General features: G+C 38.4%; 3 protein-coding genes and 2 pseudogenes across 4 annotated transcripts; 2 read left to right on the top strand and 3 right to left on the bottom strand.

Moving 5' to 3' along the window:
• The first annotated feature begins 3575 nt into the window (after positions 1 to 3575).
• Gap43 (growth associated protein 43) lies at positions 3576 to 95193 on the top strand. The gene is made up of 3 exons (XM_057765546.1): positions 3576 to 3719; positions 52301 to 52871; positions 94522 to 95193. The coding sequence occupies exons 1-3, from the start codon at positions 3690 to 3692 to the stop codon at positions 94605 to 94607; spliced, it is 687 nt and encodes a 228-aa protein (XP_057621529.1). The 5' UTR covers positions 3576 to 3689; the 3' UTR covers positions 94608 to 95193.
• Positions 95194 to 124964: 29771 nt separating this feature from the next.
• LOC130871566 (40S ribosomal protein S2-like) lies at positions 124965 to 125845 on the bottom strand (annotated as a pseudogene).
• Positions 125846 to 161189: 35344 nt separating this feature from the next.
• On the bottom strand, positions 161190 to 796358 carry Lsamp (limbic system associated membrane protein). 2 transcript variants are annotated; one of them, XM_057763641.1, is made up of 9 exons: positions 795741 to 796358; positions 451920 to 452152; positions 384764 to 384889; positions 210210 to 210344; positions 199020 to 199140; positions 198426 to 198574; positions 191889 to 191924; positions 174564 to 174596; positions 161190 to 168580 (listed from the first exon to the last, which is right to left on the bottom strand). In XM_057763641.1, the coding sequence occupies exons 1-9, from the start codon at positions 795893 to 795895 to the stop codon at positions 168483 to 168485; spliced, it is 1086 nt and encodes a 361-aa protein (XP_057619624.1). In that variant the 5' UTR covers positions 795896 to 796358; the 3' UTR covers positions 161190 to 168482. The 2 variants fall into 2 exon arrangements, with proteins under 2 accessions (XP_057619624.1, XP_057619625.1); XM_057763642.1 differs by lacking the exons at positions 174564 to 174596; positions 191889 to 191924 and having other exon boundaries at positions 795741 to 796355.
• On the bottom strand, positions 222744 to 224354 carry LOC130870794 (phosphoglycerate mutase 1). The gene has a single exon (XM_057763643.1). The coding sequence runs from the start codon at positions 224328 to 224330 to the stop codon at positions 223566 to 223568; it is 765 nt and encodes a 254-aa protein (XP_057619626.1). The 5' UTR covers positions 224331 to 224354; the 3' UTR covers positions 222744 to 223565.
• A 65695-nt stretch (positions 796359 to 862053) lies between the features above and the next one.
• On the top strand, positions 862054 to 863044 carry LOC130870966 (alpha-enolase-like; annotated as a pseudogene).
• Positions 863045 to 1128600: the final 265556 nt, after the last annotated feature.

Raw genomic sequence — 1128600 nt, 5'->3', positions numbered from 1 at the left:
TTTCCATGACAGCACCTTTTTCTCTTAAATACTAGCCTCAGTTGTTCAGCAGGGGATTTTCCTTAGTGCCTGACCCGCGCCCATCATCTCCCTCTAGCTCCCAATCTCTGTTAACCACCATTGTACTCTCAGTTTCTATGAGACCAATACTTATCTGGTCCCACATATGAGTGAGCATGTGTATTATTTGTCTTTCTGGGCCTGACTTACTTTAATGATATCTATTTTTATCAACATTGTTGCAAATTATAGTATTTCATTCTTTCAATTATTTAAATCTTTAAAAAATAATCTATTTAATAGCATTTGTGTGTGTGTGTGCACGCACACAAGTGCAAGTGCATAGGCACCAAGGAACTGTTTGGGTTATTATGAAAACAGAGTAATTTTAATGCAAAGATCAAAGAGATCTGAGAATGGAAACAGGAATCTCGTTTCCCAACACCACCCTCTTCTTCCAGAGCCTGGAAATTAACTGGTCATTGTATGAGTTGATTTGCTAGCCTAAAATTTACAATTATTAGCCATGAGGTTCAAAGCCATACATAGGCTGAAAATAGCGACAAGGGGATAAAAACAGGGTAGTCACCTAGAAAAAAATGAGGGTAACCACCCTGGCTATGATATTTTCTTATTATGTGTGCTCACATATGTTCTGCTGTTGCTTTGTCTGTTGTTTGTTTTGATTTGGGTTTTGTTTGTTACTATTTTGGTTTAAAATCAGATCAAGGTGTGTGATTTCTTGTACTGTTTCTTTTCTTCCCCATTTGTCTGCCAGCTCAAAATGTCCATGGCTTAGATAGGAAGTGAGGAGGATACCTTGGAGTTGGTTTCATAGCTTTCAAACTCAGCTTCTGAGCCTGAGTTCCCTCTTTGGAAACTAACTTTTAGAGGGTCCGTGACCATATGTAGTATTCTTGTCCAGGGAAAGGCTTTCAAACAACCAGGGTTCTGCACACTGAAGCAAGAGAGTGATTAAAGAGCCTCCGTTTGGTTAGGAATGCACCAAGGTCTATCTGGGGCTTTTGAGGTAAGGGTTGGACCTTGACTAAGGCTCACTTCAACACAAAATCTACATAGGTTGACCACCAAGAACTAGAAACAATGATGCACCCTGCCATTGAACAGTGATGGAGCCTCAGGTAAGCGAGTCAAAGATTTTAATTTCTCTTAGTCTTTCAATCCCATCAAAATGAGATGCAGGGTGTCTCCATGCCACTGACAATAGGACAAAATAAGTTATAGAAGCTGATGAGGAAAGCGATGCTACAACTTTGGAGTAACATAGTCAGTTACAATGAAGTTCATCCATACCCTTGTCTGATTTTGACTCTTCGTTTTTATGACTGCATTATTCCACATTGTTTCTCAAAGTTTGTTCCCACAAATCAAACAGGAAAGAAAGCACAAGGGGTGCGGTGGTGAAAAGAGAAAGCAAATGATCTTATCACTGGAGTAATACCTGTTTTAGTGATTAAAAAGAAGCTGTTTCTTCTTCTATGCTCCCAGAACTGCTTCCTTCATTAGGCGCTTTCCACCACTACAAGGGTGATCCTAATCCATAACTTTAATGCCTACATTAAGTCATTTCTCACAGCTTCTCTGCCTCTTCTATCACTTATAGACAGGAAAGCTGGTTTTGAAGACTCAGCTCTGACAGGATTATCACAAAGTTAAAGAGATATTAAACCCAGAATGTGTCTTTTGTTTTGTTTTATTTTGTTTGTTTGTTTGTTTCATTGTGTTTTTTTGAGACATGGTTTCTCTGTAGTGTTGGGACCTGTCCTGGAATTCACTGTGTAGACCAGGCTGGCCTCGAACTCACAGAGATCCTCCTGCCTCTGTCTCCCAAGTGCTTGGATTAAAAGTGCGCCACCATCGCCTGCCTGACTATATGTCTTCTTTTTAAAAGAAAATCATAAAATATGAAAACTGAAAAACAAACTGAAGGAAAAAAGACCAGGTGGCTTGGAGCTAAAGCAGGTCATTGTCAGAAAGAACCTTTAGGGGTAATTTCGAACCTTTTTCCTGCTCTCATCATTACCTCTGGTCATCTTTCTGAGATGGTCCATTTTAAGAGGCCTGGGTGGACTGAGTATCTATGGCACTCAACAGTGCTGAAGTATACATGATAACAAGCTGTCTGGCTGCTGTCAAACAAGTTTATGTCTAGAAGGGAGAAGGAACAATATGAGCCATTTAATTAGAGGTGCTTGTCATTGCTAATGAACAACAAGGAACAATTTGGGAAGTTCTTTGAAGCAGTCACTTAGACATGTCATCAACATTTCAGAAAAGTTGTTGCCTGTTAGACTGCGATGGCCGAGAGTAGCTCCAGTAAACCTGTGTACATCTTATAACACGTTGGCAAGGACTGGCATTATTATTTCCATTTTACAGGTAAGGGGCTCTCCAATCCAACAACACTAAATGTCTAAAATTTGCATACTACAAACTTACAAGTCACATCTTTCCCCCAAGACAAGGGAGGCACTGGAACGAAGTGATGCTGGCTTCAGGGTGTGCAGCTTTGCTCAAGACAGAGCTTACTTGTATCCGTTGTGCTCAAATTGCAAAACATCACTGTCAATGTTATACAACCCTGCCACTCAACGTAGACTCAGCTTTTGTGGTAAAATTAGAGGGAACTGCAATTGTCAAATAAGCTCGTGTGCATAAGGAAAGAACCCACTATGTGATTTTAGATACGGGTGCTAATTCCTAGACAATAGTTATTTCCACATTCAAATCCTGAGGATGCTTAAGTGTTGTGTGTCTGCGCACGCGTGTGTGCTGATTGTGTATTGAAGCATAGATGACTTAAGTTTGCGCGTGTCTAAGCTTATTATATGTATGCATTTAGGTTACACAAATAAAAACTATTTTTGAGGAAACTGAACCTCCATGATTACTAACAGCACATAAAACCTAAATGGCAGCTATAAGTTACGTATGTCTAGCTCCTCCTTGCATGTTTGTTCTTATGGTCCTGGAAAAGAGGAGAGGTGGGAAGGAGACACAAGCATTCCTCAGGCCCCACGTCCCTAAAACATGTTCATCCACTCTCTCTAACAGTCTAGAATATCCTTCTGGGCCGCCCCCACCCCATAGCCCTCCCAAAGCAGTGCGAAAGTCGGTGGGTAATTGGGTCCAGATTGGAGGTGTTTAAATATTCATGAGGCTGGCAGGGGGCTGGGAGGGGGCGACTGTCTAGAATGGGGGTAGGGGCTACGGGAAGTGATTAGTCACCGAAAGCTAGTGAACATTTCTGAGAAAGGGGCCCAGGGAGAAGGAAGAAAAAGATAGATTGGGTGGGGAGTGGAGGAAAAAAAAAAGAGAGAGAAAAGGAGAGAGGAAAGAGAAGGAGGGAGAGGAGAGGAGAAGAGAGAGAGAGAGAGAGAGAGAGAGAGAGAGAGAGAGAGAGAGAGAGAGAGAGAGAGAGAGAGAGAGAGAGAGGAGCATGTGCGGTGAGCAATAGCTGTGGACCTTACAGTTGCTGCTAACTGCCCTGGTGTGTGTGAGGGAGAGAGAGAGAGGGAGAGGGAGAGAGGGAGGGAGGAAGGGAGGGAGAGCGCGCTAGCGCGAGAGAGCGAGTGAGCAAGCGAGCAGAAAAGAGGTGGAGAGGGGGGGAATAAGGAAGAGAGGAGGAAAGGAGAGGAGGCAGGAAGAAGGCCGGGGAAGATACCACCATGCTGTGCTGTATGAGAAGAACCAAACAGGTAGAGCTAAAGATTTTTTACTTCTTGCTGTTGTGAAATTGCCAGAGTACAGTATTTCCTTGTAAAAGGCAGAAAAAAAATTTTTTTTTCTTTAAAAAAAAAAAAAAAAAAAACCTGTTTCTGCCCTGGCATGGTGCTCTGGTTTCTTTAGCATATGGTAACTGATGGTTGCATCCCAGCTTTATTCTTTTCTGTCTTTCATGCTTTTGGTTTTGGAATGCTGATACTAATTAGGGCGAGGGTAGAGAAATATGCCGGCTTGGCTGGAAATACGATCCCCTCTCGCCTATTAGTAAGTGCATAGCGTCTAGGTCTCTGGTTTTGAGGGTGTGGATGTGAAAAGGGGTGTGGGGACAATGTGGATTATGTCCGAGATAAGAAAGCTATCCTTTATATTATTTGTGAAAAAGCGTGCTTGGGGGAATTATCATCACGGTTGAGCATTGCCTGTTCTGGGATTCGATTTTTCTCACATGTGCTGCGGAAAATACCTGATTTCGAGCTCGCAAGAGCATTAAAGGGGAGCAGGTAAATGTGGAAAAAAACATGTGAAGGTTTTATTTATTTATTTAACGAATGAATGAAACTTATTGGGAGATTTTTATTTTTAAAGAGAGCCTTAAGACAACAGGGGTTGGGGGATAACTGGCTGTGCCGAGGGGGAAAATCCCCTTCCTAAGATCAGAGGCGGATTGTGCGCCAGCTGGTCCGGGAAGAGGGTGGACCACGCCCCTAGGAGCTTTGAGCTTAGATGGGATGGGAAAGGCAAGCCGGTATTACCTGTTGGAAACCGGGGCTTTTCTCTTTCCCCCTTCCCACGAGTCTTTCCTTACATTCGCAATGACCAGAGGGGTGCTAATATCCCGGAGGATAGGCATGGTGACTCCCATTCATCGGGATCAGGGACGCGTCCAAGACAAGCCAGAATCCCAAGCTCCCCTCCCCCACTGACTATATCCCCCCCCCCCCCACCACCCCGTTTCATTTCAAATTGCTCACTTATTTCTTGAAAGACATTTTGAAACTTAATCGGGGTGAGGGTGGAGAGAAGTGAGAAGCTGGGTATTCTGCAGTAACCCACAGCGTTGCAACCCTCTCCAAACGCAGCCTCCAAACATCCCTGAGGGCACATTTGAGTGATTTTTGGAGAAGGTTAGGAAGAGAAATGGGTGTGGGGTCTGTGTGCCTGTGTGCCCACGGTGGGGCGGGGTGGGGTGACAGTCGTGGTTGGAGAACCCCTTTGCACACGGATTGCCTTCGGGGTGGGGTGCTAGAGAGGGGGGTTTGGTATTACCCTTGTGCAGGTATTGGAAATTGGGCAATTTGTTAAACACTCTGAATCCAAAGGGGGTGGAGGAGAGTGCAGAGGAAACAGCCATTCAGCCTGGCCACATGTAGCCAGCGCCCTGGAAAGAGGGGTGGGGAGTGAGGAGGAAGAAGGTAGAGGAAAAGGGGTATAAGCAGAATGTTCAAGTAGTTAGAGGAGAAGCAAGCCCAAAACAAACAAACAAACAAACAAACAAACAAACAAACAAACACATAAATGTAAGTACTTGGTTGTGAAGGGATACATGGTGAAAAGTCTGTCAAGGCGGGGCAAAGGGTGCTGCTGGCTGTATCCCTCTTGGTTCCAGAAACTGCTGCTTCCATTGGAACATTTGTAAAACATTTATTTCCATGTCTTCCTTCATTTTTAATATATAAATGTAACAGGTACAGGTGCCAGGGTTAAACACACCCACAAAAATAAATAAATAAATAAATAAATCTCTAAGAGGATTGCACTGACCAGCTGATGAAAGAAAATTTAGGAAGGTGGAGCCTTGAGGAAACCAATTCTATTCATTTTAAAGGCTTGAATTTTGGGGGAAAAAAGTGTGCTGGTTGACAGCTTGTTCCCACCCTATTTTTATGCATGGTAGTATGGGAGTATCCACACATCTCCTTCAGTAAAGGGAAGCAAGCGTGGTTTTTTAGACAGGGAATTGGGGCTAAAGGAATTCCCTCCCCAAATGAGGACAGCTGCTTTTACTGGCTCCATCTCACTGACAGCCTGGAGCACTCACTCTGGTGTGCAAAGTGATGCAGATGAAATTGTGTGTTTAGGGACTTGTAGGAATTTGCATGTAAATGCAGAGAGCACATGCACACTTCCCATGCAACCATCATGCAAGCGCTCTGTATGGAGTCCATATGCCTGCATGTGTTTTAGTATCACTGATGCAAAGGGGGGAATGGAACGTGTGGAAACCGTCCTTTTCACCCACACGTTTTATAAATAGGTTCTTGGGCATGAAATGGTTATGTGCCCTATGTAATAATGTTATGTGTCATTTGCATAAGTCAGTATTTAAGATATCATTAAACCAGACAGAAGGAAATGGTGACTTCAGGGCGTGGGCTCATGTTACACTGACTGACATTTATATAGTGTGGATCCTTAAGCCTCAAGCAGGTTTTCTTCTTATGGGTGAAATGATCCTCTCTCATTCCAGGAAGAATTTAAGGGCTTCATTTCTTCTTCTGAAAGGTGTTTATCATTCTAGTTCTTAGTAGGGACTAAAACAAGGGTACAAACCTGCAAAGGTCTAACTCTGCCACACCCATGCAATCCAGCAGCAATGTGGGAGGGGGACTGGAGGGTTTGCACTTCCTTCCTCTTCCACTTGAGCAGCGCAAGCAAGCAGCCTTGGATATTTCTAAGTTTTAACACACCGTCAGTGGGTGAGAGGAACACATAAATGATCTCTATTAGCCATTACTTACCACAGTAGATTATTAAAGCAAAAAGGAGAGAGAGGAGAGAGAGAAGACAAGGGAGTAGGCAAAGGAGGATTAAAATAAAAGAATCCTGGAGATTTTATTGGCTCATGATTTTCAGATATCTTGGGGCTTACTTTAAATAGCTCAATTACCATGCATATTGCAGACGATTAAAAACTTGCAAGGTGTGATAGTCTACAGAGAAAGAAAAACTATGAGATGTTTCCTTTGTTTAAAAATAATGGCTTTATTTTGTAGCTCAAGTGTAAACATTACTTTGCAAGCTAGCAGAACAGGGTCCCCCACCCTTATCCTGCTAGCATATATGCCTTTCCCCCAAATGACAAATAAGTCTCATCTTTGAAAGACAGATTCATGCTTTAAAATTCCAGCCTTGCTCTTCCCTCCCAGGAAGAGCATCAGGGGGTGTGGAGGGTACAGCTCTGCTGCTGGGTGAGGGGAACATTCTTTCTAGTAAGAAATTGGATTCCTGCTCAGACTCTCTGAGCCACACCCAGTGGCATCCAGGGACTTAGTCAATTGATTCAATTGAGGCCTTCTACTTAATATAATTAAATCTGTTTAATTTTTTTAAAATCATGGTGTCTTCCACATATTTCCAAAATTAAAGAGAAGAAATTATTTAAAAGATTTTTTTGTCTGTTTTTTTCCCCCCCACATCATCTGGACTTGCAGAGAACCTTCCACAGTTTGTGATGAATTCAGAAATGTGCTCATCTCTGATTATTAAAATTAAACCATGGCCATGCACAATGACACCTGATCCTTCATGCTAAGAGACTCCTTTGAATGTCACCCTGACCCCTGCCCACTCTACTCCTGCAAACTATGCTGAGGCAACTGGAATAAGAAAACACAGGGTTAAATTGCCTTCTTGCTGAGCTGGTGAAACTGCAGAAACCTCCTTTGATGTAGCAATGTAAAGGGCAAAGCTCCTGCTCACCGAAAGAAAGGGTGGCCCGGGGTCTTCTGCTTCTGTCATCCTGAAATTGCTTGTGACATGCCTGGGGCAGAATTAATCCACAGACTTCAGAGTTTTACTTGGTCCCATAGGGAGGAGGTAGAGGGCTTTCAGGCAATAATGGAGCTATGTGTTAACTCATTGTATTCCCACCCTATACCACACCCTCCCTGAAGCTGGTCATACTGACTTTAAGACACCTTCTTTGAATAGCTTAAGAAATGCATCCCTCTCAAAGCTCAAGAGAAGGCACACCATTTAACTCCTTCACGTCTATGCTAATTTAAGAGAGTGTCACTTGTTTAAAGGAAAAAAAGGGGGGAGAGTGATTACACCAGAGCTTTGCCTCTTGGATTTTGAGTGTAGACAGGTTGACCCTGTACCACTGCCTTGAACTCTTTATAGAGGTCCCTGGAGAGTACCATGCGGTGAGTCCTACTTTCTGCCTCTTACAGACTCAGACACCTTGAATGGATCACATCACCTGGGTTTTGTCTCTTCCTGTCATGGGGATGGAAGAACAAGCCAACCAACCAAAGAACTAAGCAAACAGCCCCACCCCCTTTACCTCAAAGGGCTTTATAAGGAAGAATTTTCTCTTATCTGGACAGGGCAGCTTCCTCCCCATCCCCTGTAATTTTCAGGACATTACTTTGTTTTTTGTCGTTAGAGATGTTACTTCTGGTCACACTGAGCTCTGCCTGGATTCTTGATCTCTCTTCTGTGTTTCCTCCAGATCGTCAACCACTCCTACACCTCTCTCTCCTTTGAGATTTCCTCGGTTTGTAGTGCTTCAGCTGCTTTTCCTGTGCCCTGTGTCTTCTGTTCCCAGAGTCTCCTGACCCTGCATCCCCATCTCTAGAGTGCTCCTTCTCTCTTTCCTTTTAGAACAAAGTTTCTAGGAGCATCCCAAGCTCGTGCTCCTCTCTGCCACTCATCACTCACTATTCTTCTGCCAGCTTTAAAGAGGCCTCTGCTCCCATGATTCCACTGACACAGGGTACTATTTCAGGTGAGCCATTAGTTGACATCTTATTGATTTCCCATTGCTCTGCCTTCTCATTGTGCTTCCCTGATAATTCTCCCAATCCCCCTTCTCCTCAAACAGGACCTGTTAAAACTCCTCTGAAGGATATTTTACACCCCCAGCCACTCAAGGCCAATGGCTTCCCATCTGTTCTTTGGTTCTTTCCCATGTCACCCCATTCATTAATCCCAAAGAAACACATCCACATTCAGAGCTTCAGTCCCGTTTTGCAATTTTGAGATGTCTATCTTTACCTCCTGGTCTATAAATATCTTGATGTGTTTTTAGAGAGCCCCGCCCCCTAGTTTCTCCTGTGTCTTTTGCACCAGGTGTCCTCTGTTTTGGGCTGTCCTTGGATTTCCTACTCCAGTACTATCCATCCAGTTTTAGAGCTCTAGAAACCTAGGGTGTGTCCCAAACAGTCAGTTACAGAATCTTTTGACTGTAGCTAAAAAAACTTGGGACACATTATTTGCTTTTCAACATTTACCTGTTTATATAAATAACCTGGCTCAGTCTTTTCGCTACCTTTCACCTGGCCTAAGGCAATAGCTGCCTATATGGGTCCCTAGTTCCACAGGCTCTCTCTTCATTCTTCCAACCAATGGAGAAGCTATCTTTACCTGATGTAAATCTGGTCACACTAATTTCTTCATTAAAATTCTAGAATGTCTCCCCAATGGCTACAAACCATTAAACAACCCTTCAGGATGCATGGCATGATTTGGTATTGCCTCTCTTCATAAGGCCATCATTAAATACTTCCTATGTCTCACATCTCACTCTTTTGCTTACTTTACACTTTTTCCTTAGCCTGGAAAATTTCCATTTCCCTCATAAGAGTTAGCTCCATTCTTCTATTAATGAATTTTTATCTACTATTGTTATAACCATATTGTACTTTGAACTATCTCCATTATCACTTATTGTACCATCTAGTGTTTTATATATATATATGTGTGTGTGTGTGTGTTCACACTGTGAGCTTCTTGTGAAAATTGATGAAATTTTATCCTTTCCTCTGTCTTTACTAATTATCATACTGTCTAGTTCCCGGGTGAATACTTTGAATTATGAATGGTCTGCTTGCTAAACACATATGGAACTAGACGTTCAGTCTTGTCACAAGTTGTGGCATATTTAAATGAATAGAATCACTAGTAGATTTTAAGGAAGCTACTGACATGTAATTTTAAAGTGGAATTCATCCTCATTGACTATTGCTACAAACTTATAGATGTGGCAACTGTCTGATTTTTGTACAAGGAGGCACCAAATTATCCTTCTTATACACTGCATTTCTCCAAACTGCCTTAGCTGCAGCTATCAGGAGACTCCCTTACCATACTCACCATCCTAGCGCCCAACACCAGGCCTATCGTAGGATGTGAAGAATCCCAGTCAAGATTTGGCTAGTAAACTCTTACAGCTCCACAAGGCCTTTCTTTGGAGCCTGGTGTACTCATGATCCTTGCTTTGTTCTACAGATATCCTTAAAGACTTCATGTCCATCTCCCGCTGTTCACAGCTGTTTGATTTACTTAGCGGGTAGTATTAGCCTGTGTTGAAGAGTATATGATCAATAATTATTTTTATCTACATTTGAACTTTGTCCTTCTCTGTGAAGTATATAAATTATATTATCTATCAACATCCATCTTGTGTAGAGCTGAAGGGAGGGTGAATAGTAAGAAATCTCTTAAAGTTGTGCTAAACATGGAGGAATCAGATCATTTGAATCTTTGCCAGTTTTGAACAGACTTCAGAGGTTTGGTCTTGGTGCAAGCCTATGGCATCCAGTATGGAGAAGATTGCAACTACATATTATAAATCCATGATTTCAAGGGCTGTATTCCCATGAACTTAGTTGGGATATCTTTGAGAGAAGAAACAAGATAAAAAAAATATTTGTGGGTGAAGTTTGTATTTCATTGCCAAAAGATGGATGGTATTTCTCAACCCTGATGTCCTTGTCCTATATCCTACTAAATGTTGTACACACCTCTAGCTTAGGATTTTCTTACCCGCCCCCTTCCAACGCAAATGAAGTTTTTCAGATTATTACATCAGTTTCTGCTAGTGCTTGGCATTAGGGACTAGTGAAAGTGAACGCTAGTTAATAAAAAGTATATCTTGCCCAACTTTCCAATATGTGTTTTAGGCAAATCAAGCACTTTAAGGTATGCCTAGCACTTGGGGACTCCCCATACATATTTACTTTAGGGGACGTATATAGGGATAGAGTACTCATGATGGAACCTAAGAAGACATTTTCTGAAACCAAGACCATTCTTGTGTACCTATTCAGAGCCAAGTGTGTGTTCTGCTTAGTGCTATCTTTTCAACAGGATGACTGTGGTTAAAGTTACAGTTCTCTGTCTTATTTGCTTTGAGTGGCATACTTACAGTCATTTTGGGTTCAGTGTGGGACTGTGAATTTCTGCGTTTCCAATCCGTAACTATGTAGAGATCCTGCTTTCTTAGATGCTGTTTGTTTAATGTCCTGTTCCATGTCTTTGTAGTGGAATAAACCCCTCCCCTGGGTTCTAGACCTGGCTCTGCCAATTGCTTGTCCTGTGATCTTAGGTAAGTAACTTAATTTCTCTGAGCCTCAGTTTATTCATCTGTATTATTGGCATAATAAAAGCCTCCAAATCCTGACTCATTTTCTTTACTAGATTGGCATGAGGCTCAAATAAAGTGATGAAAAATAAAAGTATTTATGTAAACAATGACTTTTTGACCCTCCTTAAAGTGTTTCTAGTGCTACACAAGCAAGAAGTACCGATGTTGTCTGCATCAAAGATATATATTCTCCACATCCCTTTCCTGTTCTCTACTAAGTAAATGTTAGCTACACTGATGGATGAGAGCAGAGCATATCTTTACCATTTCCTTTAAGAACCTGAGTGACAGAATTCAGATAAGCACACACTAAAATTGTCCTTAGCTCCAAAATGTCAGGAACGTGAGAAATATCTATTTTCCTGTATATCTTTTTTTTTTGCCTTTATATTTCAACTTCTCTGTTTGCTATGTTTGCTGCTTGCCTCCACTCTCCCTCAACACTGCACCTCCAAACTGGCTTCTGAGCATTATCAGACAAGCTGTGCTCACATTATCACATGAGGGCCCAGTCAGGCAGAAGAACGTAGAGGGACGGTAGGGCTGCTCTGGAGCCTGGAAATGGAGTTGCCGCCTGGTTGGAGGCCCAGCAGATTATTAGCTGGCACCATTTCCATCCACAGCAGTTTCAGGGCTTGTTGGTGCACCACTAGGAAACCTTGATCAGAAAAGCGCAGAATCCTGAATCTTTTAAAACTCAACTCCGGATGCCTTAAGCAATCTTACAAGTCCACAGATCTCTAAGAAGGACATTCATTTCCATTGGCTTCATAGTTAAGACTGGGATAAATTACCCATTTAACATAACACAATTTGTCAACTTTTCACACAAAGCAAAATAATTCTGTAATACCTACTCTACAAGAAAATGAGTTTTATATGTATTTGGAATTATATTAAGGCTTTTTTTTTTTTTTTTTTTTGAGACAGGGTTTCTCTGTAGCTTTGGAGCTTGTCCTGGAACTAGTTCTTGTAGACCAGGCTGTCCCTGGACTCACAGAGATCCACCTGCCTCTGCCTCCCAAGTGCTGGGATTTAAGGCATGAACCACTACTGCCTGGCTTTGAAATTATTTTAAAATAATCAGATCACATTAGTGCAAAGTTTCTGTCTTTCATAGAAGCCAAATGTCTAACATAAAAAACCCAGCATGACACACTTTATAACACCAAGTTTTGCATAAAGGATCCCAGAAGGACTTGCAATAGAAATGATGCTAATGATACCTAGGGTTAAGCTACTGTTCAGAAGGAAAAATTTTTACAATTATATTTATAGTTTGCTAATGGTCAATATCATCTTTAATCTCTCTTGTCTCTACTGTTATTTATGAGTTCCTTGACTAGGTATAAATATCAAAGTTTGACTTTAAGTGTGCATAAAAATAATCCATTAGAAGGAACCTAGAGATCCTATGAGTTTGAAAAAAAAAATCCAAGCCTAAAGCAACCAGGGCAAATGTGGAAACTTCAACTGGAGAAACTCATTCATGAGCCCTCTCTATCAGGGTTTTCATTAAAACAGTTTAGTTCCCAGCACCCCAGCTTCTCTTCCTTTTTATAAAGGGATAGAGAGGAAAGAAATTAAAGGAGGAATTGGAAAAGGAGATAAAGAGGGGGGAGGAAGGTAGGGAGAGAGGGAGAGAATGTTTTATTGGTCTTGCTTGGATCAACTACTGCCATTTGGACAATTCTTTCTGATTGTAAGAAAACCCAAGTCACACAGTTTCTGGAAGCTCACATCTGTAAATCTAAGGAAAGGGTCAATGCTGAGAAAGAGTCCCAGCATCTATTCCCCCACACACGCCTGTCATAGTGCAGCTACTCGGGGCCAGACGAATTTCCCTCAGCTGTGTTGGGTCCCTATGTTTTTCTTTGGGTTGTTTCTCGGTTTTGCTGCTTCACTTATTTATAACGAGTGCCCTTTCTGTTGAGATGTATCTCCCTGATGAAAAGCAACTTAGGGATGATAGGGTTTCCTTTGGCTTATGGTTCCAAAGCAATAGAGTCCTAATATGGGAAAGGAGTGATGACAGCCAGGAAAAGCATGGCGATGAACAGAAGGTTGGTTGATCACATTTGCAACCACACACAAGAAACAAAGAGGAGAAGTGGGAAAGGCTATAACCCTGAACTTCCCCATGGTGTACTTCCACAACGTCCTCAAACAACATCGACTAGGGACCATGACTCAATGGGTGACGTTTCTCATCCACACAACCACAATACCCTCAGCATTAGTAGAGTTCTAAAGGGAAGTAGTTGTCTCACAGCTTACAGATTTTATAAACCCGATAAAGGTTGGAGCCAGTCTCTATACCTAGAAATAACAAGCACTAGATTTCCACTGCCTTCTAGAAGCCTACACCTTACAGGTACCTTGGTTCTAAGACAAATCCTAGTTGTCGTATATTCCTGTTAACTTGGCATGGCATATCTAACTCTTCTTTTATAGTTTATAGAATCAATTTCTTCCTCAAGATTGGGCAATAATGGATGTAAAACAGATCTACGCAATTTATACCAGAGAAGCGCTACTCCTTGATATTAGTCATCTCATTTTGAATGTTCTTTAATTAATTCCAGCAATCATCACCATATTTATCTATTTTTAGCAAATTGGCACTTTCTAAAATACTGAGCTGTTGTCTCCATATGCACTAGCTTGCTCTAAATGTAGAATGTTGGTAATTAGCCTCACATCCATTATTTGTAATTCCTGTTCCAATAGCTATTAAAAATGATGTCTTTAAATGGAAATTGGAAAAACCCTAATATCTTCCCATTAATGACTGTGTAAAAGAGCTAGAAGAGGCAAAAACAAAAATAAATAGCACCAAATTCAAAGGTTAAGCAAATGCAAGTATCAGCTGCTTTAAACAGTGACGTTAGAACATCTTAGCATAATGAGCCTAGGATCTAAGCTTTTACTCAACTTGGATTTGTGTATACATATATATGTATATGCAGTGTATATACATATATATATATACATGTATATATACATATACATATGTGTGATATGGTGTATATACATATTAACCCATTTAAAATAATAGACCGTGAGCCAGTAAAAAACAACCTCTTTCATATGAGCTTCAAATATTAAAAATGTTTTTCCTTTTATTTGTCTTTACCTAAGAATATACCATTCAACATTATATTTTTTTCTATACTAGGTCTCTGACTCTTTTATTCTTGGGGATATTTTTTAGATCTGCCAGCCTATTTCTGGGTTTCCAGATCTTAACATAGAAATAACTGCTTTTTTCCCTTACCTTATGAAGCCATAGCATCCTTTGCTGAAGGCTATTTGTAATGTCTTCCATACTTTTTCATTCATTCTTCTGAAAATCTTTCTCAGCGAGTGTCCAGAAAAGGATCAGGTCATAGATAGCCAAGACCCTAATCGCCACCACAGTCTATAATGAATTAGGTTCCTCTTGGTACAGTAAGATGAGTAACAGTTACATACCATCCTCAGAAGAGAAGAAAGTACTTTTTGTGTTATGTGGTTCAAACAAGAAACAAGTGATAAAGTTAATAGTCACCAAGATTCCCTGTTTCAGTAAAGCCTGTGCTTACTGACTGCTACTTAATTTTACATTTAAGTTATCTTTCTCCCAGAATTCCAATGATTTTCTTTGTTTAGAGAGCTAATTATAATTTAATTATATGTGATTTTTCAAGGCTCCCCCAAATTTGATAACTATCCAGCAGTCTTCTACTGAGGTTCGCGTTAACCTAGCTTGTGAATTTAAATAAATTTAATCTCTATGGTTATTATCTTTTTTGAAGGAAAATGATCAAAAGTTTGAGCGAAGTTTTTCCTAAGGCTTCTGAAACTATAGAATATGAATTCTGAAGAAGAAAAGCTAACCTTTTCTTGGACTAGGTCTCACTGTACTTAGTAAAACTTAAGTACTAGTTGTCCTTTGCTGCTTCTCATTGCCACTGTCACTGCTTTGAAAGTCTTTTTCATAGTTTAGGCTCTCCCACCCTTCCTACCCTGAATGGAGAATTTCCTCACTTGCAGTGGTTTTACCTGCTCTTATGGTTGGTTCTTACACGATTCTCATATCTAGCTCACAAATTCTTTGAGGTTAAGACATCCAGTTGATCATCTGGCTCAAGAAACATGGATTGAAATATTGATTAATGTATATTCTGTGATGAACTCTGAATTAATTAGGCTTGAAGATACTGCACAAAACAAACAGAAGTTCCAGTAGAGTCTCAGAAAGACAAATGGGATTATCTTGCCTGACCTCTTTAGGATATTCAAAATTATGAACAATGCCTCCCTCCTAAAGTCTATTTTTTCTTGGCTTCGATAATAAATATTTCCGTTGGAATTTTCCTCTGTTCCTGTTTATATATCACCTATCCAGCTTCACATTTATGGCTTCTCCTCTTCCTCCTTCTTTGTCTTGGTGTTACTAAGACTTTTGACATTATTATGACTTAAGGCAGGGCACAAATGTTGTCTATGGCTGTACCACTCATGTGGGTTAGTGAGCCTCAATTGGGAGAATTCCAGGCTCTCCATTCAAACTTATTTTACAGAAGTTTGCATATAATTGTCCCTTGGAATAAGTCCTGATCTCTTAATTAAATCTCTTTCTCATCTAGTCATATAACTCACAAAATGGACACTTGAGTCCTCTCCATTATCTTTCACCATTAGATGCTTGTGGGTACCCCTAGTTTCTATGAAAACAATAACAAATTCATAAAAAAATTCTTCTCTCCTTTACTCCATTTCCTACCTCCAATCTGTCTTCCTTTCTTCTCTGGTCATCCTTGATGCAATCAATCATCTATAGTAGAAACAAAAAAAATAGGTTACCTTCTATTTCCCTTCTATTCTTAATACATCTAGCAGTGTTCTTCTTTCAGAAGCTAGAGTTATCTCTTTAAAAGTGTCCCTCAAAATGTGTGTCTCTGAAAGGTTTCCTCTCTACCTGTGATCAAAACCAGACTCACAGTGACTAAGGCCTTTAATTCCTATATGTTCAGGCCTTGTCTTCTTCTCTGGCTTCTTAGATTTATTCTCCTCCTTGTCACTGAATCTTCGGACTTCCTTTTAGTTTATAAAACACATCAAGTGTGGCTTCTCTCCAAGTTAATTGCATGTGTTGTTCCTGAGCCAAGAATTCTCTTCCCACTATTTACTGAAAGGGTTATTTTCATCTAGGCAATGTCTGGGTTACTTTCAACAAACCACATTTCTTCTGTTTTTAAGACTGCATACAATCTAATCAGAAGGGATATTTGTTAACTTTCTTGCCCCTAATTATCTCTTCAAGCTTCCAAGCCATCCAATTTCCATCCCAGACTTCATTGCAATTCTCTGGTCTCATTTCACCACTTTCTTCCTTGCTAAACACCTTTTTCCTGATTAGAGTCCTCCTTCTCTTTACCTACATAACACAGTCCTGGCTACTCATGTGTGATTATCCTCTCCCTGTTCTCTGTACACTACCTTAACATCTGACCCACTTTATATATGCATTCTCACCACTATCTCTTTTTCAACAGGAGTTCCTTTAGGGCAAGGTTCATGCTTCATTTTCTGGCCAGGTATATCTTTGGTTCAATGACTGATAGGAGTTGAGTAAACAGTCCATACAAATGAACAAATACTAGTGTCTAACATGTACTATGTGATGGCACAATTTGGTTAGGACTAGGACAAAGGTTGCTGAACTCCCACTGGTCAATTATAGACACTGCCCAATTCTGGCACAGCCCATAATAGGGCACCTAATAGATATCTCACACAGAGCTAAGACCACATAATCCTGGATTTCACCCAAGTAGGGCCAGCTGGTTGCTTCAGCAAATAACAGTCACCATTTTGTAGAGCGATCCCTTATTGTGATCAGAATACAGTAATACTGATACTATCAACCACGGTCTTGCTACAGATTTGTAGTTACTTTGAAATATACAGTGCTTTCCCAGTCAATAATTCTGTCTGCTAAACTAAGTCCTGAGCATTCTGCCCATTCATAAGGCATCTAAAACTGCTAGTTTTGGTATTGCTTCTGTGGGATTCCTGGTTCAACTTCCTGTTCATTATATGACCTATAATTGTGAATCATATATATTTTCCTAACTCCAGTCTTTAATTTCTCCTTAGATAAATTATGTAAACAATGTTTAGTTAGTGTTGTTTTTCCTGGTCCTCATCTACTGTGACAACATCTCTCAGAGACCGCTCTATCATTCCCAAACCCATTAACATAAGTGAAGATACTAATAGATTTCACTGGGGGATGTGCAAGGATGGTCATGCCAATGCCTAGGAAGATGATGACTCCAACATCCAATGTCTCTTACAACGATAATACTTCTGGGAAGTGGGACCAGGCTTCATCATGAAATTCTAGTAAGGAGGAATATACCCTTTTATTTGTGAAAATCGGTTCTGAGAATCACAGAGGGGAATGAATGACCCACGAACTTTAGGAAACTAGACTATTTTTAAACTAAAAGCTAACTGACATAGAGAATAAATCTTTTATGTTTTTGTCTGCATCGGAAGCTAATACTTGTTAAGAATTATCCCCTTAGGAAACAATAATGGAAAATATAAACCAATAACTATAAAATTAGAAAGCTTCAAACCAACCAGTTTTGGAATATACTGCACATGGAAGTCAAATTTGGCAAAAATCAAAAGAATATCATTTTCCTGTTCAGAGAGCAAATGATTACAAGAAAAGCACTATAAAACTGATTTAAGCTGAAAAAACTGTGAGTCACCTTTCTCGGTTGTGCGTCTTTATTTTGGTAGTTGTGTGGGAGGTGGAGAAGATGCTTGAGTAGTTTGGGTTGCCGAGAGAGTAGACTAGAGAGGAACTTAATGTTGGAGGAAGTTTTTTGGTGAGACAAACCAGTCAGGGATAAAACCACAAAGAGCCACTTACAGGAGAAAGTTTAATTTTTTTCCAGTGACCAACTCTATATGCCTCCACTTTTGTCTTTACAGATCATCCCTTTAGGTGATTTTCACAACATATCCTTTGATGTTGTGATACTAGCAAATCAGGGCTCTGGACTCCACAATTGATGTTTGTGTTGATTGGCACCACAGAGTCAGGCTGCAGGAGTTGCTCAATTAGTTACACATGGGAAATGGTCATGTGATGCCCCAGGCATGGCCAACAAATCAGAATTTCAGTTAAATCACGCTTAAGATGAATTCTGCGGGACTCCGAAGGGAGTTCTCTAGGATCCCCGTGACGTTTCAGCAGGTCTGTGTCGATGCAAGAAAATCAGTCTGGATTAGGGAATAACAATTAGTTCTTGGTACCTTTCTTACAAATAAACTGTTACTACCTCCTAATCTTGTGAAACTCATACAGTTTCCTGAACTGAAATGCTTTTCCTCCACTTTGTGCAGCATGGTTCTACATGCAAACATTCTATTGAAATGTCACCCATTTAATTAAATCACTTCTGATCCTTCCACACTCTGTTTGCTGCTCCACGCCCACTCTCTGTAGTGACGTACATTGCAATTTCTTCTTACATTGTTTTGTCAATGTCTGGTGCCTTTTCAGATCACATTACATTTCACTTTTAAGTTATCATTAGTTATTGTATTCTTTAAAAATTTTTTAAATGTAAAGAATGAATTTTGGTCATTTTCAACTCCGATTACCCTCCCTTCTCTCTCTCCCACTGAAATCTTTCTGTTGCCCATTACCTTTCCCCATTACCATCCCTCTTTTCCTCTCTCTCCCACTGTAACCCTTCTATATCCCTTACAAGCCCCACAGGCTTCTCCCTAAAGTCAAAACTCACCAATGGCAAGAAGCTGCCCATCAATCCCTGTGAGGCCGTCAGTCTCTGTGAGTTCTCTTGTCTCTCTTCACACACTGGGTTTACAAGCACATGAACAATCACACCAGGTTAACCTGGGTGCTGGGGATCTGAGCTCAGTTCTTGTTTGTGTAGCAAACACTTTACTTGCTGACACATTTATATTTTCATGTGTCACATAATTAATGTTTCTTAGAAATATCTTAAGCCCCGTTCCTAAATTTTCATCCTTTAGTCTATACAGGTTACTGAACAATGCATGCACTTACTAGGTCTACTCTTAAAGCCACCTACTAACTTTCTTAAATATTTCAAAGATTAGCATTCTCATTTTCTATTAGCTAAAGATAAATACTGCGTTGATTAATAGAATATAAAAGAACTTGGGATTAGTTGTTATTTTCAATTACTTTTTAGTCAAATATACTTTTTGACTTAGGAGAAATATTGCTCGGATCACAAACTCATTATATTGTTAAAATACGCTTCTTTGGATAAAGCAAAGTTTGGTGGTCAAGTAATCTATTTAAGCAACCCCATCCTGTCTCTCCTGAGGCCCTCTGATGATGCTTTGAGGATGGAGGTTTTGGAACACTGATGTATGAGCCATCTTCCGTGGAACTGATGTTGGGATGTTCAGTGCTCAAGGTCCTTCATCTTGGAGAGGATCAAACTGGAACGTTTGTCCTGTATCAGTCTTTAATCCTTTAAAGGAGATAGACTAGTAACATGTCTTTGAATTCTCCTGTCTTCACACTTTTGAAACTGAAGCCAGCCTTTATGAGAACCATTAGTGAACATGGTTCTTTTACAAACGGTGACCACAAGGTATTGTGCTGCTGTTTGCTTTTTGGCTCTATTTATATATTAATCTTTTTATAAGACTTTATTTTCTGAAGACAATATTTTCCTCAAATATCTTAAGAGTATGTTTATTTATTTAATATGTATTTATCATCTACCCTAAGCCCAAGATTACATCAAATGCTTAAAATACATAAATAATATTTATTTTAAAAAGAAAACAGCTTCTATATGTGTGGCAACTTGAAAGCCTGTGTTCTACATTATCTTCTGATTGTTTAATTAATCTAAGGTACTCTCTGCATGATTGTTCAAAGATATTTTCTGGCATAGAAATAATAGACTTTAATTTCTTCTTGTACAATTGGGTTTTCTAAGCAGCTTTGGAAGTTTAGGGGTGAATTTTCTAAACAAAATGACATTCATAGGTCTACAGATTGAAATAGTACAGTCCTCAAAGATTTCAATGATTAAATAAGTGTATACACACACATACACACACACACCTTAAAACCTAACTGGCATATAGTAAACACTTAATTTTAGTTATTGCTTATTCTGGTTGATGCAACTACTTACAGATACATGCTTAAAAAAATCACCTACCTAGGTATTCTTTTATAAGGATTCTCAAAAGGCTAGTTTCTGGATTTAGGGTTACATATGTGTATATATGTACATAAATGTGTTGTATGGAGTTTGTGAACACAAATTGGTTGACAAAGGAAAGAGATATTAATGCTACTGAATTAAATTTTATATATTCTGGGCTTCCAATACACTTTAGGACTAAATGTATTGGTTGTTGGAGTCTGGAAATCGGATGTAGAATTAGCATAACATGTAGGTGTGGCCAACATGAAAGAAGACCAAGCCTCCTCGACGCAGGCTGGAAAGGCTAGCTGCTTCTAGGAAGCTGAGCATGGGCAAGACTAGAGTTAGCCACTTTTACCCATTTTGAACCTTCAGTCAATGAAGCAGAGGTACAGTGTACATTACAGAATCCTCAGTGGTTGATGAGTCCATGTCCTATCCAGTTGGCCTCTCCTTCATTGTGTTCCCCTAGCTCACTTTTTCCCTTGGTTCTAGCATGCGTTTTGAACCTGTTTCACTGCCCTTCCCATTAACAGCATGAACTCAAGTATTACCATAATCCAAGCCAGGTTATATTGTCTGCACAAGAATCTCACAGATACAACATTATGTGCAGAAATCAGGCCGGAAGGTATAGTATTTCTTACCTGGCGAATTTTGGTGGACAGCGTTGCCTCTTTGGGTCTGGGTCTCCCTCTATTTGAAAGGCTTGCTTTTGACACATATTCGTGATCACCCCCCTTCCTTTCTTCAACATCTCAGCTGTTCAGTCTCAGCAAAGAAACTTCTCACTGCCTTATATAAAATAGCACCCACGCCATGCAGCCCTCACCTGTTGCCTTTCACGCATTTCCATCTTTACCGCCAGCCATGGTTTCAACCCCAGGTGCTAATTTATTATAATCTGCACACTCAGTGGGACGTGAACTGTGTACAGGTTTTGAGACTCTGCTGGCGATGTGTATTTGCTGTAGCCTCACTCAGTGCCTGACCTATCGGAGTTATTTAAGAAATGTGTATTTAATTCTGAAATGCACACATTTAAACTCTGCTGAGACATAAAAATAAGCTGAGAAATGCCATCGCTGAAGAATACTTTCTCCCTCTCCCCGCGTCATTTCTGATTTTTGTCCCTTCTTCTTGACCGACAGCATCTCAGATGTTTCAGTCTGGCTGTCAGGGTAAGATACACGACCAAGTGAATCTCCCAAGGAGGACTGAAAGAAAACTTTGGTTCTGCCTCCCGCTATAAAATGTCTATTTATTTCTTCTTTTACATCTTAATTGTTTAAATATTTGGGGAAGGTTTCCCTGCTGTGATAAATTTATACTTATTAAATTGTCAAATGTGATTGTATTTATTTATTTGTTTGTTTATTTATTTATTTATTTATTGCAGGCACTGCTGGGGAGCTGCTTGCTTTTGCCACTGGCACCATCTGGTTTTGAGTGATTATGGCATTTTACCTGATAGTCTCAGGGCAGGACTATCAGGGTGATGAATGGGTGGGAATAGGAGGAGGTCAGACTGTGGTGGTCAGGGGGAGGTGAGCAAGCCTGGAGCAGGGTGCCTGACACCTCGAGGCATCCTAAGAACCAGGATAAAACATCCACCCATTTGCATTCTGGGTTAACCTTCAAAGAGTGAACATGGCAACACCTACTAGAGATAAAACTAGCAAGATCTTCTAGAAGAGATTTAAGTTTTGAAGCAAAGAGAAAATCCATTTGGCGTTACTAACTGTTATGATTGCTCCTAAAATTTCCCATAATTCTTCACATCTGTGACTTATAAGTGGAATTTTTTTAAGTGACTCTTGCAGGACATTTGAAAATGCTCTGAGACTTGTAGAAATGATGGGGGAAATGTATAGTAGAACGGGAAGGATGGAAGGCACAATTCCTGTGGCTGTAACCATGGGACCTCACACCACTTGATGCCCTGGGCTTACAGCCTGATCTCTACCAAACCTTTCATGAGGTGAAAGTTGGGTGTGGACTCTGTTAATGTGGGATGTGTTCAGCATGTCTGATTTCATCTCACCATCTTGTTGTGGCAGGAAAGCTAGAGAAACTATTTAATCTTTCATATTTCCCCAGTGAGAGAAATATCTTTAAAGCACATGTATTGTTAGCTCTAATATATCTGAATATATTAATATTTCCATTGATGTCTAAGTTAGAAAGAATTTTAGAAGCTATGTTATCCATGAATTATTCTTTTATTCATTAAGAAATGTTTATTAAGTACCTAGTATAAAGGATGCCAACTAAAGCCATTCTGTTGAAATATTTAGATACAGGGATCTGAACAGTGTCTAAATTCAAGTGCTAAAGAATTAATATTTATTGTTATTGTTATTATTACTAATATCAGTAGCTTTTTGAAATATGGTTTATTGTGTAACCAAGATGGGCCTTAAATGAACAAATTATCCTGCCTCTACCATTCCAGTGCTGGGATTATAGACTTTGTCTTTATTTCCCAAATTTCACTCTCCCTGCCTGTTCTCTGAGCTCATACAGAGATGGACCAAATGCAAGGCTTATAGTATACATAATATAATTAATGCCACAAATATCATCTCACAAAGCCGCTCTATGCATCTCGGGTGCTTGTCCCTGGTATTAATTGAATCTTAAATAACTTCATTTAGTTTTATCAGTACAGTAAAAATCGAAGTTTTAAAGTAAAGCCAAAGTGCTAAAATGGAATTTTTCAAGTTTGCAATGATTAAAAATATCTCATGGAAGGTTTGCTTGAAGCTTTTCAGCATTGACCTTAGATTTACGGCATTATGAAGTCTTATAGAAAATATAAGCCGGGCGGTGGTGGCGCACGCCTTTAATCCCAGCACTTGGGAGGCAGAGGCAGGCGGATCTCTGGGAGTTCGAGACGAGCCTGGTCTACAAGAGCTAGTTCCAGGACAGGCTTCAAAAACCACAGAGAAACCCTGTCTCAAAAAACCAAAAAAAAAAAAGAAAAAAGAAAAAAAAAAAGAAAATATAATGCATACAAAAATGAAAACCCTGGAATTTAGAGACTTAGGTGTACAGTAAAGGTTAATTTTCATTAAACAGAAGTTTGACTTTTATAATAATTGATAAAAAGAAAACACTAGACTAATTTTCAGGCCTTTAATACATCAGTACAAAAGCCTATTGAATTATGCCTTCTTATAGGATTATTCTTAAACCATGATCTAAGACTCTTCTGTTATTCTATCACTGCCAGGATCCAGAAACTTGGTGCCAAGGGTAAGTCAGCCTTGGATAAACAGATTGTCTGGCCTGTGCCACCAATCTGTCCAACGTTTGTGACCTATAAAGATTTCTCCTGCAGGCAGCACTGCTTGTGTCAACTGTGTGTGCATAGTGGAAACTTCCCAAGCTGTCACTTTCCAGGTTTGTTTTCCTTATACAACTAGTTACCACTGCCCTCTCCCCTCTCTTCCTCCTCCTCCCCCTCTTCCTCCTTCTCCTTCCTGGTTTTCTTTGAATTCAATAAAGGCTTAATGAAGGTGTACCATTTGGTCAAAGATTAGAAAATAAAGACTTCAGGATTATAACAATTAAGCTTCAAAATGTGTTTGTTGTATAGAAAGGACTGGGGTGGTTGTTATAGGTGACCAAAGGAAAAAGAAGCCTTTAATATTCTATATTAAACATAATCTTCAGAAATATTTACCTACTAAGTTAATAGGCAGCCTTCTTTTACAGACATAACATAGTTAGCATTAAACACCAATGCAAGAGGCCTCTCAGCAGAGACTCATCTGTAAGTTGGCACCACATAGTAAATTATCAGAAACCTTACCCTCTTTTACATATTAACAACCAGCCTGTGTTCTCTAAACCCTCATGGTCAAACAGAGTCTATTAGATGCCTTGGGGCATATATTGATCGGGACAGTGGATTAAAATTTCCATTGCCATGAAGGAGGATGCTATCCTAAGAACCCTAAGCCTCACCTGTTGAAATTCTAACTCTTAATGTGATGATCAGGCATTGTTTATAAACCAGAATGCAGATCTTCTCTAAATGCTAACTCTGTCTGCTCTGTGATCCTGGATATCCCAGCCTTCAGAGCTCTGAAGCAAAATTCTGTTGTTTATAAGCAATCCAGTTTTTTTTATTTTGTGTAGACTCAGAGAGGAACAGGGCTGATATTTAGTAACTATGTATACACTAAGAATATCACTCAAGAAAACAACAAAACTGCTGATTAAAATAGGGTTTCTTGATTTTTTCCCATTCATGATTTCTTTCACCTAGAAAGTTTTTACATGATCCCAGTAAACAGGTATGTAAAATGAATATGCAAATAAAACATTTACTGATAATAACTTATAAATATATTTTAAGCAATTTATTTGACTTTTACTTTATCACTCGTTAAAGACAAGCAAATCTTTGCTTTAATGAGATGATTATTTATGCTTTTTATTTTTATATAAATAATTGGATCTTAGGTGAATATTTGATATAGTAGGGTATAGATTATGTTCACTGCTTTTCAGTGATGATCAATATTTTGATGATTTTCAATAATGATCAATTTCAGAATTGCCAGTGATGAAAATATTAGGTCACAAATATGTATATAACAGGATAGAAAGATGTAACAGGTCGTTTCAGGAATTTTTTGAATTTTGTCTCAATTCCAAGCCAAGGTTTTTTGAATGACTTTTGATGAAACTCAAGCCAACAACTCAAACAGCAATTCTTAAAGTCAGATATTCTAAAATAGTACAAATTCGAATGCACTAATTAAACACTTTCATGATGAGGATTCTAGAACAGTAAGTCTTTATTTTCTGTAATTTAATCTCTATATCTGATAAGAGCAGAGAATCATTGCAATTCATAATACGCAACCATCTCCAGCAGTCTTAGCTGAGGTGCTTTAGCTAGTGTGTGTATTTAGAACCAAGGCTCCAATGAAGTCACGGGATGCAACATTGGAGAGAAATTGCTAGAAACACCGTGAATTTATTATACATTCAATTTTGACTTCATTACTAACTTGGGGTGATTGAGTGCTTAGAAACCCTTTGCTATTACTGATTTTTTTCTCTTCCCATTTTACAATAGTTAGGGCCCAACCCACAGTTTAAGAAGCTTAACTTCTAAGATGAGAGGCATTATGAGAACCCAGTGGGGTTTCCTTGGGGGAGGCAAAGGAGCCTAAAAGCTCTGAAGGAAACTAAGAGGGTCTTCAGGAAGTAGAGAAGGGCTGTGCGATGACAAGAAGTGCTCTCACAGAATCTTGAGGGGTCACCTTGCGAACTGTGGAGAGTGTCAGTGAGGACTAGTCCACAGAAATGTGTGCGTAGCATGTGACCTACCCTAAACCATTTCATGTTCTGTAGTCAGAAATGTGCTCTTTCAGCTAAAGGGCTGACATAAGAAGTACTTGAGGTAGCTTGTGCATGCCAGATTGCACAGGATTACAGGAAGACATATCCAGGGTTTATTTTAAAAACACACACATAGAAGGAAATAACACCTTCAACTAGAATTTTCAAAGTTGAAATCTAAATGTAAAGCTAGCTGGAGAAACTTGGGGAAAAATGAGCCATTTTCAGTGCTTCCGCAGAGTCTCTTCTAATACATGCAGTCTGCGGCCTTTCTGAACTGGCTACCCAGCTGTCACACTGTACAGGAGCTCTCCTTACTTTAAGCAATCACCATGGGGCCTTCAGAAGATCTGTTTTTTTAAGTTCATTTCCTCTTTATTAGCTTGAGATTTTGATACAACATATTTTGATCATATTAACCTCACTCTCTAACTCTGCCCAGGTCAACCCTCCTTTCCCTACCCACTCTGCTTTGTATCCTCTTTTTAGAAACCTTTCAAATTCAGATTGTGCTGCCAATATCCTGTTGGTGTATGGCCAACTGCTGGAGTGTGGTAGACTTAGGAGAAAACTAACTTCTTCCTCTCAGTAGCCACCAGCTTCCCACAGCTCCTTAGGCTGGAGTAGGACTTCATGCCCACTTCCTCCCTCCATGCTTAGATTTTTGTCTGGCTTGCGTGTGCTGTCACAGTCACGGTGAGCTCATGCCTGCAACTCCCCTGCTGGGTCCAGAAGTCAATGTTTTCTTGAGATCGCCCTTTGCCTCTGGTTCTTACCTTTTCTAAAATGATCCCTAAGCCTTAAGAGAAGGGGTATGAGATAATGGTATCTCATTTAGAGTCTAATATTCCAAAGTCTCTTATTCTCTGTACCATGACCTATTGTGGGTCTCTGTGTTAAAGAATCTTTTCTGGTAAGAGTTGAAAGATTTGGGTCTAACCTTAAGTGATTGGGAGTTAGAATAACACTATGCCCATTTAGCAAAGTAATTGTAGTTCTCCGCTGTGGCCAATGACCTATCCAGCCACAGGTGACAAATACAGGTTTTATCTCATAGAATGGGTCTTAAATATAATCAGAAAATTATTTCATACTATGATGGCAACATGTACCATGTTTGTACAAATGAACATCACTTGGCATGTTGGTCATTATTTTAGCTCACAGGGTTCGTAGCTTAGAAAGATTGATAGTAGCTTTCCACCAGGTAGCATGCATAGAACTTATGGAAACTAGCCAGTAAGGATGAAGATTGCAACTTGAATTCTCCATGTTCTTTGACTCATGGATGTAGTATTTTCAGCAATAGGGTCTTACTGTCAAGTTCTAGCAGGGAAACAAGAGCAACAGCAGTGACTTATAAAGAGTGGGGCTATAGGATCTCACTGGCCAACAACTCCAAAAGAGGTGACTCATTCTTCCCTGGTATTGGGTTTTTTGTTGCTGTTGTTGTTGTTAGTCTACTGTGTCATCTTTTTGTAGGGTACCTCCACTTAAAATTTATAATGCTTGTGTACATACATACACACACACACACATGTTGTAATAGGAGCTGCGTCCCCAGCACCCGGCCGCCCGCAAGGCTTTACTGGAAATAATTACATGGAAACTCTATTCTTTTAAACACTGCCTGGCCCATTAGTTCCAGCCTCTTATTGGCTAGCTCTTACATATTGATCTAACCCATTTCTAATATTCTGTGTAGCACCACGAGCTGGCTTACCAGGAAAGATCTTAACCTGCTTCTGTCTGGAGTGGGAGAATCATGGCGACTGACTGACTCGGCTTCTTTCTCCCAGCATTCTGTCTGTTTACTCCACCCACCTAAGGGTTGGCCTATCAAATGGGCCAAGGCAGTTTCTTTATTAACCAATGAAAGTAACTCCTCCATCACACACACACACACACACACACACACACACGTGCGTGCACTAGCTTCTGCAGTGGTAGAGTTTCATTTGACTTTCACAAAAAATCTTCGGCATTAGTTACCCTCCCTGTATGTTCTTTGTCTTAGGTTTTAGACTACTATATCTACATCTTAGTCCTGCTTGCTGCTCCTGACTTCTTTAATGTTCTTCACCAGATATTCTGTATTAGCCTCTGAGATACGAAGCCATCTGTCTATGGGGCTGTTCTGATCTCTAGCCTTGGGCACTATCTAGTATTACCTCTTCAAACTTTTGAGCATTTAAGTGAGGTCAATCCCTGTGATTTTCTCTGTGATGGATAGTAAATTTAGCATGATTTCTAACTTAGATTTATAGAGTGCAAGTATGTTTGGTAGGACTGACAAACTTGAAAAAAAGTTGGGTCAATAAAGAATACTTAAAAACAAAACAAAATAAAAAACTAAGCAAATAGAGAATAAAACCAACTTTTCCGGAATGCTCAGCATGAGTGAAACTTCAAGAAAAGAAATGTTTACTTGGAGAATCTGAGCTGGAGGCAGGGGAATCCAAGAACTGTGAGAGACTTCTTAACTTTAGTTGACAGAGACTTACAAACAAGCTGAGAGAAGGTCTTACTAACTCTCCCATCAATGGAATAAATGCTTTAGTGAGAGAAACAGAAAGAGGAGTCAAGAAAAGAGCTGGCTTGTGGATTTGGAGATTCCAGTGAGCAGAAAACTGCATATTAAAATGATCAGAATTTTAACCCAAGTGATTAAGAAGGGAGAGAGTAAAGAACCAGCCACGGGATATGAATAAGAAGCATTGATAGCCTTGAGTGGACAAGGCAGTGAGTGGTGAGGAAGAAGGGCAGATTCAGGAGTCCAGACGGTGCCTGGACTGGAAGGAATGCACACATATGGACAGGATACACATCTGGACATTTGCTGTCTGTTCAGTTGCAGTCCTCATGGCATATCACAGGTTGAATGACTGATGTACAGTAGACATTTATGTCTTACTGTTTAGACATCTAGCAATTCCAAAATGAAGACACCAGTGAATCACGTGTCTAGGGAGGGCCTTCATCTTTTCCATTGGCATCCTTTTGCTGTGTTCCCACATGGTGGAGGACAAAAGGGACTAAACTCATGCAAATTTTTCATCCAAGGGTACTGATTCCATTCATGATGCCTAGATCCTCATGACTTGATTATCCCCTAACATTACCATCCATTAATACAAGTTCAATCTCAACAGGAATTATGTGGAGACACAAACATTCCAACCACAGCAATGTTAAGGAGGAAGATGAGTGAGACAACAGGAAGAGTTGCTCCAAACCTACCTGTTCTAAGCACATGATAACCAGTCCCTCTTGCCCCAAACAGACAAATAGCTGCAGATCTGCACAAAGTATAATTTATTGAAGACTTGCAGATAGAAACATGGTCTTGGGAGACAGCAGGAAGAGGTAAATGCTCATGATTTATGTTAGAAACAGGAGACTTGTATAGTTAGGACTAAAGTGACTTCATCGATGCTAGAATTCATCTCAGTTATCTTAAGCTAATATTAAGGGCATGATACATTCCTGTCACTGATAAGTCCAGGGTGATTTTAAAAATCCATATACCACTCCAAATGCTAGGTGTATAGTAGGCTGGGAAACTTTCTTTCTGTCTCTCTGCATATCTCTGTCTCTCCTATCTCTCTCTATCTCTGTGTCTGTCTCTCTCCATCTCTGTCTCTCTGACTCTCTCTCTCCCTGTATTTATTCACTAGGATTGTCATACAGCAATCATGGTTTTGATGGGATAGCCATGTTGGGCTGAATCCATACAAGGATGCTATTCTTCCAAGAAAGGGACAGACACATGTTAGAGAAGAGGGGAGAGGAGAGGGAACTTTAGGAGACTGAAAAGGGAGTCAGTGTAGCCTGAAAGTGATAGGTTAAAATACTTAAGAGTTCTAGAAGGTTCCTTATGGAGAAATGAGATAAACTTGAGATAGAAGGGAAACTCAGAAGAGTGAGAAAGCACAGATGTGAGGTGGAGTATAGTCTGGAATCCCATCAATAGTCTGAGCCTCATTGTTTTGGCTCTGATGATGAACTTTTGTGCACATCTTCAGAATGAAAATGAGGAAACAAAAATCTTCAGGGAAGTTTACTGAGAAAAGAGTTAAGCAGCACTTCCCCTTGTATTTTGTGGGTGACTTGAGTGTTATCTTCTGAAGAAGCCTTCAGCCATGATCTTTGGAGGACAGACTTCATTTATAAGTTCTTCAGAAGATTCTTATGCAACAAAATGGACTTTGCTGGTAGATGGAGTCATTTGACCAATTTGGGAACATAACAGGAAGCTATGTGGCCCTCCCACTGGAGATTTTCCTCTTCATCCCTCACAATGTTTCCTTCACTGTCAAGGGAGAGCCTAGGACTCCTCTGAGTATGTGTTAGCACGGATCTAGGTTAGGTCCATCATATCTCAGAGATCATTAATGTTCATCTGTAATTAAAATGAGAACCTCCATATTGGTGGAGCACATACATGAAGTCCATGATTTAATGCATATGCTTACCTACTGAATTACCTACATCCTGTCTACTGAGAGCTTTTATCAAGTAGATATCTGGTCGTTTTTTTTCCTGTAGCCTTCCAGAATCCATCCTATTTCTCCAAACTCATCATTTCCTTTGAATTCCATTATTTCATTTCTTCCAGCCTCTGTGATGACTCTGTTTAATTTCTGAATCACAAGTTTTTATTAACCTTGCCTCATACTTAATTCTGAGTGCCTGTTGCCTTGTGTCTATCGCTTCTTTCATTTTATTTGTATCATACCTAAATGATGTCTATTTTGAAGACATCTCCATGTCTTTGTCTTCCCAACTCCTATCCACTTCTCAAGAAATGATTTTTTTAAAAAAATTATTTATTATGTATATAGTGTTCTGGGCACGAGATCTCATTATGGATGGGTGTGAGCCATCACGTGCTTGCTGGGGATTGAACTCAGGACCTCAGGAACAGCAGTCAGTTCTTTTAACCTCTGAGCCATCTCTCCAGCTGAAGAAGTGATTTTTTAAAAGAAGATATTTCGACTAAGTTGCCAATAGTTCACAATGATCTCTCTGCTTCTGGTAAATTTCAAAAACAAGACAGATCTTGAAAAGGTTAGTAGATACAAAGATTTAATATCTGTTTGGACCACCATCTTGAGACCAAATAACAGCTAGTAAATTGATAGGGGCAACTCTCTAACCTACAATGGACCAAAGTCACTGTGTAACTTCATATACTTTCTCTCTGTTTGGCTCCTCAACATCTCAAAGAGAGAGTCACTGCACAAAAAAGTTGTGAGTTAAATGGAACAATCTCATCAGATTAAATTATTTAGATTTCCAATGTAAAGCAGGCAGAGCTAAAAACCCGAGACTGGATTTCTATACCTCACCTGGAAGAACAAGGAACACCAGGAAGAAGCATCTATTTTCTTATATTCGATTTTTTTTTATTTTTTTATTCAAAAACTATTTACTCCGTGTCTTTCACATCATGCATCCTGATCCTACCCATCTCCCATCCTCTCGCATCTGCCCTGGGCTGCTACCCCCCAATAAAACAAAATAAATTTAAGATTAAAAAGGGGGAAAGGGGAGGGAAACAAATATGAGAAAATGGATGCTCCTGGTGTCCCTTCTTCTCCCAGGTGAGGTATGGAAATCTGGTCTCAGGGTTTTAGCTCAGCCTGAGGACTACTACACAAGTCACCATGTCACACTGCAGCTTTCACGATGAGATACTTGGTTTTTTAAACAAAATGAGGAGCAGTTTTTCAGTCTCAAAGGCTGGAAACATTGAGGACTGGCTTCTGTTCCCACATTGTGCTTCATATCGTTGGTTCACTACTGAAACCTCTGGCTCTCCAGTGCTTGTCTTTTCCTGGTCCGTGTTTACAGGTTCCCAGCACTAAAGGGTTGGGAAGGACTTGACTACCTCATTCAGACCTCTTATTTAGAGGTCCCTTGTCATGTTGCTAATCTTGGTTGTAAGTTAGGTTTTCCCAATCTTGTTTTGGGGCCTTATCTTTGAAACTCCTGTTCTGCATTAGCCCTGGAGTCTGGGTAATGTCATCCAAATATAAATATTGCTATCTGGGCAAAAGTAACATTTTGTCTTGTTTGTGTTTAATGGTTTTTCCCATGATAAGCAGACCCAGTACTGACTTTTTAAATAGTATTTTAACTTATAAAAATGAGTGCTAAAATTTTTTTCTAAAATATGTGACCCACCATTAGAGAGGAAATCCTGGATATCTTCTCTACCTGTCCATTCTCTTCATACCAAATCCACCGTGTATAGGCACTTAGGCATGACGTTAGTGATACAGCTTTCTGTTAAGGTTAGATCGGGAGTTTTCTGTCTTGGTGTATAATCTTACATATTTCACCCATTCATTGTATACATATTATCTTATCAATTGGTCACTATGTATATAAAGCAGATTTCATTGGTGCTTAGTAAAGTATTAAATAATTCAGGAACTGAACTAGTGTGTTTATTTTCAGTATAGCCTTAAAAAGTCACACACATATACATACATGTGTCCATACATGTGTCCACACATGCGCACACACACACACACACACACGACTGCAGGAGATGAAGCAGCGAAGTACATGAGCTTAACTGAAACGTTCTTTGGAGAAAGACACTTAAACAATATAAACTATCTTTAGTAAAGGGCCTAGCTCTTCCTGGAAGGTTCTAGGAAATGATGACCAAGCCCAACACTACTGCAACATTCTTCTCTTACAGCCTGGATTTTAAAAGCTCTATTTTATTTGAACACTATGTTCCTGAGTCAAAAGAGTACTTCAACAAAATCTGCTTTTCCTGGGGGCAAAACTAATCTTACCCAGAAAGGGTTTCGGAAAGGGAGATACTGCTGAACACTGACAAAAGATATTTTTTCCCTCCAGCAGAAATTGCTCAAATTGCTTGAGAAAGAAACACAATATGATGTTTACCCATGTTTACAGATGTTTAAGCAATGCCCCTTTCGCAGGGTCATGTGACTACAAACAGCATCATGGTAATTATATCTGCTGCTGTAAGGAACAGATGTGTAAATTGTTGGTTTCTTGAGGGAAAATAATGCCAAGTCCACTTTCCAGAAATGGACACAGTGCAGTGCGGTGCAGCTGTGCCACACTGTGTGGAGTTCTCTTCAGTGCTGGAATGTGCCCACACTTGGGGAAGATGAAAATTCAGTGAGATGTCTAGCCGGAGAATCTGGGGAGAACTAGAAAATGACTCTAGTGATTTGATGAATTTAAATTTTTCTGCTGATGTTGGACACGTCTCAATATTCAAAGGGGATGGCAACCATTTTTGTTGCTGAAGTTTCTCAGGCAGGAAGGAAGAACAGTGTACACTGGGTGGAGAGTAGAATTAAGAGCCTCTCAAGCTACTTGGACCTTTCTGTGAGCGCATTTTAGATGCAAACAAGTCCTCAGTGAGGTCTAACTGTACCACAATAATCAAACTTCTGGCCTGTGAATGCCAGATTGTTCTGGAATTTACTAGTGATGGGTCTGGCAGGAACCTGAGAACCAGAGTCTAATGGCTCCTTTCTTTCATACACCTCTATCATTATAGAGATAGCAAATCAGATGACAGCGTTTCTGTCATTGAATTTATCGTAGTGACTTGCTCTCTCCAGGATGAATGTTGATGTGTATATACAGTCGTCAAGATTATCCTGAAAACTCAAACCAAAGGAACACCACCCAGCTGGTTGCATTAGAGTAATTTACTAGAAAGGTCTGTTACTGCAGATTATATCACAATTATCCTCACTACTTTCTCTCTGTATAAATTCCATTTTGCTCTTAAAGGGGACAAGCAGTGTGTGTAGAATGTTGCACTATGATCTAGCGTGTGTCTGAAGGACGGGAATTGCCTATATTTTCCTAGGTATAGAAACTTTGTAGACTATAATAGGTAGCCTAGAACTTAGTAGATAGGATCAAACAAAGTTAATTTGCATTTATATTGGTTATTATATTTAAGGAAATTATGAAACAGGAGCCTTGCTCCTGGGGCAGGAAAGCATAATCTGCTCTTTTCAGGCCCTACACTTCAGCTTTTCTGAGCCCATTCTCACTACACAGACGCACTAAACCATGTCTCTATGACTGAAATGTAGCAGAGGATGGAGCTTGTCTGCTAATCTGTATCTTTCAGGCCCAGAATGGAAGGATAATAAATTGAGACTTGCCGAACGCCTGGGGCGAAAGCATGCCTTTGACACTAATGATCTAATTCAGTTATCTACTTTGTCCCATATTTAGCTTTCTCATTCAGTGTGGCCCTGGGAACTCAGAGGGGGTCGGAGGACACTGGAGGTAAAGAGGGCTTTACCAGCCTCAGCTCTGTCACTGGAGGACTTAGTCTGTAAGCTTGTTTCCAAGGTTGTGTGGTAACATGACATTATGACTTTATTTTTATTGGAAGTTAAAGTAGGAATTACTGGACATTCTGTGGAGATGGCTATTAATGCTGGCTATCCACCGAAAGGAATGGGGTAAAGAAGAGGTTTCTGACTCAATCAATATAGCCATTTTCAATAAACTCAAAGAAAACATTTTCAAGCAGAAGTGTGGCTCAGGTGACAGCCAGCCCTCAGTGTAATCTACGGATCACTGACTACAGCTCACTGGGATACCCATCAAAAATGCATCTGGTACTTCTCATCAGATTCCTTTCCTCAGTATCCTTAGAGGTAGAGCGAATGAATCTGTTTTTATGATCATAGAAGTGGGCAGATATAAACACTGGAAGTTGCGAACCCCTGATCTAGATTGCCTGGTATTCTGAAGTCTGGTTGAGAGAAAATCATGTAATCACCCTAAGTCTCAACTTTGTAATAATGTCCCCTTCCATTTTCCAGAAAGCAAAGGTATGTTAGTAGACTAGCCTCTTAGGGAACAGCCTCTTCCTATATCTCAAAAATAACAATTATTAAACTTGAAACTTAAAACACCTTCCCCACTGCCATAATAATATAAGATGATGTTAAAATCTCTACCTCTGTCTATAAAACTTCAAATGGATCCAAAATGTAGCTGGAAAACTGTAATCTGTTATGGAAACAAGAGAAAATAATATTTCTGGGTTATGAAGATAAAATCATTTTTAAATTTATTGTTAATGCATTTTATTAGCATAGATGAATTAGACACAATAATGGTTTTCATTATGACATTTTCATACATGTACATAATGTATTTTAATCATGATCACCTCTTCTTCCTTTCCCATTTCCCTTTTTTATCCCTCTCTCATTCCTGACAATCTACTTTCTCTTCCTAACTCACTCCTCTTCTGATTTCATATCCATAAGTGTGTGTGAGTGTGTGTTTGCTTGTGTGCGTGTGTGTACCAAGTAAACTAATAAGTTTCATTAGGGTTGTTTACAGGATCATGGGTACCTTAGCAAGGGCCACATCACCACAGACAGTCTCTCTCTCTCTCTCTCTCTCCCACTCTCATCAACAATTAACTTCATATAAATCATCAGTTAGAGGTGTGGTTCCATGAATTCTTCCCCTAACCACGGCAGGGTCTTCATGTCTCTGTTCTTGTACAGGTGATTATAGTTCCTGAGCATTTAAGAGTGCCAAAGCCATGTCCTGCTGGAAGACAGAAATTTTGTATTCATATCCGATTCCACTGGGGGAAGGATGTATGCTTAAAACCTCTCCATTCTGATCTAGGTGTTATGCTAGCCTACCCAATGCTAGGAACCTTTGTGTCAAAATGAGACTCTCAAGAGCAATGCACTGGGAGAGGGGAGCTAAAAAGAAAATTCAAAGGAACCTTCTTGCTGCCTGGTTAAATAAATGGTAGAAGAAACTATTGGGTGAGGAGAGAGGGCCAAAAGAAAAGGTATATTATTAGTGGGTGCGTGAGACGGTGATGCATTGAAGTCTAAGTATAGGATAGGAGAGAAGGTCAGACCTAGAGAGGAAGAGTTGCTATGTGGGCACTTTCAGGCAGAAGAAAGGAGCTTTGGGTAAGGGATTTTTCAGCTACGCGTAATTACTACTGAATGCCGAAATTGATCCAGGACAGCTAGGGTATTGGCCAGTTCATTGTAAAGAAGAGACAGGAATCCAAATTACTCAATGGCTCCTTCATTACTTCCACAAGTGTTTATAGAGTGTCCCCTAAGGCCACGAACCCTACAAGGAACTGATATTAAAATGAAAAATGGGACAAGTCCCTGCCTTCAATCAACTTGACGTTCAAGAAAGAGAGGCCCTCATGGGTACTAAGAGGCTAATTCATCTGCATGAGTGAACGGTCTTCGTGTGTGGTGAGGTTCAAGTTTAGAGCCCTTTTGTCTGACTCACGGTTGTCCCCAGGGAAAACGGAAAGACTACTAGTCCCCTTTCTCCAGCACTCTGCCCGTACTTTGGGTGGTATACCTCAGGGGCACGCTTGGAAATCTCTTAGTTTCCCACCATCCAGTCTTCAGTCTCCTCAAAAAAAATTTAAACTGTCTTCAGTGCTGTTCTTAAAAAGTTTATCTTGGCTGGGTGATGGTGGCACATGCCTTTAATTCCAGAACTCAGGAGGCAGAGGCAGGAGGATCTCTGTCAGTTGGAGGCCAGCCTGGTCTACAGAGGAAGTTCCAGGACAGGCTCCAAAGCTACAGAGAAACCCTGTCTCGAAAAACAAAACAAAACAAACGAAAAGTTTATCTTGGTTAGGAAACTGATGTCAGTTTTATTAACCAAAAACGTTATCCCCAAATTCCTCCCTCCTATCATTGATTGTTAGGTACTTTTTATATTTTGATCTTTTTCTTTAACATAACTCAGCCTTTTCTGGAGCTAGAGAGGAAAAGAGCAGCACCGACCTTAGAAAAGCTATCGGTACTCAGACAAATAATCAGCTAAACACACTGCATGCTGGTTTGGATTTGGGACACCCTGAAGCTCATCCTCTCACCCCTAACATGAAAACATGTATAAAGTAAGGAACTAACAAGATCGTGGGCTTGGGGGAGCAGAGGAGCGGGCTGAAGGCAGCTCGCTTTTCCCCTAAACCACGCTGGTTTTGACTGGCCTCTCTCTGCAGTTTCTGCTCTCCCCTGGACTCACTGACTTTTGGCTTCCTTTCCTTGTTTTGGTTTTTCTGCTCTGCTCCCATATTTTGACATCTGTTTCCTTTGGTCATCCCAACTTTGCACTTCATTTTCTGTCTTCTGCGATGGTCTCCGGCTCCTTCCGGTGATCTCATCGCTTTGTTTCTCCAAGCGCATCTCTCAGGGGCCCCACCCCTCAGCTTGTGGGGGAGTTGAGGGCGTGGCACGGTTCTCCCGGATCCTAAGGCATAGCACAGAGGGCTCACTGCTCGCATGCCCCACGTGCACACCGCTAGTGTCACCCAGAGGTGCGGACACCTGCATCCAGTGGCGCCACTCCTCCTCCAACTCTGTAAGCCTCCGCAGGGGCTTATTGCTCTCTCAGGGCGTTAGGGAATTCTTGTTTAGGAGATAATTGCTTCTTCCTAGACTTGCCTGGGAGAACAAAAGCTTGAGCCTATGCCCCAGACCTTTTAGAAGAGCAGTGAGGGACAATGAGCAGGGCTCCTCCTTAGCCTCCTTAGTTAGTCTGGTTGCACACTCTGCTTATTCAGATAGAGACCTGGGTAGTGTCAAGGTTACACAGCGGGTGAAAAAAAATGGGAGAGCTGGCAGGATCAAGTGGAAGCCTGTCTCTCCATTTTTTTTTCCTGCCTTGGATGCTGCAAAGGGTACATTAGCATTCCTCAGGCTGTGTTCACCTTTTCCTTCAGAGGGTCAAGGGATGGATGGTTTCTTTACATCAGCAGTTCCAAACCTTTACAAACTAAGTAGAAATCCCTTCTCATAGATGATGTCACAGGAAAGAAAGCCAGCCAAAGCAGAACCAGAGACTCCATTTGAAAACAATGGTTCTTCATAATCATAGTTTTCTCTTAAGTTTTTTTTTTAAGTTCCTTGATCAATACCACACAAGTCTTCTTTCCTTCCTTCCTTCCTTCCTTCCTTCCTTCCTTCCTTCCTTCCTTCCTTCCTTCCTAATTTTTAAACTTGGGAGGACAGTAAATGAAGCGAGTGGAAGGAAGAAAAATTACTGTAGATGTTGCCAAATTTAGACATTGTGAGATTTCCTCTTACCCTGGAAACTCCTGGCACCAGCGTTGTTCATTCAGCAACACGAATGAATTTTGGACACTGGCAATGGGACTGGCTGTGTATGACTCCCAAATGGAGAAAGAGCAAAAGGTCAGGCAGCTAGCTTCCATGAGTCTCCACACAAGAGGTGGTGGCTGTAAGGACTTAGATTCAAAAGCTACTGCACAGAAAGATGGCACTGCACTGGCCAGCGAGAGTTTTCTTCCCCCACTTTCTGACCTCCTTTTCTTGCATAAATGGGCTGAAATCAATAGTGGCAGAGAAAAATAGTGGTTTGCACATCTTTATTTTTAGCAATCTGCATCTTTCTCCAACCAGCATGCACTCATTCTTCACACACACTCTCAGTGTGGCTTTTTGAATGATAGCTAAGGCATTCCTTTAGAATTTTTTGCCTCCTGTATCATAGAGGCTTTGCAGAAGTTATAGCTTTCTGCTGACTAGTAATGATGTAGTTTAAAGAGAGCAGGTTTCAGTGTGTTTGTTATCAGCTGGTATTTATAGGACGATAGGTGTCCATTTTGCAAAAAGATGATTCTTTTGCCACCTCCTAGGTACTATAGTAAAGGAACCCTGCACTGTAGAGGGTCAAACATTGGACCACAGCTGCCACAGAAGGCTGTTCCCTTTAAGCTTGTGATCTGTTGGAAATGGCTTATCTTCTGTTTACATAACTATATAAAAATAACATCCAGATGTGTAATCATATATATGAATATCTATGTATATAAAATGATGTGATAAAGTCAGTGACCACAGAGGACAGAGCCCAGGGCAGAAACCCAGGACATTCTAGGATTAAATCACCAAACTTCTCAGACGCTTCATTTCTTGGGGAAATAGAAAATCAATATATATGAGCATTTGCTGATAGAGTTTTGATGCTTGAAATGTTTGACTCCAGATAAACTAAAGTGTAGAGACTTTCACAAGTCTCAGCTTGGGAGGGTCAAGTAGACAGCTCTGGACTTCTGTTTAATGAATCTGGTCTTCTACAACCCTCTGCTTCTCCCTTCTTCCCTTTCTTCCTCCTTCTCATTTCTCTAAATCCAATAAATAGACAACCTCTAAAAACATCTTTCCATTCAGGGTGCTCTTCAAAAGGAACTGTGAATTTTCCAGAACAGGTATGTTGAGAGTGGGTGATGTGGCCCACTGTTGGCATTAATGTGCCAAGTGCAATATTCCCTGGGCTAAGTTAGCATCTGAACTAAGAGTGGCCAGCTCCAACTGGTACAGATGCTGCTGGTTCTTGTCATCAACAGCACCTAGCCATAGCCTGCTTTTCTTATTTGCTTTTCCTTCACAGAGATGAAGCAACCCTGGGGATTTAAGGAGTCTTTTATGTTCCTGTTGCCAGGTCACTGCCTGCTTCACTAATGTGGACAGGTTTTCACTGCCTGTCCTCAGCCAGGCTGGAGACTGTTAGAAATCATCTCCAGAGGCAGGTTTCTTAAGCTAAAGGGTGTGATCTTTTATCTAGTGACTTAGCGCCATTTAACTTGGTTCCACAAACCTTTCACACATAAGCAATTTGTTCAACTCTGGTGGCAAAAGGAATGCCTTGCTCTGCAACACCGGTGACCTCTGGCTGTCACTCATCTCCTTCCTTCTGGGAGAGCAGCTGGTATGCTGTTAGCTCACAGGTCTGGCCCTTCCACTGGGTCCCAGCATGTGTTCTGTGCATTTCCCCACCATTCATTCCTTTCTGTACTTCCTCATGTTACATTACTTTAGTTACTACAAGTCCGGGTGCGGTTGTGTATGATGTAAGAAATCACTGGGCAAAGGCTCTCCTAAGGCAGGCAGACTTCAGTGTTGCCCATTGCTCAATTCTCTGAAGCTTGCTTACCTCCAAAGTGCCTTTGCCATAGCCCTGTAAATTGTCCTGTAGGTCCATTTTCAGTCGTCCTTATTATAATGTCCTCTCAGGACAGAAATTAAGAGATATATATCACTCTGTGTATTTCCGAGGCATTATTAAGACTTTAGTATGTGAAACAATGAGAGGTGTTGAACTCCAGAGTCAGGCAGCTAAGGCAGCCAAATCCAAGCTCCTCTATTCATTAAATATAGAGTATTCCTAAACATTAATTTTCTGATGAAAATAATATTACTTAACTCATATATTATAATTATAATAATGCCTACGTCATACATATATTTCCATGCAAAACCTTAGTTCAGTGTCTGACAAGGTGATCAAGGATTGCTAACCCCTATTATCAACATTATTATTATGACAATTTTCCTTCCCTCCAACAATTTAATGAGTAGTAAAGTATTGGGGAAGAAAGTAAATGCGTAACTTTAACTTTAAAACAAAACAAAACAAACACAGCTGGAGATGAAATGGGAATTTAACATAAAGTTAATAGCCTATCCCAGAAGCTGGCAAGCTGGCCAGCAAAACGAGAATAGCTTTTACATTTTTAAGTGGTTGAAAGAAACCCAAATCAATAAAAATATCTTGTGTATCCTTGATATTATCTAGAATGCAATCATTTTCCAATTCATAAATAATTTTATTAGAATGTTCATTTATTATGCCTTACCCATGGGCTATTTCACACTATTGTGACAGAGCTGAGTAGTAGAGAAAAAGACTATATCGCTCAGAAATCTGTTTTATTTTAATGTGTAATTTGACCCATTGCAGAATAAAGATGCTTGATCCCACAACTGAGGCAAAGGAGGAAAGTTCTCCAGCCAAAGAGCTAGGGTTAGGGATGAGTCATGAGGAGGGACATGAAGATCTTCAGCAGACTTACAAGACATAGACCCCCAGGAGAGTCACATTGTCAGTGAGCACACAGATCTTGGCTAGTGATGAACTTATGAGGAATGTGAGAATTTCTTTGGATGAAATTAGAAGACTGGCTGCCTCCAAATTTCAAAGCATTGCATATATTCTTAGCTTGATAAACAATACACATGCTAATTATTTGAGGGTAGGAGGAGAAGCATACTATGGTAAAGACATCATTCTATGTTTACATAATATGTTGAGTGGAACACAGACTTTGTAGAAGAGATTCTTAGACTGAGTATTACAGTGCCAGCACCCAATGTCAGTTTTAAAGCTTAAAATACAGAAATAATGTGCTTAGGCATATTTTGCTAATGGAAAAGAAATCTTCATCCAGATTTCCCTTGCCCTTTCACCTCCAGCTCACCCCGTTAGTTTCCTGATTCAACACCATGCTTCAAAACATGTGCTCCATGTTTCTGTGCTGCTTCTGTATCTGATCACTGTCATTCTCTTGACACTATCACAGGCTTCAGAGCTATCAGTTGGCTTTGGTCCACTCAGTTCTGTGTCTGTGGGTTTGCTTTGGGGACAATGTAAAAATTACTTTAGCTAGGAGGCATCATATTGCCCCAGTCTCAGGACTGAATTACTGGAAGAACCCTGGGAGTCTCTTCTCTGTCCACTTGGCTATTAATCTGAGACTCACAAACATGAGGAATAATTAGTTCACGATGAAGAAATCAGAATTTGGGGAAGAGCAGATGGATCCTCTCTCCTTAACAAAGATGCTGGGAACACCTCGAGGCTTTCCACGGACATCAGTCTGTACAAGTCCTCCCTGTTTCAAGAGAGGGAAGAGAGTTGCCTTTTCATAGGTAGATGGCTTTGAAACACACAGTGTTTTCTTGGAAGACCACAAAGTGGCAGGGGTTATAATGGCTTCCACCACAATAGCAGCCACTAACACAGGCAAAGCATTCCTCTGAGGAGCTAGAGGACATAGTACGATAGCTAGGGAGGGAAGATATTCAGAGCTGGTTCCATAGGTACTTCCCTACCTGCCTCACTGCAGTTGGGAGAAGAGAGATAGGTGGTGCAAGGACAAGTCAATACTTATACCGAAACTTGGACTGGAATTAAATCCTCAGACTCAGGAAGATGTCTCAGAGCCTTCCTTTGCTACTTTCCTTTTTGTAAGAATTCACAAGGGCAACGCTGGTTCATCCTCTTATTTTTCTTCATTTAATTAAATAGCTGTAATTCCTGGTCTGAGCCGCCACCCTCTTCTCTCCTCCTCGCCAAGAATTGCTTCCTCTGCTCTCTAATCACCTCTCTTTCCTGCTTATAAAATTAATAGGAAAGCTGGCTTCAGAGCTGTTCTCAGCATTTCAAGTGTGAATCTTTCCCATCAAACTCTTCACAAGGAAAACTAGTCACATCACTACTGGGGTGACAAGGTCATGATGCCGCGGCCCCTGCTTTGAAAATGTGTTTCTATTTTCTATGAAAGGGGGAGATGAAACTGGGGTGACAACATTGATGATTCTCTTAGAAACTGACCAGCGCCACCAGACACCGGCTATGTCAATGCCCTATTCTGAACTGTACTACCCAGACTCTTTTCCTCACTTTGTCTGGGAAGTTGGAAAATCTGCAAAGATGAGAGATGCTCGGTTCTCACTTTGGCTTCTCAACTTCTTGATCTTCTGGAGGTATTCCACCTCCAGCTATATTATTCAAGTATTTAATTCCAAATCCTATCTCTGCTGTTTGCCAGTGTGTGATTCTGAGAAAGTTAGTGCCCTGGCACTTTAATCCCTCCTGTCATAAAACAATATTGTCTATTATAGCACTGGTGCTAGAGTTACACAAACATACTTGGCACATATATGTGTGAATAAGTAAAAATATAATAAAGTGTCTAGGATAATGCTTAAGATAATAACTATGTGTTTTTTTATTTGTTGTTAGCATTACACATAGAATCATTACCCGCAGTATTAGTTTTTGATAGGGACATATTTTTCAGAGTGCATAGCCTTGAGAGTTCTCATTCTTTGAACTGTGAAGGAATGAAAGCATAAAATATTTTGGTGTGGGCAGTCCTTCTGTCTATGTGTTGCTTTTATTGGTTAATGAATAAAGAAACTGCCTTGGCCTGTTGATAGGGTTGAGCTTAGGTAGGCAGGGAAAACTGGACTGAATGCTGGGAGAAAGAAGGCGGAGAGAGAGATGCCATGAAGCCGCCAGGGACAGACATTGGAAATTTTACTTGGTAAGCCACAGCTACATGGTAATACATAGATTAATGGAAATGGGTTAAACTAAGATGTAACTGTTAGCCAATAAGAAGTTAGAGCTAATGGGCCAAGAAGTGTTTTAATTAATATAGTTTCTGTGTGGTTATTTTGGTTCTGGGCAACCGGGACAAACAAGCAGTTCCCTGCAACAAAATTTATCAGAGAGCTCACCTCTTTTCTGGTGTTTGTGAAATAATGAATTTCACTTTATTTGCATTGTCCTGCTCCATGTCTTTTATAGGTACTATGTATTTCCAGACTTGGAACTGACATGAGGATTGTTACATACTCAACGATACTTTCTGTCTATTATTAAATAACTGGCATGACTCTGACAGGTGTGAACATTAGGTGAGATTATAAGTGTATATATAAGATCCATCCTATAACTGTGGAGCTATTTACTTATTTTACCTATTAGTTTCCTTATTTTTGAAAGGTAATAGCAGAGTCACTCATTATGTCATTGGGATTCTTTGAGAAACAAAGTTATGTTTAAAATATTCCACAATGAATCATACATTTCAAAGCACTCCCCCCCAAAAAAAATTGTATTTCAAATTTCTTTTTCATCACCTACCAAAGATATCTCATAATAACACACACTCTGGTGATAGATAACGTGTACCCTTTCTAGATTAGGTACATGACATTTGGGTATTTTAATTTGCCCATGGGGGTGTGTTGTATGAAGCTGAACAATCTGAAATTAAAATTCTTCTTTGTCATAGAAACCAACATTCACAAACTAATCCCTCACACAATGTGCAGCATTCACATTTGTAACTTTTGATCAGCCACAGTTATTACCAGTCATAAATGCACAGTTTCTCTCAGAACCAGCTCAGGCAGCTACACGGATGCACAAGGGATATAAGTTGATCAGTCGAACGCAATAAAAAAAATAGTAGCAAAACTGGAAATGTTTTGTGAGGTGTCAGGTGAAGGTCATATATCTTGAAAATGGTTAGATTTCATCATTTCTTCTGGACATGTGAAGATGGAGGACAGGCAAAGTTAGAGAGGGAGAAGAAGGAAGCAGTTAGTGTGTCAGGTGGGACATGAGTAAGACTCTTATTTAACTTTGACAGTGTAAACATATCTCTCTCTTCCCAGGGATAGGAAAAAAACCAAACTTCATATTGTGGCATTTTTAGTTAGCTTACTGCTTATACCTTTGAAGATAGATAGCTCAGCAGTATAGGCGAGCTAATGAATGTTCCCACAGCACCCCCATCTCTTGATGGGTATGCCAACAAACCAGGTGATAGATAAAGTCTAATGGCTAAATCATCTTTAGATATTTATCTATTGATGGGTCTTAGCTTAGTTTATTGATGAAGTAAACATTGCTCTGAGGGTGCTAATGATGATGCTATTGATTTTTTTGTATTTATTTCTGTGGTTTTTTGTTTGTTTGTTTGTTTGTTTGTTTGAGGGAGGGTGTCATGTAACCCAGGATGACCTTCAACTCAACGTAAGGCTGAGATTGGGCTAGAACTCCTGATTTTCCTGCCTTTGAAGTGCTGAGATTACAGGCATATGCTACCATGCCTGGTATATGAGAGTGATTATGAGAAAAAATTTTACATTTACCCAGCTTGAGCACATGCAGTGTGTCAGGAACTGTATTAAATGGTTTCCGTACATGAACTTATTCAGTTATACCAACACAATGGGATAGTTCTATTGCTCTTCCACTTCACAGGTTAGGAACCTGAGACTGACGCGCCCAAGGTGGTGAGCTGGTAGGACAGGATTTCAGACCTACATTTGTAACTCATAGCCAATTCTCTAAGTAATTGAGAGATATTGACTTTCTGCATTTTATTTTAAAAAGCACTGAACAAAAGAGACCAAGAAAGGGCTGTGTCATTGAACACCTGGGCCACACAGCTTCCTTTTTTGTCTAAATGTGTGGGTTCTAAATCAGGAAGCATGATGTGCCCCTCACACGGTCATGATGAAGATTGAACTGAAAGAGTGAATGTACACACTGTCTTCTCTTTCCACATGAAAGGGGATGGAGGCAAAGGACTGCTGGAGAGTGACTTGAGCATCTCCAGGATAGTCCGGCAGCTGGCTGAGTGTTCCTCCGTTCTGGGTTCAGAAACACAAAGTGGCATGTGTCACTTAAAAACCATTGATGAGTATTTTCTACACATCAGTGATGGGCTGACACAATTTTAACTGCTGTGGTACAAAGAGCATGCAAAACTGAGAAAATTCTGTTCTCAGAGGGCTTCTGGTTCAAAGAGTTTAGTTAATAGTGGAATGAAGGCACGTGCTAGTTGAGAAGGGAAGGAAGTAGAAATTGGTTAGTAACACTATTTTGTGTAGTAGTAAAAATAGTAATCTAAATAAATGTGTATTTCATTGTAGCTTGTATTCTTGAGTGTCCAATTCAAGGGATATTTGCAGTGCCTGTCAGGGAAGAAATTTGTTTGATCTTGAGTTCTACAAGCCAGGGGCTTCCTTTCTGCTGGGCAGATCTGACTATCTTCTCCAGAAGACTGGAATGTTGTTCGTTCTCAGTCCTTTTCCCTGGGAAAGATTCACCCCTGTTGGTGGTTTGTTGCGAATTCTGGGCTACTCTCCCATCTCTTCTCATATGTATTGGCTGACTACTCTTCTCCCTTACACCCCAGTGGTCTCCAGATATGTTAGTTACTTTTCTGTTGCTGAGATAAAAATACCACAGCAAAAGTGACATACAGAAGAAGGGTTTACTTTAACTGATGGCTCCAGAGAGATGAGAATCTATCTTGGTGGTAAGGAATGATGTCAAGCAACAGGCATGGCAGCAGGAACTGGAAGCTGAGAGACCACACCTTCACCAGGAAGCATAAAACAAAGAGCAAAAAAAGAAGCAGTGTGATGCTAGAACCTTTCAGTGGTGTGCTTCCTCCAACAAGGCTTTACGCCTAACCCTCCCAGAGAGCACCAACAACGAGGGCTCAAGTAGAAGCCTCATAAGCTCTCTATAGTTGGTCTGTCAGTCTTTTGAGTGGACGGATAGGGAGTTTGACTCTCTTCCATCTTACCACTAATGGAATAGTGACCTCTTGAGAGAGTAGAATTTACTTGTGCCTGTCGGTGGCTTTGATCCTTGATTCAGTTAGAAAACCCATCCCCATGTCTGCCACATGCAAATGTTTTCTATAAGAGTTTAGTCAATTTCTGCCTAGCATGTGCTCTGTGAAATGGCTAGCATAAATGTATGCCTTTTCATAAGTCTATATTTTTCCCAACTCCAGTTTAAAGAGGGGATCATGACTTAACTTCAGGGCTTAAGCAATACAGGGACTAGGTATCAATAGAGTAAGAGAGATTCTGTTATAATCTTCTTTAAATATCTTCAGAAATTTCACCTACGTAAAAGAGGTAGGTATTGGAAACATTATTTTATTACTATGACTTGCTAAGCCATGGATTATATGAGTATGTCTTCTGTCTAGACACAGTTGCCCATGGCTTGGCTAACTCTAAGTGCTGACTTCTTGTGTCAGCATCAGTAGTGACACGCCTGTGGTCTTGTAACTTCTCCTTGTTGACTTCCTCTCTCATCTCTATGCTGAGAAATGCTCTTTAACTTCATCACTGGGAAAAACAGGCTTTTCATAAAGTTGGCAAAAGTAAACCCTGACGTCTTTGCCCGTAATTTTTCTGAAATGATATTATTTGGAATGTTAAATGTTTGTTTAATTTTTAAAATTATACTATATTTTTAATATGTATGCACACAGATGTGCATACAATGGAGGTCACATGTGGAGGTCAGAGGACAACTTTTGGGAGTCACTTCTCATCTTCTACCATGTGGGTTCCTGGAAATCAAGCTCAAGACTTTAGTTTCTGTGTCGAGGTTGAGCCACCTCCCTAGTACAAGGTGTTGAAAGTTTTAGTTCATCCAACAAATATTAGTTCAATACCTGCTGCCATGTACTGATTCCTGCTTCAGTCTGAAAACTTGGAATCCAGCAGCAAATATAGGCAAATTCTTTCTCAAATGCTCAGCTTCTCTGTTAGAAAGCTGAACTATATACTTAATGGTGTTTTAAACCATTTAAAGCATGCTACCTAATATTATAGAGGAAGTAGGTGACATGTACATGCTAAATCATATATAAACCATATACTTATTTTTTTATCACTAGCTATTATTTGAGAATTTAATAGTAGTATTAGATAGAATCTCCCATATTTGGTTTCTATTCTGACAACTGAAGATCATTTTTTTTTCTTATTGATTCTGCAAGTGGCAGCAACATACTGCACCTTTATCAAAGGGAAAACAGGAGCTCCTTCACCAACACTCCACCAGGATTTCCAGAATCCTTCTTCGTTCACACATTCTTTTGGGGAATTACTTGGTCATGAAAGTATCTCACTTGACCCATATCTAAGAAAGGATTTTTTACCAGACCCCGAGTCAGAGTGGAATCAAGTTATGACAGTTGTTGGCAAAGGCTTAAAAATTTCATTGCTTCTACCTACATTCTCTTTCATTTTACCTTAGAGGAACCTTCAAACCAAATCAGCACAGTGTGGAAGAAAACTTGTGCACCCAGCTGCGACTAAACTCTACATCTTCCCAGAAAAATGCTGAGACATTTCATCTAAGGAACTAGAGGAGGCTCCCCCATCCCTCTTTCTCATTTAGAAGGGGGCATTTCAATATATTTCTGGACCCTTAACTACATTTAAAGAAAGTATGAAGCCACTAGTGTAATCTGGTTTGATATTTGCTTAAGTTTTCTAAAGTATGTTGATAAAGTATCAATTATTATTGCAAGTGGAATACACTAAAATAGATTATTAATAAGAATAGAATGGATCATAGCTAAGTATTTGCTAAATTTTATATTTGAATATTAGTATTTTACTCTGGTTATTATATAAGCCACATCATATTTTTTCATATGCATGAAAACTCTACTGTGTTAGAAGAAACATTGTTTAGCACATCTCTTGCCCTTTGGTTATGTTTATTAAAAATAACTTTTGCCCAATCAAATTGCTCATATTTTAGTTTACCAAAGATATTCTCAGCTTCTGGATTCTTTTGCTGCAATTAAAAATACCCTCACAAAAGCAACTTTAGTTAAAAGGAGTTATTTCCATTCATAGTGCAAACATGCAATCTATCGTGGTAGGGAAGTTAAGCTATAGGAGCTTGAAGCAGCTGGTTGCATCACCCCCAAAATAGGAGGAAGAGAGACAAAGGCATTTGTTCAGCTCATTTTATCCTTTCTATCCAGTCAGGCAAGGACCTGAACCAAAGGAATGGCCCGCCCACTTGTAGGCTAGATTTCCTACCTTGTTATCTTCATAAACATAATCCCTTACAGGCATGCTCAATGGCTAAATTAATCACTCAGGGGTGTTCTTGGAGTCTGTCAAGTTGGCAGTTAACACTAACCCATCACAACTCCATCCCTTGTCAATTTGATTCCCAAACACATCACCTTTAAGCCACCATCTTCCATCCTTATTCCCTAAGTGAGTAGTCATCTTATAGGGCAAAAATGCACTTGAACTTTAAATACAGTTGAACTTTAAAATCTCCATAGTCTATAACAATTCCAAACCCTTTAAAAGTCTAAGATCTCATCTGAGACCTAATACAATTTCTTAACTGGGATGCCTATTAACAACAACAACAAAACAAACAAAAATAAAACAATAACAACAGAAACAAGTTACATACTTCCATCCTTCTAACATATGATGTCTAATAGCACAGAGTAAGCAGACATTATTCCAGGATGGAAATATCATAGTTAGAAAGAAGAATTGCCACACAAGGATGGTTTTGAAAGTATTCAAAACAATCATATCTCAGAGAAAAAAAATGAAAAATTGAAACGATATTTGTAGCTGACAGAAATAGATAGTATACCAAAGCTTTGCTTTGTGTGGAGGGTGACTATTCTCACGATAATTGTAAAATCTTAACTGCACTGAACCCAGAAAAATGCATGCTAATTTTAGTGCTGAACCTTAGGCACTCATGAAATGTAGCATCTCCTTGCTAGTGTGTGTGTGCTTAGCATAGACACTCTGTGCATAGTGACTGTGTTAACGTGATGTTTCATGGGGTGTTGGCTACAAGAAACTCCAAGCAATCCTCAGTGTATAATACAATAAACTTGGATTTGGAAGATGGGTATACTTGGTGAAAGGAACTTATACTGGACCACTGACTCAATCGTGTTATGGATGAGGCAAGTTGATTTTTCACAATAAAACAGATTCAGACATAAAAGACCTCTATGGTTTTACGTGGAGTTCATTAGCACGTTGGGTGCCACTCTGTTGTAATAGGAGCGGCGGGGCTGCGTCCCCGGCACCCAGCCGCCCGCATGGCTAGCTTATGCCCCGAAATAATTACACGGAAACTGTATTCTTTTAATCACTGCCTGGCCCATTAGTTCCAGCCTCTTATTGACTAGCTCTTACATATTGATCTAACCCATTTCTAATATTCTGTGTAGTACCATGAGCTGGCTTACCAGGAAAGATCTTAACCTGCGTCTGTGTCTGGTGGGCGAATCATGGCGACTCCTTACTCGGCTTCTTTCTCCCAGCATTCTGTTCTGTTTACTCCGCCTATCTAATTTTCTGTCCTATCAGGGCCAAGCAGTTTTCTTTATTAATTGAAATTCCTCCATCAAAAGCAGGTTTCCGTGATGGCTTTTCATGCATCCTTAGGTTTGATTTACTCACCTCTTTCTGTTTTCTGTTTTTTAAATATTGGTGTTATTAATGGGGCACGATAGCTTTCTTGAGACACTGGAGGGCCTCTTCTGCATGTTGGCCTAACACAAAATAACTGGTTTGTTTTTGCACAGAAGGAGTAGTATTTATATTGAAGAACCGCTTGGCATCAGGGCCCACATGCAGATGTCCTATCTTATAAGATAGTGCCTCATTGAGAAAATCCACAGTGGAGTACAATAAATAACATCTTGGCTTTACTCTGTGCTCCATTCACAACTGTTAATTTTACAGGGTTATGATTTCACCTCTGAGCAGAGGGCTCCTGGCAGGGACAGATGCTCTGCTGCCCCAGATTGTGCTGCGTGTGTCCCAGTAGGAGCCATCAAGAGCAGCAGGATGGCAGGAAGGAGGTGGTGCATCCAATAGCAAAGCATTTGCAGTTTGACTCTGGGAGGAGGAAGGAAGGAGGAGGATGGGCCTCGTGAAACTGCTGTCATTCATCTTTCCTTCAGTACAGAATCATATGCATGATGAACCGAGGGGAAAGAAAAGATTGCCTTGAATTTAATGAAAAATACTGTCGATCTTGATTTGAGACTCACATGTGTCTTATTTTCAAAGACACCTCTGTGTATCCACTAAGATTGATGATGGACCTAAGCCATGACAGGTCTGTATATTTGTCCAGAGAACGTCAAACAGGACCACATCATGATTAGCTAGATCTGGGTCACTGGGGTTAGGCTGGTATGACAGGTGGAAAAGCATACTGTGTGTTGACCACTGTGGCTTTCTTTCCAAACTAAAACAAAGGGCAAACTCAAAGCCAAGGGCAGATTAGCACCAAGCATAGAATATAGTACACAATAACTACTTTTACTAATTTTTTTGAGAACAAGTAGCTATACTGCTTACTGCCATAACTCACAGCACCTAGAACAGCCCTCACAAATGTGAGCAAAAGCTAGATGCTCAAAACTTAGCCATCATCTTCATGAACTCGCTGTGACACAGTCTGCACGTGATTGGGCCCCTCAACATTTCATCTTCAATGAAGAGGGCCTGTGAAACTTTCTGTGGGTCTGTGGGCTGTTAACAGTTGTTGGGAGAGGGTGTGGGTATCATTTTCTTCAGGGGTACAGCCTCTGATAGGTTGCCTTGCTCCAGCAAATAATTTCCCACCCGGGTTTATGCAAGCAACTCTAAACTCAGTGTTCCATACTTAAAAAGGAGGATGTGAAACCAGGAGTGTGACTTCTCGGGAAGAAGTGTTTGACAAGTGAAGGAGGGGAGCAATGAGGGGGAGCAGTAGAGGGTGTGCAAAAACAAGTAAAATTCATTATTTAAGTGAATGAAACTGTCAGAAATAAAATATGCATATATGTGTATGTATGTGTGTGTGTATATATATGTATGTACAGTCAGGGTACCACGGTTAACTTCAATATGATGCAGAATTTTGTGTACTGAACTACTCATTTCTCTCCATGTCTATATCTTTTGTCCCTACCTTTTGATTGAATTTCCAAATAGAAAAAGGTCATTTGTAGCACATGTAAGACCATAAATGTTATTGCTAAAAGATAAGATAGTTTATATTTTAATTTCATGCCTGCACTATTAGGATGCTTTATTTATGATAATAAAACCTGTTTGTGGCCATATTTGATTTGGGCTAAATTTTTTTAAACAATCAAAACAAATTTTCTTACCTTTTAAAACTCATGGATAATGACTATTTTCTACCGATTTTGAAGGCCTAGTATGTTCATTGTCAGTGTTGGGCCACACATTGAGATAGTTAAGCAGCTAGTCACCAGCATCATGAATCATCACATTCTGAATTCCTCAAAGCCCTGGAATTCATTTATATTTTGTACAAAACCCTGATGGGATTTACTATTGAAATATTTAGCATGCTTCTTTCCTTGAGTATATTAATTTTCTGATTATGCTTGGAAGCTTAGGGGAGGTAGATGAATGGGTTATTGAATAATATTTCTTAAGTTGTTAAGTTTTAGAGTCTTCAGTAATCCTGAGAACCCATCTTCTTTGAGGTCCCTTTTATGGAAATCTAGGGCAAATGTGATTTGAGTAACCAAGTTACATCTAAAACTGGGCTTGTACTAATTGCTTTATAGAATAACATTGACTTGAGAAAGAAAATACATACAAACAAACATCAGTGATTTTGTTTATTTGCTTGCTTTTTGTTTAAAGTAGAGATGTGTGTCTCACATTGTAGCCTAGGCTGGCCCGGAACTCACTATGTAGTCCAGGTTGCCTTGAATTTGCTGCTATCTTCTTACTTCAGCTTCTTGAGTTCTGGAATTGCAGGGCTGCTCCAGCACATCCTTCTAATGCCTATGATCCTTGGAGGTCAGAAGGATGGTAATATTTGGTCGGTAATTCAAGTCTGTAATCCCTGAACAGGGATGCTGAGAAGGAAGAAGTTCATGCTCCAGGTCAGGCAGGGTTATACAGCAAAACCATCTCTCCAAGATCAGAGGAGTGGCTGGAGAAATGTCTCTGGTGATTTTTAATTTCTCTTAACCCCCCAGTAAAGTGTTTAGCCCAGAGTGAATCACACAATAGCTATCCAATGTCCCGATTTGAAGGAAAAGAACACCCTCTGAGATTTCCTTTTTGTCCCTCTTTTGTTCACAAAGGTTGAAAAGAATGATGAGGACCAAAAGATTGAGCAAGATGGTGTCAAACCGGAAGATAAGGCTCATAAGGCTGCGACCAAAATTCAGGCTAGCTTCCGTGGACACATAACAAGGAAAAAGCTCAAAGGCGAGAAGAAGGGCGATGCACCAGCTGCCGAGGCCGAGGCAAACGAGAAGAAAGATGATGCTCCCGTTGCTGATGGTGTGGAGAAGAAGGAGGGAGACGGCCCTGCTGCTACTGATGCAGCCCCAGCCACCAGCCCCAAGGCTGACGAGCCCAGCAAGGCAGGAGATGCGCCTTCTGAGGAGAAGAAAGGTGAAGGGGATGTGGCTCCCTCAGAGGAGAAGGCCGGTTCAGCTGAGACAGAAAGTGCCGCTAAAGCTACCACTGATAACTCGCCGTCCTCCAAGGCCGAAGATGGCCCTGCCAAGGAGGAGCCTAAACAAGCCGACGTGCCTGCTGCTGTCACTGATGCTGCTGCCACCACTCCTGCTGCAGAGGATGCTGCCACCAAGGCGGCCCAGCCTCCAACGGAGACTGCAGAAAGCAGCCAAGCCGAGGAAGAGAAAGGTGAGTACTGTGGCAAGAGTGGGGTCATGGGTGTGATGCACCAGGGACTTTAAGTTTGGAGCCAGACCACTCCCACCGTTCAGGGGGAACTGTCTAGACAACTGTCTGGATATCACGAAAGTTATGCTGAATTCCCCCAAATCTACAAGCCCGAGAGAAAACTGAGAAAGAATTACATGGCAGCCAGTACTGGAGAGTCAGACAATTATCTTAATTGGATTGATATAAACAGTCAAGCTTGATAATCCCAGTTAAAAAAAAATGTGCTGTATGCTGATAGACTTAGTTTAATAAGTAATTACTGAGACTACATTTATTTCATGGGTGGGAATTAGCTAATGTGATTATTTGGCTCTAGGAAGAGCCTCCTATAAATACAGCCAACTCTTTATTGATTATCTAGTGTGGGAACTGCCAACAACAAAAATATAATCTCAGCTTTCCTTTCCTTATCCCACAAAGTGTTTCTGGGCATTCCACTCATCACCAAATGGTGAATGGTATGTGTTCATCTGTGTATGCACCGGGGAATGTTAGCTATGACACTAATTAGGGTCAGACACAATTAGGAAAATAAGTCAGTTGGTCTTGCCAAAAACAAAGGAAAAAAATACCCAAACACATAAATTATCATTTTATTATCAAACACACGACTCTCCTATGCATAACTAATTGGGAGTTGGCTGTGAATATGAAAAGGTACTGGATCCTCTTCGGTTTGGAGCTTGGAAGTTGGAATGTTTTTATTATAATGGCCCAAAGAGCCTGCACAGAATTGGAACAGAACATCCTAAGAGTAAGACAAATGTAATCCACTTTCCTACCTGGAAGTTGGTTCTGTCCCTCACTCCAGCATATCCACAATGTGATGTCTCCACTGTCTTTCACTAGCTTAGTGTAACCAAGAATACCTTTTATGTTGCCTTCATCACTGTGATTATTATACAAGAATAACAACTTAAGGAAAAGAAGATTTTGTCACACAGCTTCAGGTGTTTGGGTCCATGATGGGGTTGCTCTGTTGTCATGGGCCTATGATAAAACAGAATATTATGGCACCAAGAGTGTATGGCAGAACAGAATTTTGTACCTCGTGGTAGTTACGACGAGAGAGATGGGGGATAGAGATGGATGGATGGATGGATGGATCGATTGTTAGATAGATAAATAGATAAGTGATAGATTGATGATAAATGGATGATAGATAGATAAATGATGGATGGATACATAATGGATAGACTGACGGACGGATAGACAGACAGACAGATCCATAGATGAGGTACACTCTTCAAAGGCATACACATATTTTCTTCAACTAGACCTCCTTAACCTCACTAGCAGTTAAAGTCTAAGTCCATCAGTGGAAGAAACTATTGATTGGACAAAACATTCTGAATCTGATCCTCTCTGGAATCCCTCTAATGGACACGCATACACTCTGAGGTGTGCTTTACTGATCTCCTAGATGACTCTCATCAAACTAACAATCAAAATTAACCATTGTACCTCTCAATTCCAAAGGTCTTTAGAGATAAAGTTACTTTTGGACCAGTTTAACTGGGCTGCCTTGCCCCTTTATAACTTTATAGATTTATCCCACATACTAAGGGTCTACATTTAGGCCAGACCACTGTCTTGGGGAAGTTTATGATACAAGATTATGAGACTAACCTAGGAATGATAAAACTTCTGACCTTCATATTGAGAAGGCAATCATTGAATATTTGCCTAGATACTAAAACATGGCAGATGATTATTCTGTAGTTTCTTAGGAATATTTTTTCATCTTAACCCCCATATTCTATAAACCTCTAGAGTGCAATAATTACCATAGTTATCAACATACTCTTACATTCCAAATAAATCATGATTCTTTTTTACCAGTGACTTATTTTCCCAGGAACAGCAAGGTATGGGACTAGGGCCTTGGTTTCAGTTTATTCAATAAAAGTGTCTTGATTTTTTTTCTTTCGGCTTAGAGTTTAAGCCTCAGATAAGATGTCTGGGAATCACTTAGCAGATATCTAGAGTGTCATTCTGTAACTCTTAGAAGCCAATCATGGTTTCAAGTTCATGACATGTTTGATAGCCCTAGATCATAAACTGGGATTTTTAAAGTTTGGGGGTATAGACACAGACACAGAGGTAATTATGTTCATATACATATATGTATATATATTCTTATATATATATGTTCTTTTGCTTGGTTTTATAGAAGAAATTGGTGAACCAATGAAAAATCAAATACATATTTTTAAGGATAGGCATGGAACTTCATTTTCTTATTTAAGTTTTGATTATTTGAAATAACTGGTTATAATGTTTTAGTATTCAATAAATGTCAAGTATTAGAAGACTAAAAATTGACCAGACTTAATTTATAGGTAGTATGCTTTTACCTATAAGGTTCCTCTTATAACTTTGCAAATTCTAATTATTTAATTCAAAATGTGTCTAGTCACTGAATGTAGGTAGAGATCATACTCTGTCTTAAGCTTTTCAAATTCCAGATGAAAAAATATCTGAACTAAAGAGACTGTATAATATGCATTGAAAAGTTATTTAGAGTGTAGATGAAGTTCAGCATGAAGGTAATTCAGGAGACAATAGATGATGTATTTGGATCCCTCAGGTCATATTTTAAGTGGAGATTTCTGAAGTTTGGAGAATAGACACAAAGACATGGGATAACTTTAGGTCTATTACATCTTAGCTTTGGATTGATACTTTTATCTCAGGTAGAATCTGAAATGTAGCTTGTGACTGTTTTAGACTGAATTCTATCAGCTTGGCTTGCTGAATGTGACAAGCACAAATTATTCAGTCATGGTGAATCTCATGGAATCTCAGAAACTAAAGGAGACAAGGAGATCTATCATATGCTATTAGTTCCAAGAGGCTCTTCCTCATATTTCCTCCCCCTCACTGAGTTTTATTCTAACCCTGGTTAAAAAAGTAGAATATTTTCAGTCTGACTGTACTATTTGGAAATGGACAGCTACCAGGGGTGATTAAAGTTTCCATGGCTACCTAAAGAGGCATGAAGAGATAAGCTAGTTATGTACAGTAGAGGCAGGGGTCAAATTAATCCTAGGAGATAATCTCAGAAAATAAGATAAAATTTTCAAATCAACTTTGATCATGACTTTATACACATGGAAAGTACTTGTAAACTTTGAATATATTACTTACCTATGCCTTCTGCTGTTCATGGCTTTGTTATTAGTGAGCACCACTTGCAATGATATTAATTACTTTCATTGTTTTTCTTAGTTTTCTAACTATATATTTCTCTTTCTGTTTGCACATGCTTAACACTCAGTGTGCTTTGGACCACTTTGTAGAAAGATAATTCCTTTATTCGAAATAGGATGTTGGAATACTTGTAGGACATACCCTTTTTCATTGACAAGGGGAGAACCTTCGAACATCCTTTAATCAGATTGGCCTTGGAGTTTCGTGCTGAGCAAGCAGCATGCACATTGACTTTCAATGATGGAGATCTCTGTGTCCTTTATCTTCAATGCTGCCAATGAATTTTCCTCAAAGAGGACTCCAAAATTTGTGCTGATATAATATTAGCAATGTTACCGATGTAGGAGGCTATCAACCAATGATATTGCCTGGGTTGTTGACAGAAAGCATGGAACAGATGAAATAGGAAATATAATTTTGAGTCACCTAAGTATTCTGGGTGTTGATTAGGTTAAATTACATTTATTTATTTTAATTTAAAAATTATGTTCTCTTGTTTGTTAAATGAGTGCTGGGCATTGCCACATGGTGGTCAAAGGATGACTTGCAGGAGCCCATTCTCTCTTCCACCATGAGGGTCCTGGGAATCAGATTCAAGTCAGCAGGCTTGGTGGCAGGCGACTCTACCTACTGAGCCATCTTGCCAGTCCTATACTTTATTCTAGTCTCATTACGCCTTTCAAAGTGGTGGGATTATCAACACTGATTAGGAACACCGAAAAGTTTAACCCATGCTATTAAAAAGCGTGTATCATACATATACCAGTAGCTAAATGATGAGCAAACAAAACAGATGAAAATAGATACTTTCTAATGTGTAAGAAAATGAAACACCAAGCCTATATTTACAGATTTAGAGAAATTCCTTCTGTTTCTTGAAGGCCTATTCTTTTTTAGCTCCATCCCACTCTTTAGCTGTCTAAGGGACAAGCTAGTTTCACCAGGCTGTGTGTTAGGAGTGGGATTTCCCCTGGGTATCCATGCATGTTTGGCAGGGTGCCTCAGAAGAGGTTTAGCTTTAAAATGTGGCTTCAGTCACTTCCCAGATTTATATACAACTCATAAAGACTGAAATTTTGAATTGTGAAAGTCCATAAATGTTGTTTATAAAACATGAGCACCCTGTCAGCTTACTCAGTGGTACACTGCTTAAATACAGTTGATTATTAAGCTTTTATGGAACACTTTTATATTGCTAGAGTAATCATTTTTATTGACTTTACTTGACAACAATCCACTTGCGTTTGTTAATATTTTCTTTTCTATTTTTATAGTCTGAAGGCAAAGGTATTCTGCCCATAGACAGAGTCACTAACAAAGGAGGGTCAAATTGATACATCTCTCAATCTATCTTTGCATAGCTAAACAGTTTTCAAAGCTAAAATGTTCAATCTCGTCTCTCTCTTTTTTTCAATTTTAGTAGTTGGGTAATCTTGGATTATTCCTTTGAAGTCCCAACCAGGACATTTCTGGGGCATGTTCTGTTCCACAAACCTCTAAGGTAGGCAGGGGAAAGTATGCTGAAATTAAGCGATGGGAGGTCTGGTCTCAACAGTACACAACCTTCAACAAACAATTGTTTAAGAGCCAGGCCCGATGATAAATGCTGCATGGTAAGTATCTCATTGAGTCACTGTAACCACTCTGTGGTATACATTAACATTATTCCCTTTCCTCCTTTACATGAGAGAAATCTGAGGTTAAGAGATTAAGTGAGCTACTTAAATATTTTCTTATTATTTATTCTTCTTTAATGCAATACATCCCTAATGCAACTTCCTTTTCCTTCACTCCTCGCTGGATCCTCCACCTCCTCTCTCCTCTAGATCCACTGCTCTTCTGTTTATCTTCAGAAAAGAGTACACGTCTAGCAAGCATCAAACCAGAAAGCCTGACCCTTACACGCTGAACCCTTATATATGCACAGGCAGATGCTATTCTGGAAGGAAAAGAAAAGAAAGATGCCTAAGGACCCAAATAACTGGTCTAACCTAAGAATGTCTTCCTTCTTTGTATAATTGGGTGCCCCATGGTGTTGGTGGGAATTATTAATGACCACACTTACAGGGAAGCATCCAATAGCCCTCATAATCCTGATCAATTTTCTCTCAGCTCCATCACCCCAGGATTATGAGAAATAGTAAACTAATTTTGATCCTAAAGTTTGTATGTAACAGAAGTACCCCTTTGTTAGAGCCAGCTGAGTTACAAAGATGAGTTGAAGTGGTTCAGAATAGTATTACTGGTATGATCAGATATGCCTGGAAAAAGTGAGAATTACAAATCGAAAATTTTAGCTATTTGTTGGCTGCTTGTTACTTTCTTTACAATTAAGATGTGCCCAACCTAAATTTGGCTTCTCTGAATCAGAATCTTTTTAGATACCCCTGTAGACTACACTGCTTTCCCCAGTACGTATGTTTGTAAAGGATCCACTGCCTTTATACTATCTAGGAGCAGACTGCTAACGAATTTTCTAGAAAACACAAATTGGAGTGCAAGGTCTATTTTCGTAGTTTATAAAAAAAGTAGCCAAATAAGAAGATTAAGAAACAAATTTCAGAGTCATGGAACATATTGTTGAGGCCTTTATGCCTTCTTCCATTGTTCATGTAAAACTATTGCTATCATTTAATAAAAGAAGCTAGCAAAAAAGGCACGCATAGCAGTGCTTTAATTTTAAAATTGTCATATAACATTTGACACTGAAAAGAGAATATATTATAAAATAAGTAACACGGAATATTTTCAGGTATAAGTAGGCATTAATAAAATACATGTGTGTGCACATATATGCACACCATCTCAGGAGTCTTACGAAAAGAAACATGAGCAACAAGAGTTACTCTAAGAGCTCATTTAGCTAACCGTGGAGATGAAACAGAGTGGTCAGTCTGACATAGTAGACAGCACTGATTGCTCATCACTCACTCCCTTCCCACAGCCATGGCTCCATTACAGGCTGAATGCTTCCTAGAGCCAAACATGAATGGAGGAAAGAAGGAGACAGTGGAGCTGCTTCAGGCTCTAAAAATGGTGGCTTTAAAGATGTCTCAAGATGAGATGGCTTACAGCATAAGTACAGATGTAGAAAAGGCATGAGTTTTATATGTTGAGTAAATCAAGCAATAACAATAAAGACCCATTCTAATTCATATAATAGAAAAGCTTTTCACTTTAGTCTTCTTCAAAATACCAGATGTTGATTTCACAGGAGCAAATCTTGGCTTTTTAAGCAAATATTTATTTGGGGATTGCTTAAAAAAACATTTACAAATTGTCTTCTTATGGGTGATGAATAGTATGTGTCCTAAAAAGATCCACCTTAAAGGTTATACTTGGTGTGATCTCTCTATGGTTTTAGTGTAATAGGTGGTATACAGCATCAAATTATGAGATGAGCTCATAATCAGGTTTCACTGATATTTCAGGCTCGTTGTTCTGTACTTTAAACTTAGTTTTGACATCCTGTAAAGTGTGTTTGATTAGGTTTTCTCTGCCTTCTAGAAAAGGCAAAAACTAGACCAAAGAGATACATTTAAAATGTGGGCAAATGGCTTCTTCCCCAAGCCTGGCCAGTTTTATGTTGTCCTTTCTTATCTATACTAGACTGTAGATTTGGGACAAGGAGTAGAGAAGAGAGAAGGTTAGACAGAAGGGAAAGAATCTAGGAAGTCAATTCTAAGAAACTTTGTAGTCATACTTGAGTTTCAACAAACAACCAAAACTGGAAGGCACTTTTAACTCTTTATTATACCTGAAATTAGAAATAAAGACTTTGAAATGATGATTCCCAATATGCTCCTATCTTATTTTTACTCAGACTCTATGATAGAAAACTAGAACTATGTTGACTATATTTTGTTGTCAATAGTTTCCTCCCTTTCTTCCTAGACTTAATTCATTTCATTAAGCAATTATAATGATTTTTTATTGTCAGCTTGATTGGATTTATAATCACTAGGAGATTGGCAAGGTATACATTTGGGTGTATCTCTTAGGGTGACTCCAAAATGAATCAACTGTTGGGAGGAAGAAACCATCCTGATGGTGGAGACTGGAAGGAATGAAAGGAATGGGGCTGGAAAAGCCATCCGAGTGCTGGCATCCCCTTCTTTCTGCTTCCTGTCTACTATGAAGCAATTACCCTGCTGCTCACTTCTACAGTCATGACACGTAACCAATGACTATGAAATGGGCCATCAGAAACTAGGAACCGGAAAACCTCCCTCTTACCCCAAAGGTGTTGCTGTAGGGTGTCGGTCACAGTGAACACAGTTAGTGAAACATTAAGCAATTGCAGTAACTTGGAGCATTAGAATCTGTCTTGCTCAGAAAAAGAACACATGCAACTGATGTCTAATGAGCTTTGGAAAGTTTTGCAAGCAGATAAGACACATAATATAGAAAGACATAATATAATTTTCTTCTAATTCCTTAAAAGATATGTTCTCTGTAATAGGTCATTGATGAAATTGGCTAGAAATCTTCAGCATTTGCAATTAGGCAGTATCAATCATCCATGTAAAAGATAACATAAGTAAAACATAATATGTGTGATTGCTCAACAGTTCTCAAATCTGTTTTCAGTTTTCAAGCCACAAATTAAGAAACTGTGAAAGAGAAAATACTTTGGCTTATTCTTCTCCTCCCATCCTGTTTGGGAGGAGATCTCAAGTCTTTACTATATATTCAAATACAAAACATACACAAGAAAGGCTATTTGCCCTTTCTTACGAATTGTGCTCAGTATAGGGGCTCCTCATAGGTGGCACATGAACAGTAAATCATTTCTGAAGGCTAGCCTTTTCTACCCCAGTACAAGTTTTTTTTAATCAGGAAGAGAAACCAAAAAAGCATCCCCCCCCCAAATCACCCCATATCGATGCATGATACAAGTGTGTTTCAGAAAACCTAGAGATGAACATTTTTATAGTCAATATAGTCTTTTTTATATGGGGTATGAGCAAATGAAGAACAAATTTAAACATGCTAAAGTTCTGTATCCATGCCTGTGGTATACCCTTCTGTCAACACAACACAACACAACACAACACACACACACTCATACCATCACCACCACCAATATCTCTCTCTCCCTCTCTCTCAAAATATATAGATATATCTGCCAAAGAATTTAGGCTGTCAGAATATCTGGAAGAACAATGAATAAATCACACACTTTCTTTGTTCTCTGGCCAGTAGTGGCAATAATTCCAGAACCAGCTTTCTGTTTCTCTGAGAGCAATGGATTTTTTTCTTCTTTCTTCCCCCTGAATCTACAATGGAAATGCAAACCATAACTAAGACCATTTATACAATTTATGAATTAAAAATATTCTTTTAGTTACATGACTTTGTGTAGGTACATGTATGCGAGTGCTGGTACCTTTAGAAGTTCAAGGGTCTCCTAGGACTTGAGTTAGTGGCAGTTTAGTTGGCCAATGTGTGTGCTGGGAAGTGAACTTGGGTTCTTTGTAAGAGCAATACGCTCTTTCAACCACAAAGACATCCCTGCAGCTCTATTTACATAATACATAGAATCTAAAAATGAAAAATTTGATTTGGGCTAATTAGAAGAAACTTCCTAGGAGGTCTTGGTACATAAGTTGCCTCACCTGTCTCAAAGAACAATGGGTATCTAATAAAAAAAATAGTGCTTATTTTTTTTTAAAAAAAAAATCACACCCTACTTTTCATTCAAATTATTTAAAAATGCAAATATTTAAATTCAAGCCTTAATTTGGCAGCAGGTAGTTAAAATTTTCCCTTAGTGGGAAAACTGATTTTTGACTCTGAATATTTCCTAGTGGTTTGGCTCGAGCAGGCAGACAATGCAGATTTGGTGAATAAGTTAGAAAGAATGAATAATATGATTTCTGTGGAAGTCCTTAACTGCCCCAGGAGGCTGGTTTATAACTCCCGAACTTGGCACAGGCCATTCTTAGGTTCTCTCATGTGAATTATCTTTTCATAAAGCACAAATGTTGGGCAGAAGGTCTCAAAATCACTAGTGAAAGATCTTGGTGATGGCCATGCTATGATATGTTCCTGTTTTATATGCACACTCTAAATAACAAAGGGTTATTGTCTTTCATTTATACACAATATCTGCAGTGCTGTGGATCTCTCCACTAAATTGGAATCAGAATACAGAAGCTCCCTGGAAAGTATTACTGTTATCTGGGACCATACGTTCTCTCTGTGGTGGCCAGAATTTAAACCATTTACGACTTCCTAGACCAAGGGAGGCATTTTGCATTATGCTTAGAAACATATTGAGAACGGGAGGAAAAGCAGGGATGCTCTGTTTTGAAGCAGGTGATTAATTTCTTGCCAGCCCCATGAGTGACCTGTGGGTGACTCTTGCCAGTGTGTGACAAGCACACCCAGAGAAGGAATAACCTGCCAGGTTTCTTGGCTCAGTTCCTTCTTCTGACATGTCTCAGTAATCTTTGAAAGGTGTGTAAGAGTCCACTGACCCTTCTGTTGCCCCCACCATGGGATGAATGGCTTACGCCTTCCCGAACCAAGAGTGCTGGGACAGAGAGGAGAAAACAGGCTTTCCCACCGCTGCTGTATATTTTCCTTTCCCACAGTCCTACAGACAGAATTTGTGCGCAGCTGGTGAACCCTTCAGACAATGAAACAAGAGAGTAGAAGATCAAATAGGTTCCTCCATATCCATGAAGTGCAACTTGTCATTACTCTGATGTATTCAGCAAAACAGACAACTATCTCACTTCACAAAAGTCCATCCTAATTTAAAGGGCAGAGCATCCCAGAGTTTAAGCAGGTTGATTGCTTCATTCTCCTGTTGGTAAGGCCACAGATAATATGAGAAAAAACAGTTATCAAAGTATTTTATTTCCCATCTTCTTGATCATTTAATACTGATATGGTTAATTATAGAAGCTTTAGGAAAGAACCCCAGAGCTCTGGGCGGGCGCATTCACCCCACGGAAAGTGGTTGGAGATTCCCTGCTGCACTACTTTCTATGGTATAGTGATGGTGGTCTGGATATAAGGTCAGTGCAATTGTTCACGTAGAGATCACCTAAAAGCCTAGGGAGAGAACTACATTTTCTTAAAACCAAGTTAAATCAGGTTTTATGTGTTGTGTCAGAATACCACTTAGCAAAGGGAAAAGAATGTTTATTATGGCCAAGATTTAGCTGGAACTTGGGTTATGTGCCTCTCTCTATGGGAGTCTTTTCCACAGAATTCACTTCAAATATGAGTTGGAATGAACAATTATGAAATTTTGAGGTAAACAAGGATAATATTTTTCTGTATTCTCTATCTGTTTTCATTTTAGACATGCTAAGTCATTTGCTCATGGATGTATTATGACCACACATAAGTATATACTATAATCTTATGGGTATATACTATATACTTACACCATATATACACTATATACTTAAAAGAGTGCACCACCACTGCCTAGGCAGAATATTGTAATTTTAACCAGTAGTAACTAACAATTGGTATTCTGAACATAAGGCTATTTTCTGAAGACCCTGGAATTTTGGTATGACTAAGTTCAACCAAAAATTCAGAACCCATTCTTTTCATGTAGCCACCCACTCTGTACTTGGCTTGAAGTGTGTATTTTCTAAACAAATATTCTTGCTAAACACACTATAGAAATTGTATATATTTCAAGAATGTTCTTATTCTGTAAATCATAAGCCATTAAATTTTAGGTGACTCACCTAACATTAATAGCCAACGCTTTATAAAGCAACAATATCTATGGCTTCTGAGCTTTTAGGAAAAGCAAACTGATGATGCAATAGTGTATTCTCTACTCCAACTTGCTATAGAATCATATAAACAAAAACTTCTTTCAGATGTTATCCTAAGAAATCTACATAACTGAAACATCCACAAAAATTGGATTTACGGAAATTGAAAAGTGTGAATAGGTCTTAATATTTTTTAAAATATCCCTTTGTTCCACTGTTCAGCCCCAATAATTGATAGCTTGTTTGCATGTCTGCCTAAAAAGATGCCCCAAAGGGAAACATTTGTGGACTACGGCGCCAAGTCCTATTTAACTCCAGGGATTGAATCCTAAATATCATCATATTAGTGAGCCACATCACAGCATGACAAACCCCAGTAGGGTAAAGGAGTAGCTTCAATAAGATCTGAGGTGCTTCTGGTAACTGCTTTTTTCACTTTCATTTTTGTTACATTTATTTATTTTGGGGTATCTGTGTGTGTTGCAGGGGATGGAGAGGTACACTCATGGAGATCAGATGAACTCCTTCTACCATTTGGGTCTCGGGGATGAACTCAGGTCCTCAGACTTGGTAGAAAGTGCCTTTAACGCACTGAGCCACCTTGCTGGCCCAAGATTTTTTTAATTTCCAGTAGATGGCTCTGAAGATCACTCATCCAAAGCTCCATATTTATACTCATCCAAATCCGTACCCTTCAGAAACTCTTTCAGTGCTTATGTCGGAAGCTGGAATGAATTTGAAATTATTACTTTTGTCTACAGGACCTCCTGCGGGCTGATTTCTGGTTGTCTCTCTGATGGTGTGTTCTTTGACACCACCCCTTTCTTACCTTTCTCTAGCCACACTCTCTTTCTTAATATCTCTAATGGTTTGGTTTATTTTCACTGGAGACCTTTGCACTTGCTTTCTCTTGGCTGGGTGGGCTCTTACTATTTAAGTATCGGTTTGAATGTCATTTTCCGGGAGAGAACTTCCCCAGCTTTTGGTCTGAGTAGGAGCACAGCTGCCAGCCTCATAATTCTACCACATCAACCTGTTTAGTTTGTCTAGAGCATCCTTGAGCATAACATGATGATATCTCTCTTTGATATCTGAGTTTCCTTTCTCTATCACTAGACTTTTCAATCCTTAAATACAGTGACAATATCCTTTCCCATGATTCTCAATATCCTAGTACTGAGAGCTCAACACATAGGAGGCTCTCAATAGACATCTACTGATAGATTAATATCCTACATGGAGAGATTTCTTTTCATAAATAGCTTACAAAGGAAAGAATATTTTCAGTTTTCAAATTTGAAATCCTCACCACGTTAAAAAAAAAAAGAGTGCATTTTTTTTCAGTATCTATATTGCTTGCAACCCACTTCTTTAAGTACTTCAAATCATCGATTTCCTTCACATGACCTATTTCTGAATACCATCCCCCACCACAGAGACACTATTGTCTGAATTCTTTAGCATCTGATTCCAGTCAACTCCACCTCACCTAACCAAAAGTCGCCACCTATTTGCTTCCAGGTAAGAAGAGAAGAGGCGAGGTGAGCTTCAATACCCCCCAAATTTAAATATTAGCTGCTTTCACACTTAATATATTGCAGATTTCAAGTCAAGTTCTAGAAACAAGTTTTACCCTGGACACCTCACGAAGGAATAGTCTTTGAACTTCACAGGTAGGCTTGGGTTCTAGTCCAGGCATCAATCTTCATGATTTAATGATTTGTCCAACCACTACACTCTTTATCTATAGAATAAAAATATGAACACTATCCCTATACAGTTATTGTATTTAATAAGGTACCTCATGCAAAGAACTGCATGTCAAGTGGACCCTAATTCAGCCCTTTCTTCTGATAATATATCAAATAATTATTTCTCATCATATTCTTCTCTTGTCATATGGAGAAGGTCCTCTAAGCAGATCTTTTAGAGAAAGTAAAGACAATGACTGTCATCTTTTCATAGAGTAAACAAGAAAAGACTTGTTTGTCTGGGGGATGAGTGTAACTTGCTTGCACTAAATACATGTATTAAATTGTCAAAAAATGTTTAATTTAAAGGAAAGGTTAGCAGAAGATGTTATTTTATCCAGTAAATAGTAGATGACATTTACAAAATGATGTATTTGAATGATGTAAATGATTAATTTTAAAAAAGAAAAATACATTATGCAACAGTTGTTGCATCAGTAGACAGAGCATTGCAACAGCTGCAGGGTTAGGTAAATCTCTTCTTTGGCTGTGACAAAGGAGGAAGATCATGAGTTTTGGAACTGAACCTGAAGCATAGACACGGTCCTCAAGGAGCTCCGTCAATTGTACAGTATAGGTTTTACCATTCTGAAATGGTCTCATTGATGAACCCAGTCAGCATTAAATGTAAAATATCTACATTGTGTTTTATTATTTTTACACATAGCAAGAGTTTAATAGAAACTGACTTCTTTTTGTTCTGTTTTTTTATTTGAAGTTATTGGAAAATTTGCTTTTCTTCCTTCACTCCAACGCCCTGACTTTATAAAGGAAATTAATGTACGATTATGATTTAATTTACTATGGTCAGCTAGAAAGACAATGATCTGCCATGTCTTCTGGGACTCAGGGGCTATTCTATTTGGCCTACTTTGTAGCTCAGCAACATTACCAAATACTTACATTATCAGTAATGATTGAGCCTGGAAGTTAGCCAAGGCCACCAGGTAGTGATGGTAGGATTAATTTAGGCTTCCTGTAATTGGTCCCTCAGAAACTGCAATCTAGGGATTTGATAGAAAGAGTCGGGAAATCTGGAGAGAATGGCTTATCCTCTTTCTAGGTAGACAGCAGTATAATGGATTCATCTTGGGTTTTAATCTTATAGGCTTACACATAGAGGAAAAGTTGAACATCACCTTGACCTAGGAGTGAAGGGTTTTAGGGGAGCCCTTTTATCTCCTGAAATTGTTTGCAACATGTTTTACTGTGTGTGCACACGGATGATATTCTAGTCGTTCATCAGTTACTCAGATGGGACCAATTTTCAAAAATGTTCAACCCACTGCACTTGAACAGAATAGGCTGTGCATGTGTGCATTCTAAAGAAGATGGTGTGACTTGTAGCATGCACCTTGAACGGTCACATAATGAGTTAGGATCAGAGGAGACAAGCTATCCAAGGAGCACGTCTCAATGTCATTCAGATAGTTTTCATTTGCTAGTGGGTTTAATTTATCCGGAGCTCTAGCAAGACGAAGGATACGGGCGTATAGAAGTGGAAAATAAAATGTTGTCATTCAAGGTAGCATGAAAGCAAACAGCAACAAATGACACTAATTCAGAGCTGCTCAAGAACAACGTAAAAGTGTGTGCTTGGCCGAAAACAGCAGTCTAAATGCAGAGGAGGAGTTCAGATGCCCTGGTGTGTAGTGAGAGTTCATTTGTATTTTAATAAATAAAGCTTGCCTGAAGATCAGAAAAGCAAAACAGACAGCCACTGACTCTTACCTCTACCTCAGATTGAAATTGACTATCCTGCCTCCACTAATCCTCAGAATGAGACTGAACTGAGACCTGTCTCCTACTCGCTGGGATTAGAGGCGTGCACCACCACCGCCTGGCCTGTGTGGCTAACTAGTCTGGCGGTTTTACACTGGTCTTCAGGAAAGCTTTGCTTATTAAAACACAAATAATTTACCACTACAGTGGTGGTGGGTGGGAGCTGAGTGAAAGAAATGAACATAGTTAGGGTATGTAAGGTGAGCATGCTGAACCCTAAAATGCTCAGACCTGAAGTGATTGGGGCTTTAAAATAAAGGATGGTAAATGTTTTTACTGTGTTAAAACAGCATGACTGTCTGAGCTACTCTATTGTAGAGTTTACTGTCTTAGATAGAAGGTAAGACCTAATCCTGTAGATAAGGTTGATGCAAGGTGTAACCCACTTTTGCAATGCATTTCACAATTTAATAATCATTTTAGTTCATCCACTCACATGACCTCAGCAAACAATATTTCTAAACTTAGTTTTTGACAACCTTACAAAGGACTGGAAAAAATAAAATTAACTTTAGAAACACTTCAAAGCAGGACTTTGTCACAGTAAATTCTTCCTGCTCCATCTCAGGGCTGTAGGCTGGTTTGCCGGCCTCACGGTTGGGAACAGTATTACGCTGTTGCCCTCTGCTGGATTGATGTGGGAAATTCACCAGGAAAACAATGGTGCCCCGGTCTGGTCTTTTCAGTTCAGGGACTGTTGGTGATGCAGGGCCACTGCAGCTCCAGGCGGGATTCATTTAGGGCGATTTACAGGCCTCCCAGTCAGGTACGCTTGGGCATCGTGCCTGTATTCATTAACTAAGAGGAGTAATTGGATTTTTACTGCAAGTATGTTGTCAGCTAATTTTAAAAGTAGATCAGAAATTGGCCCCGCTTTATCTTTAGCTGAGCCCTGGGCGCTCCTTTCGCGGAGCATTGTACCTGATTCATCGTGGGTGGTGACCATCTTGCCACCAAAATAAACTAGGGCGGGGTTCCAAAGTCGTTTTTAATATCTGTTCGATTATTATATTTTTAATAGTGAGGAAAGGACATTGATATTCGTGACTGATTTTCTTGTCTCAAATAATCGAATTAATGCCTTGTTGTTAAATTAGATTCAGAGTGTCCTCTTTGGTGTTCCTTTAGTTCCCTGTTCAGCTGATTTTTTTTTCTGTAGAGGTGAAAAATCATTCACTGTAATTAAGAAAGGGGTGGGGTGAGTGCTGAGAAAGAAAGCGAGAGAGAGAGAGAGAGAGAGAGAGAGAGAGAGAGAGAGAGAGAGAGAGAGAGAGAGAGAGAGGAGCTGAGAATTGTGCAAATTGGTGACAAACTTCTAAAAGAAAACGCTGGGAACTGAGTGAGATAAGAGAGAGGATGAACTGGAACGATGCATTCTAACGCTCCATTTTTATTTTTATTTTTATTTTAAAAGATCAATAATATGTACATGACGGGCTGCCTCCGGTTTCCATAACAACCTGTCTCATTGAAAGACCGCAGGCTCCGCAAATCTCCAATTATCAGCCTTCCAGGGCTTATTAATGGAGTCGAGGATCCCAGTGAGGCAGGCAGCTCATTGTTGGCACGTGCCTGGTGGGCTGGCAAGAGGGTGGGAGCGCAGTGAAGTGGAGCTGTGGTGTGGCGAGACAGCAGCCATTTGTCCCTTGTCGCTTCTGGGGGGTGCAGCCACTCAGAAGACTTGAGCTCATCTCCTGAAGCCCGAGGGATTTACTGATGTTGCAGGCAGCTCAGAAATGGAGGGCGGAGATTGCCTTCTCTGCTCCACACCGACAGCCATCTTCCTGCAGTAGTAAATCTACACGAACACAATACACACTCTATATGTCTATTGAACTCCTGTAATTAATTGAGGATTCCTCACAAAAAAAAAGTGATTCTGTTTCCAATACTACCCCAAGCCTTAATTAAAATGTGAAACCAATCTAAAGCATATCTGACAGCTCCCAGCTTCTCAGTCTTTGGTCTGGCATTTACTTATTAGGACCTCACATATAGTCACTGGCAGAGCAAATATAAGCCGGGCTTCGTGGTGAATGCCTTTAATCCCAGCACTCGGGAGCAGAGGCAGGTGGATCTCTGAGTTCAAGACAAGCCTGGTCTACAGAGTGAGCTCCAGGACAACCAGGGCTGCACAGAGAAGCCCTGTCTCAAAAACAAAACAAAACAAATCAGAAAATCAGGGGGGAAATGAGGGAGCAAATATAACACTAATGAAAAATAGAGATTATATATGGATTTGTTCTACCCTTAACTGCTAAATTATGCATATACAGTATCTTGTTGAAGTCTCAGCAACTCTGTGATGAGGGTTAATGTTGTTCCCATTCTTAGACACAAAAGTGAGCAACAGAAAGCTTCATGGGTTGTGAGTCTGACTGCATCAGGGTCTTTGCCTGTTCCCTCTGCATAATCCTTTTGTAAATACTTTTATTTTCCTTTATTTTAACTCAGATTAAAATTAAAAGGACCAACACAATTGTGTAATCCAATGTGATTAAGGAAATGGTTATTCTAATGTTTGATTAATAATTGCTATCTATATCATTATTGGATTTCCAATTGGGGAAGGTTTGATATAATAAAACATATACAGCATTAGAAATAGAGTAATCACAGTCATAAAATGCTTCAGGAACATTATACAAATGTCAATTTTTGGTACGTCTGCATGTTAGTTGATAAAGACTTCTGTTTGACAGAATGCCAGACGAACTGACTTTGGAACTTGGAAATGTCTGCCTTAACATTTTGAATAGTTCCTCACAAACCGCCACTAAAATTCAACATAATCAGGAAAGAAATCTTTTGGGGTCTTTCAAAAGTAAAGAAATTTGAGGAAAAAAAACCCTCAAACTCAAACTATTCAGAATTGCTAGACTGCCTTTTAAAAACCTAAAAACTACGTTAAACAGAAGAGTGGAATACGGCACCCTCTTGCTGCGACTCAATCCTTAGATGTCATAAAGCACTATGAGAATAGACTAGCCTTGGCAGTATTGTCGCCAAAGTTACTATATAATGTTTATGGTTTTGGACTCTAGGGCTTAGAATAGAACTTGATAGCAGAGTCATCTTTTCGAGGATGAAGGGGCAGTCTCATTTATTCCCTAGCCATGTGTGTGCCCCACATACCACAACAACCCTCTGTAGAACGGTTTATAGCACAGGAAGTCTAGTGATAGACAGGTCGGTCACATGAGGTGCTTAAGGCCACACATTTAGGAAGTGGCAGGTTCCAGATTCACACACACACAGTCTAGCTCCTGAGTCTTATGTTTCCACAAGAGTTTGTCTATGATCAGACTCCAGGTTACTTTGTTTTATTTTCTCTTGATTACTAATGACCACACCTATCTTTTCAACTTCCACTAGAAGCACCTTGTCCCAAATCACAAGTGTCTGCCATAGTGGGAAACCCAATAGTTAATTCTAAATTCTTACCTTCTTGACTCAGCATTTAGTAGTTAGCTGGTCACTTCCTACACCGTAAAATAGTTTTATTAGTCCTCTTCCATTATAGTTTAGTTTCCTATCTGGTATGGTAATAAAACTGACCAAAAGCCACTTGGAGAAGGAGAGAATTTAGTTTGCCTTAAAAATTACAGTCCATCATTGAGGGATGACAATGGGTCATCCCATTGTCCACCAAGGACCTGAATGTAGGAAGTAAATCAGAGACCATAGAGGGGCATTGCTTACTGGGTTTCTCTGCGCTCATCCAGCTACCTTCCTTATGCCTGCTCAGGGTTGGCACTAGCTATGCTAGGTCCTCCACCATCAATCAGCACTCAAGAAAATGCTACACAGATTTGCCTACAGGTCTGTCTGTACAGGTATTTCCTCAATTGAGGTTCTCTCCTCCTAGATATCGATATCTTTGTGTCAAAGTTAATGAAATACAGCCAGCACACAATACTTTACCTTGTCTTGCCCCACTCCTTCTTCTTTTGTATGACTTCTCAATCTTGGGCCACCCCAGAGCTTAGTTCTCTGATCTCTCATTTTCTCTCTAATGTATGCCTTTGATGATCAACTGTGTTAGTTACTCTTATATAGCTGTAACCAGAACATCTAATAAAACATCTCTAGAGAGAAGAGACCATCGTTTCATCTACAGTTCTCTGGCCCATAGACCTAAGCAAAACATGATAGCGCTGGTAGCATGTGATGGGGGGAGGGTTCTTCATGGTATACAGAAATCAGAGAGTCCTAAGAAGAGGTGGTGGATCAAGATATAGCTGTCAAGGACATGGACTCATGGGCACCTCCTCTATCCATGATTAAAGCTGAATTGCCCAGTCTTGTCCAGATATTCATTGCTTCTTTGTGTTTGTGACTGCAATGGCTGGGTTATACAGCAACATTTCATGACACTCCTATATTCCAGCTTTTATACGCTTTCCACGTCTTTGTCCACAATGCTTTCTGGGCTCATGGAATGATAAATGTCCTTTACCGGGTTGAACTGCACTTAAAGCTATATTATATGCTATACATTTTAATTATTTATTTGCAATATAAGCTCCATAAGGACAAGGTGCTCTTTGTTTTAGTATTGTTTTGTACACTGCTATATCCCTAGCTAGCAGAAAATGTGACATTATAGATGGCATTTTTTTTTTCATTCTGTGACTAAAGAAGTCACCTACATGACAATAGGACAGGCACGTCTTTGGTTGTGATCACTTGAAAGAAAACAAAGTAGCCAGACCAGTTCTGAAAGATAGCACATAGGTGGCGAAGAAAACATATTCAGTTATATTACCTTATTACCACTAAGGTACTTCTCTTTACCTGGACAGAGTCTCCCTCATCTGCCTTTGCTTCTATAGACTCTTTGATAATTAATATCATTCATATATAACATCCTCCTAATGACTGATAGCCCTCAGCTGGATAAGGCACCAAGGCACTTGAGCCTTTGACCTTGTTTCAAAGTCTCTCTCTGCATGGAAGACCAGCCATGGGTGAGGCACATTCTCTTATTCTCCTAAGGTAAACAATATATAAAGGGTAGAGAACAATTTTAACCAGTGTTTTGGTATAGATGTAAAATGTTCCTGATAACCCATGCATTTGAACAGTTGATCTGAAGCTGCTGGAGCCTCTAGGAAGTGGACCTTTTCTAGAAGTGGGCCACAGGGATGGGAATTAAGATTTTATAGCCCACCACTATTTGCTCTTCACTCTCTGCTTCCTGATTATGGACACAACGTGACCAGAGCCCCTCACACTCCTGCTACCATTCCTTCTTCTCTGTGGTGGACTGTATGATTTCAAACTGTAAGCCAGAACAAATTCTTTCTTCCCTGAGTTGCTTCTTGTCAGTTATGTAGTCACAATAAGAAAATGAAATAATACATGGGTATGATTTTATCCCAACTACTAGGAATTCTACCCTGACTTATAATAGGTGGTAAAACTCACGTTTGCATAGGAATGGACTGTCTTTCTCTCGTTGAACAAGCAAATCAAAATCATGGAAGTTTCAAAGTAGTTTCAGTGGATTAAAATTTTCTGTCATAAATTATTATTAGCTCAACATTTATCCAACGGTAGTGATGTTTTAGTATGCTGGATCTTCTTACATGCTGATTATAGCTCAATATGATTTAAATGTTTCTTTAATGGGTCCACTGTATGAAAATCTATGGAATATATATATATATATATATATATATATATATACACATATATATACACACATATGGTGTGGGCATGTGTATTTGAATTAAAGCAGCATGCAATTATACATATAGCAACTTATAAGCATGCCCACACACATGCACACATATGTATTCAGGTCACTCTTCGTTTCGAGTGATGTCTTAGTGATTGTAAGAATGATTTGAGTTCACAATTCAGACAGTTTCAGTCCATAATGGCACGGAAAGTATGCAGAGCAGCCCCATTCATAGCAACAGGAACAGATGGTCAAGGCTATTCATATCATGTGTGCCAGTAAACAGAGAGTGGAACAGGTACTACAGGCCAGCCCTGCTCTGACAGTCAGAACAAGGCTCCCCCTCCGGAAGATTCTGTAGACTCCTGAAATAGTATTACCATCTGGGAAAACAACTATCCAAGACATGAACCTATAAGGGATGTTTCAGATTCAAAGCATAAGAACTGATGGTAATCTAAGGATTAAGTTCATGTCCATTTGAAAAACAGTTGTGACCTAAAAAGATGCCAGTAAACTCAGGGGCTCTTCTGCCAACAGCAACAATAAACCTAGTGTGCATGACTGCGGGTGAACTGTGAGGAGAAAGGACTGTGGAAGCATTTATGTGTGGATGCGTTTAGAAAGTGAAGTGGAGGGATGTCACTAGGGAGTAAATTGGGAACAGAGTGGGTGATGGGAGAGCTAAAGGATGCCAGTGTCAGCGCAAACTGAATTTCCAATCCAAAAGGAAGTTGTACTCAGAAAGAACCAGGATTCTAGGAATTGACCATAAAGCAGAATTGGTGGACTGAGAATTCCAAGGACAGAAGACTCTGTGTGAAAAAGAGAACCAAATACAATTGTGTGTTTAATGATTTTGACCTAAACTGATAAAATATCATTCCTTACTCAATTCTCAGTGTAGCCACCATCACTCTCTTTTAAGGAAATTACTGACCAACCCTTACATATAAAATGTACTGGCTTTGTGGGAACCTAGCCTGTTTGGATACTCACCTTCCTAGACCTGGATGGAGCGGGGAGGACCTTGGACTTCCCACAAGGCCGGGAACCTTGACTGCTCTTCGGACTGGAGAGGGAGGAGGGGGGGAGTGGGGCGAGGGAGAGGAAAGGGAGGCGGGGAGGAGGCGGAAATTTTTAATAAAAAAAAAAAAAGAAAAAATGAGAAGTGAGAAGAGCACAAAGCAGGGAAAGAAATGAGAGATTAGTAATTAACATTTACTGGCGGTTACTTGGAAACGTGGTAGCCATTCTTGGGATTTTCCTCCTCTCAAGTCTTGGGTTGGCGATTTTCCGTTGAGTCTGTTTACTGAGCGAAGTGTTGGCTCACTGAAGAAGTGCTTTGGCACTGGCAGGAGGTTGATGGGAATATAACCATTCTGGCTCAGCTATGCATCTCCAGCAACCTGCGTCCTGACACCTGCTGGGTACAGTAGATTTATAGCTTGTCACCATGAGTAAGGTGTTGGAGAGCAACTGTTACAGGGTTAATGCTACCCTTTCACAAAACACTTTTGTTTTGCCTTATTGAGCCCCATGTTGTTCTAACACCTTCTGTGCCATCTATCCCAACCTTCCTCTGTCTCCCCCACCACCAAGCTCCCACTAGATCTCCAGAGAATCATTGCTACTCAGCCCATCAGCCAAAGTTAGTGGGTTCCCATGGCAACTAGGCAGCTGGTGTCTAGACACTAAAAGAGAAGCTTTGCAATTGAACTGCAAATCTAGATTCTAACACACCCCCTCCTCTCCTCCCTCCTCTTCTTTCCTCCCATTTCCCTTTTATTTACAACAGGCATTAGTGCCAACGCTGGATGAAGTTTCCTTTTGACAGACCATTAAGGGAAGGAGGGGGAAAGAGAGAGCGGGTGAGAAACCCAAATGTACTGTCTTGTCATATCAGTCCAGGAAGAGGACAACTGAGTTGACAGACTGATCGTGCCTGCTCTTTTTCTTTCCTCGCGAAGGATTTTATTTAATTAAAATATTTTAAATTAGAAAACAGTGCCACTAGTCCACCAGGAGTCATAAGCATCTTTAAAAGCCAATAAAAGCATTTTCAGGGTAAGTCTTCAGCTAATACACTGGGGTAACACAGAATTTTTCACTGGTACCAGGTGATCAATATAATTTCTCTTTCTATGTGGCTCAGGGGAATTGCATGTCTTTGGTATTATAGGAAAATACAAGAAAGGACTTTAAGTGACACCTCATATCTATAAAAGTCAAGTTGAAACCTTCCTTATTTCTCTTGAGGAAGAGAAAAGCTGTCCTTAACAACCAGGGTCTGGTCTGGTTGTTATAGATAATTTTAAGCATTCTCCTGTGAATATAAACATTTTACAGAGCACAAAAATTAGGCAAAGGCACTTTATATAAGACAGCTAAGATCATATCTGAACACAGTCTAAGATTAAACATTGTCCAAACTACAAAATGGCCAGTTATATCCTTAGTCTGACTATATAAACAATTAAGTTTTTCTAGATGTGTTTGTTGAGGTGCCCAGTCATAAAATTACCTATCCATGACATTATCCCAATGTAGAAGTGTTCTGTTTCCCAGTTCATCACCAGCTCACCAAATAGAAAGTCAAATAAATCATTTCTGATTCTTTGAGATATCTCATGGTTCCCTGCGGTGCATTTTTTCATGGTTACCACCTGTCAATAAACTCAGCTACATTTAGCTACATATAAGCTCCTGGCAGTCTTTGGACAGGAAGTGTTGATGTTCCATAGAATTTCATTGTTCCCTTAAATAAAAAGTATTTTTCTCAAACATTTGATTTTTTCATGTGATATGTGATTTTTATTTTACTTTATGTATTTGTTTATTTATTTATTTTTACTATATCTCACTGAATTCAGAGATTATCAAAACCTAACGGAGAAAACAGAATTAGGCCTGGGAAAATGACTCTGTGGATAAAGAAAAATTCGAGACCTGAGGTCAGATTCCAGAATCAAGCTAGTCATAGAAGTGTGTGTCTTGTCATATTTGAGCTCCTATGGTAGATGGGATGCAGAATCAACAGACTCCAGCAACTTGCAGCCTGGTGTATGCAGTGGTGACAAATAATGAGACACCCAGTCTCAAACCAAGTGGAATGCGAGAACTGACAGCTGAGGCTGTTCTGTGACTTCATATCCACACTGTGAAACATGAACTTCCTCCTCTCTCTCTCTCTCTCTCTCTCTCTCTCTCTCTCTCTCTCTCTCTCTCTCTCTCTCTCTCTCATATCTCTCTATCTCTTTCCCTCACCCCCTCTCTCTTTCACACACACATACACACAAAGATTCAGAGGAAACATAAGCCACTAAATTGATTTTTCTTTTATAAGTTTTCCACTTCTATCTCAAACAAATCACTATGACCACTCAGGACAGTGTGAGTTTGAGAGCCTCTCCCCGTACTCCTAGGTGGGAGTGGGCAGTGATACTTAGGCGTGTGGATCAGACAGACAGCTGAATCTGAACCTGTTACAGCAAAATTATCATTTTCAAATTCAGTACATTTCATTTATCTCTGAAGGCAAATTATATCCCAAGTTTCAGATTCTAAAGTTTCAAAGAATTAGTTTAGTTGGAGTATTGGTCATCTCTTTCCTCTTTTACATTATCATCCATCAGTTTTAAGTGAGTGTTTTTAGCTCCTTGAGAACAAAGGCTGATTATGATGTAATAACATTAGTTCAGACGTTAATGTCTTCTCTGCCACTCTCTGCAGTGACAGCTGGATGTACTGTCTTGTGGCTATGTAAGTCTCTCCAGTGAAGTTACCATATGTGTTTCAGCTGAGTTCTGTCCTTGCTTTGAAATGTTCTTACTCCGAGGTTAGGTAGCTGAAAGAGACCTTCTCACAATTATCTCAACATTGAATCAATTTGTGCCAACCAATAGTTTGGAAACTATTCTACTATCTAGACTTTTGGTTAGTTTGCATTACTTCAGGCCCTATATCATTTATCTCTTTTTAAAATTCCAGCTGATTTGAGACTCAAACCCAGACTTATTGTCATTCATACTCACAGAGCCAGAAACACTATTCTTAAACACGTGATTAGAGAGAGGCTTGGTGCTTACTGATCGATTTCCATAATTTAGCTCTAATATCTCTGAACTGGCCTCCTCCTAATTCCTATGTTCCAGAAATCTCCACTGCTTATTTACTGACTGTTGGACAATTCCTATAACCACGGACTTCAGATATATTGTTTACCCTCTTCCACCCATTACCTGGATTCGTGTCCAAACAGTATGGCCGATCTCTGTTTTGTTTGAATGTGATAAGCTATTACATTAACTTCATCAATACTCTATCGGTACTTTTTAACTTCATGTTTATGGCCTCAGTTATGGAGGTGTGCCAGAGAAAGAAGAATGAAGAGACGTAGGTATATATAGTAAAAGAAAATTTTAACATAAATTATCAAAAAAATGATAAGGCCAGCTTGGTTGTATTTATAGAGAAAATGGCCAGGTGATGTTCAGTGTAGTTTTAAATACAGGACTGAAATTATCAGGAGAGTTAAGTATATAGAAACATATTTGGCAACAGAATCTGGAATTTGGCTAGTATGATACAAAGATAAAGTTTTGTGATAAAGAAAACGCTTACAAGATTGTTTAAAGATTAAGAATATTATGTTTGGGCTCAGGAGATGGCCCAGCAGCAGGCACTTGTCACTAAACCTGATGACCTGAATTAGGTCCTCAGAACTCACATAGGGGAGATAGAGGACGAACTCCTTTAATTAGTCCTCCCATCTCCACCCACATGCTTTGGCATGTGAGTACATATGTTTGGATGTCCACAATAAATAAATAAATAAATATAATTAAAAGTGTTGTTAAGGTGGTAGCATGCTTTTAATGGTTTGCATTAAGCTCATTAGAGAAATGAGTCTTTGAAACAGTCTGCAAAGATGATATGAAGCTGAGTCGTGGGTTATAGTCACATTAGGGGACAAGAAAAGGAAGTCTGGCTCTACAGGACCAAAGATAAACCCATAACCTATTCTTTATTAAAGATGTGAAAGAAAGCTAGTGTAAGAAGTCAAGACCAAAATGTGCCAATAAACTAAGAGATTTGGTTTTCAATAACTTATAGCAATTATAATCCCACCGCCATCTTCACAGTATCTTGGTTTGCTCTAAAAGGGCTATAGATAGGTAGGAACAGACTGGTCATTGGTGAGGTGATTCACATTTGGGGTTGCTTTGGAATAGAGGAATTTCATTCAGTTGAGGAGGATTTGTTTTCTATGTGTGTAGCTCATTTCAAAGGAACAAACAATTCTAGTCTCAGCTAAACATTTTCTAGACAGAGCTGATTTACAGCTTCCATGTCTGGCCCAGTATTGTCAGTAGTTTAGGCATGGGGGGAAAGGTCAATGCTTGACATTGTTACTGGTAAATAAGAGTGACATCCTGGAGTCTTATGAGAGCCCTGATTGTAAGAACAGCAAACTACATGAAGAGGTTCTTTGTGGTAAGCCGCTTCCTGGAGTACGAAAGGATAGGGGGGTGCTCAGGAAGCCAAATAATGGGTGAGTTTCTTAACTATCGCTGTTTTCTCCATCACAGATCTCAGATAAAAGTTAACATTCAAAAGAAGGAACAAGAAGTCAAAGAAAGGTCTGAAACAATGGTAGCGTGATAATAAGGGTAACTGAGGTTTATGGTTTGCAGTGTAATTGTTCTGTTTTGTTTTGGTGAATTCAAGGAGGGCACAGACAGAAAAATAAGGAAGGAGAGGAAGAGAAGATATGCAGTTGATAGTGTTTCCTTATGTGAAGGTCATTGCTCGGAACAAAAGGAATAATTAGGTTAGTGTACATCACCAAGACAGGTTACCCTGGACTTTATGAAAGGCACTGGATAAAAGAGAGATGGCTAATTCTTTTGTTCTATGTTATTCCAGCAATCAGGCTGCATAAAGCATACAGTGGTAGATTTTTATGGAATATCAGGATAACTTACAATCAAAGTTCTCAAAGTAGAGACTGTCCATTATTGGAGGTGTCACTGTGGATACCTGCAACAGATTGGGGTTATGGGAGGGTCTCTAAGGCCCCTTTTAACACTAAGGTGTTGTTGGTGCATATCTTGATCAATTTCAAATTATTTTGAAGGAAGAACTTGGAAAAAGGAAGATATAGGAGGTAGTTTCTATATATAATATGTCTGAGAGAATGATTTTAATGGGGAGTAAACATTGGGTAGAGAAACGGGTGAGGGGCAGATGGGCATGACTTTCTTCACTTTTGTTTTCTTTTTCTTTCTTCATTTGACAGAGTTGCGCTCTGTAGCCCAGACTGGTCTCCAACTCATGATAGCCTTACCCTATTAGCTTCTCTAGTTCTGGGATTACAAGCATGAGCCACTGTGCCCATTTTGAAAAATTTCAAATTGAACTTTATTATTTTTTAAATTATAACAACATTTATTGAGTACATATTTCATGTATGGAACAATATGGAAACTTGGAATGCAACAGTAAATAACACGGACATGGTTGTTTCCCCTTGTGCAAGGCCTATAAAACTGCTAAAAAAAACATAAAGAACTATTAATTGCAATTGGAGGCACAGAAGAAATGAACGAATGGCTGAATTTTAGGGTCAGTGGATGATGCAGGGTAAATTCTGAATTTGGTGGTCAGAGAAAGGCTTTTCAATTGAGAAACATAAGTGAAAGGCAAATCATCCATCAACAGAGAGATGCCCCACGCAAAGGTTCCAAAAGAGTCAAAAGCTTGAGTTTGAAGGAGCCATAAAAAAATAATTCTCTATAAGGGAGTACATGAAATGTAATGAGGATGGAAAAGTAGACAGAGTTCACACTGTTGGATGAACAAGGAAGTTTAGATTTAGATTCTAGGCCTAACTTAGTGTTCTAAGCAAGAATATGACAAGATACAACTTCTCAGTTACATTCAAGGGTTATGATAGGTAGGGATATTGTCTACATGTAACTAGGGTTGTGAGAACTCTACAGTTGATTTCCACTGAGTTGCACCAAGCCTGCTGTTTCTACCCACTATGGTCACTAATAACGGGTAAGCAGTTCCCCTATCTTTCTGATGGGGAAGTTAGGAAGGCAGTGGGTGATATTTTGACTGTTCTTCCTTTCATAAGAAGCTATTGGGTTAGGCCATGAGCACTCAGGGGCACTGCCTTCAAATTGCACTTTAAATAATGGATCTATGGTTTTATCCTGAATAAGATTCAGACCATAGGAATTTTTTATTCTTTTTCTGATTATTCTCCCAATGTTCCCAAATAGCCAAAGTCATAACATTCTGTCACTATATATAAGAGAAAATCTTGGAGATTGTGACCAAAAAGAAAAAAAAAAATCGGTACCAACACTAATATTGCTTTTCCAATAGTTCTGATTGTGTTCCAGTGAATGCCATTGATTCCTAAAGCAATTCTTTTACTCAAAGGCAGCACCATAATTTGACAAGCCCCAGGAAACCAAAGCATACAATAAGTACAAAATGAATTGTCCCAGTAAGAGATGGGATTGCATCTATTTACCCATGTGTAAGCTTATAATACAAACGCCTTTTATGGGGTTTGCTTGTTACAATAATGTTTTTTAAATTAACTTCAAAATTGGGTTAAACCTTCACAGTTGGTTTTTTAACGTTCTGCAACCACTGGAATCTAGAGGGGGTGGTTGATAAAGGTATTCACTTTTATTTCCTCCTTTGCAGGGCATAAAAATGATCTCTTATGGATTTATTGATATGACAGCATCTGTAATAATTTTAGCCATGCCTGGTCTCTGACTATCTAGTAACTCATTATTTAATTTACAAAGTGTGCCATAGGCGGTCGTTATAGTATTCAGCCTAATGAATGCATTTAGAGGTCCCTATTTTTTGCCCTTTCTGTGTAGGATTTGTACTTCATCTCTTACAATCTGAACGCAACATGGAAACATTATAAAGTAGTAATTCTCAGCTCTGGTTCTGTGAGCCTCCAGAGAGTCCAAGATTACTTTTGATAGCTCTTACTAAATTATATTGAATTGCCTTGTGTGTCGCAAAGGAAAATAGGAATGGAGGAAGAGAAAGATGGCGGAAATAGAGAGCTACAGTACATTTAGGACTGCAGGGAAGAGGCATAAAACAAAACCACTATTAGAATCCACGCAGCCCTGAAGGTGGCGAAAAACACTATGGTCTCTTGGAAGGATTCCTGAATTCTGATTTATCTTATGACTTTAGCCAAAGCACAGAACCTCTGTCTTCCGTTATTCTCCTAGGGATGGAAGGAGTGAGATGAGATCATCTAAAGGGCTCCCCCAGCTTTCCCTAATTACATGAACAATTTACTGTAATTTTGTGAATCATCACAAGCCAAGTCTGGGATAATATATACAGACTTAGGATTTTTTGTCCTGAATTATGTAGTTCAGCCATTTGCATTGATAAAATTAGCAAGACAACTGCCAAGTTTCTAGTTTGCTTTGTGCTGTGTAGACACAGCCATAAGGGAAAATTACACAACAAGGATAAATAATTGTCTGCCTGATCTCAAGTTCTACCCAAACACATCACAGCAAGTCATGGCAAGAAACTCGCTGAGTGTGATCTGTGGGCGCACTGCTCGGCTATTATACTTTTACGTCTCACCTAGACAACGGGTGTTCACAAGTGGGAGGGGCTTTTAGGCAGCTGTAGCACGACTGGTGTCTCTTCTCTTAGAACTGGAGTCATGCCCAGTTTTAATTTCTGAATGTCAGCCCCGAAATCTTACAATCTGATATCAAATTGTAGGATTTCAAAAACGCTGAGGTGTTTTTTGCTTTTGAAGATGAATGTTCGAACTATCAGCTTTGCAGTGAGCCATGTTAACTCAATATGTTTGAAAACATTATTGTGGATCAATGTAGGCTCTTTTAAATAAAAATCATTACAACCTGGAAGATAGCTCATTAATTTTCTCTAAGTCAGACTCAAGAAACAAATCACAGGAGGAGGCCTTCAGGTCAGCTCAAGGGCCTCTGGGTCCTCCTTTGAAGTGCTTGGTGTCTTCAGTAATAAGGACTAATCTTCCACCTTGGGAGTCAACCAAGGCCAATAGCCTGTCATGTTTTGGGAATCTCTTGGGTAACCATTCAAAAGGGGTTTCCCATATCTAGTGTTGGGGGTTTATTTAGAATAGACGATCTTTGACTCTTGGGAGCATTGTCAGCCCAGATGGGAAAATTTCATTTAAATTAGGTGTATTTATATACAGACTTACTTATATTATATTTTTTGGTAGGTAGTTAATAGTATGATTCCTTATGACTTTTCAGACATCCTTACTATCTCAAAAAATACAGGAAACAAACAAACAAAGACACAAATCATTAGCTAAGGTCTGGGGGTGACTCTTTGAAATGCCGTACAAAGCTCACACATAATTCAATAAAAGAAAACTTCTGATAAAGGAAAACCAAGAAAGTATATTGATAAAAAGGGCCAATAAGCTTGATCATCCTGTTAAATTCAATAGTGAGAAAAGGGAAAAGACAACTCATTTATTCGGCATCCATGTGAGCGAGGAAGTGTTAGGTTTCCTCGTCTTCATTTAATGTTCAGTTTTCTTCATTTCTGTGAATTTATCATTCCTGATTTATGAAAATACAAAAAATCATGGAATGTACATATTGAGTTATTTTGTGTCCAGTTCCTAAATATAATAGTTGGCCTATAGCAAAAACTGGAAAATGTTCTTTTTCAGAGAACGCACATGATTTAAACATGCAGTGCATTGTGAAGGACCTTAAATCAACATATTTAGTTCTTATAACAGCCCCATGAGAGAGGTGCCAACATTACTGCCAATTATAGATAAGGAAAATGAAGCTACAAGAGGTTAAGTAAGTTACCCAAAGCTATAGTGAAATGTCATGGGGAAATGAATGTAGTGCATTTCAAGGATTAACCCATAACCACTGCTCTAGGCCATTTACGAATAGTTGTGCTTAAATGTCTATCTTTTTAAAACTTTCTTGCATATTTTAATAACTTAGTGAAATTGATAATTATAAAAATTAGGCTTATCAAGGAAATGGAGGATGTCTCCCATAGCTATGAACTCCAGTTTACTGGGATTCATTTTGTAACCCCAATTTTGAAAGTTGGAGTTACTTTATATGTAGGTGGAGGCTGCTTGTTTGCTTCCCAGCCACCCAGACCCAGATACTAACACAAAAAATATATTAATGGCAACACTGCTTGGTCTGTTAGCTCAGGCTTCTTATTAACTAACTCTTACTCTTAAATCAACCCATTCTTATTATTTTGTATTTTACCGCAAGGCTCATGGTTTAACGGTAAGGTTCCGGGACGGGCATCTTTCTCCTTTGGCAGCTACATGGTGTCTCTCTGATTCCACCTTCTTTTCTCCTCAATCTCTACTTAGAATTCCTGCCTTGGTCTATTCTGCACTGCCATAGGTCCAAAGCAGATTCTTTATTAACCAATGGTATTAAAAACATAGAGTGTAATCCCATATTAATTATAGGTTCACATTTTTCTTGCTTGAGGTTATTAAAGTTTTATTTATATTTAAAAAGCATGGATGTTTCTTCTAATTTTATCATTTGCAGCATTTTGTGAGCATAGATATTAAGCATGATGCTAGAACTTGGAGATAATACAGATGCACATTAATCTTAAGGCATGTTTTAAGTATTGAGATTCACCAGCTAATCAAATAAAAAAAAATCTTACTTTTTTGGTATATAAATTTGTGTAAATATATCCCAGGAACAAAAGACATTAGTCTATGATCAACTGAAGACTAAAAAGATACCACAAATCAGCATATAATGCAAGAAATTTAAACATGAAAATAATTTTCAACATGAAAGAAAGAATGACTAATTCTCCCTAGAGTAGTTTAGAAGAGGGAAACATAGTTGAGCTAGGTCATGAGAATTAATGGACATAAATTCAAATGACTCAACTTTGAGTATTTTCTATATACATTGAATAAAGTACCAGCTACTCCACCTTCCAATCACACCCATTCTTGGTAAAAAGGGTATTTTTGGACCAGTGCCTGAGAACAGAATTCTTGTGTAACTAAAGTATTAGTGGCACACTTGAAGTAAGGAAATAGGACATAAGGAAATGAAAGTAGGGCAGAAGATGGGCAAAGATGAGATTTGGGAAGTGTGGTCTTGTCTTATCCATCAAAAGAACTCTGCAGCAGAGACTGCACCACAGCACAAAAATAGGGTATGCAGAAAGATATGACCCCTGTGGTACCTGAGATAGAGGTGGCCCCAGAATCTATAGGTCAAGAAGGCAGGTGTTGGTTGTTACCAGCCAAACCTGCAGCAACTGGGAGATGAGACTCATGGTAAGGTAAGATTTGCACAGGGTCACAAATAGCATCAGTTACAATGCACAGAAGCTCTGGACAGGCACAGATAAGGATGCAGAGATGTAGAGTACATTTGAATTGCAAATGAGGGATAAAGTAACATTAAGAAGGCTTTTTCTCTCCTTTTTTGCTATAGTAAGCTATTTACAAAATCAAAACCAGATATGTGTTTTATTCATTCTCAAAAGAATATTAAAGTGTTGTATGTAAGTGAGAGTGTTTGTATGCATGTGTTATTCTCTTGTTATTTTATTTTTAAAAAGAAATTTTAAGGCTGTAAGACAAACTAGGACACTATTACAATGATCACTTGCAGTCTATTTACAACAAACTGAACAGGACCTGCAATGCTGAGAGACCAAACACGGAACTTACTTAGGCTTTTAGAAGTGTCTGAGGAAGTTTGGACATGTCCACCTTTCTTGTCAGATGTAAGTTTTAATCTTCAGAATTACAGTAAAGTCTACAGGGGAAAAAAAGGAATCAAGCCAAAGTTCAGAGGCTGAAATGTACAATTGCCACTGGGTGACACTCAATATCAAAGTTACCTTTCTCTCTCTGATGTCACATTTCCCAGGATTTATGTGCTACTGTGTAACATGGGGGGTCAGGCTGCTTGTTTGTTGGGGTTTCTGTCCCACCGGGTTCCCCACAACTGTTTAGCCTCAAAGAAAATCACACATAGGTCTCCAAGCTGCTTGGCCCATTAGCTCTAGCCTCTCATTGGCTAACTCTCACATCTTGATTAACCCATTTTTCTGATCTATGTTAGCCATGTGGCTCAGTACCTTTTTTCAGTGGGGCAGATCACAACCTGCTGCTTCAGTGGTCCGGGCAGGAGTGGGAGGAATCAAGTTCCTCCTTCCCAGGATTCTCCTGTTCTCATTACATCATTTCTACTTCCTGTCTGGTTTTCCCACCCATATTTCCTGCCTGGCCAATCAGCGTTTATTTAAAATATGATTGACAGATTACAGACAATTCTCCCGCACCACTACTGAAGCCATGAATGCTTTATCTGTATGCAGACTCCACATTCCTCCTGTCCCCTCACATGCTAACAGAACTGATGCCTTAGAACTAGAGTCAACCGTCAGGTCACTCTAGCATATTAAAGAGCTAACACCTCCATAGAACTATATATGACTGCCAGTTCAGTGTGTGATTGATCTGGGAGGACAGATACAGGAATAAGTTACGCTACCTTGAAAATGCTATCAAGTGTGGCGTTTCAGGTTTTACTCTTTGAAGTTTACTTTTTCATTGTAATCACAGTAAGAAATGAAGTAACCAGACTAGGAATGTAGCTAAGCTATAGAGAGCCTGATTGGTCCTGGGTTTCTATCTCCAGCAACACACACATGCACACACGCACACACACAATTTAATTAAAATCATTTAATTTTATATATTTATTACATCTTATATTAGAAAATACTGGCAGCTTCTAGACTAGTAATAAGTTTTAAGTGTTGCTCTTTCTGCTTGTGATGGGAGGAGGAGAATGGCTATTATTTTTTGCTGATTATGTAGGCTAACTAAATAGATAAAATTTAAGAAGTTCATGAAGCAAGTTGACCTATTTTTCTTTGACTTTTGTCTTTAATCTTTGAGTCTACTTTCCTTTCAAATAAAAATACCAGCTTTTCTTTTGCGGACTAGAAAGACTGTATTCCCTACCAGTCCCTACAGCATTGACTTCTCTTGGTAATCTTCCTTGTATAAGTGTCTACTTTTTTGGGGTATAGCTCTTCTTAACACACATATCCTTTTTAGCCGGAGATATAGAAGTGTTGTGAGGGGTATCATTATATCTAGAAAAGTAAAGAGAAAAAAAAAATGTGATTTTTCTTTCTTTGGGACATTATTTTTTTTTTCTGTTTTAGAGTTAGAATTACAAAATCCAGAAGTTATACTAAAGTCAAGGAAATCTTAAATGCCTAATTGGTTAAATATTCAACAGACAATACGTGGAATCCTTTATGTTTTGTGAAGTATTCTAAAAAATCTTTTTTGCAACATCTACATAACTTTAAGTGAAATGGGGCAGGTACAATTATCCATATTACTATTTCTAGATTAGGAAACTAAAGCAAAGGAAAAAAATCTAATTTGTTTGAGCTCATATGACTAGTTGGTAGAAGAGTCAGGGTAAATGATATTGTTGCTTAGCCCCATACCTTGTAGTGTAGTAGAGAATGTGTGGATGGTATGTTTGGGGTATCAGTAACACCCCATTGCAGCTGCTTTTGACATTTCTTCTTAATTAAATTCTTATTTGTTACTCTTTAAAAACTTCAGTGCTTAATGGATTATTTTCTCTCTCAAAGACTCAGCAAGCAAGGGACAAGGGTGAAGATGTAATTTAAAACATTATCCTGATATCAAAATATATGTGCACAGGCTTGGCATTTTAATATAATTTAAAATATGAAACAATGATGACAAAGGAAAATATGGGTCTCCATGTGAACCAAAAGCCAGTCGAAGCTCCAGATTGACATTTGGTGTCCAGCTCCAGAGAAAGGCCATGTAAGTCAGAAAAGGGCCGTATGTGAGTAAGCTGCTAAGTACTGCTTATTGCTTTCCTTCGAGCTTTGGAGGTAACGATGGTGCTTAATATTCAAGAAAGATGAGAATAAAAGGGGAGATGGAAGTGCACCCCAGCCCAGTGGTGATTGGTAGAGTAATTGTGGGCATGGCCCCAGGATGATAGCAGATTCTGTTTAATCAATGTTGACAAGGCCGGGGAGAGCTGGGCAGGTCCCAAGAGGTAATGTTTTTCTCGGAAATCCACTCAACCTAATTTCAGTAATGTAGGGCTGTGGAGGGACCTGGAGAAGAGCCAAGGAACAGGGCCATTAGAGCTCCATGTGGGCGACGGCAGCTGGGAACACCGCCATCCCTCCAGCAACTCTGCAACCAGACTGCCTGGATGGGCAGGCGAGCAGCCGCTGCTGCATATGCTCCTGGTGTTTGCTCGTCAACAGAAGGAAGGCACAGACATGCTATTCTCACCCCTTCGAGGAAATGAACGAAACCCATCAAAGGCAAGAACTGCTCCCAGAATCTTTTTCAGCAAGGACAGGAAAGTCATGTTGACATAGAACTTCAATGATCATGGTGAACTTGGTCACTCAAATCCCTTTTGTATCTTTGTCATTTATGACTATCCTTATACTGTGCAAATGCATACAGAGATATTTTACATATTACTGATCTTTAATGTGACTTTGATCCTTTCATTTTTTTAAATATGGTAGCCATGGAGTTAAGGGTACAGCTCACTGACAGAGCACGTGCCCAGCATGTACAAGGCTCTGGGTTTAATATACAGGGAAAAGAATGATGTGTAGAGAGAATGGTAGTCATGGGTCACATAATGCAGAAAAAACTATGAAGGCCTTCCAGTTCCCTAAATGTGTGGGATTCTTTAATAACATTCAACTTTGCAAGTTCAAGAGAAGTGACTCAAGAGAAATGATGGTGAACTCTACCAAGTTTTTCTTTCCTTTACCACTCTTTCTCCAATGAGCAACACCTCATTCTGGAAGCTACTAGCATATACGATCTCAGAAGACAAACATTTTGATACGTGCTTCATTATTTTCACTGTCTAATCCTAATTCACAGAGCAGCACATAGCTCAGTTCCTTTCATCAGGCACATTAATGAATGGAGGAGCACACTTCTCTTCGTTTTGAAGTGTCTTTCAACTTTGACGCATGAATAATATATGACTTTATTGTCTATAATATTGACTTTCTCTTTGTAACTTAACACATAAAAATGATAAAATTAAAAGAGGCTTCCTGCAAGCATGATGATTTTTAAGAGATCTTTGAAATTAGAAAAGCAAGTTTTTACAAAGACTAGTAAAACGCTGCTGAGGCAAGTTAAACTATTTGTTAAATATTAAAATCATCTGTCTAAATTGTCTCAATAATCTTTTTATAACTAGGTAGTGTTTATGTGATTTAGATTATGCATATAGAAAGTAGATTAAACATTTTTAAGTTCCCACCTTAAGCTTCTCTTGTGGATAAATTATTTACTCTTGAACATATGACCATATATTGTTTGAATGTTCTCATAATCTCATACCTTATACCACATAAATACTAAATACTTTTTTTTTCTTTTTAATGAAAGCCACTAGAACACATTTCCAGTCTTCAAAAGGGCATCAGATTGGGGGAGCCGATTTTGGTGTGATGAAGACCAACTTGGGAACACATCATACATATATATTAAAATAGTTTGTTTTACACACACACACACACACACACACACATTGCCTGATTAAAAAATTACTGAAATTGGGTGGCTTTTAAGAAACAGAATTCTACTTCTGACTGTTTTGGCTGCCAGAAGCTTACAACTAATCCTCTTTGTCAGTTGAGGGCCTGATGTCTTAAAGACCTAACATCCTCACTGTGTTTTTCCTCACGGTTTCTTCATGAGGCAGCAGGAACTAGTGAGTGCTCAATGGTCCATCTTTTAAGTACCTTTTGCCAAATCACAATCCCATGTGCTCCATCCTAATCGTCTAATCATTGGCTAAGGACTCCAACTCTTATTATTAACACCAGGAATCAAAAGATTTCCACATATAAATTTGAAGGAATACAAAAATTTAGACCGCAGTGCCATGGTTCTTTTTCCTATAATATCTTAGTCCTTTAGCTTCTTCAGCCTGTTAAGGAACGACTGTCACAGAGGAAGAGTGATGCTCTGCATGAGGAATGTAGTTATTTATGCTAATTGGGCTGTGGTAATTGGAGTGACCAGCTGGCCCCAGCCATTCATGTCTTTCACACTCTCCACCATGATCAAAGTTTTTTTTTTTTTTTTGCTCAAAATACTAAAGATTACATATTAACTAATCTCTAAAATTTACAAATTACATAATTAGCACCAGAATGTGCCAAGGCCAGCTTTCATATTACCAAACACTAATGAGGGCTCTTCCCACCATTTTGAGCCATTTTTAGCAAGTCCAACTTGTAGATTGTATTGATAATGTGACTGTGCAACTATGGACTTGTGTTTTGGTTCCCACTGAGTCCATCCATCCTGATTGGGCTAAGGAGAGAGCAGAGGATGTGATATCAAGCAGGAGGCTTAAACAGGCTCTGTGACAGGCTGAAGCAAGCTGCCGCTTACCACCAATGAATACAACTTTACATACATTATTTAATCTTTTGCCTCAGATTCCCCGGATGTAACATAAGATGGTTATAATAGCAGCATGGATGGAAATGAAACAATATAAATCTACTTACAACCGTTGAGCGTTGACGACAGTTTAGAAGTATTAGTTTAAGCAAAATACTTTACACAAAGGGTCAGGACTCTATAATTCACATCTACATCCAGGCATTGAGGCCGAAGAAAACACTAAACTGTAGATCTACAGCTGTATGGCCAGTGTCATGTATCGTCTGTAAGACTTGTTTGTGGCTGGCATCAGTGTGGATGAAACCCCGTTATTTACACAGACATTCTTTTCTGCATGCAGGTTCAAATGGACCTACTCTAAATCACAGATATCCTAACAAGTTTCCTCCTCTTTGATCTAAAATCCTTCACAGGATGTATTTAGTGCCTATAAAAGTGGATGCTTTTAGAACAGCCATACCTCCACATCTGACTATGGTTTCTTTAATTTGTATGTAGGGTTTTCTTTGGTCGTGTTTTGGGTTCTTCATCCTAGCTGGCTTCACTTTGTAATAGTTAGACATAGGGAGACTGGCACTTTCCAGTGGTTTTTCCATCCAAGCTTGCTTACTTGCTTGTTGCTTTCCTTCCTTCCTTCCTTCCTTCCTTCCTTCCTTCCTTCCTTCCTTCCTTCCTTCCTTTTTTCCTTTTTGTCTTTCTGTTCTCTCTCTCTCTCTCTCTCTCTCTCTCTCTCTTCCTTCCTTCTTTCCTTCCTTCCTTTCTTTTGTGTATTTTCTTGAGGGCTTATCAAAACTTCACTGAACACCCTGAATTGGTACATATTACTTTCATGAAGTAGCCAGCTCATCATCTCAAACAAAAATGACCTTTCTGCTCAGTGTTCAGACAGAAAAGTCACATGTTTCAAGCAAAATAAGATATACATAGAATTAATTTTATGTATTCCTCTGAATTAAGCTTCAGCTAAATGACTGACATTTCAGTTGAATTTCATCAATTGCCATTTTCTGGTGTTTATGTTGAGGAGTCTTAAAAAAATCTTAGTTTTCTAGGGAACAGAAACTTCTATTCTGTAGCCACTGGTTTTCTAGTGCTCAGTTGGTAAAGCAGGTATTCTCCTGACTTCTGCTACTCAAGCTTGTTCCCCTGATATAAAACAGGTAGACGACCCAAGCTCTAGTTCTGACTTGACTCTCATGAGTTAAGGAACATCTTTTTCTGTGCTTCAATTTCCTCATTTATGAAATGAAGATACTTAGTCATTATTTCACTCAAAACTTATTCAGGACTTTCCTTGTATTAGCTCTGTGCTGAACACTAGGGCTTCAAAATGGAACAAAAGTTGATATTTTGCCCCTAGGAAGTTTATATCTAAGTTGTTATGTTAAAGGTCCCCTTCATTGATCATGCTTTGTAGCTACAAATATGTCTTTTGTGTTAAATCAATGTGATGCTCGATTTCAATTTGAATCAGATATTCATTGCTGTTTTCACAGTCTCCCCAATGCAGAATATTTACCATTACCATATTGTAGATGTGCATCACATCAGTTAAGAAAATAATATAAGTATATAACAATTATATATATATATATATATATAATTTGAAGCATCAATGGAAAATGTGTAGGCTTCAAAGTAGCCTTAACAGAGCACTATCAAAACGACTTTGTGTCATAATTAGCAGCTTTTTACAAGTTGTCATCTTTGTGCCCAGGCAAAGAACGCCAGGAGGAAGTGTTAGAATTGAAGGGCTTACCCGATTCCACCCAACACAGAACAGAAGCACCACTGCTTTTCAGAAGCAATGGGAGTCTCTGATTTCTGTTTATTCTCTTAGAAGTTCCTTCCTTTATATTCACAAGCACAAAATCCCTCTCATTTCACCCACCATACAACCTTTCTCTTGAGTTTCCTAATTTCCCTCAAATCATATATATCATAGTTCTCAAAGCTTCATTTCAGTAGGAGCGATTTAAAGTGTTCTCCTGCTTCCTCATCTGACCCTTCTGTATGCTGCTGGGTTATTTGAATCTTGCTTCTGTAGTTTTAAGAGCTCTGAAATTGCTTCATGGAACCAATAAAGATATTAAACCACTTTTGGCATACTCTTAATATCCAAAGGCTTGAACAGTGCCAGGCTCTACATGAAACCTCTACAAGAGTTCTAGATTGCTACACAAAGGCTTCCGTGACCTAAGCCATTGTAATCTTTTCTTCTGGATTATACCAAGAGTTCACAATCCTTGAGGAATACTGGCACATACAATATTATTTGACAAGACTGAGTTCATTTTTTTTCCAATAGCTTGGATTGAGACAATGTTTTTCAAAAGTTAATAGTTGTCTCTTGGTAAGCCGTCTGGTTGAAGGCTCTTTCTGAGTAACCACTGTGTTTTGCAGACGTATTTTGCACCAAATGGTGAGTCCTACCAAGCCAGGGGGACTTTAAAGTTTCAGGTATAATGAGCCATTATAAGGTGATATTACTCTATAGCTGCTTACATTACCTACCAGATAGCAATGGCTCGATTATAGAAACCATGAACATTTTCAAGGGCATTTTTAAAGATATATTTACAAAGAAAAAATTCCAAAGGTATGTTGATAGTGGTGGCCTTATTTAAATGTAAATATTCAGCTTTGAGAGAATGCCAGTCTATGTGTGAATGACTTGGAAGACACATACATTTTTATAATTCTTCTAATGGCCTCCTAAGTAGGATCCATTTCGCTAACCTCAGCATCTCCTTTCAACAGTAATTCACTTTATTTAACACTGCTTGTTCGGTCTCCTTAAAATGTATCTGTTATACATTGTCTTCTAATTAAATAAAAATCTGCCCAGCTAATAATATCCCACTGGCTCCAGTTTATCTGTCTAAGGAAAAGTGGAAGCAAGTAGGTATTAAGAGAGGAAAGCAATGATAAGAACTGCATTTTAAAGAGCATAGATATCTTTAACACCAGGGAGTGTGGAGAAAGCAAATGCTAGCACAGTAGGCTTGGGGCTTCTATCCTTAGGTTGGCTTATAAAACTGACTCATGATTGGCACATGTGAACTGTGACTCTGAAGAGTTTTCACCGTCCCCTGTTTGATAAGAGTGACTCCCTGAGGCTAAAATCTGTGTAAACAGGGTACTTTGTATTGAACATCTGTTTTCATTCTGGAAGCCTGGCTTCAGTTCTTGTTAAACAGTAGACACCTCCATGACCAGACTCTAGGGCATGTCTGAGCTTGTGGACTTGAGTGGGCATCCCTAACAGAAGCTGTCTTACATATGTTCTCACAGTTCGTGACTGGAAGGATTAAGCATATTTTAAAACTCCATAGGGAAAAGACAGAGCTCTTTATGTCTGCCTGTCCCCAGCTTAATATGTTTTTTGTCTTCTGATATCATCTATTATAGCCATAGATAACGCTGTTTGCTGAGTTTATAAGGCCTTTCTGAAAAATCACTGGACTTAGGGATGGTTGTGGTATGGGGCATAAGATATGTCCTTAGTTGGTACCAAGTAATTTTAGGGACAATGGATTTTATTTAGGCAGACTGGCATATTAGTAAAATGTCTTTTAGTTTATAATCAGTTGACAATTATCAAGGTAAAGCTTTGGAGTTGGCGGGATTAACCTTCATAAAGACATAAATCTACCTTGTTAAGCAAAGCAATACTCCCTTCATGGGTCTGTGAATTCCCTTGGAATGTGCTCAGTTGTAAGAGACTGTAACCCAGGGCTGGAGAGATGGCTCAGTGGTTAAGAACATTGCCTCCTCTTCCAAAGGTCATGAGTTCAATTCCCAGAAACCGTATGGTTTCTGAGCTCACAACTATCTGTAATGAGGTTTGGTGCCCTCTTCTGGCCTGCACACACACACACAGACAGAATATTGTATACCTAATAAATAAATAAATACTTTTTAAAAAAGAGACTGCAACCCATTACCGTGCCTCAATGTGGTTGGTTGTTTATCTCCCTCAATGAGAAGGATGATGGGTAGGTGTTCAAGTGCTGTACACCCCATGTAACGATAAACTTTCTTTCTGTTCTACCATATTTACTATAGAGATTATTTCTTTGTGGTCATAAGATTGGTGTTACAATTTCGGGTAATTTTTGGGTTCTCCCTGTATTGGGAAGAGGAGGCCACAAAGGAGAAAACCAACTCCATCCTCCCAAGGAAATTTTCTTCCTCCTAATTAAATTGCAGCTCTTAGTGGCCTCCCCTGGTTCCACCCCGGGTTTAAAATTTATGCATTTTACTTCCCAAACTTCACATTAGTAGAAATAATTGGTAAGATAAACTGGAACAGATACTCAATGAGCCAAATGAATTACCTGCCACAATTATTCTGACACTAAGCAACAGAAAAACAGGTTATTTTGGGTGCCTCGATTGTGAGGCAACAAGGTTAAAAACCACAGTGATGGGCTGGCGATATGGGTCAGTGGGTGAAGATGCTCATCACCAAGTAGGGCAACCTCAGTTCAATCTCAGGGACCTGCACAGTGGGAGGAGAAAACTGTCCTTCCTGCAAGTAGTTTTCTGGCCTTAGACACACACACACACACACACACACACACACAGAGCACGCACGCACGCATGCGCACACATAAAAGAAATGTAGATTCTACAGAGTGACAACTTGTCCTTCGCTTCCTTATGTATTGTTAAGCAGCTTCTGGTCTGGGAAATTAAATTACTGGGATATTAATCACTACATTATTGCAATCTTTTATGTAATGACTTGAAAAGAAGAAGTGCATTGTATCATTGAGCGGATTCATGAGACAAAATTCTAACCTTCCTCTCTCTCCCCACATCTTGTTTTCTTCCTCAGAAGCTGTAGATGAAGCCAAACCTAAGGAAAGTGCCCGACAGGATGAGGGTAAAGAAGACCCCGAGGCTGACCAAGAACATGCCTGAACTTTAAGAAATGGCTTTCCATGTTGCCCCCACCTGAACCCTGTCTCTCCCACCCTTTCTCTGCTCCGCTCTGAAGCTTCCTCTCCTGTCCCGCTCACGAGTGTGAGCCTGTCCTCTCCTACCTACTAGCCCCCTCTCTCTGTGCGGCAAACATTTAAAAAAAGAAAAAAAGCAGGAAAGATCCCAAGTCCAACAGTGTGGCTTAAACATTTTGTTTCTTGGTGTTGTTATGGCGAGTTTTTGGTGATGATGATGCAGTCATCTTGGGAAATTCTTGCACTGTACCCCAGTTTTTTGATCTGGTGCGTGTGGCCCTGTGGGAGTCCACTTTCCTCCCTATTCTCTCTCTGTTCAAAGTGTGTGTGTGTGCAATGTTCCGTTCTGAGGAGTCCAAAATATTAAGTGAATTCAAAACCACTTCTGTTTCCTCATTTTCAATGTGATGGAATGAACAAAAAGGATTAAAAAAATTCAAAAACCCGGTTTGTTTAAAAAAGTAAATAAAGCAAATGTGCCAATTAGCGTAACTTGAGGCTGTGAGACTCCTTTTTCAATCTGAATATTAATAAATCATGAGAGAAATCAAGTTTGGTGTCTCTGTGGTGTTTTTTTTTTTCTTCCACATCTCTTTGGTCGCTTTGTTTCAACATATTGGACTCTTACAGGTCATCTGTTACCTGAGTTCCTACATTGCCACCCGTGGCCCTCATGAGGGTAGCACCTAGCCAGGACCAAAGACTGCCATCCTGATGAGATAGTTGGGTACCGCACAAGCTTTCTAGTAGTGCTGTGACAAAGAACCACAGTCGGTGTCACTTAAGCAGCAGACGTTGATCATCTCACAGTAGTGAAAACTAGAGGTCTGAAATCAAGATGTTGGCTGTGTTGATTCTTTCTGGGGCCAGTTAAAGTGGTGGGTTGCAGGCTCCTCACCATGGCTTATTCTAGATAGCTATCCTTTCCCTGTATCTCTTCACATCTTCCCTCTATGCAAATCTCAGTATCCAAATTTTTCTCTTTAGGATGCTGGTCATATTGCATTGGTCTTATGCTAATGACCTCATTCTGACTAGATTGTGAAGACTCTATTACCAAGTCACATTTTCTAAGGAAATAGAGGTTAGACTTTAACACAGGAATTTGTGGGAGAGGCATGAAGTTCAGTCCATAGAAGAGCTAAGATTTGCTCTTACTACAGTAATTTCAAGTACATTTATGATTCAGAAGTTTGCTTTATTAGATGGAAAGTGCTCTACGTTTCATTAAGTTCAATATAGAGATGCACATATCTCTCCAAAATGCAAAGGCTTTTGTTTAAATGATTTGTTTTACAATGAATGTTGAGACAGTCTGTTCTATCCCCCCTCCAGATTATAAATGTCTATCCTCACAAGGGCAGGTAAATAGTTATAACCATTGCACCAGCTGATGCTGACATGAAAGGGAAGGCATACCTTATGGGGAGGGGTTTGAGGCCATAAAGTCCTTGCTACTAAGCATGAGGACCCAAGTTCATCCCCCCACACTCATTTTAAAGAAAGACAAGCAAGGAGGGGCCTCCTTTTAGTTTCAGTACTGGGGAGGCAAAGAGAAGTGGATCTCTGGAAAAGAAAGAATGAAAGAGAAAGAGGGAGGGAAAGAGGGAAGAAATGAAGGAAGGATGGGAAAGGGAGGGAGGGAGATAATAAAGAAGATTGTGTAACCTTTATTAGATTCATATTAGTCATTTTCAAATTTCTTTCTAGTTTTAATTTTCTACAGCGCTTCTGTTACCTGATGCAAATTCATGAGTGGTCATGTCCTACAATAGCCGTAAGGTTCTTTTGAGAACAGACATGGTCAAAAAATTCCTTTCTGCTCCCTATGTTCATCTACATACAGAATTGATGTGGGAGTGATTTCTTTCTAATCTGTTGCTTTCGTCGGTTAATTAATAAAGAAACTGCCTAGGCCCATTTGATAGGCCAACCCTTAGGTGGGTGGAGTAAACAGAACAAAATCCTGGGAGAAAGAAGCCGAGTCAGGCAGTCGCCATGATTCTCCCACTCCAGACAGACGCAGGTTAAGATCTTTCCTGGTAAGCCACCTTGAGGTGTTACACAGATTATTAGAAATGGGTTAGATCAATATGTAAGAGCTAGCCAATAAGAGGCTGGAACTAATGGGCCATGCAGTGTTTAAAAGAATACAGTTTCCATGTAATTATTTCAGGTATAAAGCTAGCCATGTGCGCGGCTGGATGCCAGGAACGTAGCCCGCTGCTCTTATTACAACACAGAATTTCTAAGCTGGAGGAGAAAACTAAGATAAAAAGATCTAAAAGTGGTAATGTGTGTGGTTTTAAATAAAATCATCTTAAGTGACACAACCCACATTTTAGCAACTCTGATCAGCTCCATGCCGCGACTTAATGCTTCAGAGATACCTAATGCCCTGTGGAGCCTGAATCCTATGTGAGCCAAAGGAGATCTTTACTTGGTTACTGACACTAAGTAAAATTTCTGTTGCCAGAAACTACTACAAAGAAAAAGACCATAAACCATCACACCACATATTAAGACAATTTGAATGTTTGACTTCACTGTGAATTGATGGTGCTTGTGCAAAAGACATTGAAACAAGTGCTTGGAGCTCAGCCATAATAATTATCTCACTAGAGCACCAGCCATCATAAAATATTAGGAAAATTCATTCTTAAATTGTATCCATCTCTCATAAAGTTACCAGGAAGCTACCTACTACTTCAGGAATTTTCTTTTATTTCACTTTTCCCCCCAATAAGATCAATGCTTTCACCAGCCCCCTTCAAAGCTATACTTCAGATCAACATTGCTATGACTTTCGGCATAGAAATTCTTTATATATTCTGAATGTTTGCCTTCAAATCCACTGCAAGAAATTATAGGGGTTTGGGGAAAATCATGTTAATATACACTGCTTACTGGTTTTCACCTATTTGCTAGAATTGGAATTTTCAAATTTTGAATGGTTATCTGTTTACATTTTTCCTTATAAAGTCCTGGCTTCTTAATAGAATTTTAAAAGTGAGAAAGACACATTGGAGTCTGACAGCAATCTTGGAGACATATGAAGGAAACTTAGTCTGAACTTTGATATAAAATCATTCACTTAACACATCACACATGAAGTCAGGGTGATGAAGCCATGGAGCATTGAGGACACAGAAATGTACACTCTGAATTATAGAGCGGCATAGTTGTTTACACTATGATATCTACTTTACATTACTTTGAACAATTAAACTAGACTGAAGAAAAGTCCAAAAATCTTCAGCAAGAGCAGGTGATCCCTTCTAAGGGTAAGACAATCATAAGGCATGAGACTCAGTGTCCCATTCATAGTTCAACCATGACTTTCTCTGCAGGAAATGAGTTCTTCGGGCCAAGCTGCATGATTTGGGTCTACAGTGTTCCCCAATGATGTACCTCTTTGATCATAAAGGACTGTGCTAATATAGAGCTTGTCAGCTCCATAGCCATTTCTTAATTGACCCTCCAGCATGTGCGACATTCTGTACCTGGTGGCTTGGCTTAGCAGTACAGATCATATATATACACAGATCATTTAATTCACATGGTGGCGGGCAGAGGAGGATGAGGGTACAGCTTACATGTGCTGTCCTGACTAACCCTGCACTTTCCCTGGCCAGATGAGCTTTGATCGTTATTCTCCCTCTGTTCAAGCCATCAAACAAAACAAGAACAGGATAACTAAACCCCTCTCTAAATATCCTGACTTTATAGGCACTTGGAAATTTCAAAATAAATAAATAAATAAATAAATAAGCATTGTTCTCAACAATGGCCAGCCCTGTGAAAGCCCATGCAATTAAAAAAAAAAGCTGCATGAATGATTTCTACACATCATTATTAAGCTCACCGCAAGTTCCATTAACCTTTTCAAAAATCTTGTTATGTACCATCTGTTGTCATGGAAACATAGCTTCTATTCACCTGACTATAAAAAATAACTTAATTAGTGACCTTTCTAGTGAAATGCCAGTTAATGAGGATAGTAATATAAATGTGGGCTTCTTTAATTTCAAATGGGACTCTCACTTAACTTTATTCCCTACATGGTTAAAGCTGCTTACCACACCCATGGCTTCCATATATTCATCCCTATAGAACTGTAACTTTGTTTTGTCTGATTAAAAAAAAATCACAGTCACCAGGAATGTGGACAAGACAATAGCTATGAGAATGGTAAATATTAACGCACCCAGGACATTTTCAATGTGTTTTCCAGCAGGTTGGTTGCCTGGTTTGTTTACTTATAAGTGTGTGTGAGATGGTTGGTAATCACAGCAAGAATTTTATCCCAGATGGTACCATTCTACAAACATTTCAGGGAATTGCAATATCTTTAGATGGGAAGAAATGCTTTTGGCTATTAATGGCAAAGTACAGAAGACAAAGATGTGGAACCACATAGTAGTCTCCTAAGATATTTTCCGTTTTTGAAATATGGTCTCCTGTACAAGAGGCTGACCTTGAACTTGCTACTTATCCAAGGATGACCTTGAACTTTAGATGTTCTGTCCTCCACTTTCCAAATGTGCTTTTTGTATCTCAGGGAAGTACCTGCTCAAGAGAGCTATATTCTGGCTATACATTCTCCTAAGAATTTTAAAGCAGTTTTGTTATTTAGTTACTCAAACAATTCTTTTTGTTGTAAGAAGATAGAAAATAATTAACAAAACAAGGTATAAATTCACAGTTTACTATCCCAAATCGAGTGATGTTGACATTTAGAGATCTAGCCTTAATAAAGTGGGTCTGCTTGACTGTCTTTGCCAGTCACCATGTGGTGCGTGTCTGTGTATGTGTGTCTGTGTATGTATGTATGTGTATGTGTGTGTATCTGTATGTGTGTGCATATGTATGTGATATGTGCATGTTTGTGTGTATGTGTGTATGTATGTGTATGTTTGTGTGTATGTATGCATGTATATGTATGTGAATATATGTATTTGTGTGTGTATGTGTGTGCATATACATGTTACTTTTTTTTTTTTCTGTGATGGAATACCTGGCAGAAGCAATTTAAGAGGAAAGGGGAGGTTTTTTGGTTTGGGTTTTTTTTTTTTTTGTATTTTGTGTTTTGAGATTTTTGCTCACAGTTCAGAGCAGTGGTTCCCAAACTTCCTAATGCTGTGACCCTTTAATACAGTTTCTCATGTTGTGGTGACCCAAAACCATAAAATTATTTTGTTGCTACTACAAAGGTGCAATTTTGCTACTTTTATGAATCACTGTATGTAAATATCTATGTTTTATGTGGGTCTTAGGTGACCCCCATCAAATGGTTGTTCAACCCCAAAATGGTTAAGACTCATAGGTTAAGAACCACTGGTGTATCTTACAGGGAAGGCATGGAGGCTGGAGTGGGTTGCTTCATGGAAACTCGAGTTTGCAGTGTAACCTACCTCCTCCACACTGGTGGGTCAGGAACCATGAAGACTCGAGTTTGCAGTGTAACCTACCTTCTCCACACTGGTGGGTCAGGAACCGGAAAGACTCATCCAGAAGCACAGCTAATCTATCATCCTCAAGGCCAACCCCAGGGATCTATACCAGCCCGATAGGTAGGTACCACGTCCCTAAAGTTCCAATGCTCCCTAAACAGTGTCATTCTCTGGGAACCAAATGTTCAAAATCACAACCCTGCAGAGACATTTCAAACTTCAGGCATAATACCATATAACATCCATGTTTATTTATGTTGGATTATTTATTCCTCTGTATACAGAGACATCTGCAGATATACCTATAACAGCAGTGAGCTCACACTGTACATTTATTTTGTAAGCTGATTTGGGTATTACACAGTAAATTGTAGGAATCTTTCATATAGGGAAGTGCAAATTTATAACAATATATGTTTTTTTATCATAGTTAATAAGAGCATTTCCTTGATCTGTTCCATAAAAACAAAAAATTGAGTAACAGGACATGAATTCTTATGGGCTTCTGATATAGATTGTCATATTAAAGATGGAGGACTTTGAATTTGTGGGTATATGGTGATTGCTTTGTGCCTATGGAGCTCTGCTAAAGGCTGCACCAATAGGACAAATGTCCAACCTAGCACACATTTACCAGAGAACTGTCCATTCTTTTGTACTGAGTGGGGAAGTTATAAAAACTCCACTGTCAGACCCAAAGTATCTATAACACCTTGTGTTTCCCAGCCTATGGTCCTACTGCTGACAGTAGCACAAATCTGCTCGTGTGTGTACATGTGGACGAGTGACTTTGTCAGACTGAGAAGGGGAACAAATGGAGTGGTGGCCAACCCCCTGTACAATAATGGAGAATCATTAAAAAAAAACAACAAACAGCACCCTACCTCTGCTTTTAAAAGTTCCTTTTTATTTTATTTATTTTGTTTTATAGACAGTTTTGCATTACTTTCATGAAAACATGACATTCAAATAACTTATGTTTACAAATTTTGAAGACAAAGCTATAAACATTGGACATGAGGCAATAACTGACATGTTTCATCATTTTTTTAGTTATATTTTTTAACTGTGTGTGTATGAATGTGAGCACAGGTGCCTATGGAGGTAAGATGTATCAGATTTCCCCAAAGTTAGAGTTATAGGTGGTTGTGAGCTATCTGTCATGGGTGATGGGAACTGACCTCAGGTTCTCTGCCAGAGCAATTGTGCTCTTAATCACTGAGCCCTCTGTCTCTTCAGTTCCTCCCATTACAACTTGTTTTATCTTTACCATAATCCTGTTTCCCTCCAAATGATAGAACTACTTGTTTCCTTATAATTTAGTTTGGAATAGTTTGAGTGCCCCCAATGTAGGAGAGTGTGAGTGTTACAGTTTCAGAGCTGCAAAGATATCCTGACTTATTGGGAAGCCAGACTGTACTTAAGAGTCACCATAGAACATCTCTGGAGAGGTAGAGCCACAATAGTACAGCTCTGGAGGCTGGATAGAACAGTTCAGTTCTGGAGGAAAGATGTCCTGAGTTATCGAGAAACCAAGCTATCTAGAGCCACATTTGGACAGCTCTGGAGGTTAGAACTACAATAGAACAGTTTGGCCCTGGAGGAAAAGGTGTCCTGATTTGTTGAGAAGCCAGGCTACCTGAAGCTGGAGCTGGGGTGCAGTGGGAGATGGTCTTCCCACAGGATATAGTAATCCTGCTCCTTTCCTGGAGAGCCACTACAGCTGAGCTGATCTTTGTTCTGTGAACGGAGACTGTGCTTTGTTTCCTAGTGGTCCAGATTTGAAAAATCACACAAAACCAATATTAATTACAACACCGTTTGGCCAATAGCTCAGGCATATTTCTAGTTAGCTCTTACATCTTAAATTAATCCATTTCTCTTAATCTGTATCGCCACAATGTTGTGACTTACTGGAAAGGTTCCAGCGTCCTTCTTCTTGGGCAGCTACATGGAGTTTCTTGGACTCCACCTTCTTTCTCCCAGTATTCAGTTTAATTTTTCTGCCTAGCTCTATTCTGCCCTGCCATAGGTCAAAACAGCTTCTTTATTAACCAATGTTAATAAAACATATTCACAGTATACAGAGGGGAATTCCACATCATTGTTCCTCTAAGGAAGCATCCTAGTAGAGCTATCAGCTTCTTCTTCTGCCCAAGATGTTACTTCTTTTGGTAACACTCTGTCAAAAAGGAAGCCCCTGCAAAAATGTAGCAATCTCCCCAGCCTCCTGGGAAAAGTTGTTACTTTTTCTGCTCAGCCTTGCTCAGTGTCCCCTAAGGGAGTATCCCAGCAAGGTTCTTCTGTTCTGCTCAGCCTTGCTCATTCCTTCTAATGGAGCATCTCAGCAAGGTTTTTCGGCTCAATTCCCTAAGGGACGTCACAACCAGGTTCTTCTATTCTGCACCAGAGAATGAAGATTGTCACTCAACACTCTTTTGAGAAAGAGATTTATTTGGGAAGGAGGAGTCCAGAAGACTGGTTGACTGTGCCAGGGGTGGTGGTGTGTATGTGTGGAAAATGAAGCTTCTTAGGGGTGGAGTTTTCCTAGAATGAAGAGGATTTGTTAGTTTTCCCTGCTCAGGGATTGGTTGGTTTAGTTAGTTGTCTCTGGTTTGAGGGCCAACTGTGTTACTTTCTCTTGTCATTTTTAGCCTTTTAACTCTAATCTTAGGACCAGGACATATTTCTTACACTGACTCTGATTCTAGGGACAAAGTATCTTTCTCTGGCACTGGTTTTAAAGTCAGGGCACCTTTCTTTGGTTCTGGACTCAGATCAAATGGTGTTTCTTTCCCTGGCACAGGTCTCAAATCTAGACTGTGTTTCTTTCACTGACTCTGGGGTCAGAGTCAGGGTGCTCAGGGATTGGTTGGTTTCCTGCTCCAACTGGCCCTTTTACCCTATACCTAAGGTATATTATATGTAACAGTGTGTGGCTTCTGTATTGGTACTGCTGGGAGGTTGGTGTAGGAGTTCCTTCTGTTTGTGTGTTGCATTCGTTGGTTAATGAATAAAGAAACTGCCTTGGCCGAGTCGATAGGGCAGAACTTAGGTAGGTGAGGAAGACAGAACTGAATGCTGGGAGAAAGAAAGGCAGAGAAAGGGAGGACTATCATGGAGCCACCAGAGACAGACATGTTGAATCTTTCCTGGTAAGTCACTGCCACATGGTGATATACAGATCAATAGAAATGGGTTAAATTAAAATGTGAGAGTTAGTCAATGAGAGACTGGAGATAATGGGCCAAGCAGTGTTTTAATTAATACAGTTTCTGTGTGGTTATTTCAGGGCTAAGCTAGCTGGGCAGCCCGGACGAACAAGTGCCTTCTCCTTGAAACAGAAGTTGATAGAGTCTCTAGAAGTTAGGGCCTAGTCAATGTCCACAAGTTCATTGTGGACCAGAGTTAGTTCCTTTGGAAAGATTGTTAATAGTTCTCATTTTATTCTTTAACTTCTGGAACTTATGAAAAGAATAAGCCTGGTCAACCCAGCATAACCAAATGTAATCACTTGCTTGTTACTACGCAGGCTCCTCCTGCAACTGTGTTGATCGTGATGTGATGTAGCCAAGGGAACCTCACTATAGAGCCACTTAGGCTTTCTGCCTCCATAGCTGTGAACTAAACAAATCTCCCTTTGCAGTAACTTGTCTCAGATATTTTGAGATGGGGATGAAAATATGACTAACATAAAAGACAATGTTTTCTTACAGTTATGAGGCAACTGTGATTATGTGAAGTCTTAATAATGCCCAAGACTTGTAAGGCTTTAGAGTGGGTGAGGCTATCAGGATATTGGAATTAAAGGTTGAATTTACTTAGAGATTTAATAGGATAATCTTTAAGAACTTTCCCAGGAAGATATCACTGTGGGATGGGGGTTTGCATACCCTCAAAATTTATATGATTAAATCAAATGCTCGATGTGATACTGTTTGGAGGAGGGGTTTTTAGGAGGTAAATAGGTAATGGGGATGGAGCATTTCTGGTAGGATTAGTACCATGGTTAAACATTGTTAAAGAGTTAAAAAGAATCTATCTATCTATCTATCTATCTATCTATCTATCTATCTATCTATCATCTATCTATCTATCTATCTATCTATCTATCTATCTATCTATCTTTGCTTAAGTTTGCTTGGATTGTATATCTGTCACACACTACTTAAAATATCTTTGTCTTCTTGTCTCTATATAAGTCTGGTTTTGCTTGCCCCAACCCCAGGAGCCAGGTGATTCTGCTTAACCAATTCAGGTCTTTTGGCCACTAGATATGTTCATTTTATGGAATAAACATGGATTATGATCTATTACATGTCCTCATATCCCCCATACAGGTCAATGGCTATTTTAAATCTACAAACTGATATCAGACACATGAGGATGGATACTTGACAGTAACAGCTAAGGTTGCAGGTGAAGAGTTACCAGTAACCCGTTTTTCATCCCCAGAAATCTAATGAAAATCACAAAATACATTTTAAGCTTGGAGAAACAGAATAGTGAATGTGATCCCATTTTTGAAATCATAGGTATCTCCTTCATAAATCTAACATGAATTTACATCAGAACAGCATATGGTTTGAAAGTAATTATACATTTTAATGAACATGAATCCATTCCTATTAGCAAAGTTATGTTAAACAAATATTTTTAAGTGTTTGCTGTAGATATGTACTGTTATGATACAATAGAGTAGGTGTTTAACAAATTAAAATTAGTATAGTTTTGTTGCCTACAGAAGTAAGAATTATTATATATAGACACATAGATATGTTTCTCATACACATAGTTGCACATATATAGTATATTTATGCTTGCTATATATGTATATAAGAATTTCATATGATGAAGAAATACAAGATAATTAATAAAACAAAAAACAAATTAAAAGATAACACTGATGCCTTATGTTAACATCAGAAACACAGAGTCAGTTGTCACTTGTATCTATCATGTATACGAGTTATGGAGCCACAATTTACAACTTTACCAGGATAGCTCTTAAAATGGACATCAATGGGCACCATCAAGATCTTCTCTGGAAAATCTTTCATCATATTCTAAAATAAGGGGAAAAAGCTTCTTTATTTTCTCTCTGCTCTGCTTGCATTTTTCACAGTAGTCTTTGGAATCTCTACGTTGGAATGCCATGCTGTATGCTATAAAACTCAAGTCCCTACTCCAAAACGATGATCAGGGCAACTCAGAAGGATTCCCCTCTTAGTTTAGAAGATATTACTATGGGATAGATGTTTGCTGCCCTTCATAATTCATATGCTGAAGTCTATGCCTAACGTGATAGTTTTTGAACAAGGGGTAAATTATGTTTTTTGATTTATTTTACCTTTGACTATATCTGTGTATGGGTATGTGAACTTGAGTGCTAGTGTCCCCAGAAGCCAGAGGCATTAGATATACCTAGATTTGAAGCTCTAGGTGGTTGTGAGTCACCTGGAGGAGGTACTAGGATCCAAACTTGGGTCCTCTGGAAGAACAGTTTTGCACCCTTAGCCAGTGAGCCATCTCTCCCTCTCCCCTGCATGGTCCATTTTTGTTTGATGATTACTCTTTGGGATACTAGAGGCCGTTAGAGGTTCAATAAGAAATTATTTGATTGCACAAAAATGTGTTGAGCAGTCCTACAGTCCTAGACACAGGAGATAACAAGGTAAAGAAGGTGTGGAGAATGGACAGTGAACAGTTATGATGGCTCCTGCGGGAGAATAAAGAGAGTCGGAGCAAGGGACTGTGTAACATGTAAGGACAGCCCCCTGGGGTAGGAAAGTCAGGAGAGCTAGCCAGATGAAATAGGAAAATGATGGTCCATCCCTCAGGGCCTGAAGATATAAAAGAGCCTGATTTGACACACACACACAAATGGTAGGGGTGGGGCATAATGTCTAGAGACAAGCATTAAAGAATATAAGGCTTTTTTTTAGGGGAGGCTAGAAAAAAATGTTGGAGATATCTGTAAAACATTTAGAGGATTCAAAAGGATTTTTGGAATAGTGCATAGCCAGTGATATTCAGGGAATCTGCTCTAAAGATGTATCTAGAAGATACATACTCTTTTGTACAGGTGATATGAAGGGGGTGATAGGGGAGGAAGTCTTTAATTAGGGAAATGAGGAAAAGGACAATACAGAAGGGGAGAGAGGAGGAATAAATAACACTAAGGATGTTAGAAAAAGATAGAGAAAATCATTCTTTCATGTTTACCAAAATTCACATGTAACACATATAAGTGCATGTATACACCTATATACATATTTAAATGAAGTTGAATGATGATACACTATCCAAAACCTATCTAACAAAATTTCCTGTGCCAGGCATGAGAAACCTCCTTTCAAGTTTTTTGGCCAGGCAAATCAAAAGATTCCTGAAGCAAGATAGGTTATTGCTACTGCTCTTTGTTGGCTGCCAGAAGATGAAAGTAAGTCCTTATGGCTGAAGTGATCACATACCTCAGACGTAGGATGCAGAAGGTTTGAGCTGGAAGTGACCCAAAAGCCTTCTCACCTAGGACTAGCTTCCACAGTCCCAGAAGGTTATGTGCAAGCTTCTAAAGAGGAAAGCAATAAAGAGTGCTACTCACTTGTGACAAAGACATTGTCACTGGTCTACTGTTTTGAAGACCAGGGCATGACCTTGGCAACTCTAACAAAAGAAAGCATCTAATTAGAGACTTGCTTAAAATTTCAGAGGTTAGTCCATCATCATGGCAGAAAACATGACATGTCATGTCATGACATGACAGCACTTAGGCAGACGTGGTACTGGAGAAATTGTAGCACAAATTCTCATTGGTCTTAATAATAAAAACCTGAAGTGAGATATCAGGGTTAATGCTGAAAGGTAAGAGAATTAAAGGAGCCAGCTACTAGAGAGACTTCTTACCTCTACAAAATCCTCAGACTGAATGAGGTGTCCTGTCTCTATAAGTCCTCAGACTGAATACCTTGAGCTCCTGTCTCCTCCTGCCTTATATTCCTCTTTTTACCCAGCCATATTTCTTCCTGTCTCCATCTCCCCAGTGCTGGAATTTAATGTATATGACTCCCAAGTACTGAGATTAAAGGTGTGAGCCACCACCTGGCTCTGTTTCTCTTTGAGACTGGATCGATCTAGTATAGTTTAGAGTAGCCTTGAGCTCACAGAGGTCTGTCTGCCTCTGCCTCCTGTAAATGGAGAATGTTCTTTCATTTTCCAGCCACCCAAACCCAAATAATCACACAGAAACTATATTAATTACAACACATTTTGGCCAATGGTTCCAGCATATTCCTAACTAGTTCTTATATCTTAAATTAACCCAGTTCTATTTATCTGTGTATCACCATGAGGTTGTGGCTTACTGGTAAGGTTCCAGCATCTTTCTCCTTTGGCAACTACATGGTGTCTCCCGGACACTGCCTTCCTTCTCCTTGCATTCAGTTTAGTTTTCCTGCCTACCTACACTCTGCCCTGCCACACGCAAAAGCAGCTTCTTTACTACCAAAGATATTAAAGCATGTTCACAGCATACAGAGTGGAATCAGCCTCCCAAATGCTGGGATTAAAGGTGTGTGCTGCCACTGCCTGACCACTATGGTTCACCAGTGACTCGCTCTATACTCTGATCCTCAGATAAGCTTTACATTTTATAGCATAAACAAAATATCACCACAGAAAATTTTACATTTTACATCTTGATCCATATGCAGAGAGAAAGAGAGAGAGACTGACTCCAGGCCTGGCATGGGCTTTTGAAACCTCAAAGCCCACTCCCAATGAACACTTCCTCCAACAAGGCCACACTTCCTAAACATTGTAATCTTTTAAAATGGTTCTACTCTGTGGTTATTAAAAATCAAAGTATAAGAGCCTATGGGGCCATTTTTATTCAAACCACCACAGATACCAACCACAACAATGGTCAGCATGGCAAGATATCCCTGAAAGTGTAATAGTGTTGCTTATACCTTGGGGGTAACCTATAGCTATCTAATTGGAATGATGGCATACCTAACAAGAGGAGATAATGTTTGGTACTGCAAATGTAGCTGATTACACTTGGCTAGAGAAATCATGAACCTTAGAGGAGAACCTATTACCACCACCTTTCTAAAACAATATGGTTCCTAACCACATTCTAGTGCTTATCCTATATCCACAGATAAAAGCAGCCCTCACCTCTGGTCAAAGGAGATTCTTACTGCAGCAGTAGGAGACCCTGACCAGAAAACACATTTTGTCAAAACTGACCAGAGGCTGCCCAGTCCGCGTGAGCCATCTACAACACAACTCATGCAGGTAAGGCTCAGGGAACAGAGAATCAGAATACTGTAAGAGCCAAGCCGGGAAGTCTGCTGTGACCTAAGCTCTCTACCTATGATTGAGAACTAACATCCATGAAACCCAACATCATGTGCACTAACAAAGAACTCCTGAGTAATCCCATTACCAGCTGACATCCCAGCATATGTGAGGGAAATAGTGTGGGGTCTCACTCCTAGATAAAGAACTGTAAGTAACTAACAGCTATCAAAAGCGGGAAAGCTAATCTTCCCTTGGATGAGGCCATGATTGCTTTTCTCACACCAGTAGCCAGCCCTAGAAATACACAACATGTGGGTCACACTGAGAGGCCTCAACAGATTGTGTTTATAAGTTTATCTGTGTGCATGAGCTTTATACATACACATGTAATTATATAGTATATAAAATTGTATATATTGTATAAGCATATTATTTTATATATAAATATTAATTTTATATAAATGTAAATACTCAACAATGATGAAAGAAAAGGAAGCCATGAATTCAGAAAGGAGTGTTAATGGAGTGGGGTGGACATAGAAAGGGTAGGAGGAAGGTGATAGAGTGAGGAACTAATGTAATCATATTTTAATTAAATTTAAAATGTAAAAATAAATAAGATGAGAAGTTGGGGACATGTGGGGAAGTAGGAGGTGGATGGATCTAGGAGGAGTTGGGGAAATAAAGGGGATGAATATGACCAAAATACACTGTATAAAATTCTCAAGGAATTAATAAAAACACTATATTAAAAAAGATTTATCTAGAATAGACTTCAAAGGGCTCATAAACTTGGATTCTTATGTGAAATTTGTCATTTCCTTTTTAGGTATAACTAAAAATCAGTGGTGCCAGCATTCTTGGTGACTGTCATCAAAAGTAATCAAGTATTGTCATTTCATATTTTGGTTTCAGATACCTTGACATGATACATATGCCTTTTAAAATTGCAATGGTTACAAGACCTGTTGCCTAATCTTGTTGTTTTATGGGTTAAAAGAGAAGCACACTGATAAGTATTTCATCACGGTAACTAGTTCACAAAAACACACTTGTGTTGTATTTGTGTGCAAGTCACCTTATATTTTAAAATAATATTGTGAAAATACTGCATATGCTTTCTCAACTGTAAAAAAAAGCTACATTTTAAAAGATTTTAAAAGCCCCGTGCACTAACTGAACTAATGTTCAGAGACAGCATTTGTGCTTTGGGAAGAACACTGGCACAATGCTGAGTGAAAAGAAGCTGGAACAATGGAAAATTTGCTTAGGAGGCTGAATGTATTTAGGTAAGAGGAAATATGAAGTGAATAGGAACACTGAAAATAAGAATTGAGAGGAAAGCTCTGCAGAGAAGTGAGGAAGAGGGGGAAAGAGTGTGGAAACCAGGATACTGCAAGTCCTAAAGGGGGCAAGAATGATTGAGAAAATAAAATAAAAAGCTGGTCTGTGGAACTGGGCACTGGTGAGTGTAGGTGGGGTGGGGCAGTTTGCAACTGAGAGGGAAGGAAGGACCAAGCCCCCTGGTTAACGTAGTCTTCATAAGGATACTGTCTTTCCCCAGAGAAGAGGAGGCCACTTCAGAACTCCAAGCATGGAGGCAGGATGGTTTTACTCATCTTGTATAAAAGAACTCAAGGCACAAAGAGATTAAAGAAGACTAAACAGAGTGGGAATCAAAAACCAACAACACGATGATGCTGGAGGCTCTCAAAGGAGGCGGTGGTGGGGAGAGAAGCAAGGAATTAAATAGACTCTGACGGCTGACTTTCTGTGTCGGGTACGGTGCACAGTAATTGCTCATTAATTTTCTGGGTGCTTCTATTGGAGTGCTTTAGATGAGATCAATATTTAAATCAGTGGATTTTAGTGAAGTAGATTGTTCCCTGCCATGGTCTTGATGGGTTTTGTTCCCTACTGTGTTGACAGGTTAGTCTTCAGTATAGTCATTTTGAAGCACTGAGACCTTAAGAAATGGATCCGGGGTTGGGGAGATGGCTCAGTAGGTTAAGTGCTTGTCCTACAATCATGAGGACTTAAGTTTAAAAAAAAAAAAAAAAGCCAAGCGCTGTGGAAAAACAGAGATGAGCTGTTGTCCTAAGGCTTCCTAGACAGCCAGTCTAGTTGAATAGGTAAGACCCAGGTTTAGAGAGACATTCTGTCTCAAAATACTAAGATGAAAAGTAACTGAAGAAGACACTCAGTATGAACCTGGCTTCCACAAGTGCATGCACACTCACACACACACACACACACAAAAAAAAAATCATGTACATACCCATACATTCACACAAAGAAGTAGATCCTGGAGGATGTCATTGAGGCCCCTGGCCTATTAAAAGATTGCATACTCTGAGTTCCCCAGTTAGTTCCTGAACGAGCTGATAAGACAAATGGGCCCCACTCTTTTCCCTCTGGCTTCCTATCTTGCCCAGAGTGATCTCTCACCATGGGTAAATTCTCACATGCGTTCTTACCATGTTACCATTTACCACGGTGTCCTCACACTGTCCCTGATATCTTGGTCTCACCATTGTTTTGTTTTTTTATTTTCTCTGAACAGGTCTTTTTGCAACCTGCTTAGGCTAAAGATTTTCCTTATCTCTAGGCTTTGCTTCTCTTTTTAGTTATAAATACTGTCCTAAAGGTTTGGGTCTTCTTGCATTTCCTAAGCAGTCAACAGAAGCCAAGGATACAATGCACTACTTTTGTGTTGCTCTGACAAAATTGCTTGACAAAACCAGCTTAGAGAAGCTTACTTTGTCTCAGCATTTCTGAGGAATTTGTATCCATTGTGGTGGAGAAGGCAGAAAAGGGTGTGGCAGTTCTGGTGGTGGAAACCCTAGACAGCAGCCTATTCGCATTCCTCCAGACAGAAAGCTAGCAAGCTAGGCTCAAAACAAGGCTGGGTAAAATCCTCATAGGCCCATCCTGTTGACCTACTTTCTCCAGGAGCGGCATCTCTAAGTTCTCACATGCTGCAAAACTGTTCCACCAGCTGGGGATCAAACAGAGCCTGTGGGGGACACTCCAGATTCAAAACACAGCACTGAATACTGCACTGCAAGCCCAACATGTATTCTTATATATGGCTGCCCCCAAATATCCAGTTTTATCAGTCATAAAAATTCCAGACTCCACAAAGCACTCGGCTACAAACACAATTCAAGCAAGCTCTTTTGTCTCTTAAACACTGGCACCTTTTAGTTTCAGTAGCACATTCTTACCTGAGATTTCATCAGGCTGGATTTGAATTTTTTATTTTTAACTATGCGTATGCCTTTGGATCTGTGTTTTGGGTATGTGCACAAGTGTGCATATGCGTGCCTACAGAGACGGCAGAGAGTTCCAGATCTCTGTTGTGCTGGAGTTAATAGATGGTTGTGAACCTTCTTAGTGCTGGAAATCAAACTTGGGATGTCTATGAGAGTAGTATGTGCTCTGAACCGCTGAATCACCGCTGTAGGCCCCAGACGATTTTAGTCTATGCTCCTACCAATATTCTGATCATGACAGTTTAGGTCATCTCTAAGAAGACTGAGGCTTTCATTCAGCTCTTTTCTTCTGAGTTCTTACCAGAGCTGCTCCTTCTTCTCCATGCATATACTAGCATGTGGTTTGTAGTTCTTCCAGAGTCTACCCACTCTGGAACACCAAATTTACTTCTACAGTTTCCATATCTTCTATAATAGCACCTGATTTTTGGGGCCAATTTCTGTTTTGTTCACTTGAATTGCTGTAGCAAAATACTTTAGACTGGATAATTTGTAATCAGCATAAATTTATTACAGTTCAGAGAGCAGGAAAATTCAGAAGTAGTAATCAGTAAAAAAGAAAACCCAAGAAAAGATATTTTTATTTTATTTTATTTTATTTTTGAAAAGAATATTTAACAGGGAAGTAGTGATCATTTCACTAAAACTATAAGCTACTTTCTAGACATATAGTCTACATACAGTCAACTATACTGCACTGTTAGTGAAGCTTTGCCAAATGCATTTACCTTTAAAACCATTACCACATTATAATCTAGAAGATTTTATTTTACTCCCAGAAGGTTCATTTAGGTTTTGGTTCCATTCTAACCTACCCCTATCTGATTCCCAGGCAAACAGGAAGACTCCATCTCTTTCTAAATATGAATTGTCTTTTACAGATTATTGTTTTTTGAATGCAGAAGTATAATATGTTTTCTTTTGAATTTGGCTTCTTTTAATCACTGTGGTTTTGAAATTCATGTTGCTCAATATACTAACTAGTTCTCATCTTTCTATTGCTGGTAGTATTCTGTTATCATATGGCAACTCACCAAAATATTTTCGTCCACTTACTTATGTTAAGATTTGGGATTATTTCCAGGCTTGAAAGATTCTGAATTAAATTCTTACCAACAGTTGTGTGCAAATCTCCATGTTGGCACATGTTTCATGTTTTTATTTTCTGTGAGAAAACATAAAGTTTCTGGATCATAGAGTTAAGCAAATATTTAATATTAAAGGCAGTGTCAAACTGTTTTCTAAAGAGAGTACTCTTTTTCTTTCTTATCAACAACAGAGAAGAATTTTGCTTGGTCCAGGCTCTCTCTCCTCAGCTTCTTGATGCATGTCTTCATAACTTTAGATATTTTAGCGGATGTAGGGCAGTTTATTGATTTTATTCTAATCTTCTTGTCACTGGTGATTAATGATTTAAAAAAACTACAGAAATATATTTCAAGAAAAACAGACCAGTTAATTTTAAAACTTCTATGGGACACAAGAAATCTAAAACATACAAAATATTTTGAGGGAAAGGGCACGTTTTCTTTCTCATTTTAGAATTTATTACAAGACTGGAGTAATTAAGACAGAGTGGTGTTGTGGTGTATTGATGAGCCAAAACAATGTTTTTAGAGGCAGACTAATATGCCCAATTGATTTTTGCTGAAGGGCTAAAATTAAGTCAATGAGAAAAGCATAATTGTTTCAGTAAATGTTGCTAAGAAAAAAATAAACTTTAACATTGCATTATACTATCTACAAAATTTAATTCCAATTGAAAATAACCTTTAAAAGTTAGGGAAAATTTTTTGCAAAACTTGGGAGAGACAGGGTTTCTTACACAGAACACAAAATCATGATTAAAGGATCCAAGTTCAAGGACATCTTCTATCAAACAAGATTTAATCCTCAATATAGTGCAGAGGTTTATTGTAACCACTCAATAGTATAATTGAAAGTATTATAAACTGTAGGTAATTATAACCCCGTTTGTAAAATGATACTGTTGATCACTATGTCTTTGACATCCTCCTAAGTTTTCCATAATATCACTGTAGATATTAACTCGGAAGACTCTCAAGTTGTAAAAAGTCAATAGCAACTTGAACAATGTATCACTGACAAAACTTCCAGATATCTAATTGTAGAATCTTTAATTCCTACTTTATCATAATTAAAAAATTTATTGATTTCCCATAGGCAGTTTAGGTTTCCAATGGTGCTCATTTTTAAAAATCTATTTTTAGAAATCAAGTTGACTCACTTAGAAATTGAAATGGATTTTTAAAAAATAAACAAAAATCTCTTATTGCATTTTTATAAGGAATCGAAAGAGGGGAACATCCTAAAGTAACATAATTAGAAGCTGAGTTCCTTCCCCTTGCATTCCAAGTTCATCCTTACCTTCAGAAATAATCACATTGTCCCTTAATGGTGATTTGAATAAGAAAGGGCCCTATAGACTCATGTGTTTGATGCTAGGTCCATAGGGGGTGATGCTATTTGGAAGTGTGACCTTGTTGGAGTAGGTGTGGTTTTGTTGGAAGAAATATGTCACCATGGAGGCAGGCCTTGAAGTCTTATATGCTCAGACTACACCCAGTGTGAGACACAATCTCCTTCTGCCGTCTGCAGACCAAGATATAAAACTCTCAGCTCATTCCCCAAGAACCTTGTCTGCCTGCATGCTGCAATGTCCTGACATGATGATAATGGATTAAACCTCTGAAACTGTAAGTCAGCCCCAAGTAAATGTTTTCCTTTGTGAGTTGCTGTGGTACTATGGATTAATCCTTTTCTACACTATGAATATGAATATGTATTACTCTTATTGGTTAATAAAAAGATGACAAGTCAATAGCTGGACAGGAAGTATAGATGGGACAGTCAGACATAGAGGACTCTGAGAAGAAGGATAGAGTCAGAGGAGAGTCCAGTCAGCCATTGAACAAGCAGGACATGTAGAAAATGAGGTAACAAGCCATGAGTCATGTAGCAAAGCATAAATAGAAATATGAGTTAATTTAAGTGTAAAAGCTAGTTAACAATAAGCCTGAGCTATTGGTTTAGCATTTATAAGTAATATTAAGCCTCTGAGTGATTATTTGGAACTGGTTGGTTAGGACAGGAAACATCTGTTTACACTGTGGTGTTGTGAGTCTTTCTCTGTCTCCCCAGACAGCTCCCAAATCATGGCATAGAGATTTATCATTAATTATGAGAGCTCAGCCAATAGCTTAGGCTTGTTTCTAACTAGTTCTTATAACTTAAATTAACCCATTTATATTAATGTATGATCTGCCATGTGGCTCATGGCTTGTTACCTTATTTCCTACATATCATGCTACTTCTGTATCTCTTAGTGACTTTATTATCCTTCTTCTTCCCAATATCCTCTCTGTCCAGAAAATCCTGCCTAACTATTGGCCATCCAGCTTCTTGTTAAACCAATCACAATGTCATATCTTTATACAGGATAATGAAATATCTTGCAACACAATGGTCATGGTGTCACTTCACAGCAATAGAAGCCCTAACTAAGACACCCTTATTTCTCATTTGCTGGTATCAGGCAAAGAGAAAGCCTCTCGTTGGGAAACTGGATGAGAATAAGTGTTGCCTTACCCCTCAGTACTAACTTCAGCTCTGTCACTAATGAGAAAACAGTGATGTCAGAGCTTGGAATGGGATCAGGTTACTTGAGGATGGATCCATTGCCCAAAGAGAAAGGACAGAAGCAGCAAACTGCAGCGTGGAAATATTATCATAGTATCACGAACAGTGTATGCACTACATACTTGTCAAGCCCAGGAAAGGCAACTCAATGCCTGGGGATTGTCTGTAAAGATTCTCCATGGAGGTGACATTTAGCTGGAGTCTTTGAAAGATGAGCCAATATTTGCCATGCAGAAATCAATTCAGTGTAAGTAGTAATAAATGGAGCTTAAAGAGGCAAACAGCCAAGCTGTTTATCTATGTCATGTATCCCTGCAATCACACATTCCCATCCATCTTCCTTGCCACCAGCATCCTGTATGTCTCAGACTCAACCCAGCAGCCATTTCCTCTTTCTCCCTCCACATTCCCTGCCAGTCTATCACCAAATTCTAATAGACTCTTCTCTGTATTCGTTTTCAGGAGTCCACCACATTACCATAGCCTAAAAAGAAATAAAGGGAGAAAGAAGAGTGGGGAGGGGAAGGAAGGGTCTACTAAGGGTGTCCACTAAGATTCAGTAAACGCTGGAAATACTAAGATCACATTAATACAACCTTAACTCTTGGGAAGTTTATGATTGGTTTGGGAGTGAAAAACTAGAAATGGTTATCAAACAGTGGTATGAGGTCTTTTCAGGTTATAATTTGTAGATGTGAATTAATGAGCTATATGGGATCACAACTGGGTGAAATTGACTGTAATAGACTAGCTGACAAAAGTCTCCCTGAAAATGCGAGACCTGAGAGTAAATAATTGTTCTGAAGAATTGCATTTGAAAATTTTTCACTGAGCTAGAAATTATGTATTATGTGTATTATGCACACCAACTAGTTAATTCTTACCCACATTTCCCAGGACTCAATTCAAAGGCAGTGGCTTCTGCAGGGAATCTCACCCACCTCCTCCATCCATTTTCTCACTGCTCCGCTATGTACCTGCTCTGGCTTTCACTTTTGTATTAGCACACCATATATTATAAGCTAACATTTCATTTCCTGCCTCCTGTGCTATAAGCCCAAACATAGAGGCAGTGAGGATTTTTGTTTATTTGTTTGTTTGTTTTTACCCAGGCAGCATCTAGGGCTATGGTTGAAAATTAAGAAGGCATGCAAAAATATCTGTCAATAGAAATTTTTCACAACTTAAAAAAGTCCTACTGAGAATTCCGGAAAACACAGATTAACAGATTCCAAAACACCCCCAGACACTCCCCATGCTGTCTCTGCCTTTAAGGAGAGTATACAGGGATGAGATCGTTCAGGGGAAAATAGTTCTCAAGTTTTCTACTCCACTCCTAACACAGCCACAAAGAGATACTTAGCTGAATTGTTAATGAAAAACACAGATAGTCTGAAACTCAACCGGGATTTTTATATTTTGTAAAGGTGTCTTAACAGACAAAAGCAGAGAGGTGTTTCTCCCAGCCAAGTCAGAGAGCAGAAGGCACTGCTGGTTACACATCAACTCTCCTAACTGGTCCTGACAGGCACACTCCGGTAATAAGGGTTTCTAACAAAGCTGATGCATGTGCAGTTTTAAAAGCCCCAGGTCCCCAAGGACCATTAGGAGGAAAACTCGCCCACCACAAGATCTGTGTTTGCTGGATGGACTTATTGGCTGATTGACACTGGCAGTACCGAGTGGCCACTGACCGACTGTGGCGGCAGATGGAGTTGTGAGAAGAATGTCCCACTAAAGGCAGGAGAATGTGGAAGAGGAGCACATGACAGTAAGCTTTGTTTGATAAGGACGGATTTGTGCTCTGAGAGGCGACTGTCCGTACCACATCTGCTGATTCACGCAACCCACACAAGAGATCAGACTCCAGCCAGAATTCTTGGTCTAGACCTGTCCTGACTTCAGTTGCTATAACCATTGACAGCCTTTGCTGTCCTGGTACAAGGAGGTTGGGGGCCTGAGAAGAACCAGCTGCCAGAGATGGCTGGGGAGGGAGTTCGAGATATTTTTGTCCTGAGGAGCATTTATTTTTTTTTTTCCTTGACATTTTTTTTTATTCTTTTTTACTTAAAATTTTCAACTGCTCCCCGTTTCCCATTTCCCTCCCCCTCCTCCCACATATTGCCCCCTCCCCCTGTTCCCCTCCCCCTATCCCCACTCCACTTCTCCTCCCCCTAGTCCACTCCCCCTCCCTCTCGATACTGAAGAGCAGTCCAAATTCCCTGCTCTACATGAAGACCAAGGTCCTCCCACTTCTATCTAGGTCCAGGAAGGTGAGCATCCAAACAGGCTCCGCTCCCACAAAGCCAGTTCATGTATTAGGATCGAAACCTAGTGCCATTGTCCTTGGCTTCTCATCAGCCTTCATTGTCCGCCTTGTTCAGAGAGTCCAGTTTCAACCCATGCTTATTCAGTCCCAGTCCAGCTGGCCTTGGAGAGCTCCCAATAGATCAGTTCCACTGTCACAGTGGGTGGGTGCACCCCTCGTGGTCCTGATTTCCTTGCTCATGTTCTCCCTCCTTCTGAGGAGCATTTATTTTGTGTGTGCCTGCTTTGCGCTGAAATCACCCTGGGTGCTCTGAGTATTTCATCATTCAGCCTCCATTTCCATTTACTGAAGAGTTGTTGAGGTTTAATGCAGTCCCTTGGCTTTTGGCTTTGAAATATTCATGGGCCTTTAGCAGTTTCTTTCATGCTCACCTTCTCCCCCATTAGGGAGGAAACCTTAGAGGAAACAGAGGCGAGGAGCCAGCATAGTGGAGTGTTTATTTCTAGCGAACCTAATGCTCATCCCCCATGGAACATGTCTACCTACCTCAACCCGAACAAAGGAAAGGGAGAATTCTGGGAAAGGGGATTTCACCATCTTTTCTCAGTTTTTATTCCCCTGTTCCCTTAGATGAAAGTCTAAAAGCTCAAAGGACAATGAGAGATTGCTCTGTGGAGGGACTAGGGGAAGGGCAGCTACTGAGATAGCATTAAACACCTTCACACTTTTCAAAACAGCACCTTCTTATTGCTACCATTGGGGCCCAATTTTACCTACTGACTGCTCTCATGGTCTCTTGCTCTGTGTGATCCAGCTCACCCTTCTCAACCATGTAGTAATAATAACCTCATAGGAACACATCAGGCTCTGAGCAGATCTAAAAATAAGTTCATGAGTAATTTGGGTTCTAATTTACTAAAATAAAAACTGTGTGCATACATATATAAACACATAGTAATTCCCTCAGATAAAATTATATAATATTTGCATATTATTTCTGCACATATCTATTGTTTACAAAGTCAAAAACAATGTGGATTCTATGTAAATATTTATATATCATGCTGTTTAGGAAATAACAAGAATTGAATGAATATCTAATTTGTTCAGAACAGATTTTCTTTTCCTTTTATGATTTATTTTTTATTTTATTTTATGTGCATTGGTGCTTTGCCTGCACGTATGTCTGTGTGAAGGTATTGGGTCCCCTGGAACTATAGATATAGACTGTAATGATATACCAGCGTGAGGTGAGACCACCAATTCCACAACAGGGAACAAACACACCAGCAGGCAGAACTTGCATGAGAAGGAAGTGTATTGGGAAGGAAAGTGGGAGGGAGAGAGCGACAGTGACCTGCTTTCTTAGAGAAATGGTCGGAGAAGAGAGATGGAGTAGCGAATCTGTCTCTTAAAGGGACCTTTGCACCTGCATAAAGTCAGGTACTATTTGCCATGAGCAGAGGGGTCACACACTGCGCCAGGTTCCCAAAGGGCAGGGCCAAGGTGTGCCTGGATGCTAACATAGACAGTTGTGAATTGTCATGTGGGTGCTGGGTCCTCTGGAAGAGTAGCCGATGCTCTTAACTGCTCAACCATCTCTCCAGACCCTACATTTTTTTTTAATGTTTATTTATTTATTTTTTTTTGCTTGAGATCTGAAACCCATGCAGATGGAGGGCCAACTTCTATTTAGCAACTTTCATATTATGGTTTATTCGCCATGTGTTTCTGTCTAGAGTACCCTGTTTCAGCCAATGGTTCCATTTTTCCGAGTACCTACTATGTGCTGGGCCCCAAAATACATTTCTGAAACTAACATAATCATCTTTAAAAATTAAAGAAAAGCTGAAAGAAATCAAATCAGTCTATTTGTTTATTTTTTAATGAATGCATGAATGTAGCTTCATTCAAAGCTGATGACTAACACTTTTTTGTGTGGCTAGAAAAAGCAGAAGGTAGGAGAAGTACAATAAATGATTTAGCCGAAAGATAAAATGTAGACTTCTACAAATTGTATATCCTGGAACACTCAAAGTTATGACTGCTGAGAAATAAAGGAATAAGATAAATTCAATGCCTACTCCTCATTGTGTCCCATGTATTATTTTATCCAATCTCCTCAACACTCATTTTGTAAAGGGCACATCATTTTCAGATGGTGAAGCTAAGGATCCAAATGCCTTGAGAAACTATGTGAGGTCCTACAGCATGGCAGACAATTCTCATCTCCTTACCTAGGTCTTATTATTTCACGTATGCTTCTTACAGAGAAGGTTGACCACTCTTCTGGGTAAATATGTCTCCAATAATAAAAATAAAGATGTCTGTATATTTTCTAAAGTAAACCATTTACTTTCTTTGAGTCTCATTTCTCCATCCACAAAAGGTAGATAATTCTAATATTCTACCTACAAAGTTAAATAATAAACATGGAAATACTTTGTGAATTATAAGATATTATTTAAATGTAGGTGCAAAGTGAATTGGCTCCATATTTTTACATTAGCATAAGTAAACATTTATAGTTTAAATGGAGTAGGTAAAAATTTATGTAGGCAAAACTCTCTCTGACTCTGAAACCCAAATTCTAGCCTTCTTTTGGCTATGATGCTAGAGCAAGTTTGAAAGTTCTCAACTTTAATATTGTTTTAAACAATCAATGAGCAAAACATTTGTTTTCATTTTTTTAAAAATTTTTGGTTAACCCAGATAGAAATAGGTTTCACTGTAATATTTCTACAATATACACTTTCGAAACATATCTTTGAATAATTTTGATTAAATAAATGGACAGAATGGAAATATTTTTGGATATCCTTGAATAATCTCAATTAGATAAATGAGTTACAAATTAAGAAAATAAGCCCAATAAAATAGCTAGAAATTGTTCCTTGTCTACTTATGAATACTCTACTTTGCAATAACACTAAATGGAAGGATTATTACGGGGATCTATCAAGGTGTATGGCTATTGTCCTAGTTGTCCTTCTGTTGCTGTGCTAAACACTATGAAGTGATCTTGTGGAAGAAAGGGTATGTCTCGTCTTACACTTTACAGGCAGGCACTTAGGCAGAGAACTAAAGCGGAGACTATGGAGGAACGCTGTTTACACGCTTGCGTCCTCTGGCTAATCCTAGCCCATATGCCTTTACAATCCAGGACCACCCACATTGGACTGGGCCCTCGTAGATCAATTAGCAACACCTAGCCACACCTAGACCAATCTGATGAAGGCAATTCCTCAACTGAGGTTCCCTCTTCCTAAGTCTGTCAAATAGAAACAAAAATTGGCCATCATGGATATAAACAACAAAACCACTCCAAAAAGCTTAGACATACAATAAACAAGAAACATAAGAAATGAATATTTAAAGAAAATAGAATTAGGCACTAATTCTGATTTTTTTTTTCCATAAAACTTGTCTTCCTTTTCCTGGGAATTTTTCCATTTAATGCCCCTAAAACAAACTATGGTCCTATTGAGGGATGTTTGTATTAGGTATTCAATTGTCTCTGCAGCAAAGCAACTGCCATTTGTAATTTACATTTGTCGTATCTTCCTGTTCCACTAGCTGTCCTTGCTTACTGTAGACCTAGATAAGAACAGTGAGCAGTAACCATGATAAAACCTGGATGCTATCGTGTCTGGAAATTTCTTCCACCAAAACAAATTAGTCCTTACTTTAAAATCCAGCCAAGTTTTCAGGATGCGGGCAGAACACAGCCAGGTTCCTGTCAGGAATGTAACACAGATGGCCTCTAAGAGCGTTCTCAATAATATTTCTCTTCTCTCCTAAAACCTCATGAATTGGGCTTGCACTGTCCACATTAATCTTGACATTTGGATCATCCAAATTCCCCTAACTGTGATCCAATAAGTTCTTCTTATAGAATTCTCCAGTTTATGTAGCTTGAAGTATTAATCCCACAAATACGAGGAGAAAGACCACTGTCCCACTGTCGTCGTTAAGGTTGCAAGTAGGGCCTAGCCTGATCCTTGAGAAACAGATGTAATCATAAACAGGAATGAGTCTAGTTTGTCTTTGCTATAAGATGGTAACATTAACTATAAGCCTAACATAGAGGTGGGCTGGTTCATTAGATGCCTCAAGCTTTTTCACATATTCTGGAAAACCATTCAAAGTCCTGAGAACCACATGGGCGAGTCTATCATAGTACCGCCCCACTCTCCATACCAATGTTATTGGTTTTTTGCCCAGTGCTATGAAAAAAACAAGAGCAATTTAAGCAGTGGAGGATTTATTTTGGCTCACAGCTGTTGTCAAGGTGGGAGAGGCACCCATGGCAGGGCTATAAGGAAGTTGCTCATGTTTTATCCACAGTCAGAAAGCAAAGACAGAATGCCTGTGCTCTGCTTGTATTTTCCTGGACAGTGTTATGTCCAGTTTTGGACCCTAGCTCATCGGATCCAAACCTTTTTGGATTTAGGGTGGGTGGATTTAGGGTGGGTTAAACCTCTTCGGAAATGTTCATGTAGACATTCCCCAAAATGTATCTCCTAAAGGACTCCTAATGCTGTCAAACTGACAATAGAGCATAACCATCATAATAGTAAAATGATCCATGTTGCAATTAACTGAATGAATATTTATTCATAATCACAGCTACCACTTGCTAAGTTCTTACCATGTTTCTGGCACTTATTTAGCTTGTTCATCTAATCATGAACAACAGACAGTAGAGGAGCAAACAAAGGCTCGGAGGGATCCGTACCTTGTTCAAGGTTACTAGCTAAAGGCAGAAAAAGAGACCAGGGTATGCAGCTTCTCACAATATGTTCTTGGCCACAGATGACAGATATTCATAGCACATTCTCCTAAGGATCTTAAGGTCTTTTGAGAAAATACAGTGTTGCAACAGACTGCTTATCTATGACCCCTGACTCAAGTCCCCCAGATACCCAAGGCTATGGCATGAACTCAGTGAAGACAAGTAGAAAATCAGGAAAAAAAACTCAAGAAACTCACTGTCCATAGGGGGTTGATGTCAAATTACTGCAGAATTATTGGACAAAAGATGTCAAATAAATATGAAAGGTTATTAAAGGGTTTTTCGCCATTCTCTATAGCATGGTTTCTAAGGTGGAAAAATGAAAATTAACATTAAGCTTAAAAATGAGCTCTGATTTCATCAGAAAATCCATTTGGCTCAGTTGCCCTGATATGCTGATATGTTCTTCCTGGCCACATAAAAATAGACCTTTCCTTCTCAGCCCTGTCAGGGGTCTGTGAGGCCCCGCTTCCACCACTGAGATCAGAGAAGCAAGTTGGACAATGGCTCAGCAAATTAAATGGGTCGACACAGGATCAGAACCACTCCCGCCCTTCCCCCATTTCATCAAAGTTAACTTTTCTTGCAGGGAGTTTTATCCACAGCCCAGCTCTACAAAAATCATCCTAGCATGTGTAGAGATGTCATAATCTCCCTTTCAACTGCAATTAACTAGATCACCAGGCAATTTCTTCCCAAAGGTTAGATGAATATAATCCGCCGTTTTCCACCTCTAAAGTCTAGATGGGGCTGGAAGGAAGCTTTGAGCAACGACTGTGCCTTCCCTGCTGTGTCAGAATCTGATAAAATAAATCAGGATTAGAGTCTAAAGACAGCTGTGAGATCTAAATGAAACCATTTCTCGAACGCTAGCCTCTTTCATAAAGCAGTTTCTTCTCACATAATCTGCACATTTACACTGCTAATATACCCCCGCTGCCACACTGTAATGACCTCATTGTCTGCTGCTCATTTAGGTTAGAACATTTATCTGCAAAGTATACCTGAACCCTGTTTGTATACATCATTAGCGACTATTTCACCATCCTCTAGGCTCCCTCCAGCCTTTTGCTTCCAGGAATATGTAGATAAGACTCCATTACATTATTGTGGAGATGACATGAGATAATTTGTGTTAAAATGCTTTTCTAATGTATGTCTCGATGTAGCGGTGTGCTTATTGCAAAAGTAAAATAGAATGCAAAGATATAGCTGCCATTCTTGACTCCTCCTCACATTCAAATCTTTTTAGCGCCCTTCCCCCATTTATGGATTCAGTCTCTTTCCCAGGCTAAGAACCTGAATTGGTTTCTCTTACTTCTGCCAAGCAAGTGTGGCAGAAGAGATGGTCCACCTTACAGGGGTTTGCTGTCTCTTCTGCCCTGCTGTCTTAACTATGAATCATCCTGTGCTCATTTGTTTAAAGGAGAGCAGGAGAAACAAGGAAAAGAATCAAGGTTGCCCTAAGCCATGAACTCGCCACAGTCAGTTAACCGACCTCCAAACTGTGAGAGAATAGCGCCAGCTCCTCCATAGCCAGCATCTTCGTGATCACACCTGGATGAGTAAATTCCTCTGAGGGCAGAAGGATTTTCCATAAATTCTTATCCATAATAAAGGGGTTTGTTTTAAAACAGTAAAAATTAGAGGCTGAGTCACCAATTGTGAACAAAGGATCATACGGGTGAAGACTAACGGGTAGAGCCTAAACGTCTGCAATGCCGTAATATCCCATCCTACCTGCACTCTCTCCCTCTGACCCTCTCTCCTCCAGAATTGGGGGGGAGCATTTGGAGGGTGGCTATGTGTAAACCTAGTGCAGTAGAAACTTCCTGAAACCTATGAGGATGAGCCTAACGGGAGCTCCTGGTCATGGAGGATATAGCGCCTGAACCCACTGTCTTCTGTAACCAAGCTAAGCTTCCAGTATTGGGATTGGGACACCAGCCCAGCCACAAAACCTTCAACCTACAATCCGCCATGCCTTCAAGATGTGCTGGGGCAAAGGTGGCTCAGAGCTTGTGGGAGTGTCCATCCAATGATTAAACTAACAAGGCAGCTTTGTGTTTCCACACAGTATATGACCAAACCAACAAAACAGCATCCATTCATAACTTCCTTACCATTGAGCTAAAACAAACCAAATGCAGTCAGAGTGTCCTGGGATATTTGTACTCTCAAATGTATTCTAGAATATGTATTCTAGCATATTCACAATAACCAGCGATTTAAAATTTCATTGATAATTAAGTGGATCTTTGAAATGTGGTCTATGTACTTCAGTGAAATACTATACATGGCCTATGCAGCGCGTTGACTACACTAATCGTATGTGGCAAACTTGCAAATGGCTGAGGGATGAGTTGAGGTCACTCCAAAAAAAAAAAAAATGGTAGTAAGGATATGAGGCAATATGAATGCTAATTAAGTCAATTTAGTCATATTTGTATATATATATTAAGATTTTATGCTACATACAATAAGCCTAGCATTTTTCAATTAAACAACAAACATTTTTTTTTAACAGACTTAATTCACTTTTATTTTCCTTGTATAAAAACCCTTATGTGGTGGCCACAGCTGGAGCCTGGGTCTTCTGAGCAGAGACTCTGGTGTGGGTTTTCACAAGATGGTCAGCGAATTCCTGATAAGGAGACTTGGTGAACACAGCCTCTTTCCAGAGGTCAGGGGTAAGGTAGCTGTAGGTCTTAGAGATGGCATCAAAGGTGGCCTTGGCAAAGTTGCCCAGGGTGGCAGTGCAGCCCCTGACTGATGTGTAGCAGTCATCAATGCCAGCCATCATCAGTAGCTTCTTGGGCACAGGACCGGAGACTATGCCAGTGCCTCTGGGAGCAGGGATGAGACGCACCAGCACAGAACCACAGCTGCCTGTCACTTTGCAAGGAACAGTGTGGAGCTTGCCAATCTTGTTCCCCCAGTAGCCTCTCCGCACAGGGACAATGGAAAGCTTGGCCAAGATGATGGCCCCTCGGATGGCAGTGGCTACCTCCTTGGAGCACTTGACACCGAGACCTACGTGACCATTGTAGTCCCCAATAGCGACAGAAGCCTTGAACCTGGTCCGCTGGCCTGCCCTAGTCTGCTTCTGCACGGGCATGATCTTCAGAACCTCATCCTTTAGGGAAGCTCCCAGGAAAAAGTCAATAATCTCAGATTCCTTAATGGGCAGGGAGAACAGGTAGATCTCCTCTAGGGACTTGATTTTCATGTCCTTAACCAGGCTGCCCAGCTTGGTGACGGGAATCCACTCCTTGTCTTTAGCTTTACCTCCGCGAGCCCCGCGGCCTCAGCCTCGGCCACGGCCTGGACCACCCCTCAGACCGCTGCTGAATCCTCCTGAATCCTCCGCGGAAGCCGCCGCCTCCTAATCCTGGGCCCCCGGGTCCTCCGGGCCCTACCCGCTGCACAGGCATCATCCTCCATTTGATGTTTTCAGAAGAAGAAGAAGAAGCAACAACAACAAACATTTTAAAAATAAAGACAGACTTCAAAAATTTCGAAGTTGGATTTAATGTTTTCATGTGTCGATACACACACAAAAGGCTTTGCTCTGCACCGAGTGGTCCCTGAGATAGTATTGGCGATACTGGATTCTCCCTCGACATGTGGACTGAATCTTCCTTCCTGGCTATTCAGAATAATGAAAATACAGTTGACTCTCCAGTATACCCTCTTGAATTCTTTTTTCTGGCTTCTCTTAATTACTTTCCAATTATGAAAGGACTATTTTCGATCCTTCTCTAGACTTGCCTTTTGCTTGTTCCTTACCGCTGATGTTTCTGGACAGTGGCCTCTCCTCATCCCTGTCTAACCTACCCACCCTCCTCAGTGTTCCCGAGTTTTACTGTCTCATCTACCTTCAGAGGACCAAATTCTACCCAAGGTTAGTTTCCTCTTAGCTAGAGTATGATGTAACCTGCCCACTATGTACTCAGATACTGGTCTTTCCAGTTTGGGTACAACAGGACTCAAAAGAGAATTTGAGGGGGTAGAATTGTCAGGTGACTTATTTTGGACACTGACATTAATCTGAAAGGGGCCCCTTGCTTCTCCTATATTATATGTGAGCAAAGTACTTCTGACCTATTGGGTGATGCCCAGGTGGCTTAGCCTGTGCTGCTTGCTGGTGGGGTCCAGAACTCCTTGTGTCAAAGGTTTAAGCCCCTACTGTAGGATATTGTTTGTCTCATTTGATCCTAGGTACGACTATGCAGCTACACTTATGTGGAGCTCTGAGTGTGGATTTACACTCAGTGTGGATTGGGAATCATCCACACTCACATGAAACATGAACTCACATGCAGCATGACTGGAAGGCAGTGAGGTGGAGTGGAGGCAGGCACAGGACAGTCACTAATAGATTCATTGCATAAACACATCCATCGACCACCCACACCCTCTGAAAAACATGAGCATTATGTCAATGTCTTCCCAAACTATGCTCAATGCCATGAGATCATCTGAATGTACAGAGAATTACCCAGCAACCAGGAGTCCTTCTGCCTCCCAGAGATCTTCCTACAGGATACAGCAACTGAACCAGGACAAGTGTTCCCTCACCCTGGATTCCAGAGATACTCAGTCGTGCTGAGGGTGAATCACTGGGGCCATTCATCACACAGCATGTGCACAGTAAGTGGGAATCCCTAAGATGAAGACCCCCTTGGCCTGGTCTGCTGAGGACCACCACCCAGGGATGGATATGATCCTGAGTGGCAAATATGTTTTCTTCGTGTTTCAGGTGGGCGTCATTTCTAAGTCATATTTTCATTTTCAGTATGGATGGACATATCCTCTGATTAGCACCAAATGTTGAATCATTGTTTTTCCTCATTCTCTCTCTCTAATTATAAACAAAACAAAACACTTATAAAGAGGGGAGCAGCTTCTATCTCTAACTGTCATCAATTTGCCAGCAGAAATGTGGATACTGAAGTTTCTAGAATGAAGTCATGTTCATGTTATGGATTCTACGGGGCCGACTGAGTGAGGAAAGCTTTGTGAATGTGGAAAGTTGGGACATTACAAATCCAGAGTCAGATTATCTCAGGATCTCTTCAGTTCCTATAACAGCATTTTGTCACCCACGTCTCTATTTGACATAGCACCTTGTGCCTATCACATAAAACCTTTTGGAATGTATTAACTGAGCAGATTGCTAGCTTCCACCAACTGAAAAACTAAGAATGACATTGAACAGCATCTGGAACCTAGAGCAGATTACAGCCCCATGTCACTGTAACCCACCTACCTGATGTTTCCATCATTGTGGTTTCTTAAAGAAAGATTTTATTGTTATATGTCTTGCATGTATGCATGTGAACGAGGCACATGACTAGTGCCACTGGAAGTCAGAAAATCCCCCTGGAATTTGAGCTACAGATGCTATTGAACCCACAACAGTGTTCTGGGGACCTAACTCAGGTTACTGTGAGACAAACAAGTACTCTTAACCATTGAGCCATCTCTCCAGTTCTACTAAGACATTTTTAAAATGGTTTGACTTATGATTTCTATTTTTATGCTAGTATAAAACTTCATGAGACTGTTTCCACATTGGGACATAACATTTGGGGATATGTGAATCTGTATTCCTGGGCTGTGCTCACATATGTATTAAATATATATATATTTTAAATATATGTCTATATATTATATACGAACTTAAGCTATGTATTAAAGATGTGCATCACTATGTCCAGTTGTTTTTCCATTTTGCTTTCTGTATATATGTGTTTTGCCTTTATGTCTATGTACCTCGCGTATATGCACATACAGAGGCACAAAGAGGGCAATGAGCTATGTGGGTGCTGGGGATTGAACCTGGGTCTGTGGAAGAATAGTCAGTGCTCTTAACCGATGAGCCTCTCTCCATTCCTGTGGTCAGTAATAACTGGCTTAGCAATAGGCATCTCTTACTCTTTGAGATAAGAATTGTGTTTGTGTTTTAAATCAATACTTGCCCCTATAAAATACCACTGTCAATCTTAGTATTATTTCAAATTTCTCCTTAACTCTTATACCATTAAATGCTGAATTATTACTATTATTTTGTGAAGTTTAAAATGTATGTGGTAATTCTATGATTCAATATCTCCATGAATTAGCATTTATTATGTACTAAATTTTGTATTAATTTTCAAAGCTAGACATTTGGGTTTGAGTCAGACAGTCTTGCTTAGGTAATGGCCTTGGCCAAGTTCCTTTCCCTCCTTCTGTTGTAGCCGCTTTGTAAGTCTGTAGGAAGGCTGTTGGAGTTGCTTCTAGAGTTACAGTTACCAAGTCAGCTTGGAGCCCACCACTTCAGGGCACAGGACACACAGGAATCTGCTCAGTGTGACTGGCTTAGGTGAAGTGCCAGGGCTGAGGCCAAGGGACAGGGGCAGGTGGCATTGGTGTTGATGCTACAGGCGTCTGCTAGGGTTTTCTTGAAGCGGAGGCAGTAGAGGTATGATTGCGCTACCCTCCACATCTGAGTTCCTTTCTGTCTCAGTGTCGCGTGAGTTTTTTTTAATAAAATGGTGTTTTGATTCAAAGGATAGAATGATTCAAAGGATAGCATCACAAAAGTGTGAATATTATTTATTATTCATAAATAATCGAGTGACCATGTAAGCAGTGGAAGCTGATGAGATAAAAATTATGGAAGGAAAGAGACTAAATCAAAAACAAACTATGATCAGAAAGAACTTAGAATAAAATCTTACATCCACATTCAAGATGTAATTGATAAAATATAAGCATTTATTTATTTTTCCTTATTTTACATTCCAGCCATAGTTCTCCTTCCCACCCCTCCTTTCACTCCCCACCCACCCACTCCCCACCAACTCCTCCCAATAAGTAAGGCCTCCCATGGGAAGTCAACAAAGCCAGGCACATTAAGGTGAGATAGAGTGATGCAGCAGAAGCGTGCCGGACCCATAACCCAGAGGTCAATGTCTCATGATCTTGTTGGGCAAATCCAGACTTAAGAATGTTCACTGTTGTTGCTGCCCTTTCTCTCCTCCAACCCCAAAGGGGTAGTCATTTCACAAGTAGATTGTACAGAGCTCAGCAGGTGTATATGCATGCTCACACACATATACATGTATGTACACACAATACAGTCACACACTCATACACACACACTTATGTACATATATGCACATACACACAAATGAACATATCAATACATACACAAACACACATACACATATGAACAAGCACATACATACACATATGCACACACATGTACACATAACATACACACATGCATGCATATTCATGTACACACATTTTCACATGCAAACACACATACACATGTACACATATGCACACAACACTTTCTGCCTGTTCCGCAAACTGTGCAGGAAAGAATAGTAAGACAATAGCAATATGCAAGAGACTTCCCAGGACTGTTGGATCGCGATAAGAGAATCAGTTAAGGATAGCACACTGAGGACAAGCCAGCCCTTAGACTCTAGAAAGCAGAGGAACAGCAAAGGCAGTCCCAGTCTGTGCAGGGCTGACTGAGGAGCTGTCCTGCAGGGAGGGAGGCATCCTGACCAGAAGCCTCCAACTCCTCAGTCATTGTTCTTAGGGATTAGAGTTGGAGAGCTGTTTACATGGAAACAAAACAAGGCAAGCCTAAACAGCTCAGTCCACGTATCCTTCCTCCCAAAGCAATTAAAAAAAGAAAAAAAAAAAGGTTCTTAATCAGAAGCAACAGAAAAGAGGAATGAATAAAGAGGGATCTTCCTGAGGGGTTTGCTTCAGTGGGGATGGACAAAGCAGACCACTGTGTTGTGTTGTAACAGCTCCTCATGTCACAGGGTGTTCATTCCATATGAAGTGGGTTGGGACATGAGGGATGACTCACCATGACAAACCAGAGCTCAGTATTCCACACCTTCCAGTTAAAAAGAAAAGACGAGAAGGTGGGGAAACTAAGGTCCTGCCGGCTCTCTGTGAAGACACAGAGGTAGAGAGAGGAGGCCTGGAATGCTGGTCATCCATTTTCTCTTGTCATGGCCACTGGAAATCTCATTGATCTCTGAGACAGGCTGATCAGAAATCTGATTTCTTGTCCACTCTCTTCAGCATTAGTGCCATGAAATCCCATTAGAGCACTCGGGGGTCTCATTGCAAGTCAGACAACGGCCTTTGAACCAGCCTGTCGTGCATAATCATCTAGGAGGAGGGAATCACACAGTCAGAAATTTAACAGAGGACCGTGAAAGGCAGCTGTGAGGTCATGCCTTGTTCTCCCTTTGCCAGCAGGAGGGGCATCATGAAGGCCAGCAAGATGGATTCTTACTTCCTGCTTATAGATGGATTCTCATGATGGGGGAGAGGTGCTAGCCACCCTTTTGGAAAAGAAAACATGTAGGAGTCTTAGGAAAAGAATCTTATGAATTGGTGAAAATCTTCATCACTTTAGTAATCCATGTGTTCCTAGCAGGCTTTTCCCCCTTTCTTTTTATTTATTCTTTGGGTCTTATATATCATGTATCTTGATCCCATTCATTTCCTCATTCCTTTGCATACACCCTCTGCCTCTGCACTCTCCCTAAAATAAAACAAAATTTTAGGGAAAAAAATAAAACAATCTCATCATGGAAGCTGCAGTGTGGCACAGTGAGTCACAATGTAAACCCCTTTGTCCATTTATCTTTACTTGTGTTTACTGCAAGGAGTCAATGATCTGGTTCAAGGTCTCTTGTTTCTGTTACACCATCGATGCTGGGCCCTCACTGGGACTCTTCTTGGATATCTTGTTGTTGCCCTGTGTCATGGAAATTATGTAGCTTTGGGCCTGGGGTTCAGGTTCCTTCACGTGCTCCAGCAGATCATAGATGGGGTGTGTGTTGGGGCAGGCCAAGTCATAACCCTGGATCTGGTCCTGGACACTGTAGGGCTGGTCATCCCCCCAGTTCTTTCCTGACCTCCCCACCAAGGTGAGCTCTCCAGCATTGGCCCAGCTAATTTACCTCTTGCAACAATGAGCCAGGTATGGGGCCAGTCCTCCTGCTCTCACGTCCTCGAGGTCTACTCTCCTATATCTGTGCCATCAGGGCCAACTCTATTGCGTTGCTCTGGTGTGCAGCTGCTGAGGGGCTGGGACAGCCCTCCTACTCTTATGGGCCCGCTCCTCTGTCTTTCTCAGGAGTTAACAGGCAGGGGCAGCTGGGAGGTCGGATGAGTAATGGGAACAGTTGTTCCTTGTTCACAACCTCACCTCTGTCCACTGGGCCATCTCTGCTGTACTATCAAGGAGCAGGGCCCACTTTACCCAGTACTGTAGTTGATCAGGGGGAGGGTCAGCTCTCTTATCAGTTGCAGGTGGTAAGGGATAAAGAGGGGCATTTTCCCCTACCCACACCACCACGTGACATATAAGTAGTGGGGACCATTCTCCTACATTTATGACTTTGGGGCTGACTCACCTGCATCTCTGCTAACAAACAGGGTTAGTGCTATTGTGCTGCCCAGGTGAAGTGCAGGGCTTGCTCTCCCAAGTGTTATACCTGGTGGGGGTCAGGACCGTTCTCCCGCTCTTATGCTCATAGGGCCATTTCTCCCACATGCCTCAGGCATTGATGGATCAGAAGGGAGGACATCTCTCCCCAGTCCATGCACCTTATGGCAGATAAGAGATGGAGTTAGGTCTCCCTTGCTCACTTCTTCTTTTGGGGCTGGCTCAACACCACATCCATCTTGAGCTGGCTCTATTGTGATGCTCTAGCAAGGTACAGGGCCTGCTCTCTTTAGTGTTGCAGCTTGTGGGGATGGTGGCAGAGACAGCTCTCTCACTCTTGTTACCTCAGGGCCAGCGTTCTCATCAGCCTTAAGCCTTGATGTGTTGGAGCAGGGGAAGGGCATCTCTCCCCAAACCCATGCTGCCATATGGTAGATGAGGGGTGGGGCTCCATCTCCCACATTCACATTCTCAGGGTTGGCTCTCCTGTACTCTGGCCAGCAGGTCAACTCTGCTGTGCTGTCCAGGCAAATTGCAGGGCTCGCTCTCCCATGTGTTGCAGCTGATCAACGTCTGTGCTTACTCTAATAGTCCTGATCTGGCTAGTACTTCAGCGTGCGAGGTGGGCCCATATTTTTGCCCTGGAGCCTGGGGTGAACAGACCCAGACCAGCATCTGGGTCTCCTTGTCCTTCTCAGTTCACCACAATGCTGGGATGGGACATACTTCCTCGTGAAAAAGAGATCATTACAGTACTCAACCACTGTAAGGTGCCATAGGTTCTGGGCAGACTCCTCTTTGGTACGCTTGGTTGAGTTCCTCCCACCCCAGCTATAGGGCATGCAGTGTGGGCCCTACTGGAGTCAGGTGGTGGGCTGGGATTTATGTCTGAGTTCCTCCCACTCCAGCCAAACGGCTTGGGGGTAGCCTAGTAGACTTCTGAAAGGGAACTCCCAGATTTTTTTTGTACTAGCATTGAAGAGATTCAAGTCTAGGAAGAGCGTTCTCCATCCCTATTTGGAACCTCTGTAGTCTCCTCGGCTCCGGATCTGCTGTATCAATATTTTGTCTGTCTTTCTCTCACAGATTGCATGCAACCCCATGTTCAGTTTCAAAATGTTATACTTCTAATCTTTTCCTCTCAGGCACAGCTGAGGGTGCATCTATGTGGTTCCTTTCTGCAAACTAGTGTTCACATCTGTAACTTAAAAACAAAAAAGATTCATTTGCTTATTTATGTATATGTATGTGTGTCTCTATGTGTACTTGCCACATGCAAGTGGGTACCCACAGAGAAGAGAACAGAAAAGAACATCAGAACCCCAGGAGCTGGAGGTGGCTAGTTGTTGGCCATCTGAGGTGGGTGCTGGAAATCAAACTATAGCTCTTTGTAAGGACAGCAGTTCTTTTAACTGCTGAGCCATCTACTCAGCTCCCTTTACATGTAGTTTGATTTTTTGTAAGTAAGTATGCATGTATGTATGTATGTATGTATGTATGTATGTATGTATGTCTTCTTCCCTGATATAATTCATCCTGACAATACTTTATGCCCCTCCTCTTCTCTTAGTCTCACCCACCTCCCCTCTTCCCAGATCCACTCATCCTCCATTTCCCTTCGAGCAGGCCTCCAAGGGATATCAACCAAACATGGCTTAACAAGTTACAATAAAACTAGGAACCTATCCTCATATCAAGACTGGATGAGGCAACTCAATAGGAGGACAGGGGTCCCAAGAGTAGGCAAAAGAGTCAGAGACAGTCCCCACTCACACTGTTAAGATTCCCATTAAAAAAACAAGCTAGAAAACCATGACATATATGCAAAGGACTTGGTGCAGACCCACGCAGATTCTGTGATTGCCTCTTCAGTGTCTGCGAGCTCCTATGAGCCTTGGTTACTTGTTTCTGTGGGCCATGTTCTTGTGAATGTTCTTGACCTCTCTGGCTCCTACAATGCTTCCTCCCCTTCTTCCACATGATTCCCAAAGCTCCATCTCATGTTTGGCTGTGGGTCTCTGCATGTGCTCTCATCAGTACCTGGATGAAGCCTTTCTGGTGATGATTATGCTGGGTTCTGCTCTAGGGGATAGCAGCAGAATATCATCATTTTATTGACTTTTTTGCTAGTCTGTTTGGCTCTATCCTAGGTCTACAGTCTAGTCAGTCTCTAGTCCTGGCTATCCAGGCAGTGTCAGATATGGACTCCCTCTTATGGCATGGGACTCAAGTTGAACTAGTCATTGGTCAGCCACTACCATAGTTCTGCACCACCTTTATCCCAGCATATCTTGTAGGCAGGTCAAAGGTTTTATGACTGAGTTAGTGTCTCAGTTTCTACACTGGAAGCTTTGCCTCATCTTCTTATCAGAGGATATAACAACTTCTATGGCTGGAATGGCGTTCAAACTCTTCAATTTCTCTTCTCCCTGGCAGCACCCAGCTTTAAAATTCACGTTATTCTGAACACATTATTGTGAAAATCTCTGCTGGTCTTGGTATCTTCAGTTATTCAACTCCTTCAATTCTCCCTGCTGAGGTAGTGATCTTAGGACAATGATGCTTCGTTTAACTTTACTTGACTTTCCTTTGCTCAAAGGGCTATGGTATTGACTTTGAATGGATCAAATTATTTACCATATAAAATGAAGAGCCCTTTAGTCTAATGTGTAAGGCCCAACTTGATGCTGAGACAGCATGTGATAGAAAGTGAGTGACAGCAAGAGAGAAAAGAGACAGAGGGCACCTGGATACTGTGGTTCTATAAGGTAGCCTGCATTCAGTTCCACACAGGCATAAGGCCAGCTGTACCTTCCCTTGTCCTGTGTCTCCATGAGATACAGAAGTGCGTGCAGTAGGTCCCCAGCACTGTAAGGCAAGCTCATCTGAATGTAATTCTGCTTCTGAGCGCTGAACAGTTTCTAGCTAATGCATGCTCCTTAGTGACACCCAGGGCAACCGCCCCTTCTCTGCCCCTTAGGGACCATCAGGGCAGCCTCTTCTCTTCTGATCCTTAGTGACACCCAGGGCAGCCTCTTCTCTTCTGCCCCTTAGGGAGAGCCAGGGCAGCCTTCTTTCCTCTGCCCCTTAGTGACAGCCAGGGAAGCCTCTTCTCTACTGTCCCTTAGGGACAACCCAGGGAAACCTCTCATCCTCCCCTTATTGACACCCAGGGCAGTCTCTTCTCCTCTGCCTCTTAGGAATAGCCAGGAAAACCTCCTCTTTGGACCTGAACATCTTCCTGCCTCTCACACCACCTGTCAGAAAGGATCTTAAACTTTCATCTTGTCACATGTTAGCATGTGTTTCAGATGTTATATTTTATCCACACTTCCACACTTACTCTCTTCTCAAAGGTAAAACAGCTGTCAACAGTTCTGCACACTGGGAGTGCCAGGAGATTGTCAGTCAACCTCTGCTCTATGGCATCTTTATATAAGTTGCTCAGAACAGAAAGACCTAAATAATCTAGTAAAGTAATTGGGACAAACCACATCATTGGAGTTGGAGGCACTGGGAATGGGTGGGGCATGGAATCAAGTCTTCAGCTTTCACTCCCTGCTTGTTAGTATCTTGTTTCTCCCTAAACCTCATTCTCTAGTCATTTTAATGATGTAGTTCAAAGACCCCACTGTGGTGGCGCCAAAGCCTGAAGGGGATCTTATTTCTCTGTGGGGAGGGCTGTTGGGAGGGGATACAATGTTCTCTGTCTTCCTGTGCCATCCTTGCCAAGCAGATACACACCGAACCCACAACCACCTCAATGCCTCTGCTGGTGCCATTGTCCAGCGTGCTGCTGCTCATTGAGTATGTCCTGCTCTGGATATGAGTCATCCCACAGATGAGTCGGTCTGCACTGGCTCAACTAAAACCCTCATTCTTTCTCTTTCACAGATCCTAATTTGTGTTGCAGAAAAATTTCATTTTCTCTTTTAGTTTACATGCTGCTGAAGCCTACTGAACCATGTGACCCAAATGTCTGGTCATGACAGCTTTGAAGTTGTGTCTTACGCATGCATTGAGATTGGTCCTTGTTCCCCTTTATCAGAGGTTGTCTTAGACGTATTTTTTAATACTGAGACAAGATACCCGGGGAAGTGAGCCTTCAGGAGGAATGATTTATCATCGCACATGGTTTGGGGGCTTTATTGCTTTTAGGCCTAGAATGAAGCAGAAGCATCATGGCAGAGGGGTGTGGTGGAATAAAACTTCTTACTGTGTGAGGGCTAGAAAGTGGGAGGGAGATATATGGAAGGTTTATGAATACTCCAAAGATGCCAAACCTTGTGGAGAAAAACATGTACAACTTGCAAACAACCTATATAAACCTTCCCTAGATACTTTAAACTATCTCCAGGTTTCACATGTGCATAGCACTGCACCGCTGTCTGCGCTCTATGCGCTACAATACAGTTCGCGAGCTATGGGCAAGAGGCTGGAGGTTGAAATACACAAACACACACAGAGACAGACAGACATACAGACGTCTAATCATACAGACGTCTAATCACTGGTAAGAAGCCCTCTCTTTAATAGCATCATGGAGGCTTAAATACCCAGCAGTCAAGTGGGCCAACAGGTGAAAACCCCATCTTCTGATCCTCCAGGCAATGCACAGCTTTTAGTAACTCCAATCAGAAGGCTCTAGCAGGGAAGAGCAGCTGAAGGCCAGGACTCCAAATGGTCCCAAGACACACGCTACTCAGTAATGTAAATGCCATGTCAACAGCTACTATACTATACTATTTAGGGAACAATATTAGAATAAGCTATCATTGCATGTCCAGTTTTGATACATTTATCATTTATTTTCAATTTCTACCAGTTGAATCCATGGATATAGAAGCTACACATATGGAAGGCTGGTCGTATAACGTGCTTCTGTAAGTACATACATATGTGTGTGTGTGTGTGTGTGTGTGTGTGTGTGCGTGTGTGTGTGTGATGTATTGGTTCTGGGGACTGATGACTGATAAGGGAAGGATGGAAGAGGAAAGACTGAGTAGTGAATATCAAGAAGGACCTTATGAAATTAGTATTTGAGAGATGATGGATGACCCATGAGAGATAAATGTTCTAACATGATTAATACCAGGAATGAGGCTCTGTGGGTAGGAGAAAATAATCCAACATTTATTCTTCACTTGAGGATTCTTGAAAAAGCCTTCAGGGGCCTTAAGCTCACGGAGCTGCAGTCAGTTCCGTTTTGGCTTTAAATGCTTGACTGAAGCATTAGGAAAGGTATATGTTCATATTGGCACTTATTGTCTTGTTCACAGATGCCAAGTGAACACTGCTAGTCTACTGAAGGAATTCTAAGGTGGTTAGATGATATACAAAAACCTTTTCCCTTTAAAATGGCAATAAAGGTCCAGAATGGCGTGGTTTCAGATCCCAGGAACACTGTTCTTCAATGCAGGGGTGAGATTGAGTCGGACCACACACCTTCTCAGAGTTTACATTTTCATGAGAGGAAATAAGAAGTAGATAAAGAAAACATTAAAACTTAAAAAATGCAGATTATGAAATAATATAGGCTGATCTGCTAGTCAAAGGGTAGTCAAGAAGCGAGGCTTCGACTACGGTGTTTGAGCTAAGACTCTTGGGGGAATTCATACATATGTTATGCTCTGCTTCACAGTGAAGTGTAAATGTTAAGCAGAAGAAACATGTAATGAAGTTGAGAATTTCATTAACTAGATATTTCTTGTAAGAAAATTATCCAAAGAAGCTGACAGTATCAGTAGTTCTAGTTGCCTCTCTCTTTATGAAGCGGAGGAGAAACGGGTATTGGAGATGTTGCATCCTCCAGTCTTCCTGACCTCCTGGGACAAAAGCAGACAGAAGTCCCGGGGGTTACCTGCAGCAGGGAGACTCGGAACAAGGATAGTCCAACCCTTTGACCAGGAAACGGGGAGCAGTGTGTTGAGAGGAGCCTGTTCTGAATTGGAATTAGGACTGAACAATACTCAAGGAAGCTGTGCAGTAGGAAATTAGGGGACAGAGAAATTTTGAGAGGGTCCTATGAGTTGAATGGTATAAAGAGCATATGCCTAGCTTGACCTTGTTTGCCATTGGTTTGAATATGCTGACTTAAGGTAGTATTTTTTATTTTATTTTATTATTTATTTATTTATTAAAGATTTCTACCTCAGAATTCCATACATGGGTATACATTTCTACTATTTCCATTCTTCTCTCTCCTCACTCCAGCATCTCCGGTGAAACTTTTTACTACCCTCTTCTCTCTCTCTCACACACACACACATACACACACACACAAACAAACCAACTGAGCCCATTTAATGTTGCTTGTATGTACATGTAGTTAAGGCTGGCCATTTGGGATCGGATCTTTCCAGGAGGGTTGGCCCTAGAGAAACCTGATTCTCCTCTCGGCAGCCATTACTTGCTTATAGCTCTTCATCTAGGGGTGGGACCTTCTAAGATCTCCTCCATAGGGTTGGTGTGTCAAATGGTTTCATCCTCAAGCAGGTCTTGTTTAGACAACCACATTGCTGTTGTTATTTCATGAGTGCACCTTCCCTGTCATTTCTAGATGACAGTATCTCACAGCGGAACTCCTATTCTTCTGGCTCTTACAATCTTTCCCATCTCTCTTCCATGAATTTTAAAGGAAAAAATCTCCATCTAAAACTTTCAAGCTTGGATAGCTTGAAATATATGTTACTATATAAAATATATATTACTATATACAACCACTCAGCTGTCTATATAAAATGCATAATAAAGTACCAGTATTTGGTCTTGTAAACCTGGACAAGACTCCATGGTCAGGAGGTCCAATTATTTTGGTAAATTGGCATTGTATCAAACTGCCTTGTAAATATTTGTCTTTATACCCAGAGATTAATGCAGTTCTCAGCCCTCATTAGAGTGAACAGTGGTTAATACTAGACTCACAACAGGTCAAAGAATATGAGACTACAGTTTGCTCAGCTATGAACTCCTCCTCCCATCAAGGCTAAGGAAACCACTTGGGAGAGGGGCCAGATGATTGCACAAACCACAGGTTTGGGAAGACTGGGGTGAAACATTGCCTTCTGGCACAACAGGGACTTTACATGCCTGAACTCTCAACAACTGTGGCTGCTGCACAAAATTAAACCAGGGAAGATGGCAACACAGATGAGAGAGGAACTCCTCTGCCTCATGAGACCTCACTCCTAGATAAGCGGCTATTGGCATTTCGCTACAGGACGACAGATAGTCAATTGTCTTTAGGGCATGTGGCCCATGATGATTGTCCACACATCAGGGAATGGACTTAGACTAACGTGACTATGAGCAGTACTGATTGGACTTGGTTATTTTTTTTTAAATAAGACATGAAGTTGAGAGACACTGGGAAGTCTGGGAGGAATTGAAGAAAGGAATGGGGATAGAGATAAATTGTAGAATTTAATGGACTTTTCAAAGAATAATTTAATATGGTATATTAAAATGCACAGTAACTTATTTTCAAGGCATATGGAGTTAAATACATGGTTCCTTTCGGTCACCAGTGTGTGTAAAAGTGGACTGTTTGTGACCTCTAGAAATAGGAATAAATAAAACACATCTGCTGTAGCTTTTGTAGCTGGCATTTGATCATGTGTATTTGAATTTTACAGAAATAGTCTATGATCTCCTCGCAGGGGAGTAAAGGTGAAGCAGGTCTAGACATAAACACAGGTGTTTGCACAGGAAGCTGAGAGCTGTTTGTTCATGGGAAAGTGTATTCCTTTGGCTTTACTGATCTTATGTCAGAAAGAATTGAAGCTTGCTCACCTTAGCTTAGGCAAATAAGTTTTATTATATGAAAATAATACAAGATCAGGAAGGAACAAATACCTCTTCCGACATACATATTCATTTAGAAACGTACTTCTACCTACTATGTGCATAGTATTGTCCTAAGAATAGTACAATGTGTGCATGTGTGCAGTATGTGAAATGTATGCATGTGTGCAATGTGTGCATTATATGGTGTGTGCAATGTATACATGTGTTTGGTGTGCACGTGTTTCTCCACCAAGATATTGATGTGTGTCCAAGTGAAGTTGTGTGAATGTGTGTTGGAAGTGAGGTCTACTGAAATGAATGTGTCTATAATTTATTGAAAAGAGGTCACTAGAAGCAAAGGTAACGTTAATTCAATGTCTTTCATGAGTTATTAAACTCCACGAGCATTTCATATTGTACTACCTAATCTCATGAAGTTGTAAAAGAAACACTTTAGTTTTTATTTTATGTGCAACAATTGACTTACTAACCTTAAGTGATATGCCTTAGTTTGTGTACAAATGCAAACCTGAATTTATGTAAACTTACCTGCAAAGATTGGGAAGAATCTGCAATATAAGGGTAACTAACTGCGGTTAAATGATATGATGAGGCAGGAAATACGGAGTGCAGAGAAAGGAGCAGACAATAGAAAGCAGAGACTTAGTTTAAAATGCCCAGTAAATGGATTTTATTAAATGCCAGGCACTGTTTTAAAATGTGAACACTTTTTCACTCATTTCTTCCCTCATAGTCACCCATTCATGAGGTATATACGATTACTGCTCTCATTTATGGGTGAAAAAAAAAAGAAACAAAAATCTGGTTTGCACAGGTCTAACAAACAACTAACATTAGACTGAGATCTAAACAACAGACAACCAGCTATAGAAGATGGGATTTAAAAAACAAACCCAAGGCTGGAAAGTTGAATCAGTGGTTCTTGTGGCTAAGCCTGATGACCTAAGTTCAGTTTCCAGGAGCCATGTGACAGAAAGAGAATACCAACTTCTGCAAGTTGTCATCTGACTTCCACACACACGTCATGGAAAGCATGTGCACATGAACACACACACACGCTCTCTCTCTCTAAAATAAACAATAAAACACTTAAAAACTTCTCCTATATTCTTTTTATCTGGGTTACCCTAATTGTAATGTTCAATATAACTACAGTATTTTTAATAATACATGAAAGTATATAATTGGAAAGAGATTATTAATTATACTGTATTCTTTCTTAGAATATGAACACTTTTTTCCCCTGCTAATTCTCCCTTTCTGGTGCAAAGTCAAATCTAGATTCCAAAATGCATTTGGCTGTTGTTTCTCCTTGGTCTCAACTAATCTGTGATGGATTGTTTTTCTTTCATGAACTTGACACTTGAGAAGTACATTGGTCATTTATTCTGTAAAATGTCTCAGGTTTGAGCGGCTGGTGGTTTCACATAATTAGATGATAGCTATGCATTTTTGGCAGGAATAACATAGAAGTGACTTTGTGCATATTAAACCTTTGTGTTCTCCCAGACTGCATATCAAACCTCTTGATGCCTGATATGATGATGTTTGCAGATGAGGCTTTGGTGGGGTGATTAAGTCATGAAAGAATGGCCCTATCAAATGGGATTAATGCCCCTTCAGAGAGACCGAAGAAACATGCCTTGATGCTACTTTCTGTGAGGACACAGTGTGAAGACAGCTGTTTATGAGCCAGGAAGCAGCTTGTCATGATGGTCTGTGAACCAGAAAGCTGATTATTTACTTGGAATATATCAGCACTTTCACCTATAGCTTCCTGGACTCTAAATTTGTGAGAAATGAATTTTTATAATGTAAGTTACCTTGCTCATGGCATTTTGTTCTGACACCCTGATGAGACTAAACCAATATTCTCCAATGTATTGGGGAAGTACATTGCATCATTGTATCTTGTCTCTGCTGAGACACTGGTTAGTATCCTTGGTCATCTTTATTTTGGTCATGAGTTTAAAGTCTTCACAATCCACAGTTCGTGCCTTCCCCTAGCATTAGGGAGAAAATGAAATGGAGTTAGGATCCACAGTTAACAGGGCTCCCGAAACTCTGTCAATCTCATCAGCAAATGGAGCTCTGTAGACAGACTGTATTGATAAAAAAAAATTTATATAGTCCTATTTATTATTAAATGCCACTAGATTTTATAAGAGTCCCAGACTGATGATATCAAAATTTCAGATCAATGCAGGACAAACTGTAATAGATTGTTGGTAGGTTCTTGGATTTCTCCACAAACTTACTTGAATCAACTCTTCTGTCCTGGACGGTATCTTTTAATCAATTTATTTATTATGCTGGTATATGTGCATGCAGAGAGGTGCACAGTGCCAATGGAGAGGTCTCAGTAAACAAGTTCACAGAGCCAGTTCTGTCCTTCCACCTTTATTAGTTCTGGAGACTAAACCAAGGCTACCCAACTTGTGCCACCAACACCTTTATCCTGAAATATTTTGCTGTCTCATGACTGATATCCTTGATAGTTGTCTAATATAGAAAATATACAACTTTAAACATAGTTAATTCTATGAGTTTATCACCGTAGAAGCTGTTTTTAATTGCAGGTTAATACTCTGCATGAGTTTAATCGTTCTGAGTTTTAGTAGTCTCTTATAAATAATGTCCCAAATTTTTACCATCTGGGTTGTGGGTTTGGGGGATATTTTGCTTTATGTCTGTCCTACTGTAGAAAGTATTTTAAATGGGTTTGAAGATATGTATATTCAGCAAGTTAGAATATAAACTGGAATCAGAAATGAAGTAAGTATAAAACAGATTCCTATTCTGAGCTTTCTAACGTACATTTATGTAAGTTCTAAACTACATGCTGTTAGCAAAATTAGTTTTTCTGTTTATTTTTTTTCAAATAGAAAGACATTTCTCTCGAGGAATCTTACACAAAGGCAACTACAATGTCTCAAATAAGTTTCTTAACAATATTCTTAAATTTGAGGCAATGCTTCTTACATGGTTTCATCTTTAAAAGCCACTCCCCACCACAAATAAAAGGCTGGTATCACACACAAGGTTCAATACTGAAGACACTCCTCTATGCTCTGGTGCTTGGAAATTGTCTTCAAGCACAGAATACACGCAGAATGCAGTTTTCTCTTGGGACTTCATTGAGGAACAGTCCTTTTTTTTTCTTGGTTTCAAAGCAATGTTTGTAACTTGTAAATTCAAGTTTTGCTCTGCCTCTCTGCTGTGCCTTCGGATGAGCTTGGGTAGTAATTATACTTCAGTTAAAAGCAGTTTTGTTTGTGGAGAACAAAGAGATTCACATATATTGGTGTAAGAAGCATTTGCTAGGATGTACAGAGCATTGCTGTTATTTAAGTATGAGAAATAAAGAATAGCAGGACCCCAGGGAAAAACATGTCTGGGAACTCCGAAGAAACATGGCAGCTGACACACTTTCTCTTTACATTGAACAATTGTGAGAGTCTGTCTTCACCACCATATTATGAAAAAAAAAAGTCACTGATGATGTCTGAGGTATGTACTTACCCATGGGTGTTATTTGAGTTTTCTATCCTGCCTGGTTCCCATAGTCATTAAGTCCCAAAGAAATCACACAGAGGTCTACATTAATTATAAACTAATTGGCCTAGTAACTCAGATTTCTTATTAACTCTTATAACTTATATTAGCCCATTATTCATGTCTACGTTAGCCACATGACTTGGTACCTTATTTGGTGAGGCAGTCACATCTTTCTTCTTCTGTGGCTGGGTCACAACTGCAGACCAAGCTTTCCTCTTCCCAGAATTCTCCTGTCTTTTTGCACTGCCTCTACTTCCTGCATAGTTGTCTTACCTATACTTCCTGTCTGGCTACTGGCCAATCAGCATTTATTAAAATACAATTGACAGGGTACAAACCATTGTCCCACAGCACATGGGTTTAGATACAGACATTTAGAGGAGGGCAGATTATTATGTCTAATTGCCAGGATGATTGTGTTAGGTTCACCCTTAAGGACTATGTTCTTCCCAACCAGAGGTTCTTAGGCTAGCAATACCAGGTATGGATTTCCTCTTGGGGAACAGGCCTTGAATCTTTATAGAAAGCACTCGGTTACCCTGTAACATTTGTGCCACTATTGCACCTGTGTGCATATTTTGCCACATTTATCATTATTGTAGTTCAAGGGTTCAGAGCTGAGTGAGGCTTTTGATGAACTTTTCCACGGCAGACTATATTGTATCTACTGGAACTATGATAGCTGTGCAGTAGGGAGGAGACTTTCTGGTCAGTGCCAACTTGATTTCTCCATGTCCTGTGGCCACAGTGTGTGGTTTCCTCAGCAACTGGGCCTTACCATTGTATTTTGGATGGGGAAACAAGGAAGATGGCAATAATCTATATTGTCTGGAGGAGTGTTGGGACCAACAACTCTAACTTTCTTTTTTGATGTCTGATACTTTCTTCTCTCTAGTGAAGGAAGATCTCCATGATTCAAAGCAGCCGTTCTGGATCTCCGAATGAACATCCCCAGTGCCAATGGATAGTAAATATAATTCTCCGTCATTGTCCAAATCCTCATTCCACTTTCAGGGTTTGGGGCATGAGTGGTCTTTGGTCCAGAGAATGTGTTTGAAGCAAGCACTTGGAGAAGCCTCTAAGGTGCTAGCCTTCAGTGTAAGAACTACAAGAGAGGAGATTCCAAAGGTCCTGGCTAAGCCCAAAGTAATGGAAATGGGCACAATTCTCACGCTTTTATTGTTTTTTAAAAATCTTAACTCAGTCTTTAGGCTATTTTTTTCCAAACTGGACCTATATATGTTGTTTCATTATTTAGATATAATGTGCCTATGTATGAAGGACATTTGCCTGTGTGTGTATGTATGCATGCATGCATGCATGTATGTATGATTGTATGCATGTATGTATGTGTGTGTATGTGTCTAGAGGCAGGGAAAAGTGGAGTGTGCTTGCAGTCTCCCCTTTTCTTATATTTTGCTTTGTATTATTCTTAAGAATATATATACATCACTCACTAGGGTGTGTGTTAAGAGGGAAAATGGAAAGATTATAGATTCACTATTCTTCTTTAATCACTTTTCATTGATTATGCCCAACCAAATATAATGTATTTGTATAATTGTAACATTGAGGATTAACCTCTCAAAATATTTAAAAATAAATAGAGCACCTTCTGGGGCTGGTGCTTAGAGGCACTCAGAATTATCCAGAGGCTTTCCTGCAATACAGCCTCCAACAAAGCCAGGCTTCCCTGAACTCCCGTGTCTTCGTTAGGGTTACTAGTGCTGAGATGAAGCACCATGACCAAAGCGATTGGGGAGGAGCGGGCTTATTTGGCTCACACTTGCAGATCATAGTCCATCACTGGAGGAAGTCAGGACACAGAAACTCAAGCAGGACTGGAACCTGGAACCTGGAGGCAGAATCTCATGTAGAGACCATGGAGAGGTGCTGTTTACTGGCTTACTCCCCATGTCCTGTCCAACCTGTTTTTGTTAAAGAACTCAGGATCATCAAACCAGGGTTGGGACCACCCATAATGGGCTGTTACCTCCACAGTCAATTACTAAGTAAGAAAATGGCCTACAAATTTGATCTTATGGAGGGACTTTCTTAATTGAAGTTCTCCTCTTTCAGATGACTCTGACTTGTATCAAGCTGACATAAAACTATCCAGCACACCTTGGTAATAGGATTGTTTACCTTTATACCAAGTAGGTTGGAAAAGCATCAGAATTAGTATATGTGTATACCAGGTGGATTTCCAGGACTTCATGCTGTAAGACATTATGAGATTATCTAAAACTGAGAAGCACACCAGCAAAGACTAAAGGGGGTCCTGTGGGCTAAGTGTGTCTAAGACCAGACACCAAGTGTATTTTCCTCATTGAGAAGCAGAAACATCACTCTGAAATGTTGAAGTCACAAGTAGGTCAGAAGACTAAGCAAATATGAAGCTTTTATGCAATAAAAAGTGCAAAATAAAATAAGTTGACTTATCATTTAATCAGTAGTCTCTAAAGTAGGATATAAACAAGATCCTTCAATAGAGTATAAGCAAAACTATTTGCACCCTTTTAAAGGCATAATTTACAATAGTTTAATTATATATATATATATATATCAGCATAAAATCTAAATATACCCCTCACAAACAAATTTACATGTCAACGGATACATTTATTCACATTTATTATTTGTTTTTCCCATACAGATTGGTTGCATGGTCTGGAGACTATTAGAACAGAATCTCCATGGATAGCTACTAGAATACTTATTTCTATAGAGGATGAACACTTCTCTTTCTGGGCTTCAGCCAATTCAGATTTTGGCTCCCTCACATAGACTTCATCTTGTAGCATATTACCTTATTCAGCATACTGGACTTTCAGAATGTTTACTCTTTACCTAAATGTTTGTTAATTTTAACACTTGGAGAAAGATTGGGGCTTGGTCATTTATTTATGTGTTTAAATGGAAAATAAACATATGGAACAAGAGATCTGTGATCACCACGAGTAAAGGACCAGGCTCTTAGAATCACTCACTAGGGTACACACTGCTTTGGAATCATTGCTAGATGCAGGCATATTTCTGTAGCTACTGCTTTGGATCACAAACTCCTCCAGCCCTGGAACTGAGCTAGGTAGGTCCTCTACACAGAGCACTCTGCTGTGTTCATTAGACGGTCTGTGATTGTTGAACTTGTGAGTTTGAAACTCACAGGGGCTGACATCAACTCTAAGTTGTTGAGAATGGAAAGCAGAGCTTAGGGCCTGTGGGGGAGGCTTTGGAAAAAGGGAAAGGTGCCCATTCTTACAGGAGTATTTTATGTTTTTCTTACAAAGGTCATTTGGAGTGGGTTCTTGTTTCTTTTAGACAAGTCACAGTATCTAAAAGCCTGAATCTTGTCCAGATGAGGATGTATTACAACTAAGTATTAGAGATGGAATTTAAATTCATGGTTTTCTGAATAACATTCTGCTTCCTTTCACAAATTCACCCATGTGGGATTATTAGATGTCTTACCAATTTGAGCCATACACAGCTCCGAAGGGGTGTAAATTGACTCTGACATGAGCGAGTTCTAATTTTTCAGCTCAAATATGTCCTGCTGGATTTTGTAAAATATATACATGGTCATCTGGCACACATTTTTTGAGCATTTACCATGTTCAAAAGGGATTGTTATGTGCCTTGGTGGCACACCAATAAAGATACAATATCTTTCCTGCTTCTCTAACAGAGAAGAAATCATAAATAAGCAATAATTCTGTATTTTTTCATAATCTTAACTGGGGTGAAAAGAAGATGTCCGCATAAGGCTGTTCTGTTCAGCTGCTTTGTCTCACGGAGGCCGTCGGTGACGGCCATGCAGAGCCAGGCTTGCAATGAGCTGTAACACAATAAACTCAAAGCCTTTCAGGTTGGAGCAATTTGGAGAGGACAGCAATGTCAAGGAGCTGTATAGAACCATCAGTCAAACAAGGGTGATGTCAGAGAGAGAGAGAAAGACAGATTATGGGAGGTTGGTTCGTCTTCTGCAGGGCTCTGCTTGCATTTGAAGAAGCTGTAGGACTCAGGACCAGAGACACATTTCTGTTTTTGGTGCCAGCTATGGAGCCACAGCTGCCTGTTTGTACGTAAATCTCAGACTTACGATTCTAGGTTCCCTGACTTTTAAAAGCTCCCTGACATGTAAGATGTCATGTAGTTTTTCACTCTGTTTCCTTAGGAATTAGTACTGGGGAAGAGGGGAACAGGGGTATTAATTTTTGTAAATAAATAATAATAGACTCTGAAACCTCAAGCTGGCATAGAGGAAGATATTAATGCGTACAGATGGAATAAATGTTTTACATAGACCGAGTCACTTGTTTTAAAAGTACAATTCTGACTGCTGTTTGGAGAGGAGACTTGGCGGAGGGCAGCCCGTCATAGGGAACCTGTTAGCCGCTGTGGCAGGAGGTAGCAGCACAACTCCAAACATTCAGCATCTATTCTGGTGATCAATGTGAGGGACTTAATTGATGGGATGACAGAACGAAAGTTAGTCGACCCTGATTCCTGGCTTGAGAAACTGGATGAATGAGGGTTGCTCTCAAAGATGGAGGTGTCCAGAAAGACGGGCCATGTGATGAGGAATTAGGCTGAGAACAGAATGAAAAGCACAGTTCTTGGCTGGCAATGGTTCTTAGTAGGGTGCTTAGCCATCAGGTGTCAGGCCCTGAGCTTGAACCCCAGTGCTATATTAAACCAAACATGGTGGTACATGCCTGCAATCCCAGCAATGGGAAGCAGCGGCAGGAAGAGAAGAAGTTCAAGCCATCCTTGGCTATGCAGTGATTCCAGACTGGGATACACGGACTCATGAACCAGAAAGACAATATAGTTCTCAGTAGGCTAACCACTAATTTTCAACATACTAAGCACTGACCAGTAATGTGTCAGCACCATGTAAACAAGTATCTGTAGTAGTTCCCTTATATTTGTTATTGAAACCAGAACATTGGGAACGAGCTTTTTGTTTGTTTGTTTGTTTGTTGTTTAATTTAAGGCCTTGAAGTTGCTTTTCTGTTTGCCTTATAGAAAGATTCTTGGTTTCTTTGGAAAGATCTGAGTTTTGTGACTCTAGTTGGCTGGCCTGTCCCTTCCTCCAAATGTCATATTCTAAAATCACACTCTCTTTGCTCATTAAACTTGGGGGTTCAGTTGAACAGCATTGTCTTCCTCTAAGCTACACACACACACACACACACACACACACACGGTTCTGTTTAGCTTTGGAGCCTGTCCTGGTACTCGCTCTGTAGCCCAGGCGGGCCTCAAATTCATAAAGATCTTCCTGCCTCTGCCTCCCAAGTACTGGGATTGAAGGCGTGCACCCCCACCACCCAGCCCTCTAAACTATTTGAGTATAAGTTTCTGATATTTTATTTGTGACTTTTTATGTGTATTTATAGATAGAGAGAGGAGCAAGGAGAAAGAAAGTGAGGGAGAGAAGAAAGACGAAGAGTAGAGTGAGAAGAGCAGAGAGAGAGAGAGAGGGAGCGAGCGAGCGAGCGAGAGAGAGATTGACACAAACACAAAGACATCAGAAGGGAGAATGCTCACTCCAACTCTCTCAAATTTCTTAATTTCAAAATTGGTAAATTCTTTCAATTGTCACCACCACCACCACCATCATAAGAATCCTGGCACGGAATTTCCAACTGCATGTAGTAGACTTACTCTCTCAAATTTCTTCCAATCTCCAATCAGGTCTCACCGCCTTGGGCTCTGATTTTAAGCTGTGTAGAATTATCCTCCATTTGGTTTCATCCAAGCTTCTTCGTGTTGCTGTATGGACCTAAGTGTCACGGGGTGACACAGTTCTCCTTTGCTGCACTATCAGGGAGTGCAGGATTTGGTTTGCTCCACTACCAATAATATTTATTTTGGCCCTTTAATTCATGTCATGTCTTACAGAAAGAGACTATATAGCATATAATTCCTATTTTTTAATTATTTTAATGATTTATTTAACTTTATGTTCATTGGTGTGAAGGTGTCTTAAGATGGTTCTTTCTGGGGAGACAAGAAAGCTAATCCCTGAGCTGAAGTTCTCAAACCTGTACCAAAATCTTGGCTTTACCGTATACTAAATGTGTGATCAGGATCATTGCATCTAAGTTCTTTAAGTAACTTTCTCCTAAACTACCAAAGAAAGATGTTAATTGTGCCTACTTCAACAGGCTGCTACAGGAATCAAATTTAGCATAAGAAACTCTGTGGATAAGTTTGGTATGTGATATTTTTATCAATTTGTAAGCTTTTTATAATAGGTTTGCAAGTTTTTAAAAGAAGCTGTGTAGGTGTTGCTGCTGCAGGTTTTTGGATATGAAACAAAATGAGACTTCTTAATTCACATAAGTAAAATTAAATGGCTGCTTGTTTTTCACAAATCAACTTAGCTATGTTTCAGGGTTCCTTTCTTCTCCTATAGAGGAGAGGGCTTCCCCAAAGGTGACCTCTATAGGTAGTTCTGCTTTTCTCCTTGACCGAGCTGGTAAGCCTGTCTGCTTTGTTTCATGCCCCTTCATGACACCTTCACCACAACACCCATCCCTGGGCTCTCAAGTAGCACAGTGCTCCATTTCCTGATTTTTTTTTTCGAGGCAGGGTTTCTCTCTAGCTTTAGAGCCTGTCCTGGAACCAGCTCTTATAGACCAGATGGACTTCAAACTCACAGAGATCTGCCTGCCTCTGCCTCCCGAGAGCTGGGATTAAAGGCGAGTGCCACCACTGTGCAGCACATTTCCCGATGTTTAATGACATCTCCACCCTCGTGTTTGGAATGTATGTGCTAAGCCCTTTAACCAGCTTTTCTCCCCATCCGAAGTCTAACTCATTTCTCAGGGACGTAGCCCCGTTCTGCTTCAGACTATTCTAACTTTCCATTTCTCTGGTTGTTCATTCCTCTGTCTCCTGGGTTCTTAGAAGCACAGTGATTTCTAGATCCAATATTTGACAGAGTTGCAGAGAGTGAAAAACTGTCCTCTGAGAAGGCTGAGAAAGGCACCTCGACAAAGCAGCCCTGCAGAGGCCCTTTAAAAGCTAGTAGCTGAATGAGTGAATGAATGAATGAATGACGAGTGGTCTGCTCCTCTAGAGGAAGAATCAGGCCTAGTGACCCTCTTTGAATAGAAAACGTGCATGTGTATTCTTGTGACTTAAATCCAAGAAAAGCAGATGCTGTTAATTTTTTGACTAACATTACGTCATCTTATTAATGATGATTATTATTTTATTACTCATCTTGTAAAAGCAAGGCACATCTGGCTCATAGCGGTCAATCAATGCTTGCTTAAAAGAATATATTTGAGGGATCAGAATCCCAGAGGGGCTTCAGATCCCCAAAGTGTGCTTGTCTAGGGTATGATTGTGGGGTGTGTGTGTGTCCAACCGAAGAGAATCCTCAGGTTGGCAGAAGCGTTACCGCCACCTGCTGCTGAGTTGGGTCTACTGTCATTTGCAGGAAACAACCCACAGGGGAAGAATATTAATCAACTCTCTCCCAACAACATGCCTGTGAATCTGTGGGCTACCTCTAATCTCGCCTGTCACCGAAAAGACCAGACACGCTCCTATTTAGATTTGTGGTGACCTCGATACAGGGATAAAACCCAGGAAGGGGACTGATGAGTTTATTGCTGGTGGGCAGGACGCGCCCACTACGGGAGCTTCTGAGAAAGGCGAGGGCAGGGAAGCAAAGGGACCTCGCTAGGCTGCTAGGCTATGGGGCTTCAAGGGGCTCCCTCAGTAAGGCTTCTTGCTGTTCTGCTCAGAACGGCATGACTCACTCCTTTGTTTCTGGAAAAGATCTATCTGTATTGGCCCGAGGTAGACTTCACCCCTCCCTCATTCATCAGGGATCATCTGCTTCTTTGCCGCGCCCATCCGTGGATGTCTAGGATGCAGGCTGAATCCTTACGCGGCTGTCAGCTGTTGTGATGGGTGACGCCCGCCAAGTGAGCAGCTGCAGGCGCCCTCCCTTCAAGCACTTCCTGCAGTGCTGGACCCAAGTGTAGGCTCTCTGTCGCGCACCTCTGCCCCCTCGTGGCAGGTGCAAGCATCGCTGCTTTGCAAACACCACCGCCCACCGGCACCTAGGACTGAGAGACTTCAATGTTTTTCAAAGGGATTTTCTTTTTTGGAGTGGGGAGGGTCTTCATTCAGTTCCTGAGATCAGAAAATGGGTTTCCAAGGTTCAGTTAGTACTTCCTAATGAGGGAGGTGTGGGTTTAGAAAAATAAGATGAGAGGGTCTGTAAAACATGATGTTTGCAGTGACAATGACGGTGAGGAAGAAAGGAAGAGGAAAAATGAAAGATTTGAAAGGGAGAGAAGCAAGGTGACAGTGACAAGAGACTGGGATGACAGCAGAGGATGTGGGAAGAATACGAGAAGCAACAGTTTGACGGGAAAGGGAGGCGGCGGCTTCTGCACAAGAGAGGGGAGGGTGTGGCATCGAGGAGAGGTAAAGTCTCATTTTGGTGAAGTGAACCCTGTGAGTATTTCCATATACCTCTCTCCTAGTTTGCATTCCATTTTGTTTGGCAGCTGCTGAAAATAAGTTTCCATCTTTCTGTCTTGCTTTAATATTCTCTTGTATCCCACATCACTGGGATCATTAGAGGCAGAAACAATTATACCATCCGTTCCCTGTGCCGACAGAACTCTCTGTGCATGCTGGCTTATTAACTCCAGCCTGCAATTGCCACAGTCAGCCACATCTGCTTTTTTTTTTTTTTCTTGTTCTGATTCATGCTTCATGCACACGAACCCTCTCCCCTCTCGGATAACCTCTAGGACTCACTGGTCCTTACGGAAACAGAACGGTAGCTGCATAGAATCCAATTGCATGTGACAAACGCTTTTCCAAGGCTTCTGTTACCTATTTGTCAACAGACAAATTAAAGTTAAGCTGTGAAAGCCACCGGGAACCACAAAATGGCTTCTTTTGAGTAGCATCCGTAACTCCCAACCCATCTCTTTTGTCTTCCTCCAAAACAACAAAAGGAGAGTGATTTTGCTGGGTCTGTGTTGGCCTGATCTCCATGCAAGCTGTAAAAAGGTTAATAGGAATTTTCTAGACACCAGCCTTAGTTCCTACTATTTTGCCAACACTATTGAATTTGATTCCAGAATTGGAGAGGAAGGTCACATTTCAAAAGCCTGGACAGGATGATAAAAACTGTTTTGGCAGGAGATTAATCATTGCAGATGGGTGTGGGCCGTGATGCCCAAATTCATTTACCATAACAAATGGTTTCATGAAAATGTTTTGGTCAATACAGCTTATTTTACCACACGGAGGGCTGGTTGCAGGGGTGGGACAGGCATCTCCAGAGTCAACATTATCTAGATTCATTCAGAAGCAACTCTCAGGTAGAGAGCTTCATTCTGGAACATGCCATGGGTACTTGAAGATAGAAATCCTGCTTGGAGACAAGCCAGTTTTCTTTGTGGTCAATGAATTGTGATGCAGAAAAGCACCAGGGATGAAGAAAACAACAAGCAAACAAAGGTGGTTATGGCCTCAGTTTCTCTTGAGGGTTTGGTCCTTTGCTGGCTGGTGGTCACTTTCTTGCTGTGTCTGGTCCTGACCTTTCCATTGTACAGATGCATTCTTTATGTGTGTTTGTCTTTTTCTCTTGTTTAAGGACATCGATCAGAGTGGATCAGAGTCTCTGTTTTTCTTTTCTTTTTTTCATATGATAGAATCTTCTGGGATTGAGTTACAGATGGTTGAGAGCTAGTACTATATGGGTATGCTAGGAATCAAAGCTGAGTCCTCTGGAAGAAAAGCCAGTGCTCTTACCCATTGAGCCATCTCTGGCCGCAGAGCCCATGAGGCTCTTATAGCTTCTCCCTCAGGTCCTTCTTTAGAGAAAGAACTTCCTACCACCAGATGCAGTCACATGCACTAAAAGGTACATGCATTTAGATGAATTTAGGCATATAAATCGTAGGGGGCACAACCTAGTTCGTATCACTCTCCAAGAGTGTTCACAAGAGCTACTGAGCATTCTCTTTCTAGGTTCCATTTGGATAAAAAGTCTGCAGTAGAAGAAAGCTCACGTTAGACCAAGAAGACCCAGTCGGTCTGTGGTTCCACTAGGCAGCTTGCTGTGTGGCCTTGAGTAAGAATTTTCTGACACTTGGTTCCCTGAGTTGGGAAAGGAGACTAACAGCTACAGCTTCACCATGAATTGTCGATGAAACCCAAGATAGTTAAAGTCATTGTGTAGACTACCTGTTCTGCCCCACTGTGTCGTATTTTCACAGTTAATCTTCTTAGTGGTAGGTTGGCTTTGCTTGGGGTCAGTATAATCTGTGAACAAGGCATGAAGGTTGATAGATTACGTTTAGATTCCTTCCATTGACTTTTGGTTGTTACAATAGAGTAGCACAGACTAACATTTAATGGATAGCAAGTTTTGTCCCCTTTTCCTGGAGGATAAGAGTCAAAGATGGAGTAGCTGCTGGAATTTGACATTACACTGTGGACTCGGTCTTTAAGATATAATCACCACAGTGTAGGACCTATTTTACATGTTGTTTGGGAGTTAAGTTCCCAAACCATGTTTTAAGGACAACACATTCAAATCATTGTGGGAAGTGGATAAAGTCCTGAGTGGATGTGCAATGGGCACAACCATGTCATGGATCTCAATGCCTCGGACCCACGGAAATGGTAAAGTCTCTCCCCAAGTGAGGCTCAAAATAGCAAAGCCAGCTATGAGTCCCACTGGTCCAACTATGAGTGTTTATGATTAATTCATGTGTACCAAACCTTATAATTGCAGATTCCCCCTCCATACAGCCTGAGAGTGCTTCCCTACAGAGACCTTCCAGTGAGACAAAGCTAAGTTCTTTTTGTGCTGTCCTTAGCAACTGTGCCCAGTTTCCAGGCTGTGGAGTGGATGCCCTCCATCAGAGAGAGCCCAGCCCATTGCATCCCAGCTTCCTTGCAGGTGTCTCAGCCCTGCTGTCAGTCATTTCTTCATTCCCACCTTCCCCAAGGCAGATTTCCAGGACCAAACACTGCAAGATGCTCCAAATCATAGCATTTCCTTTGGTTTATAGAGCTCAGGGGACTAATACATACAATGTGTCAAGGGATTCCAGTAGAAGGCCACCCATCCTAGAGTGTAAAGTGACACAAATTGAACCAAATGTCTTTAACAAACAAAGAAAAAAGGACACAGAGTTGGGTAGGTAGGGAAAGGGGGATTAGATCTCAGAAAAAGTGGAGGAGGGTTGAATATTTACAAAAATATTTGTATGAAATTCTCGAAACAAAACCAATCAAACTAAAAAAATAGGTTATGATTATTCTCAACATTTTAAATTCATTTCTGTAAATTTATTCCTTGTTTGTTCCTATGCACCTTAATTTCCAAATATAGTTCAGTCCTGCTCCTGAATACCTTTTGCAGTATTTCTTTTTTGGTGTTATTACCAACATTTTGTTCATGGGTGCACACATGCAAGCATATCTATGTTCACACTCCCATGTGCACCTTTATGTGTGGGAACCTGAAGCCAGCCTCAAATGTTCTTCCTCAAAGAATTTTATCTACCTCTTCTTTGGTGACAGTATCTCCCACTGCCTTGGACCTCTCCAGCTAGGCCATCGTGTCCTGTCGGGAAGACCCAGGAAACTACCAGTCTCTGCCATCTGGTTCTGGGCTTTGAACCACGTACCACCACACTTACCATTTTTATGAAGGTTTTGGTGTTCAAACTCAATCCCTCTCGCTTTCAAGGCAAGTGCTTTACTGATGGAGTCATTCCCACAGCCCAAGAGTCAACCACCTCTGAGGAGGTCGAAGTAAGCATGACAGGACTTTACACTTGCTTTGCTTTGCAAATTTCTCATCTCCTTCCCATTAGATCTAATCATACACATGAGGCATGGCTATTTCTTTCAAGGGAAAGTGTTAACGGGTTACCTTGATTCCATCTTACTTTTGCTTTTCAAACTGGATAAGATGATGAAATCAGTGCTTACCCTCACTAACTTAAACAACCAGCACCAGCAAAGCATTTGGGAAAATTATAAAGCCCAGATATATGTGAGTAATAAATGACTGGATGGACAGTGTCTTAACAGGATGCTAGCCATGACAGGAAATAAGTGGTGAAAATTCTGGTGGAAGACAGTATGGGTCCAAAAGGCAAAAACAAACAAGCAAAAAGACCCCATTGATATTGAGGGGTGTGTGTGTGTGTGAGGTACATTTTGAGAGAGGAGAGTGAAGAGGAGAAAGCAGAACTCAGAATAAAATGGCTTAAAGGAAAAAGAAAGAGGGAGTGCATGGCAGGGGATTCAGAAACGCTTTTCAATTCATGGAGGGGTTTCAGGGTATCATGACTTAGTAACCCAAATCCCTCTTCCACTCAGCCCTTGGACAAAGTTTTCTTTGCCAGATAGCAGGTCTGTGAAAGGGTCATGAAAATGATGGCATAAATTGGTGTTGAATGGTTGTCTTTTGAGAGACAAAATTTCCGTGAGACAGAAGTTTTCTGGAGATAGCCGCTGTATTTACCTAACCTGGTCCCCAGGTATTCCTCACCTGAAGACTCAAAGACGAATGAGCAAATGATCGGCAGCACAGTGATTGGCATCTGTGTAATCACAGATTCCTACAAAAGGTAGTGTTTCTATCCCATTGTCGAATTGCCAGTGGAGGGTCATACTGATCTCATCACGATACCCACCCGTCTTGCCTTGTTACTTGGTTGCCTTGTTACTCACGTGAGAACATTTTAGGGCATTTCTGTTTCTGAAATGGATGATGCATTTAGCAAATGTTATAGATAGAGGAGGTTTTAAGTGGGACTAAATGCAGCAATTAATGCTAACGAGTCTGCTGTTAGCGTGTAATATTCTTGCCGTTATAAAATCACGCACCACTGAATGTGGAACCTCAGTTTGTTCAACAGATGCTGATCTTAATGGCCACATTCTTTTTCCCATGGATAAGGTAGCTTTAGTTAAATGTACCATTAAAAATAACCATTTAAAATGTTAATGGAAACTGTGACTGTAACCACCGGGAATTTTTATTTTAGCCTCTGCTTCATTATTCTATATTTTCAAAAGGTCCTTGAGAAGGTGAGGAGTGTGTTTTCCATGAGGTGCTTCAAATCAGAAAGATGATATGTCTTTGCAGTGCACAGGCCTGTGCAATTATCTTTAACCCTGTTTGGAGGCTTGTTTTCCTTTGGTTTCATCTCTTGTGCATTCGGGGTGTGAGGCAGAATTGCTTAATTGGGATTCTTGGTTGTTCCGCTACTTGATAGTACCATTATTCTATCATCCATTGTGATTAAGGGAGAAAAATACCAAGACATTGTTATATAGAGCAAGAAATCTTCATTTTCTAGAACAAGAAACCTGGCTTAGGCTTGAGTTCTCTCTGGGAAATGGAAGTTATTTTTTTTTTTTTTGTTTGTTTGTTTTTCGAGACAGGGTTTCTCTGTGGCTTTGGAGCCTGTCCTGGAACTAGCTCTGTAGACCAGGCTGGTCTCGAACTCACAGAGATCCACCTGCCTCTGCCTCCCGAGTGCTGGGATTAAAGGCGTGCGCCACCACCGCCCGGCGAAATGGAAGTTATAAAACAAAGGATTGGTGTACCGCAAGGACACAGTATCTTCCTGGGTTGTATCAGTCATTATACTCAGGATACATTTTGAAAGCTATAGATTGTGGGTACCGGACAAGAGTGATTAAAGTCTCCAGAACTTACCTGGCTTGATTAACAGTCTCCAGGGAGCTGGAGACATGGCTCAGAGACTGGTGAGATGGCTCAGGGGCTGGAGAAATGGCTCAGGGGCTGGAGAGATGTCTCAGAGACTGGAGAGCTAGATCAGGGACTGGAGACATGGCTCAGAGACTGAAGAGATGGTTCAGAGACTGGAGAGATGGCTCAGGGGCTGGAGAGATGGCTCAGGGGCTGGAGACATGGCTCAGAGGCTGGAGAGATTGCTCAGAGACTGGAGAGATGGCTCAGGGGCTGGAGAGATGGCTCAGAGACTGGAGAGATGGCTCAGGGGCTGGAGACATGGCTCAGAGACTGGAGAGATGGCTCAGAGACTGGAGAGATGACTCAGGGGCTGGAGAGATGGCTCAGAGACTGGAGAGATGGCTCAGGGGCTGGAGACATGGCTCAGAAGTTAAGAGCACTGGCTACTATACCAGAGGACCCTGCTTCAATTCACAACACCAAGAGGGCAGCTCACAACTGTCTGTAACTGCAGTTCTAGGGGATTCGACACCCTCACACAGATGTACATGCAGGCAAAACACCAATGTACATAAAAATTAAAAGGAACAAGAGAGAGAGAGAGAGAGAGAGGGAGAGGGAGAGGGATGCAGGCACCACTGTAGCTCCTGGGTCTAAGGAATGGTGAAGTGGTGAAAGTCGCTAGAGGCTGAATGGATCCAGAATGTATGTCTCTGAGGCACTCTTTCTTCCCCTCTCCCTCCTTCCCTCCTTCCCTTCCTATTTTCTTTTCGAGATGTAGTATTGCTTAACCTAGGCTGGCCTCAAACTCACTCTTTATCAAACTCCTGGTCCTTCTGCCTCCACTTCCCAAGAGCTAGAATTACAAATCTGTACTGACAGAGTCGGCTTCTAAGGAGCCTTGTCAAGTACATGACACAACTGTTTTGCATGGAGGTAAAGTCACCATCTAGAAGGAATTCTTAGTCTTCTGGATTATGAAATTTTTATTTTTGTTTGCTTTCTTTCATTAAAGAATTTGCTCAAATATTACTCAAAGTTCCTATAGTCTCCTCATGTAGTGTAGAACCTAAGGGCGTTTTTATTAAGAATGAAACATAAATCTTGAGCGTGTGTTGTCCTAATTGTCTGAATCCATGTTATGGTGGTTGAGACTAAACTGCGTCTGCATGACCGTGTCACATGACTCACACAGGACCTGCCCAGGGCTGCAGCATTGGTTTCTCGTCATCTAGCATTTTCTTCATTACCAGATTTCTAGTCAGGTTTACTTACTCTCGGTGTCTGTGTGCCCTCACAGAACTGTCTTCTTTGGGTAGGACAGAGACTCAGAGGTTTTTTGTTGTTTATCTGTTTTTTTTTTTGTGAACTAGAAGCACTTTATCAAGATGGTCAGTGAAATTCTTGCTTATTTGGACCTGGGAGAAAGGCAAGGGTAAGGAAAGAAGACCCAGAATAATGCAAAACAGAGAAAAAGAGCTTCACTTTTCTTCTGCCTTTAGAGAAAAGCAAATGAATTCCATGGCTTTGAAAACTCAAGAATTAGTAGTACCTTCTGGAAAAAGGGTGGGTCTGTGAGAGGCGCTGGGGGAGGTGATTTCTTCCAAAGTGTGTCCCAGGACACAGTTCCTGGATCTGAGACTGTCATCATCTCAGTACCCTTTCACCAGGACAAACCTTTGACTAGTTTAAAAAAGAATTTAAGACCCAGAGTGGAGAGAAGGCCTTGGACTATTCATGTTGACAGGTTACTGGCTTACCAGGGTTTTCGTGTGTTCTGTATGCGAGGGAAGGATCTACCACCTGTTTCACAGACTTGGGTTCAGAGATCTCCTGTAGCAATAAAGAGACGGTGACTGACAGAGGGCAAATTCCATAGAACAGCTTTGATAATTGAGCAATATTTAATCCTGTTTTGACAATAATTTGCTAAGCCTAAACAATGGGTTTAATGCCATGCTAGGCATAAGAGGACCACAAAAGTGAGAAGACCATGCCTTCCTTAGACCAGAGTCACAGCCTAACTCACAGCTCTCATAGACCGTGTTAAACATGCTTCCAAACAGATGGATGTAAAAAGAGCAGAAAGGGGATAAATTACAGAATTTCTTCTGAGCTCACAGTGTTCTCAAAGATCCGAGAAGGTGTTAGCTTTCAAACTCCAAAGCTTCTGTGGATTCATGGAAACAAAATCTCAGGTCATCTGAGAAATCCTCCAAATGATTTTTTTAAGTGGGTAATATAAAGTAAAACTGTCTGATTCTGTCCCCAGGCCTTGGATTCCTTAGGATCTCCCAAGGGACAGTCATTCTTTGATGTGGGAATCCCCTTTGTGTGCTGTGATTACCATTAACGAATAAAAAAAAAATACTGCTTTGGACCTATAGCAAGGCAGAATTTAGATAGGCAGGGTAAGCTGGGCTGAATGCTGGGAAAAATAAGGGCAGAGTTGGAGAGAAGCCATGGAGCCGCTGGAGACAGACACTGGAAATTTTACCCGGTAAGCCACAGCCACGTGGCAATATACAGATTAATAGAAATGGGTTAAATAACATGTAAGAGCTAGCCAATAAGAAGCTAGAGCTAATGGGCCAAGTAGTGATTTAATTAATACAGCTTCAGCGTGATTATTTTGGTCTAAGCTACCCGGCTTGAAGCACACCCAATGGTAACTTATCTGGAGTATGGCTAATGTTAGAACTGTGGTATTTAGGCCAGTAGTGTTTTTTTAATCAGTCTGACCTCTGGACCAAAGAAAGGAGTTGGAGGCTGCATTCTAGCATGTGTCCAATGAACAACACACCATGCCTATGTAATGAACTCTCAGATGAACAACAACAATGAATAAATTTTGGACACTCAAACTCAGTTGACTTTCTTTGGTTAAAGATATGTCTATGTACTAAGATAGTAATGTCCCTCATTGCATGAACATGACCAAAGAACCTTTACAGGCAGGGCCCCATCCCCAGACCTTCCCTTTGTCTAGTCTTTCTGTACTCTTCTGCAATAATAAAATTCTTCACCAAGGCTTTCCTAAGTCCTTCAAGTCTTTCTTGCATACTATTGAGCCTGGAGACGCCTCATCCGCATTGTGGTGTGTGTCGTCAGCTGATCACAATGGAAGGCTGTCACACATCACAGTTTTATTGCTGGCACATGAGTTTGATAAACACATCGTAGAAGGGCATTTTCTGGTATTTTATTTGTTTAATTGATTTTTTTTTGAAACAGGGTTTTACTCTGTAGACCGGACTAGCTTCGAACTCAGAGATCCACTTTCCTCTGCCTCAAGTATTGGGATTAAAAGTATGTGCCACCACCACCTGGCTCTGATTTGTTTCTTTAATGAAATTCAAATATGTGAAGACTGAGTCTCACTGCTGTTTCCTTGAACCACAGGGCTGAAGAGGAAAAACTTTCTTTTTCCTTTTTATTTTATTGGAGCTACGCATAATGGCTCACTTCCTCACTCCCTCTGTGAAGGAGCCAGGTTAGGGCTTGTTCTCTGGTTCTCTTGAATGGGCTTCAGACCTTATTGTACTGCTAAGAATGAACTATGGAACCTCTTGGTCATTCTGAGAAACTATTGATAGCCACCCTCAGATTCTACTGTTTTTTTTTTTTTTTTTTTTCTTGCTCTAATTTTTATCTGTTCTGAGCAATGCTATAAGGGTTCTGTGATGATCCTGGGACTATTCTGTGAAGTTAAATTTCAACAAGAATGGGAAGCAAGCTGTATTTTCATAGGTAGAATAACAGGCAGCTTTGGGAGATAACTGAGGGTTTCATTCAACTAACCCTTAAAGACAACTCTAGAAATGGAGACGTTCACGAAAGGACACGATGTCCTCTTGGTGTCTGATCCCAGAGACCATTCACGTTCTCACTCAGGAGCTGTCGAGTGCCTTTTTCCTCGGCAGCTTCCTCTGGGTAATTTGCTCATATTTTTCTGATTAGCTTTAAAAGAAGACAGAGGAAAACAAAATATCAGGGGCTCCCTTTGTTTTTTCTTGGGGAAGACAATTAAGGTAAACAGCACATTCACATCTGCAGAGGAAACTTTGTCAGAAAGCCTTGCAGCCATTTTCCAGTATTTTGTCTGCCTCTCCCTGGCTTGATGTTTGCTCTCCCTGGCTTCATTTCCTAAGCTATTCACTAAAACCGTCGAGAAACAGGGCAGTCAACCACAAGATCACTTGGACTCAGGTCAACCAAGACACATCTCCTTTTCACGTTTATTTCATTTTGTTTTAAGATCACAGAAGAGCAGAGCATTCATACGTGTGAAGTAACAGAAGAAAGAACCAGAATTTAAATACATTTTAAAAGAAAAAAAGGCTTGTTTTGAATTTTAATTTTTTTACACACATTGCGCTTTTTACTTTCCTTCACAGAGCTAGTAGTCAGGGAAAAAAATATCCACCCAATAAACAAAAATAAAATAACTTGAGCAACAAAATAACTGAACCAAAAAAAATGGCCATGTGTTGGTATTATCAAGGGAAGATCAGTTCATGTCTAGAGGGCTGGAAAAAGGAATATATTTTATATATATATTTATATGTATATAACACTGTTAATGAGGAGACTTCTAATCAAGAACAGGATTTATACAACCTTTAAGAGAGCAACGAAAAGGGAGGGGTTGAAGCAAGGCTGGGGAGAAAGTGAAGGCCTCCGTCCCTCCCCTTCTTACTTCATCCCGTTAGCACCCCCCCCCCCCCCAGCAAATATTTAGGGAGCAGAACTTGGTCAAAGTTCACCAGGATGAACCATGTTCATTCTCTGGTGAAGAGCAAAGACTTAGGTGAGTGGGTTTAAAGAGGCTCCTGACAAATGGCGAGGGCAGCTGCTGCACGCCAGGAGGCTAGCTCCGTGGGTTTTCTTCGTTTTCAAGAAGCAGATTTTTTTTTTTTTAAACTGTGCCTAGATTTACCCAGGAAGGGTTTGTATTGGGAAGCGGGTAGCTGCAGGGTGGACTCGCAAGCACCATCCGAAAAGCTGTGCCTTGGGAACAACATGGGGAGGTATTCGGTGGGCGGGTCTCTCTCCCACTTACGGAGTGTCCTGAGAAGAGTAAGCCCACTGAACATCCTTGTCTAAAGTGAGACTAATGCTGGAAGTGATGAGTAAACTCTGCTCTTCAGTGTCCAGGAGACCCCTATTCCTTGTGCTCTTTGGGGAGGTTCGTGAAAAAGTGACTGGACAGTTGCTAGCTGAATGTTGAAGACAGAGTGGGAAGGACAAGTGGACCTGCGCCGAATCTTCCCAGGACGTGGCCCAACGGAACAAATCCCTCGTTTACTGCCCAAGCAACTGTTCTTGTTCAACCCCCTGTTTCTGGAAACTTAGCTATCCCATTTGGTCTTCGCTTTTCCAGCTCACACTCCCTTCGACCGTGCCTCCTAGTGGGCTTTTATGTCCTATTTCCCACATATCTGCTACCAATCCAAACTGTTAAAAAATGAGGCCTCTCTAACCACTTGCTTGATGTCACAGCCAATGAGTCAACCTCCTCCTTGCCTGTTTCTTATAAAAACAGCCTTTTGAACTTGCTTGGGACCTGCCTAGAGTTTCCCGAGACACACATTTACTATGAGGACAAGAGAAATGTTTGGCCCAGGATGAGAGAAGGCCGATGTTTCCTCTCGCTGGCATAACTTCCTCATGTGTTGCATACATAATACCCAATCTGGCCATTTTCCTTCCTATGAAAGGTTATTAGGCTGAAGTTCAACAGTCTCATTTCCCAAGATCATGAACAAGGAAACCACCTCAGCTGTTTCGGGGCCTTCACTCTGCATCTCTAAGAAAGTTCGCTCAGAAGAGAACTATGGAATCGGTCTGGAGACTGTGTTCTAGAAGGAGCTATGTTGTGGAGGATGGTTTTGAGAGAGAACCCGAGACCAGCAAATGGTTCTTTTTGAGTTCTCCATGGGTGGAAGTACTTAATAAAATTTCAATTCATATTTAAAATCAGAGTTTAAAGGTGGAAGAGGCTACAAACTGTCATCTAAATTCTTTACCTTTGGAGTGAGAAAGCTAAAAACTCAGGAATGTAAAATAACTTGCCAACATCAACATCACAGGACTTTTTGTTTGGCATGACACAGAGAAAAAGCCAACTTTCCTGACTCCAATCCTGATTCCCCTTTCACTTTACCGAGGCCCTAGGTAGACTAAAGTAAGACTCTCATCAAGGTGACCCAAATTTCCTTTTAGAATTGTCTTGTTGGATATCCTTATACTAGCTTTGATGATTCTCTCAGTTCTGATTAGAGAAATGGTATACAGGACACTGTGTTAAATCTGCAGGCACTTCAGACGACTGAGGTAAAACCTGTGAGTGATGCTCCCTATTCAAACGACCCTGTGCCTTCTTTGTAACCCACAGTCATGTAGATCCATGAGGCTACTAGAGAATATATATATATTTTTTTTAAAAAAGCAGGGTGCTTCAGCAAGATGTTTCTCAAGAATATAACGTATTTCTTACATCACATAATTTATTCAAATTGGGATGTCAAAAACGTTTTATGGGTTTAGTTAAGTGTAAAGCAGACAAAAATAGGGCATATGTGATAATTTGTTCATGTAATTATTGGTGAATTTGGCAAAGCTATTTAACTAAAGATACAATAAAATATATATTGGCTGACAAGAAACCAATAACCTGGGATACAGGAGCCTTTCACACCCTATTCCTCTTTCTTCCAGTTTGCCTAGGGTTTGTTGGGTCAAGCCAAAGAACTAAGGAGAACCATTTGTGCTTGGCTGGAACTGCCTTTAAGTGTTCTGGGTGTCTACTTCCTTTGGCGAAGACAACCATGTTTGGAACTTCAGGTTTTCTACTAGACATTTGACCTGTAAAAAGCTTTGGGTTTTCTTCTTGTTATTTGACTTTCTTTTCTTTAAGATTTATAGGTTTAGCTGAACTTGGGCTCTGCATGGAAAACGAAGTTTACATAGTTTATATTATGTATATAAACTAGTGATTTACATTGATTTATACATGATTGGTGCCTAATTTATTAATCAGCACAGTATGCAAATGCGCTGACGAGAAATCAGGATTTTAAAATAAGTTTTCTCCAATATCCATAAACATTTCGCTGACAGGAATGCTAAGCTAAACCTAAACCTAATATTAACACCGGCAGCCCTGCCAAGAGGAAAGTGATATACATTGCGGGCAAAACCAAATACTTTTTTGAGGTTCAGTTGGTGACCTTTGGACAGCACAGCTAAACGCAAACGAGAATGGTTTACTTTTCTTCCCCCTGGTATGCACGCAGATGTGAACTTCATTTTGCCTCTAGTGAGTTATTTACAGATATGATGTCGACCATAATGGTGAATTTACGTCACTTGGGCAGACTAAGGTTCTGGAAGAGAAACGTTGTAAGTACTTAAGCAAGAAAGAGACTTCCTGAAGTGGGTTTGTGTTTCTTAACTTGGGATCTATCTCACAATCTTTTTTTTATGGAATGTTTATTTGGCTTCAGAATTTTGATATCTTTTTTGGGTCAGATGTAACATTGCACTTATATTGTTGTAAAAACTGACAGTTTGCAGGGGAACCAGGACTAAATCCCAGCTGAGAATTTATTAAGAAAGAAGAAAAACGTGATGACATAGTTAATCCTAAAGCATTTGGTCTCACAGGCAAATTTCTTTTAAACAAATAGTAATAAGGTTGGCAAAAGGGGACCTGTGTCTTTCAAAGGAAGCATAGCTCTTTTTTTAAGCAAACCAAATTCTCCCTTCCTTTTGAATTTAAACCATTGTTCTAATTTTTCTTATAATACATACATGATTGTAAATATATCCTTTGTAAAGATAAGATTTAAAACAATACATACACATATATATTATTATTTTGCACACACAAAAAAATCCAAAGCCTATAAGGAATGAAATGAAAAATTTAGGGAGACTAGCCAGTAGAAGCTGTCACACCGTAGTCAACTCAAGGAGGACCCTGTGACTGTGAGCTGAGAAGTAAAAACTCAAAGCAGTTTCATGCTGAGACATTTAGTTTCTGTAGGCAGAGGAGGTAAAGTCCATCTCTGGAGGAGAAACGCACCTTTGTTTCTGTCCTCCAAGAACGTGAAAATCACGAGTTTTGTTACAAGGTCTCTTTGAATAGCCCCAGTTTCCTATGGAGTTAAAGGGAAAAAAATGTCCATGGTGAGGGGACAAAATGTCTGTCTGACTTGGAAGAGAATACAAGAGCCAAGCGGAAAGTCCTTCTGAGCAGGAAACACATCTGCTTTCCCATAATCTGTCATTCTATTTGGACAAGGCTGTTTTGCAAGAACAGCGTTCCTTCCACTAGGCAAAGAGGTTTTGATCAACAACTGTGCAGAGAATAAATAATTTTGTCGTTGTTGAGTTCTCCTTTGTTGAGGCCTGCCCTGGGTCAAGGCCATTTCTGCTTTTTAAACTGAAATATGAGGCTAAGGACTTTGTTTTGTGAATGGTACAGGTTCACTTTTCCTACAAAGCTTATGAAATACATGAGTGGTCCCAATTAATGGATGAATTCCACTCCTTGATACTTATTATTCCCAATCTCTTGTTTGCTTCTTTAGTAATTTGGGTGCCGACAAGTGAGATCATTGGAGAGATTTATATCAATGTGATTATTTTACTGTTGAATGTATGACATCTTGGTGTAGGTCCTCTGACCCTATAGTTATTTTAATCTTGCTTCAAAGAATATTCAGTTCTCCATATGACAGCAATATTCTCAAACCTATATGGTATATAACACCCAGGTTTTTTTCTACAGGAAGGAGAAATTTTTAAAACTCTCAGATCCTGCTGGAGATATGAGTAAACATCACATTTAAAAAGTATCTTTAGCTCTTTCTTCTATGGTCTTTTATAATAAAACAAACAAAAAAATGATATAGATATGGTCAGGGATTCTTTCCAAAGGAGAGGCTCCTGCCACAAAACCAAGAATTTGTTCTTCTAAGATGACGGGGACACTGAAGACCAGGTGTGTGGTTAAAGCCTGTGAGATGTTACAGCTACCTCTTTCCCAAACGAATCCTAAACAATGCTGAATCAACTCCTTCCTTCCTTCTATCTAGACTTGCATGCACACCTCTAAGATTTCACCTGAGGATGTGGATGCCGCTTTAATGTGGGAAGCATGTATCCCTCAGTTCTTCTACAAAGGGGAGCAGACTGCTAGAGCCATTCTTGATTGCCACTATGTTGTACTGGAGTACGGCACATCTTCTCTGTGTTGTAATAGCTAAGTTCTTAGATAAGAATTAATATCCTACCTCTTGAGCATCCATAAATCCCCTTACCCATCCTAAGCTCTGTCTGCCGTCTGTCTCCTGTCACAACTGCCAATCCGCAAAGAGAGGATGTGGCAGGTTTATAAAGTAAATGATGTAATTCCTTAGAAGAAATATAAACTACTGCTCAAATTCCTTTCATTCTTCCTTCATCCTTCCCTCCTTCCCTCCCTTTCTTCTTTCCTTTCTTCCTTCTTTCCTTCTCTTCATTCTGTATCAATGTGACAGCCATTTCAAATGTTAGAAAACGTGTGAGCTACTATTTGTCTCTGTGATATAACACATTATGGCCTCAACACTAATCCTCCATCCTTTCCTAAGGTGAATTACTTTGGATGTCTCTATAGTCTAAAGGTACGTGGTGGGTAATTTCCTATCAAGGATGCCCACGTACAGAAGCAGCCTTTCCTGGAAGACTTCCCCTCGGAAAACAGTCTTGGTAATGTGCTGAGCTTTGGGATGTCCACACTGCTTCTGCCTGAATTCATCACAAGGTGCTCAGACCTGATGGTTAAGCAATTAGCTCAGGTGTCATTGTTAGCGTCACAGTGACTGTCAGAGATGTAAGTCTAAGCAGAGTAGAGAAGGTGAATGCAATCTGCATCCGAGTGGCCTGGCTGTCAAACACGAAACAGCCCCCATGGGCAATGGTGCTATACACATCATCAGTGGAGCGGAAACCTAATAAAGCTTTAGTCTAGAACCCAAGGATGATGGTTTGCAAGGGAGAACAAAGCCTGGAATCCCTATTTTGTGATGGCTAGTACTTTGCCTTAGAGATTTGGCGGCCTCTGCAGGAGGGACTTGGGCATCCATCTACTTTTCATGTCTCCCTTCCAATCTTTCATCTGAAAGAGGCAGCAATCTCTGCTTAGAGGAATTATGGGGCAAGTGCTGTGTTATCTGAAGGTTACTGAGTGACTAAGCAGGCCTGCATAAGATCTCCATGGCCTCCTCTTTCCCTTGTTTCTGGAGACCTGCTCAGTGTATATCACTCATTTCTTCAGTGGGCTCAGCCTCGATAAAGTTAGGAAATGATTGAATCAATCCCCCAGGCTTGTAAAATAAGAGTGAAATCAGAAACCATCTTCTCCTAGAGCACGTCATCCAGGCCACGGGTCTGTTCCCAGTCTGCTCACCCTATCGATAGTAGGCACTTTCATTTACAGTGATATTCTGAGTGACTCCCGACTGGGTTTTGAAAATGGGGCTAGGAGGGGTATGGGGTCCTGCCCACAGAAGGAGCACAGCTTGGTTCGAATGCGCACTGATGTCATGTGACAACCATGAAGCGGGGGAGGGATTCTGCTCCTTGCCTCCCACCCAGCCACCTCCCCCAGCAACTTGTTAAGCCGCATCTCACAATTACAATGCAGGACAGTATCTACAGCACAATGAGTCTATGTACACATGGACCATTCCCTTGGCATGCTTTAGAGAGAGACACATACACGCTCACACACATGTACACCTACATGAGAGCGAAGAGACTTGAGCACACACGCGCATAGTGGAGAAAATGAAGATGGTACTTCCTAGCATTTGCGGCCTGATTGGGTTGCTGGGGCAAAGGGGGGGGGGTAGAGAAAAAGGGGATATTTGGAATGGGTGTGGTGGAGGACAGAACACACTGGAGGGAAAGGGGATGTTCTCAAAAAGTTAGAGAGATGGTAGAGGCAGGGGAGCTGAGAAAGGCTCTATATAGGTTTCCTTTGATAGTCCAAAATGGCTACACATCAGCTCAAACAAAAAACAGGAAAAAAAATATGGAAATATAAACACCAAAGGCAAGACCTTCTTTTTTCCCCACAGATGAAAATGGATGAAGGAAGGATAAAGTGTGTGGGGAGTCAATATCCATCTGGTACTTCTTGAATAGTCTCATTTGTACAACGTCAGACATTTTTAGCATGGCGGAACCTTAACACAGTAATCATTTGCTTAGAAGATAGACACATATTCTGGTAGAGATTTTCCCACCCTAAGTTATACTCCGATTTTATTGATGGATCTTAAAGTTGCTTTTAGTGTTGTAATTTCTTCATTTTCATACCCCCCTCCATTTATAAACACACAAACTTGTGAAATAATAGTCTCCCCCCCATTTTGCACTCTCTCTCTGTATCTGTGTGACGCACTTTTGTGTGTTTTTGTAATGATTTTTGAATTTTTATTCTATTAACATTTGCTGAGAAGGCAGAGAAGGGATGCTGCCAGCAGCCACAGTGGTACGGCCAGACTGATGGATCCGTTGATTCCTCTCACCGACCCGGGTCCTGCAGAGCAAGAGAGAGAGAGAGAGACAGGATAAGCACCTTCTGCCAGCTCCACTTGACAGCTGACTAAAGCTGGCATCAGAGGCAAGGCGTGCCCAAAGCTGGCATCAGAGGCAAGGCGTGCCCAGGTACTGATGTCTAGCTGTCTGCGCTCATGATGGCTCCCACCTTCTAATTCCCATCCTCTCTGGGGTACAAAGATGCAAAGGTGGCTGGTTTATTTTGAATATGAAACTATTCCTGCTTGAGAAGCTGCTAATGTGGCTGTCACGACTCTGTTGAGCCACCTTCCTCTCCCACAGTCTCCACACAATTACTGTGGAGCCGATAGTGATTAAGATTGCAAACAGTGGTGTGGCTCCTACAGGAGCTCAACGCAGGCCCTCTCTGAAGACTCATCACAGTAGTTCCATCAATCTCAGATGGGATCAGTCATCGGTTTCCGACTTCTTTTTCACAGGGAAGAGGCAGGATTCTTTTACACAGGGCAACTATTACAAAGTAGTATTTAAGCATGGAAGGTACCTTAGCGAGATAAAAAGCAAGCAAACAAACAAAACACCCGAGTCTCATGAAGAAGTGGAGCTCATCCTGCCCAAAGTTATTACTGCAGAAATTGAGAACAAAAGCAAAGATAAGAAAGCCAACCTAACTGACAAGGCTCGGCAGCAGGTTCAAACCTGGGACAGCTGAGAATGGACTTGAACTGGGACTGATCCTGGAGTGTCATTCTGGGTCACTCGCATGACCAATGGGAATGGGATGCGGGTTTGGATCTGAGGGGACAGTGGAGGCACAGTGGAGGAATAAAGATCTGTGTGGGGGTGATAATGAGTACCGTTGAGGCAGAGGTTGTAAGTCTGACTTACAGCTCATCATGTACACTTATGGTTCTGTTTCCTCCTTCTGTGTAGCTGTGGTCATATTTCATTGAAAGGAAAATTTTAAAAAGAAGAACTTTTTTTTCTCTCACTGAAGAGACTTTGATTTTAAGGCTATATGCTTAGACGATAAGACTCAAAATAGAAACTGACTTGACTGTAATTATGGGCCACTTTGAAATCTTATGGGCACATATGCAGGGTCTGTGTGAGTGGGCATGCATGGGTGTGTAAAACTGATGGCATGCCTCTACAATGGCAAAGTCTTCTGGTGAATGACTTTGCACCAGGCTGGTTAAAATGGATCAAATTTAGGGCGTGTAACAGGGAAAAATCCTGAATTCAAGAAGGAACTCCCAATCTATGTCCCATGTTAAATAGCAAAAACAATGATAAGAATAAATTAAAATCAATACAGAGCTTTACAATACCATAGTGTATTGTGATGCACATTTTGTAAATAAAACTATAAATATGAATGCACAGGTGTGCTTACTATAACAAAAAACTGTTTTACAGTGAGATATCAAAGGAACAGAGATATCACATCCACAGTACACATGTGCACAGCTCATCGGGACCAAGGCTGAATATTTAACCCTGGTGTCTAATTCTAGGGTCTTGGTTGCCACCACATGGTGAATTTCAACAGGCAAGAACAACCGTGTGTATCTTGGTCAAACCTTTGGTGAGTGAAATTCAGACTGGTTAAAACAATGGTTAGTTCAGACAAAAATTACAAGAAGATGGAGACAGTATTAGAAGGGGGGGAGAGAATGATAAGATATTTTGGCTAGAGCTTTACAGAACATTGCTTAATATGAAAATAGGAACATATGCAAACTTCAAGGCTTTCAATTATGCAAAATGAGCTTTGTCTGGTTTAAAGCCATGGGAACAGAATCAAAAAGTTAAATATCCATCATCTCTAGTCAAACAACTCATTCTGAGATTTCCTGAATGTCTATGCTCACATTAATAAGAGACACTCTGGCCACCTTCAGGTTCAGTCTCATGAGACTGAGGCTTGAAGCACCTGAGTGATTGTCACCAGCCTCTGGTGACCAAGTGTTCTGAGACTTCATACAGTGCCTGCTCTGACCTGCTCCTGTCCTCTGCCAAGCTTCCTAGATGCTTCGGACTGTCAGACTCCCAGGACTCCTGTCCCAGCAGCGAGTTTTCCTCCTCTCTCTTTTTAGTAGCTGTCTTTATATTAGGCGTTTGGGTTTCCTGACACGTGTGTCTATTAATGTACCAGCAAGATTTCCAGAATAGAGAAAAGCTATACAAATATTAAGGTCTTATATGCCAAAATGACTTTTGTTTTGAAATGAATTCTCAAAAAAAGAACACAATTTGCTTTTTTCTGTAGTCTCATTTTTTTTTTTTTTTTTTTTTTTTTTGTGCCAGGATGGGCTACATTGTCTTCCTGACATCTGAGAAGTGAGTAATATCTAACGACAGCTAAGGAAACTGGTCTTATCATTTTACTCAAGAGGTAGGAAATATTTAAGACAGCAAATGTTCTATTATCTAAAAGCATAATATACTCCTAGCAAGTTAGAAAAACAAGCTAAAGTCAACATTCTTCTTAATGCATTTACATGCCTGGCTATGTGTTATCTATGGTCTGCCCATCCATACACACACATGGGCAAGTTTATATTGGTGTCTAGATGCTTATTTGTACCTGTATGATACATGTATATATTATTGGTCTTTTGAAATGCATAATAAAAAATAACTTTCATTTTTGTATGCTGTTCTGCTGTAATAAAAATTCATGCTATAAATGTCAATATTTTTTTTTTTTTGGATTTTTTTCGAGACAGGGTTTCTCCATGGCTTTTTGGTTCCTGTCCTGGAACTAACTCTTCTAGACCAGGCTGGCCTCAAACTCACAGAGATCCACCTGCCTCTGCCTCCCGAGTGCTGGGATTAAAGGCGTGCGCCACCACCGCCCGGCTAATGTCAATAATCTTTAATTGTATTTTTTATGTGTCTCATTACACATCTGAAATGCATTATGTACATCTGGTAAAGATACTTTTGCTTATATCAATTATTATTTATTAAGTTCTCTCGTGGAGATATTTAAGCACATATGTGGCTTCTTCTTGTCACAAATTATTTTTGAGAGTAAATAAGCAGAATTGGAGGAGACTGTAGATGGGTAGTAGCTGAAGAATTATTGAAGTTAGGTAAGCAATTATAGATGCTTGTGACTACATAGGAGACCACTCCAGTTTGTGTCTAGTTCAAAGAAGAACAATCCACAAAATCATTAATTATGTTTTAGCTCGTAGTTACAAAATTCTGCTTATTTGTTGATATGCAAATGGTAAATTTTAGTTCCTGTACCAGATGGCTGTGCTCAGCAACTGCTTTCATATAGTGACAGATACAACGAAGGCACAAGTTTGAAAACATAACTTCGTCTTACGAGTAGATAGGCAAATAGGGATCCAAAAGCTTGTTCTGTGGTTTCATATCACAGACCACAATCACATCATGATATTTAACCACATTATATATGGTCTCTGTGGGACTTGGGAAATACTCAGTATGGTATTCACAAGGCAAAAATTTTGCTTTCAGAAATAAATGAAATACCAACCCAAATGAAAGATGTTTATGAATTAGATCAGGTTTAAAGAAAACCCAAACCGTTTTATCTACTTATTATGTGTGTATGTCAGTGTATGCTTGCATGTCGTGATGTCTGTGGCTAGAGGACGACTAATGGTAGCCATTCTCCCCTTCCCTGATGTGGGTCCCAGGGACCAAACTCAGGTCCTCGGGCTTGGTAGCAGGTGACTTTACCCACTAAACCCTTGTATGACTTGGGGCTTTTAGATTTACTAGTAAGAGACAAACTTCAGGTGCAGGGAAATAATAAATCAAGGTCGTCACGGAGGGGATGCGAGACTGTACGAAGGTAAATACGAGAGTTCACCTTGTGACCATGTTTATAAAAGGACAAAACCTGTAATTTACTGCAAAGCTTACTAAACATCCTAAAATGGAAGAATATGAGAAAGTTTTGGGCAAGATTCTCTGTTGCTGATCTGACGTAGGATTCTGAGCTCATTGCTTTGCCATTACAGTCAGTAAGAAATCGGAGTTGGTCTTAGGTTGTGTTTCAATTATACAAAAAGAGAAAAAAAAATTGTCTTGGAATTGTCGAAGGCTGATGGAATAACTAAAAATAAAGCAAAAATCTTAGCAATTTATGAAAAAAAAAGATGCTGGATAGCAGAGGCCCACAGTCTGTAGAATCTCCAAAACAGAAGTTCTGTGTGATCTACAAGGCCTGCACAAAGCACTTCACTGGCCTGGGAAGCCATGTTGAAGGCCAGTGGGATAACATTGACTCTGGTGCCACCTTCTGTCCATTTCCTGCTAGTGCAGTTTCCTCTGCGTGGTTGAATTTGGAACTGAAGCCTGTAATCCCCAGGACTGGAGCAGATGAGAGGAAAGAGAACACTGGTTTTGAGTACCATACCTTAAACACAGACTCGTCCTGCATTTACTCTCTGCCTTTACCCTCTAGAAAGTGAGATTTCTGTCAGCCGGAGCTGTCTTGTAATACAGCTAGGAGCAACAAGTCTTTCTCCTCAAGGCAGGTGTGTTAGAGCATGGCTGAAGCCTAGTACTTGGGAAGTGGAGGCAAGAAGGCAAGGAGATTATGATCTGCTTGGTAATACGAGTTTAAGGACAGCCTGGAATGCATTAGGTCCTGACACACACACACACACACACACACACACAAAGAAAGAAAGACCAATGTAAAACAAACAAACCCCAAACCAGAAAACAATATGAAGCACTTTCTGCACGCCATTTATGAAAAATTTAGTTACTACTTGCAGTCACACTGAGATCTTATCATGATGACGTTTGAATAAAAAGCTGTACCTTATTCATCATCCACATCAAAGTCCTGAGGTTTCATGTGCGCTACTGGGCAAATTAATGGATATTTTGTGATTCTATTAGGAAAAGATAAAGGGCTAAAGAAGCCACTAATATTTTATGCCTTCTTGCCTCAACAAGTCCTGTCTTAAGAGTATACTCTTGGCTACTTTCTATCTGCTAGGTAGTGATGAACTGCAAAGACAACCCACCAACAGGGTACTGGTCTATGCAACCATAAAACCTCTCTAGGTTTTGGATGCTGGGGGACATAAATCCCCAAAGAATATGTTTTTATTATTGGTGATGATCAGGGTTGTCTTGTTCCTTTCGTGACTCAGAAAGAATGTGGTTTTCCTAATGACCACTGACAGTCAATGGGATTTGAAGGAATGTGTCATCTGAACTTACCACTGCTTCCTTTGCGTTTGGCTGGAGCTAGACAATGTGACCTTGATCTAGTGGGTGTAGAAGGTGGACAAGTTGGAAGTCGTTGCTGCTTGCATTTTAGGGTTCATTTAATAAAGCGTTGTCAGGTCTGCCCTGTCTTTGTAAAGATAACAAGTACGCAGCTTATGTGCCACATGGCTGGTAGGAGTACCCAGAAACCATGACATGGCATCTTTTAGGGAGCCGACAGCCCAGGTAGACTGCAGCAAGTGAGACTCTCAAGAGTGGAGAGAGAGAACTGAGGCAGGGTGGGAATGTGAACCGCTCCCACACCTCATCTCATCTCACGAGTTGCCACTTAGCTGTTAAGTCCAAAGGAGGTGTGGGAGTCCAGCCATACATTTGCTTGACCAGACAGCAAGCGAGTGTAAAATCCTGAGAGTACTGCCCCTGGGTAACGACCATCATACAAAGTGAGGTCTGTGGGATTAACCATGGACGCTTAAGATGAAGCGCTTAGGGGATGGGGGAGGGGACAGGAGGGGTCAGAACAACTTGGTTTGTCCCAGGGATTTAAAGTAAGTCACTGTCAAAAGCACTCTGGGGGCCATGGGTCAGATGGACAGTTCTTTGTTAATAAGAAAGTTCACAATCTGGGAAAAATATTGTTAACTGCATTATTGAAATTTGTTATCACAAATAACGACGCTAAAGCAAACGCAAGTGCATAAGATCACACTATATTGCTGTGGAATCTTAACTAATGTCTAGAAGGTGTTTATAAATCGGAGCCATACCTTTTTGCTTGAAGTGCACGGTGGTACCAATTTCTAAAAAAAGAAACATTTAGCAAAACAAAAACAAATAAAAATCTTTATCAACTGAGAATCAACAATGGGGGTGGTATGCCATCCTCCACTAAGGGAGAATGAGAGTAAAGCAGGCTGGGGACAGGACAGTGGCAGGAGAGGCTGACAGAGACTGAGTGATAAACGAATGGAAAGAAACCTTTCTAAGACCAAGTGAGCAATTAGGAGTCATAAAATTGAGTGGCAACTGCGGATCCTCCATGCTGTGCATATAGGCAAGTACAAGGACTCCAGCATGGGTGTGAGTGTAGTCTTGACTGCACTGTATGCAACCGTAGAATGTGTCTGATTCCCGGCCCTACCCTGCCATTTTGCCCCCATGCACATTGACACCTCACTCCATATGTAACAGGCAAGTGCACTCCAACTTTAAGTCCACTCCAACCTCAAGCCTCACAGTTGCTGTGTCATCGACCAAAGATGTTCTCCTAGATGACTCTGCTACTGGCTCAGTCACTTCAGTCACATGGCTGTCAAAAACCCGTTCCTTTCCTGAACTGGGTCTGAGCAACACTAAGCCCCTCATGGCATGACGTCACTAACTTGCTGAGAGTGTGTCTCCTCCCTAAAACACAAGCCCTCCAAGGGCATCCACAGGGCATGGCCCACTAGCCATTGAGTCTAGCTCTCAGTGCAGACCATGAGATATAGAAAGTTTCAGCAAACATCCGTTACATGTATATAATAAGTGTCAAGGTTGAACGAGATCAGGTTGGTTAAATATCTGGATTTCTTTTTAAGTGTCTTTGTCAAATAATTCAAAAGACTCTTGTACCTTTGGAAGTAACTATGTATAACTTCTGTAGGGTACCCTTTCCTATTTTAGGAATGACTAAATGATTGATTAGATGTGGAAGACCACACTGGCTGTAAATAAAATTCAGCTTTTTACTTTTCCTCTGTAACCATCAGGATCCAGACCTGCATTCCTCAGTAACACAAGCTGGTAGTATATGTAAAATGGCTGATGCTTTCAGCCACAGAGAGCTTTTTGCACGAACATCTGTCATCTTATAGCTCTGCTTCCAATTATTCTTGGGTTTTGTGGCCTCGAGGGTAAAGACCCAAACCATAGCTTGTTGTATGTGGCTCTCTTTGCCACCCCTGCCTGTCTAGTCTCATAAATATCCATCACACCATGGGCACTTCTTCATGCCCCTGGAACCACACTTTCTCCCCCGGGGTACTGTGGTGTCTGCAGTAGGGTCTCCATCACCTTTCAGAATGGGATTGTCACTTTCAGAAAGGAGACTTTCTTGATCTCCTTGAGGTCACTGGTCTTATTATTTCCTACCATGCTCACCTCGGTATCAATTTCCAAAGTGTCTGATGCTTCGATTAACACCCGCCACCTCACTCTGAATACACAATGTTCCAAAACCCCAAATCCAGAATCATTGCAACATGAGACAAGCAAACATGTGCCCCAAATGCTTCTACCCCACATAAACAGGGAGCCCAATTTAGCGCCTAAGGCTCAGCTTTTTGAAACCACGCCTGCAAAGTCACCAGGGCTCAGGACAACCTTCGGATCTCCTCTCTTGGTGATTTTTCATTTGTCTACCCAAAGCAGTCACAACGAGAAGTCCCCAAGCACAACAACGTTTCCCGGCATCACCGTGGCAGTCATAAAGAAGAGCATGGTTATCCCAGGGTCGGGAGCTGATAGATGATTGGCTGTGGCTCATCACTAACAACGCTGATGCCAGCCAACCTGTCCCTCAGTTTGTAGGTGAGGTGGTTTCCCTGAGCTGGTCAGTCCCAGAGGGAATAGCTCTGAATGTTCTCTTGTGTTGTGATGGTTTGTGCTGTTCAGAGCACACTTCTGAGGATGCCTAGGGACACCAGAGCCTCTCCGACCCTTTTATATCTGTAGGCAGTCCAATCAACAAAGGCACCATACTGTATGTTCATACAGAAGCATGGAGTACCTTTCCTTCTAGGAGTCAACTGTGATGCCAATCACCCAATGGATTCTAGACCCTAGAAAGGACCATCTTCAAGGGAAGAATTATGTGCTTTCCTTTTCTTTTCCTTTTTAAATGGAGTCCACAGGTTTTGTGGGAAGAAGTTTAAGCAAATGTTCAGATGGGAAGGGCCAGTGGCTCTGCTGAAGCTAGGAAGTGTTTCTTAACTATCCAGGGCCCCAGCTGACATTTTCTACATGTGTTTGATGAACTTGGCACGCACCTTCTATTCCCTGGAGTAGATCAGCACTTAGTGTGCTATCCTTGTACCCAGCACACAGTTGAATAAGAGTGGTCTTTACCATCTTGTGCTGAAATCCTTCTCGAGAGGGTTATCAATGCACTTTTTGTAGTGAAAGGAAGATATTCTGGTCAAAAAGCTGTGGAGGTGTGTGTGCTAACAATATGATGAGCAAAACAGTAGGGGACCCTGGCACTTGGAACACAAAGAGGCCGGAGCTAACTAGGCAACATATTCTTTAGGACTCAATTGGTAATATGCTCGCAGGAACCTGTCACTCATACAGGCTTGGGTGAGAAGCTGTGTGTTCTCAATGAGAATGTTGGGGAACAATTCTCTCTATTCTTCAAATGAAGAGGAAGAGTTTCAAGAAATAAATTGAAACACCACAAAATACTTTACTTTATGAAGTAACTATGCAAAACACTTGCATGTGTATGCAATAGTGCTTTATGTGTTTTTAAAAGACAAATCAAATGTCCAGTTACATTTTAGATACTACTTCCTATCTAAATTATCTATTAGGGCAAGAAGTTGATTTCTTTGTGAAATAGGCAAGGTCTTTAAACTAACTTCTAGTTTTCTCTGTGAAAATGAAGTAGACTTGTGACTTTTGTGAACTATCTCCTATTCATCCTGTTCGGGAACAGATAGTCTCTTTGTGAGGAAGAAAACTGCATGATTTTGAGGTTGTTTGAAAACTTGGTTATGTGCTGCCATCTTGTGGTCACACTAGGACATGTTCCTTGGTGCAGTCGGAAGACATTATTTCTGTCCACCAGGTGGCAACAGTGAGAGAAATGACGTGTAGCTTCCCTCCTGTGAAATGTCACTCTTTTAAAAAAGGGGGCGTTCCTATGACTGCACACAAGTTTTTAATCTGGTCCACACTGCCTGGAAATCATTCTTTCCGCTAGTGAAATATGCTCTTATGTTATTGACCAATGCTGCATTGCCAGGGATACAGTACCTGCAAGGATTCTCTGAACACAACCACAGTCTCTGACTTTTATGTCTTTTGTGAAAATTTCTTCCTACATATTGATCTTGCTTCAGAAAATATGTTAAATATGCCAGCATAGAGGTGCAGGTTAGAAGTATAAGCAAACACATCTGCTGTAAGGGTACGGACAAAACTCGGGGCGTGGGGTTTCTAGCGTTGAGAATGTTCTAGACGTTCTCAGTGTTGTCAAATGCTGACTTTTTAACCCCTTGAGGAGGGGGCAAAAGGGAAAGAATTTAACACTAAGAAAGGCGAGTGCTCAGAAAATTTTGTTTATGCTGATTATGCTAACGTGCCTTTCATTTTTGACTTTCAGATGCTTTATACGCAGCTACATTAGAAAAAAAACTGCATTCTCGAAAACACTGAAGAGTCTCTCTGGGCATGGACAAACATCGTCCTTTCGTTATCGACAAGATGCTGTTTCTTAAGCACCAAGTTAAGTGTGTGGATGTGTTTGCTAAACACCTCCACCCCAGTGAACAAGTGAGCCAGTGAATGGATTCCCTTAGACCTCAGGGACCAGCCCAGCTAGGGATCTAGCAAGGAGAAATTGTAGTCAGAACCACAGTGCCTCAAGCCCTAAGCCAGGGAGTCACTGGGAAGTAAGTCATTTCAACAGCCCTATCAAGAGGGGCCTCTGGCCTTTCACTCTGTGATCTCTGTCTTCCTCCGTACTCTTTCTTCTCCCCTCCTCTGTCTTTTCTTCTCCCTCTCATCTCTTCTCCTAAAGTGAGGACTTGGAGATATTTCACTAGAAACTTGTTTCAGTTAGAGAACTTTCGTGTTATCTAAGGGAACGTGTATATCTTATCAGATACAGAAAAGCCGTCACTCGTGCTTCTTTGGAGTTCCATGGTGGGGGTAGAGGGCGGCGGGCAGGGATAAAACAGCAAGACTTTAAGGATCAGAAGTAGCATTGCATAGCTTGGCGTTTAACCACAGCTCACCAACCTCCATTCCTCCCTGTTTACACGGAGGGGTCTGGGGCAGGACTGGAGTTGACACCGTACAGTTGTTGTGATTCCAGGGCATTTATTTGAACATAAGTATCTCATTTATTACCCGATGCAGACATGTTGAATAAGAGAATACCAGCCCTTATCTACGACACAACCCATTCGGCAAGGCCAGTGTTCTGCCGCGTTTGCTACAGGTTTGAAAATTAACAAATCGGTAGCTGACTTCATACACTTGGTGACAATTTTTTTTCTGGGTCAGAGTTAATAATTTTCTGGGTAGAGTGTCCACAATGGATAAGAGTTTTGTCTTCCAGAGTTCCAGAGGCTTGAATGTTGTATGTAAGAGATGTGGTTTAAATCACTAAGATGGTCAATGAAAAAAGAAAAGGTGGGGGTGGTCAGGTGGTGGGGTGATGAGAGGATGGAGGGAAGGAAGGTGGGGGTGACTCCAACCTTTCCTCTTTTTCCCTAGCTGTCACTGAGGTCTCAGAGAATAACATTTGCAAGGCTGCTCTGAAGAAACTGGTGGGGTTTTGTTCTTTGACATTTTATGTGTGCCGAGGTTTTGAAAAATAAAACCTTTATTATTATAGTGGCTTAAAAGAGGGACATTTTTATTAATTCAATTTTGAAAGCCACACTTTGGAAGTTATTAGTTTCTTCCTCATGGGCTTCTCTGCTCTCCTCAGAGGCTTTAGGGATTAGCAGCTTCTACCTCCAAGTATGATTATTTTTCCTTTTGTCAAAGAAAAAGATATGCCCTGTGATTCCTATTTGTATTGCTAGAGCTTTTGATTTCTTCCATGTATGATATTCAATTTGTTTAAATCTTAGTGCCTAATATTTCTAGAATATTGGTTTCCGGGAATCATGGGGAATCATTCTGGGTCTAGATAAGAGAGGAAAAGGTAGCCTGAACCTCAGTGTTGAGGATCTTCCATAGCTGTCCCTGTTTGCTTACATTATTGCAGAGGACCCAACCCGGGGATCCAACCCTGAGTCTCACACAGGCCAGGCAAGTGCCCGACTAGTGAGCTCTGCCCTCAGTCCGAGGTTGCATTGGGGCATAGGCTAGAAGCGGGCAGCTGTTGCCTTCGGTAAGCAAGCTTTCTGCCTACGCCTAGGGAGAGACTGTGAATGTGTTGAGGTAGAAAACATGGCAGAGTGGAAGGGCTAGACAGCCTGAGCTGCTTCTCACCCTACCCCTGTTCGAACCCTGAGCAAGACAGATGTTTCCCAGCCTTGGAGAAGCTGGGAAGTAGGGGAGACTCTAGAGCATGTGAACAATGCAGATATATAGATGAGATATTTATTTATATTCTATCAATGTTGCTGTCTCTGAGGAAACAGATTGTATATAATCTTCATTTTCTTTTTTGTAGTCCCAGGATTTAAAAAAATTCTTATCAAGAAGAGATAGTGTTTTTATTTTAAAATGTAAAACTATAGAAAACAAATCATGCGTTAAAAATATTTGCAGGGTAATATGGAAACAGTGCAGTAGACGTTTCCATACACACACACACACATATATGAGAGTTATCTAAATAAAATCGCCAGGTAAGTGGGGACACAGCCTCAGCTGGACATCTCTTGTCAACAAAGGAAACTTTCAGTCCTGGAAATATCTTGCCCCTATCCAGTTGTTGGGCAGACGGGTCCCATGGAACCTCCAAACAACCTAGGGTGTCGCAAAGAACCTAAGTTGCTTTGCACAAACTGCTGACAAGGCTGCGTTGTCAAAGACAGCACCTACACAGTTTGTAACATGGAGAAGTCACACTGGTGCCTACTTTAGCCTTTATCCCTTTGGGCTCGCAACTTTGGTACAGGGAGGTACTCTGTGAATTAACAAAGGAGAAACGTAAACACCAACCCAGCTACAAAACCTTTGATCTATAATGGTGTCCTGCCCGCAAGATAAACTAGCTCATTGGTGTCACCATGGTGGTAGCCAACCAATGTCTGATTTGAATTAAGGTCCACTCAATGAGATAGAACCCATACCCACCACAGCTTGAGTGACAAAGAACCTGAAACTAGATAGCCCAGGGACGTAGGATAAAGGAAAATACTATAATAAAATGATTCCTAAGGACATTCTGTTATACTCATAGAGCAGTGTCTTGCTCAGCCATCATAAGAGAAACTTCCTCCTGCAGCAGATGGGAACAAATACAGAGACTCAACGCCAGACAACTCGCAGAGAGTGAGAGACCTTAGAACTCTCAGCCCTAATTGGAATGTCTCCATCAGACCCTTCCCCTGGGGGATCAGAGAACCCTACAGAAGAGGAGGATCGAGGAGTTTAAGAGCCATAGGGGATGGAAGACACCAAGCAAATGAGGCCTCTAAATCAGTGGGCTCGACGTAGAGATGAATTCACAAAGGTGGTGGAAGTTTCCTGGGAAGCACTCTCAATATCAGCATGTGAGAAACAGCTGCTAAGGGAAGCAGTAGGAATGGACAGAGAAAGGAGACAAGCTCTGTGAAGAACTCTAAACTCAGATAAGCCCTACAGCTGTCTGGCATGGTGGGAGGGAGCCTTTATAAGTCCCATTCCCATCAGTCACTGGCTCAAGCTGCCTGGCTGAGAGCAGTGCACGAGCAGCCCTTCAGCTGCGCGCCATCAGCTGCCAGTACTTCAAGCAGAAGGAAGCAGACACACTCCAGGCTTGAAGGAGTAATCTAGGCAAGGTGCCCTTCGTGATGCATGGTCCAGTGTGCTCTCAGGTAGCGTCTTTCCTTATGCTAGTAAAGATGGCAAAGAAAGGGGCTCCCAGGACCCCAAATGCCGACAACCTTCTCTGGTTACTACAGGGAAAGTCCTAAGGAAGGTTCTGATTGACTTGAGTCACGGGCTCAGCACTACCATGCCACTCTGTTCAAGTCTGGAGTCTACATTTAAAACTGCATTATTTTGTCTATATTATGCACATTGTTTTTTAATTCCAAGGATTATGATAAATAATAATTTCAAGTATTTGGAATGCTCTGATGATCGTATGTATCTACGTAACATCACTTGAAACAAGCTATAGAATGTGTTCCTTCTCCAACAAAGTTTCCCCTTTGCCGTGAACTTGAAAGGAGCAAGTTTTAATTTCTACTATTTTAAGTGTTCCTGGACTTCATATCATTATAAACATGCTACATGCTAAAAATCAAATCAAGGAAAAAAATTTAAAAGCATTTTTTTTTCTGATTACTTGGCAGTTGGCTGGCAATATTCTAAGCAGACTGCACCCCTTCCCTACAAGTTTAGTTGGCAGGTATCACAAAATGAGACAAAAGAGAAGCCAGCATGGTTGAAGTCTAATTTCTCTAAGGACTGTGGCTTCCCAGTGCGAAGTGGGAAAGTAATAGCAAAGGTTTATATAGGCCCACAGACACCTTAGACTTAGCTCGATGTACTGGTGGCTCTTCCTGTAAGGTATCTGACAGCTCTGGGCTCTGCCCCGCAGATTGTTATAGAAAATAAGTCTCATTTATCACTCACAGTGTGAACAGAAGACTCCAGTAAAATCAAGGCTGCTTTTTCAAATTCTGAGGGTTCCATATTTACCCTGGTAGGCTTAATTTTTAATAATCAGTGCACTAAAGTGTTCCAGAATGCCTACAGGCTTACGTTGAACAAAGGTTTCTCTGGGGTCTGTATGCAGAAAAGGTATGTGTGAGATCAGAATGCTCACAAAGCAAGCACACTTGACACAGTTGTCAGTGGGAGCTCCTGGCCCGGCAGGCAGTTTTGTCTTTAAAGAGGTAACAAGTGTTTCTGGCCTTGTCCCTGGAATGCTCTGAATTGTACCTGTGGGCACCATCTTGGTCTTTAGTCTCTTGCTATAACAGAGGCCATATAACTACTCTATAACGACTCAGCCCAAACCCTCTCTAGTTGCTGATTCTATTAAGTTGTTAAAGCAGAAATAGAGTCTAAGATCTATGCTTTAGACTACACGTATTCTGTATATTTTAATGATTTTTTGCCCCTTCGTCTATTTGAATTGCTAAAAAAGGATTAAAAGCAAAGGTTTGGATGGATCTCTAGAGGGTTTTACTTTTTTTCTTTTCCTGCCTCTTTTTGGTTTTACTCCCTGCTCTCTAATTCCAAGGTCTAAACTGTGAATTTCAGAATCATTTAAACATACATTTTAGGTTCAAAATCCTGAAGGATTCAATGCAAGCAATTTTTAATCCATGTAATGTGAGTTTTCATTTTTGTATGTTTCAAAATCAAAAACATTTGAATGCCGTGAAAGGAATAAGTAACTGGCCTGTGGAATTTGAATGCAGAGAGCATAAGTGAATCCGTGAGACTTCCTAGGTTTAAAAGTTCCTGAAAATAAGAAGATTAGGGATTTAAAAATGTGGGAGTTCTCTGAGCTCCCTGTGCCTACATCTGTGCGGTTGAATGTGACAATGTGACAGTGCAGGCCTTGGTAAGGGAAGCTATGCCTCTGGTGCCTTCTGGTAGCTTTCTTCCTTTATCTCCAGGAAACCTTAGTCACAGGTTTCTGTGTCTAAAAGTCCTTCTGTATACTCCTGCTACAGATGACCACAAGTACAATATCCATCCAATCTCCTCCCAAACTTCCTAAAAACAAGGCTTACAATCTGACATTCCTACAACTGAAAAAGCTAGACCCTACCACGAACTCTATAAGAAGCTGTAAGATTCTTCTGGATGCTCAGCTGGTAAGCAGGCCCAGTATACCCCAGACAACGAACCTTAGGCAATGCTACTGCTATAGAACACACAGTACCTGTGCTTGCCAGACATTCAGCCCAGGTGAGCTTTCTCATAACAAAGCAAAAATGTCTACTGTATCTTTCGTAACTCCTCCATCCCTACCTCTTTCTCTCCCTCCCTCCTGCCCTCTCTTCCTCCCCCCTCCTTCTTTCCTCCCCCCCCCCCCGTTGTTCTTCCTTCCCTTTGTCTTCTTTCCTTGTCAAACGCAAAAGAACAGAAGTAAGAAACTCAGGGAAATGCCTCCCCCCCCCACCCCCCGAGATGTTAAGAACCAAATGGGCTTTATATTGAACACCTGTCGGTAAGGCTTTCTGGATTCTATACTTTTGTGTGTGCTGGGTTACTCTGTTTCTCAAATCCCTCTCCCCATTTCTGCTGTTCAGCTTTCCTTCCCTGGGAAAGCATTCTTGACCTACTGACCTAAAGTACCCGATTCTGTTTTCCTCAGCACCTTGAAGGTACCCTAATATGGCAATTAACAGAGCTGACTCGTCTACACCACAGACTTTACCATGAGCTCTGTAAACTTTCCTTGTGTAGACACTGTGCTTGACTTCCTCTGCACACTTACTCCCAAAGGCCCAGCTCAGAACACATTCTAGGATAACATTTCTTTGAGTAAATCAATGGTGTCTTTATAACACTGTTCAAGGCCAAATTAACTTAGTTTGAGCCCAAATGGGTTTGATTGAGAGCTATCAAGGATTGCTCTTTCTTGTGTTCTTAGTGAGTAGGCAGCTTAAGGAAGAGAAAACATGAACTCTAAAGGAAACACTACAAAGCAAAAGCCAGAGCAAGAGGGGAGCAAAGAAAAGCCTAGAGCCAGAGGATCAGAATGGGCAAGTTGAGCCTCCAAGGACTCAGTCTCTCTTTTCCAGCTGCCCTCAGAAGCATTTGGTGGCAAACTTACCTGTGTTTCAGAACTCTGGGGAGATAATTTGAAAGTTCCCCAAGTTACAGGAGCTTGTGAATCAACAACAACGTTCAAGTTATTGCTTACTGTCTGCTCTCCAATCACTCCTTGCTTCCGAGCAATGAGAAAGCAAACCACACGCGTAATTTCAACAAACAAACAAAACCCAAAACATTGTCCAATGGTCAAACAAGTTTTCAACATATAACATGGCTGGGGATATTTGGAGCTGTGTGAGCTAGATAGAGCATATGGGATAGTTAGAGTGAAAACCCTAGGTACTGCTCTCTTCAACTGCCCCGCCCCCTGTCCCACTCCCATCCCTGTTGAAAGGATGCTATGCCTGCTGCAGTGTTCTCTTGGGCAGTGGCAGAAGTCATGCTGGAAATGCAAGGTCCCTAAGGTGGACAGATGAGCAAAAAATTTCCTATGAATTATTGTAAAGATAGCTTAGTGGTGCCGTGCAGGTGTCAAGTGTGCATACGTGTCACAGACATGTGGAAAGGGTTTCCTTCTAGTGTTAGTGAAAAGCAGATCGGTGTAGTCACTATGGCAGCCTCGGCTCCCCCGGGTCCAATTAGAAAGCTGGATAAATGCTTGGAAGGTCCCTCCCCGCCCCGATTCGTGGTGGATATAAGCTGACAATTCTCAGCAGAGTCCCACTGAGTAGTGGGCCGACTCCCCTCCTACATCCGGCACATAGGAACCCCTTAAATTGGAATCCCATTCTCATTAATTCACACTGCGTTCTGACTTGGCAGGCGTGTTTCCTCACAGCGGTGTGTGAAGGGAGATGTAAGGGGCGTGCTTTACCTTTCGTTTTCTCCATCAAAGTGCTCGTTTAATTTAATACCTACAAATAACTTAGGATGATGAAAGAGCATCGTGAGGAAAGAGGAACTGTGTAAAAAGAAGTTGTTACTAAGGTTAATTTGTATCCTGCCTCTTTAGAAATTGCTGTTTCCTTCAGAGAGATTCTACAGTGGCTCTCTGGTGTTTGCATGACAGTGACCAGTGGCTAGAGGTGACTGGTGCTACTCTCCAAACCTCTATTTTTGTTTTGTTTGAAGGGAGTCCAAGAGAATATGTATATGGGAATGCAAGATGAACCTGAACAAAATGTAGAGAAAAAGAAACCAAGAAATGCATATAGGAGAATAAGAACTGCAGGTGACAGAGGGAGAGGGAACCAAGGGACAGACTAAAAATAAGGTCTATATTCAGAAGGAGACTATGGTATGGCATTTCATCAAGGTCTGGGAACACACTGATACCTTAGTACTTGGAGGAGTATGTACTATACATATCCTGTCTGGGTAGAGGGATGCTGAGGATTAAACCAAAGACCCATGGCATGCCAGGCAAGCTCTCTATTACTGAGCCACTTGCTCATTCTTCTCCCTCCCCTTTCACCTCTCAGCGCTTTCTCTAAGGACTCTATATGCTGTGTCCAAGAACCCAGAGATAAGCTCCTGAAGAAAGGATCTACTCCAGCTCTGCCCGCAATGCCGCTCACAGCACTTTCATGCTGAATAGCATGTGGGGAACACTAACGCGATCCCTACTGGAGTACACTCAGCAGACTAGAGGAGCCATGCCAGCCTTTCCTGTCCATGCAGGACCCCGGTCTTCTCATTCTGTATGCCAACATTTTCCACTGCAAATCTCATTGAGCTCTTCGTAGGAGGCTTTGTTCCTTTTAATTAAAAAGACAAGACTGCCAATTACTTAAACTTAATCCCCAAATGTAATTGTTACTTTGAAAGATTCTTTTTTCCATAAATCTCATGCAAGAGTAATATTTCCAACAAATTAAAATTTAGTGGAAGCTTGGATTTTCAAAAAAAAAATCATTTTCAAATCCCAGCTGGTTCTGGAAATCAAAATAGCGCAGCAAGACATAAATAAAAGGATGAGACCAGGAAAGATTGACTGGGGTCCACAGATCCAAACGAGAGGAATAAGAAAATATGAAAGAAAAACCCTAATACTGAGAATTTCCCTTCCTGGAAATCATGTTGTCGGGCCTTTACCCATTTAGCTTGAAGCCAAATGTAAATCCAGAGAGAAATAACACTGCAAAGTTGCTGGTGGACATTTCAGTAAGGTAGTGGGTACATCTCATAGAGATTCATGCTAGCAGATTTCAGTAAGACTGGATCAGTAAACAAATCAAACAAAGAGGAGAAAGGCAGAGAGAACTAAGACATGGACACGGGAGTAAGACCTCACCATTCTGTGGCATTCAGTGACTTACTGACGCCATGTGAAGTAATGGCACGGCTGCAATTGTCACTCACAAGTGAGGAAAATCATCAGGAAGACTGCTGTTACCTATCCTAAAAAGCCAGAGAAGAAGGTGTGCAGAATGTGCCTTAATTGTTCTCTTGTGTATTTACCGCAGCCATGAAACCCAATGTAAACAAGTTCAACAGAGCCGTCATAGACGGGCTGCCCATGCATGCTTCCCCATTGCTAGGGCATAAATTTCAATTCAAATTTCTACTACAGTCAGTGAAAATTCTGTGAGTGTGTTATGTTATGGCTGCTTGAATCTTCTCAGAAGAAGTAAGACCCTTATTTCTATCAGCCAATAGGCAGGGATAGACGTGTTTCAAAACTTAAAACTCCCTAGACACAATCCATCTCTGTCTTTGGCTTGTACAAACGGTACATCCTTTGGCTTGTTGACTTTAGGATACTATGGCGTGGCAGTGTGGTCACTGAGAAGTGAGTGTGCCACACAGCAGAGAAGGGTGACATTTTGAGGCTCCTTTTTAAGATTTTTTTTTCTGGTATGGGTAAAAACTAAGACAAAACCTTTTTCTTTTTCACTTAGCCTTGAAGTAGCTTTTATCTTAAGCTTCTTAGCAGGGTGGGCGTGTAAACTACACTTAGGATTCACAATAATCAAACTACAAGCAAACCCTGCACAAGTCACGTCTTTCTGATGCTCATGTCCACGTGACATGAACATACCTCTCTGGATAGTGGTCTCAAAAGCCACAAAAAGATGTGTATCTGAGTATGATTATTTAAAATGCAATATGCTTTCTTTCTAGCGTCCTTCTTCATATAGTATTTAAAATACCACTTTGAGCTTGTGGGCATGAAAAATACAATTTCTTTCCCATTTCACAGTTGGAAAAACTGAATTGCAGAGAACAATGCCAGTAATTACCCATAATTAATAGAGGTGTGTATGCAAATCAGTCTGAGTAAGTGTGTGGAATTAGATGTAGTGATGCCCTTTTCCTGTGTTTCTAAGTGCTTTTGCGCAAATCTTTGTGTTAGTCAGGCATATAAATATGACTTTCCAAAAAAATGTATGGATAATAGAGTGACTATTATGTATGTATGTATTGTAGTGTGTAAAACAAATTAGATAGATCATTGCAACTTGTTAGATAGGTGCATATCTAATGAGCATTATGAATACATATATAATGATGGTTAATAATGTATTATATAAATCTATAGATGGCCTGGGTTTAGTATGAGATAGAGTGGATTTGAGCATACTTTGGGCAATAAAATGTGTGGGAGGAAGTAAGTATCAATTTGTTATGATTATGGGGGTTGGTTAAGATAGTCCGTACAAAAGACCTAATAATGAATTGCTATATGAGAAACACACTATGTACGTTAGATATTATTGTTATTCTTTATATTACCAGTGTTGCACCAGATGAATGTGTTATATTTAAATGTTGATAGGGGCATCTTCTCCTTGATTTCCAGCATGAAAAAAATTTCCATATTCAGAAAATAAGTGAAAATGTGAGGGTATCCAGCCAGCTCTGCAGCATGGGTTATATGCAGGGTTTTTCCCCTCCTGTTTTCCCTTCCATTTTCTTGGGACCAGATTTAAAGAACCCATGCACAGAAGAGTCCAGTAGGGGCAGATGTGTCTCTTTGTAAACTGTAGGTGGAGCCTAGCTGTTGGGTTCCCAGATTTTTTCATAAGGACACCAGTCTCCTTTGGGGAGAAAACAAAGCAGGGCAACTTCAAATTCATGTAAATCTGGTTTGTTTGTAGATTCGATTGTGCATTTTTTAAAACTTTAGTTTTGGAGAATTTGCTTTGTTTTCAGAGTGAACTTTTAGATAGCTACATTTATCATGCAAACCCAGCCATGTGCAATATGTTTTTATCAATGGGAAAACAGGGACTGAATGGCAAGCAGCTGTGAACAAACCCAGCGCAATGCCTGAACCTGGAAGATAATCTCAACATTTCCCAGAGCTACTTGCCACATGGGGTTAGTGATTGGAAAGGCTGTTCACTTGGGATAAATAATCAGATGAGAGACAAACAAATAAGACACACTCCTGTTCTTTAAAAGAAAAAAAAATTATAGGCAGTGATTGGAGAAGGGTGGGCTGATAAAGTCCCGAGAGGCTCACGCTCAGGGGAAATTTTGCTTAGAAGCTGTAAAGACGAAAGAATGGTGGTCGTCCTTGTCCTCCCTTCTTAAACTTGATTTTAACTTTCTAATGCTCTTTTCCTTGCCCCAGACTGAAGTCATCCTCCTTCTCAGTGTGAGGGCATCTTCCAATAAGATAAAAGGTTAAGCCCAAGTTGGCTGAAGGGAGACACCACCACTGCCCAGGCTCACAGAAACCCCTGGAAATGGCTCGAGCCAAACAAAGTGAGAAAATTATCTCAGAAATTTAGAGCTGACTCTTCCCTCATTTTATAATTCACCGGATTTTCTGCAGTGCTATAGTTGAGGTATTTATGCAAATATATGCAATTCAGGACTAATTTCAGAATGAATAAATCTAAATTAAAATTAATGGGAAAATCTAACTATCAGAAACAAATCAAGATAGAAACAGCATTTATTCTCCACACATATATATTATTAATAATTGTTATTCTAATTAATATACAGATATATTAATTAGGGAACAGCAAAGCACCCTCCTTTTGTTGTTTTGGTCCGTGTTTGACCCAGAGGTAACTGCATTGGAAAATTTCTATTTGGCCACAGGCAATATATATTACCTTTGGTGTCATTCAGTATTGTGGTATAACTGCAGACAGGGCAATTCATTCCCAGATGGCCTGAGGACCATTGGTGGTTGGGACATGAGAGAATGAGAGGGGTGACCCTCTAATGGGAGGCACTAAGGAAGAAGCCATTGTAACGAAAAGCATTTCTACTGGGTTATGGTTAGGGGATGAAGTTCTTCTTTCTATTGAAGGGGGCAGTGAGCAACCTTTTTTCATGACTTTCAAGTCACCTTGAGGAAATCAATTGGTCTAACATCCTTTAGGCCCTTTGCCTCAAACAACAAACACAAGACATGGTTAACACTTTGGGGATGGAAGCTAAGATCCCAAATAGACGATGACAATATGTAATAATTAATTAAATAAAGGAATGATACACTATAGTGGTGGCCACAGTAAGATATGCTTTTATAGGTGTTTGAAGACTGATTGTCACTCTAAAGGCTTAGGCATTCTGTCATTGTCTTTTCTTTACACAGGAAGGTGCATTTCACATGGGAGGCCTTCTTGATTGGAAAGAGAAGGAGAAAGTGATTGGGTCCCTAGAAAGGTGGTGCCCTTGCCAAGAACAGGGCATTTAAGAGAACTGGGCATTCTCCAGGGACCTCTCCCACCAGCTATCCCATGTCTCCATGAACAGCTTTTCAATCCCTACTAGCAGAAGCCAAACATTATTAGTAGAAGATGAACTACATTTTCTAAAAACTATCTAAGAAAGCTAACTACAGTCTACATACAACGCAAAATCAAGCGAGGGTCATTCTCCAATCAAGAACTCAGTATTTGGGAAGCAAAGTTCCACAGCATTCAATAAGATTAGTCCCTCGGTGAGATTGTGCTTCAATGTGTGGCAGCTGTCCTCTGTGAACCGTGTTTGGTGTCCCTTTGTTCAGCCACAATGCATGATCAGATGGATATTTGAGTTTGTGCCTGCAGAGCCACTGTCACAGAGACATTCGGAGTCATCCTGATACTGTGACAAGCTCATCTTGGACAGGGCATGACCTCTTTGCAAATGTCATCCACGGAGGCAGATGTGTGTGTGTGTGTGTGTGTTTCCTTATCAAGATGTGTTTGCAAGATGCCAACAAGATAAAGTGGTGTCACTCTCCGTGGTAACACTAGAAGCTAAATGTCTTAAAATATTTGTGGCATGTCAGGAATTCAAGATGGAATATTTTCTCCAAATGCTACCCTTCCTGTCAAGTCTGAAAAGCAGGCACACTTTAACAGTTTTATTTTTAGTGGCCAGGGTAAGGAACAGCTTTCATTAATGCTTTAGGGAAGTTGTTCTATTCAAGAGTTCCAAGTTGTATTCTAAAATAGTCTAGACTGCTCTTAAAATTTATTGAGCTGTCTTGTCAGCTCTAGAAACCTTCTACTACTCATTGTAAATACAATTAAAGCAAGTTTGCATATATGTGAAGGCATACACATGCAAAACATTGCATTATTGACAGTCTTCAGATTGCTTGGAACTTCAGTTTGGACAAGTTAATGAAACACAACCTATCTTCAAATTTATGAAACAGCAGCTTTCTTCCCATAATTCTGAGCACATTTTCCTTATAGTGTGTATGATAATCTTATTTAATTGGATTTATTTTTTTCCACACTAGGCCCTGCATGGCCTAGTTTCTTTTTTTTTTCCCTCACAACTTTGAGTGTTATTTGAGAATCACTTTTCTGGGATTTAATTTCAATGGTAGGTTGGTTTCACTTCAATTCTTTTGTATTATTTTAATTTTATTTGCCAATTTGCCTTTAAATACCCTTAAGCTAGAAAGTGCGGCTGTGACTTCGCATCTAAATGTGATGTAGGAGGCAAAAATTGAATTGAATATGTAGAAAGTTTTATGAAAAGAATACAGAGTGGTTATTTTTTAAATTGCTATTTGCATTTTCTAAAGCATGTATGTTTAAAAGGTAAAACATGCAAGATGTTCAAGAGTTTAGGAAAAGCAGTGTTCATGTAATTACGTTGTGTTTAGTCTTAGGGAAAATACATTTTACAAGCAACTCTAATGACTGTAGGTTCAGAGTCTATAAACGTCTGTGTTTTGGGGTGGCCAGTAGGATCTTTAATGGCCTTTTTTTTGTGGGTCAGAGAGTTACAGCTAGCACCCAGGCAGCTATGTTCCCAGTATGGAAGCTGTTAGAGACCTGTAATACATACAGATCAAAATGCATCATTCCTTCTCTGTCTGACTTGAAGTTAAGTCAGGGACACATCTGTTACTCTCCACAGATTGTCTTGTTTTGCAGCATTTAAGGGGAAATGGTAACTTCTAATAAATGTGGATTTTGAGAATGTGGCTTCCTCTTTTGCCTTTTTTGCATATTACATGTTGGAGAATGACCCAGGAACAGAACTACAGTGATAAAAATCATACTGACCTTGAATGGGGTGGGGGACTGTGGGTAAAACACGCTCTGAAGGGGAAGAATGGTAAACATCATGGAGTGTTTAAACACACACAATTCTCAAGGCTGATTGCTCAAACAATGACAGAACAGGAATTTCCATGCCTATAGAATCTTATCTCCCATGTGGTATTTATTTGTTCTTCCTGCTAGATATCAAAGACAAATATCAATGAAATTATAAATATAAAACACTTTTTTTTTTAAAGTACGAGTAGGGAGCCAGCATAGAGGTAGTAACCCTCTATATGGGGTCCTTTCCTCTGCTAGAAAATCCAATACTGAGATGTTATCTTTTTAGGAAAAGGGAGTAGAACAGATTATACAAGTTATAAAATCTTTCTTGGTCCTGTTCATGTCTCCGGCTCCTGCTAGGTGGAACTATGGTAGCTACCAGCAGTTTCCTCTCCCTTATCCCATCGCTTTTATCAGCTTTATCCAAGCACCTAGAAAACTTATTCTGGGAAGCACTAGCTCAACTTTTCTCTCCTGGGTTTTACTTACATACATCCGTGCCAGAGGAAAAAGACTCCCCGGTAAAACGTTTCTTGGAATGATAACGTTTTATCTTTAGTCCGTCTCTTAATCCTACTCCTCGCTATAACCCTGTCTCCTCTGAAATTTGATTCACCAGTCAAACTTTGATGATTCATCCCGTTAAATAATAGCACGTATTTTCCTTTGAACACTGGGGTCTCAGTATGTACGTCTCTCACTTGCACAGTACCATACTTGGTCTTCCTGTCAATTAAAGATACCGATGGAAAATAGGTTCTAGAGCACCTTCCACACTTCTTATTAATATTCTCAATTTGACTCTAAATCCTCCCCGAGGCTCTTTCAGTAAGGTAGAATAATGTGGCAGGGTTCACTACTCGTCAACTCCTAACTGTATAGCAGAACACATTTTGTGTGCTTACTTCATTTAAATAAGGATAAATGTCAGATGAAAATTAGTCACGACCAAACCGTAGAGAAATAAGCACATTCAAGCTTGTTCTGCCTTCCATCTCGTACTGTAAGATCAGTAAGGAGAAGTTGGTCTTCCATATATCTGGCCATTGAGAAAAGTCCCAGGCATCTTACACAGTGTACCCTCTAGATTAGCTGAAAGTTGCTAGCTAAATACGAAAGCTTCCTAAGTGCATTAAGATTATAACAGGTCAGTAAGATTCAGGGAACATTTGGGCCTTAGTTATACAAGTGCCAAGTAGAAAAAAAATGATTTAAACCTTCACTGCGTATTTGCTATTTAGTTTCCAGCTTTGAAAATAAATAGCTGAACTGTTTTCAGCATTTATGTAGCAGCTGGAGACCACTGTCCCATATATAGTCTCTCTACTGTATTTTATTTTATTATTGCTGTTATTACTCAGAGTGTTTAAGTGATTTAGCTTAATATTTTCCCATCACACTGTTCACAGCTGGACCAATGCACTCTGCCCTGATTTTCACAAGAGGGGTGCTATTCCTAAACCTTGCGCCTTTACAACTGCTTCCCTGCTTGTGATTGCCATCTTAGACCCACCGCATTCCCACCACTTTAGGCTTATCACACCTCATTAGTTAGTCTTGTTTCTTCATTCTATCCTTTTGCCTTATCTGCACTTAGATGCTTTCTCATTCCTGATTTTTTTTTATCCTCACTCTTCCCACTATTGTCACTACTAATGTGCTAAAGTTTACAGTAGGATTTAAGGACTCTCCTAAGAGTGAACTGCAAAGCGAAGCAGATACCAATAGAAGCAAAACAAAACAAGACAAAAATAAAGAAAGAAAATTTTACACTATTGGTTTTCAAGAACAGAAAAGGGCAGGCATCTTGGGGCTTTGTTTCTACCTTGGATTTGGATGCTCATGGTCAAAGCAGTTCAGCAGCTGAGAGGGAGATCTTAGTGATAGATTGTACTGTGGACCCTAGAAGGGCAGGCTGTGGCTTTATGCATGGTCCTTAACTCTGGGCTTTGCTTTTCTATTGGCTGACTCTCCTGTGTAGCTCACGAAAAAACAATATGGGAACTGTTTCACAAGGGAGCATTTCGAATTGACTGCACCAGAAAGATAACAACTGGAATGGTGGGCAAAGTGTTTATATCAAAATAATTTGTTAACTCAGATTATATTTTATTATAAATATTACACAAGTCTTCCTGGAACTCAGCTCTTTTGATGCCCCCCCCCCTTTTTTAAATAAAAAGCAATCCAGATGCGCATTTGCTTCCTTTTGTGGAGACAGGGAGTCTTTGAAGGAGTCACTGTCTATTGTTTCATACTGTCGCAGTTACAGCTCAACAATAAGGTGCTTTATTATGAGGTATCTGTATGAATCTAGTGAAGGAGTATCCTACGTCTTAACTACCGCCAAAAGGTGGTGTGCTTTCAACACCAAACTCCCAAAATAACAGCTTAGAATGTTTTCTGAAAAATAAGGGGAGGCTGTCACTGTGAAGATTCGCTGTAGCCATGGACTGCTTGGGCAGCTTTCAAAATCTAGTAAAAAGTAAAATGAATAAAACATCCCCGCACACTGGTGATTAGTGGGCCATAGTAGATGTCTTTGTATTTTTAGCCATTTATCTTCAATAATCTTGATACCTTAATAATCCACATATTTCTCTAATTTGATATACAGAACTTTCCTTTAATGTAGAAAGAAGCCACTCACCTGGAATGCTAGTTGAGAATCTCAACATTTTAAAGATTTTAGTTTCTAGTCTAGGAATCAGTGGACCCAGGCCAATGGGGATTGGGGGCCGTGGGAGTTGGGGATGGAAGGATTTTTTTTTTTTCTACCATGAAAGAACAGAACAGTGTCTGGAGAAACGCCTCACGGTGTGAACAGGAAGAGATTAGGTGTTTCTTCACCTGCACATCATGAGCTGTAGATCCTGACATTTTTGTCTATATAAATAAATAACGTGTTGATTTAGAAACTGGCCTCTGGAAACATTAGGCTCACATTGAAATCTCAAACTCAGCTTGTATATGACTTTGTTTCACTGATTTCATAATCGCTGTGCTATAGGGAACCATGAGAACGTAGTGAGACCGTCCTTAAATGAGAAGCATTTGAAGCAAGCACTCGACATAGCCTCCCTTGGGAAGAGTTAATAGCACTCAAACCATTGCCCTTATTTTTCCTTTCTATCCATTCTGCTAATGGAAACTTAAGGGAGGAACTGAGGCAAGGTACAGCCATCATCCTGGAGGTAAACCTCAGTTACCAGAGCAAGAACATTGAGATGTTCCCTATGTAGACTAGGAAACTTCTCGTGGTATCAGAAGAAATTCAAGTCTTCAATTATGGCATAAACTGCTCTCTCCTGATAGACCAAGGAGCTGAATCCCAGCCCAGGCACATTTTGCCACTAGATTCACACATTTATAAAGATGTGAAATGTACCACTTAGTTCAGGCATAAAGGAATTATTCAAATATACACACTAAAGTAGTCTCTGGCAGAATACGGGCATGTGTGAAGAACAAGAACAAATGAAAGAGAAATGCTTCCAATGCTCAGGGAGAACGTATTATAAACACAATGTATCCTTGCACTGTCATTCAGTTATTCCGACCCTTCTGGGGAGGTGAACAGAGAGTGCAGAAGCGTTCATATATATGTTGCTGAGGACAAGGGATGGCAATTGACACTGCAGAAGTCAGCATGTCACTGCAGTGGACGGGGCAGGAAATGTGCTGACCCACCAGCGAGGATGAATAATCATTAACTCAGGGACTCTGGCCCGAGGTCTCTACCTGCTGCTGTCTCTGGCTCCAGCAGTCCACCAGCTGCTCTATCTGCCCTGGCAGAGCTTGATCAGCAGAGCACCCTGCTGCCCACACAATGTTTCTCTCAGAGCCTCTGGCTACCCGTACTCCTCCTGACACTGCTCGGTGGAGAAGAAACAGCCATCGCTTTATAGGGGCCTTTGCTTCCCTTCCCCTTTAATCTCACCCACTTTGAACTGAAGAATGGGTAATCTTACACAGTCTGAAGAATGGGCGATCTACTTACACATGCTCCTTGTTTCTTTTCTTTTTTTTCTTCTCCTTTATTCCTCCACCCAATCCTTCTTTCTTTGCCTTCTTCTTCCCTGTCTCTTTCTTCTTTTGGTTAGTTCTTGGTCTTTGCAAACTGGGCCACCGTAAAGCCCCGTTTCAAGGTTCTAGCTTTGCAGGTTGTAATGACATGCTTCCTGAACCTAACTGATGGAGTTGAAGTGGGACTAAAGGCATGATGTTCTTATTGCAAAAGACATACAACTTTTCCCTTTGAAGTTTATAAACAGGTTTTAGGTCTAAGAAACAGAGTTGCTGGTTGCCTAATTTTCTACAATGTCAATAACTCCTTTCTCTTCAAAACCTAATGATCTTTCATTTGTCTTTAGTAAGTACACAACCTCTCAACTTGATCCCTGTGGGGGAAAAAATCAAAAACTAAGGTGAAGGCTTATGCTGTGTACACTAAATGCAACCATGTGTTTCTAAATGCAAAACAGGTATTATGCATGACGCTGTGTAGAGGGCAGTATGGGACCACTGGGAAGATGGCCACCAGTGATTACAGCACCGTGTACTTTATAATTGAGGATGATGTCCCCCAAATCATGAAAATATGATATGAAATATACGACCAATTCCCTGATTCTCTGTTTAAAATTGAAATTCCCTAAGATTTTTAGATGTTTCTTCATTTTTACCATGCTAAGTCCTCTTATGGGTCACTAAGATGTGGCATTCCCCCTTCACTAACCCTACAAGTGTCTCTGCTCTGTGACTCAACCCTTGCTCTGTCTCTCTGCTGTGAGTATTCTTTCCTCAACTTTTCCTTCCCCAGCCTAAGGCAATGTTTTACTTGTTACTTGAACTGTATACGTCTCAAGCTTTTCTTATTCTTAATGTGATGTGTAATTGTTCATTCTTCTAAATAATTGGGTCGTAATATTTTCTAGTTTTGATCCCTTGAAAAACTCTTTTGTTATCTGTATGATGTTCTACTTCAGCAGGATTCCCTACATTCCTCAGAATCTCAGATTTATCATTGCGACTGGGATTTGCCTATACCTTTGGATTTCCTTGTGTTAGGGAGGAACGAAGTAACTACATTTCTTAATCCGTAGTTCCCCAAGTGTCTTTCGTGCTAAGTCCTTTAGTCCCTAAGTGCTCCAGCTGGAGGCTGGAGCAAAGACTATGTACATTTAGTCTTTAGAGACAAGTAAACAGCATATGAGTATCCAGCTTCCCACGGATGTATCGTTTGATCTATAGCTCATCAAACGACCACAGACCCATGCGAGGAGGAATTAGTTAAGAATAAGAAAGCTAAGGCTCCATTTAGCGTACTTCGTGGCTGTTGGTTTTCATAAGTGGCGCTATCTCTCCAGCAGTTTTCAAAGAGTTTTGATTCTGTCTTTCAAGAGAACTCTTACTTAAATTGATTTTTCTTCCCAGAATATTTTTTTTCCTTGAAGGTTCACCTAAATTGAATACAACAAGATGAAGACATCTTTCCTAGCTATGGTGTATTTTTTCTAATTGAGCACATATAGAGGGGAAAATAAGCTTTTAGTGGTTTCTTATCTTCAAGTAATAATAAAACTTAAAAGTGCTTTCTATTTAATCTAAGTGAATTTTGAGCTCAGAAGGCTAACCATTTGCCTTACTTATTCTGATAAATAAAGACTCCGTGTTCCACACAGTGTCATCTTTCTGTGATCTCATTCAGCAAATTCTGCATCTCAGGAACATTTGAATCTGGAATTATAGCTACCTGACCAACAAGGCTGTGGAGTTAGAGACCTGATTGCACATACTGCCAGTGACCAAGACTCCACAACAGGGATTCCTTAACTTTCGTACCTTTGAAAAAGCTGATTGCTTCTCAGCCATCTTTCAGGTTCTTTTCTGCTCTTCAGAGACCCGCCCTTTCCCACTGTTCTACCTCTGCTGCCAATGGTGTATCAGGTCCTTGCTGTCACAGGGAAACCGTCCTGCAGCCTTTTCTCTTTCATGTTTTATACTGGGCTTTAATCGTTCATTATACCCTTACTCTGTGTCAGTAAAATCACTTGATTTTTCCAGATTCTCATTTTCCTAGGGCTTCATTCACTCTCACTGAGTATTTCTTTTCCCAGGGACTCTTGCTTCCGGCATTGACTAACAGCCATCTATTTCCTGGCCCTCAAGTTACCCCAGTTTCTTAAAGATGAGGCCACAAAAGAAATATATGTCCATTGAATATTCTTGAAGAGTAACTAACCAACCAGGGAAAAAAATGAAACCAAGAGACACAGATGAAAAACTGGGCAGTTTTCCAAAGTAAGGGAGTACAGAGGTGAAGTCTTCCCCTTTGGAAATCTTGTCCGCTGAGACCAGGAGCCTCCATTCTGGTTTCAACAGGAATGTTCTTATTTCTGTATAGGTTTACTTTTAAGGAATGAGGGATGGTTTCAAGTCAAAGCGAGGGAACCCTGTAACTTAAACCGTCAGGCTCTGTTTTGACATACTTACTGAAAAGGACTAGGCTGGCATTGGTGACGCCCAGCTTGTTGGCAGCCACGCAGGTGTAGTTGCCATAGTGCTCCTCAGTGACATTGGTCACCGTCAGGGAGGACTGGCCCTCCGTGCTCTTAATCTCAAGGCCATTCGCACTGTTTATCCTAAGAGGAACAGATAGAAGAGTTAGAAGGGATAGGGATAAAGGGTGTGGCTTAGTGGTTTCTTCTTCTTTTACACTGGAGTTTTTTAAAAAGAGGAGAGTCAATAGGGACTTGTTTTCTTTCCTCAGTTACTCATTGTAGTCAAGTTCTCTTATCAGAACTGATGTCCATCCATAGAGAAGACATAGCAATGGCTGAGTCCCATTAAAATTAAATTTGTACTACATCCAAGAAAAATATATAGGTGGAAATTATCAGCTGGACCATATTCCTCACATTTAAATTTATCTGAGAGCTTTTGGGTTCAGATTTTGGGTGATGTAATAAAGGAGAAGTTGAAAAGGAAAAAGCACAAAATTGTGGACAACTGAGGTCTTGCCACAAGGCTCTGGGAGACTTTGAGATCATAATTTGGAACGTGGGGCATAGAGCGTGTGGTACATACCTGGTGTCATCCCGATACCACTCAAAGTCAGGCGCAGGCACTGCTGAGGCCTCACATTTGAGGGAAGCTTGCCGTCCTGTGGTGGCTTCATTGCTCTTGGACTCCGTGATAGTGGGTGGATCTGTAGTAAGGGCAGAGAGAGAGGTTTCTTATGCGAGAGGCAAAGGATGCTCCAGGGACAAATGGCATCAGTGTGAGAAGCTTTAGGAAGAATGGGTTCACAGGTTCGTATGAGAGCTTGAGAAGGCTCTAGAATTGCTACCCTGGATAGAGTTAGAAGAAGTATCTGGTTGGAGAGAGACAGGAAAGCGATTCTGTGAAAGCATCTTTGACATGCCTCATGAACAGGTAAAGGGAACTGGTCACCAGCAAGCTCAGGTAAATTGGAAAATGATGGATGGAAAGGGGAGTCAGCTTACATAATGATACACTTTTATAACAGCATTTTATGGGAATAAATCCCAAGGTTTCTTTTCCTTTCCTCCTCAATCATTCCAATAGCCATTTATATTATTTGTGATTTTTTTTCTGGAAGTGGTGTAACCAAAGGATTTCTTTATGATTTATTTTTTAGATTATATGTATGCACGCATGTATCTGTGTGGGTATGTGTATATATGATGTATAGATGAGTCGAGCGCTGGAGCCAGTGAATTCAGAAAGGGTACTGCATAGTCTAAGATGGAGCTGTAGGTAGCCAGCTGACATGGATGCTCAGAAACTGAACTCAGGGCCTCTCCAGGAGCAGTGCGTGTTCTTAGTCACCGGGAAAGTGTATCTCTTGGCAGTTTTCTTTTTCTCACTGTTATTGTTACTCTAGCTAGAGATGGCTTTGAGTAGTCCGATGATAAGAGGGTTAAACTGCTCCCACTGAAAACTCCACCCTATGTTTTCAAAGTACTCCAGAATGTAAAAAGCAAGAAAACTACCATGGGTCATTGCTTTGATCTTTGCTCCAGGTGTTCCCTTCTGTAACTGTGTATGACCTAAGCAAATTTGGCTTTTATGTATGGTTTGCAATATGATATGCCTCACAGTGCACAAAAGACCTGCTTGTCGTCTGGCCTTCACTTTCACTGGATGTTCAATATTGCTTTGTACTTTTCTTTTGCCTTTGGCAGTGCCTAACAAAACTATAATTGACTTGTGATGAATTTAAAAAAAGCTTATCTGATAGTCTAATTTATTATGAATCTCTAAATAGTTCTACTAAGATGACTCTGACTTACAAGGTAAAATAGGAGACATGACCTCCTGGGTCCAGGGTAGTTTTATGACTGTGTGAATTTTAAGAAAAATGTTTTTCCCAGTCAGGGTGTTTGGCTCAGCCAGTAAAACTCTTGGCTTTTAGGCATGAGTACCTGAGTTTGATTCTAAACCCCCAGGTAAAAATGCACACCGTAGCATGAGCTCGTAATCTAGCCTCACTGGTGAGTTCCAGGCCAAGTGAAGGAATTTGATGGCATTCCTGAAGATGACACTTGAAAGTAGGTCCCCACCTACATATGCACACACACACAGACACACACACATACACACACACACACATACACACACACCACAGGTAAGAGAAATAGAGACAGAGAGAGACATACAGAGAAACACATAGAGATTTTAAAGCCAAAGGTTATTTTCCAGGAAATGGTAATTTAGTTGTGTGCAGGTAGAAAAGCAAGCCCAAGCACCATTCAATATGCTCAGCTTTTGTGGAGGAAAATAATTAATAGAATCAACTTTGACATACACAACTCATTCAAATTCTTGGCCTGTATTTTTTCTGATTTTCTTCTATGGTTTTGGGAATCAGTTTTAAAGGCACCTGTCTACATAAACTCTGAGCCTGAGTTAGAGTCATGTATGCCAACAAGCATCAGGCCAGCCTGCAGTTCCCTTCCATCTCATCTTATCATCAGTATAAAATTTTTTCCCACTTTCAGAGAGAACAGAGTAAGAATACGTTTGGATAATGCTCTCAAACTGTATGCAAACAACAGGCCAAGGCATTGCTATTGTTGGCAATGTTTTTGCTTTAGACTTAGCTATTTATTTTCTTATAGGCACAAAATGGGAAGATGAGATATTGAAAAGCTAAATAGAAGAACAATAATGACAAAAACCTGGACTGAAAGTAGGGGTCCTGGGATATGGTTTTAGTATGGTTGAATGGAGCTCTTATTACAGTCTGTCACCTTGCCCTCGGCTTATCACGTATATATGACGGGAACCATGTTTAAAAGTCCTTAGCAATTTTCACAACCTATTCTTCAAAACTGGGCTGTCTTAGAGGTCAGGAGTAGGAAGTCTGAGTTTTGAGCCTAGCCTAACCCAGACTGTGCTTTGTAGAACCATCCACATGAGTTTAACCCTCCACTTTCTCTTTCTCTTTTCAGCTTAAAATGACTAGCAAGGTTCCTTTAAAAAGTTTTTCTATGATTGGCTATTTAGGTCATCAGAGCCCATCAGTTCAAAGGATAATACATAAACTGGATGTATTGGTGCTGATGATATATCAATTCGTAGAGAGATGGTGTTGTGGGATATTTGTACATTGCTTGAAAGTGTGTTGCTGTGTTCGTGTAATAAAAAGCAGAGAGCCAAGTAGGTAGGAGGTATAGGTGGGACTTTGGGGCAGAGAGAGGAAGTAGGAGGAGGAACCTAGGAGCTTGAGGGAATACCAGAAGACATGGAGAGTAAACAGGAAGTGCAAGATGAAAGCGAGGCAATGCCATATGAAAGGGCATAGGTTAGTATAACTGGGTTAATTTAAATTATAAGAGCCATTTGGGAACAAACCTAAGCTGTAATCCAAACTTTCATAATAAGAAGTCTCCATGTCATTATTTGGAAACTGGCTGGCAGGTCAGAAAAAGATTCCTTACAGGATAGAATATAAAATAGAGGAGGTTATAAGCTTAGTTTTAAATTTCATATACTTGAGCTCAAATTGAGGCTTGACTCCTCAATGTTCTCCCTTATTAGAGAGTTTAGTACTTTGCCCAGCATCACACTTCTTCAATTTCCTCATCAATAAAGTGCTGGAACTAGCAGCATGGGAGGCCCATTTGGAAGCTGATAAAGGAATTTAGAAATATTCTGCGCCAGGTTTATGACAAAAGTATGTGCAGGAGAGAACAGATTTGGAATATGCAGGGGTCCAGAAATGATCACCTAGAAAGGGGCTAGATACAATGGAGAAGGAAATAAAAGATGAAAAAAATAAGATTCAGGATTTTTGTTTGGGAATCAAGACAGGTCATCCACTAAAATAAGGTACACAAGAAGTGGTAGTTGAGATTGATGCAAATGTGAGGACCTGAGACCAAACCTATCTCCAGGACCCATGTAAAATGTTGAGCATGTTGGTTCATGTCTGGAATGCCAGGATTGGGTAAGGACAGATAGACAGATCACTGTCTACTCAATTCAGTCAATTGCTGGACTCCATCTTCAGTAAGAAACTCTGCCTCCAGGGAAAACAAAACAAAACAAAACAAAACAAAAAACCAACAAAATAACGGCAACTACAAAAACAACCAATAAAATAGAAAATGATAGACAAAGACAGCTGAAGTAATCTGTGTTCCTCACACGTATACACACTCGTATACCTATATACACGTGTAGATACATGCACACACATGCGCACATGCACATATACACATCACACACACACACATAGTAAATGAACAAATAAGGTAGAGATGACCAACAGTGAAATAACTCAGTACATTTAACTGTGCGTCCTCACCTATTTTCACCATTTTTAATGTTCTTCAGACACACATGGCTTCACAATTTGTAGCACAATGGTAAACAGATGTTGGTGGGAAAGACAATTTTGATTCTGATTCTACAATTTATTTAGTTATTCAATATTGGAAAATGAATCTTAAGATATGTTTGTTTCTGCAGCTACATGCACATAATTGACAAATCCTTAGTGAAGATGGATGCCTCACTATTCTGCCATTTACACAGCCAAGAAAAAACACACGGTCATATTCTACCACCAGCACTATCAGAACTACCAGCACCAGCACCACCAGCACCACAAGCACCAGCACCACCAGCACCAGCACCACCAGCACCACCACCAGCACCACCAGCACCAACTCCACCACCACCAGCACCACCAGCACCACCAGCACCACCAGCACCACCACCAGCACCACCACCAGCACCACCAGCACCAACTCCACCACCACCAGTACCACCAGTACCACCAGCACCACCACCAGCACCAACTCCACCACCACCAGCACCACCAGCACCAACTCCACCACCACCAGTACCACCAGTACCACCAGCACCACCACCAGCACCAACTCCACCACCACCAACTCCACCACCACCAGTACCACCAGCACCACCACCAGCACCAACTCCACCACCACCAGCACCACCAGCACCACCACCAGCACCAGCACCACCAGCACCAGCACCACCAGCACCACCACCAGCACCAGCACCAACTCCACCACCACCAGCACCACCGACACCAGCACCAGCACCACCAGCACCACCAACACCAGCACCACCAACACCAGCACCAGCACCACTACCATAATAGGCACAGTCATAGCTGTAGTGTCTCAACATGACTTGCTCTGGTGCCCTCCTTCAGATCCCTCTGCCCTAGTGTTAGGGTCACAGGTTCCATATGTGTAGTTTTGCAGAGCATTCCTTGCTCTGACTGTTTTAGTCTATCTAGTTATTTAATATCCCTATTGTTGCCTATTACTTGGGGGATAATATGGGATTTTTTTTCCCCCTGACTAAAATACTTGGGAACGCACTGGTTCTGTTTGTCTCATCTTTTCTTTTTGTCATGTTTGTTTTTTGTCTGCCTTTGTTTTGGAGATAGTGTCTCACTATATTGCTCATACGGTTCTTGGACTTAGAACCCTTCTTTTTGAAAAGGATAGCTGGGATCACAGGTATATGCCACCATAACTAGCTAGTGCATTTTGCCCTTTTGGAATTTAGCTTGGGGTCAGGGAATTGGGTCCTCTGTTTCTCAAAGCTGCATCTAGGATCTCTCCTTCCTGTTCTCATACAGGCAGATATCCCATCCCAGGGCACCTGATGTGTGTGTGTGTGTGTGTGTGTGGTGTGTGAGTGTGTGCATCCGTGCATGCATGCCTGTATTTGTGTGTGTGGCTAGTTGAATGTGATAAGTTACTACTTCTATTTTGAACTCTAACACAGAAGCGTTTGTGTCTTTCAGATTCATCCTTATTTCTGAACTTGTTTGGTACACAAGCAGGTAAACAACAAAGTGTTTATTAAGCCATTAGAGGCTGGATAGATGCTAGGGTTAAGTGCATTATTCAGAAAAGGATGACTCTGGTCAACCACCAAGTCCAAGCACTTGCTTCCTTCTTTTAAAACCCAGAAAGTTCCTTTTACGGAAGTCAATTCATAGCTACTAATAAGGAGTACAAATGCTTGTTCTTACTATTATTTCTCCAGTGACATCATAGTCTAGGTCCTCTTACATGGCTTATGGGAATGGTCATTTCGAAGTTCATTTGGAATGAATTCTGTGTAGGTGAGGCTAAGAAAGATCATTATGAATTATATTGTAGTATGCCTAATACAGTTAAAATAAAAGGTGTCCTTGTTCAAAATATGGTTATAATAAAAATGTGGTTCTTACAAATGCTGCACAGAGAGATTCATTGTTATTCTTTATGTGCTGTTGGAAGAGCTTGCAATCGTCAAATGACTCCTCTAGTTTTTATTACTTCAAATTTCAGGCCCTGAAAACATTAATCAGGGCTTTCTTATTCTTACATCACTGATAACAAGATTCTTTCCATCAGAATGACAGTGGCTTAGGCAAAAAAAAAACCCTCTTATTCATTTAATCTTTTTAATATTGGGGGAAATGCACAAAACCATGAAATTTGAATAAAGGGTTTAATTTACAAGCACTACATACACATCTGAGCATTGTTTTAGATATTAGACATCCTTACCTATCCAAATGGTGGTTCTCAGAATTAGGTGTTAGTAGTATTAGTTGGAAAACAGGAAGGCAAATTTGCAGAAAGCTAGTAACTTATACAAACTCATATGACCAGTATTTGCTGAAGAATGGATTCAGAACCAGTTCAATCATGTTCTGAACCTCTCTGATCTGTTTTATTTGTTTCAATAAGTTCTTTGATTTTATGTTTAGATTTATGTACTTTATGTGTCTCAGCATCTTGCTCACATGTAGATCTGTGCACCACTTGCCTGCCTGATGCCATTAGGGGTCAGAAGACAGCATTAGATCCATTACAACTGGAGTAATGGATGGTTGTAAGCTTTCATGGCCTCTGAGTACTGGGAACCAAACCCAGGTTCTCTGCAAGAACAGTAAGTGCTCTTAACCACTAAGTCATCTCTCCAGGCCCAGGAATAGACTCTTACTAAAGAAAAAATATTATATAAGTGAACTTGGAAAGTAAATGTTGCAGATTTTTAATTTCAGAGTGCTGGAAAAAATGGCATAACCCATAGTGACATAGTTGCTATATTTCTACATTAGGAGTCAGAAGATATAGGCTTGATTTCCCTCTGTGTCTCCATTGACACCCCTTTCCTTAGCCCCTTATCTATGAATGCAGATGATGACTTATTATCCTGTAAGGTGTAAGGCAAACATACAAAATCATATGCAAAGAGCACAAAGAGCACTTTTAGCATCTAAAGTACTAAAATTAATTGCATTAATTGCTTTCACCATGATTACTCTCTTGTGTGTGGATGAAAAGTTACCATGTTAGACCTAGGAGTCTTAAGTCTGCCATACACAAGTTCTTTGTCTGTGTCAGAGAACGTTTATACTCCATGTCTATGAGAGAAGAGGGGTGGAAAGAACATGAAATTGGAGAATTGGGGTTTAGGGAGGAGATGGACGATCTGGGAAAGAAGAATAATTATGATTAAGTATATCCTATGAAATTCCCAAAAAATAAGCAAAAGTGTTATTTGGAAAAAGTAAGATTGGCACAGAGACTGGCTGAGTGTTGCCACAAATACCTAGAGAAGATCTTACTCTACACTGAGAGGTTATTTTCCTAAAATTTCCTCATCAGGTGACTTTTGAATCAAAGTACTGCAGAGTCTGGTGAAAATACACATATAGGTGCTAGAGAGATTGTCCAGTGGTTATGTATATGCTTGCTGCTCTTCCGGAGAATCTGAGTTCAGCTTTCAGTGGCCACCTAGTGGCTTATAATTGTCTATAACTTTAGATCCTGGGGATCCCATGCCTTTAGCCTTTTGGACTTGGTAGGTGCTCATACACACGTGTATACCCAGCAGGTGTCTTCAATCCTGTTTGCCTACTGTGAAGCAACTTCCTTCTGCTTTCTCTAAATCAATAGACATCGTGGGTAAGAGATGTGAAATTCGTGTCTCATGTCCACCACCATTTGTATAGGGTGAATCAGTTAGTTCTAGATGCAGAGTTGGGTGAATGGGAGATGGAGAGGAAAGAGAAGCTATAAAGGGTGACAATGTGAGCCACTCAGAGAGAACTATGGGCTGGCAGAAGGTGGGGACATTAGCATGTCAGCTCAGGAGGGGGAAGAATGAGATATAGAAGCAACCTTTAGCAATTTCTCCACAACCAGGAAAAGCTGTCCCCTCTAGGGTGAGTCAGATTAAAACCAGCAGCCTGTATTTACTGAACTTTGCTATGTGACAGAACCAGGAACTTATTGATGCATGGTGGAAGCTGCAGTCGGGAGTGTGCACCTAGGACCTGCAAAGAAGAGGTAGTGTATCCTTGTGGTTGATATCTGAAAGAAATCTTGGCTATATAAGATGAAGAAAGGCAAAAGTCTTGTCAACTGCATAAATTTCACTAAGCTTATTTAATGGCAAAGATTTTGAGCCAATGATTTAGCCTTCTATAGGTGCCAGGACCTCCTACCACTTAGAAAATGGATGTTGCATGTAAAATGGCTATGTGTAATGATACAGACCTACCACAGAGGCAGGCTATCTGAAAGAAATAAAAAGAAGCAGCTACAGAATCTGCTGTGAGCTCCACGGTTGAAACTGTTATGTCTCCCTTCCTTACTGTGCCAGCCTTTATGTGTCCTGCATGAACATCTGTTGGTAACTGAGTAAACGAATCAATGTGTGGCAATAGGAAAGTTACCAGTGCTAAGATTGCCCTTTTTAGTGGTATCCAGGGTACGTTCATTATAATAATCTCTCCCACCGGTAGTTTTCTTAGGCATCCTGATTGCTGGACCTAATCCTGAAGCCTCTGGCTTGGAAGGGAAGAGAACTCAGGTTAACAAAAGAAGGAAGGTCAGATAAGGTGATAAAAGGTCTCCTGGCTGTTTCTCTGTCAGTGAGAGCATGCTTCTTTAATTCAGTCTCATAAATTTCATCTATTTACACGATGCAACTAGAGGTACCACGACTTATTTGAACTGGTGTCGTGACTGATTTCACATAAATGCACTCTATGAAGGTTGGAGGGAAAAAGGTGATTCCAGAGGAATTTGAAATTAGAATTTTTTTCCTTATGTGTATCCAGCACCATTTATTTCTAGAGTTTGGAAAGCTATTAAGAAGGAGCTTTATTTTGAATTTTCTATCTATACCTTCAGTTAGCATTGACTGAATAGTTTTACAGGGCCGGGCACATTGTTGTTCCTCTTGGATAGAGCACATTGGGTGTTTAATTGAACTCAACATGTCCATGTAATCTGTTCCAAAATATTTTTTGTGACTCTGCAGGCTTTGTCCGTATTTAGCGATTCACTCATCACTGGCCAAAGCTCATATTCTCACCAAAGTTTTCTTGAAAATTATCAGTATTTTTCCCATTCTAAATTACACTTTGGGGACAGTGGAAAGGGAGCAATGTCAGACTAATTGCTTCAATAATAACAGGACCCAGGCGGCTAGCTTTGATCTTGGAAACCATCTACAATCCAGACCACTTTGATGTTTCATACAATGGAAGCATAAATATTTTCTATTTACTACATGATTGGACTTTCAGAAACCTAATTAAGTTGAAGGTCAATTAAGAGAAAATGAAATCTTGACTCCAAAAGTCAGAGAAGAGGTGGCAGATGATAGCACGGCTATGTGTGCACAAAAGAAGTTAACTAACCTAATTATAACTTACATAAACACCCAGAGAGATTGCCTTTCATGTGAAAAAAGGACCTAAAGCATTTTATAACATTGAGATCATTAATGCGTCTTTGAAACACACCCAGTACTGCAAAAGAATAGTAACACTGGCATTTCAAAACTCTATTACTAAAAAAATTGGAGACAGCCAGGGATAAAAGCACTTCACAGCTCATCAAATGCAGCCCCTTGCTCTTCAAAATGAGACCATAAATGTGTAGTTCAGTGCTGTGTCTATTGGTTTCCCCTAGGTATACTTCGAAGTCTTCACTGCCCATTTCGGAAAGCTGAAAGGCTGGCTGGAAGGGGCACAGGGGACCAGGGCATTCCAGCATAGGCTGAGCTACCTTAAGCAAGATTTCTGAACTCTCTAAAGCCCAGTTCCAAATGTCTACAGCAAGACTATAGATGCTTATCTCATTGGATTACCTTGAGATAAAATAACATGCTTAAATTCCTAATAGGAAGTAGTGTGGAGCATTGCAGGTAATTGAAATGCCTCCCTCTCCTCTTCTTCCTTGGCAGGTTTGGGCCTTAGAATCAAACAGACCTGAGGCTGATCCACTTTTCTTCCATTGGTTTTTGTGTTGCTTTGGGTAGGTGATTTCCTGGACTCAGGCTTTGGCGTCTTTTTTTTTTTTTCTTTTTTCTTTTTGGTGCAAGACAGGGTTTCTCTGTATCCTTGGTTTTCCTGGAACTAACTCTGTAGACCAGACTGGCATCAGACTCACAGAGATCCATCTGCCTCTGCCTCCTGAATGATGGGATGTGGCCACAGTCTGGCCTCAGGCTTGTTTCTTAAGTTTTAAATTGAAGTTGATTAGATCTACTTTTTCATGGTATTAGAAGACTAGAGAACATTTATCCCTGCTCTGGCACATAGGCAGCAGCATGAAAGTCATAACATGAAAAAAATATAATTCATCGTGGCCTAAAATACACTTTCAGAAGTGGTATAAACTATTTGTGCATGCGTATGTGCGTGCATGCATGCTTGTGTGTGGGGGGAGTGTGATATGTGTGCATAGATGGAGATAGGTGTGTACAAAGGGTATGAATGTGGTGACACACATGTACACACACACATGGAAATGATAGATACAGATAGATGGATATATAGATAGATGGATAGATAGATAGATAGATAGATGATAGATAGATAGATAGATAGATAGATAGATAGATAGATAGAAAGAAATATAGAGATAGAGAGAAAGGAATACATGTCAGGATAGCTCTCTGTTCTCTCATTAGTCACAATTATGTGGTATAGGAACTTGAATTTGAATGCTCTTTAAGGACACTGCTAATTGAGTAAGTTAAACAATTTTTCTATTCCTTTGCTGGGTGACACACATCTTATAGATCCCCTCTTACTCCCTCTTTCCGCTTTGAACTACATCTAAGAAACCTTTTATCTGACAGGTTCAAAGTATGCCCACTTACCTATGCATCTTAGTAAAATCTTCATTTCTAATGCCCAGGCTTTAGGAGAAATAGATAATCAAAATTAACTTATCAGGCATCCCTGTTAGCCATCAGGGACACACAGTATCTGACCAAATGAGCTTGAATTTGTTCCCAGTGCCAATTAGTTAAATAGCAGAGGATAAAATATAATCTTGGGGCTATTCTCTTCTGACAAACAATGCATTAAGATAAAAATTCCAGCTAAAGTAGATAGGGATTGCTGCTTTTCCCAAAGTAATTTGACCTTGGTATCCACAGACTCTACAACAGTGACTGCCAGAAATTTGAGTGGTGTCTGATCATGTTTTCTTAATTTCACAGTCTGAATAAAAGACCAAGGCTCTTGTGAAATGTATCAGTGGTTATATTTAGAATCAGAAGAGTTGATTTATCAAATTCAAAGGCCAAGTCTCGCCCTTGGAAGTGTCCAGTGTATAAATGTGCGTTCCTGGCCAAAGGAACACCTGCTTGAAATGCTAGGAGCTTTCGATAACGGAATCTGTAGAGTTCTCTGGAAGAGAAGGTGCGCCCTGAGCATGGAACACCTGCTGCTGTTGTACTTACAGTTCACAGTGACCTTGACTTGTTTGACATCCGCAGAGGAGACCTCATTGGCAGCCTTGCACTCATATTTGCCTGACTGCTCCCTAGTGATGCCGAGGATCTCCAGATATTCTTCTTCTCCTTCAAATTCTCTTCCTGAAAAAACAGACAATTGCATGATTTTTTTCCTAAGTCTAAAATATGCTGCAGATTGCTTCTTCCCCCCATTTTTTTTAAAAAAGAGAAACAATGAATCAGAACGGTTTTACAATAATTTGACAACATGCTTTGTCTGAGGTCAAATTCTATAGACACAGACCCCAAGAAAAAGTTTTTTCTGAACTTGATTAAATACAAAGTTTCTGAAAAGCAGGTAGAGAATGGGGAAATGGGAGCTGGAAGAGAATGAAGCCATACAAGGTCATGATCCTGAATTAAACCCCCAGAAGCAATGTTGAATCTGTTCTTTGCGGACTCCAGGGACCACACACGTCCCTTTTCAATACTGTCCTGATAACAAGAAGACAGGAAGTCAGAGTGCTGACACATTCATATTTGTCGGTCATTGACGAAGTGTTTGCAACAGGTAAGGGCAAGAGAGCACGAATCACCAGAGATACTCATGAGGCACTGTTGTCATCCTTACACTATGAGTTTTGCTCTTACACCACAGTAGCTATTAGAAAGAGAATGACTTGCTCGTGACAAACACCAGTCTTCTGATTATATCAATCTTGTTTTCCACAAAAATGATGTGCCGGGACTGGAAAGACAGTTCAGTATGAAAAAGAGCTTGCTGGTCTTTCATAGGCCTCAAGTTCAAATATCAGCACATCATGAAGCTCACAGCACCTATGACTCCAGTTTCCAGGAACTTGATGCTTTCCTCTAGCTTTTATCTGCACTCCCACATTCATGTTGTGTGTGCATGCATGTACGTACACACACATACACACACACACTTAAAAATAGATATAATATAAACCTTTAAAACTAAACCCTGTGCTAATCTTTGTCTTGACACTATGTTGTCTTTTTGATATCACCATCCAGGCTTTCAAGCCTGGGAATGTGCAGCTGAGGGTGTGTTTGGTGATAGACTCTGCTATTAAGTCCGAGTGTAGGGAACTACACACCCATGGGATTAACTATTGGAACTGGAGACAGAGAGGCCCCATTTTGCAAAAATTTACAAAATAGGATGTTTTTGTTTCCATAAAGAAAAACTAGATAGGAAGCCTTTTAAATTCTCTTATGGAACCTAATTGATAAAATAAACATTTTTTTTCTTGAATAGATTGAAAGAAGAAAAAAGTTGGGGGGCATTAAAGGGGAAAAACATGGTGTACAATGAGAGAACTTAGCTAGTTTAGATAGAAGATTTGTGACCTTTAAATTCTACATCACTCACTCATCCAAATGCACAATTCCATTGCACACTGGGTTAGCACAGAGCAGCTGGGAAGGGTGTTAAAACAGTCCTGCCCCCATAGTGGAATCTTGCTTCTCGTCATGCTACACTAAATGGTACCAATTAATGACTCTGCTCAAATGCCACAAGCTGTTCCTTTTCTAAAAATCCCCTAATGGCCAAATCAACATAACATCCAGCCAGCATGGACATGAACTCTTTGTTTCAGTATATCAACCAAGCTTCAAATCTGCTAACTAGACTCCCAGCAGAACATAGGACCTCTTTGGTAACATTCTATCACACAACTCTTGGGAACACTAGAAGCTTCAAATCCCCAACCACCAAGCTTTGAGAAAAGTAACTGAAACAGGGAATAGACAGTAATAATATAAAATTATTTGGTTTGGATTAGTGTATCTTGGGTAGCACATATTCGTGGTGAAAGTACTGCACCATTACTCTAAGATGTATCTTGGGATATTTTTTACAAATGGATGATTTCTGCCTGTGTTTCCCCTTCCCCATCTTCAAGCATGTAGCCAGGCAGGAATTTATATTCAAGATGTCAAATGTAGAACATGTAGAATGTATGAGAGGTCGCTTGATTGGGTCTAAGAGTTATGATAGAGTATAACAAGAAGTAGCTGTGGAATAATCCTTCTGTACACGGTGAAAATGTATTGCTCTCCTTCTTAATACGAAGCTGATTCGTCGATAGCTAAGCAGGATTTTCAGTGTAGAGAGACTGCTGGGAGGAACAAGGGCAGAGTCTTGGGAATTGTGAGTAGATGCAGAGGGAAGCAAGATGAACATGCAATATTGAAAGAAGGTACCGCAACATGACAGAGAGTAGATAAGAAATATGGGTTAATTCAAAATGTAAGAGTTAGATAGTAATGATCCTGAGCTATGGGCCAACATTTATAATTAATAATAAGTATTTGAGTGGTTATTTGGGAGCAGCTGCCAGGACACAGAGAAACACTGCCTACAAGAAGTGTTAAAGATGACTATAGAACTTCTCAGATTTCTTCCATAGCCTTCTTCCACACTCACAAACCTTATTCTTAAGTGAGTTTGGAATCTTCAGTAAGAGAATGAGAACTGGCATAGGCTTGAGAATGGTTGAAACATTGCATTCTTTTCAATCTTCATAACATGTCAAGAAAAGGAGAAAGAGTCATGGATCCCTTCCTTACATATTATTTTATTTTTTAAAGAAATAAGCCTGTTGTGGGAGAGAGATACTTTGGGCAGTATTTACTCAGGCTTTACTAGTTTGAGAAGAGGGAATCTCTGAGGGTAAATATTAAAAGAATGAAAGAAAATAATGCCATATTTACTGGATTTAGGGTCTGAAATTCTTATATACCAAATGCACATGTTAGTTAATCTAGTTTATTTTCCTGATCAGTGGTCAATAAATCAGATAGATCCACCAGAAAATCTTTCAGTCTCATACCTGTAGAAGAACTTCCCTAATATGATGTGAGAAGGAAAGGGGGGGGGTTTCTTTCCATGATAATACACATAAGGGAGGTATATTTTCTTTATCCTCCCATGACAGCCTCCCCCATTCTAGTGCTATCTCTATTTCCAGAGTATAAGACCTAGCTAGATTCTCATTAGAGTGGAGAAGTTATGGTAGAAAAAAGTACATGAGTTTCCCCTCATTCAACCAGATTTTCCCTCCTTCAACCAGGCTGATACCCATTTACAATATTGGATAAGACCTCTGTATATACCTTGTCTTTTCCCCTTTTCTTTCTCCTGGATCCTCTAGTTGAAAGTGAGGCATTTCTGGCATTCTTGCTATTATATTCTGCCTAAGCCCACAAGAGGATTACCTGTCATTATATCTATGACTTCACTCAAGAATTTTTCATTAGTTCAGAGTAATAGGACAGGAAGCACAGGTCTTGCTAGAAGTTCAAAGTTCCAGATTGTTAGCCTCCTAGGATCTTTCTTACACATACCCTCCCCATGAAGTTGCATGAAGTTTTCCATAGATTAGGAAATCAGTAAGTGCTTACTGAGATAGCTTGATACTGGTTTAATAGTTGGCTCTTCCACAATTTGAATGGTGAAACTTAATCTACAATGTGATGCAATTTGGAAGTTCAATCTTGGGGAGATGATAAGAGTATGAGAATGGGCCCCTTCATAAGGATACAACAGGCTTCCTATGAACAAGTAAATGAGTCCTCACTAGACAGTGTATATGCAGGCATGCTGATCTTAGACTCCCCAACTCCAGAACTTTGAGAAACAAGCTCCTGTTGTTTGTGAGCCACCTACAGTTTTTCATCATAGCTGCCCTGATGGGCTGGGTCACAGCTGAACAGAATTAAGCAAGAGAAGCTGGTACTGGAGATAGTTATAACACCTCATATAGCTCAAGAGAATGGATGGAGCCAAGTATGGAAGCCATCATAAAAACCATTCCTTTTTAAAGATCCTAATAGAATACTATTTTGCAAGTGGGCAGAGTGCTGCTGTTAACGGCTGGTCAGGGGCATTGCTTGTTATGTCTGGAGGATGTAAATGCTATGTGGAGTCACTGCTTCAGTAACCAGCTGAACCCCTGCAGACACAGGCCTGACAAGATGCTGTTCCTTGTGTCTCAGCAACTGCAATTCTTGTTTTAAAGCATGCAATAAACCACATGAATTGTGAGCCAGGAGATGCTAAAGTACAATTCTTAGTCTCCTGTGCTTTTCCTTTGACTCGTTGCGTGTCTGCCCATGGAGGCAGGGGCTCCATCAGTCACACTCTGTAGCTACTACCCACTGAAAGATTCCCTCATCATTTTCTGTCCTTTCAAAGATTTCAAACGTCTGAAGTCCAGAAGTGAAGTCATTTAAACTCTGGAGAACTTGCCCAATAGCTGCTAATTAAATATTTCCTTTAGCCCGGTCTGTTACTGTCTGCCCTGAATAAATTTTGCTTAAAATGCCAATCTCAACATTTTTGAATTTTAAACATCTCAACCACTTTGCTCACTCTATTGGGTGTTATGTTTATTCTGGTGTCTGCTGTTTAGTTTATTACCCTTTGCTTAATTTTGCACTTCTGGCAATAATTCTGCTCTAGGCCAAATAACTCTTTGTTTTCTTCACTGTCTCTACCTTTCAATCTCTTGCTCCCAATTAAGATGGTCCCCTTTAGTCTCTGTTTATTCAAGGTGTGCATTATTAGTTCTTTTAATAGGTCCTCAAGAGTCAGAAAAAGGAGGCCAGAGCTAATGGCAAGAGGAAAGCATTCTCTTTGGTGTTCCCCAGTGTGGAGGCAAAGCAGCTAGAAATAACACCTATTAGAAGACACCAGGTGCTATGCTGAGGACAATATCTGCTTTGGTGAAATTGAGTTTACAAGGTCAACTAGTCCTTGTAAGCACGCAGTCATTTGCAACTAAATCCACTTCTATGGAGCTCTTTCTCTTTCTTTCTTCTCCCTCTTCTTTTCTTCCTTATTTTCTTACCTTCCTCTCCCACCCCCTTACACACGCAGACAGGGACAGAAAGACACAGAGACACAGACAGAGAGACACAGAGACAGAGAGACAAGGGGTTGGGAGAATTATTAAATTGAACCCTAATATGAAAATTCACTGGCCCTCTAATTAACACAGTAGGCTCTTCTTAATTTTTTCCTAGGATATGACAACTTTTCTTCTGTTAGACATAAAACAGCACATTTTAAAGGCCTTCTACTTTATTACTCATTAAGAGATTTATAATTCTTTTTTCTTTATTTGAGATTCGAGAAGTGCAATTCATGAAACTTGATAAATGTGTTTTATCGGTTTTGCAATGCAGAATTCAGAGGACTCTTGTCTGTTTCGAAATAGACAAATCATTTCTTTCTGTGCTCCAAGAAGAGTTTTAAAGCAACTTAGCATATTAATCTTTCTTTAAGGAGAAAATTGTTTGAAACGGCATTCCCTTTACTCACCTAAATTTGAATATTTACACATAAGTGGTAAATATTACATTAGCTATAAACAGAAGCACACACAGAGTTTAAGGAAATGCAAACTACTAAAATTTATCTTGTGGGGTATGTGAATATTTGTGTTTTATGCATCTGTGTTTGGAGATGAGAGTAATGACAGCAGAGGCCAGCTTTCAACTTCCACACACATACACAAAAGGAAAAAGTATCATAAATCAATGAAGCCATTTGAAGCCTCCTGGGTGGACTTCAAATGCTGTAACAAGCATCTGTTCAAGTATCTGTTCTTATAGTTTCTTTTGTGCTTTCATGTGTATATTCCTGAGGACATGCCTATGTGTTCCTGTTTTTATTCCTTCTCTATATTTCTACACTGCACACCCTACACAAAAATATTAAGAAAAGGAAGAGGGAAAAAACCTAACAAATCGAAGGATGCCCCGTTTTGCTCATATCTCCAGTAGGTTTCTCTCTGGATCCTTTTAAGTTTTTGTTTCTCAGCTTCATATTCCATCTGAGAGGCCCTTTGGTATTTGACAATGCTGCTATCCTCCAGGGGAAACCGCTTCTCATCCCCACTTTTCAACTTGGAAGGGAATGATGAATGATGGGAGGCAACAACAATCAAAGCAGACAAGGAAAATGGTGGTGCATTGAAGGAAATGAAGACAAACCAGCAATCATGTGGAAGGGATCCATTCAAGAATATTCTGAGAATGTGTTAGACAAATGGACGAAAGAAGAATGAGCTCCCTTGAGAGGTATTGGACCATTAAGATGTTTTAATTGGGTGAACAGGAAGGGGTGGGTTACTCCTATAGAACCAATGTTCCTTATTTGAATAGCAAAACACAACAGTGGAACATACAAATTGACTTCCTCCCTTCTGCATCCCCCAAGAGTGTAGTCAGAAACCAGTGACAAGTGTGAAGCCAGGAGACTCTCACATTTTTCTTTGCCTTCATGAATGAGCTTGGACTAAATAAGAACACCCCAGATTTTATTCTCTGGCATCCAGACAGACCAAGTTAATTCCTATTTTTGTTTTCACACACAATATCAGCTAGTTGACATTGTTTAAGCTCAGCATCCCAGGTGAGGTCACCATCCACACATCCTTTTCAGTTCTGGGTCTTGAAATTCTTTGTTGCATGAACACTAGTATACTGACAGTGATACTTGGTTTAAGAATAAAATCAAGATCATCTATATTTAGCTCTCCATGGAATATATATATATATATATTATATAATGTGTGCTGTATATTTTAATATAATAATATTATATAATACACATATATTATATGTTATATATAAATATGTTACACCCATGTTGTGCATTATATTAAGCAGGAATAGCTGATATTAACTGATGTAATAAAATGTTGGACCCTATTGACAGTTCATGAAATAGTGTAGATTTGAGGCAGGGGTTTAAGTGAGTAAGTTTCAGAAGACCTTACACAAAGCCTACATAGTTAGCATATGAGAAGACACTGTTAACAAAGAGGAAATTAGAAAACCCAAAGGTGAGGCCGAAACTGGCTGGAGTCATTGGCATAGATACAGAGGCATTCTAGCGAGTCTGAAGGTGCCCTGTAACTCATAACACTGAAATGCACACCTCTTGATGGAGATCTAATATGCTGATGAGTGCTGAGGATGTAGGTCAGCAGTAGAGCACTTGTCTGATGTGTTTAAGGCCTTGGATTCAATCGTCATGGCAGTCAAAAGAACAAAGAAATACTGCTATTCTGGTGTTGGAAAGATGGGCCAGTTCCTAAGAGTACTTGCTGCTTTTGCAGAGGACCTGAGTTCAGCTACTAACATTCATGTTGAACAAGCCACACCACCTTTTACTCCATCTCCAAGTAATCCAACACCCTTTACTGGCCTTCATGGGCATCTGCATCCGTATGAGAATAGAAGCATGCATGCATATGTGCAGGAACACATACACACACACACACACATCAAAATAAAATAAATCTTAAATTCAAGATGCTAATGAGACACAGGATGTATGGAACTCTATGTAGAACAGCATATACCATATAGCAAGTGCAAGAAAGACAGAGTTATAAAAATTGCACCCAAAAGCCCATGTATGTGACCCAGAATTCTGTCCTTGTACAGTGGGCACTGTAGAACCATCAACCCTTTCTTCTGCTCAGGTCGGGTTCCTCCTTTGGAAGTGTATTTTTCCCTAATAAAGTCTCTCACTTTATTTGCTACTATCCATTTTTTTTCTGTCCAGTTCTTTATTTTGGAACTCCTCCTAAAGGTGCTCACTGAGCCCAGATATCAGAATGGGTGTCAAATGGGATGCTACTTAGTACTAGCTTCAGAACAAGCTGCTAATACATTGAGCAATAATATTCAAGATATCTTAGATCAAGTCATGATATCCATAACATCCCTTTCAGATGTGAGACACAGGTTTAGAGTGGTATAGGAAATTGCCCAAATTTATAATGAAACGAAGGGCTGATGTTTAAACCAGATTTCTGGTGTTTTGAAGTTCAAGATCAGAATTAAGTACAGCATTCTTTTATCATTTATATTTTATCATTTTACATTGCTGAGGGAAGCTAGAGTTTGCTTAGTTCATAGTTTTCCAGAATAGTGTGAATTTCTTCCTCCAGTGTATAAAATAGGAGTGTGAGTTCAGGGGACTAGGGGGTTATCAAAGTAATGAATGGAATTCTGCTTAGAGACACACAGGGAAACACACAGGCCTCATCTGTACACTCCACTTAACCTCTTTGCTGAGAGAACCAAACAAAGCAGTAAGTGTGAAAAATGGCATTTGAAAATTTGGCCTTGCTCATCTATTTTTAGAAATTCCCCCATTAGCGTTAGAAACCACTGGCACATGAAAATGCCAGCACTAAGCAAAGAAGCCCCCAAAGCCTTGAGCAATGAATTTACCATTGGCAAGGAGATTCCAGGGCAAATAAGCTTTCTGGAAGTCAAGAGAAAGACATGAGGGTCAGCTGGGCAACCACAAAGGAAGTGGCCTTCTCGCTTAAGAGAAGAAGGACCTGTGGAACAGCCCTCACAGATGTGAGGGACAGCATGGGTTCTGATTTGCTTCATTCAAGCATCCACCTGATAATTAATCCTTCTGCTCCCACAGAGTGCCTTCCTTCTTCCCTGACCTCTTCTCCCTTCCATCCCTTTCCCTCTCCTCCCCTTTCACTTCTTACTTTCTCCTTCCTTCCTCTCTTTCTTTCTTCCCCTCCCTCCCTCTCTCCCTCCCTCCCTCCCTCCCTCCCTCCCTCCCTCCCTCCCTCCCTTCCTTCCTTCCTTCCTTCCTTCCTTCCTTCCTTCCTTCCTTCCTTCCTTCCTTCCTTCCTCTCTTCCTCTTTCCTTTCTTTTTTATTTCATTCCAGAGAAACATGGTTTTTAAATATAGAATCTCATAAGTCTCATTAAAACTCCATTTACCTGAAGTCCTTTACATAACATCATTTTTTCTCTTTTTGTGTATGTGCAAATGTGTTTTATACATGCATGGGTGTGAGTATATGTGCGAGCTTGTACACATTTGTGCTTGCAGAGGCCAGAGGATGATATCAGGCATCTTCTTCAGTCACTCTCCACTTTATATATATCGAGACAAGGTCTCTAATTTGAACCCAGAACTTGTTTACTTGTCTAGTCTAGCCAACTCTTGGAATTCTCTGTCCACCTTCAGAATGCTAGAATCACAGGCTGGCTACCAGGTACAACTGGCATTCGGTAGCAGGGATCCAAACTCCAGTCTTCATTCTTGCCGGCTACCTTCACAGCTCAGTAGCCTCATTTAATTTGCCACTTGTTTCTTGGCACTGTGATAAACCTGTATGTGATTGTTTTGAAAGTGGAGGACTGTTTCTTAAAAGACAACAAAGAAGTCTCCATAACCATTCTTGAGTGGCTGCTACTTGCACTACCATGATGAGAACAATGCCAAGGTGAAATCTGGATCCAAAGAGAGGAAGTGGAAATATCATCTACGAGGGCAGAAAGTAAGAATTTGGGTCACATACTTCAATCTAACCTGTTGAAGTATTTACTAAGACTTGTTTGTTGTGGGACAATGGTCTGTATCCTGTCAATTATATTTTAAATAAACGCTGATTGGCCAGTAGCCAGGCAGGAAGTATAGGTGGGACAACCAGGCAGGAAGTAGAGGCAGGATGATGAAAACAGGAGAATTCTGGAAAAGGGGAAGCTCTTTCTTCAGTTGTGACCCAGACACAGAAGGAGCAAGATGTGACTGCCTCAGTGAATAAGGTACTGAGCCACGTGGCTAGCACAGACAAGAATAATGGGCTAATATAAGTTATAATAGTTAATAAGAAGTCTGAGCTACTAGGTCAATCAGTTTATGACTAATGTAGACCTCTGTGTGATTTCTTTGGGGCTAAACATCTGTGGGACCTGGTGGGACAGAAAACAGAAAACTGCAGTCAACACCTTCTTCTTCTTCTTCTTCTTCTTCTTCTTCTTCTTCTTCTTCTTCTTCTTCTTCTTCTTCTTCTTCTTCTTCTTCCTCCTCCTCCTCCTCCTCCTCCTCCTCCTCCTCCTCCTCCTCCTCCTCCTCCTCCTCCTCCTCCTCCTCCTTCTTCTTCTTCTTCTTCTTCTTCTTCTTCTTCTTCTTCTTCTTCTCCTCAAATGCAAAGAAATATTCTACTTCATGTTTGTTGGAAGCTGTCTTAGGGTTTCTCTTGGTGTAAAGAGACACAATGACCACGGCAACTCTTATAAGGAAAACCTTTCATTAGGGCTGTCTTACTGTTTCAGAGGTTTAGTCCATTATCATCATGGTGGGAATCATGGCAGACATGGTGCTAGAGAAGGAGCTGAGAGTTCTATATCTGGATCTGCACACTGGAGGAAGTGAATGACTCACTGCTCACCACTTGAGTTTCTGAGTCTTCCAAGCCTACTCCATAGTGACACATCTCTTGGAACAAATCCACACCTTCTAACAGTGCCAATCCCTATGGACTTATGGGGGCCATTTTAATTCAAACTATTGCAGAACCTAATAACTTCCTGGTACAAATGCAGTTGATATCACCTGGGGAATAAAGCAAGGATGCTTTTGTAGATTGGGATGTTTTATTTCATTGATTCAGTTGGTATTGGTAGGTCTGAGGTCTTCTCGGGACATCCTGTGGAGTGGAGTATTGTCCATGGTTGCTTGAAAATCTCAAGTTGCTGTGAGATTCTGGATAAAAGTGGATATAAATGCTAAGTTTCTAAACAATGGCAGCCGAAACCAGTAGAAAAGGGGATGCATAGCACCTGTCTGATGGATCATAGCTGTGGTTTACGTGTGCTTTTAGTAAGCTCCTCAAGGAAGGATTTGTGTCTTGGAAATTTTGGTTTCCCACGTGTGGACATTAGGTGGTGGGACTTGTAAGAGATGTGGTTTAGCAGGGGGTAACTGGGTCATTGGAGAATTGTCCATGGAAGGAATTTCTTACAGAATCTGGTTAGTTTTTTTTTTTGTTGTTTTTTTTTTTTGCTTTTTCGAGACAGGGTTTCTCTGTGGTTTTGGAGCCTGTCCTGGAACTAGCTCTTGTAGACCAGGCTGGTCTCGAACTCACAGAGATCCGCCTGCCTCTGCCTCCCAAGTGCTGGGATTAAAGGCGTGTGCCACCACCGCCCAGCGGGAGTTTTTTTTTTTAAAGGAGATTGTTACAGAAGAGCAAACTTGACTCCCTCTCTCTTATCCCATGAGCTCCCTTTTGTACATGTTTTCCCATGATGCTATATACTGTGGCCTGATATAATCAGAGAGGTTTTACAAGAGGCATTGAAGTGTTGTTCGGATTTTGTTCTCCAAAGCAGGGGAAACTGGGACTAATACAAACTTTATATCATAAAACAATTTCGCTCTCCTACCTCAGCATCATCATCAAGCATGCAGGACAGAAGAAGCAAACAGTTAAAATTGGATAAAAAAGGAAAAAAAAAATACTTAGAAGAGTCCTTCGGGAACACAATAGAAGTGAGAATTCCTGCGGATGGTGATTGTGTGCAAGATTACATTGTAATGGGGTGGGGAGTGAGGCGAAGATTTGAGTTGCTGGACAGAGGCAGCAACAACCAAGATCTTTTACCATTGTCATCAAAACGGCAGGGGCAATACTCGACCTGTTATTAGCGATTCTGCCACGGCTGAGGATTAAATATCAAGAGAGATGAGAGCAGCAGTTGCTGTTTTCAAGAGTCACATAAATCAATTGGCATTTTGTAAGTGAGTGTGTTAAACCCAGCAGGGCAGCTGCACTGTGGAAGCTCAGCTAGGGAGAGTCCTGAAGCTGCCGAAGAAGCTTTTGAAATGCAATTAAAGCAAAGCAAAACATGGCCACCCTTTCTGGCTTCTATATTCCTTCTTTACAGGTCTGGATGCTAACATGTCTCATTTGGGTTCACCCCTAAATTCCAGTTCTTTTTCTGGGACAGACTCCTTGCTGAAATGAGGTCTTCGATCCAATTTAGAGAACTATTCTTGCTTAAGGTCAATACACAGGCAATGAAAAGAGGAGACGAAGGTGGGGAGTATAGAGCAGGAAGAAAAATGTCTAACCATGAACTAACAGATGCTTTTGTGGTTTCCAGTTAACATAAAGTGGACGACTTTTGGTAAGGCTCAGGGGTCACTGTAACAATAATGAGGGCTCTGGCAATTAGCGTCTTCATTTTATACCAACATGTATAAGCTGGCGGTTGCCTTAGCTAGCGACATTCATTTGGGGTTGCAGGCCTCTGCCTGCCTACACCTTTCAATTTCTTCCTGGGATTTTTAAACATTTCTATGCAGCAGGTGGATCACAGTTGGGGAGGAGCCTCATGAGCGCACATCTAAACCAAGTGGGAACAAAGAGGAGAGCTGCTACCTGCTTTTTAAAGCAGTTGATGGCCCAGACTGGACCAAGGCACGAAGGAAGGCTATGAGGCCATTGGGCCAAAGTCTAATAGGAAAACAGCAGCTATTTGTCTCCACTGCTATTTATGCTTCAAGTGCTGGACAGGCTGTCAGTGCAAGTGGGGTCGCTAAATTTACTGCCTTTCAGATTACCGCTACAGTCTCCAGCTTGACAAGTCACTTCATTTAAAAAACCACAGCGTGCGGATATTTCTTTTTTTTTTTTTTTTTTTTTTTTTTTTTTTTTTTTATTACACATCACTCCTTTATTATACTGATCTGGAAAAGAAGATTTAGTATGCCCAAAACAAGTTCTGGACCCACACGGTAGGGTCAAGCAGCTGGAACATGATTCAGACAGCGAAAGACAAAACCGTGGACATGATCAAGGGGCACTTCACCTCTACAAGACAAGGCAGAGGGGTCCTAACACACAGTAAGAGACACTCCTGTCCCTTGAGGACAAGGAGTTTATCCCACTTGATATGAGGAATGGCTTATTTTCTGGTGACCACATAGACTATTTCAATCACCACTAGAAACCTCAGAGGGGTTTTTGTGTACTGATAAATATGTATGTATGTACTTCTGTTTTTGTAAAAGTAAATGTAACACATAGACTTGACAGGATTGATCCCAACCTTCGGGGGCCAGCAGCTCCTTTAGGCTCAGAGAGGAAGTGACTACAGCCCCAGTTACCTAACTGCAGAAGAGTGCAGGACAGGCTTCTCACTGGTCAGGCCACAGCATGGTTCCTCCCTGACCTCCTAAAGCAGACCCTTGTAAACAAAGGACTAAGAAACCTGTAATTACTACCTCTCAATTCTCCTGGGAAGAGGAACTGTCCCTGGATGTGGACCAAGAACCTGCACCCTAGAGATGTTACTCTGACTAGATTCTATGAAGGGAGTGGGTGCAGGGGATAAAATACTAAAAATGGGAGCCACGGGTCCCCATCTGCAGCTACAACTTAAACTTAAGATCCTAAACATGGAGTCAGTGACGTGACGAGTGCTGGGAAGGGCGCAGGAGGCAGACAGGCAGGGAGGAGGGTCTCGGGGCAGAAATCTGTCTGAGAGCCTTCACTTCTTGGCCTTGCCCTGCGCGGCCACAGCTTCCATGGCTTTCCGCACGGTCTCTTCATCTCCCAGGAACTGCATGGGTTTAACGGGCTTCAAGTTCTTGTCCAATTCATAGACAATGGGAATGCCAGTTGGCAGGTTCAGCTCCATGATGGCCTCTTCTGAGAGACCCTCCAGATGCTTGACGATCCCCCGAAGGCTGTTGCCATGGGCCGCAATCAGGACTCTCTTCCCCTCTTTGATCTGAGGGACAATCTCTTCATTCCAGAAGGGCAATGCTCTGGCAATAGTGTCCTTCAGGCTCTCACAGGACGGCAGCTGGTCCTCAGTAAGGTCTGCATACCTGCGATCCTTACTGATGTTGCTGTAGAAGGGATGGTCAGGCTCCATTGGCGGTGGTGGGACATCGTAAGATCGCCTCCAGATCTTTACCTGTGCCTCACCATGCTTAGCAGCAGTTTCTGCTTTATTGAGACCAGTCAGACCCCCATAGTGTCGCTCATTGAGGCGCCAGGTCCTCACCACTGGCAGCCACATCTGGTCAATGGCATCCAGGACTGTCCAGAGGGTCCGGATTGCTCTCTTCTGCACGGAGGTGAAGCAGATGTCGAATTCATAGCCAGCATCTCGCAAAGCCTGTCCGCCGCGCTTCGCCTCCTCGTGGCCCGCCGGGCTCAGGTCGGCGTCGTACCAGCCGCTGAAGCGGTTCTCCAGGTTCCAGGCGCTCTCGCCGTGCCGGATGAGGACCAGCTTGTAGGCGGCCATGGCGATAGGCAAGGGGATGCAGCAGAGACTCCGGATATTTCTTCTCCTTCTTTTTAAATAAAAACAAAGGAAGAAAAAAGGCCACCGGAAGTTTCGGTGGCTGAAATGAAAGAAGCACACAAGATGTTCTCAGCCTGACACATGGATACTGAAAGAAAGTGGCCACCCTTACAGGCTTCTCTCTAATTAAATTGTATAGGGAGCAAGGAGCCAAAGCTGTCAGACCCACTGTGGACTGGGTGAGGGAGAGGGATAGTATGTGAATCTGTTGGGTATCATACTTAAAGGCATTTATAAACAATGGGCTATGAACCAGAGCAAACTATACCTGGTGTCTTGCTACTTCACTCTACTCTTTTCTGAGGCCTTAAATTCTGGGGAAAATAACTATAAACAGAAAGAAGAAATCAACTATCCATTGAGTGAAGGGGATAGAGATGGGCTACCTTGGAATTTTAGATAAGATTGACTATTCAAAGTAGGATTCTTTAGAATAAAAAGGCCTAAATAGTAAAATGCGGGTTTGAAAGTTGTAGATGGAATACTAGCATGAGCAGTCATCAAGTCTCTACTGCTGTGCACCTGCCCATTGGTGAACCGGGAAGTATAGACAAAGAGAAAGGCGTCATCTACAGCTCCCACGGAACTTACATTCTCATCAGGGTTTCAGGAAGGTCCTGAATTTAATTCACATAGAAATAAAGGAAATGATGGGTATCATGGATCACATCTGCAATCCCAGCATATCTGGATGACTGAGGCAGGAGGATCACCACAGGTTTGAGACCAGCTACACCCATTGATCTGGATTGTTTGAGCAAAAGAGCGAGTCCCTGTCTCAAAAACAAAACACGAGAGCAGTAGAAAACAAAGGAAATGGATTAAAGGCTTTGAGAATAGAACTCGAACTTTAATAGTTTTAAGAACGAATTGTATTTTAAATGCTTCTATTTACAAATTAAGGTTTTGTCTGATTCTGTCTGTTTTTTGTTTTTTTTTTTTTTAATATTTATTTATTATTTATACAATATTCTGTCTGTCCGTGTGTCTGCAGGCCACAAGAGGGCACCAGACCTCATTACAGATGGTTGTGAGCCACCATGTGGTTGCCAGGAATTGAACTCAGGACCTTTGGAAGAGCAGGCAATGCTCTTAACCACTGAGCCATCTCTCCGGCCCTCTGTCTGTTTTTTGTTCTGTATTATTTTTATGTCTTTTGTTTATCCCTCTGTCTATATGTGACCACTTTAATTTTCTTGCTTTATAATACATTTTAGTTGCTGATATAAACAGTCCCTTTTCAGCATTTCCCCTATCGTTTCTACACATTTATTATTTTATAATTCAAAAGTAAATATTTGGTAACTTGTATTTGCTTATGGTCAGTTTGTAGACTAAGGTAGAGGAGATTCTTTTATTTTTTTGCAATCTTGATTCTTTCGATTTAGGAATCAGTTATTATATTCACAGCACAATTATTTGTCTATCATTTAGCTATTGTTTCTAAGTCCTAAAAATTTGCATTATGTTTATTTTGATATTTTTATTTCTAAGCCATGTGGCTCTTTCTGCTGATCCTACTTACAAAAATCATAATTGTGTATTATAATTGGTAAAATTATAATTTGTAACTGAGCTGCCCCCAAAAGCTCTTGAGTTGATGACATTGTCCCCCTCAATGTTCAGACATGGGGCTTTGGGAAGGGATTGGATTATGAAGACTCTGACTTCATTATTACATTACATGAACCCATGGAATTTGAGCTTTCTGGGGCTTTCCTTGCTGGTAGGAAATGTTAGAAGTGGAACTGGTTGAAGGAGATGGGTTCCCAGGGGTATTTCCTTGAAGAGGATGCTTCCCACCCAACCCCTTCCTCTCATTTTCGCTTTTGGCACCAATGAGGTAAAGGGCTTTGCCCCACCACACCCCATTCTTTTCCTCACCACAGTGACAACACAATGAAGCCAAATAAACATAAACAAATTTCTGAAGCTGAGTTCCAAAATGATCTGCTCTTTTCAAATTTTGCTTCCTCAGTCTTTTTGTAGCAGCAACAGTAACAAAGATGATGTTATAAACAGCCACATATTGGTTTGCCTTCTCGTCCCACTGTGGAAATTATTTTTGAAACAATGGTTATTATATTTGAAACAATAACCACAACAGTATTTCCATTTTATGCACCAAACCACATTTAGATGAATTAAAGGCCACAAAATTAAAAAAAGAATCTATAAGTATATTAAAAGTCAAATCAATAATACCTTGATTAAATTGAAGAAGATAGCATCTAAATAAAGTGTGAAATAAAAAGCCACAAAAAGGAAATTTATTATTTGACCACATAAAATATAAACTTTTTTTCCATAGTATAAAACTTTCATCAAAAAATATACAAATGACAGAATGAAGAAAAGATTTGTGATATCTATGACCCAATGGGATCACATTACTTATAGAGCTAAAGCTTCAACCCCAGAAGGATGTCTTGACATTTTTGGGAAGTGTTTGGCCACATCTCCTCTAACTACACATGTTCTTATGGGACTAGTGGGTCCAGACCCATGCAGTGATGTTCAGAACACCAGAAGCACCTACATTCTTAGGAGAGGACATGCCCTGCTTTCCATCCATGCAATGTGATAGCACATTGTAAGAATGACATCTGCAAAAGCATCAGGAAAAATTCCTCAAACATGTCATGTGAAGGAATAAAACAGAATGCAATCTGATGGTCATCATAAGAAAACTATACACAGGAAAATTAATCTCTATTTGTCTGGGCATGTAGCTGGCTAAGTCATAAAGCAAAATAAGGAAAGGATCATCACAAAGTTTTTACCATTATGCCTTGTGCTTACTCAGTGCTTACTTTGTGTTCTTGTTTGCGCAATTAGTTTATGTACAGTTTAATTCATGTAATATGTAATACTATGCTACCTAGTCACATTGACAATATAACATTATCTATAATATATTCTTTACACTTACAAATTCATGTGCACACAGAAACAAATATCTTCATATACATAATTTTTGACACACTTGCTTACATGTGAAGGATAATGATGATTAAGTAGTGCTGTCAACAGTTTTATTTATGGACCATAAAACTGTTAGTGACAGAAGCCTGTGGCTAAAATCTTCCTTACACTTAGGGCCCCTCCTCTTTCTTCTCCTCCTCCTCTTCCTACTTCTTCTAGCTTTAGACAGGGTTTCTCTGTCGCTTTGGAGTCTGTCCTGGAACTATCTCTTATAGACCAGGCTAGCACCAAACTCACAGAGATCCATCTGCCTCTACTTCCTGAGTGCTGGGATAAAAGGCATGTGCCACCACCACCTGGCAGGGCCCCTCTTCTTATGCTACCACACACTGCTTACATTTTCAGCATAGATCATGTATTACTGCTATAGTAAGGCACTTTAAAAACAAATTAATTTTAAAATTTCAGTATGGAGAAAGCCTTACTCCCCCTTGTGGCTGAATACTAAAGGTATGTTGGAGAGAGAGAGAAGAGAGAGAGAGAGAGAGAGAGAGAGAGAGAGAGAGAGAGAGAGAGAGAGAGAGAGAGAGAGAAGAGAGAGGAAAAGAGAAATTCCGAGATGTTTCCGATGTTTCCATTTCTGGCATAAATGAAGACAAAGTAATAGGCAAATAAGACAACAATGCCAATGACAGGAGAATAGTAACAAAACCCAAACCAAAATAAAAGACCAAAAAGCCCAAAACCAATCAACCAAACAAAAAACAACAAAACCCCAGTATTATATGAAACAAGTACAATTTCCAATTCCCCAATTAAGTGGATGGACAGGAGGAGGTTTCAATGTGAGCCCTATGCATGTACATTATCTCTCAGCCTTACCTCATTCACTTCCCCTATAGGTGACTGCAGTTACAATTCACCCTGCTCCAACCAGTGAGAGTTGAGTTTGGCTGGCTGCGAGAAGCTCTTTCTCCACTCTAAGAGGGCAACTGGATCTTGAAGGTGTCAGTGCTTGTATGCACACTCACTCGAATTTTCCTATCAGTTCTTTACTCCATAGATTCATTTTGCAAAGTTCTTCATACTGATTACAAATATTAACTTGTTTCCCCAGCAAGGGCTAAAATACGAACCTTACCCTTCATCTTCTGTTAAGGTCATTATCATTGTCTCTTTGAGTCTTGTATTTCTGTTAGCAATTAGAAGCTGAGTAGCTTTATGCAGAAATCTCTGAGCCTGCCCTTTTCAACTTCAATGTTTGAAGGAAGATCCAACCTGAGTTTCTTTAATGATCCAAATGACGAGTCTTATAGGAAATGGTAGGAGGTGGATGTAGATAAAAGTCACTCTTTCCCTAATTCGTTTTTTCTTTAATATTTTCTTAACCCCAGAAAAACTCAGTGTCTCGCCTGAGTCACTGGAAATTTCTGAACGTCCCGATTTTAGCACTTCCTCCTTCAGCAGGTGATGCTGATGTTCGTGAATCTCAAAATTGTCTCCTCATACAAATACAATTAATAGAGTCTATATGGAGAACTTTAATAGATGGAGAGAGGTGATAGCTAATAAATAATTACCATAGGATCATATTGGGCTTATGAGTTTTCTTTACTATATAGCATCGCAACAAAGCACTTAAGTGCACTCAAACATTTATTGGCATCAGAGAAAAATGTCATTGTGTGAAAATATGTCATCCCTGTTCTAAAACCATTTTATCTCAGTCCGGGTAGCTGACCAGTCAGCTCACTTGGAAGTTTGCAGCTTCACCTTGTATCCCATTTCTATCATGGGGTACCTCACTGCAGCTGCACAGAGTAAGTGCCCAGACATTTCATTGAGAATGAGTTTCATTCTAGATCCTGTCGGATGCCTGTTCAAGACAGTTGATAACTGCAAAGCCTATCTCTTCGGATACCACTCTCCATTTATTTAAGAGTTGCCGAGTTCTATCCAAGGATCATGTATTTAGAATGCAAGTCATTTGGACTGTAATTATTTCAGCACTTCCTAGAAACGGCGCCACTGAAGTGAGACCACGGCTTCTCTATAAAGATGATGAAAAACATTACCCCTTTGAACACATTTTCTATGAATTTCATAAACTTCAGTATCTTTTTCTAGTGCCTTGTTTTGTAGCTTGTATTAAAAGACTGCTTCAGATGGCTCCAGAAAGAAATAAAATCACTTCAAATCTTCAAATATTTTAAACTATAATTAACTTTTAAAATTAAATATAGCTATTTAAGTATTTTTTTTTTGCTTTCGCTTTAGAGAAATTATGTCAGTATATTGCCCAGATTGCAAGCACACTGTCAGTGTATCTCAGGTTCCTGTCAATGTGCTTTCCAGTGTTTCTAAAGGGGTCCATGAGCCACCTACATGGGAATCTCATAGTTGCTTCTACATGGACATTGTTGGGCCTTTCACAGATGTACTCAGAGGCTCTGGGGTGGGTCCAAAATCCTCAGGATTCGAACCATCTAGGTAATGCTCAGATACTATGAGTTTGATTTTACTATCTCTCTGACATCTAGATTAACTCCTGGGATTTTTCCCTCCAAAGAGTCAGACTGCCTAGGGTCTTTTTTTTTTCTCTTTTTAAGGTCAGGGAATTTGAAGGAAGAAAAAAATTATGAGGGAAACCCATCTCTTTTATTGATCAATTCCCTTCCCTTAACTAACAATTCAGTCTCCATCCGTTGCATACAACTTTGTATCTCACAGACGGCTGCCACATGTTCATTATGTTATTCTTGTTCTTTCTTGACACATAAAGAAAGTAAAGTTCAGGAAAGCAGGAGCTTTCGGAATGTCTCACAGAAAGAAAGGGGTCTTTTGGCCCACTACACAATGTTGTCATCATCTTGAATCTGTTTTTGTAATTGATCTCTGTCTTGTTTACCTGTTCTAGATATTAGGCTCTTGACAAAATCCAGTGCTGTGCTCCGTTCAGCCTGGAACTCAAAACATGTCTGGGTCTCGACTTCTAACAGTTGGCTGCTCTTTACTTTGCTCTCAATGCCACGCTTCTTTTTGTCTTGCCTGGTATGACCAGGAGATTCTTAGGTCACAGAAATCATTGAGAAGAGAATATTTATATACAAAATAGGACCAGAAAACACACATCCACTTTTTGTGCCCCATTATACATGTATTATCCCAGAATTATTTTTAATGGGCAGGGAAGCTGTTAGCAAATTTAGAAAACGACATAGATAGCAGTTGTCCTCTCAGCTATAGGAAGATCTTCTAAGAGAAAGTTAATTTGTAGAGAGTTGAGAGTTTCAAGATTTCTTTAGATTATGTCATATAGGATTCAGAGCTGACCCATTTGTACCCTGTACTCCAGATAGATGGTTATAGAAATTACCTGTGGCCAGCCCGGGCTACAGGAGGCAGCTGAGAAGCTGTCTGTGTGGAGAGACTTGACAGATTGCCAGGTAGGATAAATTGCATCAGAGATATCAATCTTTAAAGCTTAATTATTTTCCCATTAAGACTCCTTTTGCACTGCAAATATTAATGCAAGTGGTCGTACCTTTTATCAGCAATGTCTTAATTCTCAATTAACAGCTAAGGGATTTCTTGGCCTACAGGCAATCAGGATGGGTACTTGTGGAATGGGTTCTGGGGAATGAGGAAGAGTAGAAGGAAAAGAGACACTGCTGGCAGGAAGGGGAGGTCGTAGATTCAGATGCCACAGTTCATTTTTATTGATTTTTATTGAGCTTTACAGATGCTACATTTTAAACCACTTATATAAATATATGGGGTAACCTTAGAAAATCATTTTCACCAATGAGTTATGATAAGAAATTATTTGCAGGTGTAGATACAAGGCCATTATACGTAATGTACGCATACATATACATAATGTATGCATATATACAATTTACATATCAGCCTTGAAATCAGTATAAGGCACACTAAAAAATATTGTGCTCATTTGAAGTAACACTGGGTAGAGTTTTGAGCTTGCTGATACATATGTTGATGAGGACAAAAATGGCACAGTTTCTCAAGACAATAATTGGGAAAGTTCCAACCAGGAGGTCTTGTAATACATCGAATAAACTGCCAGACTTTCAAATCTTCACATTCTTTGCTTCCTTGTGTAGTAATTTAAAATATGTTTGTTTCCAGAGGTTAAACATAATTATATTTCAACATCATATGCTTATGCTATTTCAGGTTCATGATCAAAGCCTTACAGTTTCTGGGTGAATGAAGTTAAGCAACTGAAACCATCCCTTTTCAGTAGATGATGTTACCTTGTGAGAAACTTATCAGTCTGCTTAGGCAGCAATGTGTGGAGGGGCAAGAGTGGTCACAGGAAGGATGTGAAGACAAGGCAGGGAGAGGAAGAGATAGTGACGCAAATGAGGTCATAGAACAGAGCATGGGTGACATAGGAGAACCATACCAAATCATACCACAGGGAAGAATGAGATCTGAAAGAAAATGTTATGATCTAGAGTCACACATCTCTCCCGAAAAGTAGGTGGACCAAGTACACAAAAAGAAATGTTTGCTTGGGTTGGCTGATCTTAAACTATAGGCACCGGACATGCTATGCAATTCATTTTGACATGTCATGTAATACTCATACTAACAAGTGATCATCTGATGTTCTATACAGAGGAGAATAAGTGACAGACAGGCTACAGATTTCATTTACTGGATACACAAAAGCGTCAACTTCACATAGACTTGGACAATGCAATAAGCTTCAGTTCTTCCTCTTCCTCTTCCTCTTCTTCTTCCTTCCTCTTCTTCTTCTTTTCTTCTTCTTCTTCTTCTTCTTCTTCTTCTTCTTCTTCTTCTTCTTCTTCTTCTTCTTCTTCTTCTTCTTCTTCTTCCTTCTTCTTCTTCTTCTTCTTCTTCTTCTTCTTCTTCTTCTTCTTCTTCTTCTTCTTCTTCTTCTTCTTCTTCTTCTTCTTCTTCTTCTTCTTCTTCCCCCTCCTCCTCCTCCTCCTCCTAAGGTTTGGAGACTTTAAATGTGTTTGAGGAATTTAAAGACTAATACTAATGGTTCTGAAACACAGTTCCAGATAATGGAAGGGCTTTAGATTCAGGATTGAGCAACCGATAAAGGTTCTTATCCACATCAGAGATCATGAATATGCTTTCTTTTCATGCTCAATGCCTATTTGATGCTGTGTCTACCTACAGAAAGAGTATGTGCTATCAAAGACAAAGGCTACTTGCTCTTGCTATGGAGATGCGGTTTGGGAATAACTATTAACCCCATGTGTGTAAAATATACTCAGGCAAAGTAGATGAAAATTATTTGACTGAATTTAGGTTTGACGTATGAGTAATTATGCAATATTGCAACAGAAATGTATTTTTCTCTGGAGATGAAGATAGGAAATTTGGGAGAAAGTTATAATGAGATTGGAAGGTCAGCTACACGACTCAGTAGATAATGGCACTCATGCTAGGCTGGAGGACTTCAGTTCCATCCCCAGCACTTACACAGTGCTCCCATTTACTTATCCTCTGACCTTCATATATGTGACAGGGCATGCACTTGCACACATATTTGCACACACACATAAACAAACAGAAAACAAACAAATAAGCAAAATAAATCGAATAAATGATTAAATAAGATTTCATTGAAGACAACTTTCAAAATTATTTTAATAAAATTGTACATATTTCATCTTCATTTTCCTTCTTAAAAATGTTTTTATAATTTCATAATTGTGTATGCAAAATACAATGCACTTTGTATTATTTACCTCTCCATTATTCTCTTTCAACCCTTTATTCTTCCATTGAACTTTTTCTTCCCTATAAACTCCCCTTAACTCCCTCCCTCTCTTTTTTAAAAAAGATAGCATTGAATTTCCAAGATTACAAACCAGGATAATGATTTTTCAGAATAGTATAAATGGTAGATATAATACAAGATAAAGAAATTTAACTATGTCAATTTGGGTTTAGCCTATATTGGATCATTAAATTTTTAATTCAGAAAAAAAAATACTACAAGTACCAAAAACTCAATATTATACAAAATTTGACCCTTTGTCAGAAGTCAGGAAAAGAATACCAATATTTCATTTCTGCCATTAACATTCACTTTTAGGAAGAGTAGAATTCCTTTCCCCATAGTTTGACAAATATTCAAAGATATTCAAAGAGGATAAACCAAAACAATTTCTCTCCAGACACAAATTTAAATTACACAGTTTAGAGAATTATAAAGAGCATGGCCATTGTTGTTAGCTCCCGCCGTCCAAAGATCAATAGCCATCAGTAAAAAGCCAAATACCATTACATCACCCAATATCCTTTATATTTTTTTACAAGAGCTGGATACACATGCACACACAAACACACACACACACATGCATGTGCAAACCCACACACAGAGAAAAAGAGAGAGGGAGAGAAAGAGAGAGAGAGAGAGAGAGAGAGAGAGAGAGAGAGAATATAGGGAGGCTTTTCTTATTGTAGATCTCTACTAAATATTTACTAGTTCTTCTTTGTAAAAAAAAAAGCATAATAATGAATTTGTGTTTAATTTGGAGCCCAGGAAGACAAACCATATATTCTTCTCTAACATGTGTGTCCTACCTTCTTGTTTTCAGATTTGTGTGTTTCATTTGGAGTTTCTTCAGAGGCCAGAGAGGTAGAAAGATGGCAAAGTGGGAGGAGGTCGTTAAAGGAGAGGAATACTAGAGGTGAAAGAGTTTGAGGGTAGTGAAGATCTCGCATGGGGCAAGGAAGAAAAATGTGGAGGGAGGGCTAACCTAAACCAAGGATGTATGGAGAAGCCATATAAAAACCTATTGCTTTGTCAGTTAATTAAAATTTTTACATTTTTGATCAATTTTGAATAAAAGTGCCTTATATTGATGGCTACTAAGGCTGTTTCCAAAGGCTATTTATCACTATAGAAAATTCCCAGGGTCAAAATACTTAACTTTTGGCCAAGGTAGGCCTAGAGACTTCACAAACAATATTGTTTTCTCCATGCCATTGCTCTCTATCTACCTGTACTGGATGTCTATGCCCTGGGACTGAAGACAGCACCCACTGTCATTTCAGAATATAGCGAAGTGGAGAGCTGGGACTGGGTTGAAAACTTGCTCCTGTTGACTGTCTTCACAGTGCCCAAAAGTGCTATGGAAGCTGCGGAGGGAACACAGTCATGAATGGTTTCACCCTGAATACTGTAGCATCTACCTGCAAGGTAAGATGTGCTCACTAGTACACTAGTACAATAGTGGGATGGGTATTAAGGAGATAACCAATCACTTTATGAATGGTGCTGACTGCATCCACAGGAGGGTTTCTTGGAGTGGGGGCAGTACTAGAAACCTGGTGAAAAGTCATGGCTTGATAAGCCATAGAGCTAAGGGAAATATCCGCTACTGTTGTTTGGCTAAACGGACATGCTGTCAAACTGTCTTTAGCTATTTATATTTATACCTGTGTATTAGTGCTGCTCTCAGCCTTAGTCAGAGAAATTTCTTTTTGCAGTTGGCCTCTGCTAATGCAGAGATTCATAACAAGTGAAAAGGTAAAAATAAGTGGTGTTTGAACGTTTATCCCTAAATGAGAATCTACTTCACACCTTCTAAAGCTCAGGGAATGCATCAACTGTAGGGATGGAAGGAATATAACCACCTAAGGATGGTGAGGAATGTGTGAAATGCTGTCTTCTGGACATAACGTGACTGTCGCACTCATGAGCTCACAGCCCCTGTGGTTTACCTGTACAAGGATCTGCACAAGACTGGGCCTGCAAATGGTCTATCATGAATGTCAGAGATATTAATAAGGATCCACTACTCCCCGGGAGGGGGTAATTGGCAGTTCCTGGTTGCTGAGAGACCAGGAATCATTTTCTGCAGCAGCCACTGGTAAGTTGCCCAGGCTTTGATAAACAACCTCCTCATTGTTCACGCTCATGTAAGCAACCCTACTTAAACACAGCAGGTAATAGGAAGAAACAATAGCATAGAAGGTGGAATTGTTGGGAAGAAGAAGAAGTTCAGTGGGGTTGGGAGGAGGATAACAGAGGGTAATGGAGGTGAACATGACCAAAACACATTTAAGAAATGCATGGAATCGTCAAAGAATAAATAAGAATGAACTTAATTTTCTGCCATAGGTGTGGTTCCTAAAACTTGTATAGATACATAAAACCATATATGCATATGTAGTATAAAAAGAGAAGTAAAACTGTCTAGGAGATTAATGGGAGGAGGAAGAACGAGAAGAAAAGAGTTGGAAATCATCGAGGAGAATGTTCTAAATGTACAACTATACTTATGTGAAAATATCCTTGTCAATACAATACCACATATACTGAACACATACAATTAAAGCTATTGAATATAATAAAAAGGGGTTTAATTTGGTAGCAATTTAATGTCTAGTGTTGGCAAGATACAACAGCACAAAATAACACAATGATCAAAAGTAAGGAAGATACAACTCTTTGAAAGCTATTACAATGATATAGGTTACTTAGTAATATCTAATTTTCTCTGCTCTTAAAATAAAAAATTATTTCTTTTATGTATATGGCTGCTTTGCCTGCATGTTTATCTGTCCATCATACACGTGCATGGTGCCTACGGATCCCCTGGAGCTTGAGTTATAGACAGTTGTGATGTAACATTAAGGTGTGGGGAATCAAATTCTGGAATCCTTTGAAAGAGTGACTAGTGTTTTAGACACTGAGTCATTCTTTCAGCCCTTGCTCTTACTGTCAATATTCATTACTCTTAGGTCCTCTAGTTCCCTATTTTGAACATGATGAACAAAACCCAGACTTTCTCTGCATTACTAGAAATAATAGTGAGCACCCAGCACATGCTTGGCACGAGCTCTGCCATTGAACTACATCCCCTGCCATAGATATCTATTATGAATAAAAAACTAGGGTTTTTTTTAGACATAATTACAGGAACACACACACACACACACACACACACACACACACACACACACTTACTGAGATTGCTGTTTATTCTTTCCCAAATAGAGCTGCAGAGGAGGAATGGGCAATCTGTCCCATGTGTAAATTTGACTTGTGGCCGGATTGTATACAGCTCAGAGCTAACAATGGCCTTTACACTTACAAATGACTAGAAATTAGAAGAATAATATTATATGAAATGAAACAAAATTCAGATTCCAGCATTGTTAAACAGCATTTATAAGGACACATGCTTGAGCGTTTACTTAGCTGTTCTCTGCCTCAGCATGATCCTAGCTGCAAGAGATTCTATGGCCTACTAAGCTGATAATGTTTGTTTCTAGTGTGTGCTCTACAGAAAATGCCTGCGTTTCTATTATATAGAGAGACACACAGGAAAACACATCTAATGAACTGTTGCTTCATTTGGGCTGTTGTATTTCCCAGTTTTCAAACTCAGGAGTATAGTAAATGATATAAAAAGAACACTTCAGAAGTAATTGTTCTATTAGCTCAGCTAGCTACAGTTTGAAATAATTGCCATCTCAAAGCCTCTCAGTTCATTTCTATTTTTAAGTCATGATAAATACTTTTCTGAAGCTGTGGGTCCAAAACTAGGAAACCCAGCTGGGAAATTTCACGCACAGACCGTCCTCAGGTCTGGATGTAGTAGCCCTACAGCCGTGACTGGTGGTGAATCCTGAGAATCTCCACATAACTCCAGTGGGGATTCTCCCCACCATGAGCTCCGCTAGAGCTCTACAGGGCAGCTCAGTTCTTTACTTCCATAGCCTTGTCTACTAAACCAGCCATGCTTTAAAGAAGTCTTTCAAAGTCCTGGCCATGGGTATGAACTGAACTTTTTCATCTTGCATCCTGAGACTTTCTGGGGAAGAGATCGCTGCACTTGCTGTGGAGTGGAGTTATTCTCAGGAGAAACACAGTCAAAGTTAGACTCAGACTAACAGCTATACACTTGCTTTTTTCTAAAGCAGCCTAAAAGGCCCCAGGCATTTCCTTTGCCTGCTAGAGAACCTGCTATCATAAGCCTGCATAAGGTATGCAGTGCTTTGGGTTCCCACAGCAGAAAAAAAAAGCCATTATGTGAAATCACACATAAATGGCCAACACGATGGGCAAGAGACATGTAAGAGCCCGTCACTGAACTTTCATAGTAAGAATCCAGAAATTATATTTCCAGTAGTTGAAATGCTTTCCCCTCTGAGAACAGTGTTAGCACACGTTCATAGGATACATTTTCCTTATATTTGCTGCCCAGGAGTTCTTAAAATTGATGGACCATAGAAAAAAATGATGTCGCATTCTCATTGAGACTGACAGCTTGACCTGACTCGTGGCTGAGACCTGAAAGTCCATTTCTGTGCCTAGAAGTTAAAGTATATTCTATACTTTCATGATTTTAAAATAAGGTCCTCGATCCATTATGAATTGATTTTTGTGCAAGGTGATATATGGTTTTAATTTAACTCTTAAGCAGGTGGATATCCTCTTTTTCCTGCACAGTGTGTTGAAAAGGTTCTTGCCCCCTTCCTCTTCCTTTATGGGTTTGACAACTCTGCTAAAAATTAGGTAGCCATTGATGTGTGGGTTTATTCTTGGGTCATCTATTAAGTTCCATTGCTTTATATGTCTTTCTTGGTGCCAGGATTATGCTGTTTTGTAATGAAGGTCTGGAGTATTGTTTGAGATTAGGTAGTGTGACACCTCTCAGGACTGGCAGTACTGAATTCTACCAAACTTTAAATAAATCTCTAAACTCAAACACTTCTCAAACTTTTCCACAAAAAAGTAAAAAGAAAAAGAAAAGAAAAGGAAGGTTATATTTAACCTACGAAGCTAGAATTACCTTGATACTAACTAAAACTTAATAAAGTTGTTAAAAAGAAAAAGAAAACAGACTAATTTCCCCAATGAATACAGATTTAAAAATTCTCAACAAATTATCCATAAACTAAATTCAAGTACACATCAAGATGATCATGCATCACTATCAGGTTGGTTTTGTTATAGAATATAAAGCTAATTTAACACATTAAATCATGAATATGATACAGTAAATTAATAGGACTAAGAACAGAAACCACATGATTATCTCAAAAGATGCAAAACCCCCTGAAGATGTGAAGAAGGTGACGTAAGAAAATAAGAGACCAAGGATGGCCAAATGCCCTCAGGAGGTATCACTGGGTGAATCAGTATTGAGAATGTGTCCTGAACCAGGAGTGTGATAACAATTCCACACGTACTCTTTTGCTCAATTCACATAACATAAAATCATGATATCTTTCTATGTCTTTGTACAAATACTGCTATTTATAGATGTAGTTGAGACACAGGGATCTGTGTTAATTTTGTGAACTCAGAAAGTTAGTAGGTGGATCAGTCAGAAACTGAATTCTACTGTGTCTGAGTGGCAAAGCTGATCTCCCCCACCTGGTACTAGGGGTCCAATTCAGGGCCTCGAACATTCGTGTGCACTTCTCTGCCACAAAACTGAATATCCAGCTTCAGTTCATCTTTTTTTTTTCAAGAAAGAATAATAAGAGCATAAGTCCTATTTTACAAATGGCAAGAAAGATCAGAATGCGAGTGCTATATAAAAAATAAAAGGATTAGAGAAACTAGAGATGGTATAGCCTAAATTGTAAAGTATTTGGTGACTACGTTTTTTCATAAAGCAGGAGTTCACAAAACTAATTTTCATATTCATATCTCATTTTTGGCCATTTTATTTTGCTATTTTTGTTTTTATTAAATTATCAAATCTTGCTAGATGTGCTGGCTAATTTTATATGAACTTGACACAAGCTAGAGTCATCAGAGAGGAGGTAGCCCAAGTGAGAAGATGTCTCCATAATATTAGGGTATATGAAAACCTGCAGGACATTTTCTTAGTGATTGAATTTGGGAGGGCCCAGTCCACTGTGGGTGGTGCCATCTCTGTGGTGGTCCTGGGCTGCAGAAGAAAGCACACTGACAAAGCCATACAGAGCAAGCCAGTAAGCAGCGCCCCTCCATAGCCTCTGCATCAGCTTCTGCTTCCATGTCCCTGCCATGTCTGAGTTCTTGTCCTTACTTCCTGCAATGATGGATTGCAACGTTGCAACAAAAGTCAAATAAACCCTTTTCTTCCCAAGTTGCTTTTGGTCATAGTGTGTCACCGCACCAACAGAAACCCATACTAAGGCACGAGCATTGGTTCTTAAACTGTGGGTCTGACCCATCCAAGGGTCACATATCAGATATTCTGCATGTCAGATTTTTACATTAGGATTCATAACAGTAGCAGAATTGCAGTTATGAAGTAGCAATGAAACAAGTTTATGGTTAGGGGAGTCACCACAACACGAAGAACTGGGTCACAACATTAGGACTGTTGAGAACCACCGTATTAGGGTCTTGGAACTGGATTTAGGAACCACAGGTGCTCAGTTTGTCACAAACGTTGGGAAAGTCATTTAAATCTCCCAAATTCACTTTTCTCATCAGTAAAATAGAAGATATATAACACTTGTCATGGTGACCTCATAAGGTTACTAAGGAGTTCAAAAGACGAAATGTATGCAAATTACTAAGTGCCATATAGTAAATGCACGCAGTTAAATTTAATAGCTGTCTTGTCCTAGGCTGCTGGAGACTCTCCAGCATGCTTCCCTTGTCCTCTCTGCAGATCAACCTAGGACTTGACCTTCCATTTAGAAAGCACCCCGCGAAGGTATGTGCCTGCCTGTAAGAGCGGACTTTGACCCTTTTGCAGCATGCCAGAGTCCCTAGGCAGTTAGAGATATTTTATCCTCTGACTTTCTCCAGTTTTGTAGGTTTGTTTGTCTCTCTCAGAACCCTTCCACAATATTTACTGCATATTTAAATTGAATCAAGCTTTAAAGATTGTTTATTGTGTATTGTAAAATGTTGATTCACTTTGTTTGATGTGATGGATTTGGAGCTTTATGACTTCAATGCAAACAGAACCTTTCCTACAAAAAGATTTCTCTGTCTGCAAGCCTTTGACATAATGTTAAAGAACCTGCCCAAATGTGATTCTTCATGAAGTCTCTGGACTCTCCCTTTCTCCTGCATCTCCTTTCCTAACCATGTCTTGAAACCGTCTGCATTTTATTTTGACATTATAATTTAATCAGAACATTTCTTCCTTCCCTTTTCTCTTTCCAAATCTTCCCGTGTCCCCACCTGCCCACCTGTATTTTCAATTCCCAAGGCTTGGTTTTTTTTGTTTGTTTGTTTTTGTTTGTTTTGTCTCCATAGTCCCTAATATGTTTTGGTGTGATTGTATCCTAGATCACATATATATATATATATATATATATATATATATATATATATATAGAGAGAGAGAGAGAGAGAGAGAGAGAGAGAGAGTACACATTCCTGCCTTCCCAATTAAAGAGATTCATGAGGCCAGTGTTGAAGATTCATTTGTCTGTAAGATCCCCATCCCTGCTCCTCAGTACTCATTATATAATCAACTCAATATCTACAGTTTGCTAAGTGATAACTAAACACATGGTAGTGAACAAACCAGTCCATTTTCATGTCCATGGAGCGCCCATCGCAAGCTTGTATGTATGGTTGACTAAGCGTCAGGTACAACTCTGACTGGAGCTGAGAATACAACTTATCCGGTATGAAAGAGAAATTTCCCTTGGCTATTGTCGTGGGAAGGGATCACATAATAAAAAAGCCACTGACATTGAGATCCGAGGAATAAATAGTTTGTTTTTGGGTAAGGACTTTTCAGCACACAGTTGACTCTTTAATGAGAGCAAATTGTGTTTAATAAGATTGCTATTTGAAATTTAAAACTTCCCACACCTCTACCGTCCGAAGTCATTTTTATAACAGTATAATGAGAGGATGGATATTGTGAAGTTTTTTTTTTTTTTTTCCAGCTTCAGAAAAGACACAAGAGGATTTGGCCAGTGAGTGGAAGGAAACAAATGCTCTGCTACTTTCACACCAGATCACAACCTGCTCCAGAGCTCTCCTCCCAATATTGTCCTCTAAATTGGTGCTATCTTTGCTCCTTTTCAAAAGAGGAAGCCAGCCAATTCACTTCAGCCTAATGTTCAAATCTATGTCGTTTTCACGCTTCTTAAAAAAGATTTGTTCACACCTTCACTTATCCCGGGGCTGAAATCTCTAATTGAGTGAGATACTAGAGCTGGGTTTGATAAGCTGTTACATAGTTCATGTTCCCAAATGTGGTATGTTATCAAAATGGCTGCACTGCAGCCCTACCTCTATAAATAGGAACCTATTATTTCGGGGTGCAGAATAATTATAATAGTATCCCAAATGTCCCTCTTTTTGTCACATAGTAGATACTCAATAAATGATGACTGATGATGAATCTCAAATGGCTTTTTCTTGATGAGCCACTGCTATCGTGGCCGAATATTCATTTGAGGGGCCATTGCCAGGGTTAGAGTCTGTGATCAAAGACTAAGAGTAAAGCTTGCCAGATTACATAGCTTTTCCTTGTTGTTCTGACCTACTTAGCATCATTTCCAGAGGTTTTTACTTCAAAACCCAAAACCAAGCTTTCTGCCTGCATTAAGGAAAGGTGCAATTCCATACTACATAAAACAAACTTCTAAAAATACAAATGTGTTTTTATATACGGATGAAAGGAACTTTACAAAGTATAACCCTGGGTGGACTTGAAAAAAAACAATATTTTCCTGCTGAAGCTTAGAAACAATACCATAATGCAGTCAGACGTGCAGCAGCTGGCTGATGGCATATTTATATAACGGTAAAAATCTTTCCCTCATTTCCACAAACAGGTAATTGATATTTTTCTTTTCATTTAAATTCTTTCAGCACTAAGGAATTCCTTTCTGTTCCCCAATATAATGAGAGCTCTGTGCACAGGATTTGCCTCTGTAGCTAATTTTTTATGCTAATCAGTCATATGGTTATCTCCATTTAACATCCTACTGCTCTAGATCTTCTGCATGAATTATCTACATTAGCTCCAGAGAGGATTTCAAACTTAGTAATGCCTCACGGTCCTCATTCACTTAGGCTAACAGAAATTTCTCTGATAAAGAGAGCTAATTAATTGTTTTTAAGGCAACAACTGATACCTATGCTCTGCCTAGGGTTTCTTGACATCACCTGGATGGGATTTTTCATTTCTTACAGTGACTTACCCACACCAATCATCCATACACGTGGTCTCACCAGTCAGTACCACCAAGAACTAAGTGTGTGTCTGAGCTGTAAAAAGGGGCAGATGCCAAATGCTGCTGCTATAGAGTGTGAGTCTCTATGGTTTCTCTCCCTTACCCCTTTGCTCTGTTGATTTACTCTTGTTGAAGCCCTGGCACATGTCCATCTTCTGGATGAAGACCCTCATAACCATGCCTATTCTACACTTGCCTCCTGTCTTCTTCTTAACTCCATTGTGAGCCTGCACATGCTGGGAAACCCATGTCTGGGTTCTGCAGCACTGTATAAATGCCCAGATTACCATTCCAAGAAGGAATGCAAGATTCCCCAACCATCAAGAGAGTGAGTTTAATGAATTTTTCTTCTTCCAGGTTTTCCTCATTAGAACTGTCCACACTGTCTTCCCCCGGCTCACCCTTCCATTCTGGAAGCTTTCCAGCAATAAGCAGAAGGAAGCAGTCGGAGAAAGGTTAGGCAAACACAACAATATTACTGGAATAAGTAACATATTGCTCATTAAACATTTAAAATCAACAGTTGCTCGCATGATCTGCCAATATTTTGAGAAATGCCAGTTTTCCTGTTAGGTGCCACTTGGCTTGAGTTGTTTAATTCATGATTTGTGAACTGACATCCAGAATAACAAAACCGTATTCCAGTTAGAATTTTGCCATCAAGAGGGAAGCTGAAATATCACAACACAAAGCTCCCTGTTTCCTCTCCTTCCTACCTCCTTCCCTCCTTCCTCCTCCCATGCCTCTGCCTTCATTCCAGAAACAAATGGATGTGTTAAAACAGTGAAATATGTTTGTAAAAGATAAATAGTTTATCTTAAATATACTGTTGTAGTGTCAAACCAAGTCTCAAATACATGTACATATTTTATTCACAGACATAACATTTCAAAATGAGTAGACAGTTTTTCTTCCTCCAACATTTATACACGAATGCAATGCTCATAAAAAATAAAAAACAGAATGACAATGTAGCTCAGATCTTATCAGCAGTATGTGTTGATATCATCAGGAACATTAGCCCAGGATGCAATATTATGCTCCACAAAAGGCATAACTTCCTGACTGGTAACAGAGAGAAACCTATAGATTTTTAGAACACATCTCTTTGCTCCCTCGAATGTGTGCTGGTTAAGGCTTCTAATTATTTGGACACGATCTTCCTATGAACTTCAATAAAATGAACTTTCCTTTTTTTAGAAGCATCAATAACTGAACCAGATGCCATTCTGTTTTGAGAATGTGGTTGTGGAAATGAAATAAATGTGGTCCTCACCATCCCATCCTAAGGTATAGGTACAACTGCTGGAGAGTTACTGAGCAATACAGAAGACGGCATGCAGGGGCAAGCACTAGTAGATGTTTTGATCTTCTACCCCCAACTCAGCATTCTGAGTGCAATGGGAAAGGAGGTGTACCATCAGGTCAAGAGTCACACCTCCTTGACCTATGCCAGAGGTATGGTTGTTGTGCAGCACAGAAATGTGTGCTGCTAATGCCTATGTTGAAATGGTGATTTGCAAAATTCACAGGGTTGGAGAAAGGTAATCAGGGGGTTCTCACAGGGGAGTGAGAATCTTAAGAACTGTCCTCTGAGGTGTGCAGTGTATCTCGGCACAAGAAAGGATGGACAGAACAGGACAAAGAAAAACAATGGAAGACACTTTGAGCTAAACCTTCTATCCTTGTTAGAGATAGAACATTGCAGTGTTAAAAAAACACATGATGATGTGTTTCTGCTCTGACTATAAGTATGGCCAGTCAAGGGAGATGCCAAAGAATGTGTCGGTCCCAGATGCAGTGAAACAAGCAAAAATTTACCCAATGCTTACAGAATATACTATCATAGAAGACTAATGATGATTACAAGGATTGCATGTGTTGCCAATTTTATGCATACCAATTATTTAGGAATGGACCTGCATGTATGGCAGCTACAGAGGGCTTTCTGAGTCTGACTGCTTTTGGTGAGTTATGGTGTCATTTTGAGGAGTCCAGATTGTTCCTTCCAAAGACTTGGCACTTGCACCACCTGCAAGGTGAATATATGCCCTGCTCTGCAGTGCCCATGCCTTAACGTTCTGATGGAAGTTACATGACAGCAAATTTATGACAGCCCCTCCACTATCACTTTCATGCTTTGGGGCTGCTAGTCTATTCAAGTTTGCATCATTATTACCAATCCTAGGGCTCACAGAGGACAAATTTTATGATCCAAGAAGTACATGTCCAGCCAAGCAGGTAAGTGGACTCAGATTTATTATGAAGAAAGTGCTACTTACCCTTTTTTGTTGCCTAAGACACAGACCTACACTTGTGTGCATTTAGCAAAATCAATGGAAATCATCAATTTGAAATTATTCAAGCCACTGGATACTTGGACTATCATAAATATACAAAAGAAATGAAAAGACAAGCTCATATTTAAGCTTTAAAGTAATTTTAAGCTTTGTTTCCGTCATTGAAGCATTTGTTGCTTACTGCCAGGTTGAAAAACTAGGAAATCTGAGCTTTGTATATTTATTTAGAGCTGGTACATTTATAGGGTGTCAAAAATAAATAAAAACTTGATATTAGAAGGTAGGATGAGAATATATAATCATTCACTCACCGTGTAATACACATGTCATAGGTGTTTATTACTAAGTGTAGGCTGTGCAGGTGGAGGTCAGGGTTCTTGCTTTTCTGGGATCGATATCTGAAGACAAATGGAAGACTAGAGAGTAATCTGAAGACAGCTGAAACTTGGCTGACTAGGTAGAGGATGTGTAGAACTTTCCCGTCACAAAGGAAGCCTAGATTTCGACCCTAAAAGCCATAGAATGTGAGCCCTGGGTACCACAGCAATAGTCTTTCCTTTCTAGTTTTTCATAAAGAAAAGTTTGTGGCAACTCCTATAATCATGCTTAAAACCTTTAATTTGACAAGTTCTGATGCTAGGGCCAGCACATGCTGGGAATGTTGTATGAGTGTCTGTGATTTCTCCAAAAGTCATTTTTATATCACTAGTCTCTATATAGTGTGATTGATCCAAGGGGAAAAAAAATCTTTCCTTCGCAAGGATGAAATTTAAATGAAGACAGGAATGAAACAAGTTTCTCTAATAGTATCATGCTACAGAGAAAAATCTCCAAATCTCTCAAGCTCACGAGTTGCCCTATTTTTTTCCTTTAAATAAGTTCAGTTTTTTTCCTTCAAGGATGTGATTTACTCTTGCACTTTTCTTATAAGCTTTCTGCTTGTCCCCAAGTTAGGTCATGTAGTGTCTGTTGTTTGCAACCAAGGGACGTTAACAGAGACAAATAGTTGGCAAAGGAATGTTTTCTCCTGCAATGCTTTTGAGAATAACTTTAATATCTCAGAGTCTCTGTAGCTTCCTTTTTGAAACAAGGGCTGCAGTGAAAATTGTATTGACTTAGCAAAACTTTCACATCTTTGAGGAAGACCCTAAGATCAGGATCATGAGTAAAAATTACACAATCACTTTTTACAGATAGGGACTATTTTAATGAGTCAAGACTTATACACAGGGCCTTTATTATTTTCCAGTCTGGACATTCTCAAAGATTTTTCTAAATTGAGCAAATATATTTGTTTCTTTCTCTTATACTCTCTGAAACTAATCAATGGGTCTGTTTGGAAAGAGCAATGCATCCATCTATTTTGTATTTTCAAATGTTCTTTGTGTTAATGATTATTATGCTCTTCTGAATACTCTAGTGTTCTGTTCTCATGTGTTGAGGTAGTAGCTCTCCTATTCAAGTTCTCAATGGTCTCAACTCATCCAGTTGCGTATGAGTCTTGTTGTCTTTATTCTTTCAGTAAGAATTATATTAATATAAAATATCCATCCTTTTATTGTTCCTCGACTGGTGGTAGTTTTGGACTTGTAGTTGTTTACTTGCTTTATACCTACATATGGCTTCTAAAATCAAACTGATTATGCTGGACAGAATATGTAAAGTACATTGTTTAAGATTCACTGCCATAAGGAAAAACTCGAAGACACCCTTTTCCATAAAATGTGGACTTGGGGTGGAGCCAGGCTGGATCATACCCATGCTTTTATTTAGTGAAAAAGAAATTGTTACCATGGTAGCTGCCTCAACCCAGACTGATTAGGCTTCTAGTAGAGTATGCCTATTTTTCTATTGTTCTATGGTGGCTATACTTTATTCTTCCACCTTCTCTAGATATTTGGATGAGAGCCATGACATTCAGAAATTTATGCCTGGTTACACTTTCCCTGTTTCCTGTTCTCAAGGGATCATTGGAAGATACATTCAAAGTTTAGGTCTGGACAACTCTTCAGTGCTGTTGTGATCCAGAGCTTTTCAACACTTGGGGTGAGAATTTCTTTGAGGCAATATTTTTTTTTTTTTTTAGTATGGCCTCCTCCCCTATCTCAGTTCATCTCTTTTTACAGAGTTTCATTGATTAACATTTCTCTACAAGTCACACAAACTCAACCCTTGTCTCCAGCTCTGTGAACAAAGAAGTTAGACTCATAACAATCACTTGTTTGACAATAGATAGTAAATAAGAGATGAACATATGCCTTTGATATTATAAAACACAGGCCCATCATCACCCAAAGACGTGAGATTACTCTTTATTATGAATTTCTCCAAATAGATTTATACCCAATGGCTGTTGAAGAGTGGATAGCACTTTCCAGTTTACAATGTCCCAATCTTACCCAATCCACATAAAAAGGTTAGTTCAGTAGTATAAACATTTTATATTGTCTATAAACATTCTGCAAACATTCTTGTTTTATCAACATTCCTGTTTGAAATGGTATGATAGAGTTTGCTGTTAATAGCATGACCTTCAGCCTTTTCATAAACTGAAAAACTAAATAATGCATATTTTGAAACATGTATTTCTGTGAATCACACTGATACAAAATTGGCGCAGTATTATGGGGCAGTGAGTCCATACTGAAAGAAGCCTCTGATAGCTTTGTTCTCCTGCCCTCCACTCTGATTTTTGCATTGCCAACTCTGCTTCTATGCTTGTTGCATTTTGACCCAATTGTTCCCACTCTGCTGAGTTTACTTCATTCTGAATGAGCTCATTGCCCCTCCCCACCTTTCTTTATTCTTGTCATGTGAGTGATAGCTACTAGGAAGATGTTGTGCAATGACAATGAATCACATAGTCTGAATAAGAGAAAAAGCAGAGGTTAATCCTATGGTGCTAAATTCCAAAGCACTATTTATGAAGTTTTAGGGTCCCTGGACCTTTTCTCCTCCCACCAGTTGCTGCTGGAAACCACGAGGTAACTAGCAAGGGCATGTGGATATATCAATTAAATGAAAGATTCTGTGAAGCTAAAGATTATTAGTACTTAATTGGTTTAGAAAATGAAGCAGTTGAAGGCCATGAACAGCAGGAAGGTAAGGAGATATGAGACTAGAAGATGGATGAATGGAGGAAATGGTGTTAATAATAGTGTAGACAGAGGTGGAACAGGCCTGGTGACCTGAGTTCAATGTCTAGAACCATGTAAAGATGGAAAGAGAGAATCAACTCCAGATTGCCTCTACTCTCCACACAGTTGCATGTGTGCCCCAGCCCCTAAATCATACACACAACAGTAATGATAATAAAATTACATATGTATACATAGACACATACATGTGTATATATTTCTATATACAAAAGAGCTTTCTCACTGTAAAATTTAGATGCTTATTCTGAAACTTTACAGTTGGCTTGGGATAGTTCTCCTCTTCTGATGTGAATGTAGTCTGGCAGAGCCATGGCTGGCACATTCCAGTGATCAGACTAAATTGTGTGGGTCCTTCATGAACTTCAAAGAATAGGACCAGCATGTAACTAATGTAAGTCATGTTTACAGACACTGCACATAAGGAAGTCAGGTTCAAAGTATAGTGGACTAGATGTGCAAGCAAGCACCAAGTTTGCTCTAGAAAGCTTTAGAAACCTTATATCAAAGCAGTGTGGGGTGGTAGTCCTCACCGCTGTTCAGAATCATATGAAAATTTCATTCAGGAATGTAATGCATTTTGATCATATAAAACTCCATCCCTCTCTCTTATCCCCCAATACCAACAGAGTCCCTTGCTCCCTTCTTATTTTCATGTTTTTTTTGTTTGCTTTTTCTGTGACCTACTGAGGCTAGTTAATGTTATTTTCATAAGCAAAGGCAAGGTGGTCATTTAATGGATCGTGGGCAAGTGTTTATTTCCTATTATAATTGCTTTTCATACAGAACAATGGCAGGGTACTATACATTAAATAAAAAGAAGTACTAGAAAAGAATAATGCATGAAGAGTGTCACAAATAGCCAAAGGTAAGATTTATTTTTAAGATTGATAGTAGGAGAAAATAGACTGAGTGAGTGTAATAAAACAAAAGAGGAACATAGCATTAATAAGTCCAAATGGCTAAGAGTCTCAGGTAATTGCTTAAAATTTGCTTTGATAATTATAATTACTATATCATTACAACATAATTAAGATCTTCCAAAAACAGCCCAGAAAACCAGAGAATGGAGTAATTGGAAAATCTGGACATCAGCTACTAAGCTTCTGGGTCTATGATGCCCACAACTGACTGGAATGTAGGATGCCTCACTGAACAAATTTGATCTTTGCAAAAGTGTGACGAACAGAAAGAGCTCAATGCAGATCCAACAGATGTGGTAACAGTGGGCAGGTGGAACTTACCCTGATGACGGGTAAAGAGAGCAATTGGCAAGAGGACTGGGGTAATTTTCAGAAGGAGCGTATGTCCTTAGAGAAGAATCCTCAACTTCTAGATAACAGGAAGCAATGATGCAATGAATGATAACATTTTTGATAGATTTGTAGTGGAAAACATTTATAAGCAAATAAAAAGGGGCGTAGGGCAACTGACAGAGTTTGGTTTCCATAAAAATAAAAGATATGTTAAAAACAATATTCAATCTAAAGCCAATGCTATCAGTTTTAGTAATTAATACAGACTGGCCATCCATATCTGAACTCCTTGGTGGAGGCGGCTATAACTGTCTCACTGTATAAAAGATGAATCTGGAGATGTTGGGGATGGCCCTAGATTTAAAGATATAGCCAAATGTCAATGAACAGAAAGTAATTTAAGGATTGGAAGAATATTTACAAATGTGAGCAGAAGAGATCTAAATTAGTGTTGAGCTTGAAAAAATAACCTGACATTCTTTTCACATGACATAAAGCAATCTGATAGATGCCCATATTCACTAAAAATACAAACTTAAGAGATAAATAATACTGAAAGGGACAAGCATGAATGATGATAATAAACACAAGTATATTAGTTTTGAAATATTTTTACTTTTATATATTTATTTTGGGGTAGGCCATACAAATGCCATGGACCACATGTGTAGGTCAAAAGACATGTGGGAGCTTATTCTGTCCTCTTACTATGCCAGTTTACAGTATTGTACTCAGTCAACAGGATTTGGAAGCAAACATCTTTATCTGCTTAGCCATCTCTCTGGCTCACAAGTATATTCTGCAAAGAGGAAAATATGAACTGACACGGGTATGTGCAAGAAGCTAAGTAAGACACGGGCAGAAGTGAACATGTTGGCTATACATAATTTAAATATTATTATGCTTTAGTTATTAAAATTAAGAAACTATAGAAGGGTGGAGAAACTATAAGAATTATGCAAATAGATTTATCAAATATTTAAAGTTGATACTTGCAGTGTACAACACAATATTCTTGGTGTCTAAGAAAGAAAATTGCAGAATTTGCTTCTGATATATTTATACACAAGAGAATCTAGCTTGTGTTCAAAATTTTTAGGAGTTGTAGATATATGTATGCCCTTATTAGTTTTTGACAACTTGATACAAGCTAGAGTAAACTGAGAAAACGCCTCCATCATATTGGTTCAAAGGCTGGCTTGTGGAGTACTTCCTTGACTGATGGTTGATAGGGAAGGGTCCAACCTACTGTGGGCAATGCCATCCCTGGAAAGGTGGTCCCAGAGTATGTAAGAAAGAAAACTGAAGAAGTCTGAGGGAGCAAACCAATAGTCATTGTCCCTTCATGGATTCATAGACTCTGCTTCGGTTTCTCCTTCCAGGTTTCTTCCTTTAGCTAGTGCCCGGACTTCCCTTCATGATGAAATACAATTGTAAATGAAGTGAAACCTTCCCTGTTGACTGAGGTTTTCTGTCCTGCCTGGTTCCCGCAATCGTTAAGTCCCAAAAAAATCACACAGAGGTGTACATTAGTTATAAACTTATTGGCCTAGTATCTCAGGCTTCTTATTAACTCTTACAACTTATATTAGCCCATATTCTTATCTGTGTTAGCCACATGGCTCAGTACCTTTTTCAGTGAGGCAGTCACATCTGGCTTCTTCTGTGGCTGGTCCAGAACTGCCGAGGAATGGGCTTTACTCTTTCCAGAATTTTCCTGTTCTCATTGACTGGCCTTTACTTCCTGTCTGGTTGTCTTGCCTATACTTCCTGCCGGGCTACTGGTCAATCAACGTTTATTTAAAATATAATTGACAGAATACAGATCATTGTCCCCCACCAGTTCTTCACCCCCAAGTTCAGTTTCGTTGCTGTGTTTCATCATAGTAACTGAAAACAAACTAAGATAACACAGTAACTGTAAAGAGGAGAGTGGAGCAGGCAGACATCCAAAGAAAATGGTGATCATGGGATATCTTTAAGGGCTTGGGAGATGAGGTAACAATTCCTTTCCAAATTTTATAAGACTTTCCCAGTTTTCAAAACTTCAGAAAAACTAGGAGATTAGTTTTCTCGGCCTCATTGTCCAAGGTTATATTGACTAATGAAAGTTACCCAAAGGGACAAATTAAAGGAGATAGGTTTAATAATATTGCTAGGTATGAGCAGTTGGTCAGAATCCAAATGGAACTGGTGCTGCAATTAGTGGTTAGTTTGAAGGATAAATAGGTATTTCATGGGCATAACTATTTACCACCATTGCAAGGCACAATTTATCTAAGTTAAATACTTTCCCCCTAAAACAGAGCCCTGAAAGCCACCTAGAAAAGCAAAGTCTTCATTAGAATTCTCAGCCTGCAGCTTCCAGGGACCACCAAGAGTCCCCATGTTCCTGGAGGTGCTGCAAATTCATTCTCCACTCATTTCAACAACTAGATAACCAGCTTGAGCTTTCCAAACATTCTATAAAGGGAAACTCTAGGTCATATGCAACAGGGCTTTGTCCCAATACAAATTTTAATGGAAAAAAGAAACATTTTGCTTAGGCATTTGACAAATATGTATTTCTCTTTCAGAAATAGGTTCACAGGCAGGTACACGTTTCAACAGGCATGTGAGCATCTTTTAGCCTACTCATATTAATGTACTGAATTAACCATTACATTATGTAAATACTCTTACTCGAACATCTATTCTCAGTTTCTACATGTGCTTCCTTGTGCATCACTTAACCTCTACCACCAGACTGATGTGCCCGCTCTTGAGCATCGGTCGTTTAAGTGACGGCATGTGTCACTTGAAACTAGAAGACAGAAAGGTGCCATTTGCAAGTAAGTGCAGTTCAGAAATTCAACTCTAAATTTCTCCCCTTTATCTCTTGATTTAAAATACTGATAACATTTTTTTAATACCTGTATTTTTCCCTAAACAAAATGTTCACCCTATGTTTCATTCTGACCTCTAGTGCCTATAGCTAATACACTCCTAATCCCTCTTAACAGTTGCTGCCGGAAACACAGTGGGAGAACGGAGCTGCTGCATAGATTAAAGGTGCACTTTGCAAAGTTACTCCCTTGTGACTTAAGATGAGATGGAGCAATTATTTCTAAGGATAGGGTATCATTTGAAGGTTAACAATATGCTAACTTCTCTTCCATATTTCGGCAATCACAAACCATTCATAGATGATAAGTCAAATGCCCTTGTTCAAATGGTTAAATGTTTCACCGCTGTCTATGTGAATAAAGTTCAGCAATAATGTTCCCCTGAATAAATGTTTTGCCTTAATTATTTTTTAAAATCCGTTCTCCTGTGACAGAAACCTAATATGAAATGTCATGCCAACATCAGCAAAAATTAACATATAAGGGATTTTATATGTTCTTGGTATCAGAACAACAGGTTTTCTTTGAACCACCTTGACCTTAAAACGTAACACAAAGGAATAGTCTACAGAAATGAGAATAACCTTCTTAAAAACACAAATAATTTCTTATCAAGTTGTCAGCAGATCCAATTAGATTTTAAGTCACTCTTAATACTTTCTAATATTAAGCAGATTGCAGTGGGACTGAGTGATGACCAAAGGGATGAGTGTGTGGGAGTTACTTTCTTGTTTTCCCACTAATATATTGCTTGTATAGTTTTATTATGGTTCATATTTATGCAAACATTGAAAGTATAAATAATAGTCTATGATGTTTATCTCAGAAAAAAAATAGTGATGAACTTACTTTAATGCGTAGCAAACTATGAAGTTCAGGCTGTGTTAAAGCTATTGCATCATGCTGGACAGAACAGTGACTCTCACAACAACGGTGCTCTCACAAGAGTTTCACATAAAATAGAAAAGTCATATTAAATAAATTTATTTATATATGCAATCTCAAGATCTAGGGTTACTTTTTAATGGGAGGGGGAATATGCATGGGCTAACTATTTTTTGCTTCTTGATTTTACAGTGAGGAGCAGATGAGACCTTACTGTTATTAAATGAATTGCCAATTCAGAAAGCATTTAGTATCTACCCATACTCAATGTGTATGTCCACATCTGTTCACACAAAGGTGGCACTGCATGTATACTACACATGGTATAGATGCATATATATGTGCATGGGTGGATGTACCAGGATTGATAGATCATCAGTGTCTTAATCATGAAGTGAGCAGAAAACAGGCAGGATTCCAGAGCAAGTCACCTAGTGGAGATGTGTGCGATCTCAAATCTTGTGTGTGTTTCACAAGATCACTTTGCCTGGCTCCAGCGGATATACAAAACTTGCAGGTCACAGAATAAAGTATTCCTTGCTATTTCTGAAGCAATAACTTTGTGGTAGCATTTTCTTTTCGATATAAAATATTAACCTACTTAATGAATAGTAGTGATGGGCACAGCTTCTATATCTCAAGGCTTTTCACATCTCATGGGGTAATAACTGAGACATCTAAGCCCGTGGTGCAGAATTTTCTAGTGTTATTTTTCTATGCAGCTGTAGCCATCTAAAGAAAAAGGGTTACAGTGAGATAAAACAGACTCACTGGCTTTCTTCATTATTTCTGAAAATTTTATCTTAGGGGAAAAGACAGCTTAGGCTCGTGGTTTATAAGCTGACTGTAGGAAACTCAGAGAAAGTCATGCCACAGTAGAAATCAGGGTCGTGACGACTAGGCAGTTTTCTGTAGAAAGATTTTCCACATATACTTATTGATATTGGAAAGAATAAATATGAAAGACATAATCAGCGCTCTTAATAAGTTCCCAGAATTTCATCAGTACCTTTTCCTCCATAGTGTTGCTTTATTCATCGAGCCCTAATGTGTTTTAGCTCAGTTGGCTAGACCTCTGCCATTTGCCACAGAAGGTTTAGGGTTAGGCTCCAGCCGACACATATGTGAAAATGATCTGAGTCCAAACTACAGCAATGAGACATGTCTGTTTGATGTGCAGTGAGTAACTCCAGTGCAAAGCAGAGTCTTGTCTATATCAGTTAAGACATAGCTAAGCCCATCCCATTGGCAGAGGTGTGGGCAAGCCAGCCCCAATGTTGTGAACATGGAAGAGCTTTCCTCATTACTCACTTGTCATGTGATGACATAGGCAGGAGAGATTCTATGCTCCTCCCTGCCTTGTCCTCCACCCTGAGGTCCTAAGAGCAGCAGGATAGCTGTCCCTGCTCCTCATCTGCTGCAGAACTCTGCAGAGTGACCCCTATTCCGTTCCTTGGCAACAGTAGAGCTGGTCCTGAAGGTGTAGGTGTGGGAGATCCGACCCTGAGGACGTCAGAGCAGGAGAACAGGTCCCACCCCTTGATCATCACTGCAAAGGATGCACTAGTCAAGGCAATGCAGGAGAGCTCACCTGGGTGGTGAGGACAAGGGAGAGCTGGTGAGCTGACCGACCAACCAACCTTGCAACTACTCAGGCCCAGAACCAGGGTTATGGGTTAGCCCACTTCAACATCTGCCCCATCTATGATCTGCTGGAGCATGTGAAGGGACCAGTCCTGCAGCTCCAAAGCTGCAGAATCTCCATAACACAAGGAAACAATAGGATAACCAAGAGGAGTCCCAGTGAGGGCCCAGCACCGAATGTGTAGCAGAAACTGGAGGCCCCGAACCAGACCAATGACTCTCTGCAGTGAACACTTGCACATACAGATATATGGGTAAAAGGGTTTACTACCTGACTCATTGAATCACACTTCAGTTTCCTTGATTAGATCCGCCGTCCTCTTTTTAAAAATTTTTTTTTCTGCAATCGGGAGAGCCGCAAGGGCAGAGGGCAGATACATACGGATGGGAGATAAATGGGATTGAGAACCTTGATGTGAAAGACACAAAGAATAAATAAAAAGAAAGTAAAAAGAAAAGAAGGAAGAAAAAGACACAGCTAACTTTGCTAATCAGTGAATAAGAGAGTTAAGACATGTTTTTGAAAGCTCAGAGTTTGGGGCTGGATCATAACACAGCCACCATGCAGCACTAGCTGACTGCCTGCTACATGTATGATACCTGAGTCACCAGAAACAATCACTGACTAAGTGGTCATGTTTTCTTTCCTTTAAAAAATAAATTTTTAGACATATGTATACCAAAAAATAGTATTTTTGATCATATACACCCCCATTAACTTCTTTTATTCCCCGCGTATGACTGCAAAACTCTTCCAACAATTTCCCCTTCTACTTTTCAGGTCTTGTGTGTGAGTGTGTGTGTTTGTGTGTGTGTGTGTGTGTGTGTGTGTGTGTGTGTGTGTGTGTCGCTGAGTTCAGTTAGGATTCTTTACAGGAGCATGGGATGGAGAGAGAGGTTATTTATTGGAGTTTGGGCTACTGACTGGTGACTACACTACCTAAGAATATTGTTACCTGTAGCCATTTACTGCAGATAGGTCCTCCCTCAAGAATCTTTTCCTCAAGTCCCTCCTCTTTATTGACATTTTAAAGTGGAAAAGTCAGATAAATTGACTAAACTTAGGCTATAAACTGAAGAAAGCAAAGGTTGCCAGGCGGCGGTGGTGCACACATTTAATCCCAGCACTTGGGAGGCAGAGGAAGGTGGATCTCTATGAGTTGGAGGCCAGCCTGGTCTACAGACTGAGTTCCAAGAAAGGTTCCAGAACTATATAGAAACCCTGTCTTGACAAACCAAGAAAGAAATTTTTTAAAAAAGCAAAGGTTTGCAGATGTTCACTGAGAAAACATACATATCTATGAGAGTGCATATATAGGTACTTAAAAACACAGTTGTATTGATTTAAAAAGTAGCACAAAAATCATTATTCTATTATCTTCTCATAAGTCCTGCAATAGCACAGCAAGATATAAAAAAGTAAAGGCTCTTAAGTGCAATTAATTATCTTGTCATTGACAGAACAGTAGTAAGAACCCTTTTGCTTCATACCTTACTGTTTACCTATCCCCTCCCTTGGGCTATTTCTAGTCCCATCTATTTTTAAACCTAGCTTTTGTTTAGAATATAGACAATCACCTCTGGAATGTGTCTTTGCTACTCTGTAACATCTTCCATCACACTTTGTCCTCTGGTATAAATCATCTGTCCTGCTTTTCAGAGTTTCCTGACTTTTCTCTCAAATCTAAGTCTACACACATTTGTATAAACAGAAGAGAAATGTGCTCAAACTGACTCATGTCCACCCCAAAGTATTCTCCGAAATTTCTCTAATGACTCAACCTCACCACTGACTGCTCAGTGTCCTGAAGTTCAAAACCTTTCTTATTGGTGTCTTGAAGGATCCACATAAAAATTCCAGTTTTTTTTATAGTTCTTCCTTCTCTAGCAACATGATCTCAGACTGCTTGGACCTAGGGTAAGTGTGGAAAATCAAAATCAGATGGTGGAGACTACATAGGATAGAATGCTTGTTTCATCTAAATCTGACTAATAGGAATGAATTGTGAAGAATAAGAAATTTCTGGCCCATACAAGCCTTCTGAATACTACAAATCTTAGTTCCATTCAAGGTTAGCAAGAGAAAACAGAACATAGAGAATAGACAGGGAGGGAAAGAAAGGCAACAAAACTGCACAATGCTTTCTTTGTACCTTTGTTGAACTGTTGGCTCCCATGAGTATTCTATCCCTTAAACCAGTGGTTTTTGACCTTCTGAATGCTGCAATCCTTAATACAATTTCTCATATTTTGGTGACCTCCAACCATACAATTACTTTCATTACTACTTCATAACTGCAATTTTGCTACTGTTAGGAATCGGAATGTAAATATCTGATATGCAATATATTTCATATGTGACCCCTCTGAAAGGGTCATTTGACTCCAAAGGGCTCATGACTCACAGGTTGTGAACTGCTGCCTTAAACAATCTCACAGCATGCCTGTTCCAGGCATGTAGAAACTTAAGGTCTTTCCCACATCTTCTGGGTACAGCAGGCTGAAGCTGAAAGGCTAAGGCTGAGAACAGGCAGCGCTTTTATGTCAAAAATATGAAATGCAATTAGTTATCAGCAATTCTGTTTTGGAGTTAAATGTAAAAATCACAAGTAAAAGATCTACATAATATAAATACACTTAATTAGGGGTATTGTAGTTGGTGAATTTGCATAGTTCTATATGTTTGTAGGCATGTTGTGTGCAAGCCACACAATGAAATTTTGATTCTAGAGTTGAAAACTGAGCTGTATTTAAGTAAAGGCTTCAGAATTTAAGATGGAATCAAATTATAAGGTCTATGAATAGCTTTAATGCAGGCAAACTTGGTATTTCTAAATGAATAGGTCACTGTGTTAAATCTCAAAGGACTTGTTTTCCAGCATGCTGCTTTAGCTCCTACTTAGAATTAACTTTTAAAGGGAAAAGGGGCATTGGCTGTCAATGAAATGGCCTTAGTGAAACAGAGCAAAACAGGCCATGGCCTTAGAGATTAATATTCTCTAACTCTAGGATGATCTCGTAAGAATAATTTACTTCCTCACTAAACTGGGTCTCTATAAGCAATATGGCCCTGGTAATTCTATTTTGGCATGTCTACTGGATTGTTGCATAAGACATACTCCTAAAAAAATGAAACCTATGCATAAGCTACCATTACAACTACCGCAAAGTGAAAAACATACAAATCATAGGAAGAGTGGACGGGATGGTGCTAAGCACTCCCCCAGAGCTGGCAGGGACATTCGCTTGCCATCTCTCACATTTGTTACTGTGTGCAGGCACACTGCTCACCTAGTACTTGTTTATGTAAGCAAATAAAAAGCTCAATAAACAATATATTTCTTCATTCTCTACAGCAGTAAACTTCCATTTTAATGAGATTTAGATTCAGTGCAGCAATTTTGATATCTCCTCATGTTGTTTAAAATAAGATTCTACCTGAATTCCTAAATCTCACAAAGCATCCATAACTCTATACACAGGCTCAATACAGAAAATGTTAATGTACTGTCTCTAGGATAGTTTTCAAACTACTTACCCTTGTGGATAAGGTAGTGGAGCATTAGTCAACTGAAATCATCAATGCCTAACAGATAGTAGTTGTGTAACTACATAGCAATTTGGCAAACATGATTCTTTGAAAGCTATCTACAAAGCAATGTGGCATTAGCAGTTCAGGTTAGGTATCTCCTCCAAATGTCACCAGTTTGGGATAGAGAAACCCTTGTTTTCACTTTCCCAGTTAAGGGTGAAATGGTCTCATACTGAGTGGAGGGTGAACTCACATGGGAGGGAACTTGACCTTAAGGCCTCTCACTTCCTATCTTCTATTTCCCCTCTGTTTTTCCGAAACATATCATCTCCTACTCTTTCCTGCTTAATTTTTCACACATCTCTGGAGTTTATTTATCAAAAATAATATAGGAAAAATGAAAACGAAACCTCCAGAAAAGATCCAATTATCCACATTTCACATGCCTGCATGCTAGTAATAATTAATTGAGGTTCTAATGACACCAGAGCGGCCTGTCCATGGAAAGTATTCTTCACACCCTATGTGTAGCCCCGCAGTGATAAAAGGGTGAGTAGTCTCACAGTTAAAGTTATTTTTGATGACTGGACTGAGTGTCAAAATACAGAGATGCTGAGTTTCCCAGTCCCTCGCCATTAGTAACCCAGTTGAGTATTCTGTAAAAATATCATTTAAAAAATTGTGCCTTAAAAAGTGTGATAGGCACAGTTATAAATGAAGTAAATTATCTTAAAAGCAAAAGGGACATGTCTACTTAATAAAAATTATTCAATGTCTGAACCTTCTGTACATATTCTTCACACAATAGTTTAGCCTTGATGATACTATCAAGTTATGTGTGGTGGAGTGTGAACTGGGAGTTAGAGGCAGATTTAATGGATACCTGATTGTAATGACATGGTGGCCAGATACAAGTCAGCTATGGAACTTTGTAGGCATGTCTATCTTCCGAATTTGGGCTCAGATAGATGTTTTCTGGGAACACTAAGACACCAGTATAATTCCTGATTGCTTCTAGAGATTGGGCATTCACCTATACAACTTGTAACTTTGGGTAACTTTATTCTAGTAATGTATCTAGACACTTAAGATGTTCCTAGGCACTGGAGCATGCTTTGTTCCTGTTCCCCCTACTACTGTGAGAAGAAATGTGGGTTGGCACAACACAAGAAGAACATTCAAGAGGTAGTAGTCCTAAGTCATCCTAATCAAAGCCCTCTTAAACCAGTGAGTTCCTCTCCTTTCCCACACATGAGTTATTATAAAGGCAACAATGCCACCTGGTCAACCATCCACTATCCCAATGTTTCTCAACCATCCTAATGCTCTAGCCCTTCAATATAGTTCTTGATGCTGTGTTGACCCCTAACCATAAAATTAGTTTTGTTGCCACTATTATGAATGTAAATATCTGATATGCAGGATATCTGATCTAAGATTCCTGTGAAAGGGTTATTTGACCCCCAAAGGGTTGAGACCCACAGATTGAAAACCACTGCCCCATGCTTAATGTTGAATGTCATTGTATTTTGTAGTTGTCACAAGGAAGCTCGATAAAGTTTTAACTTTAGTGCCCCTTCCTTGCTGTTGCCCTTTTACAAGTTCCTGGGGGAGGCATTTGTTAGTTTTTTGGTCATATATTTTATAAAACAATGCAAAACCTATTATATATGTTCTTTTCATGATGTTAGAGGTGAAACTTTACTACATTATTCAAGAAATATTTAAATAGTTTTTCAGATTTATACAAATTGCAAAAATCAACTAAGATAGTAACTTTTGCCTCCTCATTTAAGAGAAAAGGGACCAGTAAGTAATAAATGGGTGTTATCAAGTCAAAGAATGTTTCAGAATAGTCTCTGGGCAAAAGAATTTTGAGTTCCCTTAGACCTTCTAGCTCATCAAAAAGACAACTTTATTTCCAAATTGATGGCAATTTTATGGATCTGCATGATACTTCCAATAACAATTGTGACAAACAGCTTTTCAAATAATATTAAAACATAATTGTTTAACAACTGTTTTACAGGAATAAGTGAGCTTTTTTTTTCATTTGTTGCATAGAAAATGCTACAAATATACAGTCCTCTGGGGGCAACAACCCAAATATATTTAACTAAGCAAAGAATAGAGATAAACAATTAGATATATATCAGGCATTTAATTCATAAAATGACAATGGAATTCCTGTATTACATGTTTATATACCAGTATGAATATCTTTTAATCTTTATGCTCTCTCTCTCTCTCCCCCTTTCTCTTTCTCTCTCTCTCTTCCTTTCTTTCTCACTCCCTCTCTCTTCTTTTTCTTTTTCTTTTTTCTCTATTTCCTTTTGGAAGATTGAATCCCCAACCTTCTGGTGTGGATGCTAAGTGGGCATTATACCCCTAAGTTACATCCTTAGTGTATCAATTTCTACTATTTAACTACAAATTGACTCTCCTAATCCATTTGTGTGCTTCTTTCCCTCTTTTTCTGAAGGATTCCAAAGCTAATGAAATCAGGTTTTGCAGAACACACACACTAATGCCATCATACACCATGTGAATATGGCCCTTGTGTTCCTCAGCTGTTGGGAGGTTAGATAGTTCCCTCACTTCCAATTACCACCAACTTTATGGTTGTTTCTGACCCATGCCACAAGTCTGGCATCTGTTGTGAGATAATCTTTTAGTACACTGTAAAGATGTGTCTCTGCTGAGACACCTTCTGATTGGTTTCATAAAGAGCTACCTGGTCAATAACTAGGCTTGAAATGATAGGCAGGACTTCCAGGGCAAGAGAGGATCTTAGGGGAAGAATCTGAGAGGCAAGGGATTCACCATAGAGATGGGGAGCAAGTTTGGATAGAAAGGTACTGAGGAGAGGTAATGAGCCACGTGGAAGAACATAGTTTAATAAAAACTGGTTAATTTAAGTTATAAGAGCTAGTTGGGAACAAGCCTAAGTGAAGACCACACTTTCACAATTAATAAAAAATCTCCATGTCATTATTTAGGAGCTTGCAGTACAGAGAAAGCACAACTCTATTTGGCATCCCATGTTGTGCACCAAGGTAAGATGCCATTGTTCTACTTACCAATGAAAACTCAGGAGTCAGATATTGGGTAATATCTGTAGCTCAAAGAGGCCAAGAAACAATCAGGTGACCTTCCTTTTTGGCCAGAGATCTAGCAAGAGAGTGTTTCCTTAGCTTTCCCAAACCAAAATGACTATGAAACTCTAAGTTCGTCCCTACTCCTCCTTGTGCGTCTCTCTATCCTTTTTCCTGGCTTCTCCATACTCTCTATGGCTAGTTCCTGTCAGCTAGTTGCTGGTTCTGTTCCCTGATCCACTGCTGATTTTATTAACACAGGCTTGAGTTTCAGAGTATGATCCAATATTCCGCAACAGGCATCCTTTCCTTCTTCAGCATCTACATTTTCTATCTTCATTTTTCATACATATCATTTATACAGTCTGCAACATAATTTGATTAATAAAATTATCACAGATACCTGCTTATTGTAGTATCTCTGCCCAAGGTTTTAGTTTACTTCTTTTCTTGTCAAATGGAAAAAGACTCAGAGCAAGACCGCCCATATCTCTATCACTTCTAACATTCCCACAAACTACAATTCCTTGAGAAATACTCTGTTCTGATCCCAGTTTTATCTATATTTATATATAGCAGTTAAGGGTAGAAGTGAGATGCTGCAAAATTAAGTATGTGCTGACACAACACATGCTTGGCTGAGGCTCTTGGTCCTTTTTGAGTAAAGGAGAACCCTTGGATTGAAATTCTGTATGGAGAGACAGAAAAATGAGCTCATGTCCTTTTTTCTACTTTCATGCTAGAACCTAGGAAATCAAAAATTACGATTAAGTGAAAAGGGAAGGGTTTTTCTTTTTTACTGGTGGAGCATCTTATTTAAAACCAGTGTCTTCTATGCAAGGACCACTTATTCAGTATTCAGTATTCAGACTTAATTCACTGCTCATGAAAAAATGAAAAACATTGAGATATATTTTTCCCTATGCGTGTTCAGAAAAAAAAGCAAGCCATGAAAGAAGGATTAATTTGCCTGTAATGAAACCGACACAGAAGAAAAATTTAAAATCAATCTCATGCTTAAAAGCAGAACAATGCTGCTGGTGCCTCCGTATTTTCTCGCTCCTCCCACTGTTAGCTTGTTACCAGTGAACACATATTGTGCATATTACCCACAAATCTCTCCTCTGTTTAAATTAAAAAAGAAACATCGGGTTTGCAATCTATCTATCTGCAACTCAGCTGTCAAAACCAACAAAGGCACTTTGATTTCTTTTCATTGTTCTCAAGAGAACCAAATGCAGATGCAAAGAAGAGAGAGAGAGGGAAGGAGAACAAAATAAGGGTTAATAATCCTCCATAAATTCAAAGAAGCATATAAGAAAAGGCAGACTGGTGTTTATTCACGGCTATCAAGTAATCTGTGCTATGCTTCTCTCCTATTGATAGTTACTGGAATCATCAGGTGTAAACACAAGCTTTTATCCTTTATCCAATTTTCCTTTGAGCCTTTTTTCTGTTTCAGTACCTATGGCTCTTGTCATCAGAGCACTCTAGTCTTTATGTGTGAATTATGAAGTCCCTGATGCCTGGTAGAAGCATCCCTAAGGACTTCAGGGACTATTAATCTGGTATTGTTGGCCAGCGCTTTTCTACTGACATTCAAGTGACCAATTGCCCACCGTGAGACCAGGAAGATAAGGCTACTAAGCTTCAGGAACTGGGTGCAAAGATCTGTTTGAAATGACAGAGTCTTGTTGACTATACAAAATGACTGATGAACTTCCCGAATATAATTTCTAGATTTAGTAAATAGAGAGGCAGAATGGTCATATAAGCTTGAAGTTCAGATAAATAAAACAATTTAGAGTTTAAGAGTTCTTTCTTTGGAGTGTATCTAGAGGGGATGAGTTGCTCTTGATAGCTAGACAGAATGTGAAGTGAGTATCACCAGGAAGGATACATATATTTAATACATACGAGCGTGTGATAAGTTTGTACCTTTCTTTCAGTATACTTACTGTGGGCAGAATGTAAGATATGTCTGAAAGACTACATACACATCTAGAAGTCCAGCAATGATTTGTTCTGAAGAGCCAGCCTTTTTATTTGGGTTTTAATAGTTAAGTGGTTTCCTCTAGTTAGTAAGACATTGAAGATTTTAATATCTTCAGATTGAACTTTTCATGGATATATCACACATATATTGTTGCTGTTCAAAAATAATAGCTTGTATTGATTATACTTCTTTCCATGAAGAGCCATGTCATTATCATGAACATCTGTTATTGTAACACACCAACATATTTGAAATTAAAGGATCTGTTGGACAATTTGCCTTTTTGCTCAGTGTCTTTATATGATCTTAATCAGAATATTAGCTACTATCCTTATACTATTTCCTAATTTTTTGGAATTTTTTTCTCCTTTTATTTGCTTCTCCTTGTCTGCTAAGATTTAAAGGTAAAAAGCCCCCAAAGCATTAGATCCAGTTTTTAGGACTGTATAAATTTAACATAAAGAGGCTCATGTTAAGATTCTCACAGGATCTGTGAAAAAGGAAGCTAAATCAATGGCCTTAAACTGTCAAAATAGTTGTCACTTAGGAGTTCCACTGAAATTTACCACTACCTAGTTCTAGAACAGAGCTGTTATAAGGTGGCTGATAACCAGGTAGCTGGGTAAAAAGATGCAGTGTCCCCTGAGAACAATTATCATTAGAGCAGGGAAAAGTGGAAGTCATGGCTGTAAGGGACGTAGAGACAGTCTACCTGGGCTGTCAGCAGCAGCACACAGAGAGAAAACATCTGGTCTACCTTTCATCAGTTTATATGATCAGCACCACTCAGTTACCTGAATCTTTGCACTCTCATTTGAAAATGTTGTTGATGATCTGTACCAGCTGTAGGAAGGGAGGAATGACTATGCCTGCAGCTTACCTCATTTTCTTAAGCTGATTGTATAGAAGACAGCTGCCATTCTTATTCCATAGAATTCACATTCCTTTGTCTTAAATGGAAACACTCCAAATCACGGAACAAATCTTGACTTTCTATGGATGTCCAAGTGTAGGGTGTATGCACCTCAAACATGGCTTTCCAAGCACTCTGTATCTTTGGTACTTCTAGGCTGATGTGTGGGAGGCCTCTTGTACTCTGGAAACTGCCCCCATAGAAGGCCTGACATTGGGGTTGGACTTCCACATCCTTTTGTTTCTTTGTTGTTGTTGTTGTTGTTTTTTTTGTTGTTTTTGTTTTTGTTTTTCGAGACAGGGTTTCTCTGTGGTTTTGGAGCCTGTCCTGGAACTAGCTCTTGTAGACCAGGCTGGTCTCTAACTCACAGAGATCCGCCTACCTCTGCCTCCCAAGTGCTGGGATTAAAGGCGTGTGCCACCACCGCCTGGCCATCCTTTTGTTTCTTGAAGACATTGTTTTACTCTGTAGCCCATGCTGGCCTAGAACTCACTATAAGACCTATGATGATCTCAAACTCATGCTAATCATTGGGCTTCTGTCTTCCAAGTGGTGGGGTTGCATGCATGCTTCACTCTACCTAGCTTCCACGTGTTTTTACTGCCATTTCTGACTTTTGCCAGTATGAGTGGATAAATATAGATCTAGGCACTTAGATCTCCAGGGTAGGATAAGGAGGGGAAAAAGACTTGCTACAACCCCAAGGCTAAAGGTTGCATTCTTACTGAAGACCCTAGGTAGGTCAGGTAGGTCTGGGCTGCGGTGTGTGTGTGTGTGTGTGTGTGTGTGTGTGTGTGAATATGATAAGAGAGATGAGTAAGGACATTTCAGCTTGCTGGCTCTTACAAAATTGATCATTTGTCCCTTAATTTGGCTATTATAATTCAGTCCATAAATTTCTCTACAGTGTACTTGGAGGCAGGAAGGCAGAATAGCATGAGTCTCACCAAATCTCATCTGGAACTCTTATTAAGCTTAGAGGATTATGATAACAATATGACATAACAGAAAACTAGACACACACTAGGCCCTCTAGATTATGATAATGAGATGATGTAACAGAAAGCTGGACACACAGTAGGTCTTCCTTTAGTTATTTACTTTTCTCTGCTCACTATAAAATGAAATGGGGAAGGGCAGAAATGGTGGATGTGGTCAACCACAGTGTTCTAATTAATAAGAAAGTTGGGAAGAATAACTAATAAGTGATTGTAAGGACTTGAAAAGCTAATGTCCTTAGAAATGCAAAATAATATCAGGGAAGCAGTGACATCGGTTGAATATAAAGAAGATAGCTTTTATTCCCATACAAATATCTTGGTCACCATCAGCAGCAGTGGAGAAGAAAACAGAAAGAAGGGTACATGACAGTTTAATCGTGTTTTGTTAAAAATAGAACATGTTTTAAGAATGTCTGGACTTTCTTTGAAAGGAAAAGATGAACAGCGCCTGCTAGAATAGATGCAGAAGTGCCTCCGGCAAAAATCACTGGCTTTCCCACCTCCAGTCTCTCTTGTTAATTAAATTGGGAAGACAAATTTGATGTATGAGGAGAATGATGTCAGGAAGTCACGTTGACAGGCAAAGTGCCACTTCATGTAGGAACAGTTTCTGAGCTCCAGCCAGCTTGGCCTTCCATTCTGCATTCAAATCCAACTGAGGAAGTCCCATGGAAGCTCCAGGAAAAGGAGGACTGCTTTAAGTACTCATACTCAGGGCAAGGAGGAGCTCCTGACTTTTTCTGAGAGTGTAGGTTTTAGTATTTCCGTATATTTTAGATAATTATAATCCTATATAAAAAATACTGTATTGAAAAGGCTTAATAGATTTTTTTCAATAATACCTTTATATATATATATATATATGAAAAGTTTCTAAACTCTTCATAATGTTAATATGTAATATGAATTTCTAGATGATAAGGCATTATGATCTCCAAATTCATTTGGTCCTTCACCATCTTATACGTGTCTGGCAGATCACGATACAGCTACGCTTTGGGAAATGCTTTTTTAAAGACACTTATTTAATTTCTTTTCTTAAACTTGGGCTTCTTAGGATTTTCTAATGAGAACTGAATTTCTAGATGATGGGTGGGGACTTTAGGCTTCAGTTAAAGTCAGGATAAGCTGTTTATTTTAGTAGAACTATATGAGTCTCTGAATTTGTCCAAGGTGTGCATATAGATACACACATGCAAACACTCAGTGGGAATGCTATAGGGTTAATAAGATGTAATTGATTCACTAATCATACTTTTTATGGGTGAATTTTGGCACAACTAAAGTCACCTGGAAAGAGAAAACCTGATTGGAAGAATCGCCCTTATTGGATTGTTCTGCATGCCTATATGTAGGCATGGTCTTGATTAATGGTTAATGTGGGAAAGTTGAGCCCTCTTCCATTCCTGTATAGAAAGTTGGTCTTGAGCTGATTAAGTAAGAAAGCTGAGCAAGCCATGGAGAGTAAGCCAGTCGGCAGAGGTCTTCCACACACCTGTTCTCTGCTCCTGCTCTGTTCCAACCCCGAATTTCCTCAACGATGAACTGTAATTGGGATTTGTCATTCAAATGAACCATTTCCTTCCCAAATTGCCTTTGGTCATGGAGCTTACCACAGCAACAGAGAAACAAAGTAGACACTAATGGTCATCCCGCCTCACCCAAATAGGGCAGACCTCAGTAGAAAACTAGAGCACACAAGGGTAGGGAAGCCCATGCTCCCATGCTTGGTGTGAAGGCAGAGAAGACAAGGAGGAATTATGGTAAATTCTTTTAGCCTCTCTGGGCAAATGATCTGTAACAGTCAAAGGGTGGCCAAGTAATGGCCATCTCAACTGCCTTAAGAAGCAAACCCTGGTGTGCTCCCGATGACACTGCAGCACAAATGTGAGGAAATCAGTGCAGCATCAAAAGCCCCAAAGAGGTGATTGTGCTGAAATCATTGGAAAGGGTAGAGGAGCCTCATTTTAATATGTTAAACACATACACACATCTAAGGCAGCCAATCTGAAACAGAAGCAGATGCGTTCAGGGTATAAAGGATAACATTTTTAGCTAGCTTGGGCTCCTTTCAGTTTTTTTTTTTTTTTCTCAACACTGAGAGCTTTCTGAGAAGTGCATTTCTATAGGTACAAAGCATGCATCTCTGTGGCAGCCAGAGTCCTTATTTGCATCAGATTTTCTTTAACACCTGTTTGTTTCTGAGAGCACTGCCTTGCTAGGAAGCATTCCAGCAGAGGAATTACATAGAGAAATGATGCCTTGCTTTGCGGAGAAGAGGTCGAGCAGAGCATTCACAATCCTTATAAATCACCAAATCTGCTTTCCATGACGAGTAAGAGAGAGAAGTACTTCAAAAATTATTATTATGAGAGCTGTGAGTACCCTTGTACACAACTGCTTGCTGCTTGTTTTTATTCCGTGTCCTTGCAAAGACAATGCAAATTCAATGAAAGATGTATGCTACTGTGCTAATAACTCAATCCTTTGAGGCGACTAGGTCTTATGTGTCAAATTGCTAGGTAATCTAAATGTGGTGCTGTTTTATTTTGTCAATTAGGATGGTTTTAGAAGTCCAGTGTGCTATCCATTGCTCTGCCAGGTGATTGCGATGTCTTTGTAGCCATCTCTATATATAGTCCAAACATTAGCTTTGCACAGTCATCAACAATGTAGTTTCCTAAATATCAGAAGGGGAATGTGGCATCTGGCTCCAGCTTAATTTGTGCTTACTGTTGACAATAGAACTCTAAAAATGGTATCTGAGTCTATATTTACTCATATCCAATTTATTTCAGAGCAACAGGCCCAGTTTCTAGATGGAAAGACGATGTTCCTGGTGACCATTAGGAGTGACCTGCTTTCTTAAGGCATGCCACAGAGGGACAAGACTTGGCCTCTGTGTATTGTGATCCCTTTCATCCTCACAGCGGTGCTCTAAGCATGAGAAATAATGTGTCTGTGGAATTAGAGTCAGCATTTAACCCTAAATGCTTCTTTCTTTCTTCTTTCTTTCTTTTCTTTCTCTCTTTCTCTCTTTCCTTTCTTTCTTTCTTTCTTTCTTTCTTTCTTTCTTTCTTTCTTTCTTTCTTTCTTTCTAAACTCAATAGAGTGTGGAGTTTCAGTATAGCTTGAGACCTCAGCAACGCTACTTCGTAAGTCCCGATTCTGCAAGTTGATGGGGGAGAGTCTTCTGTTTTGTGTTAATTTCATTGGTTATATAAAGAAATTGCCTTGGCCTTTTGATAGGACAGAAAATTAGGTAGGCGGAGTAGACAGAACAGAATGCTGGAAGAAAGAAGCAGATTCAGGCAGTCGCCATGATTCTCCCACCCGACACAGATGCAGGTTAAGATCTCATGGTGGTACACAGATTATGAGAAATGGGTTAATCTAGATGTGAGAGCTAGCCAGTAAGAGGCTAGAGCTAATGGGCCAAGCAGTGTTTAAAAGAATACAGTTTCCGTGTAATTATTTCGGGTATAAAGCTAGCCAGGTGGCGGGACAGAGCCCGCCACTCCTTCAACAGCAAGTGAAGACACTGAAGGAGAACAAACACAGCATTCCAGAGCTCAAATGGCTCTCTCACACCACATCTGGATATCCCTGTAGACTCTGATACCACAGCTTGAAAGACCAGAAGACCAAGGGTCCTCTCCAGTTGCTATCAGTTGGTGCTATGGCTGGATGGGGAGCATGAGAGAGAAGAGATACAAAGAAAAGGAGAGAGGATGGTTGGCCTGCTTGCTGGATTCTTGACTCTGGTCTTCAGTATCAAAGGGGAAGCAAACAGCAAAGGAATGGCCACGAACTGGAGAAAAGCATTGTCTTTCAAATGCCAGAGTGATGGATATAAATGTGTGTGTGTATGGCTATAGAGTCTACCCAAGTGCATTTCTTTCTTATTTTGGGAAGTACTCTTCTTTGCTCAAGAATTTTGCCTTCTCCCCTCAATTTGAACAAGACAAGCATAAATAAACACCCATCTTTCCTCCTGCACAAACCTATTCTCCCGCTTTCTCCTCATCTTTACTTTAGTTATGAGCAGGAGCAGTCTCCTCTCCACAAGCTTAAGAAGATAAAGCAGGGACACTGGGTAGCAGGCACACATTCTGGCTAGCAGATCTACCACCACTGAGAGTTTGTGCTATACCTGTCCATAACTACAACCAAGAACAACTTGCATAATTATCACCTTTTGGCAATCTAGAGGCAAAACACTTAATGGGCAAGCATATGAGGAAGCAGAGTATATAATAATATGCTCCTGTTGGTTTCAAAGAGTGCCCTTGACTCCTTCTCCTCTAATTCTACCACCATAACTTAGGCAGTACTTACTCCATCTGACGCCTCCTAAGCAGTGGTTCCAAGCAGTACTCTCAAGCTAGGTCTTCACTGAGTTACACACACCAGCATTTGGAAAGCAACCCTTTAAACCAAATTTTTTATTGCCCTTCCACCAGTTAATTCTTAACTTCTTGCCTTAAGCTATATACTTAAGTTCAGTCAGTAAACCAATGACAGTACCTTTAAATCTATCTTTTTTTGGTTTTTGATCTTCTTGGTTTTCAGAGGTGGGGACTCACTTGTAGCCCAAATTGGTCCTGAATTCATAATTCTTTCTCTGCCTCCCTCAGACTGGGATTACAGGGTACATTTCTTTGCCTCCCTTGGACTTGGATTAGAGGGCACATTTCTCTGTCTCCCTTGGACTGGGATTAGAGAGTATATTTCCTTGACAGACACTAGACTCTCAGTTTTCATAATAGCTCTAATTAATTACATATATATGTATGTATATATGTATCCACATTTATTCTCCTTCTACTATTACTATGGTTTTATTTAAATATTTTACCTTACAGTAGATAAAATTTAATTAATGAATATACATAAAGCAACCATGTTTTTCAAATGGAGAACAAAAATTATCTTTTTTTTAGAATCATAAATTGACTATACATAAGAACAAAGAAGCAATTTTAACAAGATTGGTATCTATACAGTATAGTAGTCTCTGGCCAAATGCAATTAAATTACAAATTATTAGCAAAATTTAACTAGAAAAAAAATCCTATCCATTTAGAAACTCTAAACACTGAACAGAGAGAAATAGAACAACAATGAGCAGTAATTTTTTTTTAAAAAATCTATAAACCATCAGGAGTTTCAGTTAAAATAATTCTTACTGGCAAAGCTGTATCATAAAATAATTTTATGATTAAATAAATATGAAAGTTGAGTTGAGCATGTATTTTTAGAAGTTTTAAAAAAGGAACAAATTACAACAGTATACAGTATGGTTTCTTCCCTGGCAAACTTATAGATTGGAGGAAGATAATGAAAATGAGAGCTGCGGGCCTGCAGGACAGCACTTGCTGGCAATCCTCGTGTCCCGGGTTCCATTCCCAGAGCCCACACAGTGTAAGAAGGCAACTGACTCCCACGAGTTGACTTTGAACCTTCACATGTATGTGCAAGCCCACAAATACCTACACACACACACACACACACACACACACACACTAAATAAATCAATGCAAAATAAATAAATAAAAACCAAATCAAATAAAGCAAAAAGCGAGAGCTCTTTTTTTGTGAGGACTGGGGAGGAACAGGGGGAATCAATAGGGAAAGAAACAATACAATTAAAAGTTTGTTCAAATGTAGTCAATGAAGATATGGAAAAGAGAAGGAAGAGATTTGAGGGATAAAAATGGAAAGAATATGGCAGACAGTACTCAAATTGCACAGTCGAGGCATGACCATGTATATCTTAGCAATTGCTTTTTGGCAAATTAGAAATATTTGTGACAGGTGTTTAAAAAATTCACATGAATTATTCCATTTCCTTAACAATATAATTTAGATGAACTGATTATAAAGAAAGATAATATTTGAAGTTTTATGGCCATTAAAGATATTTCCTAGTAAAGAAGAGAAAATAAAGTTCCAGCAAAGATGGAAAAAGAATTCTTCAGATCTAGATTGCTAAGAAAAATAGTAAGAACGTAGTTAAAATGTACTATCTGCCAACCTTGTCTATAGAGCGAGTTCCAGGACAACCATAGTTTTTACACACAGAAACCCTGCCTTAGAGTAGAAAATGCACTATCTGTCCCCTGCATTCATAAAAGTAGAAAATGTGTCACAGTTAGGCTTATGCCTCTACTTAAACCTCAGCACTGCCCCCTAACAGCCACCTGTGTGTTTTTCACCTCTTTGCAGCCCTCACACTTTCTCTCAGTGTGGGTCTGTTAAGAGGAAGCTCTGATTGTGCTTCACACTCTCTCTGAAAATGTTTCTTCACCCCGTGAGAAGCATCAACGCTTTTCTTATCCTGCCCCTCACTCACCTCCTTCCCCCTCTATCACATCGCCCCTCACTCCCATCATGCCACTGTGGCACTTTAACTATCAACGCTGACATGTGGCTCCCCAATTTCGCCTTTCAAAACCAAATTTAGTTGTTCTTTCCTCTGGATCTTTACTAAACTTTTGCTTAACTCCTTTACAGCACTTACAGTGCGTCACTGAGTTCAGATTATTATAGTTGTTTGTCTTTCTTGTGGTAATATAAACTCCTCAGGGAATCTATCTGTGGCTGTGTGCCCCCTCCCCTGCTACCCATTTCTGGATACATGTCTGTCACATTCTACCTCAAGGCATATCACGGACAAAATGTCTTTTCTATGACTTGACTGATAAGCTCATTATCAACTAGAATCCTATCTCTGTAAGGAAATAGTTTCTAGGTTATATAGAACAGTCAAAATTACACATACAGAATACAGATCATTTACAGGTTGGATTCTGTCTCTATTAGTTACTGAAATTTCTCACATATTTGGGATATTATAGACAATAAAATCATGGCATGTCCACCCTATATCCTTCCAAAGACAGGAGTTTAGAGTTGAGCTACAATGAAGTACTAAGGATACTGGGAAGTTTTCCTTCAGTGAATACACACATAGCATCATGAAAATAAATCAATGTCTTCCCTCCATCCCTGCTGAGTTTCATTTCACAATACAGTCCTGTCATTATAAGGTCCTCCAAATACATCTGTCCACTTTTTCATCTGTGAGCAACCTAACACTGATTTCAATTAAATTCCAAAATGGATACCCCAGAGTCTTCCCTAGAAGTTTTAATATTTGGGCTTTAATATAAATTGATTGTTTGCTGTTGAGTCAGTAACAAAAAACCATGAGAGGGCTTTGAGACTTATTAAAGTCACAGGCTGCTTAGCTGACCAGGGCATATTTGGGGACATACCCTGTAGAAAACACAGGCTTAAATTAGGAAAGTCATTTATTTACAACAGAAGAGAGACCTACATGTGACCCTGGCAGAAGATAGCAGTATGCTTATCTTCCTCCCCTGCATCAACATCTGTAGGTCCCATAAAAGAGGACATCTCTTGCCAGCCTGATCCTCAAGGGCACATCCCATTCCAGAATGTCAGGGACACAAGAGCTTCAGAACACTTTTTAGCACTGAGAACTTGCTAAACATTTTTGCTTTTTCATGATGTTAGGGAGATGGGCAGGATGAGATGTGTCGGTACTGCAATGCCAAGGTCATGAAGCTAGGGCAGAACTGCAAACAGCAAACACGACTTTTGGCATTCAGTCTGCTCATCTGACCAATGGACCCTGGAAACAGGTGCTGGAACCTTATGGAAAGCAATTAGAGCTCCCATCCAGACTACAGGCTTTTGCCAATGTCAAAAAGAAGAAAGAAGAGATGAGGTCACTTGCCTGGGGAATTTGCCGCTATGGTTCTCTCCTTCGATATTATGCCAGAACTGCATTCTGCGATGGAGTTCTGCCACTTGTAACATGTGTCATGTTGTCTTTGGGAAAGCAGAGGTAACTAAGTGAAGTTACTTTTATTTATGCCTTCCCATCTCTACAAGAACAGCATTTATTAAGCACGATCTGAGATTATACTTGATTTCCCTTTAGTTTTATTTTGTTTTTGCATCTGAGTCTCAGGGAAAATGGTAACTACTCTGGAGAGCAAATGATTTAAGGAAAACAGATGTTACTTGAGTGTCAGGCGTTGCTACGAGAACAATCTTATTATCAGTTGTTATCATAGTTATTGCAACACCTAGCTTTCTGTACACTAGACTTCAAAGAGCAGGTAGTTCCAAGCTCTAACCCAAAGGGAGAGGCAATGCAGAAGGGCAGACAGAACATGAGCTTTGGGATCCAGTTTCTTATTCCTACTGTATATCCGGGAGCATGTTCCTTCGACCATTAAAGCTTTAATTTATTTCTCTGTAGAGAAGAGCTTATAGCTGTGTTTGCTGAAGGCTTTAAATAAATTACTATGTCTAAAGAATCTGGCACAGTATTTGGCACCCAGCAGGTGCCCACTGTATATTCCGTCCTATTTCATAGGCTGTAGATACGCCTCCTCACAAAGCTCCAAGATGAGACATTGTCCAATAAACAGGAATTACAAATTAAACCAAACTTGAGGCCGCTAATTATCTTTGCTGGTCTGATTTCAGAGAATGAACAATGTAACATTGGGGGATTCTTGGCGAAGTTCTGCAAAGACAATCTAGTTAAGATGGGTTAAAAAAAAAGACAATCTCGGTAATGTAATGTTAGCAACTTATTTATATGATTTGAATATGAAAAATAAACTTTATTCCTTTTGAAGGCTCACGAGGCGGTAGACTTGTCATTGTGGTATTGTGCAGATTGGCAATTCTAATGTACTAATGCCTTAAGGTTCCTCACTTGCTGCCAACCCGTCACCCCGACCCCCTCAAACAAGTTCTTATCTAGTGTCTGCCATTTTCTCTAACTTTCTTTTCTGATTTTCCTTACCTACTGCTGAGGGTTGAGTGTTTCTCTCTTCCTGAAATTCATATCTTAAAATCTAATCTAAAGCTGTAATAATAAGAGATGGAGCCTTGAGGAAGTGATAAGCCCTCATGAATGCCATTAATGCTTTAATAAAAGAGGCCCAAGGGAACAGAAAGCACACTTGTCTCTTTCAGCTCTGAAAAGATGTAGCATTAAGACTGGTCTAGAGAACAGAGAGTGAGCCCATACCAGATACGGCCTATGCTGGCAACTTGGTCTTGGGATTCCCCTTTTCCAGAGCTGCAAGAAATCAATTTCTTTTGTTTATAAACTGCTCAGTCTAAGGTATTTTGTTCTACCAGCTGGAAAAGCCAGATATAGCCAATTTCTGACTTTGCACTTTCTCAGTATTACTATGGGCTAGCTACCTTCCCCAGTTAGTCCTGCCTAGTTTCACAAGAGAGAAAATTCGTGTTGGAACACAGCAATATATGCAAAAAGCACAGTCCAAACACCTGAGAACTGGTTTGTGAATATACTGTAAACCAAGTAGTAAAAGCTTTCAAGTGAAATGGCATGTAATCAAAGAAAAATCATAGATTTTGTGTGAATCATATTGCTGAGGAGAAGAAAAACATAAATATAAGCTATGGTTGAGAAGAATACAAGTTTATTTTGGGGCTTTTCATGGTTTCTCTGGAAGACCATCCTGATACTAAGCAACTTCCAAATAGAATGCCTGCCTACTGAATATAGACAGACCTTTAATGATAAAAGAGTGGCAAAATCTCATGAGGAGATTTGAGCCCAACGTATGAAATCCTGCTGTTTAACTAAATATATAAGTAAAAAGAAAAGAAAGGTTTAAAAATATTTTGTGAGGAAAAAGATGGCTTAAGTAATATTTAAAAGTTATCTCTTGGTATCTAGCTGAAAGCTTTTAGTTTACAGCAAATCTCAGGCAAAACTGTGATAACATCTTTGTCTTACTAATATGATATCGCTAGTCAGTCTATGTACTTGCTTGGCTCAGGATAAAATACTGTAGTTGGAGGGCTTTTAAAAACTGGAACACATCAACTTACCTCAATATCTCTCAAAGGATAGAGTAGACTCTTGTTCAGATACCCTAACAGCCCGACTCTGAAATTACTTATTGCCTGATCTTTTCCCCATGATTTTTCAGATATTCAGCCTCTGATATTTATATAGAATGTGTTTCTGCCATGATCAGAGCACACGGGAAGAATGTGAGCGGGAAAGCATAAGAGGTAGGATTATTAGTCTGCTTGCTCTTAATATTATAGCTTTTAGGGTAAAGAAGGGCTATTTTTGAATCATCCTAGATACCAAATTTGCAAGAAATAAGTATCTGTGTCAAGGCCTTTACTGCTTCTTTTCTGTAGCCTCTGTCTCTACCACAGCTTCATCTTCAATGATGAATGCTGTCCTGGGCACTACATCCCACCCCTACGCCCTTAGTCAAGGGTGACATAAGCTGTTCTAGTTCACTCTTCTGGATTCCAAATCTAGGCATTGTAAATACCTATGATTGGCTTGTAAATAATGGTCTCCATAAAGCATTTAATCAATACAAATTTTATCCTTTCATTCCTAAGTCTAAAGTTGGACTCTAATTTTGAATGTAATTATATCCCTATGTTATTTCTATTTATCACCTCCCTTGCCGAAACTGCCTGCTCAGGTTTATTATCCGCCCAGAAATGGGGAGAAGTCTCTCACAAAAGGGAGACTCTGTGCCCAGTTCCTGCTTAACCTTGACTGCCTTCTAGCTATCTCACGGATCCAGACTTCTGATGCCAATTGCTATGTGAATTGCTGAACACTTTCGTTCTAGTGTTCTGATGTATGCTGCTGGCCCAGCCACTGCACTTACACTACTAGTGCCCAACTTGGCTTCTCTGAGTCTGGGCAATCCAACAAATGGTTCTTCCATGCTTGTCTCATGAGAGGTGAGTGAGAGTAAGAGCCATTTGGAAGACTTCCAAATCAAAGGCGAGTGCTAGAGGTATCTGTTTCTTCCCTGGGTCTTCTTATCTATTCAACCTACATCAGTACTCCTTTGTTCTTTAGCAGTAATATACAATTACTATTCTCTCTCTGCTTCTTACACATCTTGATTTGGTAACTCATCTTTCTAGGTATTGACTTAGTCTCTGGTTTCTAGTTCCCTAAATCTTTTTCAATAATGCATCACAGAATAGGTAGTGTTATTTAATAGTTTGAAATCTTTCCCCCCTTTGACTGTTAAGGGATGGTGACACAGGATAAAGCTTAACACGCTCTGCACAGTTCTGAATTCTAATACCACAGTGGGGGAAAGTAGGAGGAAATGATTAAGACCAACACGCTTTAGGGGAAAGCTTACTTGACTTGCAAGATGTTGTTCTAGTCTGAGCCTCCTTTTTACAAAGTTTGTAGTGTCCATGTTTTAGTCTTCCAAAAGATGAACGTGAATGTGTTTGTCTCATTTGCCTCAGTGCTGGCGTTAGTCACTTTTCGCCTTTTATGGCTCGTCTAAATCCATGATAAATCTAGTATTGCTTGTCTTATTAAAACCAGTCTTTTCTTCGGCACAGAATTCTTATCTTAATCAATCTTTATAATAATTCAGTAAGAAGGTAAGAAACATTTTTATTACTCTCCATTTGTAGTAGAGGGCATAGACTATTAGAGACATGAAGTAAAATGCGTGAATTTCTCCAGATTGGAGGAAGAAGAATTCTATGAAGTCCTCTCTTTTCTTCCCAGCATCCTTCAAACCTTACTCCAGTCCATGTGGGAGACAGTTATGTTCAGTCTTATTGCCAGATTGTGTAATATGCTTTGAATGGCTTGCAGCAAATATGAAATTCCTTAATATTCTACATTTTCTAAAAAACACAAATTTTCCCTTGCTCCCACTTCAGTGGGTTTAATACAAACAATGTCTCCTTTGTCCTCTTCAGAATTTAAATGTTTTAAAAATTTGGGATAATTTAAAACACAGAATCATTTATAGCTGTTAGAAATGACAGGAATCTCTCCATACTATCTAACTCCTTGACCCTAATGACTACATCTTGTAAAACTCTGGTGCAATAGCAAATCCAGGACAATGACATAAATAGAGTTAAGATCCAGAATTTTCCTCAGCATGGGATTCTGGATGTCACTCTTTTATATAAACCAGATCAGTTCACATTTCTCCATTTACCTTTGAAATCACCAAGCTGATCTTAAAGATTTTTTTTAAAAAAGCAAATTCCCATATGTTTGCATTTTGGGGATGAGTAGACTGTTTGAGGGGTTCTTGGCACCTTGCCTAGTTTTATTTCCAACTCCTGAGTGATAACGATCAACTTGCCCCAGCTCCCCAAAGGAACAAGACTGTGCACACGTTATAGTACACAGCCCTAGTCTGCTCTTCATTTCCGTAATTTTGCACTTTTAAGAATGCTATACAAATAGAACTGCACAGTATGAAAATTTTAGCGTTGACTTTTCTTGCTTTCATTTTAAGTAAGTGATGAAGGATTATGCAATTTACCACATGCCTCAGTCATCTATTCATTCGTGAGCAGAATTATGTCCCTGCGTATTCATTCATTGAAGGATATTGTTGGGTTTCTGCTCTTCACCAATTACAAATAAAGCTTCACAGACACTTGCATGTGGGTTTTTCTGTGAGCATAACTCCCATTTTTCTAGAATACATGCCTAAGAGTATAACTGTTGGGACATACACATATTTCTTAAAGTGTGTGCCAAGCAATTCTCCAGGGTGGCCGCATCATTGTGCATTCCCTCAAACAATTTACCAGTGGCACAGTTTCACCACATAGCAGCCATCATTTGGTATTGTGCCATATTTTAGTTTAGTCATTTTGATGATTGCACATTGATACCTTATTGTTGTTTTAATGGCAACATTTCTTAAATCAGTGATGCTAAACACGTTGACATTTACCTGTTTTTTCTTTCTTTTTTTTCAACAAAATCTGGGTATCCTTGTCACTAAAATGCTTATTTTTTTATTGTTTTCAGATTGGATTCTATGTTTGTACTTTATTGTTGAGTGTAGAAACCTTTGTGCAACTTTATCTATTTTTGAGCCTGATTCTAATTAATTTATTGTTTGTCTGTATCTTGTCTCTTCTTCTTCTTCTTCTTCTTCTTCTTCTTCTTCTTCTTCTTCTTCTTCTTCTTCTTCTTCTTCCTCTTCCTCTTCCTCTTCCTCTTCCTCTTCCTCTTCCTCTTCCTCTTCCTCTTCCTCTTCTTCTTCTTCTTCTTCTTCTTCTTCTCCTCCTCCTCCTCCTCCTCCTCCTCCTCCCCCTCCTTCTTTTTCTTCATAAGATTCTTTTCAAGGCAGAAAATATTTAATTGCAATGGAACTCCCTTTATTGACTTTTCCCCCTGTATGAATAATGCTTTTGGAATCTTCTTTATGTTTGACCTTATATCATGAAGATGGTATTTTAAACTGGTTTACAGTGTTTCTGTTTACATTTAATTCTGTTACCCATTTTGAGTTACTTTTCACATTAAATGTCAGACCCATATTGATATTCTTTTTCTTCCTATTGCCCATGTATTTGTAACTGCTATAACTCTCTTAGCCCAATTGGTCAGCAAAGAGACTTGCTACTTCAGAGTGCGTGAGCAGGCCTGTATTCCCGCATGCACTATACCCAAACTGGTGGATATTCCACTGCCAGAGGCTGTGACAACCTCACTTCTTCACATAGCCTTCTCTGACTTCACCTTGACAGTCTACTTCGATGTCTCCCAGCAGCATCCGTGTGAAGACGTCTAGGTTTCTTACAGCCCCTTGTTAACATAAGTGAACTGCTAGCCAGTTTGTAGCCAGTATATTCCTTCATATTTGGCTGCAGTGTAGTGTTGCTATCTAAACACTGTGTTCTTGCTGCTCTGTCTTTTTTTTTTTTTTTTTTTTTTTTTTTTTTTTTGTCGAATAGGCTTTCGACAAGGCTTTTTATAGTCTGTATCCATTGTCATTGCGAGGTTGCTGTCTTCCCCTGCTCCCAGTATTAGACACACAGCACAGGAAGATGCAGGCCAGCTTGTCCACCGCATCCCCAAGCTCCTACAGAGTCTGTTCTTTGCTCCAACCTATGGAGAATCCTTTTCTCTTTTTTGTTACATTTGTTACATGATACACAGGGTTTGCAACAGTATTCCTCTGGAATAGAGATAGAGACGCCCACTCTTACTTTAGAAACGTGAGACTTCGCCCAATTTCATTTTTAAGTAAAACTTGATGGTAAAAAAAAAAAAATCTTTATTCTGGGAAGCAAGCAGTATTATCTAAATAAACTCTTCAGAGCCCACAGCACGAGGCTATAGGGAGGCCACATGCTTGAGTAAACTATAGAATGTCCTGTTAATGATTTTAAAAAGGAGAGGAAAAAAAAGAAACATGTGCCATCTTTATGAATTGTGTAATCTGCCCCCTAGTGGGGAGAGGATGCGGTTTTTATTTCCCTCCAACTTGGCTGTCCTTTAGGCTTGTAGCAACTAGTTTCTGTTATTTTTTTTTTCTGTGCCAACGAGTTGGCTGTATTGCCACGTCTCACTTCCAGAACTTGGTGACAATACCGCATTTTTCTGGCCTGCAGGTTTCTGCTTCTGTCAGTCTACCGTATTTACTAAATGGCCGCCGGGGAGATCCTGGTGCGAATGTTTAGCAGACTAGCAGCAGCCAGGGAACTCACAGACCTCGGCCTCCCCAGGGCAAGGACTGTGAGGGAACTGAAGGACACACAGGTGTTCCAGGTTTTAAAATGTCTCCCTTCAACAAAGCTCTTTTGAAGCTTGGTGTGAGAATTGTGTTACAAAAAGAAATCTAGGCAGCGCACACACTCTCCTTTCAATTGATGAGGAATCCTTTTCTGGTATGAAAATAAAAGCAGTATTACATAATGTACATGGACTCTGCCACAACATGCCTGCTTCTCAGAGAGGTCTTTTGACAAGACAGGAGCTGTGCAATACAAGTCACAGGCCGAGATATGTTTCATGTCACACTAAGCCATGGCCATATTTAGAACTCTGTCTAGACTTTGAGAAGATGGTGTCTGTGAGACCTAAAAGTTGTAAATACAGAGCCCTAATTAAATACAAGCCCCAAAGGAAAGACAGATAGGACAGAACAAAAGGTAATTCCTAGAAAAGTGTCTAAGACAAACATGTCACTGAGCATTCAGTGGATATGAAAGGGTGACTCTTAACAATCTGCTGACCTTTCCTGTCACCTGGGCACCCTGTCCCTTTAAGAGACAAGTTCTGCTTCTGCCTACCCAAAATCTAACCCCCTCCAGGCTAGATGATCTCCTGCCTTCTCTCCCCTTCAGAAGAAGTAACTACTGCCTCCTCTCTTTTCCCTCTTCTTCTTCTTCTTCTTCTTCTTCTTCTTCTTCTTCTTCTTCTTCTTCTTCTTCTTCTTCTTCTTCTTCTTCTTCTTCCTCCTCTTCCTCCTCCTCCTCCTCCTCCTCCTTCTTCTTCTTCTTTTTCTTCTTCTTCTTCTTCCTCTTCCTCTCTCTCTCTCTCTGTCTCTCTCCCTTTACTTCTTTTTTTTTATAATCCTCTTATCTTTATACCCTTTCCAATACCCACTAAATAAACTCTATACCCAAGCTCTCTCTTCATGCTGTATCTGTCTGTCTCCCACCTGCCAGAAGACCTGCTAGGGAAGTGCTGTCATGAATCTTGCAGTGACCTTGTGTGTGGTGTGTGTGTGTGTGTGTGTGTGTGTATGGGGGGGAGGGAGTTGCATGGTGTTTGTATGTGGGGTTGATGTATGGTGTGTGTGTGTGTATGTCTATGTGTGTGTATGATGTGTGGTGTGTGCATTTGTTCAAGCCAGAAGACGACATTGGGTATCGTTCATTTGATCTCTCTACCCTGATTTTGAGACAGAGTCTCTCCCAGGGCGTGTAGCTCACCCACTAGGCCAGGACAGGGATCCTCCTGTCTCTATGTGTTCCCATGTCCCCTGCACTGGAATTATCAGCATGTGCTATCTACTAGCTAGGACTTTAGCATGAGGTCGGGAGATTGAACTCTGGTTCTCAAGCTTGCAAGGCAGGCGCCTAATTGACTGAGCTAACTTCAAGACTGACTTTCATTTCTTTATTTACTCAGTGATTGTTGAAATGAAATTTCTAAAGACTTTGAACATGTGTCCGCAGAGACCATTTCCTTGACCTAACTTTAATCATGCCCCTTTAGCCTTTTCCCTCCCAGACTCCGCTTTACAACCCAGGTTTAGCATAAACCAATCCCAGCCTTTTCCCTCCCAGACTCCACTTTACAACCCAGGTTTAGCATAAACCAATCCCGATAAGCCAACTTAGTAAATGTCTCAGAACCTTCCATTTCTGATTAAATTTCAGATTGTCATTCTAGCCTTGATGTCTGATCACTCCTGGATGTCAGGGCCAAAGGAAACCCCATTTCCCAAAATTCTGAAAGGCAGAGAAACAAATGGCTGTTCTTGGTGTCTACCAGCACACCAATGCACAAGCCGGCCTCCATCCTCCCTCAGTATCACAGGTACCTGCCACACATTTCAAAGTCCACACTAGCATCCTAGATCTTCTGGTCCCCTCCCCACTCCTATCCTCCCTTCAGTTCACGGACTTTCCTCCTCAAGCTACTAATTCTTCTTATAACCTTGCTACTTCAGCAATGCACTCTCCTTCTCTCCTGTGTTCTCTCTCTCTCTCTCTCTCTGTCTCTCTGCTCAGCTTCTCCTTCTCTCATGATCAGGTTAGGTCCAATTTGCTGGCCGTGTTCAGTCTACTTCTTTCTCTATTCTGTGCTCTTCCAGGTACCCCTGGCTCTTCCCTCTCTTGGATTTACAATCAGAAACTCTCCCCTTAACCACACCGTGGAGGAGCAGTCATAGATAGCATCAGTCTACACTTCGGCCTGATGGCCGAAAGAAACATACTAATTCAGTTTAGTGAAGACTACACACCAATTACTGTCTCCTCTGAGGAATTTTCCATCCATCTACCTGTCCCTCCACCTCCTGCAAACTGTCCTTGACTAGAAGAAATCTTAACTTCTCTCCCAATTTTCAAGGATTTATGTTTTCACTGTTTTACTAACTGGCACAGTACAGTCAGAGGACCAGAGAGGAAGCTTCTTTTCTCCTTTCCGTTCTTCTTGGACTTGTTTCTTCACCTTTAAGAGTTAGAGAAACTAAAGTGACACACACTTCGCCCACAGGTAGGCAGAAACAGTGCTCATTGCTACCCCCTCGATCTGTCGCTTTAAGTGTTTGCCAAACAACCCTGACCTATTGTGCCAAGAGGAATGAGAAGGGCAATAGTCAGGCACATAGATTTCCGAGGCCTCTTCACTCGTGTGAACCTCTTGTGATTCTTCTGTCCTGCTGGGAAGATGGGATCTGGAAGAAGCTTTTTATAACTGAAAGGACTGTGTCCTGAGTTAGACTCCAAAGTAAGAGAATAATCACCTTGAAAGGGGCAGGGAGGGGTAAGGAAAGAAGCTGGGGACTGTTTGCCTTTTTTATTTACCTGGAAGGCAGAAGGGCTTGAAAGGCTGCAGCCTGCTGTGATATAGAAATGGACTGAAAGCGATGTCTTCCCACCCTTTCCATGCTGAGGGTTATGTAAGCTACTGAGGAATTGGGCCACCTGGGATTGCCCACTGCCCTTCTGCTCTCTTCAGCTTTCTTTAACTGAGACTCAACAACCCCAGTGAAGTTTGACATTCCTAACTTGGCTAAGACAACTGCCTTGCTATCAAATATGCCTAACTCAGCTTTCTTATATTGGGCAATGTCTTGTTGATGACTGAAGTGATAAATTTAGAAGTGGAGAAATGAGATGGGGTTTCTATAGTGTCTGCCTGCTGAGTTGTAAAAGGTTTTGCTGACTACAGGATTTTTCTGCTTGAGGAGACCTCAGAGATCAAGGAGGTCAACTCCTCCCTTATTTTATAAGTGTGGGGAAAGAACCTTTGAGTCTTTAAGCAATGTGATTGAGATCCCTAACTAATTAGTGGCAGGAGCAGATTGCAAATCTTTTGTTTCCATTTTCATCTCCTTTCTTCTCTATCACTGTATATAGAATTCTTCAGTTCACTTGCGGCAGCCTTTTATATTGTCTTTGGAAGGCTCTGCAAATGAAAACACATTAACCGATGCAACACTTACAATATTAAGGTTACATTGGTCTAGAAGCAAGGGTGGCCAACATATAGATCACTAGAAATGCCTTATTGAAGACAACCCTATTTTAAGTCATTCTCATTTGGCAGAGTGTGCATGAGACTTTTCTACTTTCTGAATAAATTACCCACATCAAGTAGAATGTTAAATCCCAGTGTAGAATATTAAAGTTTAAGACCTAACACCAACATTCCAACAGTGAAGTCAATGTAACCAAATACAGGAGCTCATAGAAGATGCTGCCCACTGCTGGTGGATTCCATCTTGCTTCTTTGAAGATTATGGCTTAATCCAGTAGATTGTGAATGGTGAAAGAACTGAGAATGAAGGAGGAAAGGAACCGACAAGGGGCCATGTAGTCAAAATATGCACTGAATCTGATGCAATAAAATCTTCAAGTCAGCAGATCTGAAATCTCCAACGTGCAAACAGAAATGTAACTAACTCTCTAACTCATCTTTCCAAAGTCAGCTCTTCAATCTCAAGGGTGATTTCAATCATCCAATAGTTCTTATTTGTGTTGTATATAACACCAATCAAGAAAACATAGAATCATTCAGCTATTTAAAGTTTTGGTCTTTAAGATATGCCATATTGCTGGGCCATGGTGGCACACCTTTAAACCAAACACTTGAGAGACAGATGTAAGTGGATCTCTGAGTTTAAGGTCAGCTTGTTCTACAGAACTAGTTCAGGCTAGCCTAGGGCTACACAGAAAAACCCTGTCTGGAAAACAAAACAAAACAAATTAAGATGAACTTTTTTGGGGGGAGGGGTAATCTATGTTTTTATTTATCCTAACTTTTTCATTCATTCCTTCATTGAAAATCCTGACTCTGTGTAGTAATACATTTTTATGAGAATATCTTTTGATTTCCCCAAAGACTGAACTTTTGGCAGCCCTCCCAGAAAAGTTTTAATACCCCTTGATATTATTTGACTGTATTTAGCCTGTAATCCTACTATGTACTCAGTCCGTTCAATCTTAATCTGTTTTTAATAGGACAATGTAATAGACCTTCCTTGCTTTGGATTTCCCATGTAATCAGCTTTTACAACCTAAGAGAATTCATAGCTTAGTCATAAGTTATGTACCACCCTATGTCACTAGCTCAACATAATGTATGTGTATTTGTATATTTGTGTTGTGGTAACAATTTGCTGAAAGCATGCAATGGAATTAAATGAATATCTGCCATAACTGTTGGAAACAACATGGGTATAGCTTGATAATGCCTATTCGAAGTACTGGGTGTTTCTGGGTTAGTGTAGTTAGTAAAGTGACCTCTTCCTTTATAAAACTCTGTTCAATATTTCTGTAAAGTAGTCCTCATTCCTCCCCTATGTCATGTTTCCTGTGCTATTCAGTAAATGCAGAAAGAAGCCCTTTGTTAGAGACAGACATTAGACAGACACAGGGACAGATAAAGATTCAGATGCAAACTGACCAAATAAGTAACAGGGAGAGATCTGACAGACACAGACAGTTACAGACAGACCAGTAACCACAAAGTCCAGACAGACAGAAAGCACAAGGAGAGAAGTGAAGAGCTAAAACTTGGGCTCACTCTTGGTAATCACAACACAAAGTCAGGATTTTCAATGAAGGGATGAATTAAAAAAAAAAAAAGTCAATGTAAATGAAAGCAGATTACCAATTAATCCAAGAGGAAGTGCTTTGTTTTCATTCTTCAATGCAACATTGACACATTTTGGTGTTCTTTGAGGTTATCTCTAATTCATTATCTGGCCCACTTTGAGAACCAACTTTCCAATGATTACAAACTCTGGAAACTTGGAAGCAATTCTGTTGTAAGAAAATGGTTAAATGTAATTTTTTTTGTTTCTTTGGACACTAACACAATGAAGCACACTGTTTTTATACTGAAGAAAGAAAAGCTAAATCAACAAAGTGCTGTCACTTGTCCAAACTTAGAAATTACATCCAAATGTGTCTGACTACCTTCAAAACAGCACACATACTTCATATATGCCTTCACACTTCTGGGGGCCTGGGGGGAAAGGACAGAAAGCAAATGAATGTGCTCGCCTTGTAAAAGGTAACCTTGATTTTTTATGAATGGAATCTGCCATGTGTATTTTATTAAAAACTTGAAGTAACAGGCCAGCAGTTCTGCAAAATACCACGTAAGGGAACAAGGGCCTCTGCTAATGATTTCCTGGAACTTGCCTGGGGCCTGCAGCTGGGAAGAGGAAAATGATTGCATCCCAGGGCACAGAGTGACTTACTGCAGATGGTCTTGGTTATTTCCTAGGCTGAGAAACTTACAGGAAAAATAAAATATTAAGGTGAGCATTGAAGGAGGGCGTTAAAAAAAATACCCGCTAGCCTTAGGCAAACAGCAGATGCCTGCTTCCATACTTCTGACTCGCAACCAACTGCTGCTTTTTTAACCACTTTGGATGATTGTTTATTACTTGTCTTTGTTCCCGTGTTGTTTCTGCCTTCTGAAATAAGTAAAATCCTTCAGTGCAGAGATCACAGGATCTCTGAAGCAATTGGACCCATCTCTCAGTCATTTTCTTCTTTATCACATTCCCAGAAGTTGTTTCCACCTCATTTTTCTTCCTGAAAATGCTAAAACATATTTCTCTTTATGTTTCTCTATTCTAAAAACATGGATAACCCATATATCTCTTTGTTTCGTACCATTTTTAAAGGTTACTGCATTTCGTGTATTTTTCCATATTTATTCCATTGTTCTATTCTATTGTTTGGGTTTTAAATGTTTCAGAAGTCTGTAAGTTTAGGGCTTGGTCCTTAGCCTCTGGCACTGTTAGTAGGTGGTTAAATCTTTAGGTGGTAGGGACTAATGAAAGGAAATTGTGCCATTAGGGACATGACCTTAAAGAAGATATTGAGACTTTGTTCCTTTCTCTCCTTTCTCTGTTTCCCTGATAACTGAAGTTAGTAACACTATGTCTTCGTGTTTCTACCATAATAGACTGTGCTTCCATAGGCCCAAAAGAACAGGACAAGGGACCATGAATTGAGACAGGAGCTAAAATAAGCCTTTCCTTTCCCCAAGCATATTATTTCTGGTATTTTCACGACAATGGAAAGCTAATGAACACACTTCTCATTGCATCATTCTTCCACATTAATGAATACTTTTTTTATGTTCATCAAAACCATTAAATATCTAAATGTTCACTTTGGAGGAAAATAGCTCTCCCCGGAGAAAGCGAGATTAATTTGTTGACTCAGATACTTAAAATGGTACAAAATTTTTATTCATTTTCCCCACTTTCACAGTTTGCCTAGGAAATTATAAAATACTGTTTGCTTTATTAAATACAGTACATTAACCTGGTAAATATGCTAATGAATGAAAAACTGCTGCTTCAGCAACTTCCTTGGATATAAAAATTACCCCAGTTCATCAAATAGATTTTAATTATATATTATTATTTCCTGAAAGCACCTCCTGTTCCAAATGGAAGCAATCTTCAGGATTCGAGTACTCATCTGTGCGAAACATGGAGGAGCATCACCTGGGACTGACACGGGGCAGGAGCCAGATTCAACTTCATGTTTCTATCTCTTGACCTCTTTAGCTCGTTCATCTTTTCCATCACTGGTCACTGATTCTTAGCAGCGGACAAAGGCATTTTATTACTTGAGTGCCACTGAGACCCCAGGGCTAGCGGTAGGTTCTTAAATGGGGAGATTACTAGCTCACGTCTAGGATAAGATCATGTTATTCCCAGTAATGCAAAGGTTAGAGATTAGTCTTCCTGGCTAGGGCAGAACACAGCCAAGTGTAATCAAGTGCTCAAAGATTTCTCCTGAAGCTGAGAAAGAAATGATGTTATCTGGTATGATATTAAAGGTTTTCTGTAATAACAAACTCAGATTCAATCACTCAAGTAAGACTATGAAATCATGATAACTTCTTAGATTAGCCTGTTAAGTTTTGAAGAGGAAGGAGATATTTATGTTCTCTCTGGCTCACACTCCTGCCTGCTACACTTTCCACTATCACATGAATGATGCAAGGTGCAGAGACCAGCCCCACAGCCAGCTCAATTATTTTGGTTCTGACTGTGGCTTTGGCAGAGTGATGATGAACTGCTGCTCTCAGTGACTCCTTTGGCCAAAGTAAATCCCTACATCGCTTCATGTTTAAATTACGTACAAGATGCTTAAAGACAGAGTTTTGTCCTTACTTTTCTCATGGTCATAGCTCAAATACTATGCTCCTAAATACACTGACAAAACCATGGAATGAGTTGAATTAGCTAAAGTTTATCAGTTTATTTAGCTCCCATTTATGTAGTTGTTTCTATGTGTCCAGGACTGTGCTCTGCTCCTTATAACACACTGAGTCATTTAATCTTAAACAGTACAATGAAGTAAAGGCTACATGATTGAGGCTGTATGATTGACAGAGAGGAAACTGAGATCTAATGGACCCACACTTCTAATCTTAGCAGTACCATAGTGTCTGTGGAGATGCAGGAAGAGGCGAATAACCAGCTACAGGAGAGGTGCTGCTGCCCCACTTCCTATAGGATAGAACACACTGGACTTGAAGAGTTCTCCCCCTCCCTTTGTCCCGGATGGTGGCTTGTCAATAGGACATTCTAAATTTAGCTTTCTGGATTTTAGAAATTAAATGCCAACCCAATCCTCTTGGTGTCTATGCACCTGGGCTTGTTTAGCCCCAAGGGAAAAAGTTACAGGTGACCTTTCTTTCTTGCACTTGCTAGATTTATAAGAACACAGTCTACGGTGAAGGCATTTCAGCCACACGAGTCGAGAGAAAAAGAAGCATGGACCTGCCTCACAACAGTCCCAGGGTCTGGGGCAAATGCTTTCTATCCCACTGTGATTCTACAGGGCTAGTGGAGGGTTTGTGTCCTTGTGTGAATACATGGATGTGAATGTATTTGTGAATGGGAGTGGAGAGTGTTTGCGAGGTGAGCTGTTAGCATTGATTTTTTTATTTATTTGTTCTTGTGTCTGGAAGTGACACAAAGAAGTTTTGTTGTGTTTCTTCTATCTTTTGTTTTCTTTAAAAACTTTGTTTTGCATAAAGACTGAAAGATCTGGTTCTGTTATGGACAGAAGATCCTATAGTCTCTGGAGAAGTAAATTAAGCCCCAGAAGTAAATCTGGGATTAAAAATTGAGTGTAAAATAATCATTTATTTCTAAAAGGGGGTGCTTTTTATCTCTTTAAAGGATTGTCTCTACATCTATCTGTCTGTCTGTCTGTCTGTCTATCATCTGTCTGTTTATCGGTCAGTTGATCTGTCTATTTGTCTATCATCTATCTATATCTATGAATCCATCTGTCCACAAGCCTATGTACATGTATAAACACACACACACATGTACACTCAAGTATTCTTGAACTTGCTTCAATATAAAGATGGAATAATTCTTGATGAATGCAAACCCTTTAAAAAGGTATTTTCATGATTTTCTGCTTACCTTTTTAAAGTCATCCAAAGAGAGAATAGCATATGATCTAAAGCAGTGGTTCTCCAGACTAACTAGATTTATATTTATATCCCAGTTTTCAACATTTGCTCTTTGTGAGACCAGGTTAAATACAGCTTTAACCTCAGGGCATATGTTTTCAAACTATAGATAGTTATTTCCAGCATTATGATGATGATCATTATCATTGAGGTTAAAAACATTTAATGCCATCCTCTTATCAAACATGCTCATAAAGATTTTAATGCATACGTACTGCATGGCACCTCTTGTGGAAGGCTCCCCCTTGCACGGCTGAAACTATACTTGTTGAAAGCCACCCCTACTCCTTATTTCCATCTCATTTGTCAATATGAGTTACATGTTTTATTTTCTATGAATTAGACTACTTTAGATACTTAACAGAAGTAGAATAATTCAGCATTTGTCATTCTGTGCTTAGTTTATTTCACTTAGCACGATGTCTTCAAGGTCTAACCCGTTTGTATCATAATAGAGTTTTCTCTTTTTTTCTATGAACAAATAATATCTGCACTTTTTCTTTACTTATTTGTCTATTAGTGGACATTTTCGCTGTTTTCCCCTCATGAGTATCAAGAATAATATTACGACAAACATGGCAGAATATACATTTCTTAATGGGTCTGCTTTCAATTCTTCAGATAAACATTTACAAGCAGGTCGGTTGATCTATCTGTCTATTTGTCTATCATCTATCTATATCTATGCATCCATCTGTCCACAAACCTATGTACATGTATAAACAAACACACACATACACACACACACGTACACTCAAGTATTCTTGAACTTGCTTCAATATAAAGATGGAATAATTCTTGATGAATGCAAACCCTTTAAAAAGGTATTTTCTCATACTGACAAGGATAACTTGACCAAATCATAGTTTTATTTAAAAAATTTTTAAAGAGCCTTTATACTATTTTCCATATTGTTAGACCATTTTGTTTAACCACCAACAGTGTATGAGTTCCAATTTATCCAAATTTCTTCTAAAATTATTTTCTGATATTTAAAAATATGAAAATCATTTGTGCTTTCCTTCTGATTAGTCAGTCATATTGTACATATGTTTTTTTTTTTTTAATTTTATTTTCGAGACAGGAATTCTCTGTACCATTTTGGTTCCTGTCCTGGAACTAGCTCTTCTAGACCAGGCTGGCCTCGAACTCACAGAGATCCGCCTGCCTCTGCCTCTCGAGTGCTGGGATTAAAGGCGTGCACCACCACCGCCTGGCTGTACATATGTTTGTTAGCTGTTGCTAAACCTTTCTTAGAAGACATGTCTGTTCAAGTCCCATGGTCATTTTAGATCAAGTTATTTAGATTTTTCTGTTGATTTCAACAATGTTAAATATGCTAAGACTCTCTTTCTGATCAAACATGTGACCATGAATAACGTTGCCTGTGTACTTAAGGAGAACTTGCAGTACTCTGCTAATGGTGGCAGGGAAGTCTTGTATTTGAAGTCTGATATTACACAAGTCATCGCTCTGGATCTTCTTTCCATAATTTAAGTAGAGTATAGATACCCCTATTACTATGTTATTATAGACCTCTCTCTCCAGTTGTGCTGCTCTCTATTTCATACATTTAGGTGTTGTGATATTGGTGCTTAGGTACCTTATAACTGTTATGTGTTGCTTATATGGGACACGGGACACTTTTATCATTACACGTTATAATCCCCTGTATCTCTTATTTTAAGATTTATATATATGAAATCCTTTTTTTTTTTCTTTGAGACAGAGTTTCTTCATAGCTTTGCAGCCTGTCTTAGAACTAACTAGCTCTTATAGACCAACTCACAGAGATATGCCTACCTCTGCCTTTGAGTGCTGGGAATAAAGGCATGTGCCACTATGGCCCAACTACATGGGATATCTTTTCAATCTTTTCACAATTGCAGCTGTGTCATCAAAAGTTTATGTCTAAGTGAATCTCTTTCAGATAGCATAAGCTTGGGTCTTATTAAAATTTGTACTCATCTGAGCAAACTTGTGAAGTGAGTTTTATTCAGTAACGTCTACAGTAATTATTGACAGTAGAAGATCAATACTTGTTAACTGTTTGTCCTATAGCTCTATTGTCCTTTTTTGTCTCTTCTTGACTTCCTCTGTATTTCACAATTTTATACTACATTGGATCTTTTCTCATTTTATATTCATATCTTCTAGAAGTATTGTCTTAGTTGTTACAGTGTAGCTTACATAAGCTATCTTATAATTATAACAATCTATTTTATGCTCATAACAATTTGACTTTAATTATGAAACCCTGTGCACTCTATTACACTTTATGTTATTAATATCCCACATTATCTTATCTTGTGCATCAATTAACATATTTTATAATTATTTTTGTACCTTTTCCTTTTAACTTCTATACTAGAATGAAAAAAACTGATTAATGTATCAAGATTATAGTGTTACACTATTTTGTTATTTGCCATATTTTTTCTTTTACTGGTGAGATGCATATACTCTTGTTTTTATTCAGTACTTTATTTCAACTTGAATGATTCTGTTTAACATCTCTTATAGGAAGGCAGTGAATACATCCTTGCTTTAAATTAATTTTGGAGGAGAATTATTTCTACTTCTTTTTTGAAGGATAGCTTTACTGAATATAGTATTACATTTTTAGATTGTTTTTCTGCCTGGAGTGGCTTTTTTTTTCTACCCAATGAATGAACTTCTTAGAATTCTAAATTAATTTTGAATTTCGCTTTGATTGTCAGTAACTATAGAGGGAAACAAACCCACTTTTAAGATAGTATGGACTCTCTTTTTTTCACTTTTACAATGAATTCATAAAAAAATTACATTGCAGAGGTGTCAAGCACTATGTGACTCCAAATTTCTACAGGTCAGTAATTCTATCTCAATTCTACAGGGAAATAATTCTATCTCAGTTGGCCCTTTCTGTTCATGATGCATGAATTTTCTGATTATTGTTCAGCACCTAGCATGCTGGCCAGCTTGAAGTGCTCATTAAATGTTTATATATTGAATTATGGAGAGCAACTCTGCTGCTTAATCTGAATCAAATTTCTAGAAACTAGATCTAAGAAAGTATGCTCAAATTTGCTGTTGCTGTGTATTTCTTAATCTGTTCTGGTCTTGACTAGAAATTTTGTCTGGAATAAAGTGTTAAGTTTCTGGGCTAGAATTTTTGTCTGGAATAAAGTATTAAGTTTCTGGGCTTTGTTATACCATCTGAGTAGCCTCACTTTAATGACCTTGGACTCTTGCATGGCTGATATCTCATCTTTATTTGGTCTAAACTTTGAATACACACACACACACACACACACACAGAGAGAGAGAGAGAGAGAGTTTTCTGTTTTTCCTCTGACTCTCGTATATTGTTTTTATATGTGTGTGTCTTTCATTAAATTTGACAGTTGCTCCAGGGCATGTCTCCTAGGCCTGTAGGATTACAAGGGGTCCATAGCATTGTCAGGGAGAATGCCGGATTGGAAAAAACCTTACAAATTGCTAATATGTTACCTTAATAGTTATCAGGGAAAAAGCATCTTATTACAGGTGTTTGGTCATTCAGAGATAGAGAAGACTTTGCTTTTTAGGTTTATGTGGGAAAAAGTTTGAGATTATCCCAATATAGGTTGACATGTAGGAAAAAAACTTATCCTGTAGATTTTTTAATAGGTTTGGGTTTTTTTTTATATGTTTCAAAGGGGAAATAAAATACTTCCAAAACACATTAGAAAGTATACTTAATAGCTAGACTAATTAATGTTAACCAGAAAGTATTTTTGGTTTAGTCCTTGCAATTAAACTACTTGTAAGATTGTGACAGCCTACAGAAATCTACATTCATGGTACATTGTGCTTAGATCCAGACTATGAATGTCTCCAGGCTTTGTTCTGAATGTTTTCTCTTCATGTTTCTTCATCTGAGATAAAAAGCCCATGGGACCACTGGGATATCCCTTCCCGTAGTCTGTCTACCTTAAGGCCTACTAGCCCATATTCAGAGAAGAGGGAACCACCCAAATCCCTGACCAACTCATTCCATTCCTAGTCAGTTCACAGTGTCTGCCCTGTGCTTCTTTTCTAGTCCATTCTTTGGAAGGAGAGTCACGACCTGTGCCCATGTACTCATGAATCCTGAGAAGAAGCAAATGACAGGTATCTGTGGAAAGTGTGTCTAGTGTTTGGATACAAGAATTGGGTTACCAAGTGTGGAAAGAGCAAAGTGGTTATCATAAGTGAAAGTCAAAATTCAGCTAGCAACACTGCACTGCATTCTGGTACCAAGCTTGGATGTATCTGATAATTCTAAATTAAAACTTGGCTTCTATGCTCTTCTGATGATTGATTTTCTGAGCTAGAAGACAAACTATTTTGGCTTGATCTATAGTGTGTGTGTGTGTGTGTATATAATGTTATATATATATAATATATATTATATATAATGTTAATATAGCATGAATCTCATTTTCACTTTTGCATAAAGTCTTAACAAATGTTAGAAGAGGCTCAGCTTGCCATGGTAGGTAGTAAGTATTAAGAAAAAGAGTATGTTTGCCTCAATAATTGTAACATGTGTAGTCATAAAAGTATTTGGAAATGATGGATCAGATTCATTCCAAGAAATTCAGTGTAGCTAATGTGAACTCACCCTGAAACACACTGAAAGCTCTTTTTAATTAAATGCTCAGTTACTGTGTCATTTATCTAAAATTTCCATTTTATTATAAAAGTAGAACTCCACTGATTTGGTGTTCAAGTTAATTGGGTTAATCAACATTTTTATGAGTTATATTTTTTATGAATGGATAGAAAATATTGATGTGCCTATTGCAGAAAAATAGGAAGAAGAGTGGCCAGATCAATAGAAGGTGTTTTGTAAGACAAATCACTTGTAGTACATCATTCTGCCTGGATGGCACTTTAAGTCCAAAAGGCAAAGAAAACTTAGCAACATAAATGAATTTACATATAATACCATTTGCACAGATAATACAGAAAGGAATCACAGTACATCACAGAGCTCATTAAAAAGAGGAAATTGTTTTGGGTCTCTGTTAATTACTACCATTTTGTTTTGCTTGATAGAAAGAAAGAAATCAAGAAGGGTTGTGTGGGTAGGGAGGAAGCATTCAGGAGGATCTGGGAATGAGATAAGAATCTGATCAAATATAGTTTATAAAATTTTACAATAAGGGCTGGAGAGATGACTTGATGGTTAAGAGCACCAACTGCTCTTTCAGAGGTTCTGAGTTCAATTCCCAGCAACCACATATGTGGCTCACAGTCATCTAAGTTATACCATCTTCTGGTTTGCAGGTGTACATGCAGATAGAGTACTCATATACATAAAATAAATAAATAAATATTTAAAAAATTTAAAATAGAAAATAGATTAAAATAGAAAGTACTCTAAATTATTCTGTGTGGTGCATATGAGTGTGAAAGATAGGTGTCCATCGATAAGAAGATGCTTTCCCCATTATTGTAAAGGGAGAGTTTTGTTGTGAGACCCTTGGGGACCTAAGAAGTAGTGTTAGCACTTGGAGCACTTGTGGGTAAGGATGACTGGGGTAGAGAAAGGTCTGATATCATACACACACACAAAACAACCTGAGGAAATTCATTAGACTAAGCACTATTCTCAAACACCTGAAGGGCTAAGTGGAGTTGAACTGTATCTTCTACAGGATTGTAGTGTGGAGCGGCACGCCTCCCTGCCACCCCAGCTCCCAGCCACCCGGCTAGCTTTACACCTGAAATAATTACATGGAAACTGTATTCTTTTAAACACTGCTTGGTCCATTAGTTCCAGCCTCTTATTGGCTAGCTCTTATATATTGATCTAACCCATTTCTAATAGTCTGTGTAACACCACAAGGTGGCTTATCAGGAAAGATCTTAACCTGCCTCTGTCTGGATTGGGAGAATCATGGCAACTGCCTGACTCGGCTTCTTTCTCCCAGCATTCTGTTCTGTTTACTCCTTCTATCTAAATTCTACCCTATCAGAAGCCAAGCAGTTTCTTTATTAATTAACCAATGAAAGCAACAGATAGAAAGATGACCCTCCTCCATCACAGGATGTAAGTACAAAGGTCAGAAATTTATGGTTTTTGAACTGGCCTATACTTAAACAAGGTTGGGGCATTGAAAGTATGTTCACAAAGCTTCACGAGGTCAGTGAAAATAGTTCAGAGACGGAAAGTGATCTGTTCACATGTAGATCACTACTTCAGTGGTTCACAAGCCTCAATGAATGTCTCCTGAAGTTTTTAGGCAAACAATTAATTGTATTGCCAAGCATGGGGAATCTTGAAGTCTTTTGAGGGTCTTATCCTGATTTTTAGAATGTTCTATAGGGGTGCTGACATAAATCAGGAATTGGAAGTCCCATCACTCCTGTGAATAAAAATCTGGGCACATACTGAAGGCATTTTAGTTTCTTGATTAAGGATCTTTGAACTTTCTAGAGCACGTCTTCTCAAACTTTTGAAAGTTTTTCCTCTTTACTTAACTCATATCTTAAATAGCTCTATTTCTCGTCCCTGCTCCTTGTCTTCCTTTCTTTTTTCTTTATCAGAAATTCTGTGTGTGCATCTGTCTGCTTGTCTGTTGGGAACTAAAAATAGCTTTCACAACAGAGACTTTCTATCATTTTCAATGACATATCCAACTTCTGAAGATGCCTGGGCATTCTTGAATGATCAACACATGTTTGTTACATTAATAAATAGATAAATGGGCAAAGTAAGGATTGTTGGTTCAGTTGTTTGAATGACAGATTGGATAGTACCCATTTCTGCTTCCCTCACTGCATAATGAGAAAGATGCTCAAACTCAGGCTTCTTGTTGTTGCTGTTTGTTTGTTTGTTTGTTTTTTGTGGTTTTCTGGATGTTTTGAGAGAAATCACATAGCATATAGAAGGTTGATTTCAAGTGTTTTTGCACAGCCAAGAAGATTAGAATGTGGGTGGTAAGAAGCCAGTGAGGGGAGGGTTGGCATAAAAGACATCAGAATTCAAAATGAACAGGAAAGCAGTGGAGTGAAACAGCCTGCTGAGAACCCAGCTATGGCAGGTGATGTCTTGAAATATTCACCATGCTCTGAAATCACAGATGTGCATTGGGGGATATGTGTGAGCATTTGTAATCTTCTACTTTCTCTTTCTCCTCCAACCTGCCTCCCACACAGGACAGCATGCCACCTAGTCATCCATGCCCATATAGACCTATTTTTTTTCCCAAAGAGACAACCAGAGTCTCCCCTACCTGGCAACACTTATATATTATTTTTTATCCCATTGAGAGAACTTTCTTTCAACCTTTTCTTCACTCTTTGACTTTACTTGTCTCTTCCCTGTCTCTGCTGTATTTGCTCACTCTGCTTTAGCTCTGGACTTTGCAGTGGCTTAACACTGCTAGGAAAACACTCCTTCAGAAGAGCCCTTGCTTTCCTCCTGTTCTGCTTCAGTGCCTTGCTCCAATCTCCCCCTCTCAGAGACTCTGACTTTGATGAAAGGAGAGAGCAAACGTAGGGTGGGGATAACAGACGATATAGTGAATATGACAATAATACAGCCTACACATGTATAAGATTATCAAAAACAATAAATAAAATAAATTAAAGCACAGCAATCACATTTTCTGTATATAGTCCTAAGACAGTAATATGCTTTCCATTTTCCCATGTAGTTGTTACTTGATTTATATTCTTTTGTATTGTGTTTATTATATTAATGTATTGTTATATATTTTCCTGAAATACTTCTACCAAGAAGTATTTAGGGGCACACTGGAGATTTGTTTTGTTTGAAATCACATCCCTCTGTCCAGAAAATTAACACTATTTTTAGTACATGCTAATTCAATATTCAAAACGCAACAATATAAAGGAACTCAAAATTAAATAAAGCCAGGAAAATTTATTAAATATCTTTGATTCCAATAAGAGATATTCGGCCCCTTTTGCCTGTTTCACTTACACTCCCATTGATGTTTGCTTCTGTTATTGAACAATTTAATTCAGTGAGTAGTTAGTTAATGCTCAGGGCATATAGAACTCTCTTTTGAGCTCTCGAAGGTGGCTGAAAAGCTTATGATGGAGCAGTGAATAGAAGACACTGATGACATGTCTAAAAGACTGTGACTTATGAAAAAGGCTTTCACTGAACAAAATCGACATGAAGCTGAAGAGCCACGGTGGCTTAATAGAAATCAGGGACTTGCAGAAAATGGATAGATATATCTATAATATTTACAGATTGACAGGATTTATTTAAATAATGTCCAAATGGAAAGAGTTAGGTGGGAAGTGTTGCAGAATCATGAAGAGATTGGTAAGGGAAAGGTAAGAGTACAAACTATACAGGAAACCTCATCCAAAGGTTTAGGCTTCACTTGGTAGTTATGGGTTTATAGGACAATGAAAAGGAATGCAGAGAATACGGGGTTTCTGAAAGAATGTTTAGGGTCTTCCACTTGAGGTATTAATAACAGAGGAAGAAAACAAAACTAAGGATTTACAGGGCAGAAGACCAGTAATGGAAGGGTGGTAACATATGCTTTGTTTTGTATTTGACATCTTATCCTACAGGTGCAGAATTTTTCTTTTACTTATTTTTTAATTTTATTTCTTGCACTTAATAAGATCTGTTTAGTTTTATGTGCATGTGTGCCTGCCTAAGTTTATTTGTACCATGCGTGGGACATGTGCCTACAGAAGCCAGAGAGGGCATCAAATTCCCTGGGACTAAAGTTGCAGGCAGTTGCAATGAATCCAGGGTAGTTGCTGAGACTACATGTGGTCCTCTAAAAGAGCACTAAATGATTTGAACCACTGAGCCATCTCTTTAAACCTACTATGTGTGTCTGCGTGTGTGTATATATGTATGTTTGTGTATGTGGTATGTGTGTGTATGTGGTGTGTGTGTGTCTGTGGTAAGTGTGTATGTGTGTAAGTGGTGTGTGCATACATATATTCTTGTACTTTCCATTTTTCCCATGAGGTTGTTACTTAATTATATTCCTTATGTTGTATAAACATATTATGCATATATATATATACATATACATACATGTGTTTTTATACTGTAGGAACTTGGGCACGAATCATTTAACTAGCTCTTAGATAAAATAATATTTTGTAGAAGTTCAGGATGTTTCTTTTCTTTCATTTTTTAAGTCAGACTCTCACTTTCATGGAATTCCCTGTGATTTAGCCGAGTGCTGACTATAAATAGATGAAGGGTGTCCTAGAGCCTACCAATAAAATACTTTACACTTCTAGCAGAGAAAATAGAAAAATAAGCATAACACACTAACTTAGTAATGAAGAATAGAAGCAGGACAGAGTAGTTAAAATCTAAATAAAATTAGGCTGACAAACAAACACAGATCATTAGTTGTAAAGAACCAACACATGTACTTGTACCTCAAGAGACACATAGGGTCTGTAAGGATGGGATATATGTCTATATTATATCTATCTATCTATCTATCTATCTATCTATCTATCTATCTATCTATCTCTCTATCTATTTCCATATATATATGCATTTAGAAATTTTTATTTTTTACACTTTAAAATATCTGTTACACTTAGAATATCTAATATATATGTAGATGCAGAAAAAACTGAGGAGGTCACACAGGATTCTACTTGTGACATTGCCCCAATCCTCAGTCCTCATGTGGGTGGTATTGGAACAAGCTCTATACTCTGTATAGAGTAACGTGAGTGGAAGTATGAAGAATTCCCTCTTTGAGTTTCGTGGCTGCTCTGAAATGCTTAAAGCCCTTTGTTTACTAAGCAAGCAGATCAAAATACACACACAGCTGTGGGCAGAGAAAAGTGTATATAAGCTAATGACAGAGTTAAATAATCGGTTGTTCTGAGGAAGCTCACCCTAACAGGTTAATCAGCTGTGTCACAGTAGACAAGTATATTTCATCTGGTGAATAGATTCTGTGAATTCCCTCTCCTTAAACATGATGGGAAACTCTTAACTATTTACAAGTAAAGTAAGATGATGAAGGCATGGAAGAGCTCCTCCTGAGATACCTAGGGACTGCCCTAGTTAAGTAACAATAAGCTTTAAGTAACATGAAGGGACAAAAGTGAACAGTTTCTGCCTTCTATTCTGGACTCGGTGATGTGCTAGCTTCTGTGTAAGCCTTTGGTAGGTAAGTATAGTCAGTCCTAGTCCATGCCCAACTAAGAACACCAATATTCCAGGAAGGAGCGGTGTCTAATACAAAATCTATCATCTTAACTGTTTATAATTTGTAGCTATTGTTTTACCACATTTCTTTCTCTTATATGTCTCATAAGACAGGTTTTGTTAAATACAGGGACCTTTGAGCACTTAGAATTTAGATCGGAAAAAGGCTAACCATATAACTAGTGGTTTAGTGAGGGAATCTAATTAGTTTCATCTACTTTATATCTTGATCTGAAGTTTTATGTGCATAATAAAAGTGATCTCTTCTGTAGCAAGACTTTTTCTGTCTCACCAGCTTCCAAATAATGACAGGGATACTTACTAATTATAAAAGCTTGGCCTTAGCTTAGACTTGTCCTACTATATAACTGAAATCATAACTTAACTCATTTATTTTAATCTACATTCTCTCGTGTGACTCCTTACCTCATCTCTCTATACTGCTCATACTGCTTCCTCTGTGACTGACCTGCCTTTCTCCTTTCCCCAGTCTTCTCTGTCCCCAGATGTCCCACCTAACCTCCGACTGCCTAGCTAGCGGCCATTCAGCTCTTTATTAAACCAATCTCAGTGATACTTCTTCACACAGTGTAAAGGAATGTTCTGCAACATCCTTGTCAGCACATCAAAATAAGAAAATAACCAAATTTTGTCAAAAGTATAGATCCAGAGCTCAAACAATAGAGCTAAATACACCTGACACTGTGCCTAACCCACATCACATGTTCATTAACTACTCTGCCTTTTCTCTCTCCCTCCCTCCCTCCCTCCCTCCCTCCCTCCCTCCCTCCCTCCCTCCCTCCCTTCCTTCTTCTGTATTAGATACAAACTCACATGATCCTACAAAAGCTTCATTCTGTTTCACAGTAGAAGATCTTTGCTTTTGAAAGTTTATTATTATTATTATTATTATTATTATTATTATTATTATTATTATTATTTTTGGTTTTTCGAGATAGGGTTTCTCTGTTGTTTTGGAGCCTGTCCTGGAACTAGCTCTTGTAGACCAGGCTGGCCTCGAACTCACAGAGATCCGCCTGCCTCTGCCTCCTGAGTGCTGGGATTAAAGGCGTGCACCACCACTGCCCGGCTTTTTTGAAAGTCTATTATTTATATGCATATGCATGTGCCTGGGTAAATTCATGTGTTCTGTGTAGGGATTTTCAGACCCCAAAAGAGGCTGCTGGGTCAGGAGTATCACGTGGCTACAATGTAGTTATTTTTCTATCATGGGGGGTGATATGTTTACTTGCCTGTCAAGGTGTCCTACTAAGTACAGGGCTAAGTGAGATGAAATTGGGAAACAATAAGTAAAAAGGAGAGAACTATGTGAAGGAAAAACCCAGACCAAATGGGACTAGCACTCCCCATCCTTTCTTCACAATTCTGGTTCAATTTACAGTTTATAATCCAAGGATATCACGAGGATGTGTACATCTTTAGGTCTGAGCAGCTTTGAAGTGAAGCCAAGGATTTCTTTAGTGACCTACATGCTTGCTAACTCTTGCATTTTCCACTTTCAGAGATGAGAAGGGATTAATGGAGACTTCTATCTTTGGACGTTTCTCCACACAACACGGAGTGATATCATAGGGCTTTGCCTTTGGCATATTTCATGAAGGTCACCAGGGCCTCTGTATCTGTACACAGGATGAGAGACCAAGCTTAACACTTTTAATAGCATATCCTGTCAGGATTTGTGTGAGCTGTCATAGTTTATAAAAACAAGAAAAATTCCTAGGAATTGGATACAAAGAAATCACCTTAAATTGAAGTCAGTCCTCAATTTCTTAATGAATACTTTTGTTCTTCGAGGAAATGTGGTAAGGTCATTGTGGACTGCAGGTGATGAGTAACCCATTTGGGTGTTTATTCTAAATATATCACTGCCAGGATCACCCTTGGCAACACCCCACTTTCTCCTTCCATTTGGGATTTCCCACCATATGGGGAGAGAGCTCATTACAAGCCAGGAGGGGAGAACTGATGCTAACACCCACAGCAGCAGTTCAGCCAACCCTTCATTACTCCTCCTGCTGCCCAAACTCCCAGCAGCCTCTGGTGAAAACCTCGGCCATGGCATACTGCAAATCCCAAGGCCCCTCTCTAATGCTTCACTCTCTGCAGAGGTCATGCCTAAGCCTAGCAAGACTTTCTTTAGCTGCCCCCAACTGAGTGACCTGCTTTCTCGGCAGCATGATTTCTCTAATGAGATTGTTTCACAAAGAGAAGAATGAAATCAAGTGTCAGGGGGTTGGATCAAAGGAGTTCTGATGCGCTGAGGTACAAGGTCAGGCTGCAAGCAAAAATGAGCCCTTAGACCATGTAGGGTCCTGTTGAGAACCCATGCCATCTTTGCCATATCTCTTTGTTGCAACCCATCTTTAAAATTGAGGAAGAGCGTCTTATGCAAATAATAGGATGGATTTCGGGAAAGATGGATGGACTATCTAGCATATTTGGGTTTTGAACACTTGAACCATTTTTGTGCTTGTGTTCCTGTGTCAACCATTTTATATATAACCCCTAACATGACTATAATATCATAGGGTAAATTATGACTACTCCAAATTTATTAAAGGACTAAAGCTAAGCAAGGTTGATCAGTTTGCCCCAAATAAAGTGCTAGCAAGAAGCACCTTGAAGCCTTTCTCCCAGTTTTGTCTCCAAAATCTTAAAGCTCAGACACAGATATATCAAGTAACAGATGCTTCCTTCAGAGGTCAGCATTTCAGGGGCCACAAAGGCAAACAGAACAGTCTGGGGCTTTAAGCAGTCTCCAATATAGTAGTTGAGACAGACATGAACTTACCTTACAGAAAGACAATATGGAGAAGCATGCGGAAAATTGTTACTCTCAAAACCTGGCTATATGGGAAATTCTTTAATGATACTATGGTGGGATTAAGATGATAATGAGTAACTGCATTTTATTATATTATTTTATACCTGATAATGACTTTTGAGAAAATATGATTATTTTATATTATATATAATGAAACTGTATCTCAATACTGTTGAAAAACTATTTGGGCCTGAGGCTTCTGACCACAGTGCTAATACTCCTAACTTTTACAATATCCTAATTGAGTAGCAAGGGAAAACTTGACAGGGAAAAGGTGATACAGTTAGGCATGTATGAATATATTTTTTTTCTAAGAAAAGGTCTTGACAGGAAGGGGGTGAAAGTGATTCCAAGCAGTAGGAAAAAAAAAAACAAAAAACCTTTTCATCAAAAAGATGTAGATTAGGGTAACAAGGTGGCTTCTGGAATAACTACATCATTCCTTATTTACAGAGTAGGAAAAGCTCATTGCTAAAGCCAAGGCCTATACAATGCTTACACAGATGTTTGCTTGTATTTATAATATAACATTAAAAAATAGAAAATCATCCTAGATGAAAGATTGCAAACGCAGGGTGGTGCAAACTGTATACCTTTGCTGGATCCTCTGGTCTAGATCCTAGGGATCTGGAACTGCTGCACGAGTGAACACTATATTAAGAATAATTCAGCTAATAATATTTTCCAGGGTACCCAAAGAAACCAGGAAAACAAAAGGAACCAAGAAATTTGGGAGGGATCAATAAAGAGAGCAAGAACGGGGTTCAAGTGATTTGAAGGGGGAAATGGGAAAATAGGGAGGACATTTGATTTAAGGAGGGAAGTCAAGATAGAAAGAAAGAGAGGGTGATAAAATAATAGTAAGGATGACCAAAAAAGCCATAAGGGATCATATTATTATCTACTTACTTAAAAGTACATATAATATATATATATATATATATGTGTGTATATTTATATACATATAGAGTCTAAATGAAAATTTCCAATATTGGCAGACTATTTTCCACTCAAGATACAAAGACTGTCTAAAAAAATACTCAGGGCCACACATGAGAGCCCCCTTTAGAAGAATTTGGCAGGGTAGTCCAAGAGATTCCCCAAACATTATAGGTAGGCTATTGCTGTTATTATTGGTTGCCTCCCAGAGGTTAAAGCTAAGTTCCTATTGTTGGAGATACCATGTGCTTGAGACACAGAACTTAGAATATCTGAGCTGACAGTTAACTTTCAGAGTCCTAGAAGATACTACGCAGGCTTCTGAGTGTGTGGCCTTTTTGTTTGTGGTGTGTGTGTGTGTGTGTGTGTGTGTGTGTGATGTTCAAACAATATGGCAAGCTACCAATGATGGTCTCACTCTAGAGAAGCCAAGAATCTTGCAGTTGCTTAGCTCATAACTGAGGCTTCCAGCAGTCTCAACCTGGCACAGAAGGCCTGAATGATTCCCTGAAACCTGCTGATACTTAGTCTATGCTAGAAGCATGAAGAAGCCAGTTCTGGTATCAGGGAAAAAATGTTGTAGCAACAAGATAGGTGAACTTGTCAGCAGGAATGCCTAGAAATGTCCATAGGCTTTCACTGAATTTGATTTTAGGTATGTCAAGTTGATAACAGGTTTTAACACTCTTACTCGGGTATGTTCACTAGTGTAATAGTATTTAAAGGGAATCTAACCATACCCTGAGTAGATTTAAGGCATGTTCTATATGAAGGAGTTTATACATGGCATTATAAACATGATGAAAAGAATTATAAACATGGTCAAAAGTACATTTCAAGGGCTAACATAGGTTCTGGGCAGGGAGTGAATAGCTTTGTTTAGATAAATTGATATAGCATGAATTTGCTTTTTAAATATTTTTGTTTATACCTTAGACAAATACTACACTCTCAATCTTAATTAGAATTTTTCTTTCCAATGAACTGTGGTGAATACAAAGACTCATAGCTGAACAAGGAGCTGAGAATAAGTAATGACTGATAGCTCCGGCCTAAATAAACTACTTTACACCGTCTTTTCTAAGGCTTAGGAAACATTCTAAAAGAGGGAGGAGCAGAAAAATGAATAAAATAATTTTAGTATGTATCATGGATACTCTATCTGACTTCAGTATATCCACTTACACACACACACACACACACGCACACAAACAGTGTTTGCCAGATGGGTGTGGTGCAAACGCCTGTTAATCCAGTATTTGAAAAGTTGGGACACAAGTATTTATAATCTGAGCCTGTTCTTTGTGACATTTTATTTCTTAGACAACAGTAACAAAGAACCTGATGATAATGATGATAATAATTATGATGATGGTGATAATGATTCCCAATTATTAATGTTCAAGTCATAGAGATAAGGAAAATGCAATTGAAACGAAGATACAAAATACCAGCATGGGCAGATATGTTCTGAAGAAGAGGCATGTGATGAAGACAGGAGGTGACCTGTCTACTAAAGGAGGGAGGTGAAACATAGTGATCTCTTTAACCCAAGCTGATAGTGAGTTAAGTGTTGTCTTTCGTCCTTTGAATGCATTCTTCTAAGCTAATGAGTTGGAAATAATAATGAAGATAATAGTGTTAACAGGGAACACTGAGGAGGAGCTAGTTCATGAGGGCCATGGTACTGTGAGAGGATAAATATCCTTATTGGAGAATTAGACTTTTCATCATGAAAGTAGACTTGCCATAAAAGTAAGTTTGATTTTGGCCTGTGTTTGTTTACATTCTCATCCTTTGACTTCTATTAAGCAATAATGTTACCTAAAAGTTCTGTCAAATCATGGCCCTTGACTGTGGGTCTGTATAAACTTCTTTTGATTATAGTCATTCTGTTACATGCTATAAATATAAATATAAAATGCATATTGTAGCTTGGCTGTGAAGTATCCTGTATAGACTCTTCTGTTTAAACACTTAACCCCAGCTGGTCTAGCTGTGTGGGAAAGTTGTAAGACCTTTAGGATGTAGAGTCTTTCTGGAGAAAGTGGGTCTTTGGATGCAGGTCTTTGAGCTTTCAAAGTTGTTTCAACAATTTTAGTGGTATTTTAAAGTGTATTTAATTAATGAATGAATTAAAATTTCCAGCCCAAACAGTTTCCTCTCTTTCCCTCCTCTTCTCCTAGCCTCTGCCCCACATCCCGCATCCTTCTCCTTTCTTTCTATTCATGCTCTGCTTCCTGAGTGTGGGTGCAATGTGACCCACCAATCTCTTGCTCCCTCCATGAGCCTTTCCTGCCTGCTTCTGCATCCACCATCAAACACTGAATCCCTCCAGCATTACAAGCCAGAATAAACTATCATTTCTCATGAATTACTTTTGTCCGACTGTTTTATCATATCCATGAGAAAGCAACTAAAACAAAGGAAAAGAAGGAAAGATAAAGTTGGTGATGGACTGAGCAAAGTAAGAGGTAGCAAGATAAGGAAAAATGGAACACAGAACTCACAAGCGCGAGGGTTTTAAGTCTAGGATGGTGTCTAAGGCTCTTCTATGGTCATCGCAACTTTGGATCTGCTAGGAAGCCGAGTGAAAACTACTGACAGTTGTCATAGACAGCTACAGCAACAAAGGACAGGATCATTAATCTCAGACTCTAGAGACAGAGGGTTGAGAAGACTGGCTGGAACTCTACATCCTTGCTCAGACAAGTAATAATCATGGTGTTTACAGAAATCATGATGTAGATGAAGAGGTCATACAGAAAAGGAGTAAGAGGCTTTTTGAATGATACAACCCAGGGAACAAAGAAGAAAACAATCGGGATGAGGCTGGTTGAGCAGCTTTATTAAGAATAACCACATCTTATGAGGAAAAAAGAGCTACCTGTCATGATGACCCTGAGGTTGTGTGGATGAAGGCATTCATATTACATGCTCAGCAATTAGGAGAAGTCAGTTTCGATTCCACGGCAGCCTACTTTATCCTACAGTTTAGAGTGCGATTACTGGCACAAGCATAACGGGCATTGCCATTCAAGGGACAGACAGAGGAACTGCTATAGACAGCAGTAGTGGGAACAAGAAAAGTTCAGTCAAAGCTGCATCAATTTAGCTGAGCCTCTGGATGTTGGTAATCATGTAGGGAGGGAATTGTAAGAATACTGGGGAAAGAAGCCAGCATGTAGAATTAATGTGGGCAGGGAGGCAGAGGCAATGAATGTAATTGATTGATCCCACAATGTTGCCATAGAAAACAAAGGAGAAAGATGGAGCAATGCATTGAAGAATTTACCTTGCTGAATGAAGTCTTTCACTGCAGAAAACACAATTCTATCAATGCCTCTGGATATGACTTTTCAATTCAAAAGTGTATATTTATTTACCTTAACACATATTTCTCTAAAATGTTTTTCTTGAATGTATTTTATACTGTGCTTTAAAAGTCACATTGCACTCACCGAAGGTCATGTGTAAAACACAAATATACCATACTTTATTTGAGTTCTTGGAGCATGAGAAATTGGATGCTGTATTGTGGAAGACAGAGGCGCTAGAGAGGCTAACGGTTTGAGCAAACAGACTAGGTGTTTTTATATTAAACTGGAACATTTTGTTTTCTTTCCTGCCCACATTGCTTATATCTGGTTCTAGTTTCATATGTAGACATATGCAGGTAATAGTTCTGGGTTTGTTACTAATTATTTTTGAAGCATGGGACAAAGTATTTGATTTCGGTGGGTCTCAGTGATATATTTTAAACATAAAGGTAATATTGGTTTGATAATCTCTCGGCCATATTATTTTGACAATGCTATGATTTCTGGTCCCAAATTTAGATATATTTGGCAGAAAGTTTTGGAATTATTGTGTGGATGTGATTGGCAGGATTAGAATATTGGTAAAGATTTAAGAAAAAATTTAAAGAACTATATATTGAACTATTTATTTGAGGGTGAGGGAAAGACATGAATGAAATACAGTACATAATATCTACCTATTTATAAGAACTAGAGAGTAAGAATGTCTGACACTTTTGTATATAATATGGGAAAGATAATTTGATCAGTACAGATAAACAATATTTTATGTGTTATATTATGCTCCCAGATATGAGTTTTCTTTTAATCCACTATGGCAAGAATGGAGGTTTTTGTGCTAACAGGTAAGTACTATGGTAGCCAGGAATGTTAAACATGTAGGATTGTCTTTACAAGAGGAAAAATATATAACCTGCTTTCTACCCAGTGGAGGTGGTTAAAATAGCTTGGTAACCTTTGCACTCTCTCTGTGGTCACAGAAGATCCTCCCCATGACCATCATCATGAGTTGTTTCTTTCAGTCAATCCACAGAACCTATCTTTATAGAGGATGTCACATGTACTTTATAAAGAACTACAATGTAATCACATCTTAAGGTTTGTCGTGCACATGAGGTTAATTATTACTAGGAAATTTTTCAGCAAATTATGCTGTACTTACATATGCCTGAAATAAACTAATTGGAATCAGACTCTAAGTTTCAACCAACACCAGCTACTGAATTGTGTTGAATGATGCTACCGTCTTGCCTCCTGTGGAGATTCTTACTCTTCTGCCTATGGTAATTGTAGAGACCCCTGGCAGTTTACTGAGTAAATTTCCCAGGAGTAGTCATAATCATGCCTTTACCTGCATTGTGTTATCTCTTGGGAAGTGGGAAGAGAGGAGAACGGGAGCAGAAGTGAACTATTTGATACAGGATGTTTTATGCCATGCTCCTTTTCAGATGGTAGAAAGGGTTGAGCCTGAGGGCGAGGCATGAACTAGAGTGCAGAGGGCTTATGTGGATGTCTTCTTTGACTTCAGAATGCTGTGGGATCATGAGCCACTTGAAAAGTCAGTGGGAAGACTCACAGGCAATGGGAAACTGCTGTCTTGTCACATGGTCCTCAAGAACAATGGGCAAGACAGTGGGCAGTGTATATGAGCATGCTGGTTAAAGCAGGGTGCATAGTCACTATGTGTAGAGGAATCTGCTAGTTTCTACTGAACTTTTCCCTTTCTCTGCTGTCCCTAGAAAACAACTCAAGAAGTCCTTGTTTGTGGGAGTTCATTGGGTTGTTGCCAGTTAATTTCTAATTTCAAGAAACGTCTCTGTATTTACTGTATTTTCTAGGAGAAGACACCCCCAACTCAGTGTAGCAGGATGCAGGTGTGTCTTTGGGGGCGTAGGGAAGGAAGAAACAAAGATTTTTCACATCATGACAGTTTCAAGAAATAGCAAAATGTTTTAGTGTCTGTAAAAGCAGCAAGGTGTCATGACACTTCTTGGCTGTAAATAGCACTCTCTCAGAACTGGGAACTTAATTTGAGGTGTCCTGCCAATCTCCCCTCTTCCTTCCCACCTCACATGCTCTAATACCTGTCTCGGCTAATCCTGTCAGCTGTGACTTTGTGCTCTGACCAAACTTGCACTATTTTGGTATTAAATTGGATTTGAACTTGGGTTTCAATTCAATTCAGTTCAATTAATATTTGTTGAACACCCACAAGGCAAGATCTGTAACCTTCCCTGTAAGTCACACCCAAACCTTTCTCAACAAACAAATTGGGCTGCAAGTCTGAGAGAGCCCGTCTTTGTCTCTAACACTTCCAGGGCCTTTCAGTGTTTTGTTGCTTAAAACAACTTAGGATTGTGCAAGCAATTCAGGAACATTTGGTAGCTGAGATGGCTGAGAAACTGGGTTTCGCTTGAACCTTTATTTGATTTGGCAGGATGGGTCTTGTCAAAGATTTGGCAGGTCATATTACCTGTGAGGTTATAATCAGCATGGACAAAAATTTGGTTTATTGCCACTGTCACTTCAGAGATTTAAAATAAAGTATATACTCAGAATCTTTCATGCATTCATTAGTTTGGTTTGCATTTTCCAATTACTATTTGCTAATCCATTCTGAAAGGGTTGGGTGCTGTAGAAAGAAACCTAAATTGGCCTCATGGTTATCAGAATAGTCTGGCCTAAGTAGCTGATTCTACATGAGTTCTTCACTTTAGTAAGAATGATCTTCAACCTTATACATGGAAAATTTAATGATCAATGATACATTTGTTATTTACATATGATTATTATAAGCAAAGAGATCATTAGATATATAAAATGTCTTTGTTTTGCCTATAAAAATGTGTTTAAAACAGTTTGCTCATGGTGACCGTGGCTTTAACATAATAGTAGTATTATTGGAAAAACAATGATATTTACCAGGTTATTGCTATTGGTCATGGAGACAAGAGACACGACCAATATCTCTTGTTGCTTGACAAACTCCTTGACAAAGGCTAGGATTTGATGCTAGAAGATTGCGTTTGCACTACGTTCTCATGCTCTGCCTTCTTGGGGATTGATGAAGACCCTGTTTTTTTCTAACTGTTAAGGAGGAAAAGAGAGACTTGGGTGCTAGAGAAAGCAGCAATCAAGATTGTCAGCATTAGAAGCAAGAGGGAATATGTGGACTAAAAAAAAAGAAGTCTCGCCCCAAATTAAATTTTTCAATCTGTTTATTAAAAACATATTCTGAATCTTTAACATATCCTGAGCATAGCTCTAAATGTTGGAAACACATATCACCGAGTATAGATTACAGCTATCACACTATGAAGGGGAGTTTAGGGAAATGACCAAATTACACGTGGGTCACCTCAAAACTGAAGTTAATAGCTTGCATTTGGTCAAGCACACAGACTGCACTCAATATTTCAGTTTATTTGATTTGTTTCTCACTTTCATGCAATAACGAATTACAAGTAAACTAAAGATGTCATTAAAACGCTATTCATCTTTTCAGAATATTTTAGATCTTGGAAGTTTTATTTAACTTGAAAATGTATTTTTCCTTCATCTATCATGTATCTATTTCTCCTTCTATTCATCTATGATCTAGCTACTTATTTACTAGTTACTTTTACAATTCTGTACATAAAAATTGGTTTTCAAGGAAAACCTAACATTTTGTTTACTAGCTCATTATTAGTGAAACCTAGCATTACGCTTTGAAATTTCAATCACAATGATTAAAAGCATCAAATTTTACATAAATTGCTTTTAAAAATTGAAACATGGCAAAGTAAAATTGTAATGCATTACTTTTTATGGTTTTAAAGTATTGTATTTAAGCTTTTCATTGCCCTTATTTTTGGACATCCTTGTTTATCATATACTCTTCCTCTGTTAAGGTACATGGACACAATATTCTGAATGATACTGGCAATATTGCATAGCTGCTCGTTAAGTCTATATTGCATTTGTTTGGCTACCATTACCTTGCTGTTTTTAGTGGGTAAACATCTTTCTCACAGTGGTGTTAGTATTTAAAATTGTTGTAAACTATACTATTTAGACTACTGGAATAAATGTGTGAAAACAGTTTCTACACAGATGACACATTCTTTGGAAATGTATATTAAGTAAAACCTACCTAAAACACTACTGTTGTATTAAATATGGACAACTGTAGATCAGAAATTACCAGAAATAAATGTTGGGTTTAATTAGTCTACAAAGGTCCTTAGGTCTCCTGAGCAAATATTAAGATAATTAATAATTAATATGGGAAAAGTTTGTGGGAGAAAAGTGGACTAGAACTCTAATGAGGAAACTCAGACTCAAAAAAAATTCCCCTGCTTCAAAATCAGGAACTGAGACTATGAACACACACTTATTCATATACACTGAAAAGCTGAAATGTCTGTGGAATACTTTTGAAAACCATTTCCACAACTGTAAACTTTTTAATAATCAAGTATTTAGGTCTTCTATTGCATTCTTTCTAGGAGTTCCTTGGTAATGAGTCCAAGTGATTTGGCAAAACATCAAGGATCTATATTTAATACAGAAGGCATGTTGAATAACTAAGAATAGTGTTTCAGGTCACATAGCATGGGGGGGTACTTTGGTATTGAGTTATTACTGAATAATGTGAGTTTTAATTGCACAGAGTTTTAGAAAAAAGCTTTCTAAAATTCAAGCACAAACAAAAACACATCATATACAAAAATGTAACTGTCCATATGTACCTTAAGAGTAACCATGTGAGTATAAAATCATTAGAGGTGGGTTTCTTTAGATTACTGTAATGTACAACTTCCAGACTAAGTCAAGTGGCAAGTCATTTCTAGACTGGAACGTACCTACTACCTATGTCTGCATCTTAGGAGACACTGAATACATCACTTTGGCACAATGGCTACTTGTTCCTCAGATACTTAGTACCAAGAGACCAAGTAGCCAACAACACCAGCACGTTATATGTACTCAGAGCTAAATAGTTTTCATTCAGCCTGCCTCGTTGACTTTCAGACGCCTGGGCTGTGACTTGGAACATTTAGGAAATGAGTTCTAAAGGGAAATCTCATGAAATATTGGTCACAGATGAACTGGAATCTGTTAAAAGATCACGTTTTTTTTTTTTTTCTTTTTTTTTTTTTCTTTTGTAAAGAACTAGAGATCGTACACAAATGATGATGGTTCTCAGAAATAATGTGGGCTTAGCATTCATGAGTTTCCATGAAGCCCCAATATTGGTTCCTCATCTTAAGAAATACAGAAATTTCAAAGTAGGAGAAAATATAAGGCGCTTGACATGGAGAACGACAAGGGAAGCTTGGCAGAGCCTGCATCCCAGGGTTCGAAGCCTTTTCCTGCATCCAGTCTTTTCATTTTGAAAGCCATTTTTTGTGTGTGACAGCCCCACTAATTTATTTCACTTTTCCCCCTACGAAATAAGAATAAGTCATTGCAGAATGACAGAAATCAATGTCAAAGGGCTGCTACTTTCTAGGTTTTTTCCTAGGATATTAGTGGTTTCAGATGTTATATGTAACACATTTCATGTTTAATTTTGTATAGTAGAAAACAAGAGTTCAGTTCATTGCTTCACATCAGATATACAGAGGAATAATTGATAATTGACCCGATCATACAGTCTTTTTTCGAAATTTGGTGAGTCAGACTAGTGAGATTTGTTTCTGGGTTCTTTGTTGTGTTTCATTGCTTTATATGTTTGTTTTTAATGTTAGTATCATGTTGTTCTGATTACTTTAGCTTTGTCGTATAGTTTGAAGTCAGAGAGTGTGGATTCCACTTTTATTCTTTCTTTGAGACTACTTTGGTTACTAGGGTTCTGCTGAAGTACCACATAAATTTTTCAAATTATATTTTCTTCTTACCTGATACATAAAAGCATAAATATTGTAGATGTTAGTGGGACAAATGATATTTTGGTAGATACTCGCATACATATATAATACATAATACATACATACATACATGTGTATATATACACATACACAGTAGGACACTTAAGGGTTGCCAAACATATTTATTTCCTCAGACATTTGCCATCTCTTTCAGGGACAACTTTCTGTTTCTATGCATATAAGGAAGGGAACAACAAAATGAGTGTCTATTTGTGAAAAGCAGACAAAATCTTTGCAAACCATGTACATTATAATGAATTAAATGTTCAAATTATATGATAAATTCATTACTCATACTAGCAAGAGGTAGCAAATAGGCAGTTGAGAGAGTGAACAATTCTTCTGAAGAAGATGTTAAACAGCCAACAGGTGTAGAAAGCATGATCAATATCACTAGCCTTCAGGGAAATGTAAATTAAGATTACAATGTAGCATCGGGCGGTGGTGGCGCACGCCTTTAACCCAGCACTCGGGAGGCAGGCAGATCTCTGTGAGTTTGAGACCAGCCTGGTCAACAAGAGCTAGTTCCAGGACAGGCTCCAAAACCACAGAGAAACCCTGTCTCGAAAAACAAAAACAAAAACAAAAAACAAAACAAAAGCATTACAATGTAGTATCATCTTCTTCTCAATGAGATGAAAAACTTCAAAACTACAAGAGATGAATGTTGGAAAATACATGGGGAAAAGATAACCTTGTACACTGCTGCTGGGAATAGAAGATGGTAGAGCCATTATAGAAAAATTAAGGGATCCTTAGACCAGATCAACTGAATGCAGAATTGCCATGTGATGCAGGGATCCCACTCTTCAGTACATTTCCAGAGGAAATATGGAAGTCTTGTCTTTAAAAAACAATTGTACCTGTGTCCATTGCACCCTTATTTGCATGAGTTAAGATGCAGAAACAACTGAAATGTCTATCAGCAAATGCAGTGGTAATGAACATATAGTAAAAGTACACAATGGACTATTGATCCATGAAGTAAAAGGACATCCTGGCATGTGAGATGACATAAGTGAAATTGTAGGATGCGATACTATGTAATCCAATTACCACAAGAAAACCTCTTCATAGTCTAATTAATACATAGAACTGAGAGTAAGCTAAACACATAGAGTCAGCATGGAATAGTGGTCAGGGACCAAGAGGAGAGATATCAGGAAGACAACTGAGTACAAACTTTCAGATGAAGACGTTCTAAGGATCTAATGTGTAGTTTGGGTGCCAATGGATGTGCTAGGTAATTGAACTGTGGTAACCATTGCACACTGCATACATATGTCAAATTACCACATAGCATATAGATGAGGGCTGTCATTTAAGTATTTTACAATGTATTATTTTTGTTACATTGTTCTTATTTTGCAATAACTTGATATGTTTCATTATATTCTACTAAGATGAAAACCCAGCAACATGATACAGAAAGAAACTGTAGGTGCATACTCTGAAAGGACAGAAATAGAAGGCAGGGTTAAAATTGAAGTGGAAGGGCTTGCAGATAACTTTAGCGGTTCTTTAAGCTCCATCATAAATGCCTTCTTGCTTCAGTGTATCTTTACTGCTTCCTTCTTTACTTGATAACAAGAGTCTCATCACCAAGGGTCAGAATTCTATCAGTATTCAAAAGCAAAGGGTATCTACTTATAAAAGTTCCGTCATCTAAGACAGATGGTGAGGGTCAAGTCAGGGGCTCCTCTATAAGTTTCTAATTGTCTTATGCTATACTGCTGCACAATGTGAGGTAGATAATGTGGACATTAATTAGAGAAAAAAAACAGTGGAAGAATTTTATTGTTTTATACACAAAATCAAACTTTGGTTTATCCTCCAATTTTCATGTTCAAATTATATGACAAATTCATCCCTGTTACTAGCAAGAAGTACCAAATAGCCAGGTTATTTGCTGGACGCCTATGCTGCTTCCTCAACTGCAAGGCTTAGGAACTACGAAGGATGAAGGGGTGAGATAACCGTAAGAGCCAGAGGTCAGAGAGGGCTGATGCACCCTCTTCTTTTGGACACACCAGACTGACGAACTCTTAACCTCACAGCAGCTGTAGCTGTTTATAGAAGGCCTGCATAGTATTAATCCAGTTAGCCTGCTAGCCTGAAGTGGGAGGGGTTCATAAGACCACATATCTAACAGAAGTTAAGGGCATTCAGTGTCTTCTGGGGCAGGAAGAGTCTGTGTTCTTTAAATGTGTGGTTTCTAGTTGATCTACCCTGCTTCAGTTGTGTGGCTTGACCATCCATGAATATTAAGGCAGCACAAATTGGAGGCTAGGAGATAGAAAAAAGAAGACTGGAAGTTGGGAGATAAGGAGATAAGGATGGATATGGGAAGATTTGGGGGATGAAGGAAAATGAACATTATCTAACTGCGTTGGAGGAAACCATCAAAGGAAAAATAAAACTATTTTAAATAGCCAAAATAAACTAAATGAAGACATTTAATGGCCATATTTATTTTTCCATTCACATCTTCAATTTTGCCTCATTTAGCAATCATGACCACGATGCTTCTGACATCACAAGCTTTTAAGGGTTATCTATGTTTATTTTATGTGTGTTTGTGTATTGCTTGCACATTGTGCAGTGCCTTCAGAGGGCAGAAGAGGAAGCCAGACTTCCCTGGCACTGAAGTTATGGATGGTTGCCATGTGAGTCCTGGGAACCGAAGCTGGGTCCTCTAGAAGAGTGCTCCATGCTCTTAACCACTGAATCATCTCTCCAGTGCTGTCATCTCAAGCTTTATTGTGCATGAAGAACACTAGCACTTTATATAAAAACACCTGGCCCTCCCCACTTCTTGAAATGCCATTTCTGTAGGTCTGTGGTAAAGCCCAGAGATATTTTCATAGCTTTCCAGGAATTTTTCATAGGAGAGCTCTCCTGATCATATTTTATAGATCACGTTTAGGAAAGTGGGTAAAGAAACTTATTAAAGGTTTGGGTTTATGTTAAGGTCAAAATAGTGCCAAACTTGGTGCGACACACCTGACCTTAGACAGCTGAGACAGGAAGATCATGAGTTTAAGGCCAATCTGGGCTACAAACAACCTATTTAAATATAAACAAACACAAAATGAAATTTGAATCACCCCAGCACACATAGTTTTGAGATACTGCCCAAACATACCTGCTTTACAAGATTACTTTCAGAGTTTGTGGGAAGGAAAGGGGCATAGACTCAGAATGCTAGGCACGCTTTCAAAAAAGGGGGGCTCAGCAAACTGAGCATAAATATGAATTAAGCAGATCTGAGAGCAAGAAAAGAGCAAGGAAAGCGTCCATCCAAAATGAGAACTTAAAGGTGAGCATTTATGGGGTGGTGGTCCTAAGAGAGGAAGGTCAAAACAAAACTAAACAAACAAAGCAAAACAAAAACAGAACACGGGCAATGAGGTCCTATGTGTAATATGCAGATGAGCAAGTTGGTCAAAGGCCCCAACTCTTGTCAAGACTATTTGATACAGTTTGGGAGACCTAAGAGTTGGACAGGCTAAGAATTTGCTCTCAGGTCTCTTTCCATCTTTTCTGATCTGGTAAGGATGAACGGAAATAGAAAATACTATCCTGAGTGAGGTGAACCAGACCCAAAAAGAGGAACAGGGAATGTACTCACTCATATTTGGTTTCTAGCCATAAATAAAGGACATTGAGCCTATAATTCGTGATTCTAGAGAAGCTAAATAAGAAGGTGAACCCAAAGAACAACATATAGGCATCCTCCTGAATATTAACCTTCATCAGGCGATGAAAGGAGACAGAGACAGAGACCCACATTGGAGCACCGGACTGAAATCTCAAGGTCCAAATCAGGAGCAGAAGGAGAGAGAGCACTAGCAAGGAACTCAGGACTGCGAGGGGTGCACCCACACACTGAGGCAATGGGGATGTTCTATCGGGAACTCACCAAGGCCAGCTGGCCTGGGTCTGAAAAAGCATGGGATAAAACCGGACTCGCTGAACATAGCGGACAATGAGGACTACTGAGAACTCAAGAACAATGGCAATGGGTTTTTGATCCTACTGCACGTACTGGCTTTGTGGGAGCGTTTGGATGCTCACCTTACTAGACCTGGATGGAGGTGGGTGGTCCTTGGACTTCCCACAGGCAGGGAACCCTGATTGTCTTAGGGCTGACGAGGGAGGGGGACTTGATCAGGGGAGGGGGAGGGAAATGGAAGGCGGTGGCGAGAAGGAGGTAGAAATCTTTAATAAATAAATAAATAAATAAATAAATAAATAAATAAGATTTTTCTTCAGACTCTTTCCTCTGGATGACTCTGCCTGGGTACACAGGGTAGGCTCCTCTCCTAAGAAGTAGAATCCTGCAGTTCCTCCTAGTTCTATCTCTCCCTCTCAACTGAAGACTCTGTTCTTCACTTGAGAAGAAGATGGATGCTTATTTCAGAATGGTTCTGGGCTTAACTGACTCTGTGTCCTACAATCAGTGATAGAAACCCTAGCACACGACTGGCAGTGTTCACTTTTAACTCCCCATAATCTTAACTTTTTCCAGCCCCTACACCAGATAGTTTCCCTAGCTGATAGGCACTTGTGTGTCCTGAATAAGCTATTCTCACTCTAGACTATAACCAAGAGGCACAAATGGAGACCCAAACTCCCTGTTCCTTATCTTCCTTCCTGCTGCCTCTGGAGAGCCTTTGGTAGGATCTGGGACTGTATGTAGCTCTTAGAAGATACTACTTTACCAAGACTGGCTGTATCAACCCTTAAATCCTCAGGGAAACTCCCAACTGCTTCTATCTGTTTCTCTTTCTCCCTTAGGGAAAAATAGGTTTCCTAGTAACTGTCGTATTTCGGAGGAGAATGCCAGAAGCTGTCCCTGTGGCTTATGTTCCAGGGACTCCTGAAGAAAATGCTACATAACCAAGCCTACAGATTGATAGTGAGGCATTAAAACAATCATTAATACAGTTTCCCTGCATTCACACTCACCTAATGATGGTGATGGCTAGTGGTACTGATACATTTCTGTTGCTATACTGTCATTAGGGGCCTCTGGGGTAGAAGCCACAGTTAGCAGAAGCTTGGGAATCTTGCTACTGTCTTTCCATTAGGAATGTCCTTGCTTGTTCTACTGTAGAGATGAAGGGCTGAAGATGAAGTATTAGCTCCCATTATGAGTGAAAGCCTATCGATCCCAGGTAATTAAAGACAATCTCTTCTGATGCCTGCATTGTTATCAATAACTTCACAGTTTTGACTCTTTGAAATCTGGCTTTGTGTTTCAAGTCGAACCATGGGTTATTTTCAATTCAGATCTTAAAAGGGACTTCATCCACTAAATATTGAGCTCCTTTAGACTCCGCCCTCTTAATAGTTACATTGTTCCTGATGGAAATAAACAAACAAAAAATGCTGAGTTAGAAAGCCTATCATTTACGAATAATATTAGCTACCTTATTTGGAGTTCTTAAAACTAAAGCAATGCTTTATACACTATCCCACTTATGATTTGTAGTGTGTGTATGTATGTGTGCACTCATAATCTCCATTTTAAAAGTGAAGAACATAAGACCCAGAGAGTTGGGTTACTGTTTAAGATCACATATCTTATAATGTGCAGTCAGAATTTTAATTCAGGGCTGGAGAGATGACTCAGAGGTTAAGAGCACTGGTTGCTCTTCCAGAGGATTTAAATTCCATTCCCGCAAACTCATGGTGGTTTGCAATTGCCTATAATGAAATCTTGTGCATGCACCAGCTTCAGTCTGATGTGCATGTAGGCATACCTGCAGGCAGAATATTGTATACATTGCATTCACACACACATACATACACATATAATATATACAGTGAATATATTCATATATAACATATATTCATATATAACATATATACTACATATGTGAACACACACACATACACACAAGAATTTGAATCCAGGACTTATCCACAACCAGAGCTCAATTGCTATAGGACAGCTTTTCTACGGTTGACTGAGCAGTTCCTGTTCTTTCCCCTGTGTGCTTCCTCAGACTACCTGTGCTATCTCAGGAGGCTCCTGTGAGCAGCCCCTACTTTCCCCAGCTCTGCCTAACAGAAGTGAGTAGTGTTTCAAGATTGAGCTTAAATGTCAATTTTTTAAACTTTCCTCTTATCTATACTATTTCTCGTCAGAAATGGATTCCATATGTTCCTTGATTTTGTACATCATCTTTGTGTTATATAGAAGCATATTAGTCTTTTTCATATTGCTGTCAGCCCACATGGAATTGATGAAGAGAAATCCCATGTGTCTTCACCCATTCGTAAATATTCTCTGAATCTTCCTTGTATCACATGTGATTCTTATATTACTTCACATTCTCTCCTTGATTACCCAGTATAAATTCTCAACTTGTGGTTTATGTAAATCCCTAAAAGACTTTATCAATATTTGCCATATGGTGGACTTTCAGCAAGTGTCTGTGAAATGCAATTTGCTGGAAACATTTCTGGATTAATCTGGGTCAGAGCTCAGAGTGAGAACTTGTCCAAATTAGGAATCCACATATGGGGAGCTTGGCTCAGGGGTCTCTGTCTCCCTTGTCAATGACTGAGGATTGTAGTATGAATTTCTGGGCTCTACAAAGATTCCACTGTTATAAAGGGGTGGTGGATGACAGGCAGGAGAAGTAAATTGCCAAAGGTGGTACAATGTTGAAGTCACAGAGCTACTGAACTGTGATTCAGATCACCTTCACATTGGTGCAATATTCTTTTTACTACATCTTGCTGACACAAACAGAGCAACTGGTGACATTTAAAATATCTTACCATCAATTTTTCTTGTCCTGGAGTCCAACAAATTTACCCTTGTAATGTAACTGGAAACTTTAGGATAAAACAGACCCCAAGTTTAAGAAACGAAGTTTCCTAGCAGATTTTGGATGCAGTTTCTAGGTTTTAATGTCCATCAACTGATGAATCGATAATACAATATTTATTTACATAATGGAGTATTATTTAGTAGTTAAGAAAATTTAAGTTATGAAATATATGGAGATGGAAACAATAATTCTGCGAGAGATAACCCATATGCAAACTTGCCGATTTTCCTTCATTTGTGGATGTTAGCTTTGAATCTTCAGATATGTGTGTTTCATTTGGAATATCCACAGAAAACAGACAATTAGTAAGGGATCATGGGAGCATTCAAGGGGCAAGAGAGAGAATTAAGAGATATAAAGAGTTAAAGAGAGAGTAAAGAAACAAGAGGGTTAAATTGGGGTTAGGGTGGGATGGAAGGGGTAGAGGAGAGAATACTTGGGGGCATAAATAACACTAAAACCTTTCATAGAATGTCATATGGAAATGCACTACTGTTGAAATTTCTTAAAATACATACACATATATAAAAAAGAGTATAAGTGGTGTTACCCTATAACAAGGAAACAATGCTCCTACTAATCGTAGGCTAGCAAACAACCCAGTGCTGGGGATGGGCTACTTCTTTTTAGTTGTTGGTTAGTGGTGTGCCATAGACACCCATCAAACATTATAGGCTACTGCCATTGCTATTAGTTACCCTTTAGAACGTGATGGTGAAATGCTATTTCTGAAGCTGCCACTTACTGGAATCATAAAACACGGGAAAAGCAAGCTACTATTGGCCTGAAGGCTTTATCTCTACCAGCAAGCTTTCATAGGGCTAGCGCACTATGGGAGGAGGAAAACAATCCTCAGTTGTGTCGGGCTGTGAACCTTGGGAGCTACAGGAATGACTGGCCTGGAAAGGACACCTGCTGATGCAATAGTAGCATGAATGTCATGGGAATAACCAGTCACATTCTGATTTGATCTATGCCTCACTTCAAAAGATGAAGCCCATACCTGGTACCATTACTGGGTGCCAAGAACATGTGACTAGATGGGTCATCAGCCCCACGTTTTTCTGCTGACCCATTCCTAGCGGCTTAACTTTGTACCCATATATTAATGCAATTAACTCTTAGTTGTTATCAGAGAATCTTTTTTTTTAAATCAGTGGATGTTACTTAAGAAATACCAGTTAAGAAGCAGAAAATAAGATATTATAGAATTTCAGCCCTAGACATTTATCTCAGCTCCTTTCAAATCTCAGAGATCACTGTGAAAGATGAGAAGGAAATATTGTAAGAAGCATAGACGATGAGAGACTACAAGGGAACAATATTTTCTAGACACAGCAGGGTGGTTACACATATGAATTCACAGCAGTTAAGAGAGAATGCACAAAACCCCCATAGGCTCAGACCAGACAAAAATCCCAACATAGAGAGTAAGGATGGATACAAAGTCCCACTTCTCCCTAAGGAGCTATTAGCAGCTGATAGGGACTGAGAGAAGGAGAGTCAGTTCTCTTTATGGGTGTGGTGCCTGGTAGGTTAACTCCCCTCCCCTAGGTACACAGGTTCAAAGTGTATAAGTACAACACTGACTGGACTTGATGAGGTTAAAGTAAACAAGGACATATATTAGGGTGGGAGGGAAAATAGTAGGTCTCGGAGGAGTTGGTGGAAGGGATAAATAAGATCAAAATACACTGTATAAAATTCTAAAAGAAAGAATAAAAATGAAAAGAAACCATTTTTTATTTAATGGAGTCCTCACTCTCACAGTGACTCTGCTTAAGTAGGTGTCTCTCAATTTGGATCATCAATTGTGAATTTTGTATTTGAGGTCTTATTGATATTATTGCATACCCAATTCAGTAAATCTTTGTTAAAGCAACTTTAATGTACTTGTCTTCTGATTTTTAAAGTATAAATTTTAAGAAAAGGTTGTTTTTTTGATAACTCTTAAGCACAACTTAGTGATTTTTGAATATCAATTCTTAATGTTCTTACCTCAAAAATTAGGTGTGCAGGTGTTAATTAAAATAATCTAGCTGCCACAATGTATGAATATAAAAATATCACATTGAATAGCATAGCTTAATACAACTAAAGTTTTTTAATGTGAAAAGAAAGACTTTGAAACTTTTTTTTTTTCAGGAAACAACCAGTACAACTGAATTGGAGCAAGGCAAGGTCCCACATGTTTAGCTTTTGTTGATCTACAGTATGTGACCAAGAGTGAAAGAAAGCAGCAATTCCAGCACCAGACCATGAGAGATCATGATTTTGGAATCTGAATAAAGTTTCCCCAAAGGCATATGTCCATTTCCAAGATACCAAGAAATATAGCAGCAACCGACTGCTAAAAGATTGAGAAAGCTAAGCAGAAATTACACTATCCTTATTGTAGGGAATACTGGCACCTGAAATAAAGGTGAATTTAAAAAACTGAGGATAGAAACACTTATAAGATTCAAAAACAAACAAACTAGTAATGTGGTCATACAAATATCCACACTCATGTTGGTTCCAAATACAGAAAACAATGCAGTGTAAAGAGAGATTGCCAGGCTGGTGAGCAAAACATCAAATGATGAATTGCTTCAAAGAGATACCCCTTAAACACCAGGACACAAACAGAATGATTTTGTTTTCTAAAGTTACAGCATTAAACCAAGGAAAGCTCACAAAGCTAAAATAGAATTAAAAGCAAAATAAGGCCGGGATAATCAGAGGTAAAGAAAGATATTCCAGCTGGATGGTGGTGGCACGTGCTTTTAAAGCCAACACTCATGAGGCAGAGATAGGCGGATCTCTTTGAGTTTGAGACCAGCCTGGTCTACAGAGAGAGTTCCCAGACAGAGAAACCCTGTCTTGAAAACAAAACAACAAAAACAAAAAGTATTTCATAATAATAGAACAACAATAATCAGAAGATATATGATTCTGGAGTGGGATGTATATAATTGAACAACCTCAAAATACATAAAGCAGGAATTTTCTAATTCAAAGAGAGAAATAGAAATGTTAGCAATCAAAGGAGAATCATATATATATATATATATATATATATATATATATATATATATGTCATTGATACATGATAAGACAAAAATAAATAAGGATACAGATGATATAGAAACTAAATTGAAGCCTGGCATGGTGGTACATGCTTTTAATCCCAGCACTCTTGAGGAAGAGGTGATAGTGAATCTCTGTGAGTTCAAAGACAGCCTGGTCTACAAAGTGAATTTCAAGACAGCCAGGGCTATTACACAGAAAAATTCTGTTCTGAAAATCAAAACAAACAAACAAACAAACAAATCAAGTGAATAGTGACCTATTTGATCTACTTAAAACATTGTGCACAGTCACAACATAACATTTTTTATTTCAAATGTGCCTGGGAAAGTCACATAAATTTATCATCTCTTGGACATACTCAACAATTGTGAAAAGATCAAAACACTACATAGAGTACATTTTGTAATCGAAGTAAAAATAGTCTAGAAATAATTAAAATTTTGCTAATAAAGCTGCAAAAAATTTACTAAAGGTGCAACGCTTATATATAAGTATGGTCAAAGAGAAGAAAAAAACGTACTACATTGGATACTCAGACTATTTCAAATAACACAACAGTAAAAATACATACCAAACTTGAAAGAACAAATATAAATTATTGCTGGAAGTTCATTTATGTTTTCAAATATTTATTCTTTAATTTATGTGTCTGGGTGTGCCTGTGTGAATTTCTGTTCAGCATGTGCTTACAGGTGCCCAGAAATGCCAGAACAGTATCTAGAGCTTGAGTTCCAGGTGCTCTGAGCATCAGCTGAAGTAGAGTCTTCTCTGAGAGCAGGAAGTGCTCTTGAGTGCTGAGCCATTCCTCCAGGAGCCCCAATTTCTATTTTTGAATAGATATATATTTAAAAGTCTAAAATTCAATGCTATGACTTCAGATTCAAGAAATTATAAAATGATATTGAGTATTTAAAAAAGAATAAAAGATAGGAATAATAAAAGCAAAAGCATATATGCTAAAAAGAATGTAAAGCCTATTAATTTTTCCATTGATAAGATTAAAAACTAATAAAATAAAATACAATGATAAACTTCATGTAATATCATTATCAAAGAGAGACCTTCCATAACATTTCACATCAGAAATGGATGTTTTTAAAATACTATGGAATTTAGTAACAATTAATAGAGCAGTAACTGGGTATTGTAAACCATTTTTAGCAAATTAATTTTAATCTCAGATGAAAATAAACTGTATTTTAGAAAAAATATGAAAACTAGACAAGAAGTGTCAAAATATTTAGATAAAATTAACCTAATATCATTTTAAGAAACTTAAAACATAATTAAATTCTTCATATGAAGTTTCAAGTATTTATTTATAAAGAGAATAGCTATAATTTCTAATATATTGAAATTCTCAGATTATGTGATAAGGAAAAAAATCTTAAGCAGTCATTAGCAGAAGATTATATAGAGCTTTAAATAAGATACATGAAATATGTATAAACTAAAGCATACATATTATATGACCGTATTTCTAGTAAAACAGTGAAAAGCAAAGCCTGGGTATATTCATACACACCTGTAATCCTTGCATTCAGAAAACTGAGCCAATATAATTCTGTGAGCTTAAGGGCAGCCTTGTCTACAAATAAGTTCCATTCCAGCAAGAAAAAAACCATCTTTTTTCTTGCTAAACAGCAAGCAAACAGAAACTGGAACTGCTTCCTAACTAGAGACTTTATCCCTACTGATTAGCATTCACGGTGCTGGAAGGAACTTTGTGTGCTACCAGAGGAGAAAAGTATCATTAATATCATTTGTGTACAAGTCCTATGATACTGACAACAGTGATCTGACAGCAAAATACTGGTGTATTAGTGGTACAAGGGTTATGAGTAACCAACCACATCTAGATTGTATACAAGGCCCATTCATGGAGTATGTGTGTATGTATGTGTATGTGTGTAGAAAGGGAAGAAAAAGAGAGAGGAGATAATATTTCATTACATTAATGCTGCTTGACAAATGAGTTTTGATGCTCAGGGTTGGTCTACTTTCATTCTATCCATGGCTGTGATGTACAAACATCTTAGAACAAGAATTTATCATGGCAAACAAACTCCGCAATTACACAGGTTACATCATTTCCTCAAAATTGCATAAAACAAATGGTTGTACACAATTTATAGACCAGCAGCAATTGGTGGAGAGGATGTCAAAGCAAAGAAGAAACATACTCTGTGACCAGCTCTCATGGAAAGTGGGTGAAATATCCTGGATGAGAAGAGGTTTTGAAACAGCCTGAAGGAAGTTCAAACCCTTCGTTTACTTGCTATGGTTCAGAGTTTACATGTCTGATGTGGAATTACCATCTCTATGCTGTAATTACCATTAATGAATAAAGAAACTGCTTTGGACCTATAGCAGGGCAGAAGTTAGCTAGCCAGGGAAAACTAAACTGAATGCTGGGAGGGAGAAGGCAGAGTCAGAGAGAAACCTTGGGGTTGCCGCCAGAAAGAGACACTGAAAACCTTGCTGGCTGTCCATGAGTCTCATGGTAAAATATAAAATAATGGAGATGGGTTAATCCTATATGTAAGAGCTAGCTAGCAATATGATTAAATAATTGGCCAAGCAGTGATTTAATTAATACAGTTTCTGTGTGATTATTTAGAGAGTCTAGACAGCTGGGAAATGAATAAGCAGCCTCCTACAACACATGTAGTCCAAGGTTGTATGTTGAAAGCATGGTTGTCAGCCTTGGCACCACTGAGAGATGCTATGGTTCAGAGCCTACATGTCTGTTAAGGTTGTGTGTTGAAGGCATGGTTATCAGCCTGGGCACTACTGAGAGATTCTGTAACCTTGAAGAGGTGAGACCTAGAGGAAGAAAGTTGGTTCTGACCTCAGGGCATATCCTAGAAAGGAATAGTGAGTTCTCATCCCTGTTCTCTCTCTGCTTCCTGAACACTTGCATGTGAGCATTTTCCTTTATTACACACTCATTATTTTGTTTTGCTTCACCATATACCCATAGAAAACAAAAATACAAACGAACAAATAGAAAAAAAAGCACAGAAAACTATGGAGTCCAGTTCTGATGGTCAACTATTTCTGAGCATAGTGCCTGCTGCAAATGTGGTTGATATCCGCAGGATTACTCCATTAAAGAAAACTAGTTTCCCCTTTCTCAATAGGCATCAATTGCAAATAGATTATTGGCAAAGGGTGGGACTTTGTATTCAGTTCCCCTTCTCTACACTAGGACTTTGTCTGGCTTGAACTTGTACAGGTCTTGTTCATACTTTCATAGTCTCTGTGCGTTCATATGTCTATCTGCCCTGCAGTGTCTGAAGATGCTCGTTCCTTGGCGTTATCTACCACCTCTGACTCTTATAATCATTCTGCCTCCACCTCTGCATGGATTCCTATGACGAGCCAAATAAAAATTCCTTTAGGAAAAGTCATTTCAGATTTCTCCTACACTCCCTTCTCTCATCTTCCTCATTAGGATAATTTAGTGCACGATTTACTGAACAAAACTCTGGTAAAAGGAGTTGCCATAAATTTGATATAAAGAAGTTAAAGGGGCAAAGTTTAAGGGATCTTAGTAAAAAAAACACAAAGGTGTTGGAATGCTCAAATGTCCTACAAGTCCTACAGGAAATCTAAAGGATCTATGCTCAATATGAAGTGATCACTCTTTCTCTTAGCACAAGGCCAGCGAAGTTTAAAAGGCTATGGTAGATGGAGAGAGAAGGAATGGTGGGAAAGCACAGGTCTCTGGTGCACTGTTCTTGTATCTGTTAGGTTCTTACTGCACAAGGATAAAGCCGATACATACTCAAGCCAAGCTCCTGCAATTTTGAGGCCAAATATAGATGAAAATAAAAGGGTAATCTGTTTAAAACCAAACATATGATTTAAAGATGATTGACAAATAAAACACATTCATTTTTCTGGACCCTTTCCTTAATGAGAGGACACTGTTATCACAGTCTTTGATCAAGAAACTGGCCCAGCCCTCTAAATAGCTTCATAGTTATTTCCTCCTCTCTCTATCAGTTCTTGCTGCCAGATTGGCTTCTGTTGATTCTGGACCCCTTGGGCTGACTTAGTCTGAGTAACTGGTGCCAGGCCTTCTGTATATGTCTGGCATCATACTTTGCCTTCTTCAAGTTTTGCTATTTCATCTTGCTATCTGGTGGCCAACTTTGACCTTGCATCCAATTCTTAAAATCTGAATTGGATTTTTCTTTTCTTTAATGTCTTTAAATTTATGATATGTTTGTCTATATTCTTGGCTCAGTCCTGGTAACCTCTTTACTGAAATATTTTAATATACCACATTCATGTCTCACCAAATTGCACTGGCATCAAATTTCTAAATTCCTTTACTAAAATATATTAGCCATCTACTATGTAGAAACATTGTGTGAAGTTCAATGGATACAACTATATACAAATTTTGCATAGTGCTCTCTGGAGGCTTAGAGGTGCTCTCTGGCAACTTGGATATTTAAACAAGACACCCTATTATTGCCTAATGAAAAGAGAAGAGGGATACTACTTAGCAGGTAACTCTCTCTCTCTCTCTCTCTCTCTCTCTCTCTCTCTCTCTCTCTCTCTCTCTGTGTGTGTGTGTGTGTGTGTGTAAATGTACTCACTTCATTAAACCTTTCAAACTAAGTGTTATGTAGCTGATATCCCTGGGTTTTGATACCCAGATTTGCCTCCAAACACAGAAAAAAAAAAAGATTAGAGTTTTCACCAAAGATAAGCAATCAAGCCGTCATATCACAAGTCTTCCAATGGTGTCCCTGCTTAACATCAGGCTGCCCAACACCTACTGTCCCATCTGATTTGAACTCTTAGGAAGCTCTTGAGGGTTCTGCCATGATTCGTTTCCATTTAGCAGTGGTAAGACGCTTACAACCAGCCTAGACAGAAAGCTGACTGAGCTGTCTGAGATCCGTGGATTAGAGCTCATACTGCACATATCGAATCATGCTACTGTGTTCTTAGCTTTTAGAACTTCAACCCTTCAGCCCTCATCTCCCTACAGTCTTCTTGAGAAAGCAGCCATCCCACTGTTCTGCTGCTGCTAGGGGTTTTCTAGACACAAAGCCTGCACTTTTGTTTGTTTGTTTGTTTTGAGATAGGTTTTCACTACATATTCCTGGCCTATCTAGAATTTACTGTGTAGAACAATCTGCACTCAAATTCAGAAAATCATCAACCTCTGCCTCCGGACTGCTTGGTTTAAGGGTGTGCACCATCACCAGGTTTCAAAGCCTGCTTGTTTTGGGAAGGTCCACTTTAAATACACCCCCATTCCCCCAACAGTCAGGAATCTTAAAGTCCTGGAGCTATCCTTGAAGTTTTGGTTTGTATAAAAATTTTGTAGTATTTTCCGAAAGATATCTTTAAGTATTTTGGTTTTTTTTTTTTTTGTATTTTATATTATTCATCTTTAGATGTCTGTTTTCTAACAAGAGACAGAGAAATTGGGTGGATTTGGATGAGAGGGGAGGTGGGAAGGATTGTAGAGGACCTGGGGGAGGGGAAACCATAATCAGAATATAGTATACAAAAAATAAAACAAAAATAGAATAAAAAGAAAATAAATCTTTAAAACAACAACAAAAGAAAGATATGATGACCTTTTTTCAGAATAACTTTCAAAAATAATATAATCTCAATCTGTAGCTACGTCATCTTCTTACAGAGTGTCATTGTCTACTACATTTATATCACTTTTAGGTTTTGTCCAGCACTTTCAGTTTTCCTAGGAATAGGGTAACAGAAGAGGGGTGCTCCTCTGGTCCTTGAATGGGAAAGGATAGGACATAGTTGACTCTTGCCAGAATATAGTAACCAGTCTTGTCTTGTTATAGTTTTAAAATGAGTGAATTACATTTTATTTATTAATAATATATGCATATATGTGTGTGTATACATCCATATTTAAATTTATATTATGGAGAATTTGAAAAGTAATAAATGTATTCTAGGTTTATGAAGTACTTTTCCTGTTAATTTTTAATAGTATAAAAGTCATGTAACCAAAAAAGTTATGTAACCAACTTTGTTAAAATGAATGATTATCTGTAAGCAGCACGATGTTAATTTGAACGAACTTAAATACAACTTCAATCTTATAGCTATCTTGTAAATGACTCAGGCCAGGGGTTATTTCTTAACACTGTTTAGGACGGAAAAAATTGTTTTTTACACCGATCGCACACATTTAAAAGTTTCAGAGGCATTTGTGAAATTCCCCACTGATGCTGTCTATGACTCTCTTCACTTTGCTCAGACATGGTAAGCCATGGGAGAGAAGTGAGGAGGAGACGGAGGGCAAGCTGGGGTTGATATTACTTCCCTGAAAGGCAGCCAGCAAGCCAAGGGGAAGGACAGAGTTAGAACTCACAGCCTTCAATTTTCCAGGCTGTTGCTTAGCCCACTGAACCCCACTGCCTCTGACTCAGTGTATTAATAGAGGCTGCGGAACACAGATTGCTTGAACATATGGCGGAGAGGATGAGAAGATAATATTCGGTGGCAGTTTCGTTTCTGCACACGGGTTGCTGGGAAGGCTGTTTCTCGGCACAGGATTCAGCAAGTGAAGCGTTAAACGCATTTTCTTATTTTTGTCTCCAAATGATACAGCTTTTCCCCTTGAGTGAGATCAATTTCTGGACGTTCCTATTGTCAGGGGAAGCTGGTGGAAGTGAGGCCAAGGGTGCAGGCCTCCCCACAGGCTGTTGAGAGGAATAAATAAGGCCCATGCGAAGCACCCTGCAGAGCCCCTGGAGGGTGCCTAATGACTGGCCAGTTCCACTCCTTAGCACACAACACCTGCAGTTGGAACAAGGATTCAGAAAATTGGCTCCTAATCTAGACTCTCTGTGGCTCCTTAGCAATAATGTATAATATAGTACACTTTTAATAGGGCCTAGTTATTACCTTCATTGCTATCACTAGATGCCACTAAGAATCAAGTCCAAGGGCTTCATACAGGGAGCTGTGGAAACAACGTGAGATTTACTATTCGATTTTTTTTTCTTGTAAGAAAGAGAGCACACAGGGCTTGTAAGGAGCAATAGGAAATCAGAACATGTGAGACAATGGTCAGCATATCCAAAGCATGGAACCTGGAAGTGCAAGGACTTTAGGTATAATGTAAGGCTAGTGTTTCCCAGCCAAGAGGAGATGTGAGGTTCAGGGTCCGTCTTTTTCTACCTCATGTAGAAAATAAGGAGGTTTGTAAATAAACGATAGGTTTAAGAATGGCTGACTCCCCGTGGGAAGCCTCACCCTCTCTGAGGAGTGGATGGGGAGGGGTGGGGTGGGAAGAAGATGTGGGCAGGGGGAAGACTGGAGGGAGAAGGAACTGGGATTGGCATGTAAAATAAGATGGTTAAAAAAAAGAATGGCTGATTTATACAACAAAATGAAGTAGGACAGAACGTGAGCTTTGTATCCCCCTCACCCGGTGACCAAGTGCGTGCCTGATGGGCCTTCATTAACGAATCTATGATGGAAAGTTAATAGCGGCACCCACCCCCACGGGCTTGTGATGAGACTTAATTAGCTAATGCAGGGAAGTGCTTTTCATTTGCACTGTAGATGGCGGGCGCTCGCCAAAGCGAGCTGCTCTTAGAAAGCTGTCAGCACAATCATTGGCTACTATTATTCTATCTATTCTAAAAGCCGTGTTGGGATTTCCGTGGTGAGACCTCTGTGCGAGAAGAGCGCGCAGTGCTCTGGGGGCAAAGGAGTGCGGTGGACAAGCCAGGTGGGCTTTCAGAGTACGGGTCATTCTGACGGGCTGCACAGGCCCTATATCAAACTTGGGTCTGTGTTCATTTTGTTATGAGATAGACCAAATACCTCCTTCCAAGGTCATAATTTAAAGGCCTGACCTTAAAATGTGACTGTATTTTGGAATATGCTGCTGTTTCAAGAGTAATGCAGGTAAGTTAACCTCGGAGTAGACCCTCATCCGACATAACTGCTATCCTCGAATGAGGGACCATGGCCTCAGATGCCTACAGAAGGAAAGAGAAGGTAAAGAGGCTGGGGGAAAGAAAGCTATGTAAAAGAAGATGGGGAAAGGCCAGAGAAAGTTTAGCATCCAAATCAGAGGTGATGTTTTTCTGTTCTTTGCTACCACAGTGCCAGTAAAGCCTGGAGAATTCACAATTTAGCTTACCAGCTCTTATTTACCCGACGGAGCCAAGAGCTGGCATTGCCCTGGAATTCAAGTCACACTTCTCCCTCTGCATGCAGCACTTTGGCATTTGCTGAGCTCTCTCAGGCAGGCCCCCAAATCAGAGCTTTTATTTTCTCAGCTGACATATTTTAGGCAGCGCTTCCTGGGTGCTGTCCCTGCTCCCCTCTCCTTGGAGGGATTGTAATGGCATCTCCAGCACACTGACGGCATTGCCATGAAACTGCCCCTGCAGACTGCTGCACCTCCAAAAAAAATATTTAGAAGTTTATCAATCAGCTTTTTATGAGGAGAAATATTACCTGCCAAAATGCTATCCCTGGAGCATTCTGAAATCAACTGTTAAGGAAAGGGAAATACAAACAACATAGAAGGCTTTTTCTTTTGCTTTCTTCTTTTTTTTTAATCTAGTGCACCTAAAATGAAGCAGCTACCAAAGAAAGCTCCTCTATTAGCTGTCAGGTTGGTGACTTTGATCAGTTGGTGTCAATTACCTGAGCTGGGCAATATCTCCCCAGCTGTGGCCCTCCTACAGGCCAAACTTGACTGCTTTGTGAAAGCCACATTAAACCTGTCTGCCATCCATCCCTGGGTCTTCTTTGCTGCAGCAGCTTAACAAGATGTGGAAGCTAGCATCACCAAGAGGCAAATACTATTTTCTGGGGGCCAGGATGCTGAGAGGTGAGTGGGGTGGAGAAAAGCACGATATAGGCCATTAAGCAACAGGATGTTCTCATAACATCGGCTCATATTTTCATTTCTGTCTAGATGTATTTTCCAACCTCCGAAAATCAGAAGAGGCAGAAGAAGATGAAGGGCAAAACACCAAGTTGCAGCCGGCTAGCAGGCCACCGTCCTCCCAACTGGACAAATTGGAGGATATGACCAATTATCAGTTTTTGCTTTGTAACTCCTTAGGGTAGGCTTGAAGCTTCTTTTAAGGAATCAAGAAATAAAAAGGAAAAGACCCTTCCCCCCACACAGAGAAAAGCACAAGCTGTGTTTTTACAACTCTCAGAAAGTCCCAACTTGAAGCAAATTCACAGTTTGTGCCACGGCTGGGGTACCTGGTCAAGACCCAGCTCCTGTCTTCATGCCTCAGCCCCAGGATATAGGACCAGAAGAAACTCAGTAAGTGAAGCCCCCTAAGTATCCCAACAAATATCCTACACTAAAGAGGAAAGCCTTCTTTCTGAAGATCACCCCCTCCCTTCCTGGAGGCTAGCTTTACAGACTGCTTAAGGATGTGGGCTGCTGTGCATCTGGTTGGGTTTCTGGGAATAGATGCTGAACTTCCATTTGAAATGCCCCCCTCCTGCTGTTCTTAAGTGGCACTGACAACAATAATAGGTATTTATACCAAGAGCGTCCTTCGGAACCTTTATTAAATCCTTTCAAATATACTCTCCTGCCTCCATCCAGCAAAGATAATATGCTTTGTGACAAGCATCTGGGAGACGGCTGCACAGTTTTGGCTGCTGGAACCACCTGTTCTCTAAAATAACTCCCTTTATTCATGTCTAGACTCTGACAGACGCCCGGAAAAGACACTGGCCTGCAAAGTCCTTTGGCCCAGCAAAATGGTGGCCATGTTTTTAAGAAGCCATCTATACTGGGCTAAGAGACCTTAATGATCAGGTTGGTCAGCCACAGAATTGACATTTGCGTTAGAATTGCAATCAAGTGGCCACTGCATCTTAGTGTGAAATCCTGAGATGCAGAATTATCACTACCTCCTGCCTACTGATGCCCACTTAATACTATTTTTTCTCTTCATATGCTAAATAAAGGTTTTTTTTTCCTAGTTCCATTTAACCTTCCTATTTTCCCCAAAGCAATGAGAATAACTGTAGTTTGGACAGAACGCGGCAGTGTTAGTAGAGTAACATTTTCTCCTTGTTTTATTGTAACATTTGGGATAACTCTCTTGTGCTTCCACATGGGACAGTGAAGACAGCTCTGACCTTGGCATGAAAAGATCCAAGACGGAATCCCAGCTTGGTCAATTACCACTTTGTAAATCGGGAGACCTATCAATCTCAAGATCCCCTCTTGAGAGGGAAATGAACTTGTATTTCCCCAAGAGGCTTGTGAGAGAGTTAAAGAGGATACTATATGTGAAAAGAATTTGTAGGTGGTAAATTGCTACACACATATAAACTGTTTATTCACTTTTTAACTTTAGGGTTACTCCTTGGAAAATTGTCTCAAAGTGGGTAGAAAAGAGGAAGGGGCAAGAACATGGTAATTTAATTAGATCCATAGGACTTTGCCTTTGTACAGTAGAGGGGGCCCCCAGCCCTTTGGATTTAGCACATTGATAGGAGGTAACTTAATATGCAAATGACAGGCCTCAAAGGGCACCCAGACTCCACATGTGCCAATTAATCAAAGGAAACAGTCTCATCCTCTAATTCCACTAATTAGAGGATCATCCACAAGCTACTAGGTTTCTAAGCTACCAAGGTCTAATAAATTTGCAATAAATTATGAGTAATACAGTAGTCAGGGACAAAGTAGCTACTGAGCAACAGGATGGGAAGGGGCTCTGTTTATCCACTATTTTCTTCTTATTTTCCGTCTTAAAAACTTTGAACAGCTTGGTTATAAGCTAATTTTTCTTCTTAAAAGTTGTAAAGTATTATTGACAATAATTAAGGAAGCCATATACACAGATGAAAAGTTGACCATGACCATAATTATGAACACCTCATGTATACAAATAGCTGCTCTTCTCAAATTTTTTCAGTTAATTTGATGTGAGTTTCCCCTGTGCTAAAAAAAAACTTGACAAACCAGTTTTCAAATTTATTTGTGGGACCAAGAATAACTAAAACAATGTCTCATATAAAACAGCAAGATGTGAGCAAGAGACTTGCCACATGTGTAGCCAGTCTACACATAAGTATCAGGAAAGTGTGCATACTAACATATACAGCGAATATATAGGTTGACTTAGGAACAGTTAACAAGTTCCAGAGACAGATCTTGACATGTTGGACACTGTGTACATGACACTGTTGGCAAATCAGATAAATCAGTAAAGATCAAGTTATTATAACTATGTGAAGACTACTAGTTTCAGTTCCCCAGAGAGAAACAAATGAAAATGTATTTATAATACAGAAAATATCAAATTCTATCCATTGAAATAAACAAATGCAAGACAAAAATTGAAAACCTTTAGAAAAAGTTTTGGGAAGCTATTATAACCAGAAGAGAAGGAAGGATTTCTTCAATAGAACAATAGCACACACAAAGTTAAATCACAATGAAAAAACTGAAGCAAATGGAAAAACCAAAGAGCAGTCCTCCCTTTTGTTCATTTTTTTCAGGTAGGTATTCCTATGTAATCGAGTTTCATCAAACTCCCGGGCTCAAGTGGTCCTTCTCTTTCGGCCTCTCAACTGCTATACATGCGTCTGGTTTCCCATGCTTGGACCTAACCAACGTTTTTCAAATATAGAAATCTGGGACAGCAGATAGAAGGCACTTTTTTGTTTTGCAAACAATTCATATTCTCCTAGAAGAACACAAAACTCCTAAAAACCAGAAGACAAATAAAAAAAAACGGGAAATCTCTATGATTGATGAATAATTTCAATTAGTCAGTTGCATTCATTTTTTAAAGATGGAATACTATTTCACATGTATAATTTTGACAAAACTTTAAAATTTTGGTCATTTCAGGCTGGAAAGATGACCTACTTGTGAAGCACTTGCTGTGCAAACATGATGACTTGAGTTTCGATCTCCAGTACCCACCTAAAAGTTAGGCATGGCGATATGTGTCTGAAACCTCAGAGGTAAGAGGCAGACAGTTAGATCCGAAGGACCAGTGACCAAAAACATCAAGCTTTCTGTTCTGTGAGAGACTCGGTATCAAAAATTGTTGCAGGAGTGCCTTCCACTCCTTCAGCCAATAGCCTCTGAGATACCAGCCCACTGGGGCGTGGTCTCTCTCCCTTTAAAAAAGTGGCCACTTCCCTCTGCTTGTGCGCTCTGGCTTCCAGCTCCTCTTCCGGCAACTAGGCTCCTTCCTAATTGAGCAGAGAGCTGTTGTCTGGGACGGTGATCTGTAACTTTTTTCCCTTTAAATAAATAGCTTCTCTATTGGACATAATTCCAAACTGGTGTGAGATTGTTTGTGACTTATGCCTTCAAAAAATTAAGGTAGATAATCTTGAGATCAACAGATGAGACCATTTGTCTTGCAGAAGACCTGAATTTAGTTTTTATTACTCATACTGTGTAGCTTACAACTGCCTGTAACTCCAGCTCTAGAGGATCTGACACTGTCTTCTGTACTTTGGGGGCACCTGCACTAACATATATATACACACACATAAACACATTCACACACACATACACACACCACAAAGTTAAAAATGATATAAATCTTAAAAAAATAAAAATAGTTGAAAAATTACAGAAAAGATCCAACGTTGAACTCTGGTCCCCAGATAAGCAAACGTACACAGTATCCACATATATACAACATGTGATTATTTCAGGTGTTCAAGTATTATTGTATTCAGAGATATAATATTTTATTATTCTTAGGCAGGTAAGTCAGCACAACCACTGTAGGAGAAATTGCTAATTATTTGAAAATATTTCTCTGTGTTTTTTTTTTCTCAGTAATAATGCTGAGTTCATGGCCAAACCTAGTAAAGATCACTTTTCCCAGTTTCCTGTGCATAGAGAAATAGTCACTAAAGTTTGGTAAAAGGGTGTGTGCTGGTTTCCCATCATCTGGAAAGAAGGAACACCAGAACAATCTGTAGGCAAGTCTGTGGGGCATTTTCTTTATTAATGATTCATGTGGGAGGATCTATCCCACTGTGGGCGGTGTCACTACCGGGCAGGTGTTCCTGGATTGTATAGTGAAGCAAGTTGAGCAAACCACGGGTAGTAAGTTCCTCCTGGGTCTCTAGAAGTTCATGCCTCCAGGTTCCAGCTTGAGTCCGTGCCTTCACTTTTTCTCAAATATGGATTATGACAGGGAAATATAAGCCAAGTAAACACTTTCTTCTCCATGTTGCTTCTGGTCAGAATTTTTTGTCACAGCAATAGAAACCTAACTAAGACAGAATGTAATAAAATTGCTTTGTGCATCTCTTTGGCCAGCTGGAAGGTGACTATATTAGCCAGAGGTCAATAAACCATTTGGGGTGTTGAGGATAAAAGTTGTACATATTCAGTGACCTCTATAATAGAAAGAATGTGGTCTCTAACAGTGTGGGTAGGTAGCCATCTATAAACTATGCTACTGTAGACTTCGTGAATTTGAAAGAGACATATATAGTCATCTAGGTAATATGTAAACTATTATGACTCCAGCTTTGATGCCCGTGGAGACCTACACTAATCCCACCCAATACATCATGAAAATATTTCAAAAGGTTAGAGAAATATTCTCTGATCTGTCAGTTTGCTCTTCTAGTAAATGATTCAAGTATGTACTGAATTACTCATAATAATACCAAATACTTAAAATATCCCAAAAGTTCATAGTTGGATAAGTAGCTTCCTTGCAGTGCTGTTGTTTAATGAACTACTAATCTTAACCCCAGTCTTGAAAGCATCTATAAGCACAGCATAACCCACAAATGTGCTGAATGAATTTCCAATCAGGAATCCTAAACAATCTGTTATTTGGAGATATGTGCATATATGAGATTTATAAGCAAGAGTAACACAATACTAAACCCAAATTTGAGGATAATTATCTGTAGAGTAGAAATGGGGGAGGAACTCAATCAGGAAGGCCACAGTGTAAACTTCAAAGAGATCAGCAAGGCTCTGTTTTTCTAATAGCAAGTGCTGTGGATAAGGATAGTCATTTTCTTAATTTCATGCTTTACTCTCATGAATGTTTTAGATATTATTTCGAATGTGTGAAAAATTTTACAATTATTTCAGAAAAATGAGCAGACAGGGTAAAGCAGTGCCTGGGAGTTTCTCTCTGGGAAGCAAATGCATCTCTGGGATATACAGGAGTTTAGCTCTGACATTTATGCTTTAGCATAATTTATATGGCAGAATACTTCTTTCTCCGATTTTAAATATGTGAGCAATTTTGAAGAACTGGGCAAGGTTGCACTTTATTACATTATAGAGGATCTTCCAAAGCTCCTGCCTGCAGTCAGTGGCATTAGAGCTGCCTACATCACTGCTCCTACTTCGCGACTGTCTTCTCTCCATAGATGTGCCAGGTGCTCTGGACCCTGCTGGTTAAGTAACAGTTTTCTGTCATGTTGTAATACAAAATGTCTACACAAGGTCTTGTCCTGTAGCTAATGCGCTCAACTGGTGGATCCACTGTGGATGGTTCTAGAAACTCTGAAAGGCAGCTAGTGATTAGAGGCTAAACACCTGGTCCAAAAATACATAGCCTAAACCCTTCTGAAACTGTAAGTCAAATATAAAACAAAATCCTTGATTTCTTTAATATGTCTGTAACAGTCATAGAAAGCTAATAAATATATTTTATCATCTCAGTCCACAACCACCCAGTGAGGTGGACATTGTGTTAGTCTTTTATGAGAGCTGTCAGAACCAGGGTTTGACATTATGAATGAACTATAGTTCTCATAGTTAAGAAATGGTTGTCATTCTCTAGGTTCAAATGCAAACCCGTAATATATCCTACTTGCTATTCTGTTGGCTTGATTTCATATATGACTATTTAGACTTCCTTCATTCAATTGTAGAAATGGGTACCATAGCTGCTCTGAAGCAGTGTTGACAGGGATGATTTAAATGATTAACTGAAAAGGAAGAAGAGAATATATATATATATATATATATATATATATATATATATATATCGACTGACAGGGTGGAAGAGATGCACAAAGAAAATATGCAGGACATCCCAAAAAATTGAGCGTGAAATGATCGAAAAGAGAAGACAACTTAAAACCAGAGGACTAGGCATAAAGGAGAAAAAAAGAAAGGAAGGAAGGAAGGAAAGAAGAAAGAAAGAAAGAAAGAAAGAAGGAAGGAAGGAAGGAAGGAAGGAAGAAAGGAAGAAAGAAAGAAAGAAAGAAAGGAATGAAGGAAGGAAGGAAGGAAAGAAAGAAAGAAAGAAGGAAGGAAGGAAGGAAGGAACGAAGGAAGGAAGGAAGGAAGGAAGGATCAGGAGAATGAATCCTAAAATATTTATTTTTTCTTTTCCCCAGAACTCTCCTTCCTCACTTTGAAATAGGTGTTTCATTTTCTGAAATGAGTTGGATAAATACGAAGAAAAGGTTGAGAAGTAATTTGAAGAGCAAACACTAGGACAGACTGTTTTACCCTTGTAAGCCTTTCATCCAGAAAGCTTTAGGGTCTCATGGTTTGGTCACTTGTTACACCAGCAATGATAATAACTTCCTAGCTGGTGTTCACCTATTGGCAAAATGTACGTGCTTATATGTTTGCCATGATAATACCATTAGGATCACACATTAATTTGAGTGAATCCATTTGTTAATCAGCAAAAGTAAAGGCTTCCTTCTGTCCCTGGACATTAGTGTATTTGGGGCTGCCTGCTTGGACATGCCTCCTCACAAAATTCTTTTAGGCCCATTCTCGATTTGAGTTCCATATATATGAATATTTTAGCTGTGCATTTGAATGTATACATCACAGGTATATGCAGACATTTCCATGGGGTGTGAAAGCACAGATCCTTAGGGTGGGAACATGACACTTTGTGCTCTCAATTTTTGTTTTAAAAATAGAGTATTTACCTACTTATTAAGGGGGGATAATTTTGGTACTGTTGGTTATCAGGTAGAGGAGGTAGGAGAATTCTTCCTCTGAATTCAATGATGTAGGTGTGGTCACAGGACCTATTATCTATGTGCATTATGTGTTTTATGGTAATCCCCATGCAGTATAATTCATTTAATCCTTTTTATTTTAATGGCATGTTATGAATGTTGAGGATGAGAGAAAGGAAAGAGACAAAGTACAGGGAACATTTCATTTAGCTTCCTAAGGCACACCAAGCCCAGGAAAGTCAAGTGCCTATTCAGATCCCTGGGAGTCAGGAGAAGTCATCCTGTGAAAAATGGATAATGTATGGGAGGATAGAGGGAAGCTGCAGAACAATGAATCAGATGTTACAGAAAACTTTTTCAGTCTTCCTTTGAAAAGTTCAAAGTTGTCTTGGTCTAACTAATGAGGAATATATTATGATGAAAAATGCCTGTTAATGTTTTTGTTTGTTTTCTCAAAAAGTACACAATGAAAAGAGAGGTCAAAGTAAGATTAACGCTCTGAATATCTATTGTGAGAGTGTCATAATAAAGCTCTTTAACTGGGCTTTATGTTATCTTCAAAAACCCTCAAGGGGAATACTTCCGTTTGTGTTTTCAAGATACTCAAAGGATTTTGTCCTTTGTATGAAAACTATTCTGCTTATTTCTGAAGCACTGATTGACCTGATACTACTGAAGTAGTAGCAGTGTGAAGCCACTTTCAGCTTAAGTCTCATTTTCCTAATTACTGCCATTTCTTTTCTTCTGACTTCATTGTTATGCTAGATAGTATCTTGCTATTTCTCCTCTTCACTTTTGGTGATTCCGACACCTCATTAACTTGTTCACTAACTTTTTGTCACAGTTACTAATACCTTGGAGATTGCCAGCACTCATCAGGTTTGCAATTGATCAATTTGACTGTAGACTGCTTAAGAGGACGTTTCATAACGTATCATATGCTAAACAATGCATAACTATTCATGTAACATGAATGGGGCCTGCATGTTGGGGTTTCTGTCCTGCCCAGTTCCCCACATCTGGCAAGCCCCAAAGAAAATCACACAGAGATCTCAAATGACAATAAATGCTGGCAGGGATGTAGGGAAAGAGGAATTTTTCATTGTTATGGGAATTAAAATTCATTGTTATGGGTGTTGCCACTATAGAGGTTAGTTAGTGTGAGATTTTCTCAGACAACAACAAAAATAGAAATACCCTAGGACCCAGCTTTACCATTCTTGTTCATATACCAGGACTCAAGGTCAAAACACACCATTTCTACACTTATTGTTACACTGTTCACAATACCTAAAAATTGCAGAAAAATTGATAAAGAAAGTGTGGTACATATATACAATGGAATTTTACTCAGCTGTAAAGAAAAAGCAAAATAGGACATTTGTAGGGAGATGAGACTACCTAGTGATTATTTAATTAAGTTAAATAAGTGAGACTCAAAAGACAAATGCTGCATGTTTTTACACATATGTGGACTTTAGGGGTGTGTGTGTGTGTGTGTGTGTATGTGTACGTGGGTGTAATGAAAGAGGTTAATGAGACTGGTAAAAAGAATTTTAGGTAAGGGGAAGAGAGGAATGAAATGGAGAATAATGGAATACATGCATCGTGAAAGCAAAAACAGAACCATTTGCAGGAAGAGAAAAGTGACCAGCAGGAAGGCATTTGGGGGCTAGGAGAGGACATTGCAGGGTGGCAAATAAAAATGAAGTCAATTATTTATGTATATAAAATCCCATAATGAAAGCTATTATTTTGTATGTTAACTTAAATATAAAAATATATTGATATTGTTCAATAAAGAGTGAGAAATCAAATGCTAACATTGGTTACTAGAAATAAGTCTTTCTCAAAGACACATTCCATTTCTGTATCCCATGACCACATTTGTGAAGGCATATTTTCTGAAACATTCATGCCTATATAAATATATGTCATAAATTCTATGTATCCAGTAGATAAAGCTGAACTAAATAACTTTACAAATATACCTTCTATTCATCTTAGGACAAGACTCTGAAAACTCTTGCAGTGAGGGGAAAATCTCTGATTTATGACTATAATTAATAACTTATGTTTTCATTATTTAGATAAATATTAAAAGTTGAATTTAATAATTGAATTTAAGTCAAAAAAGAAGATTCAGAGAATTACCAAAACTCATATTAACATTCAGTATTCCTAAAGAAATTGTAAGTTATAAGGGGTAAAAATAATAAAATTAAGTCAGACTTAGAGAACTTGTGAAAGTAAATCACATGACTCTAAAAAAGCAATGCTGGAAACAAAAGGTTCAAGCTGCCACTCAAAAGAGATGCAGGAAGCACAGAGCTAGAGCTGTCACTCAAAGGAGAGAGCAAGGAACAAAGAGATAGGGCTGCCACTCAAGGGACAGGGCAGGGAGCACAGAGTTAGAGCTGCCACTCATGGGACAGGGCAAGGAGCACAGAGCTAGAGCAGTCCACTAAAACCTAGGAATTTCATCTATCTATCCATCTCTTTGTCTGTCTATCTATCTATCTATCTATCTATCTATCTATCTATCTATCTATCTATCATCTGTTTGTTTTGCATGTAAATTGTACTTAAATGAAGGAACTAAGTAAATGATATTCTTACTAGCATCTAATATGTCATTAATGATTTTGCCCTAATATGTTTTCAGTGAATCCAGGGGTCAAGTTGTTTATCTGAAAGAACAACAACATTTAAAGTATTTAGATTGGGCTGATGAGTTGGCTTGGTTGTTTATATCACATCCACACAGATGCACACACATATTCATAATTAAAAATAAAATAAATCTTCAAAGTGGATTCAGGTTTGGAATACTGACTTTCATCTTGAACATATATAGAAAGCAATGCTACTTGTAGTAATTAATGAAGCCCCACACATCAGCATATTTACTGATAAATGTTTGAAAACAGTAGATAAGTAACAGAATAATTGGGAGGATTCTGCATGGTAATGCCAAATGTTCACTTTATTTTGAATTATATTTTATTGTCTGCTGGAGTCCTCACTAAGTGTTCATAGAGAACAGTGAGAAGAGAGGGCATTATTGGTAAAGAGGGTAGAATGAATAAATGAATTGGGACAGGCAGAAGGACGTGTTATAGTCTGAATGCAGCATTAGATCTTTGAAAGAGAGAGAAGGGAGCTATGTCTGGAAATGTGGGACATCACCAGATGGTGGAGGGTGTTAAATGTTATTTTAAGGAGTTTGGATCTTATTCAATGGATAATAAAAGGCAGTTAAACATTGTGGAGTAGTAGAATGACATGATTTAAATTGTACTTTAGCAAGATTAATTTGGCAGCAATCTATAAGGACAGATTAGGGATGAGAAGGGGTAAATGTGGAAAGTCCGTCTAGGAGAATAATGCTGTGAAGGAATATATGAAGGAACAAGGATGTCTTGAATTGGATTGGTAGGGAAGGTAAAAAGAATAATAAGTTCAGTTTTGATATATGTTCTTTAGGTAGATTCAGTAAGATTTGATAATGAAAGATAATAAGGGAGCAGAAAGAAAGAAATAAAAACTGTTTGGAACTTTTATAACCTGGGAATCTTGTAGCATTCCTAAACCATTCAAAATTTTAGCACTAGATTATGGGATTCATTTAGGATATTTCGGATCTGAGATACAATCATAAGATACACTGAGGGGTTTTATGGCAAGATATTGTAAATACAGGCCTGGAACTGGTAATTCGGCATTAGCATTTTCTGATCTGTACTGATGCCGGCAACAGAGTGTTAAAGCAGAACTCTGTAGATATCTTACAGTTTGAAAACTAAGGGTGAGCTGAAGTCAGCCAGATGGTGATATTCTCTGACCAGTCAGCTTCAATGAATCTGTAAGTATCGAAGTCCAAAGAATGCAAAGATGTTCAAAGATGTGACAGAGGAAGAAGAAATAGTCAATAGCCAATGACTGAGATGTTTCATTCAAGAGTAAATGTGTGTAATAATCCTTCTGTACTCTGACTATGCATACTCTTATTGGTTAATAAAGAACTGACTGGCCAGTAGCCAGGCAGGAAGTATAGACAGAGCAACCAAACTAAGGATGTGAGGACAAAGACGGGTAGAGTCAGAGGAGTTGCAAGCAAATGCAAGGAGACACAAGAAGAGCATGCCTTACTGAGAAAAGGTACCAAGACATGTGGCAGAAAGTAGGTAATAAATATGGGTTAATTTAAATGTAAGAGTTAGCTAGTAACAAGTCTGGGTTTGTTGGAGGAGGTTGTTCCGGGCTGCCCAGCCCCAAAATAATCACATAGAAACTATATTAATTAAAATATTGCTTGGTCCATTAGCTCTAGCTTCTTATTGGCTAACTCATATTAATTTAACCCATTTCTATTAATCTGAATATTGCCACGTGACAGTGTCTTACCAGCTCTGGTGGATCCATAGTGTCTCTCTGACTCTGCCTTTCTTCCTCCCAGCATACAGCCTACCTTTCCTTGCCTACCTAAGTTCTGCCTTGCTATAGGTTCAAAGCAGTTTCTTTATTCATTAATGGTAATCACAGCTGGAAAAGTAAAGTCCACTTAACAAATAAACATCGTTGAAGTCATCAAATTATCCTACTTCTCTCAAAACAGAGATTTCTAAATCACAAACCATATTTGGTGACTTCTGCAGTAGTCTACACATTGACTTCTCAAGAAGCCCTTCAACAATAAGTTCCTTTCTTCCCATTTCTCCTTCTCTCTTTCTTCTCTTCCTATCTTCTTTCCTAAGATTACATTTCAGTTGTTTATTGCCACATATTCCAGTGATTCCAATTATGAAATAAGTAAAGGGCCAAAGTAATGCATTAGAAAAATATTCTTGGGGTGCTGGAGAGATAGCTCAGTGGTTAAGAGCACTGGCTGCTACTCCAGAGGTCGTGAGTTCAATTCCCAGCAGCCACATGGCAGCTAACAGCTGTCTGTAACTCCAGTTCTAGGCCATTTGACTCTCATACAAATGAACATTAATAATAATAATAAATTAAAAATAATTTTTTAAAAAAGGAAAATATTCTTTTTATGAATGAAGTCATCCTCTATTATTTATGAAATTAGAAGATATAAAGGTAGAAACGACGAGTACTTTTTCTGAATGATCTTGGAAATGAAATCCCCAAAGATCCAGTTTTGAAAATTGAAGGGTATGGCTTTTGTTTTTAAGGTAAGGAGATTAGAGTTATGCCTTTCCATATTTATGCCCTTGGGACAACTTTTGTAGCTCATAGGTCTGTTAAACATTGGTTTCTGGAAGAAATTATCATTCACAAGATTCACTAATGTATCAGATTCTCATTTGATAATCACAGCAATGGCAGAAGGCAACCATAATCCCCATTTGTAGATAAGAAAGCTCTAGGTGAGAGAGGGTGAGTGACTTGCTGTCCTTGACCAAACTATTTCACATTGTAAATAACTTTTCATACTATGACTCTAAACTATCATTGGTACTTGCCTATATAATTTAAAAAATCAAAATAATTTTGTTTCATTTATAACAGGGATGAGAAATACAAGGAGAAATTAAACACTGGATAGCAAGAATGTTAATAGTCTACTTACTGTGTAAATACTCCCTATTGCTATGGAGTATGATACTATGTAAATCTTACATTTCACAGATCAAAAAAGTAGTTAAGACTAGAATAAAAGAGTGGTTCTAAGAGGAAATGAAAGAAGTAAAGGGAGATGATGATAAAAACAGAGAAAGGGGGCGAGGAGAAGAAGGGTAAGAAAAAGAGGAAGAAAAGGAGAAAAAGAAGAAAGAAAGTAAGTGAGGAAGGAAGAAAGGAAGGAGAGGATGGAGGAAAGGAGTACGAGGTGGGGAAGAACAATGCAGAGAAGAATTAGGGCAGACATCACATACGGTCTCACTTTGGTCTTATTGATGGCATCTTGGGCTGTTATGCCTCTACAACACAAGATGAGGTAAAGACCATTTTGATTTTCACCATTAGTAATGAACTAATGATGACTGAACTTAATTGAAACCAAAGAACTTAGATAAGATGCGTAAGTCCACTGTTTTAAAAATAGAGAATGCAGTGCTTTAAAAAGAAGCAAAACAAAATGATACAATTGAGCTTTATGCATTGAAGCCAGAGAATAAAACATGAATAGATGAACACTGGAAAGGCAAAATGGGATCACTATCTGCTAGCAGAAGTGGGATAGTTAAAATACACAGATAGAGATATAGGCATGGTGAAGAAGGGCCCGAATAGGAGAAAGAGATTTTTAAAAAGGAATCTGGTGCTACTGGGGAATCTCCATCAGTTCTAGGTAAAGTTTTGCTTGAGCTCATATGTATTTTGGGAAGGAAAGATTGAAGAGATAGTTGGGAAGGTTAACTGTTGATGTCTAAATGTTCTAGCTTATATCACAGAAGGAAGTGGGAATAAACTAAGATACATGGGATTTATAGCTTTGGAGAAGAAAAGTGTCTCAGTGCTATAATAGCCAATATGAAATGTCTACCAGATAGAAAGTGTTAGTTGTAAGTAGCTGCTAGCAGAAGTGGTCATTCAGTGGATATTAGAAAATATGTCTGTGATGGCTTTGTGTCTTCCTTTAAAAGCACCCTCAGAAATACGAATATAAGTCAAAGTTTGGCAGTGGCTGCTTCTAGAGTGAGGGTTTAGAGCATGGTTTCTCATACACTCTTGGAGCATGCTTCCAGGAGAGACAAATAAATCTTTGGTCCTTAGAGTCTCCAGAATAAAGTGGAATCCCATTAAATGGAAGGGTTTCATGAATAATTATTCTGATCACCATATACCTGGTTTCTCTTGGTAGAGGACATAAATAGTTCCTTCCAACTATGGTGTATCTTTTGTCATACAGCAGATGTTTAATAAATGCAAATGAATATTAAAGAGATTGATGTTCTTTGATGAAGCTTATGGTTTTGCTGCTTAAAGAAGCCCTTTAATAACTAATATACCTGTTTGACTATTTTCTTTATATAGTCAATAAGTTTAAATTCATGTACCCTTACTACTATTGTTTTCTTTCCTTTCATCCTTCAATAAAATTTATAATGTTTTCGTTATTGATCAAAATATGTATCTGAAGTTCCATTAGATTTTTAAAAGTTTATCCAAGGTCTGGGAAAGTATGTGACATATGGGAATATATTTCTGTCTGAACCCTTGACATCCTCTTTCCTATTAAAATGATTCCTTCATTTAAACTGTAATGTTTTATTAGTTTCATAAGAATGCAAAATTATGAAGTCCTCTATTAAATGTAGCTGTTGACATAGTTTTGATAGCTTTAAATTTTCCTACAGCTCTCTGAACTCCTAAAACGCTAAAGCTTTCTAACCCTGATTTACTTTTCTTCTGTGTAGAAGTAAAATAAGGCCATAGTGACTTCTAGTTTGAAGTTTGACTTTTCATTAGTCTGGGAAGAAACTATTCTTAATTTCTAAGAATTCTGGGACTGTAAATAGCAGGGCACACTAATATGTTTATTTTCAGAGTTCCTTCAATTCTGTCTTTATAGAAACACAACGGAACACATGGAAAATAGCAAATGGGTTTATAGAGCTCTTGTCACCTTGCATAATTATTGAAATCTTTGGGTTATTATCTGTGTGAGGTCTTTTGATAACCAACTACCTCTCTTTTCCATTTAAAGGAGACCTTAGTCCTGTGACTTCAGAAAGGACAAACCCGAAGGTCCCAGCTGCCTCCTCTTTTATCCCCTAATCTAACTCATCTCGCTCACCTCCTAAGGCCACGTAGCTTTTGCTGCTCTCTGTTGCATGAAGTGGCCTTTATGCTTCAGAAAATTTAAAGGTCATTTTCCTTTCTTTGAAATCTCACTACGTTTTGTTACTTACAGTGCCAGTTCCAGTAAAAGCAAACAGAGGGGTGAATTGTCATTTCGCCAGTGATAACCGGAGCTATGAGGAGTATGTCGAAGAGGCTTTTCTCAACCTGAGGTCATAGTTTCTTGGTCCCAGGCTGAGCTCTCTTCTCATTTAAACTCCATAAACTATAGCCCCACACCAGCATGGTATTCCTGCTGTGAAACGAGTGTTGCACCATAAGAAGCTGTAGGATTATGGAAAATGCATCTAAAAGGAAGCAAGCCCAAGGGCCAAATAAGATGCAAAGGAGACTGGAGTTTTGTGGTACCCTGCCCTCCGAAGCTAATTCTCAGAAAGATGGCAGGAAGCTAATGCCCACTAAGGATTCACAGCCAAATTCCTTATGCAACAATTCATTAGATGCTTATGCAAAGCTGGGACTTTTGCAATAAAAAGAAGGTAATAGGTATTACTATAAATTCATTTGGGGGGGTTGATTTTGCTTTTTCCCATCATTGACAGTGTGATTTTATATATAAAAAAATAGAAATCTTCTAAAGCCACAAAATGCCTTTTTCAAACCCTATTAACCCTTCAATTTATTGTGGAATTGTCCTCTATCCATTATTTTATGATCTTATTACATATCTCATTGCTGCCTTTCATCTATTCTCTAAACCCAGCAAGTTCCTAAGCATATGTAATGAATACTGATTGGATAATATCTACATGACATGATGATATGAATTATGATTGGCTAGTCGTTCAGAAGCGGGAGGGTCTCTAGAATTGGGTTGTACCAGTCCTACTTATGTGTTCTGTTGCTGTGATAAAATGTGCTGACAGAAGCAATTTAAGCAATGAAGGATTTATTTTGGTTTATAATTTGAGGATGGAGGTTATCATGGTGGGGATGTCAGGGTGACAGGTGTTTGAAGCATCTGGTCACAATGCATCTACAGGTAGGCTTTCTCCTATTCTTGAAGTCCAGGACCCTATCCCAGGAAACAGTGTTGCCCCAAATGGTAGAGTTTTCTATTACAGTTAGCCTCATTAAGAGAACCTCTCACAGGCATGTGAAGAGGCTGATCAAATCTAAACATGCCCTCTTAGGTTTGTCTGGAGGCTTGTCTCCAAGATGTCCCCAGGTAATGTCTGGTTTACTAAATTAGCAACTGCAGCATCTTAGTCAATGTTGTCCTGAGTTCTCTTGCGTCTCCACCGTGACAGACTATAGCGCCCAACTGCTAATTTCTGAGAGCGGTGATCAGCAATACTACAAAAAAACAAAACCAAATCTGCATATTCTAATTCTAAGAAGTCCTCTTTTCTTCTTCCAATGTTTAAGGTAGAAAACCATCTATGAAAATTATCTTATTCTTTCTGCGGTACCATTCGCTCTATAGCCTCACAGAAGCTTGAGCATCCACAAAGAAGCTCAGTGTCTGTGTGACCAGGTATGCAGCAGTGTTGATAACTCAGCCTTTGGCAACATCAAGGTATGAATTAGTGGTCCAGTGTGCACACACTTTAATCATTTGTGCCATGGGAAAATAATTTTTTCATTAGAAAAAAAGTTGACTTGGAGAATGGATTTTGACATTTTTTATTCTGAAGAAAGGAGAGACGATAAAAAAAAGAAACTTTTACAGACAAGAAGTCAGGAAGGCAAGTGCAGGAAAAACAGATGACATGATTCTGGCTCAGCAACTGTTTGATGAATCCTCACTTCCTAGGCTACATGCTGAGCACCCTGTCATCTGGATTTCTGTGAGGAAAATTCACCAAATTGCTCACAATTTTGCGTGTGTGTGTGTGTGTGTGTGTGTGTGTGTGAGACAAAGACCAGGCCACAGTCAACAGGAAGATCCTGAATGTCCTCAATGTCCACTCCATCCTCACTCTGGCTGAGTTCTCAGGTAAAGCTCCTTCCCATGCTTCTTGACCTCCTTTTCTGTGATTGTCCAGAGCTCATGTCTAACCCCTTCCACACCTTCCATCTGAGCTTGTCAAGCTTCCCCCAGCCTCTTCAATTACCAGCAGTAGTGATTGTCTTTCTCCTTTTATCTGCCTCATTGTCACAGCCAGGGCTTTTTTTCCCCTTCTTCCTCTGGATTTTTTTACTTTTAACTTCTTATCCTTTCTGTCTATCTGCTTGCCACAGTCTGTGCTGGCTTCAGTTTCTCCTCACCCCTCCTTACCCCAACCCAGTGGGCACCCTGCTATCTCTTTTCTCTATCTTAACCAATTATTGCCACAGAGACTTTTTTTTTTAAATCCAGTCATACTTGTAAAAGTATACTTGGCAAAGTATGAATAGCTTGCCAAAGAGGTCAGTTGAGATTTTATATAAAAATGTTATCATGCAAATTCAAACTTTTCTATATTCCACTCCTTTCTTGATGCCTCCACCAATATAAAAATACAATTTTTAAAAAGCCCAAATTAAAAGCTGTCTTCTTCAGAGAACGAAAAGGAAAATGTAGTAGCTCACTATAGAAAAATCTCAACATTCATGTGGCATTTAGCAGCATTGATGAAGAAATGACTAAGTTGTGAAGTGCATTCTGATTTTGGATTTTCTGATCTGCGGTAATAAGGTTTCTGATAATCATGAGTGTAGCCAGTAACTAGTCATACAGAGCATGGCCCATAAGGAATATTTTTCAGGAGAAAAAAAAATTAGCACCCTACATCCACAGCAAGATACACAGGGAGAAAATAGGACACATGAAAAGGCAGAACTTGGCAAGACCAGCCAATTATTAAATTATGAATGGCTCCTCAAATTGGATTTTTAGAGATAAGTTCCAGATAGGCAAAAATGTCTGACTTTGGATGTGTGCAAGGGCGAAGCCAGAGCGTGCTGTGTGTGTGCACTAAGGCGGAGATGCTAAATTCAGGCAGTGGAAGACTACGAATGGTGTTGAAATGGAAATGACATATGGCAGGGCTGTGTTATAGAACAATCACTTGACAGTAGTGTGAAAAACAGAGTGGAGGAATGTCAGACAGGAGGTGGGTAGTCCAACTAGGAGACTCTAGCAACAATCTAAACAAAACTGAAGAGATAAAAAGCCATAAGGAGAACTCCCAACGTTTCAAGGGACATGTACAGTGCAAGCTTAGAGATATTTGTGCAGGGGCACCAAGTAAATGGAAAGGGTCTGGGATCTATAGAGATAGTTCTGATTTGTGGAAAAGAGGGTGCAAAGATTCAGGAGTAAAAGTGGATATGAATGAGAAATAGTTGTTTAGCTTTTGACATATTAAATGCAGGTTTATTTGAGAGAATTACAAATTTCTCTTGTTCTCTCCTGCCTCCCTCCCACCCTTCCTCCCACCCTCCCTCCTTTTTCTCCCTCCCTCCCTCCCTCCCTCTCTCTGTCTCTGTCTGTCTGTCTGTCTGTCTGTCTCTCTCTCTTTGTGTTTGTTTAATTTTGAGTGTCAACCCACGATACAGGTATGAGCCAGATGTGTTATTGAACGAGACCATTCAAGGAGAGTAGCTACAATATGAAATATGGTTTACTTTCACACATCTTACAACAGTTAAGCACTTCAGAGTTCACACTATATATGAGGGGGTTAAGGATATATGTGGGCACAGCTGAAAGGGCCTTGTCCAAGCACTCATGTGTTCACTTATGTATTTAATCGGTAGTTTTATATGATTCCTGCTAAGGACTTACTAAATTATGAAGACTGGGTATGACACCTAGGTCAATGGAAAGTCATTTCTCATCTAGCTCCTCTAAAGAGTAAACACCATGGGGATGCATGGTAGCATGGTTGGCAAGGCGATGCATGTGCTGCAGTGGTGCCGTGGATAAATGTTTGATGCTTCTGCCCAGGTTTGGGAGAAGGGATGAATTTTTGTCAAGTGAGAAGAGTGTTTCCCAGAAAGAGAGTTGTGTTGTGAGTGGAGCCTTGAGTACACACAGGAAGCGTCGAGAAGAGACCAACATAGATGTAGACTGAGCTTACAACATACAGGCTTTCGTAAGCAGCAGTGAGGGGATACATTTTGTTGTGAAGTTATGGCTGCCAGAGGGTTTTCCATCACAGATGATTCTGGTCACTTGGAAGAAGGTTTGGTTATAGAGGTCCTGACAATATGAAAAATTTAAAGTTTATTGTGACAGTCACTGTTGAATATCTCAGGCAACAAAATATCAGTACCAGGAAGAGAACATTGGTGTATGTAATAACACTGTCCAAGATGGCACTCGTCTAGTAGTAGGTTGGTGAGCCCTTGAAAAGTTAATAGCCATTTAAGAACTAGATGTATTTCCAAAAGAGAAAGCAGCAAAAGACAGATGGACAATACTTACTGGTGAGACACATAGTAAGAAATGGGTAGTTAGGTGCATAGTCACTGTAAGAATACCAGAAAGTATGTGCTAAAACTGACATAGACATGATGACAATAGAAAATACAATCTCATGGGAACACCATTCCAAATGCAGTCTTTCATAGACTGAAAATGGCTTCTGGTGCATGACTGTATGTGGTAAAGGTGCATTTCGCTTGTGCATTTCTGTGCTGCTATCGGCTGTTTTGGTAACCAGGCTCAAAGATGGCTCCAACAGTGCTTTGTTCTGGTACTTATATGTTAGAGTCATGTGTGCTAGGGCTGGTGTGTATGACCAACCAGTATGGGGAAATGATAGCATGTTACTCTCAAGGTGTACTATCTTAAGACCTTCTACAACATCTGGTTTTTCACAGTCCTTCTGATTGTGCATCAAGAGATTTAGCCACTGAACCATCTTACTGACACTACCCTTCATTTCTTTCAGAGAAAAGCTTTAAAGAAGCTTTGCTGTGAGTGGCTCCATAGAAAGGTTCTTTTGGAGGAAAGTCAGATTCCTACTTTTGTCCTGACCTCCTGATCCCAAATAATCACATAAAAACTTGTATCAATTATAGATTATTTGGCCTATAGCTCAGGCTTATTATTAACTAGCTCTTACAACTTAAATTAACCAAATTTCTATTAATATACATTTTGCCACATAGCTTCATGGCTTTACCTGTTCTCTAACACATATTGTTCCTGTGGTGGCTGGTCTGTATCTCTTCTCTCTTTTCCAACCCTCCTCGTCTAATTCTTCAGTTCGATTGTTCCACTTAACCTCATCCTGTATTTCCATAGGCCAAACAGCTTTTATTATTAACCAATGGAAGTAATACATATTCACTGCATACAGAAGAATCATCTCACAGTACCACCAAACTTCTACAACTACTGGGTAAACCTGGAACTAGAGTATCCAGCTCTGATCAGTTCTTCTGAGTTAGTTATAGTGGCATTTAATTTGTATGTTAATAAATACAACTTGCCTGAAGATCAGAGAGTAAAACAGCCTCACTTGTCAGTCTTACAGACAAGGCAGTGGTGACATACAACTTTAATCCCAGCAGCCAAACTAGTTGCCATAGAAACTGGGCAGTGCATGACTTTAATCCCTGTGGTATATGCCTTTAATCCCAGCCCTAGAAAGGATTATAGAATGGGGGGAGACAGCTCTCAGTCACAGTCTGATTCTGAGATTCCTGAAGGCAGGATTGCCATTTCAAACTGAGGTCTAGGTAAGAGTCAGTGGCTGGTTGTTTTGCTTTTTTGGATCTTCAGGTTGAACCACAGTTTCTTTCTCTGAGTATTAATTGTTCTTCAGTTACTAGCCTCAGCTGTTCCACTCACAAAGGCTGTGACAAAGAATTGCCCAGGTATCCGAGCTCATAGCCACTTAGAAGGAAACAAGCTCCTGGTTAAGATGCTCACTTCTGGATCAGTCTGTTATGCAGCAGTATGAAGCTAACTAATAGATGAACAAAAAAGATGACTGGACAAGCTTGAGATTAGAAACCAAAGTAAATAATGTCCAGAAATTTAGGCTTTGAAAGGTGTAAAAGCCAACTGCTTCTTGATTCCAAATTGTAAGAAATGGAGGTTTTAAAAGACTAAAAGTGACAAAAAAATCAATAAAACCTGTTCATTAATTAAAGAACTCAGGGAAAAGATCATGCTATTGGTAGAGCCTGCATAGCAAGTATTAAGCTGGTTGGAAAGGTGATGCAGGGTTTAGGAATCAAAGGATGTAAAACACGCTTGAGAACAATTCCCAAAAACAACACTGAGAAGAGTTAATGGTACCTGTCACTGATTATAAGCAAATGCATCAGTCTACTGAAAAGCATCATCAATATTGTGACCTCAACCTAAAACCAAGAATATTTAGGGGTGATATACGATTTTTGTTTATCTAATTAAGAAATTATATGAAAAATTTTAATTTAAATCTTTTACATTTTTGAGAATATTGTACATGTGTACTAAATTTATATCATTTCCACCTTACCTATCTCTCCTATAACTCCTCCCATGCCATCCTCAAATTTTTGGTCTTTTCATTATTATTGTTAAACAAGTGCATGTGCTCATGTGCACATACACACACACATTCACACATAATCACACATACCCTACTGAGTCCATTTGCTCATATGTACAGGTGTTTATGGCTAACTACTTGGGATAGGATAGTTATCCTATCAAGGTAATCATCACTAGAGAAAACTGATTCCCTCTCCACCATTGGTTGCCTATAGTTCTTTATCTAGAGGAAAAGCCTTGTGAAATTTCCCCTATATATGTTGGCATGTTTACTGGTAGTGTCATTATGCATGTTTTATTTGAGTTACCACACTGCAGAAATTTCACTCCTGTAGCTTCTCTGGCATGACTAGAAAACACTAGCTTGCAGTAGTTAATCTGCTTCTCTGGCTAATAGATCTCTTCACCCTTGTCTTCTACAATTTCCCCTGAGCCTTAGGTGTAGGGTTGTATTATGGATGCACCAGTTTGGGGTGGGCACCCTACAACCACCTTATTTTCTCTGCATTTTACCAGTTATGGATCTCTATAATGACCTTCACCTGCTTCTTTGAGGAAGGGTGTAATATATTACACTTCTCTGTGGGTATAAGGATAAAGTTTTAGAATACAGTTAGAAATTATTTTGGTTTAGGAAAATGACAGCAACAGATTTTTCCTTTAGGTTCTGTGGAACTCTCTGGTCATGAGTAGTTAGTTAGGTTTACAGAACAAGACATGGATTCCATATAATTGTGTAGGAATAATTTCCAATTAGAAAGCTGTTGGTTACTTCCAAGATAAAAGTGATGCTACTGACCATTGGAGGGATATCTTTCCAGGCAATCTATATCTATAAATCTACCTCTCTCTCTCTCTCTCTCTCTCTCTCTCTCTCTCTCTCTCTCTCTGTGTGTGTGTGTGTGTGTGTGTGTTTGTGTCTGTGTGGGTATATGCCAGATGTGTGAAAGGTACCCAAGGAAGCTGGAAAGGGCTACTAATTCCTTGGATCCAGAGTTACAATTGTGAGCTGTCCAATATGGGTGCTGGGAACCAAACCCAGGTCCTCTGGAAGAACAGGAAGTACTGCTGAATGATTTCTTTAGCCCCTTGATATATATTTTGAAACTTTTGGAAATTATAATAAAACAATGAAGCAAAGAAGTATAGCTTCTGAATGGAGTATATTTCTAAGTTCTTACTTCAGATGTGATGAAGAAATTGTAGGTAAATGATAAACCCTATTCCCTACAGGGGAGATTGAGGGGAACAACTCAGAGAAAAAATATGGGCAAGAACATAAAATCCCAAACTGACACCATTCATATCTTACTATTAGATTAATGGGACACCTTTTATAATGATCAGTGAAATCTTGGAACTGCTTCGAAACAAGGATCAATATGTACCTCCCATTTATCCTTTTGGCCAGTAGGAGATTGGCAACTCATTTTTTTTTTCCCTTTCCATGTATTGAACCTGTGGTGGGCAGAGTGGTACATTTGGTTTTCATGGATAAAGGCTGTGCATTTGGGGGATGACTGTGGAATATGAAATGCATTCAGCTATTATCTTTCATCTTGTGGGGAGAAAGCAATGATATCCCATTAGAAAAGAGTATGGGGTTCCCTGGAGGCCATCTGGATGACTACAGCAGAGAAAGTGTTTTGTCTGCCAGTCTATCAGTTCCTGTTCTTCCTGAACAGAAGCAAGATCTCATTTCTGAGCTTTCTCTGTCATGAGATAAGACAACAAGAATGAGGTCTGTCTAATGTACTGTGAGGATAAATGGAACTTTTCTTCCATCTGAGGTGATTATAATAATGCCATCACTGACCTTTCCCTCTTCCTTAACTCAATATATTTCCAGACCTTGAAGCGACAAGGCAGAGAGGAGTGGTAAAATTAAGACTATAACACTGTGCTGAGTGTGCTTTCATTCTGGGAAACAATAGCTGCTCACCACTGTATTCCATGATGTTTATGGGAATTTCAAGGACTTTAACTCGGGATGAGTTAGCCTGGCTGATATAAATCCCTTTTAATTGTCTTCTCTACCTTGTACAGGAGCAGTAGTAATATCCACTAAGTGGCTAGCACTTGCTTGGGCCCACATTCAAAAATTTAAGAAGGGGCTGGCAGGTTTGCTCAGTAGTAAACAGTTTGCATAGCAACATGAAAGCCCTGGTTGTGGTCACAGGATTCTTCACAAAAAAAATCTTAGGAACTATTTAAGAGACAATATACATGTACATATTTCTTGGCATAATTCTATATCAATACAGCTGCTATTCCATGACTGGTCAGAATGTATTGTGCTATGTATGAACTATGGGCCACCTCTCAAATAAAAGCTATGAATTGGAGCTATTAGAAATACTGTACAACAAAGAAACATGTTAAAGACAGAATTTCTTTCTATACAACTGATGTGGATGCTTTCTTCCCCTATTATTACATGTGCTGTTAGAGTCCTCAAACTCTGTACATTCTCCCAGAAGGCCAGAACACTCACTTTCCTTCTACATGGTTCTATATATAAGCATGTCTTGAAGTTAAAAGAAAATACCAAGAACTGTATAGATATGACTTGTCTAAAACCAAATGTGCATTTCCTTTAAACATTCTCCAGCGAAATGTCTATTTTGAAGTCTACACTGTTCTTTCTCTTGACAAACATGAGATGATTCATCTTGTTCCAGGACTTTTGAACTACAAAAGTTAAGAAACCAGATAATCCCTTTTCCCTTGAATTTTATGATAAAATATCACATAAGATTTTTCACTAAAAAACCCTCTAGTATTACATAATTTTTTTTTCTGATGCACGTATTTTACTCTGATTAAGTGGTTTTCTCTTATTGCATGATATTAATATCAGTTAAATGCATACCCTGCTTTTTCCATGTTGGCGCAAAGTTAGCTTTTTTTCTTTTCAAAAGAGGTAACAGAATATACTCAGGTTCAGTAATATTGACAATAATTAATTGCAAATCAACTTAGAATGAAGTATTCTGTATTAGTCAGGGTTCTCTAGAGGAACAGAATTTACAGAATGAAATCTGTAAATCTATCTATCTATCTATCAATCGATCTATCTATTTATCTATTAGAATGATTAGAATGACTTACTATTTCTGGTCCAATTAGTTTAAATATAACTGTCTATCAATGGAGGTTTGAAAAATCCTGTATCTGATTAGTCTGAGAGGCTAGATTTCACAGGTGGCTCTCGGTATATGCCTGAATCTTGAAGAAGCAGGATCTAATGCCAGTGAATGAATGAATTTGTCAGCAAGGTCAAAAAAAAAAAAAGGCAAAGAGGACAAAGATTAAATGCTTCCTTTTTCCATGTCCTTTATATAGGCTAATACCAGAAAGAGTGGCCCAGGTTAAAGGTTGATATTTCCACCTCAAAAGGTATGGATTAAAAGGGAATCTTTCCATTTAAAATGATTTAATTAAGAAAAACAATCTTCCACCTGTTCTCACAGTTACTTGGATTCTAGTTAATTCTAGATGTAGTCAAGTTGACAACCAAGAACAGTCATCATAAGTTCACCCCTTGCCAAAATGACACACAATTATATATCTCCTTAGTATTGGTTAATTTCCAAATGAAAACAATAGTCAGGTCATAATTATTCCCAACATCATATAGTTATCTCACAAAGAATCACAAATGTATTATATATTTTTTTTTTTGGAGTTGGAAGTATTTGTTCGTGTTTATTGTGATTATATAAACCACCTACTGTGGAATTTGTATAGTATTTTATGATGAATGCCAGTACTAGTGTGCAAAAGATAAAAATGTACAAAATATATATTTTGACGTTAATTCTCATTCTCAAAATAGTAACAATGAATATGCATCTTTTTGCTTTACTAGAATGTGTAGAAGCATAATAGAAGAGCTGTACTTGGTACTGATTTTTTTTTTATTATTTTTGTAGAGTTTATTAGATTAGGCTTCTAAACGTGCTTCCTCGGTCTTATAATTAAATGGCTATCATCAGAATCCACAACATTTTGAATTGTCATTTTCCAAAATATCTGGCTTATTTTCTTGTTATCCTCAGTCGAGGCGTGCACCCACCCACTGTGACAGTGGAACTGATCTATTGGGAGCTCTTCAAGGCCAGCTGGACTGGGACTGAATAAGCATGGGTTGAAACTGGACTCTCTGAACATGGCGGACAATGAAGGCTGATGAGAAGCCAAGGACAATGGCACTAGGTTTCGATCCTAATACATGAACTGGCTTTGTGGGAGCTTAGCCTGTTTGGATGCTCACCTTCCTGGGCCTGGATGGAAGTGGGAGTACCTTGGTCTTCCTGTAGGGCAGGGAATTTGGTCTGCTCTTCAGTATCGAGAGGGAGGGGAAATGGACTGGGGGGAGGAGAAGAGGAGGGGGGATGGGGGAGGGGAGTGGGGGGAGGGGGCAATGTGTGGGAGGAGGGGAGGGAAATGGGAAACGGGGAGCAGTTGGAAATTTTAATTAAAAAAGAATAAAAAAAAAAGTAAAAAAAAAAAGAAAAATGGTGCTTCAAAGCACGACTGAGGATAACAAGAAAATGTATTATATATTTAATTAGATCATAATTATGCCTAACATGATATTCTATCCCTCATACAACCACAAATACATTATACATTTTGGAGTAGGGGGCATTGTCTCTTGGAGGATATTCTTCTGATATCTCAAAGCTTAAATACAATAAGCACTGATCTCTTAATTGATGTCACATTACCTGATTAAAAAGTTAAGGAAAGAAAACACAAATATCTGCACAAACACATTCTTAATTTTAAAAAGTCAGAAACACTCATGTCAATTATAAACTCCATTTCTGCAACTGGTCACGGCCTTAGCTGAAAAGTCTGTACTCTTTGTCTTTCTGCCTGGATTAGGCTGCGGTTTCCCATTGACTCTAAACATAGGACATGGCTGCTGCCACCTAATGGGCACTGTAACTGTTTATTCAAAATGTTATTTCCTCTTTCTGTCAGGCCACCTGCTTCAGGATGGTGGGAAACGTGGTAACAGAGTGGATCCCATGATTGTGGGCCCACTGTCTCACTTCTTTGTCTGTGAAGTGAATTTCTTGGTCAGAAGCAATTTTTGTGGCAGACCAGTATAGTAGACAAGGTGTTGTCTAAATTTGACACATTACAGGCAGGAAAGGTCAATCTGTAACCTGAATTAATATCTACTCAAGTAAGGATAAAACATTGTCCATTCCACAGAAAATGTGGTGCAATGTAATTTTCCTGCCACTGTGTCACTGGCTGGTCAGCCCAGGAGATGGTGCCATGTCTGGGTACATCCTTTGCCCATTTTTTTTTTTTTTTTTTGGTTTTTTGAGACAGGGTTTCTCTGTGTTTTTGGAGCCTGTCCTGGAACTAGCTCTTGTAGACCAGGCTGGTCTCGAACTCACAGAGATCCGCCTGTCTCTGCCTCCCGAGTGCTGGGATTAAAGGCGCGCGCCACCACCGCCCGGCCCATCCTTTGCCCATTTAGAGATATCTGTCTGCATACTTTTTCTCCAGATGCCTTTCTCACCAATTTACCAATTACATTCTTTCCAAATCCCTGACCATCCATCGAATTCATTGGCTATAGTCCATGAAACAGTGAATGACCACACATCTGGCCATGTCTCCTTCAAACAAAATGTATGACCATGCACATTGTGCAAAGTTCTGCCCACTGTAGAGATTTCCCTTCCCCAGTGTCTTTCAGGGTTTTCCCAGCAAAGATTGTTTTGCTGCAGCTGGCCACTTCTGGGTGGTGCCAGCATAATGTGCATAACCATTAGTAAACCAGGCTCTACCTAGTCTTCTCTTCCTCTGTCAACTGATCATAGGGAACACCCCATGAGATATAGGTGAATGACTGGTAGCAGCAGACATAATACCAGGAGCAGAAACCATCGACATTTGCCGAACTCCTTCACATAACTCGCATGTGCCTTCAGAACCTGTTCAAGCCCAATCACAAATACACTACTTCCGTTTGATAATAGGTTGCTGCTGGGCATGTCCTACTTTATGGTTTGGTAAGTCAGATGACACCCAGCTCATGAGGCTCAGGTCACATGACAACTTAGTGGCCCATTGTCATTAAGCCCCAATGGCAAGTCAAGAGCTCTGAGCCCCATAAAAGAAATTGCATTTAATTCATCCAACTGAGCATTAGTACCTCCATCCCTAAGTTTTGGCACGAGGGAAAGGGTGACAGCAAAGCTCTTCACATGTGCTGGTGCCCCTCTCACAATTTTCATCTTAAAGGATTAGTGAGGGGTGTGTCTTCTGTGCCTTCCCACTGTGGGGCATTAGGTTTTATATAGTATACCCACTCTTGCACTGCAGTTTCTGTAATCCTTAAAATCCCTTCATCAACACAAAAAGATATCAGTCATCTATAACTCCTTTTCAGTTGTTTATGTTTGGTAAATGCTTCAGTCAACCCCTCAAGCAAACTTTCGTCACGCTGTTAATTGTGCAAGATTCCGTATTAAAACTAGAAACTCCACTCAGTGGTTCCATATCCTTAAACTCACCCTGACCCATTTTATGTTCCTTCTGTCAGTTTCCCACAACCTTAAAATTCTTTCCCACACATATCCCCAGATTCCCACTTCATTGAATTAGAAAACTCACTGAGGTAAATCTGTAATCTGAATAATTACCTACTCCAGTAAAAATAAAGCGTTCTCCATTCCACACAGGAAGTGGTCCAATGGAATCGACCTGCCACCAGAATTCCAAAGAAGTGGACTTTAATGTCAGTGAGGGAATAGACTTGAAAGCCAGAACAAGATGGCAAAACAGCAAGCTTCTCTTTTCCATGTGCTCTATACAGGCTGTCACCAGAAAGTGTGGCCCGGGTTAACAGAGGATCTTTCTATATCGAGAAATCCAGATTAAAGGTGGGTCTTCCTACTTCAAATAATTTAATTAAGAAAAAAAGTCCTTTTTTAGTGTACCCAGCTATTTGGGTTTCAGTTAATTCCAGATGTCATCAAGTTGCCAATAAAGAATAGCCATCACACTTTCAGATAGGACATAATCCTAAAACCTAGACAGCTACAACATTAAACATATATTAGTTTTCCAGTGTGTTTTGCTAAGAACTATCATTTTTATTAGTAAAAGAATACTTTATTGATCAACCTGGCTCATATTTTCTTTTAAAAATATTTTGTTTTACACTATGTGTTATGTGTAAGTGTAGCGGTGGGATGCGCACTTGAGTGTGGGTACCTACTAAATCAAGGAGAAGATGTCTGATCCCTGGGGCTGGAGCTACAGTTGATTGAGAATCACCCAACATAGATCCTGGGAGCTGAACTCAGGTCATCTGCAAGTGTAGTATGCACTTTTAATCACTGAGCTATCTCTTCTATTTCTGACTAATATTTTCTAAGCCACGCATTTGCAACTGTTTTTGTGTTGTCTTAGAAACATTATTTTCATTCACATCATTATTTATTTTCCTTTTTGCTCTGTTGCCAAAATAAGGTTAAAATGCACCGGGAATCCATTAAAACTTATCCTTCAGAAAGTTTTGATTCACTTTGCTTTGCTGTTTCCCTTTCTTCCCATCAAAACTGTAGCTTTTCTCTAAATGAGGAGCATAGCAGTATCAAATATTGATACTACATTTCTTAAAGGGCATTCCGTTTTTACATTAAATGAGTTGTCAAGGGATGAGAGTATAGTTTGAGTTATGTGATAGATAGAACTGAACAAAACGAAAGATACTCACAAGGAGAGAAGAAAAGGAAAAATGGCAACAGTGAAGAGCTGGGATTCAGTGTACAAAGCAGAGAAAATAGATACTATGTTTCTGGATATTATCTTTTCTCTCCAGCCACCATAACTATCCTCTGCATTTTCTCATGTTAACACTCTTGAACAGCAGTTCTCAAAGTTTAATGAACCTCTCGCTCTAAAGAGTTATGAAGTCGCAATGAACATAACTTTATGGCTGGGAGTTACCACATCATGAGAACTGTATTAAAGGGTACAGCATTAGAAAGATTGAGAACCACTGCTGTAGAAAATACCCTTTGTCCAAAAAGACACAATGGGGTAAATAGTGGAATGAAATAACACTTCAGTTTGCACCGACAAAGGTTTATAAAGGGGAGGTTTGACAGTGGATGACACAGTAGGAGGACGTGACTGCTAACTTTCCAAAGAATAAACAAGGCTTCACCGAATTCTTTGTCAATCTGCAAGAGTCAAAAAATATCCTATAATTGGATGCATATGATCTGTCTGTCTCTTTTGTCTTGCTGAGGATAAAAAGAAGTGTGACTGTTATCTAGAATTCCTTGCTGCAGCCTGGTTCATCTTTATTGTTAGTAATCCAAGCATATTTTATAAGGTCTTACAGTGTGTGTACTTCAAAAAGAAAACTTTTTGTCTTTTTGGCAAAGAACTTCATTGCCAGAGTTCTTTTCTTTTATCCTTAGATGACGCATAGACTGCAGGGAAGGGGCACATTATATAGTCCTTCTAAACCATTACGTTTCGTCAAGATGGATGAGTCAGAAGAGCACATTGGCACTGGTGACCTGATAGAGAACAAATCAGAGTGACTCGGGAGAAATCCACAGCCCTCTAAAAGCCACGCAGTGTTGCTAATGATCACATGGAATGTTCCTTCTGGAGGGAAGGCTGCAGTGTAAATGGAGAAAATATGAGCTGCAACCTGACATTTAGGGTTAAGAGCCAGAGAGGCTCTTGAACTGAGAATGTTCAGATGTTGAACATGAGAGATTCAGGTGATGATCAAGAGAATCCAGGCCTTCACTAGCCTGCACTTTACTACAGTGGGTAGAGAAACATCCCTCATTGATGACTCCTTGAAATGTAATCTAGTCAGTAAGACAGAAATCTCCCTGCACTTGAGGCTTATTTGTCATAATTATGCATCTTTAGGGTTGCATAACCACCAATTTAATCACTTTGCTGTTTGGAGGGCTATAACAGCCAATCATGATAATAGGTTTGATATTTGGTGGAACCATTTAGGACCCAAGAGCTCTTACTCTGAGCCTCTTGATGCTACTTCAACTTGACAGGCATCTTCTGATTAGCACCCATTGCAAAACCTTCGGTAATAGACTCATTTCTTTTCAATAAACTCCGTGACCTAGCAGTAGGCATCTTTGCTCACACACAAGGTCAACATGTAAGAGAACTTTTCTTTAAAATGAATATTCTCTCCTTCGTCATCCACATAAGAGGCTGAATACACCAATCAGCTCCTATTGCCTCGGGAATTCCAAATGTAGGTAGGTTCTAATTGATTACTGCTGATACACCAGCATGCCCAAAACAAGCTCTGCTGTTCTCATTGAGTGATTCTGGGAAATTTTCCAGCTCTGACTACCTAAAATATCATTTTTTTTCTATCATCAACTGTATTGCCAATAATTTGTCATACTGACATTATGAGGAACAATGAAAATCCCAGAGCAGTAGTTTTCAAATGTTACTGGACAGGAGGATCACAGGAAGTATAGGCTTTTAAATGGAGATTCCTGGAGCTTATCCCCAAAGGCTCTTATTTATTATCTCATGGGAGGGGCCTAGAAAATGGCATTTTACAAGCACACCAGTGATTTCGACACAAGTAGCTCTGGATCAAACTCTAGGAAAGCTATATAAATGCAATTACTGGCAGTTTGATGACTATACATAAAGATATCCCAGTAGTCTATTAAATGCATTGATAAATGGATTTCTTATTATTTCCTCTTTCTATCTATGTTCCCAGTTACTTTAAATAATGTCTTAAAGAAAAAGTGCTAATAAATATTTGAGCATATATAAATAATTTTCAATAATGAGAGGTATAGCACAAAATTTTAATAATGAGATTTAGATTTTGGAATAGTTTGCCAGGTCTATGGCTCATTATGCAGTAATTTGAGCAAGAGATGTAGAGTCAAATACCATACAGAGTACTTCCTAACACGTTACAAAACCTTGGTAAAATGATGTATTATTTTACAAACAAATCTGTGAGAGGGGGTCAGGTGGAAATATGGATGCAGGAATTGTTATGTTATTAGCCTCCAGGGAAGTCTGAGAAGGAAATGGGCACTACACATAATTTTGTGAGCCCGTATTTTACAGGATATTTTAGTTGAAGAAGACCATATTCTTTTTTTTTTGTTTTTTGTTTTTTCTTTTTCTTTTTCTTTTTTTTTTTTTTTTTTGGTTTTTTTCGAGACAGGGTTTCTCTGTGGTTTTGGAGCCTGTCCTGGAACTAGCTCTGTAGACCAGGCTGGTCTCGAACTCACAGAGATCCCTCTGCCTCTGCCTCCCAAGTGCTGGGATTAAAGGCGTGCGCCAACCACCGCCCGGCCCGGCCATATTCTTTTAATCCCAGAGTAGATGTCCCACGTTCTCAGTTCCAACTCTGCTCCACATTCAGCCTCAAGTGACACAGAGTGGCACCAATCAAGATGGCTTACTAAGACTGCATTTACAGTGACAACTACAGGCAAAGAGGTAAGGGATAGAGAGTCAAGGCAATGGGGTGGTTCCTACCACTGCAAACCTCCCCATGGGGTCAGATCCACTTTTGAACCTGTGTCCCTGTCCTATTTGTTTTGTTGCCTGGAGACCATGTTTGGGCTCCCACAAGTAAGCAGGATGATGTAGTGCACCTACAACTTTAGTAGTCATTGCAAACATGTTGATGCCAAGAACTGTCTTTGACCATTTGAGGTATCAGCATAAAGTCTCCTCTATAATACAATTAAATGTAAAAATAGAACTCATTTCACATTTGTTTTAAAAAAAACAAGCTTATTTTATGTACTGATGATTTTCTTCCTTTGTTGAAACAAGGAGATGATGGTGATATAGTTTACAGAGATGATTAATGATAAGGATGGAGTATGGAGAAAATTCAAAACAATACAGGAAAACTATCTTGAGAAGGCAGATTAAGAAGTTAATTGAAATGGCAACTCACACACATGGATCTGTTTCTCTAATGAATCGCATCTCAAAATCAGAGGTCTCTATCAGGCTCTGCCTCCCTGCCAGCCCCCGTTAGGACATTAAGGACTTTTCCTTTTCTCTTTCTGGCTGATGCGGTTTGTATGGATGGTGGAGATTCCTCTTTCATTTTCATTTGACTTTATGTTTCTAAAGGTTGGCATTGCCAAAGGACATCTTGTCCTCGCCATGATTCAATGCTTTATTTCTAAGCCAGGCGTAAGTCTATAGTTTCCATATACCCAGTAAGTTGTTATTCACATGATATGAAAGTCCTGTGACTATAAACTGCAGTGATCCTTGGGAAAGGTGTTGAGGAAAATAAACCAAGAACAACATCTCCAACTTTTCAATACACTGCTGTGTTCCATAGCAGAATCCTGAGTTCAATCCCAGTGTAAAACTCAGCAGGTCCTTCTGATGGACTGGAAAATGTTCTTAGAAACATCCACGTTTGTTCTTTACTCCTCCTGCTGTGTTGTATGTGTCGGTGGCCCTCTGCTCATCTATTGTAGTGCATCTGTGAGAATGAATTCAGTATTTCATAAAGGACTCAGTTCTTCAAAAATTCTTCAAATTTTCTGTTTAACATTTCTGACTATTTGGATAAAGTCAAGATAATCATAACATTTAATGGCTAAGTTGACAAAGTTCACATATTGCTCTTTTACAATTTGTTCAGAAAGTTCTGAGTCTTTATAGTTCATGTTAGTTTAATATTTTTTGTTTTTGTGTTTATTTCCTTTGTGTTCTTAAAGGAACTCATTTTATTTCTCATAAAATTAGCATTTTTCTCTTTTCTTTGAAAATTATGAGAGTTGTGTTATGGTGTGTTTTTCTTTAAAAGCACCCTTATGTTGGGAAAATATTTATATTAAATGTGAAATAATAATATTGTGGGTTTTTTTTGTTTGTTTGTTTTTGTTTTGTTTTGTTTTGTTTTGGATTTTCGAGGCAGGGTTTCTCCGTAGCTTTTGGTTCCTGTCCTGGAACTAGCTCTTGTAGACCTGGCTGGTCTCGAACTCACAGAGATAGGCCTGCCTCTGCCTCCCGAGTGCTGGGATTAAAGGCGAGCGCCACCACCGCCCGGCATAATATTGTTTTTATATCTTTATTGGCTTACCCCTTTCTGTCCTGCTATCCACATGTAGTAATTTTTTCAATCTGATGAATGAAATGAAGGTAGACTTATCTCAGCAAACACATGTTATGCTGAAAAGAATGATGTTGTATAACATCATTATGTACTCTTAGGGAAAATAAAAAGCTGTCTTCTGCATTGGAGCTCTGTTTTGAGATGATAAAATTGATGGGTCAAATCATAGAGCTTTCTTATGGTAGACTTTGGAACAAAGGAAATTTGATGTCGTTTCTCCAAGATGAGGGTTCAAACCTGAAACATATGCTCTACTTATTAGATAATCACTCTGCCATTTTTAAATCCAAGATGGTTCCAGAACACTGTTTTGTTTGATCTATTATAACACTAATTTAATGTTCCTTTTGTTAGGATAAGATTTCAACAATAAAATAGATCTACTAAGACTGGATGCAGCAGGGCAAGTGTAGCTTCTTTCCCATACATTGAAGAAAAGTTGTTCATTCAAGATGGAAAACACATGGTCTAAGGTTTTGGTTGACTGTGATTGTGTAGTCACTGGCATAGCTTTGGAGACAAATTAAATCCCCTTGAAACTCAGCCTTTGAGGTTAAATTCATATAATTTGTGCTTATCATTTATTCATTTCTCATTTTACTGCTATTTGCTCAGAAAAGGTCATTTACTCCCCTCCCCTCAAAGTCCCTTCAATTTTTAAGAAAAAGAGACCATGCCTGTTCAATATCATGATTCAGATAGCTTGGGTAATGCTGTAGGCCATCACAGTAGCCAACCTCCAACCTAAAGCCCTGCTGTTATCTATAACTGTGTTGGCCTGCATTTGTATGTCTGTGTGCCCTTCGGGGATTCATTTAGACGTTACTTGGGTCTAGGCCTCCTACCTAACCCTTTGTTTTTCCACTGAGATTAAACCAAACCAGGGTTCCTGGCCTTTCTCACATCAGGATGAAATGGAAGTGAATATTCTGATTAAAGGACAGCCAGATCATGAGCACATCACTCATGCCCCGAGAGTCACTGAGGTTAGACATGCCTATCCAGCCCACTGGGAATCACATGCTAGTGGGTATAGAAATCACAAGGGAAATGTATTGAAATGCAGACTATTAGACCCAATACCCAAGAGACTGGGTTTCAGTAACTCTAAACTAACGGTTAAAGTTCTACATTTAAACATGAATAATCTGCTGAATTCCACTGTTTTTCATCCATCTAATAATAATTTAATATCTAAATATATATATATATATATATGTATATATAACATAGTAAGGAATACACTGTGGTCACCTTTCTGTAATATAGCAGTGTCAATAAGAATGTGACTACGAATAAGTTGAACAAAGTATATTCCATTATGGGAGGTTTATTCTTCTGTAAGGCTACAGATAGAAAGGCCATAAGCTAGCATGTAATAAACTTCCAAATAGTGACATCACTCTGAGGAAATAAAATAGCACAGTGGAAGAAGAGTGCTAAAGCTTGAATGAAGGTGACACAGGGCTGTTTTCTTTTGGATATTGGAACTAAGGCATCAATAATGAAAATGAGATACATATGTATGCGCATGCATGGTTTGGTGTGTGTATAGGCAATGGGTTGTGCCCCAGGAAACATAAAGCACAGAAAGCAAAGAGGATGAAGCAAGACGAATGTCTTGAGATAGGCAGGGGCTTTGGGATGTTGAGTAGTACAAAGCAGAATGGGCAGCTACAGAAGAGTTTTCTACAGTGGAACTCTGAGCATAATGTTTGTAGGCTAAGGGTTTTCAAAGCACTTGCGTATTTCAGCAGCGTTTTTGGCTTCACCCCGATTATAACAGCACAAAACATCTTCAGTCATTGGAAAATGTCGGAGCCACTTAATTGTAGCAAAGAAAGAAAAAGACAATGATACAAGACGTAGGTAAAAGTAGTGAGCAGATAAATTACCGTGGCCCAAAATAATCCCTGGAGCTTTTCTGGTTAGCTTTTGGAAGCCATTACAGAGTGTTAATTGGGTTTGGAGAGTGTGATGGAGTCTTTCTGAAAGGCACTCTGATGGATGGGTGAGGAACGGGTTGGGGTAGAGGCTGGGATGCCTGTTGGGAGGTTACCGAAGCACGATGGCCAAGAGTGTGGGGTAGTAAGATCACATTATTTCTAGCAGTGAGAATAATAATGACACAATAATAATAATGACATTCAACAAATGCCATGGAGGGGGCCCTGACAAGACTCACCTACCGGCTAGATGATATTACGAAAAACAATGTATTTTGGTGCTTCCTCCTCAGGATATGGTATGTACCACCAGCATTGTCATCCAGAAGCATAACCTTCATCCCACATCCCCAATGAGGCTGAATTGGAATCTGCACTTTAAGAAGATGTCCAGCTGTCTGCTCTGCATATAAAAGTTTAAGGAAGCCGGGTGGTGGTGGCGCACACCTTTAATCCCAGCACTTGGGAGGCAGAGGCAGGCGGATTTCTGTGAGTTCGAGACCAGCCTGGTCTACAGAGCTAGTTCCAGGACAGGCTCCAAAACCACAGAGAAACCCTGTCTTGAAAAACCAAAAAAAAAAAAAAAAAAAAAAAAAAAGTTTAAGGAATACAAGCCTGTGTTGTTTTCTGTTTTCCTTAGAAGGAACTGGATATGTTGAGAGGAAGCGTGGTCTGTCCTAGGTCCTACAGGTTATCAGAGAGTCAGAACTGGAACCTTCTTTCCCTTTCTCCCCCAGCTCAGTTTCCTCTCCAACAGACTGTTTGCAAAGATAACACATTTCTCCTGTTAGAGTCCATAATTACAGAGCTAGGGATTGGAACTTTGTCCTTTAATTCTCATAGGATAAGAAAAAGTCACCCTTCAAAAAGTTAAAGATTGACATTCCTCCAAGGAAGAAGAACGGAAGACCCCTGGTATCAATTTAAAGCAAAGGCGCATTTAAAACCCAATTTCCCAGCGTTGTGGCTGCCGCTCGTAGGCCTGGCATCGTTTCTCAGCTCAGTGTGTTAGCACTGAAGATACAAAACAAATCCCTTCAACAGCAATGTCAGAATTAGGGTGTAGGAAATCATGATGAGGCTTTGAGATCATCCCCTGCTCAGAGGACTGTCCGAAGGCTTATTCAGTGACAGAAATCTTCCACCTCACAAGTGGCAGGATTTGAAATGTGCACGTTTAAGTGTTTTAGAATTTTTGCTTCATGATAAAATTTGTGAACCTAAGTGGCAGTTCATGTCCATGACTTTTTCTTTATCAGTCTCTTCTCCGGCTATCTGAGACTTGCTGCTTTCTCACACCTCAGGGCTGTGGACCATTTATCAAACTCTCATTGCCTTCACTCCTGGAGCACAAAGTAGCTGCTGCCCCTTTGGCAGCTCTAGCAGATAGCTCATACACTGTGCTTTCTCCAGTTTGCGGACCTCATCATGTTAGAAATAACAGAGGCTGATTTGTGGACAGGTTTGTGAGAAAGCAAAGCGATTCAAACCTGCAACTCTTTGACAAGATTAGCCACGTTGCTCTCAGTCATAGAAGTGCCAGGGCAGCCTGAAATTTGGCGAACTGCTTCTGCCAAAAGCTGCTCCCAATTTCGTGGGCCTTAGCAGATAGAAGAAAGCATGGATAAATCATGCAGTGTTATGAACCCAGTGGTTTCCTGGCAGAAGAACCACAGGCTCACACAGGAGGATGATGCTGAGAGCTTGTGCAGGGCTGGATGGGAAGCTGCTCTGCTCAGTAGGGAGCTGGACCCTGAAGCACACAGCTTCTGTCACTGTCCAGCTGTTGTCTGCTATTAGCAGGTTCTTGACAAGAATATGTGAAGTTCTCTGTGCTTCCCTTTCTCAAGGGGACCCAACCGACTGTGTGCGTGTGTGCATGCGATCATGCATGCATGTGCATATGTGTGTGTTCATGAGTGTGATGGGAAGGGGAGAAGAGCTAGCAAAGAATAAAGAAGATAAATTATAAAAAACTCCATTGTATAAATATGATATATTTATACAAGCTAGAGCGAAGAAGGGAGGATTGTAGTGACATTTTCCCACTTGGTGTTAGGGTGTTTTGATTCATCACTTTCTGCCTCTGAAAATGAAATTTATTTTCATTCTCTGCTAAGAATAATAATCTGTGACTTCTAGAATCCTTGGGGATCCCAAGGTCCCATGCTAAAAACCACAGTGTGGGGACCATTTCAGCTTTTTCTATACCTTCCTGAAAGAAGAACTATCCTTAATGTTTTTATTTTCTCCATTAAAAAGATTGAGAGATGAGAGTTCAGAAAAATTTCCCACATATCCTGCCAGGCAGTGCGTGGTTATGGTAGTGGTGTTTGATTCAAGACTCTGTCCTTATTTGTGGGATTCTGGAGTGATGCTGAATCAGCATGTAATTGCCTTCAGTGATGACATTCACTCTATCAAGTGTTTGTGTAGTTAGTCAAATGCATATTGAAAGTTGGTGGTAAAGACACTGTCAACTACCCACTCATTTTTTTTTTTGTATTTTTTACACAGACCTGGCACTAGACCTATTCTAGTTATATATATATATATATATATATATATATATATATATATATGTATATGTATATATATGATGTAAAGGTAGGGGAGTGTGAAGGGAGATGCTACTTCTTCCTTAGGGAACTTGCATTTTGCCAGCTGTTGAAAGAAACCAATGTATCTTACAAACTTAGTATGCTATTATTAAGGACATGCTCAACAGCTGATGCTAAAAACAAGAGCTTACCTAGCCCTGTTTTAGTGGAGGCCAATGGTGGTGTTTTTCTTGGTTCAATATTTAGGAGTTTCATTTCATGGCAACCCTGAGACATTTTTTTTTATTGCTCACATTTCATTTCTCTGGAATTTCAAGGTAATATCTGCAGTGAGTAAACCTTAATTCTGAAGTAACTATGAAGCCTTCCCAAATTTGTAGTTTGACAGACGCAGCCTAGGCAGCACCCCACCGTAAGTGATGGCTTTTATACTGAACATTGCCTGAAAATGGTATTAGTAGTGGTCCTTCCAGCTACAGTGGCGTGATAGTAATTGATGTTCCCACAATTGCCCCAAAGGCAGTGTCACTTTCTGAGTGCATCTTGGATCATATTAATCAAAGGATAAAAATTATACAAGGAAAGAAATGACACCTTCTTTTGGCATACTTTCGTTACATTTGATCACAGTACAATGCTTTGACTATCAATCATCAATAATAAAATGTGTTGACATCATTGATCGGACAGCTCAGCTCCCTGTTATTCCCAATTATTTCAAAATCAGCCACTCTTGACAGACATGCTCAATAACCTCTGGTTTCTACATAAAATGCTCAAGCTGATTTTCATAACTGTCTAGCTATGAACAACTCCAAGGAGTTAGTAAGTGTATTAGTTTAACATAGTAAATTGCATTAATATGAGTTATTATCTTACAGCTCTAGAGGTTAAACAGTTAAAAGGAGCACTTGTTGGATTAAGATCAAAGGTCCATTTTGGAGGCTTCGAGAAAGAATATCTTTTCAACTACAGATAGCTGCCTGCTGTCCTCAGTTTACAGACATACCTCTGTAGAATTTCTAAAGCCCTTTGCTGACAATGCTTCTACTTCTCATCTTCTTCCTTCATATGACTATCTTGTGTATTTATGATATGAATCTTTGTGATTTTACTAAGCTTTATTCATCTAATCTAGAATGACTTTTCCATCTAAAGAATTTACATTCAAATCTACTTGCCATATATGCAGACATATTGACCCATACTAGGAATTAGATAGTAGATGTCACTAGGAGAGCTATTGTATTATTTATACTATTCTTCTCACCAATAATTTTTCAAAAAGAGTTCTCTATCTCTCTCTTTTCTCTTTGACATTGGTTATTTTGAAATTATATTCTCTTGGTGGACAAGGTGACACAGAAACATAAATTGTGGAACTCCATGAGGTCAAAGGAATCATATTCATGTAGAGTTCCACTTGACTCTGTCAGATTCTCACCTTGGCCCTGGCAACCCAGTAGCGCACTGTGTGGCTTGCTAGCACTTATGCCCAAGTGAGTCATTGCCAGACTTCTGTTTTTCAGAGGTTTAATTTACAGTTTAGAAGAATGTGAAGTAAGACTATGAATGGAAAGTAAATAATAGGAAATATTCTCCTGATGCCAGACATTACAAAACTTAGGAGAAATTTAAGTGGGAGAAAAGAGCCAGAAAGTCAGAAGAACAAAATGCTGGAGGCCATCTGACAGGCCTCCAGATGTGCCGATGTGACCACCTTCCCACACACACCAGGATCCATTACATGTCCCTTATACACTCTCAGAGGAGCAGGAGAGAAGACATGAGAGAAAGGCATGACTCACGCTGTGAGAGCAAGCCTGCCCAAGGGGTACAGATTCCAGCTGTCAGGAGGAAATATCCAGATGGGAGGAAAGTACCTTTAGGTTGAGTCAGAGCAGAGTTCAGTTTCTTAGCTCTCAATAAACGTCCTCTCTGCCAACTGTTTGCCCTCTTTTCATGTCGTCAGCATGCCCCTGGATTATGTTTAATTTTTTCTTGTATTGTGCACATTAGGACTGTGCATACATTTCTATTTGGAAAACCATTAGGATTTAAATAGGACACCTGGCATATATAGTACAAACAACACTCGAAACAACAAGGTCTATCAATTACTATGTTCACGGCTGGTGATGACAAAGATAGACTTTCTTATAATTAAAGCCCCAAGGTGATGGAAATGTCATCATTAACAGAGCTTATTTTTGGTTCTTCTCACAGGCATGGCTACTTGTGGACTAGTGCTTTTACATATAGACCACACATTTTTCTTTTGGAAATTTTAATGCACCACCAACAATAAGAATTACATTCATTGAAAGCTTACATGAACAAGTAAAACGGAACATGCTTCATAAACACTACATCTTCAATTCACAAGGCAGAAATGAGGAAGGCTTATTATTACACTGCTATAGGACATTATTTGGAAGTCATATCTCTATGGTCATACACAAAGAAAATCATACCAAATTTTATTCTTTTTTGAGATAAGGTCTCACTGCGATTGTTGAGGCTGGTCTGCAATTCTATATGCAGCACAAGCTGTATTCAAATTTATGGTTCTTCTCCCTCAGCCTCTTGAGTGTTAGGATTACAGATGGGTACCACCATCCCTGCTAGCAAACCATATTTAATATTTAAGTCTGGCTTATTTTCTTACTCTGTAATCTCATCCATAATGCATAGTTTTTCTACACATAACAAAATCCCTTTTGCCATTACAATAAACTCCAAGAATTTCACAGTACATCCAATGTCTTCCACAGATTATTTCATAATAAAGTCTTGGCCTAATTGTATTTGGTTTCCTATGACAATATTTGTATCCCAACTGCCCTTTGAAAAGTCACATGATTTTGTTCCACCTGTCTCATTAGATTCACAACTTCTTTTACTGTAAAACAAATTACAAAACATTCAATAGAGCCCCTTAAAACTTTCTGTCTACGTCCATAACTACTGGAATATAAACACATTGACTGAGGAGGGTCTTAGTAAAGAGAAAAAAAATCAGCTTTCTACATAGACCCTAGGTGCAATGATTGTCACATAAATAAAAGAAATGGAGAGATTCAGATGCTTAGTAACAGAGACACAGCCAATAGAGCAGAAACTTGAAGTAAGATATCATACACTGAGGAAAGTCATGAGCTACCAAAACCTGGGAGAGGTGAGCAAGGATTCTCTTCCAGCCCCTCTAAACTCTTGTTCATGGGCTTCTGGCCTCTAGAGAATACTTTTTTCATTGTTTTGATTCATAAGCCTCTGGTAGTTTGTTATGGAAGTTCTAAGACGCCTATACATATGCTATTCTGATAGAACGGACATCAGAATAATTTGATGAACATTGTTAGGGGAAACTGTATGATTGATCACAGCAATTATGTCTCAGGATGCAGTTTTACGCTTTAGTTTTTCACAGATCCAAACTGAGGAATCATAAGTTATGACAGTATTTATTTTGAAAAGTGAAAGTGTCCATTTGGCATTCAAGGTTTCAATGCACAACCTCAAAGGATCTCCTTTTAAGGTCACAAATAAATGAACACAGGAACTCCCTGAGATCTGCCTGCCTCTGCATCCCAAATACTGAGATTAAAGGCTTGTGTCACCATGCCTGGCTGTGTATGTTTCTTATAAAACATGAGCCAGGAGAAAAATGTTTTTAGAGTGTCTTCTGGTTCATGGTGGTTTTACCCTATCTACTACCAAACCCAGGCATTGCTCTTTCCCTGGTAAGGATTTATAGACGGTTATTTCTAGAACTCTGAGCTTGGTCTGGAACTAAGTTACAAAATTTTGAAAAATATTTCTGGGGTAGTTGACTCCTATCTCCTACAGAAAGCAGGAATCGTGTATGTACAGAGCCTTGGATGGTATGACATTCCATCATGGTAAGAGCAGGTGAAGGCTGTACAGTTATTTCAATGGTAGTAGTAATAGTGGCACTGGTTCTGGTTGTGATAGGTACTACAGGGATGGGAGGGGCCAGAGTACTTAGTTTTCCTTGTCTAAATCTCACAAGGTCTCCCATAGAAGAAAGAACCCCAGAGATGGAAGTGGGTTCTCAATGTGTCTCAAATTGAGGATCTGTTTGAATTCTGAATGGTTCCTTGTTAGAAAACCGAGGTTATAATAGATTTCCAGGATGTACTAAAACACCTTATTCTCCATCCTTACGAAGGTTGGGTAAGAAGCGTGATGCAGTACTTACAGGCTGTCCACAGTAGAAGCACAGGTCTTTATCACTCCCCATCGCCAGTCACCCACTCTCACACAGCATGATAGAATAAGATTACGAGTATCCCTGCTGCCAGACATTTCCTTGGCAGAACCATGCCTTTGACTGGGAGCAGAGCGCAGTGAAGATTCACATACGTTCTCAAAGGCTTAGCAACATTGCTGAGTGGCTCAGCAGAGTCTCAGATCTACTCTGACACACAGCAGCTGAGTCAGCCTGCTGTGGAGAGCTTAGAATGCTGAAATGTTCCCGAGAGAATTATCTCCTCTTGCAGTAATCAGTAACAGCAGAAAAAAAGCTATGGCTATTTACACACATGCAAAACAGATTTTTTTTTCTTTTAGCTCTGGACTTAGTGTGTTGCAGGGATAACTCAATGTACTTTGGCTTCTTTGGAGTGATGAAGGAGTCATTTCTGATTAGCCTTATTGATGGGACAGCTGGACTTTGGGAAGGCTACAAGCAGTGGGGTGGTAAGTCCCTTCCCATTTAGTGCTCTCATTAAGACTGATTATTCTGAATTGAAAGGAGATTTACATCCAGATTACATAGTCAGTCTCAAGGAAACATGACATTGTGAATCTGTGACCCCCAAGCTCAGAGAGAGCCAGATGAGGAAAAAGATAAAGTGGTCACCACTATGAAAACAGATATCTGCCGTGGACAGAACATGTTCTTACCAAGTCCATATGATAGCACTAAGTGGCAGGGCCTTTTTTAGATGAGCCCACGGGTATGAAGACCTTATGGAAGAATCCTGGCCTTTTAAAAGGAGGCATCACAACTCTGTTCTTTGTTTCCTGTCTCTGAAATTATGAAGCAGCAGTCAAGAGGCTCCTTGAGATGACAGTCATCCACAAGCCAGCACAATTACTTTTACCAAAATTCAAGCACGCACACAGTTGATCATGGATTTCTACTGTCCAGAACTGTAGAAGAAATTAGTGGCTGTTGAAAGCCCCAGTCTATGATAGTTTATTAAGCAGCCCCAGATCACAACATACTTTAGTGCCCTTATTAAAAAAAAAAATAAGTGGACTTAACTTCCTTAAGTAGGTGGTTTACAGTGATTGGTATACTGAAGCAAGCATAGTTACAATTTTTTAATACAAAACTGAAAATATCTATTTCTATTTTTTTTTTTTGTGTGTGTGTGTGTGTATGTGTAACAGTGAAACTCTTGTCTTCTCCCAGACAGTTCCCAAAAGTTACCTGGTCAACATTGTTCTGCTTAAACTGCTTAAACTGCCCATTGCATACTTCTGTGTTCATATGAAGCAAACTCAAATGACAAGCCACTAGGTCCTCTATTGCATCTGTCATGATTGAATGATTTTGTTATAAGGTAAAATTTAGGAATACATAATATTCTTAAGGTTTCAAACAGGCTTACTGTTTTAGGAGGTGGGAAAGGGTTGGGTAGTAGCTGTCACTATTTTCTTACCTGGCTTTTTCTGCCACTCATTACCAATGGCAGTAAGCCTTAGTGACCAGGCCACAAAAAATGTTGGAGCAGAAGGAGAGAAAGCATGAGCAAGGAACTCAGGACTGCGAGGGGTGCACCCACACACTGAGACAATGGGGATGATCTATTGGGAACTTACCAAGGCCAGCTGGACTGGGTCTGAAAAAGCATGAGATAAAATCGGACTCGCTGAACATAGCGGACAATGAGGACTGCAGAGAAGTCAAGAACAATGGCACTGGGTTTTGATCCTACTGCACGTACTGGCTTTGTGGGAGCCTAGGCAGTTTGGATGCTCACCTTACTAGACCTGGAAGGAGGTGGGAGATCCTTGGACTTCCCACAGGGCAGGGAACCCTGACTGCTCTTTGGGCTGATGAGAGAGGGGGACTTGCTTGGGGGAGGGGGAGGGAAATGGGAGGTGCTGGTGGGGAGGAGGCAGAAATCTTTAATAATTAAATAGATTAATTAATTAAAAAATAAAAAAAGAATGATGTCATTCAAAGACTGACATTTCGGATTTTATTACTAGAATACCTTGAAGAATTAGATCTGATTTGCATGGATATTTGCAAGTTGGATTATTAAAGGTTTTTTTGTACTCTCCTTCATCAGATTTTAACACTTCAATCCACAGATATAAAGTTGTGGTTTAGCAATGGTGTGACTTCCCACGGCCTCCTATGCTTTTGAATTGTTGACCAACTGAGAAAACTACCTGAGTAGAATCTTGAGTGATAAAAGGAAGGTGTCACACAAGAAGTGACAAGGAGTTTCTATTTCTCTTTTCTTTCTTACTGAAGCCAAGTTGTTTCTCACGTCTTTTCAAATGACACTGGGTTTTATTGGCATGTCGTTTGTGGGCAGTTGTGATGACACCTGAGATACCTTTTGAGATTTCTCAGTTTTATTAGGATGAATTGTGGCCTCAGTGTATTGGGAGGCTTGCAAAGGAATATGCTAAGAGGATGATGAGGATTTTAGAAAGATATGCACATCTTAAGCGATATGCCAGCATCAAACATCATTAGAATGTAGATAGACAAACACAAAGCGTGAAATTCTAGACATTGGTCCTTCCCAACCTCCTCCTCTAAGGTGAGAGAAATCTAAACAGAAGAAATATGACAGTGAGTTCACATAGCAGGCTGTTTTATGTGCTTGTGTGTGTTATGTGTGAGTGCACACAGCGCTGAAACAGAAGAATCATAAATGCTCCTATACTCACTCGCTGCTTCGAAGACATAACCCTGACTATATCAGAAAGGTGTCTTATCTTTAGAGGCAAGCTTTTCCAAGTATATCACTCCTTGAAATCACCGGGGAAGCTTATCAATGGACACAGTATTGGGTCCTACCTGGAGTGGGGTCTAATAGCACACGTGTCTAATGTTTTCCTCTGTGCTCCTACTGGTGGTGTCCTGGGAACTGTCCTGTTAAGAATTCTGCTGTAGCTTTTCAGAGAATCTGGTTTCATCCCTTGATTCATCAGCCGAATGAATCAAGACCTTGAGGTCAGTTCTTGCTCTCTAACAGATGGCTATGGTGATTTTGGTCTACAATTTACTCTGTAACATCTATAATGATAGTAACCACAAAGAGTTGTTGAGCAATACCTTATCATTGCCAAATCACCTTGATATGGATTATGCACATGGGACAACAGAAAAATCCTGATACGTAAACCCTGTTATTCTTATTTTGCAGATGAGACATGTGCCTTCAAAGACTCTTTCCTCCTCCTGTAAAAGTAAATTCTGGATATTAGGGACTTGAACTTGACCTCTCAGAATCCAAATTCTGTTCTTTCTCTATCAAATCACGTTTCCTTTCAATCTTTTCTCTTTGTGAAGAATTTTCCATTTTTTCAGACTCCTTTCATATTCATTATCTCATTTGATCCCTCAGAGCGCCAGTATGAGGCAGGCTGGCCACATGTTACTGTCTAAGTTTTGCAGATAAAGCTATTATAAAAGATGATGAGAAAAGTGGCTACGGGCATTGAGATTGCCTTTCCTCATGCCATAGACTAATTTTTCTTCCTGTAATATTAGGCAGCAAGTAGGACATTAGCAGACAATAGTCCCGACGACAAATACTGAGTAGCACAGCATCGCATCCCACCCCAAGCTTTCTTTTCTTCTTTCTCCAGTAGGCATGCATTTGGAAGGAAAGGAAGGAAAGATCCAGTTAGGATTATTACTGGTAGGAAAATGAGAGCAGGTTGTTAATTTCTACAGTTTAGACACTAAGGAAACAGCTTTCTCTGAACTTGAAGATTCCTTTCCTCTTGCCCGGGGCTTTACAAAGTTAAATATGCACTCAAGCCACTTGGGGCTTTTCATGGACTGCAGCTTCAGATCAAGATCAAGATGGTCTGTGCTGAGACCCAAAATGACAGTATTTTCTCCACCCCACCCACAGTACAGTGCAGTTCAATGGAGTGGCAGCACTTGTATCTTTGTTGACAGAGAAAACAGTCCTTTCTCGGGGATAAAAACCCATGGGAGAAATGTCACAGTGCCAAAAGGGAGGAACTGTCCTGCATTCTAAAGATCTATCTGGTACAGTGCAGCAAGTCTATAGTGTGGGAAAACTGTCTTTACGTCTCAGCTTTAAGCTGGTAATAACAGACAGTCTGACGTATCTCATAGTAAGCCCTTCACTTATTCACCTTACAGATATGAGTTGAGCATACTTATTATTGCGGTTGACCCCGATATAATAATAGGAAGTGAAGACATGAAAATGTGTGCTTTCATGAGGGACACAGAAAGTGAAAAGACAAATAAATGCTCAAGACAATTACTGAGCGAGATAATTGCTGGTAAGCAAAACAACAATCAAGTGAAGACAAAAGAGTGATAAATAATATCAAAAGGTAAGGCACGAAGTGAGTGGTTCAGTACACCTTCCCCCGCCAGCAGTGTAATGATGCCAGTCAGACCAGCAGGTGTCCACACACGCGGGTGACTCAAGGTGAGAAGAATACAGATGGAACACAGGCAGAGAACTTTCATGATGTTCTCAAAATCATTTCAACAAGAAACGAACGAAACAGTGTGGGTGGTTTTGTAATTCTGTTTATCATTTACAGATTACTTTGTGTCCACCTGTGCGTTAGTGATTTGTCTATATCACGTAGTATTGAGAATATACACACAGGTAACAGCTTGCAGGCTTTTCAAGATCTTTTAAAGGAGAGGGCATGGAATGGCTAGCAGGGAAAGGCTCTTGCTACTAAGAATGGTGACCCGAGTTTGAACCCCAAAACTCTGATGGAAAGAGAGTAACAACCGTGATGAGCTGTCCTTTGACTCTACATGCACACCATGGCATGTGCATGCATGTGCGCACGCACATCATGGGGAAGAGGGAGAGAGAGAGAGAGGGAGGGAGGGAGGGAGGGAGGGAGGGAGGGAGGGAGGGAGAGAGAGAGAGAGAGAGAGAGAGAGAGAGAGAGAGAGAGAGAGAGAGAGAGAGAGAGAGATTCTTAGGTACAAGAATTGGCTGGAAAGGGCTTTAACACCTTGCTAAGAAGTTTGAGCTTTATTCCAAATGTCCTAGGATATTGGAAATCAAGCAGGAATATTAGCTGGACCATGTTATATTGAGAAATAGTAGTAAGGAGTCCAATCAGAAAACTAATGAAGGCAGAGAAATTATTGCTTGGACTAGACTGTGACAGTGATGGGGAAAAGATGAAAGGATTCAGTTACTAACGAAAGTAATCAAAACATTATGCAAAATGAATCCTGGCTGTGGCAAAAGAAGAAAAAGGAGCTAGGATCACTCTCATCTTTGTAGTTTAGATATTGTTTACCTCATCATGCACACTTTAAGAGATTACACTATTCATAGTATTTGGGGAGGCATCGTCATGGAAATCAGAAAACTCCTTGTGGGAATCTGTTTTCTTCCATCATGTGGATCTCATAGATGGTTTGAGGTCATCAGGCTTGAGAATACAGCTTTACCTGTTAGACCTTCTTACCATCCCTGTGACTATCTCTGATCACTAATCCTCTGGCCCTTCTGCTTCTGAATTCTGTAGGTTTGTGCTTGAAACCTGGGGACTGAGAGTAAAATATATACCAGCATGTATGTACATTTTTTTTAAATTAGCATCTGTTGTGGTAGTTTGTATGCCAATGGCCCTATAATCTTATAGCAAGTGGTGCTTTTAGAAGGTGTGGCTTTGTTGGAGTGGGTATGGCCTTGGAGTAAGTGTGTCACTGTCAAGGTGGACTTTGAATTTTCCAATGCTTAGGATACTGCTGAGTGTCTCAGTCAACTTCCTGTTGCCTATTAAGATGTAAGGACTCCAGCACCATGTCTGCCTGCATGCCATCCTCTCCAGCATGATACAATGGACTGAGCCTCTGAAACAGTATGCAACAGTGTGAAACAGTATGAGGGTGCTCAATTAAATAGTTTTCTTTATAAGAGTTACTGGTGTCATGGTGTCTCCACAGCAATCAAAACCCTAACTATCTAACATTCATCTTTTTCATGAATCTGCCTCTGTGTGTATGTGTATCTATGTTGTGACCAACCATGTATGCCATTATGTAATGCCATGCAATATATGCATGAACTGGCTTTTTTGGATCCTATTCTCTTTGGATGCTCACCTTCCTAAGCCTGGATATAGTGGGGAGGGCCTTGGACTTCCCACAGGGCAGGGTGCTTTGCCCTCTCTTAGGACTGGAGGGGGTGGAGGGTAGAGTGTGTGGGGGAGCAGGAGGGAAGTGGGAGGAGGGGACAAAGTGGGAATTTATTGGTATTATTTATAAAGTAATAAAAAGGGAAAAATGAGATATAAAAGTAAAAATTATATATCTAATATAATTTTTATATATACTATATTATATATAGCATACAGCCATATAATATATGATACGATGATATATGTAGTATTACATGATGGCACATTTACACGTAAGGGCCTAAAACTTTATGATACGATTTTTCTTGTTTTTTCTTGGCTTTTAAGAGACAGAAGCAGAATATTAAAAAGCAAGATCACCTTGAGTGTCTTCAAATCGAAGAATTTAAGCATAAAAAAGTAGCATGACCAGACACTATTAACATCATGTTTCAGATGAAGACCTTCATCTAAATTCCTGCAGGTATTTTTATGCCAGGCCCTAGGATGTGCCATGGTGTAAGCCTCAGATACTCTTTTTTCCTCTGTTTTCTCAGACAGGTGCTATTAATTTGTGAATCTCAGCATAATATTCCCTCAGGGGAGCTTTGCTGGCTCGGCAGATTTTACTATATGGCCCTGTTTTATGGTCTTATTGAATACCATAATTTTCTTTTATAATGTATGAATCTAATTAAAGGGTTATTCATGCAATTATTAGTTTAATGCTCTGCTCTCTTGTTGAACTATAAGCTCCATTTGTTCAGGGACCATGTCCATCCTACACTTCAATGTGTCTTTTCTCAAAGTAAGCACTCTAGAAATACCTTTGACCAAATGAACAATTTGTAAGAGCAAGATGAATCTGAACACAGTTCTGCAATAATGGATGATAAATTTGAAAACAATATTCCAGTTAGAAACTGAAAAAACCTCATTTTTTAATTTTGCTCTTTTAAAGGAAATAATTATAAAGAATACAAGGCATAAAGGAAAGCAATTCACAGCTCTATTTTGCTTTACCAGTGAAGAGTTAGCAGCCTTTCATGGGAAAGTTGATAGATTTAACTCTTCTACAGTCCTATGTCACCAATGTCCACTCAGTGGACCTTTGTGGAGAACCATAGGATAACAGTACAGAGAAATAATTTCATACAATTTAAACTACAGACCACAAATATTCTCTGTGCTAAATATGAGGTCAAACTAACTAACATAATATCTTAAAAGATCAGACAATGGCCACTAGGAGCAATTTCTGGAGCCTGACTTGATGACTCAAGTTTAACAACCTATGCTTTTTCAAAACCCATGTAGCCAGGCATTTCTTAAGTAGGATTTCTATTCTCTTGGTTTGCTGCCAAACTTTGCTTCTAGATTGTCAGGAAAATTACACAGTACCTCCTGCGCTGGTCTCAGCCTCAGGGGTGAAATCCTCAGCACAGGGTTTTGAATTTTCCAGGGAGATAAAGGTTCTGAGGTTGTGAAAACTTTTATTGAAGCAAAATGCACACAAATGCCTCCTAAGAACCTGAGCACTCTTGACACCACATGAGGCACTTTTGAGAGGAATGATTGCCCACGACTGCCAGGAGAGATTCAGAAGTGACATCATATAATGACGGAAGCAGCATTACTCAAGAAGGAAGATCAAGCATGCCACAGCAAACACATGCTACGGTGCAGTAAGCCTTCGGGAACCACAGGGCTGTGAAAGACTGACTTAACTAAGTTAGGAAAAAAATCGGTCATATTTAATAATCACATATGTGACAGTCATTTTGACAATATAAAATATCTGAAAGGGAGAACAATTTAAGAAATCAGAACTGCAAATCCAAGTGAGACATTTTGACTTTGAGTATACAGAAAGTTTATGATACTTCCAGTTTTCTTCTTTAAAAAAGTTTGCAGTATTCTTGAGGTGGGGACCCTCAAGATTCAAAAGGAGAAACTAGATAATCTAACAAAAAAATCTAGCAAAATAACTGAATTGAGATAATGTTCTTTTAAATAATGATACCATTCATTTTTTTTTCTACCTTGCTCCCTTTTCATAACATCAAACGACACATCATCAAACATTTGTGATTCCCTGCATGGCATCCTCCCCTTTTAGGTATCGGCGTCCCCCATGGGGTCTAGCTAATCACAGCTACATTTCCTCTGGAAGGCAGTCACACACTATTCTGTGAAAGGCCCAATTAATAATTGAACAAAGCTATCTGGATTTTTCACCATCATGTGACAATGATTTGTAGGCAGTTTCACCGTCATACAGGGAGCAAGTAGAGCAAGTATCTTTCTCCAGTATCTCCAAGAAAGGTGCAATGGATTGGCTTAAAAGATCACCCTTTTGCAAAGTCTCAGAAACACACACACACACACACACACTTACACGACCTAATTTGTTTTATAAAAGAGTAGAAGAATCAAGTTCTCACACCTGTCACTAGGAAGATGGCTCTGGTCAAGTTATTGTTTGGTTATTATTTGGTTATTAATTTCCCTATGTGAGAGATGAAAGAATAAGCTTGGGATTAGATGCTTATTGTAAGGGGGAAGAGAGGCCTGATGTGGAGTATGCAAAAATATCCAGAAGTAGTTTTTAGTGTACCAACATGTAATTTGGTCTCGAGAGAAAGCTGGCATATACAACTATAGATAAACAAAGAAGGAACCTGCCACAGGATACATACAAATCCTATGGACCATGTGTGAGTTTAGTAAATCTTTGTTTATGTCTCTGGCTATGGTCTTAAGCAGAGGTGTATACATTTTAATCTAAGAGGCAAAATTAACATATTTCAGACTTTGTGAGCTAAGTACTTTTGTTGCTGTTACCAAAGTATGTGATTTTTGATCAAAGACAGTCATGGATCAAATGCAAATAATTCAGCTTGACTCTTTAATAAAACTTGAAGTATCTGTACTCAAGTTTGAAGTTTAAACATTTGTTCTGTATTTACAATTCAGAATTCTTTTGATTATTTGTGTCCATTCAGAACGTTTTAGAACTCTGGCTTAAAGGAAGAAAGAATCTGGCCCACAGGTTACAATGTGCTGACCCCTGGAATTGAGGATTGAGAATCATTGTGAGTTCATCAAGTTTTTGTAGTTGCTTTTGAAGTCTCTAGTGTTCTGGGAATACATGAAAATATTTTCTTTATTTTCTATGTAAGATGTTACTGGTCTTCTGTTCTTTGTTTTACTTGAATCACCACATAATCCATGCTATTCAGAGTTCAAGACATGTTTATAATCACGCAGAAGTTTACTTGGTTTAGCCATATAGACCTGAGAATGCTAACAAATTAGCAAAGATTATAAAGATTTGGTTTTGTCCCAGAATTTTTCTAAATTTGAGGACTAAAATGGAGTATTTGGAGGTTCTAGGGAACAATTTTATTTTCCCCTGAAAGTCCTATTTACTGCTCAAAACTTCACTAGAAGAAAGTCTTTCTACTAATATGGCTCCTTATTGATTATATCAGGAATACAAATTCCTTTCTTAAATCCTACATTTTTCATTTTGTAATCTGCTACCTTTCCCTTGAAGGACATTAAAAGATTAATAAAATATTTGTATAAATTTAAATTTAATTGCAAAATGTGAGACAAATTAAAAATAATGGTATGAAAACAGGAGTGTGGTTTGTGTATGAACTTAAGGCCATAAACACCTAATCAGATTGTTTAAAATCAATTTTATTTATCTGTAATTTATATATAATAATTTATGTTTTGAACATACTGGCCATAAATTGTGCAGTAAGTCTACCAACAGTCAATACAATGAAGGATCATGATAATTTATATAAGATCTTGGGTTTATTTGCAAGAAACAAACCAGTGCTTTGGAAAAGACAAGTAGAAAAAATATTTTATTGAAAATAAAGAGGGACGTTCCTGAAAGAAACTTTTTAAAGTAAAATTATGGAAAGATTTAAATACAGTGTCAATAACATTATAGTAAATACAATGGTTTTAGATGTTGTCTTTCTCAAAATATTTAAATACAGGACAACATATTAATATTAAATCACCAGTAGGCAAAAACTGCAGTATTAGCCTTGGAACCTGGTAGGTAGAATAGGTTTGGCTCTAATGTGAGGTTCCTAGGAAAAAATACTCTGAAGAAATAACCTATTTCTAGACAAAGATATATGATACCTAAAAGGCCATGCTTCAAATGACCATCTACGTGTTCACACCATCTGAGGTACCAAATGAGTCTGTAATTGATATTGAGTTCTCTAAATAAGTAACTCGTGTGATGCTGTTTATAATATTATTAGATGATAGGATGTATACATAGATAAACATGGGTTTTGAGTAACATTTTCTTAAGAGAATAGAGATCTCTAATAAAAAAAAATTTACCTAAATAGAAGATTTACAAAGTTTACCTAAACTTTCCCTGGAAATAAATTTGGACTATGATGCTAAATGGAAGTCTCTAATTATCTTACCACAAAAAGAAAAGATATTTAGATATTACTCTGGTCTTAGGATAGGTATCATTGTATACCTAATCTTATGGTTTTTATTGGTATTCATTCCAAAACCAGTAACCTTGGAAATTAACTATCTAAATACTTTTTATAGAGAAACTATAAGAAAGTATCATCCATAAACCAGTTAAAGGCTGAGACTCTTTACTAACATAAGTGATTTTCTAAGAAAAATCTATCTATAATTGATTCATAATTGACTTGGTAGACCTTCTTTTTGGCATAATCAAATAGCAAGTACTATTATGTATAGATGGCAAAAATATAATTTTGCATATAAGAAAACATAATTTGAATAGGAGGAGAAAATGCAACTGATTAATCCAGAATCATCTGGCAAAAATGCTTAAATATGTTCTCAACTATGATAGCCTTGGTACATACTTAAGATGAAGGTGGTATAAAGGGGAAGGGTACAGAAGACTTGCTTGCCAACTCATGTTATGAATTTAACTAAATTGGTGTCATTAACTGGATTCACTATTTCCGATGCCTGTTTTATGCCTGGCAACCATCACAGAGGTAGGTGCCAGTCCAGGTCTTTAGGAAATCAGAGTGATTTTTGTTTCTAATTTCTTCATGAAGGAGGAAACTATGATTGAAATGACTTTAGAGAGTAATATAAAACAATTTATACAAAGCACTGAATCACCAAAATACTATATATTTAAATATATGCTTTATTTTTATAGCTTATATTTAAATATGTTTTAGTTTAAATATAATTTTATCACTTTCCCTCCTTCCATCCATCCCTTCATCCCCTCCCATCCCCTCCTGACCTCAAATTGATAGCCTCTTTTTCTTTGATTATTCTTGCTGCATATTATATATGTGTGTGTGTGTGTGTGCACGCATGAGTGCATCTGCTTTATTAACATTATTATAGTTATTCCCTTGAGAGTTAATCTATTTTGAGTAACAAGTTTATGTATCAATATTTATACATCAGTTATGTAGATGATAGAAAGGTGATACATATAAATACAAATATTACTAAGTTACTTAAAGAGATTAACACATTAGCAAAAATTATTGGACCCATAAACAGTATCTATGCTGCAGCTTTCTGAGTTTTAATAAAAAGATGCATGTTTACCCTTTTGATGTAATAGAATCTTAGCTATTAAGTGGCATCTTAGAATCTAGCCAGTTGCTTACCGGTTGGTGTAAGGTGTCTCCAGGTGATAACAGGTTCAGGGCGTCCATTGGCCATGCAGACCAGGGTTACATTGCTGCCCTCATTCACAGTGACATCCGAGGAGATGTTGGAGATCTTTGGTGGAACTGTAGACAGAAGGAAATGGGATATATAGTTATGGCAGGAACAACAAACTGTAGCTGTGATCTATAAAAGTGAAGATGATACATTTCAGACTTTATTACTAAATTTGAAATTTCACACCATGTAGCCAGGATACTTTTAATTCCCACACCAGCTATTTCTTCTCCAAATCTCTCCAGAGTTCCTTAAACATCTATAAGGTGAAAATACCTCCCACTCTGGCCATCTGAGTGCTGTAGGAAGTATCTAAGATATGTATAATGAAAACGTGCTAGCTCTTTTCTGGTAAGGACAAGTCTTACCCAAATATTAGAAGGTAATCACATTCTGAACATTTTTGAAATAAATTTCCATACCACCATCACTTGAATTTTTCATTTTATATGTAACAAAGAATATAATACAGCCTCCAAATGCAAAGAAAAGAATAATCAATATTTATACGTTATAGCATTGTTTTAGTAAGATGTGGTATCCACATATAAAATTCATAAAATAATCAATGAAATGGGAAGTTTCTACATATTATTTTCTGCATATGCTATATGTTAAATATGTATAATAGGTTAGATTATATAAATTGAATTAATGGTTACTGTGTTAAGTAAATAGACATTATAAATATACTATAGCATTATTTTTAATATCGCCATTAACACTACTACTACTAGTTGAATAATGAGCTAACTTTAATTAAATGTGCATTATATATACTTTGATGCACAAGGCACTTAAGAAATATCATTTCAATCACTTCATATAAGGCAGGGTATTCTATGAAGACGTTATCTATAGGTAAGAAACCGAGGCACAGATGAGAATAAGCGAAACCAGAAAAAGGCATTTGAATCCCAGCAGGGTCCACTCTTAAACACTTCTTGAACAGAATTTCATCTTCACAATCCAGTCAACCAGATGGCGGAAAATGACAGAAATTACTTTTGGTGATGTGAAAAACGAGTCCCCAAGGGCAAGCAGTACTGCGTCCGGCTTCCTTCATTAGTGTTCAGGGTGGCAGCAGTAGATCCCACTCTGGTCGGCTTCATTGGGGAGTGTGGCAAGTGAATTACTCACAAATTTCATCACCGAGGCTACACACTGATTACAAATAGCCAGGCTGAGGGGTGCCTGTGGCTCTCCCTTCTTCTTCTTCTTCTTCTTCTTCTTCTTCTTCTTCTTCTTCTTCTTCTTCTTCTTCTTCTTCTTCTTCTTCTTCTTCTTCTTCTTCTTCTTCTTCTTCTTCTTAACGTGGCTGCACCTTCTGTAGCTGTAAAAGTCTATTTCTAAGGGAGAAGGACAAGAAAACGTGAAGGAGCTCAATAATGAAAGAGTCTTGCTCCTTGTCACTTGTTTTAAGCATTACAGGCACAGTTCAGGTGTTCCTGCTCAGCAGGGATATTTTCTGCTTAAAGAAACAACTACCTGACCGCCTTGAGGAGTCATGGATGGTACTTAGGGAAGCCACATCTGAGCATCTTTGAGGGTCAGGAGAAGGAAGCTGATGGAGGGTCTTTATGACCTTAGTGTGCTTCTGACAATGACATGTCACAGACAGAAAGGGCTGACTTGGAATCAAACCCACTAGCAGCAGACTACAGATGATTCCCGTCTTCAGCAGTCTCTCTTGACTTTCTAGTCCTCCTTCAGCTGCCGAGGCCAAGGGCTATTTTTCCTGGATTCACACAGTGACTTGGGATAGGTTCTCCCAGACATTTAGGGTAAGAACATAGAAGGTCATATGTGATTTATGAAGAAAATCATGAGAAGCAAAAAAGAATAATGGCTCGACTCACAATTCAGAGTTTACATCAAAATTTAGAGCGGGGTTTACATCTCAAAGTTCCCAAATGCTTTATTTTCTTTTGTTTAATATGCATAGTCTTTAATTTTCATCTATGGAAGCCAGTGTTCTGAATGCCCCCAAATAAGATACAAAGAAAGAAAGAAAGAAATCAATGATAGTATACAAATGAGCACAATGTAACTTTTCTAAGCACCTCCTCTGCTATCCCAAGCTTGCATCAGGAAACTCTGGAGCAGTTAACAAATCCCAACTAAACTTCGTTCTAGTTACATCTAAATTGCAACAGGATGTTGCAACCAGTATGCAAATGTTGTCCAACCAAATGTGGGGCATCCAATCTGTTATATGAAAGCAATAAACTTAAAGAAACAGAAAGTCCATCATTAAGAGTGCTGCTGCCAGATAACATGTGAAGCTATATTAAGGACTTTGCACTCACTTGCCATGTGCATAAGTCTCTCGGACAAATATATGTAAAGCTAAAGAGTACATTTAGAGTTATTGCAATAATGTTCTCTTTATCAAATCACACTGACTCTTGTCATTAAGATGAGTCAACTCAGGTCTGGGATGCCGAGGGATTAGGATGCCTCAACATTTGTATTGAACAGTGAGAAATGGATCACATTGTATTTTTGCACTCTGCTTGAATTTAGGTCACTTCCGGTGAGCCTAATCATCGATTTTCCTATTTTATATCAGGGCCATCTCAAAAGAATGTACATGGTATATAAGATTTTATTCTCCAAAGAAATTACTTTTAATAACTTTCAAACTCAGTATCTAAAATTTCTTCAGGAAACTGTTTGATGCTGCATCATCATCCCCATCATTACCGCATCAACCTTAAACATAATGTTCATTCTTGCATCAGACAAACCTCTCCAGAGAGGCTTCTTAAAGCCCATGTTGTTTCTTTCGAGGTCTACTGGCAATTTTTGTTGTACTGCTCCTTTCCCCCTTGAAATACCTAATTTATTTTTCTTAACTTCTTTCTTCCAGAACTTTCTATTTTTGGTTTCCAGGACACCAAACTAAATTGACTTTCCTCTCACATTTTTGGTCATATTAATGTTGGAGTTCATCTTATCTTCTTTCTTAAAAATCTGTATTTAAAGATTTAGCTGTTTTTCTGTTTTCCTGTCAGTTTTCCCATTCAAGTTCTCTTATTCAGTTAGTAGCTTCATAAGGAAGTCATATCATTGATGACTTTATATCATTATCTTCAGCCCAGAAGTCTCCTAATCTTTTTATACCCACATTTCTGACTGACTATCTATATCTCCATTCCATGCCCCACAGGTATGTTATAGTTCCATTTACTTTCTCATGAAATACTTGTGTTTTATTATTTTCTTAGTTAATGTTGTCATTATGCAAAAAAATGCTTTGACTTTTTGTCTGGGCAGTAATAATAGCATAAGATAGATAACTAGACCTTCCCCACAAACCAAACCAAACAAACAAGCAAACAAATCAAAAGAACAATAAAAAGTCACCTCAATTAATCCCTTTTGACACTCCCTTTCTTTCATTATCCCGATATAGACTTGACCCCATATTTTAAATATCTCTACAATTTATTCAGTACTTCCTCTCCTTACTCCACTCTGCTTTGTTTCAGACATCAACATTTACTTTCTTCTTTTTCTTCTTCAACCTTTTCCATTCTTTTTGGGGGGAATAAAAGAGGGATTGAATTATTGGGAATGAATTAAGTCTGGCTCTATGCCTCTACTCTTCTCCTCCCCATGCTTATATCAAACACACTCCACACTACAGCAAAAATTATGTAAGTTATAAGTGAGTACAATATCCTTTGATTAATATTGCTTTCAAGATTATATCCCAGTATCTTACCATGGTTCAGATCTCATTCTAATTGCTTATTGCTAATATCTACAGCTACATTTCTTTCTTCCTTCGCACTGCATCTTCCAAAGTAGACGTCAAAGGAAACAACTTGTGGGTCCTGGAATATTTATCCTTTATACCCACATATCCATCATCTTGTATTTCTGCACAGAGTGATCTTGTTTGAGGTTTTTGTGAAGGCATTCCATCTCCTGCTTGGTTTTCAGCTAGTGAACCTGTCTTCTGACTTTTACTCTGGAAGATTTTGAAGTCAACCTCCACCGCCATTGATGCCTCCCCAGTGTGTAAAGTCCTTTTGGGGGAAGGGCCAGCTTTTATGCTGTCACAGACTCAGTTAGAGTCACAACATTGCTTCTCCAACAGACCACTGAGTCACAACATTTAGATGATTTTCCTGGTAACTTTATTCAATTTTAAGAGACAGTTTTTTAATTATTATTATTAAAAATTTCCGCCTCCTCCCCGCCTCCCTTTTCCCGACCCCTCCCCCCACTCCTCACGCCCCACTCCCATCCCCCTCCCTCTCCAGGGGGAGCCATTTTAGGGTTAGCAAGAGCCTTGAACCTAGAGGGGTTCCCAGGGGTCCAGAGAGATGTACCCAACTAGGTCCTTGGGCAGCTGAGTAGAGAGAGCCTGAAATGGCCCGATCCTATAACCATACTAATGAAGATCTTGCATATCACCATAGAACCTTCATCTGGTGATGGATGGAGATAGAGACAGAGACCCACATTGGAGCAATGGACTGAGCTCCCAAGGTCCAAATGAGGAACAGAAGGAGGGAGAACATGAGCAAGGAAGTGAAGACCTCAAGGGGGGCATCCACCCACTGAGACGGTGGGGCTGATCTAATGGGAGCTCACCAAAGCCAGCAGGACTGGGACTGAATAAGCATGAGACAGGTTTTCTTAACCACTGAATCCTGGTGCTTGAAATATGGGAGGTGCTCAACCAGTATTTGGAAAAACAAAAGCAAGAACTTCAGTTTTATACCTATTCTTCAGACTTAAACACATCTCACCGGACCGCCCCCCCCCAACAAAGACCAAGCATCTATTTTGCTCATAAAAATGTGGCTTTCAGCAGTATTTCTCTAACTACTCTGCCATCTATTTCGTTACTAACTTGTTTTGGCTGTTAGTTTTCATATTTAGGACGGTTGTTTTGCTTGTTGAAATGGATCTCACCATGTCCTGTTTCTAATGCTCCCAGTGCTGGGGTTACAGTGTGTCCCCCATGCTAGGCTGACATCTTTGACTCTTCATGAATAAAACCAATCAACTCGTGATGGCATATCAGCGTGTATTTTCTGAACATAGAAAGCAGAAAAACTTGCTGTCTGATTTCCTCAGTTACATATTTTCTGAGTCTCATTTCTTCTGTGCATTTCTTTCCTGTTTTTCTTTCGTTCTTTTCCTGGGAGAAATCATATCTGTATATGAATCTCTATATGAGGGACATGATGACTTTTCTAATCAGATGCTCTACTTGTTTATTCCTAGATTTCTGCATCAACAATGAAATTTAAATTTAGAATATAACCAGTAACATCAAGGTGGCAATAGAGGCTTCCTTGTATTTCCTCCTAAAATCTTTATAAAAATTCTGTAAAGTAAAACACATGTCATATTATTATTGCTGCTTCACATATGTTGCCACAGAAGATGAAATAGGTTTTAAAAAATCACATAACCACTGAAAACAAACTAATAATAATATTTTCTCTATTTTTTAAGATGATTCTTCCTTTAGATCACATTTATATTTGTAAAAGTGAAGAAAAATTGTGTTTTTGTATTTTTTAATCCTCAGTAGGTATGAATACCTAGGAAGTACAGTTTAACATGATAAACTAGCAAATATAAATTAATTTCAATTTCACTGGAACATTGATTTATGCTCAACTTTTGAGTCATTCTCCCAGTCTGAATGGTTTGTTTGCTTTGGGAGCCATCATATAGCAGTCATTTTTCATGAGATGTTAGTGAGATTTATTATCTTTTCCAACATGCAACTCCTTTTCCACTTGTTTAGTGCTTTCAACAAAATTCAGTGTTAGTGATATCCCAAATTTGTCTGCATCACTTTGTTTTCTTAGTGACTAATAAGAGCTACTTAGGCTGAAAAGAACTGATCTTTTGGTGTCTTGGTGTGATTTACCCCAATTTATTCTCTGACTCTTAATTTTGTTTGCCATTTTTTTTTGTAGAAGTTTAATGTTCCTCAACTTTCTATATACATTTTTCTTTTATTGTCTCCTTTATTTGTGTGTGTGTGCCTGTATGCACATGCACAATCCTTTTCCAAAAGTAAAATCAATTAAATACTTCTCAGTAATTTTTTCAATTATTTATTCTTATAGTCAAATCCTCAAAACATCTAAAAATTATGTATGGTATGAGAATAATAAAACTTTCCCCATCCCTTAAGTTTTAGCTAATTGCCTCAATACCATTAGGTGAATGATGCAAAATGCAAAAACTATCCCGGTTTTCAGAATTCTCTCACAAAGTGCAGTTAAATTAGCTAGACTAGTTTTTCTGGAAAATATGTTAAATATAAACCTTACTCACCAAAGCAAGTAATTTTATTAAAACATTTTAAAGCATGTCATTAATCTTTTATGTGTCTCATAATTATGAGATCCCTTAATATACTTCATTATTATGAGATAATTTAAAAATAAGAATTATTTTCACTGATAACATTATTTACTGGATAGATGAATGGATGATAGATAGATGATAGATAGATAGATAGATAGATAGATAGATGACAGATAGATAGATACTTAAAAGCTGTGTTAAAGCGATGTGCATTTTTACAATTCACTACAAAGTTTATTTGTTTTAAATAATGCTAATATTTAGGTAAGCTTGCATGCACGTGTTCCTTTAGCTGTGCAATGAACCAGCATCTAATAAGATTATCACATAATCAGTCTATGTCTGGCACTAGGTTTTTTTCTGAAACTCCTCTTCTGCATTTTCCCTACCTCCATGGACTGTCAACTGCTGTGGGTCCAGAGCTGACATATTTTGTGCAGTTAAGAATCTCATTCCAGCCGGGTGGTGGTGGCGCACGCTTTTAATCCCAGCACTTGGGAGGCAGAGGCAGGCGGATCTCTTTGAGTTCGAGGCCAGCCTGGTCTACAAGAGCTAGTTCCAGGACAGACAGGACAGGAAAAGAAACCCTGTCTCGAAAATCCAAAAAAAAAAAAAAAAAAAGAATCTCATTCCATTTCCTTTTTTTTTTTTTTTTAATTTTTTTTTTTTTTTATTTTCGAGACAGGGTTTCTCTGTAGCTTTTTGTTTCCTGTCCTGGAACTAACTCTTCTAGACCAGGCTGGCCTCGAACTCACAGGGATCTGCCTGCCTCTGCCTCCCGAGTGCTGGGATTAAAGGCGTGAGCCACCACCGCCTGACTTCATTTCCTTTTTTATGTTTTATTTAATTTTTAATGTCTGAGATGGACTTGGTGCTGAGGTTTGGGAACACAGCCACTTGGTAGTATAAGGCAGGAGGACCAAGGAAGGCCTGCTCTGTCTTCAGTGTTCAAAGCCACCATGGAAAGCTTAGCAAAACCCTGTCTCAAAACAAGAAGAAGGCTGGAGTACAGCCCAATACTAGACATCTGCTCTTCATGGGCAAGACTGGAAGAGTACCCAGAACCTTTTTCTTCTATAAGACACATTGGCTTTTCTCTGGGGAGACCATTGCCTACATAAGCTGTTGTTGACTTAGGAATCTCAGTCAGTTGACTCATTTTCCCTTGGTTGAGCAGTGGATGCATGGCTTCTGAGACATTCAGATTTGTCTGCCTTAAAACATGGTTCTTATTAGAAATGACTTCAGAGAGAATATAACTGGTTCAAGCTATTAATAATCTGCTAATTCTAATCTGTTCCTCTCTGTATCCTTGTATTTTCCATGTCCATGTCTTCCTATAGTAGGAAACACACATTTATCCATCTGTGGACCATGTCAATGCTTTTGCCCATAGGATAGTGCTATCTAGCTCATAAGCAGAGTTGTGTGAGTTGCCAGCAAACCTAGACTCACTTGCACTTCTAGCTTTGCTGCTGCATAAGAAAATGCTCAGCTCAGCCTCTTGGATACCAAGAGAAAGAGGGACAGCTGAAAGAAGTGCAAAAAAGGGGCAGGGGTACTAATTAAACATGCTTTTCAGATAAGAAAAATATACCCCTTAAAAATGTAATTGCACTTTTAATACTGCATGAGATATAATTATACTAAATATATTTCTTGTTTACTTCAATTTAATGGGTTATCCTCTATTTTATTTTATCCACTAAATCTGGTAAGGCAAGGAGTCTTGTGGTAGTTTGAATGAAAGTGGTCCCCAGATTCATAGGGAGTGGCATTATTGGAAATGTAGCCTTGTTGGAGTAGGTGTGGCTTTGTTGGAGGAAGTAGGTCCTCAGGGATGGGCTTTCAGGTCTCAGAGCTCAAGTCAGGCCCAGTGGATTACTCTCTCTTCCCACTGCCTGTTGATCCAGATGTAGAACTCTCAGCTGCTTCTGCAACATCATGTCTGCCTGCACACTACCATGCTTCTAACAAACCTCTGAAACTGTAAGCCAGCCCCAATTAAATGTTTTCTTTTTCAAAAGTTGCCATGGTCATGGCATCTTTCACAGCAATAGAAACCCTAACTAAGACAAGCCTCGTAGTAGAATCCAGCCTAGATGAACTGAATGGCACATGCATGAGAAATAAAGGGTAACTCTTGTCTCATGCTTCTAAATGTTGTAGTTATTTGTAGAAACAGTTAAGACACACTACAAAAGGTCCACCACAGTAAGAATGCTAGTTTTCACTAGTTGCTGGCAATTCTGGATCCCTAGAGATGATTCACCTTTGTTTTCCAAGACTTTCGGTCTTTTATTTGAGTCGATGAGTTAACATCCGTTACTCTCCCTGTTAATCACCTTCTTCTTACATCAAATTATCTAGTCAGTTTCCATTGCTTAAACCAAAGAAATCTTAATTTTTTAAAATAAAGAGTGGTCATGAGGGGAAAGTTTAAATAGTGGTCTTTCCATCAGCAGTGATTCTTGTCTCTCAGTAAATGTTGTTTTAAAATAACCACAGGCCTGTGTAACCTACTAACATATCTGTGAATGGTCCAATTCCCCACCCCCTTACCCTCACCCTGCATGGTGCCTATAAACACCATATATGACAATTAACCAAGGTAAAACAATCAGTCCCAGCATAGAACTGGTCAATTGGCCCATTTCCATAGTCTCAAATAATTTTTTTTTATTTCTTGTATGAAATATAAAATACCATGCTTTTGTTGCTACAATTTTTGCTTTGTTTTTTTTAGACAGGGTCTCATGTATCCCAGGCTGGCCTCAAATCCAGTACATGCCTAGGAAGATGAATTTGAACTCCTGATCCTTCTGCCTTACACCATGACACCTGATTTTTTTTTTTTTTTTTTTTTTTATCACTGCTAAGGACTGAATTCAGAACCTTGGCACATACCAGACAAGTGCTCTGCCATAGAGCTATATCCCAGCTCTCAAAATCCCAATCCTGCTGGAACTGCTTTATTAATTCCTCTTATTTCAGTTAATGTAAGGCATATTATTATGGGGTGTGGAGTAGTAAAACATATGCCTACCAGGACTCAGGAGCTGAGGCAAGAGCATCGTGAATCCTGAGCCAGCTTGGTAAAGTAGTAAGCCCCTATCTCAAAAACCCAAACACCGACAACAAACAATTTATTCTCAGCTCCTTAATGTCTAAATTTTCTTAGGTACAGACAGAGATGAACTGCATATAACTATGAAAAAAAATTGGGTCCAGAAGCATATGGATGCTTCTTGAGCAGCATTTAACTTTAGCAAATATGATCCCCAAAGTCAACAATAGAATACAAATATATAAGTAACACATAAATGCCATCTTGTGAAGCATCAAACTTCCATCCAGCTTGACATTTTCCTTCTGAAAATGCCACAGAAGTGTGTCTCGTTACATGGTGTAGAAGTTTCCAGGACAGATGACAGGATAGGAAAATCCAGCACAGTGTATTCAAGTGAGCACCAGGGGACTGTCATTCTCCCCTCTCCCCATTTTGGATCTCATTCACAACATGACAAATCTGTCACTCCTGTTTGTTTTTGAATCCTCAGTGAACAGATTGATATAGTGTTATTTAATCTCTTGGAGACTTGGTTTCCTTTCTATTTAAAGTAATGGATAAGTTTGATAAAAGGTCATGTTACAGAAATGATAGTAAGGTCAAATAAGAGAATGACTATGAACTAGACCCATAAACTTTAAGAAGTTCTATAAATGTAACTATTATTTATTCCATGCTAAAACAAACTAGGAGAGCAGTGCTGACTTAACCCTTCCTACGATTACATGACTAAACATTCCCTGCATTTTGTGCTGGTAGCCTTCTATTTACATTCTTTTGGAATTTTTTTTTTGTTGTTGTATGTGATATTTGGTATTAGATTCTAATATTACCAAAAAGCGTAAGTGATTGTTATCATACAAAATTAATGTTTAATACTGGCATCAGCAATAAATCACCCTAAAGGTAGGTACTAAGTTCTTTATATTACTGGGCAGAACTATGCCAACAGGTTCTGCCCTTTAGTCAACGTCTTTGTGTTTCATGCCTATAATAAAATATGACTATGATGTGAACATTTGCAGCCATGAGCTAAATAATCTCACCAAGATGTTTAGAAACAATTAACTCTTGGGTTTCCCAGTAAAGTTCTCGAGAAGAAATTTTGTTACAATTACATGTTTGCAATAGTCTCGGTAAAATATAGGTCTTCTTTAATTGGTTGTTGTAAAGAACAGATGTTGCCAGTTGTTTTGAAGCTGTGATTTGAGTTTCTGTGGCTTTATGTTTTTTGAGTAGAATAAACCAACTAGCAGGGATCACCTCTTTCCCCACTTGTTGCTCCTCATTCCCACTGAGTTCACCTGTTAAACAAGAAACTTCAGCCTCTAAAGTGGGCTCTGTAGGAACAAAATTCCAAATAGACACACATTTCATAGAGAAAGTCTGGAAGCCACAAGTCCCTTGAGTGTCAGGGTAAGCAGAAGTTTATTTTATAACTATCAATACAGCTCTTTATACATGCAATGATCCAAGCGACGTAATGGAGTGGTAGGATGTCATTTGGAACAGCAGATATAAAATGTATGTACAAGCCTAAACATTGCTAAATGTGATACAAAACAATGTAGGTCTGTGGGAATGTTGGAAAGTCAGAAAACTTGGAGTGAGCCTGCATATAAAAATGATATATTCAAGACCAGAAAGAGGCTCTTGTGCAAAGGTGCTTGCTTCCACGTCTTAATGAGTTTGATCCCTAGGACCCATATCATCTTCCATAAAATTTTCTCTGACTCCCATAGGATCATTGTGGGACACATGCACCTCCCTACCCCTCCATAAATAAATAAAAATATAGTAAGAAAAGTTTTGAATGATAGAAGCAAGTGTGCTTGTTTGTATTACTTGTATTATGCTGTCCATAGCTACCTTCCAAAGCAATACAATTACAAAGAAAAAAAGAATAAAAACAGTCATCTTGTTTTAATCATATAAGAAAGTTTCTACCTAGAAGTTAGTACCTGAAGCCTCCCTTAGTACAATTCCCCAAGATTTGCCTGACATTTACTGGTGCTGGCCAAAGGTTTGTATGCTCATAAGACTTGCTCTTTGGAGCCTTTGAGTTCTACGTTAACACATTCTTGAATGGTCCTCTGAGTTCCTGGCACTATCCCACCAGGCTGTCAGATTTAATGATCTTTAGAAACACAGACAGTGCCTACCATCAAACAGGACAGTTAATTTGGGCAAGACAATCCTAAATGCCTCAAAGACAGTAGCCACTGGACAAAGAAATATTATGCAGCCCACTACTCCTGTACCATTCAGTGATGGATGCTTTCTTAGGGTGATGCATATACTATTGTTAGCTGAATGCTAAAAGTCTACCTGAAGTCTATCTAAAAAGAAGGCATATTGAATAATAGCCCCCACCCCATTTTTATTAAATGTTCAGAGTGACTCTGTAATCCAAATGTGAGGGCTACTTTAAGAGGACAAAGTTTCCAGATGCCAGCAGGGGCATTTGTGACCAGCTGAGGCTGTCCATTATTGCCGCTTCAGCAACAGATACACTCTCTGTGGGACGTCAAGTGGCTGGTTCTATGGACGGGTCATTGCCTTGCTAAATAAGTGCAAATGGTGTTTCTCTGACTCTGCTCACTGAGGCTTCATTTCCTTAGCAACTTAGAGGCGTCTTCAGCCGCTCATATTCCCAGATTCTTGTTCCAGCTGTTTGGTATTTGTTTTTGTTAATCTAGATAAGCTTCCAGATGTTGATGGAAAGGAGGCAACTGCTCTCTTCCCATTATAGCCTCAGAATATCTTTTTAATTTCTCATACTTACAAAATACGGTTTTGATAATGTCCAACCAGAGCAGATGGTTCTATTTGGCAGGTAGAAGAGTATGGAGCAGAGGGAGGCTCAAAAATATTAGGTTACCTCGGGTAGGTAACAAATAGCAACTGGGTGCATTCCAAGCACTGGAAGTGAGCTACACCCTAAGACTTTATCAGAGAAAATGGAAGTGTTTCTTTCCCTGCTTTTATATTCCAAAGGGTATGCTTTGCTCTATTGAGGGAGCTGTTAGCTACAACTCTTAGAGTAGATAAAAATTCTGTTTGTGTTCCTTGAAGCTACTACAATCCATCCTACCTACTAGGTATGCCTTTAAATTTAGTTCTCAACCAAGGCATAAGTGTAGAGGCTACAAATTATTTCACGGAAAACCAAAACCAAAATATTTTTCTATGCTGCATTATAGTTTTTTTTTTAAAAAGGGATGTAAAAAAATGCCTAAGACATTATTATGAGTATTTTAGGCATCAAGTGTTTGTTATGAATGAGAAGTCATTGACATAAAAAGTAGAAAATATTTTGAGGCAAAGAGAAATAATCTTTAAATGTACAGAAAGAAAAAGTACAGGGTTCATAGATAATGTCTTGTCTACTATGCTTATGGCAACACAAACTGAGGTGACATTGAGCACCTACAAAATGGAAAAGGGTTGTACTAGGCATGGCCAGTGTAAAGAGAAATTAAATTATTAAAAGATGGTCCAGAGCAGTCCTGTGTATTGCCTCTACAAAAGTGCCAACAAGGAGTTACCAAGGAGATAATAAAAGTTACTCTGACATTATCTTTCTTTTTTATTTTTATCTTTCTTTTTCTTTTTATGTGTCTTTTGCATCATATATCTTGATCCCATTCATTTCTCTATCCCTTCATATCTGCCCCCCAACCCTGCACTCCCCCAATAAAACAAAAATTTAAGAGAAAAGAGGAAGAAGAGAGAGAAAGGAAAAAGTAAAAATCTCACCAGGAAGCTACAGTGTGACACAGTGAGTCACAATGTAAACCACTTTGTGCATATATGTTTTCTTGCAAGTGTTCATTGGAAAGAGCCATCGGTCTGGTTCGAGGCCTCTGGTTTCTAGTATACTAGGGCCTTCCATGTGGTGGTTCAGAGGGTGAGAGATGCCCCTCTTTATTCTCACATTTTCAAGGTAACTTACTGGCCATCTCATTTCATTTATCTTGGAAATTCGAAACATGGAAGGTAACTATGGTATTTGTATTAACTCCTTAAGCTTCATAATTTCCTGCCCGTGCTATTAGCCCCAAATATGTTAAGGCATATGGTGGGTTTTTTTTTTTTTTTTGTGTGTGTGTGTGTGCATGTGTGGAGGAAGAAGCTAGACTGTAATAGAAATGGGGGTACTAAAAGATGAGTAGAATACAATGATTGTTATAAAAGTTGATTCCTATCCCTGCTCAAGGGCTCAGGAGAGAGAATATTTAGAGAAAGAATGGAATGAGTCAGGGGTTTTGGAATTGCTTTTTTTTCTTTTTGCATTGTTTCTGTTCAAAGCTTGCCATAAGCCATTTTTGACAGAATATGGGACATTCATATTATTTTCTTCTACACTAACAGCTACCATCATGAATTAATTCATTACAATTATAATTTTCCTAAAGCTATTCCTACTGGAAAAAAACGAAGTAGTTGCTGCAAAGGTTAAATATAGCTTGGGGAGGAAGACACTTTCTGCAATTCTAAATAGTTTGAAGAATTCCAGAGAGGTAAATAAGGTTGGGAAGGGTTCGGGGTTAAGAAGAAAAAGCATCAAAAATGAGAACCTGGACTTGATAAATTTGAGTTAAAAATCCCTCCTGTGAGTCTTTGTTTGGTGAGACAAATGACTGTTCAAGAATGAAGGAAGACATAAGGCAGCTGAAAAGTGGCAAGAAATAGCATAATAATAACAATAATTCATAATAACACTGTGCTAGGTAACATCACATTATATAGTGTACAAATCAGGGAATGACTTTACCATATTTGGTCCCTACCCCAGCTCTGGAGTTGCTGATCCTTTGTGTTCATTCATTGCTTGGGTAACTGAGACTCAGGAGGGTGGTCATTCTGTGGACTAATATCACGAAGTGAAAGAGCCAGATTATTAACTTGATAATGAGCTCCACTGATTCTTACAGGGTAGACTTTTGGAGGGCCTGGATATTTCAAATCACATTATCACTGCTGTGTGAGACGTTGCCTTATGGGCTAAACTAAACAGCTGCCAAGATAGTAACCAGAGAGTCACCAGAGATCAGAAAGCCTGGGTATATGGGCAGTTATGTTGAGCACAGAGGTAGAAATGCCAGCAATTGTGGAGAGCATATGTGGGCTTGGTTTTCAGTTCCAATACTATATAATAAAGAATTTGGTTTTCTGTGATTGAGGTACTTTTCTAAATAACACTGATAATATTTATATCTATAGCCAGAAAATCTTAAGCAATTCTCCAGTGGAAAATGGATCTTCTTACCGAAGCCTATTTGCCACCTGCATCAAGTTTCCTTTCCCTGTTTCTATACGATGAAGTAGATGAAGTAAGAGCTCTTGCCCCTCCCCCACCTTCTTTTTGAAACTCAAAAGCAGGGTATAGAAGTGTCTCAGAGGGAGCGCACCATCTCTGCATCAATACACGAATCTCAAGTGGGCATTAATCTTGAGCTAAATGTAAAGTTAGACATGGAGGGGCCTCGGGTGCCACCTGTTTGTTCAGAGCCCTAGGCCTGTTATGGAGAAAATGTCAAAAGATTCCACGTCTCATGCTCCTGTGCCCTGCCGTGATGTTTTATTCAGAGCACCATGTCCTTAGGAAACAAACACTGCCTATCAAAATCTTGCCCACCTGGCTCCCAGGCTCGCACATAAACAGGCACAACACCTGTGTTTAGGAGAGTTGATCAATTCTCAGCAAAAGCAGCCCCCCCGGTAATACACTGTGGGGCCGGAGCACTCCGGCAAATGATTGTGAGGCAGCATGACCCTCTGTATCCATCTCTCTGTGCCGTGCTTATGCAACATGATGTGTGCACTGACCCTTCCTGCGAGAGATGGTTTTAACTTCTACTGGAACTCTGAGCTCATATCGGAAAAAGATTTGACGGTGGGAAAGATAAGGGGTGGGGGAACCCTGCAAGCAGGATTCTCTGGGTTAGATCAGAATCAGCAGACCTTCTCGAATAGAGCGGGAGTATCTCTTGCTAGGGTCCGCCTCAGTTCTGTATTAGGTCAAGCCCCAGGGATCAGCCTTTCAACCATAGGTCTCAACTAGAAATCAGCAGAACATGAAAGGGGAGTTTCTGTTTGAGGACTGAGACGGGGCAGGGCGGGGCGGGGGCTTCTTCCCCAGTCTGTTCATCATCTCCATCCTATAACAGGCAGAGGGGTCAGAACCAAAACAGGGATCCAGAAGAGGCAACCTGCCTGTCAGATTCTGGCCCAGTCAGCGCCTGTGTCTTCCTCATTTCATCTGACCAAAGGTGCCTGGCAGAACGGCTTCTTCTTCACAAACCAGACTGAACAAGAGACTCACGCTGCAGCAACCAGCAGGCCTCTTGTGCTTTTCTCCATTCCAGCAGCTCCAGATGGAATGAGAACCAAGCCTGGTGGCTGTCCAGAATATTCTTTATTTTCAGCCCCTGCCTCTTTCTTTACAACCCATGGGGAAAGGGCAATCTGTTCCATCTGTCTGGTATTCTATTTCCCTGTACAGTGGCCCCGGGAGGAGGCTACACTCTTCTGGAAAATACCAGACTGTGGGAGATGTGGTTGCTGAGAGTCCTTGTCTTCCACGATTCAAGCTTCCTTCCACTGGTCACACTAGCAACTATAGAACTTTCCTAATATAGTAAATCTTCACCCAGTCTTTGTGATAAGAGAGCGAACAGCTTACTGAATCTTCAACATCGTAGGTAAAATTATTTGGAAACAGAGTCAGGGCTACTTGTGACTGCCTTGCTCTCCTGGCCTTTTGCTAATGCTTTTCTCCTCTTAATTATACAGCCATCACTTTTACCTCATGGTGAAATGCCCAAGTGGCTCAACTTGAAAGTAAACTTTTAGCTGTTTGCCCTAATGATTAGAGGCTGACAGAAAATAATAGCAGCCTTTCCCCCGTCATGAAAATTAAATGTGTGCTCCGAGTAGCCAAGACTTAGGTTTCTAAGAAAATCTCCAACATATTATTGTATATAGAGTATTACCAAAGGAATGTCACAGATTGTGATACTCAGTCAGCCCCTTTGTACCTTTACATGGGGTTGTGCACCATGATGTTCTGCCTGGTGCTGGCCCCTCTGAAAGCTTTCTGAGTCAGAGCAGGTTTCAGCTATATGCCAGCTGGTGCCATCCGTTTAAGGGAAAGCATCTATCTAAGCGAACAAGATTCTAATCAGTAAATCTAATTACGAAGTAAATTATTATAAATGTTGTTCAAAGTGTCTTAAAACACTGTAAAGAAGAAAAAAATGTCAACCAAACAGGAATATGTTTTGCTGATGACATTATTTGGGATCAAGACATTCACGTGTGTAAATGTCATGTTTTATGACTGTTCCTGACACCTGAATCCAGCGTGCTCACATTCAAACCTTTACATCATCTCTTTAATTCAGATTATTAAAGTGGCTCAAAGTATATCTTAGTTCATAGATCCTCATGGGGACAAGAGGAACGTTTCACTTGTACTTGACTTTAACGAGCTCCACTGACATGGTAATAGGTGAGAGAAAGAATGGGATGAGAAAAGAGAGATGCATCACTTCCCAGGGGTGCATATATTTTCCAAATGGAGTTCTATCTTCTCTCATTTAACTCTGTCTATTAAAATGTTTCAAATGCCTCACTTTGTCCAAAGCAATGCATAAGGAAAGATAAACACATTAACATTTTATCCTTGGCTCCCAAGCTAGCTGTCTGCTTGGACATTTCTTACATTGGTCTTGTTTGTTCTCTGTGAGTTATGGACCTCATCCTTTTGCCCATCTGCTTCCTGGAGGGATTAATGAGTGGGCTGCTAACTTTGAAGGCACTTCACAATGGTCTTTTCAATTTGTCATCTATTATATTCGTAGAGACTGAGGGAAAGACTCTCAAATCTAGGGAATATCCATGAGCTGTTCTATATTTTTCTCATCCCTTGGCATGAGTTATAGGTGACAAACTTGGTTTCTGTCCAGTACAAGGTTGGGGAAAATGAGGAAAGTTACTACAAACAGTGCTCACATTACTGTAGCCCTGTCCTCTCTTGCCATCCAACTGTGATGCATGTACGCTCCAGGTAGCACAGTTGTTGTATCATCAAGAGTTGGCTGACCGGGCCTGAACATCACAAGCCAGGCACACTCAGTAGTATCTGCAGTGGCAGCTACCAGCAATAACTCTGACAGAAACATCATTAAAAAGTAAGCTGTACTACTTTTTATGTACAAGTACATCTGCCTAAAATTTGGAGACTGGTGTTTTGAGATAACGATCATTTGCATGAAAACCCTTTCAATTCCTTATGGGTTTTGATTGGCAAGTTACTAATGACTATAAGATTCACCTTCCAGTCTCTGTATCCATATTTTAATGTTCTGATGTATTATAGTCCCCAGCCAATATTGACCATCATCTATAAGAGACATGGGTATTTTATCTTCTGCTCTGAGGACTAGACACAATTCAAAGTTCCCTTGCTGTCTTGGCCTAATTCAGGATGTCACTTTGGTATTTGCTGTTTCTCACAAGTTTCCTGCCCACACAGCTGTCGCGACTATCTGCCTTTCTTTTTAAGGCCCCTGAAGCACCTATTTTTGGATCCTTGATCATGTAAGTCAACTCTTCTAGAAATCTGACATTCTCATATTTGAGTTTAATAATTGTATATGTAATACATGAAATAAACACAAGTTCTCTGCAAAATCCAGGATAAAACAGTATAAACTAATATTGTTTGAATTAGCAAGATAACATTTCTCATCAAACGAGTCATAACCTATATTTGTACCTATGGAGATTATGAAACTGCATGGGATATTCCTAGAAATTGCCCAAGGGAAAACTGTACCAAGCATGCTTATTTGGGTCTCCAGTACTCTAACCAAATTCCTCTGCAGCTTTGCTGGGAAACAGTGCAGCAGCTGGGGGAAAAATGAGTTCCACATTATATTTTTGGCTTTTCTTGGTATCTTCTGTACCTGCAGGATTTTATTTCTCTCTGTGTGTCCCCACTAGAAGAGGAGAACAAAGCTTCAAGAATTATTTAAGGAAAGAATGTTACATAATCAACGCAAAGCCTCAGGACCTCTGGATGAATCTTGCCTCTGAAAGCACAAAATTATACTTTACCAGAACAATGTTTCTAACATGGTTTGCACATACCCTCAGCTTTCTCATAGTGAAGTGGTTCTATGTGGCACATTTTGTAGGTCTCCTTATTACATAATCACTTGTTCATAAAATCAAATAAATAAATAAAGGAAGGACGTTCACAGAACATATTTCAAGTGTGGGAATTACTTTTAAGGGCAACAGGGGAAACTTTCTGGAAAATAGTAGGGGGATATGCTGATAATGTGTGTCTCTGAATAGAAATAAGACGTGATCCATATAAGCACACAGTGTTATCTATGGGCAGCTCCATTTCCGCAGTGCAAGCGTCTGAACCTGTGATTCCTCTGACTTGGTAGGACTGTTTTTTTGTTAGAAAACTGCATACTCCAGTGTAATTGTCATTTAAAAGAATACGTATAGCATATGGTAACTTTCTAGATTCTAGGATAAATCATTTAGAGAAGGTATAATGGTTAATATATGTGTGAAAACATTCCCTTTGTAACTATTTACTAAGTTAACACACTAAGTAGTGGACTTCATTACCATACTTTTACATACATGAATCAAAGTATTTTGCTTTTCTTCTTTACTTTCCCCCATTGTCCTAAGCAACTGACTCCTGACCTCTATTGCTGTGTCATCATTTCTAGTCCCCTTTAAACCTCCAAACAGTTTCCACTACTGGTTCTATGTCACCTGTATTCCATTGCTCTCTTTTTCAATCCTTCTGTAAGAATGTAAAATTCAGCTTACAGTGAAAGGCAGTATCTCCTACGCAGAAGTTCTTGAATGTATAAGAAGAGGTCATTGAGATAACAAATAAGTAAGGCAATTTAAAGAGGAAAGGGGCTTATTTCAGCTTACAGTTCCAGGTTACAGTTCATTGCAGAAAAGATAAGGAAGGGCCTTCAAAGAGTCACATGACGTTCATAGCCAAGGTCAGAGAGAAAGGGATGTGTAGTTGTTCATTTGTTTGCTTGTGCCCAGTATAATTGCTCCACTCCTATACATTTCTGGCCCTCTTCCCAAGAAATAGTGTCACCTAAGGTGGTCTGGGTACTTAGTTAAGACAACCCTTCATAGACTTGCCCAGAGATCAACTCTGTGTTAACAATCACTCATTGATACTTTCTTTCCAGGTGGTTCTAGGGTGTGTCAGATTGACATAACTCACAATCACCAACACACATATGTACACACACCACACACACACACAGAGCACATGCATGAAAAATGTTACATCGTATTTGTTTTGCTGAGTCTCACAAATTTCTTAAAATAGTGCAGTGAAATTAGAAATCAAAGGCTCTGTACTGGCTGGTTTTGTGTGTCAACCTGACCCAAGCTGGAGTCATCAGAGAAGGAGACTCATTTGAGGAAATATCTCCATGAGATCCAGCTGCAAGGCATTTTCTCAATTTGTTATCAATGAGGGAGGGCTCAACTAATGGTAGGTGATGCCATCCCTGGGCTGGTGGTCTTGGGTAACGTAAGAAAGCAGGCTCAGCAAGCCAAGGCAAGAGCCTAGTAAGATGCATCCCTCATGGCTACCGCCTCCATAATCTTGCCCTGTTTGAGTTTCTGTCCTAACTTCCTTTGATGAACAGTGATTGGAAGTGTAAGCAAAATAAACCCTTTCCTAGCCAATTTTCTTTTGATCGTGGTTTTTTTTTTTTTTTTTTTTTTTTTTTTTTTGTCTCAACAATATTAATCCTAACTAAAACAAGGTGGTACCCATTGGCATATTGCTGTGACAGACCTGGCCATGTTTTGGGGAGAACTGTGGAAGGACTTTGGGAATTTGGACTAGAAAATCCATTGAGTGTTGAGAGTTCAGTGGGAGGTTCTGTAGCAGTTTGGAAGATAAGAATATTGAGGGCAGTGCAGAGGATGCGGGCCTTGTAAATCTTCAGAGGAGAGTTTAAAGACTATCAGAGTCATTTGCTATTATGATATAAGATATTATCATTCTCATTAGCAGGGTCTGAAGAATCAGCTGCGATTTAAAAAGATACCAGAAACTACTAAACCTTTGCTTTGCTTGGACACTTGATGCTGGCTGGTAGGAGCTCAGGATTTAGAAGTAGTGAAGAAGAGACAAGTTTCGTTGAGGTGAAATTTTCTGGGAAGTGTTTCCTGAGAGTCAGCACATAGAAGATGTGTTCCAGAGGTGAGCAAGGCTGTACCTCACACTGGCGCCAAACTGGTTTTGAAGGCTTTAAGGGGTCATGGAGAGGAACTGAGGCTTGTCACTGTGAGGGTCCAGGAGAAGTCATTGGTGAAGGTGAAACCTTAGTGACAGTTGATGGTCCAGTACTGAAGGGGTTATACCAAGAAGTTGGTGCTTGGCACCATGAAGAGAGCCCATGAAAGGATATTGGTGAAAGTGCAGCCAATTGCAGCAAAAGACCACAGTGTTTTGGAGATGCCAGCACCATAAACAGCAGCAGTAGAAAGAGCTGGAGCCTGGAGAACAATCTGTGTGTACTGCAGAGGATAGAGCTGGAGAAGTCACTCAAGCTCCTTGGAGGAGCCCCGAAAATCATAAGTGAATCCCAGATAATTGGACATTGAGCTATTTATATTGTTGGAGTTGGGTTTTGCTTGGTTTAGATTATGACTGTGTCATATTAGTTATTTTTTAGTGTGAGACCTTAGGGATGAATAAGAAAGGAAGGGTTATGGTTTAATAGTGAAGTGTTTATGTGTTAAGTTGACAAGAGGTCAGTTATGCTGGCTATTCTTATATCAACTTGACACACAAACTGGAGGTGTCTGAAAAGAGGAAATAAACTCCTTCCTCTTCAATTTGCTTTTTGGTTGTCATGTGTTGGGGAAGCAATAGTAGCCCTAATTAAGACATCCAATCTGTGTCAGATAGAGGAATAATCTGTAGAAAAGATAAAGATTTATGAATATTAAATACTGTTATTCCAGATCACTTGATCAAAATTGGGCCATTGATTTAAACAGACCAGATGGTTCTTAAAAAAAGGAAACCAAATTTACAATAAATTTCTGCAAAAGTGTTCAGCATCCTTAGCCATTAGGGAAATGCAAATTAAGACCACCTTGAAATTGTGTTCCTCTCCATTCAGAATAGAAGTCATCAAGAATATGTGCTTTGGTAACTTTTTTCCAAAGCACAAAAGTAAAACAAAATCATGATTGTATGGTGATATGATTGACTTTTATGTTGGGCTCATAGAGCATGTTCATTGATTGTGAGGTTATATTTGGCCCAGCATATGTCTTAATAGTGTCTGGGGACTTAGAGACTGAACACACATACACATATACATATATACACATACACACATACAGGAGAGAGAGAGAGAGAGAGAGAGAGAGAGAGAGAGAGAGAGGAAGAAGAAGAAGAAGAAGAGGAAGAGGAAGAGGAAGAGGAAGAGGAAGAGGAAGAGGAAGAGGAAGAAGAAGAAGAAGAAGAAGAAGAAGAAGAAAAGGAGGAGAAAGAGGAGGAGGAGGGAGAGAGATTCTAACACGATAAGATATTGCCATACTTCAGTGGCATAAGCTTATTCTATTGAGAAGAAAACTTAAGAAATTTGCTAGCATGGGCCTCAGGGTTCTGTGATTATTTCACTCATATGAGTTCATAAGTATAAGAAAGATCTAGCATAAAAATTGTTGTTGAAGGAGCTGCAGACTGCATTCCTGCCACCCAGCTCCCGGCCACCTGGCTAGCTTATGCCCCGAAATAACAACACACAAACTGTATTCTTTTAAACACTGCTTGGCCCATTAGCTCTAGCCCTTACTGGCTAATTCTCATATCCTGATCAACCTATCTCTAATAATCTGTGTAGCACCAGTCTTACCGGGAAAGATTCGGCATGTCTGACCTGGCAGCTGGCTGCATTGCATCTGGCTCTGAGAGGAGCTGCCCTGTATCTTACCTCACTTCCTCTTCCTCCCAGCATTCTGTTCTGTTTACTCCACCCACCTATGTTCTAACCTATGAGGCCAAGCAGTTTCTTTATTAATTAACCAATGACCTTCCTCCATCAAACTGTGAGCGTGGTAAATATTTTCTGTGAAGGACTAACTCTGACACTCATGAAGCAAGTAGACCACCTCCTTAAATATGTATTTACAGTGTCTAATTTAGCGACTAGACACTTGGCTTTAGAACTGGTCTTGAATCCTGGATTCCAACTTTATTGTGCATTTAATCTTCATTTTGAGGTACGCAAGCACAGAGATAGTTTTGCAATCCGGGATTCTACTTGGTTTGGGCTATATACACACCTCTTTCCTGACAATGTACCTAGGCACCAAAGACCTTTACCTGCATTGAGCTGCATGTATATTCCCCTTCCAGCAATGAAATAATCTTCCTGGGTTCATGCAAAGTAAGACAAACTGTTCTCTCAGTGAGCTTTTAGGGGAAAATTTTTATTTACCATTTTATGCCTATGCATAATTGTGCATGCATATGATTAAAATCAGACGTGTCATGGAAATGCACAGGAACGCAAGGCTTATATAACCCAAGACTTTCGGAAAGACTGGAAAATTACACACACTATGGCTTTTAGGAATTAACTCTTCTCTTGGACCCCATTAAAGGAAGCCCTAAGCAGTAACCACTGTTTGGATGGCTCTAGCTTAAGTGGCCTACTGCTCACAGTACATCCATCACGTTCTCTTTAAATCAAACTTTTGCTGCTTTTCTATTTGTGTGTGATTTTTCAATTCTTTAATCATGACCCCAAGAACCCACGTTCCAATCCAAACAAGTCCTTTGGTAACGAATTGATTTGATTTTTTTAGATACAGAAAGCAAAAATTAACTTCATTAGATTTTAGAAGTGTTAAACAAGACAGTCATATGAAATCATTAAGATGATGCCTATATAAGAGGCATTATCCAAATGGTGACTACATTGTAACAATGTTCCTGGATGAGGACTGACTATAGAATTATTTTTAATATTTTTTGAACAAATGAAGGAAGTAAAACCCACAAAAGAATGAATTAGTGAAGGTCAGAGAAATCATCTTCGCGAATAAACTTCTGAGAGGTAACAGGTGAGCAGGTGACCAACTTTTATTAGCTTTAATTTCAGACACCTCTGTAGAGTAGCCTGAAGCTTCTAATTTCTATTTATGGTACATTGGGAGAGTAACTCTTGTTTTCCTATTTGTAATGCATTTGCTGTCCTGTGATTTGAGCCTGGTTCTCCTTCTCTCAGATATATGCTGCAGTTGTTTAAACACTTCCATTTTTAATTGAAAGCTGTTCACTGGCTAAGCTTAGAGGTAGCAAAGCAAGTCAGAAATGCAAAGGGAGGGCAAAGCAGAACAGAACGTTTGCTCAAACATCTCTCACTTTCTCCCTCTCATGAGACTAAAGACCAAGATCTTCCCTTCTCCTAGACAAGGGCTACAGCTGATTGGGATACCACAATGAGTAATTTTTCTTTTGTACAATTAAAATACCAATCTTCCATCAGCATTAGAATGCTTTGTACAGCTTTTACTTAAGGTTTTCAAGAGAGAGGGAAGAAAGAGCTACACGTGCTACAGTCCCAAGGTCTTTCTTTCTTCCTTGACAGCATTTGAAAGAACCTATATTTAAATGTATATCGGTGTCTTCAGAGAAGCACCAGGAATGGAGAATCAGAAGTCTGTAAGTGGAAGCTTCTTTGGGGGCTGAGAATCATAAGCTATTATGAAAGCTCAACAGTGCTACGTGCTGAAATAATTAAATCTTTTGGAAAGGATCAAACTAGACGTTTTTATATAAGCAAATCTACATTCATCATTTAGAATTCCTTTTATGGAGCAATGTTTTTCCCCTGTTTATATAATGAAAACAGCCACATGATGATCATTCACCAGTAAATGTTTTTGCATATGGGAAAACATTCACCAATAAATGTATAGGGGCTAAGACCTGGCTTTTGACATTCCATCCTTTAAAGGAGGACTTACTTCTTACAGAAGCTGTCATTTCTTCTCGCTGAGTAAACCTAAATGCATTAACTCTCACCTCCGTAGTATCTTCATAGCACAGACAGTTCTCTACCTTGGTGACTAGGCTCCAGTGACTGCATTTCATGGAGATGCCCTGCACCATCGTGAAAAGCTGGCTCATGTCCAGTAACACTGGGGTTGGGAGGAAGAGCTATGGTCCCTTAGGACTTTACTCCCCTTATGAATATTATTGTCCCAATTTATTTTAACACGAGTGGGAAAGAGCAGGAATAAAATGCATGTGCAGAAGCTTCTAGCTTCAAGTCCTGCTGGTTTGGGCATCACAAAAAGAGGCGCAGGAAACCTTTGAGAGTTTGCAGCATGCTGTGTGAGAGAGATAAAAGTAGAAACAGCAAATTGGCTGCAGTGCGAATGGCAGGTGCATTTGTTCACTGGAGGCAAGTTGGCACTTTAGTTTTCAATGGCCAGCTTGTCTCTCTAAGGTTCACCTTTCAAAGTCTTCCCTTCAGCCCTCACTTGCATTAGCAAAGTCCTGTCCCCACTTGAGTCCTTATGCTCCAGGTAACAGCCACTCTTTATCCTGATTCTTTTCTGGAATGTTTTTTATCTCAGTATTTGAAAAAGATTATCGGAGGTAGAATTATAAAGCAGCAAAGAGAAAACTTGCTAAGTGTGGAATGACATCCCCAAAGAGAAAAGTGTTGCTGTATGTATGTATGGCTTTGTTCCACCCAGATAAACATAGTTGAAAAGAAAGAAGTTCTTAGGCGAAACAGTGTGACTCTGACCTCACACCAGCATTTCTATAGATAGTACAGAACCCAGCCCTCCCCTGCAACAGACACACTATCCTGATAAAACTGCAAAGACACAGGTCAAAGGAGAAGAATTCAGAATGAAAAGGCTGATGAGACCAATCTGTCTTCATTGAAGGGAGATGGAGAGACGTGATAGGTGTCCAACTTCCTGTCTCAGATAAGCAAGGAGAAATGACTGTTAGTGAGGCACAGCTCAGCTGGACATAAAAGAAGAAGAAGTCATTTCCTCTCTACATAGAAGACTTGTAACCTTGAGATGCATATAATCTTCATGATCTATATGCCAACCCTTATTTATTTTGGTAACCTAACATTCTTATCCTGTTGTTTGAGTTTTTTCTCTACTTAGCAATTATGCATAAAGTGATGAATTTCATCAAATAAAATAAAATAATATCCATATATCTTTGTTGTGCACAGGGTTGTTCATAATATACTCTCTGTATTCACTTCATTTTGGACTCTAAATGTCTAGAATGAAACAGGAACAAGTTTTGAAGGCCTAATCTAACCAATAGAATGGCAAATTGATCTCGGGAGATGATCAAAGGGAGGGTGTGCAACACATAAACGATTTCTGAATTGCATGGTTCCTGGCTAATGAATGTCAATTTATCAAATATGTCCAAGGTTCAGTTAAAGATTGATGAAACACATCTGATCTCAGCAAAATCTCCCCTCCCACAGGAAATCAAAGGTTCCTGGGCTTAGGCAGATGAATGTGATCAATAATCAAAATTCAGTCATTTTAAAAATGAACTTTGAGTGTCTTCCAAGATGGGGCTCCTTGAGCCTCCTTGCTTAGTGGAGTGGGACAGAAATGAGGTATTTTAGTTTTGAAGTGACAATTCATAATTCAAGACAGATAACATATCATAAAGCACTAAGCAATAAAAATGGTGGTAGAATCCAGTGTTTTATAACCTCTTAGTATTCCATAGCCACAGTTCCCCTGGTGTCGTCTTATTTTAATTCAACTAAAGGAATCAGAGACACACACACACAAACACACACACCAAGTGTCACTAAAGTTTACAAATGCATATCTAGACTTTTTAAAGAAATACTTCAACCTATACATTAACCTGTTTTGAAATTTTGTATGTAGTCATTTTCTCTGTGGTTATTACTTTGAGATATACATAATGGATTAATATGTGTTTCTTTTCCTTACATAATTTTCTTAACATAGGGCATAGAGCATAATATACCACTATAGTACACAGTGTATAGTCACATTATATAATGCATTTATGTTGAAGTTAATTGCACATTCTGTTTATGGGTACTGTTTAGCAGTGAAGAAGATCTTCACTGAAAAGCCCACCTGCTGTTCTGAAGCACGCCTGGAACTGTCACATTGTGCTTTGGTCCCTACTGTGATAAGATGTCATGTGTATAAGAATATCTAATGCTTGTTGTGAAGTTGCTATTTTGCATGCTAATTCATTTAATAGTTTATAATCCTCAGAGATCTATATCATTATTATATACAGTTTATAGATAAGAAAGTAGCCTAGACTAGAACTTTAGATTTCCTACTTTCATCTGACTTATTTACCTTTATACTTGACATATACTCTATGTTTTGTTTTTATTATTTGAATTTAATTAAAAATTGAGGATTTTCAATGTGTACACTATACTCACATCATTTTCATGCCTACTTCTCCCCTTTCCAATTGCCCACATTTAAATTTATAATCTCCTCTTTAATGATCATTGTTATACACACACATACTCACACACACATACACACACACTCATACACACACACACCCTCCTGGATTAATATCCAGCATATAGAAAGAACAAAGAAAATAAATGACCTACTTAAAAATGGGCTACAGATATGAACAGATACTTTTCAAAAGAATAAATGAAAGAGGCTAATATGTATCTTAAGAAGTTTCCTTTTCAGTTATGGAAATGCACATTTAAAGTTCTCTGGGAGATCATTTTACTCAAGTCAAGACCAAGAAAACAACTGATAACATATGCTGGGTCCCCTTTTCTTTAACAATACCTGTCAATGTATTAAGAGGTTAGAATAAACTAACCTGGTACCAGTGAGACGACTCAGAAGATGAAGGCTTGATGATTTATGATTAGCCATTGTGTCCCACATAGAAGGAGAGATCACACTTCTGTAATTATCCCCTGACCTCTAAACATGTGCTTCAGCACTGAGATTGGTGCACACAGCATACATACACACTAAATAAATGTTTAAAAACAGAGTTCAGAGCATTTGGTATCATGTTATCTTTCATCTGTCCCTTCTGAATGTGTCTCTTAAACAGGCATGCTTGGTTGCAAAAGACGACAATATTGAACAAGGAAGATGCTCTTTCCTTTCAATTTATAAATTGTATGTATTGGTGTAACATGTGTGTATAATGTCTGTGTATATACATAGCATATATGTATGATGAACACACATGCAAGACTGGAGGCACGTATGGAGATTAGTGAGCAACTTGTAGAAGTGCCTTCTGTTTCATTTTAGGTTGTACTTTTAGCAATGAAGGCGTCACACTAGCCTTGGGAGGATGCTCTCTCAGTGAAAATTATATAAATGCTGTGTTCCCCTACTAGAGATTCTAAATGATTGGGCTTCAATTTTATTTTTCTATCATTCTAATCATAATCTTATCAAAATATTTATACATTTTCACATTGTGGTAGGCCATCTTCACCTTGTCAATACTCATATTTGTCATTGTGTATAACTCTTTGTTAAGAGAGTTTTCCTGTCCTTTGACATCTATATATAGTGAATATTATTAGTGTCCCCATGGTGGAGCCACCAGAACTGTCCTTGGTCAGAAATCACTGCTTTGAAGTGCTGCATTCATCAGTGAAAGGGCACTGTGATCTCCCAGGTCCAGGGAGATTGAAATGGCCTGACCTGTCCTTCTCAAGCACAGCTGCAGCTCCCACAATAGAGCTTTTGACCCTAAAGTCTAATTACTCATGTGTTTTTGGTCCAAGAATAAAATTAACTATTGAGTCAAGTTTTTAACAGCTCCAAATAGAGTCTTAAACTCTTCACTTGAAAGGCTGTTTTACTTAATTAAAAGGTGATAAATAACAGTCTTGCTTATTACCTTTACTTCAGAAAAAAATCTAACTAAACATTTATCTCTGACCACTTCATGATTTTTGAAGAACAAAAGCAATAAATTACTTTAAAAACTTTTCTAAGATACTTTTGTGTAACAGTGTCCTCTTAGATTTGAACATGCTCTCCCTCAGGAAGCTCCCTAAACCTAAACAACTCAAAATAGTATCAGTAAGTCCCTGAAACTTACTAGATTCACCAGGCCCTTCCCTGCCAGAGGAAGCAATGAAGGCTGGGGGTATCCTCGGATAGAAGGAACCTATATTGCCAAGAAGACTCTCAGAGAAGAAAACCTACAAAGATAGGTCAGACCAGCTGCCTGGAAGAAGAAGAACCAGCAGAGATGCCTGGGATAGATTTAGACCAACTGAGGCACCTGGAAAGGGCACACTTCATTCTGTTGAGCTGCCTAGAAACTGTGCAGTGTGCTCCACATTCCCAGCATTGTGAGCTGTCACCCATGTTGGGGTAGGTTTTGGCTGTCTTTGAGTCATTTCTGCTTCCATAAGAAGCCCCTTATCCATATTCCCGCAAGTAATGCCAATAAAACCCATTGGTTCACCAAAATGCACTTTAGTGGTATAGTCCTTTGATCTGTTGTGGGTTCCCTATCTCGTGTGAGCAGATTTGTGCATTGCATCTCCCCAGGAAAACGTCATCATGCAACAGTTACCCAAGGCAGGCATCTGTTTACAGTCTGTATTGTGGAATGCAACACAGGAGGGAGGACTCTGGTAGCAGCAACCAGAATTATTATTTAAGTCAGCAGAGGCACGAAGTGGAGAAGGAGCAACAGCATTATCTACATTACTTGGAGTGGTTGCCACTTTAGCACAAGGTGACAGAATGGCACTTCCTGGGCATAGAAGCAATGTCACAATGTGAAGTCCTATCCAACAAAACTTACCAAGAATACCACTACGCCGGCTTACTACTACCACCAACCTCACCTGGCCTGTTGTTTTCAAAGGACTTCTTTCGGGTGGGAGGAAGATGGAAAACATTCACTCTTAATATGCTTGTGCTTACGCTTATGCATGCAAAAGTTCCTTGGCTCTTCCTCCCTGAACCCTCTTTACCATCCTAAGGGAGAGGTAACATTATTCTCCTTTTAATGAAGGTATTAGCAAGAGAGAGTGTACAGGTAGACGGACAGACAGGATGCACTCAGGGAGGATGTTCTGGGTTGATTACCTGCCAGTGTGCTGCATATGGACAGAAATGCTGCTTTCCTGTCTGGATGGAGAGCAATGGGAATAATAGTATGTAAATTGATATGGGGAGAGTTTTGAAAGCTCAGCACTCCTTCTCCTTGCCCAGAGATTTCACCTCGCCTTATTAACTATTCTAACAACCCTGCCTTATTTTTTTTGTTTGTGTAATTCTTGTTTCCTCCCATTTAGCACATAGAAAAAAAGCATTAGTAACACTCTTGATTTTAAATGAACCCTATTAATATTTGTCTCTGCAAGGGACTCTGGGATAATTTTGATAAATGCGGCCATGAAGCTGATCTGACAGAGCTGAGTGTGATGTTTCTGTGTTCATAGGGAACTGCTTCATGCCTAAAAGGGGGACAGGCTAAAATGACGAGCCTGACAGCTATTTCTGATCTAGCTAGCAGCCTAAAATATAAATGTGGTTGTACCGAAAAGCTAATGCAAACTAAACAAGCCAGCAATCATTAGGAAGCTAAAACAAATCCCACTAGTTTGAGACTGGAAGCTTGTTCCCGTATGACAGTCATCACCTGTTATAGCCCCAGTTGGCCAGACCTACAAGGCTCCCCAGGAGGGTAATAGGAACAAACCTGTGCGTATAGGAGGGGGCTAAGAAGCTTTGTGCATAGACTTTCACTTTTCTCTGTGTCTCCTCACTTCCACTAGCTGTGGAAGCTGCCCTTGAAAGACTACATGCCTTACAGTGATGATTAAATTTCCAGAATGAAAAGAAGGGGGTGGGCTACCATTTCTAAAAAGGCTTTAGAGTAAATGTCAGAAGCTCTTGAAAATAGGATCATTCCATATACATGGGTTGCCCGAGGTAGGCCTCATGAAGGGTGTTAGCTGTAAAATGGAATACATAAATAAGCAGTGAGCTATTGAAGGGTTATGAGCAGCATAAAGACAGTTATTCTCAGAGTTCAAAAGCATCTCCCACCCTAAGCAAGATAAAAACCTGAATATGGGCATGCAGAATGGAAGAGGAACAGATTAACTTTTTACAGCTGTCTCTAAACATTGCACTTCATTCTCTCTGGTATTCCTTTATTAATTTCTATTATGAGCGTTGGACCTGTTTGCAGAACAAGCATTCATTTCCTCAACAGATAGATGCACAGATGCCACGACAAATGCCTTTGAAGAGAATGAAGCATGAGGACAGTAGGGAGTGGGGATCAGGGTAGTGTTTGGCAGCATGGTGGTCAAAATTTGTGAATAAATGGAAAACTTAGAGAAAATGACAGAAAAAAAGAAGCATCAAACCACAGAAAGCTCAAGAAGATTTTTCTTGGAATGGGATAAGAAAACCTAGAACAAAAGGGTGGAACTCTTCATAAACTAGGTATTATTCCAGTATTTCTGGAAAAGGGAATGGAAAGGTTGGTGTTTACACAGTACCATTTACTTTGGGAATGGCAATATTTTAAGAATATTTTATTTAGTTACCAGTATAATATTTACATTATTATTTATACCTGCTTTTCACGAAAGCTTAAAATTAGAAGAGAGACTTTACTTTGGGGTAAATGGCAATTTCTTAAGGCAAAGAATCAGGATAGGGTTCAGGGTTCTTCAAGACTGGCACAGAGTATGGTTTGAAATGCCACGTCTCAGACTTCGGAAGACTTGTAGAAGATGGGAGACAGAGAACAGAAAGCACTTTTCATGAGATACAGTATGTTATAGTCTCTCTCCAGCTATGTGGCTGTCTTTCTTCTGCTAAAATGTCATGTGAAACAAGTCTGTTAGCACAAATTCCCTTAGAACTTTAAGCACACACCAAGTGATTTTTTTTTAAACCTACATGACTTTTGTTTGGACTCCATTGCCTTTGTGATGAGGCAGTCCTCTTGCTACCTGGGTTGCTGGGGATGTACCCAGTAGAGGCGTCTACATCTGGTGGTCCAATCACAACATGTTAAACACCAAGGTAGACTGTTTGGAAGTAGAAAATATGGAGTCAGAAAACTCAGAATGGGCTCTGCAACTTCTCCTATGGCTAAAAGGAACAGTAAAAAGCATAACCTATGTATGAATCTAATTTACATGGGAAGTAGAAAAAGACAAGATTTCCTGAGTAAAGTGGGAGCATGGGGAACATGGTAGAAGGTCGAAGGGGAGGGAAGAGGAAGGGAGGGGAAAAGAGAAAAATGTAGAGCTCAATAAAAATTATTAAAAAAAATTCAAAGGAAAAAAGTATAACCTATAGAGAAATTGCTCTTGTTCAGAACTCCCTTCTAATTGAGTTGGACACCGCAGCTAATTTTTGCTCAGACATATGTTAGCACACATTAGTGGGTGTCATTACATGGGGAGGCACAGATTAGATGGGGGCCAGAGCTCAAAGACCATGGCTGAGGCTGGAGCCAGTGGCGATGTGAAAACAGACAAAGGCAGTCAGTGCCTGGCAGCATCAAAAGCTTCTGCAGGACCAACCCTGGAAGGGAATGTAATGGTTAGGGAGCTGTAGCAGTTATGCATGACTGTTACACAAAAGTCTGATTCTTTTGTGAATTTATGCAAATAATAAGTATTTCTGGAGATTTCGTGGGAAAATGGGGGTGATCAAGATAGCAACAGAGCCCAAACACAGTTGGAATAAAGACAAACATTAGCAAGGCTCCCTTTTCTTCTCTTCCATAGCATCTCTTGCTCTGTTGTAGGCAACATGCAGTGGTAATTCTGGGGGCTTGCTCACACAACAGTCAGGCAGTTGATCAAATGGCTAGTTAGGTTGGAGCTGTTCAGATCATCTCCCATTGCAAATGGCTGGGAAATAACTCCAGTTTTATTTATTCTTTCTTGCACAGCTCTGTTCAGATTTCTAACTAATGTTGGAATGCAGTTCCTGTCCATCGGGACATATTTTGCAGTTGAGCAAGTCAGAAAAATCATCTGATGCCCTCGAGGAAATCCACCATGAGCGTGTCTGTACTGATGACTAGTCTCCCAACGAATACATTGAGAAGATTATGACTCTTCGTCAGAAGCTGTACAATGCTATGCATTGCAAATGAGTTGGAGAAAGGGAAAGCTGTGTGTTTGTCCAAAACAGAAAATCCTGCACCCAGGCAAATATTTCTGTAAGAGAAGCAGACTTAATTTTTTCATCATGGCTCCTAGCCTTCTTTATAAAATATGCTTCTAATCATATCATGAACCATCTAAAATGCTTAGTTACCCTAGTCTGTGGGGTGAAGTTAAACATCCTTGTCAGAGCATTCAAAGCTCATCATTATGTTCTCAGCAGACTATTAAGGCCTGATCTCTGTGCTTCTTCTGTTCTGTTTGAAACTGATCACATGCTATGTCCTGAACACCCCCAAGCATTGTGGTAGCCTTGGATGTTTGTTTTTTGTTCTTTTGCCTTGCCATAGAGATCTGCTTTAGCCTATTCCATGTCTACTCATTGAAACCATTCATATTCCAGGCAGTGAGTATGTGTGTGTGTGTGTGTGTGAGGGGGGTTGTTCACATTCCATGGTTGTAACTGAATATTTTAACTTTTTATTTACATTTCTGTGCCCCATTTTCTTCCATCATCAACCATGCACAGAGAGTTATTATAGGGGTGTGTTATTTATGTATCTCTGCATTTTCAAAAATCTGACATAGCACTTTGAATTTGGCAAACTCTTAATAATGACGATAGAAGGATTTATGAATGTTGTTCTCTGAATACAAGTGTCTTGATAGCCAATGATGAGGTGACTCACTGTCAGAAAACAGGATCAATGACACCACTTCCTGATGATTATGTTCCTTTCAGCCCTTTGGTACATCTGACAAATGTATACATCTTGAAATCTCTGTCACTTGTGCTCCTTCTTTATATAACTTGGAGAAGAGTCAACAAACACAATGTCCTAGAATGTGACCAGTCTGCTCAGGAACGGGTATTTTGTACAGTGCAGTTGTAGAAGGCTAAGGTATGGTGAATCATACCTGGGACCTTGAGAACTGTTAAATGAGAGTAAGGTCACTGTGCGCATAATTCTTAAAGCACCACCTCACTCTGAATTTTGTGATTTAATTGTGGCTCATGAATTACAACCATTAGAAAAAAATAGAATGCAAACAAAGCCATGTAGCTTAAATTACGAGTAAAGTGAACAGATTCAAATCTACTTAAAAGCTATTTTTGCATCTTCACAGTCTTAATGAAAGAGGAGAGAAAAGTATCAAATCTAAGCATTTATTTAGCACCTAGAATATGTTAATATATGTGAGATCTTTCAGATTACTTTTTAACAAGGCATTGTCCTCCTTCCCTCTTTACTGTGGTCACTGAGGTTTAGTGAGACTTAACAAATCATCTGGGTGGTAGATTTAGCACCAGAAAGAAATCTCAAGGCCACTCTCCATTATGCTACATAATAACTTTAGGTTGCTTTTCCACTATGAGATGAAACAACACACGAAAGATAAAAGATACAGAAGTCAAAAATAAACTAGGCCATGGCGCATCCAGGGAGGATTGGGTGACCAGCAGGGCAGGGATGAACTCAGTGACTCCTCTCCTGGGCCTGCGTTATTAAGGAATGGTGTTCTAGAAATCACTCCAGTACAGAACCCTTTCCTGTGTGTTCACAGACAATCATGAAGATCCAGTGTTTCTTGTGTCTGAGTTAGAGACAACTAAAGTGCCCTCGTGAAGTTTTTAGGCAGGAATATCCATCTGTCCTAACATTAATGGGATTGACCAGGCTTTGGTGAGCCCGCGTGTGCTTGCCAGAAGCAGAAGGTGTCGGTGCTAGGGGTCTGGGAACAGCCTTTGGTGACCTAAGTAGATGTTAATGGAATTTATGGACAGTAAAGGTTGATTCAGGGCCAGCCTATGGCGAAACTACAAAACAGGCAATTCATTTTCAGCACCCTCTGTATTCTGAAGCATTCCTTTCTTCCCAGTGGCCAAAAGTTGTGAAGAAAAAAAAAAAAAAAACCTATAGAGACCCTTCCAGTAATTTAGAGAAAGTTATTGGGTTGTGTCTACCATCAGTCTTCTACATCCTCAGCCGACAATATGCATTTGTCTTTTAAACTCCATTTTAAAGTCCAGGGCTGCTGGGTTGTTGTAGCATAGGTTATAGCAGGGTGATTAGATGACATGGTGTTGCCATTGGTAACAACTGACCAAGTTACTATCTTGACTTTTGTTAAATTGAGAAAAGAGGTTTTTAACTGTCTCATCCATGACTCAACTCATGATTTTTGGGATCATTCAACCATATTTTTATGAAGAGGAATGTTCTAGGTACATAAAAATTCACTTGTGCAATCTATTGCCAGCATTCCAAAACTGAATTAATTCCTGTTTTCTTCATTTGACAATTCTATTGCACATATATTTTCATTGATTGCTGAAGAAAATACAGGAATGTTGTTATACTACATATATATGTATTATATATAATGTCATATATATATAAGTTAGACTATTAGCTAAACTAACTATATATAGTAGTTAGACTATATAGTCTAATATATATATGTATATGTATATATGTATCCAAAATAAAGATCTTGCTCATTTATTCTATTTAACAGGCTAAGAAAGCTCTGCCTCTTTAAGGAAGGTGAAAAGGTATATGAAATCCAAGGACTATTTATTTATCTGCTTTTTTCTGGATGTCTTCTATTTGCATATGCCCCCTATCTTCATATTCTCCTGTGGTGTGCCATGGGAGGTTGCCCATATGAAATCTATGAGTGCCATTTTTACCTCCTGAGTTTTAGTTGAGGTCAATTAGAGAATAACATTGCTGGGCAAGATCTGAAATGGGTAGAGAGTAAACTCCAGGCTTCATTTGCCTTGGTTTCCACTCCACAGTAGCTACATGTACTTGCTGAGGTTCTTCTATAAATCCCAGATGCTACCAGAGAATGCCTACACACAGTTCGCTTCTCTGACTGCTGGTAATTGCCCCCACCCCTTACCTACTTCAGACCTAGAGGTGTTAACAGCTTCTTCATATTAGCTCCAGGGCACTCCACTGTCCCCTGTGATTTCCTTACCCACTGCTTCCTGTCCAAATACATTTTTTATTCTATTAAATTCCTCTGGAATTATCCAATTTAAGTTTGCCCTCTGTTTCCTGCAGGGACTCTGACTGATAAAGCCCTATAGCTCAGAGTTACCTTTATTCTGAAGCATAAATATGATCCTTAGGAAGTTGAGGGAAAATGCAACCCTGAGTCAGAGCACCTAAAATGATTGCTGTAGTCTAGAGAAAAAAAAAAAAAAAAGCCAGGAAACTGCATGAGTTTCTGATGCCAAAGACTGACTGTTATGATGTGGCTCACATTCCCCTACTAAAACATACTTTTCAGCCAAGGTTTTAATAGCAAAATAAAAGGTTTGGAGTCAGCGTTCCTCTCCCCAGGCCAAGGGCATATTTCCCAGTTACTTCTAAATGACTTCTTCTTTAAAAGATCCAAAATATGAGTTGCTGTGAAATGCTGCATTTTTCCAACAATCATAAAATTCATTTGTGTCAGCAGTGTGATCAATGATATCATGTGAAAGATAAATTTTGTTTCATGATTGCATAGAGCAAGACTCAGTAACATCCAGCATGCCAGTATGATTCCTGGGAACAATTCTAGAAACCACAAAAGTGTTAAAAAAAAAAAAAGCGAAAAAAAATGTGAAGGAAATGGCGTGATTATGAATGTTTCTTGGTGTTTCCCTCCAGCAGAAACTTAGTAGCAATAGCAGTGCCGGTCATATTAAGGAGCCCTAATTTACTCTCCAAAGTTATTAGAATCTGCAATTAGCAAAGAAAATCTTTAAAAAGAGAAAAAGAATAAAGAAAGAACTGAAGTGCTTGACTATCTGGCACTGCCAAGGGTTCTGAATCACCGAGGCCAGTCCGGGAACAGCAAGGTGAGTGACGGTGACCTCCCCTGTCAGGTGTGAGCCTCTTCTACATTTGACACCCAAAACAGGGGTTTAAAATAGCTTTCCAGCAGGTTCCATGTGATTTGCCACTGGACCCAGACAGCACAAAAGGGCTGATTAGTGAGGCAAAAAAGAGGAACTTCTCCTGAGATGACTTCCAAAGGCTGTTTCTTGCAGCATAAATCTCCCTTTGAAAATGCACAAGTAACGGGAAAAGGGAGCCGCCTTCTCCCCTGCAAATAGCTGAGTCTTGCAGAGAAATTCTTTTCTCCATGCTTTCATTTGTTTGCTTGTGTTTTTAGTAGATCACCTCCAAGCTCCTTGGGGTGATATCAGGAAGGACACTGTCCTGAGTCACCACCCACGTCTTTCCTACTGGCTTCAGATGGAAAGATGCCAGCCTCCCTCTGTACAGACAGTAGAACATTTTGAGCAGTGGCTTCTTGACCATCTCACACTGCCCAAGCAGTCACAGAAATATCCCTTCCAGTTCGGGTGACTACACAGAAAGTGGCATAGCATTCTTTGTGTAAGGAGGACCAGTAGGGGGTCCCATCAGTCGCTGATTGCTGATTATCAGAAGTCTTTAACTACAGAGTAAGTTCCTTCCCTGGAAGGTGGGCAATATAGATAGTAAAACCCATCATATCACCAATCCAGTTCTTTGCATCTACTGTGGTTCTTTACATGTGGAATGAAGTAAAGAAATAGGCTAGGATGAGAAAATGAAGAACATAGAATACAGTAACATTTAGAAGAAGGCAGAATTACCCATTGTCTAAACCTTAAGACTTTGCCCCGAGGTTGGCCACTGATGAGTTCCTTTGCCCTGTTCTTCCATGACGTCAGAGCAGGGCAATAGTGAAGGGAACACATCGAGAGTATGTTATCATAAGCACACTTCTCCACGCTTAAATTCAAAGGTGGTGGAAGGAGAGGAAGAAAAAGAAGACATGAGATGAAGAGAAGGAGGAGCTACAGAAAGAAACATAAAAGTGGGCAGGAAGGCAAATACGCCAGTGGAGGAAAAAAATGTAAAGAAAAATAACCAGGAAAATCATTGCTTGTCTTTCTTTTTTTTTTCTTTTTTTCTACTCAACTTTTACAAGTAAATATTTATCTCAAATCCTATAGGATTGGCATAGATGTAAATATGCCATGAAGATTTCTTTCTATCAAGATCTTATTTAAAGATCTCCTGGCTGGTCTATGTCAGGCAGACACTGTTCCACAGAGGCCAAGAAGTTCACAGTTTTAAAAAAAAATGATGAAACTAAAATACAAGATGCTCTTGTGTTTGGCCTCGACTAAGAAGACGCTGCTTACTTGCTAGCTGTGAGTTCTCAGGCACTTGGGCTCAATTACCCGGGAAAGGGCCTGGACTCAAGCATTTTAGGAGTGAATGAAAATGAGCCAATGTGATGTTGTTCAAGATGCTCCTAAACCGATTTCACATCTCACTGCTTTGCTGGATGGAATTGGATTGTGCATGCTCTCTGGTTACTCTGACCTGGTGCACAGAATCAACTCTTTCTAAAGCGCAGCTCAGCTTTATTGACAGAAAACAGGAAAACACAGAAGTGAGAGGGTTGCAAGTGAAATTGGGGTAAAACATCTCTATTTACAAGTCAGTCCAGCCTCAAGTTGGTGAACCAGAAAGAAAGTGCCTGCTCTCAAGTGCATGGCACCGCCGGTCATGTGTCTCATTGTCACCAAAAGTAGAAATTCCCAATTTACCCCTGAAATATTGATCTCTATTGTTGTGAGGACTTTATGTTCCAATACTAGGGCTGAAGCCCTAGATGCCCAAGTGCACTTCAATGCAGTCAGATGATGGTTAGAGGATCCAGGCTCAAGGCAATGTGAGGACAAATGTGTGATTACTCATAAATTGACTCAGTAATGTACAAAGGAGAAGAAAAATGAAACAAAATGAGATGAGAAATCCTGTGGAAAATAGACAACAAAGAGGTTGAAGGAAGTGGGGTTCATTTGCCGATGGATGTGCTCAAAATCTCCCCAAGAATACAGCACTAGGGAACCTGAAATGAACCTATCCTATAATCGTACTGATGAATATCTTGCATATCGCCATAGAACCTTCATCTAGCGATGGATGGAGATAGAGACAGAGACCCACACTGGAGCACCGGACTGAGTTCCCAAGGTTATAATGAGGAGCAGAAGAAGGAGGGAGAACATGAACAAGGAAGTCAGGACCATGAGGGGTGCACCCAACCACTGAGACAGTGGGGCCGATCTATTGGGAGCTCACCAAGGCCAGCTGGACTGCTACTGAAAAAACATGGAATAAAACCGGACTCTGAATGTGGCGGACAATGAGAGCTGACGAGAGGCCAAGGAGAATGGCACGGGAACTTTCATCTGGCGATGTATCGAGAGAGAGACAGAGACCCAATTTGGAGCAACGGTCTGAGCTCTTAAGGTCCAAATGAGGAGCAGAAGGAGGGAGAACATGAGCAAGGAAATCAGGACCACGAGGCGTGCACCCACTCACTGTGACAGTGGAACTAATCTATTGGGAGCTCTCCAAGGCCAGCTGGACTGGGACTGAATAAGCATGGGTTGAAACTGGACTCTCTGAACATGGCGGACAATGGCACTAGGTTTCGATCCTAATACATGAAGTGGCTTTGTGGGAGCTTAGCCTGTTTGGATGCTCACCTTCCTGGACCTAGATAGAAGTGGGAGGACCTTGGTCTTCCTGTAGGGCAGGGAATTTGGACTGCTCTTCAGTATCGAGAGGGAGGGGGAATGGACTGGGGGGAGGAGAAGAGAAGTGGGGATAGGGGGAGGGGAGCGGGGGGGAGGGGGCAATATGTGGGAGGAGGGGGAGGGAAATGGGAAACGGGGAGCAGTCGGAAATTTTAGTTAAAAAAGAATAAAAAAAATGAGAAAAAAATTATTTAAGAACAAAAAAAAATAAATTTAGGGGTGAGTGAGGTAGATGAAGTTTCTCCATAGAACAGGTGAAGTGGGAGCCCGAGGTTGAAGAAAATCTGGTGCAAAGGTTCAAAGGTTCAAAGTCATGATTTTAAAATGCTAGTAGTAGAGAAAATAGGTGAATATGAACAAAGGGGGAGAATATAAGAACATACAGTGAGAGACATAGTTAGAAAGCAAAGGAAAGCAAATCAATACAATTTTTCTTGTAATTCTACTTTGTATGATTTTTTATTGTTGATACAATAAATAAACACAAATTTGGCGGCTTAGGGAGATAGCATATATATATACAATGTATGTCCTCAGAGATTTGAAATTCAAAATGGGTCTCAGAGAGCTAAAATCAAGGTGTTGGAATGTCTGTGGCTTTTCTTAAGACTTGAGTAGAACTTACTCCTTCCTGTGGTTTTGAGCTTCTGGTCATGTGTCGCTTTCAACACAAGCATCAAACTTCTCTCATCCCCTGATGCTCTGATTCAATTCTAGTTTTCCATTTCGGATGCTACCTAATGACCGTCAGGGGTATCCTACAGCATCATGGATCATCCAGGGCATCTCTCTTCCATGTTATTAAAAAATCATAAGAATAAAGATCTGTTTGCCATGTACTACAACATATCTCCAAGCTCTCAGGATTCTGTTATGAATATTTTCGGCATAAGGGCATGATTCTGGCTATCACAGATAAACCTAGGTCAAAGAGTAGATGTATTAAGGAAGCAGAGGCGATAAGGAGGCTCTGAGCATGGCTTCCTTTGGGTCCCTCCTACTTTGTCTATTGACCCTGCTCATAGTTTTCCATTGGTGGATCAAGCTCATCAAGAAAGAAGGCTTCAGTTAAGACCTCCTCACCCACTTGCATACTCAAACCACTATATTACTTCTGATTAACCCTAAATAAATATTTAATATGAATTCTAAAGGTTTAAGGAAATTACTGTCTAGGATATAGTCTTCCTTGTGGTAGTTGGAGAAACCCCAATTCCCAGAAACTGTTCCTTTAAGAACAACTCTGTGTATTGACCTTTTGACCAGTAAAGTAAAGTTCAATAAAACAGAATGTCAAATCAGTCAATTAGGTACAATGAAACCCTATGTTGGTGTTCCAGTCATACATATGTATTTAATTTATCTTTGTGTGGAGTTCCCTTTTGGTTTTTGTTTGCCTGGTATCATTTATAAATGATTGTCTCCAGATTGTGCTGTCTATCATACAACTTGACCTCATATGGTCATGTGATACGTGGTAAGCAAGCTGTGAACTGATCTCCTTGGAAAGAGGACTTGGTGATTGAACAAGCATGCGACTGAAAACATTTTTGTTTTTGTAGGTTAAAATGGCTGGTGGGAAAAAAAGGATAAAGACTGGAAAATAGTGACTCTTTCCTTTTGAGATCACTTATGAATGCCATCTGAAGTGTCCAGGACTGCATGTCCTGCTGTATGTGGACTTTCTGATGGAGAATGAGGCCAGCAGACAAAAGCATGGGCAAAAACAGAGAGAAATGGAATTATTCTGGTATTACTTGAACATCCAGTACAAATTTAAACTGTTGCTGCGTTTTGCAATTACTTGAACTGTATTTTCCCTTTCTATTTAAGCTACTATGTGCTAAACATTTACTCTCAAAGATAAAAGATACTGGCTTGTGGTTGGAATTCTCTTTATTTTAAATTTCAGTCACAAACAGAGTGTTGTATGTGTGTGTGTGTGCGCACACAGGTGCACGTGTTTGTATACATCCACAACATATCTAAACACACATATAAAGATATATACACATATGAGGTGGATTAAATAGGATATATTTGTAAGAACATCATGCATGAATGGGATGTCCCTGGGCTTTCCAAGTGTGTGGTGGCAGGAGTATCTGAAGATGATGGGTGTTATTCTAGTGAGCCTAAAATGGGTGGTGTGTTGCAATGGACATAACAGCCTAGTGAACATTAAAGGGAACACAGTGGGCTAAAGGTTGCTCTGTTTGGGGTGTGAAGTGGAAGTCTGGGTTCTAGTTTTAATTCTGTCACAAGCTAGCTCCTTTTTAGTACTCAGTTCTCTTCCTTATAATATGAGGGGACCAGAATATTGGTTTGCTCTGATTACTCCTGAATGTTTCATAGAGCAACTTGATGTGTAGAATTTAAATAGGGTGCACACTTCCATGCTCCTGTGTGGTTTTAAGCCACGTGTCTCAGTCTATCCATTTCATATTCTGAGCTTGGATGTCAGCTTCCAACTGAAGAAGGGTAGTGCAAAATCTGGGGAAAACATGTTCAGATCACTGGGCTTGAGGATTTCCTTTTGGTTTTAAAAGATTTTTGAGGTTAAATCTCAAATAAAAATTTTTTCGTTTGTTTGTTTTTGAATTGAAGATAATTTACAGATCATCGCCATTCTTTATGATTCCTTTTGGTTAATCCAAACTTGTTGATCACAATCGAACATCAAGAACCTCTGACATTCTGACTTATTTTGCATAAAATTAAAAAATAATTTGGGAGTTCAAGTTAATTCATTACATACCCCTGCTCAGAACCCTTAAGGGATATAGAGTATACATATAGCAACTTCTATCACTGTGGCAGAGAACATGTTAAAGTTTGGGGGGTGTAAGTTTTCATCTTGGGCACTAGAAAAACAATTAAACCTAGATTAACATTCTTCACAATGCTCTTTAGTGTTTGGTTGTATTCTTGCCATCTTTTCCAACCAACAGTGTTTCTGCGCCTGTGCTATCCTAAATGGCATGACAGGTCCTTGTGACATGAAAAAGGGCCATGACATGTCCCATGGCTAGTTACAAACAGACACACACTTAAACATGAGGACAACAGCCAGCTACAAATGATGTTCAAAGTAGAACAGATATTAAGCAGTCTGGTTAGTTGATGCCTCCAATGATTGAAGTTTCATCCTGAAAAATACTTTTTCTTCTTGGTGAATAAGAGAGGTAAATTCTATTTTATTATAGCCTTTTAAGCATGCCAGAGAGATAAACTGTGGAAGCCTTTGACTTATCCAACTCTCCAGCCATTCGTAATTTTGAATGAATTAAAGCAAGAAAAATACAATTAGGAAGAGATACATTCTTTTAACTCTGCTTCATTTGTAACCCCTTTGTTGGTGTGCTTATCAAATTGGAAGGGCTGTGAAAAAAGACAGCTTGCTCTTGAGAATTCTGAAGATGACATAATTATCACATTTGTTCTTTTTTTCCCTGAGATACCTCTTTGTCATCTAGTGTTTCCCACACCAAACAGCACAGCACCTGAGGAAGGTTGCAGTGCCGTCCCCCAGAGGGGTCACGAGATAGGACTCTTTCACCAGGCAGAGCTGGTGTCTGCGAGCATAGCAGATTTTTACTGAAATCCAGCTTAAACAACTTCAAGGTCTTGTACACACAATTAGCTGAACAGATGTAAATGAGGTCTTTTAACGAGGTGTCTGGATTTCCATCAGCTGACTTGGCTGAATCTCAGCTTTAGCTATGAAAAATCACCCCGGCCCTCGGTAATGAAATGACCCCTGACCCTGGCATGTGCGTGCTTATGCAGCTCACCAGGGAAGGTGATAAGGGACACCCAGTGATCCAGCCCAGCATACAGTCCTGTAGGAACACTGGCTGGTTGTCATCACCAATTGATGTTCTCCCAGAGCCCCCCAGTCACTGCCTGAGCACAGCCAGTGCGTGACAAATGCTGTCCAGCAATGTTTACCCACAGGAAATGCAGCCTGCTGCAGAGGACTATGGGAAAAAGCAAACATGCTGTTTGGGTTTTCCTCTCATTCTCTTTGCTCTTTCCTTCTTTCCCATCCTCCTTTATACCCTGCTTAATTTTATTTATACCTTTATTGCCTTCCACCTCCCCCCCCCCTCCTCCACTTGCATGAATGCAATATATGCTTCATTTTTTAGGGACCTGCAAGGATAGTCAAATAAAAAGTGCATCATGGATTTTTCTCCTTGTTTTCCTTAAAAGCCAAGTATAGGGTTTAAAAAGAAAAAATGAAATAAAACAGCCAGCATTGGAAACACACATGCAAGTAACATTATATGGACTGAATAGGTTATATTAAGGAATATGCAGGAAAGAGAAGGGAGAAATGTTTAATTACAGTTTAGTCCAGGAAATGAAATGCAAAGAATTTAAAAAAAAAAAAACCAAATAATGAACTTTTCTGGCTAAGTGCTAATAGTTTAAAAATCTGAACTACGGGCTCAAAAAAAAGAACAACAATAAAAAAAAGAGAGTTCTTTTTTTATTAATTAACTAATTTATTTATTAAAGATTTCTGCCTCCTCCCCACCACCACCTCCCATTTCCCTCCCTCTCTCCCAATCAAGTCCCCCTCCCTCGTCAGCACAAAAAGCAATCAGGGTTCCCTGCCCTGTGGGAAGTCCAAGGACCACCCACCTCCATCCCCGACTATTAAGGTGAGCATCCAAACTGCCTAGGCTCCCACAAAGCCAGTACGTGCAGTAGGACCAAAAACCCATTGCCATTGTTCTTGAGTTCTCAGTAGTCCTCATTGTCCGCTATGTTCAGCGAGTCCGGTTTTATCCCATGCTTTTTCAGACCCAGGCCAGCTGGCCTTGGTGAGTTCCCGATAGAACGTCCCCATTGTCTCAGTGTGTGGGTGCACCCCTTGCGGTCCTGAGTTTCTTGCTCGTGCTCTCTCTCCTTCTGCTCCTGATTTGGACCTTGAGATTTCAGTCCGGTGCTCCAATGTGGGTCTCTGTCTCTGTCTCCTTTCATCGCCTGATGAAGTTTAATATTCAGGAGGATGCCTATATGTTGTTCTTTGGGTTCACCTTCTTATTTAGCTTCTCTAGGATCATGAATTATAGGCTCAATGTCCTTTATTTATGGCTAGAAACCAAATATGAGTGCCTTTGTTGGAGAGGTTGTGGAGAAAGGGGTACACTCATCCATTGCTGGTGGGAATGCAAACTTGTGCAACCACTTTGGAAAGCAGTGTGGCGGTTTCTCAGGAAATTCGGGATCAACCTACCTCTGGACCCAGCAATACCACTCTTGGGAATATACCCAAGAGATGCCATATCATACAACAAAAGTATATGCTCAACTATGTTCATAGCAGCATTGTTTGTAATAGCCAGAACCTGGAAACAACCTAGATGCCCTTCAATGGAAGAATGGATGAAGAAAGTATGGAATATATACATATTAGAGTACTACTCAGCAGTAAAAAACAATGACTTCTTGAATTTTGCATGCAAATGGACAGAAATAGAAAACACTATCCTGAGTGAGGTAAGCCAGACCCAAAAAGAGAGTTCTTAAACATGAAAATAAAAAAGCATCACCACCAACAAATTCCTTTCCTGACTTTATACTGAAAAGATACACAACAGTTGTCTGTGAGAGAAGTCAAGTTAAAAGTCTGCTTTTCAGTAGAGAGAATGATAGCCTGAAATGTGTGGCTATTCAGGCTCAAGTTTAAAGGGAAACGTAAAATATGAAATACAGTCAGGGCCCAAGAGAGGCCTGGTACTTAACATCACATTTTATATTTTACTTGATAGTATTTATTATATTCTTAAAGAATTATTTTTGAGGGTGGATCACATTATGTAGTCCAGGCTAGCCTTGTCCTTAACACTTCTCTTGTCTGGGCCACTATGTCCTGAGAATAAAATCATGACTGGCATTAGCTCCTTGAATATTGGTATTTCTATTTTGCAAGCAAGCAAACGGAAACTCTTCTCTATTGTGCAATTTCATAGAGTTTCTATTTAGTAGAGTGAGAGTAAATCCTGGACTTTCTGCTACAAGGCTTTTTTTTTTCTTTCAAGCACGCCACATAAGACAACTATGTCCATGTCATTTAATGGAATAACATTGAAAAATAAAAGTTAGGAGTTCGTTATGAAAAACTACCATTGTTTATTTTCTTCAGGAATTGAAAAAGCAGGATGCCATGGTTGGACCTTAGTTACACCTGATGATTTTATGATATGGTTTCATCTGATGTGACCAAAGTCAGGTTAGGTGCGGCACTAAGCACATGTTTAATCATCTTCACTTTTCTCAGACCTTTGCTTAAATGAAGCCATCACAGAGAGGAGTCATCTGTCAAGGCGATAGAGTTGAACAACAATCCTATTAGATGTACCAGGACCTTTCATCCCCTTCCCTCTTCTTTTTTCCTCCATACACTGTCATCATCAGATATGCCACACATTATTTCCTTGTTTATCTTCCTTATTGATACTTGTCTAAGTCCTATGAGGGGATAAGGTTTTTTGTTTTTTGGGTTTTGTTTCTTTGTTTCTGCTCAAGGTTTCCCATATGGCTTGTGAAAGATGCTAAATCAAAGGATGTTTTCATCTTTACTAATTTTTAGGCAGGTGTGCATAAAGAGTTCAAGAATACTGTGTCACAATAGCCAATGTATCTATTACTAATTGTATTTTTTCTTGTGAGGTGATGTGTCCATGTGAGTCAACATATGACCACATGGCTACTGAGAATCAACATGAGGCCAAAATTGGACAGGAAGTTGTAACCAAGAGGATTCCAGTTTACCTGTATTTGACAAAATACTATTATGTTCATGAAGTACTTATAGAATTAAAACTAAGGATAAATATAACAATAATATGAATTAGCTTCATAATCTGGCTATTGTTCTTTTTCTTCATGAAGTTTGCAGAGAACCTTCCAGCAGGATTTGTATACGACTGACAGAAAATTAATGGACAGGTAATTTTTCAGTCAATAATAACAAAAGAGAAATATGACACTAAAGGTACATTATAAAATATGTTAAAATAAAACGTGAATCATGAAGTCAGTGATGCTCATCTTAAGGGCATATATTACATAGGTGTTGTGTGACTCGTACATTATGTGTGCAGTTGAGAGCTTTGTTTGTGTGCATAAAATCTGAGTTCTGAAGCCATTCTAGAACTCTTATGCATTTCCCTGATTTTGCAGAATTCTTGATGAGCATGTCACATATTTATTCTGCCTTATTCTCTCTCTCTCTCTCTCTCTCTCTCTCTCTCTCTCTCTCTCTCTCTCTCTCTCTCTCTCTCTCTCTCTCTGGCCTCTGACCATTTCATCATCTCTCGCATGTCTAGGCTGTTTCATTTCATGTTTGTCAACTCGTTACTTTCCTGTGCATGTCCATCTTGAGTGTCAGTATGTGCTAACTTCTTGTTCATTGAGTCACTTCTGTCTGTGTCTAGCCTATTCACATTATGATGTTCTATTTTATTTCTCATTTGGTATTTTTTTTTAACTTTCTGCTCCGTTCTTAGATTTTCTTACCTCATCATACATATAGATGTCCTTTTCCATTGTTTTTTTTTACATCTTTATGTTATTATTCCATTCTTCTCTTAAATTTCTCTCACTTGTGCCATTTCTAGTTCATTTTTATGATGTGGGAGTCTCCTCTGTGTGTTATGATAACCATTGATGAATAAAGAAACTGCCTTGGCCTGTTGATAGAGCAGAACTGAGGTAGGTGGGGAGGACTATACTGAATGCTGGAAGCAAGAAGGGCGGAGTCAGGGAGACACTATAGAGCCACCGCCAGAGTCAGACATGCCAAATCTTTGCTGGTAAAGCCACTGTCATGTGGCAATATACAGATTAATAGAAATGGGTTAAATTAATATAAGAGTTAGATAATAAGAAACTAGAGCTAATGGGCCAAGCAGTCACTTAATTAATACAGTTTCTGTGTGGTTATTTTGGTTCTATGTGGCCGAAACAAACAAGTGGCTTTCCCCTGCAACATTTTTACCTGATTATTATCATCCCTTTAAAATGTATTTTCTTGTTGGATAAGAAATCTTATGCTAGTATGATATTGTTTGCATGCTAAAAGGTATGCATGACAGAATAACAGAAACAGGAATAATGCATTTGTACCAAGACAGAAGCCATTCTTTTTCAATTCTGGCATGCTAATATGAATCTACAATGTAACTGATCTAATTTTAGGTTGCTTTGGTTCCTTCCATATACCACTTAGTATAGATTTTCCAATAATAAACAGACTATTAATTTCATTGGAAGAACTAGAAGGTAAGAAGCTGCCTCAGCTCTAATTCTCTGCTTGTATCCATGTGAGACTCAACCTTTCTTATAGGAAGTGAATTTCAGTTCATCTCATGTTTGGTTATGTACATGGCCACTGATTTATAGTCCATGTTCAACTCAAGGCAAAGTCATTCTCCATTGTTCATTTCTTTCTTCTTTGGACATAGACTCATTATATAAATGTATATTATGTGTTTCAGAAAGTTTAGTTCAGAAATAATACATTCTTATTTCATCAGCATAAATTATTGTCTAAACTATTTCTAAAACTTATTTTTAGAATTAGCATCTAAGACTTCATGCCGATGAAATATTTATTCATCATGCCTTCTCAGATATTAATAATTTAAGTATGTTATTAAGCTAGGTAACACATTGTTCAGTACAGAAACAAAACAAACATTCACAGAAGACTAAAAGTTATCTCTTGATATTCATAAACTTATCAGTAAGTGAGTAGTTCTCCACAGAGAGAAGAGATCATAACATTGAAAGAAGAACTTCCATTCAAGTAGTATCAACTATTTTGAAGGATAAAACAATTTGAATCCACTTTCAATTTTTATGTTGCTTGTAATCTCATTTTGTAATTTGTTATCAATTGTATATGTAAAAGTGTGTGTGTTTATGTATGTTCACATGAATGCTTGAGCTCACATGTGTGCATATATGTCTACACACAGTTACCTTGAATTCAGAGAGTGAGTTCTCTGTACAATTTAATCAAACACCAAATCTAGATAACTGTTTATGGTGCGTCAACCGCTCTATTTGACAAACCTCATTAAGCATTTACAACTGAAATTGCTTCACAGTTTCTAGTACTCCTTCGAATTAGACAGTGAAATTCTTGAGGTACTTTAGCAATTAAACTGTTGGAACACACTAAACAACTAAAACACACAAAATATAGTCTAACTCTTTTTTTTCAAATTGTAAAATAAGATATATTTCTATCCATTGTCAAAGGCAGCATGATTCATATGTTTTTAATGGATTGGCCCATCAATCCTGCAGGGAAATTGATGGAAATATTGTGCATCTATGTATACAGATGCTAGAAAACATGAAAACATACCAAATAAATTAGAGAAAAACATTACCTTAAAACAAAAACATGAGTGTTTAGTCGTAAAAGACATTTATCAGTGGAATTGCTAAAATTAAAACTGTTCCTGTGGATTACTATCTGTGTTGGTTTGATTGAGCATAGCCCCCTAAGTTTATGTAGTTGAATGTTTGGTCCTCTGTTGGTGAAATCCTTTGGAAAGGATTAGGAGGTGTGGCCTTCTTAGAGGAGGTGTATCACTTGGGGCAGGCTTTGCAGTTCCAAAGACTACTGTGATTCCCAATGCTCTCTTCCTGCCTTGTGGTTGTAGATGAGGATGTGAGCTGTCACTCCACCATCATGAACTCTAAACCCCTTAAGTTAAAAGCCACCTTAATCACTTCCTTTTATAAGCTGCCTTGGTCATAGTATTTTATCACAGCAATAAAAAATAACTAAAACATTATGTGGTTAAAATTGTCAACTTTTTAATCATGATAAAATACAGTGATTGCTAACTAGTGTCAAATAGTAACTAGGAAGTGGAAAATTAAAACATTACTGTCAAGTTATGGGAATAGAAAGCATTTGCTTCAATGTAGACCTTCCTTCAAGTCATGCCTGCTGCAAAAACTGTATAAACAACCTTTTCTTCAAAAACCATGCTGTTTTAACAAACTGCTATTTATAACTTACTTTTTGTGCAATGAATTGTTTTTTTTCCAGATGCATTTAGAGACATCCTCAATCTAGTATCATTTACTTTTACCTTTCTCTGTTTCTTTGTCAAATTCTAGTTACATGAAATAAATGAGTAGTGAAGAGAGCAGAGAATTAGTGAATCAGCCACCCCTGCCCCCGGGGTCCTTAGTCTCAGGAGAAGATGGTTCTAATGGAAATCAGTGATGTGATGTATTAAAACAAACCTCATTAAAAATTCTTAAGGGTATTATCTTATCCTTTTCCATGCCATGAGCAAAGAGGATTCCTTATTTAAGATAACGGTGAAAACTTGGAATGACAGCAAATTTGTAACATTTTTGCCTATGGATAGTTAGGATGATGAATTATAGAATTTGTTTTTCTTGGTGTGAAAAAAAATCAGCAGAGAAAAGTTCAGATATTATTAACATGGTTTAAGAAGCAAATCAAAAAAGAAAAGAAACAAACTGAAAATATTAATATTTAATACCAAATGTATGCCCGGGTAGGCTAGATAGTGTGGACTTTAGATACGGTTACTTCATTCCAAAAGCACAGACAGTGCTAAAAGTGATGCTTTTCTATGCTGTTTGTGGAAAAGAAAACTTGGGCATAAAAGATGGCGTAATATACACTGAAGCACAAGGCTACTATGTGAGTCAGTTTTGAATATAACTTACATAGTACTCCTTAAGCTACTCAAGCCACAGTTTTCTATGCAGTAAGACCTGTTTGTTATGTTGTAAACACTACAAGTTTTAAATGAAAAAAGACCAGTGTTGAGATTGTGAAGTGCTAAGTTCTGTGTAATATAAAATAAAAATTATGTTTTAAATGATGTAGTATGTGCAAACTGTTCTCTCTGATGGACATTTGCCTGATACTTATAAATCTGGTTTAACTGTAACATTTTATCAGCAATAATTTATAAGAAAGTGTGAAAAGGTGTCATTTACAGACTGGGAACAGCATTCAGATGTTTTCAACACACAAAGCAGTGTAAAGTTCTGTGGACAAATGCTCATTCAGATTAATGAGAAGCATGGTAAAAGTCAGATCTGAACCAAAAGTCAGATCTTGCCAGCTAAGCTAAGAAATAATCATGACTTTCTAGTGATGAGATTGGTATATCTTTGTGATAGCTATAGTCTCATGAGAATAATATTCAAAAGTATGTCACTAATTTTTCATACTATTCAGTCCTGTTTTCAGTATTTAATAAATATTAACAGTGATTATTATTAGTGATAATCGTCTTTGACAAAAAAAATGCCTTCCAAATGTACTATAATGTGTAGTTCATTGGAACTGTACATCCACTAATAGGGTTTTCGTTGGATAAATACAGCCTATCCATGGGCATTACACTTATCCAGGTCTCTACTCAGACTCTAGGTTTGTTATTTTCAAGTCATCAATCCGTCCATTTGTGAAGTTTTTCAGTTGTACCATAGAGACCATAGTATTTCACATCACATGTCTCACAGGTATTCAGAATGCAAACCTAGGAAGTATTTTGTCAAGGTACCATCTTCAGATGATTAATTTCACTGCCAACTCAAATTAAATATGCCCCAGGGAACTGCTTTGCTACATTGTATTTTTTAATTTTCTATGTCTAGGGAAGTACCATGTTATCAAAGAAGCAAACAAACAAAAATTCTTGGATGAAACGTACCTCAGTTGCTAACTAGCACATATCACTATTGTAAATCTGGGTGCACTATTTATTCTCTATCTCCATTCCTTCCTCTATAAAATGGATGATAATAGTAATCTTAAAGGTTTGGTGCAAAGCTTTTATATAATAAATGCATTGGGTGTCTGGTACACACAGCAATGCCTTACTCTGCTCAGTTTAAAATAATACCAAGACTGTAGTTTATAAAGAACAGAAACTTGCTTCTCCTAGATCTGGAGTCAACATGTTTCAGATCACCGTTCTGGCTCCTTTGGAATCTATTGAGAACAGTTTCCTGGCACACAGTGGACTGACTTTCACCGTTTTTACATGGTGGAAGAAATAAGGAACGATCTGGGATCTCTTTTATGACAGCCCTAATTCCATTCTTGAGGACTGAATCTGACCACCTTCTCAAGACTCCGTCTCTGAGGGTTGACACTGGGGATGAGAGTTTAGGGTGCCGTTAACATTCAACCCATAGTAAGAGTGGTTCCATAGCACCATGGCAAAAGTGTTACAGAGCGAACTTCAGTTCCCTTTAAACTTCTCACCTGTCTTTAGAAGTATGGAAGCGTTTTTTGCTGAATCATTCTAGCTTTGGCCTGTTGGAAAGCTGCTGTATTCTATCCACTCATTAGAATTCTAGTCTGATTAGCCTTTTTATGATATCACTCATTTCAAAATTGCTTCTGAAAACTTTCTACCTTAGGGAGTGAGAGATGATTCAGCTGTTAAGAGCACGTTTTTGCTCTTTCAGAGGACCTGCTCAGGTTTCTAAGCCCCACATGATGGCTCACACCCAGATGAATAAGCCCAGTTGCAGGGGATGGGATGTCCTCTTCTGAGGTCTGCAGGCATTGAGCTTGTATGTGATGTACATACACGCATACAGGCAAATACTCAGACACATAAAAATAAATACATCTTTGATAAAGAAAGAAAACATCCACTTCACATTAGCTTTTCACTAATCACCTCACTCATCATTTTCAAAGTCAGCATCTTTAAGTCACATTGTTAATTTTAGTGTCCTAGGGAAAGATGACCTAGATTCTCAGTTACCTCAAAAGTTCTTATATGACACACCTGCCCTAATATAACTCCTCCTAAGCCCCTATCTCTCTCTGTTTTCCTGAGACTATTGTATTTTCACATAGTCATTGTTTATCAAACTCCTAATCCTTCAAGATACAGATTTCCACCCGTCAAGCTTCTTTGTTTTTCTGTTCTATAAATATTCCATAGGCGATATTTCCAAAAAATGTATGGCTCTCACCTGTTCCAGGATCTCTGGGACCCTGAGGTTTAGAACCACTGCAGCTGAGATCATATATCTAGTTTAGTAGGGTGATTTCTCCTTCCTTTCCTCAAACATCAGTGGGTCCCTTCACTGTGCCAACTACACAGTTCTCATTTCAAGGCTTCAAATTGACTAACTCTGTTTCTTTACTGTCTCTCTTTCTATCTTTGTGAGATGCCAAAATACAGGATCCTGGCCCCTCCTAGAGAGAAGACAATGTGTCTGTCTCAAATGGTAGCCCATGCGTACAGAAGTTTCAAAATCTTTAAAGAAGTTGATGAAAATGGAGACAAAATGTGGCATTACTTGCTAACCTGAAAATCACAAAAAAATCTACAGTTTTCACTTTACACAAATCAATTCTACCATCCCATGCCCAGAGGCACTCAAGCAGCAAGCTTATACTCACCACTGTGAAGGCAAACCTCATATGGAAGCCGAGGTATATAAATATGCAAATCAGAGATGTATACAGAAACAGCCTTCCAATCGGGAACACCAGCTGTCACAGGCAGCAAAACCACTCCAAGGACTTGGCATTGGTGAATTGGCAAATACCCCCTGGTTATTGCTGTCCCATCAATCATGGGCCATTTGGCAGGGCAGCATTCTTGAACAGGCGTTCTCTTTCTTTTAGCTCAGGGAAAGAAGTTTCTCTAAGGCGATGAAATAAGCTGCTATAAAATTCGATCCCAGTATTTGATATAGGGAGTTATTGATCATATCTAGATATGAAAGTTCTGTATCTTTCCATTATTTGAAAGAAATTACAAATTATGCTTCAAATAAAACAAAAGCATCAAGTTAATGTTTTGTCTGTTCTCACTAAAGAGCTTTAGGAAGAGATTCGACTGAGATATGGGGTAACCAGCAATGCAGAGAATATAGTAGTTTGTTAATTTATTTTGTAAAGACTGTTGAAGACCATCAATCCTTAAGTTATCACCCGTGAGTATGAAGCAGAAATGGAATGGGGAGGAGGGGAAAGATAGGGAACCTCAATGTCTACTCCAATTCTAGTTTATCAGAAGAATGAATATGAGGTTTTCTTCTCAACAGTCAACAAAGGGATGGTTTACAGGCATCAAGGCATCCTGAGAGATGTAAATATGTCACCAGTTTGAAATAGCAATGTTATCCAGCAGAGAACAGATCAATGGAAGTTGTATAGTTTCAGATGCTTCGGGATATTAAAGAACAGTTCCATTTCCCCCCTCCATAAACCATTCCATCAGAAGAATTATTTAAAATGAGGCATAAATCATTATCAATTTAGCCACCAATCAGCACTCAATGAAGTTTTTTCCCCTACTCCCCTTTCCTCCTCCTTAGAACAATCTGCAGTATGTTTATTTTTGCTAGCTCCTGGGTCTGCCTGGAAGAGCTCTTCTCACTGACTATGTGGTAGAAAATAGTAAGTTTTCTTTTGGATTTAATATAGAAAACTCTAGCAGAGACCACTCAAATTGTCTTTAGAAAATTTAAAGTACTCAGTGATTATTAGTTTGATGATGCTCATTACATTCTTGAAAATGAGTTGATAATACTCACTGCTGTTTTAAAACAGAGTAAACATGTATGGATAATTACAGAGATGTGCTCCATGCATGCAAAGACAAAAGATGAAAGAATTATAATAAATAAAGACTAAGCTTTTTATTAACTGCTTCTAAGGCATTTCTGAAGTCTTTCCTGTTTTGTGAGCATGGGTAATATTTCACAAAATATTGATACTCATCCATTATCAAATATCTTTGGATTTTACATTTTACTTATGGACTGTGATTCTGGATGTGTGTGTGGGTGTGTGCATGAGTGCATTGTGTGAGTGTCTGTGTGTGTGTATGTGTGTTTGTGTGTGCAGATGTACTGAACTATGTTTTCATTTGTGGGCCAGAAGTCAGTTTTCTCTCTCTCTGTGTGTGTGTGTGTGTGTGTGTGTGTCTGTCTGTCTGTCTGTCTGTCTCTCTGTCTCTGAGTAGCCCTGGCTATCCTGGAACTCACTCTGTACACAATGCTGGTCTTGAACTCAGAGATTGCCTGCCTCTGCCTCCCAAATGCTGAAACTAAGGCCGTGCACCACCACCCGGCTCTGGTATCTTTGTTTTTTGTTCTTGTTCTTTTAATTGATATCCATCTTATTTTTTTTGAAACACAGTCAGTCAGAGAACCTGGAACTCATAGCTTTAGCAAGACTCCAAGAATCTGCATATCTCTGCCCCTCCAAACTCAGTGTTAAGGTTGAAGGGCCTAATAACTGCATTTGGCTTTTTACATGTCAGGGATATTAGGAAACCAAACTCAGATCCTTATGCTTGAGCATGAAGGATTCTACTCACTGAACCATCTCCTTAGCCCCAGTAACATCTTAAGATTTTAAGAAGTAATTACATTTATTGTTAGAGGATTTCACACATGCATATCATGTGTTTTTACAGATCCTTTCCTCATTTCCCACATCCATACTTCTTCTATACCTCTTCCACTACTTCTCCATCCAAACTTTCTGTGTCCTTTTTGAAAACCCACTAGGTCCACGTAGTGTTGTTTTTATGGGCACAGGTGCAGGATAATCTACCGGCATAGTAGCATCTTAGAGCCTACATCCCTGAATAAAATTGGCTGTTCCTCCTACAATAGTGAGTAGCATCTTTTAAGAGAGTTAAATGTGCTTGTAGAGTTAGAAAAGGAATGACTTGGTTTTAGACAATGAGCACAAGCAAGACACAGTGCAGATGCTATTTACACAAAGCAGGTGATATCTAAAATTCTAGTGAATCCTGTCTTTGTAGATGAATAATATTTCATTATTTGTAAAGGCCACTGTTTCTTTACCTACTCATCCATGAATCACCTAGGCAGATTCTGAATTCCAGCTGTTATGAGTGGTGCTGCAATAAACATGGATGCTAAGGTGTCAGTTTGCTGTGCTGACCTCAATTCTTTTGGATATATATCCAGAAGGGAATTGCTGTATCATATGGCTTTCTATTTTTAGTGTTTTGAAGGACACCCATACCATTCTCCATAATGGCTGGTCTAATTTACAACCTCACCAACAATGTATATGGAATAGTTTCTTTTTTCTCCACATGATTTTTTAGTTGTGGAAGCTAAATTAAGTTAGCATGAATGTAGACGATCACTGGAGGTTGTGAAGGTTGTGAAGGAAAGGAGTTTGGCTAAAGGGAGGTTGAATTGTATCACTGCATGCTTCATGCATGTGTTGAAATATCACCAAACTCATTAGTGTATACTATAAATGCATGTTAATCAAAATAAAAATAATACATATAATGAGCCAATAGGGACCTATATTATTTCCTATGTAAAGCCTTCAGTCAATTTTTATCACAGTTTGAATCCCCACACACTCTGGGGGAAAAAGCGAATGGAAACAAACCCTTAGGATGCAGCTAAGATCTGCATAGCTTGGCATCTCCTTCCAGTTCTCATCTGTCCTGTACCCGTGGGCCTGTTCATTGCCAGGTCCTTTCCACACATTCAAGTTCTGCCAGGCTCTACTTTTCACACTCCATGACTGGCTAGCTCTACTTTCACACTTTCTGGGGGGAGCATTTCTTTATTTGGGATCTGATGTATGCACATATGTAGAAGGAGCATAGAAATAATGTGTTGGGGGTGGGGATCACCAGGAGTCTCATTACTCTATTACAATGTGAATATTCAAAAGATTTAAGACAAAGAATCCTGATAATCATAGCTATATTTTACAAATATTTAGAAACCGTGTTCAGGATAGTTCAGAATACAAAGAAGACATAAGTAGGTTGGGACTGTGGTCTTGCTAGGATGCTTGTCTAGTCTGCGTAAGCACATAAACTGAACATGGCACTGATGCTTATAATTCTAGCTCCCAGGAGGTGGAGGAAGAAAGATCAGGGTTTCAAGGTCATCATCAGCTGCCTAGGAAGTAGAAGGACAGCCTGGAGCACACATGACACCTTGCCTTAACAAAAAGCATAAGAAAAGGATAACTTTTTATTTTTATTTTTTTTAATCTGAGAAAGAGCTAATAAAGACATAAACTGAGAATTTAAGAAAACATGTTTTAAAAATATGTTGACTGATTACAAGACAGATCAATGAAAGGAATAACTTGGAAACAACCCCATTTTCAGGAGGGTGTCATATTATTAGAAATAAGAATATAAGAGAAAAAGAAAGAACCTGCTTAAAACAAAAGAGGCTTTTGCATTGAGCCCAATAAATAAAAAAAGTGACTGATTTTAGCTTACTCATAGGTTAGTGTAGCTAATACTCAGGAAAATGGGGACAGGACTGCTTGGCAATGGAGAGTGATGGTATTGTTAGTGTTAATGTCATCTATGAGCAAAATCTAGACAGGAAGAGAAATGTATGTGCTGAAGATCACACTCCTAAAAGAGAACAAGTTGACCTAGCAGGAGAGATACAAGCAGCATCAGGATAGGAATGACTTCAGGAAACAAAAGGAAAAGAGGTGCTAAGTAAATGGAAACTTGTTAAGTGTGCTCAAAAGAATGAGCTAGAAGACAGGCTCACTAAAACAGGGAGATGATAAGGAATATGAGAACTAAGGAAAGTGTGTTAGGCAACCATCAAGGGCAGAGAGCTGAGACTGAAGAGTTTTAACCGAGGTTGTCTTGACTAGAGTATTCAGTAATGTGTTAGAGGGTCTGAATGCCTGTCAACATTTAATGGTCTTTGGATTAGAAAAGATCAAGTATTGTTCTTGTTATCACAGATAACATATAAGGAAGTAAAGCAAAATAACAACAGATAAACTTGGCCTTAGGTGTCAGTAAGGGAGCCACTGACACACAGACTTAGGGTCTGCAGACAGGCAGATAAAGCCAGCACAAGATTAAGGGAACATCCCTAATGTTCTGATTTAAATTTTAATGTTTAGCAAAATTAGAAGTTTTATGCAATGATTTCTTACTCTGTAATTCTACAGAAATTCTAGCAGCAGAGAACCCCTGTCTGCATGATGGGATCGACAAAGCTTTGCAAAGACTATGTGCGTGTGCATTCTCGGCACTGTCTTACTGTCTCTCCTCTGAAATGAAGCAAGCCTTCATAGCGTTAGACTTTCACAGCTAATTTAATCTCTTTATAACAGATGATTTTACATTTGTTTCTTCCAAGGAAAAGCGTCAAAGACTCTAAATGATTTGTGAGAGAAAGATGGATGACAGAAGGAACAAACAAACAAAAAGGGGATAGTAAAAGAAGAGCCAAAAATTTGCCTTTGAATATTTTTTAAAAGACTCTCCTTTGAAAAATCATAAATTTATTATTTGAACACTTTTATTTGGCTATTTTTGAGTTATAATACATACATATTAGAAACTGGTTATGAAGTTTTACTTAATAAGACAGTTTTCCAAAAGCCATTATACAAAGATCACTTTAGAATTTAATCTTTCTCTCTCTCTCTCTCTCTCTCTCTCTCTCTCTTTCTCTCTCTCTCTTTCCCTCCCTCCCTCCCTCCCTCTTTCTTTCTTTCTTTCTTTCTTTCTTTCTTTCTTTCTTTCTTTCTTTCTTTCTTTCTTTCTTTCTTTCTTCCTTTCGTTTTTTGAGACAGGGTTTCACTGTAGCTTTGAAGCCTGTCCTGGAACTAGCTCTTGTAGACCTGGTTGGCCTCGAACTCACAGAGATCCTCCTGTCTCTGCATCCTGAGTGCTGGGATTATGGTCCGGCTCTATCTTTTCTTTTTTATTATGGATATATGAGTGTATAAGATATTTGTACTTTCTGACCTGAGTTTGAAAAATTGAGCTTACTAAGATACTTTAAAAAAAAAAACTATCACTTTCAATATATGAAAAAGTATTTTAATCATTTAATAATTTTCCCCCAAAATTTTGATTACTAATGACTGTTGAACTGTGTAGCTCAGGCCTTTTATTTATTTGGAAGAAAAAGGAAACCTCATTGGCTATGTGATATTTGTGTAAACAGGAAGTCATCCAAGCTCACATCATTGGGAAGGCCACATAATAGATCTATAGCCACACAGCACAGACATCCATGGGTGCTGCTTAATTTGAAGTTGAGATGCCATAGCTATCACCACACCAGTGTGGCCCTGGCTCCAGGCCACCACAAAGACTGTGATGAGATCATTCCCTTAGAAACCCACAAGTGTGGCTACCACTGCTTATTTCAACTCATTCTCCTTAAGGGGAGTTTTTCTTGTCAATCATGTCGATTAATGATTCTGAAACCAGAGTTTCAAGCCTGCTCATATTTTAAGGACAGCTATTTCATTTCATAATTTAGATTTGTGAAAATTTCTATATTGCAACAATATTGATCAAGAGGGTCATTTCCAAACATAAGGAAAAAGTCTGGATTATAGACTTATAATATCTATATTAATAGTATTTGCTACAAAAATAACCTCAATGGCATTCCTCACTTTATTATTCTGAATATCTGAAGAATTTTTCACAATTTTCTTTAAACAATTTTGATGACCTTATCAGTGATAACCAGTTTATGCATAAATCCTGATTTGCATGTCAGATGGTTTTATTTTTACACATTGGTGGAAGTGGTAGAAATGTATTTTAAAACTTTGATAGACATATCTGCTTTACACTAGGAAAGTTTCCACTAATTTACACTCTCAACAGGGAGATATAAATGTGTCACTTTCCCTACTGCCTTGCCATTTTGCCTATGTTCATTTTGTTAACTCCTTCTTAGTGTCACTAGCTTAGAAATATGTATTTCTCTTTTACTTTGTATGTCTTTGACTATTAGTGAGTTTGAATGGCTTTCAGTTTGGTCATTTTAATGTGTTCTTTTATAAATTGAAAGTCTATATCCTCTACACTTAGCTCTCTACATTTTTGGGAAAGAGCAAAATCAGTAAATTGAATGATATCAAATGTATTTTGTTATTTGTTCATATTATCTTAGTTTTTCCTTTGTTAACACAATAAATTCTATTCCTATATTTATTTAAAGTGGAAAAACAGCTTTATTGCACTTTGCTTTGCATTACTACAAATTTTCATTTTATTTAACAGCCTTGAAATCCTTACCTTAACCAATAATTTTTTTTGTATTTTGCAATAATTTGATTTTATGAAAAGATACAAGATCAATGAATAGAACTCACACACACCCCAACTCATTCAAGTTTTATCAATTTCCTGCTCTTGTCTTTTCTTCATCAAATGTCTTTCACATCTTACATATGTGCCACATCTCCACTATTCTGGGATAACCTTTTTTTTGTAAACTGTGAAGATGTGTCTCTGCATGGTACCTTCTGATTGGTTTAATAAAGAGCTGAATGACCAATATCTAGGCAGGAGAGGATGGGTGGGACTTCTAGAGAGAGATACAAACTCTGGTTGGAATCTGAGGCTCAGGATTCGCCAGCAAGATGTGAAGCAATTTGGATATACAGTATGGAGGAGAGGTGACGATCCTTGTGGCAGAGTGTAGATTAATATAAATGGGTTAATTTAAGCTTTAAGAGCTGGTTAGAAACAAGTCTAAGCTAAGGCTAAGGTTTCATAATTAATAAGAAGTCTCAGTGTAATTATTTGGAAGCTGGCAGTACAAAGAAAGTCCTTCAATTCTTGCTATAGAATTTGCTTCACTGTGCTTGATGTTCTGCTTAGACTTGTACTTTGGAAGCTGTACCACAAAGTGAGCCTGTTTGCTGCCCATTGCTTGTCTTCTGGCATGTGACACCAATGTGTGTCATTTCTTGTACTTAACTTTGATCACTTGATCAATATGATATCATCTGGTTTTTAAATTTATTCTTTTATCTTATTGTGGGTAACATTTTGTAGGTAGCTATTTTGAGATTGTGTAAACTTTTGAGTCTTTAACACTCACCTTCCAGTTTTAGAATCCTTGATACTTTTGTGCCTGAATTAATTATTTCTGTAAGGATTTTCAAATATTTATCACATCCCAACATTTCTTCTACATTTATTTTTAGTCAGCATTGTAAGAGAGTAATTTATAATCCTTATCTATTAACTCTCATCTAACTATATTAGAATATCTGAAATCATTTCTTTTGATACCCAAATTATTCTTGACTTGGCTCATGGAAATCCCTTTGAAGATGCCTTCTGGATGTGTTTTATATGCATAATTATTCTTTTAGTACTTCCTTACTTTCTTGTTCACAGGATGTTCCACATTCTTATTGTTGCTTCCCTGCCCCCTCTTGATCATCTTTTCTTCTAAGCAACCTATGACCTTAGTAGTAGATAATGATAATTTCAAAGAAACATCTGGATGATAGGTGCTAGGCAATGGTCATTGGTACTAGGGTGTTAATGTTCTATGGCCTCCCCTTCCTCTCTGTGTCTAACTCTTTATATTTATCTCAAAGTCATGAATAAATACTAACTACTCTAGTTTCATCCAGGAACCACTGTCTTTACTTTGCTGTTCTCAATGCCACATCTCTATTTTTCCAAATCTGAAAACTGGGTGTCATTATACTTATTTGTTAATCTCCTTACATTTTTCTCCTCAGTTTCTGTCTAAACATACTGGACTTGCTGCTAAGATAGTTTCTTACAGGGATGCTATATTTATTCTTCAGTGATGTTGCCCCTCATGAGATCCTGCTCACATGAGCCCTGACCCAGGCTGAGAAGCTTTCTGACTACACTATAGTCTGCTTCATAGATTTCTACTAAAACGAAAGAGAAGAGACTTATTGTGTTTGGTTACTCAATTTACTTGTCATTTTAGCAAACCTAAGATCAGAATAGTTTTACAGACCTCTTCTATCATTCAAAAGATCATTAAAAGGAAATATTACCCTTTGGATACAAACTGGTTCAATAAAATTACCTGTATTTAATGAGCTTATTTATACATAAGCATTTTTAGTTTTTGCATGTTAATATACGAATTCAAAATGTTACCTTTTCAATGTTTTAAGGAATACAGGTTTTATTTTTCAAAGAAACATCTTTCTTCATGTGAGTTTTAATATTCCCTGCAGACAGTTCTTCTGCCACTATTGTTATTACTTAGTTTCTCTCATTTTCAAGAAGGGCAAATATAGTTTGGAAAAGTATGCAGATGTAAAATGTTTATTTAGCTTAATGAGAAAGAGGAGAGCTTCAGATAAATGCAAGAGGCTTGAAGATACTAAGTAAATGTAAGCAGATTAGATTGACCCGGAAAAAAAAAATTCTTAAAGTCCTTGCTATGAGGAAAATACTGAATGAAAACTACGTGAAATAAAAGTCCTAATGAAGTAGGAGGTCTTCTGTCTATGTGTTGCTCTTATTGGTTAATGAATAAAGAAACTACCTTGGCCTGTTGATAGGGCAGAACTTAGGTAGGTGGGGAAAACTAAACTGAATGCTGGGAGGAAGCAGGGTGGAGTTAGGGAGAGATGCCATGGAATTGCCATCAGAGATAGATGTGATGAAACTTCGTTGGTAGGCTACGACCTTATGGTGACATACAGTTTAATAAAAGTGGGTTAAATTAACATGTAAGAGTTAGCCAATAAGAAGCTAGAGCTAATGGGCCAAGTACAAGTTTCTGTGTGATTATTTCAGGTCTAAACTAGCTGGATGGCTGGGAACCGAACAAGCAGCTCATTTCTCCTTGTAACACCCTAATGACTTCCTTCTCCCTTTTTTCCCCTTTTCTCCTTTACGTTAACTGTCTGGTTGTTGACATGAATATGAAAGTAATAGTAACACAATTATGAGCCTGTTGGCTTACATGCTGGAGGCGCACACCTTTAATTCCAGCTCTCAGGAGGCAGAGGCAGGCAGAGAACTCTGTGAATTCAAGTTCTGCCTGGTCTACTGACTAAGTTCCAGAACAGCCAAGATCACACAGAGAAATCCTGTCTAGAAAAACCACACAGACACACATACACGCACACACACACACATACACACACACATACACTCACACCCCACACTTAAAAAAACAATCAGAAAATTGGTCAACTTTAGCCTACAGAATACAAATGTTGACTACAGCGAATCATTAAGATAATCAAAAGCATTAACAACCATAAAAGCAAATCAAATCAAAAAGATTTCAAAGTCGTGTTTTATTAAAATTCTTTAAAAATCAGAAAACTATAGGCTAAATCCAATTATAGTGTATGAGTACAACTTGTTTGAAGTTGAGTAAACCATGCTTATATTCTGAAAAGATTATCAGTGCAGCATAATTTTTACTTAGGAAGGGAGGAAGAATGGGAGACAGGGAGGAAGAAAGAAGTAACCAACAACGACAGAAGAAAGAGATTGAGAGAAAAAAGCAATACTTTCTCAAAGCTCTCTAATGGGTTTTGATCAGCAGTAGGGATATTTGAAAGAGCCAACTGTAAGGCAGGTTTCTTAAAATTCAAATTCTAGAAAGGAGTCTCAGACTTTTGCTCGTAAGAAAAGCAATAAACTTAAAGTTTCTTTTCTAAGTCCATATGAGTACTCTAGAATTTGTAAGTAAATGAAATGTGGCTCTTTATCACCAGGAGTAGAAAATTGAACATTTTTTTTTCTTACAGTGTGTTTTACTCTCAATATTTTTCACAATTATATTATATTAATTGCAACAATTATGCAATAAACTCTCTGCCAACATTTTATACATTCCCACTTTCAATGGGTGTGATTTGAATCATAGTGGCAAGAAAAATTTCAAATTCTAATTTATATTATTGTGAAATTTATTTATCTATTTGAAAATACTTCAGTACTTAAGTCTGAATATCCAATTTTGATATTTTCAGATTAGGTTACTTATTTTTACATGTTAACTAAAAGAGAATAGCACTTAAAGAGCAAAAGACTGAACATGGAAATAACCCTTCTGGCATTGATACCAATCTAAGAATCATGCATTACAAATATATAAATTAAAAATCAAATGGTAATTATAATGTGTGGCAAATTAGTATTTAAAAATAGCATCTATATTTTAAAATATTATTGTCATTATTCCTTTGTATTCAAATACACACGGGATTTCTAAACAAATACCTCATTTAGAAACTATTGTACTCATTGTTAAAATACCTCAATTCAGCAGTGTACTCAGGTTTATTTTTAGTTTTTACTATTACCATCCTCTAATTTCTGTGAAATTTTAGACATAATTTGATGTGTCACACAGGAAAATGAACTGGCAGGAGGCAGCAAATCCCTGCCATTGCTTAGATCTGCAGAACAGTAGGTCTTGATTCCTGGGCACATGAATGAGTGACAATGATAATGAACTTGTAGGTGTTGACCCACCCCAGGGATTTTGATTCCATTGTTCTGGAGGTGGCTCTCGGGCAATAGCACTTTGACAAATGTAATAGTTTGAAGGGTTGTGTTTACTGCAAATTGTGCAATAGTCATAACTAGAGAGGAATTATGTTGCCTTGGCACATGCGCTCCCATTGGCCGCATGTTCAGAAGATCAAAAAAACATAGAAGAATAAGAATAACCTTCAGAGAAAAATGAATACATTAGTAGCAGAAAAGATTTTATTAATATTTACTTCCTTGTTTTATTGATATTAAAAATTGTGCACTCTTAAACTTTGATCCTGGACTCTATAAAGATTCAGGAAGAAACTAAATATTAGGCTTTACAAAGGGGTCCCTGCATTTATTAAGCAAAATACATGTTTAAATTTGGGTAGCTTTGGCTCCCTCAGAGAGAATATATATTAGCAAATAATCAAAAGTGGCCTCAAAGGTCAGTGCTGACATAAGCTTTGCTGAGGTAAGACTTTATTCTGTGTACCACATAAGGAATCTGTGTGTAGCTGTCATTTAGACAAGGATAGTTTATTGAATCACATAGAATAGCTTTTCAACACAGGATAGTTTATATGTAATGATCTTCACAAACTAATAAACTTCTTTTCTGTGAGAAATAACCAACAAAATAAGTATGTGGTAAAGATGTTGAAAAGCAATTAGTATACAGAAAATCAACTAGATAGATAGATAGATAGATAGATAGATAGATAGATAGATAGATAGATAGATAGATAGATAAACTGGCTTCCAGTATAAATAATATATAGGAGAAGAATAAGACATTATAAATACTAGCACATATATGAGGTTGAAAGTTTTGAAGAGTAGACCAGTGTTTCACAATTGTTCTGATACCTGAAAACAGTTTGGATAAACAGACTGTCTCTCTAGGGTGCTATACGTAGGCAGCTTTAGAGATCCTAGAAGACCATGGCATTTAAGTAACTCAGCATTGATTTGTGTGCCTCATGTTCAAGTAAATTCTTGGGAATATTTACATACACAGCCATCTGAAAGTAGTTGAATCCATGCAGCATTGTTCTTTCCTTCCACAGATTCTTATTTTATATAATTGTTTGGGGACATGGACTCTTTATGTTACTTTACTACATTGGGAGCCTGATCATCACTTGGTGGATTTATAAATTCATTTTTCCAGACATTACTCAAATCTGCCAAACCAGAAATGCTGGGGAGTTTTTAACCATTCTAAACGTTAATAAACCATCTAAGTATTAATGATACAAACTGCATTTGCTCAACTTTCTCTATAACTGTGGGAAAGAATGGAAAGGATGCTTAGCATCCTCCAGAAATCCCGTTCTATGTCTCAGACTAAGGACGCAGCAACTCCTCCTCCCCTTCTGTTTTAGTACAGGGTTTTCTCTCCTCTTTCAAGGTGATGTGATTAAGGTGGAAATATGATAATACTTGAAGCAAACATAAATGTGCTTCAAACCCTGTTATAAGGTAACAGGAAGCCTTGGGCAGGTTTGTTGTTGACACTGAATATAAGCTTTTGCTCATAATAAAGCTATTCATGTCTACTTACAAGTAATATCCAAATTACACAAGACAATGAATAAACAGTACTGGCCCATTAACAGGCTTTTTTAATGTTTTTTAATACCAAATCAAACTTAATTTCATTTGCACTGAGTTTCTGGTTCTAAACATGTGTCTTTGTGATTTTAATTTAATAGAATACAGACAAATGCGTAGGTGTGTGTGTGGTGGGGGAGGGAGAACGTTGAACTTTTGGTGGTAAAACTTAGGCCTAAATATAAATCTTTAAAATAGCTATTCTTAAGGTCATGGTAAGAATATTGTAACCCAATGGAAATGTTTCCAGATCTGATTCAATTCAGTAGGGACTTGTCACTCAGTTACTTTCACAGCTTCCCTGGTGACCTTGGGCAAGGAACTTGCCTTGACTGATTCTCCGTTTTTATTTTTTTATTTTTTTTTTCATTTTGAAACCAAGTCTTCTATTGCTCAGATTCTTAACTGTATTTTGTTGAGAATTATATACACAATGCCTATTTTGGTCTTTCTCATGATAATTAAGTTAGGAAAGTTATTCAAATTGTAAAGCAATGTTGCAATCAAGTATTATTTTTGAAGAATGATTTGTTATAAAGAAACATGCAGGTAAAACCATGATTGGCCATGAAGTAAGATTGTTCTAAAGATTTTTTTACTCTTAATATCTTACTTTATTCTTCCATATACCGCTGAATCAAGTAGAAATTCTGTGTTTTAGAAATGTCTGTCTCTCTGTCTTATTTGTATTTTATAGGCATTAGTAAAGTAACAAATAGAAATATTCATACACCTCTAAGTATATTTAACATTATGTGGGTTTCCTGAGTTCCCTACCCTAGTATGTCTTGTTTCCTGGCTCAAATGCTTGCCACTGATCTGCAAGGCAACATTCTCATATTTGAAATTTTGTTAACCATAGACATGCCTTTTCCAAGGATTAAAATGAAGCTGTCAGCCATCGCAGATGGCCTGCCATGGAAGTCACACGATGGAAGCACCCTGCTACCATGTGGACTCTGGCATGTTTTATTTCAGTTTCAGCTTATTATTGAAAAAATCTGGGAAAGCGATCATTTAAATGCTGCAGTAACCAGTTCCTTAACACATTAATAGTAGCTACAGTCTAACTTTGCCACACCACTGACCACATTTGGAATACTGACAGAAACCCTAAGGCCATGTTTAATTTGCATTAAATTTGCATGAAATTATGAATCAAAAATACAGAAAGACAGCCCTAATATTTGTCAGTGCTTAGATCTTTCCTGATAGATGGAGGGAAACTGCTGGAGGTTTGATTTTGCTTGCAATGAAACTGTGTAAGTATCAGCTTTGTTTTCAAGGCAAAGGGGACCCAAGAAAGCCACACAGTATGGGCATATGTGTATGCTAGTTAAGATTTTAATCCTGGAAAGCCATGATGCAGATGTGCCTCAGAGAAACTCCAATCTAGAAACAAATGTTTCCCTATGGTGTCTCAGAACCTGATCATTGGTCTGGCTTACAACAACTTATTAAATAAAGATATAAGCCACAAAGAAAGGCGACCAGGTAAGAAGGGATCACAGATCCTAGGAATTTTTATTTTACTAAACATTTTTTAATAGCACATACGGAAATAATAATGATTTTTAAGGCAAAGACAGGTTTCAAAAAGGCTTTCCTAAATTCTGCAAAGTACTGAAAAAATTAAAACAAAACTTCCCAAGAATTTCAGCATTGTGTACACTTATGTTAAGATAGCCGTGGGTTTGCTGTGTGTGTGTTTTTAAGCAAAGCTAATGGAGGAAACACCACCAGTGATTAGCACATGGGTCTTCTTAGTTCTTTCTTTTCAAATCAGTCGTCTAGGAGGAAAATCAAATGTCTTGCTCATCACAGCCACTCTCCATGGCTCACTCTCTTATTCTGCTTTTCCCTTACCTTGCACGATCAAGTAAACTTGGGAGGTCTTGGGCTCATGCTGTGTCTGAACCGAGCATGTGTAGGATCCCTCATCATAGACATCCACCTTCTGGATTCGGAGGCTATATTCCAGAGAATGGCGTTTCTCCAACTCAACCCGAGGATCCAGAGACCACTTGTCATGTCCAGCGAAGATGATGCCAGAGCGGTTCAACCAGGCCACTTTCGAGTTTTTGTCTTCTACCACACATCTAACAGAGCAGAATAATACTGTCAGTGCCTCACCATTTCTGTTCGTTTTCATACTCTGCATGAGAGGACTCAACAAGACCAATCAAGACAAATAATTACAAGCATAATAAATCATCATCATGCTATTTCTGAAAGTGCTAAGTATTTTCTTCATTTCCTTTAAGATCCAATCACCACCCAGTGTGTGAATGCCATTATATTAGATTCGATTCAGCAATAAGCAACTGGAATGTGAGCAATACGACCCAGTAAAGTTAAATGATGATTGACTTCTCACTAGATTATCTTTTTCATGTTTAGGAAAAGGTCATTCACACAAAACTCCATCTGCATATATATTTTGAGACTCATGCAATTGGTACTGTGGCACTTCTGCTTCATTCCAAACCATGTTCATTCTTTCACAAGCATGACCTACAGTCCTGTGAGTTATGCTCCATATTTAGAAGAATTAGACTAGATTTCAGAATTCACTCGTGACTCTGAAGCATTTGGAATGCCCATACCCTGGGGTGAGAAGTGTGTGTATGTGTGTGTATGTGTGTGTGTGTGTGTGTTTGTGTGTGTTCAGGCATGAGTGGGAGGGTGCTGATCAAGAAGATCAAAGCAAACATCATCTGGTTTAGGTTCCATTCTACATGCTGAGAGCAACAGGCGCCTGATGGGGAGATAATTTGCTCTCAGCACTTCTGATCATATTAACTGACGGAATCTTTCATCGGAGATGAAGAAAACAGATTTCTACTCATATTCTAAGGAAGATAAATGATAAGTGCTCGTATAAATGGCAAGATGTGTGTGCATGTGTGTGCGAGAGCAGTGGGGAGTGAAGCTGGGAATGCATTTCCTTGAATTTTAGGTTAAAAAGTTAGACCAGGAAAGAAAAGAAAAACATAACAAAACAAATAAATAAACAAACCAAAAAAACCAATTTCTCTATATATCCCTATGTCAAGATGTATGTCTGGCCTACAGGAAGAGGAACCCAAGTGTTGTTCACAGCTGCAGAGCCAGCTGTTCAGCACTCTGGGGCACAAAAGAAAGGCAAAATTTCCAAGATCTTGACAAGAGAACAATTAAAACAACACATTCCCCTGCATTTTCTAAGTCAAATCAAATACAAGTTTTTGCCAGTGTGAAAACATAGACTGACCATTCCCGTGCATAGGGAGGAAGCATGAAGAATTCAGGAGCTGTCCAAACCTGGCTCTGGGGCCAAACTCATCTCTCATAACAAGAAGCAAAGATCACTATTTAATGTATCCTAGCTATAGTGCAAAGCCCTTGCTACCCTCTTACATTTAGGCAGATGGTATGTTTTTGCTGTTTTGATTTGTGCTGGAGTGAAAACTTGACACTTTCCATGCTAAGGTGCACAGGTCTTATATTTCTTCATTCCTTGTTTAATTCCTCAAACACAGATCATTTTAGGTCCTAGATGTTATTTCCATCTCCCAGGATGTCTTTCTCTGCCACAGAGATATTGTTGGATTTGGTATAATTACACATGTTTGGCGATTTGTGGTTACTTTACAGGGAACATGACTCATTTCACGGACATGGCTGCTGTTGCCTTCCAGATTTTTGCTTTTTCTATTTCTAAAGCGTCACTCCTCTGCTCAGAGTAGCTTTAAAGGCACCTTTCAATCTAAAGTGATTTAGAGTTAAATGAGAGTGTGTTGTTGGCACCATTAATAGACTTATAGAATGTAGACAGTGATTTTGTGTTCTTTTCTATTTGAAAGCTTGGAAATGAACCTGTGAAAATATATTTTAAATCTCAAAGCACATGTCCCTTGTACTTTTGTCATATGGATAACTCAAAACACCAATAAGCAGACTTACTATATCATAGAGAAGTACTCCAAGTGTCCTGTAGCCCCCAAAATGGCTGTGTCATGTTTATCATATTGCAAAGATAAATAGAATGTGGTGATCCTAGTCACAGTGGATACATTTACAACAAAAATCCTGCACCTACGGCTCAGAGAACATTGTTGAAGAGAGAACAGAAAGATTATAAGAGCCAGAAGACCAGTAAGTCTGCTATGAGATTGTGTCTTCCAGCAATAACAAGAAAGACCTCCATAATAATTCAACAACATGGGAACCTGACCGTAATTCCTCAACAGTGCTGCTTCCTAGGCAAAATCTGAACAATGACAAATCAATAGACGTGCTAACAGTTCAGTGGGGAATCACACTGCGTCCCACACTGAGACAAAGAACTATAGGCAGCTAACGATTACTGAAATAGGGCAAATTAGCTTTTCCCAGAGATAAACCTCTAATTGGTTATCCAGTTCAAGAGCCTGCTACTAAATTGATAAATTGATAAATTTCAGCCCTCACTAAAAGAATTCAGAAAGTTCTATTTATATGTTCATAAATTTGCATACATGGAATAATAATAAAAAACTGTCATTTTTAAGTGGAGTTGGAGGTTTACGAACATCTGGAAGAACAGGATGTGGGAGGGCTGGAGGGAAGGAAAGGATGGGCAGAAGTGATATAATTATATTTCAATTTATTTTAAAATAAATACAAAGCAAATGAACCCCAAATTTGTTCATTATATAGGTGTGTGTGTATGTGTGTGTGTATATATATATATATTTTTTTCTCAATTTAATAAATACAATATTTTCGATTATTTATCTGGACATTTTCCAAAGCAAATCTCAAATACAATAAGCATTTTGGAAACACTTTGTATGCCAATTAGCATGTTCACAAAGAGAAACAAAGTTCATGTGACTGCTATGTTCCATGCCCCATCCCAAGCCCTATAAAATCCACAAATATCTTGGGCCAATTTTCTTATCAGCATCATGTAGACATGCCATGTCGGGTTCTTAAGATCTTCTGGCATTTTAGCAATTTTTCTCCATGGAAAAGTTGAAAATCACACACATCATTATTCCAAATTATCTTCGGAAAGTATTCCGATCTATCTTACCTAAAGAAGCAGTTGATTATTTCAGCAGACCTGCCAAACTTACATAAATGCACTGACAGCAACAAAGCATTATGTGAACAATGCATTATTGTCATGGCAATCTACAGAACATCTTACTTTTAGTTTAGGCTCATTCTTCTTTACTTTTCAAATTTCCCTCTTCCTTGCAAACAAGTGAAAGGTGTGTTAAAATCCTGTCACATATTTTACTGGCTTACCCTATTATTTGAAAAAAAAAAACAAACACAAAACAAGAAAATAATGAATAACTATTTCATTTGCTGAATCTTTAAGATCTCATTTTATTTATTCAAAAGATCGCAAGCAAATGCATTCTTTGTAGACTGGAAAACAATCCCTCCACAATGTGATGACAGTTTTTCTAACAAAAACTGAGCAAATGCTCTTCTAGAACTAATTTAATTTTTAATTTTGAAAATCTTGATCTAAGGTGAAAGCTAATTTAAATTGTAAACTGTACACATAAGAAAAAGATGCTAAAAGCCCAAGTATTAATCTTAATTTGCATAACTCTGTCGATTAAAGGAATCAGCTACTGAGTAATCACACACCACCTGGCTGTGCAGAAATGAGACTGCTGGTATAAACGCATATCCATCATTCACTGACTTGACAACAAGTATCGTGGGTTTGCATCTAGGAACAAGGTTGGCTTAACTGTGTGTTAGGCAGGGAAGCAGAGTCAATTAAGATGTTGGAGCTGTACCACCATAGTGTGATTACAGTGAATTATTGACATTTAAATGCTCTTTGCATACAGGACACCACTGTAGTTCAGAATATATACATGATGACTTTATCTCCCAAGTTATCCCAGATTAAAACAGAAAGTGTGAAAACTATTTTTAAAATCTTTCCTTTTATGAATTTTTCATTTCAATGGGATGTTTCATCAATGAGATCATGACATTGCAAATAATTTTGGGGTTGAGAAGGAATATTTCATTTTAAAAATGAACTATGAGGTCAGGAATAAAGAGAGACTTAGAGACTGTCCTTACGCTTTAGATGGGATTTGTGGTTGGAAGCTGAGGCCATAGGATGTTCCTTCTCTAGAAAATCTCTTCAAGTCAGTATCCAGTCCTTTTCCTTGGGTCCTACTAACTACAACATCCTCATATTCAACATCGGACTCCAGTTACTTAAGCTCATATGTTTAATAAAGACCTTATAAATCACTGAAGAGATACAGTGATTGAGGATTATAAACATCATATACTCAGTAGACACTTTCAGATTTGTAGAACAACTACTCTGAATTTAATTTACTATTTAAATTACTATTGTTGGGGGTAGTGCAAATAGTACACCCATTTGGATATCAGTATGGCAATTTCTCAGAAAATTAGGAAACAACCTTCCTCAAGACCCAGTAATACCACTTTTGGGTATATAGCCAAAGGTTTCTCAATCATACCACAAGGACATGTGCTCAACTATGTTCATAGCAGCATTGCTTGTCATAGCCAGAACTTGGAAACAACCTATATGCACCTCAACCAAAGAATGGATAAGGAAATTGAGATTTCATTTACACAAAGAAGTTATTTCTTAAGAAATGACAGAGGAGTGGTTCTAAATAGATGCAATTCATGTCCACAGGTGACATTGGTAATATGTGGCAACAGCTTTTTATTACAACTGAGAAGGGAATCTTTGCTGCTGGTATTTTGCTGGGAGTTATCAGGTGTGTTGATATACATACTTGAATATTCAGGGCAATATCCATACAAAAAGTTATGTGTTATGCAGAATATTGACAGAGGCAAGGGTGAGGAACCTGGATTAGGTCTTTATCTTTGACTCAAATACCTAGAATTAGAAGGTAAATATCTTCAGTGCAATGACATTTTTTTTAGGTTTTTCATATCAAGTATTTAGTATCAGAAAATTCTCTAAATGATATGTGAAGTTCATGGCAAAGGCAATGAAATGAGAGAGTGATTCTTTGCTTATAATTTAATAGTTATACAATATTTTAAAAAACAAGTAAATGAGATTTTAAATGATCTTACACACAGAAAGTTTATATCTCTAAGGCAAAAGTTATGCCATTTGTTTTGATCTGACCTTCCACACTATATACATGAGCTGATGTTTCTTACTGTACCCAAGAAATAAGTGCTGTTTCTATGTGTCAATTTAAGGTAACTTGTATTAAAATAAGAATGAGGCACATGCTTATGATGCTTTATTCATGACTATATAATGTTAGACTCTTTGCATTGTTGATAGTGAAAGGAAAGGATCTAACTTGTTTTGCTTCTAGTTTAAGTTTTGAGAAACTATTCCTCCTTAGTGTTTCACTCTTATAGAAAACAATATCAACAGCAACCAGGATAAGGAAAAAAAAAACAACTCATTTTGATTTTGGGTAAAACTGCTTCTATTTTTAGTGGAGGAATAATTTTTAATTTTTATTGGCATTTATTCATTATAACACAGTAATGGACTTCATAAAGATATTTTCATACTTCCTCGACTGTTATCATATTTCCATTAACATTTTTCTCTTTTCCCTCTTTCCCTTCCTGAAGCTCCCTCTCTTCTCCCCCTTATTTAAAGAAGACAGTTCACTTCTTTCATGGCATATACATACGCTCGATTTTATGTGCCTATGTAAAATCTAGGGTTCCCAAATGAAAGAAAATGTGTGATATCTGTCTTTCTGAGTCCAGGTTACATCATTTCCTATGACAATCTCCACTGCATCAATTTCTTTGCCAACAATACAATTGCAAAACTTTTTATGGATGAACAAAAATGATATCATTTTAAACCATTTATCTATTGACAGATACACTAATTCCATTACATGCCATTGTAATTTTGCTGTAATAAACATGGATGTTTTTCTATCTATGTGGTATGCTGACTTAAAGCCTTTCATGTAAATACCCAAGAAATGCCTGACTAGGTCTTATAGGAGAAGTCTTTTCAGCTTTTTAGGCCCAATAAGCAGACTAATTTGCATTCTTAATAGCACTGTATAAGAATTCCCCCTTTTTTTTCACCAGCAATTGATTTTTTTACTCATTAAGGAAACATTTCTGTGATACACATGCCCCCCCCACCCATGCTAGTGGAAAGATACAAGATGTGAATTGGAAAGAACACTTCTAGAATGTGTTCTCCCTCCATTGACACTGTTCATGCTTAACTTCAGTCCTACAGATAAAACCCTTAATGAAAAAGGAAAACTATCATAGAGTCATTTCACTCTAGAAGGAAAGATAATTGGTCTGGGAAGTGATGCTATATATTACCAGCATTAAAGCATAGGATAAGGAAGATTTCAAGCAGAAGATGGAATAAACTATCATGAAAATATTCAAGACAATTTGGACTCGAAGACCTTAATCTGGTTTTATAGCATTATTTAAAGAATATTGAAGTCTAAGAACTATGGAAACACATTTTAAAAACACCTAATTAGATGACTACTAAATTCAAGAAAGCTATAGATACGAATTTTCTTGGTTTAGATTCATTATCATTTTATAACATCAGACTCAGAAAATAGAAAAGGAACTTTGGGGTTGACTGTTGATCCTTAACAGCGCTCACCTACCTTTACCACAAGAACTTTCACCTCATCAACTTGCTTACTTCCAGATGGTAGTGTTAGTAGAGAAGGGTGTGAGAGTTTAACAGTAATGAGATCTTTACTTAAGTTATACACATTAATTGCTTTTTGCACATAGTGCTATTGCTTCCTTAATGGACAACAATATAAAGCAAGCATACTTTCTGAGATGCTGGGAGACACAAACCATTCACAAGATCCAGGTTTTTGTAGCTATTGTAAGGATTTTTTTATTTCAGTGGGTTGGACTCAAACTCCCAAATTTCTCAGTCATGCCTCTTATAACAACATAACATGCTTAGAATGTTTCAATATCAATATATTCTCAAAAATATCATATTGTGATATTATAAGACTGAAAAAATGGAACATAATTTTTTTTCTCTCCTGGTTAGAAAAACAGACTTAGAGATGTACTGATTACCACTCTGTAGGTTAACTTTAAGCATAGAAGCAGATGGACTGGAAAGATGTTCTTATGTTTAATGTCAGCCCCTGCTCTTGCAGAGGACCCAAGTTCAGCTCCTAGCAGTCCATAATGACCTGTAACTTCCGCTTCAGCATGATATTAACTTATCAATCACCTGCATTCACATGTGTGCACATACACACACACACATGCAGACACAGAAACACACACACAAATAAGAAAAAAATGATGAACTTTTAAAAAGAGCACAGCACCTGGTCAAGGCATCCCATATCACTGAAGAGCACCAGTGTTGTTTTTCTTTAGGCCAGGTGTAATAACTGGCTAGTTAGATGCTTTTCATCAGTAAATGAGCAATGCATTAAGAGTACTTAGTGTGCTTTGAAATAGCTTGATGATTCTTATTCCAATATTCTTCTTAAACTTGAACTTTGAATACTACTTCAGTGTTAACTCAATTGTTGAGCTACACCAAGCAACTGGGAAAATGGTGATTTGCTTAGTCCTTGTTCCCTGGTAGAAAACTTTGCAAAACTCTTTTAGGGACCTGTTTGCTCCCATTTTATTCCTTGCATATCTCCTCTGGTTACCAACATTACCCTCAAAACCAATACAACTTATGTGGAAAAGAAGAGAGGTTTTGATGCCATTACTGCAATCTGAATGCCTTGATGACCTTTCTGCTCCTGTGATAAAGCGCCCTGACCATGGCAATTAGAGAAGGACGGGTTCATTTGGGGCTTATTACAGTCATGAAGGGGAAACCTTGCAGCAAGTCCCAAGCATGGGAGCAGATACAGCTTACATCTCCAACACCAGATATGAAGCAGAGAGGACAAACTGACAAGCCTTTAAGCTCTCCAAACCTGCTCCAGTGACATCCTTTCTCCAGCAAGGCCATACCTCCTAAGCTTCCCTATACAGGACTACGACCTGGGAGTCAAACATTCAAATGCTGGTGACAATGAAGGGCATCTCATTCAAGCTACCACAGTGTAAAATGATCTTTTGGAATGCTTGTTTCTGGGTAGCTCAGACATTAAAATTTTCCCAGTCTCTGCCCAGTACAATGTGTTCTATAAATGGCAAAGCTAAAACATAGCTTTCCTCCAGGACAGCAAGAATAGAGAATGACAGTTGGCTTATGCTGTGTGGTTTGTGGTCTGCAGAGATCTGCTGGCATAGCTGGAGCTCATCCTGGGCTAATGAAGCTGCCCTGTGTGTCTTTGTTGTATGTCATAGAACTACCATGTTCTATGGACAGGGCCCATTCCTTCCCAGAGTGCAAGAAGAAAATTAGTCTTGGGATCTGCCTCTCATGTGTACTTAAAATCTTCATGCACTGAACAATTAAAAACAATTCCACAGCTATTTGGAGAAAATTCTGTTACCTTATGAGTCATTGCAAAATAAATATCAAAAATATGCTAAGTTCTAAAAGGAAAAATAATAAGGTCTCTACCATGTAGGGCTACTCTTTATCTCATTGCAGCAGTAGGGAGAAAGAAAAGTGCTTACAATGAATTATGAGGCCCTTTGGATGAGCATTCTGATGTATGAGGCATGCCTATAAAGTCAGAAGACGGTTCTGCAGAAGACTCACTTGAAAACCCAGCCTCTTACTTTATAGTCTTATCATATCCAGCATTATGCAAATACTGCTATTGGAGCAGAACCACATTATAATATGAGTCATCATTGCATTACATGCATTTAGATATAATTCAGATCAAATTGTGGCAAGACATGACAATTAATAGCTACAGCATGCATGCCATTATGGAGTTAGCACATAGGAAATAAGTATGCAAATAAATGACTCAGGAATGAGACAGCTTATCAAGGCTACTGCTAGCAGAGAGCCCTTCTCTCTCCTTTGCCTTCACAAGTAGAAGGAAAAGAGATAAAAAGTAAAGGCAGAAAATGTAAAGATCCAAAGAAGTCTTTACTTTTAAAAACATATTTTGTGGATACAGGTGTGAAATAGGGGACTCCAGCTGCTGCAAACTGGTGGAGATATTATCAAACAGATCCATCATAGGTGAAGGAAATGTAGTGCTCCCCTCCTCCAGCTGTCAGGAAGCTGATAGATCACTGACGAATGCATATAAATCACAACAGCACCTCTCACGTGGAGAATAGTAATCCTAAGAATTTGTCCGACATACGTGATGATTTTCCATCACCTACTTTCCATGCCACCTCAACTTCTGCATTTCCTGTCTCCAAATTATTATTATTATTTTTTCTCCACAGTATTATTTTGTAAAGGACTGATGTGAGAAGGTCTTCACCCTGAGCAACGATCTATTGTGTGTATGTGTGTGTGTGTTTTCTCCTTTCATCATGTTTTTTTTTCTCCCCAGAATGCTTTTTTCCCCTCATCTAAACCTTTTTCTGAAAGTATGTCAGTCCTGAACTGATCAACAGGCAGGTTGTGAATAGGAGTTGGAGCCAGGGGATCAAAAGGAGCTTTAGAAGTTGCTGAAAGAGTTGGGATCAAAGCAAGGAGAGGTGAGTTTGAATGAAAGCCCGTGAGAGAGAACTCTTGTAATGAACTCATCCTGCTTAAGGGGCAGAATAATAGAAGCAACTCCAATGACCAAAAGCATAAAGCACTGACCCTGGTAGGGTGATGGAGGTGAAGAGAGACTCCTCACATCCGGATTTGACAGTGAGAGGAAGTCAGAGGCCACTGCCTCTTGCGTAACATCCACCAAATAATCTAACTCTAAAATATCAGAGCCATCTCAGTTCAAGAGAGAGCTGTGGGTGTTCAAGGTGATGGTCCACAAAGAAGCCCTATAACTCAAAAGAACTATCTTTTAAGCCCGAGGGCACTTATATTCCAACTCTGACTCTGTTGGTCCATGTTGGCAGAAAGGCATCTTCTCTCCTAGTGACTCTCCAATAAGGCTGTTCAATGAGAAGATAGAAGCCAGTGGAGATCAGGGCCACATTGTTTGCCAACCTTCCTCTCTCTCTTCTGGATTAATACCACTGTAGTCAACACTTCCTTCATCTGGCACTGAGAAATTTAGTATGTAGTCAGCTGCATAAACTACGTTTGACCGGTTGATAATGTCCATTCTTCCTTGAGAGCAAGTCACATCTCTTTGGCTCCATGAAGATCACTCTCAGAAGGATGTTATGCACTAGTCACCAAATCCAATAGCCTGGAGTATCTATCTTATCTATATCTCCAAAGCTTTTACCACATACCTTTAATGTCCTTGTTTCTCCCTGCCCCTTCTTACACTTCTCAATTTCCATTCTTGTCTCCTCTTTCTCTGTCCAGCCCCATAGGGTTGTACTTTTCCTCTTTTCAGGCCTCAAGGAGTATATTAATAGTTTAATATCCTTTTGACTTCGTTAGTATTGAAGTGTTCACTATACTGCAACATTGGAATCTAAAACAAGGCCACCAGCTGCTTCAAGTTGATATCTGAAGGCGCCTCAATATTAAGCATCTGAGCTGAAGCTTACATTCTGCTCCCCTCTCCTAAATTGTGAGATTTCAGTTAACAGATTCGTCTCTGATCCTAATTTTATAGGCATGCAGTTAGCTTTGCTTGCTCGTTCTCTGCCACATCACATCAATTGTTATTTAATACTTTTGTTCCTAACACTGACCTCTGCTTTCCATTATCCATTTTAATATTGATGAGTCGCACTTTTTCTAACACCACTGCAGAGCTCTTATGGATGTTGTTCTAGCCTATGGCTCAACATTCTCAACTCACAACTGCTGTGTCCATCTTTTGTAAAAAAAAAAAAAAAGAGACCTATGTAAGGTTAACCATATAGTCCTCTTGTTTCAATATTTCTCACCTTTTTATCTATTAATGTTAAAATAACTCACCCAAACATAAATCTGCATGGTCCCTTTAGCCTGAGTCCTCAGCATTATACTCCTGACTTGATATGAACTTTTTTTGGTTAGTTATTTATATTAAGGTTTAGATACCTGAGTACTATATTCTCTACCATTTATTTTCCCCATTTCTCCTCCTCACCTATAGTTGTGATGCTCCTAGATAATCCTTTTTAAATTTATGACTTCTTTTTTATGTTTATGTTTGTATGTACATACACACATACACAGACACACATAGGTACACACAGACACACACACACAGACACACACACAGACACACACACACACACACCTAACTGTGTCCAGTTAGCATTGCCTTTATTTGCATGTATTTCAGTCTGACCCTGACAACTGGAACTTCTTTTTTTTATTCAGGCTCCAGTTACACAGTTCCAAAGCTGGTTGTTCATTTTCTGTGAAGCATTTGTTACATTCTTTCACAAGTCCTGCTTACTGTACAAAATCCATTTTAGACATTCTCTTCCTTGTGAAGCACCACCCCTTCATTAACCATATCCAGCTTATGCTAGCATTTTCATTCTTGGAACTTTTTGTTTGTTTCCCATTCATCACGATTTTAATATGTTAACACCCATTCTCCTCATTCTTTTGTATCTCTATCAGCTGACAAAATGTCTACAAAAAAGGTCACTGGATAATTATTCAATGGGTGGATAAATAGATCGAGAATCTTTCACCTCTTATCTTACATTCTTGGGGATACTCTTTTCCTGATATAGTCTTGAAAGTGGAAGAAGCTTACTATTCCAGGTGATTTTAAAGGTGTGCATACAGTGACGACACATTTTAAAATCAAAATTCATGCTTCATTTCCCTTTATATACTGTTATCATTTTGTCTACTTACGTTTGCTCCAAAAAATAAAACTGATGATACTTTTTTTTCATTTCTTTTCTTTCTTTCTTTCTTTCTTTCTTTCTTTCTTTCTTTCTTTCTTTATTTTTTCTTTTTTCTTTTCTTTTTTTTTTTTTTTTGGATTTTTTCCGAGACAGGGTTTCTCCGTAGCTTTTTGGCTCCTGTCTTGGAACTAGCTCTTGTAGACCAGGCTGGCCTCGAACTCACAGAGATCAGCCTGCCTCTGCCTCCCGAGTGCTAGGATTAAAGGCGTGTGCCACCACCGCCCAGCTACTTTTTTTTTATGATGCATAAATGGTATACAACAACAGTTTCACCAAGATAAGTGGGTTTTGTTTTGTTTTGTTTTTAGAGACTGGATCTGACTATGTGCCTTAGACTGGCTTCAAACTCATGACCCACCTGCCTCTATCTCCCAGCTGCTGGGATTATTGCATGTGTTACCATGCATAGTATGTTAGTAGGTTCAAAAGTGCTCAGTGAGGATTTTGGAATGCTATGAATTGCTGAAAGTATAGTAGAGAATAAAACCATATTTTCCAACCCTTGAGTTAGGCAGACTTTTCTAGGAACCTTGATGCTTCTTTTCCAGTGTCTGTTATCCTAATGGACTCTTTTTAAGACTTCAAGTAAACATGTTTTAACACACATTTAAATGTCCTTTCAGGACTCAAAGACTAAAAGGACTTGTCAGGACTAAACACCTCTCACAACAAAAAGCCTACCTTTTGAGTTTACAGTGCCTTTAAGACTGGGTGTTAAGCATCTTTTTTCCCTGCTCATCTCTAGTAAAACAGGTTAATTTGTTTTCATACAATATATGAGATTTTTCTTCCTCCACTTCATTTCACTGTGAAGTTAGCAATTATTTATAAAGCAATCTGAGCTATCTGGTTGTTGTCTGAATCGGCAGTCAGGATTGACCAACACTTTTTGAGACCTAGACTGAGATTCAGTTTATGTAACTGTTTCACCCGGCTAACCAGTCTAGTCTCCTGATACTTGGTTGCATATTATTCTGGGGGATGTCTGTGAGGATGTTTCTGGATGAGGTAAAGAAGTGAACTGGTGAACTGACTAAGGAAGATTGTCCTCTACAGTATAGATGAGCCTTATCCAATCTGTCCATACTCTCAATGGAGTTGGGGACGGGGAAACCAATGAATTCTCTATCTGTCTTTGAACTTACAAGAGATTAATTTTTTTGCCTTCCACTTTGGACTTGTGCCAGCATTTATAGTTTGACTTTTCTGGACTTCACGCCTTCAGAGTGGTTTGCTGAAGTTCTAGTTTCCTGGTTATGGATGGTGAGGCTTCTTAGATTACATAGTCAGGTGACAATGTGTCATGCCAGCAAGCAATTGCAAAAGTAACTTGTAAATTATTTCCTGTATGTACTGTTGTTCATGTTTTTAGTTTTTCAGGCAAATGCAGAAGTTAAAAGAAGACATACTCACAGGCCCTTTTCTTATCAGAATTCTTCCTGCACAAAAGCAAGTTCCCTTTGGGCAGCTCTCTTGGCCTTAGATTAATGGTTTATTAAACATAGTAGTGGTCATTCAATCACTTCAATGACTTAGCCATGATCTTGTCTCCTTCAGGCCTTCAACCACTGTGAGGGAGTCCAGTACTTAAACGGGAGATTTCTTGATAAAGTAGGCCTGCCACTGCATAGCACACAGAAAGAAACAGCCACACTAAGAGTCCCCAGATGAACACTCCATCTGCAGTTGACTCAACCTTAGTTATGTTTTATAACCCATAAGAAAACCCATGCAACCAGCACCGTAGCATACTGCCACATACCATATAGGTAGAGTTCTCCTGTGGACGCACCACGAATAGATGCTGAATCTCATTTGCATGCTTTGCTTACACAAAACCAACTACATCTAATTGTTCACACCAAACGTATCCTTGGTTCTGTTATATGCTCATCATCAACTGACCAGAGGAATAGTTCTCTCAAATTCCAAGTGAGTGAACCAATGATTTTCAGTGGAATTACTTGTAGATTCTTTCTGATGTGTTACTTATAGAAGCATGGTGAGCCCAAAGCAACCGCATCATTGTGAAGCTCCAGTTCATCCGTGATGAGTATCTGATGGAAGTTGCACTATGGAGATTCCTATATTCTTCTTGTTGAAGAATGTAACTAACACTGTTAGGTCCCAATGATACCATCCCTTGTTTAGGATGGGCATAGACACATGCTTTTAATGTCAGTGTTTGGGAGGCAGAGACAAGCTTATCTGTATGAGTTTGAAAGCAGTCTGATTTACATAATAAGTTCCAGGATAGCCACGGCTACATAGTGAGGCCCTGCTTTAAAAAGAAAAATAAATGACCTAAGATAAAAATTTTAGAAATATAAATTTTAGGAAATCAGTCAAAATTAGAGTATCTAGCTTCTTCTATTAGTTACTATATTTACTCTGTCGCTAGATAATATGTTTTCTCTTAAGGAGCTTCAATTGATTTTTTTTCTCCATCACTGAGTTTTAGAGAGACCTCTATCCCTCTACCCCTAGAACTCGGTGTGACTACTGTCCATAAAGTCTAGTCTCTTAAGTTTCAAACCTTCTTGGCTGTTTTCACTTACTGACTTCTCCTAATTATCATCTCTTAGCAACAAAATGGTCAGAGGAACATAAAGCAAGATCAAAAGATACATATTCAATGCAAAACAGCTCATCCTATTAGCCCCAAGCAAGAAACAGTGCAGAACAGTCTCTATTGTATAGTAAAGGATGTTTCTGGGAGCCTGATGTTGTTAGATGAAAATCTGCTTAAGGCTATGCTAAAAAAAAAAAAAAAAATCCAGCGAGCCAATAACAAAAGCAGAACAGACATTCATTTTATGTTCTTCTCAGGCACTTACAGTCTTTGTCCATGTAGAGAAAATCTAATATTATGCCAAGATGCTCAGAGGAGATTAACAACTTTTCATTAGATACTAACTCCTTCTATCATATTATTTTATCCCTTAAACACTGGTTTTTAAATAACACAAAGGAGCTAAGTAGGACAAAGATATTATATAGATAACAGTATGTTTATTCTAGCGTGACCCTTTGCAAATCATCCACGAGTGAACTCTCCCACATTTCACGAAAATGGGAAAATGGAATTAACTCTATTAAATTATTCCAAAACCCTGTAGTGCTAGTAAGTATCTGTGCCAAAATCTCTTCTTAAAAGTCCTCACAGCAATACTATTCTCTTTCAACGTCAGATGAAAAGGGAAGGAAGAATATGTCTGAGTCATCTCAAACTTATCCAACACTCTTTTTTTTTTTTTTTTTTTTTTTTTTTTTGCTTGCCATCCTCCTAAAATCTACCTTCAGTCACAATGGGATCACAGCATTAGAGTGGGACCGCGGCCAGGGCTGTGCCAGGTATGCTCATAGCAGAAGCCAACATTATGAACAGGGCACAAATGTGCTTGGCCATCAGCACAATGCAGCGTGGAAGAGCCAGCTATGTACTAATCGCCTTTTGAAAGTTTGACTGGCATGTGAGATACTTAGTATGATGAAGGCATTTGTAAGGCTTGTGGGAGGTGGCTTTTTTTTTTTTTTAACCTCTGACTTAGAAAAAAATAAAACAGAATTGGACCACAGCTGGTGATAGGCAATCCAGGATAAAGGAACAAGTATTGCCAGCCAATCCTTTGAGAAGCTTCCAGCCACAGTGCAGCGTGATGGAGAGGACTGACGGTTACAAAGACCTCCCAGGCCCCTGTGCAGTCTGTTCACTGACAGGAACCATCACAGTCAATAACAGAGTTTTGTACTCAGCTACAGAACACTGGCTGTAAACTGCTCTGTAGCACAGAAGCACTGTCATTTTGAAGTGGGAGCACAGGTAACTAACGACTTTTCCTTTGATCAATAGGAAGTTTTATTCCCATTGACAGGTGCCTGACAGGAGCTACTTCTTAATACATATGGGTTTGTGGATTTCCACTGACACACAAATTAATTCTTTATTTTCATCAATGCCTATATAATGTTTCAAAGGTCTGCTCAGAATCACTTAATAAATAGTAATTTTAAATTATCCCTATTTGAGGACCCCCAAATCTCTGCTGATATCCTTTGTAGTTTTACCAGGTCTTTTTTTTTTCTCGTTGTCGCTCCCTTCTTCGTCTGTTAACTCTCAAGTTTTGTAATAGGTCGAGAAAAAAGTTAGTTCATTATATAGCATACATTCGAAGGCTGTTTTTTTTATGTTTCATTAATCCTGCTAATTTATCAATTAATTCAGCTAATGACATCCTCTCCCTTTACACTGCTCCTCTGATAAGAGTTTCCTAAGGAAAGTATGGTGTGGATGGGTGTTTTACCAAGTGTTTCCAGCAGAGTTACAGTAGTCTCTCTAATGACGCTGGCACAAAATCAAGGGGACTCTAGCTGCACATGAAAGTTGCTGTGCCTCAGCTCTCTGGGCTGAATTTACAGAATCAGAGGTGCAGATATGCACAGAAACGTTCAGATAGGACTAGGCATCTCCCACTCCATGATGTGGACAATAATTACTCAGTGGGATTTACCTGGATATAAGCCATGTGCTCTTAGTGAGGACTACCTTCTTTTGGGGTAAGACTTAACTGAATAATTGAACCAAGTTACATCCTACCTAGAACACTGAGTAGTTGTGGCAGAGAAATTGGTGTTCTTTTAAAAACACAAACCAATAAGAGCCACTTTTGATTAGAACAGTCAAACTCAACAGGGGGATTCCTCTTAGAAGTGTGGATCTTGGTGACCCAGTTGTCCAGAACCTACTATGCCTTCAATCATAGCATGTAGTCATGCTTAATCTGATTGGAACACATGTATGATGGTGGCTAGGATGAGAGAGAACAGATTCAACTAAACTACACAGGCAGCACACAGGATGAGTGGCTGCATACATTCTCAGTATACATAGCTAGTTCACACTTCTTGCCCCTAGGGCTCAGAAGGGTGTGTAGATGGGCAATGGTCTCATTCATTACTATAACAAGAGAACTAAAAAAAGATGCTTTGAAATTAGAAAGATTCAATCTGAAGACCATTGGTTTAACAACTAAATGTTACAATTTGAATAATTTGTATGCCTTTGTAGATGGCTTTAAGACCTATGATTCAACCTTAACCTAAAGATTTTTGTTGCAATGGAATCAGACTAGGGCATTTGTAATGAGGGAGGCAGGGTCTGGGAGAAGCCTAAAGGGAGAATTAAGATCTCCTGAGAATTTGCAGTAATTAATCAAGGAAAGAAGGAAAAGTTTGCTATAGAAAGAGAACAATTAGGGGAATTAATGACCTATATTCTCAGGGGAAGTTCTCAAATCCCTGGGTACCTATAGTTGAAATGACTTTTAGCCTTGACATATGAAATGAGTCTCAATATTATTGATGTGGTTCTAAACTTTATGTGGTTCTGAAGGAATTCTTTTAAGTGCCAGTGATTTCAAACTTCTGAAAACCTAGAATCCATTTTCCTCTAATATAGTCAAACAAATAGAGAAAAACTGAAATGTTTCATCATGCAGACATGTCTGAGTCTTTGATATTGTGATACGATATTGTCTGCTATGATGGTTACTTGGAGAAGAGTGCAATGGAGTTAAAGAAACAAAACCACTAAAATAAAAAGTCCCTCCAAATACATTAAGCAAGTTTACAATTTTCAGTTGAGCCCCTCTCATAGCTATCAATATGTAAAGACAGCAGGAGAAAAGAATATAGAGTAAAGAGAAAAAGCTGTATAGACAAATTCATTTATGGGGGGGGGAGAGAGAGAGAGAGAGAGAGAGAGAGAGAGAGAGAGAGAGACTGCAGAACAAATATTAGAGAATCAGATTTTTTTTTTTAAAAAAAGATGATACGAAATGCAAAGACCTCTAATGACTATCCAGAATGTTTGTTCAATAGAAGAGCAGGGTACTCACAATCAAAAATCAAGCTGCCTCCCTTCACCTAAGCCAACACTTTATCCCACCCTCTAGGTGGGAATTTGGCCACTATTTTCTTTATTTCCATAATAAAACATTACATCTGCTTCAAGAAATTGACTAAAATATGGACAAACTCCATCATAGTATTAATAATGTTTTTTTCTGGTGATTACTGTTTAAACCCATACTCATAGTCATACTGACTTTATTGGAAATATAGCAGCATTGAAATTCATGTGCTTCTGAACTGTGCTTTTAAAGTGACTATATTTAAGGAATACTATAATTATAGAATAGTATAAGTTCTAACTTACCTATTTACCATTTCCTCTTAATGGTATTCCCACAAAAATAGCAGTTTATAACAAACCATCTGAATGTCTGTTTAGTGATGGAGGAGGGTCATCTGTCTATGTATTGCTTTCATTGGTTGAATAAAGAAACTGCTTTGGCCCTTTGAAAGGACAGAAAATTAGGTAGGCAGAATAAACAGAACTGAATGCTGGGAGGAAGAAGGCAGTGAGGCAGACACCGTGGCTCTCCTCTCTGAGATGGACACAGGTTAAGAATCTTCCCAGTAAGCCACCACCTCGTGGTGCTACACAGATTAATAGAAATGGGTTAATCAAGATGTGATAGTTAGCCAGTAAGAGGCTAGAGCTAATGGGCCAAGCAGTGTTTAAAAGAATACAATTTGTGTGTTGTTATTTCTGGGGCTAAGCTAACCATGTGGGAGCTGGGCAGGAATGCAGCCTGCAGCTCCTTTCTACAGTTTAGTGTGCCACGAATTAGGTTAGACATTCATATCTACTTATATTCAAACATCAGTTGAAGAGTTCTCTGCTGATTCTGTCTTATCATAACACTCTGGACTCATAACTGGCTCAAAAACAATCTTCACTGCTTGGTTATGTTCTCAAGGTGCACTTGCAACCTCTATGTAAGGATTCAGAATAGATGGAATTTAACAGGTAAGCATAGATAAAAGAAGTTCAAATCTGGGCAACAGAGCATACCAGGACAACTCCAGTATCCTCCCACAATAGAACAAACCCATTACTACCCTTGTTCCAAGCTTCCCTGCCTCTTAGCTTCCCAGACTCCCTCCCCTTCTTTTCTTTGAAATATCACTTAGTCCTGAACAGTTTTTATTGCTGTGGCCTGGATATTGCCATTTGTATAACTGTCTGGAGCCCCTTTTTTTTTTTTTTTTTTTTTTTTTTTCACCATGTATCACAAAATCCTCTGTGCCAGGTTACTTTTGGGAAGCATAGACTGGGAACAATGCCCAGAACAGTCCAGGGCAGTGCCTTTGTAAGAAACAAGAGAGAAAAGGAAAAATTAATTCTTTTTGAGCAAGGGTTTCTTCATTATATTATCTCTTATTTCATAAAATATACGCATTCCAGAAAAGCACTTTTTTCCTGGTGCCTTGAGGACTGCTCTTAGAAAACCAGAGATTCTTGGGTGTAATAAAATCCTGAGATGTAATAAAATCAGACACTTAAAGCAAGCAATAATAGCACTCTTTACACTTGCATAGTTAAGAGAAATAGTAACTTTGCTTTTATAAAACACTAAAAATAATTCTCTTAACATTTATAATCTTGCGATACCCACCAAATAAATCACACCATGAAATCCCTGAAAGTGGACCCCTTGGGTAGATTTTAGACTATAATAAGCTTGCCTACACTGTGGATCATTCCTCTGTGTGGGTCATAAAGTTGGAAGATGTGCCTTCCTTGTCTGCTCAGTTTAGTTATTATGTCAGCAGGATGCAGAGTCCCCTACGTTTTATTATGTTTTCATTTTATTTTATGCCACTGGGTTAACAGTCAAGTGTCTCAGCCCACAGTATCTAGGATAACTTGCAAATGTAGATGCTTTTCAACAGTATTTTATGAACTGGAAGGAACTGTTTTGCTTATTATTCATCTCTTTGTAGCTGCTTGAAAGTTTTTTAGGTTTTGGAAAGCACTTTATATGGAATTTTTTAATGTAGCTCAGACATAAAATGATGAAGTATATAGTAAATGTGCCTTGCATTTGGGGACCATGGTGGCTTCCTAGAACAAGCTAATACCTTCAGATTGAATGCATAACATTAGTATGTTTATTTTCACAAAGCCCAGTATTTATTGAGTGCCTTCCACTCCAGACATCACTAAAATAATTTTATATGAATTATCAGATTTCCTTGTCATAGTACCTATGTAAGGGAAGTTCTCTGACAACCACCCTTTTCCAGGAGATGGAAGCAAGTAGACAGAGTGCCATATTGTTTCTCAGCATCTCTGCTACTGACTTTGACTTCCACAGTTTTACACATGCTCAGTGAGTTTCACTCATGCACCTGGGTGGAGCTTTCAAAACTGTTTTACACCATCCTCTCTGTTTTCCTCCCATGCTTGCTCACTTTAGAAAAAGCAGGCTCCTTTTAGTGAAGTTGGAGTAAAGTCTGTGGGGGAACAAAATTCCATGTGTGTTGATTCTTCATCCTTTCAGAAAGTTCCTCAGGGCTATAGTCGTCACCTGAGCCTTGGTCTTGCTCATCCTCTACCCAACCCAGACTCACCTATAAGGCGGAATTGGTGAGTACTCACTGGGTTTCATAGCAAGAAAACTAGGAAATAGTTTTGAGTCATACCAATCAGAACTCAAATAAAACTGTCACTTCAGTTTAACTTTTTATTTATTTGTTTTTACATGACAACTTCCACACTTCATCAAATATAATATTTGCATTTTCAGCAATAACAATGGATTTATCATCCAGAGAATCATGCAGAATAGTGCTTTTCAAAAGTTTTATGTGCATTCAAATATCTTGGAGACTTCTTAAAATACAGGTTCTTTGTATCTCTGGCAGTCGAGACTTCTGATCAGACTGTATTTTTTTTCCACATAGTATATAAACCTAAAGTTATATGGATTTTTTGCTACAGTTTTTCATGTGGAAACGTGTAATACAGATATTTACCCACATCTGTTATTTCATTTAAAAGGTTTTTTTTTTCACATAGAAATCACCATTCCCTTCCGTCCCCTCCTCCTACTCCCCCTCCTTCCCCACACCCAACCCCCTACCCACTCCTCAGAGAGGATAAGGCCCCCCATGGGGAGTCAAAAAGTTTGGCATATCAAGTTGAGGCGGGACCAAGTCACTCCTCCCTGTATTGAGGCTGAGCAAGATATACCTCCATAAGGAATTGGCTCCAAAATTCCAGCTCATGCATTGGGGGTAAATCCTGGTACCACTGCCAGTTGCCCCACAGACTGCTCAAATCACAGAACTGTCACCCACATTCATAAGGCCAAGTTAGGTCCCATGCAGGTTTCCCAGCTATCAGTCCAAGGTCAGTGAGCTTCCACTAGCTCAGGTCAGCTGTCTCTGTGGATTTTCCCACTTCTCCCTCTCTTTGACTGGATTCCAGGAGCTCAGCTCAGTGCTTAGCTGTGGATCACTACATCTGCTTCCATCAGTTACTGAATGAAGGTTCTATGATGACAATTCAGGTAGTCATTAATCTGATTATAAGGAAAGGCCAGTTCAGGGACCCTCTCCATGATTGCTAGGAGTCTTAGCTGTGGTCATCCTTATAGATTCCTGGGAGTTTCTGTAGCACCAGATTTCTCCCTAACCCTATAATGGTGCCCTATATCAAGATATCTCTTTCCTTGCTGTCTTTCTCTATCCCTCCCTCAACTCAATCATTCTGTTCCCTCGTGTTTTCTACCCCCTCCCCTCCCCCCTTTACACTGAGACCATAGACTCTGAAATGCTAAGTCAGGTATCTATAGAAAATCACTTTCTTGTGTTGCAAAATGCCATTTCATATTGCATTTCTGTTTCAAAGTACTGTTTGCATAAAAATATCAAAATCAGGTGTGGATGGCTAAAGATTGAGTTGTTTCAGAGAAGAGAAAGACTAGGTCCTCAGGGTAATGCATCATTAAGATATGGGATGAAATGTTAGTCTACAACCAGCTATAAAAAATACCCACAAATGTGTATGTATGCATTCTATTTTGTTAGTTTGAATGAGAATGACCTCCCCGCCTCCATGGTCTCATGTTTTGAACCTTGGGTCCCTTGTTGGTAAAACTGTTTGGGGGAAGATTCAGAGGCATGGCCTTGTTAAAGGAGGTGGGGTCTTGTTGGAGGAGGTGTGTCACTAGGGGTGGGCTTGAAATTTCAAAGTCCCATACCAGGTCCAGTCCCTGTCTCTTTCATCTCTCTGGCTCTGTTTATCTAGCTCTCTCTCCCTGTCACCCTGACTGTCTCCAGCTTCCCGATGAGATGTAAGCTGTCAGCTACTGCTCCAGAGCAATGCCTGCCTGCCTGCTGCCATGCTCCCTGCTGCCATGATGCTCATGGACTCACCTGCTGAAATGTAAATAACCCCCAGTTAAGTGCTTCCTTTTATACAGTGCTTAGGTCATGATGCCTCTTCACAGCCATAGAAAAGTAACTTAGACAGATAGTGGGAAATATACATATATATGTATATATGTATATATATATATATATATATATATACACACACACACACATTGGATCAGTTTAATTGCTAAAAAAAGAAAAAGAAGAAAACATTTTCCTTAGTGGAAATAATCGTGATGGTTTAATACAGAACAATTACCAATTATGTCAAATATATGTTTTTGTTTTATTGACTTATAGTATTATATGTTAAAGAAAAAAATTATGGAAAAACTTTGAAGTCACTAAAATGTCAAAAATATATTTAAATCATTTATATTTGTATTAATTGTGTATAATAATTATAATAGTTTATATGTACATGTACTTTGATAATACCCACCCAACACTAATTACATTGTTTTATTTCTGCTTTCTCTTCCCAGATCTTTTCTTCCCTACTAGTCTTTTTGTTCCAGTGTTCCACATATTAGAATAAACACACGATGACTGTTTGAGTCTCTTTTATTTTGTATAACATGCTCACCTCTGATTCCATTCATTTTCTCCATTGTTCTGCTTTGTAATTGAAAAAGCAAACTCATTGTGTATACATGAGTATTTCTTTATCCATCCATTCACTGAAGAATAATTAAGCTCATTATATGCCTTAGCTAATGTGAATAATGATACAAAAACATGAGTATGCAGGTATGTATAGGCTGACTTACATTCGTCTGTGTGTCTACCCAGGTGTGATGCACTTGAATCAAAAGGGACTTTCTTTCTTCCTTTCTTGCTTGCTTGCCTACCTGCCCTCCCTCCCTGCTTCCTTCCTTCCTTCCTTCCTTCCTTCCTTCCTTCCTTCCTTCCTTCCTTCCTTCCTTCCTTCCTTCCTTCCTTCCTCCTTTGGAACATGCTGATTTCCATGATGACTACACTGATTAACATTCTTACCAACATATAAGGTCCCTATTCCCTGCATAGACATTAACTTGTTTTTTTTTCCTTGATAATATCTATTCTGACTGGAGAGAGACATAATCTTAATCATATTTTAATTCTTATATCTAGTTTTATATATATTTTCTTAAGTCATAAGATTACCTATGTATCATTCCTAAATGGGAGGTCGCAATCAAATCCCTTCCTTCCAGTCTCAGGGAACCACTCAGAAGTGGAGACAGGAAGAGTATAAGAACCAGAGGGAATGGAGAACACCAGGAGAACAAGGTCTTCTAAATAAACATGAGCCAAGCTCATATGAACTCAAAAGACTGAGGCAGTACATACAGGGCCTGCACAGATCTTCACCCAGACCTTCCGAATATATATTATGGCTTCCAGTTTAGTGTTTTCATGGGATTCTTGACTGTGCAAATGAGTGGGTCTTAATTCTTGTGCCTTCTCTTGTATTCTTTCCTTCCATTGGTTTGTCTTGTTCAACTTCAATATATTAGTTTCTGTTATATCATATTATGTTATATTATAATGCAATTCCTTAGACGCTTGTTTATTTTCTAATGAGGGAGAAAAAGTGGGTGGACCCTGATCAGGGGTAGTGGTGAGGAACTGGGAGGAGAAGAGAAGGGGAAACCATTATCAGTGCATATTATGTGAGAAAAATATCTATTTTACAATAAAATAAAAAGATCATCTATACAGAAATGGCTGGCTCAAAGAAGCATTACATGATGATATGCATGCATGCAAGTATTTATATAAACTATATACTGTTATTTATACCAAGCTTTTTAAAGATGGCTTAATTATGCATGCAATTAATATTTATTAAAAGACGCAAAGAAATCAAGGAAATGGAAAATCATCATAAGGATAAAATGGAACAAATATTGAGATTAGTATATAAAATATATAGCGTGATTTCTACAGCTAATGGCAAGGATTTTATAAATATAGCTCTGAGCAATCAGCATAGAGATAAAGACATACTCATTTACATAAGTCACTAAGGCTAAAAAGACAATTTCTTCAGTTTACAAAAAGAAGCCATACAATGTTCCATATGATGTTTTCAAGGACAATCTACAGTAATAGTCTTATCAGGCAATTCAGATAATGTAAATTTATTCAGCCACAAATGTAGCAGCTGCCGATGGAGAGATAAAGAGACATACACATTTTTTTCAGTGAGCTCAAAGTGCTACGGATAGACGTATGTTAAAGAATTTCAAAGAAGATGGATAAAGACAGTAATATAAGGAATGTTGAGGGGATCAAATGAGGAAGAAGTCATTCAGTCAGAGGCGAATGAGGGGGTGGGGTACAGGCTGCTCTTTGAACTAGAAGTAAAATTGTGACTGACCAAGAATTTTGTACTGTTAGATATAACACACATCTCATACTCAGTGTGCTGTGCTTTGTGACTTATAGGAGGGGAAAAATAAAATATCAGAGGAAGGAAGGAAAGGAAGAGAAAGAGAGAAGAAGGAAGGGAGGGTAGGAGAACAGAAGGGCAAGAGGGGAGGAGGAAGGACTGGGAAGTTCTCACAGCGGTGTGGCACCCAGTCTCTAAAATAAGGGATGAAGATGAATCACAGCAGCAGCATAGGAGCCCTGCCACTCCTTCCTTACAGAAGGCATTAGAGCAGTGCTTCTCAACCTTCCTAATGCTGCAACGCTGTAATACCACTCCTCATAACTGTAATTTTGCTACTACTGTGAATCATAATCTAAAAATCTGTTTTCTTAGGTGACCCTTGTGAAGGGGTCATGACTCCCAGGGTGAGAACCACTGCATTAGAGAATCAAGCTTCAGATACTGAGGTGAGGACAGCCTCTAAAGCCAAGCTCCCAGAAGCCTAGTCCCAGGTTTTAAAGGGCAGCACATGTGCTTTGGTTCCTAGATATCTTTGGTAATATGACTAATACTGTTCATCGTCTGAATAGAAAGAGTTCTAACATATATACATGTGCAAAGTGTGAACTTGTGCTCAGCAGTTTGTGAATAATACAGAACTTTAAAACTCCTCCATAAACCCCGACTAAAACAAACAAAATATGTATAATAAATGTATAAGTCATCACCATAAACCACGGCTGGGAGCCATTTAGATATTCTTGCTAACGCCCTTTAATTCTATGCTGGAAAGACAGATATCATGAACCCCATTTCTGGAACCCCAGGATAAGAACAATCCACTAGGGCAGTACACTGGACTAGAATTGAATAGGTCACAATATGTTGACTTTTTTTTACATTAATCATGTTTTATTTGTGTGCATTCTTCTCATTACTAGACCTCTGTGGCATTTCCATGGACCTTTTAACCCAATAATACTCGCCTACTGCATAACCTCAAGCTAGAATATGAAATAGTACAATGGTACTCATTATTGAATTCTCAGTGCACACAAAACAAACATAGATCAATGTAAAAATGCTGGCGCTTGCAGTGAGTTTGCAACTTTCCTGACGGTCTGAAAACAGCCAACCATGAACCTCTCAGGTCAAGAAAATGTGATTCCTTGAGCTGGATCCTAGAGGTTTTTGTTTTGTTTGGTGTTTGTTTTGCTTTGTTTTATGTTTTTTAGTTTGTTTTTTGAGACAGGACTTCTCTGTGTAACAATCCTGGCTATCCTGGAACTCACTCTGTAGACAGGGCTGGCCTCGAACTTTCTGAGATCTGCTTTCCTCTGCCTCCCAAGTGCTGGGATCAAAGGTGTGTGCCACCATCGTCTGACTCCCTAAAGAGTTTTTAAAAGAAATGATTTCTTCCACATTTGGGAAAACAAACAAACAAACAAACAAAAAAAAACTTGGCAAAGGGTTTTAATCTACCACAGAACTCTGCAGAACTTAAAAACCTGCATCTCACATTTAGATAGATGTCATAGGCATGATTCTTTAGTCAGCATAATTACCAACAAAATGCAGTGAAGCCCATCATAAGGATGACAGAATTGCAGCAAGATAGGTTAATTCACTTACAATGACACAGCTATCAAGAGTTAAAGAAAAGGCTGATGGACTAGCTTTAGAGACTGCACTTCTCAGTGTCTCACCCTGCTCCTTCCCAGGTGCAGTCTGGAAACAGAAGTAGGGCACCAAAATACTAGAAATAAGACAAATGTGGGTGCAACTATGGAAAGAGGACCGATAGCATTGCATTCAATAGAATATTGTTCCATCATTGAAATGTAGATTGCAAAAATAAATTTAGTGAGCTGGTAAAATATTCAAAATATATTGCTGAATAAAAGACCATATACATACTAGTCAAACCCATTTTTCCATACATACACAGAGAATTACACACATACACACAAATAAAGGCCATACATCCAAATGTTAATGATCCCAGTAATTACCAAGTACTGTTTAAGGAGGTACTTTGCATCTATTTTCTCAGCACTCCTCTGATCTTTACACAGCTGCTTCCCTTTCTTTTCCAGATCTCAGTCTAAATGTCACCTATCAAGGTCTTTCCTGACCTCCTGCCTGAAAAAGACAGCAACTCTTTTCATGTTTATATGGTGCTTATCATGCCTCAATATGTATTATCGTCACCATTTGTGAGTACATTTCTTGGGTGCTTTTAATTTTCTGTCATCTTTTTGGCATATGAGCTTGCTGATTGTGAAGATTCTGTCTAATATGGTGCTTCTCATCCCCAGGACAGAATGTTGCATGGCCAATATGTAAATATTTACTGAGTAAAAGGGGTACATGCATGATAAATTAGTAAATATCTCTATGATGTAACATACATATAAAACTCGTGGTTTCACGCAGTGAGTCTCAAGCACAGGAAACCAAAGGAGGCCCAGGAGTTCTGTTTCTGCTCAGCCCTCTCATTTGATTGCTCGTGTATTTCACTGGGCATGCGCACTACGGTCCTGAGCATGGGATGCAATCATGGAAGAAGAGCAGGGGCCACTCACTGTCATCAGAGGGTTAAGTTTAGCGGACTTGAAAGAGTGTCACCCAGACAGGTGAAGGAGGATAAAAGATAAGCAGGAGGTGACAGGTACTGAAGAGAAACAAGAAAGACCAACTTTTCCTGAGATTCTTCCAGTTACAAGAAGCCAAAATATTTCATTATTCTTAAAAGTTATGAATAGAAATTTTAAAAAGTAATTCTAGTGGAAAAATCATAAGAAGAAAACAGTAACAAATCATTGCAACTTGTCCTTTTCTGCTCTGCCCAGTTATAACATTCTATAGTCAGAGTAGAATTAGCTGTCTTCTTTGGACACCAGTGATCAACATCTCAGTGATACGTTTAAGGCAAACCCTGTCCTTTATGTCCTTAAGTCATGGGCTACAGATGAATCAGTTCTTTTTGTGAGAGAAGCAGCTTTCCATTGTATATGTTCTGAATGTAACTCATACATTTGACAATGCATGACACAAGAAATGAAAAGAGAACTCTAATTTTTAAATATTAAAAATTCTTTTCATAGACTTTTTACAAGTATATATTGTATATTGAGCCTACTCCTTTCACAGTCTTTACCCTACATCTTCACACCACATTTTGTTCCTGTTGGTTTCCTCTTGACACCTGCACAAGCTTCTTTACAGCAAATGAAAGAGCTGATTGAAGGAAGAGATAGGATATGAAATGGGTGAAAGTATTTTCAAGGTATACATCTGATAGAGAATTAAGTTCTAGATTACACAAGAAGTCATTTTTTTAAAATTACAAGAAATCAAAAAACTCAATGAATCATGATTGAATGAACTGGACAGAATGTTTTCAAAAGATGAAATATGACTTACTGATAATCATAGGAAAATGCTCATTGCCATTAGTTTAAAAATGCAAACTTGATCATAACTCTAAATTTTCTTTATGTCCCCATAAGATTATCAGCACCCCCAACCAGCAGGAAGTAACCTGGAATACTACACCCACATTCCCCAAAAATGGACTATGAGTATTTTCTTTTTTCTTTTCTTTTTTTTTTTTTTTAAAAAAAGACGGGGAAGTGGTGAGGGAGAATTGTCTGTATTTTGTCAATCATTTTATAAATAAATGCTGATTGGCCAGGCAGAAAATATAGGTGGGAAAACCAGACAGGAGGCAGAAATGATGTAATGAGAACAGGAGAATTCTGGGAAGGAGGAAGTTGATTCCTCCCACTCCTGCCCAGACCACAGAAGCAGTAGGATATGAGCTGCCTCACTGAAAAAAGGTCCTGAGCCACATGGCTAACATAGATCAGAAAAATGGGTTAATCAAGATGTGAGAGTTAGCTAGTGAGAGGCTAGAGCTAATGGGCCAATCAGCTTATAATTTAAAAAAAAATGCAAACTTTAACTGACTTGATATTCCATCTTACAGCAGAAAGAATGCCAGTTATTAAAAATAGTAGTAACAGATATTGGAGATGTGGATAAAAGAGAATTTCAGACACTTCTGAAAGAAGTGTAAACTACTCCAGTCAGTATAGAAGTCTGTATGGAAGTTGCTGAAATATCTACTAATTGTTCTAATATATGACTTTGGTAACTAACCAAAAGATGCCAAGTAGATATATTACAGATACCTTCACACCAATGCTTATTGCAGTGAGGTTTTCAACCATTTTGACATTGCAGTAATAGGCAAAGGTATGTTCTGTAGGAAAATTGAGGTGAATTTTAAAGATAAAGGTGAAAAATAAGTGTTAACTGACTGTGGGCCTTGACGGAAGGTCATTCAACTTCAGTTCCTACATCTCCTTGGTACCTGCAATGGAAACCACCGGATCAAAAGTGTCTAAGTAGCTGGGTGGTGGTTCACTACACCTTTAATCCCAGCAATCTGGAGGCAGAGGCAGTTCTGTGAGTTCAATGCCAGCCTGGTCTACAGAGTGAGTTACAGGTCAACCAGGGCTACAAGCAGAGAAACCCTGTTTTGAAAAAAAAAAAACAAGAAAAAGTGCCTAAGCTACATTTCTATTGCTGTGATAAAACACCATGCAACTTATAAAATAAAATAAATCCTTTAATTTCATTTCATTTCTGAAGTTTAGTGTCTATGATAGCAGGGTGAAGGAACAACCTAGAGCCCACATCTTAACCCACAGCCACAAGGAAGAGAAAGAACTCTGGGAATTCCATGAGTCTTTCAAAACTTCAAAGGCTGCTCCCAGTAACACATCTCCTCCAACAAGGCCACACAACCCAATTTTCCCTGAACAGATATACTAATTGGAGACCAAGTAATCAAATATATAAAGGAATGGGGGATATTCTCATTCAGACAACTACATTTTTACTGCCTACCATGCATAAGCTCATGGCCATACCATAACACGGAATGCATATAATCCAACTTTAAAATTTCCATAGTCTTATATAGTCTCAATACAGTTTAAAGATCCATAGTTCAAAGTCTTTTCTGACACTCAAGGTAATCTCTTAATTGTAAACCCTTTCAAGTAAAAATACAAAACATGTAAATTTGATGTACATTGGCTAGCGAGGAGTAACTGGATTAAAAAAAGACTGAAACCCAGCACAGAAAGTCTAAATCCTGTAGCCTCATGTCTGATATTAGAGGGCTTAGATGACCACATCCTTCTAGCATAGCTGCCCGCAACATGCCTGGGCTGTTTTCAGTCCGTGTTCGCAACTCTCCTTGTCATATGTCTCATGAATCTGGCATTTCCAACATATTGGAGTATCCAACAGAATTTAACCTCATACAATGGACTCTCCATGTTTCCATGCAAGGACTCTCCTGTCTTACACCAGGCCACAGTGACTCTCCTAAACATGGGAGTAGACGCTACAACCCTTTGACTCATGTATCTTTTACGACTCTAAAATCCAGAGCCATATGGATGATACTGCCAAGTTTGTTTATCAGTTTGGGTGAATCCTAGAACTCTTGAATCATAGTCATAGCAGCTTTGACATTGTTGTTGCTGCCTTTTAGCCATAGAAAATTTCATGGGCTTTTTTTTTTTTTTTTTTTTTTGCAAGTTGGAAGCTTAGCTAGACTGAGTCTTGTCCCTGTGGGAACCCCTCTCTTTATTTCTGTTTCAGATGTGATCTCTCTTTAATTTTATCATCTCTTTCAACAAAACCTTGGCTCTAATTTCCTGGCGTTCTTTTTTGCTTTTAGCTGTGTGGTTTTATTCCTTTTTATGTCACATGCCCTTTTGTCATTGTAGACAGGTATAAGAATGACTGCTAATAACTACCCAATAGAATCAACGTTAGCTGCTCTTGAAATTTCCTCTATGAAGGAAATTACCCATTACTCTTAAATTTAGTCTAAGCCATATTCTTAGGACAAGATCAGAAAGCAACCACATACTTTGTCAAAACACCAAAGGAATCATTTCTAATTCACCTCTGAAACCTCTTCATCTGGGTTCACAGTTTACATAACTCTGCTCTACTGTTTTCCAAGCCCCTAGTAAGATGGCCCATTAAGCCCCCCTTATAATATTCAACTGCTTTCATAGTACAAAGTCTAAGAGTCTTCTACATAACTCCTAAAAGACAGTATGGTCTTGTCTGTCACAGAAATATCCTACTCCCTGATATCATCTTCTATAGTAGTTCTTTTTTTCCTATTACTGTCATAAAACACTATAATGAAGACAACTAATTTTGTTTAAAGTGTTTAATTTTGACAGTTGTATGGTGTTAGAGCACATGAGAGTGGAGCAAAGGAGCTTACATCTTCATCCATTTATTCTCCCTCTTGTCTTAGATCACAGTTTTATAACAGTTGTGACTATTGAACCCAGGACCTTGTACAGAGGCAAGCACTCTAAAGCTATTGAATTTTATTTTTATTTAAAACAGGATAATGTTCTCTGTTTTAAGTATGTATTTATACTAAGTCAGATATAGTTAAACATTAGAGGGGGGAAAAGAAATCTCTGTAACTAGTATATCAGTTGACTCGTCTTACCAGTTTAGTCCCCATTGTAGCTTGAAGGGTTCACAGCTTAGTATGATTATTGAATATTTTTCTTTCCCGATAGCATAGATAGGACCATCTGGAAGTATGTTATCGAGCCATGAGGCATAAGTCTTATAGGTCTATATCAGCTTTATTTCTCTATATGATATGATTCAGGTGTGTGGTGTCTTCAGCAAGAGAGTCATCAAGTTCTAGAGGGCAGCCATGAGCAATGGCAATAGCCTGTAATGCATGTGTGGTCTATGGCACAGTAATGCATGTTATACAAACATACTGTATGAATGTGTGAAATTCTCAATAAAGACAGGCAACAAAGAAAAATCTTTTAAAAAATCACTATCTGCTTTAAAGCTTTTTAAATATAGTATATAGAAATTCAGTTTTTGCAACTCATTCTTGGAATGGAGCCTAAAATCTTTATCTTCAGTACTGCACAACAGGACTATAAATGCTCAGATGACTGCATTCTTTGGATTCCAGATGAAATGAGGTATGATTTACAGAATTAAATCTCCTAGAGAAATACAAGAAGATAGTTTCAGAACTGAATGCTGTATGCTTTCCTCACCACTAACACATAATCAAATAACTAACAAGTTTTGAGAATGCAGCTTTGGAGCAAGATCTTCCTCACCATTTAATGAGGTGAACCTGTTACGTATAAGATCAACAAATATGAGGGTTTTTTATTTAAAAAAAAAAGTCTAATTAAAGGCAATACATAAATGCATGAGCTAACAATTGGGAAAACAGAGGCCATACATTTGAAAGAGAGCAAGTAGGATTTGGGGGAAGGAAATGGATGATGTAGTTATAATCTCAAAAATAAGATAAACCAATTTTCTTGTCTAGTGGGAACAATGGACTCTTTGGCACTGTCCATATATGCATTAATTTGTGAAATGCATCTGGAGGAAGATTCTCAAAAAATGTAAACCTTTATTCATTCAAGCTCTCTCCATTTGAACAGAAGTCCTACTACACCCATATTTTCACAGAACCAAAAAGTTTTGTGTCTCACTCATAAAAATGTCTGCACGCTGTGAAGACTTCAGAGTTTTTCAAGACGCATGCTATGTCATCACATTAGGTTTTGAGTGATCCATCTATTGGGAAATTATGCAATATGTGGTCTTTATTTCAAATTATGCAAAGCTTACTTGCATTAAATCAATGGGAAGAAACTAAATCTAAGTATGTTTCCTTAGCATTTAAGAATTTTAAACTCATTGAAATGTAAATAACTTTGGAGGTATCCTGCAGACTTATTTCTACCACCCACCATATTAATAAAGGTAAATTACAGGTGAGAGCATATTTCAGGCCAAGATATGTTTAAAAGAACAAGATGAAAATACCAAGATATGGGAAAACATTCTTTAGTACATTTTACATTGCAAAGAACAAGGGCATAAGATCCAATTTTCTTAACTGGATGTATAAAACTGTTAATGGCAGTCACTGACCTGTATAGAAATGAATTTTGTCATGCATATATATCCAATGAAGCAAACATGGCTGGGTTATAATTAGACTAGTAAGAAACAATCATATTATACTTTCAAAGGTTCTTATTTTCTTTTAATGACCCTATTCCATAATCTTGCTTATAAGATTATAAACTGGCTTTTGATTTGAGGCTGACAAATTAGACAGCAGTATCTAGAAGGGTGCAAAACCCTGGGATTTGAAAAAAATCTCCTCTCTTGTGGCTTCCCTCCAGTGTTTCTAACTTCCTAGTGACCTCTGAGTCAGCTTGATGTGTCCCTCTGTGTCCGGTATCCCAGCCTCTGTTGAAGATTGTCAGACAGTTGCAAACTCATTTCAATATCTAAAGTCATCTCCAGACTATCACCATTTAATAAAGTTTTAACAAAAAGAAAATAAAGGGTCAGCAATTAATATTTTTCCCTAATATTAATAAAGAGAGAACATATTTAGGGGTATGCATTTGCCTTCTCTTCCTCAAGTTCTCATAATATTTCTCTATACCACTTTTTCTTTCTTCTTTTCAGCTGCCCCTTACTCCTTGGGATCTGTATTCATTTCTTATAATCTACTCTTCCTAGTTAAGAGTTTCCTCCTTCCTACTCTTTCCCCTGTCATTTCTTTCTTCCCTTTTTTTAACATCCTTCCAACCTTTGTCTTTGATGTCCCCCAAGCTAACAGCTATAAGCTCAGCATAAATTCATTTTCTGCAGATCACCTTTGTGTGTTGTCCCACTTCAGCTGAAGAAACAATGGAAGAACACTTTATACACTAGCTGCCAATTTCCCCATGACCTCGGTTTCTAACTGCTGCTCACAATGGACTGCATAAAGTAGGACAGTTCAATAAACAAATGGAGAAAAGAAAAGAATGTCTGTATTTGGTGGCATTTTTTTAAAAAAATGAAAATCAGGAAATGCTTACAATTACTAAGTAGAAAAACAGTAAGATCGGGGAATTAGATCTACGATTATACCTGAGTTCATTGATTTTTCATGGCACAATTTACACTCTTACAGTAAGAGTTATGTAGGTACAGAGAAAAAGCAAACATTGGAATCTGAATGTTGTGTCTCTATTGCCATGCTGTGACATTTCATAGCCTTTTGCAGGCAGTATTCTTTTCCCTTTCTCAATGATGAAGCAGAGATATATATTTTTTTATCCCTTTAGGAGTTTACAGCATGCATTTTGGCCTTCAAATGTATTGATCCAAAGTTTCTAAACTTTTGTTTATAAGGAAAAGAAAAATCAAGACAGAAATGATAAACTTCAAACATACGGCACACACGTTAGGAATCCAGGCTTGTTCAACAATGTGTAAACTCAACTTGAACCTCAGCTACTTACGTATGAGACAGAGTCAACTGGACCAGCTAGAATGTAGCTTTGTAGGGAGAGTTAAGGGTATCTAAGACAAGTTCTTCTCAAAAGGACTATCAGTGTGACATGTCCAAACAGGTTGCCTGCCAAATATCTTTTGGAAAGAGAGATTGGCTCCTGATCCAATGGGTAATAGAAAATAATTTCATTGGTTATGTTGCTGGTTTATGTTTATTTAACATACTAGTCAGAGTCAGGCACTATACTTGGTAATTAGAGATATGAGTAGAAATTTTATTCCATAAGGGCTTAATCATCTAGCTAGGGCTTTGAGGTAAACATTTATATATCCATATTATATGTACATGGTATTTGTCTGGTTCCTAAGTTGCTTTTTTGCTCCAATATCTAAAGCATTTTGCAAAACATGAATCTAGAATAGAAATTCTGGCTTTGATCTTAATCATTTACTTCTGTCGGTTTCTCAGAAGTCTAGATTCATTAACAGTGGGTTACTGTTGACAGAGGTTTCTGTCCCGCCTGGTTCCTGCAGCCGTTAAGTCCCAAAGAATCACACATTAATCATAAATGGATTAGTCCCATAGCTCAGGCTTCTTATTAATAATTCTTATAACTTACATTAGTCCATAATTCTTGTCTATGTTAGCCATGTGGCTCGGTACCTTACTCAGCGAGGTAGTCACATCTTGCTTCTTCTGTGGCTGGATCACAACCACAGAATATGCTTCTCTCTTCCCAGAATTCTCATTGCCCCACCTTTACTTTCTGCCTGGTCACCCTACCTATACTTCCTGCCTAGCTACTGGCCAATTGACATTCATTTAAAATATAAGTGATAGGGTACAGACCATTTTCCCACAGTAGGTTACTTATGGGCAGAACCCCAAATGATATAGAGTGTTTCACTGAAATGTATAGAGCTTTATTGTCTAATTTGCCACATGAAAGGTCTTGTTTGGACACTGGACAAATTTGGCTTATATGTTAACTTTCAAGGACTTGTCATTTTTGAAAAAGAACTCTGTGGTTAACTACATCCTGTGGCACGTGCATGTCTTTTTTTAAAAATATTTATTTATTTATTATGTATACAATGTTCTGTCTGTGTGTATGACTGAAGGCCAGAAGAGGGCACCAGACCTCATTATAGAGGGTTGTGAGCTACCATGTGGTTGCTGGGAATTGAACTCAGGACCTTTGGAAGAGCAGGCAATGCTCTTAACCACTGAGCCATCTCTCCAGCCCAACACATGCATGTCTTGATAGACAGAAGTAGATTCACTCTTTGCAGCACTTTGATGCATGTCACTTCATTCCAACAGCAATATCTTTCTAACACCCTTTGCTCATGGACTAAAGGACTAAAGGCATGTTGAGTCAAGCAAAGGAATGCCCAACACGTGGAACGTAAGGCAGGAATAAAGAAGACAACGCATAGCCACATCAATACTACCAGGTTACGTTTACAAGTTTTTCATCATTTTCAAGACATGTGCAAATTCGCAGGCACCAAAAACCCTCACATTTAAAAATAAAAGCTGAGAAAGAAAGTTTATTTTAAATATACCTTCTCTTTCAGTGGAATTAAGTGTCTCCATAAACAAAACACCAATTAGTAAATGCTCTCTCTCTCTCTCTCTCTCTCTCTGTCTTTCCTTCTTAAAGTATTTGTAAATTTTCTTGCAGAAAGATTGACTCATGAGACCAAGGTTATTATGCACTTTTGATGTTCTTTTTTCATGATGGAGGTGTAGAAGCGTTTTTTTAATGAAGCATTTACATACTTTTGTTTTTACTCATTCTGAAAATTTATTTAATTTTAAGCAACATACTCTTACTCTAAAACGTTTTTAAAACTTAGCTTCATTCATCACACTGCTTTACATGTCTGATTTCCTCATCTTCACTGCTAAATGTCTGATGTGTTATCCACGTATTAGTTTTATCCCGCTGTCCAAGCTGGGCTAACCAATGGGATTCCAGTTTGTAGTTTGTCTCATTTCACTCGAGTCTCTGGTGAAGCTGACTGCCATCCTTGTCTCATTTATGCAACTATCATTTCAGGTACATTTTGATGTGTCTGAGTGAGGACACAATTGTTGAAAGATAATAAGGGAGTTAAAAAGCATGTTACTGATTGAGTAGATCCAAAGTTCAATCCTCCTTTAAGATCCAGTTTTGTTTCTTCTAGGGGAACAAGGAAGAGATTTAAAAATATGACCAGTTCCACACAGGTACATTGATGTCAAATTCCAATACTCGTATTTCTGACTCCAACAACCATCCATTTCTTCACTCCATGATATTTCTGAAAATCGTAACCTATTTCTCCCTTTATTCTTAGTGTACAAACACATACCTCTCCCCATTCCACAGGCCAAGTGACTCCCAACCCCAAGCCACACACCAATTGTACATAAACATCCCTTACCCCAGCCAACAGGTCAGAGCTTTTGATAATTGATTGATTCAGCTCAGAGTAAAAGTTATCATGCCCAGGAATCAATGTTTGGTTTTGATAGGTATTACATGATATAATGAACAAAACAAGTTATTAAAAGAGCAATAACATTGTCATGATTTTTGTGTTCTCCATCTTTGGAACTTTTTGCCATACTTTTCCCACTGTTTTATATGTAAGCACAAAAAAAGAACCGACAATATCCTTTTTCAACTAAGACAAAAAGGTAACAGGAGAACACAATACAGAGGGAGATCTTTACTTCTCACTTCCATTTTGTAAGGAAAAAGAACATTAAAGCATGTCACTAATATTTCTACTCAATGCCATTTATATGTCATCAGAGCTAACTAAAAGCCTTGCAGCAATATGACAGCATCCTAGGTATTTGTCAAATATAAATGTTCAGGCTACTGAAAAATGTGATCAGAAGTAGATTGGATTTGGTGGGTTCATTGATGTACATGCTGTAGCAAAAGCTGGGAAAGCCATATTGCTATATTTATGTTGATCTACACTATCCTGAAAAAAAATCTAAGGAAATGTGAATTCATGGATCTTAATATTTGGCAGTGAGGAGTGATGATGAAAACATATCCTGCACTATGCTGAAGGACTCTTAGATATCAGACTCAGCACACATACAATTAGACACACTGAACATTCTTTTACATGCACAGCAGCTTGTGCCAAAGCTCTTTGTAAATCATGCTCACAAGAGTGGTATTGCAGTGCACTTCATAGAACACCTTCAGTTTGAAGAAGACAAATATGAGGGGTTCTGATTAAATATTTGCTCAGAAAATACCCTCTGATAATATACTGCCAATTCTCTACCTTGGGTAAATAGCATCCTCCTCTCCCAAGGTAAGTAGAGAGGTCTTTGCTATATTAGATTTTATTTACAAAAAAGAACTCTGGTCACAAAACACACAGCAGTATGTGAAGGGTTTGGCCTAGATTACTGCATAGCATTGTCAGTGTGACCTTTGGCAAAGACCCAAAAGAAAAGCAATTTCTCCAAAGAAAACCAGCATCCCTTTCCCTTTAATCCTGTTAGCAAGATGTGCTATTGCTGGGATAGAGGCTGCTTCCAGCATCCATACACAAGTTACATCGTTTTGCATGCTCAGTGGAAAGATGGATGCCAGGTGGCTATGTACACAATAGAGAACAAAATGCTTCCAAGAAAATGCTACTTATCTTACCTGGATGACCTTGTGATGTGTTCAGTCCCTCTGGGACATGCCATCTACTTCTGAAGGTCAGCTCTTAGAAACTAAGACCTTAGGAAATTCAGTGAACTATTCATTCCCTGTGTTCCTCTGGAGAGTGACCAGGGTTGTGCTACCAATCTTGCTTTCAATATGCATTGTATTCTAGATGCCAATTCTAGAAGCACCAGCCAATATTCTTTTATAGCAGAGTCCAAACATAAAGACCTTTAGCTTTCCCAAGCATACAGGGAACATGTTCGGTAGTTTCAAGGACAATATTTTAAGGAGACAAATGCTCTGGGTAATTGTGCTGAAAACTGCTTTCTAGCCCATTTCATGGCTGCACTGCCTAGCTAACTTTCTCTCTTCTTTCAACTCCATATATCTGCCACTGCTTTCCCTTATCCATCATCACTTTCCTCCCCTGTAAATTCCCTGGAACCCTCGCTAAGGCCATTCAATGAATTAAGAGTCTTAGTAGCTGGTAGAAGACTCAGAATAGCAGCTCAAAGCTTGTAAGCACGTTAATGGATAATTGAAGTTGATTAAATCTCAACTGGACCGCACAGCTGTTGGGAGCAAAATTTCTTGTATCATCTTAATTTTTAAAAATAGAGCTCAGGTTCTCAATAAGCGGTTGAAATAAATAAACGGTTAATAGAAAAACATGGAATAGAAATGGTGCCATTATAAAGATGGCCCCAGAGACAAAAGGAGAGAGCCCTGTGAGTTTTGTTCAGTTAGCGGGTATGTCAGAATATAATTTGAACAGAGACATCTCTTTAGCAATAATGTTGGAACTCAAAAGTAATTTATATTTAGTCTTATATGTTGTTCTTGCTGTCCTTTTAAAGGATCTTCTGAACATAAATTCAATGAATCATACAAAATAGTTTTATTTATAGTTAGAGGTCCTTCCCATACTAACTATAGAACATCATATGAAGTTCTAAATATGTATTTGGGTATAGATTATGTTTATATATACATACTTTCTTTTCCTTTTATTTCTCTCTAAATTCTTCGAATCCTCTGCTTCTTAAAATTTAGTCTTGTGATGAATGTATATTCCTTGTTACTTGTCAGCCATTCAGGATTCATTGATGTACAGTTATCTGTGTCCATTTAAACCGCAACACCCTTCTTACTTTCAGACTTTACAGATTTCTAATAATCCCATCATCACTGGAAGAATTAGTCTCACAACTGAGCCTATCTGTGCATGATGTAAGTGTTCAGATACAAACAGGAAACCCAATCACAAATATTGAAGTAATGCAGTTTGATTTGAATCTTTCCCTGACTTTTGAGAAAGGGATGCTTATTCTTCCCCAAAGGGATCAAAATACCTGAATATACACAGTCTTGTGCAGCAGCAGCCATTCACAATCTTAAGCAGTATATTTGGAATATATATATATACTTGGAATATCCTGGGAACAAGAGTCAATAGAAAAGCAATGAACGCAGGTAACGGTATCATCTTCCCATTGAACACAGCCATCCACTCTATTCTTCATTAATATGAACCAATAAACTTCCTAATTTTCCACTCCAAAAATTGTTGAAACTGGCTCTAAATAAATATTCTCTGGGGACTTTGAAGGTGATTATCTTTAACCAGGTAACACATGCCCTTTCTCATAGGGAACACTCAGCTCTTGCATGTTTCAACCAGAACTGCTTAGCAAGAAGGATCAGGGATGAAGAGAAGTAATATGCCAGCTTCTCTTTACCTCCATGCTAAACATATGATGGGCTACTTAAACTCTGACATGGTAGTTTAGAAAGGAAGGACTCTTAGGATCTCAACACAAAGTAAATGATCTTCCAGCACATGATATGCTTCTCATGAATTTTTTATGAATGAAAATGCTTCAAATTTCTTTAGAATGTTGCATTCATTTCTCTCTAAATTTCCCTTTACTGTTTTCTTTCCCATTTGTTTTATATTTCATACCTCCTACGTTCATTTAATCCTTTCATTTCTTTTTAATTCTTTTATTACATCCTATCTGCTATCTATTGTTTTTATAAACAACATGACCAAAAGCATCTTGTGGAGAAAAGGAATTAATTTGATTTTATAGCTTGTAGTACATCATGAAGGCAAGTCTGGGCAGGAACTCTCGCCAGAAACCTGGAGTCAGGAAATGAAGCAATGGCCATGAAGAGACACTGATTACTGGCTTGCCCACTTTCTTATAAAGCACAGAACTACCTGCTCAGGGGTGGTATTACCTACACTGGTTTGGACCCTCTGACATCAAACATTAATCAAAAAAGTCTTTTTTGATTAATGCTTATAGACCAATATGATGAACACATTTCTTCAATTGAGTTTTCTTCTTCCCAGATTACTCAAACTTGCATCAACTGGAACTAACCAGAACATGCTAAAACAAATTCAACAAACTATTTATGTTTTAGTATTGTTCAGTAAATGGCTTCTATGTTAGCCTTATGTTATATCTTCCAAATTCTAACTTTTAAATTACCCTACTGTATTCACCTACACAAGCTTGAACTGTTCTTATCCATCTGTTTTTTTCCTCATCCATAGTATCAGCTCCACCCCATTCTTGATGATGTAAAAGCAGTGTAAGGAAATGTTTGACAAAACTGAATGAGTCCCTGGCAGTAGAGATGTTTGGATCATTAAACCAGAGTTGGTGACATAGCTGAGCCCCCTTCTCTGAATGAGGTCCAGATATTTTCATAACAAAAAGTTTTCGAGGGCTAGGCCTGAAAAGTTTCCCTGTGTGGTCAGCTATAAGCCACAAAGAAGATGAATTCAAATGCTGGCTCAAGTTACACAACTTATTAGGCCAGTGGTTCTTAGCCTGTGGGTAGTGACCCCTTTGGTCACTATCTCCAAAACTATTTATATTGTGATTCAAAACAGTAGAACAATTACAGTTCTGAAATGGCAACAAAAATTTTATGGCTGGGGGTCACCACAACAAGAGGAACTGTATTAAAGTGTTGAAGCATTTAGAATGGCTGAGAATCACTGTATCACACTGGATAGCTGTCTCAAATTCCGTGAGAATACTTCCTTATACAAATTCAGGAAATCATACCTACCTATTAATTAACTATGTTTTAAAAAACATAGCTAAAACTATTTTAGGGGTCCATTATATACCTGATTAGAATAGTGAAAACACTAGTTTTTCTAGAATTTAGATTTTATTTACTATAGCATTGTTGAATAAATTTAGAGCATGTTTCTAGGAAATGATGAAGTCCAACGCATGGTATCCAAGGTGAGCTCTCTGCCCAATTAGGGCATTTCTCTCCTTTTATTCACTTACAAATTGTTTCTGTTTCTTAGAGGTTTTGAAAAATGTCAGTAGAATGACTAAGCTGTGACATGAGCCAGAACACAGTCCAAACAAGCCAGAACACTATCCAGAATAAAATAGTGGGACTAATTTGAATGGCTTGTTTCAAGGTAAATACAAAAGCAATCAGTATCTGTTTCAAATGTAAGCGTCTCAGTCTTTCTTACCCATTGTATCTGTGGGTATCTATTTCACATAAGATGCCCTGGGCTTCTGACTCTTAAAATCATTTTGCCCATCTTTTTCCAGCTACTTTTCTTGAGCCTGAGATGTGGGGTTGAATCATAGGTATAGCAATTAGGGTTGGGCAAAACATAGTTACTTATTCTCTATATTTGACCAGTGTGGGATCTCTGTGATATTCTATAATTGCTATGAAAAGAAGCTTCTTAAATGGTTAGAGAAAGCAACATTTAACTGTGGGTATAAGGATAAATATTTAGAAGACAGAAACTATGTTGGTTTAGGAAACTAGCAGTATTAAGTTCTCCTTTAAGGTCTATGACCTCTCCATGGGAAGGTAGTTGGCAGGGATTACAGCAACAGGAATGAATTACCTCTTATTTAGCAGGACATAGGTCCAATTAGAAAGCTATTGATTATTCCCAAGGTAAAAGTACCACTATTGCACTACTGGGGATCTCTTGCTGGTCTGTTTGTTATTCTGGTTCACAGGCTTTACAGGGTGTAGGACTATTGGTTTCTTTTCTCCCTTAGTAACTTGTATGATACCTTCATGTACCATGAGTCCTAACTTTCAGTGAGAAGACTTCCCGATAAGGATTGCAATTGCAGGGCATGGTGATACAGAGCAAGATGGAGGAAAGAAAGAGATATAGCACTCAGGATATTTTTAAAGGCATATAGGAATATATTAATTTATAAACTGACTTAAAATTACATAAGTGTGTGTATACATGAGCAGCTAGTGACAATGCTCACTCCAACCACATAGGTTATTTAAAAGAAAACCCAAATGCCAAACACAGAAAACGTCCCTTTGAGTGGTTGATCAGACGAGTTCCAGTGACCTCTAAAATAATATAGGCTATTGCCACTGCCCTTGGTTGCCTCACAGAACTTGAAGTATAAGACTGTATTGCTGAAGGCCAGCATTTTCTTAAAGAAACTATTTCAAGACAGCTTTGATTTTTCTTTTTTAAAACTATTTATTTTAGATACATCAGCATACTGTATTTCAAAATATATCCCATGGTACCCAGTGCTCTCATTTTCCTTGCCCTCACTGGTGCATATTTATGTAACTCACTATAAACTATAAGCAATCTTTCCTGTATAGAAGTCAGAATAATTGTTTAGTAAAGGAAAATCAGATCATAAAAAACCTGTTAACTACCAAGTCTGAACTTCATCTGACACTGTGCCATGTGTTTCATATGAAATCTAAGCTCTTAACATCTTCCATAAAATTTTTGCATGATCCTGTTCTGATTGAGTCTCAAACCTCATTTTCTGCCAATCCATTCCTTCCTCATTAGCACCAGACATGATACCCTGGCCATTTTATGGCGCTCCCATCTCTCTCTGAGCTTTGGCACATCACATTCCTTGGCCACAGTGACTTGTCATCCATTCTCTTTATATTTATACCTCTTGGTCTTAGTTGAGACGACATCAGACTCTTGCTTATCCATAATCATTCCCATAGTTCTTTTGTCGTTTGAAAGTAGAAGGTGGGTACCTCTTCCTCATCTTGTTTCTAAGATTGTACAGGGAACCTGTTGCCCCTGTTCTTCACTGCATTCTTACGAGACACCAGAAAAGGGACTCAACTGACATTTGCAGAGTTAATGTATAAACTCTATGAAATTAATAATATTTTGGGCATACCTATTGATAATTATTGCTGAATATTGACTGGATTCTCAATAACTTCGTAAGAGTGCTGTTGATATACTGTTTATGGTTCTGAGGCACTATAGCCATATAAAAAGCACTGAAAATATACATCACCAATGTGATGCTTCCATTTGGTCTATATAACAACTTTGAGAGGGTAATGCTTTTATATTAATAACCATTTATAGCTTAGAAAACTAAAACTCAAAGAAAATAAATTTGTTACCAAAGAGCTCATCTTCTAGTGGCTGAGAGATGTTTCCAATCTAATCAGTGCTACAATCAATGCATTTAATCTGAGAAGCTCCCGCCTTTGTTTACCATCTGCCATCAGCCAGTCATATACATACAACTAGAAATGAAAATTCATTATCAGTATTATCCTCAAGTGAGCAGTCATGGAGTGTGATTGTATCTAAGACATTGTCTGTGCCAATTTTTCTAGTCCATGAAAAGATTTCAGTCTTTTGTTGTGCAGTTGAGAAATCTCAGCTAAAGAAGTCAGGTGGGATTTGAACCTAACTTGGTCTGACTTGGGGTTGAATTGTTTAATCACTGTGGGATAGTATTTCCCTCACCCAGTGAATGATGGGATCACATGCCAAGTTACAGGTGACAGAAACCAGCAGTCTGGGTCTCAGCTACAAGCTGGATGCCGTCCACTTGAATGGCCAGCACATTCATCTTGATCAAGTGACAGATGCATTGTGTCTTTAACTATGGAAACCAGGAATCACTGTGCTGGCTGACCACCAACTCTCTGTCAAGATAGAAAAAAACAACCAGTAGCTGGGTCTTTCATTATTACATTAGCAGCACCTCTTTCATTTATTTTATAAGCAATAAACTGTGTTTGTCTGGTGTTTCATTTAGGAAGCTTCAGATGAGATTGAAGATAATGCATCCTCTAATTTCTCATCCTTCCCTGTCCTACAGGCTCAGGCAGACTGATTTCAGGGTGAAAATTTCACTCTATTGATTGATGAGACTAATAAAGTGACTTTATTGTGATATGGGTAGCCTTAAAAATGTCCTAGAGAGTCAATATTGGTGTTTAATAGCCTTCCATAAGCAAGGTCCTTGTTGTGAGGAACACTAAAGCTTAATGAGTTATGTTTTTCAAAAAGTTTGTCATTGAATTTGGGTACTGATTTGTGGGGTTACATGATGTCAAGACCCACCTTAATGGCATCGATGGAGAAAACTATTTTTAAACTACCCATTTCTTGCACACATCTAATATATCAATTTTGTATCTCTGGACATGAAGCTTTGGGCAAGGAAATAGGCCATGTGAAGAACAATTTACAGTCTCTGATTCAACCAGACCAATAAACATTTCCTTCCCCTCACTTCAGCTATAGCAGAATAGTATAGATTCTTCTTAGAAGGTGAGAGAGTGCTTTCAAGTGAGATAACAAAGTGTTAGGACTCTAGCACTGCAAAGACCCTGGGTTAGACTGTGATTGTTGAATTAAACCTATCACCTTTGAGTATCAAAAATGTCATAAATCAAAGGTTGTGGCACAATTGTTATAGATCTGTGATTCTCTTAAACTTATGTCCTTATAGTTTCAAAGGTTGATTCAATATCTTACTTTGTATTTATTTCTCTTTTCTGACAACTTTCAATATTTGATGGATAATCTCATCTTGTTCATTTACCTGCTTTTACAATATTTTTAATTGGTATGTTTGTGTGTGTATGTATGCATGTGTCTGTGTGTCCTTCATATGCCTCTTTGTATGTCCTTCATAGTAGAAGACTACCTATGAAGTAAAAATAGGGTTTTATGATCAAGACACAGATTTGTTAACTAGTTAGTTTCTTGGGAGTATTCATAACAAATGACCAAACACTTAGTTGCCTAATCAACAGAAATTTTACAAAGGTCTTGATGACAGAAATCTAAAACTAAAGTTATTGACAAGACTCTGAAAGTCCTAACACAAAACCTTTCCTACATCTGTCAGACTTGAGAAGTAACTGTTAATCACTGGTGTTCCTTCAGGTCTGATGGATGCATTTTTCCAATCTCTGCTTCTTTTCCATGAACGTCTGTCTGTCCTCCTCCTCATCGTTCTCCTCCACTTCCTCCTTTTCCTCTATCTTTTAAAGGAACATTGTATTTAGGCCACTTCCTAATCCAAAAGAATCTTTTCTTAAGATTTCTATCTTAATTATAGCAGAATAAAAATGTCTTTTGAAAATCCTACATTCTGAAAGTCCAAGTAGTTGGTTCTGTTTTGGGGAGAAAGGAGGAGTTGTTATTAAATCACTATACCCTTTTTATAGATGTTCAATGTGATCAACGCAAATATATTGAGATTATTCTATTAAAAATAACCAGTATAGTAATATTGATACTATAATCATCAGCACTCTAAATATTTAGTTAGTTACATGAAATCTAAAAACCTGTACATGAGAGAAACATTTCCCTTCCAAAGATGTTATATATGACATAAGATACCATTGAGAAATAATCAAAATCATCTTTCATGCTGACAAAAATTGCAAATAAAGTTTTAAAATGGTTTTTCTGATTAATTGGTTTTTCTTAATCTAATTAGTTTATTGTAATATTACTGATTGATTTTACTAGAGTGTGAATCAGAAACTTCAAATAAACATATAACAACCTATATTCTACATGAGAGACCACTGTGTTTTGTGTTAAGGATGATCAGGCTGACATAACCCTAGGTGAGGATGCCCTTACCAAAGGATAACAGAGACCTGTAAAAGCAGGTGTCTACATTCTTTTGCCTGTTGACTGCGAATATAAACAAATTCTCTCAGCCCTTTTCAAATAAGGATCTTAGCAGAACCGAGATAAAACTAGAAAAAATTCTCAGAGCAAAGCTTTAGAAAACAGAGTCTGGCTGTTTTAATAAAGGAACTGGCTACAGAGAGCAGTGTCTTGCACAGGAATTACCCAGGGATCTTGTTAAAAAGCAGATTCACTGCAGTAGTTCAGTAGTAGGTCCTGAGATGTCGTAACTTTAACAAGCCTTCAAGTGATGACAAGGGCCACACTTTGAGTAGCAAAAGTGTAGGGAATCAGCAGGACTGGAAAATAATGATTAAGTCAGACAGGTTAAAGATTTCATGGCTCTTAGTTATTCAACATTCACTGAACTCCTACGGTAACCCTCACTGTGGCAAACACAAACACAGGCGCCCTCCAGTTTGCTGTTAGTCACTTGTGGATTTGCTGTTGTTATAGCATTAACCAGTGAACTTCCATTTCAAACAGTATTTGTGAAATCAGATTAATGTGATATTTTATAAACAGAAAAAATGTGAATCTTTATAAATAGGAAATAAGTCAACAATCTGCCTTTCATCATTTTCTAAAAATGGTGGTTCTGTAAAATCTCCCAGAAGGCAGTGCGCCTTTCTTCTCAAGACCTGTACTCTCAGAAGTGTCACTGCTGATAGGCTCTTGCTGGGATTCAGGGCCAATACCAGAGCATCATCCCAAGCACTGCTGATAGGCTCTTGCTGGGATTCAGGGCCAATACCAGAGCATCATCGCAAGTTTTAGCAGACAGAATGATGAGCCAAGTTTGTTCATGAAAAAAAAAAAAAAGCTAAATCCTCCAAGGAAACACATCTGATTTAGAGATAAATCCATAGGCTTATGCTATTTAATTTCAAGCATTGCCACAGTAATTTTCTGAAATAATGACTTTAAACGCTCAAGTTTTACTTTTTCCTCTCTGCTCCTTGTCCTTCCTCTCTCTCTTCCTCTTACAGCTCTTCCTCCTCCTACCCTCCTTTATATTCTTTTGTTTGGGCTTGGGTTAAACTTGAGAAATTCTGAGGCAGATGGTAGCCAAGGTAATTTATTCATAATTGTTGCTGAGTCATTTACAAAGAGATGCTGCTGGAGACTACACAGATTAGTAAGACAGTGGTCCAGATGTTAGCGGTTACTAGAAAAGCATATTGAACATTATATTCAATGTGTATATATTATGTCCATTATTAGAAAACGCCTTAAAGAGCTGTAAAACAATGAGTCTGTTACATATCATTGAATTTTGATGATAACAATGGCTTCCTGATGGTTCTACATCTGAAGATAAAAAAGCAGATTTTTTTCATTTGGTTGGTTGTTTTGTTGTTGTTGTTTTCGAGTTAAACTTACTTTTACTGATTATGACAAGCAGTGTCCCTAATATTGATTAGCAGTTTTGAATGAGGGACTGCTCACCTCCAAACTTACTTGACTGTTAGCATCTAAGACCACAAACTAGCCAAGCCAGTATAGGCAGGAATATTTAGCAATGAATTAGAAGAGGGTTAAGAGGCCAACACAAGTGGAGTCTATTTCATAAAACCCACAATGACGATCATTTTTAATGCCAAAACCAAATCTCATGGCCTAAAGACTAAGCCCCATCTGAAAATTTTCATGTGTGTCTCTTCTGTCCAAAGCAGACAGTGTGCCGAAATGTTTGGATTTGCTATATCGTCAGTGATCAAATGACCTAGCTGGTTGCCAAACAGATGCTGCAGGGTTTAAGTACACTACTGTCTTGCTGAAGTGATTCATCGCCATGACACAGACCTCTGTTCTCTTTGTTAAAGGATATTCAAATCAATAGACTGCAGCACATACAGGACCTATTTTTAGATTCATCTCATGGCTGGTGCCTTGGAGAATGGAAAAGATAGAGCAAGAGGCAGCAACAATGTTTCCTGTTCCTATGGTCAGGCCTTCTCTGACTCATTTCACAAAGGGGGGTAGGACATCATCTCTAGAGACAGTTTCTATGAGGACACATCATCTTGCACATGGTTTCTTAGTGTCCTTTTCACAAAGGCAAAATAGCAGGAGATACTTTCACCAGTCTAGAATATTACCAAGATTTCTTCCAGTTTCTGCCAGTTACAAAGGCAGTTGAAAGTTTGGAGGGAGGGAGAGGATGGATCTGTGAACATCAGGTTGGAATTCTCAGAATGAAAATTGGTCTCAGGTCACAAAATCTTAAAATCTCATTCGATAGAGGAAAGGGCTCTTGTGGTTCCCCTGTCTTAACTCCAGTTGGTGAATATATGTATGCTGTTTAATCTTTAGAGGTTGACTCATGGGAGGTGGACCTCCCATCAACCTGAGGAAAAGCCCAGTGCAATAGCTTTAACACACCACCAGGTGACAGTGTTTCTAAAATTAATCTGATTCTACAGCACTCTGACTTGTTTCTGTATTTGGGATCACATTTTTACAGAGAGGTGAACGGACAATCACATGATTGCTGTTAAACAGTAAACCAAGCGATTAGCTCTATTCCTTCCCATGATTATAATTATCCAGAAGTGATGTGATCACACACCGAAGTACCAGACGAAGAAGGTTAATAGCTTTCTGAATCAGCGAGAATTGGTATCCAGACCTCATAGGAAAGTGGCTAAGCAGGTTGTTGGAAACTCCTCTGAAATTCTGGATCAGCTATGTGGAATCAAATTGAGGAGGAAACACAGAAACTATTGCTGTCAGATCACAGCAGGAAAGAACATTGAGGTTTGGATAAAATCATAGCAAAATTTAAAGGCTTACGTTAAATAATACAAGATAAGTAAGTATTTGAGACTACATTGCTGAAGTAGTCGCCAATTTAATTAAGTAATATTATAGAAGGGAAAGTATTAAACTGTAAGGAAACTCTGGTTATTTAAAAGGAGAATCAGAAGCAAAGGAGAGGGTAAAGGAAACATGGTTTTCTCCATAGGCTCTGGGTTTGATGGGTAAGAGGAAGTTACCAGAGTCTCAATAGAGCTGTCATAAAATGGCTTTAGTTCTGTTCATTTCCACTCAAAGTATCTCATCTGTATTGACTGCCAAGATGACAGAGACTTTATTATATTATATGAAAAGCTATTTAGAGTCAGTGGCAGAGCTGAAATTCAGATCCCTTGATTATAATCAGAGCTATTCCCACTACACACAATTCCACTATGTTCTACAACCTCTATCCTGGGGCAAGTGGAAGAGAGAGATCCCACGGGGAAGTGGGATTAGTAAATAAAGGTGAGAGTGTGATTAACGTAAGAAAAAGAAGCAACAGAGCCTCAGCTTTCTGCTTCATCTCTCTCCGTCTCCCCCATTGTTATCACATTCTTCCTCCTCCTCCTTACTATGGCCCTCTCAGATCCCATAATGAGGAAAGAAGAGTCCTAGTACCACTGAATGACTGAGGCAGTACGGCCATTGCACCTGGGAGTCCTCCTATGGGGGTTCATACGAGACACACAAGACTTCCATTAGTGCACTTCTGTCTGACTCTCCTGGACACAGTGTCTGAGATGCTAAAGATCTGGAGTTGGAATGGCCTTTCTGAGTTGTATAGCCTGTCGGTCAGAGAGACATTTTACACCTTCTCGCCAGTCACTGGGAGTAGACTGACCAAGGGAAAGAATAGAAATTGGCAAGTGACTGTCTATTGTGGAACGGAATTCTGAGAACTAATCAGTTGAAAATTGGGAGTCATGAATTGTCTTAAAAACTTGGGGATGTGTACCTCATCCTAAAAGGAATGGGCAGTACTGTGACCTGGATATGCTCAGGAAGACAAGGACTTTTCACCGTTATGGAAACATGTGGCCTGGAAAATGACTGATTCTGCTTTTAAATACTCAGAGCATGGATATTAATAATTATAGAAGTTCTGTACATCCATTACAAGAACTTAAACATTGCTGATCTCAGCAAGAAGCTAAATATTAGCTCTCTCTCTATACATATACAAATCATAATTAGCATGCAATGAGTAAATACCATCCCAGGAAGGTTCTATACTGGCAGATCCAGAAATTGTATGTAGACTTTAGGTTCATAAAAAGCGTATTTTGGGTCTTTGATCTGATGCCCTTGTCCTTTTGGGCACAGCCTAAATGACCCCAGTCTGTGCTTTGTACCCCTAAAAACATACAGCTCATGCTATCCAACCAAATTCAGTCCATGTCCTGGCAGTTTCAGCCACTATTCTCCCTGTTTATTGTAGTAATTAGTTGCTCCCCTCAATATATGTTCCAGTCTTACAAGGGCCATGTTGAACAGTGACACAATAGGATATAGCCACCAGGTTCTCTTAAATGACAACCAAATCAGATGTTGTTCTTTTATCAAAGCAACTTGAAAGTTTATGGGTTTCTACATCATTGTGAGCAATCCAAAATTTAACGGTGTGTGTCTTCCGTCCCACAATTCAGAAATTACCTTTGGAGAGAGGTTACCTGATGAGGCAATCTTTTCATTTAGTTACAAAGTTCAATGTCATGTAATTATAGCTCCTAAGGCTCACTTATCATTTGTAAAGTGTGGGTGGTGTCTAAGCATGGAGACCAGAGTGCATGCTTATGTTCTGAGAATCCTTCGTGTCTTCTTCAATAATCTGTGAACTCTAAGCAGGCATGTCCCTTACCTGATTGTATGTTTTATATAGCATAGAAATAATGCCTCAATTTGTCTAAAATCAATTTCTTCAGTTTTTTTCCCTAAGACAGTTTTCAAATGCATTGCAGCAAATTTATTTATGTCATGCTTTTATAGTTCTAGCTTTCTACTCTTTTAATGACTGTTCCCCTTTTTACTTTTCAGGGTTATCTTTTCTTTTCTTTATCTTTCTTATAGTTGATCGACAACTGCATGGATCTTTCTATTTTATTAGCTTTTGAAAGGAACTGTCTCCAAACTTTGCTGATCTTGTCTATAACTTCCTCATTCATTTTACCAAGTTGATGAATTAGCATGGTTCTTCTATGCACAACTTTCAGAATTTAATATGTAGCTCATCAGTTTTCACTCTCCCTTCCTTAAATCATATGTATTCATAATACATGGCAAACCTTCTGTAAAAGTCACTTTAGTTGAATGTTAAAACATTTGGTGTGCAGTATTCTCTTGAAGTTCTAAATATATGGGAATTTTTATTATAAACTCTTTCGGCTCTACTGCATCACTTATTCAATAATATACATTCTAGCTTCCTTGAATATCAAATTTGGAAAAGGAGAAGTCACTTCATTGTTATAAGAAATACTTTTGATGCTTTTTTATGTGGCCAGTATTTAAAACAAAATTTTTGTGCCTTGAAAGAATTTGTATATCTCCCAGTTTTTCTGTGTGGGGCTCCATGCATGCGCATCCTTAAGTTAGTCATGCTATTTTACATTCTGGACATCATCAGTGTTTATTTCTTTTTTATAAATAAGGATTCAGAAAGAGTAAATTAAATATAGAAGTATGTTTATATTTACCAATTTTTTTTATCAGTTTGGTCAAATTTGATTATAAAAACTTGAAGTTTTCTTTGGCTACATACAAATAGATGTTTATTATACTCTTTCGGCAAACCATTTTTGTCAGGTTACTGTTTTACCTCAGCTTGATTTTCTTTTTTTGTTGTTGTTGTTCATTGTTTTGTTTTAAACTATTGCTATATTTACATAGTTGTGAAGTACCTATATCTATTCTTTTTTTCCCTATATCTATTCTTACTCTCAAAATCACAAGTCTAGTGGGACTAATTTTGTATGGCAATAGTGTAGTTAGGAATATAGGTGAAGAAAATAGTTATGTCATAAAATTGGAGAGAGTGATCCACTGCCTATTAGTCTATGTTGCTGCTAAGTATCCTTCCATTACATTGATATTTCTTTCTTTTTTTTTTTTTCAGTTTTTCGAGACAGGGTTTCTCTGTGGTTTTGGAGCCTGTCCTGGAACTTGCTCTGTATTCCAGGCTGGTCTCAAACTCACAGAGATCCGCCTGCCTCTGCCTCCCGAGTGCTGGGATTAAAGGCGTGCGCCACCACTGCCCGGCGCATTGGTATTTCTTATTACCTACTTTCTTATTTTGAATAGTAATTTTTCAGATAATGTTCTTTTCTTGGGAGTCCTTCAGTTTCATCTCAAGGTAGCTTGGCCCAGAATTACTTTTATTGATTCTGCATGGACTTTGGATATTAAAAAGTTGAAAACTTTGAATTATTCCTTCAAATTTTAGTTTTTTTCTTCATCTTTTGTCTTTTTTCCAAGGGTGGGGAAAAGCTAAAACTCCTATTAGATTAGTTTTGGGGTTAGTTAATATACTCCATTGAAAAACTGAGGGAGACACATACAGAATGAACACACACACACACAGTTTTTAGAAGCTAGTTCACACTCATGATGGTCCTGACAAGTGTGAAATTTTTAGAGAAGACCACTAGCTAGGAATTTCAATGGGTACTCATATTACAGTCATGAATCTATAGGCCACGTGGAGGAAAAAGCAAATTTCTTCCATCTTTGTGTTAACACATTTAATCTTCTTAAGACTTAAATCATTTGGAGAAGGCCTAAATGAACCACAGAAGGTAATTTGTATTAGTAAAATTCAGTGGTTTTGAGGTTAATTATATCTGAAAAACACCTTAAGATAGAATACACACAGATACGTAATAATGAAGTTGGGTGTAATAGACTAGCCAAATTGACCCCATAAAACCAACAATTGTTGGTTCTATACTTTATCGAGACACCATAAACACAGCACACATAGGCTTTTCTCTTTCATAACATATATTAAGATGCATTGAACTAGTAAGTAAATAATATTTAACATTTAATATATTGATTTTGTTTTCCTGAATTCTGAATTATTTTCTCAGATATACATTCCAGTTCATTACTTCTACGTTCAACTTTTTTATGCAAGTTATAATTTACTCCATGTATTGCCTTTTAAAATGTTTTATTTTTTTATTTTAAGAAATTGTAATAGCTACATTGTTGTAGGAAATATGGGCCTGTAGGCTGAAGATGGATGCTCCAACAATAAGGAAGAACTTTGGGTGATTGTCCAGGCAGTGAGATGTCAATTCGAAAGTTTTGGAAGTTGCTGACAATGCTCTTCCTGTTTACTTAGGTAATATTATATCCTTCTTGAATTTTTCATGGATTTGAAGAATAGATAGTTATAATTATAGTTTTTTTAAATATGATAAAAGATAAAGTAGATATAAATATTGTAACTGCAATTATTACTTGGTACCTGTTTTGTTGTATATAATTTTACTATGTTAAAGTTAAAACCTTCCTTTTTATTTAAATATAAAAGGGAAAATGGTGTGGGAAATCCTGTATATGTGTTGTTTTTATTGGTTAATGAATAATGAATCTGCTTTGGCCTGTGATAGGGTGGAGTAGAGTTAGGTGGGGAAAACTAAACTGAATGCTGGGAGAAAGAAGGTGAAGTCAGAGAGATGCCATGTAGCCGAAACCTTGCCAGTAAGCCACAGCCACATGGTGATACACAGATTAATATAAATGCGTTAAATTAATATGTAAGAGCTAGCCAGTAAACATCTAGAGCTAATAGATCAAGCAGTGATGTAATTAATATAGTTTCTGTGTGGTTATTTTGGGGCTGAGTAGTCAGGGACAAAAAGTGGCCTCCTACAACATTATGAAATATTATTATTTCATTGTCTCTTGTCTCATAATCATCAAAACTTAATTTTGTTGCTCCATTGTCTCTAATTTTTACTATCAACTTAATTTGGTCAGACTTTTGGTTTAAATTTTCACGAAGTAAATATTTTATTTCCCTGAGGTGTTATGGTTATTTTTTAATCCTGTTAAGCAGAGTCACTTTCATAGACAGCAGACTGAGTCTTAGCCTTGTCCGGAATGACTTTTGCTGCTTCCTTTCTTGAATTATCCTATGAAGCCCTCAATATGAGAACCCTTGAAGTCTACAGTCATCCCTTGTCATATCATGGCCTCAGTGCAACATATTCTAAAATTCTGAGGGACTCTCCTTATTCTCTTGAAAGAATAATGTACAACAGAGCTGCACTTAGTTAAAAGTGTATTTATAGACCAAAAGACAAGTTTCAACAATACAAATCACAGTTACCTTTGCACCAAGTAGGTACACTGTGTACACTTGATTATTCTAATCAATAGCTTTGCAAATGCAGAGAAGTATGAGCTTAGTCTGACCACTAATGTGCAGAGACTCTGACTTGAGTCATTTTGATTACCACGTTCTCTTCTGATAATTTCACAATCTATACACACAATATCTTCTGAACTTTTTGACAGGTTCTATCTGATAGGATGAGACATTTATTTCCTTGCTCCTTAAAAAAATTTCCTCGTTCTTCCCATCTTAAATCTTCTAATCAATCTCAAATTTTGATATGTCAATGATTTCTTTCTAATCTGTTGCTTTCTTTGGTTAATTAATAAAGAAACTTCCTAGGCCAATTTGTAGGCCAACCCTTAGGTGGGTGGAGTAGACAGAACAGAATGCTGGGAGAAAGAAGCCGAGTCAGTGAGTTGCCATGATTCTCCCACTCCAGACAGAAGCAGGTTAAGATCTTTCCTGGTAAGCCAGCTCATGGTGCTACACAGAATATTAGAAATGGGTTAGATCAATATGTAAGAGCTAGCCAATAAGAGGCTGGAACTAATGGGCCAGGCAGTGTTTAAATGAATACAGTTTCCATGTAATTATTTCGGGTAAAGCTAAAGCCAGCCGGGTGGCAGGACACAGCCCCCTTGCTCTTATTACAACAAAATTTTCAAAAACTTCATACAAACCTATGAAGGTTCAAGAAGCATACAGAACACCGAATAGGCTGGATCAAAAAAAAACATCCTCTCGCCATATAATAATCAAAACACAAAGCATACAGAATAAAGAAAGAATACTAAGAGCAGCAAAGGAAAAAGGCCAAGTTACTTATAAAGGTAAACCTATCAGACTTACACCTGACTTCTCTATGGAAACCATGAAAGCCAGAAGGTCCTGGATAGATGTACTGCAGAAACTAAGAGACCATGGATGCAAGCCCAGACTACTATACCCAGCCAAGCTTTCGTTCACTATAAATGGAGAAAACAAAATTTTCCAGGATAAAAACAAATTTAAACAATACGTAGCCACAAATCCAGCCTTACAGAAAGTAATAGAAGGAAAATCACTAACCAAGGAGTCCAACAATGACCACAATATCTCAGACAACTAGAGACCCTTCACCAGTGCAACACAAAGAAGGGGAACACACAAAATTTACAACTTAAAAAATGACCGGAGTTAACAATCACTGGTCATTAATATCACTTAATGTCAATGGACTCAACTCTCCTATAAAAAGGCACAGACTAAGAGATTGGATACGAAAACAGGATCCAACATTCTGCTGTTTACAAGAAACACACCTCAACCACAAAGACAGGCACTTACTCAGAGTAAAGGGTTGGGATAAGGCTTATCAAGTAAATGGACCTAAGAAACAAGCAGGGGTGGCCATACTAATTTCTAACAAAGTTGACTTCAAACTTAAATCAATCAGGAGAGATGGAGAGGGACATTTTCTACTCATAACAGGAACAATTCATCAGGATGAAGTCTCAATCCTGAATATCTATGCCCCTAATATAAAAGCACCAACATACGTAAAAGAAACATTGTTAAAACTCAAGGCAGCCATCAAACCGCACACATTAATAGTAGGAGACTTTAATACTCCTCTCTCACCAATGGACAGGTCAAGTAGACAGAAACCTAACAGAGAAATAAGAAAATTAATGGAGGTAATGAATCAAATGGACTTAACAGACATCTATAGAATATTCCACCCAAATAGGAAAGAATATACCTTCTTCTCTGCAGCTCATGGAACCTTCTCAAAAATCGACCACATACTCGGTAACAAAGCAAACATCCACAGTTACAAAAAAATATTAATAACCACCTGTATCTTATCAGATCACCATGGATTAAAGCTAGAATTCAGCAACAATGCTACCCCCAGAAAGCCTACAAACTCATGGAAACTGAATAGTCAACTACTGAACCATACCTGGATTAAGGAAGAAATAAAGAAAGAAATTAAACTCTTCCTTGAAGACAATGAAAATAAAGAAACAACATACTCAAACCTATGGGACACTATGAAAGCAGTTCTGAGAGGAAAGTTCATAGCACTAACTGCCCACTTAAAGAAAACAGAGAAAGCACACATTGGAGACTTAACAGCCCACCTGAAAGCTCTAGAAAAAAAAGAAGCAGACTCACCTAGAAGGGGTAGAAGACTGGAAATAATCAAACTGAGGGCTGAAATCAACAAAATAGAAACACAGAAAACAATTGAAAGAATCAATGAATCAAAAAGCTGGTTCCTGGAGAAAATCAACAAGATTGATAAACCCCTATCCAAACTAATCAAACGGCAGAGAGAGAATTTGCAAATTAATAAGATCAGAAATGAAAAGGGAGACATAACCACAGACACAGAGGAAATTCAGAGAATCATTAGATCTTACTACAAAAGCCTGTATGCCACAAAACTGGAAAATGTAAAAGAAATGGACGCTTTTTTAGATAAATACCATTTACCAAAGTTAAACCAGGACCAGGTGAACAACCTAAATAGACCTGTTAGTCGTGAAGAATTAGAAGCTGTTATCAAAAACCTCCCTTCCAAAAAAAGTCCAGGACCAGATGGTTTCAATGCGGAATTCTACCAGAACTTCCAAGAAGACCTAATACCTATTCTCCTTAATGTATTTCACAATATAGAAACAGAAGAGTCATTGCCAAATTCCTTTTATGAAGCTACAGTAACTCTGATACCAAAACCACACAAAGACCCAAACAAGAAAGAGAATTACAGGCCAATCTCACTCATGAACATCGACGCAAAAATCCTCAACAAAATTCTGGCAAACCGAATCCAAGAACACATTAGAAAAATTATCCATTATGATCAAGTAGGCTTCATACCAGAGATGCAGGGCTGGTTTAACATACGCAAATCTATCAATGTAATCCATCATATAAATAAACTGAAAGAAAAAAACCATATGATCGTTTCATTAGATGCTGAAAAAGCATTTGACAAAATTCAACATCCCTTTATGATAAAAGTCTTAGAGAGATTAGGGATACAAGGGTCATACCTAAATATAATTAAAGCTATATACAGCAAGCCGACAGCTAATATCAAATTAAATGGAGAGAAACTTAAAGCCATTCCACTAAAATCAGGAACACGCCAAGGCTGTCCACTCTCTCCATACCTCTTCAATATAGTTCTCGAAGTTTTAGCAATAGCAATAAGACAACATAAGGGGATAAAGGGGATTCAAATTGGAAAGGAAGAAGTTAAACTTGCATTATTTGCAGATGATATGATAGTGTACATGAGCGACCCCAAAAACTCCACCAAAGAACTCCTACAGCTGATAAACGCCTTTAGTAATGTGGCAGGATACAAGATCAACTCCAAAAAATCAGTCGCCCTCTTATACACAAAGGATCTGGAAGCAGAGAGAGAAATAAGAGAATCATCACCTTTCACGATAGCCACAAACAGCATAAAATATCTTGGGGTAACTCTAACCAAGGAAGTGAAAGATCTATTTGACAAAAACTTTAAAGCATTGAAGAAAGAAATTGAAGAGGATACCAGAAAATGGAAGGATCTCCCTTGCTCTTGGATTGGGAGAATCAACATAGTAAAAATGACAATTCTACCAAGGGCAATTTATAGATTCAATGCAATCCCCATTAAAATCCCATCAAAATTCTTCACAGATCTTGAAAGGACAATAATCAACTTTATATGGAGAAACAAAAAACCCAGGATAGCCAAAACAATCTTATACAATAAAGGAACTTCTGGAGGCATTACCATCCCTGACTTCAAACTCTATTACAGAGCTACAGTAATGAAAACAGCGTGGTACTGGCATAAAAACAGAGAAATCGACCAATGGAATCGTATAGAAGACCCGGATTTTAACCCACAAACCTATGAACAACTGATTTTTGATATAGGAGCTAAAAGTATACAATGGAAGAAAGAAAGCATCTTCAACAAATGGTGCTGGCACAATTGGATGTCAACCTGTAGAAGAATGAAAATAGACCCATATCTATCACCATGCACAAAACTCAAGTCCAAATGGATCAAAGACCTCAATATCAATCTGAACACACTGAACCTGATAGAAGAGAAAATGGGAAGTACCCTACAACATATGGGCACTGGAGATCGCTTCCTATGTATAACCCCAGCAGCACAGACATTAAGGGCAACATTGAATAAATGGGACCTCCTGAAACTGAGAAGCTTCTGTAAAGCAAAGGACACTGTCATTAAGACAAAAAGGCAGCCTACTGACTGGGAGAAGATCTTCACCAACCCTGCAACAGACAAAGGTCTGATCTCCAAAATATATAAAGAACTCAAGAAACAAGACTTCAAAAGGATAATTAACCCAATTAAAAAATGGGGCACTGAACTGAACAGAGAATTCTCAACAGAAGAAGTTAAAATGGCCAAAAGATACTTAAGGTCATGCTCAACCTCCTTAGCGATCAGAGAAATGCAAATCAAAACAACTTTGAGATATCATCTTACACCTGTCAGAATGGCTAAAATCAAAAACACCAAGGATAGCCTTTGCTGGAGAGGTTGTGGAGAAAGGGGTACCCTCATCCATTGCTGGTGGGACTGCAAACTTGTGCAACCACTTTGGAAATCAGTGTGGCGGTTTCTCAGAAAAATTGGGATCAACCTACCCCTGGACCCAGCAATACCACTCTTGGGAATATACCCAAGAGATACCCTATCATATGACAAAAGCATTTGTCCAACTATGTTCATAGCAGCATTATTTGTCATAGCCAGAACCTGGAAGCAACCTAGATGCCCTTCAATGGAAGAATGGATGAAGAAATTGTGGAATATATACACATTAGAGTACTACTCTGCGGTAAAAAACAATGACTTCTCGAATTTTGCATGCAAATGGATGGAAATAGAAAATACGATCCTCAGTGAGGTAACCCAGACCCAAAAAGAAGAACATGGGATGTACTCACTCATAATTGGTTTCTAGCCATGGATAGGGGCCACTGAGTCTATAATTTGTGATCCTAAAGAAGTTAAACAAGAGGGTAAACCCAAGGAAAAACATATAGATATCCTCCCAGCTATGGGAAATAGACATGACTGATGGGCAAAAAATTGGAATCTTGGGGGTGGGGTGGGATGGGGATGAGGGGTGATGGGGAGAGAAAAGTGTGAAGGAGAGGATGAGGGGAAATGGGGGAATCGGGGTGATTGGGGATAAAGGAAGGTTGGATAGGGGAGCAGGGAAACTCATACCTTAGGTAAGGGAGCCACCTAAGGGGTGGCAAGAGACTTGAACTTGGAATGGCTACCAGATGCCCAGGGCAATGTCCCCAGTTAGTTCATTGGGGCACCTGAGGATAGGGAACCCGAAATGAACCTATCCTATAATCATACTGATGAATATCTTGCATATCGCCATAGAACCTTCATCTAGCGATGGATGGAGATAGAGCCAGAGACCCACACTGGAGCACCGGACTGAGCTCCCAAGGTTATAATGAGGAGCAGAAGGAGAGAGAACATGAACAAGGAAGTCAGGACCATGAGGGGTGCACCCAACCACTGGGACATTGGGGCCGATCTATTGGGAGCTCACCAAGGTCAGCTGGACTGCTACTGAAAAAACATGGGATAAAACCGGACTCTCGGAATGTGGCGGACAATGAGAGCTGACGAGAGGCCAAGAAGAATGGCACAGGAACTTTCAACTGGCGATAGATCGAGAGAGAGTCAGAGACCCAAATTGGAGCAATGGTCTGAGCTCTTAAGGTCCAAATGAGGAGCAGAAGGAGGGAGAACATGACCAAGGAAATCAGGACCACGAGGCGTGCACCCACCCACTGTGACAGTGGAACTGATCTATTGGGAGCTCTTCAAGGCCAGCTGGACTGGGACTGAATAAGCATGGGTTGAAACTGGACTCTCTGAACATGGCGGACAATGAAGGCTGATGAGAAGCCAAGGACAATGGCACTAGGTTTCGATCCTAATACATGAACTGGCTTTGTGGGAGCTTAGCCTGTTTTGTTGCTCACCTTCCTGGGCCTGGATGGAAGTGGGAGGACCTTGGTCTTCCTGTAGGGCAGGGAATTTGGACTGCTCTTCAGTATCGAGAGGGAGGGGGAATGGACTGGGGGGAGGAGAAGAGGAGTGGGGATGGGGGAGGGGAGTGGGGGGAGGGGGCAATGTGTGGGAGGAGGGGTGGGAAATGGGAAACGGGGAGCAGTTGGAAATTTTAATTAAAAAAGAATAAAAAAAAATGATAAAAAAAAAAAAAAAAAACTTCATACAAGTCTATAGATTGTATTAGGCTCTGAGGCATATTTTCCTGACCGTGGGTAATTGAATTCACAAAACAATACGTGATTTTATTATTCCTATATATTTTGAGCATCATCTTTTCGATTCAGAATACTTTTTCTTTAGATCAATAACTTCAAATTTGGAAAAAAGGCAATTCAAGCTCTGTCTTCTTTATTCTTTTATTTTATTTGGCTGAAAGTAATCAATATATAATTTTGTGTTTTCAGAAAAAATTTACAGAGCTTATCTAATTCTGGTTTTCCAAACTTCCAAAATTTATGCTGGAGTTTTCTGCTGTTTTTAAGTGCATTTATTTTATCATATCCAATTCTAGATTTTTTTCTACATAGCGTGCATGTTTCTTTTACTTATCAGTGATGGTATCCAGTTAGATTCTGTCCTCTCTGCTTCTTTTTCTTTTTGAGCACTAATAAAATTATGCTTGATTCTCAGAGTGTTCACATATTAGGTACACTTCAATGTTTTTGCATGTGTATGTATATGTGTATAGGTATATGTATACAGTATGAATATGTGTGGAGGCATGTTCACAAGTGTGTGGGTCTATGTTGAGGGTGTGCAAGGTGTGCATTTAGAGTATCTTTGAGCACTCCCCACCCTATATTGTGAGTCATGTACTAGAACCCAGAAATTTACCAATTCAGTTACTCAAATTAACCAGTTTGTTCTGACACCTCCTGTTTGCTTGCCAAGTTCTGGGATAAGAAAAGGTCTTCCAGCCTACCTATATCACCCATATTTGCTCAGCAAATGATCTGTCTCCAAAACCCTGACTCCTATTATCTTTCTATAGATCATTATTAGCAAAATGAACAAGTAAATGGAGTGTTCTTATATACAAAGCAAACAAACAAACACAAATGTTCTTTCTTCTATTGTTGTTTAAGCAAAATTTTACACACTGCTACGTTTAATGATCGTTGGTTATATTACCTCAGTAGCTACATCCAATTCCAAATCAAAGGACTTGTTTGGAGGTACAAACCAATGATCAAGCAAACAGATACCAAGTCCTTAGTAAACTCCAGGCTGTTTCTAATCCTTTGGGATATTCATGGATGTGTAAGTCCTAGAGAGTTAATGACACTAGAAACTAATGACAAGCCATCCAGCATCATTGTTCCATGTAATCTCAAAGACACAATCTACTTGTCTTTTAAAAATGCATCTGTCAGAGCAATTTAACATGTGATTGGTAAACAGAGAGGGGTCTATTCCAGACTCAGAAAAAAAAAAGAAAAAAAAAAAAAGTAACAACCTTGGACAATAGTTCCCGCTATGTTTCCAAAGAATGCTCAGCAAACTACTGATTTTGGACAACAGCACCTACTCTGCTATCTGAAATCTCAGCAGTCAATAGAGAAAATGGCAAGGCTATGAAAAGACTAGTTATAATGAGGGTTCCACTGCCGCGCTGGGGCACAGCCACAGAGCAAGTGATTACATAAGATCATCTATTCAGCCCTTAAGGAGCTGTTGTTAGTGCTCTCAGTTCAGCCTTCCACTAGGCACCAATTATATGTACAGCTAGCAGTCTGGGTACTATTTGTTGGTGTAGAGTGGGCTCATGCGCAGAATTGTGGTGAACACATTACAGCATGAGGCTCATGCTCTCCGTGTGCAGATTACAGGAGATCTTTAAGTAGAGTCAGATTTTCAGGGGAAAGAAAAGAAGAGAAAAGAGCAAGGGGAAGAGAACCGGAGAGCAGAGTAGGTTAGGAGTGGGGCCTGCCTTCTGCCTTTGCTGTCCCTAACAGGAAATTACAACAAATCCAGAAGGCTTGCCCTGTGACTAAAGAAGCATTTGTTCCCGACCATTAAACCTGGCTTGCTCACCAGAAGGATTTTACAGTTCCTTTGACCACGCTGAAAATTTGAGGATGGAGATAATCCCTTTCACTCCTCATTTTTGTTGGTCTGCAAAACCGTTTGAGAGATTGAACCTTGGGCAAAGAGGCCTAATGCACATTTTGCTCTCTTTCAATGAGTATTCAGCAGATTTCAGATCTAAAAAAATTCTACTAAGTTGTTGCCTATTTTCTGATCTGGGGCAGGGGGGCTGGGCGGTGAAGCGTTATCTGAGAGGTGCCAGCTGTTGCTGTTGCAGACAGCATTCAATGGTTCATTTATCGGAATATGTACTGTTACTTGGCAAGATCTCGAGAAGGAGACTTTGCTGTAATGGTGATGCACTTCTTAGATGGGGCACATGAATAAATGTCCTTTAAAAGAGAGCTCTGAGCTATGAATGACTGAGGGCATTTTTTTTTCTATGTGTACAAACCTGAACGGTTAGATGTATGGACCTCCCCTGCATATTCACATCTCTCTCTCCCCTCTCTCTCTCTCTCTCTCTCTCTCTCTCTCTCTCTCTCTCTCTCTCTTTCTATATATATATATATATATATGAATATATATATGTTGTTGTAACAGCAAATATCTTCCCAAATCTAACACTGATTATTTATTAGGTAAGTAAAAAGCAATAACTCCATTCATTAACTTGATTGCAATTAACATGTGTAATTATTAAATGACTGATAAAAATACTGAAAATGTACAAGGCTGATTCAAAAGTGTACAGACTTCATCAAAGCCATTTAGTATGTTCTAATTAGTAAATTACACTCTTCTGACCTCATGAGTGTGTGAGATTTTTCACACATTTGCTTTTCACAGCAGGGGCCTGAGTTTACCCATCGCTTTCATTTAAACTAGCACAAGAAATCAAGGCCTTCAGTTTATTTAAGTAAACAAATCATTTTTTGCTTTAGTTCCAAGAGTATAAACAGATCTCTAATTTATAAAATTGTTAACCACTTTTCCTCATAATATTCCTAACTATTGTTAAAACTTTGGCTTTAATGTCTGCACCTGTTGATTTAATCATCCCTAGACATCTGATTTAACAAAAACCTCTAAAGATTCCAAGTAGGAAGGCACTCTGAGAGCGAGTGATAGAGCGTTTCAGTTTGAATAAGTGTTTTATAAGAGACCCCAGATAGCAGATACATAGGTGCAGAGTGAATCTTGAGAATTGTGTTTCTATTACCACTAAAAACTATTAGCTAAAGAATGTCTACAGATGGAGAAGGGGAGTTGAACACTCCATGGACTAAGAGCCAGGAAAAGGAGTCTGATAATAAGGAATGGGCAGTATCAGAACTCGGAATGGAACGGAACAATATATATAGTTCTCTAGCTAAAGGGCTGGGAAATACCCTCAGAGAGCCAATTTAAATTTGACACAAGAATGGTTGAGTCAAGTTTTAAAGCATAAGGAAAAAATGCTATAATAAAAATCATTTGGCTAGAGAGAAACTTGCTGAATAGTTAAACATCCAAACTGCAAAGTATATAAAGAAAAATAATTTTACTTCTTAGGCCTATGGAAAGCACAATACCTTGGGCCAATAACATATTTGCAGGTAGAATTTCACTGGATCTGTTTGAACGATAAAGTGAGAATCTCAGGCATGGAGCGGGTTTAGGCACTGCCTATGTTCTGCCTTTAATTACTAGTTCTAGAAAGACCACAGTCCATTTTCAGGCTTTGAGTCTCAAATCCTCTCTTACAGTAAGCAAAGGGAGGCTCAGAGAATACAGGGCTCAAATTCAAAAGGAAATTTAAAATCTTTGCCATAACAAAATTTTTACAGTTTAGTGATGTAGAATTTACATGCCATTAGACTAGCAGCAGCTGCTGTGTTTACAAAGGAGGTAGGTTATTTATCTCCATATGAGTAGATGGGGAGAGCAGGGTAGAAAGGAGTTTCATGGGTGTGAGGTTGTGAACTGAGTAAAAGGTAAACTTAGTTTTCATGAATGTATAGGATTATTGATACTTCAATCTAACAATAATAATACATTATGAGCACTAGAGAGCTGAGAGATTTGTTGTGGATCAGGACCAAGTGATATTAATTACAAAGCTAAATAAGAAAGCTCACTAGCCTTTTTAAAAAATACTTCTGAAATTTATTATATTTAATCTGTGTATTAACTCTCATCTCTCGAGTTGCTTGAATGGAGAGGGATGGTAGAGAAGAAGGCTGCTTGTTCATTACCGGCTGCTCTGATACAAATAATCACACAGAAACTATATTAATTACAACGCTGCTTGGTCAATAACTTAGGCATATTCCTGGCTCTTATGTCTTAAATGAACCCATTTCTATTAATCTGTGTATCGCCATGAGGTTGTGGCCTACCAGTAAGGTTTTGGTGTTGCAATGTCTTTCTCCTTTGGCAGTTACATAGCTCCTGTCTTGACTCCACCTACTCTCTCTATCTCTTTCAGCCTGGCTATATTCTCTCCTGTCATAGGACAAATAGCTTTATTCATTAACCAATAAAAGCCACCCATATACAGGAGGACATCCCATATCAGGGTGGGAACGTGAAAGAGATAAGTAAATCTGAATTTACTATGTAACACATAATATTTGACACATTCCAGAATTCCTCTGTGAGGATCAAATCATCAACTGTTTGGGCAAAAATAGGTCTCTCAACTTTCTGTCATTATTAATGAATGCAAAAAGAGAACTGCATTTGCCTTTTAATACCTCATACTGTCTCCTTCTTGCTACTAGATACATGGGGAGGGTAACAGCTTCATCTTCCATTATAAGTTAGGAACTAGAAAATGATGCATGAGTCTACCCAAATAAACAATGTATCCAGGAGGCACAGAATATTAAGCACTCACTTATATTACATATTCAATGCTTTCTTCTTTCCTTTCAGTTTATTTGACCTGTATGGCCTGGCCTCAGGCCTATCTACCTGACCCACCCTGTGCAGTCTAGAACACCATTTTAACTAATTCTTTCTTACCAAACATTGGTTCCTACCCTTAAATCTGCTCTAACATCAACTCCTGAGCCAAAAGTTATTTGACTTTGTAATAAATAATCTAAATGTCTGTGTATTGGGGCATATTTTCATTTTCTAGACTCACAGTACACATTGAGCACTCAGAAAATATACTTTGAGAGCTTGCTGTGTGCTGGACATCCTTCTAGATGCTTTCTGGATATAAGGAGTTCTTCATCTTCTATGGTTTATCTGAAATGACTTCTTCATGTAGTTAGTAAGTGTGGGAATGGGTACACATGCCAAACATCCTGACTTCAATCTATTCTTTTCGTCTAGGCGCTACATTGCCTCAACCACTTTGCTATATTATGTATGGTTCAGTTGCATTTATTCTACCTGATATTATTTAAAAAGGCTGTGGGCTGGGTCATTGCTCAGATTATTCATTGCAACCATAAGTTGCTCATTGAATATGTGATGAGCATCATCTATGTCTCAAGCTATTACTTTCGTTGTTTGTGTATGTAGGAGAATAATCATGGGGTTGATGGTCTTATGTGGTAATTGAGACTAGTGCAAGAGTGAGGGTGTATCACATTCAATAAAACTCATGTAAGAAACAAAAATATGGGTCACCAAAATAAAATTCATTATATATATATATATATATATATATATATATATATATATATATCTTACCAAAGCTATAAATATATTAGTCAAAAAGCAACACCCGATACTATTAATAATTTTTTAAAAAGTATCTTTCTTTTTATAAAGGATCAGCATTAATAAGGCATTGGAGAGCAGAAATAAATGTCTGAATTGGAAAATAAGTATTCTTTCAAAAATTAAACAAGGACATGGGAACAAAGGTATAGAGAGGGCTTGCCTAACAAGCCTGGGTAGTACATCACAAACAATTAATTAACTAATTAGGACCAAATAAAACCCCACAAAATTTCCAAGTTTGGAACCATTCTCTGGGAGTGCCATTTTAAAATCTGAGGAGATTCGCCTTCTTGTTCTGCTCAAGTCCCCACCAAGCTGAAGGCCCCCTGTTAACTTTCAGCCACTCCAGCCCATCTTAGTGATGCTCTCATCATGCCTACATGGTTTAGCTAATGACTCAATCCAGATATAGGAAAATGAGAGAGATTCCATTCTTGGGAGTGCAGCACGGCAGGGGTTCTCCTGAATAATGGCTCTAAATTATGCCACATGCTACGGAGAGCTTGCTTTTTTTCTCAGAAAAATGACTTCTCAAACTGTGCTACCTCTTCACTAAATTGACTAGGCAGAAGAACGCAACAAGGATGAAAATAGCTTTGGTGTTGGAAAAGACCATGCACATCCTCAGGAGTGGTTCCAGTGATTAGAGGGGGAAAAATTAGATCAAACTGGAATCCCCTATTGTTCAATTTTCCTGAAGACTAGAGTGCATTTTTAACTTTAGTGCAGTAGTATGAGCTATGACTTTGTTAGCTTTGCCTTGACTTCAGGTGAGATACAAAACTGGCAGATTTAATTCGGAATAATAAGCTTTTTCATAGGATAGCAACTTAATAGGAAACTGTGTGTGCCATTGTATTATTTAAAGGAATATCAGTGGGGGGTCTGTTAGATTATCTGGGTGTTACTGAAGGCTTGTTTCAGGGGCAAAACAGTTTCTCATTTAGAAACTTCATAATTTAGTCTTTTGAAACGCCTTTAAGCGTTAGTTTTAACTCTGTTTCTAAAATGACAATGCATGAATAACAATATTTACAACAAGTAGCAACTGCAAAATGATGGGTTATCTAATGATATCTGGTATGTTTGCTATATGAACATGAGAAAATAAAAAAAAGATAAATTTCATTTTAAATTGTTGTAGAAGTTTGGATTTCAAGTATTATTTAATCCAACTAGGCAACTAGTACTCTACTGGACTAAGGATTCCCACACTACAAAAACATCCCATGTACGAAAACTTGTACCAATAACCTACAATGTAAGCAGCTTACAAATTTACTAGAGCCCCATGACCTCATAGGTTACCTGAACAGAAGCAACCCAGTGATTTCCCTGGGGATTCAGGGAGTAATTGCAAGTTAGTCTTAATAGAGTAGTATGCAAGAGCAAGATACAGAATGATGACAATGATGGGCATTGCCAGGATAATTGTCAATCAAAATACTATACTGACTCATCTTGAAGATTCTATCACGCCTATTATACTATGTGATACACTGAACCTTGTCTAATTAGCAACACCTTTTAATAACAATGATTGAGATATAAAAAGCATTCTTACATGCTTTATCTTAAGTAAACCATTCATTGCTAAAATCAGTTGCCCAGTTTTTAATATATATTCTCAATACCTGTTCTGCAACAATTATAGTTAAAAACATTCTCTCAAAACTCATAAAGAACATTCTCACCATCTAAGCTTCTTATCACTTCCTATTGGTTCAGGTTAATGAGTATACTGAGACCCACAATGCCCAAACTGTTCTGGGACCTAAGTTGCTCTTCCTTACTGGCCGTCCTCACTATCAACTATACTCAGCATCAATAGGCTCACTCACCTTTAGACAGACTTTATTGCCTCCTGCACGAGGCATTGGTACATAGCTCCCTCCCTTCCTGCTCCATTTTACTTAACTATATACATTCTCAGCACATTTTTTAAAGTACCAAAGAATACTCATAGCAGAAAAGCAAGACTGTCCTTAAGGACTGTGAAGAGAGGGGAAAAAAGAACAAGGCTTTGATTTTTACCTTCTTTATCTAAACTTCAAAGTAAATTATACTTTAAAAATATTGAAATATCCTTTAATATGAATATATACAACCAATTTATACACAAATATATGCATAGCTAGAATCTGTTATATAGAAATGTTTGCAGTCCGCTGCCTCCAATCTCAGCTTAACTGTCACTGCTTTATAAATGTCTTTCTTTATCAATCAGAAGAAGACAAAAACATACTGTTGACCCTCAGAGTACCATACATGTCTGTGAGGCATTATGGAAGTTATAATTTCATATTTCTTTCTGAAGCCCATTGATTGACATATTCACAATCACTAGACTCTCATGAATACATTGGAATTCTATTTTTAGCACCCTTTTCTTAATAATGCCTACAAGTTGCCTAGTTTATAATAAATTCTTGATAAATATTTGAGTACTAGTGTGCTTGTATATTTTAATCTTTTGAAACATATACATATGTATATATACATATATATATGTATATATACACACAATTCAAGATAAAAGAAATCTCTCTAAATGGAGACCTGCATTTCCCCTCCAAAAGTCTCTCTTTTTATTTCAGCTACTCATCCATTGATTGTTTGTCGACTATCTTCGTGTCATATGTCTATTTGCTACAGACTTGTCATGACAGAGCTCAAGCATCAGCTGGGCCCAGGATGCCCAAAGTAACAGCAAAACTGTTTGCTGTAAAACAGATTAAGAGGCCCTACTCAGCAAGCATTGAGCCAAGTTCTTCCCTGGTCGCTTCAGGACCATGTGGCAGGGCTCCATAATGTGATGGATAGCATATGAAGTGCAGAGGGCTGCCCATATGCTGCTGCAGTTTTCTAGTACAGGATGTGCTCTTTGGACTTAATAATGGTGATTTAGGACACTGGTGAAAATTCCAGTTCTCTTTAGGTCTCATTCAGAATGCCGAGGCAGGGGATGCAAAAGCTGTAATCCCACACCGCAGGAAAGAACATTTCAGAAGGGAAAAAGAGACCTTCACAGCTGAGTTGTATTCGAGCTGATCAGCTCAACATGTAGTACTTGTCATGGGAAGGAACAGCTGTCAGTGCTGAAATCTTGAAAGTGGAATAAAAGAATGCAGAAACTGACACAAAATGCTGTGAATTTGAGGTGGGATTGGTGAAAGAGATGCTGAGTATTCCTTTTTGAAACTCACTGATACAAACAATCAATAAAGAAAATGTACTGGGATCCGGGAAGGATGTCAAGATAATTAGCAGCTCACATAAGAGAATGCCTGAGTGATGGGTGGGGGGGCAGGATGTATGACGTCATGGGGCTATTGCCACCAAAGGTTATGAATTTAAGTCAAGATTTTCATGCATGGTGGTACATTTTAAAGTGATATAAGAAAACTAGACATTTTTGAATGAGAGACTAGAGCGATAAAGCAAGTCATAAGAAGGATGCTATCTAGGAAGAGGAAGGTTCTTGGAAGAATGTGCCTTGTTGTCTCAAGCAGACAAATGTGCTGTGTGAAAGTAGAGAAGATGGAGAATTTGGGAGCCTTTAGGAGCAGGGCTGGTACCTGTGCAAAGATGCTCCATGCAGAAGGAACTCTAGGTAAAGAAGCAAGGTTCTTCAGTCTCTGATGATTGGGCAGACAGCCCCAGAGGAGGAAAAATGTCACCCACTGGAGGTTCTCAGTTGCAGCCAGTTTGCTGACCCAGTTTAATCTTCGCATTTGCTAGAATAACATGTAAAACTTCTTGACTATGCCCAGACGAAAAGGACAAGCTGATCCTGCAAAGGACAAGGTGTGGGTACACTGTGTAAAACGATCATTCTGTGGCAGAGGGAAAATGTGTACAGGAAGGTGAGGTTAATTTCTAAGTCTTTCTTTATCCCCCGAACTATGAGGTTACTGTTTTTTTTATAACTTAGAGTGACAATAATAGTCAAAGAACCAAAGGGCTTCACTGAAGACCTGAAGGGCTTCATGATTTATGAGGTTTTTATTGGATATTTTATTGATACATACAACCAACAGTGAAACATATTCCCTCAGGTGCTCCTGCATTAGGTACTATATTCTCTGGGGTTTTCCAGTGTTGCTGCCACTCCCAACAAAGAGAGAGATAAGAGTTCTTCCTAGTCACTTCAACCCAACCATTTAGTTATCAAATAATAATTAACTTAATTCACTCTCAAAATATAACTTAAAAAAATGAAAAGGGAAGAAAGAATAATAAAAGAGAAATGAGCAAGGGAAGAACTGTTTTAAGTAAAATACATTTGGCCTATATTTTGGTGATTGGTGTGTAAATGAGTAATGGATGCCCAGCTGCTCTAGGAGAGATGCTTGAGCTCCATTGCGTATAAGGAACATTTGAGAGATTTGTTATCATGCATATTTGAAGGCCACACCCCAGAGATTCTGCTTTAGGTCTTAAATGAGGGCAGACATATGCATACTTAATAAGAAGGACTAGATCTACAACTGCATTAAGCAAAATATCTTCACTGTGCTGCACAGCAGTGTGTTCTGTGCTGGTGGAGATGCTCAGTGCGGTGCTCCTCAATCTGGTTGTCACTAACCATGTCTGACTAAGGGGTTCTTGAGAAGCAACCTCTTCGAATAAAGGATAGAACTTGCCATATTATTTCATTTCAGTTAGGACTGAATTGTCACACATGGCGAATGACTGTCATATTAGAGAGTTCATCGAAGAATACAATTTTGGGGGATGGGGGTGGGGTAAAGGAGAAGGCTGTAGTTTGCTTCTGCACTGCATCAATATAATGATGAAAGAAGGACTACCGTACAAATCTCAGGAAGAGGATCAGGAAACATTTTCTGCAGAATGTTTCTATTTAATAAGCAAACGCTTACTGTCAAGAAACTCTTAACAGGAGAAAATGAGTTTCCAAATTGTTCTCATAGTTAGAGTTAATGACGAAATAAATAAATGAAAAAGTTTCTAAGGCAAAGCACAGAAACATGGAGTAGCCCTTCATTGAAAAGATATGACACAGCAGATCCTTTCCAAACTGTAGTAGGATTTCCATGGTCACAGAGAGCAGGAATGTGAATCTTATGTTTACTGGATCTGTTTTGAGAGATGTTTAAATGGCAAAAATAAAAAACGCACACGAGCACAAAGACACACATGTAGACAGAGTAAATAGATGGAGATTGTCAGGGGTAGGTTGGGAATTGTGGACTTGGATGGAGGAGTGAGTGCATAATCATGTCAGAAAAGAAAATGAAGGGGAAGTAGGGCAGAAAAGAAAGAACGCTAATGGATCTGCCGCCTCCTTTGCCCGGAGAGACAAAGGTTCTCTCTTCACATTCACATTAGCATTTTGGCATATGAAAATGAATTCAAGTGCAGTCTACAATAAATTACAGCTCTCCCAACTAACATATTAGACAACCTCATGTGGCTGGTAATAAGTGGTCTTAGAGAATTGTTTTAGCCACTCTGTGATTGGTGTGCACATGTCTTGTGCATGAGTTGGTACTGGCAATGCTCCATGACCTGTGGAGTTTACAGTTGCTTGAGCCCTGCTCTTGGAGAACCTGCCTAGAACACTGGCCCTAAGTAGGGAAGAAAAGAAGCAATATGGAGAGATTGTGGAGCCAACAACATTAAATCTTTCCTTTATGATGTTAGCGAATGGGCCTTGCTCAATAAACTCATAACTTTGTTATTTAAAACCAAACATTGCAATCACAGTTGAAAAGCCATTTATTATTAGGGAGCTACATAAAGGATCTTCTGTGTAACATTCCTTGCTTCATAAACCTTTGCAGGCTCTAATTTTTAGGTCAACAGAATTTTCTTTAGAAAAACAGCAACTCATAAGCCTGCAAACTTCTAAGATGTCAGCGAAATATTTGGGATTAAAAATTTGATTTTTCTAATGCCTAATCCCAGCACACTTAACAATACCATGCTACTCAAAATCTTAATGCCATGTTTGTAGAGTATTTTTTAAGAGGGATTTACCAACTTAATTCAAAGGAAATGCAATGATTGGCATCTTCTAACTTGTGCAGCTCTGTTTGCACATTACAGCTTCACCATTCTGCCCCTGTGTGTGTACTCACGAGGGCATAGCTATCATTTCAAGACTGTAATTTTACTGGATGTGCCACCTTGGAAAAAGCCACATGACCTTTAGATTATAAAAGAAATTTCAGGCTTGTTACTTTTTGGTGTTTCTCGGAAAGCATCAACTAGGTCTCCTTTGGAATGCTATCGCTCTCTTTCGTCTCCTGTCCCTGGACTCTCTGGACCTTTTAGAAACAATGGAGGACTAGAAGTTTCTGTGTCTCTGAAGGAAAAACAATAGCAACAAAAACAGATGGATATTTGAGAAACGGGGCAGGGCAAATGAAAATGTGAAGCCTAAAGTCAGTTAAACATATATACATTTTCAGTCTTCAAGGAGATTTCACATTTTGAAAAACTCAGACATGCTTCATGGTCTCTCTGAGAGCTAGACAGAATTATAGATGAGGTTAAAGTTTGTTAGGAAGGGTTTTCAAGTTTTATTTCATATTTTAAAATTTTGTTTGCTAAACAGTCATCTTAAGCTATATATTTTGAATAATGGGTGTGCTAATATTGGCACGGATGTTAGGTAACGGTGTGACCCAAACTACACATCATGCTTCTTAAATACCTGCAATGTTTACTTACTGAAAATGTAGTTAATGAAGAGCATCTGATTTCCAGAGTCAGGTTATATAGCACTCAGTGGTGCCCTATCATCATAGATAGAGAAACCGAGTGTTCTTACAGATTTAAAAATTCTAGTCCATTCTCCTGTTCTATGACTCCTGATTCCCTTTCCTCTCGTTCGTGCAGAAGAGTCAATTATCATTGAAGACCAATAACATGTTTGAAGATGAAGACCTGAGTGTGGGGAAGATATTTTGGTAAGTAATCTCATCTCTTTTGAAGTGGATATGGGGTCATTTCCTCAACAAATACACATGGAGTATCTCTTTGTATCACATTGCCCCTCCCTGTCATTTCAGAAGCTTGAGTGAATGTGAAGAATTTTCTGTTCTCAAGTCTGCTTTAGTGAGAACGATAACCACAAACCAGCAGTTGTGTCATAATATAATGCTAGAGGACCACGCAGCCGCTGCCTGAGATATCAGGGAGGACCCGTGAGACGTCAACCAATCCTTTATGAGCCTATCTGCCTCTTTGGGCCTGATTCGTCACTTGTCGCTTTGCAAAAGTTCCCATTTAGGTCTCTGTTCTCTCACATTATGTACAGTTATATTACTCTATACAAACGCTCTCTGAATCTACCTTCTACTCCATCAGTTGATCACCCAGTGCTTTATTTACACACGATGCCAGCATGTCATAGCAGGTGATAGTCTTTGTTTGAAACTCTGCATGTGTGGTATGGGAACCAAGTCTGACCTCCTTCTCCCTTTGCCTGGGGCAGGTGCTGGTCTCAGCCGCTGGCCAGGTTCATCTGCTTTCACTCCTGGCCTCCCCCCAGCCAGAGCTCAGCTCTGCATTGCAGTTGTGCCCCATCATTACAGCTTGCACTCCTTGTGTTAAATCAATAGTTTATGACATGTACAAGGGAAAGCTGTAAATTTAATTTTGTCCCCTGCAGTGCAATTCCTATCTTGTTTTCTGGCAACATAATGAATGTGTTTGCCCTCCAGACCCCCCACCCAGTGGAGCAATTGAAGGATAAAGAAAGAAAATAGCAAAGCAGAATTAGATAGATGGATTAAAACTGTATTAATCAGAAGCGCAACTAAAGAGAGGCAGATGCCTCTTATATACATACGCTGTTCTTTCAGAAATAGACTAAAGAAGAGATGGTAATTGAAAAGAGGGGGTTTATAGGCACTTATCAAATTAAGAGTTGTTTAGATAGTTTGCGTATTATTTTAATGGAAATATGAACATTGCAGGCTGGTCTTAATGGGCTGGCAATATTCTACCCCAGGAGTCTCATCTGCTTTAATCCCTCCCCTTGATCTTATGTTATGAATATGCCAAGATTTTGGCACTAGGAGCTTGCATTGCTAATCCATGGACTGTCTTTTTCATGCCCTGGCTATGATTGGTTTCTTTTCATTTTGGAGTGTTCAATTCCCTTCATAACAGAACCAGGCTCTCATTATCCATTTAGCTCTGCTATTTAATCTCTTTAATTTCTATTATCACCTCAAGATATTTTGTAAGAATGTATTTGTACACATGTTATGTACACGTACATCTTATCTTGTCCGTTACATCCATCGAAAGGAAGTTTGGTGAAGACAGGAAGTCATCTTTATACTTTGTCTTACTCCATAGACAATTGCACACCATTGCTCAATGACATGGTAAAAGAGTGAATGAAGGAATGCTGTATTGAGCTGATACTAAATCTTCACGTGCAGACAAACAAATAAACATTAAGCAGCCTACACTTTTTTTTGTTTTTTTTATTTATTTAATTATTAAAGATTTCTGCCTCTTCCCTGCCACCACCTCCCATTCCCCCCCTCCCCCAATCAAGTCTTCCTCCCTCCTCAGCCCAAAGAGCAAGCAGGTTTCCCTGCCCTGTGGGAGGTCCAAGGACCACCCACATCCATCCAGGTCTATTAAGGTGAGCATCCAAACTACCTAGGCTCCCACAAAGCCATTATGTGCAATAGGAACAAAAACCCATTGCCATTGTTCTTCAGTTCTCAGTAGTCCTCATTGTCCGTTATGTTCAGCAAGTCCGGTTTTGTCCCATGCTTTTTCAGACCCCGGCCAGCTGGCCTTGGTGAGTTCCCGATAGAACATCCCCATTGCCTCAGTGTGTGGGTGCACCCCTCGCAGTCCTGAGTTCCTTGCTAGTGCTCTCTCTCCTTCTGTTCCTCCTTTGGATCGTGAGACTTCAGTCCAGTGTTCCAGTGTTGGAACATGGGATGTACTCACTCATATTTGGTTTCTAGCCATAAATAAAGGACATTGAGACTATAATTCGTGATTCTAGAGAAGCTAAATAAGAAGGTGAACCCAAAGAAAAACATATAAGCATCCTCCTGAATATTAACCTTCATCAGGCGATGAAAGAAGACAGAGACAGCCTACACTTTTTGAAAAATATGTCAATTTATGTTAATACAGCTGCCTCTACATAGGACTAAACACCTGATAATACCTTTCCTCAATGTTTGCATACTGACATGCTTTAACTCTTCAAAACCATACTGATTACATCTGGAGTCCATCATTACAGTCCTGTACCTTGAAGTTAGCACTGGGTCTATCAGGGAAGAGCTTGACAATTCATTTTTTCTTTATTATTTTTACTTATTTTATTTCATGTGTGTGAGTGTTTGCCTACATGTATGCTTGCCAGAAGAAGGTGTTGGAATTCCTGGAGCTAGATTTACAGAGGGTTTTGGTCCATGTGAGTGCCGCCAACCAAAAATAGGCCATCTGCAAGAGCATCAAATGTTATTAGCTGCTGAGTCACCCGTCTCAGAACTTGTACAATTTATGCAACTGCTTTGCTCATGAATGTAGGCAATGTTTTTCATCATTTTATTTGAACTAAAATGTTACTAGATAAATCTACTATAAATAAGGAGTAGAGAAAACCTGTGTGCCTATATAAACGTATGAAGGTACATAGAAATGAGAAGAAACCCAGGATCTTAAGAAGTGTGCATGGTTTTTGCACTTTGTCTATATATCCATCTCCTCATCGGGCCATCCACTGAAAGCTTGCACTGGACTCAACACCGTTCAAGTAAAATGTGTAAAGGACACAGTCATGACCAAGGCAGATCCTATGCATTGTCCCTGTGGAGAGATAACCAGGGGTGCTCTGTACTTTAGTATTCACTAGCCTGTTTCCCTGCATGTGAAGTAGTTAGCAAAGGCCGGTTCTTAAAAGTGGGAGACAGAAATCTAAGTATAAATGTGGAGACCAAATACAGAGCAGGGAAAATAGAAACAGCCATCAGGACAAGGAACATTAGGCTGTGAGAGAAGGGTAAAGGGAGAAGAGAAGAAGCAGACATAAAACCAAGAGAAGGAAGTATGATGCCTAAGGAAGTAAAATCAAAGGAAGACCAACATCACCTCAGTTGCCCCAGCATGCTGAGACCACGTTCCTGGAGATGAAGGACTGATCACCTGCAAGCCCTTTGAAAAGGTATTTCACATACATTGTCTGACATAAATTCTTCTGATTGCTCCTTTTTCAAAGAACTACAAAGAACTCCTCCAGCAGCTACCGTGTTTGTTTTGGGAGAGACTCCCTGAGAGCTTTCATTTCTTTATTGGCCCATGCGTCTGCCAGGCATGAGACAATATCCCCGGAGGATCATCCCCCAGTGCCAGGGTGGGAGGCAGAACTGTGGCTGTATTTCCTGAGAATCAAAGAACCTTCATTTACATTTGAAATGAGAGAGGAAAAAACACCATCATTTCATTGTCAGCTATGTTCCAATCAATCCACCCCCTCACCATCACTGCCAAGATGTCCTTTGATAGAAATTCATTGCAAAGATAAGATGTAAAATTTTAATGAGATTATTTTGATGTTTACAACGTCTAAGAATGTCCCCCAGAAAGTCTTGTGGAGACAAACATTTCCTTGTGCTGTGCTCTGCACACATCTGATCACTGAGTGTTTAATTTATTGAGTTCTGGCACGGATTGATCGAAATACCCCCGGCTTTAAGCATGGGCTTGCACCATGGTGAGTGTTGATGGGGCAGGGCAGCCTCAATGACCTGAACATCTTTCTCGCTGATGCCTGGGATTTCACCATTCCTGACTAATGCTTAGGGGAGATCAAGGAGCCACTGTGGATTAGATAAGACATCCGTAGGCACAGTTTCTTAATTTAATTATCCCAAAGTAGACAACGATCCAATAAGAAGCTTTACACTCTAGGTGCAACTGTACAATCTTATGGTTGTTCTTTATAAAAATGGACATTATTTTTGAGAAGCCAGGGAAAGAAACTTTAAATGAATTCATTGATGAAATAACTTTATTTCGCACACTTAGATTTGAAATAATCAAATGAGCAAAAATGGGGAAAAAAGGCAAGAAACATTAAAACCTAAATTAATTTGTCTCCCAAATTGTTTCTAGTGAATGTAGCCATGGAATTATTATTCCTAAAGATCCGTGTTACTTTTTCAGCTTATATCCCGAACAGAAAACAAGATAGGGCAGACAAACTCAGGCAAGGGCTGAACACACAGGGTATGTTAAAATAAGTAAATTTTAAAAGCATGTTCTCTTCCCATCACATCCTCCTGTCCTACCTCTCAGTATTAAGAATGGGTCAATGGACAGCCCTCAGATCTTATTCCTATGCTCAGGAAGCACAGAGCTCCATAATCCCAAAACAATAATTACATTCCTGAAAGAGAAAGTCATTGGAGCTTACAAGGAAGGCCTTCCAAAACCTCAACTCATTTTTTATAACCTTCTTATCATTTTATGACACATCTCCCAAACAACTCTATTCCCTACGAGCTGTTTCATTCTCTGTAGGACTAGTAGGAGCACTGAACTTTTCAGCTGAACAGATTTTTAAAATCTAATTTATTTTTCTCCCCATGCATGCCATTGATTACTGGCAGTGGGTTTCTTGAAACTACGCTCATCCATTTTTAATACCAAACATTCAGCGAACTTTCAAAACAAATGTATGTGAGATTAAGAAAAGCTTGTGTTTCTTGTCTTGGACTATGAACATTAGCAATTTTATAGTAAATTCCAGCCTGTAGTTACTGATAATTAAAGTGATTAAGTCTCATCTATGAAAAAATCACAGACACGAGGCCAGATCTCTTAATAATTTTTAATTCACTCGATCTGTGCACTTTACCATAGTGTTAAGGTGTTGAAAACACTAAGAATTGATAAGACAACAGAAGCACTTTTGCACTTGAACATAGATATAACTAAGTAAGACTCAATTTACAATTTTTTCCAGTCTGCATTTAAAAAAAAATGAAGTAAAGAAGTCAAATCCTAACTATCAATTGCCTCAAGTTATATTGATCAGAACACTTCAACCAGATGTAGAAGCATTTTTATTTGACCATTGGCGAAACTACATGCTTATAAGACAACTGTTGGGTTAAGTAGACACAGGGGTCTGGTCACCACAGGCCAATGTTATTTCACTTAAGTCAATAATAACACCTCATTGTTTTTCCCTCAAATAAACACCAGCTGACTGAACAGTAGATGAGCCTTGCCTGATGCTTTTATTTTCTAGTTATGAGTTTGAATAGAAAAATATTTTTGTCAGCAAATACTAGTGCTACTATTGCTATTGCCCAGTTGTTTGTGACCCTGGGTGCCAACAAAATAGGACTTCCATTTACTTTCAGAGTCAGCTCTGACTCCTAAGCTGCCACCTCTGGGATCTTCTATCCTTGAAGGAACCATTTCCCATGGGTCGCTAATAAGGGGAGGTGACAAAAAAAGGTACTATAGTAGATGGGACTGTATGGAACAGTTGGAAAAGAAAGAAAAATTCTTCTGTATACAATGGTTTCATCAATGCCTCTTTAGAGTTCAACACAGTACCTTGTACTTCAAAAACTGATGGAAGGATGAAGGATAGAAAGAATGGGAATACATAAAAAGTTTGATAAACAACAAAACTAATTATTTTACTACCCAGTCTCATTAGTTTTGATTTATGCACAATCATGTAGTAGCTAATGACACAATGAAGATAAATTATTTTGTCACATTCTTCCCTGTCCTTTTTCAATGAGCATTAGTTAAAATGTTACATGTCAATTATGGGACAAATATTTGGGTACAGGATTGTGACCAAAATGTGTCTTTCTAGCTGTGTAGTCATTAAAGCTGAATGTCAAGAAGTTCACAGTCTTCCATAATTTGACAGAATAAAGAACAAAACTTATCTAGGAAAATTGCTAAGAAGTGAAATTGATGTTTAGCGAGTTTAATTACTTAAAGACTTTCTATTTCTATTCCATTATCTCATTAAAAATAATTTAAGGTATGCTTCTTTTATTTTTTAGTTAACAGTCAGTGTTTCTGATATCTCCTAGATGTAAGACTATCCATAGGTACTGAACATACATTCATCTGAAATCTGTTGCTTTGATTTCTTAAACAGCTGATTTTTTTTTATTTATTTTGCTTTAACTTGAGATAGAGATAGAAGATGCAGTAAGGATGACGGCAACTTCAAATCTAGGCTGAGAAGCATTTGAAAGCTTCCCATGAAAATGCTAACAACATTGTTGAGAGGATCTGGGACAGAAATGTAAGCACCTGGTGGCTCTCAATGATTCTCTCAAGAAGGATTGTTTCTAGAGTCATTAGTGTTATCGATGTTGAGTGTCATGATTCAGACTTTGCTCAATAATCTCACGACATCTCTGATTGGTTTACTTTCATTGGCACTGTTGAGTGAAGTGTTTCTTGTCCCTCTTCTAGGCAGAAAACAAAACAAATTTTCCACATCCACAGTGTCCATTGAAAAGCAGTGAAAAAAAAAAATGGTTGCAAGGATAGAAAAGAAGATTGTTCAAATAAAATAGAGTAAACAAAGTATAGAGTCCTTCCACAAACTTCTCACAAAGTCTTCAAATTACTTACTCCATTGTGCTTGAATCTTATGTGGCCTCAAATGCCAAGTTAGATCTCTTTATGTGGTGAAACTTGAAAAGCTTAAGAGTATCTCATTATATAGTTCTCAAGGAAGAATAGTGATGCGTAAACAAAAGGCAATCTGTAAATATTGAACAATTGAAAGAAAAACAGGTAAAATCAAAGAGAGAGCCTGTACGGCAATTTGGAACACAAGATTGGATCTCTTGCAACAGAAGGATCTTTATGTTAATTTTTCATCCCACATATTAGTACTAAGCATTATAATATACACCATGGCCTATTGTAGGGCATCAACTTTCACTGGAGATCCTGTAGGTCACAAGGATATTAGATAAACAATGGTAGCTAGAATTGGTAGACCAGTACCAAATATCTGCTAAACTAAGGAAATTCAAAGACATGTAAATTGTTGCTAGCATTTTGTTACCACTGTTTGTGGTATCAGGAACAGGGATGTTTAAACTAAAGAGCAGAAAACCCACTGATACAAACCCACCGACTCTTGCTAGATTAATTTGCTATTCATATTTGGAATAAAATGTTTAGAAACTTTAGAGAGCTGTACCTGTGCCTTGCAGAAGGATTTCAAAGCAGGTTTTTCAGTTGAAAGTAAAGACACAGATTAACAGTGGGTGTTATGTCTGGCAGAGTGGATGAAACCAAGAGAGATGTTTTCTGCTTCCCTAGATTTTAGCTGAGCAGACAACCTTCCATTCCCCCACTCTCTTCCTCTTCTTCCATCGCTCAGAAGAGGCATTTCACAGTTATATTGCTATTGGACCACATTATTTCCAACCACTTTTCAAAAACTCTCTGGGATTTTGATTAAATACTTTGATCCTTATATTCCCATGCAGCTAATTTCCAGACTCAGAACTTTTCCAAATCAGAAAATGCCAGATTTGTGTATTGTAATGGATGATAACCAAAGAAGTCTCTTTTATTTCCAAAGAGTTTAAGTTTTAACACTTGAAACACTTACTATTATGACTCAAAAGTATGAATTAGTACTACAGTCAGTTTTTCTAAATGTGTGAAGACAACAATAACAACCATTGCGATTATAACTATTCATCATGATCCCTTGTTTTCATATGGTGTCTTTTATTCGATGTGAGTCTAAATATTCTGTATGCCATATCCTTAGATGTCACCTCACCCTAGGGGTATAGAGCAACAACTATTTAACATAGTCCTGACTCCCCAAAACGTCACTCAAGTCCCATTATTCTCCAAACCTCAAGAGAGACTTTGTAATAGTAGTAATTGCAATTATCTTGTCTTTTATTGAACTCATTTCTTTTTGCGTTACTCACAGACCATGCGAGTTATTCAGCACAGAAACCACAGCAAATTTTCTAAAGCACATCTGAAAAATTAGCCTTTACAACTGCGGCCTATTAAGTTCAATCATATGCCATATGTCTTCTCCCTATGGCCAATTACCATCATGTGTAAAATGCTACATTATAAGGTCTTTAAGGTAAGACACTTAACTCTATATTTCTGATCTATAGTTATTTATATGCTCCTTAAAGCAGTACTTACACAATCAACATCATAAGCAGTGGTTTGCAAACCATAAACAAATTCTGCCAATATGTTTTTAAATGACCCTCTCATTACCTTATTCGTCTAACACAAAATTCCCTCCCTTGATTTGAAGTTGACTGGGCTTGTTATTCTTCACTTCAAGCCATTTCCCATTATCTGATCTTGTTCTTTTAAAATTATTACTAGCTATTTTAATTAACATCCAATATAACAGGTTTTATTACACTATTTCATGCATACTTTGTTCTTATTTTCATCTTGTCATAATGTCCTCCCTTGTCTTCCCCTACCACTGTCCCCACTTCCTCCCATCCATAGATCCTTTTCTGCTTCCAGTAGAATATAGTCTACTACCTTCTGTCTCTTTTCATCCCTCCTTAAGCCCGCTCCCGCTGCTCTCAATGTATCATTTCTAATTCTGTAAACTACAGCTACATACTCCTCACATGTGTATGCACACACATATACTATGCACACATAGATAAATTAAAGGTACAGACAAACATATGAAAGAAAATATAGGTGTTTTTCTTTCTGAGTCTGATACATTTCACTTAACATATTAATTTCCTGGAAATTAATATGTTAAGTGAAATCAGTCTTTTTCCTAAATTTTCAAGAATTCATTGCACTTTGTAACTTAATAAAATTTCATTATGCATATGTTCATTTATTTATCCACTCATGTTGATGGACATCTAGACTGGTTCCAGTTCTTAAACTTCTGTGATTAATATAACAGTTGTAAAAAAAAAAAAGCATGGGAAATTAAAATTAATTCTTCCTACATTCAGGCATGACAAATTCTCCACCACCCATATTCTTGAATAGTCACTTTATTATTATAGGAGAAAAATCTAGATTCCAAGAATGTGTTCTTGATAAAACATTCTTCACTGCATGTATTATTTCTCCTTCCAAAAGCACCTTTGCTCACAGTGTATTAGACTAGACTCCAAATAAGGGAGATCACAATTATCTTCCTTTAGTTTCCCCTCATTTAGGCTATTTTCCTAAGTTGAAGACTTGACTACTCTTGACTTTGACTGTACAAAAAATAAATAAATAAATAAAAATTCAGAGCAGTTCTGGCATGCCAGAAGGAAGAGTCAGTAGGCACTGATCAATTGATGCTGAGAGTGCTATGTGCCCACAGAAAATTCAAAGGAGACAGATCTGCAGCACATATCAAAACCCCCCATAGAAACATGTACCTTGGAGTGATTCTGTGAATCAGAATGCAAAGAAATGCTGGATCAAGGTAAGGGCCATATTGGTTCAAGTATATGTATTTGGAGAATGACTCCGAGCAAAGCAGTATGTGTGCGTGCGTGTCTGTGTGTGTGTGTGTGTTGAGAAAAAAGCCAGGATTCCCAGTGCTTTCAGTAAAATTCATAAAATATTGTATAAATGATCACTGTAAACCAATAAAACTCTTACTGAAGGATGTGAAAACTTATGTTTATGTTTCAAGAAGAATAATTAAATAGCATGATACTAATTAAAATTTCTGGAAGACAATCAGGTTAATTAATTGATGTAAGTATTCCTGATACATATTCCTGGTAAGAACAATGTTCTGCCTAGATGCAGCTTTGTATGAGACTCAAACTTACCTAAGATAATTCAGTGGTCACCCTTACCAGTAGAGCCAAAACACAGACATATAGTAACTAGAATTTCCAGCCACCTATTGAACACTCTACATGTGCTAGAATTGTATTCACAGAAGTAGGAAATGGTGCAATTTACTGATGGGTAATAAATAAACCATGCCCTCAAAATAAGTAGGAGGAACTGGTTTCTAGGGAAAAATTACAAGAGAAAAAATTGAAATGGAAATGTTAATTACTATATAGATAATTACTTTTAAAAACTGAAATGTAACAAAGTTAACAAAGAGTATTATATATCAAAGAACAATTTCCAATATTTTCCATTTTGTGCTGGTTCAATTATTGCAACCATTTTCTGTATTAAAATGGTGAAAAGATGATATAGCCAACAAGATAAGCAAATGACCAGTCAATCGGCCAAGCCACCAAATTCTCTCTGTTAGTGTCACTGTCGTATCATTAACAATCTCTGCAACACAGTCAGCTGCACTGGTGCTGGGGTCACATAAAAATATGGGAACCAAAAAAAAAAAAAGAAAAGAAAAGAAAAATCAGTGAAAATCTTTATCATTGATAGTTTAAAGCTAGTATCAGATTTCTATATGTTTACATTTAAACTCTAATCTAGATGACTTGACTACCCAAAAATAAAATCCTTAGAAATTTTACTGTTGTGAATTTTATTTTCACATTTAAACCTTAGACTCTACATCTTATGAAATAGACAACAGCAAAGTTGACAGAAGGGTGACTTTTCTCACAGAAAACATCCTGTGAACCCACATAAGCGCCTGTAGCTCCTGAGTCATGATTTAAAAGTTTTTTCCTAAGAGAGTTAATAGGTGTCAGAGGTACAGGTGCAGAGTAAAGGATTCTCCGTTTGAATTCCTATGCTGAGGCTTTGCAGGAAACACTGATTAGGAAAAGAAGCAGTAATTCCAAAGGTGTACATTTAAGAACTATAAAAAAAGATTTAGAATAACAGATATGTGGATTTCATGTTGGATAAGCAGCCATGTGAAGCTTCAAATCAATTCAGAGGCATGTGTATGTGATGGAAGAGAATTTGATCCACGAAATATGGAGGACATGAGTGCCACCTGAGAAAGCTCCCAGAAGGCAGCATGATACAGCCTTCTTGAAATTTAGCAAATCCAAAATATGTCTGATCTTTCTCCAACAGGGCCTTTCAGGGAGTCTTCTGCCTTTTGAAACGATAAGTAGCATGATATAAATGACATGTGTGAGAGTAAAATTCTAAAACAAAATAAAAACAGAAACCATAGAATTATCCAGGAACAATAAGTATAGTAAATCTTCTGTAAGTTTTTTGGTTTTGGGGATTGTGCTTGTTTGTTTATTTTGTTTTGTTTTTGAAACAACATCATTTCATGATGAATTATAGAAAGTGAATTTTTCGTGGTATAGATAGGATTGCTGTTAAAATATTGACAATTCTAATTTAACTAGCAATTCTTTAATTAGCAACTACTATATGATTGATGATAGTATCCTAGTAATTTGGAGAATAATGTAATACATAAAATATTGGCTCTGACTTGTGAAGTTGTATAAATAAGGCAGGATGAGCACACTTTTAAAACAACATTTGAGGATATATGACAGAACATGTTTTCTATAGGATATTTATACATAAACCAGTGGCGGTCTTGAATATTGGGAGAAAATTTTAGAGTTTAAATGATAAATGTAGCAAGTACTGAATCCAAAAAAAGTATATGATTTTTCTTTGAGGGTGATCATTTTGTGATGTATATGTTTGTATAAACATATATGAATATACAAATGTACTAAATGTGCATAAGTATGAATAGTTTTGGTCTTGTATGCTTACAAATATGCATATACATTCAGAAGTGGAAGAGATTTAAAGCAGACAGATCAGATGGGGAACAATATAAATTTGGAACTAATCCGCTAACGTAGGGAAGTACTAGAAATGGGAGGAAAGACAAGATGGGTCAGAGAGTGAACACTATGAATAAGAGTGTGGGAAATAACAGGTGACAGGTAGGTGATGGATGTGTCTTAGTTGCTGTTGATCACTGTGGAAAGACATCAAGACCAGGACAGCTTCTAGAAGAAAGCATTTAATGGAGCGTTGTTCATAGTTTCAGAGTGTTAGTCCATGACAGTGTGTAGCATGGTGGCCTACAGGTAGGTGTGGCCCTGGAGCAGTAGCTGAGAGCTCACATCTGATCACTCAAAAGCTCCAGAGATACTCCTTATTCAACAACGTTCCAACTCTTAGTTCTTCCTAAAAACTCTACTTCCTGGTCACCAAATGTTCAAATTTATGAGCCTGTTGGGGGGAAGATATTCTCATTCAAATCATAGTATATTTTGATCTCCTGAAGATATCCATCAGTGGGAAACACATATTTGTCACTTGGGAGCACAAGGTAAGCAAATCTTTTTTTCATCAGTTTCTCTATCCCAACTTTCAAATTGGATAAGAAAAATAAATACTTTTTAAATTAAATAAATTGCAACTCTTGATGACACAGCCTACACCCCCCGCTATTCAGAATTCTGAGACCTGTGCACCATCATTCAAAACCTGATTTTGTTACAGAGTGGGTTTTAGGCTAGCCTAGGCTACTTATGGAAATCTTGATTTAGAATATAGAAAAAATAAAACTCAGAGATATATCCAAGTGATAGAGCATTTGTTGGCATATGTATAGGTTTGAGACCCAGAACACCAAAAACAAGACAAAATAGAAGATATTGTGGGCTGTTTTCTTCAGGACAAATGTCGATATATTGTTTGACAAGTCTGTGCCTCTTATTCAGAGCTCCTTAAAAGGTCACCTTGCTCCTTCATATTTTGTTTCTATTGTTTCTCTCCTTTACAACTCTGTCTTTAGAATATTGTCAAAGAGACCATTAGCTACCTGTTATGAGATGTTCCTTTCCAGAACCTCTCTTGCAAGGGATCTTAAAATTATTTCTTAAGTCATGCTTGAAGACAGCAGAAACTTGGCATTTCCTGTCTAATGACTCCAAGATCATGTCTCAGTTTAAACACATTCAGGAGGTCAATCAACATGGGTGAAAAGATGGGTTCCCAGAGAAAACCTTCTTTCTTTCTTTTACTCATTCTGTTTCTTGCTTTTGCTTTAATCAATACAAACCTTAAAACCTTTGCAGACACTCCTGGAAAAGGTTCCCAACCACTACTTCCTCAAATGATTTCCCTGCATAGAAAACAAATATTAATCCAAACACTTGGTGTTCAACTTCTTCTCATAAGCTCTCGTCTACGGAAAAATCTGTGCTCCTTATCTGAGAATCCAAAGACATATTTGAGGTGAAAGAAGTAGCTAGAGAGAGAAATTTTGATTAGGTAAGCGTGTTGGCAACAAGAATATTTATATAAGGAAAATATCGAGAAATCGTAACTAATCAGTTACTATGAGATACACTTTTGACCTCCCATGTCCTTATTAATTTTTTTCATCTAAGTAGAATGCTTGTTCTTGAAAAAAATGAGTAATTAAGAAAATTATACATATTTGTAAGATTGCAACAATTTGGTCTGGAGATGCCTGTTAAATTGCAGTCAATATTATCTAAAAATTCTTAACAAATGAACATCAACCTTCAGGACATCTGAGGATATGTGCACCATAATGATGTGTCAGGTCGTATATTTTGTGAAACACTAATGAAATTGGAGGTTACCAAGGGAATAGTCATTATTTAAGTGACAGCTCAAATGAACAAATGATTACAAACACAAAGATGGGCAAAATTAATGAAGGTGTGCTTCCAGATATTGAGATATGAAGATCTTAAGGTTTCAGGTTTTTTCTCCAATGATTGGACATCATCATTTTTTTTCTCTTAAGAATTAGAAAATATGGTGAACAACTTTAAAATGTATTCCAGTTAAGAGAAGAACACCTTCACAGGACGTTTCCGGAAGGGCAAAGCATAAGGGCAATACATATTAAGTTGCTCTTTGTGATAGAAGGAAGATTTATTTTAATATGACCTCAGAAACACAGGCAGCCAAAGAAACACAGATAAAATGCTATCAACTCAAAATGCTTCTCTACTACAAAGGAAAAGTAGCATAAACAGACAACCCATAGATGAGAGAAAATATTTGAAAATGATTAATAACAATATATGTGGAACTCAAAACAACTCCAGCAACAACATGAACAACTTAATAAAAACAGGTAAAGGGCATGAATATGCATTACTAAAAGAATACATATAAAAGGCTAAAAGTTATATAACAAATCCAAATACCACAAATCATCGAGATACTGCAAATCAAGACTACAAAGGGCTATCATATCAATTATGTTTAGGTGGCTTTCATCAATAATACCAAAGGTAACACATATTTGAGAGAAGGAGGGGAGTACTTGTACACTGTTGGTGAAAACATTAATATACAAATTATGGAAGATTGTAAAAAAATTAATAAGTCACACTACCTTATGGTACAGTATGCATTATACTCAAGTGAAGTGAAAATCAGCAACACGGATTTCAAATAGACCTGAAAATCTGCTCCCTCCTGTCTAGCTTTCATGGTGTTGAAAGGTCCTATGCAGGCATCTGGGGTAGAAGAAAGCATCAGTGATCTTACCCAGGGTTGAACCCTTGTGCTGTAATACCAACCTGTCAGACAAAATGTGTCTACTAGGGCAGTAATGGCACAACTGCTATGGATTATCTATTTTCTGATTGGATTCCAGATCTGCTCAGTGGGTAGGAATTTCATTCTTGGAACAGTATTCCTGGAAAAAAACTTCTAATTTTGAAGGTCATGGGTTCTAGGATAGAATCTGCTAGTGTTACTTTGTTCAGTGGTCTTGTTGTCAAATAGCCTTCTAAATATTTATGTTTACACCTATAGAATTGTGCTGTTCTCAGCTTTGGTCAGAGAAGGTTCTTTTTGCAGTGGGCAACAGGCAATGCAAAGGCACAAAATCTTTCAAATTGCTGAGAATAAGAGACCAATTATCCAATACTAAATAGTATATCTTTTTCAACATTTCCTCTTTCCAAATCTCAGAGAACATCTCAGAGGAGTTGGCAGAAAGAATGAAAGAGCTGAAGAGGAGGAAGGAGTCCTGTGGAATGCTGGTTGTGGAAACGACATGGATCTTGCCCTTGTGACTTCACAGCTCCTATAATTAGCTACCTGTACAGGACCCAGCAAGCAGAGTCTAGCATAGATGGGGGAGGTGCTATTCAGGCTCCAACTCTTATGGAGGAACGACTGGCAGTTGATAGTCTCTGGGAGACGTACAATTGTTCTTTTTTGAGGGTGTTCTAACTGGCAAGTTTCCAATATTCCAGTGAATGGCTGGCTATACACCCACTAGAGTTTGCAGGGTAATTTAAGAAAGAAAGAAAGAAAGAAAGAAAGAAAGAAAGAAAGAAAGAAAGAAAGAAAGAAAGAAAGAAAGAGAAGAAAGGTCATTGGGAGGAAACCATGTTGCTGGTCATACCAAGCAAGTTGGAGAATGCTAATGAGTTTGGGGTTATGATCTTATTTCATTGAATACATGTATGTATTTTGGAGGACAAAGAAATATTATAACTCGAATAATTTTAATTTAAATTAAATAAATATGCTAAAAAGATTTGTAATCCTAATTTACTCTTCTCATTGTTCATCATAGATAAGATATGAAATCAACCTGGCTGTATATAAATGGATAAACTGATAAGTATGCATACTTAAAGGAATGTTGTTATGCCATAAAAATAATGAAACCCTATCATTTATTACAATATGAATGACAACATTATGTCAAGTGAATAATGCAGAAACACAAAATTTATCAACCCATGGTGTTGTTGATATGTGCAATGAACAAGGTTTATTTTACAGAAGCAAACAGTAGACTAGTGGGAATAAAAGGCTGTGGAGTTTGGGGAAAATGGATGGGGAGTTGACTGCCAGATTTATATTTAGGATGAATAAATTAAAGAGTTCTATTCCATAGCATAGTAATTATAGCTGATGATGATTTATTTTATCCTAGAAAAAGTATACTAAGAAGGAAAAATACACTAAAATATATACTACTTAGTATTTATACTATATATGCTTTAACCACAAAAATGACAAATACATGAGGTATTCATCCATTAATTACCTAGAATTTAACCATTCTTCATGTATGTATTTACTAGAAATGTGGTACCCATGAAAATACATAACATTTATTTTCCAGTTCCAAAAATAAAAAAAAAATTAACCCTACTGAAAATAATAAAGGGTAAGAAAGGGTTATACAGATCATTTTATGATGCACCAAGTTTCTTATCATCACAGTGGAGATGTAAGCACATTTGGAAGCCTATAGTTTTACATGAATAATTATTTTTTAAAATTAGTTTATTTTACTATTTTCTTTTTGTTTTTTTTTTATTACGTTCTGTTTTAATTTTTTTAATTTTTATTTTTTGGGTTTGGAGACAGGGTTTCTCTGTGTAACAGCCCTAGCTGTCCTGCAATTCGCTTTGCAGACAGGCAGGCCTCAAACTCACATCTGCCTGCTTCTACCTCCCAAGTGCTGGGATTAAAGGGGTGTGCCATCACCATCCAGCAGGATACCTGGTTTTGTACACACAAAGGCTAGAGCTTTTCCTGATTGATACTTTTGGTCTATAAGTAGTGCAAACAACTAGCGTATTTAAAAGCACAGTTTTGTAACTGTTATTATAAAATTCTTTTAAGGAATGGAAAAGGTAGTTTCAGTATGGTTTCAGGGTTGTTTGCAAAGGGTCACACTTTACAGCTATTACATTTCACCCCGATAGTTAGCTCCATAAGAAGCACAAAGGGTCGCTGACACACTTCATACAAACGAGGAAGGTTTGTTCATATGACTCACCACATAAGCACTGTGAAGTGTCAGTGTGCAATAGTTCAAGGTGATGTTCATGGAGTTTTGTACTCTAAGTAATTTTTCTAATGATTATGTTTCCCATTATTTTAGATTTTTATTATTGATTTAATTCTTAAAACTTTCATGTATGAGCACTCTATTTGCATCATTCTCCCCACTTGCCTCTTCCACTTCCCCCTCTGTCCTCCTCTACTCCTCAAAGTCATGGCCTGTTATTCTTTAATTATTATTGTTTTACAACCATATATATATATAAATATATAAATTCATGAATGCAATCTTCTGAATCAATTTAGTGGTGTGTGTCTGTGTGTGTGTATGTATGTGTGTATGTAGAACTGAACTTGAAACTGGATCACTTGTCAGCAGGCTGGTCCTATGACTAGATTGATTTTCTCTCCCTCAGCAACCATTAATTACCTGGGTAGCTCCTTGTCTATGGTTGAGGCATTGTAAGATTTGCCCTATCCATGTTGTTATCTTAATTGATGCTGCCACTTTTCAGGTCTTGCCTAGACAATATATTGTTGAAATTTCAAAGGTGTGGCTTTCTCATCACAGATAGGAAACACAATCTTACAGCCAATACGCTGGTCCTCTGGCTTTTTTTATTTTTCTGTTCTTTCTTCCTCAGTGTTCCCTGGGCCTTTGGGGACATTGTGTATGAATGAATCAACTAAGGAGGGATGGGCTTTCCATGGTCAGTCGTTCTCTGCATTTTGACTAGTTGTGTCTTTCTGTTGGTCTCTATATGCTACACAAGAAGTTTCTATGATGAGGAAAGAAAGTAACAGTTAAGCTGTGGGCACAAGGATACCAGTTTAGAACGAAGTTAAAAAGGAAACTGATTTAGGGAGATAACAGTAGTAGGTCCTTCTCTAGGATGCTTTCCCTCACCAACCGTAGGAAGTGGGACAGATTGAATTTTTCATGCCTGAATTCTCTCCTATTGAGGGGGCCTTAAGTCCAATTAGATAGTTGTGGTTGCTCTCAAGGTTATCAGTGTCATTATTATACTCTTCAGAATTCCTGTCTTTCTAGTTATCGTTGAGGCTGCAGCTGGTTATGACTGTTTATTGTTTTTCTCCTCCCTTGGCAGCTTGCACAACTCCTGGTATTACAAAAGCTCATCCTCAGGGAAATTCTCATCTTGCAGAGCAATTTCAATTCAATTCCTACAATTCCTTTGTCTAAAGTGTGTGGTATCTTCAGTAATATGGTCTTACCTTCAATTTCTGATTGGCTATCAAGAGATATGCTGGCTCTTTTGAGGGGCACTCCTCTAACCAACAACAACTCAAACATTGTCACCCTAAGTGGTACAGTTTCATAGATATAGATATCATATATATTATATGTATATAGATATACACAGGTATAGATATGTAGATAGTGTGTATCCACATACATACACAAGTGTAAGTGAACACAATATAATTGCATATGGGATTTTCAATCATTTCCTTCTGTCTCTATGTTGTTCCTCTCTTCTCCCCAGGCTCCCTGCCCCATTTTGTTCCTCATGCTGCCTATTTATGTAGAAATTTTTTAGTTTCTCTACTTCTCCAGGTATTGCTTATCTATAGAAAAGATCAAATAATAGATCAGATGCCCTGGTTTAAGCTATAATATTTTTGACCCTTCCTTTGCTTGAATTTTGTTAATACAGTAACAAATACAGATTTCTGCACCCAAATGAATAGTGATACTTGATACATAACCCCCAGTTTGCATCATAAGATAGATGCCAATGCTCTGCTTTGAACACAAAACCAACCACACAACACATGTCATTCTGTGTATATACATATATAATTTTTAGGAACTTTTCTCATCTTGTCTGACAGTACTACACCAAGCCTCAAAAAAAAAAAAAGAAAAGAAAAAAAGAAAAGAAAACAGCAAACAAAAAAATGTAAAGCCACTACGAGAAGCCCTTTTTTAGTGTTGTTGGCCTAGGCTCTACAAATGACTCCAAAAGCATACAGTCTATTTCAACTGCTTTTAGTTGTCCCTGAGAGGTAGATAATAAATCCTTATTGCTGAAGACACTATGCACTTCAGAAACAGCACTGAGAGATCCCCGAGTCTCCTCTTTCTATGGCTCCAGGAAGCACCATGAAAGCTTCCAAATTAGGAAGGGAACCAAGAGCACTATCAAGACATGACATCTGTAATTATTATGTTTTAAGTATCTCTTTGGTATTTTCTTGGAAAGTTATGTCTTTGATGAGTTAAGATTCTGAAAGACACTTGACTTCCTCCAAAGAGAACATTAGAAATTCTTGCACAATGAGGACATTGGCACAACTGAGTTATGCATCAGGACAATTCCTGTTCAAGCATGAAAACATGGAGACACTCTAATGCACTCAGCATCTATTGGCCTTTACATTTTCTTAACACACTAGCAGGTAGATTATTTTTATAAACATGACAATACACTAGAAAGATTGCTTTTCAGATTCTAACATTGACTTCCTCCTTCATAACCACTCTAGCCCTAAACTGCCACTTCTCAACTGATAGATATCTATCTGGCTTCTTAAGAAAGCAGTTTTAAGATTTAGATTTATGATCCTACCACAGATTTTTTTTTTGGAATAAAAATCTCTGTCATCTATCTTATTCTTTGGGATCTGTGTTTTTGTAAGTTCCCCCAGGTGACTGTATTTCAATCTACAGATGATTGCATTTAGGAATCACTGTTGTGGAGCAATCCTGAAAGCAAATTTAGAGATGAAAAGATATATGTTTTATTAAAAATGAATAGAACATGTTGTGTTTCAGCTTCACTGGGGATTTTACTAGCCTGATCTGTGCAGGTAGGCCCCCAAAGTGTTACGTTTGAAAAGTTATTTTAAATTAAAAGAACTGGAAATCATCCTCCCATGGAAATAACTTTTGAGTCTAAGAACATCCCTGAAACCCACATTATACACAATGTACCAGATGAGCAATGCTGCCTCAGTTTTTGTCAAGGTTTTTTTCATAAAATATTCTCTATGGGTGAGTATATGTTCCTTTCTAGAAATTAAGTCTTTTATTATTTTTATTAATAGTTCATTCCACTTTATTAAAGATGCTGGCCTCGATTGTTTTGGGCAGGCACAAAGAATCTAGTGCTGAATAAAGTAGAAAGAGATTAGCTTTTATGAAATAAAGTATCACAAATACTACACTGGGCTCTTAGGGAGACACTGACGGAGGATATCTGATTTTGGTATGGCATTGTGTATATGTGGAAAAAGAAGGAGTAGGAGAAATATTCAAGAGCATAAGAAAGCTACCTGGAGCCAGGTGATGGCGGTGCACACCTTTAATCCCAGCACTCAAATCCCAGGTAGCAGAGGTAGGCAAATCTCTGCAAGTTCATGGCCAACTTGGTCTACAAGAGCTAGTTCCAGGACAGGATTCAAAGCAATAGAAAAGCCCTGTGTTGAAAAACCAAAACCCAAAAACAACAAAACAAAAATATCTGTATGGAGAAAATATTTCTCCTATCAATTATTTACCCATCTATCCACCCTTCTCCCTATCTTCTATTTGTTGATGAACTGTTTTTTATTTAGTTAGTTTTAAATTTTGAAATTAGTCTTACTATGCTTCACAAGCTGGTCCCAAAACTCTTGGAGTCAAGTTGTCCACTTGCCTCATGTCTAACATGAGTAGCTAACATTATAAATAAGCACCTCTGTTCCTGAATGTAATGCCATATTTTGAACAAAATGAGAACAAATCAGAAGTGATGTGGCTTTCTGTTGCTGTTGGGTATCTTCTTTTAGCAGAAATTTCTGAGTCTCACCACAAACCTATTGGCCTATTAGTGTCTATTTTGTGTACATTAACAATAAATTGCTTTTCATGGATTTCTGTTTTATACTAGGCACAATGCAATGTGCCGATAATTCAGAGATGACTTCTTCAGACTTTCTCATCATAATGACTATTGTAGGCATAGTAAGAGATTTATGTAAGGCAGCTGTGGCTTCGCTCTTGATAGGCATTGATGGTTGACATAAGAAACTATGTATGTGACTTCTGGAAATAGGATGTTTAAACTGCAACATTAAAATATAAGGCAGAATGTTTTATTCTTTAAGGAGATGCCCCAAATTTAAGAGTGAAGAAAAAATATGAATACATCACACAACTTTGGTAGCAACTTTTGGTGGAAAGTCTGTTTAGTTTTGATGACTGCATGCTTAGTATATGGAAGCACAGCTTGAGGTTTTTCAAAATATATTTAGGGAAAAAAAGGGTTTTAACCCTCAATAAAACTTTAAATTGTAGGGACAGAGGATACTATCTGAAGAAAACTGGATGCCCAAGAAGGTGTAAGAACAGCAGACTGGGTTGATGAGTGGGCATGTGCAGGGTCTACAATGAGACAGATGAACTTGTGAATCAATCCTAACTTTCTGGTTGGAGATTTTGTAATATAAGTTTCCTTGTTTTTAAATCAGCAATATTGGAAGGTTTCCCTTCATAGGAGAGTTCTTGGTGTACTGTTTTTAAATAATAAGTGATGGTAGCAGTTAGTATTTAATAGGCACCATCTTTATATTTTAGTATACAGCCAACATTTCTGTATAGAAGACCTTGAAGAGATTGACAGAGACTTCATGTAAAAGCATCTCCAGTAATAAGAAAAGTAATAAAAATAAATAGTAAAATCTAGGGCACATTTGATGAAGAACAAATTGGGACCCATTTGGGTTGAGGAGAAAAATGGACCAATGAGGAAAGTCAAGTAGTAGTGTCTGGATGGATGATACATCTATCACTGAGTCCCATAAAAGCCTTCTTTTTAGTAATGAGAACTGAACTGACATCCCTGAGAATTCTAGACAATAACTCCACCAGTGAGCTACTTCAATGTTACTTTAGTGACCCGGAAGCCATTCTGTACATAGTTGGAAGATGCCAATTTTGGCAAAAAGCATGAAGACACTATGAAACTGCATTTCATGGATGATTATTATAAGCCTCTGAAAAATCTCTTCCTAAAAATCATTGTACTAATTCTATCCTCAGCAGTAAGAGCAGCTACATTTGGTGAATGTCTTTTAAGTCACTAAAACTTCACCAAAATACTTCACTACAATTGTTCTCAGTTCACAGGTGAGAACTCTGATGCACAAATAGGTTAGTAAATTGATAGATCTAAGTGTATGGAAAGCAAAGATAGGAACCTGAGAGCCAACTATGGGGCTTCCATTATTGATAGCTGTGCTAAACTGAATCTCAACTCCTCAGAAAGTGAAAAAGTATATTTCCTGGATAGACATAGTCTAACTAGGAAGCTGGATATAGTAAGAAAGAAAGAAGTGGTCAGTGATTACTGAACTGAAATAACTAGGTAGTATTTTTAATTTAAAAAATAAAAGTATCAAAATTAGGACCAGCTAGAGGTTTCAGGGAGTAAAGGCACTTGCCATGCAAGCTGGGGGGGAGGGGGCTAAATTCGAAACTCAGAACCTACATAAAGTTGAAAAAGAAAACTGACTCCCAAGATTATACTCTGGCCTATATGCCTCTACATAGATATTGTGGCATTTATGATGTAGGTCCACACAGTCCCTTCCTCTTTCTCTGTCTCTCTCTCTCTCTTTCTCTCTCCTCTCTCTTTCAATCACACACATACACAACTTTAAAATAATAATATTAAAAATACCAAATAAGAAGTAATTGTGTTTGTTTCTTTATTCTATACTAGCATTCTTGTATTGCAGGATGCTGTGTTTAATATAATATAGTTAAGAAGAAAGAATATTTGGAAGCCTTGAAAGAGGAGAAAAGACAAACAGCTTTGTATATTTGAACCAATAAACTGATATTCTTCAAATATCTCTCCTTTTTACTAATTTACCTTACCAAAAATGTCAACTTTTAATCATATAATCTTGTAACAAGCTAATCTCTCTCTCTCTCTCTCTCTCTCTCTCTCTCTCTCTCTCTCTCTCTCTCTCATACCTATCTACCTAGTCTCTATCTCATAATCTAATTATCCACCTTTGTTCAATTAAAATGTTGGTTTTTAATTTTTATTTTATTTCTTAATCATTTTTAGCACACATTTATGTGTGTGTGAAGGCATGTAACCCTGAAGGACAGAAGACAATTTTTAAGAGTCAGTTCCTTCCTTCTACCATGTGGGTCCTGGGGATTGAACTCAAGCTGTCATGTTTGATCAATCTACTGAGCAAGCTCACCAGTCCTTATCTATCTTTGGTCTATCAAATATCGTATAGCATATTATTATATATTCTGTATTTATTAAAATATAAAAACATATCATCATTTAATATTTGGTATGCTATTATTTCACTTAACAAAGTAAAGTGCATTATAAATCATTGTCTGATTTATGTTGCATAGTATAATTAAAAAGATGAAGGTTACAAAAGAGGTCATGGTACATGAAGATATATGGTTCTCATTTGTTAATGGAGTCTTCATCACCTTCACTAAATAGTATGTTAGAAGGCTTTCAATGCATACTATCTGATTTCCTGATAGTTTCACCCACACTCTAGTGAATTAGGCTCTTTTTTAGCAACAACAGGAAAATCCTGAGTCAGTAGCCAGTATCAAATATTCACACCATGATATCTTTGCCAATCTTCCTGAGGTGCCTCAAAAAGTTCTGTGCATTTTCTGTTACCAAGTGGCATGCCAGACAAGTATATCTCTCGTGGCTTGCTCCCTGCTCAGCTTTTCACCACACATATGAGTGTCCCATGCTTTTCATGGTGTGTTTGGATGGGGACCCTGTCCTTGCTTATATTATTCCTCACTGAAGTTCTAATTTGTTTACGTAAACAAGATATGAGCTACCTTGTGTATACTGTGCAGTTCCACTGTGACAGTGTCCAATATACTGAAATCAAACTCAGCTACTATCACTAGGAAACACTATTCAAAAACTTCTTGATCCCCTTTAACCCTTGTGCTGATCCCTTAGATTTGCCCATATTGGGTCTTACCTGTCCCTTCACAAGCAATGATACCTTGTCTCTGACTACTTCCTCCCACTTTTTCCCCCCACAAAATTATCATCCCATGGTCCAGAAAGTGATGACATCACTGAGAAAATTTTATTAGTTCTTCTCGCTTTTACTTTTTTTTCTGCTAAGAGCACAAGGCATAACCATTTGTATTGAGTCAATCTTTTTGTTGTTGCTACCATTATGTTTTCTTTCATATCTTTAACTATCAGTTTCATAAAAAAACATTAAAATAATTACCAGTATCATTTTCCGAAGACTTTAAAAAATAGAACATTTTGAATTTATTAATTTCTCAGTAGTGGGATAAAATCTAGACTTCTATGCATACCAGGCAAACTACCTCTTATCTGTCTCCTAAGCCTCATTCATTTTTATGTATTTCTTGTTTTGAGACAGGATCTCCCTATGTTTCTCACATAAGCAATGAATGCATTTTGCAGTGCCAGCTGGCCTCAACTCAACACCTTGAGTTTTGGGAAATATGAGCCTGGACAACAGGACAGTCTTAGAACGCAATAAATATGGAGAAACCCTAAATAGTTTCATCTTAAACTATCACCATATAAAGAGGTGTAAGCATTTGTAAAATACCTTTCATTATTGAAAGCAGTTTCATGCCAATATACATGTGGATGAAAAGGGACTTTGGCATCTGTTACTTCATTACTTTGAGTGTGACATTGCTGCTTTGAGATTCAAAATTTATTCAATTAAGGAACTCAATACTTATTTAACCTCTGTGATTTTTTTTCATTTTCCTCTTAAAAACACTGCTCATCAAATGGTTCTTTAAATTTTCTAAAAAATTTTGTCCCTTGATATGTGGATCTTCTGTTGATTCCTACCAGATTGAGCTCTGCAATTGAGAAGCATGTCCAGTAGTACATTTAAGAACCATTTGCGGGGCTGGAGAGATGGCTCAGAGGTTAAGAGCACTGACTTTCCTTCCAGAGGTCCTGAGTTCAATTCCCAGCAACCACATGGTGGCTCACAACCATCTGTAATGAGATCTGGTGCCCTCTTCTGGCGTATAGACACACATGCAGACAGAATACTGTATACATAATAAATAAATAAATCAAAAAAAAAAAAAAAAAAGAACCATTTGCAAGTCCCTGCTGTTTGGAGATGTCCCAGAAATTTGGTTTGACTGGTGCTGGCCTTGATTGACTAATATTTTCTCATTTTCCCAACAAAAGAGCCTTTAATTGTGAAGTTTGTTTAGCCAGTTTTGTCTTCCTTTCATCGGCTTTTACTCTGTTTTGTTCTCAGATCATTTATCCAGAATTTCCGATAAGATACTTTAAATGTTCACAGATTTTTTGTGGTTTATTAACTTTGTGTATTTTCCCTTTAAGTTTTCTCAATTCCCACATTTTGGCACAATTTCTTTTCCGGGAGTTCACTATCTGGGTGAGAGGTTTCTTCACTTCCTCCCCACCCCTTCTTGTGAATTTTGTGACTTTTTTTTTTTCTGCTAACACATTTACACATAGCTCCAGCATCCAGCATCAGCTCTGGTTCAAAGCCAAGGATCATTTCCAGACATTTGCTTTTCACTGTAGTTCTAAGCAGCCTCTCTGCAAATCTCATCACTTCTTTTTCCTTCTGTTTTCATGTTTAGATACTCCATGGAGGGGACACATTGTCCTTTATCCACAGAGATGCTCTGTGTTCCTTCATGTTGCAAAACCAAATCGTTGCTTTGGAGAGGTGATAGAAATTGCATCCTCAAGGCCACATTTTGCTATGTGAGCATTTACACATAGACAAGTTGAGGGTTTTCTCTGTTCTCTGAGGTGTTTGATTTGTTTTCATTTATGCTATCTGTATACTAGGCTTTGAATCTCTCTTATACATGTTTATGCATTCTGCAAGCTCTACAAATTACACTCCATCTAGTGCCTTTCCTCCTTAATACCACCTAGCTTTAAAAACAGCTATTTCAACCAATGCTTAACAGATGTTGAATGCGGTGCCGTGCTTTAAAGCGTTCTAATTATCTGTTGTCATTGTTTAGCAGCAAATGAATGTTCAAGAGTTTTTTATACACTGTTGTGGCAGCAAAAGTGTTCTAAGAGACAATTATTTCCTAGCCCTTTCTCATTTCATACCCAATGCTATCACGTGTTGTTGAAAATCGGGGTAGCTGGGATAAAGGCAAGGAAGAGAGAAGAAAAAAAAAAACCTCTCTAGTCTCTCCTTTAAAAAAAAAAAAGTAATGATTTTCCTCCTGCAAGGAAATCAAAGGCTGCATGAATGTCTGCCCCTTTAAAAAATGGAAACTGACTTTTTTTAATGCCAGGCACTTTTATCCTTGTAGCTTAAAGGCAAGGAACGAATGAAATGTGAAAAATGAAGCACATGTGACAGCATCAAAGAAACCGAGCAAAGACGGGGAGTGTGTGTCTGGCTATGTCAGGCCAGGGTGGGCCTTTTTAGGCAGGCCATTAAGGCAATCTGGCTGCCAGATGAGGTCTTTAGAAAAGGGCAGCAAAGAGGTATAAAGTCTTTTTGATGTTTCAAAGAAACATCCCTTTCATGCCCCTCCCTTTTCACTCCATCATCTTGTCCCAGCCAATGCCATCCCACTTACTACAACCGTCTGAAGAAATGGTTTAGGTTTTACTGCATTTGGATCTTGGCCTGATCTCGATCCGGAGAGATATTAGGGTGTTTCTACTCTCCGTTGTGGGATAAAAAGGAGATGAGATATTGCTGGGTAGAGTTGGTAAAAGTCTCTAGGACATTTTGAGAGGCAGTGGTTAATCAGAGCAGAATTAATCAACTCCTATTTACCCAATCAAGATAAGGATTATTTCTTGAATAGACTTAATTACTTCACATTGGCACCATTAGGGCATCATGACAAATCCCCTCATTTTATAATGAGGAGAGTAAGCTTCAAGGATTCACAATTAGTTCAATGAAATTGGAGGCCTGCAATCCATTTTCCCACTCTACTCCATGCACACTACAATCTCTCTCTATACTTACACAAGACCTAAATTACCATCTCCACTTATGCTTTCTTTGTCTTGTCATTTCAGCTCATCCTTCGGTCTGTGAACAAACAGTATCTGGTCAGGAGAGTCTGTATTGGCTGTGTGTATCACAGAGTGTGCACACCCAAGGCTTTTAACAGTGGAGAATGATCAACAAGAGCACTTCGACTAGTGATAGAGGAGCCAAAGTAAGGAGAACACGAGGTAAGTAATAGTGAATATGTACTCTGGAAAAATTGAAGCCATAGCAGAGGGTATACCATGCTCTCACTGCTGCCGCTCATCTGTTCATGGTGTTTCTCCACTGGCTGTGTGTTCTTTTGGTCCTGTAGGTTTGCATCAGCGGCTTTAATCTCTTTACTTTTGCATACTGAACTTGGTATGGGAGTTGTAACAAGCTAGCTTCCTGGAGCAGCTTAGTGGAAGACAAAGCGAGTTAGTCTGCATGAAGAGGGAGCCACAGATCTCTGGGAAATGAACCCTAGCTGCAACTTCAAGTTGACTACAGATAGAGAATTAGCAAGTGTGAAGGTACTAGGTTCTGTGACTTTGCAACTGCCTTTATAAGGAAGTAAAGAAAGAAAAGAAAAGAACAAAACCAGGACCCTTTCCTTCCTCCTTTACCTGGTATACTCTTCCCACGCTCTTTCTTCATTGCTGCCACCTTTCTGTATTTTAAACTGTCAGCCATATATTTCCCAAAGTATTACACTCTCCAGGAACATTGAGGATTTGTATTCTCCCCCTTTCTTGCTTCTGTAAGAAAAACTTCCCTATAGCTATTACACATTCAGCTATCAAGTTACTTCCCTAAAACTCAGCACTTCTCAACCTGTGTGTTGGAAAAACTTTGGGAGTCTTGTATCAAATATCCTTCATATCAGTTGTTTATGGTATAAATAATAACAGTAGCAACATTACAGTTCTGAAGTAGAAACAAAATAATTTGATAGTTGGAGTTTCCCGCAACATCGGGAACTGCGGTAAAGGGTCACAGGATTAGGAAGTTTGAGAACCACTGTTTTAAATCGTTCACAGCACCTTTTTCTTCCAGCTACACAGTTCTTTCGAATGCACGTGGAGAATACATGGTAGTGAGCCCAATGATTTGATACAGTTCTCAAAGGCATACTCAGAACTTGGCACACAGTTTCTCATGCAAATCACCCTGACATAAAAAACTTTTCTTGGCATTCCTTGCTGATCTCAATCAAGTATAATGGCTTCATGTCCTTAAGTGCCCTCTCTCCCTGGGCACTTATAAGTAGAACTTCTCTGCCTCATTTTCTGTGATATTATTGGTATGATGAATAGCAGACATGGAAAAGATCTAGACTCAGAATGACTGGGTACCTGTCATGCTTATGCCCTTACTGGCAAACTCTCCAGGGACACTTAAATATAAAACTATCATGGATATCTCAAGTGATTAGTACTCTAATATGTTACCCAACAACTTATTGGGGGATGCTTAAAATCCGTGTGCTTTCAAGAAGAATCTCCAGGGGGAGCCACTGCTCTGTTAATTCTCAATGCTCTTCTTTCCTTGACTGAAAAGACCCCAGGGATTGAACATGATTTTCCCAGCAGCTGCCAAACCTTCTCTATGCCCTGACTTTAAAAGTCTGCCTCTTGCTTGTCTGTGGTCTGAAATATTATCTCTTCATTGGTTCCTAAGTTCATTTTTAACCCTGATAGATATGTATAAATTACTTTTATTCCAATTTAGGGATATGTTACAAATCTTCATGGGAAACATGGGATTAAAAAAGAAAAATGTGGTTAATTCACTCACTCAGTCAGCAGGCACTTCCTGAGCTTCTAGTATATTTTGTGCATAGGGAATTGAACTGTAAGTGAGAAGAAGCGCCTCCTCTTTAGAGGTTCTCATCCTTAGAGGAAAACATGAATATACTCAACAGATGCTATGATAGACTAGAGAGTGAGCGTGTAGAAGGCATGGCAAACTGGGAATCTTCTTGTGATATTTGAAGTTCAATTTATTCCAGATCTGGATAACATTTTTCTAATTCTCCTTTCCATGGTCATTTATTACTTGAATATTTTATTCATTAATTCAATAATTGTTTCTGAGAACCTATACCTACCGTGTAACAATGATATCTTAGCTGCTAGATACATAAAATGACTATCAAAAGGTTCTTTGGCTTCTACTCTAGTTTGGAAATGGGTAGTTAGCAAACAAACATACTTCCAGATCATGGTCTGTGCTGTGAATAAAATAAATAAAGATAGTACATAGCCAGTTCAGGTGTTTCCGAGAAGGTGCTCTTTCTGTGGAAGCCTAAATGAAGTCAGGTAAGAGAGCTGAAGAGCAGACTCTTCCCAGCATATGGAGGATCAGGGCCAACATTTCTGAGATGAGAACTATGCTGTCATTCTACGAATCTGCTGTGTAGACATAATCAAGCTTCTCCAACAACCATCGTTGGGGTATTTACACCATGGGAATTAGCACAGTCAGGGCTTTTTTCTTGGGTTTGGGTAACATTCAGGAAATACTGTCTGAGCAATGCCACATATCCCACAGAAAAAAGCCTGTTCCTCGGGCCTCTAAAATCCAAGGTACCTTAGTTCCAGAGAAGATTAACAACAAAAATCTAAAACAATAGAAAAGGCAGAGCCACACAGAATCTTAGGTGTACGACTACAGTGTCCAGGACCTTTAAAAGCAGTGTGGGTCCACAATAAGAGGCACACTTAGAGAAAATTTTTTTTTTTTTTTTTTTTTTTTGTATTTTCGAGACAGGGTTTCTCTATAGCTTTTTGGTTCCTGTCCTGGAACTAGCTCTTGTAGACCAGGCTGGCCTTGAACTCATAGAGATCCACCTGCCTCTGCCTCCCGAGCGCTGGGATTAAAGGCATGCGCCACCACCGCCCAGTGAGAAAATGCATTTTTATACAAGGTTTTAATGCTATAAGTTATTTTGAAGAGAGTCGGGATCCTATTTTCTTTCTTTTTTAATATTAAATAGGGACATATCATTCAGTTAGATATAAATCATAGGAGGAGCAAAACTACGGGATTGAAAGTGTTTCTGTGCAAATAGTTGCGTGACTAATGCATCGAAAGAAAGGAAACTAAAGCAATTTTCATGAGATAAAACCATGTTGTAATTTAGAAAAAGTAACACAATATCACAGGTGATTCTCTAAAGTCATTATTTGTTTATCTTTTGCTTTCTTTGTTTTGTTTATTTTTGTTTTTGATTTTGTTTTTTCTCCTTTCTCCTTTCTCCTTTCTCCTCTTTTCTCCTCCCTCCCTCCCTCCCTCCCTCCCTCCCTCCCTCCCTCCCTCCCTCCCTCCCTTCCTCCCTCCCTCTTTCTTTCTTCTTTCTTTCTTTCTTTTTCTTTCTCTTTCCTTTTTTCCCCCTTTTTTGAGACAGGATTTCCCTGAGAAGGCTGTCAGGAACGCGCTTTGTAGACCAGGATGTCTTTACACTCAAGGGAGCTGCCTAACTCTGCCTCCCCAGTGCTGGGATTAGCAGCTTGGCCACCACTGCCTGGCCAGCAACCCATTTTGTAATAGGTGCACAACTCCAGCTTCCCTTTGCTAGTTTGTGTGCTGCATGTACTGTGTAAATGCTAAGTAAAGAGACGGACTTATACAGACAGATGATAAAGAGAAGCTAGACAAAAACCTGAAATTGTAATTTTATAATTTGAAAATACTGAGGAATGCTTTTAAATAAAATATTTTAGTATAATGTATGATGATCGTGGTTTTCCGACCCTATCCTACCAGATTCTCACCAGAGTCATCACTCATCCACTTCTCCATATCTTATTTTTCTCTCTCTCTCTTTTTCTCTCTCTTTCTCTCTCTCTTTAAAAAATAAAAAACAGGCAAATAAAAAACTTAATTAAAGCAAAATAAAAATTAGAAAGGAAGGAAGGAGGGAGAGAGGGAAGGAGGGAGGGAAGGAAGGAAGGAAGGAAGGAAGGAAGGAAGGAAGGAAGGAAGGAAGAAAAAGCACAAGAAATGTGCATGTGCGCACACACAGCAGAGAGAGAAGGAGAAATTAGTTTTTTGTAAGTGGACTCTCATTGAATATATTAATCATACTTAAGGGTAAACCCAGTGCCCAGCAACTGGTGATTAATACAAGATGACCTCAATAATTTTGTAGATTTTTTTGTCTCATATAGGTTTGCTTGGACATTTTCATCTTATTGGTCATTTGCTTGTATATTACACAGTATTATCTTTTTTAGTAAGTAGTATGTTAATAAAACACCAATTGGATTTGCTCACACATACACACATGTGTGTATATGTGTGTGTTTGTGTGAAAATACAATGTTGTTCATCAAACATATCTAGTTTTATCTGTCAATTACAAAAAGTAATATTTTTTTAAAAAAAGAAAACAGACAAAAACAGACATCAAGATGAGCCCCAGGCATAGTACTAAGGAAAACACACATAGATATATAACTAAAACCTGTACTGGTAGGTTCCTTGTAAATCTGCTAATGATCGCTCCAACTCAAACCCAAATTCTTGGATGGTACAATGGGCACACAAGTAATTTAGTAACTATATGTGATAACTATGAATCTATGTATCTTCGGAAAGACCGATTTATTTTCCCTCTCCCTTCCCTCCTCTCTCTCTCTCTCTCTCTGTCTGTCTCTCTCTCTCTCTCTCTAACTGGAGGTGGCCTTGAGATAAAATATTCAAGGTATAAGTAATTATACCCTACTGAGAAGAGTGATGGAGTACTATCCTCTGAAGGACTTATCAAGCCCTGGCAATGTAGAGTCAACACTTAAGACTTTCCTTTATTATTGTTTCCTCCAACACTGAGAGTTTCCCAGCTTGTTCCCGGAGGGAGATAAACAAACAGTGTGTACCTGCTTTTTAATGGAAATAGACACAAATGGCTCATTCAGTCTTTGCAGCACTGGTTTCTTGTTTTCTAACCAGTGGGGTACAGTGGAAATGGTAGGCAACATGGTTAGCAGCCAGCTACAGGAAAAGTAACATTTTCTACTCCTCTGGGCAGAAATTTGCAATAATGGGATTATATTATTTTGCCAACAGGCATCCTAGGAGTTTAAAAGATTTTTTTCAAATGATGCTAAGAAAAAATTTACCAGCCTGATATGCATTTAGAGGTACATAAGTTTCATGTTCTCCTGTCTAAGCCAACTTTTATTTTTGAGGAAAAAATACAACAAAATAAGCAAGATTTAAACTGCTAGTTCATGTAAGAGTTAGATTTATTATTTGTTTCAAATTGCAAGTCAAAAACATCCATACACGGAGACTTTTCTTTGTTTGAGACAGATTAATAATAACTTGTTACCATGTCTGGTAACCTAAGTTTAATGTCAGGACTCACATGACAGAAGGAGAATCTGTCAAATTGTCCTCTGCTCTGCACATTCCCTCTATGATGTGCAGATACACACGTCTGCATACACATAAGCAAATAATAAATAAGCAAGATAATGAAAAGTTCTGTAAAATGAATTTTCAAGCAGTCTAGAATATTCTAATGAAGTGGATCAAGGTACACATTGAGAAACAATGATAAGGGATCTACAGAAGGGGATGAAGAAGTCCATGAATTCCCAATACTGAAGGAAGTATTTGTGGCATAACTTGGGGGAATTGAATATTTTTTTCTTGGGATTCCCAGATGAAAATGGAGAGACAAGACAGTTTGGTGGGCCACAAACTCTACTCATTCTTTGGATCTCATGATATTTTTATTAATTCAGGAAAGAATCCTGGGAAATAAGGATCCAATTTGAAAATTTCCTGGCATGGATTCTTTAATTTTAAATCTGTTTTTTTTTTCTGTAATTAATCAGTGACTTATGTTAAGAGCTTAAAGAGAACTCCAGTACAACCACAGTAAAGAATGATATGACAGCTTCTCCAAAGCTCAGAGAAGAAACAAAATCTTACTGGGGAATGCCACTATGGGTATATAATTAAAGGGAATAAAATTGGCATACAGAAGATACATCATTTTTGGAAAAAGGCTACTTGTTGGTTCCCGGCCGCTTATTCTTGAAATAATCACACAGAAACTGTATTAATTAAATCACTGCTTGGTCCATTAGTTCTAGTTTCTTATTGGCGAACTCTTACATATTAATTTAACCCATTTCTATTAATCTGTGTATCACTATGTGACTATGACTTACTGCCTAGTTCCGATATCTATCTCCTGTGGGGCTACATAGCTTCTCTCTGACTCCATCCTTCTTTTTCCGAGCATTCAGTTTAGTTTTTCCTGCCAAGCTCTGTTCCCCTATAGCTCTGCTATAGGCCGAAAGCAGTTCTTATTAACCAATGGTAATCACAGCATACAGAGGGAAATTCCACATCACACCAACACAGACATGTTCACTGTGGCACTAGTCACAATAGACAGGTTGTACAATCAACCAACCAGAACACCTATCAACAAATTAATAAAGAAAGAGTCAAATATACACAAATAATATTATCCAGATAGGGAAGAATGGAATCCTGTCATTTGCAGTGGAACAGATGGAACCTAAGGACATTTTTTAAGTGATGTCAGACAGACCAGTACAATAAATATTATGGTTTCACTCCTATCTGTGGATTAAAAAGAAATGTTAACCTGAATGTAAATATTGGTTACTAGAGGTGGAGGGTAGTTGTTAAAAAGGCTAGATTTTATCATTTATGTTATATGCATATTTAGAAATAACACCCTGAAACACATTAGTACTCAAAACTAACACATACTAATGAAAGTAAAATGAAAATGGGTTGTCTAAGTCTCTATACTTTCTGAACTTTAAAACTCTTGGGGTGATATAATGATTTTGAATATATAGAAATGATGTCCTAATACTCTTTTCATCTATATCCTTATTATTGGGGTCAAGGACTAGATTCAACATCTGTATTACTTCCATAAACATTATTAGCATGATGTATGATCTCCAGTAAATTATATAATAGTCAAAGTCCTCAGTTTCTACATCTTTATTTTAAGGACCAAATTTTCTGCCTAAATTTCAGAAGTACAAGCAGGAGAAATGAGATAAGAAGACAGGAGCAAGTCTGAAAAGTATCTAAAATACTCTATTATAACAAGGTGCTATTTTTGTAAATAAAACACTAGCCTGTCTTGTGATTGTTAATCCATGTGAGTGCATGCCATTGTGCTGAAATTTATCACAGTGATTTGTACGGCAAACAAGGCTCTGCGTGCATGCTTTGTTCCTCTTCCTAAGAGGTGGCTTGAGAACCTCTGTATGCTATACAAGCAACATGGGAGTAAACACAAGATTTGGATGGGAGCTGAGCAAAAGCATGTAAATAAGAAGCTATCCACAGCCATCAGCGCTACATTCCCCCAAATTCCATCAGCTTTAGTCCCTAAATCTCTACCAGCTCAGCAAGACACCCTTTCTTTTCATTCTGACTTCCCAAGTATTTCCCCACCGTTTCTCAAAGGGTTGGACGGATGCGATTAATGAGAATGAGTTGGACGAAGTCAAATCCTATGGAAATAGTCTTATTAAAGGACACCTAGAAAGGCAGAAAATTGAAGAAAGTCCTAGGGGAGACGAATCAACTAGCTAAGGCAAATGGGTACTTTGTTCAGTCCTCCAATTCGCCTCTGCTGTGCTCTTGGTGGTGGTTAGCGCTGTGCTGTGCTTTCCTGGCATCCGGTGACTTTTCTTATGAAGCAATCAGGGTATTGGACTCCATGATCTCTGAGGACCTTAGCAGCTCTGCAAGGCTGGTTGATGAACAGGAATCTGCCCAAGCTGAAGAGTAAATTTCCAGACTAATTTTCTTTACTTGGTAAATGTAATTGGATTACACTGGTACCGGAGGTGTTTCAACTACCACTTAATTAGATAACTTTTCCATAATATGCTAAACACTGCACTGTGATAGAGAAATCACATGACAGACAAAGAGTTTCTTATGCAATTAAAAATGAGGCCAAGGGTGGGAAGGTTCTTTATTCGTATAGTGTTTCATTGTTTAAGAAGTGCTGTTGCACATGCGATCAGTCCTCACTAAAACTGTGAAGTCAATAGACACGTTTCTCACATTTTTCAAACAAGAGTTCTGAATTTGCAACCATTAGCTTTGTTTAAGGTTAAACAGAGACAGCGAGGCCTGTCTGTTTGTATGAAATAAAAAAAGAAAAACAATTTTTGATTGTCTCAGTCTCTTCATGCTTTCCAGATAGCCAGATAATTTAAACTTTGGGAGTTCCTTCCTCAGAGTTCTCATCTGTGAGCTTACTCACATGACACGTAAACCCTGGCATTGATTCCTGGTGGAGACACTGATTATTAAATCATTTACTTTGAAAAAGATACTATAGTAATTTTTTTCCTGTATGTTTTGCTTTTTTTTTTAATTTCTTAGATTCAAGTGGAATGTTCTAAAGTCTTGATAAATCTTGTAACAAAGGAATATTTACAAACAACCAAAAATATAGTGTCTGCTTATAGACCAGCTACAGTTCTCGACAACATTTTGACTAAACTGGGGGTTGGGACTCACTCAAGTTAATATTACAAATGTAAGCTGGAGAAAAATGAGAAAAAAACTTGTCCCTAGTGTATAGGAAAAGATATCTAACCTTTCTCACTCCTGCTCTCATTCTGGCTAAGCAAACACAATAATGAGCTGGATTCACCTTCGAAACTGAGTGAAATACCACAGCCCTGCGGCTCCATGCTGCCCTATTCTCTTCATTGTCCTCTTCAATCCCAGTTCCGTTTAATGCTTTTAAAATCATGCAATTTCTGACAGAAGCTGAACTTTTGTAACCAGATGCAGAGTTAATTGGAACATATTATTCTAAAACTTAAGGAGTTAAAGCAGTCCCCCCTCAGAAGACAAAGGAAAGCTAGGTAAAACACAGCACAACACTCAGAAGAGGTCAAAGTAAGAGCTGTCAGGGTAAGAAACTAATACTCATTGGGAATGAAGACCATTCTGCCTAAACTGGGATAGAGCAAGACTGAAGATGGTTAAAAAGTGAATGAATAGACATGAGACGTAGGAGAAAATGCAGAGAAAAGTCTAGTCCAATGGCAGGCTTCGGGGGAGACCAGCATCCTAGTCCAATGGCAGGGTTCAGGAGAGACAAGTAACCTAGTCCAATGACAGGGTATGGCAGAGACAAACAGTCTAGTCCAATGGCAGGCTGCCAGGGAGACAAGCAATCTAGACCAAGGGCAGGCTGCAGGAGAGACAAGCAGAGTAGAGCTGTCTTTTCCACTTCCCCTTTGGACCTTTGAGAGCAGTGCTGATGAAGGACATTCTTAAATGGCAATGTCTTCTCCAGGTCTCACCTTATGCTTCAGTAATATTGCTATTACTCCTCAAGATATAGGTTTGGGATGGTGAAAGGGTCATTGCAAAGGTTGTCAGAGGATTTCGTTCTCAGAATTAAAGTAACTTGGTGAAACCATGAAGTAGATCCGAGGGGCAATGAACTCCAACATGGCTCTAAGGGGCCATGCCACCCTTCTCTCATTCTTTTCCATACCCTGGCAAAGCAGAATGTAAATGTTTTCTCTTCCGGCACCCTACCCCAAGCTGGATTTATTCAGTTAGAAGCACTTCCTTAAGAACAGAGAGTCAGGGGCTGGAGAGATGGCTCAGCGGTTAAGAGCATTGCCTGCTCTTCGAAAGGTCCTGAGTTCAATTCCCAGCAACCACATGGTGGCTCACAACCATCTGTAATGAGGTCTGGTGCCCTCTTCTGGCCTGCAGGCATACATACTGACAGAATATTGTCATACATAATAAATAAATAAATATTTTTAAAAAAAGGAACAGAGAGTCATCAACAAAAGACTAGTGAGTTTGTCTTTTCCTCAGCTGAGCCCTTTCTGTCACAGGCCTAAGTGTTCTACAGACTCTTGTCTGTGCCAGCCACCCTAGTCCCGCCCATCACTGAGTTTCATCAATGCCCTCTGACAGGACTGGCTTCTTAACATATCCTGTTTAATAAATTGTTGCGTTTAAATCCACTTACTTAAGAACTCTGAGTAAGTTTTGCTTTACTTTTCAGGGTTTTTAGTATTTCAATCTAGTTTAGTATTTATGGTTGAACATTTGTTACATTTATATTAATCAATATACCACAAATATAATTAGATTAAGTGACTAGCACATACAATCTGCTGTCTCTAAATAGTTTTATTAATTTTTTTTTCCAAAATTGATGTGATAATACATCAACATCTGCATAGTTTACCAAAATAACTCCCGTCTGGAATATGAACAAGTAGCTAAGTAAATTCACAGGAAGATTGTTAAAATAATGCACCATCTTATGGTGCCTATTTATCTCTCAGAAAAGACAAAACCTCTAAAATAAATCAATGGGATTTAAAAGAGCTTCTAGGAGCAAGACATTTTAGAAAAATAGTTTTTTTTTTGTTTGTTTGTTTGCTTGCTTGCTTGCTTATTTATTTGTTTGGAGAAAGGGCATGTTTAAAGATGAGTTAAAGGAGGGATAAGGATTTGATCAAATAAATTATATGAATTTTTTATAAAAAGAACATTTGACAGTTCTAAAAAATATTCTTCCTGTAAAGCAGTGTTTCTCAAGGTAATATTCAAAGATTAATCGTGTCAGAATCACTCACGTGGCTTGTTACACTGATGACCATGGCTAACCTGGATCTGAATAATTAGAATTTCTGGGACGTTGTTTTCAAGAATCTTTTCTAAACACACTCTATTATTTTGTGTACATTAAGTTTTGAGGGCCGTTGTACTAAACAAGAATATAGAATCCCTTCGGTCACTAGGAATAGTAGAGTAAATAAATTCTTAAGATTTGAAATAGACAGACTCATAAAAGGCAGTTTCTCCTGCCTCAAAAAGACATTCCAAGAAAGATATGCCAGGAATCTTCAGTTAAATTTGTTCATATCCAGGGATTTTTGGCTAAATTTTGGTACGATTTTGACTGAGATCACTAAGTATTGCTCAAGGGGAGACATTTTAATGCTTATGTTGATAATAATAGCTTTAAGCTTCATCATCCAGCAACTAGCCTCTGGTGAATCCTCTGTAAATAGTATTAATTATCTTATTCATCTCTTTACATGTAGAATCTAACAGAGAGCCTAATATATATTTATTGACAACAATTGAATTGATGAGAATTCTACTAAACCCATCATTTCATGCAAATTTGCGAGCAATCAGATGGAAACATTCCAGTGCCCTGTTTCAAGTAGATCATGATAAGAGACGTATTGATTTTATTTATTTCCAATAAAGTATTAAACTATAATTTTCTTTTCAAGGGATTTTTAATTTGAGCTACTTGGAGCTTAGAAAAAATTTTAAATTTTATTAAAAAGTGTATAGGGAGGAAGGAGGCAGCAGAGAAAAAAGTAGCAGAATTGTGTTTCCTGTTTGGAAATTTATTTTAGTATGTGTCATCAAAATGCAAAGTTCCTGCTGATTCTTGGTAATGCCTAGTCTACCCTTATGTAAAGTTTGGTCTAGTCTTGTTAACCCTTTGCATTTTGAAGTGGTTTAAAATAAAACGGGCCCCATACAATCATAGGTAGGGGTACTATTAGAAGGAGTGGCTGTGTTGAAGTAGTTTGTGGCCTTGTTGGAGGAAGTGCGTCACTGGGGGCTGGGTTGTAAGATCTTAGATGCTCAAGTCAGGTCCAGTATCTCTTTCTTCCTGCTGCCTGCTGACCTAGGATGTATAATTCTCAGCTCCTTCTCCAGCACCATGTCTGCCTGCATACCACTATGCACCCCACGATGATGATAATGAGTGAAACCTCTGAAACTGCAAGCTAGCCCCAATTAAATGTTCTCCTTTAAAAGATTTTCCATGGTCATGGATTTCTTCACAGCAATAGTAACCATAACTGAGATAAGTTTTGTTTCCTTTTTAAATTTTTTCCTTCTACCACCCAGTATGAGACACTCTTTTATTCAAGATCTCTTATCCTCTCTTGAACTTGTAGACTATGGATAGGTTCTTGCTCTGTTTTAACTTCTGACCCCCACCTGGACTGTACATTTGGGCACATCACCCATACAGGACTGCTTAAAATCTTTTCACTCAGATGAATTTGATGGCGTATGCTTTTAACTTCAGCCTAGAGAGGCAGAAGCAGGTGGATCTTTGTGAGTTTGAGGCCAGTCTGGTTTATCAAATCCTGGGTCACCCAATGTTACATAGTGAGACCCTGTCACAAAACCCTCCCCCTCTTATCTATTCCATTTCATCAACTCATACTCTGTTCCTGCCCTCACATTATGGCCATCCCATGTGCACTTTCCAAGTGGTTCATTAAAGGAAAAAGGAGACTAAAGACCAGTTTAAGATTTTTTTTCTTGAAATATCAAATACTGTTGGACAGCAATTTTTGAAGAACTGGAGTCATCAAATGCTAGTCCCCAAACAAAGTCACCTCTTTGCCCTGATCCCCATCTGGACATACACATCTATGTGCTACTCAGGTTCCACCAGCACTCCCTGTTGCTACCCTTTTCTCTGTCCTCTGTCTTCTCTGGATGGGTTTGGCAGGGAAGCGAGAGAACTGTGTGAATGCAGACTAGGCGTGGAATTTATAACTTTGTCCTTGTCACTTTTCCTTCGACACGTCTCACCTCCAAAACTCAAACAGAGCCAGCTGCTTCAAGATGCAGACAACATCATTTTTTCTAAAACTACAGTGCCAGGCAATCATAGCCTACAAACTAGTTTGAAGTATACAAACTCACCTTACTCAGCTGGATCAGATAAGTTACAAGTCAGCAGACTCAGCATATTAAGCCAGGGATTGCTGAGAGTTTCGTGGCTGCTCTGCACCATCTTCTCAATTACACTCTCTGAGCAGGACAGCCACTTTTGTATCACTGTTTTATATCGCTGTTCATAAACCTAATTCCTTTAGGTTAATATCAGACCATCTCTTTCCCTTGCAACAGTGAAGATGTCTAGTTTTTTGGAAGAACACTGGAAAACTAAGAGCCAAAATGTCAATATGACCAGTTTACAAATATGTGCTTTCTTAGTGCCAGATAATCAGTCTAAAGGAAAACCCAAAGTAAACTATCATTCTATAGATATATAGGCTTTTATGGCAATTAAAATAAGGTATGAAGTACAAAGTTAATATCTTCCATCCAGAAAGGAGGAGAATGGTCATTGTACAAAAATAAACATTTAAAAATGGCATGGCCACACAAAGAAACATGCTCTGTTCAGGTAAGCAAGAGTCATCCAGGGTGGATAAAGTATTGGACAAAAACAAAGGAATAAGAATAGATAAAGCTGATGTTGAAGATGGAAATGCAATGCTAAAAATGTATACAGACTTTCTATGCAAGCATTTCTGTGAAGCTAATTTCAGGGAATGCAAATAGGAAATGCTACTGTTCATTTGTGCCTATGGAGATATAAGAAAAGTAAAACAGATTTGGTGTTCACTTGGAAGATAGGGTCTTAATTCTCTCCAGAAGGTGGTGACTATGTTAAAAGGGAAAATGAACCTTAGGTGGCTGCATGTCTTCAGGCATTACTAACTAAGAGCATTTATTGCTTAATTAAGAGTGAGAAGTGTTGCAAAGTATTTGTTTACACTGTATAAAGATGTGTCACTGTGATTGGTTTAATAAAGAGCTGAATGGCCAATAGTTAGACAGCAGAGAATAGGTGAGATTTCTGGGGAGAGAGAAACCTCTGGGAAGAGGAGAGGTAGGTTTAAGGCCGAAGAGATGGAGAACAAGTTGGACATAGGATACAGAAGACAGGTAACCAAGCCACATGGCAGAATGTAGATTAATAGAAGCAGGTAGAGCAAGTTGGGCGTATGGTACTATAAACGGAGACTGCCCCTTCATTTCCCCCCATCCAGAAACAAATAATCACACAGAAACTTTATTAATTACAACATTGTTTGGCTGATAGTTCAGGTGTTTTCTGAGCTATCTCTTGTATCTTAAATTAACCCATTTCTATTCATTTATGTATCACCACAAAGCTGTGGCCAACCAAAAAGTTTTTCCTGAGTCTTCCTCCTTCAGCAGTTACATGGCACCTCCCTGATTCTACCTACTCTCCCTCTATATCTAGCTGTACTTTGCTAAGTCATTGGCAGAAACAGCTTTATTCATTAACCAATTAAGGCAACACATATACAGAAGAACAGCCTACATCAGACTGACAGATGTTTCTGTCAATTCTAGAACTTTGGAAGTTGCTTATAATGCACTTCCTATTTACTTAGATAGTATTATATTATTCTGGGGTCTTTGAAGTCTTGAAGACAAATGGTTATAGTTTTCCTTAGTTATGATAAAAGATAAATTGAGTATAGAATTTTAGACTCACAAAAATAGGATAGGTGACAGTATTTTCCTTTATTTGGCAAATGTAAATGAACTAAATATTGTAACTATAATTCTTTCTTGATAACAGTTTGTGTTATATTTTTACTATGTTAAACTTAAAACCTTCCTTTTTATTTAGACAGAAAAGGGGAGATGATGTGGATTCTTCTCTGTATGCTGTAAATATGTTTTGTTACTATTGGTTAATAAAGAAGCTGCTTTGGCCTATCGCAGGGCAGAATATAGCTAGTCTGGAAGAGGTACCTACAGGGAGATTAGGCAGTGTCAGAAAGATGTCATGTAGCTGCTAAAAGAGAAAGATGCCAGAACAGAACCTTACTCAGTAAGCCACAGCCTTATTGCAATACACAGATTAATAGAAATGGATTAATTTGAGATATAAAAGGTAGCTAGGAATTCACATACACTATAGGCCAAGCAGTGTTGTAATTAATACAGTTTCTGTGTGATTATTCGAGTATAGGCAACCAGGAATGAATGAAAGAGAAGTTTCAGCCTACATGGTACAGAGGAGAGTTAACCAAGACACATGGCAGACTGTAGATTAATAGAAATAGGTTAATTTGATTTTTAAGAGCTAGTTGGGGACAAGTCTAAGCTGAATGCCAACTTTTTACAATTATATTAAGCCTCCGTGTCATTATTGGGGAGCTAGTAGTTCCACAAAGGAAAGTCCGACTATCTTTGAGAGAGCTTGCTACAGGGAAGCTTTAGTAGAGGTAACATTCAGGTAAGTGGTTAGAGCAAAAAAATTAAGATTTTTTTTGCTAGGATGTTAGACATTTTTCTGGAATTTTTATTAGAAAAATTAGAACCCTAGAAAAATTAGTGTTGGGATATCTGAGTGTGAATTGTCAGTTTTTGTTTATAAAGCTGTGTAGCAAATGTGGAGCTGAGTAGGAAGGAAGTTGAAAAGAAAGTGGTGGCTATGTCTACTTTAAGTACTCCACTGTTAACTGCTGTCAAACTCCCTAACTCAGCTCTGTTGTCACTTCTTTCTGATGTCTTCCCTGATGCTCAGTTATACCAACAATTTACATCTTCATTTAATAGTATTCCTTTCACAGCAACATTACTTACTACAGTATGTCAATCCATTTACATTAATTTTATCTCTATAAAAGTAAAGCATCTTTAAAAGTGAGACGGTGTCTTATTATAGATAGGTGTGTGGACTTAAACACATTGCAAAGTTGGGAAGATGGGTGTAGTGTTGCACACATATAGTTCTAGTACTGAGGTTACTGAAGCATGAGGATGGCAACTATGAAGGTAACCTGGGGTAACTAGAGGGAGGTCCTAGTCTAGAAAAGGTAACAACAACAGCAAAACACATGGCTCTTAGCACAGAGGAGAAGTTTATTGTACATCTACTAGAATAGGTAGTCTAGAAACATACTGGAAGAAAGATAAATTGACAAGAAGATTAATAGTATGAAATGCTATGTTTTACTTGAGTAAGATCAAAAGAAGGAATGCATTAGATTTGGCAAATCATATTTTAACTGGAGACATTTTTAAAGGAAATCATTTTAGAGGACTTAGGTCAGAAAGCAGTTACTTGGTGGATGTATGGAGAGGACAGAAGGACCACTGGCAACATTCAGGAAAATTTGGAAGATTAAGGTAGAGAGGACCCACACAGAGTAACTTGAAAGAGAGGAGCTTTATGCTTGACATTAGTACTTGTCTGAGAGGGAAATCACAAAGCATTGGAAGGAGCCATGAGTGAAAGTTACAGAGGAGTGGGGGGAGGAGGAGGGAAATAGGAGGCGGGGAGGAGGTGGAAATTGTTTCAACAACAAAAATAAATAAATAAATAAGATTAAAAAAGATAAAAAAATTATATATATATATATTTATATATATATATATAAATAAAGAAAAGCAAGTTACAGTGGCAGCTAATAAAGAATTGGTCTACACTTCACACTGGTTAGGCTTGTTCAGAGTCTTTCTTTCCCTTATATTCACAGCCGTGCACAAATGCGCCTACATGCTACCTGCTACACGCATGGCAGATACTTCCTAATCACGTGCTCAAGAAATGAGTGATTGAATGATGAACAGTAAACGTCAAGTTAGGAGAGAAGACAGCATTTGGTAGCAATACTCTACATTTGAAGAAGTGTCAGCCACAGAATTGGGGTTGGAGACGTAAACCTGGCAAGCTATGAAAAGGTGGTTTTTCGGTATGTGCTTAAATTAGGGACATCATCATCTCCATGTTGTTCCCAAAGTACAGCAATACAGAATGCGCCCTTCCAAATTCAGAGCCCAGTGCACTTTTTTGGGTTTACTGATGACTGGTGATGTTTTAGAGGAGGGTAGCTGTGACATTCTCAGGCACTGTGCAGTTCAGGTTTATCACAGACAGAGCCCAGTTTCCTGGCCTTGCTTCTATCTAGCCTTCAGACAATCAACTCATGACCCAAAACAAGAGATTTGCAGCCCGGCAGCTTCAAATGTTATTCCTCACGAAGTCACCCAGTCCCCTTTAAAATCCTGCCAGAGGAATTGATTCGGTGGCCTTCTGCAGCTGTGAATTCAACAGGTTAAAAAGACATCTTACGGAAAGTGTTCATTTATTCTAAATTTACCACCCGCTAAGGCTGCCAAGTGACCCCTTGTTCTCTACAGCAACAAAGGAAAAGCTAGGGAAAGCCACAGCCCAGCTCGGGTAAGCTCAGTGCAATGGTGTTTTCCCTTTCTTGTTCTCTTCTGTTTGTAGGTAAATAAGCATCCAAGCTCCTGTCTGGGAAATGCAGCCCAAACTCCCACCACCTTGTCAAACTCTTCAAGGGAAACATTATTGCCTTAATTGCTTAAGCCCAATTTGCATAATATGGAGTTCTGACAGCCACAAAAACAGGGATGCAAAAAGGAGATTAACAAGTGAGGTGCAAGCGCAGCCAGCCCTGTAGAGTTTGAAAATGAGAGCAGGGAAGAATTCATCGGATGGGTGGGTTCGCTGTTGAATCCGCTCTCAGACCCTCCTCTCATCCCTCCCTCTCTCCATCCCACCTTCAGGTTTGTTTGTTTTGCATTTGCATGCATCGGCTCCTGCTTGTGCCCTGCCTGCTAATTGGCATTCCTAGCACAGTCTCCTTCTGGGGCCCTGGTACAGCTCAGGCAGCGCCAGCCAGCAGAGATTTAAAAACAGCCCAGCTCTTTCCACAGAGTGCTTCCAAACATTCAAGATGTTAGCTCTTCTCGGGAAGGCGGGGCGCTGTCTTGCTCTTCTTTGTGTTTTTAGTGTCTTTTCATAAAACCAAATTAATTTCTCTTTGGAAGAGTCACGGTTAGCCACTTCCTTCCTGTGATTCTCATCAGGACCTTCCTCCATTTGAGTGCCGGAGGGTATCAAAGCACCCAAGTTGAAATGTGACTTGAGTAGGTCTCTTGGAGTACTTCAGGGACTGCCTGCCTGGACACTATGATGGTTCTCAACCTGTGAGTCGAGAACCCTTTGGAGTCAGCTGTATATTGTGGCAAAACAATATACAGTGGCAAAATTTTAGATATGTTGTGGCAATGAAATAATTTTATGGTTGGGGGCTGACCAAAACATGAGGAACTGTATTAAAGGGTCAGAGCATTCATAAAGTTGAGAACTGTTGTTTTAACAGATCCCTTAAAAGGATTCAGAACTAGATGTCATACACTGTGTCTTATTTCTGTAAAAAGTACACCCTTTTGCTACTAAAATACTCATCTAAGAGAGAGTAGTGAACGCTATATGTTGGTGACTCCCATCTTAGCAAAGAAAACAGTCAACATTTACTGACAGCTAGACCTAGATTTCCTACATAAAGACTTCTGAGGCCATTGAAAATGGGACTTCTTTTAATCAAATGGGGGCTACAACTTACCCTGAGTGCTCACTTTTTGCCTTTAATTGCCTACTGTAAACACCAAAGGCACTTTCTGTTCAATATTTAGAAAACAATCACTGTTCTACTTAGTGGTACGGACTGGCAAGCTAAGAAACTCACCTCCTCTCCCAGGGCTTCAGCTTGTCTGAGGACACTTGCAACTCTGTGCTTCCCTTGGAACCCATCTTTGCCACTTATATACCAGTTCAGCTAGGAGTGCTCTTGTCCCCTGTACTGTGCCCTTCCATTTACTTATCCCTGTATATATCCAATACTCACTGAAGACATGGTTGCTCCAGAAAGCCTTTCCTATGCTGCTCTGTGTTCTCATGACTTTTCCTTCCTGCAGTGTTTTAGCCTCCAGTCCAATATAAGTGCCATGCAAATTATCCAAGAAGACAATGACACAGGTTTCCATTGTTGCTGATATACACAAACACAATTGACTTTTGTCCATTGACTTCTGTATCCTGTGTTTCCCTGAAGTATTTTATAGAATCTAATAGTCTATAAACTTTGTAATTCTAGGTAAAGCTTCACACTTTCTATAAGTAATAAGAGCCTTCTATCTTGATTTGCAGTGCTCAGATTCTCTTTCTTTCCTGCCTTGCTGCCCTGTCATAAGGCTTTCAATGAGATGCTGAGACATGGGTGTTTTTGTCTCATTCTCAGCGGAAGCCACCATTCATTATTTTGCTACCCCGACCCCTCAGATTTTCTTTTATGAGGTAAGGAATTTCCATTCAATCTTGACTTACAAAATTATGCTTTAAGGTAATGAACAGATACAACATTTTGTCAAATGTCTCAATTATTTTATGTCCATCCTTCCAAATTTCTCTATTTTAAAGTATGTACTAATTTCAAATTTCTGTTGTGCCTTCACATACAGGTTTCCAATCATGTTGAATGTGTGTGAGTATTTAGTCCAGTAAGGCTGGTGTCTGCTATTCACCCTATGACTTCAGTATATGTAGATACATTTATGCCTAATACAAGGGGAAATAGCTTTGATTCTGAAGACGGAAGGTCAATTGCAGTGCAGACCAAAGAACAGCAGATAGTAAGCTGTAGATGAGCTTGCTAGAGTCTGGTCCTTAGTTTTAAATTTAACATAGACATCAGCCGGGTAGTGGTGATGCACGCCTTTAATCCCAGCACTTGTGAGGCAGAGGCAGGTGGATCTCTGTGAGTTTGAGGCCAGCCTGGTCTACAAGTGCTAGTTCCAGGAAAGACACCAAAGCTACAGAGAAACCCTGTCTCTAAATGCCTGCCCACCCAAAATAAACATAGACATCTTGGATTTTGATTAGTTTTACTTTTTGATCTGTTTTGAGACTGGGTTTCACAACATAGCCATGACTGTCCTTGAACTTTTCAAGTAGATCAGGATGGCATCAAACTTAAAGAGATCTACTTTAACTTGCCTCCCAAGTTCTAGGATTAAAGGTATGTGCCACCATGCTCTGACAAAATTTTGCGACTAATAAAATAAAAAATAAAACAATTTACCTAAAAGAAATTTGTTTAAAACAAGTAAATAGCCATTTGTCTTTTGTGATAATAATGATATGATTTGTAAATATAACTGAAAAACAGATGAAAAGTAAGCATAATTTCTATAGGTGAATGATTAAATGAAGTCAGAAATTGAAGGATTCAAAAGTAATTATATGAAGAAAATGAAATCAGTTTGTTTGTTCAAAAGGTAGCCAAACTTGTGCCTATATTGCCACATTAATCTCAACAGTCAAAATATACAGTTTACCTATGTGCCCATCAACAGAGGAATAGAAATGTTTAAAAGGTGTCATATATACATAATGGAATAGCAGTCAGCTTTAATGGGGAACTAAGTCAAACATAAAACACCAATAGCCCATGTTCAGGGTTACATGAGAGTTTTTACATTTTTTTGTGTGTGTTTATTTTGTTATTATTTCAAAGAAATAGTAAAATAGGGATGACCATAAGTCTGGGAACTGTAGTAGAGATCCAGAATAGAACAAAGTTGAGAAACCTCTAAAAAAAGTGTAGTATGGACACATATGAGCTTGTGCTTTATAGCACAGTAAGGTGACAAGGTCACAACAATCAAATATTTGTTTTATAAAGAATTGGGAAAAAAAGAATTCAAACTTTTTCATAGAAAGGTAGCTACACATTTAAGAAGAGGGGAATGGTAATCACTCAGATTTGATCATTATACTTCATATGTATCTGTATAACTATTACATTGAGTTCCCTAAATCCATGTAATTATTACATTCACATTAAAGAAGAGCATTGGATCAGAATTTATATCACTTCAAAGATAGCTATACTATTTTCTCATCCTTATTTTCAGAAGCAAATATAAAATATGAAGGTTTAGGAGCAGCAAGATGATAGGACACACAGACTACATAGGCTCAAACTGTCGCTGTTCCCATTGTGCCTCCTTACATGGCATAGAAGAGAGGAGTCGGGTTACTCTCAGCTTCTCCTGGAGATAAAGGCCATGAAAAGAATGCTAAAGGGAGAGTCTTTAGCTCAATCCTGTCACACAGGATTTTATTGCTTGACACAGTTTGTTGAGCAGCCATGAGGCAATTCACAGTCTAGTACTTCCGGAAAATAATGAACCATGTGTGCTCTGATATCAAATAAATGGAGTTGGAATTGAGAGAATGCTTATGATCAGCCAATTGGAAAAAGGTACAGAGTTCAGTCCTCAATGCAAATGGAGTCAGGGGTGATGAGAGTTACTTTCCGGACACATTGCAAAAAAGCCACAGGCAAAAGGTGTTTGTTTTCTGTTTTTTTTTTTTTTTTTTTTTTTTTTTTTTTTTTTTTTTTTTTTTTTTTGGCAATACTATCATATTCTTTGATAGAGATTAAAATAAAAGGAAATCTCTGAATTTAAACAAAATAGAGATGGGATTAATTGAAAAAGGAGCCTATTCGGACTGACATTCTTCTGAAACATTCAGTTTGCAATGTAACCTTCACCATTAACTCTAGTAAGACAGAGATTTAATTTACAGAATCTTGTTTAGAGTCACAGTAAAACTTCAAGAAAAAACAGAAGTGAAATGCGCTTCAAAGATACTTTTCCGGGTTGATTAGTTACTTACAAATGCATATCTAAGTATTTGATGGCCATCTAAATAATGTTTAAAGCTCATAACAAGAACATACACTCAAGTTTTCAAGTTTCAAATTAACGTAAGTTCTTGTTCCTTGCAACATCCTTCTGTCCATAGGATAAATGCAAAGATACTTACATGGGCCAGGGTGATGGGTACAGGGTACAGGGAAATTCACGGAAGTGATTCCTTACCTCTTTTCTTCCTATACTCTGCTTTGTTACTGCCTTAGAAGTTCATCCTGAATATGGGATCCCAAGCATTGTTCATCTTCTCATTAAAGAAATATCAGTCACTTGGTAATTTGTATTGAAGAACTTTGAACTTTGTGTATTGTATAATTCTACACAAAGTTTCTTAACCCCCACTGTCCAGTGAAAATTGAGAAGACTTATAGGTAAATACCCACAAGTGAAATTGCCAGATCTGATTATTGTTTACTTCTTTACTTGTGTGCGTGTGTGCGAAAACTCTATGCTGTTTTTCATAGCAGCTACACTATTTTGAATTGATCAGAGACAGCAATGTTAACTAAGATGTAGAGCTCAATAAAATACTTGCCAATTAACAAAAGGACAAAAACATGGGATAAATACAATGGGATATCATTCAGCCTTTTGAAACTTATCCATGTATTTATTTATTGTTTGTGTGCACATATGAGTGAAGGCACTTGCAAAGGCCAGAAGAGGTATCAGATCCTCTGAGTTGGAGTTACAGGTGGTGTGAACCATGCCAAGTGGGAACTGGGTACTTAACTTAGGTCCCCTGAAAGAGCAGAGTGTGCTCTTAGCTACTGAGCCTTCTCTTCAACGCCCTCACTGAACTTTAAGAAAGATATTTTATAATATGTGGCAACATGGACAGACTTGAAGGATGTTTAGATAGGTTAAAAAAAACCCAGTCACAAAGTATAAAAACTACATGCTTGCCTTCATGAAAAAAAACTAAAATAATCAGATTAACATAGTCAAAGAGACGGACAATGGTGTCATGATTTGGCACTATGGTGGTATGGGGAATAGTAATCAAATGACATATAATGTCACTTAAGCAAGATGAATGAACTGTAGTTATCTTGTGAATTATCCTGTATTTAGATTAATAAAATCTAAGATTATCAATTTGGTAAGAAGATTATGTTCTTACCACAAATAAAATAATTTTTTTTCTGGTTTTTCGAGACAGGGTTTCTCTGTGGCTTTGGAGCCTGTCCTGGAACTAGCTCTGTAGACCAGGCTGGTCTCGAACTCACAGAGATCCGCCTGCCTCTGCCTCCCAAGTGCTGGGATTAAAGGCATGCACCACCACCGCCCGGCAAATAAAATAATTTTTAAAAATGAAGGTGTTGTATCATTTAAATCTATAGAGTCCAAACTGAAAAAATGAGGATAAAATAATTGATAAGTGAAGGACAAAAACCATGAGCATACGAATCTATCCTTTAACTTTCTATGAAATTTAATGGAAAGTTATAAAATCAAATTGTTTTCTTGAAACCATCATTATCAGCTTGTTTAAAGTCTGTATGCCAGTTTCTATTCAAAGATCTCATCACAATTCAAAATATAACAATAACTCAACTCCAGTCACCGGAAAAGAGAATCATTGATACCGTGTATGAGAGCCTATGCATTGGCTGAAAAACAAGGAGTCCAGTTATATGTTGTGCCACAAGGCCTAGGGCTTTCTGTTTAGAATGTATGCTCTCCTTAAAAAAAAATAGGAATATGCCTTTAGAAAATATGAAGGAGCCAGCAGGGAAGACGTGTCACAGAGGAATCCCTATGTAATAGAAAGGAATGAAAAGATGAGAAATACTGAATCTCAGCAGACTGGGACTAAATAATTTGAAAGTCTTTAAAACAAGTTAGAAGGTAATAAAATAACAAAACTCTCCAGGAAATATTAATAAAATGGAACTTTAAAATAATTCTCTGGGTCAACTTTATTCGTTCATACCTTCGTTCAGTAAATGTCTTTAAAAGAACGCGACACATGCAAGGCATTATAGAAGACTCATGGGAAATGGATAGGTCAAAACTGGGCAATACTATTTTTATCTTCTAGAATTTATGGGATTTATTTAGAAAAAAATGAGTAATAAAACAACTAGTGGACAAACTGTTGAGGGTTAGTTCTGGTTAACTATTGAGATATTTGCTAATATCCACTTTTCCTTTGATTTGTAAAAGATCATAACTAGTCACTGATCAAGTAAAAAATCCTATATCTCAGCTATTATGAGTCTAAGTGAGATGGAACCTGACAGATTTACCATGGGTGCAAGTGGTAGCCAGGGGTCCAAGCTTACTCACAATAGCACTGTGCATCTCTTTGCCTTGGTGCCTTATTCATAGCTGGCCACTCTAGTGAAGCAAGAAAGAAAAGGATCACTGTTATCCAGGAACAGAAGTCATTGACCCATGATCAAACACACTTTGATGAAGACTGCCCACTTTTGAACATTGCCCGAGAGAGAAATGGTCTGCTGTTGCACTTCAGCCTCTTCTTTGATTCTTTGTTTTGATTTTTTCCCCAGATGCATTGTTACTGACTCCTATCCTGAATTCTAATTCTGCTAACCTGCAGTTCTGTGTGCTTAGATATGCTTCCTGGAGTGGACTATGGGAAAGACAACGGGCCGAGCTCTCCCAAGGATGGACAGGAATGTGAAGAAGTCAGGATAAAAGACTAATATAGTAGGACTAATTGAGTGGACTATTGCAAAAGAAAAAATGATTTGCTTTCATTTCCACATATACCTAAAGGGAAGAAACAGATTACCAATTTGCTCATTGTGTTAGTTAGTAAGTCCACCTACAGCTGGCTCCAGGGACAACAGATTCCCTTTAAAGATATGCCATCTGTGACCTAATTCCTTTAGCTACACCTTGTTTGACTGGCATCACTCTATGAATCCTTGAATTGATTGGCCCACTATTAAGTTACAGTTCTCATGATTCAATCACCCCTCAATAATAGAATCCACTAACTGGGACCCAGCTTTCAGCATGTGAGTTGGGGAGGGGGAATACTTTATATCCAAACCATGGCAGAGATTATTCAGCATTGGTAAAGGTTCCAGTGGTCTTTGAGGTTTGTTTTCCTTCCAGTTACATGAATATCACTTACAGCCTTTAGAATAAGGAATTAAAGAACAGCCACTTAAACAAGAGAGCCACTACTCCATAAGGCACAGCTACTTCTTATGTTGTCCTAAGTACTGGAAGATTCTTCCTGAGATGAATCTGAAATCCACAACTATAGTCTCTCACCAGTTTTTCAAGTTTTATTTATGCAAATGGCAGATAAAGAAGATTCACCTCTTACAATGTGACATCTTTTACATTTATGTTTATGAACCTTCCTTTAGCCCTTTTAATTTTTAAGTAAACATCCTCAGGAGATTTTTACACTCACCTCCTGGGACTTCCAGGCTCATCTCCACCTGGACAAATCTGTGTTGGATTTTGTTTAGCTTTACTGAACCTTTTACTCTAGGTCTACTCTGAAGAAGGCAGAGAATAAAAGTAACATTCTGCACTGATAATAAAACATAGGATCATAATTAGTTTATTTAATAATTTTTTGGCCATACTGCTTAGTATATAGAATGACTCACTCTGATACCTTGTAGGGGATGATAAAAACATGCAGAATCCTGAAATTAAAATCAAAGAAAGTTTTGAAATGGCATAATATTATACAAGAAGCAAAGATGCAGGTAGAGATTCAAGAAGCCGTTTAGACAAATTAGCAAGAAAGGCAATGAATTGGATGTGAATAGTAAAAAGGAAAAACACTTGACTAAAATAACTATGAGTTTAAAACAGGAAATTTCAGAAGTGTGGGAGACAGGGTATTAGAAAGGATGGAAAATATTTCAGTTCTGTTGAAATAATCCCAGCTAGTTTCTGCTTAGCTTGATGGGAAGAGGAGAAAAATGACTTTGGAAATAGATCGTACTTAGATGCAAAATGGGACAGGAAGGAGGATGCTGGGTCTTATGTACTGTTCACAGCCATGATGGAGGAAGCACAGATGGTTCAGCGGTTAAGATAAGCACTTAACGTGAGGCTGTTCTCGTGCTAAAGCTTATTCCAAACACCCAAGTTTCTTGAATCTGCAATATGACATTGGAAATATCACAATCAGGAAGCTTTCAAATGAGGTTTCTGGCACTTCCCGAGGCACTTGTAGTCTCCAAAGACTGCTTTAATTAAGACTCGGGAGATTAATTCTCACTGCTGGTTTCTGTTGTGGTAGAAACTTGCACCTTCACCAAACAGATAAATTCATGCAAGTAATTGAGCCAAAACACTTTAATATCAAGTCCCAAGGATTTATGATTGTTTTCCTCACCAAGTCTGTAGAGCGCAAAGGAACTGTGGTTGATAAAGCAAGAACTGACTGTTCACAAAATAAAGAAACTAAAGTGTTCATATTATAAAAGGCCAACTGGCCATGCTTAATAAAATAAATGTGACTTCAAATTCTAGCTTACCTGGCTGCCTTAGGCCCTCATTTTTAGTTTCTGAGCTCCACTTTGATTTCTTCACACACACACACACAACAAACAAACATACAATACACAACCTTGTTTGTATTTCTTGCAAATGCCTACGATGTTCTGCACAGCTAGGAAGCCATGGTCGCTGATCTCAGCAGTTTGCAGTCTAGGGAAAGGTGGACTGGACTACAGCTGTCCCTTCTCCTAAAGAGCTGCCATATGCAAACATTTCAAACAGTATTGTAATATTGATTTATTTCATAGTCAAGGATTATGAAGATATCAGTACTTTCTGTTACAATTGCTGTTGCTGTACATGTTAATACTGCTTGAAATTTGACATTTCAACTTTGGTCCATTTGTTCCCAGCCTCTATACCACATAGTCTACATGGAAGAATTTCTGTGATAAGGGCTGCAGAGGTCCACAAGAATGCTCCTACGTCAAACTACAACCTAGGGTTCTTCACAGGTACCTCATTCTACTCTGTCTCAGCTAAAGGACAGAAGTCTGTCTACCTTTAAGTCTTTTCAGCATGGAGAGGTAGTCACTAGTATAGGTACTTGGTAGTACCTAGTCTGGAATGTAAAAGGATGGATCTAGATTATTTAATTCTTGTATAGACAGAAAGGAGGGAGAGACGGAGTGGGGATTCTGCTTCTGTGTGGTAATCTGAGAGTCCATAGGGCATGAAAAAATCAAACAGATTCTCAATGTAGACTAATAGTAAAACCAACCCTTGAAGTAACTACTAGAAATCACATGTCAATGCCCTGCCTATAGGTAGTACTGAGGGGAAAGTGCTGTAGGCTTCAGATAGGCTATTCTAGGAGAAACACCAAGTTGTTGGCTCCTGTACAATTGCTACCAAAATTAATATAAAATTTTGTTCCTCTCCACTACCATTTCTTCCTTATCCTTTACCCAACTTTTCATCAACTAATAATAAAGACTTTCTTAAAATCACTTTATAAGGCACAACACTGCAGGATGTATACCTGGAAAACCTGTATGGATTCCACTAAAAATCCCTCTGGCCAGTTTCTTCTCTTCTAAGTATGTGTTGTCTCTTTTCTGCTCATTTTTAGTGCTATGTAGCCAGCCCTCAACTTTTCAACTCTTTTAGAGGGTTTCACATTCTCCAGTAACAAAAATTCATGCTCTGCATTTGAACTCTATCATCAAACAAAACAAGAAAGCAAAACTATCAAGGTTATCAAACTTTAAGATGTTGTTAGACCAGGTGACAGATCTTCTGTTGACGAGTTCTCACTCTGAAGTGCATGGTTGTCAGCTGTCTGTGCAAGGCTAAGGGAAGAGCTATAGTTCTAACTCATTTTGTTTAACTGACTCTTAATGCATACTGAATAATCACTTTCTTCAACACTTTCTCCAGACCACTGCTACATTCTCATCCTATGGATTTGACTATTTTAGATACTTCCTAACATCACACAGTACTTACCTTTCTATACTGTCTTATTTCCTATAGCATAATAGTCTCAAGGTTCATCCATGTTATCTTATGTTACAGAATTCATTTTTATGGTTGCATAGTATTCTATTCTCTCTCTCTCTCTCTCTCTCTCTCTCTCTCTCTCTGTCTGTCTCTCTCTCTCCCTCTCTCTCTCTCTCTCTCTCTCTCTCTCTCTCTATATATATATATATATATATATATATATATATACATACACACATTATTCCTCCCTCCTCTGTTGATGAATGACTAGTATGTCAATTAGTTTAGACATTATGCAGAAACACGGTGCCTGGATCATATGGTAAGTGTAGTTTTAAAAGTCTGAGAAACATTTGTGCTAATTTATATTGTGGTCACAAAATACGCCCCCCCCCCCCGAGGAGAATATATGATGTTCAGGCAACAAATCAAAAGTAAGCAAGGAAAATTATAGATCAAATTAAGTAGCTTCTGTTCAGCAAAAGAAACACTCCCCAAAGTAAAGGGTAACCTATGAAACGGGAGGAAGTGCTTGCAGCTGTCAAACCTGGGAAAGGTTAATCTACCAAGCACATAAGAAACAAACAGATCTGTGAAGAATTTTGATGGGATTTTGATGGGGATTGCATTGAATCTCTAGATTGCTTTTGGTAGAATTGCCATTTTTACTATGTTGATCCTCCTAATCCAAGAGCAAGGGAGATCCTTCCATTTACTGGTGTCCTCTTCAATTTCTTTCTTCAAAGACTTAAAGTTCTTGTCAAATAGATCTTTCACTTCCTTGGTCAGAGTTACCCCAAGGTATTTTATGCTATTTGTGGCTATCGTGAAATGTGATGCTTCTCTGATTTCCCTCTCTGCTTCCTTATCCTTAGTGTATAGGAAGGCAACTGATTTTTTGGAATTGATTTTGTAACCTGCCACATTACCAAAGGTATTTATCAGCTGTAGGAGTTCTTTGGTAGAGTTTTTTGGGTTGCTTATGTATACTATCATATCATCTGCAAATAACGAAAGCTTATCTTCTTCCTTTCCAATATGAATCTCCTTGATCCCCTTATGTTGTCTTATTGCTATTGCAAGAACTTCAAGCACTATATTGAAGAGGTATGGAGAGAGTGGACATCCTTGTCGTGTTCCTGATTTTAGTGGAATGGCTTTGAGTTTTTCTCCATTTAATTTAATGTTAGCGGTCAGCTTGTTTTGTTTTTTTTTTTTTTTTTTTTTTTTTTTTTTGGTTTTTTGGTTTTTCGAGACAGGGTTTCTCTGTGGTTTTGGAGCCTGTCCTGGAACTAGCTCTTGTAGACCAGGCTGGTCTCGAACTCACAGAGATCCGCCTGCCTCTGCCTCCCAAGTGCTGGGATTAAAGGCGTGCGCCACCACCGCCCGGCTTAGCGGTCAGCTTGTTGTAAATAGCTTTTATTATATTTAGGTATGACCCTTGTATCCCTAATCTTTCCAAGACTTTTATCATAAAGGGGTGTTGAATTTTGTCGAATGCTTTTTCAGCATCTAATGAAATGATCATATGTTTTTTTTCTTTCAGCTTATTTATATGGTTGATTACATTGATTTGCGTATGTTGAAGCAGCCCTGCATCTCTGGAATGAAGCTTATTTGATCATAATGGATAATTTTTCTAATGTGTTCTTGGATTCGGTTTGCCAGTATTTTATTGAGAATTTTTACGTCGATGTTCATGAGTGATATAGGCCTGTAATTCTCTTTCTTGCTTGGGTCTTTGTGTGGTTTTGGTATCAGGGTAACTGTAGCTTCATAAAAGGAATTTGGCAATGACTCTTCTGTTTCTATATTGTGAAATACATTTAGGAGTATAGGTATTAGCTCTTCTTGGAAGTTCTGGTAGAATTCTGCATTGAAACCATCTGGTCCTGGGCTTTTTTTGGAAGGGAGATTTTTGATAACTGTTTCTAATTCTTCGCGACTAACAGGTCTATTTAGATCGTTCTTCACAAATCTGGAGAAGACAATAGTCAACTTTATATGGAAAAACAAAAAACCCAGGATAGCCAAAACAATCTTATACAATAAAGGATCGTCTGGAGGCATTACTATCCCTGACTTCAAACTCTATTACAGAGCTACAGTATTGAAAACAGCTTGGTATTGGCATAAAAACAGAGAAGTCGACCAATGGAATTGAATAGAAGACCCTGACTTTAGCCTACAAACCTATGAACACCTGATTTTCGATAAAGGAGCTAAAAGTATACAATGGATAAAAGAGAGTATCTTCAACAAATTGTGCTGGCAAAACTGGATGTCAATCTGTAGAACAATGAAAATAGATCCATATCTATCACCATGCACAAAACTCAAGTCCAAATGGATTAAAGACCTCAATATCAGTCCAAACACACTGAACCTGATAGAAGAGAAAGTGGGATGTACTCTACAACACATGGGCACAGGAGACCACATCCTACGTATAACCCCAGCAGCACAAACACTAAGGACATCATTGACTAAATGGGACCTCCTGAGACTGAGAAGCTTCTGTAAAGCAAAGGACACTGTCACTAAGACAGAAAGGCAACCCACTGACTGGGAGAAGATCTTCACCAACCCCGCAACTGACAAAGGTCTGATCTCCAAAATATATAAAGAACTCAAGAAACTAGACCGTAAAAGGTTAATCAATCCAATTATAAAATGGGGCACTGAGCTGAACAGAAAATTCTCAACAGAAGAAGTTCAAATGGCCAAAAGACACTTAAGATCATGCTCAACTTCCTTAGCGATCAGGGAAATGCAAATCAAGACAACATTAAGATACCATCTTACACCTGTCAGAATGGCTAAAATCAAAAACACCAATGATAGCCTCTGCTGAAGAGGTTGTGGAGAAAGGGGTACACTCATCCATTGCTGGTGGGAATGCAAACTTGTGCAACCACTTTGGAAAGCAGTGTGGTGGTTTCTCAGGAAAGTCGGGATCAACCTACCCCTGGACCCAGCAATACCACTCTTGGGAATATACCCAAGAGATGCCCTATCATACAACAAAAGTATATGCTCAACTATGTTCATAGCAGCATTGTTTTTAATAGCCAGAACCTAGAAACAACCTAGATGCCCTTCAATGGAAGAATGGATGAAGAAAGTATGGAATATATACATATTAGAGTACTACTCAGCAGTAAAAAACAATGACTTCTTGAATTTTGCATACAAATGGATGGAAATTGAAAACACTATCCTGAATGAGTTAAGCCAGACCCAAAAAGAGGAACATGGGATGTACTCACTCATATTTGGTTTCTAGCCATAAATAAAAGACATTGAGACTATAATTCGTGATTCTAGAGAAGCTAAATAAGAAGGTGAACCCATCCTCCTGAATATTAACCTTCATCAGGCAATGAAAGAAGACAGAGACAGAGACCCACATTGGAGCACCAGACTGAAGTCCCACGATCCAAAGGAGGAGTAGAAGGAGAGAGAGCACGAGCAAGGAACTCAGGACCACGAGGGGTGCACCCATACACTGAGACAATGGGGATGTTCTATCGGGAACTCACCAAGGCCAGCTGGCAGGGGTCTGAAAAATCATGGGACAAAACCGGACTCGCTGAACATAGCGGACAATGAGGACTACTGAGAACTCATGAACAATGGCAATGGGTTTTTGATCCTATTGCATGTACTGGCTTTGTGGGAGCCTAGGTAGTTTGGATGCTCACCTTACTAGACCTGGATGGAGGTGGGTGGTCCTTGGACCTCCCACAGGGCAGGGAACCTTGATTGCTCTTTGGGCTGACCAGGGAGGGAGGGAGGAAGACTTGATTGGGGTAGGGGGAGGGAAATGGGAGGCGGTGGCGGGGAAGGGGCAGAAATCTTTAATAAATAAATAAATAAATAAATAAAGAAAGAAAGAAAGAAAGAAACATTTGAAAAGAAAATCATAATACCGTGGTATTTAAAATATATTGAAATAGTCATTTCTCCAAAGAAGACTTAACAATAACCAACGAACATGAGAACTTCTAAGGACCACAAGTCATCAGAGAAATGTAAACCAAACTGTAATGAGCTCATCTCTGACCTATAGAAAACTGTGACCATATGCACTACAGGCAGCCAGTAGCCAGGAGGAGATGAAAACTACCTTACTTTAATGAAGTGCCTCTTCACTTTGGCCTCATCGTCTGCTTCTGTACAGATATGTTTACATGTATAAATGCATATTTAAGCATGTAAAATAGCTCACGCATGTTTATATAATATGTAATAGTATGCTGTGTTTGTATGCTGTGAATAGTCACACATAGAAGTGATACTTCTTAAAGGACCAAAAATCTCCCCCTCCCAAAAAGAGTGACAAGCAGCTGAGAAAGCTAAGACTGGAACAGAAGCTGAGAGAAGAAAATGTGTCATGGAGGACAATTTACCAGCCACTGGAAAAGACAGTATTAGGACTCGGGAGCATTTTGTGTTGCCAAGCACTAAGGCAGGGTGGGACGCTGTTTCTCATTCCTTTCAGCTCTCTGGATTTGTTGTATCATAGAGCAGTCATTACAGATTCCCAAGAACCATACCTTCAGGAGTTTTAGGATTTGTATTTATCAAACTGGAACCAAGGAATGAGATAAGGGATTTGGGGGCTACTTATCTACTGCTGTAATCAAGCAGGATGGATGGGAAAACAAGTCTGACATAGTCAGAATAATCAGCCATTCTGTGGTCAAAACAGCATTAAATGGGACTCGAGAAGCATGGCTCCAGTCCTGGATGTGAGATGAAGAAAGGGGAAACGGTGGAAATCATCCAAATACTGATTCTTGACACATGGGCTGCTCGTTTTGCTGCAGCGCCTTATTTCATCACCTCACTCTCCTGTGCAAAATGTAACCAACTCTGTTTTAAAAGGAAGGGAACTGAGACTCTGCAAGTGAACCATTCCCCAGTCAACAGACACGGTAAGCCGCTGAGAGTAGGTTTTAGAGCCAAACCAGAGGGATTCTGAATGACAAGCCTCCCCATCCTCCTAGCTCACATCCTCACGAGCGTAGCAGGTGACTCAGCTATTCCACCTGCCTGCACTGCCGCGTTTATATGCAGGATCTAACAACCTGTTTACATCGCTGATTTCCAGACACCCATGCATATGTTCATGCCTGTGTGCGAAGCGGAACGGTGCACGTCTTGTGCGGATCTTGGCTAGTGAGGTATATTAGCGGAGCTGTGCTAAAGAGGCCTTCACTGCCTCTGTCCCTGTTCGGACCCTGGAACATTGCCAGGGATCAAATCTTTGCAGAGAACAGTTTGAAAAGCACCATTCATAGCAGACTATGATATTAAGAGTGTGTTTGTGTGTGTGTGTGTGTGTGTGTGTGCGTGCGTGTATGCATGTGTGTGTGTGCATGTATTGTGCAGATAAATGACTGCAAATGCTACTTTTATTCTAGCGATCCTCCTACAAGACTTATTTGTCACAGTTCTGTGGTGTAAAGAACTGTTCAAAAGAAATTCTTCAGCACTTGGTCAATAAGACAGACTCCCTTCATTTGGTATGGGAGCTGCTTCTCTTTACAAGACTCTAAAGATGATGGTGCAAACCCATTTCCCAGAGGTTTTGTCCTGGCCTGAATCTAACAGACTGTGAGATGTAAGGAATTATATTTCTTCTCTAGACTTGCTTCCCCATTTGTCAAATGAGAGCAATCCTTGAGTCTTCATTCAGCTTTGACATTGTGTGATGCTACTTCTATGTACAACTTCAAATAAAAAACACAATTAGATATTCTTATATTTGCACAGGGTTGGCGTCCTATGGGCTGATAGTCACCTGCCATGGATGAAATTGCTTTTTAATAACTACTTATTTGGTGCTGGTTTAAAAATTTGAAGTTTCCCTTCAAGGCAGACATGCATTTCTGTATATAGCCGTTTAATTACGGTTTGGTGGAAAGCTTAAATATAATTTTCCATCCTTATTTAGTTGGTCTGGGTGTGATACCATTAAGAAGAGCTATGCTTGGGAATTTTGTCTGGTTAAGCAATGTCTAGCAGGGCTTGAAAAGGGAAGAGCAGAAAAGACAGAAACACCACTACCCAGAAGACAGGCATGGACGTAGGCTCAGTAGAGAAGCTGAGGGTCTCTCTTGCCTCAGATACTCTTTTTCCCCCTCACTCTTCATCTCCAAATTTTAAGATAGTTCTTAAACATGAGTGAGTTTTGCATAAAAATCTCTTTTCAAGGATATCAAACACAGAAAGGGTAAAAAAATTCTTATTTGGGATAGCAGACACTAGCCAGAGTGAAGAAACTAAAGAAAGACCTAGCGTGGGGTCATTATATACGTTTTACAAATAGTCCAGTATAATAGATCCCAAGGTGAGATGGCACTGTGAGCGGGAGGATGCCTTGAATAAAATAGTAGCAATTCTAAAATCAAAATGGCATTCTTAGCTCTCCTGGGCAAGCAAGGAGAGAGAGGCATCTGTTTCTGCATCACATCCTCAGTGAGCATTTTAGGAGGACCAATGTGAAACAATCCAAGAGTAATTTCAAATTATCTACTGTAATCAAATTTAGAACCAATCTAAATATCTAAAATTAGGAGATTCATCTGACTGGTTTATCAAGTCATTCACAAACTATGAATTCATTTAAAATTAAAACAGCAAAGAATATAAAAAAGTGCTGAAAATATTTCTATTGCCATTTTATGGGTAGAAACAGACTGCAATGTATGTTTTACTATCTCAAATATGCAAAATGTGTTTATATGTAGACCAGGATTTGTAAGACATATCAGAAAACAAAATACCACTTTTATTTAAAAAAAAATGGCTCCATGGATGATACTTTGGAGGGCAAGAGTTAATATTGATACTATAGTGTGTCCACTTGAAAGTAAAAACAAAAATACCCAAGTTACTTTATGGCACCTTGTTTGGATGTGACCGTCATCAAGGACAGAAGGTTCTTCTTAAGGTTGCTGCTGAATCCAGTCCCACAATACTAAAGCCTGAGGCCTGGCCTTTTGTGCATACAAACTCTATAAAGATTATATATCCTTTCAGAAATTCTGGATATTCCACAGCTCTAATTCTTGCTCTAGGGGAATAGTTTAAAGTAGCTCTTTTTCTGGTTTGATAAATTTTCATTTTCAAACTTTTGCCCTCAGTCTCTTTCTAATGAACTTTCTCTTTGAGAAAAAAAAAGGGTGGGAAGAAATCCTTCCTAAAGTTCCAATCTGTAGAAGTACCTATGGGTATGATTTCCCCATGTGAGTATGTCAAATTTAATTAGATTGGGCTTTCAGTTAGTTAATGATTCAGCCAGGCTTACAAGACCAAGATCATAACCTCCCTAGCAGGCTGCAGAGGTAGTTATTTTAAGGGACAGCTATTCATGGTACCTAGTCATAATTATGTTACACCATGTCTAGAAAATAATAAAAATAGTAATGCTCATTTAATTAGACCCTTCACCTAAGGATCCACACACATTTTACAAAGGTTCCTCACTCAATCATTTGCATAACAATCTGAGAAACAGGGAAGCAATATTAAAAGTCATACTTCTGAGAACATCTTTCCTTTCGAAGGGGGCATAGAGCAGCCCTCAGTTCCTTGCCTTATAACAACTTTTCAGCTCATTTGCAGAGTCCAGTGGAATTTATTAGGGGAATCCAAGACTAGGTAACACCATTGACAATTCCATCAAAACAAATAGGGGAAAACAGATAAAGAAACATATTTTTAAGTGTGTGAAATTGTTCTTTTTCTGGAAGTTTCTTTAGTTCCTGGGTACCACAGTCTTATGTATTCCATTCACTTTCGAGGTTACTTTTGATCGGTTTGAGGTCTCTCATGTCTACAAACCTAAAACCAATAAGGAATATGTAAAAAAAAATGAGACCAGAGAAAATGGTTCTTAACCTTTGATAAACCAAAAGATACAATGGAACAGGTACTCTTGCATGGGTGCCTACAGCCATAATCTTCACAGGACGTGCATTAATACTTTCAAAGCCATGTTACAACAGCATCTCCAGCTTTATGACTGTGTGATGAGTGCCTATTGTATGTGCCTGGGTGAGTGAGTGAGTGTGTGTGTGTGTGTGTGTGTGTGTGTGTGTGTGCATGCATGCAGGTTTACTTGCCTGTGGTAAGTAAAGACTTTAAAGACTTTGGGATGTCTTTCTCCATTGACCTCCACTTTATCTTCTGAGACAGGTTTCTCATACTGAAACTGGATTTCACCAATTCAGTCAGCCAATGAGTCCCTGGGATCCATCTGCCTTTATCTCTCAGTGTGGAGATTACAGGTGGGGGCCAAAAAACCACGATTTTTATGTTGGTGCTGGTGATCAAAACTCAAGTTCCCATGCTTCTACAGCAAGCACATTACCCACTAAGCCCTTCCTTCCCATGATTATTTTATTGAGCATTGCATACATCAGAATTTTGTCTTGCCTATAACAAGTGTTTATCAATTAATACATATTTATTAATTTGAACAAATGTTACTTAAATTGAGTAGTCAGAACCAACATTTCTTTTTTTTTATTTTATTACTTTAAAACAATTCCTACTCCCTCCCCTCCTCCCACTTCCTCCCTACACCCTCCCACCCCCCCTTCAATCCTAAGAGAGGACAAAACACTCTGCCCTGTGGCAAGTCCAAGGCCTGCCCCACTACATCTGGGTTGAGCAAGATATACATCCAAAGAGATTAAGATCCCCGAAAAGCTAGTACATGCAGTAGAGACAAATCCCAGTGCCACTGTCAGGAGCTCCTCAGTCTGTCCCAACTGTCAACCACATTCAGAGGGACTAGTTTGATTCTATGCACAGAAAATATATTCAACAAAAATCATAGAATAAAACTTTCCCAACCTAAAGAAGGATATCCTTATGAAGGTACAATTTAAAAAGGCCCCTCACCATATAATAATCAATGCAAAACATACAGAATAAAGGAAGAATATTAAGAGCTGCAAAGGAAAAAGGCTGAGTAGCATATAAAGACAGACCTTTCAGAATTACATCAGACTTCTCAAGAGAAACCATGAAAGTCAGAAGATCCTGACAGATACATTGCAGATACTAGGAGACCATGGATGCAAGCCAAGTCTACTATACCTAGAAAAGCTTTCAATCACCATTAATGGAGAAAACATGATATTCCATGACAAAACCAGATTCAGCTAATACCTAGCCACAAATCCAGCCCCACAGAAAGTACTAGAAAGAAAACACCAACCCAAAGAAGCTAACTGTACCCACAGAAATTCAGGCAACAGATAACCTCCCACCAGCAAATCCCAAAGAAGGGAAACACACAAATAATACTACCAAAAACTAACAGGAATTAATAATCACTTGTCATTAATATCACTTATTATTAATGTACTCAATTTACCTATAAAAAGACACAGGCTAAGAGAATGGATTTGAAAGCAAGATCCATCCTTCTGTTGTTTATTAGAAACAGGCGGTGGTGGCGCATGCCTTTAATACCAGCACTTGGGAGGCAGAGGCAGGCGGATCTCTGTGAGTTCGAGACCAGCCTGGTCTACAAGAGCTAGTTCCAGGACAGGCTCCAAAACCACAGAGAAACCCTGTCTCGAAAAACCAAAAAAAAAAAAAAAAACAACAAAAAAAAGAAACACACCTCAAACTCAAAGCCAGACATTACCTCAGAGTAAAGGGTTGGGAAAAGCATTTCTAATCAAACGGACTAAGAAACAAGTGGGTGTAGCTATCCTATTATCTAATAAAACAGACTTCAAACTAAAATCAATCAGAAGAGATGGAGAAGAACACTTCATACTCATCACAGAAAAATCCATCAAGATAAAATCTTGGCAGTTAATCCCAACACTCAGGAGGCAGAAGCAGGCAGATCTCTGTGAGTTTGAGACCAGCCTGGTTGACTATAGCTAGTTCCAGTACAGGTTGCAAAACCCTGTCTCAAACAACCAAAAAAAGTAATGTCTCAATCATGAACATCTATGGTCCAAATACAAGAGCACCCACATTATTAAAGGATAAATCACACATCAAATCCCACACACTAATTGTAGGAGACTTCAACACTCCACTCATCAATGGACAGGTCAACCATACAGAAACTTAACAGAGAAATAAGAGAAATAACAGATGTCATGACTCAAATGGACATAGCAGACTTCTATAGAATATTTCACCCAAACACAAAATGATATACCTCCTTATCAGCACATCATGGAATCTTCTCTAAAATTGACCACATACTTGGTAACAAAACAAACCTCAAGAGATATAAAAAATTGAAACAACCCCCTATATTTTATCAGATTACTATGGTTTAAAGTTAGAATTCACCAATAACACTAATTGCAGAAAACCTACAAACTCATGAAAATTGATTAGTGCTCAATTGAATCACCTCTGGGTCAAGAAAGAAATACAGAAATAAATTAAAGACTTCCTAGAATTCAATGAACATGAAGGAACAATGCACCCAAACTTCTGTGATACTATGAAAGCAGTGCTAAGAAGAAAGTATACAGCACTAACTGCCTACGAAAAGAAAGTGGAGAAATCTCACATTAGTTACTTAACAGCACACTTGAAAGCTCTAGAACAAAAGGGAGAAGACTCACCCAGGAGGAGTAGTAGACAGGAAATAATCAAAGTGAGGACTGAAATCAATAAAATAAAAACAAAGAAAACAATATAAAGAATCAATGAAACAAAGAGCTGGTACTTTGAAAAAATCAACAAGATAGATAAACCCTTATCCAAACTAATCAAAAAGCAGAGAGAGAATATCCAAATTAACAAAACCAAAAAGGACATAAAAACATACAAGGAAGAAATCCAGAGAGTCATTAGGTCATACTAGAAAAACCTGTACTCCACAAAACTGGAAAATATAAAATAAATGGACAATTTTCTGGATAGGTACCACACACCAAAATTAAATCAAGACCAGGTGAGCAATTTAAATAGATTTACAACCTGCAAGGAAATAAAAGCAGTCATCAAAACCCTTCCAACCCCACCCCCCATCAAAAAATAAAAAATGCCCGGATGGTTTCAGTGTAGAATCTACCAGAACGTCAAAGAAGAGCTAATTTCCAATTCCTCAAGCTGCTCCATGTAATAGAAACAGAAGGAACATTGCCAAACTCTTTTTATGATGCTACAGTTACCATGATACCGAAACCACACAAAATCTCAACCAAGAAAAAGAATTAGAGACCAATCTTCCTGATGAATATTGATGCAAAAATAATCAATAAAATTCTGGCAAACTGAAGCCAGGAATAAATCTAAAAAAATTATCCACCATAATCAAGTTGGCTTCATCCCAGTGATGGAAGGATGGCTCAACATTTAAAAACCTATCAACGTAATTCATCATATAAATAAACTGAAGGGCCAGGCGGTGGTGGTGCATGCCTTTAATCCCAGAACTCAGGAGGCAGAGGCCAGTGGATTTATGTGAGTTCAAGTCCAGCCTGGTCTACAACAGCTAGTCCCAGGACAGATTCAAAAGCTACAGAGAAGCCCTGTCTCAAGAAAGAAAACAAAAAACAAAAAAAAGATAAAATAAATAAACAAATAAATAAATAAACTGAAGAATAAAAACCACATGATCATATCATTAGATGCTGAAAAAGCATTCAACAAAATCCAACACCCTTCATGATAAAAGTCATGGAGAGATCAGGGATACCAGAAACATATCTAAACATAATAAAGGCAATATATCAACTGACAACCAATATCAAATTAACTGGAGAGAAACTCAAAACACTATAAACACTATTCCACTAAAATCAGTAACAAGATAAGGCTCTCCACTCTCTCTGTATCTATTCATCAAGTTCTTGAAACCAGCTAGAGGAATAAGACAACAAAAGGAGATCAAGAGGATACAAATTGGAAAGGAAAAAGTCAAAGTTTGGCTATTTGCAGATGACCTGATAGTATATATAAATGACCCCCAAAACTCTATCAGGGAACTAATACACCTGATAAATACCTTCAGTAATGTGGCAGGATACAATATCATCTCAAAAAATCAGTAGCCCTACTGTACACAAATGACAAATAAGCTGAGAAAAAAATCAGAGAAGCATTACCCTTCACAATAGCTAAAATAACATAAAATATCCTGGAGTGACACTAACCAAAGAAGTGAAAGATCTGTTCAACAAGACTATAAGTCTTTGAAGAAAGAAATTAAAGAATATACTAAAAAATGGAAAGATCTCCCATGCTCTTTGATAGGTAGGATCAACATAATAAAAATGGCAATCCTACCAAAAGCAATCTATAGGTTCAATGCAATCTCCATCAAAATCCCAACATCATTCTTCACAGACCTTGAAAGAACAATAATCAACTTCATATGGAAAAACAGAAAAACATTGATAGCCAAAACAATCCTGTACAACAAAAGAAGTTCCAGAGGAATCATCATCCCTGACATCAAGCTATATTATAAAGTTACAGTAATGAAAACAGTTTGATAGTGGCATAAAAACTGCCAGGTTGACCAATGGAATTGAATCGAAGACCTGGATATTAATTATAAATTAATTAATATTAATCTGTCCACCTATGAACACCTGATTTTTGACAAAGCAACCAAAATTATATAATGGAAAAAAGAAAGAATCTTTAATAAATGTTGCTGGCACAAATGGATATCAACATATAAAAGAATGCAAATAGATCTATATCTATCCCCATGCAAAAAACTCAAGTTCAAATGCATTAAAGACCTCAATATAAATCTGACCACACTGAACATGATAGAAAAGAAAGTGGGAAGTAGCCTTCAATGCATGGGCACAGGAGACTATTGCCTAAAAATAACACCAGTAGCCCAGACACTGAGAGCAAAAAATAAATAAGTGGAACCTCCTGAAACTGAGAATGTCTGTAAAGCAAAAGGACACAGTCAATAAGACAAAAAGGCAGCCTAATAAATGGGAAAAGATCTTCACCAACCCCACATCAGACAAAGAACTAATCGACAAAATAAGTAAAGAACTCAAGAAATTAGACATCAAAATACCAAATAATCCAATTAAAAAATGGTGTACAGATCTAAATGGAGAATTCTCAATAGAAGAACCTGAAATGGCCTAAAGACACTTAAGGAAATGTTCAACATCCTTAGCCATCAAGGAAATGCAAATCAAAACAACTCTGTGATATCACCTTATACCTGTCAAAATGACAAAGTTCAGAAACACCAACGATTGCTTGTGCTGGAGAGGATGTAGAGTAAGAGGAACACTGTGTCATTATTGATGGGAATGCAAACTTGTAAACCACTCTGGAAATCAGAATGGCAGTTTCTCAGAAAATCGAGAATCAACCAGCAATACCACTCTTGGGCATATACCCAAAGGATGTTCAATCATACTACAAGGACATTTGTACAATTATGTTCATAGCATCATTATTTGTAACAGCTAGAACCTGGAAACAACCTAGATACCCCTCAACTGATGAATGGATAAAGAAAATATGGTACATTTACCAATGGTGTACTACTACTCAATGGTAAAAAACAATGACATCTTGAAACTTGCATGCAAATGGATGGAACTAGAAAAAAATCATCCTGCATAAATTAACCCAGACACAGGAAGATGAATATGGTATATACTCACTTATATGTGGATACTATCTATAAAGAAAAGGATAATGAGCCTATAGTTCATGACCCCATAGAAGTTTAGTAACAAGGAAAACCTTAAGAGTAAGATATATAGGTCCTCTTTGGAAGGGGAAATAGACAAGATCTCCTAAGAAAATTGGGAACATGGTGGTAGGAGGAGAAAGTAGAGTGGAAGAGGAGAAGGAGGAAACCTTAAGGGAATGGGATAACCAAGATGGAGAACAAGAAATGAGATACTTTGAGGAAGCCATTATGGGGCTAGCAAGAAACCTGGCACTAGAAATCCACAAGGATAACTCCAGCTAAGTAATGGAGAAAGTGCCTGAACTGGCCTTGCCCTGTAGTTGAGGACTATCTTAAATGTCACCATAGAACCTTCACCCAGCAATTGATGGAAGCAGAGACAGAGTGCCACAGTGGAGCATTGGACTTAATTTCCAAAGTCCAGTCGAAGAGTTGATGGAGTGAGAATATTAGTAAAGAGGTCAAGACCATGATGGGGGATATCCACTGAAACAGCTTACCTGGGCTAATGGGAGCTCATGAACTCTGACCAGAAAGCAAAGGAACCAGCATTGGAATAGGCACTCAGAATGTTGGTAACAGTTGTATGCCTGGAGTAGACTGTGGGGACCAAGATTTATCCCTACTGCTTGTGCAGGCTTTTTGGAACCCATTCTCTTTGGAAGGATAACTTATTCAGCCTAGATATAGTAGGAAGGGCCTTGGTCCTTCCTTATAGTGATGTATCTTACCCTCTCTGAGGAGCAGATGGGGATGGAGGGATAAGGTGGAGAGAATGGGAGGAGAGGAGGGAGTGGAAACTTGAATTGATATGTAAAATGAAAAAAGATAATATTTTTAATAAAATAAAAAATAGAAAAAAGAAAACAGTGCACAAGCCTGTGTGAATAAAGCTCTTTCTAGCAATTTAGAACCAGTAAAATCAACAGACCTAGGTGCTTGCTCTAAGGCTCAAGACTTGGGGCTGGAGGGGTGACTCAGAGTTAAGAGCACTGACTGGTCTCTAGAATCTTGAGTTTAATTTCTAGCAGCCATAGGGTGTAGAAGGAGCTGTGGACTGTGTTCCTGCCACCTAGCTCCCAGATGCCTCACTAGCTTATGCCTCGAAATAACAACACACAAACTGTATTCATTTAAACTCTGCCTGGCCCATTAGTTCTAGCCTCTTATTTGCTAACTTTCACATCTTGATTAACCCATTTCTTATAATCTGTGTACCACCACGAGGAGGTGACTTACCAGGAAAGATTCAACATGTCTGACCTGGTGGCTGGCTCCATGGCTGTCTGTCTCACTTCCCTTCTTCTCAGCATTCTGTTCTGTCTACTCTGCCTACCTAATTTTCTGTCCTATCAAAGGGCCAAGGCAGTTTCGTTTTTAACCAATGAAAGTAGAATGCCCACCTACATCAATAGGGTGGCTCACAGCCATCTACAATAAGATTCTGTGACCTCTTTTGGCATGTAGGTAGAATACTGTAATTATAATAAATAAAGCAACTTTTTAAGAAGTGAAAAAAAGAAAAATTAAATTCTAGAAATAAATGTTGCTCTAAACTAACTTATATTACAGTGTTTGATCCTTTCACTAAAATAGCACTTAGTTCTCTAAGTGGACCCTTAATTGCACAGCCATTCTCAAGTGTTAGTAAATTCTGTGAGCTTAATAACTCACCCTCATATGACTTGGGGCTGTTTAATGTGATCTTGTCACAAGAATGTTCCATGGGCTATCTCTGTTGAGCTTTCAAAATCCATTTGAAAGCTCTTCACAGTACCTCCTCAAGTTTCTCTTCATCTCAGATAAAATCATTGATTTAAACTGTGACTAATCAATAGGTTTCTCAGTAATTTGGGGTCTAATTCTCACCAAACTGGACAATATGCTGCACAGAGCAGCAGCCACAGTCTCTACTTCAAACTGAATCTGCTTTTATTGTCCTGGAGTTAGGTGTAAGACTGTTTCTTTCTTGTGCTGTACGGTCAGTTCCTCAGGTGACAGCTTGTTTCCCTAACTCCAAAAGTAGCAGATTGTCTATCTAGGGGAGTTGAGATCAATGTCTGGTAAGTTAACATTTATTCCTTTTTTAATTGAAAACTGAATGAAGTTTCATTGTGTTACTTCTTGTTTCCCTTCATTCCACTGATAAAACATACCTACTGATTTGTTCTATCTCAGTAACAGAACATCTTCTCAGAATGTGACTCTCTAACTCCATCTCTTCATCGCTACCAAATCACTGTAGCCAACTGGAACATGGAAACTTGTTCGTCCAAAGTCAATGGCAGCTGCTATTAGTTTGTTATTATCTTTATATGGTCCCCATATTTGCAGAGTTAAGCACTAGTTTAATCTCTCCGAGACTTACTGCTTTGTCTTTCCATGTACAAAGGCATGTGACAGGAGTACATGTTCAATAGGGGCATGGATAGCACTGTTATTTGGAAGGGACTTCTGCAGTGGATGCTGAAGAACCAGGTCCCCCAGACTCATCTTGTCAACACCCAAAACCACATACTGCACTTTTCAGTCCTTCCTTCTTCCTCTACTGTGTAGCACACTGAAAGTCAGAGATTTTGTTTATGAGGAAATATGCAGCCAGTGATTTTTTTCTTTCTATCATAATATATTAAAAATATTTTCAAGTATAGCCTAGATATGTACTTAAAATTTTTTCTTATTGGCTTTCTTTATACTGTTGTTTAGGGAGTGTCTTATCTTTCTCAACATGTCCTAGACATATTTTATTCAGCCACCCAAGCTCAGAAATATCTTCCTACTACATTTTTATCCTAGCACAAACTAGAATATGCAAATAGATATGTATATATATTCATAATCTCTGTGAACCCAAACTTACTATCTATTATTTTCATTGTTATTTACCCAGAAGAGTGCCAGCCCATTTCAGTTGATTAAGAAATATTCAACAAATTAGTAATTATAGGATATATTTAATGTCTAGATATACTTTGTCCAACAGATTTCTCATATTTTCCAGTCCAGCCTGTTTTTCCTCTTACCCTTCCCTTTCTTTATAGACTTATTTCACATTAGACCTACTAAGCCATCTTTCCCATTATTCTGTACTCTACTACTATATTGATTAGCTTTGTGGATGACAGCTAACATATAGAAGAGATCTCTCTATTTGCTGTCAATAAAAATTATACATTTAACGAATACATATCAGTCATACATGGGCTTGTACCCACTTCAAAACATTATTTAAATTTGTTTGTGCATAGTAAGTATAATCTTATTTTTTATTTTATTTTATCCTAATTTTGCCTTTTGAAAAGATGATATAAGCTAAGCCAGAGAGAAGAGATTTGAAAATCTATGTTACTTGAAAGGGGAGGAACAGAGAAAAGAATTGTTTGGTTTCTATAATCTAATGAAAACAAAACTCCTCCTCGTTGTATACCTTTGATTGTGTTTCTGAAACCCAAGAAAACCTTTCTTGAAGAGACTGTATAAAAGATGTGCCTCTTAAGAGTTTTCTGAAATGTTGCTTATTGGTAAGTCATTAATTTCAAAGCTACACAACTCACTGATTATTTTTCAAGGGTGTGTCAATGTTGGCAAGAAGTGAAAATGTGCAATGTCATCACCAGTATTATTAAAACTAATACATTACAAGCTTTAGAATCCGAGAGACGAGGATTATGTCAAGTTTTCTTGCTTCTTTAGATAAGAATTCAATTATCTGTGCCTGTTCCCTTATATGCAAAATGATAGCTATGAGTCTAATAAGAAAGCTAAATGGACTTGAACATTGATCATCCTAATCAAGTAAGTATATATATGTCTACAATCTCAGCCAACATTGCTATGCTGTTGACTTGATGCTAGCAATGGTGATGTTGTTCTTATTAAATGTAAAAATGGTTTAGCTAAAGAAGTAGGTCAATTCTAAATATCATTATGTGAAAAACATATCAAATAAATCAAATGTAAGTAACTTCAAAAACTTGTTTGAACTTTTAAAGACAGATCAACATTAATCCCCTATTGACCTATGAAGGAAGCTGGGGGCCCTAGAGAAAGTAGATTCAATATTTCATCTGACATTTTCCCCAGGCTCTTACAAATGATAACTTGAGAAAGCTTCTGGGAAACATCCACTCTCCCACTTTCCCCTTGGAAATCACTGAGTTACAAGGATTTTGGGGGAAAATCAGTGTAATAGTATTAGACAAATTCCAATCTAAATAATTATCATATTTATAAAAATTTAAATAAATTCAGCAATTAATTTTCTCTGACTGTTTTACATTACAATTTGTGAGCTTTTATGCATGAGAATTTCAAAAACAAAAGACACCAGGACTTCTCTTGCAAGTGTTGCTTTGGGGAGAATTGTAGTCTCATTCTACCAAATTAAGATATTCAAGAAACAATAAACAGAAACACTTGCCTTTCTCTCAAATCCCTAAAACAGGATTGTAAGATAAATTTACTTGTTTAGAGAAAACAGAGGAAATGTAGAAGTCATAATGAACTTAAAAAAAAAATCAGTTTCAGATTATTGTAAGAACCATGCAGCTAACAGCTAGAAATTTCTGCCGAGTTTTATACCTTTAAGGCCACAGGTATTTTTGACTAGTGAATATCACTATGTTGAAGGCCCCAAAATAGATACTGACAAACAGTTACCAGTTATAAAGCACACATTCCCAAACTTTATGTATAATCAGACACTTGGAATTGATAATGTGTTCTTCCTAAGAACATCTTTATAATTTGAGGTTAAGCTTACATATCAGAACACAAGTATTTTTATAATATAAAATCTCTTTGACATATTTTATATCTATAGGAGTACTCTTTTTTGAATAGAAAGTATCCTTTAAAAGAGATTTATCTGTGAAAGACTTGACTGCCAAAGGATTCAGAAGTTGATTTTTGGGTAAATTAGTGAGTTGTCTAACTTCATCAGTAGGTTTTTTTTAATCCATTGACAGAATCATGAATGTGTTGGAATTCACAAATTGTTGGAATAGCAGACATTTTTGGATATAAAACATAGTTGGAAGAAGTAGATAAATAGGAACATGTTCTTAAAGGCTATATCTTACTCTTACACTCTTATTCTGTCCTTCTCTATGACTTCTTTAACAAGAATTAAACAATATTTGCTTCCCACATGTTCCTCATTAAAATCTATGGGTTGATAAAATCTTGTGAATGTCTAGTGAAGAGCTTGGATACTGTTTGTATATACTCTAAGACTTTGTGAAGTTGAATTTTAAAGTGATAGGGAAATTAATCTGGTGGGGGAAAATTCAATGCAGTGTAACATTTATATATGACATATCTGTTAGTAACTGCTTTTAATTAGATTTCCTAAGAGAATAAGTAACAAAACCCATAATAAACATTCAGTTTTTCTAGAAAAAGTGTTGGGACACATAATAGTGTGTTTCCAAATAAGATCAGTGTCATTTAAAAGAAGCCAATTACTTGGTTGACAGAGTAGGAAACATCATACAGGGCACCTTGGCAATTGCCTTTCGTTTCACTCATCTAATGTTCAAGGTTATAAAGAAATAAATTTATTTCAATGACTGGCTTTTTGTTGAGAGCTTCAGGGTAGCCCTTTTACCTATTGGTACAATGGAAACAACATCATATCATGCTTAGATGCCTAGGCACTCAAAGACTGCCTCAGCCACGGTACTTGGGGTTGTACATACTTCTTGAACTGTTGCCTCACTTTATTGTCCTGCTCCTGATACAGTTTGGGGCAGTAGTGCAAAACATAAGGATGAGAACATGCAAGCTTCCTCCCACTTAAAAGGAAGTATTAGGGTCAAGATCCCTGCAACGTTGTCCTGAGTCAGTGATATGTGAAGCTGTGAAAGTGAATTCAGTGGCACTGGAGATGCCAGGAAGACAGAACTGATGGACAGACAGAAGTCAGCTGTGGGCATGAGCGAAGCAAGCTCAAGAGAGAGTCTATATGAGCTACAAGGTATAAAGCTAAACTTGTAGGCCCTCGTAAATCCTTTGGCAGTCATATCATACCACCATGTGCCCTGGAGATATAGTGTGGAAATATTGCATTTGATGTTTGCCCTCCTGTGATTCAGTCTTGTTTGATTCAACCCTGCCTTGTTATTTTTTCATTCCTTCCTTTAGGAAATGGAATGTTTGCTCTAAACTATCATCTCTTGGTGGGTTCGGACTTTTAAGAAATGTTGGTGCTGTTGAGATGACAGTGAGTGTTACAATTTAAATTTGAAAGGTCTCATCAAAGGCTATAGCGCTAACACTCAGTCCTCAGTGATGGTGGTGATTTTAGATGTTATGGGATATATCAATTAGAGCCCTGTCACCACAGATAGACTTCTGAGATTTATAGTGCAGCCCTGGTTCAGGTTCTATCTTATGTTCCTGGTCCTTGATCATAGTTGAACAAGTCATTGTCCGTATTCTTACCAATTCAGACCCACGTCACTATGACCTTTCAGCCATTATCGTATCCTCTGAAAACACGTAACCAGATGAGTATTTCTTTCCTTAAGACAGCCTGTTGGGCATACTATCATATAAATGAGAGAAGTAACCAACACAGGAGATTTTGAAAAATCAACATATACTCAATAACAAAACTGTGTAGTATAAGAAAGAGCATTAAAAAAAATTCTGTTTTGCATGTTTGGGAGTTATGCAGAAAACCTGAAAAAAATCAGTGGAGTATGACTGTGGTGGAGATTTTGAAGAAGGCAATGCATATTAAAAACTAGAAATTATTAGCACAATTTCCCTAAATAGCTTCAGATTTATACGAGGTAAAGTTATATTTTAATAGTGTATTAAAAGACCACAATGAAAGAGCACTTATTGACTCAAAAGTGCGACCGATAGGGTAACTATACTGTAGAGAATGAGGTGAGCGTTGAGGGAAGAGTATAAATAGGTATATAAAAATGTCTAGACACACCAGAGGATCATAGAGAAGTGACTGAAAGACAAGGGTATGGAATTGTTTAAGGTCATGTGGCAGAAGAACAAAATATGTTGGGATAGAAATGGAGGTCAGCTTGTTCTGAACGTTCTAGTATGATGTGGCCGGGATATTTGTTCATTGCATTTTAGCGGTCATGCCTAAACTATGGTAGCAGAGTCATGGGGTTGGGCTATCAAGTCTCTGCTGGAATGTCTCAAGTTCTGTGTAAAGTAGCTACATCTATGCCTGAATAATTGGCATTCTTTCTGATTTTGAAGACACTCAGTGCTGGCCAGTAACAGGCCAAGTATTTTTTTTAGCTTTGTGTCCTGAGATTGTTGTTTAATTACCATGGCAAAAACTTCATGGATAGTAAAAATAAGGACATTAATACCTCAGATATAAGGTATTGGTAAGCCATTGCAACTGTTTTCATGTATTTCAAAACCTGTTAGATTTCTTGGTTCTTGTTTTCAGTGACTTGAACAGGAAGTTTGAGAGACTCTCTACAAATAGCCATTCTTCTGTAATGCAGTAGTCCCGTCTCTCATTCATCGGCTGTCACCTTCAATTAAACAATGTCTTGATCAGTGTGGAGACAGCCTTCATACTGTTACTCCAGAAAGCTTTCTCCTTGGTGACGAAGTCTTTTCCAGCTGTTGAAATGTTCACCAATTGCTGTTTCAGCTCCTTGGACAGTGTACGGCTTTCGTGTGCCAATGCATTTACTGTACTAGTAATTAATGCCGTTAGCTTTGTAATTAAAAAAAGTTTTTTTTTCTTTATACTCAGGGTGATAATGCTGCAAGTAAAAATTAATTAAAATGAGATGAATTGCCTTCAGTTAAAGGAAACAGAGAGTGAACAGGAGGGGTGAGGGAGGAAGTTTCTGATGAGTCTCTGGCCTTATTAACAAAGTAAACCAAGGGGGGTGGGCTCCTGTTTCTTCTCACTTTCTCTGTCTTGTGTCATTGATCCTGGGTTAATGTAGACACAAATGAGCAGTTGGTGAAGACATACAGCAAAGGGACACTTCTCAATGGCTATAGGTCACCATGAAGATCACAAACAGCACTGCCCATGTTTGTAGAAACCTCCCTTCCAATTTTCATGTACTGGTCTGCTTGAGGTAATGAGCTGTGAAATTGGTTCTTATATTATTATTAATTAAAATCACTAAAATTTTTTGATAGTCTGATTCTCTACAAGGTCCTGAAATATTCAGTCACTGATCCTGACAGAGCTGGAGTGAGACATTTGGACCCTTTGCTTCTTCCAGTCTAAAGCAGAGGCTACAAGATGTATAAGTATATTGTGCTGTATACTGACCTTTCTAAAGTTAGACTCCAGTACGTACCTGAAGGCTACTGCTTCTTTAAATAAGTGCACTATATAACATCTAACATTTCACTAGTCAACTAACACGTGGATCAGAGTTCTTAGTATGCAGCTAAGAAATCCTATGATTTTAAAGGCCACAGAAAATAGCTAAAAGTTGGTTGTCTTCAGATAGCTCATATATGCATTAGAAAATCAAATGCTACATCACATAAAAACACTTAAAAGCGAGCAGTTAGAGACTAACAGGCTTGGTGCTCTGAGAGAAAGGAGAGTCATATGAGGGGGACACTGTAGAATGGAGAAGTTAGAAATGACTTTATGGGAAGAATAAACAAACGGCAGGGGGGGGAGAGAAAAAGGCACAGCTAAATGCAAAAGAATTTTCCTTACTTTTTAGGGCATATATGATCTTTATATAACTTGGTTAGGTCATGGAGTTGGAAACTACTATAAGCAGGTAGGTAATTATATCCTTTCTCCAGCACTCTTGAAACTGAACAGTATCTGTAAAACTCCTTATTTGGTGTTCTATGGATTTCATGTCATAGAAAGCCTGCTTTGTTAAGCCACAAGGCTCAGGTATTCCTCCATTACATTTTCAACCATTAAAATATTCCAACAGCTGATGGGATTGGGAACCATTATATATTTCATAGTTCAAAACTAGGATCTAGTCTTGGTGCTTGAACTAAGCAAATCTGGGGAAACACACACCAAAGTAACAATTTTCTGTCTGGATTTTGATTGTAGTAGAAGAAGAGAGGCGGGGGAGCATCAAACAAACTCTACAAAGCTAAAATTAGGCTTCCAAAATCCACAGCTCTTCCATATTTGGGGGGCCATTTCACTAGCATCACCAGGTATCTCTTTTCCAAGCAGTCAGTAGTGAGTGTGACCATATGACGCTTTCTTCCCCTCTGTTCTAAATCCCACAGATTGTAAAATTAGATTGCCTAGATTTAACGACGAAGTTGGCATTCTTTTAGTAGAACCATCTGTACCACAGTCCCCTCTCCTCTATGGTTTTACTTCCTGTGGTTTCAGTTACAAATGGTCAACCGTAGTACATTAGGGTCACCTACACTCAGGAGTCCCCACTTACCAGACCGACTATTGCAGGCTCCTCTTCAAGTAACCCTCATGTACTCTAAACGGCATCTTGTCTCAGGCAGGCATTGCATCATTTCACATCATCACAGCGCAAGACATTTTGAGATAGTGACATTTTATTAGCGTTTATTACACTCCATTCATAAAATTCAAACTTTACTCTCCTATTATCATAGTTATTTATAGGAGACAATGCAGTACAACTAGCATTTGGTACGCCTGTGGCTTTAAGCATCCATGATCCTCTCTGTGAATACAGAGAGGATGTTGTTCTTATACTAGGGCAATTTGAAAACTCCCTCTCACCTAAGATGTGTAGGTACAAACAATCATGGCGTTCAGTTCTGCTCTGTAGAGCTGTCCAGCATGACTTAGATAGATCTTGGTTTGGCGGTGTGGTGCCTGTTATTTTCCAGCCAGGAAAATCAACCCTAGTTTCTGCTGGCTCAATCCAAGAAAGGGACAGCTTGGGAAACATTTACTTTTCTTTTTCTCTTTTTTAAGCAGGGGGTAGATTTGCTTTCAGAGGCAAGGAAGCCCTCATATCAAAGGAGAACAGGAGAAAAGAATGGAGAAATGTGGCTAAATGAACCTAGCTCGATTTTGATAGATGGTGGATAAGCTTGTGAATGGTTGCTGAACTCAAGACTACAGAGAAGTCTCCCTGCTCCCCCCCCCAAACTGGAGCATTCTTGGCTACTTTAGTAAAAAATTAACAAGCAGGTAAATTTGTTAAACTAGCCTCAAAATGCACACCTGGTTTCCTGCTGTGTTCCCACTGACTGATGTGTATTGTAATGCTGACAAAGCTAAAGTACCCACCCAGTCAAGTCTTTCTCTAGTTGCCTTTAATCATACCTCAGAAGCTAATAGCAAGGGAAACTGCCATTAAAAACATCTAAGAACTTGTAGTGCGACTGTACAGTCACATTTTAATTAAGAAATGATGGCCTAGATTATACTTATCATATAGGTAAAGGCAGTCTTTAAGTAATGAGGCAGTGTAGACAAAAATGAGCAGGAATCGAAGGATAGTAAATTACCAGGTTCGGATGACTAGCAGATATCCTATGACCTCTATGAATTCCACATTGCAGAACAATGTGAACGGCCACATAGTTTATGTTCCCCTGCCCTCCTCGCTCCAGAAGGCAGAACACCATGCTCTGTGAACAGCAAAAAAATTCCTCCCACTGACTAGCTCAAAAATTCTCCCCTTAAAGGACTGGGCTCACAATCTGGTGCAGGCAAGGAAGTGCTGACTGGCCTCTGGCACCTGTACAGCTCCTGGCTCACACACTGGGCTTGGCTGTTAGAAACAAACATAGTAACAGACACCTTGGAGGTGCCCCTCTAAGACATGCATCTGCGCAAGCACTCTGCCTGCCATAGTTTGGTTTCTTTCTGTTGTGGGTGTTGAATAGGAGCCTTTTCTGGTGCCTTTATAAATCTGTTCAAAGATTCCAAGGATTGGAGAATACAGACTCATTCATTTTTCATTTTAACTTCTCTTGGGATGTGAATGTTAGGAGGAAGAAGAAAGAATGAAAGAACACACAGAGAGAATAATTCATGAAGTGACCAAATGCTACCTAAGAGATAAGAAGAAAGAACTTGGCAAAACAGATTTGTGCTGAAGGACATGGGAGCCTTGGAGACTTCATTTATTCATTTGTTTACCTCTTTATTTATTTACTTAAACAAGAAATACTGGTATCACCATGGGAAAATAATTTATGTTTAAATTCAACCATAAAACTAGCATCTTGGTTGACTGCATTAGGATTTCTTAGAGAAGTCTAACTAGAGGAGAAAGAAATCTTCATCAGAAAGAGATAACTGAGCATATAAACAAGGACTCTGCAGGTCACAAATGTAGCATGAATCTTAATAATGGAAGCCAGAGTCAGATATAGGGGAAAATGCTGAAAGAGACAAAGGCGCACACCACAACCAACTTACCTAATAAACTTTCTAGCTGAAAAGAGACTGAGCTCCTCTCTGCCCCTGCCTTCCTCTCTGCCCAGCCATATCACTTCCTCTCTGTCTGTAGGGACTTCCAGTCCTCTATGGTAACTAATGGCTAGCTCCGTCCTCTGATCTTCAGGCAAGCTTTATTTATCCAAACAAGATACCATCACATTTTTTTGTTCAAAAATTCAAAAAGAGTTATAACTAATATAAGAAAAACTATATACAATAACTACAATAATTATATACTATATATATATGTAGAAAATGTATCAGCAATGTCTAGTTCATTCACAATGACAAATTAAGAGAAAATACTCCATATCTATCCTATCTTGGTGAGTTCAAATGATGGAGGAGGGTCATCTGTCTATGTGTTACTTTCATTGGTTAATAAAGAAACTGCCTTGGTCCTTTGATAGGACAGAAAATTAGGTAGGAGGAGTAAACAGAACTGAATTCTGGGAAGAAGGGAAGTGAGGCAGACGCCATAGCTTTCCTCTCTGAGATGGACGCAGGTTAAGAATTTTCCCGGTAAGCCACCACCTCGTGGTGCTACACACATTAGTAGAAATGGGTTAATCAAGATGTGAGAGTTAGCCAATAAGAGTTTGGAACTAATGGGCCAAGCAGTGTTTAAAAGAATATAGTTTCCGTGTAATTATTTTGGGTAAAGCTAGCTGGTGGCTGGGAGCCCTCCCAGACTGTGGGAAGCGGCCTGCTACTCCATCTACATGTAGCTTTTCTTCTAGGGTGAATTCTACAATGTGTTCTGGCTTGTCAATTGTTAACTTAAAATTTTCACTTAGCTGGCCATATTATTGTGATTTCCTTAGTACAGGTTTCTTTTTATATATCCTACATTGTCTGGAAACAAATGCCCCATCCTGGTCCTTTGATTCTTAAGACCTTTCTGCCTCTTCTGCAATGTTTCCTGAACCTTAGGTGTAAGGGTTACGTTATCGTTATATCAACTGTGGCTAGATACACACAGTCAGTTGTTCTGCCCTTTGAGCAGTTATGGCTTTCTGTAATGGTCTCTCTCTGCTGCAAAATGAAACTTCTTTGGTGAGGGATGAAAGATAAACTTATCTGAGGACAGAAAGACAAGTAATTGGAATGGAGTGAAGTGTCACTACTCAGCTTGCTTCTATTATCCCTGGCCTCACCAACCTTGAGTAGTGACTTTGTTTATGGTACCAGACATGAATTCCCTTCTATTGACACAAACTAGTTGTTGGTTGGGGAAGTCCAAGAGAATCACCTCTCCCCAAATAATCTAATCAAAAATTATTTAATTTCTTGATTACCCAATAGAAATTTAAAGTAAGACACCAGGCACCTCAGATGGAGCAGTCAAGCTGAAACTGACATAGAAATGTCATCCCTGAGGATTAGCTCTTACAGGACAGGAAGGAGTCACACAAGTATTCAGGAGAGAAAAGCAGTCAGTATTCCATCAAACCTATGAACAACAAGAATGGCCAGCATGCTAAGACAGCTCGCCATGTACAACAGTGGCACTTATACCATATCCTGGAGATAAGCACAGCCATTTCTCTCTTTCTTAGGCTGAATTTTTATGGATGCACACAAGGTAATGAAATCTGGAATGGAAGATCTGCTACCAAACAAACTATATGAACCTCATGCCTGTCTTCAGACCCCAAAATAAGAGAACAGACATCACATATCTTGTTGATTAAAATGTGAAAGTGAGTTAAACAGCTATAAAACCCTTGCCCTAATCTGCATAGTTTAACAGCTCACTAATTAAAACAGCCTATAGGAAAGAGGCATTGCATTGCAATGACCAGATTCCCAAGGCCAATATAAACACATGTCTCAGTCAGGGCTTCTCAACATTGCAAGGATTAACATGTGGGGTTGAATAATTCTTCACTGTGTGGGATAGTCATATACAAGGTAAGGCATCTCTAGGTTTCTATTACTTTCATGAGCACAACATCTAGCCACTCCTGAAACCAATAGTATAACTACTAATACACCTTTCCAACTACTATCCTAAGGGGCAAAGTCACCCCGTATTGAGACTGTCATTTAGGAATTCAGGACTTGCTAGCACTGCTCCAGCAAACAATCCCATTTTTTTTGTCACCAGGTCTTATTTTAACCAAATGATTGTCTCCTCCCGAGTGCTTGCTCTCTCAAAGAGGCACCAAACATTTTGACTTCCCACAGTTGATTAAAGTTTTCATCGTCATTTTTTATCCTGCTTGACAGGTTTGAAAAGTGGTTGAGATTCGAAAACAAAGATACGAACATCAATATTTTTAAGAAAAAAAATGTGGCCTTCTAAAATATTCCTGTATAATTGGGATTCACTGAAATAGGCCCCCTGGCTCTAGCAGAGGGTTACTTATTTGTGACTACAAGAAAGGAGGCAGGAGTTCCTGAGTTACCTGCCTGGACCATTTGCCTTGTGGCTCACTACTTGACTATGGTATATATGTGAAATTAAGTGTGTAAAGAAAAGGAATAAGTTTCAGATCTGACATCTTTGTAGAAAACATTGAAAGCAGAAGCAGAGCTACTCAGTTATGGTCATGGAACTGGAGCACAGCTTCTCATTCCTGGTCATGGGGATGGAGGCAGAGCTCTTTACTCCTGATCATGGGGATGGAGGCAGAGTTTCTTTCTCATGCTCATGGAGATGGAGGCAGAGCTCCTTTCTCTTGCTCATAGCTATGGGAACAGAACCTTTTACCTATGAGTAATATCACTTCATCAATTATATTGTCTGTGCCTAATGAAATCAATGGATAAGGTTTGTATTGCTCGACCTTCCTCTAATCTTAGTAAAGAAAATATAAGCTTTCAAAGATACTCCATATGTTCTGATATTTTCTAACTTTAACAGAAAATGTGCTCAATATATAAGTGAAATGAGGAAATGACCACTTTTTATTTATTTGTATTTTTAAGTCACAATACCAAATCACCCTATCAGCCGTCTGAGAGGCTGAGGAAGACTGGGTCATGTGCTTTTGTTTCACCATGCACACTGTATCATCTACCCTATGTCACACAACCATAACATACATGGTACTGTTTTGATGGTTTGCAAGGTTGAAGTGCATCCAGCACAGTTCTCCCAGTGTGGTTGAGTATAGCTTTGCTTTTAGGAGCTAAGAGAATTAAGCATGCATTTGTATTACAGTACCTGTAATAGTCTAGGTCTAACATAAAGAAGTACGTTCTAACTTATCTTCTGTGAATGTTGCTGACCTCACTATAGTAAAGTCAAGTGTACATATTCCTTAATGGAGCAAGCAAAGTGGATAACTTGGGGTCCCAGTCAGCATGTTTCTGAATGTCTATGCACACAGTCTTACGCTTCTATGTTCCATAAAACTTGTTTGCTAAACTGTTGAAAACTATAGCAATTTCGTGGATCACAAAGTTTTGAAACTACAATTTGATTTCTAATAAACCCAAGATTATACTTTCAGAACAGTTTTATCAAAAAGAAAAAAATAATAATTTAAAAAAAGATCTGCTGAAACCTAGGAATTCTTTTCTTAAACTCTTTTCTTTGGCACAGGGTCTTCTCAAATTACTGACTAAACATAAGACAATGCTTAATATTAGAGAACATTTTGTTAGATTTATTAAGCAACTTAACATGTGGTAACATTTTCTAGCTACTGCTGTATTGCTATGAAAAGAAACCATGACCAATACAACTATTATAAAAGAAAGAATTTAATTGGGAGTTTGTCCACAGATTTAAAAGGTTAGTCTCTTATCATTATGGTGGGAGACAGGCAGGTATGATGCTGGACAAGTAGCTGAGAGCTTTACACACTGACCTGCAGGCAAGAGATGCAGAATAGGATTCTGGGCCTGGTCTCAAAGTCCACCCCAGTGACCCACTTCCTCCAACAAGGCTATACCTAATCCTCCCCAAACATTTCTATATTTTGGTGATTAAGCATTCAAATAGTTGTGCCTATGGGTGCCTTTATCATTCAAATCACCACAAACACATACAATTATTTTAAAATTTTAATAGATAAAGCCTAACAATTTTGTAGAAATATAGAAGGAAACAACAAAAATTATGATGGAAGAGTAGGCAGGCAATAGTCACACAAGTCACTGCTCTTGGACATATAATAACTTTTTCTGGATGTGAAGTTATACTATAAAAGTCTAGCTACCCTACAACTTAGCTTTGTTGACCACATTAGCCTCAAACTCACTGAAATCTGCCTACTTCTATCTCCTGAGTGCTGGGATTAGTGGTATAAATCTGCCTACTCTAGCTCCTGAGTGCTGGGATTAGTGGTATAAATCACTATGCCTGACTAATACAATAACTTTTTTACTCTAAATTTTATTTTGCTTTAATGTTGATTGTATCTTGCTTAAAAGGAAATACACCTGATGCAAATCTTGATTGGTCTATACTAGGGACATGGTTGCTCTATTGGATGTGCCTTATTGCACTGTATCATTTGATAACCTGATACACTTTGTTTTCTACTCAACCACATCTCTCATAGGTAACAGCACTTGCTTGAACCTTTACATCAATGCAGCATAAATATAGTTTCTCCTGTGTTACTTTTTTGTGAGCATAGAGAATCACATTTGTACTCTCTTTATCAAGTGAGACTATATTGCATGCGTCCTTGTACGAAGAAGTTTATAAGCCATAGACTCTCAGGTGCTCTTCTGTGGGAGATACTCTAGTCATAACTGCTCCTTTCTGTTTTTTTCCATTTCTGTAATCACAATGTGCACACACTAAATTGTACATGAGCCATTTAGCATCATAAATAAGAATTCTGTATGCTCCTAAAAATTTTCATCCATGAACATTATTTTCAGTTATGTAGGTGGTGGTTATTGTAAGGAACTATGTTTCTGAGGTCAAAAAGTTTTAGAGAAATAACAATCCTTTCAACTCTTCCTTGCAACCTAGATAATGTGAGGGCTTGATTGACTAAAGATGATATTTTCCATATAGACTACTTACATGATAAAAATAAAACAGAAGATAAGTTCTTCTATGACTTGCATAAAATGACAGAGCTCAGTGAGAAAACTATTCACTGGACCCTGATGTTTTGTAGAGAAGAAATAAAACCTTACCAGTTAGGGCAGTGTTCAAACCTCCAAGGATGCAATCTACATGAGAAATATTCTAACAGGGGTCTGGTAGGTAAATATTATTGATAATGTAGAAATACATGCCAGGTAAACAAACCAAAATATCCTTACTAGCTCCAATTGAAACAAACTCACAAGAGACTAAAAATCGGTATCAGAAGTTCACTTTTTGAACACGAGCTTATAATGAATCCAAATAGGAAAAACAATGACAGCAGAGTCAGTTAGGCCCAGTCAATCACTGATGCTACACTGAGTATTCTTAGTCTCATGCCCATAAATATTTGAGATTCAAGGCATCTGTGAAACTCAAGTTATTGTAATTAAAATATGGTTTTAGGCAAATATTTATTTTTCAGAAGTGAGAAGGCAATGGTTTCGTCAGATTCTCATGGGGGCCCACAAAGCAAATACTGTTAAGTATTATTATGTGATGCCAAATGAATGAGAAACCTTATGTCATTTTTTTTTTAAAAAACGTACTGTCCTTAAACAATCTGCAGACATAAACAGCTTCCTCTCCCCAGCGTGTGCACCTGCACGGAGGAGTACATATGCAAGTGTATGCATGCACATGTGCAAATCAGGGAACCACTCTAGTGCTCTTCCTCGGAGCTGGCCACCTTTTTGTTTTAGGGTTCGTGTTCAAACTAGTCTCTCACAGGCTTGGGACTTGCCAAGTAGCTAGGCTGGCTAGTGAGACTCAGAAACTGACCTGTCTCTATTGCCCTATCTCTGAGATTAAAAAAGGCAACACCTGCTTGTCTTTTTTGTTTTTCTAATATGTGTTCTTGAGGTTAAAATTATAATCTCTAGCTCCCTTCCTCCCTCCCTCTCCCCCCCAACTCTCTCTCTCACACACACACCAAAACCTTTACTAATGGAGGATCACTTTGCTCTTCTGTGTTCTTCCCCTCCCCTCTCATTGCCTTTTCTTCCTTCCAGGCCTCCTCTCCCTCTTTCTCTCCCCTCCTTTCCTCTTTTTCCCTCCCCTCTCCTTCCTCTGCAGTACTAAGATTTGTATCCAGAGCCTTGCTCATGTTCAGAAGCCACTCCACCATGAAGTTAAGTCCTCAGCCATGTTTCTTTTCCTTTTTCCCCTTCATTTTCTTTCAAGTTTTGTTCAGTCTTCATTTATTTTATATTGAAAATCCCTTAGGGTATACCCTTCTTTATATCAAAAACGTGTAAGAATTAATGTAAATATGTTACAATCAACACTATTATGGATCTAATTACTATTCAGATTCTAACTACCATGCATATTAATTAAGAGATTTGTCGAGCTGTGGATGCATCTACAATCAACCAATGGCAATCCCTGTGCATCCTCTCTCTGTTCTAGGGCTCGTAGAGAAGCTTCCTAATATATGCTATCAGAGAAGCGATGTTTCTAATACATAGTTAGATCCCACTAAGTAAAGAATAGGAGTATGAGATTCCTTGCTTTTCCACATCATATGCTACTTTTGGTACCTTGTAATCTTGGGAACGTTATACAACTATTATAAAAGTAGAGCTTTCTCTTTAGACTCAACATAACCACCAGGCTCAGTCTTCCACTCCTCACTCAAATGCACAGATCGTATATTCCCCCATGTACAATTTTGCTCAGTTGTTTATCTTTCTGCAGAATATAGGAGCAGCCAGCTACCAAAAGAAACACGAGTAAAAGGGAAAAAAATTGTCAACGAAAAAAATATCCAAAAACCTATCACAGACCGAAGGGAAAATCCAGGTCTCCACAGATGAGTGCTTTTAATTAGGAAGAGGCTGAACAGCAGAAGGCTTATGCTAATAAGCGGGCTCTTTTAATCAGCTTATTAAAAAGAAACATTTTTAACAGCCAAAATAGTTTCAAAAAATGGTAATTATTAGAAAAGCATTAGCAAGTTGATGGTGGAGGAAGAAAAAGGTTGGGCATGAACTGAAATTAAAAGGCTTTCTGGAAGCTGTAGGCAGGCCCAGTGGTCCTGAAGAAGTGGGGCAGCTTCCTTGTGGCCATGTTTTGTGGCAGTTTCATCCCTTCTTGCACAAAAGGCTGAACTCCATTCCAGAGCTCCTGCTTTCCCATTATTCCTTCTTTCTTTCTGATTATTTTCCCCCACCATTTTCTAACATGTTTTTTTTTCCAAATGCGTTTTTCTCTTTCTTGTGTTTGTTTCGAGTCATTTGGCTGTACTTTCTTTCCTGTGATAAATATGCTTTCCTTGTCTACTGCTCTCTGTAGCCCAAACACGTTCAACCTATCTAAGTTGGATTTTAATGTGGTAAAAGAAAATATCTTATGGTTTGTTTCTAGGGACTATTTCTAGTAGTTTCATTCCATCCTGTATCATAGAAAAATTCTTCTGAATGCTTATTGAATTCTGTTCCAATGTGAATCAAAAAAAAAAAAAAAAAGAATAAAAGAATCATGTCTCATACAGTGAAGTAAGCTCGTGATTTTACTGAGTTTGTCAAGGTTAAGAAAGCAGAATTCTCCATGAGACATCAAGATAAAATGAAATTAATGTAGGAACAGGGTAAATAGAAAGTAGGGGAAGCCATGAAATCAACCAAGTAATACTACAAAATAATGGAAGTAGCGCTACCGGAAGAAAGTGACTCCTTCTTTCTAGTGAGAGACACAGAGGAAAAGCCACTCCTTGAATCCCTAGGCAAAAGCTGAAGGCTCTGCCGGCCTGTGGGCCACAGGAGACCCACAGCAGCTGCTGAAGACACTTTGACTTCGAGAGAAAGGATGAAGGCCTGCTCTAGCTGCTTCTCCCTTCAAGTCTTCTACCCACTCGCAGTGCCTTTCAACAACGTCTAGCAACAGTTTAAGAACAGGGAACCCGAGAGCCAAAGCCTCTGGAAGTCTTTCTCATGCCACAAAGAGGGGCAGGGATAGAAATGCATTGAGCCAGAGGACGCAGGCACCCAGTTCCAGCGCATGCCAGCAGCTTGGCATTGAGAGGTCCACAGAGTATATATTACAATTTCTAGTTCCGTGTTTTTATGGGTTTCCTGGGTATCTGAACAAGTGCGTCTCTCTTTCCAGTGTCTCCTCTTGGGTTTTTTCTTCTGTTTCTTTTGCCCGATTACAATGTGTTGGTTCTTTGTAATATCTTATTATGTTCTGTTTTCTTATTATCCCTTAAAATTCTGTTTATTTCTAATGAGAGGCAAAAGGAGCGGATCTAGATGAAAGAGGAGATGAGGAAAAAAAAATGGGAAGAGTAAATGGTGGGAAAACTCTAATCGGGGTATATTATGTGAGAAAAAAAAATCCATTTTCAATCAAAGGAAAACCGATCCAGGAAAGGCAGCAATCACTCCACTTGGCTTTCCCTTCGCGTCTTTGTCATATGTTGTTATTTCACCATGGCTAATAAATAGAAACACCATTTCTAATATTCCACTACTCCCACTTTGATTTTACAACATGGATGCAATCCAACAGATTTTGCTGGAAGACCTACAATTATACAATTCAGGAGTGGAGCATGGATCCTTATCACTCTTCTCTTTGCCTTAGTGAGAACTGTGCAATTATACACACTCAGAATTGATCACCAATGGTGCTGATGGAGCCCTGGAAGCCACCAACCCACACAGTGCCATCACCGACTTTCATCCATCACACATTTATTTTTCTATCCTTTCTCTACTAGAAAATAAACTCAAAAAAAAAGAAGGGCTTGTTCTCATTTTCTGCTGACAGGCACTGAGTATTTAATTAATAATTTTGGATAAATGAATAGACAGTGACCCCTTACTGTCAGAAATATTAAATATGCTAGCTGGATTTTGCTGACTGTCTCATCTTATGGATCTATATCTAGCTTTAGTTAAGGCTTTAAGGCTCTCCCCTGTTTTGCTTGAGACTCTTAGCATGCTTTTCCTGAGTTATTTTTAATGTTCTGGGCCTCCAGCCCCTTCCTGATAATGTACTTTTTATATTAATATCACATCTATTAGTCAGGGAAGGATGCCTCAGAAGAAATCAACCCTAGTTATGCCATTATCCTAAACATTTATTCTCCAGATCTGAGAAAATAAATTATTTGTGTTATGAGGTGCAGTCTATGCTACTATGGTTATAGCTGTGCTGGTATCTTCATATATGTGAAACAAAATATAGGATTATATTTTACCCATAGAATCTCCTTGTTACTCCCACAGGCTTTTGCCACAAGAACACAGAGGCTCTCAAAATGGTGACCCTATTTCCTTCTCACCTAATTTCTTCCCTTTTCTACTATGTCCTATATGCACATCATATCAAAGTTCTCACATTTGTCCCATGCATCAGACCTCCTCAAGATCTTGAGTCCCAGAGTGTACCAATCCATTTGTAAAAAGTGCTTTTTCTTTACATCATTGGTAAAATTATTATTCTTTCCAAACCAAATCCAGTGCACCATTTTGTGTCACTTACCTATATCCTCTAAATGAAATTGATCTGTTTCCTATGTTTGATTGCTACCATATAGTAGGAATTTGGGGGGTGGTTACCAACCAACTCCCAAATAAAGACAAGGAGACATATTATTGATTATAAGTGTTTGACCTTAGCTTAGGCTTGTTCCCAATAGCTCTTAACTTAATTTAACCTGTTTCTATTTAGATACATTTTGCCTCAGGACTTTTTTACTTTTCTTTCATTCTGTGTGTCCTGCTTTGCTGCTTCCTTCCAGTCTGATTGGCTTTTCCAAGGCATCTCTTTTTCTTTCTTCCCTCCAGAGCCCACTTACTCTCCCTGTCATGAAGTCCAGCCTGTACCTCCTTCCTTGTTATCAATTGTTCAGCATTTTAGTAAACCAATCAGGTGCCTTAGGCAGTCAAGGTAAAACAGCAACACATCTTTACATTGTCAAAAAGTGCAATATATTTTGGAACAGTTAAATAAATATTCCTCAATACTACCATATCATTTTTCTTATAGGTGTAAGATTTACGCATCCCATTGGACTATCAACTATTGTAGTGAAGGGAACATATCCTATCTATCACTGTATCTCTGTAGTCTAACCCCTGAATAGAACAGAATTGGTTGAATGAATGAAAAAAAAACTGATTAGCTAATTCAAGCACACTCAAGAGACTATAGCCATTTTCCCATTTGTCGTCCCACTTTCTCTAAGGAAATCAAAAGTGTGAGTATTGATTTTAAGAAAAGAGAGACTGGAGAAAGGGATGAAAATAGAATATACTTCAAATATGATATACATAGTGAGTTCCCTGGCCTTTTCATTATATTCTTTATCCCTTCACCCCATGAGTCCTTAAATAGGCTGGGGGTAACAGAAAGTAGGCCAAACGTAGGTGCCTGCATTCACAGGTTCTCATGGAAAAAGCAAATCAAAGAATATTAGAATTAGAAAGAAATGTCAGCAGTAATCTACTCCAAACTGTTGGTTCACTTGCCTGTTAGGAAAGCCATACATTAAATAGACTTGACTGGCCTGTAACTGAACAGTTAATAAATAGCAGAGTCTTAACTCAGGTTTTCTAAATAAATGCAGGCCAGTGTTCCTTCAGCACATTATAGCTCTCTTTGACATTTTTGTTAGTTCCCAGACTTAAAACACATTCTTGTTCTTTCTAGCATCATTTTTCTTTCTGCTTTTCTCAAATAGTCTATACATGCTTAAATGCAATTGTCTGACATATCACTCAGAACACTTATGGGAAGGCACAGGGACATAAATAGATATTAAAAATAGAGTCTGCATCTATAAAATGTTGTTTGATTTAAAATACAGAGAGCACAATAGCTTTGCCTGTACCTAACAGAAACCTACAACATCTAAATGCATGTAATTTAAAACCTCTATACCTTCCTAGCAGAACAATCTTATTTTCATTGTTATGTTTTAATGTGAATGACTATAGCAGGCAAATGCCAGTATTCACAGCCGTAGTCCTAGTTTGTCTGAGAAAATTATGCCAAGCGTGCAATGCCATCTGGTCCTGTAGCGATGCCATCCTTTCATTTCTCAGCTCCGTGATAAACAACCCAACTGCACGTCATTCTCTGAGCTTCACAAGCACCTCGGGGCAACAGAGGAGGAAATGTGTTCCCCCCACGCCATATCTAAAATGATGCATATGGCTGGGCGGGCATGAGAAAGGCAGTTCTTGAACATTTGGGCCAGTGATGAATAGGAAGGCAGCTCTAACCACTCAAAACAACCACAGGACAGAAATATTTTCTCATAATTTGCAAATATCCTGGTATAAGTGATTGCAGAGGAGAAAAGATGTAGGAGGAAGAGATGAGGATGATGAGTCTCATCTTTCACGGTCATGGACATCTGCCCATTAGTGAATGCTCAAAAGATGAATATACGATTAGAAAATAAAGTGGTAGAGTTACGGAGAACAGCATGATGTTAATAATTTATGCAGAGCTTGTGTCCCATTTTCAGTGGGACATAAAAGGAGGTCATGAAGCTCTGGTGTTGGTGAGAATATGTGAGTGTTGAGACAATTCTATGTCTGGAAGTGGCCACTGTCTTATATTTAAATTGCTTCTATTAATGTTCCTCACTTTGTGTTGAGCTTGCTGCTTTTGGTTTGTGCACACTAACAAGAAACTTACAATCACATTCTATCAGTCCAGGGTGTGTGTGTGTGTGTGTGTGTGTATGTATGTGTGTGTGTGTGTGTGTTCAGACTGTCCAAGGCTTTTTCAGTGTTTCTTTTTTACACAGTTTCTTATTCTATCTAACAATAAACTATATAGCAATTAAACAACTGTTACATAGCATCCATTTTCTCACCTAAGACCTTAATAAATAGGTTAAGGAAATATCAAGACCATTAATATATCAAGAAACATGTTACTAATACAAGAGTGGAAATCTTACAAATATGACAGTGAAGGGTCATTAAAATGCCTAGAGATAATTTTAGAAAATTGTGCAAGCAAAGTAGATAATATATTAGAACTGATTAGAATTAGAATTGTTTGGTTATTATTGATAAGCTTATATGCATCTTTGGAAGAAAAAGTACCTGTGGGTATTAAAAAATGAGAAATAACAAGTCTTGGAAATGAGTATGTATTTTATTCAGTTTTTACTTATCAAAACCAATCTCTAGGTTTTTGACTCTTTGAATTTAGCTAAATAATATAGCTAAACCCAAATGACAGTTTTTTAAAAAAACAAAAACAAAAGCCCTTTTATTTCTAAGAGTCTTTGTGAGGATCATTTACCCATGTAAGAAAGTGGAGAATGACAGACTCCCTCTTTCGGGTTGGGATGGAACCTTCTACACTGTTAGTGGCCTACTGCACAGGTCAGCAGAAAAGCTATAGGAGAAGAAAAGGTGACAGTCACTTTGAGGACTTGTATTGAAGTCAGTTTTTGATCATTTGGGTGGTAGCAGATTCCAAATTCTGTACCTGGTCTTGTAATACATTATCTAGAAGCAAAGATGAAGGCACGGATGCCCTTCCCTCGGATGTTCATATATGAAATGGAATGGTTTATACACATGGAATCGTCTCATATGGGATGCTTTCCTCCAGGAGAAACCTACCAAAGCCATTCTTTCTGAGTGGCCTCAGAAAGAAAATAGGATGTTAGGTAACATAGCCTTGAAGGATGGGTGGGGTGCCAATTTTTAGAAAATGAAAAGGGACCATTTCAAGAAGTATAGTATTTGGAGAAGAATCATGAGGCAGAAAAGCCTCTTAGTCCATACACTCCATTTTTTAAACATCACCTGGACTTACCACAAAGTTGGGCAAAGGAAACATAGTTGAAGTATACACACTGAGAAGTGGGCCTCTTCTACTTGCCAATCACTTTTGGCCTCCAGATTTTCCCTGAGCCACTAATGCAAGGCAAAGATGTCTGAGCACACATACAAGAGCATCCATATGTCTTTGTAATCTTGTTTGTTCTTCAACCAGTACAATACCCACCTTAAAGTTAAGAAAATGGGTAATATGCCATTCTTTTAGGATCAACTATTTATTTGTGCCCATGGATCTGGCATTCTTTTTTACCTTGATATCCACATGAGGAAACACAATTTCCACCTACTCCTGGAAGTCTATAACCTTTTGAAGCTAATAGGTATTTTAATGTTCAGGCTTCTGGGCAATATATACCTAGGAGATTTTATCCAGTAAGGCACTCAGTGATTGATGTTTTGGATTATATTAATGAAAGTCATGAACAGATAGGACTATACAGAATGGGCATATTACTAATTTCACAGACATCACCAGTATCATCATATTCCCAAAGATCTTTACTACTATAATGATTATTTATAAAAATTATTTTTATTAAATTATATACAATGATATATATAGTTTAATAGTTTAATGGATATATACATATATGTATATACATGTGTATGTATATTTGTGACTAAATTCCTTCCTGATCCTAAGATGCAGCATTGCTTTGAATGCCAGCTTATAAACAAGGGACCTGTGATCCAGAGAAATACCTGACTTGCCCAGGGTCACTTGGCAGTTCAATGGTAGTGTGCAGAAAACACCTAGATGGTCTTATAAATGTCATGCCTTTGTTGTTGCAAAATGCTAGTTGGATGCTATCAGATCATATTCAGTGAAGTAAATAACAGTGCTAGACAACAAAACCATGCTGTGAACTTTGTTTCAGGTCATCTCCTGGCTACCTGAGATACCATGTCAAATCCAGGATAGCAAACAGTTTCTGGGCCTTTCTGTTCACACTAACAGGAAAAACTCTAACACCGACTATGTATCTGTTTTTACTTCCCCTTTCAGAGGTTAGTACTATGTGCCCTGATATGTAGTATCTTTTATTCATATCTCTATACAAACTACATAAGATACAATAATTTTTGTATCAAACAAGTATAAATTAAATGCCAATAAGAAAGCAACTACTTCTTACTTTTTCTGAAAACAAAGGAAGAAAATGCAAAGAAATAAAGGAGAAGAAAGAGGAATAATTTGGTGCTACATGGAAAAACAAAACAAGAAAAAAGACAAATTTGGTGGAATACAATGTTTGGAAAATGATTTGTTGGCTTGTTCATTCCTTGACTGGAAATCCACAAAATTGATTGAAATTTAACTGTATATGTGTTCTTATGTTACCATGGGGTCAGTTCCTTTTTTGCCTAGGTATATTGACCATTTATTAAAACATGGAACATCAAGTAGCAGTTTTTCATTTTACAAAACATGTTCCCGTTTACAGCAGATTAGCTAAAACAATAAATGATTGGAATAAATTATTTTTAATTTAAAAGAGAAACATCTGACTTGAACAACAATTTAACTTATGATTTCTCTCTGATGAAATCCTCATCCAAATTTCATAAACTCTGGCATCAGAATTGCAAATTAATCTACAAAGATTAGTGCTGATATTTTGAGTTGGCCATGGTTAATTCAAAGAGGGAGAGCTCTTGTCAATACCAAGCAATATCTCTAACAAAAGTTGGTCCTGAGGCCAAAGACACCTAGCTAATATTTGAGTATCTCCCCTGTGAGTTTATTTAAACCAAAAATGTAGCAGGTATAACTAACACACCAATATTTTAGCAAAGGAAAGATCACAAATGCTGGTATAGGCAAACCAAAGTTAGTACATCTTCGCTGATGAATTAGTCTACTTTCCATTACTATATGAAAATAACTGAGGATAGATAACATGGATAACAGTTATTTGTGACTTGAGATTCTTGTGGTTCAAGACTGAGAATCTGCACTTTGGCGGAAGCACTTTTACTGTGACAGAGTTGCGGTCATACGCAACATTATTACAAGGCATGTGTATGCATATTCTGGTCTAGTTCTCAAAAAAGCCACCAAAATTCTATTTGGGGACAATGGTTCTATTCGGGCAACGCTATTTAATCTTAATCACCTTGCAAATATCTTGCCTCTATACATTAGAGTGGGATCAAATTTCCATTGCCTTATACTTCAGAACAGGGATACATCAATAGCACTCAAAATATACAGGCTCAGATCAGCTGGGCTTTTGCTTTTTTTACTCAGCACTGAATAGGGAGCTCTTTCAGAGCACCAAAGGTGGCAGAGCAAACTGTCAAATCAGCAATGGGTAATTGACACATTTTGTGACAGGGGTTCTGGCAAGCCATTTGGACTTCAGGCTGAATAGCATTTAGAACAATCTTAGCATCCTAATTAAAGATTTCAACATTTGCAATGATCTTAATTTCATCCTATGGGAATCTTGATTTCTCACACGTACCAAAATTTTGAATCATTTGCACCTATGATACCTTTTTATTTAAATGGATGATAAAGAGTGCTGTTGGTTAAGCCTTAAATCCTCAAAGCTTGGAAACTCATTCTGCTTCTCCTACATTTGACCAATAGTGACAAATCACCAGCTGTAGGCAGCCCCAGCAGTCAATGTTTAGTAAATGCCTCACTCAACCCCAAACCTCATGAATTGTTTAGCGTACGAGAGAGACAAAAAGCCAGTATTTCTCCTTGTGCCAGCTCTTGTTAGGAACGTCTCTGCTCTTCTTGCTGCTGGCTAGGAGTAACATTAACATTCATTGTTCTTAAACACATGGGGGTTTTGGGGGCCCTGTATACACAGCCAGTCCTGTGTTGCATGCCCTCAAATGCATACCCAGTCCATGAGCACAAAGAGGCAAATGTGAGGACTACAACTACACCAATGGTACAGACCGGGGGGGGGGGGGGGGGGGGTGCAGGGAAGCTGCACCACTGGGCACTATTCAGATACTCTAGATAAGCACATGCTGAGAAGAAAAGTTATAATACCAATTATGTGGACAGTAGGAGACCTTTAAAACCATCATGTCAATCCAGACCTATGGGTCATGCTTTAGGTGGTCAGTGACCTGCTGCATAAATGCTTATCCAGCCTTTAAAACAGATAAAAATTTTCACTGTCAACTTCTCTCATTTGGCCTCTAAAATTACAAAGGTGGGGAGAGTCACTCATCTTGAACATATCTAAAGATTTGTATAATCTTGTGTTTTCTTCTTATGCCAAGCGACTAAACATTTCTCATGAGTAGCCTGCATGCTTTTAGAGAAGACAGTTAAGCATCACAGATGAGAGTAACTTGAGAAAAGTTAACTGTCAAAGTTGGGGACTAAATAGGCGTTGGGCTCTACATTATTATGGTGTGTTTTCAGTTGTCCCTACAAATGTGACAATAATCTTAAATTTAGGGGATATTTTTCCTGCTTTGCAGCAATTGCCAGAGAGACTGGTTTAAGACATTTGTCAAAAAATGAGGGGCAGGCCAGAGGATGTGTAACACACAGGTCCTGCTCAACAAAGAGAGAAGCCTGTTTTGTCTATACATTGACTATCAAAAAAAAAAAAAAAAAAAAACTTCAAATATTGAACCAGTCTTTCCTTTCTGTAAACCTTTGATAAATATGACCTCAGGGCAAACTAGCAGTCACAACCTTGTTGCAGCCTCTAAAAGTTTCCAGAGCTATGGGCATGGCTTATGCCCCGGGTTCTTCTGACTCATCCTGCATAAAGGCAGAACTAGGAATTCAAGGGAATACACACACACACACACACACACACATATATATATTCAGAGGGAAGGGGTCTAAGAAATTGATAATTTTTACAAATTGAATAAATGTACAAAGAAAACACACTTCATCATCTGTAAGTGGTGACCAGCCACACTGTGATTTGCAGAGGTCAGCTTTCAGCCACCGAAATACTGCAAAGCACAGGTGGTATTTTTCCATTAGTGAGACCCATCCCCAAATAAAGAGTCCTGTGCTGGTTATTAACATCAGTTATATTCTCTGGAGAAAGACATTTTTCTAGAACATTGCATGTATGTGGTGCATAGTGGATGATTTTATTACTGTTATTTATCTTTTATTTGTCTTTCAAATCTCTTTGCAGATGACAGCTCTTAGCAACCCAAAGGAAGACTGCTTCTGCAGTTGAGAGTAGAACTAGTCAATTAAGAATAATGAAATTTAATCATTCTCTCTCACTTGTCCACATAGGGGAAACAAGTTTGCAACAGAGCCAACCTAACTTCCTTTTGCATGTTTACAGATGTCTCATTTGCTGCTTTCCAATGGAAGCTGGCCTTGGCTCTACTTCAGTTATATTAGCACCTTTACAAAAAGGACGGAAAAGAAGGAAAACTGGAACACAGTGAAGCATAGCTGGAGAGGACAATGGCAGGAAAACCGTGGAGTACTGTGCATGTTTTAAGAGGCTGTGCCAGAGAACTAGTTCTTCTTTCTCAAGTATCCAGCGAGATCACCCACAGCCTAAAACACTCTTCAATGAAGTGCACTTGCCTGTTCCGATCCCTGTGTGCTGTCGAAATACCTGTGCTTCTTTACATGGCCTCCTTCCTTGCAGTTTTCCAATAGCCCTTTGCTTCGCAAAGCCTAGAAACACCATTTCACACTCCTCATGGAGAAATTTGTACGTGATAACCTTTACAGTAATTATTTTTCATATACCCTGTACATCCATGAATTATGGGACCATGATGCATCAGAACGTATACTGAATCCCTTGTATAATTCAGTGTAGAGGAGGGAAACAGTTCTTTGTGGCAATGATAACAGACAAACTTCTACATCTATTTTAAAATCTACAATCTAGTCATAAGACAGAGGTTAGATCATAATTCATGTATTCGTTTGTATAATGTGGACCTGTATTGAGTTCATTGCTCCTTATTTGGTGTTGGAGGAACAACTAATAACTCTGCGATAAAATGCAACCAAACTAAGAGGGAGAAAATTCTGTAGAAGGTAGGGGGAGAAAGGAAGTAGAAGGAGGAAAAGGAAGAAAGGAGGAGGAGAAGGAGAAGGATGTTGGATAGAAGATGAGAAAAAGAGGGGAAGGCACCTCCAACCTGCAAGGTTGCTGTGGCTTTTAGGGTATTGCAGATGCTGTTTCCTCCCCCGAGTAACCAGAACCAACTCACTCCTTTAACATGTTCTTTCAAAAGTAGAAAGGGCGAGCTTTCACCTGTGGCGTTAAGCAGACCTATAAGTATAATTTATTTAGTGGTTGGGCCTCTTTCAAGTTTCTTTCTTTCTTTCTTTCTTTCTTTCTTTCTTTCTTTCTTTCTTTCTTTCTTTCTTTCTTTCTTTCTTTCTTTCTTTCTTTCTTTCTTTCCTTTGTGGAAAATTCAAAAGTTCCCAGGACTTTGAGTAGCTTGTGATATACTGTACAGTCTTGCCCCTTCAGACACTCATGATATTACCAAGAACACTGATCTTTTAGGATATTTCTGAAGTAGATTTAGTTTATTTTTTGTTTCAAATTATTTATTATATATCATAGTTGCACAACTTGAGGCTGGTTAAATACAATTGGTTTTCAAAATCTCTGAATATTCCTAGATTACTACATGCAAGTGACCATGAAAATATTTGGCATTTTGAAAATTTGAAACTCTGAACAGGTTGGCTGGCATTTTAGAACGTCTTAATCCCGTATCATTTTTCCATAAATACTTTGAAACATGTATATACTTTTTAATTTAAGGACTCTTCGCCATATGTATGTATATATTTCTTTGGGGATAAGAGGACCTGTGAAGCAAATACAAGGATCCACCAGATCTGGACAATTTTTTGTTAACTGGAACATTGGTTTGTTCAAACTCAATTAAATATCACCTAGTCCATTTAAAAAAAAAAAACAAAAAACAAAAAACCAAAAACACTAAATTCAGGTCATTTGTCCAGTGTCTCTGAAGAAGGAAATTTAGTTTTATGCTTCCTCAAAGCGAGGGATGGGGACTTTTGGATATCAAGAAATCATGTGTCTCTTGCATTCTTTGCTCTTCGCATGTCTTTCTATCTACAATACCACATGAGATATCAGGTTTACTTCTTCTCATGTCCATTCCATCTCATAATTTTCTGTAATCTGGAACAATTAACAAGAGACCTCTTGTCTTCATGATATTTGTTTCAATATCATGCCATGTACTTATGTAGAAACTACCAAAATGGAAAAGCAACGAGCAGTGGAGCATCTATTAACTAAAAAAATGTCATCATACTTTAACAAATAGCTAAAGAAAAGTGATATTGACTGTAAGGATGAAGAGGCAAGGAGTGCATGATTCTTCGAGCATGAATTTAAGATGGCTTTGCTACAGAACAAAAGTCTTCTTCAGAACAGGCAGGCATAGCGGAAAATGTCCAGGAGCTAGACACTCGGATGGTGCCAGGCATCTTCAATAGCCATTTTGAAATGTGTGTATTTATAGGCAATGAGAATCAGAAAATTTGTGTATCGTCTTCTGACCAGTTGAACACTTACCTTTAACTAGAGAAATGAAGTGGAAGCCAATTTAATCTCTTTTTTCCTCATTTTTTAATAATTTGATGACGTAATATTCCATCCACTGCAGCAATTTGCTTCCCTTAGTTAAATCCCTAAGGGCTATGCACTAGGATTTCTAAAACTAGAAGACTCTGGAGAATGAGAGAAAGAGAAGGGCTGAACCTCTGTGACAATTAGACAAGAAACCTTCTAGAAATCCAAATCAGCTTGGGCTTTAGGGGGAAAATGTATTCTTCCAAGAAAGGAAAAAAAGGTATTATTAACATAGCCCTGAAGCAAAACTGCACCTGGTATGGAAGGGGTATTATCTGAAAGTGTGGTGTGTTTACTTGATTTACGTTTCAGGTGACATATTGAGTCATAATGGAAATAGTCAGATACCAATGGGCTGTTTATATTTGACCATTTTTCTCCCCCCACCCCTTTATTTTTTTTCTTGCTGGTCTTTCCCTGTTTATCCGATCTAATGCAATAAAATGCGTAATTAATTTCTAAACGCTTCCGTTGAGCAGTGCAATTTGTCAAGTCGAGTTGTTAATAGAATTAAGCTTTTTATCAGCGATTAGCAAAAGAAGGTAAAAAAAATTAATTACTGAATTGTATGCCTCCCTGGTTCAAAGCCAGGTTTTGGATTAAATGTTCGATAAAGGTTTTCTGACATGTTATAAAACATTTAGTAAAAGCTGCTTTCCCCTGGTGCATTTAAAACCTGCCTCTGTGCAAAGCCAACCAGCAAGGCAAGAATATTGGGGCAGACCTTTGTGCACACCTCCGTGGAAAGGCAGAATAGGGCTTTGACAAAATACTGAGGAATTCACTGGGTTTCTTTGCTCTGCCCAAGGGAGGGACATGCTGACCTCACAGGTGTTTTTCATCTTTAATTTTTAATAGTGTGACTTGCACTTTGAGTGAAGTGGAAGAATTGATTGCAGGGAATAACAATGGTGCAATGGTGGCATGATTAATATACTACATGATATGCCTTACATGTAAATATATATTGCAAATCACAAAGAGTAATAAGAAAGCCTCAAATGTAATGCTGGGAGTGTTTCTCAAAATGCCCAATCCACTCTTGATCTCTCATATAGTTTGTCAGTTTCTCCTTGTCTCAAACTTTCTTTTCTTCCTTTTTGTCTGTACATCCTCATCACCATGGCTTTTTGCAAAGGGGACTGATTCCATCTATTTCCTCCCATGACTTTTTCAGCATTCAGGAAGATAAGAGACAACGGAGGAAAGTAGAGGGTCTGAGTCTGATGATCACTGAGCCATTCCACAAGAGTCACACGTCTCTCTTCCATAGCAGTAGGAATAAAATCTTATGATAGTCTTCCAGGTGTTGCACTTGCGAGTAGCAAGCCCTGCTTGTTGATGACAAGGGGCCCTTGGTACTTTGGCCTGTTGGCTTCCAAATTCTTGTTGGGGATATTACTGGGCATGGCTTCCAGAAGAAGGTTTGGTGTGGACTCTCCTTTTTACAAAGGTTGGTGTTCTTCAAAGAAGGTATAGTCCAGATTGTGTGGGGAGCAAACTGTAAATTAAGGATGGGAAAAGAAGCTATCTGTTATTTTCAAGTTCAAGTCTCCAGTGCATTGTTCTTCTCTCCCTTTTTGACTGAGAGCCAAGCATTGGCACAGCAGGAAGCTGCCAGAGAATAATGGAATTAGTGCATTCTTACAAAAGGAGCATGTCAGTCTGTGTGCATACCTTCTCTCTGAGAGCCTTGAGAGAGCAAAAACTGAATGGGTGGCTCTAAAACACTACACAACACAGTTTTTACATCGTCTGTGCTTACTCACTTCTATTATTTATTTGTTTGCTTTAGTTTTCTTTTGTCTTTTCTGCTTTTCAGTAAATGCACAAGGGCTCTGCTTGTAAGAAGTAAAGGATGATAGAAGTGTGACATTTTTATATAACAAAATTTTAAGCATATGAAACAATGATATCATTGTTTTTACGTAAAAATTGTAGATTTGTTTGCAATATTATCCACTAAATGCAAAACTGAAATTAATACATGTATGCATGTATAACTAGCCATGTTTTTTTTTTCTCTAGTTCCTTACATTTAAACTTAAAGGTCCATCAGGCAACATTTTAGTTTCTCATATTCTATTTTCCATAGTCTCATTAGTTATGAAATCTCTGGTATGTTGTAGCTACTCTCTATATATTAAGTCAGTAAATCTTTATGTCAACATTTGGTATTGCTTGTATCATTTTTCTTTTACCTCTTCTATTGATTTTCATTGCCTCCTCAGTAAACATAGAAATAAACGTTGACTTTCCTTAATGAATCAGAATTTTGCAGTGCCTCATTAAGTATGAGTAATATCAATTAACATACTGAAGTTAATAACCCAATGATTTTCAGGTAGAGTGGGAGTAACTGAAGATGATCCTCATTGACTCCAAGTTGTCACCCTACTTGCTTTTGACTGATTCTCTGATTCCAGCTTGTTTTCCTGACCTTTGCCATATCATGCCTCTTTCTTACAAAGGGATAAACAATGAGGGATTCTATGGCCTTCAAAACTAAAAGTAATATTGTTGCTTTTCTACAAAATTAATGAACCCATCTAAGGAGGACTCTATCTTCTCCCAAATTGTTTCCCAGCCCTCATTACAATTATGTTTTCGCCATCTGTAGCAGTCTTATTTGAATTTTTACTAGCTTTTAAGCTATCTCTAATTATCTCAGCACCACCAATAACTTATTTAAATATGGAAACTTCTTCCACTTGGCATTTATTTTTAACTTGGATAAACATATCCAGCTAAACATATTAATGGTCATCTGGGGAGATGGGCATGCAATGTTTGTTATACAACCATGAGGACCTGAGTTCAAATCCTTAGTCCTCATGGAAAAGCCAGGTAGTCTGTACCTTCATCTCAGTGCAAGGGCTGTGAACAAGTAAAAAGATGTCAGGGTCACCCAGCCTCTTTAAACCAGTACTTCTAGGATCAGTGAGACACCTTGTCTACAAAAAGAAGTTGTACAGTGACAGAGGAATACTGATACATAAATTCAGTATCTGGCTTCCACTAGAGCAGGCACCAAGGATCATGCCCATCCCCACAGGTACCACCCGCAGAATGTTTCAAACTATTAGTAATGGACTCGTATGCTTCAGAATTACAATCTAGAAAATTCTAAATAGCAACTTCTAAGCATGGTATATTTTAGGTTAAATTTTTGGAGAACTCTAGAAGATTGCAAATTTTTGAAACCTGTGCTTTATAATTGTGTATTATTATCACAAGATATATATGGAGAGGAATAACTAATGTTACTGACATTCTTAAAAAGTCATGTGAAAATCTGCCACTGTGCAATCATGGTATTATACAAATCCCCTTCAAAAGTATAAATGGAATTACCCCAGAATTGAATGGCAATGCCTGTATTGGACACCAGAAGATTATAAATAAAAGTCCAGTGACAAGAACGGGTCAAATCTTTCAGAGTTGTTGGCCAGAGGGTTCCCACAGATTTCCAAACATTCCACATTATGGCCAGGAGTTTTGATTACCTGCTGGCACTTGACAGAAAGATCCTCTTGCTAATAACATTATATACTTGGATCATAGGACCTGGGGAAAGCTGGCACTGACCTAGAAGCTTCATTCCTACTGGATAGCTATCAGAGTGCTAGTAAATTCTATGCACATTACCAGAAGAGAAAAGGAATCCCCAGTCTTACACAAGTGTGAACTTTATGAGCACATTACCAGAAGAGAAAAGGAATCCCCAGTCTTACACAAGTGTGAACTTTATGAGCACATTACCAGAAGAGAAAAGGAATCCCCAGTCTTACACAAGTGTGAACTTTATGAGCACATTACCAGAAGAGAAAAGGAATCCCCGGTCTTACACAAGTGTGAACTTTATGAGCTACAGCAATAGGCAACCTGACAAGACAAACCAATTGGCATAGTAGTGGCAGGAATGACACAGGAACAACCAGTCACTTTCTTATTTAAATGCAAATACTACTTCACAAGTTGAAAGCCATATCTAGTCTTGCTAACAGGGCCAAGAACTGTGATTAGACAGACCATAAGCTCTATGTGAGAACCTATTATTGTTACTCTGCTAAATGGACATTATATTAAACTGATTCCTAATAACTTATCATTATACCAAAGAGGAATGCATCAGTGAACACTCATCAGAGAATCTTCTTTTTGGAGTAGATGTCACTTAACCTCATGTTGTCTGCAAAACAAAACAGACTGAAGAATTTCTGTCCCTAAATGGGATGTCTACATCATTCTCTTCCAAAGCTCAAAGATCACCGCTGAAGAAATGTTGAAAGGAGAGAGTGGGAAAATTATGTAGGATCAGGGATCTCTTTGAAAAAAAAAAAGAGAAGAAATTAGATGGTATGTAGATTAGCATGAGCTTACTCACACTAATAATAATAGTGAATAAAGGAGTAAATACATGGGAGCTATTATTTATAGCCAATTCACATTGTTATAGATCCTTATATATTGATACAAACTTAAGTTATATTGAATATGTTCCTGTTTTTGTCTTCAATATTTGTATATCTAGGCAAAGTTATTTTGTCATATTGTATGCATGCATGTTTCTACCCCTGCTTAAGACATTATGTATAATGATACAATTTTAGGATATATTTATCATATTGTGATATACATTTCTACCTCTGATAAAGACACTTATACATTTTGAGATCATTGTCCTCATTTGCTTCACAGTTGTTTAGATTGTTTAATATTCTAATATCAAGTCTTAGTCTTTAAGTTATATAGGTATTAAGATTCATAGTCAATAGTCATCCATGTTTGTCATAACTATAGTTAGACTAATCATGTTTTTTAGATACATAGAAATTATATTCTGCATAGATATATAATATCCAACCACTTCAAAGAGCTGTAGAATATGGCATCTAAATAACTTAGGATTCTGTTGACATGAGACACAATTGCTCCTGGCAGCACTGATCTATTCGCAAGAGAATGTTGAGAACCGAAGACACTCCACTTGGAGCTTGTTTTCTCCTTGGCAAAACTGGCCTTTGGGCAAGGAATTGTCTATACATTGACCACTAACAAAATACACAATGTCCAGGCAGGACAATCAGGATATAAGAAAAAACTGTCAAATCTTTCCAAGACAGGATAAGATGGTTTTGAAAAATTTCCTGCCTCTGAAAATGGTCTGTCAGTTACTCTAGGCCTTAGGCAAAGTTGGTTGCTCCAACATTGCAAATGAGACTTTGAGTGATTGCCCAGGTAGCCAGTTGTCTCTGTCATTTGTTGTACATTTTGGAAGTTGCTTGATTTCACTTCCTTCTTACTCAAGTAATATTTCTCTCCTTGGGTTTTTGTTGGGGTTGAAGACTAGATAGTTGTAGTTACTTTCCTCTCATGACTTGGCCAAGTTATTTATTATAAAAGACTTAAACTCATTAGGATAGGATAATTACTGAAATATTTATTGATATGTGGTGGTAGCAATGATGGTACTAGAGTTGAACCTGGGACTTAGGACCTCCGCTATCTAGACAAGCACTCTATTGCTCAGCTCCTGAACTCAGCTAACCCCAGCCTGATAGTCCACAGACCAAAGCCTGACATTTCACCAAGGCTATAGTTACACTTGTTCCTTTCAATCATAAGTGTGCTTTGCTATTTTAAACATCATAGCTTGAGACAGGTTTCTTCCTTGTCTTTCAGAAGCAGAAGTATGAATAATAAAGATGTGCATGCACCTGGTTAATTCAGAACGTACACACACATGTGTAGCTATGACTCTGTATGTAATAATGCAGTGGATTTACTTGGGATAGCACATGCCCCCTTTGTTGTGTATACAGGAAACTTGGAGAATTCTTTTAATAAAAAATACCCTTAATAAAAAGGGAACTTCCAAGTTTCTGCATTTTAGCTTCTAGATACCATAATGAGTGTAAACCGCTTAAGCATCATAACTTCTTGTGTTCTTTCTTGTTCTTTTCCCAACATTCCAAAGTAGTTCTTTTAAACCCCTGAAAATGCACTGTTAGGTTTGTTTCATGGGGTTTTTGTTTATTTGTGTTTTCTATTCCTTTCTCCTTTTTCCACTAACAATGTTTTACATATAAATCTTGACCTAAAATTTGGGTTTCCAAGATTCAATATTATATCTGTTTATTGCCATGCATACTGGGTCAGCTCTCACAATTTGTACTCAGCAAAATGAGGCTTAGCTGAACCTTGCTCTGTATGAAATACTAATAAATCCCCCTCCTTCAAAGGTTTTCAAATAAGGATTCTTCTTTACTTTGTATAGCATACCAACAGGGCTAAAACAAATACATTTGCTCTCATTTGGTATCTATTGAGATCACTTAGTGGTGGGGAGGACCCTTTAACCTTTCACAGTGTTTTCTCCTATACAGTAACACTTAGATGGAGTTAAACATATGAAACATATGACTACATAATTTCAAATGATGTACATGAAGTTCTATACAAGTAGTTTACCACGTATAGGCTAATATGAAAAATGAAATTTATGCTCTGGTAATTCTGAAACATGCATGGACAGCCCTTATGTGGGGGTTCTGTTGAACTTGTCCATATTGGGTTTCATGGTCTAAGTTGATGAGGACGACTGACCAGGTCTCTTTCTCAAGAGGGCACAAGATCTCATTAAAGATGGTTGTGAGTAACCATGGGTTTGCTGGGAATTGAACTCAAGACCTTTGGAAGAGCAGGCAGTGCTCTTAACCTCTGAGTCATCTCTCTAGCCCCATAACCTAATATACCAGAGATGTAAATAAACTAAAGAGAAATTAGAAAATAACAAATATAGAAGTTGCATGATCTAGGGACTCTCTGTGAGACCATTGCATGTCTTTGCACATCACAGGCATTGTATGTGGCTATCCCCAGAAGACATCATTGCATGAGAAGCTGAATGGTTGAGTGAACTAGAACATTTTAACTAAATAGCAATTTAAGTCTTGAGTTTTTAACTCTGGGTGCCTGCTTTTCTGGCTTGAATGCTATGAACATATGTGAGGCTTATCAGAATTAGAGCCCATCAGAGAGATAGAGAACCTGGTCCTAAAACCCCAAGTCCAAACATCATGTCATGTGGGAGTTTTGGGGGAAGCGGGGAGTCCACCCCACCTTTCGACAGGTGGTGAACATTCTGAACATGTAAAACAGTTTGTGCACGATTAACTTCTATGAAACCTGTTTCAAAGCTTCCAAATTATATTCTGCCAAGTGCAATTCTATCCTATTTCGTTCACATACTCCCATGATATCTCAGCGTTGTAAATTATTCGTTTGCCTCCTCAGTATTTACAGTTGTGTGATATGGCACTTGTAGATAGTGATCATGCATATTCCTTGCCTAGTTAGCATTGGGGGAACTAAGGGTATTCCATCTTTCCAACCATGCTGCTTGTGTCCTAACGTTGTTTAATCATTTGGGTGGTGAGTTTCACCTTTTGTTTCCAGTTATCAGTGTTTCAGTGGCACTCAGACCTAGAAAGAGAATGCCAGATAGTGTCTCAGCTTCCTGTAAAATTAGCTATAGTCTCCAGCTTCCCTGTTTGGTGATAGCATAGTCTGTCTATGAGGTCACTGCACATAACCATTTTTGTATCTTAGCATCACACTGAATTATAAGCATGTCATTTCTCTGTGTGAAAAGTTATCATTTAATGTCCCTTCTCTCATGGCATCTATATAATTTATTTTACTCTTTCTCATAGCTTTGGACTCCATGGCTGTCCAAGTTTGCTTTGCTTAAGCTCATTAGTACCTTGTACCAATTTCTACTTAAGAACAATTATTTATTGGGATACTGGAGTAGTGTTTGGTTTGCAATATTTTTGAAGATGACATTCTCCAGAAAATTTGTAGTCATCACTGGACAAGGTCACAGAGTCCATCGTGAAAATCACTTTTCCCCCATCTGGGGAGCAGGTTTTCAGTAATAACTATTTGGACTAACCTTGAATAGAAGCAGTGAGGTTATTCCCCTGTTACACTAAACCTGTGTACATTGTGTGTTCATAAATATTTTTCCTTAAAGTAAGATAGCAAAAAAGTATTTAAAAACTTTATGTAGTTGACCTACAGTGGCAAAATAAATTAAGAATGCAATAAATACTGAACTTTTTATCTAATGTGTCCTCCCTTTATGATTTTGTTTATTATTTCTCTCACATAATGTCAGAAAGAAGTACTCCTTATACTACCAAGAGCTATTGTTTTAAAGCAAAGGGAATCCAGATTCTCTCCCATTTTTTTACAAACTGAATCAATAGTTTCCACCGTCTATGCCTGTACAGCTATTTCTGTGGTAGTACAGAATCAGATGCATGATTTATATATTGAGGAATTAGATTTAGTAAAACTACATATCCTAGAATTCAGCCTTCTAAGAGCCCATCTAGTCTTCTAGAAGCTGTAGGTTATAAAGACAATATGTTACAAGTGATAATGAATATATCCCCTGAATGCAAGGTGCAGTCTTAAGTTCCCTCATCAATGCATCTTTCTATATTGATGTTTTTCCTTTTGCCCTCTTTCATTTTACAAGATGTTCAGGCCTGTTTTAGGACTCTGCATTTTGGAGCTGAAGGCATGTGACTCTCCATTCTCTCTGGTTTCTGGTGTGGGTACTAAAGAGATGGCAAGCACCTTTTGGTATATGCAAAACGTTCCTAGGAAACTTGTTTAGACTCGGGCATCTAGAAGTCTCCTATTGCACAGAAAATAATGCAATACATTTCAGATCATAAATCATTTAGCATATTTTGCTAGAAACCAGAGAAAGAGGTCAACAGGTTATCATCTGTTTCGGAAATCGAAGAGGGAAGAAAGGGATATCTGGAAGAGAAGCTGAGATCATCAAAGTCACAGAAAGTATATAACTTGCAACTTCTCATCCTTTAATTTCTCTGCCCTTCCTGAGGCAGGGGCAGGGGTTGAAGGCTTCAGATGGAGTCACAGAAACTGGTTTTGTGTGTGCCAGGTGCTAAGGCTCAATGATCATTTAGCGTCAGCTCTTAAGGCAGAGAGGTTTTTAAAAGAAGAAATTTTGAGGTTGTCTCTGTCACTATTCCGATACTAACTGGGAATCCTGCATGCTGTGTAATGATCAAGGGGGAGACAGTGGAAATAGATACATGTTACCACAAGGAGATTTGTTTAAATCATAAAGGACAAAGACAACATATAATGCATTTAGTATGGAAATAGGAATGAGACCATAATGAAGTATGTACATTCAGAACTTTAGGCACCGATTAAGCTACCATAAACTAAGATGAACATTCTTGTGGGCACTATATTTGTTAGAAACAGCAACAAAAATACAGTCAGATGTTTAAACATCATTTTCAAAGGTTCTAATGTGAAGAATGTATCAAGATTATGCCAACTTTTATTCTTTGATTGTGTTTTGTTAGAATAACAGTTTTACTCTTTAAAGTACAGATCTGAAGTATGACCTCCATTTGCAAGACTTAAGCGAAACAATGTGTGCACCCACTGCTGTTAAGCTGTGAAGAAAAATATACCTATTTGTATCCATTGACTTCAAGGATAATATAGTGGTGTGATTTTGGTCATGGATTTTTGCTAAAATTACTTTTTCATCTTTTTTTTGTTTGTTTGTTTGGTTGGTTTGATTTGGTTTTGGAGACAGGGTTTCTCTGTGTAGCTTATGTGCCTGTTCAGGCACTCGCTCTGTAAACCAGGCTGGCCTCAAACTCACCGAGATCTGCCTACCTCTGCCTCCTGAGTGCTGGGATCAAAGGTGTGCATTACCACCACCCGGCTCTAAAAATTATTGAAACACCTTTAGTTTCTTTACTTAAAGAGAAAATAACGGAACTTCAACCGCTTCTCGGGACGAGAGAATAAAAGCGTGGCCAAGTTGAGATGATCTCCATGAAGATGAGTATGTGCTGTGCCAGGCTTGCTGGCAACGAAGCAAGTTTGAATAGCAGCATGCATTTGGCTGTTACCCACTACCTGTGCCATTAAAACCTGAAGGGAAGCATCAGCCTTTAATTTCAGATTGTCTGCTAATTCAGCAGGACACTTAATAAGTGTATAAGCTCAGCGGGCTAAAACACACCCTCTTCATTCTCTAGTCTCTTCTGTCCATGTGAGAATCCTAAAACTTCCCTTGTCTAGAATAGGTAGATAAGATAATTTCCTCCACATTATGCTCTTATTACATGTTTATCTCCCTTTTTTAAAAAAAAATGTGTGTATATTCATATTTGCATGTATGGGAATACAAATGTTTGTGCAGAACTGTGTACATGTGTGTGAGATATAAGATTGATGTCAGGATGTTTGATGTCCTCCATTAATGTTCTGTTTTACTTTGTCTTTACTTGTTTCATTTTTTGAAATTATATCATAAATCATTTCCCCTTTCCATTCCCTCCTTCAAACCCTCCCACATACTTCTCCCTATTCTTTTACAAATTCATGGCCTATTTTTTCATTACTTTTGTTACACCCATATACATAGAGTTATATACATATAAATTCCTACATACATATATACAACCTGCTCAGTCTGCTGAGACCCCAAACATACACAGAGATCTACTTTATTTTTATTTTAAGACACGGTTACTTAATCAAACTGAGAGCTCATCGGTGCAATTAGTCTCTAGCCAGGTTCTTGCAAGGATTCCTGTCTCCCGTTCAGAGACTAGAATTACAGGAAGGCTTCCTCAGTCATCCAGCATGTACAGGGGTTTTAGGGATCAGAACTCCAATCCCTTCTGTACTCTGGTCCTTTCATACTAAGTGCTTGAATCTGTGAAACAATTATCTGTCCCCCATTGCTTTACATACTTAATCTGAGTATTCTTTCATTCTAAGTTAGGAAATTGTCTGAATTTGATTTTCCAACAAAATTAGGAAAGAAACCACATAATTCAGCAAGCTAGATCAGGCACTGTGGGACACTCACCAGAGCTGAGGGGGATTGATAAACATTTACCCTGTGCTATGGATGCCAAGAATACCAGAGAGGGAAAGAATTGAGGATTAGAATAAGAAGAGTATGGTAAAAATGAACAAATTCTAGGCTTACTAGTCAAGGTTTATTTTCAATCTATTCAATTTCTATGGTTCTATTTAGAATTCCTTTGCAATATTTTTAGGAGTTTGGCAATAATTCTCAATGGTCAGTCAGTATGTTGTAGATTCTTTGTTTCTTCTTTGTGTATTGATTTTCAGTTGAAGATAGTTGTCTTGAGAGCAGCTTCTTTTTTAAAAAAATAGTTTTATAAAGTTGTGCACATCTTACTAAGCATCAGCTTTTGTTTGATGACACATTCTATATCCTCTACATTGATGTAATACGATTAATGTTTGGTGTGAATATTTATTTGCTCGTTATTTTGTTTTATGTATTTATTTATTTATTGTTCAGAAATTCTCCAACTGCATGCCTTCCATGTCCTATAATTTAGCTTAATTAGTTACTGTCTCCCAGGAGTTCTTTTAGAGGCTACAAGATAATAATTTAATCACACAAGACAGGCTCCACCTACATGCCAATTCTAAGTCTTAGAATCTCCATTCAGATATGACAGTGCGCTATAATGGCTCACACAACTCAGGAAGATTCCCTACTCTTAGTGACCAAAATGCTCCAAAATAGGGTTTAATAGAGAAGCAACCAGAGAAGGGAGGTACAGATTTAAGGCACAGGGAAGACATACACTAAGTTCTGACACCTTTCTAGGTGACAAGACCCTGACAATCAGTGTCTCCAGATGCACAGGGCACCCAATCCACAGCAGGTACAAAATCCCATTCCCTTTCTGTGTTAACAGAGCTCTCTTTCCCTCTTTAGGTGTCACATTGTGCTCAGTGTGCTTGCCAACCTCAACCAGAGACACCTCAAATCTAGGAGTTCAAGATGCACACCAGCAACTAGCATTTTCCCTGAGGTTAGTCTATGTAGACAGTGGTTACCATCCCACCTGGTTCCATAGCTGTTCAGTCCCAAAGAAACACACAGAGGCTTACATTAATTATAAGCTGGTTGGCCGCATAGCTCAGGCTTCTTATTAACTCTTAGAACTTATACTAACCCATAATTCTTGTCTGTGCTAGCCACAGGGCTTGGTATCTTTTATCGGTGAGGCATTCTCATCTTGCCTCCTCTGCTTCTGGATGATGACTGCAGACTGAACCTTTTCTCTTTCCAGAATTCTCCTGCTTCTGTGTCACTACGCCTATACTGTTTGCCTACCCCCCCCCCCCATACTTCTTGCCTGGATACTGGCCAATTAGCATTTTATTAAAGCAATACAAGTGACAAATTTTTTACAGGGTAGAAGACTATTGTCCCACAGCAAGTCTAAAAGGCTAAAAATTCCCAACTGTTTCATCAGAGGGTCCTCTGGTCAGCAGTGACTTTCAGAAGTTGTTAGGGAGTTAAGTCTCAAGGTATCTTCTTGACATAATCTTTGGTGTGATCCAAATGACTCATGACGAGCCAAACACACAATTATCATTTTCCAGGAGATTCCAAAGACTTCCAGGGTTAGGAAGGACTGAGACCAAACATTTGTTTGCAGCACGTGTGCACGTGTGTGTGTGTGTGTGTGTGTGCATGCACACACATGTAGAGACAGTCTTGGATGTTATTGCACAGGAACTTTCCATCTTTTATGCTTGTTTGTTTTTGCTTGTTTGTTTCATTTTTAGACAGTGTGTCCCTCATTAGATGGAGCTCATCAACTAGTCTGACTGGCTAACTAGTGAGCCCCAGGGATCTGCATGTGTCTGTCTTTACATTACAGAAATTATAAGCCCCTGCCTCCACCATTCTTTCTGGGAACTGAACTCACGTCCCCATGCTAGCATAGAAATACTTTTGTTAACTGAGTGCTTCCCCACCTTTCTTCCCCAGACTCCAAACACCTTTCTTACTCATTCACAACACGAAAAAAATACATGCTGCAGAACTCCAAAATGGTCAGCCACTCTTCTGAGAAAGGTTCTTTTCCAGTAAGGTCAAGGTTGGAATTTTTAAATTAGAAATTTGGCACTTGTTTGAAGTGGATATAGTTTCTGGGAAAGAGATGATTTGTCACTATCAGAGCTCAATATGGGACCGCATTTGGTGCTTTATGCCATAATAGGTTTACATCTGTCCTTTTGATGATGTAGTAACTTTTCAAAGCGACATGTAGGAAACTCACAGCCTACCATCTGTTTCTTCATCACATCACAAGAAACCAGATAGCCAGTACTCTGCCAGAACATCGTTTGGCTTCACATGCCCTGCTGCTCAGGCCATAGAAATCGAAGTACGTGTGCCAGGGAGGCTGAAGTCTTGAGAAGGGCAATTTCTCCCCGGTGCCCTGCCTCACACACATGCATGATGCCTGTGCTGAAACCCACAGAGGAGAAGAAGCATGAGCCTCAATGACTTCTCTTCTTGACCACTCTCTGAGGCTGACAAGAGGTTTCCTGAAATGTTTTTTATGTCAAAATACCAAGACCCCATTTCAGTCTTTAGTCAATTTATGAGGCTGGCTATTTTCTTCCCCTAACCTTTTTGACCTAAACTGGGCCTGTAACATAAATTATACACTATTCCAAAATGTAAGACAGGATAGCAAAAGATATTTATTGGCTCTTTTTTTTTTTTGTCTTTAAGGGCTAAAATTTTAAAAGCTATTTTCCTTAAATAAGCACCAGTAAGAATAGAGACCAGAGTTAGGTTTTGTTTGCTTGTTTTTATCATTATGCTTTTTAACATAGACAAACTACTTTGTTTTATCTCCTTCAGAGTTTGTTGACCATTTTGTCCCCAGGGCCACAATTGCCTCAAACTTTATAGTTACCTTCAACAAGGCTTTTTTCTCTCTAGCCACCCGACACATCTTTCTCCACCTACCCTGGGAATCTGCAGAGACTTACTACTTAATTGTCAGACTCCTATAACTGACGGAATGCAGGACTTATATATGCTGGGCTAATGAAGGATCAGATGGCTCAGGCTTTGGTGACAAGGCATGGGTTCCTATCCTATCCTGGCTGTAAATTTTCAGTTGACAGTTAATGATGAGGTAGGAATTTATCCTGCTTTTTCTGAGCTAAGAACTTTGAGAGAGGGCAGAGAAGCCAAGCAAGAGAATTTCTCAGAGAAAACATCACCTGAGCTGAAACCAAAAGACAAAAGAACAGAGTGTTCTATTTCCAGGCAGCCATCAGGCATGGGGGCACAGCAAAGGGAGTTCAATAGACAACTTTGACTACTGTTTCTTTGAGACCCAGGGATGGGAGATTGAGATATTGCAAGTGAATTATTGATCAGCTGCTTTTATGTCTGCCACTGGCTAAATTTTAGCATATTAACTTGTAAGTCCTCTAAGACAGTCCTAAGACTGACACACTATGCAAAATAGGGTCAAGGTCATGAACAGACACAAAACACACAGGGAGGGAAGAGGATACCTGAAAAGAAGGAATACAGATAAGCATATATAATTGTATCTGTATGTTTTGTGAGAAAGAGGTGATAGACAGTAAACAGGAAGGTTATCAGGGAATAAGGGGGCTGCAAAATAATGCTTACCATGATAGTCACTAACATAATGCTTACCATGATAGTCACCAACATAATGCTCACCATGATAGTCACCAACATAATGCTCACCATGATAGTCACCAACATAATGCTCACCATGATAGTCACCAATATAATGCTTACCATGATAGTCACCAATATAATGCTCACCATGATAGTCACCAACATAATGCTTACCATGATAGTCACCAATATAATGCTTACCATGATAGTCACCAACATAATGCTTACCATGATAGTCACCAAGTGCTCCCTTTGGGTGCAACAGGTGCCTATTAAGTACTTTATTTTCACTTGTTGCTTGTGCCTTCTACTTGGCTCTTAGTAGCTTCACACCCTAAAGGAGACTACAATAAAATTAATGTGGGCTTTGATAACAACCTATTCTTGTGGAAAAACAGCTCCTTGTTATAGCACCACCCTTGGCTAAGACAGCAATGAAGGCCAAAGAAATAGCAATGGTTTTTACAAATGGACATCACACACTTTGTATCCTTTACTGTATTTGGAGGTGATACATTTTGAAGCAACACTATTAACATTGCAAGGGATTTTGTGTTGTTGTACCCAAGTGTATTTGTACAATGCTTTCGGGTGTGCTTCGCTGTGATTCACCTTAAGCCAGAAGAATCACATCCTCTTTCTCCTTAGGGAATCTTTCACTTACCAGTGGAAAAAGAAACTATGGGAGCTGTCTTCTGTCCTCCTGGGGATTTCTGGGATTGTACTAGCATGGGAGTCGCCATTCTGCCAACACACTACTCATTAGGCAAAAAATTCTGTTTGTGTTTTTATAAAAAAAGATTTGTTATTATCATCATCACCATTATCATTATTTAATCATTGTGGTTTCTCTCTCTCTCTCTCTCTCTCTCTCTCTCTCTCTCTCTCTCTGTGTGTGTGTGTGTGTGTGCAGATCCATGAGCTCAGAATTGAACTCTAAACCTCTGAAAGAGCAACAAGTGCTCTTAACCACTGAAGTACCTTTCCAGCCAACCCCAATAATTTCAATTTTACTGTTATGTAATTTTCAATAAACAAAAGCCCTAAGTGATGTAAACTGTGCTGCACATCCCATAGTATTTGGCTACCTCTAACTAAATCATCTTCCAATGCTTTTCACACACTACTTCTTTGCCACCAGGTGTGACCATTTCATATGCATGTGTGTACGTGGTGGTAGGTAAAAGACAGTCACCTACTTTCTTATTGATATTGGGAGAACCTTTTAAGAAGCAGAGTGAGCATGACATCTATGAATGTGTTTCCTATTTGGCCAATCAAATATCCTTTTTCTTATCATAATTTAAAGTTTAGGTAAACTCAGCACGCAGTTTAGTGGTTCTATGTTTGTGGTTTTGAATATGTATGCTTATGCACATGTGTGTGTATATGCTCCACATGTGTATATTCCATGTGTATGTGTGTGTATGAATGTGTATGCATTCACATGCATATGTGCACAAGTGCATAGAGCCCAGAGGTCCACATTGAGTGTATTCCTCAGTTTCTCTCCACCTTGTTTTTTGAGACATCTTAACCTCTGTTCTTCCTTGCATCATACAAAGTACAGGCATTCTAATGTGTTTCTGAATAATGACTTCATGATGAAATGATAGAGGAATAAGTGTTATTTTTAACACATGAATTAGATTTCAGTGCTTCTATGTACAAACTGTGTGGTAATCAATAAGATATGGAAGAGCTGAAAGTCCATTTTTTTTGTATTTTGCTGACACCAGGCTCTTTTTAAACGTTAAATTCAATTTGCAGCACATATCACATTGTTCACATTTGCAGTCCATATTCTTCTTTTGAAGAACTTAGAAATATTTTCACAGCTGTGTCTTTGGTGCCCTGTATATTGCCCGGTGTACTATAGTGAATACCCATGCTTCTCCTGTGCATGCTAGCACAGTTTCATGTGTTTAATTCCTTATAAACTAATGTGGGGTTTATTGTGTAGCAACCATATCAACAAGGTGATCATATAATGAATAATTTAAAGCAGAAACACTCATGAGAGAGAAGCAGTGCTATTAATTAGCTACTATTAATTACTATAGCAAAATACTCAGGTTCAATTCTCTCACATTTTAAGCCTAGGGACCTGCTCAGACATTGAACAAGTACACTTTACATTATGCAATGGATGGGTTCCTGAACAATTGGAGTTAATATCGGTTAAGTTGGTGCAATTAGGTCCAAGATAATGTATTCTGGGAAGTACCAGGGCACTGTAATTGCCTGACCCGACACAAATGTGACTTGCTGTGGGACTTTAATCTTTAACGCATGTTGGAAGGTTCATGGAATCTTTCAGCAGTGACTTTTTATGAGGGCTCCCTGTTCATCCTGGTCAAGCTGCAAACACAGAATGTCACTTTGCACATGATGTTAATGGCAAGCCTAGCCCTTCCGTATGCAGCCAGACATCACCCTTGAATCTTACATATAATGAGCAGTGGAGATACAAAAATTTAAAATTAGGATGATTTTATAAATGCAGTTCAGGCTGCATTAGTCACAGACTCAGAGACCTTAAAACAGCATGCTCACTTTCCTAGGCTTTAATTACTTCAAACATGAAACTTCAGGTTTGGATCACACATATTACACTCTCTTTTCTTAGCTAACATTCTCTGGGTGTTTATTAGCATTCTTAAACAGGTAGAATTGTAGGGAACAATTGTCCATATTAGATAATGAGGCTGACATGATCCCATGATGGCCTAGAAAAGAATTAATGTGAAACTTAAGACAATAAGACAAAGAATTCAGCATTTCTGTTATAATGCACAGTTTAATCTTGACGTACAAATATAAAGTAGCATGCTATTATTTTCATAACACATTTTCTTTCAAAGTACAATAAATCTCTAATGTATAAATTAGCTGTGCACATTTCTCATTGTTCCATAAGAGCCTCATTCGAAGTGGGGTTACTAAAGACTACAGTTCCACACACATGGCAACACAGACAGTGCTGCTTCAGTGAGCTACCAGAAAAGTGCAAGTCATGAACACAGGAAAGGAACCTGACAAGGGATGAGGGTACTGGCAATCACAGAGGATGATAAGAGACAATAGGAGAATAATCAGAATGCATTATGTGCACTACAAAATTGCCAAGAAATCCCCATTGTAATTAATAAAAGTTAAAGACAGTTAGAACCCTAAATAATTTAGATTCCCATATTAGTTACTTCCAAACATTATATTTCTTCAGATTTAAACTAACAAAGAAGCTGCTATATCTTAGTAGCCCTTTAGAGCTGGACATCATGAAGAACACTGTGCTTTATGGCAGAAGGATACAAATGAGTGCCTTCTCCATTAGAGTCTAGTTTGTAAGCAGAGCATATACATGTAGATCACTAAGGGATAATGTGGCAAGTTGCTGAGAGTCTAAATGGGAAGCTGAAATTTCATCACTGTGCTATGGAAGGCTAATCCAATGACATGTAAATTTATTCTCCTGGACTTTCTATTACTCTCATTTAAGGGCTTCTAGAGTAGGACAGCTAGAATCTAAGGGTAGAGATCAGGAAAGTAATATGGAATGTTTATACATTTTATCTGACTTGAATGCAGAAGAACACAGGATCCTATGCAATTATGAAAGCAAAAGATAAAACTAGTGATGAAATGGACATTTGATTTTAGAATAGCAAGTCCAATGGGAGAGGAGATGGATGGGAGAGTGTAAAACCAGTAGATACAGAAATCTCTTTGCTCTCCCTGCGTTTGCAAATATAGTCACTGAGTTATGTATGTAATGTGGGATTTCCCTCTGTATGCTGTGATTACCATTGATAAATAAAGAAACTGTCTTGAACCCATAATAGGGTAGAACAGAGGTATGTGGGGAAAACTAAACTGAGTGCTGGGAAAAAGAAGGGTGGAATTAAGAAAAGCCGTGTAGCTCTGCCAGAGACAGACACCAGTTGGAATCTTGCCAGCAAGCCACAGCCACCTGGCAATACACAGATTACTAGAAATGGGTTAAATTAATATGTAAGAGTTAGCTAATAAGAAGTTAAAGTTAATGGGTGAAGCAGTGTTTTAAATAATATAGTTTTGCATGGTTATTTTGGTTCTGGGTAGCCGGGATGAAGAAGCAGCCTCCCTCATACCTGTATGTCTCACTGAGGAAATATCTATGTCCATAAGAAAAGCAAATGAATCCATTCTGTGTGCATAGCCATTCTGTTCAGTGAAAAATCTGTGGGCTGAGACTTACCCATGGTTCAAAGTTTTCAAGTTGAGAGGAATAGTTTAGTGTTTGGAGAAAAAAAAAGTAGGAACAAAACAAAGTCAATAATATTAGTAGATAGTCTGTTGTTGAACAAGATAGCTCTCATTGATAGAAAAGTGATCTTGGTTAATTTTAATGCTCTTAGTCAATCCTTGTTCCCTAGTAATTAATTCTTTGGTAACAACTGGATGGGTAGCTGTTAGAACAACTCAAGTCTGTTACATGATGTCTACCGTGTCTACTGGTTACATGGTAGATACAATGTCTTGATAAAAGAATGTCCTTATTTGCTTAGATTCCATACTATTGAAGAACACACTTTAAACTACATGACTGCTTATGGTAGTTTTCACATTTCCTCTCATTTAATTATTAACTCAAAATTTGTATGTAAAACTATACATCCCCTTTATAGGCCTTTGTTTCTGAACTTTGGAGCTCTATTTAGAGCATAAAAATATTGTGAACTTGTCTGTGTGAGAATCTGCCCTAAATATGTGATTATAAAACAAGTTTTATATGATTGCTTTTAATTCCTGAAACTATGGTTTGCTATTCAGATTAAATACCTCAGTGATGATATATAACATTTTGAACCTTTTTCTAGGTATAAATCACTCTTTGGAATCAAGTAAATTGTTACTAGACCTTTATGACATGCAAATATGTTTTCTTGCACTCTGGAAGTTTGTCTGGTATAAAGTGCTGTCATTTAATATTTGGATACTACTTAAGGTGCTTCCTGTTATCCCAAAAATCATGGCACACTTCAAATAGTAATTTTAAATAATAGCTTCAAAGACAGACACAGAATACTGAAAACTTGATTTGTTTATGAAATATGAATTTACATGTGACCTGTTCTAGCAGCCAAACCACTGTGCTCACCAACCCTATCTCTAATTCATACTCCTGTATACTCAAAAGTTTGGAAAAAGCACCCCTGATTTCCTATTGTAATTCTGACTGTAAAACTGGTTGACTTGTAACCTCTGAATAATTACAAACAATACCTATCTTTATTTACTGTCTATCAAGTGGGGGGATAGAAAAGTGAGCAAAGACAAATATTTATGTAAGAAATATTTTAAAAGAAAGTTCATACTAATCAATAAACTAGAATACAACCTCAAAAAATAAAGCCCATGTGCCATAGTTGCACTGAAGAGTGTGTGTGTGTGTGTGTGTGTGTGTGTGTGTACATGTGTGTGTGTTCACCACTTTCTTGGACAATCTATTTTAAAATTTGTAATTATGACCTTCTCTTTCTCCACTTCTCTTCAGAAGAGACTTGAAGACCCACTGCTTTGGATTTGTAGAAATTAGTTGACCATGACCTCAAAGACACATCCAGGTGCCCATTAAGATTCCTAATGTTGGATTCCCCTTTTCCATCTGGGTTTTTGGTTTTTTTTTCCCCCATTTGCTTCTCTGTGTTCTTCTTAAATATCACCTCCTTGTTATAAGTTACTTCAGAAGAGTTGATTTATTTAGATGAGGACAGGTTTGCTTCATATTTTTGGTATTATTTTTAAATTCACATTTCTTCTCCTTTAGACTGACTTTGAGCTTCCTCTCAGCATCTCTGTACTTTGCACATGTGCAGAGCTTGGGAAAGATGTAGTTTTCTTTCCAATACTATTGATGGTCATTGTCCTATCATGCAATTTGTACTTCTTTCTGTACTATTACTACCTCTGTTATTAAGATTTATATAACAGAGGAATAAACAAATGATAGGAGCATTCAAAATCTTGGATTAGAAAGAATATGGTAATCACAAAACCTATTTTCTTATGCAGGAAATGGAACCTTACTGAAACTGGCACTACTATATTACATATCATTGATTTTTTTTGTTTATTTCATGCAAAAATATACAACCACACAAAATAACCCCCCAAAACTCTAGGTGAAATTCCAAGCACATTCACTAAGTCTACACTAGGTGATGAATTGTAGCATTCCTATCTCTCAGGCAACTGTAAGCTAAAATTTGTAGAAAGCTTAAAATGGTGGCACAGAGAAGTGGAAGATGTTTGTGGCTAGATTCAATAAAGGTTTGAAGTAAAAGCTCTTTTGTTGTTGTTGTTCCTCTGAACAATTATCAAATCAAATGGTTTTGATTTACTGAGTTAAAAAATAAAATAAAGGGGGAAGGAATTTATCTTGCATCCTGTAGTCTTCTTATATTGCCAAGTTAAATGTGTAAAACTCAGTTATTCACAATACACTGATATAGTCATAAAAAGGTAAACTTTTATAATTCATAGGAATTATATTAAGTAGAGAAAATCAACAAACTATTTTCAGGAGGTAGACTCTCCTTTTCATTCATGTAAAATGCTTGCTGTCTTAGCAACAAAGAGACAAAAGAATTTCTATTTCCTTCCCTTCTTAAAAATGATATCTGAAGTCAATATATATTTGAACCTCTTTGGTCATTCTTAAAGAAGAACTCAGTGTGTGTGTTTTTTGGGATTGTGTATATAATATTATTGAACTAATTATTAAGCATGGCAATTACATATGAAAATAAAAGCTAATCTTGGGCACTGGATTTTCCAGTATTTAAAGAATCCAATTTTTTGGGCTTCATGAACTAATGCAGAAAAATCATCATGGCAGAGAAGCACAGCAATCTTTCCAGACTTTTGGAGATGGAATTGAAAAAAAATAAGAAAGAAATCTGTTTTTGATGATAAGGAATGGCTGAGTGAATTGAGTGATTATCATTGGCAACAATGAGACCATCAGCTTTCCCATCTTCCAATCTCCGTTTTTCCATTTCTTTTGTCTTTCCAATTTAGGGCTTCATTCACAAATTTTACTTTCATAATGGGCAATCTGTTGGAAGTGCTAACAAATGATAGAATTATTCTGTACTTACTGATAAAACAAACCAGTGAAGGATACACTAGGTGACATTATAAAACCTTTCACTTTTTAAAGAACTTTTGATAACATGCATAAGGCTATAGAAGACAATCTTGAAGAAGAATGCAACAGTAGGGTGGTTTGAATTTCCTTAAGCAAGTATTTCTTTTAAAGTATCTATTCTACAGATATTTATATTGAGAGAGTGTGGTCTATAAAGTGGAAAGACAAATACATAAAGCTGCTTTGTTATGTTAGGGTTGAGTATGCCTCCTAAAACCTTCCAAAAGATGTCTTGAATAAAGATATTTTATGTAGCACTTATCAATATATAGACTTTAAATATTGCTTTAAGAGTTCATCTGAACTTGTGGTGGTGGTATATATATTTAATTCTAGCATTTGGGGGTTAGGGTGCAGAGACAGGTGGATCTCAGAGTTTGAGGCCAGCCTGGTCTATAGAACAAGTTCCAGGAGAGCCAAGTCTATGCCTAGAAACCCTTTCTCAGACACCTCCCCCCAGAAAAAAAACAAACAAACAAACAAAGAGAGAGAGGAGAGAGTGGGGAGGGAGGGAGGGAGAAAGGAAGGAAGGAAGGAAGGAAGGAAGGAAGGAAGGAAGGAAGGAAGGAAGGAAGGAAGAAAGAAAGAAAGATTAACTCTACAAGTAGGATCATGTTCTAGTAAGGAATTGCATAAGAGAGTACAAATTAATATTGCTAGTTAGGAACTTTATCCTGACTCAGGTATTTGGCATTACTCTAGGCACAAGAATTTCCCAGGATGGCTTTTGTCCTGTAATTTGATTAGTGTTTAATATTTAACACTATGCACTACTGGTTTGTTCTGATTTCTTTATATCACAAGAGAGTATAGTCACATCTTGTTAACTCACATAAACATTTCAGAGACATAATGTTCACTTGACATCCAGTCTGTCCCCAATTCTAGGAAATATATCAGGTGTTCAGAAAGTTATGATGAACTCAGACTGCCATATTCTCAACATATGATAAAAATTACGTTTGCTGTTAAATGTATGACAAGATCCTACATTTTGGACATTCTCCTAATAAAGGTTTGTAATGTACATCATGTAACTGCAATGCTTAATAATCACTGTAATCCTGTTTAATGTTATTTATCTATATGAAATACTATGCTGACAAAAGTACACATTTAGGTAAATATAATAAAAGTTGAGTATATTAAAGAGGGAAAACACTATCACCACAGGTTAGAATCCCTGGAGAATGTGGAAAGTTTCTCTTGTTTATAATTTAGTCCCAGCAGGACAACCCTTCCGTGAGCTGATTATCAGAGCAATTCTATTTTTGGGGACAAAAAAAAAAGTCACAGCACACTCAAAAGCTGAAATAAGCTTTTCCTTTTGTGTGATTTGAAAGCTATTGTCAGTCTGTGGAACTCTGAAAATTATTCCATTTGAAAATAATTCAGCTTCTAGATTACACATTGTCTATGTTTCCTCTTCCCTGCTCTCTACTAAGGACATTTAAATGAAACTATTAGATGGTTTTTTTTAACACTTATTCTCCACCTGAAGTTATTATCCTCAATTCATGATATTGTACTCATCTGCAAAATAACCAAACAGTAACATAGATTCTGTTGGGGAAAATAAACCAGAAGAATAGAGGGAACTGAGAAACCAAATAAGGGGGAAGAGAAGGCTCTCTGGAGAGACCTGGGCACACTTATGGTTGTTTTCACCTCTAAGATGCAGAATTAACTTTATCTGTTTGAATTAGCTACCAGTTCTTTCTATTATGATATCACTGTGGTCATAGATTGAAAAAAAAAAAAAAAGAGCCTCTCCAGTGCACAAATACCCAGTAAAATTTTGCTCTTTCAGTGATATGGTTACGAATATTTGAGTTGAATCAAATTAAAAGTTAATCTATGAAGCAAGGTAAAATCTAGCACTCCAGAGGGTGGGTTATTAGGTTTGCAAGTTCAAGGTCATCCTGGTCTATACAGTGAAATTCTATTTCAAAAATATGTGAAGGAATAAAACCCCACATCAACAGAATATATTTTGCTAGTGATCAGACATTATTCAGAAAACAAAAATTAAACTGGATGAAATTTAAATCATTTCATCTTTTCTCCACCAAAAATAACTCTAAAGTGGCAACTTTGGATGAAAAAGCACAACAAAAATCCTCAATGCTGAGAGCTGGCAAGATTGTTCAGCAAGTAAAGGTGCTTGCCTCTAATCCTGAAGACTTTAGAAAGATCCCGGGATCCCACGTTCTGGGAGGAGAAAACTGACCCCCACAAGTTGTCCCCTCACCTCTATATGCATGCCATGGCATGATGTTGGCTCAAATCCTCAGTACCCAAGATCAAGCCTACTAGTGGGACATTCTACTCAACAGATGTTGTTTTGTTTAAAAGATACTTGAAAATATAATTACATTAAGTTAGAGTGGGTATGTGGCAGATTGGATGTTTTGTCAATACTTTTACACCAAGTCATTAGCCTCAGGGAAGATGTGCAGATTTTTGTTTGTTTGTTTTTGTTTATTTAGCAGGCTCTTTGTTTGTTTGTTTGTTTTTGTTTATTTAGCAGTCAGGGAAGACCCTGATCAACTTGGGCATTGATAGTTGTAAAATGCATTCTACATTTTCAATCAAACTTTTTCCTTTCATTTTGCTTTTTTTTGGGGGTGGGGGTTTCGAGACAGGACTTCTCTAGTTTGGTTCTGGCTGACCTAGAACTTGCTCTGTAGACCAAGGTGGCTTTAAACTCACTGAGATTTGCCTGCCTCTGTTTCCTCCCAAGTGCTGGTATTAAAGGTTTGTACCAGCACTACTTGACTTTAATCAACCTTTATACCAGTTTTTGAATTGGCAGAAGTGGAGTTCTCCTTACCGACCTTGTAGCTTTTACGAGCTACCTAAATACCCTATAGACATGAGTCACTGGGATGAAGAAACCCATAACCTATAGTTTTCAATTATACTGAATGTTCCCGGGAAGGAGAAATAGAGAAAGAAAGAAACAACACACCAGAAAGTGAAAGAAAATTCTGCCTCACCCTCCAATAATACATGTCAAATTCTAGCCCTTTGTTAGTCACTTGCTAGTTCTTACCCATCATAGAATATGTCCCTTCCAGAGGTGAAATTAGAATCAGAAAAGTGCATTATAATGGGCTGATCTCCTTCTCACTAAACAGCCTAATGTCTACCTAGTGCTTTCACAGATGGAGGCTGCCCAGTCTACTTCTTCCCTTAGGTCATACTGTGCCTTTAGTGTAACTGTATTCTCTGAATAAAGCCAGTTGTAGAAGATCATGGACTTTGTAATTGCCTGTTTGCAGCTTAAGATTCACTTCCATGATTGCTTTTGCAAGGCTCAGATCTTGGAAAGTGTCATAAATTTTTCATATTTTTATAAAGAATTATGTGCTTGCTTCAAGAAATGATATTCTTGGTTATTGTATTTTATTGCTTGTAATTATTGTAGAAATAAAATTACGTTCAATAATACTGTTATGTGTAGATTGCTGACTGCAGAGTCTATATTATCTACTGAATTTTGGAAATCTGTTTTTATATGGTACATGAACATTTAATTTAAAGTGGTAAGCATTTTCCCTAAATGGTTATTGGACTCCAGTGTAAATGATTCCTGCATGTACTATGATAGATTAGCTGCACTTAGCCATTTTCCAATGTCATCTGTGGCAATGAATATGAAGAATTCATTCCAAACATTTACTACTACTTAAAATCAATCCTGGTTAGGAAATAATTACTCATAAATGTGAGTTTGAACCTACTAGAAAGCCTGAAATACATGAATTCCTTCATTTCTAAAGAAAGAAACTCTGGTGCCATCAAACCCTGATGATCCTTATATAATTTTCTGACAAGAATCAATTGCATAACAAAGAACAAAATGATAGAAATTGTAAAGATGAGGATGCATATGTGATACTATTTTAACTAGGATGCATTTCACCTAAATCATAGTATCTCCCTCCATGACAACCATGTCTACAGGGCAGGTTTGATATTACCACCTTAGAAAAATGTTGGGTTCTGAGAAATGATGCATTTTAGTAACAAATGACCCAGAAATGGGCTTGATGTCAACTGGATCCTGGTTTATTAACCCTGGTTCTATGTCCTTTCTTCCATATTCAAGTGAGATTGAGAAGCATTATCTAGGACTTTGTGATCATAACTTTCACTTAATATACACCACATGGTTCTCCTTTCCTAAAGGCACTTGGCAGTGTGTCAGGATTCAATTGGTGAAAAGAAACCCATTGTTGATGTCAATTTGCATGGTGCTGGCCAGAAAGGTTTGAGAGTGCTATGTCACTGGTGATACAGATATTTGAGCCTTCAAAATAATTTGCATGAACTTGGAAGTAAACATAGTTTGAAATTGTGGTACACTGACAGAAAGGATAACTGATAGCATTTGGAGGTCACTGGTGATTCTGTCTTGTTGGTAGTGTTGTTTCCCTTTTACACAGTTCTTCATTTGTTCTCTATACTGTGGAGGTGACCATGATCCATTATCGTGGATTTAAGTAATAATCTGAGAATGAGGAACATGAGGTCTCCTGCAAACTATGGAAAACCCAAAACCTCTGAAGAAAGTGTCATCCCTTTCCTTTCCTTTCCTTTCCTTTCCTTTCCTTTCCTTTCCTTTCCTTTCCTTTCCTTTCCTTCCTTTCTTTTATTTTTTCTTTCTTTTTTCTTTGTTCCCTATAAAGCCTACATCTAATGAACAAAATATAGGGAGCATAGAGGAAGGGGTGGAAGAGAGAAGAGTGGAAAAAAAGAAAGGAAGAGAAGGGGTGGGAACAGTTACAACAATTATAAAAGATAAACCAGTACTTAGAACCCTAAAAGGCAAATAGGCTTATAATCCGTGGGATTTCTGTTTGGAGGGAAATATAGGAAACTAAATCCAATGCACTTTGTAGAGGAGAAATTTGAAGAAGTTTGCAGTGATCGAAAAGGACATTAAAGACGGCTAGACACTGGATGACACAGAGGCAGGTAGGGCTGAGTTCTGTCTGTTTTGAAACTCTTACAGTCTACTTTTAAGTTTCACGTGGGCTGTCTCATCTTGCCTTTCAAGAGAAATCTTTTTTTTTTTTTTTTTTTTGGTTTTTTCGAGACAGGGTTTCTCTGTGGCTTTGGAGCCTGTCCTGGAACTAGCTCTGTAGACCAGGCTGGTCTCGAACTTACAGAGATCCACCTGCCTCTGCCTCCCGAGTGCTGGGATTAAAGGCATGTGCCACCATCGCCCGGCTTCAAGAGAAATCTTTATGCTGTGGGGTTCCCCTCTGTGAATACCATTGGTTAATAAAGAAACTGACTTGGCCTGATAGGGTAGAACAGAGATAGGCATGGAAAACTAAACTGAATGCTGGGATTCAGTGAGAAACCATGTAGCCTGCCAGAGACAGATGCTGCTGAAACTTTATGCAGTAAGCCTCAGCCACATGCTATACACAGATTACTAAAATGGGTTAAATTAAAATATAAGTGTTAGCCAATAAGAAGCTAGATCTAATAGGCCAAGCAGGGTTATAAATAGTATAGTTTTTGTGTGATTATTTTGGGGCTGAGCAGCCAGGGACAAATAAGTGACCTCCTTACAACATCTTTATTAAGAAAGTTTGTGAGACAAGACATAATCTTTGTATGGAGTGACCAGTAAAAAGCCATCTAGGTGAAAGAAACCATGACAATGCTTTCTCATAAGAATCTTGTGTAAATAAAAGTGAACACAAGAACATTTTGTGAAATATTAACTGCTATACAATTAATAAAATAGGATTTTTTTCTGATATGCATGTAATTACAAGATCCTCACTTTTCTTGTTTAAGAGATAGTCTATTATCCAAAGCCACTTACTGTAGGACTGGAGAGATGATTCAGAACTTCCTGCACTTCCAGAGAAGCACAGTATTGTTTTTAGTACCCATGTTGGATGATTCACAGCCTGCTATAATTCCAGCTCTAGGGAATCTGAAGTCTTCTTCTATTCTCTGAGGGCACTGCACTCATGTGCAAATTACCCTAAACTTCTCTACATACACATATACAAGTATTTAAAATTTTTAAGAAAATCAAAAAAATTTTTAAGAAAATCAACATGCTTTTTACAAACCTTTTCACTATATGTCAAAAGTAAAGATAATTTTCATCAATTTCCATGTTCAGAAAATAGGCAGGGCTCATGCTGGGTAGCTTAACTGACACAGTGACAATGTGATTTGATGCTGCTGGAAAGTGAAGAGGAGATGCAGCAGGAGGGGTTAGACATACAGGTCAAAGCCAGTTACCCCAAACCCTGATTACAGGGTTAGGAATCTACACAGTCTTGCTTGGGGAGTTAGATTCTCAAAACAGTCTTTAGTTTGGGGTATAAAAAAAAAATAAAGCCAGTCCTGTATGTAATCCCAGACCTCAGGAAACAAGCAAGAGGATCAGGATGTCAAGACCAGTTGCATGGCTATATAACTTGCTAGATTTTATGAGACTTTTTCTACAAAGAAAAAAAAATAAAAATAAATTCAATTATCATAATCATTAACAGACAAACTCTTCTTTAAAAGTCATCAAATCAACATCTGTTTATCATTACAACACTTGTTTTTTTCTCTTAAGATGTTTGTATAACAACCTCAGTAAAATTATATTATGAATTATAACATTTATATACTGTAAACAAGACAGCATTGGATGTTATTTGTTTTCTGTTTATCTGTCTTGCCATCGTCTACCATCTATTATGAACCTATTAGCCTATCAAAATCTAATTAAAAATGTACAATTTCTTATGGTGATACCAATGATATAAGGTGGTTTTTCCTCCTTCTGCCCCCATTTTCACCCTCTTCTCTTGAATTAAAACTAAGAATATAGAAGAAGGTGGGAAGGGAGAAATAAAGAAGGAAGGGAAAAACACAGAAGAATTTAGTTGTTGAGTAACAATGGTCAGTTGTCGATTAATAATGACAGGGATGGGGAAAGGGAAGAAATCTGAGTGCCTCACTTTCCCTGACTGACATAGACCTTGGTCTTGGATAAAAGAGAAGCCTTTGAAGAAAAGGAGTAAACAATTAACAGTGCTTATAGTTTACTTTTGAAATCAAGTCTATTCTCTGTGCTTATACTTCTCTAAAGAGTGCATATTCTTTAATAATGGGTAGCAATTTTCCAGTCAGAGACAGCGGTGATCTTTTCTAGTCTGATGAGTAACATTTAAAGAGATATTTGGAACAAAAATATAACAAATGGTTTTCTTAAAACTTAAAAATAAAATCATTGTTTGCCCAAAAGATAAAGGTTGAATGAAATGTTCTGGAAACTGGCAGCTTCTTCTGTTCTCTTTTGTGTTTTATTTTCCTGACTGTTATATTTTGTTCATTGGGGTGCTCTCAACTGAGGGGAGATAGACTTCTTTTTCCCTTTTCTTTGTTTTTGTTTCTCACGGGGAAAGAGAAGGTCAGAAGATGGGACAAGTACGTGAAAACATTTTTATCAGATGAGCTTTCCGGAGAGAACTGGAAAACTGGAGGCTCTGCTATTCTGAAAATTAGCAGTTTCATGCCACAGACTCCTTCTCTTTTGCTGCTTAATCTTCTGGTATAATCTTCTAGCTGAGTTCTTTAATTCACAGTTTTCTGTAATAATTTTTGATGGTGCCTTTGAATAACAGGGCTGATTTCAAACATCTATTAGTGTACTTTGATATTACTTTGCTCTCTTAAGAAAATTTTCTGTAATGTGATATATACATTTAGGGTGAGGTCAAAGGACCTTATAAAGCTGTCAATATGTTTTCAATTTAATAATTTCAAATTAAACACTATCTTCTTCAAAGGTATCACATTGTAGTAAATGAGGACCGTTTCTGAGGCATTCAAACTTTTCCCACCAGTAAAATCCCTGTTTTCTTGTATTCTGTTCTTGACTGCTGCATAAGGAGTTAGCAGTTTGGTCCTAAAGAGAAAAAGGAAGGGAGGAGTGATGGAAGAAAGGTAGGTGGGCAGGTAGGAAAGCAAGCCTCTATAGTTAATTTTCCGTGACCTTAATGTGTGTGAAGCAAGCAGCTTATCAGCACATCATTTCTCTCTCCAGAGACCCTAATGCAGAGAACCCAAGAGGCTTTTCCTACATCTGAACATCCCTCTGTAGCCATCGATTCTACCTGGAATGAAAAATGCTCGCCTTAATAAATGGGCATTAAGTCAACATCTAGTCATCTGATTATCAATTCTATTTGAAGAAATGTAAAGTATAATGCAATTATAAAAGTATAATAAACAACATCAATGAGTAACCCTTCTGCTGTTGTGAAATATTTCTCTTACTGGACAGCCCAGTAATCTAGTTACTTTCAGATTCAGAAGGTATAAAGACAGCTAAGTTAAGACTGATCTCCTCCTACCCTGAGTAGAGCTTATTTGAAGTTTGAGTTTTGGTATTGTGTCAGCCTTAAACTGACTAAGTCGTTTGGGGAACTTCCTTCAATGCCCTCATGGCCTTCATGACCACTCAGAATCATGTGATCTTTCCTAAACCCACTCTTAGGATTTTCTTACAGAGTCTTTCCCTGAAGTTCAATGTCAGTACTCTGACAACCCACAGGGAGTGCTGGAGTGGGGTTCTGTAGTTGCTGTGTTCTATTTGATCCTCAGACATTTGCATGACTCAGTATCTCTTCTTCAGGACTCTGCTGGCATACAACTTCCTGGGGAATGTGTCAAGTTTTTAAAGCATAGGATATACATTGCAAAACAACCCTATCCTTTCACCCTTATACTGTGCCTATTTTCTATTTTGAATTTATATAAAAAACAGCATGATAACTTTTATAATTTTCTATACTAGCATATAAAATAGTGGTTTTACCCCTGCCCCAGATATTACCTGGATCTAGCATCAGGTCAAGTGCACAGTAAGTATTTAGATAGCAGCAGACAATGACACCTAGCTATTATTATTACCCCTCTCTTTCTTTCATGCACCCCATCAAACACAAGCAGTAGCTGCATACCCCTGAAAGAGGAAAAAGCCTTGCATTTGTGTGAGTCTATATATAGGAACTGGGAGAAAAAGGAGGTTCTGTGTCATCCCAGAGTAGTTCCATTAGGGGGAAGGGTTAGAAAGACAGAGTGCTCTTAAAAAGAAAAGGAAAACAGGTTTCTTCTCTAGAATTTAAACAAAAGAGGGCAAAGCCTGCGGAGGAGCCAGCATGGGTCTGCAGTTTGACCCAGAGGGCTTAGCTGCAGAAAGCTCCCTGTGGTTCTCAGCAGTCTTGGCCTAACTGAAACTCCAAGAGGAGAAGACCTGCCTTCCAGGCAATGTCCTTTCCTCGTCCTAGGAAACAGGAGCTTTCCACCGTGCATGGAGAATGCGCTCTGCAGCCCCGGCAGACATCCTCTCTTGGGATGACTTTCTTCCTTAAGCCAAAGACCTTGAAATGGAGACCTCCTGTGTAAATATGTGCAAATGTTGAACTAAATTTATCCCATAAAATTTTTAGGAAACAACCTTGCCATGGATACAAGCTGTCGAATATATTATCTGCTGGGGTTAACAGGGTTCCCTTCTGCAGAAATAAATAAATTAAGAGAAAGCACTGAAGGGTTGGCTACTCCAGATTTGTCTTTAATAACATTCCATTAAAAATGACGGAAAGGCCCAGTGCTCACAGTAATTCAGACTCAGAGTTATGCTGCTCCCTTTCAGGCTCATGTCCTCAGATGAGGCTTCTGGGGTTTTAATCACTTTCCATCTTCTAACTCATCACCCCCTCCCCAGCTCTTCTCTCTCTTTTTTTCTTTCATATTTTTCGTCTCTGTTTCCATCTATCAGACTATGGCTCATTTACCTTGATTAGCAGAGGAATTGGTAACACATTTTTCTGTTAAGACTAGTGATTTTTAAACATATGTAGAACAAAAGCTACATAAATCATCTGTACCCACAAAAAAACAGAAATCTGAATTAAAAATATGATATTAAGTTTAATGTCCAGCTAGGCTGGATTAGCACAAGAACTTAGCGTGAAACACCAAAGCCATAGGCTTCCCTGATTCCACAGTTTCTAACTCTGTACCATATTTATTACCACTGATGTTAAAAAAAAACAAGCAAAGAACAAAAACATGTTTATTAAAAAGTTGCTTCCATCCATGGCTCCCTCATCGGAATGGACCTTTGCTCATCTGCAAAGTCTCTAGTCGGTCACTTGTTTCATTTGTTAGAGTCACTTCAAGCACTGGATGAGCTTTCAATATTTTATTTATGTGTTTTCTTTAAAAGACAACTGCTTATGATATGTTTATGACAGTATTTGAAAGGAAAGTATTCATCACCCTCAGAGAGTTGAAGATTCCTATTTGCAGGTGTCTTAGCTAGGCTTACTATTGTTATGAGCAGACACTATGACCATGGCAACTCTTATAAAAGAAAGCATTTAATTGGGGCTGGCTTACAGTTTCAGTGGTTTAGTCCATTATCCTCATGTCAGGACACGGTGACATACAAACATGGTGCTGAAGAAGGAGCTGAGAGAGCTACATCTTGATCAGCAGGCAGCAGAAGGAGACTGTGTGTCCTACATGCCAGACTTGAGTATAAGAGACCACAAAGCAGGCCCCCACAGTGACACACTTCCTCCAACATGGCCACACCTACTTCAACAAGGCCACAACCCTAATAGTGCCACTCCATATGGGCTAAGCATTTGCAAACTTGAGTCTGTGCCAGCCCTTCCTATTCAAACCACCATAGCAAAATAACAGGGTGCTTGGATGGTTTACACTAGGAGGTGATGTCAGTGTTGCTTAGCATTCCTCTCTCTTCTCTGATCCTCTTGTTTAAGGCTCTAACATTCTTACCCTAGAATATAAGAAGATGTACACAAATCTCTCTCAAAGTGAGTCCAAGGCATAATAATAAGCAGGTCTTCTTACAGTAACTCTATGGGTGGGGGAAGGCCAGTCAGTTGTAAACTGTTTTTTCCTTTGTGTGTGTTCTCTAGCTGGCTCCATACATTGATGGATTTCACACATTCCCGAGACAAAAAGGTAAAGACGTAAAATATTAAGCACACTGAAAGCAAGATCCACTATAAAAAATAAACCTGAAATAAAAATGAACGTTGCATAAGGAATACATTTTAGAGCGTGCCTTCCCTATCAGATGAAACGGCTAGAAATTGAAATCACTGGCTATTTATCTGCCTGTAGCCTTCTCGCTAGCAGCTTATCCTCATGTCCCATCTCCAGTCAGATCATTTTATGCTCCAGCCTCTGCTCTCACAATGCAGATTTCTCTGTTTGCTCTTTTAGAGCAAACTCTCAGCCACAAACGTTGATGGGCACCTTCTCTGTCTCTGAACTTCAAAAAGCTCCGACTTTATGTAACAGCAGATCTGCCAGCTTAGATGCAAGAAGTGTGTTATTTCCTTTCCCATTCTAATGATTTTGACCTTGAAAGAGAGCAAAGACACTCATGTCTTCCTAGAAAAGAGACATAAAGAAAACATGGCTATGTAGAAATACATTTACTTCAAGGGACAGAAGTAGAGTCTGAGGTCCTGGTGGTTTCTGCACTCACTGTCTTTGTCTAAGGGTAGAAGGGTAATGTGTGTGTGTGGGGGGGGGGTGTCAAAGGAAGCCTTGTTGGAGTGTGTACATGTTCTCATTGGAAACTTTCCTCTCTTTCACCTCTTCTGCTTTCCTCTCTACAAAAATTTCTCAACAGATGGACAGAAGGAAGGAGGCATCATTCATAGTGGACAATTCAGAATAGTTTTGGAAGAAATGGTAAGCTGTTCTGGTATATGCTGATCATCTTCCAACCATGCCTATGACAAGAAGTAGGTGAATATGCATTGTTTGATGTATCACATGTGGTCATTTTCATATGGCTGATTCTTCTCTGGGCACTTGGAGGGAGGCAGAACAATCACATTTCTGCATCTTACTTGCAACTCTATGAAGCCAACCGAGAATGTCTCTCTACAATGCTGATCTCAACTGCCCAGAGCCAGAGGATTTCTCATGATAAAAATCCACTATGAGTTTCAGTTTGTCAACTTCTCTTTCAAGAAACTGCTAATTTTTCCCCCAAGCTGCTTTGATCATTTGGGTGCTCAACACGGCAAGAATCATCTTCCTGGCAATGAGAATTTTCTTTTGCTCCCAAGCCTCCTAGTAGAATATAGTTCACCAGCGAACCTTGAACAATAGCTGTAGCCTTCCCTTAAGTGTTCGAGTGTCTGAACATGTCAAGACCAAGACGAGAACAAACCAAACAGTGAGCCAAGTCACTTGAGAATAAATGAAATGAAATGCAATTTTCTGTGAACATTAAATCATTCTACATGTAGTAAAACCAAATTTGTGCTTTCACAGCTTAAAGTCCCAGGGGTTTATAAGACTGGCTTGAAACAACTTACTTTAAAATACCATGTATACTAAGAGATAGAAACAGGATACCCAGTGCCATAAGATTTATTATTTATCTTCCTTATAGGATTCTAGGAGAGAAACCATGGTAGTGTCTAATAGCAACAAGAGAAGTTGCAACACTAAAATGAACACACCAATGTTAAAAGGGGAGAAAACTCAAACCTGATATCTCCTTTTGATATGAATAAACATCTCCAAAGCTTAGAGGTTTTGTTGTCAAATAGTTAAAAACTACTACCCCTTGTCTATGTCCAGCTATTTATAGCATGCTGGGATATGGATGGCACAGTTCTTCTTGCCTAAAACCCATTTAACTTAAACAACTGTTTCTATGTTTAGCTTCAGATAGATTTTATTTTTCAAGAAAACAGGCTATCCACTAACATTTATGAGATACCTATATGAATATCTTTATCTCAGTCTCTTTATCTATCTGCTCCTGTGTCTTTCTGACCTCTCTCTCTCTCTCTCTCTCTCTCTCTCTCTCTCTCTCTCTCTCTCTCATCTTCTTTTTCCATATTCTGTCAGCCTATCCTTTTATAGTTCTTAGGATAGATACAATGGTATCTATTACTTTTACTGATTAACAAATGATTTATCGTCATCTAACGTAGTTTTCTGTATCAATTGATCTTAGTGTTTATAGTGTCTCTTTTATGCTGGCACTACAATATCCTCTTTAGACAAAAACTGTTCAAACAACCTCAGTGACTTTCATCTGAAAGAACTGTAAAAACATTTTAGCTCATGACAGACATTGTATGTATCCTATACCCTGCCTGCCTCTGTCTTCAGTAATATGGGTGAAGTATTAATTTTTAGTATTATACTATAATAAAGAGTAGGTAGACACTACAAATTGGATGTTCCAATCTTCTCCAGGATCATGCAAAATAAAATAGACTTAGAATACCCTTCTGTCTGCTCTTCATGCTCCTAAACTCTCTGCAGTGGATCCCACCTTGTGCTATTGTTCTGGTCTAATCAGCAGTGTTTAGGAGTAGCCACTTCTTCCACTGAAAGTCATCTTGCTCTTGGGATCACATCCACACTCTGAGATTTCACTGATGCCATCTCATATCCTGATTCTGAACTATTCTCCTACTTCATGTAGCTCTCCTGTTCAACAAGAAGCTGTTAGACTCAGAATTGACAGGGAAGGAGATTGTTCTAAGACTCATGTTTGTTTCTTTGGGTCATTCCTCAGTGCTAAGTATGGTCATATTTAGTTTCTCATTCTAATCATATGTACTTAGGCTTATGAACAAACAATCTAAATTACAAATCTGTGCTAATTGCTGTTGGTATATAGGAGGAAGAGAATTAAAAATAGAATTGAAAAGAAAGCAGTGAGCACTTTATATTTCTGACAACAAAATGAGGTTTCTGAGTATCCTGCCATATGGTTTGGCCATGCAAACAGACTACATTGATTTGAACAAGAGAACTAGCCTAGATTCCAGATATGCTATTTACAAACTTATCTTGAAACTTAGGATCCTTGGGTTTCAAATCTTCATCGTCTAACTCTCTCTCTCTCCATATATATATATATATATATATATATATATATATATATATACACATACACATGTGTGTGTGTATACAGATGTATATATAGTCTCTCTCCATATATATACACACATACACACACTCATCTAGAGCACATTCAATTGTTTAATTTTTTATGGCGTGAAGCCATCATAGAGGGCATCTCTTAATTTTGAGCTACCTTTATCCATTTTACCATCACTGGAATTAGGTTGAGAAATGACCTTCCTTAGACCCAGGAGTTAGGTATCTAATCAAAGGCTCACTTGTAAAAAATTTCTTTCTGATTACTTTGAAGCCTTCAGAGTTTCTAATGCAAGTCTGTGAGCTCCTACACCCACCAGGCTTTCGGGCAGACTCTGAGGTCTGGGACACAATTGACAGAGCTACTCAATGGTGGTTTCAGCACAGTGATTTACAGATGTCTCTCAGAAGGTGCAGGAATCCAGCTTCTCTGGAAAAAGTAGTCCAGGAGAGCTCCTGGTAGAGCATAAATTGTTACACAACATCTGCCAGGCAGCTACTCTGGACCCAGCTCATTATCACTCTTCTTATTCTCTTCCTCATTCCTACAAGTCTAAAAGGTTCAAGTTCGTCTCTCAGCAGTCATTCTCAAAGTGAATCCAGTAATGAGGACTCTAACCATTTATTTCCTTAAATGGAGAAATATATTCCTGGAGAGACCCATAGTTTGTCAGCGTTTTAAAACTGCCATTTTGGGAACTTGTAAAGTGACACCACTCACAATAGATATACAAGAGAAGGTATTTTTCTCTCCTGACCCTTGGAGCAGAGAGTTAATTTAAAATTTATCTTTGATAATCTCCCCTACTTACTTTACTTATTTCACTTCTTCAGTTTAGATGGAATGTACACTTTATAATTAAATATAAGTAGGCAATAATATCACACTGACAAAAGCTACTAATCTCCCCAAGATATTAATAGTCAGTGCATCAAGTCAATTCATCTTTAATCCTGGAGTTCACTATGCACCAACAGCCTATGAAAATGAAAAGAAGATGATGTTAACCATAACTCCTCAAACAGTGACTAAAGGCCAAAACCTGTGTTTACACAGTATAAATAAATCACCAACACAGGTAAGGGCGAGATGTGCATGAATATGCCCTACCTCAGAAAGCAAGCAAAACAGTCCCCACAAGGAAAAAATAAGTCAGATCCCTCATCTCAGACCTGCTACTATTTAAGCATAAACTCTTGAGTAAATGTACCCATTTGTTTTTCAAGTAGTTCAAATATATCAACAGGGCAAAGGTGTAAAAAGCACAGCTCAGAGTAAGCATTGGAGAAACCAAGATTGCCGATCATGTGGGCCCATTTTTTTTTCAAAAGAAGGAAATGAATGGTGTTTGATCCTCCGATGTACTATGACCTAGTGACCCCTGGTATTCTTTTAGGAGCCAGATTCCACCTGAAATACACAATACCCTGAGCATTGCTTAGGCTCTAATCCCGACCTTTATCTCTCAGTGACTAGAACTCATCCTTATGAAAGAGGTCCTGTGTACTTTGCATCCTCCACCAATAAAATCTATTTTTATACTTATGACAAGTCTCTCCACCTTGGGTCCTTGCCCTGAGCATGTTATTGGTCAATAGAATGCATTTCTTATTGTAAAGGTCACAAGTGTTTTGCTACCCTGCTAAGGAGGTTTTATGGAGGTATGCCTAATGTTTTGCTGTGATAATTGTCATGTAGTAACCATTTTGCAAAGTACTACTGTGTTTCAATGTGGGAGAAGATGAATCCACAGCATCGATAGAAGTGTTGATTCAGTTTAACTAACCGAGTCATTTTCATCTCTTCATGGTTCATTTCTCTGCCAGCTGTGATGCCTATTAGGGTGGTTGGCGGGGGGGGGGGGGTTGAGAATTGCACACAACACAAGAGACCATTGGATTTTGGAATTTGTACAAACTTTTACAAATGTGAAATTTTGTTTCTAAATCTTAACTTTTTTAGTTTTGATCCCTAGTACAAAGCTGAACATGATACAGTGAATTTACAGATGATTTTGCTCCACACTTTCATTGGCCAGGATAAATTGCATAGCCTTTCTATGACCCCGAACATAGAGAACCTAAGGACAGAACAGAGTCACACCAACATGCCACAAGCCATGGCTTCCGTGCCAGCCTTTCTAAGTATAGTCCTACCAGAGGTTGACTTCTCGCAGTCTCTTAATGGCCGTCCTAACAAAGGAAACATGAGGTCTTTATTTCCTCATTTGTATCATGAATGAATATCTTCCCTGAGATCCCCATTTACACTGTTAGCATTTTCATAAGCTCATCATTATTTTCTTCACAGAATATGGATTTCTTCTGCTTGGTCTTATTTTGTGTGAAGCCACAACACCTCCTTTGGTTGTCTACTGTTACTGGGTCTAGTGCCAATGCATTTCTTCTTCCAAAGAACTGTGCACTGTCTTCAGACTGTAACCATGTCAGGGAACTTGTTGGAAAATGTAGCTAGTATTTATATATGAGTGCTCCTTCATTTTTACTTATAGTGAAATTTGTCAGTAGTCCTGAAGATAATGTTCCAATCTGAACCTTTTACAAACTATGATGGGCTATACTAGGATAATAATCTTATTTTCTTTCCATTAAATGACTCTTTAAGGTAAGAAATATGTTAGAGAGAAAGAAAAACTATAAGGGTTTTTCTTTAGAAGATACAGTTTAAAAATAACATTTTTGGTTCAGGGAACACCAACAACAAAATAGAGTCAGTTGAGCAACATAGCTTAGAGAGATTTGGGTCAACCCTGATGGCCTGGGTTCTATTTCCAGAATTTGTGAAAGAAGGAGCAAACTGATTGTCAAATGTCTTATAACTCTCATGCTCTTACCCCAGCACACACACTCTAGTCTGCTCTCTCTCTCTCTCTCTCTCTCTCTCTCTCTCTCTCTCACACACACACACACATGCAGATACACAGATAACAAATAAAATTATAATAAAAATATGACCTTTAAATTTGTCTACAAGTATTTGATGCAGAATTGACTAGCAAGAAAATTTAAAAAAGAGTTATACAATGTTGGGCTGAGGAAAATAGGTGACCATATAAATTGTAATCCATTATGTTAGAAAATCAATAGATAACATTCCTGAAGTCTGTAAATTCATGCCTACCAAAATATTATGGTGGGATACACTGGGATAATCTGTAATTAAAACAAAATGCTGAAAGTGAAAAGTGAGATTGTAAGAGTGAGTATGGAAGGTAATGTTCCATAATGCCTTTAATTATGAGCATATGTTATTGTAAATACACACATATGCACACAAGGAGACACACATAAGGTTTGAACTCAGAATATAAAGTTTAGTAACTTCATGAGTAAGGAACTGAATGACATGCTGAATGATTGAATACATGACAGAATGAAAAGCTATGATCATCTTTTGGTTCTATACCTCTTGCAAGGACACCAGTCATAGTGTGAGAATCCAGACCCTGAGTCGAGAGTTGAGACACAGCCACTAGATTTTGAGCCCTGGCTGTTATCAAACTACACAATTCATATGAGTCATTCATATAAAGACTGCCAACTACTAATGGTTGAATTTCACAAAATCACTTGTTCAGGGAATAACGTCAGTCTGTGTAATTTTGGATCTTCATTTTTACTATAATTATTCCAAATGTTGATTGTTGAGTCTTACTACAGTTTATTAAAGCATTTGAATATCCTTGGATTGAGAAAGGGGACTCCAAGAAATAATCACTTCTATTTCTGAAAAGTCGTTTTTAGGAAACGAACAAAACACATGTGAAAATCAATCTGTGGGAAGGAGAAATCCTTTAACAGACTCTGATAATAAAGAATAAGGATTTTTTTTTCTTGGTTACCATAGCGGCGGTGGTTTTAAATGCTATTCATACAGATTTCAGCATTATAGTAATCAGTGTTTCCTATTGTGCTTCAAGGTATTAAAAGTAACACACAATGTTACAAGCTAGTATGCCACTTAAATTTAAATATTAAGAAATGTTATGAATCAAAGGTTAATTTATATGTTCCTGTGGATAATATCTGATGTGAGATATTGTAGGGCAGACATTCCCCATTAATATCAAATAACATATGCAACCTGGGCTTGACTTTTGATCCTGTAATGATTAGGGAACAGGGAGAGAGGGTTTCCGGGGCTGTAAAACTTCAATTTGTAGCTAGTGCAACTTGTAGCGTTTACACTGATTACAGACCATATCAAGGGTTATTGCATTTGCTTTAATTCTTCTTGTAATCTTCTCACAAGGCCCCATGCAAAGTCTTTGGCAAGAGGACAAAAAATAATAAAGTAACAGAACCAGCTTTGTCTCCTACTCTTACAGCTATTAAGGATGACCTATATGGCAAAGAAAAGCAGTTGATAGAATGCTAGAATAGTGAGGGTCAATGAAACTGCCCAGCAGGTAAAGATCCTTGCCACAAATCCTGATGACCTGATTTATGTAAGGAAAGTGTCTGTCCTGCCCTGTCCCATACCCCTACAGTCCCAACAAAACACACAAAGGCTTATATTAATTATAAAATGGTTGGGCTATTAGCTCAGACTTATTATTAATTAGCTCTTACAACTTAAATTAACTCATAATTTTTATCTGTGTCTAGCCATGTGGCTTGGTACCTTACTCAGTGAGGCATTCTAGTCTTGCTTCTTCTGCATCTGTCTGATGACTGTGACTTGGCCTTTCCTCTTCCCAGGACTCTCCTAGTTTGGTCGTCCTCTCTATACTTTCTGTCAGGCTATTTACCGGCCAATTAGTGTTTAATTAAACCAATACACATGCCAAATCTTTACAGGGTACATGAGCATTATACCACATCAGCATTAGATCCCTGGAATCCACACAGTAGGAAGACAGGCCTGACTATCACAAGTGTAAGTAGTCCACTGACCTCCATACATATATCATGCAACCCATATGTCATGAAACCAAGTCTTTATAGTTGACGGAAAAAGAAAAATTGAAGAAAATCGACGTTAGCTATCTGTCCCTCTCAGAGAGTTATACATTCAACTAACACTAAGGGGGCTTATTACTGAGTAGAAATGAAGTAGAGGGGAGTGTCCTTTCTTTGCTTTCCCTTCTCTACCTCGAAGAACTTCCAGTAGAGTAATACCCTAGTGGGCTGACTCTGTAATGGTTATTTTAACAACAGATGACATTTGCAGATAGATATTTCCACAGTTGAGGGAATGAAGATAATCTGTGTATTTGTTCTCATCTTGAAAAACATCAACCTACAATTCTAGGTAAGCACAGTCATTCTGTTAACCTTCAAAAACGGGTTCAATCTCAAAATTTAGACACTAGTAATCGAAGAAGCTGGGAGAGAAAGAAACACACAGAAAGTGTTAGCGTGTTTATTAGTCATAATTTTGAACTTCATCTATCTCTATCAGTCATAAAAAAATTGCCACTACTTTGTTTCAAAGGACAGACCTATCTACTGCATGGTATTTCCTAATTATACCAAGACTAGAAAGGATAACACAAGAATATTAAGGAATGACCTTCTAAAGTCCTAAAAGGAGGTATTGTTTTTTAATGTACTTTGGTACACATATGACATAAAATGGAAATAAATGTACTGCACTCCCAAAGTTTCAGTCTCAAGCTCTTCTGCGCCACAATATTATTTGTATCATTTGAGAAGCACTTCAGGACACCTACATGCATACTTGCTCAATAAACATGGATTCCACTTCAATGTGCAGTTTAGCACAAAGCTTTCTTTCCTACTGAGCTCTCAGGACCTATAACCTATAACGGTGCATGCAGGAGAAACCCAACTGGTCATAATATTTCTGATACATGTGATCACTGTCTCCAAAGCACACCTTAAAGAACCAGGTCAATTTAAAGGGACAGAAACAAGCAGGTCATACTGTTGCTATGTCACCTAACTTACTAAGAGGCTATAGAATTTTAAATGAAAAGAAACATATCTTCCGCAATGTAGCAGACATGAAAAAGTTATATATTTCATAAATTTTAAGTTTTCTGGAAGACTCTCACTTGCATACAAATATCCTGCAAAACCCACTCACTCCCCACAAATGCAAATCTGAGATGAATAGACAAACAGTGTTTGGTTTTGACTGAAGCATGACTGTCTAAGGAGTTCTTCAGGTGTCGAGCATAACCCCAAAATAAGATTCTTTTTGTTTTTTCTAAATCTATAAGCATCTATGGAGGTTGCATCCTAGCAGACAATTCTTTAGACACAGCATTGTAGTGAATTTAAACTTAAAGACGTATTTGGTCTTCCAGAAAGATCACTGGAATCTCTCACCCTGTAAATCCTGAAAGAGCTCCTCAGTTCACTGTAAAAACCACCACCATAACAGCAACAATAAAATCTACCACTGCCTCTGACACACATGCACACACAGTCTTAGAGAACTCAAGTGACAAGTCTTAGACCAATCTGGGGAAGATGCAAACTGAGGGACTCACATCCCCAATGTCTTCATGGAGCTACCTGGTTTTATTTTTGCTTTTATTTCTAGGAGCAGAATGTACAGAAAGAAAGCTGCTGGCTTTCTGAACATCATCAAGCTTTCTCTCTTCCCATTTTCTACAAAGTTTACTAGCAAAACAAAGTTTGTAAACACATTTCTTGTGAATTTAGTGGGGAGACAAAAAATTACACTTAAATTGAATACAAGTAAAGAGAGATTCTACCTATAAACAAAGGACATTAAGCCTATAGTTCACAAGCCTAGAGAAGCCAAATAACAAGGTGAACCCAAAGAAAAACATATATAGATCCTCTTGGAAATTGGAAGCAAACAAGATTGCCTGGCAAAAGTTGGGAGCATGGGGGTGAGGTTGGGGGAAGGGGAAAGGGGGAGAGAGAAGGGAAAAAGGAAAGACTAGAGAGTGCTTGGGGGAGTGGGAGCCTGGAGATGGAGGAAGGGTGGATATAGGAGCAGAGAAGAAGATATTTAAATTAAGGGAGTCATTTTAGGGCTGGCAAGAGACTTGGCTCTAGAGGGAATTCCAGGTGTCCACGGGGATGTCCCCGGCTAGGTCCTTGGGCAGCAGAGTACAGGGTGCCTGAACTGGCTTTGCCCCAATATCACACTGATGATTATCTCGAATATCACTATAGAGTCTTCGTCCGGTGATGGATGGAGATAGAGACAAAGCCCCTCATCAGAGCAATGAACTGAGCCCCCAAGGTCCAGTTGAAGAGCAGAAGGAGGTAGAAGATGAGCAAGGAAGTCTGGACTGCGAGGGGTTGGTCCACCCACTGAGACAGTGTGCCTGTTCTAATGGGAGCTCACCAAATACAGCTGGACCAGGACTGAATGAGCATGCACTCAAACTGGACTCTCTGAATGTGGCTGAAAATGGGGGCTGACTGAGAAGCCATTGATAAAGGCACTGGGGGGACTTGTTTCCACTGCATGTACTGGCTTTTTGGGACCCTAGTCTATTTGGATGCAAAGCTTCCTAGGCCTGGATGTTGGGGGAAGGGGGGACTTGGACTTCCCACAGGGAGGGGAAGGAAGGAGGATGAGTGGGAGAGCAGGAGGGGAATGGGAGGCGGGAAGGAAGTGTAAATTTTTGAATGGAAAAATAAATAAAAAAGGAAAACATAAAAAAGAGAGAAACAAGAAATATAATGGATGAAAGATGCAGAGGAGAAAGAAAACTTAAAAGTGTAAGACTACAGAAGGCAATCAAGCTGTGATGATAAGGAGGAAGTCAAAGAGAATTATAAATCATCTAACAAAAGTAATGAAACTCTTCATGCTGCTGTTCAGCTTCTATACCTGAAGATATTGGAATGGCCATTGGAATTTGTGTACATAATAAATGAAAGCACAACCCTTAGCAGGTATCAGTGGTAAGAAATAATTTGTGTCTAGCAAAGAAAGCCATCATAAAGATTTTAAGCAATAAATTGCATTTGATATATAAAGCTTTTATCTTATGTCTTGGGGACAAAGTGACAATTTTCTCATGGAGGAGCAAGGAGTTGATATGACATTTTCTATTTATTTATATAAATTTACATGTTAACATTATATCTGGTCATAGATAAATAATACCTTATTATTTATTTCAGGCATATTCTGAAAAAATAGATATAGTAACTAAAATTGGTAAAAAGAAAGAAATACAATATATTATAATGTGAGGATACACTCTACAAATGGACAAGGGTCAGAGTCTTCTGTGTGAAAGGATGTTTCTTTGCAGAGAAGGATAAAATAGCAGAAAATTTAACTCTTTCAGGGCATGTATCTTTTGTGTTTTGAGAGGGGTGAGAAGGGCAGTGTTTCTGCTTTGGTTATGCTTCCTAATTTCAAATTCATCATTTTTCCTCAGTGATACTGCTCTGACCGGCACCCACTCCCATTCCAGCATCTACAATTTCATGCTCATAATCATTTTATTCTTTCTTGGCCCACTCTACTTTATCTTCCTTATGTTTGTCATGTCTGGCAGCAAATAATCTTCCAAACGGCATGCTTCTTCAACAATACCCCACCAAATGTTCATTTCTCTTTATCACCTACCTAGGTATCTATCTATAAATCCATCTAGTTATCCGTTGTGCTTTTCCTGCAGACACAGACACCTCAAATATAATACAACTATTGACTTGCTATCTCTTGGAAGCTACAGAAACCTTCTGCCTGATTCTTCTTTTCTGGTTCCAACAGAAATCCCTGCAGAGCCACTGGGCAGAAGGGAGGGACCCTCCTTCTGCTTTGTGCTTTGGTTGTCTGCCCAAAATCATGCCTAGTTTTAGCAAATAAACCAAAGGCTTACAACAAGAAGCCTTGCATTTCTGGTTCCAACATGAGTGAGTATGTGTGAATGTTAGGTGTTAAAAAATGAAAGAACAGGAGTTAGATGACTGTCCCCCGATAGCTACAGTTTGCTGGAGAGTGGATTACAAAGGTAGAGAGCACAAAGGATCTCTGACATAGTCTGTCAGGAGAAAATGTATACGGTTAGTACAGTCGTTCCAGTCTGTAAAAGTGCAGTTGTCAATTTGTGGAATTAGGAGAAAAATAACTCCATAAAATTACTTTCTTATCTATCAATTAAAAGTATACTATATGCATTTTTAAGCACTAATTTCAAGGCAATTTCATTTTATCTTCTATTTTCTTCAATGTCGGGATGAAAGTAACCCAACATTAAGTCAGGCTTAATTAAACCTTTACAATTTTTAAAATCTACCACAACCCATTGAAAGAAAGCAGTTTGTTTGTGATTGAGCTACAGTTCCCTATGCCAGGAGTTCAAGGCAATGTGACATTTTTGTGAGGTGTCATTTGACTTCCCTTCCCCTTGTAGGACATTCTAAATTCTAAAGACTAGCAGTACCCCAAAGACTAAGACATTAACTGTTTAATAGTCTTTCTTCATATCTGCAAATCTCAGAACATTTGGTGATCCACAGATTACATCAGAATGCACAACACCTCTCTTCCTGTGCCCCATGCATCACCTCAACTGCTGCAAGGCTTATCAGAAAGTCATGTGTGAAGGTGAACCCAAAGAACATATAGTCATCCTCCTGGATATTAACCTTCATCAGGCGATGAAAGGACACAGAGACAGAGACCCACATCGGAGCACCGGACTGAAATCCCAAGGTCCAAATCAGGAGCAGAAGGAGAGAGCATGAGCAAGGAACTCAGGACCGCTAGGGGTGCACCCACATACTGAGACAATGGGGATGATCTATCGGGAACTCACCAAGGCCAGCTGGACTGGGTCTGAAAATGCATGGGATAAAATCGGACTCACTGAACATAGCAGACAATGAGGACTGCTGAGAAGTCAAGAACAATGGCACTGGGTTTTGATCCTACTGCATGTACTGGCTTTGTGGGAGCCTAGGTGGTTTGGATGCTCACCTTACTAGCCCTGGAAGGAAGTGGGAGGTCCTTGGACTTCCCACAGGGCAGGGAACCCTGACTGTTCTTTGGGCTGATGAGGGAGGGGGACTTGATTGGGGGAGGGGGATGGAAATGGGAGGCGGTGGCGGGGAGGAGGCAGAAATCTTTAATAAATAAATAAATGAAAAAAAAAGTCATGTGTGAATAAAGACTTATAGGAACAAACTTCAGGATGTCAAAGTTGACCGTGGTGTTCTACAAAACAGAAGTAGCAGAGGCATATGCCCTAGATGATGAAAACGCTGAGGGTATATATTCTTTCCTAAACACTGTTCACCAAACTCCCTTTCTTCTTCTTCAATAATGCACTTTCAGGAACCTAAGTTTCTCCCAAATGATCATTTTTAGAGGGCAATTTCCTTCTCTCTTCTCCGGGTGTTAGCCTTTGAATAAACTTGTTTTCCATCCCACCGATTCTCTTCTCTTGAGTATTGGCATTCAGGCAGTGAGCAGATGGACTGAGGTCCAGTAACAGCAAGGAGCTGTCTCTATTCGTGGAGCTTTCCAACATTAAGAATGTCTACCCTTATATATAGATATCTTGCAGCTACTTCAAGACTTTTGCAGAAAAGAGTATTGAACATGGAGAAGAAAGGAGCCAAGCCTTTATTTTTAGTTTGTAAGAGAGCAGTAGAAACTGTGCCATGGATATAGCTCCGAAAAGTTCTACTCAGTAACAGACTGCAGTGACATCTTTTGTCTTCAGCATCAAGAGATACTGCCCACTCAGTATCCCCAGGAGGTGACCACCCATATGCTCTTGAACTGAGTACCAAGAGAAATAGAAGCACAATGGCTCGCTCTGAAAACCTCAGCCAAGAGTTGGGGAGCATTTCTCTGACACATAAAAAGGTCACTGATGTATAATCTGTGACAGGTAGAGCCTACAGGAGACAGCAGGCCACCTGCTGGAAATGGGATTGACGGCGAGCACATTCCTGGCATGCTTTCTGAAAACACTGTCAAAGGGCTCTGCAGAAGCCCACAGGTCCACAGCTATTCTTTCATTACCCTGTGGGTGAAAAGTCCATGCTGACAGGGAGTTGCTATAAACTTAGAAATGACTCACAGGAATTTGATCCTCATTAACTATACAACTGATAAATAATGGCAATGCACCTACTATTTGATTTGGTTATGTAGTGTCCATAAATGTTTTGAGTATGTATTTGTTTTGGCTCAAAACTACGAGACTGCTAGGCCAGACTAGAGTTTGGTCGAGCCTAAAAGCAAGGATTTAGTGACACACACTCTCTGCCCCAATGGTGGATAGATGTGCTTGAAACTTGAAGCATATAGAGTCAGGAGTAGCCAACAGGTCAGGGAAGAAACAAATGGTCTATGGAAAAGCTCCATCTAACTAGCAGAGACTGCTCCATTTAGTATACCTCAGGGAACCCAAACCAGTAGGGAAACCAAGAGCTTGCTGCATCTGCAGTCACCAGTCAAGAAAGCACAAAGCATGACAGACCAGGAAAATGACCCACTTCTTGGCGACTCAGATGAAAAGGTTTCACTTAGGCCTAGGGAAAGTGTCTCTAATAAGGTCATCCATTAACTGAGTCGCCTGAGTCTCTCTCAGCAATCCCTCATTCCCTCCCTTCCCACCTCCCACCCTGAAGCTAGCCATTAAGGCAGCAGGAACTGAAGAAAATGAAGCTGTTGGTCTCAGTAAATATTACTGAGCTCTACAAGAAAACATAGCCCCATTATTTAGGCGCCTGTGTTCAAGGCACATTCTGATCGCATCCATTTAGCAGAGAGGTGAAGAAAGCAAGCAGGCTGGCTGTGAAATGGCACTGGTCCTCCATCCCTTGCCTTGGCAAAGTCACCATTCAGGAAGAGAGAGAGAGAGAGAGAGAGAGAGGGGGAGGGAGGGAGGGAGGGAGGGAGGGAGGGAGGGAGGGAGGGAGGAAGAGAGAGAGAGAGAGAGAGAGAGAGAGAGAGAGAGAGAGAGAGAGAGAGAGAGGTTGGGTAGTTTTTGCTAGGACTTTGAACACGGAGCACGGAGGACATGAGAAACCATTTAAGTACATGGAAGTCACTGCATGCTAAGATTTATGCTCTGCTCTCTCACTCACTTGATGAGTCAATCAAATTCCAGGATTGGTCTGTCATTGTTTATCACCTAAGTTTGTGTGATATTTAAAAGATAGAAGGACCAATCTAATATATAAAATAGGATGAGTACTTTGGACACATTACAGTTCTTTTCAGGCTATCTGTATACAATAAAGAAAAAAAGCAAATAACTATGTATTTTAATACCTGTTTATTAAATCAATTATTTAGAGTATTAATTCACCTTAAAATGCTGGAACTTAACCTATTGAGCATATTTTTTCACAGACTTGAAGATTAAATTTTTTTAATAACTAGAAATGGACCAAAGGATTTGATAACATTTTTAACCCAGATCGCTTCTGTATAAATATATATTAAGACAAAATACATCACCCAAATGAATGAGAACCAAAGTATGTTGAGCGGAGGCCGCTTGTTGGTTCCCAGCTTCCTGGCTAGTTTAGACCCAAAATAATCACACAGAAACTGTATTAAATCACTGCTTGGCTCATTAGCTCTAGCTTCTTATTGGCTAACTCTAACATATTAATTTAATTTCTATGAATCTGTATATCAGCCCTAGGTCATGTCCTACCAGCAAAGTTTCAGCACGTCTATCTCTAGTGGTGGCTCCATGGCATCTCTCTGATTCCACTCTCTTTCTCCCAGCATACATCCTAACTTTCCCCACCTAATTCTGTTCTTCCCTGCCATAAGCTTAAAGCAGTTCTTTATCCATTAACCAAAAAAAGCAACAAACAGACAGAAGGATCTCCTAAACCAAAAGTAATTTTTTCTAAAGCTGAAGGTTGAATCATCAAATTACTTAGAAGCTGCAGCTGAAAATATTACCCTCTGGCAACCTGATAACTGATACTGACCCTGAGAAAGATTAACACAGTATTCTATGCCTCAAATTACAAAAGAAAGAAAGAAAGAAAGAAAGAAAGAAAGAAAGAAAGAAAGAAATGCAGATTTGGTATATACTATGCTTTAATGCAAAATGGGAGGACATAGCATTTTAAATGCCCTTTTATCCTTGAATAAGAGCATATTGTTTATTAATCTCTAAAATCACATCTCCTCAAACAATTTCTTGAGCAAGCTCTTTGTCTATATGGAAATTGGAGGTATATCAAGAAATACTCCTGAAAAGGTCAAGGGTGGTAGAGAGATGGTTCAACAGTTAATAACACTCACTATTCTTCTAAAGGATCTGGGATCAATTCCCAGCACCTACATGGTAGCTTGCAACTGTCTATGACTCCAGGTCTAGGGGATGTAACAATCTCACCCATACAAGTAGGCAAAACACCAATACATATGACAAAGAGAGAGAGAGAGAGAGAGAGAGAGAGAGAGAGAGAGAGAAAGTTATGAGACAATTTGATTTATATTACATTTATAAAATACAAGCAAAATGATAAAATAATATGAAGCATTTTTGCAGATTCAATACTTTAACATGGTATTAATCATCTATGTGTGGTTTAAGGGAATTCAGAATGGTTGCAAATATTTATATGAAAGAAAAGCACTCTAAAGTGGAATAAAACGTGGTTTCAAATCCAAAAATAAGAAAGCAAGTAAGCTGATCACTGTTTACAAGACTGTGAAAATGGCATAAATTCACCCCCCTCCATTGTTCAAGGGTTGGTGGACACCACAGCTCAGTCACCACCTTTGTAACAGGTACTGTTTAGGGTCTCCAAATATTAAATCAATACTCATTTAGTGTGGAGACTGTGGCAATCTATCAAGAAGAAGGAAAGTGTTCTGAAATGAAGGTCCTGATAATTATGACCCAATTTGCAGCAGCAAAGGTCCACTTGCTGTGGCTATTAGCAGTGGAATTCTAAAAATGTGTTAAGATTGCTTCTTGCAGATCATTTTCAGAAAACTTTCCGTTCCAAATAAGCATGCCTAGGGTAGCCCCAGGCAACACTGCACATAAGTCACACAGTGACTCACAGTCACTTTGTGTGCATGATTACTTCACCTGCTACCCTTTCTATTTCTTGGCTTTCAATCTCCATCACTCTATGCCCCTAAAATAATTTTTCCTGTTGTTATTTATAATAGCAATCACTTCTGTGAACTCTTCCCCGTACAGCTCGTCTCACAGAAAGCTCACCCCACTCTGCTCACTTGCTGAAACACAAAAAACCTACCCAACAGAGTGATGCTTATTGCAGTGCATGAAATGCAGGAACTACTTCCTCTTCTAAGAATATTAAAAAGGCTTTTTTATTAAAAATGTGATGGGGTATTTTGTTTTGTCATAAGAGCTATGGAATTTTAACATGCTTGTCCTAGTAAAGCATAATAGTCATTTTAAGCTAGTCCTTTTATTTTTAAAACATTTGGCAAAACCTTTTAAACATGGATGTAAAAAATGCCAGTAGCTAGCTCTGGAATAAAGAATGTTTGAACTGATCAATTAATAGATGGAGACTCAAGTCTACTTTCTGTAGGGTGAATGCTCACATTTCTCTAACGCCAATCTATCAATGCTCTGATCATGAAGGACCATGAGGTCAGTCATAGTTTTGTTAGCTTTTCAAATCAGCATGTTCCTTATAATTTTTAATAAATTTATTTATTTTCTATCCTGGCAGCAATTTCCCCTCTCTCCTGATCTCCCAGGCCCTCCGCCACCTCTGTTCCCCCCCCATACACTCCTCCAGGAAAGGCAGGTCTCAAACAGGGTTTTTTGTTTAGCTTTGGAGCTTATCCTGGAACTTGATCTGTAGACGAGACTGACCTCGAACTCACAGAGATCTTCCTGAAATCAATATGTTCTTTCAATAATTCAGACCATTCAGGATGTTAAAGCAAAACATTTTATTTTGCTTTGTTTTTATTTGCTTTGTTATGTCCTAAACGACATGTATTCTGAGTTTGTTTTTAGGTTTCATGAACTCTGGAATCCATAAGTGTTGATGAACATGGAGAAATGACAGAACTGGAGAGACCTTCTCAATCTGAGTCAAATGCCTAGCTTCATCCTGAATTGAAGGTAAATAGTAGCTGAAATGTCAAGTTGTCTCTCACTTGAATTAAGCAAACTACAGAAGTCGTGCCTCCTGTGAAAGATATTTGGAAGAAATTAAGATTTTGGGAGAAATTGCCCTATACCATTAAGGTCTACAAAATTAGTTAAAATAAGTTAACAAGATGTGCTTCATCTTGTTTATTTCAAATTGCAAACTGTGAGGTGGTAGAAACTATATATATGAAGATGGGCATGTAGGTATAATGTAAGTAATCTCAAATGAATCTCTCTCTCTCTCTCTCTCTCTCTCTCTCTCTCTCTCTGTCTTTGTTGTTGTTCAATGTCCATTATTTCTTAGATCCAACACTTAGAAAAACATCTAGGAACATCTAGGAAAAGAATGTTGTTTAACTTTACTTGAGTTTGAAGACTAGTGAACTAATTATTCTACAGTGGTTTTAAAAATATCAGAAGGTATCAAGCAACACTCCACTGATTTTTGAGGGCATCCTCTTGATTCTAATATAGTCTAGAATAAATACTTGTGAAGTATATAGATAGATCAATAAAAAGCGTGATGATGGCTAACCCTGAGAGCAAATAATCGCTGCGTGCCTATTGGCACAGGTAGATCCAGATCACAGAGGATTTAACAACTGGATGCTCATAACACATTTAATGGTGTGTGATACTTGGCCTATTATCCCTTATGTAACAACGAAGTGAAAGTGTGAACTGTTACAAGTCTTGAGATAGCTAGAGGAACTGAGAGGATGGCATCACTTAAGTGATATGCAGGGGGTGATTAAGTGACTTGGTAGGGGTAATTCCTATGAAGGAGGATCGAAGGTGTGAGTAGGTATAAAACTTTCCTCAATAATCATGAAGAGGTCACAAATGACTCTCTCATCCTAGTAAAGTCAATGCTCTTAATATAATAATAAGTATGTTTGGCTGTGCCAGCTCAATTTTAATCTGCTTATTTGGGAGACTGTTCTATGAAGTTCATCAAAGACACTGGGCTATGTCTTCCTTCTCTGCGCCACATTCTGGGGATTGATAAAATAAGCTGGACCCCGAGGGAGTTAAGAGTTCACTGAAGGAAAGACAGACATGTAAGAAATTTAATGTTTAATATTGTTACAAGCATTGAGAACTGGGTAAAATGCAGGAAAGCCAGAGGAAGGCATTCATAATGATGTGGGCTTGGAGATGAAAAAAGAAGTGTACAGCTGAGAGCCAGCTGGACATTCAGGCCTGAAGAATCTGCTCTCCCAAAAGAAACTGCAAGGGCTGTGTTGGGGGACAGCAAGATGCTCATGGGTAAACAAATGAGCCAGGGTTCTTGCAGTTCAAAATGAAGGAGAATGAATGTGAGAGCAGGGATGGTGGCTACAGAAAAAGAACTCAGTGAGGACACAAATTCCAGTAAGACATGCAAGGATTCCTCTAAAGTGAAGGAAAACAAAACTCTTTAAGCAGATGAATGAGAAGGGGTATTTTGGGAACGTTTCTTTAGCAGCTGTTAGGGGTGAATTTTGGAGAAATCGTCAGGTATGAAAAAAACATCAGCATCCGTATTATAGTAGCCACAGCAACTACTGAAAACCTAAATTAAGGAGATTGGTTAGTGGGCCCTCCATGGATACACATGGGATATGAGGTTGGGATGCTTGGAAACATATGCAATGATGCCTTATCAGTTATTCTTCTTGACAATATGACCAAACACTTGAAAGGAACAACTTAAAGAAGGGTTTAGTTTGACTTAGGGTCTGAGGGGATGCAGTGTGTAGATGCATTTTGGGGATGTGTTGTGGGGATGCATGGTGCAGCTGCATGGTAGCCATGTATGGTGTGGGTGCACGCTAGGGACACATGGTGGGTATATTTGGTATGGGAGCATGGTGGGAATGCTTGGTTGAGGATGCATGGTAGAGATGTGTTGTGGGGATTTGTAGTGGGGATTCATGGTGGAGATGCAGGGTGGGTTTGTTTGGTGGGATGCATGGTGGGGATCCATGGTGGGTATATATGGTAGGGAAACATGATGGGGATGCATGGTGATCTTTTTCATTTGAAGGTATGCTAGAAAGAACTTCTCACATCTAGGAGGATCAGGAAGCAGAAGAGTAGGGCCAAAAGTGAAAGAAAACTGGAACCCTTCACACACACACACACACACACACACACACACAGAGAGAGAGAGAGAGAGAGAGAGAGAGAGAGAGAGAGAGAGAGAGAGAGAGAGAGGCAAGCACACATACCTCTCTGTGATCTACTTTAGTACCTCTAGGCCCCATCTCATGATCCCCCAAGTCTTATCTGATTTTATTTAATCTGGAATAAAGCATTCCTGGAATCCACCATTGTGAGTCAATGTGCTTGGAGTCATAAAGGAGTCTGAAGAAAACCCAAATGTCTCAACTGGTATTTCTATTGTATTAGTTCATCTTCTTCAAGTTAAGCTAAGTGATTCTTTGCAGTACAAAAACATGATAAAGATAAGAGCAAGAAGAGAGACAGAGGAGCGAAGGAGAAAGGGAGGAAAGGGAGAGAATGAGCGAGCACATTGATACGAAACTGCAAACACTAAAGTACAAGAGAAAATTAACACGTCATAATTTCACATACACTATATATATTACTTATGACCATCTCAATTTTATACATATTTCCTAAATATCTGCATGAGACTTATTTTTGAAACATATATTGAAGATGAATTTATGCAACCTGGTGACAATAACAGAAGAAAATGTCATTCCAAAAAAAATGAATTTAGTTTGAAATGTGAGGTACATACAGAACCCTTCCTAACATGAGAGAAGTCTTAAGTTTCCCTAAATAATATTCTATACCTGTCTCACGTACTGAATTTATTTCTTTGAAACTTTTTATGGCATATTTACCTTTTATTCAATTTTTCCTCTGCCCAGCATATTCCTAAGCTTCTATTTGAGGCTACCAACTCTTTTAGAATAAAAGTTTCTAAATTCTTTTAGAATAAAGTTTATTACTTCATTCATCAGGTATGTATAGAGAGACTTATAACTGTCAGATACTTAAGTGGACCTGAAAGAAATGATATGAAAAAACTTGTACAACTCTTGTCAACAATAGTGTTTGAACAATGGGCCTGCAAGGTGGTTCAGTGGGTAAAGACACACACACACACACACACACACACACACACACACACACACACACCTCCACCATCACCACTCCCGCCTCCAACAATAGCAATAATGCAAACTATTTTAAAGGATTTTATTTTGAAATGGGTGGGTCTCAATGATCCTCCTCTTACACTCTATCAAGATGAGCAATGGATAAAAATGTCAGATTAAAACATTTAGATTCCAGGAATAGAGACTGTTCATTTTACAGTATTCTACTGGGGACAGTTTTTAACTGATGTACAGAGGGGCTGTGAGATCAAGGCAGGTTTCATGTGTGTATAGCTGACACTTGTAAACAGATTTCTGAGCACAGGCCTAATGCTTCTGAAGCTGTGAGTAAAACTCCATGATGTTTAGTGGGGACGCAGACATGGAGGACTGAATGAAGCATTCTCTGCACTGGGACTTAGAGAGTCGGGTGGTGTTTGTGATAGCAAATGAGAGCTCTCAGCTAGATCTGTTAGCTCAGAGTCATTCCCAACTTAGGGGGGAAGTATCTACATGATTGTGTTGCCCAGACTGCATAGCTGTAGGGGAAAGAGATACGGTGAGAAGAGAATTGTAAAACAGAAGTTCTAATATACAATAATAAGATCACCTCTTTCTGCGTACGTCTTATGCTATTTTCTGAAAGCAGGCACATTTTGAGTGAAAACAGGCTTTTATGTGCCAGCAGTAAAGAGGTATAACTATAAAAATGTTTGTCATATCAGCAGGCATATCTCTAAATAGAATGTTTTACCAAGTTTCCCAAGAGGCATCCACGGCCCTTTAAATTACAGGGTATATGAGCTTCCCTGCAGGGCAGCTTGAACTGTAACTCCTCATCAATCCAGAGTGGGAGTAGGAAGTGAACCTTTCAGAAACCAAGGGTGTGTATTCTTTGCTCTCAGCGTTTCTAGGATTTTCCTTTAAGATGGATATCATCCCCAAGCACAGAAGAAGATAGACAATTTATATAGGCCAAGTAGAGCTTCATAATTTTAATTGCCATTTATTTAATGAGCAAACATTTTTTTTCATATCTTAACCTAAACCTTCCCATTTGTTTCTACCAACTTTGACTTTTGAGCAAAACAATCAAAAATTGGTGGGATTTTCTTAAATAGACAAGGCAATGTAAACGACTTGTAAAGGGCAGATAATCCAAAGATCTCCTAGATTTAGGCTTGCAATAATAGTTTCAGATGATTTGCTATCTTAACTACACCACACACAGAGATATACACACACACACACAAAAAAAAAACAAATATTCTTAGATTGCTACTATAACCAAATTGCAATCCTTCAGAATATGCTACCTAGAGCATAGCTCTTCAGAATGAACAAGCTTGAGTAGCTCAGTATGTGAAGCAATTCTCTGAGGGATCAATCGAAAATAGAATGCAGTTAGTACTTTCTCCTGCCTGCTATGGTTGCTCCTGAGCACAGTGACAGTAACAGAAACATATCAGAGGATTTCCCTTTGGGGCTTATGAAGATAGCTCTGATCCATAAAAGAAAAAAAATAATCACTGTTATTCAAATAGTAAAAGAAAGAAAGGAAGAAGGAAAGAAAGAAAAAGAAAGAAAGAAAGAAAGAAAGAAAGAAAAGAAAAGAAAAGAAAAGAAAATAGAAAAAGAAAGAAAAGTAAAATAAAATATGATGGCAATATTCAACCATAATGACCAGTTAAACAAATTATAATACATCAATAAAATGTGTTCTTGTACCATACAAACATTTATGGAGAATTTTTAATGAGTTGGAAACAGCTTATGATATATCGTAAAAAAGAAAAGAAGTCAGGTTGTAAAACTGACTCTACAATATCATCACCACTACATTCTTCAGAGCACAGTTGCAAGAAGCTGACTCTGAACATTTGAATCGTGTTGGTATCCAATTAGATATTTGATCTAGAGAAAACGACTTTACTGCTCCGAGCCTCCATTTCTCCATTTGTGAAGCACATATCATGACATCTTTCAAATGCTGTCATTATCAGGATAACTAATATATTCATAAAATGCCTGTTACTGAGACTCAGTGAACACAGTAAATGATATCATTTATGTTTGTCTTAAATAATAGGAATCTGCTCATACTGTTCCCTAGAAATCCTTCTCCCATTAAAATTCACCTATGAATTCTGAGGGTTCCTCCAAGATTCACATGACACCTACATGAAGTATGAAGCACACCTCTAGATATAACGAATGATCCCATTTTCGGCTATTATTTGTTTCATGATATGCAAATGCTCTAAGATGCAAAACAATATCCGTCTACTTCCCCATGAAAATGTGCATTGCCTCACCAATTGATAACTACACACCAGTGAAAATTTAGTTTCCTCCAAGTAAGTCTCACTGGGAAACCAACTACTTATAAGGTTAGGCAACATGTCCAGCAGTAGATGACCAACAGAAAATAAAATCAGTAGCATATTTGGAGGTTCCTTGTCCCACAATGTCATGTCAGGTTCTTCCTTTCTTTTTTAAAAATTTAAGTTTTATATTTGTTATTTATGAATTTTTTCCCTTTTTTTCCTTTTTCTGAGACAGCAAGATTTCTCTGTAGCTTTGGAGTCTGTCCTGGAACTAGCTCTTGTAGACCAGGATGGCCTAAAACTCATAGAGATCCTGCCTCTGCCTCCTGGGAGCTGGGATTAAAGGTATGTGCCACTACCACCAGGCATGAAATTTTTCTTCATCTCCCTTTTTATCCTACAAACCCTCTGCATATATACTATGGCCTCAGTTTAGCATTGCTGTGGGATTCCTGAATGTGCGAACAAATAGGTTTCTTTTACTTGTGTCTTCTCTTCGCTTGTTTGCTTCTGTTTGTTTTGTCCAGTCCTGATGTCTTAACTTTTGTTTTATCTTACTATATTATATTTTATATTATATTTTATTTTTCCCATAGAAGCCAGTTGGTTTTCCTAAGAGATACAGAAAATGGATAAATTCAGATGGGATGACTTTCAATTCTTCAGATTCCTATTTTCTTTCTTTTGTTGCCTTTCTAAAAATGCAAAACATGTACTGACAGCTGCCACTCTGAAGCTGAGTTGCTGTTACTGATGTTACCCCTCTGACCTCAACAGTGGCTTCTTCGCCTCTCGGAGCAAACAATGTGGGGCTAACAATATACTCTCCACCTCCTTCAGCTCCAGAGGGTTATTTTCGGCATCAAATTAGAGGATATATGTGAGGGTGTTTTTAAAAAGCAGCATATAAATGAGAGACAGAATCATTCATTCTTCTGTATGTGAAGCTTCGTTCACTCTGAAGTTCACAGTTAGTAACAGACACTGTACAATTTGCAGTTGCCTATAATTTTTTGTCAAAATTAAGGACATTCCTTCCATTGTTCCCTTTGCCTCGTTATGTGGAAGAACTATTGGAAAGATGGATATGTTCCAGATTGTTAGAGTTCCCAAGGGATACACTGAAAATGAAAGTGTGGTTCGCATTAATATTTAAACATACAAACACTTTACTTTATTCTATTTATAAAGCATCAATTAGCAGTTACATTAAAATGCCCACACAATTCCCATTTTTTTTGATAACAACTTCCTTCCATTTTAGAGGCACACTGAGCTACTGTTAGGTGAAGCTATTTTGAATTATCAAGAAAGATCTGGTAAAGACATAAAAACTACTTTCTATCTGAGAGAACTTTCTGTAATAATGGAAATATCCAATAACCTGCATCGATCTCTATAATCTACATTGTTCAGCATAGAACCCACTTACCATGTGTGGCTTTTTCACACTTGAAATGGAAAAGCTTAATGTTAATTTAGTTTAATTTAAATGAATTTAAATAGCTACATTTGTAAGCACTCACTGTATTTAACATGAGGATCTTCCACATTCAATCCAGATATAAGCTATATTTCTCTCCTTAGCCAAATTAACACTCAAGAGGGTATGGTAACTTACTACTTCATAATGTTAAAAAATGTTTCAGTGATTGCTAGCATGGCCAGTGTCTTTTTGCTTTGAGAATAATACTGTAGTCAAATGTCGATTTGGATTAGAGGGCACAGCATCAGAAAGTAATTGGAAAAGTCAAATGTTCATATACTGGTACAGCTATAATACATTTTCCTAGGATATTGCTTTGGCAGGCATTGCTGCCTTCGAATTGGTGAGTTTCTTCTGCTGGCCAACCCCTTCCTAATTGTAACATTCTCCTCTCTTTTTGGCCCTAAAATCACAAATGGTGGTGCTGGCAAAGAGAATATTTATACTCATCTCTTGGGATTTGCCTCTCTGTAACTCCCAAATCGAAATAGTTACCTTATATCAGCTAAAGAAATTATAGGAAATGAAAGAATGTATATTTTATTTTATTTATTTGTTTTTTTATTGAAAAAAAATTTTCCGCCTCCACCCCACCTCCCATTTCCCTCCCCCTCCTCCCGCCCCTCTCCCCCTCCCCCCACTCCTCTTCTCCTCCCTCTCCAGCCCCAAGAGCAGTCAGGGTTCCCTGCCCTGTGGAAAGTCCAAGGTCCTCCCCACTCCATCCAGGTCTAGGAAGGTGAACATCCAAACTGTCTAGGCTCCCACAAAGCCAGAACATGAAGTAGGATCAAAACCCCGTGCCATTGTCCTTGGCCTCTCATCAGCTCTCATTGTCCGCCATGTTCAGAGAGTCCGGTTTTATCCCATGCTTTTTCAGTCACAGTCCAGCTGGCCTTGGTGAGCTCCCAATAGATCAGACCCACTGTCTCAGTGGGTGGGTGCACCCCTTGTGGTCCTGACTTCCTTGCTCATGTTCTCCCTCCTTCTGCTCCTCGTTAGGACCTTGGGAGCTCAGTCCGGTGTTCCAGTGTGGGCCTCTGTCTCTATCTCCATCCATTGCTAGATGAAGGTTCTATGGTGATATGCAAGATATTCATCAGTATGGCTATAGGATAGGGTCATTTCAGGTTCCCTTGGTGGTATAGTGGTGAGCATAGCTGCCTTCCAAGAATGTATATTTTAATGGCTCTGATAAGGAATGAACTCAACCTGTCTGGGAGCAGCCATTTCTTTTGTTCTTCAGACAACCTGTCAAGAGCATCTTAAGGTCATACTGTAAATCATATAAAATATCTTTATCTTTTCAAGGCAGTTTTTTAAACTATATTATAATCAAGGACAAGAGAAGTCACAGAATTCTGGCAATGCAAGTATTTGTCATAGGAACCAGGAATAAAGATTTTAGCTACTAAAATTAGTACTACTTCGTACACCCAAGCCAGCTCCTTGGAGGAACTCAGCCTCAGTCAAGATGAGTTTACCTATGTGCCAGTTTGGTATATGGATGATTTTGATATTCATAAAAATGGCAAGCTGACAGTGAAGCATAGGCAACATTTACCCACCCATCAGCTGTCCAGTTCTGAAATGCTTTGGGCTATTTTGATCCTTTATGCTTTCTGTATATATAACTTTTCAGAAGCAAGCTTTAAAGCTGTCCTGCAAGACTACAGCTATTCTAAGACTGGCCTTTTATGTTATGATTCTGTATTTACTGAATTATGGAGTTTCTCAATTAAACAAAAATGCCTCTGGACAATTGGGTAGCTAATGGATAGTTCCCAATGCCCTTAAATTTAATGTTTTCACAATGTGGAGGTCATTTGGTCCTACTTTATTATAATATACATGGGAAAATTTGAGTCCAGACAAATGAAATAACTTTTGTGTAGACACTCTTCAAATAGCTTCTAAACAAAATAGTAACAGATACTGTAGTCAAAATGATTATGACAAATCATTTTTTCCTGGATATAATAACTAGATAATCAGAAAGAAGTACCTGGAAGGCATGGAAGTCAATGAATGTTGTCAACTTGTATATACCTTAAAGCATATAAACCACTATAATTAGCAAGTTTTAAGATCATCATTTATAGAACTCATGAACATCATTCTAAAAGAACTGACAGTTATTTTTTCATATATGTAATGTCTAAGATCAGTTGAGCTCAGAAGTCATCTAGATAATGCCAAACAGTCCCCATTTCTTTCTCTCCCTGCTTGAAAGCACTTAAGCCTTTTCTCTATCACTGTTCTCTAAAGGATTAACATCAGTTCTTGAAGTTGGCTGAACTTCAGAATCAATGGAGAATTTCGATTTCTTTAAAGCTATAGATTCCTTAGTTCACTCCAGGGTGTCTTCCCTCAGCCCAGGACTCTGTGGTTTACATGAGTTCGCTCATTTCTGATGCAATATTTGAAAATCAATGTTCAAACTTTTTAATACCAATTTCATAAAATTAAGTAAATTGTTTATATATTTATCTCCCTACCTGCTAAAATTTAAGGAAGAGATGATATCTAGTTTTATTCTTGTTTTTGTTCATTGCTCAGACTTCATCCTTATTCCTTGAACAATGATCTGTGTGAAGCTTCAGAACCAGACAAGAGCCACATCTCAGCTTGAATTCTAGCACTACCACTACAAGCTTCATGACCTGGAGGAGATTCCAAAACTTGTTTGAACCCAGTACACATATAATTGTGCAGCCTTCAAAGGTTTGTCATAAAATATAAATAAGCTGATGCACCAAGCAGACAGCCCAAAACGCTATGAACTTTTGGCAAACCTTAACTAGCATTTGCAGTCCAAGAGAGAATAGTGTGAATGAGAAAGGCACCCTCAATGGTGCTAGCAGAGGCCATCCTGTGAATAACTTTTTTTTTCTCAGACTCATCAGTGAAACAATCTTTTTCAATATTTCAGGAGAAATAAGAACCTGAAAAATAATGAATGTCTCTATGAAGAAAATTTCATTTTCAGAGTAAAAAGCTATTCCAAATAGTAGAAAGCAACAACTACATTCTATTAATCAATAATATTCTTTTTAGTTCCATTTGCCATTCATATCAATAAACTTAAAAATAATAGAGACCTGTAGAGTCAAATACTTGTGCTTCATCCTCTAATCCCCGTGTGTGTGTGTATGTGTGTGTCTGTGTCTGCCTCTTTTCAGCTCCAATTAAACAAAACAAAAACAAAAAAATAGTAAAATTCAGATTGATCATACAGCATGTGCTTAAACACAGCCTGGAGACAGACATCAGGTAAAAAAATGAGTTGGATTTTAAAATGCTGTTTAGAGCTGTTGGTTTGGGGATGCAAGTGTCTCCAGAGGTTTCTTGGATCTGAATAGAGGCTGTGACTTAAACCATTTTTTTTTTTCTAAAATTCAGTTTGGAAACCCAGAGTCAGCAACTCTGCAGTGCTTGAGACAGTAGAATGCTGCCCTCCTCCTCTTCTCCCTTTGTTTATCCTGGACTATTTACTAGCTTTCTTTTTTGTATTTTAATTACCTGTTTAATCTTGTCTTCTTTGATTTTTTTTTTCAATTTTCAGTGCTTTTTGCCTATTCCAAATTCTCACAGATATTACCTACTTAACAAATCCTATGCTCCTCTCAAAAAAAAAAAAAAGATACGGCTCATGGCACAGGGAAACTCCTCTGGAAACCAAAATTTACTGTAGGCAAGCTATGGGGTGCGATGATGAATTCCTTCAAATATCTATATGGTAAGAACTGTTTTTCAGGGTGGTTAATACTGGAAGGTGGTGCAACCTTTAAGAAGCTAAGGCCAACTGGGCAGTCTTTAGGGTCACTTGTCAAGTCCTTGAAGGGGAAGTGCAATCGCCTTCCCTCTCTCCATCCTCTCTCTCTCTCTCCCTCCCTCTCTCCATTCTCTCTCTCTCTTTCTCTCTGTCTGTCTCTGTTGGGTTCAAAGGTGAGCACTTGCTCAACATGAGCTCTAGTTGTAACATTCCATGGTTCATCATCCTTACCAGAACTGTAATATTCCTTTGAATCTCCATACTAAGGGTTGCCTTGGGGGCTATGAAGAAGTGGCTCAGTGGTTAACAGCATTTAGGCTCTTGCAGAGTACTGGGATTCCATTCTAAGCATTCATATGGATGATCACAACAGTTCTAGCTCCAGCTTGAGAGGATCTAATACCCTCTTCCTGACTCCATGAGCACCAGGCATGCAGGTTGTATACATCTGTGTCTAAGCATAAACACACACACACACACAGGTAGGTAGGTAAAAACCTCATTTACTTAATTTTTTAAAATAAATGAGTGTTAGTCAGGTGGGAGTGGTACACTCCTTTAATGCCACACTCAGGAGACAGAGGCAGCTGGATCTGAGTTTGAGGTCAGCCTGGTTAACTTAGTGAGTTCCAGGACAGTCAGAGCTGCATAGTTAGACCCTGTCTCAGAAACAAAACAAAACAAAATAAAACAAATGGATGCTAGAAATTATCTCAGATGTTTAATTGTAATGGGAAGCTAATCAGATGGGAAGGAATCCCCAATACTTCAGCAATAAAATATTACTGAGTTTTTTTATTACAATTACCTTTAAAAAGCACATAATGTATCTAGCATACAGGATGGTGTGCCTTTGTGTGTACTGATCTGTGGATACACATAAACAAAGGAAGAATAGTAGGAGGGCAGCATGCAGCATGGTGTGCCTTTGTGTGTGTACTGATCAGTAGATACACACTTATTACAGGAAGGATGTACTCCACTCATGGCTTTAGTCCCAATCAAACTTTATATCTCAAGTATCAACTTCCACATTATTAGTCAAGTCTAAAGGCTCAGTACAAAACCAATCCTTCAACTCTTTTGAAGAAAAGCAAATTCTGATGAGAATCCTATAGCAACAGATACCTCTGTGTTTGTTTTAGGTTGTTTCTGACAATATCAAATGACTCTCTCCACCTTCACATATGGTGACCTGGGTCTTGGAAACAGGGTTTCTCCATGACTTTGTAACTTGTCCTTTAGCTAATCACCATCACTTTATAACACTCAGCAGAGCTGTGCTGGAGTCACATGAAACGAAGCATGCCCTTCTGCTGACGAAACGTTGCCATCTGTGGAGATATTTCAACCTGGATAATTACACGTGTAACTCACATTAGCAATACAGAGAGAGCTTGTGGCGGTGCACTCTGCATGGCCACGGATGCACTGCACTGATGTGATGGCCCCTTGACACCATGGGTCACTGAAGTGGCAGCTACAATAACCCTCTCCCATTCTGTCTTCTTGGTAATCATCTGGTGCTGCCCATGTGTTCCCTCCTTAAAGTGAGGGCAAGAGCCCTTTGGCCCGTGGGGCCAGGGCACAGATTGAGGCAGGATGTCACATGACTTGCAAAAGTCAAGGTTCGTTCACAGAAATCCTAAAGCAAAGAGTCATCAGAGAAGGAGAAAAACAAGCTTGTATACTGTAGCAAGTCTTCCATAAGTGTTATCACATATGCCATAAAACATAAGTCTTAAAGTAATGGGGCTGTTATTTTACATGTAAAGACATGTAGCATTCAGGGCTTGATTGCAACTGCTTATTATCAAGCAGATTGTGTGTAACTGACCTAAGACTAGAGATGAGGTTCCTTATGTTTTGATATGATGTATTTGAGAACTCAGGCTCTAGCTTCCACATAGAATTATTGAATATGGATAATTGCATTGCTCTGTGAGTTCCCAATTCATAAAACATTTGTATTAACATCATAGCATTACTATGAAGAAGAATAAATTATCAATGTTCAACTTTTTTTGTCAGAAATATGGCAACAATTTCTAGAAGTTCCCAAGAGTTCATTGGCTGATGGAAAATGGGTTCTAAAACAGGTTCAATCATAATATAGTATTTTAAATATTAAAATAAGAATGAACAGAAAATGAAGTGTGAATTCAGAAAAAAGACACTGCATAGTGTCTCCCCTCCTTTAAAACAAGATATGTCCACCTTTGCTGCAGGAATTCCTTCCACTTTTTCAGCCAATAGTCTTCAAGATACCAGCCCACTTGGGTGTGGTCTTTGCTGCTTTTTAAAGCAGCGGTAGCTCTCTCTTTCTTGCTTCAGACTCTGCTTCCGGCTACTAGACCCCTTTTGCTGGTCGTGCAGAGGGCTGATGTCTAGGATGGTGATCTGTAAGTTTTTTCCTTTAAATAAATATCTCTTTTATTAATCATAATTCCAAACGGGTGTGGGATTGTTTTGTAACTTATGCCTTCACACCTTAATAAAAGAAAAGTAAAACTCAAGATGGTGTCTATAGAAAAAGGCAGCAGCAGGACATTCTTATGGGTTTAACTGGAAAAGACAGACCAGGTGGTTTGAGGAGCCATTTTTTTCACTTTAAGCTCTCCTGAATGCTTTTGGAAGCCCTCTGGGGTTGCTGAACCAAGTGTTAAGCTTGACCATTAGTACTTCTGTTTTTAGAACTGTCGGTGTTTATATAAAACTTAACTCATCTAAAAATGCCATGTATAGTGTCCATGAATAATTCAATTTTTAAGAAAAAGGAAAAATGACCCCTACAATTCTCAGAAATCAAAATAAAGTATTAATTTCTGTGGGTGATGTTACTTAACAAGCGATGATGCTGTTTAAATAATACTACTGGGTAAAAATATAATTTATCCTTAAATAGAATGACCCTCACTTTCAAACGAGAATGCCTCCTGTGTTGTTCACCCTAATTTTCTAGGGTTCTCTCTAATATTGTGCTATAAAGATGATTTTCTACCTGATAACTTAAGGACTTTCAGTCTCCCTAAGCAGGCTTTTGGACATCTCAGGAAATTTGTTCAATGTACCTCTCCAATGGCATTGCTCCTATTTGTACCTTAGTCTTTCCCTCCACGTAGATTCTCCCGAGCTTCCAATATGCCAGAACCCATGTATTCCTTCCTGAAGTCTCTTTAAGGAATGAAAGATTTCCTAATTGTGCTAGAGAGGCCCAGTCTCACTCAACTTTCCAAAGGTCCTGTATTAATTTTATTTTATTAATTCTGCTTCACAGGACCTGCAGCAATTTTTTAAGTAGGCAAAATCAACATATCAGTTTTTAAAATGGGAATGGAGTATGATAGAAAAGAAAGAGCTGTTAAGCATATCCCCCTGTCAGTTTAGTATTCTGCCTGTGACAACATTATAGTTCTCCATTAGCAACAGAGAACAAAATATAGTAGAATTGCCTTTAAGAAATCGGTACTTTAAGCAGCGATACATACACATAGAAACTAGCTAAGTACAAATATAAATCTGAATTAATACTATTTTATGACATTTGCTGAATATTTGGTATGTTTTAAGTACTATTCTGATGGGGAACATGGATAGTAGGTAGATTAGTGTGAGCTTACTCACAATAATAATAGTAATAGTGAGTAATAAATAGAATAAATACTTGTGAGCTATTATTTATAGACAATTAACATTGGTATAGATTCTTGTATATTGATACAAATTCAAATTATATTTATTATATTAAGTATATTCCTATTTATGTTTACAATATTTGTATACCTATACAAAATTGTTTTGTCAGATTGTATAACATGTATATTTCTACCTCTGTTTAAGACATTTTGTATATTGCCACAATTTTAGGAAATATTTATCATATTACATTATACATTTCTACCTCTGATTAAGATACTTTTACAGAGACAGAGACCCACATTGGAGCACCGGACTGAAATCCCAAGGTCCAAATGAGGAGCAGAAGGAGAGAGAGCACGAGCAAGGAACTCAGGACCGTAAGGGATGCACCCACACACTGAGACAATGGGGATGATCTACTGGGAACTCACCAAGGCCAGCTGGACTGGGTCTGAAAAAGCATGGAATAAAACCAAACTTGCTGAACATAGCGGACAATGAGGGATGCTGAGAAGTCAAGAACAATGGCACTGGGTTTTGATCCTACTGCACGTACTGGCTTTGTGGGAGCCTAGGCTGTTTGGATGCTCACCTTACTAGACCTGGAAGGAGGTGGGAGGTCCTTGGACTTCCCATAGGGCAGGGAACACTGACTGCTCTTTGGGCTGCTGAGGGAGGGGGAGTTAACTGGGGGAGGGGGAGAGAAATGGGAGGCGGTGGCGGGGAGAAGGCAGAAATCTTTAATAAATAAATAAATAAATTTTATAAAAGATACTTTTACATTGTTTACATGTTGAGGACACTGTCTTCATTAGCTGCACAGTTGTTTAAAGATTGTTTAAAATTCCAATATAAAGTCTCCGTTTTTAAACTATACAGATATTAGTAGTTATAGGTCAATAGTTATCCATATTTGTCATACTTATTAGGTTCTTTAGATACATAGAGATTATATTCTAAATAGACAGGTAATCTTCAAACACTTCAATGAACTGTAGAATATTGCATTTAAATAACTTAGGATTCTGTTGACATGAGACACAACTGTTCCTGGCAGCAGTGATCTATTCCTGAGAGAATGTTAAGCACCAAAGACACTCCACTTGAAACAAATTTTCTTCTTCACAAAACTGGCCTTTGGGCAAGAAACTGCCCATGCATGGACCACTAACAAAACAAGTGGTGTATGGTCTGGACAAGTAGGATTTACAAAAAAGAGAAAGAAAGAAAGAAAGAAAGAAAGAAAGAAAGAAAGAAAGAAAGAACTACTAAACCTTGCCAAGACAGGGTAAGACAGTTTTAAAAACTTTTCTACCTCTGAAAATCGTCTGTCAGCTACTAGGCCTTAGCCAAAGTTGTTTGCTTCAACATTGCAAATGAGACTTTGGGTGATTGCCCAGGTAGTCAGTTGTCTCTGTCATTTACTGCACATTTTGAAAGCCACTTGATTGAACTTGCTACCTACTCAGTAATATTGTCTCCCTTTACAGGCCGTTGATGGGGTTAAACCCTATACAGTTGTAGTTACTTTCCTCTTGTGACTTAGCTAAGCCATTTCTAATACAAGACTTAGCTCCTTAGGATAAAATAATTGTTAAAATATTTAGCATATGTGGTCTTGCTTAATATTGTTTATGCTGGTTGTAATTCTAATTTTTATACTTTATATCTGTTCTTATTGTATATAGTTTTGTATTGGGTTCAGAATTCTCTTATTTAGACAAAAGGTGGAGGTGATGAGTAACCTCCTTCAGCCAATGTCCTTTGAGGGGCTGGACTAGGCTGGGTGTTGTCTTTGGTACCAAAAAGGTGTGGGACCACCCACACTCTCCCCCCACCCTGCTTGCCATACCTAGATGTTGGATTCCATTCCTGTTTCCTGTTGTGATGTGTGAGTTCCCCTTTAATAAAGAACCCCTTATTATACCCTATTCTGAGCTAGTGCAGGATTACTTTAGTCACTACCCCCAATTTGGCATGTTCCCCTTCACTATTCTAAGAGAGATCTTCATCTACTATCTATCTATCTATCTATCTATCTATCTATCTATCTATCTATCTAGCCTTTCACTGTTTTTCTCTCAATTATTTTGGCAGGTGGTATCTACTGTTTTCTTCATTTTAAACAAAGAAAATAGAATCATGGAGCCATCGCTCCATCTGAAAATGTTGACTTCAGAACTGTGTTACCAAATATACTGTCTTTAGTACATAATAGATCACTAAAGTTTGAAGTCCAACTACCTGTTAAGAAATTCATCTTATTCTACAGGGAATGAAATGAGTTAATTCACATAAGAGCCCAAGGGCTCAGAGCAAAGAAGATTCAACAACTTGAGCATCTAGAGACAATCAAGGGTGATGTTGTTAATAGAGAATAAAATTTCAACAAAATTCCAGTGTTGAGAATAATGACCATTTATATGGAGAGACATGTTGAGAAAACACTATTAGGTAAAAAAAATTATACACAAACTTAATTTTTTATTGAATTATTACGTTGTGAAATTTCATATAATCACTGTCTATCAGGGGTTCTACTGATGCAGTGGGCTCAGAATTGAAAACAATGACCATTAGTGATTACTGCTGGGTGGAATTTCAGATTATATCACATAACCCTATATTCTCACAGAGTTCTTGACTTGGTATGCCTTTTAGAATTTTTTTAGAAGTCATTTATTATTCATGAAGATTTTCTATATGCTTTGAAAAGTACCTGGTAAAGAGTATGTGATAATAAGTGGATGCTGAATGAATGTATATATACAAAGAAAGCTGAGATAAAATAGAATGGGTAGTATTTTAAAAGGCAAAAAAAATTATTGTTCTTGTAAAAGATGGTGGCACGTATAGGACAAATGACACAAATAGAAGAAAGGACAATGAAATCTGGGGAAAGATTGTCCCTAGAATATTTAGGTGACTCTTAATATGACCGATGTGATAAGAGCCCTTATATTCTGTATAGTACAAAGGTGAGAAAAGAATGTAGTACATGCAGCCTGTGCATGCTAATTCTATTTGTAGCAGAAAAGGGAGTTTGCATGTAGGTGACTAGATTGAGAATCCATTCCTCTTAAGAGTTCAATGTCTTCTGCATTTAACCTATCAATACAAATGTCTTCTATAAAGTCAGTAATCAAGCATTCACTCTTATCCCCAATAGAGGCAAGGGATGCCAAGCTTCTCAAGTTCTTTGGAAAGCATCTACCACACTAATGGAAATTTGGGGTTTTCAAAGTAGATTGTGTGAACAATGCATCCAGAAATTAAATTATGCATCTGAAGATTCCATAGCCAGTCCCAGATGCAGAAGCCTGTTCTTTATTGAGTCTCCATACCAGAAGAAAGGGGTTAGGCAATCTCTGAAGTTCTTCCAGGCTGACCTTCTCCAAGTCCACACCGTCTGTTCCCACACTGCTATTCCTCACCCAAGAAGCTTTGTGCTTCTCCCAGGCCAATTGTTAATCTGGCCTTTACTGACCACCCTTCATTCTTAATTACTCAAAATTACAAGAACATTTAAATAGCAAACATAATTAAACATAATGTAGTTAGTGCTTAATGTACACATCTAATTAATGCCAATACCCACATGAAGGCAAAATTCATGGAAACAGAACTCTATGAAACATGTTATATTCTGATACTCTTACAGCCTTCTTTAAATGCTGTCTCTGAAGGCACAGCATTTAGATGATAAGGATAATTAAATACTGTAAGAGTAGTGATCCATTTGACAGAGGGAATTAAAATTATGAATGATTTCAAAAAGAAGCATGGACTCTCAACCTTAATCCTATCATCCTGACACCATCCATAAGAGGCATGAACAAAGAATGGGAAAAGAAAAGGGCAAATTTCAGAGAAATCCTCCTGCTGAGGCAAGGTACATTTGTACAGACTATGTTGGGGAGGGAACTAATGCAAATAGCAATTAGTCAGCAGAATTTATGGGTCACAGACCACCTTAATTTAAATCAAAGCATTTGTTTTATATCACAAGAACATAGTTGGTTTATAAGAAATTCATAGCAAATTATACTAAATTTACTGTTTGTTTTCATATATATACAGATTATAGCCCGAGAATACCTATTCCCAGATGCAAACAATGTTTTATCACTTATGCCATTGGGATAATTTTCAGTAGTATCACCTCAGATCTCCCATTTAATAGAACTTGATCTATAGCTGATTATGTGATGTCATTTCCTATTCCACACCTAAAGTCAGTACCATTACAGTTCAGAGGTCATATGAAACTCAAACATGCAAGCCTGAATACCATGTTGAGGGTCTTGTATCCAACTAGCCAGAGTGATTTGGAAAAAAAATCAAAAATCAAATCATTTTCCATTTAAATAAATATATTAAAATAATACTAGCTGGAGAGTGTGTACATAAAGAAAAAAAGGAATGTGTGTTAAATTCCTCAACTCCCTCTGGATCGGCACCACTCTAAAGGTCAGCTCACTAGCCTCGGGTTTAATTCCTTTCTTGCTGCTACTGTTCAGACGTAAATGCTTGCTTTATATTAAAAATCAAAAGCACAGACTCTTGTAATCCTCTAGACTCAAAGCTGATTTTTTTTTAATAAAAATGGAAAGTTTAGCTCAAAGCAATAGCAGCTAAAATTAGAGAGAAATCAGCAGCTGCTCTCAGGGAAGATAAAAAACCAAATAGTTTATTTTTGTTTTTGTTTTTCTTTGACTACAATTAATACAGTACTTTTTCTCTCCTTTAAATTTAAAGACTTCCCAAACATTTGCATGTGCCAGTAAGACAGAATGTGTTTAGTCTCTTACTTTCACCACCAAAATGCCTAGTCATCAGTCTTCCAGGGAAACATATAAGACTATACTACTGAATTTCTAGTGTCCCAGCTCTGCGGAATAACGGCAGGAATTAGCAGCATCAGTGAGACATTAATCTAGAATACCAGTTAAAGTTTCAAGTGATTTTACTCTTCAAATAGCTATACGTGTAAAACCAACAAAGACAAGAATAGTTGACTTGCCATATGGTTGAATGTGTTGCTCAAAGATAGTGACCAAAAACGATGGGAAACTAAATATTGCTGTTCAGGCCATTTATCGCATTTTGACTTGCTTCTCTCCACCCTGTTGCTACTTCACTCATTATCTGTCTCCCTAAGGTCTTTAATTATATTCCAAATTTTCTCTTCTTTCTCCTTATACCAGAAATTCTCCTGTCCTCACAGTAACAATATTAAAGTGTCCAGCACATCACAAGCTGTTGATGAACAGAGCATCTGACCTGAGTCATCATGTTCTTAACTTCATTCCTTTTGCATGAGACTTCAGTGCCTTTTCTAGACTTTAGCATCATGGTGAGTATCTAAGTCATGTGCCAGCATGCTTTGGAGCAAAATCTTTTCTGCACCAAACTTCTTAACCATTTTCATTTGCTTCTTTGTCTTGGTGTCTTTACAAAGACAGAAATTCTGTCTCCTAACATTTGAAAGTCATTAAAAGTTTAAAATTGTGTTTCCTAATTTGTGCCTTTTGTGTTCTAATTTTCTATAAACCTTTTAATAACCTAAGTAATTGACAGAATCTTATCTCTGTATTTTTCAGAAGAAACTTGTAATTTCCATTTTGTCAAAACTTTCTTTACTTCTTCAAACATTCTTTCTATAGTATCTGAATTTAAATCAGATAGCAAAATGTCATTCATGTGATTGTAAATTTTAAACTTAGGAAATTGCTTATATATTAATTCCAATGGCTGACTTAAGAAGTATTAGCACAGCGTGGGGCTATTGAGCATTTTCTGTGGGACAGTGGTCCACTGATATCACCTAGTAGGTGGTGCACTGGGAAGGCAATTTTTCTTCTCTCTTTTTCTTGTAAAGGTATAGTGAAGAAACAATCTTTTAAATCAATAACTAATAAGTGGCCATCCTTATGGGAATAGAGAAGTCAGAGGAATTCCAGATTGTAGAGGTCCCATAGATTGAATAACCTTGTTGACAGCTCTTAGATCTGTCACCATTCTCCATTTTCCAAATTTCTTTTCAACAACAAATACAGGAGAACTGCAAGGGCTGATTGATTCTTCATTATGGTGAGCATCTAGTTGCTCCTGTACCAGTTGTTCTAAAGACGCAGTTGTCTTATATTTCTCAGTTAACCATTTTAAAGGTATCTCTCAAGGTTTATTAGTTGCTTTGTGTTCTTTTATAGCCTGAATGGCTGGTAACCTTTTTTTATAATACCTTATAATATCCTTCCCATAAACATGAGTTTTGGGGACTCTAGGAATGTTAATCTGGGCATTACACTGCTGCAACAGGTTACAATCCATAAATTCACTGCAATATTAGCCACATACAGCCTCAGCCTTCCTTTTTGTCCTTTTAGCCCTATGCATTCAACCCATCTCATGCTTTGTTTCACTTGAATTGAACATCTATTTCTTGAAGAGGCCAATTTGGAAACTAAGATTCTGGAGTAATGATAAGTCACATCCACACCCAGTATTCCCAGGTGGTCTCCTATCCAAGTACTAACTGAACCTGATTCTGCTTAGCTTCCAAGATTGAACATCAGGCACATTCAGCATGGTATGACCACAGAAGAAAAACAAGGGTTGGAAGAGAAGGCTTCATCACTTCAGGACCTAAAGAATAGCCATGATTGTTTGGGGGAAATTAACCTACAGTAGTACTTTCTATATGCTGACTATTACCCTTGGGAGCTTCTTATCTTTATGTCCCTTAATATTATCAACTTCTATGAGAAAAGAATTATTAATTTTTTTACTATTGGTGAAGAGTTGAGAAGCATTAACCAGCCAGGATGAAACAATAGTGGTCAGAATGTACAAAGGTAAATACTTTGTGTTCTATTCTCATTTTCCTAAGTCAGTGCTTCAGGCTCTCTCTTTTCCCTCCCCTCTTTTTTTCTTTCCCTCATCCTTCTCTATCTCCCCCCCCCTCTCTCACGCATACACATACACACACACAATTTTCCCACTCTTTCTTTGAGCCACGAGAGAAAGAAACATTTTAGATTTCTCGTGGTTTTTCAATTGTAACTAACTTGGTAGAGTCTGGGCTAATGGTGAGATAAGATTTGGGCTTTTGAGACTAATTCTAACTATTGTCAACATATTTCTTTGTCTTGAGGTATGTTCTTCATTCATTTATGTACAATTTAGTAATGTGCAATTGATATATGAAATGTTACATTGAGACTAGAAAATAATTTCAGTAGGATAGAGTATATAATGAACATAATAGTAGTTCAAGGAGAAGGCATGGTATTTCTAGAACAATAAAAGAGATCTGTAGTTACATTATTCACTGAAGCAGATCTATGTTGCAAGAGTCTCAACCCATTCAGTTTATAGCATAATCTAATCAAAAGAAAGGGTCATGAGAATATTTTCCTTGGGCATACAACTTGGGATAATTAGATACATTCAAGAGGTTTTATACCTTTCTTAGTAATGTCTTCTACTATCCATTCAGAACTGAAAAAAAAAACTGTTGGTGACTTCTGGCATTGTGGTTTTATGACCCGATATAAAAATACATCATATTATATTATATCACTGAAATGGATATAACTACCCCAGCGAGTCGTTATGTGGAAATAAGCCTACCTCTTTTACATGAATACATCCAGGAACATAAAAACATTTTCCCTGATGCGATGTGGGTACTATATTCAAGTATATATTCATTCCTTTATTTAAAAAGAAAACATCAGTAGGATATGATTCTTATCTACAGTAATACAAGTCACATGCAAGCATTACTCTTTTCTTTTCATTATTCAAATAAATTTACTGTGTGTTACACTTGGAAACATATTATTTACCCAGAAAATATATGCCTCATGTTTGCATGAAAAGTATTTGAAATTGACTAACAGTGTTTTGACAGTGATTTTACAAAAATTTATAAGTGAGAGAAGCTTGAACTCAAAGTTTGAAAGAATTTGTTAGCTACTTACTAGGGTGTTATCTATTGAAACAGTCCAATATTTTTTCTTCCTGTTATCCTTCCATCCTTTTCTCACTTCTTTGTTAATATTCCTTCCATATTTCTCCATTGTCTTGTTGTTTTGAGAAAACTGTATTGGGTAACTGTATCTAGCTAAGAGCATAGATAGCATTTATATTCATCCAAACCAAAAACTAACCAGATTTATTAGTGGTGTGTAAATGACATTCCTCATCAATCTCTGGCTGAGAACATGCCAGAGAGTACTGTCTTAATTGACATACAGGTTTTAATCTGAATACTTGCTACTTAAGGTAGCATTATCAGAAAGAATAAATTCTTTTTTATATGAATATGATTTTGTTGAGAGTTTCTTTTTTTTCTTTTGTAGTGGTGGGTGTTGAAAACAAAGATTTTCTAAATGGTATTTGAAAGTTCTACTACTGAGATATATACCTAGTCCTTTAGTTTTGATACAGGGTCTCTTTATGTATTCAAAGCTGGCCTGCAACTATCTACCTACCTATCTTGAACTCATAATCTTCCTACTTCAGATTCTTGAATGCTAGAATCACAGAGGTGGATCCACATATGAAATTTTCTATTGCATTTCATACTCTGTTTGTAATATTAAGAATTATTTCAGAGCAGATTGCAAGAGGAGCAACAATTAGTGTCCATCTGCCATTATTATGACAGCTATTTTCCATGAGTTGCCAATCCCGAATGTCTACATTTCTTCTTAATTTCTACTGGACTTTGGCTTCTTCTCCCTTCTGTTTTGGCAACTACCACCACCTCAGCATTGATTATTTTTCCTGATGCTGAGATGAAATCACATCATTTTATCTCTAGCTTCATAGCTTTTGGATAATCCTAGCTTTTTTGTTTTTGTTATTGCTCTCAAATGTACCTTCTTAATGAGTTTTAATACCTGGTTCTCTGCATGATTTTGCTGCTTCAAATTTCCTTCAGTGACCAAACATTTTGTAGTAATATATCCACTAAAATTCTTGGGAAATGTTCTTTGCCCAGTCTGTCATGTTACATTAGTTATACCTGGGTAAGTTTATAGGTTGGGTTCTGTTAGTAGATATTCATTCTAGTGTGGTAAGATTGGAGTGATAGTAGTCTGGACAGAAGGAGGTAGAGAGCAAAAAGTTTCTAATTTATGAAATTCTTCGGTAAAAGCATGAAGAGGGAGGTTGGGGCAATTTACCTCAAAATGATCTATGTCCATTGTACTTTATTAAGGTAGAAATGTCTAATTGAGGGGCTGGAGAGATGGCTCAGTGGTTAAGAGCATTGCCTACTCTTCCAAAGGTCCTGAGTTCAATTCCCAGCAGCCACATGGTGGCTCACAACCATCTGGTGCCCTCTTCTGGCCTGCAGGCATACATGCAGACAGATATGCCTCCAAGAGACTTGGTTCCAAAAAAGGTCTAGTTTCCTGCTGTGTTGGTTTCCTCACTGTCAAGCTGAAGTCGGTGAGCTCCCATTTGTTCAGGTAAGCTGTTTCAGTGGGTATCCCTATCGTGGTCTTGATATCTTTGCTCATATTGTCGCTTCTCCATCTCTTCAACTGGACTCTGGGAGCTCAGCCCAGTGATCTGCTGTGGCTCTCTGTATCTGCTTCCATCAGTTGCTGGATGAAGGCTCTATGATGACATTTAAGATAGTCATCAATCTGACTACAGGGCAAGGCCAGTTCAGGCAACCTCTCCACATTGCTTAGGGTCTTAGCTGGGGTCATTTTTGTGAATTCCTGGGAATTTCTCTAGTGTCAGGTTTCATTAGCCCCATAATGACTCCCTCAATCAAGATATCTCTTTCCTTGCTCTCCCTCTCGGTCCTTCTCCCTTCTCAACCATGAGCATCCCATTCCCTCAAGCTCTCTTTCTCCTCCCCTTCTGCCCTCCCTTCTCTCCCAATTATCTCAGGAGATCCTGTCTATTTCCCCTTCCCAGGAGAATCCATGTTTGTCTATGACCACCTGACACCTCCCTGAACACGCCCAATCTCATCTGAAATTATCTTTTTCTTCAGTAGTTTGACTTCCCTATGCTTTTAACTCACTGCAGTCAGTGAGAGTTAGTGGCACCTATAACATTTTATCACTTTACAACTAATGACTTTCAACTCTCTCTTTTAAAAATCTGTAAGGTTTGTTGAATCATTTCTAGATCTTTCTGGGTTAGATACCGACTCTTATTAGCCTGTTCAAGCCTTACAGTGCCCCCCTTCAAAGCCTTTCGTGCTTGCAGAATATTGCTAAACCTACGTGCTGACATTGTGCCAGGTGGTAATGTTTGAAATCCGTATTTTGTGATATTTAGCTCTTTTTGGAAAATCTGACCTAAATACTACAGAGATCACTCTGTTGTCACATAGCTCAGCTGTTTAAATCATCTCAATTACAGAAAGTCCCCATTTCTCCCCTGCTACTATCTTCTATTCTGGTCCAATCTCATCTTGCTTCCTGTCTTAAAGATGTCCTAGTGATTGTAAAGTCAATGACAGGGTAAACAGGCAAAGTTGCATATTTCTCTCAAAAGCCAGCATCCTTAATATCAACAAGGTCATCAAGATCTCTCAAACCTTGAGATAAAAGATTTTTAATTCCAGCAAGAGGTAAAATTCCAAATCTGAATGCTAATTATATATAACAAGGGCAAACAAATATTCTCAATTGCTTATCTTCACCTTCCTAATTTCAGTCTTGTTTTTCCTCTGTTCTTTGCTGAATTTATATCAAGTTATCCTCTAGAGATGCCAAAATATTCTAACATTTTAATTCTTTGCAGTTTTTTGCTTATAATATTGTTTACTTTGTTTTATTGCATCAAAATATTATCTACACCAATATTTTATTTTCTTGACTTCTATCCTTGGAGCTATTCTTTTATTCGATGGTACTTTCATACCAATGTTTAAGTTTATACCGTGACTTCATTACAGTTATGCCTGAAGATCGCAAGAACAAGAAATCCACTGAATTTTTCTCTAGATCCCTGTTTCTAGCACCCTTTGAGGCACATTTTTCCTAGTTTATTTTAATTTTAATTATGTATACCTGTGTGTATTTTTGTGTATGTACAAGTGAATGCAAGTACCTAAGGAGAACAGAAGGGGTTGTAACCCCTGGAACTATAGTTACAGGATGTTATGATCTACACTATATGGGTGCTGGAAACAAAACTTGAGACCTCTGGTAGTAAGCTCCCTTGATTGCTAAGCCATCTCTCTAGCCCCAAGGCACATTAAAGTACCTTGAAAATATGTGTTCAACAGCCTGGTCAGACAAAGACTACTTTGAATTTAGGGTTAAATCTTACTGATGTGTTTGCCAATCTCTACAATCTGTTACGTTTTTCAATTAAGAAAAGGCAGGTATGTCATTTTTTATTGTGATCACAAATGTAAGGTGATCATGAGGGAGGAGGAAGAAAATTTAAAAAAAAATCCAGAAAATGAATAAATGGTATAGGGCAAAGACAATTCAGCAGAAGTTTGTACTGAATATCTTGAGGACAGCAGGATAGATTCATGTTTAATTGGTCTGATCAAGCTTTGCCAGGTCTTCAATTGTTTCCTTTGTTTGTTCTTATTCGGAGGCAGTGAGACCCTTCCCTCTCTTTCCTTTTCACTTTCCTTCTCAAATTTTTGGTTTTTCTAATGCTCATTGACTGAAAACCCAAGGAGTGAAGCTCAGTCTTGTTTCCCAAAGCTTGCAAAGGAATGGATTGTGAAGAATGCAATCCATCATTCAAACAAAGTGATTTTCCTTTCCTCCATAACCGCTAGAGTCTTAAAGTGTTGCTAGGCAAAGAATCTTTGTCTTTGATATCCTCTTTCCCACTACATTAAGAATCCAAACTAGGCTATTATTCCCTGGGTCACAGAGATCTGTCCTACAAGCCTGAAATTGAAGCCAGAAAATTGGATTCAAATTTTTCTACTGATTTAAATTAGCAGGCATATGACTGAATGGTAAAAACATAGAAATGACAAGTGTCTTCTTACTTGATCTCTAAATAGCACATTCCAATCCCAACATACAAAAGAAACTCAAATTAGAGATTAGCATTACAGATAATATAGTTTGGCATTATACACATATGCTCAATCATTAGAATTGTCATGTAAAATGAGAATCCTTTGTTAGCATTTAATATATTGAACAAAGGATATTCAGTCACCATAAATAAAGATGGTTAGACACTAGTGAGAAAACGTGAAAGGTGACAACGCCATCATTCTTATTGCTTTTTCAACAAAAAGACCAATCAGCACTTTAGCATACCAACATAAAATCGGAAAGGCTAGCACTATTTTACATAACTATTGCTTTGAAGAAAGATGAGTGTAGTTCATCAGAGATGCTCAGTTTTTATATTATTATTAAAATACTTTTTTTTCTTGAAGATCGTGACTATAGGTTAGGGATAAAGTGCTTGCCTTACAACTGCAAAGGGCTGAGTTCAACTCCCCATACTAGAAAAAAAAGGAAACAGACTTTTCTTTTAAAAATTAGTTTGGGAAATTGTTCAGTCAGGAAAGTACTGGCTATGTAAGCATGAGGACTTGAGTTAGAATTCTAGAAACCACAAATAAACTGGTCACAGAGATGTACATCTTAATCCTGGAACTAAGGAAGCAAAGAGTAGAAGCTCCTTGAGCCATGCTGGCCAGTCAGCCTAGCTGAATTGTCAACCTTAAGACACACTGAGAGACTCCATCTCAGAAAAGAATACAGAGAGCTACTAAGAAAGCACCAGGGGTTGATTTCTGTTCTCTACACACACATTCTGTGTGTGTGTGTGTGTGTGTGTGTGTCTTTCTCTCTGTCTCTGTCTGTCTCTCTCACATACACTCACTCTCTCTCTCTCACACACACACTCACTCTGTCACACACACATTCTCTCTCTCACACACACACACATACACAAACATTCTCTGTCTCTGTCTCTCTCTCTCACACACACACACTCACTCTCTCACACATACTCTCTCTTCCTGTCTCTCTCTGTGTCTCTCTCCCACACACACACATTCACAGAGTACACCCACACACACATTCACACACAAAATTGATGTATATTTTATAGATATACTTGAAATAAAAAAATTATATAAACAATTCTTACTATTTATTATAGACTCAACCTGCTGTTATTCTACAATATTACACTCATGCTTGAAACGTATGGAAATAAAATCATATAATTCTAATTTTTCAGTTGTTTTAAGTGCATAACTGCATTGATATCAAAATAACTTAATAACTCTTGATGATGTAAAATGTCACAGTTCACACTATTGCAGAATAAGGTACTCTTGGGTTAGTAAAACATCTGATCTAAGGGGTAGTTTTATATAATATGCTAAACATGTAGATCAAACTTAATACAGTTTAGATACTCATCCCTACTTAAGCGATAATTGGAAACACGTGTTGAGATTAACGAGATCAGTGATAAGCTCCAAGCGTACATTTCTAATTCAGTTGCTACAACAACTACTGAACTTCATCCATCTCTTCTCCTCACTTTAGGGTCACAGTGACTAAATCAGAGTCATCTAAGGAATTTTGCCTCTAAAATGAGACATTAATACACAAATTAACATAAAATGTCTTTTCAAACCTAGACCTTTTTATGAAAGTTGTTTCGTTTTGATTTTCTCTGTGTGTGTCTCTGTGTGTGTGTGTGAGAGAGAGTGTGAGTGTGTGTGTGTGTTATTTTAAGACAAAGTCTCATCTAACCTTGGATGGCTCAGAATTTACTCACTGTAAAACCCAAGATGACCTCAAACTTCTGGTCCTCCTTTCTCCAAGAGTTACAGGCACGTGACAATGTACCCAGTGTGTCCAGTTCGATGTTCATTCTGAGGGCCTTATGCATGCTAGACAAGTACTTAACCAAGTGTGCTCCATCTTCAGTGACTGTGAAAATTGTTATAGCAAACGAATACAAACCTTAAGAATACTTGCATTGAATTAAAAGAAATTTCAGATTTTACAATTTAACACAGTAGTTACCAAATAGCAATTCCTGAATAATTACCAGCTTTCATTTTTAGGCTCCATATAACCCTTCCAAGAGCTTTAGCCTAAGGTACAGTCAGTCACGTTGTCTTTGCAATGTTTGTCCTCGGGCATGTCATACACAAGATTTTGGGAGGTTGTCACACTAGGAAGCATCTAAAAAATGTTTCCACACCTGGGTAGCAATCACATTGGCAGTGTGTTCCATGTAACTTTTAGGGCTCCTGAAGTTTCTCTGAAGAACTGTATCTTACAGAGGAAGGTTTGAGTATACAATGTGGTTGATGTCAATCAAACTTAGCTGTTAGTACAACAGGGACCTTGTGGCAGCCAGCTGTGCAGCCACTCTAGAAGGTGACTATGCACAACTGTGGAGCCAGAGTGTGCTGAAAAGAGCCTTTCATAGGAACTTGTGACTTGTGTGAGTGATGTTGTTCATTACAGAGGTGTAGATTGCCCGTGCCTTCCTTTTTGAGCTAAAAAGAACTACAGGAGCTCTAAAAGGTCACTGTGTATTTTTAATTTCTGCCTTTATTTTCTCTCTCGCTCCCTTTCTAGAGCCTGGCATTACAAACCAGGATACTAAAAACCAAGAGTATATACAAGGAGAAATAGGAAGCCACCACACTTCCCTAAAGAATGGCAAAAGTTTAGAGAAAACCTAAGTACACAGCTCAGCATGATTCCTGACATGGGGACACTGCCCAGCGATCATAAAGTCAAAAGTAATAGACAAAAATAGTACTGTGACCAACAAAAGTCTGTAAATCCCAGGGTAGGCAGAGAACATGATATTTGAACACACTGCAATGAATTATTGAAATATTCAGTTTTGAATAAAAACAAATGAAGGACAAGGTATAGAAGGAAACAGAGAGAGGTATGTTCAAGAGGAAAAATAAAAGCTGGAGAAAGGCTCCCAGGAAACAAATATACTAAATAGAGGTAAGAGAATATATGAAAGGTGAGGAAGCAATATAGAAAAATATGAAGAAACATAGGTAAATGGTGTAAATAAAGTTAAAATACCAAAAAAGTGAAAAATACTGGAAATCACAAGCACACACACAGACACATGTGTATGTGCGCAAAGTGGCCAAGGTAGTGACTTTGATATTACACATATTTTACCCCACACTGGAAAAATTAGGGAAAAATCAAATAGTCACCCTTTGCCTTTTGGGAGTTCACTTTGATTTGAAAGATCCACAGTTCCCATTGCCTCTCCACCCTGGCCAAACCTAACAGTCATTTGAACAGGCAGTCTTATTGTGATGACCACAGTATAAAGTCATTCACATGTAACTCCATAGAAAGAATATTCTTACTATGTCCTGCACTCCAGGTGGCTCTAGGCTTTAGCATGCTTGCTGACATATGACTAATAGATAGCAAAGAAGACACTAGCCACTTCATAAAGGTCAGTCACTTAATATCATTTCACCCCAAAGGTGATCTTAACTGTGCCGGGGTCTTGTAGAGCAAGGTAAGGGGAAATTGTATGCACATTGATAAGAAACCTTTAGTGAGATCCTTTCCACTTTCCACCACATAAACAGGAATGAGACGGGGAAAACACATCTTTAGATTGAATGTGAGTTATTAAACAACTCTTAATTTGCACTGATTCAGTAGATGTGGGTTGTGCTTCAGCTATCCTCATTTTTAATACAGCTCTTAAAACATTTGACTGCTATTATATAGATATTATTATATTATATAAAAAGTTTATTTCAAAAGGTCTAGATCACTGGACTTAGTCTAAAATAACTAAAGAAGAAAGGAATGAAGAAGAAAAGGTTATGTATTTCTGGAATGCCATCACCTTACATTGATCTATGGAACTTGGTTTTCTTTCGTTTGGTGTTCTTATGTTTACTAAAAGACACTCAAATACATTGACATCATCTCTTATCCTTGTTCAGACATAACAAGAAGCTGCTGCGAGCTAGGAAAACTGCTGGCCTATGAGTACATTTCAATTTCCTGCCCTATGGATGATATACAGAAGGGCACATACTATCCCCTCTCTTTTGAAGTACATGGCAAACTCCTTGCTTAAAATAAAATAAGTCTTCTAACCCCAAAGCTGCAGAAAGCTTTCCCAGTAAATTCCTCATCCTCAAATGTCTTCCTTCTTCCCAGTTAGAACATTAACATACTGTCTTCTCGCCACACCATGGGTGGATGCTTTACATCTTCACACAACCTCAGATGGTGTGGAATCCTTAACAGGAAGCCTAGAAACCAGGCAGAAGCAAGGGAAGTTTCCTTCTTCCTTGATTTTCAGTGTAAGCGGTGCCTACTTTTCTTTGGAGGAGACTAGTTGGTGGCTGCGGGAATGCCAGGAAGACTTAATAGATTTTGTCAGGACTCCTCCAGAGCTGTGACTGCCACCCTCTTCTGGTCCTCAACCCGAGAAAAACGCCGAAGGGAGCTGACGAGGCTCTTTGAAGATGTTTGCTCTAGTGTGGAGCTGCTGCAGTGGCACCCTAAAGAGGCAGTACTGTGAACACATCAAATTATAAATATGCAAATTGAATCCCTGGATGCTACCAGCCCAACCATTTACAATGGAGTGATAATCAGCCAACAACTTGAAGATGGTATGCCCCCTGTCGTGACAGCTTCAGTAGACTTTGTTTAAAATCCTGTCATCCATTCTTGATAAGATGGGGAGGGAATCTCTCAGGATTCGTTTTGAAAATGAAGAAGTGACATCTTGTAAAGTATCAGGTACCCCTTCTAGAAATTTCCTAGAAAAGATAAACCATCTGTAGCCCCAAGCAAATTTAACATCAGGGACCAGTAAGTCTACCAAACTGACTTGAGAACAGGCCCTTTCAAAAGAACGAGCCAGTCCTAAGGGCATGCTGAGGTAATGTGCACATTACCAAGAGCTTAATAAAACTGTGGACTCGTGTTATCATCTTTTTCTGTAGCTTATATTGGGGCCCAGGACAGGTGGAATTATTCTGCTTGCCAGATGACTTGCCACCATGGTTGAAAACCACAGGAAGTGATCCAAACACATAACAGAAAGAAAGAAAAAAAAAGAGTTCTTCAAAAGAGTTCTTCAAAACACACACCAAAAATTAAAAACAAGCACTGCCAAACAACCATCATAAGGACTAATAAGAATTTTACAATGCTGGACTGTGAAGCCTATTGAACCTGTCTGAAAACTGCTTGACACTTTTCCTTAGAACAGTGTGTTTCTATATCTCTTCCCTTGAAACCTGGATTTGACAAAATGATGGTTGACCAGTTGACCCATAAGTACAAATGAAGGGATAGTGGGTGATTTCCAGGGCTAGGTGAGAAAAGGAAAACCGTTTCTGCCTGGTTCAGAAGGTACTTGCCTGCTTTGGGGTTATTGAGGTATCAGGGAAGTAGTGTGAAGAGAGTAGTGTCACAGCAATCTCCCAGCTCAGATCTGCCTCCCATGCTGCCAACAACAAAAAGCATCAAATGCCATACGTCTATTGAGGATGTCTGTGGTTAATACCAGTCCCTACCAGTTGGAACACTCTCAGCCCTCACTGTCCTCCCAGGCTTGAGTGTTCTCAGCTGCCTTCCTAGATAGTACAGAGCAGAAACAAGTCCCTGGCCTGGAGACTAGATCATAATAACACGGCTATTTTACAGCTCTAAGTTGTGGAATAGAACACGCAGCATGGCCAGGATGCCTGCAAGCCTTTGGTGTCTGTAAGAATTATAGAATCTGACAATTCTGGCTAGGTTACTTAATTATCCCTGTCATTCAATTAAAACCTGTGTGGTTTTGGGTAATTTAATGTTCTTATTTCAGAAATAGTTTCTTAACATAAAAGTAGCTAAAAAGTGTATTTCAAGGTTATGAAAAGATTGTAAAAGGAATGGCTAAGAATATATCTGTAACATACTGTTTTCTTTATTGCTATTGGTGTTATAGACACTATATGTATATATAATTCCTACAACATCTCAGTGGAAATCAAAGCTTTGATGCCTTATCACTTAGGAAAACCAATATAAGGCATCCAGATCATGTCCAGTAAATCTCATGCTGAAAGAAGATCCCCTTGGAATCTGTTTCTTTTTTCAACATTTCCTTCCACAGTGACAATGTTTCTGATTCAAATATTTATGTCAGATCAGTGAAGCCAACATGCACTGAATGAGGATTCAACTTTAACAGTAAACATTTATATAATAGCACTACTAATGTGATTAAAAAAATATGCATCTTGTTGTCTAAGCATAGTTTCTACTTTATGTAGAATATTGGTGACCGTCTATCACATAGTCTCCAGACAATTCTCCATACAAACGCAGGTGCAAGGATCTATTATAATAAGTACTTTAATTGTTCAGTAAACTTTAGAACCCAGGAACCATTAGGTCAAGTCAATGTCCTCCAAATGCCTGTGCTCAGGCCCCTTTAAAGGTGGTTCTGCACAAACTCACCCAATTAGATAGGTTCTGCAATTGTCTGCGACTCATTCAACCTAGAAGAACCAAAGTGTTCCTGGTAAGCTCTACATGCATCATTATCATTCCCCTGCAAGAGGAGTTGGTTTGATTTCTTGTGTGGCTTCTGGAGGAATGAGCCAGTAAATGATCTTTCCAGGAAGCCAGATGGCCCTAGGCACTTAACGACTTTCGACCCTGAATTTATTTCAGCAACATCAAGTCAGGCACAGGTAGAATGAATTCTCTATGAAAGTATGTAAATATTATCGAATGCTCAAAGAAACCCTAAGAAAGCCATTGGAATTAAATCAGGTAATTAAGTGTATAAAGGGATAAATGAAATCTCTTGTCACGTATGAAAACGGTACTGCGGAGTCGCTTTTCTTGTTAGGAAGTTTTAGTTCAAATTCTATTAAGTCCCCTTGAAATGTGACTTGACAATATTATTTTCATTATTTTAATGATCTCTTAGACAAGAAAACCCAGGAAATAATTCCTGAGTGAAGCTGCAGGTGGTGGTGGATGGCAGGAACCCATTGAAGCGCTAATGATGTCACGTAAATGGACCCAGAGAGGTCCACTGTTGTGGTATGAGATGAATATAAAAAAATGAGATTTGTTTTAAAAGTGAAAACCAATACATCGTGAGCAACATAATTCAATGAACAAGAGGCTCTAGGAGAGAGCTAAAGCTGGGAGGAGACCCAGAGCTGACAGAGGAGGACAAATTAGATATCTGTTTTCAATGTGATATGGCCACCAAAGGGGCTGATTTTTATTAAACTAAATACACAGAGCAAAAACACAGAGAGATGACTCTTTATATTTGATTCTGGTTAAGGTAAAATATAGGATCAGGCCCCTGGATCTCAAAATGTGTTGAGAAATTGGGCAGAATGCAGAGAACAGAGCTAAAATGATGAAAGGAAGAGGGTGAGGTTTTTATGAGGAAAGATTAACAGAACTAAGTAAGTGGTGACAAATAGGGCCATGGCAACACTAAGTCACAAACTGCTGCGGGTCATTTTCCTCTGAGAAAAGAGCTAAGTCAATGTAAATAATAGCACCAGTATGGAAGTGCTATGAGAACACATCTAACCGAGGACAGAATGGACCAGGGCATAGTTAGTGTTTAAATAACTTCCCACTTCGGCCATACCAGGTGTTAGTCACCACACTGATAGAAAGAGCCAGAAGGTGTCACAGAGAGAAACCTGAGTAGTTGGGGTTGCTATAAGAATAATCAGCCGGCAGGCGGATCTCTGTGAGTTCGAGACCAGCCTGGTCTACAAGAGCTAGTTCCAGGACAGGCTCCAAAACCACAGAGAAACCCTGTCTCAAAAAAAAAAAACCAAAAAAAAAAAAAAAAAAAAAAAGAATAATCAAATTTGTTCACTCACTTCATTGAACTTTTCTGTTACTCCATTCTTCGGTCTACTTTTAATTTCTTTTTTTTTTTTTTTTTTTTGGTTTTTCGAGACAGGGTTTCTCTGTAGCTTTGGTGCCTGTCCTGGAACTAGCTCTTGTAGACCAGGCTGGCCTCGAACTCCCAGAGATCCGCCTGCCTCTGCCTCCCAAGTGCTGGGATTAAAGGCATGCGCCACCACCGCCCGGCTTACTTTTAATTTCTTAACTCCTGTTTTCAGAACCTGCAATGAATCTTTCATTTTATCTCCTATCTCTAGGAATTTTGTACTTCTAAGTAAAACAGAAGAAATAGGAAGACGAAGACTCAAACCAGTATGTACTAAGATGCAAACATATGGGGTTGCTTAATGCGCTTCTCACACAAATGCATAAGGAAACTTATGGGAGGTGTTTCTCTTCAGAAAGGCCCTTGCTCAGTACATGAGAAATATATTTTGGTGTGGGTCACTCCTGTGGACTTTTATTTACATTCCCTAATCTTTCAGGTAGAAAAAGGCTTATATTTAGAAATGACTTTTGCACCATTTGGAGCTGCCAAAACAGCTCCAGCATATCAGAGACTGGACGGGCTCAATTTAATAGATGTTTGGGGTTTTTGCATTAAAAGCATGTGACATGCTTTATGACGTACGAAGCTTTGCAAGTGAAAAAAAAATTATGCAATTACAACGAGCCAGGACATGCTCCGGTGGGAACATGGATGCAGAAGAAATATAACTTAGTTCCTTTCTAGCTCTAGCGTTCTATGACTCTATAACTCAGTGACTCGAGGAGCGTTTTCATGATTCAAGAGTCAATATTGATGGATTCTTTCCAAAGCGAAAGTGTGAAAAAGAAAGCTAAAGAGAGATGAAAAGTCGTTCTTATAATGTATTAAGTGTTTGTAATACCAAGCAGACACAGTGTGGGAGCAGAAGAAGAGGCAAAGTAGGAAAGATAAGCAAGCAAAGGGGGTAAATCTTTAAACAAAACAAAACAAACCAAGACTATGAGGAGCATCCATCATGGATCCGGGGAGTGGAAGGGAGCACAGGTATGAAGTCCCTGCAGCTACTGGTGATGTATTTAGAGAGGCAGGATATCTTGCTCAGGGGAACCTTTAAAGGGTCAGACATCTGCTGTAGTGCAAACACAGTGAGACATAGGTCACTGAAGAGCCCCTAAGTTACCTACCGAAAGGACAGGTTTGTGGTCCTGAAAATAGGCACAGGAAACAGAGGAAAATCCTCACACTAGATGTGCTTAGCCCGGCCTGGCCTGAAGGGACAGGTGGGGAATAGAAGCGCAGTATAATAATCACCAATGCCCACTTGTTATTTATATTCTAATAGTAAAGGAAATAGCTTCTTAGGTTTCAGGTAATTTCCTAACACAAGCACTTTAATGGAAACAAGATACCCACCTGCGGCAGTCAGTTTAGCCAAACATGGTCAGTCAAATGCATCATAGCATGTAGAAAAAATGGCATGTACTGCTAGCCACAGGCAGTCTTTATGATAGGTTCGGGTCACTCGGGTTTACTGATAGTGGGCCTCTCTGTGTTGGTTATTAGCGGCTGAGCATAAGAGCCATTTTAACCATGGCTTATAAATTTCTTCAGCTGTAAAGAAGCACACTCTGGGTCAACACAACGTTGGCTAAATATAGGCCTCTCAGAAATGCATGAGCACACGGAAGAATGCAGCGTGCTAATGGTGCTGTCTGCTCAGTCATCTGCACCCAAATATTCTGCGAGCTGCTTTAACTTTTTCATATTACCTGGGTGCTTTGTAGTTGTTAATTTATAGCATCTTTGTAGGAACTACGAATACTATGGATATAAACATTTTATTGAAGAATAAGGGAGATAACATATTTTCAACAAATTTAATGTGACAGCCACGGACTATAGAGGGATAAGTTCATTATGTGGTTATTTAAAGCAAGTAAATGAAAAAGTTAATGGGCTCTTTTGATAGCATGTTCTCATTCACAGCTGGGGAGGTATAGCACATGAATAGGCTACATGTATTAGGTCTCAAGTGTAAGGTACATTTGTGTAAAAAGTTGAACTCACATGTCTGATCACACATATATGAGACACACAAAAATATAACAAAAAAATGCAAAAATAAATAACACAGAATTATACTAGCCCTTTGTGGCTTGTAGACTAAGTACAAACAAAAATAATTGCAGCTAGCCAGACAATAAAATACCTGATGATTAGCCAAAGATGAGCAGAGGAACTAGGGTGGCTAGAACAATCTTACACTAGAAGTCCAGGCAGACTTGCAAAGACATTTTTAGAATCCACCACCAGGACCAGGTTTCATGGTACTCATGCCCTACCTTCGTTATGTGTTTATTAACATGTCCTCTGCCACTGGCTGCTTTACCTCTTTTAACTGACACATCTGAAAAACACCTGGTGCCAACACATAGAAAACCACCCTCAGATCTGATTGTCATGCAATCTCCCAGATAACCATCTATCCAGACACAGTATGTGTGAAGGGCATTCTATGCATAGTAAGTGACTACAGCAACTTGGAGGTGCATCATTACTCCTATGCCAAAAAGAAATTGCAAGGATAATATGTATACAGCTTAGCAAGCAGGTTCCAAGCCATATCTGCCCAACTCCACCCAAGTAATTTTCTATAATTTCATTTAGGGCTTACCTCAGGCATTCCTTCCATTTAATTGCTATTAAGTTATACCAAATGAGTTGTGATCTCTAGCCATGTTGGATCATAGGATACATTTTAATTGTGCTGCAGATATTTTTGAGATACAGTTTTACAGTGTCTATTATATCAAGTACTGTGAAATAAGCAATATCCATGGCCTTGTCACTCATAGAAAAGATCTACCCGCTTCCCTTGAGGAGGCAAGATGATTTAAAGCCAAATAGCACCTAATCTCTTTAAATATGGAGGCGGTTTGTTTTCCAGTGATTTATAAAAGGAAATGTGTGGTTGTGTAAAGGATGAACCCGTGTGAAATCCACCGCCCCCAACTGTATCACTTTTCACTGAATCTGTTGTTACAGTAGATTAAAAACAAGAAAAATGAGAAATTAGAATTATGCATGGTTGTCCCCCTTGAGAGTCAGGATCGCCGGGAGAGATGAGAGAGGTTTGATGCCTGCTCCCAAGTTCAAGACTTAGGGTTTGTCAATCTTCTTTTTATCTGAAAAGGAACAGAGGCATACTCTACATTTGCCTGACAATCATGGGAATGGACCTTCTCCAGAGAGACCAAGCAGCTGCAAAGTGGATGGATAGTTAGCTATATTCATTATCAAAGCCTTATTCACAATCTCATTGGTTACATCATTTTTATTTTTTCTTATTATTTCCACATATTGCAATGACGTTTTCCAGATAGCCTGTTTTCATTGTGTTTTGTGCATCTGTGATTTAGTAATTCAAGGAATTTAAAAAAAAAATGTGCTAGGGGCTGGAGAGATGGCTCAGAGGTTAAGAGCATTGCCTGCTCTTTCAAAGGTCCTGAGTTCAATTCCCAGCAACCACATGGTGGCTCACAACCATCTGTAATGGGGTCTGGTGCCTTCTTCTGGCCTGCAGGCATACACGCAGACAGAATATTGTATACATAATAAATAAATATTAAAAAAATGTGCTAATAACCAGCCCAGAGGGACCAAGTGTTCTCTAAAATTAGTTTCATCATTGTCAGCTGTGGGTACAGTGACTAAATCTAGAGAATTGTCATGCCTATGTGACAAAGAAAAAAAAAGAACCAAGAATTAATCATTGGCCTCTTCTTTAAGACAGCAACATTCTACGTGGCCAGATCCTCTCTCTGTGTCTCTGTCTCTTTCTCTCTTATAGACAGCTTAGAAGCCATACACACATTGCCTACCTCACATCCCCTAAATCCCAAGACTAAAATGCATGGTGTAGAAGTTCCTCCACCTCATGAAAGGATTAAAAGTCACGTATTTTCCTCTTGTTCTGGAGAGTGCCTGAAAGCCCTTCGCTTCTCTGTCATCCATTCCGTAATGACTATCTTTCTTACTCTTAATTGCAGATATCGCTCTTTCTGAAGTTCCTCTTAAAGATTTAAAGAGAGGCCTTTCCTTCCTTTAAGGTCCCGTTCATTGTCTCTGATCTAATGGAGTGGCCCTTTTTATGCTTTCTGATCTCAAGGACTGATCACGACTGGCTGGGTGACAAGGCCCACTTTCTTTTCTTCTTCTTCTTTTTGAATGTTTACTTATATAATTTTTTTAGTTTTTATACTTTTTTATTGATTTTTAATGAGCTCTACATTTTTCTCTGCTCTCCTCCCTGCTTCGTCCCTCCTCTTCAACCCTCTCCCAATGTCCCCATGCTCCCAATTTACTCACAAAATCTTGTCTTTTTCTACTTCCCAAGTAGATTTGATCTATGCATGCGTTCGTGGTATAGTGGCTAGCTTAGCTGCCTTCCAAGACCCAGTTTCTTAATAAAGCTCATTCCTAAAGGGTATTTTTATGTCAACTCCTTTTTCAAATCCCTGCCACCACATTTCTAATGACCAGAGTGGCAGTTTACTGCTGAAAGACTACATTTCCCAACTTTCCTTGTGGTCCTTCGGACTATGGCTTTTGTTTCTACCTCTTAAAGGTGCCCCATCCAATCTTATTCTGTAGTTTTTTGTTTTGTTGTTTTTTGGTTTTGTTTTTGTTTTCCATCTGCACACTTGGGTGACAGCATGTCCCCTAGCTGTGAATAATTATGGTCCTGCTCTGCCTCAGGACAGACCAGGCCTCTCTTTCTTTTCACATTTCTTCTCTCTGCAGCTCCCTTTAACCTAACTCAGAGAAGCAAGCAGAAACCTGTGGTTTGCTTGTCACTATTGTAGCTTTGCTGTGAATGTCATGCCTGGAGAATAGGCAGCATGGTGAGCCAGCACTCAATTAAAGAAAGAATACATTTTTTAATGAGATGAAGAAAAAATTTCAAAAGAGATTCGACTAACTACAAGATCCAGCTATAAATTATTAAAATGGATACACAACCTAGGAAGATTAGTTTCTTCCTACTCAATCAAAAATTATGAAAACCACAATTGCCTTTGATAGCAAATAACCATATTTTCATAGATAAGCATGTCAAGAAGATGAATGTTCCTTTACATTGCTAGATGTGTCTGTTAATGAGATTTTTAAGTTTTATACACATACACATGCCCAATAAGTTTTGTTTTACTACCTTAAGTTGAGAAAATCAGATTGATTTCTTAAAGGCTAGTTTTACCAAATTTGAGAGCAGCTCACTGGAGGATCTGTGAGTCTTTTGAAAGCTAATTTCTATCTTTATTTCTCCTGTTCTGTCTCATTTGTGACTGGTATATGACATTTAACTTTTGAAGAACTTTGTCTTAATCTTTGGATTTGAAAATGACAAGGCAGGTATGTTTTTTGCTACAATTCAGGAGGCTGTGTCAAATTCCTCCATCAAAACTGAGAGGAAGTACTTGGACACCTTATGTTCTGATCAACTGGGCTGACAAGTTCGTCTCTCACCTGATGTCTCATCCCAGTTGGTGCCGTAAGGTCTATGAAAGGCCATCAGATGAGTGGTCGGACAATATCCTATCTCTGAGGACCCACTCCGTCTATACTGGAGCTCTGCCTTCTTCCTTTAAAGACGGGAGTCTCTAAATCTATCATAGAGCTTCTTCCACAATTCATTGCACCACTGTTGGTGAATTTCATTACTTGAATTCTTAAAACTCAGAAGGAACTGACTTTGTAAGCGCTGTGCGACTGTGAGCATTTGGTACCCTATCTCCCAAGTGAAAGCCCCCTGGAGGTAAGGAAGAATGACTCTGCCACGGCCAGTGACTCATCACTTTTCCAGTATCAGTTTCCTGTGTGCCGGTTTTGATTCTACACATATTCTCTTTATATGCTGAGTCTTTGTTCCTCATTTAACATCTTTAAAACCACACGTTCATTTACACACAAGAGAAAGATGAAATCATATAACTCAACTCTCGACTCTGCATAATCTTTGTGATTTAATTGTGTTCTGAAAAACAACAAGTGAAATCCTTAACATGATGAAATGATGATGTACTAAAACCAATTTCTGCAAAAGCAGAGGTGAGTGGGGCACTGATAGAGGAATTCAGAAATGCACATATTATAACATGCTTATGGCTACATTCTGAACTCAGATGTGCTGGTAACGTACAAAGTAAAACACATATATAACAATAATGGTCTTTGCATCTATTCAGTCTTTGTGAAATGGGTCTTGGTGATGAAGTCAGTCTTTTTTTTTTTTCTTTCAGAGATTTTGGCTCTTCTTCCCTATCCTAACATAACATCAAGAAGAATTTCCACAGTTGGTAGGTCAGTCAAGTAATTGCTTTGGAAAACAAATACGGGTTCTCTTTAGACTTATGGGCAAATTAATTTCAGTCTCATTTACCATGATCAGGCAGCAACTTAATGTGTGCATGGAGAATTGAGAATTGATGTCTAGTGCCTGAGGAATGCTACCACTTGCATCAAGAATGCTTTAAGTTGTTTTTCCCTTTTACCATCTGGTTCATGGTATCGTGTGTGTGTGTGTGTGTGTGTCCACGTGCATGCGTGTCTGTCTGTCTGTTTCTCTCCTTTAAACAATTTTAAACATTTTGATTTTATGGGTTATGAGATCACTGGCTACTCTGACTGGGGACCCAGGTTCAACTCCTAGCTCCTACATGGTGGGTCACAACTGCCTGAATTACCAGTTCCAGTGGATTTGCCCTTTTCTGGCCTTTGTTGCATCAGGCACCCATGATGCAAAGACACACATGGAGGCAAAATACTCATGCATATAAAATTAAAAATTAAAGTTGAAATAAAAAACATTTTAGAGAATAGCTTTGACAGTTATCCAAGAGATAAAATTTGTGCCATTTTTTTAAAGCTTGGAGTTTACTATGCTGATCTGTTTGTTAAAATTCCATGCAATTATCATGTGTTACTACAATTTGATTCATGTTATAATAAACAGCTAGAATTTCACTCTTGCAAACCTCTCATGTTTGTTACAAAATCTTTTAGCTTAACATCAAACACTGAACCACATGTATTATTGAAAGTATGATTCTTCTTTTATTTTATTTTTCTAGATGGGGTTTCTCTGGGTGGCCCTAGTTGTCCTGAAACTCTCTAAATAGACCAGACAGACCTTGAACACACAGAAATCCAATGGTTTTTCCCTCCTAAGTGTTGGTATTGAAGGTGTACACCACCAAGCTTGGAAGCAACATGATTTTACTGCCATGAATTCACCTTTTTCTCTATAAAACACCAACTAGCATTCAAGGATTAAAATATCCTATTCCATGTAACTTATACAAAGAAGATGGCAACAAATGATGGTGATGATGTGGAGAAATACTGGCGGAATGTAAACTGGTACGACCACTGGGGAAATCCGTGTGGAAGCTTCTCAAAAACAATCATCAAACAGACAAAACCAGAACTCTCATATGGATCAAATATACCATTCCTGAGAATGATTGCAAAGGACTTCAATTTCCTGCCTCAGAGATACGTGTCTATTGCTGCTCTTTCCACAATAGGCAGGAACTAACGAACTAACTTTCACAAATGAATAGATAAAGGGTGAAAACTGATAGAACTGGAAATTATTATTTTAAGTGAATTAACCTATAATTAGGATACAAGTACTTTAGTTTTATGTCTGGAGAGCAGAGATCGTGGAACAGGGACAATAGGAGGTAAGAGGTTTTAAGTGAGGGAAGAGTGTAACAGAAGACATGAAGGTAGAATAGTGGTTAACCCAATGGGGAAGGGGATCAGCAGGAGGAAAGCTGGGGATCTGGAGGGCAATGGGGGAATGGAAATCACTTAAAACACGCATGAAAATGTTGTGAGGAAATCTATTATTTTGGGTCTTTATTTAAGAATAAAGTTGCCTAATTTTTGTTTGTTGTTTGGTAGTTTTAGTTTAAATTTGTTTTGTTTTTTGAGACAAGATTTCACTAGGAAGCACAGACTGACTGGCTTTAAATTCATGACCTTCCTGCCTAGACCTCCCAAATGGTGAGGTTGCAGGCATGTACCACCATGCCAGACCACAATTTATTTATTTATTTATTTATTTATTTATTTATTTATATTTTTGGTTTTTCGAGACAGGGTTTCTCTGTGGTTTTTGGAGCCTGTCCTGGAACTAGTTCTTGTAGACCAGGCTGGTCTCGAACTCACAGAGATCCGCCTGGCTCTGCCTCCCGAGTGCTGGGATTAAAGGCGTGCGCCACCACCGCCTGGCCAGACCACAATTTTTAATCTCTATGGTCTTGTTGATTAATCAGAGGTTTATGGCTGTATAATGACTAGAAGCTAGCCTGTGTTTTCATTTTATGGGGTGCATTGTAAGAGGTTTTTTTTTCTCCTGGGAAAGTGATATAAATACACAAGTCAGAAAGCCCTAAGCATGACAGCAGACACTGGATTCAAAAGAAGTTCTTTTTTTTTTTAACTCATCACTCCTTCAAGTTTTTAAGTATTAATAAAGGAGCAGAAAAGCATTCAATATTTCCAGAAATAGAAAAGGGGTACAGAAAATTTTATGATTTGATCATGACAGTATAAACTATAAAATGTTTATTTTAAATTAATTAACAATAAATAGCTATTATATTTCAAAAAGGCATATTACCTTTGACAAGTCAGTCCCACTCTGGAGTTATAATGTCTGAGAAAGGAGTCTCTAGGTATTTGGGTCTTGTCTTGGCCTCTTAGCAGACATAACTTGGGGAAAATTATTCAAAAGTTACTCAAATGTCTTTTGCCTCTGTTCCCTTTGCTGTATCCCACTGAACGATTAGAAAACATGACAATTGCATAGAACCACTAAGAAAACTAAAAGAACTACAGATATTAAACATTTAAAAAAGTATGCGTTTAACATAACCAATCATGTGGATATTATTGCTGGGTTTTATAAATATACAAACACAAACAGGCAATGTTCAAAGTCTTTATGTATTTCTTAATGAGAAGCATGTGCCAGCATCAGAATGATTGCCATAGATCAGTATAATACGGCTTCCTTCCTGTAGAACACACTATACCTTAGTTTTCTTTCCCTCCCTTTTTTCTTGGTGCTGGGAATCCAGAACAGCTTTTCGTGTGTGGTGTGCACCATTTTCATCACCGAGTTGTACATCTGGATTTAGACATGTCTCATTTTTTAGAAGATGAGTCTGATATGGGACTGTCCCTTTAGTTAGATTAATTATCATAGAATACAAAAATACTCCAAATATGTAAACAATTAATTATGCATATGAAAGTCTACAAAAATTCACTGATAAATAACTTTTGAGCATTCAGTTCTCATGTACTGTTGCAGCATTGCGTTACTGTACTAAATGAAATAGGAAAAAAATCCATGGCCTTCATCACATGTGCCTTATAGGAGGCAGAGACACATGCATATAGACAAAATAATGAGTGAGTAGTATATCTAAATATAGATATTATTTGGCATTTTATTTCTTCTAGAAAAAAATCAGATAGTTGTATCAGCTATAAATATTGAGTTCCTAGTGAGTTAGTTATAGGTAGCTTGTTGCCCCTGACTTTGATTAGAATAAAGAAAGAGCTCAGTAGGGCGAAAAATATTTGGGCAGGGGCAGAAGGGTAGCTTACCATATGTTTACCATGCTCAAGACCCTGGGTCCTGTCTCTAATACTGCACGCATGCACACACATTCCTTCACACACACACACACACAGAGAGAGAGAGAGAGAGAGAGAAAGAGAGAGAGAGAACTATTATCCTGATAAATCTGAAGAAGTAAGCTATATTTATATGTTTTTCTAACCATGAACACATGGTTTTGTATTTCATATGATATGAAAAACCTAGAAAAAAAGCATAGACCAAGCTGTTATATATTAAATGGAATTGTTTTAGATTGTTTAGGGATTGGGGGTACAACAATCTACATCAGGGTGTTAATCCAGAGAACAACACCAGTAACTTGGGGGAAAAATTGTTCTTACTGCTCCAAAGAATGCTTAGATGATTGTTATAACAATTTGTATCAAATGAGAAACTTGGGGGTCTGAATTGGGGAAGAATAGAGATAAAATGTGACTTGGCCTCACTGGAGAGAAAACAGTGGACCTTTCCCCTCCCCCAATACCAGTGAGTTGTTAGAATTTTAACTTTGTTTGCTTCCTAGAAACCACCTGTCTGTGGATACACAGTTAAACACAGAAATGATCAAAAGCTAGACATCTGAAGAGACAAGAAACAGAATGAGAACGCATCAGTTCCTGAATAATGGAAAGATGGCTTCAGCACCTGCTTAGGGAATACAGGCAAGGCTGGTCAAGGCTGGCCAAGGCTATGGAAAAGGATTCTGAAGAATTTTCCAGAATTAGCAGAATCACATACATATTACTCCAACCTTAGCCACATTGTATGCAATTGTGTTCTTTTTCTTGGAAACAGAGCCAGACTTCACCTGCCTGCACTAGCCAGACTCTTGCCAATAATTACAAAAATATGCTACCAAAACCATGGAATGAATGCCAATGGCAAGCTAATTAAATAAATAAAACCATTGCCCTTGGAGCTGAGACGTGTTCAGCTGGATTGTCACTGAAAGGGAAAAGATGTCTGTGTTCTCCAGTAATAAATTGGTTACGGTGGCTCACACAGACTTTGAAAGAATACTTTTTAAGATCTTAAAATCATCCAGGAAGTACAGAAAATGTCTACTGGAAGTTATCATCAACTGACTCCTTTGTTTAAATAGCACAAGGGCAGAAATATGTGAAAAACATCCTCTGTTGGGTAACAGAGTGAGGAAACTGTACCATCATCCATCTCAGTGATCCCAGAATGTCCAACGGAATTTCACTGAAGCCTTCAGACACTTTGGCATGATTCTTTATGAGCTTTGTAATATGGTTACAAGATTCGCTATTTTCTTTTTCATTTGTGTAAGTAGAAGAAGCATATACCAACACTATATATCAGAACTGAAATTTCTACTTGCCTTAGGAACACACCTTTACGTCCATGATATTCTAGTATTAAGGCAAATTGACAACACATTGGAAGCTGCTAATATCTGCACATCATCGGCAACATTAGGTTGGTTTATGATAGCAGAGACAAGGAACCCTGTGTGTGCCTACAATAAAAGAGCTTGATTAAAGAAGGTAGGACAGACCCTGAGTGAGCACATATAAGAGTCAGAACCCTCTCAACCTGAAGAGAAGTGCAGAGAAACTGAAGAGCGGAAACAAGAGTTGCAAGCAGACATAGACAAAGTGGAAAAGCAGACCTGCCTACAAAGCTGTGTCTACTGGGGACAGCACTCAAACTGATGATGGATCATTAAGTAAATCTTTTCTGAAGTTCAGTGATCTAATATGGAAATAGCTCCTGTCAGCTGTTCAGCAATAGCTGCAGAGATAAGGCTGTGCCTTGAAGTAAAACATTCAGATAACTAGAAATGATACCTTTCATCTCTAAAACACACATTCACTTTAAGTTTTTCTTACAACGAATGATAAACTGTATCAATTATCATGTTTAATCACAAGCATGGATTGTTTTACTGCATTCTCTAACAATGACTTTCTTAATATCTCTTGGTGTTTGTGCATAGAACTAGTGCCTCAATATGGGAAGCCCAAATCACTGAGCTTTAGATTCTGCCCTTTATTAGCTCTGTAAACAGAGATAATGGCTTCTTTTTACATGGTAAGGAATTTTATACCAGTCAGGCTGAAACCCCAAGTACAGTTTTCGTCTTTCTAGAGTCATCTAGCTGCACTGTGCACCTCCGCTTTCTCTATTTCTTCTTGTGTTCCAAGATGAAATCAGGATGGTGTCGATCAACTCTAGTTTTACTTCTTCTTAATCAGGGTATTATACCTAAGTTTAAATATAGGGATCCCAAGACAGATACAACTGTAGGTCAACCAAGAGGAAGTGAGGGTTAATAATGTTGCATGCCTCAGAATGTTATTAAGTGATGAAAAGGGTTCAGTGACCTAACTGAGAAAATTCAGACAAAGATAAATTATATTCATCTAATCTTTCAGTAAATTATTCAAAATGATCAATTAACTCTGGCTAGTTCTATGAACAGGAGTCACCATTTGAAATATATAATTATGATACTTGACAATATTTAATTGAGCATCTTTCCTTGGTATCGTTGCTTAATTGCTTTATGTGCAGAAGTAGAATTTCTTAGCGGAACTCTCCTCTCTTTGAAGACAGAGATCATGTCTTCTCATCTAAGAGATTCCTTCAGATGATAGCTCCATGCAAAGGACACATTAATTGAATTGTTATGAATAAATCTTTAAAATTAAATTGAAATCAGGGTATAGAGATAGAGACGGATTGGAAAGGAGACAAAGTGTGGAAGTGTGGATACGGGGATACTGTGTAAGCACTCATGGAATCATTTTTTATTCCACTATAGAGTGGCCATAGGGTTTGCCTCTATAATGTGCACATACTAGTTTATTCATACACACACAAAATTGTGCATTAGGAGATTCACTTTGGGACATAATCAACTGAATGCATTATATTAATGATCCAATTAAGGGAGTGCTCCCCAAAATAGTAGGACTGCTAAGGTTTCTCAACTGCACACTCATTAATTCTTTTAAGACTTTTATTCTATGTCAGGTTCTGAAAAAGAATGCAAGGATTTAGAAGAACCTTCATAACACTTTACACCACTGAAGTTTGGACCAGTTATTGTTGACGTTTTCCTTTCGACTCAATTAGGAAGTAGTTTAGGAGCTGGAGGTTACTGGAGTAGTTGTCCTGCCTTTCCTCTGAATCTTGATTCTACTGCTCCTTTCATGTCCCTGATTCTTTTCCATATGTATTGGCACCTGATTAAAGTCCAAAGCAGGCATTTCCAAAGTCATCAGACACTTCCACACAGATGCCAGATCTTGTTGATTCTGCCTGCCTCTCTGCCTGTGTTCCCACTCATAACTGCCTTCTTAGAAAAGCTGATAACCAAACCAAGCCATTCCAACCTTGGCTGTCTCCAGCACTGTTTGAGCCAAGCCCGGCAATTACTGAAAACTGTTGTTTGCTCCATGTGCAGAATCATAACTCCAGTGGTTGCCCTGTGGCAATGAGGGGGATTTAATGTTTCCTTGTTCTTAGGAAAATACAATTTTCAAAATCATAAACTTTTAGAGTTCAAAGGAACTCTGAAGATATCCTTTAAGTTTAAAACTGGCTTGGACACTGCTTGTCAATTCAGTGTATTTTAATTGGATGCCACCATAAAATATCAAGCCTATGTACTTTCCACCTCTTCAAGGTCTTCCATTTTTGTTTTTGTTAATTTTGTCTGGTTGTTTGTTTTGATTTGTTTTGAGTTTTGAGTTAAGGCCTCATGTGCCTCAGATGTGTTAGAGCATTATGCTTAAATGATGGATCACATTGAACTTATGACTCTTCTGCTTCTAACTGTGCTGAGATTATGTGCCACCACCCCTGTTAATGTGGTGCTAGGGATGGAAGTCAGGACTTTGTGCATACCAGGAAAATAATCTATAGATGGAACTAGATGCCTAGGCCCTTCCCCATAGGGTTTCAAACATATTTATAGAACTAAACTAGATGCTAAATATATCACTCTCAATAGTAAACTAATTCCAGAAATAAATGTGAAAGAAATTATTAGTTTCTGGAGGCAGGAAAAGGTGTTTATGCATGTGTGTGCCTGTCTGTCTATCTGTGGATGCTTTTCATTATATTACCCAGAGAAAGAGGGAATTCTGCATAGATAACAAACATGTCAATATGAATGACTAATTCTTTAGTATGAAACACTGACAATGTTTATTTATTATATAATAAAACAATTGTCTTTGATACTAATTCAATTAAGCATCTGATTCTATTAGATATTGAATTTATAAAATGAAATAAACTACGTAAAATTAAGTCTTCCACATATATAACTTTTATTTTTATGTGTATAAACACTGTGAAACTTTAGATTTGAGTAATATCTTCAGTAAGGAAAAGCTAGCAGGCAGATTTATATAGTTTGCTCTGCAGTTTCATTTAAGATAATTCGTTTTGAAAAATATAAGCATTTCTAGTAATTAGAAATTACTACCACATAAAATTTCTCATTTAAATTTTTTTCATGAAAAACCAATATTAGATCCAAAAAAAAACCTGAGGGCTGACATGATTGCTCAGTGAATAAGGGTGCTTTCCACTGGGTCTGAAGACCTGCATCAGCTCCAAGAATCTCCCTGGCGGGAGGTAAGAATCTACTCTAGCTACTTGGCTGACCTCCACACATGCACTTTGAAATGAATAGACACATACACACACAAGAGTGTGTGTGTGTGTGTGTGTGTGTGTGTGTGTGAGAGAGAGACACGTGCACACATAAGCAAACATACACATGTATGCAAACACATAAATAAATAAATGTGTTAATTAAACCCCAAAAGGTCATTTTATTTTACAGCACATTTACCAAATTTATGCTTAAGATCAACAAATGTGACTATCTGCTAATACACTTTAGAATCATTTTGGGGGATATAATTCCACAATAAGAGAAAAATAGTTTATGTTATTAATCTCCATGGAATTAAATAAAAAACATGGTTGCAGTTACTGGGTAATAATTATTTTTGACCCATGCCCTGTAAAGTAAATCACTAAATTTTCTTTGACACTTATCAATCTTTTGTAAGATTATTGAAGACTTCATTCAATCATTCTGTTCTTGAACAAAACAGAAAATAGGCATTTGGAGGCAATAGGTTCAAACACTGACAACAAATAGAACATGTATGTGCAAAAATAACTAAAGAAGGCTAATCCCAAGCCATGCATATGCTAACCGCAGCTCAGAATGATGAGATGGTATGCCGTTCAAAAGGCTTACCTTGACAAGTCTGCTGCATGTGTTGCATAGAGTCTAGAGAAAGTTTACAAGACTGAGTTCAATTACCTTATTCTATTATAAAACTAATATTAGTAAATAATCATTAAACATTGAAAATTTATGTGTTTGTTATTCATAGAAAGCACCAGAAAGTCAGGTGGGGGGGGCATGACTTTAATCCCAGCGCTCGGGAAGCAAGCTGATCTCTGAGTTTGTGGTTGGCCTGGCCTACAGAGTAAGTTTTTTCTATACAAAAATGTTGTCTAAGTAAAGTCTCTGTGAAGGGTTAAGATATATTAATGTCAGGCATTGACGATTTTACTGAAATTTTAAAAGTAGTGATGTATATACATAAAAAGAGTAGTGGAGAAAGTAAACACAGATATGAATAACATATTTAGTCAATATTCTTCTCCATTAAAAAGTATTTGTGAATCAATATTTGATGTAAATAAAATTATTTTTATATAGATATCTGATTGTGTTTAAAGATCAGGCTATGGGAATTTTATGTCTTTGCCACATATAAAATTCCTTGGGTATTTTTATCATTCTAAAATAAAGAAGGGAAAATATGCTTTCCCTGAAAGGAAGCCTGATTTATTTTTGGTTTTCTAAATGTTATTACTATAAACATCATATTGGAAAATACATATTAAATGCACTGAGAACAGAAACTATAACAGATATTACTTTGGAGATGGTTGCCTTATAGACTGAGATAAATCTGTACTATATATAATCACATTTACATGACTGTATATAGAACCCCAGGCCTTGTTCATGCTAGTACTTTACCACAAAGCTACCTGCCCACTCCAATGTGTATAATACATGTTACTTAACTAAACAATCCATTAATTAACATAGATTATTTTCTCATCAATTAGCAAGTACTAAAAAAGACAGACTTTTGTGTGCAATACATACTTGAAAAATGTCCAGACAGAATCAAGATTTGAAAACTTCAAATGGTGAACATGCATAGTATACTTGCCTCACTTCACATGGTACTACAAAGGACCTATCTGTACATGACAGTCATCCTAGGAAAGCAGGAGTCTGGTTGCCAGGTGCAAATGCTGCTAGCCTATGCCAGCAAGCAGCTATCTTGGTTATCTTGTTATCCTGGAAAGTGAGCACTTGAGTTGAGGTAAGCATTTCCTGTTTGTTTTCCTACTGAGGTGAAAGCAGAGGCTAGATTACCTGAGGCCAACCTTCCACTTCCATCAAAAGCATCTCTTTCTACAACTCAGCAAGTTCCCATGATGTTGAAGACAACACATGATAGAAAGAATCAGTTTGAGTTGTTGGTTTTTCACCCATAGATGGAGTTTCTTGAAAGTGGTTAGTCACACTTGGTTCCTTTAAATAACCAGCGGTCTATGCCTCTAGGAACAGAACTGTTCCTCACAATCATCCCCATGCTTAAAACTAAGTCAATAAAACATCTCAACCAACATAGGGAATACTTCAAAGAATCAAAGAACAACTGACATGGGGAGGGGGGGGAGACCCAGAGAAGATAGGGAGAGAGTATGTGAACATAAGGCCTTTCCTCACCTATTGGTTTAGAAAAGCAGCTAGGCCAGGGACTAGGGGTGCCATAGTGGTAGAGGAAGTAGCTGTTCCTAAGATCCAATCTCTCTGCTGTCTTTCTACAGTATGGCCTATCTAAAGGGTGTTTTCAGGTACACATTCTCAAATAAATCAGTAAGACCTATTGGTTTCATCACTTTCCTGAAAGCCCCTTATCAATGCCAGACGGTCAGACCCCGCCACACATGTGCACATGTTCCTCCTACCTGTCCTTCCTGAGCTCCTTTGTAGTCATCTGCATTGCTCAGTCTTTGCAAAATTATCGGGAGTAAGAAGAAATGGATTTATTTGGTTTGCCAAGAGTGTCTTAACTCAACAATGGTTTTATCAGTGCTTCACCTAAAAACATTCAAAGCGAATATTACATTTGACTGAATAGATGAACATCCTACTCAATAGTAATTGATCAGATTAATGCTAAGATAATTAAATTCTTTCATTAGAAGTATTAAAGTTTATAGACTAAGACAATAAATAATAAGATCAAGTGTTTGTTGAGTTTATGCACATGAAGACTTCAGTTTAGAGAAATCGCATTATGATCATCTCCAAAACCCTATTACTATACTATATTGAATCAGAGTCATGGAGCATACACACACACACACACACACACACACACACACACACACAAATACACACCATTACTTTTATTCCTGTTTTCTTAACTCCCATTGAGTGTATTTCTTTCTCACCTTGGTTGCTTCAGCTCCCAGTGGGATATTTCACCTCTTCTTTCCGTTCATTCTTTTTCTTTCCCTTCCTTTTACTTTCCTTAAAATCTTCAGCCTACTAGGAAGAGTAATTACTCACAGCTTCTCTTATCATTGTCGCCCAGCACAGTCCTTTCAAGTCTAATGGCTGTGACTAGGTGCCGTCTCTGAATGTGCTGGTCTGCAAGCACAAATGAGCATTCTCTTAACCTCGGCAGATGAGTGGCAGTTGGGTGAGTGGGAACAAAATTGCTTCTGCTAAATGTCGGTGGGTGGAAAATGTTAGCTGCCTGATAGGTTTTTGAAAATGCTGTAATAATATTTCTCGTTTAATTAAGTGTGTGAGAAGAACATTGGTAAGGCTCAGAGGGATGCCCACAGAGAACCTGCGTAGTTGTGCAGAGAAAAGGAAAACTAGGCTAAAATACGCTGAGTTCAGACTGAAGATAACCTTCCACTGGTACATACAAAAAGAGGCAATTACCAAAAGAAGGACAGAAGCTATCAAGTCTCTTCAATAAGCCCACCCCAAACAATAATGTCATTATAAATGTAATCCACCTACAACTCTGTAGTCATGTGATCTTTTTAAATGCAGAAAGAATGAATGAGACTTTGTTAATAAATCTATATTATAAACAGGGATTGGCTAGAATTCAGGAAAAAGCAAAGGGCTAGCTGAAGAAAACAGAATTCAGATGTATTTGGGAAAACAGTCATCATATTGGCTGGATAGGATGTGGTTGCAGGAAGCTTCCATGGAATGCCAGAAGGGGCTGTATCAGGTAAGTGGGCTTCCCAAACTCAAACCCAAAAAGAAAATTTCTGTAGTCACTTTGGGATTTTTGCTGGGGTTTTCCCTCTACAGGTGTGAGATGATGATGAATTGAGTATTGACTGGATGTTGGATTGAGAGATTACATAACAGGATGTGATTTTGCAACAGTAACAACAACAACACATCTGGGTTTAGTTGTAAGTTTTCTCTCTTTCAAAATCAAATGCACAGAGCAGTGTGCATAGAAACAGAGCATCCAGGCCAGAGACAACAGGAAATAGTAGGGGGAACCCGTCAAGTAGGGAGTTCTCAGGATATCAGTGTTTCTATAGCCATTTTCAATAAGGTTATATCCAATTATAATGCTCTCAAGAAGTTGAAGTTTTTACAATCATGTATTAATTGTGCATAATAAATTGGAGCATATTTTCCCTGGTTACTTTTCTTCCTGTTCCCTCCTACCAATCTCTTTCTCTTCCCCAATAGTCCTGCTTTCCTGCCTTTCCCAATCTTCTCTCACATTAAAAATTCGAAGATGTAGATAATTATCAGAAGAATCCTTATGCCCATCTATAGTTCCATTCTTTCTTCCCCCTGAGAACAATATGCCTTGCTTTTGTCCAAGAAGTTGTGCTTATACACCTCTGAGGAGAATATTTACACGTTTGCTTGGGATGCTCAGTTCTCATAAACTGCGCTTAAAAACTGTCAGGAACTTGCATGGTGTGTGTATAATGACCTTGCACTCTACTGCAATGCGTTTTAATAAGTTTGATAAGTAGTGCTCCAACATTAAAACTATTGACCAGGGATGAGTGAAGGAACAAAGTGTTAAGTGTTTGACCTCAAGTTAACCAAAGAGGTGAAACAAAAGTCTGGTTATTTGTAGCTTAGCTATAAAATTTTGGTTCATCTTGCCCAATTATCCCTTATTTTCACAGAATTTCACTTACAAAATACAACAGAAAGTGTCAAAATCCCAGCAAAATTCTTCACAGACATCAAAAGAACAATACTCAACTTCATATGGAAATGCAAAAAAAAAAAACAAAAATAATTCTGTACAACAAAGGAACTTCTGAAGACATCACAATTCCAGCCTACAAACTCTACTATGAGCTACAGTAATGAAAACAGCTCGGTATTGGAATAAAAACAAACATGAAGACCAATGGAATTGAATTGAAGACCCAGATATCAATCCATACACCTATGAACACCTGATTTTTGCAAAGAAATTAAAAATACAAAATGGAAAAAAAGAAAGCATATTCAAAAAATGGTGTTGACATAACTGGATATCAACGAGCAAATCATTTTTAAAATCATCTATCTTTAGGTGTTATACTTATATACAATGATTCTTCAAAATTTTCTATGGGCTTCTCAACTGAGTCTACAATCCAAACCTAGAAGGCAACAAACCGAAATCTCCGAATACATGAAAGCAAAAATTTCTACCTGCAGTTGTTTTGAGAATGTGAGTGATGGATGCACTCCCTAGTAGGCAAGCAAGAGTTCAGTCAAGTTCCAACATGTCCCCTGACTGCCGCATTGTCCCTTTAATCCCAACTTCAAAACAAAGTTGACTGCCTTTTGTACATATGACATTGACTTCACAGAGCTGGCATTATTAGAAATGAGGAAATGTATGTGCAAATTGCTTTGAAATACACTTGATGATTTTCAAGTGGCAACTACTTTGTTTTCTTTATTATCACTATTATAATCATCATGGTTTTGAAACTACTTATAGAAAAAGGTGATGCTATTTCCACCAGCAGATAGAAAGAGTAGTCTACACTTGGTTCCTTGATGAATGTTTATGTTATTACTGAATAGATACTATTTTTTCTAAGTCATCATACTTAAAAAGAGATGATTTAAAACTCACTTTTGTTTGCTTATTTGATGAGATAGTGACTTTCCTGTCGCCTAGATCAAGTGTCAAGTTTGTTATCCTCCTGTCTCAGCCTCCCAATGACAGTATCAACATGTATCCAAGCAGGCTAAGAATGTTTTTGAAGAAAACATTTTTTTTTAACAAATGTAGGAAATAAATAGGAAATGGCAAAGGGAAAATTATATTTTTAGTTCCACTGACTAATGCAAAATCATAACCGAAGTTTACTTTATTTCTAAGATTTTTTTACCTGTGAATAATTTTGGTATAACTTTATACTGTATTTATACCAAACTATGCATGTAATGTTGTAGTCATTGTTTTCTTTTAATATTTTTATAAAATTATTTTTGTTATTGATAAACAAATCAACTTTGAATGATGTAATTTATTATATAATTATATAGATTATATTTATTTCTGCATCTGTATATGTAAATTGTTTTATAGATTATATCCTATTTCTTATAACTGCATATCTAAATTGAACATCATTAAAAAACATCCTGAATTTAAGTGCTGAAAAGAAATGATATAATCAATAAGGTTCTTTGAATGTTCTAGATTACTGCATTAGTCATTGGATTTACGATAGCATTTTCAAGATTAAAATCCTAAAACAAATTTTATGTATCAGAGTCTCTTCTGTATAAAAATACTTCACAGATTTAGACTTTTGTACGAGCTGCTTATCATTTGTCACAACTTTCTTTGTAAGATAATTATTGTGCATATTTTTACTATGTATATAATTAACTTTTTATAATTTTATTTGACTTCAACAATGCAGTAAGTTCATTAATATTCAGGGAGTTTTGTTACTAATATAACATGATTGACTCTTCAGAACTTTAAAATAATTAGTTAGAATAATACCTGCCAAAAAATTGTTCAGAATACAATCTATTTGCAAGTTGGAAAGGTACTGTATAGAAATGTTGTGTATCTTCTTAGTTCCTTATAAGGGATAATCTTTGAATTCTAAGAACTACAACCAAAGTAAGTTAAAACTCCCACTGGGTAGATTAATTTTAAACACTTATAATAAACTATTTTTAATCTAATTACTTATTTCTCAAATACGAAAGTTTCCATCTTTAATTTTATATAAAATATATGTGGAAAGAGGTTGTTTTCATAATCACAATGTGTTCATCTTCTCATGCCCCACTAATTCATGACAAAATGTTTTAAAAGCTAAAAACCAAACTAAAAAGACAAATAATTAATTATATTACACCTGGGATGATAGCTGGGTGGATATTTGTCTCTAAAATCTCATAACACTGAAATAAATGAGAGTTAGTATTAGTTCACCCCCAAAATATTTCTACATATTAGCCAATCTGTCTTTAGATATTTATTGCTCAGTTTAATTTTTACATTTAACATGAGTATTATTTTAAGTAGTTGGTTATGTCTAGGTTAGATATTTTTACTCATGCCAGAGAAAACCTAAGGAAAGTTAATGAAAAAAAAAAAACACATTTTTAAGATACCCCTGTGGGGTCTATTAGCCCCTATAAATATTTATATCTGCTACCACTTAATGTCAAGTTCATCTTTCTAACACTTTTATTTTCTTCTCAAATCAGTTCATTGCCAATAAGTTCTGTACAGGTTTTAAGTAAAATATACTCTTCAGCTATTTTTAAGTCTATCATCAACGTATCTTGTCTCACTTACTGGTATGTCTATGTACTAAGACAGAAAATATCAACTTTTATACAATTTGATCCTTTATTATTCTGATTCACTATTATTTCTCACTAGCCATGCAATTTTACTATTGAACATATTTTCCATACAGTATCTTACATTTTCTTAAAAATTAGAAAAAGATGATGTCATATACATCATTTGAAGCAGAGGTCAGAATTTTAAGAGCCAGGAGAAAACTCTGAAGAGTCCTAAGCATGGAGATGATCTGACTTATATTGTTCTGAAATTCAAAAGTATATGCAGAATGGATATAGGAGTTGAACTACCTAGAAATGATGCTTTGCTTTCCTGTGGACAAAGAGAAGAATATACATCTATATTTGACATGAGGTAAAACATTCCTTGAATCAGCATAACTTAAGAAAGACATTTTTAAAACCATGGAAAACTCTATCCTCACAGAATATACTTATATGGATAAAAGAGTAAATTAAAACCTGGAAATGTAGTCCTTATCATACATCCTAGGTTTCACTAAGATTCATCCTCTGTCCAGTATCTCTTATTTAGCTGGTGATAGTGCTGTAAAGTTGGCCACTAGTAACTGACACTATGGAAAGTAAAATAGTAAATAAGGGGAACTACAGAACTAGGCATGCCCCTCATATGAAAAGAGACATAAGTTTTATTTTTTTAAAATAAGAAATCTAGACAAGAGCAGACTTAGGCAGTGATGTCCACAGCAGCAGGTACAAGGGAATAACTTCTGAGGAAGCAGGCCCAAGCCAGAGATCTCGGTGGACCCAGGAACAAGTCAGAGACCTCTGAGGGAATAGGCCTGAGCTAACAACCTCTACCAGAGCAGACCTGAGCCAGAGACCTCCGCCAAAGCAGGCCTGAGCTAGGAACCTCTGCTGGAGCAGGTCCAAGCAGTGATCTCAGTGGGAGCAGCCCCAAGCAAGCAACCTCCATAAGAACATGCCTGAAAGACCCCTGGAACTGCAGAGCAACATCCCCCCACCCCCAGGAAAGCCAAGTGACCTCCAGGAACACAGAGTGACCTCTAGGGTGACTGGAATCATGGCTCTGACCGTACCCCAAAGAGCAACCCTCTGAACCTCTTCCATTGGCACCAGAGACACAGCCCCAACAACACCAATCAGAGGAAAAGATGACAAGACAAGTTAAAATCATAACACAACAAAGAGAAACACAACATCAATGAAAACTAGTGGCTATACAACAGCAAGACTTGAACACCCAAATATAAATAAAGCAGAAGAAAATAACCTAAAAAATAACTTTAGGAAAATGTTTGAGGCCCTTAAAGAGGAAGTGAAAAACTCCCTCAAAGAAATGGGGGAAAAGACAAACAAAAAATTGGAATAAATCAACATATCCCTTATGAAAAACCAAGCAAAAACAATCAAACAGATGAAAGAAATGATTCAAGACTTAAAAACCTAAATAGAGACAATAAAGAAAACACAAACTGAAGGAATTCTGGAAACGGAAAATATGAGAAAACAATCAGGAACCACAAATGCAAGCAAAAACATCAGAATACAAGATATGGAAGAGAGAATCTCAAGCATTGCAGATACAATAGAGGAAATAGACTGATTGGTCAAAAAAACATTAAATCTAACAAAGGCTTAACACAAAATATCCAGGAAATATGGAAAAACCATGAAAAGTCCAAAGTTAAGAATAATAAGGACAGAGGAAGGAGAAGTCCAACTCAAAAGCACAGAAATATATTCAAAAAAACATAGAAGAAAAGTTCCCCAACCTAAAGAAAGATATTCATATGAAGTTACAAGGAACTTATAGAACAACAAGCAATCAGAATCAAAAAAGTACTCTTGACACATAGTAATCAAAACACTAAACATACAGAATAAAGAAAGAATATTAAGAGTTACAAAAGAAATGGTCAAGTAACATATAAAGGCAGACCGATCAGAATTATACCTGACTTCTCAATATTAATAATGAAAGCCAGGAGGTCCTGGTAAAACTTTACTTAAATGCTAAGAAACCACAGACGCCAGCCCAGACTATTATACCCAGAAAAACTTTCAATCACCATAGACAGAAAAAACAAGATACCCATGACAGAACCAGATTTACCAAATACTTAGTTACAAACTCAGCCCTACACAGAGTTCTAGAAGGAAAATTCCATCCCAGTGAAGTTAGCCACATTATCAAAAACACAGACAATGGATTATCTCACAGCAGCAAATCTCAAAGAAGGGGAAAACACACACAATAACATCCCTAACAATAAAAACTAAAACAACAGGAACTAGCAATCACCGGTCACTATATTCCTTAATGTAAATGAAGTCAACTCACCTATAAAAAGACACAGGCTAACAGACTGGATACAGAAACAGAATCCATCCTTCTGCTGCATACAAGAAACACACTTCAACCTTGAAGACAGACATCGCCTTAGAGTAAAGGGTTGGGGGAAAATTTCCCAATCAAATGGACCTAAGAAACAAGTTGGAGTAGCTATCCTAATATTAACAAAATAAACTTCAAACTATAATCAACCAAAAGAAACAAAGAAGGACATTTCATATTAGTTAGAGAAAATTCATCAAGAGGAAATCTCAATACTGAACATCTATGTCCCTAATACAAGGACAGCCTGATATGTAAAATATATACTACTAAAGCTTAAATCACACATGAAACCACACACACTAATAGTGGGAGAATTCAATACCCCAGTCTCACCACTGGACAGGTCTGTCAGACAGAAATTAACAGAGAAATAAGAGAGCTAACAGGTGTTATGACTCAAATGGACTTACCAAACATCTATAGAACATTCCATCCAAACATAAAAGAATATACCTTCCTCTCGGTACCTCACGGAACCTTCTCAAAAATTGGTCACATACTAGGGAACAAAACAAACCTCAATGGATACAAAATATTTGGAAAAACAACATGTATGTTATTGGATCACTAAGACTTAAAATTAGAATTTAACAGCAACACTAAATCCACAAAGCCCACAAATACATGAAAATTAAACAATACTCACGTGAATCAACAATGGATCAAGGAAGAAATAAAGGAATAGATCAAAGATTTCCTAAAATTCAATGAAAATGACCACACAACATGCCCAAATTTACGTGACACAATGAAAGCAGTGTTAAGAGGAAAGTTCATAGCACTAAACGCCTATATAAAGAAGCTGGAAAAATTCCGCACTAGAGAGTTAACAGAACACCAGAAAACTCTAGAACAAAAAGAAGCAAACTCACCCAGAAGAGTAAGACAGAAGGCAATAATCAAATTGAGAACTGAATCAACAAAATAGGAATGAAGAAAACAATACAAAGAATCAGTGAGACAAAGAGTTGATTCTTTGAGAAAATCAACAAAATAGAAAAACCTTTAGCAAGCTAACAAATATTCACAGAGAGAATATCCAAATTAACAAAATCAGAAATGAAAAGAAGACATAACAACAGACATGGAGGAAATCCAGAGAACCATCATGTCATACTTCAAAAACCTGTACTCCTCAAAATTGGAAAGCTTTAAGGAAATGAAAATTTTTCTGGATAAATATCACTTATCAACCTTAAATCAATACTAGATAATCAAATTAAATATACCTATAACTGCTAAAGAAATAGAATCAGTTGTTAAGTCTCCCAACCCCCCCCCCAAAAAAAAGGCTAGGGCCAGATGGTTTTAGCACAGAATTCTGTAAGATTTTCAAAGAAGATCTAATACTTCTCAAATTTTTCCACACAATAGAAACAGAAGGAACATTGTCAAACTCTTTTTATAAAACTACAATTACTCTGATACCCAAACCACAGAAAGACATTACTAAGAAAAAGAATTACAGACCAATCTCACTGATGAACATTGATGAAAAAATACTCAATAAAATACTGGCAAACTGAACTCAAGAACACATCAGAAAAATCATCCACTCTGATCAAGGCAGCTTCATCCAGATGCAGGGATGGTTTAACATATGAAAATCTGTCAAAATAATCTAGCATATAAAGAAACTTAGGAAAAAAAAACCCATGTGGTCATCTCATTAGATGCTGAGAAAGCCTTTGATAAAATACAACATCCCTTTATAATGAAGGTCTTAGAGCAGGGATACAAGGAACATACCTAAACATAATAAAGGCAATATACAGCAAGTCAACAGCCAACATCAAACATATGAGGAGAAATGCAAAGCAATCCCACTGAAGTCAGGAACGAGACAAGGTTGTCCACTCCCTCCATAGCTATTCAAGATTTACCAGAGATTCTAGCTAGAGCAATAAGACAACAAAAGGAGACCAAGGGGGGATACAAACCAGAAAAGAGGAAGTCAAACTCATTATTTGCTGATGATACGATAGTTTATATAAGTGGTCTCAAAAATTCTACCTAGGAACAATTTTAAAAAAGAGGTAATTTATTCAGTCTTTTTTGCTCTCTTTTGTTTTCATCAAATCTGAATGAATGATTTGGGTTTGGTTTGGATTTAGTAAACTGATGATGAACATTTGCTTTAAATGAAAAACACAGACAGAAGAACAATCTTAATGGAAGGATCATATTAAAAAGGTATTGAGCCTAGAAATCTCCTCTACCTAGACATTAGTTTCCCTTTGCTTCCCGTCCACAGTAAAGGCATCACTATTATTGCCCAGGCTTTCTCACAGTGATGCTACAAACTGTGATTTTTAAAAGGAGTTATTATCTCCTTGTTAGGTGGCATATTTATCTCAAACACTACAATGATAATTTGTTAAGTGATGTAAAGAAGAACTCGTCTTCAAGAACAGCCACATTGAGAAAATGTTTGGAGGTGGTTGTGTTCTTTTCTACATGGATGTTTAAGTTAGAGTCTAAGAACTCTTAGGACTGTCTTCTGTTCCCAAGTCTAAGCTGCTGTTGTCATTAAAAGGTTGTAGGTTCCTGTTGTTGTATGCTCCATGTATATATAAAAAGATGTCTCACTAATAAAGATAAAATGGTATTTGAGACTGAAACATAGAGCAGACATGCAAAAACAAAAACAAAAAACATACAAAAAAAAACAATGCAGAACTCCATTATTTTCAATCACAGAACATATTGCAACTTATCTGGGTCCTTTATTCCTTCAAGAAAACAGACACATGGGAACTGATTTGTTATATCAGAACTGGGGTATGCTCCCATTTAGAGCTCTCAAGGTTTTCTTTGAAATGAAACAAAGCCTAAAACTGAGAATAAAGACATAGCACGAGCTTGTAAAACCAGAAGTGAAAGAGAAAAGAAGTGTGTAAGTACATACTGAAGAGTGTACAAGTGGCATGTCTGGTGTCCAGTGTGGGGGAAAAAGGGGAAAAAGAAAACCAGCAGTATCAAGAGGACAAAGCTTGTTCTCATTCACCAATACCAGGATTACCCAGTGAACTTGAGCCAGATAGCCATGACAGTAATTAGCTCTAGTACTTTGACAGGTCATTATGAAGACATTAGCAGGGCATTAGTGAGAATTACCCATTTTTCACACATTGATTAGATGCCATGGTTGGATCATGACTCTATTGGTAGCCAACAGCAGTATAACTAGCACTCTTCTCCAGATGAGCTCTAGACCTGTTAACCTCGCACAAAACCAAGTAAAGTGATTTTGCTAAACTAAATAAGGTACATACATATTTCACATGTTCAGGAAGAAACTCATTAATCAAGCAACAAAATCACTTAGCTGATATCTGCTCTACAATGTGCACTAATCTGCCGTCTTCATCCGTTTACAGTAGCATGCCTAGTAGTCTGTTGAATGAAAAGATCACAGCCGTATCCTGCAGAGTATTTGAAGCTACTTCCTATTCTTCTGCCTCACACATCAACTCAGGTTGCAGTTACCTCTCACATTATTGCCATTATTCCGAGAAACACTCTTACATTCATCTCCATTAATCTATAATTCCTTGTTTTATAGACATACCAGCTCAATTCCTTTGTAAAGTAGAATCACCTAAAACACTCGAAAGGCATACCCCAAACGTAGAGACCAATTGCTCCTGCACAACCCAACTGACACAGAATGGTTTTTTTTATTGATTTTATTGAGTTATACATTTTGCTCTGCTCCTTTCCCTGACTCTCCCCTCCCTTTCAGTCCTCTCCCATGGTCCCCATACTCCCAATTTACTCAGGAGATCTTGTCTTGTTCTGCTTCCCATGTACATTACATCCATGTATATCTCTCTTATGGTCTCATTGTTGTCTAGGTTCTGACACAGAATGTTCTTTTTTATTGATTTTATTGAGCTATACTCTCAATATATTATTCTCTGCTCCCTTCCCTTTCTCTCCCTCCTCTCGCCTATGGTCCCTATGGTCCCAATTTAATCAGAAGATATTGTCTTTTTCTACTTCCCATGTAGATTACATCCATGTATGTCTCTTAGGGTTCTCATTGTTGTCTAGGCTCTGACACAGAATGTTTAAAAGCAGCGTTGCAGTGTCTGTTTGCCTTAAGCCCACGGGTGAGCCTAATGCAGAATGAGGTTGGTAATACTGCGTTCTCAAACATATATTTTAGGTTCATTAACATACAGCAGAGTGAGGTGATCTACAAAGAGTGGCAAAGTTAATGCAGCAGTTGGATTATGCTCAATATTGATGTCAGACAGACGGTGCATTGTTCTCAATACATGTGAACAATTTCAAACTCCTCAGCAGGAAAAGGTAACTGAGGGGGGTGTGTTGTGACTTTTTTTCTCCTTTTCTTACATATCCCCACCTGTCCACCCACACACAAAACACAAGTGGTTCTGAGCCACATAATTTAGAAGGTATAATTCTTTCACAATATTTAGGGAGTGATTATATTTTCCTAATCTAATGAAGTCCAGAATAAACACCCAGTACTAAACTCTACCCTCCATTTTCTGATGTTTATTTCCAAAAGGCATATGTCAAAACACCACCAGCTAGAATGTGTAAAATGAATTATTGAGGTGATTTTAAAACAAGCAGGGCATGTGTAAGTCAGAATCCAGCTCTTTTATTGCCGCAGAAAAGTCAAGAAGAAATAATGAAAAGACAAAGCTAAGGAGGCAGAAAGGGTTGTGAAATAGCTTGTTTATATAGCTTTCCAAAGAGCCTACAATTGAAATGAGCAGCACATATTTAGTCAAGATATTTTCCAACTTTATGTATTCTTTTTCAACAGTCTTCACATGAAAAAGTTGTCAGGATTCCTTTTAATTTTCTTCAAGATTCAAAGGGTTAATTCCTCTATGAAGCAACTCAATAGAAAACAAGGAGCAAGGTGTAGATGAACTGATTCAAGGGCAGAGCCTTGCCTTTCATGAATCTACTTTTTATCATTACTGCTACTTGAGAACACTCATAGAAGTTCAAGAAATATAGTGAATGTAACTTTAGCAGGCCCAAATTGAATCTATAATCAAAGGAAGCGGTTACGTTGGGAACTTTAGGCTATCCAGCTCGGCAGGAATGTTCCTATTTTCTGCCTACCTCTGCAAACTTAAGGACTCTAAAAAGTTTCAGGATATGTCTCTCATGATATTCAATGGCAATTGTAATTTCCCCTATTTTATGATACCTTTAATATGGTTACTGTCTATTTTTTAATAAACAAAATGTGTGGTTTCATTTGGGGAACCAGGTGGAGCAAGTATTTTTAAAATCAATGGTTGTCTTGGGATCAGTTTATTCTAATAATGTAAAGTTTTTGATTTTGTTTATTTATCTATTTATTGTTTGTCTGCTTGCTTATCTATTAGTTTATTGGTTTTTTAAGACAGGATTTCTCTATGAAACAGTCCTGGCTGTCATAGAACTCACTCTGTATACCTGACTCTCCTCAAACTCACATAGATCTACCTGCCTCTGCCTCCCAAAGGCTGGGATGAAAGGCAAATAACAGTACCACCCAGCCAGTATAATACTATAATTTTTAAAAAACAAGTTTTTTTCTTTACTGATTCTTTAAGAATTTCACATCATTCACCCTAATTCCACTTAACTCCAAATCCTCTCATGTCCTTCCCTCACCTCTGCAATGCCCCCCAAAAGAAACATTTTAAAATATCAAAACAGAACAAAACAATCAAGAAAACAAACAAAAAATATTCTAATATTTCTATGTAAAAATAAGCAAAAAAGATTAGTTTCTGTGCTTGTCTAAATGTATGTAACTTGGAATGTATAAAATTAGTCTATGAATTTTATTACTATTATTGATATTAATTAAACTACTACTACAAATAGCTACCACTTTTCAACAATTTTACTTGGGACAGGGCCTGTGCTAGTGATCTTGCATGTATTATCTTATTGAAATCACATGGAATTTGTGGAGAATTTTGTTATCATCTGCCTCATTTTATAGATGAAAAATCATACTTTGACAAAGATCCCAAAATCCCATAATAATTAAACCAGTGGAGTTGGAATTGTAACTCACTTATGCTTAAAAATCCTTAGCTTGTAGTAAAGAGTAAGCACCAACAAAACAGTAGATATTGTGGCTAAGATGTTAAGCTTATGAACTGTGCTTCCTAAGAGAAAAGGGAGGTTATGAGAGGCAAGATAATGAACACCAAGGATGCTTGAAAAATCCATATGGAAATCTTACATATTCTTTCTCTCTCTCCTTCCTGTCTGTCTTTCTGTCTGTCTGTCTGTTTCTCTCTCTCTCTTACTCTCTCTCTCTCTCTCTCTCTCTCTCTCTCTCTCTCTCACACACACACACACACACACACATGAATGAACATGCATACTCATAAAACATCTTTCTCTTTCTAATAAATATTATATTCACCTACAGACTAATTTTCCTGAACTGCAGAGCTGATTTTAAAAGGTAAAAGTGAACAACAAACAAAAACATTCATACTTTATATTAAACTATTATAAGGTAGATATTCAAAATACCCCCATCATATTTTCAGTAATGATTGTTGCTCCAAGAACATTCACATGGCACTAATTCTTATTTCATTTAGTGCCTCTTTTCTATACTGGAAATATAAACTAAGGAAGTGACATCATGAAGACTGACTGAGAGCTTGGAATTCTGGAGAAGGAGAGGTGAGAGCTAAGAATTGTCTACTCAACGTACTTGGCCCAAGACAGAGGAGAATGAGTTTGTTTAGGACAAAACACTTAAGTGATATATAGAATGGAGAAGAAATACGGCTCACAGATATTTAGAAAAGGAAGTTGAGATCAATAATATGATTGAGAATATGAACATCAGCCTACGGAGTTTTGTTTTTTTTTTTGTTAGTTTGTTTAATTAATGGCTTATAACAACAAAGTATTGACAAAAGTAGCATTGGCACAAAACTCACACGGTAATGCAGGCTGAAAGGATGGAGTGAGAAAAGCTGGAAATAGTAACTAAAAGAATATAGTGTGGAAGTGAATAAAATTCTTCATACTAGTAATATGGAATCATTAAAATTAAGTAGCTAATTAGTTAATTAAGTTTCTAGGTTTAGGCAAGAAATCCATAGAATGCTTTATATAGTAGTGCTGAGCAAATGTTAGCTAAGAACTCCAGAACTAGACTTCAAATGTTCCATGTATAGATACCTCCTACATAATAATAGGAAACAGTCTTCAAAAGCATACAAGATTGGGATATATATGTGTGTATATATATGCAAAAGTTGAATAAAAGCACATCAAAGCTGAGGTCATCCAATCAGTAAATGGGATAAGGAACTGAGTAGACAGTTTTCAAGAGAAGAAATCACAACTGCCAATAAATACCTGAAAATATGCTCAATATCCTTAATTGTCAGCTAACTACAAATTAAAACTGATTTGAGAGTCTATCTCATACTAATCATGATGACTATCAGTAAGAAAACTAAGATGGCATTTTTCTTTTATACAGGGAAGGTGTATGTGTGTGTGTATATCTGTGTGTGTGTTTGTGTGTGGGTGTGTTTGTGTGTATGTGTGTACGTTTGGACAAAAAAAAAGTTCTCCCTTACTTTCTTTTTCAGTGATAAGCACCATGACCTAAAGTGACAGGACAGGAATCTGGAAGCAAAAGCTGAAGCAAAGACCAGTAAGGTGTTGTGTGTTGTTTCACTTTTTTGGCTTTTTGTGGGACCCGCCACTCAACTCCCAAATAAAAATCACACAGAGGCTTATTTTTAGTTATGAATACCTCGCCTTAGCTTAGCTTGTTTCTTGCCAGTTTTTCTTAAATTATCTCAACTACCTTTTGCCTCTGGGCTTTTACCTTTATGTATAGCTTTCTTTCCTTCTTACTTCATGACTAGCTGAACTCTGATGTCTTCTTTAACTTGTTGTCTTGCTCCTCTTTCCCTTCATTCTTGGTTCTCCTTCTATTTACATTCTCCGCCTGCTAGCCCTGCAAATACTTGATCCTGACTTGCTATTGAACATTTATCTCTTTAATAGGATCACCAAATATTTTAGACAGGTACAGTAACATAGCTTCACAGAGTTAAACAAATGCAGCATAAACTAAAGTCACACACCTAAAAATAATATTTCCCAACATTAAAGAATATGAATTACTGCATTGCTATTCATGGTTTGCTCAGACTGCTTTCTTTAACATCCTGGGTCCACCAGCCCAAGCATGACATCACGCACAGTAGGTTGGGCCTTCTAATACTAAGCATTTGTAAAGAAAATGCATCACAAATTCAGGCAAACTGACAGAAACATTTTCTCCATTGGTTTAATGCCTTTAGAGATGATCCTGGCTTATGTCACATTAAAAACAAAAAGCCACATGGGAGGGGGATAGATGTGGAGAAACCAATGAGTAGGAACAAAGCATAAAATAATATGTGTGATGATAATATAATAAAACTCATTAATTTTTATGCTAATCTAAAACAGAATAAAAAACAAACACCTTCAATGAATTGTTAATTATAGTCACTAAGTTGTACAACAGATTCTCCTATACTACTGAAATTTTGTAGCCTTTGACTCAATCTGTCCAACTATAGCACATGCAACTGTATTAGCCCCTGATAACTACACTTATAAACAACACTTTTATATGATCAAGGTTTTAGACTCCACATTTTAGTGAAACTGTGACTATTATATTTACCTAATTTCAATTATTCTCCATGTTCATTAATGCTGTCACAACAGATACCCCCGCAATGGGTGTTTGTGTTTGAGTGTGTTTGCAATATTTATATATGTGGATGTGGAAGTCAGAGGTCAACATTTAGTGTTACTGTCAGATGATCTCCTCCTGGGATTTTTTTAAAGATGGGTCTTGTTACTGGGCTCTGGGATTTCCTGATTCAGTCAGGCTGATGGACCAGCAATACCTGGAGCTATCCCTATTTCTACCTCTTAGCACTAAGATGACAAGCTTGTGATACCATGCCTGGCATTTTCTTACATGTGTTCTGGGGTTCAAATCAGGTCCTCGTGCAGGCATGGCAGATACTTTACCAACAGAGCCATCTCCTCAGAGCCTCCCAACTTTGTTCTTTTTCCATAGACAAATGAAAAACACTTCTATATATAAAACACAAAAAAATTCAACAGAAAAAAGGCTTTTGCTATTCCCCGTGGAAAATATGGAGAGCAAGGTTTTAAATATGTGAGCATCTAAATGAGAAGGTAAACAACACTGGGATTTCCCAACGGAAATATAAAAATAACACAGCAACTGAGACTGAATACTGACACATTATATATAGCTATACATGTAGATACAGAAACAGATTCAGACTTGATGTGTCTGGGCATCCTATGAAATGAAAATAAAGAGTAAAAAGCAGACACAGGACAAACTCGCCATTGGATTGGTAGAGGAAGGGCAACAGCATTCATTGGATTTGCAAAGGGCATGTGGGGACAAGTGGCATTTTAGGCAAAGAAAGGAGTAGCTATGACAAGGATGCTTTAGTGCTGTAGTAAATACTGAAGGAGCTTGGAGAGAACCACTGAAGCTGGCTGGCTAAGAAATTAAAACTTATTAAGACGATGCATACATTGATTCTCCTTTTCAAGATTTTAAGAGACCTTGTGGTTAATTCACCTGGAAATAAAAGTGAAGAAAGAGAGGCTCAGTGTTTCCATCTAGCATTTGACACTCAACTACATTTCTCCTTTTAAAGGCCCTTAACAATTTATACTTACATTTTTTTCTGCAGTTTTCCAAAGGCACACTGCTCTACCATTGGCAGTTTCTAACTAACGGACTTTCTATTTTCATGAATCTTTTACAAGAAAACGTGTGCTCTGAGACACGCACATACATCACTCGTTGTCAACAGAACCTCTGAAGATTGAATGTGCAAAATACATCTTTAGATCTTGTCTAAAGTGACCACTCAGTAACTGGGAAGGATTTTAATTTTCACTTTCACTGTATTATTTCTTTCTCTGATCCTGACCTACCCATAAACAAAATAAAAACATTGCTTTATTCAAAATCTTCCTTTGAAGATGATGCCAAGTAATCTGGCAAAAGACAGGTATAGCTTCTGTTACTGTCCATGGCATACATTGGGACCACAGCTCTGCAAGTTCTGAGCACAAGAAAAAAGAAATTATTTAAAGTAAATCAAGGATGACTACAGGGAGCGGCAGTTATAGTGACTTTTTTTCCCTCTTTTCTTCCTTCTTTTCTTCTTCCTCCTCTTTCTCTTTTTCCCCTCCTTTTTCTCTTCTTTTGTTTGTTTTAAGAAGATATTAATTAACAGAAAGCTTGTCAGGGTAAAGTTATATATAAGAGACCAACCTGTGCCAAAAGGAGGCATGTCTTCAAATTTCTGGTAGAGAGTTACTGAACAAGAGCAAGAGAACCAGCAGAGAGACCCAGGTTCTCACTGCAGGTGTTGCATTTGTGTCTTGCAGTGATATGAAAGGAGTTTTTAGTAGTCAGACAAAATGCTGATACTTCTCCATTGACCTTGGGCCAAGACAATCTGCTTTTAACTAGAGGCAAATGTAACCCATCCTATGAACAGATGGCACAGAGAAAAAAAAAAAAAAAAAAAAAAAAAAAAAACGCAAACATAGGCTCTCTAGTGTCCCTTCCAAACTCTAGCCAATTTCCAGCTGTGGTAGAGAAGAGATGGTACAGATTCTAGCCAGTGTGAGAAAGTTGGGTCAAGACTATAGAAGACACTGTCTACTAGAACAAGTCAATAGGCAGAGCACTGTCTGGCCAGTGTTGCTGGCTACACTGTTGATGGATAAATTAGCATAGCTCTCACTTTTTTTATGCTATATCTTTTAAGTCTCTCAGAACGCCTATGAGTGTTCCTAATACAACAGACCTATGTAACTTGTCCAAATTACATAGACTTTGGTCCTCTGGTGATGGCAAAGTCCTGTGGTAATTATGCATTTTTTTGTTTCTTCTTTGCATTGGACTTTGTGAAATCAATGAACTACATTGTTAAATTTGGTTGCATGAATTACTAATGCATGGCAGGATTACAGAAGAAGACTTAACAGGAGGAAATCCATTTTGGGACATAAATCAAGGGGGAAACGTATATTTGAGTAGAGTGCCTCTGAGCTGTCCCCTGGTAGCTAATGCCAGCTTTGAACCTGATATTAATATTTTCTGTGTTGGTATTCTCTAATGACTCCTCAGTATAGACCATGATGACTGCCAATAAGCTAACTATGGGACATTTTTAAAAAAATACTGGTATTTTCAAATGTATAGAACTTCCTACTTTTTTTAGGAGTTTAGATTTAATTACCTCAACAGGGCTCTAAGATAAAAGAAAAAGAAAATGTCTATCCTACATCCAACTATTTTCAAATATACATTTAGTTGATATTCAGCAACATCCACTGAAATCAATAAGGTGACAGACAAAGTATGAAGGTTTTAGATTTTCCAGAATAATCTAGACATCACAACCAAGTAAGCAGTGATACAGATAAAAGTTTATAGTCCGTGGAAATCATTGATGCTAAAGACTAAAGTTTTTTTTTTTTATCATTTTGTAATGAAATGCCACCATATTGCTTTGGTTCAGTTTGGGAAGACGTCACACAGAAAGTAAAATGTGAAGTAGGTTTCAAGGAGGAGGGTGTCAAAAGTAGTAGTGCAGTCTTGAAAGAGAATGACATGCATGATGGCAAGAAAGACATAACAGTATGGTACATTGTTGAAGGAGGTATTTCTCTAAAACTGGAAGCAGATGAGGGATGAGCAATAGAAGCAAGCATTGCTAGGAAACACACACACATGCATGCACACACGTCATGCAGTAGGGAGTCTGAGAAGTGTAGTATCTCTGAACTAGATCTGTATATCGTCTATTCAGAGGCTCTAAGATCTATTATCATCTATGCTGCCCTCCAAGTGATGTTTTGTGAGACCCTTCGCACCTGCTATTCTAACAGCATGGGTCCATAGTTCGTGGACCTAACACTGACTAAAATTTGGAGGTCTTGAAGAACTTGTGATTTATGTCAGCCTTAGAATCTCTATGTAGGACTGAGCCAAACTTACACAAGGAGGTATTTTTCATGGTGTAGACTCTCACTTGGGTTTCTCCCTCTTGCTTCTATTTTCCTATCCAAATATTAGTTTTTCTAAAATTATCTGTGATAAATCACTTTGACACAATTCATCATTTTGGAGCTATAATTGTAGGAGTGTCCAGGTCATGATATCCTTTTTACTTATATCTGTGAGCTATTAAAGTGAATCTGGAAAGGTAATGTTTTATTTATAGACTAAATATGAAGCCTAGATGGAAAGCACTGTTTCTAATTAGCTTTTGGTATATTGCAATGCTGATGGCATTAAGAATAGATGAGATTATACATCCGTACATTTGTGTGAGGCAATAAGGAAGGGAGGCCCCTGCTCACCATTTGCATTTGTCTACTGTTTTCATGAATGCACCCTGGTTTGCAGCTGATTATACTGTGGCAGACAGACTCATGAATCTGGCCTTCTCTAGTGCTTAATATGCCATTCATGTATCTAAGGCACCTGCTCTGCAAATATCTTTGTTTTCTTTTCATATTTCCCTTTCTATTGGGGAAGTGTATTTTAACCCCACATACATCAGGTCAAAAGACAATAAATAATGGTAACCTTGCTATATTGGCAAACATCCAAAATCTGTTTGTAGCAACAGTACCCTGACTCTCAATACAAGGGTAAGTAAGAAATTTTAATTTCCTCAAACAAGCAAGGCAACAGAACGATGATTTTCATATGAGTATATTGCATTAGTCATGATTATAGCATCAAGAACATCATCCATAGAGGTCATTAAGGCTTTGATATCATTCCCTATGTCTCCTGTTATTCTGAGCCCCGTTCATGAAGAATTTCAGGAAGACATCACTAGTCCAAATAAAGTCTCCGCAATGGTGTATACTAAAACGTTGCACCTTGTACCCCAACTTCTAGCACACATATACAAGTTTGTCCACATAATAGATCCAGGCATCTCTAAATTTGCTTCATTAAGGCATAACTAAGATACACCCCTCATTATGCTCACTTTCTAATTACCAGGAGTGGACAATTTTAGACAGAAAGGAAAAACACACATTGGGATGTCTGGTGCTTGATATCAAGTGACTTTCTTCCTTCCAATCCTCCACCCCAGCATCTCCAGTGTATTAAACTAATATGTTTTTATTTGCAAAGCCATTACAAGAGGACACAATCTCCCAGGAAGTTTTAATATATAATCTTCCCACCTTATTCCTTATTCATCCTTCGACCATTAGCTTTTATCAAAGCAGTGTGCGCCAGCATACAGTCACATTTATATGCACAGACAATGACTCACAAAGAGACCTCAATTCCACTGATTTTCAAATACTGTTGAGAGTTGGATAGCAGCTTTCTACCAGGCAGGAAATCTGTTTGTTTTTCTCACTTCTACAGTTCTTTTCCTCTTTGTCATCACCACTCCCCCCATTTTCATTCCTTCTATCATTTTACTACCTTCTTTTTCCATTTTCCTTCAGTGCCCACCATACATCAAATGTGGAGGCCTGTATATTCATTTCCTTTACCAAAAATAAAGTAAGAACTTCAAAGAGACATGAATAATCTCTCCTGTTTTAATAATTTAAGATAAATTCACCACAAAGCTCACTCTGCCATCCCCAGTGTTCATATTAGATCAGAAATGGCATTTGCAGCCCCAAAAGAAATATATCAGAGTAGTTACCACCCTGAAAATGCATGGCACAGAGCCCAGCTCTTCCCTGGAACCAGTATGTTATGAAAGGGTCTATTTCAAAGTAAGTGTAGCAGGAATATGGGAAGTGAGGATTTGATAATGTTTGATAATTCACAATTTAACAGCCAAGGAAAGACGGCTTATTATTAAATGCAAATAAAACGAAATGAAGTCCGGCTGTCTGGGTGCAGATAGAAATTACACAAAGCCCATAAGCCACTCTAGAGATCTTAACTACTAAACAGAGCAGGGCTCTTGGAGCTGCCAGCAAGCACAAATCCCCTCTTTGAAGAGGCTTGCACCCTGCATTATCTCTAGAGAAAGACTCAGATTATATAGTCTGCTTGGAAAATCAAGGTATGCCTAGAAACAGTGCAAGAACAGCCACTTGATGGAAGAGGAACATGTTTTGATTTTTTAATCAAAGTTCTTTACTTGCTATTGTTGCTTTCTCTTTCTAGAAGATGGTTTTACAAGTCAAAGGAAACTGGCTTATTTGCTTATAAGTTTATAGACAGCCATGATAGAACAAAAATACATATACTATTTACTTATCTAAATCAATATTATGAATGCAATTGCCTCAATGTAGTCATAAGAATTAATTTAAGAGTATTATAAATCTTAATTTTTAAGGTAGTTACTACTTTTCCTATATCTACTATTATTTGAAAATAGTGAAAGCATCTCAAGCCTTATTAAACTCAAATTTTTAATTATTCATTTAGATACAGAGTGCAATGTTAAACATTCTGTAGAAAGAGTTAAGGTTGGATTGCAAAACAATGTGTAAGTTGTGGTCATTTATTCCAAACTATTCTCTAAGTATGTTTTTCACAAAGTGAAAATTTGCTAGAGACATTTTTCTTCAAATCAAATTCCTGTTTCTTTTTGTGCACATCTGCCGTCAATGGTCTGATTTGAGGTTTCTGTACCTACATTTTTAGACAGGTGAGAAGATCCAATCTGCTTTTAAGACTTTTTGGTTGATCTCACTCAACATTTTCCAAGCCTTGAATTTCCCATTCCTTCATCACTTCTCAAATATAATACAGGCTTCAGCCAAAGCCTCTTCAGATTCTCTTGTCTTGATGGGTTCTTTCTTCAGTGTACAGCAATTTTTATGAGGTATCATGGCATCCAATTTCATATTCATTCATTCTGGCACTCACATGATCTATAGAAATGACTATATTTGTTACTTGAGCATTGCTTCCTAAGAGATTCCATATATCTATCTTGTCCAGTCAGTATACATTTTGAGAAAGAAGTGGAATACGTCCAGTTTATATAGGCTATGACATTCTGTTCAAACTATCTCAATCCTTGGTTTCTTAACTTGTTTATCCATTGGTCCTCTCAACACCTTCCACTTGAGACTAAGAGGGATATCAAACTTTCTATATTTAATAAACAACCTTCAATCTTTGTCTCATATATTCTTGTAGGTCCCTCTATCTCCATTATGGGGAAGCCCATTACTGGAGTTACTCACATCAACATAGCTGGGTTCATCTTTCTGCCATCCTCCATGCCACATCCACAGTGGCATGATTTTATTTCTACCATCAAAGCAAATCTAGAGCAAGATCATTTCCTCTAGTAGTGGCAGTGTAAACTGCTAACAGTTTCCCCAATCCTTAGCCACTGTGCTATTCTTACAACATCCTCTCCATTGTCTCCTTCCCTTCACTCTGTATCCTGCAGTCAATATTAAGAGATGTCAGGTAGCTCTTTGAAAACATAAGACATACATGTCATTGCCCCTTTCAAACACCATCAGTTGTTCTTTATTTCAGAGTAGGTGTAAATATCCTAGCAGAGTGTTATTGTTAACAGTCAGATTTATCTTTACAGCCTTCAGTCAGTTCGGTCCTCACCTTCTCATTTCCTTCCACCCCCATTCACTCCACTATAGCCAGATTGGACATCTACTGCTCTTTGCATTTCCAGACAAACTCTTGACTCTTCAATATTTACTAGGTACTCTTTTAGTCTGGATTTTGTCTAAAATGCATGCATTCCTACTCCCTTTCCCCTCTCAGTATCTATCAATCCATCCATCTATCTATCTATCTATCTATCTATCTATCTATCTATCTATCTATCTACCTACCTACCTACCTACATACCTATCTGTGTTTATCTATGTATCAATGTATCTCTCTAAGTATGTATGCATGCATTTATGAATGTAGGTATGTATCTATTCATCCATCCATCCATACATCTATCTATATCTCTATCTATGTCTATCTATCTATCTATCTATCTATCTATCTATCTATCTATCTATCATCTATCATCTATCTATCTGTGTGTCTATCTATGTATCAATGTATCTTTCTAAGTATGTATGTATTCATGTATGCATGTATGTATCTATGTATGTATCAATGTATCTACGGCAAACACACACACGTGCGTGCATACATACACACACAACCTTGATAACTTTCTCCCTTCCAACAACTGATTATTCATTGTTTCTATGGTTGTCTGTTTCCTTCTAGAAATAGGATGTTCTTTTGAGGACAAGAACTTTATCATGTTTTGCTCACTAATGTGGTGCTCATTGGTAAAATGCCACCAGGAAAGAAATGCTCATCCATCATTTCATATATTGCACAAATTCCAGGAAAAGTATAATATATATATATACCCTGCATGTATGTCTTTGTATGTCTTTGAAAGGGTTCCAGAGCTTCTGGAACTGGAGTTACATACAATTGTGAGCTGTCATGTGGATTCTGGAAATTGAACCTGGTTCCTATGGAAGAGTAACTGTTCACTCAACCCCTGAGTCATCTCTCTAGCCCTAAAAGTAAGCTCTTGTAAAGTGAGTATAGTTGAAGATCAATAATAAAGAATAATAAAGGCACATTTAGTATTTGTAAATGTACTAATTTGTAATGTAGTTGTATTTCTTCCCGATGATTAGAGACAGTGAAGTTCAGCGACCAGTTACTTACATAACACAAGAGAAGGTCTGAAATTCCTTTGCCTTTGGCACACATTAGTAAACTTGTTATGATTCTTCCTTCAACTGAAGTGTTTATTACAGTGTTTTGAATTTTTTCCTCAAGTTGACTTCTATGTAAATACTTAATGTGTAAGCCAGACCTGAATATCTTTCATACAGTTTTTAAATTCAGTGGTACAATTATTATATGGATTTTTAAAATAAGATTGTTTCTTTAGTGAAGAAAAGCAAGGAAAAATTGTAAATTGTAAATATAAACAGATAATAAAGATATAATGCAGCATTATAATGATAAATGTGATTATCCTGAGATCCATTATCCCCCACTTGTAACATGACTTAGTCCATACCACATATATAATAAATGTTCCCTTAATAAGATATACTAAAATAAATGTGTAAGTGACTACTGAGTGAATTGCCTTTGAAAAAGGTAGGTATGAAAAAAGAAAGATCCTATGAGATGACTTTCTGTGACAGAAATTTCTCTTGTTACTAAGTTCTCAGGTATTAGAAGTGACTGAGCTTACTACCTATCAAAATACTTGTAATGTATTTTAACAAATTTTAACAAAATTGACTGAGTATTTGATAAAATTTTACAAAAAATAAAGAGTTTATTTTAGTGTATGTGTGTGTGTGTGTTTGTAAAAGGAAGAGATAGTCTTTAGAGTGTGTGATAAGTTTTTGGATTATATAGTCCCTGGGTTACATGGAAAAGTCATGAACAGAATGAAAATGCTTGAAGAATTTGAGGACTCTGTGCTGGAGAAAGATGGAGCTCTAAGCTGTAACTAATTGACAGAGCACAATGTTTAGCACATGAAATACTCCGAACTACTCTCTAGCACACAAAAAGTATACACTGGAAAGATCTTTTATTGAACGATTGAGCAGATTTTTGACTACTGTGTTAGTATAGCGATGTAAGAGAACATATGCGTCCTAGCTACTGTATTCAATGTCATTATGTGTGCTACCGTTCCGTGGTGCTGTGCTGTGGGGCAGAAATAACCCAAGACAATGTTGAGAATAAGTGAGATACCTAACCAAGAGAATTGATAGGTCAGGCAAACATCCCAGAATGCAGGACTATTGAGCTAAGCATCCAAAACCTAGTTGAGTACAACAAGGGAGGGCTTGTAAAAACTGTTAAAAGAAAAAAAAACACCCTGAATAAGTCATAAAAAAATTCACATAGTAATATTTCAAAGAAGATGAAAGCTAAGATAAAGGTAAAGGTAAGAAGAAAAGAATTTAGTATGAGTCTTGAGAAATAGACAAATAAGTTTAATATCACAGAGAACTTATTTGCTTTTTGAGAAAATCTTAATTTTATTATTATTGAGAATAATGGGAAGCAAATGAGACACTCTAGTAAACAATGATATAATTAAAGTAGAGTGATCATTTGGAAATCTCTGCCTTCGTCATGTAAAATAGATCAGAGGGACAACAGAGAATGTTGAAGGCACACGGAGGGTGTTTCAAAGATCCAACTAGAAAATAATGTACGATTGAGGGTGAATAACAAATAGAAAAGAAAGGGGGTATTTAGACATATAAAAAATTAAATATGATATGGGAATTTATGTAAAACTCACTATAGAGAACATTATTTGAAAAACAAAGTTATTCTGCCAAGTAATTAGGATAGATCACGAAAGCACAGTAGCGGAAGTAGGCAATGCTGAAGGCTTCCACTTTGCACTGGTAGACTGCAGTTCGGTCTTCAAGCAGAAAGGTCAGGAAGCAGGTGCTGGTGAGCCCATTGTGTAGGGAGTCTATCTTTCTAATCACGCAATTTGAATTTATATAATTTACAAAGGCATTGTAGAAATTCATTTTTGTCCAACAATTTATATTCCATTGAGCAAAAGCCACAAACCAGCAGCACACAACTCTGCAGATCACCAATTCTGACATCTCACCCACATCTGACACGACCTAGACATGCCCTAACTCTGTGAAGGCATGTGGAGGGGTTGTAAAGAGTGCTGGATAAACATTTTTCCTGAGTTTGGTGATCAGATGACAAGAAAGGAAAGAGTAGAGCACCAGCAGGCACAAAGTTTAGATTAAATGCTACAATTCGACTTAAACTGTCTTTCATTGAATCAACCCTTATAAACACACTTGCTAATCTACAAAGATAAAAATTCAATAAATACTCTCTACAAATCCCAAAAGAACTCTTCAATACTTTTTGCTTTCTTCCTATACTCCAAGGGAAGTTAGCTGGTTAATTTCTTTTATTGTCATTTTGTAATTCCAGGGTATTGTTTACACAGCAGTGTCTTTCTTTTCTCTAACAGCTTTAGTCCAGCAAATATGTCAATATGTTAACCACTGGCATTGCTAAGAACAAGAAACTCAGTGGGTCTTCCATGGCTAGCTCAGCCACCTCAACAACATGTCCATTTTCTTCTAATCTTGTTTCTTTGTGTTCTTTTCTTATAGCACACATTTTCTTATTCTACTTTTTATTTATTTTTTAGTTTTTATTTTTAACATTGTTTCATTTTACTGTTGTCACCTATATGGATGTGTTAATTGCCCTGTATGGATTTATTAACATATAATGGCTTACCTTTGCACTCTGATCATTGTCTACACAATACCATAAGTAGTATTCACCAATGGTAGTGATATTATTCTGCTTTAGTTTTGTATTTTCCTGATGGGCTTTGGTTTGCAGAACTCTAGAACATGTTTAAGGTACAGATTTGCAATAAAGAAGCCATCCTGGTCATTTGGTATCCACTTGCATCTTGCCACCTGGTAGCATATTAAAGATTCCTTCTGAAAGTCAGCAGAGGGCCTGCCCACAGCTCAGCAGATAGAGTGTTGGTCTAGCATTCACTAAGGCGTAGAATTAATGTCCACATCACATGAAACTGGGTATAGTCATGCCTGCTTGAGGTCTCAGCACCCAGATGCAGGCAGGAACCAGAAATTCAAAGTCACATTCACCTTTATTCTTAGTTTATAACCAGCTTGGAATATATTAGGTTCTGTCTCAAAATAGTGGTAATTATAACATACAGTGAAGATTAATTAAGACTAATTAAGTAAAATCTCCTGTCAAGAGTGTACCCTACATATGGATTTATTTATTTTATTTTAATCTACAATCTTCTTCATTAACTTGATATTCCCTTCTAATACTTCAAGGCTCATGTGAGATCTCTCTCAACTCACACCTGGCCAGCTCCTGACTTTTCTCTGTGCACAATTAATTTCTCTTTCTTGATTCCCATGGCAACTCATTCTATGCTCACTATCCATGAACTCTAAGACCAAGGTAAGCCTACAAGTGTTCAGTCAGATAACAATATAAAAAATAGACATATAATCACATATACACATTTATAAAACTTTCTGAATTTGTTAGTGCTATTATTCATGATCTTTATAATCATAGGCATGGTCTTCACATCTGGGTGTTTTACTGCCTAGCAGTGTATCTTAGGTGTAATAAGTAATTGATAATTGTTCTTAATAAAAAAGAACTAAACCTCTTGCTACTCCATGAACCATCTAATTTCATGTCTCTATTGTTCAATATGACTGCCTAAAATAGAAAATTCAACTCTGTCATTTCTTAATAACACACTTTATTTGCCATAGTAGAAAACATTTTGTGAGTCATATCTGAAACGCACTGTTCATAGGTAATGTGATGCTTCAGACAGTAAGTTTGGATTTGATTTGAGACTTCATGCATTAGAGCTAGAGATCAAATTTAGGCTAATATATCTAAATATCAAATAAGGGAACCTATTTATTAAAATTCTACTTTCAATTCTATCATGATGGATAATCTGTCTGCATTTGAGAAAGACTTTTTGAGGACTGACACTCAAGGAAGCTGCTGGAAAGCAGGCTAAACTTAATATCGAAACAAGGCATGTGGACATTACTTACATCACATATAAAAACATGGTTTGGCTAAATATTAAAGTGATAATCAGCAAGAATATTTCACACTACAAACAAAAATATCCCAGCATCTTAGTTCAAGCAAAAATGGAATTTTTGTGATGACTATGATCATAATTATGACCCTGTTATAGACTGCAAATTATCAGTTCATTATTTATTTATATTAAGCAAAAATCCATGTGTAAGCAAGTATACATGCATTCATACAGATTACATACACATTTAGATACACATATGTGTGTATTATGTCTTATACATATCTGAATATATATATACATATATTTATGTATATATATATATATATACACATAATTCAGAGAATTGAACCATTCACTATATGTGGTCAATTTCAGTTTTTAGATAAACATACTGTGCATAAAACTAGATATTATAAAATCTTATGAGGAAAGTGTTCCTTTTTAGTATTTCTTCTGTCTTGCACCATGCATGACAAAGTGGACAAAGATATCCTTTACCTGTACAGTGAGTACACCTTTACACATTCTATCTGGTGGAAAATACTGTTGCCTTCAGGACAGCATCTTTTATTATCCCCCTGTTTTGGGAAACCCCAAGTCTCAGACCTTAAGTGCCAGTTACTACTTCCCATCCCCTTGATCTGATTAATTAGCACAGACAGTATACCACATTTCAGCTAAGATAATCATAATTTTTTAAGGTAAGATGAGAAGTAATGTACTATCGAGCAGATGTTGAGAATGAAAGGGAAAATTCTTAGTAACTGTGCTGTGACTAGCAACTGGTAGACATTGTTTTGAGTGACAAATAGAGACTGCCTCTGAGAGGTAACACAGAATTGAACCCCAGGCTTTTCCACACCCTGTTTTTTATTTTAATCACACTCTGAAAAATGACTATTTTTTCTCAAACTAGTATTTGTTGGGTTTCAACAGTCATTCCAAATATGAAAGAATGACAATCTATTTCAAATCACTTAATTTAAAAAACAAATAAATTGTGAAGTATAAATGTTAAAAGGTTTATCCGAAGGTTTTTTTTGTTTGTTTGTTTTTGTTTTGTTTTTTGAGACAGGGATTCTCTGTTGCTTTGGAACCTGTCCAGGAACTTGCTCTGTAGACCAGGCTGGCCTTGAACTCACAGAGATTCACTTGCCTCTGCCTCCTCAGTGCAGGGTTTAAAGGCGTGGGCCATTATCATTTGGCTTAAAATTCGTAATAAAACCAACAACTCAGGAATTAATCTTTCTTTCATTAGTATTTATATTGCACTACAACTTCCTCTAATATTTTAAATTGTGATTTTGTTGCTTTATATTATAAACATTTTCATCAAGATTCTTAGGAAAGAAGGAGTTTTCCTTAACACATTTTGATAAACTTTTATGACTTCATAAAAATAAAAATTTAACAATAGCTTCTAGACTCAATAATAGATGAATGAGATTCATTATTTTCTTCTTCTAATGAATTTCCTATGTAATAACCAAAATGGATATGGAAACACTAGCATTTTTTAAATGTGCACAAAAGTGGGTGAATTTTTGTTTAAACTATTTTATGCCTACAAATATTTCATACTTTACAAAATAATAATGTTCATAGTTGAATATTTAAGAAACCATCATAGAAACAACCAGTCTTTGTAGAAATAATGAGACTCGTTTGAGAACAGAGACATTTTATTAATGGGATTGAAGCTTAGCAAAGTGATAGTGACTTAAGATACCTAATAGAGGGGAATTCCTTGAGGATGGATGCCAGCTCCATCTCCATTACTGCAGCCCATCATCAAGTGAGCATCAGGGATAATGGGCCACACTCACATAGATCATAACAGTACTGGAAATGCAGAGTTAATTCTGGCAGTGGAAATGAAGAAACAAAGCAAACGAAACACAAACCTCAAGCATTCATTCATTCAGTGAACAGTTTGTTGGAGAAAGATGTGTCCACTGGACAGCAGGCTGAAGAATTGGAGACAATGAAAACTGATGTCCTGGAAAATGGCTATAAATGCATTTAGAGAGCTAGATGAGACACACACACCTATTCACTGAAAACTCAAATGATGGTCAAGTTAATGTGGGATATTTTTGCTATTATTCAAAGCTATTTTTAAAATCCATTTATAAATTTGAGTCAGCCCACACTTAGAGAGCATACATTAAGTAAGTCTACATTAGTACAAATATGTGATTTAAATAATTCTGTATGCTCTCAAATATTTATGAATAGAAATACATATAGTATTATTATTTTACATATTTTCAGGGTTGATACACTAACTGTCTCAAGTACGTGATTCATGAAATAAAGTTTGTAATATTCAAAGTTTAGCTTAGAGTCTTTTACAAGTTAAAAATAAGATGTCTGAAGGATATGGGGAACACGTTTTGCCTTAGCACTTGGGAGGCTAAAACAGGAGGATCTTCTGAGTTTGGGGCCTGTCTGATCTACATATGTAATTTCAGACCAGAATTACATAGTAAGACAATAACCCTCACCAAAAATATCTGGAGAAAAATGCTTTCCCATAAAAGTTTCATTCACTCATAAAGATAAAGTAAGAAATAATTAATGGTGAAAGAATTAAATTCATCATTTGCAATGTATTTGTGGATAATTAAAAGCAAGAACAAAAATGAATATTCTATTTGTTCCATGATTATATTGCCAGCATGTTTCAGACTTAGATGCAAATATAAAATCGGGTTAAGTATCTAGTTTCTATTGGTGATCTCTTAGTGAATGCAGGTATTATTTCTTTTTTCAAAGCCTCAGAAAATGTTGATCTCTTTCTGCTTTGGGGATTCTCTCGTATGATGAAAGTCTACTCCGCTATTAGTAAATAGAAGTGCCTTGGCTAGGTTGTCACTGTAAATTCCTTGAAGTATGTTTGTAACTCCTTGCTTGTTTCTGTCATTCTGTCTGACACAGAGAAATTCACAGAGAACGTGGATAATTAACAGATGAATGTGTGAGTGGATAAATACAGGCTATAAGGCTGCATGTAGTGCTGGGCAGATAGGTGGATGAAAAGGGTTAATTAATAATTATTGGTCAATTAATTAAGAATATTCATCAAAATACAAATTCTCACTAAGATTATAATGACAGAAACATTGAAAAGTAACATCTACTCCATATCTCTGAAGAGAAAAAAAGTAATTCAGTAAACTAGATAATTTAATTTATTGTTAATAAATTATTTAATTCAGCAAATTAGATGATTTTTCTCTTCTCATTAGTTTAATCTCAGACACAGACAGAATGCATGAATTCAGGATAGGAGAAAATATGTTTGTTGAAGCAGATATCAAAAATTATGCTCAAAATACTCTGGAAAAACATGGGCCATATTCTCTAGATTTTTTTTTGTTTTTGTCTTTGCATAGGTATTCAAATGGATGACAATTCTGTTTTTCTTCCTTTAAATAAATAATTTTCTAGACTCTGGCGCAGGTGTAATGAGTATGATTCAGGACTTCAGATATAGTAACATTGTGCAAAAGAATGGGGAATTTTGTAAGAAGTGAATCAATAGGAAGTGGGAATAAAAGAGAACACGCACAAAAAAATCATTGAATTCAGAGGCTAAGAGTTTGTATTCAAGCTGACGTATGTACCAGATAGGCAGTCTAAAAGTAATGTATTTGCTTCTTAGAGGTAGACAGCTGAGAAAAACACAAAGAACAATCATGGATGAATGGTACCAACTACAATATTTCTGGGACTAGGAAGCTGGAGTAATTTAGCACTCTTAACAACATGACTGTCTGGGATGCTCTTTGGGGGTGTATCACATCCCATTATGTTACACTATCAAAACTGCAGGAATTGTGAATGCTGTGCCATTACCATTTACACAGATAAGCTACTGAATTATTTGTATGGGGAACATGAGCCACTTACTTATCTTGCTGATAAGGAGAGAAGACAGGTGGGGAGTGTCTGAGAGACAGACTGTTGTGGGGATTTCTCTGTCTGGCTTGCAAGAGTGCCACTCTTTGAGAGGCTCTGATTGACTGACACACGGATAGTAACAGCACATCTGCAGTATGAAATGCTCCCAATATGATAAATAGCTGGAGCTGCACCCTGACTTCAAATGAACAATAAATAAACAACATGTAAACGACAGAAAGCTAAATTAAACATGAAAGAAAGAAAATGACTTTCACGTATATTTAAATTTATAAAGCTTATTAGAGGTACTAGAGATTAATTCTCATTTTATCTGTTCTTGATCAGGCAGAAGGGGCTGGGCTGTAGCTCAAGAGTAAGAATGTTTACTTAATATATGCAAGGGCCTGGGTTTGATCCCTAGTACTGAGTGGGAAGGGAAGAGGAAGACGAGAGAGAACAACAGGAGGAGCCATTCTGATCTTGTGGGAAAAAAAAATGTGCACCAAATATCAAGCAAGAATACATAGGAAGTAATGAAGCTAGACGAGTAAGAAGCAAGCGGATTGGGTTTAGTAATGGTGAGTGAGCCTAGAACTTTATTTGGTTTAGGGCAAGGGCTTTCTCAGCTTTCTGAGTTTCTTTCATTTGCTGAAAATCTAAAGGACGTATTGTGTGTCTGTGTGTGTGTGTGCGCGCACATGCATGTGTGTGTAAAAGTAGATGTTTAAATATATATATGCACAAATATGGAAATATATGCATATATGCACTATCTTTTAGCTCTGGCTAAAATCTGGAAATCGACATCTGCCAAAAATTGAAAAGGTCAGCAAACAACCTGCTATCCCAATTCTTTTCCTGCCTGAATGATTACTCATTCAAGGCTTGGGAATCTTGGTATACATTGTGTAAAATGGTATGAACTATAAATACCAAGGATGAATGAATCAGTACACAAAGTGACATCTAAGCACAATGATCTTGCTATGTCTTGAAAATGATAATTATGGGCTAAAGATTGTACTATGAGTGGCTAGAGAGAAGGCTCAGTAGTTAGGTGCTTTGTCTTGCCTTCCCAATGACCTCTGATTGATTTTCAGCACCTGCATGGTGGCTCTCAAGGGTCTATAACTTCAGTTTCAGTGAACCTGGAGTCCCCTTGTGATTCCTTCAGATTATATGCACATGGTGAACATGCAAGCAAAATATCCATATGTATAAAATAAAATATTTCAATTAAAAAGTTAGTATATAAATCATAGCCAATAATTGATAAGTGGCACCCCAAAGTCATTAGCAGAGTTTAAGTTGTTGGGGACAGCATTTTAGGAGGATTAATATTGGCAATCCTTTCATAATAACTTACCTCTTAATTATGTTTCTCCGAAACTCCTTTCCCCTCATTCTAGTATTTGAATATAACTAGTATTTGAATTAAGTAACTTTACATCCCAGTTCTCTTTGTATCGTTCTCTCATTCTCTGATTAAGAGCAGGGTAGAAATGATCATTATGTCATTATTATAAGGAAGCAAATGACAAATAATGGCGTTTGTGTTTCTTTTCAAAAGATCCTACCTCCCCAGGTTCCTTCCCTGAGAACTTTCATGATGGCAAGATGTATAAGAACAAAATAAAGAAATTGGGCAGAGTGTCGGTAAATATTACTAAACAGGGAGGAGGAAAAATGTAGCTATAATATTTGAAATGATGAATCTAAAAGGAAAGGCAAAAATGCACTGAAAGAAATCACAAGGAAAGGAGTTAGAACGTGAAAACGACAAGTGATGGCTCTTTTTAGTAAGACTTAGCCACCTGTCTATAATTCTCAAAGCATCTGTTGTGAGAGTAAGAAGAAAATTTAGGCTTCTGCCTTCACTAATTAATTTTTTTCCTAGTTAAATTTCAGGTTCTTTAGGCAGACCAATGTTAAAAAAAAAAAAAAAACTGCTAGTCAGGTTTGTCTGTCTGTGAAGGGAACTGTCCATCAGCCTCTCACATATTCTCCTATTTATCTTCCTTGTACTTGTGTATACTGGTACTTAGTGCACTTATGTGTGTCTTCCCAACCATGCACCTGTCAAATACCCATGCAAAAAGAAAAAAAAAAGAAAACAGATATGTAAGAGACTCACATAAAACAGAAATGGATGTATTCTTGGGAGGAGAAATGTAAAGGTAATGAAAAGCCAGATTAAAATTACTCCAGTGAAGAGCAACTGATAACATTTAGTTGATTGTCAATATCAATTATTATAAATCTTCAATCCCACTGATTCTCCATACCAGGAAGTCATTGAAGAACCACCACGTCACTCTTACTACCCTAGCACACACACCACAAAGATGACATTCCCCTGGTCTCCCTTCCTTCTAGAAGGTGTTCATATGAAAGGTCTAAGAATAACCTAAGAACTGGTGAAAAAGTAAACACACAGAGGCAAGTTGGAGCTTGCTCAGTCCCAAGGTTTTGTTCATTATTCCTGAAGCACAGTGGTTCTCAACATTCTTAATGCTTCCACACTTCAATCAACGATAAAATTATTTTCATTGCTACCTCATAATTGTAATTTTGTTACTATTATGAATTGCTATATGAATATCTGATATGCAGATAGTCTTAGACAACCCCTGTCAATGGCTCATTTGGCCTCCAATGGGAAAACGATCAACACTTTCAGAAACATGGTTATAGCACCTTCTATGACTGAGACACAAGGTTTTCATGTCTGATTTACCCCATCAAATATGACAATTAATTTGCATGCTGGAATTGTAACCTAAACATAATAGGTGGCGTACTGAGGCCTGACCCTCCTAAGTCTAGCATGAACTGATGGCTTAGATTTTACCTCCAGACCCAACTATCACTTCATCAATAAATGTAGCAAATTCCACTGAGAGTATTCTTAAAGATAAGCTGTTACAAACACAATTACATAAAAATGTATTATATTCCATAGAGTTTTGAAGTATATAACTAAGTGAGCCATGCTAGACAAAAATAACAAATTCTGATAGATACTTCCTAAGCAATATTTCTTGAGATGGTAATGGTGCAAGCTCTTGACATACTCATTCCTATAAAATAATTGGGGATAAAACATCGGTGCTTGGAAATGTGTTCCCAGAAAAAAATTATTAAAGAAAATATACCTAAAACAAAACTTTCAGGGTTGGCAGTTTAGTTGAGTGATACTACACCTGCTGATCAGACACAGTCCTGAGCTCAGGCGTCACCTCAGAAAAGAAATTTTAAAATTAATCCTTTCTTTACATACATCCATATTTAAATTTTTATAAAATGAAGAAATATTACTTCTAATTGGAAATTTGATTTGAAGTTACAATTGTAAATAATGGATGTTACCACATGTTAACAAATGGATACAGGATCCACTTATCAACACTATGGATTTCCTTACAAATATAAAAAGAGTATTTTTCTCAGGAGAAATTCACTCAAATAAAGTTTATTTGAAATTTCCCATTTGCAATGAAATCTGAATGGGAGATGTACACAGTAAATTTCTTCCTGAGGCATTTTATTTTGGAAGGCAGCAGAGGGTATTAAAAGTTTTCTGGCCTAGGAACTTAATCACACATTGATGGCCAGTGCAGGTTCCATTTATGTTCAACAAAATGAGAAACATCTTGTCTTGACTGAAGGCACAGTCAAAATAGTCATAGAAAAAATAAAGTTAGTCATCATATAAGATAGGCATTATTTTCCTAATATTTATATCCTAATATGATTATATTGACTCAGAGACATTAGAGATATCAAACATTGTTGAGTGATCAAGGCTGTCTTTTGCCATACCAAGAGCATAACTCCATAAAAGCCGAACAACAAACTCTTTTGAAATGAGTTAACTTATGGATTTGCAGATACACAAGATCGATAAAGCACTAATCCTGCTTCAGATGTTCATAGAGCAGTGGTTTTCATTTTTTTTAATGTTGCAACTCCTTAATGCAGTTTCTCGTGTCATGGTGATCCCCACCCATAAAATTATTTCCATTGCTACTGCATAACTCTAATTGTGTTATTGCTATAAACTGTAATGTAAATATCTAATATTCACGATATTGAATATGTGACCCTTGTGAAAGGGACATTTGCCTACCGAAGGAATCACTGCTGCCCACAGGTTGAAAATTACTGGTATAGAATCTTCCTGGTAAAGAAGTCCACATTAAATACATAGAAGGACAGTAACCAGGAGATACATACAGTACTGAGCCATAAAAAAAAAAAAAAAAAAAAAAAAAAAAAAAAAAAAAAAAAAACCGGCAAAAAAGAATTTGCCCTACTGCATTTCTTTTCCCTTCTGCACAGAAAAGAACCTGGAGGGATGCTAAAAGCGCTAATGAGTTTTTATAGGTAAGACTATTGCCGTCTCTTGGATGAGAGATGCTTTTAAGTACAAAGTGTTAGACTATCAACTGGCACTCTTATGCGACATAGGGAAAGCTTAACAACCAGCTGTTGGTTTAAGCATTTTCCCTCTGGGTCCATCAGGCACAATGCAAGTCAGGTGTGGACAGAGCATAGCTTTCAGACCGAATTTGGTGCAGTGGCAAGTTGGGATGACATCGGCTGTCTTCCTCTTTACTGCTAAGTGACATCTCAGGGAGATGAAACGTCTCTTTATGTAAAGCTTTTTCATTTTTTTTTCCCCTGAGCATCAATACGAAGCTGGTTTGCAAGCTGGGATCTGTAGTTTTCACTCATCACACCTCCCTTTAAAAGATGAAAGTAAAGGTAACCTGTTCCGCGGTTAACCTGCTGCATACCTATGGAAATCTGCCCCAGTGACCTGAGGTAGTCGGGACAGCTGGTGGGGTCAGCCCCCTCTATTCTTTCTATAGAAATAGAACTGGTGTGGACTGCAGAGGTGAGCAATAGACCCACTGTAAGGCAGATGGTACCCACAGGCTGACTCTGATGCACTTCTCCTGCCATTATTTAATTACTGTGGCAATAAGTAAATACTGGGAGACACAACGGAAGGAGAGGTAAGTAGGGAAGAGCTGTGCTTATTTAGCTAATAATTAATTACTAAGAATTTTTAACAGTGGGGCATTAACTACTTGCCCTTTTAAGTGGTAATAAATAGCAGACATATGTCTAATTAAGGAACTGTAAATGCTTTGGAGAAGCTGAACGGGAGCAGATAGAAGCCTGTTTATGGGACTATAGTGGGGGAAAAGTAAGACTCATAGTCACATTTAAGGATGGCTCTCTGGGGTAAGGAGGTATCTACTCAGATTCTTAATTCTCTCAGCTTCTCTGCCAGGTCATTCCTCACATAGGCTGTTGACAGGGTGAGGGATCCAGAGTTTTCATATGTTTTGTTTGTTGGTTGTTTTGTTTTGCTTCGGTATAGCCCCCTAGGGGGCTCCAGGGAATCTCTTGCCTCTGTTTTCTGAGTTTTCATTATTTGGATACAATTTTCATCATCACAATAAGATCATATCTGCTGCATTTGCTAAATGCTATGTAGCACCCAATGCATAACTCTAGCTCATGGGATTCTAAGTCTTCTCAATAGACAATTGTACTGAATCACAAGAACAGATCTTTCATAAGATCATTGATCTTGCACCTTATCACTAGCCTCGGTTAAACACTGAAAAGACAAAAATATCAATTGACCAAAAGATGTAGCACTAACGAAATACTCCAAAGTCATATCATTCCTGTGGACTCCAGCGAAGCTGAAGGACGCTGTACTGCAGTGTTAATGGTATTTCATTAACTTCCTTCATGCTCAAAGAACATGGATCTGCTGGAATCCATTCTGAAAGGAATTGCTCATTCATAAAGTCTTTGAAGAATATAAACAAACTTCACATTTCTTTGCTTTCTCTTATTTCTAGGTTCTGTTTTGAAACATTTCTGAACTGCTTATTCTCACCAAAACTTTCCACAACAAAATTCAAGTCCCCAAAATGATATATAATTATTCAAATAGATATTGACTATCATTTGATCTATCTGAAGAATTTTGTGTCAACTGCTGTTCATCTCTTCACTCCAGTTGCCCAAATTTGGTCAGCTACTAGGAGAGACAAGTGTTTTCTATTCTTCCAGGCTCTGGTAAATTTGTGCTTCCTGAACACGAACAGTAATTGTGTTCTCATAGAGGTTCCCTCTTGCAGTGGTTACTCCTCTTGTATGGCAAGTCTCTTCATCCAAGCCTGAGTTCTGGCTGCTTGTAAGGTCTCAGTATTACAAAGTGCATAATTATAACAAAGTAGGCTACCTGGAATCTGTTCCTATGAAAAGGCTAGCTTGGAAGGCTTACCTACATCTTAATTTCTCATAATGATTGCATTACCCAATGCCGGAATAAAATTGGAGATATATGACATGAAGAGGGAGACTCGGGTTTATTTTAAGTTAAAACTATCCTGTCTCGAGGAAGATTTTTAGGGGGTTCTGTTTGCTCTGGCTGCCTTTGAAGTCATCCAATCCTAATATTGCAGATCCCATTAAAAGCTGCCATTATTTGCTTTACTGATGGCATTTTCTACGTCGCTGACACCTCAGTAGTGCCCTCTTCCTCTGCTGTAGGTAACTTTCTTGAGAAACCAAGGATCTCGATCAATGAGAAATAGTTTATGATGAAAACATAAACTTTCTAGCCATAAAGAATTAAACAAGTGATGATAGAAAGTTCCACGTGAAAGGCAGCTACGTATGTTGCTAATTACCTTGCCACTTGTGCTTGGCTCAAAAGAATCATAGAAAGAATCTGAGACATTAGAGAATTCACAGTTCAATATTATTATTTAACAATATTATTGTGTATCAACTGTGTATGCATTACAGGAAATGATATCTACATTAGAATACAAGTCTTCTATTTTTTCCTAATAAAATAGAATGCAAACTCTTACTATACTGTGAATATGAAAGCAAAAATCCACTCCTTCAACTTAATGTGTGTTTACATCTTTTACGAAGCAGGGGAAATTAAATAAACTAAACACTAAAGGGTGGATCATTGTCTGCACTTGACTGTAGCAGTGACTCCCCTACTATGACTCATTAGACCATCCACATGAGCCTCAGCTGAATTTACTAAGGAAACTCATTACAGAACTCTGTCCAGCAGAAGTCCTTCAGCTAGCACTGAGGTAGACAAAGTTAGAACCATTGACCCATCATTTCAGATAACACGACTATGTCATTAAAGTTGAAAAATAATAAAAAGAAGGAAATTACAATGACCTGAAATTTGCTATGCCTTTTGAGGAAAAAAAAGCCTTCTTTATTAGCATTACATGTTTGATGACATAGATTAATATCATATAATTATTAGAAATACATAAAATAATTCTTCTGTAGTTCATAAAAAAATTAGGTTCTCCCACTGGATAAGCTAATAAAATAGCATTGAAAACTAAGAACAACAACAACAAAAATCACTTCCATGTATATTGTGCACTTGCTGCAGGAACTATAGTATTCTTTGTTTATATCTTATATTTCCTTAAAGTATTTCTACCAGACACCAAATGTTCTCCATGTATGAGTGTGTGTGTGTGTGTGTGTCTGTCTGTCTGTCTGTCTGTCTGTCTATCTATCTATCTGTCTGTGTTTTCTTAGTGGCTTGCCATGCAGGATGAAAAAGTTTGATCAAATTATTAATGACCCAAGTACTCATGGAACCAAGTAAGGTCCTTATGTTTTAAACTGAATGAACACCAGTGCTTGTCTCCACTTTCTTGTACCTTGGTCCCTATTCCTCATAATAAATAGCATTTTCTCTGAACCGAAGGATATTGATACAGATTTTTCTTTTTTTACAGAAAAAGTTATCAGTTGTAGTCCTAGAAGTCCTAAGTACAATATAAATAAAGAAAAGTTAACATGTAATAATATCCAGTAAAGGAAGCATTTTCTTTTTTTTTTTCTTTTTTTTTTTACTTATTTATTTATTTTTATTCTTTTTTAATTAAAATTTCCACCTGCTCCCCATTTCCCATTTTCCTCCCCTCCTCCCAAATATTGCCCTCCCCCCACTTCCCTCCCCCGATCCCCACTCCTCTTCTCCTCCCCCCACTCCATTCCCCCTCCCTCTCGATACTGAAGAGCAGTCCAAATTCCCTGCCCTGCGGGAAGACCAAGGTCCTTCTATCTACGTCCAGAAAGGTGAGCGTCCAAACAGGCTAAGCTCCCACAAAGCCAGTTCATGTATTAGGATCGAAACCTAGTGCCATTGTCCTTGGCTTCTCATCAGTCAAGGAAGCATTTTCTAACAAACGACGTGGCGAGCTCATGGAAAAGACAGGAGAGCTATAAATGGTCTCTGCTAACCTCCAAGCAAGTCTTTTAAAATACAGAAACTATCTTTTAGAACTCAGGCCTTCCTCCTTTATGCTATATGTGTGTCTCATTAAGTTAATACTTTTAAATATAAAATAAGGTGGGAAAGGAATGGCTCAGGAAAGAAAGTTGTGTAACATGTACTCATGAAGATCTAGAGAATAGTCACTCTAAGAACACTGAAAAGATGGGGTGGTGGTTACAAGCACTAGATATTCTTCCAGCATATCCAGCCCCAATTCCTATCACCTGCACGACAGCTCACAATCACCTCTAGCTCTAGTCTTGGGAGATCCAACATCCCTTTCTGGTGCAGGACACTGCACACACATTGTGAATGACATACACAGAGGCAAAACACCCATACCCATAAAATTAAAAATAAATAAATAAATAAATGCAAAAATGTTCCAAGCATGATTTAAAAAAAAAAAAAAACACGAATATAATATCATGGCTCAGTGGTTGACAGCCCTGGCTGCTTTTCCAGAGGACCTGGGTTCAATCCCCAGCGCACACATGGCAGCTCACTCCTTTCTGTAACTTCACTTCCAGAACACCTGGCATCTTCACACAGATAAAACACCCACACACTTGAAATAAAAGTAAATAAATAAATAAAAAAGAATACTCTGTCTGGAATTAACTGTTGTATTATTAGATGTCAACACAGACATTTAATTTGTGGGAATTTATAGTTCTTGGAGGATAAGTTTTCACCTTGCTTTGCGGTGACTCGTGGTTAAAAAGAGACAGTGAGAGTAGAAACAGGAGAATTCGTCATCACAAGTAGAAACCTATCCAAGGGAATCTTTATCTCCTACCCAACTCTCCTTATTTTTAGTGGCTGTTTTTTTCAGGATGCTTTCTTTCTCTCTGTCGTCATCTAGGTAGATCACATCTATCCTGTGTGGTACTGCTCTCCACAGCTTGTGCCTTCTACCCATTCTTTCCTCACTCTGTCTTTCCATCATCAGACGTGCACTGAAAATGCTCAAGGGTCTTCCTTTCTCAGCTTGAAATAGAAAGAGTAATCCTGCAACCTTGGGCTTCTCTCATCTCAGAGGGAATCATATTTTAGCTAAAACTCATCTTACTCGTAAAAAAGGCTAACTAGACCCCCTTTATGTGTCTCGAGGTGGTAGATGGAATTGGAGTCTGGGAAGAATGAAGCTGCTGTTGTTGAATTATTTTCTGTTGGATAACAAAATTTAAGTGAGTTTTAGGCTATGGCCACTGTTGTGACTCTTTGTACAAAGCACTGCCATTTAGCATCCAAAATGACCAAGTGGTCACACCTGCCCACTGCTTTCTCTTAGCCTCTGCTTTCCCTTAGCCATATTCTCTAAGGCTTCTCCATTTCACTCTGACCATGTATCTCTATCTACTCTCAAGCCTAAACCAAATACTGAAAATTAGAACACATTCCCTCTCTTTTCCTCAAGCTGACCACAGCAAGGTACTCTTTGGTCAGAGCCCAACTAGGAATTTCCCCCAGGTTCTGCATCTTCTTCTCAGAAGACTCTGTTTATTTTCTCTTTCAACTCTGTAGAATGAAAACCACCTTTCTGCTATATTTAGAAATGTTTACAGATTCTCAAATCAGAACACCATCTCTGTTCATTCTATTGTTATAAGTCCTTCATTCCAACCGATGCCTCTTCTAATCAAAGTTTGGCGGTCAGTGTAGTAGTTACTATAATCATCTTAGAGGCAAACATGAGACAGAAAAATGTGTGGTGTCTTTGAGTTTGAACAGTGAATTTCTTTCTTGCCAAAGGTGGACTTTAATTTAGGCATTAGGAGGCCTGGTGCACATGGTTACACAAAACTTGTAGTCATGACTGGAAGTTCAAATTCAAAGAATGAATTTCACAGAAAACAGGAATTTTAGAAAGATGTTTATTATGTATTTGTAGGTGGGAACCTAAGAGGAAGAAGACAGAGCTAGCTGTCTTTCGACTACCTAAAGTAGACTTTGGACATAGGTGTTGATTTAGGAGATGAACCATATCAAGAAACCAGATATCCCTCTTAGCACACCTGACCTGCAACTAGGACAGAACTCAAGACATTTGGCTTAAACACTTCTAGGATACCCGACCTTTGGCAAGAGCAGTACTGGAGACATAACCAGGGACATTCCTAACTTTTAGCAGAGAAAAAGCCATTTTATTTTCAGATCCCCTACCTTAAGCCTGCCTGAACATTCTATCTACTCTTCTCAAAGCGGTTAAAATCAAGACTGAAATCTTATCAAGTCATAGATAGCAGAGTGTATGGATGGATATGTAGGTAGATTACCGAAAGGAAAAAAAAAAGGGGTCTCTGTACAAGGCAAAGGTGTGTGCCTGTTTCACAGTGTTGTTAAGAGAGGGATAGATACATGCTGTCAAAAAATGACAAAGATTAGTGGGCAGGGCTAAATCTGCTGTTGTGTAGATCCATTGGACTCTGACTTTGAGAGGAAGACACAAGTTCCATGTTTTTGAATGTGCACAATGCAACAATCAAGAGCAGAAGGGAGAATTGCCTTTGGTCCATGGCATAGCTTCTTATTTTCTTGTGCTCTCACTCATGGCGAGCAGGCAGATCCTCGATTTAGGCACATAGATGATGATTGCTGCAGACTGGATGATGTAGGTACGGGGAACTTCCTGAGGGTAGTATATAAACTCAAGACTACATAATAAATAATAATAGTGCCTTACTCTTCATGCTGCGTTGTAATGCCACTGATATGAATTAACATAGGCCCTGGCTGAGAATGCAAATCAGAGAACTCTGGAATATGTCATCAGGGCTTTGGGCAAAGGACTCAGGGGGAAGCTGCCAGGGGATAGACAGGTGATACAGTTGGGGACTGGGGGTGAAAGGAGCAGGGATGGTGCAAAAGTATTCTCTAAGTTTTATGAATTTTAAAGTAAAATGTTATTCTGCTCAGATTTTCCTCAAAGTAATGGCATCACAAAATTTCCCTGTACATTCTTTCTTGCATTTCAGACATAGAAATCATGTATCAATTCAAAGGAGAGTTATAATTCTTATGGACTTTATTTCCATAGATTTAAAACTTTATTTTTTGAAACTGTAGGAAATGATTTTGGGTCATTTATCTTCAATTTGCAACACTGAAGTACATGATTCTACAAACACTAATTGAGGGGAAAGAGAGATGGCTTAGCAGTTAAGAGTACTTACTACTCGTGTGGAGGACCACGGATCATTTTCTGGCCTTCACATCTGGCAGCTCATGGCTATTTGTAATTCCAGTTCTATGGAATCTGACCCCATCTTCTGGGCTGCTTGGGCACACTCACATAGTACACATACATGAAGGCAAACACCCACATACATATAGTAAAACCAACACCACATAAGCATCTCAGTGTGACTAGGCAAACTAGACTCAAGTCTTCTCTCTCCTACCTATATCTTGTCCTTAGAATGAAAAAAGAATAAGGCATTCATATTCTTTGGTGTGGTGGTGTGGATAACATATAAATGCTAGGTATAGAGATGAAAGGAAACAACAGTTAAGGGTTGTTTAACCAGGAAAATGAGATCACCAGTTTGAAGTGAAAATGAGATCCAGAAGTAAAATATGATCCAGAAATCTATGGAGTCAGCAAGCGATCAACTGAGGCAAGGAGGCTTATGATGAATCTTCATATTTCTTTAAGTTCATACTATCTAGTCTCCTCTCTATGTTTCTCTCATTGTCCTTTTGGTAACTAGTCATCTTTTAAGGGCCAAGACCTACCTTATCCTTCATAAGAAACTTCCGTCCCTGCCTTCTTGCTCCATCTATTATGTGGTATGTCCCATAATTATTTTGAATTTTATCACTCCTAAATCCTCTACAAAAGAAGGAAGCATAATTTTGAGGGTGTGTGGCTACCACCTGCCTTCTCTGTAGCCTCAACATGTGCACACTCTTTGACAGAAGAAAAGACAGAAGGAATTTAGAAGAGAGGAAAGCAGAGAAGGAAGGAGACAAGATGAGGAACAAAGGAGAAGAATCTATTTTCCTTTCCTTCACATACTTGTTTCCTCTTTTCACTTTCTAAAGATTCAATTAGTTCTAAGCTCATATTTTCCCTATCACAAAAAAGTGTATTTTTCTTATTTCTTATAGCTCAAGATGTGTGGGTGCATACACACGCACACACACACACACACACACACACACACACACACACATGCAGGCTGGCTAAACCAAAAACTCAAAAGGGAAACTTCTTTATTCTAAGCATCATGAACTAAGCTCAGAATATAGCCTTCTCGTACAGCAGATTTTAAAGTAGAAGTAGGCAAGCTGTGTTTTAATTTCCTCCTCATCAGAAGGAAGGAATTGTATTGCACATTTAAGAGAGATGCTCCCCTGGGCCAGGCCCAGCCATGCAGAAAGCCATTTGGGATAGGGCCAAGGACTTGGGTTGTCTATGCTGGAAGATGGCTAACCAGAGTGAGCAGAGAGATTAATCAATCCAAGACAACATCTGTCAGGATATTGAGTTTGGCTCTTGTTATCAGCTGCCTGCACTTCAGGGGCTATGTAATATTCAATTTGATTATCTTTCACCTGCAAAGAGTAAGTTTCTCTCTTTGCTTAAAAATCACTGGCACTAGCCGACGAGAGATCGATCTGCTGGAGAAAATGCTGACAAGAAAAAGCAAACCAGAAATAGGACAAGAGGATGAGAAAGGGAGTTTGGCTTCCATCCTCGCCCTTTTTCTTCCAATCAACTGGCTTGGTTTCCTACCCCGTAGAGGACATAGATCTCTTTGTTTCTCTTGTCAGTCTTGATTACGGTGAATAAATGATGACAGGAGACAGCACAACTCTTCTGAGTTTCTTTGAGATTCCATTAGTCAAAAAAAAAAAAAAAGTTTTGCTTCATGTCTTTAAGTGCTAGTTCTCAGGTACTGCTGAATTTCCTATCGGAAGGGTCAAACAAAGGGCTCTAGACACTAGAGGGAAAGACATGGCAAGATAGAAAAACAAGAGCAAAAGTTCAAGGGTCTAATGAACTGAACTGCCCTGAGTTATTTCTACTGAATCCTTAAATAATTTGTTTGGAAAGTTTATTCCTTCTGTTTCTCTGTCTATTCACTTTTTATTTTCTGGTTTATATATGGGTATTTTCCTACATAATAATAACAGTGCTAATGTATATTTTTATGCCATTCATATTTATTTTATAGCATCACTCTTCATTCTAGTACTTTACCACGCTTGCCAGTCCAGTCTTTAACATTTACACACTTAGGTACTTATTTAAGTCTACGGGCTGGAAACTTCACATGATCTTTTAACGCAAACTTAGACGGGAGGGTCTAAAAACACAATTTATCACTTCTTCCTCACTAAACATCCCCTAATGTTTCCCAATTCTTTTCTTTTGTTTCACAGGGTTTCTCTGTAGCTTTGGTTCCCGTCCCGGAACTAGCTCTTCTAGACCAGGCTGGCCTCGAACTCCCAGAGATCCACCTGCCTCTGCCTCCCGAGTGCTGGGATTAAAGGCGTGAGCCACCACCGCCAGGCTTGTTTCTTTATTTTACATTCCAACCACAGTTTTCCTTTTCATTGTCCCTTCTCCCCTAAAACCCACCCCCACCCACACCTCCCAATGGGTAAGGGCTCCAATGGGGAGTCAACAAAGTCTGGCACATTAACTTGGGGCAGGATCAAGTTCCTCCCCTCTGTATAAGGCTGAGCACAGCTTCCCTGGATGACCCCAGCTAAGGCTTTTAGCAAAAGTGGCTTGTGGACCTGAACTGACCTTCCCCTGTAATCAGAGTGGTGAATCACCCAACTATCATCACAGAGCCTTTATCCAGTAACTTTCGACACTATGATGGAACCAGATGAAGAGAAACACAACTAAGCATCATATTTCCTAATTCTTAGTAATTGGAATGCTTGAGACTTCAGTAGAATCTGGAGATTCTACTTATCTCTGTCCTAATTTCTTTTCTGTCTTTCCCCAAATTTTCTCATGTCTTTTTACCCATTCTCCTTACTATACTCATTGCCCCCAGTTTATGTCAACAAACATATATGATGGCAAAAAATCCTCTAGATGATGCCCTACTCCCAGTTTTTCTTCATCTTCAAACTGCCCCACTCCCCTGACTGTATCCATTCGAGTTACTAAGCAATCTTGGGTTGATAAAACTAGACTCATACAAAAAAAATGGTTTTTATGATGGCTCACAACTAATATTTCTCTACTTTGCCAAATCTATTTTGGTTTCACTTTGGATTCTTCAGACTTGTAAGGTAATCTCTAATTTTTTTTTAAAAAAAATCACCTCGAACTTTTCCTGGTATATTTATTTGTGTATATTCAAGTGGACACTACGTGATCTGTATCAACTCATATCTCTGTCCCTGAATTCCCCACATACCTGTACACATTCTACAACTTTTTCCCAAAGCACCTGCTTTTCCTTGTAATAACTGAGCAAATTCTTTCTATACTGCTGAAGGCTCACTATTGATAACTCTTTTTTTTTTTTTTAAGTATTTCCTTTTCTCTCTCATTCTGGTAACTCTTAATCTTCTTCAAAGATCATCACATGCCTTCTTCTACTGTGGTTTTACAACTGATGGCAAGCAAAATGAGAAAATAAAGTCCCTGTTGTCTAGATTCCAGATGTGTCTGATGGAGGTGGGTCTTGTATTAATCTGTTAATTTCATTGGTTAAATAAAGAAACTGCCTTGGCCCTTTAATGGGACAGAAAGTTGGGTGGGCGGAGTGGACAGAGCAGGATGCTGGGAGAAAAAAGCTGAGTAGGGAGTCGCCATGATTCTCCCACTCCAGACAGACACAGGTTAAGATCTTTCCTGGTAAGCCAGCTCGTGGTACTACACAGAATATTAAAAATGGGTTAGATCAATATGTAGGAGCTAGCCAATAAGAGGCTGTAGCTAATGGGCCAGGCAGTGATTAAAAGAATACAGTTTCCGTGTAATTATTTCGGGGCATAAGCTAGCCATGTGGGCGGCCGGGTGCCGGGGACGCAACCCTGCCGCTCTTATTACAACATGTGTCTGTTCTCTCCAGTTTTGTACAAAGTCAGCCCCACTTTCTGCCAAGACTTTTCATTTAACACAGATCACTGAACTCTTTCCTGGCAGTAATAAAAAAAAACACAACAATTTCTGTATTTTAGAATTCCATAAATATTTATTCAATAAATTAGTTTTATTTTTATTGGAAATTATGGTAGCTACTTTATTGTGTTTTTATATAATCTGGGGTAGATTATGGAGATTTTAAAATCTTGGTTAAAATGGCTTGACTTTCTGTTCTATAAATAAAAAAATGGTAGTTTTCTTGGTTTTATATTTAAAGTATGGTACTCGGAACGCAGGAGAAAAGTAGAGCATTGTAATAAATGTATGAAGAAAAAAATCAATACCCACTAATTTTGAAAAAAACCAATAATCTTTATAAGATAAAAACTCAAAGAAGTATAAGAAGATAAATGGAAACCTTAACATATAAATTAGGATGGTGGATTTTAAATATATAGGTGTAAACTAGAGTTGCCTTGGTTGGAATAGATAAGTTGACTGTTACTATTATTGACATGAAAAAGAATGTATTTCTTAGCATTCATCCACTTTTGTTGCTTAGAAAAAACTAGAGCAGCTGGGCGGTGGTGGCGCACGCCTTTAATCCCAGCACTTGGGAGGCAGAGGCAGGCGGATCTCTGTGAGTTCGAGACCAGCCTGGTCTACAAGAGATAGTTCCAGGACAGGCTCCAAAACCACAGAGAAACCCTGTCTCAAAAAAACCAAAAAAAAAAAAAAAGAAAAAAAAAAGAAAAAACTAGAGCAAAGTAGCAATGTTTGTATAGCAGAGTCTGTTCAGAAAATAATTTATACAGTAGCTTCTTTTGACTTAGAAATGTTAATTTTTGGTGGACCATCCTCATATGACATGAGCAAGTGACTCTATACCTATTCTCAGGAAATAGCAAAGAATCTTTTATTTCTACTTTTTATAGTTTTGAAAGATGACGAAATGAAAAGGGGTTTGTATCTATCATTAGCTAATGCAAAACTATCCATCTTCAGTAGATTGTAGATGAAGAGACTATGATTGTTATATCTTTCAGAAGCCGAGAACTTACTGGAATGCAGACTATAAAGTACAGCATCAGATGGCAGTGACTGGCCTGCACAAATCACTAGCTTCGGCTTTCATGGACCATTGTTTTCTATTGAAATGAAGTAATTTAAGAAAAGGAAAATTGTGAAGGGTGTCAAATAAATTCTGTAAGGAAATGATGTCTGTTCAGCAAATAGCAGTGGATTAATTCAATATCCACACTGAAACCAAAGGAATTCAGAACACTTCTCACAACATATGCAGGAATTAGTCAAAAAAAAAAAATACAAAAAACCATAGACCTAAATGTAGATGCTAAAGATCTAAAAATTATCTAAAAATTACTCTCTTTTAGGTCTTGAGAATAACTTTTGCAACTTTCCCACAAGAACAAAGTCATTAAATACTTAAAGTACAATTTACAAGGGCAAACTTGATATAAAACATTTAATGACACTAAAAATGTTGGGCTGAGTATGAATGTAACTCTGTGGGTAGAGTGTTTGCCGCAGAGGCATGGAGTCCTGGGTCAATTCCCATCACTGCACTGGTAAGCTGCTTGCCTATGATATTAGCACTTGAGAAGTAGAGGCAGAAGGTCTGGAATTTAGGATCATTCTTGACTGCACTGAGTTTAAGAAAATTCTAGGACTAGAAACCCTAACTCAAAAAAAATATTAAAAATTAAAAATGTTTACATATGCAAACAAAAGAAGAGAAATGGCATTTTTGTCTTGCTATTCTTTTGCTTCTATATTAGGGCTATTGATTTCGTGCTTTTATGTTCTTCTCAATCCTTCTTACTCCTCCTCCTTTTCTTTTTCTTCTTCGTCATTGTTGTGCTGGTTTGTTTGTTTGTTTGCATGTTTGTTTTCTAAAGAGAGAAAGAAGGGCATGGAGTTGGGTGGGTGTTTATGTAGGGAGGATCTGGAAAGAACTGGAAAAGGGGCAACTGTGATATACTGTGAAAAATATTTTCAGTAAAAAAAGCAAAAAGAAAAAACTAACAACACAATCAAATTTAAAACACTATGTGAAGCATATATTAGGAATTCTCAAAATTCAAAAATAATACCCAAATCAAAGTAGGCAAAATAAATGAACAATATCAAATCAACAAGTTATACACATAATGCATATACTCAATATGCATAAGAAAAGATGGTCAGCAAAAAGAATTATGTCAGTGTGAATAAAAACCAAATGAAGCTGGGCATTGGTGACAAACATCTTTAATCTCAACATTCTGGAGGCAGAGATAGGTGGATCTCTGAGAGTTCAAGGCCAGCCTGGTCTACAAGAGCTAGTTCTATGACAGGCTTCAAAGCTACAGAGAAATGCTGTCTCAAAAAAGAAAAAATAGTGAAAGATAAACACACTTAACACTTACAACAACATGATAGAGAGCTACCAGTGTGGACAAAGGTATGGAGAAACAGAAGTGACTGTGCAGTGCTATTTTTGAAAATAATATGGTAGTATATTAGGGCGTAATAACAATAATATGTCGTAATAACAAGCATTCACAAGTGTCAATGTTTAATGTCTACTGAAAATGAATCTTTATATACAAAAGATTGACCATAAATGTTCTTTACTACTTGGTCCATGACAACCATAAAGTATATGATATTCAAATGTTCAAGAAATACTGAACAGATACATATAATATGGAATATTTATAAAATGAAATACTTTCAGTCGTTAAAGAGACCACATTGCTGATAAGTGCTGCACAATACTGGTGGACCTGAAAAAACATTTAAAATGGAAGATGCCAAATGGTAAACACTACATATTTTAAGATTTTATTTATCATTTAAAAATTCTAGGCCCGGCGGTGGTGGTGCACGCCTTTAATCCCAGCACTCGGGAGGCAGAGGCAGGTGGATCTCTGGGAGTTTGAGGCCAGCTTGGTCTACAAGAACTGGTTCCGACACAGGCACCAAAGCTACAGAGAAACCCTGTCTTGAAAAAAACCAAAAAAAAAAAAAAAAAAAAAAATCTAGAAAAACACATACATAAAAACAAAGATTTATGGTTATCTAGGGCTTTGGATGGAAATGCATAAAAATGGGCTTGAGAGACATCTGTGGACTGGTGAGAATGTCTAAAGCTAGGGTGTCATGATGGATCCAAACACTATACTCACTAATATTCACTAAAATGAATATTTTCAGTAGATGAACCTAACTGTATATGTTGTGCCTCATTATAGCCATGAGAATACAAAGGTAAACAGTGGTAAGCAGCTCCCAAGTACAACTTTTAGGTTTCCCTGTACTGGCACCCCTTTAGAACCTGGATACGTATGTAGCTCTGCCATAGGTCTTAGCCTTTATCTTATTTATTTTAAATTGGGTCATTTATTGCAGGCTGTCACTATTTTATTTATGTATTGATAGACTTGTATATTGTCTTTATCCTCAGCTTGCAGGTAAGCCTCATGAGAGCAGTTACTTAATTTCTCTCATTGACCATTTTATTTCCACAAATCAGTGCGCCCACAAACCTCGTTTAACAGTGATTGGTCAAGAACACGGTTGAATGAGTGAAAGAAGGTAAAGCAGCAGAGTCATAATTACTAGGAAAACGGGTTCAGTGGCTACGGAAGAAGTAGAACATATTCTTCCATTTTGACAGACAAGGGGGGAAAGAGCTATAAAGGAATTGTGGTGTTTCCTTTTGATCAGGAGAGTGGAATCCCTTCCCCTGATCAGGCATCAGAGACTGCTATTCCCAGAGAGCGTAACTTGCCAGAACTGAACACAGCCAACTTCCACCTCTCATTTTCTTTAACCATCCCATTAACAAAGTTGTTTTCTCTAGGGTCTAGATCCAATTAAGAGCAAGGGCAGCAGAGGGGAGAACACTGAGTGAAGCAATGGGAAAGACGTTTGCACACATTCCTCTGGGGGATACAGAAAGCTTTATTGGCATTCCTGCCCCTCCTCGGCGGCAGTCCCCCCTCCCCAACCTCTGAAACTCCTTTGCAGAAGGCATCGGGACAAAGAAGCACCCAGCATTCAGCTCAGGAACAGAAAATAAATACACTGGGAATACTCCGTGGGCCCTAGCTGAATACAAAGCCGTAATTCAGGAGACAAACTGCAGCCTCAATGAGAACAGAAAGCCTGCACTGAACTGGGCACTAGGAATGGTGGCAGCGCGGGGGGTGGGGGGGATTACAGGGTGGTTTTGGAGAGAAGAAGGAGAGAGAGAATCTTCATTGCCTTGCAATCCTTCCTTTCTGCAAGGTATCCTACAGTACCTGTTTAAACACAGTAGTCGATGAAAGAATAACAGGGAAGAGTATATGGGTAGCTCAACAGCCTTGCACAACAGGAAGAAAAGAGTCCAGCAAAATGAAAAGCAAATCCTCATATCGTTTTAGAAATCTTAAAGCAAGGATGAACTAACAAGTATAATATCACAAGTAGCAAGTCCCGCCATTCTAGTATTCCAGGAAAGGAAGGGAGATGCTGAGTTTGAAGCCAGCCTGTGCTATCTTGAGAGATCTTGTCTTAACAAATTAAAAAGAGACAAATGAACAGGGAGCAGGAACATGTGATTCAAAGGAGAAAGAGGGACAGAGAGAAAAAATAAGCAAACTCTTTTTTTTATTGGTTCAGAATGAATCAGGGAGTGTTTCCTTTCAAGACCTGTGGCCCTGTGGCTTCAACTATTTTGCTAAAAAGCCTGGGCTTTATTTCCAGTGTATGTGATAGGGATAATGGGCATGTCCCCTTTGCTTTAGAACCAGGGCCTCCTGAAGACTAATTAGGCACCTGATGTGACATCCTTTAGAACTTTAGAGTGCTAGATAAACAGAATGCTTTTTTCAAGTGGTTGTACAATGTTGGTGCTGAATAAACATTAAATCACACACTTAAGTTTTGAGGCTGAACGTGCATGAGAGCAGTTTATAGTTCCTTGGGGGAAAGCTTTACATTTTATTCTAGCATTGCTAAGCTAGTGACAAAACCCTACTAATCTTCCCTAGACCTAGCTGCTTCAAAGGGCAATTATTCGTGGCCAAAAAACCAACAAAAAAGCAAAAGTAAACCAAGCAAAGCAACTCCCCCCAAACCTGACAACAACAACAAACACTAAATAAATAAATAAAATAAAATCTTTGAGCACCCTTATTAATGATAACTAAATGTTTTGCATCAACGAGCTTCATAGGGTAGTTCACAGTGCAAACCATAGTGGAACATGGGTTAAAAAAGTGGGTCTCAGATAATTCCAGGGCAGAAATTACAAGAGGTATTTCTAGGTTTAATGTAGCCAGGCTTAGCACAGAACTAGAGGGCAGATAGCATGGATTAAATATGTTCCTTGCACAGTAAAATCTGTAGAACTTAGTATGTCAAATGCCCTAGCAGGAGTGTTGGAAATCCCAGATTTTCATCTTTTTGATTGATGGAGATTTGTGTGCTGTAAATAAGGCTGGAAGCCAAGTTAATACTCTATATATTTAGAAAACTTTAGGTAGTGAGCCATTTTATTATTTCATCTCTTCTGCATGTAGGCTCCTCTTTTTCCTCCCTTTCAGCTAGATTAAATACTGTAAATCACAGCTTTATTGATAGGAGACGAGGCATCTCCATTACTGTTGAAAATGTCATCCCCAAGAGGCCAACTTTACTAATGAAGGGAAGAAGAATAGTTTGCCAAACCAAATAAATCTTCTACTGGGGGCTGGGGGAGAGCTGGGCATTGAGACCTGGTGGTCATTCTCAATGTCTGAATCAGAAAACTTCTGCCAAGTCATCAACTCTGGGAAAGCAATTATCACCCCAAACCAGCATGAAAACAATTTCAAAAGAAAAGTTTTTCTTTGATATTTTTGTTACTCCTACAGGTTTCTATACCCTCTGTTTACTGATGATAAGGAGGAAAAGGGTGAAGCTATTAGCATCCCCTATTTGGGACACATATTGTCCAAAGAGAAATCAAGGTTTAGTGAAAACAGACCTTCACTAAATGGGGTCAGGAGTAGCTGCTGAACCACAGAAACATCATTTATGTTCCACGGGGTTTTATCTCCTCCTCTTTAAAATGCCTAACCTGCATATGTATACTGGGATAAACACATCAATTCATATTGACCAAGAGATTTCTCAAGCAAGGTATGTCGGGAGTCTCCAGTCTCTCTTGACACTGTCATGCAGAGGGATTTAAATGTAGGTGAGGAAACAGAGACAAAACCCAGGAACTACCAGCAAGCTTCAGGCACTCAGTTGCTGGGTTCTGCCTGGAAGATGATAAATAAACAAGTAAGTAAAGCAGAGGAGGGAATGCTCAGCCAAGGACGAAATTATGATTTCTCCAGGTGAGTAAGATTTAAGAATGGAGAAATAAAAGACAAACCACAAGTCTTGAAGGAAAATAAAATCTTAATGCACACATAGGTAGAGATGGACATGGGGCAACAGGAAATACTACTGACAAAAGAGAATCACAATTCCTCTGGGGGAAAACTGGGGCACATAAAATCACCTGAGCCTCGGAACTCAGGTCAACATACCACATTGCTGCTTCTAGAAGAAAGAAAAAATACTTGACAAAGACACTCTATGACTTCTGACTGTAGAAATCAAGACTGATGTGACATAGATTGGAGGCCACTTTTCATTTACTATACAAGTAAAGAATTACTGGAAAGCTACGTTTGAACAAGAAAAGTACAAATATTCTAAATCTAAAGGGCTGAACTCTTAAGCATCATCTTTCTCACTGCAGATCACCAACACTAAGCACAGAGCCTAGCATGTGGAAGGATTCAGATGAGTAACACTGTCATGCAGTGATAAAAATATGGAATAGAGTGATAACACTGGGAATAAAACAGCTCTATTGCTTAGAAACAACTCATTAAATTTTCCAAGTATAAAGAAAAATACTAGCAAAATAATAGCAGTAATAAAACTATAAGAGCCCTGCGGGGCAACAGGGTAAGCAAAACCAAAATGTGGCTACACCCATGACTATCTATGTCTTCTTTGTCCCACATACTGGCTTCCACACCTACCAGTCCCCGCCTTGTAGCAGATCAGTGCTGTCCAAAGCACAGGAAGGCTGTGTTTCATGCTGAGTGAGGGATTATGAGCCCAAGAAGCTACAGTACAAGTAGTGTAATTATTATTACTAATCTACTTGAAGTCAAGACGTGTGCCAAAGAGTTTGCAAAACAAAAGTCTCCTGGGATGACCCTAATAGTGCACACACACCGAAATAGGTTTATTGTGCATTCTTAGTGCCATGCCTGCCTCCCTAGACATTCTGTGCCACCATCATGTTTCCCTGAATCTTAAGATTCAACTCTTTCATTAACAATGCCCATAGTAGCACATCAACCTACAGCAATTTCTCAGTAGTTATCTGAGCCACAATTGGGAATCTACTACTCATGTTGTTACTTAAATTTTTGTATTGTATTGGTTCCTTAAGGGCCTAGAACAGAATGGGTCTGGATGGGATAGGAGGAAATGTATATATATATATATATATATATATATATATATGTATATATATATATACATATATATGTAAATTAAAAAGTAAAGATATAGAGACAAAACTTTGGAATGATGCATGCAAGTAAAGAGTCCTAACATTTAAACTTAAAATTACCAATGTTAGTCATTTATATAATAACTACAAGTTAATATTTAGCACAGGTCTAGGCACTCATGTCCATGTTAAATTCTTTCTCTGGGTGATTTTTTTCTAAACACATATTGTCCTCTATCAGGAAATCATTTGATGACTCCGTATAATTCAGAGATTTTGATTGACCCAAAATTCTGGCTTTTTACGCTAAATTCTTCCAGTTAAATTTCTCTTACCATCTGTATCTATTTTAATTTTATAGACCTATCTGTAGGTATTCCATATCTTACCCATGGGTGGATTTTCATTTGTGATTTAGCATTTATGTGGAGCATGTCCTGTCTATCTCCCTGTCACCCCTCTTCTTCATACCTGTGACTTTAAATGAAGGCAGCATTGTCTAATCTAGAAAGGTCTTCAAACTTTTTGACTCTAATAATTTTGACCCCCCACCCTCATGTTTTAGACAGGGTATCCTAGGCTTGCCTTGAACTCGCAATGCAGCACGAAGATAACCTTAAATTTCTGCCTCTGTCCAGGATCTTGGGCATGCTAGACAAACATACTACCAAATGAGTTACAGCCCAACTCTGGGTATTAAGATTTTATGAATGGAAGAAGTTTAAATTTGAGGAAGAAAATCCTGAATGACAAAATATTTATGTTCTTTTAATTATAACAGAGACTGTATTGATACAGTACGGGAAATAGTAAAGTCATGTTTGAAATATGCTATGTCTACACATAGCATCTAGGGTACATAAAGATCTTCTGCAATAATCCCCGAGCTCTACAGGAGTCCATGGCTGAGGAAATACAACTATACTGTTACAGAACTAATTCTGATTTATTTAAAACTCTGTTAGATAGTAATTATATCCCTATCACTGTCCTTTAATATGTCCCAGTTTCATTTTTGTGTTTACAGTTTTGCCATCTGGGAATATTCAGTACTTTCTACACAGGTGACAGACTTGTGAATGGGGGTATTTGTGCTTTCTTGAAATCTTGATATCAGATCCTTCCCTAAATTGCTTCTCTGCAAGTCTCTACATTTTCATTCTTCTTTTAAACCTATTGCTTTTGTTTGACATTTCTCAGGTTTTTCATGAAACTGTTTTCTGAATTTCACTTTATATACTTTGAAGTTCCTTAGTTCCATAATGTCTTGCAAGCATGCCTTTCTTCATAAATACTGGAAGTAACAAAGCAGTCAGCTGAGAACCTGTAAGGCCAATAGGAAAAGCCTGCTTTCATATTCTGATAGTTCCTGTTTATGAATTTTAGCAGATGCACTTTTAGATAAATTAAAGTCTTCTTGCAGAATGATATAAAAAAGAGAATGTGAAAATAAAATAAAAAAGCAGAAATTCTGGTTTTGATGAAAGAGTTGAGTTCAAAACTAGGTGGCTACATGATTAACCTAGATATACTGATACATGTTGTTGGTGTGTTGATCTCATATACAGGGGCAGAGGTGCTGTAAGAAGAGAAAAGTCAGAAATTCAAGTTTATTATTATTATTATTTATTCCTGGAAATGGAACTTGATATGAAGGTAAAAACTGACACAGTAAAGTTCTGCTCAGCTTAGGACCAGCAAGTTTCACAGGAAGTGGTCTGGGATCTTTGCCATACCTTGCTCCACTCTCCTAGAAACTGTCTTTGACAATAGTGGAGGACTTGACAGAAGGAGAAACTATATCAGATATCTGGGTGGTGGCTGTGTCCCTACAGAGCCAGGGATGTAAAGGTTCAAGGTCTAGATCCCTAAGGTCTCTGAGAAGAGAAAGCCAAAAACAAAAACAAAAGCATGGCTTGGGAAGTGGCTTCATGTTGTACTCTGTCAGGGAATAGCAGTCTAAAATCCTAGTTGATCAGGCGATTCAGTCATTATAAGAAGAGAAAAGTCGAATGATGAAATATGATCATGAACATAAGGCATCCCATTCTCATAATTTTCAAATGAGGTGGCAGGGAATTTCCAGGAGAGGTGTTACATACAATCGGGTGTCAAACTACAGGGTGAAATTGAACAAAATTATCCTAACACAAGTGAAAGGAATAGAGGTTGTTAGAAGATGGATACAGTCAGGATTTACCCGCTTAACCTTATCTATTTCTGTGAAAGACTCTGAACTATAAAAGTAACTTTGCGATTGTATGGGTCTTAATATTGCTCTCTGAAAAACGACGAGATGTCTAAATAGGACTTCAGTTTTAATGAAATGTCAGTATCTTTTGAAAGGTTTGCAAATTCTGATGAAGGAGGAAAACAAAAAGAACACAAATATCAAAACTCACTGAACATTGGCACAGAACACACTGTTGTATAAAATACTTCATAACCAAAATTATAATGTGATACCAGCGAAACTTAAGATTAAATACGTACAAATAGAATAGAGTGGAAAGTGAGAACATGGTCGATTCTAGAATACATATGTCAGAAAAGCCCTGGAAATTTGCTGATTGCAACTGTGTTCTGTATAAAAGCTTTCTGTTGTTTGGAATTCCTATTGGTGGTCACCTCGCCTCTGCTTTCAATATACAAATAAAAAGATGTATCTGCTCAGGAAATCCATTTTATTTGTTAGAAAGAAACTTAGATTTAATAAAGATAACCAAGACATACAAGAGTAGCATTATAGATCCACTTCGTTCATCCATATAATGTCCTTGAATGTGAGAAAAAAAATCATTGTTTCACTTATGTTTTCTAAAATAAGAACCAGAAGCCGGGAATGACTAAGTGATTGCCCCACACATACAAAGTCCGTATCTGGCAGAATGGTGCATGGGGCTGGGTCTTCTGGCTTCGACACCCTGCAGTTTCCATTATTCCATTTTCACTGTTCATCTTTTAAGTTATTCACCAGATTTGCTTATTCAACTACACTGTGTTCTATTTAATTAAAGTATCATAAATGCATTTCTTTCTGTCTTAAATGTTTATTTTCTGAATGAGACTCAGTAAAATCACATACATAGGGCACCCTTCTTCCACACAGAGTCACAGTTTTCCTCCTGTAAATTTCATCCACATTTATGTAAAACTCTGTCAACTAACACCTCGTGGCCATCTTTGTTCTATGTCATACACAGCATCAAATGTGTCCTTGCACTGTCATTATCCAAACGCTGGACAAGGTCAAAGACAGCCTAGAATAATTTCCTTTAGCTCCATCAGTATTTCTCTGTTCAACACTGCAAAGAATTTACCTCATTCTGAATCCATAACCTATTCTTGAATCTATAAGAAGAATTTTGTCAAAATCTAGATCCTCAAGGTGAGTGGCATTTCCCTGCTGACCCACCAGTTTGAAGCATTATTTTTTTTTTTTTTCATTTTAACAAAACTTATTCTCTGTGTTGCAGTATGTCCCCAGGGATCATGCTGGCTTCTAACAGTCACTGCTCCCTTTCAAACTGGTGTAAAGTTGCATGCTCCATGTTTTTCTTCGGTTGATTTACCATTTAATGTGTATTTTCCTTTCACCTATAACTAGGATCATATTAGGTGCTTTTTATACATTCGGAAACTGCCTTTGTTTTCTACAAGTTTTCAACCACTTCTACAATGAAACATTTTTTTAAAAAAAAATTTGTAGTGTCTTGGGCATAATGCAGACAGATCTCACTGCTTAACCTTCTGATATAGTTTTAATAAATTTATTTTTCTAGAACTTTAAAATTAAAAGAATATGATAGCATTATTTTTGTGTTTTACCTGTTAAAATAAAGCCATTTACTTAAAATTCTTCTTGCCTTTGAGTGGGTATTTTCTCACCCCCTTTGCTTAATCTAAATTAAAGAAAAAATTAATTTAATCTACACTTGATATTCAACTACAAAGAACTGAAACTATACCAAACAAAATTCTATTACTTTTCCATCAGGTAAGGTGGCACTATTATCTGTGCTGTTAGAGAAAAAGAAAAAACTTTGAGGTCCTATTTTAGTCTTTGTGAACATACAGTAACTCAGATTGAATAGAAACAAGAGATATTACTTCTTTTAGGAAATAGATTTAGCACTTTATTTAATAAATATTTAAAATAAAACATTTATCAAAACAAATTATGACACTTAATATGTGATGCTTATATTCTGTTCCCATCCTTGAGAATCTAAAAATTTTGGTTTTCTTTGGTAAAATTCTCCATTACTAATATATCAAATTAATTAAGTACCTATTCAAATGTGCTGTGACCCAAGTTCATTTCTTTGATATGGAAATTTTATGCTTTTACATTTATATATAATTATAAATATTTGTAGACATAAAATAAAATTAGTATCTGCATTTGAACACATCCATACAATATATTATGCATATTCATGACACAAATTGTTTACCCCTCATAGCAGATTCTGTAAAAATATATAGTTTTATTTTTAGAAGAGCTAGGTTTCCTTTTCTGTTTTCCTTTTATGCAAGAATTGAGGCAAATATAATTTTCATATTTCATTTATAAGGCATTTATAAGGTAACTTTGGAGTTGCTTTTTCTTTTGTTTTTATTTTGAACAAATTATCATTCTGCTTACAACAGCAAATATTTCTTCTTTTGATGAACTCAACTACTTTCAGCCATATTTCTCTGGGTCATCAGATCAAGATCTTTTTTAAGAAGACAGTAAAAATCATACTCACTTTGATGTTTTTAGCAAAGGAAGCTACTAATACTTCTAAAGTCAATATAGTTAATGACTTTCTTAGAACCAAAACTTACATTCTTTTGTTGTTTATCTAATCTATCATTACATGTCAAACAGTCCATTGTAGCTGTTATAACTATTTCTCCAGATTATTCAACAATTAAGAAAGAACAGAAGTCAGACAGAGTATCAACAAGACTAGCCCCATCTGCTAAGTTAATGACTCAAGTGCATCACATTCTCATATGAAAATATGCTTATACAAATGCATAAGTCTATGCACAAGGTTACAAAAAATTATGTTATGTCAGGACAAATACCAGGCGCAGACTGAAACTATTCAAAACTAAAATTTCACAAAATGAATGGTCTGGAATATGGCAGTGAGGTGCACCTAAAGGCAAACTAAAAGAAGTCAGGACATCAAGTATTTTTCCTAACTAATATTTTCACAGGTAGATACTTGCTATGTTCAATGCTACTTAGCGTTGAGGGTGCATTCTGGCCAGGCTCATCTTCTCTACCTTATAGTGAATAGGGGCAAGCAGGGGGGTATAAGTAATGCACAACTTTAGAACAGGTATAATTAACTGTAGACAATACGCAGATAATTAATATGGAAATATATGCTTGTTGTAATAGGAACGGTGGGGCTGCTTCCCGCCACCTGGCTAGCTTTACCTGAAATAATTACATGGAAACTGTATTCTTTTAAACCCTGCCTGGCCCATTAGTTCCAGCCTCTTATTGGCTAGCTCTTACATATTGATCTAACCCATTTCTAATATTCTGTGTGGCACCACAAGCTGGCTTACCAAGAAAGATCTTAACCTGCGTCTGTCTGGAGTGGGCGAATCATGGCGACTCACTGACTCAGCTTCTTTCTCCCAGCATTCTGTTCTGTTTACTCCACCCACCTAAGGGTTGGCCTATCAAATGGGCCTAGGCAGTTTTTTTTTATTAATTAACCAATGAAAGCAACAGATTAGAAAGAAATCACTCCCACATCATATGTTCATGTATTACAATAGAATAAATAGTAATATGGCATTGTATAAAGTGTTGTGCCGGGTTTTTCCTGAGTTTTAAGCTTCTCCTCTAGCCTCCTATAAATAATGTCCTTCTCCATCATGGAAAAACACACAGGAGGGAATTTGAGAGTATTGCAATGTTTATTATACATTTTGCTTTCTGTTTCTCCAGGAAGGAGTAACAAGCCCTAAAATGCAAAAGTCGGGTTGTCACCATAATGCAAGAGGAATTTATACTTTATAAATACAAGTGGCATTTCCCTTTTCTTATTCTCCAAGAAGCAACAACAACAACAACCAAGTAGAAATGAAAGGACACCTGTTGCACAGCATCATGTAACCTTAAGTTTACCCTCAAACTAGACCCTGTGTATCCACAGCCCCCACTAGGGGGAGAAATCTCAGCATACACCTTAGGAGCATACAGTGAGTCTTGGGCACACAGAGTTCTTCATCTATCAGAGAAAAGAGCATCATGCTGGGCCTGCTGAAACCTCAGTATCCCCACAAACTACGCATATATGTTCCCTTCCCCCGCCTCTCTCTTTCTCAGAAATCTATGCTTGGAAAGTAGCTGCTATTAGAAACGTTGAAAGTACTTCTAGCAAAAGCCACATATTCACCCCCACCAGCAATCAGAGAATAATTGATATGTGGTTTTTCCTACTATGCCTTCTGCAGTTGCAGACCCATAATTAATCTAATAGTGTTTGACTTCCTACCAAAATATCTTCCTTCAGTCCTGCCTTCCCCTAATTTGTTTCTCCTTTTCTAAATCAAATTCTAGTCTGCTTGATATATAGTGTCACCATCCTTCTCTATTCAGCTTGCTGGGCAAATTTTCATATGATCACCAACAGATCCTAAGCTAAACTCTGAGATTAAATGGTAAAGCAGATTAGGTGTCTGTCCTAGAGGCAAGGAAGAAATAAACAGAATGTTTTCCCAGAGTATACCAAATGCTAAGCACAAGGTATGGAAAGAAGCTATCAGTGAAAATAAATAGGACATTTAGCCCACCTCAGGAATTAGAGAGGATTTTCTGAACAAGACAGCAATATAACTGATCTCTGAGCCTGGAGGAAGGTGGGGAAGGGGGTGATCTAGTACAGAAGCACTGGGGGAGAATAGGAGTAGAAGGCAAAGGAAGCAGCTCTGAGAAAAAAGCACTGTAAATGAGTCTAGGAAGCAACACTGCCTGTGTACAACGTGACTGTGAAAAGTCCTGAATTGCTGTAAGCAATTGGTGTAGGAAGTGGTCATAGGTTATTCAAGCTAAGGATTTATAGATGAAGAAGAACCTGTGTAGAATCTTCTGATATTTGTACAGTAATACTGGAAAACAACAGAGATTTTACAACTTGAGCAAGCTACCTGTCTTGCTAATGGCCCTGGGTTCCAAGTCATCCATTCTTGAGGCCTCCATCTATTCAAGTTATGTTCCAAGACCTCTGTTTCTTCTCTAATATCTATAATCCATGACTGAGTCTTCATAGTCAGATGGAAGATTCCTTGTGACCCTGGAATGTCTCCCTCTGTGATTCACTGGAGGGGGTGTTCTATCATTTACCCCATTGTAATTTCCCCTTCTATTGGCTAACATGTTGGCTTTTCCTGATTTCACTTTGGGCCTCATAAGGAAGCTTCAAGAAATTCCATTGTGCGGGCCACACAAAACCAAAGCAAAAAGCTAAAAACTCCTTCTCTATAAAGTGCATTTTCAGGAGTTAAGAAGATTCTATACCCAGTTCTTCCTGGGCCACAAACTACCATAGTCATTGCTAGCCTAAAAAATTTTTTATATGGTTCTAAGAATAGAAATTTGAGATTACAGTTTAAAGTTTAAAGAAGGACAACAACGTTGGCTTAGAAAGTTAAAAATGGGTCATTTTATGGAAAACAAATCCTTGCCCGTCCCTAATTGGATAGTCTTCCAGACCACATGTATTTATTTGCAGGGATGAGGTAGAGGAGAGAAAGAGAGAAGGGAAGGAGGAAGAAAAGAAATGGAAAGAGGACTAGAGAGAAGAAAATTTCACAGAGAGGGAAAGCCTGATAAAATGATGCATCTTGAGTTTCAATAAAAAAAAAAAAAGAAAATAGTTTCTCATCATTTGTATGAGAATCAACTACAGGAGTTTATGCTTTCTGAGCAGTCAACTAAATTTCTCCTCAGTTGCAATCCTTTAAAATGACAGAGAACTGCCTAATCTCCAAGGCTTTTCCTGTTCTAAATTTCGGTGCCTCTCTCCAGCAGTAATTAACAAAGCCTGGAGTAAAGGGTTTTATTTCGCAAAGGTTAATCACACATTAACTTGGGATCTTGCTTTGATTGTAGGTGACTACAAAATGTGTTCACTCACCCTGTGGTCCAAACAAGTGATACAATGATATTTTAAGATCCTTGTGACCTTAAAGGACTTAATAAAAAAGGGCTGCGAACAAGTGAGCAGCGTGGATCATAAAAATATGAATAAAAGCCATTTTATTAAATTTTCTAATTTTCTAAAAGTTATTTTCTATTTTAAGTATGACAATAATCTTTAAGAGCTTGTGTCTTATACCATTTTATAGTTGATGAAACACTTCAATGCTTGCTATTTCATCTGAGGGTTGGAATAGTTTGTTGTGTGCCTGAGAGGGATCGGTTATTCACATCAAATAAATGAGGCTATTTCTGGATGGTGAACCCGACTCTTCTGGTTTCCTATTAAGCCACCTAACCTTACTACATACTTCATGAAAACACAAAAAGTCTTTATCTATGGCATAAGGAGCTGTCTATTAATTTAAAATAAGACTGATCAGAATGTAATAGCAAGGTGAATTCTACAAATACAGTTGTTTTGTGAACCATATGTTTGTGTTCATGGAAACATGAATATGAAGCAGTAAGCCTGTTTGAGTAGATTCTAACTAAGAAGGTTTTCTTGACAATTCCCCTTCAACCACCTTGGAGACAGCATTAAAAACAACACTAAAACTCTGGTAAAAATAGCCACTCTTAAATCTTAAATCTAGACTAAATCATAAAGTGAGCATGGGGCAATGTTTATAAAAAATAGAGCTTTGACACAATTTTGACAGATATTATGTAAATTGAGTCTCTAATAAAGTCACCCCACTTTTTAGTTTTAATTTTTGCAGTGAAGAAATCATATAGTAAAGAGATGGAACTATAGCAATCTCCTCTACCCAATCGAATTTAAATCTTTTTGTCCGATGCCATATTTCTTAAGCCATGCAAGACTAAAATTTTACTGCATGTCTATAAAGTGCTGCCTTGAATGTGGTTTGTGGAAGTGATTTTTTTCCCACACACTTATTTGGTGACCCTCCATTCTGGATACATAGCTGAACCATTATAAACAAGAAGAAAGAAGTTAAGGATTGGCCCTTCCCCAAACCAATCTAATAAGGGTTTATGAGTGTGCCTTAACCTATCTGAGGATTGGATGGGGGTGGGGTGCAAGGATGTGCAGAGGGAATGGGAGGAGGGGAGGGAGTGGAAAATTGGATTGGTGTTTTTTAAAAATCTAAGAAATTATAAAAAAAAATTTAGGAGTATCAAGAATCTTCAGCTTCAGGGCTGGAGAGATGGCTCAGCAGTTAAGAACACAAGCTGATCTTCCAGAGGACTTAGGTTCAATTTCCAGCACCCACATGGCAGCCCACAGCTGTCTGTAACTCAGTTCCAGGGTACCTGACACCTTTATGCAGGCAAAAAACACCAATGCACTTAAATTAAAAAGGAGGAGGAAGAAGAAGAGGAATGAGGAGAAGGAGGATGTGGGGAAGGAGGAGGAGAAGGATAAGGATAAGGAAGAAAAAGCAGAGAAGGTGGAGGAGAAGAAGAAGGAGAAGGTGGTAGAGCTTCCATCTTAAAATGCATGGCTGTGAGAACTCAAATCAGGAAGTTTTCAACTTGAAAGTGCTTAGGAACCTTTTGGGGATCTTATTAAAAATGTGGATCCTCATAACCAATTTGGAATCAGTTCAGTTTCTTGTTGGAAACAAGTGACTATGGTATTTCTGGTGCCCACCTGTGGACCACACTGATATGAAAATCTCGCACTGCTTCTGAAACTGCAGCCCAGATCGCTAGCTTCAATGTCACCTAAGCACTGGTAAGAATGCAGCTTTTTAGTCAGACTAGGACACAGGCCAAGGGAATCAGGCATTCTGGAGGTGAGGCCTTCAGGCAAAGTTCTTACCTGCTCAAATCAGTGGTTCTCAACCATCCTAATATGGAGACACTTTAATATACAGTTCCTTGTGTTGTGGCGACCCACCCCAGCCAGACAATTATTTTTATTGCTACTCCATAACTGTAACTTTGCTAATATTATGAATCATAATATAAATGTCTGTGTTTTTTGGAGGTCTTAGGTGACCCCTGTGAAAGAGTCATTCGACACCTTCCACACACACCTCAAAAAGGGGTCATGATCTACAGGTTGAGAACCATTGGTTCAAGTGCTCAAGTTTAAGAAACCTGGTCCTCATACAACTGTTTCCTACAGACTAAGTATCTGGTAGCAGGTAGTGAGTTGGACAGGAGTGTGTCTTCATTCGTGTGCAGCACTTTACAGTTTAACAACATTCCTTCTTTACCTATCGTGAGCTTCTTAACCCTGGACAGTAACTAAAATAGACAGCTTCGGCATTTTCAAACTGAAATTGCAGCTCAAAATAATTCAGGGATTTGCTCAAAGTCATAGCCTACAAGGAGAGATCCAAATTTAGAACTTAGATCTTATGAGTCTTGGGAACTCACAGGCAACACGCGCAGAAAGCAGGGCCATCCACTGAAACCCACAAGCAATAGCTTGGAGGAATGGTATCTCTATGGCTCAGGTGATGACAAGGAGGGGACCAGCACATTCAGACAACTTCCTATCAGGTGAGTCACAGCTGTTTGTACTTGAAGCTAGCAGGGACCACAACAAAGTGCTCTAATCCTTTTTGGCCTGAGTTTGCTGTTATGCAGGATCAGCTTTGAGAAACACAAATGCTGAACCCTTACCAATTGACTCAGGCTATGAATCACCACAGTTGTACATTTCATTTGAAGTTAAAATTACATAAACCAGAAAAATCACTTTCACTTTACAGTGTATGTGTGTTTATATATACTTATGTGCCCGACACTCACAGAAGCACAAAAATTCACAGCTTACAGTTGTCTCATGAGCTTTGCCTGTTCTGTTCCTTGGGCCATAAATGACAACAAACAGTGTAATTCACAGGTGCATAACCATTCTTTAGTAAAATGTATATAAAATGCCATAAACCAAATGAAATACAGCATGTTGAACTCCATTCTTTACAACATATATTTAATGATGGGTTTTATGGGCAATGGATGATCCTTAAAGTATTAGTGATAGCCAATAAATTTTGATTACCTTAAGTGACTTAGCTACAGAGAAAGGAAAGCTCATAATTGTCACAGACTCTCACTGTAGACCCACAAAGTTTGTTTTCAAATAGAGAATTATAAGTAGTAAAAAAAAAAAATCATGTATTGTGCCAGGAGTTTGTTTGAATGTTGACACTTTCTTAGTGAATGTAGGCGTTCCAGATGCCTTATGGAAGAGGAGTCATGTTTTCGCTTCAGTTTGAGCAAGGTTTATTACATCTTATTGTCAAATAATTCCATCCTTTTTTGGTGTTTTTTTTCCTCCTCTTAGCACAAAAATAAACAGGGAAATAAACACCTAAAATTTAGGAAAACAAGAACCAAGGACCATTCATGTTGCCATTTAGTTTCCTTCAAAATCTCATATTCTTATTAGATATGTTTTCACTTAAATGGGGAAAATATTATCATCATAAAGATAGTGTAATATCCCTCAAACAACAAAGAGGAATGGTGATGTGGGAGAGTCTTCTGTTTTGTGTTCATTTCATTGGTTAATAAAGAAACTGCCTTGGCCCTTTAATAGGACAGAAAATTAGGTAGGCAGAGTAGACTGAACAGAATGCTGGGAGGAAGAAGGCAGTGAGACACATACCATAGCTCTCCTCTCCAAGATGGAAACAGGTTAAGATCCTTCCTGGTAAACCACTAAGTCGTGGTGCTACACAGATTACTAAATAGGGGTTAATCAAGATGTGAGAGTTAGCTAGTAAGAGGTTAGAGCTAATGGGCCAGGCAGTGTTTAAAAGAATACAGTTTCCGTGTAATTATTTCAGGGCATAAGCTAGCCGGGTGCTGGGAACGCAGCCCACGGCTCCATACTACAGAATGGATTTATAATTACCAATTCAATATCTAAATTTTAGATTAATTACAATCAATTGCTGTGTAAACCCTACATTTTACCATATACATGATTATATTTTATCTTCATATGTGTTTGCATGTGAATATGAACAAAGAAACTTCATGAGCAGCTGCACAATAATAAGAATGTTTTCTGCAACCTCTGTAGTTGTTGGAGATCTATCACCTTATCAATATCTTTTCAGCCATATGCTGTTAATACTGATAAGATTTAATTATGTCACTAAAATTTCACAATTTGAAAGCTTTTGTGGAGTTCAACCTATTTCCAATTGTATGTGATTTATCAAGAGGTGTACATATGTTCCAATCCATCAAGATTAAACAACAATAGATGTTTGTGCTCAGGGTAAAAGGTGAGAAAGACAAGAGCTAGAAAATCTTCTAACAACAGATGGAACCCCATCTTTAAACTGGTAGCAATGGAAGAGTTGGGTTTTGTTAACTAAAAAACAAACAATAAACAAAAAACACTTGAGTCTGCATCATGAGTAAAATTCCTGAGATACATGTATGTCACATGCTTTCCTATGCCACACAGTCTAAAAACCCTTCAGATCCACTCTATCTAGATGGGAACTCCAGGCACTGCTTTGTTGCTGAACTACAGATCTGTGGACCACACTTTGGTTGCTTGACTTTGGAATGGAAGTGATGTTGTGTTTATCATCAGGTACTCGTAAAAGTTTTAATGAAGATCTGAATTCTCCTCCAAGAAACAACCAGGTTAGGTGTGCGTGTGTCAGGCTTTTATATCCTTCAACTTTGATCATAATTCTACTGTTTTCAAAGAGATAGAAATTACAGACTAGGACTGCAAGCTTACTACTACCTTAACACCATGCACAGTTGTACCAAAGATTACATTGTATGAAACTAATTGTCAGTTCCGGGATTCCTACAGAAACTCTTATTTTAAGCAAACAAGAAGGTGAGTGTTTTGGAGTTACACCAGTCAAGCTCTGATGATGGACATCAGAACTACAAGCCTCCTTTGTCTCCTAGTGCCATTTCAGATTATTCAGGGCCACACACTCACTAACAGAGGATGTTTCTCGTCTTGCCGTTTCACTTTCTCAGTGCCAAACACTGTGCCAATCTACTGTGACTGCCAATGAACCCAGTTCTCCTTCCTCTCCTCCCCTGGAGGCTCACACTCCCAGCAAAATGTCACAAAGAGAGTGGAAGCATGCCTTTCCCAGGCTAGACTTGCAAACAGAAAGTTACAGCCTATTCTTCACCAGGACACTGACCCACAAAGCAGACAGGATTCAGTTAAAGAGATTGAGAAGAAGGTCAGCTAAGAAAACAAAGGTAACTCTCTCCATAGTGACTTCTGATAGAGCTCCACCAACCTCAAAAATAAAGCCTTGTCTGAATCAAAGAGCATTAAAAAAAAAAAAAGAGGGCATGTTAGGTGAGGTCTGAAGAAGCAAAAGGAGTCCCATAGGTGCCCTATTTGCATGCAGTTGGTCTGTTTTCCCTTTCTTTGTGAATAACATGTATAACCTGTGCTGCATTTGTTACCTTTTCTCACAACCTCCATTTCCACACTGTAATATCTGATAAACTGTGTTAACTAAAAGGCAAAACTCCATTTCTTTTGAGTCATTATCATGCAAAAGCACATACACAGCATATACAGTTATTTAGGTAAAGAGAGTGCATCTCCTACGTGTAGACTTCTATATTTACATTGCATGAAAGTGCCAGAATCTATTTATTCTTCTGATTAACATGTACATGTGTCTCTGACTCTTAGATACATATACCTTAAAATGCAGGTATTGACTTGCAAAGATATCGCAAACTTTTCAATCATTTAAATCAAAAGTTTAGATACATTTAGAGTAAACACAGTTCTCACCTTCAGTCCTGTAATCTGGAAAAAAATCACATAAGCACAGCAGTTTTGTTGCCAGTAAAGGGTTAATGATGTTAGGGAATACGATTGCCAGCAGCTAAGACGGCATGCTTGTGTGTTTGCAAAAATATTTTCTGCATTATGTCCAAATCCCTTAGCAAACAGATAAATTACTCCATAAATCGTCTTACTCCGTGTGGATAAATCACACGTACAGGTTTACAAAGCTGGAGAGCTACGAGGGGAAGTCTGGCTGGGGAGGGGGATTTGGGATTCATAATCACCCGCAGCTCCGAACGTGAAGACAGAAAGACCCACATACGATCGTGTGCTTACGTTTTACCATCTGGAACAACATATGTACACACAACACACATGTAGCACACACCGTACCACACCACACACACTTTCATCTCTAACAAGGCTAGAGATCCCAGAGCAGGACATTCTGTGACAGCCAACCAAATTTATTTCTGGGAAAAGAACAGAAAACTTTGCTGCTGTCGGCAGCTCTGCCAGGGAACTGCTCCCTGATGCCCCAGGCTTTATGCACTATCAGCCCCTTTCACACAGATTAGAGGTTGATTTCCTATGGCATACTGTTTTTTATGGCCACAACCAGCAATATTACCTACATAGACAGACCAACACTGGCTCATTAGATTTGGAGGAAATGAGTTTTTAAAAGATCTCCAAGGAAAATAATTTCTTCTTTTTTCCCCCCCTTTCTATTATTATCTGCCAGAGAGTCAAGTAAAGCTGGGGAATGGGAAGGGAGAAGAGAAATATAGGAAAGACGCTGTGGGATTGAAGGTAATAGAGTAATGACGAAGTAACAGCCAAATCTCTCTACCTTAGAAGGGTCAAACTCTCAAGGACTTGGGATGCTTTTTTCAAATTCCCATCCCAAATTATGTTGCAGAGCTTGGCAGCCCTGCATAGGAATAAGACTTTGAAGTTAATAGTTAATTTGTGGTATCTATGTAATGCCAGGTTAATGCCTTCTTCACCTCTGTGTTTAAGTTTTCTATTCTTAAGGGCCAGCCGTTAAGCTAGATCCCTTTTTCCCCTTCTCTTCATTCTTGTGTTGATTTCTATCCACATTCCCAAAAAGCCTCAGTAATCATCCAAAGTTGTAAGATTGATTTATTGCCTACGATGTCAATTCAGAGATCTTTACATAAAGTCTTCTATCAGAACTACTGCTAAGGTGGACTGGGAGCCTTGCTGAGCAACACCACACACACACACACACACACACACACAGGAACAAGGAGAATGCAGCCTTGTGTACCACTCTTTGAGAGCCATAACTCAACTACTCTTGTTCCTGAATCGAGGAACCTCAACAAAACTCTAAGAGCAAAGCGCAAGCAATTACCACAGTATGAATACAGCCCATTGCCACTAATGCCAGAGATGAAGTTCAGCTTTCTTGACTAGAGAAAACGACGTTCAAAGAAGTGAAAAACATTCCACCGGCACCATTCCTTCTTGACAGGAATCAGATTCCCTTGAATTTTGTTCCCAGCTAAGTCTTCAAGTCAATACAAGCGACACACACACACACATACACACATACATACATCCCACAAGCCTGCAACCCCAGGGCTGTTGGAGTTCAAGATCACACACACACACACACACACACACACACACACACACACACACCGATAGAGAAGCAGCAGAAAAGTTGCCCGCAAGCCCTACCTGAGGATGGCTGTGTCCCCCTGCCTCACGGTGATGTTGTCCGTGCCTCGGTTAAAATCCACGCTGCGAACGGGCAGTCCTGTGGGAAGAAGGCAGAGCAGTCTCAGTAGAACCAGCGGCAACTGTTTCCGATCGGGCTGAACTCTCCCGACCATGGTGGCCTCGGCGAGTTGGTCCGCGGTGGACTCCCTTGTGCGCGCTGCTGGCCAGGGAGAGGGGCTCTAGCGCGCGGGGCTAGCAGCCACTGCCAAGGCAGCTCGGGCGGGTCCAGCGCGCACTCCCTTCCACTTTGCCTCGCTCTTTCCCTCGCTCAGTCTCTTTCCCCTCTGAGACTTAACAAAGCCCTCATCAAATCCAAGCGGGGCGGGGGTGGGGGGTGGAAGAACAAATTTTCCAAAGGAAGAGTGCAAATATAAAACGCTTAATGATGAGGAGGCGACTGTCAACGGCAGGGGTGCTTCCTTGGACTCTCTGTGGCTGGCTGCTTCTCTGTCAGCGTCTGGGCTGAGCTCCTTCACTCTGTAACCCACTTTCCCAGGCAGCAGGAGAGCTTGCCAGGGAGAGTAAAGAAACAGCCTCTCGCAGCAGCAGCAGCAGCAGCAACCCAGGAGCTCTCTCCCCCTCCTCCCTTTCCTGTTTCTCCCTCCACTCCCTGGCGTGTTCTCTCTCCACTCAGCACCTCCCCCCTACCCTGCTGGTTTTCAACAGCCCCGCAGCGTCATCCCCCTCCTCCCTTCCCTCAGCGTGGCCCCTCGCTTTGCACAACTGCCCCCTTCAACAGCAGCCAGCCTCAATGAAAGCCTGATGTGCCTTTGGGTTGTCAGGACAACAGCTCCATCTGAGGCCTGGCTGATTTCCTTAAGAAGAGGGGATGGGGCACAGAGGTACTGTTCAAGACAGGGGCTAAGGAGGTGGACTCAAGCTAGAAAAAGACAAGAGAAAGAGTTTAGGGAAGAAGGTGGGGGGAACGTGGCAGGAGAGAGATACAAACCTTGACAAATGGAGCTACATGTACATGGTTGGAAGGCATGCTGCGGAAGGGACCAACAAAATGAGAAATAGAGAAGAAACTCCCAGACTGAACACTAAAGTTAATTTCACTCTCGTGGCAAATGGCTTTCCATATTTCCATAGTATTCACCCTTTCTCCTCTCCTGAAGAATTTAAAAGGTTTATTTTCTCTTCCCCACTTCATCCCCCTCCCCCTCGTGGAGCCCCCTTATGAAAGATGGACTAGAGACAATGCTGGTATTGAGTGGTCTAGGGTGTGAATGCTTGGCTTGTCTTTTCTAAGTGCCAGCCTCAGCAGCTGATCCTTGATCCCCAAATCAACCTCACTCTCCAGGAAAGCCACAGGCAGACACATGAGTGATGGGTTGTGGGACTGTCGCTCAAATGGTGCATTGCCGTTAATGCACCAGTTTCTAAAGCCACTCACTTCTCAAAATGTTCTTAGACAAGGAAGTGGATCAGAAAGTTTGTCATTTACAAGGGATCCAAGTCTACAGACAGCACTCCGGAGACAGCACTAAACAGGTGCAAACTCTCATCATTTGTCAACCCCTGCACAATGAGCCTACCAAGTGGTGAGGTCCCAAACACCTTTGTCACTCAGGTGGGGGTTTCAAATACTAGACATCTCCCTCAGCCCTGATGTGAACATGAAAGACGAGATTAGGTGAGCCAAAGACTCACTCTCTCTCTCTCTCTCTCTCTCTCTCTCTCTCTCTCTCTCTCTCTCTCTCTCTTCTCTCTCTCTCTCTCTCTCTCTCTCTCTCTCTCTCTCTCTCTCTCTCTCTCTCTCCCCCTTCCTTCCTTCCTTCCTTCCTTCCTTCCTTCCTTCCTTTCTTCCTTCCTTTCTTCCTTCTCTCTCTCCTTCCCTTCACACAATCCAAGCATTCCCAGAGTACAAAAACCAAAGTTTTATATATATATATATAAAACTACAGAACAAATGAATAAATTGTAGTCAGTTTCCTACTGCTGACATTACAAGACTCATATCTCCAATCAAGAGGCAACAAATACTTGCACGTTCTTGTACAAGAAGACAAGACAACTATCAAAAGATATAAAAGAAGAAAAAAATATTTAGTCTTTTTCAGGGTTTGAACAAACAAAACCACCCTCAGACCCCTAGAATTCTCTTGGTTTCCTTTTGGCTTCTTGGCACCAGCAAAGCCTTTGAATTTCAGCTGTTTCCTTTAAGATAGTAAGGAAACTAATCAAGGGAACCGGAAGGCCCCAACAACAGGTGAGTTCTGAGTCATCACTGTGATTCTTCCACATCTGTTTGAGAAGGCCTCAGATCAGGAGGAGGTTCCATTCCATTTGCTCTCTCCCCATTCTGGACCTTTTTTTTTTTTTTTTGGTCATAAATACCTCATGCATACACAAATTTTCTCTCTCTCTCTCTCTCTCTCTCTCTCTCACACACACACACACACACACACACACACATATACACAATTCTCTTATTTTCATGATGTTTTAGTCAGGTTTTCTATTGCTGTGATAAAACATGGCAAAAAGCAACTTGGGAAGGGAAGTCTGTATTCAGCTTACACTTCACCTCACACTTCATCATCAAAGGGAGCCAGAGAAGAAACTCAAGGCAGGAACTTGGAGGCAGGAACTGGAGCTTCTTATGGTTTGTTCTGTCTGATTTTTATACAACCTGGGTACACCTGCCTGGGGGCAGTACTGCCCACAGTGGCCTGGGACCTCTTAAACCAGTCAATCACTAATACAGAGAATGCCCCCGCAGATTTGCCTAAAGGACCCTTTTATGGAGGCATTTTCTCAGTTTAGAATCCCTCTTTCCAGATATGTCTGAGGTTCTGTGAAGCTGACAAAACTAACTAGGGCACATTGTTAGCTACACACATTTGCAATAAAAAAAAATTATAAAAGGAAAAAGCCTTGGAATCCTTTTCAAATCCCAGCAGTGAACAAGCCCTAAGGTAGCACTCAGAGTGCTGATATTTGTCTTGTCCCCCAGAATATTCAAAGTTTTTTTTTTTTTTTCGGCCGCAGTGTTTTATCAGTTTAAAGGCAGATGAATTCTTACAGATTGTGTGAGAAAATATAGACCTTTTGTCTTTGAAGAAAATACTTTAAGGTATTGGAATCTGAAATGTCCCAAATTTAAGGTTTATAAAGTTAATTACTTTTATTTGCAATGTGAGTTCATGTCACATAAATCAAGATGTCCTCTGTCAGTTGTGATAGGCAGTCCCTACCTAGCCTAAGACGCCAAGAATATGCTACCACTTCTGGTTTGTGATTTAGCTGTTCAAAGTTTGAGTTCCTTTTACCAGTGAAGAAATCATTAGATAAAGAGGTTAGTTGACCCATAAATTCTATAATTTTCACTTATGGAAAATATAAGTTTAACATGCTAAAGGAGATGGTATCAACATTACAGAAGAGCATCCTGTGTTCTCATGTATTACTACCAGACTAGACCATCCCTGCCAAGATTCTTTGTACTCTTAGAAATGAAGGATTTGCTTACACAATGACTTAGATGTTGTATATGTTCTCTTGTTGTAAGCTGTTTCTCAGAAGAAGAAAAAAGGAAAAGAAAAAAAAAGATACAGTGGACCGAGACTTAACAGATTCCCTTAATTTCATTGACCATGCTCTATAAGTGGTATGGCCCAATGGGGACTCAGTGTATTTCTAGATGTGCTGGGGAGAAGGATTAGACTTATCAAGAGTACATGCAATGCCTCTAGAGTGGACAGGATTTTTGTTTGAAGATGAAAATCGGTGTTTGCAGGCCAAGAGAAGAATGATACAATGGTAGTCCATTATTTATGAAAGATACTACCACATGACCGTTAATACCAACAGTTTAAAGCGACTAGACTGAGATAACCTCCTAGGAAGTGTTTGGATTAAACACAATGTCTGACATTCAATGCAAAAACAATTCACACCAGTAAAGGAAGGAATGTAGAATTCGTAGTTAATCACTCGCATTTGGAATTTGTCTCCATAACCACACACTAAGAAAAAAATATATTACACTAGTCAAAATCATAATCTGAATCACAATAGAAATAGTTTACCTAATTAAGAAGACACTATTACAACTACATATTTGCCTAGAAAGTATTTTAAAAAGCATTTAAGAGGTTTTTTTTTTTTTAATCTTCATTAAGCTTAGTTTGGTTCTTAGTTTGGTTTAAGTTAATTGACTTGCGATGAGCATATAAGGTAAACTACAATCTTTAAAGAAAGATCACAGTTTAGAAGATCTCTAATGTACAATGTTCAGAAATTCAGCCTAACTCAACTAAAATTTCAGCTATGATTCTAATTATGTAAGTCAATAAAGCAATGGAATTTACGCTCAGACAGAACTTCAGTAACTTCATTCTTCCAATACTTGGCCCCAAAGGAGAGTTCTATGATGGTGATTATTAGAATGGAGAGATGGCCAACTTTCCTAGTTTACCCATAGGGTGAACATCAGCATTAACAGAGAAATGTATCCATTGACTTCCCCTGGTAGAGTGTCGTCTCTCAAACCATCCTTCTTCACTTCCTTACTGAGTCCTGGTTTGGTCTTTTTTATAATCTCCTACTTTCTGATACATCAGTAGAGTGTAAAATTGGATAATATATCTCATGCTCATATTCATTCCCCTCAAACTACCTTGCTATTAACTCCTCTGCCATTTTCTTTCCTTAGAAATGTCAAGGGAGAAACACATAGACGACTTTCAGAAACATATACAGGCTATTTTTCCAGAATCAATGTGTACATGTTTGTGAGCAGCTTGGCAAAAATGAACATACTTGAGTTATTTGTGAGGCGAGTATGGCTGTTAGCCATGGGAAACAGCCATCATCACCCAAGTAGGATGATCCTAACTACTACTTTAAAATAACATACTGCCTTTCTAAAAGAGGCTTTAGAAGATTCTGGCTCTCTCCAGGGACAAATGCTGTAAGAAAAACAAAAACTAGCTCACATATGAACATCCTAAGAAGCATGAAGGGTTATTCCTGTTTAGCTTTGTAAGGTTATAGGCTCACATGAAATCCAAATGCAGCCTAAAATGTACAACTAATTATTTGGCCACATTGCTTGCATTTTATGCTAAACCTGTCTATAACATTAATAATAAACCATTCTACATTTCTACAGTTGTAAGGTCTTAATCATAATAATACCCCATCTTTACTCTACTTTCATAAAATTAGAATTTCTATATGAACTAGAATTTCCATATGAACTAGAATGAAGAGTTGTTAAAACCTCTCCTTGGGATCCCTGCTATCACATTCTCCAATAATTTTATTATAAGTTAGCAATGCTCAGGTACCGTAGTTATGCTTATGAATATGGCATTATCTTGTGACTTGTCATTGGGGTCTGGTATCTTTAAATTAAACTTTATTCATATGTGCCTCCTTTTCATAGACATACAAACAAACAAACAAAAACAATCAGCCTCAAGTCAGTGAAATAATATCCAACTACTTCGCCTAGCCTTCCAGTGATGTAAAACCCCTAACTCAAATTGTGCACCACAAAACTAAGTCTAACTTTTGCTTTCAGTGTGTGCCATGGTTCATTGTTATTAAATCTGTCTTCTGCTTCTAATAACGTAGATTTTGCTCACTTGTTCTATTTTTGTAGGCACCAGTGCTTGGATGTGTCCCAGTTTTCACAAGGTCTTAGAAATTGCTCAACTGTTGCTTGTATCCCCACATTTCACTTCTGCCCTTGGTTACTCATAAGCATACCTTCACTTGCAGTTACTGGCACACTGGCATCAAAGAATTGTGCACACTGACCTTGGACCCACATTTCCCCCAAGATGTTAAGATTTGCCATCATGGCCACTGTGTACAAGGGGGTCATAATGTTCAAGTAGTGTTGTATTTGAATTGCTTTCGTTCTATCAAGAGAACTCTCACATAATGGGAAGAACACACAGCATCTAGGAAGATGAGAAGGAACAGCACCTTCAGAGTAGCAAGATGTTAGTAAAATAGAACAGGATTCAGTTAATTCTACCCTCAATCTGAGGCTATTATAGTAAACTGGCCTCTTCCTCTCAGAAAACAGGTCAATGAATGAGGGTGAGCAGAAGCAGGATAGCAGTTTTGTATTTCAAAATGAAGTATAAACTAATGATTGTTTCATTCACACTCAATATGTGTTCATTTTTATGGTAGTGAATTAGAGAAACTAAGACACTTATCTAATAGAATTTGCATCCTACATTCTAAAATTAGCATTAAAAGTAATCAGATTTATGTTATTTTGCAAAGTAAAAACTGTAGAAAAAGTATGGGTGGTAGAGTATAAATGAGCTACAAATATTGTGAGGGAAACATGCATTAAAAAACTAGCTTAAAGTTAATAAATCCTAAAACACGAGGAAGTAGATGTGATAATATCAACAAGATCATCCTGGGTTTAAAATATTGGCATATTAAAGGCACTAAAATAGGAATGTGTGCATTATGTACCTTCAGATGAAAGGTAACAATAAACCTAAAGAACAGTTTATATGCCTGTTACAGTATGGAGTAGAAACGAAATAGATGGAATTGGAAATTAAGGAGGTATCATCATGATGAAATGATTCCAAAATTAGTGAGTTACAGTTTATTCTAGTAACATAAAATTTGCAACAAGGGACTTAAATAATTTGACTGGCATTTTCCAAAGAGTGTTAAGAATACCCTACGGACAATGCATTGTCTAAAAACTACAATGGAAATGAAGAATGAAATAGAAGGATGTCTTAGTTACTCAGTACAAACTAGCTTAGACTATGGGGTGGCAGTGAGATAAAGAGAAGATGAAATTGATTAGATTGGCTCAGGATGAGAGGTCCCTCCCCAAGAGTTTGTATTCTGCCCTTAAGTCATCTCTGTTTTCGCCAGGTGAGTCTTTCTTCCCACTGTATCAGTTTAACTCTGGAACACACCTGTGAAAAGTTACCACTTGTCATGGAAAGAGCTGACAGAAAGCCAAGTAGACTGCTATCAGTACTAACCATACAGAAAAAATAAAAGTGTTCCAGCTATTGTTTGCCAGGTGTAAATATTGCATATCCTTAATTATGGTTCTTATATGTTGATAGACTATCTGTATAATAAAAAGATTTAGTTAAAGAATAATAAATGTATAACATGATTGACAGATGCCATGCAATGGCTAAACTTTACTAAATTTTTTGGCATATCTATATTTATTTTCATGAACTAGTTAACATGTTAAATTTAGATGGAATGCCTAGAAAAATATCTTGAGGCTATAAGTCATGTAAATAACACTAATATGTTTTCTCTAGAGCTTACTGACAATATTGAGCTGCAGGGAAAGTCTAGTGCTGGGTCATTATATTATCCAGAGTCCCAGAAGTCTTCATGCTTCAAACAATCTTTCTTTCCTCCCTGGCTTCTCATTAACTTCCCTGGCCCTCTCTGCTTTTAGTAATGAATGTAGAAGCATTGCTTAGATGAGAGGAAAGGAACTCACAAGACTCATCAGTCAGTGACTATATGTGAGAACATTCATAAATATTATTAATAAATATGTGAAACCACCATGTAGCAGTTACTATGCTGAGGTCTGAGACTTCACTGAGCCACAAAACTGACTATGTTTCCTAGTTTGGTTCTCACAGAGAAATTGCATTAAAAGTCCATCCTTGAGAGAGACAAATGTGATATATGGCTTTAGAGCAGGCCTTCCAAACATGCTCTATACCACAGAGAAGTTCCAAAATTAACCAGTATATATGTCCAGTGCTCTCCTTGATTCTGAACAGGACCTACGCATAATGAAACAGACTTCATCTTAAGGAACGCAAGAACTCACAATCAACACAGTACATCCAGGTAAGCACTTGTGTAGTAGAGAATGAGGGGCCAGTGAGCAGAGACTGAATTATGAAAAAGCAGAATCAAAGTGTAATAACTTAAAGGAAATAAACCAGGAGATGCCTTGGAGATAATGGCATTTTAATATATGCAAGAGGAGAGGAGAACGCACACATGCCCTTTGCAAAGACTAGCCATGTGAACCAGCCTGCAATGAAGAATACAAATCAAAGATTGGACTGAAGTTTAGGGGTCTGGCTAATGAAAAGTTCTAAATACGTTGAAGAATGACTTCCATTTCATCTCTTAGTTACAAGCTACTTTAAATTCTAGAAGACTCAGGAGACATACCAGCAATCATAGTGGTGGAAAATATAATGAAGAAACTAGCCATAAGCCTAGTGAAAAGTTATTGAAGTCAGAATTAGGAAAATAAACATTATCAATTGTGTGCGTATTTTGGTTTCTAAATAGTTCTAAGGAAAGCAAGTCTTTGGTGAGACATTCATTAACTGGGAAGAAAAGTTGTAGGAAAGGGTGTGTGTGTGTGGGAGATTGGAAAAAGTTAAAATGGAAAATAACTGTTTTAAGGCGAGGGTCATTGAAGTGCTTGACAGGCATGTTAATGAGTTTGACCTTCATTCTGTATGCAGTAGGGAATCGTTAAAAACTTGGAGCAAGAGAATGACATAATCAGATCTGTGTTTTATGAAGATAACTAACTGGCCTTGGAGTGGGAGATATACTGGGGCAAGTTAAAGTCAGGAAGGTCCTGCTATGAAGGCTCTGAAAGAGCAAAAGCAAGAAATGACAAAAGCAGCCTCCATCACCATGACAATGGGGGAAAGAAAAAGAAACAGAAGGCTTCACAAGAATGTCACCTAAAAACTGATGGGAATTGTCACCTAATTGGGTAAGGGAGTAGAAGAAATAGAAAGGGCAAAGGGTTTCTCTGTCTTCTGTCTCAGTTCTGCTTACAGTTTGGGCTAATAAAAATGGGAAAGGTGAATTTAAAAAGCCTACTTTTAGAGAGAATTTGGAAATTCTACTTTTAGAAGTCTGGAGTGGCTCCTAAATTGGTGTCCACATAGCCTGCACTTCCAGACGGACATGACCAAGTTGTAGTAGGGATCTGAAATTCTTTGAAGAAGGGCTGTCTTTAAGATGGGATGAGCTAAGCCCGCAAAGTCTGATTCTTTCTTCCATATATTTTATTGCTTCCCTCTATTCTGTGTTGGTGTGACTCCAACATGTTTATATAACATGTGGGCAAGATCATTGTTTGCCAATAACAAATTTCATTCTGACTCTTAAAAAACACCGCATGTCCTGATAATAGCAATAAACTGATTTCACTTCCAAGAAGAAAAATAATCTGACCTTGTCTCCCTCTGCTGGTTATACATTGAGTTATCACAGTGCTTATTTAACAAGAATAATAGAAAAAATAGAAATATCCCACAATAATTTGTTTTGTACAATTATAGGGCTTTGCAGTTCACTATGCATGATGACACACATAATTTCATGCATTGTCTTTTCTACAGTTCTGTAAGATAAACAGTGAAAGCATTATCACCCCAGTTGTCTGGAAATTATTCTGAGACTCCAAACCAGTAAGTGCACATATGAAATTAAAGCAAAATTGGGAAGCATCTGTAATTAGAAAAAAGTGCACCATGTTGAAGCTAGAAGAGATCCAAGGGAATTATCCTGTTTATCCTCACCATTTGACAGCTGAAACACAGAACTTAGATTCTTGCTTACCTCCTCAACATTTTACAGTGGAGATGCAGAATTTAGAGTTTATATAGCCCTTTGGAAACAGTGAGATTAATATTCACAGAGCTCACCTCCTAAACAACATTCTTTATATTATACCATGCTTCCTGCTTAATAATGTTAGGACATTAATCTTTTACCCACCTGCCCAGGGATAGCACTGTCTATAATGGTCTGGGCCCTCCACCAGTTAGCAATCAAGAAAATGCCCCCACAGACAAGCACACATGCCGATCTGGTGAAAGTAATTCCTCAACTAAGGATTCCTCTATTCAGATGTGTCAAGTTAACAGCCGAACCTACCTATTACAAACCTATCAGCAAGTGAGCAAACAAAGCAAGGAGGAAAACACAAGAAATAGATTACCTGTTGGTCAAACACAGAGAGGCAAGCCTTAGTCACTCTTTACATATAACAGAGATCTATCTAGCTTGGAACTCTGAAACTTCAGGCAAAGTTCAAGTTTCAGAGATGTTAGACTATCCAGGACAGTGTGAGCACAACATATGGCATGGAATCTCTCACCGTATCACTGCCTGGCGCTGTTTTCCTTTTCTCTAAATCCATCTTCTACAGGCAATCTAGTGCAGATTTCTGGCTATTTGTTCAGTATCATGCTCCCCCACAGTGGGTTGTTCGTAACGAGTGCACCACTATCACAGTTGTAACTCTTTCTTTTTCCTGACATGAAATATTGTTCTTTGCTCAAAAATTGTTAAGGTATTTTAAGATCCATAATTTTATGCACGAAAATTGTCTGTATAATCGTAACTCACTAAATTATAGTATCTCCTCAAAGGGGCCATCAATACTTCAAAATAAAATCAATACTTTGAATGTATTAAAATTTTTATCAGAGATTTATTTTTTAATTATATGAAGTATATGTATCTCTGTGAGTCCCTGTATACAGATGTGTGAATGCTTATGGAACCAGAAGAGGGCTTTGGATTTGCTGGACCTAGAATTATAGGCAGTTGTGATCTGCCTAATATGGGTGCTAGGAACTTAACTCTGGACTTCAGCAAGAGCAGCAGGCAGTCCTAAATGCTGAGGAAAAAAAGGTTTTATATATGTGTCTTATGTAGGTGTCAAGCATCAATTAAAAAAAGAGAAATAATGATTTTTTAATACATCACACGTACAGACAAATAGGGAGACTAGAGAAAATTAAAAGATATAGATGATTTCTAATACATGTGGTAAATTACATATATTACACAATCCAACAACAATTAGTCACTACTTTTACTGAACTTTTATTTTCTAGCAGCAACCCTATAATTTACTCTCTCCCGTGGCATTCTCTTTTCCTATGTCAAGAAATCATAACAGTGTATTGATCCTAGGGTAGAATCAGGCTGATGAGTGGCTTCAGAATCCTTTGTGATGTTTGGAAGTAATGTGAATGAACTGATGATAGTCACTGTTTAGAAGAGCTCAGTTGGAGGAAAGCTTTGATCAGGAAATAGCTGACTTAGATGTGAGGACTAGACAGCTTTGAGAGTTGGGAAGGTATGTGAAAGGGTACGCCAGAGAGCAAAGCTGGATGGTAGCAGTGCAGAGAGGACCAGAGGGAAGTGAGCCATCACTTGGCAGTGGAAAAGGATGATACGGGCAGCTCGGGGAAGAGGAATGCGATCAATTGTTTCTGGAAGCAGAATATTCTTACTCATCAACTGATTTGAGAGAGTTGTAAAATTGACACCTGTCACAATGCTCAGCATCCACATATTATAAGGGGGTGATTTTTTTTGTGTGTGATAAATCCAGCATGTTGCTATTAAGAAATGGCACTCTGATAACTTACAACTTTTATAAATTTTCCCCTTCTATGAATTAGAGTTACAAAAGTTTTGGTCTGTGATGTCATTAGAAATAACACTTGATTATTTCATTAAATGATAAGAATTTCTTGCTCACTCAATCTGTAACTGATCCTCTGAAAGACATGTGGGAATTACCCACTGGGGTCACCAAGATAAAATTAACTTGTAATATGAACTTTTGGTTCATATGAGGAGCAGAAGGAGGGAGAACATGAGCAAGGAAGTCAGGACCGTGAGGGGTGTGTCCTACCATGGAAATGGTGGGACTGATCTAATGGGAGCTCACCAAGGCCAGCTGGACTGGGACTTATGGAGCATGTGATCAAACCAGACTCTCTGAATGTGGCTGACAATGAGGACTGACTGAGAAGCCAAGGACAATGACTCTGGATTTTGATTCTACTGCATGAACTGGCCTTGTGGGATCCTAGTCTATCTGGATGCTCACCTTCCTAGACCTGGGTGGAGGAGGAGGACCTTGGACTTCCCATAGGGTAGGGAACCCTGACTGCTCTTAGGACTGGAGAGGAAGGGAAAGTGGGGAGAGTGAGAGGGAAATGGGAGGAGGGGAGGAGGTGGAAATTTTTAATAAATAATGATAAAAAGAACCTTACTAGGAAAGAAGATCATCATACTGTCTTATGAATGATTTGAATATGATATGGCAACAAAGTGAAGACAGATCACTGCATGATCATGAATAGAAAGGGAGAGCAAATATGAGCTGTTTATTAAACAGGTATATTGCATAAATAACATATGTCTATGGTGTGTTTCCACAATCCTTCTTTTCTTCATCCTTGGGATTTTGGAGATTAGGGTCATCTTTGATAGACATTGGGAAGCTGTAAACGTTGGGATGGGCCTGAAATGAAAAAAATCTCCCTAGCATTGGTTTGGTCACTTGGCTAGCAACCTCTGTGAGACAGAAGTATGCTGATTAATGGATTTGCTTGTGTCAGTCATTTCCCCCACTGTACAAACTTAAGAAAGATAAAAACTGTAAAAAGAGAAAGCATATGATCTTTTCCACCATTGATACTTATGTAGGCTAATATTTATAAGCAAAGTACCTTTGTTCTCTGATGTTCATTCTAAAGAGAAGATGTACACTTTGGAATACACTTAAAATCTGCAACATACTTAAACTTACTAAGACCTTTCTCACTAAAGGATGCTTTAGTCATAGATATTTGTTCAATATATCTCTAGGTGCTGTGAACTGGGTCCCATCATGTAATATTCTTAAACTCTCAAATAATCCAAGTACCCCAGCATATTCTTGCTGACTCTTTCACCCTCTTACCCCAACACTCTTTTAATTTTCTTTATCCAAATCTGCTTAAAATAAGGTCAGATGATTTAAAAATTCTTTGTATATTCGAGTAAATTTTGAATATCAAATAAGACTTTAATTTGTTTTTCTAAGGATACGTAATTAACTATATATAAGAAAACTCCAATAGCACAAACACTGAAAGAAATAAATCATAAATGGGACTTCCTGAAACTGAAAGCCTTCTGTAAAGCAAAGGACATGATCAACACAAAGCAGTAGCCTGTAGAATGGAAATAAATCTTCACCAACCCCACATCAGACAGAGGACTGATTTCCAAAATATATAACGAACTCAAGAAATTGGTCATCAAAAGAACAAATAATCCAATAAAAAATGGAGTACAGACTTAAACAGAGAACTCTCAACAGAGGAATCTAAAATGGCTGAAAAACACTTAAGTAAATGCTCCACATCCTTAGCTACCAGAGAAATGCAAATCAAAACAACTCAGAGATTCTATCTTACACCTGTAAGAATGGCCAAGGTCAAAAACACTGATGACAGCTTATGCTGGAGAGGTTGTGGGGTAAAGGAAACACTTCTGCCTTGCTGGTGGGAATGCAAGCTGGTAAAGCTCAGTTGAAAATCAGTATTCAATTTCTCAGAAAATTAGGAAACAACTTTCCTCCAGACCCAGAAATACCACTTTTGGGCTTATACCGAAAGGGTGATCAATTGTACCTCAAGGACATGTGCTCAACTGTATTCATAGCAGCATTGTTTGTCATAGCCAGAACCTGAAAACAACTTAAATGCCCCTCAACTGAAGAATGGATAAGTAAAATGTGGTACATTTACACAATGGTGTACTACAAAGCAGAAAAAAATGAGGTCTTGAAATTTGCAGGCAAATAGATGGAGCAAGAAAATATCATATTGAGTGAGGTAACCCAAACCCAGAAAGACAAATACTATATGTACTCACTCATAGGGTTTTTAAGCATAAAGAAAGAAAACCAGCCTGCAAATCACAATCCCAGAGAATCTAGACAACAAAGAGGACCCTAAGAAAGACATACATAGATCTAATCTACATGGGAAGTAGAAAAAGACAAGATCTCCTGAGTAAATTGGGAGCGTGGGGACCCTGGGAGAGGGTTAAAGGGAAGGGGAGAGGTAGGGAGGGGAGCAGAGAAGAATGTATAAGTCAATAAAAATCAATAAAAAAGAAAAAAATGTATATAACAATTAGATTTAATTTCAAGGAAAATTGAATTATTGAATTTTTAAGGAAAATTATTAAAGAAAAATAATTACAAAATATGCTTTTATGGGTATATTCATAATTTATTAAAAGGATAGTTATATATTATATATAATTATATGTTATATACATTTATAAATGAAGGAAGATGTTAAGATGGGTTCTTATAATAGAATACTATAAGTAGAATACTATAAAAATACTATAAGGGTTGAGAGCTATACAATGAAAGAGGTCATGTGTGTTTGTGTGTGTGTGCACGTGTGCGTGTGTATCATTGTTCCAGAGACTGGAACTTTAAGCAGGATTTGCCCTATTAGAGCAGAAAAACGGGAAGAAAGAGAAAGTCGTTTCTGGGATGCAGCAGGCCAGAGTGTATCTCCTCTCCGCTGTATAGTGCAAAGTGATTTCACATTCATTTGTCTTCGCTTGACATGTTATAGCACTCCAGAGAGCTCTTTGGAAGAAAGACATTATAAACGTCAGTATTAAGTTAATAAACATAAAAACAACAATAGATACTCAAAGCCTTTAAATAGAAGGACGATGTTGCCTGTATTCATCACTAAGTGGTTTGGATCAATACCAAAGTATGATCAGAACCCTGAGTAAGGAAGGCCTAGGGCACCCCCTGTGTGTGCAGTAAGGTGAGAAATATCCTGGAAGCAACAGTCGTCCCTATACCAACTGTGTTCTTCCTGCCTGCTCAAAAGTTTTTATAGGTTCTCTGGGGGTCCAACACATGCTTTCCACACAGACCAAGAGACTCCTGTTGCAATGAATTAAAACATGGGATTTTGTTTCACCAGCGTTCTCATTACTAAATGGCAGATCACAGTGTTTGTTTAAATATAGCCCCACCCACCAGTAGTCAATGAGAATGGAATCTACCCTTTAAAATGCCCTTTTCTAATACAGCAATTAATTCACTTTGTAAATACAGTATGAGTTGCTGATATTAGCTAGGTCACACATAAATGGAAAAAAAAATGCCTATGGTAACTAGTAGGAATTTATCATTTTAAAGAGATCTTTTTAACATAATAAATTTATTTATATTTGTGTGTACATTGTTTGTGTCCATATAGTGTATAAATGCAAGCACTTGTGTGTGCATGCAGAGTTCTAAAGAAGGCACTCAAACATCTCAGTTGGATTGACAGGTATTTGCAGTAGGATGATGTAGAAGGGTCTTTATCTATCTGTTGTTTCATTGGTTGATTAATAAAGAAAACTGCTTGGCATGATAGGTCAGAACATAGGTGGGTGGAGTAGGCAGAGTAGAATGCTGGGAAAAGGGAAGTGAAGTCAGATCACCATGGAGCTAGCCACCAGGTCAGACATGCTGAATCTTTCCCGATAAGCCACCACCTAATGGTGCTACACAGATTATTAGAAATGGGTTAATCAAGATGTGAGAACTAGCCAATAAGAAGCTAGAACTAATGGGTCAAGCAGTGTTTAAAAGAATACAATTTGTGTATTGTTATTTCGGGTGTAAAGCTAGCCATGCAGGAGCCAGGTGGGATGAAAAGCACCCTGCCCGCAGCTCCTTCTATATCAGTATTTTGCACCAACCATACCAAGTCAGTGAGCTATCTCTCCAGACCCCAGGAAACCTTTCTAATCCACCTAGGGAAGAGATAATACATCACAAACACACATACAATCCATAGGTAAGTAGATTTCTACTACAAACTTATTCACACTGGAAAGTTGCAGACCTAATGGCCAGCTGGACATTTGTTCAGTTAACAAAAATCTAAGTCTGAAGGGGGAAGAGTTTGACTTTCAAAACTGCTTATTGTAGCTTTGCCCACTTTGCTTCCACACAGAATTGTTGAGGCCAACAAGAACCAAAAACTAAAAAGTTTGGGCTCCTAGTCTTGGAGAAATGTTAGTGAGAGAAAGGACATCTCTAGGCAATCTTTAGTATCATGCATGGTTTTGAAGTTTGTTTTTGTATTTAACAAATGAGAATCCTATAGTTATCCAGGTAGAATCAGACGATTCACTGTACCCGACTGTATTTCCAGGCAATCAGTCCTCTCTGTAACTTGGAACTGGGTGCTGTGCACTATGCTTACTCTTTATCATCTCTCGCTTTGTAGGCAGAGCCAGATGGATAGAGTATTATAATGTTCTATCTGTCACTGTCTGGCTCTCTGCAGTGCCTATTCTTATCTGATACTTAGAGGGAAAGGTGCCCTTAATTTTTATGGAGAAATGTCAAATTTATATCCAAAAGATCTCTGATTTCCAAACAGCGAAGAAATTTAGAGTAAAAGCATATTCAACATGCAACTACTTTTTTCTCATGAATGTACATTTAAAATGTTTCCATCATGTGCAATAAAAAATAGGATAGGTTAGACAACGTCTCATCAACTATTCTTGTATCCTCTATGTCATGCGTTTTAGCTCAAACAAGTATAATTGTACTTTCCTGTTTTTTCTATTGGGTATAGTTATAGCCATCACAAAATACAGATCTTTTATTTTACAACTAGAATATTTGAGAGCCTGTGACTTTAAAGATCTCACTCAGAGTCATATAACAGATTGTAATAGAGTCCGGATGAGAAAGCATTTCTTTTCATCTCAATTCAGTACTCTGATTGAACTACACTGACAATCAAACAAAGAATATATGACTTTCTCTCTCTGTCTCTGTCTCTCTCTCTTTCTCTGTGTGTGTGCGTGCGCACATGTGCATGTGTGTGTGTGTACATGTATGTGTGCTTACTCTACTACCTAGGGTAGAACCTTCTTAGATTTCTATTCATTCTCTGCTTCCCTCTTTCCTTTCTGCATCACAGGCCAAAATGCTCCACCCTCCCTTTATGCTCCAGTTCAAGCACTGCTCCCTGCTTCAGCTTCTCGAAAAGCAAGACTTGGATTCAATTTGAGAAAATGGTTGTTGGATACATGAGAGTTCTTTGAAGAAATGATTGCTCACTTCATTGGACTAGATTGCAAAATACTTTGCAGGCTCCTTAAGAATAAGAGCTATAGCCTTCTCTGAAAGCCCGGGGCCAGCACACCGCCTGCCAAAGGCCCTGCACATTTATTTCATGGGAGGATATTCATTTATTTTTTGTTTTGTTTTGTTTTAACAGCAGCTTCATGAAGTAGAGAGAAGTATAGAAAATATTCCTTTTAATTATCATTGGTTTCACTAAGAGGTGTACCTCTATTCTAGATATCACATTTTACTTTAATTGCCACAGAAACTTTAGATGATATAAGATGAGCTGTCTGCTTTTCAAGTAACTGATATGTATAGTTAAACATTTTCTGGATTTCTTTGTTGTTCTTAACTTTCTACTTAATATTGACTTATTCATCAGTAGGAGTACTTGAGGCTAAAAACAGTAAATTAACCCTATACATTATTTACTTATTTAATGTCCTTTGTTTGTTCTTTGACAATTTATACATACTGCAATGCATCTTGGTCTTATTGATGCTCAAATCCATGTTCACCCCTACATTCTTACTTCTTCTAGACAAACACATACCCTCTACCTTCATGTCCTCCCTCACTCCCATTTTTGTAATCCACTCTGTCCAGTTTTGTGCTGCCTGCTGGTAGACCAGCTGGTCTTAAGGGCATGATCTTGTGCAGGTCTAGCACAAATATTCATAGCTTCTGTGAACCCATGAGTTGAATGAACAAGTGATCTCCAGGCCTACCACTCTTCTCCAAGCTCTTTTTTCGTGTGTGTGTGTTTTTTGTTTTTTTTTTTTTTTACAGCACCTGGTATTCCCATCCAAGAATTAGCCAGGCCTAACCCTGTTTAGCTCCCAAGACTAGACCTGATGAGATCGCATGTGTTTAGGGTGGTATGGCCGTAGACCAAGCTCCAGTTCTTAAATTCTTTTTACACACCTCTTTAATGGTATTCTCTGAGCTTTGGGTTTGGATAGGATTTGATATAGATGCTTCATTTAAGATAACAACAGTTTCTTATTCTCAACACTTTGATCAGTTATGAATCCATGCATTAGCTGATGCTCACCACAGAAAGAAACTTCCCTAGAAAAGGCTGAACGAAGCACTAACATAAAGGTGTAACTGTAAGTATTTAGGAGGTATGTAGACAATATGTTTCATATAGCAGAACAGTAGCTGTTAACCTTGTTAACTTTTAGGGCCACAACTTTTCCAGCCTGAGACTTTGACATCTTTAAAACACTAAGTTAGGACTTTGTCCTATGAAACACACCTCAAATTTAGTCCTAAATTGATTGGTTGCCTCTCTAATCTTGATGCCATTATTGCAACAGTTGGCATGTCTTACTTGACAAGTCAATATTGTCAGGATTCATTGCTGAGTAAAACTACCAGTAACTTTTCTCTCATAGTCCCCTACACAGTACCTTCTATTTTCACTATGAGTGCTAGCCAACAGCCAGGAAGTTTTTTAGTCATGTCTAGCTTTATTTTCTATACTCTTTAACTAAAGTGTGCTGTGTCTTCAACAACTGAAACTTACCATTTGCTTATGGTGGGAACCCAAGATCAAAGGCGATAGCCCATGCTATTTCCAGGCCTCTGAGAACTTCTTGGCCAATAACTAACAGAAAAGTAGCCCAATGGGCACTTAGACAGTCATTTAATAACACATTAAACTCCTGAGGTAAGTTCTGTGTACCAATATAAGGCATCTATAATCAAACTTTTATAAAATATGTTTTCAAGATTTACTTTTGTTTTTGTTCATGCATATGCATGCCTGTGTGTTTGTATATGCCTTGTGTTCTCAGGTACCTCTAGAAGTCAGTAAAAAGTTATTGAATATACTGGAGCTGGAGCTGAAAGCAGTTGTGAGTCACAAAATGTCAATTTCTCCAGATTGAACTCTGGTCCTCTGGATGAACAGATCATGACTTGAATTACTGAGTCATCTCTCTAGCACCTATTCACTTTTTTTTTTAATTAACGTACAAAGTAGTGTTTTACCATATGGTAAACACATACACACACACAAAGACAGAGAGAGAGAGATTGTGTTGGATATTAACACTATTTAATTTTTGACAAAGTTATAAAACAAAGCCTAGGGTGATGCCAAGTGCTCAGGAGAAAATTAATGAAATCTGAGTCCCTGCCCTCAAAAACATCACAGTGTAGTGGAGATGACACACGTATCTATTGCATTCTGTTTACGTGTGACCTTAAATTGAATTTCAATTTTTTGTTATATACAAAGTTATTGGCTCCTGAAGATTCAAGAATCTCTTCTCTGCATTTTGATGTATGTAAGTGAGACAAAGAATAGAATATTAAGCAGGAATCCTAAATGCGGGAACATAAGGTAATCTTTGTAGTCCTTCATTAAAACTGGCACAGACTTTGAAGACTTGAGACTTCAGTGAGAAGGGGGAGATTTGGAGAGGTTCTAAAGCAAAAACCCCCAAAACTGATTAAAGCAGTCAGAAAAATTAGCAGATGCTCATCAGTTAGGAGCCAAGCAGAAATTGTTGCTGGATCAAATTAGAATCTGCCCAAAGGCTTTGAAAAAAAAAAAAAAAAAAGTCTTAAAAGTTAATAATTTTAAACCATGAGTGTCAACTAGAGTTTCATTTTTTTCTTAACACTTTCTTCACTAATTCCAGACATCTCAGTTCTTTCCTAGACCTCTTATAAAAAGTTCAGTTCGGCTTTGTCTCTAACTCCATCTCAGCAGAGGCAGGCTGTGATTAATGGCCCTTACTGCTACTCCTCCGCCACTTACACTCAGTAGTCCAGTAATAAGCTCTGGCCTTTCACAGTGTCCTCTCTTCTCACTGTGATGTCTTTCCAGCATGCCCCAACTGATAGCCAACACGAAAGTCCGGTCCTCGGGGCAAATCTTAAATAACCAAACATTACTGTGTGCTCTAAGCCCTTTGCAAGGTTTAGATATTCTCTCTCTCTCTCTCTCTCTCTCTCTCTCTCTCTCTCTCTCACACACACACACACACACACACACACACACACACATGAATATTTCTGTGACAACATTCAGGTATTTTATCTATTGGATGTACGTAAAGCTTCTAGGTGCCAGATAATTACATACTAGAAATACACGGAGTAATCAGAAATATTTCTAGTCTAGTAATTTAGTTGAGCAGAAATATACCCAAGCCAGAATATTAGCACATTAGAAGTGTTTGTTATTTTGAGTGTAGAGGGTGATTTCAGGATTATATAGTGATAGTAAAACCTTGATGTGTGTATTTTAATTACATAGACTTCACAGCATATCACTCACACCTTAGTCAAGCTTTATTTTTTAATAAATAATGGTCTGCTTTGGAGAAAATTTTGAAAAATAATGAATTTGGAACATTTACAAATGGGCGAGAAAGGCATGAAAAGGGAGCTGAGAAAATATTTTTAATGATATTGCTCTTTGAGTAGATAGGTAGGTAGGTAGATAGATAGATAGATAGATAGATAGATAGATAGATAGATAGATAGATAGATAGTAGATAGAAAATAATTGCAGGTTCATAATTTTAAGTATTTGTTTTAATGTTTTGAGAGTGTAGTGTCATTATATCCTTGTTTCACTTTTCTTTCCTTTCTCCATGTCTTCCCCAGGGAACAGCACAACAATTGGCTATCTGATAACAATTGGTCAGCTCTGAAATTATATACATACAGATAGCATTATACAGACTGAACGGGTTTTATTTATTGCATATATGTTTGTATATATAATATATACATATAAATAAATATAATATATTCTTTATGGTAAAGGATACTAAAACAAAATGTTTTTAAAGACTCAGAAAAGGAAGAGCAAAAAGTTTTTAAATTGTTTTACTGTTTTCAGATTAAGTTGTTAACTTGCTACAAAGCTAGTAAAAGAGGTAGTCTAGCAAGACACAATGTTTTTCTAAATCAGCAAGACTTGCTCTCAATTTTCTAATTAAAATTATACATCACTTTCAGAATCTGACTTAGTCCTGTGTGAAGACAGAAAGGATAGTCCTACCTCCTTCAAATCTAAGCCTAGCCTGTTTTGTTTTCTTGTAAGCCTCTACACACACACACACACACACACACACACACCACTCTCTAAGACAATTTTGCAGTGTGGTACTTAAACAAGACAAAAAGACCTAGGAAAGGCAAATAAATAAATAGTGGAAAGGCAGAAAAAATTGAGAGTAGAATATTTAATTGCTTGTAAAAGGACCTAAAGGTACAAGAGTGCTTTTGCACTTACTCATTCTTTGCTAAAGATATATATGTTTTGTCTTTTAGATATCACTATAAACAGCTGAATTCCCACGATATTCAGCCATAAAGAAAGATTTCTATCAAAGTGTCTATTTATAATACTCAGTGAGAAAACTTTGCTTTAAATCAACAAACATAGCTGGCATAGAAATTTGAAATATTTGTATAAATGTTCTGAATATTTATACTTTAATCATTTTACATTATTAAATAGTATTTAACATCATCTTTCTGAGGTTCATCACTACAGCAACCACATAGAGATGAGAAATGTTAGACCTTTCCCAGATGAAAGTCCCATACCACCACCAGGCTACAGTTCTCCGTTTCCTCCCACAAACGTTGCATCACCACAGCTACAGACCACTGGGAGAACCCAAACCTGGAAACTGAAATTTCTGGTTTACAGAAAAGATAACACAATCCAGGATTTCCCCAAAGCTTAAGAGTTCCAGATCATAATGACTTTGTTCTGAAGCTCAGCAAAGAGTTGTAGGAACTTTTTGTAAAACAATTGTTGAGAAATGTTTCTTTAAAAACCTTCATAGAAGTGGAGGGCTCAATGGGACAGGCACACAGATTCTGTCCCCACAAATGTTCCTTTCTTCTTGGTTGAGAAGTACTGACTGGATTACAGATATGATATGACTATGTGCTTTTTGCAAGGGTGGACCATTAAATATAGATCTTAACGCATTTTACTGGATTTTTGGATGAAAAATTGAAATAATGGGGTTTGGGGGACACTCCCGTATGTGAATAACATTTGGCTAAGGTTATATCCCCAAAGACTTTCCTGGGCTGAGTTGTATTGTTTGTTCTATTTCCTTCAGCCATCAGTAGCTACCAATGGATATGAAGAGTTCAGACTTTCAGCTCAAGTTATTTCCCTGACTTCTCTCCCTACTCTGCTCTAGAGTGTTCTTAGGAAAATATTGATTTGGGAGCCATTATGTCCCAATGAACTCCCCTTTCTTTTATGATGATTATTATTTCAAGATGCTTGTTTTTGGATCAGTCGATAATAAGCTGTTTTTCCACTGGAATCATGTTTAATCTCCACTCAAACCTTCCTTTCAAAGAGAACTTGTTTGACTTAAGAACATTTGAATTTTAGAAGCAAGGATAATATGGTCAGGGCGTGTTATATCATTCAGGATGCTACTGTTCCAGTATAATTTCCGAGATTCTCAGGTTTTTAAAGAAGGAGACCATGCTCACAGTATAAACTGAAGCAAAGATAATGTTGAGAAAGAATCAAGATTTGAAGCTCTTTTATACACTGAGGTTGCATTTTTTAACTTCATTGGATAAGCATCCTTCTGGTATTAGATTAAAAATCCTAGACTTTTGGGGGGGCAACTCAGCTTCTGACAGATCCAGGATTCAAACCAATCTCTGGGTGTTCATCAGTTAAACATCTGTGCCTCACACTCCCACTTTTATCATGCTTCCTTCCAACTTGTCAGTCTACTCTCAATTTAAAATTCCCTATTTATCTTCTACTGACACTATACTACTGTGTCCACTATGTGTTATTTAATTTCTTTCTTTTCATTTCTTTTTTTGTTTTTGACACAGGGCTTCTCTTTGAGACCTGGCTGTCCTATAACTCACTCTGTAGACAAGGCTGGCCTCTAACTCACTGAAATCGCCCTGCCTCTACTTCCAAAGTGCTGGGATTAAAGGCATGTGCCACCAGGGTCTGGCTGTTCTTTAATTTCTTATATCTTTTAATGAGTATTATTTTCTCTTTAGTTCTTAGACAATCCACCCCTCAAAACATGAAGATCACTATGTTAATATTAATATTATTATCTTCCACACTGACACTATTTTATTCACCATATTTAGATTTTATGCTCTCATTATTTTAGTAAGAACTTATGTGTTCCTTTTAAGATGACAGAAAAATCAAAGCTGCAAATATGAAATGAGTTACTGAGAAATGCCCTTGTTTAGAAGCTCACCCAGCCCTGAGATCCTGTTTCCCCATATTCCTCTTTCCAGTTCCAGTACATCTGAGAACATTTGCACTGGAGGAGGGGGCAGCAGTCTCACTCCCGCCTGCCCAGAGTAGTTGACTGCCTTCCTTCAACATTTCAAATGACTTGGTTCTTTATTAAACCAGACATGCATACATTTACAAATTGCTAATTCACCTTGCTAACCTCAACACCAACCTGCTGGTGCAAGACCAAAGGGCCACAAGCTGCTCTGAAAAGCTTTCTCAACAATCCTTATGGGTGATCACGCTTTTGTGATCAATATCACTGCCTTGGTGACCTACACAACCTTTATATTTTGACACGTTTCGAACACAATGATTTCTAATCAATTGGTGGTACATCTTCTCTACCACCGGATTCTTGTTTATACAGACATTCCACCTATGCTAAAATATCTAATTTTAGGTACAAGTCTGTGTAATATACTACCTAACATGCTGAGTCTCTTTGTGACCCTTGAATTCTCTACCTGAATGTTTAGACTGATAATAATAGGAGATTTTTTATGAAAGTCTGAAGCCCAATATGAAGTTATTAGTGTTCTCAATAGAAAATGATAGTGGCAGGAAAGAGGGCACATTCTCTAACTAAAGTGTACATATATAACTCCAGAAAGCTTGTTCCTATATCTGTGTATGTATATACATAGTAGGAAATGGATAGATAATATAAATAAAGATGATGAATGAATTATATGTAAATGATAAACAATAGATGTAGACTATCTGCACATATATAAAACATAATTTTCATTGAAGTGTAAATATTTTAAAGATTATCATTCCTTTTTCCCCTATCTTAGATAAGACACATTAATCATAGAGATAATAATAAAATTCTGATCCAGTCGCTTCTGTAATAAAGCTGATACTTTCTTACCCCAGAGTAGGAATATTGGGAGATTAGAGACATCAACTGGAATATATGTTGACGAGTAAGGAACTTTGTGGAATGAACAATTCAGTTTTCTATAGGAAACTAGAGCCTTTCAGAAGAAATGGCAAAAGCCCTTTCCTAGTCAGTCATGACAAATTGACCCAATCACTCCCCTTTGTTGCAATACTAGGTCATTGCCCACTAAGGCTCTGTCTCCATGAGCATCTTTGAGCTGCCATCTCTTACGCATTCCCACTTGGGGTGAGCTTCTTTGTGTCTAGTTTGCAAAACCAGTTGAAGCCAGGAGGTAGTTTTCTTTCTCTACTATAAAAAGAGTTTTTGGGTCATGGGTGGTTGCTTTCTCACTGAGCTTTTAAAAGAAGAGAGAAAATGCCTTCAGTTTGCTAGGAGCAAAAATATGTTCTTTTTCATCTGAAACCATTACTTGCATCTCACTAAATATTACTGCACATCCTACAAGTGGCTTATCATCATATCTATTTGCAACAGCAAACTGAATGTATTAGGAAAAACCTCTTCAGACCACTGGAGCTTAGCAACCCAGGAAGCTTTGGGGAATAAAATATCTGACAGCAGGTGGCCTGGGTAGACCAGCTGTGTGGCTGCACATAGGAACTGCCACTTAACAAGTTAGGGCAGCCTGTTCCCATAGCTCATGGGGAGTTGGACACAATTCTGTTCCCTGTAGACTCCCAGGCTGCAGGGTGAAAAGCAGGCATTACATCACGCTCCGTGTTGGTTTTTTATGAGATTTTAGGTTATACTTAGACAGAACGGTTTCGTGTGCCAAAGTAAAAATGACAGTGCCAGGAGATACTAGACCATTGACCCGGAGTCCGTATGTCAGTAGTCTCATTGCTTTTTTGGGGACATGGTCAGTTACCATGGTAACAAGCAGCCAGGGCTTATTAGTGCTTGTTAGTGTTTAAAAGGTGATTTATAAGCATATAAATAATTGGCAGCTCGTTAACAGGTGGGGCTTCTGAACTCAGCTGCCTTTGGCAATTATCTGCAGGATTCAAGAGTTCTGCTGCTGTCCTCTGCAGCTGCCTGCCAGCCTGGCTGGCTCAGAGATCATCAAACTTGAAAACAAGGCAAAGAGGAAACAATCCATTAGTAGGGTAGGTGGAGCAGTTCCTGCGACCGACACTGGTCCCTCACCTAGAGAAATGTACCCGAACAGATGGGAGGGAGTATAGGTTGCCCATTTTCAATTTCTCCTTCTGAAAATGAACATACTCTCTCCCCTAAACACTTGTTTCTTGGAAAATTCATTAGGAAAGGAGCCAGACTCAGACGTAAGTGATTGTTTGTATTGGAAAAGCCCCCTGACTAAAACTACCTCCCTGAACCAGGAGTCATATGGATTGAAAGTACATCAGAACAGGTGTACTATTGTCAGCAAAATCAGTTGTTCTATCATCCATCTATCTATCTATCTATCTATCTATCTATCTATCTATCTATCTATCTATCTATCTATCATCTATCTCAAATGATTGTGTTTGCTGAGAGAGTTCAACTGAATTGATAAGATTACAATTATTCATAGATAGAGAATGAGAATGGGAATGAAAACTAGCTGAACTACTTGGAGGCTCTATCTGTTACTTTTCTGTTGCTGCAATAAGATGCTATGACCCAAGCGACATATACACGAGAGTTTATTTTGTCTTATGGGTTCAGAGGGTTAGACACTATAGTGTCAGGGGCCGAATGCCGGGCATTCATGTGTGTGACAACAGGAAAGCTGACAGATCACCCCTTGAGCCATAAGCACAAAAGCAGAATGAGCAAACTAAAAGTGGTGGTGAGATTTTAACTCTCAAAGCCCAACCCTGGTGATTCATTTCCAAGAAGACTGTTTCAGCTAAAGCTCCCTAAACATGGTCACCAACTGGAACCAAGTGTTCAAAGGCCTGAAATTGGAGGGTGGGGGCATTGTCATTCAAATTATCACAAATCTGTTGGAGAAGAATAAAGAAGGGAGAGGAATGGAGTAATTTCACACCTCCAAGAGTACCAAAGACACTAACCTTGCTATCAGTATTTGAGAGAAGGTGTTAGAAAACAGTGAGTCAAGCCATGGCCTCCTGCTTGCTGAGAAAGCATTTGACCAAGGGGTTGTTCCCCCAATACCATTAGTTACATTTTTTCATTACTGGAATGAACCAACACATCATGAAAAAAAACCTAAATAAGCAGACTTTATCAGGCTTAGGGTTCTAAAAGTTTAGAGACCACAATTCTTTCAGTTCTAAATTTTTACTTAGTAGCCATTTGGAGGCTGTATTAGTCACTTTTAATTATACAGATAATTACACAAGTAATTCTCTGATACATCCATTCATTTTTAAAACATTTTAAGATTATAATATAATTACATCATTTAACCTCCCTTTTTCATCCTCCAAAATTTTCTGTGTACCCCCCCACACACACACACTCCTAAGCACATAAATGCCTGCTTAGTTTATATAGTGTTATTTACATGTGTATGTTTTCAGGGCTGGCTATATGGTATTGGATAACAAATTTGTGTACTCTTTCTTGGGGAAGACTGTTTGACCCACGCTCCTCATTTTTCAGTTGCCTCTAGCTCTTTGCCTAGGGTTCCCCTTTTAACATCTCACATTTATCTGCAGTTTTAATGTTAGACTATTTTGAAAATGCATGAATTCTTCTCTTTAATCAATAAATGATTTAATATCAGTTCTTAGTGTAATTATTAATTTCATCTCAGGTACACGAGGAAAAGAGCAAAACTGGAAGAGCAAATAGCTACTACAGCAGGATTAAGAAGTATTCAAACACTGGAGAAGGAGGACTTTGGAGACAAACATGAAGAGGAAGAAAACTAAGACTAAAATGGTTTTTGAAGAAATTTCTATGGTTCCTTTCTTTTACTTTTAGAGTATCTAACAAGCCCATTACCATTCAGTCAGCCAATGCTGCTTAACGAAGGGCAAAATGGAAAGGTCTCTATGTGCTGTGCCTCCTTACAGAACATACGGTAGTATTATCACCTTGTCATACTTAAGGAAACATGGATACTAAAAGTAAAACTTGCCCAAGGATACACCAAGGAGCAAATTCTGGACAGATTTTCAATTTGAAAGCATTTAGTCTGGCATTGATGGTGGACACTTTTAATTCCAGCACTCAAGAAGAAAAGGCAGGGGATCACTATGAGTCCAAGATCAGCCTGGTCTATACAACAAGTTCCAGAACACCGAGGCTACACAGAGAAACCCTGTCTCAAAATAAAATAAAAATTTCCTGCTTTCTTCCATTCCATTGCAGGTGTATATTGAATAATGAATTTTAGCTCAATCTAATTATGAAAGAGTGAAGTTTTAAGAGTATACAACTCTTTATACCATAAAGAAAACAAATCTAGGGAGACACAATATCTGGTTCCTTTGATCCTATCAAAGCAGAGACACTCTAAAGGAAGAACATTTCAATAAACTTAGTATAGGGTCACACTTTATAGGTGAAAAGTCTCAAAAGCTTTTCATTGGTGAGTTGGCAGTAAAAGAAGAAACTCCACCATGAACAAAAGAAATCAACATCTAAGTGCTGCATATGTGGCTCTAAGAGTGATTATGGTCTGAGCCTCCAAGTACAAAGCAAATATTCATACTGCCAAATACTGTCTGAGTCTATTCTGAATGTTAAACGCAGTTCTTAAATGTCAAACAGCAAAGAAGGAAACCTGAGAGTAAGAGTCACATAAGCAAAACCCAGTGGAATTTTAGGGCAATAAAACCATTTTGTATGGCTGGGATCATTTGGAATCCAGTGGCCTATATCCCACAGAGGCTCATGTTGTTGAGTGCTTTGCAAAAATGTGTTCAGCCAAGTCTTCTGTCTCTGCTACAGTTTTATGTCTTCCCCACCATGATAGGATCTATTTCTCTGGAACCACAATGAAGAAAGCATATTCTTTTTTGATCAAGTTGCTTTTGGTCATGGTATTTTGTCAAAGTAGTAGAGAAGCAAACTAGAATAGCGACTGAATTGGATTTGAGACTAATGTAATCTCCTAATTTGAACTATGCGTTGGGTGGTTATTAGCCATATGACACCACTTAAATTAAAATGAAAATTAGTTAAACTTATATTAATATTAAAATTTCAATTAGTTCTAAAGGAGAATAGCGTACTGGGTTAGACAGATATAGACTAATTCTATCATTAAGGAAATACTGCATGGAAAGCACTTCTTTAGAAAAGCTAAGAAAGTACAACATGAAAGCATATGTTAAATGTTAAAAGAATATAAGAAGATCATGGAAACCAACAAGGCGTAATAAGCAGAACTCAAAGGTGAAAAATAGGCTCAAAATATGTGAACAATTACATTAACTATTAATGAGCTAAATTCAGTAAAATTTAAAAATGTCAAGAACACACACACTTGAACATACACACACACTGCATTCATAAGGAATACTTTTTAAGATATAGAAAGAGGAATTCTGGGATAAAATATGAAATATATAAAAATACAAACATCAGAATTAAAACTTTATTATAGTTATAATACTATCAAGCAGTGCTAGCTTCTAGATGAAGAATGTTTCTCGAGAGAGAGAATTGTTTTGCAATTGTGAAATGACTGATTCATCAGTAACTCATAAAATTCGTATCACACATACATATATATATGTGTAAGTGCATATATATGGTGAAGTAGTCAAAACCACTTTCATGATGAAAGATTTTAGTGACATTACCACAGAATTGTGTGTGCACTGCTATACTCACTGCATACTTTTTACAAGTGCACATAGATCCATTACAGAGTAAATTTTTAGGCAACGGAAATATTTTTTTCAAAATTTAAGGAATAAGATCATAGAAATATATATGCCTATAGGAAGGTTTAATCCCAGCACTGGACAGGCAGAGGGAGGCAGATCTCAGTGAATTTGAGGCCAGCTTGGTCTACAAAGCAAGTTCCAGTACAGGGAGAACTGTTACAATAGAGAAACTCTGTCTCAAAAATCTGAAAGAAAAAGAAATCAGACAAATGTATATTTTGGTACTACTTTATCAGCATAGGAATCCATAACAATGAAACATACATAGAAACTCCACAGTCATTTGAAATGGAAATAGCTTAGATATGTATAAACTGATGAATGGATAAAAATAATGTGGTGTATTTATATAATGGAATATTATTCAGCTGCTAGGAAAACCAACCAAACATGTTTCCACCAAAGGTCACATGGAAGCTGTAGTTGGGACTGTGGCCTTGTTGAAGTTCCAGGATGCGCAGATCTAAGTGCCCTGTTCTTCTGTGCCTGAGCTGATGCTGGCAGTAATGTCCGAGTTTATGGTGCTCTGTAGTTGGGTCTGTATTGATGTCTGCAGCCTGTATTACCACAGGGAGCCATAGGAAGCATGCATGTTGAAACCACTTCATGGCCCCACCCTTGGCTGGCCCTGAGAAAGCTGTCGCTGCCTATTGCTAGACACTGCAACAAGACTGCTGACCCTGACCCTCACGGGAAAGATGACCCTACCCTCACCATGGGTTTGGGAGAATTGTTCCTGATAGCATGGACATAGCTCTGGCCCTTGACTACGGGGGACAATCCCAGTGGCCCAGAATGACCAGCTCAGCTGCCACCCTGGTCCACACCTATGGCCTTCGGTTGGCCCACCTTAACACCTAATCCATCTATGTCCTTCTGGAATGCGTGCAGGGACTGGTCCTGTGGAACAATACTTGCAGGATCTTCTTGACTGGGGCAATTGTGAGATATCTGAGAAGAGTTTCGGTGAGGGCACAGTGATGATGATGTACCAGAAACCAGAGGCCTTGAACTGGATGAATGATTCATTGCAATGAACATTTGGAAGTAAGACTGATTGGACAAAAGGGTATATTGTGTGACACATTGCAGCTCTCAGTGCCACTAAGAGAAAAGAAGAGGTGTTGGAGAGGAGAGAAAGACAGAGAGGCAAAAAGGGGTTTGTTGTTTGGTTGTTTGTTTTTAATTTTCATTTAGGGGAACATTGTAAAAGTGAGGGGCAGATATGGAGGAGGGCCTGGGAGATGAGTATAATTGGGATGAATGTTGTGACATTCCAAAGAATCAATAAATAAATCATGTTAAAAATAAAAAATAAAAACAACCTTATGAAATTTGCAGGTAAATGGTTGCAACTCAAAAAGAATAATTTTGAATGAAGTAGCCTTTATGGAAAAACATTGCAGGTTTTTCTCATTTCTGAATGTTACTTTTGAGGCTTTTAATAAGCATATTCCATTTGGAATACCAAAAGAGGTCATAAATTTAGTAAAGGGTTACAGTGGGGAGCTTTCAAGATACAGGAACCAGAACACAATGGTATAAAAGATTAAAGGGGAATAATAGCACAGAAAGAGTCACATTGGGATGTGGAATTAACACATAATGTCCCTTCCCACAAAAAAACAAAACAAAACAAAAAAAAAAAAACAAAAAAAAACCTCATTAGAGGGGCAAAAAATAAGAGGGAGTGTTGAGTCTTAAATTGAATATGCATATTACTTCCTTCCCTATAAGGCCCAGGGATCTTCAAGGCAGAGAGGGTGGGAAGATTATAAGAGGCAGAAGTGATTGATAATATCAAGACAACACTGTTTTCAAAACATAACCTGGAAGTAGTATATGTGAACTCACAGAAACTGTGATAGGCTGCACAAGACCTGTGCAAGCTCCAACCCCAACCCCAAAATTTCAGAATAGAAGGGAATAAGGTGGGTATGAACTCCCACCACTAGCTGCAGAGATACTGGCATTCGATACTTGCTGTGAGAAGAGTCTGTTCTTTTAATGATGTAGTCCCTGATAGACTGACCCCTTGTCAGCGCAGCACCCATTCTTGAGTTGGGCAAGACAACGTTGGTTTGGAAGAAAAGAAGGGTGGCTATCGGTGGAGTATGGGGAAAGAGTTGATGACGTATAAAATGCACTGTTTGAAATTTTTCAAGAATTAATAAAATATTCTTAAAGAACTAAAAACGACTATGTATTAATTAATGTATACTAAGAATATAAAAACAGTGTAAATCAATTAAAAGAAATGCATATTTGATGTTATGGGAAATCAGCTAAAATTACATTAGAGGAAGTTTGCAGTTTGAAATCTGTTTATGAAAATTATTTTTCCATGATTTATAAAGGATAGCTTTGTTGGGTGCAGTATTCTTGGCAGTTTTCTCCTTTAATGTTATAACTTTCTTATGCCACAGGCTTCCAGCATGTCAGGTTGTTACTCAGAAGTCTGCTCTCAGTTAACAAAGACTAACTTACTTACCATTTGTTTCCTTACTTCCTTTGAAAACCTTTGTTTATCATGTTTGGAAGATTGATTATAAGATGTTTCTAAATAAACTTGGCTTAAATATGACTAGAAATTTTTGATCCTTTCTATTCTTCTCTAGGCCTGGGAGATTTTTATGTTATGATCTCATTAGACAAACTTTCTACCTCTTTGTCATTAAGTCCTTCTTGTAATCTAATATCTTGAATGTTTTCTGTTTAATTTTTGTCCAATGTTCTGTAAATTTCCTGCTTGACTTTCTATTCATTTTCTTCTCCTCTCTCTGTGTATTGTCTAAAGATTTGTCTCTGAGCTTACAAATTCACTCTTTTATAATGAAGGTTTTCTTTTTTTTTTCTTATTTCAGTATAGTAGTTATAGCCACTACAGATTTCTGTATAACAATTTTTAATTTCTTCAGTTTCTCTGTGGAATATGAAACCATCTCTGTGTGTTTCTTGAAGTATTTTGAATTTCCTTAAAACAGTTGCTTTAAGTTCTTTGGGAACTCCATTATTTATATACCTGTTAGTATAATAATAGTTTCTGGTACTGCAATTTATCAGAATTATGTCTCAGTCTTGAAAGTTATGGTTTGTTAGGTGACAAGTCTGAACATGAAATGATGGGTTACTATTGCTCATTTCTTCAATTAGTTTTATTTGTGCTTATCATTACTAAAATTCAAGCAAGGTTCTCATTGGTGTTGACTTGTGGTCTCTTCCACAGTTTCTGAATGAGACAGCCTTCCAAGCAAAGACTGGCTGCAAGTCTACTATTGGTGTGATGTCACTATTTCATTCCAATCTAGATTTGTCCCAAAGCTGCTGTTACTATCAAGTGTCAATCAGGAGATTCTATTTTTTTTAAAAAAGGCAATCCACACCTTACAGGTTTTTCTTCGGGCTGATTTATGCCAAAGTTTATCTTCTATAATTACTGGCTAGTGGTCAAGAACTGAATGATTGTACATGGATCTGAATGATCAACGATTTCCAGTGTTGGTGTAAGTGAAATAGAGAACAGTGAAATACAACACACAGTCTAGGGACATATCAATACACCAATAGCTAACTGACTATAAACAAGATGAAAAACATGTGGAATCAAGAAATTAGTTTCTTTAATAAATGTGCTGAAATATAGACATTCATGTATGTTGTAGGAGACCACTTGTTTGTTCCCAGCTGCTCAACTCCAATATAAACACATAGAAACTGTATTATTTGAATCCCTGCTTGGCCTATTAGCTCTAGCTTCTTATTGGCTAGTTCTTACATCTTAATTTAACCCATTTCTTTTAATCTGTGTATTGCCATGTGGCTGTGGATTTCCAGCAAGGTTGCCTCCAGCATCTATCTCTGGCAGGCCTACATGGCTTCTCCTTACTCTGCCTCTTTCTCTTAGAATTCAGTTTAGTTTTTACCACCTGCCCTATCACTGGCCAAGGCAGATTCTTTATTCATTAACCAATAAAAGCAACACATATACTTCTCACACCCCATGTGTAGAAAACTGAAACTAGAAACCTATTTCTCATCTGCATGTTATTATATGTAAATTTTATCTTAATTTAAATATGTATGAGTTTATTGAGTATTTGCCAAATACCAGAACTATGTCAGCAGCTACACATATAGAGATAAAAATGATTTTATTTTCATAAATTTGGAATAATCAATAACAAAGTTTTCTGGGTCCTCACCTTATCCTCAACTACACTTTATCCTTTATTCTCAATACAACTGCCAATCTACCACTTTGGACCAGTGATCTTCAGACAAAATACTATACTGATTCTATGGGAGACCAGGATATACAAAGTCTTGGTGATGTGTACTATTGTAACAAAACACTCATCATTTTTTAGAGTAAAAAATAATCTCTTATTTACATTTCTATATAAGTAATTCTGGTAACTGAAGTAACACATTCTTTTAAAAACATTTTTGGGGTAAAATAAACGTATCAATTTCATAGTCTTTCTATTTTTATGTATCTTGAAAATTTTGTTCTTCTTATACACTAAAGATGACAACATCTATTTATTATGAGATTGTAGACTTGAGAGAAAACAAGCCTGGATCTTGGTCTTAATCTGACTTGCTACTTGATGCTCCAAGGTATTCCCACAGCCCATTTTCTGCGAGGTAAGCCAAGACTCTGCAGGCTTATTGGATTTGGAAGAAACCTAGGTCTGACCATTGTTGCTTTTATTTGAAATCTGATTGCCTTTTTAAAGGCTTTTTCAATTACTATGTTAATTTCAAGCCAGGAGGACAAACTCAAAGCTTCAAATAAATCCAAACTGAACCCAAAATGGCTATCCAGCTGTAGAAAGATCTTTTTAGTTTTTCAAGTATAGCAAGATTTTGTTTTCAAGTGAATTAGTTAAAAGTCAGAGACAGGAAGGGGAGTGTATAACCCGAATGCCCATAAAGCATTCTCTCTTGTAAACATTTAGAAAACACGCAAGAGTAAATTGCTCTTTTATGAGGTCTGCAGAGAAACATAATACATAACTTGCTTTTGTTAAGATTTTTGAATTTTGCTTTTCTCTCAAATTGCTTAAACACCTTTTGCTTAGAGAAAATAAACACAAACTCTACATACCAAGTGATCATACCCCAAGTCCTTCCTGCACCCCAGGGTATACTCTTTCTGTTGGAATCTATAATCTTTTCTTCTCATCCTTCCTTTGTATCCATCCAATTTCTGTCTATGTGGTTTACAACTAAATTGTCAGCAGTTCTTTCTTCCATCAGCATATAGGTGTAACTTTTCTTCTGTTTAGTCCTTCACACCTTTTCCCAAGAGGTCAAGATATTATGTGTAGTTCATTAGCACATATTTAGAATGTGTTTACCGAGGCTGTAACCCCAGCACTCAGGATGCAGAACTAGGTGTATATTTGCAAGTTCAAGGACAGTCTAGCCTAGATAGTGATTTATAGGCCAACAAGAGCTACCTAATGGGACCTTATATCCAACAAACAGACAAAGGAAACAACAACAGTAACAAAATATTTTCACTGTATTCATAAAATATACTATAAACAATTATGTGTATGTCCATATCACACATACATCCCCCATACATGCTCAAAGGAGACACATACATCCACCTCCACCTACCAAATTGAGAAGAGGGTAAGAATATTTTGGGATAATTTAATTCATATAAGAAATGGTTATTGTTTGCTATAAATATATACTATTATTCCTCAAGAAGTATTCATTATTCTTGAACTTCAAGTTTGTAACTCCTTTGATTTACAGAATTCTAAGAGATTGCTGTTAGCGTTGTCTGCATTTTACAGAGGAGAAAGCTAAGGAGTGTATAGATTATAGTTCTAAATCTAGTGAGTACTGGGAATAAAATACCACACAAAATAGTAAATAAAATTTGATGAAAGGGTCATAACATTGACAAACATCTTCAATTAAAACTGTTATGGATTGAGGGACAAGTTGTACCAGACTGCTAAAGGGCTTGGCTCTTCCCTATCGAAAGCTGCTTGTTGGAAACAATTACCCCCTTTTTTCATATTCTTCTTAAAACTTTCCATTTCAGAATATATCCTTACTTTCTTTCTTCTCCTTTGAGACTGAAAAGGCTTGAATGCCAACTGAAGAGTCCATCTACTGAATACAGTCTGTGAAAAAGTTTAAGTAATTCCCTGCCACTTGGTAGATAGAAATCACAATGCACTCCTTGATAAACTAAAAGAGGATCCCCTTATATACTTCAAAGTAATACTAAATTGTGGCCAATCATCTCAGTATGGAATGCATCAAAGTTTTAAAAATCATTATAATCCTGTTGTTTTATTCTGTAGAGCTCCTGGATATCTCATTTTCTATTCACCCGAGACATCTGTGTCCTGTAGGGACTGCCTCAACCATTCCAAGTTTTCTAGCGGTGCTCTTGCCTACACATTCTATATGCCCCTTTCTCCTAATCCTCTTCATACACCCATTATTTTTCAGTATCATTAGCCTGGTTTCTTTTGACACAAAGGCTTAAAAGCCACTACCTATTTCTGTCTGTGTTGCCAACTTTTCATGTCCCTGTCACAGTGACAACTTAAATCTCTGACAGCAAATGTCAAAATCTCCCAAAGTGCATTGCAGACTAACTTCAAATCAATTTAACAAAGACTAAAGCAACTATGAATAAAACAATTAGTATTTCTGAGATAAAAGGCATCTCTGGGTTTTATTCTAAGTTACTTGTTGCCTCAAAATTCAGGCCCATATGCTGGTTCTTTGTTGTTTGCCACCAATAATTTTAGTAATACCTTGCAGGTGAACAAAGAGTAAGCTTGAATTCAGTCTCTTGAAATCTGAAGCATTTTCTTATAGTAATATAGCAAATAATAGAGCTGGGGTACAATAAAGAAAAGGTAGAGTTTCAAAAGTTGCTTAAATCTATCCCAGTCTTCATTTTGTATATACCAACTTCTGCTACCTCTACCTGCTGTGGGACAATGGTCATTTATCCTGTCACTTGTCTTATTTTTAATAAAATTCTGATTGGTCAGTAGCCAGGCAGGAAAAATAGGCAGAGCAACCAGGCAAGAAGTAGAAGCAGGGAAATGAGAACAGAGGAATTTGGGGAAGAGGGAAGATTAGTCTGCAGTCATGACCCAGCCACAGAGGAAGCAAGATGTGACTGCCTCACCAAAAAAGGTACCAAGCCAAGTGGCCAACATAAACAAGAATTATGGGCTAATAAAAGTTATAAGAATTAGTTAATAAGAAGAGCCTGATATAGTTGGCCAAATAGTTTATAATTGATGTAGACCTCTGTGTGATTCTTTGAGAATGAATGACTGCAGGACCAGGCAGGACAGAAATTTATGGGATGCCCATTTGGAAAGAACGCACAAGCTGATAAACTGATGCATACGTGGTTATCAGAGGAGAAGGAGAGCTGGACATGGGTCCAGCATATGCAAGGTGCCATGAAAGGGACTCAGCCAGGACGCCTGGCCTTTCTTCACTATCATGAGAGGACTGACCATTTATAAGTGAGAGTAAAAGCCACAGGCATTGAGAATAAATGAGAAAAGCTCTGACTTCAGGGCCTCAAATTTATCATGGAGTTTTAAAATAACAAGTTATGATTAGCAAACCAGGTGTATCTCAGAATATTTCTGTCACAGTTGTACACCAACACATAGATACTGATAAAGGTTGAGTTGAAAACTATATGCTTGCTTAATCATTTATTAAAATGGAACCAGGAACAGAGCTATCACATAAAATTTTATGAGCAATAAAGAAAAATAACCATGTTCAACCTGTAGTCACACATTTATAACTGTAATTCATCTCTTTGTGCAAATGAAATCTGGACATTTCCATTTCTTCTTACCCTTTCCTTGTTATGAGCTTGTGGGGTGCACTGCCTGTAAAACAAACGTTGCTTTATCACCTGCAACATTTACTCAAGCCTGTTGTGTGGTAAAATCCACTTACGTAAGGCACAGGTAGATTATAATTAGTATAAACTGTGGCCAATGCTTTTTGACTTTTTTTTTTTTTTGATGTTACCAGCCTCCATTGTCATCATTTTTAACACCTAGATGTGAATTCAAAGTCAGAACACCAGACAAGGGCTAGGCCATCTCTCTCCCTGAAGTTTAGTCATCCCCACAGAAAGAACAATCTGTTCCTACAACCTTTTCTTCTTTCTGTCCTTAAACAAGACAATTATCCATAGTCTAATAAAAATACACAACTTAAAATTATAGCTTTTATAGAAAGCTATTCCCTTTTGTGTTTCCTCAATTAGAAAGGGCCACTTTATTAATTTAGGGAAATTGTACCAATTTTCATTAAAAGAATAGATACTTCTCTTGAGAAAGGTTTCATAGAACTTTTCAAAGTACCCTGATTTAAAAAAAATGTGTTTTTGTTTGTTTGTTTGTTTGTTTTTACCTTAAAGCTGTTTCTCTAAGGTTGAGTGAGGTTAGGAATTATAGTAATTCCAGGTGGTAAAGACACTGATCAAGATGTCCTGTTGGCCTCTTTTGGATTCAGAACATCTTATAACAAGACTCCTACTCCTTGAAATGAATGGGCAAGAACTTCAGCATGAACTGCCTTTAAGCAACTTGCCCTTGTAATCACATCATTAAAGAGATAATGGGGAATTATGAGGTGAGACTCATTAATGTCAGTGTGTTACTTCTGTACATTTGACATCAAGTGGGCTTCATGTGAAGTGACTAATTAGCCATGGCTACCATTTTAGGAGTTAGAAAAAAATTAGCTTGTTTCTTGCTGATAATTTGCGGTCATCACCCAAGTGTGCCCTCACCCGTTGTGAGACCATACTTCTGTAGTAGGTGCACATATTTCCACAAATGAGGAACTGTGTTTTCCAGACTGTGGCGGTGGTGGTTCAAAGCAATATCTATGACAAATCTAGACAATTTTTGAAGTATAGAAGAACAAAGAGACTTCACAATTCAACTTTAAGATTACTCACAAAAACTCTTCGTCTTTGTCTTCTTCAATTAGTTTTTAATTAGAACTCAATGATGTGGCTATTTCTTTGTGAATGACATGTATGTGTTGAGTGACATGCATATGCTGGTGACAGCTACAAAATGTACATGCTTGCAAGTAATATCATTGACTCTTGCCAGAAAGAATTTTATGCTTTTTAAGCCCACTATCACAAAAGGCCATTCCTAATAGCTGCTTGCTTCTGCAAATTTCCATTATTAATATCCAACTTTTCAACCCCTGTCACTTCATCAAACAGGCATATCAAAGAGGATTAACTAAAAAATTAAGGTTAATGATAACCGCACTCGCTGCATTTTAAAAAGCACTTCAAACGACTAGCATTTTGGCTATTTCCGTTTGGACACAGAGTTCTTTTAGAAGAAGGGACATAAGACTGTGATGCAATTGTCAAAATGTCTATACATCAGCACGTGCCAAGTGCATACAACTAAGAGCTAGTTTCTGATTGACACCAATTACTATGGTCTTCTGAGTTTTAGCCAGTGCCATCCAGAGAGCTAGAAAAATAGAGATAGCTTAATCAATGTTTAATCATTTAAATGTACAGAAAAGCCTGAAGAGTTCCACCTTATGGGAGGAGAACTAAGTTCCTAAAAATTTAGGAGACTGGGGAAATAGATCGTGGGATCCCCATTATATTGGAGAATATGTTTCTGACTATTTAAAATATGTCCACAAAGAGATCAGAAAGAAAAAGCAAGCAGCTGGCCATGGATAGAGGCTGGTACATATTCACTGATAGATTATAATAAAGATGAAGAGATGATATAGTGCAATTGTAAAGACTAGATAACAAAAGATAAATGAGAAATACTTATTCTTGGAAATGGGTTGAACATGGAAAATGGGTGTGCAAATTCATCTTTCCCATCTGTAGTCTAAGGCTTACGAATGAACTGGATCCTTGGATCAATGAATACTTACTTGAACAACAAAAGCTGAATACAAAATCAGAAAACCTATCCTGACTCTAAGAATTTCTACACTGATTACACTACACTTTACCCTTATAAGTTCAGTATTGCTGATGACTTCTTAAATGATTTTAAGATCAGATAAAGTAAATATGAAGATTGATAAAGTTTGAAAAACAAGTTTGACGTTTAAGAAGTTAAAGCTTGTTTTAATAATTTGTAAATTATAATCTATAATTTTGTTGGTTACTTTGCAAGCCTCAAACAGCCTGACAGTGGGAGCAGGGGCTGTTTCTGACTATTTTACCTGCTTCTGGCTGTTTCCTCCTACTGGACTTCCTTATATTGCCTTAGTAGGAGAAAAGGTGCCTAGTCTCACAGCAAGTTGGATATACCATAATTGGCTGGTATTTATGGGAGGCCTACCCTTTTCTGGAGAGAAAAAGTGGAGGAGCTGGAGCTGGGTGGTAAGAGGGAAGGTTGGGGAAGGGATTGGTAGAAGAGGAAAGGGTAAAAACAAAAACAAACAAACAACTAAATAAATGTTAAAAGAAAAACCTACAGGTCATTGGACAAGTACAGTGTACTGGAGACCATGTTTACTTTCAACTCAGTTTGTTTGGTGAGAAAGCTATGCTGTGCATTTGTGCATTTGTGCCTTCTCTCTCCCAGAGATTGGTGAGGTTGGGAAGATAAGAAAACTTTTAATTGGCGCATTCAGCCAAGCAGTTCAGCAACAGAACATTAATTTTTATTTTAATAATGTGATTTTAATTGAATACTGTGCTGGTGCTGCACTGACTTGGGTCTGTTATTTAAAATTACATTAATAAATATCACCCATTTCTACAACTAAAGCCACCCACACTCCCAAATAACAAATCATACATTCGGGAGCAAGGAAAGTGTAAATTACTGTTTCTTAAGGGAGTATTTAGCAAAGTAGTAAGTATAAGTATCAATAGACTGGCAAGTTGTTGTCAGCATAAACTGAGATAAAGTTGAAATATAGCTTCCTTGTTTATGTAGTATTAGGATTCTTTTATTAGCTACTGAATTCTATCAAATTCTCTTTTTCAGTTTCAGGCCTGTAAACAGATCCCTCCTGCTGTAACTAAGAATGTCTCTGTGTTTTGCCTGTTACGTGATTAGGATTACTTCTGCAGCTTATTACTAAGACTGTAGTGTGTCTTGTCCATGACTGGTTTTGTTATTTCTCTGTCTGGAAAGCATGATGATATAACTGTATGGTATTTTAGAACAAGTAGATAGAAGGAACTGGAATTCCATCAAAACCATTTGCAGTAGTTTTTTGGTTGTTGTTGTTGTTGCTGTTGTTCTCTTTTGTTTTGTTTTTTTGTTTGTTTGATTGCTATGTTTTCTGTTGACCTGACTACCTACCCAGACAGGAAATAAATGGCTATTGTGTTAAATTATTATAAGTGGAGTGTCTGCTATTTCATTTTAACAAACGCTCAGAGGTTACACATATCTTTCTAACTGGAACACATATGCTTTTGTTGTTGTTGTTGTTGCTTGAGACAGAGTATCAACCATGCAACCCTGGATAGTCTAGACATCTCTTTCTAAGTATGGCAGTCTGGCCTCAAACTCACAAATATCTGCCTGCCTCTGAATCCCAAAAGCTTGGTTAAAAGAGTGTTCCAGCCTACTGGCCTTACTGAACTTATTTCATAATAATTGTAAAAATTAGAAATATTTATTGACAAGTCTATTTTATCTAAATTTCCAAAAATCACGAGCTTAAATATACAATGTGTATATATAAAAAGCATAGTTGTGATTGGGAGTTAGGAAATTATCAAAATAAAATTTTTTTATGTTTACAACTATCTTCTAAAAACGTTAAGTATTTACATTGAACAAATCATGCTGAAGAAAGAATGTGGTCCATTAATGTGAATAGTAAATGAATGAGTAAGGGGTAACTGAGTAGACAAGCAGCCGACAGTCTAGAATCTCATGACATGTATGTTCTGTTGTATGCTTGGAGAGTCTGCCATGTCACAATGCTATATTGTACAACAAACATGTGGCCTTATCAGCATGGAGGGAATTAAGTCTAGTCTTGCTAAGTAAGTCCAACATGCCGTGTACTATGTCCTCATTTCCATATACACACCTGGACTTTCCAAAATACCATTATGCAAAATCCCTGCAAGGGGAATGCTATATGCACCACCAGTATTCCCTGGGGAAACCCTCAAGTTTCCTTATTAGCACTGAGGGTTGAATTGCTGCTATGTGATAGAGTATAGAATTTGACCTAAGTTTTTCTAACGTGAGAGGGTAATTTGACAAATTTTACTGCTTACCTTGAATGATAATTTTCTGCAATTTACTTATATGTAAATTAAAATAATCACAGAAGTTGATGTAGTAGTTTTTTGTTCTGTGGGATAATTTTGTTGCACACTGTAAGGATTTGTTGCTGTGGGACAATTATCTTGTACCCTGTAAAGATTTTGTCAGTTGTATTGCTTTAATAAAACACTGATTGGCTAGTAGCCAGGCAGGAAGTACAGGCAGGGTGACCAGAACAGGAGTATTCTGGGGAAAGGAAAGGTTCAGTTTGTAGTTGTCTCCCAGACACAGAGGATGCAAGATGAGAATGTCTCACTGATAAAAGGTACCAAGCCATGTGGTTAACACAGACAAGAATTATGGGATAATGTAGTATGTAAGAGTTAATAAGAGAGCTGAGCTAATAAGCCAAACAGTTTATGATTAATTTAGACCTCTCTGTGTTTCTTTGGGACTTGACAGCTGTAGGACCAGTTGGGACAGAAATCTCTGTCAATAATTTGTCACTCATACTAGCTAAAAAAAATGCTGATTGGCCAGTAGCCAGAAAGGAGGTAGAGATGGGGCAACAAGACTAGGGGAATTCCTGGAAGAGGAAAGGCAGAGAGTCAATCACAAGCCTGATGCAGAGGCAGCAAGATAAGAATGCCTTACTGAGAAAAGGTACCAAACCTTATGGCTAAGCAGAGACAAGAATTATGGGTAAATTTAAGTTGTAAGAGGTAGTTAGTAATAAGCCAAACAGTTTATAATTAATATAAGCCTCTGTGTGTCTATTTGGGACTAAATGGCTGTGGGATTGGGTGAGACAGAAGCTTCTGTCTACAAATGGCTCCCAAATCTTTGGCAAGAATCTCCATGTAAAGCCTCCAAAATCTTTTTTAAAAAAATTAAAAAAAAGCAGATTCTAGACAGACAAGAACATAGTCACGTGCAGCTTCTTGGTAATCGTCTTTACTCTGGTAGGCTCTCTTTGCTGGTAGTGAGCAGAGGCAGGCTCCTTTAAGAAAGGTTTCCTGACTCAGCATTAGCAGCAAAAACTGCATGGATCTTTTAAGAGGCCCTGTTACCAAACACTTAAATAATGCTTATGAGCAGCCAGAGGCATGCTTCTTTGTATTGCATGGAACTAGAAACACCACAGAGTTGTGGCAATAAAAATGGCTTCTGTCTGTACCTCCATCATGACTCTTAGGAAGCCAAGGAATGGGGCTGTGTCAGCTATCAAAGGTACTGCTTTAAGCCTAACCATATAGCTGAGCAGATTAAAGACTCATGTGCTCAGAAAGCGATAAAGATATACAGTAAAGACAGATTCAGATGGGAAAAAATACCTCTAATCAGTTTACAGTGTGTTTAAAAATATGTGTAAACTTGGTAAAGAAAAGAAAAGAGATAGAGAAAGCCCTTTAAAAAAGAATAGAGTTTGCAGGAATGATGGTGCTCACCTTTAATTCCAGAATGTGGGAGAGAGAGGCAAGCAGATCTCTGTGAGTTTGAAGCCAGACTGGTCTACAGACTGAGTTCCAGGACAGTCAAAGATACACAGAAAATCCCTGACTCTCAAAACCAAAAATTAAAAAAAAAAATAACTAAAAGATATGTAGTTAAAAAATTCACATAAAGATGGAAAATATGCAATATGTTATTGTGCTGTCTTTAAATTGTTTGATTGTTGAGGAAGAAGCAATGGGTGCTAAAACACATTTGATTATAAATGTTCCTGGATTAAACCAACCTATATATTCTAAAAATATCTTGACTTCAAAATTTAAGTCAAAAGATATGCTAATTTGGGAAAGACGTTCTGCTTTTATTTCTACAGGAAATGAGAGGCTGTGGATTCAATCTGGGTTAAGAAAAATCAGGTTTGATTGAGGAAGACCCCCCTGAAAAATTTCTAATAGGAGCAAATGGTCCAGATAATTCAAATTCTCAGAGTACCTCTGTTGCAGTTTCTTCTGAGTTCTACATCCAGAACAGCTTTCCAGGCTGCTGGTTAAGATGCCCCAAGAGAATACTCCAGTCAGAACTTGACTATAATTCTAAATTTTCTTTGGGTCACCATAAGATTAACAGCACTGCTAATCATCAGGAAGTAGTCTAGAAAACTATGCCCACACTCCCCAAAATAAATTATGGGTGTTTGTCTTTGTTTAATATGTTGGTTACTAATTTAACGGATAACTGTCAGAAAAAAAAGCTAAACAAAAGAGATCATATTCAGTGTTTTTTGTTTTAAAAAGAAAATAGGGAAAATGATGTTAGATAATACTCTTGTATACTGTAAAGATTTGTCACACATATCAGTTTAATAAAATATTGATTAGCCAGTAGCTAACCAGGAAGTATAGGAGGAGCAACCATATTAGGACAATTCTGGGAAGAGGAAAGGCAGAGAGTCACTTAACAGTCAGACACAGAAAGTAAGATGAGAATGCCTTACTGAGAAAAGGTACCAATCCATGTGACTAAATACAGACAAGAATTACAGGTGAATTTAAGTTGTAAGATCTAGTTAGTAACCCCAGGCTTTCTTTACTGTATCATCATTCTGGGTTCTATAACTCCTATATCTATCAAACTAAGCTTTTGCTTAAGTTATTATCTCTCTTAAGTCATTGTAGCACAGCAGGTAAACTCACAAATCACCCTAGTTGCATCCTATAATATTGATACTCATTGCCTTTTATCTTAACTCTGATGTCATTATTAAGGAAATATTTTATGAATACCAGAGGATTGTGGATAACAGCTTTTGGAGTAGACAACAATCAGTAGATATATTTAAAACACAGTAGACTGTGAATATATGCCAAGCCCTGAATTAGATGTTTTATACACATTATCTACTTGAACTTGGCACAGTAGCACTAACTGTAGAGGTTGAGTAACATGAGAGTAGATGTAGTTCTAGTAAAACGCAAGGGGAGGCTCTCAATTCAGTTTTTTCTGTCTCCTTATCCAAGCTTTTGGCCAGACATTATTGCATATTCTTTTTTATTTATTTTTATTTTGGTTTTTGAAGACAGGGTTTCCATGTGTAACAGTCCTAGCTGTCCTGGAACTAGCTCTTGTAGACCAGGCTGGCCTTGAACTCACCAGTGATTCACCTGCCTCTGCCTTCCAAGTGCTGGGATTAAAGGAGTGCACCACCACTACCTGGCTGTATATCTTTAAATCATAAAAGGTTTATTTTCTTTGTGTTTAGAAGAAAAAAATAAGCTTTTAAATTCTTTGGGAAAACAAAAGTATTATTTGTGGATGGGAAAAGAGTATGGAACTAGGTTACAAAATTTTAAAACAAATGAGTAAATCTGGAAATGTATATTCTAGAGGCTGGAGAGATAACTTTTTGGTAAAAGGCACTCATTGATCTTGCAGAGAATCCCAGTTCAATTCCCAATGACCAACCATCCCCTTTTGGCCTTCATAGGCACTGAATGTTCATGGTGTATAGATAAACATTCAGGGAAAATACCCATACATATAAAATAAAAATAAAACTGTTCTGGCATAGGGTAGAAAGGGGTCTATGAGTTCCTACCCCTGAGGAGCTATGGACAGTTGATAAATTCAGGGGTAGAGAGAGTCAGTTTTATTTAAGTGTGCAGTTCAACACACTGCAGTGGATCATGCCACAGACACATATCTACAGCACAACTCGAAGTCAGTAGGTTGTTACATTTATTAGAATGACATGAATTTGGAGGGTAGCAAGTTGGGGATAGATCTGAGAGGTGTTGGAGTAAATATGTTCAAAATACTTTGTATGAAGCTTTAAAAGAATTAGTAAATATATTTACTTTTTAAAAGTGAAAGCATTTGAATCTAAAATATCAACATATTGATGACTTAGCTAAAATTTCAATAGCATGACCTAAGAGTCTCTATAAGAAAATATTTGTGTTGAGTTCTCTCTCTCTCTCTCTCTCTCTCTCTCTCTCTCTCTCTCTGTGTGTGTGTGTGTGTGTGTGTGTGTGTGTGTGTGTGTTGAGTTCTTATGGTAACTGAAGACTTCAAAATGCAGGTACCAGAAAAAATCACTAGACTGTTCTGAAGGAATACCAACTCATGGTTCTGTAGTACCAAAAGTATAGTTAGATTGTTAAGAAAGCAGGTGATGGCTTAGGAGGTCAAAGTCAGGAAACAAATTTTCTAGTACCTGAAAATAGATACTGTTTGGATCAACAGGCATACAGTTTGATTGTTAAAAAAAAAAAGAAGAAGAACACACATCTTTTACATTTTTATTTGATTTATGTAAAAAGCATGTTGTTTGGCACAAAAATAAAACTGAAATATAATACTGAAATTAAAATGGAAAAATCAAATAGTCCTTAACAAAATAGGAGAGAGGACAATTAACCTCTCAGCTGGAAATGACAAAGGAACACATAGCTTTTCATTTTGCTATAGATACTTAGATAGACAATGAATGAAGATTTTGACTATAGAAGAGGGAGAAATATATTTAAAAATTTTCAGGAATAATGATGTCTTTTATTACTGGATTTATTTCATTTTATGACATTCTCTACTCCCCCTGGAAAAGCAGCTAATATTTACTTATCACAAGCATATTAAAGTTTAACTGTTAATTCCTTAATTCTCCTTTTTTATGAGCTTTCTTTTCTTTCCATAAAAAAGTTGACTTTTAGTTTTCCTGTAGGACCTAGAGTCCGGGTGTAAAATAATTTTGATATTGTACATCTGTAGTGATATTAAAACATTGTGTTACTAAATATAACTAAGTTCAGATTCAGCAAGGATACTCAGAGAGATCATGAAGTGCTAGGAGCCTATAGACATAATTAATAAAAGGACAAAAGTGTCAATCATTCATACTTGACTACAAATAAAAAATTCAGATAAGACACTAACCCAAGATTTTCCAGAAAATAATAAACCAAACATATATAGATAGTGATTCCTACCCATTAAACTGCACCCAGTGTGAGGGTAGGCATCACGTGATAGGTCAACTCTGCCTGTATCGTTTGTTCACGGCCCAGGAACATTGAGACAGCTGTTTATTTGAGGCTGCATGAACTCAGTTGCCTTAATGGACCTTGGATACTGTGGCCAGAGCTGGGCATGGCCTACACAAGGACAGCTCACAAGCTAGAATTACATAAAAAGGAGTCAGTCCACAGTGATAACCCAAAGATTAGATAAATGTCAGTGATGGTATTGAGCGCTGAGATGACTTTAGAATCTTGGTAATTTTCTATTATGGATTTGCAAAAATTATGTTCAGTGAAATCAATCTAAATGCCACTTTTACGAATAAGGTAAAGTCTCCATCAAATATTTCTATGATAGTTCTAAGTAATTTCGAAATTACGAATATGTGGAGTTAACCTTAGTTTAAGTGATATTTTCAAAGGACTATCTGCATGTTGTCAAAATATTGTAACTGATGATTCAATAGTTCTGTGGACAAATGTATACATATATATTTATGACTCATATCACTCTTGTTATTTTATTTTGCTTTTCTACATGAATGAAGAAATTTTAAATATAGAAAAATAAGCAAAATTTGATAATTTTCCATTGTTCTTATGCATGTCCTTCACTTTAATTCTTTTTTAAATTTATGTACTGCATAGTCATTTATATTTAATTTATGTTTATCTTAATGGAAAATGTTTAAATTTAAGATGGGAATAAAGAAAGGTTAGAGACTGAACATCAAGGAGGGTGAAAATATGGCACAAGCTTGGTTATAAAGGGTCATGCTACCTCAGCTGACTTGACTCTGGATGCTTGTCTGCTCAATAAAGTTTATTGATGACTCCTAATAGAATTTCTTCTGTTGATACTAGAAGCCTAGCCAGGTGGTAGTGGTGCAGGCCTTTAATGCTGGCATTCAGAAAGAAGAGACAGGCTGATCTCTGTAATTTTGAGGGCAGCCAGATTTACAAAATGAGTTCCAGGGCAGTCAGAGCTGTTACACAGAGAAAATCTGTCTCCAGAACAAACAAACAAACAAACGTATTTAGAAGCCCCATGAGCAGAGTTATTGAGAGAAGTTAAAGGAATTGCATTCTACTTCTCTCTTGTTTAATTTTTCTTGTTGTATATCAAACTCATAGCTTCATGCATGCTATCTAAGTGTTGTGCTATTGGTTTAGATCACAAATCTTACCTTCACCTCAAGCAGACATACTCTCACTAATGCACACCCTCAAATGAATGGGTTCTTAAAGTAGAATCTCCAGGAGGTCTGTTCCTTACCCAGTAGGGAGCTTGTCTTTAAAATCATGATAATTTAGTTTAATTCTCAATCTTATATATGCACTACATAGAATATCTAGACACTAGATAGGTAAGGAGATATGGTAGATTAGTGATGAGTGGATAGATATATATGTAGATAAGTGATAGGTAGATCTATAGATAGAAAGATAGATAGATAGATAGATAGATAGATAGATAGATAGATAGATAGATAGATAGATAGATAGATATACAGATACATAGATAGAATGCTGGTAGCCAACAGGAAGGACAAAAAACTGAAAACTCTGTATTAGAGTTAATCTTCCCATGATATGGCATATACCAGCCTCCTGTAATTATTCTTGTTATTCTAAGGGGCTCAACTGTGCCCATTTTTTTAAATGCAGGAAGAATAGTCAAAGTTAAAAAGTTCAACCATTGTCATGATTTTTCTTAACTCTACTTTATGTTAAGAACTCTTTATCTAAAATGTAGGCATATGGGAAAAAATACATCAACCAACTAGCTTTGACAATTAGAGAATGATTCATGGTGAGAGAAACACAGGATTCCTTGGTTCCTTTTGCTAGACCTGTGATGTTGGTTTTGACTATATCAGAATAGGATAATAGGTCTAGAAAACTTAAAAATGAAATTAGGATGAAATATAACAAACAAAAAAACCATTGCTTGTTCTTAATGAGCTCTTAGGGTAACATTAGTATAGTAAATATTGGGGAACAAAAGTTTCTTAAAGGCTTTGTAAAAAAGAATCTTAAGTGAGAAGAAAAAATCCAAAGGGTTAGAAGAGTATTTGCTTTATAACTAAGGTTACCGTGAAGAATGGGGTGAGGAGCTCAGGGACTCTCCCTTACCACATATTTCTTTCTTAAGTTCTCCCACAAACTTGAAGTGGATTCCCAGTAACTAAAATCCAGGACAATAAGCTGTTTCTATTTATTTTTAATATGAATGAAGTGATTTTTATTAATATGAAACACTCTTTGATTTTCTATACTGTTATGGCTCAGAATCAATGAAAGAAACACTATTTTATCTGTAATGTTCAGATAGATTCATATACATTCCATCTGCTTTTTATCAAGGTTGTGGTCTCTAGTTTTTGTGGAGTTTGCATCCTAAGTATCTTAGAAATTATAACTTTATTTTCCTTTTATAATGCAGTAGACCAGAAGAGATGACTACAACTAACTGTGTCAAGATTTAGAATAAAAAGAAACATGCAATCCCACAGAGAAGTCTCTCATCCACACTTATTATAATAACAAGATACCTGTTTGATTTTTTAAACATAAAACAAGATCTATTTGTTAAATTGGTTTATTTTGCTGTGCTATTTCTTTTCTATGTTTTAAAACACCTTTTTTTTTATTATTTCTGTCTATACCCAGCGTCTCTTTAATGTTTATTCAGTCATCTGGAAAATATGATAAAAGGGTGAAAAACATTCTGTGACATCAAAGGTAAATGAAGATAAGCTACCAAAGAAAACAAAATGATTAAAGTAGATAGAGATAAAACATTTGGGAAAATGTTAATTTACAATGGCCACTGCAATGGGATATAAACCCTATACTTAAAACACTTCTAAACTATAAAATACCCGTACTTTTGAAAGGCTGCCATAAAACTTTTCAAATGCCCAAAGTTTCTCAAAATGATGACGTGCTTCATTTTGGTCATAATCCACATTTTCAAGAATCTTTCTGTGCTGAACTCAATCCTACCATCCTGATCTTTCATGATCCACTATAAGAACGCCAGTGAAGTGTTAAAACACTGTTTTGGACTACCTATGGTTCCACAGTATTTTCTTCCCTCTAAGAACAGTAGGGGAAAGCTGGATAGCTGTTTCTCCAGATCAAACTTGTTTCTACCCATTTCTCCCTAGGTAATGAAGGCTTTCACTAGTCTGGGAAGTCTATGTTCTGTGCAGACTAAAATTTCACTGCAATACCCATAGTTGGGACCACATTTTCTCAGGAGAATGGTAATACATGAATACCTCACTCCTCAGATTTAACCTAGGTTAATAGTCTTAGTGAAGGGCAACCTCATATCTATTTTAGGCTAACTGATCACTCTCACTACAATATCTCAAGGAAATATTGAAATTTTAACTCTTGGTTCTTGAGGCCTAAATCTAGAGTAGAGGAAAAATATTATCCTGTATAAAAAAATCTTCAACAAAAACATTAAAACTGTATAAACAGAGCTAATCTCTGAAAGGTAAAAGTTAACCAAATATTTTGCCTAGGGAATGATTATCTATCTATCATCCATCTATCTATCTATCATCTATCTATCTATCTATCTATCTATCTATCTATCTATCTATCCATCATCTCTCTCTCTCTCTCTCTCTCTCTCTCTCTCTCTCTCTCTCTCTCTCTCTCTCTCTCTCTCTCTCTCTCTCCTGACTGTTACAAACTTCAAAAGATAGAGTTTATTGTTTCTCTATCACTGATTTTGGCATAGTTGTAATTATTTCATGCTAAATTTTGTCATTCTGTGTATGCCATTCTCATGACCCACAGTCAGGGTTGTGCCATCAATACTTGGTGTATAGGTAATGTTTTCCAAGCCCTTAAATGTCATATGTGTTATTAGATTCAGGTGTGTCTCTCTACAGAACGGCACTTAATGCAGAATCTTGTAGCTGAGTAATTGGCATATCCACATGGGTTTCCAACAGGACTATCAAGAGTAACAAAGCATACCATCCAAACTTTCTGTTTTTCCAGTGGCACTTTCATTATTCTAAGTGTACAGGTTAAAAATTCAGAGGTGTTTCTTTATATTGCCACTTCCTGATTCAACCTATACATGGTTCATGCTGCCAGTTCCCTTAAAATATATGCAGAATGTGTCCACTTAAAATCCTCATGGCTACGACATGTTCCTATAACCTTTATTATCTGGCTTACTGCAGTAACCTCAATGTGCATTTTCCCCTTTGTTCATGAATCCTATACTACAGGACTCTCCACCACATAGAAAGATTGTTAAAAACATCAGTTCTTAATACTTGCTATTAAGTGCTTACTAGCTTGCAATTTCAGACACAGTCTGAATCTACTTACTCTCTGTCTTCTTTACCCATTAACTTCTGTATTACTGCCTCCAAACCAGCCTCTTTGCTAGGTTTTGTCTACTGCTTCAAGCTTTTTGTCCACTGCTTTCCAGGCCCTACCAGCCACCTTCCCCCAAGTATCTTGAACAGTTTGCTTCTTGACTTGAAGTGGCTTCAAATGATCTTCAGATGGCTGCAAAACGGCACCAGAAGTCCTTTGATTGAGCCCCTTACTTTAGACATAGTACCTTTATTTTCCTTTTTCACTTTATTTCTATTTATGATAAATATTTTTATAGTTGCTATTTAAACTATATGAGTTATTAAGGGGAAGATATTCTGTTTGTTTGTGGTACTCAGAACCCCAAATAAAACTTAGTTAATGAAATGGCATTTGTCAGATATTCTCAGGCCTTATCTGAAATTGAATGGTTGTATTCAAGACTATAATCACAAGCAAGCATTGCAACGATGGTTAACTATTGTCTATCTACATCAGGAAAGCAAACCAACAAGAAGATCCCATATTCTATGCCAGTATTCTAAACCTTGGAGAGTCTGGAGATAAACCAGCAGCCATAATTTTCCACTGTCCTCTTTGGCTACATGATGAGTCCCTTCCATCATCAGACAAGCATTTGTTTCCTGTAAAGCGCATGAAGGCATTTCAGGATTTAACCTCAGAAGTTTGTTCATCCAATGCAAAAACCTGCTTAACAGTAAGTTGATGTTACTTCATAAGAGCCTTTTATTTTTGAGATATCTGTGACACAGGTTCAGAGCTTTAGAAACAGTGAAAACATAGCATATATCATTCTAAGATAAAACCAACAAGAATTTCTTTCACCAGGCCAGAGTTCAAGGGTTCTCAAGAGACTAATATACAATAGTACTTTATTTTGACTCTCAGAATTAAAACTTCTTTGAACTCACTCAGTGTTCGTATCCTTCATTGTTTTTGCAACCTATAACTTGCAGAGCCAGGCATGATGGAGCATGCCTTTAATCCTAGCACCAAGGAGGTTGAAGTAAGTGAATCCCTATGAGATCAAGACCAGCATGGGCAAAACCTATGAATTCTGTCAAATACATTATAGAAAATATATCTTTTTTTCTAAATCATCATAGAGTACATACATACAAATGAAAATTATGCTTCCAAATGTATATATATAAACTTATTCATAGATATATGTGTGTATGTATTCTAGAAGTATGATTTTCCACAGTTTCTGCACCTTTATGAAAAACCAAATTCACTTAGAATTTATTCCATATCTACTAATAATTTATTCTATATTTTGTAATGTCATATAAGGGAATAAACATGAAAATAATGCTAGTAATGATATAATTGTGAAAATATGGGTTTTTTAATTTAAAAATTAGAGGTTAAAGCAAAATCTTAATCACCCAGGTTTAGGATAAAAATAAATTGGATTACAAACACAAACTAAAGATGTATAGATTGCTTTAGAAGTAGAAATGACATGCAATAAATATTGAAGTGAATCATTTAGCATTATGAGGCCAGTGAAACACACTACATGGCAATTAAAACAAGATGAATGCTTATTAAATGCGGCTGTGATTTATTAAGCTGTGCGGGACTAAACAAATGTAATTTGATATCTGAATCATATCTCATTCTGTTACAGTCTTCATCAAATATGAAGTCTCAGCTTTGAAAGAGTATCATGTGTTCCTTTTAGTTTTTAATCTCTTTGAAGTACCAGTTTGATTCTTGGAGGACTGTGAAAGTCACAGACTGAAGTCTCTTGATTACCAATGAAGTTGTCGTCTTCTGCGTGTGTCGCCAAAGAAGACAGCTATTCAAAGGAACCATCGTCTCTAGGGACAGAGGTCTCTGTCACTACTTATGTCCTAGAAGAAGAATATAGCCTGGCACAGGGTACGGGCACCACATCTATTTATGATTATGTTTATATCTCTATTTACAATGAATTAAATATTTATTTCTTCATTTAAAAACATGAAAGATAGTACCATACAATTTTTCCCCTGAAAAATTATGTTTCAAGACTCACCAGACAGACTGTAATAGTAATTTCTCAGAAATGAATAGATTCTGTGATCAGACATGTCTGGAATAGGGGACTAAAGAGAATTATTGAGAATGTGTTTCTGTAGGTCTTTTCAGGACATTCTCATATGAGTCTGTTTATAAATAGTCAAGGGGAAAAAGCACGATCAATGTTTCTCAAATTTTCCTCTTATCTCTAAAACTGATGACACAAATTTAACCCCATTTTCTGATCCAGTGATTTTTTTTAATGTGGTCTGAAACTAAGCTAAACTTGTTAATAAAGTCTTATAAAAGTATTCATAGCACACTAAACTGTTAGGTGCATGTATTATTGTTAGTTAATGAATAAGGTTTCTTGAATATTCATCTTCCTTGGTAACTTCAGACGCCTCATGGGTAAACTGGGAATTCTGTAAGTGTTGGAACACACCTTTATCCTCCCAGACAGCAAACTTCTAACTTCACTTTGCTTTTACCCCATCTTGGTAGTTATCCAACAGCCAGCATAGATAATGTGACTATTTGAGTTTTCTGAGATTTTTTTTAGGAGACTATTTTTGAATCACTCTAACTCAGGACAAAAGTACACTTCTAACACTGAGTGTCTGATGTTATACAAGACAACTAATCATTGTGCTGACTTCTCTGATTTACAAAGGATGTACAATCACATTGCTTACCTCCGTGTTACCATGAGAATTAACCATGCATTGCCACACGGTGGCCTTTCTGTGCTTCAATAATAAATTATCTATCATATTTTTCATACTTCCATGTGGACCCAAACACCCAAATACATTCATTCTCTTTAATAATGTTCAAAATAATATTGTCTAAGTAGTGGCAACAGCTGATTTTCTAACGTTTAGCAGCCATGTCTACCATATAAAGATAGACTAACAGCTTCAGTATCTACCAAAATAGCAGGCACTTATACCTGTAAGAAGAATTGCCTCAGCATGAGAATAAAGAGGGCTGTAGGTTTTTAGAAAAACTAAATTTTCCATACTCATCAATGGCACTGATTATTTTCCACTTAATTATTTGATAAAATATTTCGCTGTGAGTCTCTAAGTTTTTTTACGCTGTCTGGATGACATGCTTAATCTTCAGCAGCAGCAGAGCTGATTTTTAACACTGCCATATTAGCAAGTGATAGTTGGACAATTAATCACAGCTAGACTGCAGGATTCTGAACATGCAGTCAGAGAAACTAAAATAACTGGCCCAACTATAGCACAATCTGCTTATTTTCGGTTGTCTAAGCATGGCCCGAATCTCTCACTTTACCCAATTCTTTGCTAACCCTTATTTTCACTGAAGTTTGTTTTTCTATTTCTATTGAATAATTAGAGGATGTCAAAAGAACCTAGAATACTGAAAAGCGAACATGCTTTAGCCTGGTTCCCTATCCACATGGAATGAAAATGTTTACATGACAACTAGCTGTGTCCAAGGGCAGCAGTGGAACGGACTAGCGTCGTCCATTAGACTTGTGATCAAAGACTCCAGTACAATTAGCGAACTGCCCAGCCTAGAGATGGATGTGTCAGCACACCACCCTTTGATTTATTATTTTTTTCTTTCCCCAGAAGAAAACAAAGGAAGGCTGATCATCAAGGGAAAAAAAAGGATTTTGCATGACACGTTTTATTTTAAAAGGTAAATTTACAGGAAAAGTGGGTGACACCAAATAGGGGGAAAGATGTGGAAAGTGGGTAGCATGCCAGCCAAAACTGTGAAGAGCAGACTTAAACAAGCAAAGTAAATGAGACAGAACAGATCATGATTGGGATATAGAATGGAATCATGGCCAAGTGACCGACGACAGAAAACTCTCATTCCTAATTTATAGAGTCCAGAATAAAGAGACACAAATTTCGCTTCCAGCCTTCTACAGTTGATCATGAAAAGTACAAATATTCTGGGGTTTATGAGATGGCTCAACTAGTAAAGTCTTGTTGCCAAACCTGAGTTCAGTCCCCAGGTAGAAGAGAGGTGGCACTGGCTAATTGTCCTCTGACCCCTCCTCCACACACATTATCTGGGGCATGTTCATTCTCTCTCTCTCTCTCTCTCTCTCTCTCTCTCTCTCTCTCTCTCTCTCTCTCTTTCCCTCTCTCAAACATACACACACATACACACACAAAGATAGACAGATGATAATGAAGAAGATAGAAAGATAGATAGATAGATAGATAGATACATACATACATACATACATATATATATATATACATACATAGGTACATATGTAGATAAATAAATACGTACAATGAAAACAAAAAGCGAGTAAAAAAGTAATGCTCTTTTCCCGTCTTCCGTTTCTGAGCCTTAGACATTATCTACAGACAGGGCACTCTCATAGTGGGGTCATCAAAAGTGTTCTTCATGCCAGGTGTTCTGCATGCCAGGTGTACATGCCTTTAATCTCAGCAATGGGAGTCCGAGGAAAGCAGATCTCTCTAATGCTGAGGTCATCCCAGTCTACAAATAAGAGTATGTTTCAAACCAAAGGAAAAAAAATGTTTGTACATCATTTGGTGCGACCTTCACAAAGAATGTGCTGTGTTGGATAGTTTCATGGCAACTTGAAACAGACTAGAAAACATTCTTGTCAGACTCACCTCTGAGCAAGACAGTAATTAATCTTCCCCAAGGGCCTCTTTGCCAGTTCTCAGCTTCAGGTTTTTACCTTGAGTTCCCGCCATGATTTCCCCTCATGATGGCTGTGACTGGAGCATGCATTGACCTCCCCAAGTTGCTTTCAGTCATGGTGCTTCATGACAACAATAGAAACCTCGACCAAGTCAGGTGTTATTAGAAGAAAAATCTTCTTGTTAGTATGGCTAATTCTATCTTCACCATGCTTGAGCATTACCATTATTTTTTATGTGTGTCTTATTTTATTTTCTCCACGAAGTAGAGTCAGAAACAAGGCTTACAGTAAAATTATAATTAGTTTATCTGGAAAAGCAAGGAACACTGGCAAGTTTATATAAAAGTTACAGTAAAATCATTTAAAAAGCTTGGAAACCAGCTCTGGAGACTTAACTCCAATCTGGAAAACTAAATAGAACACACACCTTAGACTGATACTCTAAAGAGTTTGGAAAAAGCAGAGATTCTTAGAGACCCGTGACTTCCTGTCTCTTAGAGGTTACTTTAGGATAATCAATTCTCAGCAAGTTCATCCCCCTTTATGACTTCTAAGGAGAGAATACTGTGCACCCATGAAGAAGGAGTCAGTACAGCTGTATGAAGCACACAGAACAGCTCAAGCAATGGTCCGCCTCTGACAGGCATGATCTGATGCTCTGATGTTGATTGTGATTTCGGGCCATTTTGTTAGGTGTCCAAAAAGTGCCTAGTGAAAAAAAAATTCTTATCTAAGAATGAATCAAGGACATATGGACTACTGGATCCTTCTTCCTCTAATTTTGTACCTATTTTCCTAATTGAATTCTAAAAATAACATGTCATTAGAATGAAACTAGGTGACAACAGAAAGGTTTAGAAAATAGCTAAATGCTTACATAGTGAGTGCATTTTATGTGGCAGTCACTATTAGGAGATAAAATAATTGGAGGAACACAAAGGTAGAGAAAGTCACTGTGAGTGCCATCCAGTTAGAGTCTCCGTGTGACTAACTCTAGATACATTATTCAATTAAATGACAATCACAAATGTTCTATGGAACTTTCCCAAGACCACCCCGGAAAGGCAATCCTATAGTTGTGCTATTTTTATTTTTCACCTGATAGCAGCAACTGTTTGGTATGTAAAATTATGTTGAGGTTTTAAATATGAAGAAAAATCAAATACGCACAATTCATCCAAAATTGCTCTAGAGAGTACACTGCTCATAGTGTTATTATTTGTAGGCTTAGAGTTGTTTTTAATATGTTCCAAAAGATGAGCTCTCAGTTAGTATTAGGCATTAAATTACACTTTTTAAAAAAAGGGGGGGGGGGAGCTACAATGTATGGATAAACAATACATGACTTGTACCCTCATAGACTTGACAAGTCAGTTCAAATAATGACAACTACTAAAAAAAGATAAAAATGATGCTGGAGATAGGCTATGCAACAAAATCCCACAGGACCTATCTTATTATGTATTTATTATTACAGTTTATTTCTAGAGTATCAAATATTTCTGTCAGCCAAATTTAGGAAAGCAGTATTTCCAAGGCAGAAGTATTTACGGCCTTGCCTGTTTGAACTAGCCTCTCTGTAACTGTATTCAAGATGATATGGTTTTGTCAGAATCGTAATTGATAGTGCCCTTTCAACATCTATCTGCCTGGTACATACACGACAACTTTTTCCTGCCCTGCTTGTACAAAAGTGGATTCAAAATAACCACAAGCCCTGCAGCCTCACCACAAATCATTCTCTAACAAGTCCCTGACACAGCACTTTGATGTAGAAATATAGGTAAAGCTGCTTGTTACACATTTGGGCAAAACTACCGGTCTTCATCGAAAGAGAATTGTAGGCAGGGTCCAAAGCCGATCATCAGAGAAACTGGAAAGCAAAGAGCATTGTAATAGGGGAAGGGTGTGTTTCCTCCACCACAGGACTTCTGAAAATCTGTAAAGACACCATGACCTCCCCCACAAAAAGGGGATACCCTGACTCTCTAATAATTAAATACATGTTGAGAATATGAGATTTAACAGAGCAGATTGATCAGCTTCTGGGGGCCATACTGTCCCACGAAGGGGTTCCTTGGCCAGTCATTGGCTCAGTATGACAGGTGAATCACTTTTACTGTGAAATTATGCAATTGATCGGGCTTTTTGAGCCCCCAATAAAATTGAAAAAAATTCTTCTTAAACTTTTTATTGTTTTGAGATAAGAATGGTTTACTTCATTTAAGATCTCAAAATAAATATGTGAATATTTCTGAGCGAGTCATAGTTTATTTATGACTTTGTGCAAATTTAAAAGTCCCTCTACAAGGATTCGATTAGGTGACTCCAAAGTTCTCTCGCAAAACTAATACTTTATTTTTTAATATTATGCTACACAAAAATATAAAATAAAGAATAAAGTTGTTTTTATAAAAAAGTACCGACCATTTCCTCAAATATACTGGCTAGTCCAAAGCAGACTTGAGCTTGAAAAGTGGAAGATGCCTAGGGTTGTTAGCAGTTCATTTTTTGAAGTACTCAATTAGAATTTTAGTTTTACTTGAGGAAACCACCTTGTATAACATATATCTACAAGTTTGTTTTTTTTTTTTTTTTTCAAGACAGGGTTTCTCTGTGGTTTTGGAGCCTGTCCTGGAACTAGCTCTTGTAGACCAGGCTGGTCTCGAACTCACAGAGATCCGCCTGCCTCTGCCTCCCGAGTGCTGGGATTAAAGGCGTGCGCCACCACTGCCCGGCTTTACATATATCTACAAGTTAAACCTAGACGTAAAAGGGAAAAATATATATGGAAGTTCTGATGGTTTGAATGAAAAGGGCCCCTGATGTGGGAAGTCCTTCTGTATATGTATTGCTTTGATTGGTTTTATTTGTTTACATTTAAAGGGGGATATAACATAGGAATTTGCATTTGTATTGATCTTGGTTTATTGATACAAATTTAAGGTCAGTTTTGTTACAGTGTGTACATGTATATCTGATCTTGATTAAGGTATTGTGCTTGTCCAGCTCATTTAAAAATTAATGTATAATTAACAAATATAGGTTAATAGGTGATCATCTAAGATAGCCAAGCTTGTAGTCATGTTAGTTAGATTTTCTAGATGTATAGAGATATATTTTATATGAACAGGTATTCTTCAAACCTTTCAAAGACTATGGAATATAGCATTTAAAATGTTTAAGAACTTAGGATTTTTCATAACAATGAGACAATCTGTTCCTGGCAGCACCAAGTTACTTCAAGAGGATGATGTATACCAAAGATGCTCCTTATGGTGTTGCTTAGTCATTTTGGTAAGAAATTGCCCTTGCCTGAAATTCTTGATGCTATACTGTATGAAATGGATGCATGACCCACAGAGAAATGACTGGTAAAGTTGACTAAAGATGAGATGGTTCTTTGGGATTCCTGCTACATGAAAGAGTCTGCCAGACATTCTGCATGACACACAAGAGAACAAATGATGGACTTTGCCATTATGAGACAGAACAGATGTTCAAATTTTCTGCTTCATGGAAAAATCTGCTGGATACTATGGGTCTGTAGGCTGGAGATGGATGCTCCAACAATACAGAAGAACTTTGGGTTACTGTCCAGGCAGTAAGATGTCTTTGTCAATTCTAGAGTTTTAAAGTTGCTTACAATGCACTTTCTGTTTACTTAGGTAATACTATATCCTTCTGGAGTCTTTGATAAAGTTCAAGAATAGATAGTTATAGTTTTTCTTAGTTATGATAAAAGATAGATTTAAATATTGTAATTGTAATTCTTGCTTGATACCTGTTTTTTTATATGTAATTTTACTATGTTAAAATTATAGCCTTCCTTTTTTATTTAAACAGAAAAAAAGAAAATGTTATGGAAAGTCCTTCTGTATATGTGTTGCTTTTATCAGTTAATGAATAAAGAAACTGCTTTGAGTCTATAGCAGGGCAGAACAGAGTTATGTGAGGAAAACCAAACTGATTGCTGGGAAAAAGAAGGCAGAATCAGCAAGAAGTCATGTAGCCCCACCAGAGACAGATGCTGGACAAAAAACTTGTTGGTAAGCCAAAGCCACATGACAATACACAGATTAATAGAAATGGGTTAAATTAAGATGTAAGAGCTAGCCAATAATAATTTAGAGCTAATAGGCCCAGACGTGGTTTAATTCATACAGTTTCTGTGTGATTATTTTGGTTCTGGGTGTAGCTTCATACTACAGGTCCCTATAGGTTCATAGTAAGTGGCACTATGAGGAAGTGCTGCCCTGTTGGAGTAGGTATGGCCTTGTTGGAGAAATTGTGTCACTGGGGGTGAACTTTGAGGTTTCAGAAGCTCCTGACACACTCAGTGGCTGTGTTCTCTTCCTGCTACCTTGCATATCCAAATATAGTACTCTCAGCTACCTCTCCAGTACCATGTCTGCCTACATGCCTTCAAGCTTCTTGCCATGATGATATGGACTGAATCTTTCAACTGTAAGTCAGTCACAATTAAACATTTTCATTTGTAAGAGTTGCCATGGTCATGGTGTCTCTTCACTGCAAGATAAGCCTTAACTAAGACAATAATAAAAAGTGTGATTTATTTTCATAAGTCAGGAGGGTGTCATTATGTAATTAATGTTTCATGGGTTAGTCAGTTAATTGGATGGTTAGTTGTTTGAGACAGGTGCTCTCTATGGATCCCAGGCTTCTCTTGAACTCATAAACTTCCTTTTCAGGTTTCTGAGTACCGATGCTCCAGGTGTTTACATGGTTGGTAATAAATTTTTATTCTCATCATACAAGAGACAAAATCAAGGTCTAGAGGGGCATGTTTACCTACTTTTATAAGTTGCTATATTATAAAACAGACATTTAACAATGTTACTCATGGTTTTCCAATCAGTGTTACAACACATTTTTTCCCTAGCTTCTAGTCATTACCTATACCTACTTTGACAAAAATCCTGAATCCAAGACTAAAGAATCAAAATTTACAGAAAACATAATCCAGATCTGTAATTTTTTCTTTCACAAATCTTACCCAAGAAGAGGCTTCATTCAGAAATTAGCCTGATAGCTAATACTCTAGATAAAAAACCTGCCAATCCCTGGTCAGAAATCAGAGAATGAAATTAAACAACACAAGAAAGAGAAATTTTCAAACAGTAAGAACAGAAGAAGCATTCTTTAGTTCTGTTTCAGAACATCTACAGATTCTAGACTAGATCTTCAACCACACATGGGTAGACAGCATGGAGAACAGTAAGGACGAAGGAAACTTAACCAAGCTATGATCAACAGCAATCTGTTAACATTAACTCCACGTACGATCCTTTTCAGAGAATGCCACATTAACAAATCCGTCAACATCTCCAATGATTGTAATAAGATGTAGTTCATAGAAAACTTTATATTAAAGGTGATATAATATGCAGAATGTCAGAAATATATGCCTTGATTTCAAGGTAACTGACATGAAACAAAGAGTTGATCAACTTGAAATATCAGTGGAAATCATATGGTGTCCTGAGAGTCATTTCTAGGAGGGATGAAACATAATATAAAAGATTTAGGAAGAGGCATGAAACACCCAGTGCATCCTAAGAGGAAAGCACAGATTTCTTTGGCAAGGAAACAGAGGTCAGAAGTAAGAGATCAGGGGTTCAGTGGACCAATATCTTTAGTGGCTTTAATGAATCTAAAAGAAAAAGTGACTCACAAACATTGTCCAATGAAAATATTTTTCAGAAACATGTTTCATGAAAGTATCAATAAGATAATTTGATACCAGCCAACATACTCTGTAAGAAGACAGAGGTTTTTTTAATGTTTTTAATTGAAATAGAATTACATTACTTTACCCCATTTCTTTCTTTCCTTTAGGCCCTACAACCTACACTTCTTGAACATCTCATGCTTCAATTAGATAGCTAGCCACTTTTTCTTTGATTTTATATACATAGTCATTATATATAGCTGTTATATATAATGATTATATATATTGTTTTGAAGAGAATGAGAAAATGGGTGACTAGATATAAAAACTTTCTTCTATGTTAACATATTATGCTTCTAAAATGAGGAGTTGTGTATTATATATAAAAGCTATCCAATAAAGGATAGAATGAAAAAGAAACCTTAACTCTTTATAGTGGCAAGAGTCTTGCATGTTACACATGAAATATTAATTTAATGTATTCTCTCTGTACATTTATATAAAAGTGTAAATATATACGTATACATATATACATATGTAAGTATATATACATACTTATATATAAAGACATATCTGTACACAAATAAGAATATATGAACATTGTGTCAGTGAGACGACTCAGCAGTTAAACGCACTTGGTATGCAAGCCTGAAAACCTTAGCACAATTCCACAATGAAAACCTGAGACATGAGCAAAGAGGTCAAGACCATGATGGGCTCACCCACTGAAACAGTTTACCTGAGCTAATGGGAGCTCACCAACTCCCACTGGACTGGGAAGGAACAAGCATAGGACCAAATTTGTCCCTCTGAATGTGGCTGACAGTTGTATGGCTGGGTCAGACTGAGGGGCCACTGGCAGTGGCACTGGGATTTATCTCTACTACATGTGCTGACTTTTTGGGACCCTATTCTCTTTGAATGGATACCTTGTTCAGCCTAGATGTAGTAGTGAGGGCCTTGGACCTTCCCCAAAGCAGAGTGCCTTCCCCTCTCTTAGGATTAGAGGTGGGATGGGAGGATGTGTGGAGGGAATGAGAGGAGGAGAGGAAGTGAGAATTTGGAGTGATATTTTTTAAAACAAAAAAAAAATCTAATAAAAATAAAAGAAAACCTGAGCTAGAATTCACAAAGAAAACCTGATCTCAGTCCCACAATAGAAACCTGAAATAGAACCTGAAATGAAAACCTGAACTAGAACCCACAATGAAAACCTGAGCTCAATTCCACAACTGAAACCTGAGCTCAATCCTACAATGGGAACTTGAGCTATAACCCACAATGGAAAAAGAGCTAGTACCTTAAAGTTGTCTTTTTGCCTTTTGGTAATGGAAGACACATGATTTCACTTGCACACATACACACACAGACATCATGCACACAGACAGTAATAATGAATAAAAATAAGTTGAAAATCAATGTACAAATATAAAATATACACATATGTGTTAGAAAGAGACATCTTTCACGTGAAGAATAGTGAAACTGACCTTTAGCGGAGAGATGAAACAGAAAACAAAAGAGGATTCATGAAAGGCTATTTCCAACAACATGTTAGTGCTTGTAATGCTTCATTTGACTAGCAGAGATGAGCAGACCGAATAAAACCACAACAGGGAACTAAATATTGTCTGTAAGAGACACACTTCAAATATAAACAGGAAGTAATAGAAAAAGGTGATACATATAGATCATACAAACAATAAATAAAAGAAGGCAAAATCAGCAATATCAAGAGGAAATGAATGGATGCAGGGTCTACATAGCATCTTTGTCCTAGGTGACACTTTGGGAGCAGAATACTGCACATGACAACTTTCCAATAACACACTTTATAAGTTTGTTTGATGTATTCACTAACACAGACAATATGCTACATCATTAAATAAATCTGGATACACTTAAAGGATCAAGGCCTCACAATACTCTCTGAGTACATTATAATTAAAATAAAATCAATAATACATCTAGCAAGCACAAATTACTTTCAAGTTAAAATACTATGGGTCCTCAAAGTAATTTCAAACAGTATTAAACTGAATGGTTATAAAAATATAACAACAATTAGTAAGTAAAAGGAAATTTTAATTTTTAAACATGTATTTTGAAAAAGCAAAAAATAATTTAGTAAATGAGTTGTATGACCACATTAAGAAGTTTTTAAAAGGTCAGGTAAAGTTTACAGAAGTAGGAAAGTTATTTTTAAAATATAATGACAGAAATTAATGAGAAAAACAAAAAATTCAATCTTTTAACTATAGGATGATATCTATCTATCTATTTGTGTTTTCAATACATCTTAAATGCAGTTTACTCCACTCCTCCCAGTCTGCCTTCACCCACTTTCTCTATTTCCCAGATCCATTCCTCCCTTTCTCTTCAGAAAAAGCAGACCTCCCAGGGCTATCAGCTTGAACATGGCATAATAAGATAAGATAAGATACACTAAGGCTAGACACAGAACCTCATATAAAGACTAAGAGAGGCAACTCAAAAGGAGGAAAAGGGTCCCAGGAGCAGGCAAAAGAGTTAGAAACACTCCTGCTCTCAGTGTTAGAGTCCTACGGAAATACCCAGCTAACAACTGTAATGTACATGCAGAGGACCTGGCATGGACCCACGTGGACTTTCTGATTGCCACTTCAACTGAACTGTGGTGGTGCAGACGTTTAATTTTAGCACTCGGGAGGCATGGGCAGGCAGAACTCTGAGTTCTCTGGACTGGTCTACAGCGTGAATTCCAGGATAGCCAAAGCTGCACAGAAAAACACTATCTTTCACGATACCTCACAAAACAAAAAACAACAGACAAAAATAAAATAAAAACAAACAGAACAAACAAAAACAAAAATAGTTATAACTCTAAGTTTGATTCATAAAAAAAATCAATTTAATTTAACTTTAACTGGAATAATGAAGAGAAATTATAAAACAAACTACCCAAATTAGCAATAAAAATATAATCATCAAAATTTTATTATTACAGAAAAATGTTAACATTTCAAAAATGAGAGAAAAATTGAAAAAAGAATCTTAAATATGTCATAAAAACTATAAAAATTTTAAAGCCATTAAATTTTAGATTGATATATACGCATGTAACAAAACATGAAATCTTTGGGGTAATTGAAAAGTATCTCAGAATGTAAAAAAATGAAATAGTACTTAAATGTCCCAAATCAAAACTTTTTTTTTCCTGGAAAACTGGATCATTTGTGTGTGTGTGTGTGTGTGTGTGTGTTGTAGTGCTTAATTATTTTCTTCTTTTGACTTTATACTTTTTTATTGATTTTTGTTGAGCTCTACGTTTTTCTCTGCTCCCCTTCCTGCCTCTCCCCTCTCCTTCAACCCTCTCCCAAGGTCCCCTTGCTCCCAATTTACTCTTTCAATTTCAAAGAATTGCACAGAAAGAAAGAAGATGGAACTCTTAGACTAGATGAAAATATTCAGAGCAGGTACTGATGGTCAACCTTTATTGACAGCTTGCTTGGGTTAAGAAACACCTACAGAGCTGGACAGTGGTGGCGCTCACCTTTAATCCCAGCATTTGAGAGGGAGAAGCAGGTGAATCTCTTTAAGAGAGGCCAACCTGGTCTACAAAGTGAGTTCCAGGACAGACTCCAAGGCTACACAGAGAAACCCTGTCTCAAAAGAAAAAAACAAAATCAAAAAACAAAAAATACCCTACAGTATTAGTCAGGCATACCTTCAGGTGTGTATGTGAAAGCATTTCCGGAGATTACTTTAGAACAGAAAATCAGTCCCAGAGTAGATGCTACTCTCGCATGGCCCTGGGTCCCATATTAGTTTAAAGTAGAAAAGGGAAATGCAACATTCTCACCAGCACTCTCATGGCCTGCTGCAGAGTCTGTATGTAAATATCAGCCTCACGTTCTCCCTATGGTGCCTCTGCCACCATGGTGACTATGCTCTCCAACTCTGAGCCAAAGCAACTTCTATCTTCCTCATATTGCTTCTTGTTGGGTATTGGTTTGTGGCAACAAGAAAAGTAACTATCTCATATACACATCACACAAAGAACTTACATGCATATATTTAAAGATTCAATAAATTCAACAGGATGGGGAAGAGGCCAACAGAAAGAAGACAAACTACTTAAACGGAAACATTAAGGACATATCTGGCCATTAAGTACATGAAGACTGAAAGAAAAGAGAGGAGAACACTATTAAATAGTAGTACTCCACACCTCTTAGTCTGGTAAGAATATGAAGAGTTAGATTTCTCTAGCACTGCTTTGGAAATGTAAAACTACCTTTAGACATTTTATCCATGCATCTACATAAATCCTTAGATATAGGTGTCAATTATAGATTTATTTGTAAAGTTTAAAACTAGAAATAATCTGTAATTCTATAAATAGCTAAGTGGATAAACAGATTATCATATACCCACACATGCATTCCCACTTAGAAATTTAAATGAGTGCTACAGATACATTCTAAAACAACCTGGATGAATCTCAAAATCTCAAAAATATACCAAGGAAAAAAGACTGGCAAAAAGATGTAGAGCTCTTGAGCTTTTGAGATGAAATTATTGGAAATATGTTAAGCCCTGCTAAGGAGGCAGGTGAGTAGTTACATAAGGGTGAAGGCAAAGAAAGGAAGGTGTGTGAAAGGAGCAAGAAGGAAGTTGTGTGGGTGATAGACACGTTAGTTTTCCTAGTTCTAGTGATGACTCCATGGGTATAGAAATATTTCTACACATAGATTAGTACAACTCAGACTTCCTCACTAAAATTTTCTTGTGCTTTGAACAGTGGTTACTACAAACACTCAAAACTGCTCAAAGTGGAGAGGTTTAGTTATTAGTAGAGCACTGAGCCACAAATAGGATATCTGTGTCATCAAGACTCAGGCTATGCTCTGGAAGAGGGAGAGGAAATAGCAAAAGAGCCACGGGTCAGGGAGAAGTGGAGAGCTCCTGTCTTCCAGACATCACTGACGTCACTGAGCATGAACTTTAAGCAGGTGTGTTTGCCCTGCGCAAGACCAAGACAGTTAAAACTCCAGCATGGAGGGTCACAGGGTTCATGATCCTCCACTCCAGCTGAAAAGTTGAGACTTGATGTCGTCTGGGGGAAGGAAAATTAATTTTCTTTAAAGGTTTTGGCATTTAGCAGGTTGAACATATTCCAGTGGATGGGCCCCACACCTGTAGGTACATGGACACAACAATTTGAACTCTTCTGGCTATGTATAAAAAGAAAAGAACAGCTGAGGAATAGGTCGCATGCATGTCTCTACTAAACGCTCTACAGGGTGCCTTCAGAAACTTTTCTGCACTGCATTCCAAGGGCCATGTCTATTCTCAAGCTCCATGTCAAGAGATCTTTGACTCCTGTGGGAATTCCACTGTTGAGGTGAATCTCTATACCTCAAAACGTCTTTTCGGAGCTGCTGTGACCAGCGGTGCCTCCCCAAGCATCAATGAGGCCCTAGAACTCCATCACAGTGATAAGACCCGCTACATGGGGAAGCTTGCCTCAAAGAGTGTTGAGCATATTAATAAAACTATTGCACCTACTGTGGTTAGCAAGAAACTGAATGTTGTTGAACAAGAGAAGATCGACAAAGTGATGACTGGGATTGATGGCACTGAATATAAATCCAAATTTGATGTAAATGCCGTCCTGGGAGTGCCTTTGGCTGCCTGTAAAGCTGGTACCACTGAAAAGGGAGTACCCCTTTACTATCATATCGCTGACTTTACTAGCAACCCTGGCGTCATCCTACCAGTCCCAGCTTTCATTGCGATCAATCGAGGTTCTCATACTGAGAACTAACTGGCTATGCAGGAGTGCATGATCTTCCCTGTGGGGGTATCCAGCTGCTGGGAAGCCATACGCATTGGGACAGAAGTTTATAACCATCTGAAGAATATCATCAAGGAGAAATATGGGAAAGAGGTCACCAATGTGAGTGGTGAAGGCAGGTTTGCGTTTAATACCCAGAAGATCAAACAAGTTCTGGGGTTGTGAAGAACGCAATTGGGAAGGCAGGTTACACTAACCACGTTGTGATCAGCATGGACGTGGCTGTCTCTGAGTTCTTCAGGTCTGGCAAATATGACCTAGATGTCAAGTCTCCTGATGGCTCCAGCAGGCACATCATACCCAACCAGTTAGCTGACCTGCATAAGTCCTTCATCTGGAAGTAAAAAGTGGTGTCCATTGAGGAACCCTTTGACCAGGACAGGATGACCAGTAAGACTGGTAAACGTTTAAAACAAGTGTGCTGTTCATGTTGTTCCTGGAGCCCTGCAGGAAACCCCAGCTTTGTAATCACGTGACTGGCACAAACCATTGTTTCTGTCACCTCACTTCCAAGTTAGAGTCTGGAGTACAGTGTAAATCTCTAGGGTGGCCACAGACAAGACCCCCGCCTCAGTGGTTCTACATGCAGAATAAAATCCTCAGTGACCCATAGGAAAAAGAAAAAAAAAAGAAAAGGAGAAAAGAAAGTTGGGAGGGGTTGGGTGACAGAATGATAAGTCTAGGAAGTGTTTGGGAGAAGAATAGAAGTGATTAAAAATATGTTGTTTGAATGTATAAAGTTTTCAAAGAATTAATAGTATTAATAACTATTACATAATAATATCTCTGTATAAAATATGTCCTATTGTTTTAGCCTTCTAAGTGTTGCAATTCAAGGCCTTTGCCACCATTCCTGCTCTTTATTGGTCTTATTATTTTGCAATAAAAAATTAACAATGTTTTTACCAGGTTAAATAGCAATGAGGTTTCTAATTTTTTTTTTTGTAGTAAATAAGTTGTATTTACTGAGGTGCTTTGACAGTAGATTAACAGCCTGTTCATGAAACTTCCTTTTACTAGTTTTAGTATTTATTGATCATTTTGTCTAAATCAGCAGTTACTAATATGGTTGTACAATGTCAAAAATAACCTGATTTATTGAAATTAAACTCTACCTTAGTAAAGTTATCTACATCAATCTAGGCTTAATCTTATCCTTCTATATTTCACAAATATTTGCTGAAATTACTCTAGCCACATTCTGGCTAGGTTCCATGTGCTTGGGGAATTCTTTCTACAGAATCATACCAACAGATGCAACATAACTTTCATCTGTAGAAAAAAAAAGTCTGTCGTATTTTTAGAGAAGTGCAAGTTCAGTTTAGATTTCGGGAACAGTTAATTCTACAGTTTGCCATCTAAAGAAAAAATTACTACCAGTGTTGACCTCTTTTTAATAATTCCTAATGTACATTTTACAGGTCTTGGTCCTCAGTAGCTATAAGTCAAAGTTGCCAGGTCCTATCCCTCATAGAGCACCTAAGGATGTGAGGTGACCTCAAGCCCCCCCCTTTTTCAACTTCTTGGCTCTAGGTCACAGCATTTTATACGGCCGCTGCTTCTGAATCTTGCTTTTACAACAGATGCTTTTCTGTTGACACTATGGTTCATGAAGAGGCAGGAGAAAATATCAGGCAGTATGAAACACATACAAGATAGGAAATTATCCAGAAAATCTAAAATTCCTAAGGAACTTTAACTCCTAGGAGTTTTGCCTTGTACTTTTGAGGCTGTGATGTTTTCCCTAGCATACAGTGGGTACCCAACAGTGCTGCCTTTTATCTCTACAGTACCCAATAGCAGCAAGAACTTCCTCACCCTAGTTTGTTGCTCTATTCCCTTTGTTTGCTCCCTGGATTTTCCACTGAAATGTATGTCATTCTCTTTTCCTGAACAAAAAAGATATACATATATAATGAAAAGGACATTAAAATTTGTCAATTATGTGCAAATTTAAAATGATATATTATTTCACTAAAAGTGATCTTATATAACTCTTCATTATTTTCTAATACATTTTAGAGTTCATAAAACTATACATATACACATGTACACATTTCCTTAATTGATTTGATGAGATAAGACGATAGCCTCTGATCTTAGTTTTCCTTTCTACTCTTGTACTTTGAATATTTATGTGTATCTTACTATGGTTTATAATGTTTGTTTAGAAGTTTATTGATGAAAGTTTCATATTTATATATATTTAATTGTTTAATTCATTTGGCATTTTCTTCCATTTTTGGTCACTGTGATAAAGGCTACAGTGAATGTGTGCATAAGTACTGCCTATAAGGAAGGTTACAGAATATACATGATTTTATGAAAAGGGAAAATAATACACAGGTACATATATATTGTTATGAACTTGCATCACTATTGCAAAATAATTATTATGCATTGTGAATTGTTAAGTAAAAGCAAGCACATATTTTGCACTTTAATAGGTTTTTAGAATGACTGCACTAATTTTCATTTCCACCCACAGAAAAATAAATTTATTTTCTTTACATTACTATTTATTTAGAGATATATTGTGTATTCAGTAACAGCCTATACCTAAACCAATGCTTTTCTTTCAGCTTACCCTCAAAGTGTAAAATAAAGCCTTAAGATAAAATATATCATTTGTTTACATATTCATTTGCCACAAAACCCACACGCAATGACGCCAATGTTCAAATTAGACTACCCATAGTTTGGATGTAAAAGTGGGTCTCTGTACAGTCACTACTTAAACACTAAATTAACTTTATCTTCATTTTGCTGCCTTACCAAGAAAGTCTGTTTTCATATCCAAACCTGTGAGAGAATCACTAAATTCCGTATTTCACATAGAAGTAAATGATGACATTAAATCTTGCCTTAAACTTTTATTCTCCCATCTTCTGACACACAGAGAAGATTCAAGTAGTGTCATTTCATCAACTTCTCTGCTGGACAAAGATGCCTTCGCTGATGGAGCAGAAATGCTTTGCCAGCCTTGCCAGCCGGTACTCCACTGTCTTCCGAAGCTGATCCGGAGCCACTGCCATTATGTGAATAAGTCATGCATGATCCCTGAGTATATTATCAGCCCCTTGTGGAACATTTTTACCAATGATGAAATGTTATTGTTGTCAGCGTCAGACATTCAGTCTTTATCAGTCTCCCTCATGACAGCCCTCGTTATTCAGAAAGACTTGGGACAACTTCAAGGTGAGAACTTTCAGTACAAGGTCAGGGGAACCAAATTTCTTTCCTATCTACTGCTCAACCACTTCTTTTCTGTTTCATCACGAGTCACAAAGCAGTACGTCTCCCTCCAGTAGTGCAGTGGGAGCAATATAATGGCAGCTTCATCTGCTAGGACCCAGAGCTATCAAATTTAAAGAAATATATAACCTCTTACTTGAGTCTTCTCTGGAGACCCGACTCAAGTCCTGACATATTGACACCTTTCCCGATCCACAAAATTCCTTGGAAGGAAGTGCTATGTATTAAAACACTCCTGGACTTTAGATCCAGAAATATTTTTTCTTCTCTGATTTTCCCATTATAGATTTTGATAAACAATGAGATAAAATTCTCATCTCTAAAAATGATCAAATGCTGCCTGCCCCGCAAAACTGGTCTTAGATATACATTTTTATTGTATAGATGCATACATGTACAAAATACTTGCTTATTATCTAAAACATTATAAGAGCACAGTAAATTACTGCTTCTTGTTTTCAGTCAATTCCTACAATGCCTTGTGGAATATAATGCCTCAACATTTTTAGTTATACATGACCTTCAGAGTGTGTAAGTTTTAGAAATGCAAAAAAAAAAATACAAAAGTTTTTGCCCAGGTGTGTTTTGTATGTATCCAAAACCTACAGCTCAGTTAGCATAGTTCAGCCCCCAGAGTAATTATTGGTTTTTTTTCCTATCATTTTCCTGTTCTTTTAGACCACCTAACTCTGACTCACTGGTCTTTATGGATTACTCAACAGCTTTTCTGAGAGGTTCTGCAGGGTTGGGAAGAGTAGTTGGAACACACACATAAGCGTGACAGAATGTCAGCTCTCCACATTTAGACTGGCAGATTGGACATGTATTATGTGTAATTATGCAAGTGTTAGAGTGATGATGACAGCCTCTTATTCTCAGAGGAGCCTGGCTGCACAGTGGTGCTCACAGGCTGTTTGGGATTGAATGGAGCACATCCTACATTAAAACAGAGCCTTCACTGGAAAAATCAGGACCAGGGAACATTTATAGTTTTTCTCATCATGAATTTGTTCCTCTGTTTTCCTTTGTAAATAATAAAAATGAACACATAAATCATGATGGAACTTAGAGAATATTCTTGGCAAAAAGATTATGATCAATTAATGAACATCTTTAGCATCAAAATCTATATATCTGAGGAAATACTTACAGTTGACAGTAAGGGAATTTAGATAATGAAATTAGAGAATGCCAATAGTTTGAATTGAACTGCACATCTTATATGACTTTTAAAATTAATTTTCATTGCTTGTAAACTGCCCAGTATTTAGTATTTTATTATATTAGTACAATGAATCTAAAATAGCTGGTAATACAAAGATAGAAAACCAAACCAGTCAAGGTATATCTACTAAAAAGTATGGAGGTCTTACTTATATTTAAAAAAATAGGACAGTTTAGACCTTTCACAAAATAGGCCTAGCAGGTGTAATTGAGGATGGAGGGAGAGAGGGAGGGAGGAAGGGAGAGAGAGAGAGAGAGAGAGAGAGAGAGAGAGAGATTCCTAATTAGATTTCTGTTACTATGATAAAATAGCAGGACCCAAAGTAACTTTGAGAGGAAAGGGTTATTTGGCTCTTCATCCAGATCACAGTCTGTCACTAAGAGAAAGCAAAGCAGGAACTCAAGCAGGCAAGCAGGTCAGGAACTTTGAGGTGGGAATTAGAGAAGATACCATGCAGGAGAGATGTGTTGTTTGCTGTACAGCTTTCTTTCATTATCCGGGAGCACTTGCCTAAGAACAGCGCCACAGTCTTGCCTCTTTACGCAATGTGATGGAGGCACTGTCCCAGTTGATACTTTTTTAATTTTGTTTTTCGAAGTTAACCGTAGATTATGCCAGGGTGGCAAATATCTAATCAGGTCTCTCTCTCTCTTTCTCTCTCTTTCTCTCTCTTTGTGTGTGTGTGTGCATGTATGTGTGCTAGTATACATGTTTATGTATGTTGACATACCAGAGGACAGCACCTTGGTGTGTGTTTGTGTGTGTATGTGTTTGTATGTGTATGCATGCATGCATGTACATGTGCTAATGTATGTGTTCATATAGGCATGTTGATATATCAGAGACCACCACCTTTGGTGTGGGACAATGGTCTGTATTCTGTCAATTATATTTTAAATAAATGCTGATTGGCCAGTAGCCAGGCAGGAATTATAGGCAGGACAACCAGACAGGAAGTAGAGGTGGGTCAATGAGAACAGGAGAATTCTGGGAAAAAGGAAGTCCTAGTCTGCAGTCCTGACCCAGCCACAGAAGAAGTAAGATGTGACTGCCTCGCTGAATAAGATACCGAGCCATGTGGCTAGCATGGACAAGAATAATGGGCTAATATAAGTTGTAAGAGTTAATAAGAAGTCTGAGCTAATGGACCAATCAATTTATAACTAATGTAGACCTTTGTATGATTTCTTTGGTACATAATGATTTCGGGAACCGATCAGGACAGAAACTCTGACAACACACCTTGGTGTGTGTTTGTGGTGTGTGTGTGTGCTTGCATGTGTGTACATGTGCTGATGTATATGTTCATGTAGGCATGTTGATATACTAGAAAACACCACCTGGGGCATCATTCCTCCAGAGCTTGGTTAAAGTCATAATTCTCATTGACCTGGAGCTCCAGAACTAGAGCATTCTGACTGGTCAATAAGCCCAGACATCTGCTAAACTTTACCTCATAAAACCTGCATTTACAACATTCAGGTTTTTTTGTTTTTTGGTTTTTTTTTTTGTTTGTTTGTTTGTTTTGTTTTGTTTTGTTTTTTTACATGGATTCTGGAGTCAGACTCAGGAACTTGTGCTTTCAGGATAGGTGTTTTTTTCTGACTGAGTCCTCCATCCAGCTCCTCACTGATCTTTAAAAACATCTAATTGGGGGTCTGGAGATATGGTCCATTATTAAGAAAGCTTATTATTCTTGCAAAGGACCTGAGTTTGGTACCTACCAACAGTGTCTGTCAACTCATGAGCATAAGCGACTCAAGCTCCAAGAAGCCTGACACCATCTTCTGGCCACTATGGGGAACTGTGTCCATATGATCAGACCAACACACAGGCATATGCAAACATAATCAAAAATAAAATAAATAACACAGGAATTTCTGTTTGTTTTCTACAAAATGAAGAAAAAGAGCAGCCAGAAACCTGTTCTTGTCAGGAAGGAGGTTGGAAATAAAATCAATATTGTAATTTTATTTATAGCAAAATCACATTTATTTTTCACTTTACATGGTCTATTTTCTTTTTATCATCTTGAATTTTTTTCTTTCCAAGAAATAAAATATTGACCCAGGAGTGAAAATTACCAAGATATGTGGTGTTTGTACTGTGATAGAGACTTAAACACAAGAGCCTTGCTTTCCCACTGCGAATATGAGGAGGCTGAGTGGGAGCAAGTTAGGGAAGAAGTGGACATGATCTTGCCATGAACTTCCAGTGTAATAAAACAAAAGAGGTTTCCAGTAGTTTGTCTTTAAATGCTACAGGGAGCGCTTCTTTAAAATGTCAAAATAAATATACCCTGAGCCAGACACAGAAGAGGGCTGATAATGTCAAGAAGGGTGCAAGCATCTCTCTAGTGTTTTTCAGAGGGAATTACAGGCATTGAACATACATCTCTTACATGGTCATATTTAAAGGCAATGTTTATTTTCTCCTACCTACGTGAACTACTTCCATTTTTAACAACTATAGTTCGAAGCAAGTACTGAGAATAGTAACAGCTTCATTTTCTGTTTGTTAATTTCTTCATGTTATTTCTTATAGTATATTCTTTTCATCTTCACTCATATATTGAGTCATGCTGTGTACCTCTGTGTATACACCATCATGCTATACACAAACATGCCAACATTCATTACATGGATATCTGTTTTCCTGGACCATGAAGTTTAGGAGAAAAATAGGAAAGTGAGTTGCCAAGTACTGATAACACAGAAGTATGGTGAATGCCGTTTAGAAATAATAGGAAAATAATCTGTGGCTTGTTTTCCTCAGTTCAGAAGTAAGATGGGTGACCATCAAGAATGTTATATTATCACGGGATGTTAGCATGGTGGAACCTAGAAGGACGCCTCTGGGAGCGTCTTTGCAATGACATGACGATCTGATGATAGGAGAATGAGACTTGTCACTATCATTGCTCAGCATGAATATGGCAGTAAAAGAACTCAGACTGACTTTATAAGGTCTCCATGGAGAGCCTATTTTAAGGGTGTAATTGAATTCAGGTGTAAATTACAAGACTATATTTTAATTGCAGGCATAAATGACATCCATATTCATGACCAATAAGTAGAAAGCAAATGAATGATATAGAACAACATTTGCATACCATAAGTCCTGGCTACAAATAATATCTCTGTTTAAACAGAAAATATTATCTCAGGGGAATTTGAGAAAAAACAAAACTTTAAAGACAATTAACAAAACTTTTACTTCAGCTCCTTTTGCTATTATGTTTTTGAATATTAATGATATTCAGTATGAGGACTCAAAGAGTTTTACATATAGGAATGCCTAGAAATTCTAATACGACTTCCAGTGTTTGAAGCTTGTAAAAAGGCATAAGTCTCAAAAATAGTGTGTCTGGAAAAAAATAGAAGAAAAACTTTTTTTTTCCAAAATACTTTCAGGACTAATTTCTTATATATAAAACAAAATTCACATTAAGAAATCTATGGCTTTGAAGATGAATGAAATGACAGCTATAATTAGAGAAGACTCAAATGTTATCCGGGGCACTTTAGCCTGTAACAAAAGAAGACTAATTTAAAAAGTTTTCCTTACAGTGTTTAATGTCAGTAAAGTCACAGGAGCCTAATATAAATGTTTGAAGAGATGACTGTGAGCAGGAATTTCATGCACTGCTGCTGGTAGTTAAGATATGGTAGTAATTTCACACAAGTGAAATCCATCCGTGGTACCCTGAGATCACTGAGGGAAGCCTGGGAGCTCTAAGTAAGCCTCTTGAGAGTTATTATGTCGTTTCTTTATCTGTCCCACCTAACAACCAACACTCTGGTGATGGGGGGGTGAGGGGTAACATCATTCTAAAAGTGACAATATCCTAGAAAGTAAGCATTTGATGTTCTTCTAATCCATATCTGAACGGTATAGAATATGAATAAGTCACAAAGCAACAAATAAAAAGATAATAGGGATATAATGGGAGCTGCCATAGTCACTGACATAGTATTCTAGAAATAGCAAAGAGGATGAAAGGCATAGGTAAGGCATATGACAGATTTTTACACAAGGGATCAGTAAAAGCCTCATGTGGAAGTATCCATAGACTATCTTTACCACCCAAATGTAGCAATGTACTATGATTTAATGGAACACTAAAATGAACAATTATATGTTGTTAATCATGGTCATTAATACATTATGTATTATGTCTAAAATTACATATACATGGCTTACACTAAATCAATTTTAAAATATGTTCACTTATTGAGTAATGTAATTACCATCAATACTCCTGTATTTTGGATAAGGAGACTTGGGTAAAAGTAATTATGTAAAACACAAATAGCATAATGAATTTTAATTCCAGAACCTAGCAATGAGTCTACTTGCTAATGTTCAAATGCATAAATTATTTGGACTACAAACCAGAGTCCATCCATTCAAATATATCTTTCTAATGAATGGTATGTGGTACTGAGACAACAATAAATATATTTCCATTTTTACTACATCCTGCAATATGATGATAGCCAGAATATTTTAATGCATACTGTATCTCTCTCTCTCTCTTTCTCCCTCTCTGTATGTGTGTGTGTATGCACATGTAAGTGCATGTATATGTATGGGCACATATATGCACATGCATTTCATGGTAGAGTAGACCTCTGGTTTCTTTCCTCTGTCACCATCCACCTTTATTTTTTGAAAAGAGTCTCTCATTGAAACTGAAGCTTCTCCATTTGACTAGTTTGGCTAACCCATAAGGTTTAGGCATCTACACATGTCTGCAGCATGCCCCTCCATATGTAAACCGTAGGATTACAGGTGTGGGTTCCCATCCCCAGAATTTTATATGTGTCCTGGGAATTTGAACTCAGGTCTTTATGTTTGGGTGGCAAGCACTTTAACAAATGTATCATCCCCTGTGCTCTAGACAACTTTTATTGCAATTTCTATTTAGCTGAACATAAGCTGAACATGGGTTAATGTTCCTAACATTGTATCTTACAATAAAATATCCCCTATCAGGCAAAAGTCACTCAATGGTTATCACTTTTATGGAACTATCATTGAAAAAGTTTGACAGGATTTGCTATGTCAGTTTTGATGAAGACTTGGAACATCCTTTCCTTATTGGTAGCACTATCAATTAAAAGCTCACAACTGAGAAAGCAGAGAATAACAGATGTCCCTAATCAATCAATTTCAAAATTACTAGAATGAGTCAATGAAAAAATTCTGCCATGATTTTGATCTCAGCAAGCAGATTTTTAGTATATGCAATCTAATAAACTCATGAAATAAGATAGAATTTAAAACTTTAGGTTTGAAGCTGGGTGGTGGTGGCTCATGCCTTCAATCCCAGCACTCAGGAGGCAGAGCATGAAAATCTCTGTGAGTTCAATGCTAGTCTGGTCTACAAGAGATAGTTCCAGAACAAGCTCCAAAGCTATAGAGAAACGCTATCTCATAAAACAAAAAAAAAACAATTAGCCTTGCCCATTGATTTATATATATATGACTAATATTCCTATAGTTGCATTAATAGCACCATTGTCTATATGTGCATAGAGAAGATGGAAAACCCTTTGCTAAAATGTTAAACTAGGAGGAAATCTATGTTGAGATAGACAGACATTTCATACACACTTCAAATGAGAATGCATCACTAGTGTAAACAGGAAGAACCCATCCAAGGGATATTTTACAAATCAAGTTTCTGTCTAGCCAGGAAAGGAAAACTTAAACAGTTGTGTCCATTTAAACATATTCTTAAATAGTTCTTTGGCCAGAGAAAAGCTTTTCTTGTATTTTCTGAGAACAGATTACTTATCCCACTGCATCAGAAAGTGTATTTCCTTGAAAGGGTTGCAGACCTGGCATCTTAGGTTTTAGCTTCAGCTGTAACACAGAGGAGACAGTGGAGATGACTTTTCAGAGCACTTTTAATTACCCTGTTTTATCCATTCCCTATCAGCCCACTAGAAAACAACAGGACTCTGTCTTTAGAATGAAAACCATTTCATCGATCAAAATAAGTTGCTACATGTCACACTGTGAAAGAGAAAGTACCTACTTTGGAGAGAGACTCTTCAGAATTCTCATGAAATAGGCTGCATTTTTACATCCTATGGGTACCATGTTCCAATTATCTCCAATTAGAATCCGAGGATATTCAGAGAGTCTGAAGTGTCATCATTTTCCCTTGGGAATTGTAAACTGAGTGAAGGAGGCGGGAGCAGAGTTCCAAGTGTGTATCATTTTTTTTCTTTCTTTTCCAACTTAAAAGGACCTGGGTTCCTCGTCTGCTCTTGTCTGAAGCAAATGCTTAAGGTTAGTTGAGAAAATCCCCTATAAATCTCCATTTGTCCAGGACTCCCTTAGCTTTTCCTGGGCAGCAACTACCGCTTTAAGTGTTATATAGCCTTTCACTCAATTATCACAGGAAATCCTCAATACATTCACTCTTCCCTCCTAGGTAATAGGCTCAAGGTTTGCACTTTTATATCTGAATGATAAAATATGTAGAGGAAACAAGCAAATACTGGATACATGTTAACATTTCTACTTAGACATTTTATATGACTATTACAGAAGGGGTTAGAAATGTTAGAACCAGAGCAAGGATGTGTTCTGAGATCCCCGGGTGCTCCTGTCCCTCATTTGTTCCTACAGTATATGCCCCATGCTAGTTTCCCTTGATAGAGCTGCCCAATATTATTTTACTAATGCAAGCACTGAAAACCTTCCCAGCAGCTCCATGTGCCTTGCAGGAACATGTCCATGTTGGTTGGGATTGCACCCTACTGGACCTTCCCTGTTCTGTGAGAAAGGTCTTCCCCTTTTGTTGTGCTGCTTCCTCTCAAGGATAATTGCCGAATTCCGTAGCACATCGCCAGGGTTGCAAGGTTTCACAAGTGAAAAGAAGGGGTGCATTATTAACTTTGAATCTCAGAGAAATAACGATGCTCTTCATTATAAATACGTCTCATGCAATATTTTTAATTTCTAAAGTGTGTTAACTTAAAATTTAATTAGATCATTTCTCCTTCTGTTTGTTTCCTTTTACCCTTTCCATGACCCCCAATGTACCCTCCCAAATTCAGATCCACCTCTTCTTCTTTATCTGTTGTTATCATGCATACATGCAAATAAATACACATATGAAGACAATGTGTCAAGTCTGTTCAGTGTTGGCTGAATGCATATGTTTCTAGGGATGACTGCTTGGTGTTAGATAACTAACACGAGGTCAAGGGCCTCATCTCTGGGGAAGACGATTCTTTCCCTCCAGCAGTCATCAGTTGCTTAGAGTTCTTCATCTAGGTGAAGGCTTTCTCATCTATATTGGGGTGTCAACTGCTGTTGTAATTGTTCAGGTATTGCTTAGGCAGCTTATTGTAAAGATTTCATAAGTGTATCTCTCAGTCTCAGTTAGAAGGCACAATCTCCCAGCAGACTTCCTGGTCCACTGACTCTAACCATCATTCTCAGCCCTCTTCTGTGATGTCTCTGAGACCTAGGTGTAGGATTTGGATTGCAGATGTATCAGTCTGGGCTGGGCCTCCCATGATCATTTGTTCTCTGCATTTTGACAAGTTGTGGCTTTCTGTAATGATCTCCAGCTGCAAAACAAAGCTTCTTTGATGAGGGGTGAGAGCTACACTTATCTTCAGGGACAGAGATAAGTATTTAGAATGCATGCAGTTAGGGGTTATACTGACTTACACTTTTTTTTTGTTATTTGTGTGATATTACATTTTTTCATGCAGAATATCTTGATCATATTCTGTTATTTCCTAGATCATCCTCTCATTGCTACCCACCCAACTTATGTTCTTTACCTCTTCCTGTCTCTCAAAAACAAAAAGTTCAATAAAAAATAAAAATTAGAACAAACAAAACCCAATAAAATAAAAAATACTAAAATAAAACACCAAATATCACGGATATCATGGAGCATGCAATCCATTTTGACTTGGACAACTATTCCTAGGCATGGGTCCTGTCCTGGAGTACTGTTGACACACCCAATGACAGGAATATGAAAACAAACAAATAAAAGAGATGCTTTCCTTTACCCAATGGCTTCTTTGTTTGGAGTGGGACTTCGTGTTCACTTCTTTTCTATGCTGAATTTTTGACTGGTTTGACCTTGTACAGGTCTTGTTCATGCTGGCATTGTCTCTGTGAATTGATACGTGTTTAATCTTGTTGTCTGAAAAACACTATTTCCAATGACTCATCATCCATCACCCTCCCTGGCTCTTATAATTTTTTACTCCTGCTTCTGCATATATCTTGAGAGGAGAGTTTTGATGAAAATACCCATTTAGGGCTCAGTGCTTCAATGTCTCTCGGTCTACAATTTGTCCAGTTGTGATTCTTTGTATTAATTTCTATCTATTGCAAGTAGAAACTTCTATGATGAGGGTTGATTGATGTGTTTCTGTATCCACTATTAAAATTTAACTTGGTATCTGTGTTGTATATCACAGAGAGGGAAGAACACTGGCTTTTGAGTTTTGCAGAATAGGATTTAAGTCCCAGCTCTGCTACTTGCAGATGTATGTCTTTGCAGAATTTTTTTAGGCTTTCCTTGTCTGAGTCTTCCATTTTACAATAACAGTAAACCAAATACTTATCACAAGGTTAGAAGGAATATTAGGCAAGCTAATATATGAACTAGCTAGTAGAATATTTGCAAACAGAACCTAGTGAGTAGCTGCTAACTCCTTTTGGAACATCCCTGCAGTCAGTGTCTCCCAAGAAAGCTCAAAATGGTTATGGTTGATAAGATTTCATCCCCTAGCTTTTGAAAGATTTGCATAGTGTAGTGTATGATCACTATTTGCATTTTATGTAAATTTCATTATTTCTAACTTAAGAGAGTTTGGGAGGGTTATTTTTCATGTTCAAGTTCACATTCTCTAACTGAAGAAAAATTCATTCTTTAGAAAATCACTTGTTGGTTTCCTGTGTTTGATTTCCAAACATGTATAGTGACTGTGCCAACTTCCTTTAAGTTCATTGGTTCAAGTAAATTTTCACATTACAGCTCTCTGTCAATCAATTCTGTTTCTCCCTGTCTTTGTTTCTGTTAACATCTCTGGCATTTGTCTTACTTTCTGCTTCATTCAAACGCAAGGATATCTACACACACATGTGTACACATATATCCTCTTACTCATTCACCTCCCCTTGTGTTGGAGAAATTTTGTAAATTGTATTTTCTATTTAGAAAGGAAAGAGAGAAGAGAGAGAGAGAGAGAGAGAGAGAGAGAGAGAGAGAGAGAGAGAGAGAGAGAGAGAGAGAGAGAGGAGAGAAGGAGGGAGGGGGGAGAGAGAAGTAAGGAGGACTAAAGATAACCCCCAAGAAAGTCAAACTATCTATTTATTTAGTTATGTGTTTTGGGTTGCATTTTGCATTAATCGCTGCCACACACAGGAGTCCTGCAATTTATTATCGGTGATAAGTGTGGACAGTAGCTATTATTTTCTCTCCCCATTCTAAAGTGTAGCATCGTGGGACACTTAGATTTATAGAACATGCATTATTCAGAACTCCAGTTCTGGGATGGCTCAGCAGGAAGATGCCCAGCTATTTCCATAACCTTTCTTTAAAATTTCTCCTCACTGGCTTTTTTCCTTTCTGTATAACTGTGCTAAAAATCACTCAAAACCAAGAACTTGGCGAATTGATCATGGGAATCTATCAGTACAGTATCTTTCACAGCAGGGGATGAATAAGAACCCCTTATTCTACAAAATTTACAGGACCACTCTGGAAGAAGCAAGTCAATTTCAACTGAATGTAATGTGACTCACACCTCATTCTCTTGTGAATGTTTTAGGACCAAAGGTCCAGAACTTATAGATTCTTTTACTCACCTGACTGTGCTGGTATAAAAAAGCGTTCATCATCAATCATCTGAAGATATTTTTACTTGATATCTCAAAGTCAAATATGTGAAAAATATTTTGACAAGAAAAACAAATCAACAATCTAAGAAGGAAGTGAAATGAAAAGATAGAAAATATATTTATCAACCTGCATGAACTCTGGCATAAGTACTGTTAATAAACCTATAAGCACTAAATGATTAGAACACTACTAAGATTAACAATGATCAGCAGGTAGCATTTTACTAACGGCTCTAAATGTGAATTGGGTGCAATTAAAAGATATTTGGCTGATTCCATGTGACAGGTCCATCTAAAAATGGCTCTAAAAAGTATCAGAGGGTTACAAGTGCAAATAAAGTCATGGAAGATAATATGCCTGTGGGAGAAGAACAAAAACAGCATTTCAGTGTCTTGGTAACTTAATAAGAGTCAGTGGGACAATTTAATCCTTGCCATAAACAATGCAGAAGGTACCATCAAAAATATGCTTAAGGGGCTGTTCAATGAATTTAATCCTATTTGGCTTTGGCTGGTATATCTTCAGCTTGGCTTTCTATTAATTAGTGAAAATATGAGTTTCTTACTATAGGGAACCATATCTCCTAAGCCCAGCTCTTGAATTTCTAACTTTTTGTCATCATCCATACTCAATTTTGTTCATATGAGACAGTCACCCACAACACCCTCAAAGATCAATTATAGGTCAACTACTATACTCTATGGGTTTTATGTTATTTAATATCTTAGTGAATTTTTATAGCAGTGAATAAGTTTTTGTCTCCATTTCGGAGATAAGAAAAGTCAGGAAAAAGTGTTGAGACATTTCTCAATATAGTATTTTGGTTTTCAACGATGGCAAGAGTGAGACACAGAAACATTACAGTTAACACATGGTTACTACATGTTGTGACTTCCTATAGTTTCCCTATGTAGAAGCCTTGGAGGACAAACCAGGAAGGAAGGAGTATACTATTCCTTGACAGCTCAGGCTCCATTAGGTTCTACTATATAAACTGAATTCTTCTCCATCCCCCTTCCAATATAAAAGGGAGTCAAAAAGACTAAACTAGATGGTTTCTAGAACTTTAGGAAGACCATGAATAGAAACATCCCACACCAGGAAGAAGTCTTCTTACCTTCTCTACTAAAATCAGTAACTGTCTGGCTAATTTATTATTTGGGAAAAATATTTTAAAAATTACTTCTTTCTTATTCTTAAGTTAGTTGAATGGAAATAGCCAAGTCTTATTTAATAAAAGGTGTAATCATTAACAAAAATTGTTACAAGAAAAGTAATACATGTGTATTAGTCAGGGTTCTCTCTAGATGAACAAACTATATTATATCTATCTATCTATCTATCTATCTATCTATCTATCTATATGGTGATGGATACTTTTTTGGTGAATGAGGGGCTAGAAATGGTCAAGGAGGAAAGATGGATTATATGATATCAGGTGGAGGTTAACTTTGTCAATATCAAGTGTTAAACATAATAATATTTCCTAAGCTTAGTTCTATTCGAGAGTATTCTCCCAGGCTAGGAAATCCAATAAAACATACTTTAACCTGCCTGAAAGATACCCTAAGATTTATGATTAAACTTACTTCATATGACAAGTCTGGTACTGTCAGTCACAACCTATAGCACCCCTCTTCCTAGAATCAAGTGAATCACTGTGTCATGTTGGTCCCCAGTGTAGGGAGATAATTCTGTTGCAAGGTTTCGTTCTTTTGTAAAACACAGTTGAATTGTATACTGCCTTTGCTTATACAGCAAATGGGATTGATGAGTTAAGTAACCTTTTAGGATGTTGTGTGGTGGGAAAAAGTTGAGGTAATTTTTTTCATTGTTCTAAAAGTCTCAACATTTAGATTATAAATTTACTTAAGTAAATTTTTGCAGCTAGCTGTTGCGAGATAGTGCTCTAGTTTCATCTGAACATGGATGTACAATTTTCCTTAAAACATACTTAAGACACTGTCTCTTCTCTAAGTCCATTTTTGTTGCCTTTGTGAGGATCAGTTGGCACCAGGCATGTATATTTACACATGTGCTCTTCAGTCAGTTTCACAGATCTATGTCTGTTTTTATCGCGGTACCACACTGATTTCTTACTATGACTTTATTGCAACATCTTCAGATTTTTGATTTTGTTTTTGCTCAGGATTGACTTGGCTATCTGGAGTCTCTGGCAATTTCGTGATCTTGAGAGAAGTGTATTTTCCAAAGAATACTGTGGATATTTTGATGAAGATTACATTAAGCCCAATTCAAAAATTGCTTTGGGAAAATGGATATCTGAATATTAGATATCTGAATACCGAAATAAGACAGACCTCTCCATGCAAAGTTTCTCTCTTCTACTTCTTTGAAAACTTCTTTAGAATACTCACTGAAATGAAGACACTACTTTTTTTTTTTTTTTTTTTTGGTTTTTCGAGTCAGGGTTTCTCTGTAGCTTTGGTGCCCATCCCATAACTGGCTCTTGTAGACCAGGCTGGCCTTGAACTCCCAGAGATCCGCCTGCCTCTGCCTCCCGAGTGCTGGGATTAAAGGCGTGCACCACCACCGCCTGGCTCATGAAGACACTATTTTATGCATCATTTATTTTCCCACTTAGTGGTGCACAAGCTTTTATTTGTAGCTATCTGAATCTGATTACTATATTTTTTTATAGAAATTGTGCTGCTGGTACTTAAGATTGCCAGTTTTGTACATATCAAACGGAGAGGAAAGGAATGTATCAAAGATATCTGCCTTTTTACATTTATTACAGAGCATTATTGACAAGAGACACAGTATGAATTCACTAGAGATTCTCACTAATGGATGAATAGATTATTTTAAATTGTGGTGCATATACAGAATGAAGTACTAGTTAGCTCTAATATTATAATAATATTGTGCCAGTTGTAGTACCGTGATGCAGTTATGTTAAGTGAAATAGTTTGACACAGAAAGACAAATATGTTCTCATGCAAGGAGAAAACTATGAAAATATATTTCATATAGACCAAATAAATAGGGGCTACTGGGGGCAAGGAAGGACAAAGAGTAGAAGGGATAAAGATAAAGCAACAATATAATAGTATAACTATAAGGAAGAAATATTATATCTTGGGGTACTTGCAAAAATTTTACAGAATTTATAAACAGATGAATAGAGAAGCTTGAATCCTCACAACAAAATGAAAGAAGTGCTTAAGGAGGTAGAAATACCCATTACCCAGATATAATGAATATGGAGTTCATTCATGAATTATAACATCACACTACATCCATCCACATATATAATTATTACATGCCAAACAAATCAGCAATGGGAGTAATTACATGACATTTAAAAGTAGAACAGCATGACAAGGATGAGAAGAGTGAAGGTTCAGAACAGAAAAGATACCAAACAACTTCATGCCTGTAGACGGGCTTCTTAGTGAGATTGCTGAGGATGATGAAGCCCAGCTCTATCCACAGCTTACAATTAGTCTAAACAAACTTAAACAATTTAACTTATCTTGATTACAGAAACCCATTGTTTTCTAATCTTCTGCATGGGACACACCAAAGAACCATTCAAACATCCCCTTAATGTTGAAATGTTTTGAGCAATTTCTAGGCACACAAGCAAACAACCCATTATCAACTGTTTCTTTTTTTCTTCATTTTAACAACAGCCCATTCCTCCTTTATGGTTCATGGACTCTACTTAAAGGTGCAGTCCACAAACCACCGAGTGTGAAGAAGTAGACAGTAGTGAAAGTGATATGGATGTAGGCAGTAAAATTATAGTTTTCCCAAGAGAACTTTGGCTTAAATATTTTTGGCACTGTCACATGATAGGACTGTAAGGAAGTCTACGTATGGACACATAAAGAAACACACATTAGAATATCACCATAGCTGAGTACGTATGTGTTACCGAGGGGGAAAGGTCAAGAAACTGATCAGCAACATTAGCCAGCATAGCATTTGCCCTTGTTGTAGGATACCAACATTTTAAGTACATCAGGAGTGAAGAGACTGAACGTTCATGATGGGAAAAGATGTCAGTGTTCTTTTAAAGTTTGTGCTGAAAGCTGCATTTATAACTAGGGCTATGTCCAGTTTCAACTCTCAAGGGTATAAATTTTCTTCTAATTTTTACTTATATGATACAGACCTATATAAGTTCTGTCAGTGAAAATAGAAATATAAATGTAGTATGTAATACACATGTCATATCTAGACTGTACTATTAAAATCTTTCATTTTAGGACAGAAAATGGAACATACATTCAGACATTCTTTTCTATTTCCCAAATATTATCTTTCTGAATGGAGTGAAATAGGAAAGTCCTGTTGCTTGTATGCTGTATCCCACTTTAGTCATCATAAAATTTCATGAACTTTCAGATTAACAGTCCAATTTATTAAACAAAAGGGGAAAGTAGCAACATTAACCAAAATCTTGGAGGATTTCAATATTGTCCAGCCCAAATTCCTTTAATAAAAAATAATACATGAAGGATTTGTCTCCTCAAAGAAAGCCTCTGACACTGGAAAGAGAGATTAGCAACAGGTGACAGGTGATATTTACATTTAAATATCTTTTTTATTAATGTTTGGGGATGGATTCAGAAAGAAGAAGCATCAAGCAACAGCTGCAGTTGTGGATAGATGATAGACACTTGCAGAACAATCACTCTGTTTATTAGTGGAAGTGGGTAATTCAGGGGCAAGAGCTAGGGAAATACAGCCAACAGTACAACACATTTTGGGCAATCCCTGGAACTGGCCCATTCTCATGAGATTTTTTTGTCTTTTCTGAAATCATAGAAAACAGCTCAAGACTTCTTGACTTCCTTCAGGTTAGCATGAAGTGTATGAACTACAATGGATCTATAGCTCTTAGAATATTTCTCTCTTTGGGAAGAGCTCTGTGCTTCAATCTCAAATATATATGAATGCCAGTCGTAGAAAAAAGAAAATGGACTCATGAGTATATACTAGCTGTATAGCAAAGATTATTGAGCCTACAGTTCATAATCCTAGAGGAGCAAAGTAACAAGGTGAACCCTAAAAAAACATATATAGATCCACCCAAAAAGGAGAAATAGACAAGATTGCATGACAAAACAGGGAGAATGGGGATGGGGGGAGGAGGGAGGACAGAAGGGGAAGAAGAGGGAAGAAGTGGATGGGGAAGAGAACTTGAGGGAACAGCATAGTAGAGATGGAGGAAGGACAGAGATGAGAACAAAGAAAGATATTTTTATTGAGGGAGCCATTATGGGGCTAGCAAGAAACCTGGCAGGAGATAAATTCCCAGGAATCCACAAGCATGACACCAGCTAAGACCCTAAGCAACAGAGGAGAAGGTGCCCAAACTGCCCTTGCCCTGTAGTGAGACAAATGAATATCTTAAATGTCACCAATGAACTTTCATCCAGCAACTGATGGAAACAGAGGCAGAAAACCGCAACAGAGTACATGACTGAGCTCCCAAGGTCGAGTTGAGAGGTGGGAGGAGTGAGAATATGAGCAAAGACGTCAAGCCCATAATGGGTACACCCACTGAAAGAGTCTACCTGAGCTAATGGGAGCTCACCAACTCCAGCCGGACAGGGAAGGAAATAGCATAAGTCCAAACTAGTCCTTGTGAATGAGGGTGACAGTTGTTGGGGCCGGGGCAGGCTGTGGGACCACTGGCAGTGGCACCAGGATTTATCTCTACTACTTGTACTGGCTTTTGGGGAGCCTATTCTCTTTGGATGGATACCTTGCTCAGTCTAGATAAAGTACGGAGGGCCTTGGACCTTCCCCAAAGCAATGCGCCTTATCCTCTCTGAGGAGTGGATGGGGGCGTGGGGTGGGAGAAAGGTGAAGGGAATGAGAGGAGGAGAGGGAGTTTGTACTGGGATTGATTTGTGAAATGAAAAAAGATAGTTGCTTTCTTTTGAAAAAAAAATTAAATTAAAAATTAAAAAAAGAAAATAGAAACAGACAATATAATGTTTTGATGGGAAACTTAAACACAACCTTATGATTTACTATAGTATTAACTTTGAATGATAAAATATAAATATATGAACCAATATAAATTATTATTACCTTAGAATTATAAGTGATATGTAGGTATATGTATATATGTGTCTTTATACACATGTATATTGCATTGTGCATATATTTCTTTTTCATTTTTTGCTTGGATTTTTGTTTTGGTTTTTTTTTTCTCTTGCTTTTGAGACGGATTCTTATGTATTCCATGATGACCTCCATCTTCAACACAGCCAGGGATGAAACTGAACATCTGGGTCACCTGCTTTCATTTGTTTAGCGCTGGCATTACAGGCATTCTCCACATAGTTTATGCAAAACTGGGGATTGACTCAGCACTTTGTGTATAGTAGGCAAACATTCTACCAACTGACCTAACTCCTCAGCTACTTCTGTTTCTTACTTTCAGTTCTTTGTAGAACTAACCTGGGAGTAGAAATTGCACAAGCTGCACAAAATTCTATGTTTAGGTTTATAAAGAACGATAAAACTACTTTTGACAGTGGTTGATCGTTATGTTTTCTCACCGTAAGACCAATTTTAACACAAGTAAAACAATTTTAATTCATATTAATATTGCTAGCTTTAAAACAACATTTTCCGTTTTATCTAGACACTAGTAAATAAATAGTTTTTATATTCTTTTGTTTTTGACACGGAAAAAATCTGTTTCTTAGATACCTGAGAGGCAAGCAAAGGTTTATGTCTTGCAGGCTCCACAATGAGATAGATGAACATATGGATGGGGCATAAACTCATCAGAAGGTGCTTTACTAATTTGCCAGGAGTAAACCAAAGAAAATGAAAACAGACCCTTAATATAGTGATGTTATGATGGGAAAATTAAACACGGTGTTATGACTTACTATATAATACTAACTTAGAATAAATACAAGATAAAGATATGAACCAATGCCAATTATTGTTATCTCAAACCTGTAAGTGGTAAGAATGTCTACCACAAGACCCACTATATTGCTTTTGGTATTATTATTTACTTGTGTGCTTCTTTTTTCAGACACAGTTTAAGATAAGTAGCCCAGGCTAGTTTAAAACTTGCGATCTTCCTTCCTGCCCCAGTCCTCTTGAGTACTAAGAAAAAGGCATCATTGCCATAGCAGTGTTTGAACGTTTAACACTGATGACAGTTTACTGGGGAAATATGTCAGTGACAGCTACAGCTTCTCGTTAATGGTTTTAGCCATCTCTGCATCTGTGCCTATATTACCCTCTCTAGCCAGCATTTTGATAGACATTTTAGAAATACAAAAGAAATAGAAGGACTGAAGAATTTTTAGTTTTGATGATACTTAGAGTAAATATTACATAACACAAGAAAGGAAAGAATCACTTGACAGGATGACTGATAAAAGCATGAACAATAGAGCAGATATCATGAAAAACAGATGAGGAAGATGGAGGTCTTACTAATATTTACAAGTGGAGGGAGAGAGGAAGATGATGCCAGGTCTGAAAACATCATGCGCCAAAGGCAAAAAGTCTGGGGCAGAGGATGGCATGTTCAGCACATAGTCAATAGAGGACTCTATCTAAGAAGAGGCGCTTTTGTGGAAAATTAATACAAAATGCCAGGAAATCCAGCTGAGGTCGGATCACTTGAGGCCTTAATGGTAAGGTAAAACATTCCAGTGAAAGAGCGAATATTCTGAAATTATTTATGAGATGGGGAATTATCACAAAAAAATAGTATTTTGAAAATGTCATTTAATTATGGGGAAGAAGTTAATTGAAGGCCTCAGAAAATAAATAAGCAGCGTAGGGGAGAGCAATTAGGGCAATTGCCGCAATCCAGGTCATTGTTAGAAGCACCTGCTCCACAGAGAAATGAAAAGTGTGGTGGATGGACAGCACTTAGTGGGTGGATTGGAATCAGTGGAGAGATTAGGAAGGCCACATAACTCATATTCCAACCATTATAAAGAGAAGGGTTTTGTGACTTTTAAAGTGGTATACACGAGGAAAAAATTGAACACAAGTCTCTAAACATAAAAAAATGACCTAAAAAAAGTTTGGTGAATTAATGGTATGAAAAAAATAGGTTATAAAAAGCACGATTCTACTTTTTTTTTCCCCCTGAAATGTAAAAACTTAGAAGTGCTTTGGGGGAAAGTCATAGTACAAGCAAATTTTAGGTGAAATTTCCCTGCAACCAACCAAGCAACCAACCAGCCAGCCAGCCAGCCAGCCAGCCAGCCAGCCAGCCAGCCAGCCAGTCAGCCACCAACCAACAAACCAAGCAACCAACCAACCAACCAACCAACCAACCAACCAGCTAGCCAACCAACCAATCAGCCAGCAAGCCAGTTGGCCAGTCAGCCAGCCAGCATGCCAGCCAGCCAGTCAAACAAACAAACAAACAAACAAACAAACAATCAAACAAACACTCCTGCCTTATCTTTCAAGTCCTAAATACATAAAATCATGTATACATCCCTAAATATGTGGCCAATAGTAACCTAGATTGCCTTCAAGATAACTGACATGACCTTTCTCTACAGTTCTGCACTACAATGATCCCACAATTCCTCAACAATACTTGTATAGTCCCTTTTCTTCCTGTTGAAAATCATTTTAGAGATTGTTGGAAGACATTTGCACCACTAAGAGAAAGAAAAATCCCACACCAGCAAGAGAGCGTGTGGATCATTTGTCCTTTTCTTATGGCAGTTACCTTTAGAGCTGTGTAGAAACTCTGCTCACATCACATGAAGAGAACCATGGTGAAGGAAGAGTCAATACTAAACTGTTTCAAAAATGAAAATCAAAATTGATTTAAAAAAAAAAGATGTTGTATCCTGGGGGAATTCCTCTTTTCTGGATATTGTTATTTGGCCTCCTCTAATATACATTTTTTGATGAGTTGTCATGAGTTGCTTGAGTTTACTGACAAGGTGACTATAGAAGAGAGGTTGCCTATACAAATTTAAGACCCACAACGCTTTTCTGGAAGTAGTCTCCAGGACCCTTTGTTAGAGAATAAGCTGCCCTCCCAAATCTGTAACAGAGGGGAGAAAAAAAAAAAAAAAAAACAGTTCAAGAGTAAAAACATTGAGTCTTTCAAAATAACTAGAAGGTAAATCCATTTCGAACAATGTAACTATTGTTTGTCTCATGATATAGAAGTACATATAGCGATAGAAGCTGTGTATTCAGCCACAGGAAGCTCCCAACATGAGTGATGGTGATTTGTTATTTATCATCCATTCTCTCTCTCTCTCTCTCTCTCTCTCTCTCTCTCTCTCTCTCTCTCTCTCTCTCTGTCTATCATCAATCATGTCTGGCTGGTTATTATTTTACCTTGTAAATTCATTCATCCAAAGCATTCTTTGGACTACACAGAACACATGACAAAAGATAGAACAGTATTTATTTGGGCTTCAAAAGTAGAAGGAGACAAATTTAAAGATATCCCTTGAAATTCCACATACTAGGGACTGTAATTTTACTTCATATCTGATAAAATATAAGGCTAGTGAATTCATTGAACTACACGGCCTGGGAAGGGGATGTTCTCTGTAGCAGAACTCTGGGATTAGGAGTTTATATTCCTTCCCTATAAAATAAATAATTATTTAAATAGATAACATTACAGGTACCTGCAGTACAATTGATAGTGTTTCTCATCCCTGATATAGTGGTTGTGCTCATTCAAACAATTTAAACAGAGTTCTAAAATTCAAATATCATTTAATGGTTTGAGTAGAACCACAAAATATTGAGATTTCTTTTCCTTTTCTGTTGTTTTGAATCCAAACTAATAAGACATGTAAAATATGCCTGCATCAAAGTCGTTCAATTTTCTAATTAATGTACTTTTATTTTGATTATTTGGGGAATATTTTACTCTCTTCTATATAGTAAATACTCTTATAAATTTGGAAATGAGCACTGAACCATGCATTTAACTATCTGTTCTATGTTCCTGTCAAATTAACTTGCTAAATTTATTTCTTTTGAATCTTCATCTACCTTTCTGTTCTGCTCTGCCAGACACCACTTAGCTAATTTGAAAACTTTACAGTTTCAAAATAACCAATTTCAAACTTGGTGTTGGTGCTGTTGAACCAATGTTTTAGCCCAATTATATAAATTTAAATCTCATAGTATACTGTTTATTTGCTACATAAACATAGACAGAGATATGGCATGCAATTCTCAAATTCCCTTGGGTTCCAGAAGGTGAAGATAAGAAAATACACTCATTCTGGTTAGAATTTGGCATAGCACCAAAGTAAATAATTTGTTCTTCCCATTTAAATTCATGTTTAAAATACTTAGTAGCTTAAAAGTAAAAGCAATATGTCAACAATCTCAAGAAATGGACATTGAAAGGCCATTTTTCTATTGTGGTTCATCAAGGGTATAAAATTGCAAAATGAGTATGAATGTGGAAGAAATTATTCAATTTCATATTGAAGATTTCCTAGACTTGTGAGTACAAATGAGTCAGCCAAGTTCTACACAAAAGGAGCATGTTCTTCCATACCCCTGCCATGAATACAATCTGCCCGTGCAGGGGCTTTTAGCAAGGAGTGTCACTGAAAGATTAACTTAAGCTCAAAGATATCAAGTAGCTGTAAACATCTCTGAGAGCATTGAAAACTCCCCCTTGGCTATCACAGAAACTTGGAAACCTTCATAAGTCCCCAGTATTTATATTTTACATGCAGATAACAAAAATTGTCTTCATGGAGCTTTAGTGAGACAACATCAATTTTAACAAAGCCAGAGAAAGTACGATAGGTACAAGTTCTATTTAAGAATCCCAGTAGAGAGGAATCCCTGCATAGGTGCTGAGAAGTCCCATCTGGATGGGTGAGTGTGTGCTATCCTGGGGCGCACTGTCCCGGTAGAGAGCACAAACGCCCCCCCCCCAGCTCCTGCTGCAAGGCTTTCTTTCCTACACACCCGCCCCCCACCCCCACCCCCAAGCCTGCCTTGTCTGCAAGGTCCTTAGCTGTGGAACAGTTTCCTGCCCTTTCACTAAGGCTACCAACCCAGAGCAGTGAGGGCCTGACTAGAGGGCAGGCCTCAAGGTCCCCGCCAGGGAAAGCGGGCCCCCGCTGCTGGGGCTGCAGTCTCTGCTGTGATCTCCTGGACCTGCTCTGCCTGCGCCCTACTTCCCTTTGTCCCTGGCTCATTGGGGCATCCAGGAGTTCCTGTGTAGGTGCCGAGTAGTTTCATCAGGACGGGTGAGTGTGTGCTATCCTGGGGCGCACTGTCCCGGTAGAGAGCACAAACGCCCCTCCCCCAGCTCCTGCTGCAGGGCTTTCTCTCCTACACACCCGCCCCCACCCCCACCCCCAAGCCTGCCTTGTCTGCAAGGTCCTTAGCTGTGGAACAGTTTCCTGCCCTTTCACTAAGGCTACCAGCCCAGACCAGTGAGTGCCTGACTAGAGGGCAGGCCTCAAGGTCCCCACCAGGGGAAGCAGGCCCCTGCTGCTGGGGTTGCAGTCTCTGCTTGTGATCTCCTGGACCTGCTCTCCCTGCCCCCTATTTCCCTTGGTCCCGGGCTCATTGGGGCCACCAGGAATCCCTGCATAGGTGCTGAGAAGTCCCATCTGGATGGGTGAGTGTGTGCTATCCTGGGGCGCACTGTCCCGGTAGAGAGCACAAACGCCCCCCCCCCCCAGCTCCTGCTGCAAGGCTTTCTTTCCTACACACCCGCCCCCCACCCCCACCCCCAAGCCTGCCTTGTCTGCAAGGTCCTTAGCTGTGGAACAGTTTCCTGCCCTTTCACTAAGGCTACCAGCCCAGAGCAGTGAGTGCCTGACTAGAGGGCAGGCCTCAAGGTCCCCGCCAGGGAAAGCGGGCCCCTGCTGCTGGGGCTGCAGTCTCTGCTGTGATCTCCTGGACCTGCTCTGCCTGCGCCCTACTTCCCTTTGTCCCTGGCTCATTGTGGCATCCAGGAGTTCCTGTGTAGGTGCCGAGAAGTTTCATCGGGACGGGTGAGTGTGTACTATCCTGGGGCGGACGGTCCCGGTAGAGAGCACAAACGCCCCTACACTAAGGCTGCCCAACCAGAGCAGTGAGTGCCTGCCTAGCGGGCAGGCCTCAGCAACCCCCGAAAGGGAGTGCAGGCACCTCCAGCTTGTACTGCAGTGTCGCCTGTGTTCTACTCGACCCCGCCCGACCCCTTGCATTCGGCCTTCTTTACGCGGGTCATTGGAATACTACGCATCCATGTTTTGGTGTTGAGGAGTTCATCTGGAAGGGAACGGTTCCTGCCCCTACACTGAGGAGATACACCTAGAGAGTTAGTCACAGCAAAGACTGGTCCAAGACATCAGGCCTCTCCTGGCTCCATTTGAAGGAAAAGATGGGCAGGCGCCAATGCAAGAATTCCCCCAACAACTTGAAAGGCAACGTGACATCACCAGGATCCAGGAATACCGAAATGAGAAGTGTACACCCTAATCCAGAAGAATTAGAAGAATTCGACTCAAAAGTGAATTTTATGAAAATAATAGAGGACCTTAAACAGGAGGTGAAAAACTGCCACAACCAATTAGAGATTACAAACAAAAAGGTAGAGGAAATGAATAAATCTCTCAAAGATACCCAAGAAAACCAAGAGAAACAAGAAAAAGTAATCAAACAGGTAAGGGAAACGTTTCAAGACTTGAAGAATGAAGTGGAAGTAATAAAGAAAACACAAACCGAGGGAAGGATGGAGATGGAAAATTTGAATAAACGAACAGGAACTACAGAGACAAGTACCACCAACAGATTACAAGAGATAGAAGAAAGAATCTCAGACACTGAAGATACCATAGAGAAAATAAACACTCTCATCAAAGAAAACAGCATAACCAACAAATTCTCATCACAAAACATTCAGGAAATCTGGGACACAATAAAAAGACCAAACCTAAGAATAATAGGGATAGAAGAAGGAGAAGAAGTACAGCTCAATGGTCCAGAAAATATATTTAATAAAATTATAGAAGAAAACTTTCCCAACCTTAAGAAAGATATTCCTTTGAAGGTCCAAGAAGCATACAGAACACCAAATCGACTGGATCAAAAAAAAACATCTCCTCGTCATATAATAATCAAAACACAAAACATACAGAATAAAGAAAGAATATTAAGAGCTGCAAAGGAAAAAGGTCAAGTTACCTATAAAGGTAAACCTATCAGACTTACACCTGATTTCTCTATGGAAACCATGAAAGCCAGAAGGTCCTGGATAGATATACTGCAGAAACTACGAGACCATGGATGCAAGCCCAGACTACTATACCCAGCCAAGCTTTCATTCACTATAAATGGAGAAAACAAAATTTTCCAGGATAAAAACAAATTTAAACAATACGTAGCCACAAATCCAGCCCTTCAGAAAGTAATTGAAGGAAAATCACAAACCAAGGAGTCCAACAATGCCCACAATAACTCAGACATCTAATGACCCTTCACCAGCACAACTTGAAGAAGGGAAACACACAAACTCTACTACCAAAAGAAGGAAAGAAAGAAAGAAAGGAAAAATGACCGGAGTTAACAACCACTGGTCATTAATATCACTTAATATCAATGGACTCAACTCACCTATAAAGAGGCACAGGCTAAGAGATTGGATACGAAAACAGGATCCAACATTCTGTTGCTTACAAGAAACACACCTCAACCACAAAGACAGACATCTACTCAAAGTAAAGGGCTGGGAAAAGGTTTATCAAGCAAATGGACCTAAGAAACAAGCAGGTGTGGCCATACTAATTTCTAAGAAAGTTGACTTCAAACTAAAATCAATCAAAAGAGATGGAGATGGACATTTTTTACTCATAACAGGAACAATTCACCAGGATGAAGTCTCAATCCTGAATATCTATGCCCCTAATATAAAAGCACCCACTTATGTAAAAGAAACGTTACTAAAACTCAAGGCAGTCATCAAACCACACACACTAATAGTAGGAGATTTCAACACTCCTCTCTCACCAATGGACAGGTCAATCAGACAGAAACCTAACAGAGAAATAAGAGGATTAAGGGAGGTAATGAATCAAATGGACTTAACAGACATCTATAGAACATTCCACTCAAATAAGAAAGAATATACCTTCTTCTCTGCAGCTCATGGAACCTTCTCGAAAATAGACCACATACTCGGTAACAAAGCAAACTTACACAGTTACAAAAAAATATCGGTAACCACCTGTGTCTTATCAGATCACCATGGATTAAAGTTAGAATTCAACAACAATGCTATCCCCAGAAAGCCTATGAACTCATGGAAATTGGACAGTCAACTACTGAACCACACCTGGATCAAGGAAGAAATAAAGAAAGAAATTAAAGTCTTTCTTGAATTCAATGAAAACGAAGACTCAACATACTCAAACCTATGGGACACTATGAAAGCAGTGCTAAGAGGAAAGTTCATAGCATTAAGTGCCCACATAAAGAAAACGGAGAAAGCACACATTGGAGACCTAATAGCCCACCTTAAAGCTTTAGAAAGAAAAGAAGCAGACTCACCTAGGAGAAGTAGAAGACTGGAAATAATCAAATTGAGGGCTGAAATCAACAAAATAGAAACACAGAAAACAATCCAAAGAATCAATGAAACAAAAAGCTGGTTCTTGGAGAAAATCAATAAGATTGATAAACCCCTATCCAAACTAATCAAACGGCGGAGAGAGAATACGCAAATTAACAAAATCAGAAACGAAAAGGGAGACATAACCACAGACACAGACGAAATTCAGAGAATCATTAGATCTTACTACAAAAACCTGTATGCCACAAAATTGGAAAATGTAAAAGAAATGGACACTTTTTTAGATAAGTACCATATACCAAAGTTAAACCAGGACCAGGTGAACAATCTAAATAGACCTGTTAGTCGCGAAGAATTAGAAGTTGTTATAAAAAACCTTCCCACCAAAAAAAGCCCAGGTCCAGACGGCTTTAATGCAGAATTCTACCAGAACTTCCAAGAAGACCTAATACCTATACTCCTTAATGTATTTCACAATATTGAAACAGAGAAGTCATTGCCAAATTCCTTTTATGAAGCTGAAGTTACTCTGATACCAAAACCACACAAAGACACAACCAAGAAAGAGAACTACAGGCCAATCTCACTCATGAACATCGACGCAAAAATACTCAATAAAATACTGGCAAACCGAATCCAAGAACACATTAGAAAAATTATCCATTATGATCAAGTAGGCTTCATCCCAGAGATGCAGGGCTGGTTCAACATACGAAAATCTATCAATGTAATCCATCATATAAATAATCTGAAAGAAAAAAACCATATGATCATTTCATTAGATGCGGAAAAAGCATTTGACAAAATTCAACATCCCTTTATGATAAAGGTCTTAGAGAGATTAGGAATACAAGGGTCGTTCCTAAATATAATAAAAGCAATTTATAGCAAGCCGTCAGCTAACATCAAATTAAATGGAGAGAAACTCAAAGCTATTCCACTAAAATCAGGAACACGACAAGGTTGTCCACTCTCTCCATACCTCTTTAATATAGTGCTTGAAATTCTAGCAATAGCAATAAGACAACATAAGGGGATCAAAGGGATTCAAATCGGAAAGGAAGAAGTTAAACTTTCATTATTTGCAGACGATATGATAGTGTACATAAGCGACCCCAAAAACTCCAGCAAAGAACTCCTTCAGCTGATAAACACCTTTAGTAGCGTTGCAGGATACAAGATCAATTCCAAAAAATCAGTTGCCCTCCTATACACAAAGGATAAGGAAGCAGAGATGGAAATCAGAGAAGCATCACCCTTCACGATAGCCACAAATAGCATAAAATATCTTGGGGTAACCCTAACCAAGGAAGTAAAGGATCTATTTGACAAGAACTTTAAGTCAATGAAGAAAGAAATTGAGGAGGATACCAGAAAATGGAAGGATCTCCCTTGCTCTTGGATAGGGAGGATCAACATAGTAAAAATGGCAATTCTACCAAGGGCAATTTATAGATTCAATGCAATCCCCATTAAAATCCCATCAAAATTCTTCACAGATCTTGAGAGGACAATAATCAACTTTATATGGAGAAACAAAAAACCCAGGATAGCCAAAACAATCTTATATAATAAAGGATCGTCTGGAGGCATTACCATCCCTGACCTCAAACTCTATTACAGAGCCTCAGTATTGAAAACAGCTTGGTATTGGTATAAAAACAGAGAAGTTGATCAATGGAACCGAGTAGAAGACCCTGATTTCAACCCACAAACTTATGAACACCTAATTTTTGATAAAGGAGCTAAAAGTATTCAATGGAAAAAAGAGAGCATCTTCAACAAATGGTGCTGGCAGAACTGGTTGTCAACGTGTAGAAGAATGAAAATAGATCCATATCTATCACCATGCACAAAACTCAAGTCCAAATGGATTAAAGACCTCAATATTAGTCTGAACACACTGAACCTGATAGAAGAAAAAGTTGGAAGTACTCTACAACATATGGGTACAGGAGATCACTTCCTACGTTTATCCCCAGCAGCACAGACATTAAGGGCAACATTGAATAAATGGGACCTCCTGAAACTGAGTAGCTTCTGTAAAGCAAAGGACACTGTCACTAAGACAAAAAGGCAACCCACTGACTGGGAGAAGATCTTCACCAACCCTGCAACAGACAAAGGTCTGATCACCAAAATATATAAAGAACTCAAGAAACTAAACTTTAAAATGCTAATGAACCCAATAAAAAAATGGGGCACTGATCTGAACAGAGAATTCTCAACAGAAGAAATTCAAATGGCCAAAAGACACCTAAGGTCATGCTCAACCTCCTTAGCGATAAGGGAAATGCAAATTAAAACAACTTTGAGATACCATCTTACACCTGTCAGAATGGCTAAAATCAAGAACACCAATGATAGCCTTTGCTGGAGAGGTTGTGGAGAACGAGGCACACTCATTCATTGCTGGTGGGAATGCAAACTTTTGCAACCACTTTGGAAATCAGTGTGGCGATTTCTCAGGAAATTTGGGATCAACCTACCCCAAGATCCAGTAATACCACTATTGGGAATATACCCAAGAGATGCCACATCAAATGACAAAAGTATCTGTTCAACTATGTTCATAGCAGCATTGTTTGTAATAGCCAAAACCTGGAAACAACCTAGATGCCCTTCAATGGAGGAATGGATAAAGAAAGTGTGGAATATATACATATTAGAGTACTACTCAGCAGTAAAAAACAATGACTTCGCGAATTTTGCGTGCAAATGGATGGAAATAGAAAACACTATCCTGAGTGAGGTATCCCAGACCCAAAAAGAGGAACATGGGATGTACTCACTCATAATCGGTTTCTAGCCATAAATAAAAGACATTAAGCATATAATGTGTGATCCTATAGAAGTTAAATAAGAAAGTGAACCCAAAGAAAATCATATAGTCATCCGCATGGAGAGGGGGAAGTAGACAAGATTGCAGGGCAAAAACTGGGAACTTGCGGGTGAGGTGGCATGGGGCAAAGGGGAAATGGGATGAGAAATATGAGAAGGGGAGGATGGGAGGAGCTCGGGGGATTGGGATGGTTGGGATATAGGAAGGATGGATACGGGAGCAGCGAAGTATATATCCTATCTAATATCTAAGGGAGCCATCTTAGGGCTGGCAAGAGACTTGACTCTAGAGGGGTTCGCAGGTGTCCAGGAATATGTCCCCAGCTGGTACCTTGGGCAACTAAGGAGAGGGAACCTGAAATGACCCTATCCTATACTGATGAATTTCTTGCATATCACCTTAGAACCTTCATCTGGCGATGGATCGAGGTAGAGACAGATTCTCAATTTGGAGCAACGGTCTGAGCTCTTAAGGTCCAAATGAGGAGCAGAAGGAGGGAGAACAAGAGCAAAAAATCAGGACCACGAGGGATGCACCCACCCACTGTGACAGTGGAACTGATTTATTAGGAGCCCACCAAGGCCAGCTGGTCTGGGACTGAATAAGCATGGGTTGATTCCGGACTCTCTGAGCATGGCGGTCAATGAAGACTGATGAGAAGCCAAGGACAATGGCACTAGGTTTCAATCCTAATACATGAACTGGCTTTGTGGGAGCTTAGCCTGTTTAGAAGCTCACCTTCCTGGACGTAGATAGAAGACCTTCGTCTTCCCGCAGGGCAGAGAATTTGGACTGCTCTTCAGTATCGAGAGGGAGGGGGAATGGTGTGGGGGGAGGAGAAGAGGAGTGGGGATAGGGGGAGGGGAGTGGGGGGAGGGGGCAATATTTGGGAGGAGGGGAGGGAAATGGGAAACGGGGAGCAGGTGGAAATTTTAATTAAAAAAGAATAAAAAAATAAATAAGAGAAAAAAAAAAAAAAAAAAAAGAATCCCAGTAGACTATCATATGTTAATTGAGGCTATGTAGGACAAAACATGTGAGGAATAAAGATGGTAAAACATTCATTTACATAAAATACATAAATTTTTAAAAATAATGACAAATATAAAAAATTTGCTTTTTTATTAAAGGTTGTACTTTCTTTGAGTTTTTATGTAAAATTATTGATGAAATTATGATGTCAAAAATATACATTTACATTTTAGCTTTTAATAAAATATATCTTATTAGATTATAACAGATTACCATGTATGTATAATATATACATACATGAATATATATCGTATTAAAAGCTCAAATGTCAAACCTATTCTACTAATGTTTAAATTATTTAGATCTTAAAAAGGCACTTTTTGTTTCTTTCTTTGGATTTTAGTTCACACACCTTACTATAACAGAGGCATACAATCAATATTAAGTCGATGACCTCTGAAGTTTCAGTATTGTAGTTCACTATTGCAGTTGTATTGTCAATTTTAAGGGGGAAGTTCCTTTAAAGTGTCTTGAAATAAATATCAAACACTTAGCAATCTATGAGCAGTTGCACATCCATGTTCAAGGAGCATTAGTTCATCATGAACATTCACCAGCAATGGGAAGGGGGCATTGCCTGGATGTGGTCTTTTCTTTACAAATGTCTATATGATAAAAAGCTTATACCCTTACCTAATATTTACTATGCAAACTAGAAACAGAGTTTAATTTATTATTATTTATAAAGATATATCTTTATATATTTTATTGAAAAGATAATTTATAGTTATTTTGCTGTGTTGTGTACTTAGCTTAATTTACTAAAGTTCTTTATTCTGTTATCAAGAATCTGCCTTTTTAAAAGAATAAAATGTATATAATAATTAATTGGTATGTGATAAGAAAATTAAACAGTTTATATGTGTGTTAATATAAAATAAAGTCTTGCCAATCGTAGTTCTTTTAATGTGTTTTAATGAGTTCTGTGAATTTAGTCTTCAGAAATTTTGCTGAATTAAACTGCTCATATGATCATATTATCACACCGATTCCATTAATGAACCTGGAATATCCTGCTGTAATAATGATCATTATTTATATATATATGTATATATTATTATTTATACAGAGAGAGAGAGAGAGAGAGAGAGAGAGAGAGAGAGATTGTCAGTGGTAGGGTTTTTCTTACACAAGCATGTGTGGAAAGAAGACAGGTTATTTAGGCTTCTAAAGACTGAAAATGAAGGGTTTCATCGCACATGGAAACAACCTGCTGCAGGCTCACATATACCTGCTAACAGTGCCTCAGAGCACTCTAAGTTTTCATTTTATTCTAAGTTATTATGAGTTTTTCTGACCAATTCTGTATGTCTGTTCTCAGTACCCTTATTTGTTTCCACATTTAACAACATTGTCACATTGTTCTAAATGACTTAAAAACTGATAAACCCAATAAAGAATCATTTTTTTTCTAATGGAGAGTTGAAGCATCTGAGCAATATGGTTGAGGATTTAGGATAGGGAATAACGTAACTAAATCAAAAGGAAACAGGCAAGTCAACAAATAAATTAGAGTAGAGGGAGTAAATCAACGGTGGGAGCATGAGCGTGCTGCAGAGGCAACCCCAGATCTGATTTATTTTTGTGGGTGGAGCTAGAGGTGAAAGAACAAAGAATTAGAAAATGGCACTCACGTTGACTTTTGAAATATGGTAGATTTTCACGATGGGAGAAGTAGCAGCTTAAGATGGTTAAGGTAGGTATTCTTGCCTGAGGGCAAATACATCATGTCCATTTCAGCATTTAGGGCATAAGTTCAAACTGTAATTTCCCAAGGATAACTGAGAAAGAGCTTCCTCCTGCACAGCTACCGTCCTCAGATTTTTAGTGTCTTTTTTTACGTAGCCTCCTTGCCAAGAGCTCAGACAACTGCAGTGGCAATTTGTCACTAGTCACACCCACTCTATGTGCTATATGTGCTCTGAAGATCGTACTTGACTATAATATTTGTTTATATTTTCTTTGCTTTTGGATCTTCTTACATATGAAGTGACAGTGACTGATACTATCTTATTTCAAAACAATCCACAAAGCACTGATAACGCAGTGGATATAGCTTGAAGTTCATTCACAAGAAAGACACCAAAGTATAGTGTGATCATTCTAACCATGGACAACTAAAGTTGAAAACTTCCTACTGGGCAACAGGACTAGAAAGCAAGATAAATAGCAAACATATTTTGTAAATTATGAGAATGATTGTTCACAAGGTTTTTGTGAGCATATTAACTCAAATTAACTTTTTAAAAATTCTTACAGATTTGTTTATTTTATTATTTTACATGTATAAGTGTTCCCCCTGCATATACATCACAGAACTGGTACTTACAGATGTCAAAAGACGGTATTAGGTCTTCTGGGCTGGAATTACAGTTGTGAGCTAACATGTGGGTACTGGGTACAAGGTCCTCAGGAAGAGCAACAAGTGCTCTTAAACACTTAAGTCACTCTCCAGCCACACAGGCTAAATTTCTGAGCACCTTTGTGAGATGCACTACATATCCCTTATTAAGTTCATATTCTGAATATCAATAGTATAAGTTGGACAACCCACAGCTGAAGTGAGTAGACTTCCGATGGAGATTTAAACAGCTTGGCTACCAACCATGCCTCTCACAGCTGTCTCCATTGGATTCTTCACTGAACAGAGGAAAGTATTTTTTATGATTTTCCAGAAAAATATCATTTAGAACTTACGACATTTTAAACTCAGCTTTTCAGAAGTTGTCGTTCTTTAGAGACATAAGAAAATAATGAAATGATAAAGTTTCACTATTATATAGCATTTACACTGTATGTAGCATTATGAGTAATTTGAAAATGATCCACAGTATATAGTACATAGTCATAAATAAATTGGATATCAGAAATTTGAGTTCCTGGGGCCCTAGAATTAATTGTCAAAGAAATTTCTATGAATGCATTACATATGTTCTTATCTATATAAAATAAACTATGTATGATATTGTTGAATTAGAAATAATTACATAAATGAATAAAAACTGCAAAATCCCATTAATTTATATTTGAAAAAGGGTAGAAAGATACATGTACAGAATTTCTTGAGAAAAGTTATCAAGTTAAGAAAACTGCAATACAAATTTTGTTCCGGCAAGGGTGATATATAAACAAACTGATGCCACAATACAGTACTTGTACAGTGTGCCAGCTCTCAGGAACACTTCCAGAAAGTAGAATTGTTGCAGCCACTCATGTGAAAATGACACCTGTGCCCTGGCTATGTGTCAAGAGTGTATTCTGTGCATGTGGCCTATTGCACAAGAAAGGATATAAACCTGCAGTGCGAGGGGTGCTAGATAAAAGACTTGGCAAGAATAGAGCTGTGCCAATGAGCTACTACTGAGAGAGGGGATGTGTGCAGTTAATGAAGGTCTTCACTACTGGACTTGAAGCTAAAATAGGAGCCAATGAGCAATTGGGAATTGTGTAGGTAGGTGCAAGTAGATAGGGTGGAAAAGAGTCTCTGTAAGGCATGTGAAGATTGAGTGGCATGTAGGACAGACCAAGGACAGGTTTAAAACTGAAGCGACTGAAAGCTTGACCAAGGCAGAAGATGTGAGACTTCAAAATGTGACTTAAGGATACACACACACGGGGGGGGGAGGGGGCGGGGATAATCATGATAAGACAAATAGAATTTTGCTAATCAAAATAAGTTATAGAATAAATCCCAAATGAGCAAAAGAAATATAGTCACTAGAAAAGGGAATGGAAGAGGAAAAAACTGGAAGACAAGGAAGACAAGTTAGAAAGGGGTTATGACCTTGTATGTCTTTATGTGTGTGTGTGTGTGTGTGTGTGTGGTGTTTCATCAAAATAACCATTATTCTTTTAAAATGTAGTGATAATTAATTCTACAAGCTTTTCTTTCAGCTTTTAATTGCCATATTCGTGGTGGCTTAATGTTTGTTGCAGTTCTGCAATCTATTGAGTACCAAAAGAAAACACGTCTTTGTTTATTGCTGGCAGCATAGTCAGATACATGTTATAGTGGCAGAACCAGCAAATGTTAATAAATAATTGGACTTTATGGAACAAAATTGCATTTTTATGTATGCACACTTACTTTCATAATGGCAACAGTATGAATGTATTTTTGCACAACAATATGAACATATTTAAATCTGTATGCGCATGTGGCCTGCTTTTCATGTTTTGACCAAGATTTCGGATGCTCATTCACAGCTCCTGCTGATGTTAACTGTGGGCTAGCAAAGTCACAGGTGGGTGTGAGGACATTGTTTATACACTGTATCATGCGTAGAATACCTGCATGTTGAGAGAGAGAGGATGAGAAACGGGGTCCACTCTGCTGTAGCCATCTCTTCAGACTCCAACCGAGGGAAATGGAAAATGATAGCTTCTCAATCTACCCATTAGTGAACACAAACTCAGCCACACAGTGACATCTTTCTCCTTAAAAATAATGATGCAGGCTGTCTCCATTGCTTAAGGAAGCCAGAGCTCACAATGAAAGGTGTCAAAAAGCACTGTATTATCCCACTTAGCCTGTAGCTGCCTTGACAGCACCTTTCTTGCCGTAAGAATGGATTACAGGCAGGGTGGTAATCAGCCAAGAATTTTTTTAAAAAAAGTGTTTTTTAAAAAGAGGGTGTGAGTGTATGAACATCATAAAAAGAGTTTTCCACCTTATCTACCAAGGAACAATTAGTTTCCTGTTGTCCTTAACTAACCATGAACAGCTTAGCCCTATGTTATAAGCTAGAAAGTGGCTGTAGGGAGCTAATTGGTCCTTTCACAGAAATAATGATGGATGCTTTACAAAGCCCACGAAGCAACAACCAGTTGAGCTCTGAGGATCTCTGGTGAAGGTTCCACAGCAATGTGTAGAGGCAAAACAATATATGGGGAAGTGAGAGACAAGCAGATGGAAAATGAGAGCAAAACACACGAAAGGAAATGGATGCTGCTCCAGGCAGGAAACAGAAGGAAGATGCAAGAATCAAGGGCAGAATGGGAGAGACACCAAACTGGATCTGGAGTTTCGTTAAATAAATTCTACTCAGTCCGTTGAGCATGATTACTCTGTAGTGTCCATCGGAAGTGCACAATTATCTCAAACGATGCTCCCTAGGCAAGATGCGAAGAGTTTGATTCAGGGTCCCACGATGACAGGTGTTTTATTATTCCCTAGGTTTCCCATCTGCTTGTATGACAGACACTCACTCACACCAAGATACTAGTGAGAAGAAGAATTCAAGGGAATCACTATCCAATATTGCCATCTTACTAGTAGCATACAGAGACTGTGAGGGTGAGAAAAGCCAAGCAGGATGAGGGCCACAGTCAGAACTTGGTTCTTCCTTTTCCTTTAGATAGGGATTTGCCCTTCTGTAGGAGACAAGTTGATTCTTTCATTTGTGAAATAATAACATGGTTGATTCTACCATGGCATCTTTCAGGATAGGAAGGACTTATTTGTGAGAGTGTTTATGTGTGTTTCTGGGGGAGGCATGCATGATCCCATGTTTGCACACCTGTGCTTGTATGTGTAGAGTACAGAGGACAGCCATAGGGTTTATTTCTTAGGAGCTCTCCATCTTATTCTGAGACTGGGTTTCTCACTGACCTTGACCATGCCAGGGAGGAGTACTGTGATTCTCTGTCTCTGTAACACCAGTGTTGAGAGTGGAAACATCGTGGCCTGACACTATGTAGGGTGCTGAGGATTAAGCTTAGGTTCCCCTGCTTTCATGACAATCACTTGCTTAATCGAGCCACCTTTTCAGCTCTGTTTTTCTTTATGTACTTGCCTCTTTACACCATCGGCTACTCATTGATAACTTGCCACATGCCACATCTTGTGGTGGATGCCAAATCTATGTGACCTCTTTGGATATCATAAAGATACTAACAGGGAGGAAGGAAGGAACAATTGAACTTTATTTTTGAAAGTTGGTTCAGCGAGGTTAGGTTAATTTTTAATGTTCATGTAAAAGGAAGTCTCAGCACTCACATTCAACTCTCAGTACAGAGACACGCAATTAAGTTTACTTTCGTTTCTTATTGTGCCCCTTACTTTTCTGTAATAAAAATTAAAAATCTTAGATGCAATATTCAATTAGAAAGGGGATGGAAGGATAGTATAGGAAAATATCCTTCCTTACTGTACTACACACACACACACACACACATATATATATATGCTGTACTACATACATACATACACACACACACATATACATGTCCTTTTGTGACACTGTACACCCTATAATGAGTACACACTCTGGAAACTAAAAAGAATAATAACTTGGAAAAGGAAATAATGAGAAGTAAACTGATGCTGGGTTACCGAGCAGAGAGTTTCTGAAACAGAGTGAGGAATAGATTGTCAGCTCGTCTGCAGGAAGACACCAGGTTCACAGATTCTCAGGGCTTTTCTTCAACAAGCTTCAGCTAGATCCATTTTCTGCAGTGATTTCGCTACCTTGGAGCAGAAGCTGTTCCCACTCTCCGAGGAAGCTCTCCCTGCTTGTCAATGCACCCGTGCCCAGATGGAGAACCCCCACGGGCTCTTACATCAGCTGAACTTCTTCTCTCTAGATTCTACTCTTTCACTGGGACTTTTAATCAATTTTTTTTTTTTTTGATTTTTCGAGACAGGGTTTCTCCGTAGCTTTTTGGTTGCTGTCCTGGAACTAGCTCTTGTAGACCAAGCTGGCCTCGAACTCACAGAGATCCACCTGTCTCTGCCTCCCGAGTGCTGGGATTAAAGGTGTGCGCCACCACCGCCAGGCACTTTTAATCAATTTTATCTTCCCACAAGTGCCTTTGGGGGGGTCACAATTGCAGTCCCACTTCGAGACTTGTGCTTGGCTTGCATTAGTCGCGTCATAAAACGCTTGTCACATGACTAACTGGAAGACTCTCTCTGATACTCCACTCACGTATGACCTCTGCTGTTATTTGCGTCTGATGGGGCAGATAAACAGAGAGATACTAGACTCTAAGAGGGAGAGCACAATCTCTCCCAAAGTCACGGACGGAAACTGGTGTTGGGGCAGTTAGCCATGCACTGAAACACCACAGGCATACCTTAAAGTAATAAAACATTTAAATGTCTCTACTGCCAATGGAGCAGCACTCTTTTCTGGGGAACTTTGACTGGAAAAGGGCCTTTGTCAGATCATGTGAAAATCACTATTAGGGAATTCTTTCTATAGTAATCCATTCAGAAATTTGATGACCAACTCCATTTTGGTGCCTTTTTCCTTCGGGCATGTTCCTGGGATCCCCGAGTCCTCAGAATACCAGCCACCATATATATATATATATATCAGTTCTGACTGTGAGCACCACCCAGGGGAAGGCAGAGCAGCTAACACCCAGAAGTTGCCCAAGTCCCTCCATTAGCAAAAAATCAAACCTGTGCCCAGAATTCCAAAAGGCGCAAAGCATTTCACGCTATTTATATTTTATAGGTCTTAGAGTGGCCTTTTTTTTCTAATCCTCTTTAAAGAAATGATTTTCCAGTGTACTCGCTGACCCACGACATCACCCACTTTGTTTCTGTAAGTCAGTGGAAACTTTAAATCATGTAAGTGGACCCCAGGGAACAGCTTCCAATTTGCTCCAATGTAGAACTCTGTAGCAAATTCCATGAACTCACCTGCTAGCAGTTTCCAAAATTTGCTGCCCAGGTGTTCTTCTATGGACACCGGCCTTTGAATGCTCCATGGATGAGTGATTTGCCTGAGGAAATGCAGTCCCTTTGAGTGGCAGACGTCCTTGTGAATGTGTCCCCCTCACTGGGGTTATATTTTCTGTCTTCAACTTAATAGCCAAGACCAATTTTAAGGAAAATTGAGTTGAGAGAAATATTCTGGGACGGAAGCTTTCTGTGTCAAATACTATACCCCGGGGCCAATTTCTACAGCTGGGAGCGAATGGGCTTGGAGTGTGATGACTGGCGGGCCCAAGGGAATGAAAGGGCTGCAGCATCGCGCACGCATCTTTATATCCTTTGGCTGCTTTTGGAGACCCATAAGTGGAAGCTACCTCCACTCAAAATGAGGCACTCGTGAAGACTGCAAAGAAAACACCATATTCCTTTAAAAAAAAAAAAAGTACATGCCTTTGTCTCTCAACTCAGGGTCCTAGCTTTTGGGCATTCACACTTGAAAGTTTTCCCACCTCTTTGAAGTGAGACACTTGCTTTCTCTGGCTCCTTGGAGCACATGGTTCAGTAGACCTCAGTGTTTGTAGGACGGGTGTTTCTCTCCCCCCCCCCTTTACTTTCATTCACAGGGAAAAATGCCCATGTTCCAACTCGGGGCTGTGTCAGTGAAACACTGCCCTTGTAACCCCCATCTCCCCACCATGTGACTGTAGAGAAGGATGCTCAGAACTAGAAGGCTTCTTTCATCTGCTGTGTGACATACAGTGGCACAGGAGGGTTGTTGGAAAGCTCTACTGTTAAAGTAACTCTTTCTGCGTGTTTATTAAATAGGTGATTCGGTGGAAAAATAAAGATAATTTGAAACAGAAATGGAAACCCAATCAGCTAGCCGCGTGTTAATGGTGTTAGTGGGAACAGTAGCTAGATGTTCCCTACTGCTGCTGTTCTTTCAAGGTCCCAGGTAAACCATAGAAAGGAAAAGACATTTGATCCTCAGTGAAGCAAAGAGTCCTATTTTTTTAATGGATAAGTCATCTCTATCTGTTACAGAAGTTCATTTACTCACAGAAGAAGCACACTTTCTCTTTTAAGTTGGGATAATGTCCCTCCTTGAGAGCCCACACACTTATGAGCAAAGTGTCTATGATACTCCCGATGGGAAATGATTACTGATATATCAGACTGTCTGTAAATGATCATAGGGATGCATCTATAGCTAACTCTAGAGCAGGGGGCAACTAAAGACTGTGAGGTCACCAAAGCACCTCAGTAGAACAACTGGAATGGAATCTTCAGTGGGGCCCAGGAGTCTGAGTTTTGATCTTAACATGCCAGATGAACTCAGTGTGTTTGAAACGCCCAACAGAGCCTGCAAACAGCTTGGCTCACAGAAATAACTTTCCCCTGGGAAGTTTTTAGAAGAACACACTAACTGAGAAAGTTTTCCCCTTAGGCCATATCAAGTCACCTGATACAAAACCGTTTTAATTGACATATTAAGAATATTCCAGGCAGCCTGTCTTAAAACGGGAATGCATCCTCCTAAAGAGAAATATACTGGCATGCCAAGACTACTAACAGAATGAGCACAGGAAACACCTCACTTGGTTTATCTAGGGACAGAACTACTAGGGAACATAAAAGAAAAGGTTTAATAGCATGGAGCTTGAAATATTTGGAATGGGAGTCAGGGCCACCAGCAAGCCAGGAAACAGCAGGTCCATGAGGAGACAGGAGAAGCAGGACTTCCAGACATGAGTGAAATGAATGTATCATCCAAACCTTCATAGTGCCATCCGGATTAACAGCTGGTTTCACATACATTGGCTTGTATGTCCCTGCCTTGTGACAGAGAGAAGCAAGTGAAAATATTATCTGTGTATACCAAACAGAATAGACAGACTTTATAACTATGTGTTTTAGGATGCCATAGTCAGCACTCTTTCTCCCCATCACCACCAGCCCCTCAGAAACAGTACAGAGCAAAGACGTTGTTAATGCACTGGCCGGTGACATTTCCCCTGGGGAAAATAAACCGTAATAGAAATAAATCACCTCCAGTCACTTCCAAGGAAGAAAAACGTGCCAAAGGAGTGATGCCTGTGAAGCTTCACATCTAAGTGTGAAGCGGCGCTGCTTAGAGAGCATGAAGCGAGATGTCCCTTCTCTCACTTTCTGAAATATTGACTCCGAATCACCCTTCTAGGAGTCAAAGTGTGTGCTCTGCATTATGCATGGCGGGGAGATACTGACAGTGGGTGTGCTTCAGGAAGCCTAGCCCGTGCTCTGAGGGTCAAACCCAGAGAGTCTCTGTGACCAGTTCCCTCACCCAGTTGTGATAAAAGAAGTGAAGACAACTCTCTGATCCCCACGGGAGCCGAGTGCGCATCATGATTTTTTAAGTCAACAAACAAACAAACAAAAACAAAACAAAAGCAGCAACTAATATCTCTTAAGAGACAAGTTGCAAAGGATCCTGCTCTGAAAAGGGGTTTGACCCCAGGTCTGCAGGGTCCCGTTCATTTTTGCCCTATGGCTTTTTGGTTAAAAACTAACCAAAAAGAAACCCTCCTAGTCATTTTCTGCTACTAAGCAGATAGCTGGACTTTTTCATTAAGGTTTCCTTTATACTTCAACTCAGGCTTCCTACGTATCTAGCTATTTATGCATAACTTTTACCTCCCAAAATATACAGCTAACAATTAAGTCCTTGGAAGCAGGCAGGCAGGGCTGTAGGATACAGTTTTAGGTCTCCAACCAGAGTGAAGTTGTGCAAGAGGAACTCCTGCCTTCAACTGAATAGATGGACTCTCTGGGTAACACCAAACCAATCTTGCCTTGGAGCCGGAGACAGTTACAACATGAAACACAAATTACGAAGACTAAACCAGGTGCACTGAAATGTTTTCCTCAGCAAGTACTGGCATCTCTCAGTTCTAGTGGAAGGAATTTCCGTCTCCTGCTACCCACATGGCCTTGCTTACTCCTGCTGGGTATATTCATGGCAAGCGACAGCACTGTTGCTGAGCTCTGAGTCACTATTAAACATGTTCTGCTAGTTATCTTTGAGCAGTGTGCTAATGAGAGTGGAGAGGGCTGTAGATACGACATACAGTTATTCTATCATTTAAGGAGCCATCATCATCAGTTTCCAGGCCACAGCCAGGCCAATATATGACATTTTAGCTGTGCTCTAAAAATCTCACAGCAATAATCTGGTTCTTGGAATTACTTTTGCTTTCAATTTTATATATTTGAGACTAAACCCATAATTCTATGAGTGCTCAAATTTAAAAATATAATGGCATTAAAAGTCTAAAGATGCATTAGGATCAATTGTAGTTGGGTATAGCTTCTCAAGAGTTTGATGGCATTCTCTCTCTCTCTCTCTCTCTCTCTCTCTCTCTCTCTCTGTGTGTGTGTGTGTGTGTGTGTGAATGTGTGTGTGTATTCTTCTTTCCTCACCCCCATATCTCACCTTTGCTTTCATGTATATTGGCTTCCTTCTCAGATGTGTTCTTCATTTATTTATATAGAGAGAATGGTTATTTCGCTCAGCTTTCAGAAACATGTCACCAATTAAATTCCTAAATGACCTGGCATAGCAAGGACTAACTGCTTAGGTCTAAGTCCAATTTCTCTTTACCAATGGTCATAATCCATCATCTTACTACTGTCTGCTGTCCCAGGTGCAGACTGGTTGAGCATCTTGAGTGAAAAACCTGTTCTGTGTAGGTTCTTTTCTTGGGTGGATTAATGTGCAGTTTCCTGCTATTTGGTTGCACACTGAAGCCATGTTACTTTTTCATGTGCTGGATCACGGACATTCAGAAGGAGGTCTTTGAGCAAAAGATACTCCTGGTGAGATGCCTGAAGAGTTTAGAATGTTATGTCTGTCTTTGTTGAGCTCTGCATGTCTCTGTCCCCCTAGAGAGTGTGTTCTGCAGTCCTCTGAGCATCTACAGCCCGCAGCACTGGATGAGTGTGGCACACTCATCCTGCTGTAGAGCCAGCCCTCTGCTCTACTAATTGTAAGAACAAGAATGGGCTCTGTATTAATAGCACTGACGGGAAAGCCATCATGTATCTTTGGCAAGGTTCTGTTGTTAGCCTGGCTGATAGGAGAGCTGCGGTTTTCCTGATCAATGAAGTGAAAATTAGCAAAATGGATCAGTTTTCCAGTTTTTTCCCTGCCATTGAAATTTCTGAACAATCGCATAGTAAAGCAAACCGTTCTTGCGTTTGCATGAGCTTCTTTCTTTCTTCTCTTTTCTATATGTGTTTTAATTTAAAAAAAATGGTTTGGGATGTGTGGAGGGGGGTGCAGAGACATGTATAGAGTTGTACCTAACTCTGATCATGTACAAGCTGGCAGAGAACATTGGGAGTCCCATGCCTTTGTTCTCTAATCTCCACCTCATTCCCTTGAAAAGGAATTTTTCTCTTTGAACCTGAAGGTAGTCTAGCATATAGGAAGTTCTGCTGACCCTCCTGCATCCACACTCCAGATCAACCCAGAGTTATAGGCGCATGTGTGCCAGTGCCTTTTCACTTGTGTTCTGATGTTTGAATGCAGGCCCTCATGAATATACAGCAAGCACTCTTATTTGCTCACCCATTCCTAAGCCCTATTGCCTATGAAATTCTATATTTGATAGCATCAAGCAGATGTCTATAAGGATATTAACCAAAATTTCCTCAATATTCAGTACCAGGCATAATTCCAATCACATCAATGCACTACACCCAGACAACCTGACACTGCTTTGGCATGGCTGATTAAAATGAAAATATACAGTTTGTTTTTAATGTTAAACATCTTTAGCATCTGTCAATGTTTTCTTATATCTGAGTCAAGTTATTAGGAGATAGTTCAATCTCCATAGAAATAGACATCAAAACATTTCAAGACATAGAGGGTCACGCACATTTATGGTCCATATCAAGAACTCCAAAAGTGCCAGTGTCATTGTCTTACTTCTTTGCACTTCTTAAGCTCAATTTGTGTTTGTGTAATTTTTAACATTTGCCCCTCTGTCAAACAAGACTTATGAGGAAGGCAACTATAGAAATATATGCTAAGCCCTTGAGAACACAGTTTTTCCTGTTTCAAAGGTCTTCCAACAATCTACCTTAACCCACAACGCCCTATTCTCTGTATAACAGCTCTTCCTCAAAATCATGTTCTGTATCATATCGCTAGGACATAATTCTTATTCTGCCTGCACTGCATATTGACCTTATAGAGGCTATTGCATACTTCAATAGATGCAGGCATAAATTATCCAAATCACGGGGAAGTTCAGTGAGGAATGAAAACCATGACTCTATTGTCATCATCAAATGATGAAGAAGTGTTTCTGAACACCAGCTAGCATCTATGTCTCTCTCTAAACTTATAAGAAATACATACTGATTCTTGTAACATTTATGGAATAAAGTTTAGATGCCTCTATGAGCATCATAGCTGCTCATTTGTTGTGTTTTCCACATTAATGATTCATCCAGATATAATGACCAATTAGTTACTGTTGGTAAACTTGGCTATATACAGAGGCTTATGCCGTAATGATACGGTTTCTTTGAGTGTCTAACTTCTAGAGTAACAGACATGTCAGGAAAAAAGAAAACATTGTTTAGATGGTTTCTCATACAAAAACTAAATGTTCTTCAAAGTAAATAAGAAAAGTCAGCTTAATAACAAATGCAGCCATCCTGTTAAAGAACTGGCCTAGCTAGAGAAACAGAAATGCCCTATACATCAGATTTATGCCCCTCGGATGTTAGTGACTGGCATCTCATGCTAATAAAATATTAGTGCTTTGAGCTTTCCATTTAGCCAGAAATTGAGTTAAATTTAGAGTTGGCTTTTACTTCCTTTCTTGTCCAAAAGCTATACATCAAGCAGTACTGTGCTTCCATGGAAATTTGCGTCTCTTGTCTTCTCTTTGTACATAATGATGGCCACCGTCCTTCTTCCTATCCACTGTGTGAAATCTGCTGAAGTGTTTCAAGCATGCTTTTGATTTGCTGACTAATGAGGACATGGGTGGCCATCATTCCACTGCTCTCCTTTCCTTCTTGAATAGAACCCAGTTTTGAGAGTTGAGGCTACCAGCTTCAATCACATAGAAAAGCCCCAAAGACTGCAAATATATTGGATCTGTAGCAAGGTTATTGAATGGAAGTTGGAGCCTCCCACATCTAGCCTTCCAGACTTATGAGAAAAATAAACCCTTACTTTACAGATCACTACAAAATGGGTATTCTGTGACTGAAACCTAAAGACTTTGAACTGACACATGGATGAGATACTCTCCCTTGCCATTCAGAAACACTCTTCAAGTCTATAATCACCAGGGGAAAAGAAGCAACACCATAGGGGAGCCTCAAGATAGCCTCTGAATTCCACTCCACTCAGACCCACTATAATTACATAAACATCCAAGTTGCATTTTCAATTGGGGTTTATTACACACATTGCATATTGAGGATTGTTTATTTAATACTTACAAGCTATAATTAACCCCACTTTCCAAGTGAGCAATCTACAGATCAGAGAATGACAAGGCATGTTTGCAAAGGCGAGTACTAAAGATGCCTAATTCCAGACTCAAGCTCAAAATTTCTGATTCCGGCTAATTTTTCTCTGTAATATGTTGTACCTGAGGCCTTCTGAGAATGACAAAGCAAATAGAGTACAAAATTCAATCCTAGAGGTAAAAAAATTTGCCTACTCCATTATGTAAAAGACTGAAAAAGGGGCCTTGACTATAGGTAATGGTGTGTGTGTGTGTGTGTGTGTGTGTGTGTGTGTGTGTATTTAAATGACAGGCATGTTTCCTGAATTTGAGGTTAAGGTTGTCACTATGAGTCTTGGTTGTTTTATGTTTAATTTTCAATGGTGTGACCTTCTCTATCTATGAACTTTCTGCTCATTGGAGCACTACTGAAAACACAATTCCTCTCAATCTCATTCATAACTTAAACTGAAAATGGGCTCTATATTTTCATACTATCTGTCATATCTCACACTATTTTCTTTTTTAGTCATTGTTTGTTATTGGAGAAGCTAACTACATTACTGAATTTAGGAAAACAGTTTGCAGTGACAACAGAATAAACAAATTTAGTGGAGGGGCACATTAGAATTTTCTAGCATTTGTGTCCAAAATCATCAGCAAATATTAGAAATTATTTATATTTACATATTTATATTTATGAAGCACATACTTCTGTTCTCCCCAGCATGGATTTAAAGCATGAGTTGTGATTCAAAACTGTCATGATTTACCCCAGAGGCAAGGATTGGTCTAAGTGTAAGGATAATATGTTAATGTAATGGCTCCTCCAAAACAAATCATTAGAAACGACGTCAATTATAGTGATTGAATATTTTGTATACTCATCTCACTTGGAGGCAGGCTGAATGGTCTTCAGATGTATATAATTGAGAAAAAAACCTTCACATCACAAACTAGCTGTCCTTTGATGTTATCAAACTAGGAATGTCACCATTAACCATTCGGGTCATTGTATGTCACCTTCTTCCTCTGTGGAAAGACTGCATTATCTTATCACTTTTCATGCCTTGGTAATAACTTTTCCACTGTGCCCTATATAATGTAGGTCATACAAAATAGCAGAAAATCCAAAGAAGAAAACAGAACACAGAAAGGTAGAAACCAAAGCTCCACTGCACACTTCGACAGTTTCACATTTTGCCTAAGGTTAATGTGAGCTAGGGAAACACACAGAGGCAGTTCACTGAGCCATCCAGCTCTATGTGTTGCCTGAGGCAAAACAAGCTACAGTTCTTCTCTTTGTAAGTCCATGACCTCTGTGTGTTTGGCACCGACCTGAAGGCAGAATGAGGCTGTCAAGGATGGAACTTCTCTTGTAGAGTCATATGCCTTGAATTAAAAACGGAGACTGCCTGCAGGTGTAGGGATGAGAAAGAAGACATCACAGTGCCCTTTAACACACAGGAAAAGCCTACAATGGCAGACATTACCCTCTCATTCCACTTCATGTGACTCTTAGCTCACTTGGCCTTATTCCTGCTCTAGGAAACAAAGCGCTCGTATGAGAAAAAAGGATGTTTCAGTGAATTGCCCAGAGCCTAGTTTGATACTTAACTGCTTATAGGATTTATAGAGAATACATATATTACAAAGAAGGAGGCCATGCATTTCTGCTGCTGATATTATACAACATGCCCTGACATTGAAGTAGCTTCATTTCTGAGTAATGCATATATCAGGCCATGTACCTGCTGAAGAGAGATCACACTGCTTTCTGGAAGTGTCCATACTACAAGGAAAAAATTCCAAACTGGAATATACCAGATAATGTGGTTAACTTAATTAATATTCAAAATGCATTGACCATTTCAATACACTGAATACAATCACTGTTTCGTAAATGATGCCTCTGAAGTATTTTCATGACCCACGATGCTCTTACAGCACTGAGTATCCAATAAGCTATCATTTCTACGTCCCTTGTCTCCATCCTTCCAATAAATCATACTCTTTAGGCACAGGATCATTTGAAGATCAATTTTGACTACTTGCAGCTGCATGAAGTTGTGCATGTAATACAGCCTCATGTAATGACAGTGAGCATCAAATGGCATCATGTATGTGAGATGCTTCATGAAGCAGATGCATTATGTAAATGTGAGTGGCAGTTATTGCTGCTAACTTGCATAACTGTGTGGAGTGGCCATTAGGCAACAGGAAATGTACTAAATGGTTTCCATATATTATCTAGTTTACTATGATTTGAGCAACAAGCCTCTCAGGGGAGTACTATTATAATCCCAGTTCTCTAGAAGAGGAAAGTGAGACCTCGGGAGGCTCAGTGCCTATGTTGCCACTACGCAGTTATATAATAAGAAAGCAGCAAAACCCAATGCTCGACCAATATGATAGGATCAGCAACAAAATACAGATGACATTTTTCATTGGTTGTGATTTAGGACTACCAGTGTCATGTTTTCTTCACAAAGGCATGATGAGTGAAACTGTCTTGAGATAAAGTATTTACTGTCGGAAACTTCCAAGGAATTCTGCGCTGATTTAATTGTTGAGAGCAGATCTGTTTTCTGGTCTCTCTGTATTTGTAGAGGCTAAGCAACTTACATACCTGGGTGTGAAAATTGTATGTGCTGTTGGATACCGGTCTGTAGAAGAACAGTCTGGAACTGCAAATGGTAACAGTAGATCTCTAACTGCAGAACACTTGCACCCTTGCAGTTGCACTTTTGCAGCATCCCACAATTCCAGCTTTCCTAGCTCTTGAAGATTCAGCAAAAAGGCTACACAGAAATTCAGATTTCTATAAGCTTAATGGGTTCAATCATTCTCCGCAGAAACTCACTTTTTGTTGTTCTTGTTGTTTTGGCCAAATAAATGCTGGGTTCTGGCTATGTACCTCAGAGGCAGAATACTGGCCTATCACATGTCAAACTCTGGTTCTGTCCCTTGGCCTGAAAATAGCAAACAGTTTTATAGGACCACATCCCCTATTGTGAAGCATTTGCTTGTGGTAAATGCAAAATAAACTTGTAATCCCAGCTGTCGGAGGCAATGTCTTGAACTACCTTGTCCCACATCTGTAGCACTGTGTACCTTTTTAACAACATCTGCCACTGTGGTCTCCCATTGCTGCTTGTCCTTAGTAGCTAGTTTTCTTCCTGTCTTCAAATGATCAAACCTCTCCCTGCCTTCATGATCTTCCAACCTTTATTGTCACTCCCTTGAAGTCAGGCCCTTTAGCATCCAGGTCGCAACTAAGAGTCTTGCTCTAGAGTCCACCTCTGGATACCCAAGTCAACTACTGGTATGGGAAGTTCTTCTGTCTATTTTTTGCTTTTATTGGTTAACAAATAAAGCTGTTTTGCCAGTGGTTTAGCAGAACAGGGCAAGGCTGGAGTTCCAAGCAGATAGAGAAGGAGAGAGTAGGGGGAATCAGCGAGAAGCCATTTAGCCCCGCCGGAAACAGATGCCAGATGCTTGTTCCAGTAAACCACAGTTACATGGCGATACACAGATTAATAGAAATGGGTTAATTTAAGACATAGCTAGAAATGCACTTAAGGTATTGGCCAAACTATTGCAAATAGTACAGATTTCTGTGTGATTATTCCAGGAGTCTGGGTGGCAGAGAGATGAACAAACAGCCTCTGCCTACAAACTACCAACCAATTCTTCCTTACACAGACCTCCTTTTTACACATCACCATGTTTATTGTTCTCTATTCTCCATAGCACTTCTTGCTGTCCAGAGCTCCCCATTCATTGTTCACCAGTGTAGCATTTATCTCTTTGTGTGGAGCATGCGCTTTTGCAGAATATACCGTCTCGCTGACCACTATATCCTCTACAGCCACTTTCACCTAACACAATCTTTCATCATTTCACTGCTCCATAAATATTTATAAAATGAAATAACAAACTAGTTCACCTTCGGCTCTAAAAGAGCTGTAATTTCTCTGAATTACTACAGTAGGAGATTACTCATATGTAATATTACATTGTATAGGGACAACCATGTGGGAGACTGTACTAAATTCTATCTCTCACTTACATTTGTCTAGAACAGCCCAGGGTCCAGGTGCCAGTGTTCACAGGTAACATATGGTACATTAAGGGGAGATTAGCTTTTGAACAGCATCAGCAGACATTCCCAAAGTCAGTCCTTTGACAAATTTGAATGCAAAAGCTCCATGAAATAATGAGAAATAAAAATTCACATTGGGACCTACAGGTAAATTTTAAAAAAGATGAAGAAGGAGAAAAGAAAGACTAGAGTATAAAAGCCCCGTTAAAATAACTATGCTGAATAACACTGGACAGAAAGCTTTGAAGTTACTCTAAGATCACAGAACTCTTGTCTGTCACATTAGTTAAAGAAGGAAGACTAGACCTTAGGGTCAAAGTTAAGAGTCAGTCTTTAATCTGAAGGGGGAGAGCAGTGGTCATGATGAGAGAGTATCTGACAGCTTTCAAAGATTCAGAGAATTAAGAAGATGTGGCAAGGGAGCCACATTGAAGAAAAAACAAGAGAAAGGATACAAAGCCAAAGAGGGCAGGGAGAAAAACCAGCTCTAAGTTATGACCAAAATAAAGAGTAAATAATCTGATGTAACAATTGTGATAGTAATGATAAGTAATATAGATTACAAGTGATAATAATATTAATGATAATTGAGAGACACAGGAAAATGAAATTTGCACTGTTACACATGCTAATTATTGTTTGTGGTATATTCCTCTCTCCCTTTGTGTTTTCTCTCACTGTCTCAACAGTCTCTGGAAAATGTACCCATCATGAATTGTTGTAAGGTCCCACTAGAATGGAATCTATCTGATTCAGCGGGGTCTCAAAGTCCACTATACTCTCTCTAGTGACAGACACAGCGTAAATTTCCTAATCACATCATCTTTCTCAAAGTATTCACACTGACACCACCTGTGGAGAATTGAGTGTGAATTGTGTGTTCATACACAGCAACCCCCTTAGTGTAGAATCCAGGTGATGTTATAGATGGAACCTAAGTTATATCTGTGATAAAGTTTCCTCACACTTCCTTTAAATATTAGTTTGTCTCATGATATAAAAAAGCAAACACTATTTTTTGAAGTAAAACTTTGCTAATAAATACAGCAAAACATTTCTTTTCTGAGAAAAAAAAAAGTCATGCCTAGGACTGTAAATAGTATACATAATAAACCTGCACATCAATTGTTTCTTTTGAAGCATGGGTTATATGGCACATGTCACTTATGTACCCCTTAAAGACCGTAGGACAGTAGATGGAGCACAGTCACTAAAGTCCTTAGCTACTGGCAGCCTAACAGTTTTGAGGAAATTTGTAATTTGGCTGGTTAGGAATGTCCATCCGCCTCAGCAGTACAGGATGTCAAATGTGTTCTCATTACACTGCAGGCCTTTGGAGGCCCAGAGAACCGTTTGGCGACTTGAGAGAAAAGCTGGATTTGGAGCTGAAAGAGAAAAGAGCCTCTAAAGGAAGAAATAGATAGGGAGTCTGTTCATGTTGGTGACATAACTTTGCTCCTGTGCTGTTCTATGAACTTCCCTGGGCTATGGCAGTGCAAGCGAACAAAGGGAAGTGCTGACAGAGCAAAGAACCAGCATACGGGGACTGAGGGGCCACAGAACCAAGCTGATGGGATGTGAACAGGGATGATTTTAAAATGTTGTTTTTAAATGGGTATCTTTAAAGAAATGGGGAAAAAAGAAAGGAAGGAAGAAAGGGAAGGAAGAAGAAGAGATAATCCACCTAACTAAAGGAATCTGGAGTTTCTTACCTGGCAAGATGGCTCAATGGTTAAGAGCAGCTGCTGCTTTTGCAAAGGATGCAGATTTGGTTCTCAGCACTCATGTGGTGGCTCACAAACATTTCTAGGGAACTTGACAGCCTCTTCTGACTACCGTGAGCTCCAGGCATGCAGGTGGTACACATACATACTTGAAGGAAAAATACTCATACATAGAAGTAAAACAAATTAATAATATTTTAAAAGAAAACCACGTGTACATTTCATTAGATGCTGAAAAAGCCTTCAACAAAATACAACACCACTTCACAATAACGATCCTGGAGAAATCAGGGATACAAGAAACATATCTAAAAATAATTAAAAAGCATTTTACAGCAGGCTGACAGCCAACATCAAATTAAATGGAGATAAATTTAAAGCGATTCCACTAAAATCAGGAACAAAACAAGGTTGTTTACTCCATCCATATCTATTCAGTATAATACTTGAAGTATAGCTAGAGCAATAAGACAACAAAAGGAGATCAAGGGGATACAAATTGGAAAGGAAGAAGTCAAACTCTCACTATTTGTTGTAGCAAGGAGGTTGCTTGTTTGTTCCTGGCCACTTACCCCTGAAATAATCACACAGAAACTGTATTAATTAAATCACTGCTTGGTCCATTAGCTCTAGCTTCTTATTGGCTAACTCTTACATATTAATTTAACCCATTTCTATTAATCTGTGTACTACCACATGGATGTGCCTTACAGGCTAAAGTTCTATCTGGCTCTGGCGGACTAAATGGCTTCTCTCTCACTCTGCCTCCTTTTTCCCTGTGTTCATTTTAGTCTTCCCTACCTAGCTCTGTTCCATCCTATCAGGCCAAACCAGTTCCTTTATTCATTAACCAATAAAAGCAACACATAGACAGAAGGACTTCCCACACCAATTTGTAGATGATATGATAGTATACATAAGTGACCCCTAAAACTCTACCTGGGAACTCCTATAGCTGATTAACACCTTCAGTAATGTTGCAGGATAGATCTAAAAAAAATTTAATAGACTTCCTATATACAAATGATAAAATGGTTGAATAAGAAATCAGAGAAACACGACCCTTCCCAATAACCACAAGTATAAAATATCTTGGAGTAACTCTAACCAAACAAGTAAAAGATCTATATGGCAAGAACTTCAAGTCACTAAAGAAAGAAATTAAGAAATTACCAGAAAATTGATAAATCTTCCCTGCTCTAAGATAGGTAGGGTCAACATAATAAAAATGGCAGTCTAAATGCAATCTACAGACTTAAGGTAATTCCCACCAAAATCCCCCCAAAATTCTTCACAGACATTGAAAGAACTCAACTTCATATGGAAAAACAGACAAACAAAAAACAGTATAGCTAAAACAATCCTGTATAAAAAAGGAACTTCCAGAGGTATCACCATCCCTGACTTCAAACTAAACTATACTATAGAGCTGTGGTAATGAAAACAGCTTTATATTGGCATAAAAACAGACTCATAGACTACTGAAATTGAGTCAAGGAGCCTGACATTAATGCATACACCTATGAACACCTGATTTTTGACAAAGAAACCAAAATGGTACAATGGAAAAAGAAAAGCATGGTTAACAAATGGGACTGGAATAATAGGATGGAAACATATAGAATATTAAAAATATATTCACATCTCTCTCCATGCATAAAACTCAAGTTCAAGTATATTAAGAACCACAACATAAATTCAGTTACTTTGAACCTTACAGAAGAGAAAGTGGAAAGTATCCTTGAACTCATTGGCACAGGAGACCACTTTCTAAACATAACACCAGTAGCACAGACATTGAGAGAAATAATAATAAATGGGGTTTCCTGAAGCTAAAAAGCTTCTATAAGGTAAATGATAAAAAAGACAAAACAAGAGTCTACAGAATGGGAAAAGATCTTAACCAACCCCACATCAGACAGAGGACTGATTTCCAAAAATATATAAAGAACTCAAGAAACTAGACATCCAAATGGCAAATAATCCAATTCAAAAATGGGGTACAAACTTGAATAGAGAGAGGTAGGAGTGAAAACTTGTTCAGCCACATTGGAAATCAGTATGGTCATTCCTTAGAAAATTGGAAAGCAATCTACCTCAAGACCCAGAGATACCATTCTTGGGTATATACCCAAAGATACTCAATCATACCTCAAGGACACTTGCTCAACAATGTTCACAAAGCATTATCCACAATAGCCAGAATGTGGAAACAATCTAGATGTCCCTCAACTGAAGAATGGCTAAAAATAAAATAATAAAATAAAAATAAATAAAAAACTGGTGCATTTACATGATAGAGTATAATGACATCATGAATTTTGCAGGCCAATGGATAGAACTAGGAAAACAAACCAAACAAAAATCTTGAATGAGGTAACCCAGACTCAGAAAGGCAAACACAGTATGAACTCATTGATATGATGTAAAACAAAGGATAACCAGACTAAAATCCACAGCTCCAAAGAAGCTGAGTAACAAGGAGGATCCTAAGAGGGACACATGGATCACCCTGGGAAGGAGAATTAGATGAGCTCTTTTGGGTAAACTGTCAGCAGGACCAGGATCTATCCCTTGTGTGTGAGATGCCTTTTTGGATCCCATTCCCCATGGTGGGATGCCATGCTCAGCCTTAATGCAGTGGGGAGGGTCTTTCTCTTGTCCCAACTTAATGTGCCAGACTTTGATGACTCCCCATGGGAGGAGAGGATTTGAGGTAGATTTGGGGGAAGAGATGGAGAGGAGGAGAGGAGGGAGAATTGTGGTTGTAATGTAAAATTAAATTTAAAAAGTAATAAATGAAAATATTTTAATTTAAAAAATAGGATTAAATTCCTTGGAAAGTTAGTGTTTGATTTCTTTCCTTGGCATTTTTAACAATTCAAAAACACCGAATTCTTTAAAAATCTAGTTTGGAAACAATTTCAAACATACAAAATAATTATTCTTTTTGCTGGTTCTATTGATGTCATGCTTTACCACTTTCTTCTTTTTCTCATTAAATTTTGTAATTTAATGTTGCTAAATATTCTTATGGAAGTTAAAAATATATTCTTATGAATATACATATACAAATTTCTCCTTTATGAAATTTAACATTGGCACCCTGCTTGTCTAATGTACTGTTTCTATTGCAATGTTGTCAAGGTTCATATTGCGCATTTTACAAGATTTTCCTTCTGAACAAGTTCCAGTAGCTCTTGTCTACTTACTGCATTGACTTTTCGTATCTGTTGATTGCTCACAATTCTATTCAGGTAGGTAATACATCCCTAGTTGAACTGTGCCATGAGTGATGTGTCCTTCGTATGGTGTGCTATCTATGGATGCCTCTCCCATCTGCCACTCCTGAGAGATGCTATTTTGAAAAAAAGAGTTTACCAAGTTCTCTCCTATGAAGAACTATTTCCTGCCTTACAGTTAATAAATAAATCATGGTAAATAGTTTGGGATTGTGTAAATATTCTGTTTCTCACCTAACTTTTAAAATGACTGTCCTTTGATGATTGCTCTGCATAAATAAAATGGTTGTAAGTGATACTTTATCAGATTTTCTATTTTCACCTTATTTATTAGACAGCATAGTTTCTTTCCTATTTGTTTACTTATTGTTTATCAGTATGGTGACATAAACATCTACTTTGTTTACTGTGTTTTAACCTGAATAATCCTGACATTGTTTAGTTCAATTTACAAGACCACAAAGGGGTTGTTTTAAATTTGACTCTATGACTTGATTGTAGCACATCTTCTTTCTTTTTATTCTTTAATGTTGTCTTTCTTTTCCATTTTATCTTCTGTTCTCTACTTCCTCCTTCTCTCCTCACCTCTATTTTCTTTGTATTTCTAAAACTAGATGTGAAGACAAAGCAGAGCCATAACTGGGTGGACAGAAGAAAGGCAACTACCAAAGGACCGAGCTGCTAACCATTACAGTCTTACATTCTGAGTTTCTAGAATTGTGGGCAGTCTCTATTGTTCAACTTCCCAGGTCAATGGTGATTGTTACAGCAGCCTAAGATGACTACAATACTTACAATGGCTATTGAGACATCTAATTTTATTGTTGGATTTTAAAGGAAACTTCTGTTGACTATATTGTATAAACCCAGGCATTAAAAAAAGAAGCTTACAATGTGAGATATTTAAAAGCAACTATCCTATAAAATCAAGACAAACAGAAACATTATTTTTTTATACATGTCATGGAAAGTTTAAAGTGGTCTTTGTTGCTATGTCTTCATAAACTACTTCTTTTGCCCCTTTTCTGTCTTTCTTGCATCCTTTATGCAAGTGTCAACATATTAAAAATAAGTAAAAAATCAATGGAGAAAGAACAATCTAGTGAATTTTTAAAAGTATGTTATTTTTGTCAATTAAATGTTATTAAATCTTTTATATTAGTACTTTTTCCCATAAAGATTTATTCATTGCCGGGTGGTGGTGGCGCACGCCTTTAATCCCAGCACTCAGGAGGCAGAGGCAGGCAGATCTCTGGGAGTTTGAGACCAGCCTGATCTACAAGAGCTAGTTCCGGGACGGGCACCAAAGCTACAGAGAAACTCTGTCTCGAAACACAAAAAAACAAACAACAACAACAAAAAAGAGTTATTCATTTAAAAGACAGGTGAGCAGAGTGGTGGTGGCACATGCCTTTACTCCCAGTACTAGGGAGGCAGAGGCAGGTGGATCTCTGTGAGTTCAAAGCCAGTCTGATCTACAGAGTAATTTCCAGGACAAGCTCCAACAGAAAAACCCTGCCTTGAAAAACAAGACAAACAAATAAACAAAGACAAAAAAAAAAATGGAGTTGGAAAGATGGCTCAGAAGTTTAAAGGGTATTTAGTTCTTGCAGAAGTCCTGGGTTTGGTTTCAGTTGTCATATAAGATGTTTTACAACTGCTTATAACTCCAGTGCCAGGTATCTTTATAAGTGTGGTACACACAAATTCAATAGAAAAATGGAAAAAACAGTTTGGACTCTTTATATTTATAGCCAATCGCCTTTCTTTTTCTGATTCTAACTGATTAATTTTCAATTTTTAATATATAAAATGTAAGTTCCCACTGTCCATTTTCTTCAGATATAAAAAATTCTCTTGGTTATTTGGATTATATTTAATGTATATGATTTGCAATAAGAACCAGACATATCCCAAGGGTGTAGGAGGTCCTTCTGCATATGTGCTTCTTTTATTGGTTAATAAATAAAGAAGCTACTTTGGCTTGAGATAGGACAGAATAGAAATAGGCAGGGAAACTAAACTGAATGTTGGGAGAAAGAAGGCAGAGTCACAAGAAGCCATATAGCTTCCGCCAGCGACAGATTTGCTGGAAACTTGCCGGTAAGCCACAACATTGTGGCGATACAAAGATTAATAGAAATAGGTTAACCAAAGATATAAGAGCTAGCTAGCAATATGCTAAAATGATTGGCCAAGCAGTGATTTAAATAATGCAGTTTCTGTGTGATTATTTTGTGGTCTAGGCAGCTGGGAATGAATAAGCAGCCTCTGCCAACATAGTCCTTATTTATTATGGAATATATATGTTCTTACTGTAAATACTTGTGAATAAGAAAATGAATGTTTTAATAATAGGCAAGGAATTTTCTTAAACACATGTGTGTGTTCATGTGTAGGGGTGTGCATGTGCTATAAACCTCTACTTTCACTTTTCAAGAGCAATTAACTTCAGTTTTAGGTAGAGTCACTCCCTGAAACCTGATGATTACCATAAGATCGACTATCCCCACCTCCTTAGTGCCAGGACTACACACACATTCAATCATGTGTGCCACTTTTTAAAAACTTGGGTTTTGAGAATTAAATTTAAGTCATCATGCTTGAATAGCAAGCACTTTACTGACTGAGCCATTTCCCCAGGCCTGTGCAAGGAGTTTTCATTTTGTCCATTGCCTTCACTGTATGGATAAAGACACACAAGATGAGAAAGTGCTCATTGAACTACTCTTTAGCTGTGAGATTTCCTGCTCACCTAATCTTATTTTTATTAAAGTCATAATGATATCAACAACACCTCTTTTTATTCTTTATATTTTAATTAGTTCACAAAATAATGGTTTACATTGTCTTAACAAGTTCATGTGTTCTTTGTTTCTATTCTCTTTTCTGCTAACCTGCCTAATGGGGCAATCCTAGATTACTCCTCTTGATAGCCCAAGAAGAGTGTACCTTAGCATGTAAAAAAAAATTTCTATTCCTTACCCCTTGCTTTTTCCAAACATATCTGTCCTCATTTTAAAGATTCTACTCTTACTAGAAGAATGGGTCATAGTATACAAACCAAGTAGCAAGTTCTAAAATTAACAATACCCAGGCCATTGATTTGTGACAATCACGTAGTGCAGTTTGCTTTTCTGGAAGAGTTGCTACACATCTAGAGGCTTGAGAGTCCAGCAGTTATTTGAGGAAGTAAGGAAAGAGTCTCCATTGTGCAAGACAATATCTGGAGTGTGCTTCTTCCCTTTACTTGGCTTTAACTTTTTAAACCAAACTGATGTCCTGAGCTGCATTTTGGTCATGTAACGAGGAACAAGGCCTCACCTCAGCAGACATGTAGCCATTATCCTGTCTTCTCAAAATAGTGTCTGGCTATACTAGAGAGACATGAACATTGAGACCTCAGGGATAAGGGTAGGATGGGAGGGTGGGTAGAAGACTGGAAATAAAGTTAAATCACATAGTCAATGACTGAATTAATGAAGTAATTAAGCCCCAATAAAATTATTTTGGCTTCTAAAACTCAGGCTAACTTCCACAGTAAGCAATAGTCCATGAACACTACCACATCAATGATGAGAGGGAGGATGTCTCCAAAGGCAGCATAAACTTTGTATTTTGAGCCCTTTATGGCCTGCTCTATGAATCTATGCATCCTCTCCCTTCCTGTCTTGGTTTCTAAGTTATATAACTTTTTTTCTCTAACAACAGAGTAACAAGAATAGCATTTCCTCATTTCGTGAATCACTCTCTTAAGCTGTCAAACTTATAGTTACTCACGGTAATCCCCAAACTGAAGGGAGGGTGACACTGAACAACCATGGATTCATAGCTTGTCTTCTGACAAGCAGTGTATAGCCTGTCTCTTAGGTTGTAAAATTTGCATCTTTTCAGTGCATAGAAATAATTAAAATGTGGTCATTTAAAAGCCCTTTATAGCACAAAAAAAGCTCAAATTAAAAGTCGCTTTCTATTTAGATTCTCATTTCCTCAATTTCCTGATTCATTTGAAATCCAAGGAAACATCAATTTGGAATATACGCATTTGTCAATAAAGACAGCAAGTGGGCATAAAGCATAGTCTTCCCCATGAAGATGGATATACACCCTGACAAGAGGACAAAGAGGTAGATTAAAGGGACTTCAGTTCCTAATTCTGATTCTAGTTTATAAATGAAGCAGGGCTGTAAAACACATGCATTTCTAGTAGGCAACTCCCTGAGACTGTGTCTGCTAAATGATATAACCTTTAGTCTTCCAAGATTATAGGTCTCTAATTACCCCATCCTTAAAACAAGGGTCCACTTGCTGACTAGTTACGACCTGCCTCTGTTAAACAAGACCTAAGACCACACTCTGTTCTGCGTAATTACTTCACAGTGATAAGATAGCAGATGAGAAGAGAGAGATCTGATTTTCTCCAAGCAATTCAAAACCTGAAAATTAGATGTCAACATTCTCTCAGATTCAGTTTTGTTTGCTGCAGTGAAGTAATTACTAAATAAAAAAATTAATGTAAAATCTTCTGTTCACTGTCTCATATCGTTTCTCCTAATCCATCACACAAGCAGAGACAGAAAGCACAAATGGGAACGTGCACTGGACCAGAAAGTGTCCCTTACAACTACAGCCTTCATATTCTACACCATAACCCAAAGCAAGCCTTTCTGAGTTGCCTCCAGGAGAGATCAGCAAGTAGGGAGTAGATCAGGGTTTCAAGGATTACAGATAGGGGTTCATGAAGGAATGCAGTAAAAAGAAGAAATGTTATTGAATTTTACAGGTTCAAAACATGTTTTTGTTTTCAACAAGGCTATAATTACAAATTTCTTTCAAATTAATTCCAGTTACCAACCCTTTTTAGGTTAGTGCCATTCTCTAAGAAGGAGAAATAAGAAGACAGTTGACTATCTAGCAAGCAGCTACTACTTTCCTGAAGTTCAGTCATTCATTTTTCTTCTCTCTGTAGCATTTATGGAATATTTGTTTTGTTTTTATCAGTGTTTTAGGAAAAGTGGCCATGCAACAATTAACTTGGTGAGCATTCCTGCCTTCACACTGCACCAGTAACTGCTTTTTCACTGGTAGCAGGGAGGGATGCCCCAGCCTCACCCCAGCATAGCAGGGAGGGATGCCCCAGCCCCACCCCAGCATAGCAGTGATGCCCCAGCTCCACCCCACCATACCATCCACTCCTCCCAATTCACACTAATAATACTAAGTGTAGCAAATTTCAGTTCAATTAGCACTCTCAGGAATGAAAAGGAGCGGCTCCTCATTTTGGAAGCCCAATAGATGTCCATCACATCAGTTTTCCGACATGAGATACCCTAACCACCTATGGATTCAATAAAAATATCACAAGATAAAACCTCTACCATGATATTTATTTTCAACTCAAAAGTATTCCTAGAGAACCCACAAGAAATAGCACAGGTGGCAGAATAAATAACAGTTGTCCCGGGTAGTTCTAAAAGCAGAGACTTGAAGGCACAGGCTGAAGGCTGTCTTACCTCTTAATGTAAAATAAAGTGGTTGACATATATTAATAGATCTGCGATCACGTGTAGAATAGATGCATGGATGAGTAAAGAGGATTCAGCATGTTTCAAAGGAAGGACATAGCACAGACAATAAGGAGCAAGTATCTGTCCCTCCTAAAATAAAGCTATTATGTATCCCTCCCCAAAGCAGTTACAGAAGCCACAGCTTCCCAAGGGTAACATTATATTAAGGAGAATTTATAGGTGCTAATAAATTTAAGGGATCTCATCACAGACCTTCAAGAAGAGAGGAGGATAGGCACTTAGGGGAGCATTTTTATGTAGATTTGACAGAGTAATTGAGAGGCTTGTTATTTCCCCATAGCACTTACCCAGAAGAGATGCCAAGTCTCCCAAGACTCATCAAACTATGAAGGACCACCACCTCTGTGAACTCAAATGGGAACAGGTAACTGAATTACAAGAAACATAGAATATATTTAGTAATATTGGACTTGAGCAAGTCATTTCCTAATTTCAGGTTTCATTTTCCTTATTTTAAAAATGAGCTTTGATGCCAATGGTATCTAGTATCTTCAAAACCATCAATTCTTTGGTTAGAAATACCGGAGTAGTATTTTAATAGTAGTAGTAATTTTAGCTGCAAGGGGAATATTCAGCTAAATTGTAAATGGTTGTTTTGAAGAAAATTTTTGATTTCAGGTATTTGAAGTGTGTGTTAAAAATGTCAGAGTGATTTTTCCCCCCAAAATTTGGGGCTGACTTTATTTTATTTTACTTTTTAATTTTATTGAGCTATACATTTTTCTCTGCTCCCCTGCCTTTCTCTCCCCTTCCCTTTAACCTTCTCCCATGGTCCCCATGCTCCCAATTTACTCAGGAGATCTTGTCTTTTTTCTACTTCCTATGTAGATTAGAGCCACACATGTCTCTCTTACGGGCATCATTGTTGTCTAGGTTCTCTGAGATTGTGATTTGTAGGCTGTTTTTCTTTGCTTTATGTTTAAAAACTACCTATGAGTGAGTATATATAATATTTGTCTTTCTGGGTCTGGGTTACCTCACTCAATATGATGTTTTCTAGCTCCATCCATTTGACTGCAAATTTCAAAATATCATTTTTTTCTGTTGTATAATAATACTCCATTGTATAAATGTACCACATTTTTCTTATCCATTCTTTAGTCAAGGGGCATTTAGGTTGTTTCCAGGTTCTGGCTATGGCAAACAATACTCTATGAACATAGTTGACACATGTCCTTGTGGCGTAATTGAGCGTCCTTTGGATATATACCCAAAAGTGGTGTTGCTGGGTCTTGAGGAAGGTTGTTTTCTAATTTTCTGAGAAATCGCCATACTGATATTCAAAGGGGTTGCACCAGCTTGCATTTCCACCAGCAATGCAGGAGTGTTCCCTTTACCCCACAACCTCTCCAGCGTAAGTTGTTCCCAGTGTTTTTGATCTTGGCCATTCTTACCAGTGTAAGATGGAATCTCAAAGATCTCCTGAGTAAATTGGGAACATGGGGACCTTTGAGGAGGGTTATAGGGGAGGGAAGAGGCAGAGAGAGGAGCAGAGAAAAATGTAGAGCTCAATAACAATAAAAAGAGTGACTTTTAATAACAAAAAGTGATCTAGAAAGCATACAGAACTTCTCACAGAATCCGGAAGGACATCAGGAAGAAGGTATCTACAGGCAACCAAGAGCACTTTCTTAAGTTGTAAATTTCAATTAAGCTGTAAACCATTAGAAAAATTGTCTGATAGTACTAGTTTCAGTAGAGAAAGAAGAAATCATTAGGTTGTCAAGTGAATCATCTCAAAATAAGTCTCTAAAACTAAAAATGAATGAAGGATGAACCATACATATGGCTTAAGATACTATAAATGAATGCACAAAGTATAGAATGTTGAAGCCATCTTAGATTATGAATGCAAGGTTTCAAATATGACATTATATTCCAGGTAACTGTATATATGACTGTCTTAGTTAGGGTTTCTATTGCTGCGATGAGACACCATGACACTAAGAAGCAAGTTGGGGAGGAAAGGGTTTATTTGGCTTATACTTCCACATTGCCATTCACCACTGAAGCAAGTCAGGATAGGAACTCAAACAGGGCAGGATCCTGGAGACAGGAACTGATGCAGCAGTCAGGAAGGGGTGCTGCTTACTGACCTGCTTCACTGGCTTGCTTACTCTGCTTTCTTATAGAACCAAGGACTATAAGACCAAGGATGGTGCCACCCACAATGTGCTGGGTCTCTAAGTTGAGAAAGCTGGGTCTCAAAGAGGCATTTTCTCAACTGAAGATCCTTCTTCTCTGATAACTCTGGTTTGTATCTAGATGACATACAAAATCAGCCAATACAATGGCAAATTCAAGAAAAATTTCTCTGTTGATATTAGAAACATATAGAAAATATGTGAGCAAAACCAAGATTGTCAATGTGATATTTCTATATGTGTATATATCTCTGAATTATGCATTACAATATTTTATAGTCACCAAATAAATATCAATTTTATCTACTAGATAGAAAACTTAAGAACTTATTAGTTAGGACTTGTGTGTATGTGCATATGTACATATGTGTGTGTCAGACTCTCTCTGTATTTTCCTCTGTCCTGGAACTCACTAGATAGACCATGTTGGCCTCAGACTTTAGGACGTCTTATATTTGCTGGAGTAAAATAACCCAAATTTTGTCGAATTAATATTTAGTTTTGTGTAGCTGCTTACCAACAATTTAAATCCACAACAGACAAAACGATATGATTCCATTTGGGAGAGATAGATAATAAAATTCCTAGAAAAAATGGTAGGATGGTGGCTGCCACAGACAAGGGAAAGGGAAACAGAAGTACTGCTCATCAAGTTGACAGTTTAATTTTATTTGTAAATGAAAAGGCTCTAGAGATCTCATAGAGTAATGTGAACATACGTATGTCAATATATACACTTAAGATGGTTAATAGAGAAAATTCTATATTATGCACTTTTTACAAGTAAAAAAATAACATGTATTTTTTTAAACTCGCAGATCATGATCAATAAGAAGGTTACTTGACCAACATGATCTTGAAAAATCAAAGATCCAGATAGACTCTTGGCTCTAAAGACAAGGGGAAAGCCATGCATTCTTACTTTAGCCACTAGAGGGCAGTGTTTAAATTGAGCAGTTCAGCCGGGCGGTGGTGGCGCATGCCTGGTTTACAAGAGCTAGTTCCAGGACAGGCTCCAAAACTACAGAGAAACTCCGTCTTAGAAAAAAAATAAATAAATTTAAGAGAGAGAGAGAGAGAGAGAGAGAGAGAGAGAGAGAGAGAGAGAGAGAGAGAGAGAGCAATTCTTGGCAGGCAAGACCAAGAGCAGGACTTTTCAAGGACTCTGGCCTTGAGAGCCCTTGGAAGAAGGCATGGACAATCGCCATGAATAATGTTTTCTCATCCTCCACTTCAGCGGCCTCCCCAGCCATGAAGGGCGATGTGTTCGTTTATAATTCCCTTGTGACAACTGTACTCCCATGTGTGAAACAAGTTGAAACTCAATTAAAGAGGATGTGGTGCCTGCAATCTGTCATTAAGTCCTCTGGCACCAAATACAGCTGTAGACAAGTTTTCTTTTCTGCAAAGGAGCAGCACCCCTCTCTACCCCCCAGAGTTTTAATGCTAAATGCGGGGAAGAGTTAGGGACTTCTTCAAGATCCAGTCTTGAAAAATCACTTCTTGGCTTGAAATTTAGAGACGATCAATAGGTAACCCCATGCTTCCCTGTGCTTTTGCAGGCAGAGGAATGTTTCCGTAGAACTTCCTGTCGATACAGTACAGAAGACAGAGCGGGTAGGGAGGCGATGAGTTTGACATTAACCATTCTCAGCAGCTTTGACAAGCTAAGAAGCCCTGTACCTTCCTTGTACATTTCACTCACTGGTGACTCTAAATGAAAGTCCCTTCCTTCAAGCCTGACTGACTCCTCTCTTGATTCAGAGTAATTGTGATCCGCAGAGGTGTCCCAAAAGGAAACATTTGCTGCTGGATCATCCCTGAGAGTTGGCACTGTGTCTTTGGGGACTGAGAGTGTTGGGCTGCTGAAACTCAGTTGGCCCACAAAGCGGGAAGATGACATCACTAGCCTCTCCTCTGGTGCCTTGAGCATGGCCCATTTCAATTACATCAGGTAATTGATACCAAGATCTGTTCTGAAACGCTCGAGTTCAAAACAATCCCAAAGTGTTTCCGGCACCTCGGAAGCATGCTAGAGCATGCGTGTGTTGATATATGACAGCGTAGACTGCACACTGCAATCACATTGATTGCCTCTTGTCATGATTACAGATGGCCCAGAGAAGTCTCAGATTTTAATGAGTCGGTATGGATTTCATGTTCTACTTTGGGTCTGGGAGACAGTAGTAGCTCCTTTCAGCAGAGATTGATTCCAACAAGACTGAAAATTTAAAGCAGCAAAATTTCCTTCTAGATGGGACTTTTCTTAGGAAATGGGCAAACCACAGCATCCAGATCTTTAGGGAAAGTAGGGGGAAGAAGTAGGCAATTCATCTTGAGTTTATTAGAGGGTTAGCACGCATAATTCAGAGCATTTTCATCAACGGCTTTCAATATCCAGCTGGTTTTTCTCTTTTATGTTTCAGATATTCGAAGAAATATTCCCTCTAACAACCTTGCTGCTTCTAGAACATACTTGAACTTAAAAGAAAGCCTTTCTTTTTTCTTTTTTTTTTCTTTTTTTTTTTTTTTTTTTTGTTTTTCGAGACAGGGTTTCTCCGTGGTTTTGGAGCCTGTCCTGGAACTAGCACTTGTAGACCAGGCTGGTCTCGAACTCACAGAGATCCGCCTGCCTCTGCCTCCCGAGTGCTGGGATTAAAGGCGTGTGCCACCACCACCCGGCAAACCTTTCTTTTTTCCTTCACATGTCTGATCATGGATTTCAACAGTGCTGCTCATACAGGTATCATTAGGTACACGTGATGAAAAAAATCTTAGAGGTGTGAAAAGTTGTCACTTACATGTGCTCTGGTAACACTTAAACTCAAGACTCGTTCCCCTGATAAACGTGTGTGACTTGTCTCTCTCCCCACCACCTCTTCATTCACTGCTTAGGAGAATTGACATGTCATGGTTCCTGTCAGTGTTGAACGTTGAAGAATTTTACAGTCAAGCGGATAATGTATGATACGTCATTGGTTGTAGACACAAGACCAGATGGACGTCGAATGTATTTTTCCTCAAAGAACTGAGTTTAAGGAGTGCTCGGCATGAAGTTTAATTTTTCAGGAGGCTGTCGATGTTTAATCTGGACCAAGCATCTTGGTCTGCTAGCATCTTGACATCATTTGTCTGACTTGTCCTACCAAGCACTACTAGGAAAGACAAATTTTGCTCCTAGATGGAACTGGACAACAATCAACATACCAAGAGGCTGTTCTTGGCCTTTAGGGAATATATTTATGAAAACTTATGGATAAGGAGCATACACAATCTAGTTCCGAGACTGGAAAATATCGATCAATCAATTTCTACGTTACAGCTTTTGGTCAAAGCTTGCAAACCTTTGCATTTTATTTCATTCTCCTCTGCCCGGTTACCATGAATTCTGACTTCTACTTCCTTCCAGTTCATTCTTTGTCTTCCCAGCCCAATACTCAAATGAATTCTTTTGACGTGCAATGGCTAATCTAGACTGTCAATTTTACACACTTGAGAAGATGACACTCATCTAAATTGGGCTGGCCTGTGGGTGTGCCTGTGGGGACATTTCCTTTATTTCTAATTGGTGTAGGATACATCATACTGTGTGCATTATCATCTCTCATCAAAGCGGGCTGGTCTGTATATGAAATGTACTTCTGAGCCCTGGAGGAAGCCAGTAGACAGCATTTCTCCACGGTTTCTACTTTAAGTTCTTGCCTTGAGTTCTGGACTTGGCTTCACCTGATGATGGACTGTAGCCTGTAAGATGAAATAAACGCTTCCTCCTCGCATCGCTTTTGGTCATAGTGCTGATGGCAGTGAGAGCAAAGCAACCATTAACTCTTCCACAAGTCGCCTCCCATTCTCAAGCACTATTTCAACTAAGTCAAAAATGTATACAGATTTCAGATCTGTGAAAGGAACAGATGCAAAAGAAAAGCCCTCAAGCCACAAATGTTCTTGTCAGTACATTCCAGGGACCACCAGAAAGAAAGGAAAAATTTCTCTGAGAAACAGATTGCTTGCATTTCCCCTTTAACCTGTGATTAATAATTTGTGAATATGGCTTCCACTTAGCAGCAGAGGAACTTTCCCTAGCCACTGACGAACTAGCTTTTGGAAAGGAGTTTGTAATAAAAGCCCAACAGAATGTGTGGAGAGAGGAGTAGTAGAGAGAGCAGGGAAGTAAACGATATTTATTTCATTGTCTGTTGAGGTGAGAGGAAAGAAGGTATGCACATTTGAGTGTCTATCCACATGTATGGCGGGTATGCGATGCCCCTGAAACACAGAGAGGAGGGTAAATAGTATGGACCACTGTGAGAAACCCCCTCAGTAGGGGGCTGACTTGCTGCCATCAGCCTCTTTCTGGTCTCCAATTCAGAAAGGATTTCAGAATTTGGCAGTAAGCGTGTTTCTCCTTTCATTTCTCCCAGAGTTCTAGGGACACCTTCTTCTCCCCCTCATCCTTCTCAAAGGTACGGCTTCAGCTTCTAAATCAGACCAGGCCTCTCTTGACCACAGAGAAAACTAGAAATTTGAAGCTGGTATTGCAACTTGCTTTTCCACTGTTTCTGGTATGGAATCTCTATTTTCTAAGACATTGGTTCAATAAATTGTAAACTGGAGCTTCCAGAAAGAAAAAGCATCAGCTATGTGCAAAGTTCTATAAGACTGATTGACAGATTAGGTCTTTGTAACTATGGACAGATGCTGCACAGAGTGAAATTGTATTGTTCTATCTTCATATACCTAATGGTTTAGCCCATACATTACCCCCCTGTGTGCTACCTAGCATCCCTGTGACTAACAAGCAGAACCTTTAAGAATGAAGTACCTTAACAAATCATAGCTTCCCTATACCCAAAGGAAAAGAATGCTGCCAGACATCATCTGATACCTACAGTATATATTCTTTTCTCCGCCACAATCCAAGAAACTTATTTACCACCATTCTTTTTGGAGAAATGCATTGATCCCTGACTTTTTGTGATTCTGTTAACTATAATAATCTCATGAAACTGTTTCCATGTTGAAATATGCTAGTTGAGGTAACCTGAATCTTTAGTTTTGGACCATGGTCAGTTATACAAAGATCAAGAGTAAACAATCTCTTCTCACTAAGGTGATTGCTCTATTCTATGCCAGAAAAACAAAAGATAGATAATAAATAAAACAATACAAAGAAATAAGACGGTTATAGATAGAATTGTTTAAAAAGACAATGTCATGCACACCAATTGCCCAGCTAGTGGGTATTTCAGGCAAGAGCTTTAGAACCTGCTAAATAACACCTGTAGTCAAGACAAGTTGAGCCAAATGCACAGAGAGCACGAACAGCCCAGGAACATTCCATGGCTTGCTAGGACGTGCAAAAATTCATCATTTGCAAATTATGTAGGTTATTGCTGAATTATGATGCTTTGTTCAAGTAAAGTGCTCTAAAATACACAAGTTTAATGGGGTCATAGTCCACTGCACTCTCTGACATTGCCTGTTGACACATCCTAGTATTTTTAATGCTTTTTCACACTTGACAAAGCGCTACTATACAGTAATTAACTTCCCATAAGTACATTTAGTGATGATTGCTGTTTAAACTGATTAGCCATTGATTTGTTCACATCAGTTCAGTGACAACTCAGCTTCTCCAATTAAACAAGGCAACAAAATTATGAGAGTCTTAACCTACACCATTTAACTTCATAGAGAAGAAGAAGAACACAATCAGACAATATGCTTAATGCTGGTCACTATAAAAATCAGTTTTAAGAACATGACTTTTACATAACGTGTGTACTTAGGTTTTCTTAGAAGGATGGAAAGTCAAGATTCATATAAAAAGTAATCAATGTATAAAGTGTCCGTAGGAATGCAGAAATAAATTGTAAAATAAATCTGGAGTGTATCCCAGCACTTTATTTCAGGATTTCTTTTTTGCATTGTCCAAGTGGATTACATGGGTATGTATTCTTTTATATGTATATAATTCTTAAGATAAAAAAAATAAAAGCCAGGTGGTGGTGACACATACCTTTAATCCCAGCACTCGGGAGGCAAAGGCAGGCGGATCTCTGTGAGTTCCAGGCCAACCTAGTCTACAAGAGCTAGTTCCAGGACAGGCTCCAAAGCTACACAGAGAAACCCTGTCTTGACAAACCAAAAAAAAAAAAAAAAGTAATTAGTCTGACTTCTATAGTTTCCCCGCCACTCATTAATTTCTCCCTAACATCTTACTGTCTTTACACTTGTATATAGTACATAGAAGATAGTCAAACTAATTTATCTGGCATTTGGAGACAATATATTTGATTTGTCCAAATTCTCACCTTTCTGAATCTAACCTAAGACTAATATCAATTTTAAAAGTCAGAATTTTTGTATAACTCTATTTGCTGGTTGACCCTACCCTATCTTCCCATAAATTAATGGCTTTGAGCTTTGTTAATGTTTGTGCCTTTAATTTTACCCACTCTTCACATATCCTAGAGGAACTGGACAGGATGCCTTTCTGCTGCCATGAGAGATCCAACACGTTTTGTGCTCTAGCGCTCTAGAGATCCCATTCGCAATGATCAGAAAGATACAGTGAGTCTTGGCAATCTGTTGTGTTTCACTGATCCTATAGCTCATAATCAACAAATGATGACTTCAGTAAACACAGAGACACATCTACCACTCAGAAACATAACAAATCCCATAAGCATAAAATGTGGCCAAAATGAACGCAGCAAATGTTCACAATGTATACTTCTATAGTTGTGAAATTCAAGGAATTATCTTTCATCTTTGTGTTCAAATGTTTAATTAATTCTCTTCAAATGATGTAATGGCGAGAGCCATTGTGCAGCTGAGATATGGACCATTGCACAGTTGGCTCCTCCACTTGATTCGAGTGATCTTGCAACTGGAGTTTTTCAAAGTCAATTCTTTTCTATTGCAATTGTCATTAATATTTTCTCACCTTTCCAGGTTGATTTTTTAACATGGCTGACAACCTTATGTCTGCCTCATTTATGTCTTCCCCATGAAACATTACAGTTTATTTTTTTTTCTTTCAAATGCTTCTGTTTTTAATAAAACTCAGGAAAGTGTTTTGAAATCCTTACCAGCTCTTTCTTTCTGACATGATATAAACCTGCCTCCCTGCCATCCCCTGATTCCAGCATCAGAATTCTCTTGCTCTGTGTTTACCCTTATTGGTGAGTTTTGTCTTTGGTTCCTCCAGTAATCTTCAAGGCTCAAATGTCTGTTCTGTACTAATCTCCCAGAGAATTCACTATTTGTCTTTTCAATCATTTGTATGTAGAATAACTGATATATATTTGATATATGAATAAGAATGCCATGCATACACACAGACACACTCACACACACACACACTGCCTCACACTTCCAATCCCACAGTACACATCATTAATGAGATATGCTGCCATCTATTCAGACGTAATATGCTCAAACACTACCTTAACCCCAGAGTGATTTCTTCTTTCTTCCTATGTCTTTTATATATAACTAAACAGTCTTCTCTTACCAAGGACAGAAACATTGAGTCTACTTTATTTCCTTTTACTTACCACTGCTAACCCCCAAATCCATCTGCAATCAAACACATGCTGCTGATTAATTGTAAATTACTTTTCATATTTGACATTATTCTGTATATTTATACCACGCTTATTACCCTGCATCTGGATTCAGAGTAAGATAAAGGCACAGGAAGCATTGGTGAGCAGATGCTGGGTGCCACACAGGGGCAGCTGCTTTCTAAAATATTAAATGATTCTCTAAGTTCCTCCTCTTCCAAATGGTCTGCAATTCAGTCTTTAGATAATAAACATAACATGATAATTTAGTCGTTGCTTCTAACTCCTAAGAAAAACTCCCCAGTGGCTCATTCCAGGGCACCCAGCAATATGCTCCCTTTCCTTTCCACATTAACCCTTTTCTATGGAAGCTGGGCCTTCTTCGCTCCAGTATACACTTAAAAGGACTAACACCCTTTCTATCCTCGTGCGAATGCCCCTTTGCTAAGCGAACTTCTCTTTTCTCCAGGTGAAGTGTGTCATGCATGTTCCCACTTGTTAACAGGATAACAGCAAACATGCCATGTGTGGGAACTTGTACATGAATTTCACAGTAGGATTGCACATACTTACTACACTGGAATTTTTTTTCTTTGTCTTGTATATGTGTGTGGTGTGCATGCTTACTCGTGTGTGTCCCAGTGAATGCAAACACCAGAGGATATCCTTGGATGTTGTTCCTTGTGAGCTATTCACCTTGTTTTTATTTTATTTCATTTTATTATTATTTTTTTTTTTTGAAGACAAGTTTTCTCACTGGCCTGGAGCTCATGAGTGGATAGCGAGCAAGTTCCAGGGATCTGAATGTTTTTGTCTCCCTCCTGCTGGTATTACAAGTGCACCACTGAACTTGGCATTTTCACATGGTTTCTGAGGATCAACCTCAGGTCCTCACACCTGCAGCAAGGACTTTAATGATATTTTCATCTTGCCAGCGCCCCTTGCCCCTTAGCATTTGAAGAGCCAAAGTTAGAACTTGCAGCAGGGTTCCAGCTGTGAGTGGAAAAGCATCAGGGTCTAGGAATTGGAAACCATGCTGAATTTCCGGTGCAGAAAGACGTATCACCTAGGCAACCATGGGTGTGACTCTACAGATCAGGAAGTCACTCAAATGTCCACAAACCATAATGGAAATTAGGGGGTTGGTGAAAACCACCAGTTTCTGTGTGGTTTGATATGTAGCAAACATTAGCTGATATCTAAGGTTTAGTTGGCATGTCCTTTGAACCTAATAAAAATTGATAGCTCTGCCATGTTGTTCATCTGTCTTTTGCTGGCATCTTATGGTGTTCTGTTAATTCTAGTAATGATAGGAACATTTACCAATTTATTAAAAAATACTTTGATATAATTTGTCACTGTGCACCTAAACCAAATATCAAACACTTAATATCTCATGGCTTATTATTGTCTTCCTTGTCTATTGTATCCAAAGAAGCAAAATATCAAATGTAACTCCTTAGAATATGGGTCTTGTCTGAATTCACCAGAACTGTATAGACAAAGGAGGTTTATCAAGAAATATTTTTTATTGAAGAAAAGATCCTTTCATAATTAAACTTTTCAAATGCAAAGCAATGTTCATGACTTCTCTTATGGAAAAGACACATATTGAAATTTACGGTAAATCTGAGGATACATTTTCCCCCTCTCCTCTTCTTTAGAACTCCCTTCCCAGAGAGATATACAAAAGAAAGCTGGAGAAAGAATAAGAATCTAACTTACGATGGATATGTTTTTCTAATCTTTTGTAATAAGTAGCAGGATGAAAGAGGTTTATCTTATTTATCTTTCAGCGTTATGTCAAACGCACACCCTGATATGCATAAGATACACAATGAAGCTGAGAGTTTTCTTCTGCAGGATCATTAATTTAGAAATTCCCGGCTCTTATTTTTCAGAGTGCCTATAGCACTTCATACTTCACTGCTGCATTAAAGTAATTTTTGCACTTAATGCAGAATAAAGTCAAAGCTGCCTCACAATGCCCTAACCACAGGTACGTGGGTGAACAGTTGTCTACAGATTACAGATTCCGGAAAGGATTTAAAGGACAGCCAAGAAAAGCAAAACAACTCAATTTGGAATGAGAATGAGCTTTGAAACTTCCAGGCTTCACTAAAGATGCGGTGTTTTCTTTCCTGATGCAGAGCTGGTGCCCCAACACAAATTCTGCTTCCTAAATTGGAAGGGTGTTATTCAAAGCCAAAGAGATTCTGAGGTTCTTTGAGGATAAAATATTTTTAAAAAACCAACAACAACACAGTGTCTGTATTTGCCATAAATCTACTGTTCAGAGTAAATATTTCCATATAATTATCACTGCCTATTATCTTATCTTCAGTGTATGAACTTTAATTTCATAAAGTCCCAAACTAAGGAATTTTGAACATTAAGAAGAAAAATATGGAGAGCTGGAGAGATGGCTCAGAGGTTAATGGCACTGGCTGCTCTTCCAGAGGTCTTTGAGTTTAATTCCCAGCAACCACATGGTGGCTCACAACAGTCTATAATGAGATCTCATGCCCTCTTCCAGACATAAACGTAAACAAATTAGCAACACACACAAATTACGTAAATAAATACATCTTTTTTAAAAATGAATTGATCATTTTTAACAAAAATAGATGAGAAAGATAAAGGACTTGCTTTGTTTGTGATTTTGTTCATGAAAATTTGGATACTGAATTTGTAAACAAAAGCTAAAACTGTAAACAAGCTAGTCATGAAATTTTCATAATGTAAATTATGCACATTATTCTATAAATTTTTGTTTCTAAAAGTAAACATAATTCTATATTATAGAAAATATATTACATCTGCTTTAAACAGCTATGTATATTATATATTATTATATTTTCTTATTTGGCACAACTTCCATATCTTCTTACTCAATTCTATTCGCATAGTTTTCAACATGTTACAAAACATCAACATCATCACTTTTTCCACTATAGGAAAACACCTCAAATACCCTTGCTCTCCATCCTTGGTGTGTAGTGATATTTCATTTCTATTTTAATAAATAAAGTTTGCCTGAAGTTCAGAGAGTAAAACAGCCCCACTTGTCAGCCTTACAGGCCAGGTAGTGGTGACACACATCTTTAATCCCAGTAGCCACAGTGGATTGCTATAGAAACAAGATGGTAGCGGTTCACATCTTTAATCCCAGCCCTAGAAAGGATAATAAAACAGGAGACAGCTCTCACTCACAGTCTCATTCTGAGAATCCTGGAGTCAGGATCGCCACTTTCAGACTGGGGTGGAGGTTAAGAGCCAGTGACTAGCTGCTTTGCTTTACTGGTCTTTAGGTTGAACCCCAATATCTGTCTGTGGGTTTTATTAATCATGCTACATTGATGGTTCCTCATTTCAGAAGTCATAGCTAATCAGTAAGGACACCTTCTTGAATTCCACTCAAATCCCCAAAACTAGATTTTTTCCAACTCTTCCCTGAGACTGCCATTTGAATCATTTCAACCATTTAATAGTTATTTCTGCCTTTTTCCATTGATATCCTTCCTGTCATATGTTGTCATTACTGTAAGTACTCATTTTTCTGATAGCTAGTGTGCATGGGGTCAGTAGTTGTTAACCAAACGTTAAGTCAATGCAACAGGAAAGTCAACTGTTTCTTACGTGTGACTATCTGTGAAGAACAAAATTAGTAATCTTATATTAATATAAAATTATTATTTCAAGTTGAAAAGCTAGGCACGGAGGGATAGCTTTGTAAAGTGCTTGCCAAATAAACCTAATGATCTAAGTTCAGATACAAAACACCCACATAAAGAGCTGGGGTTGCTACAATCACAATTCTAGGGAAGAGGACACAGGCAGATCCTTGGGGCTTGCTGGCCTGCCAGTCTCATGTACTCAACAAGATTCAGGTCACTGAGGATGCTGTCTCAAAGAGAATGTGGATGGCATCCCTGATGAAAAACATCCAGTATGGTATTGGGCATCCATATGGATGTTCATACAAGAACGTATGCACTTGCACCCTCATGTAAGCAAAAAAACAAACAAACCTGAAAATACCCGAGGAACTAACTATAAGTGAAGCTATCCTTTTTTCTCTACATGTATGCGTGCACAGATGAATACATGGATTTATTTCCTTATATATATGCACTCATACAGACACAGACTAATACCCTTATAAACGCATCAACATGCTTCCCTAAACCTGTATTACCACCATGGAGCCCTACATTCCTCTGAATCATTTTGTCTGGCTCTTTGGATATCTGTTTTAAATTCTAAACTTCTCCTGTTACTTTTTTTTCTTTTAAAAGACAAATGTTCACTCCAAATATAGTGAGTGTTAATTATGGCCAAACCTACTCTTAGTTTACAATGTCTATATCAATCATGTAATGCCATAGAATAGTTGTGTCCTTCTCAAATCCTTAAATTGAAATCCTGATTTTTAAGGAACTAACTTCTAACTTTTAAGGAAGACAACTTTACCAAGAAGGGAGGGATAGGCCTCAGGTATCCTTAAAAAAGGCATAGGAGTTGGCTTCTATTTCTGCCACAAATTAACAGAGTGAAAAAAATAAAAACAAAACACACAAAACCCCACTTTTATGTATATCAAAGCAGAATTTAGCCAACTACCAGGCTTCCTGAAACTGTGATCTTAAATTTTCCTACATCTAGAAACTTACATTATGGTTTGTGTTAATTATAAGTCACTTAGTCCATAATTTTTGTTCTAACAGTCTGACCCAAGTTATGGATATACCAAATTCTTGATCAAGACTTGAGTGAAGGGCCGGGCGGTGGTGGCGCACGCCTTTATCCCAGCACTTGGGAGGCAGAGGCAGGCGGATCTCTGTGAGTTGGAGACCAGCCTGGTCTACAAGAGCTAGTTCCAGGACAGGCTCCAAAACCACAGAGAAACCCTGTCTCGAAAAACCAAAAAAAAAAAAAAAAGACTTGAGTGAAAATCATATTAATATAGATTGTTCTTTTATTTCTTAGGTAATTATAAAAATAATAATGTTTCTGGGAGTGGTGGCACATGCCTTTAATCCAAGGACTTGAGAGGCAGAGAATTCAAGGCCAGCCTAGTCTACAAAGAAAATTCCAGGACAACAATAACAATAATAATGTGCAAAAAAAAAAAAAAAAAAAAAAAAAAAAACCAGTTAATAGTATGATAGTTCTGCAAAATTTGTGATGAGGTAGTGGTCACAAATGTAAGCTTCAGTAAACTAAATCATGTAGTTTTCCAATTATTCTAGTTGAAAAGCACACTACTTCACTGTATCCATACATCTGTTGTATATATCCATGTATCTGTTTACTAAGACTGTTGATTTTGCTTGAATAAATGGAGAAATACCAAAATAAGGACTTTTGAAAGAAGCTATTTTGTGTTTTAACTCAGGATTTCCTTATGTACATAAAATGATACCACAATAATGTTGATGTTCGTGAAATAAAGTCTTTTGGAACCAAACTGGAAATAGAGGTAAGTCTATGTTAGTTTTGCCTCACAAATAAACTGAGTAATATTTCAATAATTCAAATTCAGTTATAACTATTAGACACAGTGAATCCTGTTTTCTTTATATTTAGGATATAATATTTAGATGTAATTTATGATGCCAAAGTAGAAAGCTGTAAAAACACAGAGCACAGTAAGGCTCTCAAAGCAATGGTACTCATGCTAGACACAGAAGTAATCTTTGAGAAAGCAGGTGAATGATGCTTTTATAGTATTTTCTAGACATGTTATAAAAATACTCCAACAACATAGCTCTTCCAGACCCTTCTAGATCATTCAACCATTGAAAAGAAAAGCTTTCCCAGAAACTTTAATGATAAACACAGAAACCTTGTAGACACTGTAGGAAGTAGGGGTCATCATGGAAATGCTATGTCAAAGAGTTTAAAGCTGAAGAACACTTACCAAAAGTAGGATTAAGTATGCTACCATGTTTGTGCAACATAAATGATGCTGTGGTTGGTTTTGACTCTAAAGCCAGAGGGATGCAGAGTTAAGGCCTAAAACTATGACTGCTGGGGCAAACAAAATTATTATAAACTATTCTTCCCTATAGGACTTGAACAGGTAAGACTCAGTGATCCAACAATTTTTCTCATACCATATCGATCAAAATATCCTGATAGATCCTTAATATTCATTATCAAATATAAATCACTAAATGTTCTCAGATATTAAAAGGAAATAATTGGGCTTTGAAAAGGAGCTGACGCCAGTGGATTCCTGTTCTCGGGTGCCTTTGTTGTTGCAGAGAGAAGATGAGCTGAGAACTTTGGCAAAATGGAGAAGCACAACATGACAAATAAATCTAGCCTGGATATTAGAGGGCAGAGCTAACAACCACTAGTGGACCATAGGATCTGGCAGGAAGTGGATCATGACTTTAATCCCAGCATTTGGTAGATGAAAACATCATCTAATCCCCCATTTGGTTTGAGGATTTTGGGAGAGAGCTGTGTGGAGCCGCACCTGATGGCCATGTAGAGAGCTGCGTGAAGCCGCACCTGATGGTGATGGCCCTCCGCTATCCTGAAAGCGAGTGCTCTCTGTGATAATCAATTCCTGATATGGCTAAGGCCTGACTCATACTATTATCACGCAATGATTGTCAGCTGCTTGCATATGCGTGGGCCTATGGGCAGTGCCCACCTGGCAATCCGGGGTTAGAGGCTTGTGCCTTTTTAAGGGCTGGGTGTGTGTGTGTGTGTGTGTGTGTGTGTGTGAGAGAGAGAGAGAGAGAGAGAGAGAGAGAGAGAGAGAGAAGAGAAGGAGAAAGATTGCTGTGAAAAAGATCCTGAATAAAACTGCTTGCAAGAAAAAAAATAAATAAAAATAAATAAAAGGAAATAATTATCATACCATATATACAAATATCCAAGAAAGTTTTAAATATATACAAAAAATAAATTTCTAGAATAAAAGAAAGAGAAAAATGATATTTCCTAGGTATTTTTTTCATTCCTGACACTGTTCCGACCTGTAGGTCTATTATCTTAGTCGATGAATATAAACATAGGTCTATAGTTACCTGAGGTTTGGCTATGGAGACTCCTGGAAATGCAATAAATTTTTCCTGAGTTGTTTTTGATACGCTTATAATTAATCTATTTTGTCTAGAGACATAGATTAATTATGAGTTCAGTCACACAAAATTATTTTCATTGTAAAATTGGATAGGAAAAATTTCAGGTATTGAAATCATGTTAAGCATTTCAAAAAGACATGCTATGGGCCTAGAAAGATGGGTTAGTGGTCAAATCACATACTGCTCTTATGGAAAACACAAATATGATTCCCAGAATCCATGCCAGGCAGCTCACAGTGGTCTTTATCTCTAGCTGCAAGAGATCTGATGCCCTCTGCTGGCCTGCGGACACCTGTATTCAAATTCATATATCCTTACACAGAAATATGTGTGTATGTGTATATAATATATATATATGTACACACAATTAAAAATAGCATAAATCTTAAAAAAGATCAGATCATCTTCAGTGTGGCACAATTCTTCTAAGACAATCACATTATGTATAAGCCTTTGTCCTTAGGAAATGTTTTGCTGAAATTCTTTATTCAGCGTATTTCTTTCTTCACTTACCAAGAGAATAGCCTCTAACTCCTCTGGTGAGTAGCGTTTGTGTTGTCAGAATTACAGAACTGACAAGTGCCTCTTGGCTTATGAAGCTTAGAGACAGAGTTAACTTAAGGTTGTAGGAAAACTGGATCCCCGGTGTAGCCTATGCTGGAGGAGAACTTTTATTGTAAATAAATGGAAGGAGGAGAGCCAGTGTGAAGAAGAGGGAATGGGAAGAGATGTGGAACGTGAACTTTGACTTCATTGGCTTCTAAGTCTTGAGGTCACGCGTCATTATAAAAAGGATAGAGATCTAGGGGAACTAACAATGAAAGTTGCAAATAAGTACAAGGAGATGAAAAGTTTGATATGAGACCAATAAAACGATACTGTGCGTGAGGTAGAGACTGAGGGAGAGAGGCGATCTCTTGGAGTTGGGTGGTGCAGCTTAGGATGTCCTGAGAGCACAAAGCACCTCGGTATATAAAATGGGTGAAGGGAAGTCTAAGGACAAATGGATGCAATTGGAGAGCCCAGAGCATAAGCTACTCTGTGCAATTGCCCTGGAATTTAAAGTCTGTTCAAGGCTTTCAGAGCATCCATGTCAGGATTGCAGCACCGTGACAAACCAGTGACATTAATATTTAGAGAACTTATGGGCCAGCGATTCAGCTTTGGTAGAGTGTTTGCTTAGCTTGTGTAATCTTGGGTTTGATACCCACCCCTACAGCAAAACCCACAATCAAACAACAAAGAGGAAGTGTTTCACAGAGTCCCTTTCTACTTTATCCAGACCAGACAGATTATCCTTTAGTCTCAGGGTTTGCCTACGTCAAGGCGTAGAACACAAAGTCTTCCTTTAACTAATGTGTATGCATACATCTGATATTCAGAAAATGCTTGCCATTTCACATATAAGTTACAGAGAGAAGGTCCATAATAGAGCAAAACTGTTTTGACAATAACAATTAAAACAATTCTGGGAGGATACATTAAGGAGAGTCATCTGCATAGAAACAGAAGAAAATTAAGGTTAAGTTTATGCCAATTAAAGAAGCACTGACTACTAGCAGTGAACCCAAGGATCTCAGAAGTCGATCCTGTTCCATTTGAATCTGTCATTCCAGAGTCCTATGCATATTCTCAGAGACAGAAAGGAAAGATTATCTGTCATGTATAATACAAATCATGCTTACTCAGGAATGCTGCCTTAATAGTAAATCAGTAGAAATTACTGCCTCCAAGAAGATATTATTCATTTTCAACAAGCTATCAATTGCAGGTGAGAACATATTTATCTTATTAATATGTACAATACAAATGTAATTCACCTTGCTGAAGTATGTATGTCCTGTCACCGCAAATGTGTGTGCTCATCACCCCCTTTCTGTTTAAGCCACTATTTTCTTGCTCTTTATTTGGCAGGTCTCTAAGCCTACCCTTCCCCCATTGCAGTCATCCAAACTTGCTTTTTCACAGCCAACCTTGCGTCCACAGCCAAAGTCCTGGCCCCTTTGGCCAACATGCTTGGCTCTTAGCTTATATTTTCATATCCCATGCTGTTGAAGTTTATGTCTCTCTTCCCCTAGAGTAGGAAGGAAACCCCAGGTGGTGATCAATAGATTCAGATTCCACCCAAAGGTGAAATGACAGCTGTGTCAAACTTCTGCAGAAGGGTTTTTCTTGCAGAATCTTTGGAAGAATGCTGCCTTTCATAGACAGGAAATCTAGGTATCTGCATGTATCTCAAAGGAATGAGAGACCAGTAAATAAGTACGGGAATATAAAAAATTTTAAAGTGTGTTGAGGCACTAGTCAAAATTTTTTTTTTTTTTTTTTTTTTTTTGGTTTTTCGAGACAGGGTTTCTCTGTGGTTTTGGAGCCTATCCTGGAACTAGCTCTTGTAGACCAGGCTGGTCTCGAACTCACAGAGATCCGTCTGCCTCTGCCTCCCAAGTGCTGGGAATAAAGGCGTGCGCCACCACCGCCCGGCAAAGAGAGCACCAAACCTCATTACAGGTGGTTGTAAGCCACCATGTGGTTGCCAGGAATTGAACTCAGGACCTTTGGAAAAGCAGCCAATGCTCTTAACCACTGAGCCATCTCTCCAGCCTATCCTAGTCAAAAGTTTGTTTGACTGAGAAACTGTATTTGATATCCATCATGAGTGACAAATTAATAATTTTTAGTAGATGAACCATTTTCATACTGAAGGACACCCCCACACAATATTCCATATAAGAAAACTTGCCATATACATTTCAATCTCTCTATAGAAAACATACAAGTTTTTTATGAGATATGTCCAATATTTTGACACCAAGACATGATGCTGTTCTTTGCAAAGTTTAAAAAAAAAAAGCTAAAAGAAAATCTCATAATATTTTAAGTAAGTTTACAATTTGGGGTTATATTCATAAAACTCCTTGTCAGTATGTAGCTTGGAGATCATGGAATAGCACCACTACATGGGCTAAAAAAAAAGGCCTATAACAAGAGCAGAGAGATGGCTACAGTCATACATTATAATCCCTTTGCCATACCAGTTTATGATATTTTCACTCATTGTTTACTTATTATTTACTTATTCCTCTTTCAGTGACCACAAATATACCATTAAGTCTAGCATAAAGTTTGGTAATAAGATTTGAATTAATTTTCCCTACTGCAGCTAAATTAAAGAAAAGTGTCTCATTAAAGTTGCATGTGAACAGTCACATTGTCACATGAGAGAAGGTTTAATAAATGATTGTCACAATGAGATATTTAGAATACAGCACTAGCCTCAGAATGAATAAAATATATAAATAGTATAGGGCAAGAAAACACTCCTAAAGAGCTGCTTTCATAGTCATCAGCTACACAAGGGAGGGAAGCTCAGTGAAGCATCTCCTGAAACACACTAGTTCACCACGCTGGACTTGGATGTAAAGCATGATCTAATCTCTGGCTGCTCTGGAAAGAGAGAAGCCATGTTTGCTCATCCCTGTGCAGGAAAAGTCAAGCAAAGAGCATGGAGGTGAGTGACAGAATAGTTGGAGTAAATCAACAGATGGGCAGGGGGGTGCATGAGGAAAGCACAAAATGATTTCTAAAGTGCAAGCAAATTCAAAGTTGACTGAAGCAAGATGACCAAGGGAACTTGCATCAATGGACAAGTGCCGAGAGCTGACCTCACATCTTTACTGGAACAGCGTCCGGCTCATCTCACCTCAGATTCTACTATGCTGACTCTGATGGTACTCCTTGAAAGACTACATCATTTTGCTCTTGTTTGTTTGGTTTTGATTGGTTTTGTTTTATTTCTTTTATTTTTGAGATCATAATTACATCATTTCTCTCTTCCTTTTCCTTCCTCCAATCCTTCTTATGTACCCCTCCTTGCTTTCCTGCAAATTCATGTTCTCTTCTTTTATTAGCTGTTATATATGTTCTATACACACACATTGTGTTATATATATATATATGTATTTATGTATGCATATATATTCTCAAATACGTCAGTTGTGTTGATATATTGCTACTTGTATGTATGTTTTTCAGGGTTGATCATTTGATATTGAATAGTCAATCAGTGTGACCTTCTGTGGGGAAGACTATTTTTCTAGCTCTCAGCATTTCTTAGTCAAGTCATCTGTAGTTCTTTGTACAAATTCGAAGCCTCACGATCTTTCCTTTCTGCTTCAATGTGTGTGTGTGTGTGTGTGTGTGTGTGTGTGTGTGTGTGTATTTGTGTACATAACCTAACACATTGTCAGCAAACATTTGGGTTTTGTTACTGAAATATCAAAACAAATTTTGGTAAATTATGATTGTTATTTTCATTTCTTATTAAATAGATCCTTAAATGTAGATAGATCTGCAGGTGTCTGGGGCTACAGAGAGATGGGGACATCTTAAACGGGCCTGCAACCAACTCACTGCTGATTCAGAAAACTATTTGTCTCAAAAGAAATACCTGCGTCATAACAGAGCTTATAAATACCACACAACAGCGACAAAACTTGAATTTGACGGCCTCCCTCTCTTTTTTTTTTAACCCCTTTTGTAGTGCTTTCAGATTCAGAAGAAATATAGCAAATAAATATTTAATAAATTATTCAGAAATAAAATGCTTTCCTTAAAGTCAGAGTCCCAGGGAACAATTGATATTTTGTTCACCTCACTCTTATCACCTGGCAATTTATTTCAAGTCAAATGATTCAGTGCAATCACACCTCTGCCTTTCTCTTGCGCCTTTGTTCTTTTAATTAAGCAATTGATTTTAGTCACCCAAGAGTGAGCTCAAATGCTACCTGATAGTGAAGCAGTCCTTGACACCTCCTTCTCTGGAGAGGCTGTTTCTCTCTACTAACAATTTGAACAGGGGCATTCCTGGCAACTATGAGAGCAAACCATTTGCTATCAAGCCTAAAGACCCACGGTTCATCTCTAGAACCCAACGGTGAAAAGAGAGAACCATTCATATGCTTCTGACCTCTTTAGACATGTGTGTGGCCAACACACAGAAATGCAAACACACACAACAAATGGGTAAACAAATGTAAAACCAATTAATTCTTGCTTTTATCCTTAAAAAAGGAATTCCTATAAAACTTGACCAATGGTTCTTTTCTATCTACTTATTCTTTCTTTCTGTTTCCCTCCTGATCTCAACAGCAGGTCACAGACCAGCCACTGCTGTACAATATCATCCCCAAAGGTCTAGAGAAAGAAAGAAGAGGCTCATGGGGAGACTGGAGAATAAAATAAAATAAAATAAAATAAAGCAAATCGTTGCAATGCATGATATTTTAGATCATTCGTTCTTAACATAATAAATATTTTGCATTTTATCTTGTCAGTTGTGAGCTATGCAGCAATAGTGTCTTATAAATGCCATTGCTTTTAAGCCTCATAGCAACTCTGTACATTTAGTTCATATTATCACTATTTTATTATCCATAAAAGGAAGACTGAAAAGACCATTCATCTACCCAAGGTTGGTCAATAAGTAATGTAGAAAATGGACTGACCTGAAACCTACAACCTAAATAGTCATGTAAGGTAGGCCTAGAGACTTGTGCCTGTAATCCCAGATACTCAGGAAACTGAGGTAGAATTATCACAAGTTCAAAGTCTGCTTGCACTACAGTAAAGCTCAAGGTCAGCTTAGACAAACTATTTTATAACTCACTGTTAGATAGTACAGGTCCTGGGTTCAGCCCTGAGTACTAAAAAGAACAATGAAAATAAATAAAATGAAAAGAACAAAGAAAGGAAGGAAAGAAGGAATAAGGAAGGAAAAAATAGGAAAGTGGACAATTAGATGGAGAACTGACAAATTTGGCAGATGTAATTTGAGTGCTAGGAGTACGCGTACACACTCTTAGGCTAGATGGTGACAATACTACATAGGACAAACTGCCTCATCTGAAAACTGTTGAGATGAACAGTGGTGATGGAAAATGTCAGAAAAAGAGCTGTTGAGCCAGAGACAAGATACAGAGGAGGGGCTAGCCATTTGTGTGATAACAGATAATAAGATTTGGCTTAAGTGGTATGAATGAGTTCATTCTGGGAAAAGGCTTGTTTCCAAACCACATATAATTCTATATCCTCTGTAAACAAATCAGAACACTGGGTAAATCTAGACTTAGACCTCTGTGATTTGTATCAGGAATTTGGGGTCTAGTTTAGAGTTTGGTTTAGGTCTCAGTGGGCTAAAAAAAAATTCTGGAGAATTGAGAGGCTGCTCTTTGCAACTTTCTCTACGAATCCTGATATTGCCCACCCTGTCCCAAATCCCATCTTCCACAAACATCTCCTATTCCACATTCATTAGCAGATTATATACAAAGTTCACTTATTCCTTTAAGAAGGCCTTCAGGTCCTTCTCAGAAGACAGTATGAGAAGTGGAGCTATCAAGATGAGCCCCTTATGATGCAAAATGCTAGTCCCCGAAGTGAGGGACTAGTGCTTTAGCATTCCAATCTGGTAAGGAGTCAATGAGAATTTCTTTTGGAGTACAATGGCCTAATCTACGTGTTTCTATTTATGACTTCAATATTGCTTAAATCCTATTTTGTTGGAAAGGCAATTATGTCACATAGCCAATAAAACAAAACAATGAATGAAGCATCAGCAACATCAGCATTGGTAGCAAAAACTTGCTGAGTGATTGCTACAGGGCAGGAACTCTCACAGTAGACTCTAGTGTCCTTAGTTTGTATTCCAAGATCACTAGAAGATGGCCAACCTTATATATGCTATGTATTTCTACACTATATGCCTATAAAAGGCTTAATTTATAAATTGGGTACATAAAAGATTAATAACTATAATGATAATACTTATAAGAATGTACTCTGGAATATTATGACTTTGGTTCCTCTTTTTCCCAAAGTGTCTTACTGGAATGTGATGATCATAATGATAATAATGCCTGTGATGAGATGAAATAAGATGCATGTTGTAGGCACTATGACACAGCCTTATACTACTACTGACCTATTAATGCATGAGGAGTATTGACCTGCTTCAGGTGATACTGAATCGTGGGACAACTGTAATGTATTTTATTTTGCAAGTGAATAATCTAGATGGTTGAGTGACTGAAGCAAAGCCTTGTTTTCTCAAGAACTTTTAGAAAGACAATGCAACTGAGTTGCTGCCTTCGTGTAACCCCAGCAGCACAGACATTAAGGGCATCACCTGTCAGAATGGCTAAAATAAAAAACACCAATGATAGCCTTTGCTGGAGAGGTTGTGGAGAAAGGGGTGCACTCATCCATTGCTGGTGGGAATGCAAACTTGTGCAACCACTTTGGAAAGCAGTGTGGCAGTTTCTCAGGAAATTCGGGATCAACCTACCTCTGGACCCAGCAATACCACTCTTGGGAATATACCCAAAAGATGCCTTATCATATAACAAAAGTATATGCTCAACTATGTTCATAGCAGCATTGTTTGTAATAGTCAGAACCTGGAAACAACCTAGATGCCCTTCAATGGAAGAATGGATGAAGAAAGTATGTAATATATACATACTAGAGTACTACTCAGCAGTAAAAAACAATGACTTCTTGAATTTTGCATGAAAATGGACGGAAATATACTTTTATTTTTGTAAATACTTCCAGGCACTTTCTTCCATAGAGTATTATGTAGCAAGTGAAGGCTTATTCTATATAATATTCTTTCTCCTCAATAAATTTCTTTATGACAAAAAAATATTAAGAGTTTGTGGAAAATGGCAGGTACAACCTCTCCAATAATCTCTTTATTTCATAGACCAAAACTTTCCCAGAGTCCGTGTCATTGTCCTTGCTCTGCAGTCAAGGGCTTGGCTTCACTCGTGTTAGGCAATCATTGACTGAAGCCTTTGGATTGTCTGTATCCTTTCTAGGACAATGCATCACTGTCAGCACAAATGTTTTCTGTTCATGTCTTGCACGCACAACTCAACATTTCCCTTATCTTAACTAAACACTTACTGGGCATTGTGACTGTGACTCTCACAGTTAGAGGTATGACAACAAAGCTATCATTTTTCTTTTGCTTCACAATTTCATGAATAAAGGTATTTTATTTTATTTCATATAACTACAAGTTAAAAACCAGAGCATATGATGCTTTCTTTTCTTAATAAGTCAAGAACATTTGCCTTTTCATTTAAAAGGAGCATTCAGCATCCCTTCATGGTGCATCCAAGTTGGCACCACCACTACTCTGAGGCTATTTTGTGGAAGCTGGAGCACAGGTTCAGGAACTCAGTGTATATTGGTTGGCTTGTAACTCACAATGTAGATCAGTACGGTCTTGAACTCACAGAGACCTGCCTCTCACTCATTCTGCTGGGATTGGGATTAAAGGCATACACACCATGTTCCTACTTTTCAGGAAGAATTGTATGGGAACACAAACAACAAGGTGTCATTACCCTCGTTGTGATAACTTGATAACCTAGGTAGCTACTGACCTCATACATCATGGTTTGCTCAACAAAAGTAGAATTTGCTAGCCGAGCAAACCAGAATAGGGCAGCATGAGATTACTAATCAGAAGAGCATGCAATTTAAAATTCATTAATTGTTTATTTTTGAGTTTCCATTAATATTTTTTCACCACAGTTGATCATAGCAAGCTAAGACAGTACGTGTAAACTTTCATAAGAGGGGACTTCAGCGTATGTTTCACATCCATTAACACATATAATAGATATAATGATATAAAGGTGCAGATATACAAAATCAGATACAATTTAAAGGCTGGCATTCATACATAAAGTTTGAGATCATAAAATTCAAAGTCGCCTCTAAATGAAAAATAAATCTTAAGGGAATTTATTATTAGCAGAGAGATATTAGGCTTAAATTCATCACATTATGCTGGGAGGATACTTAGAAGAATATAAAAATTAAGAAAAAAATGTAATAAATCAGTTTGTGAATAAGAAGTAAATTGCTACAAGCAATTTGACAAGCATGAAGAGTGTTCTGGCAGCTAAATGGAATATTTTATTGGTTTTTCACCCATTCACCAGCCAGTATCTCCTTCACCTGCATTCCCCACTTCCAAAGGAACTGTCTAAAAATATTGTTCAATTTACATTCAGTGAGGAAAACATGTCCCTTGCATTCAGACAAAAGGTTCCAGTGTCCATGCTTAGCTCAGGAGGAAATAAGACAATGCTTGTGTGCTGTATTGGCAAGGTCCCTTTGCAACCTCTATTCGAATTCATTCATGCCAACGGCAGTCTTTCATCTCCCACACACAACAGAACGTGTTACATATTTTCTTTTCACCTTCTAAATCCACTCCGACATCTCTGAGAGTCAGATGTTTACATCATGCCTGCAAAGATCTAGATAAAATCCTTACCATCTATTATCAGTTTAAGAACAACCCCGGTCTTTTGATTCACTATGTACACTGTACATGCCTATCTCCAGATTGATTCCAGAAATACCTGCAACTTGATAGATTTTGAACAAAAAATATAAGAAGATAATATTGAAATGAAATTTGGATATGAGTCAATATGAATAAATGTCATTTTTGCTGCTTGTCAAGTTATAAATACAGGCGAACTTTTATAAATAAGGATATACCAGAATTATATGACTATAAATTTACAGATTGCATGGATAATCTCATTAACATGCCTCTCACATAGAGACCACAAATGGAATAACTTCATTCACTATCATGTATATTTACAAAGGTATATGATAACATTTATTTATATATGTGATATGCGCACATGTGTGCATATTAATGGGACAAAAGTGAGGGTCTCTTTTATAATTCATAAAACAGAATCTTGTGGAGAGCTAGAAATGTCTGGAGAAGGGAAGAATTATTCTGTGATTGCAATTCCTGGTTTTAAAGAATGGCTTTCATAAGAAAAAATGTCTTAAAATTTGACCTGAAAAGATGTCACCATTCCACAGTGATATTTTTAGGTGTTATATATTATTTGGAGGAAAAAAGATCTTCAGTGTCTGAATTCACAATGGCATCTTGTCTTTATACATGTATAATAATTCAAGAAGTACAGGATATCATCTGAGTTCAAGGACTTTGGGACTGAGCTGACAGCTGTCATTTCCAGTTGTTTCTCAACCAAAACCCAATTTGAATGTCCAAATGTAGCTTTAGTTTCTCCACATTCTGGTTTTTCATTTCTAAGTTGGGATTTAAAGTGTTTAACCTCTTTTGGGTGCATTTAACAATATTCAGTGACATTAAACCACATTAATTAGTATTTGTCCAGAGATTTATGATTCCGAATGAGCACAGTTAATAATGTGCAAAATTCTACTTCATTTCTGTATCAAGAATCAACCCGATGCACACAACAAAGAGTGGATAACATAAACAGAATCAAAGAATTGGAAGCATACACCTTTCACCTCAACACAACAATATGTTTCTTTTCTGGTTCAAAGCAAAGTTTGCTTTAGCAGATACATATATATATATATATAATGTCAAACACATTAAGTCAACATTTTCAGAGATAGATACATGTCGGCTCTTTCTTTTCTTCACTGAAAGATGGGATTAGGCTGAGCAGCAGTAGCTGTCAGAGGCTCAAGCTCCCTGCCTCCCAGAATGGGTACTTGTAATTAAAAGCTTAGCGCACCTTATCCTTCCAGTTTCCCAGGCGAAAAGTCAAAGCCTGCATTTAATTGCATATATATGTGTGCATGTTTCTAAAACCAAAGCTCCAAAGGCAGCTAGGGCTCGGAAAGCACAAGGGCAATACACAGACTGGTATTTGACACAGAATCAGAAATGAAGAAAAACATTAAAGGGGGATGATGAGACAACAGAAATATGACATTTGGTTCCCCTTTGGTTTGTTCTTAACTAGAATAGGGAGGAATTTCTGTTTAACATTTCTCCTTGATGAGTAGCAAAAGTAAATCAACTCAAGCATGCTGTATTTACCTGTGGCTATACAATAAGCACATTTCCCTTTCCATCACACATTTAATCAGAATTCTGCAAAACCTGGAGCCTAGAATGTGCCATAATCATTAAGCATTCTCAGTCGAGCATCTTGTGAGTCTGGAGGTCAGGTAGATTATTAGAAGGACGGTCATTCAGGGATCAGGATCGTGATCAACCTACAGAAAAGCATGGTGCAGCACCCAAGAATCAAGGCTAGTAGTCAAGCCCAAACACTTTTTTATGGATAGAAAGGAAAAGTATTTCTAACAGTACCTACTAAACAGGATGATGAGGTAGAAACACAATCCTGATCATCACGAGAAGACAGGCAACAGTACCGACAAAAACCCAGTCTCTGAGAAGCTGGGACATAGAGCCTAAATCACTCTCTGGGAAGGAGAATGTTTTCAAGTCAGCACAGATACCACATCATGAAAATAGCCTAGAACAGAACTCAGAGAGAAATCCAGACTAGAACATATCAAATCAAGAATACAGAATAATCTACAGTCACAGGGTCCCTTGCACAAGAGAGTCTGAGAAAACAAGTGCTTGATAAAAATAAATGACTCTTCTTTGTACATATTGAAGGAATAAGTCACAGACATGAGAAGTGATAACATCGCTTTTTTTTTTTCTGTGACTAACAGCCCTAATCTGATATCTGGTTCTGCAAAATGCAAAAATAGAAGGAGCTGGAGGCTGAAGGGGAGCTTGGGTATTGAGATCATGAGCAGACACTCAACCAGGCAAGTTTTTATAAACTAACACTCACTGTGGGACAGACAAAGCTACCACCCAGTGAATTTAGGTGACCCCCAAAATATGTTGATTATCAGTCAGTGTTTGTGTGTGTCTGTAGGGTTCTCTATGATGTGGGAAAGAAATTTCTTCAAGAGCCTAAATGATTAAAAAAAAAAAACTACAGAACCAGTAACCAGGAATCATCCAAATGGATGTCCCTATAAAGACAGAAGAGCAAAAATTCTACACAAGAAGCAAAGGGGAACAGAACACTTTGCATTCCAAATAGGATATTTTAATTTTCTGTTTTGCCTTGTGAAGTCCTAAGATTCTTAGAGGGACAACACGACCAGCATGTGACACGATTGCTGAAGTAAGAAACACTTCTCCATCTCAAATTTGTAGCTCTTTCCCAACCATCCACCCTACCCAAATTCCTGTTCCTATCACAGCCAATAATTTTAATTAAAATTTTTTATAAGACGAAGGAATTTTCCTTACCAGGTTTCCTCCTTCCTTCCATTTTTCCTTTCTCCCTCCCTTCCTTTCTTACATTCCCCCTTCACTTCCTTCATCCTTCCTTCCTCCTTTCCTATATTCTGTCCTAATGCCCTATACTTAACATGCCACAGTCTTTCAAAAGTCAAGGAAACAAATCTGTAATTCAAGAAATTGAGCCACAGACAGAAGGAAGAAAAAAAAATAAATGAGGCATATATTCCTTTTATTGATTCTTCAATCACACAAAGAAAGTAAGCTTGAGGTTTTTGTTTTTGTTTTTAACTTAGCCCTAGAATTATGTATCAAGAAAAGAGGAACATATATTCTGAGCCCCATGAGTGCCTGGATTATTTATTTAGTAGGGTTAGGAAGACAAACATTTATTGGATTTAAAAATGAGGAAGTTGGGAGAAACGGTGTAGTGAATTACTAAGTGATACAGGAGCATCTGTCCTTTCTGGATTGCAGAGCATCACTAAAATGCCCTGAACCAAAATCCTCATTAATCTCACTTATAAAATTTTTACCTGGTTTTACAGAAAGCTATTGTTTTCTTTTGATATCAACTCTCATTTTGATTCAACATCCAAGCCCAGTTTTGAATATCATTTCAGACATTATTTTCTCAGAAATTACTGTGTTTTATTTCCGTTCTCTTGTGCTTCACTAAGAAATAGCAGACCTTGCATCAGAGTAGTCTGATCTACTCTCTTTCCTATACTCTCTACTCCAAAAGGACAAACTATGCTCACTACCTTCAGGAACACAAGGTCATAGCTTACTGATTTATAATTGCTTAGCCAGTGTCTCCTCACACACAGAGAGAAGGTGTTTCTCATGTTATAAAATACTTAGAACACAGAATAATCTAGAACTTTACAGTCTTCCTTAGAGCAACCAAAATAAAGGGAAACAATTTCAAATACTGAATGAGGACCAAGGTAACGAGAGTAGGGATGGAAGGACCTTGTCACCTAAACTCTCCAGAGATTTATGTCTTTTTGTGTATGTGAGTGTGTATGTGTGTGTACATGTAATGATGGCTATAAAAGAAAAATGCAAAACTTTTTCCTGATGTCAGTATAGAACCAGGACACTGAGGAATAAATGAGGTCTCAAAAAAAGCAGTCTCAAGTGACTTATATTAGTTTTAGGTTTTTCTTGTTCCATACTATACAAAATCTAGATACCTTCAGATATGTGTTCAGCATTAGTTTTCTAGATCGAGAAAAGTACGTACTTTTAACAATGTGACTGTAATCTGATAGTATTGAGTACAAGTTATAAACAAGATTTAACTCTGTAGAGATTCAAGGTTGACGTTTATGTCTATGCTTGGACCACGAATTTTAGTAATGTACAAAACTTTTGCACAAGTGTATTTGTATAGTTTTAATCAGTATATGGATATGAATCAGTAAATGAAAATAAGTTGCAATAGATTCTCACTTTTCTTTAGCAGTGCCATGGTATGACATACAACTTCTGTTGGCTTGTCTTTGATCATGAGTTGCTTACATATTTCAGACTTGTCTCTGCTGTACTAGGAGTATCAGGTGAGGGGCAGTTTCCCAGACTACAGTCAGCCTATTAAAGAACACATCAATTCTCATTGCTGAAATGTCCGAATTCTTCATGAGAAAATACTTAGGGGATGCAGTTTCTCTCTCTCTCTCTCTCTCTCTCTCTCTCTCTCTCTCTCTCTCTCTCTTCCTCTTTCTCTCTCTCTCTCTCTCTCTCTCTCTCTCTCACACACACACACACACACACTCACACACACACAGGAATACTCAATGCTTATAGCCATTCATTCTCAAATATCTCACTACAGTCAGCGTTTGGGGAAGTTTAGGTGTTACAGCCTTGATGGAGGAAGTATGTCACTTAGGGAAGAATGACTTTGAGATCATATGGCTTCAACCTACTTTCAGATCACCCACTCTGAGCCATGATTATGGTTGAGGATGTGAACTAACAGCTTCCTGTTCGAGGTGCTATGCTAGTAGCTTGTTTTCTATTTTCTCTATTATGATAGTTGCTTCCTCTGGAACCATTAACCAAACTCGGGTCTTTCTTCTATAATTTGATTTTGTTTTCAGAATTTTATCCCAGCCACCCAAAAGTAAAGAATATATTCATTTTTAAATGTTTTGTGCAACTATTAATACATGATGAAAGCAAGTTGACAAAGGAACAATTTATCTAATATCTAAAAGTCTGAAATTTCAGTCTACAGTTTTATGGACCCTTTGTCCCTGGATCTTTCTTGAAACAGAATCTCATGGTAGGGATTGCACAGTGGAACAGAGTTGATTATTATTTATGGACAAGGAATAAATTGAATGAGAAGAAAGGACCAGTATCCCAATCTACCATTTAAGGACATTCCCATCTCCCCTATCAGTATCTTCTAACTAGTACCCTACTCCTAAAGTTTGTAATACATTTCCACACTGATACACCTGGGGACCAACCATTCAATATATGAAACTAAAAAATAGTCCAGAAACAAATTATGAGAGTTATTTCTTAACGCATGCACACATATGCACAGATACAAACCGTACTCCTCCACACACAACATTCGAGCAAGGTTCCTCAAATTTCAAATAAAATATGACACAAATTTCTGAGAGGTCAATCTGCTAAAAATGTATTATTACTATAGATAATTACTTTATGAGGCCCAATAAAGCAGACTGATAGCAGATTTCATTTTAAGAAACTCTTCCTGTTGGGCATGTTGGTACTTTGGAGGCAGAGGCAGGAGGATTTCTGTGAGTCTGAGGTCACCCTGGTCTATATAACATGTTCTAGCTCTGCCAGTGCTACATTGTGTGATCTTGTTTTAAAAAATGAAAAAAAAAAAAAAAAAAAACTTCACAAGTCCGTAGAAAAGCTATAAGCAAGCAATGCTAATTAAAGAAGAAATGGTTAGGAAGTGATTAGAGAAACTGTGATACTCTCGGGTACTGTTGCTTAAACAGGTAAGTCCCTTGAAAGTCATATTTTAAAAGCTCAGTGTGATCCTATGAGATTTTCTTACTGATGGGAGTATTGTCTTCATAAATGGTAATATTATATAAATATAAAGACTGGAGGTAGCCGGGCGATGGTGGCGCACGCCTTTAATCCCAGCACTCGGGAGGCAGAGGCAGGCGGATCTCTGTGAGTTCGAGACCAGCCTGGTCTACAGAGCTAGTTCCAGGACAGGCTCCAAAGCCACAGAGAAACCCTGTCTCGAAAAACCAAAAAAAAAAAAAAAAAAAAAAAAAAGACTGGAGGTAAATTCTGACTTCCTCTTACCATGTGAGGAGCTACTAGAGATTGCTGTGGGGAAAGAGGAAGCAGCCCTCAACAGTGAGTTCACCAGTTGTTTTATCTGATACTTGAAAGCTTCCTGATTTTTGAGACACAAACTTCTGCTGCTTATAAAGCACTCAGTTTATGATGTTTTTGTAAATCAGTCAGGCACAGTAAGGCAACATGCAATAGAATGCTATGTAGTAACTAAGCAAAATTATCTAGGCCTATTGGTATACAATTCACTGTTCCTGAAAAAAAGGAACAAAATTGCACATGATCCTATTTTCTTTTATATTAAAAAAATAAAATACTGAAAAATTACATACTCCGTATTCCTGAGAGTGGATAAGCTTAATTAAAGTTATCCTTTTTTAAAACTTTTTTCTTATACCTAGTCTGTATTGGTATAAGATGTGTGTGTTGCTTAAATGACTAGAAAAAGTAAATAAACCCCCAAATTTGCTTTTTTCTATCACTACACTGTGACAGAAACTTAATTCAATCTAACTGTTGTCTGCCTACAAACAACCTAGCAGAATGAATTCATCTGATTGCCAAAGGAAGAGAGAAGGCCTGAAGCACTGGAGAGCTTACAGCAGAGTTTTCAAAGTAAACACGAGCAAGGAAGGGCTGAGCAAACATCCCAGCAGCATACGCTAGAAATAACCTGCAGTCCCCTTGGAAAGCCAAGACCTGGGTTCTCAAACCGGATCAATAAAAGCTGATGAACGAGAGAGCCAGAACATGCAGGTTAAAGAGAAACGTTCCTTTTTTTTTTCTCTCTCATTACTCAGTTTCCTTTTCTCAAGAAAATCTCTGTCTTCCTCTCTCTGTCTCTTTCTGTTTCTGTCTCTCCCTACCGCGCAAGTCTGTCTGTCTGTCTATCTGTCTGTTTATTCCACCTCCTCTCTCTCCCTGTCTTTTGACATGGTGTCACTCTGTAGCCCAGGTAACCACACTTAGAACAGGTTTCCTGCTCAGTCTCTAAAGTGCCATGTTTACAGTTACGAGCCTCCGTGTTCAGCTTTCTTTATATTTTACATCAAAGAAAAGATTGCATCTTGGTAGATTTATCTTCTGCAGAAAAATAGAATAGGAAATCTCCCCCCAGAACTTGAGATTCTTTGCACATTGTGATAGTGGACAGGGTAGGGTGTATGTAAAGAAACCACATGCCTTGAGCCAGGAGAATATGCCACCCCCTCCAATGCAAATTACATCTCCTTAAAATCCACAATTTCCTTTAAACATAGGTTTTTTTTTTCTTCTTCTCTTCCATTAATTCTTCTACTTTCTACTGTCTGTTTTTTCTTCTCCTTGCTTTATTTTCATTTTCTCTTTTGTATTGAGGTCAACACTCAATGAGGTTGAATAAATAACTCAAGGTTACCTGAATCACATAAGGCCTATCTTAGTGTCTGATCACAGGACCATATGATGATGAAACCAGAGCCCTTTATTTCATTGATTCAATAATTCTTGTCATCTATATTTCTGCTATCTGCCAGTCCCCATACTAGGTACAGGGATTGTGAAAGTTACCCTGACCAAGTGGAGGAATGATGAGAGTACAACAAAAAATATTTGGAGTAGCAATATTTCAGTTTCTGTATATAAATTTTGAATAATTCAGGTATAATAGCATCAATCTCTTAGTTGCCTTTCTATTGCTGTCCAAAGATGCAATGGCAAAAGTAATGTATAGAAGAAAGAGCTTGTTATGTCTTGCTGTTTCAGGGGATTAGAGAACATAACCATCACGATAAGGAAATGGCATCAGGTAGGCATGTCAGCAGTAGCTGACAGTTTAGATTCTTATCCATAAGTAGGAGGCAGAGAGAGCTAACTGGGATTGGCATGGGCTTTTGAAACTTCAAGTCTGTCATTAGTGATGCCCCTCCTCTAACAAGTCCACACTTCCTAATCCTTCTCAAGAAGTTCTACCAACTGGGGACCAAGTATTCAAATATATAAACCTACCTAGGCCAGTTCATGTCATCATATTTTAATTGTTTTACCACTAATTTCTGCTCACAGTCAGGAAATTAAGTGTGTCTGTGAAATCAGAGACGTGGTTCTGAGATGGAAAGATCTGAAATATGTTTTTTTTTAATATTTAGTAACCTTCCTGGGTTACATTCTATTTCTGTGTCATTTGTGAGTAATATGCAAATTAATAAGTATATGAAACCCATGCTATCTAAACTATTTTATATTAATTATTTGAATTACGTCATGGCGAATTGTTTTTCTTAATATCTTATTTTGTTTATTACCAGTTTATTCATATGTGTGTGAATGTTCGTGCACATGTGCCATGATGTGCCTGTGGAGAGGACAACTTTTGGAAGCTGGTTCTCTCCTTCCATGTCTAAGTGGGTTTTAAGGATTGAACTCATCCTGTAAGGTTCTGTTTTGGGCAAGCTTTTTCCCTGTTAAGCCATTTTGCCAGACCTCTGTAGTTTGTTTTTATTTTTATTCTTTTTTATTTATTTGCTTTTGTCTCTTGGCTTTTCTCATTTTTTTACTTCTGTGTATCTTACTTTTACTTTTACTCCATGGCTGACGTGGTGGTCCATCTTGTTCCTTGATCTTTTTTTTTCCATATTTTTCCCCCTATTTATTCTTTCTGACCTCCAACTCTGCCTCTCCTTTCTCCTACCTTGTTCAGCTATTAGACCAATCCAGTGTTTTAGACCGGCTAAGTGACAGCTTCACACAGTTAAACAAATGGAACATAAAAGAATGCAACACATCTCTACATCATTAAACAAATGTTCCAAATTTTTAAAAAGTAACATCTTAAAATACTATTCCATAGCATCCCCCAAACTGGTATTTAAGGTAGATGTTGGTATAATTTGCCATGCATTCTTGTGTGCATAGAACTTTAAGGAAGCTTAATTGAAATGTAAGTCACTTGAGGAAAGGGGGTTTAATTTGGAAAAAAAAAAACATACAAGGAATGCATTTTAAATAAAGAAGTAAGCACATTACATGGTGATTAAAATATATACATGATTTTCTCTCAGTGTGGTAGGATTGTTCTCACTACAGTGAATTTCATGTTAACCAGAATGTGCCTTCATTTGTGATCGTACTGCTTGCATTTCACAACATGACATAAAAAAATGCCATAGCCGGGCGGTGGTGGCGCACGCCTTTAATCCCAGCAGAGGCAGGCGGATCTCTGTGAGTTCGAGGCCAGCCTGGTCTAGTAGAGCTAGTTCTAGGACAGGAACCAAAAGCTACAGAGAAACCCTATCTCGAAAATCAAAAAAAAAAAAAAATGCCATAGTGAAGTATGCCATCCTGAAACAATAGAGTAAGATGAAGGATTAGACATGAGGGTCACATCTAGCAGCCTTTCATCTTGGGGACTAATGCATTTCTTTCATTGGTTCATTGTTTTTATATTTAGTGTCTACTATCGGAGAGCCTACAAACAGAAGACATCAGATCTCCAGACTGCATAGGAACATCTTTCCCATATCTGTATAAATGGAGAACTAAATGGAGATGACTAAGGAAACAACAGTCTAGAGCTCCTCACAATTTTCTCATGCAAGGGCGAATGTACAGAGATGAAATATGAATGAAGAGAGAGACTTGCATGACATCCCAGCCCCTGAATTCACAGAGCCCTGCACACTTGTCTGTCATGTTAGCCAGGTGTCCCTACTGTGAAAGATTTGGAGTGAATATTAATGACACAAAACCCAAATCATCTTCTTTTCTTTACCTTTTAATTGTGAACTCAGTATCACCTTGGGTGGACTTGGAACCCATTAGCAACTGCACGATGTGGCAAAGTTAAAAATTAAAATGGTGTCTTGGAAGAGCCAGTCAACAATATAGTCCAATATGTGGACTGTTAGAAATGACATCTAGAAATATAGTTCAGTATTTCATGCCCTTCTTAACTGTACTGTGTACTAGAATGAAATGTGATCATTTGTCTTTGACTGCTTACCATGTATCATGTGATATACGGAACATGTACAGAAACCAGCAATGGATGCAGAATAGACCAGAAAGAGCAGGAGAACTTCCCAGAAGCCATAGATAAAATCTTCACTTATTAACAGTATTTCCAAAACTTAAACATTAGTGTGATGTCTCTAACTGCTTGATGTCAATGCACTGTCAGGACGACGGCTACTGCTTGATATCTTTTTAATTTGCAGTTTTCTAGTGTTATTTGGGAATTGAAATGCTTTTTAAAATTATGCAGCCATTTCCCCTGTAACAAGCGGTTTCTAATTACATGCAAAGAGTGTGTGCAATCTACACAGGGGAAATATGCAGTTTGGTGCTTGCAGGCAGGGGTGGAGGAGCTTTCTCCCAGAATTACATTTTCACTAGCAGCCTCCAAGTCAAGATTTTTATCAGGCTTGTGACTTCCTGAGTTCTAGTCACCTATAAAGCTGCAAACTTTTACAAAGCAGAGAGGAAAAGGGGGTACATACTGCTAGATGATTTATTGGAACTGTTATGCGAGGATGGCACAAAACAACCCATAAATATTCTTCTTAATGTTTTACTTTATATGACAGTCTTCGAGTGATATATTGTCTGACAATTTGCAAGATGGCTATATAAACACATTTCGACTGCAGTTTAATATATGACGGCACATCCCTGCAGGCTAATATATGAAGCCAGGACATGTTCTAGTGTGCACAGTCTTGATAATAGAAATTTCTGTATCTGAAAAAAATCTGTCTTGGCTTTGTACACTGGATTTCTTCTTGGCATTGGAGAAGCACAAATATGTTCAGAAAAATAGAGCAATAGACTACCATACTATCCTTTAGCATTCTTTCTCAAGCAACTAGGGATCTAGGCTCTTCTGCTTGATAACAAATATTAACAAAACTAAAACCTCTTTTCTCATTCCTAGTACAACCAAATTTCTCATAATGCCTTTCAAACTGGATGTTTAAAATTAGATATGTGTTTAATCCCCCTTTGTAATAGCCATCAGCGATAGTAGCTGTCTAATAACTGTTTGTAATGACTCTTTGGGACCCTTGAAAGAGATGCTATTATTAGAACACAAACAAATACAATTTAATCTGCTTCTGAAACCTGCCCATATCTGGTACTTGTCACTCCTTTATACTGGGCATGTTGTGTCCTGCAGAAGAGTACAGAGGAGGAAGCTAATTGGAAAATGAAGACATCGAAGTTGTAAGGAATAATACAAGAACAAATGTAATAGCATGAGGAACAAGGCTCTAAGTTCAGCTTTCTAGGAGAACACAGGAAATCCCCTTAGATTAGGCCAGGTTTTCAAAATGCTTGATTTAAAAGATGAGAAACAAGAGAGGAAACGCAGGCATTACTGTGGTGCCCGAACTGCATGAGAAGATCGAGCCACATAGTGGCTACAACTAGCAATTGACCTTAGGAAGAAAAGTTGTGGATCCCAGAGGAAGAAACCAGAAAAAGGGTCAGAGCCTGACACAATTTGGCTTGGGTTAAGGTCTGAAAACAAGAAGCCCAAGATAGCAGGCAGATCTGTAGCATAAAGAAAATGCAGAAGGATGGGGGAGGGCAATTAGAAAAAGGAAGCTCATCTTGCTGCTGATGCAGTCCTTGGGAGAAAAGGGACACCTGGCATAGGGCTACAGACTCATTTTCTTATTCCTGCTGGTGGAGAATTAGTTTCTAATATACCACCAGGCCTGAATCTTAATGATTCAGGAATTAGGCAGAGCAGAGCAATCTGTTGGGAGCTCTTCAGTAGCCACAGCTGGGAGCACAGCGGCAGAAACTGACAAAGACGACCATACATAGCAGGGATCTTCTTATTTTAGGAGATTTAAAATAAGTGGGAGAATCCATTTAAAGGGGCATAGCCAATGCTTTGAGAATACATAAAGCTTAACTATTTGGAGGGAGAGAGTCTGTGCATTATAATTTTCCATCAGATATACACAGTACATGTGCTCCAGTATTATACACAGAAAAACACTTCTTGAACCCGCTCTTCCCATTAATGCTAAAGAAAATGTCGAATGTCAAATGCCAGGTCTCAAATCTGTTCTTAATCTTAAAAACATGAAATGCTGTGGCTCTGCCTCTGTTTTAAAATAAGAATGTGGAGACAGGAGTGAATAGAAGTGCAATGAAGAAGCTTCAGGGTCCCTCCCATCTTTACTGTCCTTTGATTCTATAACTTGCTCATATGGAGCCTATTGATACTACTAAGGGACAGATCTTGAAGCAAAAACTGTTATCTACACAAGCCTAGTCAAAGAGTTATCTGGTGTTTTTGGGCTCCCTGAATGGGGTTAGCCAATGGTGAATTCGCTACAGTTCCCTAGCTGACCACTGGTAGAGACAAACAATGCATTGCTATGACAAAACACCCCATAGAAACAACTTAAATGAGAGCATTTACTTTAGTTCATGGTTTCAGAGGTTTCAGGCCATTGGTTTGGCTGATGCTCAATCTGCAGAACATCATGGTGATGAAACACATGGCAGAAAGCACTGACTTCCTGTGGCTAATGAGAAGTGAGGGAATACGTACAAAGCCGACTGTCTCCTCCTCATTCCACCCAGCCCTCAGTCTGTGGCATGGTGCTGCCCACACACTGAGAGGATCTGTAGCAGTTAGCTAACCCTCTCTGGAAATACCCTTGCAGACACATCCAGAGGTGTGCCATGTTAATTTCCTGGGAATTTCTCAAGCCATTGACAATCAATATTGGATTCCTATCAACTAGTCTATACTAGAAGATAAGAGTCTAGACTAGTTAATTAATATCCCGGAGAAACGATGACGTTTACAGGAAGGAGGATGGAGTTCTCTCACACCAGCCAGATGAACTCTGTATTCATTCCTTCTCATTGCGTCATGTGCTTGTTTGGAAAGGCAGAATGAGAGTAACTGACCATCTTTTAGTGAGGATGGACCTTTTTCTGTCTGGATTGCTTATGTTGAGTGTCAGCTTCATAGGTGAAAAGGAGCTGTTTCCCAAAGGTCTTAATTAAGAGAAAGGTTACCACTTTTCTGGCACCAAAGTTGGAAAAAAAATGCAACTCTGCTGATCTTAATTTTGTGAATCAATTTTATGCACTTTAAGAAATTACTGAATGTCCTAGGACCACCTTTGGAGATTCTCTCATTTTGTGCAATTTCAAATCAATAACTGCTGAATGACCAAGAGGGATTAACAGTGAAGGAACGTGTAATGTCAGATCTTTCTTTTGCTGTACAATACAGCAGTCATCAGCCAAATATGGCTAGCAAGCACTTGAAATGGGACTAGTGTACATCGGGTTGTTTACTAGTGGTAAATACATACCAACTTTCAAAGATTCAGTATAAACATAAAATATATTTGTAATTTTTGTATTGGATTGATACTAGTTGGTGTGCTGTTAAAATTTATTTCCCCTTTTATGTCTTTAATAATGTAGTCACTATACCATTTCATTTTATTTACCTTCAATATATTTAATTTATTACTGGTGTGTGTGTGTGTGTGTGTGTGTAACGAGTGTGCAAGTCAGGCATGTTTGTGACAAAGTGCACCAGTAGAGGTTAAAGGGAAGCTTTCAGAAGTAGGTTTCTCTCCTTTGTGGGATATGAGTGCCAAACTCAAATCATTAGGTATAGTAAATACTTTAACCTCCTCAGCCATCTTTCTGCCCTAACCATTTTTAAAAACATACAGAATTCACCCCGGACCTTACATTATGTTTTCACTGCACTGCACTAACCTAATCTAGTGTTGTGGTTTGAACAACAACAACAAAATGTTCCCTGTAGCCTGGCACTGGCACATTTGGTCCCCAGGTATGACAGTGGTTTGGAGGTTCGAGTGGTGCGGCCTTGTCAATGGTTGCAGGCTTTGAGATTAAAAATCCGACTCAACTCCAGTTGGCTCTCTCTGCTTCCTGTTAGTCACTGTAGAGGTGAGCTCTCAGCTTTCTGCTCCAGCACCGCCATTGCTCGCCACCATGTTGAACCCCTATCCCTCTGGAACTGTAAGCCAAAATAAATTCTTCTTCCTTTAAATTGTCTTCATGCTGGTGTTTTATCAGAGCAAGAAAAAAGTAAAGATTATAGGTTAAGATAGAAAAAAAGAAAACAAAACCTGACAAAATAGGATGACAGGTTCTAAAAGAAGGCATATATAAAGTATAAAAGCAATTTTGACAGAGAATGACATGTGGGCCAGGGGATTAGAAAACCAGCCTGTAATTTGTCAAGTATCCATACCTAACTTTCTGAATCATGTTACGGAAAAGGTCCTACTGCTCGGGGACCCTTAGACAGTCCACGTTTCACCACTGTCTTTCACATATGGAGGGCCTAGTTCAGTCCCATGAAGGCTTCACAGCTGTCGGTCTAGAGCACATAAGGTTCCACGAGCTTGATTCAGCTGTCTCTGTACATTTCTTCACTGTGTAACTGATAGAACTAGATGAAGAGATCCACAACCAAGCACCAGGCTGAGGTTTCCTGCAATTTCCCCACCTTCTCTTTTAAGTGTTGGGATTTGAGCCTATAGTCTTATGCATGCAAGGCAAATGCTTTATCACTGATACTTGTCCCCAGTCCCTTTCTTGATCAGCTAAGCCTGATTTTCTATTGGATATACTTCCTTTGTTTAATAGCACCTGAAATAAGCCCTTACCTTCCTCTGCCTGTCAGGGTTTAGGACTTCTTTGGTTTTAGCTATGTTCAGATATAGACATATATATAGAATGTTTTTGCATCGCTCAGGTATGCTGTGGGTCTTTTCTCACCTTGGAGCCTTAGCACTGAATCTACCTAATTCCTCATATTAGAGTTTAAATGCTTAATCCACTCTTGTCACTGCTTCTAAGAATCTTTCATTGTTTGTGACTAGGCAACCTTCTCTTTTATGTGTCCCTGTAGAATCTTGTACTTCCTCTATCACAACATCTTTATGCTTAGTTATACTTCCATCTTTCTCCCTACACTTTACAATTCTTGAAGTATAGAAGATCATATTGCCACAGATCCACAACTATATTTCCAAAACATAATGCTTTGCCTAATGTATCATTGGCAGAAGTCTGTTGTCTATGGAAAGGAGAAAGGAAGGTCAGAAGGACAGAGTGGGTGGTTTTCTGGCAGATTTAAGCTAGATTTGGAAGATAACAAAATTTTATCTTTGAGGAGATATTATTTTAGGAAATAGAAATATTGAAATCATTTGTCAAGACATTGAGAAATTGTTGGAAATACTTCATAGCGGCAGTTCTTAACTTGTGGGTTGTGACCCCTTTGGGGGTCATATATCAGATATCCTGCATGTCCGAGACCTACATTATTATTAATAACAGTAGGAAAGTTACAGTTATGAAATAGCAATTTTATCGGAATAGGAATCATTTTATGTTTGGTGGTCACCACAACACAAGGAATTGTATTCAAGAGTCTTAGCATTAGAAAGATTGAAGTCACTGCTTTATAGGTCTGTTTTGAAGTAGAAACAACATCTGAACAGAGTAATATAGCATATACCTGAACAAAACACTTTTGTGAAGAACCTTAAGTGCCAAGATAATATGCATTCCTTAGATTTAATGAAGGACAATGGAAGAGCACAAAAGAATTTTAGTAACACATTGCATGGCATGTGGTGCTTATGAAAAATATAAATATTATGAAGATGAGTAAGAGAATTCTTTCACTGTTCTTTAAATATCAGGATTGGTGGAAGAGAAAGAAAAGAGGGAAATGAAGAGAAGCAAGAAGGCATACTTTTAGAGTTGGGCAAGCTGGTAGAAACAATTGAAATCAAGCCAAAATAGACCTTGAATACAAGCCACAATTATCTGTAAGCACAAAGACCACAAGAACTTCATAATCCTGCCAGCATGTGGTGATGGCCTCATGTGTTTGGGAAAGCTGGCAGCCTCATAAGCATCTCCTGCTGATGAAACAGCAGAGAGAGCAAGACAATTTTTTTTTCTTATTTATTTAGAACAAGAGGGCTAAGTCCAGATAGGAAAGCTGAGTGCCATCTCCAGCTACCCATTAGACTGTAGAAGGATGAATTTTCAGAAAATAGAAACCATTGGTCTTTCGCCCTTGAAGAATGAGAGGAAGGAAGAAATGGCTCTGAAAGCACAGCAGACTTTTTCTGTAGACTGGGACTTTTTCTATAGATTCCCTTGAAAAATCAAACTATTATGAAGGGTTGTTCATAAGAGTTGCAGGTTGAATAAGAGCAGCACGTAACTAGGAAAGGCAAAAGCAGCTGGTGATCATTAAAATCTTCAGCTTTTCAGGCTGGAAAGATGGCTCCGTTGATAGAGTGCTTGCCATGAAGGAGTGGGGAACTGAGTTTTACCCCCAACACCCATGTGAAAAAGCCAGGCATGGTGGCACATTCTTCTAATTCTAGTGCTGAGGAAGTGAAGACAGTTCAATACCCGGGTATTCCTGACTAGCCAGCCAGCCGGCCACATCAGTGCACTTTAGGCCAATGACAGACTGTCTCCCAAATCAAGGTGGATCAACACCGCTGAAGAAAGACACCTTAGTCTGTCCTCTGTCCTCCACACGCATCCCTGCATATGCCCCCCCACATACTCCCACACAAGCATGCAACATGCCCTCACATTCCAGTCATTTGGACACATGCCCACAAATACACACAGCCAATGTTAACTTTTCTCAATAAACCATTGGGGTAGCCCTTTGATCACCATGCATAATATATTATTTCAGAATCCCTACTCCTATGAAGATGCTAATCTTAAGCAGCTAAGTCAGCCATTTAGATAACTTAATGGAGCTTAATTCTGCTACAAAGGAAGGAATAGAAGACCTGCCCAGAGTTAATTATCTTGTGTTTAATTTCACAGTAACCCTCTAAAACTACACAAAATAGAGCCAGTGGCAGGAAGGAAAAATATTAGAAACAATTATAGTGAGAAACAAGAGAATAGGGACAGAGCAAGACGAATACAGCTAGGGAGATAGAACTATCAGCCTTTCCAGTTCTCATTTCTAACAATAACATTACAGTAGCTACAGAACATCTAAGATGCCCTTAGACCTATCACGGTATCTCAAACACAACGGGATGGGGACGCAGCTCCATACTGCTGTACCACAGCCTGGAGTTTCTTACACTATGTTGACCTTGACACAGATAAAACTGTATGACACTTATCTTTGGCACAAAAAAGAATTTCCAGAAGAAATTTCTTCAACTATGAAGAAAGTTTGGGGCTTGTTAAAAGGCAGCCAATCAAAATCCATAAGGTGAAAGGCTAGACCTCAAGGAAGTCAGAAGGTAGTGTATCTTTATGTCTGTGAAAAGAAAGAGATATTCCCATGAACATATGCATCCAGGCCTTAAGTATGGCTTATTGCTATTTTAACACAAGCTATCTAAAATAAAAGCAATACCATCTCTATGTCTATGACCTTCAGAGCAAATGCTAATTGTTCTTGAAGTCTTGCTTTCCCAACTGGCAGAAGGCTTCAACCAGACTGCATGATGAGGGTCTCATTTTTCTTGTCAACCCCTCTGTTCTCTGTTTGTTTTTTTTTTTTTTCTCCCCTATTTCAGGCTGTTACAGGAGCCTCCATCAGGACTCTGTGAAGACTCATTAATGAAAGCCTAGGTGGAGACCTAACGTTATAAACTACCCAACACATGAAAGAGTTAATTCAGTGGAGCTGGTCAATCACCTCCTTAGTCACCTTGAGTCATGAATGCCAAAGAGATAGGAGAAAGAAGTATTCCTTTAATAAGATAACTCACTCTTCCTTCCCAGAATTCCTGCCTCTTAGTGTTTTAATTCTAGGGATGCTGTGAAGTCTTGTTGGATCAGCCTGGCTCATAAAGGCGTAGATTTTCTCTTTTCTTCTCTTCTGTCTTTTTCTTTCAAATGCTGATGATTTTCTTAACACCTTGAGCCTCATTAAATATTCCCTAAAGCTCCCCCCAACTCCTCCCACCATGTAGCTGCCTACCTGCCCTGTAGCTGACCTCCATGCAAGGCTTAACTTAAACAATATAAATTGTCTCTTTTTCTTTTCTGTCTTCCACTCCTGAGCAGCTTCCGAGATTTAAAGATTGCCTGCCCTGGGGTTTTTCCTTTAAACTCTAAGAAAATTCTCCTTGAGCATTTGTTCAGGTCCATTCTTAAATTCTTTTATTAACAGGATTGAGAACCATAAGGTCAGGCCCTGATTCTCTGGAAGCCACACTGTAATAAAACCTTTGTTTAGTGTCTGCACTGGGTTCCTGACATAGACTTTCCACAACCCTTCCATCACTCAAGTGGTAGAAATTTTAGTTATTTGTGAGTCCTTTGCTCGAGCATATATTAATGAGAGTCTTGGTAGGTACCTACAAAGGTTCAGATAAACCAGAAAAAAAAAGGTTGGTACTTTGGGTCAGCTTGAGCTCTGGAGAAAGAGAAAAGGGCTGGAGATTCAACCCAATTCACCAAATCCACATAATGAATCCACATATGGGGATGCAGGGATCCAGATGCAGGGACACAGCTGAGCTTACTGTTGTTAGGCTCTCTGATTGCATGAAGGGCGCTGCTCCAGGATTCCACAAGGAAAAGTCAGAGAGCCAACCCACAGACTTATCCACAAGCCTCTTCATCTGGCCAGTCTTGATTTGCATCCTTTACAATGAAACTCTAATTATAAACATAACCCTTTTTCAAGTTCTCTGTTTTATTATAGACCATTGTCAAACCCAAGTGATCCCAGGCAGCCTGATATGTGTAGTTAGGCAGAAGTACCGGTGGCCTTGAGACTCCCAGTGGTCATCTAACATCTGAAATGAAGGCCGCCCTGCTGTCAAACATGTCCTTCAACTTCTACAGTCTGCTAACAGCTCTGAGTGTTTAGTGCCGGAATTAAATTGCAGCATAACAGTTGTCAGTATAAACATTATTTGCTGGGCAAGGTGCGAACTAATTACGGCCAAGCAGGGAATAGGGAGAACCGTCCCTTCCTTTATCTTTAAGCACGTATGTTTGAAGGGAGGCATGGTTAGCATGAGGCTAGTAATTGTCAAAAAGTTTCAGTGCAGGAAAGGCTTCCTCTAACTGTAGTGGGTGCGCTGAACTCACATGAAATTTAAGGAAACGAAACAGCTTAGCAGCCCTGGGATCCTGTCACTACTAAAATCCTTAGGTGGCTACCCAACCTTAGGACCCTGAAAAGAATTAAGCTGAGCAGATTCTTGATCAAAGGATCTTCTAGGATGTCACATTGGCATCTCACAGAGAAGCTAAGTCCTATGACTTTCTGTCTTCTCTCACATAAAATGTGCTGAATTACACTTCCAAATCACATGGCCTGATTCTCAGTCTTCTCACTGATTATGGTGGAGGCAAAGGAGGGTGAGGGAGGGTGTAGAGGTGGACACAATGTTACCTTCCTGGTCTGGCTTCCCTCAAAAGGCTCACAGATCAAACAATAATGAATGATGAGAGACAAAAAAAAAAAAAAAAAAAAAGAATGCCACCAGGTCTTTCTCTTACTAAAGGAGTTTAGACTTTCGACATGATGAATTCTCTTTGATAAAAGAATAAAGAGACATGTTGTCTCTAGAGGAAGCAACTGGGGTTGCCATAGCCTTCATAACAGGCACAGTGCCAGCTCTCCATACATCCTGTCTCCTGTCTCCTCCTTGTTTTGTTTCTTCCACGTGCTAAAATGAAAGACACGGATGGGCAATGCTACTCAAATATTTCTTTTAAATTAGAGAGATTGACTGCTACGTCTCTCCAGTTGAAGAATTGAGCACAGCAGGAGAGGAGATCACAAAAAAGACCGTGTCATCCGACTCTGTTGCATGATGAACTCACGCAGTATAAACGGCAATGTGTCTCCTAGCAAGATCAGAGGTAGCAGGGCTATAGTTTTCCAGCCATTTGTCGCCAGAGCATATACTATGTCCCTAGGCTATTCTATAGTCTTTTCCTATTGCCTTCTCTGGCCTTTTTGTTAAATATTTAATCTAAAACTGGTAGTAGGAACTTCAGAAAACAAATCCTACAACTGAACATCCCTTATGTGAAATACTTGAGACAGTGATTTCAATACTGCTTTTTTTAAAAATTTGGTAATAGTTACATATATATTTTGCAATATTTGCATACAACAAGATATATTGGTAAAGGAATCTCCCTCTGGCATCTGAACAGAAAATTTGCCTGTGTTTCCTATTTTTCTCGTACAGTGGGTAACTTTATAAGCTATGTTTGGCTCACCTGTGCTTCTGCATTAGGTTTGATGTAGAACTGAGTTTTCTACTGGTAATGCCTTGCTGTGTCTAAAAGTTTGGGGTTTTAGAGCATCTATAGGTGAAGCACAATCTAAGTGCACTTTATTAGAGAAAAATGGGAGCTTACATTCCTCTACCTCTTGATCTGCCCAGGTTACATGTGGCTCCACAGGAATCTGGTTGCTGGTTCTCTAAGGTAGACTTTCTCTTGGACTCTTGATCAGAACTACTTAAATTCACACTTAAACAGAAACTTAGAATTTCAATAATCCAGAAGCCTATCACTCGACACATTTGGTATTATTTGGAAAATTTTATCCATTCTAATTTTCCAGTGCTTCTTTCAACCATTTCTTTTTTTGTGGAAAGAAACACAGTTATAGATACATGGAGAAAAATTCACATGTCACATCTAGACATGGTCCATAGTCAGCTTGTCAATTTTACTTATTAAGTTTTAAAACATTCACAGCATTAATGAAGTCACAGTTCTTAGATCTTATATATATTAGAAAACCCCAACTCATGTCCCCTTCTCTACATACATACATACATACATACATATGTATACAAATGTATGTTCATTGTATATGTGTTTGTGCATATATATAAACTTCTGGCTGCTTAAGTTTATTGGGTGACAAGTTAGATTGACTCTCTCAGTCTAGCAGAGGACAAGATGGAAATGTAACGTTAAGACAAAAATTTCACAGTGTAGTAAAGGAGTCTCTGTGCACACCAGGCAGAAGTCGGCTTCCTGTTCCCTTTGTTGTCTGCAGTATATCTGTGCACCTTTTGAGCTGCATCTGCGTGGATATTGACAGTCACTAAAACAGACCTGACAACTTCAGCTGTGCTCAGACACCAGCTCAGACATCACATGCAGATGATGGTCACTTTTTAGAGACCACCCTGGGCACATCTGGTTCTTGTTGGAAACTGTCATACATAATTCAAAGTCAAACAGATCTAGCCCCGCCACCTGACGTTCTAACAGGGATCTTGCATAGGGCATTGGAAACCTTATAGCACCACGTTTCAGCTTTAGATTGTATTAAAATGAAGCTAGCCGTTTGGAAGATAACTCAATGGATTAAAAATATTTAGAAGCTCCATATAAAGGTAGGGCTACGGCAAGTACCAAAAACATTTGTGAGTGCCCCACCCTAGCTTTGTGGAGAAAAGTCACAATGTTTAAAGCATCATCTGAACAAAGAAATGCAATTGAGAATGCTTGAACCCAAGGCAGACAAGTTTTCCTTCCAAGGAGGAGAATTGGAGTCCAAGTAAGTGTGAATTTTTCTTATCTTCAGTTCTTCCACCAGTTATAAAATATTCCCTAGATAGCTAGGAGAAAGAAAAAGGGTGGGAGGAAAAGAGAATAAAAATGTGGCTCCCTCTCTACTACACTGTCAATTTAAATATCATCATTTGCATATTTTTTATCTGAACTGAGAAAGGCCACCCTCTCACACCTAATCACCAGGAAGCAGCAGGCAGCAGCCTTGGAAGCTTTTATCAATATGCCAATTTTTATTTTAGTTTATAATTTAAAAAGTGAGAGCAAAGTGACAGAGATGTATCATTTCAAAGGATTTTTTTTTTAACATATTAAAAGCTCTCTGGGTCTTTTTTTCTTTGACACTGAGTAGGAGGAGGAAAAACATAGAAATGAAGTGGAAAAATAAAACGAGAAGTAATCAGGGCCCATAGAAAGAAAAAGTAGTAATATTCGCCACCCCCTCCTCCTGCAGGTACACAAAACCTTCAGAATGGTTAAGGCACATAAGGTGAGAAGAAGCAATTGATAAAAAGGGCAGCACGGATCTAGGAAAATAGAATATCCCCAGCCCACTGCTGCAGTTCAAACCATCATTGTGCAAAAGGCTTGCAAAGTAAAGCTCCAGAAAAAAAATTACATGGGAAGTCAGAACAATCTGACTCTTAGCTGTAAAATTTTCCAAAACAAACATAATAACATATTTCCTTTCATGTAAAATATAATATAGGTTTAATATTCTTTTGAAATAGAATTTGAAGCAGGTGCTTGGAAATTAAATGAAGTTGGGTAGAGTATGATAATACCTGTGAGCTCTGTCACTGGCGTATGTGTAATAAGAGCTCTCTTAGGGATAGAGAGAAGGCTCAGTCACTAAGTGGACTTGGTGCTCCGACGGGGTATCCAGGTTCAGTTTCCAGAACTTATATGGTGGTTCACAATTGTTTGTAGCACCAGAACCAGAAGATCATGGAATCTCTCCTGGACTTCACAACACCAGGCACACATGTGGTACACAGACGCACATGTACGCAAAACATCCATACACATAAAGTGAAAATAAAAATAATTGAAAAATAAACGAATATAAAGGGACACCAAACCACAAAGATGTCCATTTGCTCTTCAGTCTTTATGTACATAGAATGAATAAAAAGTTCTTCATCTTCTCTTCATTTTGTTTTTATTCTTGCTTTACTCCTGGTTGGAAAGTGTCTCTTGCAAGGTAAAGGAAAAAGCCAAACAATAGCCTGTTTAGTTGATTTTTATGTTGATTTGCTTAACTCAGGGTAATGATATATGGGTTGGCCAATACTAACAATAGAAAGATGTGTTTTCATTTGTATAGGTACCACTCTGAAGATTATATTTTGCAGAAACATCCATCACTGATGTAAAATGAAGAATTGCCACTCCCACTCCCTTCAGAAAAATCTTTCTATCTCTAGGACCTTGGGATTTACTCCCTGGATGAACCAGCACCTCATGGGCACAGTGAGTTAAAAACCAATGACTAAGGAAAACAAGAAGCTTGAACAAGAAACAGAGAGCCAAGTATAGGCTGTAAATGACCCTCTAATCATCAGAAAGAGAAAGGAAGGTTTTCAAGTTCCAGGTTCTTTTAGTAATCTCAATTGGGCTACTCTGCCCTCTTATGTGGCACTGTGTCTAAGAATGACCTTCCATCATGTGTCCCTGCCCTTACCTTTCCTTTTCTCTCCCTCACTTAATGCCCCTGAGTTCTCTACTTCCTGTGCTTTCCTCTTAAATATTCTTCTTTCTTGACACATGGCTGCGGTTCTGTTTTTTCTTACACTAAGAAATTCCACAGGGAAGTTCTTTCTAGCTTTACACATCAAATAATTAAAAATATGCATATCCCTAACATGCGCACAAACACACAGTCCAGATGGTTCTTGAGCTTCGGGCATGAGTATACAATTGCCTAATTAGATGCACGCACACAGCACATGGACAGTTCTATAAGTGAGCATGACCAGAGGTAAGAATCTCTCTCTTATTTATCATGAGAATAGTTGCTCCCCTGGTATTTAGCCCTTGTCCTTGACTCTCTTCACTCCCCATCTCCTGAAGGCAAGTCCACAGCTAAATCCAACAGAACGTCTTCTCAATTCTTTTTCTTTCCATGTTAGGGTCACTTCTGTCATTCAAAGCATGATAATTTATTCCTCAAGCATTACAATACCTTGCAAATTGTTTCCTCTTTCATGTTATTCTCCTCAAATGCATTTTCTACTATGCAGCCAGAAAACTGTTTTAAAATTGCACAAGTACACGTGGCAGAATCTTTTGTTAATCATCAATAGCATTTTTTTATTTCAAAGGTTCTCCAATCTATTTGAATTCACTTACTTACACATTCAGATCTGTATGTGCATAAGAACTCAGACACACAAGCACAAACACACATGCACATACACACAGGCACATACACACACAAGCACATACACACAGAGAGACAGACATGTAGCACACATGTAGGCACATACACACACGTACACACACACACACACACACACACACACCTTTTACCTTGATCACTTTTCTAATCTCATCTTATGAATGGTATTAGGTATCCTTAGAAAGGAGCTTACAAAGATAGAGTTTGTCCTTTTTGCCATTTCATTTTATGACATTTGAGAGAGAAATTTCCTCTTTTATGGAACCAACATTCGAGATGCCACCTTGTAAGCAGACAACAGTCCTCCACAGGTAACTGAACCTGCCTGTGCTGATGGAGTCGGGGTGGAGTGGGAGTGTCATGGATTGCTGATGCAGTGTTACACAATGCTCAGTCAGTTAGTAAAATGAAATATAAAAAACAAAGCAGAAGTTAGGAATAAGAATGAATATATATTCACATATATGAAAGACACAAAAATGTGTAAGTAAAGAATGTTTTTTGCTTAAATCTATGTTTCTTCAAGACTTAGATACAATGCAAAACTGAAATAGGCAGAATAAGAATAATTGCAAAAAGTACAAAAAATCCAATATATGATACTATTAAAAAAATAAGATAAAATAGCAACTGCATGGGTCTGGCGAGTTAGGAGGCTCAGGGGTTAAGAGAACTGACTGTTCATGCAGGGGATCCAAGTTCGGTTCCTGAGATTCAAGTGTGGTTACTAGTCCCCAGCATGGGACGCTCACAACTGCCTGCATCTCCACGTACAGGAGATATGAAACTCTCTTCTAGTATCAACAGGCATCATCATACACATTTCTCTGTGCACATATGTGAGCACACACACATTCTATATCTCTCTCTCACACACACATACACACAGAAGGAATACATCTTAAAAGCCACAACCCAGTTACTAGGAGATTCTAAAAAGTATAATGAACTTTCATAAGCCATAATTAACTAACATATAAACAGGCAGTTCAGTACAAAACTAATCTAATTTTTAAGGCGATTTCTTGGAGTTTTTTGCCTTTATTTAACATACATATATTTGTGAAAAATAATGTTTCATTGTGACATTTACACACATTTATACAATACACTTCACTAATAGTTACCCTCTATTATCTATTCTTCCTTCTCTTTCCTACTTCAAAGAAGCACCTTTATATTTTCTTGCCTTGGTGTATGTATGTGTGTGTGTGTGTATGTTGCATTAGTGCTGAATGTCCTGTGTACATAAGTCAAAGAGCAAGTATTGAAACAGAACTTAATATAAAAGGCTCAACAAATGACCAATGCATATACAGATACAATGAAATAATCAGGTTGTTTTTTCCTGGGCTCTCCCACTTTGATTAGCAGACAGCTCCCTTTCTACTGGTCCCATGATCTCTGCTACATATATTGACATTCCTAGTATTTTTTCTTCTTGTAAAAACACAAGTAATATTGAACTAAAGTATACCCATACAGCTGTAACCTTTTAAAATATCTCATTTTATTTTTAATTGTGTGTATGTCTGTGACATCTATGCATACACGAATACATGTGCCCATAGAAGCCAGAAGAAGGCATGGGATAACCTAAAGCTGGAATTACTGGTGGTGGCCAGCTGCCCAAAATGGGGGCTGGGAACCAAACTCAGGTTATCTGGAAGATCAGTAACTACCCTGAACCACTGAGTCATATCTCCAGTTCCAACCTAACATATTCTTAACGGTAACCTTAAATAGTTTAATCTTTGAATACAGTAATATTAGGAATTAAGGGATTAGACATTCAAATTAAAGGAAGAGAATTCAGTCTGCAACAACATTTGTTCTAGTTCTAGGGGTTCATACATGGGCATGAACTGATGGGGAAAGGCTAATGGTAGGCTTAACTTGTTCTGGAAAAGCAAAACTGTTTTGACAGTGTTTCCATTTTCTACTTTTAGCAGCACTGGATAAAGATTGCAGTTTCCCCACATCCTCCCTGATATGTATCAGTGTTTGGTTTCTATTTTTCTTTAATTTGAGCCATCTTGTCAGTGTGAAATTGTATCTGATTATAGTTTTCACTAGGATTTCTTTAATGACACATAATGTTGAGAATGTTTTATGTCTATTGGACATTCGTGTATTATCTTTGGCAGAATGTTTACTGCAGAACTTCGGCCATTTTAAATTAGGTTGTTTGCCTTTTAGTTGTTAAGCTGAAAAAGTAGGATAATGGATACATCTTATAGATGCATGTATCTTACAAACACATGCATAATAACATAAGCCCCACAACTTCCTTGCTCAAGCTAACATAAAGAAATGTGTAGAAGAATATACATTAAAGTTAACACTGAGAAAATACTATACAGTATCTCAACCACAAATATTATTTAGCGTTGCTCTGAATGTAATAGGTATCACAAATAGCAATAGCAAAATAGAAGCAACATTGTCATTATTTAGAGATGGCATGTTTGCATGCCTGAAAAACCTGAAACAAAACAGAGAAAACAATTAGGGCTTATAAGAGAAGTGAAACAGAGTCTGAGTGGAAATTAGCATGTAAATAAACGATAGCTGTTCTACATACAACCAGATGTCAGCATGAATATAGACATTCCGGATACAGTACAAATGAGAGTTTACTTGAAATGACATTAGTTGGATCTAGGAATGTAGCTCAGTGATAGAGTATTTGATTACCAAGCACAATGTCCTGGGTTAGATCAACAGAGTGAACAAACACACATACACACATTAGTGCACACAAATATCACCACCACTACCACCATACACATTTGCACACACAGAAATACAACAAAAGAAAAAAAAAAGGAGGTGGAAGGATCCAGGCCACTATGAGTGTTGCCATTTTGGGCAGGTGGTCTAGGTTGTACAAAATGCAAGCTTTGCCAGTCATGAAGTCTCATTCCTCCATGGCTTTTGCTTGAGTTCCTCCTCCACTTGTTGACTTAAGGTTGGTTTATGGTTCCCTCCTTGACAATCTATAATCATTGAGCCAATAAGCCCTTTCCTCCCTTAGTTGGTTCCGTTTAGTGTTTTATCACCCAGAAGCAAACTTGAAAATTTATTGACCTTGAGATTCAGTTTTCTCATCTCTAAATGAGTAGAGCAATCAACCCCTTTCTGGCTACAGCATTACGGTGAAGCTCTAATGCTGTTACTTGACTGTCAGGTGTAGGGGACTACACACTACACACAAACTGCTGCTCCAGCATGCAGAACTGGATGATATGTATCCACCAGGCTTTTTTCAAGGCTCCAGAAGATCCTGACATGAAAGATATTTGATTTGATTTCCTTGTCGGTTTTGATGCTGCTCTCTTTCCAAAAGGCAGGAGGTGATCCAAGAGAAGTAAACTGCTAAATCAGCTTCGAAAGGATTTTTGAACTTTAAGGTAGTGGTTAAAGAAGAAAGAAAATGTAGCACAAGGGCAAAACCTATGATAACTAATTATTATCTGCAGATTAATGGCAAGACTCCCTGGAAGACATAGTTATGAAGGTTAGGTTAGGTTTACCTTATGTCCAATTTAAAATATTGTAGTGTCTTTGTCTTTTCTAAGTCTAACGCTGTATCATGGAAATTACAAAGACATATTTATTGAGTTACTTAAAATAGAGCTTTTAAGAGGATACTGATTCCATTCATGTGATAAAATTACCCCTTGAATCTATTATGAACTGTCAGGAGGTTCAAGAGACTCAACAAGAATATTGGCAATATCACTGCCCATGGCTGCCTCATAGAATTTGTAGATAAGATTTTGTTGCTAAACACTATGTACATTAGGTATGGGACTTGGAGTAAGTAAGCTGGATCTAGCCTGGAAGAACCTCTCCTAAAGACTAGCACTCATACTATTGGACGGTGCTATGCAAGCTACCAAGGGAAAATAGCAATCAACAGTCCCACCCATCTCTAACTTCTGTGAACCACAGCAAATATAAGCCTTGCAAAGATACCTCTAATGGTACAGCAGAGACATTGTTCTATTGCTGTGAAGAGACACCATGAACAAAACAACTTGTAAAAGAAAGCACGTAATTGTGTTCTTGCTTACAGCTTCAGAGGGTGAGTCCATGATCGTTGTGATGGAGAGCATGGCAGCAGACAGGCATGGTTCTGAAACACTGAGAGCTTACATCACAAAAAGAAGACTAAAACGAAGACAGAGTGAGATTGGCGTTGATGTGCACTTGGAAACCTCAAAGTCTACCCCTAGTGGCACACCTTGTCCAATAAGGCCACACTCCATAATCCTTTCTAAACAGTCTGCCAGTGAACAAAATATTCAAATATATGAGCCTATGCGGGGCAGGGGAGCATTCTAGTCCATAGCACCTTACTATCTGCTGTCACTAAACAGGAGTGGATTCATAACTAGTAATATAATGTTAGTTGACTACCAGTGAGAAGGAGAGGTCGGGGATATCATTTAGACTAAAACTGTCTCGAAGAATCGATTCCAGCTGTGGTTACCTTTGAACCAGGCTCTCCGTCTAGTGAGAGTATCTGTTTTGGAATGGCAGGCTTCTTGAGGCTAGAATGCAGTTGTTGGGGTCTCTAGGAGCTTTATTGATGAGTCTTGCAAGTGAGCCCTTGCCTTCATTTGTTCAATTTCACTGTTTTGACATCAGAGAAAACTGTTTTAAATTTTTTCTCACTATGATCCCACAGAAAAGAGAATCCTGGGGAGTTAAAAAGAGGTTTTGCATTAATCAGATTGTCTGGATTAGAAAAAGAAAGAAATTAGCCGTGCGGTGGTGGCGCACGCCTTTAATCCCAGCACTTGGGAGGCAGAGGCAGGTGGATCTCTGTGAGTTCGAGGCCAGCCTGGTCTAGAAGAGCTAGTTCCAGGACAGGAACCAAAAGCCATGGAGAAACCCTGTCTCGAAAAATCCGAAAAAAAAAAAAGAAAAAGAAAGAAATTGCATTGCTGTACTTAGGGAGAAAGACTTCAGTGCAAATCCTTGAGTGGGTTGCAGATATAGCTCAGGAAACATAGAAACATAGGCAGTTCCTGCAATGTGAATTGAAGACACTTTCAGGTTCTGTCCTTAGAAGTCTTCTACCCAAGTTATTGGCCTTCAACTATTTTTCTCCTTTTCTTTCTTTTACCTCTAGGTCAATCAGATTTCCCATGGGCCCCAGAAGAGTACACCTGTTAGCAGATACTCTGATTCTTCCACATCCCTCCAATGCTACAAAGGCATTTACCCAAAACTACTTGTTAATTGGTGTCAGAATTATATTAAAAATTCAGTCTTGGCAGAGTCCTGTTTCATGTCTTTGTCACTACTTATTGTTTTCGTGAAACTTGATGGTAAGGCACTGAAGATAATATTGTTTTGGAATTCTCTTTACTTATAGAAAGAATTTTATTTTTATACTGGGAATGTTAGCATAAGATTTAGAAGAATGTGAAGAAATTTCTGGCTTTACTGAAAAACAATAGCAGCTATAACAAAGCATGACTCTTGGGAGTCTAAAATTTCATGTTGAATCTGGGCTTTCTTTCTTAGTACTTGCCTGGCCTTGGGCATCCTTCCTATGTGGATAAGAGTAGAAGTACAGAGTTGAAAGAATTAAACAAGATGGCACAAGTAACTCCCCTCTACAGTGATCCTCTGTGACTTTAATAGAATTCAAGATGAAAGAGAAGTAGAAGATAATAGAAACTAGCAAGAGAAGAATAGAAATAGAGGAAAATTCTGTCAGAAAAATGATGAGCTCACTTGGAGAAGAGATGCCATAAAGCAGAGACTGCTCGTTTGGGAAGATGAGGCAAAATGTAGCCTTCAACAGGTCTGCTAGAATTGGCCCATAGAACTGTATTCTGACTGAGACTGGAAGCCAAGAACACATAACTTAGAGACCATCTCAGGAAGTAGAAGATAGCTGATGGCGATTCAGCAGTGTGATTATTCAACAAGGAGATGAGATTGCATGCTACACCAGTGATGGAAATATCACTTTAACAAGCATGGACAGCCCCCGATCGACTATAAAATTCATTTGGTGTCTGCAATAATTCAAAGGAGCCAGGTGGTACATCAGTAACTAGGGGAGACATAAATTTTAATTCAGTAGACTCATCAATGTCTTGGTCTGAAAGGGACAAACTCTACTCTCTCTGGCTCAGTAATCTAATCTAAAAGAGAAAGAATTTTGAAATGACACTCATCAGTTCTGAAGAATATCTCTAAAAATTAGTTCATGTATTTGTGTGCATGTGTATGCACATATATATTCAATTTCTGGTTAAATTCTTTAAGAACTAGTGCAGATAGGAAACAATGAGTAAATGTTTGAGTTACATATAAGCTCACATTTCTCATCCTCAAGGCAATTGTTTCTTTACTGGAGGTTCTGATGGCTTTATTAATGCCTTCAGTCAAAGCAGGCCTGGCCAGACTTTGTGGCCTGTGGGGAAAAGAAATCTAGCCTATGTAATACAAACATGACTCTAAAATGAGAACGCATTTTCTTTTGCTACACCCTCTAAAAGGTAATTATCTTTTCTGAGAAGAAATATAAAATGTGGCAGGCACAATTCAGGAATTTGCAAGTCTTCGGAGCAGAGCCAGGCCATGCTGCTTCATACACAGCAAACCTTGCTGAGAGGGGTGCTGTGCCCTTACACACATCCACTGTGTTAGAGTATCCAGCTTATTGCCATCATCAGCAACCTCTCAATAGACATTTAAATGAATGAGTCTGACCTCCACTATACTTTTGAAAGGTGTGACCCACATCTCGTCTCATTTCCTCTTTGGTTTCCAGGTCTCTCTTTCTCTTTCCCGTTTTTGCTTCTTTCTCCCTTCCTCTTTCTCCATTCCTCTTCTTTATAGCATTCTTCCTTTCCATCTTCCTCCTGCTTTTCTCTCCCTCTCTTCCTTTTAGTCCTTCATGTACCTCTCTCTGATTCTTGAATCATATATGGATACACATGCTGGGTAGAATACAGCATGTAGAGAACATACCTTCTATATAATATATACATAGATGTGCGTTTTCTGTATTCATGCTCTCTCACAGAAGACCTAAGCACATGTAGGTTTATGTATGTATATGTAAGTGTATGCACACTTGTACTCAACTGTCCTAGTCTATCACCTTAGCCTGCAATTGCCATCACAATGCAGCCTCCACATACAACTTCAATGAAGTCTAGCCGACAGTATTGGTTTTACTTTCATCCTTTTATCTCTGTTTTTCAAGCTTAAAACCTCTCAAAATAATGCCATCCTCTCAGAATCATCCCTGCACCCTCGAGTTTGGTACATTTCTACTGATGCTTATTTTCCATCATAGCGCTCAGACGTTTCTGAATATAGGTGCCAGTGTGCCTGTTTTGGTTTTAGTTTAATTGTGTGTCATCATTCTCCCTTCCATAGAATACTATTGGGGATTCTGACGCTTCATATCTTCATCATAAAAGCTTGGAATGGGGCCTGGAACTGGTAGGCGAATAGTTCATATCTTTTTCAGTAGTGAATCAATCCCTCTGATACCCAGGTGGGACACAATACCTGCATGAAATAAGCAATTAAAAATAGCCATTGTGTAAGGCACATGTGTCTCATTCCTTGCCAGCTCCCACCACAGAGCACAGACAACACGCTCTGCAATTAGAAAGCATCCTATTGGGATTATTAACAACACACCCTAGTTAGTTTTTAATGTGCATAATGCATTCATAAAACATGTAATGAGAATGCAATTTCATGGTGAATCCTGTTGTTTCGAAAATTTGTTTTGTTTCTTGTTTTCTTTGAACTAGCCTTGAATCACAATCCTCCTGCCTCAGCTTCCTGGGTGGTGGGCATGCACCACCATAAGCAGATTTTCTGATAAATTAGTTGCAAAATGTACCTCATGATAGCTTAATTAGCAGAATTTCTGTGTTGGGACAGCAAAAGTATGCAAATAAATAGTAATAAATTATCTGCCATTTTTTCTGTTGAATCTAAAATGCTTTAATATTAACAATATTAACATATTCATCTTTATATAGTTCAGCATGTTTTTAATCTTATTGTATTCTTATGTGGGCATTTTAAAAATATTTCTTTTATTTTTGAGAACACGTTATAATTATACCATTTTCCCCTTCTCATTCTTCATTCCATACTTTACCATGTGCTTCTTCCTAGCCTCTCTCAAATTTATTGTCTCTTTTTGAAATTAACTGTAACACTCATATACATATGTGCATATATATGTATACACATAGTCTTAAATAAATAACTATGACCTGCTCAGTCTATATAATGTTACTAGTAGGAATGTCTTCGGGGCTAAACATTTGGTGCTAAATAGCAAATTGGGGTGTCCTTTTTGGGAGAAAACAACTTCTCCCACTTTCAGCATTCCTTAGTTGCCTGTAGTTCTTTGTATGAGGTCTTACTGGTTTTCCCCCACTCACTTTGGCATGCCTATTTTTGTTACCCTGGTTGAGCTGACATTCTCATATTATTAGAGGAAAGGATCTCACAGCAAACTCTCTTATCCTTTGGCTCTTTTTGTCCCTTCTTTTGCAATGTTTCCTGGGACTACATGAAATTGTTTTACAAATATGCCTATTGGGATGGGCTACACAGCTTTGAAATTTGATGTGGTGTTTTCTGTCATGATGACAGATGAGGACTACACTTATCTGTGGATCTAAGAACAAATATTTTGAGTGTTGTTAAGCATTATGCTGATTTAACAAGGTGGTGGTTATAGGTTTTCCTCCAAGATTCATTCCTTAGCTATCCCTGAATATTTGGCTAGATTTCCAATGCAAGGCATATTTTCCGTCTGATTGAGCAAATTTTAAGGTCAATTAGAGAGCTGTTGGTGACTGCTAAGTTATGTGTTAGAACTATTGTGCCATAGTTCATAGGTGTCACAGCTGGGTAAGACAACTGTTTGCTACTTTTCTTTGGAATCTTAAATGGCATCTTCTGTTAACCTGAAATGTAATTCTTCCAGAGGAGGCATTCAGGTTAGTTCCAGCTCTGGGACCTTTAGGTCCTGTGCATGAAATTCATGATGTCTCTCACAATAGGGACTTACCTTCAAACTTTGGAGAAGAACCAAGGGAAATAGTCATACTCTGTAATGCTATCAAGTTAAATAAAATAAGTAATAGATAGATACTGGGAGTGTTCAGTTATAAATAGAACAGTTTTAAATAATCTGACCACAGAAAGTTATTAAAATATTATGTAATTCAGGTGAACAAAAAAGATATATGGACAAGAGACTGGGATATTTTCCCTTTTCTGAGTACAAATCTCATCATTGAGGGTGCCTGTGAATACAGTTTTTTATAACAGGGAAAGACTTACTTTCCCCCTTTGAGATGGAGTTCTCATCATGTTGCTCACACTAGCATCAAACTGTTAGACAAATGTTCATGGAACAGTGTTTTTCTGGAATTATGAAATTATTTATTACCACACCCCAAGTTATATCTCTCTTTTCATCATCGTCCTTTCCTTCCATTTGTTTCTAGGCAATTCACTTTCTATATTTTATCTCTATGACTTCTATTTTTATAAAAATGGGAAAATTAATGTCTTTGGAAGGTTCTATGCTAAGGTTGTCTTCCCTGTGTAATGATCAAGGCACATTTTGCATAAATTTTAGAAAATCATCAGTATCAGCATATTTGGAAGTACTCCAATTGCTCAGAACCCAGAAAAATATACTAAGCCTGATCAAAAGTTGCTGTATCCACCCCCCACAGAGAAGCTCCCTGGATTCAGGGAAGAAATACATTGGGCATATTTAGAACTAGTTAAGAGCAACTGGCTGGTTTAAGTGGCCCCATGTGAGCGCCTCCAAGAAATCAACTTGAAAGGGTACAAAGAATGTAGAATTATTTGCAGAGAAGATCATATATTGTTAATCAGCAGCATCTGTCCCTCAAGACAGAGAAGACTGTTGGAGTTGGGGGCAAGAGACCATAGATGTTATGGTTTAAGTAAAAATGCTGCAGGTTCCAGGAGGGGTGCAGCTGCAGAAATGCTGAAGGTCCCTGAGCAGTGGCAATGGGCCACAAGTCCCAGGCAGGGAGTCACGTTGTGGGTGAGGAACCTCCGTGGGGCAGCCAGTCCTTCAAGGAGAGACAGACAGGTGGGCATGCCACAAGACCACACTGCAGGTCCCCGAAGGTGACTGGTTCCAGGAAGGGAGCCATATGGTGGGCAAGAGACAGAGACATGGATAGGCACGCCATGCAGAATGAGGTTGGGTATTTATTTAGTGGGTAATGGAGGGGAAAGGGGAGAAGGGAAGAAGAGCAGAGAGAGGCAGAGAGAGAGAGAAACAGAAGGGAGAAAGAGAGAAGAGTGGAAGGAGAGGCAGAGAGAGAGAGAAAATGGGGAAAGGAGAGAAGTGAAAAGAAAGGAGAGACAGAAGCTGCCTCTTAGGGAGGGAGAAGGAAAAGAAGGGACTCAGGCTGGAAGCCAAAGATCACTTGCCTCCAAAGACAGGGAGAGAGGGAGGGAATGGGCATGGCTTGTCTCTTAAAAGGACAGAGCAGACCTTTACGGTAGGTGATTTTTAATGATAAATGTAAGCTTGCAGGCAGTAAGAGGTAATCAGATATTAGCAGTAGGTGGCAGGCACATAACAAAGAAGAAATAAATGCAACAAAAATGTTTAAGGGGTGGGTTGTAGTGAAAAAGGTAAGGTATTAGCAGAGTTGGAGTTGAGCCAAGAAAGCAGAATCTACTTAGATTGTCAAATACTTTATAGGACCCAGTCATGACAAGCTCAATAGAGGTCCCAGTCTCAGTAGTTTACCCTGAGGCAATACCTGGTTCTAATAAAGATCACAAATTGAGATTACCTAGGCACCACTCAGAAACAGACCATCCAAAGGAAATTCCTAACATTCCAACTATTGTAGATAGGACCACCAGCCAGCATCTATCCATCACTTTTCACCAGGACACTCCTACACAAATGACAGCCAATCGGGGTTTCCTGAAACCTAGAAATCCCTCATCCTTACCTTTCTACTATAAAAACCCTACCCCAACTGAGCCTGGGGCTCTTAAATCACATCAATATATTAAACACATGTGTAAGAATAAAGGCTCTTTGCTTTTACATACAGGACTCAGTCGCCTAGTTGGTATTTGGGGGACTCCATGATCTGGGCATAACAGTGTAAGGGGTTGGTTGTAGTGGAAAAGGCAAGGCTTTTGCAGAGTTGGAGTTGAACCAAGAAAGCAGAATCCATTTAGAAAGCTTGCTCAAAGAAAGGAAACAGTTTAATATTCAAGCCCCTCATCATGCTGTTACCGTGTTCCATCTTCCATCCGCAAGCTCTTCCTCTCATCTCCTCTCCAAGTACCGCTTTTCACTATTCCCACTCTTTCTAAGCGCCATTTCATCTGCTCTGCTGTCCAAACAGGAAACCAAAACTAACCTAAGGACAACTTCTTCCTTCCCTGGCATGCCCCTCATATTCACAAACCCTGCTTTATTCCATCTCTCGGATTTACAAACATCTGTTACATTCCCCATTCTTTTTCAATTTTGCACCATTCCCCAGAGTCAATTTCTCTAAAGTCAGAGTCATTGTCCTGAACCCAGATTACATAAGGCTCTGTTGATATGTAAAATCTGTTTGAGAACAGTTACCAGCATCATCACGATGTGGGATGACATGCTTTTCTTCATTGCTCTTATACTCTTCTTTAACATCTAGCTTTCATCATTCCTACTTCCTACAGTGAAATGAGCAGTTCATTGCTAAACTTTCCCACTTCTCAGAATAGTCATCTCAGTCAAGGGACTTTCTCCTTTCAAAGCTCAATCCAAGAGCTTTCTTCTAGGGGTTTTTCTGTCATCCATCCTGTGTACTCCATGAAGTAAATGAAAAACACTGAAACGTATGCCCTGGCAATCCTGAAGCATGCTTGGGCAGCCCCTGTATGGTGACTCTGTTGAACTTGTCCAAATTGGGTTTCATGGTCTAAGTTGATGAGGACAACTAACCAGGTCTTCTCCTCACTTGATTAGTAACTGTGTCCTTTATTAATTAACAAAATTCGTCTTTTATTGATTAACACTCATTACAAATCTCATCTTCAGAGAGGCAGCTTGGATTTTTTTTTTTGCTGTTGGGAATTTATTTTTTTCTACGTCTCAGAAGATGTTCAGGAATATAACAAGCATTAGTTTATATTGGCTGAATAAAAAACAAATTCATGACCAGAGGACAATTGACTGGGTAAAGAAGACTAAGACTACCTGCTTTCTTCAAAGAGTTAACACTTCAATATACTTGATTGAGAGTTTTCTGTTGGTTTATAAAATCATGTGAGCTCTTTGAATTAAGATGATTTTAAACACCCCATGCTTAATTTGTACCTAAATTTTTAAAAGTTTGGATATTTCTGAGTTGAACTTGAACTCCATTTTATTCTCTACTAGATTCAAACTATCTAACCCTCCTTTCAATTAAATGAAAGGAGCAATGACTTACAGGAACTATAAATGTATTAAAAGTGTCACAATTGCTTTATTTATAGAGCAACATAAAAATGTAATTCAGGTACTTTAAAAAAAATTGACACAGACTAAACAGAGAAGATGAGCCAGAGGGGATTACTTAGTGATTGGAAACTTCTCTCTGCAGTGTCTTGAACCGCAGCTTCAAATCCAGTGTGGGTCAAGACAACCTGTCATTCTCAAGAGACAGAGGACTGACTGCCTATCTTGCAGCTCACTGTGTGTGTTTTTCATATTACTCGAGGACTTCATGTACTTAAAGAAGCTTCTTGGAATTTTCTTATAAATGGTAATGCTGCCCTTAATAAGCTCAGCCAAATTCAGAGAACTCCCTGATTTATAACTGTCAGCTCCAGATAATGCTCTTGGGTTGTTAGCCATTCCACAAAAATCAAATTCAGCCACCACTTCAGAATTTGAATTTTCCAGAAAGATAACTCATGCCACTGTCTTCCCCTCACCCTGTGACCCATAATGTACTAGGTATCTAATTCCTATTAACAGGGTTTTTCCAAATGTCTCAAATGATGGCCTAAAATATCCAATGCCTACTAACATGGGAGAAGTGACCCCATCACTCTTTCCCTTTTCGGCTAGACATTCTGTTTGTCGCTGTCCACGGGTGCCTACACAAAAAGAATAGGAGATATCTGCATAAGTTGGAAAATTTATGAGTGATAACATTCTGTCTTGTCACTTGGAGACATTTGCATGACAAATACTTATGAGACAAGGGAGGATTCTTGTTTGAGAGATAAAGTGAGCTAGGATTCAAGATTCAGTCTCCTGTAGGACTCTTGGGATTCCTAGCATCATTCTCTTCAGGACAAGAGGATCAATGCTGATACTTCAGAACACTGCTACCTTCTGAATGCAGCTATCAGGTGAGAGAAACAGCCCCATCCCACTCTCACTTCTCCATATACACATACATTCTCTATATACACCCTTGGAGAAATTCCAGTTTGGGTACCAAGAACAGTTGATTAACAGGTACAGAGCAGGATATAAGGTATCAAGAAAACAGAAACAGAAAAAACAAACTTTGGTTGTCCTAATTCACAGGTGTCTACCATTCAAGGTGGTGATGGTCGGCTTCAGCCTTGAAGGAGATTTCTTCCACACAAGCCACCCTGTATTTAAAGCGATGGCAAACAGCATGTGACATTAGAAAGGAGATGGAAAATCTGAAAAGGAGGTAATATCCATGGGAAGATTGAATTTCTGGCCAGGAGGGAGGTTGGAATCAATCTCGCAGTTTTCCTGAAGCTTCTCAGAGGAATAACAATGTGGAAAACATTTAGAAAATTGTGACTTAGCCGAGGACACTCTCATTCACTTCTCAAGTGCTGCAACTAATTTCAGAAGGTGCCTTTCTGTGGTGGAAATGTTAGCATCACTCACCGTGAAACAGAACCTCTTCTGACCAGGGTGTGGTCAAAGCACCATGCTTTCCTTAGGCACCATAATGCATAAAAACCAAATAAGGCTTCTTTTCAGATGGGAAGTTTGTTTCTAAAATACAAGGCCAATATGGAGCCCAGAAACCATGGCTGAATGCCATGACCTGGAGATACAGCAAGAAAGACCATGTGTATATGCAGGAGTATGCACATTCATTCTGTGGGTAAGTGCACCAGTTTATGAACTTGGATTTGTCCCCAAGGTAATTGTTTTGGTTTATAATCTTTTTTTTTAAATTGACCTATTATGAGTCATGAACTGTCTGCTAAGTAATTTTCCATCTTTTTTTACATGTAAGGGTCTTGGTTAGGATGAAAATAACTTGATCCTAGGCCAGGAAGCAGAGAATAGCAATCCAGAAATACGCACACAGTAATCCCTGGAACGTGTATGTTCCTAGGCATGCAACAGAGAACAGCTTTTCCAGAGATACCCACACACTAATCCCTGGAACCTGTGAGTATGTTCCTAGGCATGCAATAGAGAACAGCATTCCAGAGATAATGCACACAGTAATTCCTGGAACCTCTGAGTATGTTCCTAAGCATGGTAACAAAGAACAGCATTCTAGGGACAATCACAAAGTAATCTATGGAACCTGTGAATATGTTTCTATACATGACAACAGACACATTTCAGATTAAGTAAGGGTACAGATAAAATAGAGTTCTGGTAGTATATCCTGAACTACTTTAGTTAGCCCAGCTTTTCACAAGGGGCCTAAATAAGGAAAGAGAATGGTAGCTGAGCTAGAACAGGCGTTATGACAAACAAGACAGAGGCCACTCTTCAAACTAGAAGTTGGTAAACAAAGAAATAGATTCATGGGAAAGCCTTCAGAAACAACACACATTTGCTAACTAGTTTAAGATGTCCGTCCTGTAATATTTTAACATTTGTGTTATTGGAAGCTACAAAGTTTATGACAACTTGTTAAGGAACAATGGAAAATTAACATACTGGTCGTGCTTCGTTAGAAACTGCTTTAGAGGGGAATCATATTTCGCTCATTCGTAGTCTTCATATTCATGTGACTGCTTGGATCTTGTCTTTGACAAGATTACAATTGAATAGGAGTAGATAAAATACCATAATCATCCGAATGGACAAGTACCCAGCTTATACAGTGATACCCAAGGAAGTAGAAGCCAATGGAATTTAAAAGGATGATTGTCAGAATTGAATTTAAGTGGGAACTGAAAGATTTTTTTTTTTTTTTTTTTTTTTTGCTTGTAGTCAAGCAAAGAAAAGAGGGCAAAAGAAACTGAGTAGTAAAAAGCTCCAGATTTAAAGAAGTGGATGTGCTCTAGTGTGGCAATAGAAAATATGCATCTGTGTGAACAGAAACAAAAGCAGAGACCTAGTCCTAGTAGACAGGTCTCTGTTGTATGTGGGAAAATTAATAACTATGCTTTTAAACGCTAGTTAATAAAACTTTGGTGTCAGAGAGGCAAAAAGCCAGAAGGATAGTGAAGTGTCCGACCCTTCCAAAGAGGGCAATTGAAGGAAGTCCAGGAGCACCCAATCACTTACCCTCGGTGCTTTAACCAATTCTGCATCTCTGCATTGACTGCTGCCCACTGTAAAAAGAGGCTTCCCTGACCCAGAATGAGAGTAGCTCAAGTCTGTGGGTATATGTGAACATCTTTAGAAGGCAAGTTGACAGCATGATCATTTAGCCAAATAACAACTAGTTCTTTTTATCATTTTGCTAACCTTCGCTCTCACCTGGGCACCCTGTCCTGCTCAACCCAATCTCACCCTACTTTCCAAAGAGAGGAGATGATCTCATGCCTCTCTCTTTGTGAGAAGAGATAACTACAACCTCCCTTTCTCTCTCTCTCTCTCTCTCTCTCTCTCTCTCTCTCTCTATATATATATATATATATACTTTTTATTAATATATATATTTTTTCTCTTCCCTCCACAATCCCCTTACCTATTAATAAACTCTATACCCAAACTCTCTCTGCATTGCCAATCTCTGTCTCCCCCCCCCCTCCAGGGTTATGCCACCATGAATCTTTCATTGGTGTTGTGAACTCGGAAGGCTATTTCTTGTAGCTGAGGACTGCCAGGGACCTGTAAACCTCTACCCTTCAATATGGTCGCTTTTCCATTTTAAAATTGCTGGAATTCTGCACCCATCATCAAACAGTAGGTTCGTCCCACACATCTGGCCATGCCTCCACGAGTGTGCAATCGCTTGGCGGTGGTGGGTCCACGCACACACACACACACCCGCGCGCGTGTAAAAATGACCCAGTACTGGTCAGCCACTTGCCTGTCAGGCTTAAATCCCCTCGCTTGGCCCGACTCCATGTGATGACAAAGGGGTTCGGTTTGTGCCCAACCATTCTCACAGCCCCTGGACATTGTGAGTGACACCCAAAGCCAGCTTGAGCCCGGTCCATCCTGAACCTCTGGGACGCTGGATTTCGGCCTCTGGACCTTCTTGCCTTTCTCATGGAGACTGTGCCTCCCGTCCTCAGACACAGTTGCCTATCTTCAGCTTACATTCTGCCAGTGATCATTAGTTGGAGCCTCCCTCCTCTATGTCTGTCTTTTGTTTCCCTGCTGTGCTGCGGGCACTTGGTTGAAGGCACTCAAAATCCTGGACTGCTACCAGCCGGCTTCTCAACTTTCTGTACACTGGTAAGACCACATCTGGCACTTACCTCGAGCAGGGTTCTCTCAGACTCTGTCCTAGCTCTGTGCTCACCGAGTGGTGCATTTGTTTTTCGGGCTTAGGGCCCCCTAGCACCACATGAATGGTGGGTGCATTAGTTCCTTGGATAGCTCTACTGATCCTTTTTTGGGATACTCTTCCCCTGTCAGCCTAGTGCCTCTTCAGCGACTGTACTTCCTTGGCTCCTGTTTATCTTGTGGATGAATGGATAACGGCCTGAGCCAGTTGTTTAGTTTCCTGCCTTACCGTGGAAAACGGGCTGAAAAAAAACAAATACATTTCTAACTTCTACCAGCTGATGGTTAAATGTATAGAGTTTCATCACGTGGGCCACCATGACTGCCACCATTTTGTTTGACCTTAAGAAAGCTAGGAGCCACAGACTCGTGAGGTTCCACCCCTAGCCAAAGGGCAGCACCAAGCTGCAGCAGATTCTCCCCCTGAGGTCCCACTGCTAGTCAAAGGATGTCTGGCCACAGCCTGCTAACAGGCAACCACACTCCAGTGGTGCCTTGGCTACATGTTTCCAGCTACATGACCTGTCACCAGCTACCTTTAAGCCACTAGCAATGCTTCTAAAAATTACTTTTATGCTCTATTGCATTTGGTGTATTGGCGTGATGGTTCACCTCAGCGAGGCCCGCTGAGGTGTTCATTACACGCAGAGATATCTCCTCCCTGCAATGACTCTACTTTCCTGAAAAAAAAAAGGCAAGCTTTTTTTCACTCACTTTTCATTTAACTTTATGCAGAACTTAAATTCAACTGTGTGTAAATATATATACTTACTGTTAAATGTTTTAAATAGTCTGTTCATTGTATCTCATTCCAGACTAAGAAGGCAATAAATCCCAAATATTTTAAATTGGTATATACCTTTAAATCTCTTACAACATACTATATATGTGATCCTACCTTGCTTCAAAATACATTAAGCTGTTTCCCACTATTGTAAGCATCTATTGCCAACAGTTTTTTTTTTCTTCTTTGTCTTTCACAAGTATAAATTCTACCTGTTAAGTTAAAAACCAGTACAGTCAAGCTTGGACTCATTCTCCATGCAGATTCTATACTGTAGTCATAAATTTTCTATACCTAATAATTAACCCTCAACTGCTCAGAGATCTTGGGAATACAGCATTTAAATGTTTAATTATTAAAAGACTTTTTTCGTAACAGAGAAACAGGTTGGCTCCTAGCAGCAGTCCCCCTTCTCCTCCAAAAGAGACAGAGACAAATGGGTATAGAATGGGCACAAAACAATGCTGATTCACAATTTGTTTTCTCAAGTAAAAGAACCAACCACTGGGAAGAACTGGCTTTCATCTGAACTGAAGATCTGCAGACAGTGTCCAGAATTGCTGCAATTGTCTGACTAGTTGCTCAGACCAAGGTAGGCTTGTCTTCCTACAGATTTCCTAACCTACAGGATCTTCTAAAGCCTGGCCGACCATGCTTTTAACAATAGAAGGCAAATACTGCCCTAAAGTCCCTGCCCTCAAAAACCATGGAAGACCCTGAGGAGTGGCTCTAGGTAGCCAATCAAGTAAGTTCTCTGTCATATTTTTAAATCAATAACTCAAGCAAAATGTTATCATTTTCAAAGATCTCTAATGCAGTTTGACAGCTGAGAGGTAACGCAATTTCGGTATAACTTCTTACCATGTTTTAAACAAAAAGGTGTTTTAAGATATACAAAGGCAAGTTATTAAGGTATGTACCCACAAGCTATGAAGGTCTGGCAACAAATGCAAGTCATGAAATTTCTCTTTCACGCTGCCTTTCGTAGTCTTAACATTATCAATAAAATACTGATAAACTATTAATCTAACTCTGGCAGAGTGCTACTACTACCACACTGCCAGATCAAAAATTTTAAATTCTCTTTGGTCGTTTTCTAAAGATACATTTCATTGTACAAAAACATCTGTCACAGTCATTCTGATATAAATATACTACTGTTTATAAAACTTATGCTTTACAAACTTTAAGAATTCTTTTGAGTTCCAGGGAGCCGAATTAAAGAATTTAGCTTAAACAGATCAGATATTCCCCTCTCTCAATTCCCTGGACCTGACACCCACCTTCCTCCTCAATTACTAGGACCTAAAGAAAGATTTTTTTTCTTCGTAAACTTAACCTTGTCCTCTGTTCTGTCAACACCTTGCCAAGTCCAAGAGACACGGGGCAGTTCCACATCACAAATCCTGGACACGAGTAAAACAACCAGCTACCCCAGGATGTGACCAGCACTGAGCCTTCTCAGGTGCAGCAGACTCAATGTCCACAAATGAGCAGGAAGCAGTCTCTACAACCTGATGCCCCATTCCCTTAACTTGTTACACCTATCTCCCTGCATTTTTATTATCAGAAAGATGGAAATGTTATTATTTTGTTGATTTTCCTTGTCACCTGGGTACCCTGGCCATTTAAGAGGCAAGTCCCACCCACCTCCATCTCTCCACTTCCCTTTGAGGCAAGTTGATCTTGTGCCTCTCTCTCTGTGTCCATTCCTCGTCTGAAGGGGGTAACTACTGCCTCTCTCTCTCCCCTTCTCTCTCCTCTCCTCTCTCTCTCTCTCTCTCCCTCTTTCCTCCATAATCCCCTTACCCATTAAATAAACTCTATATCCAAGCCCTCTCCACATGGCTTATCTGTCTGTCCCTCACCCTCCATGATCTGCAGCCTCCAGGGGACCCGCAAGGGTCACACTGCCACAAATCTTTCAGTTCTACCCTAGAGCCTATAATTTTCCCAACCATGGGATTTTTGACAAGGATTACTGATCAAACATGAAGTTTGCTCTTATAGATCAGGTCTTAAATTGACTCAGTGCTCAGTTTTAAACAGGGCACCCCCCTCCCCGAATTCTTGCTATCCCTACCAAGGCTTAGGAAACATTGCAGAGGAGGCGCCAGACATAAAATAAGCCTTATGTGAGATGAGAGTGTGAGATGCTATATTCTAGACAGGATCTGACAATTGTGATTACTTGCACAAGACCTGCATGACATCAAGTCAAAATCATAGTCAAGGAAGAGAAAACAATATCCAGGCCCCTGCCTTTATTGAGAAACTATTGGGTTTTGATATTTTTAGGCAACACAGAATCATTCTTCAATGATGTAGCTGATGGGATTCCCATGCTTGGGAATTACCAATGCACATATGGGTTGTGTTAAGTAGACTCACTGGAGTGGACGGACATGATGATATTTATGGGATATATTATAGGAGAACACTAGAGTAACTGGAGGAGGGAATGAAGGACATGTATAATATTTCATTGTGTACTTGTATGAAATTCTTAAGAATAAAAAAAATAAAGAAGTGCAAGAGAGAAAGTATGAAAAATCCAAGAAGTACCAAGAAAAAGAACCACCTGGACATGGCTATTAACTGGCTAGAGTAGTAAAAGAAAAGGAGAGTAAGAGAGAATGGAAGTTTAGTCTTGAGGTAGGGGGACTAGAATGTCACTTTCTAGAAGAGAAGCAATAGGGAGAGGTCTGGTGTGTTGACTGCAAAGATTTCGTGCACACATGCCATGTTCTGTTTTCACAGTGTTCGTCTATTTTCTGAAGGCAAGGGCTGCATTTCCTACAATTTTAGCATTTCTTGTAACTATAATAATTCTGGCATATGATAAATTCTTGTTATGCTGAAAAGAATATTGTGCTCAGTAAGAATGATGTGTATTTTGATTTCAATTCAAAGAGGTGCTTGGGGTTTAAAATTACCCTGAGGGTCAATCAACATAGCTCTAGGCAAAGGCATATCTCTTAGAAATGGATTAAAGAATCATTGATGTTGGGATTTTTTTCCTTCAAGCATGATGTATTATCTTCAATAATAGAGAAAAGAAACAAGTCCCCCTGTGTTGTATTTCTTTGATTTTAGGCACAAAAGCTAAGCAGGGTAGAATTTCGATATCTTTGTTGATAATCAAAGAAACAGAGCAAGTATTCTTAATCACCTACTATGTTCCTGGGGTTTCCCTGCCACAAAGGTAGAAAGAGGGTCTTTTGTTTTTTATTCTACTAATTTCAAACCAGGGCTTGGGGTGTAGCTTAGTAGTTGAATACCTGTTTAGCATATGCAAGGGCCCTAATCCGATCCCGAGCACTCAGAGCCAACATAAATAAAACAGATGAAAATTTCTACCAAGTTGACCAATTGCTCTACTGCAGAGTTCACGACTAAATGTTAAAAAAAAAATCTGAATTAGGAGTTACTGATTCAGTCGTGATAGTAGGCTTGGCAAAACGAAAGAAATTTTATTACACACAACCCCTCCCAAGTGGAATCCACTCAGCCACCAAGACATTTTATTTTGACTTTCATCATATGCTTTTCTAAATCACCAGTCAAAATGCATGATTCTGGCAGTGGCCAACGGCAGAAGAGCAAACATATGAGGGTACTTCCTAGTGTAATATCATGAGAGTATAAGACCTTCAATGAACAAATCCTTGTAACCACCATAGACTGCTACTGGTGGACAGATAGACCTTCCCCTCCCAGCCAACAGACTAAGTCTTAAGTTTTGTAGGAGTACAGAGAGCAAACAAGTGAAGTGGCACTTGAAAATAGCTGGGGAATGATTTTCTGGTTGCTTTCATAGCATAAAGCAAGAACAAAGAACAGGTCAGATTGCAGGACTGCATTAATAACCCATGGTAATAGGCAAAGATTTCCAGCAAACACCCTTTCCAGGGTTTAATCTGATGGCTAGGGTCTGTAATTGCTTCACCACTGCAATTTCATGTTCCGACAATGAAGAATAAATTTTAACATCTTGAAGACAAGAGTGAGTGAGAGAGGGGAAGAGGAGGAGGAGAGAGAAAGCAGAAAAGGATGGAGAGAAGGAGAAGGGGAAAAGAAAGAAGGAGAGGAAGGGAGTTGTTAATCTTGGCATGGATTAGTCTTAAAACTGAGGGAAGGAAGAAACATTATTTAGTTTCTGACTTGCAAAAATAAAATTGTGTATTAACCAAGAGGACCAAGCAGCTTGCATAGCTAGCAGCCTCACCCCCACCCCCGGAGATAGTTAGTCTGACTCAAGGATTGTGTTTTGCTAGCTAAATACAAATCCCCTCTGTGGATTTAGGCAATTCATTACAAGCAAGCTGGCTTGATCCAGTGGCTGAGAAATCAGATCACATCAGTGCAAAGGCACACTACAATAAAAGGGCAGGAAAGACAAAAGGGGGCAGATACAGAAAAGGCAGGGCCAGTCGGGAGGGAAGAGGCAGCACTGATTGCCTTTGGCAGTGCTAGGCAGTCACCTGGGAGCTTGTCAAATGCAGACTGTGATTCAGTAGGTCCAGGTGGGCCTGAAGAGTCTGCATTTCTAACAAGCTCCCAGGGGGCACTTTGCATCCCAGAAACAAGGATTCCAAAGAGTCCTATGAGAAACAGTTGCAGTACCTCTCCATGTTAGAAAGAAAGTTCTGCATACCAAATTGGCCTGTGCAGGGTACAGGTAAATGGACCAGAATCTGCATGAGACAACACCAAGGCCAAGTTCTCAGCACAGCAGGAAGGAGATTTATTTATTCCAGAGGGGACAAGGGGCAAGGAATAAGAGACAAAGACAGGAGATAACAGACTGCTGAGAAAGGAGGCAAGGGAGAAGGGGAAGGATATTTGTTTCTGAGGAACAAAGGGCTACCTCTGGACAGAAAGAAGACTGGTGTGGCCCAAAGGTAAATGACAGTTTATAAAGTGGCCAAATAAGGGAAGAGACCTTGGTGGCTAGCTTCAGGAATGAAATCTAATCTAACAGTTTAACAAGGAGGAGGGAAGGAGGAAAGGGCAAGGCCCACCGGCGCCATGTTTGCCATGCTCAGGTCTAGTAGAGCCTTCAACATGTGCTCTGACATTCTTCCTGATCTCTTGTGTGACCCAGGGTTGTGTCTGTCTGACATCTTTCTCTTTGTTCCAGTTTAGGGCCCTGCTTTATGTCAGCTGTTAATTAACACAGTGATCTGGTTTTGAGTGAAGTGTGGTGTCTTTTCCTTGAGAGAATCATTTCTTTTGACATCATTTCCTTCCCAGATGTGGGGCACACATTTCATCTTTACATCACTGGTTATATTCAAAGAGAGCAAAGACAGCTTGCATGGTAACCTAAAACAAGACTTTACACTTATGCCTCCAGAAATGACCAGCAGAAAATGACAAAAATTATGGAAACTTTAAATTAAGGAGGAAGGAAGGAGGAAGGAAGGGGGAGAGAGAGGGAAATATGTGTGGGGGGGGTGAGGGGTGTGGGGGGTGAGGGAGAGAGAGAGAGAGAGAGAAGATAGACAGACAGACAGATTTCAAACTGCTAGTCGCTTAGAAAGAGAGTACAATGATTATTAAAAATAATTGAAAACCTTTTTAAAACACCCTTCATGCTTCAGTTGTCTCCATGTGAAAAACTGAATTGGACCAGAAGGGCTGGTGTGGTGGGAAATCAAGTCTGTCTCTCATGCTGTCTAAATATTTCTTCAGTCAAGGAAGAAACATTTCCTGTAAATCGTTAGCATAAAAGCCAGACTCTTTTGGCAACTAGAAAGGCAGAGCAGGGCTAAAGATGGGGGAGAGAATCCACTTTTTACTATCTACCTCCTCCCTTCAGAGCTATTCTTTGTGCTAGAAGGACATCCAAGCAAATGCTTTTCTTTCCAGAGAAATGCAGAGATTAAAACCAGAGTAAAGGAACCGTTAAAATCTATCATATTGCACAGAAGTCAGAGAGGTATAGCAGACAGCACCGAGCCTAACAGAGTTGTAAAGCGATGAGTATTTGACTTCACTTGCTAAAATTTAATTCTCTCTTGCACAAATAATGTGATGGCTGAGATGACTTAGTTCACATTCAGAAGTTAGAGATAGTGAGATGTATTCTACAGGGGTTAGAAGTCATCTCATTCTTTGCAATAAGATCAAGACTAAAATCTGTGAAATGGACTCTTAACAGCAATCATACCTGTATGTGGACCTTGTATATGAATTCTGATGACGGTATTTCTGAACTTTACCTATGATGTGGCATTTCCTTCTGTATGCTGTGAATACCATTGGTTAATAAAGAAGCTGCTTTGAGCCTATTACAGTGCAGAATAGGGCCAGGCAGGAATTCCAAGCACATAGAGGAGGAGAGAGTAGGCAAGTCAAGGAGAAGCCATGTAGCTGCTGCAAGAGACAGATGCCCCCATTGAAGTCTGCCAGAATATTGCCAGAAGGCTATGACCTTGTGGTGATGCACAAATTAATAGAAATGGGTGAGTTTAGGTTATAAGAGTTAGCTAGAAATATGCTTAAGCGCCGGGCGGTGGTGGCACATGCCTTTAATCCCAGCACTCGGGAGGCAGAGGCAGGCGGATCTCTGTGAGTTCGAGACCAGCCTGGTCTACAAGAGCTAGTTCCAGGACAGGCTCCAAAACCACAGAGAAACTCTGTCTCGAAAAACGGAAAAAAAAAAAAAAAAAAAGAAATATGCTTAAGCTATTGGTCCAATAGTATTTCAAATAATACAGTTTCTGTGTGATTATTTTGGGTCTGGGCATCCATGAACAAACAAGCAGCCTCTGCCAACAAAACTACAATTATCTGTCTTTTTAGACACAGAAACTGGAAACAGTAATGAAATTTATTCCAGTTGTTTTTTTTTTTCTTTAACTAAGTCGTTCAAGAGTCTTGCTTGAATATGTATGACAATAGTATTCAGAAACTCAATGAGAATCAGACAAGTGTAAGACACTCCATGATCTAAGATATTTTGGCCTGAATAAGGCAATATAAAGAGTTTATGAAGTTTAGAGTCGTCATATGGTATATAACTAAAACTCAAATTACAGATTCAGTTATAAGAATCGAAACCCACCAATGAGGACAAAGATTACCATCAGCTGACAAGTAGAGAGAGGAGCTGTGTACAAAGGATACATTATTGGGAATCCATATTCTGCTGGGCTTGGTGTTTCCAGCTGCAAAATGGGGATGACAAAAGCATGTACGTCACATGGTTGCTCCCAGAACTGCAAACTGTGATCATGAAAAGAAAACCTTATCCTTTCGAAATATGCACTTCTGTTTTTATGATAGGTAACTAGCAGCATTTGATGAAAAGAGGAAGACCCACAGAGTTCTTAATACAAGGAGAACAGGATGGCTATAGAGGAAAGACAGGGGGTGTAAGAGAACGCATGAACAATTAGAACTAATTACCAGAAAGTGAAGGGCTGTGAAACTCCAGTTGATCCACATTTCTGATGGAGAACCAAGTAAATCAGACAGGAGAGCACCAATTATTTACAGGAAGGCATCTATTCTGGCCACTCACACTTGTTACTGCCCTGCCTTCATATTATCAGGCGTTCTCATCACACAGCACTGGTTCTCAGCCTTCCACAAGCTGACAGAGAGCAAAACAAAACAAAACAAGGCAGGAAAAAGAACAGGATGAAAAGAAAGATTGCCCGACTTAGTCCTTTGATACGAGGGAAAACAGAGGAGGACACTGGGGAGAAAGATTTAGAAAATGCATTAAATCCTCGCCTCGCCTCAGGTAGGGTGCTCTGCACACTGCTAAGCTGGCTCTCGAGCCGGAGAATATAGTTTACCCATGGCCGCAAGCAAGGTGGGCTGGATAATAAGGATATTAAAGGATGCCAGTTCTGTAAATGGAAAAGGAACAAAGCCAAAGGAAGGAGTGTGAGAAAATGGAGAAACGAGAATAAACTAAGGACAAGCCAGGACCCACAGAAGGATAAAGAGAAAGAACGAGGGACCATGACTCATCTGGAGAACAGAAATGTTTGGAGAGACTCTAAAACATACTCCCAGGCTTCAAGAACATCAAGGGGATTTTAGAAGGGACCATATTTCCCAGAAATCTGAGTAGAAGGCTGAATTGTAACTGTACACTAAGTATGATAAGTTATACAATTTATTAGACTCCTACTATGTGCCAGACATCTATGCGGCTTTTCGTTCATTAAATATCCTTATTTAATTGTCATCCTTAGGGGACAAGTTCCTCAAAAAGCTTGAAATCTCTGAAACTATCTTCTCCTCCTTCCCATAAAGTTTAACATCTCTAATCTTAATGCTATTGAGTGTTCTAAGTATATAAAAAAACGATACAATGAAAAGTGCCTATAGCTGGTTAGCAAACAACTGCAGTCATAAAAGGAAATAAAGGAAAGACAGCGGAGAAGACAGTTGCTAGGAAATGGACAGCATGCTAGCAGGACAAGGTCAGAGTAGAGCCTATGATCAATCAGATTTCTAGTATTACGAAAGTCTGGAATAGGTTAGTACAGCAAAACTAAACACACACACATAAACACACACACTCACACACCTTGAGAATCCTAAGTTTTTGAATTCCAGAGCTATTACAACCAAAGCCATGAAATATGGAGTGATTTGTATAACTCTGGCCCTGTGGGTAGCAGGCCTAAAAAATACACATGCTGACTTTCTCCAATACCAATCTCTTCATAACACCATGATGCTACCTTAGGGTAGATAGTGTCTCCAGATCAAATAGTGCTACACAATACCAAAGGAACTATACTTTGGGCTGCAATGATACAACGTGGCCACACGTTCAGCACTATTCAAGAATAGTTTTAGGGAAATGCCAGTTGTAATCCAGTAAGAAAGCACGGGCTATGTGCATGGGCTATCTGTAAAGACAAGGGCGAAGTATGCATAACCAGAAACTGCCTGTGTCATCTTTTTGCTACTTCATCATTGTATATATTTCCTATTCTTGGGTTTTATGCTATAAGAAATAAAGGAAATAACATACTTAAGAAACAGAGCAGTGTGGGTTCTCATCAAATCACGTTTGCCAACTACAAACAGATCTTTCTTTTGGGGGGAAAAAGAAAAATAAATGATTCTCTTGCCAATCTTCATGAGTGCCTTCAACATCTTCTCATAGCAACCTGAATTCTGCTGCAAATTTCTTCTTCCCTTCAGAACTGATGATCAAAAGAAGGTGCAAAAACTTTTCTTAATTAATCACCCACTGAAATCTCCACTGCCAGAAAGTAACTTAGATTAGTGTGACTCCTATTTAAGCGAGAAAGCAAAGACAGGGAAAAAAGTTTGGCTTCTGTTCCAAGAGTCAAAAAACCCAAACCTCCAGTATACACATAATTCAGAGCTGGCTGCTCTATTTTCCAAAGAATGGCTGGTGTTTGTCTTTGGAAAGTATGTAACAAAAGGTACTTGGACACTGACCTTTTTAAAAAAAACAAAAATAAAAGCATTCTGGTTGGGGAATATGAAAAATAGTATTTTCTATATGCAATAATTTCCACAAGGCTCAGTTCTTAACAGTTCATCTGCATTTGATATCTCATGTTGAAACTTGCAACAAACACTCTCTTGATTTTGTGCATGCGTAATTGTGAGTACGCATGTTTACATTGAGTGGGTACTCGCGAGTATGGGTGTGCATCCATAAGTGTGTGCACGTGTGTGAAGAAAGACTTATGTGTTTGTTCTTTGACTCCTCTCTATGTGCTAAGGCAGGAATTTTTCTTGAATTACTTCATCACTTTGGCTAGTGTAGCTAGCCATGCCAGCTTGCCACAGCTATTCCTACCTTCTACCACCCTGGTGCTGTGGTTATAGACTGGATGCCAAAACTGCCCAACTTTTTTAGAGGTGCCAGAGATAGATCCACCAGTGCTCATGCCTGTGTGCCAAGCACTTTACCTACCGAGCCTTCTCCTAGGCCTCCTCTCCTAAAGTTAGGGCTCAATTTGGGAAATAATTAAAGTTGGAAATGAACAGTGGGAAAGAAAAGAGCATGCTTTCTGTATTAGGAACCTCTGGAGCTATTTGTTCCCATCATTTGTACAGCTATCTCTCCTTCGATAACGTAAACCGTGTTTTTTTCGCTCACCACCGAGCACTATGCATAGAACATAATAGGAGTTTCGCTGAAACGTGTCCAAAGAACAAATAAACGCTTCCGCAATTGGGGAACATTATCTCTATTGTTCTGCTAGGAAAGCTGAGGTTCCAAAAGATTAAATTTCTTGGTCATGGTACTCAACTCAACCATCAGAGAGAGGCTAAACATAAGTTGGACATGTCTATATTCACTACTGGGGAGGGGGTCTATTATCTCTACTCTGCTGGCTTGAAGAAAAGAATGATGAATTAAACAAAATTCATAAAGTACCGTGCTTTAGAGGTGAGGAGGTGAAGCATTCTAGAGAAATAAAAATAATGTTAATTAGATTATCCTTTGCCCATGACATGATTATACACAGTGCATTGACCAGCTTAGAATTTATTACAAGATAATATGAGCATATATTACAGAGTGAGAACATAAAGGACCAAATCCAATTCCAATTTCTAAGATGGTTTCTAGGCATTAAGGCAAGGACACCTCTTAGCCAATGCTGGGATTTCAGCCTTGTAGTTGTCTAAGAGTACGTAATTCTCCAGTCATTCAGCCCCAGTGTTTCTTGTTTTCTTCACATGTCTATGGTAGATAGGAATTTAAAGGTGGTAGAGACCATGTTATCTTTCATATGCTCTTATTCTTTTCATTTCCATCGCAAGCAGGTAGTTAACACTTTGTAACTTGAAAAATATATGAATTTCCCTTCAAGAATATTATTCCATTATCATAGCTTCCTTGTGGTTATTACTTTTGTGTGTAGTTCAAAAACATTGGAAGTTAATAATGGGGTAGGCTTATTTTTTGTTCTTATCTTGGTACATGAAAAGTTAATAATGATGCTAGTACCAAGCATCTAACCAGACATATATTTTCCTACTACCCTGTCCCTAGTTTATAATGGCCACTTCAATTGGTTAAATTTTCATAGTTTACTTTATTATCTCTCATTTATGATCTCCATAGGCTCATTGTAAATGAAACATGGTAAATAACAATATGAACTGTAGTTACTTCTAATGAGTGAGCTTCGGAATAACTGAAGCCATTTACTCACATTTTCATGTGCCTTGTTGCTATGAATTTTGATGTGCTTCTACAAAGAACAGACAGATAAGACAGATAAGTGAGTGGAGGGTGAGAACAACGCATTGATGACCGACTAGAACAATGGAGACTGGTGGGAACTGTGTCCCAGGAAAACCCCAGTCATACTACTGTAAAGGAGGTGTCTTCTATTGAAATTAGTCACATTTTGCAATGTAACATAATAGATTCAAAAGAATATCTGTCATGCTTTTGACAAAAACAAAAAATAAGAATTTTCACATGAAATGTGCTAGTGTTTCATGTTGGCTCAAATTCTTAAAAACAAAGACCCTATGGGCCAAATAAAATTATGTCTGTGGACTGCATTTGGCTAGAGGATTGTGTGATTTAAAGCGTGTTAGGAATGTCTGCCTCAAACAATTAGTGCTTCTCTCTTGAGCAAACAGAATGTATATCTCTGTGAACATGTTTCTAAGCTCGTGATGCAGTAATTAACTACTAGATGCTCAAGAAAAACAACAACAACAACAAAAAAAAAACAATAGACTTGTTTTTTACAAATGGACAGTGACATCCTGGCAATAAAAAATTAAATCCTGATACCTAGATTGTCCAGTTAGGCAAAAAACACCAACGTCTACTTTGATCTGTCCAGAAAACAAGTCTTCTAAAGACTCAAAATTAGAGACTTGGGAAATGATTGTGCTAGTGGTAGGAAGATGACATGTTCACCTCATATACAGATGACATGTCCTGAAATGTGAATGAGTTTGACGCTGCTTCAAAGAGAAGCATCTATGCGGACATGAAAGAAGATGGAAACATGGTAAAAATCATTCTGTAGCCAAAGATTATGCCTAAGGAGGAAATTCTCTTCAGTAGTAAACATTTTACAATTCTAACTTAACATAGTTTTCTAAATGATAGTTTCAGGTGATCATATGTCTTTGTTCTTTTAAAATAATTTTCATTTAAATTATGTATGTGTGTGTCTGTATGTGTACATGTGTAGGTGGCCAGCAAAGCCTACAGTGGGTGTTAGATTCCTTGGAGCTGGAGATGTTGATGGTTATAATCCTCCATGTGGGTGCTTAGAATCAAACTCTGGTCCTCTGATAGGGTAGGGCATGCCCCTATCTCCTGAGTCAATTCCCCTCCTCCAGTCATATAACTTCTTGGTGGACTCTTCCACTGAAGCAGATTGGAAGAAGATCTACCCTGAATTATTTCTGGGGGATCCATTTAAAGAGTCTTAGCATTATAGAAACAATTTGGCTTTCACAGTGTAAAGACATGGTGGCAAACAAGTGTATAACACCAAAAAACTCAAGAAGAAAAGTCACTCTGTAGAAGAGAATTAAAATGAAGACCTACCAATGGCAGTGAGCCAGCCCACTTCATAACTGCCGTATCATGAGAGAATAGCCAGACATGTGATGATAACCATGTACTTAGATTGTAGCCTAAGATAATACCCCATCTCAAGCTAGAATAACTTTCAGTTTCTTATTTTTCAACTAAAATTTGAACTTCCCCAAATATAAGATTTAACGTGAAAGAAAATTCTAATACAAGCACTACATTTTATGTACAAGTTATTCATATTCTTTCTTTTGAAAGTTGTTAGCAAAAATGAAATGTTTTTAGCGATGTGTTTTTACTAACATAACAGGTTAGAAAGAGGCTACACGGTGAAGAGAAATGTGGCTGCCTTAAAACACACAGTGGGCATCTGAGAAAGGAGCTGCCAGGCTTCCCTCTGTAGCAGTCCACTAAGGTCCCATAGTCCCAGTGTTTTACTGACTTCCAGCTACCTGGGAGTGAGAAAGGAGCAGATGACTCTATTTCGAGACTCTCACATGCTGATGAGCTATGAACCTTCAGTCCAAGAATTCAATTACATAGCTTTATTGATTGTGCCTATAAATCTAGCCTTTACTTTCCTGTCTTGAAAATGAACATTTTAAGATAAGCAACAAAGGAAAGATATGAATGCATAATTAAACCTAGCACTCTGACTAAGCTTATGCCTGGCATTACCATGATCGAGAAGCTGCAACCCAATGGGAAGCAATACACATTCTTACAGTTCTAAGAAATAACGGCCCATGGACTTATTGTCTATGGCAGCCTTAACACTAGAAAATAAATGCATTATAGTTACTAGCTCCCTGTTTTTCCTCCTTACAGCACAAAGTAACAGATGGTAGATCTCAACTAAAAATGTCAGCATTTTATTGACTGAGCTTTTGCTGGATTTCATAATAGCAATACATTGAATTATGATCTCTCCTTTCAGGGACTAAGAGATATGATTATTATTCAGGAAATCCTGGATTGTTTGTTTTTCCTTCTCTCATTTCAAGTGTTATTTCATTTCTAAGATACTTACACTCTTCTCATTCCACGGCGTAGTCTCATGTAAGAAATATTTTCTTTCTAACTCATAACTCAGTGCTCAGACTCTTAGACCGTACCACCTGCTGCAGGGTGACATCCATCTCATTAAAGATAGCTGCTGTTATTAATGATCGAGCACAGTTCAATGAGTACAGTGAAACCTTAAACATAAGCATAAAGCAAACGCTAAAGATAAATTAGGGCTGCAATGAAACCCAGCTTCAATAAAGCATCTGGGTGAAATATCTGTATTCAGTCTTGCTCTACCACACTAGAAAATGCTGGCTTCTGAGTACTAACCACGGGCACCCTACATAACAAATAGCCATACTTTGATCTCTCATTCATCCTGCAAGTACACAGAATCCTAAATCTTTACACTAGAACCTGAAAACCTTTACAGGAAGCCCTACATAAATATAAATTCATACCAAGCCTCTCCTTTGCAGAGCCCATTTTATGAATTGTGTATTATATGCAATATCAGGGTACGAGAAATGAGCTAAATGTTTGAAATTGCTCTATCCAAATTTTCCTTCTGTTTTCATACTGAGTAAAATAACAGAGAGCACATCTATCAGAATAATTTTGCTCATAGTTTACAGTTGCTTTCCCCAAATGGGAAGAAGACTCTGATCTACAGCCTTGTGCTACTGTTTCCTTATCTTATTAAATAATGCCGTTTTCGGCCTTTCTTGCACAAGTAGCATCTGCTTGCTACCAAGAAAGCTAGAAATTCATCTTTTAATTAAATGCTTATTTTATTTCCCCTGGGGACAATGAATTGTAGAATTCCTTCCTCAAGATTTACCATTTCTTTCCTTCTATCTCGGCCCCCAGTACACATCCCATGTGTCTTCTGAAGTAACAACCATCCCATCTGGCTGAGAAGTGATGGACACGGCTCTTTAATCACACTGTACGCTCCGTTCTTGGCACCTCCCCACCAGGAAGATATCAACAAATTGGATGGATTTCAGAGAACAGCAAGAAAAAAATGATTAAAGAGATGGAGGCAGCGGACTTATGAGAAAAGATGAAAAGGGCCAAATCTGAATAGCTTGGCAATGCAACAGTGTAGGCGGCGTATGATAACTGTCTACAAGCGGCTGAGGAATGTAAACAAAAAACAAAAGGGGAACTTTTGAGAATGCTGTGGGAAGTAAGCATTGCAGGAGGGTGGGATGGAGCAGAGGGGAGAGAATGGGATGTTCCTACTGGGAAGGGCAGTGGTGTTACACAGGAAGAGTTTTTGCACCATAAACAATTAAAGACACAGACTTGGTCTACACTCAGAACCGGTATGTGAAAGAAGAGATTACTTATCTCTGTATGTGTACATGTCATATTTGAGCCATTTTTACCTCCCCAAATGTATCATGTCATCAAATTATTAACATGACCTAATGTGATACTTGGTTCATTCCAAATAGTTTTAAAACAAGCAAAAGCTAAACAGTTGAGGCAAACAGAGAACCTACAAAAATTCCCTAGCTCTGATATATAACCCTTATTCTTATAACAACCCATACTTCAGAGCTTTAATGAAACTTAAACTTTGTAGACCATAACAATAACAATATGCAGACGTTCTGATTTAAGCAATGTGTTTTCTTTTTTACCATTTTCTTCCTAGTGCAGTTTAGACATGAAATACTTTCTGGGTAGAATACTAGACATGGCCCAGAGTTGAAGAAAATCTTTCTCCAGTTCTTTGATTAACACTTTCCCTTTGGTAATAGGCTCTAGCACATCTTCACTCCTTAACCCATGTGAACAGCAGCACCCAGATTCCTTTCTGGTGCAAAGAGCTTGGATCCATCTGATTAGATACTCAACTATTTGCATGGATATTGACTGTACAATCTCAAATAAGTGTTATGATATGGAGCATAAGTGCACGCAGGGGTACCATTTGTTCTTGCCAGCTTCTCGGCCTACAAATCTTTTCACACACATACCCAATGCTATGAATCCAATTAATAACTACACGGGAATAAACCACATGCAAACCCTGTTTTCCTTTTTTGTAGATTTTGACCCAAATTCATAGAAGATTTTTAACCCTGATGAGCTTCTATATTATATAGCTCTCCTGTTTATCATTTTTTATTTAGCAACATCCATTGAAGACTCCTCTGAACTTTTTTCAGAGTCCACTTAATTTTAGTCTTCTTACACATTCCCCAACTGAAGGACAATTAGTCAGCTACTAAGGTTCTACAATAAAGAATAAAGCCACCATAAAATCACAATGTACAGGTGATGGTAAGATTTTTGTTCTTTTGTGTCAATACTAGGAAGCATGATAGGGCTAATCTGGGAAGCATGATAGTGTGGTAAAAAAAAAAATCTATTTGGTTTTGTGAGAAGTGCCAGCTGTCTTTCAAAGAGGTGTTTATTTATTGTGTTATATTAAATACCTTTCTGTTGCTGCATATCAGTCTCAATATTTTGTTGTGCGAGGTCTCTCAGTTCAACATTCTAATAGAGGGCTCCCAGGATGACATTGCTATTGTAGGGTACATGATAAGATATAACAGGACTTCTCACAGGGTTATGGACCATCCATATAGGTTCTTTGGCAGGTGTCTGTTAAAGTGCTTTGGCCTATGTCTTCATTAGATTAGTTCTTAAGAGTTAAACTTTAAGTATCCTTCCTGTATTTGGAATATACTGGCCTTTCGTAAGTGTTAGCTTACAATTTTTTTTCCCATTCTTTGACTTGTGCTCTGTTCTAGAATAGGCAAACACCTTGAAGGAAAATTTTACATTGGATTGAATTTCTCCATCGTACACTGCAATAGTAGAATGCATCTAGGCAATAAAGCAGTCACATCTGTTTATACTTTTATTTACAATAATATTGTATAACATTTTCTTTTACTCAAATAAAGCATAATTTTTATAAGTGTGTTTCAAAGTCTAGGCCTTTATAACAATCCTATTTTGAGTAAGGGCCTTGTAGAGGTGTAGACAACCAGAGTATTAGTCATAATCCTCACATGGTAAAGGCTGTAAATGCAGGCATTAATGATTTTAAAAGCTGAAGTTAATATAAAATTAAGTAACAATACCATTGATTTGAAATATATTTATATAAATATAAAGGAATGAAGGAAGGAAGGGAGGAAGGGAAGAAAGGAGGAAGGGAGGGAAGGAGGGAGGAAGTAAGAACAGAAGGAAGGAGGAAGAAAGGGAAAAAATGAAGGCATCAGGTGGCTCTGGGCTGTTTTAAGATCAGACTGGTACATTTTCTAATAAATATTTAAGTTTGGGGCCCCACAGTGGTCTTTTGTCCTTTGTAGAGGACAAATACAAACAGGATGCCGAGAGCTTGGAGACTGTTTGCAGAGGTGGAGGAGGGACAACCCAGATGCAGAGAATCTCCAAGGAAACATGAGGACTATTTCTCTGAAGCTGAACTTCAAAAACCACAAGCTAAGAGACACAAAGGAAAAGGTGTGACTGCTCTGACAGCAGAAACAAGCAAATATCTCCAGAGGGGATTAATCCCTCTGCTTCAAAGTAACCAAAGCAAAGGAAGTGGAGACTGCCTTGCTAGGAACAACACCTGCCCATCACACAAGGAGGAGCTTATCACAGAGACCAGTTGGGCACTTGCACAACTGTGTGCCTGGACACTGATACTGAGAAACTCAGGTTTTCCCTAAAGATTCAATTTTCCGATTTCATCCTTCCTGTAGAGTCACGGGCTGGAAAGCAACAGTGGTGACTTCATGAGCACCCGGCTCAGACCCATTGAACTCCAGGAGGCTCTGGGATTTCCTAGTGGTCTGTCCTCCAAGGCAGATTCATGGATGTATATGCACAAAGCATCATAGACTCTTGAACAGCTTTAGGACTTTTATTTTTTTAAGGTTTATTTATTTGATGTGTGTGTGTGTGTGTGTGTCTGTGTTTTGCTTACATTTATATATGTGTTCCATGTGGGTGCCAGGTGCATCAGAGAGAGAGATCAAATGTCCAGTTTCCTGGAAGTGATGTCACAGACAGCTGTGAATGTTCATGTGTGTTTTGGGAACTCTATCTGGATCCTCTCAAGAGCAACATGCACTAACTCAGTCATCTCTCCAGTCCCTCTTTAATTGCTCCAATTGGTGAAAATGTGTCCTTTCGTTTGACCCTGTATTGAGGTGGAATTTGTGAAAGAGGTATTGACCTTCAGGGAACAAGATGAAGTTAGCTCCTGTGCAAAAAAGCACAAAAGTGAAAGGAGGTACTGGTAACCTCCACAAAACACCCCCCTTTTCATTTTAATCTCATCTTCTGGGGTACAACTGTTTTGCCAGCTGATTACCAACTACTTTTCAATGGTTCTTTTAAAATAGCTTAGCTAAATGGCTGAACACAGGTTGGAGAGATGGCTCAGCGTTTAAGAGCACTGCCTGCTCTTCCAAAGGTCCTGAGTTCAATTCCCAGAAACCATGTGGTGGCTCACAACCATATGTAATGAGATCTGGTGCTCCCTTGAGAAAGAGACCTGGTGAGTCATCCTCATCAACTTAGACTATGAAACTCAATGTGGACAAGTTCAACAGAACCGCCACATAAGGACTGCCTATGCATGCTTCGGCATTGCCAGGGCATAAATTTCATTGTTGAACATAAGATTCCAGATGTAATCTAAGGACTAAGGAATATGTATTGGAATTTTGTCCCCACAATACAGAGCCTAAATGTCCATCAAATCACCCTGGCATTGCTCCATTTTTCATTAAGTGTAACTACAATCAGTGATTTTCCATGACGTACAATTAATTTGTATTTTCCTAACCAGCCTTGCACAATGGCTGTTTCAAGTGAAGGACTTGAGTATTTTTTTTTCCGCACTGTATTCAGTTTAATATTTAGCTCCCATGTAAGCTGACAGTCTTGAAATTCTGTTTTGTTGCTTAGAATATTACAAAGCTATCCTTCACAAAATAGGTTTACTCCCCCCCAAAAAAATTGGTAAGAAGGTCCCCTACTCTGTTATCTGAGTCACTGCTAAAAATGAAACAGGGCCCAAAGCAAATATAAATGCTACTTAAAAAGAGGCCTTCCATGTGTTTCATCAGCTAAATATATATTTGCTTAAATGTGCAATCTCCCCTCCCCCGACTCTTCCATTTATGAAGCTACAGTGAGTCTCTTGTGTCTGGGAGGATGCACCAGACTTAAAAGAACCCTCACCCTCTGTCTACTGGCTTCTCACACTTGCTTCTCGTGTTGTCCTTCTTCACAGATAAAATTGTATTCTGAACACAAGACTGTACTAGAGTAAGCTCAGGCTACATGAGACTTGCTCTCAAGTCCTGCATCTCAAGGAGCACACTCTACTGTTTCTTTGGTTCTTGATGTTTCTCATAGAAACAAAGGTCAGACTACAGAGCTCAAGGACTCACATTCTGGGACGTTAAAAAAACAATTCAAGATAGCTATTGCAGGAAAATCACTGTTCGGGGTCGACTTTTTGTCTTGTCCTTACAAAAAGAAAAATCCCATCTAATCAAAGTTTGAGAGCTTGTAACTTAAGAGAAAATATTGTCTCACTGTAACTCGGCAGTTTAATTTTCCAGTCTGCCCACAGAGCCAGACTTTGTGGAAGGCAAGATGCCCAGCGTGGTAAGCAATCAGCACTCTCCAAACATCGCAGCCTTTATTTCCAGTCGCTTGTTACTTCAATTTACACCGATTTATCCCCTCGCACAACTCAACCCACAACTTTCTCATTGCCTGACCTGAGGCATGGATAGCAATTTTCTGTGTAATCAGCCAGAGGATGTAATCAGTGCAATTAACAGATGGATTGGGAATACTACATGAAGCCCGATTTAAAATCCCACTAAAATTACTGTACTGGATCTGTAAATACTCACCCTAAACAAATATTTCTTGGGATTAGTTTATGGCAGTGCAATGGTAATTTTAATGCAAAATTTGTGAGGGAGCTCAGCTTCCTTAACTGCCTCCAGCTCACTGATTTTTGGTGCGTATCAATCACCTTCAGCATGCCTATTCTTAGGATGAAAATGCAAACTGATTAAAAAGAATAGCTACACCTAAGTTAAAGACATAAGTTTGATTTGCAAATTTGTGAATTTTGTGATTATGGAGATCTGCAATGTTGTAGATTCAGAATTAATCATCATGGGTTGTAATATTAATAGTTACTCTTTTCATTGAAGAGATAAAATACCTGAAAGAACCAAACCAATGGAGAGTGTTTATTTTTGTCTTACGGTTTGAGGGTGCAGTCCTTTGGAGCACAGAAGTCACATGACAAGAGCTTGGGGCAGCTGTCAATCGGGTCTACAGTCAAAAGGCAGCGAGGAAAAAAATTGCTTGTGCTTATGCTTTACTAGAATTTTTTTTTCTTTATTTGCTCTGGGATCCCATGCCAAGAAGGGGTACTGCCCACAATTATGGAGGATACATTAATAAGGTAATGCAGATAGTCTCTCACAGGCATGTCCAGAGGCTTATCTACTAGTTTATAAATAACAAATTAACTGTCATATAGACTACCCTTTGCTCCTTCCATGTCAGGTACACACAAATATAAGGCTATTTCACCTTGTCTGAAGGTCAATGAGTTTGAGCTTATGTTTGCTCTTTCAAAGTTGTCTACAACAAGTGTGGCTGACATAAAGGGTGGTTACTTGGCGTTTCGGACAGTAGGATGACCTGTAGAGATGGATCTGCTCCACCCTAGCTAAAGGTCGGAGAATTCAACCATACTTCTGCTTCTTCTTTTGTATTGGGAGGTTTGACTTAGCGAGTGGCTGCCTTCAGGATGCTTGGTCTAGAGTGGTTCACTGCCCCAAACATCAATATCTTTACTCAGGAATTAATGGTTTGGTGTCCCAAGCATTGAAACAAGTAACTGTTCTCATTGTCCTTCGGGTGATGCTAAAGTAGTCTTTTAACTTCTTCCCCTCTTTTGTATTGAGGTATATGAGTGTGTGGAAAATTAAACATGGGTGAACTCAGAACTCAAAATTCAGCATTCAGTATCGGCTGAGTTGCCATCCCATTACTATTCCATGGCTCTGTGTTTCTTTCTTATCTCTGGTCCACCTACTTAACATTTCTAATCCTACCCTTTAGCATACAAACCCTAGGATCGTAGCAGAAGTCACCCAAAAAGGTGGTCCCTGATCATTCCACAGCCATTCAGTCCTGGCCTCTGTATCGACTGAACATCCTTATAACTATTGCACAAACCTTTTGGGACATATTGATGTTTATCAACACAGAGATGAGGATGACATTAAATCATGTCTGAGATTCTTAGCTCAGTTTTTCATGCTTTTCAGTCATTCACTTATTTGATATCTCCAAAGTATATTTGAAAAGTATTGTGATTTATAACCTACTTTTGTTCTGTTAAAAAAAAAAAAACTAGATGAAACTGTTATCACTCTGGAATGTGGTATTTGGGTTATGATAAATATATCTTGCTGAGCTACGTTCACTAATACTTGGCTCTCAAGTAAACTATCTGTTAATCTCTTTGAGAAGAACACTGTGCTTTGCATTGTCAGAGCAACAAGGAAACAAGACGTGAAAGCCTTTCTCAAGAAAGAATACTGTGTTGAAGAAATAAGTTCCCAGATCACAAAATTGTCCCTCAGACAGAAAAAAAAAATGGTGCTAGACTAAAGTTGAATGTAGACTTTTGGATTGAGAAGGGGTTAAGCTGGACTTTATGTTTGTCTCCCTTAGTAATCTGCCTTGAATTCCATGGACCACCAATCCACTCTCTTGCAAATCCCACACCTCTCTTTGTCTCCATCCTGGTTACTCCATCCCCTCCTCTCCTGCCTTCACTAGCTGGGCAGAAGTAGCACACAAAAAATGACCTGCAAGGAGAGAGAGGACTGAGGGAAACACACGACCAGCCTGCCTGATTTTACTTTAATTTGTAACGTTAAAACCTCATGGGTCCCAATCATTCCAAAAGAAGATTAATTTTCTTCAATCTGTTTTCCTTCTCTGTTCTTTTAATATGTTGTTTCATATTTTAACTTTGCAACAATCTCCTGTCCCCGCTCCTTCTTTCATCATTGTATTTTTTAGAGAAAGAACATTCTTACACTGAATTAAGAAGGCCAATGATGCGGGTTGCTTTTATCAAAATGCTATTGAGAAACAATTCCTTTCAATAGATTATTTTATTAACAAAGTGTAAGGAGAAAAAATGAAAGCACTCTCTATGTAGAGTGGCATCCATTCTAAAGTGGGACTCTTTTCAAGGACGTTTGTGCCTTCATCTTTTTCTCTCCCAACTACATGATTCATCAGTCTCTCTGGTATCACTACATCATTTATAACCCCATAAAGATTTCAAGCATATTCTATAGCTTTCATCTTTAAGGATAAATGCAAAAAGGAGAGGAGAGGAAAAGGGGGGAGGGATGAATGAAAGAAAGAAGGAAGGAAAAGTAGGTTAATGAAGGGAAGGGAAAACAGAGGCAGGTGGCTGAGGAGGAGAGAAGAGAGAAAATAAAACTATTAATTGAACATTTTTTCTGAGATCTTTTACTACTTTATTTTTTCCTTCATAGCATAACTACCTCAACTTCTAGTTTGGCCTTCAACTTTAAATCCAACAAAAGTGGCTTTTCACTAATAAATTCCATATTACTACATCTTACTAATAAATTCCATATTATTACATTACTGATGTCCAGCATAATTCCTTTCAGGAAACCATGTTCTTCTTCCTCAAACATAGCACTGCTAAATGTTTCAAAAGTATGCCTTTCACCTAGATCCAGATGTTCCTGTTCTGAAACCATTTTCCTTCTCTCAAGAACTTTCTTGGGGCTGGAGAGATGGCTCAGTGGTTAAGAGCATTGCCTGCTCTTCCAAAGGTCCTGAGTTCAATTCCCAGTAACCACATGGTGGCTCACAATCATCTGTAATGAGGTCTGGTGCTCTCTTTTGGCCTGCAGGCATACACACAGACAGAACATTGTATACATAATAAATAAATAAATAAATAAATAAATAAATAAATATGTTTTTTAAAAGAACTTTCTCAGTATTGATATATTTCCATTATAATTCTTGATTTCTTCACCATTACTGACCCACACAAACAGAAAGGAGCTACGGAGCAAAGTAGAGAAATTAAAGGATCATCAAGAAAATGTACTAGGAAATACTATGTCATAGCAAAGGGGAAATGAAGATGTTGAAGAAATGTAAAGACTGCTGTGTTATGAAAATGAAGTTTTGAAATTTAATGTAAGGGTACAACATAAAAAAAAGCTAAAGCACTATTACATTTAAACCATTATTAATATAAGAATTGAAATGAAAATTGAGTTGAAAGTTCTGACAAGGAAGGCAAAGTATCTTGAAAATGACAGTGACACACTGATTTGTTGGTCATGGCATATGAAGTATAGCGGAATGAAGACAGGATTTTCAGAGGCACAACAGAGAAAGAAATAGGTGGTGTAACCAACCTTCAGAAACAAGATTTATCTTGGATTGTTTCTTTAGGAAATCAGAATAATGGACTAGAGCAAAGAATATCAACCAGAAGCAATCTATCCAAATGACAGAGAAGAGTGGACATACATGAGTGATAAAGTATCATTGTTCATACATCCAAGAATCCACAAAGATGGGGAAAGAACTGATAATGACAGCACAGTAGATTAGGTGAGAGGAATTAGTTCAGTGGGAAGGGAATGAGATCAATGAATGGCAGAAGACCCAAGGACATGACTATCCATGACTAAAGATGAGAAGCACACAAGAGGTCATGGATTCAAAGAGTTTACAAGCAAAACATTTAAGTTACCCTGCCATCTGATGTAAGTATAGACATTTCAAATGATTTTATAAATCAGCTTTGAAAGTGAGTAATAAAGAGTGGAGAAAAATGTATAGCTCATTCAAAACAATAAGAAAAGAAAATCATGTATTTTAAGTAATGAAAATTTAACAAAAATGAATTATTATGTGTCAGTCTCAGTTCAGAGTTTTCTTTCTCTTTCTTTCTTTCTTTTTTTTTTCTTTCTTTCTTTCTTCCTCTCTCTTTCTGTCTGTCTGCCTGTCTTTCTTTTGACAAGGTTTATTTTGTAGTATCTGTAAATACTTCACAGACTCAGGGGAGCAAATATATATCGTGTGAGTGTGTGTCTCACACTTTATTCATTATTTATTATTCACGGTATCATTCAAGCTAATTTAATAGTATGCATCAATGTTCCAGGACATACTCTTTCCTAATTTAAAATTGTTTGCCTTTAAATAATCAGTTTAAAAACACATTTAAACATTCCTGAGTGATGAGATATACTTGAAGATTTTAAAAATTAAATATTTTAGTATTTATTTTAGAGCAGTGTTTTGTGAAGATTATAGTCTTCTACAGATATTTTCTAGAATGGGTGCAATAGACAATGCATGCATATATAAAAGTAGAGCCACTGCCCTTCATTTCTCATAATTTTGGATGTCATGTCTTGTTTAAAGTTTTATCTCTCAGTCAAGACCCTAATAGCTAGACCATGTAAGGTCCAAAGTCAGGACCCTAATACCATTCTCCGTGCTCCAGTTTCTTAGCCCTTTTCATATGTTAAGAACCTACGAAGTCACAGTCATCTATGGATTTTTCCAATCTACGTTTTGTGATCTCTAACATTAATTTTGTTTTCTTTTCTTTTAATACCATATAAACAAAAGACTACAGATTTGGAGCATATTATGGAACAGTTATTTAACCTGTGCTGGAAATAGCAATTTGGAAGATGAAAACACTCTAGCCAAACTCCACTAGGAAAAATGTCAATGTCCATTATGATTCTTCTAATATAAATTCCTTTTCAACTTAAAATGGATACAAACCAGTTGAGAGAATATCATATTAATCTTCTTCAGGCTTATTTAACAAAGACACAAAAATTTACAATGAGGTAAAATAGGACAGTGTATTTCCTGCTTAAAAGTCCTGAGTGTATATTTGAATTTGGCTGTTTGGTGCAGGAGAATTGTCTGTGTTCTGTCAATCATGTCTTAAATAAACACTGGTTAGCCAGGCAAGAAGTATAGGCAGGTCAACCAGATAGGAAGTAGAGGCAGTGCGATGAGAACAAGAGAATTTTGGGAAGGAGGAAGCCCATTCTCCCAGTCCTACCCAGACCACGGAAGAAGCAAGATGTAATACACCCAGACGAGAAAGGTACCGAGCCATGTGGCTAAGGTAGATAAGAATAATGGGTTAATATAAGCTACAAGAGATAATAAGAAGCCTGAGCTAATGGGCCAATCAATTTTATAACTTATGGAGATCTCTGTGTGATTTTCTTTGGAGCTTGCCGGCTGTGGGGTATTGGGCAGGACAGAAACCTCAACAAGCACGCCCTCCATGTTACAGCAGTTAGGTTGTTTCATGTCTTCACAGTTTTTTCTTTTCCATATGATGACATTTACAACTTGATTCAAAAATTCTTCCCCTCCTATGCTTGCCAAAACTTTCAGCCAGAAGGAAAAAAGAAATAAGGAAAAGGGAAGGTAGCTTGAATAAAGCAGCTTCTTACTTGAGTACAAACTTCCTGATCATGCCAGTTAGCACCTTGTCTTTGGTTCATAACTTTCTGTAAAAGAAGTTTGGAAACTCATTTTATATCTGGGTGGCCATGTTGCAGTAGAAAGCTCTCTATTATTAAAAAGGAAGAGGTAGCTAAAAATGAAGGAAAACTAGCAGAAACTAGTAGGTAGTACCACAGACATCCGTTTTTGCTCTAAAAATATTGTGCCTGTAAGATTTCTATAGAACCTTAAAACTCACAATATGAGCAGCTGCTGCAAATTCATGCTCTGTGCAGTTACAGATATAGTTGATAGTTGTGTATTTAAGTGTTGACTTGCACTATCTATATCTATATCTTCCAGTAATCTTAAACATCAAGAGGGTAGGGCTTATGTCAATTCTCTGAACTGTTTTCTAACTCTCTTTTCACTCCAGATAATTATTTGTAGAATAAACGCCAGCAGGAAGGACACTGCTTTGAATTCCTTGACCCCAATGCTCCACAGGAATTCGGAAACTTCAAAGTGAGCTCTTACTAAAAAGAATAAACTAGTGAAGTTATTGCCATATTAACAGTTTTACCTTCTGACACCTGTTATTAACCAAGAGCTTTAGACCTTCGGTCTACTCACAGGAACAGCTGGCTCAAGGGCATGCCCTGATGGTATGTGCCTTCCCGTGTCCCTTCATGTGTGAAGTTTGGCTCCTGTGTCCTATACCTGGTGAATTTTGTTCCTCTCTGTTTCACATGTGTTTCAAGAAAATGTTTCCATTTACTCAGGAGTTTCGTCACACTTGGAAATTTCTTTGCACACATACACACAAGCTGCAACTTTTCCTATGAGAGTTCTTCAAAGCAGAAAATAAAGAGACATTTTGTGCACATTGTAAACTCCTAAAACACCTGAGCGACTATGTTGTGGGGTTTGGGAGAATGGTTTTCAGAGTTTTAAGACATTTATTAGTTATTCCTTGCATAGCTGGGGACAGCAGTAAAAGACAATGACCTGGGATACTTATTTCCTTAGTTCTAGACACGGGAATATCCAATTTAGTCTCGGAACCAGTTTTGGAATGCTGTGAAGAATGAGGATGAAACATTGGTGACTGGAAGAAAAAAGGGAGAATGGAAGGGGTCCTGTCTCACTATACATGGCCAAGGTCAGATCAAGTCATTTTTTTAATTCCAGGACCCCATCTTGCTCATGAGCCTCATCACTGCTACAGGACCCAGAAGATTTATTGTCAAGACTGCAAACACAGAGGGTGGGGTTTCTGTATTCTTTCTTTGACCTCTTTTTTTGTATTAATCACTACTGTTATTATCATTTCTAGTCCTCTTCAGTGAGGACAAGACTGACTGTAATCGCCAACTCTCATTAGCCATTTGGATCCTTCACTCAACACTCAGGTAAGATGGCGGAAGCATTGCACATCCATAGCCACAGCTGGCAGCTTGGTTTCTGTACCCATAATCATGACAATCAGTACTTTGTACATAAAACCCTTTCAACAACCCTGGAGCCAAAGGCCCCAGTTGATGCCACCAGATTTCTCTTTCAATTCGGATCTTACAATTAGTCAGCTTTGTGTTTCGTTCACATTTATGCATTATGATGGTTATTTAGGCTGTGCACAATAGTCTCCAAGAATATTCTTCCTTAATCCATGCCTTCCTCCTACTCAGCAATGTTGCTAAAAAATGCAGAGGCATTCAGTGAAGGTCATGAGCAACACTGGTTGTTAAGGCAACAGGCAAGGGCTTCTTTTCCCTCAGACTTATACTGCAAGAAGCACCATAGAGAAATCTCATGTAGCTCCCTGCTTTCCCTGGGATTGGAGCTTGATAGACCAAAAATCTGTACAGGTTGTTCATATGGCTACATAAAAAACCATGTGGCCCAACCTTCTCCTACAAGACATATAGCATACATACCATATATGGTTAAATAAATGTTTCCCCCCCAAAGGGGTCATTTTTGTTGCAACTGTGAAAATTATTTTAGTATATCATCTTATAGCTATAGGATAATTGAGTAAGAAAGTTTTAAAAATAACTCAAAGATGTGATCATCCACCATACAAAGAAGTTCTCAAAACAGTAAATAGCCGGGAGTCACAGTAAAATAAAAACTCAAAATTCAGAATTAAATTATAAATCACCCTTTCCTTTTTGTTTATTTTTTGATATTGTAATTGAATTACATTTCCCGTCCTTTTTCTTTCTTCCAAACCCATCACTATATCCTTTGCTTCTCTCCTTCAAGTTCAAGGCTTCTTCTTCATTATTTGGTTTTGAATTTAGATACATATACATATTTTTAAATATAACCCATTGGGTCCATATATGTTACTTGTATGTATGTTTTCAGGGCTGACAATTTGGTGATGGACATTCAATTGATGTGCTCTTCTCTGGGGAGGACAACTTCTGCTCCTATCTTTTCTCAGTTGCCCACAGTTCTTTGTATAGAGTTGAGGTTTCAAAACATTGATGGAAGAAGGATTTAACGCAGGAAATATGGTTAGTACCTGCATGTCTACTGTGTTGGAGAGGATGGATCAGAAGAGGATGCACTTAATTTGAAGTTTGAAGGGCTTAATTTGGCTGGCTTGCTATTGCTTTTACAAAATACTTTACTTATGACTTTCCTTTATGGGGGCAGGCTATAAAAAAAGGCAAATTCAGATACAAAGTCAGAATAAATGTTGCTAGGAATCTTCACAGAGAAAGGAATCAAAAGTGAGGCTTTTAAGGACATTAAATAATGTAAAATGTCAATATTTTGCAGAGTATTAGGGAATTGGCTATAAATATAAACAGAAAATACATATATTTAAAATGAACTTTGAACATTTGAAGACACAATCGCTAAGATTATTTTTATAGCACAGGATAACAATCCCATTCATGATGGCCTTAAAGTAAAATAAAACAAAGTAATAAAATACCTTGAGGTAAACTTACTAAACAAATGAAGGATCATTTCAATGAAAATTTAAAAAGACCAAGGAAAAGAACTGCAAAAAACAAAGAAGTTAAAAAAAAGGCCTCCTCTGTTCCAATGTTCATCAACAATATAATCAGTATTGTAAAAATTGGTGTGTATATCACCAAAAGTGATGTACAGGTTCATTGCAATCTCTTCAAAATACCAATGAGAGGCCTTGGGGTGTACCTGTAGCAAGCCTTAAGTTTGATCTCTAGCACTACATAAACTTACTGTGTTGTAAAACAATATTCTAACAGTCAGGAAGATTAGAGATCCAAGGCTATTTGTCACTGTGCACTGAGCTTGAGAACAACATATGCTATCCAAGATTCTGACTTTAAAATGTCCAACCATATCCTTCAAAGAAAGGGGGGGGGGACAAAAGCTACAAAGGAAAGTCATGTAGGATCGCAAAGAAATCCTGGCTATTCCAAACAATCCTGAGCTAGAAGTATAATACTGGATATGCTATAGTACCTTATTTAAGTTATACAACAGAGCCAGAAAAAAAGAGCACAGCATACTTCTTGAATAAAAACATACATGCAAATCAACTTAACAGAAAAGAGTAGCAGCCAAATATAAGCCAACATGACTATAGCTAACTGATTTTTCATGTAGGTATACATTGGGTAGAAAAGACTCAACAAATGGTGAAAGAAAACTGGATATACATATGTAGAAAAAATGAAAGTGGATTGTTATCTCTCATCCTGTTCAAAAATCAGTTCCAAATCGTTCAAAGATCTCAATGGATGTCTGGCACTCTAAAACTAGTAGAAAAAGCATAGACAAATCACTTTGAGATATGGGCAGGCATTTGCAAGTATTTCCTTAAAAGGCTTCTATTTGCTTAGAAAATAATGCCAAAAATTGAGAAGGGCCGAGGGTGAAGGTACACTATAGTGGTATTGCAGTGTTTAAGAGCACTGGTTTCTCTTGCAGAAGATCCAGGTTCGATTCCTAGGCCTCAGGTGGTGGCCCACAACCATGTGTACTGCAATTCTGATGCCCTCTTCTAATTTTCTGGATGTATGTGTATGCACACTCATACTATTAAAATAAAAAAAACATAAGAAACACAAAAATTAAATCAAAAAAGAAATTTTAAAAAAGGTGGTTTGAAGTGAAATCCTTCCATATACCAAAGAAAATAATATAACAAGACAGCCTATAAATGAGAAAATAAAATCTTTGTTAATTAAACATTTGTCAAGGGATTAATATAGAGACCTCCAAAAATCAAAACAAGATCAAGAAAGTCAGTTGATGCTAATGAATCAAAAAGATGCTAATGATATGAACAGACCGGGGAGAGAGAGAGAGAGATAGAGACAGAGAGAGAGACAGAGAGAGAGAGACAGAGAGAGAACACAAAGTTGGGTGGTCATGGATTTGGGTAAGACATGCAGGAACTAGAAATGGAAAAATATGATAAAGTACAAATGACCAATAGCAATTAAGAGATGCTAACATCACTACTCATCAGAAAAATGAAAATTAAAACTACACTGAGGTTTCCTCTCACTGCAGACAGAATGCTAATCACTAAGAAAACAATAAATTGCAACAAAATCTGGCAAGAAGGTTATCATGGCAGAACACGTGCACACCAGGGGTTGGAAAGTAAAATCATCTACCTGTTATGGAAATTAGCATGGAGGTTTCCCAAAGAGCTATACTTGGACTTACCATATGACCTAGCTATACCACTTTTGGATATAAACCCAAAAGACTCTAAATTAATATAGCACATAGATATTTGTACATTGATACACACTGCAGAGTTATTCATAATACCTACATTATGGTACCAACCTAGCAGTCTATTAAAAGAGGAACTTTTTAAAGAAAATATGATTATATTTATATATATGTTTAATGGAATTTTATTCAGTCATAAAATGTGAAACACATACAGCTGGAAATTATTGTCTAAGTCTGATTTAGACAAATATTGCATCTTTTTCTTATTTCTGGATCATAGATCTTATAATGATACATAAAATCACACACTCACACATATCACCAAAAAAAACATGAAAGTAAAAAAAAAAAAAGTGGTTTGTCAGGCAAGATGGCTCAGTTGCTAAGATCCCTGATCTGAGTTTGATACCCAATTTCCATAAGGGTGTAATAAGAGAGTCAACTTCTACAAGTTGTCTTTTGGCTCCTATAGTATGTACACAACTGCCCCCAAACAAACAAACAAAACAAACAGATAAATAAATAGATAAATATAAAAGCAAAACTTCATAAAGGTAACAAAAGGGCTTAGTGGGCTAAGAAAAGGGAATAAAGATAAAACTACATTAAATACTTGTATGAATATGGTTATATGCATGCACATAGTCCCAGGACTATGTACAATGAATATAAAACAAGTGTGATGAAAAAGAAATATGGAATGCACGATACTAAAGAAAAGCATAGCTATTTAATTCTAAATATTTATAAGAGTTTATAGATTCAATGGTAACAATACCCTGGCTAAAGAAGAAAAATGACATTAGTAAATAGTCATTTGTGATTTGCATTAAGTAAGGTATAAAGGAGGAATATTTAAACTAATTTTCTCTTTAAGATTAAATAATATCATAAACGGAATCAGTACATCCCAATGTGCAGAAATTGTGACAAAGAACAAAGCAGGCTATATTGGAGAAAGTATCACAGTTGATCATATTGAACCAAAATGAATAGCTTATTTAAGCAAAGTAATGCCTTCCCTCTTGTTTTTTAGAGAATGTCATTCATGGGGTATTATACATTTCTATCCTGTATTCTCGCCCTGAATTCCTCTCCTATCTTCCCCTCTCCCTTTCAACTTCATGACCTCTTCTTTAATTATTTTCTGCTTCTTTTTGTTCAACTACAGCCCAATTTTCAAATTTGTTCCCCTGTATAATCCAACTGCAATCAGTACTGAATTTGTAATCTAAATGATCATCTCAGAACTCATCCAGTTACACATCATGAAAATTAAAAGTTTCTAATTAGAAATAGAAATGCATTGAAATTCATGTGATCACATAGACTTATTCCTATCCTTGACCTTACTCATCATCACCACAGCCTGCTGGCTCTGGCTGCTGCTCATCTTGAATCCTTCGACTCATCATCTCCCTCTGTAACTTCACAAACTAAACATGAAAAACTAGACTTTTCTCTATGATGAGCGAACCACTACTTTCATGAAATAAGAAGGCACTAGCTCCATGATGAGCAAATGGGCTGAGGGATGTGCTTCTGTTGCAGGTTACAGTTTGTAACACAAACATTCTCAAAATGCTTCTGATGAAAGTCGTCACACTAGATTTCTCACTGTCCAACTTGTGCTCATAAGTAGTATGACCTGCAAGATTTATTTCTTAATCTGTTAAGAAAACAGCAAAGGCTGTAGACCTTTTCTTGTGCATGGGTTGCCTTGAGTTATCAGCACCATCCCCTGGTTCTCTTTGTCAGTTACATCTGTATAAAGCTGGAGGAAGAGGCAGAAATCTTTCCTATAGTGATGCACATGATAAGCTGTTTTTCTCTTTGCCTGTCTATTCTGCCTTAGAAAAGTGACACTAAGCATTAAAAGTATCTATGGACATTCAAAAAACTCCTTGCCCCTTTTCCTGGGATTGTAAATGACCAATTCTGACTAGGCTGGTGTGCATGATTATGGGCCCAGAGTACTCTCACCATTGTCTAGAGAAGAGGAATGAGTCTTGAAAATGTCTCTAAGAACATGGAAATTAATTACTTTACTCAGTGAGAAAGTAACTAGGAGGAAACAACACAGAATATAGGAGATATTTGTTCTGTAGATATTCCAAGGTTTTACAAAATGTGAAGCTAAGCAGATTAGAAAAGTTTATGCAAGATGATTTGAACAAAACATACAGATATAGGCCTGGCAAATGGAAATTGAAATGCAGTCATGTTATAATGATTGATCTCAAGAAAGAGGAGAATGGTTTGTGAGCACCCACAAGGTAGCCGAGGGGAGAAGGGATGGCAGCAGTGAGTGATTAATAGAAACCAGGCTAATGATTTCTTGACAAACCTGGGTCTTCTGTTTCTAGGCTTAAGTCTTACAGACTAGAGAACTGATTGTATCACTGTATTTCAAAAGATTTCACTATCAATAGAGTCTACCCACATGCCTTGTTCTTGCTCCATGCTAAGGATTCATCTTTATGGATGAGATAAATTCATCCCCATGCAAATTTTCTATCAGGAAAGACATTGTGATAGAGAGTTGATACAAAATTTTTACTTTGCCTGGGACTCCTATCCTATTAATTTCTTTAGTCTTTGGTTACCAGGTCTAGGAAGTGGAGCTAATGCAGTGTGTGAGGAAATTAAATAAATAAATACATGCTAGCTACAGCAATGCTAGAAACACTCCAAATTTAAAATCCCATGTAAAATTTTACCACTGCTCTTGTAGATTACAGTGCTGGTAAGAGTCAAGCTGGAGGAGTACATGTTAGTCAGGAAACTCTTGTCATTTTCTACCACCAAGACAAAGATGAGGAACTACATTTGTAGAAGCAGGTTGTGATGTGGTTTTGGTCAATGGGCTTGACGTTTGTTGATGTCTACTACCAATAAAAAAACACAATCAAATGTATTGAGTCAGTTGTAATGGATAATGGAATAATTTAGATTTTGAATAAGGGTACAGCCATACTTATCTATCTATATAAAAATTATGGGGATGTGAATACTGACTGAATATCTGATACTAAGTGATTACTGTCATTTTCAGAATGACATAGAACCATGGTTATATTTTAAGACAGTTGTATCTTTTAGAAACATATAATAAAATATTCCAAATGCAATGATTCAAAGTTTGAGATTTATTTCCAAGTTATTGAAAGAAATATGAGGTACTAATGAACCCAAGTAATTACTAAGTTTTGCTGAATAGTTGTTAATGTACAACTGTACTTGTTTTTACTCGTTTATATTTTATCTTAATAAAAGATTTTTATTTTTTTTAAGTGAAACAGAGTTTCTCTATTCCTGTTTTCCTTGTTCCCTTCCCCTGCATCATATCTCAATAGGATAAAATGGACCGATCCAATGAGAGTCAAAACAATGTTCAAGATTTAGATCAATGGACATACCATGTGATGACCACTGTACTAAATACAAAACTATAGCCAAACTATATATGAGGTAGAATACAATTTTACTAAATTATGAAGATTCTAGTTATAGACTTACTGGACAGGATGCCATGTTCCAAGAAAAAAAAAAAAGAATTCCACAGAAGACAAGAGCAATACATATATTTTCCCTGCAGAGTTTCCGAAGGTGGGAACCAGCTTACTTTATAGAAAACCAAAGATAGCCATCAGCTATGGGATGAATCACAATCAAATCACAGCTTATAAAGTGGACCACAGCTTTCTTCATGTTGTTCTAGCATCTTACCTTGGCGTGTTGAACTTTAGTTGTCAAACACATGTTTAACAGTATTAACCTTGTTCAAATGCTAACCTCTAGCTAAAACGAACGTGTTATCACACCGTGCTTTGACTGCCTCTAGTATAATTTATGTTTACCAGTTTAATACTTTATTCAGCTGAGCTTGGAACCCCTTGAAATATACCATCCCTTCCTATTATCCTTGTCTAAAGCAGTGGTTTTCAGCCTTCCTAACTTTGTGACCCTTCAGGACAGTTGCTTTTTTTGTGGTGATCACCAACCATAAAATTATTTCATTGCTACTTCATAACTGTAATTTCGGTACTGGTACAAATCTAATGTGAATATCTTGTATGCAGATAGTTTTAGGAGACCCCTGTAAAAAGGTCATTTGAACCTCAAAGGGGTCATGACCCACAGATTGAGAACCACTGCTTTAGAACATTGTTTATAGAGGCTAGTTCATTGTCCTTCATCCAAACTGTCCTTCATCCAAACCATCTTATATAACTGCATTACTTTAGCTGAAGAACTAGAAGGAGGAGTATACCTGTATCTATCCACAGGATCAGACTGGGTTTCAACGGGTCACACCAAATTTCTCCCTTCTCCCTGAAGAATTAAGAACATACGGGTCTAATCTAATATACACAAATGACTCAGTTTTTCTAAACCCCCTCTGTGTATGATAGGTGAATTCTAAGAGTGGCTCAGGGTTTTCCCAAAGATTTTTCAAATCTCACTGAATTAGGTATGGTCTCTGCAGGGTAGAGGTTATGGCTTTTATAGTATCTTATAACATCAGCTGCAAAATGAATGCATGAGTGAATGAATGAATGATTTATAAAGTTTTACCTGTATGTCTCAGACTTCAAATTGGTACCAAGTTTTTTTTTTTTCCAGAAAATCTTTTAATTCATCTACCAAGACTCTTTTCTATTCTTGGCTTGGTCCAAAGCAAGCTCCTTCAGTACCTATCCCTTTTCAAAACATTTGAAACTGACCTGCTTTGGGAAGTTACTTTTCTCAGTGCTACCTCCACTAAATAAAATATTAGTTTATTTTTTTGAGTTTCTTATCCTTCCTATTCTACCTTTAGAAGACTAATTGGTTTTATAATTCTGTCTCTTTGCTATCTCATTGCTATCTGTCTGTCTCTTTCTCTCTGTCTCTCTGTCTTCACCACCCTCCCCCAGGCAAATATATGGACTACAGCTACACTTCTGAATAAAACCAGTAGATTGTCACCCAGTGGATAGGATATGATTATATTCCTAAAATTGAGTGTGATGTGTTAGAACATTTGCTAAGAGCAAACTTTTAAAAACAAGTTAAATTTGAAGAAAAATGTTTTTTTTTCCTAGTAGAGATGGAAGAATTTTTAAAAATCAAATAAGATTTACTTCTAGTCTCTCCATCCTCACAATCTGGCTTTATTTTCTCCATTAGTTATTTTTCTGTTCTAGGATTTCTGCAATACTTTGACCCCAAATGTATTTTCAACCCTTTAAACTTATTTGTTACTTTTCAGTTTAATATTGCCAGAGACAGAAATTTGAAATAGCTAGGGTTCAATTCCTTCGTTGTTAACCTGACTCAGGTTAATGTTTTTTATTTTATTCAAGAAACAATGCAAAGGTAAAGAAGGAAAAAGAAATAGCAGGACATTTGAAGCTTCTGTGGAAGCAAGACTGGGAGCTCACTGACCTTCTTACTCAGTTCTACAAACCAGGCTTGTGCAAAAGTTTTACCAGAAAGAATGGCTTCAGAGAATCAATGTACATGAGATATAGCATGTGATTAAAATCAGCAATTCCTTGTCTACTAAAGGAAGGTTCTGTCATGTAACAGCGCCACCTTGCTAGAGAAGACAGTTCTGCAACTTAGTATCCATGAGTAGAATAATTTTGAGTTCTATACTCATTCCCTTCAGCCCTGAGATGGTGTGATGATAGTAGGTATGACACAGGGTAATTGTCAGCAATTAGTATCTATAAAATATCTAGGAAAGTGCTTACTTTGTAGTAAAATTTAAGGAAATATTGTGCATTATTAATATTAATTCCTTCAGAGTCACATATTTGTATCATGGACAAACATAGGTGATCAGGTAGCTTACTGTCTAACGTGGTTTCCAACTGAGCTATCAAGGGGTGCCTGCTACAGTCAGTAATTATCCTGCTTGCCAGTCTTATTATTAAATTATTTCTTCCAAGGCAAGACTGTATAATTTATTGTAATTCAGTTGCATGACATTCTCTCCCTAGCCAGCTATTGTTCTCAAATTATTCTCATATTGGTTTAGAATAATCCGATTTGACCCATATTTATCATTGCCAAGAAGATTAAACTGAAGTCTTTGGCAGCCAAAAAAAATGCAAAGAACTCAGCCCAGTAGTCTTGGACTAATCCTTGTCATTCACAGTCTCTACCCTACCCTAGGAAAACCTTGGGAGGCATTTGGCCTGATTCCTTGACTGCTCTAGGATGATGCTGTTTAAAGGTCTTATTCAGGAAGACAGAAGCTCAATGTGTCACCCAAACCTCACTCCAAACACTTGGCAAGATGAGTTTATTTCTCTTTTAACCCCCCAGGAGGGTGTGCATGCTAGGAATCAGGAAATCGTAGTTATTGAAACTGTTTTTTCCCTATTAAAATAAGAATGGACTCTCCAAATGAAAGCATAAAGCTGTGATATTTCGAGAAGAATGTGGAATTAGGGAAGGTTGGATTATATTGTAGAATATGGGGGGGAAAGCTAGCAAGTTTGCCGTCCGCAACTTTAGGATGAGCGTTTGAAAAACATGCACACCTGTGAACTCTGAAGCATTCCATACCTCACATAATGTTTGATTAATCATCAAAGTGATTACACTAAGTAGCATCCACAGTAATTTAAACAGATATATAAATGGTTTGTAATTACAGGATATTGGGTTCTATAATTCATTGCTTAGCAAAGAGTTGTTTGTTGTGTAATTGCAGCATCTTTGTGAGCTATTTGCTCGGCGTTTATGTTGTACACTATCCTTAGCTTGCAGGCTAGCGACTACCCTTGGCCCCCTCGTGTCTAAACTCAAGTTGTCTTTAATAAAGGGGAAAGCAACAATTACCTTGGCAGATGATTCGCTCTATCACATTTACAAAGGCCACGAATGCGGGAAGATTTATGGTCACAATATTCAAAAGCAAACACAGTTAACATTTGGTTTTTCCACATCATTGAGGGGCTGCACTGGTGTGACTAACAATGCTGCTCAAGAACTCCGTGTGCTGTAACTCAAATCATGGCCCACAATAGACTCATTCTGTGGACCCTGGGAGTGTAGACCTAATACAGCTTGGTAGCAAGATACCATGAATATCTTCAATGGAATAAACATAAATGATCCACCCCCACTTAGATGCTAAGGTGGAATGTGTCACACAGGAATAAAAAAAAAAAAAACCGAGAATTAAATTCTTTCATGTATCTTATGAGTGTAATGATGAATTTTGTTAACTGAGGAAGCAGTTGTTTTAATTGTGCTCAATTGTCCATTTCACTGAAATAGATGTTAAAAAAATAATTCTTTGTGTGCATGAGAGATGGAAACATTAACTGTGACATCAGTTTAAGACGAGTCTTTAGAGTTGTTTTGTTTTAAAATAATAAACAATAGTATTTGAGAGGCATAGTCCAAGATTCAGCTAGTGTAAATAAATGTGGAAATAAACAAAAATTACCTATGATGCCAAATAAAAATTTTGAAATCCTATATTTTCACAGTAATGGTAGTGCTATAAATAATACAAGTAGGCTTCAGGTAGTACAGCTGACAGGGAACACTTTGGAAATACTTGGCATTGTTCTGAGGCTCAGCAAACACTGAGAAGCTAATTTCGTTGACTTTTGAGAATTAAGGATACATAGTCCTAGTTCATGCATCACGTACCTTGACTACTTGGAGAGGAACTTGAGCCCCAATGATATAATAGTCCTAATATTTAAACGGAAGAAATGCAGTTAAAGAGAACGAGTAACAAATAAAGAATTTATTACAGGAAAAAAGGACAAACATATCTGGATACATTTCTCTCACATTGAGAATATATGTTTATATGCTTTTGATGGGAGGACACATCTGGGCTTCTGAAAACAATGCCATTGTACTTGGTAGGACTCATGCACCAACAACAACAACAAAAAGGAAAGAATGAAGGAAGAAAGGATGGATGGAAAAGAAAGGAAGAAAAGGGAAAAGACTGATGAGGAAGTGTGCAGAAAACACATCTGCTGGACAATGCTGGTGACCACATGAACTCACTGTAGCGGTGGCCGTCTGAACATGACCTACAAAAGACTGATCCTGGCAACAGTTTTTTACAGACCAAAGACATATCCATGAATCCCTACCATTCCCTGGGCAATAACAGGTAATTAGTGGTACTTAGGGGAAGGAAATCATTTGTTTTGAGTGCCATAGCCACAAGTAAATCACCCTTGCTCTAGTAAGTAATCTCCCAGCTGTGCATGGGAAAGAAACTAACTAAACATACTGGATCACATCCAAAAAGGAGACGAAAAGGTAGGAGTTGGGCAACTTGTCGGGAATAAGGGTTTCAGTGTGAGAGAGGATGATGAGAGAGAAGAATGAAAAATGACTAAAATCCATTTTATAAATGCCTACAACTGTCAGCCAGTTTTAAATGAAAGAGGACACAGACACTTCATTCCAGCAATATGAAAATCAGCTATAAGAAATGAAATGTTTTCTTTTTTTTGTCACTGGTAGAAAATATTAAATTGTGTTTGAGATTTCTAGTAAATATAAACATGTAAAGTCAGGGAATATCTCAATAAGCCACCCTGAGCTAACTAAGAAATGGGAAAGGATGATTTTCAAATCTCTAGTTATCTCTTTTAAAATCTCTCCATTTCAGCCTGTATTATGTGGTGTTAAGCATGGTACAACAAAGAGTTACTGTACAGTTGTTTTGAGATGAGTATTACGAACCTCGAGACACTATTCAGGACTGGCAGCTTAACTCAATGGTGTAAGACTAGTCTAGAACGTGTGAGGCTTGAATTAAATTGCCAATGCAACAAAAGAAACAAAAGCCATTATTCAAAGTTACTTGAAGTCCACATGGGGAAGGATAATCTATTTAGACATAGGGCTAGCATCCCCATGCCAGAAAAATGTTCTAAAGCATCTCAGTTTCAGAGATTTGTCATTGTTGAATCAATACACTTATTTCCAATTGCATTCATCTCTCTAGCAATTGACGATCTGTATTTTCCACTCAAGCCATAGAAATGCTTCGCAAGTAGTATTTCAAATTCAAAATACCACCAAACATTTAACTACCCTGTGAGAGCTTATAGGATTATTTTTTAAAAAGCTGTCATACTGCCACCCTAACCCATTATATCCCTGACTGCAGTAATAACCCCTTCACCTTTGATTAAGCTCTGCCCACTTAAGGAGCCCTCCTCAACTTCTATTTTACAAGTAGCAAACCTTGCGTCTTATACCCTGTGTCCCTACTTCCCAGGGAAGAACCATCGGAAATTAATATTCCGGGGCACCTTGCCATACATTCTTATCTACTGTAGAAAAAAATGACTAGCAGTGTCTTGCATTCTGTTCACTTCTAAATCTTTAGGATCTAGGAGAGTATGGTGGCACTCAGCTTCCACTAGAATGTTGCTGAATAAAAGCATTCGCTCCTAAAATTCCGACTGACATTTTCATATCAATTGCAAGCTTATTTTGTAGTCCATATTTCTTTTTCCAGTTGAAAATGTGCATGTCCAACTGAGTTTGGATCACACCAAGGTCATCTATAATTTAGATATGGGAGACTGAACTAATTATTTTGCTCCCTAGCCCCCTTTTGCCACTCTCCCCATTCCTGCAACCTCATGGAGTCTCTGTGGTGCATACTAAGGAGATACTAAGGCATCACCTGAAAGACTTTCCAGTTATGTTGCAGATTCTTCTAGTCAGCGTCTTAGCGTCCTTCTCCTCCCGTGTATAGCTTGCCCCTTTGCCCTTGCCCAAGGTACCCTCATCCAAATGAAGACCATACCATCTTAATTTTTCCATGACCACATTACACATTGCTTCACTTCCAAATCTAGCAATGCTGCCATTTCTCCTGCAAGTGTTCAGTACTAATGCTAATGAGGAGATCCTACCATGGCATGGCTTCTGTACATTTCCCAGGGACTAATTTTTCATTCATTTCCTGCTCAGTCTCAATGTTGTGATCTCCTTCCATTCATGGGTTGCTGTATTTCTCAGTGCTCTCAAGAGTAGGCATCATTTACACAGAAAATCAATTTTCAGTCTCTAGCCTGTATTGAGAGACTTAGCTTATCGTGTCCCTTCTAACACATATGATTTCTTTTGCCTGGATACATGCTCTCTCTCTCTCTCTAATTATACTGAATTCTGTTTTCATACCATTCATTTCACTACATATCCCCTATGATCATTGTATATATTTCCACCCAGTGTTATTATAGCATGAGCCCATAGAGGTGACGTTCTACGGGGTTCATCCTTACAACTTCAGGACCCATCACAAAGGGAAATACAAGTATGGAAAAATGTCAGAAAGAAAGAAAGAAGGAAGGGAGGGAGGGGAAAGGAATTGAAAAAAAAATAATGGAAGGAAGGAAGCATGGGAAGAAAGAAAAAAGACGAAGGAAAAAAAGAAAGAAAAAAGGAAAGAGAAAAGAAAAAAGAGAAAGGATTTTGTGAGTTCAGATAAAATTATGAAATACAATAAATGTAAAAGACCTTAACTTTTAGAATACATAAAAATGAATATAGATTGATTATAAGTTCACGAACAAAGAAGGGATAGGATAGAATTATTTTTCTGAGCATTTAAAACTAGCACCATCATTAAATATTATTGAAGGAGCTAAGTCAGGACTAACAAGCAGGAGAACAGAGAGTGAATTTAGAAACAAGGCAGGAAATGTCTCCAACCATTGTTGTCCACCAGACTGGATATCTGGTTCACACTGACTCTTTCTACACCACTGCCCTTAACATGCTTGAAATCTTCCTGGTTTTTTTTTTTTTTTTTTTTTTTTTTTTTTTTTTTGTAATCATCCTGTTACAGTGATCTTTCAAGACTTTGTACTATTTCCACTCTGATCCAAAAAATTACACAGTCATAGTATCTGGCAAATGGCAGATGCCCATAAATTAGTAAATAGGAAGAAAATAGCAGCTCACACGTGGGTAATGACACTGGGAAGGAAAAAGAAGACAGCACGAGGAAGGTTCCTGCCAGGGTGGCTGAGTTTGTCTCCTGTTCTTCTAGCCATGCTCTGCTATGGCACACCTTCTCATTTCTTCAGCTCATTGGGATGCCATCCATTTCCCTGCTCTCAATTATTCATTTCACTTTTCAGTGTTTGTCTAGATTCTTGGTAAATATACATTCAATAAATTCTGACTAAATTATAGTCTGAAGCCAGAATTTGGACAGCTGCTCTTTTCATTAATCAATCCCAAATCATATTCTTAAAATTCTCTAAGTTCATCATGATATCATGGCCCTCTGTGATTCTTTTTGATGATCACCTATGACCCATCCTTTTGTAACTTTGTTGAAAAAAAGGTCTGGCTACCAAAGTCTTCTTTATTTTGGGCTGTTCATCACTGAGACTCTTTGGGTCATTGTACCTTAAGGTTCTTACAGAAATGCAGCTTACCCTGAAAAGACAGGATTTTAGTATATGACCACTTAAGCTGAACCTGTAGAAGAATCAATTTTACTTAAGGCCACAGTGCTATCACCAGAAGGTGAGAAGGAAAGACTCAAGAGTTCATTCACAAAAGCTTTGCTCTTTTTGGTCTGTGACTGTTCTCATGTGCTTCAATGCCAGACACACATGTAAAGAGGCTGCAGCATGTATTTTTATGTATTTATGTGAACATACATGATTATTTTGAAGTTACAATGTACTTCCATGTTCATGAAAGTGATACTAGGAAAAAACAAAACTTGCAAATATGCGTATATATATATATATATATATATATATATATATATATTTCTAAAAAGAAAAATAACTATATTTGAGAATCTTATCACTAAGAGGGAATTATTGGCAACATTTTAGGAATTCTTCCATATCTACTTTCAAGCTCCGTGCACATTCACACATGTACATATGTATGGGTACACAGGAATCCCCCAAGTTACACATTCAGCTGACATTTAAAAATTTAATTTAGCAGTATTTTATATATAACTCTCTCTCTGTATGTCTCATGATTGCTTAATGCTCCTTAACATGAAGTCACATCAATATTTAGTTTATTAGCAACTTAGCAGTTTAGTTTTTTTTCCTCGTTCTCACCCACTTATTTCAGGCTGTACTATGAGACTTGCTTCTGAACATATGTATCTTGGTACTTTTTTCTGATGTTTAATATTATTTGATATCAAAGTGTTATTTAATAACAAAACTATTTTTGTTTATCTTGGTAGGGAAATATATATAATAGGGCATAGGTTATGATTATTTTGCTTGTTTTTTTGTGCTACCTGAGCCCTGGAATTCAAGAAAAGTAGACAAGTACTCTACTATTGAGTTTTAAGATCTCTCTCTCTCTCTCTCTCTCTCTCTCTCTCTCTCTCTCTCTTTCTCTCTCTTTCTCATCTTTCTCTCTCTCAGCAACTTCTGCTGTGGCCTCTAAAGTAGATGAAATTTCATGAACTGGAATATTAATGATAGGAAATTAGGTATCATTAAAAATTAGCTAAACACAGTCTTGAAACTCAAGCATTGAGACAAATTCGGAGGCAGCAAGCTAAAGGACCTGGGCACTTGATGTAATTCTTCAGTTATACCAGCATTGAATCCAGTTGTATAAGTACGCATTCCCAAACCCAAACGGAAATAATTACTATAACCTTTCTGTGACATCTATTTCCTCATATACAGAAACATGAGGCTGAATGCAGGAATAACATATTCAGTGCTTCAAAAAGAATTCTAGAAACTAATATCAGCTAAAAGGAGAAAAAAAGCACCATGGAAATTTAAATTCTCTAATATACAAATTTCAAGAATTTTGAAATCCTGGTGCCCCTGGTGACTGTAATTTGGGCCCATTGTGAATATGTAATAACTGAGAGCTAAGTGTGTATTTGGTAATGGGAAATGCTACCCACTCTCAAGAGAGAAGAGCTAATGTTGCTTTGGGAAACAGAACTGTGAATTTTCTGACTTTTTTTGTTGTGAAATCTCAGCCATCATGTTACATTAGCATCATTTTCTGCACCTAATAGTGGATTGCTCCATTGTTGCTTTCAAGGGAGAAAGGCTCCCTCTTCTCCTAATATATTTAAAGTGATGGGATTTATTTTAAATTAAATTAACCAGAAGACACAGGTTCTTTATCAGATATAAGTGACAAGCAATAAACCCATATTCTGCCTTCAATTAAACTATTTAATCAACATAGTAGTTAGAAGGTTCTTAATTTTTAAATGCGAAACATATATTAAGAGGATCGAAGACATAACACCTATAAATTACCTTATTCCCAAAATATTTTAAGCACATTATCTTAAAATTTTTTCACTCAAAACCCTTCTCTCTGAAGGCTACCCATCATAATACAAACTCTGCAGCACAGTCATTGCCTGTTTTTTCTGTATTAAAAACTTACTAAGATTGTGACTACATTTATAATTTCCAACATTTTCTTCTGTATTTCCATCACAGATTTTTAAGTTAAGGGACTAAACAGTGAAGTTAAGCAAATTGTTCAGAGAGACAGAGAGAGAGAGAGAGAGAGAGAGAGAGAGAGAGAGAGAGAGAGAGAGAGAGAGAGAAAAGTTGACCCCAAAGCCTGATCAGTTCATTTTATCCTGTATCTCCTGCATGCCTTGCTAGGTGTGGCCTTATTCAAGTTACTCCGCCAAGGAGACATAATACAAATTATGATCTTCCTTGTTATCATATGTGGCAGCATTAAGAACATTGATTAAAGTGATTTAGCCCCAGCATTCCAGTATAGGAATGAGGACTGTAGATGCAGTAGTCTGGGGAAGAGTTAGTCTTTCTTATAAAGAAGATGGCTTACAAAGAATGGGCACAGCTCACCTCACAAAGATTTAGTGTATTCAGGTGCCAGGTGGCATTTCAAGTATTTTCTGATATTGACATGTCCCTTTCTCACGGCAACACAGTGATGAAGTTTCTCAAATTATTCTGATTTTACATATCAGAACTTGAAGCATTGGTATTCTATGTCTCACTTTTCATAGCTTTTACTTGCTAGAACCAGGATATGATTCAGGTTTCTTGGCTTCAAGGTGTCACTCTTAACTGCTGTTAAGGAAAGTAGGCACTTTTGGAAGGACAGAGACAGGACAAATGTGTGCTTTTACTCTGTCTTTGCTCAGTCATACATGTGTCTTCTCTGTCCAAAACCTGTTCCTTCGTGGAAGAAGAAAATCATAAAAAGAACAAGGAAGCAAAGACTGTTTTGGTCACTATGTCTGTCATTATCAGCTAGCCTCCTTCTGTTGATGGTGCAGCTGAGCCATCTAAACACACGATTTATTTCCATAATCTCATCTCACCACAAACTTATCTGTCTCACAGTGAACTTGTCTAATCGCCTCTTTCTCTTTCTCACAGATTATGAGCAGAATTTTTTTCACTAATAACATAGACATGTCTTCATAGGCTATTTAATTGGCCTTCTTTTCTGCAGGCGTAAAATCCCTCTGTGGATTGTTCCCCATTCCAGCCTCCTACCAACTATACAAATGTAACAAGTTTGAGAAAGACAAAAGAAAACAATAAGGCTTAATTTATGAAAATGATAACGATTCTAAAATCTCTACCATAATCTTGTGGTTGATCTGTGCTTTATGTTTTGCAAAATGATGATATTGTCCAGCTGCCTTAGAAATATTCAAGGTTATGCCCAGAGATTATTGTTGTGCCCAGCATCCATCAGAGAAGTGATGTGCGATTCTGCTCTGTATGCTATAAATATGTTTTATTATCATTGGTTAATAAATGAAAGCTGTTTTGGCCAATGGCTTAGCAGAGCAAAGCCAGGTGGGATATCCAATCAGTGATATAGAGAGAAAGTAGGCGGAGTCAAAGAGATGCCTTGTAGCTGTTGAAGGAGAAATATGCCAGACAAGAACCTCACCTGGTAAGTCATAGCCTTGTAGCAATACAAAGATTAATAGAAATGGGTTAATTTAAGATGTATGAGTTAGTTAATAAGAAGTCTGAGCTAATAGTTCAAATAGTGTTGTAATTAATATAGTTTCTTTGTGATTATTCAGGTATGGGTGGCCAGGAAACGAAAGAGCAATCACTGCTTAAAGAGAAGTTTTTGACTCTGGTTGGTGATGTTTAATACAGAAACCAATAACCAGCCAGAGTTCCTAGACCAGTGATTCTCTACCTTCCTAATGCTGGGATCCTTTAGTTCACTTCCTCATGTTGTGGTGATCCCAACCATAAAATTATTTTCATTGCTACTTCGTAACTGTAATATTGCTACTGTTATGGATTGAAATGCAAATATTAGTGTTTTCCAATGGCCTTAGGCTACCCCTATGAAAGGGTTGGTTCACCCCCAAAGGGGTAGTATGCCATTGGTTGAAAAACTCTGGATTTGAATAAGTGATGGTAGAATACTTGACCCTAAGGGGAGTGATATATCACGCCTTTCAAGACTCTAAGAACATCAAAGAAGAGTAGGCAGAAAGATGCAGAGAATGAGCAGATGTGCAGCAAAATGATTTCTTCAGGACCCAAAATAGCCATTGCATTTATGAACTTCCTGCAGCTCTGGCTAACTGCATTCAGACCTCTACAAGATTCCATCATGGATGGGGAGCCACTCATGATTCTACACTACTCCCTGAGAGACTATTAATGATTAATGGTCGTTAGGGGAGGGAATGTCATTTTAAACCCTGACATAGCCACTAATTAGCTTCTAGTAAATTACCTCCCACCAAGGCTCAGACAAGAAACCTTAGTTTCTCAGTGGATCACACAGAAAAAGAAGATATGAAAGTAGGAAGGGGGACTCATTAAATATAGTTAGAGTGGGAAGAGGGAGGGAGATGAGACAGGGTAATGGGCTGGTGAACAGTATAGGAGACACAGAGGTCTTTGGGCTTACAGTGAAGCACTAGGGGGACCAGGAACCTTAAGCATGCGATTGTTCTTTTTTTTTTCTTTTTTTATTGAAAAAGAATTTTCCACTTCCTCCCCGCCTCCCATTTCCCTCCCCCTCCTCCCGCCCCCCTCCCCCCACTCCTCTTCTCCTCCCTTTCCAGCCCCAAGAGCAGTCAGGGTACTCTGCCCTGTGGAAAGTCCAGGGTCCTCCCCACTCTATCCAGGTCTAGTAAGGTGAACATCCAAACTGTCTAGGCTCCCACAAAGCCAGAACATGAAGTAGGATCAAAACCCCGTGCCATTGTCCTTGGCCTCTCATCAGCTCTCATTGTCCGCCATGTTCAGAGAGTCCGGTTTTATCCCATGCTTTTTCAGTCACAGTCCAGCTGGCCTTGGTGAGCTCCCAATAGATCAGAGACACTGTCTCAGTGGGTGGGTGCACCCCTCGTGGTCCTGCCTTCCTTGCTCATGTTCTCCCTCCTTCTGCTTCTCGTTAGGACCTTGGGAGCTCAGTCCGGTGCTCCAGTGTGGGTCTCTGTCTCTATCTCCATCCATCTCTAGAGGAGATGGGGAGAGAAAAGTGTGAAGGAGAGATTGGGGGGAACTTGGGGAAACGGGATGATTGGAGATAAAGGAAGGTTGGATAGGTGAACAGGGAAGCACATATCTTAGTTAAGGGAGCCACCTAAGGGTTGGCAAGAGACTTGAACCTGGAGTGGCTACCAGGTGCCAGGGCAATGTCCCCAGTTATTTCCTTGGGCAGCTGAGGATAGGGAACCTGAAATGACCCTATCCTATAGCCATACTGATGAATATCTTGCATATCACCATAGAACCTTCATCTAGCGATTGTTCTTTCAAGAGAAGCGATGCAGTATCTATTATCTGTCCAGAAAGCTAGGAGCATAGGTGTTCACTAGCCTAGTGACCTTCGCACCATCTGTTGCCAGGAATGCTTGCATCAGGTCCTCCCCCAGACTGTTATCATAAGTTTGTTTTTTCTCAGTCAAGCTGTAGATCGAGAACCCTTATTTATGGACTTAACAAAGAATTTCAATGTAGCCACATTGTTCTGTGTTTAGCTTACTTTGGTCCTCGAAGATATTTATGTATGCTTTGTTCTACATGCAAAATTGTTTTAATTATTACCAGAGAAGATTTCACTAAATCCTGTTGTGTTTAAATATACCTCCAGAAATTTGAATTAACACAGACTATTGAGTCGTGATGAACTGAACTACCTTTTTGGTCCCTGTGGATCACCACTTTGCTAACTATAAAGGAGGACTGAAATTCATTATAAATGAAAACATCCAACAAAGAAATAAATTCAAAAATTCACCCAGCAGTCCTTATTTCTAACCCCTTCTTCCAAGTTTTCTAATTCATCACTTGAATTAACCTCCTAAGCACTGAAGCCATCAGATAGCTGAGACCATATCTGGTCCATCAGTGGAGCCGGGCTGCTCTGAAGAGGCAGAGTCAAGCAGCTCACACAGGGCCTCAGCTGTGTGGGCTTTGATAAGCCCTGTCAGAGCCTCACACATGCACCGCAAAGCAATTAAAACCGCAAAAGGGCTTCTCCCCCTACACTTTCTATTTCTTCCTCCAAAGTTGAATAAGAATGATTTGATAAATTATTCTTTTCAGAACTAACCACGAGAGAGAGACAGAGAGAGAGAGAGAGAGAGAGAGAGAGAGAGAGAGAGAGAGAGAGAGAGAGAGAGGAGTCACTCTTGAGGACACATTATTAGCATGAATTCTCAGTACACCAGCAATCATTTCCAATCCCCACAAGAGAGAAGGCAAGGAAATAAAGGATGGAGTTTTATCTCAAGGCATGCAGGGAAGAGGGAAAGGTTTTCCATAGGCTTAGAGTCTGGCAGGCATTGTAGGCTGGTGGTTAGGACTTGTATTATTTAGAGGCAAACCTCCAATTCTACTAGTTAATGTAAAGTATGAATGAAAGAAGTGTTTGTATTCTGAGACAAGCAATGTGCCCTGCACTCTGAAGAGGGCAATAGCATTATAGATATACTGTGTTGTGGGCAACAAGTCAAATATTCAACACCTGCTGTGAAAACTAAAATGCATCTAGAGAGCTTAGCAGGGACTCTAAGAGGACTCTGGACAGACAGACAGAAAATCTGGAGGGTGCTCTGATAAGGTGACAAAAGCTTTGCTACCAAACCTGATGAGCTGAGTTTGATCCTGGGTACAGGACTCTTGGTATACGATAACTTGCCTTGTTCACACAATAAGTGAGAAATTGGAATGTAAGAAAATCCCTCGCCCCAAATGAGAAGAAGATAGAAACGCAAAAGGTGCTTAACACACATATAGGCTGTAGAATAAATAACTCTTTTGTTAATGTCAATACAAAATAACGTTAAATTTTGTAGTCTCTCTCTCTCTCTCTCTCTTTTTTTTTTTGGTGAAGATAAAGTAGAAATGCCTCAGATCCCTAAACTACTAAAGAGAGCATAGTGACCACAAAATTTACCCACTGAATATCTGAAAAACTAAGAATCAGAAGTCTTGTCTGTAACAGAGAACTGGGGTGGGGGGGTATGTCTTTACACTCTGATCATATTTCGTTGGGGAAGAAGACTGATAGAATACTAATAAAATGAATCAGTCATTCAGGAAGTTGGTCCATTAAATGTTTTATATAAAAGTAAATGACAATTGTCATTTGACAATTATATGACATCATAGCATTGTGCCATAGACAAAATAAATTTTTTCAACCACTTCTCTTTTATCTGCAAAGACCCTTGACCTGACCAACTACCTCAGCCCTCTGTATTGAATCAAATAATGATTAGAATGGTGGTGTTTTCTCTGGCCCAGTGGAATGGTGACACTTTGTGATAGAATGATGAGGAAATATGTCTGACGTATCCTACTTTGAAGACTGAGGATGGCTTACTCTGAGGAGGACAGGATAACACAAGGGAATTTAGATGAAAAACAAACAAACAAAAAATTAAGGAATAAACAAGAAACCAAGGAGAGAATGTAGCTGAGAAGGTGGGCTAACAAATAAAAATAATTGTTTTCTACCTCTAAGTTAAATGATCAATGATACTTGGACAGTTGCATTCTATTGTGCTCAGCTTTTACCATTCACATTTACTGAATTATGATTCCTTAATGTTTACCATCATCTGTATATTTATTTCATGGTCAATATAAGAAAGGGTTCTGTATATCAGGGAAAAAGTGATAAACAACATACTGAGCATTAAAGTTATAAGTGTGAGTGTAGCACATGGTCTTTCTGGGAAACGTTCAGTCTACCTGATAAACTATATACATTAATATGTAATTTAAATATGTCTCTCATAGTGGAATGTTTGCAGGGTGGAATCAAATCCGCATTAAAATAAAACTAAAAGATGAAGACAAATAAGTCTTAGAAGAGATGAAGTCCTAGAGGTTGAAGAAAAAGGATGGTATATTTCATGTGAATAAGTAGAAGCACGCAAGGCTATAATAATATGATAACACATGGAAAGTACTTGATATTATTGGGGAAAATGTAACATAATAGATAATATAACATATAATATAGCATAAGATAGTAGGGAGATAAACTGGTACCAGATGATGGAATGCTGTTTCTCTACTTGGAGAAGTCAGCTTGTACTTGACTTCCATTTGTCATATAGCCTTGAGCTGGATGAAAAAACACAGCTTGAAAGGACTCTGGGAAATGTAGTCTGCAATCAAGTAACAAGCAGTCTGGTAAGGGACTAGTAGTTATTGAGGGAAAACTGGAATGTGACATCATTTTGTTCTATTGACAATTGGCAGCTATCAAAGAATATGAAACAGGGAATGTCACAACTATGCTCAAAACCAAGGGTAAGTGTTTGTGTAGAAATATACATGACTTTGAGGTAAAGAATAATGGGTTGTGGGTATGATCTAACAGCATAACTGAAGTGCTGACAGAGTTCTGGTTCATTTGGCTGCTTGGGTTCATTCAAGTATAAAAATACAGTAACCCCTTATATGCCTTGTTGACAAAAGTTTACTCTGGCTGTAATGTCACCATTTTAAATTATTTTTACAAAATCAGTCTGTTAGGATTCAGGCATTATGGTGGCCCTTGTCACCTGGCAAGATGAAGCCAGGCAGTACTCTGGCTAACCCAGGCTCCTATGGCTGCTATGTCACTACGTAGTCTATTTGCAGGCGCAAAGGTCCCTTTAAGAGACAAGCTCCGCCCACTCCTGCCCACTTTCCCACAACTCTTCTGAAGAGGCTGGTTGGTTCTAGCCTCTTCTTCCTCTTCCTCTCTATATTTCTCTTTCTCCATTTCCTCCCCTTTACCCTCTCTCAAACTCCTCACTTAATGCTTGCCTGCTTGGCATATTTGTCTCACACCTGCTGTGAGATCTCTCACTCTCACCCACCAAGTTCTCTCTCGCTCCTTTACAACAAAATCACCCTGCACATTATCTATACAAGTTCCAGGCAAAAGAATAGCTTCAACGAAACCTTGGACAAACTATGAGAATGGCTGCTATCAAAACCTGAAGATCTTATAGTCTGCTATTAAGACTGATGAGAAAGAAGGCAGAGTAGAAGAGAGGTTACAGATTACAGTCTCTTAAACTGTGCTAAAATCTTGGACTGTTTCCAGGCAACATAAAGTATTAAGGCAGAAAAACAGGACATTGACACTGCGAACACTGTTATCAAAAAATACCTAAAGTCTAGATTCTAGACAAGGGACTTGAATTGGATCAGAGGTTAGAAAGGTGACGCTAGCAGCTGAATGACAAGTAAAAAAAGCTGCTAGCCTGGAAGCTGATGATCAGAGCTAGAGTACCAACGATACAACAATCTGTGTAAAGTCTACAAACTGAAAAGGCCCTGTGTGTGTGATTGGTAATCCAGGTGAGAAGGAGGGTAAAAGTTTTGTGAAGACAGCAGATGCTGCGAACTGACTCAGGCCGGCAGAGGGATGATCATCAAAATCCTGTGCAAAGGGAGTAGTTAATGAGGGGTGAGCCAAGGGTACTGTTCTAAGGACAGGCTCTGAAGGGCCATCTATCGAGAGCACCTCATCCTTTCAGTCCCACTGTTAACCGGTGATGAAATCTGACCCATAAAACATTCCTGGGGTGTCGTTGAACTGAGACACTGGAGGATTTTACTTACTATGAATAAGAAATCACTTCTAGCATTTGGATTTTGACAGATGGTATCCTCCTGTTTTTCAAACATACATTCACAGACACACACAGATAGACAGATACACAGGCACACTCAGACATACAAATACACACACATAAACACACACATATACAGAGACACACACTGACATATACACACACGTTTTTAAAGTTTATAACTTATTAATTATAAATAAAGTAGAAAAGTCAAGAGACAGCAATCTCTAATGCTGGATTATTTTAGTTAAGCATCTATTTATATTTATACTTTGTGTCTTCATGGTACTCATTGAGGCAGTCCTAAACACTGTAGTGGCAAGAAAAGTAAGTAAGTTTCAACTATCCTTTAATTAAAAACCATAACATGCCAAATCTGAGAATGGTGCTAAATAGTTTGTTCCAACTTCAATTCTAGATCAGGAATGAGATGCTATCCCTACCACCACATTAGGTCACATGGGAGACTTGGGCCCTGAACATTTTCTACTATTAACTAGGTTATCAGAGACCTTAAAGTAACAAAGAGAAATAAAAGGATATCTGACTTCTAAATTTTACATCACAAATTATTTTGACATTTAGAATAAAAAAGTTTACATACAAATATCATTTTGCAAGGCTTCAAATGTTTGAAGACTCTTTCACTGTTACCCCATGCTAAATTCTAACTTGTAGGTTAAATGCTCAGGGATAATTTGAGTATTTTCTCATTGATCATGAATTCCTGACAACTGACCATTTTATGTACTGTATGTAACTGTGAGCATCATATTTTTGTCAATATTGTTTTCTAAATCATATAAACAAAACCAGTATTTCAGTTGTGACCAGAATGAGAATCACTTTAGGAATTGTTCTTTAGGACTGTCATCTGGGCAGCATGACAAATCAAACATTTTGTTAGGCCCATAAACTGTGGAGAACATAAAGTTAGGATACAGTATAAGGATATTCCTAAAAATATTAACTCAATGTTCAGTTAAATGTCTAAGAAAATAGAACTGAAATAATTGTGGGACTCTGGAATTGGCTCAGATGATAAAGTGCTTGCGGTGCAAGGATGTGCTCCTGAATTCACAACCCTGCACATCCATGTAAACCTGCTCTTTGATAGGTGGTGTACACCAGTAACATCAGTCCTGGGTGTATATAGATAGGAGGATATCTGTAGCTCACTGGCTCAGTCTAGCCAATCAGGGAGCTCCAGGTTCAGGGAGAGAGCCAGTCTCAAAATGTAAGTGGGAGAGCAATAGAAGAAGACAGGCAAAATTGGCCTAGGGCTCTGCAGCACATCACACACACACATGTACACACGCACGCATGCGAGCACACACACCCACAGACAATATTCAGTTTTTCTTTAAAATTTTAGATAATTTATTTAATATATTTGCAATACAATAGTGCATACCACAAAATGATTTTTTATTATTTTTCCTGATAACTCATCTTCTGGATGAGTCAAGCATGGTGACTCCAAGTTATAATCTCAGCACTCAAAGGAGTATGGCTGTCTGTTTTTTTGAGTCTGGTGTGGGATACACAGTGAAACCTCACCTCATAAAAAACAAACAACAAGATACATTGAAATTTTAACAGATTTATTTAGAGCATTTAGGGACTCACGTGTTGGGCACCAGTTTAGACAAGTGTCTCAGAACTTCATTAGCAGAGAGAGGCCATGGACAGGGAAGAAGGGATGTACTTGTGGAAGCATGCCAAGGAAAGCATATTCCAGACACAAATGCAGGCAGACCTGAGTTGGCTTTGAACCGGTGAATGCTGTTGGCAAAATCTCTACTTGGTGGTTAGTGGCTTCTGGATGATGAAGCTTCAAGTTTAAGTTTCCATTTGCCTGTAATTTGCTTATATAGGGACCCAAGGCACTGGAGCCATGTCAGCTTACTAGGCTTCCAAATGAATGAATGAATGAATGAATGAATGAATGAATGAAACATCTTTAATGTGGCCAAGTAAATGATAAAAAAGAAAATTATAAATACAACTGCACATCCTCACTGCTTTTTAAGTGGACAGGAATGAATCCTCTGCCCTCTGTTTATAAAAAGAAAACATCAGGTATTCAAAAGACCCCTCTCTGGTGCAGGTGCCTCCAGCCTCCAGACTTTTTTCATAGAAAATCCTGTGTGTCTTTGCAATCTCTTGTGTGTGTATGTATACTTGATTTGCACAGTCAGAAAATTTTTTCAGATCTCCTTTCTTGTTTCCCTGATTTGTCTATTCCCCTTGATGACCATGATATATGCCAAAGTTCATATCTTGATTTTTGCTATCCCTTGTTTGTTTGTTGTGACTTAGGTCTCTCTCTATTCCCACATCTGATTACCAGATGGGAAGGCAAAGTCAAGTTGTTTAATACACATTCTCCAAACCAGTCTGTGTGCTTTCTCACAATCTGAGTTGCAAGCCCTTGTGGAAGATGGGCCTATCATCTATCCAGCCCCATGGGCATTGGGCTGACTCTTCAGAAAATCATTTTATTCCAGGAGCAATCCCCAATCTGCTGGGTGCTCTTAACTGTGGGTTCTCCCACCTGTGCCTTCCTTCATCCCGATATCACCTTCTCTACCTTGAGGCATTATTGTCTCACCTACTTTACACTTGAACTCGAGGAGATGGAGCTATCTAAGGCTCAGTTTGTGTCAGTACAACTCATCCTGTGCCCCATCCCATGTGCCAATGTATCTATATATGTCCACACCAACTACTCACCTTATGCTGCATTGTAATCTCTCTCTAGTCACTTCATTCTGGTTTCTCTCTTTTTGTTTTCCCAAAAAATTATTTTAAAAATCTTATTTAAGCAGTTGAAAACCTTTTGCTAGGAATTTTCTTAGCAATTTCATTCAATAAAGCCTCAATGTTAAGGTAAATAGCTGCTAAAGTAGAAATAATACTCACAGGTGAATAGAATCTCAGAAGGATGGAAAGATGGCAGGGCTTTTAGGAGGCAAAATTTATGGGCATCAGTGAAAGTACTAGAAAAAGGACTGGTGTGTCATCAATCCGTTTCACGTTGACAAGTCTGTCTAACTGAACCTAGGCTTTCTATAGTAGGGATGGGAAGAGATTGGACCAAGCCGTTTCTGAGATTCTTTTCAGCTCTAACTTTCTATGTGAATGTAAGAAAATTTTGGGTTTTGATAGGTAAAACTGCAGTCCTCAATGCAATTCCACATGGTAATCTCCAGTATTGTGGCTACATTGCTCTATAGTACAGTAAGGATTTACGGAATGCAATTATCATTATTCATAAATTGATTTTAAATAGAGAGATTGTCCTGCATTATCAGGCCCAACATCGTCCTATCAATTCTAAACATCCCTCTCTCCACACACAAACACACACAGAGAACAAAAACAAACCAAAAACCAAACAAAACCCCAAAGGTTAAAAAGAATGAAAACATGACTAACTGAAGAACTGAGAGAAAAAAAAAAATGAATGCTTCGACAATCTTTGATTTTGGAGCCCCTGATGAGAATCACAGCATAGCAGTGTGTTGATTGTAATCTGTTAGTGTTCTGAAGATAATCCAAGCACACCGTGCATAATTGCTTACACACAGAACTATGAGATAATAGATTTACTTTGCTGTGAGTTCCCAAGCTGACTGCAGCAGCACTGGAAACATTCCTCACCCTTTAAGATCATAGCCATGCAGTCAGTCACTGTGTCCTAAACCCTTCTGCAGTCAGCAGGCAGCAACTGCGACATGTTCAAAAAACACTTATCATCAAAACACTAGAGCATCTCAGATGGCAAACTTAGAGATACTGATTCTAAGTCACTTGGAGAAAATGGGTTGACATATAAGAATGAGGGCCAAAGACAACACCCTTAGGGGCATCCATCCAAAGATCACAGAGAAGAAAAGCCAGATTTGGGGGCCAGAAATAAAAGGTAACCGGAGAGATTGGTCTATAAAGTAGTCTTACAAGACGGCTTCCATTATTTTAGTGGAAGAAGGAGCAATAGTGATATGGAAAGGGTTTACTACCAGCTAGAGGAGGTCTGCAGAAGTCTTTGCAGTAAGAGATCTAGAGCATTCATTTTAGATAAGGATGGTTTGCTCATTGGTGGTTAGAGCAGAATGATTCTAAGGACAAATATGACAACGGATACTTCTCCCAGCATGTATGGAGACTCAGAACCAACAAGCTTTTATTATTATTATTATATTTTTTCCTGAAAGGTGATTTGTTCCAAGGTTGTGCACTGGCATATGGCATATGACAAATGAACAAACAAACATCAAACAAACAAACAAACAAACCTTGACTGAGGGATAGTAATCTAATCCAGGACAAAGATGAGAGTTTGGGGAGCTCCTATCATAATAAGGAACAGGGTGAGCTGCTAGCTGAATTTAGAGTTTTAACCTAAGGGGAAGAGTGCATGACCTTGATGATTATTGGAAACAAAATGAGGGGAAGAGAGAACCCACACTCTTGACTGTATCACTTCCCCACTTAGATCATCAAGTTCAGTCTTGTTGACTTTAAAATAGAGACCACCATGTTCATCTCCTGAGCACAGAAGCTAGAAGTCAGAAGTTCTCACAGCTTACCAAAGACTATGCAGCAGGTTGGAAGTGTGGAAAGTTTTCATATTCCCTTGCTTTCTGTTGGAGACCAGGTATCTGGAAAGTGCTATGGCATTAAGAAGAACTTCTGATTTCAGAGCCCAATCCCTTCTACACTGTCTTATCTCTTTAAACCATGCTTATTTTGGATGTAAGTTCTTTCATAGTCATCTATGTATGCACTGATCATTTTACTCCCGTGGCAGCTATCCTGGGGTGAACATTTTATTCCCACTGTAGGGATAAGGAACCTGAGCCTTAGGGTATATATGAAAGCTAAGTCCCTATACACAATGGATCAGAGTTAGAAACCTTATATTCACTTTAAGATTTCCATATCAGTGATATCATAGCCACATCGATTCTCTTCTTACTTTTGTGGTTTTAACATGTCTTCATATACTAGTTTACCAGAATGTAATCTAAAGCATCAGTGTGTCTGTTTCCTACTTTGCACCACCGGAAGCAAGAACTATTCAGTCAGTATTTTCCATTTACCTGAGTCAGAAGCCTCTGGACTTCTTACTCACAGAGATCACCTGCTTTAGAAGGAGAAGTTAAGGTGAAGGGTGTGAGTGTGTCTTTACCTGAATTTCTTCAAGACATGGAGTTGGTGAAATCTACTGATACCTCAAGAAGACTTACAGCTTGCATCAAAAAGTTGAAGAGGCTAATTTGTGTGTGAAGATAAAGGATGCCCTGGGGAAGTATGAAACAGCAAGCAAAGAAGACAAGAAGTAATAGATATCTTAGACAAGAGAGAAAAGAAAATGGAGACGAGAATGCAGATAAAGAATGGAGAGAAAACAGAAAGAAATGAGAGGAAAATATGGAGGTTATAATAAAGGAATAGATTCTGCAGGAATATGGGAGCTACCTAACATTTTCTGTTTGGATTTATAGTTTGCACCACAAGATGGAGCCCATAAATGGCACCATTATCAGAGCTAAAACCTGTGATTAGATAGATCACAGACTCCAAGGAAGAACATGCTATTATTATTATGTTAAATGAGTATAGTATTAAACTCACTCTTAATGACATAACACTATACCCAAAGATTATTGCATCTCTTCACCATCATCAATGTAGATCCTTTTTCCCACTTTTCTTTTATTGAAAATGCGTTTTCCTTATACAATGTGTTATGATTATGGTTTTCTCTCCACCTACTCCTCCTAGATCCTCCCTACATCCCCTCCTATCTGAATCCACAACCTTTATGTCTCTCCTAAGAAAACAAACAGGTTTTAATGATCCCTTGTGCAGTAGATGCTGATTAACACAGAGATCCACTCCTGGTCAACATGTAGAAGATAAGAGACTCCAGAATAATAATCAAAATATGGGGCACCTGTATCACCCACCCTGCTTCTAAGGATCAGGAATCGTCTCGGAAGAGGTGGAGAAAGATTGCAAGAACATACAAGAACTGCACCCTCACCATGCTGACAAAATTACAGAATGAAGGGAAGAGTTGAGCGCAAAGTGCTACTTCAAACTGAGAAAGCACTGTCACTGGATAGCTACTGGGGGAGGCGGGGTAGGTTTCCCTTAAGGGTGTGGCCCCTAGTAGGTTGTCAATGCTCCAGGGGATCATCCCCATGCCCACGAATGTTTGTGTAGCACAAATTAGACTCCACAGGGGAAAAAGAAGAGGAAAGGAAGTTGGGTGGTTAGAGATGAGAGCAGATCTTGGAGGAGTTTGAGGAATGAATGTGATGAAAATAAATTATATAGGATTCTTATAAATATAGCAAATACATTGTTTTAAAGGAGAACTAATAAAATGAGCAAATAAAAAAGAGAAATGATAGAAGGCTCTCTAGAATTGTCTAGCATTGCCCTGTTTCTATTTATTAGTCAATCTAACACACCTAAAAATTAAAGGTTGCTTCTGTCTGACCTTCAGATACCCCCTTTTGATGCCAAATTTTGCAGAATGAAGATGTAACTATGCAAGTATGCATGTCTGCTATTTCCTTTTATTCCTGTGCCTGAGCTGTTCTACCCTCATCTTCAGAAAGTCTGATGGACTAGGAAGAGGGAAGGAAGAGGCTAAAGGAAGGTTAGAGGGTTTCATTTGTCACTCTGTTAGTAAGGGCAGGAGGTACAGCAGCAGTGCCTGGGGAATAAAGTGCTCCAATAATATCCAGGACAACAATGGCCACATCTGGCCTTTGAAAATGACAAAGAATCAGAGGTAATAGCTAACACTCCACAGGACTGTAATACAGCGAATCAGAGGTAATATCTAATACTCCCCAGGATTGTAATACCTGCAATTTAAGTGATGAGCACTAATTTCATGCATCTCTCCTTGCATATAAGCACAGGAACTAACACATGAGCAGTTATTTCTCTAAACACTACCGTTCTCTGATTCCCAAAGCTCCCTACAAAAGCAGTTCACCAGGGTTATGGCAGCAGCCTCAAATGTGAGATGGAGGCTCCCTCTACTGGGCCAAAGCTTTGTTGCAGTAGGTATGATTTCCTAACCCACTGTGGATTGCTAATACCTTGTGACTAATGTTTGGCTATGGCTAATGAAGTAAGTGCTAGAGATAATACCTAATTAACACACACATACATACAATCACACAGTTCACTGTCTCTCACACATATACACACAGTCAAACTCACTTTGTGGTATTCACAACACACACAACCATGCACATGTAGTTATTCACACATGGCCAAATCTTCTCTGAAAGTTTGCATGCAGTGATCTACTAAGAACGGCAAGGGCTTTGACAGCTTAAAGTTCTTACTATTCTTTTGGAGGACCCAGTTTTGAATCCTGGAACCTACACAGAGGTTCACCACCACCTGTAATTCCATTCCTAGAGAATTTGACGCCCTCTTCTGGCCTCTGTAGGCACTATGTGCACATGGAGCACAAACATATATACAGGCACCAAACCCATACACATTAAAATAATAAAAAAGCCCTCAGTGGCAGCATTTATCTTTTTATTTCCTATGAGCTTAATTGACACAGATGTGAAGAATCATTTGCTTTTTTCTATAACTAAACTAAAAATTAAGGCTTGATTTTTATACCACTCTTCTCCAGTTATTAATGGAAAAGCCAATTATTTTACATAAAATTTATAGTACTTTAGTTTACTTAATTAACATCTCAGAATCTTGGATTTTTGATGCCAGAAAACAGGGTTTCCTAGGCTTGTAGGAATTAACATTCGAAATGTCTGTAAATCACATAATTATTTTGGCACAATTCTGTGTAATTCTCTAGCAAGTGAATAAGTGATAATTTTGTCTTTGTTTCTGACCTTCCTTAGTGGCCAGGTCAATGGATTTAAATAGAAGCATGAGACTTGCAGTAACTAAAACAGGAAGAGTTGAATTATTTTAATTGAAGCATTGTCTTGACATTAATAAATATGTGCACAGCGTGTTTTGCCATGCAGCACTGTATTGGAGGAGAGGCACAAGAGTGAATATGATGTATTGACTTTCCATCCCTGAAGGCATATGGAGGGCAGAAAGTGTATCTCTTCCTCTGTCCCTGCTCTTTGGCACTCATGCTCGCAATGATTGCCCAGTAGGCACATGCTCAAACAACCTTTAGTGGTCGCCTTCTTCATTCATTCATCTTTAAAGCATAAGATGCTCTAATCCAGGACATCTGTTACCAAATCCGCGCTTCTTTCTCCACCTGTCTTCTCTTACCCACAATTCTACCAGTGCAGTTTGGTGGCACTTCTCTGTCGAGGGTTATATTTTTGTGTTGGAAACTCCTAAACAAGAGTGGTGAAGCAAATGTCCTATTTCATGCTATCACCAAGGTCAATATTTCTAATTTTGAACAGTCATACCTTTTATAATCCATGACAAAGACCAAGGAATCTATACCAACTGAGAGAGAAATAAAATGATGCATTTCACTCAGTTAAAGCTAGAGAATAATATTCTTCTCTTAATTTCTGTATTACACAACCAAATACAGGAGAAAGAGAAAGGAGTCTCCGGATCAGTGTGTCATCCCCTGGACTCAGTAATTTGCAATATCAGTAGAGACCAAAAGGATACTGTCCAAGTCTGATGCACATTCCATTTCTAGGAACTTCTTTTAAGAATAAGCTACCCCAAAGGGATGTATTTTAGATTAATATGATAGAAAGAAAGTAGCGAGTGTGTGACTATCACACACCAGGTATCCCCCGCCCCCCAAAGAAGCCTTCACCAAGTGGAATATCTCCCTTTCTTAGTGATTCAAACATGAGGATCTATACCAAGACTCCCCAGACTGTGGGAAAATGTTTACATCCTACACTTCATCTTGCTTGAGTTGAATTGTTGCCCTTCTTAACTTAAATATATAGAAGTTTCAGTTTATGTGCCACCATATGGCTTGGACTATGCACCCCATGAGGGCTACAGTTGACTGTTCTTGACCTCCAGAGGCATGCTCGGTACTACTGCAACTGCCTAACATAACAGGCACGCAATCCATATTTGCTGAATTCAAACTGAGCATCTCAAAATATTTTATTTCTGATATATTATTGTGATCTTAGTAATAGCGAGACTGAACTAAATGAATGAAAGTCTCTAGGTTTTAATATATTTTGAATCTATACAGTGTCCCAAAGTTTGGTTTAAATTGTCAGCAGTGAAAGTGAGGTTGCATGGATTGCACCATCCAGTGATTTTCTGTCATTCCGTTCCTAAGGTCTTTCTTTCTCCCTGTGGTTTTTTTGAGTGTTGATACTTGTTTTTCTTAGTCACATGTAATAACTAACAGAGAGCAATTGAGTCAGACATCCTCTGCCACAGTTAGAATTTCAGTGTTGATGTGCTTTATCTATGGACTCTGATGAAAAGGGAAGCGAGTCAAGCCCGTAGTCACTCCCAATATCCATCTCCATCTTCAGCGAGCTGCACTTCACAGATTGACTATGTGTCTGTTCTGATGTATCTGCCTAGTAACCTTGCCTGACTGGAAGCGATTTTGTTTTCTTACATCTTAGCAATGCATAGAAGTCACAAGTGTTCTTCCACTTCTCTCTTGCCATAGAAAAGATAATCATAGGGACCAGAAGGATCAAGGAATGCTCTATGTACTCTGCAGGACAATCTGCTGTGATAAATCATAAATTAACCGGGGATCCAGTCCAGAGGCTAGACAGTGCTGACAATCACCTCAAAAGTCCACAGCCAGACCCACTGCCCTGCCAAGAACCACAGCCACAGTAACAAGTTGGGATGGGTGAAGGGGCCTCCAAACAGGAAGAACAGAGTACGGCATGTTTGTTCAGACCAATGAGCAAAGCTGGGACACAAACACCATATTTAGAAGAATAGCAACTCACAGTCATTTTCTGTTTGATTTGATATTTATGTCTTTCTGCTAATAAACCAAATTCTTTCTTCAGATCTCATGAGACTTGCTTACTCAGTACCCATTTCCCCCTTTCAACCACGTCTCCTCTCCCTGTCTTCTTGTTTTCATCCTACTCCTTCTTTCATTATCCTATTTTTTTCTTTATCTTCTTCTATCTCCTCCCAACTTCTCTCATCTGTCTCTTCCTCTTTCCCCGCCACTTCCTCCTCCTTCTCTTCTTCTCTGCTCCCTTCTCCTCTGCCTGTTTTACTTGGCAAGAATTTTGTTCCTACTATAACTTCTTTACCATCATATAGGAAAAAAGAATGGGGCTGAAGAAATGGCTCAGTGGTTAAGAGCATTGCCTGCTCTTCCAAAGCTCATGAGTTCAATTTCCGGCAACCACATGGTGGCTCACAACCATCTGTAATGAGGTCTGCTGCCCTCTTCTGGTCAGACATACACACAGATAGAATATTGTATACATAATAAATAAATATTAAAAAAAAAGAATACTGCTAAAAGGATTTTTGATGGTTGACCCATTAACTATAAAATCCATTAGAATTATAGACAAATATTTTGAAAACTGAGGAGAAAAATAACTTAGAATTGTACATTTATAGCCTCTATTCTCACAGAAATCTATGACTGCCCAAAGCATTTACACACTCAAAATCATATAGTCCATTTGTTGGTGATAGGGATAGGGTCAGGGAGTTTTTATCCTCCCAAACAGAAAAGTCATACAGAAAAAAAAAACTCTGGAATTTGAATCTGAGACCAAGAGGAAGATGACCTATTTAACTGTGTAGATGCTGTGTGAAATGTCATATCTAAGATAATTTAATAAGGCACTGATTTGAAAAGAGACTGTGAGTTGATCTCTGAGAAATGGCAACATGGGAAGTTGGGAGGAGACAAAAAAAGTAAGTGAAGGAAGCTGTGTGATTTGAAAAGAGACTGTGAGTTGATCTCTGAGAAATGGCAACATGAGAGGTTGGGAAGAGACAAAAAAAGTAAGTGAAGGAAGCTGTGAATAGATGGAAAATATAGTGATAGAATAACAAAATATGGTAATATAAGACAACACAAGGAAAAGACCACGAGGAGAGTGCCAAAAACAACTCTGCTGAAATCTGCTTAGAGTTATAATAAAATGAGGATTAAAAAGTGTTGAAGTTGGCAATGTGCTGGTCTCTGGGGAATTTCAAAGATAAACATGACAGTGGAATTAGGGGTGGGGTGCATGCCAACCTGGACAGAAACAAATAATTGAAGGGCAGATATCTTTTATAATTCAAATACAAAATGATATAAAGGAACATTTATAATACTGAGTGGTAAGTGGGAGAGTGTGGGAGCATTATTTACTTGTTATGAAACTCATTACAAAATTAGGAGCCAAGTTTAAGGTCACTGCAGAATTTCGGGTGTGTGTGTCCATTTGCCTTGCTTACTATGTGTTCAAATGTTGATGTAAAAGATATGAGGAAAAAGAGAGCGAATGAAAATTTGTAATTTGTTTATGTGTATAATAATACATTGAACTGTGTTTCCCAAAAGTTAAGGAATGAAGATTGAGATAAATGAAGAGATGCATTTTTAAAAGGAGGAGGAATGATGCTCCTATATTAACTAGAGGGAAGATAACATATGATTTCAAAAGAAAGGAAAATTCATGGATTAAGTAATACAAAGGTAGACAAGGGGACCTATCCTGTTTGGTTACTCGTATTTTTTTTTTTTTTTTTTTTTTGGAGAAAGCTGCTTGCACTAGCAGTGCAATGTCCTGTGAAAGCAAATGCTGACATATCTAATATATTCTACGTGCTCCATAGTTAATAAAAAATCTATTGAAATTGTATTGAAATTTTCAGTTAGCTATGGGATATGGCACTTAGGTTTTGGTGGGTTAGCATATTCTCAAAGTATGTAACTCCAGATAGGGCAGTAAAACAAATGTAAAGGAATGCTTAGCAGCTACAACAGAGGGCACTGTTCTGGAACTCTAAAGAATATTTATCTTGGGCTCCATTCTGGATTGTATTACAGTACTGTCAGGATCTCTCCTGATGGTATTGTCAAGGGCTGTAACAGGTGCTAATTGGGCTATGCAAAATGAGAGCATGCTGCATCATTTATATGTATATCTTAAATATGTGACAATATAGCAGAAAAAAATGACATCTAAAAAATTATCATGTTATGATAATACCTGCTTTTAATTATACTATAGCTGGAAGAGTATGTATTTTTCATTTATACAATGCTGCAAAGTTTGAGGTTAACATCAATTTACAACATATATTTATGTTGTTGCTTGTAATACAAGTATTACATATTTAATGTTAAGTTACTGATATTTTAATATTTTTGATCATAATATCTGAAATTTTTCAGGGAACACAGGCATTATTAATACTATTCAATATTTTATATTTTGCTGTGCATGGGTATTTTGTCTGCATGTATATCTGTGCACTGCATGTGTGAAGTGCCTGAAGAGCCCAGAAGAAGCCACTGGATGTCCTGGAACTGGAGTTACATAGGTTTGTGAGCCACCATTTGGGTGCTGGGAACAGAACCCAGGACCTTTTGAAGAACAGCCACTGCTCTTAACCACTGAGCCATCTCTCTAGCCCTATCCAGTATTTTTATTAACACTTTGAAGATAAGGCAGTTGTAATGTCATCGAGGAACCAACTTTTTGTGCAATTTCTGTTCTACTTAAAATTGCATAGTAAGGAAAAGAAAAACTGCCAAGTTCTCATATTTAATTTATACAGTGAAAACTTATATAATTTAATACACCATATATATGTGTATATATATATATACATACAAATTTGTATGCCTCTAAGTGTTAGAGTATTCATAAAACGAAGTATTGCACCATAATAGAAATATTAGAATGATAAATATATTTAATGTTATTTTATAAAACTTAAAATTGGCCGGGCGGTGGTGGCGCACGCCTTTAATCCCAGCACTTGGGAGGCAGAGGCAGGCGGATCTCTGTGAGTTCGAGACCAGCCTGGTCTACAAGAGCTAGTTCCAGGACAGGCTCCAAAACCACAGAAAAACCCTGTCTCGAAAAACCAAAATAAATAAATAAATAAATAAATAAAACTTAAAATTAAGTAAAGTGAAGTAAGTTACTAGTCAAATTTATATGACACAACTCTATTTTTATAAAGTAAGACAATCATAAAATTAAGCTTAGACTAATGGCTCCCTCTTCTGTCAAGAGAAAAGTGAATTTGAATGCTCACATTCAGACAACAGAAATTTAAGTTGTCTTTTCTTGCACAGGATATTCATAATAAAAGTTTGTTTTATGACTTATGTAAATACTGTATATGGGTCAACATAAATACGCATACATGATAAATTGATATTTGGGCTAAAATTTGATAACAAATAGAAAGTCACAATATTCATAGCAGTTATATTTCCGATGCATGGAAAGCAAGTTGCATTTAGAAACTTGAGTCACAATTCTCAATAACTGAGGATTTACTTTATAGGAAGCAATCAATAAGCACATAACATCTGGAAGAGAACATTTATGTCCCACTCTGCATTTCGTATCACTAAGTTGGCAACTTTTCCTAAATATCTTCATATACTGTATGTGGCAGTTAGTACTAACATAGCAATGCCAAAGAAATAACCATTACATTGGTGCTCTAATTAAAGATCAGGCAATCTAGATGCTGATGCAGAATGCTCCTTTAGTTTATAGTATATGCCATTGTGCGCCTAAGTATTATTACAAACTCCAGATTAAGTCATGGCATTGTTTTGAGATTACAAGCTTTTTAAACTGTTTTTGAACACATGGATTTTTTGGTTCTCATAATTAAAAAGTCAGAAAAGCTTAAAGTGTAAATTAAGAGTTAAGGCAAACTGAACGCGGTTACTACGTTGTCTCTCAGAAATCCCAGTAACTCTGGATTATAGCCAGGGATGCCAATGAAATGATAAGTGTTCATTTCTCAGCACTTCCACACCTCCACCTCCAAAAGACTATTTCTCTAAAGTTTTATGAATTGCTGCTGAAATTCTTCTGGGAGAATCATGATAATTACCGCTGCTTGTGCAGAGTTACAAATCTACTACATCGATTTCATCCAAAAGGTACATACCTCAAAAATTCATTTCTCTTCCATGTGAAGCCCGCATGCAATTATCCAGGCAGACAGGGTTTCTTTCCGAGGTGGGGAGTTAGATACCAAGAACAACACCTCAACTCTTGTAGACTTTCACTGTGCTTGCTGTTAAAAATGTAGGGGTGTCTCTCCTCAGAGGATACAATGCTTCTCACTCATCAGAAACATACATAGCCACAAATACCAGGTACGTTACACTTTCAGAGTTGTATGTGTTCTTACAGCTTATTCTCAGAGTAGAAACAAGTGGATTAAGAGTGTTGTGGATCAAATGCCAGATGTTCACATTTCTTGGGTCGCCATCAGTCCTATGAAGTTGAGGTTTAGATCCAAATGTGGCTGTCACCTTTTTTTGAACTGTTATCTTCTGTCTAGTTCCCTAAACTTCTGACTCCTAAGTTGTTAACATAATGGTATCTCTAAAGTGAAGACCTGATCACTGAATACATATATTCTCCCGTAAAATTCCACCAGAAAAATTTCAAATGTTCTTTATTGCTGCTTAGAGAAAAGAAATATTTCTTTGCAATGAATTTGAGAGCCTTGATGATTTAATGCTTTTTACCTTCGGAAACTCATCTTTCAGTATGCTCCTCATAACCTGTGTCCCCATGCAATTTTCATGCAATTTTATACTCTGAGTCTCTGCATTTGTTCCTGCTGCCTGCAGCATCCTGCTATGATTTTATTCTCATGAGGATAATAATTATTTTTCTGCTGTTTTGAAACTCAGATTGGATCCCACCTTTTGTAGTTTTCTTTTCAGGAAGACTTATCTAGCCCTCCTCCTGTAGAAAACAACATGAGATCCATGCATGAATGAATTAATGAATAGGAAGCCAGACCCACATATAACTTAGCTTCCAGGAATGAAATGTGCTCACAGAAAAAAAAAAATCACAAATGGGTCGCTGAATGACTTTTCTTGTCTAGAAGCCATTATTAATGTACTGAAAACTCTTACAAAAGTTATTTTCTCTTTAAATTTTGCTTTCTTTTGCAGAAAAACAATAGGTGGTTGAACAACATTTGCTTAAAGGTCCAGCAAACTCTAATTCTCAATCTTCATAAAGCTTCTTGCTTTGCTTTTCCACCTTCCCAGGATATGGAGGTGGTGTGTTACATGGTTGGAAAAGGGACAGATGAAAAATAAAAGGTGCCTGCGAATGTATTTCAACAGAAGGCAGCTGCTCGGTAATATCTCTGTGTGACATGGATGATGGGATTTCTTCATAATTACATTTTTCCTGAAACAAAATAATAAAAAATCTACAATCCATTGCATTATTTTCTGACACCTTATTAGTTAGAAGACTATAACAGTGGATAGAAATGTTGTTTAGCAGCTTATGACCTTCAGGTCTTAAGATTCACATCCTTAAAGGTGTTTTTGACAGAAAATAGAATGGAGAAAGAATATTTCTACCCTGAAGACAAACAGAGAGACAAAAAGAGAACATGCGCTTGGCCTGGTTTTGCCAACTTTGGTTTTCATTGTGTCAAATACACACTGGGGGCACAGTGAGTACCACCGAAAGATGTTCTTCATCATGGTAGAATTCAAATACATTGGTGTGGAGGAGACAACTCTGCTGGGATCGATCATGCAAAAAGTTTCATGGATTTGATGTCTAATCTTGTAGAGTATGTGTCTAGTTGTGGACTGTGAGGAGTGTCCATGACAAAAACTTAGCTGCTGTTAGAAAGTTTTAGGATACAAGTTTAAAAGCAATAAATAAAAAAAAATCAATTGTTATTTTTAAGGTACCTACTTCAATGATGAATATGCTAATCATGTTTGATTCTAATCTGCTCACTTAAGCAGTGTCCTTGAGCACAGTCACATGGCACTTTCTAAACCTTGCCTCATAGGTGGTTCTGGTAGCCTTTTCTCTAAGCAAAATATTTAAATGAAACTCATGATTTATGCAGTCCATAAGGAACTAGCATTTGTTTCATAAATGAATTTTTATGTGAAAATTTATGTATATATATGTATATATATAATTGTTGATATGCATACAAGAATGTAAAGACAGATGAGTTAAGAACTCTGCCATTAGCAAGGAGATCACTCCTCCACTGCTGGTGGTAGAGCACACTTACATAGCCACTTTGGAAATCAGTATGGCAATTTCTTAGAATATTTGAAATCCATCTACCTCAAGACCTAGGTATCCTAATCTTGTTTATATACCCAAAGTATGCTCAGTCATACCATAAGAACACTTGTTCAACTATGTTCATAGCAGCTTTATTTATAATATCCAGTACCTAGAAACAATCTATATGTCCCTCAACTGAAGAATGGATATAAAAAATGAGGTACATTTACACGATGGAATATTACTCGGCTGTCAGAAACAATAACGTCAGGAAATTTGAAGGCAAATGGATGGAACTAGAAAAAATATGATGAGTGAGATAACCCAAACTCAGAAAGACAAACATGGCATATACTCATTCATAAGCAGATATTAGCTGTAAAGTAAAGGATAACCAGGCTACAATCCACAGCCCTCGAGGGGCTAGGTAACAAGGGGAGCCCAAAGAAGAAAATATGGGTTTTCCTTGGAAGGGGAAATAAAAGAAATCTCCGAGGGAGACTAAGGACTGGCAGGGATGTATGAGGAATCCCTTCAGGGGTAGGATAGGGAAAGAGAGTAATGAATGAGATACCTTGATGGAGGGGACATTTCAGGGTCAGGTAGAAACCTGGTGCAAGGGAATCTTCCACAAATCTACAAGAATGACCCCAGTTAAGACTCGCAGCAATAGTGGAAAGGTAGTCTGAACTGACCATCTTTTGTAATCAGATTGGTGACTATCCTAATTGTCATCAGAGAGCCTTCTAACTAATAGAAGCAGATGAAGAGATCCACAGCAAACCCCAGGGCAAAGTCCTAGGAATCCTGTTGAAGAGAGAGGAAGGATTGTACAAGTCGGGGGGGGGGAGGGGTTCAAGGTCATCACAAGGGAACCCACAGAGACAACCTACCTGGCCTCATAGAAACTCAGGGACATTGGATCAACAGGACACATGGGAGCCAGCATGGGACCAGTATAAGTCATCTACATATGTGTGAGAGTTGTATAGCTTGGCCTACTTGTGGGACTCCTAGAAGTGTGAGCGGAGCCCATCCCTGATGCTTCAGTAGGCTTTGGGAAACCTATTCCTCATATTAGGTTGACTTGCCAAGCCTTAAAACAAGGGAAGAACCTTAGTCCTACCTCAACATGATAAGCCATGCTTTGTTTTTTTTTTTTTTTTTTTTTTTTTTTTGAGACAGGGTTTCTCTGCAGCTTTGGTGCCTGTCCCAAGACCAGGCTGGCCTTGAACTCGCAGAGATTCGCCTGCCTCTGCCTCCCGAGTGCTGGGATTAAAGGCATGCACCACCAAGCCATGCTTTGTTGACACCTACTGGAGATCTGCTCCTTTCTGAACAGAAGCAGAGAATGAGTGAATTGGGCACGGGCAGAGGGGAAGTTGGGGGAGGGAATTGGAGAAAATGGGGGAAGGGAAACTGTAGTAGGTATATAAAATAAAAATAAATTTAATTAAAACAGATATCTGCCGTTAAGCTGTGCACAGTACAGTAAAGTAAATGAGAGAAATGCACATGGATAAATAAACCTTTATAAAGCATAGCAGAAAATACTGTTTTATGTGTAGAGATATGAATGGAGTGAGCTGGAGATATTTTTTGGCCTCATGATCAGAAAAGCTTTTGCAAATGAATAAGGGCACAAGCTTGTCCTTGACACAGACAAGAAAAAGAAGAGCATGTTGTTTAAACAAGAAGTGCATGGAAAATGTATACAATTTGGCCATTGAAAAACAAGCACACCACTCATGTGTTCATTGGGGCCTCAGGACAGGAGCTTTAAAAACAAGGGCCCACGAGGTATGACATGGAGAGCCATGTCAAGGATATAGACTGCCGCTCAGTACCCAGTGCCCTGGCAGAGTGTGAACTAGTGATGGCATGCGTAAACGGAGGTCTGGGCTGCTGCCTTGCCGCATATTGGATGGACATGGGATTGCGGCACTGACCTTGTGAGTATGATGTGGGTGGATGAACAATAGAAGGAAGGTTTAGAGAAGAACAACAGAGCATACCAATCTGCCTTGAAAAGGCTGCAGGAAATAAAGAGAAGTAAAAGCAAATGATGCTGCTACAGAGAAAGGAGACAACTTACTCTGGAGAAACTAACACTGCTTTGCTAGGTTTCCACTTTCTTAATATGGTATTTTGAATGCTGAAGCTCAGATGGTATAGGCACCATACAAGACTATGTCCTCACGGAGGCTGTCTTTGAGTTAAACGCTCAAGAATGTGCATGTGCCGGACTAGAGACATGTCTCTAATTTGGGACCCCTTACGTGTCTCTTCTACCATTTTTCTCAAAGAATTCAACAGAATTTTACCTACGAGTCCACATTAAAATGGATGATAATTCCAGACTGAATAACAGTTCAAGAGAAACTATCGAAAAGTAAATTGGCAAATGGTTTGTGTTTTTTATGTGCTTGATAGATTATTTGGTGAAATCATTAAAGTTTAAAGGTCTAGCTTCTCTTACTTTCAGCCTCGTCAGATCCAATTCACTCATGAGGAAAATGTTCCTTGCTCTCTCTGTATCTGAGATTAGAAGCAGGCTTTTACTTTATGCCTCTTCTGCTATTTTTAATTAAAAAGGGAAAGAAGGAAGGAAAGGAGGGATGAAGAGAGAGAGAGAGAATGCTGCTTCTTTTAATGGAAGAAACTGTGTTTCCTAAGTGTTTTAGGGCTTTAGCCTACTAGAGAGAGTATTTTCCACTTTGTCCATCATCCTGGTGCTCACAAACCTCCCTGCTTTATGAGAAAATATTTCTTTTATTCCTTTTAGACCCTTCTTTGAGTTCAGAAGCTATTAAAGCAGTTGAATGTTCCTTCCTCCTAAAAGACCGCAGACAGATAAATTAGAGAGAGACAAAGGAAAAATAGTTATACACAACTCACTCATTCTAACCAGAGGTTTCTTGTCGCAGATCTAAAGTATGCCTATTAGGAACTCAAACCGTGGTTGACTCCATCTAGCTAGCAATCCAGAGAAGTGCCAGGAAGGAGTATTCCACCAGGAGCTCAATCTGTACTCTTCTCTTAGTTGACAACTCCAGAAATACCACAAAAGTAGTAATAATAACTGAAGTAATAAGTGTGCCTTGGGAAATCGCTAAACTTTCAAGTTTTCAAGAAAGTACATCTTGAAAAATCACAAAATAGATTCTCTGCGTATGAGCGGGGAATCCCAAGTGCAATCATTTCTTTGGCCAGCTGAGGGCAGGATTGCCCCACTTTTAGAGTATACATGAGCCCTACAGCCTTAGGGAAAGATGGACCACAGACTCTTCAGCAGGAAGAGAACAAGGAGCTCAAAGAGGCTGGGGAAGTTGGGAGGTAAATCCAAAATCTGCAGCATAGACAGTAGCCACAAACTGTTATGGAGACTAAAATGCAGGTTTATGCACAACAATCATTTGCTGTGCTGCACTGGGATGCATTCATTCTGCAGGGTGAAGAGATGACTTTTCGATTTTGTCTCTTTTAAATGATGTATAATAGCTTGTTTCAGTCAAATTCCCAAGTCGCTGTAGCTACAGTGTGCAACACAGACTCTGGCCTTCTCCTCTTCACTGCCCACTGAGCCACAGTGTTCAGCAGTTGCCTGAACGATACCTTAAAAGGATAAGGAGTTATTTTCCTCTAATACATACATTTGCTCACCTTGGTTCTATGTCCTGACTCAACATAAAGCAAGCCATCAACTGCCTTGGTCTGATAATAACTCTACAGTGTAAGACATTTATAGTATTTACATACTGAACCTCTTTCTTAAAGGAGTGTCTAGGTTATATGTCAGAGGACAATGTTTATGCAGCACACTCCTAACACCCCTTTCTCAATCTCAGCACTAGACCACAAGCCAAAGCATCCCGGGAAGTTCTTAATTCTGTCACTACATGGTGAAAATCGAAGGCATATCTGTTGATTCTTAAAGTATAAGTAGTTAAAATTATATTTTAGGGTAGTAGAGATAGGCCAGTAGGCAAAATGCTTGTTATACAAGTATGATGACTTCAATTCAGATTCCTCATCCTATGTGATGTTTGATACTGTACTGAGAACCTGCAATCCCAGATCTCCCAATGCAAGATGGGAAACAGAGAGAGGAGAACCCATAGATACTCACAGAACACTAAGCCTGGAATCCTGGCATTTGCTTCAGGTTCAAATCAGATAAACATGAGGACTGATAACCAAGGTTATTCTTCCTCTGACCCCCACATGCTTGAGTGTATATACACACATGCAAACACGCACACACATATATACTACATGTTATAAAATAATATTTTAAACAACAATAAAATAAGCTATAGCTGGGCTTGGCATGAACTCAGTAATTTAACATTTCCTTAGAATCTATGAAATTCTGGGTTGGTCCTCAACTCTATAAAACTAAAAAAAGAAAACAAGTACAGATAATGGAATGATAACACGATAGTCTGATGTGGGATTCTCCTCTGTATGCTGTGAATTCCTTTACTTAATACAGAAACTGTCTCAGGTCTGTGATAGGGTAGAGTAGAGCTAGGTAGGGAAACTAAACTGAATGCTGAAAGAAAGGAGGTGGAGTCAGGGAGAAGCCAAGGAGCTGCTGCCAGAAACAGACACGCCAGAACCTTGCCGGTAAAATAATGGAAATGAGTTAAATTAAGATGTAAAAGATAGCCAATAAGAAGTTAGAGTTAATAGGCTAAGAAGAGATTTCATTAATACAGTTTCTGTGTAGTTATTTCAGGAGTCTGGGCAGCCAGGAAACCAACAAGCAGCCTCCTACACAGGAGTCTTCTTTCCAAAAGGCTTATCCATTTATCTTGTAACACTTTTGACAATTGCTTTTACAAAGATTTCCAAGTCTCTCAGATCCCAGTTTTACAAGGGAAAGAAGCACTGTTCCAAACGTTCTTACAAGTCTCAGTGTATAAAAGGGAGAAAATTCTCTGGAGAGATCAATTAATCAATTATGCAAGGGCCAAGAGGTGGAGCTTAGTACTGGAGCATGTTGTTAGCATCCAGGGTACAAATCTGTGGCAGATCTGTACAAAACAAACAAAACAAAAAGAATGGAAAGGAGGCAGCTAGACGAACATGGAAGATCACGGACCATTCAGCATATACTCTGCCACAACACTGGTGTTGTAAAAGAATCCATAGATTCAGTTCACTGCCCTCCCCATGATCCATAGACAGAACTCCACCATTCTGTTGCTGATGTTGGCAGCTTCCCTTGAGTGACACCAGCTGGCCTTCGAGCTTCCCTTCTGCTTCTCCTTAAGCTTCAGTTAAACTTAATCAAATGAGTTCCAGAGTTTTAGCCATCCATCCCAATCCCTATCTATACCCCTTCCGAATTCAATTGGCATGATGAACAGAATAGCTAGCTTTCGTGGGGAGAGCTCACCTCATCTGCACTTGGCTGTGAACATCCTTGCTTACCCAGCCTAAGTGCAGCTTCTGGTGTGAAGTGTCGCTGTGGCTAGATACTCAATCCTGCTCCTTTTCAACATGCATAGCCTCTCTAGACACTTAATTTCTTCTATCTCAAAAAAGTAATTCTTTATGTACACACATTTCCTACTAGTTAAACTAACAGAAGATAGAACATGTCTCTAGCAAATTTTAAACATGCCTAAAGCCTCTAGAATTCCTAGCTCAATGCCCAGCACACATAGGAAACCTAATAAATGTTTAATAAATGAGGTAAAATGAATTAATTCTGCTAAACCAAAGTCATTTCCCAGAGAGGCATTTTGATAAATGCAACAATATTCAAATAACTTTGTTTTATACAAAATTAACTACAAGTCAACCATTTAAATTCTGGAGAGCTGTCACCTTATGAAGAGCATTTTCTCAATCCAATGGGTATTCACTCATATGTCTCATTTGGAAGGACATGAGAGAAAACACAAAAGAAAGAAAGAAAAGCCCATGACATGATATTTCTGGAGAATTGGGACAGTTTTATGAAATACTGTGTGGCACCTAGAAATTCTAACAATACTACAGTTGCCAACCATGGAAACAATAATTATCTACTTGAACTTGTCCAACTCCAGCCTCTGTGCCTGATTTGGTAGGTCCTTGAGCATAGAATTCCTGGATAGTTGGTGAGAGAGAGTCGGGACTTACAGTAAACAAAACAAAAATAGTACAGCATTTACTTCATAAGAACTGTGTCAATATAACATGTATTTATGTTAGTATTTGTAATGGTGACTAGAGATTTGAAAATGAATGAGAATTTCAGATTTAAATTACTCCTTTATGAAATAAAACAAGAAAAAATCCACATTTTAATTTGGCAGTAAAGTTGAGAAATTAGGAATTGAATTTATTTTCTAAGTAGCATTTACTTATTTAAGAAGAACTGAAAAGGTGTTTACTTTCACTACCTACTTTCTTATTAGGTAAATATATTTATTCCTTTTCTTTTTTTAGTTTCTCAGAAACCATCAAAATTGATGCATATTTGAAAATATTAAAATCAAATAATCTAGGGGATGGGGATACAGTTCGGTGGTAGTATGGCTGCCTAGCCTGTATGAGGCACCACATTTAGTCATCGGCATTGTAAACAAAAACTAGTATATTAATGTGCATTTGTATCAATGTATAATTAAAAGACTGATGAATATCGTGGTTCAGCATGTATCTAAAAGAGAAAAGCATTTTTTCTTTAATTTAAGTAATATTTTCACTTGTTTTCTTCCCCTCTTCTCCTTCCACTTCTGATGACCCCCTTTCTGACTCCCATCTCTCCCCATCCTCATCTGCATCCTCAATCTCCATGCAGAAAATAGCAGACCTCCCATTGAACAAAGCTTAGCACATCAAGTTGAGGTAGAACCAAGCTCCTCCCCCTGCATAAAGGCTGGGTGAAGTAATCCAGCATCGGGAACATGTTCCCAAAGCCAGCTAATTGCAGGTCCTGATTTTACTGCTAGGAGCCTTGCAAATAGAGGAGAAATTGCTACACTTTTACCTGAGTCAAGATGGATCAGAATAAGCAAGGATTATGTATAAAAAGAACATTTACAATATCAGTCCAAACTCACTGAACCTGATAGAAGAGAAAGTGGGAAGTACTCTACAACACATGGGCACAGGAGAACACTTCCTATGTATAACCCCAGCAGCACAAACACTAAGGACATCATTGAATAAATGGGACCTCCTGAGACTGAGAAGCTTCTGTAAAGCAAAGGACACTGTCACTAAGACAGAAAGGCAACCCACTGACTGGGAGAAGATCTTCACCAACCCCGCAACTGACAAAGGTCTGATATCCAAAATATATAAAGAACTCAAGAAATTAGACCGTAAAAGGTTAATCAATCCAATTATAAAATGGGGCACTGAGCTGAACAGAGACTTTTCAACAGAAGAAGTTCAAATGGCCAAAAGACACTTAAGATCGTGCTCAACTTCCTTAGCAATCAGGGAAATGCAAATCAAGACAACATTAAGATACCATCTTACACCTGTCAGAATGGCTAAAATCAAAAACACCAATGATAGCCTCTGCTGGAGAGGTTGTGGAGATAGGGGCACTCTCATCCATTGCTGGTGGGAATGCAAACTTGTGCAACCACTTTGGAAAGCAGTGTGGCGGTTTCTCAGGAAAGTCGGGTTCAACCTACCTCTCGACCCAGCAATACCACTATTGGGAATATACCCAAGAGATGCCCTAACATACAACAAAAGTATATGCTCAACTATGTTCATAGCAGCATTGTTTGTAATAGCCAGAACCTGGAAACAACCTAGATGTCCTTCAATGGAAGAATGGATGAAGAAAGTATGGAATATATACATATTAGAGTACTACTCAGCAGTAAAAAACAATGACTTCTTGAATTTTGCATACAAATGGACGGAAATAGAAAACACTATCCTGAGTGAGGTAAGCCAGACCCAAAAAGAGGAACATGGGATGTACTCACTCATATTTGGTTTCTAGCCATAAATAAAGGACATTGAGACTATAATTCGTGATTCTAGAGAAGCTAAATAAGAAGGTGAACCCAAAGAAAAACATATAAGCATCCTCCTGAATATTAACCTTCATCAGGTGATGAAAGAAGACAGAGACAGAGACCAACATTGGAGCACTGGACTGAAGTCTCAAGATCCAAAGGAGGAGCAGAAGGAGACTGAGCACGAGCAAGGAACTCAGGACCGCGAGGGGTGCACCCACATACTGAGGCAAAGGGGATGTTCTATCGGGAACTCACCAAGGCCAGCTGGCCGGGGTCTGAAAAAGCATGGGACAAAACCGGTCTCGCTGAACATAATGGACAATGAGGACTACTGAGAACTGATGAACAATGGCAATGGGTTCTTGATCCTATTGCACGTAATGGCTTTGTGGGAGCCCAGGTAGTTTGGATGCTCACCTTAATAGACCTGGATGGAGGTGGGTGGTCCTTGGACCTCCCACAGGGCAGAGAAACCTGCTTGCTCTTTGGGCTGAGGAGGGAGGAAGACTTGATTGGGGGAGGGGGAGGGAATGGGAGGTGGTGGCGGGGAAGAGGCAGAAATCTTTAATAATTAAATAAATTAATTAATAAAAAAAAAGAACATTTACAGACTGAGAGCAACTAAACAGTATAGGATAAAGATGGTAGTTGAATGGAAGCATGTGGTTAGCATTTATTGAGCAATTATAATGTGTCAGTCATTGCGCCTGCATCTCTGTAAAGTGTATTTAGAAGAGGAGGGTTTTTTTTTCTTTTATTGATTGTAAAGTTCACGTCATGAACTCCTATCCCTCTTATCTCCCTGCCCCCTTGTGTCTACCCTCTGTCCTTATAACCTCCTCTCAAAACAAAGTCAAATTCAAAGGAAAATGCTCAAATCAAACCAAACAAAAACAAAACTTTGTGTGTGTTAGGTGGTGGGGGGGGGATTCTCTTTCCTTCTGGGCCTGTTGGCCACCAGGTCTAGAGAGCAAGACACAGTAGCAGCAACAGAACACTTTGACAGCCCCTGAGCAGGCATGGAGATAGCTACCCAGGGGACAAAGTTCAGTGAAGATAAACTTTATTCCATTTTATTTCAGTGTATAAGGAATATATAGGATTTGGGAGCCTGGGGACAAAGCCTAATTTGCCTTAAGTGGCACAATCCTACCTCAAAGCTTTGTATGTGGCAGTAGGGTCCTAATCAAAATGGTTAGAACACTTGCCTCATTGCCATGTGGGTCATCAGGCAAAGAAATTTGCAGGTAACTCTGTCAACGGTCACCCTCGAGGAAAGTCACGCATCCTGGGTCTAAAGACAGCCTCCAGCTATGGTTAGTAGAGAGCAGGAACTTCTGCTTCAGGGAGGGAGTCCTATGTTGTGGAGCTATTGAGATAAGCTGCCAGGAAGAACATGGGGAGACAGAAAGCTCTGACCAGTCAGCAATGGTTTTCAACAGAAACAAAGAAAGGGACAAGAAATCTTTAGTGGAAGCTTTAGCGTGGCCCGAGGAATCACACAGTGTACTCTTTAGTCCATTTACGTTTACTTACAACCGTTCATTGTTTGAGTCATTGGTCTGGCCTGAGGCCTCTGACGTCTGCTACACCACCAATAATGGAGGAAGAGCAGTTCTTAAAGTGGGATCATCATAACATCTTCTCCAAAAGCAACTTTGGAGGGTCTACTCCAGATTGTTTCACTATTGACTTAGTACTTTTGAGCCTGGTGACTTTTTACACTGTCCGCGCAGTACTTCTGACCCTGGTGAGTAGGATGCTGCATTTTAATAAGAGAGCGTGAGCAGTTGCTGCAAGACCTAGAATTCTAAGATTAGTCAATTAGTTGTATTGGGTGGAATAAAGAAAACTAAGCTAAACAAAGGCATGGGCAGCTTTTCTCAATGCTTGCCATCAAGCAAGTAATGGTTATTTAGTTCTAGCTTCTCAGGAGATAAAACAAAGCAATAGGGGTTAGTTACCTGGAAATATGTAAAATGTGGATGAACAAAGTTTAAATAAAAAAATTAACTAAAACATACAGTTTCTAGAAAAGAGCACCAAGTATACCTTCACTTTTTTCACTTGCCGTCCACATCTGGGCCTTTGGGCATGCTGGGCAAGCAGTTACCACTGAGCTATAACCCCAGCTCAGCAATTATATCCTTTAAGAAAAGTAAGTGGCTCTTCTTAAAAACAACAAAAAGAAAAAAGAAATTCAGTAAGATGCCAGTCAAATTTCTTCTTCTGTGCAGCCTCTGTTTGCTCTGGAGACTCGCTCATTAGAGTGACAAACTTTCTTCCAAACACTAAGACTTCTAATGAGCTTTCCTAGTAAAACATTGTGTAGCATTTCTATTCATCGTCTCTTTCTAGTCTATTTGAGATACTTTTTTTTTTGATCAACAAAAGCTATTCTAAGAAAAGAGTTGACTTAGAATTACCTGGATTTAAAAGGACTGCACACTTTAAAAGACTTCACAAAGAATGGAGTTCTGCATTCAGAGCACACCATGGTGAAGAGCCACCAAAGGTCAGGTGGCAACTGGCTGCTCAGGGGGAAGGAAATTCGTAGCTTAAGATGTTGATATATAAGGGAAAAATGTGATAGCATTCAAAAGTTTAGGAACACACAAAACAAGATATTCACAAAGTTAAACTGTCTGAGAAGCACTTGTTCAAATCAAGAGTAACTAGCGAAAGTAGAGACTTCATCTGTCCTGTTGTTTGCAGTCTGATGGACTTTATCAACCCAGGATGCTCTGCCTCTTATGGGTTTCTGGGAGATAATTAGATTTATCAGATCATTGAGACCTGTAGCATAGGGATTGTTTCCTCCCTTAGAATCATATTTTCTAGTCCTAGACTCTAAAGCATAAATTAAAACTTTCCTTGTTGTTTATAAATGCTGCTGAAACAAATTTGCAATCTGCATGCCAACAATCACTGCACTTGGGTGGGTATTTCAAGTGCACATTCACAGCCTACGGCAGTGTTCCTCGATTCAGCTTTCTTCCTTGAAAGCAGTCTCCTCTGCGTCTATATAGTGTCTATTTCTCACTTAGTCTATTTTGTGGATGCTTTTCAACTTTCTGTTGTCTTCTTAGCACTTGCACCGTGGAGTGCAGACCTCAGATATGCTAGCAAATGCTCTCCCATGTTTCTAAGAACAAGAAAGGCTTCCAGAATTCAAACAAAACAAAATCACATTTGTTAGAACAGATTCATTCTGACCTGGCTGGTAGAAAAAGCTCAAGGTCAAAGGAACAAGAACACAGATGCAGAAAAGGGCCGTGAGACAGATACACAAAGAAAACACATCAGCTTACTGACAATGTATGATGTGACCACAGGTTTGCAAGAAACTGAAAATTGTGTTCACTCTAGGAACAGTTGCTCAGTATTTGCTAAGTGGATTTCCATGTTGGCTTGATGGAATATAAGCACTAAAGGGTAGGATTTTCTAATATGATGAGAATGGTAATTCATTTATGTCGGTATGTTTCACATCTTAAAGATTTGATCAAATACCAGTAAAGTGGAACACATGATTTTTTTCTAATATGAAAAAATACATGTTTAACACCTCATAGCCTATGCAATAAAATTAATCTTAATTTCTTAAGAGTACCACCATAGTTCACTTAGATGATTGGTAGCAGAGTAAATGGAAGAGATGAATCTCTAGAATCTTACAGGCTGTCTTTTGTACATAAGAAACATAGAGGGGTATAAGTATTATTCAACATGAATACCTATGATAGGCCAAACAAGTCAGCCTGCTTCTGCATCTGATACACAAACCATTCCTCCTGGGTTCTGTTTTCATCAATACTTGGGCAGTATAGGGCCTGGCAAGCATACCAGAGAAAGGAATAGACCCACAGCTACAGATGATGGGCTGTCTCTATGGTCAGGTCTCTCAAAGCAGATCCAAGGAAGTAGGTTGGAGGTTACCAGGACCCCAGAGAAAAGATAGCAAAATTCAGTAATGACAATGGTTGCCGTGTCCCTGAACCCAGCCCTTCTGTATCCTTTTAAAGCTAAAAATTTTAATTTCACCATAGTTTTCCTTCTCTCTTATTTTCTTTTCACTGAGTTAACACATTGAAATCAAGTGACACTGTAAACATTCAGTCTTTTCCCAGTGAAACTTTGGTGTTCACAACTTCCTGACTTTGTAAGTGTCTAGAGAAATGGAACCTTTGGCTCAGGAATGTGTGGGTATGTATAAAGTGTGAATACACCATCATTCTTTCTCTCTCTCTTGTCTTTCCCCTTCCTCTCCCTCTTTCATGTTTTTTTTTCCTTCCTCCTCTCATTTCAGAGCATATTCACAATAAGAACTATAAAAACCAGCATGGAAACCTTAATGGTTTGTTGATACTTTATGGTATCTGTGTGAAATTCTGTTGCCCTTTCTGCTTTACTCATTAAGAAACTTGTGACTTGTAGACAAATGAAGCCATAAAGTCAGGGGGCTCCCTCATAGGAGAAAAGTGAAGGATGGTGGTGATGCCCCGCCTGCTGTTACTACATTCTGCATAAAGAATACTGAGATAAAAGACCTTAGGGCTCATTCTACGTATTGATGATAGAGTGTCAGGGGGATTAGAAGAAGGGCACGGCTAAGTATACAAGGCTTTTGGCATTTGTTTCAGCAGCTAGGTCATTTTGTGTTGGGCTGAAACTGTTAAGATGAAAATAGACTTTTCGACATGATTAAAGAGGGTGATTTCCACGGGAAGAGCTGCTTCTCAGTGCACTGGCAAGCTCTGCTGCTTGGGCTTTTGACACCTGACATGGCCCTGGAATCTTCCGGGTCAGAAAGTCACCTTGACAGTTACCAGAATAAACAAAAGGAGGGATTACTGTTTCCTAAAAGGTAGTGACACACTGGAAAATCCAGTGCCTAGGACACAGCTGTTGTTCCCTTAGACATAGAGACTCACCCTTCCAGAATGACAGAATGTTGCCTCTCAGAGAGTAATTTTTCCCCACAGGAGATAGACGTACTATCCTTAATAGGAAAAATAATAGCCAGAAAGCCATTTGCCACAGTTGTTCAGAGCCAGTAAGGCCTCTGTGGTATCCTAGATAAAGGGAAGGATTAGCTCATTAAATGAAGACTGGGTAGAGAGAAAGCCCCCAAAGACCCTTGGGTCCTTAGAGAGGAAACTAGGCTGCCTCTTGGGCCATGCAGTCTTGCTAAAAGTGGATGTAGCCCATCAAACGGAGTGACTACCCATGGGGTTCAGAACACAGGCCAGTGTTTTTATGTATAAGAAATGCTCTCTCTCTCTCTCTCTCTCTCTCTCTCTCTCTGTGTGTGTGTGTGTGTGTGTGTTTCTCTCGCTTTCTCTCTCTCTCAAGCTTTCATCACGAACAGCTGTTAAGTATGAATAGTTGAATGAATATAATGATGTTTCCTTCCATTCCAAAACTGTCTTTATGTTTTAAGATATTAGTACTGTACAATGACAGTAATAATAATTGTATTAATAGTCACAAAATTATAAGTGTTCTTTTCTTAAAATCATTTTTTTACATTTAATTTAATTTTCTTTTTTTCTTTTTCTTTTTTTTTTCTTTTTTTTTCTTTTTTTTTTTTTTGGTTTTTCGAGACAGGGTTTCTTTGTAACTTTGGTGCCTATCCCAGAACTAGCTCTTGTAGACTAGGCTGGCAGCAAACTCCTAGAGATTCGCCTGCCTCTGCCTCCTGAATGCTGAGATTAAAGGCATGCGCCACCACCGCCTGGCTTAATTTAATTTTCTATGTATGGATGTTTTGCCTGCATGTATGTCTCAACTGTGTGCACTCTTGGTGCCCACTGAGGCCAGAAGAGGACATTGGATCATGTGGGACTGCAGTAATAAACAGTTGTGAGCCACCATGTGAGTGCTAGGAATCAAACAAGAGTTCTCTGAAAGAGCAGCCACTGCTCTTAACCACTGAGCTATCTCTCCAGTCCCAGGTTAGGTTCTTACTTTATAGGAAAACCAACGCAGCAAAAGGTACCAAGATCCAATGTCTGAGAGTACATTGTATTTTACTTTGAAATCATCTCCACTCAAGACCAAGATCTTTTTAGCTATTGTAGCTTAAAAATGAGTTTTGATATATACAGATGTATGTGTGTGTGTGTGTGTGTGTGTATGGGTGTGTGCTATTTTCTGTGTTTTATGAAACATTTAAAGTAGCTATAAGGGCTAGAGAGATGTGAGGACCTGAGTATAAACCCCTACACATATGAAGATGCCAGTGTGTTTCCTGTAACCCCAATATTTGGGAGATAGAAAGAATAGATCTCTCCAGCAAACTGGTTAGATAGATAAGGTGAATAAGTGAGTTCCAGTATATCGAGAGACTCTGTCACAATATATAAGGTGAGAAATGGCTGACAAAGACTCACAGCATCAACCTCTGCCTCTGTGTGCATGTGCATACTTGTGCACGTGCACCTGCATTAATGCGTTTGCACCTACTTATGTGAGCATGCATATATGCCATACACATACACTATTCCAGAACTTTAAAAAAATAGTTACAAAAATCTTCATCAAGAAGCTTGTAGTTTTGATTCCTAAATCTGTATAATAAATACATTGCTTTCAAGAAAATTTAATTATCTAAAGATATACACATACCTTTTTATATCATCTACCCTGATATGTGTTTTGGCTTATATGTAAAATAAAAGTGAAGCAATATTGTTCCTTAACTAGGTAGAGTTGATTTCATAAACTATGCATTTTGTAAAGTATTTAAAAATGAAAAATAAAAAAAGTAAAAAAAAATGAAAGAAATAAATTCCACATTGAGGAAAAAAAGAAATGAAGAAGGTTGGAATGACAATGACTACTGAAGGATGTGTACATAGGGTTCAGTGGTACACCTACCTCTGTTTCACGTTTTGAAACGAGATTAAAGGAATTCTTCCTAATCCGTCAAGCATTGGGAACCAATAGTGACATTTTAAAATATAGGGCTCTAGTGTCAAATTGCTGGATAAAGCATGAAAATTTGACTCATGTTGTAAAGTGAAGGCATTTTAAGTTTGGCATCTCAACCCACACCTGTAGTCCTAATACCTTGGGAGCTGAGGCAAGAAGATCACTAAGAGCAGTTCAACACCCTGGACTATATACTGAGTTTTGGGCTAACCTGAGCTACAGAGTGGGAATCTGGAGATTTCATGGAGGGAGGAGAGAAAGAGACAAAAAAAAGGAGAGAGAGAGATTAGAATTTTACATGCCACAAATGAGTAAATGGCATGAGTGTGATGTCACAAATCTGGTGAAAGGCGAAGAAAACACTTTAACTCATTTATTTTTGCATTTAACGTGAATATCTGGACATTCTTTACTATAAGTCCTGAAACATTTTAGAACCCCAAGATATGTATCATATGACATCCTGCCTTGGGTGTTATGGCGGTATATATATATATATATATATATATATATATATATATATATATACACACACACACACACACACACACACAACACACACACAAACTTCTTGGAGAAGGTGGTATTTGGATAAGTATTTGCAGCATATAGAGACAAATTAGCTTGTCAAGTATGGAGAAGGAACATTCTAGAGAGAAAGGAAAGCAAGTGCCAAACTGGGAACTTAGGGACAATCCAGAGCTTTGAGGGAGTATGTACACAGTGATCACTTAAGCCTATGTGTGGCCTGGAATACAATATGCAGACCACAAACCTTCATTAAGTAAGCCACTCGTGATATGATAGTGAATAATTAAGCTTGAGATGCTTTGACCCACTTTCTTCCTTGTAATTTGGAGAATAACCATCTCCCAATTGCTCTGGGATACCACTGACCAGATTCTTCCTTCAAATAACCTCTCTCTGGTAATGAAATGTGATAATTAAAACTACAAAGTGATGCTATTTCAAATTTATGGATTGGCAAAAACAAGAAGATTGCGTGCAAAATGCAGTAAATGTTTGGTGTGTGTGGAAATACTTTGAACAGCTTCTGTCAGGCCTGGTGATCTTTTTCAGATTTGAACATCTATTCAAAAACTGGCTGGACTGTTTCTCGTCAAAATTTAATCCTATAGGTGCATTCATATATAGGATATATAGGATTAAAGACTTAATCTTTAGTTTGTTACATTGGTGATTTCTTCATAGTATTTGATAGTACATTGCATTGAATCTAAAAGAGACCCTAGGACACTCTTTGACTCCTGGGGTTTGTCTCTTGAGTCTTCAGTATTACAACTCATTCCTCACAACAGAAAAATCAAAACAGTCCTAGAATTTAAGACAAGCAAATGGCAAGAAGCCTAAGAGAAAAGCCAGGTTGAAGGTACCTCACTAGAAGCATGGTGTCTACCACACAAAGGATATTATTATTTAGTAATTAGAATTATGATAAAGCTATGGGGAGCCACTTTGAGACTTTAAGCTGCAAGTGATCCACCATGATCCGGGGTTTAGAGTAATCACTTAAGATTTGATAATACAAGGTAGAAAGAGACCATGCAGGTTGAAGAAAATTAGTGGAAATGTTATTAAAATTATTTAGATAAGAAATTAAAAGCTGGGAACTAAGCAAAGGCAACAGACAGACAGATGCCAAACAGAAAAATTCTGCACAATTTGGACCTGACTGAAGGGGAGGGTAAATGTGAAATACAACTACAGGTCATCTGAGTATCTGCTAGCAATTTTAGTTTTAAAGGAAAATGGGAGGATTGCTGAGTACAACTGAACCAAGTCAGTGCAGGGATATCTCTGCCAGCATCTAGTCAGACTTCTGCTGACACTTTTCAAGAAATTATGAAGCATGCATGGACACACGCATACATTCCCACAACCATGTCCATATATACATGTCTATACAGACAACATTCACGGATAAGATCTATGGTATTCCTAGAACCAGAAAGGCCCTCATGTAAAAGCACTTGAGGAGGCAGAATAGTTGTCATTTCTTCCTTCCTCACACCATTCCCTCAGCAGTTCTAAAACACATAACACATGTGACTTTAACACAGTAATCCAACTTATTCACTTCCCTAGGCGAGTCCCAATACCAGGAAACCATATTGGTGATTTTCTGCAAAAGGAGACTGATCCATTTTCTTATACAATTATGATTTGAATCCTATTCTCAGAAGATGTAGCCTTGATTGCTCACAATCTCTTTCATTTCCATATGCTTCTTCAAGCAATTTTTCCAGTTTTTAACTGCCTCCAAATAGAATATGTGTCACAAGAACGCAATGTTGACCTCCCACCCAGTTTACCCTTGGAATGCAGAAACAAGCTTTTAACCTGTAAATATTTGCATTCAAAATGAATCTCCCCTCTGAGCTCAATCATGGCAGCATAGCTCACAGAAAAGTGGAAACAGCTACCAGTCTGGACCCCTGAGTGTGCAATGCACCTTGGGATACTTATGGAAAGCTTGCTGGTTGACTGACTGCTGGTCAGTTTCCAGGGGCACTGTCATCCTTGTGCACATAAACAAGAGGGAAAACATACACAATGCATGGAGCTCTGAAAGAGATTTGCCTCATAGATATGCAGACCAGACATTCAGCCTTGCTGTCTGATAAAAGACAAACTTCTCAAAAGACCACTGCCTCCATATAGCATACCTTTTCATGTCCTACCACAAGAAACATCTGATAGCTCAATGATTTGTACTCATTGAGTCTTCTGTCCAATTCACAAACCCTGCTTAGACATTTTACAAATACTTTTCAGTAATTTTACCCCAAGATGCTCAGTAATGTTACTACATTACAGAGGGTGAGACACTTCAGGTGGAAATTTCATGGTGGAGGAGGGTAAAAGGATTAAGGATGCTATGTATCTAAGTGCAAAGGAGCCCATGATCCATGGTCTGGAACATCTGAGCCATTGCACAAAACAAGTATTTTCTCCCTTTAAGTTGTAAGTACACTACAGGTCACATGTAACATGTCACACTAACAAAACTCTGATTCATGCATGTATTATTTTCCAAATGAATACTTCAACTACACCTTATGAGCAGCCATTGTTCATACTGCATTGTTAGGCAGTATGGAGTTAAGAAGTAGTTAAGAAAACCCTAGCTTAGTCTTTTGCTTTCCCCAGACTGCACAATGAAAAGAAATGCTTGGGATTATTTTTCCCAAATTTGCATGTTATAGTCAGTTTAAGACAGATTCTTATTAGCTTAGACCCTACACCGAAGCCATAGTAATTTATATTCTACTCCTTTGTTCAGAATTCTGATCTGTGACAGTTTTAGATACAGAAAAATGAAATTAATAGGACAAAAGAGGCTTGGTGAGGAAATTTGATAAAGAATCATCCATCCATACCAGGAAGAGTTTATAGATACTATAAAAATGCATTAATTTTCAGCACTCATTGTGTAAAATGGTTAAAAAGCAAAAGTAAATAACACATTTTCTAAATAAACCTTATAAAATTGCTATATGCATTTATACATATATATATATGCCCTAATATTTTGTAATGTGATTGTTATTTCATCTAATGTATAACAGAAAGACATCTATGTGCATGTTTATTTTTATTGTAGAGAATACGGGAAAGCAATGTGATAGTTGGAATTTACCTCAAGTATATCTGGCCTTGGCTTTCTGCCACTTGACAGTTGTGTGGTCTTTAACAAGTTTTGAAGGTCTGCATTGGCTCTCAGGTTACTGGGCTGTGAACATTTTTCTCTGCCTCATGGAGTGACTGTGAAGCTCAGATCTATGATAATGTGAAAACACCCAGGCCAATATCTGCTGAAGTATGTGTGCTTAATAAAAAGCTAATTCAATTTAAATCTAAATCTTTTCCAGCTTTCCAAGCAGTTTTAATTGGTCCCTCTGCTACAAACTACCTCTGTTTCTCAGTAAATCCAATCATGTATTTGGCTTCTAGTGAGTCTCTATAATCTTAATTGATAGTTCAGTTCATGGTTTATGATAAAAAGGCTGGGATCTACAATCACATTATAGATCCATCAACAATTTCCAGAAGAACAATTAATACTTGACAATGGTTTTGATTGATATGATTTCAGCCATATTTTCTTTGTTTTCCCTGACATGGGGTTTCCCTATTGAAAAGTCCACCAGTCCTCAAGATGTTCTGAGTGGTTCCCTGTCTTAATTACTTTTCTATTGCCATGAAAAAAACACCACGGCCAAGGCAACTTATAACAGAAAACATTCAATTTTAGTTTCATTGTTCTAAAGAATAGTAGAGCTCATGACTATCGTGGTTGGGAACTTGACAGCAGACAGGAAGGTATACATACAGACAGACACATACGCAGTCAGGCAGACAGGCAAGCAGGAAGGGAGGCATGATTCTGGATCAGAGCTGAGGACTAGAACATTGAGAAAACAACTATGATGCAGACACAGAAGGAACTATCTGGGACTGGTATGGGCTTTGTAAATCTCAAACACAACTCCTCCAACAAGGTCACACCTTCAATCTTTTCTAAAGAGTTCCACCAAATTGGGACTAAGAAATCAAAAAACGTGAGTTCATACACATCATTCTCATTTAGACTAACACATCCCCCTTTCTAACTATATTAATCCACTATGGATATTTATTTGTGAAATTCTTCCATAATATGTTCAATGTACTCGATAAATAGGAATGAAATGAGTCATTTATCATTAGGAGTCATTCAATAAACTGAATGAAAAAAAGAAAAAGACAAGAGGAGGATATGACTTCCTAAGGGGCTGAGGTTTTATTATAGATAAAAGAAAGACGTCTGTGAAGAATTTTGCTGGGATTTTGATGAGCATTGCATTGAATTTGTATATTGCTTTTGGTAAGATTGCCATTTTTACTATGTTAATTCTATCTACCCAAGAGCATGAGAGATCTTTCTACTTTCTGGTGTCTTCTTCAATTTCTTTCTTCAATGTTTTAAAATTCTTGTCATACAACTCTTCCACTCATTTGGTGAGAGGTACTCTGTGATTTTTGGCTATTGTGAAGGGTGATGTTTCTCTGATTTCTTTTCCAGACCTTTTATCATCTGTGTACAGGAGGGTTACTGATTTTTTTGAGTTAATCTTGTATCCTGCTATACTATTGAAAGTGGGGTAAAGGGAACACTTTCTAAATATAACCCCAGCAGTACAGACAATTAATAAATGGGACCTCCTGAAACTGAAAAGCTTCTGTAAAGCAAAGGACACGGTCAGCAAGACAAAACGACAGACTACAGAATGAGAAAGATCTTCACTAACCCCACATCAGACAGAGGTCTGATCTCCAAAATATACAAACTACTCAAGAAATTGATCATCAAAAGAACACATAATCTAATAAAAAAAAAATGGAGTACAGACCTAAACAGAGAACTCTCAACAGAGGAATCTAATATGGCTGAAAGACACTTAAGGAAATGTTTAACATCTTTAGTCATCAGAGAAATGCAAATCAAAACAACTCTGAGATTCCATCTTATACCTGAAAGAATGGCCAAGATCAAATACACTGTTAACAACTTATGTTGGAGAGGTTGTGGGGAAAAGGGAACACTTCTAAATTGCTGGTGGGAATGCAAAATTTTGGACGTCAGTGCGGCAATTTCTCAGAAAATTAGGAAACAACCTTCCTCAAGACTCAGTAATACCACTTTTGGGTATATATCCAAAAGATGCTGAATCGTGCCACAAGGACATGTGCTCAAGTATGTTCATAGCAGCATTGTTTGTCATAGCCAGAACCTGGAAACCTAAATGCCCCTCGACTGAAGAATGGATAAGGAAAATGTGGTACATTAACACAGCAGAAAAAAATAATGACGTGATATGGGAGTGATTTCTTTCTAATCTGTTGCTTTCATTGGTTAATTAATAAAGAAACTACCTAGGCCCATTTGATAGGCCAACCCTTAGGTGGGTGGAGTAAACAGAACAGAATACTGGGAGAAAGAAGCCAAGTCAGTGAGTTGCCATGATTCTCCCACTCCAGACAGACGCAGGTTAAGATCTTCCCTGGTAAGCCAACTCGTGGTGCTACATAGAATATTAGATATGGGTTAGATCAATATGTAAGAGCTAGCCAATAAGAGGCTGGAACTAATGGGCCAGACAGTGTTTAAAAGAATACAGTTTCCATGTAATTATTTTGGGGCATAAGCTAGCCATGCAGGTGGCTGGGTGCCGGGGACGCAACCCCACCGCTCTATCACTACAATGACGTTTTGAATTTTGCAAGAAAATGAATGGAGCTAGAAATCATCATTTTGAGTGTGGTAGCCCAGACACAGAAAGACATGTACTCACTCATAAGTAGTTTTTAAACATAAAGCAAAGAAAACAAGCCCACAAATCACAATCCCAGAGAAGTTAGACAACAATGAGGACCCTAAGAGAGACATACATAGATCTACATGGGAAGTAGTAAAAGACAAATCTCTTGAGTAAATTGGGAGCATGGGGACCTTGGGGAAGGGTTGAATGAGAGGGGAGAGGCAGTGATGGGAGCAGAGAAAAAATGTAGAGCTCAATCAATTAAAAAAAAAACAGGGTACAGGTAAAGGCATCTAGAAGAGTCCAGAGCAAGACATGCGGGGGAAAGGAGAACGGGGAGAAAAAAAGAAAGATAGGGAAACCAGCAGCCAAAAGGCTGTGAACAAGCCAGAAGATCAGACCAAGCGAAAAAGCAACAAATAGAGGGAAAAGAGCCTCATACCCAAAATGACTGAGTTATACAGGGAAGAACATCTGGGAAGGCCAGTGAAGCCCAGAGACTGGAGAGGTTGAGGGTAGGGAGGCTGTCTGGGACAGAGCTTCTGTTGCTGTGAAAAGACTCAGCAAGGGCAACTCCCATAAAGGAAGAACATTTAATTGCAATGGCTTCCATTTTCAGAGGTTTAGTTCCTTATCATCATGCTGGCCTGCAGGCTTACATGCCGCTAAGAAGTAGCTGAGTGTTTTACATTTTATTTCATTGGCAACAGGAAGTAGCTTCACCCACTGGGCATGGCTTGAGCATATATGTGACTTTGAAACCCACACTTCCTCCAAGTCCGTACCTACTCCAACAAAGCAGCACCTCCTAATAGTGCTGCTCTCTTTGAGGGCTGTTTTCTTTCAAACCACCAGAGGGGTGTGAGAAGTGCTGAGGAGCCTGAACTCTAACAGAAAGGGACTAAAGGAGAGGCCAGAGTCAGCTTTGATATGTTAAAGAGGTATCTTAGTTATTTGTCCTGGGTTTGAAAGGAAGGAACATAAAGGATTACTTTAAAATGCAAAATGTGTCATTTGTAATCATACATTCTTACAAGAGACAGTAAAATTTCCATGGGGTTGAGATATTTACATATTACAAGGATTTGTGGTCACCAATTAGGTCACAGTCTAGAAGATGCTACACCATGCAATACTTTTTAAAATATTCATGGGATGTGGAGAGAGCAGAAAGAAATAAAGATGTTTCAAAAGTTCATACAAGAAATAAAAAAAAAGAAAGAAAGAAAAAGAAAACAACATTGCTCTGGGAGAAAATATATTTTCCTTTTGAGATTCTTATTTCTTTTCATGAAGCGAAGAGCTACTTACAGATTAAAGAGTCCTCAAGGACCTATGGGTCCGGTCACGGCAGCTAGGGTGACCTACACTCAAATCCTGAGTCTGCAGACATTTACCTACGCAAAAGCTTGTTTAATATCTCTGTAAAATGAGAACATTTATAAGAGAGGGCTTGAAGTATTAGTGTCCTATACATGGTACACGCCAAGTACTTTTTTGCTAAAAACTGTATTTTCACGATCATGTGACCAGGGAATAATGAGGTGACTAGCCCCAGCAATTCCTCTAGAGGGAGCAGGCTTATGCAACACAAAGTCAGAGGAAAAATGTGGAAATCTGCCCTCTGCCACCTTGATCTTTGCCCGTGTTTTAGAGTTACCATAGTTCTAAGCCATAATTTTCATGCCTTTATCATTCTGGGTTTATTATTTACTCCTTCTGGGTTTATTAGCAATGCCATTTTGCTAGTTGTATAATCTTATATTTCTGGATATCACATGATGACATGAAGAGCTTTTCCCTACCCAAGGTGTAGTCAAACAGTGTTTTAACCAGGGAAAAGCCTTATTCATAAATGAAGGGCCTCCTGCAAATACCCTCTAATCAGTTACCAAAGAACTGAGGCAACATGGAGCTCCCTGCTGTCCTCCAGAGAAAGATTTATGGGGGACAGGCATAACACAGCAAAGAGATATATTTCATGCTTAAAAGGTTCATTATTGCTTTGCTTTAGTTTTCGAGATTTCATGGTGGACGAGGAAGGAAGAGGAACTACAGAGTTCAGAGAGAATAATGGGGAGAGGAAAGAAATTCATCAAAGCAAGAACTTACTGCTACCTTCAATTTGTTTAATTTCCCCCAGTCTTTCTCCAATACCGCTACACTTTGCATATCTTTTATGTTCAGGTGGTGGGGTTCCTTGCTTCCTATTGTCCTTACATTCAAAATGTATCCATTTTAATAAGAAGAGTGTGTAAATGGAGGAAAGAAGATGAATCTAGGAACAGGGGACTAAGGAAAAGTGATTTTCAATCATAACAAAAAGAAGACATTCAACAGTAATAGCCAAATGCAATTCATATGCTTTCTTTTAAGACTCAATTAGTTGATCAGTATAAATTTCTTGCAGGAGGAGGTGCACAGACATGCCTTTGTTGAGTTTCAGGATGCTTTGCTCTAGCTACTTTAAAATGATAAAAAACAAACGCTACTACAATTACCACTGCTATTTTATTTATGTGTTTGCTTCCTTGGGCTAGAAATAACGGTAGCACTGGATAATTTGATCATAGAAAGATCATCTTTTCTTCTTATAAACAAAGATTGGGTTATAGATTTTTACAGAAATATGGCAATAACCTCACATATCTGTTGAGTCTTTCAAGCTTTGGCTGTCCAACATATTTTTCTGGAAGTGCATTTATGCCTCCATGAATCCAAATGAAGACAGTAGGGCATGCAGGCCCACTTTCTTACAGTGGGTAGAAAGAAGAATCTTTTACCTAATTGAAAATGTTGGAGAAATCCATTTGAAAATCTTAATAGAATTTCCGGTTTTGGATTTGTACCAAGATACTGGGCTGGTGCAACCATTTTCCCGCACCATAATTCTTAGATAAAAGACCACTGGGAGAAGCAAGGGAGCATAGAACTGTGCATCATCTTTGAAAGCCAGATCAGCATGCCTTTAAGCGAAAGGTTCACTTAAAACTTCAGTTTTCACTCTCACGAAAGCGAGATTCAATGAAAGAAGAGACTTTCTTCCATGGTCCTTTATCAGGTTGCAGGCATCACCCAGAGGTCACCTCAATGAGGAAAGCCAATGTTGTCAGATTTACTTCTTTGATGGTGGTGAAGCCTACAGGAACACACTATTGGTGTGTGTCTGGTAAGCATGGCTGGCTCAGGGAACTACGGAATCTCTAGAACCACTTGCTTAAAGACTTGACAAGGGTAGTCTTAGCCCTGACTGCTATTGCATATCACTTGGTACCACGTTGCTAGCTGTAATAGAGTACACAACAAGACTAAAATATATGCTCTCACTCTCTATGTCTTTGTGCGTGTGTCTGTCTGTCTTTCTGTCTCTGTCTCTCTCTTTTTCTCCTCTTCCTTTTTCTCTGTGAAAAATATTTTTACTGGTCTAATAACTGTAGATTTCCTAAAAAAAAAAAAAAGACTTTTCATTTCAGAGTTCTCTATGAAGAGGGTGACAAATCCTCTACAGATGAGAGATAAGCAATGCAGTCCTACACACTTTATTTCATCTCTCATTGCTGTGTCATAATACCGACAAAAATGACTTAAAGAAGGTGTTTCTTTTGTTGTATGGTGTAAGTGTATGTTCCATTGTAGCAAGGAAGGCATGGTGGCAGGATCATAAGATGACTGGTCATGCAATGTTCATAGTCAGGAAGCAGATGTCGGGATTACTAGCATGTCACTTGTTCTTTCCTCTCTGTACATTAAAGGTAGGTGAAGCCTCTCAGGAAATTCCCTGAGATTTATATCCTCGGTGCTTCCTAATCTCATCAAACTGATAATCTAGATGAGCCCTCATCCCCTGAACACTATATCCATACTTTGCTACTAGGTAAGTACTTACCTAGGTAGGTTCCATTGTCACAACTTAGCAGTATTGGGTCATAACCAACCATTTTATCTGATTAACACTTGTTTTTACTTTTATAAATTGATTATTATCAAACTACTTTCCTACCAAACTTAGGAGGACTAAGTGAAACTGATGCATGCAATGTGTTTAACACAGCCTTAGTAAATAGTATATTTTAATAACAGTATATGTCATATTTTCATTAATGTTTATGTACAAATTATTTTATTATAACATGCATTTAATACTAATCCCTCAGTGTTGCTTTATATATAATTCTAAGTAATTATTTGTAACTCTAGGAGTTACATTCGGTCCATTAAATAATGTAATAATCATTTAAAGTGTACTATGAATAATTTCCTTGAGAAATTAAAGACAAATAAAAGCTGTGATCTATGTGCGATCTATAACAGTTTAAACAGGAGGGCCTAAATTGTTTCTTCTCTATTGTAGTTCTTACAAGTACCAACTACTTTCCATAGTGAGCATGTTCACATTGCTCTCAAGGTTCTATTTACAGTTCTCAGAATAATTCAGGCTTGTCTATGGTTTATTTACTAGGTTGTTATGGTCATTCTGTCATGTCTCTTCCTCTTCATCCACTCTCCTCTTTAGATCTACCCGATGGTCTTGGTTCTACTCAAAAGGATATTTCATGGAAGGTTACAGATAGATAAGATCTATCTTATCAGTTCACTAAATATCTCCATTCTGCACAGATGCAAGATGAACTATATTAATATCAAGAAGATCGTATAGATGGAATATCTTGACCACAATACAACCAAGAGGCAAATAGCAGAAAGTGATAGTTATTCTTTGCTGTAAGAGAGAGAGAAGGAATGGGTGGGGAGGTGGGAAGGATCTGGGAGGAGATGAAGGATGGGAAACTGTAATCGGAATATATTCTATGAAAAGCTATTTTTAAACGAAAAATGCTAAAGCAATATGACTTTTGACATTGCCTCATCTTGAAAACTTATTCAGATCAACTCTGAAGACAACTGCATTCCTGGCTTTTCGCAAAACATCTAGGAACTCGAAAGGCAGTGTTTCTGTAGCTTTCCAAACCAAATGCTGTCACCAGTTTATCAGTGCCCAGCACTTTAGCCCCCTTAAACTATTGGTAGTATATCTATCAGTGCCGTAGACAGCCATGCATTGTGTATCTTATCATTTAGAATAATTTATTTTCCTAAATCTCTCTTGTGAGTTAATTAATTAATAACCCATTCATATGTTTGAACTTCTGGAAAAATGTCAGTTGTAGACATGCACAGTCAAGATCTCTGTTCTGCATTGAAAGCTCTTGACTGGACCTCTGCTGTTACACAGAATGCATTGGTTTTATCACTTATAAGACTCCCAAAAGGTTGAGGAGGATTGAAAGTTTAATAATTTTATATGTGCTCAATATATGAAAAAGGGAAAAGATGAACAGGTACAAATAATTATCCTTACATTTCAGTAACTCCCTCCCACATCCAGTTTTTTGTTTTTTTTTTTTTTTTTTTTTGCTGTTTCCTTCCTCACAAATTGTCATGATTTAACATACATTTTCTTGATCAAACTCATAAAACAAGCCAATATGTTTTCATAACAACTAGTTTACCTGCCTCAGTATTTGCAAGGAAGGAAAGCTAATGGAACGAGTTGATTAGCTGAAACTCAGGCTTTTAGATGAATCAGGCGCATGCTTTTTTTTTCTGTTGCCACAGCCAAGCAGGAAGGAAGGCAGTTTCAACACTTTTCAGCCTATTGTTAAATGGATTTAGAACCACATCTGGTTCCTAAAAGCCCTGAAAAGCGAGGTCACTTGTCCTAAATAGGCCAACTAAAGACACAATTAATAGTAAAAAGAAGAAGAAAAAGAAAAGATTTGTGACCACAACCCACAATGGGAACAGGAAGAAAGAGTTCCAGCAGTCCCCTTATCCCTGTTCCACCAGTGGGATCCTGAGGTGATATTTAGACTTAAATCCAGGACCAGAGGCAGTTCTTATCAAAGATGTCTGTGGTGATGTGAATGATAAATATTCCCTAAACTCTCACAGATTTGTATACTAGGTCCTCAGGGAGTGGCTTTGAGAGGAAATGCCTTGTTCTAATTTTCTTTCTATTTTGTGTTTGTGATTGAATTTGCAATCTCTCGACTTCTGCTCTGGCAGTCATGCCTGCCACCGCTGCCTCTGCATCATGGACTCTTACCATCTTAACCATTTCGCCATCACAGACTCTAACCCTCTAGAACATTAAGTCCAAGTTAATTCTTTTCTATTCTTATAAATTTACTTGCTTGTGTTGTCTCAACGCAGCAGTAGAAAAGTTACTAATACAAGTAACCACTCTCAGATAGTAGCATCACTATCTGACTTCAGTCCCTCCCGCCAGGTGGTCTGAGAAGCTGCCTCATTCATGTGAAATATCTTTTCTGAAAAGAAGCTTCTTGTCTGGGGGAAAGGGGGCTTTAACCTGTCACTTCTCTCAGCAATAGGTTCCTTGGGAAATTCTAATTCTTCAAAAATAGCATGATAACCAGAAGGAGGGGCCCAAATTTCTCTTTAGAATGTTTTCGTTCCTGTTAGGAAAATTAGCACTAGTATCTTCCCAGATTGTTTTTACCGCCTTTGGAAAATGTAAAGAATGATGAAAAAGCTAAGGCTTCCACTAGTAAGTGATATGGACAACACTTCAAAGACAGAAGATGAGGTAGTTATTACAGAAATGGGAAAGCTTGAAAATCAGAGGAAACAAGCAGGCCCAAATAATCTAAACTCAGCCATAACCTCTGATAGGCATCCAGCTCTTCTGGAGGAAAAACATGGAGGACAAACACTTGCAGTTTCATTACATTTTGGTCTCATCACGGCTGGCAATCAGAGTGGGAGGAGCCTACTCACAGCCTTGAACACATGGCTTCCTGGTAATAGCCACTCGGAAGAGTCACCACACTAATACAGATCTAGGTTAGAAGGTAGTATTCATCCAAAGAGCTTTTCAAAGCAAGAGATATTTTTCCCTCTTTCCTGACCTTTCTGAGTTTTGCTGGTCCTCAGAGAATAACAAAAAATGGTGTCCCCTTTCTCATGCTTTTGATTTTGCCTGCAAAAATAAAAGGTGAGGGCAGGTTAGGGAGTAAGTTGACAATGCTTTCTTTGCAATTTTAAGGATCTGGAGATCGTCTGTCAGTGTGTGGACACTGTACAGGAACTGATTGGATGTGGACCACCCAGAGAGAAATGCTAGGAACTGTGACTGTCTAAAAGTGTTGTAAGTGGTATAGATTCATCACCTAAATAGACACATGGATGAGCATGCATGATGCAAAATACACAGACAAAGATTCAGCAAAAGAATGTATGAGTTTACTGTTTCTTGCCTTCTTACTACATAACCTTGGGAAAGTCGGTTAGTTTCTTTAATTTTCAACATTTCCCAATCTATAAAATGACTTTCACACTGCTTCTATTTTCTGCACATGACTTTTGTGAGGGATAACTAAGAATATGCATATTAATAATATATTTAAAATTTAAAGAAACATAAGCATCAAGATTTCTTCTGTGTGTCTGATCTTTCAGTTCATCACCTTACCATTCCGTATTACTTGAAGTGTCAGAATTAGAGGAAACCTTGGTGACTTCCTAGCCACCCATACATGCTCAGTTGCACATTGCTTCCTCTATCATGAATAAACAATGACACCAGTCTCTCTGGTCCCTGCCATCGATGGGTAATTCACCACCTCAAGAAACAGTATGCCTGTAGTAGACAGCTTTGATATAGCAAAGTAGGTCAGTGTCTTTCCATTTTGTGTTGACTGTATAATAAACAGGAAAAGACTCTACTAAGCATTTTCTAAGCAGGTTCTAATTCTGGTCCCTGGAACAATGTGAATAGACTGGCTTATACATTTTCACCTATGAAGAAACTGAAGTCTGGTGATTAGCAATCACTTGCAAAAGATTGTACATTACTAAGTATTGTGAGATGATTGAGTGAAATTTTTAGATTGTGATAAGTTCAGAAAAAGCAAGAAATCTGTCATTCTCATTGAGATATTAGAAGGAAACTATGATTTCTTTCTTCTTGACTTTCTCTTAGCAGAGGAAATTTGAGAAAATATACCAAGGTTTCTCAGCCTCCGCCTATATACTGAAAAAAAAATTGTACGTTTTAAGAGTCACAGATGGATGCATGAGAAAATGAATGAGCTAATATTTGTAAAGAACATTTTGACTGCTTAATAAAGCCATATCCTAACTGAAAAATCAAGTATTCCACAACCTGTATAGGCAGGCACAGCTCAATAATAAGAATAAAGCCTGGCTTTAAGTTTGGATTTAATAATAGCATTGAATTAAGTTAGCAAAGAACACAGCACCCACAGGAACAAAATCAAACCGATTAGTTAATATAGATCTTTGGCAAACCGAAATAACAAAACCACAGGACATTCCATGATTTTTGTTGTTCATGGGCTCTACTGATACCTAGACCATAGATGGCTTTTAAAACATGTCAATACCTTGAATTGTGTGTTGGGAGAACCATGTGATCATATATGTATGGCCTGATTTCCCTAGAAGAGTGGACCAAGTGCCTCTTTCACCTCTGTTTTCTTCTGGGCTATGATGTTATGAAATCAGACTACTATAGAAATATGTGGATAACAGACGATAGATAAATATACTTAAGAACAATTGTTGCAGTTTATGCCAAATTGAGATGAAACTATCTCCTAGCTTTTAACATCCATCAGATAGAAAGGGGTCATTGTGCTCTTTTTTCTTTTACCTATTATGGCCTTAAAAATTCAGAACTTTCTCTGATCAGTGGTAAAATATGTTAAAAAAAGGGATTGGTCCCATGTGTGGTTCACTATGATTCTCTGGCTAATTTGCTAAATTGAATATAGAAAATTCAATCCAAGGCTACATAGGCCCTGCCTTGGAAAAACTTAAAAACATTTAATTGAATAACTCAGGGTTATCAAGATGAAAAAGACATCGCTAAGGTAACTCAAACTTCATATCTAGTTCAGCTTCTCAGCTCCTCAATTTTTGAAAATGAGTAAAAGGGGAGTTAAGTAAGGATATCTTTAGAGGGGGACCTTATCTCTCAGATCTATGTATTTATTTGAATTTATTCCTTGACAATTCCATACATCTCCATCACACATTTAACCACGTTTGTCAACCCTGCCCTCTCTCACCGTCTTCTCATTTTCAGGCTGTTCCCTTTCCCAGTTGCCAACCTCTCACTCTTATCTCCTTTCCTTTTGTTTCTGCCTTAGGGTTGTAGCTTCCTGAGTTCTCCCAGGTCTGCCACATGAGCTTGTCCCTGGAGCTACCCACTGGAGGATGAACAACTTACCAGTGGCAATGATAGTGAAGACAACTGCTCCCTTTACTCAAAGTCACCAACTGCGGTATGAGACCATTTTCATCTATAACTGAATGTTGAGAGATCCCTTCATGGGCAGACACTGTATCTTATTTTCCAGTCTTTCTAGTCTCTACATTTTTTGATGACAGAATATCCTGAATATTAAGAGCTAGATGAGGAAAACCAACTTTAGATAGGCTAAAAATTTCATAATTTTAATCATTAAGAATTGATAATGTCTTTCATAAAAGAGTCAAGACGTTTATTCAATATCCATCATGAATTCAATAGCGTCCACTGTGAACTTAACAGATTTCCAGAAACATGGATGAGGCTATAAAAATATTGTTGGAAATGGACTAAGAAAGAACAAGGCTTTTTAATTTGCTATGCTTAATTTACCAAAGTAAAACCAAACATGACAATGTTAATGCTCACTGATTTTGCCTAATTGTGGAAAATGGCGACTTAAATTTGGCAATAGCTTATATATAACTACAGATAACAAAGTTTGGTTTCAGTTGGAGAGTAGATGAGGTAAAGGTTTTATGTATCTTAATTTCACCTTCAAGGCAGTGTTTATGAGGTGTAATTCTTAGGATGCTGTGGCCAATAAAATGGTTGTTTACAATTACATATTTGGTCTACCTTTGAGTTTCCCCCAAACCCTCGTATAGTTGTAATACAATTCCAATACTCTGTTTGCAATGATCGTTCAGAAAACCTAAACTTTTGGATCTAGCATTTCCAATCTACTTTTCCTTTACTTTGATTTTTAAATTTCATGTTTTTCAAACTAGAATTCTAAATTTTTCCTGCTTTCATTCTTCCTATAACTCTTCACTTGTGTATTAAGATTTCAGGGTTTACCTTTTTGTTTCTGTTGTGGAAACTCCTTCAACCAAGAGCCTTTAAGATACCATCCCACTTTGGATGTGGTCTCATGTATTCTAAGTGCAGATGTGTGCATGGCACCTTATTTTCTGTTGAATTCAGTTCCAATTCCCAGCGCAAGTGGAGACTGTGGATTGTTAGCCGTACTGTGAGTTTATCCTCAAGTAAATAAAGCTTGTTATACTTCATTCTGGGCGATTGTAGAACTCTTTGATACTACTACAGGTATCCTTGCAACAGACTGAGATTGTTACAGAAAACCATAACCAATTAAAATGTAGACAACAAGTGAACATATGGTGGTACCCAGAATCTACTGATGCTTCTACAACACAGTCCCTGTGCCTAAGGCTCAGAGATCATAGCGAATGAGGGGATGAAGGGTTATATAAGCCACAGGAATATAAAATATGTTGTGAGATTTTGTCTAGAGAAGCTACCTATGCCCATGAAGCCTCATCAACATGGCTGACCTACTTTTTTCAATAAGCTGTTCTAAAAAAAAAAAAACCCTTTTTCCCCCATTTTTCATTTGCTGTACTATGTATAAAATTTTCTTATAAGAGAATCAGATGTGATTCTCAAAGTGATTCAGCAAAGTTTGGGACAAATAAAAACAGAATAAGTAATAGTATTAAATTATTTCTGTGCTTGAAATACAAGGAACAGAATTCTATTCATGACTTATTCACCACTTTGCTATTTAGACAATTTTTATCATGTGTTGAATGGAAAATAATGAGATAAAGTGTTCCTAGAATTTCATGCTATCATAAGTTTTAATTTTCTTAATGTTAAAATTTTACTTAAATGAAAACTACAAAAATAATGTCAGTTTCCAAGATAAGTGATAGTCTTTAGAAAACATTATTTTCAAATCTCATTTGATTTTATCAACAAAGCAAATATTTGAGGTCATAAATCATAGTCTGTTTAAACTTTGCACCTCCATGCCAGAGACCAGAACAGGTTTTTCATGCACTAATAACTCGTTTTTTTTTTTTTTAAAGATAAGCATCAATATTAACATGTTCCCTTTAAGTTCATAAATATTTTCATCTGTAGTAGTAATGTACACCAAATTCTCTTGTCATGAGAGTGAACCCTGAAACTAGTAAAAGCCAGTGGTCCTATCCATTTCCTGTACACATGGAGGCTGATGTCTGACAAATGTTTAAGCTGCTGTGGTCAACCATGTGCTTCCAGCTTTGCCATGGAGACACCACACAGAGTCAACCACAAGGGGACCTCAGACTGATTTTACCTGCTGCAGACACCTGGGCGACAGTCCACAAGACAATGGATACAGTAAAGACTCATTACAATCACATTTACCTGGCCCATGACAGCCCAGAACATGCCCACATTAGAGCAGAGAGTGACACACCAGTTCCTAGAACTTCCATGGTATGAGCATGCATTTCTCTATAACTCAGCATAATTGTAGTTATACAATCATATTATAGTTATATACTTATAATATAGCATGTCCACCAGAGAAGTCGGTGCCCTTATCTGTTTCTCTCTTCACTGTACTCTCAATGAAAGCCCCTGCCAGATCTCAAACTTATTTCAATTGTATTATTAGGTATGAAAAGAATCTGATTAGCAAAACTGTACCAACCCTCAAAATAGAAAATATTTCACATATTTTACACTTAGTTCCCCAAAGTGAAAATACCACAGGTGATGAGTGACAATGCTAGGGTTTGGATCTAAACTTTAATTTTTGTTGGCTAGTTGGTTGTGATGGATTGATAATTAGATGAATGGAAAGATAAAACAAGACACTCTTAGGACAAACATCTTTGCTACTATTCAAAGGCTGTTTTCTCCTCTAAGAGAGCAGAAAGCTCAAATAATTCTAATATCTGTTATACAAAGAAAGTTTTTTAATTATCAGCTTGAAATTCACATTAAATGAATCAAAGAATGTAATGGAGATATTAATGTCATAACCATAACATTTATATCATTTCATAAATATTTACACCCAAAATCAAGCGATTTGATACAAGCAATCCTTAGGAAAGAGTAGTCCTTAATGTGGCTTCTAAAATAAAATGTATATTGTTATGAATAATGGATCTGCTAGTCTGAACCTTAGCTTTTAAAACTTTCTAAATGTAGTTTGTACTATAATTTAATTTGAAAGTAAATATGAGCAAACTGTCTCCTATTTTAAAATTGTATTTTTATTGTGTTATTTACTCGAAAAAAACCCTGAGGTGTAAGGTTCGTAAAAGTCTCTCCAGTGTGGGACAAATATTATTAGAAAACATTCAAAAAGTATAAGTTCTATAATCTGAGGTCCCCAAAGAGATATAGTATTATAGCTAAGACTAGTATTAGGTAAATTCCTATTGAAATAATTTTTCTTTATCAAAATCAATAATCCCTAACATTAAGTGTAGAATACTAAATTGATTCTTTGACATTGGTAAATAATATCTTTCATCCCACATAAATTATGAGTGATTAAAGAACTATATAAAGCATTTAAAAAGAAACTGAAATTTCAAGTTATAAACTTGGGCCACAAAGCATATACTAAAGTAATATTTACCCAACCCTCTGTTTATTCCTACGGTGTCAGTAAAAGAAAAATATGCTCTACACTATATCACATAAATAGCTTTTAGAAGAAAATATACATACCTAATCCAAAAGAGGCGAATTTTATCTTCTCTCTGTTGTTCAACATGTCAGTTCCTTGGTCCATCCCTTAAGGATCACTATCCTTTAGTAAACAATTGAAAATCTCCTTTTCATCCCGTGAGTATTCTTTATACTCTTATGTAGCCATTTTACATTCATTTGACCCCTGCATTGCTTCAGAGATGTTGGAGACCAGTGGGTGTGAGGTCTTCAGTATGCATTCCCTTGCTTCTACATCTTTCTCTGTTATTTACCCCAGCTGACGATACTCATAGCCTCTACTAGCCACATTAGCATCTTCACAGCTCTCCACGTTTTTGCTATGTACATCTATTCGCATTCTTTTCTTGCCTGAAGGTTATTCTCCCATATACTATGCCGATTCTAAGATTATGATTTAGGTTATCTCTTCTTTTGTACTTAAAAGCTTATCATGACAAGTCTGGTGAGGCAGGGCAAGTCTGTAAGGCCAGCACTAAGTAAGACACATTCTAATTCAAGGTGAGTCTAGAGGGACATCCTTTCAATAACAAATAAAAACCTTAACAGAAAGAACATATACACTTCAATTAATTGTTCAAATTATGTGAACTGTTCTTCGGAATTGTATCTGTGTGGGGGAAGAGCTGAGAAAGCAATATCGGATGTGCTTGTAGTGGTACAAAGCTTCGTTAAAAGCATCAGAGGTGCTGGTGTTTCCAGTGATAGACAGATCTAGGAAAGGTGAGATAGACTTTTACTGACTGATGTTTTAACCTCTTCTAACATGCAGAATCTATAGACTACATTTAATACATAGGCTCCTAATCTTACTCACGATCAGTATAATTTATATTTAAAATCATATCAAATATTCACTCCAGGAAATTTAATCCAGGGGAGATGATACACTGACATTGGAAGAACTGAAAACAAAACTGGATGTGATGGAATAAACCGGAGACTATAAAGTACAGAAAGACAGCATCATCTTTGCAATACAACAGATATATAAACAGACAATAAATAAGCATAACCTGGAAGATGGTCTCCAAAGAGGAGCAGAAATCATAGCTGAGTCTGTGCTTGGATGTTAGATCAGGAATGAGATGCAGAAGCAGAAAGGTAAATAAGAAGAAATACCCTGCCTAGGTATTCATCACAGTCAGTCTCCCTCCAGTGACTTCATTGGTTTGATCTTACAGGAAACCAGGTGACAATGGGACAGGAAAATGTGATTTATAGAACATTCACCTGTGACATAGAACAAAGCGGAGGAAGTGGAAGTGAAGGGAAGGCACCGAAGAATAAAAGCACAGGTGAATTCTTTAACTCCCTACCCAGAGCAAGCTATTAAATGCACACATATCTCAAATACACACTGTTTTAGACTCAATATACAACCATCCAATGGCTGAAGTACTTTACACTTGTAAAACATTGGTGAACAATATTATTACACACAAACAGTCACCACAGAATATTACAGGTGCACATGCATCGCCCTTTATAATGCAAAAAGCTTTGTATAGCTACTTTTACTGAGCAGATATATCTCAGATTTGAAGAATCCTGGCTAATCTCTATTTCAGCAATTCCTTGATTAAGAACGCTGAACAAATGCATTATATGTTTATTTTTGATTTGATTACTTTCTGTGGCCATCGAATTTACACTGAAACCAGGCATCCATCTATAAATAAAAAAACATTATACTTATTTTCAAACAATGTTTACTATTTGTTTTTTCACTTCTTCTTTAAGCAAACTCTATTGAAGAACAGTCTTCCTTTACAATCCAAAGTAAAAAGGAAGGTGATTACACTTCATTAAAGGGCAACTATTCTGTGTCCTTTCCTCTGGCTCAGTATTTGATTTGTATACATGAACTATAAAAGGAATTGGTTGCATCCTTTTCTGGACACTAAATGTTTTCTGGTATAATCCAAAGATTAATCATTATGCTACTTAGTAAAATATCAGTTGTAATAAAATTACTTATGTAATATATGAACATTTACTGAACTATATTATTTAATATGTTATTGTTATTTACTGGACTATGGAAAAACATGGAAAACTTTCCAATTGGGAGCTTTGTTTTTTTCTAGTTTGCTCAACGGAAAACAACCTCATGCCACTGTGCTCCTCACTGAGATGGGCTAGTCAGCCTTCCTTATCATTTAATTTCCTACTACACAGCTCATCTAAGAAAAATGTCAAGGTTTGGGTCATTGAACTTGGCAACAAAAATAGCATTGGAAACAAACGTAAACACCAATGCCTCCTATTACTACCGAATAGACATTTAGGCTATCTTTGCAGATGAAATGCTAGAGGAAGTGAGCAAGTCTATTGGTTAGCAGCAGCAGTATAACTGTAAATTAGAGGAAACAGAAGTGGATGGGAGATGATATGTTTGATTCCTTTAGTAAAATAATTCACAAGAAAAACAAATATGTAGCACACTAAGAGTCAAATACTGAATAAGGAAATACATTTTTCATAAGACGGAGAAATCTCAATTGAAAAAGTGATTACCATGGAAGAATAAGAGCCTGAGGTCAACAGCCAGCCCCTGTGTAAAAGCCTGTCTCTACAGCATGTGTCTGCAATTTCAGGACTGGGGAGGCAGAGATGGGGAATTCCTGAGATGTTCTGATCACTCATTTAGCTTAAACAATGAGCTCCAAGTTCAATGAGAGACTTTGTCTCAAAACAAAACAACAACAAAACAAAACAAAACAAAAAACAAGGTGGGACAGTAATAGAGAAGAAAGACATTGACCTGTGACCTCTAAAGAATACACACATACACACACACACCTGTAACACATAAATAATTCTTATACCTCACACAAAGACATACATACACACACACACACACATTCCTTCAGTTCAACTCTTTTTCTTTGAAAACAGTGAACACTATTGTATACCAAAGAGCACATATATAATAATTACTTTTAAAACAGGAACATGAAGTATACTGTGAAACTCTAAGAAAATACTATGATCATGAAATTGTATTTAATACTTGGCAGTGATCTGCTAGTATTTAAAAACAAAAGCAGTTTTTTAAATACTAAAATTTAGAAGGAGGAACTCATATACCCAGCCATGTATCTATGTGTTCATAGTTATGTATGTATCTATTTATAAGATCAATCTTCAAATAATTTTTTTGTTCATTTTTTAAAAAGCGAACAATATACAAAAGAAATTATTGTATTCAAAATTACACAACAGAGATCCTGTCAGGTGAAATCATTTCAGAAACAAAATCCAAAGTTTTTGTTATATTTTTCCTTCTTCTTTTAAGTTATATCTAGAGCTGAGACTTCTTGGTCTCGCTGAGGCTTGAAAGCAAGAAAATTGTTTGACAGTTTCAGTGTCCAAATCCTGAGCGGTTTATTTGAGGACAAACAGACTCCAGAATTCTATGTGGTCTCCCTTGAGATAGATTTTTGTTTGTTTGCTTGTTTATCCTTATTCTATGGTTGAAGATAAAGAGATTTGACCAGAACACACCTAGCTGGATCAGGACCTGGGTCCTCACCCCTTTCCACAGGACTAAGATCTTATTTTTGTTCCCCTGAAGACTTCTCTTAATCCATTAGCATCTGGCTATGCAATATCAGTTCTCTCCAGTGGTGATTCTTGGATGGCTTCCTTCATTTCTAGATCAGTGAGCTGTGACATGGTTTCTTTGTTAGACTGATACTTATGGAATGGAATGTCTTATCAATTTTTTTACTCCTCATACTGGCAACTTTCTGGAGATTAGGGAAGTTCCCAGGAGCCAGCTCTTTGTGACAGGAAAGTTGCATAAAGGGAAAATTGCCATCATATCTTTACGTGTTGTTCACCGGAAGATGGCTGTTTCTATCCAGAACCCTGGGAGCATACCTGAGTGAGGTAACTGGCCTGTGATGAAGAACTGAACGGTCATGAAATGCTGTCTTAGCATATACTGCTGTCATTTTGAGTTGAACTACATAGTCATGGCTGGTGGGATACAGTGTGTCATCATGCTCACAGGCTAGAAGTACTTCAGGAAAGATATTGTCCACAGTGGACAACAATTTCAAGTTCCAGAGGATCTATTGTCCTCATATTGCCTCCAAAGACATGCATATGGTATACACACATACAAGTAGGCAAGACATTCATACGCATCCCATACAGTCCATTGTCTAACCACTGAGCAGCAGACCAGAGATATTTCAGTAAATACTGGATCAATTGAGGAGCTGATGGCTGACCCCTTGGCTTAACAGTGGGGTCCAGTGCCATGGACCGGCTAGGCTGTTAGGCCATCCACCCGGTAGCTGTGGAGTTCGAATCCACGTGGGCGCCAAATGAAGAAGGACGCAAAAAAAAAAAAAAAAAAAAAAAAAAAAAAAAAAAACCAACCACACACACACTAGCTCAGAATTGAGAAATAGATGGTTATTTATTTAGGAGTAAACTCACAAATCAGAATCCTCTGCTTGAATGGAGATCAGAAAATCAAATCCGGCAACCGGAAACAAGAGAAAGAGACGCATGCTCTACATCTGCATATACAGTAAAAGAGACCATGCCTCAATGGGTGTGTAAGCATTGGCTGTAGGACTTCCTACAGCACCATACACTGGTTCACAACCACTTGTAATTCTAGTTCCAGGGTATCTGATTTCCTATTCTTGCCTGCAAGGCACCAGGTATGCATATAATATACACACATACATACATGAATGCAAAGCTTTCACACACATAAAATAAGAATAAACAGGTTTTTTAAGATTATGTGTATATTAATGTACATATGTGCATTTGTACATGAAAACCAGAAGAGGACATTGGATTCCATTGGATTCCAAAATATGTGGGATTCCATGTATTTGTGGGGCACCTGACTTGTTATGTGAGCACTAGGTCTGAATTCCAGTTCTCACAATTAGGTAACAAGCACTGTTAACAACTGAGCTGTCTCTCTAGGTCACAAGTTTCTATTCTTAATTAACAAGATTTTGTGCATTTTAAGTCCCAGGTGTATTATTAGGAAGTACAAAGCAAAATTTGAGGCGGGGAAGAGAAAGACTAGGTCAGTTGAGATTTGCCCAACTGACTACTTACACTTGGTTTACAGGCACATGTATATTCTACTTTATTTTCTGTTGGTAGTCAGGACTTGCTTATCCGTACCACATTGCTAAGGATTACTTAGAAACAGCATCTTTATTTTCTTCTTCTATTTATTCTATTTAGCATAGTTCCCAATAATAAAGATACGATAAGTAGATAACTGCCACATTAACCCCTCCTGGTAAGACGATTATCTAAACAAAAATGACTCTTCGATGTATAATGTCATCATATTGTGCAGAGAAGTGATAATTTTATTTGCTTGCTTAAAACAGCTTGAAATAATACTAACCATTTTTCACTTTATTAGTTTGTCTTTAATGTGTGCACACATTTATATTTGAATATGCTATTCATGGACAGAAATATACCCCATTCTTACTTTGGGACATCTTGTATTTAGTTTATATAACATTTATGGCTTTAAATTACACTCAAGACTACATTATTCTAGAATTATCCATTTCCTTATAAAACTATGTGTGTAAATGTTGCAATATATTATATTGAGATTATAGTTAAACACAAGTCAGACAACACTATTAAAGTTCCTAAAGCAATCATGATTCTTTTTCTTAAATTATCAATGAAAACATATATTTAAATTTGTTCTCTCATGGTATAAAATGCCTAACCATAACCTAAACTTCAGATAGTATTGGAAAACCAAGAAAAAAGTAAAAAATTGAAGTATATAAAAAGTTCACTACTTTAAACAATTAAAAATAAAAATGTTTGAGGTAAGAAAGCAAATTAGAGAGTGGATGAAAAGTCAATTTAAATGTAAAATATCGTTAAGTTTCAATAATGTAACAAGTTAATAATGGAAGAAAACATCCTGAGATGAATAAATTGGGACTCGCCTGGACCCTTTAACTATGGAGTTGCTATAGCAATATTACTAGAGAAAAATTAATGTTTGTAATTAAGACCAAAGCTTTAATACCATAAATCCTACTGTAGCTATTCACTACCAAACACTTTGGGATCTGTGTCTATTTTCAACACTCAGTGATTTCCATTTCAGCTTCTTTTATATGGGACACATTATTTTGGTATCCTAGAAAATATCCAGTTAACACTATTTAAAATTATAATTGAATTGCATCTACACTATATAATCACCATACACACACATACTAATAAGGAAAAACATTTAATGGCTCTTTCAAGATTTTAGTGAAAGTTTTTGCTGTATAGGAGGTATTATAATAGAACTGTAAAGAGGAACCATGCATGGGGTAAAAAACATAATCATATATTAGAAATACAAATATTGTTTAATGTTTATGATTTTATGGTATTTCTGTATTTTTTACACTTTCATTCCTTGTGGTTAAGTAAATGTGTTTTTATCTCCTCTCTCCCTTCAATTCTTATATGTATTAGAGCCGAGTGAAGCCTTAAATACGAAGCTGTATGAAAGCAAAAGTGAAACAAATAAAGTTCTAGAATGTGACATTCATGATGCAAAAGACCATTGCAACCCACAGAATTTATGAACAATCAGTATATCATTATTATATTGAAGGAAAATTACAATGACAAAATAATGTACCTTGAGAGAAATGAAATATTGTATCACAGGGATGTTCAAAGTACAGCATTTTCCATGGCTAGGTGAGAGCAGAAAGATCATCCTTCTGCTCTCTGTTAACTCATAACCACTTCAGTGTCACGGTCTTAGTTTCCCTCATTATGTTTTATTTTGATATTTAGGAGTTATCTCTTAGAAGCCTGTTTTTTGTTTGTTTGTTTGTTTTGTTTTGTTTTTTTGTTTTTTTCCTAATGAGAGAGAGCACAGGGGTGGATTCAGACTAGAGAGGAAGAGGGAGGAACTGGGAGAAGTGGAGAGAGGGGAAACTGAAAACAGCATATATTGTATGAGAAAACTATCTCTTTTTAATAAAAGTGAGACCAAAAAGAAGATAAGACACATGATAATAAGCAGGGCTCATTCAAATGTTTTCCTGGTACAACAAATCCTAGTTACCACACTGAGGTCTCACCAATGCGGCAAACTATTAGCTAATGGAGCTCTTAGAACTATGCCCCAATAAGTCTTTAGCAGGTAAACTGTCAGAAGTACAGCCATTCAAACATTGAGAGTAGTAAAACCATAGTGTGGTATTTACTTGCCTCATGTTCATGACATTCCCAGGACAACCAATTTTTTAAATAAAGCACGGCAACTTACCTAAGGAGAGAATGAAAGAAAAATGCAGGTCACTTTAAGACAATAATGAAATCATCATCAGTGAAGTATGACATCTGTTGAAAGGCCTACATGTATTTTAAATCAGGTCCACATATATTTTAAAAATTCATCTAAGTATATTAAGTGCTTTCACTACAATTTTTTATGGGCCATATTCCTTTGAATATTTATTGCTTTCTTCCCCCTGCTTTGGGTATGACTTAACTCACCGATTCCACCCTAAGATGTACAAGCATCACCTTCTCAGGTTGTTCTGGCTTTGCTAATATTCAGTGTTTCAATGGGGGGGGGGTAATTTCGCCCACGAAATATCCAGAGACTAAAGAATACATTTCAAACTTTGCCTCACTGGAGTGGTACAGTGATCAATGGGTTAATCAGATTCCACTTTTGGAACTCTAAATCATGGGGAGAAAGCAACCTGGGAAGCGAAAAGAAAGTTTCAAATGAAAAAAAAAAAATAACTTTAATAACTATTAAATGTGATACAATTTAGATGATTGTCAGTTCCTTTATTTTATATCCTAAAAAGATATTGGTTTGGTTGAGCATAGGCAAGGCTGATCTGGCTACCAGCCTCTGGGATTATAATAGGCTGATACTATATTATAAATTGGGATTTATATCATTGAAACTTCATTTGTGAAGAGGTACCAGGCTGGAGTTGGTGGTAAAAGATCCATACTGGAAATGAGGTGAGATTGCCTTGGTAACAGTTATTCAAGATCATTCTGAAGTTTCCACATGAAAAGGCTGGTATGATTCAGAACGCTCCACGCACTATCACTCAACAGACATAGGGCAAGTATGTCTCCATGGATCTTGAACTACTGCTGCAAGATTGAGAAACAAACTGTGTTGTGGAGAGCAGAGAGAGAGAGAGGGAGGGAGGGAGGGAGGGAGGGAGGGAGGGAGGGAGGGAGGGAGGGAGGGAAGGAGGGAGACTGAGATTGCTGGCTCTCCCAGAATGGTGCTGCTGTCTGTGCAGAACACCCACTGCAAGCCAACCGTCATTTCTTTGGAAACCAGCTTAGAAAAGAGTCGAGGTGTGCAGCCTTAATGTTTCACCTGCTGGAAGCTGAAGTGTTCATTTTATGCATTGACTAATTTATGAGTTTAGTGAGAAATTCTTTGTAAAATAAATTCTAGAATGAGAGAGAACCCGAAAACAAATTCCCTCTGCACAACGTGTGTGTATGGTCCCATTAGCAGTCGCACAGTGGGCAATCGATTAGGGAGGGAAAAATGGCTTTTTTTATGGTAATGGATTTTGAGCCTCCTGGTGATAATTTATTTACTAGAAATTTTGCAGAGCTGGCTAGCACGCTGATGAAAACCCTCTGAACATGTTCATTTAAAAAGAAAGAAAAGTAGCTTGGATTATTTTTGAGAAATATTGTTATTAAATCATTGGAAACATATTGATAAAATATGCCTGAAGGCTACAGTCCTGTAATTTATAATACAAATGATACTGCCATTGACAAATAGCAATTTAATCCTGCAATTAACTTTAACAATTTGAATTTCTCTTTTTGCGGTTTTATATTTTTATTTTTCGTAAAAGCTTGATAGCCACTCAGTATGCTGTGCTAGGCTAGTGGTCATTGGTGGCTTTCTTTAAAGGCATTCCCATCTCCCTAGTGTTCCTTTGTACAAAGCTAATCCATCTAACTATAGAACAAAGTACAAAACTAGGATCTTTCTCTTTGAGCTCCAAATTCTCCAGAAATTTGAGTTAAAACCATTTCTCCATCTTCAGATTTCCTTGATATAGGAAGAGAAAAAGACTTTTTTTTTTTTCTGTTTCAAACAGTGAACTTTAAAATCAGAAAGACTTGAATTGAATTTCTCTTTCACTTTAGTTCTGTGCTGGCTTTATAATAATACAATTTCTTCCCTGAATCTCATTTCCCTACCTTTGAATGCATTGTGTATGTGTGTGTGTGTGTGTGTGTGTGTTTGTGCTGTGCAGTAGATTTGTATGCATGTACTGAAGTGGAGGACTATTGTGTGACAGATGTTTCCTGTGGAGACACAACATACATGTTTTTTCACTCAAGAAAGGGAGTCCATAACAAACCAAAGGAATGGTTGGGCCATCTAATTTGGTGAACCAATGAGTTTTTTACTGGTGCTACCAACAGAGTATAGGCGAGAGTTTCCTTACAAGGAATAAGCAACTCAGAAGCAGCTGCAGGACTGGAAAACCCACAGCACCACTGGTAAGGGCTCCTATAACCCTGGAGCTCTCTCCATAGCTTTCAGACAGCTCCACACTCCGGTGATCGCTTCAACATTATGTCCTAGTCACCAAAACACTGACAATGCTTTCCCACCTGAACTTCCTGACTTATTCCACAGTTCTTGAGTGAGCAGCCTCATCTCGCCCAGTGAAACAAGCATCAAATATCACTTTTAAAAAGTAATCAATTTGACTTTTTATGGTTTCCAAGTATGTGGGTCCCAGCAGGAAATGTTGGCATGAATTTAACTTGTTTTTTAGTTTCTTGCACTCTGTAAGCTGCAAGAAACAGCAATGCAGCATCTCATTCTCCTTCTGTCTTACGCAAGCAATTTTCCACCGAGTTCACATCTCAGGCTAAACAATAATTTTTACTCCACATAGCAGTGGCCACACGACCCCTTTAACAACCTATCGACACTTGCATTCTGTATATATTACTTTCACACACATGACATTTGTTTTAAATGTTTCATCTTTTTTTTTAGAACACCTATACTCAGGCACCAAACTCTACTCAATTAAACATGGCATCCTATTCTGTACAGAGTAGGTCACCCTGATTTCTTCCACCAACTTCTCTTTAAGACTTTTCTTTCTGATAGAGGACTTGGCCTTGGTTACATGACTAAGCACCCATGTAGGGCCATGCAAATGGGGATGGAGCAAAAGGGCACACAGTCCCATACCACACAGAGCAAGGAAGCCATTTCAGGAGTTCCCATGTGGATGCATCCACCTCCAACTATGCAGTGTTGCCTACTTTGGTATACTTAGCTAGGATCTGGAATCACTCCCCCCTTGACCCTTCTGTGGTCTTTCAGGTCCATGTTCAGTGCCAAGTGTCACATAAAAGACATTTTCTGGGGAGATGCACACATGTTTTTCACCCCAGAAAGGGAGCGACTACAGAACAAAGCAAGCATTGCACCAACGTCTAGTTTTGTGAAACAATGAGTTTTTATTGGGGTTACTATCAGGAATTATAGATAAGGGGTTACTCACAAGGAGCAGAGATAACTGGATAGCAGGTGCATCTCCAGAAAGTCACCACAGTGCGGTAATGATCTGCACTGAATGTCTTTCCCTCCACAGTTTGATGCATCAGAGCCTTCATCCCTGCAATACTTTATTTCCTTTTATGATGTGGGTAAGGATCCCTCAAGAATCTTCCAAGTTTGTTTTTTTAGAAAGACATGTAACTCTTTTTGACTCTTTCTTTACCACCTGGATCTTGTGAGACTTCCAACTCCTCCTTCAAAAATAGTTCAGTTTGGAGGGACTATGTTATCCTGAAGAACATGCTTAAAAACAAGGCCAGAGGTTAGCATCCAGCATCTTTCTCCATCACTTGGTGAACTTAGCTTCATGGTTTGTCTAGTGTGTTGGCCAGTTAGCTACAGGCATCGTCTCGTGGAACTCTTGCCTGCACTGAGATTACAGGGTATGGCCTGTGTGCTAGGGATTCCAAATGCATGTCATTGACTGGGTCATCTCCCTAAGTCCTATTTCCTAATTTTTAATAGAGAAACACATTCACTTAAAGAGGGTTTGGAAAAAATATAATGCATATGTTCTATGTTTATACCTTCTAGTCATTCAGCTTTGTTTAACTCCTCTCTTGAGGCATTCCAGGTACTAACATGTTTCATTGTTTTCTATAGATATAAACACTCCCTTTTCCGTTTTACTTAGAATATGGGTGGTAGGTGTTCACTAGCAAGACAAACCCACTTTGTATTCTTTATACTAGCATGAATTATCTATTTATTGATTTATGAATCACATAAATACTGGGAAGTAGGGTAAATAAAGATCATTCATAAAGTGACTTTTCTGCTCATGCTTATGAAAACTTGGCTTTGATACAGCTGTATCAGTGTAGGCACAGATGTACAAAAACATACCAAAGGCACCTATCTTTGGAGATATAGAGAGATGAATAGGATACCAATGAATATATAAATGAATATGAAGGTCGTAAGGAACAAACATGAAAATTATATGCTACAATATGTATATATACATGTATGCTAAGGTCATAATATTAATATACATGTACTTGATCAAATAGCCTCAAAATATTTATATGAACTCACTGAAACAGTAGAAAAATAAATTAATCAACAATTGATTTAAACTTTTAAGCTCAGAAGCTGGAAGAAAACTTTGACCTATAAAATGATATTGTAGAAAATTTTAAGATGATTTCACATCTATCCCATCCTGCTAACTATTGTATATTGTATATATATAATATAGCTGTATGTGCTTTTTTGTGTGTTTATATGTACCCATAAAAATCTACTGAATTAGTCCCCAAATTATAAGAAAAGTACGAGCTTCATTATCATTCTGATTTGGTCACTGTTAGGAAAATTGTAATAAAATCAGGCATTACTCATAGAAAACATCTAAAAAAGTACATTTTGTTTGAAAATTTAAAATATTTCTGAATGATAGCATTTGGCTAAAAACATAAGAAAACAATTGATTGCTTAAGAAGCATAAAAATGATATATATTTAAATATGTAGTCCACAAACACATTATTAAATAAACTGTATTTCTAGCTTTAAGCACTTTAAAAATTTTTAAAGACAAGTGAGTTAAACCCTTTAGATGAAGAATTTGTTAATTTAAATATAAAAAATGGAGAAAAGAATAAGGATAAACCAGAAATATATATATATATATATATATATTAATATTAATAAAAGTCAAGACCTTGGTTTTCTGGGAGAAAAATCTAATAAAAATAAAGAAAAACTTCACAAGTAAATAAAACAAAAATACAAAAATCAAAGGATTCAAAATAAAAGAAAATGGTCTTCATTAACAATTACTGCTTTGCAGAATATACCTTTAATTTGGATTACAATATAGTAGACCCACACATGTCATTTTAATGGTCCCTTCATTTTAGTTAAACTTTTGTTCTAATTCCTGGTTTTTCACATCCCCCTCCCTTTCCTGACTAAGCCTTTCCACCTCTGTTTTCCTCCCTTTCTACTTTCTTTTTGCCAATGTCCCACTATTTCCCATCTCTTCATATTTAGAAACCCCATAGTTCCTATTCTGGTTTCTAGTGTGCTGGCTTGTGTTTTGTAAACTTTACACAAGCTAGAGCCGTTTGGAAGAAAGGACCCTTGAGGAACACGCCCTTATTTACTTTGTCTGTGGGTTAGCCTATGGGCCATTTTCCTGGATTAAGATTGATATGGGAAAACCCAGATCACTGTGGATAGTGTTGTCTCTGGGCTGGTGATTGTGGGCGCTGTAAGCAAGAAGACAGAACTATCATTATTTTTTTGATGTCTACTTTCTTGAGTTATTTATATACTTTGGAAATCAGTCCTCTGTCAGATGTAGGGATGGTGAAGATCTTTGCCTATTCTTTTTTCATTCTATTTTTCTTAGATTTTACTTTTATTTTATGTGCATTGGTGTCTTGTCTGCATGAATGTCTATATGAGGGTGTCAGACACCTGGAACTGGATTTACAAACAGTTGTGAGTTGCCATGTGGGGGCTGGAAATTTAACATGGATCTTCTGGAAGAGCATTCAGTGCTCTTAACCACTGAACCATCACAAGAACTCAAAAAACTAAGACATCACAAACCAAATAATCTAATTAAAATATAGGGTACAGTTCTAGACAGAAATTTCAACAGAAGAATCTCAAATGGCTGAGAAACACTTAAAGAAATGTTCAACACCCATAGCCATCAGAGAAATGCAAATCAAAACGATTCTGAGATTCTGACTTACACTTGTCAGAAAGGCTAAGATCAAAATCACTGATGACAGCTGATGCTGGAGATCATGTTGAGCCAGGGGAACAAGACCCAGGTATCTCTCTCTTGGGTATGTACCCAAAGGAAGCTCAATCATGCCACAAGGACACTTGCGCAGCTGTGTTCATAGCAGCTTTATTCATAATATCCAGAACCTGGAAATGACCTAGATATCCATTAACTGAAGAACAGATTTAAAAAAAAATGTGCATTTACACAATGGAGTATTACCTGGTTGTTAAAACAATGACATCATGAAATTTGAAGGCAAATGGATGGAACTAGAAAGAAATCATCCTGAGTGAGGTAACCCAGACCCAAAAAGAAAAACTATTTTTTGGGGAGTATTGGTAACATTTGGACTTTGGGCTGGACAAAGTATTGTCTCAGTTAGAGTTACCATTTCTATAATGAAACATCATAACAAAAAGCAGTTTGGGGAAGAAAAGTGTTTATATGGTTTATGCATCCATTTCCATAGTACATCACCAAAGGAAATTAGGGCAGGAACTTAAACAAGGTGGGAACCTGGAGGCAGAAGCTGATGCAGAGACCAGAATGGGTGTTGCTTACAGGCTTATTCTTCATGTTCCAGGACAATCAGCACAGGGATGACACCAACTGTGATGGCTGGGTCCTCTGCCGCCAATCACTAATTAAGAAGATTTTCTACAGATTTGACTACAGCTCAATTTTATGGAGGAATTTTCTCAATCAAGGTTCCTTCCTTTCAGATGAGTATAGTTTATGTCACGTTGACTTAAAAGTAGCTAGCACAGATATTGACTGATCTGAGCTCAGTGGGCTGTGCTGTGAGAGTTTGGAAGATAAAAGTGTTGAAAGAAATTCAGATGATGGAGGCTTGGCTTGTGAAGTTCCAGGCAGGAGTTTAAGAATCTTCAAAGACTCAAGCAGGGCAGTTTATGTGATAATTTGATTAAGAATCACTAAAACAAAACTTCTGCTTTGCTGTGACTTTTGATATTGGTAGCTGGGGCTAAAGAATGATCTGTGATTAAGATGAGATCGGTGTCATTGATCTAAACTCATCTGGGAAGGGTTTCCTTGCACACAGAAAAGGTGACCATGGGTATACCTCGTGTTGGCAACCGAACTTGTTAATGTTGAAGAATTGTCCAGGGGATACTGGATTGCAAGGCACTAATGGGTCATAGAAAGCTGAGCTTTGTCACTGTGTGAGGCCAGGAGAGGCTGTCAGTGAATGTGCACTTGCATTTGAAGTAGACTTCCTAGGATTATAAAAGTCATAGAGTGAAGTTAAGTATTGAAACAACAGGGAAGTCATAGTTCCTGTGGGGTGCACCAGAGAGGCTACTGATGAAGGTGTAGCCCAAACTGAGAAGAGGCCCCTACATTCTGCAGATGCAAGCACCGTGGGATGACTGTCAATGACAGCAGGAGCAGTGGAGTGATATTACGATGTTAATATTAACATCTAGGAGACAAATGAGATGCAAGAGTTTGTAATTGAATATTTATGTATTTTTGTGTCAAGTGGACAAGCAGTCAATTGTGTTGGTGAGTGTTTTCTCAACTTGACAGCACCTAGTGTCATTTGGAAAGAGAGAACTTACATGAGAATATGCCCTCAATAGATGGGTTTGTGAGCAAGTCTGGACAGAACTTTCTCAATTAGTAATTTATGTGAGATGTCCCAGATCACTGTGGGCATGCCACACTTAGGCTGGTTGTCCTCATTGCTATAAGAAAGCAGGCTAAACCAGTCATTAGGTGCCAGTCAGTAAGCAGCATTTCTCCATGGCTTTTGCTTCAGTTCTTGCCTTCATGTTCATTCTGTTTTTGAGTTCCTGCCCTGACTTCTTTAATGATGAACTGTTATTTGGAACAGTAACCTGAAATAAATTCTTTTCCTCCTCACGTTGCATTGGGTTGTGGTGTTTTGTCACAGCAATAGAAACCTTAAATGGGATACCCCATTTCCACAGATATTCCATATAAACCACAGAAAACTAAAGATTTGAAGTTAGGATTCCTGTTAGAAAGACTATGTGGTACTTATCCTTCTTGGCCCGACTTACCTCAATCAGTAGGATTTTCTCCTAGTTCCATGTATTTAACATTCATACATTTAATTTCATAATTTCCTCTTTCTTTAAGACTGAATAAAATTTCACTTTGTACCACATTTTCATTATCCACTATCATTTAATGAACATTCAGGCTGATTCTATTTCCTTGCTAATGCAGATAGAGCAATAAGGAACGAGTATATACAAATAGCAGTTTAGTAAGATAGAAGGTTCTTTCAGTCTATGCCTGGGAGAGATACAGCTGGGTCATGTGTTTTTTTGAGAAACTACACAGGAGGAAATTCAAGCCTAGCTCAATAAACAAGGTCAGAAACACACTACTTGGAAAGTCATAGAACCTAGGTGATGACTTACTAATGTTACTAGGGTCAATTGACACAGCATCAAACTGCATTGTAAACATTTACACCCTTGAAAAATGAGAGGAGGTTATCCTTAGTAGGAATGAAATTGCATTGCAAAACTTCCAGAAACTATTGAAATGCTGGCAAATTTTGCAGATAACTGGATAAATGAAGCTGAAGCTAAAATGGTAATATAATTTTAAAGATGTTGTTTACTCAATATTAGTCTCTGGGTTAAATGAAATTTTGAGAAAAATTTTATAATGATTTACACAACTGACCACACACACATACATACACACACAGACAGAGAGAGAAAGAGAGAGAGAAGCAAATAAATGAGACTGATTCTCCCCTCCCTTTCCTCCATTTTTACCATTTTTTATATTCTTTCAGTGATTTATTTCTGGTGGTGCTCAGGATTATTGATGGATTAAGGCCTGACCTCTCATATTCCAGTAAATACTTTCCTGCTGACCCACACTCCCCAGCCTATAAGGCCAATTTTGCCTCAGTAAGTGAAAGTAGGGACACAAATTCCAAACAAAGCGAGAAAAAACTGAAAAAGAGAGAGTTATTTCTCTCAGACATAAAAGAAACTCCCTAACTATGGGACCATTGATATATGGGGAAGAAAGCAAAAATATCAATGGATAAATGATATATTTTAGTTGGAGTCATTTAGAAAATTGACCTGCAATTGTAGAGTAAAATAATCCTGGATTACCTTCTTATATCATGCTAAAAATGGACTAAAAATGAGTTGATTCTAAAATTAGAAGTTAAAAATATGAAGCTAACAAAAGAGACTGGAGAATACTTTTAGCTGTTATGAATGACAAGAGCCTTTCTAAGTAAGATATAAAATACAAAAACAATGAGATAAAAGATGGTTTTGAGTAAAAGAAAAAACTAAACTAAATACAGAATGTGTGGACAAAATTAACAAGTGCTATTGGGGAATGAAATTATCCTATACAAGGCTGATAGAATTCTAACATTTCGGTTATACAAGTATCTCCTTAAAATCAATAAGAAAAAAGAGAGGTCAAAAACAGAATTGTATAAAGTACACCATCACAAAATGAACTCTAGATTATTAAAAAAAAAACCCATAAAGATGCTATTAGAGTGCCCGGGTATATGAAATTTGACTGCATGAAGTCCCAGCAAATGAGGACTGTCCATTCAACCCAGAAATGAAATAGAAAGTAATGTAAAATCAAGAAAGGAATCAATATAGTTTTAGTGAGAAAATTAGAGACATGAACTGTCCCAGAAACATCTTGAAAGATATTGATGTGGACTCAAACATTACATAAGGAAGAGGCAATTAGTCTGTATAGTTATGCAGGCTGGTCAAAGGGGCCTGAGTTGTCATCATCATGCAACTTGCTTTTGCTTCCTGGAAGAAGCAAACTGCATTTGGTGTCAAGAAAATTGCCATTGCTGAGGACTAATCTTTATTTGATGTTTACCTATAAACCCATAAAAACTGTAATCCTGGCCGGGCGGTGGTGGCGCACGCCTTTAATCCCAGCACTCGGGAGGCAGAGGCAGGAGGATCTCTGTGAGTTCGAGACCAGCCTGGTCTACAAAAGCTAGTTCCAGGACAGGCTCCAAAACCACAGAGAAACCCTGTCTCGAAAAACCAAAAAAAAAAAAAAACAAAACAAAACAAAAAACAACAACAACAAAAAAAACTGTAATCCTGTTTATTGGGTGTAGCCTCATAATAGGGTGATTTACTTGCAATACTCTCCTGTTCCTGGAAGTTGCTGGCAGTGACTGAACACTTATAGATGCCATATCAATGACCTGGTGGAGGACACAAGTGGAATTTGATAATCTGTTGAAAATACTCCAATTGTTATTGTTTTGATATCTTCAGGCTTGAAAAAAAAAAACATTACTAACATCAGAGCTTTAGCTTCCAGTAATGAAGTGATGTTTTAAGAAAATAACTAATCTCTAGATCTCAGAAATAAATCAACTTTCAAACCTTTCTTAATAAGAAAAATGAAAACTAAAGCTTGGGGCCAAAAATTACTGCCTATGCTATTGCCAAATGTTATCTTTGGTTTATTATTAGTGTTGGTCAGAAAGTAGGAAATAGGGAAATTCAGGCACTGTTTATTGTGTTGTAAACCATCCCACCTACTAAAGAGCAGCACTTAGTAGCATATAGAACACTGTACTGTGTAGTTGATTAAACAGTGTCTCTGACAGAGCTACTCCTAGGCTTCTTGAGAAACTGCTATATCTGAAGGAAGAGATATAAACAAAATGTTTCTCTCTGTATTGTTTAGGATAGCACATGTTTGAGTCAACTGGGACAACCATCATCAGAGACCAAATAAGTAAAATGTATTGATATCACACTAATGAACTACTGTAGGGGGATTAGAAAAACTACATTACATGACATAAGGCAGAATAAAAAAAGCATTAAAATATCCTAAGGTTAAAAGTATGTAAGTAAACTTTCCAGCATACTCTCACGTATTTAATATAATGTGCAAAAATTCATCACTATTTATTATCAAAGACAGCCAAATATTTATTACATATCTCAGATATCATGAGAGATTATCTCTGATTTGAAATAAGTACAATAGTTGAGGAAAAAGGAGTGAATTTGTCCTTCAGGAAGTTGTTTGGCAATTCTAATATACCCAGTCTTATCGGAGGAGAACTGGCCACTGGAAATTATCCATCTATTTTATTTTACATTTATCACATAACAAACTCTCCCAATAGTTGTCCATTTTCTTCTACAGCAATTCAAGCAACAATAGAAGATTCAGGTGTCTACAGTTGGAAAGGAAAACCAATCTTACATTTTTGTGAAATAAACTTTGCTCGAGCCCATCTGATTTTGCTTCTTTCTGTGACTGTGAGGGTGGTGGCGGTGAGAGCTTATTCTGGCTTACAAGTTAAAGTGTATTTTCAAGAGAAGCTAAGGCAGGAGTTCAAGACAGGAATCTCCTAAAAGAAGGAACTGAAGCGGTGACCAGAGAGGGAAGCTACTTACTGACTTGTTTACCCTGACTTGCTCAACTACCTTTCTTATCCAACCTAGGCCCACTTGTTCAGGCATAGTACTGCCCACAGTGGGCTGGGTCTACCTCACCAATCAGTGATGACAAAGATACTTCACAGATAAGACCACAGGCCGATCTGATGGAGGCAATTCTGCAGTTGAGATACCTTCAGTCCAGAGATGGCTCAGTTTGTGTCCAGCTGTAAAACCAAAACTAAGTGACAATTCTGATGATTTGGTTGTCAGGAATACATTTATCAATGTGTATTTACATATGTATTTGAGGTTGTATGTGGCACAAGATAGTTTTTATTCTTAAGCTCTGATAGCTGTTGTGTTGATTGTTTACAGCCATCAAATCAGAGTGTCTTAGTTACCTTTCCTGCTGCTAACATTAAACGTCCTGACCAAATCATCTGCAGAGATTGGAGTCCTTTACTTTGTACTTCATGGATCTATTACTAATGGTGAGCATCAGGGCAATAAGAAATTGATGTCGTTGGTCACATTTCATTGCAAATTTGAAACCAGAGAGTAAATGCTTGCTACAGCTCAGCTCTCTTAGATGTAACCTACAGTGGGTAGGATTTCTAAACTTAATTAATACAATCATGATGACCCCCCTTAAGTTCTGCCCAGAGCCCTGTCTCCAACATGATTCTAGATTCTGTAAAATAGACAATGAAAACTAACCATCACAAGGAGTGTGGAATCTGCTGAGGACACTTACACATGAATAATAGTTGGCAGCTCTGTTCTTTTTTGCACTATATCTACTCCTGACATTTTTCCTTGAAGAGATATTCGTTTTAAAATAAATCAATAAGAGACTTTGAATATTTAAAAGACACATGAAAAAAATGGACTATTTTGACAGATTTACTCTAATTGTATGCAAATGTAATACATATTTAATGCAAATATACATGAGGTGCTCTTGACTATTTCCTATGCTTCACTGTGTCCCTCAGTAAAATGCTAGTGGTTCATTTGTGTTCTTTATGTTATTCAGTAGTTAATTGTTAATATAAATTATTTTGTCACAAAAAACTAAAATTATGAAATAAGAGAAAAAAAGTATTTGACTTTTGGAAAATTACAATCCAGCTAGAAAAGACATACTCTCCCAAATTGCGCATGTGTGATCATGTTCTTTTCTTTACCTTGTTCAGTGGCATCCTCAGAGATATCACAGAACCAACAGGAAACTCTGAGCCTATCCCAAGCTCTTTTTCTACCTAACATTTATGCTTAATGACTTATCATGTTTCAGTCATCTTTCAAAGTCATATAATTCTTCCATAGCTTCTATCTTAAATCAGTCCAATGGGAGCTGTAAGACTTCTTCTCTTTGTTCTTGTTCTCAACCTTAAGTACTCCTCTATTTTGCAGTTTAAATTATATTTCCAAATACATAGCTTACCTATATTGAATTTGTCTATGTATTTCTAACTTCACCAGTTTTTTTTTGAAAAGAATCTTAGCCTCCTGTAATGTGTTTCTTATTTAACTAGCCCTTTGGTCATGCTTTTGCTTACACCGTGCTCTTGACACCTTATGAATCTGTAAACAGATCCTTTCATCACTGATGACTGTACGTGACTCATTCCTTCCTCTTTGTATTGGTAAACTCCTACTGATACTTCAGCAACCCAAAAAACAACCTCTCTTTCCTTATATCTTGCGATCTCACTTTCTAGGTTAAGTCACTGACATTCTGCTATGTGTCCAAAAGTTCTATGAATAGTTCATATCATTTCATGTTGTTCAAGTATAATACTTATAGACATAACGTTGTATGTATGAGCCTTCTTTATGTGTAAATCCCATCTAATTAAATATTTATGCAAAATAATATAGGGAGCTAGTTGAAGCTGTGCTATATTCCAACACCCTAGAGTAACAAGACGTTGTCAACTCCTGTGTGATTCTGATTTCAGGTATTCAGAACTATGAGCAAAGCATAATATAGTTTTCAGTTAATTTGCAACCTCAATCCACTTAGCATACTACAAAATCAATCATCACATCTCCATTACAACTACTATTGACAAAATTTCAATTCCCACTGATTTTTGCAATCTTTCAGTGTTGCAAAGAGAGAGAGAGAGAGAAGAAAATGGTGTGGATTTGGGTAGGGGAAGATCTGGGAGGAGTTGTAGGAATGGAAATCGTAATAAAAATACATTACATGAAAAAATATATTTTCTGAAATAAAATAAATCAGCTATAAATATAAATTGGGATTTTATACCTTAAGTAAACTAGGAGCTGAGTCAGGATAGAATATGTGTGTGTATGTGTGTGTGTGTGTGTGTGTGTGTATGTTATAATATGAATGTCATTAGATGATATGATTCTGTAGTGCAGTCAGGGCTTTTATTTTTCCTTTATTCCTAAAGCCTACCAGGTTATCTGGTAATGATAGGCGATTTACCATTGTTTGATGTTTGATGGATAAACAGGTCAATAGAGACTAATAAAATAATACAAGAAATAGCTAACTAATGAAAGAGAATTTTTTTTTTTTTTTTTGGTTTTTCGAGACAGGGTTTCTCTGTAGCTTTGGTGCCCGTCCTGGAACTAGCTCTTCTAGACCAGGCTGGACTTGAACTCCCAGAGATCCGCCTGACTCTGCCTCCCAAGTACTGGGATTAAAGGTGTACGCCACCACCGCCCGGCTGAAAGAGAATTTTTTAAATCTATGTATAAAGGTCTTTTTCCTCCCTCCCTCCCTCCCTCCCTCCCTCCCTCCCTCCCTCCCTCCCTCCCTCCCTCCCTCCCTCCCTCCTCATATCTCTTCCTCCTTTCTTTCTCTCTCTCTCTCTCTCTCTCTCTCTCTCTCTCTCTCTCTCTCTCTCTTCTTTTGTTTATATTGTCATTGTTTGTCTTTTCTGTCACCAAGTCTGATGAAGTAGGGCTGCTGTGAACAGACTAAATGGGAATCACCTCTGTGGCTGGCACAAGATAATTCAAAAAAATCTTAAAATTAATCTGAACTGAATAGATATGGGGAAATACAGTTGCATAGGTGGAAAATCATCCTAAAGGAAGCATTTTGGACTGAATCTAAATGGATATAGTATGGTGATGCACAAAAGGTTTGATTCAGTCACAGGCACTGAGCAGAATACAGATAAAGTGTGAGATAGAATCTGGACTGCTCAGTTGAGGAATCTACATTGGTGAACAGTGGACTCCTCTTGTAAGAAAATAGTGGTGTCCGTGGTTGAGGAGCTAAAAACTATACATTTAACACCATTAATTTCTGGAAACAAGTGAGAATGAATTACAAAGTCTGTTACACAATGGAACATTATTCACTCAGTTCATCGTACCTGATATAAGACTAGATATCCCAAAGTTTTTGATAAGAAAAATCTGAATTCTTCATCATAATTTCCATTTACCAGTATCAGAAATATAGACATTTATGGACCCACTATGATTATTAACAGATGGGAACAACTAAGTCTATCTAATAGGGACAAGTGGAAAGTTAAGGTTGTCAAAGAAACTGAATTTCCAAGAAAATCTGGAGAGGTGAAATAAAGTTTCCGAAGGGAGATTGGGATAAGCCCAATAGCTCAACGTTCAGTACAAAAGAATCATGTATCTCTACAAATGACTGTCTAGATGTCACTCTTCATTTGAAGGGAAACTATCTTGAATTTCTTCCTCATGCAGTTGTGAGCACTGATTCAGATGTAATTCATGTAAAAGAAACCATTGCTTATTGACATATGTTAGAATGTCATAGGAAAGCATTTATTTTTGTTAAAATGAGGGGCATTTAAAGTACCACTATTGAACAAGATGTGAACATAAGTGTAATTGGCATTAGTGATTATGCTTTAGTTGTCTAGGTATCGTTATCTTGTGACACTTACTGAATCTAAAATGAATGTTGGCTTAATGGATAAATAAAGAATGAATGCTTGCTTAATGGATGCAGTCAGATAACTGGGATCCCAAAACTCAGCGGAGCAAGCTTAATATTTACTGACCTGTTAACTACCAGCTCAAGTATAAGAAGTTGAAAATAAACCGAACCATAAAATATGAAGTGTCTCTTTAAATGCAATCACATATAATTATAAAGTATACTGAGTGACATGTTAGCCACTAGAAAAAATATAAAAGATTATAATGAGGATCTATGAAATATGAAGTCTTTTAAGCATCAATTATATAATTATAGAATAACATAATCTAGAAGACAGCTGAATAAAGAAAGGGGAATTCCTTCTGCAAGGAAAACCTTGGCAATTGCCAAGGTGATGCTAATACAAGTGAAGACAAGCTACATTAGTGATTTTCTTACTTAATTAATCATGGACTAACCTACAACACCTCCTGACAACACCTACTGCTACATATTTCTATGTCGTAGTTTAGACCAAGCCTCTGTAGAAAATGAATGCAATCTTGAGAGTGCAGAGACTACCTGTAGCCCGTCAGGCTCAAATGATTTGAACATCTCCCAAAGTACGCAATTCCTTTTGTGGCATTTAGCTGAGCCTTCAATACCTTGAGGTTTTAAAATAAGTCAAAAGATAATTCATCAAATCAGAAATATTCTCACTGTGTGCCAAATGATGATACTCAAAATTTTACCAATGACAGGGAGCGCTGCTTCAGCCACTGGATGCTTGCTTTCCAATGATATTATTAACTGACATGTGTAGGAGTCCTCCCATTCTTCTTGACACTGTATTAGATCCTGCACTAGAATTGGCTGGGAAATAATCAACAGACTGCTTCTAGTGTTTCTATAATTAATTCTGGTCATTATAGCCAAATGTATATTTTATGAAGTGTATTTATTAGAAACATCAGGCAATCCAATAAAAAAATGGGGTACAGACCTAAACAGAGCACTCTCAATAGACGAATCTCAAATGACTGAAAGACACCAGAGGAAATCCTCAATATTCTTAGCCATCAGAAAAATGCAAATCAAAACAACTCTGAGATTCCATCTCAGAATGAACAAGATCAAAATCACTGATGACAGTTTATGCTGGAGAGGATATGGGGTAAGAGGAATACTCCTCCTTTGCTGGTGGGAGTACAAACTTGTACAGCCACTTTGTACATTAGTATTGCAATTTCTCAGAAAAGTTGTAAACAATCTACCTCAAGATTTAGGAATACCACTTTTGTGTATATACCCAAAGGAAGCTCATTTATACCACAAGGACATGTGTTCAAATATGTTTATAGCAGCATTATTTGTAATACTCAGAACCTGGAAGCAACCTAGATGCCCCTCACCAGATAATGGATAAATAAAATGTGCTACATTTACACAATAACTACACAATGGTAAAAAACAATGACATCTTGAAATTTGCATGCAAATCAATGGATCTAGAGATTAATATATTGAGTGAGGTAGCCCAGCCCCAGAAAAAAATATAATATGTGCTTATTCTAAGTAGGTTTGCACATAAAGCAAAGAAAAACAATCCTACAGACCACAACTCCAGAGAACCTAAAGGATCCTAAGAGAAACATACATGGGTATAAGTAGGAAGGAGAAAAAGACAAGATCTCCTGAGTAAATTGGGAGCATTGGGGTCGCAGAAGATGCTAGAAGAAAAGAGGGGCTGAACAGAGGGGAGTGGAGAAAAATGTACAGCACAATAAAAACAATAAAAAAGAAATATCAGGTAGACATCATTTATTATTTTTAATGACTAGACAAAGACAAAGCTTGAAGTTGCCTGTGCAAACTCCAAACTCTACAATCTCTGCAGAAGAAATACTTTTGAATTTATTTTGCTGGATTGTCTAATTATCAGTTGAGTACACTGAAGTGTATAGATACTTCATTTTGTCAAGCTTCATGATCTTACATGGGATACATAAATCCTAAGGGCAGATTAAATAGTTCATGTCTTAACTCTCCCACAGCCTTATGGTTCAAGAAAGTAAGCTCTTTTATTCCTCTCTAGAGTCTGAAACGAGGGGTCGGAGCTGGAGTTTCATTTCTTCTATAACCCTTACTAATGAGAAACTAGAGAAAAACAACATAGAGAATAACTTAGTGTCTTCCAAGGCATGTGTTGGGACCTCTGGATTGAATGCTTGTAGGAACTCAGAATCCTGTACCAAAGCATCACTGTGCAAATTAAGAATTAAAGTTTGAAGATTTACAAGGCTGGTTTTTATCGTGTTAAGAACAGGCAGGTTTATGAAAGTAGTGACTTATACACTTATTGGCCCCTCAAGTGAAATCATTCTCAAATAACCTCTACTGGGAATATTTGTGTGTGTGTGTGTGCGTGAGAGAGAGAGAGAGAGAGAGAGAGAGAGAGAGAGAGAGAGAGAGAGAGAGTTGACTATGGCTTCACTATAAAAAACACGCTTTAAACCAACTAGCAGAATATGTCTTTTGTCAGATACTTTCCTTATACAGTTAAAGCACATTGATATTCTTCACAAAAAGAAAATAATAATGTATTTTGGCTTTCCCTGGATAAAAAATTATTCTAGGGAGACAAATTTATTATAAATTGCAATTACTTTATCATGGTGTTTTAGATATTTTTTTTTTAAAAAAAACTTACTCTAAATTGCATCTAGTCGAGACAACTTAATGCAATTCATCATTTGTCTCTAGGAATTATTTAATTAAAACCAGAATATGTTAAAAAGCATCACACCATTTTTTACTTATGCCACAGAAGGTAATTGCGTAATTAGTAACTGGTTCACAGAGGCATGTTTTTTTCTGTACGCTGATAACCCAGGTCTAAATTGCTCTTTCCATCCAGGGTCCCAAGGCACTTTATAAATCATCACGTTGGAGTCCCTGCTCACACCTGCTCATAATATAAGCTTGCCCACACATAAGCTGTCAGTGGGGTGTACTTAAAGAGGTTATTTAACACTGGGATAACTCCCAAGAAGAATTCTCCACTGGAGGGAAATGCAGCCATTTCAGCAGATGCTCCCGAACAATAGAAACTAGTGGAAGTAAAGAAATGAAGAATGCCATCTCCGATTAAAACTACAGGAAAGGTTTAGCAGGAAAGAATGCAATTACTCATTTGGACTGAGGCCAGGATACCAAAGCTAATGTCCTATCCATTTGCAGGAACTTTCTTTAAAGCTTTAAGAATCAGAATTCGAATAGTAGAGACATATTTTAATATCTCAGCTAAATTTCTAGAGAAGAAAAGACAAAAGAAAAATGGTTCCCATCAATAAGTCAATTCTTATTATGTTGCAATCTGTGCCTTAATCAAGGGCACATGCATGCTTCCACAAGTGAATCCTGGGAACAACTGGAAAGGGTGAACTTATCACCAGCGACTCAAAAGATAAAATATGGGAAGGTAGCCAAGAATCAGTGGACAGACACACAGGATGTGGGCTGCGGGGCTGACAGATCTTGAACTCATCATGTTTCCTCTCCTCTTTGGTACTTAATCCCCACTCAAACATCACTGTAAAAATGATCTGCTTTCTAGAACACTATGAAAATAATAATATATTTGAATAAAGAGCTTAGTGATCAGTCTGGCTGTTGAAAGAGAAACCGAGACGTGGAGAATCTAGGTAAGTGACCAAAGCTACAGGTACACCTATGATGTACACAGAAATTGAAATTTCAAAAGTTTACATGATAGGATCAAGGTCCTTGAACACTGCAGATAATTCTAACCTTTATAAAATGTCCACAGTAATTTAAGGCCCTCGGGGCAGACGCCAAGGCAGAGGAGGTCATGTGCATGTGTTTATGTAGTTGGAAACTTGTCACCTTTCTGTCTTATTATTTCTGAGCTCAAAACCCATTCTCACACCCTTTACTAACAGATGGCAGGGAGAACATGAAAGCCCAGAGTGACAAGAGGAATGAATTGGAGAAAAACATTCATAATAACTATGATTAGAGGAACTGAACACAGTTCGTAGGAAAATGCATGCCTGCCAAATCCAATTCTAGTTTAACTCCCACCTCCCCTTCTACCTCCTTAACTATAACACCCAAGGTCCTTAAACACTGACTTGGAATTAAAATGGATTGTTTGCAGCTGCTCCCATGCAGGCTTATTCTGCAGACCCTGCCTACTGTTTATATGTGGCTTCCCTTCCTTGCCCCGGTGCTTGCCAGGGAAGGCCATTTGATAAACAACGGGATTGCAAGCTGAACAGAATGCATTTTATGAGTCAGCTTGATCCTTAACCATGGACTGAGAGTTCTTAGCATTAAGCTATTAGTCTTGGAGCCTGGTTTTAAAAGGAGCTTGCTATCTTTGGTTGTGCCCCCTCACAGTGGTAGCGGCAGGGTTCAGGCCTTTTTGCTGTTTCGATTTAGTTTCTGTCAAGTCCCGCTTTCCTTCTGCCCATCATCTATAAATGCTCTGATGGCTGAGTAGAATTTTCGAGCTCCATATGGATAAAGGACTGCATTATATCTGATTGTGGCAACTACTAGTACTTTTCAAAACCCCGTGTTTAGCAAGTGGAAATGAAATTGTTCTTGCATCTAGCTGAGTGCAGCCAATAGGAGACTCAATGAGATTGGGCTAGAATATGGTGTGCACACAGCCAGTGCAGTGTCTCGGCAGATACCAACTTAAACAGGAGAGAAAATGCAAGTCCCAGCACAGAGGAGGATCGGCTTCTCCTAAGAATAATTTCTCCATTGGCCTGGCTGCTGCTTCGCCTAGTACACTTCTACCAACTGGTGAGAGCCTAATTAATGTCTCCAACTAAAACTTACAAATAATTCTGCCTTAAGCTGGAAGACAAATGCATTAATTGAAGTGCATGCATGGTCTAGACACTTTCTGTGTAGTGAAGTGTCTACAAGAATACTGATAGTGTTAACAATATGCGAAGCACAGTCCATTCTCTGCTTATAAAATTTGATTTTAGATACCACTTGTAAGACAGAGATAGGTGGATGTCTATGAGTTCAGGGCTAGCCTGCTGTACAGGTCCCAGGTCAGGCAGTAGTTCATATTGTGACTATGTATTCAATACTTCAAATTGAGGGTATATACAAACACATGCATGTATGCATACACACACACACACACACACACACACACACATATAAAACCAAGAAAATTCTAGAACTATTTCAACATTTCTCTAAACTTGTGCCATTATATAGGAGGAGTATATGCCATTTTCTATAGTTCAAAATTGTAGTGGTAATAGCTTTATATTTGTTTGTAATAAAATGCCTTTTCATGAACAACTGTTACTATGTTACTATGCCCTATTCTTTCAAGAATAGATATCCTTAAATTTCAGATCAATTTTTGTTCTCAAAAATTGGAGAAAGAATCCCATTTTAGTTTTCTCTTTCTGAAGGCGAACTTTGCAGGACTTGTTTGGAGTGCCACGGCAAGGACTAGGATATCAATAAGTGTCACGGTGCAGGGCAGTGGCCAGCCTTTGATTCCAGTGCCCTATGTCATCGCTTCTCTCACAGGCCCTGCCCTGCTAATGCGACACTGCTACTGCCTTTCAGTTCATCCAGAAGGCAATTCCTCCATGATGTCCTGATCACATTTTCATTTATGCCTGTAGAATTTGTCAGTATTAGCCACAGCCTACATAGAATTGTTTTGAGTGTGTAAGTATGTGTGCCAGGGAGGGGCCAGATGGCAGAAATGATCCTAGGCCAAACGATGAGGAACAGACACTGAGTGAAAATAGATAATGTGGTCACGGTGGATGGACAGTGGGTGAGAGCCTTTGCTGTGGAGATATGAGGACTTGAGGTTAGCTCCTTAGTGTCCACATAGAAAGCAGGGTGCAGTCACCTGTAACACCAGCAATGTAGGAGTGGCGACATGAAGCTTACTGGGGCTTACTGGAGGGTCAGGCTAGATGAAAAATGATGTCAGATTTAGTGACAGATGTAGCTGAAGGAAACAGAGGCAGAGAGAATCAGTCAGGACTCTCCGTGACCACTATCTCAGCATGAACACAGGTTCACACACAGGCACACACAGAAAACGAGAGAAAAAGGAATGACAATGGATTAGCTAGGACTTTTCTCCAAAGAGTACTATGAGGAGGATTATCTTCAATACAGGGATACAAAACCGACCTACCACTCTTCTCTACCTAGGCGCCCTTTCTACCTTAGCCACTTTGTCCAATGCAGGAACATGCAATGGTGTGCTAGTCTGAAAAACAGCCCTGGGTAATTTACAGTTGAATGGAAAGGCCTAAGAGAGTGGCCAAAATTGTCACCCGCAGGAAATACACAAGGCGTCAGTGGTGTGTTGTGTCTTTTCTTACCTGAAATATCTCCTAAAAAACATCAAACTAAACGTGCAAGTGATTTGCAAGTTGATAAGTCACAGTGGAAGTGAAAGCAGTAAACACTATAAATCTAGGATTTAAAATTTTAAACCAGGAAAATCCAGATTATAAACCCATCTCGAGGGTCTCGGAAAGGTGTGTATTTACTCTTTGTACTAACCTCGCCTTCTCTGTTTGTCTGTTCAGGAATGATAATGCAAAATTCACGTATCTTTATAAGCTACTATATTTTAAAGTATTTTTATTTTTTATTTGGAAAATATGGGATTAGAAATTTTAGTATTTTCATAAGATGAACCACAACACTTAATTTCTTGATTTTATGTGTGCCTTATGGTGATACAAGTGAGATGAAGACTAATTATGTCTAATCTATGCAAAATACGGTGCCTGTAATTGTACTCTGAAAATGTATATTGACTTGAATAGAATCAAATAGAATTGAAATAAATCAAATTGGATGGAATTCAATTGAATTGCAACAAGCATGTTCTAATTTACAATCAGCAATAACGCACAATAACTTGAATTTTATATTGAATTAAAATTACCTTTAGTACTAAAAATAAGATTACTTCTTTTATGAAAAAGTCATTTCTGCTATTGTTTATAAGGATATATAGGACTATTGCAAATGGTTTACTTTATTCTTGAAGTAGGACTATTTGGTAATCTTCACAGCAGCTATTAGGCTAGAAATCTAAGTTGGAATTTGAAATCACTTTTCAATTTAGACCTTTTATTTCTCAGTCTAGACTAGAACCTTCCCTTCTTTAATTGCCTGAAGTTCATCCTCAGTTATTGTTTTTTTTTTTTGTTTTGTTTTGTTTTGTTTTTCGAGACAGGGTTTCTCTGTGGCTTTGGAGCCTGTCCTGGAACTAGCTCTGTAGACCAGGCTGGTCTCGAACTCACAGAGATCCACCTGCCTCTGCCTCCCGAGTGCTGGTCAGTTATTGATTTGTATGAATTCCCAAGGACTCCAAGTCTTTAGCGTGATAAAATCATTTTAACTTAGTGTAACCAGCCTGTGAGGGATCATGTGAAAATTCCTACCACATAGTGACAGGTGAGAACCAAGACTTTTGTGTCTGAATGCCTTGGGTTTGAACTTTGTATGACACTGACCAAAATATAACCGTAGTGATGGGTATAGAGATTAATGGAGCAGGCAGGTCTACATGCAATATATAGATGTGAGCACTGTAAATATATTAATTCCATAAATTCATGTGCCTAAACATATAAGTAAACATTAAAGGACAAAAAGAATCAGAAATCCCAAACACTTCAAGCTCTACAAAATGTTGAATTAAATAACAGCAGAATTAGGTGGAATTGATAGGGGTGTTCTAAGAACTTAGGGCTAAGTGAGAAAGCAAACAGACAGCATTTCAGTATACTACGGGAGATAAGTGTATAGTGACTGATATTTACTGGACATATACCATGTGCCAGAGATTTTTCTAGTGACTTCAACTGATTTACCTTCCAAACAACTCTCAGAGAGAAATATTTTTCCTCATAATTTCACTCTAAAAACAGAGATGTATGCTGAAGAGGAGGTCAGATTCAAAGTCCTGTCCAGTAAAAATTGGGAAGAAATATAGTGAAGATGTGAGGGCTGAACCCGAAATAACCCTAGAGTATACACACATAACATACATGTAAATATGCTGTCATTCAAAGGTAAAATTAAACACACACACACAAACATATATATATTTAGTATATATACTAAATATTTATACGCAGGTACATATTCACTTAAACAGATTTTTAGACTTGAAAATAAAAACCATGTCATTAAGTATCTGTCCATTTATTTTCAAAACTGGGAATGAATTCAAGGACCTGGTCCTAACAGGAAAATACTCTACTACTGACCTATATATCTTTGATCTACTTTTTTACTTTACATTTTTAGATAGGGTCTCACTAAACTGCATGGGCTAGCCTTGCACTCACTCTGTAACTCAGGCATACCTTGAGTTAATTGCTTCAGTCCCCCAAATATAAGATAACTATAAATGCACAGATAGGTTGAATGACTTGTCTGATGCCCCACTGTTAATATTCAGCAGAACAAACTGAAGGTGAACCCAGATAGGATGACTCTACTTTCAGTTAGTCACATGACTTTTCTAAGTAGAGAGTAAAAGGAATTGCGATAATTCAACAGGATTGGTGAGCTTATGCCTCTAGTAGAAATAGCTAAAAGATTTATTCAACAGACTTCTAAGAGGAAGAAATTATCAAAGCCAGAAGATCAGGACACCTGCAGTTAGATAGTGTTTTCTACATATGACAGAGATGCCGCTGCTGGGTAATTGCAATATGATTGTCTAAACAAGGCCAGTGTAATGACAGTACCAGTCAACATGCCAGTGCAGATAGAGAAACTGTACAAGGTCCCACCCCTACATGAAGAGCTGTGATGTAGCTACTAATCAGTAGCTACTAAAAGACGGAGAATGAGTATTTTCCAGGGACAAGCCCCCCTGAGAGGCTACCCACCTCCACATGGTCAGTCCTAAACACTTGCACATGGGAACAACACTCAGTAGGTTGTGTGTGTGTGTGTGTGTGTGTGTGTGCGCCCTAGTTTGCTTTTCTGTTTCTGGAATGAAAAACTGGCCAAAACCATCTTGAAGAGGAAAGGGTTTGTTTATTGGGTCTATAGGTCACAGTCCATTATTAAAGAAAGCCAATGATCTAAGGCTAGAAAGCTGGAGAGAGAAAGTGACACAAAGATAATGGAGGAATTCTGCCCATTTGCTTCCTATGGTGCTATCACCCTACTCTGTAATATAACCCAGGACCCCTGGCCAAGAACGGCCCTCCCACAATAATCATTAGAAACTGCCCCTACAGAATGTCGGAGGTTCCTTCTTCCCAGAAGACTGTAGCCTGTGTCTAATTGACAAACAGACAAACAAACAAAATACCTAGCACAATGTGTGTATGTGTGTGTGTGTGTGTGTGTGTGTGTGTGTGAGAGAGAGAGAGAGAGAGAGAGAGAGAGAGAGAGAGAGAGAGAATAGTAATGATTTTGAACTTGAACTTGAGAAGGAATTGGAGGAATACAGAAGGAGTTGGACGGGAAAGAGGAAGGACTGAGAATGATGTAAATATAGTATTCATGAATGAATTCTCAGAAAAAGTTTTTTTTAATTAAGGAATGTCATTTTAGTGTGTGTAAAACCTTCTGAACTTGTTAAAAGCTGGTTATGACTTGTTTTCCCACACTTGTCTCGTTTAATGCTGAGTGTTTCAATTCTTATGACACAGTGCATTTATTAAAGAAAATTAGCAAACTGGTGCTCTGCTTTTATAGACCATTCCTCACAAGTCTGAGGAATACCAATGATCTCTTGGGAACATGGTTTCTGAAGCTCCTGGACTTTGACTCTACTATAAATAGTTCTACGCTCCCTAAAGCCGTACCAGTCTATGAGGTCTTTATGAGATGGCCTATTCCCTTTCTCTTGCTACATGGCTCCTCTAGCTATGCATTAGCTACAAATATGGAAATCCATTTTATTCGCTGCTAACCCAATATGTAAAGGGAAGATTTTCAAAAAATTTTAAAGAAAGCCTAACTCTCAGTTTGTTAGGTTTCATTAAATTTTGGTGAATAAGGTGAAAGTAGCAGTCAGAACTTTTCTTTTTTTGTGGCTGATTGGGTTCTGTTAATTATGTCCATTGTCTCTGTGCCTCATCATATAGCTCTAATCTCTTTAGTTCTCAGGATTGGTTTTGATGTGACATACTCTTTCACTAAAGTCTAGAATAATCCTCTTTCTGAAGGCTGGGCTCCATCTGTGTCCCCCAGTTGAAAACCTTCCCCCTCCATCTGCTAAATTCAACCCTTGCTGTAGCACCAAGCAGCAGGTAGAACCAATACGCTGGCTCAGACCTAAACTCGGGAAATGAATCTCGCCTCCCCTGCTGCCGCCTCATCTGTGTTTGCTTATCTTCTCTCATTAATCTCCAGGGAATAAGAGGGTGAAGCGGTGCAAGGGACAAAGCAGGGCGTTTTTTTCTCATTAATAGAAAGCAATACTAGCATAAAAGTCACCAGGTTGCTGCCTACGTCAGGACAAACTTTGCAAAGTGAGAAAGAGAAAATGCTCCAGCGACCTTCCCCCGCAACCCCAAGCTGGATGAGGAAACTTAGGGATGACATACACATGTATACCACCCCAAAACACAGACCTCAGAATCTTACTGATACCCTGAAGGATAGATATCCCCTCTGCCAGAAACATGGCGACATGCAAGGGAACAAAAGGTGAGCTCACAAGTGCACACTGATGAAAGGTCAAGAGGTCATTTACATATTCTAGTACTGAAATTTCATGCTTCTATTAAAAATTACTTAAAATGTGATTCCCCTTAGCACAACAATTTGAAAGGTCATCTTCTCTTCCTGAAATACCCGAATCAGCCGTTAATTAGCAGCGGGAATGTGCCAGCGCGTTCCTGCTGCCCCTGCCAGCTGCTTGATGTTTTTATACTCATCAATTGTTCTTCTTGTGGTCTGATTGTTGAGTACAGGAATATCTTAGGAACCCCTCGGGGCAAGAATAAAGTGCAGCTCTCCTCTCGCCTCTGTCACAGATAGAACACATTGTCATCCACTGTGCTCTCAGAATTAACCATCCCACTACAAATCCTCCAAGGGATAGAACACTTGAGGGAAAACATAGCAGGAAGTGACATTGGTAGCAAAGAAAATCAATTGTTTTCCTAAGCAGTTTCTGCATTATTCAGGCAATCACAAACGTAAGTGCTATTTGCTAATTATTCAAATTTCAGAAAGCATTCCTCCCATTTTTCCTATTTTCCTGCTTCCGAACTCTGCCCCCTCTCTTCCACACCTTATTGCCCCCCCCCCCCTGCTGTTAGTCAACACTTGGTATTGCCTGGGTGGACATCTTTTTCTAAACTACCCTTTCTCACTCCCAAACTCCATCTCTAAGATACTAATGCTATTTCAGCTACACCCTTTCTTTCTCTTTAATTTTATCTCTTCCTTCTTTTATTCCTCTTCCTCTTTCTCCTCCTCCTTTTTTCTTTCCTTCTGTGAACTGGAGATGAAATCTCTGGCTTTATACATATTAAGCATGTTTAGATGTAGAGATACATTTAACCCTGATGTTTTGAAGCAGTGTTCACATGGAGTTCACTTGCCTTTGAATTATGTATATCATTGTGATTGACCACAAATACTTGCTCCTCCTTTCTTAGTATCTTTTGTGCTTGTATATAAGCATCTGTATCCAGGTGAAAAAAGTTCTCTCTGTTTTCTTTTCCTTTCGTTTCTCTTCCTTTTGTTTCTCTTCCTTTCCTTTTCCTTCCTCCCTTTCTTCCTTTTTTCCTTCCTTCCTTGCTTTCATATCACTAATGGCGCTTCATACATCATCAGGTAACAATGTACATTGAATTGACATAGAAATTTCTAACAAAATAATATAGAGAAACACTTAATGTATTTGGCTCATAAAGTTCAGGAGGGAAGATGATAGACTCAAATAGAGGAAAACACTAGGTTTATATTTTTGAGAGTGCCTTGCTAATAATAATACGTGTGATAAAGGAAAATAGGGTGTAGAGACTTAAGGGGAGTTACTATTCTGTGAAAAAGGAGACTCCCCAAATCTCAAATTTTCTCTTTTGTGTTTCCTACTTACTTACTTTTGGCTTTTCCATCTTTTTTTTCCTGTTAATAATTTTTTCTTTAATTTCTAATCTAGTTTTGTGAAATGCTTCTGTAGTTAGCTGTATTCAGCTTCCGACATACAGAAGTCAACATTTTTGTCATATTAATGAGTGTTTCGTGCAATTATGTGTGTGCACGAATTGCATGCAGTACCTGCAGAGAGCAGAAGAGGTCATCATAACCTTGGGCTCTGGAGGTATACATGGTTGTTAGCTACCAAATGGGTTCTGGGAACCCAGTTCTGATCCTCTGGAAAAGCAGTCAGTGTGCTTAACCACTGAGCAACCTCTTCACCCCCAGCAACTCCATTTAAAACTATATTTTGTTTTTACAAATCCATGAATCTACATTTTTTAAAAGTAAGTAAGTATATATTAATATTCTTCCTTGGCAAATAATTTAGAAGACAGCCCAGCAACGACATTATTAAGAAACATAAATTAATTTTGAAACTGTGTTTCTCCTCAGTAAATAAATGTTAATCCCTATTTATATTATTGATATTCATGGCTCAGCTAATGCTGAACTGCTGAAAAATTACCGCTGGAC

Source organism: Chionomys nivalis, chromosome 3, assembly GCF_950005125.1.
Source record: "Chionomys nivalis chromosome 3, mChiNiv1.1, whole genome shotgun sequence".
In the NCBI taxonomy this organism is placed as follows: Eukaryota; Metazoa; Chordata; class Mammalia; order Rodentia; family Cricetidae; genus Chionomys; species Chionomys nivalis.
Note: the sequence above shows the minus strand (reverse complement) of the source record. Positions and strands in the feature narration are given on the sequence as shown.

Excerpts from the sequence above, each read along its gene's own strand:
- Lsamp (XM_057763641.1), bottom strand. The coding sequence starts at position 795,895 with ATGGTCGGGAGAGTTCAGCCCGATCGGAAACAGTTGCCGCTGGTTCTA. Across the intron at positions 210,345-384,763 it reads GAGACACCTTACACCAACCG|GAAGAGAATTTGAAGGAGAA; the intron begins GTAAGCAACTGG and ends CTGTTTTTTCAG. Across the intron at positions 174,597-191,888 it reads AGTCCCCCACCCCATTCAAG|AAATTGGTACCACCGTGCAC; the intron begins GTCAGTATGATT and ends TTCTTTTTTTAG.
- LOC130870794 (XM_057763643.1), bottom strand. The coding sequence starts at position 224,330 with ATGGCCGCCTACAAGCTGGTCCTCATCCGGCACGGCGAGAGCGCCTGG.
- Gap43 (XM_057765546.1), top strand. The coding sequence starts at position 3,690 with ATGCTGTGCTGTATGAGAAGAACCAAACAG. Across the intron at positions 3,720-52,300 it reads GTATGAGAAGAACCAAACAG|GTTGAAAAGAATGATGAGGA; the intron begins GTAGAGCTAAAG and ends TTGTTCACAAAG. Across the intron at positions 52,872-94,521 it reads CCAAGCCGAGGAAGAGAAAG|AAGCTGTAGATGAAGCCAAA; the intron begins GTGAGTACTGTG and ends TTTCTTCCTCAG.